The sequence below is a fragment of the Neoarius graeffei genome, chromosome 4 (genome assembly GCF_027579695.1).
Source record: "Neoarius graeffei isolate fNeoGra1 chromosome 4, fNeoGra1.pri, whole genome shotgun sequence".
Classification (NCBI taxonomy): domain Eukaryota; kingdom Metazoa; phylum Chordata; class Actinopteri; order Siluriformes; family Ariidae; genus Neoarius; species Neoarius graeffei.
The window spans coordinates 15104346-16196754 of record NC_083572.1 but is presented as its reverse complement, the minus strand read 5'-3'; the positions used below and the strand labels follow the sequence as shown (position 1 = coordinate 16196754).

General features: G+C 42.2%; 5 protein-coding genes across 11 annotated transcripts; 3 read left to right on the top strand and 2 right to left on the bottom strand.

The window, feature by feature from the left end:
* Window positions 1-86322: 86322 nt before the first annotated feature.
* LOC132884890 (axin-2-like) lies at window positions 86323-108461 on the bottom strand. Of its 5 annotated transcripts, none has more exons than XM_060918931.1 (11): window positions 108171-108461; window positions 106400-107298; window positions 101620-101760; window positions 97855-97957; window positions 96027-96167; window positions 94778-95235; window positions 94509-94685; window positions 94078-94293; window positions 93631-93726; window positions 92417-92590; window positions 86323-86736 (listed from the first exon to the last, which is right to left on the bottom strand). In XM_060918931.1, the coding sequence occupies exons 2-11, from the start codon at window positions 107212-107214 to the stop codon at window positions 86610-86612; spliced, it is 2448 nt and encodes an 815-aa protein (XP_060774914.1). In that variant the 5' UTR covers window positions 107215-107298; window positions 108171-108461; the 3' UTR covers window positions 86323-86609. The 5 variants fall into 5 exon arrangements, with proteins under 5 accessions (XP_060774914.1, XP_060774915.1, XP_060774916.1 ...); XM_060918932.1 differs by having other exon boundaries at window positions 94778-95187; XM_060918933.1 differs by lacking the exon at window positions 93631-93726.
* A 328121-nt stretch (window positions 108462-436582) lies between these two features.
* On the bottom strand, window positions 436583-458212 carry LOC132884227 (beta-2-glycoprotein 1-like). Its single transcript, XM_060918043.1, has 6 exons — window positions 458115-458212; window positions 456056-456232; window positions 449066-449162; window positions 437606-437682; window positions 437317-437505; window positions 436583-436794 (listed from the first exon to the last, which is right to left on the bottom strand). The coding sequence occupies exons 1-6, from the start codon at window positions 458194-458196 to the stop codon at window positions 436583-436585; spliced, it is 834 nt and encodes a 277-aa protein (XP_060774026.1). The 5' UTR covers window positions 458197-458212.
* Window positions 458213-470160: 11948 nt separating this feature from the next.
* prkcaa (protein kinase C, alpha, a) lies at window positions 470161-988023 on the top strand. Of its 2 annotated transcripts, XM_060918929.1 has the most exons (17): window positions 470161-470544; window positions 473298-473329; window positions 654409-654491; window positions 789645-789756; window positions 789861-789989; window positions 816018-816174; window positions 816322-816456; window positions 816616-816709; window positions 837633-837773; window positions 838287-838460; window positions 851219-851310; window positions 854915-854977; window positions 860235-860373; window positions 895968-896048; window positions 903112-903219; window positions 932561-932701; window positions 984069-988023. In XM_060918929.1, exons 1-17 carry the CDS (start codon window positions 470384-470386, stop codon window positions 984231-984233), a joined length of 2007 nt encoding a protein of 668 aa, XP_060774912.1. In that variant the 5' UTR covers window positions 470161-470383; the 3' UTR covers window positions 984234-988023. The 2 variants fall into 2 exon arrangements, with proteins under 2 accessions (XP_060774912.1, XP_060774913.1); XM_060918930.1 differs by lacking the exons at window positions 895968-896048; window positions 903112-903219; window positions 932561-932701; window positions 984069-988023 and adding an exon at window positions 860859-860987.
* Window positions 988024-1001473: 13450 nt separating this feature from the next.
* On the top strand, window positions 1001474-1092167 carry cacng5a (calcium channel, voltage-dependent, gamma subunit 5a). 2 transcript variants are annotated; one of them, XM_060918140.1, is made up of 6 exons: window positions 1001474-1001515; window positions 1051890-1052117; window positions 1073699-1073785; window positions 1087921-1088061; window positions 1091446-1091591; window positions 1091670-1092167. In XM_060918140.1, exons 2-6 carry the CDS (start codon window positions 1051922-1051924, stop codon window positions 1091919-1091921), a joined length of 822 nt encoding a protein of 273 aa, XP_060774123.1. In that variant the 5' UTR covers window positions 1001474-1001515; window positions 1051890-1051921; the 3' UTR covers window positions 1091922-1092167. The 2 variants fall into 2 exon arrangements, with proteins under 2 accessions (XP_060774123.1, XP_060774124.1); XM_060918141.1 differs by lacking the exon at window positions 1001474-1001515 and adding an exon at window positions 1032270-1032310.
* On the top strand, window positions 1012871-1017495 carry LOC132884312 (SCAN domain-containing protein 1-like). The gene is made up of 2 exons (XM_060918139.1): window positions 1012871-1014100; window positions 1017435-1017495. Exon 1 carries the CDS (start codon window positions 1013052-1013054, stop codon window positions 1013928-1013930), a length of 879 nt encoding a protein of 292 aa, XP_060774122.1. The 5' UTR covers window positions 1012871-1013051; the 3' UTR covers window positions 1013931-1014100; window positions 1017435-1017495.
* Window positions 1092168-1092409: the final 242 nt, after the last annotated feature.

Below are 1092409 nucleotides of genomic sequence, written 5' to 3'. Positions count from 1 at the left end.
TTTGCATTACAGCCGTGAATGAGGATTCAAAATGGCGTCTCGGCCTGGTTTTCCCTTTCGGGCGCTCTCGTTTTCTGTTAGAATTTGGTAATGAAAAAAAATATTTCTCAGAAGAATAGCATTTATTTTACAGCATGGATAGCGATAACGACAGTGTTCACAGCGAAAGCGAGTTTTACTACCCTGAGGAAGAAGCAATAAAAGAAAACATTTCAGGAGAAAGCTAAAAACCTCTAACTTGCTAACAGTTTGATCTTATTAATGAGGCCCCATTTTGGACCATGTTATCCTGATACATAATATTACGTTCGGTAAAAACTTTAAACCAGTACAACCTCTTCTTCAAAGTTTCACCAAATGGCTTTATTTATGCAATATAAAGGTCATAATACTGTATAATTTTGGTCGAGCAAAAACATGGCTGAATCCTGAATGACTCAGTTTTGTATAAATAGGGGACTACATAGGGGGCAAAATGTAGTTTTTTTCCTGCCATGGAAGTGCACTTGTATACCGAGGAGGAAGCAATTTGCATTACAGCCGTGAATGAGGATTCAAAATGGCTCGGCTCGGTTTTACCTTTCAGGCGCTCTCGTTTTCTGTTAGAATTTGGTAAAGAAAAAATAAATATATTATTTACCAGCTTAAGGTCGGTCCGTATGGTGAAATACCATGACCTCGGCCTTGAATACTGACCTCGGCCCAGAGGGCCTCGCTCAGTACTTTCAAGACCTCGGTCACGGTATTTCACGATACGGATCTCCCAGCTGGTAAATAACATATATTTATGAATGGATAAGTGTAGCTTGCCTAGAGTTATTTACCTTTGTACAGTACTGTGCAAAAGTCTTGGGCATCCTATTTTTAGGACAAACTGTTAGGACTAGGACTGTTTTGGCCTCTAGAGGCCGCTGTTATTTCCTTTTCTTGTCGTGTTTAATTTGGCCTCTAGAGGCCGCCACTGTTCCTGTGTTTTGTGTTTGTGTTAATTGCCTAATTATCTTCACCTGTGTCCTTAATTAGTTTGTCTATTTATACCCCTGAGTTCAGTCCTCTTGTCACGGAGTCTTTGTGCTGTTATGTTTATCTCCAGTTTCCTTTGTACTGTGTTTTTTGATCTTCTTAGCTTTTGAATTTTTGCACTTTGCTTTTCTTTTGGATTATACTCTTTGGTTTTTTTTTTTTGTCTTTTGTTTTGCCCTGTATATAGTGTATATAGTTTAAATAAACCTTTTGATTCTTTTTCTACTTCCGCCTCACGCCTCTGCATTTGAGTCATCCCCCTGGTGGCCTAGTGGGGGTTTGCTGGATTATCACACCAACGAACCAGGTTCGAATCCCAGCAAAACCCTAACAGAAAGACTCCGTCATGACTGACTCAGCAGAGGCTGCTTCAACTGTCTACCCGGCCAACCTTCAGGGAATTATGGCAGCTTTGACACGCTTCGGAGCGACCATGGACGCTCATGGACGTACGCTCACCAGCCAACGTGAGGCCCTCGCTCGCCACGAGGAACTGCTTCAGCAAATTGGGAAAACCCTGGCACAGCTGACATCTCTGCCTGCATCTCCTGCTCCTGATCCAGCTCCCACTCCTGCTCCAGTGCCTCCTGCAATGCTGCCTTCTTCACCTTGCGAACCCAGCCTTCCTGCACCACAGAGGTATGACGGCAAGCACAGTGAGTGCCGAGAGTTCCTTACCCAGTGTCAACTCACCTTTGAGCTTCAGCCTACCACCTACACTACGGATCGCCGCAAGATTGCCTTTGTGATCACCTTATTAGCTGGTAAGGCGCGAGCCTGGGCTACTGCTATCTGGCAAAGACAGGGACCTGAGTGCTTTGATTTCCAGCTGTTTTCTGAAGAGATGCTTCGGGTCTTCGATCAGGCAGACATCAGTACCGACGCAGCCCGAAAGCTCATGTCCATCCGGCAAGGAGGAAGCGTCGCAGATTACGCCATCTCGTTCCGAACACTCGCAGCAGTAAGTGGATGGAACGAGACTGCCCTGGTGTCAGCCTTCCACCATGGTCTGTCTGACCCCATCAAGGACGGTCTGGCCTCTATTGGATGCCCAAGTGACCTCGAAACCCTCATCTCACATGCTATTCGTCTGGACAACAGGATGAGAGAACGCCACCAAGCCTTGAGCCCCCCCAGCCTCCCTACCTCTACCTGGAGACCGTCTACCTCCTTCAGTGACTGTCCAGAACCCATGCAAGTGGGTCGTACTCGCCTCTCCGCATCTGAGAGGGAGCGCAGAAGGAGGGACAAGTGCTGCATCTACTGTGGCAAGCCTGGTCACTTCCGAGCATCATGTCCCGAACTCTTGGGAAAAGGACCGCCCCGTCCAGCCGAGGGAGGGTTGTGACGGGGCCTACCCTCTCTCCCGGACTCCCTGGCCAAGGAATCTACATCCCGGTCTCCATCTCCTGGGGTGAGTCTGTCCACTCTTGTCAAGCTTTGATAGACTCAGGGGCGGCTGGGAACTTTATGGATATTCACTTCGCCCAAAGCATCAATATTCCGACTGCACCTCTTGAAGTCCCACTGTCTGTGTCTGCCCTCGATGGCCAAGCGTTAGGTGATGGAAGAGTCACCCAAGTTACTTCTCCAGTTTTCCTCCAGTCTCAAGGTCACAAGGAAGAAATATCCCTGCACCTGATTCCTTCACCTGAGTTCCCAGTTATTCTAGGCCTTCCTTGGCTTACTCGCCACAACCCTCGCATAGACTGGGTAACAAGCCAGGTTGTGGAATGGGGCCCTGCATGCCATGCCTCTTGTCTGCTCTCTAGCTCTCCTGTGTCTCCTGCCGAGCCCCCTGATCTCACCGAGTTATCTCAAGTTCCCACAGAGTACTGGGATCTCAAGGAGGTATTCAGCAAGAGCAGGGCCGCCGTTCTTCCTCCGCACCGGGCCTACGACTGTGCCATCGACTTGCTCCCTGGGACTACCCCTCCTCGTGGCAGACTGTTTTCACTCTCTCAGCCAGAACGCAAGGCCATGGAGGAATACCTCAAAGATGCCCTGGTCTCTGGGTTTATTCGACCCTCCACTTCACCTGCTGGAGCCGGGTTCTTCTTTGTCGGCAAGAAGGATGGGGGGCTCCGACCATGTATTGATTACAGGGGCCTGAATAAGATCACTGTGCGCAACCGATATCCCCTTCCGCTGATGTCCACAGCTTTCGACCTGCTCCAAGGCGCCACCGTCTTCACCAAGTTGGACCTACGGAACGCATACCACCTCATCCGTATCCGACAGGGAGACGAGTGGAAGACTGCCTTTAACACCCCGTCTGGGCACTACGAATACCAGGTGATGCCCTTCGGACTCACCAACGCACCAGCTGTTTTTCAGGCCCTAATCAACGACGTCTTAAGGGACATGATTAACCTATACGTTTTTGTCTACCTCGACGACATCCTTATCTTTTCCAAGACCGTGCAGGAGCACCGCCACCATGTCCGCCAGGTTCTCCAGAGGCTGCTACAGAACAATCTGTTCGCCAAGGCCCAGAAATGCGAATTTCATGTTCCCAAGGTCTCCTTTCTGGGATTTATTGTACGGACAGGCCAACTCCAAATGGACCCTGCCAAGACCCTGGCCGTCCGGGACTGGCCTACTCCCAAGTCCGTTAAGGAGGTTCAGCGGTTCTTAGGATTCGCTAACTTCTACCGCAAGTTCATCAGGAACTTCAGTTCTGTGGCAGCACCCATGTCAGACCTCACCAAAGGGACAGGTGGATCTTATGGCTGGTCTCCTCAGGCAGAAAAGGCGTTCAAAGACCTCAAGGACCGCTTCTGCACGGCACCCATTCTGGTTCTCCCGGACACCTCCCAACCATTCATCGTGGAGGTGGACGCCTCGGACAGTGGTGTCGGCGCGGTGCTCTCTCAACGTTCGGAAGGAAAGCTGCACCCCTGCGCTTACTTCTCCCACCGCCTGAGTCCTGCTGAGTCCCGGTACGATGTGGGGGATCGAGAACTGCTAGCGGTCAAACTGGCCCTTGAGGAGTGGAGGCACTGGCTGGAGGGAGCACAACATCCATTCCTGGTTTGGACTGACCACAAGAACCTGGAGTACCTCCAGCAAGCCAAGAGACTGAACCCTCGACAGGCTAGGTGGGCCCTGTTTTTCAGTCGGTTTGACTTCACCCTCTCATACCGCCCCGGCTCCAAGAACACCAAACCTGACGCACTGTCCAGACTGTTCTCTGCCACTAACAGGGAGAATAAAGTCAGGCCTATTATCCCTGTGTCCCGGATTGTGGCCCCTGTCCGCTGGGGTATTGAGGAGGCTGTCCGACGAGCCCAACGCCAGGACCCCGGTCCTGGGACGGGGCCACCAGGCCTCTTGTACGTCCCACATCAAGCCCGGGCCAAGGTTCTCCAGTGGGGTCACTCTTCCCCTCTCACCGCCCACCCGGGAGCTCGGAGGACCCTGGACTTCCTGAAAAGACGCTTCTGGTGGCCTAACATGGAGAAGGAAGTAAGGTCATTTGTCCTGTCCTGTGAGGTTTGCACCAGAACCAAGAACCCACGACAGCGTCCCCAGGGTCTCCTGCATCCTCTGACCATTCCCCGGCGTCCCTGGTCCCACGTGGCAGTCGACTTTATCACGGGTCTCCCTGAGTCACAAGGTAACACGGTCATTTTGGTCTTAGTTGACAGATTCTCCAAGGCCTGCCGCTTCATACCACTGTGCAAACTCCCCTCTGCTCTTGAAACTGCGAAACTATTGTTTAATCATGTCTTCCGAGTCTTTGGTCTTCCACAGGACATCGTCTCAGACCGAGGGCCCCAGTTCTCCTCCCGAGTGTGGCACGGGTTCTGCAAGGTCATCGGAGCCACTGCCAGCCTCTCCTCTGGGTTTCACCCACAGTCCAATGGTCAGACGGAGAGGCTCAACCAGGACCTGGAAACCACCCTGCGAGGCCTGGCTATGGATAACCCGACATCGTGGAGCACCTGGCTGCCATGGGCGGAGTACGCCCACAACACCCTGCAGTCATCGGCCACCAAGCTGTCGCCATTCCAGTGCCAATTCGGGTTCCAGCCACCTCTGTTCCCGGACCAGGAGGAGGACGCGGGGGTGCCCTCGGTCAACCAATATGTGAGACGGTGTCGCAAGACCTGGAGCAAGGTCAGGAAGACCCTCATACAGACCTCCAGAACCAACCAGACTCAGGCCAACCGCCATAGAAGACCTGCACACGCTTTCCGCCCTGGGCAGCGTGTTTGGCTGTCCACTAAGGACCTTCCACTGCGGGTGGAGAACCGCAAGCTTGCTCCTCGCTACATTGGCCCCTTCAAGGTGGTGCGCAGGGTGAACCCTGTCTCCTACCGGCTCCAGTTGCCCCGGACTCTGAGGATCAACCCCACTTTCCATGTTTCCCTGTTACGGCCCGTACTGACATCTACGTATGCCCCTGCCCCTAGGAACCCCCCACCCCCCCGCATCTTCCAGGGGCAGACTGTGTTCACTGTGAATCGCCTGCTTGACTCCCGCCGGGTCCGCGGCGGGTTGCAATATCTGGTGGACTGGGAGGGCTATGGTCCTGAGGAGCGCTGCTGGGTTCCTGCTCGGGATGTCCTTGATAAAGAACTATGTCGGGACTTCCATTCGGCCCATCCGGATCGCCCTGGGAACGTCAGGAGACGCTCCTAGAGGGGGGGGTCCTGTTAGGACTAGGACTGTTTTGGCCTCTAGAGGCCGCTGTTATTTCCTTTTCTTGTCGTGTTTATTTTGGCCTCTAGAGGCCGCCACTGTTCCTGTGTTTTGTGTTTGTGTTAATTGCCTAATTATCTTCACCTGTGTCCTTAATTAGTTTGTCTATTTATACCCCTGAGTTCAGTCCTCTTGTCACGGAGTCTTTGTGCTGTTATGTTTATCTCCAGTTTCCTTTGTACTGTGTTTTTTGATCTTCTTAGCTTTTGAATTTTTGCACTTTGCTTTTCTTTTGGATTATACTCTTTGGTTTTTTTTTTTTGTCTTTTGTTTTGCCCTGTATATAGTGTATATAGTTTAAATAAACCTTTTGATTCTTTTTCTACTTCCGCCTCACGCCTCTGCATTTGAGTCATCCCCCTGGTGGCCTAGTGGGGGTTTGCTGGATTATCACACCAACGAACCAGGTTCGAATCCCAGCAAAACCCTAACACAAACTTTGCGATACAGGAGATTTTTTACATTTTATTTTATGACTATTACATTATCAAATCAGTACAAAAACATTTTAGGTTTCCAAACATTAGTTTTCCATCACAAAATTAAATGTTACAAAAAAATTACATCAGTATTACATAAGAGACACTTTTCAGACTAATATATATAAACGAAGGCTGCTGGGTTTTTCCGTGAAAATAAGAAGCAAGTGTGACAGTCAAAGTGTCCAGAAGAACTGTGGCTGGTTCTGCAAAATGCTCAGTAAAACCTACAGCTCATTTCCTTATAAACCTGCACCACTGGGGATTTTGGCTTTTGTGGTTGATCATTTTGTTCACTAGGATATTTCATTACTTCATCACTTTGACATTTCCGTCCTATTTCTTGAATATTGGTGTTGCAACTGCTCCTGTAATGCTGTTAATGACTCAGTAAATCAGTGAATGACTGGAGAAGCCATGGTCTAAAGGTTAGAGAAGCAGCTTTGGGACCAAAAGGTCGCTTGTTTGATTCCCTGGACCTGCAGGAATGGCTAAAGTGCCCTTGAGCAAGGCACTAAACCCCCAACTGCTCCCCAGACTGCTCTGGATATGTTGTATCTCAATGCTTGTAACGTGATGACTGAATTAATCAACCCTACATGGATTGCAGACATCGTGGATGCACTGCCATCTAGAGGGACACCCTCAGAACAGCTCTCAACTCTTTTACAGGAATCATTAAAGCTGGGATAACCAATATGTTTTTTCAACACTTCACACATGTGCATGTCGCTTTGTTTTCCCATTGGTGATTTTTAAAAATAATTTTCAAACATGATTTTATTTTACATATAATTCTTTTAGGCGGCATGGTGGTGTAGTGGTTAGCGCTGTCGCCTCACAGCAAGAAGGTCCGGGTTTGAGCCCCGTGGCCGGCGAGGGCCTTTCTGTGTGGAGTTTGCATGTTCTATCCGTGTCCGCGTGGGTTTCCTCCGGGTGCTCCGGTTTCCCCCACAGTCCAAAGACATGCAGGTTAGGTTAACTGGTGACTCGAAATTGACCGTAGGTGTGAATGGTTGTCTGTGTCTACCGTATGTGTCAGCCCTATGATGACCTGGTGACTTGTCCAGGGTGTACCCCGCCTTTCGCCTGTGGTCAGCTGGGATAGGCTCCTGCGACCCTGTAGAACAGGATAAAGCGGCTAGAGATGATGAGATATAATTGTTTTATTTATTTTCATATGCAATGCATGTGATTTTTATTTTTGACATGTAATTTTTTTTTTTGCACGTGAAACGTAAGGGACGTGTAGGATGTATGTACATTTTCACATATGACGTGAAGCAACAGTGGGGCATCAGGTAGGTCCTATTTGTTGAATATTATCTTGGTGTGTTTGTCAAGGTCTTTACATCCCCAAGCAGCAGGAGCAAGAGAACGTAAAAAGAAAGTACCTCTCACAGTATAGTTAATCGATCCTGTTGTAGCACACTGATGGTATGGTGGTGAATGGTACTGATCTTATCTGAAGTGAGAAGTGCACATGAAAGCTCTTTTTAAAACACCTTATTTAGTAATATTTTAGTAAATCTGTGTTTAAAAAAAAAAATCAGACCAGGCTTATAAACATTTCCATCACAATGATTTTCTTCATAATTATGTGTCTTTGTAGATCAACATCAATACTGCTGATTTACATCTAGCCCCACCCACAATACTCCATAAAAGGTTAAGCTCACAATGAGCTGGAGACAACAAAATGACAACTGAACAGTCAAAGAATGCCTCATGTGCTAAATCTTCCAGGAATGCAGCTCAGCCACTGCAGCACATCAACTAACATAGACACACACTCACTCTTCCTTCTTTTATAGGGTGTCCTAATTGAAGGGCTGGTCTTATTTTGAGTTGAACAAAAATGTTTAAATTCATGAGCGTTAGGTTTTGATCTGTCTGTACCAAGGAAAGTTGAATTGAATTGAAGTATGATCTAGGAATGGCGGCGCAGTGGTGTAGTGGTTTTCATTGTCACCTCACAGTAAGAGCCCAGTGGCTGATGGGGGCCTTTCTGTGTGGAGTTTGCATGTTCTCCCTGTGTCTGTGTGGGTTTCCTCCAGGTGCTCCAGTTTCCCCCGCAGTCCAAAGACATGCAGGTTAGGTTAATTGGTGCCTCTAAATTGATTGTAGGTGTGATTGTGAGTGTGAATGCTTGTTTGTCTCTATGTGTCAGGCCTGCAATGACCTGGCAACTTGTCCAGGGTGGACCCTGCTTCTTGCCCATAGTCAGCTGGGATAGGCTCTAGCTTGCCCGTGACCCTGCACAGGATAAGCGGTTAAGGATAATGGATGGATGGATGATCTAGGAATGTCATCGTTGGCTGTCTATCACTAGTGATGATGACTGCTTCATTAGGATATGCAGAAATGCAGATGCACCATGAGGCCTGCACCAAAGCGACAGTCGCCCACAGTGGTGGCACAAAAGTCCCGGCTGAGCAGCCATGAAATGTCTGGCCTTGTGAGCGCTTGCATACTATTCTCCTATCCTAACAAAGTACCTTGCACAGTAAAGCAAGACAAACGATGTCCTGCCCCCATTGTGTTGTCTCTCTGGACCTCCAGACCTTATGCCAAGTGGTGCACAAAAGTGCCACAGACCTGACAGGTATGGAAGTTGCCCCGCAGTGACAACTGACTTGCCGAGTGATGCCATCTGTTGGCCATTTGAGTGGCCATCTCGTGGTGTGCCATTGACCCTGTTGGGTTCATCTGCCACAGTGCACCGAAAAGCACCCTGCTGCCAGCACCTTATTGGTGATGTATTATTTAACCCATAGCTGGAACCCAGGCAGGTGCTGCCACTTTGAGTCAGAGCGGACCTGAGAGCAATGGTGATTAAGGTGTAACTCCACTTTCCCCAATACTCAAGTCCTCCTGGACCTGAAACTCACCACCAGTTGCAGTTTAAAGTCATACCCAGGACTAAAGGTCTAGGAATGTAGACTTCTGCCATCCAGGAGATTCTGCCTCACGGATTGATCCGGGAGCAAATAGTCACTGACACAGACACAGGTGTTCAGAGATGTTCCTCAGTTTATTGTTGGACAAACATGAGTATATATTCACATTCAAGAATGTGTTGTAGCTATGTGATTGGATGATGATGATTTAATTGATGAAGCTACGTTATCTATGTATAATGTAAATGGGTGATGAAGCATTACATCACTGGTTTAGACTACACTACTGTATGAAAGAAGAGAGACGTTATGTACCATTACATCACCCATCAGGACCATAATCTTATGAAAAGAAGAAAGACATTACTGGTCAACAACATAACCTTCAATAAGCAGAGAGCAGAATGTGAGAGCAAAGAGAAATCTCAAAGGTTTAACTAACCAAAACAAGTAGCAATCAGGACTACCTGTACCAGTTTCAAGAATAAGTAGCAATCAGACCAGCCTGTAGCAGTTTCAAGCATGTCAGACAAATATTTTTATCAATGAGTGTAGTTGAAATAAATAAGTTCAATCAAAGAGTGTAACCTGAATATAAAATTGCATTAACTCCACAATTACACAATTTGAAACCAATCAATGGAGGTTCACGTTAGTGAGGATCCTTATACTGTATTTATGTAAATTTACATTAACCCAGATATTTCAAGACTCAAGATTTGCTTATTGTCATTTTTCCAGCACTTTCATACAGTCAAGAATGAAATATGTTCTTGTCGGATATGAACATATTTTTCCTGAACTAACAGTATTTTCTTGAATACCACATTTCTTGTGTAAATGTTCCTGTGAATAATTTCTGAATGAATTTGTTCGTATCCAGCTTGAAAAATAATGCTCCTTGAGTTGCACTCGATCAGTCTTCTGATTGGTTGATGGTGATATTACTGAAGTACTGATTGTATGTGTGACATTATCTGTTCAAAGGGTTCATAAAAGTGCAAGGAATACAAGTATTTAGTAAGAAGGCTCAAGACAAAGACCAAAGACCCAACAAAAGAGAGCACCTTGGGAAAAATTGGCCCCAACAACAAACAGTATTGATAGTGAAGGAAGGAAGGAAGGAGGTTAATAATTGACTCCTCTACCATTATGTTGTCGTTTCCAGCGTTTCACAAAGGCATTTAACAGCGACTGGGATCAAAGCGATGGTGACCCCTGCTGCTCAGCCCAAAGGCCCACTGGCCAATAGTCTTTCACCAGCCTAATAATATCGCCTTTATGTCGTTAATAAACTGCACACTTCAGTCGGTCCATGTCATTATGTGGAGCTTAGCGAGCTAATCGTTTAAAAAAAGGAGAGACACACATATACACACACACACACACACACACGAACGCACAAGGCTTTGAACCGGAGCGACATTCTGTCCCGCCGTGCAAGGGAGAGACGGCAGGGGTGTGTGGATGCAACATCAAAGAGTCGCCAATGTTTCAGGACACAGTCGCAGACAGACAGAACAGCCAGAGGAGCAACAAAAGACACTAAGCCGGCAAAAGCTACAAAACGACCCTCAATGCCAGAGTGTGGTTCATGCGTAGTTGGCGTAATTAACCATACAACTTCATTATTCTCCGTGTACTTCCACAAGGACCAAACACCCCAAACTAGAAGAGCGCTGTTGGTATCAACCATACACTGGGTTCAGGTTTTGAGTTGAGCAACATGGCAGCATGGTAGTGGAGCTGGTAGTACTGCTGTATCACTTCTCCAAGGTCTCCAGGTTGATCCTGAACTCACCTTAGTGTTGAGTTTTGCATGCTGGCCATGTGGGTTTTCTCTTGGTTCTTTGGTTTCTTCCCACTGTCCAAAAACATGCAGGGAGACAGACTGGCTATGCTTAATTGCCAAATTATCTTGCCTTGCACCTAGTGTTCACCAGATAAACTCCAGATCCACCTCGACCCTGAGTAGGATTTTTTGGAGCCATAGAACTTCTATATTCCAGAAACTTCCACTAATAGAACACATTATGTCTGAGTTGACTTTGTTGCTTGGGCCCCTAAATGTAATAGCTTTGATAATCTGACATTGTGATTTCCTACCAGTGTAACAAAGCTTTTAGCTAGTTATGGCCAGGTTCTTGCCCAAAATGATAATCACATCATCAGTTTCTCTTTGGCTAATCAGACACAAGGTGCATCACCACACTTGCCAGAGCAGTTGGGGATTTGGTGCCTTGCTCAAGGGTACTTGAGCCAGTCCTGCTGGTTCAGGGAATCAAAACGGTGACCTTTTGGTCCCAAAGCTGTTTCATTAACCATTTGGCCATGGCTTTCACCAAACAAAATGGAATAAAAAAGTCATGAACCCCCTGGCTATGCTTCACAGACCCTTGGGGGTCCCTGGACCCACTTTGAGAACAACTGCCCTAATATGTCCTCAGGGATCTCCAGTTTCCTCTCACCTCCCAAAAACATGCTGGCTAGGTAGAATGGTTATACTAAAATTTTCAGTGTTTATCTCATGTTCAGTTTTCCTGAGATAGGCTCTGGATCCACCTCAACTCTGGTCAGGATAAAGCGTTTCTGAATGTGAGTGAGTACAAATATCTGTTACAAATATAATTTTTTAAAATTTATGTAATGTCTCTGTTTTCACTCATTAACCTTTATTTGGTCATATCCTGTTCCCACTTGGTAAGTGGTAGCACGGTGGTGTAGTGGTTAGCACTGTTGCCTCACAGCAAGTAGGTTCTGGGTTTGAGCCCAGTGGCTGATGGGGTCCTTTCTGTGTGGAATTTGCATGTTCTCTCCGTGTCTGCATGGGTTTCCTCCCACAGTCCAAAGACATGTGGATTAGGTTGATTGCCTACTTGAAATTGCCTGTAGGTGTATCCGCCACCAGATGAGGGTTTGGGTCCCTCTGGTGTGCTATAATCACCCAAGAGAATTCAGGGAAACTAGTTGATCGCTTCCTGGATGGCTGACCCTCAACTATGAGGATGCGACAGACTGCTGAGACTTGGTAAGCAGGGGCGAACTAGGAACAAAATTCAGCCAGGAAATTTGCTTCAAAGTGACCGCCTAGATTTTATTCACGTATATACTTCCCATTGCACACACACATTCATTCAGTCCTAGGGACAATTTCGAGTACCAATCTACCTACCAGAATGTTTGTGGAAGGTGGAGGGATGCTGGAAAACCAAGAAGAACCCAATTGGACATGGGTGACAAAACTACACACAGACTGTAACCCAAACTCAGGATTGATCCTGGAGGTGTGACACTGTCCTACATCATATGAAAAACACTGGAAAATCATTATGTTCATGAAATTGGACTTGTGAACCAACCATGGTACTTTGGAGTTCTGAGGTTCGTAGTGATATTGAGAAGGACAGCCTTTCTCTGATCTTCCTATTTATTGGTGGAGACGTGGGTGAGAATTGGATATTAGTAAAGTCTTTGCAATTAGATTGAATATCAGTGCAGTGCTGGTGCTAACCGTTGGTGCAGTGGTTAGCACTGTTGCCTCACAGCAAGAAGGTTCTGGTTTTGAGCTCAGCGACTAACCAGGGTCTTTCTGTGTGGAGTTTGCATGTTCTCCCTGTGTCTGTGTGGGTTTCCTCTGGGTGCTCTGGTTTCCCCCACTGTCCAAAGACATGCAGGTTAGGCTAATTGGTGGCTCTAAACTGACTGTAGGTGTGAATGTGAGTGGGAATGGTTGTTTGTCTCTGTGGCAGCCCTGCGATGACCTGGCAACTTGTCCAGGGTGTACCCCGCCTCTTGCCCATAGTCAACTGGGATAGGCTCTAGCTTGCCTGTGACCCTGTACAGGATAAACAGCTACAGATAATGGATGGAAGGATGGATGGATGGATGCTGGGGCTAACAAGAAAGTCAACACTGGTCTCGGTAATGTTCATACATTCATTCATTCATCTTCATGATCAAGGTTGTGGTGGATCTGGAGCCTATCCCGGGAACACTAGGCATGAGGTGGGAATACATCCTGGATGGGAAGACAGTCTATCACAGGGTGCCATCCACACACACACACACACACCATATATAATTAACAGTTATTCCATGAAATCGAGTTGTACATGAGCTGATAGCCGATGAGGTGCGGAACACCGAGTGTAATAGCTGTTTTATTCTATCCACATTCACTGGATTTTGAGAAACAGAGCATTTTTATTTTTTGCAAATTCAATCAATAAAACCTTTATGCAAAACATCCGACAAAATAATTTCTGCTTAGAATGTAAACAAACCAGCAAAATGACAGGAGCAATTTGTGAAAAATGCTATAATAATAATTCTTGAAAAAAAAAAACCCAGATATGTTCTTACCATCAAATAGTTTTATTCCATATTTTGTTGCTTTTTTGTATTTTTGTATTTTTTGGTGCTTTCTTCTTCTTCAGGGTTTTTTTGGCGGTTGGCAAACCAACTTAAAGGTGCATTACCACCACCAATTGGGCTGGAGTGTGGAACAGGAGCTCCATCCATCCATTATCCGTAGCCGCTTATCCTGTGCAGAGTTGCAGGCAAGTTGGAGCCTATCCCAGGTGACTGTGGGCGAGAGGTGGGGTACACCCTGGACAAGTCGCCAGATCATCGCAGGGCTGACACATAGAGACAAACAACCATTCACACATACAGTCAATTTAGAGCCACCAATTAGCCTGACTTGCATGTCATTGGACTGTGGGGGAAACCGGAGCACCTGGAGGAAACCACGTAGACACGGGGAGAACATGCAAACTCCACACAGAAAGGCCCCCGTCGGCCGCTGGGCTCGAACCCAGAACTTTTTGCTGACCACTGCACCACCATGCTGCCTGGAACAGGAGATACCTATATTCTTTTAGATATTTCTGTTTAATTTAAATACTTGATCATTTTTGGGGGTTTTGTTTTCGAGTAGAGTTTTTATTTCATCCTCGGTTGGTTCAGCAACATGCTCCGACATTTTGTTTTTCTCTACTCATGGTGTATGAGCTGATAGCCTAGTAGCAGAGTAGCCAGTCAGAGTGCACAATAGCTCATATCCAGTGAATGTGGACAGAATAAATAAATACCCTGTCCACACTAGGGATTTTGTACCGATACAAAACTACTTTCGTACCGCAACACCTGTCCACACTAGCAATTATACCGGTACTGTAGCGGTATAACTGTATCGGTACGAAACCCACAAATGTATGGGTTTCGTACCGGTACAGTATCGGTACTGTAGCGCTTCGCGTAGTGTGGACAGATGAAGCGTCTCTGTATCGATACAAATATAATGCGCATGCGCAAAGTCATGCACCTCAATCGATGTCTTCGCTGAATAAAATAGTGAAGAATGGAGATTCGTTTGTTTCTTTCTCAACTGCCTCGCGCATTTTATACGATTCGACTGAATAAATGACCACCAGAAATACAGACTGTACATTGACAACAAAAAGCACACACATGTTGTTTCATCCGTATGGAAGCTGAGAGAGGCCCTTCATATCATCCTTTTTTTTATTCACCTTGTTATCCTGAGATAACGACATAATTAATTCAGGATCTCGAGAAAACAACACAACTAATTCGAGATCTCGAGAAAACAAAACAATTATTCCGTGATCTCGAGAAAACAAAACAATTATTCCGTGATCTCGAGTAAACAGCTGAGAAATGGTTCATTCAGGTACGCCAAGAGACTTGTGATATGCTGACTTTGGGGCTATTTCTCATTCTGTATAGACGCAACTTTGGTCATTAGAATGTCTGGAATAATCGATCACCTAATAAGGCAATATTTTGATCAGGGGTTGACACAGGGAGAGATTGCATTAAGTCTTTTAATAAGGGATAATTTCAAAATTAGTCCGCGGCACCTCCGCAGAAGACTGGCCCGGCTTCGTCTCTACCGACGGAGATACAGTGATCCAGCTGAGATCATGAAATAATTGTTTTGTTTTCTCGAGATCACGGAATAATTGTTTTGTTTTCTCGAGATCTCGAAATAACGGATGCCATATATTCTCGGAAGGAAGTTACTCGGTAACCACAGAAACTTTTCGCACACGTGCATTTCAACTACCGTGAAAGAAAACCGCAAACATTTCTTGCTAGTGTGGACAGATGCACTAAACTGTACCGGTATACTTTGTATCGATACAGTTATACCACTTTTGTACCGGTATAAGTGTGAACACAGCAATCGATACATACATCCACACACATATTCACACCGAGGAGCAATTTAACATATCAAATTCAATCCAACTACTGACTTATTTTTAGGAAGTGGAGGAAACTGGAGAACCCAGGTGAAATGATGTACAAGGCTTGAGACTCCGTACTGGAAGAAGATGGTCCTGCAGCTTTAAATTTAGGCCTTGAGTATATTCTAGTCTTGCGTTATGGCCATGTAGGGTCTGTTTACATGCTACTGTGCCATTTTTCTGTTAACACAAAAAGCAAAAAAGACACCACACACATGATCAGAGAGTTAAATTGGGTCGAGCTCCTGGGAAAATCGACTAAACTAGTAGCCAAGTTATTCGCCACCTTCCGTGGTGCAGTAGGAGAGCTTAAGCTCTCTTTCTCTCAGACACTCCATTATTCACGCTGGCCTTCTGAACAGGGCAGATCTTTATTCACCCTTGCTGCCTCCTGCTGTCCTTGGCTTCTTTGCACTCCGTCTCTCCCCCTGTTGCTCTTTCTGCCTCTCTCCTTGAAGGAAAACAGAATAAGATGGACTGAAGAGGGGGGTCCAGACCATGCTGCTCCCTTCTTTTATGTGAAACAGATGAGAGAGAGCGAGAGAGAGAGAGAGTTGGAAAAAGAGGAAAACAAAGTGAAGAGCAAAGACTAGAGAGTGGTGATGGAAACAAACTCTGTGTGTGTGTTTGTGTGTGTGTGTGTTTTGAGGGATCTGTAGAAGCTTTGCCAGGAGCAGCAGGTCTTTAAGGCACAGAAGGATTGTGTTTTAGGTCTAGATTTACAGCACTGACATCCCATGGAGCCGCGCTGCACGGGCCCCGGGGCCTCTCTGTTATTGACCCTTCTTTCTTTCTTTCTTTCTTTCTTTCTTTCTTTCTTTCTTTCTTTCTTTCTTTCTTTCTTTCTTCTTCTTTCTTTCTTTCTTTCTTTCTTTCTTTCTTTCTTTCTTTCTTTCTTTCTTTCTTTCTTTCTTTCTTTCTTTCTTTCTTTCTTTCTTTCTTTCTTTCTTTCTTTCTTTCTTTCTTTCTTTCTTCTTTCTTTCTTTCTTTCTTTCTTTCTTTCTTTCTTTCTTTCTTTCTTTCTTTCTTTCTTTCTTTCTTTCTTTCTTTCTTTCTTTCTTTCTTTCTTTCTTTCTTTCTTTCTTTCTTTCTTTCTTTCTTTCTTTCTTTCTTTCTTTCTTTCTTTCTTTCTTTCTTTCTTTCTTCTTTCTTTCTTTCTTTCTTTCTTTCTTTCTTTCTTTCTTTCTTTCTTTCTTTCTTTCTTTCTTTCTTTCTTTCTTTCTTTCTTTCTTTCTTTCTTTCTTTCTTTCTTTCTCTTTCTTTCTTTCTTTCTTTCTTTCTTTCTTTCTTTCTTTCTTTCTTTCTTTCTTTCTTTCTTTCTTTCTTTCTTTCTTTCTTTCTTTCTTTCTTTCTTTCTTCTTTCTTTCTTTCTTTCTTTCTTTCTTTCTTTCTTTCTTTCTTTCTTTCTTTCTTTCTTTCTTTCTTTCTTTCTTTCTTTCTTTCTGGCCCTTCTGGTCAATCATGCAGGATTTAGTGGGCCGTACTGAAAGTCTAGACTGCACTTCCTGAATGAGGAGGGAGATGATCAACAAGAAGAAAGTAAACAGGAAGAAAGGAAATGCAAAGAAGATAGTGGAAGAAGTAGAAGAAAAGAAAGAATGGAAGGCGGATGAAGAGTATTAGGAGAAGGATGATGAAAAAGATGAGAAGGAAAAGGAGGAGAAGGAAGCGATGCAGGAGGAAACGGAGGAGGAGGATGAGAATCAAAAAGAACAGGGAGATGAGGATGGAGAGAAGAAGGAAGGGATGAAGGAAGATGAGGATGAGGAGGGGACAGAAGAGAAGAATGGAAATAAGAAGAAAAAAAGGAGGAAAAGGAAATAATCCGGTGATGTTTAGTGGGTGGCACTGAAAGGTTAGAGGAAATGCTTTTGATTTTAGAATAGAATGAATGAAAAAGAGGAGGATAAAGAAGAAGCGAAAGGGCATGAGTAAGTAATTGAGAGAAAGTAGAAAGAGGAAAATGAAAAGTGAGAAATGGGCTGAAAATGAGGATGATTGAGTTGAAGAAGAAGAGAAACAAAACAAGGAGGAGAAGAAGAGGAGTGCAATGATGTACAGGTGGACAAGGACCAGACTGAGGAAGAAGGGGAGTGAAAAGATGAGGAGAAGAAGTATGAGGAGGAAGATATGGAGGAAATGAGAAGTAGGAATTGGCAAGGCAAAATAAAAAAGAGTGAAGAGAAGAAGAGAAGGAGGAGGAATGAAGAGGATGTGACAAAACAGAGGAAGGGAGATGAGAATGAGGAGAATGAAGGAGAGGAGAATATTTTGGAAAAATAAGAGAAAAGACGAACAGAAGCTGGAAGAGGTGGAATAAAAAGAGGAGAATGGAAGATGAGAAGAAATGGAAGGAGAGGAGGATGAGGATGAGAAATAGATGATGAAGGAGATCAAAAAGGGTTTCCACAAACGGACATTTAAAATGTCCTCTCTCTCTGTCTCTCTCTCTCTCGTCTTCCCGTTCTCCGTTTTTTAATCCAGTCATTGAGTGTAGTTTGACAGGTGATCAAAGACGTAGCATAGACACAGGACACCAGATGCAGCTGCAGCTTTTGTGCCAAACTCTGCACTAAATCCCCCCTTCCTCTCTGTCTCTCTCTGTCTCTCTCTCTCTCTCTCTCTCTCTCTCACACACACACACACACACACACACACACACACACACACACACACACACACACACACACACACAGAGTTCGTGGAAAAGTTTCTTTCTGCATGACTGGTGCTGTCCTGTTGGTGCTGTCAGCCAATGAGAACTTTTACAGACACACACACTGAGAGAAAAGGAGCAGAAAGAGGACACACCACGGCAGGGGTTAAAACACACACACACACACACACACACACACACACACACACACACACACACACACACACACACACAGAGTTATTGTGAGGATGACAAGCATCCAGCCCACAAAGATGACAAAAAAAAAGACATCGGAATATATAGAAACCTAAATAAAACACACTCCACCTGACACTGATGTCTTCTCAGAGCATTCTTCAGCACCAAAACATACATTTAAGCTGCATATTTTATATGTGGTGGCACGATGGTATAATGGTTAGCACTGTCGCCTCACAGCAAGAAGGTTCTGGGTTCGAGCCCAGTGACTGACGGGGGCCTTTCTGTGTGGAGTTTGCATGTTCTCCCTGTGTCCGCGTGGGTTTCCTCCGGGTGCTCCGGTTTCCCCCACAGTCCAAAGACATGCAGGTTAGGCTAATTGGTGACTCTAAATTGACCGTAGGTGTGAATGTGAGTGGGAATGGTTGTTTGTCTCTGTGTCAGCCCTGTGATGACCTGGTGACTTGTCCAGGGTGTACCCCGCCTCTTGCCCATAGTCAGCTGGGATAGGCTCCAGCTTACCGCAACCCTGTACAGGATAAGTGGTTCTGGATAATGGATGAATTTTATGTGTCGTGGCCTGGGAGAACCCTTCATCCATCCCGTACAGTATCTTATCTCATTATCTCTAGCTGCTTTATCCTTCTACAGGGTCGCAGGCAAGCTGAAGCCTATCCCAGCTGACTACGGGCGAAAGGCGGGGTACACTCTGGACAAGTCGCCAGGTCATCACAGGGCTGACACATAGACACAGACAACCATTCACACTCACATTCACACCTACGGTCAATTTAGAGTCACCAGTTAACCTAACCTGCATGTCTTTGGACTGTGGGGGAAACCGGAGCACCCGGAGGAAACCCACGCGGACACGGGGAGAACATGCAAACTCCGCACAGAAAGGCCCTCGTCGGCCACGGGGCTCGAACCCGGACCTTCTTGCTGTGAGGCGACAGTGCTAACCACTACACCACCGTGCTGCCCTCCTGTACAGTATAATTCTGGAAACTAGAACTGTAATACTGTATTTTGCCTGTTTCTCAGCTACAAGTAAAGTTTCATTATGACTACACCGAAAGACACCAACACATTGATTGTCTAAACACAAACACTGCTTCTTTGTTTTCATTTGCACTCAATTTAATCAGCAATAAACAAGATAATAGTGATAATTATAGAAGTAAGTTAAGAATAACCACTATTTACAACCGTAGTCAGCAGAAAAGCATTTCAGTCACATCAAACCTTCATACTGTGTTCCCCTTCTGTCAGCAAGAACTGGAATCCAAAGTGATATGGGGCATAGGATTACTGAACATTAGCCCAGCCTGGAATATGATGTGATTTTCTGATGTTGTATACCCTCATTTGGGTGGCATGGTGGTTTAGTGGTTAGCACTGTCGCCCCACAGAAAGAAGGTTCTAGGTTCGAGCCCAATTGCTGACGGGGGCCTTTCTGTGTGGAGTTTGCATGTTCTCCCCATGTCTGTATGGGTTTCCTCCACTGTCCAAAGCCACATGGCCAGGTTAACTGGCTACTCTAAATTACCCGTAGGTGTGAATGGTTGAGAGGAGAAAACCTCTATAATAATCCAGTAGAAGGCAACGGGAAATCACTACTGTAATTCTACCCTGGAAACTTTGATGGCGGAAGCTGTCAGAGCGGACCTGCCATCAGGCAGAACACTAAAGAAGATCCCCCAATTTCTCTCTAGGTTTGATATTTTATCAGTGTTGTAGTCGAGTCACTAAATCTCAAGTCCGAGACCAGTCTCGAGTCCCTAGTGTTCAAGTCCGACTCAAGTCCAAATCACTTAAGAAAATTTTGAGTCAAGTCCAAGTTGAGTCCACTGTTGATCTGAGTCGGGTCCAAGTTGAGTCCGAGAACAAGACTCCAACCACACCATGTGACAGTGGCTGTTGCTACCTTTATGTGAAACCGTCTCTGCTACTGTGTTGGACTAACGTTACTGATTGACTGCCCTATTTTAGTTAATAGGCTACAGATAAAAAGCTTGTTCATTGCTCTGTAAGCCCCGCCCACTATCAACAGGGCAAATAACATGAGAGAGGATTAACACTAGCTAGTTCATCGGTTGGCAAGCAAACCCCACTATCAACAGGGCAATGAACATAACATGTCACTTACTTCTCTGGGTGGAGTCTTGCCAAATGATGACTGAAGTTCGAGGTTGTCCCCGTCGTCTCCTCGATAGTTCTTCTACATATGGAACACATAGCAGTGCATTTTTTACCACTGCACAAGAAGTCTGTATAAGCAAAGCGGACGATCCTAGGGGTGTTCTCTCCAGGCATTTTAATGTCATTAATGTTAGTTTGTTCCTGAACATGACATATGAACAGGTGAATGTGCATTCTCTTGCACGAAATTAGTATAAAATGAATGTAGATATAAATATCTTATGCCAAATTATTATGGCATGTTACAAAAAATCAGATTCCTCGATTACAATTTACAAGTCCGAATGCAGTTAATGCACGAGTCAGAGTCCAAGTCATCAGTGCTCAAGTCCAAGTCAAGTCACAAGTCCTTAAAATTAGGACACAAGTTGGACAAGTTGGAGTCCGAGTCCTGGACTAGAGTACTACAAGCCTGCATTTTGTGTGTTTTGAGATTCTTTTCTGGTCACCACGGTTGTAAATAGTGTTTATCTGAGTCACACTGGACTTTCTCAAAGTCTGGCCATTCTCCTCTGACTTCTCTCATGAACAAGGCATGTCCACCTGCACAACTGACACTCACTGGATGATTTTTTTTTGTTTTTCAAACCATTCTGTGTAAACTCTAGAATCCCAGGGGATCAGCTGGACACTAACAACCAGGCACCTGTAACCATGCCACAGTCATAATCATGAACGTCACATTGTTCTTCAGCCAGGAGTCTGGAGCCAGGAGCCTCACTCTGCAAATGGAAGTGAGTTACACTCACAAAGGGCTACATAACACACACTCATTACATTTTCCCTGCCTGTAAGCAGAAGTCAAATTCACCTGAGTACTGGTACAAGCTCTGCTACCACTTAGGAAGCCTTCCTGCTTTTGGGCTACTTTGGTATGCTGCTAGTCTGGCTTGTTTCTGATTGCTTTACCATCATAAACACCCTGGTTGTTTTGGATCTGAAGACTATTTTGGGAGCATTAGATGAGGGATGGAAATAAACCCTTGAAGAGACACCAGTCCATTTCTTGGCACCATGCACACACTGATTCTCAACAAAGGCCAATTCATCTCCTAGTATATTTTGGGAGGTAGGAGGAAACCAGAGAACCCAGAGGAAACCCACATGAAGATGGAAAGAACTGTAATCTGCTAGGACCACATACAGCTAGAAGTAAGTTTTCTGATTACACAGTGACTCTGGATGGCCTTTCTGTTTCTTCACGTGCAGCAGTAAAAGACCTCGGAGTGATTATTGACCCCAGTCTTTCATTCGAAACTCACATTGATAACATCACCCGGATAGCTTTCTTTCATCTCAGAAATATTGCAAAGATAAGAAATTTAATGTCATTGCGTGACGCAGAAAAACTAGTCCATGCTTTCGTTACCTCCAGGTTGGATTATTGCAATGCCTTATTGTCTGGATGTTCCAATAAGTGCATAAATAAGCTCCAGTTAGTTCAAAATGCAGCAGCAAGAGTCCTTACTAGAACTAGAAAATATGACCACATCACGCCTGTCTTATCCACACTGCATTGGCTCCCAATCAAATTTCGTATTGATTATAAAATACTACTATTGACCTTTAAAGCACTAAATGGTCTCGCACCACAGTACCTGAGTGAACTACTGCTCCTCTGTGACCCGCCACGCCTACTTAGATCAAAAGGTGCAGGCTATCTGCTGGTACCTCGTATAGTGAAGGCTACATCAGGGGGCAGAGCCTTTTCTTACAAAGCCCCACAGTTATGGAACAGCCTTCCAAGTAATGTTCGGGAATCAGACACAGTCTCAGCATTTAAGTCTAGGCTGAAAACATATCTGTTTAGTCAAGCCTTTTGTTAATGGTGTTTATGAGGTAAAGGTGTAGATCTAGAGGGTCCTCAGACATAGAGTGTTTTGGTAAACTGGGATGTATGGATGCTGTCAGTCCCCACTCGCTTGCTCACTTGAGTTTGTTGACGGTGTAGTGGCTGGCTGCTTTATGTCCCAGGGCTCCCTCATGCCTGCGTTACCTTCTGGCTCTCTCCTTTTAGTTATGCTGTCATAGTTAGTTGCCGGAGTCCCTGCTTGTACTCGGTGCAATATGTATACTGCTCCTACTTATTCAGGTGACATTGGGCATACCTAACAACCTGTGTTTTCTTTCCCTCCCCCCCCCACCCCAAATCTGTCCCTCTGAGTTACATGGAGTCAACAGGAAATCTTTTGGTGGAGAGGGTGGAGACCTCGACTGGCTATCGTAGCCTGCAGGGAATCGGCCGTCAGATTTTCTGTCGCATGTCCCAGACCCGGTGAAATGTAACTGAATTGTCTTGGCCAGCCCTAAGGGTCCCATCTGCATCTCATCATTGCTGAGGAGTGTGCTCCCATCACCCAATCAAGCATCCAGCCAGAGCAGGTCATGATATATTTTTTACCATATTAACATGCCATTGTTGTGTGTTATGCCTGATGTAAAGACTCTCGTCTCTGCGAGCCTACCACACAGATTTAATACTTGTCATTTTTAGGGCATACCTAACAACATGTGTTTTCTCTCCCCCCCCCAATCTGTCCCTCTGAGTTCCATGTTGGTCCTGGGATTGAGATGCTGGCCTCTTCTGCCCCTCGGACCTGCTTGATCCATCCTGGTGCCCTGTGTCTGGTCGGAGTTTTATCGCACCGCTCCTGTGAAGGACGGCCCCATGAGGACAGTTGAGGGTTATACCTGGAGGATGCTCTGGACTTTTGCAGTAATGCTTTTATGGCTGAGGACTACAGTTGTCTTGCTAACTTTAGGACTGCAGTTATCATGAACAGTTTTGCACTCAAATTTCCATCAATGAAGAGTTATAACATCAACGAAACTGTCCTCATGTTAAAACTGTTAATATTATAGTCAGGCTGTCTGTTGTTGCCCAAATGAGGATGGGTTCCCTTTTGAGTCTGGTTCCTCTTGAGGTTTCTTCCTCATGTCGTCTGAGGGAGTTTTTCCTTGCCACCGTCGCCACAGGCTTGCTCATTGGGGATAGATTAGGGATAAAATTAGCTCATGTTTTAAGTCGTTCAAATTCTGTAAAGCTGCTTTGCGACAATGTTTATTGTTAAAAGCGCTATACAAATAAACTTGACTTGACTTGACTTAATCTCTTGAAAATACAACCTTATTCATACAGGATTTTTAGGGACAGCCCTACCTTAGTAGTCAGTACCAGTAATAGTAGTAGGTAGTCAGTTCCACTATTCTTGGTGTATCTGGGTGAAAATCTTTGCCAGTTATTGGTTGTTTGGATTTTGCCTCACTTTGTTTGAATACACACAAATAGTTCTGGTAAGCCTTGGAGATAGGGATATGAGAGTAATCATATGCAGACTCATCATCATCATCATCATCATCATCATCATCATCGTCATCATCATTTGCAGTCTGCTGACTCGACAATGACTGTTCTTTTGTTGGTTCCATTCTAACTTCTGACCAAAGCCCTCCAGGAGGGTCTGTCATTTGCCTGGTACTGCCATCTAGCTATATCGATACATTTCCTCTTCATGTTCCTCTTCACAGTATCTTTGAATCTCAGATGTAGCCTTCCCTGATCCCTCTTCCCATTGCAAAGTTCAGAGTACAATATTTGTCTTGGCAATTGATGATGTTCCATCTTATGAAAATGTTCGAGCCATCTCAGGTTCTTTTCAGTGAGCATCTCCTCCATCGATGGAAGCCCTGCATGATGCAGAATTTCCTTGTTGGTGATTTTATCCTGCCATGTGATGTCCATTATTTGCTGTAAATGCCTCATCATGAAGGAGGGCAATTTCTTCACTTGGGTCCGATAGATGGTCCAGGTCTCTGCTCCATACAGTAGGGATGACAGTATTATTGCATGATATACTTTACACTTGACACGGGCAGAAACATGGTGGTTCTTCCATAGCCTCTCCTGCAGTTTGCTGAAGCCCTTACTTGCTCTCCCAAGCCTGTATATCAATTCATTCTCCAATCTTGCATTGCCTGAGATGGAGCTCCCGAAACAGCATTGTAGTCAAGTCATTAAACCTTGAGTCCGAGTCCAGTCTTGAGTCCCCACTGTTCAAGTCTGAGTCAAGTCCATGTCATTAAAGAAAATTTTAAGTCAAGTCCAAGTCGAGTCCACTACTGATCCGAGTTGAGTCCGACACAAGCCCCATTATCAACAAGGCAAATAACATGAGAGAGGGTTAACACTAGCTAGTTCATTGGTCAGCAAGCAAACCCCGCTCTCAACATATGGAACATATAGCAGTGCATTTTATCCCACTGCATGAGAAGTCTGTATAAGCAAAGTGAACAATTCTAGGGGCATTCTCTCCAGGCATTTTAAACGCCATTAATGTTAGTTTGTTCCTCAACATGACATAGGAACAGGTGAATGTGCATTCTCTTGCATGAAATTAGTATAAAAATTAATGTAGATAAAATATAAATATCTTGTGCCAAATTATTATGGCATCTTACAAAAATAAAGAAAAAAACTGAGTCCTCGTCTCCAATTTACAAGTCCGAATGCAGTTAATGCACGAGTCCAAGTCCAAATCTGAATCATTAGTGCTCAAGTCCAAGTCAAGTCACAAATCTTTAAAATTAGGGCACTAGTCGGACTCGAGTCCGAGTCCTGGACTCAAGTACTACAAGCTTTTCCTGAGATAAATGAAGTCCTTATACTGGACTAAGCTTTTCCCTATATATCTCTATCTTTGTCGGCTGGATAGTGATGCTGAGGGTTTTGACTGACTGGTAAAGACACTCACCTTTTTCTGAGGACCTTGACAAACTGGATCAGGCTGAAGATTCCAATATCAGGTTTCCTCTTTGGTGCCACCTGGTGGAGTAGAGAAAAAAACACTGGAAATCTCAGTGTGAGAGTATGTCTCATCTCATCTCATCTCATTATCTCTAGCCGCTTTATCCTTCTACAGGGTCGCAGGCAAGCTGGAGCCTATCCCAGCTGACTACGGGCGAAAGGTGGGGTACACCCTGGACAAGTCGCCAGGTCATCACAGGGCTGACACATAGACACAGACAACCATTCACACTCACATTCACACCTACGGTCAATTTAGAGCCACCAGTTAACCTAACCTGCATGTCTTTGGACTGTGGGGGAAACCGGAGCACCCGGAGGAAACCCACGCGGACACGGGGAGAACATGCAAACTCCGCACAGAAAGGCCCTCGCCGGCCCCGGGGCTCGAACCCAGGACCTTCTTGCTGTGAGGCGACAGCGCTAACCACTACACCACCGTGCCGCCCCGTGAGAGTATGTGTGGGAAAGAAAATGTTTAACAGCAAAGATTTCTTACAGAAAGGAAACAACTAAAATTTAATGCCAAAGAACTCATTTAAAAACTATTCAAAACTAGTTCAGAATCATTCATCTCTAGATCGTAAGACACAAGAGCATGGGTGCCGCCAGGGGGGAAAAGGTTAGAACAATTCTAGGGGCCCAGCACTGCCATGGGGCCCTTTAAGGGGCTGATAATATGCTTTTAATGATTTTAATAAGACTTTTGAAATAACAACAATGCAATATTCCATCTGGTAAAATGAGCTAATTGAACAAGGTTGTCTATTTCTTGAGTTCTTCAACATATTGTCATTTAACCCTCCCCCTTTTGCGAAATGGTATGGTCCAGTTCTGGTAGAAGCGCGATGCGTTAAATCTTTGTGCTGATCAGTGCAACGCTACTTGCTGCTGTGTCGCGGTGCAGCAGCCAGCCAGCCAGCCAGCCAGCCGTGGAGTGCGTACAGTCTATGATCGCTAAATATGAAGAGTGGCTGTCAAAAACGTAAAGAAAGGCAGCTGAAAGCTGAGAGGGGCCGGAGAGGCAGGCAACTGGTCACTCAGTTTTTCCCAAAGAAAGGTCGCTATCGTTCACATGTGTGTTCAAAATATTAGCGAATGGTAAATGAACAGTATGAATGTGGTTGGATTAGCCTATCAACAGAACACTTTTACAGTTTGTACAGTGACATTTTTTCCATTTTAATAACTGAACTGACTTGTGTGATAAACAAGATGAAATATTACGTTATGCTGGTGCTAATAACTAGTGCTAATAACCAGTTTCATAACTAATGGGGTGCCCTAAATATGCACAGATTCAGCCTCAGGGGGACCTCCGCCCTACCAAACCACTGAACCCCCCTTTGGAGAAGGAGGTAAGCAGCAATACAACCCATAAATGCTTTAGGATTGAAGTTTTTAATGAGCGAGCGCCATATACAGTTTGCTAGATTAAAGTGTTGCTAATAACGGACACCAGTCAAGTGTTTGACATGGTTACGTGTATGGAATGTTCACACATTCTAAACCATTGGTTTCAAATTGAGGAGCTGGAGAAAACTTTTTCTGTGATTTATTAGCAGTCACATCACACAATTCACTACCAATTGTCCTAGCACAAGAAGGCATGTGGCAAAATCTTGAATTTTCATTTGTGATTGTAAATGCACCAGAATTAGTCACTGACCAGTTTTCATCTAGTCCCTGGTAGGTTAATACATAAAATGTAATAACAAAGTCACAAACTCAAGGTCCATGGGCTATCAAAAGTCAAATAATGACAATAGTGCAATTGTGATGAGGGTGGGCAAAGTTGGGGGGCCCAAAATTCTAATCTTTCATGGGGCCCAAAATTTCTGGCGGTGCCCCTGCACAAGAGCACTAAAAGAGCTCACATCTGCACCTAATTTATCATTAATCAACACCAGAGACCTTGAAATTATCAGCTCGATTGAGCTGTTCATAGATTCGTTATTCTAAAAGTAGAGCGGTGGCTATAGTTATCGACACCTTAATGATCTTTTGGCCATTGCAAAAGTAGAAAAGGCTTTCAATATGCAAATTGTGCATGAATAATTACACAAACTTCCATTGGGAAAAAATGAGTTGATTCCCGATTATTTAGCATGTCAGATCACGTGACACCGTTCCACAATTATCGACACCTCTGTCCACAGTTATTGACACCGTTCCACAATTATCGACATCCAGATGATTATTTATAACAAACCAAAAATAATCGGTATGTGGTATTAAGTTAACAAAACAGTTTTTATTTAAAATTTGTTTTACATAGACATATTTAGTACAGAATATATTTTATATAAATATATGGGTGTCGGTACTTACGTCAATGAGGAAGTAATTCTAATGTTTGTAGAGAAATGAACTGATGATGTTTAACCTGTGTCAGAAAATCTTTTTTTTCCACTTTCTAGCCACTTTCGAAGTATTTTCATAGATCACATTTTGTTAATCATTCGTTGTTGTTTGTATTAATTTCTAGTTTACCAATATATGTCAACAGGCAATTGACATTGTAACCACATGAAAATCCAGGTCAAAGGCCAATTTTTTAAATTGAGGTTTTAAATTTACATCTAAAAATATAAAATGTCTACTGATATTGTAATATGTGGTAGATATTTACAACAAACTGAAAATAAATTCTGAATGGAAGAGAAAAATCTGAATATTTCAAGCATGTAAATTTTTATATGCTAGGAATTTAATTCTGGTCTAATTCTATTTATTGCAATAGGATTCCAAATACTCGATAAACATTCCATTCTGTTATGAATCAGAAAAAAAATAATTATAAGTCACAGCACTTTTATTTTTTTAAAGTATTTCATCTACTTCAGCAATGTTACACAAAGATCGATCCATAGCAGTTGTAAATTTCACTTAATCCCACAGGGTGTCGATAATAGTGCACACCGGTGAAAATGATCACTATTATCGACACCTCACGTGACTTCTCAAACGCGCATTTAGATACAAAATGGCAACTGTGAAATGAAAGTGTAAGAAACAAAGTAGGTTTCGGCAAGGAGATCATAAAATATTGGTGAATTTGATAAGTAAAAACATGTCCATGATCTTTCCACCATGTTGACCTGTGATGATAACGTCTGGGTTTCCCTCAAATTGCTGATCGTGCAAAAAAATCCATCTCAGGTACCGAACTGTGTCATCAGACAACAAGATCAAAGGCCGAGGGGGAGCTTCTGGTTGATTAATTAACCAATAATAACTGTTGTAACTGAAACTCATCTTTGTAAAATTGTTTTTTATTGGTAAATCTGAAAAGGTGTCGATAATTATGGACTGTCGATAATTGTAGCCGCCGCTTTAGGAACAAGGGATGGAAGTGAATGTACACTAAATTTTCACCAGTAATCTCAGCACGAAGGTCACTGGATAAGCATCTTTGTGAACATTAATCTTGGTTTAATTTTCAAGCCACACTGGATATCATAATTAACCTGCGATTCAAACGGGATACTTTGAGTTTTCACATCAACGGAAAAGTTTCACTCATGCTTTTGTCCTCAGATGACAAAAGACAAAAACCGGAGATGCCTAGAAGCACCTCATAATCAGGTGTGATTGGCAAACTTTTAATCCCAAGCTCCAAAAAAGAGCCAGCAAAAGCTTTTAAGCAGTTCTAAAACTGCGATGTGCATTGTGGGGGAAAAAGGGAGAAGATTCCTGCTGCTAAATTGGAGGAGAATGTGACAGATTTCAAAGACTGTTAGAGGAAAGAGAAAAGACGGAGGGAAAAAGATGAACAGCTCATAAGCGAACAGGTTCCTTTGAACAGCCCTCTTCAAAACTGAGCCGGTTCAAAGAGTCACCAAACTCCCACTGATTCGGAAAGATAAGACAGAAGTGTAGCAGCTCTTGCTCTGTGGTTACTCATGTGAACAAAGACTTTTAACAAAGAACATCATACCGTAAACTTATTTAAATACTGTGTTTGAAAACAAGTACTTTGGAGAAATGAGAGAGAAATTAAACTTCTAATTAATTAATTAAATGATTGATTGGTTAATTAATTAATTAATTAACAACAGAGATGAACATAGTCAAAACAAATTTTCAACAAATCTGTTTTCACTTCTAATATATCGGGTTATTCTTCGTGTGCAACCACATGACAAAAACAGTGTGACGTATGCACCCGCCACCATGTTGAATGATATACAAATCCAGAATGCAAGGACATGTACATAAATAGTATGCTTTCTGAACATATTTTTATATTCTAATTATTCTTGTTCTTATATTATTGACCCAACAAACCTTGACATTTCAAAAAAAGTAAAGATCCTTGACAAAATAGAGTACAGTCTAAAAGCATGCAATAAAAGCAAGCAAGTCGTACTATTTTAGGCTAATTCTATTTTCTTTTCATAGACAAAGTACAATCCCGATTCCAAAAAAGTTGGAACAAAGTACAAATTGTAAATAAAAACGGAATGCAATGATGTGGAAGTTTCAAAATTCCATATTTTATTCAGAATAGAACATAGATGACATATCAAATGTTTAAACTGAGAAAATGTATCATTTAAAGAGAAAAATTAGGTGATTTTAAATTTCATGACAACAACACATCTCAAAAAAGTTGGGACAAGGCCATGTTTACCACTGTGAGACATCCCCTTTTCTCTTTACAACAGTCTGTAAACGTCTGGGGACTGAGGAGACAAGTTGCTCAAGTTTAGGGATAGGAATGTTAACCCATTCTTGTCTAATGTAGGATTCTAGTTGCTCAACTGTCTTAGGTCTTTTTTGTCGTATCTTCCGTTTTATGATGCGCCAAATGTTTTCTATGGGTGAAAGATCTGGACTGCAGGCTGGCCAGTTCAGTACTCGGACCCTTCTTCTACGCAGCCATGATGCTGTAATTGATGCAGTATGTGGTTTGGCATTGTCATGTTGGAAAATGCAAGGTCTTCCCTGAAAGAGACGTCGTCTGGATGGGAGCATATGTTGCTCTAGAACCTGGATATACCTTTCAGCATTGATGGTGTCTTTCCAGATGTGTATAGTAAGCTGCCCATGCCACACGCACTAATGCAACCCCATACCATCAGAGATGCAGGCTTCTGAACTGAGTGCTGATAACAACTTGGGTCGTCCTTCTCCTCTTTAGTCCAAATGACACGGCGTCCCTGATTTCCATAAAGAACTTCAAATTTTGATTTGTCTGACCACAGAAAAGTTTTCCACTTTGCCACAGTCCATTTTAAATGAGCCTTGGCCCAGAGAAGATGTCTGCGCTTCTGGATCATGTTTAGATACAGCTTCTTCTTTGAACTATAGAGTTTTAGCTGGCGACAGCGGATGGCACGGTGAATTGTGTTCACAGATAATGTTCTCTGGAAATATTCCTGAGCCCATTTTGTGATTTCCAATACAGAAGCATGCCTGTATGTGATGCAGTGCCATCTAAGGGCCCGAAGATCATGGGCACCCAGTATGGTTTTCCAGCCTTGACCCTTACGCACAGAGATTTTTCCAGATTCTCTGAATATTTTGATGTTATTATGCACTGTAGATGATGATATGTTCAAACTCTTTGCAATTTTACACTGTCGAACTCCTTTCTGATATTGCTCCACTATTTGTCGGCGCAGAATTAGGGGGATTGGTGATCTTCTTCCCATCTTTACTTCTGAGAGCCATCTTTACTTCTGAGCTGTTCCTTTTTTGTACCTTTAACTTTTCCAGCCTCTTATTGCCCCATCCCAACTTTTTTGAGATGTGTTGCTGTCATGGCATTTCAAATGAGCCAATATTTGGCATGAAATTTCAAAATGTCTCACTTTCGACATTTGATATGTTGTCTATGTTCTATTGTGAATACAATATCAGTTTTCGAGATTTGTAAATTATTGCATTCTGTTTTTATTTACAATTTGTACTTTGTCCCAACTTTTTTGGAATCGGGGTTGTACACAAGACACAGCATACTTTGGCAATCTTATCAAGTTAAATCCAATGTTTTTTTCTTAAGTTCCACCAATTCACAAGTCATATCTCCATTGCACTGCTCCATTTGAGATATTTGTAACCCAGTGAGTTCTGTTTGGAACCACTTTCAGTGTGCATCTCTGCTGGGAGCGTTTCAGGCACAATTTCATTGTCTGTAAAACAAAAAGTGCATAAGTCAAATGAAGTTACTGGGTGACTGGAATGGCATCTCTAATATCTCACCTGGCAAAGTTGACCCACATTGTTCTCCTTGCAGGCTTGTAGTACTTGAGTCCGACTCGTGTCCTAATTTTAAGGACTCGTGACTTGACTTGGACTTGAGCACTGATGACTTGGACTTGGACTCGTGCATTAACTGCATTCGGACTCGTAAATTAGAGAAGAGGACTCAGTTTTTCTTTCTTTTTATAACATGCCATAATAATTTGCAATAAGATATTTCTATCTACATTAATGTTTATACTAATTTCATGCAAGAGAATGCACATTCACCTATTCCTACATCATGTTGAGGAACAAGCTAACGTTAATGGCACTAAAATGCCTGGAGAGAAGCCCCTAGGATTGTCCACTTTGCTTATACAGACTTCTCGTGCAGTGGAAAAAAATGCACTGCTATGTGTTCCATATGCAGAAGAACTATCGAGGAGACGACGGGGACAACCTCGAACTTCAATCGTCATTTGGCAAGACTCCACCCAGAGAAGTAAGTGACACGCTATGTTCATTGTCCTGTTGATAGCGGGGCTTGCTTGCTGACCAATGAATTAGCGAGTGTTAACCCTCTGCAATGTTATTTGCCCTGTTGATAGTGGGCGGGGCTTGCTGAGCAATGAACAAGCTTTTTATCTGTAGCCTATTAATTAAAATGGGGCAGTCAAGCAGTAACGTTAGTCCAACACAGTAGCAGAGATGGTTTCACGTAAAGGTAGCAACAGCCACCATCACATGGTGCAGTTGGAGTCTTGTTTTTGGACTTGACTCGGATAGTGGACTTGACTCGAAATTTTTTTTAATGACTTGGACTTAACTCGGGCTTGAACACTGGAGACTCGAGACTGGACTTGGATTCAAGGTTTAGCAACTCAACTACAACACTGTCTCCTTGTGTATCCAAACTCATTAAAGTTTGCGTTGCTTCTAATCTGGCTTTCTTGGCAGATCCTTCATTTATCCTGTTGCTTCTTAATACTGCGAGATGAGTTTTCATCTTGATTGTATTATGTCCTAATTTGAGTGTTGTTACTCAATCCTGATTTGTTTTATTGCGTAGGTTTGCTGGTGCTCCTGCAAGGTGAGAAGCAGAGTGTTCGCGCTAAAGCTCAAAAATTCAATTTAATCAGTAGAAAACAGCTTTAATTAGCAATGAACTCTTACCTGATATAAAGTGGTCACCACATACATGGGTGCAATTAGCTTTTTCCTCAGTTAAGTCCTTACGATGTATGTTTTTGAACCACAGCACATGGTGTTCTTTGGACAGTTCTTCATCTGTTTTGTCGCCATTTTTAATTATTTTGGGAATTCTGAAGAACTGTTTCTCTTTGTCATGAGTAGCATTATTACTGCAATTATATCCTGCACACAAAGTAGGCATTGTCTTCCTTCAAAGGCAATGAAATCAAAAGAAAATCACAAAGCATTGCAGCAGCTCACATGTGAAGCTCTGGTTCCTGGTTGTTGTTATTATCCAACATGGTGGACTTCCGGGTTTGGACGTCAAGTGTGATGTCACTTATACATGAAGAACAGGAACATTTGCCTCATAGTTCGACTTCTTATGCATTCTGAGATGCTTTTCTGCTCACCATGGTTGTAAAGAGTGGTTATTTGAGCTACCGTAGCACTCCTGTCAGCTTGAAACCATCTAGCCATTCTCCTCTGACTTCTTTATATTGTTTTTACAATATACTCTATTGTGGATTTGAAAATACCAGGTGATTCAGAAGTTTCACGCCATGGTCAAAGTCACAGGGATCTGATTTTTCCCTGTGCTGCTATTTGATGTGAACGTTAACTGAAGTCCTTGACTTGTGCTGCTGCCACTTGATTGGCTGATTGGATAATTGAATGAATGAATGAGAAGGTGCTATTGTTAGATTGTTGGCTGTCCATTGCTAGTGGTGATGACTGCTTCATTAGAATGCACAGAAACACAGATGGGCTACGAGGCCCGCACCAGAGCAACAGAGTTGCCTGCACTGGTAGCACAAAAAGCCCAGCCAAGCCGCCACGAAATATTTGGCCTCCTGAGCTCTTGCATACTACTCTCCTCTCCTAACAAAGCACCTTGCACAGCAAGGTAAGACAAACGATGTCATTCCCCCATCGTATTGTCTCTCTGGACCGCCAGACCTGATGCTAAGTGGTGCACAAAAGTGCCGCAGACCTGACGGGTGTGGAAGTTGCCTGGCAGTCACAACTGACTTGCCGAGTGATGCCATCCATTGGCCATTTGAGTGGCTCTTCCGCATGCCATCTGGTGGTGTGCCATTGACCCTGTTGGATTCATCTGCTACATTGCACCGAAAAGCGCCCTGGTGCCAGCGCCTTATTAGTGATGTACTATTTAACCCATAGCTGGAACCCAGGCAGGTGCTACCACTCTGGGTCAGAGTAGACCTGGGAGCAATGGTGATTAAGGGGTAACTCCATTTTCCCCAATACTCAAGTCCTGCTAGACCTGAGACTCACCACCGGTTGCAGTTTAAAGTCATACCCAGGATTCTATCACTAGACCACTAGACTCAAATAACTAGATTCTGCAAGCATAGCTGGGGAGTGCATACTTTTTAAAATTTGCATTAAATTACAGTGGTGCCTCCGCTATTACATTTCTACATTTATTGTTGTATAATTGAGTTCTTATCTCTCTCTATCTCTCTCTCTCTCTCTCTCTCTCTCTATCTATCTATCTATCTATCTATCTATCTATCTATCTATCTATCTATCTATCTATATATATGATAAGAAGGTTTAATCCAAACCTCGATACAAGAACTTCAACCTAATGTGGGAAAATTCAGGAACAAAGATCTTTGGATCCACTAAACAGACCAAATATTATTGTACACATATACATAATGTTTTGAAAATAAATCTGTACTGAGAGGTGTGTGGGCTTTTACGGTAAAAAGGATCCCTGCTTGCAGAAGTTCTCAGAACCCCTGCTTTATGCTTCATTTCCTATAACAACATCCTCTGTCTCATTTTTGTTCAACAGCAGAATAATGTAGTCTACTCAGTTAAAAAGGAGCACTAAGGACAAATACAGTATACAGTATATCAGTATATATTTGTGTGCTGTCTGCATAATGAGGGAAGAAACCATTACATTTTGCTAATTGCCCCAGTTGATAGAAGCATGTGTAAGTTAAATAATAGAAGGACCTAGAATTGAGCCTTGGGGAACGCCTCATAATGCTGAATGACCCAGTACAAACACTTGTGTAGTGTCTAATGGCAAAACTAACATCTAACAAGAGTCCTTGCCTCAAATCACTGTTTTACTTCTATCAAGGGTGATTAAACTTTCTAAGTGCTTCAAGATTTAATAGTTGAGAAAGTGGATGTCTTGCCAGTTGGGAGTTGGGAGTCTAACAGGGTCAGGGATCATTTGCCTTGTAAATGCTTTAATGCCTTTTCATCATATTCTCGTCAAGCCTCTCTTTGTTTCCCCTCTCTCATGTGACACTTACCCAAACAATGATGTCTGGAAACTATCTTATTATGGAGTCACTCACAGAGCATACATACTCACTCCCCAAAAACAACCCCAACCACCCCCGGGACCTTCACCCGGACCCCTACGCTTCCCCGTTACGCCCCGCCGAGATCCACTGCCATCAAAGCCCAGGATCACTTTTTGCTTTCTCCTCCTGTTTCTTCTCCTCGGCTTCCACTTTTTTCTTCCACTCCGTTCTTGATTCGTTCTCATTAAGGAACCTTCAAAGGCCCCCCGTAGATTTCAAGGCGAAACGCATGCGAATTTCTAATCACACTTTTAGGGTGCTGCGCTCAGCTCTTTCTCGTCTTAGTGTGCTATCGCTCACTCCTCCTTCTTGGTCCTTTTAAGCTTTGCCAGATAAAGACAAGGACATGAAAGAAGGAATTAGGCCAGTGGAGGTATTAATAAATCAAGCGATGCTTTATGCAGCTTATGTAAGAACCTCAATAATTTCTAAACGTCTAATAGTCTGAACGTATGTCATAGAAAGATTGATATTTCACGGTGAAGAAAAATGGACATATAGTACACCATTTTAAAAGCTAAATAAGCTGGGAGTTAGCAACTTAGCATAATGCTTAGCAGCAAATATACTATAAGAACTAAAGTGCTGATGCAGGGCAATCAGTGGATGAGACTCGAAACTTTTACCCTGTTGAATCAGTGCAGATGTGTTGTAAATGTGGGATTCCACAACTGGGCTGCCATTTTGCTTTTGTAACTAACTAACTAACTAACTAACTAACTAACTAACTAACTAACTAACTAACTAACTAACTAACTAACTAACTAACTAACTAACTAACTAACTAACTAACTAACTAACTAACTAACTAACTAACTAACTAACTAACTAACTAACTAACTAACTAACTAAATTTACAATATTTTTTTATCTCATTATCAACAATATCTCATTTTAAACAAAATATCTTGGCATTTCTTTGGCTGCATGACCATAACAGCTGTATTTCAAGGATGCCACATGATCAATGGACTATTCCGATGTCTCAGATGTTTCGAATTCTACCAAGGTCCAAGTTCTTTGTTCAGAGAATTTTCAGGCATGCATATGTGTGTATCCTCTGTGTTCTTAAATCACCCACAATCCTATGTGCACTTACAATTTTCAATGACACACACTTACCTAACCGCTGAAGGACCTGACTTGACTCTGAAGGACTCGTCCTGTCCTACCAAAGAGTTCTTGACATTGAAAAACACCCCAAACGTGATTAACTGGCACCCATGACCTTTAGAAAATTCAGATGATGCAACTTTCGGTCGAACTCGTGAACTGGGGAATATTCCGTACAGCTAAATATGTTCGTGTAACAAAGTGAGATGAATGCTGTGAACCAAAATATATGTTTTTCATAACCTATAACTGATGATTCACGGAAAATGATGTTTCAAAAAGGACGCATGATGTTTGATAACAGTATATATGGAAGTAAATGTCTTTACCGTTACGTAACATGCATATTTACCTCCGCCAACTTTGTTGGAGGAGATTATGTTTTTGTCTGTTTGTTTGTTTGTCTTTTCCCAACATAACTCAAAAAGCAGTGAACAGATTTTGATGAAATTTGGTGGAAAGGTGGGCCATGGGCCAAGGAACAATTGTTCAGATTTTGATGCAAATCCAGATATGTATGCAGATCCAGGATCCAGATCCAGGATTTTTTTTTTTGTCTGTTCCCAACGTAACTCAAAAAGTAGTGAACAGATTTGGATGAAATTTGGTGGACAGCTTTCGTATTATCCTAGGTTCAAGTGATTTTGATTTTGATGTTGATAATATGTGGCTTGGTGGAGGTATGCACTCTAATGTGTGCCCTTGTTGGAAATGATATCAGTTGGACACAAATGGCACCCCAATAGTGGAATCACCCAAATATTGAGGGTGGTACATTAACTTTTAAAGAGGGTTGGTGGAACAGGAAAATCAACAGGACAGAAGAAACATTCAGTTGATCCATTTTAGACACTGCATAAAACATTTTACTAGATGCGTGCACTTCCAAGCATCTGAGCACTTCTATTATTTATTCATACACATGCTTCCATCAACTGATACAGTTAACAAATAATTTCCTGCCATTAACATGAAAACACTGTACAACTACTATATTCTGCAACTTTTGAACTACCTTATGGTTTTTATCCACATGGAGTTTCCCCATGTTTCTCCTTGTGTCCACATGGGTTTCCTCCAGGTTCTCTGGTTTCCTCGCACTTCCCAAAAAACATGCTGATTGGTGGATTTACACTGTTACATTGCCCTGTAGGTGTGAATGATGCTCTGCAATGGACTGGTGTCCATCTGGGGTGAACTCTTCAGCCTTGCACCCACTGTCCACCAGGATATCAATGTCCCATCATCCAGAAGAGTCCTGGATGATAAGTTTTGGATTTAATTTAGGATTCACACACACACAACATACTGAGCCTGAATAAGGCTTTGTCACTCTTGTGGTAACAACATGGAGAGAGAGAGAGAGAGAGAGAGAGAGAGAGAACAGGAGGAGGGAGGAAAGAAAAAAATCCTCAGATCTTCTTCTAACAAGAAGAACCTTTCGAATCTGAATTTTCTTGCTGAGAAAAAAAGCGCTTTGAAATTCTAATGCATAAACATTATGCTCGTTTTTTTTTTTCTTCTTCTGCTCACCTAAAGCACCGGCTTCTGAGACACTTTGGAAAAGTTGCCTCTTTTCCAGCAGGCTTCAGTAACTTAAATAGAAACTGGATGGGGATTTGGCTATTGTTATGTCTCATCAAAGCCAGAGATCTGCTTGCCTCGCCGTGTCTGCGTGCCTCCAGTCTGTCAAGCTGCTTGTCTTTAAGACATCACATCTTAAGATGGATGAGATCTGATTATTTCTTTATACATATAAACAAGAGCTGGTTGTTCTTTGTAAGAGATACACGCCGCTCTTGGTGATGAGGGCCGAGGGGATGACGACTGTATGTGCTGGGGTTTACAGCAGAGGGGGAAAAATTCTTGCTTCTTCGCACAAGCTTGATGTTGATCGAGGTCATACATTTAAAAATCCATCTCTTCTGGATGAATTGATAAATGTGTTTTCATTTAAAACACATCAATTAAAAATATAAAGAGATACACTGATAAAGCAGAAGATATACAGCAACTAGGACCTCTATTCCATAGTATTTCAACTATTACACACGCCAGCATCCTGTATGTCACTAACTCATCCTGTATTACCTACACACAAACACTATAATCCCATACACCCATGTTTTTAATCTGCACATACACACAGAAACACACTGGAGCACCTGCTGCAGAGAACAGCTGGAGGCCGGTGTTGATGCGTGTGTGTGTGTGTGTGTGAATGTGGCTGCTTGTGCATATATGTGTGTGTGTGTGTGTGTGTGTGTGTGTGTGTTCAGTTTTCATCTGGTATCTCTCAGACCTTTTCTCCCACAGATCCTTTTATGTCTGCATGACTGTGAACTCCGGCACACAGCGGCTGGCTCGTGCTTTCTTGTCTTTCCCACGGTCGTGCACACACTGCTGGGCCTGCAGACCAACATAACCATAACAACGCTCACTTTCCCACACCTAAAGGTAAAAAAGATGACAAAAGCAGAAAAAAATATACATATACACACAATACATGAAAGTAGAATACAATAAAGACAGAATAAAACTTTATTAAAATGCCGATCTGTGGGAAGGTGGGTTAAAACAAAACAAAAGAAAACAAAACACCGACACTATCTCTAAAATACTGACACTGAGAGCACAGAAAAAGTGCAACGTAAATCATGTTTATATAATTTTATTTTTTATTTTTTAATAATTAAGTCACTTTATGTCTTAAAGTAAAGATGGATGTCGTGTGTCTTTATGTGGTTGACCAGTTTTTGACATAATATGGATTACTACAGTTGTGGAATAGGGATATTTATTGTATTTTTATTATTTACTGTTTGGTCTTAAAACTCATTAAAAAGGCAAGAAATTGCACTAATTAACTTTTCACGAGGCACAAAAGCATTCCAGGTGACTACCTCATGAAGCTGGTTAAGATAATGCCAGTAGTGTGCAAAGCGTCATCAAGGTAAACGCTGGACACTTGGAAGAATATACAGTGTATATTCTTTTAGAATATACACACCGGCCACTTTATTAGGAACACCCAACCACCTGCTGTTTTATGCGGTTATCTAATCAGCAGCACAAAGCTTAAAATCGTGCAGATCCAAATCAAGCGCTTCAGTTAATGCTCACTTCAAACATTAGAATGGGAAAAACTGTGATCTCAAAGTGTGACTTTCGCTGTGGTATGGGTGTCGGTTTGAGCCAGATGGACCGGTTTGAGTATTTCAGAAACTGCTGATCTCCTGGGTTTTTCTCACACAACAGTCTCTTGAGTTTACACAGAATGATGTGGAAAATAAAAAACACTGGGTGAGTGAGTGACAGTTCTGTGGGTGGAAACAAACACCTTGTTGATAAGAGAGGTCAGAGGAAAATAGCCAGATTGGTTTGAGTTATATCCAGGAAGGATTTAGTAACTCATAGCAACTCTTTACAACCGTGGTGAGCAGAAAAGCGTCTCAGCATGCAACAGCAGAAGACGACATTGGGTTCCACTCCTGCCAGCCAAGAACAGGAATCTTATGGTGATGATACACGGGGCAACTTTTTGGGCAATGTTGCCGAGCAATGTTGCTGGGCAATTGCGTTTTGACTCTTTTCTATTGAGATTGGGCAACATTGTTTCTTTCTGAATGGTTTTGATAATCTCTGGCAGCTTTTTGAGATAAGCCAATCAGAACGCGAGTATCGAGTCATGTGACCTCCGGTGAGGTTCGGATCAGAAATTTCAAACAAATATGGCGGCCGCTCAGTGTCAGTGGAGTGAAGAGATGGAGAGACTCCTCATCTGTTTTTACGCCGGTAAGTTGTTATTTTAATATTCTATATGGAGGAATTTACCTCACCAAAGCTCTAAAAAACAACAGACAGCTTGATTAAATGGTCACAGCAAAAATTAAGACATCGATTTTTTTTTAGCTAACTGTAAACTGCCGTTGCTAACTGTTGTTGCCCATTGTTAGTTGCCCTGAAAAGTTGCCCTGTGTCTCACCTAGTTGCCCGTTGCCAGCAACATTGCTCGGCAACATTGCCCAAAAAGTTGCCCCGTGTATCATCACCATTAGAATCAAGAACAAGTTCCTATTAAAGTGGCCAGTGAGTGTGTAAAGTGTCAGCATTAACTTTTTCAGCAGTGGACCATATGGGCTCGGCTTCGTACCCCATGTGAATCAGTAAGCCTTCAACACCCATGACTCTGTCGCCGGTTCACCGGTTGTCCTTTGGATCCTTGGACCACTTTTGGTAGGTACTAACCACTACATCCTGGGAACACCCCACAAGAGGTGCCATTTTGGAGATGCTCAGACTCAGTCATCTAGCCATCACAATTTGGCCCTTGTCAAAGTCGCTCATCTTTATGTTTGCTCATTTTTCCTGCTTCCAACACATCAACTTCAAGAACTGAGTGTTCTCTTGCTGCCTAATATACCCCACCCATTGAGAGGTTCCACTGTAATGAGATAATCAATCAATATTCACTTCACCTGTTGGTGGTTTTATTGTTATGGCTGATCGGTGTATGCATATTCTCGATAATACTAACACACACTATTTTCAGCAAAGATAGCCGTTAAAGTGGCTGGTAAATTTTACCCAGATTTGGTGGGTGGAAAGTGTCTGAATATGAGTGTTGATTTCCACTCCAGACTAAACCCCCTGTAAATGTGTGTGCCCTTGGTGGAAAGAGAAGTAATAAAACAGACACAAAGAGCTTACACTTGTCAGAACTGGGATAACAGTGTTAATGTTTTTATTTGATTTCCAGCCCCAAGTCAAGCCCTCCTGCAGTACAGTAGGCCCTAAGGCCTCTAGTTTCCTCCAAACATCAATTTTACTTCTTTTCCAAAGTAAGATACGAGCTACTGAAGTAAGTTAGACAGAAAACTCATCTGAGGAAGTTATGTTTTTCGCCCACCAGCTAAGAAAGAAGTGACAGAAGAATATGATGGAAGGGGCGATTTCGCTTTGTTCCTCATACAGTACTCAAGCAGAAAAGAAGCGACGTCTCGAAATAGAACAATGCAGAGAAGCGCTAAGTATCTGAGGCTGGCTCAAAAGGCCTCTAGCTTTGAGGTGGATAAAAGCGCACTCTGGTGTTCCCCCCCCCTTACTTTCTTATTTTTCTTTCGTTGTTGCTTTCCTCTCTGGAATATGAGAGACGAAAGCAGTGAGGGAGCCAAGGGGAGGATCATCATCTCCAGCTGTGAATGAATATGAAACTCACCCCCCCATTCTTCCATCACCTACCCCCCATCACACACACAACATATGCTTGAACAACGCCGAACGCAACACCGCTCCAGCCGACGCCCGGCTTATTGCGGATCAGAAACCTTTCTGTTGACAGATTTGACAGGAAGATGACTGACCTCTTGTCTCGTTGTAGTGGTTTGTTCATAGAGCAAAAACAGGTGTCAACTATTAGCATTGATATGCTAATGCAGCAAATGGGAGACGTGGGAGCCGAACAATAGCGCTTCAGCTAGACAGATGTTACTCGATGACCTAGACCTTTAGCTTCAATTGGATTTATAAAGCCGATAAGCTTAATGCAAGCTTGATTAGCATTTCCACAACACTGTTTAATCTGAAATATGATCAATGCTAGCTCAGTGTTCAGTATGAAGTATGGTTGAAGTATTTTACGCTGGTTGTCCTGGTTCCGCTAGCGTCCTTCTGATTTTAATAGTCTCTAGGCCTTTTGTGTTTAGTTTTGCACTCGTTCTCCTATGTTTGTGTCTATATTTTGTGTCTAGTTGTGGCTAGTTCTCCTATCTATTAAGGTTGCATCTCTCTCTCTCTCTCTCTCGCTGCATTAATCAAAAATAGGCCATGATTGATCACTGATTTCCCACTGTTCTCTTGTGCCCTACTACACACACACACAGGATCATGCCAGGCTATATGTCCATCATACACACTATTGTGCTCTTGACATCAAAGCCACTAGCGCCATGCATTAGCATTAATAATGAGGGGTTGGAACACACAGATGCCCCATCCTGGGGTGTCTTTCATCTGTTCCGATAACCCCCCATCTCCAAACACACATTAAAGGCCCATTTTGGGGTCTTCATCATGACCTGATCAAAACCCATCTGTCACTGGAGTTAAACGTCAGCAGCGAAATGAATTTTTCACATCAGCCTAACCATCCTACATTACAAAAAATAAAACAAAATAATAATAATAGTCATAATAAGGCAACATGGCTGAACTGAGATTGATAGACTGCCTAGAAAGCACCATCTGCACAATTTGTTTGACTGAGCTGCAATCAGATACGAGGGAATTAATAATAGATCAATGACAGATTCGCAGACGCTGAGCGAGTGTTGAGCTTCTCGCAGCCTTTCAGTGCATCTTTTGCTGTTCTTCATGAGAAGAAAGCCTCCGGTAGCTAAGGAGAAATTTTGGCCCTTGTGTCAATGGAGAATATTTTTTGTGGATATGCAGGCTGACAGCATTGCAAACACAAAGTTAAGGAACCTTCACATTCAATATTCAAAGAAACTAAACGCAGGAGACAGGAGTAGGATGACGGGAAGAGAAAAAGGAGAAAACAATGGTGGTGAAAAGGAACAGGGACATTTTGAGTGAAAGGACCCCCCCACACACCAAAAAAAGACACTTCATTCTTTCTAAGCAATCAGCATATCACTGTTTTAATGTCTCACTCTGCCACACAATATCACATCAGTGGTGACTTTTAGCAAATGTGCCATGCTTGTGCATTGTATTCACCAGACGGCTTTTGAAAATGATATGCTAATTTGCCCGAGGACCAAAGAACAACATCAAATGTGCGCCAGTGAATAGCCAAGGGACTTTCAAGTCTTAATATGGCTCAGAAGTGTTTTATCTCTCAACCACAACCTGCGTTCTATGCAACCCCCCCCAAAAAAACCCCCCAAAAACCCAAAAAACACAACAACAACAAAAAACAACAGGAAAGCAACAGCCGGAGCTTCAAAGAAAGGGTTGCGACTCCAAAATTCGAGATTAATAAAGGTTATCAGTGGAGCACAGATAAAAACAAAGCATCTGAAGTCTCACATGTCTTTGTGGCTTATTACTTGGGACGCATTTGATGATGTGACGTTTTTAAGTTCAAAGCCAAAGTAACTGTTATATGACTGGGGTATGGCATCTAACTTTCTCCTTGTTTTCTCCTTCGCTCCTCAGCCTTGCTTGCTCTTCCTCTCTTTTCCTTTCTCTCTCTTGCGCTCCAGTTTTTATGCTGTATAAGGGAAGCGTGGTGTGCATTGGATAGATTGATAGTCGTCTGTTTTGATGTCATAGCCCTTTGTGTTGCTTTGGAACAATGGGAGATTAGAGATTAGAATAAAAAAGAAAAGCAAAGCAATAGTGAGAGAAAGAAAGAGATAGAATGAAATAATTGGCCGTGTAGTCTTTGTAGCTTTTCTTATGACCTCATTACAGAGGCTGAACAAACATTTTCGGCTTGTGTTTGTCTCCCAAATCTTGCTTTCTTCTTGCTCATAGACCTTGGCATACAACTCGCTTGAAAACTACAACTTAGGTTTTTGTTCTTATGGCTGCAGCCTTGATGCAACAACAAAAGCGACGCAGATCAGGCAAAACTGTGGCGAAACTTCCTGAAAGATAAAGAAGATAAGTCTTTGGAGAAGTTTGGTAGACTGAGGATAAAGTCCGTCTTGGAGATACACTGAGATAAAAAACTCTATTTCTCATATGTACTTGTTTGAATGTATTCATGCTTTTTGTCCTTTAAAAAACCCCAATATGCTTTCTATGTCTTATTGAGAAAATGGGATGGGTCCAGTTAATAAGATGATTCCTTGAACCTCAAAAAAGTAAACGCCATCCAGTTCAGTATTGCATTGATACGGCAGAGCAATAGGGCCAGGGTTTTATATTTTATTTGGAAACTTCTGAGAAAAAAACTCAGAATTTTTGAGATTAAAGTCAAAATTTTCGAGGAAAAAAGTCAAAAGTTTCGAGAAAAAAGTCGAAATTTTCGAGAAAAAAAGTCAGAACTTTCAAGAAAAAAGTCAAAATTTTCGAGAAAAAAGTCGAAATTTTCGAGAAAAAAAAGTCAGAAATCTGTAGAAGGCGGGCTTCCATACGGAAGTGACACTCACTCGCGGCCGGTAGACATGAATGGCTGAGACCAGAGCCATGGAATTCAGAGTTGTGACAACAGGGGTACAGGAAGTCGGTTGGTGATGTGATTCACGTAGATTCAAATACTTCTAGGCAGCGGCTTTCTGTTTGCTAGAGACTAACACAGAACCACTACATAACAAGCAAAGATTAAGTAGAAACGAATTACATTTACCTTTACCGCACTTTCTGTGTTCTACGGCCACTTCCTGGAACTAGTGGAACTACCGTATGTCAATTTCAGCAGCACTAAACACAGTAGTAGCAGACTAAGTCTCCGTCAGCTCTGAATGACCTGGTACTTCCTGGTAGCCTAAGTTTGTGACTTTTTCTCGAAAATTTCGAGTTTATTTTCTCAAAACTTTTGACGAAAATTGTGACTTTTTTCTTGAAAATTTCTGACTTTAATCTCGAAAATTCTGAGTTTTTTTCTCAGAAATGTAAAAAAAAATATGTATTTCTTAGTGGAGCTATCGCTCTTCCGTACATCGAAGAGTGACTGAAATAAAAGAAAAAAGGAAAGCCTGGAATATTAATGTTTTTTTCCAAAGAGTTAGCTGTGATTAGCTATTTGCAGGCTTTTCATCCATCCATTATCTATACCACTTATCCATCAGGGTCACAGAGGAAACTGGAGCCAATCCCAGCTGACTTTGGCGAGGGTTAGGGTTCACCCTGGCCACGTCGCCAATCTATCACAGGGCTAAGGCAGAGACGAACAACCATTCACACTCATGGGCGATTTAGAGTAGCCAGTTGACCTAGCCCACATGTCTTTGGACTGTGAGAAAACTGAAGCACCCGGAGAAACTCACACAGGCACGAGAAGAACATATAACCTCCACACAGAAAGGCCCCAGTTGGCTGCAAGGTACAAACCCAAAATCTTGCTGTGAGGCAATATTGCTAGCCACTGCACCACTATGCCACCCAATGTCCATCCAACAGACAAAACTCAAACTTGTAAGAGGTGAAGGCACATGTTTCATTATTGCCAGTTGAAAAAGTAGTGAGCACCTAACTACCTAAGAGCATTTACCACACTCCACACTGCACTACACTCTCGCCAATCCCCTAGCAATGCTCACCTGGTCCCAATGTTGTACTCGAGTCACTAAACCTTGAGTCCGAGTCCAGTCTCGAGTCCCCAGTGTTCAAATTCAAGTAAAATCCAAGCCATTAAAGAAAATTTCGAGTGGAGTCTGAGTCGAGTTCACTACTGATCTGAGTCGAGTCCAATACTCCAACCGCACCATTTGACGGTGGCTGTTTCAGCACTATTTACATTAGTTTGTTCCTGAACATCAGTGGCGTGCACAGACATTTTGGGGGGCAAGTGCTCTGGGGGGAAAAAAGGGCACTTTTTTGCGCATGTGGAACACCTTATTATAAAAGTCTGAGATTTAACCCTCCTCTTGTGTTCGGGTCGCCACTGACCCGTTTTAGTTTTTAAAGGTGTAAAACAACCACTTAATGTTAATTTATTACATCAAGGCTTTTTGACTTTGCCAGGAATCTCTAGTTGAACAAAATAGAAAAAGAAATTTTTGTTTTCCTAAATCTGAAAATGGTCTAGCAAAAAATATAATACTTATATGCAGTTGTTTCTGTATGCGACGGGCTACTTCACGACAAAATAATTACAGCTTGGGCTTAGAGGACAAACAATACATTTTCACTCGATTCATGTGTTACCTGGCTGGTGGGGCAGGGGAAGAGCTGACTGACTGCCCGATGTGTTGTCTGCGCTATGACAAGGCCGTGGCTTCCAGGACGCTATGCTGCTGCAACCTCACATTGAATGCACTGCACGCTTGTTCACGTGACAGAGCAAGAGAGACAGCGGTCCGGTGTGTGTGCGGAGGGGGCACACATCGGGACATTATTTTCACACACGCTTTTAATGCCGCGGCTTTTCTAAAAGATCATGTCGACATTGGCCTCAGTAAACTGTAAAAAAAAAAAATTCAAAAGGGCACTTTTTTGGACAGAGGGCAGAGGGGCAGGTGCTTGAGCACCACCTTGTGTCTATCTGTGCACGCCACTGCTGAACATGACGTATGAACAGGTGAATGTGCATTCTCTTCATCAGGGAGCGTGAAGTATTCTGTCAGAGATGGTTGGGAGACGGATGTAAGTGCAGAAGGTGTGTTTATTAATACAAGTGAAGACAGGTAAACAATCCAGAACGGCAGGCAAAATCGTAAAACAGTGAAACAGGCAATAGGTCAAGTGAGGCACAAACAGGCTATCGTAGACTCGGCAGAATCAAAAACGAGAAACAGGAAATCAGGAAACCAAACAAGGAAATAAGGCTCGGTAACATGTCAGCAGTGCAACTCAATACTTTGCAAAGTACAGTTAGGTCCATAAATATTTGGACAGAGACAACATTTTTCTAATTTTGGTTCTGTACATTACCACAATGAATTTTGAACAAAACAATTCAGATGCAGTTGAAGTTCAGACTTTCAGCTTTAATTCAGTGGGTTGAACAAAATGATTGCTTAAAAATGTGAGGAACTAAAGCATTTTTTAAACACAATCCCTTCATTTCAGGGGCTCAAAAGTAATTGGACAAATTAAATAATTGTAAATAAAATGTTCATTTCTAATACTTGGTTGAAAACCCTTTGTCGGCAATGACTGCCTGAAGTCTTGAACTCATGGACATCACCAGATGCTGTGTTTCCTCCTTTTTAATGCTCTGCCAGGCCTTTACTGCAGCGGTTTTCAGTTGCTGTTTATTTGTGGGCCTTTCTGTCTGAAGTTTAGTCTTTAACAAGTGAAATGCATGCTCAATTGGGTTGAGATCAGGTGACTGACTTGGCCATTCAAGAATATTCCACTTCTTTGCTTTAATAAACTCCTGGGTTGCTTTGGCTTTATGTTTTGGGTCATTGTCCATCTGTATTATGAAACGCCGACCAATCAGTTTGGTTGCATTTGGCTGGATTTGAGCACACAGTATGTCTCTGAATACCTCAGAATTCATCCGGCTGCTTCTGTCCTGTGTCACATCATAAATAAACACTAGTGACCCAGTGCCACTGGCAGCCATGCATGCCCAAGCCATCACACTGCCTCCGCCGTGTTTTACAGATGATGTGGTATGCTTTGGATCATGAGCTGTACAGTACCACGCCTTCGCCATACTTTTTTTCTTTCTATCATTCTGGTAGAGGTTGATCTTGGTTTCATCTGTCCAAAGAATGTTCTTCCAGAACTGTGCTGGCTTTTTTAGATGCTTTTTAGCAAAGTCCAATCTAGCCTTTTTATTCTTGAGGCTTATGAGTGGCTTGCACCGTGCAGTGAACGCTCTGTATTTACTTTCATGCAGTCTTCTCTTTATGGTAGATTTGGATATTGATACGCCTACCTCCTGGAGAGTGTTGTTCACTTGGTTGGCTGTTGTGAAGGGGTTTCTCTTCATCATGGAAATTATTCTGCGATCATCCACTACTGTTGTCTTCTGTGAGTGTCCAGGTCTTTTTGCATTGATGAGTTCACCAGTGCTTTCTTTCTTTCTTTCTTTCTTTCTTTCTTTCTTTCTCAGGATGTACCAAACTGTAGATTTTGCCACTCCTAATATTGTAGCAATTTCTCGGATGGTTTTTTTTTCCTGTTTTCGCAGCTTAAGGATGGCTTGTTTCACCTGCATGGAGAGCTCCTTTGACCGCATGTTTTCTTCACAGCAAAATCTTCCAAATGCAAGCACCACACCTCAAATCAACTCCAGGCCTTTTATCTGCTTAATTGAGAATGACATAACGAAGGAATTGCCCACACCTGCCCATGAAATAGCCTTTGAGTCAATTGTCCAATTACTTTTGGTCCCTTTAAAAACAGGGTGGCACATATTAAGGAGCTGAAACTCCTAAACCCTTCATCCAATTTTAATGTGGATACCCTCAAATGAAAGCTTAAAGTCTGGACTTTATGTGCATGTCCATTATATAACTATAACTTGAATATATTTCAGTAAACAGGTAAAAAAACAAAATTTGTGTCAGTGTCCAAATATATATGGACCTAACTGTAAGTGTGTTTTCACAGTTTTTATATAGGCGCGATAATTGCACCTTAATCCTGTGCAGGTGCAAGTTGTTTACGGCATGCGCGCATGAGAGTCCGTTTGGTGCGTGCACTGTCCAGAGCGCACCCAAGAGGCTATCTGATACACGCCAAGGTGTGACACGCTTGCACAAAAGTAGTACAAAAATTAATGTAGATATAAACATCTTATGCCAAATTATTATGGCATGTTACAAAAAATAAAGAAAAAAATCGGAGTCCTCATCTCCAATTTACGAGTCCGAATGCAGTTAATGCACGAGCCAGAGTCCAAGTCTGAGTCATCAGTGCTCAAGTCCAAGTCAAGTCATGAGCCCTTAAAATTAGGGCACAAGTTGGACTCGAGTCCGAGTCCTGGACTCGAGTACTACAAGCCTGTCTGGTCCAACCATCTCTCAGGGTACAAAGAAGGTATGCATCAAGACTCTTATCTGTTCCTTCACCTGTGTAGTGGAATGATCTCCCCCAAGATGTCTGAACAGCTGAGTTGAGTCACTGGCAGTCTTCAAATGATGTCTAAAGACCTACCTCTTTCTGAAGAACTTAAATGAGCACTTTTCTTACGATATTACCTCCCAAGCAGAGTTTTTAGTCTGATAGTATGCTTAGTCCATGACCTCGTGAACCAGGATGAGGATGTTTTTATTGATTGAGACTTTAAGGTAAGTCGCTGTGGATAAGAGCGTCTGCCAAATGTCATAAATGTAAATGGTGACACTTCAACAGTGGCCTTGGTATCTTTTTAGGAATATTATGCTTTGCCAGGATCTTTCCCGCATCTTTCACAGCAGATAGGAATGATATCTATAGGCATTGTATATTTTCATTCATTCATTCATTCATTCATTCATTCATTCAGTGCTTTCCGAGTCAGGCTTACAGAAAATCCCAGGAACACTGGGCAGGAGGCAAGAATACCCTGAATGGGAATCCAGTCCATCACTGAACACCGTACACACATTCATATACACTTGTCAACACCTAGGGGCAATGTAGCATGACCGATCCACCTACTGGCTTGTTTTTGGGAGCTGGAAGGAAACCAGAGAACCCAGAGGAGACCCATATGGAAACAGAGTGAACATGTTAAACCACACACAGAGAGTAATCCCAGCTGAGGCTCAAACCAGGGATTCTACCTGCTGTGCCACTGTGCTGACCTTATATTTTATCATTTATCATTTATTAATTATTATTTACAATAATGCTCATAATGTTCTCGGTATTGATGTTCTGAAGGTCTTGGAAAGAAAAAGAAGCAAAAACCCAGCTGTTAGGTTGACAATTTGAGGGCTTATTCATACTGGCTCCATATTAATAGTCCATGATCTTTTTAAAATTTAGTAATTTATTTACAGTGGTGCTTGAAACTTTGTGAACCCTGGAGAATTTTCTATATTTCTGCATAAATATGACCTAAAACATCACCAGATTTTCACACAAGTCCTTAAAGTAGATAAAGAGAACCCAGTTAAACAAATGAGACAAAAATATTATACTTTGTCATTTATTTATTGAGGAAAATGATCCAATATTACATACCTGTGAGTGGCAAAAGTATGTGAACCTCTAGGATTAGCAGTTAATTTGAAGGTGGAATTCGAGTCAGGTGATGGGATGACAATCAGGTGTCGGATGACAATCAGGTGTGAGTGGGCACCCTGTTTTATTTAAAGAACAGGGATCTATCAAAGTCTGATCTTCACAACACATGTTTGTGGAAGTGTATCATGGCACGAACAAAGGAGATTTCTGAGGACCTCAGAAAAAGCGTTGTTGATGCTCATCAGGCTGGAAAAGGTTACAAAACCATCTCTAAAGAGTTTGGACTCCACCAATCCACAGTCAGACAGATTGTGTAAAAATGGAGGAAATTCAAGACCATTGTTACCCTCCCCAGGAGTGGCCGACCAACAAAGATCACTCCAAGAGCAAGGCGTGTAATAGTTGGCGAGGTCACAAAGGACCCCAGGGTAACTTCTAAGCAACTGAAGGCCTCTCTCACATTGGCTAATGTTAATGTTCATGAGTCCACCATCAGGAGAACACTGAACAACAATGGTGTGCATGGCAGGGGTGCAAGGAGAAAGCCGCTGCTCTCCAAAAAGAACATTGCTGCTCGTCTGCAGTTTGCTAAAGATCACGTGGACAAGCCAGAAGGCTATTGGAAAAATGTTTTGTGGACGGATGAGACCAAAATAGAACTTTTTGGTTTAAATGAGAAGCGTTATGTTTGGAGAAAGGAAAACACTGCATTCCAGCAGAAGAACCTTATCCCATCTGTGAAACATGGTGGTGGTAGTATCATGGTTTGGGCCTGTTTTGCTGCATCTGGGCCAGGATGGCTTGTCATCATTAATGGAACAATGAATTCTGAATTATACCAGTATACCATCTGTCCATAAACTGAATCTCAAGAGAAGGTGGGTCATGCAGCAAGACAACGACCCGAAGCACACAAGTTGTTCTACCAAAGAATGGTTAAAGAAGAATAAAGTTAATGTTTTGGAATGGCCAAGTCAAAGTCCTGACCTTAATCCAATCGAAATGTTGTGGAAGGACTTGAAGCGAGCAGTTCATGTGAGAAAACCCACCAACATCCCAGAGCTGAAGTTGTTCTGTATGGAGGAATGGGTTAAAATTCGGTTACGGATAATGGATGGATGGATAGTTATTCCACGGAATCGAGTCGTACATGAGCTGATAGCCGATGAGGCGTGTAGCACAGAGTCAGCTATAAGCCATTTATGACGAGATTGAGTGGAATAACTATTTATTCTATCCACATTCACTGGATTTTGAGAAACAGCATTTTTATTTTTATTTTTTGCAAATTTGATCAATAAAAACTTTATACAAAACGTCCAACAAAAAAATTTCCACTTAGGTGGACTTCTTAAAAGCTAATCGATGGCTGCACGAATTGACTTTAGTGTTGTTTTTTTTGTAGAAAGTGCCGTCTCGCTGTCGGGCCGAGGTACAGAATAGCTTTAGACATTTATTTAATTCTTCCTTGGACATTTCAGGTTATGTAATTTTCAAACATCTTTGAGCTTTTGAACTAGTCTAAAAAAAATTAAACACATTTTAATGCTTAAAGATGAAGAATGTAAACAAACTGGTGAAATGACAGGAGCAATTTGTGAAAAATGCGATAATAATAATTCTTGAAAAATAAAAAAAGATACGTTCTTACGATCAAATACTTTCATTCCGTATTTTGTTGTTTAATCAAGTTTTTGAGTAGAGTTTTTATTTCATCCTCGGTTTGTTCAGCAACATGCTCTGCCATTTTGTTTTTCTCTACTCACGGTATATGAGCTGATAGCCTAGTAGCAGAGTAGCCAATCAGAGCATGTGATTGCTCATATCCAGTGAATGTGATATATATATATTAAGCTCATTATTTACAAGTTCACAATTTTTTTTTTGGCTATTCATTCAAGCTCTTTTCTGTCCCCCCCCCCCCCCCCCCCCCCGAACTTTCCATTGACCCAACACGTTACATCCAAGTTGACATTATTTGTAAGCTGTCTTGTTTCTGAGTTAATAAGATGTTCATCAAACACATTTAATTAAACTGGATAAGGACTCGGTAATAAATCTAACTTTGATAACAGCAAGTTGTATTTCATGATAGATTCACAGACGAATGAAAATACCTTAGAAAATGTCTCATGTTACCAGTATGATAGGTAGGAAGTTTTCCGCTTATGACCACACACACGCATGCATGCACGCACACACACACACGTCCCACATGCAGTCACCCAGGTATATTAAATCGTAACCAGTTTAGAGACAAGATGACAGATCTGTCTCTCAATGCTTTCCCTCTCCATATGCTCCATCAGTATGTGCTGTGTGTTAGGTTTTAATGAGTTAAAGCTCGCTGTGGTGCGCAGCATGCCTCTGACAGGCTCCAATAAAGAGAAGAAGCTCCCACAGCTCTATCGGCTAGCGTTCACTTCAAAGCTGGCCATCGTTTGGCCATATCAAGAGCGAGAAACGCCTTGTCAGATGTGAAGACGGCTCAAAAAAAGTTCGCTTGCCTCTGACCTGTTACCTTGAGTAACCTTTGTCTGAACAAACCTCCTTGCGTGTTGCTAATTCTCAAACTTGCCAACTAAAAACACCACTCCGGTGTATCAACTCGCCACTAACCCAGTTTCTCAAAGCCACTGCTTTGAAGTGGCACCAAAGTCGCCTTCTGATCTCTTATCTCCTGCAATTTTTTTTTTTTTACACCAGTCTCGACATTTCAAGCCTTTTTTAAGTCCTTTGATTTTCTTTACCCATCTCAGACGCTAATTTCAACATTTTCAAGAAGGAAGGCTAGTCTGGCCTTTTGACTTCTTTTGTCCTCCATTGTTCCACGTTGTTTCTTCTCCTTTCTTTTTGGACTCACTCCAAAGCTTGATGCCGACGCTAATGAAAAGATGATGCTTGTTCAGAAAGGAAGATGAATCATTTCTGAAAGATGTGGCGTGCTACATCACATAGAGCCTTCGCATCTGTGAAGAAAGCAAGAAGCGCTTTCTGAAATTCATGCTTTGCTTGTTTCACAAAGCACGCTGAAGGAGAACAGAAGATACGATGGAGTTCAAACAGTTCTAAATTGGTAATCCTTTGATACACTGCACATCAAAGAAACGTCTCTACTTGTGGCAACTGCGAGAGCCTTATATGTTCATCTCTCTCGTTTTACTGCTTGTTTTGCTCCTGGAAATAGGTCACACTGTAGTGATTCCCATACTGAAACTTAATAATGTTATGATGATGTGGGCTCTTAATATCTATAAACTTTTAATGCCTTCCAGCAGAATGAAAAACATGACTTGATAATTGTTTTCCCATGCAGCTTAAGTTTTCCTATGGACACGTGTTAAAGATGGCCTCCAGTTTCACACTCTAGCGCATGAACATTAATACCTTTTCCCACATCTTTGATTCAGGCGACAGGTCTGAACTGGCCTTGAATTCCAGGTAATTCACGATCACCTGTGTATACAGTATCCATAAAATAAAAACGTCAAAAAAAAGGAGTGAGATGAATAAAAAAGGGTTAAAAAAGTACTATAGCTACCTTTCCTCATTTAATTTAGTTGTAATTAAAAAAAAAACCGCAAATGGACAATCCTCTGATATATAGCACTGTGCAAAAGTCTTAGGCACCCTATTATTTTTTTTTTCATACAAACTTTATTACAGATTTCTGTTTTATGACTTCTACATTATCGAGTCAGTACAAAAACATTTTAGAGTCCAAATGTTTGTTTCATCTCTCATCTCATTATCTGTAGCCGCTTTATCCTGTTCTCCAGGGTCGCAGGCAAGCTGGAGCCTATCCCAGCTGACTACGGGCGAAAGGCGGGGTACACCCTGAACAAGTCGCCAGGTCATCACAGGGCTGACACATAGACACAGACAACCATTCACACTCACACCTATGGTACGGTCAATTTAGAGTCACCAGTTAACCTAGCCTGCATGTCTTTGGACTGTGGGGGAAACCGGAGCACCCGGAGGAAACCCACGCGGACACGGGGAGAACGTGCAAACTCCGCACAGAAAGACTCTCGCCGGCCACGGGGCTCGAACCCGGACCTTCTTGCTGTGAGGCGACAGCGCTAACCACTACACCACCGTGCCGCCCACAAAATTAAATCTCATCTCATCTCATTATCTCTAGCCGCTTTATCCTTCTACAGGGTCGCAGGTAAGCTGGAGCCTATCCCAGCTGACTATGGGCGAAAGGCGGGGTACACCCTGGACAAGTCGCCAGGTCATCACAGGGCTGACACATAGACACAGACAACCATTCACACTCACATTCACACCTACGGTCAATTTAGAGTCACCAGTTAACTTAACCTGCATGTCTTTGGACTGTGGGGGAAACCGGAGCACCCGGAGGAAACCCACGCGGACACGAGGAGAACATGCAAACTCCACACAGAAAGGCCCTCGCCGGCCCCGGGGCTCGAACCCAGGACCTTCTTGCTGTGAGGCGACAGCGCTAACCACTACACCACCGTGCCGCCCACAAAATTAAATGTTACAGAAAAAAAAAAATTTGTATCTGAGCAGCGTACTGCATAAGAGACCACATTTTAGATTAAAAAAGAAAACATAATGAAGGCTACTGGGGTTTAGTGCAAAATTACTAAGCGAGTGTGACAGTCAAAGTGTCCAGAAGAACTGTGGCTGGTTCTGTAAGATGCTCAGTAAAACCTACAGCTCATTTCCTCATCAAACTGCACTCATTGTACCTGAGACTACGATTTTTTTTAAAGCAAAGGGTCGTCTCACACCAAATATTGACTTTGTTTCATTTATTATCGCTTCCTGATTACTGTTTATAGTATTTTTTCATGTTGAAACATTTCATTTCATTATTTTTAAGCCATTTTTGGTCTACAGCATTTCTTTACAGACTTTTGCACAGTACTGACTGTATCTACAGTGCTATAAATCATGCCACCAGATTTTGTCATATTTACAGTCCTACTGTTATAAGTACATATTTATATTTATGCATTTACCTTCTCACATGTTATAATGTTACTATCATGCTGCAGCAACAGTTACATTTTCCCAAGAAAATAAAACGTTTATCTTATTCTCTATGAACACATATGGAAAGACGTATCTGTAAAGTCCATCCATCCATTATCCGTAACTGCTTGTCCTGTGCAGGGTCGCAGGCAAGCTGGAGCCTATCCCAGCTGACTACGGGCGAAAGGCGGGGTACACCCTGGACAAGTCGCCAGGTCATCACAGGGCTGACACAAAGAGACAAACAACCATTCACACTCACGTTCACACCTACGGTCAATTTAGAGCCACCATTTAACCTAACCTGCATGTCTTTGGACTGTAGGGGAAACCGGAGCACCCGGAGGAAACCCATGGAGACAACATACAGAAAGGCTCCACACAGAAAGGCCCCTGTCAGCCACTGGGCTCAAACCCAGAACCTTCTTGCTGTGAGGCGACAGTGTTAACCACTACGCCACCGTGCCGCCCCTGTATCTGTAAAGTCATAACATGTAAAGTTCTCTTATAATACTGGCAGCTCTCAATAAAATCTGCTCCTTGGAAAAACTTTATTCTTTTTGGACCCGAAGACTCTATAAACAGGTGAAAGAAATCAGAGACTCTGCAGGGGTCAGCGAAGCACAAGGCAAGTAAAAGCTGCGATGTGTTGCTTGGGAACCTACATGACTCGGTTAAAAGGTGGTGAGCTTATTAGTTTGGTTCTTAATAAAAGGTGTTGATACAGGTTAAAGAGAATTCTCAGGGAGGGGATGACTGTATCCTGTTTGATTGAAAAAGGTCTATTTGAGCATGGCTAGTGAGAAAGTCAGTCACCCATGAACACTAAACCGCCAAGTAAAGACCGTTATATTGATACAATGATAGTCGGATAACACCATGGCTGATGTGTGTCATGCAGCGGGTGGTGTTAACTGGAACAAAGAGCATCCGATATTCTTACAGTATTGAGGTTCCATTATTAAAGTTGCATGTTATCACACTTATTTGACCGATAAAAATAAAACAGAACTCGAAGGACACTCAGTAGAGTGCATACTTCTGCCATGCCACATGCCACTTTATTAGGAACACCCATCTGCCTGATGTTTTATGCAGTTCTCTAATCAGCCAATCCCTTGACAGCAGCACAATGCATAAAATCATGCAGCTCCAAATCAAGAGCTTCAGGTAATGTTCACTTCAAACATCCGAATGGGAAAAATTACTGTGATCTCAAAGTATGACTTTCACTGTGGACTGAAGGACTGGTTTTGGGTATTTCAGAAACTGCTGATCTCCTGGGGTTTACACAAACAACAATCTCTAGAGTTGATACAGAATGGTGCGAAAAACAAAAAAAACACTGAGCAAGCGACAGTTCTGTGGGTGGAAACAAATGCCTTGGTCAGAGGAAAATGGCCAGATTGGTAAGAGCTATATCCAGGAAGGATACAGTAACTCATAGCAACTCTTTACAACCGTGGTGAGCAGAAAAGCATCTCAGAAGACCACACTTGGCTCCACTCCTGCAGCCAAGAACAGGAATCCTAGAATCAAAAACAAGTTCCAATTAAAGTGACTGGTGAGTGTATTATCACCATCAAAATCAAATCACTTGAACCTAGGATAGTACTCAAGCTGTACACCAAATTTCATCAAAATCCGATCACTACTTTTTAAGTTACGTTGGGAACAGACAAAAAAAAAAAAACTGGCTCCACATATATATCCAGATTTGTATCAAAATCTAACCAATTGTTCCTTGGCCCATGACCCACCTTTCCTCCAAATTTCATCAAAATCTGTTCCCTACTTTTTGAATTACGTTAGGAACAGTCAAACAAACAAACAGAAACATGGAGCTGAAAACACAGCCTCCTCCAACAAAGTTGGTGGAGGTAATATTATTATTCACATGGTTTGCTAAGGCTAACTAGCTTGCATCAACCTTTTCCATCAAAGCAGTTCCAGGGCTGGTTCGGGGCCAGTGCTTAGTTTGGAACCGGGTTTTCTGTTTCCACTGACAAAGAACTGGCTCCGGGGCCAGAAAAACCGGTTCCAGGCTAGCACCAACTCTTTGCTGTGCCAGAGGAAAGAACTGCTTACGTCAGCAGGGGGGGCGGAGTTGTTAAGACCAACAACAATAGCAAGACCACGAAAGGTCGCCATTTTTAAGCGACGAGAAGCAGCAGCTGTACAAACGTGAAGTCATCCATTATTGTTGTTGTTGCTTCTTCTTCTTCTTCTTCTTCTTCTCCGTGTTGTTGTTGCTTCGATGTTCACGCCAAGGTTTATGCAAACGTAGTGACGTACCGGTAACTGACGTATACAGCGACGTAACTGACGTATACAGTGATGTAATGACATGGCTCCCCTTAGCACCCCGAGCTATGGAAAAGCAAACTGGTTCTCAGTTGGCTCGCAAATTGAACGAGTTGTGAACCAGCACCAGCACTGGCCCTGAACCAGCCCTGGAACTGATTTGGTGGAAAAGGGGTATTAGTGACCTAAGGGCTATGATATGAGTATGTTCGCTAAATATAAACAGCTAGCTAATAGCGTTAAAAAATATGGTCTTAAATATACTGTAGTTCGTTGGCTAGGGTTAAAATTTAGGGGTTATCACTGGAGTAGCTCAAAATAAATAGCTAAATATGCTTGGTTATTAGCATGTATGCTACACTTTGCATACATGTGAGAATGACACCAGAGGACTAGCTTGCCTTGATCGACACACCAATGCCAAAAAAGCTTTAATTTAACACATGTAGTTATGTATATAAAGCATGGGTATGTTACGGATTCAGAATAATAATAATATGACATTTCATCCATACAAAAGCACCATTTTAATGGTGTTAAACATCAAATTGCAGTCACTATTTGCCTTTGTTTGTTGTTTCTTTCTTCCTTTTTTATTCTGGAAGCCCGTTTTTAATCCGTGTATTGAGTCATCAAACAAAGGTAAGCTTCTCATAGCGCGAGGTACAGGAGGCAAGCCTGAACACTTCTGAAAGCTTCCCGCAGACTCCCGCCAAACTCCCATTTCAGGTCCTCACAAGTAAGAGTGCATTCCCACTGAAGTTCAAATACATGGCTCAGGGGCCTGAGCTTCACAGGGGGCATAAAGTGAGAGAGAGAGAGAGAGAGAGAGAGAGAGAGAATACCTCAATTTCCTCTATGCACACTCACAATTCAGACAGGACAAATAAAGTACCCTTGGTGACAACTTAAACCTTTCTTTCTTTCTTTCTTTCTTTCTTTCTTTCTTTCTTTCTTTCTTTCTTTCTTTCTTTCTTTCTCTGACCTTATCGTCTTTCTCATCCCTGCAGCATCACCAAGCCACAATACTGACAGCACTGTGCTGCAGAAGTGGAGACGGTGGTGGATATCATCCTGCTGAGAGTTCACATCTACAGCAGGGTGGGTGGGGAAACACTACCAGACACTCGATAACAAGATTCTTCCTTTAAACAGCATGATAAGAGTAAGTTCTCTTCCAAACCCTGTTAGGATTGCGGACTCGGAGGACAGACACTGAAGGCGTCACTAAGATAAGAGCCAAAAGCTTGGCAATGATACGAAAACTCTATAGGTAATAATTGTTGCATATCAGAATACATGTCAGGACATCAGAGTCAGTTAGGATCTTAAAGCAATACGGCCTTTCGATTTCAGAAAATCAGTGAAATTTCATTCCCTCTGAAATTTGGTCATTGTGACGTATGTTTATTTCTGCAATATCTGAGAAAAAAAAAACCCCAGGCCATTCTGTGGCTGGGAAGTTATTTAATTTGAGGGGATTCCCGAGCAAATAATGTGCATGAAATTGCTCACTTTATGCATTCAAGCGGACAGAGGAAGGGAAGTCCGTGTGCGCATGCGCAGGTTTACCTTGACCGTGCACTGACGGTTACATCATTCTGTCGCTAAACAAACAGCTGATCACGCCAAGGTGCTCGTTGACCGCCGATATTTATTAGTTTGGTCCTGCGTTTCCTTTCCTTTGTATATAACATAATGTCTTTTCTTCTCACTTTCCGTTACTGTAGTCGGTCTTTCACATTTCATTCACGTCCTCCATTTTCCTTTCCTGTTTCAAATTTGTATGCCACAATGCCTTGCATGAACGGGGAAAGCCCGCCATGTGATGCATGACGTAGTGTCTTGAATTGGGATATGGTGAAGCAGGAAAAAATAGTGGAGAATTTAAGGCCAAGTGGCCCTTAAGTCATTAATTGTTCTATTTAAAAAAACTAATAAAATTGTAAGTCTGTGATTCGAATTCAGTAGCTTTCGGTCCACTAAACAAAAATAATTGGGTGTCAGGGAAAATTCTTTTTATGATCTAAATTTGAAAAATCTGAAAGGCAGTCTACCTTTAAGCAGGGCCATTAACCATTAAACTCTTAGCAATGTCTATATTGTACTGAGAGACAGATGCAACGGATTTAAAGAAAACCTCCAACCAAAGACGTATTTAAAATGTTTATACTGATATTTTTGTGATGTTTTTTGTGATTCTGGTGCTAATTTGTTGGTTGGTATTTGTTGGCTGTACTCTCATGATCAAAAGTTAGTGGTTGTGTGCTGCACTGACGTCACATTGCTAGTGCAATGTTTAAAAGGAAAAACAAGTTTCAACAATCTCAAATATGCAGTGCGTTATGTGGGTAAACATGAGCAAGCCCTGAGAGCAGACCTCATGGCTGGGGAACTGCTTGACAATAATGTCATTGGTTTTTGGAAAGAAGTCAAAAACATAAATAGGGGGAAAACACCACTGCCATGTAACATTGAAGGGGTATCCGGTGGGGAAAACATCACAGAACTATGGAGGCAGCATTATGCTGCTCTATTCAACTGCATTAAAAGTGAACCTTACTGTACAGGTAACATAGAGGAGGAGGTGGTACACATCTGCCCCTCTGAGATTTTCCAAGCTATAAAGCAGCTAGCTGATGGCAAAGCATGTGGTTTGGATAATATCACTGCAGAGCACCTGAAGCTAGCTAGCCCTAGGGTAGCAGTGTTACTATCCATATGTCTTACAGGGTTGATGACACACGGCATCCTTCCAGATTCTATGCTGACCGTTGTCCTTGTTCCAGTTATTAAAGACAAGGCTGGCAAGGTAGGGAGTATGGACAATTATCGGCCTATTGCTCTGGCCAGCATACTGTCTAAAGTGCTAGAAAGGGTCTTAATTTACAAACTTGGGGACCTTATCTGCACTACTGATAACCAATTTGGCTTTAAGAGTAAGCACAGTACGGATATGTGTATTTATGCACTAAAAGAAGCTGTGGAAAAGTACAGAGGGCAGGGGTCAACAATGCTGGTGGGCTTTATTGATGCTTCTAAGGCGTTCGATCGAGTGAACCATCATAAACTCTTCACTAAGTTGGAGCAAAGGGGTGTCCCAAGATGCATAATACGTATTTTGGCATATTGGTACGACAGGCAAGCTATGCAGGTTAAATGGGGTAATGTATTATCCTCTCCCTTTAAAGTAGGCAACGGGGTGCGAGAGGGTGGGCTTCTATCCCCAAGCCTATTTAGCCTGTACATGGATGACCTGTCAAGGCAGCTGAGAGAATGCAGAACAGGGTGTATAATAGGGAACACCTTAATCAATCATATCATGTATGCTGATGACTTAGCTATTATATCTCCCAGTAGTGCAGGATTCCAACTGCTCCTCAATATATGTTCAGACTATGGGGTCAAGTTTGACATAAAGTATAATGCTAAGAAGAGTATAGTAATGATATGTAGGACCAAGGAGGATAAACACCTTAACTTTCCACCGTTCCAATTATCTGGGCAAATCTTGTCTGTGTGCTCCAGTGCTAAATATTTAGGCCATATCATTAATGATAAAATGGAGGATGATGCTGATATGCTTAGACAGAGAAGGACTTTGTATGTCCAAGCCAATGTGTTGGTGAGAAAATTTTACTACTGCTCTGATGAGGTGAAGGTGAACTTGTTTAGAGCATACTGCACCCCTATGTACACAGCTCACCTCTGGATAAGGTATAAGAAGGAGAGTCTGCGCAAACTTCAGGTTGCGTATAACGATTGTCTTAGAATCCTGCTTAAGAAGCCCAGGGGTAGTAGTGCCAGCAAGCTGTTCTGTGAAGTAAGGGTAGCCACTTTTCAGGCCACCCTGAGAGGACTGATGTATAAATTCATAGGCAGGTTGCAGGGGTCCCAGAATAATCTCCTTATAGAGTTGACCAATCCTAGGTGCAGTTCTGTAAGATATCAATCCTATATATGGAAACACTGGTATCTGTGTCTATTGTAGGAGGGGTAAAATGATATTTAATTTTGTTTTTTGTACTTTTCCTAATGTATGTATCTTTTGTAGTAATGAACTTGTGCCAGTACTTTTTAATACGAGGTGATTTTGTACCTGATACACTGTACTGTATGTTGTGTATTTGTATTGTATGTGTTTTTTTTATGTCAATGTTGGACGTTGGAGTCTGCAATAAAAACTTGATGAAACACAAAGGAAAATTTTGCTCTCGGCTACAAACAAAAAAGAGGAAGGCCTTTCTTGCCATTTTCCAGCAACGTCGACACAGCAAACATTGGACTCCAAGCTCTGGAATGCAATGCGGCTATATGACATAGTTGTGCTCGGTTAGTTAGCAATCTCCAAGATTACAAGCACATTGGCATTGCTTATGAAAGCTGAAGCTGATCTGTTTGTGCAGAGTGTCTAGATGAAGAAGTGAGAAAGCTGGACAGACTAAAAGACTAAAGCGCCACCGCATCACTGTCTTTAGGTAGAGGCGAAGCAAGAACTGGCACCACTATCACCACTAGTGAAAACGGACTGACAAAAGAAGTTTAAAATGACTCTTGGACACCACTCAAGACCATCTGCTAATTATTAAGATTAAAATGCAAGTCAGTCATGCTGGATTGTTCCTTTAATTACACAATTAAATAGTTTACCTAATAGTAGCTAGTCTCAGTCGACCTATGGGATAAAATACATCTGATATCTTTTGTACGCTTTTCTGGCCACAAGCTACAGAATGTTGAACCTCATTGGCTCACCACACGTCATCTCTACCTAAACAGAGTGATGCAGCAGTGCTTCAATCAATCAGTCTGTCCTGGTCTCTCAGCTTCTCATCTGTACTTAAACAAATCAGCTCCAAAGGATTAAACTTTCATGCTAATACTGCCATCACTGCCGTAGTGCTTGTCATATTGTCGATTACTGACTAGCTGAGGTGAGTCTCTGCCGTAGCTGCATTGCATTCTGGAACCTTGTTGCCTTTTACGTGCTGGTTTTCACTGGGAAAACCTTTCAGACTCTGCAAATGTTTGGAGTGAGATATAGTCACTGGAGAGGTTTATGTAAACCACTTCATGGTGTGTAAATGAGCTAATATTGTGTGCTTGCCAGTACCGGTAGATTCAGGTCTGGCTTGCAAGACATGCTAACCTTGAATGTGGCCCAAGGTCACTTAGCATTAGCTGGCTTGCTAGCAAACCTTGCTACATCACATAGCTACTGCTGGACCTAAGTAAACTAACTCCCAGGCTAACATCAACATACCGTATTGGGACTTTCTGCTAGCTGGCTGGGTTTGCTAAAGTTGACGCACTATTATATTGCCTAATTAAAACCAGTGTTTAATGTTAAGCAGTAAAGAAGTGAAAAGAATGGGATGCTTCTTCACCCAGGGATATATATCTCAAACATGTGCGCTGGAACAGACATGCACAGTTTTGCATGTTTATTTCCTGTTTGTCAAAGAGAAAATGCAAGCCTGCCCCTAATCATACTACCAAACCAGGACCATATGCCTTTCTGTTTCTCTCTCAATGTTTTGTTGTCCTTGTATGAGCTTTGCATACTTTTCCATTATCATCATAAAGAACCATGGAGCCACATGTGGTGTAACGAAAGTAAGTACAAAAGTGGAAGCTTTATTTTTCCTTCTTTTCCTGAGCCAGTCACATGAAACAACCAATACATATTGAATTATTGTTGAAAAGACAACAAATGTCATGAATGACATGGACAATTTAAAAGGCAAGCCCTTTAAAAGCCACTAATACTGTACATCTTGTATAAAATTATTCTAGTAACAATTTATATTGCTGTAGTTGATATTTTATCAGGTACACTACAGGTACGTGTCAAAAGATGATCTATGAGTCGATAATCTCTACACGTACAGCTACAAGACGTGTGTCCAGAGGTGCCAACAGTATCTCATCTGTGCTAACATCTGGTGCCAACAACCATACTAAGGTCAGTGTCATGGAGATCATGTTTTCCCCCCCGTTCTGATGTTTCATGTGAACATTAACTGAAGCTCGTGACCTGCATCTGCATGATTTTATGCATTGCACTGCTGGCTAATTAGATAAGAAACTTTTACAGCAGTTGAAACCGAGGAGGCCACTCTGGCCTGGGATTATTCATGTACTTCAGCTTGAGAAGGTTGCTTTCTGGTGGCTAACTGTTCTTCTCCCTCCAGCTATGACCGTTCTCTTTTCCGTCTATTTACCGAAACACCAACACATTGGGTCTCTTCCACATCAAGGTTTGTATGCAGTCCAGACTTTCTCACCATTAAAATGCATTTAGCGCAAGCAAGATATATTGTTCATTAGCTGAATCATTTGGGCTTTCAAATTTGTTTATCGTTGGTGAGTGTTGGATGAAATGGCTTACATCTGGATTTTTTTTTTTTGGTGAAGCCCAATTTCAAACAGGTGCGATTGTGGTAAATAAAAAAAATGGTAAAATAAAGATGTGCTTTTGGTCCATGTGTGTATAGAGTCAGTGCTGAGAACCCATAAAAGCTCTCACACCCAGGTGCTCAGGGGAGATTTTGGAGACTATAAACAAACGGCCTCGCTAAGTCTTTGTTTAAATGTTTTTCTCAATGAACCGTCTCAGCCCTGTGATTATCCATCATTTAATGTCAGTTTAAAGTGATTCTAATTTAATTACAAGCTCTAAACATCAGCCAGTGATGTTTTGCACTTTCTACATAAACCTACCTTTGGCTTCTATCACACAGGCTTAGTTTTCTGTCTGGTTGCAAGATCAGGCAAAGATCACAATAAGATCACTAAAATGATGCTTGTATAAAGCATCAGTCCCAGGATTGGATATTTCATACGCTTTCAGATTTTCATGCTTTTCCAGTGTTAAAAACCTCAACCAGCACCAAGCTCCCAAAAATCCTGATGGTTTGAATTAGGTGTGTTAGATTAGAGGATTAACAAAAATGTTCCCAGGAACTGGGTGTGTAGCCAAATGTAATTGATCAGCCAAGACATGTTTGGTATTAAGAGTTAGAGATTTTAGTTTTGCTCTTGAGCTACAAGGCTGATGTAACTTACAAAGGAAATAAAACAAGCTTATATCAGCTATTATATGATCCTATTTACATACAAATAATAATACTGAACTAATCAATGCTTTTCGAAGCCTTTTACAACCCCGATTCCCAAAAAAATTGGGATGCTATGTAAAACATAAATAACTAGATAGAACTCGACGCCAACGGCATCGATTGGGATGCCTCCGCCCGGTAGACTACACGCCTTATTAAGTTGTGATTTGGGGATGGACATTTGACCTCACAGTAATCGTGACCTGGTGAAATTACTTGTATTAGCCTTGGAGACATTGTGTTCACAAGGTTTTCGGACAGACATTTGACCTCACAGTGACCTTGACCTCAAACCTTTTGATCTCAAAATCTAATCAGTTTATCTTTGTCCCCAAATGCACAAATGGTGAAAGTTTGGTGAAATTCCTTTCATTCGCCTTGGAGATATTGTGTTCACAAGGTTTTCGGACAGACATTTGACCTCACAGTGACCTTGACCTCACACCTTTTGATCTCAAAATCTAATCAGTTTATCTTTGTCCCCAAATGCACAAATGGTGAAAGTTTGGTGAAATTCCTTTCATTCGCCTTGGAGATATTGTGTTCACAAGGTTTTCGGACAGACATTTGACCTCACAGTGACCTTGACCTCACACCTTTTGATCTCAAAATCTAATCAGTTTATCTTTGTCCCCAAATGCACAAATGGTGAAAGTTTGGTGAAATTCCTTTCATTTGCCTTGGAGATATTGTGTTCACAAGGTTTTCGGACAGACGTTTGACCTCACAGCGACCTTGACCTTAGACCTTTTGATCTCAAAATCTAATCAGTTCATGTTTGTCCCAAAGCACACAAATGGTGAAAGTTTGGTGAAATTCCTTTCATTAGCCTTTGAGATATCGCGTTCACAAGGTTTAGGGACGGACGCACGCAGACAGACATTTGACCTCACAGTGACCTTGACCTTAGACCTTTTGATCTCAAAATCTAGTCAGTTTATCTGTGTCACCAAATGCACAAATGGTGAAAGTTTGGTGAAATTCCTTTCATCTGCCTTGGAGATATTGTGTTCACAAGGTTTTCGGACAGACATTTGACCTCACAGCGACCTTGACCTTAGACCTTTTGATCTCAAAATCTAATCAGTTCATGTTTGTCCCAAAGCACACAAATAGTGAAAGTTTGGTGAAATTCCTTTCATTAGCCTTTGAGATATCACGTTCACAAGGTTTCGGGACGGACGGACGCACGCACGGACGCACGCATGGACAGACGGACAACCCGAAAACATAATGCCTCCTGCACCTTATGGTGGTGGAGGCATAAAAACAGAATGCAACGATTTGCAAAATTGTGGAAACCCCATATTTCATTGAAAATAGTACAAAAACAACATATCAAGTGTTGAAACTGAGAAATCTTTTTTTTTTTAAACATATCTGCTCATTTTGAATTTGGTGCTGGCAGCACATCTCAAAAAAGTTGAGACAGGGGCATTTTTACCACTGTATTGCAACACCTCTACTTTTATCAACACTCTGTAAATGTCTGGGAACTGAAGAGACCAATTACAAGTGAAAATACATGTTGTCCCATTCTTTCCTGACATACAATTTCAGTTGCTCAACAGTTTGTGGTCTCCTCTGTCATATTTTGTGCTTCATAATGTGCCACATGTTTTCAGTTGGAGACAGGTCTGGACTGCAGGCAGGCCAGTTTAGCACCTGGACTCTGACCACGGAGCCATGCAGTGGTATTATGTGCAGAATGCAGTTTGTCATTGTCTTGCTGAAATAAGCAAGGCTTTCCCTGAAAAAGATGTCATCTGGATGGCAGCATGTTCCCACAAACCTGTATATATCATTTAGCATTGATGGTGCTTTCCCAGATGTGCAAGTTTACCCATGTCATGTGCACTAATGCACCCTCATACCATCACAGATGCTGGCTTTTAAACTGGGTGCTGATAACAAGCCGGATGGTCCCTCTCCTCTTTAGTCTGGAGGACGTGGTGTCCATGATGTCCAAAAATAATTTCAGATTTTGATTCATCAGATCACAGGACAGTTTTCCACTTAACCTCAGTACGTCATAAATGAGCTTGGGCCCAGAAAAGGCATTGGTCTTTCTGGATATTGTGTATACATTGCAACCCCGCTATAATGAACTCCTTGGGAGACGTCAAAATAGTTTGTTATACCGAAAAGTTCATAATACTGAAATGGACCCACTTGTCACACCAAACACTCAGGTTATACACTCACCAGCCACTTTAATAGGAACTTGTTCTTGATTCTAAGATTCCTGTTCTTGGCTGGCAGGAGTGGAACCCAATGTGGTCTTCTGCTGTTGCATGCTGAGATGCTTTTCTGCTCACCATGGTTGTAAAGAGTTGCTATGAATTAGTAGATCCTTCCTGGCAGCTCAAACCAATCTGGCCATTTTCCTCTGACCTCTCTCATCAACAAGGCATTTGTTTCCACCCATAGAACTATCGCTCGCTCAGTGATTTTTGTTTTTCGCACCATTCTGTGCCAACTCTAGAGACTATTGCGTGTGAAAACCCCAGGAGATCAGCAGTTTCTGAAATACTCAAACCGGTCCATCTGGCTCAAACCAACACCCATGCCACAGTGAAAGTCACACTTTGAGATCACAGTAATTTTTCCCATTCTGATTTTTGAAGTGAACATTAACTGAAGCGCCTGATTTGTATCTGCATGATTTGATGCATTGTGCTGCTGTCAGGGGATTGGCTGATTAGAGAACTGCATGAAACAGCAAGTGGATGGATGTACCTAATAAAGTGGCCAGTGAGTGTATATGAGATTTTAGGCACATTCTCCTTATCAGGGAATTTCTCCTTCCAAGTCACTATTGCAGTTCACTGACTGAGTTAAAGGATCATGAACAGAGGTAATGATTTCTTCGTCTGTTATGGAAATGACGGCGGTTACCTGTGTCTCGTTGTATTGTTTCCACCCTCTGACTCGATATGTTTTTGAAATCTTGACCATTCAGTTAATTCATGTGTTGCAAATCACCAATGATGTCATTTATGTCACGCCACAGGGTTGGGCAGGGTGGGGTGGGTTTGTATAAAAACAGCACCGGTACACTTTAACTAGGTGTTAAGTTTAGCGGTATCAGCAGTCATTTTGTCCTTTCATCAATCCTAATTCTCGATAATTGTTAGTGCTCGACACCTAAGCAAGTCTAGTTTGTTTTATGGCATTAATATGTATTGCTAACTTGAGTGTGGACTTGATTACTTATTGTTTGTCTCTGATGGGAATAGGAGCGCATGGCTCAGTGTATTATGTAAACAGATGAATGACAAATGTAATTGCAGGAAGAGTGTTTATTTACAAACAGGCAGGCAGACAGTTCAAAAACGTAAGACAAAGGCAGGGTCATGAAACGGGCACCGGTCACACGACGCACAAACAGAATGGTGGAGACAAAGACGAAAGGCAGAGTCCAAATACACAAAACAAAATCAAAACCAGAAAGGCAATACACAGATACAAATCTTGGTAATGTGAGACACTAGGTACGGCTGGTATACTTCACCAAGTCTGTATGTTTAGAGAGTCCTTATAAGCACACGCTGTGATTGCACGCTAATCTGGAACAGGTGCAAAGTAATCAGTCCTAATGGCGCTCAGAGCACCCAGCACTTGTGGATGTGATAGTGCTTTTTTTTTTTGAAGACTGCGACTCATTATCATTAAAGGCGGGAGACATTTTACAGAGTGTCCCAACCTTTTTGGATTTGGGGTTGTATGATTATTATTTGTAACACTGTATAAGATGATTCCAATAAAATCATATTCGAATTCTATAACTGAGTGTGTGATAACATTCTCCATGTCAGATTATACTGCAGGATGACGATCCTGTAATGATAGACCTACAATAAAAGAAAACAGGGTTGTACAACCAGAAATATTTTTTAAAGTTAAGGTAAGAAGATCTCATCTCATCTCATTATCTCTAGCCGCTTTATCCTGTTCTACAGGGTTGCAGGCAAGCTGGAGCCTATCCCAGCTGACTACGGGCGAAAGGCGGGGTACACCCTGGACAAGTTGCCAGGTCATCACAGGGCTGACACATAGACACAGACAACCATTCACACTCACATCTACGGTCAATTTAGAGTCACCAGTTAACCTAACCTGCATGTCTTTGGACTGTGGGGGAAACCGGAGCACCCGGAGGAGACCCACGCGGACACGGGGAGAACATGCAAACTCCGCACAGAAAGGCCCTTGCCGGCCACGGGACTCGAACCTGGACCTTCTTGGTGTGAGGTGACAGCGCTAATCACTACACCACCGTGCCGCCCCTGGTAAGATTATAAGGATATTTGTGTGTGTGTGTGTGTTTTTTTTTTCCCTGGCGGTTTTTCAAAGAGTGTAGCAGCAGCCTCTGAGATTTTAAAAATAAAAAAAAAGATAAAAAAAAATCTGACACTGTCAGTAGCACTGCAAAAAACCTGAGTTTGGAGCAGTCTCCAAACATGGCCGCCCCAGACTACACTTCCCAAGCGCCACAGCGCCCCGCGTCGCCAGAGTATTAACATCACCTGTTTCTAGTTTACCTGCAGTCATCTCCCTATATAAGCTCAGTTCACTCACTCTCTCTACATTAAGTATTGTTCTGTGTCCCAGTGCCTGACTTTACTGAGCCTTCTGACTTTCTGCCTGACCTCTCGTTGTTTAGACTCCGTTTACATTTATTTCTGACTTAGTTCTCTTGCCTAGTCTGTGATATTCTGTTTGCCAATCGACCGACCCTTGCCCGTCCGTGACTACGTCTCCAGTTTCCTGATTTGGCTCAGTTGACAGTTTGCGACGCACCCGCTCTCCCCTGCGCCTGCATCCGTAAGTGCCTGCACCCTGACGGACACAGCCAGAACTTTGTTTTCGACTGCCTCTGGTTGCAGTTGCTCTAAACCTCTTGTGAACTCATCTCAAGCCAACAAGAAGACAAAATCAGGCCTCACCAATGCCTCAAAATTATCTTCCCCATCCTAATTACTCCTATGATTAGAAAGCAAAGTAGCACAGACAAGCAGAACTAAAGACAATACTAGGTGGGCTTATTGTAGCCTTTTTAAAATTGGGTCATAAGGCTAACCACCCTTGTTGGTTACTAAATTTGAACTTAAAGCCACGAGCACTTGTGTGGTCCATGGTGCAAGTAAAGGCACTTACTGTATATTTTCTTTGCATTTACCAGTGACCTCAGAAGTTTACGTACTGTGGCTCGTAAAATGCTTTAGAGGCTTACATGAAGGACCAGCCTCTATCCCACCTGCCATTAAACATCATTAGGGAAATAATAGCATTTTTAGATAATATACAGCTTGGATAAATAAGACAAGGTTCAGAAGGGCAAGTTTTGCAGGTTACCCGAGCAACCTGTGGTTTGAATGGGAATGTGTGTGTGTGAGTGTATATGTGCTGAGGAGCGGTATATGGCCGAAAGCCAGACCAGGAGTGGTAAGACCACAGACCCAATGGCTGCCTGGGGAAGCCACTCTGTGGTAAAGTAGGCATGCACAAAATGGTGCCACCCAACACGAGACACAGCAAACATGTCAAATCTTTCTCTCTTAAAGGAAGCATTAGAGAAGTCCAGATCGGTCATTCATTAACTTCTGGGTAAAGAAGCGAAATGCAATGATAATTCAGGATTGAGTGCAAGCTTCATGATTCATCTATCAAGGGACATGTCTCACAAATGGTCCAACGCCCAGCTTGTGATCCAGAAAGGGGTGGTTTTTAGAAGAAGACTTCATCCTGACCACATCAAAGTTAGGAATTTGAAAAATACGCAACTGCTTTTGTGTTATGGAAAGTTATACTTGGCTCGGGGGAAGAACTAAATTGTGCATTGCATATCACGGGGTGCACAAGAGGACATGCAAAAAAGCAAGTCAAACAAAACATGTATAAATTCCCTTCGCAGTTTAAAGAGCTGGTCAGAAATTGCTGAAGCAGCACCACAAACTAGCTCTGACCAGCACCGAAGTCACTGAGTTTGTGTGGTCTTACGACGGCATTACTGCCATTCGAAGGCCTCTGTAGTTTGCAGTACCCAAAACCAGCCGTAACTGGGGCATTGAATGCGAAAGTATATGTCAGCCCAGGCCAAACACATCGATCTCGTGACAAAGCGCTCTGTGTTGCGGGTCCGACTGGAATGTGGGACTTTCTACACCATAAAAATCCTGTTATCGAATCTACAAGCCGAAGATGGAATTCTCTGAATCCGTGCTGCTTTGAGAACAATGGGGAAGAACGCAGAACCCACAGCAACCACAGGGGAACATCCAATAATACCGAGATCAGAGAATGCCGCGGTAACGGAATGAAAAGAGGCGGCTAAAAATGGCTGTGGCTCCGCTTCAGTAAACATATCTTCTGCCAGATAAATTGTTCTTGTTGTTTACGGTGGTTAAGGCAAAAAGTGACCAAATCTGCCCAGGGATGGGAGTACGCAAGCCTGCTTGGGGGGGGGGGGGGTGAGGGGACATTTTGTGAAAATAATCATAGAAGAATGCACACCCACTCCAGATTTGGCCTGGGAAGACAGAAAAACACTGAGAAGGGAAACAATTGCTCAGAAGATGGTTTTTAAATGGAATACAGAAGAAAGTACAAATTAGATTCAGTAAACGAAGACCGCTGATGATGAATGGATAGTCGTGTCATGTTTATCATGTTCACGTTGCAAACTTATAACAAAACCAGGACATAGAGCACAATCTGTTTTGCGTATTCTTTCTAACATGGAATAAAATAAACTATCCAGATTTATACCAAAAGCACTGTTGCATGCTTGATGCTGATTAGTCAGAAGGTGCTGATTCATTTTCTGTGGAGTTCTGGCTGCAAGACAAATCGGACAAAGAAGGTTTATACGTATTAATGCACTCGTTATAATATGTTCATGTTTCTATAACAACAACTACTCATTCAGAGGAAATAATAATAATAATAAACGAATGCGTTTTTCCTCCACAGGAAAGTCTTCAGCCCAGAGGAGTTTGCGTTTATGGTTTCTCAATAACACGACAAGCTTCATTTGTTTTTAAAAAGAAAAAAAGAGGCTTGTGAGGGAACAAAACAGTTAAAACTGTGTAAAAACTGTTCAGTAATAATTTAAACCTTGTAAGAGGTGGAAGAAGAAGAAGAATATTTAACAGTTATCCCACGAAATCGAGTCATACATAGAGTCAGCTGATAGCTGATGAGGTGCGTAGCACCAAGTTGGCTATAAGTCATGTACGACGAGATTGAGTGGAATAACTTTTTTTTCTATCCACATTCACTGGATTTTGAGAAACGGAGCATTTTTTAATTTTTAGTTTTTGCAAAGTCGATCAATAAAAACTTTATACAAAACGTCCGACAAAATAATTTCTGTTTAGAATGTAAACAAACCAGCAAAATGACAATAGCAATTTTTGAAAAATGCTATAATAATAATTATTGAAAAATAAAAAAAAAGATACGTTCTCACGACCAAATACTTTTATTCTACATTTTGCTGCTTTAATTTTATTTATTTATTTTTGGAAGGAGGGTCATCTTCTTCTTCTTTAGGTTTTTTTTGGCGGTTGGCAAGCCAACTGAAAGGTTAATTACCGCCACCGACTGGGCTGGAGTATGGAGCAGGAGATATTGGGGTGGGGGGGAAGGAGAAACTATATTCTTTTAGCTTCTGTTTCTTTTAAATACTTGATAATTTTTTGGGGTTTTTTTCAAGTAGAACATTTTTTATTTCATCCTCGGTTGGTTCAGCAAGACACGCCGCCATTTTGTTTTTCTCTACTCACATTAAATGAGCTGATATCCTAGTAGTAGAGTAGCCAATCAGATCACGCGATTGCTCATATCCAGTGAATGTGGATAAAATAATACACTTTGGGACAGACTATTATTGGAAAATCACCAACTTTGGAGCATCACACCATCCAGCTGTTGATTATTTTTCAATAAAAGCACAAATCTTGCTTAATTCCTTACTTAATTTCACAAAATACCTTTAACTGAGGATTCAGGAAAGCGTTTATATGTTTCGCATCTTCAGTCAGATGCATTCCAACAACCATTAAGCTTTTATTATAAGTGAGTTTTGAGTAAATCAGTTTCAATTCTATTCTCGGTACAAACATGTTGGTTCTTGTTCACTGGAATTACACATTTGGATAAGTGAGAGAGAATACCTTTTGGTTAGCAGTCATAACTTTTCTTACAACGTTTTTGTGTTTTCTATTGACACTCAGAGTCTTTGCACCATTTAGGACACGACACCAGCGCTCGTAACATTTTATATGAAGTGTTTTTGGCACGAGTGCTTCTCCAGTGAGGCATTCATATTTGAGATTCAGTGCTAGTGGCCATAAAGTTCTGAGCTCTTATCCCAGGACAGTCAGAAAAAAAACCCTTGAACAAAACCCTTACCTTTTTTCTGCTCTGCTGTAGTCTTCGATTCAATTTTGCCTCGGTTGTAAGTTGTAAATTTGCCAAGCGAATAAATTTAATCGAAACGTATTTATCTCATCTCGATCCAAAAAGGTAATTGAAGATAGGTGCTTGGCTTCTGTAACCGTAGATCTTATCAATGTTAAAATTCAAACCTTTGATCAGGAGCCACATGCAGTAAATAAGAAATATTGTTTTCTGGAAAGATTCCACACATTTTAAAATATAAAACTCAAACTGAAATTATGACATAAAAGTTTGCCTTAACAGAATCAAGCATGTTATTTAAAAAAAAAAAAACTTTAACAAAACAAAATGGCTTCAAACGAGAAGCAGATTTTTACAGTTTTATACAGTACTGTAAAGAGAAAACTCTCAGCTTCTTGGTGAGGACAATATTATGCTGTACTTCAAATATTTAAATAATATTGGCTCGCTTTGAGTGGTATAGCAGATATATTCCATTCTGAATGGAACATATCTGATATTCCATGAAAAAAAGCCAGCCAATATTATTATTATTATTATTATTATTATTATTATTATATACATTTCAGGTGTTCAACGTGCCTTTCTTTTTCAAAATCCCCTCAAAATCTTCCATATTTAACAAAGCAAACATGGCGGCCACGTTTGTTGACAAATTGTCACAGTCGCTCGCTAGCGCGGAAGTTTTACCTCTCTGACGTGTGACATGTTGTCTTGACAACCATGCAATATCGTAAACCATATTCAATGCTCATTCTCCATTGAGTAGAGTGACATAGGATAAGCGATATGCTAGCAATATTGCATGCTATCAAACCAAATGAATGAAACCCGCTAGAAGGGAATAGAATCCAGGTTTTTATTCCATCGAAAAAGTGCCCTGTATGTATAATAATAAACATGAAACGCTAACATTTATTACATAGGAAATGATCAGGGACACACATGCACATCTGAGGCTAGTAATATTTTCATTCTGCAGGTGAAATGCTGTTTTCAATCAATATATATATATATATATATATATATATATATATATATATATATATATATATATATATATATTTAAATAAACTGGATAGGCCTCAGGTCCATCGCAACCCTGACCAAGATAAAGCAGTTGCTAAAGACGAACGAATGGACAAATATTCTGGATTACTAAACACACACAGCTGAAGAATTTAATAAAAAGATGAGAAGACCGAGAAAGAGATCAAACTCCCTGCAAGAGTGAAATGCAGATTTTTCTCAAACATAGAGCTGGACAGCTTTAACGGCAGTCAATATTGATCAAATATTGCTATATAACATGAAAATATTAATAAAAAATGACATGGAAGCTGACGTGATTTTATTAGAAACAAATATATAATAAATCAAGTATATTTAAATATAGTGATTATTAAACATACAGGAGACTTTTTTGATGGAATAAAATCATGTTCTATTCCCTTCTAGCGGGTTTCATTCATTTGGTTTGATAGCATGCAATTATGTTAGCATATTGCTTATCCTATGTGTATTATGTCACTCTACCCAATGGAGAATGAGCGTTGAATATGGCATACAATATTGCATGGTTGTCAAGATAACATGATGTCACACATCAGAGCTGATGTGAATATTCAAAGAGAAAGTTTTCTGCTGTGCATACACAGAAACATTTCTCTGTTTGTCGGGAAAGAGAAAGACGTATTGAATATGTACAACCCCGATTCCAAAAAGATTGGGACAAAGTACAAATTGTAAATAAAAACGGAATGCAATAATTTCCAAATCGCAAAAACTGATATTGTATTCACAATAGAACATAGACAACATATCAAATGTCGAAAGTGAGACATTTTGAAATTTCATGCCAAATATTGGCTCATTTGAAATTTCATGACAGCAACACATCTCAAAAAAGTTGGGACAGGGGCAATAAGAGGCTGGAAAAGTTAAAGGTACAAAAAAGAAACAGCTGGAGGACCAAATTGCAACTCATTAGGTCAATTGGCAATAGGTCATTAACATGACTGGGTATAAAAAGAGCATCTTGGAGTGGCAGCGGCTCTCAGAAGTAAAGATGGGAAGAGGATCACCAATCCCCCTAATTCTGTGCCGACAAATAGTGGAGCAACATCAGAAAGGCGTTCAACAGTGTAAAATTGCAAAGAGTTTGAACATATCATCATCTACAGTGCATAATATCATCAAAAGATTCAGAGAATCTGGAAGAATCTCTGTGCGTAAGGGTCAAGGCTGGAAAACCATACTGGGTGCCCGTGATCTTCGGGCCCTTAGACGGCACTGCATCACATACAGGCATGCTTCTGTATTGGAAATCACAAAATGGGCTCAGGAATATTTCCAGAGAACATTATCTGTGAACACAATTCACCGTGCCATCCACCGTTGCCAGCTAAAACTCTATAGTTCAAAGAAGAAGCCATATCTAAACACGATCCAGAAGCGCAGATGTCTTCTCTGGGCCAAGGCTCATTTAAAATGGACTGTGGCAAAGTGGAAAACTGTTCTGTGGTCAGACGAATCAAAATGTGAAGTTCTTTATGGAAATCAGGGACGCCGTGTCATTCGGACTAAAGAGGAGAAGGACGACCCGAGTTGTTATCAGCGCTCAGTTCAGAAGCCTGCATCTCTGATGGTATGGGGTTGCATTAGTGCGTGCGGCATGGGCAACTTAAACATCTGGAAAGACACCATCAATGCTGAAAGGTATATCCAGGTTCTAGAGCAACATATGCTCCCATCCAGACGACGTCTCTTTCAGGGAAGACCTTGCATTTTCCAACATGACAATGCCAAACCACATACTGCATCAATTACAGCATCATGGCTGCGTAGAAGAAGGGTCCGGGTACTGAACTGGCCAGCCTGCAGTCCAGATCTTTCACCCATAGAAAACATTTGGCGCATCATAAAACGGAAGATACGACAAAAAAAGACCTATGACAGTTGAGCAACTAGAATCCTACATTAGACAAGAATGGGTTAACATTCCTATCCCTAAACTTGAGCAACTTGTCTCCTCAGTCCCCAGATGTTTACAGACTGTTGTAAAGAGAAAAGGGGATGTCTCACAGTGGTAAACATGGCCTCGTCCCAACTTTTTTGAGATGTGTTGTTGTCATGAAATTTAAAATCACCTAATTTTTCTCTTTAAATGATACATTTTCTCAGTTTAAACCAAGGGTGTCCAAACTGATCCATAAAGGGCCGTGTGGCTGCAGGTTTTTATTCCAGCCATGCAGCAGCACACCTGACTTGGCTCATTCAATCAACTGAACTGTCTTCACACAGTCAAATACTTGCAGCCACGCCCACCCTTGATTAAAGGGTGGGTGTGTCAGTTGATTGAATAAGCCAAATCAGGTGTGCTGCTGCATGGCTGGAATGAAAATCTGCAGCCACATGGCCCTTTATGGATCAGTTTGGACACCCCTGGTTTAAACATTTGATATGTCATCTAGGTTCTATTCTGAATAAAATATGGAATTTTGATACTTCCACATCATTGCATTCCGTTTTTATTTACAATTTGTACTTTGTCCCAACTTTTTTGGAATCGGGGTTGTAATAGTTGATCAATTACTTTAATTATTAAGGGTTTATTTATTTATTTTTTAACTTTATGCTTTACATAAGTTGACCCTAATATTGTCATTCAAATTTGTCATATTTTAACAAGGGGAGACCCTCGAAAAACCATCAGGTTTCAGGCCTCCCCTGCATGTCTTGTATTTGTTATATTTTGTTAAGCCAATTTTGTTCTTTTATGTGCAGTAAACAATTAAAAAAACCCCACCTGAATGGCTACCAAAACTTCATTAGAGATTCTTAATGCATATTTACAAGAGAAAAACATACCAACAGACTTCGAAAAACTGGAAGAGTGTGTATGTATAATAATAATAATAATAATAATATTGGCTAGCTTTTTTTTTTCATGGTATATCAGATATATTCCATTCAGCTAGCATGATAGTGAACAAGTCGAAGACGAGTTCAATATCATACTAGCTGAATGAGATATATCTGATATACCACGAAAAAAAGCCAAGATTATTTAAATATTGTTGAGTTGAGGCAGAGGCGGCACGGTGGTGTAGTGGTTAGCGCTGTCGCCTCACAGCAAGAAGGTCCGGGTTCGAGCCCCGTGGCCGGCGAGGGCCTTTCTGTGCGGGGTTTGCATGTTCTCCCCGTGTCCGCGTGGGTTTCCTCCGGGTGCTCCGGTTTCCCCCACAGTCCAAAGACATGCAGGTTAGGTTAACTGGTGACTCTAAAGTGAGTGTGAATGGTTGTCTGTGTCTATGTGTCAGTCCTGTGATGACCTGGCGACTTGTCCAGGGTGTACCCTGCCTTTTGCCCGTAGTCAGCTGGGATAGGCTCCAGCTTGCCTGCGACCCTGTAGAACAGGATAAAGCGGCTAGAGATAATGAGATGAGAAATAGAGGCAGAGCCATAAATGTAATTCTGGTCCATAAACTCAAGGCTAAAGTCATGAAGCTAATGAGACCCAATTAATGTCTACCTCTATATTTATTTTAACAGGTCTAAAAACACTGCAAATTGCATTGCTAAACCAATGAAGGTACAAGTGGGTATATGGGTGAATAAGTGCTGAATTTAAAGGACAACACGATTAGTTCTGCCTATTATGCAAGCATTCACAGTCGAAACTTAGGAGCTATGGCACAAGTCGAAAGTTTGGACACACCTCCTCATTCATAAGTTTTTCTGTCTTTTGACTATTATCTACATTGTAGAACAATACTGAAGGCATCAAAACCATGAAATAACATCCTAAACAAAAAAGTGTTCAACAAAATATGTTTCATATTTTAGATTCTTCAAAGTAGCCACCGTTTACCTTGATGACGCTTTGCACACTACTGGCATTATCTTAACCAGCTTCAGGAAGTAGTCACCTGGAGTGCTTTTCAATTAACTGGTATGCCTCGTCAAAAATTAATTAGTGGATGAGTTTCTTGCCTTTCTAATGTGTTTGAGATCAAACAGTAAATAATAATAATAATAAACAAGACCGTCAATGACAGCGTAGCTCATTCTGGTCCCGCCTAGTCCAGCAGGAACGATCAAAAGTGGGCCACCTTGTGCAATAAATGTTGCAAGCTATAGACACCCTAGGAATACCAACCTATTTGCCAGAAAGAATCAAATCAAATCAAATCAAATCAAGTTTATTTGTATAGCGCTTTTAACAATAAACACTGTCGCAAAGCAGCTTTACAGAATTTGAACGACTTAAAACATGAGCTAATTTTATCCCTAATCTATCCCCAATGAGCAAGCCTGTGGCGACGGTGGCAAGGAAAAACTCCCTCAGACGACATGAGGAAGAAACCTCGAGAGGAACCAGACTCAAAAGGGAACCCAACCTCATTTGGGCAACAACAGGCAGCCTGACTATAATATTAACAGTTTTAACAGGTATAACCCTCAACTGTCCTCATGGGGGCGTCCTTCACAGGAGCGGTGCGATAAAACTCCAACCAGACACAGGGCACCAGGATCAAGCAGGTCCGAGGGGCAGAAGAGGCCAGCATCTCAATCCCAGGATCAACATGTAACTCAGAGGGACAGATGGGGGGGGGAGAGAAAGAAAACACAAAAAGAATCCAAAATGGTGAGGAATTGACCGAGAAGAATTGATTTTTGTTGAACTGCTCATTAAGGCTTAATTAGTCCATAACTTCTTTAATAATTATAATTAAGCAAATCTGTTTAGAAGTTATATGCACCCTAGGTACCCCTACCTTTATGCCAGAAAGAATCAAAATCGGTAAAGATTTGAGGGAGAAGAAGCGATTTGTGTGGAAACTGCTTGTTCGGCCTTAATTACTCCATCTCATCTCATCTCATTATCTGTAGCCGCTTTATTCTGTTCTACAGGGTCGCAGGCAAGCTGGAGCCTATCCCAGCTGACTACGGGCGAAAGGCGGGGTACACCCTGGACAAGTCGCCAGGTCATCACAGGGCTGCCACATAGACAAACATTCACACTCACATTCACACCTACGGTCAATTTAGAGTCACCAATTAACCTAACCTGCATGTCTTTGGACTGTGGGGGAAACCGGAGCACCCGGAGGAAACCCACGCGGACACGGGGAGAACATGCAAACTCCGCACAGAAAGGCCCTCGTCGGCCACGGGGCTCGAACCCGGACCTTCTTGCTGTGAGGCGACAGTGCTAACCACTACACCACCGTGCCGCCTAATTACTCCATATCTTCATTATTCATTGCAGTTATGCAAATTTGGGTAGAAGCTATATGCACCCCAGGCAGACCTACCTTCCTGCCAAAAAGAATAAAATCAGTGAAGAATTGAGAGAGAAGAAGCAATTTTTGTGATATGTGGATGACACCGGATGGATGATGGACAACATGACTGCGTAAGCTCATCACCTATCGACCGGATCAGCTAATAATAAAAATACAGTAAATAGTCCCATTCCACAACTCCAGTAATCCATATTATGTCAAGAACCGCTCAACTAAATAAAGAGAAATTACATCCACCATTACTTTAAAACGGCGGCACGGTGGTGTAGTGGTTAGCGCTGTCGCCTCACAGCAAGAAGGTCCTGGGTTCGAGCCCCGGGGCCGGCAAGGGCCTTTCTGTGCGGAGTTTGCATGTTCTCCCCGTGTCCGCGTGGGTTTCCTCCGGGTGCTCCGGTTTCCCCCACAGTCCAAAGACATGCAGGTTAGGTTAACTGGTGACTCTAAATTGACCGTAGGTGTGAATGTGAGTGTGAATGGTTGTCTGTGTCTATGTGTCAGCCCTGTGATGACCTGGCGACTTGTCCAGGGTGTACCCCACCTTTCGCCTGTAGTCAGCTGGGATAGGCTCCAGCTTGCCTGCGACCCTGTAGAAGGATAAAGCGGCTACAGATAATGAGATGAGATGAGATTACTTTAAAACATAAAGTGTCTTTTAATTAAAAATAAAGAAACACCATTGAATTAGAAGTTGTGTCCAAACTTTTGCCTGGTACTGAAAATATTTTTTATATCCCTTAAAACCCAGCTCCAACCACTTTCCGACTTTCTTGGTCTCTTCGTTTTTCTCTACTCTTCCTTCTTTGGCAGAAGTTTCCCATGTTTATGCATTCACTGGTGATTGTTGACAGGATTATGAGAGATGGGTTCAATTTATTCCCCCATTCTCTCTGTTTAATGTTTATGCTGCACTGAGATTGTTGGTGGGATTATAAGGGAGCTGTTCCTAAAGGCAATCTCTTTCCTTCATGAACCATTAATGCCATACGAAATCGGCATCAAGGCTCATGCTTTGATGTGTTGTTTTGGCTGCTGAGCTCCTCTTTCTTCTCGTTCTCCAGCACTCCCTCGTTTCATCCCCCTTCCTCTCTCTCTCTCTCTCTCTCTCTCTTCTTCCGATTCCTCACGGTTACTGTACAATCAAATAATTACACGGATTGTAAACAAATGATTTTTACCTGGCAATTAAATATGCTAATGGAGAAAGCAGCAGGGATGAAAGGCCTGATTTATGGACCAGAAAATCTACAAAGGTACCAGCACACAATTGTGCCAACCAGGGTGTGTGCAGCCTGAGGAGTGAGAGAGAGCAAGAGAGAGAGAGAACACGAGAGAGATGCATTGTGGAAAGCAGCTGATGCTGGCTTATTTACAATGGAGTTATGAAACAAGTGAAGTTTGGGAGAAGGACCACATCTGAAACTCCACCTTCTTCTAAGTTAACTTTCCATTTCTCCCTTTCTCTGCTTGTAACAGCGTTTCAACACTCACCACCTCCTTCTCTCCTCCCTGCTGTTGAACATCGCGCACTCTTCATCAAAGGGGATTGGTGGTCGAGCACAAAGCAGAAGATGCCCAATGCTATTTTCAAATCAGCTTAATTAGCTTTGCTAGTCAACTGATAACATAGTCGTATTATGATACTTGTAGTATGGACAAGCTTTTTCCATATTGATGGGCTTAAATAATACAAGTTGACCTAGACTAAATTTTGCACAAGGTCAAATGAAAGAGATAGCTATGAGGTAAACTGTACTCACACCCATAAACTCAAGATTATGAAATGTTTTTCAGGATGCTCAACAGCCTACAAGTTTTTGACATCGTACAATTTCATAAGAAGCCCACCCTCTAAAATTGCCCTTCTACTTTGTGTTTCTTGGGGCTGCCTTGAAGTTCTTCTTAAAGAAAGCACTCAAGTTTTGCTTACAGCTTTTGAAACACTGCCACATACAGTAGTTTGCTGAAACATTACATTACATTATAGTTCATTACATTACATGGCATTTAATAGACGCTCTTATCCAGAGCGATGTACAATGAGTGCAAAAGTCAGGTACACAAAGTGCTGAACTTCTAGACAAGAAAGTTCTCATGCCAACTGAACAAGTGACAATACTTAGTGTAATATTCTTGAAGTATCAATACTCAAACAGCCAAGGAAGCAAACCAACCATATAAAGTACAACTAAGTGGAGACCTCAAACGGCTAACCCCAGGGTAAACAGTACACAGCCTGGGTTGGTCCAGACTGATATGCAATGGGCAGGGAGGAAGGGGTACAACCTGAAGAGGTGAGTCTTCAGTCTGCGCTTGAAGGTGGCCAGGGAGTCGGCAGTTCTGACCTCAATGGGTTGGTCATTCTACCAATAGGGAACCAGGACAGACAACAGTCTTGAGTGGGCTGGGCAGAAGTGGAGAAGAGGAGGGGCCAGGCAACCAGTAGTCGTGGAGTGTAAGGATCTGGCTGGCATGTAGGGGTGGATCAAACTTTGTAGGTATGCTGGCCCTAACCCCTTGACCCTATAGATGGTCATATACAGCAATCATCAGGGCAGCATGAAATGCAGTTAGTATCTCCACCTTGTGCAGAATATTCTCAGATTGGCCAATCGATGGTTCTCATTGAGAACAACTCATCTCTCAAAGCTGTGCAAAGATACAGAAAATGCACTATAGAAATAACACAGGGGAGTGACATCTGCACCCAGAAGTGGTAGCCTAGATCTGGGAAGGGTTTGGTGAAGCACAGGTGGACCTTTTTTTGCCAATACTAAGGGACACTACTATTTATGGTTCTCCCAGGCAAGCTGGATAGCTCATCAAGACAGAACGTGCTGGCCTATGACTGGCATTTTCATCTATTGTAGCATATGCCAATGACACTTTCCACATCATGTCGTAGATACCTTGGTTTCTACTAGTGGTTGGAACCCATAGTTGTCCGAAGGAGATGGAGAGATTTGGCACCCTTCCCCATATCACCTGTGCCTGTAGGCCTTGCTCTTCTGAATTAATTGACAACTGAGGACCTCTGACCTTATAGTTCAGGAAACACTTGGTAGATCCTCAAGCCTACCACATAGACCTAGTTCTGTGACCAGCATGCACCTCATCAACTGGATCTTGTGCAGTGCCTGATGCCCAAAAGAAGAATGCTTCTCCAGGGACTGCTAGATATTGGCAAGTTCCAATCCAGCATGTGGCAACCATTGCAACACACCACAACAACATGTATGGCATTTTGCTGGGGGCCTTATTATGGCCTTTTTGAAAGGGCCACCTGTGATGATTTCATTGAAAATACCAAACAGAAATGTGCATCTCTGTCAAGTTTTTTTTTTTTGCTAGCAAATTTGAGAATTGCACCATGTAGTCCATGTAGTGATAAACTCACCTTACATGTTTAGTAGCCAGATGGCTTTGGGGTGACCTTGTCATGTCATCTAATTTTGTGCCAATTGACCTTGCAATGATGAACCTGTAACAGGTTTCTTACTGTACCCAGTATGCACCCAATACTAATGTTTAGACAAGATGTTGGGGCACCTGATTCTCAGACCAATTCATAGGCGCTAACTTTATGGGTGCTCTGGAGCTTCCTGCTCTTCCAAATTGCGAGAAGCTGTTGAAAGGTTTGGGAACCTTACAAGGATATCCCCTGGTCAGTTCCCGCTCGAGCTGTAAAAAGCATTCCATTGGACAGAGACCACAGGGCAGACCCATGACCCTCTGGAGAGATTACATCTCACAGTTGGCTTGTGAACATCTGGAATCTGTGGAAAGGGAAAAGTCCGGACTAAGCTTTTAAGTCTGTTGCACTGCAACCCCTGCTAGGAAACGAAGCATTAACAGACCGGGTATGAAGTCTGATAGTTCATGTGAACCGTTAGTTGTGGTTTTGTTGAATATAGGATCGCAATTCCGAAAGTACTTTATTGACTATTTTAAAAAATGGGACAATGCTGAACAAAATGTAGTGCTGTTACATTTAATTGAGCTGTATTTTAATTGATGTTGACTGAATAAGATTTCGGTGATGAAGAGCTAGTGTTCTTTTTATGATAAAACCCAGCTTGCAGAAATACATATGAAGTACAAGGCTATATATATACACTTTTTTTTAGGGCTTGGGATATGACTGTTATGAAATTGCATGATATCACAGATTTGTAAGCTGTTACATTCACCCCAAATAAATTCCATAAATTGGCATCTATGGTTAATCTGTTACTGAGAAAGGAGACAGAAGGCTCCTCTGTCTTAGCAGAAGTTGGCCCACTGGCTGGTGGACATCATGACCATGACCTATAAAGGGGCTAGACATCCAACCACTTTTGTGATATGCCAAACTATGAGGAAGATCTCATTCTCATGAGCACTATTTAGAAGAATGCCACACCAGGTGGCGCTGCTACCTGGACATCACCATCCACTTTCTCCAGATTTCCAGCGCTGAGAGAACTGCGGTTGTCTCTCAGCATCTTTCCAGGTAGTTTTAAGATGTTCCTCATGACACTATGGCATACGTTACCCAGGTTATTCTCAACACCCCTAGTGGTTAGAGGAGGGGTGAAAAAGAACGGTAGTTATGTCAGTAACTGTGTTACTATAAACACTCGATACCTCTTGGGGTTCCTTGCTATTTGGGACCAGTGCCAACAAGGTTCTGTGTAACTTTTGGTGGAAGTTGCACATGTGCACAAAAAGGTATCTTGGTGATTCCTGTTGCTTCAGGCGGTTCATAGGACCACAATTACATACAGTATATAATTAACAGTTATTCCACGAAACAGTCATACATGAGCTGATAGCGAGTTAAGCCAACATTCACTGGATTTTGAGAAACAGCATTTTTATTTTTTGCAAATTCGATAAATAAAAACTTTTATACAAAATGCCTGACAAAATCAGTTCTGTTTAGAATGTAAACAAACCGGCGAAATGACTAGCAATTTGTGAAAATGCTATAATAATAATATTATTATTATAATATTATTTTTATTATTAACATATTAACCTAACCGCAAAGACATGCGGTTAGGTTAATACGGGACAGCCTTGGGCTGAGGTACCCTTGAGCAAGGTACCTAACGCTGTTAGCATGGCTGCCCACTGCTCTGGGTATGTGTGTGTGCTCATTGCTCACGTGTGTGTGCATGTGTGTGTTCACTGCTTCAGATGGATTAAATGCAGAGAGGAATTTCACAAGTGTGTGATGAATAAAGTTGTGCTTTCTTTCTTTAATAATAATAATAATAATAATTCTTACAAATTTTTAAAAAGATACGTTCTTGCCATCAAATACTTTTATTCCATATTTTGTTGCTTTTTTTGTGTGTTTGAGTTTTTATTTTGTCCTCGGTTGGTTCAGCAACATGCTCCGCCATTTAATTTTTCTCTACTCATGGTATATGAGCTGATATCCTAGTAGTAGAGTAGCCAATCAGAGCATGCGATTGCTCACACCCAGTGAGTGTGGATCGAATAACCAGTGTTCGAATGTCCTTAACAGTTCCAGTTTTGAAACGAGGACAGCAGCAGCATCACATCCAAAGTCTCTAGAATGAATGAATGAAAAACCACGCCGAGTTTTTTTTTCTTTAATTTGAAAAATATAAAACTTTAATAATAAAGGCTACATCTTTTAATAATTACAATAATTATAGCTCAAAGTAAAATCTTTAACTGAAAACTCTTTGTATAATGTATAATTTACAGATTTGATAAAATGAAGTAAACAAAACAAAGGAAATGATATTATTAAAAAGCTTACAAAGTGTTTCAAAACATAAAAGCCCTTCTAAAAACCAAGGGAATATAACACCCTGAAACAGGGTAGCACATGGTATGGTCCATGTAGGCACAGGTGCTGCACTGATATCAAATAAACTTTAGTGCCCCCCACCCCACCCCACCCCATCCCACCCCTTCACAATGGATCATTCTAAAATATAGGCCTATGAGATTATCTTTTCAAACGTGGTATGACTAAGCTGTGATCGTGACCTATGAAGTGGCAGACATTTTTTTTTTTTTTTTGCAATGTATGGAGTTCATTTCTTGCCAAAAGTTGTGATATGTAAAGGGACAATCACAATTTTATGAATTACCGAGCATCAAAATTTGTAACATATTTCAGATGCTTTTCACATCGTGTTTACAGATTATTATTCACATTGTTCGGTTTGCACTCGTAGTGTGTAAGCTGTTGGATAGCTATCGTGATCTGGATAGTAACTGCAGCGCCATCAAAATTAGCTATTTCACAGGTCCGCAGGGGGCTTGTACGTATTGAATTTGAAGCGTTTTTTTTTTTTTTTTGGGGTACCTTCAGTTTGCTATTCGTAACAATCCCAGAGTTGTAGCTGTATGCCCAGGCAACATAACCAGCAATTTGTAACTGTAAATCGAACGTGAATTTTGTATATCAACTGTGATTTCTAATTAAGAAAATAATAAGAACCCAAAAACCTAAATTAGGATTGCACTTACAAAACAGGCATATGATTATAATTTCCAATACACTTATGATTCCTTTTGACAGACGACAGAAAAGAAAAAAAAACCCTCCACGTCAACAAACAAAGGCACCACAAGAAGAGCTTTCTGTATTTGACGACCATCGACCATACGTCTATAATTTCGCTCGTGAAGGTCGCTTAATGGTAAAATTGTGATAAAGCCTTTAAGAGCTTCAGTATCATGTCACAAGCATGGCAAATTTGCCAGACTAATACTAGAGCGTTCAGTAGAGGCAGGACTATGAATTCTGGACAGTTCAGCAGCTAAAAGTGAGAGCTACAACAGTGACTTGCTGATCTTTAGAAATTTAGTGGCAATGAGAACCTCGGAATGTCTAGTCATGAAATTCATAAGTAGTAGTTACTGCACAGGCAGCTTTCACTGCAGCAAATTAGGATCAGAAACATAGTTGAAGAGGAATGGGATGTGTGTGTGTGTTGCATTACTATTAAAAAGGAACTGAAACAGTGGTTTCAAGCAGCGTGTCCTTTCTGTGGACGTTTGAGTCAGGAAAACTGGGATAGTATAGTTCAATAAATACTTTAAAAAAAGACATAAAACATCTTCCAAGGACACGTGTGTATTTATATATACACACACGTAGGCGTGTATGTATATATGTATGTATAGACGTTTCAGAGTTCAATAGATAAAGCAGATGATTCACTAAAGGCTCCGTCCGCTTGCTGCAGCGTAGTGAACTAATCTGCACCTTCAATGGTTTCGAGCAACGGCTCAAAACTGTTTTCTAAGGCGGAGTGGTTGGGGGGAAAAAAAAAGGGTCTTCTGCTTATCTTCATTGGTTATTATTTTCTTCAATCACATCCCAGTTGGTCTTTTTGTTTAGTTTTTTTTTTTTTTTCAAATATATTAACTCTAGGTAGCTTTCAAAAGGCACACATTAGTGCCAAAGGAGTCTGTTTGCCTGGTGTCTGATGGACGGCTAGCCTTGTTTCTGAAGTTCCTGGTGGCAGTGTGTTTGGATAGTGGAAGTTCGTTTGTTATCCCAGCGCTTGGTAACCGTTAAAAGGCGTACTGGCTAGCCGGATGTGCTTAGTCCATGCGCTCGACCTTTCCCAGGATCTTCCCCTCGTACATCGGCAACACCGTGCCGTCCTCCCAGATCTCCTCGAACACAGCACCGCACTCGAACTCGTCGCTGGCCTTCTTAAAGTAGTACCTGCACCAAAAAACAAACAAACAAAAAAAAAATCAAAGACTTCTGGTGAATATTACAGGTGTGACGATTAATCGATCCATTTCAAAATTAAGCGATTCAAAAATCGATTAAAATTTAATGAATCGCGGTTCACTAACAATATCCAGTTTCATCCCGATAACCCTCGATGCATAACAAATGTCGACAAACGACATAATTTTGATATGAAAAATTCGATTCGGTATCCGGAGCTGTACGTGGGCACAGCCATGTTTGTGGTTGCTATAGCAATCTTGCGAGATCACGTGTTGCTTTGTGAACAACATGGCGGACGACTCGGAATTCCTGAAGCCGCCGGCTTTTAACCTTCATCCTACCAAGTGGGGTCCATCTGGACCCCGCACCTATATGTTTGTTTGCCATTTTAAAAATATGTGACATACTGCCTCACCGTTTCATGAATTTGTCGGAATTTATGTCTTAATTAAAACACTAAAGCACCGGAAGATCAGCTTTTTGCATTGTGAAGGTATAATTAATTTGTTACTGGGGTCCAACCGGACCCCAGAGTAAAGTTTATCTGTCTTTCATTTTGTAATTGAATAGCACACTGAAAGTTAACTTCTTTTATTTCTTTTATGTTCCATAATGAAACTACCAAGGCATTCCTTCTTGGGGTCCGTGTGGACCCCACTGCTGCAATAAGCACAGGCTGCAAAACAAAAGCCCTAAATTATTTTACAATTACTTTTTTGTTTTAAATTCTGTAAGAAAAGACCTAAGTTGTAATCCAGAATGTTTTACAGCTGCATGAGCTGCAAAAATCATGTATATAATGCCAATTTTTTTTGTGGCGCTATAATTTGCTACATGTATGATAGCTATTGCAATGTTATTGCATTTATAATACATAATTGATATTCAGCCATAGTGGATTTTGTTCTTCAATAAAGTTATGTCTGTTTGCTGCATTGAATTGGTTCTTACTGCATTGATTTCAAGGTATTCCCTCCTGGGGTCCATATGGACCCCCCTGGTAGTTTGTGTATGTAAAATTGGCTGGTAGGATGAAGGTTAAGTGTGTTCTTTATGCCTTGGGCCCTTTAGTGTATTGCTGTTATTAATACAAGATGTTCTGAACAAAACTTATCTGGTGATTTTGTCTTTATAAGCTTTAATTTTAAAGAAAAGTATTGGGGTCCAAACGGACCCCACATGGTAAGATTAAGGTGTAAAATAGCATGGTAGGATGAGGGTTAAAAGCCCAGTTTGGCGGCATTTCTTACTGTCTCGTGACAGAAAGCAAGTGTTGTGTAAGCTGTACGAGTCGAAGTTTCTTCATCATGGCAATAAATTATTGCTGTCTCAGAACTTATTGAATCTCAGTGCCTTCTGTACTCTCTGGACAATGAAAGTTGTGTCTCAAGAGGTGGCATTCACTTGAACACAAGTGACTGTATTTGTATTTTAAAAGATACATTCACAGTTACATTCAAAGTCAGTGGAGTGACTGGCATCTCAATAAAGGCCACAAAGGCAACACGACTTGTTTTTTTTTTACTGCGCTAAATTTTGACAAATATATTGACAATGATTTGCATCAGTTATAAAATGGAGGACAAAAAATGTGAATCGTGATTCGAATCGAAAGGTCAAAATCGTGAATCGAATCGTGAAAAAACTCAATCATCACACCTCTAGTGAAATATACATTTTCAATCCTGCTTTTCTGTTTTGTTTTTCGGTTAAGCCTAAGGTGTTCCTAATACCATTTGAAGCAAACGCTCACAAGTCAGTAAGGCTGGGTTTGACCACACATACCTAGACACGCATGCATTCTCATAACTAGAATTGTAATATGGTAAAATGAAACAAAAACAAAAATGCTGAACGTCTCTGGTGGCGCATAGCTTAGGCGCTTGGCCTTTTGACAGTAAACCCAGGGAGCTTCACTGTGACCTCCAGGGTGTTCTAAAGGTCAAAGATCACATAACCCTGGCACAAAGACAGCACTGAAGGTTCGGTTGGAGCCCTATTCTACGCTGAGCCCCTAATGATCTGAGGTCTCTTTAAAAAGGAGCAGGGATCAGCGGGGAAGATTTAATGATTGGCTTTGTAATGGAAAAATGCCTCACTCGCACCATGTGTGGGGCAGCTTTGGAATTCCGCAGCTTGCCTGGGTTTATGGGTGAAAGCTGACTAACTCGCACAAACAGCATGCGCGTAAACTTTTCTCCCCCCCCCCCTTTTTTTTTCTACTTCGCTCCTCTGATGAAGTCTGGATTTTTATTGTATTCTGTAGGACCATCATCAAGATGTGCTGAAGCTTGTACCTTGGAGCGGATGAGCATCTTCCTCTCCATTTCCATCACACTGTTCTGCTTACTATCCTTACATCTTAAACGGAATTAAACACCTTGCCAAGCTAAATGAGCAAAGCGAATCAGAATGGGGATGAAGTAAGAGCCAAGAAGAAGAAAAAAAAACGACGGGGAGAGTAAAAAAGAAACATGTTTAATATGTTTGTTGTTCCATCTGGTATCAATATAGTCTGGCAAGCTGGTTTTGCAGAGCTAGACAAATAAATGAAATACATGAAATATAGATTTACGATTTTATGGATTTGGTGAATGACCGGATCGTTGACTGACTAATAAATCAACAGATTACAGTTTTCCAGATTTTTAAACCGCACCAAGGATGACTTAACCCTTTGATGCAATGTTAATTCGCTGTGTGTGTCGTATCACTTGATAAAGCAAAGACTGGCTTTATATTCCAAACAAGAGTGCTCCGAGAGCACAATATCCCCTGCTGACAACTAGGCCATAACTCTGGTAAAATGTGACTGGATTGAACGAAATTGCGATACGCGTATTACCGACATATTACAAAGAATCCTGCCAAGTTTCATGAAATTCCTCCAAAAATTGTGAGAACAGTTGATTTCAGAAGGTGCGTACCCTTCCTGGGATGGATGTACGGATGGACATTGCCACGACATAATCCCCCTTCGGGCCTTTCGGCCAGCAGGGGATAAAAATGGTGAGGGAAGTTGATTTCAGAAAGCAAGCACACCTTGATGAAATTACCAAAGTACAAGTTTGTTAATAATCAAGCGCATAACTCTGGTAAAATCTGCCCAAATTAAACGAAATTTCAATACACGTATAACTGTCATATAACAAAGCCTTTTGCCAAGTTTGGTGAAATTCCTCCACAAATTGTCAGAGGAGTTGATTTCAGAAGAACGTACACCCTCATGAAATTGTCAAAGTACAAGTTATTTAATCAAGGGTCAAAACTCTGGTAAAATTTTCACAAACGAAATTAAATCGCAATATGCGTATTACCGTCATACAACAAGGCCTTTTGCCAAGCTTCGAGAAATTCGTCCAAAAACTGTGAGAGGAGTTGATGTCAGAAGGCGAGCACACCTTCATGAAATCGTCAAAGTATAATTTTGTTAATCAAAGGCATAACTCTGGTAAAATATGCCCAAATTAAATAATTTCAATATGCATATTACCGACATATAACAAAGAATCCTGCCAAGTTTCATGAAATTCCTCTAAAAATTGTTAGAGGAGTGGATTTCAGAAGCTGAGCACCCTTCCCGGGACGGACGGAAATCACCACGACATAATCCCCCTTTGGGCCTTTCGGCCAGCGGGGGATAAAAATGAGTAAGTTCAGACTGGGCTACAATTTCTGGATTGTTATTGGTTATAAGCATAATTCAAATGTATGTATTTAGAAATTATAATAGTTATTAGTATAAATATGAAGATGATTATCGGAAATCGTGCGCGCTGATTGGTCGAGAGATTCGGACTATTTCTCGATTGGCAAAATGGCTGCCGATCGCTTTGTCACCGTAAGTGAGGAAGACTCACCAATTATGAAAGAAAATGCTGTTTCTAAAAGCACTAAAGACGCTACGAAGTTTGATCTACAACTACTCCAAGGTAAGGTGGAATTGTGATTTATTTTATCTATTTCAAAGCAAAGTATTTTATGAGTTGGCGTAGATAAGTGATACAAGTCTGCGCCGCGCCGTTATTACATTTGCATACCGCTTTTGAAGATTGAAATGATTTTTTTTTAATACGATATCTCATCTCATCTCATCTCATTATCTCTAGCCGCTTTATCCTTCTACAGGGTCGCAGGCAAGCTGGAGCCTATCCCAGCTGACTACGGGCGAAAGGCGGGGTACACCCTGGACAAGTCGCCAGGTCATCACAGGGCTAATACGATATGATATTTAAAAAATTTTTTTTTAAATAATCACCTGTGTATTTATACTAAAACAATTATTTGCCTCAGGCTCAGTGAATATCGGTGAATAATAACCTCGACTTTGTCTCAGTTATGATTCACCGATATTCACTTCAAGTGACAGGTCAGTGTGCTGGTTCGGGAATCCTTTAATCCACTCCTCTTTCTGAATTGTTTGAGCTGATACCCGTCTCCATAGCTGGTATGCATCATCTTGTTTCAGTACATTTTATTTCCTAATGCTGGTCATCCTAACCACGTGTTAGTCTGTTTACAAACCGTTCGCTTGGCAGCCAGTTCGGAAAAGTCACGTGAGGTCATGCGCAGGTCAGAGGTCGCAACCGCGGTGCCGCAGCGAACATGGCGGATCACCCAGATCGAACGAAGGCTTCTAAATCGAGACAAAAAACAACTATTTTAAGGAAGTAGCTATCTGGCATTGTCAGAGGCAAAACGCGCCAGAAAAGAGAGGGGAAAAAATACTCCAAATTTAAACGCACCTCTGTGAGCTTGAAGGCTCTCGAGCGCTCGCTTCTGTGCCGGAGGCCGCCGGTTCCGCCATGTTTGTTGCGACCTCGCTCATTATAATATTATAATGAGGATAAACTTCGGCCGTTTCCGTACCTAAGTGTAAACATTAGCGTGCTGCGTTTTTCCAGCTCGTTCTCCTTCACAGGCATGAGGCAGCGGGAAATACAACGTCAAGTGCCTAGGGCTTATTCCAGCTCCACAGGGTACTATTCATCTTTTTAATACATCGACCTGTGTCACTTTCACCTTTGGCGAATAACTGTTCATTATTATTGCGAGGTAGTTTCACTCTCGGTTAGTACTCAATGCACCAGCTATAATACATCTTGCTTTGATGAAGTTGCATCACTAGATGAATTGCAGACATTTTGTTCAGCAAATATGGAAATGATAGTTTCTCCTGATTCACTGATTACTGCTACTTGTTTTAGGACATTTAGAAACAAAATCGAGCATTTTCAGCCATTGTCTAGACACGTCCTAAGCCTCTGTTTGAGATCGTTCGGGTTTAACGTCCAAGTTCAAAGGCACTCTGGGTCCTGGAAAGCGCTGCCCATGCTGAAGATGTGCGTTTGTGAAGGGCCTGCGGTTGATGTAATCCTGGGAGGAATCTGAGAGGCTGTCAAATGCAGCAGCTCAGTGGGCAGAAAATAATAGGGTTTGTGGCGCAAAGGCACGCTTATTAAGAATGCCTTAGCGTGGGAATCGGGGGGGCTGACGCGACCAGATCCATGTGCATGACACAATCTGGAAGAAGCCTCCACCCCACGCTTTTGATTGGGATGTCCTTCTCATCTCAGACGTCTCATCTTAATCACAGAGATTTGGTCTTCAGCTCTATGGACGCCAAGCAAACAGACGTCTGTGGAAATCAGGAAACGGAATTTACCTGTAGTTGCCTTTCTTGCGGAGCTGCTCTTTGAAATGGCCGAGAGTGAGGCTGTGGGTCTTCATGAGTCTGCGGTAAGGGATCTCTTCGCCGCAGAAAAAGTAGGTGACCACCAGCTCCGAGCCAGAGTGGGCGCTGGAATGTCCGGCACTCAGCCGCCGCTGCTCCTTCCACCTTTGGAGAAGAAAGACAGATGGGTTAAGGCTGCGAAGGTGGCACGGATTTCCACAATTATGCCAAACTACTACAGCAATATTAAAGAACAGGAAAAACACATTACATTACATTACATTAATGGCATTTAGCAGACGCTGCTATCCAGATCGGCGTACAACAAACCCAGAGCAGCCTGGGGAGCAGTAGGGGGTTAGGTGCCTTGCTCAAGAAGGGCGCTTCAGCCATTCCTGCTGGTCCAGAGAATCAAACCAGCGACCTTTTGGTCCCAAAGCTGCTTCTCTAACCATTAGGCCATGGCATATTTTTATATTTTTCTGTAGATAATACTGGACGATATTGGTGAATTGGTTTTTCTCTCATGAAAGTGTGTCCTTGAAGAGGAACGCCAAGCCAGCGGAGGCTGAGAGGAGCCTTTTCTCGAGCGTAACATGTGATTAGGTTGGGTCTGAAGGCAGCGGGAGATGTTGTGCAGCGTGAGACGGCTCTGCGAGGGCCCTCCCGAGTTTGATGGATGATGGGCCTTTGTGTCAGCGTCTGGGCTTTTCACTAATCTGACCTCTTGCTAAGAGACCCCGACAGGCTTTCGATTCTGCCTTCCCCCCCAATCCTAACGCAACGGTCCAGCTCAACCTGTGCACAGTGGTGCGGTGGCAGGCTCAGAGGGCTGGCCTGGACCAACATGTGTTGCAGGGGTGGCCAAAGGGCAAGCCCCCAAAAGAGCTGTGAAGCTTTTCATTCACTTCCAGGGCTTTGTTAGTGCCGCTTCAGATGGCGATGGTTCGCCCCGAGACAGCTGGCTGGCTAAAGGTCAGCCAATTAAAGCTCAGAAGAGGGTGTGTGTGTGCTGGCTGTCAGGTGGCTGTGGCTGGACATCAAACATTGCCACAGAACACTGAGACGAGTGACAAAAATATTTCAAGGATTGTTAAACCTAAAAAAAACTTTGTGTGGGTTTAGAAACACCCAGATCCCTCTTAATTCCTTGTCTTTTAGGCCAGCGTGCTCAAATAAAAACAAAATCAAATGAATAAACGTACTCGTCCATCTGCAAGGCAGGGTTGATGAGAGGCGAGCTGCTGTTGGAGAAAAGAGACGGATGCACTCTCTCTCTCTGCAGGCTGGAGGCTGAGTGTCTGTGGGTTTAAGAGATGGAGTAACGCTTTAGGCGAGAACACAGAACTCAGCTTCAAATAACACTGAACCAGACTTTTTCACTCAACTGCAACTATTCTGACTTTTTTTTTTTTCCACTTTCTGGACCCTAGATGAATTGCAAGAAAGTCTTGATGTTCCGCTGGTTCGGCTGCATTTCACATAGTCAAAACTGTGAAGTGTTTTGGTCTGGAACCAAATACGGAGTATTTTTCTGATGATCAGCGCATCCCTAAAACCACTTCCTGTGTTTTATCTTTCATGTGAAAGGAATCTTCTTTAAGATCCCCTTTAATATTGAATATCTTTATGGCTATCTATAAAACCTCTACCTTTGTTTATTGGCCTTGGAGGCTTCTTCCAGTCTTCGGCGGGCTTCTTCGAGCTGGGTGAGGGTATTTGGTGGGGATAGAGGTGGCATAGTGGGATCCTGGACAAACGGGTGACCTGGATGGTGTGCTCGAACATGACCACCTACTCCTCCGCCACCCCATAAGGGCATCTTCGAGGACGGGTCGCTTGGGTGCGTCTTCTTCAGGCCTTGAGAACTGCAGAGAAGATTCGTTTGTTGATTTTTGCATGTTGGATTCAATTCTTTGGCCAACATCTGTGTTTTATTTGTACTCTGTCCTTTTACTAGGTGTCGTACGGAAGTGTGAAAATCCATGCACTGTTGTTGTCTGTTAGCAATATTCTGACTCATTCGTTGCCTGTTATTGATTTACTCGATAACACTGCTATAAAGTGTGCTCATGCGTCTCACCTGTGAGGTTTGTGCCTGTTCTGCCTCTCGCTTTCCAGGATCCACTGCCACACGTTGTGAGATCGGACCATACCATCTCTGGAGAGCAGAGGGGAGTTGCTTTCCTCTTCGCTTGACTTGCAACCACTCATTCCATCACTGATGTTACTGGGACGCTTAGACAACGTGCTGGTATGCCTAGACGAGAGCAAGAGCGAAAGGCCTAAGAGATCCCCAGTAGGCATAGTTGAATTTGGTTCTGTTTGATGTATTAAACCTCCACAACTCACCCTTGTTGAAGATCAGCTGAGTTGTGGCACCTCTGGTAGCAGTAATCTGACCCGGATGAGCCTAGGCACTGCGCCACTCGGTGCGCCGCCTCGACCTCCATCTCCTCTCTGCTCTTGGGCGAAGCAGAATGGTGGTGGTGGATGTAGTGGTGATGAATATGCTTGGTGGAGGGCTGGGGAGCCATCACGGACGTCTTGGATGGTACAGAACAGTGCATGGTAGGTAAGAGATTGGGGGCGGAGCTTGGCTGATGGTGATGGTCTGGCGAACGGGAGCGAGGCGAGTATCCTGGTATGCCAGGGGACTGGCACCCTGGGGTCTTTAGGACCCTGGAGAGGTGCTCGTCCAGGATGGCCTGAGGGTCTTCGTCACATAATCCAGAGGAGAGGAGGTTGAGAGGGGCAGGAGGCTGCTGGGGGACAACTACAGGTAATTCACCATCATCCCGTTCTTCTTCCTACACACACAGTGTGTGAGTTAGCTGACATTTTTGCTGGTTGTTAGAAATGAAAACGATACACTATCCATCCAGCCTGTGCACAAAAGAGGTCAGACAAGTCTCACTATTTTAAAGGATTAAAAAAAAAAAGAACTTATTTTTGAAATCGTGACACTCCGTCTCAAGAGACTGAGAGTTCCTGAACAGTTTTTGCCTTTACAGAAAGGAAAAGTCCTGCATTTTTCAAACTGATCTCTTATTTATTGCGTTCCGAGCTTAGAAAATTGACAGTCCTGAGATGTGTGTATTATAAATGATTCCCGAGTAAACACGCTTTTCATTCCTTTCTCCGTAAATAGAAATATGACAAAATTCTTGCTTGTGGTATTTCACAAGGAAGAAAAAAAAAAGCATTCCTTTAATGACTTAGCAGACTTGCAGTGTCAGTCAGAGACAATCAGGCAAGAAGTCGGATCTTTGAAAAATATAAAGCGCACACTTTTGGTGTGTACCACAGGCACAGCTAATAAGGCCAATACGGTGCCAAAGGGCCACACAGTTCAGAAGGTCACACGGTTGAAGAGGTTGAAAGGGTTAAGCACTTAGGAGAAGAGCTGCCCTGAGGTCCTGCCTCAAAGGAGGCTTTTCATCTCGCAATAATTGAGTGTGATGAGGTGCGGGTGTGTGTTCTGGACGAAGGAACGCACGGGCAAGGAGCGATTTATCGAGGCGTCGTGTTGGGACTGTTTGTTTTTCCAACCTAACTACGCGTTCGTTAGTCGTACTACCAAATCGTGGTTGTTACTAACCTCCTGGATCTGCTGCAACCTTTCCTCCAGAGAGCTGAGCGTATCTTGCTCGCGTTTCAGTTTCTCCAGACGGGCGATGAGCTCTGCTGCAAACGCGGACGGCTTCACCGGAGCCATCTCTCTCGGCAGACGCTGCGTCCTCTATAAGCGAGACGAGAAACAGCGGGTTAGATTTGAGCTGCTCGCTATCACCGTGTAATGTGAATTCGAAGGGACTGAGAATCAACTTTTTACGTCTGGTTTTATTTCATTAATCTTTGTGACCAGCTGTACACGTCTTCCTTCAAGACCTCTGGCGATGGTTTACCTTTTGACGCAAGAGAAGGATTACTCTCTACTGAATGGTCTTAAAATTAAGCAAGAGGGCGTGTCAGGTGTGTTACATCGCTGTACAGTAGAGCAGACTGTGAGTTCCATCTCAAGTTATTGACCTGACCCTGAATCCTCAAATACCCTTCATCTCTCACTTCTCTTCTTCTTCTTCCTTTAATGCCAACTGCCAGAAGTACTGCCAGCCTTGGGCAAGAGAGCTGGACCAACACACACACAAGTACACACATATGCTCGTGTTCGCACACGCGCGTGCGTGCACACACACACACACACACACACACACACACACACACACACACCCACCACCCATGCCATCAGCATGGAGGCTCTGAAGTCAGCCAGCTTCAAAGAACCCTTGTCAAACATCAAACACACGCAAGGAGTGGGGGCGAAGGGGTGTGGGGGGCGACACAGGCTTTTAAATCCCAGAATAAAAGCCAGATAGACAGAAAAAAAGAGCAGGGGGACAAAATTAAAAGAAGAGGAGAAAAAAGGGAGGAAGAGGGCCGAGAGATGGAGTGAGGGATGAGGATGGAGAGTGGGGGGCTGTAGGAGATCAGAGAGAGAAGAACTAATCTATTTCCTGACCGTGAATGAGCCACGTCAGAACAGTTGTCCCAGACTCGGAGGGGATTTTTGAATAGTTTTGCCCCATTTCCTGTTTTTTTTTAAGTGCGAAGAAGAAAGAGCGTATAAGTTTCCAGAATGCCTCCTACGCGGAGGTGCGGCGCATCACTGTCTCAAATCACGGAAAATTTTTTTTAAATAGTTGTCACTGTAACCTCCGACCTTGGTGAACACTCAACCCCGAACTCGAGTCTCTGAAACACCCCCCTCGAACACCTCCTGCTTCCAAACACACCCTGCTGAGCCCTACACCATGGGGAGATCAGAGAGAGGAGAGGGTGGTGGAGGGGTGGAAAGAGGGGGAAGGTTTACTGCGACAAAAACACACGGAGTACACGGAGTAGAAGAGGGGTGGGGTGGTGGTTTGGGGTTTGGTTCTCAGCTGGAGGTTGTCACCAAAGCAGCCACACAAGCCGCCTGCCTGCATTCAGCCTCTGATCAAAGGGTGCTGAGAATCGACTCCTGCTCTCACTTCCAGATCCTGACCACTTGACCCCTGCGCCCCGCCCTTCCTCCTCTTCCCGTCCTTCGCTTGCGTCATATCTTCTTCGAACTGGAATCCGAATCTAACATCCGAACGGAACCTTTATCTTTATCTTCAAACGGCAGCAGGGATGCGAGAGAGCGTTATTTCTATGGAGATACTCGAGGGGGGCTGAAAGAGGGGAGAAGGAGGGGGATGCATATGCTAATGCAGGCTTTCATTTGTAGCCTTTTATATGAAAATGAGCGGAAGAATATAATATTCTGTCAAAACACGAGCTTGGAGAAATAAAAACAGGGCTCCCACTTGGGAGAGGGGACCCAGCTGGCATTGGTGCGAGTCACTGATCTCAGAGGAAAGAGGGATCGAGAGAAAGAATCTTACGGGAAAGTGGGGGAGTGAAACTTGTCCGTTGATCTTGACGCTCCGGTGCATCTCCCGCTGGAGCTGTTTCTTCGTGCCCAGCTTGTATGGCGGGATCCCGTCCCTGTTCCAAAAAAGAAAAAAAAAACAATAAGACCACAAGACAACAATCTTCAGACTAAACACTGTATTAGTTTTCAATTCTACGGAGTCCAAAAGAAAGGCTCGTTTGGTTTGGAAGTGACCCGTGTGACCCGTGATGTTTTATTATTGGAGAATTTCTTGCTTCATACCACAGCCTTCTCCTTTGACAGGACATCGAGTAACCCTTGCTTGTACAGCACTCCCCCCATTTCAGTTTCGACAACATAAAGGACATTAGCAACACAACACACCTCTCCTTAATGATTGTAGATGGGACCCCAGGGGCCACCGTTTACTGCCTAACGTCAACATGAGCTCGCTCTCCCCTACCGAGGGCATGAGAGAGCCATCAAAGGCTGGAGCAAACACAGAGGCGCCCGGCGGGGGGTCACTTTCTGATTGCTAATCCAAAAAACACGCAGAGAGACTTAATAACGACGCATTCGGAAATGAAGATCTACTCTGCACGGACGGATCCTTTTAACCATGTGGACGCTGATAAGACGTGAACGACGTTAAACATTTAAGAGCAGCGAGTGAGCGAAAGCCTGACGTTTTCCTGCATTCGAGTCGAAATGTGCTAATCGACACTTTTCCGTTGCGATTTGTTCGTGTCCGAGAGCATTTTTGTCAACCGTATTTACATCTGAACTCGATGGAGCATGACCTATCCTGAACACTACTCTCTCCCTCTCTCTCTTTGAAATCTCACACTCATGCGCATATGCGCTCCCTGCCATCTTCATTTGGCAACAGCATCTCGCGGCTCCTCTGATCTCAGCAACATCAAAAGCTCAGTTTGTAAGATAAGGTAATGTTTGAAGTTGGCACTGCCACATTCCCTAGAGTCCAAGTAAATCCATAAATAAGATATAAGCGAAGGAAAAAAAAGAACGGGACTGAAATCACCTCTAACCCTGGCTTTATGTCTTTATCTCAAACGGCGATTCGTATTTGTACTATGCCTTTTAAACTGTCGTAGATATCGCATTGTTCATGCGGTACATAAAAAAAAACGTCAGGCCTATTTCATGAAACGGCCAGAGAGATTGCGAAACTCCCAACCGTCTGTGAAGAACTCGGCAGGAGCCTTTAGCTTCAACACCTTGTAATACTACTTCAGCCAATGAAATCCATGACTGATTGGAAAGTTGTGAAAGAAAACATTTCAGGCTTCAACCTAGCAGGATTGGGAACGATAAACGAAAGCGAGCCAGCTAACCGCGATCGTCCTACTTGATACATGTGTGCATCAGGTTAGTATTTCTGCGAGAATTGCTTCATTTCTCAAGGATGACGCTAACCAGTAGCTAACAAATAGCATGATTCAAGTAACAGCATGCTAATCAGTGGTTACTAGCACTCAGCTGGAGTTAAGGCGGCTTATTTCATGAAACGGCCAGAGAGATTGCGAAACTCCCAACCGTCTGTGAAGAACTCGGCAGGAGCCTTTAGCTTCAACAGCTTGTAATACTACTTCAGCGAATGAAATCCATGACTGATTGGAAAGTTCTGAAAGAAAACATTTCGGGCTTCAACCTAGCAGGATTGGGAACGATAAACGAAAGCGAGCCAGCTAACCGCGATCATCCTACTTGATACATGTGTGCATCAGATTAGCATTTCTGCGAGAATTGCTTCATTTCTCAAGGATGACGCTAACCAGTAGCTAACAATTAGCATGATTCAAGTAACAGCATGCTAATCAGTGGTTACTAGCACTCAGCTGGAGTTAAGGCGGCTTATTTCATGAAACAGCCAGAGAGATTGCGAAACTCCCAACCGTCTGTGAAGAACTTGGCAGGAGCCTTTAGCTTCAACAGCTTGTAATACTTCCTCAGCGAATGAAATCTACGACTGATTGGAAAGTTCTGAAAGAAAACATTTCAGGCTTCAACCTAGCAGGATTGGGAACGATAAACGAAAGCGAGCCAGCTAACCGCGATCGTCCTACCTGATACATGTGTGCATCAGGTTAGCATTTCTGCAAGAATTCCTTCATTTCTCAAGGATGAAGCTAACCAGTAGCTAACGATTAGCATGATCCAAGCGACATCACGCTAATCAGTGGTTACTAGCGCTCAGCTGGAGTTGGACGTGTTAACAGTTTGAAATTTTTTTTTTAACGTTTGCAAACCAACACAGAGCGATACGGATAGCCTAGTCCTCTTGGTAAGCTGAAGTTCTTTTTAAAAGAAAAAAAATCACAGTAATGTTAGAGTGAATGAAAGTAGCCTTCTCTTTTTCTCTCTTCGGGGGAAGCCGTACATGCCCCCACCAACAATTCAGTCGTGCAACTAATTTTCAAAGTAGTCTGAGTTGCTCTCACAATCCAAACCCCCCACCCCTTCTCCCTCCTGAAGCTCTGGGAGCCAAACAATGGGCCAAGAGCTCATTCAGCTCGGCCTTTCATCCTCTCCGAAACCACGTAAGGCTCCTTTGAAAAAAGGAGGGGGGCTGGATTGTGTGTGTGTGTGTGTGTGTGTGTGTGTGTGTGTGTGTGTGTGTGTGGTGAGATGAAGGGGTTAGGGGGTCACGATGAGGGAGTGCGATTTTAATCCCAGCATTGGGAACCCCAGGTGAGTCGTCTGCGGGTCCAGGAATGAGGTCTGCGCGCTCGTCTACGCCTGCCGACCAAACGCGCTCTGACACTTGATCTCGTCGCGCTAAGGCTGCTGGGAAACCACAGCGGTGCTGAGCCTCGCTTTCAAGCTATGCCAAGCCCCCTCCCTCCTTCTCCTACTCTCGCTGAGACAGACTTAAGGGCTAACGGCTAATTTTACTGTGCAGATTTGAGAAAGGGAAACGGTGAGATAATGATGAGAAAAACAAAACTGCTCCGAGGAGAACAAAAGTAAAACGGATGGTACGAAATGAAGGAAAAAAAAAAGAAAAACATTTGGTGAAGTTTGGGGAAAACCGCATACGGTTCTGTCATTTGAGCGATACGCGGAAATCTAAATTGAAGCTCTTTCTCTTTTCACCTTCTTCTGTGTGGCCATCCAAATCCGATCTGCACCAAACAACAGCAGGAAGTCCAGCAGCCCTAAACGTTCCCTGGTGCTGTGAGGGTTTCCAAAGATTTCCAATTTCAAAAGGATTGACCGTTTTCCCAGATTCTTCTGTGGTTTCATTAGTTTGCGCTATAATAACCTAAGAGTTACCATATGCCGAGTCAGCATTACTCGTAATGCGGCCACACCCGTAATGTTCTAAACTGTTGTTCTGTAGTCGTTTGACATGAAAACGGAGGTGTTGCAGGAGATATTTTTAACCCTCATACATCATGTTTTTTTCTTTACGCTGATTCATAGCCACCAGACCTGGAAGTTCTCAATCAAATTCCACACTTCCTGTACCTCCATAAGAGCCGTGTTGGACACCAATAACTCCTCGTTCACCACCAAAGTCTTTCCAGTTCCTGTTTCTCGCCAATCTTTCCCTAATCATACACAGTACAGCTATTACACTGTCATAACAGCCGTCGTAAGTGCTTCTGCACTTCTTCTTTCTTCCTGTAAATGGATGCCTGTTGAAATCTTCTTTAAATCGAGCGAAGAACTGATGAAAAGGTGAAGCGGAGGAATCTGCCAAGGGGGAATGAAGCAAGGGTGTGTTTGATGCATGGACTGTAGCACTTACACGCTGCTGTCAGTCATGGACATGGAGTCGTCAGTGGTGGCGTCGCTGGACACCTCGCTGTCGTTAGCGCTGCTGGCTGGAGCCACGACGTGACCCGAGTTCACGAAACACGGACTGGCCGGGTCGCTGCGTTTCTGAACCCTGAAAACACAACCGGTAGTCAGGATACATGCAGGACATTCAATTTGGTGTCAAGAGCAAAACTTAGCATTTAGTTTTACCAGAAAGTGTCCAATACCAACACATTTATTCAAAATGGCTTTGGGATGCATGTACTGAGTAAACTTTTGGTAGGTAAGATTCAGGGGTGGTGATGTGTTGATATATTGAATTGAATTCCAAGTCTGATTGGTTGGGATTAATTTTGTTGTCCTGGCTGCAAGCAAAATCACAATGTGCTCAGAATTGGGGCAACCATGGCCTGAAGGTTAGAGAAGCAGCTTTGGTCATCAAAGGGTCATCGGTTTAATTCCTGGGACCGGCAGGAAAAATGTGAGGGGAGTTGAGTGAATGAACAGCACATTCGCCTTCTTCTGTATCATGGCTGAAGTGCCCTTGAGCAAGGCACCTAACCCCCAACTGCTGCCCACTGCTCGGGGTATGTGCGTGTGTTCACTGCTTCAGAGGAGGACTTTCACTGTGCTTGTGTATATGTGACAAATATAAGCTGCTTCTTCTTCTTAATTCATTATTGTTTCTATAGTAACAGCTCCTTCACTGGGACTTGTATCGTGGACACTATGCTAAAAACAGCGTCTCTATTTAACAACGAGAAGTGTATAACCGTTGATAGAATGACGCTTCCTGTAAAGAGGATGGTTTAATATTTATTTAAGAGTTATGGAGTGAGTCTCCAACTGTTGGTGCTTTTCAACGGTTACCGTTTCCTCAGGACTTCCTGGTTTCTCTGAAGCTTTTTTTTTTTTTTTTGTCTCATTACCTTAAGAGAAAGACGAGATACAAGAGTCATCAGGAGATGACGTATCTCCCCTGCCCAAACATGAAACCCCATTCCAAATTTCCCTAAGTTGACCTGGTTACTATGGAAATACGGAAAAAATAAAAATCACACAAATCCCAAAATGTCAAAAGGCACGACTTCTCTAGCTACTTAGCTGAGGTTTTGTGAGAAAAAGCCTAATAGTTTTTGAGTTATGCTCCGGAAACTAAAAGGTTTACAGACGGACAGAGCGATAGCTATAAAAAGATGCTGGGAAAAGGAACAACCGTTTATAGCTGCTATAACATAAGCGATGAAATTAATTATTTTACTATTAAAGTAAATATGCAAGTATGACATGTTGTTTATTAATAAATTAAAAGTAGTCCTCATCGGCAAGTTGTGGTGGTATAAGAGGAATAAAGGCCACCTCAAAACAACCCCACAGTTGCTTATTTTCCTATAACGGCACACCCCGTGATGTGTTATTCCTTACACGCTTGTAGACCGGTGTCAGTTACAGTAACAATCAGATTCGATGTTTGGATTTGAAGTTTGGACAAACTCCTCGCTTTTTCCTGTCACTTCAATCATCGCAACGCGTCCTGCTTGCCGCATCACTTCCTTAACTGCCGACGTGTGACGAAAGTGTGCACACGACCCTCATCCGGATGGCTTGATCATGCTTTATCTTCTTCACGAGTACCTCTCTCGTTATATCTCACTCTTTCAGTATGTCAACAAGCAACAACCACTTCCCCTTACTTCTGCTGTCTGCACCCCCACCTCACTGTTTGGTTTGGATCAAAAAGTTTCCCGCACTCTTCTACTCCGACACTTTGCTTTCTCTTTCTCTCCCTCCTCTTTCCACCCCTCCCTCGTTCTTTTTCTCAAGCTCTACTTTTTTGTCTTTCTCTTCTCTCCTGCTGTGCCGCTGCATTCCTGCTTCCCTGGCAGAAAGAGGGGAGGGAGAGAGAGAGAGAGAGAGAGAGAGAGAGAGAGAGAGAGAGACGGAGTTTATGAGAAATGCCTACTAGACAGGGTCATGTGTGAAAAGAGGAGATAGAGAGAGAGGGAGAAGAAAGAAGAGAAAGAGAGAGGCACAGCATGACTAAAGCCGTAAGCCCAAGCTTGACCTCCTACTCTACTGTGCACACACTCAGCTGGGCCTTCCCTCTCTCTCTCTCTCTCTCTCTCTCTGGCTTAGTCTCTATCAGAGAGATTTTTCAGAAGGAGATAAAAGGCAGAAGTAGGACCAGCCAAAAAAGCAGTGAGATACAGGATTCTAAGGGAGAAGGAGCCTCTTTAGAACGGGGGTGTCTGAAATTAGTTCCACATGTGTCAGATAAAAACTCCATCACACACAGAGCTGGCGCAGGCCGTGGGGAAAGAGGAGGGATGTGCCCCCCCGTCTCTCTCTCTCTCAGTGAAAACACCAGCAGGAAGAAGCAGAGATGCCCTTATGTCAGCGACACCCCCATCCTCCTCATAACAGCAGTGGAAGGACACTTTGTCTCCACACGCACACACACATACACTTTGTCTATGTGCTGGCAGCCACATGCGCGCACGCACACACACACACACACAGCGTTTGGAACCATTTGGTCATGCTTCTTGCTTAAGTTCTTTTCATCTGCCCACTTTTTAAAATCCAGAAAAAGAGCGGCCGCGTTCTGTTTACTCCAGTGATCTGTCTTTAAGACACAACAAAGGACCGGGGGAAAAAACTTCAAGTGCATTGCGATGTAATTGTTTCCAGATGTCTCTCGCTTTATTGTGTGGATGTACTAAGACCAGCTCGGTCAGTGCTATTAAAACCAGGCTTTGATTGAAAATCATGCAAGAAACCCATGGTTCTTTATTTTTTATTTCATTTATTTATTTATTTATTTATTTTTTAACACGGAGCTCGGTGTCAGTGCCGGCGCAGCTGCGTTTGGAAACGTCTGTGGAACAGAACACAAAGGCTTCCTTGAAAACTTCTTATCTTTCATCTTGGACCAAAACTAAAATATCTTCCTTCTGCAGCTCAAGTGTGAGTGTGTGTGTGTGTGTGAGGAGATGTGAAGGACAAAGAGAGAGAAAACCAGACACAGAGACACATTCAGACACACAAACACACCAATTTAAAGCACTTCAACAGCATAACTAATGAGTGTGGAGTGATCGTCTGTCCCTAAACATTAGTGTACATACATACACACCGCACCACACTAAAAGAGCGCTGAGTATTGGGTTTGGGCTCAAAACCACAAAGTTTGACTTCAAAAAGCGCAAAGCAGACCACCAGATGGCTGCATTCAAGAGCGCCATACTTTCACATCCATAAAAGTTTTTAAGTCATCCGGGGCAGATCAGTGAATAAGTCAAAGCAGATGGACTTGTGCTTTAATCGTAATGATGTTTCGACACACGTTCTCTGATCGTTCTTTTAAACTCAGAACCACGATGGGTTTTATTTTGTTGTTGTTGTTGCTGATTTATCCAGGACAGGTCACTGTCATAGTAAAGTAGAAGCAGATGGACTTGCGTTTTAATATTAGACGTTTCGCCACTCGTTTTCTCATACGAGTCGGACCACTTTGACTTCTGGTGACTTCTTGCGACTTGGTTTATAAAAGCCTAGTAACCTGCTGAAGCAGATCAAAGCAAACGGGGATGGATTTTGGATGCTGCCTTTGATTTCATACAAACAAAAGGTATCAGAAATGATTTCAACCCCTTCCTCTATCATTCATTTCATCGCTCTTTAAAAAAAAATGACGAAACAGACCACCAGATGGCTGCAGCTATTACGCAGGAATTAACTTGTCTTGCAGGAGTCCGTTCTAGAAGACAAGCTCGTAATAAAGCCATTTCCCAGTCCACTTGCTGTGCGATCAGTCAGTATCATCGTTTCATCAAGCCGCTTTCGAAACTCTCTGTACTGTCTTGCGCGACCTGGAAGTGAATCAGATCTTTGTGTTATTCAATCTCCTAGACCTTTCGCAGACCTTTTTAGTGCTTCTTCTTCCCCTGAGGAAGAACTGATGAAGCCTCAGCAAAATCATCTCGCACACATCTTCCTCACTCATATTTATTCATCCAAGCCCACCAGCCGCTGAACACTTTAGTAGTGAGAAGTTAAAACTCATAAGTTTTACGATGTCTCATCTCATCTCATCATCTCTAGCCGCTTTATCCTGTTCTACAGGGTCGCAGGCAAGCTGGAGCCTATCCCAGCTGACTACGGGTGAGAGGCGGGGTACACCCTGGACAAGTCGCCAGGTCATCACAAACACTCACGTTCACGTTCTTTGGAGGAAACCCATGCAGACACAGAGAGAACATATAGAGAAAGGCTCGCATCGGCCACTGGGCTCGAACCCAGAACCTTCTTGCTAACCACTACACCGCCCTTCACGAGTGCTTGTTCTCATCTCATCTCATTATCTCTAGCCGCTTTATCCTGTTCTACAGGGTCGCAGGCAAGGTACACCCTGGACAAGTCGCCAGGTCATCACAGGGCTGACACATAGACAACCATTCACACTCACGGTCAATTTAGAGTCACCAGTTAACCTAACCTGCATGTCTTTGGACTGTGGGGGAAACCGGAGCACCCGGAGGAAACCCACGCGGACACGGGGAGAACATGCAAACTCCGCACAGAAAGGCCCTCGCCGGCCACGGGGCTCGAACCCGGACCTTCTTGCTGTGAGGCGACAGCCCTAACCACTACGCCACCGTGCTGCCCACGAGTGCTTGTTATTGTTTCTAAAGTAATCTGTGTCATATGTCCATCGGGCTAACAGGCATGTTTATTGAGTGATTTGATTTTTATCCGTTTATTGTTACCTGCAGTCTGCGGTGCGGAGAGTCATGGTGGCGCGCAGTGTCTCGGCGGACAGCCCGACTACAGCCGCCAGCGCTTTGGCCTTCAGCTCACCACAACTCCATTCCTTGTCCTCGATCAAAGGCGGCAGGTAGCCGCATACCAGCTCGAGGCTCGCCAAGCCGCCATGCGTGTGGGCGTGTCCGGTGCACGCGGCGTTCTCGCCGCCGGAGCGCACGTAGTCCAGGTAGATGTCCGAGGTGAGAAAAGCGCGGTACGCGCTCTCCTCCAACCCGCCCTCGATCTCAGTCTGGGCCTGGTCGAACATGCGCAGTTCGATCCTCTGCTTCTTGACGCTGTCGCGGATGCACGCGCGCGTCGCTGCTCGCAGGTGCTCAGCCACGACGCCGCGACCCTCCACGTAGCGCTTGTAAATGGCTCGCGCGACCCGGCGCGTCTTCGCGTCCTGCAGGTCCATCTGCCGGAAGCCGTTGCACGCGAACCAGAAGTCGAGCGCGTCCTCGCAACGCTCGCGCTCCAGGAAAGTCCGGAACAGGTGCGCGCCGTCCTGGTCGGCCAGCAGCGAGCGCAGCGACTTGGTCCAGCGCGCGAGCGGCGAGTCTGGTGACGCGCTGCCTTCCGGCTCGCCCAGACCGTCCTCATCTCTCCGCGGCGCGCGCACCGTTTTCACCGCGTTCTTGAGCTTCATATACGCCGACGGATCGTGACGCGACGACGACGACGCCTCCTCGTCCTCACCCTCTTCTCCAGGTACCGGCGGACGAGGCGCGTCTTCCCGGAAGCTAGTGGCCACGGGCTCGGTGAGCGCGCGACTCATGGCTCCGTTTCCTCCTCGCGCGCCTGGAACAGCACCTCGGATCACTTCTCAAGGGCGAATAGAACCGGAGAGCCTCCAGACTCTCTGTAACACACACACACACACACACACCGAGTTCACTTCAGAAACAGTCAAAGAAATATTTCATGAGTCACGTGAATGTCAGCACATGCACATCCAAGAGATAAACTTTTTTTCCCTCTCCTCTCCTCTCTATCTCTCTTTTAATCCAAACATCTCCCATCTCCCTGTTATGTCATTCTGTTCACTACAGCTGATTCAGAATACCCACAAATACCCACAGCACTTTCCTGTTTGGAAACAAGACACACTGCTGAACACCTTGTGGGACGGATTTTCATTTTGAATGAATCAGTATACAAATCACTCATAAATATGATTCAGAGGTCAGTAGTGGGATAATCCAGTCCAAGAGGTTGAAACGAGTCATGGTTCATTGCCAGAACTCGAACAGCGTGCACAAGATCAGCTCGTTTCCTTACACCATATCGTTATCGACGAGCTATTAAATTCAACACGAAATATCGCGGTGATCCACGGTGTCCGACAGATCAAAGCTCCGCGCGCATCTCTAAACTTTTGAACTTGCCAGGTTTCTCACAATCCTGTGCACTGACCATAAAGATATTCAGTTCTATTCCTCAAGGGGTTTAGTACTCAACTCCAACCAAGTAAAATCAACCAAACGTCCATGCACTATATATATATATATATATATATATATATATATATATATATATATATATATATATATATATATATAAAGATAAACTTTTGAATGACTCAATGAGCATAAAGCCCCTAAAAATCAGATCAGATCAACCTTGCAGAGCAACTCAGCAATGGTTACTGTAAAGGCGACAAAGCATCAAAGTATATTTCATTCGGCTTCGAGTTGTCATAGCAACAAAAAAACATGCATTTCATGTTCGTACCATATTTTCATCTCACTGCAGAAAAAAAAGTGAAGAAACGTGTGGAGCTCTGAATAGAACACAGTCCAGTGTTTCAGCCTTAAATTTATGTGATCCGGTAATCCAGATTTTAAATCTAATTGGGTATAATCCAGGAAAATGCTCCTCTTGTGTGTAGAACAAGCAGTAAATCCGTGAAAAAGAATGGACAGATGCGAGAGAGAGAGAGAGAGAGAGAAAGAGAGAGAGAGACGCTGCGGCTTCGATCGTGTTCCATTCAGCAACTGGTCTGAAGTAAAGCATGCTGTGGATCCTCCTCTCTCTGAGCAGAGGAGGTATCAGAATATCAAAGGGTAGTACCACACACACACACACACACACACACACACACACACACACACACACACACCTCCTCCTCTTAACGTCAAAACGAAGCCAGGGTTGCCAGGTCTGCATATTTCTATCTATTTACAGTAACTTGCACACTACCAGGACTCCAGCATAGACAAAGTTTCCCATCCCCAATTGCTATATTGCTATATTGAGCATGTGTAGATTACAAAGAACCTTCTAACATTTTTTTACGATGCAGTTTGATGTGGTGTGTGTCAGCAAAGATGTCTAGGATAAGCAACGATCAAAAAGATTTGCGTGGTTGATAAGAGTATTGAGTACATGGAGGTTGGTCATGCAGTAGTGGATATAAAGTACTAGGGATTGCATGAGAAAAAAACCTGTGCATTCAATCATAATGAAGAAAACACCTTCTTCTTTTCATCGTGGACTGAAAAGACAAAAGCGGGTTCTGCGTTTTCAAATGAGCATTCGCAGCAGTGTGGACAAGATCCAGGTTTTAACCACACCAAGAACAAAAGTCGCTAGATTTTTAACTCATGTGGACTTCACGGCATGGTGGTGTAGTGGTTAGCACGGTTACCTCACAGCAAGAAGGTTCCGGGTTCGAGCCCAGCGGCCGGTGGGGGTCTTTCTGTGTGGAGTTTGCATGTTGTCTGCGTGGGTTTCCCCCACAGTCCAAAGACATGTGGTTAGGTTAATATGGGACGGCCTTGGGCTGAGGTGCTCTTGAGCGAGGCACCAAACTCCCAACTGCTCCCCGGGTGCTGTTAGCATGGCTGCCCACTGCTCTGGGTATGTGTGTGCGTTCACTGCTTCAGATGGGTTAAATGCAGAGAGGAATTTCACAAGTATGTGATGAATAAAGTTGTGCTTTCTTTCTTTCTTTCTTTCTTTCTTTCTTTCTTTCTTTCTTTCTTTCTTTCTTTCTTTCTTTCTTGTTGTTGACCATTTAATCCTTCATATAATTCAAGCTGATGTCATTCTGGACAAAATGTCTTGGCTTGCTTCCATTTCTTCCACAAAAGTTTCAAGCCACTCTCTGCATACGACAAGACTTTTTGTGGTCACTGCCTCGCATAGAGCCTGTAGCCACTATGTCATCGTGTTGTAAGAATGTAAGAATGCGTGTACCAATAGTGCACTGCGCATACACATACAGGTGTTCCTATTAAAATGGCCGGTGAGTGTATACAATTCGGTGCACCGTTCGAAATAAATGGACTCGACTGAAAATATCACTTTCAGACATGTTTATGGTTATTACCGAGGGAAAGTGCGTTCGTATTTTTAAATATACTCCAGGTCGTCCTCTTTGCCTCACCTTCTTCGGCCAGTGATCCTATGTGTGATGTCAATGTGATGCACTTCCGAGTTGTTGCAGGAAGTTGTCAAAAAGAGTACCGAGACCACTGAGCTCTCGCGCCGGGCCTTTTCTGGTCATGGCGACAAAGTGTGTGTGTATGTCAGCCTTGGTTCGGAGGTTTCAGTTTCGAAAACTGTAAGAGGTAAGAGTAGAATGATATAAAGTACAGACACTTGGTATATGTCACTTCTGTGATTTTTAAATTGTTCACTTTTGGATTAAGCTTCATTTTTGTGGCTACTGCCTCATAGAGTGTATATATATATATATATATATATATATATATATATATACACACTGTGGGCGGCACGGTGGTGTAGTGGTTAGCGCTGTTGCCTCACAGCAAGAAGGTCCTGGGTTCGAGCCCAGCAGCCGGCGAGGGCCCTTCTGTGTGGAGTTTGCATGCTCTCCCCATGTCCATGTGGGTTTCCTCCAGGTGCTCCGGTTTCCCCCACAGTCCAAAGACATGCAGGTTAGGTTAATTGGTGGCTCTAAATTGACTGTAGGTGTGAATGTGATTGTGAATGATTGTGTGTCTCTATGTGTCAGCCCTGCGATGACCTGGCCACTTGTCCAGGGTGTACCCCGCCTCTCACCCATAGTCAGCTGGGATAGGCTCCAGCTTGCTTGTGACCCTGTAGGACAGGATAAGTGGCTACAGGTGATGGATGGATGGATATTTACTGTATGGAGATGGTATCAGAAAACAATTTTATTTATAAGCAGTAGCCACATGTACCCATAGGGTACCTATTTTTCTGTATTGTATACACACTCAGGTTATTACGTGGTTTCTCATCAAATAGATGCATTTTGTAGACTATTGATTGTATCTTGTACCTGGAAAATTGGAAATTGTATGTGGGTGTAAAACTTAATTAAAAGTGTTGAATTAAAAGTCTACCTATAAGGCCACATTTATATTCTTTATCAATTGGATACCATGGAAAACAAATATGCCCAGCATCCCCTTTACTAACAATGTTCTCGGTATAATTATGTCGAATTTTTCCATGGATTAATATACATTTGGAGGACAGTTTGGGGTTGATTTATTGGTGATTTGTGTGGAAAATCTGGCAACCTGCTCGAAGCATGAAACCTCTTAGAAAGACCAGAAGTCTATTGATATAGAGTATATATTTATTTGGATCCCATACTCATAGGATTGTATGAAAAGGTTAACCAACAGGTGGCGCTATATTTTGAGGTCATATGGTAGTAAAAGGAAATAATGGCATCCATGCTGTGAATAAGAATTCATACTGTATAATATGTCAATTAATGCTCAATATTATAAAGTAAATGGTAAAATATTTTAGTAATAATATCAATCATTATTTTATTTCTTTTAATAAATATGCTCATGGGCGGCACGGTGGTGTAGTGGTTAGCACTGTCGCCTCACAGCAAGAAGGTCCGGGTTCGAGTCCCGTGGCCGGTGAGGGCCTTTCTGTGCGGAGTTTGCATGTTGTCCGCGTGGGTTTCCTCTGGGTGCTCCGGTTTCCCCCACAGTCCAAAGACATGCAGATTAGGTTAACTGGTGACTCTAAATTGACCGTAGGTGTGAATGTGAGTGTGAATGGTTGTCTGTGTCTATGTGTCAGCCCTGTGATGACCTGGCGACTTGTCCAGGGTGTACCCCGCCTTTCGCCCGTAGTCAGCTGGGATAGGCTCCAGCTTGCCTGCGACCCTGTAGAACAGGATAAAGCGGCTAGAGATAATGAGATGAGAAATATGCTCATACAGTATAACTCAACCTGGTAGCATATTTATTTATTTTTTTATCAAACATCATGTTTAGTTTTTTTTTCCACTTAATGAACCCCAAGAAGACTAATAAAGCATCCAGATATAAAATGTACATTCCTTTTTTCCTTTCCCCACCTCTCTGGTTTTGAAGTGTTTAGCAGTAACTGACCTGCTCCAGGCTACTTTAAAACAAGCTGTGGTATGAGGCTTGAACTAAGAGCACTTCAAAGCATGTCACACCTCCCACCCAGGTCCCAGAACAAACGTGTCTTATAATTTCACACTTTTATTAGCCAATACTGGCCATAAAATGATAACATGGAAGTGGATCCACCCTATAACACTTAACGCTTGGTTGGCTAAGTTGTTAGATGGTGGCACATAATGTGGGTGGCAAGATATTTTAAGCTATATCAAAGACCTGCACGAAAGATTGCTGAGCTGCCCGAGGATCTCGGTTGGTATCAGTCGAGTCAGAAGAATCAACTTACAAATTCATCGCAGGATTTGGTATGAAAACTTACGAAGACCAAGGTTTGGGTTAGGGATTGGGATAACATTCATAACCGTGTCTTACAGCTATAAAATGGAATGAAATTCAATTACATCTTGAATTTCTAGATCCAGTGTCGTATTTCAAATAGAAATTTGCGACTGAAAAGTAAAATAATATAATGTTAAAATAACAAGATCATTTGAACGAGTTGCAATATGTCAACCCAATGGGGGGCATGAGGATAAATTTTAAATTGATAATCCAAAAATTCATTGGAACCAAAGAAGCAAGCAAGACAACTTCTCCCAATATCTCTGCTGAGAGAGAGAGAGAGAGAGAGAGAGAGATGGGTTCTACCCCATGCTACTTCAAAGCGTATCTTGTTCCTTTGATGTTCAACAAACTCCAAAGACCAAGGTACACTTAAATACTTGAATTTACACATAGATAACTTAATAGCCAAGCTAGAGCTTGTCTTTGGCCTTAAAATTGTGTAAATGATACTTAAATTCACTTTAATTAGGCAAACGATCATTCCTGCCATTCTATATCATGGTGAACTTTTTTTTTTTTTGCAGTATGCCTTTATGAAAAAAATCTGTCGGCTTTTATTTCTAATTGTAGATGCTTTTTCGACAGTGCACAACTGTAAAACATTTAGATGTTCTCATTAAAGTCCCAAAATTACACTACAGTACATAAGGTATAAAGGAATGGCTTCTACACCCTAGGTAGTCCAATAAATCTTAACCCACACACCAGTGTCTGTCTCAGTTCAGTGAGCTGGCTATGAGGAAAATGTGTTCCTAATCCATGCACATGCACCTGTTGACCATTTCATGGCCATGGTGTGAAGGAAAGGGCATTGCAGTGCAGCCCTTTTTTTTTCCTGATGTTGACCTCTTCCCGACCCCTTTGTAGTGTCCTCGGCCATTTTCACAGGGGAACCCCAAATGTTTGAAAAGGCCGGGACAGGAGGTGAGAGAAGCCACCGAGGAGTGGCCGTAAAACGAGGTTACCGAGAGGCTAATTTGAGTCTTGTGCAGTAGAACAAATAAAATGTAACTGATGTCGTTCCAGGAAGCAATTAAAGAAATCATTGAGCAACATTTTCTTTCCCCAAGTGTAGGTGTGTGAGCGGTGGAGGCAAATTATATTGCTAGACTTCGTTTCCAAACAATAATATTATTCAGCATTATTCATATTGGTTTATTATGTTATGGCGAACCTCTGTTTGGCTGAATACACTTTTATGTATGTTCAAACCCAAATGTTCATATTGCTTGAAATGATCTCATTCTGTGAGCAGATTAAGGAAAAAAAAAAACACCGGGGTTGCTGTTGTCGGAAAATAATAAATGATTAAGGCTTATTTTCCAATAAAAGCACATCCCAGAAGGGGCTGTTTTATGCGTTTATCTAATCAGCCAATCCCTTGACAGCAGCACGATGCATAAAATCATGCAGATACAAATCAAGAGCCTCAGTTCATGTTCACTTCAATCATCAGAATGGGAAAATTACTGTGATCTCAAAGTGTGACTTTCACTGTGGCATGGGTGTTGGTTTGAGCCAGATGGACTGGTTTGAGTATTTCAGAAGCTGCTGATCTCCTGGGGTTTTCACACATAACAGTCTCTAGAGTTTACACAGAATGGTGCGAAAAACAAAAAACTCTGAGTGACTGAGCGACAGTTCTGTGGGTGGAAACAAACGCCTTGTTGATAAGAGAGCTCAGAGGAAAATGGCCAGATTGGTTCGAGCTGCCAGGAAGGATATAGTAACTCATATAATCGCTCTTTACAACCGTGGTGAGCAGAAAAGCATCTCAGCATGCAGCAGCAGAAGATCACACGGGGTTCCACTCTTAGGCCAAGTTTACATTAGACCGTATCTGTCTCGTTTTCTTCGCGGATGCACTGTCCGTTTACATTAAAACGCCTGGAAACGCCGGGAAGCAGGAATCCGCCAGGGTCCACGTATTCAATCCAGATCGTGTCTGGTCCGGTGCTGTGTAAACATTGAGAATACGCGGATACGCTGTGCTGAGCTCTAGCTGGTGTCGTCATTGGACAACGTCACTGTGACATCCACCTTCCTGATTTGCTGGCGTTGGTCATGTGACGCGACTGCTGAAAAACGGCGCGGACTTCCGCCTTGTATCACCTTTCATTAAAGAGTATAAAAGTATGAAAATACTGCAAATACTGATGCAAATACTGCCCATTGTGTAGTTATGATTGTCTTTAGGCTTGCCATCCTTCCACTTGCAAGTGGTAAGTGACGCGCATGCCCGATATGCACTGAGATCACACACACAGTGGCTCAGTCCCGAATCACTGCTCGTGTGCTTCACTCGCGCGCTCTGTGAGCTGCGCAGGGCCGGAGTGCGCACCCTCCAGAGGTCACTCGCTGTTCAGGGCGGAGTGATTTGGAGCGCAGGATGCCTGCGGAGCCGAGCGTATCCGTGTATTGGCGTTGCTGTGTGCACGCGAATTGTGTATTGGCGTTGCTGTGTGCACGCTAATCGTTTTAAAAACGTTAATCTGATGATCCGCTGATACGGTCTAATGTAAACCCCACCTTAATAGCTAAGAACAGGAATATCAGAATCAAGAACAAGTTCCTATTAAAGTGGAACCTCTATGAAACAAGTTAATTCCAGTTATCACTTCTATTATAGCAGCGATAAGCAATCTTTCTCTCACCAGCCACTCTTATTTTCTCTCTTTCTTCATGTTAATAAGACAAAAAAAGCAGTTTGTCTTATGACTGACAAACTGCAAAATATAAAACTTCCTTGAAGACTTTCCCTCGTCTGAAAACTTAGTCACATCTTTATCGTACCTCCGAATGTTGCAAAGTGTTGACACTGGTGACTCCTTCCAAACAAAGTGCTAAATAAACATCTCCTTACAGAAAACTCAGAACACCATATTAAAAATCTCACACATTTAAAAAAAAATTGTGTGCGCCATACTGTAGAAACGAACGAGAAGAAGTGGATTAATATACACATTGCATCTGGAAGTACAATCAGCTGTTGTTGGTGGTGGTGTAGAAAATTAAATCAACATATGTACATCTTCTGACCAATCAGAATAGAGAATTCACATTACTGTTGTACAGTTTTGCTTCTTTCTCACATTAATTTATTGCGAAAATCAAAACCAATAAAACAAGACTATTTCCAGCTAGATATTAGAAAATAAGTCTCATAATACAATCTATTAAACTTGCATTTATTTTAACGTTAAGCTCATAGTAAGAAATATTCGACAGATTTTATTATATTCAAGGTATTTTCATTTGCGATCTATTTACCAGATATAATTTTTGCAGTGAATTTCACCTCTGAAAATCTTCACTATTTGAGTGGCATCAGATAGGGTTAGCAATATGATGACATGATCACAGTATCACAGCAAACTGACGGAAATAGGGATACAGTAGGAGTCCATTTCTGTCTCCAAGGTACAATCTAAAACCAAAATAATGTACCTCCTAGAGCTCATGATTGGACCTCAAGGTAACTATCTCATCTCATCTCATTATCTCTAGCCGCTTTATCCTGTTCTACAGGGTCGCAGGCAAGCTGGAGCCTATCCCAGCTGACTACGGGCGAAAGGCGGGGTACACCCTGGACAAGTTGCCAGGTCATCACAGGGCTGACACATAGACACAGACAACCATTCACACTCACATTCACACCTACGGTCAATTTAGAGTCACCAGTTAACCTAACCTGCATGTCTTTGGACTGTGGGGCAAACCGGAGCACCCGGAGGAAACCCACGCAGACACGGGGAGAACATGCAAACTCCGCACAGAAAGGCCCTTGCCGGCCACGGGGCTCAAACCCGGACCTTCTTGCTGTGAGGCGACAGCGCTAACCACTACACCACCGTGCTGCCTCAAGGTAACTATGTGCATCATTTTAGGGACAAAAAGATATATGTATGTTCCCAAGCAGTATATAAAGGGCACCTTAGTGGGTACTGCCCCAGTGACAATCTGGTGTATCCCTGAAGATATGTATTTTGTGCATGTACACTTTATTTTCTGTGTACATGCACAAGTACAACATACAGACCTACCAATATTTTGGCTCCAAGTTTTTCTAGCAAGATTAGAATTCAACATATCTAGTATTTGTGTGCATATACCCTGCAATAACCTGGTGACTTGTCCAGGGTGTACCCCGCCTCTTGCCCATAGTCAGCTGGGATAGGCTCCAGCTTGCCTGTAACCCTGTACAGGATAAGCGGCTACAGATAATGGATTGATGGAGATTTTATATATAAAATAAAAATAAGCGGCAAAGTTTGTTTGTCTTGAGCTAACATTGCCATTTCTCGACGGATTTTCAACCAAATTTGGCAAATAGGTCCGGGGATCACCCGGAATTTTGCAGATATCAACAAAATTCATGTATGGGCCCCAGGGAGGTCCCTGGGGGGCACAACATCCACCCCCCCACCCTCTCCCTCAATGCCTTTCACATTACATTTATCAACATAAACTCTCGACAGATCTTCACTAAACTTGGCATGTAGCTACAGGAGATAGCCACAATTTGGCGGAACTCAGAAATTCCATATTTGGGTCCCAGAAGGTCCCCAGTGGGCCCCTGGGTGGAGAATGTTTGGATTTTTGTTTGTTTTGGGTTAAAATCACCATTTCATGATGGATCTTCACCAAATTTGACATGGAAGTCTGGGGGCAACTCAGAATTTTGCAAAACCAGAGCAATGCCCGAGTAACCTGCTAGAGTGTGTGTGTGTATATTATACACATTGATTTTTTTATTTGGACCCAAGAGAAAAACAAAGAATACAAGATCCAAATAACTTGGAAGAGGTTATTGACCGGCTGACAGATCTTAATGGCTTACACACTTATACTAATATTGTTGTTAATAAATCAATCGACTTTCAAGGATAAACAAAACATCTTCGTTTCCATATTTGCATGCTACCAATGATAGCTGAAACAGAACAATATTTTGCCAATACTTTTGCGCCCCCCTTTTGCAGTCCCCCTATCTGCAATCCTCTAACAACATTCTTATGTATATGACCTAAACTCCCAAAAACCAATACTATTAACTTGCATTCATATCCCAGCTGGAGGATGCGTTCCTGTAATGGTTGGTATTTTAGTAGCTTGGAATAATAGCAAGTGTCCATGTAGGAATCAAAGCAGCACCCCACTTCTGTAATAAGCACAGAGTTCTCTAATTTGTTTACAATCACAATATCTGGGGTTCAGCCATGTCAAAAGTTTGACCTTTTCCCTACATTAACGCTGGCAGTTACAACGGGTGTGGTGGCTGGATAATCACAGGTGCGTGCAGGTAACCCTGACGCGCTCCACCGTGGCCATGTTGCGTGCGGCCATCTTGCCACACACACACACACACACACACACACACACACACACTAGTATTATATACCTCATCCTTAGATTGGGATAAGTAATCCTGATAATACATGTTTGAGTTCAGATTTTGAGTTATTCAAGCTTTTTTATGTTGTTTCCTTTGCCTTTATTGTGTGTTGTGGGTGATTTTTGTTAGACGAGGCTAAATCGTCCAGATGGCTTACCCAGACAAAACAATAAACAAGACGGAAGGAAAGACTCACAATATCATCTTTCTAATGTTTGAAACGACTTGACTCAAAGAATATTTATTACTTCAACCCTTATGCATTGTATTTCCACCTTTCATGTTAGAACTGAAGAGTGCAAAGCCATTACATGTGCACGTGCCATGTTCTTGTCATCTTTAAAAAAATACAGTAGGAAATTTCTTCTATTGTACACATACTCTATTTTTATTATATTGTTTGTTTTTGTACATCAAGCAATGCTGAGGTTAAAGCAGCAGAATTCTGTTCTACGGTATATGATGACAATCAAGAAATTATTTTGTGGCTTAGCCGTATAAATGATAAATGCTGAATTATAGACCTTATTGATTGGATTTTTAATCAAATGTGAATTGTTTGAATAACATCTTTACCCTTTATCACATGATTGTTAATCACTTATTTTTCCAAGAGGGGTGAACCAAACTAAAATTATAAATGGAATTTTACAATTTTATTTCAGTAAGGATCTAACTAAGTTAGATGTTTGACAGTAATGTGGGTGATAAGGTGTGACCACATGAAAGAGTGAAATCAGTCCTCAACCGAATGCATAAAACAATTATCTAATGGTCTTTTCTTTCAAAGTGTGAAGGCCATTTCATTTTCATCTCATCTCATTATCTCTAGCCGCTTTATCCTTCTACAGGGTCGCAGGCAAGCTGGAGCCTATCCCAGCTGACTATGGGCGAAAGGCGGGGTACACCCTGGACAAGTCGCCAGGTCATCACAGGGCTGACACATAGACACAGACAACCATTCACACTCACATTTACGGTCAATTTAGAGTCACCAGTTAACCTAACCTGCATGTCTTTGGGGGAAACCGGAGCACCCGGAGGAAACCCACGCGGACAACATGCAAACTCCACACAGAAAGGCCCTCGCCGGCCCCGGGGCTCGAACCCAGGACCTTCTTGCTGTGAGGCGACAGCGCTAACCACTACACCACCGTGCCGCCCCATTTCATTTTCAATTTGTGAAAAACATGAAGGATGTCTCCAGGGTCTCATGTCATTTTCATATACAGTACCAGTTAAAGGTTTGGATACACCTTCCAATTCAGTGTTTTTTTCTGTATTTGTATTAATTAAAAAAGTCACTCCATGTCTTAAAGTAATGATGGATGTCGTTTCTCTTTACTTACTTGAGTGGTTCTTGATATAATATGGATTACTACAGTTGTCGAACAGGGCTATTTACTGTATTTTTATTATTTACTATTTACTGTTTGACCTCGAACACATTTAGGCGGCAAGAAATTGCACGAATTAACTTTTGATGAAGCGCCTGTTAACTGAAAAGCATTCCAGGTGACGACCTCATGAAGCTGATTAAGATAACACCAATAATGTACAAAGCGTCATCAAGGTAAATGGTGGCTACTTTGAAGAATCTAAAACATAAAATGTTTTTTTTTAAACTCTTTTTGTTTACTACATAATTCCATGTATGTTCCACATGTTATTTCATAGTTTTGATGTCTTCAGTATTGTTCTACCATGTCGAAAATAGTCAAAATACAGAAAACCCCCTACTATGAATGAGTAGGGGTGTACAAACTTTTGACTGGTACTGGACTTTTCTGACATTCGTTCAAGTAGAAAATGCACCATTATATCTATTCAAATATGTTATTAATTTCTAACCTATTATGCCACTGGTTGCTTCTTGAAGTGAGAACGTTCTCAGCAAATGTTGGTAGCACACCAGCACAAGAAGCAGGAGAATCAACGAGCCATGCTTTCTGTCGGGATTTAAATATGGTATTAGCAGAAGTGCAGGAAGAAATAGTTGCGAGTTCAAAGGCATGCGAGATTGCAGCTCGGACAGGAGCATGAAAGCTAATAAAGTTAAGTAGGCCTGCATCTGGGGGAAGGACGAGCATCCTGCTTTGAACACAGCCTGTGATCAGTCGCCTCCCTCAATTAGTGCATTGTCCACTTGTACTTTCAGCCTGGGGGTTAAACTGCTAGTGCAGGGCTTTGAAGTGCTTATCCCTTCATCTGCAGTCAGATGGAGGAAAATCTGCAGGGCAACAATGGAAGAAACACAAAACAAAACACAGCTCTTTGCCCAGAAATGAGCAAAACCATACCGAGAAACAGAAAAGAAGAGCAGGGCATGAAGGCAAGTGGAGTTAGAGTGTGAGACAATTAATTTTAAGGCTATGCCTTTGGTATGGTATATATTGGTGTTTTATGGACATTTCTAGAAATTGAAAAAGAATCAATGTCATTTCTTTTGTGCCATTTTTAACCAACTATGTCGAATAATAAACAGTTTCAGTGTATTTGAATGCGCACACACACACCACACACACACACACACACACACACACACACATATATATTCTTAATTTCCCTGAGGGAATCCGCCCAAAGGGATCAATAAAGTTTTATCTAATCTAATCTAATCTAATCTAATCTAATCTAATCTAATCTAATCTAATCTAATCTACACACAGTTTCTATGTCAATGACATGCGAACGTCCCCATGCCCATCCCTATCTCCAACTCGAAGGGCACTTGGTAGAGTGCATAACTCTGCCAAGCCACATATTTGGATTTGCATCAAAATCTAATCAATTCTTTGTTTGCACATGACGTCATAGCTAATTATGCATGAGGCTTTGAACCGGAAGTGGGCCATGTTGGAGGATATACACAAACTCACGTGGCACACATTTACTATAGAAGATATGCTTGAGAGGTTGTTATGCTCAAGAATTGCTTTTGTTTCTTTGCTATGCCGAATCTTTGTGCTGTAATTGGATGCGGGCACAACTCTATTCGAGACAAGGGGATTTATAAGTTCTTTAGAATTCCAGCAATTATAAATAATCAAGGAGAAAAACAAGAGAGTTGTCCACGGAGCGTAGACGTCAATGGCTGTCCAACATAAACAGGGCAGATCTAAGCGATGAGAAAGCAAAAATCACACGAGTCTACAGTGAACATTTTATCAATAGTAAGTACTACGAACTAGTTATTCATGAAAGATCGCAATATATAAGAAATATTGTTTCATTTAATGCAGAAACTCGCCACTGTTCAACGTGACAACGCTGTGATCATCGAGTGTGTGATCCGACAATCAAAGGCTTCTACGATTATTTCATTTTAAAAAGAGCTGTATATGATGTTTGATGACACTGATTTTATTTTGCTTTTTCTTTCCATTCGGGAAACCAGCCGATCTCTAGCCTGGCAAGCCAGACTAAATGTGAATATTTAGTCTGGTCTAGGTCGTAGACATTTCCGAAGGGCGTGGGAGGAACAACCCACTGTCTTTCAAACTGTCTCTGTGCGTATACGTAGGCCAACGCTCTGACCAATCAGCGCAACAGTGACTGTGACGTAGTCAGAGCGACAGAAAGCAGTGGGGGAGGCCTTGAAATAAATAATTTTTCAAAATGCGTATTAATTAATAAACAGGTTCTAGATATTAAGAAGTTTGGAGATAATGACCACAAGTTTGGAGTCTGTACCACATACTTAACATACACTCATTTTTTTTCAAGTGTTTTTCAAGGGTTTGCTTAAACTGTTTTTGAGCTTTTATTTTTATTTAGTGGTGTTTGGTGAAATAATTTCCCTTAAATTTAAAATAACGGGAAAATAAGAAACAATCAAAAAGTAATGTTTCAAAGCTGTTTATTAACTCTTCGTACTGCACAAACTAGTCCCATCCTTTTGGCTACGAGCGGAGCCAGCTGGTAGATCAGACTTTTGCCATAGCCAGTCGGCAAAACAGCGAAAACGTCCTTCTTGAAAAGGAATGAGCGGAGAGCCTCTTTCTGCTCATGTTTCAACGAAAACTCCAAGTCTAATTCTTCTAAAACTGATTCCAAAGCGGAGTCAAACTAGCGCTGTTCAATAGCCGTAGCCATCTTTCCTGTTGTGCTTTCTCCAGCGTCGCGCAGGTTTGTCGTCACTCCTGCAAAAGCCCGCCCAAAGAATCCAAACAAAAACCTTGCGTTGTGATTGGCGGGCACGATTTGATGCCCGGGGTGTTTTGTTGATATGGTGCGAGGCTAGACCCACTCGTAGGAAAAAATATTTTTGCCCGCTAGGCGGGTGGGTCTAGTTTACTAGGCTAGCCGATCTCTACAATTTTACAGATCCAGACTGGGCTCCGACATAAAATATGGGCCACAACAAAATCTAAGATGGTACTAAAGCGGTAGCTCGAAACGCTAGGCTTACAGAGTGCAGAAAGAAACACAAAATTATTGAAGAATCTTCCCAAACGATCACAGAGTCAATCGAACAAGATTCATGTCAATCCACTACCTCAAATACTGCAGCCTCCTCGCCCGGTGAGTGCTCTTTTATAACTAAATATGTTATATAGTGTGTTAGATACCTATCTTTTGAAGTAGTCAAAATGATTGTTTTAAAAATAGATTTGAAAAATGACTACAAGCTTCTAAACCTCACTCCTCTTTACCTTCCAGACTGTACATGGCGGCGGTCAGTGACACAAGTAGTTTTGGTCATGTAGTTGCAAACAAAGAATTGTTCCTTGGCCCATGGTTCATCTTTCCTCCAAATTTCATCCAAATCCATTCACTACTTTTTGCATTACGTTGGGAAAAGACAAAAAATGGAGGCAAAAACATAACCTTCTCCAACAATGTTGGCGGATGTAATAAATCATAGACATGTACACTGCAAAAAATTACATCTTAGCAAGTGAAAATGTCTTGAAAATAGTTGAAACGATCTAGCATTTCCTATTAGAAGAATACAAGACACCAATTCTGAGATTATTAAACCTAATTCTCGATTGCAACCAACTTCTTCCAAGATGTCTTGTCAAGTAAAAAATATCTGTCCATGCAGCAAGATAATTTCACTCGTATTAAGTAATTTGCTCCTCAAATTCAGTTTTCAATTTTTTGCAATATTAATATTAGTGTAATAGTGTCTCAATTTGCATCATGACTCAGTGATTTACTTAACAGCTACCACACCTGCCAGATATCATCAATTACAAGTTTGTTCATCTGTTAAATATTTTATGGGTAAAAGACATCGAGTCGATTTTGTAAGATGAATTTGAATGATTCTGGAGACTTTTCAGGTTCATCGTACAACTAATGTACTGGCTCTAATATGTTATTGTTTCTCTTGTAACAGCTTATTCATATTATCTAAGGCTAAGCTAAGGTTAATAATAAATGGAATTATAAAAAAATATTTTATTTAACAAAGAAAAATCGATCATTGATATACTGTATAGTGATGTTTTCTGTTAGGAAATGTAACATTTATGGAACATTTATGGAAGGAGTCTCCAGTGTCAGTGCTTTATAACTGCTAGTAAGTTTATTTATTTTTTTCACGGTCCGGTTTCCATCAAATCCTGTGCTCTGATTGGCTGGCGAGCGGGTCCGTATCCTACGATACGGACCCCAGTTACGGACCCCAGTTATGGACCTCTGGCGACTTGCTCGTTCACAACAACAACAACAACAAACAGAGTAGCATTTTTTGTAAACATTTATCTTTTTTTTTATAAGATTTATTTATAAGATTATCAAAAATCATATAAATTTTTGCCAACATTTCTCAGGAGAATAGCATTAATTTTACAGCATGGATAGTGATAATGACAGTCTTCACAGCAAAAGTGAGTTTTACTACCCTGAGGAAGAAGAAATAAAAGAAAACATTTCAGGAGAAAGCTAAAAACCTGTAACTGTTGCTAATGCCGAGCAAAAACATGGCTGAATCCTGAATGACTCAATTTTGTATAAATAGGGGACGACATAGGTGGCAAAATGTAGTTTTTTTCCTGCCATGGAAGTGCACTTGTATACTGAGGAGGAAGCAATTTGCATTACAGCTGTGAATGAGGATTCAAAATGGCGGCTCGCCTTGACTCGGTTTTCCCTTTCGAGTGCTCTCGTTTTCTGTTAGAATTTGGTAAAGAAAAAAATAAAATATATTATTTACCAGCTTAAGGTCGGTCCGGTGGCACAGTGGTGTAGTGGTTAGCGCTGTCACCTCACAGCAAGAAGGTCTGGGTTCGAGCCCCGTGGCCGGCGAGGGCCTTTCTGTGTGGAGTTTGCATGTTCTCCCCGTGTCCGCGTGGGTTTCCTCCGGGTGCTCCGGTTTCCCCCACAGTCCAAAGACATGCAGGTTAGGTTAACTGGTGACTCTAAATTGACCGTAGGTGTGAATGTGAGTGTGAATGGTTGTCTGTATCTATGTATCAGCCCTGTGATGACCTGGCGACTTGTCCAGGGTGTACCCCGCCTTTCGACCGTAGTCAGCTGGGATAGGCTCCAGCTTGCCTGCGACCCTGTAGAACAGGATAAAGTGGCTAGAGATAATGAGATGAGATGAGGTCGGTCCGTATAGTGAAATACCGTGACCTCGGCCTTGAATACTGACCTTGGCCCAGAGGGCCTCGGTCAGTACTTTCAAGACCTCAGTCATGGTATTTCACGATACGGACCTCCCAGCTGGTAAATAACATATGCATTTGTTTGTCTTATTAACTTCAAGAGAGAGAAATGATAGACTTGTGACGAAATAAGTATTTATGGCTGTGATAAAGTAAGTGATAACTACCTTGTTTCCATAACACTAAATGTAATTCTAAGTGATAACTATAAGTGACTATAAGAGCATGACATTTAATTCGTTAATCAGTTAAAGTTTCAAATCATTGTGGTATAAGAGGAATAACACGATTTGACACAGGCTGTGATCGGAAAACGATCCACTTTGGAATGGAAATGCACCAAGCTGGTGTGGATATATACTATCCACATTCACTGGATATGAGCAATCGCATGCTCTGATTGGCTACTCTAGTACGAGGCTATCAGCTCATATACCATAAATAGAGAAAAACAAAATGGCAGTGCATGTTGCTGAACCAACCGAGGATGAAATAAAAACTCGATTTGAAAACAACCCCCCCCCCAAAATTATCAAGTCTTTAAAAGAAACAGAAATAGCAAAAAGAATAGTCTCTCCCTCCCAATATCTTCTGTTCCACACTCCAGCCCAGTCAGTGGCGGTAATGCACCTTTAAGTTGATTTGCAAACCACCAAAAAACCCTAAAGAAGAAGAAGAAGAAGAAGAAGACAAAACCCTCCCAAAAATACAAAAAAGCAACAAAATATGGAATAAAAGTATGTGATGGTAAGAACATATCTTTTTTTATTTTTCAAGAATTATTATTATTATTATTATTATAGCATTTTTCACAAATTGTTACTGTCATTTCACTGGTTTGTTTACATTCTAAGCAGAAATTATTTTGTCGGACGTTTTTATTTATCAAATTTGCAAAAAATAAAAATGCTCTTTTTCTCAAAATCCAGTGAATGTGGATAGAATTAAACAGTTATTCCACTCAATCTTGTCGTACATGGCTTATAGCCAACGCGGTGCTACGTGCCTCGTCGGCTTTCAGCTCATGTACGACTCGATTTCGTGGAATAACTGTGTAAAGCTGTGTTCACATATATACCGGTACGATAGTGGTATAACTGTATCGATACAAAGTATACCGGTACAGTTTAGTGCATCTGTCCACACTAGCGAGAAATGTTTGCGGTTTTCTTTCACGGTAGTTGAAATGCGCGTGCGCGAAATGTTTCCATGGTTACCGAGTAACTTCCTTCCGAGAATATGGCGGATGAAACAACGTGTGTGTGCTTTTTGTTGTCAATGTACAGTCTGTATTTCTGGTGGTCATTTATTCAGTCGAATCGTATAAAACGCGCGAGGCAGTTGAGAAAGAAACAAAGAAAACGAATCTCCTGTTCCAACTGTTCCTGGCATCGCTCGTCTCCCCAAAGCGCCAACAAACACATAACTTCGTCTTTGCTCCATGTAGCTCCATGGTCGTTTTAAGCCATTTTGACATTTTATTTACAGCTAGAAAGCACGTGCGTATTGTATTGTATGAATAACCCGGAAGAAGTAGGAATGGTTCACTGCGCATGCGCATTATATTTGTATCGATACAGAACTGCTTCATCTGTCCACACTACAGCGAAGCGCTACAGTACCGATACTGTACCGGTATGAAACCCATACATTTGTGGGTTTCGTACCGATACAGTTATACCGCTACAGTACCGGTATAGTTGCTAGTGTGGACAGGTGTTGCGGTACGAAAGTAGTATCATATCGGTACAAAATCCCTAGTGTGGACAGGGTATAAAAGTCTTAGGCATGTGTACAGAAATGATGTAGACTAAAAACAGCTTAAAAATAACTAAATGAAATGTTTCAGCATTAAAAAAAATACTATAAACAGGAAGCAGTAAGCCATAATAAATGGAACAAAGTCAATATTTGGTGTGAGACGACCCTTTGCTTTAAAAAAAATAGTAGTCTGAGGTACAGTGAGTGCAGTTTTATAAGGAAATGAGCTGTAGGTTTTACTGAGCATCTTGCAGAACCAGCCACAGTTCCTCTGGACACTTTGACTGTCACACTCGCTTCATAATTTTGCACCAAAACCCAGCAGCCTTCATTATGTTTTCTTTTTAATCTGAAAAGTGGTCTCTTATGTAATATGCTGCTCAGATACAAACTTTTTTCTAAGACTTTTGCACTGTACTCTATATAACAGCTAGCTGAGTATCAGTGATTTCCTGTTCATTTTCTGTGGAATAATGCTAAATGTCCTGAGTGGACACAGTGTGGTACTGTACATTCAAACGCTTGACCTGACTTTTACATCATAAAAATAGAAAAAAAAACCCCAAAAAACAAAGCAGCCAAATTCATAGGGATCCCATTTCCAGCCCAGACAGAGTGGTAACAATAAGAAATGGGAGAGTGTAAGTGAGAGACAGATGAAAATAAGAAAGTGAGAGAGAGAAAGATGAAAGAAACCAAGCAAAAGAAGGCAGAACTGAGCTCAGTTGTCAGCAGAATCAGATGGCTTTGGAGCCAGCAGCAGGCAAATATACAATTAAAGTGTGGCGTTAAGACTGGCTTTGAAGTTGGACATGCTTCCTAACGCTCTTACAGTCGCAGAAAGAAGCCATTCATCCTGCTGTTCCAGCCCGTTAACGGGATAGACTTAAAAGGGCCAATTTGAAGAAAATAAGCAGAGTAAACTTTAATTCCGACACCAGATCCGTAGTGGGCGAGTATCATCATAACCGTTAAAGACAAACCTGATTTTCTGTTCAAAGTTACTGATGCATGGGTGTTGGTGTGTACGTGTGTGTGTGTGTGTGTGTTTGGGGGGAGTTATTAGTCTGCACCCATGTGTGTGTGAGACAGCTTTTCAGATTAATTACGACTCCGCTCTTCATTTTTAATGTTGCTAATCGTGTTTTGTGGTGGCTTAAAAGTTTAATAATGTACAGGAATCGTTTTTTGATGTTCCATGGGGTGGGGTGGGGTGGGGTGGGGGCACAAAAAAAACATGTCTTTAGAAGATTACTCCCAGCAAGTGATAGCCACAAAGCATTATGGGTTTCAAAATCAGTATAAAAATGTACAGAGTACAGTATAACTAATGATGGTGCCCAAGCTTATGCCAATATTATAGTTTATATCATTATAACTTTTTTTAGTCACAGGTGTTTTGCTGTATAGTTAAATAATAATACAAATTTTGTTGAATGGTTCCAGGCGTGTAGTACTCGAGTCCGACTCGTGCCCTAATTTTAAGGACTCGTGACTTGACTTGGACTTGAGCATTGATGACTCGGACTCGTGAATTAACTGCATTCAGACTCGTAAATTGGAGACGAGGACTCAGATTTTTTCTTTATGTTTTGCAACATGCCATAATAATTTCTCATCTCATCTCATTATCTCTAGCCGCTTTATCCTGTTCTACAGGGTCGCAGGCAAGCTGGAGCCTATCCCAGCTGACTACGGGCGAAAGGCGGGGTACACCCTGGACAAGTCGCCAGGTCATCACAGGGCTGACACATAGACACAGACAACCATTCACATTCACACCTACGGTCAATTTAGAGTCACCAGTTAACCTAACCTGCATGTCTTTGGACTGTGGGGGAAACCGGAGCACCCGGAGGAAACCCACGCAGACATGGGGAGAACATGCAAACTCCACACAGAAAGGCCCTCGCCGGCCCCGGGGCTCGAACCCGGACCTTCTTGCTGTGAGGCAACAGCGCTAACCACTACACCACTGTGCCGCCCCTTATAAGATATTTATATCTACATTAATTTTAATACTAATTTTGTGCAAGAGAATGTACATTCACCTGTTCATACATCATGTTCAGGAACAAACTAACGTTAATGGCACTAAAATGCCTGGAGAGAAGCCCCTAGGATTGTCCGCTTTGATTATACAGACTTCTCGTGCAGTGGGAAAAAATGCACTGCTATATGTTCCATATGTAGAAGAACTATCGAGGAGACGACGGGGACAACCTCGAACTTCAATCGTCATTTGGCAAGACTCCACCCAGAGAAGTAAGGTACATGCTATGTTCATTGCCCTGTTGATAGTGGGGTTTGCTTGCTGACCGATGAACTGGCGAGTGTTAACCCTCTCTCATGTTATTTGCCCTGTTGATAGTGGGGCTTGTGTTAGCCCATGTTTACATTAGACCGTATCAGCGGATCATCAGATTAACGTTTTTAAAACGATTAGTGTGCACACAGCAACACCAATACACGATTTGTGTGCACACAGCAACACCAATACACGGATACGCTCGGCTCCGCAGGCATCCTGCGCTCCAAATCACTCCGCCCTGAACAGTGAGTGCCCTCTGGAGGGTGCGCACTCCGGCCTTGCGCAGCTCGCAGAGCACGTGAGTGAAGTGCACAAGCTGTGATTCGGGACTGAGCCGCTGTGTGTGTGATCCCAGCGCATATCACTTACCACTTGCAAGTGGAAGGATGGCAAGCCTAAAGACAATCATAACTACACAATGGGCAGTATTTGCATCAGTATTTTCATACTTTTATACTCTTTAATGAAAGGTGATACAAGGCGGAAGTCCGCGCCATTTTTCAGCAGTCGCGTCACATGACCAACGCCAGCGAATCAGGAAGGTGGATGTCACAGTGACGTTGTCCAATGACGACGCCAGCTAGAGCTCAGCACAGCGTATCTGCGTATCTCAATGTTTACACAGCACCGGAGCTGACATGATCTGGATTGAATACGTGGACCCTGGCGGATTCCCATTTCCTGGTGTTTCCAGGCGGTTTAATGTAAACGGACAGTGCATCCGCGAAGAAAACGAGACAGATACGGTCTAATGTAAACTTGGCCTTAGACTCAACTCAGATCAGTAGTGGACTCGACTAGGATCAGTAGTGGACTTGACTTGACTTGGACTTGACTCGAACTTGACTCAAGACTTGACTCGGACTCAAGATTTAGTGACTCGACTACAACACTGAATTGTTCAACCTGCTTCAATAGAATTATTCAAGAAATCTTTCATCAAGAAAAGACACATCTGAATGCAACAGCTGAATGCATCTCACAACAAAGGGACATTTTCATCCAAGGAACTTGTAGCATGTTTGTAACCTAGGCGAATTTTTAAAGGTGGTATACTTTACAGGAAAAAAAAAATGGTTTAATACAAAAGACGTGGGGAAAAAAACAAAAACCTTCAAAAGCCTTCTCTAACCATTAGGCCATGGGGAAGCCATGGCCTAATGGTTAGAGAAGCAGCTTTGGGACCAAAAGGTTGCCAGTTTGATTCCCTTGACCAGCAGGAATGGCTGAAGTGCCCTTGAGCAAGGCACCTAACCCCCAACTGCTCCCCAGACTACTCTGGGTAAGAGCATCTGCTCAATGCCTGTAATGAAATGTCTTCTGAATCATGGTGGTTTCATTCATATATTGTGGTTCGAAGTAACTTTCAAACAGAACTCCTAACCACTAGCAGCCTGGAGCACCAGCAGAATATTAGTTCAGCCAGCCTTTAAACTCGATCCTAAACTACATTTTGGAAGTAATTAGATTAAAACTAGCACGGTGTAGAATTTCAGTTGCACCACACACATTCTCATGAAATTCTAATGTCATACTAGAAGTCTGTAATTTGATCAGGGATCAAAACTTTGTTGTGAAGACTGACGTATTTCACTATCGCCAGCCAATCATGTAAACAGAAAATATTACATTCATGATCGAGACATGCCCTTCAGACTTAAACCAGCTGATTCAGCCTTCCCAGAATCCAGTTTGTTGGTTGTTTTGGAAGCACGTCACAACTACTCTGCTAGCTTTCTGTGCAGCAAAACCTCTGCAAATTCATTATTTGCAGGGACTCAAAGATGATCCCTTCGAAATCTATTTCAAAAGTTTTCTTCATTCACAGCTATTTTTATACAGATATTTCACAGTATTGGTGTAGAGAAGACACCTCAATTGGTTATTTACAATGAACCAAATAAAGCCGTGCCAGTGTTTCTTTTTACAGTGCGAGCCGGCGTTCTGCAACCAGAGGTGTGACGTGTCACAATGGAGCGTTGGTATCTAGGGTGACGTATCTATACGTCAGAAATATGAATACCCCGAGAATACCGGCGTTGCTTTCAAAACAACAGCAGGTGAACTGAGTGCTAAGGTGCTTTTGTTAGCTGTGCACATTAATCCCACTTTTCAAACACAAACAAAGTTGCTGAGAATCATATGCAACATGTAATCACGTCTGTTGAATAATTCACGGTTAAAGGAAGTAACAGCTTCAATATATATGTTTGTGTCCTTTAGCTGAGCCAGCTTTTTGGAGAAGAAAGTCTGTCACAGAAAATTGTGCTCGCAAACACAGAGAGAGAGAGAGAGAGGTAACAAGGAAGAGAGGAGTGGAAAAACATGTGCAAGCAACTATATGTGTGATCAGGAATATGTTGGAGGAGAAAGTGAAGACGTGTGATCAGGAATATGTTGGAGGAGAAAGTGAAAATGTGTGATCAGGAATGTGTTGGAGGAGAAAGTGAGAGAAGTAGGAAGCGATTTGAAGCAGAAAAGTGCATGGACCTTAGACACTGTAGACAGAGACGTATGAATTTGCGCTGGTCTTGGAAAGAAGAATGTCAATGTCAAATGTCAAATATGTCACACCCCTGTCCCAACATACCGGCTATCCCTTTTACACAGACGTTGATTCCAGCTCTGTTACTACTAATCATTCCGGTTCAAAGGCAGAACAACACAGACCACCTGTTCTGCATTTGGACATTGTATACAGAACATGAGATGGAATAAAAATGTAAGATTCCCACCTGTATGCTGTGTAAAAGCAGCTTACGTGTAATACGTGGAAAAAATAGAGTATGCCTGATATTTTCTTTCCTTCATGGCTGCCCATAAGACAACTGAGGCTGGTTCTGGTCCATTACAAAAGAATAATTACACCAAAATGTTATGGATTTGTTGAAAGTTTTTAAAATATACTTACTTTGACAAAATATCTTCACTTTCATGTTACAATTTATGATCTATGGCTTAGGATGTCTCCAGATTGTTGTGGATTGTTTTTAAGACGGTGGAATCCATGGATGGGAAAATGGCACCTTACTACTTGGTGGATGATTCGGCCCCTTTAATCTGCATTTGAATACTCTGAAGAACAATACACCGATCAGCCATAAAATTATAAACACAGACATAACATTAATGGCATTTAGCAGACGCTCTTATCTACAGCGACATACAACATACCCAGAGCAGCCTGGGGAACAAATGGGGGTTAGGTGCCTTGCTCAAGGGCACTTCAGCCTTTCCTGCTGGTTCAGGGAATCGAACTGGTGACCTTTTGGTCCCAAAGCTGCTTCTCTAAACATTCGGCCATGGCTTAAAGTGAATTACATTAATTCTGTTGTTAATCCCTTGACACCTGTCAAGGGGTGGGATGTATTCAGTGTTGTAGTCAAGTCACTAAACCTCAAGTCCGAGTCCAGTCTCGAGTCCCCAGTGTTCAATTCGAGTCAAGTCCAAGTCATAAAAAAAATTTCGAGTCGAGTCCACTATTAATCCGAGTCGAGGCCAAGAACAAGATTCCAGCTGCACTATTTGACGGTGGCTGTTTTAGCTCCATTAACATTAGTTTGTTCCTGAACATGACGTATGAACAGGTGAATGCAATCTCTTTGTCAGGGAGTGTGAAGTATTCTGTCAGAGATGGTTGGGAGACGGATGTAAGTGCAGAAGGTGTGTTTATTAATACAAGTGAAGACAGGTAAACAATCCAGGATGGCAGGCAAAATCATAAAACAGTGAAACAGGCAATAGGTCGAGCGAGGCACAAACAGGCTATCGTAGACTCGGCAGAATCAAAGACGAGAAACAGGAAATCAGGAAACCAAACAAGGAAATAAGTCTCAAGACCGTGTCAGCAATGCAACTCAATACTTCGCAAAGTAAGTGCGTTTTCACAGTTTTTATGTCGGCGAGCTGATTGCGCCTTCATCCTGTGCAGGTGCTAGTTGTTTACGGCGCGCGCATGAGAGTCCGCTTGGAGCACGCGCTGTCTGGAGCGTGTCCGAGAGTCTATCTAATGCAAGCGCCATGGCGCAGGTGTGACACTCTTGCACGAAATTAGTACAAAATTAATGTAGATATACTGTAAATATCTTATGCCAAATTATTATGGCATGTTACAAAAAATAAAGAAAAAAACCGAGTCCTCGTCTCCAGTTTCTGAGTCCGAATGCAATTAATGCACAAGTCTAAGTCCAAGTCATCAGTGCTCAAGTCCAAGTTGAGTCATGACTCCTTAAAATTAGGGCACGAGTTGGACTCGAGTACGACAAGCCTGGATATATTAGGCAGTAAGAGAACAGTCAGTTCTTGAAGTTAATGTGTTGGAAGCAGGAAAAATGGGCAAGCATAAGGATCTGAGCGACTTTTACAAGCACCAAATTGTGATGGCGAGATGACTGGGTCTGAGCATCTCCAAAATGGTACATCTTGTGGGGTATTTCTGGTATGCAGTGGTGAGTACCTACCAAAAGTGGTCCAAGGAAAGACAACCGGTGAACCGGCGACAAGGTCATGGGTGTCGACGGCTCATTGATTTGCATGGGGCACGAAGGCTAGCCCATATGGTCCAATCCCACAGAAGAGCCACTATAGCACAAATTGCTGAAAAAGTTAATGCTGGCTGAAACAGAAAGGTGTTAGCATTAACTTCTTCAGCAGGTTTTAGTTTTTGTCAGTGTTTTTAATTTTTGTCTGATATTGTGAAAAAATTGTAGCGTATACTACCTTGTGAATATTTTAATTTTATGATATTTTGCACTACTTGCTATATAAAAGGCTGATATAAAAATAGTCTATTCATTGCCATAATCCCTCCTGTTGCAGATTTCATATTTCTTCTGGATGTCCAGTGATCAAATACCTAACTACTGACATGAAATCCTGCTAACAAAATACAATGAACGCTGCATCTACTAGAACATCAGTATAAGTTTTATAAGTCACTCATAAACTCTAACATAGTGGCTATTTCAGGTCAGACTATGCTATGATAGAACGTACATTCAGGTGGGTACAAAAGGCTGAAGTTCTTTTTTTCTCTGACAGCACGCCTGTCTCTAACAGGTCTAAAAAAAAAAAAATCACACTTGAAATATGCTACTTCCTTTTCTAGTTCTTATCTTTCTGATAACATCATCTGAAGTGTGTTTCCCCCTGTTGTGCTCTGTTATACTTTTTTTTTTTTTGCCAAGAATAACAATTTTGTTTTTTTATCCATTTACAGTTACATGTAACATTATAGAAAGTCCACAAAAACAAGCTATTTCCTGTTATCATTTATGTTATAGTAGCTGTAAACAGCCTTCCCTCACCAGCCTCTTTTTTCTCTCATTTGAAGTTAAGCCAGAAAATGTAGCTTGTTACAGACAAACTGAACCATTTAAGTTACAATGACACACTTACAAAAAAAAAATCTGCATCTATAAGAATTAGTTGTTAATGTAGAAATGATAACATAGTCAAACCTTTATTAAATTAAACCATGCAACTGGAATGGCTGCTGTTATAGAAAATGAATGAATACATGCTGTATATATTTATCATTTACCATATGGTTACACCTACTGTACATTTCACAAGTCGAACTGACTATTTTTAAAATAACTTTCAGATTTTGAAGCTGTGAACTGATTTCTGTTGGAAGAAAAAGAATATAACATCAGAGAGAGAAAGTCCTTTGACCTCGTTCTGGCCAGTTTGAAATAGCTTTCTCCAGAGATTATCCTCCTCTTTGGAGAGCAAAAAAGAGTCCGAGATAGAGAGAAGTGCTTTGAGATTAGACGAGTCGTATCATGAGATGGAAACTCATGTCAGCTTTTTTGCAGCTCTAGAGAGGCACAATTTTTCTAAACACTTCAGAGAGCAAGGTGGAGCGGAGAGAGAGAGAGAGAGACAGAGAGAGAGAGAAAACAAAGCCAGGCACTGGCTCCTGAGCAAGCCTCCGACAAGCTGGTTGCAAACTTATTCCCTCTGAAATCAAGCAAAACAGGTCTTGATGTACCAACATCTAGCTAGACGTGTTTCTTCTTTGGTTCTTTAATCTCAATATGAAATTGACGCGTCCATCAGGTAATAGCACAAAATAAAGTTTTTAAGAAGGGGGGACGTAATTTGTATGAATTCAGCAGCTTGGTAGTAAAGTTATGAATTGTTGGCATGATGCCAAGGGGTGGGGCTCGCACCTCGCTTTTATTATGACTTCATTTGTATCTAAAAATGCTTAATTATCCCATATAGTACTTTGTGTATGTAAATATGATCAAATGTACTCAAGTAAAAAGGTCCCACATGATGCCAACAAAAGCCACAAATGTGTCCCATCTTGCTCCAATGATTAAACAAGATCAACTGTGAGCTACTGCTCACTGATGTATCCCCCCGCCACTCTTGCTTATATCAGAATGCAAGCAATTGAAGGAATAGGACACTTATTATGAATGTTGACTTCAACAAATAATGAACCCTGAAACAAGTAAGTAAAGAGCAGTGTCTCTCCCCAGGGATTTCAAATCGCATCCTGGTAAACTGTCATTCTGAAATAGCATTTTGCTTCTTGAAATAGTGTCAAAATCCGCATATGTTTCGTAAATACATTCAGTCGGTAAACAGGAAGTTGATGAGCGACAGACCTGAAAATGGTACACACGGTATATAACCCCAAGCTGAAGCTCAGTAACAAATATCAAGCAGTTGTGATTTGTAGTTGCTGAGAAAAGTGTTACGAAAATTTTGTACATCCACGCTATATGTTTTGTAAATACATTCAGTCGGTAAACAGGAAGTCAATGTGCGACAGATCTGAAAATGGTATACACAGTATAGAATCCCAAGCTGAAGCTCAGTAACAAATATCAAGCAGTTGTGATTTGTAGTTGCTCAGAAAAGTGCTATGAAAATGTTGTAAAACCACGCTATATATTTCGTAAATACATTCACAGTTGGTAAACAGGAAGCTGATGTGCAACAGACCTGAAAACGGTATACACAGTATAGAACCCCAAGCTGAAGTTTGGTACCAAGTGGCTATGATTTGTGGTTGCTGAAAAAAAGGGTGTTTTGGACGGACAGAAATACAGAGATACGGACGGACGGACAGAGGTAAACCAGTAAACCCCATATAAAAAGGAGGGGAGGGGCTTGTGGCAGATAACGGACAGTCTGATTGCAGTTCTGCTTGTCTGCCATTTCAAAACTATAACTCTTATTGAACTATCTGTAAAAAAAATGCCCTGCAGCATCCAGAAAAGCGTTCTCTCTATTGTCAGGTGATCATGAGTATGACTGTGCTATCCATTCATGATTGGGAGAGAGCAAAATTGGCTGTGCTCTCAGGATGAGAGAGATAACATGACGCTCTCACCGATCAATCAGAGCAACGTTAATCAATTGCAGATGTCTGAGCTCATGTACACGGACATGGAAGTTAAAAGTTTAATTTCTCCTCTGTGAGTGCATTCACCGAGCAACAATTTGAAAAGATTTGATGTCTGGAGTTATTTTGGAGGAATCAAATCCTAACCTTAGGTATCGTGCAATAGAGGCTTTGCACGGTCACGTGACCCCATAGCAATGGTAACTCGGGCGCCATGACAGGGGCCATGTTGGTAGTGCTTCATTCAGCCGAGTTAGTTGTCACTGATCGGTATGGGAAGGTTTTTATTTGCGTTTCAAATCATTTTGAATGAAACAAAGACATCAGATTTTTTAATTTATCGAAAGTAATTTATCGGGAAGGGGGAATAGAGAGATTTCTAAACATAGAAGGGAAAAATGGGGAAAACCCCCCCCAAACATTCAGTAGGACTTTGTGTCGAACTGAGAGGTCAAAAACCAGATGCTATGCTCACTTCATTTCCACTAAGATAAGAATAAAAAAAAAAATCACAACTGCAGCACGGTGCTCATTCTTATACAGTGAAGTGAACATCAGCATCAACACAGTGGTTTGGCACAGCTTCACCTTCACCAAGACTTAAAGTGCATTTACATTCAGGGATCCTTCGAAGTGCGTTGTGCACACGCTTGGGACTCAGTCATTATGGGAAACACCTGATGGTGATTTGAGCACAATCAGCATGCACACATAAGGACACAGAGGCTTTGCGAAACATTATCACTGTCACGTTTGTTTCTAGCCATGTTTATGACTCTGCTTTCGGTTTCGTTTGCGTTTTTTTTGAAAATATCACGCCTGCTAATAAACATTCTTCCTGCACTTAGACCCGTCTACCACCACACACCTGACAGAATACTTCACAAAGTTTCTGTGAAAACAGTGTGCTGATTGAGCTCAAATCAGTATCAGGTGTTTCCCATAATGACTGGGTCCCAAGTGCTCTCACAATGCACTCCGAAGGATCCCCGAATGTAAATGCACTTTAAGTCTTGGTGAAGGTGAGGCTGTGCCGAGCCGCTGTGTTGCTCATGTTCACCTCACTGTATAAGAATGAGCACCTTGCTGCAATTGTGAAATATATATATTTTTTAATTCTTACCTTTGTGCAAATGAAATGAGCATACCATAGGGTTTTTGACCTCTCCATTTGACACTGAGTCCTGGTGACTGTTGTCCCCCCCAACCCCCATTTTTCCCTTTTACGTTGAGAAATCTCTCTTGTTTTTCCCCCCAATGATAAATTAGTTTTGGTAAATTAAAAAATCTGAAGTCTTTGTTTCATTCAAAACAATTTGCACATCCAAAAACACAGCAAAACCTCCGCATACTGATCAGTAACAACTAACTCGGCTGAATGAAGTACTACAAGCATGCCCCCGGTCATGGCAGTGTAGTTACTATCACCTATGGGGTCACGTGACGGTGCAAAGCCTCTATAGGAGAGAACTTGCTCATGAGTGGAAACAAGAACTAAATTTAGATACATTTTTAATAATAAAAAAAAAAACCTGGCATTATTTGTACATAATAAGCATTTCATGTACATTTAAAACTTGTCATGGAAGGTGAATCAAATGAAGTTGATCTCAACCTGCTACGTTCTTTAAAGAGTTGTGATTATAATGAAGGTTTATAGTGAAGATTTAAAAAGATCAAAGATCATTGGAAAAAAGATCAAACAGAATGCCTGTTATTGTGTAGAAATTATTTATTATGTGGTAGTGAAGGTGTCAGGGCGTCATATGTTGAAGAATTAGCTTTAGAGTGTTTATCTGTTCACACTTGATGTGATGAGTTTATACAGAGGGTGGGAAGTGTTTGTGGTATGTGCATGTGTGTGTGAGGGAACAAGAGACAATAAAGGAGAGCAGCAGAGAACAATGAGAGAGAGAGAGAGAGATGTCAGAGAAGTAGCATTGGAACTGAAACAAATTCCACCAAAAGAGGGTCAGGATGTAATTCCAGTGGCATAGCTGCCCACAGTCCCACCAAAAGGTATGTCCCACACTGCCTGCACAGCCACTGTGACACCACCAGGCAACATCACTCAGAACAACACGTCATGGATCCACAAAGCGAGCACCAAAGCACCGCCACGCAGAGTGCTGGTATGTCCCAAACCACCTACACAGCCACTGTGACGCTTCTGGGCATCATTGCTCGAAACACCGCACCAAACACAGAAGCATCGCCGCACAGAGCACTGGACAACCCCAATGTCAAAAAGAGCAACAAGCTCACTACAGTCCATAGCGAGGAGCACAGGCATGGATATTAACCATCTACAGTTCCCAGCAGCTTAAGAGGTTAAGAGCAAGCTAATCTTGTGGTTAGCAATGCTAATTTTGTGTGCTTACTGCTCAGTGGACTGTGTTTATATAACACTGCATGAACAATGGGGGATAAATTTGTACATGTTGATTTTAATTGAGTTAACCTATCCTATCTTTGCAAATTAAGCAATGAATTGCTTTTCTTGCTACGTATAGTGCTAGGTTTTAAGTTTGCTAGTTACATATTTTTTTACTCTGTTGGTAAAAAAACAAATATAACTCAAAAAGTAGTGAATGGATTTGGATGAAATTTGGGTTACAGCTTTAGTAGTATCCAAGGTTCAAGTGATTTGATTTTCATGTTGATAATATGTAGCTTGGTGGCAGTATGCACTCTAATGTGTACCCTTCTGGTTTTCTGCTTGTTACTAGCTCAGGTTTAACACTGGGTTGGTACCCAAAAGTATTTCTTTACTAGGGTGTAGTGTGCCCATTAAACTCCTTTAAGTTACATAATTCAACGTTACAGACTCCTGAAGTTACATTTAAATTGTTTCTACCCATAGAAACAAAAATGTAACTCTAGAGGACAGACCATGGAAATTATTTAGTGGGACCTGCAGTAGTTTCACCATGTTTTGAGAAATTGAACAACTTAGCGGTTATAATAAAAAAAAAGGCTTCTCCTCAGCGTTTTTGAACAAGATAGCTGCACGTACCAGGAATTTAGTATTTTCTATCTGTTCAAAGACCTTATAATACTAAGGTCACAATGTGTGCTCGAGTTCCTAAACACAAAAGAGTAAGCAGAGCAGGAAGACTGTCAATGAAATAACGTCCCCTGACTGGAATTTTAATTGGAGAAGAAAAAAGGAGTCCCATGATTCCGATGAGGACCAGTGCTTTACTTTCTGTCCTCCGCCTCCTTTTCTCACCTAAAGCTGGAGATATGCTCCACTTGTCTCACTCTCTACTCTCTTGTCTCACTCACCTCCTCCTTTCTCTCCTTCTGTCCCTCTTCCTGTCCGAGCTGGAGGGGGTCATTAGATTACTGTAATTACCGTGATAAGGAGCATCGGTCAAAGAGAAAGAGGAGGAAGTCAGGCTGCTCAGCTGTGTGTGTGTTTGTGTGCGAGTGTGAGCATGAGGACTATTTGTTTTTCCTCATGAAAGAAAAGATTGAGATCAAAAACTTTATCACCAGCTGTTCTGTCCATGCTTCAGCAATCTGGCAACTGTGTGTTACAGTAGGTGCTCAGGCTACTGCTCCAGCACTATGATGGACACCTACACTTGAATGATCCTCAAATGCCTCATTTGATTAAAAGGAAAGTGCTGTGAATTGTGCTCTTAGGAGTCGACAAAATATTTGATAAAAACAGATTGCCTAAAACTTTTCCCCATGCTTCTTGATCCGCTCTGATTCTAAAACTCTCATGCAGCTGAAATGGCCCTGTTACTACAATGATCCCAATCTTCGAACTCTCCTGATTCTATACTTGCCCAACTTTGAGAGCCACTCTTCCTCTAGAACTGTTCTGATTCTAGAGCGCCACTGCTATTAGAACCACCTTGCTTTGAAAAGTATCCTGCTTATAAAACTCATGCAGCTGAACCGGTCCTGTTGCTATAATTGTAGCCCTGCTAGATTTTAATGCACCGCACGCGCATGCGCATAGACTCTGTCGCGCGCATCTGTAGAGTGAACGTCAAGACTTTAGCTTGAACCTCACGAACCCTAGAACGTCACTTTGAACTTGTCTTGATATAACTTTTTACAACTTCTTCTTTAACATCTTATACTTCTTTCCACTGTTGAACTTCTCTTTTTCCCATTTTCTACTTGAAGAACACCTTTTCTCTTTTGTAATACACCTGAAGAACTTCGGTGAGTTATTCAAATGCTTCGTGAATCAGAATTTCCATAGTGAATATAATAGTGATTTAGAAGCCATAAAGGTTATACAAAAACCAATCGAAGTATTTACTCCGTAGTATAGACCCTTACCTGTTGAATATGAGTGGCATTCCCACGTTTACTTTTGTTATTCAATCTTAACATTGAATTTACTTGACGTGAATGTCCGTAGCAAATGTGTTTATGGAATATGTAATGGTATTAGCCCACCAATAAATTAATATTAGCCTGCTAATATTGTGAGGGAAATAGTAATTTGTTTGACTTCTGATCGACATTTCAGTGTATAGTGTGTATTGGTATACACTTCCTTTCATTATACATGTAGTTTTCCTTAATGATTCACATTTGTTTGCCTTGTAATTCATATGTACTGTATACGGTCCGCTTAAGCTAGTGTTGGTTTACTGTTAGCTTGCACTAGCCGTCAGCTAGCTACAGCTGAGACATTGCTATGTTTCAGGGCACTATAGCGGTACCGACTGATTGTTTACATGTTGATACTGATGGAGATACTGATGCTATAGAAAATATCACATAAGAATTTGGATTGGAAGTTGATGAGTGACTGTCATGATATTTCGTGTAGATTGGTTTTTTTGATACGGATTGATTCACCGCGAGCTCCAGAGAAAACCTGAAGATGGCGAGCCTGTCCCTTGAAACCCCCCGTTCTCTGATGCGCCTGTAGCAGTCTGGCCAACTGCTGCAGGTCGCCTTCACCAGCTGTTCCTGTCTCAAGGAGTACAGATAAGACATTTAAGATACTTTTCTCTTTCCTGGAAAAAAGAAGACCCTACTTTATATACTCTAACTTGACTTGACTTGACTTTCTTCAATTGACTTGTGTGTGAATGAATGTTTTGTGAACGACTTTTGAGTGGGATTGCACTGTTACAGTATCAGTATTACTTGCACTTATTTTTGTTTGTATGTACAAAGTTGTGTATTTGGGTGAATACCCAACAATTGCCATACGGCTTTTATTTTATTCTGGTTTACAAGTTGTAAGGTCTTTTCCCTCAATTTAATAGTGAGCTGAACGGCTCACTATTATTGTTATCACTCTGATATCTGATTTGTAGTTGAACACCTGGGAAGTGAATGTGAAGTGCACTATTATTAGCGATAGTGGTGGTTTTTTTATTTATTCACTACTCCCAGAGCACAGATGTGAATTACATTCTATTACTATTTTGTTCATTTTGTATTGGATATATACGTATCGCTTTTGCAACTCTGCCTGTTTTCTCTTCTCTAATAACTCTAATCTCTAATACTCTTCTTTTAACCGCTCTTCTCTTCTTCATACCAGGAATCTGTACAAAATAAAGTTTTACAGTTTTTTATATATTTCTAGTCATTACCTCATTTCACAACTCAGGAATCTAGTAGTCTAAATAAGTGGTAAATAGCACAATACAGGTCCAAGTGAGAGAAGTGCTACATAATGATCCCACGCTTAGAACTCTCCTGATTCTATACTTGCCCAACTTTGAGAGCCACTCTTCCTCTAGAACTGTTCTGATTCTAGAGCGCCACTGCTATTAGAACCACCTTGCTTCCAAAAGTATCCTGCTTATAAAACTCTTCTGCAACTGAAATAGTCCTGTTTCTAGAATTATCCATTTCCTAGAACTCTCCTGAATCTGGAACTCTCCTGCTTCGAAAAGTATCCTTATTTTAAAACACTCTGGCACAGTCCTACTCCTTGGAATATCTTGCTTCTAAATATGATCTCTTATAAAACTGTTCTGCTTCAGGTGTCCTACTTCTGAAAAAATCTTGGTTATAGAACTATCCTGCTTCTGGAGTTCCCCCACTCCTAAACCCTGCCTCTAGAACTGTACAGCTTCTAGAACCACCCTGCTTGTAGAGGAATCCTGCTTCTGTCCCCCATATCTAGAACCTCTCTGCCCCTAGAACCTTCCCTCCTCGATAACTCTTCTGCTCCTATAATTATTTTGCTTTCATCCTGTGGCTGGAACTGTCCTGCTCAAATACTTTGCTTTCAAAAGCCCCAGTTCTGTAACAGTTCTGATTCTGGATTCGCCAGAATCAGGACAATCTGAAATCTCCTGCTTCCAAAATTATATTGGTTCTACAACTGTCCTGGAAGTACCCCCACTACAGAACTCTCCTACTTACAAAATGTTCTAATTCTAGGACTGCCATGAATCTAGAATTCTCCCATTTCTAGAGTTCTCCTGCTTCTAGAACTGTCCTACGAGAAGTTTCCCATTTCTAATACACTGTTACTGCTCATGTCCTACCTCTAGAAATGTCCTGTTCTGAGAATTATTTTGCTCCAAATCTGCCATATTTGTAGAACTGTCCATGGGGAACCCATGGCCTAATGGTCAGAGAAGCAGCTTTTGGACCAAAAGGTCGGTAGTTTGCTTCCCTGGACCAGCAGGAACGGCTGAAGTGCCCTTGAGCAAAGCACTTCACCCCCAACTGCTCCTCAGGCTGCTCTGGGTATGTTGTATGTCGTTCTGGATAAGAGCATCTGTGAAATGCTTGTAATGTAATGGAATATCCTCTAGAATATGCTGCACTGAAAATAATCTTGGATAATCTTGGTTGTCGAACTAGAATTATCTAGAAGTAACCCACTTCAAGAACTCACCTGCTTCTAGAGTGCCCCAAATCTAGAACTGTTCTGATGCTCCTGTTTCTAGAAGCCCCCCCGATTCTAGAACAATTTTGCTTCAAGAATTAACCTGCATCTTGAAGCACCTTGCTTCTAAAGCACTCTTACCACTCCTAGCAAAGAACTTGAACACAGTCCTGTGTAGAACTTTTACACTTCTGGAACTATCCTGATTTATCCTGATCTAAATCTGCCATCCTTCTAGAATTGTTCTACTTCAAAAGTGCCCTGATTCTAGAAATGTCTTTATTCTTGAACTCCCAAATTTCTAATCATCAGCTGATTCTAGAACTGTCCTGCTTCTACAAAGGTGATGATTCTAGACCAGTCCGACTCCATGACATTACAATACTTTTCTCACCTCATGTCATACTATCATACTTGACTATGAGTATATTTTCTTTTTATTGTTTATTGTGTTTCTGGATTCTCTACATTATTCCTGATTCTTGTCTACACCAAAGTTTTGCTTTCTGTCATGTTTTCAGCTTCTGATGATACATATGCCTTCAGTGATCCTCACCTCATGTTCTTTGGCCCTTGCAATGTTTTCTTTTTTTCTTCTCTCAGTACTAAGCAATGGAATGTAGTGCCACTTCTACAAACTTTCACTTCAGGCACCACACCTCACCCAACTTTCAAGACATGTTGACAAGCAAAGAAAAAAAAAGCAACATGAAATGATAAACAAAAAATGGGTTGCAGTAATATACCGTATGCTCGAAACCGCACAACACTCCATGAATGAGTGTAAGTACCCAGAAACTGGTCTTGTCTGTTCTGTCTCACAAATAAAACATGACACATTTATGTTCATTGGCACTAGCACAAACATGAAAAGATTATGAGCAACGATTAGCGTAGTTTATCTGTGAAGTCTTTATATGTATTCATTAATAGAATTATGACTCATCTGAAAAAACAAACAAACAAACAACCACCCTCATTCTTAAAAAGGCACACTCATACTGAGAACAGCAGGGGAAACACAGAGCGCACCAGAAAGCCAGGTCCGTACAGCAGCCTCCCATATTGCCATTCTGAGGGTAAAATAACAGATCGTGCTTGTACTCACCCTTCCCAGGAGACACTGCTTCTTTCCTGTCCATCTTCTGCTTAGTATTTCTGGATTACTTAAGACACGCCACCTGCAGAGAGTACAAGTTCTTCAGTATTCAAATGAACTTGCGCGTTTTTGCAGTGGTGCTTGAAAGTTTGTGAACCCTTTAGAATTTTCTATATTTCTGCATAAATATGACCTAAAACCATCATCAGATTTTCACACAAGTCCTAAAAGTAGATAAAGAGAACCCAGTGAAACAAATGAGACAAAAATATGATACTTAGTCATTTATTTATTGAGGAAAATGATCCAATATTACATATCTGTGAGTGGCAAAAGTACATCAACCTTTGCTTTCAGTATCTGGTGTGACCCCCGTGTGCAGCAATAACTGCAACTAAACATTCCCGGTAACTGTTGATCAGTCCTGCACACCGGCTTGGAGGAATTTTAGCCCATTCCTCCATACAGAACAGCTTCAACTCTGGGATGTTGGTGGGTTTCCTCACATGAACTGCTCGCTTCAGGTCTTTCCACAACATTTCCATTGGATTAAGGTCAGGACTTTGACTTGGCCATTCCACAACATTAACTTTATTCTTCTTTAACCATTCTTTGGTAGAACAACTTGTGTGCTTAGGGTCGTTGTCTTGCTGCATGACCCACCTTCTCTTGAGATTCAGTTCATGGACAGATGTCCTGACATTTTCCTTTAGAATTCACTGGTATAATTCAGAATTCATTGTTCCATCAATGATGGCAAGCCATCCTGGCCCAGATGCAGCAAAACAGGCCCAAACCATGATACTACCACCACCATGTTTCACAGATGGGATAAGGTTCTTATGCTGGAATGCAGTGTTTTCCTTTCTCCAAACATAACGCTTCTCATTTAAACCAAAAAGTTCTATTTTGGTCTCATCCGTCCAGAAAACATTTATCCAATAGCCTTCTGGCTTGTCCACATGATCTTTAGCAAACTGCAGACAAGCAGCAATGTTCTTTTTGGAGAGCAGTGGCTTTCTCCTTGCAACCTTGCCATGCACACCATTTGTTGTTCAGTGTTCTCCTGATGGTGGACTCGTGAACATTAACATTAGCCAATGTGAGAGAGGCCTTCAGTTGCTTAGAAGTTATCCTGGGGTCCTTTGTGACCTTGCCGACTATTACACGCCTTGCTCTTGGAGTGATCTTTGTTGGTCAACCACTCTTGGAGAGGGTAACGATCGTCTTGAATTTCCTTCATTTGTACACAATCTGTCTGACTGTGGATTGGTGGATTCCAAACTCTTTAAAGATGGTTTTGTAACCTTTTCCAGCCTGATGAGCATCAACAATGCTTTTTCTCAGGTCCTCAGAAATCTCCTTTGTTCGTGCCATGATACACTTCCACAAACATGTGTTGTGAAGATCAGACTTTGATGGATCCCTGTTCTTTAAATAAAACAGGGTGCCCACTCACACCTGATTGTCATCCCATTGATTGAAAACGCCTGACTTTAATTTCACCTTCAAATTAACTGCTAATCCTAGAGGTTCACATACTTTTGCCACTCACAGATATGTAATATTGGATCATTTTCCTCAATAAATAAATAAATGACCAAGTACAATATTTTTGTCTCGTTTCTTTAACTGGGTTCTCTTTATCTACTTTTAGGACCTGTGTGAAAATCTGATGATGCTTTAGGTCATATTTTAGCAGAAATATAGAAAATTCTAAAGGGTCCACAAACTTTCAAGCACCACTGTACCTTTAGTCTAGTCAATCAGCTATGGTGTATCTGGTGTCTTTTTAATTCTGCACTGAAGTTGTGATGCTAATGTACTCAATATGGCCAATAGTATGTAGACACCTGACATAACACTCATATGTGGGTCTTCTCCAAACTCTTGCTACAAAGTTGATTCCACACAATTGTATAGGATATCTGTATGCTGTAACATTGAGATTTTCCTTCACTGGATCTAAGCTGTTCCAGGAAGATATGGTTTGCCATGGTTGGTGGAGGAACTCAAGTGGCCTGTACTGAGCCTTGACCTCAACCTCATTGAACAACGTTGGGATGAACTAGATCACCAACTTTGTGCCAGGCCTTTTCCCCTGACATCAGTGGCCAAACTCTTGTTCTCTTGTGGCTGAGTGGGCACAAATCCCCACAACCACACTCCAAGCTCTAGTGGAAAGCCTTCCTAGAAAAATCTAAGCTATCATAGCAGCGATTGAGGAACAATTCAATATTAATGCCCATGGTTTTGGAATTTTAACAATATAGTTTGGCTAAAAACATAAAAAGTTTGTTTAAAGTTCTTCAGTAATATCATACATTAAACATGTAGTTAACCATTAGATTTTTGCTCCCATCTTGGACAACTGGACTCTCGTTTTCCTCCTCTGGGCTTTGGTTGAAAATGAAAATGTACCAGTTAGCTGGAAATTATGTGGATAAAAGTTCACTTTGGCCAGTAATGGCTGTCCCAGCTAGTACTTTGTGGCATTGGTATTATAAGGATCTACCTCCTATTCATTTTAACCTAGTTAGAACCTCAGAACCTAGGCAGCAATGCTGAGGCAAAAATATGCTTTTGTGAAAGGAAAACATGGCTCCAGTTGTGCAAGATGGGTGCAGCATTTTTCCATTCAAGTGCACGGTTCAAATTTGTTAGCTGTTATTTTTTTTAGTCTCATTGTTCTACTTGTAAAAGCAAACTCTGCATACCAAGCATGTCTATGCTGATCTACTACAACATCTACTACTGGCTTAAATATTAAAGATAACATTTGGGAACAGTCTAAATGGTCAACCTTTATGTCTATAGTCCCCTGCATAAGTATTCATCCCCCTTGACCTACAGTGTCTTGCAAAAGTATTAATCCCCCTTGGTGTTTGTCCTGTTTTGTTGCATTACAAGATGGAATTAACATGGATTTTTGGAGGGTTATCACCATTTGATTTCCACAACATGCCTACCACTTTAAAGGTACAAATCGTTGTTTTATTGTGGCACAAACAATAATTAAGATGAATGAAAAAACAGAAATCTGGAGTGTGCATAGGTATTCACCCCCTTTAGTATGAAACCGCTAAATAAGAGCTGGTCCAACCAATTAAATTCATAATTCACAATTATTTGACTTAGATCCAGCTGCGTGCAGTCAAAGTGTCACATGATCTGTCATCTAATGTCTATATAAATCAAGCTGTTCTGGAAGGACCCTGACTCTGCAACACTACTAAGAAAGCAACATGAAAACCAAGGTGCATTCCAAACAGGTCAGAGACAAAGTTGTTAAGAAATATGGATCAGGGTTGGGTTATAAAAAATATCCCAAACTTTGAATATCCCAGGGAGCACCATTAAATCCATTATAGCAAAATGGAAAGAATATGGCACCACTACAAAACTGACAAGAGAAGGCCGGCCACCAAAACTTACAGACCAGGCAAGGAGGGCATTAATCAGAGATGCAACAAAGACACCAAAGATAACAGTGAAGGAGCTGCAAAGATCCACAGCAGAGATGGGAGTATCTGTCTATAGGACCACTTTAAGCTGTACACTCCACAGAGTGGGGCTTTATGGAAGAGTGGCCAGAAAAAAGTCATTGCTTAAGAAAACACATTTGGAGTTTGCCCAACAGCATGTGGCAGACTCCCCAAACACATGGAAGAAGATTCTCTGGTCAAATGAGACTAAAATTGATCTTTTTGACCATCATGGGAAATGCCATGTGTGGCACAAACCCAACACCCTGAGAACACCATTCCTACAGTGAAGCATGGTGGCAGCAGCATCATGCTGTGGGGATGTTTTTCATCTGCAGGGACAGGAAAGCTGGTCAGGACAGAAAGAAAGATGGATGGGACTAAATACAGGGCAATTCTGGAGAAAAACCTGTTTGAGTCAGCCAGAGGTTTGAGACTGGGACGAAGGTTCACATTCCAGCAGGACAATGACCCTAAACATACTGCTAAAGCTACACTGGAGTGGTTTAAAGGGAAACATTGAAATGTCTTGGAATGGCCTAGTCAAAGCCCAAACCTCAGTCCAATTGAGAATCTGTGGCATAACTTGAAGATTGCTGTACACCAACGCAACCCATCTAACTTGAAGGAGTTGGCGCAGTTTTGCCTTGAGGAATGGGCAAAAATCCCAGTGGCTAGATGTGCTAAGCTAATAGAGACATACCTCAAGAGACTTGCAGCTGTAATTGCAGCAAAAGGTGGCTCTATAAAGTATTGAATTTGGGGTGTGAATACCTATGCACACTCCAGACTTCTGTTTTTTCATTTTAATTATTGTTTGTATCACAATAAAACAACAATTTGCACCTTTAAAGTTGTAGACATGTTGTGTAAATCAAATTTTGCTAACCCCCCAAAATCCATTGTAATTCCAGCTTGTAATGCGACAAAGCAGGACAAACACAAAGGGGGATTAATATTTTTGCAAGACGCTGTGTTGCACATTTTATTATGTCACCTGGGACTGTAACAGACATCTTGCCATAGCTCATAATTTTGGCATCTGTAATAAAAAAAAAATGGAACGTTTATATCACATTTGTGATGAGAAGACATCATCCACCAAAAGTCAGTTATCCCAGTTCAAGGGGGTGAATACTTGTGCAAGATACCGCATTTATTTGGCAGATAATATTACTCAAGGCAAAATCCAAGTGACTTAACCAACAATGTTCATTGTGATATGTATATTTCTTTCTAAGCTACAGTTTCAAGGTAAAGACAATCCTTTCTTCTCCCATTCCATGGTGTATGATGCAAGGGAGAGGTTATTGTTTATTGCGGCACACTTATTTTGTTCGGGAAACCTCATGATCATCTGGCATCATAGTTATAGAATACTGAATGTGTCACATCTAATTCTGAGAAAAACATGTTCATATTTGTCACTTGATGACTTAAGATACACGACTTTGGGAGCCTCTCTTTAGTATGGTTAAATATTAATTAAGCCACATGGTAATAATAAGTGTACTTGGTATGTAAGATGTGTCTGAAGTAGTCAACTGCAAATAAAAATTGACAGTGTATGGAATAACATCAGATTTCCTGGGAAGAGAGAAGGGTGATGTTTGCTAGAACTTGCCAGCACAAACATTCACCCTTCAAAAAAAAAAAAAAAGAAGAGGAAGAAGCAGGACCTGCTCTGTCAAAGACATTCCAGAGGCAGTAGTTGATCCTCCTCGCTTTCATGGCACCTTTTCACCCCACAGCACAGGAAATACCATTCTACCTGTTCTTCCAAACCAGTCCTCCCCCTATTCATTACAGATCTGGTTTTGTGAAGAGCCAAATAAGATTACTGACAACGGCAGCCGTTTCTGGCCCACAGCTCTTCCTGTCACACTCCCATTTGAAATGCCACCCTGTACCCATCAACCTCCACCCTCCTGTTTATCTCAAACTGCATGAATGAAGCACACACTCCCAAACTTTGCCTTCTTTTGATTCCCATGGTTTTCTCATGCAGTTTCACTCGGGTGAAATGTGATCGGCACCTGCGAGTGTGGCTCAATCTTTCATTCCAACACTAAAGTGTGGGAGGAGCAGGTGGGCTGGTCGGTGCCAATGGTGATGTAACGCCCATTCAGCCCCTGATGAGCCTTTTGGGATGACATCATCAAGCTCAAATCCAGGTTATGAAGTTATTTAAAGAACAAGATTTAACCAGGGCCAAAGGCTTTAACATTACAGTAGATAGGAAACTAGGTAAAAGTTCTGATCAGGGGAGGTAAACAAGACTTAAAGGATACAACTATAGCACAGTTACTAGTGTACTAATAAGTCTTTCCATATACCATCTTATTGTTCTATATGTACAGTACATCATATTATGGTATTACACCTCTCTCTGTAATTGGATCCTAGACTTCCTGATTGACAGGCTTCAGTCGGTCTCCATTCTTGGGTTTCACGTGATGTCACCTCCACCTCATTAGTTATTCAAAACTTTAGCTGGTGGTCTACCAAAGCTCAGCTGACAAAGCGTTTGTACGAAGAAGGTTCATTGCTTGCATGAAAAATGCTTTACGCTTGCGTTGTTTTAGGTTGTTCGAATCAATCAAACTATGAAACTGATAAAATTTTCTTCAGGGTTCTCTGTGAACTAATAAAAAAGGGTGAACGAACACAGGATTCCACAAAAAGATGTCAAGAAAGGTGGCTTTTGAGCCTGTCACTGAAATCGAAGGGAGCCGAGTTGAAGCATGCTCGAGTTTGCAGTGATCACTTCGTGAAAGGTTTGTATTTCCCTCTCAGCTATGTCATTAGTATTTTCCAAGCACTTTTCTTGCTATGTGTCGTTATTTTATGGTGCTTTTTTTAGTCATGAAGTGCTAAAGTCCCTGGCTGTTTCTTTGTTTCCTCCTCACAAAGTCCATATGCATGAAGGTCGCGACAAAATTCTTACCCAGCCATACAGTTACAATGCACCGTGCTCACTTCTCCGTCTTGTTTAACTAAGATCCAGGTCTTTAAAGGGGTTTCTGATGATCTTTGGGAATTATTTACCTGAGAGATAAGAGCCAACACAAGTGAGAACCAACCAAACTGTTGTTTGTTTTCACTTCAACTTGCAGCGCTTCATTGTAAAGATGCGAACGAAAAACTTATAAAAAAAAAAATTACACGGGCAAAAACAATACAGGATTCATTTGGCAGCGACTTGATACCGAGGTCCTTTACCCAGCCACATACAAAAAATTTGTAAGCCTCCATACTCTTCCACGCTTTCATCTGTTTTGCAGTGTAGAAGGACGTCTGCAACACCAGATAGTTCAAGATGTCGGGAAACTCGACTGAAGGATAGTTTTCGAGATTGTATGACAAATCCTTCTTTCCCAGACTGTAGGGGTCTATTCCATTACACATAGCAATCTTCTGAATATATCTAAAGTGAGCATTGGCTTCTAGATTACGAGCATACGCTGATAAGTTATTGCTAGTCATTTGCACTATGGCAGCCGTTTTTGTTTGCTAGACCACCAGTTGTTTTACCGGAAGTGAAATCGCTAAGAAAAGTCACGCGACTGAAACCCAAGAATAGGACACAACACTTCCAGGGTCCTCAGACTGAGCACAGGTGCCCCCCAGGGCTGTGTGCTCAGCCTGCTGCTGTTTACTCTGATGACGTATGACTGTGCTGCCTAGGACAGTTCAAATCACATTATCAAGTTTGCAGATGACACAACAGTACTGGGTCATACCAGTAACAACGATGAGTCTGCATACAGAGCAGAGGTCAAACACCTGGTGGAATGGTGTCAGGACAACAACCTGACCCTTAATGTTGAGGCGACTAAAGAGATGGTTGTTGACTTCAGGAAGAATCCTGCTGCTCACTCCCCACTGCACATCAATGGCTCTACTGTTGAAACAGTCAGCACTGTGAAGTTCCTGGGAGTGCATATGGAAGAAAACCTCTCCTGGAACCTGAACACCACCGCCATCACTATCACCAAGAAAGCTCAACAGTGTACACTTTCTGTAAAAGTTGAAGAAGGCCAGCCTCCCTCCTCCCATCCGAGGGACCATTGAGAGTGTTCTCTGGTGTTACATTACTGTCTGGTTCAGGAACTGCAACGTTGTTGAACAAAGGTCCCTGCAGCGGATAGTGAGGACAGCAAAGAGGATCATTGGGGCTTCTCTCGCACCCATTTCCCAACTCTATATGAAGCATATTATCCACCATGCTAACAGCATAGTGCAGGACAAGTCCCACCAATCACATGCACTGTTCTCCCTCTTGCTGTCTGGCAGAAGGTACTGAAGCATCTGAACTGTCACTGCTAGACACTGCAACAGCTTCTTCCCCCAGGCAGTCAGAGTCCTCAAATCATTGTTACCCCGAAGACCTGACAGTTCAAACTGCAGTTTCGCATCCATTTCTCATTCATTTGCACTCCACTGCTCATTTGAACATACATGCACACTGCTCACATTGCACTGTCTTGTCTCGTTGTTGGTATCCTGGTAAAAAAAAAAAAGTATTTTGAAGTAAAATGACTTTTTCACACAAATACACAATGTCACTTTGTACCTGTCTTTGTCTTGTTATTTTCATTGCTTGTTGTACTTATAGACAGCTATATGTTTAGATAGTTAAATGTTTACCTAGATATCTACATATAGAGTTTATTTACACTCACCAGCCACTTTTATAGGAACTTGTTCTTGATTCTAAGATTCCTGTTCTTGGCTGGAATGTGTGGAACCCAATGTGGTCTTCTGCTGTTGCATGCTGAGATGCTTTTTCGTTCACCATGGTTGTAAAGAGTGATTTATATGAGTTACTAATCCTTCCTGGTAGCTCAAACCAATCTGGCCATTTTCCTCTGACCTCTCTTATCAACAAGAGGTTTCCACCCACAGAACTGTCGCTCGCTTGACGTTTTTTTTTGCACCATTCTATCTGTGTAAACTCTAGAAACTGTTGTGTGTGAAAACCCCAAGAGATCAGCAGTTTCTGAAATACTTAAACCAACTCAAACCATCTGGCTCAAACCAACACCCATGGCACAGTGAAAGTCACACTTTGAGATCACAATTTTTCCCATTCTGATGTTTGAAATGAACATTAACTGAAGCTTTTGATTTGTATCTGCATGATTTTATGCATTGTGCTGCTGTCAAGGGATTGGCTCATTAGATAACTGCATAAAACAGCAGGTGGATAGATGTTCCTAATAAAGTAGCCGGTGAGTGTATATACCTTGTTTTGTTTTTCGTTCTATGTTCTTATAAACGCACCATAGGGAACCTGAGGGAAATGGTATTTCAATACACTGTGTACTTGTAGGGGCAGCATGGTGGTGTAGTGGTTAGCGCTGTCGCCTCACAGCAAGAAGGTCCGGGTTTGAGCCCCGTGGCCGGCGAGGGCCTTTCTGTGTGGAGTTTGCATGTTCTCCCCGTGTCCGCGTGGGTTTCCTCCGGGTGCTCCGGTTTCCCCCACAGTCCAAAGACATGCAGGTTAGGTTAACTGGTGACTCTAAATTGACCGTAGGTGTGAATGTGAGTGTGAATGGTTGTCTGTGTCTATGTGTCAGCCCTGTGATGACCTGGTGACTTGTCCAGGGTGTACCCCGCCTTTCGCCCGTAGTCAGCTGGGATAGGCTCCAGCTTGCCTGCGACCCTGTAGAAGGATAAAGCGGCTAGAGATAATGAGATGAGATGAGATGAGATGAATATATACTTGTATATGGACGTACTGACAATAAAGATGTCTTGAATCTTGAATTGCGTATACTATAAGTATTTATTATGATATTAAATTACTTTACATCTGACTGTACTTTGAGATGACTCTATAAAACATAAATGTGTGGGTTTTTTTTGTGATAAACCAAGAAAAGGAGCTACAAAAAGACATCTCTGATATGCAAGTGTGCAAAGAGTTAAATCAGCCTTACACCACAGTATTGCTGAATGCTTGAATCTTAGGGTTATAAGTTGTTGATTAATTTTCCATCACCACACAGCTTTGACAATAGTGTGGGTTAGGAATGAAATCACAGGTTTGTTTTAATGAATGAGCTCATTCTTACCTTATTGTTTCTAAATATTCATAGGGAGTTTATGGTGGACTCTCTGCATAATTAATGCCTAGCTAGTGGATTAAACAACAACAACAACCCACCATTGTTCTGGGGAAGCTTTGTAGGTGCTTTGAGGCAAAGCTGTCCCTTTATGTATTCCAGGACAGAAAAGTTTGTGGACACTCAGTAATACAATCAGACAAAATGCAATTTTTATTTTTTCTTCTCAGTATAAATCTAACCCATATGGAAAAGATGTAGATAAATCTTATAAAATTTGTATGTCCTTTGTCTGAAACTTGTATGTAAAGCGTACAACAGTGAAACCAGATATAAGATCCTTAGTAAATTTGAACAAAATGAAACTTGTATGATTTGTGTATTTATCAGAACAATATATGACAGTAATGCAAAAGTGGCCACTTTCAGGAGTAAATCATATTCCTTATATGATGCACAATACATGAAACATAAACTGAAGGTGATGGAAAGTTATTTTTTTTATAAGTTTCTTCTATTTCTTTTCCATATGGGAAGTGAGGAAATGACTGTTTGCAGCTGATCTAATGTAAGAGATAACAGTAACTTGCTTGACGGACATTCAACAACAGTAAATGTAAATATAAGTGGATAAGAAGTACAAAGTGTTGTTCTTTAATACATCCATTCACCGTAGCCACTTATCCTGTGCAGGGTCGTGGGCAACCTGGAGCCTATCCCAGCTGACTATGGGTGAGAGGCGGGGTACACCCTGGACAAGTTGCCAGATCATCGCAGGGCTGACACATAGAGACAAATAAAAATTCACACCTACAGTCAGTTTAGAGCCACCAATTAGCCTAACCTGCATGTGGGGGAAACTAGAGCACCTGGAGGAAACCCATACAGACACAGGGAGAGCATGCAAACTCCACACAGAAAAGCCCCCGTCAGCCACTGGGCTCAAACCCAGAACCTTCTTGCTGTGAAGCGACAGTGCTAACCACTACACCACCTTGTCGCCCCACGGATTGTGAAAGTAATCAAATTCAAAAGACTACTTTTGTATTTTTCCAATTCATTTCATTATTACACATAATTGCACAGAGATTTCAGGTTAGTCTTTAATGATTGGTTGTATGCATGAAGGGTTTGATCCTAACTGAACTGTCAGACTATTAATGGATTATTTATCTGCATGTAAATGTACCTATTGATTGATATTGATAGATGTGGATACTGAAGCTGGCAACATCAGAAAGTTTAGATTTGTAGCTTATACTTTGCCAGTTTTTACATTTTAGAGGTCTGCCTTGTCCAGGGGTGCTAAAATAAAAGAGAATCCATAAACATGCGAGCTGGAAAGAAAAAGAGTTTTCTGTTTGTGTAATATAAAGCCAATTACAGTTCTAACCCGACCAGTCTCTTCTTTGTCCATTGGACCGAGATGCGCAAAGATGCTGATAAAAGACTGAACGATATAACTTTGAAGAGAGCCAGCAAAAGACGGTATTTTCAAACAGCTCTGGAAGTTGAAAGCCTTTGCAGGTTGTATTTGATATACGGCTCTTTCAGTTGGATTTGAAGGAGCCACTCATAGTCGAACCAAAAGAAATCAGAACCTTAGAAGTCACAGTCAAAAGCGTCTCCAAGCTTCTCTTTGTCCCAACAATATTCATCTCACCTTTCTAGAGTGAAAACTGTAAAAAAAAAAAAAAAAGCCTCACACAATTTCTTCAAAGAATTTCAGAACAAAGCTTTACAATCTTGGTTAGGTAGTTGAAAAAGCACCCGAAGTTTTGGACAAACCCAATAAGAACCAAAGGCTTAGAGATAAACTCTAACAGTTGAGTATGTTGTGTGTGTGTACTTGTACTTAGTACATATTGAGAACTGGAATACATTTTTACTAAATTTAAATGGAGTTTGGACATTTTTGGGAAGTGAGGACATTTTGGCTGGTCCTCCTTTCTTCAAAGGGCTGTTTGAGGGTTAAGACTTTAAGAGTTTAGGGTTCAGGTTAGAATGAGGTTGAGGTTCGGGTTAGGGTAAGGGGTGGGGTTAGAGATTTAGTTGTCATGGTTAAGGTTCAAGTCAGGGGCTAGGGAATGCATGATGTTAATGAGGGCCCCCACAAAGATAGAAATACAAGTGTGTGTGTGTGTGTGTGTGTGTTTATATACTACTGAGGACCAAATGTCTCCACAAGGAAAGTAAAATCTGACAATTTTGACCTTGTGGGGACATTTGGATGGTCCCCACAATGAAATTGCTGTTGTTGTATTTTCTCATTCATCTCATCTCATCTCATCTCATTATCTCTAGCCGCTTTATCCTTCTACAGGGTCGCAGGCAAGCTGGAGCCTATCCCAGCTGACTACGGGCGAAAGGCGGGGTACACCCTGGACAAGTCGCCAGGTCATCGCAGGGCTGACACATAGACACAGACAACCATTTACACTCACATTCACACCTATGGTCAATTTAGAGTCACCAGTTAACCTAACCTACATGTCTTTGGACTGTGGGGGAAACCAGAGCACCCGGAGGAAACCCACGCGGACATGGGGAGAACATGCAAACTCCGCACAGAAAGGCCCTCGCCGGCCACGGGGCTCGAACCCGGACCTTCTTGCTGTGAGGCGACAGCGCTAACCACTACACCACCGTGCCACCCTGTTGTTGTATTTTAAAAAATAAAAATAAAATAAAATAGCCAAAAGTTTCCTTTTCATTAACAAGGTTAGGGTTAGGTTAAGGTTAGGGTTAAGTTTAGGTGCAGGCACAGCAATAGTTAACTGCAATAATAAGTATGTCAATGGAAGGTCCTCACAAGGATAGTGAGACAAATATGTGTGTGTGTGTGTGTGTGTGTGTGTGTGTAAAAACCGAGGTCCTATTTTGCTGCCCTCGCAGTGTTGCTTTCCAGCAGATCAAGAGATCAAACATGAGTGAAAAAATATCGCTAATCTCACCATCAAACAGTCATTTCACAAAACTTTCAACTCTGGCTTGTCGCTTTCATTTCCAAAAGGGCCTCAAATCTGCGACAGCGTTTCTGCTCAAAGCAGTGCGACTGGTGAAACCTGCATTCATCTGTGTGCAAGAGGCAAATTTGACAAGAAGTATTCACTGATTCATACCTTGCACAGCCTTAGTAATGAATTAATGATGCATGGCCTTTAATGTTAGCAAAGAGAATGGAAGACACTTTGAGAAGACTAAAACCATCAAGCGCATCAGCAAACGCATGTTTTTTTTTCCCCTCCTGATTGATGGGACCGTTGAAATGGAGCACACCTACTCGCTCTTCACACATTTCTCACATGTTTAAAAATTCAAACTGCTTCATCTTTTTCACTGAGCTACACAGGCCTAGTTTTTCTTCCTGATAAAGCAGAAAGATTTCTGTTTTTACTACAAAAGTGCCTCCTCACATGAAAAAGCATTGACAGCGTATCATCTATACAAAGCACTTGTGGCCACGATTTAAGTTTTGCAAACTTTTTGACAGCTGTCAGCTGAGAATAAAAACTGGCACACTGTATTAATAATATGAAGTCTGTCTAGGAAAGCAACTTGTTAAGGTATGACTTTGTGATCAAAACTTGTATCAGGTGACCAAACCTTCATCCATGACTAAAAATGAAGGGGTGTTGAATGATTAGGAATTTTTAAGCAGAAAATAAAAGGAACCCCAGTTCTCCAGCTGACAAAGCTAGGTGAATCACTTAGATAGTCTGTGCTGTTTGTCTGATAGTTATGTGCACTTGTCAGTTACTTCTATGCTCATGAACTTCCCAACTCCCAGCACAGTTTGGTGATTATCCCACTCCGAAAAATTTCTGACTAAATCCATCGCTTCATGCCAGCATCAAGGTTTAGAAGGCGTGTTAGAACAGGAAAAGCAAAGAATACACAAAACCTTATTGAAATGTCATGCATTTTCTGTGGCTGAATCTCAAATCATTCTGCACTTTGCATGAGGGCACTAGGTAGGCGTCGTGTGTGCAGTGAGAGGCAGGGTGCTATTGCATAAACTCAGTATGAGTTCTATTGGGCTGTATGAAAGAATAATAACCATAGTAATCTATAGCAGCTTTCAAAACACAGACAAGCAACAGTAGGGAAGAATCAAAAAGAAGAACAAATGTGGAAACAACAAAAAGAGCTTTTACACACACACACACACACACACACACACACACACACACACACACACAAAAAGCACAATTCAAACTTCATAAAGAAGAAAGACAAATATTCAAGGAATTAACACAAAACAGATGAACACCATTGGGCAACAAACCAATGACAGGAGAGTGGCAGAGAAAGAGAAAAGGCTAGGAGAATCACCGTGGGAACCACACTGGTATGACATCAAAATGGCTGACACTAGGGCATGAATTGATGTCTGGAAATTTATGACTTGGGACTGGGATCCCTTAGGACCTGCGGGCAACAAAAAAGTCAAAGGAGTGGATGTTTTTAAGTTCATGAAGAAGGTACAATATGGCACATTCAGGACAAAGAAAGGTTCATGTTCATTCAGATAGGAGTGTGGTGGGCTTTCATGTTGCACTGTGTGATAGAAACACCATTTTATGCTTGGCCAACCTTTCCGCAGAAGCAAGACATATTGGTCAGAATGATTTTAGGAGTGAGCAAGCCAGAATGGGGTTGAAAAAACAGTACACATCTATTCTAGTGTTTAGTGAAATCTATTCTAGTTTTCGACTCTAGACACACAATGGGAATATCTATTCCAAAACTTCCTCAAGACAAGAATCCTTTATTTATCACACGTACACTCAAGCACAGTGTACCTCCTCTGCATTTAACCCATCTGAAGCAGTGAACACACACAAGTGAGCAATTAGCACACACACATATCCAGAGCAGTGGGTCCACAGTTGCCCTGTGTTAACCAAACCACATGTCTTTGGACTGTGGGGGAAACCGGAGCACCCAGAGGAAACCCATGCAGATACAGGGAGAACATGCAAACTCTGCACAGAAAGGCCCTGTTAACCACTGGGCTCGAACCCAGAACCTTCTTGCTGTGAGGTGACAGTGCTGACCACTACACCACTGTGCTGCCCTTTTGACTCCTAGTTTAATCCTCACTTCTTGGGAGAACTTCATAATCATCTTGGACCATCAGAATTGGGAATCAAACTGGAATCATAGTGGAATGAGGAGGAGGGTTTTTTAGTACATGTTATACTCTCTCTCTCTCTCTTTGCATTCTAGGAAGTTCTGCCATTTGTTATTCCACATATCTTCTCCCTTTTTCTGACTTTATCAGGAATATAAATCTCTCAAAAGAACTAGATATGCTAATGAAGAACATGTTTGAGAAAGTCAAAAAGAGCACTTGAACTCATGGACACAAATCATTATGGGTTTGGGAGCATAGTCCTCAGACAAGGTAACAACAACAACAACAACAACAAATCACTCAAAATGTTATTTTTCATTTTAAAAAAGTGATTGAGTGTTTTCTGCTTTGAGAAGTTACACTCCTAATTACCAAAATATTTTTCTATCTATCTATCTATCTATCTATCTATCTATCTATCTATCTATCTATCTATCTATCTATCTATCTATCTATCTATCTATCTATCTATCTATCTATCTATCTATCTCACCTGTATTTCAGTGGCTTAAGCTTAAAAGTTAAAAAAAAGATACATAAACCTACCTCATTAAAACAACAAAAACAAGTCTTCCTCTTAAAAATGGCCCAGGGGAGAAGGAGATTATCTACATCTATGAATTACTCTGTCTTTTGGACTGCTCCTTGCTCACCGCCTGTAATCTTATTAAAGTAAGCATGTTAAAAGTCGACTCTTTTGTTTGTCGCAGATCCGGTTCAGCTTTTGGTGTGCCCCTCGGGGAAGTTTGGTTTCTTTGAAGTAAAATATTTGGGTGTCTGTGGCTCTCAGTGAGGGTTTCATCCCACATACCATGTAGCTGTATTACACAGTGTGTAACTTCCCCATGGCACACATGCCTTTGGAACTTAGCGAAAAAATGCCCGCAGCTGCTAACAGGCAATGTTCTGAGTTTACCAAGACATTAATCATGTAAGGTTTGAAGTATGAATGCTAATGTGTCCAAAAAATGAGAGGCAGACGGAGGAGCTGGACACCTTCCTCAAATGACAGCATTTGAGTAAGAGGAAAAAGATATTTTACTAAAAGGGCACTTGGTAGAGTGTATACCCCTGCCAAGTCACATGTTCAGATTTGCATCAAAATCTAATCAATTGTTCCTTGGCCCATAACCCACCTTTCCTCAAAAATTTAATCAAAATCAGTTCACTACTTTTTGAGTTATGTTGGGGAAAAGACAAAAAAAAAATCCTGGATCCACATACAGTGGTGCTTGAAAGTTTGTGAACTCTTTAGAATTTTCGATATTTCTGAATAAACATGACCTACGGTAAAACATCACACAAGTCCTAAAAGTAGATAAAGAGAACCCAGTTAAACAAATGAGGCAAAAATATTATACTTGGTCATTTATTTATTGAGGGAAATGATCCAACATTACATAACTGTGAGTGGCAAAAGTATGTGAACCTCTAAGATTAGCAGATAATTTGAAGGTGAAATTAGAGTCAGGTGTTTTCAATCAATGGGATGACAATCAGGTGTGCGTGAGCACCCTGTTTTATTTAAAGAACAGGGATCTATCAAAGTCTGATTGTTATAACACATGTTTGTGGAAGTGTATCATGGCACGAACAAAGGAGATTTCTGAGGAACTCAGAAAAAGCGTTGTTGATGCTCATCAGGCTGGAAAAAGGTTACAAAACCATCTCTAAAGAGTTTGGAGTCCACCAATCCACAGTCAGACAGATTGTGTACAAATGGAGGAAATTCAAGGCCATTGTTACCCTCCCCAGGAGTGGCCGACCAACAAAGATCACTCCAAAAGCAAGGCATGTAGTAGTCAGTGAGGTCACAAAGGACCCCGGGGTAATTTCTAAGCAACTGAAGGCCTCTCTCGCATTGGCTAATGTTAATGTTCATGAGTCCACCATCAGGAGAACACTGAACAACAATGGTGTGCATGGTAGGATTGCAAGGAGAAAGCCACTGCTCTCCAAAAAGAACATTGCTGCTTGTCTGCAGTTTGCTAAAGATCATGTGGACAAGCCAGAAGGCTATTGGATAAATGTTTTCTGGACGGATGAGACCAAAATAGAACTTTTTGGTTTAAATGAGAAGCGTTATGTTTGGAGAAAGGAAAACACTGCATTCCAGCATAAGAACCTTATCCCATTTGTGAAACATGGTAGTGGTAGTACCATGGTTTGGGCCTGTTTTGTTGTATCTGGGCCAGGATGGCTTGCCATCATTGATGGAACAATGAATTCTGAATTATACCAGCGAATTCCAAAGGAAAATGTCAGGACATCTGTCCATGAACTGAATCTCAAGAGAAGGTGGGTCATGCAGCAAGACAACGACCCTAAGCACACAAGTCGTTCTACCAAAGAATGGGTAAAGAAGAATAAAGTTAATGTTTTGGATTGGCCAAGTCAAAGTCCTGACCTTAATCCAATCGGAATGTTGTGGAAGGACCTGAAGTGAGCAGTTCATGTGAGGAAACGCACCAACATCCCAGAGTTGAAGCTGTTCTGTACGGAGGAATAGGCTAAAATTCCTCCAAGCCGGTGTGAAGGACTGATCAACAGTTACTGGAAATGTGTAGTTGCAGTTATTGCTGCACAAGCGGGTCACACCAGATACTGAAAGCAAAGGTTTACATACTTTTGCCACTCACAGATATGTAATATTGGATCATTTTCCTCAATAAATAAATGACCAAGTATAATATTTTTGTCTCATTTGTTTAACTGGGTTCTTTTTATCTACTTTTAGGACTTGTGTGAAAATCTGATGATGTTTTAGGTCATATTTATGCAGAAATATAGAAAATTCTAAAGGGTTCACAAACTTTCAAGCACCACTGTACATATCCCGATTTACATCAAAATCTGGACAATTGTTCCTTGGCACATGGCTCACCTTTTTCTCCAAATTTCATTAAAATCCATTCACTACTTTTTGAGTTACATTGGGAACAGGCAAACAAACAAAACAGGTGAAAACATAATGTCCTCCAACAAAGTTAAGAAACAAAACCAAAAAATATTTTACTTTTTTTTATCCTGACACATATTCTGGGGGGGGGGCGGCATGGTGGAGTAAAGGTTAGCGCTGTCGCCTCACGGCAAGAAGGTCCGGGTTCGAGCCCTGTGGCTGGCGAGGGCCTTTCTGTATGGAGTTTGCATGTTCTCCCCGTGTCCGCGTGGGTTTCCTCCGGGTGCTCCGGTTTCCCCCACAGTCCAAAGACATGCAGGTTAGGTTAACTGGTGACTCTAAATTGACCGTAGGTGTGAGTGTGAATGGTTGTCTGTGTCTATGTGCCAGCCCTGTGATGACCTGGCGACTTGTCCAGGGTGTACCCTGCCTTTCGCCCGTAGTCAGCTGGGATAGGCTCCAGCTTGCCTGCGACCCTGTAGAACAGGATAAAGCGGCTAGAGATAATGAGATGAGATGAGATATTCTGGGGTGTATGGGGTATCATGGGTGAATGGGGTGTCATGAGAGGGGGAGTACCTCTGGTGGGGAGGCTTGCCGAGCCCCTTTCAGAGCTGCTCATCCACCTTTGGACCCCACCTGACACCCAACTTTTGCCAGTGGTTCCAAGAACTTGTAACACACGCAGTAGCCACAACCCGGTAAACCATCTCAGCAGACGGGTTAAACGTGGTTGAGGGTAGCCAACAGGCTTAAAACCCTCAGTAAGCTAGGGAGGACATGTCTGTCCCAGTGTGAGAAGCCTGACTTCGGTAGATTGGGCAGAGGAGACCAACAGGAAGATTGTACAGCCAAGAAGGCAGTCCTAGCAGGTGTTGTGGAGTGCTTAGAGCATAATGAGACACAAAGGAAGTCCTGGTCATCCACTGCAAAAGGGGAAGTCTTCAGCTGTAATGGTTCTCCGTGACAATGGATCAAGAGTTCTTCTGCCGAGAGGGTGGGATTGCCCCTGTGCAATGGTTCTACCACTTAAAAAATCTCATGCACAGGTGTTTGTGTATCTCAGCCCTGACATCTGACACAATGTTTTAAGCAACGAGCTGCGAATGACATCAGTGCTTCTGCTGTTCACACTATCCGTGAACTTGGTTGTTTTTCTGGATATTTTTCCATTGATGAGCTCTTAAACCACACCACAACATCTTTTTCACACACAAGAACTCTTTAGAAATCTTGTTTCATTTAAAATGGCTATTTCACCTAATGCATTTGTTTGACTGTGGAAAAATAGAAAAAGAATTAAAGTAAAACACAAGAAGTGTCTCAAAAATAAAAGGAAACCGTATGTATATACTGTATGTTACAATAGAAATAAATTTTAACTGGTATTATTGCCACTGATATCTCATTCTCATCTCATTATCTCTAGCCGCTTTATCCTCTTTCTACAGGGTCGCAGGCAAGCTGGAGCCTATCCCAGCTGACTACGGGTGAAAGGTGGGGTACACCCTGGACAAGTCATCACAGGGCTGACACATAGACACAGACAACCATTCACACTCACGGCTACGGTCAATTTAGAGTCACCAGTTAACCTAAGCTGCATGTCTTTGGACTGTGGGGGAAACCGGACCACCCGGAGGAAACCCACGCAGACATGGGGAGAACATGCACACTCCGCACAGAAAGGCCCTCACTGGCCACGGGGCTCGAACCTGGACCTTCTTGCTGTGAGGTGACAGCGCTAACCACTACACTATAGATGATAATCAGCTTATTTACTTTATCCCTGTTGTGCAGTTTGTACAGTGTCTTGCAAAAGTATTCATCCCCCTTGGTGTTTGTCCTGTTTTGTTGCATTACAAGCTGTAATTAAAATGGATATTCGGGGGTTTAGCACCATTTGATTTACACAACATGCCTACAACTTTAAAGGTGCAAATTATTGTTTGTATCACAAAAAAATAAGATGAAAAAACAGAAATCTGGAGCGTGCATAGGTATTCAACCCTGAAAGTCAATACTTTGTAGAGCCACCTTTTGCTGCAATTACAGCTGTAAGTCTCTTGTGGTATGTCTCTATTAGCTTAGCACATCCATCCATCCATCCATCCATCCATCCATCCATTATCTGTAGCCGCTTATCCTGTTCTACAGGGTCGCAGGCAAGCTGGAGCCTATCCCAGCTGACTATGGGTGAGAGGCGGGGTACACCCTGGACAAGTCACCAGGTTATTACAGAGCTCTTAGCACATCTATCCACTGGGATTTTCACCCATTCCTCAAGGCAAAACTGCTCCAACTCCTTCAAATTGCATTGGGTTGCAATGGTGTACAGCAGGGGTTTTCAAAGTGTGGGAGAGTCAGCCCCCCTCAGAGAGCAAATAAACAACAGCGCCCCCCTACAATTTTTGTTGTTGCTATACTTAATGTTCCATTCGTATTTAAAAAAAATGGTTGTTGTACACATTATTTTTTTCTTTTACACATTTTAAACATCTGTGCTTTTTTAAAACCTCTTTTTTTTTTTACACATTTTAAACATCTGTGCTTTTTAAAAAAAAAAAATCTTGTTTTACACATTTTAAACATCTCATAGCATCGTTAGCTAGCACCTCTTGGCAGACAACACACTGTGGCAGTGGAGCATCTTCAGATCCAGTCCATGAAAATCCAAACTTTAAATAATCGTGGTCATACTTCCTTCTTTTTTTTGCTTGGCCCAGACTCTGTCTCCTCACTCACTGTAGCTTTAGGTACTAAAAATCAATCCATTTTGTCTCTGGCAAAGGCTAGCTGAAGTTCGCTAAATGTCCGCAATAGTAACTTATTCTGGTTTATTTTTCCTCACGTTGCACCCCCCCGAAGAACTATTGCGCCCCCTAGGGGAGGCGCGCCCCACACTTTGAAAAGCCCTGGTGTACAGCAATCTTCAAGTTATGCCACAGATTCTCAATTGGATTGAGGTTTGGGCTTTGACTAGGCCATTCCAAGACATTTAAATGTTTCCCTTTAAACCACTCCAGTGTAGCTTTAGCAGTATGTTTAGGGTCATTGTCCTGCTGGAATGTAAACCTTTGTCCCAGTCTCAATCTCTGGCCGACTCAAACAGGTTTTCCTCCAGAATTATCCTGTATTTAGTGCCATCCATCTTTCCTTCAGTCCTGACCAGCTTTCCTGTCCCTGCAGATGAAAAATATCCTCATAGCATGATGCTGCCACCATGTAGGAATGGTGTTCTCAGGGTGATGGGAAGTGTTGGATTTGTATCACACATGACATTTAACATGATGACCAAAAAGTTCAATTTTGGTCTCATCTGACCAGAGAATCTTCTTCCATGTGTTTGGGGAGTCTGCCACGTGCTGTTGGGCAAACTCCAAATGTGTTTTCTTATTTTTTTTCTTGGAGCAATGGCTTTTTTTCTGGCCACTCTTTCATAAAGCCCTGCTCTGTGGACTGTACAGCTTAAAGTGGTCCTTTGGACAGATACTCCCACTGTGGATCTTTGCAGGTCCTTCAGTGTTATCTTTGTTGCATCTCTGATTTTTGACCAGGCCCTCCTTGCCTGGTCTGTGAGTTTTGGTGGGCAGCTTTCTTTTGTCAGGTTTGTAGTGGTGCCATATTCTTTCCATTTTGCTATAATGGATTTATAATTTATAAATTATATATCAGATAATTTAGCCACATACTACCACACTTAATATTATGTCACTACAACATTGTTGTCATTGCTATACAGTGCCCTCCACAATTATTGGCATCCCTTGTAAAGATTAGTAAAAAGGGTTAGCAAAAAAAAAAAAAATCACCTTTTGGTCAAGTCACTCCATCTCACACTGAAAAAAATGAGGAAAAAAATCCAGCCTTTAATTGAAATAAATGTATTCAAAGAAAAATAAATCCCTCATCAAGAAATAATTATTTTCAGCAAAACACATGTGCCACTATTATTGGCACCCCTGCATTTAACACTTTGTACAACCTCCCTTTGCCAGTAAAACAGCACTGAGTCTCTCCTATAACATTTTATAAAGTTGGAGATACAGAACAGGGCATCTGAGACCGTTCCTCTTTACACGATCTCTCCAGATCATCCAGGGTCCTCAACCCTCTCTTGTGCTCTCTCTCCTCTTCAGCTCACTCCACAGGTTTTTAATGGGGTTCAGGTCAGGGGACTGAGATGGCCAGGGCAGAAACTTGATTCTGTGGTCAGTGAATCATTTTTGTGTTGATTTGGACATGTGCCTCAGATCATTATCCTGCTGGAAGATCCAATGACAACCCAGCTTTAGTTTCCTGGCAGAGGCAGCCAGATTTTGATTTAAAATGTCCTGGTAATTTCATGGAGTCCATGATACCATGGACCCTCACAAGGTTTCCAGGGCATTTGGAAGAAAAACAGCTCCAAAACATCACAGAACTTCCACCATGTTTTACAGTTGGGATCGGGTTATTTTCATTATAGCCATCCTAATTTTTACGCCAAACCCACATTGAGTGTTTATTGCCAAAAAGCTCCATTTTTGTTTCATCAGACCACAGAACACAGTTCCAGTCAAAGTTGTACTAACGTTTCACAAACTTCAGGTGCTTACATTTATGGTTAACTGACAGAAAAGGCTTTTTTTCTTGCATACTTTCCAAATAATCTGCTGGCATGGAGGTCTGATGGTGGTTTTGGAGACTTGGAAACACCAAGATTTTACTTTTTAATTCATCGACAGTGATCCTTGGGGATTTTTTTTTTTGCCTCTCTTTCCTTCCTCCTCAATATACGTGGGGACAAAATAAACTTGGGTCCTTCCAGGCAAGTTTGTAACAGTTCCAGTTGGTGTCCACATTTTTATTATTGCCCTAACAGTAAAAATGGACATTTTCAGGTGAGTAGCTATTATTTTTTTCAGAACCGTTCCCTGACTTATCGAGGTCAACACATTTCTCCCTCATTTGGTTTGTGTGTTCTCTTATCTTTCCCATGTTGAAGGATGACAAGGGGAATTTGGCCTCTGTGTCACCTCATATTTGTACCCCAGTTGATCAGGAAGTCACTGATTACAGCTTGAAAGTTCCTACACACTCAAATCAACTCAAAAATGTACAATTTAAATGGGAATCATGCTTCAGTTACATTATAATTTCCAGGGGTGCCAATAATAGTGGCACGTGTTTTTGTTGAAAATAATTATTCCTTGATGAGTTTGCTTTCCTCTGAATAAATTTTTCAATTAAAGGTTGTTTTTTTCTCATTTTTTCAGTGGGAGATGAAGCAACTTCATCAAAAGGTGGATTTTTTTCTCACTACTAATCTTTACAAGGAGGGCCAATAATCATGGAGGGCACTGTAGGTGTATATATATTATTTTGTGTCTAGTATGTGGCTTGGGGACCGCAAGCTGGCCTCGTAGTTGGCGTGTCCGCCTCTTGACTGGGAGATAGTGAGTTCTACTCACGGGCGGGTCATACCAAAAGTAGCCTCAATGAGGCTGTAGCTCATAATGACCAAGTGGCCCATAAAATTGTAAATATGACAGGTGGTGCCACCATCTTGACAATTTTTATGCACACCCATCTGGGGAACATTGTATGTGAGTTTGATTGAAATCTGATCAATCCTGTAAGAGGAGTAGTGATTTTTGTAAATTGTGGATGGACGAAGATGATGGATGACCGACGGATGACAGACGGACAACGGATGGACGATGCGTGATCGCATAAACTCATCCGGCCTGGCCTGCGGCTGGATGAGCTAACAACCATCATAAAAATGATACCTATTGCCATCTGGTAAGGCACGGTGGTGAAGCTGAGACAGTGGTTAGCACTGTTGCCTCACAGCAAGAAGGTTCTGGGTTCAAGCCCAGCAGCCAACGGGATCCTTTCTGTGTGGAGTTTGCATGTTCTCCCCATGTCTGTGTGGGTTTCCTCTGGGTGCTCTGGTCTCCCCCACAGTTCAAAGACATGTGGTTAGGTTACCATGGGGCAGCCATGGCCTGAGTTTGGGATGAAGTGCACTTGAGCAAGGGCACCTAACCCACAACTGCTCCCTGGATACTGTAGCATAGCTGCCCACTGCTCTGGGTATGTGTGTGCACTGATTGCTCAATTGTGTGTATTCACTGCTTCAGATGGGTTAAATTTCACTGTGTGATTTAAGTCTGTGTTTGAGTGTATGTGTGATAAATAACAAATTCTTCTTCTTGGAATAGGGAGTCAAACTCCTCCAGTTACCAGAATACCACCCTCCCCCTCCCCCCAACACACTGTAACCTTAGCTAAATAATAGGTGAGAGGCCAAGGGCTACAGAAACCGATATCAGCGCCGCCCAATGCACCTCAAAAGACTGGTTAGTACTGGGACAGGAGACTGCCTGGGAATACCAGGTCCTGGTGTGGGAGGGACTTGATATGGCTTGGGACAGACCCTTTAGTTCTATCTGAAGTGCACTCAGAACTATGAGATTAATCCATGTAACACACTTCAAGCAAATATCTTGCAATATCTTTATACCACAGATGGTGCATTTCCAAAGTCTTACATTACTGCAATTGACTTGCCTTATAAGTGGCAATCTATAGGTCGAAATGCCGTCAGTTTCAACCTCTGCACATTTGGCAGATGAAGGGGGGAACAAAGCATTGGATAACTCTGTTTGGCTTTGATTAACATCAAGCTACTCAGCTAACTGTGATGAGTGATGTATAATTTCCTCCTCAAACATGTGAGCATTGTAGGTTTAACAAGCAAATATGTTTGTATATTGATTGGTCAGTAGAGAAGGGGCACTTTACACTATTCTCAGTGTTTTACGGCCATGTCGATTTGATGTTGCTTTGTAAATAGGGAAGGAACTGGTAGAGAAGACTACCCCAATTTGACAAGGAGGAATTTCAAGTTGAGAGGGCGTTTTGTTTGACTTTTCCTGGTTGGAGGTTGGGAATTACAAGTTGCGACCTTGAGTTGAACACAGCATTAGTAATGCTGAGTTCGTGGTGCCTTGTAAGTGGTAATGTCCAAGTTGTTAAAAAAAAAGCTCAAACATAGCATAAAGGTACTGTAATACCCTGGTATCTGCCAGCAGCTTTGAAGGAGTATGTAGCAACTGTGTTATTCTTGAAATCTGATCAGAAATGGTCATCGGAGATGCATTTGTGACATATACACTCAACGGCCACTTTAATAGGAACTTATTCTTGATTCTAAGATTCCTGTTCTTGGCAGGCAGGAGTGGAACCCAATGTGGTCTTCTGCTGTTGCATGCTGAGATGCTTTTCTGCTCACCATGGTTGTAAAGAGTTGCTATGAGTTACTATATCCTTCCTGGCAAAAAAGCTCGAACCAATCTGGCCATTTTCCTCTGACCTCTCTTCACAACAAGGTGTTTGCTTGCACCCACAGAACTGTCACTCACTCAATGCTTTTTATCCCCCACCCAGACAAAGTTTAGAAACGGGTTCCAGCCGGCCGTCCGGCCATGTTTTCGTTTCCGGGCCATATCTTAAACTACTGAAGATATCTTCATGAAACTTTGGATACATATCAAGCAACATGTGAACTGGTGCTTTTAGCTATTTTGGATTTTTGAAAAAAAAAGTATTTTTCAAATTTTTACATAAAAAATAGATTTTGATTTAGAAACTAAGAGCAATGTTCATTTCCAGAGCATATATCCAAAACTATTTATGATACGGATTTGAAACTTGGTACCGTATACATGTTAACAAGGTGATGTAGATGTGGCTTTTCATACTAAGAAATTTGAGAAATTTAAATTTTTCATGTTTCCATGGAAACAATTTCAGGCTTAGTCTCTCAGTCTCTCCTTAGTTCTAGGGGTAGGTTTTGTTTCCGGAGCAGAACTTGAAAACTATAAGTGGTATGGTCTTGAAAGTTGGTATATGTATTGATTAAGTAATGTATATGTGCCTTATGATACTAAGAAATGTGAGAAATTTACATTTTTAGCTCACTTGGACCAAAGGTCATGCCATGAGCTGCTAAGGTTAGTGTAAAGAGGTAGGGTTGGTTTTTTGCAGCAGAACTTGAAAAATGTGACAAATAATATCTTAAAACCTGGTATATAGTTAGGATATAGGGCGGGGGATATATGGTAGATGACTCTGTATCCTTCAGATGCTGAAACCCCAGGAGATCAGCAGTTTCTAAAATGCTCAAACCAAACACCCATGGCACAGTGAAAGTCACACTTTGAGATCACAATTTTTCCCATTCTGATGTTTGAAGTGAACATTAACTGAAGCTTTTGATTTGTATCTGCATGATTTTATATATTGTGGTGCTGTCAACAGATTGGCTGATTAGAAAACTGCATAAAACAGCAGAGGGATGGATGGGTGTTTCTAATAAATTGGCCAGTGAGTGCAAATGCCAGGTGTAAACAACTTTACATCTGGGGTCTATACTTGGATCACCTGACATAGATATTAATACCAGAACTTGGACCTCTGAAAGTGGTTACGTTAGACTCTGTTTAAACCTATACTCTGTGTGCAATCAGATCACCTGAGCAAGTCTGATTGGGGATTTTTGTGCAACCATTGTCTCATCTCATCTCATTATCTCTAGCCACTTTATCCTGTTCTACAGGGTCGCAGGCAAGCTGGAGCCTATCCCAGCTGACTACAGGCGAAAGGCAGGGTACACCCTAGACAAGTCGCCAGGTCAACACAGGGCCGACACATAGACACAGACAACCATTCACACTCACATTCACACCTACGGTCAATTTAGAGTCACCAGTTAACCTAACCTGCATGTCTTTGGACTGTGGGGGAAATCGGAGCACCCGGAGGAAACCCATGCGGACACGGGGAGAACATGCAAACTCCGCACAGAAAGGCCCTCGCCGGCCACTGGGCTCGAACCCAGACCTTCTTGCTGTGAGGCGACAGCGCTAACCACTACACCACCGTGCCGCCCCTGCAACCATTGTAAAAAAACAAAAACAACAAAAAAAACCCCATTGAATTGTTTGCACAATGCTCAATTACATCACATTGCAACAACGCAGCTTGAAATTGTATTATATTGAATCTTCATCGTCTGCTTGAACTGTCAGATCACTCACTCATCATGTATCGAAGAGTCCATCTTGTCAGAAGTAAGGGCACACCCTACTGAGAAGCATCAAACCTTCCAAAAGGTACATGTTGTTACTTTGACTCAGGGTTGGGGGGGGAAGCTTGAACCTCCTCAGGAGCTGAAAAGAAGAGACAATGCAATTTCTTTCGAAACTATAGGATACAATACCACCTCTATTATCCCAAATCCTTGTGGGAGGATGTCCATGTCCTTGGTATTAACAAATCCACCTTCAGCCGCAGGAATGTGTGTAATGTTCACCACACAGCCTTCTGTATGACTGCCAGTAATGGAGGAAGACATGGATCAGGTTTAGAGAAGAGCTGGATTTCCTTTTTTCCTGTCCCCAGGGCTCGACCTGGCAGGTTTTCTAGAGGTCGTTCCAGCATCTTTACAAATGGTAGAAGTACTGCGGTGCAGCCGGTGCATACTTTTCAAAAGTTCTTTACGAAATCCAGGTGTTGTTTCTATGCAAATTGGAAACCTCAGTCCTACATACCTGATCCTTGTTCTAGTAAAGCATCATAATAACAAAGATTCATATACTCTACTGTAATTTGTGTGACTCACATTTGCATTTTTTTTTTGACACAATAACATTTGCATGTTTAATGTTAAATACTAACTCAGATCCACTCCCCGTGGCAAACCCACTGACTGGACATTCATTGCTAGGTCTTGAACAGAATGAACAGGTTACATGTTTGTATGAGAATCTCATGGCTGATTTGAATTTTTGAACCACTAAAATCATGCTGCATGATTCTGCGTTTGAGATCAATGGTGCCAGCAAAGTTCAGGCAGAAAGTTGAGGGCTGAGAAAAGCAAAGCTCTTCATTGTTCTTCCTATCGCTGGTGTTAAAGGCCTCAATCTCTCACACGACAGACCAGCATTGTAAAAGGGATCATTCTAACGCCTGACGTCAATCCACTCCTCGCAAAATAACATAGGTTAGAGGGCGATGCAGCACACGCCTGAGTCAAAAGTCTTTTAAATGCTGTCTAGTCCAGTAGAGACTTACAGGAAGTGGTTTTTAGCTTTGCCTTGTAAGTGGTTGCTTGCAAGTTGTAACAACGTTATTTGCACATTCTATGTGCAAATCAGATGGAAAAAAAAACATGGACACCTCTGTCAGAGCATGTAAAGCTCACGAAAAGCTACTATAAGCACACTTTTACAGTTACAGTCCTGAGTGACTGTTGGTTCTGTTCTATTATGGTGAACAAACATTCATGCAACATTCTGGAATGAAAGTGCAGTGGACAATAGCGAGTAACTTAGTAACTTGCAAGTAGCATTAACAACAAGCTAGCCAGCTAACTTTGAGGATAACTCTAATGTTGATGATTACCTTGTCAAAACGGCAATTAATATGGTCAATGTCATAGGTTTAATCAAGTACTCTACCTAGAAATGAACTTGCCTAAAGCCAATACTGCTATAAACATCCAGCTTCTAGTTTGTTGTTAACAGTTGTTAATGTTAATCCCAAACATGAGGATTCAGACAGTGAGACAGTTCTGTGAGACTGCCTTCATGTCTTACATGAACGATCAGAAATATGCATTCTCTAAAACACACACATGAACATTGTAAAGTTGTAATATTGCGGGAGCCTGAGTTAACACCTGAATTAATAACTTAATGCTTACTTAAACTTTTTATTATGGTGCACGGAAGGACCGCTATGGCTTTTGGTAATTCTTTATTTTTCAAATTATATATTTTGCTAGTCACTAATCACACTATAGACACAGGGGAAGGGAAATACCAAGAGATAGTATCAAGCTAGCTACTGTTATGACCAGGAACTAGAAAATATAAGGAACTATCTAAAGAAAAGTTAAACATGAAGATAAATAAAGGTGGTGTAATGGTTAGCAGTGTTGCCTCACAGCAAGAAGGTTCTGAGTTCGAGTCCAGTGGCTGACAGGGGCCTTACATTGTGGAGTGTGCATGTTCTCCCCATGTTTGCGTGGGTTTCCTCCAGCTGCTCCGGCTTCCCCCACAGTCCAAAGATATGCAGGTTAGGTTAATTGGTGGCTCTAAATTGACCGTAGGTGTGAATGTGAGTGTGAATGTTTGTTTGTCTCTAATGAGCCTTTTCCACTACCCTTTTTCAGCTCACTTCAGCCCAACACGGCTCGCGTTTCGACTACCTCAGAGCAGCACGACTGAGCTCACTTCAGCCTTACTCAGCACCCAAAACTCGCATGGTTTTGGAGTGGGGCTGAAGTGAGCCCAACCGAGCCGAGTGGGGCTAGGGGCGTGAGGAGACACTCCCCTGTGCACTGATTGGTGAGGAGGAGTGTCCTCACATGCCCACACACGCCCCGCGAGCACGCTGGGATCTGTAAATACCGTAAACCCGGAAGAAGAAGAATTACGACAAAGAAGAAGAAGGGCCCTGTGATGACCTGGCGACTTGTCCAGGGTGTACCTCGCCTTTCGCCCGTAGTCAGCTGGGATAGGCTCCAGCTTGCCTGCGACCCTGTAGAAGGATAAAGCAGCTAGAGATAATGAGATGAGATGAGAAGAAGAAGAAGATCAGAAAACTAGAAGATGTTGTCGGTGACAACAAGCCACAGCACTAAGACCAGCAACACTAATGACTCCATGTCTTCCATGCTTATTGTTTACTATCCGGGTCGTGAGACTACCGCTTAAAAGGTCACTGATGTCACTGTTTGTGCTGCCTAACGACATCACGTAACGTCCACCCACTTTCGCTAACTCCACCCAATGTGTCCAACCACTTCCAGCCAGCACGGTTCAGCGCGGTTGTAGTCAAAGTGCAACCCCAACAGCCCCACTCAGCTCGACTCAGCCCAACTCAGCACCACATGGCTCAGCCCAACTCAGCCGCATTGGTAGTGGAAAAGCCCCATATGTGTCAGCCCTGTGATGACCTGGTGACTTGTGCAGGGTGTACCCCGCCTCTCGCCCATAGTCAGCTGGGATAGACTCCAGCTTGCCCATGACTTAACCACAGGATAAGTGCTTATGGATGATGGATGGATAAATAAGAAAGCAGGAACCATCAGTCAAAAGACTGAGACTAAAAGACCAATTAAAGAAAGCAGACCAAAACAATACAATGTATGCTGGCTCAATGGGAACAGAATAAGGTTAGATGTGACAAGTGTTTGAGATCCAGTGTTCTAAGGGTTCTCAGTGTATTAATTTATTAATACACTTTCAACTCCAGTTCAGCGATATGCAACGGAGATATGTGTAAACTCTGGAGTTTGTATTTTATCATTACAAAAGGCACCGTTTCTTTTGCATCTTTATCAGCCTAGTTATTTTTATTTGTCAGCTACTGTGCGGGTTAGCCACATGAAAGGATAACTTTGCCTGTGGGTAGGACTCACACACATGATTCCTCCTCAGCGTTCGGTCCGTAGGAGGGCTTTTTCGTTCTGCAACGCTGCTGGAACCCTGACACACTCCGTTTGATTGGTGCTTTAATGTTCTGCAATGCAGAATACATTAACCGTGAGGTTGAGGTGAGGCTGAACGCAGAGGGGAGGATGATGCATTCTGCTGTTTGAAGAAAAGGCACTTTTTCGTCTTTTAGCTCTGCCTCGGAGAAACGCAGCTCGATCAGTGCCAGTCACATTTATTCAAACAGCACTTATTTGCAGAGATATTAAGGCACCTGTTAGAGAATATGGGATTTGAGATGCAAGAAGAAAAAAAGACTGCCCGGGTGCTCAGAGGTGCTTCAATCCGATCGCTAGAATATGCATTGTAAGTGAAGTATGGGTATTATAAAAATATACCACTCCCTTAATAGGAATTTGACAAATTGCCTATCAGCTGTGACTGACATAAAAGGAAGTTGTAGTATAGCAGAAGAGGACTCACCTTATTGCTTGGTTTCATTTGTAGCCAGGAGCCAGGGGGCAAAATTTGGCATTGTTTTCTAGGAGAGATGGATGGTATACTCTGGCGGCATGGTGGTGTAGTGGGTAGCACTGTCACCTCACAGCAAGAAGGTTCTGGGTTTGAACCTCATGGCCAACAGGGGCCTTTCTGTGTGAAGTTTGCATGTTCTCCCCGTGTCTGTGTGGGTTTCCTCCGGGTGCTCCGGTTTCCTCCCACAGTTCAAAGACATGCAGATTGGGTAAAATACCCAGCCACTGGGTTTGTACAAGACAGTGCATACTTGGTCCTGGTCCCAAGCCCAGATAGATTGGGGAGGGTTGCATCAGGAAGGGCATCTGGTGTAAAATCCTATGCCAAATCAATATGCGGAACAAATCCGCTGTGGTGACCCTGAACAAATGGGAGCACCCGAAGGAAGAATAAGAAGAGATGGCATACTCTGTCTTCTATATAAATCACTAGCAGGTTACCCAGCATTGCCCGGGTTTTGCAAAATTCTGGGTTGCCCCCGGACTTCCATGTCAAATTTGGTGAAGATCCATCGAGGAATGGTGATGTTAACTTAAGACAAACAAAAGTCTAAACATCCACCACCCAGGGTCCCACCGGGGACCCCCTGGGGCCCAAATATGGAATTTATGAGTTCTGCCAAATTGTGGCTATCTCCTGTACCTATGTGCCAAGTTTAGTGAAGATCTGTTGAGAGTTTGTGTTCATAAATGTAACCTGAAAGGCATTGAGTGAGTGAGTGAGTGAGTGAGTGGATGTTGTGCCTCCCAGGCACCTCCCTAGGGCCCATACATGAATTTTGTTTATATCTGCAAAATTCTGGGTGATCCCTGGACCTACTTGCCAAATTTGGTGAAAATCCATCAAGAAATGTCAATGTTAGCTCAAGACAAACAAACAAACTTTGCCACTTATTATATAGATAATGATAATCATTAACCAATCATTGAGGTATGTGAGCTCATGTATGCAGAAAAGAGTGGAATGTGAAAGCATCTGTTAGCCTTCCATGAATCCTCACCTATTTTCCAATGATATGACCAATACACATCCTCAGATTAATTCCCCCAAAAGAATCCATCCATCCATTACCACTTATCCTGTGCAGGATCACGGCCAACCTGGAGCCTATCCCAGCTGACTATGGGTGAGAAGCGGGGTACACCCTGGACAAGTTGCCAGGTCATCACAGGGCTGACACACAGAGGCAAACAACCATTCACACTCACGTTCACACCTATGGTCAATTTAAAGACACCAATTAGCCTAACCTGCATGTCTTTGGACTGTGGGGGAAACCAGAGCACCCAGAGGAAACCCATGTAGACACAGGGAGAGCATGCAAACCCCACACAGAAAGGCCCCTGTCGGCCACTGGGCTCGAACCCAGAACCTTCTTGCTGTCAGGTGACAGTGCTAACCACTACACTACCATGCTGCCCCCCCCCCAAAAAAAAATGTATCTATGAAATCACATTTTATAAAGTGGAACTTTCAATGAGACGTGTGGTGCACTAGGAAAACACATCTGATGTTGCTGAGGCAAAAAGCAGCAAGTCTTACAGTATCCAGGTGAGTGTACACTACCGTTCAAAAGTTTGAGGTCATCCAGACAATTTTGTGTTTTCCATGAAAAGTCACACTTTTATTTACCACCATAAGTTGTAAAATGAATAGAAAATATAGTCAAGACAATTTTCTGGCCATTTTGAGCATTTAATCGACCCCACAAATGTGATGCTCCAGAAACTCAATCTGCTCAAAGGAAGGTCAGTTTTATAGCTTCTCTAAAGAGCTAAACTGTTTTCAGCTGTGCTAACATGATTGTACAAGGGTTTTCTAATCATCCATTAGCCTTCTAAGGCAATGAGCAAACACATTGTACCATTAGAACACTGGAGTGATAGTTGCTGGAAATGGGCCTCTATACACCTATGGAGATATTGCACCAAAAACCAGACATTTGCAGCTAGAATAGTCATTTAGCACATTAGCAATGTATAGAGTGGATTTCTGATTAGTTTAAAGTGATCTTCATTGAAAAGAACAGTGCTTTTCTTTTAAAAATAAAGAAATTTCAAAGTGACCCCAAACTTTTGAATGGTAGTGTATGTTTGTACAGATTGGTATGGATGTACATACCTGTGCACCGTGTATGGCTATTTCTGTGTGCGTGTTCAGCAACTGCAGTTAAAACAGTCCTCACGACAGCTCTCCAACCGCCACACAGATGAAAAAAGAAACCCATTTTTGGCTTGACGGACAGCTTAGCACCTAAAAAACACAATTCTTATACCATCTCTTTTTTTTCTCATGTCGTATGAAGTAGTGCCAGAGGGAAAAAATGAAAGAGAGGATCTATCTTTTCTCTGCTGCTTGAAGATTTGCTCAATGCTCACTTCAAAGGACAAACCTGACATTATTCCTACTGAGACAGTCACAATAAAACTAAAAATTAGAAGGCCGAGAATTATTCAGATTTGCTTAATGGATATTGAAATTATAAATATAGCAAGGTCCATAATAAATACTTAAATGGAGGGTATACATTGGCTGTCTCTTCCTCCTGAACACTGACATTGGACTTTTTTTTTTCAAGCAAATAAACAGCACTGATTTGTATTTTGCATGTTATGTTTGAACGAATGTTTGTGGTTTAAATCTGTCATTGACACATTTTCTTCTCTGGTTATGGAGTAAAAGGAAGACTTTGCCAAAATATATATACTGTCCATATATTATGTAGACAAGAGTGTTTTAATGGGAAATACGCCACTTGTATTTTCCATACGAGCTATATCTGGGACATGGAGAACGAAAACTGTGACATAAATCTCTATATGCCACTTGTGAGGAAATCGATGACTTGTTTTGATAAATTTGCATATTTTTTGTTTGAGAGTATGTCTATATAATAAAAAGAAAAGAAATATCACACATTGGCTTGAAGAAATGAAGTTTATCTTTTCTCGTGTTGTAAAACTCACATTTTTATTTTAGACAAAATACATTGCGGATATGAGTGACATATTGAAATAATATTGGCTGGCTTTTTTTTCATGGTATATCAGATATATTCCATTCAGCTAGCATGATACTGAATGAGTCAAAGATGAGTTCAATATCATGCTAGCTGAATGGAATATATATGATGTACCATGAAAAAAAGCCAGCTAATATTATTATTATTATTATTATTATTATTATTATTATACACATTCAGTGGAACAATTACATATTTTACACAACGTTAAGAACAGGGAGGGGGTTACCTGGTGGCTATGTTTATTTACAAATTGTCACAGTCGCTCGCTAGTGCGGAAGTTTTACATGTAATATGTATCTTATGGCATTTTCAATTTACTGTGACAGTTTACTGCAGGCGCTGCTAGCGAACGAAGAAATGCTTCTGCGCATACGCAGCAGAAAACTCTCTCATTTGAATATTTGCATCAGTCCCGAGGTGTGACATCATATTGTCTTGACAACCATGCAATATCGGAAACCATATTCAACGCTTATTCTCCATTGGGTAGAGTGACATAATACACGTAGGATAAGCGATATGTTAACAATATTGCATGTTATCAAACCAAATGAATGAAACCCACTAGAAGACAATAGAATACATGTTTTATTCCATCGAAAAATTGTCCTGTATGTATAATATTTCCTGATATTTCACTCCGATGATGTCACTCCCAGTGTTTCGTGCTGACTTGATGCGCATTGTCAAAATGGCAAACCGATTCAAAATTAAAATTCCTTTGATTAACTTGCGTACTTCTTTTTGTGGATGTGTCCGTATAACATAAGGAACATTACACGGTGGCGCGAAGATATGAAGTTTATCTTCTTGTGTTGAAAAATATTTCACGAGTGAGCAAAGTGAACATTCATCACTTGAAGATAAACTTCATATCTTCACGCAACCGTGTAATATCCTCTATATATTTACACAACTTTCCCTTTGTTCAGAATGTAGACAGTCCATGATGATTAATATGCAGCATTTACTTTTAGCTACTGCAGTTCATACCTTATAGAAGTTTTTGCTTATCTAAAATATTTTTTATGACCACATGCCCAAAACAAATCTTTTAGGGGGGGAAAAACATAAAAAAAACCCCGAACAAAACAAAACATACAATAAGCTGGTTGCATAAGTGTGCACACCCTTAAACTAATACTTCGTTGAAGCACCTTTTGATTTAATTACAGCATTCAGTCTTTTTGGGTCGGAGTCTATCATCCTGCCACATCTAGACTTGGCAATATTTGCCTACTCTTCCTTGCAAAAGCGCTCCAAATCTGTTAGATTGCGAGGGTATCTCTTGTGCACAGCCCTCTTCAGGTCACCCCACGGATTTTCAATTGGATTTAGGTCTGGGCTCTGGCTGGGCCGTTCCAAAACTTTTCTGGGGTCACTGTCATGCTGACAGATGAAATTCCTCTTCATCTTCAGCTTTCTAGCAGACACCTGAACGTTTTGGGCCAAAATTGACTGGTATTTAGAACTGTTCATAATTCCCTCCACCTTGATTAAAGCCCCTGTTCCAGCTGAAGAAAAACATCCCCAAAACATGATGCTGCCACCACCATGCTTCACCGTGGGTATGGTGTTCTTTGGGTGATGTGCAGTGTTGTTTTTGCGCCAAACATACCTTTTGGAATTGTGGCCAAAAAGTTCAACCTTGGTTTCATCAGACCATAACACACTTTTCCACATGTTTTTGGGAGCGTTGTTGATTTTCTTTTCTTTTTTTTTTTTTTTTTGCAAAATATAGCCAGGTCTGGATGTTTTTCTTTGACCCTACCCCATAGTCCAGACATATGGAGAATACGGGAGATTGCTTTCACATGTAGTACACAACCAGTACTTGTCAGAAATCCCTGCAGCTCCTTCAGTGTTGCTGTAGGCCTCTTGGCAGCCTCCCTGAACAGTTTTCGTCTTGTCTTTTCATCAATTTTGGAGGGACGTCCAGTTCTCATTAATGTCACTGTTGTCCCATATTTTCTCCACTTCTTGATGACTGTCTTCACTGTGCTCCATGGTATACCTAATGTCATGGAAATTTTTTGTACCCTTCTCCTGACTGATACCGTTCAACAATGAGATCCCTTTGATGCTTTGTAAGCTCTCTGTGAACCCTGGCTTTGGCTGGAGGATGCAACTGAGTAAATGTCTAAACTTTATTTGGGGTTAATCAGAGTCATTTTAATTGATGTGTACCCCAAAAGACTGAATGCTGTAATTAAATCAAAAGGTGCTTCAACAAAGTATTAGTTTAAGGGTGTGCATACTTATGCAACCAGCTTATTGTATGCTTTTTATTTTTTATGTTTTTCCCCCTAACAGATTTGTTTGTTTTTCAGTTGAATTGTACAGGATATAGGTCACATTAAAGGTGGGAAAAATTTTGAAATTATTTATTGTGGTCTCATTTTTTTTTTTTTTTACATCAGAAAAACCTATTATTTTAACGGCGTGTGTACACTTTTTACATCCACTGTACATATGCAATCTATCCTCTAGGGTAAAAGAAAATACACGGCATAAATAAAATCTGGCCTTAGAATGAATGCACATTACTAACTCAGACCTGATGTTCATACTGGCTGAAAAAGGCATTAAAATGGCCACAGCAAATCAATCAAATACTTTTTTTAGTCAGTATTAAGTCCACTCAAGGGCAATTGTAAACTTAGACAGGGCAGCATGGTTGTATAGTGGTTAGCACTGTTGCCTTACAGCAAGGAGGTTCCAGGTTCAAACCCCATGGCTGATGGGGGCCTTTCTGTGCGGAGTTTGCATGTTCTCCCCATGTCTGTGTGATTTTCCTCCGGTTTCCCCCACAGTCCAAAGACATGCGGATTAGGTAAAATACCCAGCCACTGGAGTTGTACAAAACTGACAAGACTTACAGACTTAGTGCTGGTCCCAAGCCTGGATAGACAGAAGGCCCAATGTAAGATTAGCTTGAGGTAGACTGGTTATTAACCTTCTGAAAATAAAGTCTCATTACACCCAGAAGGCTAGCGACAAACAGAGCAAGAGAACACTCTACAAGAACAAAAAACATCCAGTTTAATATATTTGTCATCTCAAACAGCTGTAGGAAAAAAAGAAAAGAAAACAACAACAACAACAACCCTAAGCTTTCTTTTTGGATGCATTTGAGATGCTTGTAAAATCTGCATTCACAGTGCATTATGGGTAAAATAAGCTGTCCTTTCGCCAAGATTCCTTCATATGAACTAAAAACCAACTATGCATTCTAGTTCGTGAGCATTTGGGAGTTAGCTAGCTAATTGACCAGCATCACAACTACTCAGCCTTACACACATACGCGCGCGCTGCTGCATCCTGCCACGGTAATCACAGTAAGCATAAGCTCCTACCCTGGCAAAAAAGAGAGACAACATCAAATGCTCCAACTGTCTGCAGCATTTGCATGTTGCCTTTGATGTGGGAGATTTAGACAAAGCGCCACTGCCTAGATGAACAGCGTGAAGGTTAAAGCTGCTCTGGCAAGAACGCAGGGGCTGAGGAGGGGCGTAGCATTTCAAAACAGTAGAGTTCAGATGGAGTGAGAAACAGAAGGATATACAGTAAAAATGCCAGATGTACGGTATGCAAGCACTTACAGAATTCCAACTTTTCACTTATAACAGCTACAAACAGTTTTCCTCTCACCAGAAGAAAATCTTCAACTCTTCATGTTACTAAGAAATCCCAAAGTATATCCTTCTCTTTCCTGAAGACTTTACTGTGGTGGAAAACCACTGGAGGTTCCTTCTGTAAATGTTAAATAAACGTCTCCACACAAAGTTTGAATAAAGTCTTGACACATTTGCACACCTTTTACCTTTTGGACCTCCTCATCCTTTATTGAGTGTCAATGAAGTCTGGTAATGCTGAACTACTGACCTTCTGAACCTCAGAGAATGGACTGTGGGTTCCATTAATGCAAGCTAATGAAAAAGAAAGCAGAGAAATAATACGTGTCACTAAGAGCCATATCACTGTATTTGCTAGTCATCTAGATAAACAGGCATTATTGTGGAGAAATGCAACAAGGTTATGTCATTAAAAAAGTGCCAGTTAATCAGTCTTGGAGTGACTAAACTCATTTGTTCCATTAAACTGTATTATTTCAACTATGTGGACATAATGTTTGTTATATTTCACTGTTTCTTTTTATGTGATTCAATACAGGTTTTTCTTTTTGGAAACTTTACTCTTGGGATTTTATAATGGTTTTTATAATTTTATAACGGGATTACACATAAAGGCACATAAAGGGATTATGTAAATACTATCCATCCATTGTCCGTAACCTCTTATCTGATGCGGAGTCACGGGCAAGCTGGAGCCTATCCCAGCTGACTATGGGCAAGAGGCAGGGTACACCCTGGACAAGTCACCAGGTCATCGCAGAGCTGACACCTATCTGCCTATCTGTTAGTTAATTAGTTTCCTAGCCTCATTTAATCAATCAATCAATCAATCAATCAATCAATCAATCAATAAATAAATAATGATTATTTATTTATTTATTTATTTATTTTTTAGCCCTAGTACTCCTGGAACCCACAGTGTCCTTCTTTATTTATTTGTTTTCTTGTTTCCCCAAGCCTCTATTTGTTTTTGTATCTAGTTTTGCCCTAGTACTCCTGGTCCCCACAAGTGTCCTTTATTTGTTTCCCCAAGCCTCTATTTGCTTTTGTATCTATTTATGTATTTTTAAGTTCGTTTCCTAGACAAGGATTTTAAGATCGTTACCTTGTTGACAGTTTCAGAAAATTCATAAACCCGGAGCACCACTAAGACCCATTGTAGACAGCATAGGATCAGTTACCCACTGTACAACCTTTCCAAGACACTTGCAGACATAATCAAACCACTTCTCGGACTTACGGAATACCACTGCAAAAACTCAAAACAACTGGCGAAAGAATTAAAGGAAATCAAGATAAAAAAGGATGAAATCTTCGTATCACATGATGTCATATCCCTCTTTACAAAAACACCGGTCACAAACACACTCAACATAGTAGAAAACCGGTTAAAAGCCGACAGAACCCTGAAAAAATGCACAAAACTTACAGCACAGGACATAACAAAACTGTTACATTTCATTTCGACTTCCACATATTTCCAATTCAGAGGCACAATTTACAGACAAAAAGAGGGATTTGCAATGGGGGACCCGCTATCTGCCACTCTATGCAACTTTTTCATGGAGGATCTGGAAACCAGAGCCATAGAAATAGCACCGGACGACTGCAAACCCATTTTCTGGAAACAATACGTTGATGACATCCTCGAAATAACCAAAATAGGCCACACACAACAACTCACGGATCACCTAAACTCCATAGACAAGACAAGCAACATCAAATTCACACACGAAGAAGAAACGGACAAGACAATAGCTTTTTTGGACCTAAAAATACACCGCACAGAAGAAGGGAACATTAGAATTACAACATACAGAAAACCTACATACACCGACCAATATCTTCTCTGGACATCTGAACATCCCATCGCACACAAAATGTCAGTAATCAGAACACTATACGACCGAACACAGAACATCACAGAAGAGAAAGACAGACAGGAGGAGGACCAACACATCCAACAGGCATTAAAAAACTGCCAATATCCACCGTGGGCAATCCGAAAAGGGAAACCACAGACACAAACAAAGGAAAAAAACAAACAAACAAACAAGAAAAAACACCAAAAAAACAAACCGGGGCTTTGTCACACTACCATACATAAAAGGAGTCACAGAACGCATCCAACGATCCATGAGGAAATACCATATCAACACCCCAGTCAAACCATACAAGAACCTCCGACAGTTGCTAGTTCACCCCAAAGACAAAATACAACCGGACAACAAATGCAATGTCATCTATGAAATCCCTTGCCGTTCATGTAACAAAGTCTATATTGGTGAAACAGGCAGATGCTTCCATACACGAAGGAAAGAACACCAAATAGAATGTGAGAAAGAAACAACAAAAAGACACACAAGATCCAAAAAAGAAACAGCACACCAAGAAAACCTAAAATCAGCCATTTCAGACCACTGCAAACGACAAAATCATATAATGAATTGGGAAGAGGCCAGAGTAAGTCACGCTGAAGAAAATAGCATTGGATTTTAGAGGCAGTGGAGATACGCAAGCAGGCACAAAGGACGATAAACCGGGATGAGGGAGCGTATGCGCTGTCACACACCTGGAGCGCCGTCCTGGGGGAGCGACCTGACAGCAGGAGGCGTGAACTACCTGTCAAATCGGGCGGGACGTTCACGCCTCCGTAACGTAACATCAGCTGATAAGGCACGTCACCACCTGACATCTGGTGACAGTTCTGAGGAAGGTGGAAGATTCACGCTGAAACTGTCAACAAGGTAACGATCTTAAAATCCTTGTCTAAGAAATAAACTTAAAAATACTTAAACAGTTAGACATAATGAACTTCCACTACATGCTTTTGTATCTAGTTTTGCCCTAGTACTCCTGGTCCCCACAAGTGTCCTTATTTAATTATTTGTTTTCTTGTTTCCCCAAGCCTCTATTTGTTTTTGTATCTAGTTTTGCCCTGGTACTCCTGGTCCCCACAAGTGTCCTTATTTATTTATTTATTTATTTGTTTATTAGTTTATTTGTTTGTTTGTTTTCTTGTTTTCCCAAGCCTCTATTTGCTTTTGTATCTAGTTTTGCCCTGGAACTCCTGGTCCCCACAAGTGTCCTTATTTATTTATTTGTTCATTTGTTTCCCCAAACCTCAGTTTCTTTTTGTATCTGGTTTTGCTCTAGTACCCCTGGTCCCCACAAGTGTCCTGATTAACTCGCCTGCTACGGAGTAAGCGGGGCAGGTATTGTTTTCAGTCAGGTTTCTTTGTTTCTGTGTTTCTTTGTTAGCAACCGGGAAAATGGCTGGAGCAACCTTCATGAAACTTTCAGGATAGATGGGTATTGGTCTCAAATAGAACCTCCAACATTTCGAGGGTCATCCAGTCAAGGTCAAGGTCACGGTGACCAAAAAGGTAAAAAAAAAGGAGAAAAAAAAAGCTCTGAGCTCAGACTGCAGGAGTGCTGCCTTGGAAAGACTCCTCCCACAAACATGCTGATTGGATCACTGCATGCCTCATTTGCATACACTGTGCTGTCATTGGATGGTTTTTTGATATGTTTACATGTGCAAAGGAATGGGGTTTTGGTCACGCCCACTTTTAAATCCAGTTGATAAAACCTTCCCTCACCCGGTATGGACTAGACTAAAGAAATTGCTTTCAGACATGTTTATGCTTATTACAGAAGAAGTCCCAAAAGTAGGGCGGCATGGTGGTGTAGTGGTTAGCGCTGTCGCCTCACAGCAAGAAGGTCCGGGTTCGAGCCCAGCGGCCGGCGAGGGGCTTTCTGTGTGGAGTTTGCATGTTCTCCCCGTGTCCATGTGGGTTTCCTCCGGGTGCTCCGGTTTCCCCCACACTCCAAAGACATGCAGGTTAGGTTAACTGGTGACTCTAAATTGACCGTAGGTGTGAATGTGAGTGTGAATGGTTGTCTATGTCTATGTGTCGGCCCTGTGATGACCTGGCGACTTGTCCAGGGTGTACCCCGCTTTTCGCCCATATTTAACTGGGATAGGCTCCAGCTTGCCTGTGACCCTGTAGAACAGGATAAAGTGGCTGGAGATAATGAAATGAGATGAGTCCCAAAAGTAGCCGGTCAGTGGTGGCAAATCACCGTCTGTAGGAAGATTTGCCGCCATCTGCTTTTCACTGAGTAATAAAAAATACTATTTTTGTTTACATATCTGTACAAAACTGAGCAGCGCGCGATTCGACATTTTGAGGGTCATCCAGTCAAGGTCACCAAAAAGGTCAAAATCGTTTTTGTTGTGGCTACTGCTTCATAAGTGGCACCATGGTGTAGTGGTTAACACTGTTGCCTCACAGCAAGAAGGTTCTGGGTTCGAGGGCCTTTCTGTGTGGATTCTGCATGTTCTCCCCGTGTCTGCGTGGGTTTTCTCCCACAGTCCAAAGATATGCAGGTTAGGTTAATTGGTGGCTCTAAATTGACCGTGAGTGTGAATGGTTGTTTGTGTTTCTATGTGTACCCATGGTCAGCTGGGATAGGCTCCAGCTTGCCCCCCGCGACCCCGCACAGGATAAGTGGTTACAGATCAAACAAACAAGCTGCTTCATATAGAAGCGCTAGCCACTATGTCATCATGTGTAAGAATGCAAGAGTGTAACAATCGCGCACTGCACATACACGCATTCTGATTAAAATGGCCAGTGAGTGTATACAATTCGGTTCACCATTTGAAATAAATGGACTGGACTAAAGAAATCGCTTTCAGACATGTTTATGCTAATTAAAGAGGGAAAGTATGTTCCACTGAGCTCTCGCACCAGACCATTTCCAGAAAATAAGAATTTGGCTCATGGCGACAGTGTGTGTATGTCAGCCTCACTTCGGAGGTTTCAGTTTCAAAAACTGTAAGAGGTAAGAGTAGAATAATATAAAGTACATGGTATAATATAAAATATACTTGGTATATTTTACTTCTGTGATTTTTAAATTGTTAATTTTTGGATTACGCTTCATTTTTGTGGCTACTGCCTCACAGAGTATATATACTATATTTACTGTATGGACAGTATAGGGTGTCCAGGAAGAGGTAGTACCTTTAGCAGGAGGGCTCGCCATGTCCTTGTCAGGACAGCTTGTCTGTTACTGGTCCTCACCTGACACTCAGCTCTCACCAGTGGCTCCACGTAGCTGTCGCATGCAACAGTGGCCACACCCTGGGCACTAGCCTTGGCTGGCTTTCTAAACCAGGTGAGGGTAGCCGATGGGTTCCAAACCCTCTGTGAATTAGAATTGGGTGGTATCAGCCCCACTGCATGCGGAGACTGACTCCCGGCAGAACGAACGGAAGAGATCTCCTGTAGATCCAACAGTTGTGAAGGCGGTGGCAGCAAGCGTTGTGGAACGCCTAGAGCATGGACGTGGCACCCAAAGAAGTCCTGGTCATCCACTGCAGCCAAGGAGGCCCCCAGTTGTAACATTCCCTTGTGCCACTGGACCCTGGCTTCTATAGCCGAGAGGGTGGCGTTGTTCCCATGCAACAGCTTCCCCACCAAAATCCAACTCACGCACAGGTTATGTGCAGATCCCCTTTCCTTTCCCCAATTCCTTCCTCTCAACTGAAAGTCCTGCGGCGATGGGAGCGGGGCGAAGCGACAGGTAGCGGTTACTACTGGCAGTCGTAGCCTCAAACCTGCACGCAGGCGGCCTGGGACAGATGGTCATCCTTCATTGTACCTGGGGCAGCAGTGGAGTTCGGCAGCATCCCTGGTGACTGAGCAGCCCTTTTTAGGACAGCACTGCTCACCCTAGCAAGGGAGGGGCCTAGAAAAGGTGGCCTAAACATTGCCTGCCCTAATTCACTAACTGGCCAGCATGCCACGGCTGGCAGTTAACCCTCTTAGCGGTCAAAAAGAAAAAACAAAGAAAATTATCCTTGGCATTTGGAATGTGCGCACCCTGCTAGACAGAGAGAACACAGCAAGGCCTCACAGAAGAACTGCCCTGGCAGCTAGAGAATTGGCACGATACAGGATCGACATCACCGCGCTCAGTGAAACCTGCTTTGCTGAAGAAGGAGCAATCTGCGAACCAGATGGGGGCTACACCTTCTTCTGGAAAGGAAAGGCAGAAGCTGAAGACAGACAACATGGAGTTGGATTCGCTATTCGTAACACCTTGCTATGCCAACTCCCTGATCTCCCCACCGGCATCAATGAATGGCTGATGAAAATCCGCTTCCCTGTCAGTCGCTCAAGGCACATTACCATCATTAGGTCCTATGCCCCCACGCTCACATGCAGTGATGAGGACAAGGAGAATTTCTATGAAGCCTTGGACTCCCTCTTGAAGTCAACTCCTGCAAGCGACAAGCTTGTAGTCCTAGGGGACTTCAATGCAAGAGTTGGGACAGATCACCAGAGCTGGGAAGGAGTTTTAGGCCCCCAGGGAGTCGGCAAGATGAACAGCAATGGGCTGCTGCTCCTGACTATGTGTGCTGAGAATGGTCTCACCATCACCAACACCCTCTTTAGACTGGCCAACAAGTATAAGACCACATGGATGCATCCAAGGTCCAAACAATGGCATCTCATTGACTATGTCATTGTCCAGCAGCAGGATATACGGGACGTGATGATCACAAGAGCCATGCGAGGAGCAGAGTGTTGGACTGACCATAGACTGGTGAGGGCGATCCTCAACCTTCACATAGCCATGATTCATTGCAAGAAGCCCAAAACTGCTTGCCCAAAATTCAACCTCACAAAGCTACTGAACCCTTCCACAAGAGAGAAATTTCAATCCCACCTAGACAACGCTCTGACTGCTCAAGGACCTGGCGACCCAATAGAACAATGGAACCAGTTCAAGCACACGGTGACAGAGTCAGCCAAAGCCACTCTAGGTCTGCAGAGGCATGTCCATCAGGACTGGTTTGATGAGAACAATATTGAAATCAACAAACTCTTAGAGGAGAAGCACAATGCCTACATCATCTGGCAGAATGATCCATCTTCCATCTCCAAGAAAGAAAGCTTCAAGCACCTCCAAAGCAAAGCCCAGAGAGAACTGCGTGCAATGCAAGACAGCTGGTGGGACAGAAAAGCTGAAAAGGTTCAACTTTACACCGACCTGAATTACTCTAAGGAGTTTTACAATGAGCTCAAGGCTGTGTATGGACCACAGAGACCCAGCACAACCCCACTACTGTCGGCAGGTGGTCAGACCTTGCTGAAAGATCAGGACAGCCTCACACAATGCTGGAGAGAACATTTCTTCACCCTCCTCAACAGACCGTCCACAGTTGACCCTACAGCTTTGAATGTAATCCCAGAGAAGCCAGCGCTTGAGGAACTTGACCTGCCACCCACCCTTGAAGAAGTCACCGCCGCAGTGAAGCAGATGCACTCGGGTAAGGCGCCAGGCATGGACGGCATCCCAGTCGAGATATACAAGGCAGCCAGCCCATTGGCCCTGGACACACTCCACAAGATACTTTGCAGCATTTGGGAAGAAGAATCCATGCCACAGGACTTTCGAGATGCCATTGTTGTCTCTTTATTCAAGAATAAGGGCAGCAAATCTGACTGTGGCAATTATCGCGGCATCTCCCTCCTCTCTATCACTGGGAAGATACTCGCCAGGGTCATCCTGAACTGCCTTGTCAGCACCGTCTCAGAACCGTCACTGCCAGAGTCCCAGTGTGGCTTCAGACAAGGCCGCAGCACCATCAACATGATCTTCTCGGTGAGACAGGTCCAGGAAAAGTGCATCGAGCAGTGGATGGATCTTTACACAGTCTTCATAGACTGCGTAAAAGAAGGCCTTTGATACGGTGAACAGAGAAGCACTGTGGGTCATCCTCGCCAAGCTTGGCTGCCCGAGGAAATTCACTACCATCATCCGCCTCTTCCACGACGACATGGTTGGCATTGTACTTGCTGGGGGTGACATTTCTGCTCCCTTTGAGATTTCAAACGGTGTCAAACAGGGCTGTGTCCTTGCCCTGGTCCTGTTTAACCTGTTCTTCACATGCGTGTTGAACCATGCCCTCAGAGATCTTGACAGAGGCATCTACATTAAGTACAGGTTAGACGGCTCTCTGTTTGATCTGCGCCGGCTGAATGCTAAGACCCGAACAATGGTGAGACTTGTGACAGATGCATTGTTTGCTGATGACTGTGCACTGATGGCACACACAGAAGCGGACCTCCAGTTCATTGTCAGCAAGTTTGCGGAAGTCTCCCAACTCTTCGGCCTGACAATCAGCCTAGGAAAAACAGAAGTCCTCTTCCAACCATCCCCAGGCCCTGCTGTGCACCCTCCCCCCACCATCTCTATTGGAGGTACTGCACTGAAGAACGTTGAGAACTTCAAATACCTCGGGAGCATTATATCCAGCGACGGCTCCATCGACAAGGAAATCTCTGCCAGGATCAGTAAAGCCAGTCAGGCTCTTGGTCGCCTTCGATCTCATGTGATGAGTCACAAAAGCATCAGGCTTGAGACAAAAATCAAAATGTACAAAGCTATCATGATCACAAGTCTCCTCTACGGCTGTGAGACCTGTACGCTGTACAGGAAACAAATCAAACAGCTTGAACATTTTCACATGAGATCCCTACGGTCGATCATGGGCATCAAGTGGTAAGATTGAGTGATGAACCTCGAAGTCCTGGACACAGTAGACCTAGTTAGCATAGAAGCTATGGTCTTGAAGGCTCAACTCCGCTGGACTGGTCACGTCATTCGCATGGAGCCTTACAGACTGCCTCGCCACCTACTTTATGGAGAGCTGAGGCAGGGCCACAGACCCAGGGGCGACCGAGAAAACGGTACAAAGACTGCATCAAAGACAGCCTGAAACATGTCGGCATCCCTGCAAAAGACCTTGAGGCTTGTGCACAAGACAGACCAGCATGTCGTAGTCAAATCCGGCAGGCCCAGGACAACTTTGAAAGCAGTCGCCGTGACTACATCACCCAAGCAAGAGAAAGAAGAAAGGCCTCAACATCCTCCCTTCCTGCAGCAGCCACGTTCCAATGCCCTTACTGCCCACGAGTGTGCCTCCAGAATTGGTCTCTTCAGCCACACCCATGCCCACGAAAGGAGACCCACTGCACATTGACATTGTCGGATCGACGGTCTACCAAAGACTGTATGGACATGGTATCAGAAAACAATTTTATTTATAAGCAGTAGCTACATGTACCCATAGGGTACCTATTTTTTTTCGCGATATCTTCCTTCATATTCATTATAAGTGCTACCGGGCGAGGTTTGTTTTGCCTGGCAACACTTGTTTATACAGTATATTAATTTGTTTGTTTCCCCTAGCTTCTATTTGTTTTTGTATCTAGTTTTGCACTAGTTCTCCTGGTTCTCACAGTGTTCTTATTTGTTTGTTTGCACCTAGTGTCGAGTCCTTGTTTTGTCTAGTTTTGCCCAAGTTCTCCTGGTCCCCACAGTGTCCTTACTTGTTTGTTTGTTTCCACTGAGTGTCTAGTCCTTGTTGTATCTAGTGTTGCACTAGTTCTCCTGGTTCACACTGTTTGTTTGTTTGTTTGTTTGTTTGTTTGTTTGTTTCTGCTTAGTCTCTCCTCCTTGTCATGCCTACTTTGCAGTAGTTCTCCTGGTTTTGTTTGTTTGTTTCTTTCTTTGAATAGCCAGCCAAAATGTCTGGTTTCTTTGGACATTCGGTGGAAAATCTCATTTGCTTTCCATAAACCAATCCAGTAAACACATATCCTTCAATCGATTCATTATCCTTCAGTTGCACTAATTGTTACAAGGTGCAATTTATAATGAGTAATGGCAGCTTGAACGTGCCATTGCACCCCATTAACGGAAACAAATCAAGGTAAACACAACTAAATGATGCTCACAGATCATAATGGGTCCTTAATGTCTTAAACTTTCTTCTATCCTTGAAAGAACAGCAAAGAAGAGAAGAAAAATGAAATAAAACTATTTCTTGCTCTTCTGCATGACTGTGCCTCGGCGTAGCAGCCATGTGCTCTGAGATGAAACAGTGAGAGCGCGGCTTTGAAATCCTCCTCAAGTCAAAATTAACATTTTTATTTCAACTCCAGCCAAGTGAGAGGAGAACCGGGGCCGGGCAGACCACTCTGGGCAACACACATAATTGTTTATTGTGTGTAAACTTCAGGGAACAATGGTTGGGGAATAAACGCTGTATGTAGGAGGAGGAGGCGAACTGCTGGAACGATCACAAAGCAAGAACATGGCCTTGTTTTCTCCGTAGGATGACCACATGAAAGACAAACCCGTTAGGCCCATTACTATGGTTCCATAATGTATGCGTTTTAATAATTATCACACAATATAAACCCTCTCAATCACACGCTCTTCCACAGGGTGAGGACATATGGTTCTTTTTGATACTCTTTGCTTTTTTCTTCAGATTTCAGCTGTGCCTTTGTCTTGGACAATGCTGTCTTAGTTTCCCAGAGGAATTATAACTTTCAAATTGGTTAATTTTTTTCAGATTGGTTAGAACTTGCAAAACTCATAAGTAATTTTACTCACATGATGTCATTTGTTTGAGTTCACATACATTGTATTAACTTACTATCACTGTATTGCTGAATTCTTCAGTGTGATTGATCAGAAAGTGTTGATTAATTTTCTATAACAGCAGCTTTGACAGTAGTTCCAGCTATAAGGCAAATCACTGGTTGATATTAATACACTCCTTCTAATGCATTGTTTCTATACTATGTAACTATACTATGTTCTACTATAGTTATATGCTACTATAGCTACTATAGTAGTTCTACTGTTCTACTATAGTTGTTAGTTCAACTGTAGTTGTCGTACTATAGTTGTTCTATATACTAGATGAACTATATACTACTATAGTTGTAGTTCTACTGTTCTACTATAGTTATATGTTACGCTATAGTAATTATACTGTGTTCTTTTGTAATGTGCACATAAAGGGACTACGTAAATACCATCCATCCATTGTCCGTAACCACTCATCCTGTGCAGGGTCGTGGGCAAGCTGGAGCCTATCCTGGCTGACTATGGGCAAGAGGCGGGGTACACCCTGGACAAGTCGCCAGGTCATCGCAGGGTTGACACATAGAGACAAACAACCATTCACACTCTCATTCACACCTATGGCCAATTTAGAGCCACCAATTAGCCTAACCTGCATGTCTTTGGACTGTGGGGGAAACCGGAGCATCCAGAGGAAACCCACACAGACACAGGGAGAACATGCAAACTCCACACAGAAAGGCCCCTGTCAGCCACTGGGCTCAAACCCAGAACCTTCTTGCTGTCAGGCGACAGTGCTAACCACTACACCACCGTGCCACCCTATGTAAACACCATATGTAATCATTGCTGTGGTCAAGCCTTCTGTAAGTTAAGTTATGTTATGTTAAATTTTCCAACACTGGACTCTTCAAAACTGAGGACTTTGCACATTTGCAGTTTCTCAGCAACATGACAAGCTCTTATCATGGTCTTATTAACAGAAAAGAGAGGCTGCTGAGCGTATGATGGTTTATAGATGTTATGACGTGATAACAGGAACTAACTTGTTCCACAACATGAAATGCAACCATAAACCTGTCATTCTTTAATACATTAAAAAAATTGTACTCATAGAAAAAATGCTGTGGTATAAGAAGCAAGCAAACAAACAAACAAACAAACAAACAAACAAATGACTTTGGGACATGGCATTATTGGAAGATAATCATGTTTGTCGTGGTAGCAGTAACTTGACTTTGCATCATGATGTATCACGCCACCCCATCATTTTATTTCTTACTTAAAACTTTAGCTTTGCACTGGTGTTATGAGATTAATGATCATAACAAATAAACAGAGTTAATAGCTCCCAGAACCTGTTTCAAAAACCTAAACAGACAAGTTGAATTGGAACTACAATGGAACAGGTGAACACAATAGGATAACAATCATGAAGACCAGGCAAGAACAGAAACCAAAAGATGAGCGCCATGGGAACAGCAAAACTAAGTAAGATATGATCTAAAAACACTCATTTATTGTACATCTTCAAACTTTACACCACACCGCCTATTGAGGCTGATGCTGGTGTGGACACTAAACTATGTGCTATGGAAGTAAGTAATTATGGCTGCAAGATAGAGCTATGGCTGTTTTTTGTTTTACTCTGCTACATACTTTTGTCCATTTTTATAACCAACAGTGTGTCATGCGGTATCAGATACCATATTACCAAGTCCACTGTTGATTACTGAACAAGCCTTTCAGTAAGATTACCTGAGACATGCAATGTGCACAGTGCTAAACTTGTAGCTCTATTGTGAAAATACAAACATCAGGCATGTTTTGACTGATTATGTTTAGGAAAAGGGGAAAAGTGTGCGCATTTCATTTCTTTTGTATTTTCAATGAATTTACAACTCGCAAAATGTGATTTTTACTGTCAAACGTATTCTACAAGAAATACTGCCATATTTTCATGCAACACCTGATAATAAATGCAATTCTTAGTAGGTATATGCAGATGATACATCACAATATTTAACGTACAATATACTGTGTATACTTTCAACACAGATTGGTCATGCCAATTCTCACCCACTAACTAGCTCTCCCCATCATAGGACAAATACCAACCCTGCATCCTCCAAGATACATGAAGCCAATAACTACATCTGTCTGAACTGCTGCTCATGTTGCATCACATTATAGCATAAAACACTCGGAGGAAAGCGTTATCCACCCGCTTCCACAGACATAAGCACACAGATGCCCACAATTGGCTAGTGATTGACAGGAGTCGGATGGCTGTGGTATTGTTGGGAAAGATGTATTTTAGGGTTCTTATTTCAGAGAAATTCAAAGTCAGGACCTACTGAATGCATAATTCTTTGGAAAACCATTCATAATTGTGTTTGGTTGGTAAGAGTTTAATTAAAGTCTGAATGTCAGATACTGGCCACTTTGACGTTTTGGTTACAAGCTGGCCAATGCAAACATCTCTACAATATCATGAGCTGGGTTTAAAAAAATACAGTCTGAAATTTTTATATTAGTCCATTTCAAAATCTTGTACATTCCGGTATGAAAGTTCAGTGTGTAATATCTTGGTTTCTTCTTTCAGGGTTTCATGGGATATTTGGCACATATTTTTATAAGAGGCTACGTTTTCCCCACAAATTACATAAAATGAAAGAACGATCACTTTGAACGCTCTCTCTAACAGTTATGATGTTATCTATATTTTATGGAAACTCAGCCCACAAGAAATGAATAATGCTAATGCAAACTGTTGCCAGCTGGTCAGACTCAGAGGCTGAATTATGGAGAAGGACTTTGGGTATTGGATTTTTTTCAAGGCAGGCGTATCGATCAATAATAACATATAATAACATTGTGACGTGTGGTAAGAGGCAGGATGTGAATGCATATACTAAGTAGTGGTTTTATTTGGACAAATCCAAGAACCCAAATCAGAGTTCATAACCCAGGCATGCAGGCTTAATACTGGAGAATTGATACTCAGAAATGAGGAACAGGAGCCAGGAAGTAAAAGGAAGGAAACAGGGATCTGACTTATCAGTACAAAAGCATGATAAGACTTTGCAATGATACATTAACATAACTGGGCATACACAGACAAACTAATGAAGGACTAACACAAAACAAGTGAACACAATAGGATAACAAACATGGAGACAGGAAAAGAATAGATACCAAAAGATGAGCACTATGGAAATAGCAAAGCTGAGTAAGATAGTTTTCACACACTGCAGCCCATTGCATTTATCTATGTCTTTACAGATCTAGCTTTATAGCTTTATTAAAATAAGAAATAAAGAAGAAACATAGAAGAAAACAAAAGAAAGACAGATGATAATGCTGCTAAATACAATTTATAATGGCTGTCTAAGATGGGTTCATGACCCTAATGCCCACCCAGGATGCCAGCAATGGAGTTGGTTATATAACCAGAACTACTTGATGCGGCATGTGAATGGCACATGCAGTGATTTGTTTCCCCAAAACGTTCAAGCATGCACATTACTACATGGCTGTAAGATGTATGTGTGTGTGTGTGTGTGTGTGGGTGGGTGTGCACTGTATTTTAACATGACCCTTTTCCTTCTGGTCTGCTCTGTTAAATGTTATGAATGGAAATGCAAATATTTACCAGTGGAGGTTTGGCAAGCCACGGACAGTCCATGGTGCTTCCTGGTTGACTTTGACTACTGTATATCTGAGGTAGAGAGAGAGGATAAGAAGAAGGCGAGAGAGAGAGAGAGAGAGAGAGAGAGAGAGAGAGAGAAAAGATGGGGAAAGAATGAGTGGGATGAGTAAAAGTTCTGAAACAGTTCCTAATCTGCCTTCCTACTGCGCTACAAGAACCCTGACCCTGAGTAAGTAACAGACGTCATGCAATGTATAGAATATTTCAGCAACATTGTTGATTTCTCACTTGGGTTAAAACAAAGAGCAGATCTTTCTGACAAAAGTGTTAGTAATTGCATATTAGCTAAAACAATTTCATTCATTCCTCTTCAGTACCTCTTTTGTCCTGGTCAGGATTGCAGTGGATCCAAAGCCTATTCAAGAAACATTGGTTGTGAGCCTGGGAATACACCCAGGAAGGAATGCCAGTCCATCACAAGACACCATGCACAATTGCATTCACACGCTCATTCACACCTAGGAGGAATTTAGTGTAGACAATCTACCTATGGACATGTATTTGGGAGTTTGGAGGAAAACCATGTGGACACTAGGTCAGGATCGAACAGCTCACCCTGAAGCTTTAAGGCACCAATGCAACCTGCTGAGTCATTGTATCACCCTAGCTAGACACAGAATGTAAAAAAATGGGAGACAAGAAAGGTGGTCCTTTTTGAAATATGATCAGTATAGCAAGGTCTATCCTCAACTGCTCTTTGTCTGTGGAAGTATTACTCTGGGGCAGGAACTAAAATGGATACATGGAGTATGTCTGAGGATCTCACTTTATGAACAGAATGTGCCAAATGTTCCTGAAAAGGTTCCTGTGGTGAAAAAAATTTCCAAAGAGAGAACAGAATATGTGGGAAAGTATGGAGAGAGAGAGAATGAAATCAGAGGAAGGTACAGGAAGTGAGCACTGTGCCACTATACCACTGACCCTTGACGCCCATCTGCGGGCAAATCGGGCACCATTCCAGCCTTAACACAGGACTCCAGCTTTGATCAACTGCCAGCGATTCATCTCTTTAAAGAAGCAGGAAGACGGGGGAGAACAGACCTCAGCTGCCAATTATTGGAAAAACATCAAGGTCTGAGTGGAAAGAAATGGAGAGAGATTAACTAGATCACTTTGGATGCCGTGTTATTGTTTTTCGCTCAGTGAGAATGGAAAGTGTGATTAACAGAACAGTTATATTTAGATGTGCGTGTTTGCATGCATGGCAAAAGCGACACGCACATGCATAAAGGAGGATGGATGTATATGTACAGTTAATTACTGTGCGCGCACATGGTCTAGACATACAGTACACAACCACTGGATGAGAGAACGAGAGATGTGCAATGTGCCAGCTCAGCACAAAGACATGGAAAAACATCTGGGGCAAAAATAAAAGGGCATTTATCCCACAGTCTTGTAGAAGGATTCACACAAGTGACAGATTTGTGTGGATAAATATCACTTTCCATTTTCTACCTGGCTAAATATGGGTGAATTGAATCTGTCTCTTAAACTACATATGACATTTCAGGGAGCTCGAAAATAATTTGTTTCAAAGAGATGTTTCATACAAGCAGGACTGACATGAAAAATATCAAGTAGGGTCTGTCTGCAGGCTGCCATGTCTTTCAATGTGACAGATGGACTTGTGTTTGAGACCATATAGAAATGAAAGACATGATGGCAAATGTTTCTGAGTAAGCACTTGATGCTGCGCTGTGTCTCATGAATCCAAACGTCCAGGCATTTCTTCCGCAGTCCATCATACTTCCTGAGTCCTGCCGTATTGGTGCATCAGTCTCAATATTTACAAGAAAGCCGTGTGGCCTTTGTCATTCTCTGTGAAAGGGGTCTGGCGTTTGTGGATATCATACTTATTGAAGAAGGTGTGGCCTTTGTGTCAGTCAGTACTAATAAAAGAGGTGTGATCTTGTTCAGTCCCAGTGAAGAAGGTGTGGTCTTAGTACATATCAGTTTCAGTAGTGAGTTGTGGCCTTTGTCAATCTGAGTGAAAGGGTGTAGTATTTGACCAGGTGGGTGGAGCACAGAAGCACGGCAGGCCAGAACGTAGTTCTCAAAACTCTTTATTTTCAGCTTTGCCTTTCACACTCTCCCAGCCACACATGCGCATGCACACAAGTCTTCTGGTTGGGGGAGAGAGCTTCCTTTCTCTGCTCTCTCTCTCTCCTTTTAAAGGATACGGTCACTGGGGAAGACACACAAACACAGGTTAATTCCCATCAGGTGCAGTGATTCCACCACTTACCTTCCCTGACTTCGCCCTCCATTCACAGACCGATGCTTGGCCATGCCCCTGTTGCCACATACCCCCACCGCCCGACTCAGGCCAGGCAGCCTGTAGCTGACTCCCCCCCCCCCGCCTTGACGGGAGAGGAAATCTGCCACGGCCATCTGCGCCCCCGGCCTGTGGACCACCTCGAACTTAAACGGCTGGAGTGCCAGATACCAATGGGTGATCCGTGTGTTGGCATCCTTCATGCGGTGGAGCCACTGCAGGGGCGCGTGGTCCGAACAGAGGGTGAAAGGGTGCCCCAGCAGGTAGTAGCAGAGGGTGAGGATTTTTGTACAGCACTAGACGTTCCTCCCACTCCACCTCCTGGGACAGAACAGCCCCCAGCCCTCTGTCTGACGCGTCCGTCTGCAAAATAAAGGGGAGAGAAAAGTCAGGGGAGTGTAACAGTGGCCCCCCCCACAGTGCAGCCTTTACCTCTGAGAAAGCCCGCTGGCATTACTACATCCACTGGACCAGATCTGGTGCTCCCTTTTTAGTGAGATCAGTCAGCGGGCTGGTGACGTCCGAATAATTAGGTATAAACCTACGATAGTAGCCAGCCAGCCCCAGGAACCGTCTCACCCCCTTTTGGGTCTTGGGCCTCGGACAGGCCGCAATCGCTGCTGTCTTATTAATTTGGGGACGCACCTGCCCATTGCCCAAGTGGAAACCCAGATACCATACTTCCACCCGCCCAATCGCACACTTCTTCGGGTTGGCTGTGAGACCTGCTCGCCTCAGTGACCTAAGGATGGCCCTTAGGTGTTCTAAGTGCCGCAGCCAGTCATTACTATAAATAATAATATCATCCAAGTAGGCGGCCGTGTAGGTGGCGTGGGGGTGGAGGACCCTATCCATAAGCCACTGGAACTTAGCGGGTGCCCCAAACAGCCCAAAAGGAAGTGTGACGAACTGGTGTAAGCCAAACAGTGTGGAAAAGGCCGTTTTCTCTTGGGATAGCAGAGTCAAGGGGATCTGCCAATATCCCTTTGTCAAATCCAGTGTCGAATAAAAATGAGCTGTGCCTAGTCGATTGAGCAACTCATCAATATGAAGCATTGAGTATGCATCAAATTTAGACACCACGTTGACTTTTCTATAGTCCACACAGAACCCAACCCATTGGCCTTGGGAACCAAGACCACTGGGCTGCTCCAGTCACTGTGGGACTCCTTGACGATGCCCATTTCGAGCATGGACTCGAGTTCTTCCCGAACCACCTTTTTTTTTGTGTTCGGGCAGTCTGTAAGGGTGGCTGTGCAATACTACCCCTGGGGGCGTCTCAATGTGGTGTTCTATGAGGTGGTTGCGGCCGGGCAGGGGTGAGAACACGTCAGAAAATTCTGTTTGCAACTGGGTGACCTCCGTGAGCTGGGTCGGGGAGAGGTGGTCTCCACAGGGGACCGGAGCAGTGGGCGATGTCAGTTTTCTTTTTTGAACCTCCGGCCCCAGCTCCGCCTTCTCCGGAACCACTGACACCAACGCCACGGGGACCTCCTCGTTCCAAAGTTTTAGTAGATTGAGGTGGTAAATCTGTAACGCCCCACCCCTGTCCGTTTGCCTCACCTCATAGTCGACGTCCCCGACTCGGCGTGTGAATTCAAAGGGTCCTTGCCACCTGGCGATCAATTTGGAGCTCGACGTGGGCAACAACACGAGTACTTTATCTCCCGGTGTGAATTCCCTAAGGTGCGTGCCCCTGTCGTACAGGTGGACTTGATGTTCTTGGGCCTGCCGCAAATTCTCCTGGGTTAGGTGCATGAGTGTGTGGAGTTTGGCGCGCAGGTCGATAACGTATTGAATTTCGTTTTTATTGTTTGAAGGTCCCTCCTCCCAATTTTCCCATAGCACATCCAGAATGCCACACGGCTTACGCCCGTATAATAATTCAAACGGGGAGAACCCCGTGGAGGCTTGTGGGACCTCTTGCACTGCGAATAACAGGGGCTCAAGCCATTTATCCGAATTGCGTGCATCTTCACTTACAAATTTTCTAATTATGTTTTTGAGGGAGTGATTAAACCGTTCAACTAAGCCATCCGTTTGTGGGTGATAAACGCTTGTGCGGATAGGCTTAATTCCCAGTTCGCGCAGTGTGCGTGACATAAATGTAGTGCCTTGATCAGTCAGAATCTCTTTGGGGATTCTGACTCGGGAGATGACGCAGAAGAGTGCTTCTGCAATGCTACGTGCTGAGATATTGTGAAGAGGCACTGCTTCCGGATATCATGTTGCATAGTCCACCAGAACTAAAATAAAGCGATATCCTCGTGTTGACCGATCTAATGGCCCGACGAGATCCATCCCAATTCTTTCGAACGGGGTCTCAATTAATGGCAGAGGGTGCAAAGACACTTTTGGAATGGCTGCGGGATTTACTAACTGGCATTCGCGGCACACCGTACACCACCTACGGACATTGCCGTGAATCCCTGGCCAATAGAACCGGGCCATTATTCGGGCTAGTGTCTTATCCTGCCCTAAGTGTCCGGCCATGGGATTAAAGTGAGCCACCTGGAATATAAATTCCCGGTGGCTCTTTGGGATTAAAAGCTGTGTTATTTGTTCCTTAGTCTGAGTGTCCTGCATCACTCAGTATAACCTATCCTTAATAATGGAAAAATAGGGGAAGGACGGGGTGGCGTTTGGCTGGATAGTTTGACCATCGATTACTCTCACTTGGTCAAACGCATGCCGCAGAGTCTCGTCTCACGACTGCTGTAACGGGAAATCCGTGAGGGAATCCCCGAGAGAGGGAGGAGGCGCATGCTGCTCCTCACTCTGACACAGTGATGACGTAGACAGCTCTGTGACAGCTGCTCCTGCCAATGCCACTCCAGGACCTCCCTCCGCTGAACTATGGCAGGCCCCACTCTTCACTAAATGTGTCATTAATTCCCAAAATCCCAGCCAATCAGTCCCGAGAATTATCGAGTGGGTAAGGCGAGGATTAACCACTGCCTTTACTCTAAATTTCTCCCCTTGAAATAGAATGTGGACCAACATTAAAGGGTAGTTGTGGGAGTCACGTGATCGCCTGGACAGGGATGGCAGCTTGATGACTTAGCTCCCGGCTCAACTTCATCAAATAGTGGTTTTGCCTGGTAAATATTTGAATAGAACTCTACTTTTGAGTGTGTAAATTCTTCTAAAGTGAGATGACTCACAGAAACAAGCCCAAGGGCCAAGACGTTGACGCCATTGCAGAGGCTCTGTTAGAAAAACTGGAACCTCGCTTAGCCCAAATCCAACGTGTGGGGGAACACAATGAGCGGAAGCTAACGGCTATCCACGAGCAATTAGCAATGCCAACTGCAAACCTTAATGCCGTCAGGTCCGAGGTTGACACTCTCAAAGCTACCATGCAGAGTAACTCCGAGACCCTGGATGAACAAGCCCGATCTCTGCAAGTCATGGAAGAAAAATTGGCAGACATGGAGGACAGAAATCGGAGATGCAATATCCGTGTCATGAGATTAGCAGAGGGGCTGGGGGGTTCGAATGCAGTCCAATACCTGACGGAGTCTCTCCCGACATGATTCCCTAATCTTGCAGGCGTTTGTATCGAGATCATGAGAGCCCATCGGGTTTACAGAAACCGTGCAGATGAGTCGGCTTCCACCCCCAGGACCCTGATCTTCAATGTACTTCGATACACGTCGAGGCAGGCTATCCTATGGGCAGCACGAGGGGTGAATCTGAATGTCGGGGATCGTCCAGTACGATTCACCACCGATTACAGTAACTTCACGGTGAAGCGTCGCCAAGCTTTCTGCAACGCCATGGATTCAGCTCGCGATAAAGGTCTGGAGTTCTTCCTACTCTACCCTGCGACACTGAAGATTAAAGACAGCGGCCAATTCAGGTCGTTCACATCTGCGAGGAAGTCTGAGGACTTTGTGTGTCAACGTCAGGCTATTTCCCCTCTTCATCTGGAGGAGATGACCGCCCCTGAGGTCGGCACTCCGGATTCGGTTTCTGGTAACGGAGAGGATGATTGATTTGCTCACGCTTGTCCTTACACAAAAATGTTCATAGAGTTTTGCCTTGAAACCAGGTTTTTAGCTAGATTATTTTTCTTTTCTACTGTTGTTGGGCTGGTGTTCCCTTCTCGCTGTCCGTTTCCATTGCTGATCACAGATCTACTTTGAGTGTTGGCCGTTTGGCTTTATATGTTTCCCCCCATCTCTATTATTCCCCCGTGTGTACCTGTCTCGTCTGTTTTTGTGTGTCTGTGCTCTGCGCGTTCCATGCAACAAGAAATGTTTACAACGCGCTTCTGCCCTGTCCTGATGAGGTAAAGGGCGGTGTTGAAGCGCATCTCTGTGCTCACTCTCTTTCAATATGTCCTTGTTTTGATAATGGGTGAATAAACAATGTTAGTCTGGAACTGTGGTGGTTTAAATGCCCCCCATAAAAGAACTAGCACTCTAGGCTTATTGAAAAAGAGAAACGTCGACATTGCTTTCTTACAGGAGACACATTTACTTCAGGCTGACAACAGCCGTCTTGCTAATAGATTTTACCACATAATTGCATCATCTTCTGCCAACACAAAAACAAAAGGAGTGGCTATTGTTGTTAAATGGAATCTCTCACTTAAAGTGTTATCTATGTGGTCGGATAATTGAGGCAGAATTGTGATATCTACTGTAGAATTTGGTAATAGAAATATTGCTCTGATATCAGCTTATGCCCCCAATAGCTATGATAAAATTTTTTACAATACATTCACATGTCAAATGTTAGAGCTGACAGACTGCTCCTTCATTGTTGGTGCGGATTTTAATGCTGTATGGGACCCTGTAGTAGACAGGTCGGGTGCGAGGGCTACAGGGGACCAGGCGCAGGCCACAAATGCTCTGAGGTTTTGGGCCAGCAATCTAGGACTTATAGATGTTTGGCGAGTAGTAAATCCCACTCACAAGGATTTCTCTTTTTACTCTGGTAGACATAAATCTTTCTCTAGGATTGACTTTCTCTTTGCGTCCCCTCATTTCTTCAACTCCATCGAAAAATCAGTGCTACTTTCTATTGCACTTTCTGACCATAAAGGCGTCCTATGCTCCACCACCCTTGGGAAACTATCTCAACGTGCTGTTAGATAGCATTTTAACACCTCATTATTGAGAGATGAAGCTCACATTTCTCAGTTTATCACTGAGCTTGAGATATTTACAAGTCTTAATGTCGGCTCTGTTGACGACCCCAGGATATTGTGGGATGCGATAAAGGGCTTCATTAGGAGCGATGCTATTTTATATTGTTCTAACAAACGTAAAGCTAGGTCGCTTCATCTTAAAAACCTTGAGACCGAGTTTTCCAGATTAGACTCCCTGCTGCAAGCAAATTTCACAGATCGAATAGACCTAAAATGGTCTTTGGTCAAAAAGGAAATTAATAACATTCTAAAACAGAAGTCAGAATTTCTAATTCATAGGACGAGGCAATGCTACTATTTTCAAGGTGCTAGACCTAGTCGCCTACTTGCCATGAGAATTAGGGCCAATGATCACTTTGCAGATATACCTGTGATTAAATCTGAGGATGGAGTCATCAGGACTGACCCTGATGAAATCAATCTCACTTTTCAGAGTTTTTATTCCAACCTATATAAATCTGGAATCACTCTAGACAGAGCCCAATGTGTCACGTGGTTAGAATAACTTAACTTGCCTCGGCTAACAGTAGAAGATTCAGCTGCCTTAGACAAACCAATCACGCTAGATGACCTGAAGGAGGCGGTACAGAGTATGCAAAAAGATAAATCCCCAGGCCTGGATGGGATCCCCCCTGAGTTCTACGTAACATTCTGGGAACAACTGGGGCCTTTCTTACTTGACATGATTCTGTTCTCTATTGAACAGGGGGAGCTCACAAGGGATGTTAATACAGCTCTGATCTCATTGCTCCTGAAAAAAGATAAGGATCCATCAGAGTGTTCCAGCTACCGCCCTCTAAGTCTCTTAAACTCAGACCTTAAAATTCTTGCAAAGCTCTTAGCTCAGCGCCTAGAGCCGTTTATGTCTAATTTAATCAACCATGACCAAACTGGTTTCATAAAAACAAGAATGGCTGCAGACAACGTTAGGTGCCTTTTGCACATTGTAGATGCTCCAGAGTCCTGCATTACACCAATGTCACTCCTCTCTCTAGATGCCATGAAGGCGTTCGACAGACTTGAGTGGCCTTTTCTATGGACTGTCTTGGAGGTGATGGGCTTTGGCCAATCTTTCATTGGAATGATTAAAGTTATGTACTCTAACCCGTCAGCATGCGTCTTAACTGGGCGTACCTTTTCTTCTCTGTTTCCTGTCTCCAGATCCTCACGACAGGGCTGTCCCCTGAGCCCTGCATTATTTGTCCTCTCTTTAGAGCCCCTTGCCCAAGCTATTCGTCAGTCTCAGTTGGTATCTCCTATATCACTGCACAATACTCGTCACCACCTCTCTTTATTTGCAGATGATATCATGGTCTTTCTAGAAAATCCCTCCCAATCCATCCCCCATCTTCTGTCTATATGTGAGGAATATGGTAAAATGTCAGGTTTCAAAATCAATTGGTCTAAATCTGCACTACTCCACTTGAATGAAGCCGCCAGCAATTCTAACATCTCTTCTTGCATTCCGACTGTCAGGCAATTGAAATATCTAGGCATCGAGATTTTCCCCTCCCTAAATCAAATTGTTAAACATAACTACCTAGTTGCCCAGAACAACGTTTTGAAAGATATGGAAAAATGGGTGCTTCTCCCTATGTCTATCCAAGCCCGTGTCTCTATAGTAAAAATGAATATCCTGCCTAGGATCAATTTTGTCAGCTCCATGCTCCCTTTATCACCCCCTAATGACTACTGGACTAAATTACATTCAGCGGTTTCTAAATTCATCTGGAAAGGCAGGCGTCCGAGACTTAAGATGGCCACCCTACAGAGGAAAAAGGAGAATGGTGGATTGGCTGTTCCTGATTTTAAACTATATTTTTGGTCTTTTGTCTTAAGGCCTCTCCTTACCTGGTTTAATCCAGACATGACCACTTCATGGCACACTTTAGAAAGTGCTAAGACAGAGCCATGGCCATTACATGATATTCTCTTCTCTAATATCTTAAATAAGCAATGTCAGCTTCGATTTGGGCCTATTATCTCTTATCTCATCAAAATCTGGCGGGTAGTGGAGAAGTTTTCCCGCATAGACTGTAATTGGCACTCACATTCCCCTGTATTCAACAATAAGTCACTCTTGATTGGTGGGAGCCCTGTAACCGCACCACAGTGGGAACAACAAGGGGTTCACTATTTAAAAGACATTTTCAGTGACTCTGGTCTGTTACCTTTTTCTGACTTACAAAATGCATTCAGTTTGCCATGTTCTTCCTTTTTTTTCTATTTACAACTAAGATCCGCGCTCAAAGCACATGGTGTTCCCTGGCAAAGTCCTTTGCCTACTCACCCTATGAGGAAACTGTTCACTAGCCAGTCATCGACAAAAGGTATGGTATCCAGGCTTTATCACTTCCTGGTTATACCCAAACATACAACCCCGATTCCAAGAAAGTTGGGACAAAGTACAAATTGTAAATAAAAACGGAATGCAATGATGTGGAAGTTTCAAAATTCCATATTTTATTCAGAATAGAACATAGATGACATATCAAATGTTTAAACTGAGAAAATGTATCATTTAAAGAGAAAAATTAGGTGATTTTAAATTTCACGACAACAACACATCTCAAAAAAGTTGGGACAAGGCCATGTTTCCCACTGTGAGACATCCCCTTTTCTGTAAACAGTCTGTAAACGTCTGGGGACTGAGGAGACAAGTTGCTCAAGTTTAGGGATAGGAATGTTAACCCATTCTTGTCTAATATAGGATTCTAGTTGCTCAACTGTCTTAAGTCTTTTTTGCCGTATCTTCCGTTTTATGATGTGCCAAATGTTTTCTATGGGTGAAAGATCTGGACTGCAGGCTGGCCAGTTCAGTACCCGGACCCTTCTTCTACGCAGCCATGATGCTGTAATTGATGCAGTATGTGGTTTGGCATTGTCATGTTGGAAAATGCAAGGTCTTCCCTGAAAGAGACGTCATCTGGATGGGAGCATATGTTGCTCTAGAACCTGGATATACCTTTCAGCATTGATGGTGTCTTTCCAGATGTGTAAGCTGCCCATGCCACACGCACTAATGCAACCCCATACCATCAGAAATGCAGGCTTCTGAACTGAGCGCTGATAACAACTTGGGTCGTCCTTCTCCTCTTTAGTCCGAATGACACGGCGTCCCTGATTTCCATAAAGAACTTCAAATTTTGATTCGTCTGACCACAGAACAGTTTTCCACTTTGCCACAGTCCATTTTAAATGAGCCTTGGCCCAGAGAAGACGTCTGCGCTTCTGGATCATGTTTAGATGCGGCTTCTTCTTTGAACTAGGGAGTTTTAGCTGGCAACGGCGGATGGCACGGTGAATTGTGTTCACAGATAATGTTCTCTGGAAATATTCCTGAGCCCATTTTGTGATTTCCAATACAGAAGCATGCCTGTATGTGATGCAGTGCCGTCTAAGGGCCCGAAGATCACGGGCACCCAGTATGTTTTTCCGGCCTTGACCCTTACGCACAGAGATTCTTCCAGATTCTCTGAATCTTTTGATGATATTATGCACTGTAGATAATGATATGTTCAAACTCTTTGCAATTTTACACTGTCGAACTCCTTCCTGATATTGCTCCACTATTTGTCGGCGCAGAATTAGGGGGATTGGTGATTCTCTTCCCATCTTTACTTCTGAGAGCCGCTGCCACTCCAAGATGCTCTTTTTATACCCAGTCATGTTAATGACCTATTGCCAATTGACCTAATGAGTTGCAATTTGTTCCTCCAGCTGTTCCTTTTTTGTACCTTTAACTTTTCCAGCCTCTTATTGCCCCTGTGCCAACTTTTTTGAGATGTGTTGCTGTCATGAAATTTCAAATGAGCCAATATTTGGCATGAAATTTCAAAATGTCTCACTTTCGACATTTGATATGTTGTCTATGTTCTATTGTGAATACAATATCACTTTCTGAGATTTGTAAATTATTGCATTCTGTTTTTATTTACAATTTGTACTTTGTCCCAACTTTTTTGGAATCGGGGTTGTATTAGCCTCCCTATAGAGAGGATCTGGATGCGCGACTGCCCTGACCTAAGCGAAGAATTTGATTGGTATGACGTTTGGTCCAGCATCTCAGAGGTGTCACGCAATCCTGATCACCAACACATTCATTATAACTTCATCCATAGAACCTACCTGACCCCTGTTATAATGCACCACATGAAAATAATCAATAGTCCTTTATGTACTTTTTGCCCAACACAATCTCATGGCACCTTTCTCCACATGTTCTGGGACTGTGGCACTGTTTCTCAGTTTTGGAGTGATGTTGCGTCCTGTCTGTCTCGGTTGTTCAATGTCAATGTGCCTGTTCACAAGGGTGCTTTGATCCTGAATGACCTATCTCCTCTTTGTGTAACTGGAGTAACTCTGCGGGCAATCTATGCGGGGCTTACTGCTACCTAAAAGATGGTACCGACGCGGTGGAAACCCCCCCCACGACCTCTCGATGCGGCACTGGAGCCTCACGTTTCTGGACGTTGTATACATGGAACTCTCCACAGCTAGAGTCAATGGAGCTTCAGTAAAGACATTGGACTTTTGGCGCAACTTGGCTGACTCGATCAAGGACTTGATGGGACACTAGAGCCCCTTTTGTTTTTTGTTTTGTCTTGTGTGTGTTTTTTTTGTCTCTTTCTTACCTTTTCTGTTGTTGTGTGTCTGCATGTTTGTCGAGTCGTGTCTCCCCTGACCCTCCCTCTTTTTCCCCTGTTTTGTGTGATTTGTAATTTTGTTATAATAATAATACAAATTTGATAAAAAAAGGGTAGTTGTGAACATCCCCATGCACACACAACACTTTCATCAATTGTGCTCTTCCCAATGCCTCGTCTTGCACCAAGCTTTGGTGGATTGAGATCTTATTACAGCCGGAGTCCACCAAAGCCTCATACGTATTCCCTTGGATACTCACCAGTATGCGATATGCTCCAGCCTGATTGAGGGTGGCCCCTGGCCTGTCGGGGATTCGGACCACCGCGCCCACCTCCATCACCGAGCACTGATGCTGGAGGTACCCCGGTTCCCTGCAGTGCCAGTATACCGGCCCAGGCTCTCTCCCTGCGCCAGTGTTCCGGAGATCACTCACCTGAGGGGGGGAAGACACAGACAAGGAAGTAGGAAACGGTAGGGCACCGTGGGTGTAGTGCGCTGGCTGGGGTGGAGCCGCCCCCCACCTCCGTAGTGGGGGAATGGAGCGAGAACAAGGAACAGAGGGAGAGGGAGAGAGAGAAGAGGGGGGAGAAGGGGATACACGCTGTCTTGCCATCGGAACGGCCGCTATATGGTCCTCCACCAGCTCAATGGCCCGATCCAGCGTTGCCTGGTGATGGCACTGGACCCACTCCACTGTCCCTTCCGGAAGTCGGGCAACGAATTGTTCCAGCGCCACCAGATTGATGATTCCCTTGGCGTCCCGGTCGTCGGCCCTCAGCCACCGCTGGCAGGCATCCCGGAGTTGCTGGCCAAACGCAAACAGCCGGCCGACCTCCTCCAGGCGCAGCGCGCAGAAGCACTGCTGTTGCTGTTCTGGGGTGCGACCCACGCGTTGGAGGTCTGCCCTGCGGAGGTCCACGTAGACCAGCCGGCTGTTGGCAGGGAGCTGTAGCGTGGCCAGCTGTGCCTCACCCGTTAGCAGGGGGAGGAGGCGCACCGCGTGCTGTTCCACCGGCCAACCCCATGCCTCTGCTACCTGCTCAAAAAGAGCGAGGAAGGCTTCGGGGTCATCATGCGGACCCATCTTCATTAGGGTGAGGTGGGGAGTGTCCGCGGTGGTGGTGATCATGGACCCCACCAACATGAGCAGGTGCCGGAACGCCTGGCGATCTTCCTGTTGCACCAGCACCAGGGCTTTGAGCCATTGTTCCTGCTCCTTTCGGAGGGTGATCAGCGCCTGGTGCTGGCTCTGTTGGGCCGTGGCGAGGGCATGGACCAGGTCCTTGAAGGGGGAGGACTCCATGTGACTGTTCCCTTCTGCACTCCGTCCCAGGTTTCGGCACCACTGTCGTATTTGACCAGGTGGGTGGAGCACAGAAGCACGGCAGGCCAGAACTGAGTTCTCAAAACTCTTTTTATTTTCAGCTTTGGCTTTCATGCTCTCCCAGCCACACATGCACGCGCACACACACAAGTCTTCTGGTTGAGGGAGAGAGCTGCCTTTCTCTGCTCTCTCTCTCCTTTTAAAGGGCGCGGTCACTGGGGAAGACACAAAAACACAGGTTAATTCCCATCAGGTGTAGTGATTCCACCACTTACCTTCCCTGACTCCGCCCTCCATTCACAGACCTACGCTTGGTCATGCCCCCGCTGCCACAAAGGGTTTGGCATTTTTGCCTGTCAATCCCAGTGAAGGGGCTGTGGCCTTTCTTCCATCCCAGTATTGGAGGTTTGATCTTTGTGCTTGTCAGTCCTAATGACAGAGATGTGATCTCGTATTATTAATCCTAGTGAAGGAGCTGTGACCACTGCAGTCCCAATGAAGTGTGGTTGGACTTTGTCAATCCCAGTGAAGGGGTTGCAGCTTTTTTTTTTTTTTTTAGTTCCAGTGAAGGTGTGGCCTTTTTGCCTGTTCCCCCAGTAAAGGAGATTTGGCTTTTGTGCATGTCAGTCTTATTGAAATAATAAGTGTGGCATTTGTGTCAGTCATCCCAGTGAAGAATGAGTGGCCTTTTTACCTGTTGGTCCAGATTATGTTGGTCCAAATTACATCCATTCACAGAGCAGTTGGGAGTTACAGTAGGTGCCTTGCTCAAGGGCACTTCAGCAACTCCTGCTGGTCCAGGGAATCAAACCAGCAACCTTTTGGTCCCAAAGCTGCTTCTCTAACCTTTAGGTCATGGCTTCTCTCCATAGAGAGATGTGTCAACTCTGTTCATTCCACTGGACCATTTTTTTTTTACAGCAATGGAGGACCATGGAGCCTCTCAATAGTTCCCGGAAGGTAGCAACAACTACTAGCAGTGCAGTAGAGCTGCAGCAGAATAAATCATTTGTGACGCACTTTTAAAGGGTAAAATATTTAACAAATTGGATTGTATATTATCAGCACATCTGAATCACATCAGCATGTTCATTAAAGCATGTTATTGGATTATCCCCCACTAAGTTAGGAAATTTTCTTCTGAAGGGTGTACAGTATGTGATATCTCAAGTTATGTGAAATATCCCATGCTGGATGAGTAAAGATATTGGGTTAATATTTGCACTTTTCACATCCACATAAACATTAATCCAGTACACAGGACGGTGGAGCTCTTAAACCCTTCGTTTAGCGTTACATTCTGTCAGAATTGTTCCTTCATGCTAATAAATATACTGTATGTGTTGCAGCTGTAATAATAATCATCTCATCTCATTATCTCTAGCCACTTTATCCTGTTCTACAGGGTCGCAGGCAAGCTGGAGCCTATCCCAGCTGACTACGGGCGAAAGGCGGGGTACACCCTGGACAAGTCGCCAGGTCGTAATAATAATAATAATAATAATAATAATAATAATAATAACGTGGGGGTGGTACAGTGGTGTAGTGGTTAGCACTATTGCCTCACAGCAAGAAGGTCCGGGTATGAGCCCCGTGGCCGGCGAGGGCCTTTCTGTGTGGAGTTTGCATGTTCTCCCTGTGTCTGCGTGGGTTTCCTCCAGGTGCTCCGGTTTCCCCCACAGTCCAAAGACATGCAGGTTAGGTTAACTGGTGACTCTAAATTGACCGTAGGTGTGAATGTGAGTGTGAATGGTTGTCTGTGTCTATGTGTCAGCCCTGTGATGACCTGGCGACTTGTCCAGGGTGTACCCCGCCTTTCGCCTGTAGTCAGCTGGGATAGGCTCCAGCTTGCCTGCGACCCTGTAGAACAGGATAAAATGGCTAGAGGTAATGAGATGAGATGAATAATAACGTGACCCATGGTGCATAATGTTCATGTTACTGATGTAAATACTAACAGACACTTAATATTAATAGTTCAGGTAATTTTATCCTAAAATTATGTCAACAAAGCAGGTAACGCTAGCTGTTCACTCTAATTCTCAAATAGTACTGAATTTTACTTTTTAAAAAACCCAAACATATTGATGTACCGTAACTACATACACATGTCAGTGTACTATAAAAATATTGTTAATCAATGGATTTATTGACTAACTACCAAAAATCCTAGCTCTGTCTCTGTATTTATGCATTCCAATTGCTTGCCAGTAACTTCCTGGAACTACAAGAAGTTTACATGAATCGCATAACAATCAAGCATTTTGGACCTTTATTGACGTGACTCTTTCTCTACGTGGCTATGTGTTGATGTCAGTGAAGGAGGTATGGCCTTTTTGCCTGTCAGTCTCAGTGAAGGAGGTGTGGGCTTTTTGCCCATCAGTCTTGGCGAAGGAGGCGTGGCCTTTTTGCCTGTTAGTCTTGGTGAAGGAGGTGTGGCCTTTTTGCCTGTCAGTCTCAGTGAAAACTGTCCATTACTAGTCCCTAGTGTGGCCTTTGTGCCTGTTCGTCCCAATGAAAAGGGAGTGACCATCTTGAATCACAGTGAAGATTTTGTGTGTGTTTTGTTTTGTTTTTTTAGTCCCAGTGAACTGAGTGTGGCTTTTCTTCAGTCCCAGTGAAGGAGGTGTTGCCTTTGTGACTGTCAGTCCTAATGAAGGAGATGTAATCTTTGTCAATCAGTGAAGGGGGTGTGAAGGGGGTGTGACTTTTTTCAGTCCCACTTCTGCTTGTCAGTCTCAGTGAAAGGAGTGTTGCCTTTGTCAATCCCAGTGAAAGGGTTATGGCCATTGTCAGTTCCAGGGAAGGGGATGTGACGATTATAAATTAAACGTTTTGCTGATTTAGACATCTTTTATATTTTGAATTGACCATTGACCATTAGATACAGATGTGGACAAATTTGTTGGTATCCTTCCACAAAAAAAGAGTCCACATCTGTCACTGAAATAACTTGAAACTGACAAAAGTTAATGGCATCCATCATTGTTTATTCCATGTTTAACACAAATCAGACTTTGCTTTTGATTTTTGATTCAAATGAATATTTCACATAACAAAACAACTGAAAATGGCAGGGACAAAAATGATGGTACCCGTCACTTAATGTTTTGTTGCACAACCTTTAGAAGCAATTACTGCTAATAAGCAATGTCTGTCACTCTCGGTGAGACTTCTGCATCTGCCAATAGGTAGTTTGGACCACTCTTCCTGAGCAAAATGCTCAGGGTGTCTTCTTCACTCTGCATGTTTCAGCTCTTTACAGATAGGATTCAAATCAGGGCTCACAGAAGGCCACATCAGAATATTTCAATGGTTTGTTTTTTGCCATTCTTGGGTGCTTTTAGCTGTGTGTTTTGGGTCTTTATTCTGTTGGAGGACCCGTGACCTGAGACTGAGACAGAGCTTTTTGACGGTGGGTAGTATGTTTCGATCCAGAATGCCTTGATAGTCTTGAGATTTCATTGTGCCCTGCACAGATTCAAGGCACCCCGTTTGCTGTGCAAAGGCAAACTGCAGTATCTGCATATTGTGTCAGTGGCAAAAGATGGTGACACTACTGGACTATCTTTTGCTCTGACACAATATACAGATACTGCAGTTTACCTTTGCATGGCAGCCGTGCCAGGTGCGGCAAAGCAGCCCCTAATCATAACCGAGCCTCCTCTGTGTTTCACAATAGGTATGGCGTTCTTTTCCTTGAAATCTTCATTTTTTTCTTCTGTGGACATAGAACTGATGTGACTTGTCAATAAGCTTGAGTTGTGTCTCATCTGTCCAAAGGAAATGCTCCCAGAAGCATTGTGGCTTCTCAATATGCATTTTAGTAAATTCCAGTCTGGATTTTTAAAAGTTTTTATTTCAACAACGGTAATCACTGAGCCCGCTGTCACGCAAAAAGTAATGGATGGTACAAATGGACATTGATGTACCTTGACCTTGGAGTTCAACTTTTATCTCTGTGGAAGTTGTCCTTGGCTCTTTTTCTACCATTGGCACTATCCTTCTGTTCAATCTGTGATCCTCTTGCAGTCATGTCTAGGACATTTGCTACAGTCCCATGGAACTTAAACTTCTGGATAATATTTACAACTGTAATCACAGGAACAAACTGCTTAGAGATGGTTTTAGAGCATTTGCCTTTAACATGCTTGTCTATAATTTTCTTTCTGATCTCCTCAAACAACTTTCTCCTTTGCTTTCTCTGGTCCATGTTCAATGTGGTGCACACGACAATACCAGACAGCAGAGTGATGACTTTTTTCCATTTAAACTGACTGAATGCCTGATGACAAGACTGAAGATACCTATGATGCTAATTAAGGTTAAACTATTAGTTTGAAATATCACTATAATCCAATTACTTATAATCTTTTCTCGGAGTACTAACAAATCTGTCCAGGCTATTCTAGTATATTTTTGTACAATAAACAATAAATTATTTCTTTTCACACTTTTTTTTTTGCTTTACTCTGTGACATACCAAAACCATGCAAGTATCTCATCTCATTCTCATCTCATCTCATTATCTCTAGCCGCTTTATCCTGTTCTACAGGGTCGCAGGCAAGCTGGAGCCTATCCCAGCTGACTACGGGCGAAAGGCGGGGTACACCCTGGACAAGTCGCCAGGTCATCACAGGGCTGACACATAGATGCAGACAACCATTCACACCTACGGTCAATTTAGAGTCACCAGTTAACCTAACCTGCATGTCTTTGGACTGTGGGGGAAACCAGAGCACCCGGAGGGGACCCACGCAGACACGGGGAGAACATGCAAACTCCGCACAGAAAGGCCCTCGCCGACCACGGGGCTCGAACCCAGAACCTATATATGCCTATATATGAGTCTATATATGAGGGGTGCACTGGATCATATTTCAAAATGATAAAAAAAAATCAATAATTAATTTTATTAAAAAAAGAGAGAGATCCCCAACTGACCAAGTGAGAGAGGACCAAGAGAGTCATTTACAATTTATAACAAAAAAAAAGACATTACTTAAATAAATAAATAATTTAAAAAAAACAACAAAGGCTTGTACAATTTGATATGTTTTGACCTTTCTAGGTGCTGCCTCTCAAAGCTTGAAGGCTAGAAGTTAGGCATATGAGACCTTGAGGATTTTACAGTTACTGTTCTCTGGAAAACGCCATTGTTTCCTGGCTTGTGTTTGTACGTAGCCACTGCTGTGGTCCAGCCTGGCAGCTGAGTTACAACTGAAGTATAAATTATGACTAAGACACAATAGACTCCTTGAAACTTGTTTTTAAGTGAAGAACAATGTGAAACTTTGATGTGTGTGTTTGGCAGATGCACAAACATTCTCTACCAAACTTCTGTAGAACCCTCAGTCAACAGGATATGACATCACACAGGCATAAAACTCTCTCTCTCTCTCTCTCTCTCTCTCTCTCTCTCTCACACACACTCACTCACTCTTAGTAAGAGGATAAGGCCATGAAGCCTACATGAAAGGCAGGGAGATTTGGTAGAGATGAAAGGAAAGGAGGATATTCGTTTGCTTCTCTCCATCCTCTGCTCTTGAGTGTAGCACTGCACGTTCTTTCCAAGCGCTATTTACCTCCTACACTGACTTCCTCACTCTGTCACTCACATCTTCCCCATTTTCAGGCTTCCTTTCTTTTAGCCTGTATCGCCTTCCTGTCGCTTTTAATCTCTCGCTCTCCCTCTCTCTGCCTCCTGTGTTCTTTTAATCTCATTCTCTTGATTTACCCCACACCGTCTTTTCCTCGTTTCTCTCTCTCTCTCTCTCTCTCTCTCTCTCTGTTTGTCTGTTTTTAACATCCACATTTTAATTTTTTTTATTTTTTGCTTAAAGACCTAAATTATAGTTACAAAATCAAGACACTAATAATGAACCTAGACTGACAGCCATTAAATGAAAAATGGATTCTGACAGTTACACTAGTGCACAAAGTTGCACAAATGTGTGGAAGCCTGGGAAAACCACTGGATGTTGATATTGCTGAATTCTCGTAAACAGTGAAAAGTCACAAAAAATGGGTTTAGTGTGTGTGTGTGTGGCAGTAATATCCCTTGACATCTCTATTTTAGGAAAATATAAACATATCCTGAAATGATGTGGAAATGTTTTTACCAAGGCCACTTTCTCATTGTGCCTTGATCATGTTGTGTAAAGAGCCACTTTAACAAACACAGATTTAAAGGTGTTTTAAAGCGATTAACCAGGAAACTTTGAAATTATGGGGCTATGAAATGTCATTATTGTTATACATTAATACAAAATGTTCTAGATGAAAAAATTAAGCAGATATTAGCTTTAAAAAACAGGTTGAAGTTGTAAAATCAGTCCGTTGGGCCATTTCCCCAGGCACAGCCATACTGGATTAGCCAGATACATGGATGTATTAGGAGATGAAAAAAAGGGTGATGCTGCATGGCGTAGGATTCCGTACGTCTTCTTCATTCTGTCCTGGATCCAAGGTGTTTGGCCGAGTGGCTTCATCAAGTAAAGCAAGAAATTTTTACTCCTGGAAAAAGCAGCAAATTGTGCAGTGAGCATTTTACAGAAGATTGTTTTGTGAAGGACTTGTATGAAAAAAAATCACTGGGAAGAAGTGAGGCACGAGGCAGAAACGACAACCGAAGCCAGATGTGATCTCTGCTTTGTTTCACCACAAAACACTGACAGCAGGACAGCATACCGTGTCATGCTTCAAATGGAAGGAAGATAAGCAGGTAAATATTTTTTTAAATAAACAGGCAATAAACTTCGCCACTGCTTTATTTTGATTCCTTTTCTAATACTATCCATCCATCCATTATCTGTAACCGCTTATCCTGTACAGGGTCACAGGCAAGCTGGAGCCTGTCCCAGCTGACTAAGGGCGAGAAGCGGGGTACGCCCTGGACAAGTTGCTAGGTCATTGCAGGGCTGACATATAGAGACAAACAACCATTCACACTCACATTCACACCTACGGTCAATTTAGAGCCACCAATTAGCCTAACCTGCATGTCTTTGGACTGTGAGGGAAAGCAGAACACCCAGAGGAAACGCACGCAGACATGGGGAGAACATGCAAATTCCACACAGAAAGGCCCTTGTTGGCCGCTGGGCTTGAACCCAGGACCTTCTTGCTGTGAGGCAACAGTGCTAACTGCTACACCACCGTGCCGCCCCTTTCTAATACTACATTGCCATAATTTTTGCAGAGAAATGCAAACAAATTGAACGAAAAGTCATGCTAGACCATAATATTATACCATAGTCAAGTGTAGCATGCACTTGTACACCTCCATTGTGCTCACGGAAAATGACATCACGCACAATGGAGTTATGGCGGCCTCCCTGACAAAAAATAGTCCTGTCTATGGTCAGCACTTTAGTGGTTTTATCGTTAAGAACCACTAATGAATACCTCGTTCATTAGTGCGTTGAATAGATCAAGTTGTTGGATAGCTAGTGCTGTCATTCTGGCATGACATCAGCGCCTGACCTGACCTCGTGAATACTCTTGCGGCTGAGTTGACAGAAATTCCCATACCCATGCTCTAAAATCTAGTGGAAAGTCTTCCCAGAAGAGTGGAGGTTATTATAGCAGCAAAAGACGACTAACTCTGGAATAGGAATGTTCAAAAAGCGCATGTGTGTGCAATGGTTTGATGTCCATATACTATTGGCCATATACCTTATCTCACACCTTATAGTCCTTATATTAGGCATATCAGGTGAAAATTCAAATTCAGTCCAAATTGCTTGAAACTGCTCTCAGTGAATTCAAAATTGAATGCAGAGCAACATACTTTTTACAGAATTAAAATACGTTTATCCGTTCTTGAGATATTACAAATCAGAAAAGAAATGGCTTAATTTTTAGAAAACTGCCATAATGTTACATATTAGGATCACATGGTCCAAAATGGGCCTGATTAATGAATGAGATCAAATGTTTTTTTTTCTTAATAACTTAATTTTTCAAGATATTTACATGGAAATTGGCAGGCAGATGGTTGTATACTGAATACAAAGTTTAAAAATTAATAAAAAACAATTATGCAAATAAATATTTATTTAGTATTAATTTTGCTAATTAGGTTTGAAAAAAACCAACAATGTTAAATTGGTACACTCTCTTCTTCAAAGTTTCACCAAATGGCTTTATTTGTGCAATATAAAGCTGATCTTAACTCTCATTTATACATCACAAAGAAGGAGAAATCAATGTTAATTACAAATACAATTATAAAATATGCATAAATAAGCATTGAATGTCATTCACATCTACCATTCTCTATCAAAATAAAAAAGGAATAAAAGATTATTTCTAATACCTTCTTTGTGCTCTGTAGGCCTTTGTATTTCTCAAAAGTAGGGCCTATTAGTGTTTATATTAAAGAATATAAATTATTATTTTTATTAATATGCACAGATTTCAAAGCTAACCCTTGAAAAAACTGTGTGAGCCACATCCAATAAACAATTCCAATTAATTGAACTGAAATTGATACTTGTGTTTCTGACTTCCGTTTTTTTAAAGTATCATTCCGGCCACTAAGATCTCAATATTTTCCATCAAAACAATTACAGTTATATTCTAAAATAGTTATTTATTTACATGAATCAGTTTGATTTGAAAAAAATAAGTAGGTAAAGCTATGAAAACTCACTTCAAAGTTTCCCATCAAAACTAGCTGATGGAAAATTTTTGCTGAATACTTCATCAGAAACAGTGAGAGCTACAGAACATCCCTATAAAAGTTATCTGATTGATATTCACGAGTAATCCAGTCGGAAACCAATCAGAAGAGAGAGAGAGAGAGAGAGAGAGAGCCTGACCACTTTCTTGTGACTCAAAAAGCACCGGCAGTTTTCCGACGTCCTGCAAGCAGAGCGTGTGTTCTGTTGTACTAACTTCAACCTGCTGTTACTCCCAAAACACTGAACAGATCTTAATGAGAACTTTCTTTGGAAAGCAGAAATTATAAACTTTTTAATGATAATATTCATGATAGAAAATATTCAAGAGTTAAGCAGTGACAGAGTTGGAAACTTAGATGAGCGTCTGCATGCACAATTTTCACAGCACGGCCAGCGAACGTCTGATATGCCTACTTATAGTAGTGTTTTATAAAAGTTTTTTTTTGGGGAGTATTTTCTAAAACTCTTTTTCTGCTTTTTCCTTGGCACACATTTCAATATGTTTAAAATATCAGCCATGTGATGTGAATGCCCTAGCATCATAACATTTGGTGTGTATTATATACACAGGGAATTAGGTGTCTAAGAAAAAAAAAAAAAAGAAAAGAAAAATCCACCCACAGTTGCTCTAACTACATTTTGGCTTACAACTTTGCCATGTTACTGGATGCGCTCTGAATCCTTTGGTCTTCCCAAATCTATTGGTGAAATTTTATTTCTATTTCCATCCACAAAAATGAAAAGAAAATATTCTTCAAGGCCGTGTACACTAATACTTAGCAACATAAACAGATGCTTAGAATGGTAGATAAATTTATGTTCTTATGTTGCTTTTATGTTCTGAGTGAAGATGTTTATTTTTTTCACTATTACATTAATGTTTGCTGAAAGATTACAGATGTTGTCATACCCCTCTCTTTTCCTCTTCTGTATTTCAAACCACAAAATGACTAGTTTCCATTTTATCCCTACTTTTTTATCAGTGTATTTTATTTGAGGTTTGATGTGATTTTCAGATTAAATATACTTTCAAGAGCAAGCTTCCTTTTCTGGCATTCAGCGAGGAGGAGGATCTTTTTTTCGGTTCTTTCTTTTGGATATAGCGGATATCCTTCAAAGATGGAGGTGAAATTAATAAGATAGAAAGTGGGTTAAGGTAATTTGTGTCACCTTGGCAACTAAGGAATATTCATGCTACAAAAAAAAACATGGCAGAGAGAGAGAGAGAGAGAGAGATGCTGAGATATTTGGCCCCAGCTCTTACAAGGTCACTTCCTGTCTCCCCTTCTCACAGCTTTTCTGATCTGCTGATCTGGAGCAGGTCACACCTGATAAGCGCTCTGCCTCAATCCTTCCCAGTGGACAAAGCAGCAGCGGACAGGTGGTTCCCAGCAACAGCCGGCAAAGGATATATCGTGTCCATCTGTTTGCACTTAGCATCTCTCTCTCTCTCTCTCTCTCTCTCTCTCACACACACACACACACACACACACACACACACACACCATCAGAATTCCTCCTTCTCTATTCCTTCCCCGTCTCTTCCAATGCTGTTTCTCAACCTTTGCTTTGAAAGCTTAAAAATATCCTCAGAGTTTCCATGGTGATAACAAATGGCACGATGTGTCTGCGTGTGTGTGTCTGTGTCACTCATGCTGCATGCACCCTCAGGACTGATGTGTGGAGCTGTAAATAGCACATGGAGCAATGTGACAGCAAGTAAACAAGGCCAAAGTCCCTTAGATCGGCATGACGGATGATGGTGGAAGACGGGAATGCTGGGAAAGAGAGAAAATAATGTGAGAGGAGCCTCTAAACCCTCACTCATCTGGCGCACAGATTGCCGTGTTTGTTGAAAAGAGGAGAAGAGGTCTTGGCTCAGGGCCCTCGTAACCATAAAAACCAGTGAGGCAACCCATGGCCTCATGGAACACACTCTCACACACCACAGGACCCTGGGTGATTCGGCCTTTTACCCTGGGGTGGTCCACATCCACACCTACACACAGGGCGGAGAGAGAGAGAGAGGGAGAGAGCGTATGTGGTTGAACATGTGCAGTTACAAATTCTGAGTTTAAGGGCGAGGCCATGACGCCATGCCATTTGTGTCCCACTGATATTAAATTTACCAAAATGTAGGTAATGGTAAGAGTTTCCTTCACAACAATAGTCCATGTGCATATTTCAGATAAATAACTTAATACATTGATAAAACCTGTTATCTGAACACATTCACCCCCAGGAAATATCTGACAAATTCCACATGTTGCATGTTTGACAGGAGGTTGTGTAATACATATTCCCTGAAGGCCATGGGAACAAGTAAAAGTAAGTTATGGTATACTTTCTCTTTATTTGATGATATTGTGAGGGCACTTTAGAAGTACAACCCTGTTACACAAGTTATACTGTATATGATTTACTTAAAATCAGTAGAAATTTTGTACTGTCCTCATGCGATTAGCATGGATGCTAGTTAACCAGAGTTTGTGTTTTTACTAATTCCATGCAAACCAAGTTACTCATTTTAGAGCAAAAATGTCATGAGAAAAGAAACTTTTAAAGAGAGAGAGAGAACTTATTGCCTGAAATGGGTTACCATATTTCTAAATGCTTGTTTCTTTTTTAATTCAATGTTAAAATATGATTAAAAAATGAAATTGAACCTTTAAAAGTGCAAATACACTTCACTTTCATCATATAGCATGCAGCTGCTACATAAGCAGAATTTTTTGCTTGCGTATCTTATACCCATATGGAAGACTAAAAGCAGTGTCTACTAGATGCTACGTCAGAGCCAAACCATCCCTGTCCATTTGGTTTCCAAGTCAAATGAGCTCCATTTCTCTTAAAACTTTCTTGATTTTTTTTTCATGATCTGTGTCTCAAATCGAAAACCCTCACTATACATTTAAAAATAATTCCAAATCTAGAAAATCCAAAAGACTGATACCCAAAACAGACCTTCTGAAGCACCTTTAAAAGTGCTATGTGTAAGAATTTTACTTTCAAGTACTCAAAAAAAAAAGTGAAGTTCTGACGTTATGTCAAAGAAGTCCATGTATCATGTTGCGGAGATGTCTGCTGAAGTTAGCATGCTGCTCAACTATCCCTGAGAGAGGACAGGGCATTACATCTGTCTCATAATACTGGTTTGTACCTCAAGGGGAGATAATGAGTCACTGGAGCATCTAGTCTGCCTTCAGTCCAACATGAGAGGAGAATAAGAATGCTCATGATGTCACCGTATGCAAAAATCACTGCCGGTTACATACATGTTAGCCTCTGAGCTATCTTTTTCCATCATCCTCATAGTTGAGGGTCAGCAGATGGCTCAGGTCCAGCTTGCTCATCTCTTCATGGCAAGGCAAGTACTGCTCACGGTACTCCTACTTTTCCTCAACTGCTTGGATCATCAAGGCAGATGTTGATGCTGCTGGCTCATGCCTCTCGTTCCACCTCTTCAACATGTTAACATGGAATACCTGATGTTTCTTGTGATGGTCTGGCATCTGGATCTGATATGTCACTGGCTCCATCTTCCTGGACACAATGTAGGGCCCTTGCTATTTTGCCAGCAGTTTGTTGTCGGAGCTGGGTAACAGAAACAGGACCCAATCACCAGGCTGGAACACACGTGTATGGGCTGAACGGTCATACGAGGTCCTCCGCTTCTCTTGGGCCTTGTGAAGGTTCTCCTGTGCCATGGCTGCTGCGGTAGAGAGCTTCTCCCTCATCTTCAGCACATAGGAGATGATGTTGGTCCTTCCCGAGGTCTCCCTTTCCCAAGTCTCTTTCAGGACATCCAGTGGGCCTTGAACCTGATGTGTGTCCAAGAACTCAAAGGTTGAGAAGCCTGTGGAGCATCCTTGTATGCAAAAAAGTAACATAACCACTGGTCCCAGTCCTTTCTGGTGTCTGACAAAAACTTTCTTAGCATGTTCCCCAAGGTCTCATTATATCGCTCAATGAGACCACCTGTCTGTGGGTGGTATGGAGTGGTTCTGATTCTTTTTACTCGCAGGAGATCATAAACTTGCTTTAGGGTCTTGCTTATAAAGTTGGGGCCTTGGTCTGTAAGCACCTTATGGGGTATACCAACTCTAGAGAAGAGCTGAAGCATGGCAGTGTCTGGGTCACAAATGACCAAGATAAATCTATTCGGTGACCTAATCCTCTCCAAGGGTCCAACTATGTCCACCCCAATTCTCTCAAACAGAGTATCAACTACAGGTAGCGGAATCAAAGGGGCATGAGTAAAACTTTTCCCACCTGACAGCTGACACTGAGGACAGGACTTAGAGAAACTCTTCACATCTTTGTAAAGCCCTGGCCAATAAAACCACTTCCTGATTATCTGCAAACTCTTCATGCCAGCCAAGTGACCCACCCATGGTACAGTGTGACCAAGCTCAAGCACTTCCTTCCTGTACTTCTGTGGGACCACAAGCTGCTGATCCTCCTCATTCTGTCTGTACAGAAGGCTATTCTGCAGCAAGTACACCTCCTTTCCCAGTGCAGGAGCAAAAACTGTACCATCACATGCCTTCTTAAAACATGGGCCTAATGTGGTGTCTGAACACCTAATGTGGTGACCTCAGCAAGGTCACTCTTAAACATCATATCAGTTTCAGTCAAAGTAGGGGGACCAACATCAGACTCTGGCTGAATGTCTGTATGTTCTAAAATCTCCCCAATAGTTCTCCTGCACCTCTCACACCTCTCACCCTTGTTTGAATAGGCTCAGCTGGAACATCTTCCCCACAATAAGGCAGTTCTTCAATGTCTGTCAGTTGCTGTTGTTCTCTGGCCCTGGCAACCATACCACACCATACCAAGCAGTCTTTTCTACCTGCTCTGGCAGCAAAGAGAGGTCCTGCTCCAACAAAACAGGATAAGGGAGCTTAGGCACTCACCCTACCCTCAACAGGAAAGTCTGCCCAGACACCCTGACATATACATCTTCTGTCATGTGCTCACTTATGTCCATGCACACAGAAGATAGAAAGTTTGTCCTCAAAGTTACAGCACTCATGGGGGACTAGGTCTTCCTGCACCAGTGTTTGGGAGCAACCAGTATCTATTAGGGCTTGGGTGGGCTTACCATTAATTTCTATAATTATTACAGGGTCTCTGTGCTGACAAGCTGTTATGGGTGGGGTGGAGTGGGGTAGGGGACATAGCAAAGGTGGGTGTATTTAGATTTCCTGAGGGGGCAAGTGGGGCTGTTGTGGCCTTCCTGACCACAGTTGAATCAGGATAAACCTTTGGACTGATCAGTGGGATTGGAAAGGGCATTTCTAAGGGTATCAGAACCAACTCCTCTACCAGCATCATCAGATTTATCCCAAGCTTGTCTGTCCCGCACTCCAGCATAGCAGTAGTTCTTTGGCCCCTTGTGTGCCACCACAAAGTTCTCCACCAGCTTGGCTGCCTCTGCTGCTGTCTCTAGGTTATGCTCTCTCACCCAGGTCTTCACCCCTGGGTAGAGGACACGCAGGTACTGCTCCTGGACCATCGTTTCCATAATATCCTCCTTAGTGCTCTGCTCATATTGAGTCCATTTACAAAATAGATCCTTCAGGCGGACATAAAGTTCCTGTGATGTCTCACCTGGGCTGGTTTCCAGTGCCTGAAACTGCAGGTGGTAAGTCTCTGAATTGATTTCATACTTTTTGAGCATGGTGTAGTGGTTAGCGCTGTCGCCTCACAGCAAGAAGGTCCAGGTTTGAGCCCTGTGGCCGGCGAGAGCCTTTCTGTGCGGAGTTTGCATGCTCTCCCCTTGTCCGTGTGGGTTTCCTCCGGGTGCTCCGGTTTCCCCCACAGTCCAAAGACATGCAGGTTAGGTTAACTGGTGACTCTAAATTGACTGTAGGTGTGAATGTGAGTGTGAATAGTTGTCTGTGTCATTGTGTCAGCCCTGTGATGACCTGGCGACTTGTCCAGGGTGTACCCCGCCTTTTGCCCGTAGTCAGCTGGGATAGGCTCCAGCTTGCCTGCGACCCTGTAGAACAGGATAAAGTGGCTAGAGATAATAAGATGAGACTTTTTGAGCACAGCTTCTTTAAGAAGTTCATAGTTCAATGTACTTCCAGGGTTCATAGCCACAAATGCACTGTGGGTCTTGTCAGTCAGCAGCAGAATCAAATGAATGGCTCAGTCTGCCTTTCACAACCCATAAACAGTCACCAGCTGTTCAAAGTTGGTCAAGCAGTGCTCAACGTTATCAGAATCCTACAGCTTGGCCATCTTTGGTTCGTAGCCTCACCCTCTGGTGGTGACTGCTGGTGGTTCAGGTGTAGTGGTTCCAGAAACTGTCGGCAGTGGCGTAGTCCCCTGTTCTCGTGCTGACTCCACATCCAGCTGCAGCTGATTCACCTGATGGTTGAGTATCTGGAACTGGTGGGCTTGCCTGGCAGACTCCCTCTCTAGCCGCTCATCTCTGGCCTGTTGTATCTCCAAAAATGATTCAAACATCTTGGAGAGATGAGCAAGCACATCACCCTGGGAGGTTTGGGTGACTGGCTCAGTCATCTCAGTGGCACCCTCTACTGCGCCGTCTTCTTCTTCTTACATCATTTTCTTTTTCTTGCTGTTCCTCTCTTCCTTGCCTAACTAATTTGATCCCACTTCTGACACCAAATGTGGCAAGATGATCAGCAGAAAAGTCAAGAGAAGAGGCAGACACCATTTTCCAATTAAAAAGTGCTTTTTTTATGATTGTCTTTTTCTAATTTTTTTTAAAGGTGCAAATATGTACAGTGCAATAACAAAAAATTTCAGAAAAATGGCAAAACAAAACTGTACAAAGCACAAAATAAACAAGTATAAAGTTGCCAGGCTATGCCACTAAAGGACCCTACATAAACTTTCCACCACCTTCCAAACAACAGTACCTTCTTCTTCAGTCAGAACACTCAGACTGAGGCCATGGGGCCTAACACAACCTAAAACTAGCTGTAGCCCCTCCCACTGGCTTAAACCATTCACAAAAATAATCAGTTAACTTAATGTGAACAAAATCCTTACAAAATAATGAATCAAATAAAAAAATATAAAATAAACAAACAAGCAAAACCATTTCCATTCACCCAAAACATTTCTGTACAATTAGGAACCCCATCAAGTATGTACATCCAAGATGGCGCCGCGGATGGTTGCCTTGGTACTTCGCTCTCTCGTACTTTCTATGTTTTTGTGTATTTGTTGTGTTTTTTGTGCTCCTTCGCTGGTCACATACTCCAGAGAAGAACTTATAAACATTGGAATAACCACCAGGAAAGCTTTTTCATCGGTTTTCATTGATCCAGAAAGTTTTCCAGAGCTACTTGTTGGAGGAGCAGCAGCTCTCTATGGATTACGCCGAGGACGCCGGAGACACCGGGGGAAGCGAGCCGGCGCGCTCGTCAGACTGAGGCAGCGGGGGTTTCGCACTGCGCTCCCATCTATTCACCTGGCTAACGTCCACTCTCTGGCCAATAAGATGGATGAACTGCTGCTCCTCAACTCAATTAACATGGATTTTAACAGATCTGCTGCCTTGTGCTTCACCGAAACCTGGCTCGGTGAGCACATCCCGGACCCTTCTCTCCACTTGCCTGGATTTCACCTGCACCAAGCGGACCACAAAATGGAGCTCACAGGGAAAACGAGGGGAGGCGGAGTCTGCTTTTACATTAACAAAGGTTGGTGTACTGATGTCACAGTTCTAAACAAATCATGCAGTCCTCATCTGGAGTCATTATTCATAAACTGCAAACCGTTTTATGCTCTGTGAGAGTTTTCCTCGTTTATTCTGGTTGGAGTCTACATCCCCCCTCAGGCGTGTGTTAATGAGGCATTACAACACCTGGCTGACCAGATAAACAATGTGGAGAAAAAACACCCGGACTCTTTGCTCATTGTTTTGGGGGACTTTAACAGAGCAAACCTCAGCCACGAACTGCCAAAATATAAACAGCACATTAAGTGTCCCACCAGGGAATCTAACACTCTGGACCATTGTTACACTGTTTTAAAGGACTCATACCACTCTGTCCCCCATGCAGCCTTGGGACTATCTGATCACTGTATGGTTCATCTTATCCCGTCCTACAGGCAGAAGCTGAAAGCTGCTAAGCCTGTAGTTAAGACAGTGAGGAGATGGTCCGATGAGGCCAAAGTGGAACTACAAGCCTGCTTTGACTGCACTGACTGGAGTGTTTTTGAGGCTGCAGCCTCAGAGCTGCATGAACTGACTGATACTGTGACATCTTACATCAGTTTTTGTGAGGATATGTGTGTGCCTACCAAAACCTTCCGCATATACAACAACAATAAACCCTGGTTCACTGCAAAACTCAGGCAACTTTGCCAGAACAAAGAAGAGGCCTACAAAAGTGGAGACAGAGTTCTGTATAATCAGACCAGAAACACAGTGACTACGTTTACATGCACATCCAAATCGAGCTGCTGTCGGTAATCGAGCTGAAGGTCCCAGCAGGGTGCCAGAGAAATCCAATCCTACATGCACACAATGAAATCGGGCTATTGTGTGAGGTGCATTGTGCACCCGAGCCACAGGTGGCGCAACACGCCCCATCGTGTTGGTACACTTCCGGTTGTCGTCATGAAGAAGAGCTATTCAAGAGTGTAAACAAAGTTTTCAGTTCTGTGTTCTCCATTGCGCGTTTTTCTCCCGTCCATGAATTTTAATATATTCAACTCCTTAAGCTGAATGAGCATGAACTCTGTCTCCTCATTGCTCCAGAAGTGCACGTTTCTGCTTGCCTGTGGCAGTGGGGGCGTGGTCAAGTGCCGGTCTGTGACAGGAGGGCAGAGCCAGGGAAGGTGAGTGGCAGAATCACTTCACCTGACGGTAATTAACCTGTGTTTGTGTGTCTTCCCAGTAACCGCGCCCTATTTAAGGAGGCAGAGGGAGAGCAGAGGCGACAGCTCATCCCGGGACTAGAACACAGCGCGTGTGCACGCGCGTGTGTGTGTGTGTGTGTGTGTGTGTGTTTTTTCTCTCAAGAATAAAAGTAGGCTGTTAAACTGAAAAGTCTGATAATAAAAAGCCTATTAGTACCAGAAGCTTTGTCCTGCCGTCCTCTGTGCTCCACCCACACTTCAGAGAGCTCTACATTGCCATTTTCTCTTCTTCATCTGTTCCTCCTGACCTCTTCTGCTGCTCGCTACTACTGTTGTCATGCCGACCGAGGCTGTTGTGTTTCCCGCTTGTGGTCTCGTCACTCGTCACTTCCGGAAGTAGCTCGACAACTAGCTCAATAGGGTATACATGCACAAAGTAGCTTGGCAGAAATCGCATAAACTAGGTTGTGTAGCTCGATTCCGAGAAATCAAGTTCGGTTCAATTTCAGCCGAATTAAGGTGTATACATGGCATTTTGAACTTCGATTTCAGTCGAGCAATGGCAGAAATTCGATTCTCTCTATGTGCATGTAAACGTAGTGACTGACAATGGAGGTGAAAGCAGCTAAGAGGAGCTATGCTGATAAGATTAAAAACAGCCTTTCAGCAAACGATCCAACGTCAGTGTGGAGAAGCCTGCAGAACATTACTAACTATAGGAGACCATTCACCAACACTGCAGTGAACCATCAACTGGCTGACGAGCTGAATGTGTTTTACTGCAGATTCGACACATTCACACCTCTCCCCCCTTCAGTCATTAAAGACCCATTTACACCCTCTGCCATTCTGTCACCCCCCGCCTCTGACCCCCCACCAGCACTCAAGATCTGTGAAGAGGATGTCTGTCAGCTTTTCCACAGACAGAAGATCAGGAAGGCACCTGGCCCAGATGGTGTGTCACCCTCTTGTCTGAAGGTCTGTGCTGACCAGCTGGCTCCCATCTTCACCCAGATCTTTAATAGATCCCTGGAGCTGTGTAAAGTCCCCTCATGCTTCAAATGCTCCACAATAATTCCAGTTCCTAAGAAAACCAATATCACAGGACTGAATGACTACAGGCCTGTTGCTCTCACATCTGTAGTCATGAAGTCCTTCGAGAGACTGGTGTTGTCATACCTGAAGGACATCACAGACCCTCTGCTGGACCCCCTGCAGTTTGCCTACTGGGCAAACAGGTCAGTGGATGATGCAATAAATATGGGTCTACACTACATCCTGCAACACCTTGACACTGCAGGGACATATACCAGGATCCTGTTCGTGGACTTCAGTTCGGCATTCAACGCCATTGTTCCAGACATCCTCCACACCAAGCTCACCCAGCTCACTGTGCCCTCCTCCACCTGTCAGTGCATTACACACTTCCTGACCGACAGGAAGCAGCAGGTGAGGCTGGGGAGCATCTTATCCAGCACTCGGTCTATCAGGACTGGCACCCCCCAAGGGTGTGTGCTCTCCCCACTGCTCTTCTCCCTTTATACCAACGACTGCACCTCAAGAGACCCGTCTGTTAAACTCCTGAAATTTGTGGATGATACAATGGCCATTGGCCTCATCCGAGATGGTGACGAGTCTGCATACAAACGGGAGGTTGAACGGCTGGTCTGGTGGTGCAGTCAGAACAATCTCGAACCAAACACGCTCAAAACTGTGGAGATGACAGTGGACTTTAGGAGGACCCCCCCCCCCCCCACTCTGCTGCCCATCATCATCACCAACAACACTGTGACTGCTGTTGAGACCTTCAGGTTTCTGGGTTCCACAATCTCTTGGGACTTGAAGTGGGAGGCCAGCACAGTCAAAAAGGCTCAGCAGAGGTTGCACTTTCTGTGCCAGCTCAGGAAGCTCAACCTGCCTGAGGAGCTGCTGACACAATTCTACTCTGCCATCATTCAGTCTGTTCTTTGCTCTTCCATCACTGTTTGGTTTGGATCGGTCACCAAACAGGAGAAGAACAGACTGCAACGGACAATAAGGTCTGCAGAGAAAATTATTGGTGTCAACCTGCCCTCCATCAAAGACCTATACCTGTCCAGAGTCAGGAAACGGGCAGGTAACATCTCTGCGAACCCATCACACCCTGGTCACAATCTGTTTAATTTTCTCCCCTCAGGGAGGCGATATAGATCACTGTATGCAAAAACAACCAGACACAAGAATAGTTTTTTCCCTCAGGCTGTCTCTGTGATGAACAGCTAAAATCCAGATTCATATATCAGTAGTATCACTTGCAATATATCTGCATACCAGTGGCGGCTGCTGGTTTTTAAAACAGGGGAAGCCCATTTTACGCATTCATCGTAAAACCTGTAGGCCGGATATCAAAGCATAGAAAGGTGTGCCCCATTAGCATAGTGAACTAGACAACCCCACCTAGTGGCAGAAAGTATTTTTGCTTGTACATTTCATGTTATAGTCTGGCTTGCCAGGCTAGTGCCTCATATCCTTAATCAAAAATATCAAACATCCAAAAATTACTGGCTATTCAACGAAGAGCCTTGAACATCATACCCTGATATGCAACACAGAGTCTTTAACACAACACCCAGCTGTGCAACACATCCTTGAACATCTTCTGCAACACAGTCTGGAAATTCATAACCAGGTAGGCTATGCAACACACAGAACCTTGAATATTATACCCAGGTATAATGTATAACCTTCCCATGGGATTGCAACCTTGTAGTGGTCGGGAAACTTGTGTGTCTCAGTGACCCCTAGAGCTATGCCAGTGGGAGATTTATCTCCTGGTAGGGCCCCCCATGCTGGACAGGTCAAAGGGTAGAGGCCAGACAAAGAGCAATCCACTGGTTCTCCAGGTTGGGGGTTGAGCACAGGGCTAACAACTCTGTCTTTTAAAAACAAACAATGTTACGGAAACAGCAACAGAAGGAATCAACACTACTGGGCGTGATGGACTTTCAGGGCTATCGACAGATGCCAGGATGAATGCCAGTGGTGAAAGCCAAAAGGAAGCCATTGGCAGGAAGGTGGAAGTTCTGAATGCCAAAACCAAAACTAAGATAGGTTTTTGGAATGTTAGGACAATGTATGATACAGGGAAATTAGCACAAGTAACATCGGAGATGAGAAGATATAAGTTAGATATACTAGGAATAAGTGAGAGTAGATGGACAGGATCAGGGAGACTTACAACATGCACAGGGGAAACATTGCTATACTCAGGAAGAGATGATCAGCAACATAGAGAAGGAGTGGCCATCATCTTGAAGAAAGGAGTAGAGAAGAGTTTGATAGAATGGCAACCTGTCAGCAGTAGGCTTATGAAGATAAGGCTGAGAGGGAAACAAATTAACACATCTATTATCCAATGCTATGCTCCAACAAACGATTGTGAGAAATCCTTGAAAGATGAATTCTATGAACAACTGCAGTCTGTTTTAGAAGCTACACCAGGTCATGACTTGAGACTAGTGATGACCTTAACGCCAAAGTAGGAAACAACAATGACGAACATGACAGGGCAATGGGTAGAGAAGGCTGCAGAAGAATGAATGAGAATGGGGAGAGATTGGCAGAGTTTTGCTCTGTAAACAACCTAGTCATTGGCGGAATGTTGTTCCAACACAAGGACATCCACAAGCTAACATGGTGCTCCCCAAATGGAAGAGATCAAAATCAAATCGACCATCTCATGATAAATGGCACCTGGAGATTGCTTGATGTCAGAGTCAAAAGGGGAGCTGACATTGGCAGCGACCACCATTTGGTTACAGCTATGCTGAGAATAAAGCTTAGAAAAGATGGTAGCAAAAAGGCAGCTAGAAAGCATTTTGATGTTGGAAAGCTACAAGACACCAAAGTCAAAGGTGCATTTGTTCTACAACTAAAGAACAGATTCCAAGCACTATCAGATATGTTAGACCATAGAGAACCAGAACCAGAGGATATCAACACCATGTGGGAGCAGACCAAAACAGCCTTTGTGAAGGCAAGTGAATCTTGCCTTGGCTACAAATGAAACCAAAAGAAAGAATGGATAAGTGAAGACACATGGCAAGCAGTTGAAAATAGAAGGGCCTTGAAGAAACAAATAAATGACATAAAGTCTGAAAGACTGAGGGAAAGATACAAGAAACAATACCAAGACACCAACAAAGCAGTAAGGAGGAAAGCCAGAGCTGACAAGCGGGCATACCTAGAAGATCTTGCAAACCAAGCAGAAGAAGCAGCTAGAAAAGGAGAACAAGGGAAAGTCTACAAGATCACCAAAGTAGTCAGTGGAAAACACAGAAGAACAACTGAGCTGCCAATAGAAGATAAAATGGGCCAATTGTTAACAACTGAGGCAAAACAAGAAGTTCGTTGGGCTGAGCATTTTAAGGAAGTGCTGAACAGACCACCACCCACAATAGAACCAGATGTAGAACCTGCAGAAAGTGACTTGGAAATTAGCATTGACCCACCAACAAGGGAAGAAATTGTTTCAGCCATTAAGACCTTAAAAAATGGTAAAGCCCCTGGCCAAGACAATCTGAATGCGGAGCTTTTCAAGACAGAACCAGACATGGCCTCCAAACTGCTTCAACCACTTTTCAAAGCTATTTGGGAGAAGAAGGAAATACCTGATGACTGGTTGGAAGGCATTATTATAAAGATACCAAAGAAGGGCAACTTGAGGAATTGTAATAACTGGCGCGGAATTACACTTCTATCGATACCAAGCAAGATCATGGCAAAAGTTATCATACAACGTCTTACAGAGGTGGTTGATGAGAAGCTCAGGAAGGAACAGGCAGGATTCCGCAAGTGGAGATCATGCATAAACCACATATTCACACTACGTAACATCATTGAACAGTGCACAGAATGGCAGAGGCAATTATACATCAATTTTTATTGACTTTGAAAAAGCCTTTGATAGTGTACATCGGGACAGCCTCTGGAAAATCCTGAGGAAGTATGGGATCCCACAACATATAGTGGATATTATCAAGGCTTTCTACACCAACTTCAAATGCAGGGTAGGAAAGAGTAACCTGGCATTCCAGGTAAAGACTGGAGTCAGACAAGGCTGTGTGATGTCAGCATTACTCTTCAACATCGTTATCGACTGGGTGATGTGCCGTACAACAGAAAACAAAACAAGAGGCATACAATGGACCCTCTTCTCAGCATTAGAAGACCTCAACTTTGCTGATGATCTGGCTCTAGTCGCACACACTCACCAACACATGCAGGAGAAGACAGAACGGCTGAGCTATTTTGCACAAGTTGGCCTGAAAATAAATCAGAAGAAATCTGAAATGATGGTCCTAAATGTCTCCGACCCACTACCAATCTATGTAAATGGTGATGCCCTACCAGTAACGGACGAGTTTACCTATCTTGGTAGTACTGTAAAACAAGATGGAGGTGCGCACAGTGACATCAAAAGTAGAATAAACAAAGCTAGGAATACCTTCAGGAGCTTAAACAACATCTGGAAGTCACAACAGTACAGACTCAAGACAAAACTGAAGTTGTACCAGAGCTGTGTTCTATCCACCCTCCTCTATGGTGCAGAATGCTGGAGAATGACAGCCAGTGACATCCATCACCTGTCAGTTTTTCATACTAGGAGCCTGCGGAAGATATGTCAGATTTTCTGGCCTAACAAAATATCTAATGAAGAACTGTTAATAAGATGTCATCAAGACAGTATGAATGAAATAATAACAAGGCGGCGTTGGAACTGGATTGGACATGTTCTGAGGAGAGAACAAGATAACATTACAAGAGTTGCCCTGCACTGGACACCGGAAGGGCAAAGGAAAAGAGGACGACCAAAGACCACCTGGCGTCGCACAGTAGAGGAAGAGATGATATCTCTGAATCTAACATGGGGAGGTGTCTAGAAGCTAGCCCAGAACCGACCGGAGTGGAGGTCCTTCGTTGCTGCCCTACATGCCAGAAGGCATAGCGGGCAGTAAGTAAGTAAGTAATAACCTATAACACAGATCACACCATTCTCTAAACATTACTGAACAATATACACACTTCAGATTCATGAACATTATATGATGCACACTATTTGTACACAAATTCTGCCCTCCGCTCCTTTTCCAGAAAATGGTCTGTGACCCTGTCATACCAGCTGGTTGTGCTTTCCAGAGACTTCACCAATTTCTTCTCAATGGCCAGCAGAGCAAGACTACTTAAACGGTGTTGGCCCATTGTATTTCGAGTGAAAGACTTCACTCTTTTTAAACAAGAGAAGCTACGCTCTACTCCAGCTGATGTGGCGCCAATAGTTGCAACTAAAGACAGCAGCTTGTATAGCTGGGGCATTGAACTGTCCAGCTCCATGTCTTTGAAAAACAACACAGAATCACTCAGCTTGCCCAGAGTGCCCTGCAAGTCAGTGTTTTTGTACCAAACCTGCAGCTCAGACTGTAGTCTCCCTAAATCAAAAAAATTACCATACATTTTCTCAACACTCTGGAATGCTTCCTCTGGAAACACCAGCTTCATTTCATCAAACCTTCCTGGGTTAACCAGTTCATGGAAGCGCAGACTTTCCAGGTTTGCAAAACGACGAGAAATCTGTTAAATTATGTTATCAAAGATGGCCATATACAAATTCCTGTAATGCTCCTGTGGATCTGACAACGTGGAGCGGCGCTTTCTCAAGGGCACATCTCGAGGGTCTGTTGTCATATTTGCAGCTTTGACATACACAGCTTGAAAAGCCTCCTCTGACCTTTTCTCCACTGCAAAAGAAAGCAGGGCCTCTACTCTCTTTTTGCAGAAAAGGACATCCATGGCCTTGGCTTGCACAATGTCAAACACAACATCTGTCTCACAAAAGATGTCATAGTAGGACTGCAGCAGGAAGGCAAACTCAAAGTCCTCCATCCTCATCACATACCCCTTGGCACAGTCAACTGTATCATCATCCATGCTTTTATCAGCAATTAAGCTGTCAAAAATCCTGATCAAAGCATCATAATTTTCAAGCACAGTGCCCACTATGCGGGAACTAAAATTCCACCTAGTAGGTACATTTCGGGGCAGCCTTGAACATTCTGCAGATTCCAGAAAAGATGTTCTTTTAGTTGATTTCGCAAAGAATGTCGCAAACCCAGACAACGTTGCAAAAAACACTCTTGCTTGAGGTATGCATTTAGCACTCTGGGACAACACCAAGTTCAGTCTATGTGCATAACAATGCACAAACATGGCACTAGGAGCTACTGCCCTGACTCTGGCTTGCAGGCCATTGAGAGACGATGCCATAACTGCAGCCCCATCATATGTTTGTGCCACAAGTTTTTCCTCAAAATTGTAAGCATGCATATTCTGCTGCAAAACCTCAAACACAGACTGAGCATCGTGGCCTTCTGACACATCAAAAAATCCAATAAAACGCTCCTGGATTGCACCTGGCCTATCCACATAGCAAACAATGACAGACATTTGGGCATGACAGGATATGTCTGTGGTCTCATCCACCTGCCAAGCAAAAAGGGGAGCAGCCTGCACTTCACTGGTTATCTCATCAGAAACAGTGGCAGCAAGTGCATTGATCAGGTCATTTTGAATGGTGTGAGGCATACCAGTAAACACAGCTGATGACTGAAAACGTGTGGCTAGGACAGAGTCATATTTTGCTAATGTTTCAGTAAATTCTCTGTAATTCCCCTTGTTGTCTGATTCATGACTCTCATTGTGCCCCCTGAATGACAGTTCCTGACGGTCAAGCAATGAGGTAACATCTATCAAACATTTCAGGAAGGCCCTGTTTTGAGTGACTATTTCATTATGCCTTGCACACTGTATATGAGCACCTTCATTGATGGCATGTTCCACCCTGACCCTCCCCAGACAGCTAAGTCTTGCACATGAAGTGATATGCTCATTGCTCGTTTCATGCCTTTTGCAAGCCCTTTTGAAATTCACCAGGTCCCCAAACCCATCTTTTGACCAAACTAAATTTCCCTGAGAGGGCTTCATCAAAAGACATGGCCAACAGTAGATTTTATTAGTCACAGGAGACCCAGTCAACCAGTTCACATTTTCATACCAAGACACCTGAAAAGACCTGTTATGACCTGCTGATTTTTGAATGAGATTAAGCTTGGGCTTTGGTCTGCCTTGCTCTTTAATTCTCACTTTCTCCTCATATGGCAGAGTGTCAAAACGTTTTGACAAAAGCATGTCCACGACGTTTGCCATTATACGTAGCAGACAGATACCAGCTGTTAGCAGCTAGCACTGCAGATCCCAATAAGGCTCAAGCTAGCCTACAACCACGTTGATTGAACTACAAATGAAATTAACGAGTGAATTCACGAATGATCAAACTGATAGAATGGATGAAAGTTAACGGAGCACAACGAGTAATATTTACATTTATTTACAGAGTAATGCACAGAGACATCAATGAGAAGAAACATTTATATGAAAAGAAATTCAGACAGCGCTTTGGCACACGACTACACTTTCTCGACATCCGCTAGGGACTGACTGATCATGCTTACCGTGTTCCTCGCCGAAGTACAGCGACCACCTTCCTCATGTCTTTCAAACACCACCTCCAATAATCCTTTATCAGCCCGGCTTCTTGGCCCTCCCAATGTCCCGTTTACCCCCAGAGATACCCAGCTTCCCTGGAAGTGACTATTTTGTCGATTTTAACCAATAACAACTAGCCGAAATTGGCTGTTCAGAGCCGTCTCGTAGACTGCAACGGATACCCAGCTGCCAGTCCATAGAGCCCATTGAAATAAAAAAGGTTACAGCCTGGCAGCAAAGGTGATTCTCGTAGCGAACTGCAAGTTCGTCAGACATCACTCAAATAAGTTACAGGATGACATAGGGATAGTTATGAACGTAAATACAATCTTGGGCATATATTATGTTATGCAAGTTATTGTTTTAATGAGAATTCAACGTCGTAGACGCCGCAGTTTGGGGAGAGAATTTTAGGGGAAGTTCGGCTTCCCTTGTTGTCTCTGAGAAATCGCCCCTGCTGCACACTCATACTGTCATTCTGTGCTCACTGTTACTCATATTTATATTTATACTTATTTATATTTACTATTTCATCTTTGCACTAGGCGGCACGGTGGTGTAGTGGTTAGCGCTGTCGCCTCACAGCAAGAAGGTCCTGGGTTCGAGCCCCGGGGCCGGCGAGGGCCTTTCTGTGTGGAGTTTGCATGTTCTCCCCGTGTCCGCGTGGGTTTCCTCCGGGTGCTCCGGTTTCCCCCACAGTCCAAAGACATGCAGGTTAGGTTAACTGGTGACTCTAAATTGACCGTAGGTGTGAATGTGAGTGTGAATGGTTGTCTGTGTCTATGTGTCAGCCCTGTGATGACCTGGCGACTTGTCCAGGGTGTACCCTGCCTTTCGCCCGTAGTCAGCTGGGATAGGCTCCAGCTTGCCTGCGACCCTGTAGAAGGATAAAGCGGCTAGAGATAATGAATGAATGAATGAATCTTTGCACTATGCACCATATTGCACCAAAAGGGAAAATCCTTTCTGTGATGAACGGCTAAAATCCAGATTGATATATCAGTAATATCACTTGTAAAGGGGCGGCACGGTGGTGTAGTGGTTAGCGCTGTCGCCTCACAGCAAGAAGGTCCTGGGTTCGAGCCCCGGGGCCGGCGAGGGCCTTTCTGTGCGGAGTTTGCATGTTCTCCCCGTGTCCGTGTGGGTTTCCTCCGGGTGCTCCGGTTTCCCCCACAGTCCAAAGACATGCAGGTTAGGTTAACTGGTGACTCTAAATTGACCGTAGGTGTGAATGGTTGTCTGTGTCTATGTGTCAGCCCTGTGATGATCTGGCGACTTGTCCAGGGTGTACCCCGCCTTTCGCCCGTAGTCAGCTGGGATAGGCTCCAGCTTGCCTGCGACCCTGTAGCTAGAGATAATGAGATGAGATGAGATCACTTGTAAAATATCTGCACACTTATACCGTAATTCTATGCACACTCTATACTTTATATTTATCTGTTCCATACTTGACTTACTTGGATTACTTTGCACTATGCACCTATTGCACCATTTTTTCCTTACTGTTTGTTTGTTTGTTTTCTGTATACGCTTTTTTATCTGTTTTGTACTATGAGAGCTAAGTGAAACCGGAGTCAAATTCCTTGTGTGTCCACATACCTGGCAATAAAAGTGATTCTGATCAAACACCCCTATTTACAGTGAATGGTATGTATTGGCATTATCTTAACCAGCTTTGTGAGGTAGTCACCTCTGTGACCGTCACCCTTACGAGCTGCGCACCTGGGTCCCCCCTGGAACCAGGAAATGGATACTGAAATGAATGTGATGAACTGTTTAGGGAGTGGTGATTACCAAGTTTTAACAAATAAATGAGAATGTTTTAACAGCTAGTATGTATCATTGCATTTGTGGAAACCAGATAGAGTTAATACAGATGAGTGGTGAATGTATTTTAACAGAATACTATGAATGAGGAATGACAAACTGTTGTTGATTAAAATACTGGTAGGCCTTTCCCTGCATTCCTACACAGCACAGTTGTTAGAATGGTAATAAAGTTACGGCAATTAGTGATAAATGACAAAATGACCCGTAATATGAAACAATGCAAACAGTAGTGACAATGTAATATGGAGAAAACCAGTGACAATAGCGGCAAGTCAGCTTAGATGTTAAATGCCAGCAGATGACTGACTGCGCACAAGGTGCACAGCTCGTAAGAGTCACGGTCACGGAGGTGACTACCTCACGAAGCTGGTTAAGATAATGCCAATAGTGTGTAAAGTGTCATCAAGGTAAACAGTGGCTACTTTGAATAATCTAAAATATGAAACATTTTGGTTTTTTTAAACACTTTTTTGTTTACCACATAATTCCATATATGTTCCATATGTTATTTCATAGTTTTGATGTCTGCAATATTGTTATACAATGTACAAAATAGTAAAAAATACAGAAACATGTATGAATGAGTAGGTGTGTTCAAACTTTTGACTGGTACTGTACATCACTCAGGTGGCATGGTGGTACAGCGGTTAGCACCGTTGCCTCACAGCAAGAAGGTTCTGGGTTTGAGCCCAGTGGCCGACGGGGGCCTTTATGCATGGAGTTCGCATGTTCTTCCTGTGTTTGTGTGGGGGTGCTCCGGTTTCGTCCAAAGACATGTAGTTAGGCTAACTAACTATGTTGATTGAGCTCCACCAAGTTTAAATGCCCTAGACACACTTCATCTAGCTGTTTAGTTAATAGTCCTATCACCAAATTAAAAACACCAGTGCAACAAACAAACAAATATACAAACCCCTTGAGGATTACCAAAAGCAGAATTTAACCTGTCACAAAGTTGGTGAACCAATTTTTTTTTCTTTTTTTTTAACATTACCTTAAAGATACTACCTTGCACCCTGTTAGTGCAGCTATTTTCATTTGTTTTGGGTCTGTCACTATTTTAAACATTGCCTGGGATAATGAGATTTATTGGGGGGGAGTGACTGATTTTAAATGTACACTCAGTAAATTACAAATGATCACACTATAACTTACTGAAGGCAAAAATGTATTGTGCCTTGTATCGTGTATGATAAGTTACCCAAACTAAATTACAACTCAACAGCATACACTGTATCAGTACATATACTGTGATGGGTTGGATAAAAGGACATATTTCTGCAGAGACAAAAGTTGAAGTGAAATAGTTAATGTTAAATTTTGGCAACATAAAACACAAAGAACAAGGAGCACAAGAAAGGGGAAGCCTGCAGTCACTGATGTGTGAGTACTCGCCTTCACTGTTCAAAAAGCCTACAGCTGTGTTAGTCCTGTGTACAGGAGCGTGAGAAGGACACACACAGACATACCGGTAAAGCTCACACCAGTGAGATGATGTCCATGGCCAGTCATACTCGCAGTGCCTCTGAACAAGAGGATTCGCCTGCTCATCTGTGTTCAGCTCAGATACAGGGGCATGTGCACTGTGAGTGAAAAAAAGTGCCTTTATTCTTTGAATTAAAAAAAAAAATAAAAAGAGTTTTGGAAGTGTACAGTGGTTCTTGAAAGTTTGTGAACCCTTTAGAATTTTCTATATTTCTGCATAAATATGACCGAAAACATCATCAGATTTTCACACAAGTCCTAAAAGTAGATAAAGAGAACCCAGTTAAACAAATGAGACAAAAATATTATACTTGATAATTTATTTATTGAGGAAAATGATCCAATATTACATATCTGTGAGTGGCAAAAGTATGTGAATCTCTAGGATTAGCAGTTAATTTGAAGGTGAAATTAGAGTCAGGTGTTTTCAATCAATGGGATGACAATCAGGTGTGAGTGGGCACCCTGTTTTATTTAAAGAACAGGGATCCATCAAAGTCTGATCTTCACAACACATGTTTGTGGAAGTGTATCATGGCAGGAACAAAGGAGATTTCTGAGGAACTCAGAAAAAGTGTTGTTGATGCTCATCAGGCTGGGCTGGAAAAGGTTACAAAACCATCTCTAAAGAGTTTGGACTCCACCAATCCAGTCAGACAGATTGTGTACAAATGGAGGAAATTCAAGACCATTTTTACCCTCCCTAGGAGTGGTCGGCCAACAAAGATCACTCCAAGAGCAAGGCGTGTAATAGTTGGCGAGGTCACAAAGGACCCCAGGGTAACTTCTAAGCAACTGAAGGCCTCTCTTACATTGGCTAATGTTAATGTTCATGAGTCCACCATCAGAAGAACACTGAACAACCAATGGTGTGCATGGCAAGGTTGAAAGGAGAAAGCCACTGCTCTCCAAAAAGAACATTACTGCTTGTCTGCAGTTTGCTAAAGATCATGTGGACAAGCCAGAAGGCTATTAGAAAAATGGATGGATGAGACCAAAATGGAACTTTTTGGTTTAAATGAGAAGCGTTGTTTGGAGAAAGGAAAACACTGCATTCCAGCATAAGAATCTTATCCCATCTCTGAAACATGGTGGTGGTAGTATTATGGTTTCAGCCTGTTTTGCTGCATCTGGGCCAGGACGGCTTGCCATCATTGATGGAACAATGAATTCTGAATTATACCAGCGAATTCTAAAGGAAAATGTCAGGACATCTATCCATGAACTGAATCTCAAGAGAAGGTGGGTCATGCAGCAAGACAATGACCCTAAGCACACAAGTTGTTCTACCAAAAAATGGTTAAAGAAGAATAAAGTTAATGTTGTGGAATGGCCAAGTCAAAGTCCTGACCTTAATCCAATCGAAATGCTGTGTAAGGACCTGAAACAAGCAGTTCATGTGAGGAAACCCACCAACATCCCAGAGTCGAAGCTGTTCTGTACGGAGGAATGGGCTAAAATTCCTCCAAGCCGGTGTGCAGGACTGATCAACACTTACTGGAAATGTTTATTTGCAGTTATTGCTGCACAAGAGGGTCATACCAGATACTGAAAGCAAAGGTTCACATACTTTTGCCACTCACAGATATGTAATATTGGATCATTTTCCTCAATAAATAAATGACCAAGTATAATGTTTTTCTCTTATTTGTTTAACTGGGTTCTCTTTATCTACCTTTAGGACTTGTGAGAAAATCTGATGTTGTTTTAGGTCATATTTATGCAGAAATATAGAAAATTCTAAAGAGTTCACAAACTTTCAAGCACCACTGTAGCTACACTGTCATGGAGATTTAGTTAATTTTTCCAGGGCTGCAAAAAATAAATAATCCATTCCACAAACAGTGCTGATGTTTTTAATACAGTCAGGTTGACGTGGGTAGCCATAAGCCCCACACATTTGTCTTAAGCCTCACTCACAACTCACTCATAAGTGTTTTGGATATGCACGGGTCGCAGGGTTTGGTAGCTCGCAGCTGTGCCGCAGGGTCACGGTGAACCCAGTGGAAAGTTTGGGGGAGGAGTACAGGCAAAGTACTTGTCAAGTACAGGTTCCACACCTGACTTCCTTGAGGCGTGGAAAAAATTGCGCCGTTAGCCCATGGAAAGCGTGTGTCTGACGCAAGTGATCAGTGCATGTTTAGTGAGTGTGGAGTGCGTGTGACTTGCATTTTACCAGTTTCCTGCACTACAAGTACAGGCCGCATTTGTGAAGCATGTGTGATGCATGTGACTAGCATGTTACAATCACTCATAACTTGCGTGTGATGCAAGCCAGGAGTGGGTATAAAACCAGCATATCTGCAGCATTCTGCTTGTGTCTTTCGACTAAAGATCATTAGATATTTTGTGGGAAAAATTTAAAAATTTTCAGTTTAAAGTTTAGAAAATGGGACCCAAGAAGAAGCGAGAAAAAGTGAAGTAACCCAGCCTGAAACAGCAGAGGGGGAGGAGGAGGAAGAATTTGATGATGATGGTAGCAGCACCGGCGAGCCCTGCACGGACAGGGAGAACCATGCCTTCAAGCCGGCAGAAGGCACAGCACCCCGCCAGAGGTATTTTCACAGGTAAATACACATGCTTTAAACATTCATTTCAGTATCTATATGCTTATGTAATTAATATTATATATACTGATTTTCATGTATGTTTCAGCTAATGACACCCAGAAGTGAAGACACTGCAATCCCATCATTGCTGTCAGGCCATTGTGCCATGCTCAGTGATGAGGACAAGGACATCCCGACACCCCGTCCCACCACTCAGCAGGAGTAGGAGCAGGACAGCAGCTCAGAGTCAGAGTCAAAGTGTTTCAGTGCTCAAACTGTTGGGCTATTTAGTTTGGATTTTTTACAATGTAGTAAAATGCGTTATTCCCTTATAGTCATGTTTTATTATTTGACGTTTGCATGGTAAATTAACATATACTCAAATAAAAACATCAAATGAGGTGGTCTTCTTCCCTTCTACAATGCTACACGCTACATGATCAGTTCCTTGGTTCCTCCCCAATATATACCCAGAGTCTTGCCCCTTGTGTTGCATGCGGGTCGCGTGCGCTGCGTGCAGGTCGCGTGCGCTGCATGCACACCACACATAGGGGTAGAAAGTGAGATGTACTTCTGTCTTGTGGGCCACACAAATAGCAAGTGTGGAATACTTGTGTAGCACTCCTAAGGCATGTCACTTGTACAGTGACTGTGCGTCACTCATGCGTCTTACTGTCATTGCAAAAAGCCCCTACTAGCCATGCTGCTGACTTGGTTCAGGTGTACAAAAGGAGTGTACACGTTCTTGATTTGTTCCAAGACCTGTCGAATTTGTATGTGCAGGACCAAAAGTCTCCACGGCCAGTCTGTGACCTTCTATGGCGCTGAACACACGCAAGTGTCATGCAAGTCTCAAGCACGGTTTTGCCAAATTTTTTACTGTAGACCGCCCGTAGCAGCACGTACAGCGGGTTGTGAGTGAGGCTTTACTCTCCTTGTTAATGCTAATTGCAAAACCTAATTAATGCTATACTACACCTAAATCCAACCCTAGTGCTAATCTCAGGAACCAAAATGACACTTTTATGTTATTATTATTATTATTATTATTATTATTATTATTATTATTATTATGTGGCAGCGGGGGCATGGCTGAGCATCGGTCTGTCAATGGAGGAGGGCGGAATCAGGGAAGGTGAGTGGTTGTGTCACTACACCTGTTGTCAATTAACGTGTATTTGTGTGTCTCCTTCAGTGACTGCGCCTGATAAAAGGAGAGCGAGAAGGGGAGGTCGGCGCCGAGGGCTCATTGACAGCCCATATGTGTGTGTGTGTGTGCGTGCGTGTGTGAGAGAGTGAGAGTTTTTTGGAGCCCTATGCTGAAAAGCTGTAAAATAAAAACCCCTCTTCAACGCAAACAGCCGCCTGCCATGCTTCTGTGCTCCACCCACACCTGAATCTCGCTACAGTGGTGCCGAAACCCAGGCCAAGTGCAGAAGGGAACAGCCCCATGGAGTCCTTGCTGTTCAAGGACCTCATCTATGCCCTCACCACAGCCCAGCAGAACCAGCACCAAGCGCTGGTCGCCCTCTGGAAGGAGCAAGAACAATGGTTTGAAGCCTTGGTGCTGGCCCAACAGGAAGACCGTCAGGTGTTCCAGCACCTGCTCGTGTCGGCGGGGCCCATGACCACCACCGGAGCAGACCCTCCCCAACTCACCCTAACGAAGATGGGTCCGCACAATGACCCGGAAGCCTTCCTCGTGCTCTTTGAGCAGGCAGCAGAGGTGTGGGGTTGGCCGGTGGACCAGCGTGTGGCGCGCCTCCTCCCCCTGCTGACGGGCGAGGCGCAGCTGGCTGCGCTGCAGCTCCCCACCGACAGCCGGCTCGTGTATAGGGACCTATGGACAGCCATCCTCCAGCATGTCGGCCACTCCCCAGAGCAACAGCGACAGCACTTCCTCTCGCTGCGCTTGGAGGAGGTCGGCTGGCCGTTCACGTTCAAGTAGCAACTCCGGGATACCTGCCAGTGGTGGCTGAGGGCAGATGACTGCGACACCAAGGGAGTGATTGACCTGGTGACACTGGAACAATTCATCATGCGACTTCCAGAAGGAACAGCAGAGTGGGTCCAGTGTCATCACCTGGCGTCACTGGACCAGGCGATCGAGCTGGCAGAGGACCACATGGTGGCAGTTCCGATGGCAGGAAGGCGTGCCTCCTCTTCTCCTCTCTCTTCTCTCTCCCTGTCCTCGCCCCATTCCCCCACCGTGGAGGCGGGGGCCGGCTCCCCCCCAGCCGGCCTGGTGCACCCATGGTGTCCTCCCATTTCCCCCTTCCTTGTCTGTGTCTCCTCCCCCTCAGGTGAGTGATGTCCATAACACTGGTGCAGAGGGAGAGCCTGGGCCGGTGTGCTGGTGCTGCGGGGTGCTGGGACATCAACATCAGTGCTCCACAATGGAGGTGGGCACGGTGGTCCAGGCCCCTGACGTGCTAGAAACCGCCCTCGATCGGGCCGGAGTGTATTGAATACCGGTAAGTGTCCAAGGGGATACGTATCAGGCTTTGGTGGATTCCGGCTGTAACCTGACCTCAATCCACCAAAGCCTGGTGCAAGGTGAGGTATTGGGGAGAGCACGAATGGTGAAGGTGTTGTGTGTGCACAGGGATGTTCACAACTACCCTTTAGTGTCTGTCCACATTCTATTTCAAGTGGAAAAACATAGTGTAAAGGCAGCGGTTAACCCTCGTCTCACCCACTCGCTAATTTTGGGGACTGATTGGCCGGGCTTTAAGGAATTAATGACGTGCATAGTGAAGAGTGGGTCCTGCCATAATTCAGCTAGGGAAAGCCCCGGAGTAGCATTGGCGGGAAAAGCTGTCACAGAGCTGTCTACGTCAGCACTGCGTCAGGGCGATACGTGGAGTGAGGAGCACCCCGCCCCTCCTTCGTGTCTTGGGGATTCCCTTGAGGATTTCCCATTAGAGCAGTCATGAGACGGGACTCTGCGGCATGCATTTGACCAAGTGAGAGTAATCGATGATCAAATTCTCCAGCCAAATGCGACGCCGGCCTTCCCCTACATTGCTATTATTAAGGATAGGCTATACCGAGTGACGCAGGACACTCAAACTGGTGAAAAGATAACATAGCTGTTAATTCCAAAGAGCCGCCGGGAATTCATACTTCCAGCGGCTCATTTTAATCCCATGGCCGGACACTTGGGGCAGGATAAGACACTAGCCTGAATAATGGCCCGGTTCTATTGGCCAGGGATTTGCGGGGATGTCCATCGGTGGGGTGCAGCGTGCCGCGAATGCCAATTAGTAAATCCCGCAGCTACTCCAAAAGCGCCTTTGCGCCCTCTCCCTTTAATCGAGATCCCTTTCGAAAGAATTGGGATGGATCTCGTTGGGCCATTAGATCGGTCATCACAGGGATATCACTTTATTTTAGTTCTGGTGGACTATGCAATGTGATATCTGTAAGCAGTGCCTCTCCGCAATCAGCATGCAGTATAGCAGAAGCACTCTTCTGCTTTATCTCCCGGGTCGGGATTCCGAAAGAAATCCTGACAGACCAAGGCACTACATTCATGTCACGCACACTGTGAGAGCTGTATGGGTTACTGGGGATTAAGCTTATCCGCAACAGCGTTTATCACCCACAAATGGATGGCTTAGTAGAACGGTTTAATCGCACGCTCAAAAATATAATTCGGAAGTTTGTAAGCGAAGATGCACGTAATTGGGATAAGTGGCTTGAGCCCCTGTTATTTGCAGTACGAGAGGTCTCACAAGCCTCCACAGGGTTTTCACCATTTGAATTGTTATATGGGCATAAGTCGCGTGGCATTTTGGACGTGCTACATGAAAATTGGGAGTAGGGACCTTCACCCAGTAAGAATGAAATTCAATACGTTCTCGACCTGCGTGCCAAACTCCACACACTCATGCACTTAACCCAGGAGAATTTGCGGCAGGCGCAAGAACGTCAAGTCTGACTGTACTACATGGGCACGCCCCTTAGGGAGTTCACACTGGGAGACAAAGTACTCGTATTGTTGCCCACGTTGAGCTTCAAATTGGTCGCCAAGTGGCAAGGGCCCTTCGAGGTCACACGGCAAGTCGGGGACGTCGACTATGAGGTGAGACGAACGGACAGGGGTGAGGCATTACAGATTTACCACCTCAAGCTGTTAAAACTTTGGAACGAGAAGGTCCCCGTGGTGTTGGTGTCGGTAATTCTGGAGAAGGCACCGGAGAATTCTGGAGGTTCGAAAAAGAAAATTGACATCGCCCACCGCTCTGGTCCCCTGTGGAGACCACCTCTCCCTGACCCAGCTCACGGAGGTAGCCCAGTTGCAGAAAGAATTTTCCAACTTGTTTTCTCCCCTGCCTGGCCACACCCACCTCATAGAACACCACATTGAGACGCCCCCGGGGGTGGTAGTGCGCAGCCGCCTTTACCGCCTGCCCGAACACACAAAAAAAGGTGGTCTGGGATGAACTTGAAGTCATGCGCGAAATGGGCATAATCAAGGAGTCCCACAGTGATTGGAGCAGCCCAGTGGTCCTGGTCCCCAAGACCAATGGGTCGGTCCAGTTCTGTGCGGACTATAGGAAAAAGTCAATGCGATGTCTAAATTTGATGCATACCCAATGCCTTGCATTGAAGAGTTGCTCGACCGATTAAACACTGCTCGTTTTTATTCGAGATTGGATTTAACAAAGGGATATTGGCAGATCCCCTTGACTCCTCTGTCCCGAGAGAAAACAGCCTTTTCCACACCATTTGGCTTACACCAATTCGTCACACTTCCTTTTGGGCTGTTTGGGGTGCCTGCTACGTTCCAGCGGCTTATGGACAGGGTCCTCCGCCCCACGGCACCTACGCACCCGCGTATCTGGATGACATTATCATCTACAGTAATGACTGGCTGCGGCACCTTGAACAACTTAGGGCCGTCCTAAAGTAGCTGAGGTGGGCGGGTCTCACAGCCAACCCAAAGAAATGTGTGATTGGGCGGGTGGACGTGTGGTATCTGGGTTTCCACTTAGGCCATGGGCAGGTGCGTCCCCAAATTAATAAGACAGCAGCGATTGCAGCCTGCCCAAGGCCCAAGACCAAAAAGGGGGTGAGACAGTTCCTGGGGTTGACTGGCTACTATCGGAGGTTCATACCTAATTATTCGGACGTCACCAGCCTGCTAATGGATCTCACTAAAAAGGGAGCACCAGATCCGGTCCACCGCATGAAGGATGCCAACTCGTGGATCACCCGTTGGTATCTTGCACTCCAGCCATTTAAATTTGAGGTGGTCCACAGGCTGGGGGCGCAGATGGTGGTGGCAGACTTCCTCTCCCATCGGGGGGGGGGGGGGGGGGAGTCGGCTCCAGGCTGGATGGCTCCCTGGCCTGAGTCGGGTGGTGGGGATATGTGGCAGCGGGGGCGTGGCCGAGTGTCGGTCTGTGAATGGAGGAGGGCGGAGTCAGGGAAGGTGAGTGGTCATGTCACTACACCTGTTGTCAATTAACGTGTGTTTGTGTGTCTCTTTCAGTGACTGTGCCTGATAAAAAGAGAGCGAAAAGGGGAGGTCGACACCGAGGGCTCATTGACAGCCTGTATGTGTGTGTGTGCGCGCGTGTATGTGTGAGAGAGTGAGTGTTTTTTGGAGCCCTATGCTGAAAACCTGTAAAATAAAAACCTCTCTTCAACACAAACAGCCACCTGCCGTGCTTCTGTGCTCCACCCATACCTGAATCTCGCTACATGTTATTATTATTATTATTATTATTATTATTATTATTATTATCCAACCACACAATTTTCCTCATGAGCATCAGCCAGATATTGTTGGATACTGCAGTCTGTGTGGAGACATTTGGTCCCCATCAAGATGCAAAAACATGCTCACATACATACAAAATCTTTCCTGAAGGCCATCTACTGCAACTTTTTTTGATCCCTGGAGTTTTTCCTTTATTCACAGAAGGCGTGTTTTGTCTAGGGCACTTTTTGTGCTGAATCACAAGTCATGTGACTCCTTCCTCACCTGCCTCATATCCAGTTATACTGGTTCACTATCTAGCTTAGCTAGCTATGTCAGTTGCATTTACTACTATTAATGATAAGGCCCTGGTCACCCTACAGCTTGCGATGGGTTTGTGAATACTTGGTGATGAAAAATTGGTAGCATCGTCATCAATTGTGCAAGACACACCAGTTGTTCCCCGAGGTTTGTGAGTTGTTTTTTGGTGTCTCCACCTTGTGAGTGGCTAAAAAGTCACAAAAAAATTCAATGCATGCATTGAAATTTGGTGGTGATGTTTGTTTTTGTTGGCAAACTAAGTGGTGAATAATCGCAGATGGGTTTGGGAATATTTCCCAAAGCTCAGGGAACCTTCTTCAAGCCTCTTCAGATGTATTTGTCTTGAATCCATGTCCATGATGCTTGCGAGAGCCTCAGCAACACAGAGGCTCGGCATAGCCTAACCTTCGCCAAGACTTAAAAAGTGGATTTACATTTGGGGATCCTTCAGAGCGTGTTGTGCGCCAGCTAGGGATACAGTCATTATGGGAAACACCTGATGCTGATTTGAGCACAATCAGCACGCGCAGACAAGGGCGCTGTTTTCACAGAGACTTTGTGAAGTCTTTTGTCAGGTATGTGGTGATAGATAGATCCAAGTGTAGGAAGTGTTTATTAGCAGGTGTGATATTTACAAAAACAAAACAGAAACTAAACTGAAAGCAGATTCATAAACATGGCTAGAAACAAACATGACCGTAATAATGATAATACTTTGCAAAGCATCTCTGTCCTTATGTGCATGCTGATTCCTCTCAAATCAGCATCAGATGTTTCCCATAATGACTGGGTCCTGTGAGCGAGTGTGGCCACTCGTGTGCGCAAAGGCATGACAATCAACGGTTCACCTGCTGTGTGCTAAAAGTTGTGTGAACACAACTTTTAGCTCACCTGTATATTGCCATGTATTGTCACAAAAACGCCTCATTTTCATCGATAACCCATCGCAAATCATCATGAGCCTTAGTGTGACTGTAGCTTAAGGATAAGCTTTATTTTTCAAAATCTAGCCTACTCATGATGCTTGTCTTTCAGAACATGACAAATCAGGGGAGTATACTTCAGCAAATTGACAGCTTTTGTGTGTCAGTAATGGCATTGAGAGCAAGAGCTTGAAACAGACTACAAGTATGGCTTCTCAAAACTACAAAGCCCAAGAACCACAGCACCCTCTCACCTGCTTATTAATTACACCTGTCTCTTGTTCTCCACTCAAGTCATGCTACTTCATCCCCTCTCTCACTCACTTCCGTGCTAAGTATCATTCAGTGTTTACCCTGTCATACTAGGCTGTTTCCTTTCTGCCTGTCTCTAGTTTCTTACCTTGTCTTTCTCTCATCTTAACTACATTGCTCTGTTTGCCGATCGACCAACCCTCGCCTGCCTGTTGACTACAATTCTCGTTTAGCGATTTGGCTTTGTTTCCTGTTTGCTTTCCCTGCTCTCCCCTGCACATACATCCGTAAGTGCCTGCACCCTGATGTTATGCTACTGTATGCAGCCATGGATTCACTGGTCAGAAGGCAATGATTAATTTTCTATAACTGCAGTGCTTAAAGTCGTGCTGACAGTGAATCCAATCACAGGTTTATATTAATGCATTCCTCTTAATACATCCATTCATCCATTATCTGTAGCCACTTATCCTGTCCTGCAGGATCGCAGGCAAGCTGAAGCCTATCCCAGCTGACTATGGGCGAGAGGCGGGGTACACCCTGGACAAGTCACTAGATCATCGCAGGGCTGACACATAGACACAGACAACCATTCACATTCATGTGGGCTGGGCGAATTAAAGTGGTCGCAAGACACGTTAATAAACATTCATTCATTCATTCACACCTACGGTCAATTTAGAGCCACCAATTAGCCTAACCTGCATGTCTTTGGACTGTGAGGGGAAAATGGAGCACCCGGAGGAAACCCACACAAACACGGGGAGAGCATGCAAACTCCACACAGAAAGGCCCTCGTCGGCTGCTGGGCTCAAACCCAGGAGCTTCTTGCTGTGAGGCAACAGTGCTAACCACTACACCACCGTGCCGCCCCTCTTAATACAGTATGGTTGTTATTATTATAGGAATAGCGTCCCTTACACATGGACTTGTTTGGCGCATGATCCACATAAGAAGAACTTTATTCATCACATGTACACTTCTGAAATTCCTCTCTGCGTTTAACCCATCTGAAGCAGTAAACACACACATGCACAGTGAGTGCGCACACATACCCAGAGCAGTGGGCAGCCATGCTAACAGCACATGGGGAGCAGTTGGGGGTTAGGTGCCTTGCTGAAGGGCACCTCAGCCCAAGGCCGCCCCATGTTAACCTAACCACATGTCTTTGAACTGTAGGGGAACCGGATCACTTGGAGGAAACCCATGCAAATATGGGGAGAACATGCAAACTCCAGACAGAAAGGCCCCCAGTGGCCACTGGGCTCTAACCCAGAACCTTCTTGCTGTGAGGTGACAGCGCTAACCACTACACCACCGTGCTGCCCCAAACGGATCAAACATTTGTAGTTGTTAATGTGGTCAAGTTTTCTTTGAGGAGACATTTATTGAGCATTTTTTGGAAGGAGTCTTGACTCTCAGCACTTTTTGCAACCGTTAAGAGGCTTTGCTGGATTTTTTTAATGGAGAGAAGGGCTGGTAATATAATGACTGCTTATAGCTGCTGTAACTTGTTTCTTCAATAATAAGCAAACTACAAAGTGATTTTAAAAAGTATTACATTTAGGTAATAGTTAAAGCTTATTAGCATGGTAAATTGCTATAGAATAAAATTGGCTTGTCATTATTGGAAAATAATATCCCTTCTTTGATTATTTTCCGATTCATCATGACCTGAGGGCGGCACGGTGGTGTAGTGGTTAGCGCTATCGCCTCACAGCAAGAAGGTCCGGGTTCGAGCCCTGTGGCCGGTGAGGGCCTTTCTGTGTGGAGTTTGCATGTTCTCCCTGTGTCTGCGTGGGTTTCCTCCAGGTGCTCCGGTTTCCCCCACAGTCCAAAGACATGCAGGTTAGGTTAACTGGTGACTCTAAATTGACCGTAGGTGTGAATGTGAGTGCGAATGGTTGTCTGTGTCTATGTGTCAGCCCTGTGATGACCTGGCGACTTGTCCAGGGTGTACCCCGCCTTTCGCCCGTAGTCAGCTGGGATAGGATCCAGCTTGCCTGCGACCCTGTAGAAGGATAAAGCAGCTAGAGATAATGAGATGAGATGAGATGAGATGAGATCATGACCTGTTGAGTTTTATTCCATACTAACATACAGTACATTGATTTTTTTAAATATTAGCACTCACATTTTCTTAGTAAGCCCTTTAATTTTTCACCTGCCACTCTGGACTCTATCTTGGTCATTTTTATTCACTAACTGACCTACAATTTGATTGGTCAGGTGTCGTTTGGAAAATGGGCGAAAGTGTATTTAATGTACTATTTTTAGAAGGAACACACTATTTGTTCTATAATGCATTGAGAGTGTCATCAAATTTTTCCTACACACTTCTACAAACTCCACAGGATGTCATAATTTGGTTTCATAAGGTTTATGCATTTACAGGCACTTGCATTTACAAATATTGTAAAAAGTTATATAAAATGCGTCAACCACTAATGAGAACCATTTCCAGTGTTACAGCCAGGCTTGTAGTACTCAAGTCCAACTCATGCCCTAATTTTAAGGACTCGTGACTTGACTTGGACTTGAGCACTGATGACTCAGACTTGGACTCAGACTTGTGTGTTAACTGCATTCGGACTCGTAAATTGGAGACAAGGACTCTGATTTTTTTTCTTTATTTTTTTGTAACATGCCATAATAATTTGGCATAAGATATTTATATCTACCTTAATTTTTTACTAATTTTGTGCAAGAGAATACATATTCATACTATTCATACGTTATGTTCAGGAACAAACTAACGTTAATGTCGCTAAAATTCCTGGAGAGAATGTCCTTAGGATTGTCTGCTTTGCTTATACAGACTTCTTGTGCAGTGGGGAAAAAATGCACTGCTATGTGTTCCATACATAGAAGAATTATTGAGGAGACAACGGGGACAACCTTGAACTTCAATCATCATTTGGCACGACTCCACCCAGAGAAATAAGTGACATGCTATGTTCATTGCTCTGTTGATAGCAGGTCTTGCTTGCTGACCAATGAACTAACTAGTGTTAACCCTCTCTCATGTTACATGTCGGTCCTGGGATCGAGATGCTGACCTCCTCGGACCTATCTGATCCATCCTGGTGCCCTGTGTCTGGTTGGAGTCTCATCACATCGCTCCTGTGGAGGCCAGCCCCATGTGGACAGTTGGGGGTTGTGCCTGGAGGATGCTCTGGACTCTTGCAGTGGTACTTTTGTGGCTGGGGACTGTAGTTGACTTGCTGACTTTGGGGCTGCGGTTGTTGTGAACGGTTTTGCGCTCGGGTTTCCACTGGTGGGGGGTTTATAGCATCAACGAAGCTGACTTTATGTTAGAACTGTTAATGTTATAGTCATGCTGTTTGTTGTTGCCCAAATGAGGATGGGTTCCCTTTTGGGTCTGGTTCCTCTCGAGGTTTCTTCCTCGTGTCATCTGAGGGAGTTTTTCCTTGCCACCGTCGCCACAGGTGTGCTCATTAGGGATAGATTAGGGATAAAATTAGCTCATATTTTAAGTCGTTCAAATTCTGTAAAGCTGCTTTGCGACAATGTTTATTGTTAAAAATGCTATACAAATAAACTTGACTTGACTCATGTTATTTGCCCTGTTTATAGTGGGCGGGGCTTGCTGAGTGATGAGCAAGCTTTTTATCTGTCACCTATTAACTAAAACGGAGCAGTCAAGCAGTAACATTAGTCCAACACAGTAGCAGAGATGGTTTCACATAAAGGCAGCAACAGGCACCGTCAAATGGTACAGTTGGAGTCTTGTTCTTGGACTTGACTTGAACTTGACTCAAAATTTTCTTTAATGACTTGGACTTGACTCAGGCTTGAACAATGGGGACTCAAGACAGGACTCGGACTCGAGGTTTTGTGACTTGACTACCATACTGGTTACAGCAGATTTAGAGTCTCTAAATAGTCTGGATTATGGAATGGGCAGTGTAGTACGTCACCAGTATGGCTGCAATTAAACATCATTCTTGACAAAGAAAGTGAATTAAGCTTGATTTACCATTGTTTATCTCATATAACATGCTAAGTCAATCTTCAAAATTTTAAACATTGGTATAATGGTAAGATGATCAAGAATGTTACTAACACTACTACAGTCTCCTCTTTACCTTTCCCCAGACTTCATGTTCCCACAATGTCATTATACCCATTGTTGTATGAGTAGGATGCTGTCTCAGGAATACAAAACCCCACACATGCACAATTTAGCTGTAGCCATTCCCCATATCAAGTGTGAGTAAGAATTTCCAAATTACTCCACATTATGTTCATTTATCCTTTTTCTTTATGGTGTAACATTTTTCCCCACTACCCTCCAACAGCACCACACCTTTATGGTAAGATGCCATAAACAGATCGACAGTCCAACCCCCCCCCCCCCCCCCCAACAGTCTCTTTGTCCATGTCAGCAGTTCTACAAGCTTCAGCACTTGTTCCAAATCCTCCATCAGCCAGAAGGAGAAAATCCACAAAATCCATGAAACCCAGGAATGTATTTTCATTAAATGAAGTTATTTGAAGGGATTGACAGAGCAACAACGAGAGAGAGAGAGAGAGATGGGTTTCCTTTCTTAATTCGAGAAAGCGTCTCATTCTGCAGAGAAAGCAGAAATACTGCTCTAAAACCTTGTGTTGCCCTGAGCATCCTAGTAAACATCTCGGGAATTTCCAATGCACCCATATTTATATTTAGCACTCAGTCTACAAATGTCTTCCTCTATATTTAGTTGCATGGATTGTAAAGTGTCATGCTTCTGAATTCACAAGCTTAAGATTCAACTTAGAAAGTTATCATAATGCAAACCCAGTAAACAAGCTTATAGTAAAAACTTTTTTTAAGAAAAATTGACCCTATTTATTATAAACACATACTTTAAAATGCAGATGTGCAACTTATTGTGCATGGACGCATTTCACCCATAGGAATATCCATGAACATCAGGGTGTGTATTTGTCTGAGTCTACAAGTCAAGTGATTGACAATCCAATGAAATAAAGATATAACAAAGCAGGCAATGATTAAATAATGCGATATAGTATTGTGTAAACTTTTACATTTTTAATATAACAAAGACATATCGATAATAAAATGCTTTGATTTGAAAAAAGACAGTTTTCACTGGGACTAACAGATACAGAGGCCACTCCTCCTACACTGGGACTGACCAGCACATAGGCCCCTCCTTTTACAATGGGAGTGACCATATCAGACTACTTCTCAGTGGGAGTGACAGGATCAGACCACACTTCCTATACTAGGAGTGACAGTCAGAGAGGCTGCACCTCCTACACTGGGAGTAATGGGGTTGAACCACACCTCCTACACTGGGAGTGATAAGATCAAGCGACACCTCTTACATTGCAAGTGATAGGATTGGACCACACCTCCTACACTGGGAGTTATGAGATGAAACCACACCTCTAACACTGTGAGTGACAGGATTGAATTACACCTCCTACTTTGGGAGTGACAGTATTGAATCACACCGCCTACTCTGGGGGTGACAGGATTGAACCACACCTCCTACTCTGGGAATGATAGGATTGAACCACACCTTCCACACTGGGAGTGATGAGATAAAACCACACCTACTCTGGGAGTGACAGGATTGAATCACACCTCCTACTCTGGGAGTGACAGGATTGAACCACACCTCCTACACTGAGAGTGACAGGATTGAACCATACTTCCTACACTGGGAATGACAGGATTGAACCACACCTCCTATGCTGGGAGTGACAGGATTGAACCATACCCCCTACACTGGGACAGATAGACACAGTGGCCGTGCCTTCGAATGGGTAAAGATCAGACTATGCTTGTTTTACTAGGACTGAAAAACACAGGCCATGCCTTCTTCATTAGAGATGACAGGCACATAGGCCAATGTCTCCTGCACTGGCAGTGATGGGATCAGACCACACCTCCTACACTGGCAATGACAGGATCAGACCAAACCTCCTGTACTGATAGTGATGGGCTCAGACCACACCTCCTATACTGGCAATGACTAGATCAGACCACATCTACACTGGCAATGACTGGATCAGACCATACTTCCTATACTGGGAGTGAAAAACACAGAAGCCTCACCTCCTACACTAGAACTGCTAGATGCACAAAAAGTCAATGTTTCTAAATAATAGTATGCTAGCAATGAAAACTTGCCTGTGTGGAATCAAATTTTATCAACACAAAGATGCCACAATTGCCTCCCAAATTTTCCCAAAACAGCACACTGTTTAGAATCATAAATATGGAGGCTGACTTAAATCTGATTGAAATATTTAAATCGTTACAAATACTAATGCACTAGCAGGCATACAAAGTTTTCATTCATTCAGTTTTTTCAGCCTCTCATACACAGACACGCAAGCATGGAATAATATTCCCTGTCTAGACCACACAGTGTCCTGACAAACTCGCCAAACCAAAGTTTAACTTTACTTAGCCAACAATATCACCAGATTTGATCTAATCCGAAAGCCAAAGTACAAATTTACATACGTATCTTGACTAGGAAACACTAGTACCTTTACATAAACAGTTCTTCTGCGTGAAAAGACCACACCATCCTTGTTGCTTAACTTTGGCTCTTCTCGCAGACTCTTATTGCTGGGTGTAGAGGGTGGTTGTTGATGGTTGGATTTCTGCTCTGGCATTCTTCCTCAAGCTGTTTGATGAACAGGAAAACAGAAGAGTTTAGTTTAAAGACCAATGCAAATGACGAGTGATATATTGTAGATAAGCACTAAATGCAGTTCAATATGTTTTTTTTTTTTTTATTTGTATAGCCATTTTAACAGTAGACATTGCCTCAGAGTATTATCCATCCATTATCCGTAACCGCTTACCGTATCTTGTGCAGGGTCACAGGCAAGCTGGAACCTGTCCCAGCTGACTATGGGCAAGAGGCAGGGTACACCCTGGACAAGTTGCTAAATCATCACAGGGCTGACACATAGAGGCAAACAACAATTCACACTTACACCTACGGTCAATTTAGAGCCACCAATTAGCCTAACCTGCATGTCTTTGGACTGTGGGGGAAACTGGTGCACCTGGAGGAAACCCACACAGACACGGGGAGAACATGCAAACTCCATACAGAAAGGCCCCCGTTGGTCGCTGGGCTTGAACCCAGAACCTTCTTGCTGTAAAGCAACAGTGCTAACCACTACACCACTGTGCCGCCCTGCAGAGTATTATAGTTTTCAGAGATCTGGATGATACTGATCCCCAGTGAATAAGCCACAGGAGACAGTGGGAATGAAAAAAATATCACAATGTGAAGAAGAAAACTTGAGAGGAACCAGATTCAAAATGAAACCCATCAAAATAACACTAGGTCTGCTGAAAGGATGTTCAATGTTTTAATGATTACACCAGCAGTTCTTAGGTACAAATTTACACTATCCAGGTGAGATTATCCATTGATGAAAGGGAAAGGAAACTGTTTTTGGAAAGCGTAACTCTTTAGGGTGCATATGTGAGACCAGACATAAGCTAAAATGTGGAAAGAGTCTGTAGGTGTAACAATGAAAATGTCCCAGTACCTTCAGATAAACAACTCCCCTGAGTGAAAAGGGTTTCAGGAAGGTCATGCCATACTTTGCTCTTTCCCAGGCCTTTTCTCTCCATGGTTTCTTTCTAGATTTTGAAGGCCTTCTGGAATTCTCCATAATCTGCTTAAGGAATAAGAAAACAAAAACATTACTTCTACAGGCCAAAACAATTGGAGAGCAGTGACCTCTTGAGTTAATGGAATTGTGCTATTTGAATGAATTAAGCAATCTTTTAGAATTTGTCCCTCATCCATTCATTTTATTCTCCAGCTTGGCTTTCATGTACCTTGTGATTTGTTGGATGTGAAATGGATAATGTTGGTTGTTGTGGTCAAGGCAAAAGGTCATGGTGTCTCCTGATGTTAGGATCCAGGCCGTTCCAAAAAGGCTCTCTAGGGTTAAAGGTCTGGAGACAGTGGTAGATCTTGGAAGATAATTTGTGCTGCCTGTCTGCTGAAACCCTGTCTGAGGTGTTATTTTACCTCAGTCCATACATTCTGCCAATGCATGACATGACCTGTCCATGCACAGCATGCCAACAGCCCTTGTCCAAACTTTTAACATCATGGAAAAAGACTCCATGAAGAAGTGAATAATTCTAATTATTCTATCCACATTTACTGGATATGAGCAATTGTGTGCCCTGACTGGCTACTCTACTACTAGGCTATCAGCTCATATACCGTGAGTAGAGAAAAACAAAATGGCGGAGCGTGTTGCTGAACCAACCGAGGATGAAATAAAAATTCTACTTGAAAATAAAAACCCCAAAAATACAAAATGTCTGACAAAATCATTTCTGCTTAGGCGCACTTCTTAAAAATCTATCGATTGCTGTCGTGCCGAGGTATGGAATAGCTTTAAACATTTATTTAATTCTTCCTTGGACATTTCAGTGATGCAATTTTCAAACTTCTTTGAGCTTTTGAACCAGCCAAAAAAAATTCAACAAATTTTAATGCTTAAAGATGAAAAATATAAACAAACCAGCAACATGACAGTAGTAATTTGTGAAAAATGCTATAATAATAATACTAATAATTCTTGAAAAAAAGATATGTTCTTACCATCAAATACTTTCATTCCATATTTTGTTGCTTTTTTTTATTTTGGGAGGTTTTGTTTTGCAAGTAGAGTTTTTATTTCATCCTCGTTTGGTTCAGCAGCACGTGCCGCCATTTTGTTTTTCTCTACTTATGGTATATGATCTGATAGCTTAGTAGTAGAGTAGCCAATCAGAGTGCATGATTGCTTATATCCAGTGAATGTGGATAGAATAAATACAAATATTTAGAGTTGGAAACACATATCGGTAATGCAATTTTGTTCCACCTCTAAAAAATGTCCAATTTTAAACTACAGTTTTCTTGCACTGGCCTAGACGTTGAAGGGCATTTAAATGTGGCTCATCATTAGGACTTAAGACACACAAATGTTTTACAAGTCACTCATCCAAGTCAACTGTAAAATCCCTCCATTATTTTTTATCTCATGCTCCATGCTTCATCGACATCACAGAGTACTCCTCAAGTTTCCCAATACTGTGTTACCATAGAGAAGTTCATAGACAACAGGATGTTGTATAATGAGCAGTATCCAAAATGACAGAATCAAAGAGTGAATAGTTCCAGAGCTCCTTAACCACCAACACCAGTCAAGTATTTGATCTGAACCCATCAGATGCGTTTGAACTGAACAAAGGCGATAATTATAATCAGCATTCTTTAGTATGTATCTATGGATCGATTCATAGTTAAGACAACATGCTGTGTATAATCTGTATTAAGTAAAGAAAAAAATGGATAAGGGAAGAACAAAGGAGCCTGTGATAGTCTTTAATAAATCACATTTTTCATGAGCGACCTCCTCCCCATTAGAAAGTCAATCAGTAGTTAGACATGCAGACGAGCAGCAGGGACTCGTGCTGTGTGACCCCTGTGCTTGACCCTGCTACGCTTTGAACTTCCCAAGGGCTGCAATGCCGCTCTTTGATGCTTGTCCAGTCTTCGTGACCAAACCCGTGTCAAGTTTTAAGGGCGTAAATAATAGAAAGCACTTTTGGGTAAAAACAACAACAATAACAAAAAAAAAAATCATTGGATGCTTCAGCATACCACAGAATTATTTAGAGAGCATATGTAAATACGTCTTACGATCATAGAGGAATGCTTGCGATTTCCTCCCGGAGGCCCTAACTGGTCATTTGGTGTGCAGATAGTAGCAGACTGCTCTGCACAGACAGCTATAACCATGGTCTGGACTTTGCTTGTGAACCTTGAAGAGAGAAAACACCCTTTCAAAGCACATAGTTGTGGTCAGCCTTGAACCCAGACAGGACATATAGAGCAGAATCTAATGCCGTTAAGGCAGCGGTTTAAAATGGCGCCAGAGCCACCGCAGGAACAGCACTGAGTTCACAGAGAACATGGTGCACACATGACACATGGGGCTTTTACTAGGTGCCATGTTGTGTCACAGACTGTTTACTTAGTGTTACAAACATGGACCGGCTTACAACAGGGTGGTGCTTTATAGATTAGCTGTCAGGAGATCATGAGAAACACAGCCTTGACAAGTTTTATGCAATTTTAAGTGGAACTTTTTTTCTGAAAATAATCTGTATACATAAAATGCATTTTTTTTAAATGTCAGAGAAACTAACAGAAATATATCCAAGCAACATTTCTATAACATTGCTCTTAATAAAATGGCAGGAATTATTAATATGCAAATATCTTTAAAAACCCATCAAATGTTGCTGTAGCTGGTAAACAGCCAGAAATTAGGTTTTAACCACAACTGTTTTTTTTTTTTTGCCTATAACATACCATGACACTTCTACTTTTAGAAAAAAAAATATTTTATCTTAGAAGCAATGTAGAAATATTTTAATGCACTTGTTACCAGTTTAATGCAAGGCAAGGCAAATTTATTTATATAGCACATTTCATACACAGTGGCAGTTCAATGTGCTTTACAGAAGTAAAAGCAAAACAGTAAACAATAGAAAATCTCATCTCATCATCTCTAGCCGCTTTATCCTTCTACAGGGTCGCAGGCAAGCTGGAGCCTATCCCAGCTGACTATGGGCGAAAGGCAGGGTACACCCTGGACAAGTCGCCAGGTCATCACAGGGCTGACACATAGACACAGACAACCATTCACACTCACATTCACACCTACGGCCAATTTAGAGTCACCAGTTAACCTAACCTGCATGTCTTTGGACTGTGGGGGAAACCGGAGCACCCGGAGGAAACCCACGCGGACACGGGGAGAACATGCAAACTCCACACAGAAAGGCCCTCGCCGGCCCCGGGGCTCGAACCCAGGACCTTCTTGCTGTGAGGCGACAGCGCTAACCACTACACCACCGTGCCGCCCCACAATAGAAAATAAAATTACATAAAATAAATGGGGAAGAAGAGAGAAAAAATAATAAGAATTAAACAATAGTAGAAATAAAATAATAAAATGAAGTAAAAGTTCAGTAAAAAACAGCAGAATAAAACGGAATAAAAGTTAAGTAAAGTTTAAAACATACAGAGACTATAAAAGTTAAGTAAAGTTTAAAACGTAAAGATGACAATATTAATCAGTTAGCAGAAAGCATCTGAAAACAGCTTGGTCTTTAGTCTAGATTTGAAGCTGCCAACAGCAGGAGCATTTTTGATGCCCTCTGGGAGTTGATTCCATAGCTGTACTGCATAGTAGCTAAAAGCTGCTTCACCACACTTTGTTTTAACAACAGGTTTTACCAGTAAATTTTGCTGCTGCGATCTGGTAGATCTGATTGGGTTAGGCCGCTGCAACATATCAGAGAGGTACCGTAATTGGGCCCTGTACCATTTAGAGATTTGTACACCAGCAGCAATACTTTAAAGTCAATTCTATAGCTTACTGGAAGCCAGTGAAGGGACCTTAGAATTGGAGTAATGTGCTCTGTTCTTTTTGTTCGTGTGAGAACCCTAGCTGCTGCATTTTGAATCACCTGAAGTCGTTTGATGGTCTTTTTTGGCAGGCCTGTGAAAAGGCCATTGCAGTAATCAACCCTACTAGAGATGAAGGCATGTACCGGTATAAGTTTTTCCAGATCATTTTTTGACATAAGTCCTCTTAGTTTGGAAATGTTTTTAGGTGATAAAATGCCGATTTAGTGATTGCTTTCATATGACTGTCAAAGTTTAGCTCGCTGTCAATGAAAACACCAAGATTTTTAACCATATCTTTTGTTTTAATCCCCTTTGTGTCAAGAATAGTGGTAATCCTGAGTCTTTCATCTTTTTTCCCCAAATAGAATCACTTCTGTTTTATCTGTGTTCAGCTGAAGAAAATTTTGTGACATCCAGTTGTTGATTTGGTCAATATACTGGTAGAGACATTCAAGGGGGGCATAATCATTAGGTGATAGAGCAAAATAAATTTGGGTGTCATCTGCATAGCAGTGATACAAAATTGAGTTGTTCTTGATAATTTGTCCAAGTGGGAGCATATAAAGGTTGAATAGTAATGGTCCTAGGATCGACCCCTGGGGGACACCACAGGTCAAGGACATTGATGTTGAGGTACAATTTCCCATGGTAACAAAGAAGCTTCTATCTTTTAAGTATGATTTTAACCAATTGATAACTTTACCAGTCAACCCAACCCAGTGTTCAAGTCGATATAGCAGTATGTTGTGATCAACAGTATCAAAAGCTGCACTGAGGTCCAGTAACACCAGGACCGATGTTTTGCCTGCATCAGTATTAAGACGTATGTCATTTATAACTTTAATCAGCGCTGTTTCAGTGCTATGATTGGCACAAAATCCTGACTGAAAGTTATCAAAGCAGCTGTTTGATCTCAAGAAGGCAGTTAATTGATTGAAGACAATTTTTTCAAGGATTTTCCCAATGAATGGTAGATTTGATATTGGCCTGTAGTTGTTTAATACTGAAGCATCCAGATTATTCTTTTTAAGTAGGGGTTTTACAATGGCTTTTTTCAGGGACACAGGAACAATGCCAGTCTCTAGGGATGTATTTATGATCTGAAGCACATCTGTAATTATGAGGTGAAGAACAGACTTAAAAAAGTTGGTGGGCAGAATGTCCAATTCAGATGTTGAGGAACTGAGATTTTGTACAGTTTTTTCAAGAGTCTTGTAATCAATCAAACAAAATTCTGACATTGTGTTGAAATTGTCTGTCTGTGTCACTGCTGCAACTTTTCAATTATTTGCAACTGAGATGTATTATGAGCAATATTCTGCCGTATTTTATCAATTTTACCTTTGAAGAAGGATGCAAACTCATTGCATTTATTAACTGAGAGAAGTTCAGGTACTAATTGTAGTGGGGGATTAGTTAGCTTCTCTACTGTTGAAAATAGCACACGGGCATTGTTCATATTCCTGTTGATGATGTTGGAGAAGAAAGACTGTCTTGCTTTACGAATTTCATAATTATATTTACAAAGCATCTCTTTATGGATTTGATAATGGATGTGAAGTTTAGATTTGCACCATTTTCTTTCAGTCTTTCTACATTCTCTCTTTAGCAATTTAACAGCTGGATATTGCTTCCATGGTGCATTCTGCTTGTCATTGACTCTTTTGATTTTGAATGGAGCAATATCATCCATAATTTGGGTCATATTTAAATTAAAAATTTCCAGTAAATCATCTACAGAGTCTGACATTTTGGTTGAGATCCGAGAGAGAGCTTGCTCAAAGAGAAAACGTGTTGTCGTTTATGACTCTCCTACCCATAGTCGTTGAGCTGTTCTGAATGTGAGGAGACATAGAAACATCAGAGAAAACACAAATGATCAGATAAGGCCAGTTCAACAACAGTAGTAGAAACAGTAAGACCCTTTGTGATGACGAGGTCAAGGGTATGACCACGAGAGTGGGTTGGCCCCTGTACATGTTGTACTAGGTTGAAGTTGTCAATAAGTGCAAGTAGTTCTCTGGCATAAGTGTTTTCAGGATTATCTACATGCAAGTTAAAATCCCCAGATATAATAAGACAGTCAAACTCTAAGCAAATGACTGACAACAGTTCACCAAACTCTTCCAGAAAAACTTTGGCTGAATGTCTCGGAGGCCTGTAAATAGTTAATAACAATATGTTAGGAGAGCATGTAACAAGTGCACATACGGTACGTGTTCAAAGGATGTAAAATCACCAAGTGAGGATTGTTTACATTGAAAAGAGGCTTTGAATATATTTGCGATCCCTGAAACATCCCTGGAAAAAGTGGTGATTATACGAGTTTTGTGACACTCACAAAAGTAAAAAAAAAAAAAAAAAAAAGTCATATTTTGCCAATTTGCATATTTATTACATCATGCTTATTTGCATATCAAAATGTCTCACATAAAGGAAAATTTTAGAATAGACAGAATAGAATAGAAAATCAGATTTAAAAAAAGATGATTTCTAACTTATTCCTCATAGAAATAAATCATTTTTTTGTCATAGCTCCACAAACATAGTATTTACTAGTATATATTTACTAAATACTATAATTTCTATCAAGAATGCAGACAAAATGAAATAGTGGTTGTGAGCAGTTGGGAAAAGACACAAAGAAAATGGTCATAGAAGGAATAAACCACTTTTATTACTTGTGAATAGAATAGTTTAAAATGGACAATGAAATGTATAGGTGGAAGAATCAATTACTACTATTGGTGACTGGTCACTGGGAACACTGGTGATCAGTGACTGGTTGTTGAAGACATAGGGTCGTAAAAGGGCAATTCAGTCAGACTTTACACACTGGTGGTGTGTCAAGTGAACCTTCTTTCCAACTTGTATAACCAACAGCTATGATGTGGTCTAAAAAGTAATCAAATCTCATGCCAATATTATTAAGTTGGCAACACACTGTCAGGTTTTTATCAAGTTGTTGGTTACATGTTATAGCAAATAGGACATAAAACGAATAGATTCAGTTTATAAACAGTAGAAATACCAAATGTCAGATTATCCATGATGCACATATGCTGTCATTTATGCTGTGGAAAAAGCTACAGACATAGTTGTAATGTTTGAATACTTCGGTAAATTTAGCCATAAAACAAAAATTGACCAATGATTATTTCAGCAAAATTGCTGTAATAGTGAACACTGATCAGAGTCAAGTGAGGATGATGCTTATGATCAAATTGCTTACACATTTTAATGCATAATGGGTGGCACAGTGGTGCAGTGCTTGCCACTGCTGCTCAGAGCAAGAAGGTTCTTGGTTTGAACCTCATGGCTGACTGGGGCCTTTCTGTGTGGAGTTTGCATGTTCTACCCATACCTACGGTATGTGGGTTGGCACTGTTGCCTCAGAACAAGAAGGTTCTGGGTTTGAACCTCATGGCCAACTGGGGCCTTTCTGTGTGGAGTTTGCATGTTCTCCCCATACCTACAGTATGTGGGTTGGCACTGTTGCCTCAGAGCAAGAAGGTTCTGGGTTTGAACCTCATGGCCAACTGGGGCCTTCCTGTGTGGAGCTTGCATGTTCTCCCCGTACCTACGTGGGTTTCTTCTCAGTGCTCCAGTTTCCTCTGATAGTCCAAAGACATGAGCATTAGGTCTCTAACTTACCCAAAGGTGTGAATGTGAGTGTCTGTGTTAGCGCTATGGCAGACTGACGATCTGCCCAAAGTGTACCCCATCTCTCACCCAAAATTTGCTAGGATTGGCTCCAGCTTCCACCGCAACCCTGACAGATAAACAGTAAAGTTAACAGATGGATTTTAACACGTGATCTTTGAAAATGAGTGATCGTATACATCCTACTATTTTATTTACTACACTTTAAATTAAATGCAAATTAAATCAACAAATAGTAGTTGGTGTCTTTAAGTGATAGACTACAGAATTCTTACAATGCACTTCACTTTTGGGAATAAACAGATTTTTAAAATGCTTGAAACTTTACTTCTGATTGAAATTTGCACAAAAGAGACACATAATTCAGTTCAAATGATTATATTGTTGACAATGTTTTGAAAACCATGTCAAAATTTCTCCATGTGACAGTTTCCCCAAGTTTTTACACATAAGGTGTTTAGAAACTTTCATGCTTTCTTGCTATCCCAAATAGCTTGCCAGCTAGTTTACTGCAAGCAAAGCTCGCAGTTGTCACAAATAGACATTTCAGGATGGCAGACTTGATTTGCATCATGACATTCTTAGTTTTTTTTATTCAACGGCAGCCAAAATTGTTAAAATATACCACAATAAGAGATTAACACTAGACTTGTGTAAGATAGCAAAAGTACATAGCAAACTTTCACATCACTCTATAACAATTTGCATATCAGATGTGATTGGTGGACATGTTTGAGCATATTTGCGAGGTCACAAACTTGGCTTCTGATAATGATTATAGTGCTGTGAAAAAGTATTTGCCCCGGTTGATTTCTTCCATTTTTGCTTATTTGTCACATTTAAATGTCTTAGGTCATCCAACTAAGTCTAATATAAAGATAAAGATGATGTAAGTAAACACAAAATGCAGCTTTTAAATGATCACTACATTTATTAAAAGTAAAGGGTTAATCAAGACCTGTATCACCCATGTGAAAAAGTAATTGCCCCCTTAAACCTAATAACTGGTTGGGCCACCCTTGGAGGCAACAACTAATTAAATGTTTGCAATAACTTTCAATTAATCTTTTGCATCACTGTGGAGGAATTTTTGCCCACTTCTTTGCAGAATTGTTTCAATTCAGCCACAATGGAAGGTTTTTGAGCATAAACTGCCCGTTTAAGGCTTTGCCACAGCATCTCAAATGGATTCAAGTCAGGACTTTGACTAGGCCATGCCAAAACCTTAATTTTATTTCTAATGAGCCATTTAGAGGTGGACTTGCTCAAGTGCTTCAGATCATTGTCCTGCTGCATAACCCAGCTACACTTGAGCTTTAGGCCACAAACTGATGAGCAGACATTTTCCTTCAGGATTTTCTGGTACAGAGCAGAATTCATGGTTCCATCAATTATGGCAAGTCGTCCAGGTCCTGAAGCAGAAAAGCAGCCCCAGATCATCACACTACCACCACCGTGTTTGACTGTTGGTATGATGTTCTTATTTTGGAATGCTGTGTTAGCCTTACACCAGATGTACCAGGACCCATGTCTTCCAAAAAAATTTTATTTTTGACTCATCAGTCCACAGAATATTATCCCAAAAAGTCTTAGGGGTCATCAAGATGCTTTTTGGCAAATGTGAGACAAGCCCTTGTGTTCTTTTTGGTCAGCAGTGGTTTGCGCCTTGCAACTCTTGCAAAAATGGATGCCATTTTTGTCCAGTGTCTTCCTTATTGTAGAATCATGAACACTGACCTTAACTGAGGCAAGTTAGGCCTGCAGTTCTTTAGATGTTCATCGGGGTTCTTTTGTGACCTCCTGGATCAGTTGTTGAAGCACTCTTAGTTGAATTTTGGGAAGCCACTCCTGGGAAGGTTCGCCACTGTTCCAAGTTTTTTCCATTTGTAGATAATGGCTTTCACTGTGGTTCACTGAAGTCCCAGAGCCTTGGCAATAGCTTTGTAATCCTTCCCAGACTGACAGATTTCAATTATTTTTGTTGCGCATCTGCGCTTGTAACTCTTTATTTACAGCATCTTTTTAAGATCTATTAGCCTACTGAAGATCCATTGCCAGCCTGGTTCTATTTATGTGATATTTAGATTGAACAGGTCTAGCAGTAATCATGCCTGGGTGTGGCTTGTGAAATTTAACCCAATTATCAATTAAAATTGGTTAATTGTTTGACTGGTTGAGGTTAATTGTTTGATTGGTTGAGGGGGTATTACTTTTTCACATAGGGCCAGGTAGGGTTGGGCAATTATTTTTTTTCATCAAAAAATGAAATCATCATTTGAAAACTGCATTTTGTATTTACTTGAGCTATCTTTGTCATATATTAAAATTAGTTTGATTACATGAAACATTTAAGTGTGACAAATATGCAAAAATGGAACAAATCAGGAAGGGGTGAATACTATTTCACAGCACTGTATGCCCTTTTTTCCCTTGGTACTAATGCATTTTCTGTTCCAAACTTCAATTTATCTGGTATCTGCCACCCAAGAGCAGTTTTGGGGAACTTTAAGGCATTTTTTACACAGAGATCTCTAAAGGCTCACAGACTTTGCAAACTAGTCTGCCATAAACAAGAGAGAGACAGTGAATGTGATTATCATGTCACAGCCACCACAAAATCCATCTCAAATAGCAGGACACAATTCTCCAGATTCATACAGGAGCAGCGAGTTTTTTTGGGGGGATTTGCGGTTCTATAATGTGGTGCTATTGTTAGAACTGACCATACACCATTGTTACATGATAATCTGACAGATCTACTTATGTGATCCTTTAGTTATTCTGGCATGACCACAGTCTTATGATATAATGGTGGATTTGAGATAGAAGGCTCTTGCCAAAAGGCTATCATACAAAATACTGTAATGTCGTATGGGAATGTGGATTTTAACCCCCATAAATTGCTTTTCTCTATTGTGATAGATGCATTTTTCTCTTGTCAGGCAACAGGGACAGTCTGGCTGGAGCCTTAGTGTTGCAATCTGAGCTTTTGGGATTGCAGGGCGATTATGCTCATATATGCAGAGACATTTTTGGGGACATGATTATGACATGATTATGAGAGAGACTTGGTACTTCTTTAGGAATTGTAGAAATAGCAGGCTGTGTTTCAGAAGGTAGTGTCTGAAAGACGCATTTTTATGAACATTCATTTAAACAGAATTCCTTTAGGGCCATTTACATAGATATTGAGCCACAAGAAAGACTTGTGTAACACCAGCTCAAGACATTACCACTCCCCACCAGTCCAATTTCAGTTTTCAGTATCTTTTTGCGAAGTCTTGCCAATTCTCTTGTTGCATATATTCTGAGCCTTGCTTATTCCTGATGGCCTTGTATGTGTTTAGAACCTTTCTTTCTTTCTTTCTTTCTTTCTTTCTTTCTTTCTTTCTTTCTTTCTTTCTTTCTTTCTTTCTTTCTTTCTTTCTTTCTTTCTTTCTTTCTTTCTTTCTTTCTTTCTTTCTTTCTTTCTTTCTTTCTTTCTGACTTATCCTTTAGACAGTGTTTGAATTATCCTCCAGATGGTATTTTGACCCTTGCCTGCTCTATTGTTTTGGTTTTTTGATACTATCAGTAAACTCTTCTGGAGTATGGATCCTAAACCATCTCCTGAGTCCAGTGTTGTACTAATGTCAGAATATCACTAGGTATAAATCAACACACTCTGCTAAAGCCTACCAGAGAGCACATAGTGTACACACTAAAAATCGCTGATAGTTACTGCTGACCAAAAGGTCACCAGTTCGATTCCCTCGACCAGCAGGAATGGCTGAAGTGCCCTTGGACAAGGCATCTAACTCCTGACTGCTCCCCAGGCTGCTCTGAGTATGTTGTACATTGCTCTGGATAAGAGCGTCTGCTACCGTAAATGTCATTAATGTAATGTAACTGGGGGCAAGGATCTCTGGAGGAGTAGTACCTTTCTGGGTGGCCTTGATACACCTGGCATCCCAGTCTGGCCTCTCCATATCCAGCATCATATGATGCACAAAACACGGCCAATATTCCAGCAAGTGGCCGCACCATCTAGCCTCTCACATGATGAAGACCATTGCCGCCCCTAGTGTTACAGAATCGTGGTGGATCTAGGGGACACAACCCCAATAAAAATTCCCAACATTCAATTGGTTAGTGGTGGTGTGTGGAGTTGCGACCCCAGTACCTTACCTTTTTTCGCATTGTAAAGTTACACGCTATGGAAGGTTCATTTGGACTTTGGTGATGACATTGCACTGCTATCTAATGATATCCAACAGGCACAGACATTGCTGGCTAGCACTGAGAAAGAATGCAATTGTTGTGGGCTTGTTTTAAATGACAAGAAGACCAAGGTGATGTCTTGCAATGTTACATCTCCAGCACCTCTCTCCACAAGCGATGGGACGGTGCTTGATGAAGTAGATGATTTCAAGTATCTAGGCTTGTGGATATCAAAGTCCACAAGGCACTAGCCTGGCAGGCACTGAATGATATGAGTAAGATCTGGAAATCAAGTGTCTCTCACAAGCTGAAGTGTAGGCTCTTTGTGGCCACCGTCGAGTCTGTCCTCCTGTACGGATGCGACTGCTGGTCCCTTACCTCTACCTCTTGATGGCTCCTACACTCAAATGTTATGTGCAGCCCTGGACATCAGCTGGCAGGGTGATGTACCAAATGAAGATTTATATGGTACCCTCCCCAGAATTTCTGATAAGGTGGCCTGGCCTGGCGGGGACTTGGGCTTTCAGGCCACTGCTTCAGGCACAAGAATCTGCCTGCTGGTGAGCTCGTGCTGTGGGAGCCTCTCCACGGTTGCAGAAGTTGAGGCCGTCCCCTCGCAACCTTCAATGACACCCCGAAAAGGGATGTGGGTGCTGCCAGTACAGCTGAGCTAGCCAACTTCATGGCTGATCGACAAGATTGGGCCTCCAGGTGTGCAACTCGGCTGAGGCCACCGTGAGTGAGTGAGTGAGTGAGTGAGTGAGTGAGTGAGTGAGTGAGAGTCATGTAATGTAATGGTTCAGTCAGGACAAGTTTATTTAAATTTTAAGACATGAGTGTCAGCTCTTCGTGACAGTCAGAAAGTCTTCCACCACAAGAAATTCTCCAGAACAGGCATGCTTCATTTTTGTTATTGCTGTAGTTATAGCTGATGTAACAAAAGTGATAACAGGAACTAACTTGCTTTGCAGAGGTTCACAACATTAAAGGTAACTATAAATGGATAAAAAGTATGACATGTATTCATAAATTTAAAAAATATATATTTTTGAAGAATATCTGAATGACAAGACTCATTGGCAAATTGCTGTGGTATAAGAGGAATAATATACTGCAGGGGCGCTGTTATCCATCCATCCATTATCTGTAACCACTTATCCTGTACAGGGTCGCAGGCAAGTTGGAGCCTGGGTGCTGTTATTGGACAAGGAAAAATATTTTCTTATTCCAGTACACCTTGTTAAGTCTTATACACACTTATATTACATAGACACAAGTGTTTTACTGGGAAATACACCACTCGTATTTTTCATACAAACTACAACCGTGACACATTTTTCAATATCCTCACTTGTCGGGATATCGATGAATTGTTTTAATAAATTCAGGTACATTTTGTTTGTGAATGTGTCTATATAATTTAAAAAAATCACACATTGGCTTGAAGATATGAAGTTTATCTTCTCATGTTGAAAAACTCTCATATTTTTCAAACAAAATACATCACGGATCTGAGTGACATATTTAAATAATATTGGCTGGCATTGAGTGGTATATCAGATATATTCCATTCAGCTAGCATGATACTGAACAAGTCGAAGACGAGTTCAATATTATGCTAGCTGAATGGAATACACAGTATCTGATATACCATGAAAAAAAAAGCCTGCCAATATTTGCTATAACAATACATGTACTTCCTTTCAGGTATTCAATGCATCTTTCTCTTTCAAAATTCCCTCGAAATCTTCCATATTTAATGAAGTAAACCTGGCAGCCATGTTTGTTTGCAAATTGTCCCAGTCGTTTGCTCGCGTAGAAGTTTTTTGTCTCTGATGTGTTTCTTTTACAGTTTTTCGATATCTGTTGGTATGTTTTTCTCTTGTAAATATGCTTGAAGAATATCTAATGAAGTTTTGGTAGCCTTTCAGGTGTTCGTGTCTTTCTCTTTCCCGGCGAACAAAGAAATGCTTCTGCACATGCGCAACAGAGAACTCTCTCATTGGATATTTGCATCAGCTCCGAGATGTGATGTCATGTTGTCTTGACAAGCATGCAACCATATTCAACACTTATTCTCCATTGGGTAGAGTGACATAATACACTTAGAATAAGGGATATGCTAACAATATTGCATGCTATCAAACCAAATGAATGAAACCTGCCAGAAGGGAATAGACTATGTTTTTATTCCATAAAAAAAGTGTCCTGTATGTGTAATAATTCCCAATATTTCACTCCAATGACATCACTCCCAGTGTTTTCCTGCTGACTTGACACATGTCAAAATAGCGAACTGGTTCAAAATTAAAATTCTTTTGATTAACTTGTGCATTTTTTGTGAATGTGTCTGTCTAATATAAATAACATTACACAGTCATGTGAAGATATGAAGTTTATTTTCTTGTGTTGAAAAATATTTCACTTGTTTGCTTCGCTCACTCGTGAAATATAGATTCACCACTCAAAGATAAACTTCATATCTTTGTGCGACTGTGTAATATCCTCTATATACAGAATGGTTTTAGAATAGCTGTAGAACCCAGAAACACATCAACACATTGTTACAAGAAAAGGATTAAAGGAGGTTTTTTTTGGTAGTAATTGTTGTAGCCATATCATCCTAGGTTCTCATGCTTTACTTAGTTACATTGCATACCTGACCCCTGTTTCTTGATTTCTGTCTGAGAACATCTAAAATTATTGTGTTTTAACTGCAGGAAACACCAGAAAAGAACTATGAGATGTCTCATCTCATCTCATCTCATCTCATCTCATTATCTCTAGTCGCTTTATCCTGTTCTACAGGGTCGCAGGCAAGCTGGAGCCTATCCCAGCTGACTACGGGCGAAAGGCGGGGTACACCCTGGACAAGTCGCCAGGTCATCACAGGGCTGACACATAGACACAGACAACCATTCACACTCACATTCACACCTACGGTCAATTTAGAGTCACCAGTTAACCTAACCTGCATGTCTTTGGACTGTGGGGGAAACCGGAGCACCCGGAGGAAACCCACGCGGACATGGGGAGAACATGCAAACTCCGCACAGAAAGGCCCTCGCCGGCCATGGGGCTCAAACCCGGACCTTCTTGCTGTGAGGCAACAGCGCTAACCACTACACCACCGTGCCGCCACTATGAGATGTGTTCTCTTTTTTTTTTTTTTTTACAGTGTCGGAATGAAAGGGTTATGACGTATCCACACAGTATTGTTTTACTGTCTAAAAACATTCGTGTAATACCGAAGCCGAACAACATGTGCCTTCACTCAAAGCGCTGAAGAAATGACAGCATCTAAAATCAGTGAACGAGATGTGTTTTTCACAAACACCACTTTAATTCAGTGCTGAATCTAATTAGCAGGCTTTATGCATCATAGGATAAGCATGGAGGCCAAGAGAGAGAGGCTCTGACTACAGATGGGTGGAGGAGAGTTGGAGAACTGGAGAGGAGAGAAATAAAAGCCACTCATATGTCTTACAGTGCCATGTATTCTGAATACAAATGAGAGGGGAGGGCCTTTTTAGCCAGGCATAGTGTTGTCATTTCCAATGCAAGAACTGTCGAGCAATCAGAAGTCCCTACGGATGAAAGCATGACCGCAATATCTGCTAATGCCACATTTGCAAATCCTCAAGTCCAGAGAGAGAGAGAGAGAGATGGAAAAAAAGACAAGCTAAGAATGAGAAAGAGAAATGTGTGTGTATATATTTGTGTGTGTGAGTGTGTGAGAGAGAGATGTATGTATATAGTCTAAGGTTTGGATCTATGAAGAGAAGGAGATGAAGAGAAAGAAAGAAAGAATGGGAGGGGTGGTGTGATGCTCTATTTGGCGAGGTATAAAAAAAAAAAAAAGAGTATTCGCTTGCGAGAGCTCAGCATGAGCTGCTTTGTAGTGCCTGCGCTGATGGAAGGCGAGCCTGGGCCAGGATTAGTCTCTTTTCATCATCCAGTCCCATCTGGTATCAAGACTCTGTTTGTTAGGGCTTCGGTTCTTTAATGTCTCGGCTTGGATTTCACAACGATTCATTCGTATTACAGCTGTGGGGAAAATGTAGCTATCCCCCCCTTTCCCAGTGCACACAGTATGATAAACCCACAGAAGATCATGATAGAAAAGCACAAGGTGAAGCAGTTTTAGTACAGGCTTCATTTTAAGTAACTATAATTAAGAATAATAAAGGATGAGGTATAAAAGACGGATTATCTCCTGCTCGTCTATCTTTTCCTGCTCTCTCGCTTTAATTTCCCCCTAAATCTAGCAGTATATAATATATCTTCTAGTTACACACAATGTGACAACTTAAAAGGAAAAAAAATCTACTACATAAAGTAAGCAGCATGGTGGTGTATTGGTTAGCACTGTCGCCTCACAGCAAGAAGATTCTGGGTTCGAGCCCAATGGCCGATGGGGGCCTTTCTGTGTGAAGTTTGCATGTTCTCCCCGTGTCTGCATGGGTTTCCTCTGGGTGCTCTAGTTTCCTCCACAGTCCAAAGACATGCAGGTTAGGCTAATTGGTGGCTCTAAACTGACCGTGAGTGTGCATGGTTGTTTGTCTCTACAGTATGTGTCAGCCCTGTGATGACCTGGTGACTTGTCCAGGGTGTACTCCGCCTCTCACCCACAGTCAGCTGGGATAGGCTCCAGCTTGCCTGCGACCCTGCACAGGATAAGCCGTTATGGATAATGGACGGATACTACATCAAGTGTTTTAGTGAGGTGTTGGGTCACCAGAATATCTTGAATTCACCTTGATTCTAAAAGTCTCTGTACAAGAACTGTACTTAATTTGTGCTTTGATGATGGCGGTGTAGAACGCTACCTAACACACATGGTCAAATTCTGTTTTCAGCTCAGTTGTGTTCACTGAGATCTGGTGACTGTGAGGGCGGTAGCATATGATTTATTACTTTCATATTCAGCAGTGTGCCTGTGTGTCCTGTGGATGGACAGCAAGATCATTTGGATATAAGTGTTTCATCACAGGATCATCTGTCAGAATAGCTTTGTAATGATTTTCAGTGATGCTTCCCTTTAAGAGGACAAATGGACCCAAACCATGGCAGCCAGATCTCTCTGACAACATCACAAACTATGATTTTTTTTCCCATGAATTTGTCACTTGTATGTATTTTAAGTCTTTTTTACATAGTAGATGACACCCTAGCACAGCAAACACATTTATCTCCCATCTCCCTTGAATGAATAGTTCTGCGGAAAAAAATCCCCCAACCTTAGTTAATTTTAAGATAATTAGCTTTTACTTGTCTAGTTTTTCAGTGAAACGGCAAGGCTAATTTGAAAGTCTGTCTCACCCAAACCTGTTTTGTAAATGCATGTGCAAATTTTTATACGCTAAATTCAGTAGCGAACTGTTACTTTGGTATTTCTTTGTTCGCCAGGAAAGAGAAAGACTAGGCTAATCCAGTGCTAGTATTAGCTATGCTATAATTAAGCACGAAATAAATAAACTGAAACTAAAGACATGTTGAACACCCAAAAGGCTACCAAAACTTCATTAGATATTCTTCATGCATATTTACAAGCAATGGCGAACCGTTACTATTAAAGCTGGGACTTGAGCTCAGCCAAAACTTAGCCAGACACACCAAAAAAGCAACATGGCAAAGGATTTTGCAAGGGATTAGCGGCAGGCTGCCAGGTAGCCACCTTGTGTATAGTTGCTGATGTTGATTTTAAAAGTAACTAAGTAAATTACACAGGGAAATGAATGCTTAAGTCTGAGTGAAAAATACTGTAGCGAGTATGTGTGGAAGAAGAGTCTGGAGACAGAAATCTTAGTTTCTCGGTCATTAGCCTGTGCTACTTGCTCTCGATAGCACTAGCTTGACCGCTTTATTAGCATTTGCTAACACTACCGACGAACGCTACACCAGCTGAAAGGTTACTTCACTGCTGCACTGACCGTGCTGACTTGCGGTTAAGGGAGGGAAACTGGCCTTTGAGAAGGCTGAGGGTGATAAATTTTTGGTCCCTCTCACTGTAAATCAAAATCTGATTGGTTAATTCATGTGTCACTTCCTACATAAACATACACTGCCATGACCTTCTGTCCTGGCAATGAAGTCATAACCAATGAGTGAGCCAGCTCTAGACTCTTCTCAGCCTAGAGACAACAAACAAACAAACAAACAAAATCTCATTGGATAACTCAATTTTAAAGTTTTCAGGACAGTAACCCTTTCATTTCTGAAGCAAATTTGATAGAAAATGAAGGCAAATTAGAAGAGAATAATTATCATGAAACTATGAAAGAATGAAAGAAATTAAAGAATGAAAGAAATTAATTAACATTTGAAATGCTGATACGTTTGGGTCTTCTCTGAAGACCTAGAAGGTCCTGCAGTTCCCTTCTGGTTAAATTATCCAAGCTAAGTTGGCCATATTTATAATGCTACATTTAAAATAGAACTAATATTGTATTATCATTCATTTCCAGCTTTGCATGATGTTTTCTCACAGACTTTGCATGGAACGACACCAAATTGCATGAAGCAAAAAAATGATTCCAGTTGTCCGAGATGGCTGTCCCTACTTGGCTAAACAATAAAGCTTTGTTCATTTTTATAGCTTGCAGTAAATGACACTGTGTCCTAAACCACATCAGCGAGTCTGCACAGCATTACTGAGGAATTGGATGTGATTTGAGGCAAATATTTATGGAAGAGGTTTTGGGGGAATGTAACAAGTTTCACAGTGCTGTGTGTGGACAGCACAACAGACCTATGGTAAAGACTGATTTATACTATACATCTACGTAGAATCTACACCATAGATACCGCATCGATGCTTGCCCAGGGTGAAGTACTGTATTTATCCTTGCACTTAAGGTGCACGTCTCCTCTAAGAAGTGCTATCGCATGAAACACACCAGAATTTACTGCTTTTGCATATAGAACAAGAGTTCTGATGAGATATGAGTTCTGTGTTTCACTGTAGGTGTAATGTATAAAAAAAACACAGATAAAATGTTGTTTTTAAGCAAATTTCCTGGAGGAAAAAGAAACCTCACCTGATTAACTACAACCCTGATTCCAAAAAAAGTTTGGACACTGTCTAAAACATGAATGAAAACAGAATGTGAAGATTTGCAAATCACGGAAACCCTACATTTCATTGAAAATAGTACAAAGACAACATATCAAATATTGAAACTGAGAAATTTTATGGTTTTTTGAAAAATATATGCTCATTTTAAATTTGATGTCAGCAACACGTTTCAAAAACATTAGGACAGGGGCATGTTTACCACTGTGTTGCATCACCTCTATTTTTAACAATACTCTGTAAATGTTTAGGAACTGAGGAGACCAATTACTGTAGTTTTGAAAGAGAAATGTTGTCCCATTCTTGCTGGATATACAATTTCAGTTGCTCAACAGTTTGGGGTCGTCTTTGTCATATTTTGCGCTTCAAGACAGGTCTGGACTGCAGGCAGGCCAGTTTAGCACCTGGACTCTTTTACTACAGAGCCATGCAGTTTTAATATGTGCAGAAAGTGGTGTGGCATTGTCTTGCTGAAAGAAGGAAGGCCTTCCCTGAAAAAATATTTTGTCTAGATGGCAGCATATTGCTCCGAAATGTGTATATATCATTCAGCATTAATGATGCCTCCCCAGATGTACAAGCTCCCCATGTCATGTGCCCTAATGCCCCCTCATACCATCACAGATGCCAGCTTTTGAACTGTGCACTGACAACAAGCCAGATGGTCCCTCTCCTCTTTAGTCTGGAGGATGTTGCATCCATGATTTCTAAAAAGAATTTCTACTTTTGGTTCGTCAGACCTCGGGACAATTTTCCACTTTGCCTCAGTCCATCATAAAAGAGCTCGGGCCCAGAGAAGGTGGTGGTATTTCTGGATATTATTTATATCTGGTTTTAACTTGCATTTGTGGCTGCAGTAATGAACTGTTTTCACAGATGATGGTTTTCTGAAGTGTTCCTGAGCCCATACAGTGATTTCCACTACAAACACATGTCTGCTTTTAATGCAGTGTCTCCTGAGGGCCTGAAGATCACAGGCATCCAAAGTCAGTTTTCAGCCTTGTCTCTTGCATACAGAGATTTCTCCAGATTCTCTGAATCTTTTAATGATATTATGTACCATAAATGATGTGACCCACAAATTATTTGCAATTTTACATTGAGGAACGTTATTCTTAAATTGTTGCATTGTTTGCCCATGCAGTCTTTCACAGAGCTGTGAACCCCTTGCCATCTTTATTTCTAAGAGACTCTGCTTCTCTGGGATGCTCTTTTTATACTCAATCATCTTACTGACCTGTTGTCAGTTAACCAAATTAGTTTTTTTTTTACCATTACACAACTTTTTCAGTCTTTTGTTGCCCCTGTCCCAACTTTTCTGAAACGTGTTGCTGACATCAAATTCAAAGTGAGTATATATTTTTCAAAAAACAATACAATTTCTCAGTTTCAACATTTGATATGTTGTTTTTGTACTATTTTCAATGAAATATAGGGTTTCTATGACTTGCAAATCCTCACATTCTGTTTTTATTTATGTTTTACACAATGTCCCAACTTTTTTGGAATTGGGGTTGTATAAACTAAGTGAATTCTCACTGAAAGCTTTGCTGGAGTGTTTTCACTTGTCTGTATTTACCAGTATGAGCATCTTGAAGTGAAAGTCTCACTGTGCACTCAGGAATGAGGCACAAAAATAATACCATAGTCTTTAAGTCCATCATGATTGTTGATCTCAGAAATGTGATGCTACCAAGTGGATGTTACATTACATTACAGGCATTTAGCAGATGCTCTTATTCAGAGCAACATACCCAGAGCAGCCTGAGGAGCAGGTGCCTTGCTCAAGGGCACTTCAGCCATTTCTAATGGTCCAGGGAATCAAACCGGCAACCTTTTGGTCCCAAAGCTGCTTCTCTAACCATTTGTCCACAGCGACCAATCACAGTTGTTATGGTCTGCGTCACCGTGACTTGTAGTTACTTTTCTGGGAATGTGAATGACAGGCTATGGCTTAGATTTGATGCAGGAGTATAATTTGGCCTTAAGTATGAATCTGAGACCCTGTTTGTTGCCATCACACATGAACAAGCTTCTTTTCAGGTTCTTTCTGTCATCGTTCAAGGTCAGTGTCCAGCTTGTGCGGACTTGTAGCAGCTGAAAGACTCAGGGAGAAATATAAACTATGTGTATTGTCACCTGCTCCAGTGAAACAGACATCTATTACTTGTTATTCTATCCACATTCACTAGATATGTGCAATCACATGCTCTGATTGGTTACTCTATTTCTCAGCTATCAGCTCATACCGTGAGTAGAGAAAAACAAAAATGGCGGAGCGTGTTGCTGAACCAGCCAAGGATAAAATAAAAACCTCTACTCGAAAACAAAACCCCCAAAATAAAAAAGCAACAAAAATGGAATAAAAGTATTTGATGGGAAGAATGTATCTTTTAATTTTTTTTTCAAGAATTATTATTATCGCATTTTTTCACAAATTGCTACTGTCATTTCACCGGTTTGTTTAAATTCTAAATGGAAATGATTTTGTCAGATGTTTTGTATAAAGTTTTTATTTATTGAATTTGCTAAAAATAAAAATGCACTGTTTATTAAAATCCTCTGAATGTGGATAGAATAAAACGGTAATTCCACTCAGTCTCGTCGTACACGGCTTATAGCTATGCGCCTCGTCGGCTATCAGCTCATGTACTACTCGATTTCATGGAATAACTGTTAATTAGCTCATTAGTCTTATAGCTCTAGTCCGAAGCTTAAGCAGGAAGAATTATACTGTATTTGTGTACATCAAGAGGTAAATGAATTGGAACTAATTTGTTTGTTTGACTATAATGAGGCTGAACATTCTCTAATGATAGCCAATATCCTGAAAACAGTGTTTTAGAGACAACAGGTAGGAACCCAGATAGAAGACCATTGTGGGACAAATATTGGCATTACCATCAGAGTCCATTCTGGTTTTTTTTTTTGTTTGTTTGTTTGTTTGTAACAGAGGTGGTCTGAGAATATACACTATATGGCCAAAAGTTTGTAGACACCTGAATCCAGATATAGTCCCCTCCCTTTACTGTTCAATTACCTCCATTCTTCTGGGAAGGCTTTCCTCTAGATTTTAAAGCATTTGGTGGTGCAGTCAATGTTCCAGTTCATCCCAAGTGTATTCAGTGGGGTTGACTTCAGGGCTCTGAGTTTTTCCACTCCAACCTTGGCAAACCAATGTTCTCATATACCTCAATTTGTGCACAGGAGCAGTGTCATGCTGGAATAGGTTTGGATCCATAAGTTCCCATGATGGGAGAGTCTATACATTTCATACAGTGTTCTTCCAACTTTCTGGTAACAGTCTGGGGAAGGCCCATATATAGGTTTAATGGTTGAGTAGGTTATTTTCACTCTCGCTCCATGGTGGTATGGGGGCCAGATAATAGAGGTAAGTAAAGGATGATGCTGGGCCTCCAGTCCTTCAAGTACTGAAGAATCTCTTCACTCTGTCTGTTGTCAAAAAGGAGTTTTACAGAAACCCAGATGTAGCTGTAGATCACTAATTATGAAGCCAGAAAAACTCCCTGACATGACATGAAGAACCTTTGAGAGGAACCAGACTCAAAAGGAAAGCTATCGTCTTCTGGGTGACATTGGATAGTGAGGTTATAAATCATTTAAATTACAGAGTACATTTGTAAAAGAGTAAAGACAAACAATACTAGGTGTGTTGATCTAATCTATAAACTGGATCAGATGTGATCTGGGAAAACACTCCAGTGTTATGGCTTCTGTCACTGAAACTGAATATCCTTAACCTTAAGAGCACATTCTAACACTAGCTTGGATGCACGTTAGGTCTTTAAACTCTGACACCAACTCAACCCTGATGATTTTCCTGCGTATATACATCATGTGCCAAAAGATGAGTGACGACATTTAAACAGAGTTTCATGAGCGATTGTAATTTTGCTGAGGGAGTGACAGCTGAGGATGGCTGAATCTGCCTTAAGCACACATAACAGACAGGTGGTGAATTAACTCTGACAGTAATACACACAAAAAAGCGGATCTGACAAACAAAGCGTTCTTCTTGTTGTCACAAATGACTCGTGTGGGTGCTTTTTACATCAAAATGACAAGTGTTGGTGCTGCGAGGTCTCTCACGAATGCTCTAACATGCGGATATTCTTAAAGTAGGTTTGGTAAAATGTTCATGATAATCAGTATATTCGTAATTAGATGTATCAAGAGCTGAGTAACAGACTTGGGAGGAATGAATATTGCAATTGCGCACATTATTCTGTATTCTGATTTCAGATACTAAAGGCTTGTCTCAATTATGCAAAATGCCAAATAATAGGATGTGCTGGATCAAGTGCTATTTTATTTGGCTGTTATACAATGGAGCCGGAATCAATCCATCCATTATCCTGTCCTACAGGGTCGCAGGCAAGCTGGAGCCTATTCCAGCTGACTATGGGCGAGAGGCAGGGTACACCCTGGGCAAGTCACCAAGTCATCGCAGGGCTAACACATAGACAACCATTCACGCTCACACCTATGGTCAATTTAGAGCCATCAATTAGCCTAACCTGCATGCCTTTGGACTATGGGGGAAACCGGAGCACCCGGAGGAAACCCACACGGACACGGGGACAGCATGCAAACTCCACACAGAAAGGCTCTCGCCAGCCGCTGGGCTCAAACCCAGGACCTTCTTGCTGTGAGGCGACAATGCTAACCACTACACCACCGTGCCGCCCGGAGCCGGAATCCATATTATTAAATCACACCACAAGTAATTACAATTAGGACTATTAATGCAGGAATTATTATTCATAAATATTTCAAATCTTTCCATAATCTCATACATACATTATAATGGTTGCATAATTCTAAATTTTCTATGTTTAATTATCTCATCTCATTATCTCTAGCTGCTTTATCCTGTTCTACAGGGTCGCAGGCAAGCTGGAGCCTATCCCAGCTGACTACGGGCGAAAGGCAGGGTACACCCTGGACAAGTCACCAGGTCATCACAAGGCTGACACATAGACACAGACAACCATTCACACTCACATTCACACCTACGGTCAATTTAGAGTCACCAGTTAACCTAACCTGCATGTCTTTGGACTGTGGGGGAAACCGGAGCACCCGGAGGAAACCCACGCGGACACGGGGAGAACATGCACACTCCGCACAGAAAGGCCCTCGCTGGCCACGGGGCTCAAACCCGGACCTTCTTGCTGTGAGGTGACAGCGCTAACCACTACACCACCGCGCCGCCCCATGTTTAATTATAATATCCATAGTTTCTGTGAATTCTTTGAAACCTTTTCAAATGGATTTAAGTCTCCATAATTGCTTTGGTATGGTACTATCAGTATACCATCTCTTGGCACATTTCTCTTGATATGATGTTAATTAGTGTTTTGCTTGTTAGTTTTTCAAAACTGAGAAGAAACTACTGTATAGCCCTTATGATAAGAGTGGGCTTGTAAAGTACTCATCAACATTGTGAGAGCTTTTCATGCTTAGCCTGAGAATGTACTTCACAGCTTGGGGAGTCAAGAGGCTTGTCTTTACTGGCGATCATGTGACTGGAGAGTGTGCAGTCGCTCAAACATGGCTGAGGGTAAAATCGACAAGTCTAAAAATGATAGCTGATATTTAGGTTATTCCACAAAATCGAGTCATACATGAGCTGATCGCCAAGTTGGCTATAAGCCATGTGTGATGAGATTGATGGGAATAACTGTTTTATTCTATCCACATTCATTGGATTTTGAGAAACAGAACATTTTTCATAAGGGCTCATATAGCCCTTATGATAAGAGTGGGCTTGTAAAGTACTCATCAACATTGTGAGAGCTTTTCATGCTTAGCCTGAGAATGTACTTCACAGCTTGGGGAGTCAAGAGGCTTGTCTTTACTGGCGATCATGTGACTGGAGAGTGTGCAGTCGCTCAAACATGGCTGAGGGTAAAATTGACAAGTCTAAAAATGATAGCTGATATTTAGGTTATTCCACAAAATCGAGTCATACATGAGCTGATCGCCAAGTTGGCTATAAGCCATGTGTGATGAGATTGATGGGAATAACTGTTTTATTCTATCCACATTCATTGGATTTTGAGAAACAGAACATTTTTATTTTTTGCAAATTTGATAAATAAACACTTTATACAAAATGTCCGACCAAATCATTTTCACTTAGAATATAAACAAACCAGCGAAATGACAGGAGCAATTTGTGAAAAATACTATAATAATTCTTGAAAAAAAAAGATATGTTCTTGCCATCAAATACTTTTATTCCATATTTTGTTGCTTTTTTTAAAAAAAATTGGGGGTTTTGTTTTTGAGTAGAGTTTAATTTCATCCTCGGTTGGTTCAGCAACATGCTCTGCCCTTTTGTTTTTCTCTACTCATGGTATATGAGCTGATGTCCTCGTAATAGAGTAGCCAATCAGAGCGTGCAATTGCTCATATCCAGTGAATGTGGACAGAAAAAGTGTAATAGCCTAGTTAGCTAGTTAATGCAAATACGGACACTACCATGCATATGAATTCCACTGATAATCATCCTTTTCTGAGAAAGACAGGATTGACAAAGTCAAGCAAGTCATTGGATAACATTTGGCTGTGATGTATTTTCTTCAGGGCGGCACGGTGGTGTAGTGGTCAGCACTGTCACCTCACAGTGAGAAGGTTCTGGGTTCAAGCCCAGTAGCTGACAGGGGCCTTTCTGTGTGGAGTTTGCATGTTCTCCTTGTACTGTATCTGCATGGGTTTCCTCCAGGTACTCTGGTTTCCCCCAAGGACATGCAGGTTAGGCTAATTGGTGGCTCTAAATTGACTTTAGGTGTGAATGGTTGTTTGTCTCTATGTGTCAGCCCTGTGATGATTTAACAACTTATTCAGGGTGTACCCCGCCTCTCGCCCATAGTCAGCTGGGATAGGCTCCAGCTTGCCCATGACCCTGCACAGGATAAGCACTTATGGATAATGGAGTCATTTCTAAGCTTGAGCAGTAGGGAAGCACACAAGTCGTTCTACCAAAGAATGGTTAAAGAAGAATAAAGTTAATGTTTTGGAATGGCCAAGTCAAAGTCCTGACCTTAATCCAATCGAAATGTTGTGGAAAGATCTGAAGCGAACAGTTCATGTGAGGAAACCCACCAACATCCCAGAGTTGAAGCTGTTCTGTACGGAGGAACGGGCTAAAATTCCTCCAAGCCGGTGTGCAGGACTGATCAACAGTTACCGGAAACGTTTAGTTGCAATTATTGCTGCACAAGGGGGTCACACCAGATACTGAAAGCAAAGGTTCACATACTTTTGCCACTCACAGATATGTAATATTGGATCATTTTCCTCAATAAATAAATGACCAAGTATAATATTTTTGTCTCATTTATTTAACTGGGTTCTCTTTATCTACTTTTAGGACTTGTGTGAAAATCTGATGAAGTTTTAGGTCATATTTATGCAGAAATATAGAAAATTCTAAAGGGTTCACAAACTTTCAAGCACCACTGTAAAAGACTCCTGCCCTGGGTCAGGTCTCTTTTGGCAGGCAGAAATTACAGTCCTTGACTGGACTCAGTGGAAGACAATTAGATGGAGCGCCACGGGGTGGGTGAAGTGATAAAAGATGGACACAGAAACAAAGGAATGAACCTGTCCACCTGTCATGTGAAGATCTCAGGTTTTGTGGTCACTGATATGGCTACGCTTTTTCCTCCCAAACCACCCAGGCTGTGAACCCACATCCTGTACTGACAGGAACTCCCAGGATAAATGGGTTTATGCAAAATATCAATTATGCGAAGACTCTGTACAATCCCAGCGGCAGATGAAGAGCATCTCACTAGCTTGCCTGCATCCAATTTATAGAGGTGAAACACAGCCAAAAATGCATTGCCTAGAGTAAGAACACTATCAATGCTTGATGTGAAGGACAACATCTGCCATGAAAAGCAATGTTGCAGCTTCTTTTTCCACTCAATGAGACAAGAAATAAATTGAGAACCACTGGAAGGCAGAGTCTGAGATGGACAGAGGAAGTTTGACACATTGCATGTTCTCCAGGATACACAGCAAGACCGGCTGTTATAAATGAACTCTTTCAAGGAAAAAAAGCATAAAAATAATGTGCAGTTTTTGAGATAATAAAAGCTACAAGTGCTCCACCTTTTCATATGCTCCAACTTTTCATATGACGTGGGCCATCCTTACCAAGTTGCAATTGGGAGACCATGATGAGATTGTTATCCTACTTTAAGTAACATATTTGCTTTATAGTTAAAGCATTTTATGCTGCGGACGGGGAATCCCAGACATGGTGAGAGGTTTAAATAGATCACTGAGCGTCTCCAGAGTTGTGTGTGTGTGTGTGTGTGTGTGTGTGTGGTCAAGAGGAGACTGTAAATAACTGAAGAAAGTCCCACTGGGGAGTGGCAGAGGTCACATTTGTCATGGTGGTCAACCTGAAGCAATAAAACATCTTTTACCATCATCGTCACTCACCAAATATGCCAAAAAGATGTAGATATACAGTAATCACATCTTTAATTTGGATGCAGATGAAATGATTTGGAGCAGGCAAATTCCCCTTTACTGATATGTCAGTGATTTCTGTTCAAGGTGAAGTATTTGCATTGTGTCCAAGATACTAACTTATATAAGATATATATATATATATATATATATATATATATATATATATATATATATATATATATATATATATATACACACACACTCCATTTTCCCAATCTGCACAGGCAGAGCTGATATTCTCTACTTCCTCCAGGACAGCTCCTTCTGCAAGTAAATACTCTAGCAATCACAGTTCTATAATAGCAATAGCCCTGGGGTGTCTGTCTAATTCCATCTCAATCAGACTGTCTGAACGGTCACACCATCTCAATCTGCTCTGGCTGATGTGATAGCAGGACCAGACAAGAGATAATACTGGGAAATTGGATCAGCAGACTTGTGAAATAGTCAACACAGTGTTTCACACAAGGCATGCATTCCCATAGTTGAAATTCCCAGACTTAAATCTGAACTGTTCGAAAAGTGCTTGTTCCAGGACTTTTCTGATAGGTTTGACCTTCTAATACAGATATAGTTTTTGGTTTCAGGAGAGAGGGGCATCTAAAATGAACAAACCAAGAACCTTTGTGACAGAAAGAGTTTTGAACCATCAGCCACAAAAGTAGGGATATATTGTTAGCAACGCTGGTATCGGAATAAAATATGCAGTGTCTTGCAAAAGTATTCATCCCCCTTGGTGTTTGTCCTGTTTTGTCGCATTACAAGCTGGAATTAAAATGGATTTTTGGAGGGTTAGCACCATTTGATTTACACAACATGCCTACCACTTTAAAGGTGAACTTAAAAAAATTGTGACACAAACAATAATTAAGATGAAAAAACAGAAATCTGGAATGTGCATAGGTATTCAACACCCCACCCCACCCACTCAATATTTTGTAGAGCCACCTTTTGCTGCAATTACAGCTGCAAGTATGTCTCTATTAGCTTAGCACATCTAGCCACTGGGATTTTTGCCCATTCCTCAAGACAAAACTGCTCCAACTCCTTCAAGTTTGATGGGTTGTGTTGGTGTACAGCAATCTTCAAGTTATGCCACAGATGCTCAACTGGATTGAGGTCTGGGCTTTGACAAGGCCATTCCAAGACATTTAAATGTTTCCCTTTAAACCACTCCAGTGTCACTTTAGCAGTCTGTTTAGGGTCATCGTCCTGCTAGAACATGAACCTTCATCCCAGTCTCAAACCTCTAGCTGACTCAAACAGGTTTTCCTCCAGAATTGCCCTGTATTTAGTGCCATCCATCTTTCCTTTAATCTTGACCTGCTTTTCTGTCCCTGCAGATGAAAAATACTCCCACAGAATGATGCTGCCACCACCATGCTTCATTGTAGGAATGGTGTTCCCAGGTTGATGGGAATTGTTGGGTTTGCACCATACATAGCGTTTCTCATGATGGCCCAAAAGTTCAGTTTTAGGCCGAATCCCATTTCACCCCTTGGACCAACCCCTTGGCCCTTCCCCTCCATTTTGCGCGTTCACGTGAAGGGGTAGGGGTATCCCAATCCCAGTTAACGCGGAGGGGTAGGGGAAGGGGGAGGGCTTCTGTACCCCTCCAAACGGAGATTTTCCTGGAGCTGACTCCGAACGAAGGGGTTTGAGTGATTTCCCACAATGCCATGCGGATTTCAGAAAGATGGCGGTTCCCGCGGCGAAAGATTGTCATAAATGTATTTTCTCCATTATTTACGTGTTTTAAGTTGTTATCCAGAGGAAACACGCCGCTTGATTCGCTTTTGAGCTGAGAATGAGCGGCGATTTCTGAAATCCAAGCTGCTGCTAAAAAGCTTTGGGAGTGAGTATTGTTTTCGGTTGCTTTACTGCGTACGTTTTGTTCTGTTATTCTCGCTTTTATTGTTTCCATGAGTGTTCTGACACCTTATTCTGTCGGATGTGGTGCACGAAGCGCCAAAGATATCCCATTCAGTGGTGTTAGTTAACAAATCACACCCTGCCAGCAGAGATTTCTGGCTCTGACTGTAGCGGCTGGTCGCAGCCAATGACGCGTCGCATTTTGCTAACGTAAACGCTGACGGAGGTACGCGATGACGTATGCGATCGTTGAAGGGCTATCCCAATACGTAAGGGTTGAATTTCAAGCCCTATCCCTTGTAGCTCAGTTTCAAGGGGAAGGGCCAAGGGGAAGGCGGAGGGGAAGGCGGAGGGGAAGGGGTAGAAATTAGAATTGGGATTGGGCCTTAGTCTCATCTGACCAGAGAATCATCTTCCATGTTTTTGGGGAGTCTGCCACATGCTGTTGGGCAAACTCCAAACATATTTTCTTATTTTTTTTTCTTAAAGCAATGGCTGTTTTCAGGCCACTCTTCCATAAAGCCCCACTCTGTGTCGTGTATGGCTTGAAGTGGTCCTATGCACAGATACTCCCATCTCCGCTGTGAATCTTTGCAGCTCCTTCAGTGTTGTCTTTGGTGTCTTTGTTGCGTTTCTGATTAACATCCTCCTTGCCTGGTCTGTGAGTTTTGGTGGGCGGAGTTCTCTTGTAATGTTTGTAGTGGCGACATATTCTTTTCATTTTGCTATAATTGATTTAATGGTGCTCCCTGGGATATTCAACATTTGGGATATTTTTTATAACCTAACCCTATCTACAGTATACTCCTCCACAATTTTGTCTCAGACCTGTTTGGAGTGCTCCTTGGTTTTCATGTTGTTTTCTTAGTAGTGTTGCAGAGTCAGGGTCCTTCCAGAACAGGTTGATTTATACAGACATCATGTGACAGATCATGTGACACTTTGATTGCACACAAGTGCACTTAGCTCATGTTTAAAGTCATTCAAATTCTGTAAAGCTGCTTTTCAACAATGTCTATTGTTAAAAGCGCTATAGAAATAGACTTGACTCGACAAGTAGAGCTTAATCAACTAATTGTGACTTATGAAGTTAGTTGGCTGGACCAGCTCTTCCGGAGGGGTTTCATACAAATTTTTTCATCCTAATTATTGTTTGTGCCACAATCATAAAACAATTTGCACTTTTAAAGTGGTAGGCATATTGCGTAAATCAAATGGTGCTAACCCTCCAAAAATCCATTTTAATTCCAGCTTGTAATGTGACAAAACAGGACAAACACCAAGGGGGATGAATACTTTTGCAAGACACTGTACTAGTTTCAGTGTCCGTATCAGTATCAGTTCAATCCTGGGGTAATTTACTTATACAGTCTCATCTCATTATCTCTAGCCGCTTTATCCTGTTCTACAGGGTCGCAGGCAAGCTGGAGCCTATCCCAGCTGAATATGGGCGAAAGGCGGGGTACACCCTGGACAAGTCACCAGGTCATCACAGGGCTGACACATAGACACAGACAACCATTCACACTCACATTCACGCCTACGGTCAATTTAGAGTCACCAGTTAACCTAACCTGCATGTCTTTGGACTGTGGGGGAAACCGGAGCACCCAGAGGAAACCCACGCAGACACGGGGAGAATATGCAAACTCCACACAGAAAGGCCCTCGCCGGCCATGGGGCTCGAACCCGGACCTTCTTGCTGTGAGGCGACAGCGCTAACCACTACACCACCGTGCCGCCATACACATACAGTATACATTAAAAAATGCCCAGCTACCAACACCACTTGACAGCCTAAATCTATAGTAAATAGGATAGAAAGTTGCTATGAATTGTTTAGTTATGGCTGGGTTCTTGCCCGAACTGATAATTGCATCATTAGTTTTTCTTTGACTAATCAGACACAAGGTACATCACCAAACTTGCCAGAGCAATTGGGGGTTAGGTGCCTTGCTCAAGGGCACTTGAGCCAGTCCTGCTGGTTCAGGGAATCAAACCAGCAACCTCTAACCATTTGGCCATGGCTTCCCCTCAATATCTGACACACACCACACACACACACACACACACTCACTCACTCTCTCAATGGAGTAAACAAAGAAAAGGTTGGCTATAAAACCACTTCACTTGTGCAAGAACTGAGCACTCATGAGACATGAGTGCTTCCAGGATTTAATTCGCTTTTAAGTCAAGGTGCAATTGATGCCACTGCCATAACGTTTTAAACATCTCATTCTCATCTCATTATCTCTAGCCGCTTTATCCTTCTACAGGGTCGCAGGCAAGCTGGAGCCTATCGCAGCTGACTACGGGCGAAAGGCGGGGTACACCCTGGACAAGTCGCCAGGTCATCACAGGGCTGACACATAGACACAGACAACCATTCGCACTCACATTCACACCTACGGTCAATTTAGAGTCACCAGTTAACCTAACCTGCATGTCTTTGGACTGTGGGGGAAACCGGAGCACCCGGAGGAAACCCACGCGGACACGGGGAGAACATGCAAACTCCACACAGAAAGGCCCTCGCCGGCCCCGGGGCTCGAACCCAGGACCTTCTTGCTGTGAGGCGACAGCGCTAACCACTACACCACCGTGCCGCCCCGTTTTAAACATAAAACTCGAATATAATTTCAAACATAAAGCATAAGGAGATCTATGCTAGCAGCACACAGCAGAAAACCAATGCTGCAGTAAACACTAGGCTATAAAAAATGTCTATAGTGTTAAGTGAGTGTTAGGTAACAGCTCCTACCTAGTATGTTGCTCTTGACAAGCCTACTTGAGCCAAGCTAACTATTGTAGCTAGCTAATGTACTTCATTTAAAAACAACTAGCAAACATTTATAAAGAACATGTAAAGGTAAATGTTCCATGATGTGCATGATTTCTTACTACTAAGCAGGTTACACATTTCGGTATCAGTATCTTATTGGTATTAGTACCAAAAACATACCTGTCCTTGGTTTGAAAATAAGTAAATAAACAAACAAATAAATAAATTTCTACATACAGTATTTCCTTATACAAGTTCAGTAAAATGCAGTCTTTTTTTCAAGTTATGCAATACTTATAATACTAATACTCCCAAGCAAATCTAATGATGTGATTATGGCTTCAACCTGACCACTGATCATGTTAGAACCAACAAAAAGGTTTTCAAAACAAGGCCGGTATCCAATATCTAATCTGCCTGATGTCCAACCAAGAGTCAATAAATGTGGGTTTCGCATGCTGACAATCTGCATTTTTGCCCAATATTTGAAGAGTCAAAGATATCCACCAGTGGGGGTCAGTTTTTTCACTGGCTTCCCACTGAGCCCCCATGATGGTATAGCTTGAGGAACAGAGCGGGAAGAAGGAGGGGATGTAAAAGAGATTCACTGTGAATGAATGAAGGTTTTAATCGTCTTATGTTAAGGCCCTATGTTGGATCCTTAAGGTATTTTCTGTGATTCAGTCCAAATGGATCTTTTTTGGGGAGGGTAAGGGTATATGACTACCTGCCGTGCTTAATGGAAAAAGCAGAATTTCCTGTCCAGTGCATCCATTGCGAAATGGTAGCCACAGTCATCCAAAGGCATTTCACCACTATTTATTCTAATCCAATTCAACAGGGGAGGAAAAGAGAAAATGCAGAAATCATCAGAGAAATAAAAGGCCATTTCTTTCTTTTTGGTAGCGCTGGTGTATTAGCAGGTTTAGTGCCAGTATTTGCTTGATGCAAGTGGTGTTATTTTGCTCATTATATACCATTATGTTTGACATTCTTCACACATCTTTGCTTTTATACCACCTGCTAGAGTTTCATGATTTCTAAATGGTAATCTTGTTACCAAATTTCCGCATTTTCATGTCGTGTTTCTCAGCGATAACGCACAATGGAGGGCTGCAAAGATGGCAAAGATAATCGATGACATTCAGACCAGTCAACATTAAGGCGACCCCCTACCTGGCCCCGTCTCGTTTCTTCCTCCGCCTTGTTCTCATTCCGAAATGGATCATGTCAGTCCGTTAGCCATCCCTCTCCTACAGCCGACGATGATCCGTAGGTGGTCTTGGACCAGGGCGTCGTCCTTGGCATTGTGTGTATCTGGAAAATGTGTGTCCCTCCCAACATTTGCGCTCACGCTGCAGTTTAAGCTGCCATCACCCGATTGGACAGTCGACAGCAAGTCTTCATCAGCAGAACATCCCTGTTGTCATGACAACTTGCCAATATGCCTGCCATCCAAACATGGATGAATAAAGAACGCTTCGATTTTTTAAAGACTACGGATTACTCTTTTTACATGATTGATAGCTCATTCTGTGTGTAGCATTCTTGATTTATTCAAGCTAACCTGAACACTCTGCGAGTAGCATTGAGGCAACCTTAGCAACCGCACTGGGCTGTTAGCCATCTGCAGCTTCCAGCTTATTCGCTCCAATTCATCGCATCACAGGATGGAAAATAGGCTTAAATTGACACGTATCATGACAGTTATGCTTTTTACACATGGAGAGAAAAATGGAAGCTACATTTAAAAAAAAAGTAATCCTATTCCTTCTGAAAGACTGCATGCATAATCGTGATTGTGAGCGGCTAGCTGTGTTGGCTAAGTTGGTGCTGGTTAAAACAAAGATTAGCCATTTGGGACAGACTACCACCAATCTGATCATACTATTGACTATTGTCCATGTCAGTTCATCTGAAAATGATTGAAACTTATTTCAACAAGGCTACTGAAAAGTACTGTGTACTCATTCCTTGGTCCTGATTCAGTTTCAGGACAAAACAATGATTGAGACATGGAAAAAAAAACACATAAGAAATGAAATGAAATAAGAAAGGGGGAATGTAAAGGAGGAGCCTGAAGAAGAAAGGGAAAGAATGATCTCTGTGTCAGGCGTTCTCCCGTTGTGAACAGATGTACGCTTCCACACAGAGACTCCCGCTGTGTACCGAGCTGGCCCCATGGTGGGTGTTAGTGGCAGCCTTTTCCATACTTTTCCCGTGGACTCCTGATGCTCTAACCCCAGCCACTGCAGCCCTCTGTGCCCCCCCAGGCCTCAAAGCGTCCTGGGATGCTGGGCCCAGTCCTTGGCCTTTTAACGCTAATCCTTGGGCATTGTCCTCCCCTGGCACCCTACCTGGCACTGTAAACAGTGGCAAAACTGCAGGGTGTTCACAGGGCGTCAATGATAGTGGGTGATGAATGTGGAGGGAAACCATGTTGAAGTCTGGAAGACCCCTAGTGTCTGATGGAAGAGGCCCTGGTCAAAATTTGTGGCAAAAAAAAGAAAACCGAAACAAAAGTTGTTGCTCTCCTTAGCTTTACGTTATATTGGGAAAGCTTTTACTGAAGTAAAAACATGTGACAAGGTGTTACTAAATAAAACCTCAATGGAGCATGTATGAAAAGTTCAAGTGCAGATTTTCAACAATGCCTGGGAAAATCTTCAAAAATCATCTCTATTTAAATATATGAAATATAGTAAACTGCAATAACACTATGACCTGATACTCAATCCAGAATGACTGGAATTCATCCTGATTACAAAAGCAACACCAAACAAAATTGATTTTCTTCTTAAGTTTCATTAATATTCCCCAGACAAATGTGTACAATTAGAGTGAGTGTAGTTGGATTTTGTGCTATTTACTTATAAAGCAAGTCATGACAAAAGTTATGAATGCCAACCCAAATCATAACTATAACCTTTGTAGCTTTTCAACATTTTATCTTTCTGTAATTTCGAAACTTGAGGCATGGTGGTGTAGTGGTTAGCACTGTTACTTCATAGCAAGAAAGTTCTGGGTTCGAGCCCAGTGATCAACAGGGGCCTTTCTGTGTGGAGTTTGCATGCTCTCCCCGTGTCTGCGTGGGTTTCCTCCGGGTGCTCCGGTTCCCCCCCCACACACACACACACAGTCCAAAGACATGCAGGTTAGGTTAATTGGTGGCTCTAAATTGACCGTAGGTGTGAGTGTGAATGGTTGTTTTTTCTCTACGTGTCAGCCCTGTGATGATCTGGTGACTTGTCCAGGGTGTACCCTGTCTCTTGCCCAGAGTCAGCTGGGATAGGCTCCAGCTTGCCCGTGACCCTGCACAGGATAAGCACTTATGGATAATGGAGTCATTTCTAAGCTTGAGCAGTAGGGAATTATTCTTAAATGACGTTAAATAAATCAGTTGTGCTCTGGATATCAAGCAGATTCTTTGTTTTCAAATGTTGTGATTACAACAGCCATTAATTAATTCATTCTTTTTCAGGTACCACTTGATCTTGGTCAGAGTCATGGTGAGTCATGGAGCCTATCCCTGGAACACAGTGCGTGAGGTGGGATACATCATGGATGGGGATGCCAATTTATCACAGGGCACCATGCACACTTATTTATACTTCGTTACCAATCAACCTATTGGCATGGTTTTGGAAGGATTGAGGAAATCAAAGAACCAGGAAAAAACCCAATGGCATCCAACAGGGAGAACATGTGTACAGACATATTAGAGAGATTGAGTCCATGGTACATTATTAGACCAAGATTGGAGATCAAACAGGGGTTTGGGGATCAGTCATGCCACATTTTGTTTGATTAAATCATTATGTTTGACAAGTTGTTTGATTGCATGAATAATTGGGCAAGATGCAGCTAAGGTGCCAGTACTGACTTGAGTTGAAAACATTTTACGAGAACATCTCAAAATATTGGAATATTGTGAAAAGTTCTTTTTTTTTTTTGGTAATTTAATTCAAAAAGGTAACCTTTCATGTATTCCCTATTCATTTCACGTAAAGTGGGTGGCACAGTGTAGTGGTTAGCACTGCCACCTCACTGCAAGAAGGTTCTGGGTTTGACCCCAGTGGCTCACAGGGGCCTTTCTGCGTGGATTTTGCATGTTTTCTCCATGTCTGCGTGGGTTTCCTCCAGGTGCTCTTGTTTCCCCCACAGTCCAAAGGCATGCAGGTCTAATTGGTGGCTCTAAATTGACCATAGGTATGAGTGTGAATGGTTGTTTGTCTCTATGTGTCAACCCTGTGATGACCTGGTGACTTGTCTAGGGTATAGACTCCACCCTAGACAAGTGTGATAGGCTCCAGCTTGCCCGTGACCCTGCACAGGATAAGCAGTTATGGATGATGGTTAGATTATGTGTAAAGTGAAATATTTCAAGGCTTTTTTTGGTTTTAATTTTGATGATTATAGCTTATAGCTCATGAAAATCAGAAATCCAGTATCTCAAATTATTAGAATATTTCATTTTGAGTTTGAGTAAAACAGTATACTGTGTATCTCTCAGTCTAGTTCAGTCCACACAACCACAATCATGGGGAAGACTGCTGACTTGACAGTTGTCCAGAAGACGATCATCGACACTCTCCACAAGGAGGGAAAGCCACAGAAGGTCATTGCTGAAAAGACTGGCTGGAAAAGGTGCACAAGCAACAGGGATGACCACAGTCTTGAGAGGATTGCCAAGAAAGGTCGATTCAAGAACTTGGGAGAACTTTACAAGGAGTGGACTGAGGCTGGGGTCAGTGCATCAAGAGCCACCATGCACAGATGCCTTCAGGAAAGGGGCTACAACTGTCACATTCCTAATATCAAGCCACTCCTAAACCAGAGACATTGTCAGAAGCGTCTTACCTGGGCGAAGGAGAGAAAGAACTGGACTGTTGCTCAGTGGTCCAAGATGAAAGAGGGTGTCAATGATCATCTTCTGGACCACCACTGGACAGTATATAATATGTATCATAACATGAATTTAAGTGCAAAACTATGGGCTCTTCAAGAGTTTTCCACCACGTCTCTTCCCTACTTCAGTACAGTAAAGCATTGAGTTTTCCTTCAGAATCTCTGCATTTGCCTCCAGGGTGTTGCAAAATAAGACTTCAAAGCACACTGAAATAGTTCTGACACACACTCACTTCCTCAAGTTACACAGCTTAAGTGGGATGGCATGACTGTAACCTGCGTCAGACAATCAGGTGCTTGTTACCGGTTCAAAATGTGAGTGAGATTCGCAGATGACATGATGACGTGATCTATCGGGAATTGATTAAGACATCTTGGGGTTTTGGCATGCGTGGTGATATCTCGTACAGTCTTCCACATGCCAAACATGTTGTAATGTGGACAAAATGGAAAGCCTCTTGGGAAACGGTTAAATTTGGAACTGAGACGCTGCATTTGCTGACAAACACGCTGTAGAGCTGAAACTGATGAATATTAAGTGTTCTTGGCAAACATAAATTCTGTGTAGTTCTGGAAAGGGGGTGTAGTGTTTGTGACTGGGAACACTAACAGACTTGCACAGAAAATCTATCACAACAGCCAAACTCTTATGAGCTCCTGAGTTATATATACAGGGTTGCCAGGTCTCAGCAAAATTTCCAGCTCAAATACTGTACATCTCAAAATCCACACAAAAAGATCTTAAACTAGTTCAGAAATGTCAGGGATTGGCAAAAGGAGACACATTTTTCTTGGTTTTTTTTCTCTCAGTCTTTGCATGGAAACCCTTCACTGTGCTGCAGCACACATTTCTCATCTCATCTCATTATCTCTAGCCACTTTATCCTGTTCTACAGGGTCGCAGGCAAGCTGGAGCCTATCCCAGCTGACTACGGGTGAAAGGCAGGGTACACCCTGGACAAGTCGCCAGGTCATCACAGGACTGACACATAGACAACAACCATTCACACTCACATTCACACCTACGGTCAATTTAGAGTCACCAGTTAACCTAACCTGCATGTCTTTGGACTGTGGGGGAAACCGGAGCACCCGGAGGAAACCCACGCGGACACGGGGAGAACATGCAAACTCCGCACAGAAAGGCCCTCGCTGGCCACGGGGCTCGAACCCAGGACCTTCTTGCTGTGAGGCGGCAGCGCTAACCACTACACCACCGTGCCGCCCGCACACATTTCTGATTTGCAGTATCTGATTTGCGATACACCTTTTTATCATTGCCTGGTACACCAATTATCCATACCTTAATCCCCTTTTCTTTGTCCCAATCTTTGCAGTATGTCTTACAACATAAATATTGCTGTACAATGTAGATATAATGGGCATCATCTATCAACCTGGATTTACGTGTAGGAGGAGAATTTACACCAGAGATTTTGTAGGCATGAAAATTGTTGAAAATCTCAGAAAAATGTTCATATCCTAACTCATGCTCCTGAGTGTGTGTAAATTTAATCTGGCTGACAGTTGGCATGAAACTTTGCTTTGCTTCCCTGTGTGATATGCTTGGTATCCATGATCTCTTGGGTACAGTGTGTGTGTGTGTGTATATATATATATATATATATATATATATATATATATATATATATATATATAAAATACAGTTGTGGTCATAAGTTTGCATACAGTGACATGAATGTCATGGCAGTATTTGGGTTTTCAGTAATTTCTTTGAACTGTTCTTTTTCTGTGGCAGAATGTACAGCATACATCTTTAGTTAAAAAAACACACACTAGAATTTGGTGCACAAGTTTTAATTTTCTTTGGGTTTTCTTAAATCAACACAGGATCAAATATTTACATACACTCACTTAGATTAATTCAGAGGTGCTGAAACTTCCAAAATGTCTCTTATCTTGGCAAGGCTGAGGTCTCTTAACTTCCTGTTTGTGAAAATATATGGACCATGCTTATAAGTCGAGTCCATGCCAAGAAAAAAAAAATTGAACTCTACCAATTCTACCATGAAGAGTCGTGAAATAGCCAACCAGAATTCTGCCAGCAGCTTGTTCATGGTAAACAAACCAAGGTGGTCAAGGTGAATCTTGTGAAGAGACATTTTACCCAAATATTAGGTGTGCTGGATGTAAATTTTTGACCCTGTATGTATAAGTTTGACCTTGTGTTGAGTTCAGAAAACCCAAAGAAAATTAAAACTTGTGCACCAAATTCTAGTGTTTTTTTTTTAATTAAAGATGTATGCTGTACATTCTGCCAAAGAAAAAGAACAGTTCAAAGAAATTACTGAAAGCCCAAATATTGCCATGACATTCATATCCAAGATGACATCCATGTCACTGTATGTAAACTTCTGACCACAACTCTGTGTGTGTGTGTGTGTGTGTGTGTGTGTATATATATATATATATATATATATATATATATATATATATATATATATAAATACACATGGAACTACATTTTGCTATCCTGGTAAATAGTTTATATATTTTTATTGGCGGCAGCATGGTGGTGTAGTGGTTAGCGCTGTCGCCTCACAGCAAGAAGGTCCAGGTTCGAGCCCCGTGGCCGGTGAGGGCCTTTCTGTGTGGAGTTTGCATGTTCTCCCCGTGTCCGCATGGGTTTCCTCCGGGTGCTCCGGTTTCCTCCACAGTCCAAAGACATGCAGGTTAGGTTAACTGGTGACTCTAAATTGACCGTAGGTGTGAATGGGAGTGTGAATGGTTGTCTATGTGTCAGCCCTGTGATGACCTGGCGACTTGTCCAGGGTGTACCCCGCCTTTCGCCCGTAGACAGCTGGGATAGGCTCCAGCTTGCCTGCGACCCTGTAGAAGGATAAAGCGGCTAGAGATACAGTAATGAGATGAGATGAGATGAGATGAGATGAGACTTGTTATTTCAGCTCTGTGAGTTTTGCCTTCTATGGAATTTTGCCATCATCCCCAAATGCAAATCAGCTGTGCTGTGAATGCGTTAAAAATTTATGGGTGGCATTCTTCAACATGCGTATTTAAGCAAATCTGTATTTCTGAAAATATGTCAATCTGGCTGATTTTTTTTATCCCGTTTGGTTTACAAAAACATTTACAACAACTTTAGTTAAAATAAATCAAGCCCAGTGTTTGTACTTATACATTCCCTCAAGCCCCTTTTACACAGCCTGTTCACAGTGAGAATCTCGTGTTCTCGTGTTCTGTGTAAAACCTCTGAATGTGGAACGGGTGGTCTGTGTTGTTCCACTTCTGAGCTGGAATAACTGATAGTAACAGAGGTGGGATTGAAGTCTGTGTAAAAGGGACAACAGGCATTGTGGAACAGGGGTGTGATGTTTTTGACACTGATATTCGTTTCTGACATTCTGAAACCAGCGCAAATTCAAATGTCTCTGCAGATGGTGTCTAAGGTCTGCTTCAAATCACTTCCTGTTTCTCTTCACTTTCTCCTCCAACATATTTCTGATTGTACAGTAACTTTGCTTGTATTTGAAAAGTGGTATAGTGGTACAGGCTAACAAGAGCACCTCAATACTCAGTTCACCCACTCTTTGTGTTTTCATAGCAATGCCAGTGTAACCAGGGCATTTGTATTTCCAATGGGTAGTGTTATACTTCAACCTATACGCTGACACTCTGTTGTGTCACATGTTATTCTTCTGATTGCGTAATGCTGGAATACTGTGTAAAAACACACACTGGGGAAGCTTTATGTTGACTTTATTTGGTTCAGCATAAACAACCAAAGCTGGCATATTGCAGAATATCTATGTGAAAATGTTCCAAAACTACGATAATTTGGTGTAAAATTAAAAAAAGCAACCCTGTTTATCCATTACATTGACAACTTTAAATAACTCAGAAAGAAACCAATCTCAAGCAAATCCATAAATTAAGACTAGCCATTCAAAAGACATGACACCCTATGAAAGGAGGAAGTGTTAGATTGTGTCTAAGGTAGCTGATGTTTTGCAAATTAAAACTTGATTTAAATCTTGTGTGTATGTTTTGTTTAAGTAAATTATGTATTTAAGCTTTAATATTATGTAGAAGAGAATAGCTCACTTTCCAAAAATCATAGCTGCTGCTATTCATTGATATTCAAGAACATCAGCAGATATGTGTGTGTGTGTGTGTGTGTGTGTGTGTGTGTGTGTGTGTGTGTGTGTGTGTGTGAGAGAGAGAGAGGGAGAGAGAGAGAGAGAGAGATTTAATATGAAGTCTAACACATCGGCTGATGTTCAGTCAGAAATGTTCTGGCTAAAGCGCGAAGACTAATTGTAATTCAGATTCAATTCCAAACCAATTCCTGTGAGATTGTGTGTGAGAAATACTAATGTGAGAAGCACCCATTGAGATTCGGGTTCATATGTTAGAAAATCAGTTAAATTACTTGCGCTTATTAAAATTCATAATCAGTGCCTGAACAAACTGAGCAAATCTAATGGGAATGAATCAGTAATGTAAAATCTATACTAAGAAAAGTACATTCTGGGGAATCAACACAGATAAACAACAAGATCAAGTCCTGAAAGATCCCAGGCCTGCACATGATATTACCATTAACTTAGTCTTGAATTCTGATGCTCACTATGAGGGAACATTCTAGAATGGATTGGTATTAGAGCAGATTTAACATGCTTTCCAATATCACTAGGAACGGAGCCAGACTGATGCATATAATGTGGAATATGTGCACCAGTTGGCATTGGTCATGGGGCATTTGTTTACTTTACTGCTAGCCAGCGACATAGGCTATAGCCACGCTCAACCAACAGACCAAGACGCGTGTGAGTGTGAGCATTCAGTATCAGCTCTCTGCAGGCTCAAGACATACACTACCGTTCAAAAGTTTGGGGTCACCCAAACAAGTTTGTGTTTTCCATGAAAAGTCACACTTTTATTTACCACCATAAGTTGTAAAATGAGTTCAGGATCCGACCACCTGTGGTAAGCAGTGATGTTTACCTGACCTAATTACCTGCATTCTCATGATGCTTTGTATAGTGTGACCTGAGACAAAGAATCTAGGTCAAAGCAATAAAATGCTCCAGAAAGAGGTCATTCTACCACTAGTTTGATCATGCAACAACAGCAGAACAATCAGTGACAATGGCAATGAAAACACTGAAACAAGGGAAATGGAACATTTTTCATCAAGAAAAACAAGACGCGTGTGAGTGTGAGCATTCAGTATCAGCTCTCTGCAGGCTCAAGACATACACTACCATTCAAAAGTTTGGGGTCACCCAGACAATTTTGTGTTTTCCATGAAAAGTCACACTTTTATTTACCACCATAAGTTGTAAAATGAATAGAAAATATAGTCAAGACATTTTTCTGGCCATTTTGAGCATTTAATCGACCCCACAAAATGTGATACTCCAGAAACTCAATCTGCTCAAAGGAAGGTCAGTTTTATAGCTTCTCTAAAGAGCTCAACTGTTTTCAGCTGTGCTAACATGATTGTACAAGGGTTTTCTAATCATCCATTAGCCTTCTGAGGCAATGAGCAAACACATTGTACCATTAGAACACTGGAGTGATAGTTGCTGGAAATGGGCCTCTATACACCTATGTAGATATTGCACCAAAAAACAGACATTTAGTAGAATTTAGCTAGAATAATCATTTACCACATTAGCAATGTATAGAGTGTATTTCTGATTAGTTTAAAGTGATCTTCATTGAAAAGAACAGTGCTTTTCTTTCAAAAATAAGGAAATTTCAAAGTGACCCCAAACTTTTGAACGGTAGTGTACCTCCGCTGTAGGATGGGCCAGGAAAGATTAACTGGCTTGGCTCTAATGCACATTCATTCTGAAATGGATTTGGATATTGATACTCTGGTTATCAGTTTTGCCAGATGTTATCCTTGCAGGATGGAGCTGGTGGCTGTATTAAAGAATTAATGTAATGTGTGTAACCAAATTATTGGTATTTTTCAATACTATGGGACGCTATTTTTTTATATTGATTATAGTCAATTTACATTTGTACTGCCTGACTTATGTGTCTATTTGACACAAATTTCTCTTGTATTTTTTATTTATTAAATGCCGGCATATCAGGTGAAAATTCAAATTCAACCCAGATTGTTTGAAACTGCTCTCATTGAATTCAGAATTGAATGGAGAACAACATATTTTTTACAGAATTAAAATGTTTATCTGTTCATGAGATATTACAAATCAAAGATTGAAAAAACGGCTTAATTTTTTAGAAAACTGCCGTAATATTCTGTATTCAGATCACATGGTCCAAAATGAGCCTCATTAACGAATGAGAGCAAATGTTTTTCTTAATAACTTTTTTTATTTTTCAAGATATTTACATGGAAATTGGCAGGCACATAGATGGTTGTATACTGAATGCAAAAATTGAAAAATTAGTAAAAACAAATTATGCAAATTAGTATTTAATTATTAGTAATTATGCTAATGAGGGAAAACATAAAATTGGTACACTCAATAAAAAAGTTTTTAAAAAAGATTATTTCTAATACCCTCTTTGTGCTCTATAGGCCTTTGTATTTCTCAAAAGTTGGGCCTACTAGAGTTTATATGAAAGAATATAATAATATTCAGCTTTCAAGGCTAACCTTGAAAAAAAAACTGTGTGATCCACATCCAATAAACAATTCCAATTAACTGAATTGAAATTGATACTTGCATTTCTGACTTCTGGTTTTATAAAATATCATTCCAACCAGTAAGATCTCAATATTTTTCATCCAAACAACTACAGTTATATTCTAAAATAGTTAGTTATTTATTTACATGTATCAGTTTGATTTGAAAAAAATAAGTAGGTAAAGCTATGAAAACTCACTTCAAAGTCTCCTGTGAATCATATCATCAAAACTAGCAGAGGGAAAATTTTTGCTGAATACTTCATCAGAAACAGTGAGAGAGAGAGAACATCCCTATAAAAGCTATCTGATTGATATTCATGAGTAATCCAGTCAGAAACTGATCAGGAGAGAGAGAGAGAGAGACAGAGAGCCTGACCGCTTTCTCATGACTCAAAAAGCACCAGCAGTTTCCTGATGTCTCGCGAGCAGAGCGTGTACTCTGTTGTACCAACTTCAACCTGCTGTTATTCCCAAAGAACTGAACAGATCTTAATGAGAGAAATTTCTTTGGAAAGCAGAGATTATAAGCTTTTTAATGATAGTATTCACGATAGAAAATATTCTAGAGTTAAGCAATGACAGATTTGGAAACTTAGATGAGCGTCTGCATGCACAATTTTCACATCAGGGCCAGTGAGTGTCTGATATGCCTGCTAAAAGGTTCATAGTATTTTGTACTTTCCTTAGCCAACGACAAAATACAACTGTTAGTTCTTTGTTACATATCATACATTCAATATTATTGTTACTAGAAGGATAACTGATTGTTGTTCTGTCCTTCCTGATGGTTAGAATATGTTTTTGCTTACCGAAATTGTTTGAATACAAGTTGACTACTTTGTCATTATGCTAAAATATTTAAATGATACTCTACCATCTGTCCAGTTTTTGTTGTTAGATATTGCAGTAGAGTAGAATTTGTGTACATACAGTATGTTCCTGGTGGATATTGTAGAATAATGAAGTAGTTGTGCCTAGTCTTTTCTAATTTCTGTGGTAAAAACACTCGTGGTAGTCACAAACTCTACTCCAGTTTATCAGTGTTTTTTTTTATTATTTTTTTTTCTAACAGAAAACTTTTACAATTCATATGAACTTGTTACACTATTAAATTTGATTTATGTGTACAATACAAAAACATTGCTCAAACAGTATGATATTAAAGCTAGACGGCCTTTCAATTTCATAAAATCGGTGAAATTTAGTTCCGTCTGAAATTCGGTCATTGTGATATGTGTTTATTTCTGTAATATCTCACAAAATATCAGGCCATTCTGTGGCTGGGATGTTCTTTAATTTGAGGAGATTCCCGAGCAAATAATGTGCATAAAATCGCTCGCTTCGCACAGTCAAGCAGACCGAGGAAGTCCGTGTGTGTGTGCATGCACAGGTTTACCTTTGACCGTGCACTGACAGTTACATCATTCTGTTGCTAAACAAACAGCTGATCACACCGAGGTGCTCGCTGACCACCAATATTTATTAGTTTGGTCCTGGGTTTCGTTCCATTCACAACATAACGTCTTTTCTTCTTGCTTTCCGTTACTGTAGTCGGTCTTTCACATTTCATTCGTACACTCACGTCCTCCATTTTTCTCTCCTGTTTCAAATTTGTATCCCACAATGCCTTGTACAAACGGGGAAAGCCCATCACATGATGCATAACATCGTATCTTGAATTGAGTCATGGTGAAGCAGGAAAAAATAGAGGCGAATTTAGGGCCACATGGCCCTAAATTCATTAATTGTTCTATTTTAAAAAAAACGAATAAAATTGGAAGTCTGTGATTCAAATTCAGTAGCTTTCGATCCACTAAACAAAAATAATTGGGTGTTGGGTAAAATTCTTTTTATGATCTACACTTGAAAAATCTGAAAGGCAGTATAGCTTTAACAAATGAACCATCATCGTACATGGTGTGTTGACTTGATAATGTATATTAGCATATCTTAAAAACAAAAATCCATCCAGTGATCTGGTAAAATTAGTGATAATATTTCTGCAAATGTGCATCTGTCAGATTCTTGGGCTGGATCCGTCCCTGTATCATGGCAGTATTTTGTACCCTGCTGATATATTAACTGACTAATAGAAACAAGGACCTTGCACCAAATCACAGGACAGATATTTTCTTAAAGGATACCATCATCATACCAGTACATCTTCTATTTGGCATAACTTGGCAACAAAACCTTGCAGAAATTCAACGCATATCATCAGCATGGGCCCAAAACAGTAATATCAGCATTGCAAAGCAAAAAGTGAGATCATTGCATTCCTAGCTTAATCAAATGTATTGGATCAGGAAGCAACACTGAACCTTAGGGTGTAGTCATCTTCCAGGTCTGTGTGTGGAATGCATGCCTTTAACTCCTCACCGCACATGATGGCCTTACATTAGCCTTTTCCGCTAAGCATGATATTTTATCTCATCCCATCCACATCACGTCTCAATTAACAAAAACAACCTATAATGCTTCCTTCTCTTATTGGACTGACCCATACAGTCCCGCTAATTCTGTCCTTAAACCCGGTTCCTATTGGAAAGAGTGCGACTAACAAACTTTTTTTTTTTTTAATGAGGATGGTCTTCAGAAGGTCAAGATGAAACACAAAGATCCACTCCAATGGTGGATTTCTTTGACGATGAGAAAAAAATCAAAACAGGATGCTTTTGCAATAACGCAGGAAAAAATATGAGTGGATGTTTGCAATTCGGTTTGGCAGTGGAGTGCATCTGAAAACAATTTGCCTCCAGATGGAACAAATAAGCTTCAAATGTTGTATGGCAGAAGAATTCGTCCTTCCTCTGCTCTCTGGGTGTGTGCTTACTGTCAGAATTTCCCGTGCTTGTCAGTTTCATCTTGCGTTTTGTATGTGTATATCACTGACAAAAATGCAAATATCCGCCATTACAAAGACCTTTTAAAGTTGTTCTCCATGAAGACAGTGTGACCTTTTCCACTGGGCCTCAACAGCTTTTGAGTGTTAGATTCCTGGAATGTACTGTGTTTATTCAATCTCTGTCCTTCACTCTCCAATCTCATTTGGCTCAATTTAACCAGTGAGCTGGGTGGAAGTGAGGAACAGCTGTGATAATTATTCAAGCATGCATCATTCTTCATTTCGGTCAGTGGTCCTGCTATCAGTGTTTTCCAGGAATGAATTAATACCAAGAGCATCCAGTTTGGCTTGGCTGAGAAACACATCATATGCATTAATCTGACGCCTGTCATTTTAGCAAGTCTCTTGTATATAGGTTTAGAAAATTGGGTTTGTACCTGTACAAGATCTTCAATAAAATAAGTGCAGGTAGGAAGAAATATGGTGAAAATCAAGGTGATAAAGACAAGATCAGTGTTGGTCAATTACAGGAGCTACTTTTATGGGACAATGTTAGACACCCAGATAACGCATGAGTGACAGCTCATTTTATCATATCAAGACAGCATGTCTGATTCATTTTGTTTAACCAAGTGTTGTAATCGAGTCACTAAACCTCGAGTCCAGTCTCAAGTCCCCAGTGTTCAAGTCCAAGTCATTAAAGAAAATTTTGAGTCGAGTCCACTATTGATCTGAGTCAAGTCTGAGAAGAAGACTCCAACCGCACCATTTGACGGTGGCTGTTGTTGCGTTTATGTGAAACCATCTCTGCTACTGTATTGGACTAACATTACTGTTCGACTGCCCCATTTTAGTTAATAGGCTACAGATAAAAAGCTTATTCATCGCTCAGCAAGCCCCGCCCACTAAGGCAAATAGCATGAGAGAGGGTTAACACTCGCTAGTTCATCGGTCAGCAAGCAAGCCCCGCTATCAACAGGGCAATGAACATAGCATGTCACTTCCTTCTCTGCGTGGAGTCTTGCCAAATGACAATTGAAGTTCGAGGTCATCCCTGTCGTCTCCTTGATAGTTCTTCGACATACAGAACACATAGCAGTGCATTCTTCCCCACTGCGCAAAAAGTCTATATAAGCAAAACAGACAATCCTAGGGGCTTCTCTCCAGGCATTTTAGCGGCATTAATGTTAGTTTATTCCTGAACATGACGTATGAACAGGTGAATGTGCATTCTCTTGCAGAAAATTAGTATAAAAATTAATGTAGATATAAATATCTTATGCCAAATTAGTATGGCATGTTACAAAAAACGAAGAAAAAAATCAGAGTCCTTGTCTCCAATTTACAAGTCCGAATGCAGTTAATGCACGAATCCAAATCATCAGTGCTCAAGTCCAAGTCACGGGTCTTTAAAATTAGGGCATGAGTCAGACTCAAGTACTGCAAGCCTGGTTTAACCTGCTGTAGATGAACAGCAGCATAAAGGTTTGTACATAAAGGATTGAACTACTTCACATGCACGTCCTGTTAAACTCAAACTAATATTCATTACGAAGTCTTGTCAACTCTTGAATGTGCATAAGCTTCGAACCTTGTATCTAGTGTTTTGCTGTTACTTTGTTTTTGTTTACCCAATTTTGTGTTTCATGTTTGGGTTTTGACCGCTGGCCTCCTAATGATGTTGACTTTTTGGATAGTGTATTGGATTGTCCACTTGTTTAGCATGTAGCCCATAAATGTGGTTTTCTCTTTTTGATGATGTAATCCTTGTTCACAGTATATTTGGTTGGACATGTATACTTATCTAAGGAAGTTCCTCCATCCACTAACTCCAATGGTTTATGGAAAAATAAGGGTAAAGAGTGTGTCTACTCCATAGAGTTGTCCTTATTTGACCTAACTACAATGAATGAAGAATTCCATGAACCATATTATGGTAAATGAGTTGATTAAATTTCAACACAGTGAGCTGTGTGTAAGCAACAATGCTCATAGTGTTTAACACAGGTCATCCAACTGTCACTGAAATAAAAGTGTTCTGTTAACACCTGCTCATCCCATCAACACATTCATTTTTGAACTGCTGAATATTTTCTCCCTGATCTTTCCATATGACAACAAACCAGGGGCTAATGAAAGCTCAAGAAATAATAAATAGCGAGCGATCTAGTTCATAATGTCATTAGCAGCATGACAGGCCTTGGGTGAGGACTGTGGGGGGGGGATGATGGGACTATGTAATTTGTGTATAAGAAGGACGGCACAGGATTCCTTCTTCTCTTTCAAACATCTAGTTGCCTTCTTTCTCTAATAAACAGGAAACGTCATCATCAGTGTGACTTATAGAGAGCGGAGGAAGCCCTATGGAATAATTGAATAATGACAGGCTGTGCGTGTGTGATGGTTTTGTGGAACGCTTTGATGTGGTCTTCACGTACAGTCACTTACTGTAACTTTCAGTGAGTCATCCTCCGTAAATGCCAGTGCCAGGAATTGCTGACCGCGTCCTATTATGCTTCGAAACACACTGGACACTGGACAAAGGTCCCGTTCCAAGCCTCTCAAATGGTATGCTGTCTCTGGCATTGCTTGTCGTGAGAGGCAGAGGCAGTGTAGGAGTCTTTACATGGCATCATTGCGGCTTAAAGAGCCTTGCATAGCAATCGATGAAAAGTAAAAATGATTGAAATGAATGTAATATGCTTTTCATTGAAGACTTGGTCTTCAAAAGCCAGAATTCTTGACACTTGATTAATTAAAGATGACGTCTGAACTATGCTGTTCCTCCCTAATTTCTTTAGAAAAGCACGAACTCTTGCATATTTGCAGAAAAATGTTGCAGCAACATCAGCTAGCCTGTCATATTGCCAAGAACATTTAGAAATAATCAGTTTTATGGCATAAATGTGTTGTGAATTCTGAACTAACAGACTGAGCACATTGCTCACAGTTTGGAAAACGACTGTGTGTGTGTATGTGTGTGTGTGTGTGTGTGTGTGTGTGTGTGTGTATACACACACACACACACACACAATATTTGATGATTATTGACCATATAAATAGTCATAATACAATTTTCTGAGATATCATGGACCTTGTGATCTCAATTTTTAAAAACTAAATTTAATTACAATCTAATTGGAAACAGTTGATTTCATGTTAAAATTTTGAGCTTAATTTTTTGTAGTCCTTATGTGTCAGTCCTGCGCACTGTGGCGTGTGCACCAGCAGGCACGCCTCGGGACTCCAGCACAAGTACCATGAACAAGGCGCACCTGAACTCAATTAGAGAACTATGTGTTTACCTATTTAAGGACTGTGCTGATGCAAGGGCATCACAAAGTATTACGCTATGTTCAGTACACATTACCGCTCCTTTCTACCCATGTTCTTGGTTTCTTGGTTTCTCAATTCTTGTGCCTGTTTCTCGTTATTGTTTTCGCTTAGCCTTTGATGTACTGTTTGTGCCTTGACCAACCCTTTTGCCTGTTTTCACGTCTCTGATCTAGCCTGCCGATTTTGAACTGTTTGCCTTTGTGTGTGTGTATGTATGTGTGTATATACTGTATATATATTAATTATACACACAAAGGCAAACAGTCCAGATATGCATTTTATTAAACTGAACACTTCTGCACATAAATACGCCTCCCTCATGTACCTAACAGAATACTTCGCCATACAATGGATGTAGCAGAAGCATTTCAGTACGCGATTCCATGCCGCTTCCAGGTTTCCCTGTCTCTACCTCTCACCTCATATTTTCGCCTAAAGTCTGACTGGAGTCCCCCGGCAACCTACTACGGAATACATCACCCTATGGGATTCAATCTGCAGTCTGACTTCTTCTATGAGGACCTCCAAGAACCCAAGCCACCAGAACCCATCTGGATAAGCTTCATCCTAATGTTTATTGCTGGACAAGCACGCAGATGGGTGGATTACCTATTCTGGGTCGGGCATCTGTGCCTTCAAAGCTCACAGACTTTCTTTGCCATGCTCAAGTTCCTTTTTGAATCATTAGTAAAGGAGGAACCCCATGAAAAATTTTCGGGAGGGGCAATCACTCCAGTGGTTGACTCAGCTGAGGAGACTGTCACGCCAGAGCTTCCTCCAGTGGCTGATGTAGAGACAGCAGAGGAGGCTGTTGTTCCTGAGTCCCTCTTGGAGGCTGTCTTCCCTGAGCTGGTTTCTCTTTCAGAACCAGCACCTGAATTCATGCCTGAACCAGTGTCTGTATCAGAACCCATGCCTGAGCCAGTGCCAGTGTCTGTGTCAGCATCTGTTCCTGTGTCAATGTCTGTTCTGGTGCCAGAACCAGGGCCAGACTTGGAGCCAGAGTCAGTGCCAGTGCCAGCATCTGTTCCCATGCCAAAACCAGTGTCTGCTCCAGAACCAGTGCCAGAGTTGGAGCCAGAGTAAGCACCAGTGTCTGCTGCAGAACCAGTGCCAAAGTTGGAGCCAGAGTCAGCGCCAGTGTCTGCTCCAGAACCAGTATCAGAGTTGAAGCTAGAGTCAGCGCCAGTGTCTGCTCCAGAACCAGTGCCAGAGTTGCAGCCAGAGCCTGCACCAGAGTATGCTTCAGAACCTATGCCAGAGCCTGCATCAGAGCCTACTCCAGTGCCAGAGCCAGTGTCAGAACCTGCATCAGAGCCAGTGCCAGAGTTAAGGCCAGAACCTGAGCCTGCTCCTGAACCTGTGTCAGAGGACATCAGAATGACCGCTGCCTTAGCCGGCCATGAAAACATCTGCATCGTCCCGTCGCCAGGTCCTAACCAGGACCAAAGCAGTGAGCTGACAGAGCTCGAGCCTGTACCTGAGCCAAGTCCACAGTCCAAAAGAGAGCCAAGTCCAGAACTTGAGTCATCCCCAGAGCCTGAGTCCTCTCCTGAGCCTGAATCCAGCCTGGAGCCTGAGTCAAATCTTGCTTCCTGCTCTGAGCTCAAACCAGTTCGCGAACAACTAGCTGAGTCTTCTCCAGAGCTTGAGCAAGCGTCCAGTCCAGAGCTCAGGCCATCTCCAGAGCACAAGACATCTTCAGAGCTCGAGTACACATCCAGCTCTGTATCCAAACCAATTCCTGAACTCCAGCTCGAATCATCTCCTGAGCTGGAGCCAGAGTTGTCACCAGAGCTCGTCATCTCCTGAACTTGAGCCCAGCCCTACATCCAAGCCAGTTCCAGAACTCCAGCTTGACTCATCTCCTGAGCTGGAGCCAGAGTCATCACTGAAGCTCAAATCATCTCCAGAGCTTGAGTCCAGCCCTGAGCCCAAGCCAGATCCAGAGCCCAAGCCTGAGTCATCTCCTGAGCTGGAGCTAGAGTCCAGCCCAAAGCTCAACTCCTCTCCAGAGCTCAAATCCAGCCCGGAGTTTGAGGCAACCTTCTGTCCTGGATCCTAGTCTAGTCCAGGATTCAAGTCAGTTCCAGAGTATGAGCATGATTACTGCCCAGAACCCAATTCAAGTCCTCAGCGCAAGCTCACTCCTAGCCAAGAACCCAAGTCATGTCCTGAGCCTGAGCCCAAAGCCCCACTGGGGCCAAGTATTATGGATTTTTGCTCCCAGAGGGAGCTCTTTGGGAGGGGGTTCTGTCAGTCCTGTGCGCTGTGGTGCATGCACCTAAAGGAGTGTACACCGAGTGGACTCCAGCACACGTGCCGTGAACAAGGCGCACCTGAACTCAATTAGAGAACTATGTCTGTGAAGATTCTCAGTCATCCAGGTCATAGTAACTGTGGGTGGTAAAAGAGAGCAACTGGACTTGCTTGAAGATTCTTGAAGACGTTTCACCTCTCATCCGAAAGGCTTCTTCAGTTCTGTCTGACTAGTAGGGAGTATCAGGTATTTATCCTCTCATGGATGAAAAGCTCATCTAAGGTGTCGTTGAGTCATCCTGTTGGTGTGGGTCACTGGGGGCTGGATGTGAATGGCCTCGAGAGTCGTTACGGTGATCAATGGATTGCCCGTTAAGGTGATCAATGGAATGCTGATTCTCTCTGTCCTCCTGTGAGTCACTGAAAACAGCTGGGTTTTGGTGTGCATTCAGTTGTCTGGGAAGTGTGCCAAGGACTGCATTGTAGGTGGCTGATAAGTGATGTCTTAGGCCCTGTCCACACGGCAACGGATTCAGGTGACTCCAATACAATTGCTTATCGTTTAGGCCTGGCGTCCACATGGCACCGGCATTTTGGGTGCCCAAAACGCAATCTTTTTGAGAACGGGTTCCAGAGTGGAAAGATCTGGCAACATTGCCGTTGTGAAGTCGTCTGGATGAGTAGAACGGATTTGTTTACGATGACATCACAACCACATGACTGTGAGTGCTTCATGCCAGGTAGAAGTGTAACGAACTCGATGCGAGTTGTCAACAAATCCTATAACTTGGTTCATGAAACGCGCTTACAAAATATTTTCACTGTGAATATTTATTGTGTAATGGTGCAAAGTGAGAGAGAGAGAGAGAGAGAGAGAGAGAGACTCTGCCCTTAGGGCAGAGTCAATCCCGCCAGCAAAAATAGGGAAAAAAAGGAGTGATCTCACCTCTTCAGATGTTGGTTTAAGTCCGACAATACATTCCTCAAAAAGGGCGTACAAGAGCAAATTAATCCATCAACGTGTCAACGTGTAGCATTCAATTTATTCCGGACCATTAAAGACGCCGCCTTCCGCGTAGAATCATACATCATCCTCGCTGCCATATTGGATAGGTCAAAGCGGAGAATAAAGATTCATGTGCTGTGTTTAACTGTACCAACAGGTTTACCGTTCAAACGAGATCACATGGGATTACCTTTCACAGGTGAGAAACAACAAATTAATCCATCAACGTGTAGCATTCAATTTATTCCGGACCATTAAAGACGCCGCCTTCCGCGTAGAATCATACGTCATCCTCGCCGCCATATTGGATAGGTCAAAGCGGAGAATAAAGATTAGCTGCGTTTAACTGTGCCAACAGGTTTGCCGTCCAAACGAGATCACATGGGATTACCTTTCACAGGTGAGAAACAACAAATTAATCCATCAACGTGTAACATTCAATTTATTCCGGACCATTAAAGACGCCGCCTTCCGCGTAGAATCATACGTCATCCTCGCCGCCATATTGGATAGGTCAAAGCGGAGAATAAAGATTAGCTGTGTTTAACTGTACCAACAGGTTTGCCGTCCAAACGAGATCACATGGGATTACCTTTCACAGGTGAGACTGGAAAAATACTTTTCATTGTATTTGGTCATTATAATATAATTTTACGAACAGATTTTCCTGACTTTGTGGCTAATATGAAGTCTCGCGCATAATAGTTTATGCGCATGCGTCCTTACTTCTTCTATTGTTCTGGTGTCTCCGAAGGGACCGTCTTACAGCGCCCCTAGAGGTGTGGCATGTGTATTGCATCATTTTCAGCAAGCGTTGCGTTGCCATATGGACCTGATATTTTACTGATCGTTGCCCATTTGGACGCGATATATTTTTAAATAACATCTCGTTGCCGTTGTCGTGTGGATGTAGCCTTAGACCCCCACCTCTGTTCAGTGATGGCTGTTCCAAGTTGACAAAAATGGCTTCTTTAACTCCTCGCTCATACCAACGATCCTCTCTGGCTAAAATGCGTATGTTGCAATCCTGAAATGAGTGTCCTTTGTTGTTAAGATGAAGGTAGACAGCAGAGTCCTGGCCTGAGGAACTGGCTCTCCTGTGTTGAGCCATACGCCTGTGAAGCGGTTGTTTTGTTTCCCCAATATACGTCCATGCATTCCTCACTGCACTGAATTGCATACACTATGTTGTCCTGTTTGTGTCTGGCTATTCTGTCCTTAGGGTGGACCAGTTTCTGCTTCAGGGTGTTACTGGGTCTGAAGTGTACCGGAATGTTGTGTTTGTAGAAGATCCTCCTGAGTTTCTCAGATAGACCAGAAATGTAGGGAATGACAATGTTCTTGCGTTTGTTCCTGTTATCCTCCTTGTCCATTACATTCCTTTTTCTGCTCTTGAAGAAAGACCAGTTGGGATACCCGCAGTTCTGAAGTGCTTTCTTGATGTGATTCTGCTCCTTCTCTTTTCCCTCTACCATTGTAGGGATGTTCTGAGCCCTGTGTTGCAAGGTCCTAATGACCCCCAATATGTATTCCAGTGGGTGGTGAGAGTCGAAGAGTAGGTACTGGTCTGTGTGTGGGGGTTTCCGGTAGACCTCGATGCTAAGGCTTCTGTCTTGTCTAATGTGTACATCACAATCCAAGAAGGCTAGATTATTCCCACTGGTGTCCTCCCGAGTGAAATTGATGTTGATATCCACTGCATTGATGTGCTTAGAGAAGGCTTCCACTTCATGGGTTTTGATTTTAACCCAGGTGTCATCCACATATCTGCACCAGTGGCTGGGAGCAACTCCTGAAAAAGTGGTCAAAGCTTTATGTTCCACTTCCTCCATGTAAAGATTGGCCACAATAGGGGACACCGGTGAGCCCATGGCACATCCATGCTTCTGTCTGTAGAAACTTTCATTAAACTGGAAATAAGTGGTAGTCAGGCAGAGGTCAAGCAGGGTGCAAATCTGGTCCGTGGTGAGGTTCGTTCTATCCAGTAAGGTGCTGTCTTGAAGGAGTCATTTTCTAACAGATTCGACTGCTTCTGTGGTGGGAATGCAGGTGAAAAGAGAAGTGACATCGTAAGAAACCATGGTTTCATCTAAGTCTAGTTTGAGTTCTGCAACTTTAGTAGCAAAATCTTGGGAGTTTTTGACGTGATGTAGCATATTCCCAACAAGAGGACCCAGGATGGTGGCTAGGTGTTTGGCAATGTTATAGGTGACAGAGTTTATACTGCTGATGATAGGTCTGAGTGGAGCTCCTTCCTTGTGAATCTTGGGGAGTCCATATATGAGGGAAACGGCTTCCCCAGGGTACAATCTGTAGTACAGAGATTGGTTGATGGCTTGGTCCTTTTCTAGTTGTTGCAGGCAGCTAACATCTTTCTTTTTGTAACAACTGGTGGGGTCCCGCCTTAAGGTTTCATAGGTGGTTGTGCTGCTGAGGAGACTGGTCATCTTTGAGTGGTAGTCCACTGTGTTTAGCACCACTGTGCATCTCCCTTTGTCAGCAGGAAGGATGGTGATGGTCCAGTCTCTTTGAAGCAGTGTAAGAGCCCTCCTTTCTTGGCTGGTGAGGTTGGAGGGGGATGCTTTTGCACTGGACAGAGCAGCTGGTATCTTCAGTCTAAGTTGTTCTGCCTCTGTGTTGGTCAGATTGTTGTTTCTGATGGCTGACTCTGTGGCTGTGATGAGATCTACCACTGGTATCCGCTCTGGTGAAACTGCAAAGTTAAGTCCCTTGGATAAAACATTCTCTGGTTGGGTGAGTACCCTGTCAGATAAGTTCTTCACCCATTTCTCTTCTATGTCCGGTTGTGTAACCTGGTCAGATTTCTTCCTCCAAGTCAGCACTTCTGTCTGACTGGAGGAGATGGTTTTAGACAGCAATGTTTGAAATTTGCGCATCTGTTGTTCCTTGCCTTTGGTATGTTGTGAAATTTGTGCCTTCTCCATGAAATCAGAGACTCATTCCAAAACTTCAATGGGAAGAAGTACTGTCAACTCTTCAAACATCAGTTCAGTCTTGTTCTGGAGAGCATCGATGGTGAAATGTACTTGTCTCACTCTCTCGTTGAGAAGTTGCTTCTGGGCTTTCTGGAGGATTATTTCAGCTCTGTGTCCTTTGACCATTGAATGCAGGCGTAGGCTAGTGGGGATAATGTTGGATTGTTGGCATCTCAGGTTGAAACGCAGGTGGTTTCTGTAGTCTGCCAGTTTTTTGGAAGTCCTCTCATACTCCCGCACCAGTCGAAGGGTTCTCATCCCAAAGTGCATGGAAACATGTCTGTGAAGATTCTCAGTCATCCAGGTCATAGTAACTGTGGGTGGTCATAGTAACTTGGGCAGACTCCCCAAGATTCACAAGGAAGGAGCTCCACTCAGACCTATCATCAGCAGTATAAACTCTGTCACCTATAACATTGCCAAACACCTAGCCACCATCCTGGGTCCTCTTGTTGGGAATATGCTACATCATGTCAAAAACTCCCAAGATTTTGCTACTAAAGTTGCAGAACTCAAACTAGACTTAGATGAAACCATGGTTTCTTACGATGTCACTTCTCTTTTCACCTGCATTCCCACCACAGGAGCAGTCGAATCTGTTAGAAAACGACTCCTTCAAGACAGCACCTTACTGGATAGAACGAACCTCACCATGGACCAGATTTGCACCCTGCTTGACCTCTGCCTGACTACCACTTATTTCCAGTTTAATGAAAGTTTCTACAGACAGAAGCATGGATGTGCCATGGGCTCACCAGTGTCCCCTATTGTGGCCAATCTTTACATGGAAGAAGTGGAACATAAAGCTTTGACCACTTTTTCAGGAGTTGCTCCCAGCCACTGGTGCAGATATGTGGATGACACCTGGGTTAAAATCAAAACCCATGAAGTGGAAGCCTTCTCTAAGCACATCAGTGCAGTGGATATCAACATCAATTTCACTCAGGAGGACGCCAGTGGGAATAATCTTGCCTTCTTGGATTGTGATGTACACATTAGACAAGACAGAAGCCTTAGCATCGAGGTCTACCGGAAACCCCCACACACAGACCAGTACCTACTCTTCGACTCTCACCACCCACTGGAACACATATTGGGGGTCATTAGGACCTTGCAACACAGGGCTCAGAACATCCCTACAATGGTAGAGGGAAAAGAGAAGGAGCAGAATCACATCAAGAAAGCACTTCAGAACTGCGGGTATCCCAACTGGTCTTTCTTCAAGAGCAGAAAAAGGAATGTAATGGACAAGGAGGATAACAGGAACAAACGCAAGAACATTGTCATTCCCTACATTTCTGGTCTATCTGAGAAACTCAGGAGGATCTTCTACAAACACAACATTCCGGTACATTTCAGACCCAGTAACACCCTGAAGCAGAAACTGGTCCACCCTAAGGACAGAATAGCCAGACACAAACAGGACAATGTGGTGTATGCAATTCAGTGCAGTGAGGAATGCACAGACTCATATATTGTGGAAACAAAACAACCGCTTCACAGGCGCATGGCTCAACACAGGACAGCCAGTTCCTCAGGCCAGGACTCTGTTGTCTACCTTCATCTTAACAACAAAGGACACTCATTTCAGGATTGCAACATACGCATTTTAGCCAGAGAGGATCGTTGGTATGAGCAAGGAGTTTATTGCCGCTTTTCCACTACAAACGCGGCTGAGTCGGGCTGAGCCGTGCCGTGCTGAGTCGAGCTGAGTGGGGCTGTTGGAGTTGCATTTCGACTACAACCGCACTGAACCGTGCTGGCTGGAAGTGGGTGGACACATTGGGTGGAGTTAGCGAAAGTGGGTGGACGTCACATGATGTCGTTACACAGCGCAAACAGTGACATCAGTGAGCTTTTAAGCGGTAGTCTCACGACCCGAATAGTAAACAATAAACATGGAGGACATGGAGTCGTTAGTGTTGCTGGTCTTGGTGCTGTGGCTTGTTGTCACCGACAACGCCAACAGATACTGGCAAGAGCGTATAGATGAGGCGAGGCGCATTAGGCTTCAGAAATTCTCGTAATTATTCTTCTTCTGGGTTTACGGTGTTTACAGATCCCAGCGTGCTCGCGGGGCGTGTGTGGGCATGTGAGGACACTCCTCCTCACCAATCAGTGCACAGGGAAGTGTCTGCTCACGCCCCCAGCCTCACTCAGCTCGGTTTGGCTTGCTTCAGCCCCACTCCAAAACCGTGCGAGTTTTGGGTGCTAAGCAGGGCTGAAACGAGCTGAGTCGTGCCGTTCTTTGGTAGTCAAAACGCGAGCCGTGTCGGGCTGAAGTGAGCTGAAGCGAGCTGAAGTGAGCTGAAAAAGGGTAGTGGAAAAGGGCCAAAAGAAGCCATTTTTGTCAACCTGGAACGGCCACCACTGAACAGAGGTGGGGGTCTAAGGCTACATCCACACGACAACGGCAACGAGATGTTATTTAAAAATATATCGCGTCCAAATGGGCAACAATCAGTAAAATATCAGGTCCATATGGCAACGCAACGCTTGCTGAAAACGATGCAATACACATGCCACACCTCTAGGGGCGCTGTAAGACGGTCCCTTCGGAGACACCAGAACAATAGAAGAAGTAACGACGCATGCGCATAAACTATTATGCGCAAGACTTCATATTAGCCACAAAGTCAGGAAAATCTGTTTGTAAAATTACATTATAATGACCAAATACAATGAAAAGTATTTTTCCAGTCTCATCTGTGAAAGGTAATCCCATGTGATCTCGTTTGGACAGAAAACCTGTTGGTACAGTTAAACGCAGCTAATCTTTATTCTCCGCTTTGACCTTTCCAAAATGGCGGCGAGGATGATGTATGATTCTACGTGGAAGGCGGCGTCTTCAATGGTCCGGAATAAAGTGAATGATACACGTTGATGGAATTAATTTGTTGTTTCTCACCTGTGAAAGGTAATCCCATGTGATCTCGTTTGGACGGTAAACCTGTTGGTACAGTTAAACGCAGCTAATCTTTATTCTCCGCTTTGACCTCTCCAATATGGCGGCGAGGATGACGTATGATTCTACGCGGAAGGCGGCGTCTTTAATGGTCTGGAATAAATTGGATTAATTTGCTCCTCTACGCCCTTTTTGAGGAATGTATTGTCGGACTTAAATCAACATCTGAAGAGGTGAGATCGCTCCTTTTTTCCCCTATTTTTGCTGGCGGGATTGCACCATTACACAATAAATATTCACAGTGAAAATATTTTGTAAGCGCGTTTCATGAACCAAGTTATAGGATTTGTTGACAACTCGCATCGCAATGAGAAGATCATTGGCACTACTGGTGTTAAGAATCAGACCATTTCATAAATGAATATTTTGCTGTAGAGCTGCAGTGTTTGTACAATTGCATGTTTTTGCTTCACTATTACTGTCACTATTCTGCTTCTTGCATTACTACTGTGAACTAACACTGAACATAATAATAATAATAATAATAATAATATCCAAGCTCGTGTTTCACTCTCACTAGTGCTCCGTAAGGCTTTTTCCTGGTGATATTCGTTACACTTCTACCCGGCGTGAAGCACTCACAGTCATGTGGTTGTGACGTCATCATAAACAAATCCGTTCTACTCATCCAGACGACTTCACAACGGCAACGTTGCCAGATCTTTCCACTCTGGAACCCGTTCTCAAAAAGATTGCGTTTTGGGCACCCAAAACGCCGGTGCCATGTGGACGCCAGGCCTGAACGATAAGCAATTGTATCGGAGTCACCTGAATCCGTTGCCGTGTGGACAGGGCCTAAGACATCATTTATTAGCCACCTACAATGCAGTCCTTGGCACACTTCCCAGACAACTGAATGCACACCAAAACCCAGCTGTTTTCAGTGACTCACAGGAGGACAGAGAGAATCAGCATTCCATTGATCACCTTAACGGGCAATCCATTGATCACCATAACGACTCTCGAGGCCATTCACATCCAGCCCCCAGTGACCCACACCAACAGGATGACTCAACGACACCTTAGATTAGCTTTTCATCCATGAGAGGTTAAATACCTGATACTCCCTACTAGTCAGACAGAACTGAAGAAGCCTTTCGGATGAGAGGTGAAACGTCTTCAAGAATCTTCAAGCAAGTCCAGCTGCTCTTTTTTACCACCCACAGTTACTATGACCTGGATGACTAAGAATCTTCAGACATAGTTCTCTAATTGAGTTCAGGTGCGCCTTGTTCACGGCGCATGTGCTGGAGTCCACTTGGTGTACACACCTTCAGGTGCATGCACCACAGCGCACAGGACTGACAGAACCCCCTCCCAAAGAGCTCCCTCTGGGAGCGAAAATCCATGATACTTGGCCCCAGTGCTCTCTTTTACCACCCACAATTAGAGAACTATGTTTACCTATTTAAGGACTGTACTGATGCAAGTGCATCGCAAAGTATTACACTATGTTAAGTACGCATTACCAAGCCTTTCTACTTGTGTTCTTGTTTTCCTAGTTTCTTGAATCTTGTGCCTGTTTCTCGTTATTGTTCTGGCTTAGCCTTTGATGCACTGTTTGCGCCTCAACCAACCCTTTTGCCTGTTTTCACGTCAGTGGCGGCTGCTGGTTTTTAAAACAGGGGAAGCCCATTTTACGTATTCATCGTAAAACCTGTAGACCAGATATCAAAGCATAGAAAGGTGTGCCCCATTAGCATAGTGAACTAGACAACCCTACCTAGTGTCAGAAAGTATTTTTGCTTGTACATTTCATGTTATAGTCTGGCTTGCCAGGCTAGTGCCTCATATCCTTAATCAAAAATATCAAACATCCAAAAATCACTGGCTATTCAACGAAGAGCCTTGAACAATCATACCCTGATATGCAACACAGAGTCTTTAACACAACACCCAGCTGTGCAACACATCCTTGAACATCTTCTGCAACACAGTCTGGAAATTCATAACCAGGTAGGCTATGCAACACACAGAACCTTGAATATTATACCCAGGTATAACCTATAACAGAGAGCCCACACTGCAAAAACCTGGCTTACAAAAACAAGAAAAAAAAGTAATAAAATTAGGAATATTTTACTTAAAATAAGCAAAATTATCTGCCAACAGAACAAGAAAATTTGACTTGGCAAGATTTTTAAAAAACAAGTAAATATATCTAGCTTTAGAAACCCCACAGATGTCTTAAAACTAGTGTATTTATACTAAAAACAAGTAAAGTTGTACTACTCATTTTAACATGCTAGATACTTTGTCCCCCAACCAACAGTTTGACTATTTCATCTGGGCATATTGGTGTGCTCTGTTTAAGTAAGTGTTTATACCAACTGAGACCGCCAAATAAGTCAAAATCAAAACAACAAACCAATCCATTTTGTAGCCTATTTTTGTTGCCAGATTGACAATACAACAATTCATTTAATTTAGTTATCTGTTTTGTGTTAAGAGATTAAAAGAAAGGATAAGATGCTTGAAATAAGAAATTCTGACTTTGACAAACTTGTCATGGTTAATATAACACCGATGAAATTATGGTAATTCTCATTTTAAGACAGAACTTACTCATAACCAGTAATAAAATCTCAATAACAAGTTATAATACCTTATTAAGATAATTGAGGGAAAAAATGCTTAAAGTAAGTGAAATACTCTTACACAAAACCTGCCTGGAAAGGAGAATTATCTTGGCAGACAAATAACAAGCATATTTTGTCTTGATTTAAGATATTTAATCTTGGTTAGATTTTACTTTTTGCAGTGCACCATTCTCTTAACATTACTGAACAATATACACACTTCAGATTCATGAACATTATATGATGTACACTATTTATGCACAAATTCTGCCCTCCGCTCCTTTTCCAGAAAATGGTCTGTGACCCTGTCATACTAGCTGGTTGTGCTTTCCAGAGACTTCACCAATTTCTGTTAGCAGCTAGCACTGCAGATCCCAATAAGACTCAAGCTAGCCTACAACCAGATTGAACTACAAATGAAATAAACGAGTGAATTCGCGAATGATCAAACTGATAGAATGGATGAAAGTTAATGGAGCACAACGAGTAATATTTACATTTATTTACAGAGTAATGTACAGAGACATCAATGAGAAGAAACGTTTATATGAAAAGAAATTCGGACAGCACTTTGGCACACGACTACACTTTCTCGACATCCACTAGGGACTGATCATACTTCCGTGTTCCTTGCCGATGCCGAAGTACAAAGCCCGCCCTCCTCACTACCTCCAATAATCCTTCATCAGCCCGGCTTCTTGCCCCTCCCACTGTCTCGTTTCGTCCCAGAGAAAGCCCGACTTCCCTGGAAGTGACGATTTTGTCGATTTTAACCAATAACAACTAGCCGAAATTGGCTGTTCAGAGCCGTCTCATAGACTGCAACGGATACCCGGCTGCCAGTCCATAGAGCCCATTGAAATAAGAAAGGTTACAGCGTGTTGCCAGATTGGGCTGTTTTAAGTGCATTTTTGCGGGTTTTGAACATATTTTGGCTGGAAAACGTCAGCAGTATCTGGCAACGCTGGTTACAGCCTGGCAGCAAAGGTGATTCTCGTAGCGAACTGCAAGTTCGTCAGACATCACTCAAATAAGTTACAGGATAGTTATGAACGTAAATACAATCTTGGGCATATATTATGTTATGCAAGTTATTGTTTTAATGAGAATTCAACGTCATAGATGCCGCAGTTTGGGGAGAGAACTTTAGGGGAAGCTCGGCTTCCCTTGTCGTCTCTGAGAAATCGCCCCTGTTTCACGTATTTGATCTAGCCTGCCGATTTGGACTGTTTGCCTTTGTGTGTGGGTGTGTATATATATATATATATATATATATATATATATATATATATATATATATATATAATATGCAGGGTGCGATTTGTCAAAAAACCAGAAGGGGGGATGTTTTTTTTTTTAATCATGAAATGTCACAAAATTAAGGTAACAATAGGCTAACAGCTCAATAACATCCGATGATATCAAATGAATAACACTAAATGAAAACGAACACATCTTCCTATCTCTCTGACTAAATACATGAACACTAACACACAACAAAGTTCACATTGCTTGTCGCGTTGCTGTGATGTTTCTCTCCCTCCGGATTAAATGGACAGTGACTCGAAAATCACTAAAATACATGAATACTAAATGAACAGTTTGCTCTGATGGCGCAGTTCATGTGGCCTTTTTTGCTTTCCCGTTGGTGCGCTATCCGCTGCGTTTCGCCCTTCTTTAATCCACATTTCTGCGAATTTCTCAGCAGGGAAGGAACGCACGTCTGTCCCATTGACAGCGAGGAAAAGAAGGCTGTCAGTGTGGATACATTCATTCTGTTGCGCTCATCAATAAGGATGTGATTCATGGCGCTAAATCCACGTTCACACTCTGGATATTGTTATTATCTACAATGTATCTATTTGCTGGGGACGTTCGTGAACATCAAAGCTGCCAATTCGGGTCATTTTGAAAGTTAGTGCAATGTAGACCATAGAAAACTGTGTCACAACATGCCTGTCATGTCAACTGTTTTCTTTTGGTTTGTTTGTTTTATTGACGGGGTTGTCCCCGAGGATTTTTTTTCAGCAGAGATAAAAACCAGAGGGGGGGGATGATCCCCACCATCCCCCCCAGCAAATCGCACCCAGTATATGTGTGTGTGTGTGTGTGTGTGTGTGTGTGTGTGTGTGTGTATGTATGTATGTGTGTATATATATATATCCACCTCCCTCACGTACCTAACATTATGTAATTCTAAGCTTTTTCATTTAAAGGAATCATTACTATTTCTATCAGTTTGTGAGCAAATTGTGATATTGTAGAGAATAGTGATATGATATTTTTGTCATGTCATCCACCCCTAGGTTATCTCTACAGATCGACAACACAGTACAAATAGTCCAGGACACATTACATTCTCTCTAAAAACACAGACATTAGGGATCTAGTCAGCCAAAGTCCCTCCCGTGCCAGGACCTGATCTTCCCAGGCAGGCTCCTGTCCCAGTATTAACCAGGCACTTAATGCATTGGGCGGCAGCAATCTCCATTTCCATAGCCCTCAGCCTCTCACCTATTACATAGCTGATGATGATGTTCATCCTTCAGGATCGAAGATGACCATGACTTCAATTTGGTGGGTGGTAGTTGTTGGTCCGGAGGTGACTGTTGAGGCCAATCTGGGCTTTGAAGTTATGCTCACATGTTAAGAAGAAGAAGAAGCCTTTATTCATCACATGCACACTTCAAGCACAGTGAAATTCATCCTCTGCATTTAACCCATCTGAAGCAGTGAACACACACTCAGAGCAGTGGGCAGCCACACCAGAGTGCCTGGGGAGCAGTCAGGGGTCAGGTGCCTTGCTCAAGGGCACCTCAGCCCAAGGCCACCCCATGTCAACCTAACATGGTTGACATGAGGCGGTGATGTTCAGTGCACCAAGATTGAGTACCTTCACTATTTTTTGTTATATTTCAACCGCTGACTAGGATTCCCACCAGCCGCGGTGTGCTGGCCAGGGTGAGGTGAAGCAGGCTATGTTTGGGGCATCTTTTTTTGCCCCTTCCTCCATGGAGGTGAGCAGAGCGAATCCTAAACAGGGCTGCTCAGACACCCAGGGGGCTGCTGAACTCTGCTGCTGCTTTGTTCCAGGAAAGTGACCCTGTACCCTGGGCCACCTGTGTGCAGGTTCGTGACTACAGCTTCCACTGTTTCCACACCTGCCACTTTGCCACTTGCCCATTGCCACAGGACTTGAATTTTAAGTCATGACTTGCATGCGACTTAGATTAGAGTGAGGGAGAGTTGCACAGCCGTCAGCCTCACTCTCTCATTCTGATTTAACTGGGTCCAGGGGCAAGACAGAATCAAGATGGCTGGAGCTAGGCTGGGTTGCAGTGGATGGCCAACAGTGTTCTACCTGTTGCACTGTGCCCTGATTGTGCTCCACAAACGCTTTGCTGGGTCTGCCTTCTTGCCCGTTGAACCACCAGGTAGTGGCCTCCTCCACACAGTCTACTGAGTCCAGTCTTTGGTCATAACCCTGACCAGGGGAGCAAGGGGTTGCTAGTGCTTGCTCAAGGCACAACTCCAGGCTAGTGGAGGGAAGGAGATGCCTTCCTACTCCCTTGCATGGCAGTCAAGGATGGCACATGCCCACTGCCCTAAAACAGATTCTACAGATTACATAGCTAGGGTTACAGTGGAGGGCTAGTCCTCTGGTAACTGCATGAGTTTGACTCCCTTCTCACATCTGTATCGTGGCATGCCTCACCAGACGGCAGTAGGTAATGTTTTTATGATGTCATTGGTGTGACCCAACTGTGAGTAGAACTCACAGTCTCCAACTCAAGAGGTGGACACGCTAACCACTAGGCCAACTCACAGTCCAAGTAACCCAACCTCTCCATTTACATAGGACTTACTTTTCAAACTGACAGTTACAGTGTACATTTTTTTTTTACTTTCGAATTTGTTCTATGCATTCTCAAAAAACACAAACAAAAATATTGAAAATTTAAATTCAAAATGCAATCCCTATCCACGTGGTTTCCAAATTGAACTGAAAGGTTTAGTGGTTACATACACAGCAATTGTAAACTTACTGATGAGCTCTGTCTCTCTTAAAACATGCTGCCATCATCATGATTGCTGTCATGATCTAAGTCTTAAATCAAAAACTCTGACCTTACATTCAATATTTACTGATCTAGAAAATCCAGAAGGCTGGTCCTCAAGTCAGACCCTTCTGTAGGTTTGAGGCTTTTAAAATTCAAGCACTAATCATAATAGGAAAGCTGCTTGGTGTCAGTGGCTAACTAGAATAGTACATAAGGATGGGATACAAGACACAATGCTCATTCGTTTAGTCAGTTTTGGAGACAGTGCCACATATTTATGTTGGTATTGCACCACTCGTATGCGTAGCACTAGGTTCTGAGGACGTGCACAAGCGACATTCCACATGACTACAGTATATGTGTGGAAGCCTGAAATCTTTACCTTTTTATCCCCTGCTCAAATGAAGTTTGGTGGGGGATAAAGAAACAGATTCCATCTGTCCATTCATTTGTCCGGTCACATTTTTGTTTCTGGGCCATATCATTAAAACTATTGAAGATATCTTCATAAAACTTTGTATATATATCAAGCAAAATGTGAACTGGTGCCTTTTGCTATTTTGGATTTTTGAAAAAAAAAAGTATTTTTCAAATTTGTACATAAAAAAATAGATTTTGACTTAGTTTCTAAGAACAATGTTTGTTTTTGGAGCATATATCCAAAAACGGATTTGAAACTTGGTTTACATGTTAACAAGGTGATGTAGATGTGCCTTTTCATACTAAAAAATTTGAGATATTAATTTTTCATGTTTCCATGGTAACAATTTCAGACTTAGTCTCTCAGGTTCGTCTTAGGAGTAGGTTTTGTTTCCGGAGCAGAACCTGAAAACTATGAGAGGTATGGTCTTGAAAGTTGGTATATGTGCTGTTTGATGCTAAGAAATGTGAGAAATTTTAATTTTTAGCTCACCTGGACTAAAGGTCCAGTGGGCTTATGCCATGGGCTGCATAAGCTTATGCCATGGGCTGTCAGTGTAAAGAGGTATGGTTGGTTTCCTGCAGCAGAACTTGAAAAATGTGACAAATAATATCTTGAAACTTGGTCTATAGTTGGTATATAGGGCGGGGGATATAGATGACGGTCTTCTTGTCTACCTTTGCAAACACTGCTAGGTAGAGAATATTAGTAGACTCAACATACATCAGCTCTGTGAAATCTATACATAAAAACAGCCAAAAATATTTACCAGTAATGTGATTCCATGTTGAAAATTGTGCTAAAAGCATGTGCCCCTTTTTGGTGTGCTTTTTGACTGGAGATGTAGTGTGTAAGTATGCATGTTGTGTAATTAATAAAAATTAAAAATGGTTGCCCGACTGATTGTCTCAAAAAGGCCATGAGTTTTCCCTTGAGATGTAAATATTCAAATTATTGACAAAGCCTGACTTTTTGTAGGTTTATTTATTTATTTATTTATTTATTTCCTTCGCCAAATTTGTTGGAGGAGATTGTTTTCGCCTGTCTTTGATTAGATTAGATTAGATAAAACTTTATTGATCCCTTTGGGTGGGTTCCCTTTGCTTCCTGTTCCCAACGTAACTCAAAAAGTAATGAATGGATTTTGATGAAATTCAGAAGACAGGTGGGTCATTGGCCAAGGAACAATTGATTCGATTTTGATGCAAATCTGTATATGTATGTAGATCCAGGATCCATCTATGTGCAGATCCAGGACTTTTTTTTTTTTTTTTGCTGTTTCCAACATAACTCAAAAAGTACTGAATGGATTTTGATGAAATTCAGAGGAAAGGTGGGCCATGGGCCAAAGAACAATTGATTAGATTTTTATGCAAATCCGGATATGTATGTGGATCCAAGATCCATCCATATCTGGATCCAGGATTTTTGTTTGTTTGTTTCCAATGTTACTCAAAAAGTACTGAACAAATTTTGATGAAATTTTGAGGAAAGGTGGGCATGGGCCAAGGAACAATTAGATTTAATGCAAATTTGAAAGTGTCTTGGTGGGGGTATGCACTCTACTGAATGCCCTTCTAGTTTGTTTGTTTGTTTGTTTATTTATTTATTGTAGAACCAGAGCAGGTGGGTGGAGCACAGAAGCATGGCAGGCCAGAATTGAGTTCTCAGAAACTTTTATTTTCTGTGGTATATGTGGCTTTTCAGCTCATTCACTCTCTCACACACGCACACACATGCATTCTGATCGGGAGAGAGCTCCCTTTCTCTGCTCTCTCTCTCCTTTAATAGGGCGCGGTCACTGGGGAAGACACACAAACACAGGTTAATTCACGTCAGGTGCAGTGATTCTGCCACTTACCTTCCCTGACTTCTCCCTCCATTCACAGACCGACGCTTGACCACGCCCCCGCTGCCACATACCCCCACCGCCTGACTCAGGCCGGACAGCTCCCCGGCCTGCAGCTGACTCCCCCCCCCCTTGACGGGAGAGGAAATCCGCCACGACCATCTGCGCCCCCGGCCTGTGGACCACCTCGAACTTAAACGGCTGGAGTGCCAGATACCAACAGGTGATCCGTGCATTGGCATCCTTCATGCAGTGGAGCCACTGGAGGGGCACATGGTCCAAACAGAGGGTGAAAGTGTGTCCCAGTAGGTAGTAGCGGAGGGTGAGGACCGCCCACTTGATGGCGAGGCACTCCTTTTCTATGGTGTTGTACCGGCCCTCATGCACCGACAGCTTCCGGCTGATGTACAGCACTGGACGGTCCTCCCTCTCCACCTCCTGGGACAGAACAGCCCCCAGCCCTCTGTCTGACATGTCCGTCTGCAAAACAAAGGGGAGAGAAAAGTCAGGGGAGTGTAACAGTGGCCCCCCACACAGTGCAGCCTTTACCTCAGAGAAAGCCCGCTGGCATTGCTCCACCAACTGGACCGGATCTGGTGCCCCCTTTTTAGTGAGATCAGTCAGCAGGCTGGTGACGTCTGAATAATTAGGTATAAACCTACGATAGTAGCCAGCCAGCCCCAGGAACTGTCTCACCCCCTTTTTGGTCTTGGGCCTTGGGCAGGCCGCAATTGCTCCTGTCTTATTGATTTGGGGACGCATCTGCCCATTGCCCAAGTGGAAGCCCAGATACCATACTTCCACCCGCCCAATCGCACACTTCTTCGGGTTGGCTGTGAGACCTGCTTGCCTCAGTGACCTAAGGACGGCCCTTAGGTGTTTTAGGTGTCGCGGCCAGTTATTACTATAAATAATGATGTCGTCCAAGTATGCAGCCGCATAGGTGGCGTGGGGGTGGAGGACCCTATCCATAAGCCGCTGGAACGTAGCAGGTGCCCCAAACAGCCCAAAAGGAAGTGTGACGAACTGGTGTAAGCCAAACGGTGTGGAAAAGGTCATTTTTTTCTCAGGATAGAGGAGTCAAGGGGATCTGCCAATATCCCTTTGTCAAATCCAGTGTCGAATAAAAACAAGCCGTGCCTAGTCGATTGAGCAACTCGGCAATACGAGGCATAGGGTAGGCATCAAATTTAGACACCGCGTTGACTTTTCTATAGTCCACACAGAACCGGACCGACCCGTCAGCCTTGGGAACCAAGACCACCGGGCTACTCCAGTTGCTGTGGGACTCCTCGACGATGCCCATTTCGAGCATGGCCTCAAGTTCTTCCCGAACCACCTTTTTTTTTGTGCTCGGGCAGTCTATAAGGGTGGCTGCGCACTACCACCCCAGGGGCGTCACAATGTGGTGTTCTATGAGGTGGGTGCGGCCGGGCAGGGGCGAGAATACATCAGAAAATTCTGTTTGCAACTGGGCGACCTCCGTGAGTTGGGTTGGAGAGAGGTGGTCTCCACAGGGGACCAGAGCAGTGGGCAATGTCAAATTTCCTTTTTGAACCTCCGGCCCCAGCTCCGCCTTCTCTGGAACCACCGAGACCAACGCCACGGGGACCTCCTCATTCCATAGTTTTAACAGATTGAGGTGGTAAATCTGTAACGCTCTACCCCTGTCCATTCGCCGCACCTCATAGTCGACGTCCCCGACTCGCCGTGTGACCTCAAAGGGTCCTTGCCACCTGGCGATCAATTTGGAGCTCGACGTGGGCAACAACACGAGTACTTTATCTCCCTGTGTGAATTCCCTAAGGCGTGTGCCCCTGTCATACAGACGGACTTGACATTCTTGGGCCTGCCATAAATTCTCCTGGGTTAGGTGCATGAGTGTGTGGAGTTTTGCGCGCAGGTCGATAACGTATTGAATTTCATTTTTATTTGTTGAAGGTCCCTCCTCCCAATTTTCACGCAGCACATCCAGAATGCCACGCGGCTTACGCCCGTATAATAATTTGAATGGGGAGAACCCTGTGGAGGCTTGTGGGACCTCTTGCACTGCGAATAACAGGGGCTCGAGCCATTTATCCCAGTTTCATGCGTCCTCACTTACAAATTTCCAAATAATATTCTTGAGGGTGTGATTGAACCGTTCAACTAAGCCATCCGTTTGTGGGTGATAAACGCTGGTGCGGATAGGCTTAATTCCCAGTAACCCATACAGTTCACGCAGTGTGCATGACATAAACGTAGTGCCTTGATCAGTCAGAATCTCTTTGGGGATTCCGACACGGGAGATGATGCGGAAGAGTGCTTCTGCAATACTAAGTGCTGAGATATTGCGAAGAGGCACTGCTTCCAGATATCGCGTTGCATAGTCCACCAGGACTAAAATAAAGCGATATCCTCATGTTGACCAATCTAAGGCCCGATGAGATCCATCCCAATTCTTTCGAACAGGGTCTCGATTAATGGCAGAGGGTGCAAAGGCGCTTTTGGAATGGCCACGGGATTTACTAACTGGCATTCGCGGCACACCATACACCACCTACGGACATCACCGCGAATCCCTGGCCAATAGAACCAGGCCATTATTTGGGCTAGTGTCTTATCCTGCCCCAAGTGTCCAGCCATGGGATTAAAGTGAGCCGCCTGGAATATAAATTCCCAGCAGCTCTTTGGGATTAAAAGCTGCGTTATCGGTTCCTTAGTCTGAGTGTCCTGCATCATTCGGTATAATCTATCCTTAATAATGGAAAAATAGGGGAAGGATGGGGTGGCATTTGGCTGGAGCATTTGACCATCGATTACTCTCAGTTGGTCAAACGCATGCCACAGAGTCTCGTCTCGTGACTGCTCTAACAGGAAATCCTCGAGGGATTCCCCAAGAGAGGGAGGAGGAGCATACTGCTCCTCACTCTGACATGGTGATGATGTAGACGGCTCTGTGACAGCTGCTCCTGCCAATGCCACACCGGGACCACCCCCCGCTAAATTATGGCAGGCCCCACTCTTCACTAAATGTGACATTAATTCCCTAAATCCCGGCCAATCAGTCCCCAAAATTATCGAGTGGGTAAGGCGAGGATTAACCGCCGCCTTTACTCTAAATTTCTCCCCTTGAAATAGAATGTGGACCGACACTAAAGGGTAGTTGTGAACATCCCTGTGCACACACAACACCTTCACCAATTGTGCTCTCCCCAATGCCTCATCTTGCACCAGGCTTTGGTGGATTGAAGTCTGATTACAGCCGGAGTCCACCAAAGCCTGATACGTATCCCCTTGGATACTCGCCGGTATGCGATATGCTCCGGCCCAATCGAGGGCGGTCCCTGGCGCTTCGGGGATCCAGACCACTCTGCCCACCTCCATCACCGAGCACTGATGCTGGAGGTGCCCTGGCTCCCCGCAGCGCCAGCATAATGGCCCAGGCTCTCCCTCTGCACTGGTGTTTCGGAGCTCACTCACCTGAGGGGGGGAAGACACAGCTATGGAAGTAGGAAGTGGTAGGGCACCATGGGTGCGGCGGGCCGGCTGGGGTGGAGCTGGCCCCCGCCTCCGTGGTGGGGGAATGGGGTGAGGACGAGAAACAGAAGGGGGGAGAGAGAGAGAGAGAGAGAGGGAGAGGGGAGAAGAGGATACATGTTGTCCTGCCATTGGAACAGCTGCCATATGGTCCTCCGCCAGCTCGATGGCCTGATCCAGCGACGCCAGGCGATGGCACTGGACCCACTCTGCTGTTCTTTCCGGAAGTCGGGTAATGAATTGTTCCAGCGCCACCAGGTTGATGATTCCCTCGCCGTCATGGTTGTTGGCCCTCAGCCACTGCTGGCAGGCGTCCTGGAGTTGCTGGCCAAACGCGAACGGCTGGCCGACCTCCTTTAGGCGCAGTGCGCGGAAGCGCTGCCATTGCTGCTCCGGGGTGTGCCCCACACGTTGGAGGACGGCCCTGCAGAGGTCTGCATAGACCAGCTGGCTGTCGGCGGGGAGCTGTAGCGCAGCCAGCTGCGCCTCGCCCATTAGCAGGGGAAGGAGGCGAGCCACGTGCTGTTCCACCCGCCAACCCCATGCCTCTGCTGCCTGCTCAAAAAGAGCGAGGAAGGCTTCGGGGTCGTCGTACAGACCCATCTTCATTGGGGTGAGGTGGGGAGGGTCCGCGGCGGTGGTGATGGTGGACCCCGCCGACACGAGCAGGTGCTGGAACGCCTGGCGATCTTCCTGCTGTGCCAGCACCAGGGCTTCGAACCGTTGTTCCTGCTCCTTCCGGAGGGCGACCAGCGCCTGGTGCTGGCTCTGTTGGGCCGAGGCGAGGGCATGGACCAGGTCCTTGAAGGGGGAGGACTCCATGGGGCTGTCTCCTTCTGCGCTCCATCCCGGGTTTCGGCACCACTGTAGAACCAGAGCAGGTGGGTGGAGCACAGAAGCACAGCAGGCCAGAACTGAGTTCTCAGAAATTTTTATTTTCTGTGGTATATGTTGCTTTTCAGCTCATTCACTCTCTCACACACGCACACACATTCATTCTGGTCGGGAGAGAGCTCCCTTTCTCTGCTCTCTCCCTCCTTTTATAGGGTGCGGTCACTGGGGAAGACACACAAACAAGTTAATTCACGTCAGGTGCAGTGATTCTGCCACTTACCTTCCCTGACTCCGCCCTCCAGTCACAGACCGACGCTTGACCATGCCCCCGCTGCCACATTTATTTATTTACAATTTATCCAAACTTAACTGAATTGCATCAGTATCACAGTATAGACAGCATGCTTTTATAGTTGGATGACTTTATAGTTGGATGACTGAGGGGTGGGATTAGTCCTAACATTTTACCTGATTTAATTTGTATAAAATTGAATACATTCATACTCAAGTCACTGCAAGCACAACATTTATATTTAGTCTAACCCATTGGCTCTAGCTTATCAAGAATGCAGCAAGTGTGCACATTTGGTCTCATTTTAATCTTGCACTCGTGTAAAACTCTCCTGACAAATTAAATTTGAGGCTTTAATTACAGCATAGAGCTACAAGATGATACAATATTGGTTCATATGTTGTACATAATAGTGACTGCAATCAGGTTCATCTGAGCCAAGATATTAGTTTAAGTATTGACTTGCAGCAAATGTGAATCTGGTTTAAAAATTTGGACAATGCAACATCTTACCTCCAGCCTGGTAGAAAGAAGCTTTTATTTATTTATTTATTTATTTATTTATTTATTTATTTATTTATTTTCTCTATCTATCTAGCTGATTGACAATTATTGGAAATGAGACAGTGAATGTTTGTTCCCTTCTTCTCTAGACTTGTGCTCGTAATTTTTTTTTTGTCTTCATGTCCGCCATCAAAGTCTCAAAGATTGTTTGTGTCCTCTGTAATTATTAATCTGCCTTGTGACATAACTCCCCTCGGGGCTGAGATGGACACAAAGCCTGCCTGAGTCTCTGATGTGGAAAAAAATGTCGGAAATGTCTGAAAACAGCAAAAGAATGAGGAAAGTAGTAAAAATGCCACAACTTCTTGTGACAGCAGAAAAGAGATCAACTGTTTGGTGTTTTCATGAGTAGCAGATCTCTATATCTTGCCAGTAGTTAGGAAACTTGGTGCATATTCCATTCTGGCTTTATAAAGCCTATATGTAAGCCAACTGAAGCCATTCCAAACTAAGAAAAAAAATTTTTTTTTGAAAAATGGCAGCACTTTAAGAATGGCTATTCTTAACCATTCTTAAAGAGACCAACCAATCATATGCTTACTTTGAATGGAAAATAGTGCAATGAATTGGATGTTTAGTGAAATCGAGTTCAGTGTTGGTCACATTTTCAGTGTGATTCATAGTTGTAAGGAATCAAACATTAGGTAAAAGAGAAAACATTAAAAACAAATACATTTGGTTAAAAAAAGTAAAACTTGTAAAGAATAAACTTTGAATTTGATTGTTTTCCTATAATAGTAGATCCTGACGGGTTTTTTTTTCTCTTTTACCACTGCAATTTGCCAACAATTAAATGTTTTTGGTTAACTAAAGAATGATACATTTTACTATTTTATAAGCTTTTAGTTGCATTTAATTTTGTGGAACATCCACTAAACAAGTTGCATTCTTTCTTTAAGTTAATAAACCCCCCCCAAAAAAAAATGCAGTTTGTCATTTTGCAAAGAAACCTCAGAGCGCAAAGACCTGCAGACTCCTATGGACTCCCATACACTAAAAATTACTGACTGTTACAAAGCGCTGACACTGTGCCTCCTTCCATGAATGCTAAATAAACATCTCCATGGAACATGTGCATTCATATTAACCTGTGATTTATCTTGCAGTCGGCACCACTGTCAGAACTGTGTGGCTTCATCAATACCATCTGACCAATCAGAATTGAGATTTCAACAGCTCTGTGCTATAATCTGAATGTCAGCACTCTTCTAACTTCATGACCTGGAGTGCTTTATTCCATTAACACTGCAGTTTGCAAGCAATTACACATTTTTCTCTGCTTTTTTCTGTCTACCAAGTCTCTTTTATAATTAAAGCCCAGGACATACCACATACAAGCAAGGCAAGGCAAGTTTATTTATATAGCACATTTCATACACAGTGGCAGTTCAATATGCTTTACAGAGGTAAAGGCAAAACAGTAAACAATAAAAAATAAAATTACATAAAATAAAGGGGGAAGAAGAGAGAAAAATAATATGAGAATTAAGCAATAGTAGAAATAAAGTAATAAAATGAAGTAAAAGTTCAGTAAAAAACAGCAGAATAAAATGGAATAAAAGTTCAGTAAAATTTAAAACATGCAAAGACTGTAAAAGTTAAGTAAAGTTTAAAACATGTAAAGATAATGACATTTATCAGTTATCAGAAAGCATCTGAGAACAGCTTGGTCTTTAATCTAGATTTGAAGCTGCCAACAGCAGGAGCATTTTTGATGCCCCCTGGGAGTTTGTTCCATAGCTGGACTGCATAGTAGCTAAAAGCTGCTTCACCACACTTTGTTTTAACAACAGGTTTTACCAGTAAATTTTGCTGCTGCGATCTGGTAGATCTGATTGGGTTAGGCCGCTGCAACATATCAGAGAGGTAATTGGGCCCTGTACCATTTAGAGATTTGTACACCAGCAACAATGCTTTAAAGTCAATTCTGTAGCTTACTGGAAGCCAGTGAAGGGACCTTAGAATTGGAGTAATGTGCTCTGTTCTTTTTGTTTATGTGAGAACCCTAGCCGCTGCATTTTGAACCAGCTGAAGTCGTTTGATGGTCTTTTTTGGCAGGCCTGTGAAAAGGCCATTGCAGTAGTCAACCCTATTAGAGATGAAGGCATGTACAAGTTTTTCCAGATAATTTTTTGACATAAGTCCTCTTTGTTTGGAAATGTTTTTTATGTGATAAAATGCCGATTTAGTGATTGCTTTCATATGACTGTCAAAGTTTAGCTCGCTGTCAATGAAAACACCAAGATTTTTAACCATATCTTTTGTTTTAATCCCCTTTGTGTCAAGAATAGTGGTAATCCTGAGTCTTTCATCTTTTTTCCCCAAATAGAATTACTTCTGTTTTATCTGTGTTCAGCTGAAGAAAATTTTGTGACATCCAGTTGTTGATTTGGTCGATACACTGGTAGAGACATTCAAGGGGGGCATAATCATTAGGTGATGGAGCAAAGTAAATTTGGGTGTCATCTGCATAGCAGTGATACAAAATTGAGTTGTTCTTGACAATTTGTCCAAGTGGGAGCATATAAAGGTTGAATAGTAATGGTCCAAGGATCGACCCCTGGGGGCCACCACAGGTCAAGGACATTGATGTTCAGGTACAATTTCCCATGGTAACAAAGAAGCTTCTATCTTTTAAGTATGATTTTAAGCAATTGATAACTTTACCAGTCAACCCAACCCAGTGTTCAAGTCGATATAGCAGTATGTTGTGATCAATGCTTTTCGAATGCTTTTCGAAAAGCATTCGACTCAATAAACAGAGAGAAAATGTTGAAAATATTGATTGCTTACGGCATCCCAGAAGAAGTGGTTGAAGGAATAAGGGTCATGTATAACAACACCTCTGCTCAAGTTATCACCCCAGATGGAATGACTGACCCCTTTCTTATCAATACCGGTGTACTACAAGGTGATCCACTTGCACCCTTTTTATTCATTATCTGTCTTGATTATGCCCTGCGAACTGCAATCCGAGACACTGATGGACTCACGTTGTACAGACGTCGTAGTAGACGATACCCAGCACAGACTCTACCAGATCTAGATTATGCTGATTATATCGCCCTCTTGGAGGATACTGTTGCAGAAGCTCAAGACCTGCTTCGACGTGTAGAAGACGCATGCAAAGCTATCGGCCCACACTTGAATGCCTCCAAAACCAAATACATACATCTGAACCCTACATCCCAACAGGGTGTATCTGCATCTGATGGCTCCAACATTGAATGTGTTCAAGATTTTAAATATTTTGGCGGGTATACAGACTGCGACCGTGATGTTGAGTCAAGAATCGGTCAAGCTTGGGGTGCCCGACACTCTTTAAAGAGAATCTGGAAAGCTCCAATCAAAAAGTCTACAAAGACAAAGGTCTTCAAAGCTTGTGTAGAGTCCATACTTGTCTATGGCTCTGAGTTGTGGGCATTAAACAAAGTCAGGAATGTAAAGTCGGATTGAACATACACAAAGATGCTGCCCGCCATCTACAACGTATCATGGAGGGATCATATCCCGAACACACAACTGTATGGCCCACTTCCAACTCTATCTCAAGTAATTCGAAAGAGGAGGCTTGCCCTAGCTGGCCATGTGACCCGAGGAAAGGAACCAGCCAGCAAGTTACTGATGTGGTAACCAGAAGGAAAAAGAAGAATTGGTCGTCCTTGAACTACCCTCAAACAGATCATTGAAGATGATACTCAGCTTTACTCTGACGATCTCATCAATGCAATGCATGACAAAGAATTTTGGAGGAAGAACTTTGTTCTGGCTTCACCGGAGTTCAAGGACAACGGATGACTCAAAAAGCAAAAGTTGTGATCAACAGTATCAAAAGCTGCACTGAGGTCCAGTAACACCAGGACCGATGTTTTGCCTCCATCAGTATTAAGATGTATGTCATTTATAACTTTAATCAGCGCTGTTTCAGTGCTGTGATTGGCACGAAATCCTGACTGAAAGTTATCAAAGCAGCTGTTTGATATCAAGAAGGCAGTTAATTGATTAAAGACAATTTTTTCAAGGATTTTCCCAATGAATGGTAGATTTGATATTAGCAACATACTTTTAGCAGTAATATTCAGACTTTGTGTCCTTCAACCTTGCTGCCCTCAGATCGTATTGTATTGGGATGCACCTGTTAACATTTCCCATGAAAGTCCCATGACACAGGATGTGATGTTTGACAAATATGAATAGGGCCATTAAGACTGGAGGTAATATTCTGAAAAAGAAAAAAAAAAGTCAGAATTTCCAAGATTAAAGTCATACATTTAAGCGAAACAATTTGGATGTTCTCCAGGATTATAAAGTCCTAAATTTGTGAGAAAAATCTCAGAAATTCTGAGATTTAAAAGTAAAAAATATCAAGATTAAGAAGTCACAAATTTCTGAGAAAGAATTAAGAAAGTCTGAGATTAAAAAAGTCAGAAATTCCAAGAATAAGAAGCCAGCAATGAGAAAATAACTCAAATTCTGAGATTAAAAAGTCAGAAATTGCAATATTAAGAAGTTACAAATTTATGAAAAACACCCCCCCCAAAAAAAAATCTGAGATTAAAAAAGTCAGAAATTCCAAGATTAATAACTCTCAAAGTTTTGAGAAAAAACCCTCAAATTCTGAGATTAAAACGTCACTTTTTTTTTTGAGAAAAAAGCTTCAAATTCTGAGATTAAAAAGTCAGAAATTGCAATATTAAGAAGTCATAAATTTATAAGAAAAAGCTAAGAACATCTGGGATTAAAAAATCAGAAATTCTGAGATTAAGAAACCACAAATTTAAGAGAAAAAATATCAGAAATTTTGAGTTTAAAGAATCACAAATTTACAAGAAAAAAAATGTGGAAAAGTCATTACAGATGCCATGGCTGAGTCAAGAGTTAAAGGAAATGCAGTGTTTCCTCCTTGATCACACAATATAAAAAACTAAAGCGCTAAGAGATTTTCAACTGCAATTACCAGAACGCATTGCAGCCAGGAAGCACATGATTACATTAATGGTATTTAGCAGACGTTCTCATCCAGAGTGACATACAACATACCCAGAGCAGCCTGGGGAGCAGTTGGGGGTTAGATGCCTTGCTCAAGGGCACTTTAGCCATTCCTGCTGGTCCAGGGGATTGAACCGGCAACCTTTTGGTCCCAAAGCTGCTTCTCTAACTATTAGGCCATGGCTTCCCCCAACTGATGTGTTGCACTTCCTGGATCCAACGGGAGATGAATGTATAAACTGCACAGCTTTGTTTATCCATGTCCTTTTTTTGTCTTAGTTGTTTATAAATGTATAATTATTGTGTAAGAGCAGTTTCCTGTTACTTTCAGTGCATTGATTCTTCTCATTTGCCCAAATTTCTGTCACTTTGAAATGGCTGAGCTGAGAGTTATAAGAAATGCAGTCATTCCTCCTTGATCGTGCAATATCAAAGAATAAACCACTAAGAGATTTTCCCAGAATGCACTGTAGCCAGGAAGCAGGGAAGCATGATAGTTTTTTGTCATAAATTTGTGACTTTTTAATTTTGGAATTTCTGGATTTTTTTATGTCACAAATTTACAACTGTCACATCCACACATGTTTGTGCTTGGCGCACCTTGAACTGCTACTTATGTATCCGCATGCAGCATCATTAAGACTAATTACCATGCACCTGCTCCAGATTAGAGCACAATCATTGCGCATGCTTCTAAGGACTCTCACAACACAGACTTTGTGATGTATATGTGCTGTACCTAGTGTCTCACATTACCAAGCCTTTGTTTATTCTTTAGCTACTCTGGTTCTTGACTTTGGTTTGTATATTTGGACTCTGCCTCTCATCTTTTCCTGCATTAGTCTGTTTGTGCCTCGCTTGACCATTGCCCGTTCTATGACCCTGCCTTTGTCTAGTGTTTTTGTACTGTTTGCCTGCCTGTTCTAAAAATAAACACTCTTCCAGTGATTACATCTGTCCATCACCTCCATACATGCCAATGACTTTAAATATTTTCTGAGAAATATTCAAGTTTTTTCTTGTAAATTTATGACTTTAGTCTTGGAAATTCAGATTTTTTTTCTCAGAATATTACCTCCTGCCTCAGCTCCATGTTTTGTTTTGTTTTGTTTTTAAGCCAAGTCATTGAATTTGGTAGAGTTTCAATGTTCGTATAACAGGATGCTGGGATAACATTCGCCATTTATTCTTCAATTCTCTTTGTATTTACATCAGATGTTATAAAGATATGTGCTTCTCTGACTCTATCTACAATACTACTATATGTTGGTTTTATTGACTATGTCTCATTGTGTACATTGCTTTAGTATTTCAAACCTGAACTATGATAACAAGGAATCTGTAACATCGGTTCATATTATCAGTGTGTACTTAATGTATGACTGATTATGGCATGTGAAATTTGTATGTAGGAGATGCGTATCGAGACCAGGAACATATGGAGCAGGAACACGACCATGTGTAGAATTCATTCCTTGTGTTGTGAGGATGAAGAAAGACTCATGCTGGATGAACTCACGCAAACGGCATGACAGCTAAACCAAAGGCAGATCAATGAATCACGGGGGGGGATTGTGAGGTTGAAAAATATTCATCGACTTAAAACCTAAAAGAACATTTTTCCATAACCATCCCGAGAGAGAGAGAGAGAGAGAGAGAGAGAGAGCAAGAGACAATGAGAAAGAGGAGGCCCTGGCAGCCTCTGGCAGCTTTGTAGCTTCTTGCTGTGCTGTATGTAAATGAACACATACGTTCATTTGGGAAATAACAATCACAATGCTCAAGATGAGAGCAGCAAACAACAACAACAAAAAAAAAACACATCTTGCGGTCCAAAACTGTGGAAAGGGTTGACAAAGGAAAGCATGAATAAATCAGCATGGCGAGGATGAGGATGGAATGAGCCTCGACAAGCATCAGAGAGAGAGAGAGAGAGAAACCTAGATGTAATGAAGCAATTGGGAGATCACTATGGATGTTTATTATCCACAGAGACGAGAGGAAAAGCTGTTTTATCCATGTCTCAATCATCCTCAGGCCTGGGTCAATCGTTTCCACAGAAAACTGATTAAAGTCTTCGATATAATCCAGCATTCCTGCTTTGAAAACAAGGGGATTGTGCACATTTTCTGTTGGGTTGAAGCGTTGTACATGTAAACAATTGTTAAAAGAAAATAAAGACAAAAAAAAGAAAGTTCAAGGGTCATCGTAGGAATGATGGTAATGGTGGGCAATCTATAGTAGTTGCACAGGGGAAAAACATATAATTCCTATATAATTTAGTTATTTTAGTCAGCCTACAATGTAATTAATGTGACTTAGCATAATTAGATAGAATTATGAAAATTCCCAAGGAGTAGCTTAGGACACTAGGCATTTTTTTTTCTCTGTATAACTCAGTTTACATCTGTGACTTACATAATTACAAACTAGAAGGGCACTTGGTAGAGTGTATACCCCCGCCAAGCCACATATTCAGATTTGCATCAAAATCTAATCAATTGTTCCTTGGCTCACCTTTCCTCAAAATTTAACCAAAATCTGTCTGCTACTTTTTGAGTTACACTGGGAACAGGCAAGCAAACAAATGGATGTGAACACATAACCTCCTCCAACAAAGTTGGCAGAGATAACAATACAGTACCTGCTGTGTAAAATGCTTGCACACTTTTTTTTTTCATGCAATTTCATAAAATCGGTGAAATTGAGTTCCCTCTGAAATTAGGTTGTTGTGATATATGTTTATTTCTGTAATATATCACAAAATATCAGGCCATTCTGTGGCTGGGAAGTTATTTAATTTGACGGGATTCCCAAACAAATAACGTGCGTGAATTCGCTCGCTTCGCGCAGTCAAGCAGACAGAGGAAGTCCGTGTGTGTGCGTATGCACAGGTTTACCTTTGACCATGCACTGACAGTTCCATCATTCTGTCTCTAAATGAACAGCTGATCACACCGAGGTGCTCGCTGACCGCCGATATTTATTAGTTTGGTCCTGCGTTTGCTTTCCTTCGCAACATAACATCTTTTCTTCTCACTTTCCATTACTGTAGTCGGTCTTTCACGTTTCATTCGCACACTCACGTCCTCCATTTTCCTCTCCTGTTTCAAATTTGTATCCCACAATGCCTTGTACGAACGGGGAAAGCCCACCATGTGATTCCATAATGTAGTATCTTGTATGTAATGTAGTATCATGGTGAAACAGGCAAAAATAGAGGCGAATTTAGGGCCACTTGGCCCTAAATTCAACAATTGTTCTATTAGGAAAAAGACAACTTATACAATTGGAAGTCTGTGATTCGAATTCAGTAGCTCAACAAAAATAACTGGGTGTCAGGGAAAATTCTTTTTATGACCTACACCTGAAAATTCTGAAAGGCAGTCTACTTTTAAAGGCTGCTTCATTAAAAAAATCTACAGGACACTATTTTTCTATGTTGAAGGCCCCGGATTTATCGGAAAATTCACAAATGCAAAGTTTCTTCAATTTAAAACGCCTCTATTTAGTTGAAATAGTGCTAGACTATCACAACCATGAACCCCAACTCGACTTCCTCCCCTTCTTTTTCTTCTTTTTTTATTAACCAGGACATATCATTCCTCTGTGTCCCCCCTCAAGATTAGTCCATGTTAATAAGTAATTAATACACTATTAATAAAGCATTAATAATGCTCAAAGAAACATGATTGAGATCAGTGTTGTATTGGAGTCACAAGCATTGAACAATGATTTTACTTTATTCATGACTTGCTGATCAAATCCAGCTGCTGAAGAGTTTGTTTTTACCAGGGAGAGAGACGGAGGAAAAGTAATATCAGCCGCAGTTGTACAGCAGACAGGGATGACCAAGAAAATCCTTTTAATCCCTTATTAAGCTTATTCCTCCTGAACAGACTCCACAACACTATACTTTGATTCATTTGCGTCAGTTAACAAATTTGCTATTCAGCTATTTTTCACCTGCCTCCATCTGCTTCTTTCTCCTGTAATCTCATAACTTCTAAATCACTGCATTGGTGAAAACTGATTATCTACAGCTCATTACTGAACTTCTAGTCTACATGTGATACTTTACAGCTGCCACATGAACACAGCGAACCGTTTACATTTGTTCATTTGGTAGACGCTTTTATCAAAGCAGCAAACGAGCCAAAATCCATTTCGTAGAATGGATAGATGTGACAAGCATCCATGGCTGAGAATATTAAAATTTTGAGTTTTCCAGCTGGAAGAGACCACCTTCGTCTTTCCTGAGAGACATAATACACAAATGTCTATACACAGAAACTTGATTATTAGATTTTATTCATATTTTATTACAATTCTAGTATTCAAATTATTATAAAGTCAAGTTTATTTTTATAGTGCTTTTAACATTGTCGCAAAGCAGCTTTACAGACATTTAAAGACTTTAAGCATGAGCTAATTTTATCCCTAATCTATCCCAATGAGCAAGCCTGTGGCAATGGTGGCAAGGAAAAACTCCCTCAGACGACATGAGGAAGAAACCTCGAGAGGAACCAGACTCAAAAGGGAACCCATCCTCATTTGGGTGATAACAGATAATGTGATTATAAATAATCACAGTGTCCTATATAGTCATTCATTATAGTTTTAGAAGAAGAAACCTTTATTCGTCACATGCACACTTCAAGCACAGTGAAATTCATCCTCTGCATTTAACCCATCTGAAGCAGTGAACACATGCACCCAGAGCAGTGGGCAGCCCAGAGCACCCAGGGAATAGTTAGGGGTTCAGTACCTTGCTCAAGGGCACCTCAGCCCAAGGCCACCCCACGTCAACCTACCGTAACTGCATGTCTTTGGATTGTGGGGGAAACCAGAGCACCCGGAGGAAGCCCATGCAGACACAGGGAGAACATGCAAACTCCACACAGAAAGACCCTCGCCGGCCGCTGGGTTCGAACCCGGAACCTTCTTGTTGTGAGGCGAGCTGTGCTAACCACTACACCACCATGCCACCCAACATGTAACATTTAACATGAAGTTTGTTTTGTTGAAGTTATAAACTGTTCATTGATGGAAACTTGAGTGTAAAACTGTTCATGACAACCACAGTCCTAAAGTTAGCAAGTTAAGTGTAGTCGTCAGCCATAAAAGCATTACTGTCAGTGTCCAGAGCATCTTCCAAGTGCGACTTTCGACTGTCCATATGGGGCCATCCTCTACAGGAGCAATGTGATGAGACTCCAACCAGACGTAGGGCATCATGATGGATCAGGCAGGTCCGAGGAACAGAAGAGATCAGCATCTCGGTCTCAGGATCAACATGTAACTCAGATGGCCAGACCGAGGGTGGGTGAGTCACAGTTTATGCCCAATGCCACCTGATGAGTAAGAATAGTATATGTTTTGCGTTGAGTGCAAGCAGGGACTCTGGCAAAACTAACTATGACAGCATAACTAAAAGGGGAGAGCCAGAAGGTAACACAGGCATGAGGGCACCCTGGGACATAAAGCAGCCAGCCACTACACCAGGGGTCACCAAACTTTTTTCTCTGGGGGCCACATTGTCGTTCCTGACTGTGATGGGGGGCCGGGATCGGGTTAGCTATATAACATAGAATTGTATGACCCAGACAAATATGACCACCAGCAGGCCTCATTGTGTAGTAGAGATTACTAGCCTGGCACAACCATCCCCACTACTATATCAACACTTGATTCCTGGCACATATTTGTTTATCTTTACTAGTGGTTTGCAAAAGTAGTAATTGAGTCTTCACACTTTGTTTTAATTTGAAATACCACAGATATTCCATTGATTTATTTTCTAATAAAAATAACATCAAAGACGTCAAGGTAAGAAACATCTGCCTAGTTGAGGTGATTGACACTGGCAAAGGTGAGTGAAAAATTATAAATTGTAGGTAGGCCTGTTGATATTATTAATAATAATTGTGTGCAGCACTTAATAAAGGCCAAATAAATAGGCCTATAAATACATAAAAAAAAACAGTAAAATTATTATGAGCAATAGATCAATAGATCACAGCAGTTGTGCTGTGTCCTACACGTCATTGCTCTCATCCATGGCCAAAGCAAAAAACTCGAATTCTGATGCTTTCTCATTCAGCTGGTCATACACGTTGTCCCCCAAATCTTCGGTTCGCCTGGTCATAGTAGGTGCAGAGAGACTCACCGCGTTGAGCGCATCCTTCTTGTCGGGACACACCTCCTCGGCCACAGCAAGCATGCATACTTTAACAAAGTCCCCATCAGTAAACGGCTTTCCATGGGTAGCTAGTAGGTGACCTACCTTATAGCTAGCTCGGACAGCAGCCTGGTTGATCTGGGTTTGGCGAAGGAATACATTCTGTTGTGCAGCCAGTCTGCATTTCATCCTCCGAATCCTGTCTTCTCTTGTTTGCCCTCGCAAACTAGCATACTCTTTGTGGTGGGTTTCGTAGTGACGACGCAGATTATATTCTTTGAAAACTGACACACATTCTCTACATACAAGACAAACTGCACGGTCCTTACACTGAACGAAAAAATAATCGGTGGTCCACTGTTCTTTAAAAACTCTGCACTCTCTGTCAACTTTTTGCTTACCACTAGCCATTTTGCTGTCCTGAACACTGACAGTTCTCTGCGCATGCGCTGCCTGTCACTGCTTGATTGCGAGCATATGACGAAGATTCGGAAAATATGAATAGTTCATTTTATAACTAAATATATATATATATATATATATATAAATATAATAATATAAATATTCTCATCTCATTATCTCTAGCCGCTTTATCCTGTTTTACAGGGTCGCAGGCAAGCTGGAGCCTATCCCAGCTGACTACGGGCGAAAGGCGGGGTACACCCTGGACAAGTCGCCAGGTCATCACAGGGCTGACACATAGACACAGACAACCATTCACACCTACGGTCAATTTAGAGTCACCAGTTAACCTAACCTGCATGTCTTTGGGCTGTGGGGGAAACCGGAGCACCCAGAGGAAACCCACGCGGACACGGGGAGAACATGCAAACTCCGCACAGAAAGGCCCTTGCCGGCCACGGGGCTCGAACCCGGATCTCCTTGCTGTGAGGCGACAGCGCTAACCACTACACCACCGTGCCACCCCTAAATATCAATTTTAATTGATAAAATCAACAAAATACAAGATGCAGACATGTTATTATTTGCCAAAAAGCAATTAAAAAAAATAGGCCATGACCACTTTTGGGGATTGCCTCATAGGGCCGGTTCAAGTAGTGGGGGACAGAGGGGCTGGGGGGCCAGTCAAAGGGGGGTGGCGGGCCGGAGTCGGCCCGCGGGCCAGAGTTTGATGATCCCTGCACTACACCATCAACAAACCCGAATGAGTGAGTGAGTGAGTGCAATTACTACAAAGTTCCTAAGTGTTTGTTCAATCTGGAGCTCCTCTTAAGCACATTTGACACCAGACCCCAGCAGCACAGTGTCCAAGACACTCTCAGTGTGGCTATTAAAAATAAAAATAAGACCGTACGATGTCTGTACATATGTATGACGAATGTGTACAACCACATGGAACCCGACTGTAAAGGTGATGATACACGGGGCAACTTTTTGGGCAATGTTGCCAGGCAATGTTGCCGGCAACGGGCAACCAGGTGAGACACAGGGCAGCTAATTAGGGCAACAGACAATTGGCAACAACCAATCAGATAAAAGCAAATCTATTGCCAGGGAGACCAACACCGCAAAGATGGACACTGAAACATTCGTAGCTGTTACTTTTGTCTTGGCTTCAGTCTTTATTTCACTCAAGTAAGTATCACTTCTGGAACAAAACTGAATAGATACTCTGGTCAAAAGATAACTTAACATTATTTTAACATTTGTAAGTCAAAATAACCACATTATTCTGTTAATAATAAACACGTTTTAAATCTCTTTAAAGATGCTACTAGCCCCAATCACATATGCTATAACTAATAACTGACAGATGCATCACAAAAACATAATGGCAAAAACATAATTGTTTAATTCTCATCTCAGCAAAAAAGAAAAAAGGACATGGACCAGGAGATGGCTGCTAAGGAGGAAAAGGGGCTGACGGAGCTCCTGAAAGGCTTTCTTTTTTAGATCCTGAAGTTTGGACTGTTTCACCTTTGGGTTTCACAAGTAGTCGTGCTCTGTATGTGAATTAGATCAGACGATAAGTTAGACAATCTCTATTACAACTCACACAAAATAAAAATCATGAGCTGCCCATCACTTTTAACTTGACGCAAGAGAACTAACATTATCCCTACATAGCTAGCAATAGCTTTCAGCTAACTATGTTCACAAAAATCACTGCTAATTAGCTAAATCCCATTCAGTCTTTATGGAGCGGTGATTAGCTAACGGCAATTTACACTTAGCTGAAAAAAAAAGTGATGCCTTAATTGCCACTTGAGCACATAAAAATAGATGTCTGTTGGTTTTCTAAGCATTTAATGAGGTAACTTCACCACTTTGGGTTGACACATAACAACTTACCAGCACAAAAAGATATAGGTTGTCTTTCTTTTTCTTCACTCCACTGCGGGAGACATTACCATCTTTGTTGAAAATTTCAGACGCTCGCAGGTGGTCATGTGATTCACTACAAGCACTCTGATTGGATGATCTTAAAAAGTTGCCCAAAATGATCAAAATCGTTCAGATAGAATTTATGTTGCCCAATCTCAATGGGAAAATGTCAAAGCGCAATTGCCTGGCAACACTGCCCAAAAAGTTGCCCTGTGTATCATCAGCCTAAGTGCAAGGCAATGCATCTCATAAACACTTGACCACCAGACAATGGAATTTGTATCTTTAGTTATATAAGATAGATAGGTTTTTATCCAGTGCTTATTTTTAATTTGCTTTTTTTTAAAATAACGTGGGATTATTTACTAACACATTTTATGGAAAATGTTCATGACAGTTTCATATAAAATTAGTTTATATATGTCCACTAGCGCCCTGTGATGACCTGGCGACTTGTCCAGGGTGTACCCCGCCTTTCGCCCGTAGTCAGCTGGGATAGGCTCCAGCTTGCCTGCGACCCTGTAGAACAGGATAAAGCGGCTAGAGATAATGAGATGAGATGTCCACTAGCTTGTTGGACAATTGACAAGTTTCTGTCATGTAAGGGGCAGCACGATTGTGCAGTGGTTAGCACTGTTGCCTCACAGCAAGAAGGTTCTAGGTTTGAGCCCAGCAGCCAGTTGGGGCCTTTCTGTGCGGAGTTTGCATGTTCTCCTTGTGCCTGTATGGGTTTCCTCCGGGTGCTCTGGTTTCCCCCACAGTCCAAAGACATGCAGGTTAGGCTAATTGGCTACTCTAAATTGCCCATTGGTGTGTATGTGTAACTGAATAATAATCTCATGTCATCTCATTATCTCTAGCCGCTTTATCCTGTTCTACAGGGTCGCAGGCAAGCTGGAGCCTATCCCAGCTGACTACGGGCGAAAGGCGGGGTACACCCTGGACAAGTCGCCAGGTCATCACATAGACACAGACAACCATTCACACTCACATTCACACCTACGGTCAATTTAGAGTCACCAGTTAACCTAACCTGCATGTCTTTGGACTGTGGGGGAAACCGGAGCACCCGGAGGAAACCTACGCGGACATGGGGAGAACATGCAAACTCCGCACAGAAAGGCCCTCGCTGGCCATGGGGCTTGAACCCGGACCTTCTTGCTGTGAGGAGACCGTGCTAACCGCTACACCACCGTGCCGCCTCCAGTGAACATGGACAGAATAAAATATAATACCTGTATCTGACAGAAACCAACAAACCAACTAATTATTTGCTAGCATTTGTCTATGGGATGCAGGGTACAGATTGCTTTAGGTGAAAGTAGTGATCTCGGTTGGAAATCGAATCACAGACTTCCAATTTTATTAGGGTTTTTTTTTCATAGAACAATTAATGAATTTCGGGCCAGTTGGCCCAAAATTCTCTGCTATTTTTTCCTACTTCACCATGACCCAATTCAAGATACTACGTCATGCATCACGCGGTGGGCTTTCCCAAGGCATTGTCGGATACAAATTTGAAACAGGAGAGGAAAATGGAGGATGCGAATGAAACGTGAAAAACCGACTACAGTAATGGAAAGCGATAGGAAAAGACGTTATGTTGCGAAGGAAAGGAAACGCAGGACCAAACTAATAAATATCAGCGGTCACCGAGCACCTCGGTGTGATCAGCTGTTCGTTTAGTGACAGAATGATGTAACTGTCAGTGCACTGCCAAAGGTAAACCTGTAGAGGGCAGTAATGCAACACTGTGGATGCCAGCTGCCGTAAAACCCAAAAGAAGAAGAAGCAGGTAAACCTGCGTATACGCATACGGATTTCCTCTGTCTGCTTGACTGTGCAAGGTGAGCGATTTCATGCACATTATTTCCTAGGGAATCCTCTCAAATTAAATAACTTCCCATCCACAGACTGGCCTGTTTTTTTTTGTTGTTGTTGGTTTTTTTTTAGATATTGTAGAAACAAACATATATCACAATGACCAAATTTCAGAGGGAATTAAATTTCACCGATTTTATGAAATTGAAAGGCCATCTAGCTTTAATATGAACAAACGATTCTTCCACCAGTGTTTGACCATGGAGACGACATGGCAGTACGCTTGATTTTATGGCCCCATGAGTGTGAGTGTGGCTGAATTGGACTAAAACCTTGGGGTGTGAACTATGCAGTCGATATGCATGGTATAAATTAGTTAGCAGGACCAAACTTTGCTTTCACAAATAAGGCTCACTTTTTTGGTGGACGTTTTGTCTGGTTTGAATCAAAGATCTGACTCAAATGAAAAATCTATCAGGCTTTCTGTTCAGAAGATTAGAGACACTTGCACTCACTTTTGGTAGTGTATACAGACTAGGGCAGTTAATGCATTATCTGCATTATAGAGTTGACAATATAGGTGAATGTGGTCAGTTTTTGTAATTTGTAACAAAGAGCAATGTGTGTTTCGAATTCTTTTTTTTTTTTAAAGAAAATGCATTGCATGAACCATGACTAATGGTTTATTATTGATCTTTAGTTTATACACAGTTACCAATATGGAGAAATCATTTCAGCATTTCTGTTAAATCGATAAATAACCAATTTGACAGTTGTTCAGAACAGCTTTGAGGCCTGTCAGAACCCCAAGCCATGAAGTATGTGTGTGTTTGTAGGAGGTTAGTTAACACGGTCTCCTGCAGCATGCGTGGATCTCTCGTCCCGTGCCTTTTGTCCAGTGAAAAATGATATGACAGCAGACCACCAGGGATGGACCGCCTTTCCTGAATTGAGGGCTGAAGTCTGCGTCATGTGTTTACCTAAACTTGGCCCTGAAATCGAGAGCCAGTGTCCAGCAGTTGTTGCAGCGCGCCCGCAGTGTGACTTTTTGACCTGTCCTGTTCTCAATCACTGTCAATAGCACCACATGTGCATCCTGCACCAGAAAATTGGGTGTTAGGAGATGCTGACCAGAAGGCAAAAGGTGCTAGCAAGGGCAATGTCTTTGATGACAGACCACTTGAGATAATTTTGCTACACGATTATGAGTTGATGTTGTCGTCATCGTGGTTATATGTTCTAATCAACTGTTTTTGAGTGTGAGTGGAAATTAATTAATGATTGGCATAATACCCATGCAGGAGTGCAATAGTGGAGTTTTTAGGGGTGTGTATTTCTCGGTGTTAGAAAAAAATAGGTAATGTTCAGGTGTAATTGTAGGAATATACGGTATAATGTTCCCTAGAGGTATGTATCAGTGTTGTAGTTGAGTCACTAAACCTAGAGTCTGAGTCCAGTCTAGAGTCCCCAGTGTTCAAGTCTAAGTCAAGTCCGAATCATTAAAAAAAATTTCAAGTCGAGTCCACTATTGATCCGAGTCGAGTCCAAGAACAAGACTCCAACTGCATCATTTGACGGTGGCTGTTTCAGTGCCATTAACTTTAGTTTGTTCCTGAACATGATGTATGAACAGGTGAATGTCCTTCTCTTTATCAGGGAGTGCGAAGTATTCTCTCAGAGACGGTTGGGAGATGGAATACAAGTGAAAACAGGTAAACAATCCAGAACGGCAGGCAAAATCGTAAAACGGTGAAACAGGCAATAGGTCAAGTGAGGCACAAACAGGCATGGGCGCAGATAGAGGGTGGGACGGGTGGGATTCATCCCACCCAGATTTAAATTCACCTCGTTCGGTCCCCCCCCACTTATAGGGAGGAAAAAACGTCTATGCTGTCTTTCTTTGCATAAGGCAAACCTCACGGAAAAATCAAAAGACTAATTACCATTCGGTTTATTGAGGTGCACAGCAGTACATACATAGTTGCAACAACTCACATAAAACAAAACAAAGACTGATATTCGGTTGGTTGAGCTGCGCAGACTGCACAGGTTGCGAGCTCGAGCTTGGTTGCTATGGCTACCCACAACAAGTTTGACAGGCATATCGGGGACAGCTCCTAGTTCAGGACCCCAACACGGCATGATGAAGGGTGCCAAACCAAAAAGGCAGAAAATGATTGCATCGTTTTTTCAAAAAACGACTGTAAGTAAACTGTGCCTTACTTTATCATATCACCTTGCAATTTTTTGATAGTCTGTTCAAAGTAATGTCGTAGTGAAAGTAAAATCGTACGGAGTAGAGATGCCTTTCTGGTAGCCTCCTTCTTTCGGTGGTAGCCTGTAGACACAGTGTTCAGAAGGCAGTTTTAATGTTTAATCTGGCGTTCCCTGCCATAATTTCAGCGAGCATATTGTTTCATAAGGAAACTTTGCGAAGAGTTGTTGACTGACTGCCGCTCACGCAACACACAGGCATAGTTAGAAAGTCAGGATGCACTGGTTTACACTTTACACACACACATGTAGCCCAGCCTCTCGCTATGTTTAACAGTTGGAACTTAGCGGTTTTAAAGCTAGTTTTGCAATTTCTGTGCGTGATGATAATGTGTAAACTTTGGATTTCCATAGTTTTTTTTTGTCTTAGCTGAGTAATGTCGCCGCCCTGAGGGCATCAGAGTACATTCCTTGCACAACACATGTTGGGGGTGGGGTTGGGGTTGGTTTGCTGGCAGCTTTGTCCCCCCCAGTTCAAAAAACGTATCTGCGCCCCTGCAAACAGGCTATCTTAGACTCAGCAGAATCAAAGACGAGTAACAGGAAACCAGGAAACCAAACAAGGAAATAAGGCTTGATAAAGTTTCAGCAAAGCAACTCAATACTTCACAAAGTAAGTATGTTTTCACAGTTTTTATATCGGTGCACTGATTGTGCCTTAACCCTGTGCAGGTGCAAGAGTCCTCTTGGCATGCACGCTGTCCAGAACACACCTGGGAGTCTATCTGATGCATGCGCCAAGGCATGCAGGTGTGACACTCTTGCACGAAATTAGTACAAAATTAATGGAGATATAAATATCTTATGCCAAATTATTATGGCAAGTTACAAAAAATAAAGAAAAAATCAGAGTCCTCGTCTCCAATTTACGAGTCCTAGTGCAATTAATGCATGAGTCCAAGTCAAAGTCACGAGTCCTTAAAATATAGGGCACGAGTTGGACTCAAGTCTGAGTCCTGTATTCGAGTACTACAAGCCTGGTATGTATTGAGACATCACAACAAATAAGACTGTTTTTAGTGTCATGCAGGCCATCAGATATGAAGTTTGCATGGCATTCATTAACATGGGAGAGGGCAGCATCACGCACTTGGAGGAAAATGCTATCTGCCCTCTTCCACAGACATAAGCTCTCAGATGCCCAGAAAAGGCTGGTGTTGCTTTGATTGACAGGGGAGAAAGACTATAGCAACCTTCCCATCCAGACAGCATGGCCAATTTTGTGATAGTACGAACATTTTTTGTGTTGTGTCACTTGAGAGCCTTTTCCATACAAAGCTACATAATGTCCCTTAAAGGGTAACGCCGTTTTTCCACAAAACCAGGTGTGTAATAGGAGAAAAACATATACGTAATCATCTCATCTCATCTCATCTCATTATCTCTAGCCGCTTTATCCTGTTCTACAGGGTCGCAGGCAAGCTGGAGCCTATCCCAGCTGACTACGGGCGAAAGGCGGGGTACACCCTGGACAAGTCGCCAGGTCATCACAGGGCTGACACATAGACACAGACAACCATTCACACTCACATTCACACCTACGGTCAATTTAGAGTCACCAGTTAACCTAACCTGCATGTCTTTGGACTGTGGGGGAAACCGGAGCACCCGGAGGAAACCCACGCGGACATGGGGAGAACATGCAAACTCCACACAGAAAGGCCCTCGCCGGCCACGGGGCTCGAACCCGGACCTTCTTGCTGTGAGGCGACAGCGCTAACCACTACACCACCGTGCCGCCCTATACGTAATCACTTCCGTTAATTATTTCCATTATATATCGAACATGAAAAACTATTTTTAACTTTGAAATCATGAATTGACACAGAGGAGTCGAAGTTGGAGGAGTCAGCCATTTTGAGATTGTGGGCAACTATAAACCAATCAGAATCTTTCGTTAATGCGCCTCCCTCTGATCTGTGACGTCACTGAGTCCATGAAAACAGTGTTTACAAACGGATCACTGTGATGACAGTAGGAGTCCCGGCGGGTGGCTTGTATTCGATTCGTTTATATCCCGACCTTGTCAGCTGTCAGATTTATGTTCATGGACCCGGTAAGCTGGTAAATAATATATATTTTTTTCTTTACCAAATTCTAACAGAAAACGAGAGCACCCGAAAGGGAAAACCGAGCCGAGCTGCTTCGCGCATGCGCAGTAGGCTTGGTAGGACAAATCCAAATAGGAGTCATTCAGGATTCAGCCATGTTTTTGCTCCGTGTTTTTACTCAACCAAAGTTATACAGTATTATGAGCTTTAAGTTGCATAAATAAAACCATTTGGTGAAACTTTGAAGAAGCAATTGTACTGTTTTTTTACCTTATTACCATGAAGCACTGAAGAGTTCTTTTCAGTGGTGGGCCGAATGACGTCACGCAGTAGATCAATATGGCGGAACGCATCTTCGCTGAGCTCAGCGCAAGCCCATATTATTAAAAGTTAAAAGATACTGTTATGTGGTCTGTTCTTTCTCTATAAATTCCATGATCGATTACTTTATATATTTATCTATCTATTTGTGGTGATTTTGTACAAAAGTTGCCTTATCCTTTAACTCAGTATGAGCGATAGTCAGTGCCACTTTGCTAAGTTTGAAGGCCTCATTTTTAGCAAAGCCAGCCTCCTAGACATTTAATAGCATGTGTCTGTACAGAAGTATTTTAAAGAGACATGTCTGACCCTACTCCTGGACTCCTAGCACCCTATGGAGACTGTATCCAGGTGAAGCCTAGCAAACCTGATCCAGCTAATGAGTATCTTCAGGAGCATCTGAATATTTGAGCCAGGTGTGTTAGATTAGCGTTAGAGTTCAGCTCAGCAGTGTGGCGTGTCCCAGCCGAGCGTGTTTTAAACCATCCGCCTTTAATGACATTTTAAAAAGGGAGAAATAAGCTATATAAATATCAAATTTGTGAGTTAATATTTGAAATGTGCTGTGGAGGTTATAAACGTCCTCCTTCACATAGTTTACAAACGTTAATTCGTGACTGTCATGCAGCCAGCATCTCATGCTGTTCCCTTACTCTTTGCATTTTTCTCCCCCCACTTTGCGTTGTTTTCACGCTGACTTTTGAGTGAACGCCTCACCGCAGGGGTGCGCCAGCCCGCGCCGTACCTTCTGATTCATCTTTTCTCTCCTTTTCTCCCTTCCTCCCTCCCTTGGTCTTTCTGTTCCTCTCCTCAGCCAGAAGGTATACAAAGAGACTAAAAAGGGCACCGTCTTATCGGCGCACAAGGAAGGGTTCGACCCTGAAGGCTCTCCCAGCATCTCTGCTCATTGAAAGCATCGGTAGGGAGCTCGACAAGGCCGAATATTTGTGCTCTCCTAGTCCTCTTCATCGTCTTCATCCTCCCCTTTCCCCCCACAGAGCTCGGCAGGCCAGCACGAAGCAAGGAGCTGCTGGAATGCCTATAATGTGCTGTGGAAACTGTGACTGGGTTTGATTTAAATGGTTTCAGATGCTCCTCAGGAGGCACCAGGCAGAGAAAAAAAAAACAGCTGGTAGCCTTTTCCATTGATATGCACAAAAGAAAGGCCTTGGTTCCTAAAGGGAAGTGGGGAGGATGAAAACATCCCACCGAAAGTTTAAGATCTAATGTGAAAAACTTAATGTTTAGACTTATTGATTATTGCTTATTATTTTAAATCAGGGTTAGACAGCTTTTTCTGTTCTACTTGTTTCGAACAAAACGAACTCACATGGATATGAACATGCAGAACTCACTGACACAGACACTGAACAATAATTTTCCACCATAAATGTTTACATGAAAGGATCTTTGTGGTTGGAAATAATTATTCAGTTCATTGTGGCAACAATAATGGTAAAGAACAACACACTAGATAGTTCTTTAGGGAGCTAATAATATTCTATGGCATTACCCTAAAGGACATTTTAGGGAACCTTTTTTAAAATTAGTTTTCGCCATTTTCTCCACCTGCATGTTCCCACCCACCATCACAACACAACCAACCAGATGTTTCTGAACTGCTGCTCAGACAGGGCAGTGGAACACACTTGGAGGAAAGCACTGTTTACCTTCTTCCACATACACAAGCTCACAGAGGCCCGTGATTGGCTACTGTCGCTGTGATTGACAGGTGATAGAGTATGCGATCCCGCCCATCCTGAGAAAAAGAAGAAGAAGAAGAAACCTTTATTTGTCACATGCACACTTCAAGCACAGTGAAATTCATCCTCTGCATTTAACCCATCTGAAGCAGGGAACACACGCACACACACTCAGAGCAGTGGGCAGCCACACCAGAGCGCCTGGGGAGCAGTCAGGGGTCAGGTACCTTGCTCAAGGGCACCTCAGCCCAAGGCCGCCCCATGTCAACCAAACTGCATGTCTTTGGCTTGTGGGGAAAACCGGAGCACCCGGTTTCCCCCACAGGGCAAATTCTGCTCCCTTTGTTCCCAAGAGAAAGGTTTAAGTTACAGGGGAACTGAAGTCATTTTTAAACTTGCTTTATTTCTTAATTAACGCGTTATTCAATTACGTTTTCAGTTTTATTAACCTTATATCATGACTCGTATTGGCATATTATATTACACTTCTCAGCCTTTTCAGTTTTTAGTCATGTTGAATGTAGTTCGTATGGTCCACAGCAGGTGTCGCTTATCCACGCGATCTTCACGAGACTTGTGCGAGACATCAAGCGTGAAGTGTCAGCATCGCCATTTTGAAAACTGTTTACACAGCGGCCAGATCGCCATCTCATTCCAATTTAGATTCATTTCGAGATTTGCCAGCTTCATCAGTGATGGAGTGTCAGTCCTATGTGCTGTGGCATGTGCACCTAAAGGCGCGTCAGGCTGCGCGCGCGCCGAGTGGACTCCAGCACGTGCGCCGTGAACAAGGCGCACCTGAACTCAATTAAGGAACTATGTGTTTGCGTATTTAAGGACTGTGCTGATGCATTTGCATCGCGAAGTGTTACGATACGCATGTACGCATTACCGAGCCTTTCTACCCGTTGTCTTGATTTCCTGTTTCACGTTCCTTGTGCCTGTTTCTCTTTCTTGTCCTCGCTTCGCCTTTGATGTACTGTTTGCACCTCGACTGACCCTTTTGCCTGTATTCTCATTTTTGATCTAACCTGCCATTTTGGATTGTTTGCCTGTGTATATATTGTCTCACTGTATATATATTCTGCACTTTATGAAACTGTATACTTCTGCACATACATCCGCCTCCCTCATGTATGGAGATTATTCCATACAACTTTGAACCAATGTGGAGTAGAGAAGAGTTGGAAAGACGACAGGATGAGGACTAGTTCGTCGCGCTGGTATTTACGTCATTATTGTCACACAATTAAAACGTGCCAGATCAGGCAGCTGGTGGGTTTTCAAAATAATAAATACATGCATGTATTTTTGTGATAAATACGTATTATACTGAGTGCATTTCCCACATAATCCTCACTGAGGTTTTGGACAGCACTACAAATGGCATCCCCACTATATAGTGAGTAGGGAGCGATTTCATATACAGGGAAAACTTCCGGTTTGATTACGTCAGCATTCGAATGAGGGCACGCGCGTCTTTTGACAACGTTGGCAGATGTTGGTCACTTTGATTTCCGCTGTATGTTTTACTTCCATCCTACGAAGTCTCACACAGGTCTCAGCGAATCTCGTTTACGGCCATTGCTTTGACATATGGACTGATATATTACAGAGCATATTTCAAACACTCATAACTTGCTATAGCAGTGACAAAATAGCTGTCAGAAATGCATTCCTACATTTTATAAAATGAGAAATAGAATTTTGATCATAAAAAAAATTGCCTTCAGTTCCCCTTTAATGTATATTTGTTCAGTTAGTGTTGTAAATTTGCTTCCCCCCAATATGACATCATATTATTAGCAAAAGGGATGCTGATCAGATCATGAAATATTGTCATTTACATATTTTGACAGCCCTGCCAGGGGCACCGTTAAAAATTTTTGGCCCTATGAAAGAATATAATATTCCCTAAAAACAAAAAAATAACCCAAAACAAAACAAAAAACGACCCTGAGTTTATCCGGTAGCATTAACATTAACATGTTTTGTTAATAGCCACCAAAGGAAGGTCAGGGAATAAATGTATAGGCTACCTTTCTTTGGAAAAAAAAAACCTGGGTGACTAACTGTCGACCCTTTTTCTCTCTCTCAGCTTTCTGCTGCCTCTCTTTTTGTTTCTGGTAACCCGATTTCTTCATGATGGTGTCAATCTACTGATAGTTCACCATCAATTCTGCTTGTACCGTGCACAGCTGACATTCGTGCTGGATTGGAAAGTAACAAATTTAACGCAATGTCACGCTCTGGCTCTGCCTCCATGTAATGAATCAGGAGAGGGGTGAAATATAAAGACTATCTATTCTAATAATTTTGCGGAAAATGGAAAACCAAACCAGAAGGTTGTTGTATTTTCTCAATATGAGACAAAATCATTTTTAAAAATTTCATTAAATTAACTTACACATTGTAATACTATTAATATTATTTTCTGAGGGCCCTCTGTCAATGCTGGGCCCTTAGAATTGTCCTAACTCCCCCCCATGGCGCCCCTGAGCCCTGCAAAGAAAAGCAATATTGTTTGCTTTTTTAAAAAAAATCCATCATATATGAAAATCTTATTACACTAATCAAGACACAGTGAGGGGGCGGCACGGTGGTGTAGTGGTTAGCGCTGTCACCTCACAGCAAGAAGGTCCGGGTTCGAGCCCTGTGGCCGGCGAGGGCCTTTCTGTGTGGAGTTTGCATGTTCTCCCCGTGTCAGCATGGGTTTCCTCCGGGTGCTCCGGTTTCCCCCACAGTCCAAAGACATGCAGGTTAGGTTAACTGGTGACTCTAAATTGAGCGTAGGTGTGAATGTGAGTGTGAATGGTTGTCTGTGTCTATGTGTCGGCCCTGTGATGACCTGGCGACTTGTCCAGGGTGTACCCTGCCTTTCGCCCGTAGTCAGCTGGGATAGGCTCCAGCTTGCCTGCGACCCTGTAGAACAGGATAAAGCGGCTATAGATAATGAGATGAGAAGACACAGTGAGTGTCTCCACTAGTCAGCTTGTAAATTTATACATCTTTGTCACATCATCATCATCATCATTTTCCCCTAGTGAAGTTCTACACTACTTAGGGTGCTTCTGTCAGGATTCTATCCAGCAGTTGCTTAAAGTCTGATTTTGACATCATTATATGCCATATCTGCTGGGCATCTAATCCCAGCAAATTCTCAAACCTAGTCCATTTTGGTGACCTTGTGTCAAACAGAAATTGTTTCTGCAGTTCTTAAGAACCCATGCCATTATTGCTTCGACCTTATCAATATCACTTGCACATAACTGCCACGCTTGTACACTGTATAACAGGCGGGATCAAACGCATACCATAAGAAACTTCACTCTAGTTGACAAATGGATATGGTGATCAGTGAGGACACATTCGAGTTCGTTCCATTTCTGGAACGCGGCACCAATCCTGGTGCCAAGAAAGTGAGGTTCATCATCAGAGTTCACAATAGTGTAACCAAGATATTGAAAACTGCATACATTCTTGATTTTGTTACCACCAAGACATATCAGGCTCTCCTGATTTTTAATGTCTTTGTCTACATCGAAGGCCATCATGTCCGTTTTGATATATAACATTTGTAATCCAAAATGGCTATAAGTATTGTCATAGATGTGAAGGATGTTTTGTAAGATGTTTCTTCCAGGGATTCAGCAAAAATAGCTTGATCATCTGCATACAGAAGTTCTGTTATTCCATTCTCTAATATCGCTCGTGCTTTCTTCTGAAGTTCTCTCAGAGATATCTCATTTGGGATGCAGTATTTTATTTTGAAGCCTGTCTCAGGATCTCTCTTCAACACTTCATGATGCGCAATCCTAACAATAAAGTCCATATAGATATTAAAAACCACCAAAGTACAGTTAGAACTAATCTCATTAGAACTCAATGAAAATTGGTTTTATTGTATTTTTATTTTACATAAATTGTTGTACTCCTGCTATAATAGTATAACAGCAAAGTTGTGTCAAGTTAATGTACATAGCTGTATCGCTTCCTGATCAAGCCTTTGCTCCAATCTTAATTTTAATCCTTCTCTCAGGTCTGGAAAACATCTGTCTTGCCTTATTGGTTAAATGCAATGTTGTGGACACATTTGTCTGTTGTGCAGGAAGGCAGTCTCCCCCCACCCACCACCACCACACACACACACACACACATCCTCATGCACCATGTAAATGATGAACGAACTGAGTTACATGAACACAATTTGTTTTCATACAGTCAACATGTTTTATCGTGTATTTTCAAAGCTCTGAATAAAACTGAACCCTGCACTTTCACCCAAGATCAGGATTAAAGATAGACTGCCTTTCAGATTTTTCAAGTTTAGGTCATAAAAAGAATTTTCCCTGACACCCAATTATTTTTGTTTAGTGGACTGAAAGCTACTGAATTCGAATCACAGACTTCCAATTGTATAAGTTGTCTTTTTCCTAATAGAACAATTATTGAATTTAGGGCCAAGTGGCCCTAAATTCGCCTCTATTTTTGCCTGCTTCACCATGATACTACATTACATACAAGATACTACATTGTGGAATCACATGGTGGGCATTCCCCGTTCGTACAAGGCATTGTGGGATACAAATTTGAAACAGAAGAGAAAAATGGAGGATGTGAGTGTGCGAATGAAAGGTGAAACACCGACTACAGTAAAGGAAAGTGAGAAGAAAAGACGCCATGTTGCGAAGGAAAGGAAATGCAAGACCAAACTAATAAATATCGGAGGTCAGCGAGCACCTCGGTGTGATAATCTGTTCATTTAGTGACAAAATGACGTAACTGTCAGTGCACGGTCAAAGGTAAACCTGCACATGCGCATGCACACACAGACTTCCTCTGTTTGCTTGACTGCGCGAATTGAGCGATTTCATGCACATTATTTGCTCGGGAATCTCCTCAAATTAAATAACTTCCCAGCCACAGAATGGCCTGATATTTTGTGAGATATTACAGAAATAAACATATATCACAATGACCAAATTTCAGAGGGAACTAAATTTCACCGATTTTATGAAATTGAAAGGCCGTCTCGCTTTAAACCCACACATCACTGGGCTGTAAAGCAGTAACATTACACTTTGAATGTTAATGAGTTATTTCTTCCCATCAGTGGCAACATCCTCGTGAGATTTTATAACATAATTGAGATAATTAGCTCAGGTTAATATTATGTGACTTGACCTCACGCACTCTAAATAATTCAAACTAATAATTAGAATATCATCTCATCTCATTATCTGTAGCTGCTTTATCCTGTTCTACAGGGTCACAGGCAAGCTGGAGCCTATCCCAGCTGAGTACGGGCGAAAGGCAGGGTACACCCTGGACAAGTCACCAGGTCATCACAGGACTGACACATAGACACAGACAACCATTCACACTCACACCTACGGTCAATTTAGAGTCACCAGTTAACCTAACCTGCATGTCTTTGGACTGTGGGGGAAAACAGAGCACCCGGAGGAAACCCACACGGACATGGGGAGAACATGCAAACTCCGCACAGAAAGGCCCTCGCTGGCCACGGGGCTCGAACCCGAACCTTCTTGCTGTGAGGCGACAGCGCTAACCACTACACTGCCCTATAGAATCTTGATTAACTAAATATTTTTATGTCAACACATGTGACCACACATATATTCCCATTTTCAGTGTCTTTTTTTGCTTTAAAGTCCCCCAGAATGGTGCAAAAGCCATGATTTGATTCCATTTGTGGATGTACACTAAACTGCCAGAAGTTTGTGGACACCTGACTGTCATGTCAGTATGTGATTATTGAAGATCCCATTGCAGATTTAGGAGTGTAGTGAGAACTACTAGCTTGTACGCATTTATTTTTGTACAAAGCCAGACACAATGTTCATCCCATAATCTTCCAAAAGAACTGCTTGTCTTGGCTAAATACTGTGAAATATTATCATCTCTTGATATTAATTGTCGGACCAAACCTTTCCGAAGCACGTGCGAACATGGTTGTTATTAACTGGATATCCTCTAGGGTGTGAGCGACTAAGGTGCAATCATCCATGAAGAGCAAGTCTCTAATCAGCATTGGCAGTGTATGTGACTTTGTATAGGCCTGATGGCATCTTAGGTTGAATAGTCTGCCACTGGAACAGAATTTTATCTAAATGCCTCTGTCTACATTGTGGAATGCTTCCAAGACCATGAGGGAAAACACGATGGAGAATAGAGTTGAGGCAGAACACAACCTTGTTTAGTTCCATTCGTGACAGGAAAAGGATCAGATGACTCTCTGCACTTCTGCACAACTTACAATCATCACATTAAACTGTTAAAGCAATTCCAGCAGTGTTTCCTGAGATCCATCAAGTGGCAAGACAAGGTATTAAATGTTCCATCCATCATCCGTAACAGCTTATCCTGTGCAGGGTCACGGGCAAGCTGGAGCCTATCCCAGCTGACAATCGGCGAGAGGTAAGGTATACCCTGGACAAGTAGCCAGGTCATCGCAGGACTGACACACAGAGACAAGCAACCATTCACACTCACATTTACACCTATGGTCAATTTAGAGTCACCAATTAGCCTAACCTGCATGGCTTTGGACTGTGCAGGAAACCAGAGCACCCAGAGGAAACCCATGCAGACACAGTGAGAACATGCAAACCCATCCATCCATCATCTGTAGCTGCTTATCCTGTACAGGGTTGCAGGCAAGCTGGAGCCTATCCCAGCTGACTGTGGGCAAGAGGCAGGGTACACCCTGGACAAGTTGCCAGGTCATCGCAGGGCTGACACATAGACACAAACAACCATTCACTCTCACATTCACACCTACAGTCAACTTAGAGCCACCGATTAGCCTAACCTGCATATCTTTGGATTATGGGGGAAAACCAGAGCACCCAGAGGAAACCCACACAGAACATGCAAACTCCACACAGAAAGACCCTCGTCGGCCACTGGGCTCAAACCCAGGACCTTCTTGCTGTGAGGCGACAGTGCTAACCACTACACCACCGTGCCACCCTGGTATCAAATGCTGAAGTCCTGAAATGATGCGGTGTTCCCAGTGTGGAGAGTCAGGTCACAATGGAATGGTAATTCAAGGATACCCAAGGTGATGTTTTATGGTCAACTAAGGAGTGGTAAGAGGTCAAGTCGGAAGACCATGGCTAAGGTACAAGGATACACTCAAACACCATCTGAAGACATGTGGAATTACCCCTGGACACCTGGGAGGCAAGCATTCAAGAACATGTACAGTGGCACAACACCTGCCATGAAGGGGTTTCTTGCTTTGAGATAGAGCGAACCATGTACATAAGTGAGAAGAGAGCAAGGAGGAAGGCTCTGCCTGTCACAATTGACACAGTCTATATGTGTGGTAGGTGGCACGGTGGTGTAGTGGTTAACACTGTCACCCCACAGCAAGAAAGTTTTAGGTTCGAGCCCAGTGGCGGACAGGGGCCTTTTTGTGTGGCATTTACATGTTCTCCCTGTGTTTGCGTGGGTTTCCTTTGGGTGCTCCAGTTTCCCTAACAGTCCAAAGACATGCAGGTTAGGCTAATTGGTGACTCTAAATTGACCATCAATGTGAATGGTTGTTTGTCTCTCTGTGTTAGCCCTGCGATTACCTGGTGACTTGTCCAGGAAGTATGCCACTTCTCGCCCATAGTCAGCTGGGATTGGCTCCAGCTTTCCCATGACCCTGCAGGATAAGCAGTTATGGATAATAGATAGATGGATATATATGTGGTAATTGCATCAGAGTCTGCTGTTCAAAGATTTAGCTATTAAGCCATGAGTGAATTCACCACTAAATCAATTTGTGGAACTGTCATGGGGATACTCATGCATTGCCTTTTGACGTGAGACTCTAGCATTATTGCAGATTTAGTCTCTTTGCTGTTATAATAACCTCCACTTTTCTGGTAAGGTTTTGGATTATGTCTATTTCTTCAGCTACAACAGCATTAGTGAGGTCAGGCACTGATGTCAGGCAAGAAGGTCTGGAGTGCAATCAGTGTTCCAAATTATTTGAAAAATGTTGGGTGGGTTCGAGGTCAGAGCTTTGTGCAGGCCACTCAAGTTCTTGTGCACCAACCTTGATAAACCATGTCTTCATAGACCTCAGTTTATGCAAGGTGGCACTGTCATACTGGAACATGTTTCAACTGCTTATTCCAGTGAAAGGAAATTGTAATGCTACAGCATACAATGATATCCTATAGAATTAGGTGCTTCCAACACTGTGGCAACAGTTTTAGGAAGACCTACATATGCGTGAGACAGTCAGGTGTGCAAAAACATTTGGCCATGTACTGTAGTGTATTTCATTTTTAATCCAAGCAAGCATGACAGTACAGGTAGCTTAGCTAAATATGGGAACAGTGCAGACATTATAATGAAAGCATGTGTGTTTTTGGAGTTATGAATGTTTGTTTTTGGAGTTATGCACCAACACTACGGTCAGTGGCACCAGTGGTGATAGAGAGCTGCAGGATCACGAATTTTATACATCCAGTGGTGTATAAAGACAGAATTGAGTTGTGTCTACTACCCCCTTTTGACCAATATTAACCATGTGTTAGTTCTGGGCTGCTGCAAGCGCTGGTTCGGAGCTGCTCAACCTGCAAACCTTCTAAGAACTGCTTTGCTTTTCCACAGGCTAGAGAGCCATTGTCGAGCCATGCGATTACATCACTGTATAATTTCTGCTAATGGGGCTGGCTAGTACCATTAGCCTTCCCCACTAGCGCCAATAGCCAGCCCTTCTAGTGCCACTTGCACCAAGCATAACAACAACAATGATGGAATACCTCATCTTTTTTTCTTCTTCTTTTTTATTGGGCAGCATGGTGGTGTAAAGCTTAGCACTGTCACCTCACAGCAAGAAGGTTCTGGTTTCAAGCCCAGTGGCTGACGGGGGCCTTTCTGTGTGGAGGTTGCGTGTTCTCCCCGTGTCTGCATGGGTTTCTTCTGGGTGCTCTGGTTTCTCCCACAGTCCAAAGGCATGTGGTTAGGTTAACATGGGGTGGCCTTGGGCTGAAGTGCCCTTGAGCAAGGCAGCTAACCCCCAACTGCTCCCTGGGTGCTGTAGCATACAGTGGTGCTTGAAAGTTTGTGAACCCTTTAGAATTTTCTATATTTCTGTATAAATATGACCTAAAACATCATCAGATTTTCACACAAGTCCTAAAAGTAGACAAAGAGAACCCAGTTAAACAAATGAGATAAAAATATTATACTTGGTCATTTATTTATTGAGGAAAATGATCCAATATTACATATCTGTGAGTGGCAAAAATATGTGAACCTTTGCTTTCAGTATCTGGTGTGACCCCCTTGTGCAGGAATAACTGCAACCAAATGTTTCCGGTAACTGTTGATCAGTCCTGCACAACGGCTTGGAGGAATTTTAGCCCATTCCTCCCTACAGAACAGCTTCAACTCTGGGATGTTGATGGGTTTTCTCACATGAACTGCTCGCTTCAGGTCCTTCCACAACATTTCGATTAGATTAAGGTCAGGACTTTGACTTGGCCATTCCAAAACATTAACTTTATTCTTTTCTAATCATTCTTTGGTAGAATGACTTGTGTGGTTAGGGTCGTTGTCTTGCTGCATGACCCAACTTATTTTGAGATTCAGTTCATGTACAAATGTCCTGACATTTTCCTTTAGAATTTGCTGGTATAATTCAGAATTCATTGTTCCATCAATGATGGCAAGCCATCCTGGCCCAGATGCAGTAAAACAGGCCCAAACCATGATACTACCACCACCATGTTTCACAGATGGGATAAGGTTCTTATGCTGGAATGCAGTGTTTTCCTTTCTCCAAACATAACGCTTCTCATTTAAACCAAAAAGTTCTATTTTGGTCTCATCCGTCCACAAAACATTTTTCCAATAGCCTTCTGGCTTGTCCACGTGATCTTAGCAAACTGCAGACAAGCAGCAATGTTCTTTTTGGAGAGCAGTGGCTTTCTCCTTGCAACCCTGCCATGCACACCATTGTTGTTCAGTGTTCTCCTGATGGTGGACTCATGAACATTAACATTAGCCAATGTGAGAGAGGCCTTCAGTTGCTTAGAAGTTACCCTGGGGTCCTTTGTGACCTCGCCGACTATTACATGCCTTGCTTTTGGAGTGATCTTTGTTGGTCGACCACTCCTGGGGGGGTAACAATGGTCTTGAATTTCCTCTATTTGTACACAATCCGTCTGACTTTGGATTGGTGGACTCCAAACTCTTTAGAGATGGTTTTGTAACCTTTTCCAGCCTGATGGGCATCAACAATGCTTTTTCTGAGGTCCTCAGAAATCTCCTTTGTTTGTGCCATGATACATTTCCACAAACATGTGTTGTGATGATTAGACTTTGATAGATCCCTGTTCTTTAAATTAAACAGGGTGCCCACTCACACCTGATTGTCATCCCATAGATTGAAAACATCTGACTCTAATTTCACCTTCAAATTAACTGCTGATCATAGAGGTTCACATACGTTTGCCACTCACAGATATGTAATATTGGATCATTTTCCTCAATAAATAAATGACCAATTACAATATTTTTGTCTCATTTGTTTAACTGGGTTCTCTTTATCTACTTTTAGGACTTGTGTGAAAATCTGATGATGTTTTATGTCATATTTATGTAGAAATATAGAAAATTCTAAAGGGTTCATAAACTTTCAAGCACCACTGTAGCTGCCCAAAGCTCTGGGTATGTGTGTGTGCACTCATTGCTCACTCCTGTGTGTGCATGTGTGTGTTCACTGCTTCAGATGGGTTAAATGCACACTGAAAAAAGAAAATAGTTGGACCAACTTAATTGAATTGTTTCAATTGGTAACACCTAAATGAATTAAGTTCTTTGAAATTAAGTTAATGAGTTAGATTAACACAGTTGATTTAAGTCACATGTACTTAATAATTCAATTGTTCTCAAATCAACGTTTTGCATTAATCCAACTTAAAATTAAGGCTTAAAGTTAAAAGGCAACTTAAAGTTTTCCATTTTTCCAACTCCATAATTTGCATAACCCAAAAGTAAAATAGTGCTCCTTTCTAACCTAATACTATGGTTTCATTAAAATTACTTTTTGTAGTAACCTTAAAATTAAATTTTAGTTTGTTAAATATAACTAACGCTACGTTCACACTGCAAGGCTTAATGCTCAATTCCGATTTTTTTGTGAAATCCGATTTTTTTGTGAGGTCGTTCACATTAACAAATATATGCGACTTGTATGTGATCCTCAGTATGAACGAAAAGCGACCTAAAAGTGTTCCGCATGCGCATTGCAGGATACGACGACGTCACACGCAGTGAGCATGGCCAGTGTTTACGGAAGTAAAACCGCCCGGTTGCGGTATGACCCATCCAATCTAGCTTGAATAGCTGCATCCCCCCAAATGGAAATCAGCTCTCTAACCTCTGCGTCCTTCCATTAAGAAGATTCAGAACCTTCACAGCCCGAAGCGTCCCTCGCATTGATGTCATGCGCAGGGGCGCAGATACGTTTTTTGAACTGGGAGGGACAAAAAACTGGGGGGGACAAAGCTGCCAGCAAACCAACCCCAACCCCGATATGCCTGTCAAACTTGTTGTGGGTTACCATAGCAACCAAGCTCGAGCTCGCAACCTGTGCAGTCTGCGCAGCTCAACCAACCGAATATCAGTCTTTGTTTTATGTGAGTTGTTGCAACTATGTATACACTGCTGTGCACCTCAATAAACCGAATGGTAATTAGTCTTTTGATTTTTCCGTGAGGTTTGCCTTATGCAAAGAAAGACAGCATAGACGTTTTTTCCTCCCTATAAATGGGGGGGACCGAACGAGGTGAATTTAAATCTGGGTGGGACGAGTCCCACCCTCTATCTGCGCCCGTGATTATGCGCCATGTTGTTGTAACTTTTTTTGAGAGACCCGCCGCCTACTTCAGCGCAGAATAGTGACGTCTGTGGCTTGTTGATGACGTGTAAGTCGGATGAATGCGACCTGGCGGTTCAGACTGAAGTCGCATATGAAAAGAGCGGATAGGAATCGGAATTAGGACCACATATCCAAACGGCCTGGGTCGGATTTGAAAAAATCGGATCTGTGTCGTTCATATTGTCAATAAAAGATCGGATACAGGTCACATATGGGCGAAAAGATTGGATTTGAGTCACTTCAGCCTGCAGTGTGAACGTAGCCTAAAATTGCAATTTTAAGTTGGCTGAAAATATTTTTAAAAAACCCTCAAAATCTGATGTTGTTTTATACTTTATTGTATAAATGTAAAGAACCATTAACTTTATGGCCACCAACACAGCTTTTGTGCCATCACATTACACATTTGTCCTTTTTAAAACACATATGCACAAAATGCATAAGTAATTGTTGGTAAGACCACAAACTTACTTTGTCAGCAAAGTGCAAAATAGTGCAACAATGTATTATACAAATATGCCTAACAATCTCAACTAGGGGTGGGGGAAATTTCCGATTTTTAGATTAATTGCGATTCGGACATGAACGATTCTGAATCGATTCACAAACGTCCAAAAATCGATTATTTAAATGCATTGAATAAAGAAATACAGCGGCGCACAGAGGTAAACAAACATGGAGAAGGCAGAGACGTCATGAAGTCAGACGCACAGCATCACGAGAAACCTAATTGATGCAGGTTCACTCAAATGAGAATAGTAGGTTACATGTGTACTGAGGGAACAATGTGTAATTCCAAGTTGATATACTCCGCAAATGTAAACTGCCTTCACTAAAGCAGAAATCTGAATGAAACTCACTCAGAACTTTACGTTACTTCAACTACTGCTGAAAACACTTTTTAGAGTGCAGAGGATGAATTTCATTGTGCTTGAGTGTGCATATGACAAATAAAGGTTTCTTCTTCTTCTGGATTAGTCAGACTAGATGCTACACTAGTTCTTTTTTTATGGCATTCACAAAGTTTTAGCTGGTCTTGTTGGTCACAATAATCCTGCTCCCAGTCCCAAACATAAGTGGTTCTTGGTTCTAGACCAGCAAAGAGTTGGTGCTGCTGTGGAACCAGTTTTTCTGGCCAAGAGCTGGTTCTTTGTCTGTCAAAATGCAAAGAATTGGTTCAAGATTAGGCACTGGCTCCGAACCGGCCTTGGAACTGCCTTGGTGGAGAAGGGGTGTCTGGTAGCAAGACTGAACAACCCTGAGACTGTAAAACACAAAATACTGAAATGAATAAACTCCAACCATATTTTCTCAACTAAAGGATGGCTTATGCAGGAAGACTCATGGTCAGAAATGCAATGATGAACCAAGCTTGGTACTAACAAGCTGCTAATATACTGTAGAGTAAGATCTACCCGCAGGGGTGGGATATACTGTCTATGTATGTCCTCAAGAGCCAATAATTGGATGAACACAAGACTAGTACTGGATGAGTCATCAAAAATTGTAATACTTTTCCCAGACTAGTGTCAAAACTTTTGCATTTTTACATACAAAAAGCTCTGAAAGAGGAACCTTGAACTTGAACCTTTTTATATGTATATTTTATAAGGAAGGTAGCTTTTGATGTGGTGTTCCTTTTTTTCAACGACCCTAAAATAAAGTTTCTTTACTTCAAGAGAACATTTTCCTTTACAGCCAAGGCTACATTGTTTTTAGAAGTGGATGTTTCCCCATACAAAGTCTTGTCACTAACACACAGATAAACAGCATGGCTTGCGCCATCACATCACCCTGCTGCTCCTCGGCTTTGGGATTCTGCAGGTGTTTCCATCGCTGTGCTTTGAAGTGGATGAGACTCCTCTGAGGGTCAGCATGTGTTTGGACTCATCAAAACACAAACACAGAAATTCATTAGCTGTCTAACGTGTTGCTTTTCTGCTGGAGCCACAGTTTCGAAGTCAGGCTGGTCGTGGGAACTCTATCAGGAGCTTGAAAATGTTTAATTGTGTGGTATGATGATGCAGTGCAGCTGATTAGATTATTTGTTAGGATAGGAGAAACCTTCAAATCTTTTTGATAGATTGGTTGTTGTGGTACTTTTCTGTAAACGTATCCAGCAAAGAGGCTGGGAGAAGGCAGATATTTGGCATGCAAACCTCTGTGTCTTTCTAATCTCTCTCTCTCTCTCTCTCTCTCTCTATCTGTCCAGTCCTGGTACACAGCTGGCATCCTCTTGAGCAGTGTTTATAAACTAACAAGTTTCCAGAGCTCCAGAGGCACCTGAGAAAATAACAACATCCTCGGAGCAGGAGGCTTTGAAGTCCACCGGAATCATCTGCTCTCGCCTGCAATGGCTCAACAAATAATGTCTCACCCATGCAATGTTTCATTAAGCATCCAAATACATACGCCATTTATGCACATGTGCGCTTGGACACACACTATTAGATACAGTAACCTTGTAGCTATACTCATTGGCCCTTTTATGAGGTACCATACAGGTCACGGGTGTGTGTGTGTGTTTATATACTATTGAAGACAAAATGTCCTCACAAGGATCAAAAAATCAGACAATTTTGACCTTGTGGGGACATTTGGATGGTCCCCACATGAAAAGTGATGTTTTTGTTGTTGCTGTTTTACTTTTTTTTTGTTAAATAGCCAAAATGTTTCCTTTTCATTTCTGAGGTTAAGATTAGCATTAGGTTTAGTTGCAGGCACAAAATTAATTAACTGCATTCATAATTAGGAAGGTCTTCAAAATGATAGCAAGAAAAATGTGTGTGTGTGTTTATATACTACTGAGGACCAAATGTCCCCACAAGGACCATAAAATTTGAACAATTTTGACCTTGTGGGAACATTTGGATGATCCCCACAAGAAAAGTGCTGTTGTTGTTGTTACTGTTGTTTTACTTTTTTTTGTTAAAGAGCCAAAATATTTTTTTTTTTCATGAATGAGGTTAAGATTAGGGTTAGGTTTAGTTGCAGGCATAGCATTAATAAACTGCATAATTAGGTAGGTCCTCAGAAGGATAGTAAGACAAACATACGTGTGTGTGTGTGTGTGTGTGTGTGTGTGTGTGTGTGTGTGTGTGTGTGTGTGTGCGCATGCGTGTGTGCGTGCGTGTCTGTGTTTTTATATACTGCGGAAGACCAAATGTCCTCATAAGGATCATAAATTCTGACAATTTTGACCTTGTGGGGGTACTTGGATGGTCCCCACAAGGAAAGTGTTGTAGTTGTTGATGATGTTGTTGTTGTTGTTGTTGTTGTTTTTATTTTGTTAAACAGCCAAAATGTTTCCTTTTCATGAATGAGGTTAAGATTAGGGTTAGGTTTAGTTGCAGGCACAACATCAGTTAACTGCATTAATAACTAGGTAGGTCCTCAGAAGGATAGTAAGACAAACGTGTGTGTGTGTGTGTGTGTGTGTGTGTGTGTGCATTTCTATACTGCTGAAGACCAAATGTCCCCACATGGATAATAAAATCTGACAATTTTGACCTTGTGGGGACATTTGGATGGTCCCCACATGAAAAGTGATGTTTTTTGTTGTTGCTGTTTTACTTTTTTTTTTTTTGTTAAATAGCCAAAATGTTTCCTTTTCATTTCTGAGGTTAAGATTAGCATTAGGTTTAGTTGCAGGCACAAAATTAATTAACTGCATTCATAATTAGGAAGGTCTTCAAAATGATAGCAAGAAAAATGTGTTTGCATTTCTATACTGCTGAAGACCAAATGTCCCCACATGGATAATAAAATCTGACAATTTTTACCTTGTGGGGATGTTTGGGTGGTCCCCACAAGGAAAGTGTTGTTGATGATGATGTTTTATGCTTTTATTTTTGTTAAACAGCCAAAATGTTTCCTTTTCATGAATGAGGTTAAGATTAGGGTTATGTTTAGGTGCAGGCATAACATTAATTAACTGCATTAATAATTAGGTATGTCCTCAGAAGGATAGTAAGACAAACATGTGTGTGTGTGTGTGTGTGTGTGTGTGTGTGTGTGTGTGTACAGTTTTTATTTTTTCTTGCAAAAAGCTCAATAGCTATGGTGGACATCGATCCACCACACCCCACAAAGACAGAGAAGCTTTCTGCTCCAGTGTAACCATATGGCAACAAGATGAAAATGGAGTCAACTTTTCGTGTTTTATGCAAGATCAATAAATACATGGGTGGCACTATGGCAGAGCAGATAGCAGTGTTGTCCTCCAGCTCCAGTGGATGTTCTCCCCATGTCTGTATGGATTTCCTCCCACTGTCCTAAATGAAATTTTTTTATATCTATAAATATAGAAATATACTCTAGCTTGAGATCCCTAATCAGCAAGCCAGATGCAACATTGGTCAGGAAAAACTCTGAGAAGACAAGAGGAAGAAACTTTGAGAGGAACCCAATTCAAAAGGGAAGCCACCATCCAAAAAAAAAAGACAAATGTATTTGAATGGCTACACTCAACAAAGCAATATCTGCTGGTAGTGTTAATATGCCAGGGATTTCACTTCACATGGACAACGTGCATCAATGCTTCATTTGGAATGAAGTTTGAAGCATGTGCAGTGAACAGTGACAACTTTAGGTATTATCTTGTAGAATTCAGACTGTCAAATAATGAGACTGGATTGGGACTGACAATGTGCATCATTTTTGTGTCAGAAGAACATGGGGTGGGGACAGTCGATATTGGGACAACCATACTTGCATCCATCCATTATTTATATCGCTTACCTGTCAGGGTCATGGGGGAAGTTGGAGCCAACCCCAGCTGACTTTGGACAAGAAGTGGAGTACACTCTGGTCAGGTGGCTAATCTATCACAGGGCTAACACAATGACAAACAACTATTCACACTCACATTCACACTTATAGGTTTAGAGATGACATTTGGAGACTTTCACGAATAATGTGACATAATTATGGTGCAAAGAGACTGTAGAAATAGTTAAGGTGGGTGGAGCACAGAAGCACGGCAGGCCAGAACTGAATTTGCAAAAACCCTTTTTATTATAGCTTTTCAGCTTTTAATTATTCTCCCACACACATACAAGTGTTCTTGTTTGGGGAGAGCCCCCTTCCTCTGCTCTCCCTCTCCTCTTATAGGGCGCGGTCACTGGGGAAGACACAAACACAGGTTAATTCCCATCAGGTGCAGTGATTCTGCCACTTACCTTCCCTGACTCCGCCCTCCATTCACAGACCGATGCTTGACCATGCCCCTGCTGCCACAGACCCCCACCGCCCGACTCAGGCTGGGGAGCCATCTGGCCTGCAGCTGACTCCCCCCGACGGGAGAGGAAATCCACCACGACCATCTGCGCCCCTGGCCTGTGGACCATCTCGAACTTAAACGGCTGGAGTGCCAGAAACCAACGGGTGATCTGCGCATTGGCATCCTTCATGCTGTGGAGCTACTGCAGGGGCACGTGGTCAGAACAGAGGGTGAAAGGGCGCCCCAGCAGGTAGTAGCGGAGGGTGAGGACTGCCCACTTGATGGCAAGGCATTCTTTCTCTATGGTGCTGTACCTGCCCTCGTGCACTGACAGCTTGTGGCTGATGTACAGCACTGGACGGTCCTCCCCCTCCACCTCCTGGGACAGGACAGCCCCCAGCCCTCTGTCCGATGCGTCCGTCTGCAAAACAAAGGGGAGAGAAAAGTCAGGGGAGTGTAACAGTGGCCCCCCACACAGTGCAGCCTTTACCTTAGAGAAAGCCTGCTGGCATTGCTCCATCCACTGGACCGGATCTGGTGCCCCCTTTTTAGTGAGATCAGTCAGTGGGCTGGTGATGTCCGAATAATTAGGTATAAACCTACGATAGTAGCCAGCCAGCCCCAGGAACTGTCTCACCCCCTTTTTGGTCTTGGGCCTCAGGCAGGCCGCAATCGCTGCTGTCTTATTGATTTGGGGACGCACCTGCCCATTGCCCAAGTGGAAGCCCAGATACCATACTTCCACCTGCTCAATTGCACACTTCTTTGGGTTGGCTGTGAGACCCGCTTGCCTCAGCGACCTAATGATGGCCCTTAGGTGTTCTAGGTGCCACGGCCAGTCATTACTATAAATAATAATGTCGTCCAGGTATGCGGCCGCATAGGTGGTGTGGGGGTGGAGGACCCTATCCATAAGCCGCTGGAATATAGCGGGCACCCCAAACAGCCCAAAAGGAAGTGTGACGAACTGGTGTAAGCCAAACGGTGTGGAAAAGGCCGTTTTCTCTCGGGATAGTGGAGTCAAGGGGATCTGCCAATATCCCTTTGTCAAATCCAGTGTCGAATAAAAACAAGCCGTGCCTAGTCAATCAAGCAACTCGGCAATATGAGGCATTGGGTACGCATCAAATTTAGACACCACGTTGACTTTTCTATAGTCCACACAGAACCGGACCGACCCGTCAGCCTTGGGAACCAAGACCACTGGGCTGCTCCAGTCACTGTGGGACTCCTCAATGATGCCCATTTTGAGCATGGCCTCGAGTTCTTCCTGAACCACCTTTTTCTTGTGTTCGGGCAGTCTGTAAGGGCGGCTGCACACTACTACCCTGGGGGCGTCTCAATGTGGTATCCTATGAGGTGGGTGCAGCCGGGCAGGGGCGAGAACACGTCAGAAAATTCTGTTTGCAACTGGGCGACCTCCGTGAGCTGGATCGGGGAGAGATGGTCTCCACAGGGGACCGGAGCAGTGGGCGATGTCAATTTTCCCTTTTGAACCTCCGGCCCCAGCTCCACCTTCTCTGGAACCACTGACACCAACGCTACAGGGACCTTCTCATTCCAAAGTTTTAACAGATTGAGGTGGTAAATCTGTAATGCCCCACCCCTGTCCATTCGCCTCACCTCATAGTCGATGTCCCTAACTCGCCGTGTGACCTCAAAGGGTCCTTGCCACCTGGTGATCAATTTGGAGCTCAATGTGGGCAACAACCCGAGTACTTTATCTCCCGGTGTGAATTCCCTAAGGCATGTGCCCCTGTCGTACAGATGGACTTGATGTTCCTGGGCCTGCTGCAAATTCTCCTGGGTTAAGTGCCTGAGGGTGTGGAGTTTGGCGCACAGGTCGATAACGTATTGAATTTCATTTTTGCTTGTTGAAGGTCCCTCCTCCCAATTTTCACGCAGCACATCTAAAATGCCACGCGGCTTACACCCGTATAATAATTCGAATGGGGAGAACCCCGTGGAGGCTTGTGGGACCTCTCGCACTGCAAATATCAGGTGCTCGAGCCATTTATCCCAGCTGCGTGCATCCTCGCTTACAAATTTTCGAATTATGTTCTTGAGGGTGCGATTGAACCGTTCAATTAAGCCATCCGTTTGTGGGTGATAAATGCTGGTGCTGATAGGCTTAATTCCCAGTAACCCATACAGTTTGCGCAGTGTGCATGACATAAACGTAGTGCCTTGATCAGTCAGAATCTCTTTGGGGATTCCGACACAGGAGATGACGCAGAAGAGTGCTTCTGCAATACTGCGTGCTGAGATATTGCGAAGAGGCACTGCTTCCGGATATCGCATTGCATAGTCCACCAGAACTAAAATAAAGCGATATCCTCATGTTGACTGATCTAATGGCCCGACAAGATCCATCCCAATTCTTTCGAACGGGGTCTCAATTAATGGCAGAGGGCGCAAAGGCACTTTTGGAATGGCCGCTGGATTTACTAACTGGCATTCGCGGCATGCCGTACACCACCTACGGACATCGCTGCGAATCCCTGGCCAATAGAACCAGGCCATTATTTGGGCTAGTGTCTTATCCTGCCCTAAGTGTCCGGCCATGAGATTAAAGTGAGCCGCCTGGAATATAAATTCCCGGTGGCTCTTTGGGATCAAAAGCTGTGTTATTTGTTCCTTAGTCTGAGTGTCCTGTGTCACTCAGTATAATCTATCCTTAATAATGGAGAAATAGGGGAAGGATGGGGTGGCGTTTGGCTGGAGCGTTTGACCATCGATTACTCTCACTTGGTCAAATGCATGCCGCAGAGTCTCGTCTCGCAACTGCTCTAACGGGAAATCCGCGAGGGATTCCCCGAGAGAGGGAGGAGGAGCCTGCTGCTCCTCGCTCTGATGCTGTGATGACGTAGACGTCTCTGTGACAGCTGCTCCCGCCAAAGCCACACCGGGACCAGGACCTCCCCCCGCTAAACTATGGCAGGCCCCACTCTTCACTAAATGCGTCATTAATTCCCCGAATCCCAGCCAATCGGTCCCCAAAATTATTGAGTGGGTAAGGCGAGGATTAACTGCCGCCTTTACTCTAAATTTCTCCCCTCGAAATAGAATGTGGACCGACACTAAAGGATAGTTGTGAACATACCCATGCACACACAACACCTTCACCAATTGTGCTCTCCCCAATGCCTTGTCTTGCACCAGGCTTTGGTGGATTGAGGTCTGATTACAACCGGAGTCTACCAAAGCCTGATACATATCCCCTTGGATACTCACCAGTATACGATATGCTCCAGCCCGATCGAGGGTGGTCCCTGGCATGTCAGGGATCCGGACCACCACACCCACCTTCATCGCCGAGCACTGTTGCTGGAGGTGTCCCGGCTCCCTGCAGCGCCAGCATACCGGCCCAGGCTTTCCCTCTGCACCGGTGTTCCGGAGCTCACGCACCTGAGGGGGGGAAGACACATACACGGAAGTAGGAAACGGTGGGGCACTGCGGGTGCGGTAAGCTGGCTGGGGTGGAGCTGGCCCCCGCCTCCACAGTGGGGGAATGGGGCGAGGACGAGGAACAGAAGGAGAGAGAGAGAGAGGAAGAGAGAGGGGAGAAGAGGAGACATGCTGTCCTGCCATCTGAACAGTTGCCATATGGTCCTCCGCCAGCTCGATGGCCTGATCCAGCGATGCCTGGCGATGGTACTGGACCTACTCTGCTGTTCCTTCCGGAAGTCGGGCGATGAATTGTTCCAGCACCACCAGGTTGATGATTCCCTCGGTGTTGCAGCTGTTGGCCCTCAGCCACTGCCGGCAGGCGTCCCGGAGTTGCTGGCCAAATGCAAATGGCCAGCTGACCTCCTCCAGGCGCAGCGCGCGGAAGCACTGCCGCTGCTGCTCTGGGGTGTGCCCCACACGTTGGAGGATGGCCCTGCAGAGGTCGGTGTAGATCAGCCGGCTGTCAGCAGGGAGCTGTAGCGTGGCCAGCTGCACCTCGCCCATTAGGAGGGGGAGGAGGCGTGCTGCGCGCTGTTCCACCAGCCAACCCCATGCCTCTGCCGCCTGCTCAAAAAGAGCGAGGAAGGCTTCAGGGTCGTCCTGCAGACCCATCTTCATTAGGGTGAGGTGGGGAGGGTCCGTGGCGGTGGTGATGGTGGACCCCGCCGACGCGAGCAGGTGCCAGAACGCCTGGCGATCTTCCTGCTGTACCAGTACCAGGGCTTCGAACCATTGTTCCTGCTCCTTCCAGAGGGTGACCAGCGCCTGGTGCTGGCTCTGTTGGGCCAAGGTGAGGGCATGGACCAGGTCCTTGAAAGGGGAGGACTCCATGAGGCTGTTCTCCTCTGTACTCCATCCCGGGTTTCAGCACCATTGTAGAAATAGTTAAGGTGGGTGGAGCACAGAAGCACGGTAGGCCAGAACTGAGTTTGCAAAAACCCTTTTTATTTTAGCTTTTCAGCTTTTAATTATTCTCACACACACACACACACACACACACACACACACACACACACACACACACACACAAGTGTTCTCGTTCGGGGAGAGCCCCCTTCCTCTGCTCTCCCTCTCCTCTTATAGGGCACGGTCACTGGTGAAGACACACAAACACAGGTTAATTCCCGTCAGGTACAGTGATTCTGCCACTTACCTTCCCTGACTCCGCCCTCCATTCACAGACCGACGCTTGACCATGCCCCTGCTGCCACAGAGACATAGCGTGGTTTCACTTGTCATGTCATGCACATGGCAGCAAGGTGTGGTTGCTGTGCTGTGATGTGACCAAGCCTGTCATCGGTGATTACAAAGGAGTTTATTCTGTTGCCACTTTGTAGCATTTGGAAATTGTCAAGAAATTTTAGCGCCACCTGCAGTACCGGAGTACTCATGCAATGAACAATACACAACCTTAGTGGGGTCTTAACACAACCTAAACAGACATTGTCTCCATATTAAATATGCTGAGGCCTTTAGGCTTCACAAGCATGACACTGTTGTAGATTATGACTTTAAATGTTATTCACAAGATATGCTAAGTGGAAGTGAGTGATTTGAATAGCTTTCTATGGAGTTTAAGCTTCAAGCTTCATGTGCAAGTTAGAAAAAAGGTACAGGTGTTTTTATGCCCATAAATTTGCATATTATAGAGCTGGTGTGGCTTAAAGTGTTGGTTAATTAACAGTTATTCCACAAAATCAAGTTGTACATGAGCTGATAGCACCGAGTCGGCTATAAGCCATGTATGATGAGATTGAGTGGAATAACTGTTTTATTCCATCCAAATTCACTGGATTTTGAGAAACAGAGCATTTTAATTTTTTGCAACTTCGATAAATAAAAACTTTATCCTAAACGTCCGACAAAATCATTTCTTCTTAGAATGTAAACAAACTGGCAAAATGACTAGCAATTTGTGAAAAATGCTATAATAATAATAATAATTCTTGAAAAATAAAACAAGATACATTCTTACCATCAAATACTTTTATTCCCTATTTTGTTGCCTTTTTTGTGTGTTTTTTTTTTGGGGGGGGGGTTCTTCTTCTTCTTTAGGGTTTTTTGGCAGTTGGCAAACCAACTTAAAAGTGCATTACCACCACCAAATGGGCTGGAGTGTGGGACAGGAGATATTGGGGGGAAAACTATATTCTTTTAGCTAATTCTGTTTCTTTTAAATACTTGATAATTTTGGGGGGGTTCAAGTAGAGTTTTTATTTCATCCTCAGTTAGTTCAGCAACATCCATCCATTATCTGTAGCCGCTTATCCTGTCCTACAGGGTTGCAGGCAAGCTGGAGCCTATCCCAGCTAACTATGGGCGAGAGGCGGGGTACAGTACACCCTGGATAAATCGCCAGGTCATCGCAGGGCTGACACATAGACACAAACAACCATTCACACTCACATTCACACCTATGGTCAATTTAGAGCCACCAGTTAACCTAATCTGTATGCCTTTGGACTGTGGGGGAAACCGGAGCACCCGGAGGAAACCCACGCGGACATGCAGAGAACATGCAAACTCCACACAGAACGGCCCTCGCCGGCTGCTAGGCTCGAACCCAGGACCTTCTTGCTGTGAGGCAACAGTGCTAACCACTACAACACCGAACTGCCCTAGTTCAGCAACATGCTCTGCCATTTTGCTTTTCTTTACTCATGGTATATGAGCTGATAGCCTAATAGTAGATTAGCCAATCAGCATGTGCAATTGCTCATATCCAGTGAATGTGGATAGAATAAAACAGTGTATACTGTGTACTATGTGACATGTGTAAAGCTGCCTTTACACAGGCATTTGAGCCAGAACAAATTGCTCACAGAACAAGTTGCCCCGTTGCAACTGCCCATCGAAGCATGAGTTATTCCAGAACAGTTTGACACTGGTGGGCGCAACCTGCTCCCCTTTTCGAGGTTTCGCAACTTGTTCCGGGCGCAACTTGTTCCCACTTATCATCTAAATGCAATCAGTGGCAAGTAGGAGGGCTTACACGTGCATGGTAGTGTTCATCCAGGTTATTTATCATCCAGACAGACCACTTCGCAGCAAATTCAATGGTCACGTCTTCTTGAGTGCTTTTCCTTGTCAAACGTCTCCACCTTTAAATGATGGAGTCGAGTGATTCCCAAGCCACTCACAGTGATAACTGGACTAAAGAAGAAGTCCTTACCCTCATCCGGTTGTGCTGAGATTCAGATCATTGTTTGCTTTTTCAATTTAAAATTCATCTAAAAGAGCTGACTCAAAGAGTCGATTTGTTCCCTGAATGACACATCACTCAGAGTGAATGTTTTCCAGAGGTGAAAGCTGGATTTACCGTTGAATCACCAAGCATTTAAACAGAAACGAGCAGCAAGAGGCAGGGCTTTGAACCAGAAATTTTTTCCTATTGGTTCATTCCGAACAGAAACGGAATTTTAACGTTTCCGGTTTTGGGGTCCACCATTAAATAGACGTTCCCGAACCGGTTAGAAGAAAAAATTTTCGTTCCCGGAACGGTTAATTACGTTCCCTGTCAGCTGTTTAACAAATGGCTATAAAATTATGTCTCTGTCTCATCCAGCTTAAGCCAAATGTAGGCTAATTCTATTACAACCTTCATTAAATAAGACAAGAAATAATTACAAACAATTATTATTTCAAATGTTGGCGATTTGGATTCTCAGTATGTCTTCCCATCTACACAAACAGAAAAAGTGCCAAAAATGAAAGATAATTCGTTTAATGTGCTACCAAAGGCTAGTCAAGCCCTATGCATTGATAGGCTAACAGAGGTTAACGTCATTTAATGTTCGCGAGCCTCTCATTAACGTGGACAAATATATTGATATCGTGTTTGAAATTGACGTTTTTGAATAACGATAGACTGCAATATTTACCTCTTATTTAAGATGTGGAGACGTGATAGTAGTCCACTCTCCTGCTCTCTCCATTCAGTCAGCGAACGTCACACAGGAAGTGAACCCCAGCAGGTCATAGAAACTTGCACAGGTGAAGAATGACTTTTTTATTTGTAGGCTACGGAAACTTTGAGGAACGAAATAAAAACCGGTGTTAACCGGTTACCATTATTTTTAATAAGCGTTTCTGTTCCGGAACATAAAAAATAATAAAGTTTCTGGTTTCGTTTCTGTTCCATGTGAAATAGAAAAAGTTCCCGGTTTTCGTTTTCGTTCCTTGAACCGGTTCAAAGCCCTGGCGAGAGGACAATAAAGCAAGTTAAAAACAAGCTTCTGATGACTGATTTGTACATGTGCACTTTTGTGTTTACCTGTCTAATTTCCAGTTTGCCACCAATAAAGAGTGAGTGTGTAAACACAAAGAAAAGTGGGCACAACTTGTTCCTGCTGCTCGTGTAACAAGCACATAAGACACATGGCTAGGCTTCAGAAACATAGCCAGTATGAATTGTGTATTAAAGGGTTAAAAAAAAAAGCAACTGAGTAACTGCTACACTCATGCACAAACATTCAGTACATTCAGTAATATATGAGCCTATGGTGTCTGATAAAATAATTAGTGAATGTAACTACAAGGTTTACCTAATAAACTGGCAGCTCAGTCAAAAGAATACAGATACTTATACACTGCAGAATATTTCCATATTATATAGCACAAGCTGCCTGAAACATTCACCCCCCGCTCTCGTTCTCTCCTCTATCTGTCAGTTCTCGTTCAGTAGCAGTAAGTCTACAGCTGGATGAAAGGAAACAACAGCAGAGCACCGGGGCTCCTCTTCTGAGAGCTGACGATTTACATGCTGTTTGTAATTCTAAAATCCATTTAAAATTGACATCAGCTACAGATTCATTATTCATTAAGCTCCCCTTTTTTTTCCCAAAGGCATCTTTGAACATACTAATGTTCATCACATGCAGATGAGTTGAAGGTTTTCAGAGAACGTGGCTCTCGCCTGCTTTCGCGCTCCGAGATCCTTCATGCGCGTGGAGAGTGCTAAGGTACTGGATGGATTCAGTTTAGCTCCTCCTCTCAGCTGTAGGCCCTGAACACATACTACAGGATCTGAGCACACACAGCAAATCATCGCACCCTGTCCATAGGGCCTGAGTACACCCTCCAGCTCCTGAAGCTATACAGCAGGTACTCAATACACCATAGACACTGAACACACACACCACAGGCCTTACATTTCCACAGCAGAACATGAGCATAAATGCCAGGCCCTGAACACAGACACCAAATCCTGAAGATACACTCCATAGGATTAACCTATATAGTGAGTAGGCAGTAGTGAATGAGTGAGTGATTTTGGACACAGCAGTTGTCTTGTTCCCTGTGCGCTTGGTCCTTCTGTCTGGTCCATGTCTTTTAAAAATCCTAGACACCGTCCACACAAACTGCGTTAAGCGGTTCATGTGTTTTCCACGAAAGGGGCAAAACATCATTTGACTGGGCTGCCAACTCTCAAGCAATGAGCGTGAGACACACGCATTTGACTGTCTTCACACGCCATTCCTCCGATTTCTCACGCTAGAAAAAAATCTAGTTTATCTATCTAATCTAGGCTACCCATTGCGTCGTGCCAACCACTTGCGATCGATCAATTATGCCTTACGCACGGCTAAACAGGCAGAGAGGTGTTCCCTTCTGTACACACTCCCCCTATGGTAGGTGGCACATCTAATGATGCTGCACTTGCCGGAAGTTGGATAATTGCCTACCGTCAATTTAGAGGAAGAGGAGAGAGAAGAAGGTATCCGAGTTGAAGACGAGTGTCTCAGACAGGTTTGTACATATGCACGCCAATGTGTGGCGTTACTGGCGTAATTATGAACTTATATAAAGTTTCTTAATCGTTTTAGCCTATAAGTGTTGTGAGAATATTTAATGCCATATCGAGAGTTGTGTACTAGGCATGATAAATCATTATAGGCCTACTGCCGTGCCACAACCTCTAGCTTCCCCAACAAGCAGCATGGGAGAGCACCTCCTTAGCACACGTTTATTAAGGTGCATTTTTAGTTTGTTTACTGTATGTTATCATACTTTATGACTTTATTTGAAGCCATACTGGAAATGTTGTAAAATAAAGCAAGTAAGAGATAATATTACAAATGCAAGAAGAGCCATTAGCCACCATACCTATTGTTTATTTACAGGGTATTTATTTTTAATTATTTATGATGTATGTAATTGCTCAGTTAAAGTAAATAAAGCATGGTCACCTGTAATATCAAAGAACTTGACCGTTTTGCTATAGGCCTGCCTACCACTCAGAGCAGGTAATGATTCAGAATAAACACAAGAAACTTGTCCTCCAGGAAAAGGCATGTTGTTGTGACTGCGTAGATTTATTAAACCAACATGACTATTTGAATTTTTTCAAAGGTAAGATGCCCCGAAGGGTAAGACCACTGGCAGGACAAAAGTGGAATATTTTATTTTGACAGTCCAGCCAAGCCAGAAAAGGCAGACAGGACAGACAGAACAACAGACAGAAGAGCAACAAACAGGGCAGACAGAAGAGCAGGTCTATAGGGCTACAGGAACATTGGCAGTCATCTGTAGTTTTCTAGTGTGGGGGCTTTTAAGCCAAAACTTGGTGCTTTTGTTGACCACAAGCTGAAGGCCTGGCAAGTCAGGGTGTGTAAGAATGTAGGTAGGGCACAGCAGGCCACTCCAAAAATCCACCAGAATGCAGGAACATCTACTAAATCCAAAATCTCACACACACACACACACCCATTGTCCATCTCCAGCTGGACGACCCACAAACAAAACACCAGAATGCAGGGGGACAAGTGAATATCAAACTGAATACAAAATTCCCACTTACTGCGTGGTGTGCGGAAAAATTTTGCAGTTGGCAAAAGTTGGCAGCCCTGCATTTGGTCACAATCAACGTTCCATCACCATAAACAGAAGACAGCACGAATCAACCACTCACTCTATCACTTCCGGGTCGCTTGCGGCATTTGGTACATTCCCCTTCCGTGAAGATTTTCATTTGTAAACTTGTTTCAGGACTGGTAAAAGTGTTCCGCCACTTGTAAATTTGTCTCAGGGGTTGTAAAAGCGTTTCATGTCTTGTCATTTTGTTTTCTAAGATGCAAATTTGTTTAGTCCTTGGTAAAAGTGTTTTGCAAATGTAATTTTGTTTTATAAAATGTAAAAGTGTTTCACATTTTGTAATTTTGTTTTGCACTTCCTGGCCACTGTATAAAAAACACTAAGGGTAGTATCTCACTGGGCTGCGACAGCCCGCGACTAGTTGGAGACACAACGTTTGTGATAAAATATGCGAATTAGCGACAATTTTCACTTGGAATCACACTGAATTGATATTCGCATATTTTATCGTAATTGTTGTGTCTCCAACTAGTCGCAGGCTGTCGCAGCCCGGCTTTTCCTTGGCAGGCAGGGAAGTAGAGGAAGCCTCACGGAAACTGACTTGAGAAGGGTTCGCGATGGCTTTGCGACACCAGCGACGCATTTGTGGCTATTTTGAGAGAAATTTTGTCGCACGAATTTTTTGAACATGTTCAAAATTTCAGCAACGAAGGAGCGACACTTTGTGACTCATGCGAGGAAATTGAGAAGCCCCGCGAATATTTCAAGGCACTTTTGAAACTCTCTCGCGAATGACGTTCGCGCAAGCTGTCGCAGCCCAGTGAGATACTGGCTTAAAAACCCTGAACACACACTGGAGATATTGCTTATATACTATAAACACACAATGGCCACAAATGCACACCAAATAGGCCTGTACACATATTCAGGCCCTACATGGGACTGCATTCTGATATAGAGGATTCAAACCATTGTTTCATGTTTCTCAGTGCACTTTTGTAACCCTTCCAACTTTTCAGCTTTGAGCTCGAGATCGATTGCACTCTTTTACGGATTGTTTCAGCTTCATCTAGTCAAATCCCAGTCTTTACAATAACAAGAGGAAGCCAAGGTCTGAACTCAGAGATCAGTGTGTAAGGCCCATCTTCCGCTATCTCCCTGTTGCAACACAGACTCTTTGAACGTTTCTTCAGACATCTTAAAATGTATCTTTAAAAAGCATGGATTTTCCCCTTTTCCTCCACCTAAAGCTCTCACATTCCAGCATATGAATCAGTACGCCAAATGATGCAACACGCACTCCCAGGCCTCAAAGATACCATCAAACACACACACACACACTTCTTTTCCTACATCTTACTACTTTTTTTTTTTTATTAAAAGCATCGATCTAACACACACGCTCCTGACATGTGTTCCGGTGAGGATTTAGTGTGTTAATGCGAGGATCAATATGGAGTAGGATCACGCCTCTTCTCTTTTCTCACTTCTTTATTCGTGTGCCTTTTTTGAGGGTTTTAGAGATTGGAAAAAGAACAGAACAGTATGTCGAGGACAGGTTCTCAATATTTTCAATGCAGACAGAAGAGGAAGAGACAGTCAGTGGGAAGCCATCTGGGAATATCTCTCCGTCTATAGCACCCTAGACGTCTCCCTTGGGTTCTGGGGCTCTTTTTGAACAACTCCACAGTGTGAAAGCAGAAACACCTGATGCAAGATGCCCATATTTTTCTTACCTGATGTAAATTATACACTCACCGGCATCTTTGATAGGAACTTGTTCTTGATTCTAAGATTCCTGTTCTTGGCTGGCAGGAGTGGAACCCAATGTGGTATTCTGCTGTTGCATGCTGAGATGATTTTCTGTTCACCATGGTTGTAAAGAGTTGCTATGAGTTGCTATATCCTTCGTGCCAAGAAAGCTCGAACCAATATGGCCATTTTCCTCTGACTTCTCCTATCAACGAGACATTTCCACCCACAGAACTGTCACTCACTCAATGTTTATCAGCAGATCAGCAGTTTCTGAATTACTCAGAGCAATCCATTTGGCATCAACACACATGCCACAGTGAAAGTCACAGAGATCACAATTGTGTGCATTGTGCTGCTGTCAAAGGATTAGCTGATTAGATAACTGCATAAAACAGCAAGTGCATGGGTATGTCTAATAAAGTGACTGGTGAGTATATTCTGTACATTCTATCTATACTATATGGCAAAAGTTTGTGGACATTTGATCATCACTCCCACATGTGGGCCTTCCTCAAACTGTTTGCCATAAATTTGGAAGCACAAAATTGTATAGGATGTGTTTGTATGTTATAGCATTACAATTTCCCTTCACTGGAACTAAGAGGCTCAAATCTGTTCCAGCATGACAATGTCCCAGTACACAAATCGAGTTCCATATAAACATGGTTTGCCAAGATCGGAGTGGAAGAACTTGAGTGGCCTTCACAGAGCACTGACCTCAAACCCACTGAACACTTGTGGGATGAACTGGAATCTGACACGACACCAGGCCTCCTCACCCACATCATTGCCATACAAATGCTCACTAATGTCTTGTAGCTGAATGGACAAATCCCCACAGCTACATTCCAAAATCTAGTGGAAAGCCTTTGCAGAAGAATAGAGGTTATTATAAGAGCAAAGAAAGGACTAAATCTGGAATGGGATCTCACAAATATGGTCTGGTGTCCACAATCTTTTGGCCATATAGTGTCTCCCCTTCAGCACATACCTAAAACAGAACTGACATTTTCATTTATACATTTTAACTTCCATTTGTATTCAAAATCTACACGTTGAGCAATGATGATTTCTGAAGGCAAAAAAAAACCCCAAAAGTGCCAGGTTAAGAAACTATGGGGAAGCCATAGCCTAAAGGTTAGAGAAGCAGCTTAGGGACCAAAAGGTTGCTGGTTTGATTGCCTGGACCAGCAGGAATGGCTGAAGTGCTCTTGAGCAAGGCACCTAACCCCCAACTGCTCTCTAGGCTGCTCTGGGTATGTTGGACATTGCTCTGGATAAGAGCATTTGCTAAATGCCTGTAATCTTATCTAGAACTGCACTTTTACATCCTAAAATGGCTATTTCTCAGTTCATTACATGAAACTGGACTTTTTCCGTCTTTGACTGGTCCACATGGGCAGCACAGTGGTATAGTGGTTAGAACTGTTGCCTCACAGCAAGAAGGTCCTGGGTTCAAGCCCAGTGACTGGCGAGGGCCTTTCTGTGTGGAGTTTGCATGTTCTCCCCGTGTTTGCATGGGTTTCCTCCAGGTGTTCCGGTTTCCCCCACAGTCCAAAGACATTCAGGTTGGGTTAATTGGTGGATTTACTGTAAATTAACCATAGGTGTGAATAGTTGTTTGTCTCTGTGTCAGCCCTGCGATAACCTGGCGACTTGTCCAGAGTGTATCCTGCCTCTCACCCATAGTCAGCTGGAATAGGCTCCAGCTTGCCTGCGACCCTGTAGAACAGGATAAGCAGCTACAGATAATGGATGGATGGATGGATGGATGGATGGACTGGTCCACATCTTGGAACTGGCTCAAATGGACATGATGTTCATTCCATATATGTCTCAGAAGACATGACTTTCAGCTCTGTATTATACTGTATATATTATATTTATTACAGTGGCGGCTGGTAGTCTTTCAAACAGGAGAGGCTGTTCGGTTACGATTTTTCCAGATTTTAAAAGAAAAAAGAAAAAACACATCAATTTTGCCCATACTCTTGCCTCTGATCTGGCTGATTGTTGGCAGGGTCACAAACTGTGAAATAACAGGTTCTTTTGGCCCATTAGCCTACTGTCCAATATACATGATGGTGGTGTTGGGGGGGAGGGGTATATTTTAACATTTTATATTTTAAAATTGTGGCATGTTGTTTAAAAATTTATCATTATTGAAAGCAGCTCTTTGTCAGGAACCTCAGCAGTAACAGCAGAGTGTTCTGGAATAGGCACAAGTACTGACCTTGGGGAGCCAAACATAGAGCTGGGTGCTACACATTTCATTCAATGACACTTTCCCTATATTTTACTTATTTTGACTGAGAAATGTTTTATTGACAATTTTGATAACCCTTCACTTTTAATCCAGGTCTGTAGTGTGAAATGTTCTCAGCTGTGTTTTTGTTTAAAAATGTTTTCCAAATTGTAGCTGTGTTTAATTCATATCCAGATAAATATATATATTCCAATATAATATACTCAGCATAAACATTTTAAATAGATTCTATATTTTTGGTCCATCCATGACATATTACTAAAGTAGCCTATTTACTGTTGTTGATGTGGGTCACTTGCTGTTAGCCAATTCACTTTTTCGTACCAGGAGAGCTGAAAGGAATGAGTATTATTCCCTACCTTTTTCACCAAGTCAATTTGAGGCGTTGGTCTACCCTGCTCTTTAATTTTAATTTTTTCCTCGAAAGGAAGACTGGCAAATGGCTTCGCCAAAATTAAATCAGCAATGCTTGGCATCCGTGCGCAGCTTTCTTGCTAGCTGACTAGCCCCCTCAAGTTCAAGTTCAGTCACTCAAATAAACGAAATTTCTGGAACTAAGATAGCAAACTTGACAACACTATATTTACACTTTATTTACAATGAAAATATATACAAACTAAAAAAGCTGGTAGAAACCGTATGTAATGAATGAAATCGAAATGTAAGCTGAGCTCTTACAATACACCACAGCACTTGCGAATCCGCATGGGACTGAACTGAAATTCACCGCTGCCTGTCTATAGTTGAAACGAGCTGTCAATCAAAGAAAATATCCGGCCACTTTCACCAATCACCAGTCTCCTTGCGGAAAGCTTCGCCATGTCCCTCCCACTGTGAGGCTGGGAGTCCGTAGGCGGGCATTTTCACAGTATTTGTCCAATAACCTTCTTGCATTTTGAGATTGAAAAGTGCATAGCTCCCAAATGCCATTGAAGTGCACTGAGGCTGGGAGTCCGTGAGACTCCGTGGGCGGGCATTTTCGCAGTATTTGTCCAATAATCGTCTTGCATTTTGAGATTGAAAAGTGCATAGCTCCCAAATGCCATTGAAGTCCACTGAGGCTGGGCTGCATCGCGCTGTCACGAGGGGGAAAAACTCACGCACACATTAGGCGAACTGGGGAAAGTTATAAGGGAATGATTTCGCACTGTAGTTGGGTTGAGCACATATATTTCTATGATTCTGGATCTGAAATAGCAATGTTATAAGGTCGGCTATAACATAAGCCTAGCGCAATTCATCCTACACGATGTTCATCATTTTTAGAGGAGGCTGAGCCTCCCTCGTTGTCTTGGAGCAATCGCCCGTGATTTATTATGTATTAAGAAAACCGCTCCCACCACAGCAAAGACTGTTGCCACATGGCCAGAGGATGCTACCATGCAGCTGCAGGACTGCTTTGATAGGACCAACTGGGATATTTTTGAACATCAAGACCTGGACGTGTTCACAGTCAGTGTTCTTTGTTACATCAAGAACTGCATAGACACTGTCACAGTGCACAAACGTATCTGGGTCTACCCAAACCAAAAGCCCTGGATGACCCGGGAGGTCCAGCAGCTGCTGAAGCAGAGGAACATCGCCTTCAGGACCGGTGACAGAGACCACTACAGTGCAGCTCGAGCCGACCTGAAGAGAGGAATCAAAGTGGCCAAGGCAGACTACAGGAGGAGGATTGAGGACCACCTGGAGAGCAACAACAGTAGGCAGATGTGGCAGGGTATCCAGCACCTGACAAACTACAAGACCAACCCCAGAGCCGCCGAAGGTGATCCTGCACTGGCAGAGGAGCTGAACATTTTCTTCGCCCGCTTTGAGGTCACAGCACCAGAGGCCCAACAACATCATGCAGCCCACAGCAGCACTGTCCTCACTCTGGAGGAACACGAGGTGAGGCGCTCGCTGCAGGCTGTCAACCCAAGGAAGGCGACGGGACCCGATGGCGTCCCGGGACGGGTGCTGAGGGACTGCGCTGACCAGCTGGCTGGGATCTTCACCAGGATCTTCAACCAATCACTGGCACAGTCGACTGTCCCACACTGTCTCAAGTCCTCCATCATAGTTCCGGTGCCCAAGAAGCCCCACATCTCCGGCCTAAATGACTACAGACCAGTGGCACTCACCCCAGTGATAATGAAGTGCTTTGAAAAACTGGTCCGCAGTCACATTACATCAGCCCTGCCCCGCAGCCTTGATCCCCACCAGTTTGCATACAGAGCAAACCGATCCACGGAGGACGCCGTGGCCACAGCGCTCCATGCCGCCCTGTTACACCTGGAGGGGCAGGGGAGCTGTGTGCGGATGCTCTTCGTGGATTACAGCTCTGCGTTTAATACCATCCTCCCACACAGACTGGTGACCAAGCTAAGAAACCTGGGGCTTCCTCACACAACCTGTATGTGGATTAACAGCTTCCTCTCTGACCGCAAACAGAGAGTGAGAATTGGCCACCACACATCCCCAGCCCTGAGCCTCAGCACTGGCTCTCCTCAGGGCTGTGTGCTTAGCCCACTGTTCTACTCTCTATACACACATGACTGCTCCCCTGTCCATCAGAGCAATACCATCGTAAAGTTTGCAGACGACACTACAGTGGTGGGGCTCATATCTGGGGGTGACGAGTCCGCCTACAGAGACGAGGTAGAGCAGCTGGTGTCATGGTGCGTGGCCAACAACCTTCTCCTGAATACCTCAAAGACAAAAGAACTCATAGTCGACTACAGAAGGAAAAGAACTGAGATTCCACCTCTAACCATCAACGGGCAATGTGTGGAGAGGGTAGCAGACTTTCGTTTCCTGGGAGTCAACATCGAGGACAGTCTGTCCTGGAGCGTAAACACCTCTGAGCTGCTGAAAAAGACCCAACAGAGACTGTACTTTCTCAGAATACTCAGAAAGAACAACATCACACAAAGACTGCTGGTCTGTTTCTACAGGGCCTCCATTGAAAGCATACTAATATACTGCATATGCATCTGGTATAAAAGCAGCACAGCAGCTCAGAGGAAAGCGCTTCAGGGGGTCATCAACACCGCCCAAAAGATTGTTGGATGCCCTCTCCCCACACTGGAAGAACTTCACCGCTTGCGGTGTTTGAAAAAAGCCCAGAACATTATAAAAGACACCTCACACCCTGGCTATCCCCTGTTTGAACTGATGCCCTCAGGCAAGCGGTACAGAGCAATCAGGGCAAGGACAAATAGATTTAAGAACAGTTTCTATCCCACTGCAGTCACCTGCCTTAATGCTGCTAGAAACTAAGGAACTCTGCTTACATACAGAGAATTTGTTTACATGATGTCTGATGTCTGAACTGTGTGAATGAGGCAACTGGAACTGTGTAGGTATGTGTGAGTGTGTGGTCTGTGTGTCTTGGGCTTAGGCCACTGTTTATTGCTTTTTACCCTATTATTTTACCCTATTTATTGACTCTTTGCACTGACTGGATAGCACTTTCAATTTCGTTGTACTTGTGGCAATGACAATAAAGACATATTCATATTCATAAACATAGTCTTGTGCTCAGAGTTTTCCTGAAATATATTGTCAAGTTAACTTATCTTAGTCATCTAGATAGCACTAGCAGAGAAGATAATACAAACATGAATTGTAAAGTCTCTGGCTATTGTTACTTGTGAATTATGAACTTTTATAATGAAATAAAAAAAATATCTCAGAGGTTATGTCATATTAGCTAGCTGGCAATCTTTTCTTGTAAAGATTATGAACTTTGATTATGATTTTTAAAAAATCATCTCAGGACCCTCTCAGATGTTAGTTTGTTTTTGTTCTGAGTTAGATATGATCTCAAAAATCTTTCAAAGGTTACCTCATAGTAGCTAGCTGTTTTTACTTGCAATGATTACAAATTTTATTAGGAGTTAAATATCTTTTTCAGAAATCTCTCTCATGTTAGCTAGCTGTCTGTCTTTCCTTGTGAAGAATTTATTAGCTATAAGTTAAAAATCCTCTTCAAAATATTTGAAATATATCTCATTTTAACTAGCTGTCTATCTGTACTTATGAAGATGTTTCACAGTTATTCCACGAAATCAAGTTGTACATGAGCTGATAGCCATGTATGACAAGATTGAGTGGTATAATTGTTTTATTCTATTCACATTCACTGGATTTTGAAAAACAGGGTATCTTTATTTTTATTTTTTGCAAATTCGATAAATAAAAACTTTGTACAAAAAGTACGACAAAATCATTTCAGCTTAGAATGTAAACAAACTGGCAAAATAACAGTAGCAATTTGTGAAAAATTCTATAATAATAATTCTTGAAAAAAAAATAAAGATACATTCTTACCATCAAATACTTTCATTCTACATTTTGTTGCTTTTTTGTAATTTTTGGGATTTTGTTTTCGAGTAGTTTTTATTTCGTCCTCGGTTGGTTCAGCAACACGTGCCGCCATTTTCTTCTTCTTTAGGGTTTTTTGGTGGTTGGCAAACCAACTTAAAGGTGCATTACTGCCACCAACTGGGCTTGAGTGTGGAACAGGAGATATTGGGGGGGGGGGGGGGGATGACACTATATTCTTCTAGCTATTTCTGTTTCTTTTAAATACTTGATAAAGTGATATATCTGACTTGATGAGCTCTGCCATTTTGTTTTTCTCTACTCACAATATTTGAGCTGATAGCCTGGTCGTAGAGTAGCCAATCAGAGTGTGCGATTGCTCCTATCCAGTGACTGTGAATAGAATAATTGTATTTATTATAGCTAAGTCTTCTTTTTTCACATGATGTACACAAGCTACAAAATCTACAAAATCAAATCCAGGGATGATATCCAGGCAAGGACGGCATCAGTTGTTCTGTCCAGCTCTTTGAATCCCCCAATGAAACACCGTGTATGGCAGTTTTTCACGATGTGGTGAATTGTTTGGTCTTGGTGGCTACAGTCGCAAGCAAAGCTACCTGCCATCCCCCATTTGTGCAGACAGTGTCTTTTTCTTACATAAAGTGTGCATATGCAGTTCAATGTCTGCCACTGCTTGCATGGAAGGCTGAAACCATTTGGCTCCACTATGGGATCTGTAATGGTGGTGTGGTCCCAGTTGGAGCTGGCATCTACCCATGCCCTGCACCATTAGGTCTTGACATAGAGATTCAAAGGACAACCAGACAGGCTTGTGAGACTTTCAACACATGGTCTGCAGGTTGTTGAGGTTATCATGAACGGGAAGGTCAAGGTTGGCCTCAATGGCAATCATGTTCTTCATCATTCTTTCCTTTCTGCTTATGTTGGAGGGATTGACGTAAGAGAGGACAGGGAGCCAAGGAAGGGGAGATTATTTCAGTGTCCCTGTGACCACCCTCATTGCAGAGTTCAAGGCTGTGTTAACTTGTTTGGTATGGTAACTGTCGGCCCAAGTTATTGAGCAGGACTCTGCTGTTGAAAAGACTAGGGCTAGACTTGCAGTGCAAAGGGTGTTTGCCTTGGCTCCCCAACTGTTGCTTGCAAGCTTCCTGATGATGCCCACCCTTGATTTCAGTTTGCTGGCTACCCTCTTCAGGTGTTCACACTATATAAAGGTGCGATAGAGCGTGACCCCAAGGTACACCGTGTGTAGACATCGGTTTGATTGCATTAGTCGAGAACAGGGTGAACCATGTGTAGGTTGCAATCTTCCACCCCATAGCTAAGTTACAAATCCTTGCAGAGGTTACCTTGCAAATCATGGAAACCCGATATTTCATTGAAAATAGTACAAAGACAACATATCAAATGTTGAAACTGAGAAATTTTATTGGTTTTTGAAAAATATAGGCTCATTTTGAATTTGATGTCAGCAACACGTTTCAGAAAAGTTGGGACAGGGTCAAGAAAAGACTGAAAAAGTTGTGTAATGCTAAACAAAAACCCTAATTTGTTTAATTGGCAACAGGTCAGTAAGATGATTGGGTATAAAAAAAGAACATCCCAGAGAGGCGGAGTCTCTCAGAAGTAAAGATGGGGAGGGGTTCACTGCTCTGTGAAAGACTGCATGGGCAAACAGTGCAACAATTTAAGAATAATGTTCCTCAATGTAAAACTAAAGAATTTGTGGATCACATCATCTGTGGTCCATAATATCATTAAAGGACTCAGAGAATCTGGAGAAATCTCTGCATGCAGGAGACAAGGCTGAAAACTGACATTGGATGCCTGTGATCTTCAGGCCCTCAGGAGACAGTGCATTAAAACCAGACACGTGTTTGTAGTGGAAATCACTGTACGGGCTCAGGAACACTTCAGAAAACCATCGTCTGTGAAAACATTTCATTACTGCATCCACAAACGCAAGTTAAAACCAGATATAAACAATATCCAGAAACACCACCACCTTCTCTAGGCCCGAGCTCTTTTACGATGGACTGAGGCGAAGTGGAAAACTGTCCCGAGGTCTAATGAATCAAAAGTAGAAATTCTTTCTAGAAATCATGGACCCCACATCCTCCAGGCTAAAGAGGAGAGGGACCATCCGGCTTGTTATCAGTGCACAGTTCAAAAGCCAGCATCTGTGATGGTATGAGGGGGCATTAGTGCACATGACATGGGTAGCTCATACATCTGGGAAGACATCATTAATGCTGAATGATATAAACACATCTCAGAGCAATATGCTGCCATCCAGACAAAATCTTCTTCAGGGAAGGCCTTCCTTCTTTCAGCAAGACAATGTCAAACCGCTTTCTGCACATATTAAAACTGCATGGCTCCGTAGTAAAAGAGTCTGGGTGCTAAACTGGCCTGCCTGCAGTACAGACCTGTCTCCCATTTAAAACATTTGGTGCATTATGAAGCGCAAAATATGACAAAGGAGACCCTGAACTGTTGAGCAACTAAAATTGTATATCAGGCAAGAATGGGGCAACATTTCTCTTTCAAAACTACAGCAATCTGTCTCATCATTTCCCAAACATTTACAGAGTGTTGTTAAAAGTAGAGGTGATGCAACACAGTAGTAAACACACCCCTGTCCCAACTTTTTTGAAATGTGTTGCTGACATCAAATTCAAAATGATCATATATTTTTCAAAAAAACAATAAAAATTCTCAGTTTCAACATTTGATGTGGTGTCTTTGTACTATTTTCAAAGAAATATAATGTTTCCATGATTTGTAAATTGTTGCATTCTGTTTTTATTTACAGTTACACAGCGTCCCAACTTTTTTGGAAGTGGGGTTGTATATTTATGAGTTAAAAATCCTACCAGAAATCTCTCAAACGTTCATTCTTGTTAACTAGCTAGCTTGCCCTCCACTGATTCTTGAAACTCTGGCAAAAACATGTCCCACTAAGAAAAGTGCTAAGTCTGTTGGAAATTAATAACATTTTCATAAATAAAAAAAAATAAAAAGTTATAATCAGGGCTTTGAACCAGAATTTTTTTCCTATTGGTTCGTTCCGAACAGAAACAGAATTTTAACGTTTCCGGTTTTGGGTTCCACCATTAAATAGACATTCCCGAACCAGTTAGAACAAAAAAATTTCGTTCCCGGAACGGTTAATTACGTTCCCTGTCAGCTGTTTAACAAATGGCTATAAAATTATGTCTCTGTCTCATCCAGCTTAAGCCAAATGTAGGCTAATTCTATTACAACCTTCATTAAATAAGACAAGAAATAATTCAAAACAATTATTATTTCAAATGTTGGCGATTTGGATTCTCAGTACAGTATGTCTTCCCATCTACACAAACAGAAAAAGTGCCAAAAATGAAAGATAATTCATTTAGTGTGTTACCAAAGGCTAGTCAGGCCCTATGCATTGATAGGCTAACAGAGGTTAACGTCATTTAATGTTCGCGAGCCTCTCATTAACGTGGACAAATATATTGATATCGTGTTTGAAATTGACGTTTCTGAATAACGATAGACTGCAATATTTACCTCTTATTTAAGATGTGGAAACATGATAGTAGTCCACCCTCCTGCTCTCTCCATTCAGTCAGCGAACGTCACACCGGAAGTGAACCCCAGCGGGTCATAGAAACGTGCGCAGGAGAAGAATGACTTTTTTATTTGTAGGCTACGGAAACTTTGAGGAACTAAATAAAAACCGGTATTAACCGGTTACCATTATTTTTAATAAGCGTTTCTGTTCCGGAACATAAAAAATAATAAAGTTTCTGGTTTTGTTTCTGTTCCATGTGAAATAGAAAAAGTTCCCGGTTTTTGTTTTCGTTCCTTGAACCGGTTCAAAGCCCTGGTTATAATCAGGGGGTCCTTTGCACATATGTACGGTTCTTTTTTAGGATTGTGTTTATTTTTTATTAATTTAATGATTATATGCTGGTCACTGCCTACAAAATCAGTTGTCCTCGGATAGGAGCTAATCATTTCAACTTGATTAAAAAAACAAAAAGTAATAATTTAATTGAATAATACCTTTACGACATGAAAGAATACATTGTTATATGTACGTATTTAAAACGGCAAACAGTGAGTTTTGAACGATGCTTACTATTATTTTGTGGTTGCTCAAAATGTGTCCCACATATTCGTCACCACCGTCAGATATTTACAAAAAGCAATAAAATCAGGCAACTACAAGGTCAACTATATTCCTGAGGACCCTCTTTTCAAACCTTCAGCTGTACTGCATGTTTCCAGATTACTCAAGCTCCTGTAAGTTTGGTATTTTCTCTTAAACTTTGTTCATATTTTTGGACACTGCTACAGTCACAACCATAGCATGTCAACACCATCACTTTTGTCTAAAAAATATTAGATTAGATTATGACATAAATGTATACTTTTTAAGAAGAGGTCTGAAGTAGCTAGCAACAGAGGGAAAACAAGATGGCTAATGTGAACAACTCCTGCATATCATGGGAAAGAGTAGGTTTTTGTCACCACCGTCAGACGTCACCACCGTCAGGTTTTCTGTCTGACAGTGGTGACAAAAACCTCCAAATGGCCCTCAACAGAGGCTAGAACATAATTGTTGATCACAATAAATACCAATATGACATGTGATGTTTCATTAACCTCTTTTATATTTATATTTATGTAATTCCTCCTATATGTCTTCCCTATTGTCCAACCCTTAGGGGATGTAGTGCCTTTCCTCTCTCTCTCTCAATTCACTATTATGCCATGTTCATTTGGCTTATGTCTTTTGGGATGCACATAGGGCACCTACTACCTACCTACAGTATATAGCACATAGTATACAGTGTCCCTTCTCCAATGACTAAAGCCAAATGGAATGACCTTTAACCAAATCCAACATTCATAACATCTCCCTCAATTTCATAGTCATTACACTCAACTTTGACTTTATGTATTTTAGGAAGTTATGGCTAGGCAGCAGCTATCAGTGGAGGAGAGAAGGAGAAGAAACAGGGAATATAAAAAAAAAAGTGCAGAGAGAAAATAAACAGTGATGCAGAGCTAAAGAAGGAATACCTCAGTACGGAAAGGCAAAGATGGAAGAAGAGAGTGGAGGAAGGGAAGATTAAAAAAAATCAATGACTTGAATGAAAGGGAAAAGAGAAGTCAGAGAAAGGCTTGGAAACATAGGCACCAAGTATCAAGAGAACATACAGTAAGAGAAAGGTCTCAGATCACCCAGAAACTCCCCCAGACAGCCCAGTGTTTTGTGGTATTTACACAGAATTTTTTATTGAATGTTTGCTCACAATAATTTAGTTATTTTTTAGTTAATAACAGATATAGTTTGTTTTGTTCTTGTTTTTGTTGTTTTGTTATCTGTTCACATCCAATACAGTTTACAGTCCAGTTTACAGAAGAATCTAATGTATTATTTTATGAGTAGGGGGCACTAGATGACAGTTTAAGATGTTAGTGATGCATTGTACATTATTCCCACTGGTAATAACATTATTTCTTACTACGATGATTTGATATTTGATGATATGGGGATGGAGTATTTTTAAAAATTATATTGCTTAATTGTACCTTAGGCCCCATCTCATCTCATTATCTCTAGCCGCTTTATCCTGTTCTACAGGGTCGCAGGCAAGCTGGAGCCTATCCCAGCTGACTACGGGCGAAAGGCGGGGTACACCCTGGACAAGTCGCCAGGTCATCACAGGGCTGACACACAGACACAGACAACCATTCACACTCACATTCACACCTATGGTCAATTTAGAGTCACCAGTTAACCTAACCTGCATGTCTTTGGACTGTGGGGGAAACCGGAGCACCCGGAGGAAACCCACGCGGACACGGGGAGAACATGCAAACTCCACACAGAAAGGCCCTCGCCGGCCACGGGGCTCGAACCCGGACCTTCTTGCTGTGAGGCAACAGCGCTAACCACTACACCACCGTGCCGCCCTACCTTAGGCCTATATTCCTTAAAAAAATGTTATTACATTGCTCAGGATTGTTATTTTTTTGGACCAAATAGTTAAATAAAGTTGTTAAGCAAAAAGCCATTGACTTTGGAATTGAAATTTGGAATTATATGTTGTAATGAGGCCACTGTCACCACCGTCAGTTCTAAAGTCACCATCGTCACAGGGAGTTTTATTTGCTTTAAATGAATGTGCTTACAACATGTTTCTTCAGTGCTGTTGAGTTATGAAAGTAATAGTCTCTTTTAATGCAAAAATAAGTTTGTTAAATAAAAAAAACATTACTTTGTCTCCTGAGGCTGAAAGTAAATATTGTATAATATTAGATCTTTCAAGGAATCCACGTGAAACTGTATAAAAAAATTTAATAAAAGTGAATATTCAACTTTTAAGTGTATATGTGTGCTAAGAATGCCAGACAATTATTTAAAAACTCTAAATACATATTAGACCAAATATATACAAAATAATTTGCTTTTTTATTGTGTCTGACGGTGTTGACAAAAACAAAGTAATAGCTGAAAAAATGCCTATTTTATGAAAAAAATACAAAATGAGGAGCTTGTACCGGTACATTGCTGAACAGCCAAGGCCTTGTCCTATAATGATATACCTTGAGATTTTGTAATTTAAGTAACTTTTTATTTTCAAAATTAAAACCTGTTTTATCCAGAATCCCAAGAATCAGTGCCCCATATCTGTAGAAAATCCTTATCTTGTAAAATTTGCAGTTACAGTACACCAACATGCTGCTGGTAATAGTAAATAGCTAAAAGCAATAAACATGCCTCCATATGAAAATTATATAATTATTTCGATATTGATGTGGTGGAAACACAGGCTGGATTATTCATTTTTTTGAAATGAAAGGGGTGCTGGAAATGGGGTAGCAGCACAGCCCTGAACTCTTACTGTACATGCTCATCTGAACTGTACTTGGACTGGATTCTGCTTCTGTGACATGAATAAATGTGAATGCTGAAAGGCAAATTCATTCAGAACAGACTGCATATGATAAAATGCCAAAATTACATACGCAGACGTTAGGAAATGGATGGTTTTTAAAGATGATTCTGTGAATCCATGTGGGCGCAAAGCATATGTTGACCATATGTTATGTAAATTTGCATATATACGGTATAGTACCTGTTAAAAGTTTGGACACACCTACTCATTCATAGGTTTGTCTGTATTTTGACCATTTTCTATACTGTAAAGCAATACCGAGGACATCACAAGTATTAAATAAATTAAGGAACATGTATGGAATTACGTGGTAAACAAAAAAGCGTTAAAAAAAACAAAATACATTTCATTTTTTAGATTCTTCAAAGTAGCCACCATTTACCTTGATGATGCTTTGCACACTATTGGCGTCATCTTAACCAGTTTCATGAGGTAGTCACCTGGAATGCAGTAATATCAAACTTCCATATCAAACTTCCATCCATCCATCCATTATCCTGTGCAGGGTCACAGGCAAGCTGGATCCTATCCCAGCTGACTGTGGACGAGAGGCAGGGTGCACCCTGGACAAGTTTCCAGATCATCACAGGGCTGACACAGAGACAAACAACCATTCACACTCACATTCACACTTATAGTCAATATGGAGCCACCAATTAGCCTAACCTGTATGTCTTTGGACTGTGGGGGAAACCGGAGCACCCGGAGGAAACCCACACAGAAAGGCCCCTGTCAGCCACTGGGCTCCAACCCAGAACCTTCTTGCTGTGAGGCAACAGCGCTAACCACTATACCACCATGCCGCCCTAATATCAAACAGTAAATAATAATTAAAAAATACAGTAAATAGCCCTATTCCACAGTTGTAGTAATACATATTATGTAAAGAGCTGCTCAACTAAATACAGAGAAACGACATCCATCATTACTTGAAGACATGAAGTTTCTTTTATTAATAAAAAAAAAAACATTGAATTAGAATGTGTGTCCAAACTTTTGACTGGTACTATACAGTTGTGGTCAGAAGTTTACATATAGTAACATGAATGTCATCTTGGATATGAATATCATGGCAATATTTGGGCTTTCAGTAATTTCTTTGAACTTTTCTTTTTCTGTGGCAGAATGTACAGCATACATCTTTAACAAATAAAAAAAACACTAGAATTTGGTGCACAAGTTTTAATTTTCTTTGGGTTTTCTGAAATTAACAGAAGGTCAAAATTATACATACAGGGTCAAAAATATACATATAGCACACCTAATATTTGGGTAGCATGTCTCTTCGCAAGAGTCACCTTGACCAAACATTTTTTGTTTACCATGAACAAACTTCTGGCAGAATTCTGGTTGGATATTTTATGACTTCATTGTAGAATTGGTAGAGTTCAATTACATTTGTTTTTTTTTCCTTGGCATGGACTCGACTTATCAGCGCGGTCCATATCTTTTCAATAGGGTTGAAGTCAGGACTTGTTTTAAGCTTAATGTTAGCCTGCTTCATCCTCCACAACCAGCTCTGATGCGTGTTTGGGTTCATTATCCTGCTATAACTCCCAAGTCTCAAGTCGTGTTCAAGTTTCTGATGATTTATGCTGAAGAATTCTGAGGTCGTCCTCCTTCTTCATTATTCCATCCACTTTGTGCAATGAACCACTTCCACTGGCAGCAAAACAGCTCCAGAGCATGATGATCCTACCACCACCACCAGCTGGTACAGTGTCTCTGTACATGGTGGTCATTGTGGCCAAACAACTCAATATTTGTCCCATCTGACCATACAGCTATCCTCCAGAAGGCTTTTTTCTTTGTCCTTGTGGTCAGTTGCAAACTTTAGTTAAGCTTGAAGGTGTCAATTTTAGAGCAGGGGGTTATTTCTTGGATAGCAGCCTCTTAGTCCATGGTGATGTAAAACTCACTGAACTGTAGACAGTGATCCATCATCTTCCAGTTCATGGCAGGGCTGTGCCATGGTGGTTCCCAGGTTGTTCCTGATCATCCAAACCAATTTCCTTTCAGCTGAGGGTGACAGTTTGGGCTTTCTTGAAGCAAGTGGCTTGGCAAAGTGATTACACCACACAATAACTTGCATACAATTGTTGAACTGATCTTGGAATTTGCAGTTGTTTAGAAATGGCTCCAAGAGACATTCCGGAGTTGTGTACATCTGCGATCCTCTTTCTCAGATCTGCACTGAGCTCCTTGGACTTTCCCATTCTGTGTGTTGGTCAATCCAATGAGTGCTGTAAACAAACCCTTTTTATGAAGGCACAGAGAAGCTACCAGCTGTAGTCAATCATGATCACTAACAGGAAGTTAAGAGACCTCGGCCTTGGCAAGATATAAGACATTTTGGAAGTTTCAGCCCCTTTGAATTACTAATCTAAATGAGTGTATGTACATTTTTGACCATGTATGTATAATTTTGACCCTGTTTTGATTTCAGAAAACTCAAAGAAAATTAAAACTTATGCACCAAATTCTAGTGTTTTTTTTTAAATTAAAGATGTATGCTATACAATCATTCTGCCACAGAAAAAGAACAGTTCAAAGCAATTACTGAAAAGCCAAATAGTGCCATGGCTTTCATATCCAAGATGACATTCATGTCACTATACTGTATGTAAACTTCTGACCACAACTGTATGTACAGTATAAAACCTGAAATATACATACTTGGTGTAAAATATGTCAAGGTCTATCTCGTGGTCATTTAGAATTTTCGTTATATTAATAAGAATTTGAGACAGCCTATGTGTGAAGACCCGAAGATCTTCAATGACTCAAATACTTACAGTACGACTAAAACTGACTCAAAGTCGACTTCAGTTTATTTAAGTGGGTGGCACAGTGGTGTAGTGGTTAGCACTGTCACCTCATAGCAAGAAGGTTCTGGGTTGGAGCCCAGTGGTCGATGGGGGCCTTTCTGTGTGGAGTTTGCATGTTCTCCCTGTATCTGCATGGGTTTCCTCCGGGTGCTCCAGTTTTCCCCACAGTCCAAAGACATGAAGAAGAAAAAGAAGAGGAAGACTTTATTTGTCACACGTACACTCAAGCACAGACTTAAGCACAGTGAAATGTCTCCTCTGCGTGTAACCCATCTGAACCAGTGGTCAATGGGGGCCTTTCTGTGTGGAGTTTGCATGTTCTCCCTGTGTCTGCATGAGTTTCCTCCAGGTGCTCCGGTTTCCCCCACAGTTCAAAGACAAGCGGTTAGGTTAACACGGGGCAGCCATGGCCTAAAGGTTGGGCTAAAATGCCCTTGAGCAAGGCATCTAACCCCCAACTGCTCCCCAGGTGCTGTAGCATAGCTGCCCACTGCTCTGGGTATGTGTGTGCGCTCATTGCTCACTTGTGTGTGCATGTGTGTGTTCAGATGGATTAAATGCAGAGAAGACATTTCACTGTGCTTGAGTGTGATAAATAAAGGCTTCTTGTCTTGAGACTAAAGCCGAGGTCACACTGGATTGACAACAGTAAGAACAGAGTGACACAATACTCAGTCCTTAATCAATAACAGCTCACCCGCTTGTTGTTTATTCGGCTACACTTCCAAGTCTCTCAGATTCACAGACGTTCACCCTGATAAATTCAGTGTTCAGTGAATTAACTGCTATCGGAAGTGAATTCTCCTTTTTTGTTCCCATGTGTTTCCCATTCAAATAAACTGGCTTTATCTCCAGGCACATTTTATTCACATTACATGTGATTGCTCAGACTAAATGAAAAATGATGGAAAATTGAAAGCTGATGCACACAAAGCTGCACTCTCTCTCTCTCTCTCTCTCTCTCTCTCCATTTCAAGTGTTTCACCATACACTGCTTGACTTTCTGTCCTACTAAGTGACCCACTCATCAACCATCATATACACACTAATACTGTAGTTCAAATGCACCGTTGATGATGAGAGCATGACCAACATATAACATGACTTCAACCGGATGACTCATGCACATGAGGTGTTTGTCTACTGGTTACAGGTGCTACTGTTCTATAAGTCTACCACTATGAACATCTGGAGGTCATATCCACCCACCAGACATTCTGAATGTAGACATTCTTATGATTAACAGCATGCAGTGATAAAGTGTGTGCACGCATATGGGGATTTATACACTTCATGAACTGCTGAAAAAATTATCCATACATAAACATACATACATCATGCATGAGAGAAAGGGGAAAGAGTGAGTGGGTTTGGTTTATACTGTACGTTAGACCAAAATGTCAGGACGAATTACATTATTTAAAGGATACTATTCAGATTTCCAGATATGATTGTTTAAGATCCCATGTCATGGTTTTAGTTGTCCAACATACCATATGTCCTTTTCTGGTTTGCAAAATATTAGCCATTTATATTTACATTTAATGTTGAATGTCATCCACAAAACAAGAGGAAGCACAAAGTCATTTGTCCTTAAGCCTTTCCTGTGTCTTAAAGCTTAAAATAACAGCTTTAGCTCTGACTGATACTAAGTGCTGACACTGCAGACTCCTTCCAAAAATGCAGTGGATCATCTGTGTAAGTTGTTACCACAGAAACAAAAATATTAATCATTCTTGTGATTTTTTTTTTTTAAGAAGAAGAAGCCTTTATTTGTCACACCCACACTCAAGCACAGTGAAATCCGTCCTCTGCATTTAACCCATCTGAAGCAGTGAACACACACATGCACACACATACAAGTGAGCAATGAGCACACACACACACACACATATATATATATATATATATATATATATATATATATATATATATATATATATATATATACACCCAGAGCAGTGGGCAGCTATGCTACAGCACGTGGGAGCAGTTTGGGAGGGGGGTTAGGTGGCTTGCTCAAGGGCACTTCAGCCCAAGGCCACCCCACGTTAACCTAACCACATGTCTTTGAACTGTAGGGGAAACCAGAGCACCTGGAGGAAACCCACACAGACACAGGGAGAACATGCAAACTCCACACAGAATGGCCCCCATCAGCCGCTGGGCTTGAACCCAGAACCTTCTTGCTGTGAGGTGACAGTGCTAACCACTACACCACCATGCCACCTTTCACCACCGTAATGCCTTTCCACCGCCATTCAATTGTACAGAGCCCTGGAAGGGACATGGAGGGGGGAAAAAAAGAACTTTTGTGAGATTTCGCAAAGTTTTTCATTTCGGCCAATGTATGTCTGGATCAGTTCAGCAACATGGAAACAGGGCTTCTCTCACTTATGTGAAAAGCGTGCCTACTGCCAAGCACTGATTTAATGTATTTATATTTGAGGCCAATCTCAAAATAAAATTCTGCAAGATCTCGTACGCATTTTTGTTTTTTTTTTTAATTTAATTTAGATTGATGTACGTCCAGGTCAGTTCAACAACATGGAAACAGGGCTGTAGTGGAGGTTAAGCACATGTCAACGGTGTTTACGTACCTCCTACATTTCTGAAACGGTGTGTACGCACCTCTAAATAGAGTTTACTCAACTTTAAAATTTGCTAGCATTCGACGTTCCTGTTGTTTTACTAGTGCAAGTTGTAGTATATTCAAAATCGTGTGGCATTATTGGGATTTACGGTATCTAGATTGTGTGACCAATCACATCGTCTCTTGCGAGAAGGTATGCGCTGATATCACCATATGTGGAAGTCATTGCGGTTAAACTAACTGACTCAGAGAATGCTTCATTACTGGCATAAGCATTCAGCTCAAATGCCACGAAAACACACAAAAACAACATCTATTAAAGACATTTGGATTTAGTGTCTACATATTAGAGGCCAATATCAAAATTCTATGCACCTCGTGTGTGTGTGTGTGTGTGTGTGTGTGTGTGTGTGTGTGTGTGTGTGTGTGTGTGTGTGTGTGTGTGTGCTCTATTGCTGTGCTTTCCATGTTGCCGAATTGATCCAGAACATTGACCTAAAACTTTTGCAAGTTCTCTCAAAAGTACATCTTTTTTTCATCCATGTCCACTGCAACAGAAAGCTGGGTAATTTTGCTATTTATAAGATTATTATGAATACAATAGCAATGCCATAACACCATAACATAATGACAGCGTTATGTATATTTTCTCTGACTCTAAGTTTGATTGAGCATGGGTTTGATGTTTAACGTGTCACATCATCACCATCATATACAACCTGACATACCAGAAATACACCGAACTATAAATAGCTGTCATTTCGTAATGCAAATTAGCCCAGAAAATCATAACACAAATGGATGTAAAAAAAAAAAAATATGTTGCATAACTTCAGCATCAAAATAGACCAAATTAGCTTTAATATTTCAGTCGATGACTATTAGAATAAGCCTTTATAAATGTTTATGCAGATTTATGTTGGCTGTAATGAAGGGCTTTCCACGTGTCACAGAGAGTGATACGGTATATGATTAGATATTCAGAAATACTATATACTGTTGTAACCTGTTCCACATTTACACTCACCGGCCACTTTAATAGGAACTTGTTCTTGATTCTAAGATTCCTGTTCTTGGCTGGGAGGAGTGGAACCCTATGTGATCTTCTGCTGTTGCATGCTGAGATGCTTTTCTGCTCACCATGGTTGCAAAGAGTTGCTATGAGTTACTACATCTGTCCTGGCAGCTCAAACCCATCTGGCCATTTTCCTCTGACCTCTCTCATCAACAAGGTGTTTGTTTCCACCCACAGAACTGCCACTCACTCAGTGTTTTTTGTTTTTCGCACCATTCTGTCTGTGTAAACTCTAGAGACTGCTGTGTGTGAAAATCCCAGGAGATCAGCAGTTTCTGAAATACTCAAACCAGTCTATCTGGCTCAATCCAACACCCATGTGACAGTGAAAGAAAGTCACAGTTTGAGATCACAATTTTTCCCATTCTGATGTTTGAAGTGAACATTAACTGAAGCTCTTGATTTGTATCTGCATGATTTTGTGCATTGTGCTGCTGTCAAGGGATTGGCTGATGAGATAACTGCATAAAACAACAGGTGTATGGGCATACCCAGTAAAGTGGCTGGTGAATGTACAGTACCTTTCAAAAATAGAACCGCGTACATGTATGATTTCAATTGCGGTCACTTTCTATTGGTTTTCCTCAAGGAATGTTCACTATTCATATGCTTTCAAATGTTTATTTTTCTGTCAAGCTGCTTTGTGACAATGTCTATTGTTAAATGCGCTATACAAATAAACGGACTTGACTATTCTTGCGCCCTCTTGCCTCCTCACTCCTTCCTCTCTCCTTCCACCATTATTTTATTCTCTTTGTTTAATCCGTCTCTTTTACACTCTCTCTCTCTCTCTCTCTCTCTCTCTCTCTCTCTCTATTTTTGATTCTCTCTAACCTTTTCTTTATCCACCCTCTGTGTGTGTGTGTGTGTGTGTGTGTGTGTGTGTGTGTGTGTTACTCTGTTGAGGATTATAGTTTTATGATGTACAGAGAAGCCCTGCTGTGAAAATCTGAGTGTGTATACTCCCTATTAAATTCCCCAATCAGACATTTCTGTCTGCTAACAGGCCCCTTATGAGCACACATCAGCTAACAAGACAGCTTCGCAGGTGAACCCTGATGACTCAGTTTACTGCAAGGATAATTTATATATAAATAAATCATACTCATTATCATGTACCCTACTTGGCAAATAAAACCTTTACATGGTTTATTACTGATATGTCATAGTATTTTCCTTTGACATTTCCATGAGTTATTAGGTTATTACGTACACATCTACTTGTATGGATTTTAAGTCATATTCATATTCTTCACTGTGAAAACTAGCCAGCTAGCTAACATGAGGTAACTTCTGAGAGGTTTCTGGAAGCATTGTTTTTTAAACTCATCAGAAAAGTTCATAACGTTTACTGATAAAGCTAGTCAGCTAGCTAACATTAAGTAACTTCTGTAAAGTTTATGGGAGGTTTTTTATTTATTACACTTACTTACTTATGTCAGGTGCCGGTTCTCCTCTGCCACCCGAACCATCTTGGCAGCCCAGAAGCTCCTGTCCTGCATAGCCTTCCCCATGCCATCAGCTTGTAGACCAGTGTCTCTTTTCAGCACATCCACATAGGTGAGGGGCTGTCTTCCAGGCCTCCTTTTCCCATGTGCTGGAGACCACAGCGCCAAGTTGGACACTACTTCCTTGTTATTTCTGAAACAGTGTCCAGCAAACTTCAGATGTCTGGCTCGTACTTTATCAGATAGTTTGGGGAGTCCAGCATACAGCTCTTTATTTGTGCAGTGTTGGTCCCATTTTATGTTATGAACACATCTCAACATCCTCGTGTAGCAACCATCTAGCTGTTTCTCCAGTTTAGGAGTGACTGTCCATGCTTTGCAGCCATATAAGAGCACTGACTCCACTGTCGAAAGAAAGAGACGTACTGTACTTTGAGCTTACTTGAAAGGTTTGACTTCCCAAGCTTGTTACAGGCTCTCCATGCTGCTGCTTTTCGGGAGATGATGTCCTTAGAGGTGCTTTCCATATGTGACCCCACATACTTGAAGTCTTCCACTTTCTCGAGTACAGATCCATCTGTGGTCTTCATACAGACTGGCATCTGTTGGTTGAATGCCATGAACTTGTTTTTTCCTGCATTCATCTGTAAGCCCACACTTGCAGTTGAGGTTTCTACATTCCGGAGTAGCTTCTGGGCTTGCTGGATTTCTTCTGAAAGGAGTGCTATATCATTAGCAAAGTCCAGGTCCGTGACTGTTCTTGGTCCAATTCTTCTACTCCTTCTCCTCACCAATTGGAAGCCTAACTCCTCTTCTTTCCCCTCTATGGCTGCCCTGAGTGCATAGTCCACAACTATCCCAAATAGGTATGGTGCCAAGGTGTCTCCTTGCAGCACTCCTGCTTGTATCTCGAAGGGCCTGGTGTCCCCATCTGGAGTTATCACTTTAGCCCTGATGCCCTCGTACAGCCTGCCTATGGAGCTAACGATTAGCTCCAGGATGCCGTAGGCCTTCAGGATCTTCAGCATCTTGCCCCTATGGATGGTGTCAAATGCCTTCTTAAAATCTATGAAGGTGATTATGGCAGGTAAGTTGTGACTCTTTATGCCCTCGATCAGTCTGCGTAGAGGGAGTATGTGTCCGACAGTCGATCTTCCTTCTCTGAACCCATTTTGGTTGTGTCTCAGATGTTCTTCCACAGCTGGCCTTATTCTGTTTAGCAGCATCCTGCTGAAGATTTTGGCCACTAGTGAGCTCAGGCTGATGCCCCTGTAGTTGCTCCCCAATCTGAGATCACCAGATTTAGGTATAGGAACGATGTTTTACAGGGACCACTGCTCAGGCTTTTCCCTCCTCATCAATGCCCTGTTGCAGAAGTCTAGGATGAGTTCGTCTAACCCTTCACATCTCTTCAGAACTTCTGGTGGTATCCCATCTTCCCCACTGGCCTTTCCTTCAACCAAGGATTTCTTTGCTTTCTCATATTCCCCCTGATCAAATTGGCCCTCCTTTATCTCAAGATCCTCAAACAAAGTAGGGATTTCCTCATCCTCCTCTGTAATGCTAGGGGGATTTCCAAGAAGAGTTTTGAAGTGATTTGTACCAGTTCTCAATCCTTTCTTCTTGTGTACTTCCTTCCAGCTGACCCTTTCTAGTTGTCTTTCTGTCAGTGATGATGTTTGAGTTTCCAGCTCTGTCCATGCTTGCAATTCACATGAGCCTTCTCTACTTCTCTGATCTTGTTGCTGAGATCTTCTTCCTCGACTGGTATGTAGGTTTCTTTCAACTTCTTTTTGGCCTGACTGTACTCTTGTCTGTTCTCTACAGTTGTGTTCTCCTTGTATCATTCATACGCCCTATTCAACTTGTCTCTAGCATGTGTCACCCTTGAGTCCTCTGAGTGCCTTGTCTTTCTTCCCCTCTTCCTAATTGGGACCACCTTCTCTGCTGCCTCCTCAGTGGCTTTGATGAACCTCTCGTACCTGCCTGTAGCAGATTCATCTAGTTCCTGTAGTGGTTGAAACCTGTGTACTTCAATCATATACAGCTCCTGTATGTCTCTTCTGCTCTTAAACAAATTCCAGTCATACTGTCTTTTTCTTGGCTCTGCTTTCTTTTTCCGCAAGCTGAGTCTCACCCTGGCAGATACGATTCTGTGGTCCAAGCCGACACTTGCAAAGGAGTTGTATGCCTCCATGTTCAGCATGCTGTTGCGCCACTTTCTACGTTTAGCACATAGTCTAGCTGATACTTGATGCCTCCTGGGCTGATAAAGGTCCAGAGCTTTCCTGTGGAAGTAGGTGCAAGAAATGACTAGATCCTTCTCGCTTGCCAGGTCCAGTAGTTGTCTACCATTCCTATTTGTTTCTTTATGGAATGTGAATTTGGCATCCTCTGGTCCTATTCTTGCATTGAAGTCCCCTACAACCAAACAGTAGGTTGTGAGCTGGAATGGATTCAATGGCCCTTGCCAGGTCATCATAGTGGGCTTTCACTATGTCTTCATCTGCCGTGTTGGTTGGACAGTAGGTGACAATGATGGTTGTTGCCGGATTCCCTTGAAAGCTTGCTGTAAGTATCCGCTCTGTGTTTGGTGTAACTTTTGCCAGTGAACTGCTTGCTTTAGAGCTGAGCAGAATCCCTACTCCTCCAACAGCAGCTCCAGCCTGGTTTCTCATTGCGGATGCTGTTATGAGCATGCCGCCATTGATGACTTCATACCTGACCGCTTCCTCATGCACAATGCGGTGTTCCTGGATTCCCAGAACATCAATTCCATACAAGCTCAGGTTGGTTGTCAACTCCTCTCTACATCTTGCTTCTTTGATGGTTCTGACATTAAGTATTGATATTGTTGTGATGTTCCTGCAATTGACAAGTCTTCTCCCCATACAGGTACCTCTGTCAGGCTTGTTCCTTCCTTGTGGGTTTGGGGACAAGTTGTCATGAGATCCTGTTAGATCTCAGTCTGTGGTGGGAGCTATATTAGAGACTCTAACCCTAGTGTTACTTCTGTCCACCATCATGGTCTTTCTGTTGTTATAATAACTACGGGCGCAGCTCCTGCAGTATGGTTTGTCATATGAGTTGTCCTTCTCGTGGTCCAGTGGCCATTGTAGGGTAGTCAGTTTACTGGCATCCTACCTCCGCCCTTTGCCTTCATCATCCCTGTCTTTGACCAGAGATGACAAGTTGCACAGGTCCCAGGACTCCCTGTTTCTGATCACTGGTCGCTACTGTGACATCCAACAGGCGCCCTCTTGCTGATGGACAGAGTTGCACTCTTATACACCCAAGGTAATGATCTACCTCGACTATTTAACCCATAGCTGGGACGAGCGTTGGTGGGTGGCAGAGTGTGTCCACACACCGGTGGGTCATGCCTACCCCACTTCTGGGGCCACTCGTTGCTCCAAGATCACCTACATAGTCAGCCTTGGGGTTTGAGTCTCAAGTTACCAGGTTGGCCATGAGGAGGCCATGTAGGAATCTTGGGTAAGGAGAGGTTCTGACTGTCGGGGAGACTGATGCAAGAGCTGCTCCTCTGTTCGCTGGTGAGAGCTAGCCAGTGGTTGTGGCAAAGTGGATGTGGCATAGTTGATTTACACTGGAAACAGCCAACTACAACTAAGCTACAGCACTAAGCTACAGTTACAGCACTACACATCACTTACCCCTGTGGCAAAGCCACCCAATCCAAATACATTTTATTTATTTATTTATTTATTTATTTATTTCAACTCATCATAAAACACAATCTTTGCCAGTTAAGACAGCCAGCTAGTTAGCATGACGTAGCCTGACAGGATTTCTGAATGGATTTTTAACTCATAATAAAATCATAATCTTCACAATAATGCTATTCAGCTAGCTAACATGAGGTAACTTCTGAGAGGTTTCTAGAAGCATTGTTTTTTAAACTCATCATAAAAAGTTCATAATATTTACTGACAAATCTAGTCAGCAAGCTAACATTAAGTAACTTCTGAAAAGTTTCGAGGAGGTTTTTTTTTTAAACTCATAAAACACAATCTTTGCCAGTAAGACAGCCAGCTAGCTAGCATGATGTAACATGATAGGATTTCTGAATGGATTTTTAATTCATAATAAAATCATAATCGGCGGCATGATGGTGTAGTGGTTAGCGCTGTCGCCTCACAGCAAGAAGGTCCTGGGTTCGAGCCCCGGGGCCGGCGAGGGCCTTTCTGTGTGGAGTTTGCCTGTTCTCCCCGTGTCCGCGTGGGTTTCCTCCGGGTGCTCCGGTTTCCCCCACAGTCCAAAGACATGCAGGTTAGGTTAACTGGTGACTCTAAATTGACCGTAGGTGTGAATGTGAGTGTGAATGGTTGTCTGTGTCTTTGTGTCAGCCCTGTGATGACCTGGCGACTTGTCCAGGGTGTACCCTGCCTTTCGCCCGTAGTCAGCTGGGATAGGCTCCAGCTTGCCTGCGACCCTGTAGAAGGATAAAGCGGCTAGAGATAATGAGATGAGATGAAATCATAATCTTCACAATAATGCTATTCAGCTAGCTAACTTGAGGTAACTTCTGAGAGGTTACTGTGAGCATTTGTCACTCATAATAAATATTTGTCATTTTTACTGACAAAGCTAGTCAGCTATCTGGGAGTATTTTTAACTCACAATAAAAACACAATCTTTGCCAGGAATTTATTTATTGAAGAAATGATCCAATATTACATATAAGTGAGTGGCAAAAGTATGTGAACCTCTAGTTAATTTGAAGGGGAAATTAGAGTCAGGTGAGAGTGGGTGCCATGATGTATTTAAAGGACAGAGCTTAATCAAAGTCTGAGCTTCACAACACATGTTTGTGTAAGTGTATCATGGCACAAACAAACGAGGTTTCTAAGGACCTCAGGGAAAGAGAGAGAGAGAGAGATGGCTGGCTGGCTGTTGATCTCATAAGGCTGGAAATTGTTACAAAACCATCTCTAAAGGCTTTGGGCTCCATCAGTCTGCAGTCAAACAGATTGTGAACAAATGGAGAAATTCAAAACCATTATCCTCAGGAGCGCTCAACCAATAAAGATCACTCCAAGAGCAAGGTGTGTAATAGTCTGCAAGATCACAAAGGAACCTTGAGTAACTTCTGAGCAACTAAAGGCCTCTCTCGCACTGGCTAATGTTAACGTTCATGAGTCCACCATCATGAGAACACTGAACAAAAATGGTGTGCATGGCAGGATTTCAAAGAGAAAGCCACTGCTCTCCAAAAAGAACATTGCTCCATGACTAGTTTGCTAAATATCACTTGGACAAAAGAGAAGGTTATTGGAAAAATATTTTGTGGCCAGATGAGATCAAAATAGAACTTTTTGGTTTAAATGAGAAGTGTTATGTTTGGAGAAAGGAAAAACACTGCATTCCAGCATAAGAACTTTATCCCATTTGTGAAACATGGTGGTGGTGGTATCATGGTTTGGGCCTGTTTTGCTGCATCCGGGCCAGGCCAGCTTACCGTCATTGATGAATGTTACCACTGAATTCAAAAGGAAAATATTAGGGCATCTGTCCAAGAAATGAATCTCAAGAGAAAGTGGGTCATGCAACAAGACAACAACACTAAGCACACAAGTCATTCTACCAGAGAATGGTTAAAGAAGAATACATATAATGTCTTAGAATGCCCAAGTCAAATCTTAACCTTAATCCAACAGAAATGTGTGAGCAGTTCATGGGAGGAAACCCAACAACATCCCAGAGTCGAAGCTGTTCTGTACTGAGAAATGGGATAAAATTCCTCTAAACTGATGTACAGGACTAATCAACAGTTACCGGAAATATTTAGTTGCAGTTATTGCTGCACAAGGAGGTCACATAAGATACTGAAAGGAAAGTTTAACATACTATTCCCACTCACATAATATTGGATCATTTTCCTCAATAAATAAATGACCAAGTATAATATTTTTTGTCTTATTTGTATAATTGGGTTCCCTTTATCTAGTTTTAGGACTTGTCTGAAAATCTGATGATGTTTTAGGTCATATTGATGTAGAAAATTAAAAAGGATTCACAAACTTTCAAGCACCACTGTATAAGCTCAGACAAAGTTTCAGAAGATAACCTATTCAAATTAAACCCTGAACTGTTAAGTTAATGTACTGTATATATTTCCAGAGACATTATTCCAAGATTGTGGTTCTGGAATTAAAAACAAAATATGTTTCCAGTGAAGACTCTTGATTACTTGATCCAAGACATGATTTAGTGTATAAAGGTGTTAAACAGGAGGACAGAAACATCATACATGGGGGGAAAAAAAGTGTAACGCTCCTTAAGTCACAGGTCATCTCAGGGTTTGTGTTTCTATTTATTTATTTTGGTGAACGTGATTCAGTCCTACACTGAGGATTGAGAATAGTTTTTCTTTTCATGCAGACATCTCTATTCTGCTTCATGTTAGAAGTCTTGCACTACCTTTAACCTTCAATCTCCAGATCCAGTAAAATCCCCAGCGGCCATATTCTAATAATCACATACACCATAACTAATGGAATGGCCATGTAAATGAATCTATCTTTGTTTAACAATTCCAGCAAAATTGTCCCAGAGTGGGAAAAGGGAGCGAGTTACAGTAAAGACTCGCCTGGAGCAAGAAGAGACCCACCATGAAAGCAAGCCAATCTTCTCTCTCTCTCTCCCTCTCTTTCTTAGCCTTCTCTCAGGATCAGCTCAGAAGGGAATATTTACTGAATTTGAATTTACTTGCTGATTAACACAATGTTTTATAAAGAGCACAGACTGAAAATGTATCAGAAATCTAGCCATGGAGTTGCGTACTTCAGAGTGTTCGCATTTTAATCAATGTTTCCTAATCTATATTTAATGCAGTACTTAGTAAGTAACAATATCACACTGGTGATGTAACATGATTCAGATTTATAACACATTCATTCATTTATACCACAAGGCTGTTACTGTTGGATTTTCAATTCTGATTTATCGGAAGGTGTTGATTAATTTTCTATAACACCATGACTCAGAGAGTCACTCTGGCTGCAAGGCAAAACGCAAGTTTATAATATAATTTAAACATAAGTTTAACATATAATGCTTCATATAACATATAATGTTTCAATAGAAACAACTTACACAGGAACTTGTATGGAGGATCGTACACATCCACCACATTTTCCATCACAGGAAAATATCATTCTTAAAGAAATTTAAAAAATTGTAATCATTGACAAGGCGGCACGGTGGTGTAGTGGTTAGCGCTGTCGCCTCACAGCAAGAAGGTCCTGGGTTCGAGCCCCGGGGCCGGCGAGGGCCTTTCTGTGCGGAGTTTGCATGTTCTCCCCGTGTCCGCGTGGGTTTCCTCCGGGTGCTCCGGTTTCCCCCACAGTCCAAAGACATGCAGGTTAGGTTAACTGGTGACTCTAAATTGACCGTAGGTGTGAATGTGAGTGTGAATGGTTGTCTGTGTCTATGTGTCAGCCCTGTGATGACCTGGCGACTTGTCCAGGGTGTACCCCGCCTTTCGCCCGTAGTCAGCTGGGATAGGCTCCAGCTTGCCTGCGACCCTGTAGAAGGATAAAGCGGCTAGAGATAATGAATGAATGAATGAATGAATGAATGAATGAATCATTGACAAATTGCTGTTGCATAAGAAGAATAAAACATTCAAAGTCATGCTGGTGTAGGAAAACTTTGGGGTTGTAACAATAACTCTGCTTCACATCACACCACACTCTTGCTGATTGTTTTTTTCTTCCATAAGAGCACCTAATCCCAAGAACTAGATTACACCGATTTGATATTGACCCTGTACTCCTGTTGAAATGAATTTTCAGAAGGTTCCAAAGTCAATTGTTTGTATGTTTCTGTAAAATATTACTTTGATTATTTTGACGCGAACAACAACGTAAAATCATCAAATGAGCTCAAGTGAATTATACAGTCATGGTGAGATTGGGACACCCACAAACATATGAATTGTTCATTTTCATTTCTGATAACTAAATGCCAGTATTTACACCTGTGGCTGAGGGAAATCCCATTATTGTTAAGATGAGAGCACTTTCCTGAGAATGAGAAAGGCCAATGGGGAAGTGAAGGACACAATTTCATGCTTTTAATCAAGTACGTGTTTGGAAATACAGGAATGAGATAATCGGGAAAAAAAAAGTGTTACGTCACATCATCAAAGCATCTCTGCTTTCCAAATTTGCCAATGGGTAACCTGACACTTCCTCTTCGAGGTGTGTGTGTGTGTGTGTGTGTGTGTGTGTGTGTTGGTGACAGTTGGCAGACCATCGTTTTGAGGAAGAAGACTGTCACCACTTTGTCACTCTAACCTCTTGCTTATCATCAACACACACACACACCATTCCTTCTTTTATCTATTACAAACAAAGTACTCAGGCTTCAAAGCATATCAGTTAAAGCTTTCTTCCTCTTTTTCCTCTCCTCTACACAAATCTGTAGACTAGTTTGGCGCCATTGTCCTGCTCTAACCCACTTTCCCAGTGGACTGGTCTGCCTCACACCCTCATCTCACACACACGGGGAGGGGGGGTTCTGATGAACAACTGGCCTTGGCACTCATATCCGCTCTTTGATGCTATTGTTAGTTTTGGAATATGGTGACGCTGATGACTTTACAAGGTGCTTTTAATCATATTACTGCCCCTTTTCATTCATTAATGCAAAAATGGAGATTGCATGTTCTCCTTGTGCATGCATGGGTTTCCACTAAGTGCCCTGGTTTCGTCCCACAGTCCAAAAACATGCGGATTAGGTTAACTGATGACTCTAAATTGCCTATTGGTGTGAATAAGCACTTTTGGACTGGAACTTTTTCATAGTTCTTGAAACTGCTGGACGAAGTTTCCCCTTTTTTGTGTGCAGGAATGGAGAACAATCGTAGTTTTTAGAATGCTGTTTTGAGGGACTTTTTTTAGCTGCTTTTTTATCTGTATGTATTCTCCCAGCACAAAATGAACCAAGAGTACGATGATTGGTCCAGACTTAAATGTTGATTGGGCAAACATGAACCAATGCAGCACTGCCAACCTCCATTTTTAAAAGTCAGAGTAAAACTTTCGCTATGTAAATAACAGCTATTAGTGTTAAAACCACGAACTGGCCTAGTGGTTAGCGTGTCCGCCTCTCGACCGGGAGATTGGGAGTTCTACTCATGGTTGGATCATACCAAAGACCATCATAAAAATGGTACCTGCTACCATCTGGCAAGGCATACTGCAATACAGATGCGAGTAGGGAAGTCAAACTTTCACAGTTACCAGAGGACTAGCCCCCAACTGTAACCTGGCGAGAGGCTGAGGGCTATTGAAACGGAAATTGGCACTGCACCCATATGCCTTAAAGAGTTGCTTAATACTGAGACAGGAGACTGCCTTGGAAGACCAGATTCTAGCATGAAAGGGACTTGACTTGATTAGTGTTAAAAAAGGAAGAAAAAAAAACATGGACAAATTGACTGACTTTGAAGTCCAGGCTTTATTAAGCATTTATTTATGGCCAGGTTCTTGCCCAAACTGATAATCACATCATCACTTTTTCTTTGGCTAATCAAACACAAGGTACACCACCACACTTACCAGAGCAGTTGGGGGTTTGGTGCCTTGTTCAAGGGCACTTGAGCCAGTCCTGCTACCGTAGTTCAGGGAATCAACCAGTGATCTTTTGGTGTCAAAGCTGTTTCTCTAACCATTTGGCTATGGCTTCCCTTGAGCATATATGCGATGGAGGAAATATAGCACAATTTTGACGCATCTAAGTGAAATCTAAAAATCTTCGCCAGTATTTCCTACTAATGTCATGCTTGCAAGTTGGCTTACATCCCTTATGTCACTGTCACTGGTGGTACATGCAAATGCAAACAGAAAAAAAGCCTTTGAAGGTGTGTAGTTCTCTGGGGAGCTCCCTAGTGGGTAGTTCCTCTCATAAATCTGTAGAACTGTTTGGTTCAAAAGCACCTAATGTGAGCGTGAATGGTTGTCCGTGTCTCCATGTTAGCCCTGTGATGAAAGACTGGTAACCTCTCCAGGGTGTACTTTGCCTCTCATCCAATGTTAGCCATCATTGGCTTTTTCCAGCTCATCCCATCCCATCCCATCCCATCCCATCCCATCCAAGACCACAATGGATAAGCCAGAGGGGAACCGTCAGGGCCTTCGAGGCCTTCAGAGAAGGCCCAAACATCTCAGCATTTCAAATATTAAATTTAATTTCTTTCATTCTTTCGTAATTTCATTATAATTATTCGGTTCTACTTCTAACTTGGCCTACTTTTCTATCAAATTTACTTCAGAAATGAAAGGGCTACTGTCCTGAAAACTTGAAAATCGAGTTATCCAATGAGATTTTTTTTGTTTGTTGTCTCTAGGCTGAGAAGAGTTTAGAGCTGGCTCACTCATTGGCTTGGACTTCATTGCCAGGACAGAAGGCCATGGCAGTGTATGTTTATTTTGGAAGTGACAGATGAATTAACCAATCAGATTTTGACTTATAGTGGGATGGAGCAAAATTTTATCACCCTAGGCCTTCTCGAAGCCCAACGCGAGCTTAACCGTGAATCGGTGCTGTCAGCGCAGCAGTGAAGTAACCTTCCAGCCGGTTTAGCGTTCATCAGTAGTGTTAGCGAATGCTAATAAAGCGGTTAAGCCAGTGCTATCAAGAGCAAGTAGCACAGGCTAACGACCGAGAAACTTAGTTTTCTGTCACCAGACTCTTCTTCCACACACACTCACTACAGTATTTTTTTCACTCAGACTTAATTATTTATTTCTCTGTGTAATATACTTAGTTACTTTTGAAAATCAACACCAACAACTACACACAACGGAGCTACCTGGCAGCCTGATGCTAATCCCTTGCAAAATCCTTTGCCCTGTTGCGTTTTTGTTGTGTCTGGCTAAGTTTTGACTGAACTGAAGTCCCAGCTCTAATAGTAACGGTTTGCCACCGGGATAAGCAGCATAGAAAATGAATAAAAATGGATGACGTGTCATTCTTTAATAAATAAAAAACTGGTATTCGCTGGCAAATTGCAATGGTATAAAAAGATTGAAACACTTTTAGTCCTGGTGTTATTGATAAATAACCAGCTCTCGCATTGAAACAGTAATTCTCAGGGTCACATTGCACCACCTCATTATCGATTATTTTCCTATAACAGCATGCTCCATGTCCATCCATTTTAGTCCTCACTTACACAACACTGCAAGTCACATAGATCTCCTTAAAGCTTGAAAGAAATAGTTCATCCTGAAAACTTACAAATGTACTCAGTCAGCCAACATGTGTGGTGTCTGAGGTTTGTGTCTTAAGCTTTGCTGGACCTACATGGTAATGTAGCTATCAAGTAAGGAAAGCTTACAGGCTCTAGTTTATCATCATGCAAACTGCAGGCTTAAATTATCACATGCTCGCCTCAAACCACAATGAATTGCTCAGTAATGTCTCTTATGTGGTTTCTGACTTCTATAAAAATGGACAAAAGGAAGTTGTCTGGCTAAAACATTCGTAGCAGACATCTTGAAACCAGAATCAGTCTTTTTCAAGACATACTGTACCTTGGTGTTGTAGATGTGCTTTTATCAAATCATGTTCATTCTCTTTCTCTCTCTCTCTCTCTCTCTCTCTCTCGCATTATCTTTGCGGAGAATGTCATGCTAAGTAATGCTATGCCTCCTCATAAACCTTAACCTCTGTACCCAAAAACAAATCTTTTGGCTCTTTTAGTGTTTAAAATATAAACAAGTTTTTCGAAAGCATTTCTCTTTATGGAGACCAGCCAAGCGTTCCCACAATGTATCATGTATTTCTCGCATAATGGGGACATTTGGCCCTCACAAAAAAAAAAAGCTATATGCATGCCCACACACACATACACAAACTCTCTCCCACTTTCAGTATGTCCAAGTCTGGCCTGTACCCTGTACACTGCTCAAATTGACTTAATTAGCGTGTGTGTGTGTGTGTGTGTGTGTATGTGTGAGTGTGTGTGGGTAAATAGTTCACACAGGCCAGATGTCGTTTGAAGTTCACACATCTCCACTTTGTAGCTGACAACAAATAGTACACTTTTATATTCCACGCTGGACATTTTGATGTTTTCACATGTGATGCTTCTCCATTTTTTTTCTGCTTTCACCATCGCCAGAGGGAAGAAGACAAACTTTTCTCTTTCCATCTCTCTCTAATCCCACAGGACATCAAACTCCACAAGGGTCAGTCTTACTGATGCTGATTCTGAAGCTCTCTACAAAGGGCACTACGTAGAGATGGGCCAAACAGGAAGTCATTTGGGGGAGTTTGATATGGCTAAAACTGGAGCTGAAACAAGATGTGGCCAGATGCAAAGATCCAAAACACAATGAAAGGGCACAGAGCAGGCGATCTGAATCATACTGAATTGAAGACAGACAGAAAGGTGGAAAGAGATCAAAGGGCACGACCTGTTGCTGATGATCAGAACTTTTTTCAGCACTGATATCTAGATTTCTTTCATCTGAAATGTACCAAAATACACTGGTATACACTACAGTGACTGAACAGAAGGTTGTAAGTTCAAATTTCAGGACTGGAATATCACTCAGTTTCCCCTTGGGATCGTTAAAGCATTTCTGATTCTGAAAATATACATATCTATTTCTCCTTAGCCCAGGTAAGACGCTTCTGATGTTGGCTCTGGTTCAGGAGTGGCTTGATATTAGGAATGCAAGAGTTGTAGCCCATTTTCCTGAAGACATCTGTGTGTGGTGGCTTTTGATGCACTGACCCCAGCCTCAGTCCACTCCTTGTGAAGCTTTCCCAAGTTCTTGAATCGACTTTTCTTGACAATCCTCTCAAGGCTGCAGTCATCCCTGTTGCTTGTGCACCTTTTCCAGCCAGCCTTTTCAGCATTGACCTTCTGTGGCTGAAAGGGTGTCGATGATCATCTTCTGGACAACTGTCAAGTCAGCAGTCTTCCCCATGATTGTGGTTGCGTGGACTGAACTAGACTGAGAGATACACAGTATTTATACTGTTTTACTCAAACTCAAAATGAAATATTCTAATAATTTAAGATACTGGATTTCTGATTTTCATGAGCTAGAAGCCATAATCCTCAAAAAGTTAAAACCAAAAAAGCCTTGAAATATTTCACTTTACGTCTAATGAATATAGAATATATGAAATTTTACCAAGATATATAGAAACCAAAAGCTGGTCAGTAGATGTGGTACAAGTGGAAAAAACACCTGAAACATCCCCTTTTGGAAAAAAAATATTATTAAAACTACTCTGTTTTACATTGTGGTGTTCTTTAGCTCTGCTTTCTCTGTTATTTTTCAATATCACACACATTGCTGGGTGTTATAGCTTACACACCATATTCATTATAAGCACTCTTGGCATTATTAGGAAAAGAATGCACCACAAGAATGTGAAAGAAGAGAGGACAGGGGTTAGGAATGTGTTATGACGTCAAAGGTCATTGGATGTGACCAGTGGCCAGGACCTTTCCTGCACTGATCTGATGAGGATGAGGGTGAATTTATGTAATCTGATGATCTGAGAGCTCTGTTTCTCCGGGTAAAGGTTTCAGTGGGGGAGTGAAGAGATGATGTAAGATAACACTTGGGGAAAGGTACCACTGCAAAATTTCCAAACTTTTGCAATACTAGGAGATAAGGAGAGAGAGAGAGAGAGAGAGAGAGAGAGAGTGTGCATTATAAGGGCTATGACTTCCAGGTGGTGAGCCATCACGTCCTACACAGATGGTGCTGCAGATTAGTGAAATGAGAAACAGAATGCGGACGTGGAAGGTCAAAAAGGAGTATGAAAAAGCAGATAAATCAACACAAACCTCTTCTGAGGCATGGAGGCTGCATTCTCCAGAACAAACAAAAAAAAAATCCAGACCGAGATAAGAGAACAACTTTCAGACATGAAGTTTACGCAAGTCTCTCTTTCAGGTGATGTTAAAATTAACTAAAAAAGATTGAGACCACCATGGGCTCAGAAAGCTTCCTGGTGTTCTGTTCCTGATGGAGGCATTGCCTCTGTGCCTGTCAGTTCCAGTAAAGGAGACATAGCCTCCGTCAATCCCATTGAAAGTGATGTGACTTCTGTGGTTCCCAATGAAAAAGATGTGGCCTCACACTGTCAGTCCCAGTAAAGGAAGCATGGCATCTGTGCCTATCAGTTCAATTGAAGGAAGTGTTGCCTCATGCCTATAAGTCCCAGTGACCGGGATGTGGCTTCTGTCAGTTCCAGTAAAGGAGGTGTGGTCCCTGTCCCTCTCAGTCCAAGTGAAAAGATGTGGCCTCTGTCGATCTCTATGAAAAAGGTGTGGCCTCAGTGTCTATCATTTCCAGTGAACAAGGTGTGGTAACGGCGGCACGGTGGTGTAGTGGTTAGCGCTGTCGCCTCACAGCAAGAAGGTCCGGGTTCGAGCCCCGTGGCTGGTGAGGGCCTTCTGTGCGGAGTTTGCATGTTCTCCCCGTGTCCGCGTGGGTTTCCTCCGGGTGCTCCGGTTTCCCCCACAGTCCAAAGACATGCAGGTTAGGTTAACTGGTGACTCTAAATTGACCGTAGGTGTGAATGTGAGTGTGAATGGTTGTCTGTGTCTATGTGTCAGCCCTGTGATGACCTGGCAACTTGTCCAGGGTGTACCCTGCCTTTCGCCCGTAGTCAGCTGGGATAGGCTCCAGCTTGCCTGCGACCCTGTAGAAGGATAAAGTGGCTAGGGATAATGAGATGAGATGAGAAGGTGTGGTAACACACTGTCAGTCCCAGTGAAGGAAGCTTATCCTATGAGTCTGTCAGTCCCAGTGAAAGAGGTGTGTCCTTTGTTGGTCTCATTGAAGGAGGTGTTACCTCTTGGTGGTCCCAGTGAAAAAGGTGTGGCCTCTGTCAAGTCCTGTGAAAGAAGTGTGGCTTCTGCCAGACAGAGTAAAAGAAGTGTGGCCTTTGTCAGTCTCAGTGAAATAGGTGTGGCTTTTGTCAATCCCAGTGAAATAGGTGTGACCTCTGTCAGTCCCAGTGAAAGAGGTGTGGCCTCTGTCAGTCCCAGTTAAAGAGGTGTGGCCTTTGTCATTCTCACTGAAAAGACATTTTACCTCTTGTTGCTCTCAGTAAAAAAGGTGTGGCCCCTGCCATCCCAGTGAAAGAGGTATGGCCTATGCCAGTTCCAGTGAAAGAGGTGTGGCCTCTGTCAGTCTCAATTAAAGAGGTGTGGCCTCTGTCAGTCTCAATTAAAGAGGTGTGACCTTTGTCATTCTCACTGAAAAGGGGTGTTACCTCTTGTCAGTCCCAGTGAAAGAGGTGTGACCTTTGTCAGTCTTTGTGAAAGAGGTGTGGCCTCTGTCAATCCCAGTGAAAGAGGGCTGGCCTCTGTCAGTCCCAGTGAAATAGGTGTGGCCTCTGTCAATCTCAGTAAAATAGGTGTAGCCTCTGCTAGTCCCAGTGAAAGAGGTGTGGCCTCTGCCATTCTCACTGAAAAGAGGTGTTACCTCTTGTTAGTCCCATTGAAATACATGTGGCCTCTGCCAGTCTCAGGGAAATAAGTGTGGCCACTGCCAGTCCCAGTGAAAGAGCTGTGGCCTTTGTCATTTTCACTGAAAAGAGGTGTTACCTCTTGTCGGTCCCAGTGAAAGAGGTGTGGCCTCTGCCAGTCTCAGTTAAAGAGGTGTGACCTTTGTCATTCTCACTGAAAAGAGGTGTTACCTCTTGTCAGTCCCAGTGAAAGAGGTGTGACCTTTGTCAGTCTTCGTGAAAGAGGTGTGGCCTCTGTCAATCCCAGTGAAAAAGGACTGGCCTCTGTCAGTCCCAGTGACAAAAGTGTGGCCTCTGTCAATCCCAGTGAAATAAGTGTGGCCTCTGTCAAGCTCAGTAAAATAGGTGTAGCCTCTGCTAGTCCCAGTGAAAGAGGTGTGGCCCCTGCCATTCTCACTGAAAAGAGGTGTTACCTCTTGTTAGTCCTATTGAAATAAGCCTAGGTCACAACCGGATGTACGATTTTTTGGCCGTGCGAATTTTGGCGTTTCCCAAATCACTGCGTTTTTTTTGTTCGTGGAGAAAGATGCATGTTGGCCGTCAGTTTGTCTTGCAACCTGAAAAAAATGTAAGTGCCCGTAGAGTTTGTTTGGCATGACAAAGAACCTCTGCAGCCGGTCTGCGGCCAGTCTACGGCTCGAAAATCAGCACGTCACATGCGTGCCGTCCGTGCATTTCACACGCGCCCTCCATGCGTTTCTTGCATTTTTTTGCACGTAGACCGGCCGTAGGAGCACGTACGGCCGGTTGTGACCGAGGCATTACATGTGGCCTCTGCCAGTCTCAGGGAAATACGTACGTGTGGCCTCTGCCAGTCCCAGTGAAAGAGCTGTGGCCTTTGTCATTTTCACTGAAAAGAGGTGTTACCTCTTGTCGGTCCCAGTGAAAGGTGTGGCCTCTGCCAGTCTCAGTGAAAGAGGTGTGGCCTCTGCTATTCCCAATGAAATAGGTGTTGCCTCTTGTCGTCCCAGTGAAAGAGGGGTGGCCTTTGTCAGTCTTAGTGAAAGAGGGGTGGCCTCTGTCAATCCCAGTAAAAGAGGGGTGGCCTTTGTCAGTCTTTGTGAAAGAGGTGTGGCCTCTGTCAATCCCAGTGAAAGAGGGCTGGCTTCTGTCAGTCCCAGGTGTAAAAGTTTGGCCTCTGTCAATCCCAGTGAAAGAGGTGTGGCCTTTGTCAATTTTAGTGAAAAGAGGTGTGGCCTGTGATAGCCTGCTGTCCCATCCATGCTGTTTTCCCACCTCACACTCAGGGTTCCCAGGATAGGCTTTGTATCCACTGACCCTGACCAGGATTAAGTTGCTATTGAAGATGAATGAATGAGCTAAAACTTTCCATATTTGATCACAAATAATCAAAAATGTTGCTGTTTGAATACTTATGATACAGAAATATAGTTGAATGTGTTTATTAACCAAACAACTAGTCAGTAACTTTCCTCTAATATAAATCATGTGTTGTGATTGGACTTATCTTATTAGACTAATCTTATAATTTTAATAGTAACAACTTACACATGGACTTGTATGGATGTGTATTTGCAACACGTACATGGATTGATTTAAACATGTGATCATCATTTCTATTATGAACTTTTCTTTAAGGAGACTTTTTTAAGCTTTTTTTGGAAGGAGTCTCCAGTGTCAGAGCTTTGTCACAGTCTGAGGTTAAGCTGTAACATTACGTTTTCTGACATGGAGAAGCCTTAGACAGTTCACTTGTGATGTGATTTATCTTGTTTGTTTGTCTTTTTAACATGAAAAGAAAGAAAAGAATCACATTTTTAAGGGTCACGTGTGGAAACTTGTGGAACTTTTCCTGTTCAGAAAGCTGTTTTTCCAGTTCAAATAATGATGGGGATTAGGATGAATTCAAACCTGAAATTTTGGATATTAAGGCAAAGTCAGAAATCATTCAGTCTTTTAGTTCATATGGCGTCTGTGCACTTTTGGGCTATGATTTAATTAATACTTTAATGGTTTTCAAAATAGAACCTTACAACAACATTATTGTCTATTTTTACTAGAATATATTGTTATAATTAAATTACCACCTTTTGTTAAATCCATGCATCTTTCTATGCAAGGTCAACATTATATTTCTAGAATTCCAGCAGCCTCCACTAAGCGGCGCCATTTCTGTGGGGTGATGTTTATGTAAGTTAAAATCACTGGCGCCATCTGGCGGCCACACTGTGACTACAGGAATTCCTTTTAAAGCGTTTATGATGGCAAGTTTATGATGCAGTCCAATAAAAGTGTTTTTTCTCCTTTTTAAATAATAATTTCTGATGAATATTATGGAAAGATTTGTTTAAAAGAACAAAATATAGTCTTCTTGTCTTGGAACCCCCCCAAATATAATTGTATGTCTCTTCTCTTCTCTCCAATCATCTTCTCTTCTCTTTTCCCCAATGCTCTTCTCTTTTCTTTTTCTTTTCTTTTCTCTTCTCTCCAGCGTTCTTCTCTTCTCTCCAGTGTCCTCTTCTCTTCTCTCCAGCATTCTTCTTTTCTCTTCTCTCCAGCATTCTTCTCTTCTCTTCTCTTCTCTTCTCTTCTCTTCTCTTCTCTTCTCTTCTCTTCTCTTCTCTTCTCTTCTCTTCTCTTCTCTTCTCTTCTCTTCAGTGTTCTTCTCTTCTCTCCAATGTCCTTCTCTTCTCTTCTCTTCTCTTCTCTTCTCTTCTCTTCTCTTCTCTCTGTCATTCTCTTCTCTCCAATGTTCTTCTTTCTCTCCAATGTCCTTCTCTTCTCTTCTCTTCTCTTCTCTTCTCTTCTCTTCTCTTCTCTTCTCTTTTTTCTCTCCAATATTCTTCTCTTTTCTCCAATGTTCATCTCTTCTCTTCTCTTCAATGTTCTCTTCTCCTCTCTTCTCTCCAATGTTCTTCTCTTCTCTTTTCTCCAATGTTCTCTTCTCCCCTCTTCTCTTCTCTCCAATGTTCTTCTCTTCTCCTCTCTCCAATGTTCATCTCTTTTCTTCTCTTTCTTCTCTTCTCTCCCATCCTTTTCTCTTCTGTCTTCTCTTTTCTTCTCTTCTCATGTTGACAGAGAGAAGTCTGTAGTTTGCTTTTGGCAGCATTGTGGTGTAGTGATTAGCACTATCACCTCACAACAAGAAGGCTCTGGATTCGAGCCCAGTGGCTGATGGGCACCTTTCTGTGTCAAGTTTGTATGTTCTTCCTGTGTCTGCATGGGTTTCCTCTGGGTGCTCTAGTTTTCCCCACAGTCCAAAGACATAAAGAAGAAGAAGAAGAAGAGGCCTTTATTTGTCACACGTATGGTACACTCAAGCACAGACTTAAGCACAGTGAAATGTCTCCTCTCCATTTAACCCATCTGAAGCAGTGAACACACACATACCCGGAGCAGTGGGGAGCTATGCTACAGCGCCTGGGGAGCAGTTGGGGGTTAGGTGCCTTGCTCAGAGGCACTTCAGCCCAACCTCAGGCCATGGCTGCCCCATACCTAACTGGCTACTTTAAATTGTCCATAGGTGTGTGTGTGTGTGTGTGTGTGTGTGTGTGTGTGTGTGTGTGTGTGTGTGTGTGTGTGAATGGTTGTTTTCCAAGCTCGGAAATGGGAGGGTTGTGGCAAGAAGGGCATCCGGCATAAAACTATGTTCCAATTAACATGACATGTTGCTCAATAGGGTCCACATGGCAGCAACCCCACACAAATAAGTAGGACAAGCTGGAAGGAGAGAGTGAAAAGTCTGTAGTTTGCTTTTGTGGAGCAAACTACATTTTAAAAATGCAAATGTATGGGGTTTTGTTCTCCGTGCTCTCGCGGAAGGCGGTCGCATTCTCTCCCTCTCCCTTCCCTTATCTTTCCTGCTTCTGCTGTCTTGTCTGTCTAGTGTCTATATTTCTGAGAGACTCTCTCCGCATTGCTCTCCGAACTAAAAACCATGGAATTGATAAACTGGTCTCTTCACGCAATTGACACAATCTTCTCAATGAGAAGCCTGGGTTCGGGGGAACCAGCCTGTCCTGCTGGAATGTTCACAGCCGGCTACATGATGGACGCATGGGAGAAGTGGTGGGTCGTGTGCCTGGCAGTTCTTTCTGTGGAGGACATTGAAGACATCTACCTATTCAGAACCATGATCACAGGACTTTTGCTGATTGGATTAGGCATTGCCCTGGTTTATCGAGGAAATCAGAAAACAGTGACAGCTTTTCAAAGCCCCATAAAGCTGCCCGACATGATTGAAGCGGTGGGCAGAGCTGTCGGCACTCAGACTGTGGCTATTCAGAACTTGAACCGCAACGTGGATAATATCTTGGAGAAGCTTTCGGCTTTGCAATGGAAATTAGATTGTTTTGGAGACCAAGATGGACATAGTGGACATGCGGCGTAGGTGTGCAAAAGAATGCGTCTGCTCGCTAAGACCAAACAAATTCCAATCTTATCTATTTCAGCTCCCTAGCCAGCACTGGCCTTGGCCAAGGTCATTGCTGGGACAACAATTCCCCTGGAGAACACTGCTGTTAGACTCTCTCTCGTATTCCTTCCCCCTCTTCCCATGGTCACCCCCAGTGTGACAAGCGGGTGCGTGACCAGCGCCCTCATGGCTGCAGGAGCGGACGGCTGCTTGCTTGCACTGGGTTACCTCTACCTCCCCCACCACCACCACCCCTGATCACCCCCTCCCTTCCCCCCCAAGTCCCGTGTTTTCATGTTGTAATGTGTACTTTTGTTATTTTGTACTTATGTGGTTTTCATGTTGTAAAGTGTACTTGAAAGTGTGGGGTTTTTTTGTGCTTATGTGCTGAGGTTTTTTTAATGCTCCCACACTGTACTCCTCACAGGAGCATAGGGTGGGGGTTGCTTTTTTTTCTCCTCTCTTTTCCTTATGTTACTCAGTAATTTTCTTTTTTCCCTGTCTTCCTGTCCTGTCCACTCCCCCTCTGTCAATTATGTGTATGTATGTATGTAAGGACAGGTTGATGGTCAATTTCACTGGTACAGTGATAATAAAGGGTTCATTCATTCATGAATTCATTCATTCATTTTGATTTATAAAAGATTTTAATTTGTTTCAAAGTACAAGCATTTTAAATCTGCCTTTTAGCTAAACATCTTTAACTCTCGTATGAAGTTTTTTACTTCACTGTAATGGTCCTAGTGAAATACATTTTTATGCATGTATCGGTGTAATTTTAATACTTTGCTTTTATTTATTTTATTAAATGTTGCAATTTGTCCTTTTTAATACATGTTGAGATTCAGAAAATAAAATAAAAGCCATACATTAACCATAAAAGAGCAATCTAATTCCTGCAGCGCATAAGAGATCATGACCTCGACTCATTTCACAGAATAAAACACTTCGAGGTGCGGTTAGAAGAGAATAATCAACAACAGTGTGATGTAATGCAGCCTGAAGTGCAACAGAGTTACTTTTACCACCAGAAGGTGATTGTTTTCCAATAACAGCACATCCCAAAGTGTTTTATTCCTCTGATACAATAACAGTTTGCCAACAAGTTCAGTTTTTAACTTATGAATAAAGAAAATGTATCCAGTTACATTTCATATTGTGGAAAGTCCAAAAGACAAGTTACTTCATTTTTTCCTTCTTATTTAAATATAACAAATTGTACATATATGAAATATGCCATGTGACAATTCATACAAAAAGTAATGAAGTAATTTAAATTAAAATTGAATCTTAATGCTATGCTCTGGAAGAGTCATCTTGAATCCTGCAAGGGGAAAATGCCATTTTCTTCAAGCAGACCTCAAAACGTCCTTTTTTTCCTGTCCTTTGTGTGTCCTGTGTTCCCATGATCACTAGCGTTGCTTCATCTCTGATCGTCCATGTTCAAATCAGGTTCTGTAAGAAAATCAAACCATCGTTGATGTTATTCGTATTAAATTTCATTTACTCTAGACATTGTAAAACGGTAGTTACATTTTGGCATGATGTACACCTGGGAAACTTCAAGCATTTATCCAGGATTAAATTATCCTGTGTGTACATAGTGGGGTCCCTGAGTCAAATTTGAGATTTGTGAATTGAAATACTTCTCAGCTTCCTATAGTTCTGTATCTTTGTTCAAATGCAACTTGAACTTCCGAGCAGAACAGTAGAAAAGCGTTTGCCCTGTCATCTGGAGATTGCAAGTTTGGAGGGAGGGACATACTTTCTCTCCACTATCATTCAGAAGAACAAGAGCCAATCATCAGCATCTGTATGCGGTAGTAGGTGGATAGCGCTTTGTGATGAGTGTGATATGCTGTTACAGTATGCCACCGCACTGACATTGCATGAGCAGCAGTTCGAAAAGATGCAGTTGGCTGGCTTCACATGCCTCAGAGCAAGTGCCTGATATCCTTCATAATTCCTGGTTGGGAGCTATCGTGCAGTATTGTAGTTGAGTCATTAAACCTCGAGTCCGAGTCCAGACCCGAGTCCCCAGTGTTCAACTCCAAGTGAAGTCCAAGTCATTAAAAAAAACTTGAGTCGAGTCCAAGTCAAGTCCACTATTGATACGAGTCGAGTCCGAGAACAAGACTCCAGCTGCACCATTTGATAGTGGCTGTTCTAGCTCCATTAACATTTGTTTGTTCCTGAACATGACGTATAAACAGGTGAATGTGCATTCTCTTTGTCAGGGAGTGCGAAGTATTCTGTCAGAAATGATTGGGAGATGGATGTGAGTGCAGAAGGTGTGTTTATTAATACAAGTGAAGACAGGTAAACAATCCAGAACAGCAGGCAAAATCGTAGAACGGTGAAACAGGCTATCATAGACTCGGCAGAATCAAAGACGAGAAACAGGAAACCAAACAAGGAAAAAGGCTCAGTAATGTGTCAGCAATGCAACTCAATACTTTGCAAAGTAAGTGTGTTTGCACAGTTGTTATATAGGTGCACTGATTGCATCTTAATCCTGTGCAAGTCATTTACTGTGCGTGTGCGAGAGTCCACCTGGCGTGTGTGCTGTCTGGAGCGTGCCTGAAAGTCTATCTGATGCATGCACCAAGGCATGCAGGTGTGACACTCTTGCATGAAATTAGTACAAAAATTAATAGAGATATAAATATCTTATGCCAAATTATAATAGCATGTTACAAAAAATAAAGAAAAAATGCCAGTCCTTGTCTCCAATTTATGAGTCTGAATGCAATTATTGCATGAGTCCGAGTTATCAGTGCTCAAGTCCAAGTCGAGTCACAAGTCCTTAAAATTGGGGCATGAGTCAGACTCGAGTCCAAGTCCTGGACTTGAGTACTACAAGCCTGCTATTGTGTGGCAGGAGAGACCTGCCTGATGAGTGGGAACTGGTCATGACTAAATTAGGGAGAAATCAACTCTGATGAAGACCTTCAAGATGAATTGGAACACTGACTGAATCTCAAAGCGTCCTCGCCCAACATCAGCTTGAAATCTAATCTCGAATTACCTAAAATTACTTGTGGCTGAATGAGCAAATACCCAAAATCTAGTGGCAAGCCTTCCCAGAAGAATGGAGGTTATAGCAAGAGCAATTATAGGGGACTATAATTGGGGAATGCCCATGAGTTGGCCTAGTGGTTAGCGTGTCCGCCTCTCAACCGGGAGATTGCGAGTTCTACTTGTGGTCGGGTCATACCAAAGACCATCATAAAAATGGTACCTACTACCATCTGCAGACGTGCAGCTTGTGAACAGGCAAGGCAGGCAACTGCTTGGGGCCCCCTGGCCCAGGGGCCCCCCGAGAGTCGGGGCCCGAGGGCTTATTTATTTTGTTTTTATTGTTCTTTACCATTGTATTTTCACATTTGGAATTTTTAAAAAACTTTGGTTTCATACATTTTTCGTTGGTGTCAGATTATTTATAACATATTGGTGATGAACACTGGTCAGAAGGGCCCCCTGGAAATTTTTGCTTGGGGCTACAACAGACTCTAGAATCGCCTCTGACCATCTGGCAAGGCATGCTGCAATATAGATGCAGGTGGGGAGTCAAACTCTCACAGTTACCAGAGGACTAGCCCCCCCACTGCAACCCTAGCTGTGTAGGTGAGAGGCTGAGGGATATGGAAACAGAGATCAGCACTGCCCTATGCGCCTCGAGGGCCTGGTTAGTACTGGGATGGGAGACTGCCTGGGAAGACCAAGTTCTGGCACAGGAAGTACTTATGACTTATAATGGGATGGGAATGGGAATGGGATGTTAAACGTACTTGTTGAAGTGTCATGGTCAGGTGGCCATATAACAGAGCATTTTTTAACAAAGTTACTGGGAGACCAAATGGTCTCCCGGTGGCCAGATTTGGTCTCCTAGTCAATGCCAAACCAGCTTCACTGGGAGACCAAATCTTAAACCAAGTTATGTTAGATTGATGCTGAAAGGTAAAACTGAAATGGGATTATGGGAGATGCTTGAATTGCTGGTCCAAATTCATAAGACTGTTTTCTTTGGATTGGAATGTTTAAGAAATATTGAAGTTGGGTTGTCAAGACTGTTCCAATTTCCAAATTATAGACTAAATATACAGTTATTTGATACTATGTTTCACATTGAGCAATAAAATTGAAGATTTTCTTATTTCTTATTTTTCACTGTTTCTTAAAATACATAAAATTATAAAAGTTGATAAAACAATTACTTAAACTCATAGTGTAATTTTAGTATTTTACCATACTTATGATGAAGTTATGGTAACTATGTTGATATTATGCTGGCTGAAACGAGGATTCGTAATGCGGCAATTTGCATTACAGAATAGGGTGCAGCGGTGCAGCCGCATGGACTCCGAGCCTCACATGGGAGGGACATGGCAGTTTCCGCGAGGAGACTGGTGACTGGTGAAAGCGGCCGGATATTTTCTTTGATTTACAGCTCGTTTCAACTATAGACAGGCAGTGGACAGTGTTGCCAGATTGGGCGATTTACCTCCCAATTGGGCAGTTTTAAGTGCATTTTGGCGGGTTTTGAACATATTTTGGGCTGGATAACGTCAGCAGTATCTGGCAACATCAGTTCAGTCCCATGCAGAATCGCAAGTGCTGTGGTGTATTGTAAGAGATAAGCTTACATTTCGATTTCATTCATTACATATGGTTTCTACCAGCTTTTTTAGTTTGTATATATTTTCATTGTAAATAAAGTGTAAATATAGTGTTGTCAAGTTTGCTATCTTAGTTCCAGAAATTTCGTTTATTTGAGTGACTGAACTTGAACTTGAGGGGGCTAGTCAGCTAGCAAGAAAGCTGCGCACGGATGCCAAGCATTGCTGATTTAATTTTGGCGAAGCCATTTGCCAGTCTTCCTTTCGAGGAAAAAATTAAAATTAAAGAGCAGGGTAGACCAACGCCTCAAATTGACTTGGTGAAAAAGGTAGGGAATAATACTCGTTCCTTTCAGCTCTCCTGGTACGAGAAAGTGAATTGGCTAACAGCAAGTGACCCACATCAACAACAGTAAATAGGCTACTTTAGTAATGTGTCATGGATGGACCAAAAATATAGAATCTATTTAAAATGTTTATGCTGAGTATATTATATTGGAATATATGCTTTTCTGGATATGAATTAAACACCACTACAATTTGGAAAACATTTTTAAACAAAAACACAGCCGAGGTCAATTTTTAAACAACATGCCACAATTTTAAAATATAAAATGTTAAAATATAACCCCCCCCCCAACACCAGCATCATGTATATTGGACAGTAGGCTAATGGGCCAAAAGAACCTGTTATTTCACAGTTTGTGACCCTGCCAACAATCAGCCAGATCAGAGGCAAGAGTATGGGCAAAATTGATGTTTTGTCTTTTAAAATCTGGAAATATCGTAACCGACCAGCCTCCCCTGTTTGAAAGACTACCAGCCACCACTGGGTGATTCTGCTTTTAAAGTATCCATGCATAATCAAACCAAATTAAAGCACTTCGATGTCCCATGTTGCAAAACACAATTTTCCTTTGAAGAAAGTGTTCCCAGCCCTGAAAGTGTGACTCAACCATTTCTGCTTAGTACACAAATATATCTGAGTACAGAATTTATGAGTGTGGTGCAAAAATATGTTTCTCATAAATGTTTTATTGGTTTTCTGTTCTTTTTTTTTCAGTGCAGGGAATTATGTTGAAATTCTTGTCTGTGGTATTTACATATAGAAGCAATCAGATTCAAAAGTTCAACAGCTTCTACACTAACTTGCTCTGATATCTGTAATTATAATGAAACTCACACCATGGAACATGTGGTGCACAGCTAGGAACCTCTCATTGCCTTCTGTAAACTGGATCAATGATTAAATAAAAAACATAGCTGGCATGTTGATTTTAGAAGGAAAAAAATAGCAAAATCTGTGTTTACAGATGTCTATGGGAGCAAACACAGGCCTGATGGGACTACACTATAAACACAGGATCAAAAGTGTGTGTGTGTGCGTGTGTGAGCTGTATAAGATTTCAAGCGCATCAGTATAGCAGAGGGGAACCATCAGGGCCTTCTTGGTCTTCAGAGAAAGCCCAAGCATATCAGCATTTCAAATGTTATATTTAATTTCTTTCATTCTTTCATAATTTCATGTTTAGCCTCATTTTCTATCAAATTTGCTTCAGAAATGAAAGGGTTACTGTCCTGAAAACATTAAAATCAAGTTATCCAATGAGTTTTTTTGTTTGTTGTCTCTAGGCTGAGAAGAGTTTAGAGCTGGCTCACTCATTGCTGGGACAGAAGGCCATGGCAGTGTATGTTTATGTAGGAAATGACAGATGAATAGACCTAACCCATAACTACATCATTGCTTGTTTACCGCAATGCATAATGGGCAATACCTGGGGTCAGCTCTGCCGTATTTTTTTTACTTTTGCCTTTGCTAAACTTTGCATTGTTCTGTCTAAGTGGTTTTAACTGTGCCTGAAGTGAACTGCTGTGTGCCTTACTGTGTCTCCACAACAAAGAGAACACCGAATCTGAGCTTTTATCAGCTGCCAGTCGAGAAGAAAGAAATGGATAAGTTTGATCCGCAAGGAAAAACTTTGAACTGAATCGAAATTGTCAAGTGTTTGCAGCTTACATTTCTCATTCTCATTATCTCTAGCCGCTTTATCCTGTTCTACAGGGTCGCAGGCAAGCTGGAGCCTATCCCAGCTGACTACGGGCGAAAGGCGGGGTACACCCTGGACAAGTCGCCAGGTCATCACAGGGCTGACACATAGACACAGACAACCATTCACATTCACACCTACGGTCAATTTAGAGTCACCAGTTAACCTAACCTGCATGTCTTTGGACTGTGGGGGAAACCGGAGCACCCGGAGGAAACCCGGACACGGGGAGAACATGCAAACTCCACACAGAAAGGCCCTCGCCGGCCACGGGGCTCGAATGCAAACCTTCTTGCTGTGAGGCGATGGTGCTAACCACTACACCACCGTGCTGCCCCAGCTTACATTTCTCTGATGGGAAAAAGACATACTTAAATGGTGACCCAGCAATATTTCCATGCTCTGCGGAATCGCCTTCAGTTATAGATGATTATAAAAGTTGACACTGTTCATCATCTGAAACTAGCGATATTCCAAAGCCTGTAAGACAAAGAAACATTCTTCAGCCTTTTCCTCTCAACGTGCCGAAGCACTCGGCAGCCAAACAAGCCTGTCAGAATAATAAAACTCCCAAACCATGAAGTTTTGGGTATGTATAATGTTCAGTGTACCTCATTAGCGCCATTTATTGAAGAAAATGCATTTATACTGAACATGACACTGCAGATCAGCGGGTTTTCAAAGATTATTTTTTGTAATGTTTCCTGATATCGAGTTTTATTTAACTAATCACTCATTTATCACTCAGACCATTATTCGCCCATGAATCCTCCGCGAGAGCGCTACTCCGCGACAATTCCGGATATTCGGATAGATTTGTTTTCACGATAAAGTTTAGCTGGTGCAACATATGTCCTCAGAAATAATACATTCTGAGATTTTATGTTGTTGTTGTACAGTGTGGTAGACTCGGTCTAGACACTTACCTTCTCACCAAGCTTGATTTGGATTCCAATTTTCCCTCTGTAAACCCTCAACATGTTATCCACCTCTTTAAATCATCAATTTCATGGTCTTTTTTCATCCACGACAGAGCACGGCAAAATCGCTCCTCTCACATTGCTCTCACGTAAAATTAATCTCATATCCATCATATCGCTGAACTACCGACCTCGGCTATCCCCCACAATGCATTGCGGTAAACAAGTGATGATATAGTTATGCTTGGGGCCTATTAACCAATCAGATTTTTCTTTATACTGGGAGGGACCTTCCTGAAGGTCACGCTAGCTTAACCATGAGTCGGTACCGTCAGCACAGCAGTGACACAGCAGTCACCTTCCAGCCGGTGTAGCGTTTATCAGTAGTGTAAGCAAATGCTAATAAAGCGGTCAAGCCAGTGCTATCGAGAGCAAGTAACACAGGCTAACAACCAAGAAACTAGGATTTCTGTCTCCAGACTCTTCTTCCACACACGCTTGCAACAGTATTTTTCACTCAGACTTAAGTATTCATTTCCCTGTGTAGTTTAAAGCACAACTTTATTCATCACCCACTTGTGAAATTTCCTCTCTGCATTTAACCAATCTGAAGCAGTGAACACACACATGCACACTGAGTGCACACACATACCCAGAGCAGTGGACAGCCATGCTAACAGCACCCGGGGAGCAGTTGGGAGTTAGGTGCCTCGCTCAAGGGCATCTCAGCCCAAGGTCGTCCCATATTAACCTAACCACATGTCTTTGGACTGTGGGGGAAACCAGAGCACCCGGAGGAAACCCACGCAGACACAGGGAGAACATGCAAACTCCACACAGAAAGGCTCTCGCCAGCCGCTAGGTTCGAACCCAGAACCTTCTTGCTGTGAGGCGACAGCGCTAACCACTACACCACCATGCCACCCACCGTTTACTTAGTTACTTTTAAAATCAACATCAACAGCTACACACAACGGAGTGACCTGGCAGCCTGATGCTAATCCCTTACAAAATCCTTTGCCAAGTTGCTTTGCTGGTGTGTCTGGCTAAGTTTTGGCTGAGCTGAAGTCCCAGCTCTAATAGTAACAGTTCACCATTACAGTATAGGGTTCACTTTCTTGCACAAATATTTGTATCTGCATCTGTTTAGTGCTTAAAATATTGATATCCATTTTCATATTCATATTTCAACCAGACATGGGTGTGGCCTGTAACAGAAGTTTATTTATTTATCCATTATCCATAACCGCTTATCCTGTGCAGGGTCGTGGGCAAGCTGGAACCTATCCCAGCTGACTATGGGCGAGAGGTGGGTTACACACTGGACAAGTCACCAGGCCATCACAGGGCTGACACATAGAGACAAACAACCATTTACACCTACAGTCAATTTAGAGCCAACAATTAGCCTAACCTGCATGTCTTTGGACTGTAGGGGAAACCGGAGCACCTGGAGGAAACCCACACAGACATGGAGAGAACATGCAAACTCCACACAGAAAAGGCCCCTGTCAGCAACCAGGCTCAAACTCAGAACCTTCTTTCCGTGAGGCCACAGTGCTGACCACTACACCACCGTGCCACCTACCGTATTTATTTATTTATTTAAAAATATTCTGAACTATGTCCTGGGGTGGCACAGTGGTGTAGTGGTTAGCACTGTCGTCTCACAGCAAGAAGGTTCTGGGTTCGAGCCCAGTGGCTGATGGGGGCCTTTCTGTGTGGAGTTTGCATGTTCTCCCCATGTCTGTGTGAGTTTCCTCTGGGTGCTCCGGTTTCCCCTACAGTCCAAAGACATGCAGGTTAGGCTAATTGGTGGCTCTAAATTGACTGTAGGTGTTAATGTGAGTGTGAATGGTTGTTTGTCTCTATGTGTCAGCCATACGATGATCTGGCAACTTGTCCAGGGTGTACCCTGCCTCTCACCCATAATCAGCTGGGATAGGCTCCAGCTTGCCCACAACTCTGCACAGGATAAGTGGTTACGGATAATGGATGGATGAACTATGCCTTGGAAATGCTGGAAAACATGAATGAAACAGGGCTGGAAAAATAAGTGACAATAAATATCAGTTTGCAGAACATAATTTGATTAAACTTTTCAACCAGACACTCTGTGGAACATTCTGGAAAGCTTTCTATCTTCTGTCTAATGTGACTGAGTAAACAAGCTATGTTTCAAAGTAATGATGTTTTGCCCCAAATTAGGAAATGGTTACTTCGGGTTTATTAAATTCCAGAAAGATTAGAAATATTCGCTGGATATATGATCAAGATCTATTATAAAACTGGGACACACTTTCAGTGCTGCTGTGAATCAAAATAGGATCCTTTAGTTTAAGGAGCATTTCAGTGAATGGTTCAATGAAGTTTTTGCAGTGAATATTTTTAAAATGACTTCATTTCTTAGCAACACATTGTCAGTCTGTGAGAGCAGGTACCTCTACATGTTGGAAGGCTGGACCAGCCAGTTTCTTTACATTCAACCTCCGAAAGTCCATCGAGGATGTAGGGTTTGTGACAGTCGTATTTGACTTTTTCCCCATATCCATACTCTCGCAACTCACCAAATGACAGAAAGCCATTCTCTATCAGCGTGGGCACAGGACATGTTACCACTGCACAAAAGAAAAAAAATAACGGTGGTGGTGTCTCAGTGGTTAAAGGTTATAGGGGTTTGATGAAACATGAACTGAAACCTAATCTTCCCCTTTCATTTCCAAATGTCATTAATCAGCCAAGAAATGTTTGGTGTATGAAGAAACTACATGAAGATTTGGGCTACAGCCAGTGATATTGTCAGAGCTGCTATTCTAGAAAACTTACTGTGGCAGCAGGGGTGTGGTCAAGCGCCGGTCTGTGACACGAGGGCGGAGTCAGGGAAGGTAAGTGGCAGAATCACTACACCTGAGAGCAATTAACCTGTTTGTGTGTCTTCCCAGTGACCGCGCCCTACTTAAGGAGGGAGATCGAGAGCAGAGGGGCTCTCTCACCAACCAGACGACTTGTGTGTGTGCGTGCGTGTGTGGCTGGGAGAGTAAAAGTTTGCACTGAAAAGTGAAAATAAAAAGAGTTTTGTGAACTCAGTTCTGGCCTGCCATCTTCTGTGCTCCGCCCATACATAGGAACTGCCACACTTACCCAATCAACAGGGCAGTGGTATAATCTCATCTCATGATCTCTGGCCGCTTTATCCTTCTACAGGGTCGCAGGCAAGCTGGAGCCTATCCCAGCTGACTACGGGCGAAAGGCGGGGTACACCCTGGACAAGTTGCCAGGTCATCACAGGGCTGACACATAGACACAGACAACCATTCACACTCACATTCACACCTACGGTCAATTTAGAGTCACCAGTTAACCTAACCTGCATGTCTTTGGACTGTGGGGGAAACCGGAGCACCCGGAGGAAACCCACGCAACCTCCACACAGAAAGGCCCTCACCGGCTGCTAGGTTCAAACCCAGAACCTTCTTGCTGTGAGGTGACCATGCTAACCACTACACCACCATGCCACCCACTGTTTACTTAGTTACTTTTTTTTCCCCATGGTTTATTTTGAAAGTTTTCTTAATACATTCAAGAGATACAGTTGAAATATAATACAATTCAGTATGGAAAGTAAAACATTAACTATAATAGACAATATAATAAACAAGATCCACAAATCCCCCTCCAACCCACCCACCCACCCACCTGAGCTTATGTTGTGCTTAAACATAAAATAAAATAATAAATAAAAAAAAAAAAAAACAACAAGCCTAACAAAGACAATAGAAGAGAAGGGAGAGAACACAAAAGAAACAGACACACAAAAAAAAAATCGCTCTAGAGAGAGCACCAACAGAAAGGGGAGGGGGGGTGGTCTTAGGTCAATAGTACATTGTGGAAGATGTAAGAGCAGGTGAATTACAACACATCTGGCAGTGTCAGGTCTAAGGATTCAACATGGGCAAGAAAAGGCTCCCAGATTTTATAGAATTTGGGCACAGCTCCTCTCCTTAAGTGTCTAATTTTCTCAAGTTTTGAAAAGAATAGCACTTCCCTTATCCAAAGGGAGTGCGAAGGAGGATGCTTGGCTTTCCAGTAAATCAAAATTAGCCTCCTAGCAATAAGAAACATAAAAGCAGCGAAGTCTAATTTGGATAAAGATAACTTAGTTACTTTTAAAATCAATATTAACAGCTACACACAACGGAGTGACCTAGCAGCCTGATGCTAATCCCTTACAAAATCCTTTGCCAAGTTGCTTTGCTGGTGTGTCTGGCTAAGTTTTGGCTAAGCTGAAGTCCCAGCTCTAATAGTAACGGTTCACCATTGCAGTATGGGGTTCACTTTCTTGCACAAATATTTGTGTCTGTATCTGTTTAGTGCTTAAAATATTGATATCCATTTTCATATTCATATTAGTGCTGTCGGGCGGCACGGTGGTGTAGTGGTTAGCGCTGTCGCCTCACAGCAAGAAGGTCCGGGTTCGAGCCCCGGGGCTGGCATGGGCCTTTCTGTGCGGAGTTTGCATGTTCTCCCCGTGTCCGCGTGGGTTTCCTCCGGGTGCTCCGGTTTCCCCCACAGTCCAAAGACATGCAGGACTAAGTAAATTATGTCTATGGAATGAAAAATGTTCAATGTTCTGAACTTGCAATAATATCTTTGCTCATTCTTTTTTGTATTTGCACTGTGCATATGTGCACCTTAAGCCATTAAAATGTTTTTTGAATTTACATACACTTTCTCTGTGTTTACTCTACATTAATTTGATGATTTTACATAAATATTCAGTCTTAAGTAGAAAAATGCAATTCATTTATTGATAGATTAATCACAATTAATTACAGAAATTTCTCATCTCATTATCTCTAGCCGCTTTATCCTGTTCTACAGGGTCACAGGCAAGCTGGAGCCTATCCCAGCTGACTACGGGCGAAAGGCAGGGTACACCCTGGACAAGTCGCCAGGTCATCACAGGGCTGACACATAGACACAGACAACCATTCACACTCACATTCACACCTACAGTCAATTTAGAGTCACCAGTTAACCTAACCTGCATGTCTTTGGACTGTGGGGGAAACTGGAGCAACCGGAGGAAACCCACGTGGAAACGAGGAGAACATGCAAACTCCGCACAGAAAGGCCCTCGCCGGCCACGGGGCTCGAACCCGGGCCTTCTTGCTGTGAGGCGACAGCGCTAACCACTATACCACCGTGCCACTCTTACAGAAATTTGTGTGATTAATTAGTTAATTTTTTTAATCGATTGACAGCCCTAGTTCATATTTCAACCAGACATGGGTGTGGCCTGTAACAGAAGTTTATTTATTTATCCATTATCCATAACCGCTTATCCTGTGCAGGGTCGTGGGCAAGCTGGAACCCATCCCAGCTGACTATGGGCGAGAGGTGGGTTACACACTGGACAAGTCACCAGGCCATCACAGGGCTGACACATAGAGACAAACAACCATTTACACCTACGGTCAATTTAGAGCCAACAATTAGCCTAACCTGCATGTCTTTGGACTGTAGGGGAAACCGGAGCACCTGGAGGAAACCCACACAGACATGGAGAGAACATGCAAACTCCACACAGAAAAGGCCCCTGTCAGCAACCAGGCTCGAACTCAGAACCTTCTTTCCGTGAGGCCACAGTGCTGACCACTACACCACCGTGCCACCTATTTATTTATTTATTTAATTAAAAATATTCTGAACTATGTCCTGGGGTGGCACTGTCGTCTCACAGCAAGAAGGTTCTGGGTTCGAGCCCAGTGGCTGATGGGGGCCTTTCTGTGTGGAGTTTGCATGTTCTCCCCATGTCTGTGTGAGTTTCCTCTGGGTGCTCCGGTTTCCCCTACAGTCCAAAGACATGCAGGTTAGGCTAATTGGTGGCTCTAAATTGATTGTAGGTGTTAATGTGAGTGTGAATGGTTGTTTGTCTCTATGTGTCAGCCATACGATGATCCGGCAACTTGTCCAGGGTGTACCCCGCCTCTCACCCATAATCAGCTGGGATAGGCTCCAGCTTGCCCACAACACTGCACAGGATAAGCGGTTACGGATAATGGATGGATGAACTGTGCCTTGGAAATGCTGGAAAACATGAATGAAACAGGGCTGGAAAAATAAGTGACAATAAATATCAGTTTGCAGAACATAACTTGATTCAACTTTTCAACCAGACGCTCTGTGGAACATTCTGGAAAGCTTTCTATCTTCTGTCTAATGTGACTGAGTAAACAAGCTATGTTTCAAAGTAATGATGTTTTGCCCCAAATTAGGAAATGGTTACTTCGGGTTTATTAAATTCCAGAAAGATTAGAAATAGTCGCTGGATATATGATCAGGATCACGGGCGATTGCTCTAAGACAACGAGGGAGGCTCAGCCTCCTCTAAAAATGATGAACATCGTGTAGGATGAATTGCGCTAGGCTAATGTTATAGCCGACCTTATAACATTGCTATTTCAGATCCAGAATCATAGAAATATATGTGCTCAACCCACTACAGTGCGAAATCATTCTCTTATAACTTTAATGTGTGCATGAGTTTTTCCCCCTCGTGACAGCGCGATGCAGCGCAGCCTCAGTGGACTTCAATGGCATTTGGGAGCTATGTGCTTTTCAATCTCAAAATGCAAGACGGTTATTGGACAAACACTGAGAAAACACCCGCCCACGGAGTCTCATGGACTCCCAGCCTCAGTGGACTTCAATGGCATTTGGGAGCTATGCACTTTTCAATCTCAAAATGCAAGAAGGTTATTGGACAAATACTGCGAAAATGCCCACCCACGGACTCCCAGCCTCACATGGGAGGGACATGGCAGTTTCCGCGAGGAGACTGGTGATTGGTGAAAGCAGCCGGATATTTTCTTTGATTGACAGCTTGTTTCAACTATAGACAGGCAGCGGTGAATTTCAGTTCAGTCCCATGCGGATTCGCAAGTGCTGTGGTGTATTGTAAGAGCTCAGCTTACATTTCGATTTCATTCATTACATACGGTTTCTACCAGCTTTTTTAGCTTGTATATATTTTCATTGTAAATAAAGTGTAAATATAGTGTCAAGTTTGCTATCTTAGTTCCAGAAATTTCGTTTATTTGAGTGACTGAACTTGAACTTGAGGGGGCTAGTCAGCTAGCAAGAAAGCTGCGCACGGATGCCAAGCATTGCTGATTTAATTTTGGCGAAGCCATTTGCCAGTCTTCCTTTCGAGGAAAAAATTAAAATTAAAGAGCAGGGTAGACCAGTGCCTCAAACTGACTTGGTGAAAAAGGTAGGGAATAATACTCGTTCCTTTCAGCTCTCCTGGTACGAGAAAGTGAATTGGCTAACAGCAAGTGACCCACAACAACAACAGTAAATAGGCTACTTTAGTAATATGTCATGGATGGACCAAAAATATAGAATTTATTTAAAATGTTTATGCTGAGTATATTATATTGGGGGCGGCACGGTGGTGTAGTGGTTAGCGCTGTCACCTCACAGCAAGAAGGTCTGGGTTCGAGCCCCGTGGCCGGCGAGGGCCTTTCTGTGCGGAGTTTGCATGTTCTCCGCGTGGGTTTCCTCCAGGTGCTCCGGTTTCCCCCACAGTCCAAAGACATGCAGGTTCGGTTAACTGGTGACTCTAAATTGACTGTAGGTGTGAATGGTTGTCTGTGTCTATGTGTCAGCCCTGTGATGACCTGGTGACTTGTCCAGGGTGTACCCTGCCTTTCGCCCGTAGTCAGCTGGGATAGGCTCCAGCTTGCCTGCGACCCTGTAGAACAGGATAAAGCGGCTAGAGATAATGAGATGAGATATTATATTGGAATATATATTTCTCTGGATATGAATTAAACACAGCTACAATTTGGAAAACATTTTTAAACAAAAACACAGCCGAGAACATTTCACACTACAGACCTGGATTAAAAGTGAAGGGTTATCAGAATTGTCAATAAAACATTTCTCAGTCAAAATAAGTAAAATATAGGGAAAGTGTCATTGAATGAAATGTGTGGCACCCAGCTCTACTGCTGAGGTTCCTGACAAAGAGCTGCTTTCAATAATGATCAATTTTTAAACAACATGCCACAATTTTAAAATATAAAATGTTAAAATATACCCCCCCAACACCAACACCACCATTATGTATATTGGACAGTAGGCTAATGGGCCAAAAGAACCTGTTATTTCACAGTTTGTGACCCAGCCAACAATCAGCCAGATCAGAGGCAAGAGTATGGGCAAAATTGATGTTTTGTCTTTTAAAATCTGGAAATATTGTAACCGACCAGCCTCCCCTGTTTGAAAGACTACCAGCCGCCACTGATCAGGATCTATTATAAAACTGGGACACACTTTCAGTGCTGCTGTGAATCAAAATAGGATCCTTTAGTTTAAGGAGCATTTCAGTGAATGGTTCAATGAAGTTTTTGCAGTGAATATTTTTAAAATGACTTCATTTATTAGCAACACATTGTCAGTCTGTGAGAGCAGGTACCTCTACATGTTGGAAGGCTGGACCAGCCAGTTTCTTTACATTCAACCTCCGAAAGTCCATCGAGGATGTAGGGTTTGTGACAGCCGTATTTGACTTTTTCCCCATATCCATACTCTCGCAACTCAGCAAATGACAGAAAGCCATTCTCTATCAGCGTGGGCACAGGACATGTTACCACTGCACAAAAGAAAAGAAAACAAAAACAACGGTGGTGGTGTCTCAGTGGTTAAAGGTTAAAGGGGTTTGATGAAACATGAACTGAAACCTATGTAGTGAAAGTTCATTATGTCTCCCTATTGAAACTATTCTTTAAATTCGTTTCTTAAGACAAGGAACATCAGCTGATAAGGCACGTCACCACTCGACATCTGGTGACTGTTTTGAAGAAGGCGGAAGTTTACCGCCGAAACTGTCAAGGTAGCATCTTAAAAAATCCTTGTCTTAAGAAACGAATTTAAAGAATAGTATGAACTGAAACCTAATCTTCCCCTTTCATTTCCAAATGTCATTAATCAGCCAAGAAATGTTTGGTGTATGAAGAAACTACATGAAGATTTGGGCTACAGCCAGTGATACTGTCAGAGCTGCTGTCAGAGCTGCTATTCTAGAAAACTTACACAATCAACAGGGCAGTGGTATAATGTCGAAGAAAAATACTTTGTTTTTGATGTGGCTTGAAGTATTTCTTACTGTACTCACACGTGCAATCTGGTGGTACCGTCCATGTGCCATCTGCAGTGCATGTGGATCTCTTATTGCCAACGAGAATCATGGGAGGCAAACACTCATAGATCCCTCCAAAACCAAATGGAACCGTGTCCCCCGTAAACTCCCTGTCATACACGATTTTGGCATAAGGTGGAATAGGCGGAAGACCACAAGTCACAGCTTGAGGGGGAAAAAACAAAACACTGATTAGACTGTGATGCAGGACATCAGATTTTATTTAAGACTGGTTGGTTCGGTCGTGAATAGTATGTTGGCATACGTTCACACACTGGAGTAGGCTCACTCCACTTGGCCGTGTGTAAGCATTCGCTAGAATTGGCTCCAACCAGGATGTATCTAAACACACACAAATAAACACCATGATCACATTCTATACACAATGACCACACCAGAGCATAACATCGTTTTGTATTTGAGTGAGTTATCTGAGTCAAGATGGCTGTTCTTTTTCAGATATGGAAGTGTTTCCAATAGAGGCTTTGCACCACATGACCCCATAGCAATGGTAACTACACCGCCATGACAGGGGGCATGCTTTTCGTGCTTCATTCACACAAGTTAGTTGTTTTTTATCAGTATGGGAAGGTTTTCCTGCATTTTTGGATGAGCAAATCACTCTGAATGAAACAAAGACATCAGATTTTTTTAATTTACAAAAAGTAATTCATCATTGGGAAAAAAAAACTAAAGAAATTTCTAAACATAGAAGGGAAGATGGGGGAAAAACATTCAGTGGGACTTGGTGTTGCACGGAGAGGTCAAAAACCCAATGGTATGCTTACTTCATTTCCACGAAGGTAAGAATTAAAAAAAAAAAATTACAACTATTCTTATACAGTGGCGTGACCATGAGCCTCAACACAGTGGCTCTGTACAGCTTCACCTTCACCGAGACTTAAAAAGTGCATTTACATTTATGTGCTTGGGACCCAGCCCTTATGGGAAACACCTGATGGTGATATGAGCGCAATCAGCACGCACACATAAGGACACAGAGGCTTCATGAAACATTATCACTGTCACATTTGTTTCTAGCACGGGCGATTGCTCTAAGACAACGAGGGAGGCTCAGCCTCCTCTAAAAATGACAAACATCGTGTAGGATGAATCGCGCTAGGCTTATGTTATAGCCGACCTTATAACATTGCTATTTCAGATCCAGAATCATAGAAATATATGTGCTCAACCCAACTACAGTGCGAAATCATTCCGTTATAACTTTCCCCAGTTCGCCTAATGTGCGCGTGAGTTTTTCCCCCTCGTGACAACGCAATGCAGCCCAGCCTCAGTGGACTTCAATGGCATTTGGGAGCTTGTTAGGACTGGGACTGTTTTGGCCTCTAGAGGCCGCTGTTATTTCATTTTCTTGTCATGTTTGTTTTGGCCTCTAGAGGCCGCCATTGTTTCTGTGTTTTATGTTTGTTGTTTTCCATGTGTTTTGTGCCCTGCCTAGTCCTCATTAGTGTCACCTGTGGCCTATTTTAGTTTGTGTATTTATACCCCTGAGTTCAGTCCTCTTGTCACAGAGTCTTTGTGCTGTTATGTTTAGCTCCAGTTTCCTCTGTACCGTGTTCCTTGTCTTTTTGGTTTTGCACTTTGCTTTGCTTTTTGGACCTAGTATTTACTGTGTTTTTGGATCTTCTGAGCGTTGGTATTTTTGCCTTGTCTTTTCTGGTTTTTTGGCTTTTATTTTGTACTTTGGATATTTCTTATTTTTTCCCTTCATCTTCTGAGCTTTTTGGATTTTTGTAAATATTGTAAATAAACCTTTTGATACTTTTTCTACTTCCGCCTCACGCCTCTGCATTTGAGTCATTCCCCTGGTGGCCTAGTGGGGGTTTGCTGGATTATCACACCAGTGAACCAGGTTCGAATCCCAGCAAAACCCTAACAGAAAGACTCCGTCATGACCGATTCAGCAGAGGCTGCTTCAACTGTCTACCCGGCCAACCTTCAGCTTTGACACGCTTCGGAGCGACCATGGAAACTCATGGACGAACGCTCACCAGCCAACGTGAGGCCCTTGCCACAAGGAACTGCTTCAGCAAATTGGGAAATTCCTGGCACAGCTGACACCTCTGCCTGCATCTCCTCATCCTGATCCAGCTCCTGTTCCTGCTCCCATGCCTCCCGCCACACTGTCTCCTTCACCTCGCGAACCCAGCCTTCCTGCACCACAGAGGTATGATGGCAAGCACGGTGACTGCCAGGAGTTCCTTACCCAGTGCCAACTCACCTTTGAGCTACAGCCTACCACCTACACTACGGATCGCCGCAAGATCGCCTTTGTGATAACCTTGTTAGCTGGTAAGGCACGAGCTTGGGCAACAGCTATCTGGCAGAGACGGGGACCCGAGTGCTCTGATTTTGAACTATTTACTGAGGAGATGCTTCGGGTCTTCGACCAGGTGGACATCAGAACCGATGCAGCCAGAAAGCTCATGTCCATCCGGCAAGGAAGAAGCGTCGCAGATTACGCCATCTCGTTCCGGACGCTCGCAGCAGTAAGTGGATGGAACGAGACTGCCCTGGTATCAGCCTTCCACCATGGTCTGTCTGACCCCATCAAGGACGGCCTGGCCTCTATTGGATGCCCAAGTGACCTCGAAACTCTCATCTCACATTCTACTCATCTGGACAACAGTATGAGAGAACGCCGCCAAGTCCTGAGCCCCCCCAGCCTCCCTACCTCTACCTGGAGCCTGTCTACCTCCTCCAGTGACTGTCCAGAACCCATGCAAGTGCGTCGTACTCGCCTCTCCGCATCTGAGAGGGAGCGCAGAAGGAGGGACAAGTGCTGCATCTACTGTGGCAAGCCTGGTCACTTCCGATCATCATGTCCCGAACTCTCGGGAAAAGGACCGCCCCATCCAGCCGAGGGAGGGTTGTGACGGGGCCTACCCTCTCTCCTGAACTCCCTGGCCAAGGAATCTACATCCCGGTCTCCATCTCCTGGGGTGAGTCTGTCCACTCTTGTCAAGCTTTGTTAGACTCAGGGGCGGCTGGGAACTTTATGGATATTCACTTCGCCCAAAGTATCAATGTCCCGACTGCACCTCTTGAAGTCCCACTGTCTGTGTCTGCCCTGGATGGCCAAGCCTTAGGTGATGGAAGAGTCACCCAAGTAACTTCTCCAGTCTTCCTCCAGTCTCAAGGTCACAAGGAAGAAATATCCCTGTACCTGATTCCTTCACCAGAGTTCCCAGTGATTCTAGGCCTTCCTTGGCTTACTCGCCACAACCCTCACATAGACTGGGTAACAAGCCAGGTTGTGAAATGGGGCCCTGCATGCTATGCCTCTTGTCTGCTCTCTAGCTCTCCTGTATCTCCTGCCGAGCCCCCTGATCCCACCGAGTTATCTCAAGTTCCCACAGAGTACTGGGATCTTAAGGAAGTTTTCAGCAAGAGCAGGGCCGCCGTTCTTCCTCCGCACCGTGCCTATGACTGTGCCATCGACTTGCTCCCTGGGACTACCCCTCCTCGTGGCAGACTGTTTTCCCTCTCTCAGCAAGAACACAAGGCCATGGAGGAATACCTCAAAGACACCCTGGTCTCTGGGTTCATTTGACCCTCCACCTCACCCGCTGGTGCCGGCTTCTTCTTTGTCGGCAAGAAGGATGGGGGGCTCCGACCATGTATTGACTACAGGGGCCTGAACAAGATCACTGCGAGCAACCGATATCCCCTTCCACTGATGTCCACAGCCTTCGACCTGCTCCAAGGCGCCACCGTCTTCACCAAGTTGGACCTACGGAACGCATACCACCTCATCTGTATCCGACAGGGAGACGAGTGGAAGACTGCCTTTAACACCCTGTCTGGGCACTACGAATACCAGGTGATGCCCTTCAGACTCACCAACGCACCAGCTGTTTTTCAGGCCCTAATCAACGACGTCTTGAGGGACATGATTAACCTGTATGTTTTTGTCTACCTCGACAACATCCTTATCTTTTCCAAGACCGTGCAGGAGCACCGCCACCATGTCCGCCAGGTTCTCCAGAGGCTGCTACAGAACAATCTGTTCGCCAAGGCCCAGAAATGCGAATTTCATGTTCCCGAGGTCTCCTTTCTGGGATTTATTGTACGGACAGGCCAACTCCAAATGGACCCAGCCAAGACCCTGGCCGTCCGGGACTGGCCCACTCCCAAGTCCGTCAAAGAGGTTCAGCGGTTCTTAGGATTTGCTAACTTCTACCGCAAGTTTATCAGGAACTTTAGTTCTGTAGCAGCACCCATGTTGGACCTCACCAAAGGGACAGGTGGATCTTATGTCTGGTCTCCTCAGGTGGAAAAGGCGTTCAAAGACCTCAAGGATCGCTTCTGCACGGCACCCATTCTGGTCCTCCCGGACACCTCCCAACCATTCATCGTGGAGGTGGACGCCTCGGACAGTGGTGTTGGCGCGGTGCTCTCTCAACGTTCGGAAGGAAAGCTGCACCCCTGCGCTTACTTCTCCCACCGCCTGAGTCCTGCGGAGTCCCGGTACGATGTGGGGGATCGAGAACTGCTAGCGATCAAATTGGCCCTTGAGGAGTGGAGGCACTGGCTGGAGGGAGCGCAACATCCATTCCTGGTTTGGACTGACCACAAGAACCTGGAGTACCTCCAGCAAGCCAAAAGACTGAACCCAAGACAGGCTAGGTGGGCCCTGTTTTTCAGTCGGTTTGACTTCACCCTCTCGTACCGCCCCGGCTCCAAGAACACCAAACCTGACGCACTGTCCAGGCTGTTCTCTGCCACTAACAGGGAGAGTGAAGTCGGGCCTATCATCCCTGTGTCCCGGATTGTGGCCCCTGTCCCCTGGTGGCCTAGTGGGGGTTTGCTGGATTATCACACCAGCAAAACCCTAACAGAGCTATGCGCTTTTCAATATCAGAATGCAAGACGATTATTGGACAAATACTGTGAAAACACCCGCCCACAGACTCCAAGCTACAGTGGACTTCAATGGCATTTGGGAACGATGCGCTTTTCAATATCAAAATGCAAGACGATTATTGGACAAATACTGCGAAAACACCCGCCCACGGACTCCCAGCCTCACAGTGGGAGGGACATGGCAAAGCTTTCCGCAAGGAGACTGGTGATTGGTGAAAGCGGCTGGATATTTTCTTTGATTGACAGCTCGTTTCAACTATAGACAGGCATCGGTGAATTTCAGTTCAGTCCCATGCGGCTTCGCAAGTGGTGTGGCGTATTGTAAGAGATCAGCCTACATTTTGATTTCATTCATTACATACAGTGGTGCTTGAAAGTTTGTGAACCCTTTAGAATTTTCTATATTTCTGCATAAATATGACCGAAAACATCATCAGATTTCCACACAAGTCCTAAAAGTAGATAAAGAGAACCCAGTTAAACAAATGAGGCAAAAATATTATACTTGGTCATTTACTTATTGAGGAAAATGATCCAATATTACATATCTGTGAGTGGCAAAAGTATGTGAACCCCTAGGATTAGCAGTTAATTTGAAGGTGAAATTAGAGTCAGGTGTTTTCAATCAGTGGGATGACAATCAGGTGTGAGTGGGCACCCTGTTTTATTTAAAGAACAGGGATCTATCAAAGTCTGATCTTCACAACACATGTTTGTGGAAGTGTATCATGCCATGAACAAAGGAGATTTCTGAGGACCTCAGAAAAAGCATTGTTGATGCTCATCAGGCTGGAAAAGGTTACAAAACCATCTCTAAAGAGTTTGGACTCCACCCATCCACAGTCAGACACATTGTGAACAAATGGAGGAAATTCAAGACCATTGTTACCCTCCCCAGGAGTGGTCGACCAACAAAGATCACTCCAAGAGCAAGGCATGTAATAGTTGGCGAGGTCACAAAGGACCCCAGGGTAACTTCTAAGCAACTGAAGGCCTCTCTCACATTGGCTAATGTTAATGTTCATGAGTCCACCATCAGGAGAACACTGAACAACAATGGTGTGCATGGCAGGGTTGCAAGGAGAAAGTCACTCCTCTCCAAAAAGAACATTGCTGCTCGTCTGCAGTTTGCTAAAGATCACGTGGACAAGCCAGAAGGCTATTGAAAATGTTTTGTGGACAGATGAGACCAAAATAGAACTTTTTGGTTTAAATGAGAAGCGTTATGTTTGGAGAAAGGAAAAACACTGCATTCCAGCATAAGAACCTTATCCCATCTGTGAAACATGGTGGTGGTAGTATCATGGTTTGGGCCTGTTTTGCTGCATCTGGGCCAGGACAGCTTGCCATCATTGCTGGAAAAATGAATGCTGAATTATAGCAGCGAATTCTAAAGGAAAATGTCAGGACATCTGTCCATCTCAAGAGAAGGTGGGTCATGCAGCAAGACAACGACCCTAAGCACACAAGTCGTTCTACCAAAGAATGGTTAAAGAAGAATAAAGTTAATGTTTTGGAATGGCCAAGTCAAAGTCCTGACCTTAATCCAATCAAAATATTGTGGAAGGACCTGAAGCAAGCAGTTCATGTGAGGAAACCCACCAACATCCCAGAGTTGAAGCTGTTCTGTACGGAGGAACGGGCTAAAATTCCTCCAAGCCAGTGTGCAGGATTGATCAACAGTTACTGCAAACGTTTAGTTGCAGTTATTGCTGCACAAGGGGGTCACACCAGATACTGAAAGCAAAGGTTCACATACTTTTGCCACTCACAGATATGTAATATTGGATCATTTTCCTCAATAAATAAATGACCAAGTATAATATTTTTGCCTCATTTGTTTAACTGGGTTCTCTTTATCTACTTTTAGGACTTGTGTGAAAATCTGATGATGTTTTCGGTCATATTTATGCAGAAATATAGAAAATTCTAAAGGGTTCACAAACTTTCAAGCACCACTGTACAGTTTCTACCAGCTTTTTTAGTTTGTATATATTTCCATTGTAAATAAAGTGTAAATATAGTGTTGTCAAGTTTGCTATCTAAGTTCCAGAAATTTTGTTTATTTGAGTGACTGAACTTGAACTTGAGGGGGCTAGTCAGCTAGCAAGAAAGCTGCGCACGGATGCCAAGCATTGTTGATTTAATTTTGGCGAAGCCATTTGCCAGTCTTCCTTTCAAGGAAAAAAATTAAATTAAAGAGCAGGGTAGACCAACGCCTCAAATTGACTTGGTGAAAAAGGTAGGGAATAATACGTGACCCACATCAACAACAGTAAATAGGCTACTTTAGTAATATGTCATGGATGGACCAAAAATATAGAATCTATTTAAAATGTTTATGCTGAGTATATTATATTGGAATATATATATTTCTCTAGATATGAATTAAACACAGCTATAATTTGCAAAACATTTTTAAACAAAAACACAGCCGAGAACATTTCACACTACAGACCTGGATTAAAAGTGAAGGGTTATCAAAATTGTCAATAAAACATTTCTCAGTCAAAATGAGTAAAATATAGGGAAAGTGTCATTGAATGAAATGTGTGGCACCCAGCTCTATGTTTGGCTCCCCAAGGTCAGTGCTTGTGCCTATTCCAGAACACTCTGCTGTTACTGCTGAGGTTCCTGACAAAGAGCTGCTTTCAATCATGATCAATTTTTAAACAATATGCCACAATTTTAAAATATAAAATGTTAAAATATACCCGCTCCCCCCAACACCACCATTATGTATATTGGACAGTAGGCTAATGGGCCAAAAGAACCTGTTATTTCATAGTTTGTGACCCTGCCAACAATCAGCCAGATCAGAGGCAAGAGTATGGGCAAAATTGATGTGTTTTTTCTTTTTTCTTTTAAAATCTGGAAATATCGTAACCGACCAGCCTCCCCTGTTTGAAAGACTACCAGCCGCCACTGGTTTCTAGCCATGTTTATGACTTTGCTTTCGGTTTCATTTTTGTTTTTTTGTAAATATCACACCTGCTAATAAACACTCTTCCTGCACTTAGACCCGTCTACCACCACATACCTGACACAATACTTCACAAAGTCTCTATGAAAACAGTGTGCTGATTGGGCTCAAATCAGTATCAGGTGTTTCTCTTAATGACTGGGTCTCAAGCGTGCGCACAACATGCTCAGAAGGAGCCCAGAATGTAAATCCACTTTTTAAGTCTCGGTGAAGGCGAGGCTGTGCCGAGCCACTGTGTTGCTCATGTTCACTTCACTGTATAAGAATGAGCACCTTGCTGCAGTTGTGATTTTTTTTTTTTAATTCTTACCTTTTTGGAAATGAAGTGAGCATACCGTAGGGCTTTTGAGCTCTCCATTCAACAGTGAGTCCCACTGAATGTTTTTCCTCTTCTAAGTTGAGAAATTTCTCTCATTTTTTCCCCCCGATGATGAATTACTTTTGGGAAATTAAAAAATCTGATGTCTTTGTTTCATTCAAAATGATTTGCACATCCAAAAATGCATCAAAACCTTCCCATACCAATCAATAACAACTAACTTGGCTGAATGAAGTACTACAAGTGTGCCCCCTGTCATGGTGGCGTAGTTACCATTGCTATGGGTTGACGTGACAGTGCAAAGCCGTTATTCAGTTGCATTTGGAATATTTAATGAATATTTGTAACAAAGCATTCCAAAGTACAGAAGCCCTGAACTACAATTTGTGGAAAGAAATTGAAATGTCCAGTTATTTTGACTTAATAATAGGCTAACTCAGAAGATACTGTTGTTATTTTGACTTAATATTTTAACTTGACTTAATAACCCATTAGTTGAAGTTATTATCTCATTATTTTGTCTCCTAACACTTAAACTGTCCTATCAGTCATTATGACTTTTAGAATTGATCATTACTTAATGAACAATCAGTAGACATCAGGCTTGTAGTACTCAAATCTTAATTTTAAGGACTTCTGACTTGACTTGGACTTGAGCACTGATGACTTGGACTTGGACTCGGACTCGTGCATTAACTGCATTCAGACTCGTAAATTGGAGACGAGGACTCGGATTTTATTTATTTTTTGTAACATGCCATAATAATTTATACCTACATTAATTTTTATACTAATTTTGTGCAAGAGAATGCACATTCACCTGTTCATACATCATGTTCAGGAACAAACTAACATTAATGGCACTAAAATGCCTGGAGAGAACCCTCCTAGGATTGTCCGATTTGCTTATACAGACTTCTCGTGCAGTGGGAAAAAATGCACTGCTATGTGTTCCATATGTAGAAGAACTATCGAGGAGACGATGGGGACAACATCGAACTTCAATCATCACTTGGTAAGACTCCACCCAGAGAAGGAAGTGACATGCTATGTTCATTGCCCTGTTGATAGCGGGGCTTGCTGACCAATGAACTAGTGAGTGTTAACCCTCTCTCATGCTATTTGCCCTGTTGATAGTGGGTGGGGCTTGCTGAGTGATGAACAAGCTTTTTATCTGTAGCCTATTAACTAAAATGGGGCAGTCAAGCAGTAGCGTTAGTCCAACAAAGTAGCAGAGACGGTTTCACATAAAGGTAGCAACAGCCACTGTCACATGGTGTGGTTGGAGTCTTGGACTCGACTCAAATTTTTTTTTAATGACTTGGACTTGACTCAGACTTGAACACTGGGGACTCGAGACTGGATTCGGCCTCGAGGTTTAGTGACTTGACGACAACACTGGTAGACATACTGTATTTGTGTCAACTGAATTCCACTATAAAGCAATGCCTGGCTTATGTCTGGCTTACTTACTATCTGAGAAACAACATTCAGTATTCTATAAATACATTGTATTGATAGATTGTGGGGTGTTTTATATAAAGTACTGTGCAAAAGTCTTATGGCACATGTAAAGAAATGCTGTCAACCAAAAATGGCTTAAAAATAATGAAATGAAATGTTTCAACATTTTAAAAAAAAATGATATAAACAGTATTCAGAAAGGCATAATAAAATGAAACAAAGTCAGTATTTGGTGTGAGACGACCCTTTGCTTTAAAAAAAAAAAAAATTAAAAATAGTAGTCTCCGGGACAATGAGAGCAGTTTTATAAGGAAATGAGCTATAGGTTTTACTGAGCATCTTACAGAACCAGCCACAGTCCTTGTTCTGGATACTTTGACTGTCACACTTGCTTCTTAATTTTGCACTAAAACCCAGTAGCCTTCATTATGTTTTCTTTTTAAATCTGAAAAGTGGCCTCTTATGTAATATGCTGCTCAGATACAAACTTTTTTTCTTTCTGTAGCATTTAATTTTATGCTGGAAAATGAACGTTTCTAACTCTAAAATGTTTTTGTACTGACTCGATAATATTAGAAGTCGTAAAATAGAAATCTATAACAAAGTTTGTATGAACAAAAAGGTCTTAGGGTACCTAAGACTTTTGCACAGTACTGTATATTAAGACAAATTAATGATACAATATTGAAATAGATAGATATTAAGTTGAAATAATGATATGACACTTCAAAACTTATTGACTATTAGAAAGCACTGACACTGGAGACTCCTTCCTTACAGACTTACAGAAAGCTGCTGTCACACATAATGCTAACAACCAGAGTTCATGGTAGCCTCCAAACATGGCCCCCACGAACTACAACTCCCATACATCTCATGGCCATCCCTCTCCAGAATTCTAATCAGCGCCGCACCTGCGCCCCATTTAATGACAGTACTTAAGGACTCAAACAACATTCCGTCAGTGCGAAGAAGCACTCAGCATGTTACTACCTGATCCTACCGAGCTGTTGTTTATAGTGTTGATGTCCCGTGATGTTGACTCTAGTTCCGTTCGTTCCCGACTCCGATTACTCGTCCAGTCTCCTACAGTCTATCTTCACATCGCTAGACCATTGGCTTTCTCCTGATTCTGAGTTTGGCTTTACATTGGCTTTGTCTATCAATTTGCGATGCACCAGTTCCCCCCTGTGACTGCTCCAGTAAGTGCCTGCTGTTTTCTGACACCTGCACTGTATCAATAACATATCGATAACTAGAAGGGCACTTGGTAGGGTGCATATCTCCACCAAGCCACATATTTGGATTTGAATCAAAATCTGATCAAATATTTCTTGGCCCATGGCTCACCTTTCCTCCAAATTTTATTTGAACCTGTTTGCTACTTTTTGAGATATGTTGGGAATGGACAAACAAATCTGGGATCCACATACATATCTGGATTTGAGTCTAAATCTTATTGATTGTTTCTTGGCCTGGACGGTACGATGGTGTAGTGGTTAGCACTGTCGCCTCACAGCAAGAAGGTTCTGGGTTCGAGCCCAGTGGCTGACAGAGGCCTTTCGGTGTGGAGTTTGCATGTTCTCCCCATGTCTGTGTGGGTTTCCTCCAGGTGCTCTGGTTTCCCCCACAGTCCAAAGACACACAGGTTAGGCTAATTGGTGGCTTTAAATTGACCATGAGTGTGAATGGTTGTTTGTCTCTGTGTCAGCCCTGTGATGACCTGATGACTTGTCCAGGGTGTACTCCACCTCTCACCCATAGTCAGCTGGGATAAGCTCCAGCTTTCCCATGACCCTGCACAGGACAAGCGGTTATGGATAATGGATGGATGGAGATAATGAGTTAAGTCAAAATAATGAGACATTAAATTGAAATTATGACATAGCACTTAAAAGTTTCATTTCCCAAAGCACTGACACTGGAGACTTCCATAATTCCATAAATTTTACAGAAATGACAGCACTTCAATTATTTTTCCTTGAGGTTCAGGGCTTCTATACAAAAGAAACACCAAATAGATACCACAAAATGAAGTGAGACAATATGTAAATGTAGTGAAATGCAATCACCCCTCATTGCAGGTATACATGATGACGCTTTGGTAAGCAATCTTATTGACGGCCACTTTTCCATTCTGTGGTGATTCAGGAACTGGACACCGCTTTACTGTGTGAGAACATGAGAGCATAATAAAAATCACACCATGGGGAACATGTGGTGTGCAGCATGTAACTGACTTGTTGACTTTGTACTGATTATTGCTTATATAAAACTGTCACGAGTGGCAAGCTGAGGTGAAGTGCAGACCCAAGAGCAGCCTCAGAAAACAGGCAGTATAAAGTGTAAACTTTAATGAAGTAGACAGCAGAAAGGCAAAGGTACAGTAGGGCTCAGGCGAAAATGGGTAGTCAAAAAACAGGCCAGGAGGTCAAAAACACAGAGGAGCAGGTAGACATGATCAGGGACAAAAAAATCTTCACAAAAAACAATGAACACAGGGACAAGGGAAATCCAGACAGAGGTTACAAAAGACACAATTCAAAAGAACAGGCAGGCAAAAACAGGGACAAAAAAACTGGACAGAAAAACTTGACAAAAAAAAGGAAAAAATCAGGCAGGGGGAATCAAGAAGACACAATACTAATGAGCTGTAGCAAGGTGAGGAAAGTCTACAAGAGACAGTCTGGCAAATGAAGTAGCTCCAAACAGTTCCTAAAAAGCCCTGGCTGATGGGAGAGGAATGGTAGCAGGTGTGGGAGTGCTGCTTCAGGAAATGGCCTTCAGCAAGGCAGGACTGAATTCCTGTCCTGGATCCAGCCTGGAAGTTCCACAAGCTAAGGCATGGATGGACTGGACTGGACTGTGACAGTACCACCCCCCCCCTCAACGGGCACCTCCAGGCACCTTAGAAAGTGCCTCAGGGTGTTGTTGGTGGAAGTCTGTGATGAGGGCGGGGTCCATGATGAACCTGGCAGGAACCCAGCTCCTCTCCTCAGGACCATACCCCTCCCAATCAACCAGGTACTGGAGTCCTCTGCCTCAGCATCATACCTTCAGCAACCTCCTGACAGTGAAGACCTCACCACCATCTATGAACCTGGGAGGAGGAGGGGGTTTGGAGGGTAGGGACAGGGAACTGGAGACCAGGGGTTTGACTTGGGAGACATGGAAAGTGGGGTGAATATGGTGCATGGTTACAGGCAGAGACAGTCTTACAGAGCAGGGATTAATTACCTTGGAGATGGGGAAAGGTCCTATGAACCTGGGAGCCAATTTGCGGGAGACCGTCTTGAGGGGCAAGTGGCAAGTGGAGAGCATTACTCACTGCCCCATCCAATAGATGGGGGCTGCTGAGTGGTGTCTCTCGACTTGCTCTTTAAACATCTTGACAGAACATAGGAGCTTTTTTCTGGTCAATGTCCACATTCTCCTGCAGCAGTGCACAAACATCTGGGCAGAGGGCATGGCAACTTCTTCTTGGATGGGGAAGAGTGGTGGCTGGTAACCCAGAGAGCACTGGAAGGGGGAAAGACCTGTAGCAAAGGTGGGTAAGGAGTTGTGAGCATACTCTATCCAAGGAAGGGTCTTGCTCCAGGAGGCAGCATCCTTGGACACCATGCACCTGAGAGCCACTCCCCCCCACAGTGCTGTCAGTCCCCCACTCGCTTGCTCACTCAAGTTTGTTGACGGTTTAGTGGCTGGCTGCTTTATGTCCCGGGGCTCCCTCATGCCTGAGTTACCTTCTGGCTCTCCCCTTTTAGTTATGCTGTCATAGTTAGTTGCCGGAGTCCCTGCTTGTACTCAGTGCAATATGTATAATGTTCCTACTTATTCAGGTGACATTGGGCATACCTAACAACCTGTGTTTTCTCTCTCTCTCTCTCTCTCTCTCTCTCTCTCTCTCCCCCCCCCCCCCCCCAAAAAAAATGTCCCTCTGAGTTACATGTCGGTCCTGGGATCGAGATGCTGACTTCTTCTGCTCCTCGGACCTGCCTGATCCATCCTGGTGCCCTGTGTCTGGTTGGAGTCTCATCGCATCGCTCCTGTGGAGGGCGGCCCCGTGTGGACAGTTGGGGGTCGCACCTGGAGGATGCTCTGGACTCTTGCAGTGGTGCTTTTGTGGGTGGGGACTGCAGGTGACTTGCTGACTTTGGGACTGCGGTTGTGGTGAATGGTTTTGCGCTCGGGTTTCCGTCGGTGGGGGATTTATAGCATCAACAAAGCTGACTTTATGTTAGGACTGTTAATGTTATAGTCATATTGTCTGTTGTTGCCCAAATGAGGATGGGTTCCCTTTTCAGTCTGGTTCCTCTCGAGGTTTCTTCCTCATGTCATCTGAGGGAGTTTTTCCTTGCCACCGTCGCCACAGGCTTGTTCACTGGGGATAGAGTAGGGATAAAATTAGCTCATATTTTAAGTTGTTCAAATTCTGTAAAGCTGCTTTGCGACAATGTTTATTGTTAAAAGTGTTATACAAATAAACTTGACTTCCAGCTCCTGGTTGGCCCGTTCCATCTGTCCACTGGTCTGAGGGTGAAAACCTGAAGACAGACTGCGAGAAGCACCAATGAGTTTACAGAAAGCCTTCCAGAATTGGGCAGAGAACTGGGGTCCATTGTCTGATATGATGTCTGAGGGGAGTCCATGTAGATGGAAAACATGGAGTGTCAGCAATTCGGCGGTCTCCTTGGCAGTGGGAAGCTTGGGCAGAGGGATAAAATGAACAGCTTTAGAAAAACGGTCGACAACAGTGAGGATACAAGTATTGCCACCTGAATTAGGGAGTCCTGTGATGAAATCCAGGGCTATGTGTGACCAGGGCCAGTGGGGAACAGGAAGGGGTTTCAGCAGGCCGGCAGGGGGTCTGTTGCCAGTCTTGTTCCTGGCACAGATGTCACAAGCTGCCACAAACCTCTGGACGTCCTCCTTGATGGATGGCCAGCAAAAACATTGTCAGATGAGTGCCAGAGTCCGGGCTGCTCCTGGGTGGCATGCCATTCTGGAACCATGACCCCATTGCAACACCTGTGCCCGCACAGAAACAAAAAGATGGTTAGGGGGTGCATTACTGGGCCCTGAGTCCTGCTGTTGGGCCTTCTGGACCAGGGTTTCCACCTCTAACAGAGTGGTCCCCACCAGGCACCGCGGAGGAAGGATGGTCTCAGGGGAGGTCAATTCCTCCTGCAGGGGAGAAAACATTCCGGACAAGGCATCAGGCTTACCATTCTTAGAGCCTGGGCGGAAGGAAAGTGTGAACTTGAAGCGAGAAAAGAAGAGGCCATTGGGCCTGACAAGAATTGAGGTGCTTGGCAGTCCTGAGGTATTTGAGGTTCTTGTGATCTGTCCATACGATGAAGGGAAGGTCTGACCCCTCCAACCAATGTATCCATTCTTCCAATGCCAGTTTAACGGCCAACAATTCCCTATTGCCAACATCATAGTTTCTCTCAGAGGGGGAAAGCCGACGAAAGAAGGAGCAAGGATGAAGCTTGTTGTCACTAGCTGATCTTTGGGACAATATGGCCCCCACCTCTGACTCCAAAGCATTGACCTCAGCCACAAACTGCAGGGACAGATCTGGAATGGTGAGTATAGGCAGGCGCTGGCATGAACCTTCGTTTGAGCTCAGAGAACACCTTCTCGGCCCCTTCCTCCCAGCTGAAAGGGACCTTGGTGGAAGTTAGAGTCATGAGGGGCCCAGCCACCATACTAAAGTTCCTGATGAATCGCCTGTAGAAATTTGCAAACCCAAGAAACTGCTGGAGTTCTCGCCGAGAGGACAGGGTGGGCCAGTCAGCAGCTGCCTTGAGTTTCAGGGGTTCCATCTGAATCTGTGCGGGGGAGATAATGAAACCCAGAAAGGAGACAGAACTTCTATGGAACTCACATTTCTTGGCCTTAACAAAGAGTTTATTTTCCAGGAGTCGCTGAAGGACCTGCCTGACGTGGATGCGGTGTTCATCAAGGGAGCGGGAAAAAAAATCAATATATTGTCCAGATAAACAAAAAGGTTAAGGTAGTCCCTCAGGACATCATTAATGAGGGCCTGGAAAACCGTGGGAGCATTAGTCAGGCTGAACGGAACCACAAGATATTCATAGTGGCCCATGGGGGTGTTGAACTCCGTCTTCCATTCGTCCCCTTCCCTGATCCTCACGAGGTGGTAAGCATTAGGCAGGTCTAGCTTGGTGAAAATCTGGGCTCCTTGGAGTAACTCAAAGGCCGTAGACATCAGAGGTAGGGGGTAACGGTTCTTGATGGTGATGTAATTTAACCTATGGTAATCAATGCAAGGGCGCAAGGATTTGTCCTTCTCCACAAAAAAGAATCCTGCCCCTGCAGGAGAAGAGGAGGGACGAATAATTCCAGCTGCTAAGGACTCTGTGACGTATTTACCCATGGCTTGCCTTTCAGAAGGAGAGAGAGAGTAAAGTCGCCCCTTAGGTGGTGCAGTCCCAGGGAGAAGGTCAATTCCACAGTCATAGGGCCTATGGGGAGGAAGGGAAACAGCTTGAGACTTGCTGAACACAGGTTTTAAGTCATTATACTCAGGAGGCACGTTAGAGAGGTCAGGATATTCACCAATGGTGGGCTGGAGCAGTTTGGCATGAGAGAGGGCAGATCTCAGGCATGACAATAAACAAGGGGGTCACACCAGATACTGAAAGCAAAGGTTCCCATACTTTTGCCACTCACAGATATGTAATATTGGATCATTTTCCTCAATAAATAAATGACCAAGAATAATATTTTCTTATTTGTTTAACTGGGTTCTCTTTATCTACTTTTAGGACTTGTGTGAAAAATCTGATGATGTTTTAGGTCCTATTTATGCAGAAATATAGAAAATTCTAAAGGGTTCACAAACTTTCTGTTAGGACTAGGACTGTTTTGGCCTCTAGAGGCCGCTGTTATTTCCTTTTCATGTCATGTTTATTTTGGCCTCTAGAGGCCGCCACTGTTCCTGTGTTTTGTGTTTGTGTTAATTGCCTGTTTAGTCCTGATTATCTTCACCTGTGTTCAATTTAGTTTGTGTATTTATACCCCCTGAGTTCAGTCCTCTTGTCACGGAGTCTTTGTGCTGTTATGTTTATCTCCAGTTTCCTCTGTACTGTGTTCTTTGTTTTAAACTTTGCTTTTCTTTTGGATTTAGTAGTTACTGTGTTTTTGGATCTTCTGAGCTTTGGTATTTTTGCCTTTTCTTTTCTGGTTTTTTGGCTTTTGTTTTGTACTTTTGGATTTTTTATTTTTTCCTTTATATCTTCTGAGCGTTTTTGAATTATTACTTTTTGGATTTTTTGTGTATATATTGTCAATAAACCTTTTGATACTTTTTTCTACTTCTGCCTCACGCCTCTGCATTTGAGTCATCCCCCTGGTGGCCTAGTGGGGGTTTGCTGGATTTATCACACCAACGAACCAGGTTCAAATCCCAGCAAAACCCTAACACTTTCAAGCACCACCGTATATATATATATATATATATATATGTGTGTGTGTGTGTGTGTGTATATATATATATATATATATAATACTGTGCAAAAGTCTTACACACATGTAAAGAAATGCTATCAACCAAAAATGGCTTAAAAATAATTAAATGAAATGTTTCAACATTAAAAAAAATACCATAACCAGCAGTAAGCCATAATAAATGAAACAAAGTCAGTATTTGGTGTGAGATGACCCTTTGCTTGAAAAAAATAAAAAATAGCAGTCTTGGGTACAATGAGTGCAGTTTGATAAGGAAATGAGCTGTAGGTTTTACTGAGCATCTTACAGAACCAGCTACAGTTCTTCTGGACACTTTGTCACACTTGCTTCGTAATTTTGCACCAAAACCCAGCAGCCTTCATTATGATTTCTTTTTTTTATTCTGAAAAGTCGTCTCTTATGGAATATGTTGCTCAGATACAAACATTATTTTTGTGTCACATTTAATTTTGTGCTGGAAAACGAACATTTGGACTCGAAAATGGTCCGTGTATCATCCGATCATTCAAGTATTCCATTCAATCTGGAAAATGTTTTTGTACTGACTCAATAATGTAGAAGTCATAAAATAGAAACCTGTAACAAAGTTTGTATGAAAAAATATAGTGTGCCTAAGACTTTTGCACAGTACTGTGTGTGTGTGTATCCACATTCACTGGATATGAGCAATCGCATGCTCTGATTGGCCACTGTACTACTCGGCTATCAGCTCATATACCGTGAGTAGAGAAAAACAAAATGGCGGAGCGTGTTACTGAACCAACCGAGGATGAAATAAAAACTCTACTCGAAAACAAAACTCCAAAAATGACAAAAAAGCCACAAAATATTGAATAAACGTATTTGATGGTAAGAACGTATCTTTTATTTTTCAAGAAATATTATTACAGCATTTTTCACAAATTGCTTCTGTCATTTCACCGGTTTGTTTGCATTCGAAGAGGAAATGATTTTGTCAGACGTTTTGAATAAAGATTTTATCTATCGAATTTGCAAAACAAATAGAAATAAAATTGCTCTGTTTCTCAAAATCCAGTGAATGTGGATGGAATAAAACAGTTATTCCACTCAATCTCATCGTACATGGCTTATAAACAACTTGGCGCTACACGCCTCATCAGCTATCAGCTCATGTACGACTCGATTTTGTGGAATAACTGTTATAAATATATATAATATTGTGTGTGTGTTTGTTTGTTAAATAATTATATTCAAAAATAACTTCAGGATGAAAATACATTATCGATATAATTTGCCTATTTATTCCATCCTTGCTGAATAATGAGAGCAAATTGTATTCAGAAAAAAACGATTCTTGTTGACCAAGATGGCTGCCTCCATCAATTTACAGCAAAGTTTGATTAGTCTTTTAGAAATGAAAGTAAATCATGCTGAGTCCTAATCCATCCCAGGCAATCTGTCTGAGGCAATTACTGAAGAACTGGATTCAGTTTGAGGGAGATGTATAGAGAAAAGGTTTGGGAGGTGAATATAAATATAATCATATACAGTAAATGAGACAATTCTTTAGTCACTGTGTTTGTGTATAGTGTGCTTTATCTCACGGGAGCACTTCAGCTCACGCTCGGTCCATTCTCCATTCTTTTTGCAGACTAGTTTGCGTGACCCCCCGGTACGTGAATAGCCTTGGCTGCATGACAGTATAACTTCTGTCCCCGGTTCAAAAAGTAGCTGTCCTCCACTCAGCTCTGAGCCGTCCTTTGGAAGAGGCCGAGTACACACTGGAACCACCACAACACACACACACACACACAAAAAAAAAAAATAAATATAAAAAAATAAATATCAAGGCATGCCCCATGGATTGAAGCTCAGGATCACTTGTATCACATATAACAATCTTAAGTGTCTGGCTATAAATCCCCCTACCCCCTGACATCAGATCATAACATTTGGCTATTTACACAACGTTAGTATGACCATATAGAACTGTGCATGATTAACTGCCAACTCCTTTCCTGCATCGACAAACAAAACACACATGTGGCCATAACAGGCCAAAATCTTCAGTAATGAAGGCTAGTTCCATCATTTTATCTTTACTCTGAGAAGGGATTCATGAATCAGGAATCATTCAGAAGTTATATGGTTACACAACTGTATTTAAAAGAGCTCATCAGAAGCTTTCAAATGACACCATTGCTGCAGCACTGCACTCTCCAGTGCCTGAGAGAGACCATCGAAGCCGGACATTTTAGTCAACTTTGGAGTTCTATTTCTGGTTCAAATGATGCCTCATTCGAGATATGGTGAACCTGTAATACATGTTTGTTTACAAAATTAAAGGTAGACGGCCTTTCAGATTTTTCAAGTGTAGGTCATAAAAAGAATTTTCCCCGACACCCAATTATTTTTGTTTGGTGGACCGAAAGCTACTGAATTTGAATCACAGACTTCCAATTTTATTTGTTTTTTATTCATGGCCCTAAATTCTCCGCTATTTTTTCCTGCTTCACCATGACCCAATTCAAGATACTACATCATGCATCATGTGGTGGGCTTTCCTTTTTGTATTCCACAATGCCTTGCGTGAAATTCTCTTTGTGTGGCAAAACCTCCACAAGTTCATTGTTAGTGATCCTTTCAAAACCTATTGCAAACTTTTTTTTTTTTTGTCTGTGTGTCATATGGAAGCTTTGAACAAAATATGTCTCATCTTTTCTTCACAGCTTCCTGCGAGATAGCCGAGGCCGGTTCATTACATTACATTACATTACATTACATTACATTACATTAATGGCATTTAGCAGACACTTTTATCCAGAGCAACAGACAACATACCCAGAGTAGCCTGGGAAGCAGTTGGAGTGCCTTGCTCAAGGGCACTTCAGCCATTCCTGCTAGTCCAGGGAATCGAGCTGGCAACGTTTTGGGCTTAAAGCTGCTTCTCTAACCATGAGGACATGGCTCCCCCAAAACAGAATGGATCAGTTTAAAGAATTTAAAATACAGATACTTTGACAAAATACACTGCTTGGCCAAAAAAAGTGGCACGCTAATATTTCATTGGACCACCTTTGGCTTTGATTATGGCACACATTCACCATGGCATTGTTTCGACAACCCTATTGAACGTCACAACATTTATTTCCATCCAGAGTTTCCATCATTAATTTTTGGCTGAGATCCCATCACCGAAAATCTTCTCCAGCACATCTCAAAGATTTTCAATGGAGTTAAGATCAGGACTTTGTGGTGGCCAATTTATAGGTGAAAATGATTATTTTGACTTATAAATGTTAAAATTATGGCAAATTATCTTTCGACTAGAGTATCTATTCAATTTTGTTCCAGAAGTGATACTTACTTGAGTGAAATAAAGGCTGAAACCAAGACAAAAGTGACCACTGCAAATGTTTCAGTGTCCGTCTTTGCGGTGTCTGTCTCCCTGACAATAGATTTGGTCTTATCTGAATGGTTTTTGCCAATTGTCTGTTGCCCTAATTAGTTGCTCTGTGTCTCACCTGGTTGCCTGTTGCTGGCAACATTGCCCAGAAAGTTGTCCCATGTATCATCACCTTTGGTCAAGTCAACAAGTCATAAAACATTCAAGCAATTCATAAAACCATCAATCAGTCAAATGAAGTTAGTGTTTTACTTTACCAATGTTCGTCGTTACAGTTTTGAGTAGACACGTGTGACATATAAACAGCAGCAACCACCAAATAGCTGGCCTCATCCTCATTTTTGAGTGTTTTTGGTTCGCTGATACCGACTACAGTCACTTTTCTGCGCTGTTTGTCATAGTTTTGTTTCACAAAGCTGGGGGAGGCGTTGGAGAAATGGAGTCATCGTCATTTACCAGCATTTAGAAATCTCTGACCTTCTGACTGTTTGTACACTCCCTTCCTCCTCCCTTACACATCCCGTCAAAACTGTTCATGTCAACAACAGCTTATTCCTCTATTTGAGTTTCAACGGATGAGAATCAAAGTTTTTCAGTTATATCAGCAAAAGTGTCATGAGCACATCTATCTATCTATCTATCTATCTATCTATCTATCTATCTATCTATCTATCTATCTATCTATCTATCTATCTATCTATCTATAAATCAGCTCTTAAGTAGCAAGCAGGCGTTTAGTATTTGTGTTTCTCTTCACTGGACCACCACTGAAACGTTATTTGTTATTTGGCTGTCCTATTCATGAGACGCAAATGCCAAATCTGTCCTGAGCTCAAAGGTCAGAACAAGAGATTTGTTTTTGTAGAAATGTAACTTTGACTCCTCCCCTCCCTTTTTTTGAACGCTTCCAGCTTTCTAAAATTATTCCTTTTTCAGACTTTAGGAGATGAGGCCAATGGTGGAATGACATCCAATGCATTAATAGTAATTCCAGTTGTCCAAAAAGTGGTGGCATGTGTAATGTTACAACACACACCAGTGCAAATAGTTTCTATGTATTTATTTGGTGGGGAAAAAAATATCCATAAGCCCCAAAACAAAACTAAAGAAGAAAACATCCAGACGCCAAACATTTCTTGGTTTCTTGATGACAATTGGGGTAAGGTAATGTAATATGTGGGTGAATAAGGCGGAGAACAAGTATATTTTATTTAGGTCCAATGAGCGATTGTAATCAGTTTCCCTGGCATGGGTTAAAGCACATGCATGCAACATCACATAAGGATAAGTGCAGTTTTATAAGGAAATGAGCTGTAGGTTTTACTGAGCATCTTGTAGAACAGTTCTTCTGGACACTTTGACTGTCACACTCGCTTCTTCATTTTGCACCAAAACCCAGTAGCCTCCATTATGCTTTCTTTTTTAATCTGAAAAGTCGTCTCTTGTGGAATATGCTGCTCAGATACAAAAAAAAAAAAAAGGGTTAAAACCAGGAAGTACAATAGTGCAAAGTTCTGAGGACAAGGCACGGACTTCCTGCTGCAATCTATGATACATTTGCTCACACAAATAATTCATGTCGATCTTCTTTATATGTCAGATAAGACCTTTCTCTTGGCAGCCGTGTTTTTCTGAGCAAAAGTATTGGAATGCACATCAAGCAGAACTTTGGAAAATTTGACTTGGAATTTAAGTCCAGAGTACAATGGATTGCAGCATTAAAGTAACAAATTCACAAAAAGACAAAACAAAAAACAGCAGGGTATTCATCAAGAAACTAATCAAGGAGTAACACAGAACAGGTAGTCACAATCAGGTAACAAGTCATAGATAGGACCAGACAGCCTGGTAGTTCAAAAGTAGCCAAGTTATGTGGGGAAACTATGTGCAAATCTGCCCTCCGTTTAATATACAGTGGTCCTAAAAAGTATTTGGACACACAAAAATATAAAATATTAGAATTCGATGTTAAGCCACACTTAAATATGAATTTCACTACATTAGAACACAGCATGTCAAACTAAGTGGCATTTGTTTTAAAGAAAGATACCACAAGTACACTTTTCAAGCAATAGTTATCTTGGGAACAGCTAAAAGTAATTGCAAAAATGATTGAGACAAGGGATATACGTTTTGATAAAAAAGTCCAGCATCATCTGTTTGCGCAAAGAAAGCCACACTATTCGCCAGATCAGCAAAAAAGTAAATCTTTTCTCCAGAGTTGCATTTAGTCAGATGCAGTGTTGTAATCGAGTCACTAAACCTCGAGTCTGAGTCCAGTCTCGAGTCCCCAGTGTTCAAGTCCAAGTCATTAAAAAAAATTTTGAGTTGAGTCCACTATTGAGCCGAGTCGAGTCCGAGAACAAGACTCCAACAGCTCCATTTGATGGTGGCTGTTTCAGCGCCATTAACATTAGTTTGTTCCTGAACATGACGTATGAACAGGTGAATGCGCGTTCTCTTTATCAGGGAGTGTGAAGTATTCTGTCAGAGATGGTTGGGAGATGGATGTAAGTGCAGAAGGTGTGTTTATTAATACAAGTGAAGACAGGTAAACCATCCAGAACGGCAGGAAAAATCGTAAAACGGTAAAACAGGCAATAGGTTGAGCGAGGCATAAACAGGCTATCGTAGACTCGGCAGAATCAAAGATGGAAATCAGGAAACCAAACAAGGAAATAAGGCCAGGTAATGTGTCAGCAATGCAACTCAATACTTCGCAAAGTAAGTGTGTTTTCACAGTTTTTATATAGGCGCACTGATTGCGCCTTAATCCTGTGCAGGTGCAAGTCGTTTACGATGTGTGCAAGAGAGTCTGCTTGGCGTGTGCGCTGTCCGGAGCACGCCTGAGTCTGATGCATGCACCAAGGTGCACAGGTGTGACACTCTTGCACAAAATTAGAGCAAAATTAATGTAGATATAAATATCTTGTGGCAAATTATTATGGCATGTTACAAAAAATAAAGAAAAAAATCAGAGTCCTCGTCTCCAATGCATGAGTCCGAGTCATCAGTGCTCGAGTCGAGTCATGAGTCCTTAAAATGAGGGCACGAGTTGGACTCAAGTCTGAATCCTGGACTCGAGTCCTACAAGCCTGGTCAGATGTACACAAGTTCAAAGATGAAGGACTTGTAAATGAGAATAGACAATATCCAGGCACTACTGAGTTAATTCGAGACAAGCAATTTGAGAAACAGCAGCAGCACTTGCTTCAGCCAATAATGGGAATTAGCAGATACAGTTTTTGCACAAACTATTTGAAACGTAATCAACAAGGGTGGTTCCAGAAGGACAGTAATGAGGCAGAACCTATTCATTAGCCTCAAGAATAAGAGAGCAAGGATAAAATTTGCCAAAGAACAAGCCAGGAGAAGAATTCCAATAAATCTTTTATTTATTTATTTAGTGTGTAGTTGGCTGGGGCTGTGAATATTAGAGGTGAATTTAATCTCATCAGCCAAGAAATTGAATCTGGGGAGATCGTGGACGTTTCAACAAGACGACGACCCCAAACATACAGCAAAAATAACTTAAAGGACTCGCATGGTCTGTTACACCCCAGCCTAGGGGAAACCTGAGCGTAGCATAAAATAATAATAATAATAATAATAATAATAATAATAATAATAATAAATTGAGGGGCGGCACGGTGGTGTAGTGGTTAGCGCTGTCGCCTCACAGCAAGAAGGTCCGGGTTCGAGCCCCGTGGCCGGCGAGGGCCTTTCTGTGCGGAGTTTGCATGTTCTCCCCGTGTCTGCGTGGGTTTCCTCCGGGTGCTCCGGTTTCCCCCACAGTCCAAAGACATGCAGGTTAGGTTAACTGGTGACTCTAAATTGACCGTAGGTGTGAATGTGAGTGTGAATGGTTGTCTGTGTCTATGTGTCAGCCCTGTGATGACCTGGCGACTTGTCCAGGGTGTACCCCGCCTTTCGCCCGTAGTCAGCTGGGATAGGCTCCAGCTTGCCTGCGACCCTGTAGAACAAGATAAAGTGGCTAGAGATAATGAGATGAGATAATAAATTGACTTCCCCTTTCCCCGCTCCCAAGGACGACCAGTACCACAGTCAATTGCAGTCCAAAATGCAACTTATTTCAGCAGAGGTAAGTCAGCATCAGGGTGAGCATGGCCCAAAATAACAAACAAAACAACCTCTGTTTAATGACCTATCTTACCTGGACAACAAAGGGAAACAAAAGAAAATACAGGGATCTTACCTAACTCCCTAACATAAAGTGGAGAAAAATAGAATGCAACAAAAAGGGCTTCTCTCCCCCTACAGTTACCTGGACTGCTTTAGGAAAAAAATTACAATATTTACAGCTAATCAGTGAGCACCACAGGGCACTGTCCTGCTGGGAATCAGGAGAAAGTGAAGCACAGCCAGTGTCTCCGGAGAGCATTTTAAAGCCTGTGCAATCAACCATGGTCCAATCAGCTGCCGCCACCTACAACTGAAAACAGGAACATATGAACAGCACCCACTTCAGGCAGGGAGGGAAAACAGCAATAACAAAAAGTAAACAAAACACATTATGACCCAGGGTCATAAAAGGTCTCTCCTGACTCGGGGACTGTTGTCAGGAGACAACAGGTGCAGGTGTACAGATGTTCATAATAAAGTGGAGGGTTGAGTGTAGCTTTTTTTGCTCATAGTAAGTAAATAAATAAATAAAAAGTGAAAATGATGTATGCATTGGAAGTATCTCATCTCATCTCATCTCATTTCATTATTTCTAGCTGCTTTATCCTGTTCTACAGGGTCGCAGGCAAGCTGGAGCCTATCCCAGCTGACTACAGGCAAAAGGCGGGGTACACCCTGGACAAGTTGCCAGGTCATCACAGGGCTGACACATAGACACAGATAACCATTTACACTCACATTCACACCTACGGTCAATTTAGAGTCACCAGTTAACCTAACCTGCATGTCTTTGGACTGTGGAGGAAACCAGAGCACCCGGAGGAAACCCACGCGGACACGGGGAGAAGATGCAAACTCCGCACAGAAAGGCCCTTGTCGGCCACGGGGTTCGAACGCGGACCTCCTTGCTGTGAGGCGACAGCGCTAACCACTACACTACTATGCCGCCGCATTGGAAGTATATAAAATTTAAAAAGTGTATGCATACTTATTTCCCCTCACTGTATATTCTTTAATTCCTGATCACAAGTCCTGAAAATGGGAAAGAAAAGATATTAATGATGTAACTGAAGTAGTTTCTCAGATTAAAAAAGTGATATAAATATTTTCTAATAAGCATAAGCAGCATGGTCACAATTTGAACATAAAATAAAATAATAATAACAACAATAATATGGGGCGGCACGGTGGTGTAGTGGTTAGCACTGTCACCTCACAGCAAGAAGGTTCTGGGTTCGACGAGGGCCTTTCTGTGTAGAGTGTGCATGTTCTCCCCGTGTCCGCGTGGGTTTCCTCTGGATGCTCCAGTTTTCCCCACAGTCCAAAGACATGTAGGTTCGGCTAATTGGTGGCTCTAAATTGACCGTAGGTGTAAATGTGAGTGCGAATGGTTGTTTGTCTCTATGTGTCAACCCTGTGATGACCTGGTGACTTGTCCAGGGTGTACCCCGTTTCTCGCCCATAGCCAGCTGGGATACGCTCCAACTTGCCCGTGACCCTGTACAGGATAAGCGATTATGGATAATGGATGGAAAATTATTATTATTATTATTATTATTAGTAGTAGTAGTAGTAGTAGTAGTAATAGCAGTGATATTGCTATTCTTCTTGTTGTTGTTAATAATAATAATAATAATAATAATACAGAGGGCCAAATTACTCAATTCTGATTGGTCAAACAAGGAGGGCTTTTTTCCTTAACACGGGGTCGTATTTCTGAAATGCTATTGGCTAGTTTGTTGCTTGGTTACGGTTCCAAAAATTAGCAAATTTTGTCAACAAAATGGCTGACTCTGCTGACTCAGCAATGCCGCGTTTCGCTATATTTGATGAAGAAATGATAAACCAATTGAAAGCTGCAAGCGAAAATGAAAATACCCAAAAAAGTAGGAATTTTTGGCTTTCCGTGTTTAAGAAACGGGCTGCAGAAAGACTAATAAACAACTCTCTAGTCGCGTATGAATGCTGTGAGTTAGACAAGGTGCTATTGCAGTTTTATGCAGAAGTGAGGAAAGAAAATGGGGAAAACTACAAACCAGACTCTCTTAAAGTAATGCAGACAGCATTGGATCGGCATCTGAGACAAGAGAAATATCCGGGATCAATCCTGAAAGATGTTACTTTTCAAGAATCACGAAAAGTCCTCGAGGGAAAAGTGAGAGATTTGCAAAAACAAGGAATGCTTTAGAAACTGATTCAAATGTGCAAGATAGTCTCGTGCCCTGATTGGTTCAGAAAACGTGAATGACAAATGTGAACTTGAATGGCTTCCCAAATATGAATTTGGCCCTGTATAAACAAGTAATCGTATGGTTCCTTGTAAAATTGAGGATCAATTTCACTCGTGATTTCAAAATTTTGAAATTGCCCGAGTCGCGAATTTTCAAAACTTCGAAACCACTCATGAAATTAATCCTTAATTTTACTCAGCCCCATGCGATTACCTATACTACTACTACTACTATGACTACTACTACTAATGATAATAATAAAATGACGACTACTACTACTACTACTACTACTATTATAATTAGCAGCAGTAATAGTAGTAGTGTTTATTATTAATAATAATAATAATAATAATAATAATTATTATTATTATTATTATTATTATTATTATTATTATTATTATTATTATTATTATCCCTGTTATTAGTATTATTATTATTAGTAGTAGTGTTATTATTGCTATATTCTTGTTGTTGTTAATAAACAAAAATTAATAATAATAATAATAATAATAATAATAGCATCAGTAGTAGTTTTTAATAATCATTATTATTATTATTATTATTATTATTATTATTATTATTATTATTATAATAACACTACTACTGCTAATAATAATAATAATAATAATAATAATAATAATAGTAGTAGTAGTAGTCATATTATTATTATTATTATTATTATTATTATTATTATTACTGCTACTACTACTAATTATTATTATTAGTAGTAGTAGTAGTAATAATAATAATAATAATAATAATAATAATAATAATGTGACTACTACTAATAACTAATATTATAATTAGCAGCGGTAGAAGTGTTTTTAATAATAATAATAATAATCATCATCATCATCATCATAAATTATAATAATAGTAACAGCATGACTACTGCTACTATTATTATTATTAATATTATAATTAGCAGTTGCAGTAGTAGTAGTAGTTTTAATAACAATGATAATAATAATAACAATGATAATAATAATAGTAACAATATGACAACTACTCCTACTACTACTATAATTAGTAGTAGTAGTGTTCATTTTTATTATTATTATTATTATCTCATCTCATTATCTCTAGCCGCTTTATCCTTCTACAGGGTCGCAGGCAAGCTGGAGCCTATCCCAGCTGACTATGGGCGAAAGGCGGGGTACACCCTGGACAAGTCGCCAGGTCATCACAGGGCTGACACATAGACACAGACAACCATTCACACTCACATTCACACCTACGGTCAATTTAGAGTCACCAGTTAACCTAACCTGCATGTCTTTGGACTGTGGGGGAAACCGGAGCACCCGGAGGAAACCCACACGGACACAGGGAGAACATGCAAACTCCACACAGAAAGGCCCTCGCCGGCCCCGGGGCTCGAACCCAGACCTTCTTGCTGTGAGGCAACAGCGCTAACCACTACACCACCGTGCCGCCCCTATTATTATTAGTAGTAGTAGTAGCAGTAATAGTAGTAGTAATAATTATAATAATTATAATAATAGTAACAACATGACGACTACTACTACTACTATTATTATTATTATTATTATTATTAGCAGTCGTAGTAGTAGTAGTAGTAGTAGTAGTTGTTGTTGTAGTAGTTTTAATAACAAGAACAAGAACAACAACAACAATAATAATAGTAACAACATGACAACTACTCCTACTACTCCTACTACTACTATAATTAGCAGCAGTAGTAGTAGTGTTCCTTATTATTATTATTATTATTATTATTATTATTAGTAGTAGTAGTAGTAGTAGTAATGATAATAATTATAGTAATAATAGTAACAACATGACTATTATTATTATTATTATTATTATTATTATCATTAGCAGTCGTAGTAGTAGTTTTAGATATTAAAATTAAAAACTTGCTTACTACTTACTACTTCGTAGTAGTAGTAGTTGTTGTAGTAGTTTTAATAACAAGAACAACAACAACAACAACAATAATAGTAACAACATGACAACTACTTCTATTACTCCTACTACTACTATAATTAGCAGCAGTAGTAGTAGTGTTCCTTATTATTATTATTATTAGTAGTAGTAGTAGTAGTAGTAGTAGTAGTAATGATAATAATTATAATAATAATAGTAACAACATTATTATTATTATTATTATTATTATTATTATTATTATTATTAGCAGTAGTAGTAGTTTTAATAATAACAACAACAACAACAATAATAATAGTAGTAGTCTTATTTTTATTATTATTCGTTGTTATTGTGATGGTGGTGGGATTTTTGACAGTATTATATCTCACATAGTCAGTAGTTTGTTTCTCTGACAAATGTGTTCAGTTCCCGGCACATCTGGTCTAGTCCGGGAGCCAAAGGCCCAAATTTGGCTGAACCTGGCTTCGTCGGTTAAAGTTTTTTTTTTGCTGTTTGTTGTTGTCCAAGGTCTACTCATTAAGATAAGAGAGGGTGCCCGGTGATATCCCTTGGGCAATTCCGGATATTGGCCCTTTATTGTTGGATGTGCTGCAGTCATAGCCTAAATTCTGACATTTTGACATTCTTCACTTTATGTTCACCAAAGTCTATATATCATACTTATTTTTGTGTTTGTTAACATAATAGGATGAGTTTAAGGCCTGGGGGTGGGGTTCCAGCCATGGTTGGGGGTGTGGCTTATACCAAAAAGCCCTTTATTACTCTATTACTTTGGTTGTTAATGCGAGCCTTAAATTATTAGGCATACACTCCATTGTCATCATTTATCATCAATTGGAAACATTAATGTGCCATTCCAGCAAGTCACTATTGAAGCCACTGACTTTGTCTCAGCGTGTTATGGCATTCGAGGCAGTAACAGCATGTCACACACAAGGTTGGTGGTATGGGGGAAAAAGAATGGAAAAGGTTATTTATCCTCACCAAACCTGGCTGCTCTTCCACCAACAACAGAGGCATTTCTTGAAAATGTGAAAAGAGCACATTTTCAAGCAATATTATGGAGAACTCTGGATAATCGCCCACTTGAACTAAATCCTGAGGAATTTGGATGGACTAAAGACACACAGAACAAAGCACTGATCCCAACAAGTGTACCTGGAAATATCAAACTGGCACCGGACTACATTTTGAAGATGATCAGATGTAGCTGCAAGAGTAAAAATCCCTGCAACTCTAAATGCAGTTGTTCTGTCAATAGTGTGTCTTGCACAATTTTTTGTGCTTGCTTTCAAGTAAGATGCTCCAGAGTAGAGATTTAGCACCACAGAATTTCAGAAAAAGGGTATAGAGGGTTTTTTTTTCATCTGAACTCTTAGTTCTTTCCTTAAATAGTTTTTGTGTTTTGTGTGTGTGTTTGCATACTGTATGTAATTATTTTACATAATTATTGCTCATTAGTGTGTGTGCGTGTGTATGTGTGTGCGTGTGCATGCATGCATGCACGTACATGCTTTATGTACTGTAGTTCTTGTATCAAAATTGTTAATTTTGCAAATTTATGAAAGGGTCAATTACAAGTTTGACTAATTTGAATGACAGTAAAGCGTGAATACTGTACAGCCAATTTGGTTAATTGAAAATCAGTATCTTTTGCTATTCTTGTGTGTGTGCGCGCATGCTGTATATGCCATTTTGCATGCTTGATATATTGCATACTGTAGTTTTACATAGTGGATCACTGGTGTGAGTGTATATGCATGCTGTATATAGTTCTATTGCATGCTGTATATAGTTCTTTTACATAGTGGATCACTGGTGTGAATGTATATGCATGCTGTATATATTTCTATTTCATGCTGTATATACAGTAGTTCTTTTACATAGTGGATCACTGGTGTGAGTGTATACATGCTGTATATAGTTCGTTTACATAGTGGATCACTGGTGTGAGTGTATACATGCTGTATATAGTTCGTTTACATAGTGGATCACTGGTGTGAGTGTATACATGCTGTATATAGTTCGTTTACATAGTGGATCATTGGTGTGAGTGTATGCATGCTGTATATAGTTCTTTTACATAGTTATTGGTCATTAGTGTGCGTGTGTGCATGCTGTATATAGTTCTTTTGCATGCTGTAGTTCTTTTACATAGTGGATCACTGGTGTGAGTGTATACATGCTGTATCGTTTACATAGTGGATCATTGGTGTGAGTGTATGCATGCTGTATATAGTTCTTTTACATAGTTATTGGTCATTAGTGTGTGTGTGTGTGCATGCTGTATATAGTTCTTTTGCATGCTGTAGTTCTTTTACATAGTGGATCACTGGTGTGAGTGTATACATGCTGTATATAGTTCGTTTACATAGTGGATCATTGGTGTGAGTGTATGCATGCTGTATATAGTTCTTTTACATAGTTATTGGTCATTAGTGTGTGTGTGTGCATGCTGTATATAGTTCTTTTGCATGCTGTAGTTCTTTTACATAGTGGATCACTGGTGTGAGTGTATACATGCTGTATCGTTTACATAGTGGATCATTGGTGTGAGTGTATGCATGCTGTATATAGTTCTTTTACATAGTTATTGGTCATTAGTGTGTGTGTGTGTGCATGCTGTATATAGTTCTTTTGCATGCTGTAGTTCTTTTACATAGTGGATCACTGGTGTGAGTGTATACATGCTGTATATAGTTCGTTTACATCAGGGGTGTCAAACCTGATCCATAAAGGGCCTTGTGGCTGCAGGTTTTCATTCCAGCCATGCAGCAGCACACCTGACTTGGCTCATTCAATCAACTGAACTGTCTTCACACAGTCAAATACTTGCAGCCACACCCACCCTTGATTAAAGGGTGGGTGTGTCAGTTGATTGAATAAGCCAAATCAGGGTGCTGCTGCATGGCTGGAGTGAAAACCTGCAGCCACACGGCCCTTTATGGATCAGGTTTGACACCCCTGGTTTACATAGTGGATCATTGGTGTGAGTGTATGCATGCTGTATATAGTTCTTTTACATAGTTATTGGTCATTAGTGTGTGTGTGTGTGCATGCTGTATATAGTTCTTTTGCATGCTGTATAGTTCTTACATAGATATTGATCATTATTTTGTATTAACTGTAGAGTTTATGTAATACTTGTATAAAAATCGCTAATTTGGAAAAGTTATGAAAGGGTTAATTAATCCACATTTGATGTATTTGAATGACAAATATAGAGAAAAATGCGAATACCTATCAGATACAGCCAACTTGGTGCATTTAATATCAGTATTTACACTGATATTATTTTTTTTTTTTGTATTTTCTTCCATTATTTGGGCATATAGGGCATCTCATCTCATTATCTCTAGCCGCTTTATCCTTCTACAGGGTCGCAGGCAAGCTGGAGCCTATCCCAGCTGACTACGGGCGAAAGGCGGGGTACACCCTGGACAAGTCGCCAGGTCATCACAGGGCTGACACATAGACACAGACAACCATTCACACTCACATTCACACCTACGGTCAATTTAGAGTCACCAGTTAACCTAACCTGCATGTCTTTGGACTGTGGGGGAAACCGGAGCACCCGGAGGAAACCCACGCGGACACGGGGAGAACATGCAAACTCCGCACAGAAAGGCCCTCGCCGGCCACGGGGCTCGAACCCGGACCTTCTTGCTGTGAGGCGACAGCGCTAACCACTACACCACCGTGCCGCCCCATATAGGGCATTAAAGGGTTAATATATTAAATTGCCCAAGGGATATCACCGGGCACCCTCTTAAATCTTGAAGCGCTACCTCAAATCTATAAGATAAAGCAAAAAAAAAAAAAACTTTAACCAAAAATTCCGGGTCCGACCCCATGGCTCCCGGACTAGTCAGCGCGTGCGTGTGTATTAATGAGCGTTTGTACGGCCGCTCTCTGGCCGCCGGATGTCGCTCCCTGCACGGTGACGTGGCCTCTCGCGCGCGCCTCCAACCCTCCCATGAAAGAGTGGACCGGAGTGACGTCACCCTGATCTCCAGGAGGAAACGGAGCATTACCGCGCGAGCTGTCAACGGGGACGAGTAGCGACGAGTAGAAGAAGGGCGCGCGAGTCGGTCCTGAGTTCCGCCTCCGGAATCGCGGCGAGCCTGTTGCACTGCGCTCTTCACACACACACACCGGGCTGACTGCAACTTTCTGCCAGCTGCACGAGGAATCCTGTTGTTTACTTTGCACTGTTTTTGTTTTTGTTTTCTTGTGCCATGGCTGAAGTCACCGACTCGTCCTTCTCGGAGGTGGCGAACCGATTTGCCCGAAAAGGGGCGCTGAGGCAGAAAAATGTCCACGAAGTGAAGAACCACAAATTCACCGCGAGGTTTTTCAAGCAGCCGACTTTCTGCAGCCACTGCACCGACTTCATCTGGTCAGTAAATCCTGCACGACTTTCCTGTGCTTCCTGGAAACTCGGAATCCAGTTCACAGTCAGGGTGGGAAGTGTGGAGACATGTCGTGATTGGATCTCCTCCAGGCAGGGATCAGAACGAGCTTCTGTTTGTTTGGAAACAACTTCTGAAAATGAATGGAAACATTTCAGTAGTTTTGCTTTCAGGTGCATGTTGTGTGTTCTGTTAGATGCATTCCAGGTGTTCAGTGTGTTTGCGGTTGTTGTGTTTTGCCCACTCACAGTGTTTACTGTTTTGTTGTTTTTCCCCAGAGTTCCGATGAGTTGTGTGCTTCCCGGCTCAGCTGTGCATGGTGTGGTCTTTTCAAACTTCTGTGCATTTTTGTTTTCAGTATTCCAGCGTGTGGTCCGTGTTCAGTGTGTTCTGTCTGAATCCTGTGCCCTTTCCAAGTTCCATCCATTATCTCTAGCCGCTTTATCCTGTCCAACAGGGTCGCAGGCAAGCTGGAGCCTATCCCAGCTGACGATGGGCGAGAGGCGGGGTACACCCTGGACAAGTCGCCAGGTTATCACAGGGCTGACACAAAGACAGACAACCATTTCCAAGTTCCATAATAATAATACATTCCAGGTGTTCCAAAATTTCCTTCCATATCTTCTGTATCCTCGCTTGTCTCCTGTATATTCGGATGATTTTCAGTATTCCATATATTCCATTCCAGGATCACGTCGGATTCTGTGGGTCCTTGGTGTTCGAAGGAAGTGTTCCAGCCATTTTCTGTGCTGCATGCATATGGTAGTGATGCGTCCAAATTGTCAGGGTGGGAACATTTCTGGCATTTTGTATGCTCCAGATATTTCATTCATCCTGGTTTTTCCATCACTGTATTCCAGGAATTGTCAGTTTTCCATTTAGTCCATTCCAGGGACAATGTACGTACATTCTGTGGGCTCGAGGTGTTTTAGTCTGTTTTCCATATTCCAGGCTTTTTCAGAAGTTCATGCATTGTATTGTTTGCAGTTTCGTACATTCTGTAGCCTATGTTCCGTGTTGAGTCTGGAAATTTTCAGTATTCCATATATTCCATAACGTAGGTTCTGTGTGTTCTGTCTATTCTGGAAAATGTCGCATCTCTTGCCATATCGATGGTCAAATGGTCATAGGGTGGTTCAGGCATTCTGTGCATTCCAGGTGTTCCATATATCCTACGGATATGTTATGTATCCCGGGCGTTTTCAGTATTCCATGCATTGTTGTGTTTTAATGCATTGATTGCTGTCCGTGTGTTCTAGTATTTTCTCTGTGTGTGTGTGTTCTGGGTGTTTTATACTGTATGTTCTGGTCATTTTCGGTATTCTGTGTATCCCAGTCCAGGGCCATGATGCATTCCATGTTTTCCTCATGCCCACCCTTACATCATCATCATCTACCTGAAATAATTTCCCATAATCTCGGATTTCCAGTAAAATACGGAGCATTAATGGCATTTCTGTCCCCTGCTATGTTTTTTGTGATCAAAGTGACCACAGTGCTGCGTTCGTGTTCTCAGTAATTGATTCTGTCATCTAAACTTTTGCAATTCATCACAGTCGACAGCCATTTTTTCAACATTTTGAACAGGACTTATTTATTTATTTACTTACTTACTTAAGCATGCTGTTATTTTCACAGCTCAGACTTAAAGTGCATATCACAGGTAGATTCAGGAGCAAGATCAATGTAATTCTTCTATTTTATATTAAACTTTGGTCAAATATCTGTTGCATTTTGTGCAATTTTTTTTTACCTTGTGCAATACCAGAAAAATTCAGTTGAAATCGAACCATTTGAGGCAAATTGGTCCGCCTCTGAAAAAACTTGGCATTTGGATTTCCCGGGAAACGTTGATTTTCGTGACGTCGCGTGCGGGACGCCTCCTTCTGAATCCTACGTCAGCTCTGGTTTGTTTGTGAGAAAACGACCTGGTGGTTTTCTGCAAATTTCTTCAACGTTATCACGTAATTATTAAAATGGTTAACAGATGTATCGTCGGAGGGTGTAGCAACACCAATCTTGATGGGATTAGTACTCATCATTTCCCACATTGTGCTCAGGTGACAATTCCATATTTCAATGCAAAATCGCTAGCTGCTAAACTTGGTCTACACAGGCTGTGCACTGAAACCGTGCAAGCTTTCGCAGCCTGCTGGCGCTTCCGCAGGTGACGTCACGAATCTGGCTCCAGACTCCTTTGGGATTTTTCCAGACGCGTTTTGTTATTTTATTTTTTTCTGCTGTAGACAGATGGCCTTCTGCAAAATTACCCTTCTGGATGAGTGTGTAAAGGGACATACTTTCATATATAAAAAAAAAAAAACGAATTTGGTCCAGGATGTGCACTTTAAACTCACAATAAGGTGTCTTTAAGATTCTTTTTGTTCCACTTGCTGGGACAAATCCGTCAACCAGAAGATGCGTGATCAGTAGAAATAATGCTACAGGTGTGTGTGTGAGAGACTCAGGACTATGAGAGTAGTGAGTGATGGTGCTCATTCACTTGTTGGTGCACTGAGAAATATAAGACATCAGATATCAAATATTTACATCGTTCATTTGCACAGCAGTGTCTTTTTAATCGACTTAGATTTCTTGTGCCGTGAAAGAGAACTGATAGCTAAAAGCCCATTAAAGGATTTGGGAGCTCTAGTTGTCTAATGCATTGCTTTCTTTTCACTATGTGACTGTGTGTTTCTTTCTTTCTTTCTCTCTCTCTCTCTCTCTCTCTCTCATGCAGGGGCTTTGGAAAACAGGGATTCCAGTGCCAAGGTAAGACTGAAACGTGGATGGATTATTTCCGAAACTAAAGCCAAATCCGAATCCAGCAGACAGCCACAACATAAATACACATGCATAAATATGAGTCCAGATGTGCGAGTCTCTGGAAGAGAGACATTGTCTCGATCATTGGTTGTTCCTGGAAATTCTCTGGATTTAACCTTTTGGAATTTTCAGAAATCTTCCATTAAGAGTAAGACAATGAAATCCACTCAGTGATATCCTGTTAATGGAGTAACTGCTGAATATAGAGTTAAGTTGGGTTTTATTTTTGACAGCATTGCCCCATCATAGCTCCAGGTTTCCATCTTGAGCTCAGGCTTGTAGTACTCGAGTCCGACTCGTGCACTAATTTTAAGGACTCGTGACTTGACTCGGACTCGAGCACTGATGACTCGGACTCGTGCAATAACTGCATTCGGACTTGTAAATTAGAGACGAGGGGTCAGGTTTTTTCTTTATTTTTTGTAACATGCCGCAATAATTTGGCATTAGATATTTATATCTATATTAATTTTTGTACTTATTTCATTCAAGAGTGTCACACCTGTGCAGCTTGGTGTGTGCATCAGATAGACTCTTGGGCGTGCTCCGGACAGCGCATGTGCCAAGCGGACTCTCGCGCACACCATAAATGACTCGCACCTGCACAGGATTAAGGCGCAATCAGTGCACCTATATAAAAACTGTGAAAATGCACTTACTTTGCGAAGTATTGACTTGCGTTGCTGACACATTACTGAGCCTTATTTCCTTGTTTGGGTTCCTGATCCCCGATTTCCTGTTTCCCGTCTTTGATTCTGCCGAGTCTACGATAGCCTGTTTGTGCCTCGCTCAACCTATTGCCGGTTTCACTGTTTTACAATTTTGCCTGCCATTCTGGATGGTTTACCTGTCTTCACTTGTATTAATAAACACACCTTCTGCACTTACATCTGTCTCCCAACCATCTCTGACAGAATACTTCGCACTCCCTGACAAAGAGAACTCGCATTCACCTGTTCATACGTCATGTTCAGGAACAAACTCATGTTAATGGCGCTGAAACAGCCACCGTCAAATGGTGTGGCTGGAGTCTTGTTCTCGGACTCGACTCGGATCAGTAGTGGACTCAACTCAAATTTGTTTTTAATGACTTGGACTTGAACACTGAGCACTCGAGACTGGACTCGGACTTGAGGTTTAGTGACTCGACTACAACACTGCCTGAGCTCAAGTTAATGTCTGTGTGGAGTGTCGTGGGTTATCGTGATGTCTGTATGGGTTTCCTCTGGAATTTCTGGTCGCCTCCGAACTCCCAAAACATGCATAGGTGGACTGTAAATTACTCTTAACTGTGAATGTGTGTGTGTGTCCATAGTACTCTGTGATGGACTGGTGTCCATCCAGGGTATATTCCTGCCTTGCACCCAGTATTCCTGGGATAGGCTCTGGATTCACCAGGATAAGGATGAATGAACGAATGAAAGATACTTTATAGTGTCAGTTGGACCACTATGGCTGTTTTTCAGATGCTTTATCTCTCAGGAACATCTCAAAGTCGTAAAAGTGTCCCAGAGACAGAAACTGTTAAGTAAAGATCACCACTTTCGAAATCTTTAAAATGGCAGCCAAAAATTGACCAAATTGCTGGACATTATAGCAACGGAGCTGCGTTTGAAACTGTCAAGTGTGTAATGTGATGTGCGTTGTGTGTGTGTGTGTGAGCGTGTGTGAGAGTATGCTTACCTGTGTCTGACAAATTGCCATGCACTGTTACTATTTACACAAGGAACAATGGGGAGCAATTTTGTGTGCTTCTAACTTTTCTGAGATGACGTAAGATGTTGACACGGGCGATAACAATTCGAATAAGGCAAATTACAAAGGTGAAATTGTTTCACGCTGCTGTTTTCACATACAGATGTGAATTGGATTAAAAGCCAGTGCATGATACAATCATAAACATACCATAACAATGTTGTATTCTCAAATCCGATTGGTCAGTAGGTGCTGATTTATTTTCCATTACGCAAACTCAGAGACGAGTCATATCTATAATTCAAATCACAGATTTATTGTACAACTCCAAATCAGAAAGTTTGGACGGTCTATTGAGATTGAAATTAAAACTGAAAACGATGATTTGTAAATAAGCTTTGACCTGGATTGCATTCAAAATAACACAGCAGCATATTGTTTGTTTTACCTCATGAATTTTATCGTTTTTTCAAAATAAATGTTTATTTCAATTTTAATTCTTGTAACGCATTTCAAAGAAAGGTGAGATGGGAAAGTATTTACGACTTTGTAATGGTGCCATGCCTTCTCACAACACTTAAAATATATTTATGGACTGAAGACACCAAAAACAAAGACACCGGGTCATCACTGTCATATTTTTCTTTTCATATATTTTCACCACACATTCTCTATACATAGTTTTCACTGACGTCACGGCATTCCGGGGAAAGCCCTCCAGTCGCCATCTTGTGGGTCAAACAAAACGGACCATCGCCATTACCGGCTACGTTATCTCGGATGAATTTATGAAGTTATATAGTCAGTTTTCTAAAATAAAGATCAATGTCGGCAAAATCAAGCAAACAGAAGTATATAGATACATTAGACAACATCTCACGACAACGGTATGCAGCCAAACTGGCCTTGATTGGGGGAATTGACCCCTACGAAGTGGACAAAGATGCATTTTCTAGTGACTGTGCAGGGCTGCCAAAGCCTGAAACTGCCAAAGCCTACTCCAAAGCCTGAAACTGACTTCATCAAACTTTAAAGGCTGTCTGATATATACAACTTTATATATTCTACAGCGCACCTTTTGGCGGATGCCGCCTTTTTCACGGCTGAATCGCGCAGATCCGATTTTTTTTTTAGGGGGGGCGTTGGAGTGTCTGATTATAATTTCAAAGTAAATTCTGTATTAAAATTACTAAATAAGCAAATCCGTTACAGTCCATGAAACATAGGAAGTATAAGGATGAGAAAAAAAACAGTTTAAATCGGAAAGCTGCGCACATTTGCGCGAAGCTGTTTTTTTCTCATCCTTATACTTCCTGTTTCATGGACTGTAATAGATTTGCTTATTTAGTAATTTTAATACAGAATTTACTTTGAAATTATAATCAGACACTCCAACGCCCCCCCCCCCTTAAAAAAAAATCGGATCTGCGCGATTCAGCCGTGAAAAAGGCGGCATCTGCCAAAAGGCATGCTGTTTGCATTCCTGGTTGATTAAACACAAATCAAATCATACAGAATAGACCTAAAATGTTTTTCAAAAATGACCCTTGCGTGAGTGAAGTGACAAGTGTCAAATAGAAACGTGACAAACGAGCGATATTAAGTGTACATTACAATGTAAACGTACACTCAGCGGTTCCAGTTAGGCATTCTCCAGAGATTGTTCACATGATGTTTTGGTTTCCAAAAACAAACTTAAACACAATTGATTGTTTATTTAAACAACTTACCACTTATAAAATGATCGGAGCAGACTTTGCTGTGTTTGGAAGGCTGATAATCCTTGCGGTTGATTCTCGCAAGCCATAGATTTCTCCTTTGTATGCTGAGTTTGTTTGCTCGCCTTCGTGCTCCCGTACAGTGGGAATTCCATAAAAGCTCCGCTTGACGTCATCATCTGACCTATTACGACAGCCGTGAATACAACAGGTGTGCACCATTGCTAGCTTTAAATAGCCTGCTTGGGTTCTTTTGAAGACTTTGTACTCGCGCGTTACAATGTGTGCTCAGTGACCCGTACGGTAAGCTTGACCCACAAGATGGCCGCCACTAGGGAATCCCCGACTCTGTGACGTCATGTGCAAACTATGTATTGGGGACAGAGAGGACAGACACCCTCTCCTTCCACAGCCATGCCTTTGTAATGTGTGCAGAATGTGGTTTTGCATTGTCTTGTTGAAATATCCGTGGAAAAGACGTCGTCTTGAAGGCAGCACATGTTGCTCCAAAATCTCAATGTACTTTTTCTGCATTAATGCTCCATCACAGAAGTATAAGTTACCTTTGCCGAGAGCACTGACACAACCCCATACCATGACACTTTTGGACTTGTTGCTGGTAACAGTTTGGATGGTCCTTTTCGTCTTTGGTCCGGAGCACACAGCATCCATTTCTTACAAAAAAGACCTGGAATACTGATTCGTCTGACCACAATACACATTTCCACTGTGTGAGGGTCCATCCCAGATGCCTCCAAGCTCAGAGAAGTTGACAGCACTTCTGGACACAGTTAACATAAAGCTTGCTTTTTGCACAGTAAAGTTTGAACTGGCATTTATGGATGTAACTCTGTATTGTAGCGCTTGACAAAGGTTTGCCAGAGTAATCCCGAGCCCATGTGGTTATATCAGCAATAGATGAATGACGGTTCTTGATGCAGTGCCGTCTGATGGATCAGAGATCATGGGTGTTCAGCTTAGGCTTGAGCCCTTGCCCTTTATGCACTGAAATTCTTCCAGATTCCTTGAATCGTTTAATGATATTATGCACCATAGAGGGTGAAATATGCAGCACATTATCAAAGCTTTTGTACCAGTCAGAGGACAGCATACTTATTAACATCAAGAGAAAGTCCGAGAGTGGGTATTTACAGCGGTCATAATGTCAGTGATTCGAGGAGCTAACTTGTTTCGCAGATGTTCCACAACATCAATTGTGACTATAAGTGGATAAATAGTATGATGTGGCATTCTTTAATTTAAAAAAAAAACACGTTAGCACGTTTGCTAGCATTTATGAGAGGTCTAGCTCATCTTTCTGAACTATTGGAGAGCTTTGCAATATTTTGGAGTGTTGTGTTCAGTTGAAACTTGAGAATATGTGCTTTTGACATATACAAACTAGTTAAAGTGCATTGTCACACATGAGAACACTGTTGCTATGGCAGCTGGTTCCTGAGGTTGCCAAGCATAAGCTAGCTAGTGACTGGGGATATACAGTTAGCTAGCTGTTGTGATGCTTTAAGTCCATGTCAAGGCACAGTGACAGAACTATATCAAACCACTGTGGATATCAAGATTTTCCTCAGATATGTTAGTAAATTATTCAATAAACACTTGACTCCATGACCACACCGTAATTACCATTGACCACAGTGGTTTGTCGAATTAGATCTAAATTAGCTGAGATTTTCTTGTGTTGGAAGATCAGGAATTCACTCAGAGTCTTTATCAGGCATATTAGCATTTAGATCAGGCATATCAGGTTCAGAATTGGTTTAGATGTTTGGAAATTACCTCAGAAGTGTTTAAATTCACCCAAAGCTTTTGGAATTAGCTCAGGTGTTTTAGACTTAGATCAGGCATATCAGAAGTTGTTGAATCAGTTTAGAAGTTTTAGCATGAGCTCAAAAGTTCAGAAGTTAGCTTAGAAGTTTCAAAACTAGCTCAGAAGCTTGGGAATTACCTCAGAAATGTTAGACTTAGTTGTTTAGTAGACGTTTTAGAATTAGCTCAGCTGTTTTTGAATTAGCCCAGAGGGTTTTGTAATTAGCTCGCTAGCTTTAGAATTAGCTTTAGTTTTGCCGAAAAATGTTCGACATATTTAAATGAGAGGGGTGAATTACACGTCACACAAGAGATCTATTCCTGAAATTACTTTTAATGGTGTTTGAACTGAATATCATCAGTTTTTTAAAAAAATAATGTATGTGGCAAGAGTAAGAATAATTTAAGCTTGTTTAATGGTTTGATCTGGCCCAAACAATGAGGACAAAAGATACCTTAACCATGTAGCTTTATGTAACTAAGATACATTAACAATCTGGCATCCGTTACACCTACACACAAAAAAAAAAAAACATTCTGGGAAAAAAAATCAGTATACACCACCATGTTTTAGGCAAAGTTATCTAAGGCAAACATAAGTTGAAACTTTCCACTCTATTGCTTTGGCTTATCGAATGATTTATTTTGTAAATCACAGACAAGGCAGGCTACAACTGCGCTGCTTCGAAAATGTCAATTTAACAGCTTGATGAAAGCGCGCTGATGGTTCCCATGGAAACCCCGTGTCTCCTGCACTGCGTTCCTCCCCCGAGTCGCGCGCTCATTCGCTTTTGTGTTCTTGGTCTCAGAGCCGCGCGCACCAAACACACACAGAAGACAGAATCAGTGTTTAACATCATTAACAATGCACATTTTACAGAGACATTTTAATGTTATTGTTTATTTTTTTATCCAGTTGAATATTTAGCATACAAATGTATTTTCAGCTCTTAAAAATGACCGAGGTCCGGACCGTGGGGGCCTCAGAGCTGGCTGCAGCCATGGAGATGAACAAGACGCTAATAGGAAGATAAGACAGTTCAATGACAAATGGAAGTTCGGGCGAGATTGGCTAGTTCATAGCAAAACCGAAAATACCATGTACTGCGAAGACTGTAGAAAGTCTGGCAAAGACAGGCACCAGTAATTTTAAACTCGAAACTATAAAGGACCACGAAAAGTCAAATGCACACATCGGTACTATAACATCAAAACAGGCGAAGACGGCTGGTTCACTACAGGACAGCATTGCTTTCAGTCCCTGGCTGTCATGAAGTCAGCTGAGCTGGAGAGGATGGAGCTGCTGGTTAGAAACGTTCACACGATTGTAAAGAAGTTGATCTCACCCCAGCTGTCAACTTATGGCCTGCTGGAAGCCTCAGGTCACGAAGACCATTTTTCATGGACCATTCAGACTCATCTGATGATGAATGTAATGAGGACATTTAATGTCTCTCTCTACACATGTTCACACACACACACACACACACACACACACACACACACACACACACACACACACTATTAATAGATAATACATAATATACATAATAATACTTGATAGTACACATAATACTTGCATATCAAAACATCAAATGTTTTTCAATGATAAATGTTTTGAATTGGAATTTTAATATTAGAATCAGTTCAGTTGTTATTTTTCTTATTACAGTATACGATATTTCATATTGTAAGGGGCTTGAATTTGAGTTCCATAAACAGAATACTCTGTTTGTATTTTTGTCTTAATTGGTTGCATGGTTTCATATAGGGAGCTACCTTAACAGCACTGAATACTTGAGTGCTACTGTAGAGATACATTATACGCTGCCATTCATAATTAAGTCTAGATCTTCCGAACTTTAATGTATCATGGTGAAGAAAAAAACTGTGATTTCCTGGCAACAAAATTGTGGCTAGTGAAAAGGCTGAATGGCTAGTGACTCGGGAAAACCACTAGCCACAGTGGCCGGTGAGCAAAAAAGTTAATGTAAAACCCTGACACACACACACACACACACCTGGAAGGACATTTCTTACGTATTTTGGAAGCATTTTACAGGGAAATGGTTAGTAATTTATTAGCTAAGAATGCACCAGAAGGCATGTAAATTTCAAAGTTTTACAAGGGGGCATGCCCCCAGACCCCCCTAGCATTAGCACGCTTTTGGTGCACCGTGGCGGCTTCGTCTCCGCAAATTCCAGAGCCACCTACTACTTTTTTTTTTTTTTTAGCCAGCTACTTCAGGTTTTTTGGAGAACCATGTCTGTCTCTGAGTTAGTCTGAGGTGGAAACATGGAGGTTTATTCTGCCTCAGAGGCAGAACATGGTGCTGATCTCATGGCAGGCGGAAACAAGGCTGACCACATTATAAACTATAAACAGTGAAGGAATGTTTTGTAATTAATGGCCACATAGTGGGTGATTGCAGTCGTGAAAGGAGTCTTGGCAGCTTAGCAGTTTCCTCTGTCGCAGCTCCACTGAAGAGTCGAGTGTTGAGTGGAAACAGATATCATGAAGCTGCAGATATCATGAGAGGTCAGGAGTCCATATCTATGGCAACTATAAATGGGGCGTGACCGTGTGTGTTATTCTCTCATGCTCTGGCAACATACAGTAGTGTAAAAAGTGTGATCTGTGGTAAAAATTATATCCAAGCAGATTTTTTTTGTTAGTGTGTTGAGGAACAAACCTGTCATACTATCATGTTGTCACTGAAATCACTGGAAATTGTCATTATTTTGTCAGTATTTGCATTACACCTGGAAGAAGGCTGCATCAGAAGGCAGGAATTTGGACGCCCTTAAGTAACGCATGTCCAATTTGCATACATGTCAACCTATACGGATTGTCTGGAAATTATACGGATTTTAGCTCATTTCAAGGGCGTACAGGCGTATAAACAAAGTCTTACGGATTTTCAGTATTTTCTGACCTAAATTTATTTTGTGTATCTTACTTGAACATCGTCAGCTGATCGTCGCAAAAACATACGGTACAAAAGCTCAATTTATAGAAAAAGAACAGCGTGTATGCAGGGGCAGATAACCCAGACTATGTGAAACCGGATGTTTATTCCTCAAGCCTCGTGCAGTATCGCGATTGCGAGACTTCGCTCGTTCCGGTCATGCGCACGATCTGCATTTAAACGCGCCAAACAGTCATTGTTCGAACGATTTTCTCATTGTGCAGAGCGACATTGTTTACACCTGAGAGATTTTGAATAGCGTCTGCTGAGTGAAAGAATGGGAACACCGAGAAAGAAAATGAGATACGGCGGGCGGTATCTTCCTGAATGGAAGGAGACATTTAATGGTGTCATTGTTCAGACGAAAAATGAGAAGTACGCGCACTGCACAGTTTGTGTGCGAGATATAAAAGTTGCGGCGTCTGGAGTTTACGACGTGAGGGAACACATGAGGTCCAAACTACATCAGCGAAATTTGCACCAGAAACAGAATCAGCCGCAAATGACGATGTTTGCAAAGCCTAAGACCGATGATCAACCAACAAGTGTAATAAGAGCAGAAGTTACGATCTGTAATTTTATTGCTCAGCACAATTTGCCGCTAGCCGTTGCGGACCCCCTGACAGAACTGTTGCCGCGAATTTGCACGGACAGTACGATTGCGAAATCTATCAGCTGTAGGCGCACCAAAACAATGCAAATAATCAAAAAGAGCTTGGACCCCGAAGCTACACTACCAATCATCCAGCACTGCCGGACGTCGCCATTTTCCTTGATGATCGACGAATCCAATGACAAAAAGACGGACAAGCGACTGGCCGTTTTGGTCCGGATCTTCGACATAAACAGAGGGGCGAAGTCAAGAATCATAGACATGCCCGTGTGCAATATCGGCACGGGCGAGGCGATTTTCGACATGCTGGACGAAGTTCTCAGGCAAGTTATATTTACTTATTTATTTATTAAGTTTGGTGCGATTCGAAGGCTATAAGGATTTTATGTTGATTTTATGGATTTCTTCCTCTGATACTGCAGGTGGACGCCCAAAGGGGTTGACATGTATGAATTTGAAAGCAATTAAGGACAACGATTTACTGTGGCTATTTATTTATCCAAGGTAGCAGTGTCACACTCACATTGTCACACTGTATATATCCTCAATTATGCATATGCACATTCATGCTAAAGCTAGGCATATCAGGTGAAAATTCAATCCAAATTGCTTGAAACTGCGCTCATTGAATTCAGAACTGAATGCAGAACAACATACTTTTTACAGAATTAAAATATGTTTATCCATTCTTGAGATTGCCAATCAGAGATTTAAAAAAAAAAAAAAAAGGCTGAATTTTTAGAAAACTGCCATAATATTCTGTATGAGGATCACATGGCCCAATTAGGGCTTCATTAACGAATGAGATCAAATGCTTTTTCTTAATAACTTTATTTATTTTTCAAGATATTTACATAGAAGTTGGCAGGCACGTAGATCATTGGATACTGAATGCAAAATTTGAAAAATTAGTCAAAATAGAAAATGCAAATTAGTATTTAATTAGCACTAAGTATGCTAATTAGGTAAAAAAAAACCGTTAAATCAGTACACTCTCTTCTTCAAAGTTTCACCAAATGGCTTTATTTTTGCAATATAACTGATCTTAACTTTCATTCATACATCATAAAGAAGGAGAAATCAGTGTTAATTATTATAAAAACTGCAGCTTGAGATGAATCCATTCCAGTCAGGAATGTCATTCACATCTACTATTCTCGATCAAAATAAAAAAAAGTAATAAAAGATTATTTCTAATACCCTCTGTGTGCTCTGTAGTGTTTTGTATTTCTCAAAAGTAGAGCCTACTCATGTTTATGTTTATATGAAAGAATATAAATGATTCTTATTTCAAATAATATTCACAGCTTTCAAGGCCAACCTCAAAAAAAATGTGATCCACGTTCAGTAAACAGTTCAAATTAACTGAACTGAAATTGACACTCGCGTTTCTGACTTCCAGTTTCGACCACTAAGATGCCAATATTTTTCATCAAACAACTATATTCTGAAACAGTTATTTATTTATATGAATCAGTTTGAGTTGAAGAAAACAAGTAGGTAAAGCTATGAAAACTCACTTCAGCTTCCCATGAATCTTAACATCAAAACTAGCTGATGGAAAATTTTGCTGAATACTTCATCAGAAACAGTGAGAACGAGAGGACATCCCTATACAAGTTATCTGATTGATATTCACGAGTAATCCCGTCGGAAACCGATCAGAAGAGAGAGAGAGAGAGAGAGACTGACAGCTTTCCCATGACTCAAAAAGCACCGGCAGTTTCCTGATATCCCGCGAGCAGAGTGTACTCTGTTGTTCCAACTTCAACCTGCCGTTACTCCCAAAGTACTGAACAGATCTTAACGAGATAAATTTCTTTGGAAAGCAGAGATTATAAGCTTTTTAATGATAGTATTCACGATAGAAAAGATTCAAGAGTTAAGCAATGACAGATCTGTCTGGAACCTTAGATTATAGATGAAAGTCTTCCGGATTTACCCGGAAATCCGGATATTTGACAAAACTCTTGAAAATCTCCGGTTTTCCGAATGGAGAAATTTATTTTTTGGATTTTTCGCGTTCCATTTCATAGAAATTCAGTTTTGCGATCGCGCTGCTTGTTTATGTTCGGCGACAGGGCGCCACCATTTTTGTAGTCTCGCAATGCTTGCTGGTGTGTACGAGACCTTATATGCTTACCTCATGTCATGTGAATGAGATTTTATCGTGATATCGTGCTTTAGAAAACATGGTCTTTCTTTTGTGTAACTATTTAATATGTGACAGCATCACTTTATATAAGTTTTGACATCCAAAAATGAAAATTCTGAATTTAGAACAATGCACTCCTGAAAATTACTCATTAACTAGGGGAATTAAATTTGATATTTTTGACATGTTAATCATTAATGTACATGAAAGAAAAAGGCTTAAAAGTTATAACTTGTTGTAGTGAAAATAAGTACTAAAATGCACTAGAATGCAGGGTTTTGCATGTTATGTAATTAAAATTTTTTCAGGGGACGTTGCCCCCCCCCCCCGACCCCATCTTAGTTTGACTTTCAAAAGTTCAGGATTTTTTTCTTTGCTCCACTTTCATCTCTATTAGATGAGCGTCTGTATGCACAATTTTCACAGCACGGCCAGCGAGCACCTGATACGCCTACTAAAGCATTCCCGGATTTAATTTTGCAAAAATTGAAAAAAACAAACAAACAAAAAAACTAAACCAAGATAAACTGAACCGTATTTAAAATATTAATGTGATATCCGAAGTAAGGAATCAAACATGACAGAATGTGCTACTTCATGACAGAACAGGTTATACTTTTTATCCGTTTACAGTTGCGTGTACTGTTGTGGAACGTCTTTGAAACAAGTTCCTGTTAAACAGTCCTTCCTTCCTTCAGCAGTGTCCTGTTTTTTGTTTTTTTCCTCTTGAAGCAAATAAGACAAAAATATGCAGCTTGTCATGATTTACCAAAAAAACCTCGTTAAAGCAAAGACTTTAACACGGTGGAAAACGTACCGAACGTTACACTGTGAAGACTCCTTCCATCAATATGAAATAATCGTCTCCTTTCAGAAGCTACACAACATGAGTCTTAAATTATGCCGAACATCAGTCGTACAAGTTATACAAGATATATTTTCATGTCATGTTGCTACTTGTTTGTGTGTGAGCTTGGTTACTGATACGTATCGATCCTTTAAAGTAGCCTTGCACAGTCAGCTTGGCCTTGCCAGTTGAACAGAATGATTGTTTACAGAGGTCTGTTTTGACTGGATCAATGATCGCAGAGGAGTTCAACTCTGTTCATCTACATCAGATTCTCAATTCAACAAAAACGCACGTCTCTGGACTTTGTAGCTGAGGCTTCTGCTGTTTCAGAATATTTCAATTAAAAAGTAATAATAATCATCATCGTATAATAAACTTCATTTATTACATGCATGTTTGATTTCCAACAAAAAATATTGCTTTACATTAAAAAGCAGACATAAAGCATATTAAAATACATTAAACATATTAAGGGACTGTATTGCAATAACAATTACAACTAGAAAAGCACTCGGAGAGCGCAGACCTCTGCCAAGAATCCTTTAAAAAAATCCGGGATCCAGAAGGTGAACCGGATCACCGCCAAAATTTAATGGATTGTTACTTGTGCCCAGTCACACCTCTGGAAAAAATTTCAGAGCAATCCGTTCATTACTTTTCCCGTAATGTTGCTAACAGACAAACCAACAAACAAACCAACGCTACCGAAAACATAACCTCCTTGGCGGAGTTAATAATAATAACTAGAATGCATTTCTGGAGAAAATGCGAAAGTGTGCTTGCTTAGGTGCGCCGCCATGGCGACTCGGCAAGAGAGGCGACCACACGCCCACACGACAAGTTTTGTGTCAACACGCGAAAGTTTGGCCAAGACAGAAGGCGGATTCTCCTATGGAGATGACAGGCTGGCAAGGTTCTTTACAGGGACATCCCAGAGCATCACTAACATGAAAATGTAGATGTAATTCTAAATCCCTAAAGAGATATGACCCAAAACATATTTTTGCTCATTGTGGCGCCCCCTAGTGGCCAAATGACACCAAATTAGATGAGGGTACATGAACTGGTGCCGAAAGTATTTCTCAGCAAATATGGTCTTGAAACGTCAAAGCGTTTCTGAGACATGAGCCAAAATACGTTTTTGCTAATTGTGACGCCCTCTAGTGGCCAAATGACACCATATTTGATGAGGGTAGTTTGGATGGTGTCCAAAGTCATGCCACTAAATATGGTCTTGATACGTCAAAGTGTTTCCGTGATATGAGCTCACTTCCTGTTTGGTGGCTTCGCCATCAATTTTGATTGGCTGCCATGGGCGAACGCTTCAACGTATGAGAGCGAAACAAATATCATTCATTAGGCATGGACTGTAGATCATGTGTGCCAAGTTTCGTGATGATCGGACAAAACATGCGGCCAGGGTCACTCTACCTTCACTTTGGACAAAATTCAAAATGGCTGAAAATCTAATTCGGCGGAGAATGACGTCATAGGGTGCGTTGGAATCGTCTAGCTCTGAGGATTCCAACGGCACCAGACTTATGAAAATCGGACATACGGATCAAAAGTTACGTGCATGAACGTATATAAGACTGTGCTCAGTTGGTGGTGCTAGAGTGTGAGACGTACCAACATGAAACTTGATGAAATCAATCAGGGTCCACTCCTCTATCAGTGTACCACGTTTCATGACTTTACACCTTACGGTTTGGCCTACAGAAGGAAAAATCTGTTTTTTGCGTCGCGCGCCCATTCATTTCAGTGGGGAAAAAAATTAATCCTTTAAAAAAATCCGGGATCCAGAAGGTGATCCGGATCACCGCCAAAATTTAATGGATTGTTACTTGTGCCCAGTCACACCTCTGGAAAAAATTTCAGAGCAATCCGTTCATTACTTTTTCTGTAATGTTGCTAACAGACAAACCAACAAACAAACAAACAAACAAACAAACAAACAAACAAACGCTACCGAAAACAACCTCCTTGGCGGAGGTAAAAAGATTATGCAGTCCAAGATCAATCACATACACATACAGTACTGTGTAAAAGTCTTCAGCACCCTATTTTTTTTCATACAAACTTTATAGATTTCTATTTTATGACTTCTACATTATCGCGTCAGTACAAGAACATTTAGTATGTTTCCCAGCACAAAATTAAATGTTACAGGAAAAAAAAAAGTTTGCATCTGAGCATGCATATTACATAAGAGAAGACTTTTCAGATTAAAAAAGAAAACATAATGAAGGCTACTTGGTTTTGGTGCAAAATTACAAAGCAAGTGTGACAAAGTGTCCAGAACAAGAACTACGGCTGGTTCTGCACGATGCTCAGTAAAACCTACAGCTCATTTCCTTAGGCTGCTATCACACTGTCTCGTATCTTGCCACGTAAGCAGCGTGTGGGTCAAACGGCAAGAATTTTGTCTGAAATTAAAGTCCTGTGACGTACACAGCGTACCGTATGTGTGACGTTCCTGTGGCATTCCTATGGCGTATCTGGGGTTTGTATGGGGTTCAAGGGATGTAAAGTTATGGTGTACTGTGGCGTATGATGCGTTGTCAACGTGTGACGTTGCTGCTGCATATCTGCGGCGTTCACAGGTGGGTATAAAAGGGGGCCCCATGCTGCGTTCGTTGTCATTCGTCACAGTCAAGAAAGCATCATGCCAGCGAAGAAGTCAGGACCCAAGAAGGGCAAAGGAAGAGGGAAGGCATCAGCCGCATCCACCCAGCCAGCCCCGGAACCGCCTTCATCAGACACTAAAGGTGTTCAAGCAATGTTCCCGCCGCGTCACTGCTGCGTAGCTTTTGTTTTTACGGTGTACACGTGACATATATGCTACGGATTTTTAAGTGCGGACTTAAGATTGTGTTACGCATCCTAGAGTATTAGCTACATAAGCTGGCGATGCTGTGACGTTCCTTTCTTACTGCCACGTATCCTGATATGCCGTACATACGCAAGGCTGAAACGCCAATATGTGAACCAAGCATTATAAAACTGCACTCATAGTACCTGAGACTACTATTTTTTTTAAAGCAAAGGGTTGTCTCACACCAAATATTGACTTTGTTTCATTTATTATGGCTTACTGATTACTGTTTATGATATGATGATGCCCTTTATTGTCACTAGTCACATGTACCAGCGAAATTAGCCGTCAATACGTAATTAGCCGCCAAAGATAAGGAAAAAAAGAACACCCCCCCACTATGCTCCTGTCAGGAGTACAGTGTGGGAACATTTAAAAAAACCTTTGCACATAAGCACACAATAACACAAGTACACTTTAAACACAGGACTTGAGGGGGGGAATGAGGGGTAGGGGGTAAGGGGGGGAGGGGAAGAGGTAATCCAGCGCAAGCAAGCAACCGTCTGCTCCTGCAGCCATGAAGGCGCTGGTCACGCACCCACTTGTCACACTAGGGGTAAAAATGGCGACCACGGAAAGTTAGAGAAAGAATGCGAGGAATGAGAGTGTCTCCCGGCAGTGACCTTCAGGGGGAAATGTTGCCTCAGCAACGGCCTAAACCGAGGCTGGTGCTGTCTCAGGGAGCCGAATGTTGATAAGATATGAATTGTTTGGTTTTTCCAGACGCAGTCTTTGCACGTCCACACCACTCATCCATATCTGTCCATTCCGTCCATTCTATTCAAATTCAAATTGATCTCTGAAAAACGTATTCCTTGCAAAGCCGAAAGCTTCTCCAAGATAACAACCATATTGTGGTTCAAGTTCTGAATATCCACAGTCTGAGTGCCGACAGCTTTGCCCACCACTCCAATCATATCGGGCAGCTTTGTGGGGCTTTGAACAGCTGTCACCGTTGTCTGATTTCCTCGATATACCAGGGCAATGCCTAATCCAATCAGCAAAAGTCCTGTAATCATGGTTCCGAATAGGTAGATATCTTCAATGTCCTCCACAGAAAGAATCGCCAGGCACACGACCTGCCACCGCTCCCACGCATCCATCGTGTAACCAGCCGCAAACGTTCCGGCAAGACAGGCGGGTTCCCCCGAACCCAGGCTTCTCGTCGAGAAAACTGTGTCAATTTTGTTAGGAGACCAGTTTACCAATTCCATGCTTTTTTAGTTTAGAAAGTAATGCAGGGAGAGTCTCTTCAAAAAGTACAGCAGACGAGACAAGACACAGAAGCACAAGCAGGAAAAAAAAGGAGGGAGAGGGAGAGCAGAAAATGCGACCGCCTTCCGTGGAAGCACGGAGAGAAAAAATATGTATAGTATTATAGTATTTTTTTAATACTGAAACATTTCATTTCATTATTTTGAAGCCATTTTTGGTCCACAGCATTTCTTTACATACGCCCAAGGCTTTTGCACAGTACTGTATTTCTAAGATATGTAGATAAAAGGTCAGTGGTTTAATCTAGATTCATTTAAAAAAAAATCAATGTAAAAATGTCTGCACTTTGTACATTTTTTTTCCTGAGGTTGTAATATACTTCAAGGGGGAAGTCCATTATGATTAATCACTCTATTAGGCAGATTGGACAGAAATGGACTTTGTTTCAGGTCAAAGCGACACGGAGGACAGAAACTGATCTATAGGTTTCATCACAAATGATAAGTTAATAGATGAAGTGATTGAATTATGCGTTTTGAGCAGAGGTTCAGCTTTGATCCGAGACTGAAAAAAATAGATATTTTAGTTGAACAACCTAACAATTATCACGATTTATGAAACCGTAATGAGAATTGAATATCAGAAGGACATTTTTTGTCTGCAAGTGGTTTTCACACTAGCCTGGTGAACAATGTGATGAGATTCCATTCACCAGCGACTTCATTAAGTGGGGTTTACATTAGACCATATCAGCGGATCATCAGATTAACGTTTTTAAAAACGATTAGCGTACACACAGCAACGCCAATACACGGATACGCTAATCACATGACTAATTCGGCACGTAAGTTGAAATGTGTCAGTGCGGCTCATCGCTTCCTCCTCAGCGGCTGCGCTCCAAATCACTCCGCCCTGAACAGCGAGTGCCCTCTGGAGGGTGCGCACTCCGGCCCTGCGCAGCTCACAGAGCGCGCGAGTGAAGTGCACGAGCAGTGATTCGGGACTGAGCCGCTGTGCGCAAGTCACTTACCACTTGCAAGTAGAAGGATGGCAAGCCTAAAGACAATCATAACTACACAATGGGCAGTATTTGCATCAGTATTTGCAGTATTTTCATACTTTTATACTCTTTAATGAAAGGTGATACAAGGCGAAAGTCCGCGCCGTTTTTCAGCAGTCTCGTCACATGACCAACGCCAGTGAATCAGGAAGGTGGATGTCACAGTGACGTTGTCCAATGACGACGCCAGCTAGAGCTCAGCACAGCGTATCCGCGTATCTGCGTATTCTCAATGTTTACACAGCACCGGACCAGACACAATCTGGATTGAATACGTGGACCCTGGCAGATTCCCGTTTCCCGGCGTTTCCAGGCGTTTTAATGTAAACGGACAGTGCATCCGCGAAGAAAACGAGACAGATACGGTCTAATGTAAACTTGGCCTTAGGAACACCCATCCACCTGCTGTTTCATGCAGTTCTCTAATCAGCCAATCCCTTGACAGCAGTACAATGCGTCAAATCATGCAGATACAAATCAAGTGCTTCAGTTAATGTTCACTTCAATCATCAGAATGGGAAAAAAAAAATTACTGCGATCTCAAAGTGTGACTTTCTTTCGCTGTCGCATGGGTGTCGGTTTGAGCCAGATGGACCGGTTTGAGTATTTCAGAAACTGCTGATCTCACTGCAAAAAATAAAAATCTTAGGAAGTTTATTTGTCTATTTTCAAGTCAAAACATCTAGCCACCCTTATTATAAGACATACAGTAATTGCCCAACAAGCAAAACCTCATTTAGCTAGAAAGGCTAGTTTTTAGACAGTCCATCTTGAAAATCTTGTATAGACAAAATGTCTTGAAAAAGTCTTATTTGGAGCACCTTTGAAAATAAAACAAGTTTTTTTTTAAAACAAGTAAGTACATTTTGGATATTTGTCAAATGCGGTTCATCTTGTTTAAAAAAAACCCAAAAACGCTTGTTTTGGGAATAAATGAACTTTACTGAAATCTTTGAATCTTTCATTGCAATTCAACTCCACCTTACATATCCTAAGTTTACTGCGACTGTTTTCTAAGTCATTCAGAGTGAGGTCCTTCTAGATGCTGTACGGTACATACTCTAGACCAGACAAGTGCCTTCAAAAAGGCTGTGAGTGAGTGGAGAGCGTTTTAGTAAGGTCTTTTTGGAATGCTATGAGTTAAGTTCAGTGTTTTTTTGTTTTTTTTGTTTGTTTGTTTTTTGTGCCTGATCTTGTAAACCCCTCGTACACATGAATAGTCAGTGCCCCCAAAATGCACGGTTGCTTTGGCGTTGTGTAAGCACTGTAAGTCAAAATGTGTAGACTTTTTTTTTTATTATTATTATTTTTTTGGTGCCTGAGGTCCTGGGGAAGTGGAATCTTAAGAGATGTTTTAATGTTTGAATGTTGAAATGGGGGGCGGCACGGTGGTGTAGTGGTTAGCACTGTCGCCTCACAGTAAGAAGCGTCTGGGTTCGAGCCCTGTGGCCGGCGAGGGCCTTTCTGTGCGGAGTTTGCATGTTCTCCCCGTGTCCGCGCGGGTTTCCTCTGGGTGCTCCGGTTTCCCCCACAGTCCAGAGACATGCAGGTTAGGTTAACTGGTGACTCTAAATTGACCGTAGGTGTGAATGTGAGTGTGAATGGTTGTCTGTGTCTATGTGTCAGCCCTATGATGACCTGGCGACTTGTCCAGGGTGTACCCCGCCTTTCGCCCGTAGTCAGCTGGGATAGGCTCCAGCTTGCCTGCGACCCTGTAGAATAGGATAAAGCGGCTAGAGATGATGAGATGAGATGTTGAAATGGGAAAAAAAATAAACTTGTTGCAATGCTACACGTGTCGTCAACTTGATTCAAGATAGTCTCTGGTCTCATATCTAGAGTATTTTACTAATTACAGGTCACAAAAGGAGAATCTTTTAAGCTAGCAATGCTTAGTTGTAGAATTCAATAATATTTTATTTTTAATTTTGGAATTATTTCATCTAAAAACAGGTTAGATTTTTCATCTTACTTTAAGAAATCTTACCAAGTCAAATTTGACTAGTTCCACTGGCAGATTTTTTTTCACCTGATTCAAGCAAATATGCTTTGTTTTAATCTTTTATTTCTTATTTTTGAAAGGCCATTTTTTGCAGTGCAGAATGGTGCGAAAAACAAAAAACACCGAATGAGCGAGCGACAGTTCTGTGGGTGGAAACAAACGTCTTGTTGATAAGAGAGGATAGGATATAGTAACTCATAGCTACTCTTTACAACCGTGGTGAGCAGAAAAGCATCTCAGCATGCAGCAGCAGAAGACCACACTGGGTTCCAGTCCTGCCAGCCAAGAACAGGAATCTTAGAATCAAGAACAAGTTCCTATTAAAGTGGCTGAAAGAAACCTTGGCATGAGTGTCACATCTGTCTGGGTGTCACATCTGTTTGTAAGTATCTTCATATGTCCAAACTTTTCACAATCTGCTGACTCCCTAATTTATTGGATGGATCCCAAAGTAACAAGCTGGGATCGAACTCCAGGGTGTGAATCACACTTAACTGAGAAGTTTTACTCAAACTCTGAATTGCAAAGTCTTTTTCTACTTTCTACTTTTTATGCTGTTGGTCAGAAAGCGTTGATTCGTTTTCTATAAGAGCAGTTCTGACTCTGACCCAGGCAAATCCCAGGTTTATATTAATACACTTCTTGTTTAACAAGGGAAAAATGTCCGATCAGTGATATGGGGAGGTTTTCTTGAAGAGTTTTCTTGAACATTTAGGAGTCTCCAGTGTCAGTACTTTGAATTCACAGATAAAGCAGTTAGTTGATGTTTTCCTCCATGGGAAAGTCTTCAGGACGTACTACGTCATGTGTTGATCATTTGGTTTATCAGTTGTTCCTTCATGATTAAAAATGGTATTGTTCGCAAATTGATGTGGTATAAAAGGAATCAATGAGTTAGTAACAGTAACTCCACTTCATGTTGAGGTGCATCACACCAGCCTGTCTTTGATTATTTTCTGATAACAGCATGACCTGTTGTATTGTATTAATGACATTCTTCTTGTCAATTCTGTATACATAGTTTTACCTCCACCAAATTTGTTGGAGGAGGTTGTTTTCACCTCTGTTAGTGTGCCTGTTCCCTAGTGTAACTCAAAAAGTAGGGAGCAGATTTTGATGACGTTTGGTGGAAAGGTGGGTCATGGGCCAAAGAAAAATTCATTAAATTTTGATGCAAATCCAGATTTGTATGCGGATCCAGGATTTTTTTTTCTGTTCCCAGTGTAATTCAAAAAGTAGTGAACAGGTTTGGATGAAATTTGGTGGAAAGGTGAGCCATGGGCCAAGGAACAATTAATTAGATTTTGATGTAAATCCGGATATGTATGCAGATCCAGGATCCAGATATGTATGCAGATCCAGGATTTTTTGTTTGTTCCAAACGTAACTCAAAAAGTAGTGAACAGATTTGGATGAAATGTGGTAGAAAGGTGAGCCATGGACCAAGGAACAATTGATTCGATTTTGATGCCAATCCGGATATGTATGCAGGTCCAGGATTTATATGCCTCCGCCACCGTAAGGTGCAGGAGGCATTATGTTTTCGGGTTGTCCATCTGTCCGTGCGTGCGTCCGTGCGTGCGTCCGTGCATGCGTCCGTCCCGAAACCTTGTGAACACGATATCTCAAAGGCTAATGAAAGGAATTTCACCAAACTTTCACCGTTTGTGCGCTTTGGGACAAACATGAACTAATTAGATTTTGAGATCAAAAGGTCTAAGGTCAAGGTCACTGTGAGGTCAAATGTCTGTCCGGAAACCTTGTGAACACAATATCTCCAAGGCTGATACAAGTAATTTCACCAGGTCAAGATTACTGTGAGGTCAAATGTCCATCCCCAGATCACAACTTAATAAGGCGTGTAGTCTACCGGGCGGCGGCATCCCCATTGACGCCGTTGGCGTCGAGTTCTATCTAGTTTTTTATTTTAATTTTTTTCTGTTCCCAACGTAACTCAAAAAGCAGTGAACAGATTTTGATGAAATTTGGTGTCCAGCTTCAGTATTATCTTAGGTTCAAGTGATTTTGATTTTGATATGTAATATGTGGCATTGCAGAGGTATGCACTCTCAAGTGCCCTTCCATTTGCTGAAGATCTGAGAATGTTTTAATTGCTGTAAGAACAGATTTCCTATGAAACACTGACATTGATCAAAGGCCTTTTTTTTCTTCCACGTGGAAAACAGATTAAGGTCCATTAACTCTTACAGATGCGCAGATATCAGAATTAGACAGAACGCACATTCCCAGGGTGGACGTCTTTTTGCTGAGGCATTTTAGTTTTTCTGAAACCCATCTCGCCCACGGGCACTAGGCGTGCATGTGTTATCAGCTTCTCAAATCAATATAAATGTATGAACGAGGTGTTTGTGTTTATTGAGTTTTTCAGCGCTCTCGAAATATCAATAGAGAAGCTTATTAAAGATTCAGAACAGGCTGAGAGGCTTGGACAAGGACCCAGTAGATGATAAGACGGATATGATGATAGAAAAAGAACAGCACTCATCCATAATCCCAGGTTCGAGTTTCCAACTTTGTCTTGGCACCTGTCAGTCAAAGTGAAGTGAATAAAACTTCTCCAGTCCACTGAGGGTTCACTAACTTTTGCCACAAAATGATTCCGATTGTGCTTTTTATTCAGTACTTCAATTTTCTGTCAGTCCAGTTTTTGTAAGCTCTGTTTGTGTAATGAGACAGCCAGTTCTCATTTTATCTTGTGGTAAAGTGCAAGGCTACTGTCATCTCCATAAGTATTGGCACCCTTGCTAAACACAGGTAGAAAAGGTTATGAAACTTGACATCTTTGTGTTTAAGACGTGAAATCAATTAAAGTACATTTGATTAAAAATATTGTAAGATCATCTCAAGCAATTCTGGAGTTACAGACACAGAAAGGACTGATTTTCTTGAAAGAAATTTTCTCTGAATTGTTGTAGTCGAGTCACTAAACCTCGAGTCCAAGTCCGGTCTCGAGTCCCCAGTGTTCAAGTCCAAGTCATTAAAGAAAATTTCGAGTCAAGTCCACTACTGATCCAAGATGAGTCCGACACAAGCCCCGCTATCAACAGGGCAATGAACATAACGTGCCACTTCCTTCTCTGGGTGGAGTCTTGCCAAATGACGATTGAAGTTCGAGGTCATCCCCCATTGTCTGCTCGATAGTTCTTCTAGATATGGATCACATAACAGTGCATTTTTTCCCCACTACACGAGAAGTCTGTATAAGCAAAGCGGACAATCCTAAGGGCGTTCTCTCTAGGCATTTTAGCGCCATTAACGTTAGTTTGTTCCTGAACATGACGTATGAACAGGTGAGTGTGCATTCTCTTGCACGAAATTAGTATAAAATTAATGTAGATATAGATATCTTATGCCAGATTATTATGGCATGTTACAAAAAATAAAGAAAAAATCGCAGTCCTCGTCTCCAATTTACGAGTCCGAATGCAGTTAATGCACGAGTCCGAGTCCAAGTCTGAGTCATCAGTGCTGAAGTCCAAGTCAAGCCATGAGTCCTTAAAATTCGGGCACAAGTCGGACTCGAGTACTACAAGCCTGGTAGAGTTATACTGTAATGAGTTGCAATGAAAAAACAACAACAACAACAACAACAAGAGCATTTAGCAAGAGTATTCCTTTAGTTCTAATTAAACTCGTTGTGTATTATCTCAAAGTAAGGTATCCTTATCATGTTTATACAATGTCGGATCCTTGGCAAGCTGCTGTTCCAGTCCTTTCCTTGTTCATTTTGATACATGTGCAATGAAGGTCACGAGAGTCCATGTGCTGAGAAGATACATTCAGTAGAAATGATGCTGATTGGAAAAGTGAAAAAAAAAAAGAGTCTTTGAAATTGTCTTGGACACTTAAAACCAAGTCCAAGTGGAGTCTGATGATAAACTGATCATAATTAAGTTATTCCACGAAATTGAGCGGTACATGAGCTGATAGCCGACGAGGCATGTAGCACCAAGTTGGCTATAAGCCATGTACGCCATGATTCTATCCACAGTCACTGGATTTTGAGAAACGGAGCATTTTTATTGTTATTTTTTGCAAATTCGATAAATAAAAACTTGATACAAAACGTCCGACAAAATCATTTACGCTGAGAACGTAAACAAACCGGCGAAATGACAGTAGCAATTTGTGAAAAATGCTATTATTATTATTATTATTATTATTATTATTATTATTATTATTGAAAAATAAAAAAGGTACATTCTTACAACCCCAATTTCAAAAAAGTTGGGACATTGTGTAAGCTGTAAATAAAAACAGAATGCGATAAGTTGCAAATCACGGAAATCCTTTATTTCACTGAAAATAGTACAAAGACAACATATCAGATGTTGGAACTGAGAAATGTTATTGTTTTTTGAAAAATATATGCTTATTTTGAATTTAATACCAGCAACACATTTCAAAAAAACTGGGACAGGGCTATGTTTACCACTGTGTTGCATCACCTCTACTTTTAACAACACTCTGTAAACATTTGGGAACTGAGGAGACCAACTGCTGTAGTTTTGAAAGACAAATGTCCCATTCTTGCCTGATATACAGTTTCAGTTGCTCAAATTTGGGGTCTCCTTTGTTGCTCATCATGTTGTGCCAAATGTTTTAAATGGGAGACAGATCTGGACTGCAGGCAGGCCAGTTTAGCACCTGGACTCTTACTACGGAGCCATGCAGTTTTAATATGTGCAGAAAACAGTTTGGCATTGTCTTGCCGAAAGAAGGAAGGCCTTCCCCGAAAAAGATTTTGTCTGAATGGCAGCATATTGCTTTGAAACATGTATATATCATTCAGCATTAATGAAACCTTCCCAGATGTACAAGCTACCCATGTCATGTGCACTAATGCACCTTCATACTATCACAGATGCTGGCCTTTGAACTGTGCACTGATAACAAGCCAGATGGTCCCTCTCCTCTTTAGCCTGGAGGACACGATGTCTAGGATTTCTAAAAATAATTTCTAATTTTGATTCGTCAAACCTCGGGACAATTTTCCATTTTGCTTCAGTCAATCATAAAAGAGCTCGGGCCCAGAGAAGGTGGCAGTGTTTCTGGATATTGTGTATATATGGTTTTAACTTGCATTTGTGGATGCAGTAATGAACTGTTTTCACAGACGATGGTTTTCTGAAGTGTTCCTGAGCCCATACAGTGATTTCCACTACAGACACGTGTCTGCTTTTAATGCAGTGTCACCTGAGGGCCTGAAGATCACAGGCATCCAATGTCAGTTTTCAGCCTTGTCTCTTGCATACAGAGATTTCTCCAGATTCTCTCAACCTTTCAATGATATTATGTACCATAGATGATGTGATCCTCTTTGCAATTTTACACTGAGGAACATTATTCTTAAATTGTTGCACTGTTTGCCCACGCAGTCTTTCACAGAGCAGTGAACCCCTCCCCATCTTTATTTCTGAGAGACTGAGTCTCTCTGAGATGCACTTTTTATACCCAATCATGTTACTGACCTGTTGCCAGTTAACCAAATTAGTTTTTTTAGCATGACACAATTTTGTCAGTCTTTTGTTGCCCCGTCCCAGCTTTTTTGAAATATGTTGCTGACATCAAATTCAAAATGAGCATATTTTTCAAGAAACAACAACATTTCTCAGTTTCAACTTTTGATATATTGTCTTTATACTATTTTCAATGAAATGTAGGTTTCCCATGTCTTTCAGATCTTCACATTCTGTTATTATTTATGTTTTACACAGTGTCTCACCTTTTTTGGAATTGGGGTTGTACCATCAAATACTTTTATTCCATATTTTGTTGCTTTTTTTGGGAGGATTTTTGGTTGTTTCAGCAACGCGCTCCGCCATTTTGTTTTTCTCTACTTACAGTATATGAGCTGATATCCTAGTAGTAGAGTAGCCAATCAGAGCACGCGATTGCTCATATCCAGTGAATGTGGATAGAATAATGCTAGATATTCACAGACTCTTCTTCCTTTTCTTTCCTGTTGCATTGTACTCCTCAGGAGAATAGTTTCTCAGATTGATCTTGACATCTAGACGGTAGACGAGTGGCTGCAGGGTTGAAGATGACAGCATAAATCAGCACATTTTTGAGAATTTTTAACATTCTGACGTGATCCGTTACTCATGGGTAGTATGCGAGAGCAATATATTTACTGTTACTGGACGCCAGGGGAAGGGGAGGGAACGGGACTTGTTGAAAACTGGGAAAAGACCACTGGGCTGGAACATCAAAAATGTCCTGTTCAGAATTTCGATGAGCTGCCCAGTTCAGGGGCGTCCTGCTTACCATTCTAATCAGCTAGTTTGTATTTATATATTCCTCTGCTCTTGTCCTCTGTGGCACCAGAACAAAGGACACCAGGGTTTATGTTCTAGCCCCTTTTTGATTGGGAAGCGGCCGACGAGTATATCCTTTTCACAACACAAGGAAGTCTCAAGGGAAATGAGATACTACTGACCATAACATGGTAACCAACATGTTACAGTTTATTAGGATATGAATGGGGGTTTATAGAGGTTCATATTTTTTGGAATTGTGCTTTCGAGTGCAATGGACTGAGAAACCAATTCAGACTCCAGTATTTCTCAACCTTGACTGAGTAAATATATATTGCACCACTTTTACACTTCCAGAAGAGAAAAGTCCTGTCCAGGTCATGTTTAATTTGTAATCGATTACCATGATGACAGTTTAATGAAATACTCCAGTATATTTTAATCTGGGCGGCACAGTGGTGTAGTGGTTAGCGCTGTCGCCTCACAGCAAGAAGGTCCGGGTTCGAGCCCCGTGGCCGGCGAGGGCCTTTTTGTGTGGAGTTTGCATGTTCTCCCCGTGTCCATGTGGGTTTCCTCCGGGTGCTCCGGTTTCCCCCACAGTCCAAAGACATGCAGGTTAGGTTAACTGGTGACTCTGAATTGACCGTAGGTGTGAATGGTTGTCTATGTGTCAGCCCTGTGATGACCTGGCGACTTGTCCAGGGTGTACCCCGCCTTTCGCCCGTAGTCAGCTGGGATAGGCTCCAGCTTGCCTGCGACCCTGTAGAACAGGATAAAGCGGCTAGAGATAATGAGATGAGATGAGATGAGATATTTTAACCTCATCTTTCTCTCCCTCTCTCTCTTTTTTTAACACATAAGAAAAAAAAAACCCTGTTTATTCAAAACGTATTTACTATACTTTTGTAGAAAAATAATCATTGATGGGGTGGTCTGACGTGGGCTGATATGACCACCCAAAAGTCGATTACTTTTCAAATAACAGCATGTCCCAAAGATCAAAGTTCGTGTAAGGTTTTTTTTTTCTTTTCTTTTTTTTAATTAAATAACACGTCGCCGTCCTTACTATCCATTTATAGTTACATTTAATGCTGTGGAAACAGGTTAATTCTGGTTATAATTTACATTTTAACACATGTAAACAGTCTTACTGTCTCAGACCTCTCATATTTCTCTGTCTGTTAAAAAAAAGTCTATCCTGAATACTTTCCCTTGCGGGAGAAGTTATAAAGTTACACAAAGCGCTGAAACTGGAGATTTGGACAAAATCTTAAATAAAGTCCATTATGGGGAAATAGATCGCTACCAATGATCCTTCAGAGTGGCAACTTTAGATCTTGGCAGGATAAAGGTATTTGCCGCCTAGAACACTGCTCTAAAGATGAAGTATTTATGTCTCTAGAACAGTCAAAAGAAAAGTACAGTTTGACAAATAAGGATTTCCTTAGTTATCTCCAGTTACGTGACTTTATAAGAGTCAATCAGAAAGGAGATTGGAATTTACCTCCCACATCTCCAGCTGAGCATCTGTGTCATGATGGCCAACCATTATTTAGAACCAGTGTTGGGAGTAACGCGTTACAAAAGTAACGGATTACTGTAATGCATTGCTTTTTGCGGTAACGCGGTAATGAAAGGCATTACAGAAAATACAAATGTCAGTAACGCGCGTTACAATGCATTTTTAACCTGGAATGAAGTGGTGCGGGGGGGTTTTCCTTCATACAAATTCGCCAAAATCACCGCGAGATCAGCAGAGGTGAAACGTCCGTGCAAAATGTTTCACTTCCTTTTCCTTTAGGCTAGTCAGACAGAAGAGAGAGATGAGTGATCTAACGTCGGATAGCACATTCTCCAGATGGGCACACGCCCATTACTTTAAGTTTGTGAAAAATAAGGATGTGAAGAACATTGTAGTCAAATGCACTTTGTGTGCTAAACCTAAAGAACGGTCCACTTCCCGAAATAGCACCAGTAATTTAACTAAACATTTACAGAGGTGCCTAAGGCTACATTCACACTGCAGGCTGAAGTGACTCAAATCCGATCTTTTCGCCCATATGTGACCTGTATCCGATCTTTTATTGACAATATGAACAACACAGATCCGATTTTTTCAAATCCGACCCAGGCCGTTTGGATATGTGGTCCTAATTCCGATTCCTATCCGCTCTTTTCATATGCGACTTCAGTCTGAACCACCAGGTCGCATTCATCCGACTTACACGTCATCAACAAGCCACAAACGTCACTATTCTGCGCTGAAGTAGGCGGCGGGTCTCTCAAAAAAGTTACAACAACATGGCGCATAATCACGGGCGCAGATAGAGGGTGGGACTCGTCCCACCCAGATTTAAATTCACCTCGTTCGGTCCCCCCCACTTATAGGGAGGAAAAAACGTCTATGCTGTCTTTCTTTGCATAAGGCAAACCTCAGGGAAAAATCAAAAGACTAATTACCATTCGGTTTATTGAGGTGCACAGCAGTACATACATAGTTGCAACAACTCACATAAAACAAAACAAAGACTGATATTCGGTTGGTTGAGCTGCGCAGACTGCACAGGTTGCGAGCTCGAGCTTGGTTGCTATGGTTACTAACAACAAGTTTGACAGGCATATCGGGGTTTGGGGTTGGTTTGCTGGCAGCTTTGTCCCCCCCCCCCCCCGTTTTTTGTCCCTCCCAGTTCAAAAAACATATCTGCGCCCCTGCGCATGACATCAATGCGAGGGACGCTTCGGGCTGTGAAGGTTCTGAATCTTCTCAATGGAAGGACGCAGAGGTTAGGGAGCTGATTTCCATTTGGGGGGATACAGCTATTCAAGCTAGATTGGATGAGTCATACCGCAACCGGGCGGTTTTACTTCCGTAAACACTGGCCATGCTCACTGCGTGTGACGTCGTCGTATCCTGCAATGCGCATGCGGAACACTTTTAGGTCGCTTTTCGTTCATACTGAGGATCACATACAAGTCGCATATATTTGTTAATGTGAACGACCTCACAAAAAAATCGGATTTCACAAAAAAATCGGAATTGAGCATTAAGCCTTGCAGTGTGAACGTAACGATAGTAACATGAAGTTAGCAAGGAAGCAAGCGGAGGATGAGAGTGGCGATAAAATCACAAAGCAGCCAGAATTAACGTTCTGCCGCTCTGAGGCTACGTTTACATTACGTCGAATCAGCGGATCATCAGATTAACGTTCTTAAAACGATTCGCGTTTACACTAAAACCGTTAGCCGTGCACACAGCAACGCCAATACACGGATACGCTCGGCTCCGCAGGCATCCTGCGCTCCAAATCACTCCGCCCTGAACAGCGAGTGCCCTCTGGAGGGTGCGCACTCCGGCCCTGCGCAGCTCACACAGCGCGCGAGTGAAGTGCACAAGCCACGATTCAGGACTGAGCCGCTGTGTGTGAGATCCCAGCGCATAGCACTTACTACTTGCAAGTGGAAGGATGGCAAGCCTAAAGACAATCATAACTACACAATGGGCAGTATTTGCATCAGTATTTGCAGTATTTTCATACTTTTATACTCTTTAATGAAAGGTGATACAAGGCGGAAGTCCGCGCCGTTTTTCAGCAGTCGCGTCACATGACCAACGCCAGCGAATCAGGAAGGTGGATGTCACAGTGACGTTGTCCAATGAGACGCCAGCTAGAGCTCAGCACAGCGTATCCGCGTATTTTGAATGTTTACACAGCACCGGAGCTGACACGATCTGGATTGAATACGTGGACGCTGGCGGATTCCCGTTTCCAGGCATTTCCAGGCGTTTTAATGTAAACGGACAGTGCATCCGCGAAGAAAACGAGACAGATACGGTCTAGTGTAAACGTAGCCTGAGATGCTCCTTCAGCCTCAAGAGGTTCAGAGACTTGTGGCGGAGTATGTTGTTGAAGATATGCTGACAGTTTGTTTACATTTTTGTCCTGTATAACTGAGTTTTTTTTTCTGGTCGGAAGTCAGACTAAAGTGATTGAGCTGCCTTTCCTTCGAGGGCTAATAGGCCTAAGCACTTCAATATCATTAAAAGCACTTTGATTTTGTTATTTCTAATTCCGTTTTTCGAAATGTCACTGGGTAGCCTCATATAGCTAATAGTCATTGTCTAGCCGTGATTTAAAAGGCTTGTGGGTTTTTTTCAGGCCAGTTTTATTGTAGGCTACGATTTGCCATAATATGTTCATTTTTGTTAAATTTCTGAAATGATGGAGTCATATCCCTTAGGGCTAATCTTTTTTTTTTTATGAAGCATAAACTATGCTTAATGCTGTAAAATTGAAAACAATAAAGGCATAGAAATGCTAATTTTGTATCCTGTCATATCTTTAGACGTTACAATACAATACAGTTCAATTAATGTTAATATGAATAGGCCTAAAGTTACAGTATTTCTATCACAATTTGCCAGACTTTGACCTTTTGTCTGTTCTTGTGATGATTGTTCCTTGTATTGTGCCATGAGCCGTCACTGTGGCTATTATATTCGACTGTTTTTAACCATAAGCCTAGCTCAGTCAGATACCACATCACCTTCCACTGGATGTGTGATGAGCTAATTGAGCATCTTGAGCTACATTTAGATTGCCAAATCCATACTTCCAGTTATTTTGATGAGAGTAACTTAAAAGTAATGCAATAGTAGTGTAATGCCTTACATTTTAAATACAGTAATATTGTAATGTAATGAATTACTTTAAAATGACAGTAACAAGTAATAAATAACACAAAACAGTTTTGAAGTAGGGCAGCACGGTGGTGTAGTGGTTAGCGCTGTCGCCTCACAGCAAGAAGGTCCGGGTTCGAGCCCCGTGGCTGGCGAGGGCCTTTCTGTGCGGAGTTTGCATGTTCTCCCCGTGTCCGCGTGGGTTTCCTCCGGGTGCTCCGGTTTCCCCCACAATCCAAAGACATGCAGGTTAGGTTAACTGGTGACTCTAAATTGACCGTAGGTGTGAATGTGAGTGTGAATGGTTGTCTGTGTCTATGTGTCAGCCCTGTGATGACCTGGCGACTTGTCCAGGGTGTACCCCGCCTTTCGCCCGTAGTCAGCTGGGATAGGCTCCAGCTTGCCTGCGACCCTGTAGAACAGGATAAAGCAGCTAGAGATAATGAGATGAGATGAGATGAGTTTTGAAGTAACTTGCCCAACACTGTTTAGAACTATCTCAAGAGTGTATACAGCTCTTATGTTGACTTTATCAATACCAGATATGGATAGATCAAGGGTTAAATGGGAGAAGGACCTGGGAATAAGTATTGAGGAGACGTTATGGAGGGACTTGTGCAGAGATGGGAGTCACCTCTACTTTAAATGCTAGGTATAGGCTGATACAGTTCAACTTCCTGAATCAGCTGTATATTACCTCATATAAATTACATAAATAGAAGAAGAAGAAACCTTTATTTGTCACATGCACACTTCAAGCACAGTGAAATTCATCCTCTGCATTTAACCCATCTGAAGCAGTGAACACACGCCCAGAGCAGTGGGCAGCCACACTAGAGCGCCTGGGGAGCAGTCAGGGGTTAAGTACCTTGCTCAAGGGCACCTCAGCCCAGGCCGCCCCACGTTAACCTAACTGCGTGCCTTTGGACTGTGGGGGAAACCGGAGCGCCCGGAGGAAACCCACGCAGACACGGCGAGAACATGCAAACTCCAGACAGAAAGGCCCTCGCCGGCCGCTGGGCTCGAACCCAGAACCTTCTTGCTGTGAGGCAACCGTGCTAACCACTACACCACCGTGCCACCCCAATATATCACCTTTTTGTTACCTCCGCCAAGGAGGTTATGTTTTCGGTAGCGTTGGTTTGTTTGTTGGTTTGTCTGTTAGCAACATTACGGAAAAAGTAATGAACGGATTGCTCTGAAATTTTTTCCAGAGGTGTGACTGGGCACAAGTAACAATCCATTAAATTTTGGCGGTGATCCGGATCACCTTCTGGATCCCGGATGTTTTTTAACCCTTTGATGCAAAACATGGGTCAAAAGTGACCCGGCTGAGTTTTTATCTTCTATATCTTTGCAATAAATTAATTCCATCATTCAGTATTCAAGGTATTCCTCAATTAACTTGTTTTTGATCATCACACATCCTTATTTTATTTTTTCCTTTCTTACTTTTTGAATAAAAACCCTTTTTGTATCACTACCCTTCTAATGCACAACATGGGTCAAAAACGACCCGCATTCATTTTCCAGGTTATTTCATGTATGGCTGAGTGTTTCTATGATATAATTTTGAAATAAATTCATTTTGTCATTTACTTTTCCAAATATGCAGTAAATATCTTGTTTTTGTTTAGCGCAAATCATCATTTTTATTTTTCCTTTCTTAAGTTATGAACAAGCACAGCTTTTGTAATTCTACATCAAGTTTACACACATGGGTCAGAACCGACCCGCATGCATTTACTCCAGCGTTTGGTGGGAACTGTGAATTGTGCTTGTGTCAGACATTTCACAGCTCAGCACAGCGCCCTTTGCCCATCTCATACATGGAAGTAATGTTTTTCAGTTGTTCTAACCAGGGCTTTGAACCGGTTCAAGGAACGAAAACGAAAACCGGGAACTTTTTCTATTTCACATGGAACAGAAACGAAACCAGAAACTTTATTATTTTTTATGTTCCGGAACAGAAATGCTTATTAAAAATAATGGTAACCGGTTAATACTGGTTTTTATTTCGTTCCTCAAAGTTTCCGTAGCCTACAAATAAAAAAGTCATTCTTCTCCTGCGCAAGTTTCTATGACCCGCTGGGGTTCACTTCCTGTGTGACGTTTGCTGACTGAATGGAGAGAGCGGGAGGGTGGACTACTATCACGTCTCCACATCTTAAATAAGAGGTAAATATTGCAGTCTGTCGTTATTCAAAAACGTCAATTTCAAACACGATATCAATATATTTGTCCACGTTAATGAGAGGCTCGCGAACATTAAATGACGTTAACCTCTGTTAGCCTATCAATGCATAGGGCCTGACTCGCCTTTGGTAACACACTAAACGAATTATCTTTCATTTTTGGCACTTTTTCTGTTTGTGTAGATGGGAAGTCATACTGAGAATCCAAATCGCCAACATTTGAAATAATAATTGTTTTGAATTATTTCTTGTCTTATTTAATGAAGGTTGTAATAGAATTAGCCTACATTTGGCTTAAGCTGGATGAGACAGAGACATAATTTTATAGCCATTTGTTAAACAGCTGGCAGGGAACGTAATTAACCGTTCCGGGAACGAAATTTTTTTGTTCTAACCGGTTCGGGAACGTCTATTTAACCTCCTAGGGCTTAGCGGTCACATGCGTGGACAGCACTTTATGGAAATTCGGAACAAGAATCCACATATGACGCGGTACGCGGTGGTCCGGATCACCGTATTTTCCATACAAAACGAGGGCATTAATTAATTATTTTTCCTGGATTGTGGTCCGGTTCACCGTATGCTGTATTATATTACGATATAAATAAAAACTTACCAAAATCATACTGTGTTTGTCATTTAATACGAGTTTTTTTACAAAGTCGTACATCATTTGTTATTTTTTCTCAAACCGGAAGAGAAATGCATGCGTAAAACACACGCGCAATAAAAGATACCAGTTCTAACGCATGTAAAAAAGCGGGAGCTGCCACGAGGGAAGTGAAAAATAATTTTACCAACTTTCGTCATTATGTCTCAGGGTGGTTATGAACAGCTTCTAAGGAATAAGAAAAAATGTGCTAGAGACTACAAAGCAACAGAAGAAAGGGCAAAGGAAAGAATTTATTCTAAATTAGGGGAAGAAGTAGCTGAAAATTTAAAATTTATTTGTCTTCTGAACTTGGTGGTCCGGACCACACCTGAAAACGGCGTGGTCCGGACCACAACGGTAGTCCGGACCACCGCGTACCGCGTCATATGTGGACATACTTTTTCTCTAAAAGTACATCTTATCAAAAGATGATGCTTAGTTTTTATTCTAATCAGGTTCTAATAAGCCCAAATAGCAAAGAGAAATAAAAAATGCATGTAAAAAAAACAGCTTGGGCCTTAGGAGGTTAATGGTGGAACCCAAAACCGGAAACGTTAAAATTCCGTTTCTGTTCGGAACAAACCAATAGGAAAAAAATTCTGGTTCAAAGCCCTGGTTCTAACATTACCTTAGAAAAAAATGGATTATGTTTAGGTTACCTTGAGAGTGAGTAGATTACTTGTCAGAAAGTTACAAGTAATTACTATTAGCTACCGAGCTGTTGACATATTCTACTTTAGTTAGCTAATTTTATTGTAGTTGGCTTCGCTAACTACATAGTTAATAAATAAATAACTGGCCCCATTCACTGCTAAAGTAATTACTTGAAACAAATTATTATTATAGTATTAAGAGATTTAATTTTAAATCACACTTGGATGACCCATGTGTAGTAATATAAAAAGTATTTTTGTTCATAAAGTAGGAAAGAAAAAAATAAATTAATGATCTGTGGTAATTAAAAACAAGATATTTAAAGAATACTTGGAATATTCAATCATAAAATAAATTGATTTCAAAAGATAGAGCAAAGAAAAACTCAGTTAGCATGAAATAACCTGGAAAATGAATGCGGGTCATTTTTGACCCATGTTGTGCATTAGAAGGGGTGTGCATATGTTTTGCATCAAAGGGTTAAAGGATTCTTGGCGGAGGTCTGCGCTCTCCGAGTGCTTTTCTAGTTTTAGATGTGGCACAGAGGAAGGAACACTACTTCATTCAACCTGGCTGTGTTCTAAACTGCAGGGCTTTTGGCAGGGGGTATGTGAAACGCTATCAAACATCCACGGGGTTACATTTCCACTGGATCCTGAAATTTGTTTACTGGGGAACTTTACTAATTCCAATCTTGAGACAAATTATGCTAAAAAACTAACAGAAATCCTTTTGACAATTGCTAAGAAATGTATTGCAATAAAGTGGAAATCAGACGCTGCCCTTCCAATTAAAATGTGGCTTCGTGAACTCAATTGCTGTGTGCCTCAGGAGAAAATAACTTATTGGATGCAGAAAAGAAGCAAGACTTTTTACAAAATATGGCAACCATTTTTAATTTACTAGTGCATCTCAAAAAATTAGAATACCATGAAAAAGTTCCTTTTTTTCATAATTTAATTCATAAAGGTAAACTTTCATATATTCTATATTCATTACATGTAAAGTGAAATATTTAAAGCCTTTTTTGTTTTAATTTTGATGATTACGGCTTATAGCTCATGAAAATCAGAAATCCAGTATCTCAAATTATTAGAATATTACCTAAGATCAATCAAAAAAAAGGATTTACAATACAGAAATGTCCAACTTCTGAAAAGTATATTCATTTATACACTCAATACTTGGTTGGGGCTCCTTTACCATGAATTACTGTATCAATGCAGTGTGGTATGGAGGTGATCAGTCTGTGGCACTGCTGAGGTGTTATTGAAGCCCAGGTTGCTTTGATAGTGGCCTTCAGCGTATCTGTATTTTTGGGTTGGGTGTTTCTCATCTCCCTCTTGACAATACCCCAGAGATTCTCTATGGGGTTCAGGTCAGGCAAGTTGGCTGGCCAATCAAACACAGTAATATCATGGTCAGCAAACCATTTGGTAGTAGTTTTGGCACTGTGGGTAGGTGCTAAGTCCTGCTGGAAAAGGAAATCAGCATCTCCAAAAAGCTCGTCAGCAGATGGAAGCATGAAGTGCTCTAAAATCTCCTGGTAGATGGCTGTGTTGACTTTGGACTTGATAAAATACAGTGGACCAACACCAGCAGATGAAATGGCACCCCAAATCATCACAGACTGTGGAAACTTCACACTGGGCTTCAAACACCTTGGATTCTGTGCCTCTCCACTCTTCCTCCAGACTCTAGAACTGTGATTTCCAAATTAAATGCAAAATGTACTTTCATCTGAAAAGAGGACTTTGGACCACCGAGCAACAGTCCATTTCTTTCTCTCCTTAGCCCAGATAAGACACTTCTGACATTGTCTCTGGCTCAGGATTAGCTTGATATTAGGAATGTGAAAGTTGTATCCCCTTTCTTGAAGATGTCTGTTCGTGATGGGTCTTGATACACTGACACCAGCCTCAGTCCACTCCTTGTGAAGCTCTCCCAAGTTCTTGAATCAACTTTTCTTGACAATCCTCTCAAGACTGCAGCCATCCCTGTTGCTTGTGCACCTTTTCCAGCCACCCTTTTCAGCAATGACCTTTTGTGGCTTACCCTCCTTGTGGAGGGCATCAGTGATCATCTTCTGGACAACAGTCAAGTCAGCAGTCTTCCCCATGATTGTGGTTGTGTGTACTGAACTAGACCGAAAGATACACTGTGTTCATACTGTTTTACTCAAATTCGAAATGAAATATTCTAATATTTTGAGCTGGGTTTTTTATGTTTTTGTACTGTATGCCATACTGATTAAAATTAAAATAGAAAAATGCTTGAAACATTTTAGTTTATGTGTAATGAGTCTATAATATATAACATTTTCACTTTCTTAAATAACTGATGGAAAATATTGAATTTTTTCACAATATTCAAATTTTTTGAGATGCACTAGTATATGGAAAATCTACCAGCACGCCAGATTGACTGACTAATTTCCCTGTATTCGAGTTTGGCATGATCTATGAGTAGTGATGCTACCCTTTGTCTCTCTCTGTATCTTCGATTATTGCGTAATGCATTTTATTTATTCATTTATTGCTGTTATTATTATTATTATTTTTATTTCTTTATTTATTTTTCCACTTTCTATTGCCCTGACATTGTGAGGTCATTTAATTTTTACTTTGCCTCCTTGCGGATATTGAGTTTTTCCTTGATGTGAGTTTGTCTTGTCAGTTTGTAAATGTAGTTTTGTTCTTGTTCTTGAAAAAAATCAAAAATAAAATTCCAGAAAAAAACTAAAGGTTTCTATCCAGAAAACTTCACCATATCAACAGTTACACGCATTTTGTTTTTGCGTCACGTCTGTTGTAAATGTCGAAACAGTGTAGAAGAATTAATATAAACCTGTGATTTGCCTTAAAGGACACTGCGACCGCACTATAACGAACTTTCGCACATAACCAAGTAAGTTCGTGTCCCCCGCCTTTAATGACAATGAGTCAGAGTCTTACAAAAAAAATCACTGAGCCATGCACTCTTCTTCCCCCGAGAGTCAAACAATAAGTAATCAAGTCCGCAGTCAAGTTACCAATACGTGTTAACGCAATAAAACAAAGGCTTAAGTAGCCAAGCTTAGGTGTTGATCACTAACAATTATCGAGAACGGTGATCAATGGATTGACGAAAGGATGAAATGACTGCTGATATCGCCAAACTCCCACCCACGACATAGATGACATTCATCGGACACACGAATAAACAGGATTGTGAAGATTTAGAAAACGAGCGAGTCCGTCAATATACCGTACGAACGTTCACAACGATACACCGGTAACCTCCGTCATTTCCATCACAGATGAAGAAATCATCGCCTGGGTTTGCGATCCTTTAGCTCAGTCAGTGAACTGTGATCGTGACTCAGAAGGAGAAATTCGTGCTAAGGAGAACGTGCTTAAAATTTTGCATACAACGTCAGTGTTTGGTGTGACAAGTGGGTCCACGAACGTTTCAGTATATTGAACTGCTTGGACGTCCCCCGAGGAGTTCGTTATAGCGGGGTTGCAGTGTACTTGTGATCAGGGGCGCCGCCAGAAATTTTGGGCCCCATGAAAGATTAGAATTTTGGGCCCCCCAACTTTGCCCACCCTCGTCACAATTGCACTATTGTCATTATTTGACTTTTGATAGCCCATGGACCTTGAGTTTGTGACTTTGTTATTACATTTTATGTATTAACCTACCAGGGACTAGATGAAAACTGGTCAGTGACTAATTTACAATCACAAATGAAAATTCAAGATTTTGCCACATGCCTTCTTGTGCTAGGACAATTGGTAGTGAAATGTGTGATGTGACTGCTAATAAATCATAGAAAAAGTTTTCTACCCAGCATCAAAATACCTATGGAAATCCCATGGATTGTTATGTGTTAGGTAGAAAGCTGTGTGTACTGTTCTGCAAAAAGGGAATATGTTTGATCAATTACGTACGTATTTCTTCATATGTTGTAACCTCTATCCCTCTTTTATGTGTGCTGCGCTTTCTCCAGCTCCTCAATTTGAAACCAATGGTTTAGAACGTGTGAACATTCCACACACGTAACCATGTCAAACACTTGACTGGTGTCCGTTATTAGCAACACTTTAATCTAGCAAACTGTATATGGCGCTCGCTCATTAAAAACTTCAATCCTAAAGCATTTATGGGTTGTATTGCTGCTTACCTCCTTCTCCAAAGGGGGGTTCAGTGGTTTGGTAGGGCGGAGGTCCCCCTGAGGCTGAATCTGGGCATATTTAGGGCACCCCATTAGTTATGAAACTGGTTATTAGCACTAGTTATTAGCACCAGCATAACGTAATATTTCATCTTGTTTATCACACAAGTCAGTTCAGTTATTAAAATGGAAAAAATGTCACTGTAATAAACTGTAAAAGTGTTCTCTTGATAGGCTAATCCAACCACGTTCATACTGTTCATTTACCATTCGCTAATATTTTGAACACACATGTGAGCGATAGCTACCTTTCTATGGGAAGAACTGAGTGACCAGTTGCCTGCCTCTCCGGTCCCTCTCAGCTTTCAGCTGCCTTTCTTTACGTTTTTCACAGCCACTCTTCATATTTAGCGATCATAGACTGTACGCACTCCACTGCTGGCTGGCTGCTGCACCGCGACACAGCAGCAAGTAGCGTTGCACTGATCAGCACACAGATTTAACGCATCGCGCTTCTACCAGAACTGGACTGTACCATTTCGCAAAAGGGGGAGAGTTAAATGACAATATGTTGAAGAACTCAAGAAATAGACAACCTTGTTCAATTAGCTCATTTTACCAGATGGAATATTGCATTGTTGTTATTTCAAAAGTCTTATTAAAATCATTAAAAGCATATTATCAGCCCCTTAAAGGGCCCCATGGCAGTGCTGGGCCCCTAGAATTGTTCTAACCTTTCCCCCCCTGGCGGCGCCCATGCTTGTGATTAGCCGGAACTACATTCCGAGCTGCTGTTATGGAAAAAGAATCAACGATCAGATTCAAGAATTCAGCAGCGATGAAAAGATGAACGGATGGCACAGGTGATTATTCAGAACGCTTTTTTTTTTTGTCGAACGCTTTCATGAGTTTCTCACTCAAACACAAAACACAGTAAAGAAAAAGTGCTGCTTTGCAAAGCTCGTCACTGTTTTCAGCACTCTTGCATATCTTGCAGGGCAGAGGTGGACAGTACACTTTTTGAGCATCTGTACTTTCATTCTCATCTCATTATCTCTAGCCGCTTTATCCTTCTACAGGGTCGCAGGCAAGCTGGAGCCTATCCCAGCTGACTACGGGCGAAAGGCGGGGTACACCCTGGACAAGTCGCCAGGTCATCGCAGGGCTGACACACAGACAACCATTCACATTCACACCTACGGTCAATTTAGAGTCACCAGTTAACCTAACCTGCATGTCTTTGGACTGTGGGGGAAACCGGATGGCAACTTATGGCTTTTAACTTCACTACATTTGAAAGACAAATATTGTACTTTTTACTCCACTACATTTCTATCAAGGTCCTCGTTACTATGAAGCGGCTTTGAAAGCGGATGTTTTTTTCCTTTTCTTTTCTAAAACGCGATTTATTTTTTCGCAGGTGACACTGAGACAGCCGATCAGCAATCACTAGGATCACGTCACGTCAATAGACTGTATAAAATCAAGTTCAATGATTTCTCAGCAGTATTATTTGAACACGATCAGTTGATGGCAGAACGGAAGGAGGCGGTTCTTCTGGGGAATGCACACGCACTCATGGCTATTGAGGTGACCAAGTCACGTGACGCAGCCATTTTGGACGGCACGTTTAAGTCCTTCAGTGCAAGGCGGTATGAGATGGTGCACATTTTAACAAGAAAGTAAGCTGTGATTCGTGTTAAATTGGATCTGTCTTTTATCACAAACACTGTACCCAGCCTTGGTATGGAGCCCTGTTTATTTATTTCTGTGTCCCGTTTCTTTCTAGCCTCTGTTATTGCGTTTTATGTCTGATGTCTGCTACATGCAACCCTAGACAAATTAACACTGCCTTGTTTCACTGCTCAGATGGGTTAACAAACACTGACCCATTTACTTTTTGCTATATATTTTATCAAAATTGCGTTAACTGATAAACTAACCTGAAATGAAATGATCACTGCAAAGTCTGGAGTACTCTGTTGGCTCCCAATCCTGTCTCTTCACAGCTGCAATCCATTTGGCCCTCTTGTCTGGGTCAGTAGGAAACCGGTAGTGATGTGTCGGTCGCGAACGATCCGGTTCAAAGAGCCGGCTCTTTGAAGTGAACGACGGGAGCCGGCTCTTCGGTGGGAGCCGAGTTGGGGAGCCGAAAGAGCCGGCTCCTTATAGTAAGAAGAGCCAAAAGAGTCGGCTCCCGAAAAAGAGCCAAAATTCCCATCACTAGAAACCGGTAAAAGGAGCGTCCTGCACGCTGTCCCTGTCTGTTGTGGCAGCCCACAGCACAACAAGCAAACACCATGGTTATTTATAGAGTGCTTACTGACAAATTAATCTATTCTAGGTGTCTGTAACACGTTTTTTTTCAAGCTGGTTCTCCCTCTCTGTCTGCAGCGTTAGTATGTAGCTTGACGTTCAAAATGGCGAACACCGGGGCGTCACGTGACCCTGTGACGTCAGGTGAAATACCTCAATAGCTAGAACCCATGCTCAGCGCTTGAAACTAACGGTGTCCCGATGTCCCGGGGACCATAAAAAATGTCATGGGGACACAAAATTATCATATCTGGGACAATCCCGGGACAATGAAAAAAAAAAAAGATCTAGAAACGACAATTCCCCCGGGGGAAATCATGAGAGTGATGCAGTGCGCGTAGCAGTCACAGTTGCCGGAGCTGAGCTGGACTGTATTTTTGTCTCTCTCTGCTCAGCGCGCGGGTGGGGGAGGGGCACACAAAAAGGGCAGCTTTCCGTCAGAGCGCTCCCTCCAAACAACGGGGGTTTACACGAAAACGGAAGGAGATATTCACAAAATTCTTTCACAGTGAGTGCCACAAGGGGCTCCTGAACACACTGATGTACTTTTTTTGTCTGTAGTGTAAACATTGAGGACACTAGAGCGAGTTAAAAACGAGTGACTTTTCTGATTTAACAATCAAAGCGCAGCCACGTTTATAATGTGAGTCTATGGGGCTGCGCGCCTGCCCTCTCCTCACTTTCAGGCTTCTCATTCAAAAACTGCAAGTCCTATCGTGTAGGTAGACACATTGTGTGAATCAGGACAAGTGTGGCTACTACTTTTGAGAAAATTATGTGTGTAGAGTAAAAATTGGGGCTGAAAACACAGTTTAAATGAGAAAGTTTGAGCTATTTTTCCAAGCTCTCTACACTCTAACTTAACGAGCTCCACTGGTGTGTAACGCAATAGACACCCATTATAAAGCCGGAATTTCTCCAGGAACCCACATGGTGTTTGAGCTGGGACTGATCCAAAAGTATAGAACCTAGCAAAAAGTTGAATGCCAGATCCACAGAGGAGAAGTTTCTCTATGTTTTAAAGTTTGAATCATGTCTCTAGGTGAAAGCATGCCAGAGCAGCGGATGTTTGAAAATGTGTGTAGTTTTTCAAATAATTCCATAGAAATGAATGGGAAATTTATCTAGGTCAAAGAAAATGAAATTAAGCACTGGAAATAATGTAAATGATTTCTATGACTAAAGGTTACAATAAAAAAACTTGCATTACATTGCTTTGTTTGCACTTGTATGATATGACACTTTTATCCAAAGTGACTTTACAGTTTTTTACAGTGTTACAGTCCCTGTAGCAATGTTGGGGTAGGTGCCTTGCTCAAGGGCGTTTCATCTATTGATGGTATGGCTGATGGCTTTCAAAACATCTCTGAATGGGGCAACAGGTATATTACATAAAAATGGATAACGGTCATGGTGAAAATGATAAGTTGGCCTTATATATGCCAACAGATATTCAAGGTATAAGTAGATGAAATGAACATAAAAGGGGTCTTATTTTCAACTAAAGTGTACTGCAGATGTAGTGAGTTGAAACATTTTCTGAATGAGCTAGTTGGCCCCGTTAAATAAACGGGTATCTATTCATACAGTGAGATCGCCAAAGTTTAATAAACTGAAAATGCAATAACTGCAATTTTGAAGTAGACATGTGTCACTTGTGTTTTGTGACTTATTGTAAAAATGATATAAAGGGTTCAAAATCGCATAGTTACAAATATAATAGTAACTTCATATGATAATATTAACCACTGGTTATTTCAGAGAGGAAAAAAATGGGGACACTATTACTTCCATTCGGGACAATACAACACAGAATTCGGGACCACTGGGGGACACAAAGAAAAAAAGTTAATTTCGAGCCCTGCCCATGCTTCAGTTTTCTGAAAGGAATAAATTGTCGTTTTGTTTGAAAAGTTTGTTTTGTTTGCCTAAAATGAACCACATCACAGCCTACAAAAACTTGCTGTCCGACCCGCGGAAGCATATTGACGTCTGTAAACGTTTTATTCCAAGAGAAAGCTTGCAGTGAAGTTGTCTGTGCTTTTAGAGCTAGCGATAACGTTGCAAGAGCTATGCAGTCTGGTTAGTCAAATGACTTTCGATGGATTTTCCCGCCAAGTTGCCACCGCCTTGTCCACGGCTAACGTTTACACATGGCTAGTTAACTTGGACACTGTTAGTTAGCATGTAAACACGGAGTTATGCTAACATGAATAACTTTATCTGAAGTGCTTTCAGAAATGTTTTCGCATAATCTTGCCAAATAAACAGAATGTAGAAATCTTTCTTTTCGAGTAATGCTAGCTACCCGATATGATTTCGAATTTGAAAAGATTTTGCTCATGTGTCAGGTGGAGCTTCACTGACTAGCTAGCTTAACGTTAAACCACCATGATTCCACAGGCAGAGTCATACGCACATGAATACACACACTTGCACACGCGTGCATGTGAGACCTGTGAGATGGACAGTATTGTAGTAGTCAGTCACGACAAATGGCTGAAATTCTTTGTTTTGATGTTTTGCACTTTTTTCTTCTTGCTTAAAGCAGTGTTGCTGTTGGGCGGTTTTTAAGCTCGAGGTGCGGACCTGGGTTTTAAGCAGGTTGGATTAGGGTTGGGCGGTATCCAAATTTTGATACCTTTAAACCGTCTCTGTTTTTTCCCGGGGTATACGGTATTACCGAGAAAAAAATAATATTTTGTTTCGGCCTACTGTGTAACGTGCGCCTATGCCTCAAATGTACTATTTAAAAGCAGCATAGCGAATTGTGTGCACTGTGGTATGGATTAAGCAGCAAAGCGAATTTTGTGCATTAAGTAGGGTTGCCACATCTGAGTTGTAAAAAACCGGGACACATCGGTCGGCGGCCGCGCCTGCGCGCACGTACGAGCGCGGGGGTTGAGGGCTGCGGACACGCACATCTACGATGCCTTATGTGAATGTTCACGTTTAAAAATAAAACAGTTCAACTGGTGCAGTTAGGCGTTTAGTTAAAATTCATTTTGTCTTCTTAACCCTTAAATGGGCACTACCACAAATATTATTACAAAAAATAAGTTCATATAGGAATGATCTTATTTGGACGCCAATTTTTTTTTAAACAAATATTTAATAGTAGGCTAACAGCCCCCTGAAGAGTCTCTCCTCCCATTCCGTTTCCAAATCAAAATAATACAAATATAATCAATATAATTTCTCTCAGTCTGCTTCGTTGTTGTTTTAGCCTTTTCTCTGGAGAACTGAACTTTAAAAGTTAGACTACCGTATCATACCAAATAGCCCTAATCCTTTGTTTTAATCACAAGAGAGAGGTGCTATGTTATTGGGACAACTGATTTATTCATTTCTCACGCCAGTGTTCAGGCATTCTTTTTTGATATATTTAATGATTTATTTAATGATTCATTTATTGATGAAATTGGCCCAGGCTTTAGAACCAGCCTTTATCAGAATCAGAACATAGGAAGTAGACAGCCAGCCTACTCGCGCACCGACCAAGGGAACTCACCTATTGTTTGGAATTACGGTATTCCAGTATCTTTGATTTCGCGCGGCCGCCGTTGTATTGACCACGATCACCTAGCAACGGCGACTGGCTGCGTGCGCAAACATTCGGTGAGGCCACACAAGTAGCTGCCTACAATATGCCCGCTTACGTGAAAACTATTAATATGTTAAGTGGCTGCGAGAAACATTAATGATTTGTGTTTATTTCAATGGGGATAATGTGAGGAAGTAAAAAACCGGGACAAAACGTGTCCCGGGAAGGTTATTCCATTTTCCTGGACATTTTCCATTTTCCACAAAAAAACCGGGACAATCCCGGAAAAACCTGGACGTGTGGCAACACTAGCATTAAGAGATATTTCAAAGCATCACGCAACTCTTCCTTCATCTTGAAAATAGCATTCAACTGTCGTTTACACATGTCTGCATTGAAACGCCATTTGCAGCACTATTTCACCTACTCCATCAAAAAAAAGTACACGATGAGCAGGATCATACCCTTTCAAGCATGGGAAATAAAAAAAAGAAAAAGAATCAACCAACACCCAAGTCCGTTTAGACTGCGTGATAAACCATATTCTTCAGCGCAAATGAGGCGAACCTAATTCAAATGCGTGATAGCTGCACAAGGCAAAATCATATGGGCCCACGTCATGCCATGGCAGGGAAATTAATAATCAAATGGCCTTACCTTGCTTAAAACGTTGTCTTGATCACATAACTCCTTACAATTATTCCACTTAAATCCATACGGTTTAACACACCCAACAAAGATAGCAAGCGCATTGCTAATTCCCACCAGAAACCGAACAGTTTACGCTACGATGTTTTCTTCCGTTTCTTCAGTAGATGACATTTCAAACGTTTATTACCCACATCCCAAATGTCATACGTTATATTATTTTACCTTGTTGTTACTCATGTAACCTACTCAAAACACAACTCATTGGAGAGATCTCGTGGAAGTGGAGTACCCCAGGCCACAGGCGTAACTTTAATAAGGACAGGTGGGGACATGTCCCCACCAACTTTGACAGGGCAGGGGACAGTCCCCACCAACATTTCACGCCTTTTCCGAACGTTTAGAGACACGCGCGACTGTTTTCCCCTGTTTTATCCCATGAATGACAAGCCCCGCTGTTGCCGCCGCTTAGCTGCTGTTTTGAGAGCTGTAACCTGATTGGCGGCAGCTCTCTGCTATGTGTGTAGCAACCAACGACTCATTGGACCAAACTGGACAATGTGAACATTAAAGACATTTGTCAGCAGTTTGTGGAAGTAAGTGAGAGGAGAAGGAAGGTGTTTGGTACTTTTAAATGAATACTGTGGTGCATAGTCTTACATGGAGGGCAAGGGAAGTTTCATTTTTTTGTTTCTTTTTAATTATTATTATTATTATTATTATTATTATTATTATTATTTAAATAACTGTAAACTGAAGGCTTTTTTTACATTATTGTGATGTTCGTCCCTAATGTTGAGATGTTCGTTTCTTTCTGAAATGTTTTAAATTTTGTAATAATTTGAATTGAATTGTTTGACTTGCAAATACATTTTGTGGTTTGCACAAATTACACAGATTATAAAATCACCTAGATTTCCTTTATATGTAAGATTATATTATTAATTTGTGCCTTGTTGAAACTGCTACACCCGTTTCTTCCCAGACCTGGTGTAATCCTGGTTTAGTCCAGGTATTATCTAGTTTATTATTATATTAATTCTAGTTTAGTTTGCTCTTGTTTGTGGTTTAGCCTTGGTTTAGTCCTGATGTGATCCGTGTTTGCCCTGGCTGAAACATTGAAGTTCTGGTTTAGATCTGGCTCGTGTATAGTCCTGGTTTAGTTTTGAGTAGTCCTGTTTATGTGCTATCCCTTACCCCTTAGTTTGTATCTGTTTTGACTGAGCATTGTTGGTGGCCGTATTGTTTTTTTGTGACACTAGAATCAACAATAAAAAGATGGTAATGAATGTTTTAAGATGATACTGTTTATTGTGTATTTTTTCATATAGCGGTTGTACTGCAGGACACAAGTCCTTCCACAGAATCTAGTAATAATGTGTAATGTGTATATAGTTCATATGTAAAGTATGTTCAATCAACCAGTGTGCAAGAGAGTATTTGGTAGGTGTATTTTACCACCTTTTACCCATCAGAGTGCATCAAACTGCTTTATTTATGTGTGAAGATTCACAAAATTTTCTGGGGCAGGATCCCCCCCAGTTCTACATTTGTTTGGTCCATCATGTTTCCAGCCTTTCACTGCATACCCATTGACAGCCTGCCCTGAAATGGTTTTCATAAAAGTAGTGAGGCCATAGTACGCATCTCAAAATGCATCAAAATTAAGCCTTAAAACGGGATCTTTCTAAATTTTCTCCAGGGGGACCATGCCCCCTGACCCCCCCTTGAAGGGAAGTATCGTGCCTGGAAATGTCCCCACCAACTTTGAACACAAAGTTACGCCCTTGCCCCAGGCTATTCACGCTGCATGCTGCACGCTACACGCTACACGTTCACGTGAAGAACCGGACCCTGGGCCATTAAACTTCATGCTTGGATGTTCACGTGTTGCGTCTGTTCTACTTTGACCGAGTAACCAACAATATGGACTCTTCGGATGACGACGATTGCCTCATTCTGCTTTTACTGAGACAGAGGAAGAGAAAAAGGAACAGAATTTGGAGCCGAGAACACTTCCTTCTGAGAGAAACCCGTGGTGAATTTCACCGAACATTCTATAATCTGCTTGACAATCCCGATGAAGAACTATTTTTCAATTATACCATTCAATTATATTTTTTCTGAAGTTTTCCCCTGAAAGCATAGAGTTATCTCCCTAGACCCGTTCTGATTGGCTGGCGCGGCGGTGACCGCATGCATTGACTGGAATTTCCGTCTTCACGCCTAGAAAAAAGTGTGCATGTTCATTTCTCGCTTCACGCGTGAAGCGTGCAGCGTGCAACGTGAACGCCGTTCTATGGCCCAGAGCAAGTCATGCTACGTTTGTCCACTTTTCTTTACACGCGTGTAGCGTGCAGCATGCAGCGTGAACCTTCTATGGCCCAGCAGCCTTAGGGGACATATTAGATTTTTCGTTTGGTTTGAAACCAAAATACTGCCACACTGCTGATGTTGTATTTTTTTTTTTGCCACTAACTCGTTATCTTGACTTGCCATCTTTCAACCGTGGTCTCAGTCTCTTTTTTTTTTTTTTAGATAGGACAGTGTAGAGAGACAGGAAATGAGCGGGGGAGAGAGAGAGACGGGATCGGGAAATAACCTCGGGTCGGAATCTTACCTGGGTCCCCGGATTTATGGTACGGTGCCTTAGCCATCTGAGCCATGACACCCCCGGTCTCAGTCTCTTGCGAAGCTTTCTGTCAGACTCCAAAATGTCACGCAGGGTTGCCATGGTAACGACATAAACAACCCTGCACGCGATGAGAACTTCTTTAGGAAATTGATAGAATTAGTGAAAATACGATCACACAGTTATTCGGGACGATCTTCAATTTATTATTTTATATTATGACCTCATGTACTCCATATTTATTTAGATATTATATATTTTTTTAAAATGACGGTAATGAGACCGATACCGTTGGTACTTTTGGATACCTCGGGATACCTTCTTACCGTAATACCGCCCAACCCTAGGTTGGATTGTTATTTTTATTTTCTGAGCAAGCTGCATTTACAGCTGTTCCACTGTCTTCCTGATTAATATACACATACATGTGCAGGGCTCGAAATTCGCGGTGGTCCGGTTGCCCGAGGCGACTTAATTTTTCATTTGGCGGGTAATTCCTGTCACTAGCCAGCCCGGCTGGCTAGTTGAAAATAAAAAATATATATGAAGCGAAGATTCAGACACAACGTCAACTAAAGCCGCCACATATTAAGTGCGTGCCGTGTCTGTGTTCATCGATGTGTTTATCGGCAGGACGGAAACTACCAAAGAATTCCGAATCATATCGTGTACGAGTCAGGCTGTCCGTTTTTTCACTACTGCGCATGCATATAACTCATCTCGTTGAATATCGCGGTAATCACGTGTAGTATTGGACCAGGTGGGTGGAGCACAAAAGCACGGCAGGCCAGAACTGAGTTCTCAATGAACTATTTATTGCTAGCTTTTCAGCCTTTTATCACTTCCCAGCCGTGCGCGCACACGTGCTCTGGTTGGGGAGAGAGAGCTCCCTTTCTCTGCTCTCCTCTCCTTTTAAAGGGCGCGGTCACTGGGGAAGACACACAAACACAGGTTAATCCCCATCAGGTGCAATGATTCCACCACTTACCTTCCCTGACTCCGCCCTCCATTCACAGACCGACGCTTGGCCACGCCCCCGCTGCCACATCACGTTATCAAATTCAATAGATGTGGCCACATTATCGCCCATTTAAACACGTGTTTTTGTTGTTGTTTACATCTACATCTGCCAAAGCTACGTTGCGATGTGGAATTTTCTGAAAGGTGTACAGAAACCGCCAGAGACGGGGACAAAGCGACCTCAGTCTGAAGAGGAGAAACGACAAAGGACTTATAAGCAAACGTGGGAGCAGGGTAGGCCTTGGCTGCGATACGAATTTTATGGAATAATTTTTTTTTCAAGTTGATTCCTAGTCAATATGAAGCTCCTAATGCTTTCTCTCTCATAAATGGTTAAATACAGAAAGCACGTTGGACATATTTTGGGTGCTATAGTCATGATAGTAAGTACTGTATATTTGCTTTCAGTACTCATACACCAAGTTTTCCAATATATTATTAGGGCCCGAGCCCTATGGGCGAAGGCCCTATTGTTCTTGTAAGAGTTCACTATTATTAGGGCCCGAGCCCTATGGGCGAAGGCCCTATTGTTCTTGTAAGAGTTCACTATTATTAGGGCCCGAGCCCTATGGGCGAAGGCCCTATTGTTCTTGTAAGAGTTCACTATTCTTCTTCTTCTTCTTCTTCTTCTTCTTCTTCTTCCGTCTTCTTCTTCTTCTTTATTTTTCTCCGCTGTTGGGCCATTTTCGGGGCTCTTGCCATGGGCGAAAACGCACGAAATTTGGCACCAGTTCCGAGAATTGCCACCGCTACTCAGAACCAGAAGCCCAAACTTGGCCGGGGCTCAGGGCCTCTATAGCGCCCCCTAAGTCGTTGTTATTTTGGCCTCCCGCATTAAGGTGCCTGGGTGCCATGTAGTTTGTAGTAGTGGCATGCCATTTGGTACGCATATGTATCTCACTAAGCCGGACAAAAATGTAATGCCAATGCATTAGCCACACCCAACAGGAAGTGAGGTAATTTCACTTTTGTGCGAAATGCATGGCCACGAACACGGCGCAACTCCTCCTAGACCGTTCATAGGAATGTCACCAAAATTGATACACATCATCTACAGACATGGCTGACAAAAGTTACTAAATACGTTTCACGTAGGATGAACCGTTCAGAAGTTATACGTCAATCAATTTTCGATGCAAAATTTTACATGCTTAAAAATTCATAACAAATCTTCTGATTGCTCAAAACTGCTCATACTTCACACGCACATCACTCATTGGGCTTCTGACATGTTACCCAATTTCTGTGATATTTCGCCACTGGGGGCGCTATTTTTGGGCAAAAATTCCAATCTTTTCTCAAATTTGGTCAAACTTCACGGCCACCCTCTTACTACCTCCCATGTCATGTATACAACGTTTTGGAAATTTTCGTCCATGGGGGGCACTGTTTTTGGCCGACGCAATTGCTCCAAAACGGGTTTTTGGTAAATAATTCCATAATGCTTTTCCTTCACACCACTACCTTGTGATAGTACGTTGCTGTTGTAGACACTTATTTTTCCAACTCATCATCGCTCATGTACAGCATAGTGCCACCTACTGACATGGGAAAAACCAAAAAATTTATTCTTCAAAAATCTATATCTCATCTTCTGTTTACTCAATTGTCATCAAACTTGATACGCAAACTCTTCATACCTCACCTGACATATACGCCAAACTTTGTGCACTTTCGCCACTGGGGGCGCTATTTTTGGGCAAAAAATCCAATCTTTCCTCAAATTTGGTCAAACTTCACGGCCACCCTCTTCCTGCCTCCCATGTCATTTATACCTCATTTTGGGAATTTTCGTCCATGGGGGGCGCTGTTTTTGGCCGACGCAATTGCTCCAAAACGGGTTTTTGGTAAATAATTCCGTAGTGCTTTTCCTTCACACCACTACCTTGTGAAAGTTCATTGCTGTTGTTGACACTTATTTTTCCAACTCATAATCGCTCATGTACAGCATAGCACAACCTACTGACATGGGAAAAACCAAAAAATTTATTCTTCAAAAATCTATATCTCATCTTCTATTTACTCAATTGTCATCAAACTTCATACGCAAACTCTTCATAGCTCACCTGACATATACGCCAAATTTTGTGCACTTTCGCCCCTGGGGGTGCTGTTTATGGCAAAAATGATATTGCAGCTTCTGATTTGTCAAACTTGGCAAGCAAACTCTTTACACGACCCTTATTGGGGCGCTTGCAATGGTCGACAACGCACGAAATTTGGCTCCTTTTTCTTAGACTGCCACCGCTACTGAGAACCAGAAGCCCAGATCCAGGCGGGCCTCAGGGCCTCTATAGCGCCCCCCGAGCACCGTCCAGTGCGAGTCCCTATTGTTGCCATGTGTCCAATTCTGTGCTTTGTCGCCATTGTGGGAGTAATGTCTCTTGCCGAAGAAGCTGTGGAAGGTATTTCGCGGGGACGCATGCCCCCGCCCCCCTTGGCCGCTGGCGCGAGGGCCCGTCGAGGCCGCTTGCGGCTTTAATTATTCTTCCGTCTTCTTCTTCTTCTTCTTCTTCTTCTTCTTTATTTTTCTCCGCTGTTGGGCCATTTTCGGGGCGCTTGCCATGGGCGAAAACGCACGAAATTTGGCGCCAGTTCCGAGAATTGCCACCGCTACTCAGAACCAAAAGCCCAAACTTGGCCGGGGCTCAGGGCCTCTATAGCGCCCCCTAAGTCGTTGTGATTTTGGCCTCCCGCATTAAGGTGCCTGGTTGCCATATAGTTTGTAGTAGTGCCATGCCATTTGGTATGCATATGTATCTCACTAAGCCGGACAAAAATGTAATGCCAATGCATTAGCCACGCCCAACAGGAAGTGAGGTAATTTCACTTTTGTGCAAAATGCATGGCCACGAAGACGGCGCAACTCCTCCTAGACCGTTCATAGGAATGTCACCAAAATTGATACACGTCATCTACAGACATGGCTGACAAAAGTTACTAAATACGTTTCACGTAGGATAAACCGTTCAGAAGTTATACGTCAATCAATTTTCGATGCAAAATTTTACATGCTTAAAAATTCATAACAAATCTTCTGATTGCTCAAAACTGCTCATACTTCACACGCAAATCACTCATTGGGCTTCTGACATGTTACCCAATTTCTGTGATATTTCGCCACTGGGGGCGCTATTTTTGGGCAAAAATTCCAATCTTTCCTCAAATTTGGTCAAACTTCACGGCCACCCTCTTACTACCTCCCATGTCATGTATACCACGTTTTGGAAATTTTCGTCCATGGGGGGCGCTGTTTTTGGCCGACGCAATTGCTCCAAAACGGGTTTTTGGTAAATAATTCCATAATGCTTTTCCTTCACACCACTACCTTGTCCTAGTGCATTGCTGTTGTAGACACTTATTTTTCCAACTCATGATCGCTCATGTACAGCATAGCGCCACCTACTGACATGGGAAAAACCAAAAAATTTATTCTTCAAAAATCTATATCTCATCTTCTATTTACTCAATTGTCATCAAACTTCATACGCAAACTCTTCTTAGCTCACCTGCCATCTACGCCAAATTTTGTGCACTTTCGCCCCTGGGGGTGCTGGTTATGGCAAAAATGATATTGCAGCTTCTGATTTGTCAAACTTGCCAAGCAAACTCTTTACAAGACCCTTATTGGGGCGCTTGCCATGGTCGACGGCGCACGAAATTTGGCTCCTTTTTCTTAGACTGCCACCGCTACTGAGAACCAGAAGCCCAGATCCAGGCAGTCCTCAGGGCCTCTATAGCGCCCCCTAACTCGTTGTGATTTTGGCCTCCCGCATTAAGGTGCCTGGTTGCCATGTAGTTTGTAGTAGTGGCATGCCATTTGGTACGCATATGTATCTCACTAAGCCGGACAAAAATGTAATGCCAATGCATTAGCCACGCCCAACAGGAAGTGAGGTCATTTCACTTTTGTGCGAAATGCATGGCTACGAAGACGGCGCGACTCCTTTTAGACCGTTCATAGGAATGTCACCGAAATTGATACACTTCATCTACAGACATGGCTGACAAAAGTTACTAAATACCTTTCACGTAGCACAAACCGTTCAGAAGTTATACGTCAATCAATTTTCAATGCAAAATTTTACAAGCTTAAAAATTCATAACAAATCTTCTACTTGCTCAAAACTGCTCATACTTCACACGCAGATCACTCATTGGGCTTCTGACATGTTACCCACTTTCTGTGATATTTCGCCACTGGGGGCGCTATTTTTGGGCAAAAATTCCAATCTTTCCTCAAATTTGGTCAAACTTCACGGCCACCCTCTTACTACCTCCCATGTCATGGATACCACATTTTGGGAATTTTCGTCCATGGGGGGCACTGTTTTTGGCCGACGCAATTGCTCCAAAACGGGTTTTTGGTAAATAGTTCCATAATGCTTTTCCTTCACACCACTACCTTGTGATAGTGCGTTGCTGTTGTAGACACTTATTTTTCCAACTCATAATCGCTCATGTACAGCATAGCGCCACCTACTGACATGGGAAAATCCAAAAATTTTATTCTTCAAAAATCTATATCTCATCTTCTATTTACTCAATTGTCATCAAACTTCATACGCAAACTCTTCATAGCTCACCTGACATGGACGCCAAATTTTGTGCACTTTCGCCCCTGGGGGTGCTGCTTATGGCAGAAATGATATTGCAGCTTCTGATTTGTCAAACTTGGCAAGCAAACTCTTTACAAGACCCTTATTGGGGCGCTATTATTATTAGGGCCCGAGCACCGTACAGTGCGAGACCCTATCGTTGCCATGTGTCCAATTCTGTGCTTTGTCGCCATTGCGGGAGTAATGTCTCTTGCCGAAGAAGCTGTGGAAGGTATTTCGCGGGGACGCATGCCCCCGCCCCCCTTGGCCGCTGGCGCGAGGGCCCGTCGAGGCCGCTTGCGGCTTTAATTATTCTTCTTCCGTCTTCTTCTTCTTCTTCTTCTTCTTCTTCCGTCTTCTTCTTCTTCTTTATTTTTCTCCGCTGTTGGGCCATTTTCGGGGCGCTTGCCATGGGCGAAAACGCACGAAATTTGGCACCAGTTCCGAGAATTGCCACCGCTACTCAGAACCAGAAGCCCAAACTTGGCCGGGGCTCCGGGCCTCTATAGCGCCCCCTAAGTCGTTGTGATTTTGGCCTCCCGCATTAAGGTGCCTGGGTGCCATGTAGTTTGTAGTAGTGGCATGCCATTTGGTACGCATATGTATCTCACTAAGCCGGACAAAAATGTAATGCCAATGCATTAGCCACACCCAACAGGAAGTGAGGTAATTTCACTTTTGTGCGAAATGCATGGCCACGAAGACGGCGCAACTCCTCCTAGACCGTTCATAGGAATGTCACCAAAATTGATACACATCATCTACAGACATGGCTGACAAAAGTTACTAAATACGTTTCATGTAGGATAAACCGTTCAGAAGTTATACGCCAATCAATTTTCGATGCAAAATTTTACATGCTTAAAAATTCGTAACAAATCTTCTGATTGCTCAAAACTGCTCATACTTCACACGCAAATCACTCATTGGGCTTCTGACATGTTACCCAGTTTCTGTGATATTTCGCCACTGGGGGCGCTATTTTTGGGCAAAAATTCCAATCTTTCCTCAAATTTGGTCAAACTTCACGGCCACCCTCTTACTACCTCCCATGTCATGTATACCACATTTTGGAAATTTTCGTCCATGGGGGGTGCTGGTTTTGGCCGACGCAATTGCTCCAAAACGGGTTTTTGGTAAATAATTCCATAATGCTTTTCCTTCACACCACTACCTTGTGATAGTGCGTTGCTGTTGTAGTCACTTATTTTTCCAACTCATAATCGCTCATGTACAGCATAGCGCCACCTACTGACATGGGAAAAACCAAAAAATTTATTCTTCAAAAATCTATATCTCATCTTCTATTTACTCAATTGTCATCAAACTTCATACGCAAACTCTTCATAGCTCACCTGACATGTACGCCAAATTTTGTGCACTTTCGCCCCTGGGGGTGCTGGTTATGGCAAAAATGATATTGCAGCTTCTGATTTGTCAAACTTGCCAAGCAAACTCTTTACAAGACCCTTATTGGGGCGCTTGCCATGGTCGACGGCGCACGAAATTTGGCTCCTTTTTCTTAGACTGCCACCGCTACTGAGAACCAGAAGCCCAGATCCAGGCAGTCCTCAGGGCCTCTATAGCGCCCCCTAACTCGTTGTGATTTTGGCCTCCCGCATTAAGGTGCCTGGTTGCCATGTAGTTTGTAGTAGTGGCATGCCATTTGGTACGCATATGTATCTCACTAAGCCGGACAAAAATGTAATGCCAATGCATTAGCCACGCCCAACAGGAAGTGAGGTCATTTCACTTTTGTGCGAAATGCATGGCTACGAAGACGGCGCGACTCCTTTTAGACCGTTCATAGGAATGTCACCGAAATTGATACACTTCATCTACAGACATGGCTGACAAAAGTTACTAAATACCTTTCACGTAGCACAAACCGTTCAGAAGTTATACGTCAATCAATTTTCAATGCAAAATTTTACAAGCTTAAAAATTCATAACAAATCTTCTACTTGCTCAAAACTGCTCATACTTCACACGCAGATCACTCATTGGGCTTCTGACATGTTACCCACTTTCTGTGATATTTCGCCACTGGGGGCGCTATTTTTGGGCAAAAATTCCAATCTTTCCTCAAATTTGGTCAAACTTCACGGCCACCCTCTTACTACCTCCCATGTCATGGATACCACATTTTGGGAATTTTCGTCCATGGGGGGCGCTGTTTTTGGCCGACGCAATTGCTCCAAAACGGGTTTTTGGTAAATAGTTCCATAATGCTTTTCCTTCACACCACTACCTTGTGATAGTGCGTTGCTGTTGTAGACACTTATTTTTCCAACTCATAATCGCTCATGTACAGCATAGCGCCACCTACTGACATGGGAAAATCCAAAAATTTTATTCTTCAAAAATCTATATCTCATCTTCTATTTACTCAATTGTCATCAAACTTCATACGCAAACTCTTCATAGCTCACCTGACATGGACGCCAAATTTTGTGCACTTTCGCCCCTGGGGGTGCTGCTTATGGCAGAAATGATATTGCAGCTTCTGATTTGTCAAACTTGGCAAGCAAACTCTTTACAAGACCCTTATTGGGGCGCTATTATTATTAGGGCCCGAGCACCGTACAGTGCGAGACCCTATCGTTGCCATGTGTCCAATTCTGTGCTTTGTCGCCATTGCGGGAGTAATGTCTCTTGCCGAAGAAGCTGTGGAAGGTATTTCGCGGGGACGCATGCCCCCGCCCCCCTTGGCCGCTGGCGCGAGGGCCCGTCGAGGCCGCTTGCGGCTTTAATTATTCTTCTTCCGTCTTCTTCTTCTTCTTCTTCTTCTTCTTCCGTCTTCTTCTTCTTCTTTATTTTTCTCCGCTGTTGGGCCATTTTCGGGGCGCTTGCCATGGGCGAAAACGCACGAAATTTGGCACCAGTTCCGAGAATTGCCACCGCTACTCAGAACCAGAAGCCCAAACTTGGCCGGGGCTCCGGGCCTCTATAGCGCCCCCTAAGTCGTTGTGATTTTGGCCTCCCGCATTAAGGTGCCTGGGTGCCATGTAGTTTGTAGTAGTGGCATGCCATTTGGTACGCATATGTATCTCACTAAGCCGGACAAAAATGTAATGCCAATGCATTAGCCACACCCAACAGGAAGTGAGGTAATTTCACTTTTGTGCGAAATGCATGGCCACGAAGACGGCGCAACTCCTCCTAGACCGTTCATAGGAATGTCACCAAAATTGATACACATCATCTACAGACATGGCTGACAAAAGTTACTAAATACGTTTCATGTAGGATAAACCGTTCAGAAGTTATACGCCAATCAATTTTCGATGCAAAATTTTACATGCTTAAAAATTCGTAACAAATCTTCTGATTGCTCAAAACTGCTCATACTTCACACGCAAATCACTCATTGGGCTTCTGACATGTTACCCAGTTTCTGTGATATTTCGCCACTGGGGGCGCTATTTTTGGGCAAAAATTCCAATCTTTCCTCAAATTTGGTCAAACTTCACGGCCACCCTCTTACTACCTCCCATGTCATGTATACCACATTTTGGAAATTTTCGTCCATGGGGGGCGCTGTTTTTGGCCGACGCAATTGCTCCAAAACGGGTTTTTGGTAAATAATTCCATAATGCTTTTCCTTCACACCACTACCTTGTGATAGTGCGTTGCTGTTGTAGTCACTTATTTTTCCAACTCATAATCGCTCATGTACAGCATAGCGCCACCTACTGACATGGGAAAAACCAAAAAATTTATTCTTCAAAAATCTATATCTCATCTTCTATTTACTCAATTGTCATCAAACTTCATACGCAAACTCTTCATAGCTCACCTGACATGTACGCCAAATTTTGTGCACTTTCGCCCCTGGGGGTGCTGGTTATGGCGGAAATGATATTGCAGCTTCTGATTTGTCAAACTTGGCAAGCAAACTCTTTACAAGACCCTTATTGGGGCGCTTGCCATGGTCGACAACGCACGAAATTTGGCTCCTTTTTCTTAGACTGCCACCGCTACTGAGAACCAGAAGCCCAGATCCAGTCGGGCCTCAGGGCCTCTATAGCGCCCCCTAACTCGTTGTGATTTTGGCCTCCCGCATTAAGGTGCCTGGTTGCCATGTACTTTGTAGTAGTGGCATGCCATTTGGTAGGCATATGTATCTCAGTAAGCCGGACAAAAATGTAATGCCAATGCATTAGCCACGCCCTACAGGAAGTGAGGTAATTTCACTTTTATGCGAAATGCATGGCCACGAAGACGGCGCAACTCCTCCTAGACCCTTCATAGGTATGTCTCCAAAATTGATACACATCATCTACAGACATGGCTGACAAAAGTTACTAAATACGTTTCACGTAGCATAAACCGTTCAGAAGTTATACGTCAATCAATTTTCAATGCAAAATTTTACATGCTTAAAAATTCATAACAAATCTTCTAATTGCACAAAACTGCTCATACTTCACACGCAAATCACTCATTGGGCTTCTGACATGTTACCCAATTTCTGTGATATTTCGCCACTGGGGGCGCTATTTATGGGCAAAAAATCCAATCTTTCCTCAAATTTGGTCAAACTTCACGGCCACCCTCTTACTACCTCCCATGTCATGTATACCACATTTTGGAAATTTTCGTCCATGGGGGGGGGCGCTGTTTTTGGCCGACGCAATTGCTCCAAAACGGGTTTTTGGTAAATAATTCCATAATGCTTTTCCTTCACACCACTACCTTGTGAAAGTACGTTGCTGTTGTAGACACTTATTTTTCCAACTCATAATCGCTCATGTACAGCATAGCGCCACCTACTGACATGGGAAAAACCAAAAAATTTATTCTTCAAAAATCAATATCTCATCTTCTATTTACTCAATCTTGATCAAACTTGATACGCACACTCTTAACAGGTCACCTGACATATGTGCCAAATTTTGTGAACTTTTGCCACTGGGGGCGCTGTTTTCAGGCAACAATTTATATCTCGGCTTCTGATTGGTCAAACTTGATCAAACTTGACACAACAACTCTTCATAGGTCCCTTGACAAGTATACCAAATTTGGTGAACTTTCACCACTGGGGGCGCTCATTGCGCTGTAGCAGTTGCAGGACAGGTGTTTACATTCATGAGGCACCAGGAGTATGTTGTTTTGGTTGCCTTAAACACACATGACTTGTGGGGAATGGGTAGGCAGTCGGGAGCAAGTGTTGTAGCGTTACATACAGACTAATAGATGTCTAACAGAAGACAATCCTATGTAGCTATAGCTTGGTGACTGATGTGGTAAATACATTAATTTGGTTGGGAAGCCATGGCATAAAATGTTCTGTCCATGACAACATCTCAGCGCACCGTGTACTCTGTGTCCATTTCTGTGCTTTGTCGCCATTGTGGGAGTAATGTCTCTTGCCGAAGAAGCTGTGGAAGGTCTTTCGCGGGGACGCATGCCCCCGCCCCCCTTGGCCGCTGGCGCGAGGGCCCGTCGAGGCCGCTTGCGGCTTTAATTATTTGTTGATATTATATTATGGTGCTCTGTGTTGTTCTCATTTATGTATTTAACAACAGTATCAAAATACTCGGGTCTTGAAATAAATGCCATGAACAATGTTACCATGTAGTTGAACAATGGTAACTACTCTCTTTTGCGTTATTTTTCACAGAAGTAAAATTCATACATGCACAAATTTGGGCGAGTTGATTTTCTGTTTGGTGAGTTACTTTGGAAGGTAACTAGTCCGGCTGGCTGGTGGAAAAAAAAAAAAAAAAGAATTTCGAGCCCTGCACCAGATACTGAAAGCAAAGGTTCACATACTTTTGCCACTCACAGATGTGTAATATTGAATCATTTTCCTCAATAAATAAATGACCAAGTATAATATTTTTGTCTTATTTAACTGGGTTCTCTTTATCTACTTCAGGACTTGTGTGAAAATCTGACTGTTTTAGGTCATATTGATGCAGAAATATAGAAAATTCTAAAGGGTTCACAAACTTCCAAGCACCACTCTATTTGATGTAAGCTTTAATCGGCTACGTTCACACTGTCGTACTGCTATGTTCAGTAAATATGGAAGACATTGAAGTCGGCGTTTCATCTCGAAGTTGATGTGGAGTGGAAGCCGGCAAATTCGCGAGCAAGTGATAATGAGGACGAAGAGAAATAAAACCGCACTTAGTTAATTATGGCTTTTTGTGGCGTAATGGCTGCTAGTTTGCGCCCTGATTGTTTTTTTGGCGGGAAGAATTTTCCCGTCATGCCCGTGGGCGATTACAGACTTTCTTTCCAAGGTGCCGGCTTTCAATGTCGCAAAAAACAAACAAAACCAAAGCGACAAAAAAATGAATTGGAAATCAAAACGGAAACAAAAGTGGCCGAAACACTAAAGACAAACAAGAGTCACCGAGTTATTCAAGAAATGAGCAACGAAGAGCTTTCAGAAATCGCTAACCGCTAACAGGAATTCAGTTTTGAAACCACTAGCTGTTTATTCTGCATGCATGACTCAACTACGTTACAAATATGATGTGACTGAAAGCAGCATCATGCCTCATTATGTAGGTAACACAGTCCGTCTAAAAACTACAATACAGTCCCTTTAAAACTACATTTCCCATCAGCCAACTTCCATGTTAACCTGCGTCACGCGGGGGCGGGATCACCAACGTCACATCCTCCGTGAAAGCATAAGAAACCCAGGAACTCCTAGCTCCACCTCTTTTGGCGCCGTGATTTCAACATGGACACAGGGAGGAATCGCTCGCTCCGCGAGCAAACCCAAAAAGACGTCTTTTCTTTTCCTCAAGAATCAGAGTTTCGCGCTTTTCTTTGTTTACCTTTGGCCATGGTAGACTCTAAGATCGCGCGATTTCAAACTCAGCTTGAGTTACAACCGGTTTTTCATTTGTTCCTTATAAGTACGTACTACTGCAGCCCAGGCAGTTATTTTAAAGTTAAGAAGCGACTGGATCCTTTTTAACTCAAAAACTGTGCACAGTATTTAATCAGAGACTTTTCTTTTCATCACGAGCAACCACGCGCCGGACCAGGAAGTTTTCTGCACCTCACGGAAGCGACTCACGTGCTCCACAACGGCGAAACTCCAAAAGTCTCGGAACATCTCTTCATAATCTTGCTAGAGGCAAGATACTGAGTAAGACTTGGTATTTGGGCAAAACCTAGTCTTAGGAATTAGCTTTTATTGAAGTAGTGTGAATTTAACCTCAGGAACGGTTTGTTACACTGTAAACACGCAGCGTGTTGAATTGATTTATTGTTTTGTTTTAATCTCTCAGTTGTTTTAATAGATAGGCTGTGCATGCTTCTCTTTATTCCTGACTAACACTTTAATTTCCTTATCACACATTTTGACCTTATCAAGATTTCAGTGGATTCAGTACTGTTATAAGCTAGTGAAATTAGCCTACGGCTAATTTCTTTTGTCCCATTAGCATCCAAAGCTAAGTGTATTGTCTTAGAAACACGTGGCGGTCCTCCCCCACTCACAAACACACCTTAGCTAGCATCCCTTTGTCTTAGCTTAGCCACATGAGGTTAATCTAGGCCTACACGAACACGTGGTCACCAGGCCTGACACACACACAAACACGTGGTCACAGGCCTCACCTGGCCTCACAAATACACCTCAGTTAGCATCCCACGCTAGCTTCTTTCTTTTGCTAGGCCATAGACCTTACCACGTGGTCAACTCCTCCCCCACAAACACACGTGGAGTTAGCTACCAGAGCTAATCCTTTTTGTAGGCCACACACAAGGCCTCTCTCTCCCCACACACAAACACACCTTAGCTAGCTTCCCTTTGTCTTAGCTTAGCCACACAAGGCTAATTCCTTTGTTCTCCTCAAATCCCACGTGATGATCCCTACACCACGTGGACACACATGAACATACCTAACTAGCATCCCACGCTAGCCTTCTGCTCAGGCCATAGGGCCTTTCACTCACACACACACACACACACACACACACACACACACACACATCTCACTGTTTGCATATATTTCAACTGCCATTATCCATTTTTATCTTTGTTATAATAAATTCATTTATTATTGAAACTGTGTATTTATTTGTGTTCCAATATCTCTGAAGTCCCCAATCTCCAAAGAATTCTAAAAGGTGCATATGATTTATGTAATATGGTAAGTGATCATAATAATTTGGAATATACCATAATTTAGCTGTTTGGTAATTTATTATTAAGCACCAAAATTAATGGTATTAATTAATGAGACTGATTAATGAGACTGATTCCATGAGTGATTTAATGATAACATGAGACTGATTCAATGAAAATGATTCACTGAAAGCGATTCAAATGAGACTGATTCAATTTAATTATTAACCTTCAGATTTAATGAGATTGATTACTCAATTACCCAAATGCACCTACAATTATAATGACCGTCTTTTTAATCATATGGTAGAAATTAAAAAAAAAAAGCCATATAATAAACTCCTTATTATCCTCACTTGGTCGGTCTTTACGGGAAAATATCAGACCGAGGCTTGGTCCGTACTGTCAAATATTTTCCCGGAAAGACCTCACACTCAGTTAATAAGTAGTTAATAATGACCGGCTGTACGTTATCCTGCTTATTACACGGCTACAGAACTCAAGAAATGAATAATTTGACACAAAATATTGATTTAAAAACAATTTTATTCCTTCCAATAATGATGGAGTCCAGATCAACGGTCTGTTCTACAGAAATGTTGTAATTGACCAATCAGAGTCTAGTATTCAAATGCACCGTGTAATGATGTTTATATTATCGTTGCCCCTTAGACGTTTGTTATAAACAAGGTTTGCGGAAACAGTTTTTCATTTCCTTTGGGAAATGTGTTAAATCCTGGTCTCTGGTAATTGTACTGTACATGCAAGAAAGACGTAGCGAAAATGTCATATGGTGAAAAGTCGTGGCGTATTTCTTTACACAAATCTAGCAGTACATTTGGTGTTTTCAGACTGTAATGCTGCACACGGATGGCATCCTGAGTGCCGGGACTGAATTATTAATCCCAGTAAGGCTGTCTCTGCTCTCTCTGCACCCTGACATGAGTAATTGGCATCATGGTCGAGAATTTCTATCTCTAGTACTATAGATCACTATATTGACCGATTATTTCTGGGATTGTTTGTTGAATAAAATCATAAAACATAAAAACTGCAATGAATATCATGTTTATATGGCCCTTTAAATCTTATTTATATGAAAGAATATAGGCAGCCACCATTTGTACATTTAATGAAAACTGCTGAAATATTTCAAGCCACATGTACTGCAAGTCAGAGAATTTTTTTTTTAATAATTTAATTTAACTGCAAAATATCCAACGTGCAGGGCAATCAAGCACAACTGGCAGGTCCAATCCTTTGCCTTAAAGTGCATATCACGGGTAAATTTAGGAGCAAGATCAATGTAATTCTCCTATTTTATATTACAACCCCGATTCCAAAAAAGTTGGGACAAAGTACAAATTGTAAATAAAAACGGAATGCAATAATTTACAAATCTCAAAAACTGGTATTGTATTCACAATAGAACATAGACAACATATCAAATGTCGAAAGTGAGACATTTTGAAATTTCATGCCAAATATTGGCTCATTTGAAATTTCATGACAGCAACACATCTCAAAAAAGTTGGGACAGGGGCAATAAGAGGCTGGAAAAGTTAAAGGTACAAAAAAGGAACAGCTGGAGGACCAAATTGCAACTCATTAGGTGAATTGGCAATAGGTCATTAACATGACTGGGTATAAAAAGAGCATCTTGGAGTGGCAGCGGCTCTCAGAAGTAAAGATGGGAAGAGGATCACCAATCTCCCTAATTCTGCGCCGACAAATAGTGGAGCAATATCAGAAAGGAGTTCGACAGTGTAAAATTGCAAAGAGTTTGAACATATCATCATCTACAGTGCATAATATCATCAAAAGATTCAGAGAATCTGGAAGAATCTCTGTGCGTAAGGGTCAAGGCTGGAAAACCATACTGGGTGCCTGTGATCTTCGGGCCCTTAGACGGCACTGCATCACATACAGGCATGCTTCTGTATTGGAAATCACAAAATAAGCTCAGGAATATTTCCAGAGAACATTATCTGTGAACACAATTCACCGTGTCATCCACCATTGCCAGCTAAAACTCTATAGTTCAAAGAAGCAGCCATATCTAAACATGATCCAGAAGCGCAGACGTCTTCTCTGGGCCAAGGCTCATTTAAAATGGACTGTGGCAAAGTGGAAAACTGTTCTGTGGTCAGACGAATTAAAATTTGAAGTTCTTTATGGAAATCAGGGATGCCGTGTCATTTGGACTAAAGAGGAGAAGGACGACCCAAGTTGTTATCAGCGCTCAGTTCAGAAGCCTGCATCTCTGATGGTATGGGGTTGCATTAGTGCGTGTGGCATGGGCAGCTTACACATCTGGAAAGACACCATCAATGCTGAAAGGTATATCCAGGTTCTAGAGCAACATATGCTCCCATCCAGACGACGTCTCTTTCAGGGAAGACCTTGCATTTTCCAACATGACAATGCCAAACCACATACTGCATCAATTACAGCATCATGGCTGCGTAGAAGAAGGGTCCGGGTACTGAACTGGCCAGCCTGCAGTCCAGATCTTTCACCCATAGAAAACATTTGGCGCATCATAAAACGGAAGATACGACAAAAAAGACCTAAGACAGCTGAGCAACTAGAATCCTACATTAGACAAGAATGGGTTAACATTCCTATCCCTAAACTTGAGCAACTTGTCTCCTCAGTCCCCAGACGTTTACAGACTGTTGTAAAGAGAAAAGGGGATGCCTCACAGTGGTAAACATGGCCTTGTCCCAACTTTTTTGAGATGTGTTGTTGTCATGAAATTTAAAATCACCCAATTTTTCTCTTTAAATGATACATTTTCTCAGTTTAAACATTTGATATGTCATCTATGTTCTATTCTGAATAAAATATGGACTTTTGAAACTTCCACATCATTGCATTCCGTTTCTATTTACAATTTGTACTTTGTCCCAACTTTTTTGGAATCGGGGTTGTAAACTTTGGTCAAATGTCTGTAACATTCTGCATTTTGTGCAATTTTTTTACCTTGCGCAATACCAGAAAAATTCAGCTGAAATCAAGCCATTTGAGGCGAATTGATCCGCCTCTGAAAAAACTTGGCATTTGGATTTCCCAGGAAACATTGATTTTCGTGACGTCGCGTGTGGGACGCCTCCCTCTGAATCCTACGTCAGCACTGGTTTGTTTGTGAGAAAACGACCTGGTGGTTTCCTACAAATTTCTTCAACGTTATCACGTAATTATTAAAATGGTTAACAGATGTGTCGTCGGAGGGTGTAGCAACACAAATCATGATGGGATTAGTACTCATCGTTTTCCAAAAGACCGGACAATGAGAGAGAAATGGGAGTGCTTGGTCTACACAGGCTGTGCACTGAAACCGTGCAAAGCTCTCGCAGCCTGCTGGCGCTTCCACAGGTGACGTCACGAATCTGGCTCCAGACTCCCTTGGGATTTTTCCAGACGCGTTTTGTTATTTTATTTTTTTCTGCTGTAGACGGATGGCCTTGTGCAGAATTACTCTTCTGGATGAGTGTGTAAAGGGACATACTTTCATATAAAAAAAACCGAATTTGGTCCAGAATATGCCCTTTAATCTACAGTACTGTGCAAAAGTCTTCGGCACGTGTAAAGAAATGCTGTGGACCAAAAATGGCTTAAAATAATGAAATGAAATGTTTCAACACTAAAAAAAAAATACGATAAGCAGTAAGCCATAATAAATGAAACAAAGTCAATAATTGGTGTGAGACGACCCTTTGCTTTAAAAAAAAAAATAGCGAGCGGTCTCAGGTACAATGAGTGCAGTTTTATGATTTACTGAGCATCTTATAGAACCAGCCACAGTTCTTCTGGACACTTTGTCACACTCACTTCTTAAAGCTATACTGCTGTTCAGATTTTTCAAGTTTTAGGTCATAAAAAGAATTTTCCCTGACCCCCAATTCTTTTTGTTTAGTGGAATGAAAGCTCCCGAATTAGAATCACAGACTTCCAATTTTATTAGATTTTTTAAAACAGAGCAATTAATGAATTTAGGGCCACATGGCCCGAAATTCTCCTCTATTTTTTCCTGCTTCACCATGACCCAATTCAAGATATGACATCATGCATCAAGTGGTGGGTTTTCCCTGTTCGCGCAAGGGATTGTGGGATACAAATTTGAAACAGGAGAGAAAAATGGAGGACGTGAGTGTGCGAATGAAACGTGAAAGACCGATTACAGTCACGGAAAGTGAGAAGAAAAAGACATTATATACGAAGGAAAGGAAACGCAGGACCAAACTGATAAATATCAGCACTCAGCAAGCACCTCGGGGTGATCAGCTGTTCGTTTAGCGACAGAATGATGGAACTGTCAGTGCACACTCAAAGGTAAACCTGCGCATGCACACACGCACACACACTCACGGACTTCCTCTGTCTGCTTGACTGTGCAAAGCGAGCGATTTGATTTGCTCGGGAATCCCCTCAAAATTAAATAACTTTCCAGCCACAGAATGGCCTGATATTTTGTGATATATTACAGAAATAAACATATATCGCAGTGACCAAATTTCAAAGGGAACTAAATTTCACCGATTTTATGAAATCGAAAGGCCGTCTAGCTTTAACTTTGCACCAAAACCCAGTAGCCTTCGTTATGTTTTCTTTTTTAATCTGAAAACTGGTCTCTTACGTATGTAATATGCTGCTCAGATACAAACTGTTTTTTTTCTGTAACATTTAATTTTGTCCTGGAAAAAAACCCCTGAAATTTTGGGACTCGAAAAGGTTTTTGTACTGACTCGATAATGTAGAAGCCATAAAATAGAAATTTATAACAAAGTTTGTATGGGGGCGGCACGGTGGTGTAGTGGTTAGCGTTGTCGCCTCACAGCAAGAAGGTCCGGGTTCGAGCCCCGTGGCCGGCGAGGGCCTTTCTGTGCGGAGTTTGCATGTTCTCCCCGTGTCCGCGTGGGTTTCCTCCGGGTGCTCCGGTTTCCCCCACAGTCCAAAGACATGCAGGTTAGGTTAACTGGTGACTCTAAATTGACCGTAGGTGTGAATGTGAGTGTGAATGGTTGTCTGTGTCTGTCAGCCTTGTGATGACCTGGTGACTTGTCCAGGGTGTACCCTGCCTTTCGCCCGTAGTCAGCTGGGATAGGCTCTAGCTTGCCTGCGACCCTGTAGAACAGGATAAAGCGGCTAGAGATAATGAGATGAGATGAGAAGTTTGTATGGAAAAAAAATAAAAAATTAGGGGGCCTAATACTTTTGCACAGTACTGTATATCTGAATGGATATATACAGTAGTAATAACATGCACAGGGACTCTTGCATGATGGATGGTGCACCATAAACAGATTACGGTAGAAAAAAAAAGTATTAGCTGTTGATGTGGTGAAGTTTTTTTTTTTTAATGAGAAGACATTTTATTTCGCATTTTTTGGGAGGAGTCTCCAGTGTCAGCGCTTTGTAAGAATCAGGGGCGACATCGTAACTTCAGCGTGTCGCACTTTTCTTGGTCACATGACAAGAGAGAGGCGAGCTGACTGTTTTTGCTAAATTTCCACCACATGAAATGTTACCATAAATAGATAAAAATGATAAAAGCGGCGACGTGATGTCTAATGAGAAAATAAATAAATAATTTAATCATTGGCAAATCACTGTAGTGTAAGAGAATTAAGCACTGCAGGATGTGCTGGTCCGGGAATGCAATACAATCGTCACATCACACTGTTGATTATTTTCTTGGAACAGCACACCCCTAAGAATGTTGTTCCTGACATAATTAAGCTAATGATGCTAATCTGACCTCGTCCAGCCAGAGAGCTTCGACTACACAGTCGTTAGCGTTCCCGAGCAATATGGGAAGTTATTTATTTCCTAATGGCATAATTTTGTCGCATCGCCTGAATTTGAAATAGTGAACAAATTTCAGGTACTGAGTGTTCTCATGCTCAACCGCAATAGCTTTCTGTGTCATATGATGTTTCTGATGTTTTCTCGTGTAAAACTATGCCAAATCTGCCATCATAACACTCACAAGTGCATGGGATTATAGCCCTGACAGAGATTAGTGCTACTGTACGAGTTGAATATGATTGCTTTCAGTAGTGGAAAACTGCTTACAGCATAAAGTCTCCCTGTCCATGTGGCAGCACATCTGGATCTGTGCTTCTAGCGCTGCTATGAGGCGAGGGACAGCTGTTAGGAGTACGGGATAGAGCAGCAGCACCAAATAAATGAAGTGACTATGGCCTGTTGGTATCCATTAAGAAGAATTTGTTGGTTATTAACCAAAACCAAACGTGTCCTTCTTAACAAGCTGCGTGCATGTTTCAGATAAATAACATCAAGCATTAAGCAACGATTATGGTGGTGTAGTGGTTCGCACTGTTGCCTCACAGCAAGAAGGTTCCAGGTTCGAATCTCATGGCAAACGGGAGCCTTTCTGTGTGGAGTTTGCATGATCTCCTCCCACAGTTCAAAGACGTGCAGGTTAGGTACCACTGGGGTTGCACAAGATAGTGCATACTTAGTGTCGGTCCCAAGTCCGAGTAGATTGGGGAGGATTGCGTCAGGAAGGGCATCCGGTGTAAAACCGATGCCAAATCGAATATGCAGAACAGATCCGCTGTGGCGAACCTGAACGTACAGGAGCAGCTGAAAGAAGAAGAAAATTAAGAAACGATTACAGTATTAAAAAAAAATAAATAAAACAGCATTTTTGCCAGCCCTAGCCCTTAGAAATACAATTATAAAAATGCTTCACAAATCCTTTCTTTTTTTTTGTATTTATGTATGAATTCATTTTATTTCTCGTGCTTGAAAATCCTGACCTATTAAAGCTGATAAAAAATGTTCATTTTCGTTCCCTGACACATTTCGTTGACCCTGTTACATGAATGCATTCAAATTCAAAAGGAAGTTGCAACATCTGAATTTCCTGCTAGTCATAGGAAGAAGAAAAGTACTGTGACCTCATGACCTCATTTCTTTTTTCAGTCTTATTTTCAAGGATAGTTCGATATTAACTGACAAGTCTGTTATCCAAGTTACAGATTGAAATTATTATTATTATTATTATTATTATTATAATAATAGGGCAGCACGGTGGTGTAGTGGTTAGCGCTGTCGCCTCACAGCAAGAAGGTCCGGGTTCGAGCCCCGTGGCCGGCGAGGGCCCTTCTGTGCGGAGTTTGCATGTTCTCCCCGTGTCCGCGTGGGTTTCCTCCGGGTGCTCCGGTTTCCTTCACAGTCCAAAGACATGCAGGTTAGGTTAACTGGTGACTCTAAATTGACCGTAGGTGTGAATGTGAGTGTGAATGGTTGTCTGTGTCTATGTGTCAGCCCTGTGATGACCTGGCGACTTGTCCAGGGTGTACCCCGCCTTTCGCCCGTAGTCAGCTGGGATAGGCTCCAGCTTGCCTGCGACACTGTAGAACAGGATAAAGCGGCTAGAGATAATGAGATGAGGGGAGATTATTATTATTATTTAATTATTATTCTAATAATTTAATAATTTAATAATTTAATAATTATTCTAATTTCGCTGGTACTTGTGACTAGTGGCAATAAAGGGTTCATTCATTCATTCATTCATTCATTCATTACCTCGCCTGCTACGGAGTAAGCAGGGCGAGGTATTGTCGGGTTTCTTTGTTTTTTTTTTTGTAAACGATGTTATGGGAAAACGGCTGGATCAATCTTCATGAAACTTTCAGGATAGATGGGCATTGGTCTTTAATAGAACCTCCAAGATTTTGAGGGTCACCCGGTCAAGGTCACCAAAAAGGTGATCGTCAAAATCATTTTTGTTGTGGCTACTGCTTCATAGAGGCGCTAACCATCATGTCATCACGCTGCAAGAATGTAAGAGTGTAACGATCGCTCACTGCGCGTGCGCATACACATGTTTTAATTAAATATGACCTAAAATATCATCAGATTTTCACACAAGTCCTAAAAGTAGATAAAGAGAACCCAGTTAAACAAAGGAGACACAAATATTATACTTGGTCATTTATTTATTGAGGAAAATGATCCAATATTACATATCTGTGAGTGGCAAAAGTATGTGAACCTCTAGGATTGGCAGTTAATATGAAGGTGGAATTAGAGTCAGGTGTTTTCAATCAGTGGGATGGCAAACAGGTGTGAGTGGGCACCCTGTTAAAGAACAGGGATCTATCAAAGTCTGATCTTCACAACACATATATTTGTGGAAGTGTATCATGGCACGATCAGGCTGGAAGAGGTTACAAAACCATCTCTAAAGAGTTTGGACTCCACCAATCCACAGTCAGACAGATTGTGTACAAATGGAGGAAATTCAAGCTCATCGTTACCCTCCCCAGGAGTGATCGACCCACAAAGATCACTCCAAGAGCAAGGCGTGTAGTAGTCAGCGAGGTCACAAAGGACCCCAGGGTAACTTCTAAGCAACTGAAGGCCTCTCTCACATTGGCTAATGTTAATGTTCATGAGTCCACCATCAGGAGAGCACTGAACAACAATGGTGTGCATGGCAGGATTGCAAGGAGAAAGCCACTACTCTCCAAAAAGAACATTGCTGCTCATCTGCAGTTTGCTAAAGATCACGTGGACAAGCCAGAAGGCTATTGGAAAAACGTTTTGTGGACGGATGAGACCAAAATAGAATTTTTTGGTTTAAATGAGAAGCATTATGTTTGGAGAAAGGAAAACACTGCATTCCAGCATAAGAACCTTATCCCATCTGTGAAACATGGTGGTGGTAGTATCATGTTTGGGCCTGTTTTGCTGCATCTGGACCAGGACGGCTTGCCATCATTGATGGAACAATGAATTCTGAATTATACCAGCGAATTCTAAAGGAAAATGTCAGGACATCTGTCCATGAACTGAATCTCAAGAGAAGGTGGGTCATGCAGCAAGACAACGACCCTAAGCACACAAGTCGTTCTACCAAAGAATGGTTAAAGAAGAATAAAGTTAATGTTTTGGAATGGCCAAGTCAAAGTCCTGACCTTAATCCAATGGAAATGTTGTGGAAGGACCTGAAGCGAGCAGTTCAGGTGAGGAAACCCACCAACATCCCAGAGTTGAAGCTGTTCTGTACGGAGGAACGGGCTAAAATTCCTCCAAGCCGGTGTGCAGGACTGATCAACAGTTACCGCAAACGTTTAGTTGCAGTTATTGCTGCACAAGGGGGTCACACCAGATACTGAAAGCAAAGGTTCACATACTTTTGCCACTCACAGATATGTAATATTGGATCATTTTCCTCAATAAATAAATGACCAAGTATAATATTTTTGTCTCGTTTGTTTAACTGGGTTCTCTTTATCTACTTTTAGGACTTGTGTGAAAATCTGATGATGTTTTGGGTCATATTTATGCAGAAATATAGAAAATTCTAAAGGGTTCACAAACTTTCAAGCACCACTGTGTTAAGTTTTGTTCCTGACATGAAAATAATAACAAAATTACCAAATTTCCACGAACCGTTAATATCCTTTTAATAATAATCAGTTAAATAGGCTGGAAAAAAGTGCTATTAGAAAGCTGAATGCGCTCAATGGACTTCAGTGCGCCATGTTGTCATGGTAACGTTGACAACACCATGTAACATACACACTAATTAAGTTTGCCTACAGTGTGAAAGCAGTCCGTTCATTCAGTCGGCTATTTGGCCAATCATTCCAGCATGACATAGCTCCTTTGAGTGATACAGGACATGATTCATGATTATTGATCATTCGTTCAGAGAACATTCTCCTTCCGATCCATGTGTGCGAAACAAGACAAGTTGCTTTTGAAGAGCTGAAAAATGGCTCATGTACAGATTTCATTTCAGAGCATGAGACTACATTTACAACGCAGGGTTGATCACAGCATGATGAGAGCGAATGACTCGATCCTGGGGAGAAGCTTTTGGATTGAATTACACCCTTTGAGACTCCAGATGTTTTTGCACTGCAGGGTGCTAACTGCAGACCTTCAGCTAAATCGAAGCAGAAATTAAAATAAAATATCAACTTTTCACAGCAGATGTTGACATTTTGGATGTTATGTCATGGAACGGATCTTCATTTCGTGATTACACACAGAAATCAGAATGTTACTACATTGTAGGTTGTGCTGTTACAGATATCCTGTTTGCAAATTGCACTTTCAGTTCAAAACGTTCCCCAAATTGCATTCCTTAGACCTTCCTGCTTTTTTGTTTTCCGCTAAATCTTGGCTCGGTTTGTCTGATCGATGCATTGAGAGAATTCAGAGAAATCCAGCAGGACCAATGAACATAATGTGAACGTAAGAGGTGACAAGTGACGGTCTTGCACGCCGAACATGAAAATACCGGGATGTAATTAAAGAGTATCGCTGCTATTTGTGTCATCACATCTCTGGTGTAGAAGGTCAGTGTATTTCTGTCAACGCAACAGGATCTGTTTATTCAACTGCACACATTTATAAGCCCGATCCGTATTGGAGTAGTATTTTTCTATAATGACAAAAGTATATGGACACCTGTCATTACACCCAGATGTGCTTGTTGAACATCCCATTCCTGACTTGGTCCCACTTTTGCTCTTATTATACAACCCCAATTCCAAAAAAGTTGGGACACTGTGTAAAACATAAATAAAATATTTGAATATTTGCAGGCGGCACAGTGGCGTAGTGGATAGCGCTGTCGCCTCACAGCAAGAACGTCCGGGTTCGAGCCCTGTGGTCGACGAGGGCCTTTCTGTGCGGAGTTTGCATGTTCTCCCCGTGTCCGCGTGGGTTTCCTCCGGGTGCTCCGGTTTCCCCCACAGTCCAAAGACATGCAGGTTAGGTTAACTGGTGACTCTAAATTGACCGTAGGTGTGAATGTGAGTGTGAATGGTTATCTGTGTCTATGTGTCAGCCCTGTGATGACCTGGCGACTTGTCCAGGGTGTACCCCGCCTTTCACCCGTAGTCAGCTGGGATAGGCTCCAGCTTGCCTGCGACCCTGTAGAAGGATAAAGCGGCTAGAGATAATGAGATGAATGAGATATATGCTCATTTTGAATTTGATGTCAGCAACATGTTTCAGAAAAGTTGGAACGGGGCAGCGAAAGACTGAAAAAGTTGTGTAAAGCTAAAATAAAACTAATGTGGTTAACTGGCAACAGGTCAGTAACATGACTGGGTATAAAAAGAGCATCTCAGAGAGGCGGAGTCTCAGAAGTAAAGATGGGGAGGGGTTCACTGCTCTGTGAAAGACTGCATGGGCAAACAGTGCAACAATTTAAGAATAACATTCCTCAATGTAAAATTGAAAATAATTTGCGGATCACACCATCTGTGGTACATAATATCATTAAAAGATTCAGAGAATCTGGAGAAATCTCTGTATGCAAGAGACAAGGCTGAAACCTGGCATTGGATGCCTGTGATCTTCAGGCCCTCAGGTGACACTGCATTAAAAGCAGACACGTGTCTGTAGTGGAAATCACTGTATGGGCTCAAGAACACTTCAGAAAACCATCGTCTGTGAAAACAGTTCATTACTGCATCCACAAATGCAAGTTAAAACCAGATATAAACAATATTCAGAAACACCGCCACCTTCTCTGAGCCTGAACTCTTTTACGATGGACTGAGGCGAAGTGGAAAATTGTCCTGTGGTCTGCCGAATCAAAATTAGAAATTATTTTTAGAAATCATGGACACCACGTTCTCCAGGATAAAGATGAGAGGGACCATCTGGCTTGTTATCAGTGCACAGTTCAAAAGCCAGCATCTGTGATGGTATGAGGGGGCATTAGTGCACATGACATGGGCAGCTTGTACATCTGGGAAGGCATCATTAATGCTGAATGATATATACACGTTTCAGAGCAACATGCTGCCATCCAGACAAAATCTTTTACAGGAAAGGCCTTCCTTCTTTCACCAAGACAATGCCAAACCGCTTTCTGCACGTATTAAAACTGCATGGCGCTGTAGTGAAAGAGTACAGGTGCTAAACTGACCTGCCTGCAGTCCAGACCTGTCTCCCATTTAAAACATTTGGTGCATTATGAACCACAAAATGCGACAAAGATGACCCCGAACTGTTGAGCAGCTGGAATTGTATATCAGGCAAGAATGAGACAACATTTCTCTTTCAGAACTACAGCAATTGGTCTCCTCAGTTCCCAAACATTTAGAGTGTTGTTAAAAGTAGAGGAGATGCAACACAGTGGTAAACATGCCCCATCCCAACTTTTATGAAATGTGTTGCTGACATCAAATTCAACATGAGCATATATTTTTCAAATAACTAACATTTCTCAGTTTCAACGTTTGATACATTGTTTGTGTACAATTTTCAATTAAATATAGGGTTTCTGTGATTTGCAAATTATCACATTCTGCTTTTTATTTACAGTTTACACAGCGTTCCAAGTTTTTTGGAATTGGGGTTTTAAGTATCACTCCTCCCGGAAGGCTTTCCACTAGATTTTGAAGTGTAGCTTTGCAGATTTGTGATCATTCAGCTACAAGAGCATTAGTGAGGTCGGGAGCTGACTGTTGGGTGAGGGTTCTATTCAGTTATGTGCTTTGAAAATTGTGGGGAATTCTAACATATGGGTGCGTTGGTCATTTGTCCATCAACTTTTGGTCATATAGTGTATATTCTTCAAATATTAAAGTGATTTTGCAATTAATAATGGGACATTAGTATTGGATAATAGCAGTCACAGTCGCAGCCTGGACTGCACAATAAATCCGATTTTAATCCGGCGAAATGAAAAAAACAAAACAACATGGTGGGTGTTATTGGAAAATAATCAATTTAGTGGTCCAGGTGGTTTATTTCTCTTATATCACAGCAATTTGCCCACGCGGGCATTTGTTATTCCTTAAAGAGTGACGCATTGGCGCAACAGAAAAGCGTTCGCCCTGTTATCCGGAGATCGAATCCCAGGGATGCGACAACCACGCGTGGCTGGGAGATCAAGAGATCAAAGCAAAATTGGTTGTGCTCTCAGGGAGGGAGGTGTGGCATACTCTCTCTTTCCTGTCAATTATAGCGATGTTAGCCAATCATGGAACTCTGTGAGCTCATGCATTCAGAAGTGGGCGGATAGCGCTTTCCTTTGAGTGTTATATCGCCCCCTAATGTTGGATAAATAAACAGCAGTTCAAAAAAATGCAGTCAGCTGATGTCACGTGCCTCGGAGGAAGCATGTAATAGCTTTTGCCCTTCCTGTTTGATAGCTGTGATATGATAGTGAGACCTGTCTGTTGTGGGAATTCTACACATCTAAATTGGGAGGGGGAGGCATGAAACATTACACTTTTTATCCTTTTATGGTTACGTTTAATGTTGTGGAACATCCACAAAACAATTTCGGCCCTGGTCACACTACAGCTCGCAATGGGTTTGTGAATACTTCATCTCATCTCATTATCTCTAGCCGCTTTATCCTGTTCTACAGGGTCGCAGGCAAGCTGGAGCCTATCCCAGCTGACTATGGGCGAAAGGCGGGGTACACCCTGGACAAGTCGCCAGGTCATCACAGGGCCGACACATAGACACAGACAACCATTCACACTCACATTCACACCTACGGTCAATTTAGAGTCACCAGTTAACCTAACCTGCATGTCTTTGGACTGTGGGGGAAACTGGAGTACCCGGAGGAAACTCACGCGGACACGGGGAGAACATGCAAACTCCGCACAGAAAGGCCCTCGCCGGCCCCGGGGCTTGAACCCGGACCTTCTTGCTGTGAGGCGACAATGCTAACCACTACACCACCGTGCCACCCACGGAATGCAATAATTTACAAATCTCAAAAACTGATATTGTATTCACAATAGAACATAGACAACATATCAAATGTCGAAAGTGAGACATTTTGAAATTTCGTGCCAAATATTGGCTCATTTGAAATTTCATGACAGCAACACATCTCAAAAAAGTTGGGACAGGGGCAATAAGAGGCTGGAAAAGTTAAAGATACAAAAAAGGAACCACTAACCGCTAACCACTACACCACCGTGCCACCGGGTTTGTGAATACTTGGTAATGAAAAATTGGTAGCATTGCCACCAATTGTGCAATACATGGTGATTGTTCTCTGAGCTTCGCGGGTTGTTTTTTGGTGTGTCTCCGCCTCTTGAGTGGCCAAAAATGTCGTGAAAAATTTCAGTGCATGCATTGAAATTTGGTGGTGATGTTTTCGTCGGCAAACTAAGCATCGAATGCTCACAGATGGGTTTGGGAATATTTCCCGAAGCTTGGGGAACCTTTGTCGAGCCTCTTGAGATGTATTTGTCACAAATCCATGTCCCCAATGCTCATGGAAGCCTCATCAACACGGCGGCTCGGCATAGACTAACCTTCACCGAGACTTAAAAAGTGCATTTACATTCGGGGATCCTTTGGAGTGCGTTGTGTGCATGCTTGGGACCCAGTCATTATGGGAAACACCTGATGGTGATTTGAGCTCAATCAGCATGCGCATATAAGGACGGTGTTTTCACAGAGACTTTGCAAAGTCTTCTGTCAGGTATGCGGTGGTAGACGGAACTAAGTGGAGGAAGATTGTTTATTCTCAGGTGTGATATTTACAAAAACAAAACACAAACGAAACCGAACGCAGAGGCTAGAAACAAACGTGACTGTGATCATGATAATACTTCGCAAAGCCTCTGTGTCCTTATATGCGCGTGCTGATTGCACTCAAATCAGCATCAGGTGTTTCCCATAACGTCTGGGTCTGCGAGTGAGTGTGGCTGCTTGAGCACGTGAAGGCATGGCAGTCAAGTGTTCAGCTGCTGTGTAACAATAAGTTTTAGCTCACCTGTATATCGCCATGCATCGTCACCAAAACGCCTCATTTTCATCGATAACCCATCACAAAGCATCGTGACTGTAGCTTTCCATTCATGTCATCACTTAGTTACATAAGAGGGAGTCAAATGAAAACCTTCATTTCCTTATTTTGCATTGTTTATTGTTAATAAAAGTCCCAACGGTGTATAATTTTGCTGTTTAATCTCCATTTTGTTCAATGCAAGTGTTGCAGGGTTTAACGCCTGTCCGGATTCTTCGAGAAAACCATTCTTTTGGTTGAATTTGCAGCCAGTGATTCATGACCTGTTACATTCATTCATCCAAAACACAAAGTCTTTCCATGAAGTGCCTTTATTAGTGGTCCAAAGACATGGAAATGACTCGTGACTCATGCAAACTGCATCTGCGTACAGTCCATTTCTCTAATTTAAGTCGCACTTTTAAGATTCGGATATGCTCCTGTGTTACGTTTCCAGATATGATCCTGAAAACTTCCCCGTGCTGGAAAACTCGATGGAATAATTTGAACTCTGACTGTTACAAGTGAGCAATTTTGACCAATCAGAATCAAGAATTCAACTGCGCTGTGGTGTAATTAAACGTGAAAAGGTTTTTACATCTTAGGATAGGAGCCGCCTGCATAATATTGTCAAGGTGTGTTCTAAGATTATTGGACTTCCTGCTCGCCACCTGAATACTGTGTACGAGCAGCAGGCTAGCGGCCTGGCTCGTCGAATTCTTAAGGACTCGACTCATGCTTTGTTCCCGGCATTTGAGCAGCTGCCATCTGGTCGCAGGTTCCGCTGTCCGGCCTGTAAGACCCAGAGGAGGAGAGCAACCTTTGTTCCAAGTGTTATTCTCCTCCTGAACTCTAAGAAGTCTAAGACAGTTACAATAACTTAAGTCTTCTGTACAATACTCTAGTGCAATATCACATGTCCTGATGTGCAATATTACAATATCACCTTGTCACTTTAACTACAATGTCACTCATCATATTGTCATTTTAATTTTAATTTTATCCACGCGTCATTTGATTTATTTGCCATATTTTATCTGCTGCCTTTTTTTTTTTTTTAACTTTGTTACTGGCAACAGGCCTGCCATTGTGTATTGTACATAATACGCTTTTTTTTTTGCCCACCCATTTTTGTGATTTTATTCTTTTTGTGATTTTATTTTCTTGCTCTTTTATTGTACTGCTCTTCACCCTTCTAATTGCCCTTCGGGGATAAATAAAGTTTTGTCTAAGTCTAAGTTTACTGACTTGTATCGACTCTTCAGGTCCACACTGGCATGTAAGTTTTTGACCAATCACAGCCTGTTCTGACAATTTGTCACCTTTCATTTGGCTACACAGACCGACTTGAAAATCAAGGCGGCTTATATGGCCTATAGCTAAACCTATGGTGTGAAAGGAAAGGAAAGGAAAGGAAAGGAAAGGAAAGGATAGTGCAGTGATCGTTATTTTTCTAAATCGGCAGACTTAATTGTAATAAACTAAAATTATGTGTTTAATATTAAGCAAAAGAGCATTATAATTGCTCTTTTAGCCATGATCATTACGGTATCACGCTGCTCTACTTATTACAGCTCTGCGAGAATATTTAATTGAAAACTCCAAACGAGCAAACGTGATTTGTTGCGTCTTTCGGTCCGGCAGCGCTTCCCAGACAGCCCTGGGATTTGAACTCATAACCTTAACTGCTCAGCGCTGACTTTTCTCACAGATGGTTCTCAAATGATCTTTGCCCAGTGAGTTTATTGAGGGTGAAAGATCTGTATATGTTGCATAAAGATCTTGCAGGGTTTTTTTTTTAACTGTGTAATTTCCTTTCTGACATGAAGGACAGGCCCTTATGTTGTAACACTCCCCCTCTCTCTCCCTCCATCTCTTTGGGCTTTCATGTGCACTTAAACTGCGTATCTGGACTTTGTTGCAGATGCTGTGTGGCTGTATGAGAGCTCTGCTCATGAATGCTGTTTATTTGATGTGCTTAACGAGAGAGAGAGAGAGAGAGAGAGAGAGAGAGAGAGCGAGAGAGAGACTCACACAGGATGGCAGATTGGAGCATTAGCACAGTCATTATACTGCGATTATTACAGCGAATATATTTTGCTCTGATAATTGCTACACTATATTATGAGTAGCAGAAGTGAAGATGAAGAGAAATGTAGCACTGTCATTCAACAACGAAGCGCATGTTGGCTGCATCAGTATAAAGGATAATATTGATGCTGATTTGGCAGTTCAAACACCTTCGAGTTTCATTCAATAGCCAATTTACACTTGAGCTACACTTCTAACCCCGTATGTCAATCCAATAATGGCATGCTATGAGTCTAACAGGTGCGACGGCATCATTAATATTAATATCTCATGAACACGGGATTCCTTCATTCCTAAGGTGTCAAAACATATTTATGCTGGTCTGCTGGACACAAATATTCGGGTAAACAGTGAAAATCAAGCCTCATGAATGTTTAATTTGACAGGCCAGGAAGTCACGGCAGGTTATTGATTTCATGAGAAATGAAATAAAACTCTTTTTCCAAATCCAATTTCTACCACAATGAACTACAGAAGCACTTAATGCATTTGCGGTAATTGTTTTCGACATGTTGTAAAGCTGCTGCGGCTCTAAACAAACATATTAAAAGTGACATAAAAAAAAAAATAATAAAAAAAACCAAACCAACCCTCACTTTTTCAGTGCTCATACGCCTACGTTTGGGAAACTGAAATGCCTGCAAAGCCACAAACTCTGAAGTAAGCCAGCCCAGTCAGTTTCTTCGTCACTGCCTGTTTCAGAAAACATGAGCTTCAACAAGCCATTCAGATTTGCCTCCTTTTTCTATGTCACAAGTGGAGCTAATGGAGCTCTAATTCTAATTCTAATTCTAATGGAGCTCATTAGAATAATCCCGCCCCTTCGTCTGAGTATCTCCACTCGCGGATTGAGAACCGCCTTTGTGAATGAATATTTGTGAAGAAAGTGTGGCCTGATTGGCGAGTGGAAGAGGGGGACGGGGCGATCAGTGGTTCATCATCATTTAAAGGAACAGACACTCAAATCAGCCGTTTTGAACAGGGTGAAAAGGGAGCTGCGGGGTTTTATCCTTGTGGTATTTTGACCAAAGCATGTCCCAGACATTTCATTAAGGCCTCAGGGAACTGTGTCAACTTGTGGAAAAGGGGTATAATATGTCACCTTTAAATTATTTGATTTTTATACCCCCGCTCCGAAGGGGGATGGTAATACTGGTTTACCTCTGTCTGTCTGTATCTCCGTCCATCTGAAACGCCCTTTTTCTCAGCAACCACAAATCATAGCCACTTGGTCCCAAACTTCAGCTCGGGGTTCTATACCGTGTATACGGTTTTCAGGTCTATCGCACAACAACTTCCTGTTTACCGACTGAATGTATTTACGAAACACAGAGCGTAGATTTACAAAATTTTCCTAACATTTTTCTCAGCAACTGCAAATCACAACTGCTTGATATTTGGTACAAAGCTACAGCTTGGGGTTCTATAGCGTGTATACGGTACCATTTTCAGGTCCGTCGCACATCGACTTCCTGTTTACCGATTGAATGTATTTACGAAACGTAGAGCGTAGATGGGTGGCACGGTGGTGTAGTGGTTAGCACTGTTGCCTCACAGCAAGAAGGTCCGGGTTCGAGCCCCATGGCCGGCGAGGGCCTTTCTGTGCGGAGTTTGCATGTTCTCCCCGTGTCCGCGTGGGTTTCCTCCGGGTGCTCTGGTTTCCCCCACAGTCCAAAGACATGCAGGTTAGGTTAACTGGTGACTCTAAATTGACCGTAGGTGTGAGTGTGAATGGTAGTCTGCGGCGTCTATGTGTCAGCCCTGTGATGACCTGGCGACTTGTCCAGGGTGTACCCCACCTTTCGCCCGTAGTCAGCTGGGATAGGCTCCAGCTTGCCTGCGACCCTGTAGAACAGGATAAAGCGGCTAGAGATAATGAGATGAGAGAGCGTAGATTTACAAAATTTTCCTAACACTTTTCCCAGCAACTGCAAATCACAACTGCTTGATATTTGTTAGTGAACTTCAGCTTGGGGTTCTATACCGTGTATACCGTTTTCCGGTCTATCGCACATCGACTATCTGTTTACCGACTGAATGTATTTACGAAACATATAGTGTAGATTTACAAAATTTTCCTCACATTTTTCTCAGCCACTACAAATCACAACTGCTTGATATTTGGTACCGAGCTTCAGCTCGGGGTTCTATACCGTGTATACCGTTTTCAGGTCCGTAGCACATCGACTTCCTGTTTACCGACTGAATGTATTTACGAAACATAGAGCGTAGATTTACAAAATTTTCCTAACACTTTTCTCAGCAACTGCAAATCACAACTGCTTGATATTTGGTACTGGACTTCAGCTTGGGGTTCTATACCATGTATACCATTTTCAGGTCCGTCACACATCGACTTCCTGTTTACCGACTGAATGTATTTACAAAACATATAGCGTAGATTTACAAAATTTTCCTCACATTTTTCTCAGCAACTACAAATCACAACTGCTTGATATTTGGGACCGAGCTTCAGCTCGGGGTTCTATAGCGTGTATACCATTTTCAGGTCTGTCGCACATCGACTTCCTGTTTACCGACTGAATGTATTTATAAAACATAGAGCGTAGATTTACAAAATTTTCCTCACACTTTTCTCAGCAACTACAAATCACAACTGCTTGATATTTGTTAGTGAACTTCAGCTTGGGGTTCTATACCATGTATACCATTTTCAGGACTGTCGCACATCGACTTCCTGTTTACCGACTGAATGTATTTACGAAACATATAGCGTAGATTTACAAAATTTTCCTAACACTTTTCTCAGCAACTGCAAATCACAACTGGTTGATATTTGGTACCAAACTTCAGCTTGGGGTTCTATACCATGTATACCGTTTTCAGGTCCATCGCACATCGACTTCCTGTTTACCGACTGAGTGTATTTACGAAACATATTGTGTAGATTTACAAAATTTTCCTCACATTTTTCTCAGCAACTACAAATCACAACTGCTTGATATTTGGTATCGAGCTTCAGCTCGGGGTTCTATACCGTATATACTGTTTTCAGGTCCGTTGCACATCGACTTCCTGTTTACCGACTGAATGTATTTACGAAACATAGAGCGTAGATTTACAAAATTTTCCTCACATTTTTCTCAGCAACTACAAATCACAACTGCTTGATATTTGGGACCAAGCTTCCGCTCGGGGTTCTATTGCGTGTATACCATTTTCAGGTCTGTCGCACATCGACTTCCTGTTTACCGACTGAATATATTTATTAAACATATATTGGTGGATTTTGAGTCTATTTCAAGAAGCAAAATGCTATTTCAAAATGACAGTTTCCCAGGATGCTATTTGAAATCCCTGGGGAGAGACACTGCTCTTTACTTACTTGTTTGAGGATTAATTATTTGTTGAAGTCAACATCCATAATAAGTGTCCTATTCCTTCGATTGCTTGCATTCTGATATAAATGAGAGCGGGGGTATACGTAAGTGAGCAGTAGCTCACAGTCAATCTTGTTTTCCTGAATGCGATATCAGAACTCAAGTGTCAAAAAATCCTTCAGTCACATTTCAAATCAAACAAAGTCCAGAAGTTTCTATCTAATCTAAACGAAGCAGAAACGGATCCTTTATTAATTATTTATGATGTCGTTAAAGCTTTTTTCTTGCGTTAGAACTTCGTTTCAGGACTTTCTGACGATGAACAAGAGTCAGGAATATATTGTGCAAATTACTTTTGCACTGTCTGATTACCAGCTATTAAAATCACGTTATAATTGTATATGTTCAAATAAAGTTCATTCGCTTGAGAAATATGTATGAGAACAATTTCCCTGCATATGCTGGAAAATTAGCTTTTAACTTTTAAATTTAACTTTATTACTGCATTCCATCATCTCACATTTAAACACATCAAACATACGGTAGATGAACGCAGGAGACTTGTTGGAGGCACAAAGGCTTGACAAAGTCGAGATCAGCTCTCAGATTTAAAAAAAAAAAGTGCTCATTTCTGGTAAATGGTTGAGCTGTGAAAATGAAGAAACTACATTATCAGTTACATTGTTGATGCACTTGACTCTTGACTCAACTCAGACTTTATGGTTTGGGACTCTGGACTTGCCTGGGTCTCATAATTCAAATAAAAACGGTTCAAGGTATTCCCCAAGGAATAGTTTGAGGCCCTTTTTTATTTCATACATAAATACATGCTGTATTATTCTAAATTGCTTGTGCAAGCACTCAAACAGATGATGTCTATCAACTCAGAAAGCATGGTGTCAGTAGCTTTATGATCAACAAAAAAGTCAAATTTTAGAATGAACTTACAGCTAATAATGTTTACAGTCCCGACTTAATTGTTAAACAGGTAATTAAGCAAAAAAAAAAAAAAAGACTAAACACTATTGCTAGTGATTGTAGCTACAGCCAGTAGCCAGTTATGTTTATATTTCCCTGTAATGATGAAACGTGTATGTAAATAACATGTGATGTGCTATATCCAGCCACGCCCCTTTATTTCCCCCCACTCAAAGCCAGGTGATTATTATCGTCATTCGTCAATAGTTAATAGGGTGCATGTTAGGACGATGGCCTATTACACAAGATCTCACAAGCCCACTGCACAGATAAATGTGTCCACACAGAGTGACTCATCTAAAACTCAAAAAGGTACTAGGTTGCAAAACTCTGTTCTAGATTGGTCTCATAATTTACAAAACATGACTTTGTCACGAGAGTTGTAAAAACTTGTAAACAAGACATGTGTGGTATATTACATTACATTACATTACTGACACTGAGCAGACACTCTTATCCAGAGTGATGTACAACATACCCAGACTAGCCTGGGGAGCAATTGGGAGTTAGGTGTCTTGCTCGAGGGCACTTCAGCCATTTTTGCTGGTCCAGAGAATCAAACCACCAACTTTTTGGTACTAAAACTGCTTCTCTAACCATTTGGCCATGGCTTCACCATGTACACTGTCTTGCAAAAGTGTTCATCCCCCTGGGTGTTTGTCCTGTTTTGTTGCATTACAAGATGGAATTAAAATGGATATTTGGAGGGTTAGCACCATTTGATTTATGCAACATGCCTACCACTTTAAAGGTGCACATTGTTGTCTTATTGTTACACAAACAATAATTAAGATGAAAACCAGAAACCTGGAGTGTGCATTGGTATTCACCCTGTTTTGTATGAAACCCCTAAATAAGAGCTGGTCCAACCAATTCACTTCATAAGTCACATAATTAGTTGATTAAGATCCACCTGTGTGCAACCAAAGTGTCACATAATCTGTCACATGATGTCTGTATCAATCAACCTGTTCTGGAAGGACCCTGAATCTGCAACACTATGAAGCAAACAACATTAAAACCAAGGAGCACTCCAAACAAGTCCGAGACAAAGTTGTGAAGAAGTATAGATCAGGGTTGGGTCATAAAAATATTCCAAACTTTGAATATCCCAGGGAGCACCATTAAATCCATTATAGCAAAATGGAAAGAATATGGCACCTCTACAAACCTGACAAGAGAAGGCCACCCACCAAAACTCACAGACCGGGCAAGGAGGGAATTAATCAGAGATGCAACAAAGACACCAAAGAGAACACTGAAGGAGCTGCAAAGATCCACAGCGGAGATGGGATTATCTGTCCATCGGACCACTTTAAGCCATACACTCCACAGAGTGGGGCTTCATGGAAGAGTAGCCAGAAAAAAGCCATTGCTTAAGAAAACACGTTTGGAGTTTGCCCAACAGCATGTCGCAGACTACCCAAACACACGGAAGAAGATTCTCTGATCAAATGAGACTAAAAATGATCTTTTAGGCCATCATGGGAAATGCCATGTGTGGCGCAAACCCAACACCCTGAGAACACCATTCCTACAGTGAAGCATGGTGGTGGCAGCGTCATGCTGTGGGGATGTTTTTCATCTGCAGGGACAGGAAAACTGGTTAGGATTGAAGGAAAGATGGATGGCACTAAATACAGCACAATTCTGGAGAAAAACCTGTTTGAGTCAGCCAGAGGTTTGAGTCTGGGACGAAGCTTCATGTTCTAGCAGGACAATGACCCTAAACATACCGCTAAAGCTACACTGGAGTGGTTTAAAGAGAAATATTTAAATGTCCTAATCAAAGCCCAGACCTCAATCCAGTTGAGAATCTGTGGCATAACTTGAAGATTGTTGTACACCAACGCAACCCATCTAACTTGAAGGAGTTGGAGCAGTTTTGCCTTGAGGAATGGGGAAAATCCCAGTGGCTCGATGTGCTAAGCTAATAGAGACACACCCCAAGAAACCTGCAGCTGTAATTGCAGCAAAAGGTGGCTCTACAAAGTATTGATTTTGGGGGGTGAATACCTATGCACACTCCAGATTTCTGTTTTTTCATCTTTTAATTAATGTTTGTGTCACAATAAAACAACACTTTTCACTTTTAAAGTTGTAGACATGTTGTGTAAATCAAATGGTGCTAACCCTCCAAAAATCCCTTTTAATTCCAGCTTGTAATGCGATAAAACGGGACAAACACCAATGGGGTGAATACTTTTGCAAGACACCGTGTGAGCGTGTTGCATTAAGTGTAGCATGTGCAGCCTCACCATACAACTAAATCTACCATGACAAACATTTACAAGTGGACACATTTGCACCTATACAGACGTCATATCCGGTCCGTCATATACAGACGGACTGGAACTACAGTACAGGGCTGCTACAGTCGCACCGAAGCCGCATTTTCCTCCGAACTGCTGAGGGCTGAGTGTTTATTCATCGCAGTTAGATTCACCAGATCTGCATTTAATCCACAAAATCCTTCCATTAGATCAGACTGCTGAGGGTTGCAAATACACATGCAGGGAATAGGGAAGTGCCGTTTCGGATTTCAGCTATTAGACCGACGCTGATGTCTAAAAGCTTTTCTCTGTCTGTCTGTATCATTCTCTGCACGCACACTGTTCAATATTATTGTTTCCAGAAACAGATTGCACAGCAGCTGCGTACATTAGCATATGAAAAACTGATCCGACATTAAAACCTCACGACCCTCGCGGCCTAAGACTTGGCAGATTATCAGTGTTTCTTTATCTCTCAATATGATTCCTCTTGTGAAGGTGAATTTCAAGTCCATTTCAAGTAAATAGGATTTTTTTTAAAACTTCTCATTACATCAAAAGGTGTCTAATTATTAGAACTGTTCGACATTAGGTTTAAAAACTGGAGCATTTCTTTAAAATGGCAGCATAAAAGAGTATATTTCAATATCGGCCATTATTTATGTGATATTGCGGATTTACTATAACGCTGCAAAAGGCCTTGGTGTGTAAATCAGGACTCAAGAAGGCGCTTGGTGCTATGTTTCACCCATGAGTTCAGTGCTATCTTTATCCAGGCTATAGTGCAATACTAGCAATTTTGAAGCCTTTTGCGATATCAGTATTACAGACGAGCATTGCAGTAAATCCATTGCTTAACAGTGCTGAATAAAATCTGAGAAACATTGCTTGATGGGTGTCTGGGGTGCAGAACTAGGATCTGGTTTTGAGTGTAATTGGAGCCGTGCAGCATGGGGGATGGACCGGGCCAGATACAGTAAGCATGTGCTAAGCTCTCAGACTGACTGATGTTTTCATTAATGACTGGCCCTCAACTCTTACTAAAGCTGCACAAAGCCTACAATGTACTCACATTCTGTGCCAAATGCCACCACACACACACACACACACACACACGAGGTTGGGCATGCTTGGAATTAGTTTGGCGTTCCATCCACCAAGGATCACAATGCTGCGGTGATGACTTGCAACCACGTGATCAAAGCGTGCTACGTCATGAGCGTCCACTATGATGGTGGATATACAAAGCAACTAGGATGGCAGCCGCTGAAACCGTGTCCGTGAACAATGCTGGATTTTCTCACTATTACCAAGATTTGAACGGTCAAGCGAAGATTCGATAGAAGGAAAAAGTCAGACTTTTCTGAAGATGCTTCTACCAACCATCGAGTACGAATACAGGTCATTTCATCCAAAGCATTTTTCATACTCACTATTGATTATTTTATATTTCACGTATTTGCATGTGGCGGCACGGTGGTGTAGTGGTTAGCGCTGTCGCCTCACAGCAAGAAGTTCCAGGTTCGAGCCCCGTGGCCGGTGAGGGCCTTTCTGTGCGGAGTTTGCATCTTGTCCACGTGGGTTTCCTCCGGGTGCTCCGGTTTCCCCCACAGTCCAAAGACATGCAGGTTAGGTTAACTGGTGACTCTAAATTGACCGTAGGTGTGAATGGTTGTCTGTGTCTATGTGTCAGCCCTGTGATGACCTGGCGACTCGTCCAGGGTGTACCCCGCCCATAGTCAGCTGGGATGGGCTCCATATGCATGAAGGTCGCGACAAAATTCTTACCCAGCCGTACAGTTGCAATGCGCCGTGATCACTTCTCCGTCTTGTTTAACTAAGATCCAGGTCTTTAAAGGGGTTTCTGATGATCTTTGTGAATGATTTACCTGAGAGATAAGAGCCAACACAAGTGAGAATCAAGCCAACTGTTGTTTATTTACACTTCAACTTGCAGCGCTTCGTTGTAAAGATGTGAACGAAAAGCTTAAAAAACATACTTACACGGGCAAAAACAATCCAGGATTCATTCGGCAGCGACTTGATACCAAGGTCCTTTACCCAGCCACATACAAAAAAGTTGTAAGCCTCCATACTCTTCCACGCTTTCATCTGTTTTGCGGTGTAGAAGGACGTCTGCAACATCAGATAGTTCGAGATGCCGGGGAACTCGACTGAAAGGTAGTTTTCAAGATCGTATGACAAATCCTTCTTTCCCAGACTGTAGGGGTCGATTCCATTGCACATAGCAATCTTGTGAATATATCTAAAGCGAGCAGTGGCTTCTAGATTATGAGCACACTCTGATAAGTTATCGCTAGTTGCTTGCACTACAGCAGCCATTTTGGTTTGCTTGACCACCAGCAGTTTTACCGGAAGAGAAATCGCTAAGAAAAGTCACGTGACTGAAACCCAAGAATATGTTAAATCTGTCTGATTATAAAGAGGATTTAGCCTCATTACTACTGACTGAATACCCTGATATCAGCGTGAACTATCTCGTTCTACAAACCTCATGGACAACCAACGCACAAATGAAGGCTTAGAAGAGCAGATGCCTATGATTTCTTTGTGTCTGGCTGGGTTGGTAGTCTTCTCACCAAACAATTAAACGATCACAGAGTGCTTGTTCATGCTCGTGCAAACCATTCTCAACTATCTCTCGAGAAACACCTCTTAAAAGTTCAATTTAATCAGTAGAAAACATAGCTTTAATAAGCTATGAATTCTTACCAGATGTAAAGTGGTCACCAGACACGCGGGTTTGATTTAGCGTTTTCCTCAGTTAAGTCCTTACGATGTGTGTTTTAGAACCACAGCGTACGCACGGCATTCTCTGGACAGTTTTGTCACCATTTTTATTATTTTGGGAATTCTGAAGAACCGTTTCTCTTTGTCATGAGCAGCATTATTATTGCAATTATATCCCGCACGCAAAGTCGGCCTTGTCTTTCTTCAAAGGCAGTGAAATCAAAAGAAAATCACAAAATGTTGCAGCAGCTCATACATGAAGCGCCACTATCTCGGTTGTTATCATCCAACATGGCGGACTTCCGGATTGGAAAATAAGCATGACGTGACGTGCACACGAAGAATACACACTTCTGGTTTGTTTGTTTGTTTGTTTGTTTGTTTGTTTTTGGTCAGCCAAAATGCTGCTGGTTTGGAACCAAATATCGGTGACAAAGAAAACAAGGCTCCGTGATGGTACATTGATACAACAGGATGTATACAGACAGTGAATTAAGGACTAACACAGAACAGGTTAACACAATCAGGTAGCAAACCAGTGACAGGACTGGGACAGGGTCATGACAACATCAGAAACGAAAACATTACACTACTCTCATGAGCTCATGATGAGACATGATGGCATTATTGCTGTCTTTAGATTGTTGCTGTTTGTTCTTTTCGTGAAAGTGATGCATTAGTGAATGTCTGAGAGAGTGGTATATATCTTTCTGTTAACAAACTACAGTGTAAATAAAAGATAAGTGGTGCCTGATACATTGCTTACACTGCTGTTTGGTATGAAGATCAGCTTGTATTTGCTGCCTTTACTGGTACCGAATGATGTTTATCAGCTCTGGAAAGGTTTAGATCATGGGGGGGGGGGACGAAAACAAAACATAGAATTAATTTTTTCTGCTTTAACAGGAATAAAGTCAATCGGCTTCCTGGCACACAAAGTGCAAGGCTATAATGACTAGCTTAAGGGGCTTTTCTGAATCTCAGCCTTTATCCCCTATTGTAACACCTCACTCCTGTGGGAAACTCTGAACAGTGTTTATAGCATCATTAAGTGATACCACTGAGTGCGATCTCACCATTTAAAGTGTGTGCTAATGACCTGAGTTCAACTCCCAGGACTAGCATAGCCCTTATGCACTAACAACATGCTGTTACTGGTTAAAGAAGCAAATGTCCAACAGTGTAGTAGCTAAACCATTACATAATCAGAGGTCGGATGTTCACAACGTAAAGTAATAATGGTTCCAGATTTTACAAGTTGTACTTCTGGCTTTCAGAAAATGTCACCATTCAAATTCAACACAAAAGTGTACATAAATGTAGTATCTTACAACCCTACTTGTACAAACCTACTTAATTATATAATTATCACATAGGCCTAAGTTGCTAGCTTGTCTTTTGCTGGCTAGTTAGCCTTCATTTCTAGTTCGTAAGCCTTTTTCAAGCATGAATACATAGTTTTGATGAAAGCTGTGTTGGAATGATGACCAGTTCATGAAGAATGGCATGAACAATTCTGAACTAGCTTCTCCTTAAAAGGCTTTTTAATGTCCGCAGTTTTGTGAAACAAGGGAATTTTTTCTATTAACTCGATTGTGGCGTAAAAAAATGATTGTTTGTAATTTGGACTTTATGATCTCCAAAAATCAAGTACAGCCACTGCCATACCGATTCTGATTCACTTCCTGACTCTCTAGTTCAAGTGTGAATGCAGCAAAGTATTTGAACCAAGTGCTTGAAAACAAAACAAACACAAAAAAGGTCATAAAATAATTACTAATAGTTAAGCATTAAAAATTAATTGCTGTCATGTCATGTTAGTTGAATGTAAACAAATTTTAATGTAACTGGACCATATTTAAGTTGAAAAACATTCATTCATTGCGAAGTCTTGCCAAACATTATGGTTGTGTACGTTCTAGCCGAACACGTGTTATTCTACTGATGGTTTATGTCATGTTTGACCCTTGGCCTGTTTTCTTGGTTCTGTGATCCTCTGGGTCTGTTAGAACTATCAGTAGCTTTCATGGGTGCAAAGTTCAGAAAAAAATTCTCTGGCTTCATAAAATAGTCAAAATATTTAAATAATATTGGCTGGCTTTGAGTGATCTATCAGATATATTCCATTCAGCTAGCATGATATTGAACGAGTGGAAGACGAGTTCAGTATCATGCGAGCTGAATGGAATATATCTGATGGACCATGAAAAAAAAGCCAGCCAAAATTATTATTATTATTCTCGTCTCGTCTCGTCTTCTTCCACTTATCCGGGGCCGGGTCGCAGAGGCAGCAGTCTGAGCATGGAAGCCCAAACTTCCCTTTCCCCAGACACCTCAGCCAGCTCCTCGGGAAGAACACCGAGGCGTTCCCAGGCCAGCCGAGAGACATAGTCCCTCCAGCGTGTCCTGGGTCTTCCCCGGGGCCTCCTCCTGGGGGGACATGCCTGGAACACCTCCCCAGGGAGGCGTCCAGGAGGCATCCAAAAGAGATGCCCGAGCCACCTCAGCTGATTCCTCTCGATGTGGAGGAACAGCGGCTCTACTCCGAGCTCCTCCTGAGTGACTGTGCTTCTCACCCTATCTCTAAGGGACCGCCCAGCCACCCTGCAAAGGAAACTCATTTCGGCTGCTTGTATCCGCGATCTTGTTTTTTCAGTCATTGCCCAAAGCTCATGACCATAGGTGAGAGTCGGAATGTAGATCGACCGGTAAATCGAGAGCTTCGCCTTTTGGCTCAGCTCCTTCTTCACCACGACGGACCGGTAAAGCAACCGCATCACTGCGGAGGCCACACCGATCCGCCTGTTGATCTCATGCTCTATCCTTCCCTCACTCGTGAACAAGATCCCGAGATACTTAAACTCCTCCACTTGAGGCAGGACTTCTCCACCAACCTGGAGAGGGCAAGCCACCCTTTTCCGGTCGAGAACCATGGCCTCTGACTTGGAGGTGCTGATTTTCATCCCAGCTGCTTCACACTCGACTGCAAACCGCCCCAGTGCATGCTGAAGGTCCTGGTTTGAAGAAGCCAACAGGACAACATCATCTGCGAAAAGCAGAGATGAAATCCTGTGGTTCCCAAACAGGATTCCTTCCGGCCCCTGGCTGCGCCTAGAAATTCTGTCCATAAAGATTATGAACAGAACCGGTGACAAAGGGCAGCCCTGCCGGAGTCCAACATGCACTGGGAACAGGTCTGACTTACTGCCGGCAATGCGAACCAGACTCCTGCTCCGTTCGTACAGGGACCGGACAGCCCTTAGCAAAGATCCCCGAACCCCATACTCCCGAGGCACCCCCCACAGAATACCACGAGGGACATGGTCGAATGCCTTCTCCAAATTCACAAAGCACATGTGGACTGGTTGGGCAAACTCCCATGAACCCACGAGCACCCTATGAAGGGTATAGAGCTGGTCCAGTGTTCCGTGACCAGGATGAAAACCGCATTGTTCCTCCTGGATCCGAGGTTCGACTATTGGCCGAATTCTTCTCTCCAGTACCCTGGAGTAAACTTTCCCTGGGAGGCTGAGAAGTGTGATTCCCCTATAATTGGAGCACACTCTCTGGTCCACTTTCTTAAAAAGAGGGACCACCACCCAAGTCTGCCACTCCAGAGACACTGTCCCCGACCGCCACGCAATGTTGCAGAGGCGTGTCAGCTAAGACAGCCCCACAACATCCAGAGACTTAGATACTCGGGGCGGATCTCATCCACCCCTGGTGCCTTGCCACCGAGGAGCTTGCTAACCACCTCAGTGACTTCGGCTTGGGTAATGGACGAGTCCACCTCTGAGTCATCAGCCTCCGCTTCCTCAATGGAAGACGTGACAGTGGGATTGAGGAGATCCTCGAAGTATTCCTTCCACCGCCCGACAACGTCCCCAGTCGAGGTCAACAGCTCCCCACCCGCACTGTAAACAGTGTTGGCAGAGTACTGCTTCCCCCTCCTGAGGCGCCAGACGGTTTGCCAGAATTTCTTCGAGGCCGACTGATAGTCCTCCTCCATGGCCTCACCGAACTCCTCCCAGTTCCGAGTTTTTGCTTCTGCAACTGCCCGAGCTGCGGCACGCCTGGCCTGCCGATACCCATCAGCTGCCTCAGGAGTCCCGGAGGCCAACATCGCCCGATAGGACTCCTTCTTCAGCTTGACGGCATCCCTTACTTCCGGTGTCCACCACCGGGTTCGGGGATTGCCGCCACGACAGGCACCGGAGACCTTGCGGCCACAGCTCTGAACAGCCGCGTCAACAATGGAGGCAAAGAACATGGTCCACTCAAACTCAATGTCCCCCGCCTCCCTCAGAAGCTGGGAGAAGCTCTCCTGGAGGTGGGAGTTAAAGACCTCCCCGACAGAGTGCTCGGCCAGACGTTCCCACCCTAGACAAGTACACCCTAGACAAGTCACCAGGTCATCACAGGGCTGACACATAGACACAGACAACCATTCACACTCACTTTCATACCTACAGTCAATTTAGAGTCACCAGTTAACCTAACCTGCATGTCTTTGGACTGTAGGGGAAACCGGAGCACCCAGAGGAAACCCACGCAGACAACATGCAAACTCCGCACAGAAAGACACTCACCGGCCACGGGGCTCGAACCCGGATCTTCTTGCTGTGAGGCGACAGCGCTAACCACTACACCACCGTGCCGCCCCATTAATTTCTTGTATTAAGTAAAAAAATAATGTAAAGTGCACACAGTTTTTCACTGTAAACATAACACACTTTCAGTAACAGAATTTAAGCCTATATAAACACTGACTTGCACATGCTGCTTCTCTTGAACGTATACACGGAAGTAAGGCGGAAGGTAGTTTGTCGACGTCACCTCAAGACGACGCCAATGATTGGTCAAATTTGTGGGAAAGTTGCGGTGATTGGATATAATTGCAACACTGCCCTGAATTCGCGGGGATTGGTTGAATTTGCGTTGATGTTGCAAATCGCAACATCGCGAAATCCTGGAGGGTCTGAATATTGCGCATGCGCACATCGCTCTTTCTGAATAGAAACATCCGGCGATTCATCAAAACAATATGTTGAGTGAGATGCTTCGGAAATCATGTGAATAAACTGATAAATTTGATATGTAACCCTAATATCGGCGTATTTTGGCACTTGTCCGATCGGACAAGTAACTGAGACGATGAACTTGTCCGACATAAAGTATCACTTGTCCCGGACAAGTGGACAAGCGTTAATGTCGAGCCCTGTATTATTATTATACACTCTCTTCATATCAGCATTCTTGAAGGCCAGCACTAGCTTACCCGCAACTCAGTGCTGTTAGCGTGGCAGTCCAGTTACCTTGCAGCCAGTGTAGCATCAAGCAGTAGTGTTAGCGAAGGCCAATGCTAGCTTACCCGTGATTCGCTGCTGTTAGCGTGGCAATCCAGTTACCTTCCAGCCGGTGTAGTGTTCATCAATAGTGTTAGTGAAGGCCAACGCTAGCGCAATCAAACCAGTGCTACCAAGAGCTACGAGCACAGGCTAACGACCGATAAACTAAGATTTCTGTCTCCAGACTCTTCTTTAATGCATGATCACCACAGTATTTTTCACTCAGACTTAAGTATTCATTTCCCTGTGTAATTTACTTAGATACTTTTAAAATCAACATCAAGAACAACACACAACAGAGCAACCTGGCAGCCAAAATTCTCTTAAAATCTTCTGTTTTTAACGAAGCAAACCTGGCTGCCATGTTTGTTTACAAATTGTCACAGTCACTCACGAGCACGGAAGTTTTACGTCTTCAACTTGTGACATCGTGTTGTCTTGACAACGTGCAGTATTGTAATCATATTGCACACTCATTCTCCATTGGGTAGAGTGGCGTAATGCACGGAGGATAAGCGATATGCTAACAATATTGCATGCTATCAAACCAAATGAATGAAACCCGCTTGAAGGGAATAGACTGCATGTTTTTATTCCAGGAAAAATGTGGCCTGTATGGATAATAATTGTGCATACTGTATTTAAACAATGTACATAATTAAAAAAAAAAAGGTTGACTGTAAAATAAAGTTTGCAAGAGTGTGATTTATTAATATTTTGTTTGTCAGCATCATGAAACACTTTTTATCATTTTTAGATGACTGTAAGTCACTGTGGTGTGTGCGTGCGTGTGTGTGTATCACCTTGGGCTCTGTTTATAGGATTTCACTTAATGTCCTATGGATTGACAGACAGAACAGGTTGGGTGTTGGTCCCTGTGTGTACTCTGTGTGTGTATGCTGCTCTATTTCAGATCGTTTGTACATATTTCTGCTCATCTGCCATCTGCTAGTATTCCTGTCTTCCGTTCTTCATGTCTGCTTCCATCTGTGTCTCTCTCTCATGCCTTTCTCAGCTCGCTTTTCTCATTTCTTTTCTCTTTATTGCTTGCCCGACCCTCTCTGACTCTGTCTGAAGTCCTGACCCCTCCGCAGCACATGGATATTAGACCTGTCTGTCACTTAACTCTTTAACGATGTAATTGTATGGATGGCCTGCTATTACCAATTTTGCAATTAGTTTGAGACAGAGACCAGGCAAAAGGAGATATAGCCTGTGAGCATGTATCTCGGGTTAGAGTGCTGTCACCTGACAGTTGTCAGTGTCTAGCATTGGCTTTTTTTCTTGTTGCAGAGAACAAACCTCTCGAGTTTGTGATGGATTCCCATGATCTCTGGAAAGCGTTTTTCGAATTAAGATTCGAGTGTGTGTTCAGTATGCACAATAGACGGTGTATTATTTTGTAGCGGTAGCACTTGTTGCCAATGTGCTTCCCACCTGAAGTGCACTGTGAAGAGGCAGCATACATATTTAATGAAGTAGAAGTGGACATGTTATAGGACCTCCAGCACTGTATTGTGGTATAATTGATGTGTCAAGTTGTTCACTGTTGTCTGTACAACAAACTATGAAGATAAGACAAGTTGGTACTTCTCTACAAAATTGACCTGGTAGGATGTGTCTTATGCATGTTGATGATACATGAAGCGTATGTGTAAAGCAGGGCATGCTGTAGAGTGTGAGACATTATGAATCACTATTCTACAAAAAGCTGAATGTTTGGACATGCCTACTTTAGTGGAACAATAAACAGAGAGCAGACACTTTCTTCACTTGGACTGAAAGGTCCATCCATCCATTATCCTGTTCTACAGGGTCGCAGGCAAGCTGGAGCCTATCCCAGCTGACTATGGGCAAGAGGCATGGTACACACCGGACAAGTCGCTAGGTCATCGCAGGGCCGGCACATAGACACAAACAACCATTCACATTCACACCTACGGTCAATTTAGAGCCACCAATTAACCTAACCTGCATGCCTTTGGACTGTGGTGGAAACCGGAGCACCCGGTGGAAACCCACACAGACACGGGGAGAACATGCAAACTCCACACTCCTCGTTAGCCCCTAGGCTCGAACCCAGGACCTTCTTGCTGTGAGGCGACAGTGCTAACCACTACATCACCGTGCTGTCTGACTGAAAGGTCCCACCTTCTATATTGAAGCTGACATTTTGAGAAGCCACACCCCCTATATTCAGATTGACAGGCAGACAGGCCACACCTCCAACAATTGAATTGACAGGGACAGTGGCATATCATTGTCGTCGTCGTTGGCTGTCCATTACGAGCGATGATGACTGCTTCATTAGGATGCACAGAAACCACACCAGAGTGACACCAGACTTTCCTTTCCTATAGAAGCACCTTGCACAGCAAGGTAAGACAAACGATGTCGTACCCCCATCGTGCTGTCTCTCTGGACCTCCAGACCTGATGCCAAGTGGTGCACAAAAGTGCCACAGACTTGACAGGTATGGAAGTTGCCCCACAGTGACAACTGACTTGCTGAATGATACCATCTTCTGGCCATTTGAATGGCTGTTCCACATGCCATCTGGTGGTGTGCCATTGACCCTGTTGGGTTCATCTGCCACATTGCACCGAAAAGCACCCTGCTGCCAGCACCTTATTGGTAATGTACTATTTAATCCATAGCTGGAACCCAGGCAGGTGCTACCACTCCGGGTCAGAGTGGACCTGGGAGCAATGATGATTGAGGGATAACTCCACTTTCCCCAATACTCAAGTCCTCCTTGACCTGAGACTCACCAGTTTAAAGTCATACCCAGGACTAAGTGGTATATCACAGACTGACAGGCAGAGAAACCCCGCCTTCTATATTGAGGCTGACCGATTGAGAAGCCACACCCCCTACACTCAGATTGACAGCCAAACAAACCACACCTCCTTTAAACAGACTGATGAGTGCAGTGGTCTTTAGGACATGCATCAGCATGAATTCTGCCATACAAGTAGGACCATGCAGATTCTTCTCTTCTCGGTGATCACTTGCACTCTCAGTGAGCAAGACTCATCAAGAGCACTAATGTCCTGCTCTCGAAACGAACAGATAAAGCCGTCTATAATTGCTTGGAGTTGCTTTGCTGCTGTTATTATCTGATCTGGAGAGTACTTATTTTCCTTGTTAAAAGCGAAGATGGCAGCAGCGTGGGTTTGAGGGTAATGTGCACATGTGTAATTGTGCCACCACAGCACTTTGTGGTAAGGTTAGTAACGGCAATAATTGGATAAATGGAAGGAGAAATGCACCCCCCAGCCCCATGCTTCCTTGTAAGTCGGCAAGTCGTTTTTATGTACGATACCAATTATAACATCATCAAGTCAGATGATAATATCATTCATAGTCTGATCATTAGTGTCACTGTGAAGGCAATTTATGACAAGCTACTTGTGCGCATCATTGAGAATTGGAAGAGCATTTGATGTTCAATTGTGTCGATGTAATCTGCACAGTAATTTCCTCTTCCTGTAGGAGAAACAGGAGGATTGGGAATGAAAGCATACTTTCATTATAATAGGATGTTTCTAAATCTGTGCAATATTCTTTACTATAAAGTTCAGGAGCCACTGTTTTAGCCTGTGTGTGAACTGTTACCACAGCAGCGAAGGTTTCTTGTTCCAAGGGAATGGCATCCGACGATAGTGTACTAGGTAAAAACAATTACGAAGGAGGGTAATATTCTAAGATAAAGCTCCAAATTTCTGAGATTAAATTAATAAATTTATGAAAAAAACCCCATATATTCTCTGAGATTATAAAATCATAAATTTGCAAGAAAAACGTCACAAATTTACGAGAAATAAATTCACAATTTTTTTTAGTCAAGGAAGCACAGCGACTACAAAGACTGCATTTGCTATAACTCTCAGCTCAGTCATGTTGATGTCACAGTACAGTAGTGCTTGAAAGTTTGTGAACCCTTTAGAATTTTCTATATTTCTGCATAAATATGACCTAAAACATCATCAGATTTTCACACAAGTCCTAAAAGTAGATAAAGAGAACCCAGTTAAACAAATGAGACAAAAATGTTATACTTGCTCATTTATTTATTGAGGAAAATGATCCAATATTACATATCTGTGAGTGGCAAAAGTATGTGAACCTTTGCTTTCAGTATCTGGTGTGACCCCCTTGTGCAGCAATAACTGCAGCTAAACTTTTCCGGTAACTGTTGATCAGTCCTGCACACCGGCTTGGAGGAATTTTAGCCCGTTCCTCCCTACAGAACAGCTTCAACTCTGGGATGTTGGTGGGTTTCCTCATATGAACTACTTACTTCAGGTCCTTCCACAACATTTCAATTGGATTAAGGTCAGGACTTTGACTTGGCCATTCCAAAACATTCACTTTATTCTTCTTTAACCATTCTTGGGTAGAACAGCTTGTGTGCTTAGGGTCGTTATCTTGCTGCATAACCCACCTTCTCTTGAGATTCAGTTCATGGACAGATGTCCTGACATTTTCCTTTAGAATTCGCTGGTATAATTCAGAATTCATTGTTCCATCAATAATGGCAAGCCGTCCTGGCCCAGATGCAGCAAAACAGGCCCAAACCATGATACTACCACCACCATGTTTCACAGATGGGATAAGGTTCTGATGCTGGAATGCAGTGTTTTCCTTTCTCCAAACATAACGCTTCTCATTTAAACCAAAAAGTTCTATTTTGGTCTCATCCGTCCACAAAACATTTTTCCAATAGCCTTCTGGTTTATCCACGTGATCTTTAGCAAACTGCAGACGAGAAGCAATGTTCTTTTTGGAGAGCAGTGGCTTTCTCCTTGCAACCCTGCCATGCACACCATTGTTGTTCAGTGCTCTCCTGATGGTGGACTCATGAACATTAACATTAGCCAATGTGAGAGAGGCCTTCAGTTGCTTAGAAGTTACCCTGGGGTCCTTTGTGACCTCGTCGACTATTACACGCCTTGCTCTTGGAGTGATCTTTGTTGGTCGACCACTCCTGGGGAGGGTAACGATGGTCTTGAATTTCCTCCATTTGTACACAATCTGTCTGACTGTGGATTGGTGGAGTCCAAACTCTTGAGAGATGGTTTTATCACCTTTTCCAGCCTGATGAGCATCAACAACGCTTTTTCTGAGGTCCTCAGAAATCTCCTTTGTTCGTGCCATGATACACTTCCACAAACGTGTTGTGAAGATCAGACTTTGATAGATCCCTGTTCTTTAAATAAAACAGGGTGCCCACTCACACCTGATTGTCATCCCGTTGACTGAAAACACCTGACTAATTTCACTTTTAAATTAACTGCTAATCCTAGAGGTTCACATACTTTTGCCACTCACAGATATGTAATATTGGATCATTTTCCTCAATAAATAAATGAGCAAGTATAATATTTTTGTCTTATTTGTTTAACTGGGTTCTCTTTATCTACTTTTAGGACTTGTGTGAAAATCTGATGATGTTTTAGGTCATATTTATGCAGAAATATAGAAAATTCTAAAGGGTTCACAAACTTTCAAGCACCACTGTAGCAGAGATTTGGGTGAACGAGAAAAACCCATGCACCAAAAGTAACAGGAAACTGCTCTTGCACAATAATTACATAAATACAGTTATAAACAACTAAGACAGAAAAGGACATGGGGAAACAAGGCTGGGTAGTTTACACATTCATCTCCCGTTGCATCCAGGAAACACAACAATCACATGCTTCCTGGCTTCAATACTTAAAGTGCTTTATTCTTTTATATTATATAGACATGACTGTTTGACTGGGAAATGCGCCGCTTGCATTTTTCTTACAAACTATATTACTACGGGATATTGAGAACTAAAACTGTGACATAAATCTCTATATGTCACTTGTGAGGAAATAGATGACTTGTTTTGATAAATTTGGGTACATTTTGTTTGTGAATGTGTCTATAATAAAAATAAAATCACAGCTTGGCTTGAAGACATGAATTTTAACTTCTTGTGTTGAAAAACTCGTATACGAAATACATCGTGGATCTGAGTGACATATCTAAATAATATTGGCTGGCGTTGAGTGGTATATCAGATACATTCCATTCAGCTAGCATGATATTGAACGAGTCGAAGACGAGTGCTCAGTGAATGGAATATATCTGATAGACCACGAAAAAAAGCCAGCCAATGTTGTTATTATTATTATTATTATTATTATTATTATTATTATACACTCTTTTCATATCAGCATTCTCAAAGGCCAACACTAGCTTACCTGCAATTTGGTGTTGTTAGTGCAGCAGTCCAGTTACCTTCCAGCCGGTGTAGTGTTAGCAAAGACCAATGCTTGCATAGTCAAGCCAATTATTATTATTATTATTATTATTATTATTATTATTATTATTATTATTATCATCCCTGTGTAATTTACTGAGTTACTTTTAAAATCAACATCGACAACTACACACAATGGAGCGACAGGCAGTCAAAATTCTCTCAAAAACGGAAGACCGTTTTTAACTAAACAAACCTGGCGGAAGTTTTACGTCTCTGATGTGTGACGTCATGTTGTCTTGACAACCATGCAATATCGTAAACCATATTCAACGCTCATTCTTCATTGGGTAGAGTGACGTAATAAACGTAGGATAAGCGATATGCGAACAATACTGCATTCTGTTAAACTAAATGAATGAAACCCACTAGAAGGGAAAAGAATATGTTTTTATTCCATAGAAAAAGTGTCCTGTATGTATAATAATTCCCGATATCACTCCGATGATGTCACTCCCAGTGTTTTCCCACTGACTCGATGCATGTTGTCAAAATGGTGAACCAGATCAAAATTAAAATTCTTTTGATTAACTTTTTTTTGCGGATGTGTCTTTCGTATAAAGGACGTATACACGGTCCACACGTATACACGGTGGCATGAAGATATGAAGTTTATCTTCTTGTGTTGAAAATTTCACTCGTTCACTTTGCTCACTTGTGAACATGTTCACCAGTTGAAGATAAACTTCATATCTTCACGCAATCGTGTAATATCCTCTATATATTGCACGATCGAGGACTGCCTTTTCTATAACTCTTGGCTCAGCCATGGCGTCTGTGGTATGATCACGTTGATCCAACTTTGCAAAATGAAGAAAACAAAAAAACCCAGATTTTTCAGGGGGGTTTTTTGTTTGTTTTTTGTTTTGTAAATTTTCGAAAATTTGCGACACTTTTTTTTTAATGTATGACCACAATCTCAGAGAATATTCAAGGTTTTTTAAATAAATTTACGACTTTAATCTCAGAAATTCTGAGTGGTTTTTTTTCTTTTTCATATTACCCCACACCTCCAGCTCCAAAATTATTTCTTTTTTACCTACAGTACAAGCAATTTGGAATTCTCATCTCATCTCATTATCTCTAGCCACTTTATCCTGTTCTATAGGGTCGCAGGCAAGCTGGAGCTTATCCCAGCTGACTACGGGCGAAAGGCGGGGTACACCCTGGACAAGTCACCAGGTCATCACAGGGCTGACACATAGACACAGACAACCATTCACACTCACATTCACACCTACGCTCAATTTAGAGTCACCAGTTAACCTAACCTGCATGTCTTTGGACTGTGGGGGAAACCGGAGCACCCGGAGGAAACCCACGCGGACACGGGGAGAACATGCAAACTCTGCACAGAAAGGCCCTCGCCGGCCACGGGGCTCGAACCCGGACCTTCTTGCTGTGAGGCAACAGCGCTAACCACTACACCACCGTGCCGCCCAATTTGGAATTAAAAAAAAAAAATTTGTTTAACACTATACTTCTTCTTTGGCCCATTTTAGTTTGTATTTTATTTTAAATCTGTCCCATGTAGTCTGGCTGTTAAGCAACAAAAAAACATGGAATTGTTTGTTTTGTGATAGAAGCATGAAATTTGGCACACTAACTCACGTTGATGTATATAATAATTCTAGATATGGGGACATTTCAAATTCGGCTTCTAAACCCTGGAATACGTGTGTGCAAAATCAACCCAACATGAAAACGAGGCTAAACGAATACAGGTACAGGAACTGCAACTACATTTCAAGAATACATCGACGTAGTATTTATGCCTTTCGTAATGAAGCAAATGAAAGAGTAGATATTGAAAGAGTAGATATTGTTTGGGATGTTTATAAGCCATATTCGCTGAAGAAAGGTATGACGTCGCGTTAACATATTTCAATATATTTTCACTATTGCATCGTAATTAGGGCCCGAGCCCTATAGGGCGAAGGCCCTATTGTTCTTGTAAGAGTTCACTATTATTATTCTTCTTTATTTTTCTCCGCTGTTGGGCCATTTTCGGGGCGCTTGCCATGGGCGAAAACGCGCGAAATTTGGCGCCACTTCCGAGAATTGCCACCGCTACTCAGAACCAAAAGCCCACACTTGGCCGGGGCTCAGGGCCTCTATAGCGCCCCCTAAGTCGTTGTGATTTTGGCCTCCCGCATTAAGGTGCCTGGTTGCCATATAGTTTGTAGTAGTGGCATGCCATTTGGTATGCATATGTATCTCACTAAGCCGGACAAAAATGTAATGCCAATGCATTAGCCACGCCCAACAGGAAGTGAGGTAATTTCACTTTTGTGTGAAATGCATGGCCACAAAGACGGCGCAACTCCTCCTAGACCGTTCATAGGAATGTCACCAAAATTGATACACATCATCTAGAGACATGGCTGACAAAAGTTACTAAATACGTTTCACGTAGGATAAACCGTTCAGAAGTTATACGTCAATCAATTTTCACTTCAAAATTTTACATGCTAAAAAATTCATGACAAATCTTCTAATTGCTCAACACTGCTCATACTTCACACGCTAATCACTCATTGGGCTTCTGACATGTTACCCAATTTCTGTGATATTTCGCCACTGGGGGCGCTATTTTTGGGCAAAAAATCCAATCTTTCCTCAAATTTGGTCAAACTTCACGGCCACCCTCTTACTACCTCCCATGTCATGTATACCACATTTTGGGAATTTTCGTCCATGGGGGGCGCTGTTTTTGGCCGACGCAATTTCTCCAAAACGGGTTTTTGGTAAATTATTCCATAATGCTTTTCCTTTACACCACTACCTTGTGATAGTGCGTTGCTGTTGTGGACACTTATTTTTCCATCTCATAATCAATCATGTACAGCATAGCGCCACCTACTGACATGGGAAAAACCAAAAAATTTATTCTTCAAAAATCTATATCTCATCTTCTGTTTACTCAATTTTCATCAAACTTCATACACAAACTCTTCATAGCTCACCTGACATGTATGCCAAATTTTTTGCACTTTCGCCCCTGGGGGTGCGGGTTATAGCAGAAATGATATTGCAGCTTCTGATTTGTCAAACTTGGCAAGCAAACTCTTTACAAGACCCTTTTTGGGGCGCTTGCCATGGTCGACATCGCACGAAATTTGGCTCCTTTTTCTTAGACTCCCACCGCTACTGAGAACCAGAAGCCCAGATCCAGGCGGGCCTCAGGGCCTCTATAGCGCCCCCTAACTCATTGTGATTTTGGCCTCCCGCATTAAGGTGCCTGGTTGCCATGTAGTTTGTAGTAGTGGCATGCCATTTGGTACGCATATGTATCTCACTAAGCCGGACAAAAATGTAATGCCAATGCATTAGCCACGCCCAACAGGAAGTAAGGTAATTTCACTTTTGTGCGAAATGCATGGCCACGAAAACGGCGCAACTCCTCCTAGACCGTTCATAGGAATGTCACCAAAATTGATACACATCATCTACAGACATGGCTGACAAAAGTTCCTAAATACGTTTCACGTAGAATAAACCGTTCAGAAGTTATACGTCAATCAATTTTCAATGCAAAATTTTACATGCTTAAAAATTCATAACATATCTTCAAATTGCTCAAAACTGCTCATACTTCACACGCAAATCACTCATTGGGCGTCTGACATGTTACCCAATTTCTGTGATATTTCGCCACTGGGGGCGCTATTTTTGGGCAAAAAATCCAATCTTTCCTCAAATTTGGTCAAACTTCATGGCCACCCTCTTACTACCTCCCATGTCATGTACACCTCATTTTGGGAATTTTCGTCCATGGGGGGCGCTGTTTTTGGCCAACGCAATTGCTCCAAAACAGGTTTTTGGTAAATAATTCCATAATGCTTCTCCTTCACACCACTACCTTGTGACAGTACGTTGCTGTTGTAGACACTTATTTTTCCAACTCATAATCGCTCATGTGCAGCATAGCGCCACCTACTGACATGGGAGAAACCAAAAAATTTATTCTTCAAAAATCAATATCTCATCTTCTATTTTCTCAATCTTGATCAAACTTGATACGCACACTCTTAACAGGTCACCTGACATATGTGCCAAATTTTGTGAACTTTTGCCACTGGGGGCGCTGTTTTCAGGCAACAAATTATATCTCGGCTTCTGATTGGTCAAACTTGATCAAACTTTACAAAACAACTCTTCATAGGTCCCTTGACATGTATACCAAATTTGGTGAACTTTCACCACTGGGGGCGCTCATTGCGCTGTAGCAGTTGCAGGAGAGGTGTTTACAATCATGAGGCACCAGGAGTATGTTGTTTTGGTTGCCTTAAACACACATGACTTGTGGACCACTGGGGGCGCTCATTGCACTGTAGCAGTTGCAGGAGAGGTGTTTACAATCATGAGGCACCAGGAGTATGTTGTTTTGGTTGCCTTAAACACACATGACTTGTGGGGAATGGGTAGGCAGTCGGGAGCAAGTGTTGTAGCGTTACATACAGACTAATAGATGTCTAACAGAAGACAATCCTATGTAGCTATAGCTTGGTGACTGATGAGGTAAATACATTAATTTGGTTGGGAAGCCATGGCACACAATGTTCTGTCCATGACAACATCTCAGCGCACCGTGTACTCTGTGTCCAATTCTGTGCTTTGTCACCATTGTGGGAGTAATGTCTCTTGCCAAAGAAGCTGTGGAAGGTATTTCGCGGGGACGCATGCCCCCGCCCCCCTTGGCCGCTGGCGCGAGGGCCCGTCGAGGCCGCTTGCGGCTTTAATTTTAATATATTCTCTATCGCTAATTTAGAATTTGTTTCTATCGTAAGGAGGGAAGAATACGCAGAAGGGTATTGCCAACGACCAGAATCCCGAATAACTGGCACTCCTTTTTACGAGTAGATGAAGACGAGGAGGAGCTCTTTCATCTTCTTGCTGAAAAAGCAGCATCATGTCATGTTGAAGGGAAAGAACTTTACTCCACATTCGGAGAAAAGGTCCTGTGCTCCAGAAAGAACCAGAAAGAAATGATCCTTCCACTCTTCAACCGTGCACACAAGAGGAAGCTGATACGTGCATTGTTCTCCACGTCTTAGACGTCTCTTTGAAAGGGCGTCGGAAAGTCACGATAAGAACAATAGACACTGAATTAGTTGTGTTAGTTGTATCGATATTTCATGTTATCTCTGTTGACGAACTATGGGTAGGATTTAGAACTGGGAAGGACTTCAGATACCTTGCCATACATGAGATCGCAATGAAGTTAGGTTATTTTTTTGTAAGCAGTCTTATACCTTGAAAACAAAAGAACATTCGTTTATAGCCTCGTTTTCATGTTGGGTGGATTTTGCATACGTGTATTCCAGGGTTTAGAAGCCGAATTTGAAATCCCGCCATCTCATTATCTCTAGCCACTTTATCCTGTCCTACAGGGTCGCAGGCGAGCTGGAGCCTATCCCAGCTGACTACAGGCGAAAGGCGGGGTACACCCTGGACAAGTCGCCAGGTCATCACAGGGCTGACACATAGACACAGACAACCATTCACACTCTCATTCACACCTACGGTCAATTTAGAGTCACCAGTTAACCTAACCTGCATGTCTTTGGACTGTGGGGGAAACCGGAGCACCCGGAGGAAACCCGCGCGGACACGGAGAGAACATGTAAACTCCACACAGAAAGGCCCTCGCTGGCCATGGGGCTCAAACCCGGACCTTCTTGCTGTGAGACGACAGCGCTAACCACTACACCACCGTGCCGCCCGAAATCCCGCCATATCTAGAATTATTATATATATCAACTTGAGCTAGTGTGCCAAATTTCATGCTTCTATCACAAAGTGAACAAGTGTTGCCAGGCAAAACAAACCTCGCCCGGTAGCACTTATGATGAATATGAAGGAAGATCTCATCTCATCTCATTATCTCTAGCTGCTTTATCCTGTTCTACAGGGTCGCAGGCAAGCTGGAGCCTATCCCAGCTGACTACGGGCGAAAGGCGGGGTACACCCTGGACAAGTCGCCAGGTCATCACAGGGCCGACACATAGACACAGACAACCATTCACACTCACATTCACACCTACGGTCAATTTAGAGTCACCAGTTAACCTAACCTGCATGTCTTTGGACTGTGGGGGAAACCGGAGCACCCGGAGGAAACCCACGCGGACACGGGGAGAACATGCAAACTCCGCACAGAAAGGCCCTCGCCGGCCACGGGGCTCGAACCCGGACCTTCTTGCTGTGAGGCGACAGCGCTAACCACTACACCACCGTGCCACCCCTATGAAGGAAGATATCGCAAAAAAAAAAAAAAGTACCCTATGGGGCCATGTGGCTACTGCTTATAAATAAAATTGTTTTCTGATCCCATGTCCCTACAGTAAATATAGCATTAATATATATTTACTCTATGAGGCAGTAGCCACAAAAATGAAGCGTAATCCAAAAACGAACAATTTAAAAATCACAGAAGTAAAATAAACCAAGTGTCTGTACTTTTATATTATTCTACTCTTACCTCTTAGTTTTCGAAACTGAAACCTCCGAATCGCATCACAGACTTCCAATTTTATTTATTTTTTTTCCCACAGAACAATTAATGAACAAACATGTCCCAAGTCTCCCCACTTTCCCCATGGGATACCATATGGGTCGCAAGCGATTCCACATATATTACAAGTTGACCCATGGTTGACCTATAAAACTTGAAAATGGGTCAAATTGCCATGAAATCACCATCAAAGAGGCTTTCATTAATTTTATATTTTTCACATATTACCCATCTAAATCATGAGATTAAGAACATTATTTTATTTACTCTGAGATGCAAATTGTTGCATTCTGGATCGCTCAAAATGCACGACTTTACATCTATATTTTCTTCCCCAGACCGCCCGCCTTTTTTCACATCGCGGTGGGTTTAGATCTGCCTCCTACTAGTTTCCCAATGCCCCCTACTCCAAAAGTTATTGGCCGAGCCGTACACTTTTATTTAATTTTTTAAGGCTGTGCTCAACCACAGATGCTCAGTGAATGAGCAACATTCGGCTCGCTATGCTTTTATTTTTCCTTCAAAAGTGGTCAGAAAGAAGTCCAAAAGTATTTTTGACTATTTATCCGTCAACGCAGTTCTGCTATGCATTTAAAAGTAGACTGCCTTTCAGATTTTTCAAGTGTAGGTCATAAAAAGAATTTTCCCGACACCTAATTATTTTTGTTTAGTGGACTGAAAACTACCGAATTTGAATCACAGACTTCCAATTTTATTAGTTTTTTTTAAAATAGAACAGTTGATGAATTTAGGGCCATGTGGCCTTAAATTCTCCGCTATTTTTGCCTGCTTCACCATGACGCAGTACAAGACACTACGTCATGCATCATGTGGGGGGCTTTCCCCATTCGCGCAAGGCATTGTGGGATACAAATTTGAAACAGGAGAGGAAAATGGAGGACGCGAATGAAACGTGAAAGACCGACTACAGTAGCGGAAAGCGAGAAGAAAAGACGTTATGTTATATACGAAGGAAAGGAAACACAGGACCAAACTAATAAATATTGGCGGTCAGCGAGCACCTCGGTGTGATCAGCTGTTCGTTTAGTGACAGAATGATGGAACTGTCAGTGGTAAATCTGCACATGTGCACACGGACTTCCTCTCTCTGCTTGACTGCACGAAGCGAGCAATTTCGTGCACATTATTAAATTAAATAACTTCCCAGCCATGGAATGGCCTGATATTTTGTGAGATATTACAGAAATAAGGGTCCGTCTCAGAAACTGGTCTCTCATTTGGGACATTATGGTCAATAAATACATTTTCTAATTTTACTTTTTTTTTTTGCATTTACCTAACATTCAGTATTTCTTTTGTCATGTTTAATAAGAATAAAGATAGTATCTTGCTTTATCTGGCCTCCACTGTGGAAAATGTTTTTGATTACAATTCAAATGCTTTTGTAAAATTGATTTCCATATAAAATAACTACATCATGAAGAATTAAAGCCCCTCCTTCACAGATGAGTGAAAATATTGAATAAATTTCCTGTTTTTGATTGCTGAATGGATTATTCACTTAAATATGAATAATATGAGACATTTTGGGTATTTGATATGGCGAAATAGGACACAATGGAAAAATCAAGAACACACCGGAAAGATGAGAAAAACGGCGGCGGTTAAAGAACAGCGACTGTACCGGCTGAAGGTCGCGCGGGTCTCTGCTGCGGCGTGCGAGCATCGGGACATCACTGCCGCACCGGACAGAGCGCGAGGCGGGGGCGGGGCAAAATGACTGGCCATAGATTCTATCAAAAGTTCAATCTAAATTGACCATGGTCACAAAATATTGGCCAAAAATACGCAAATACTACAAAATATGAAAGTAAGATGAAAAAGAAACATTCTATTGCCTTATACTGCAAGACTAAAACAAAATAAGACTGTCAAAACTCATCTTTTCAGCGATAACGTCCGAACAGATCACCCGCGTAACAGAGAGACCACAAATGGAAGCACGATCAACTTCTAACTGTTGGAGTGGAAAATTCCATTCTACACATGCACATTGTTAATGTGTGTCCTTCCCCGCACACAAATAACACGCTACGGTAAAAAATAGACCACAACTCATTTTATAGCTCAGAAATTCATACAAGACCAGCTACCATCGTAACATGTTCTGTAAGAAACATATTCTATACCTAACTTTCAGCTTTCGTTTTAAAAAACAAAATCGCAGATTTATAACTAAATTTTTATATGGCGTAGTGATTTTAAGTTACTACTTTTGGTGAGGTCGTGACCTTGACCCTGAGGCTTTCCGTTTAGATCAAAACACACGATCGTATTGGTTTTGGGTTTGCGGAAAATGGAGTTACGACGGTGATCAAATATTTTGCATGATGTTTTTTTACGGTTATGATTATTCTGTGAGCGCACCAATCCTTAGGTGTATAAAGTTATAACTTAAAATACAATTAGTGATAACTGTAGACTTTTCAGTGGACTACAACCTTTTTAAGGGAATGCGATGTAGTCGACCATTTATCATGTCCCAGATCAAGCCGCCATTTTTCCACAAATTTGCAGAATTTTTGCCAAATTCTGAATATTCACATCAAAGATTTAGTTTTATCTGTGTTATTTCTTTCATCATTTTATTTCAAATTAAAACCAACATCACCATTCAAAACCGTATAGTTTATTGACTGTGAGTATATTTAGTGGGGTACCCCCACAGTACCCAGTTTCTGAGACAGACCCGTAAACATATTATCTCAATGAGCAAATTTCAGAGGGAACGAAATTTCACAGATTTTATGAAATCGGAAGGCTTTAATACGCATCAGACTGTGTGAGATCATTGTACAATGAAGCTCCTGTAATGAGAGTCCTGCAATTAAAGGAAATTACAACAATGTGTTTACGCTATCAATCAGTGTGTTCACATAAAGACAAACCTTTTCCAAAGTGAATGTGAGGATAAGAATAAGGATGTTTTTAATGACCATTAACATGTTTTGTTTAGATTTCACCATTGCCACTACCATTTTTATGATATTTTTCCTAGTCCTGGCTTTTCGACAAGCATCATTTGAGATTTTAATCGAAAAGTTCTGACAAGGCCAGAACTTTCGAACATCATCAAGTGTCTTTGGACGTAACGGCGCTAAATTGGCCACATAAAAGCAGCAAATTCAATTCACAACCAAGGAATTCTTTTCGAAAAGCGAGCGAAGGTTCAACAGTCACCTTCTTCGAACCAGCCGCGTTGCAGACGCATTGCTGAGGCTGACCTTCAGAGCTTGGAGTTCTCTAAAGGAGCCTGTCTTTGTCGACTTGAATTCACTCTGAATGGATTGTGGCATTGAACATGACGTGAGTTTGTAACTGTAGTTGTTTTGCGGGAACTGAAAAAGCTGTGGTGTGAGAGAGATGTACTTGGCACACACAGACGCATTTGAATGGAAAGCTCTGCGGACTGTGGGTGTTGAAGATGTCCGTCATAGTGAAGGCATGCTGTTAAACGTTATTCAATCACAGTTTCTCTCATCTCTTATAGAATCACTGTTGATCTGTTTCTGTCTGTTTTACTTCCTAACTGCCCCCAGGTAAAGTTTTATTCTGATTCAAAGCAATTATTCGATGACAAAACTGAAAGCGGGTATGTTAGTGTGTGCGTCAGTGCGTGTAGAAGTTTGAAGCAGTTTTCTATAAGTTTTCATCGGTAAGCATATTTCGCTTTGCACACTTCATCAACTGTTACGTTGAATATTTGTAAAGGACAATGAAACATACCTTTTTGGGGTTTTTTTTTCCCAGTGGCGAACCGTTACTATACAGTGGTGCTTGAAAGTTTGTGAACCCTTTAGAATTTTCTATATTTCTGCATAAATATGACCTAAAACAACATCAGATTTTCACACAAGTCCTAAAAGTAGACAAAGAGAACCCAGTTTAAAAAATGAGACAAAAATATTATACTTGGTCATTTATTTATTGAGGAAAATAATCCAATATTACATATATGTGAGTGGCAAAAGTATGTGAACCTTTGCTTTCAGTATCTGGTGTGACCCCCTTGTGCAGCAATAACTGCAACTAAACGTTTCCGGTAACTGTTGATCAGTCCTGCACACCGGCTTGGAGGAATTTTAGCCCATTCCTCCGTACAGAACAGCTTCAACTCTGGGATGTTGGTGGGTTTCCTCACATGAACTGCTCGCTTCAGGTCTTTCCACAGCATTTCGATTGGATTAAGGTCAGGACTTTGACTTGGCCATTCCAGAACATTAACTTTTTATTCTTCTTTAACCATTCTTTGGTAGAACGACTTGTGTGCTTAGGGTCGTTGTCTTGCTGCATGACCCACCTTCTCTTGAGATTCAGTTCATGGACAGATGTCCTGACATTTTCCTTTAGAATTCGCTGGTATAATTCAGAATTCATTGTTCCATCAATGATGGCAAGCCGTCCTGGCCCAGATGTAGCAAAACAGGCCCAAACCATGATACTACCACCACCATGTTTCACAGATGGGATAAGGTTCTTATGCTGGAATGCAGTGTTTTCCTTTCTCCAAACATAATGCTTCTCATTTAAATCAAAAAGTTCTATTTTGGTCTCATCCGTCCACAAAACATTTTTCCAATAGCCTTCTGGCTTGTCCACGTGATCTTTAGCAAACTACAGATGAGCAACAATGTTCTTTTTGGAGAGCAGTGGCTTTCTCCTTGCAATTCTGCCATGCACACCATAGATGTTCAGTGTTCTCCTGATGATGGACTCATGAACATTAACATTAGCCAACATGAGAGAGCCCTTCAGTTGCTTAGAAGTTACCCTGGGGTCCTTTGTGACCTCGCCGACTATTTCACACCTTGCTCTTGGAGTGATCTTTGTTGGTTGACCACTCCTGGGGAGGGTAACAATGGGCTTGAATTTCCCCCATTTGTACACAATCTGTCTGACTGTGGATTGGTGGAGTCCAAACTCTTTAGAGATGGTTTTGTAACCTTTTCCAGCCTGATGAGCATCAACAACGCTTTTTCTGAGGTCCTCAGAAATCTCCTTTGTTCGTGCCATGATACACTTCCACAAACGTGTGTTGTGAAGATCAGACTTTGATAGATCCCTGTTCTTTAAATAAAACAGGGTGCCCACTCACACCTGATTGTCGTCCCATTGATTGAAAACACCTGACTCTAATTTCACCTTCAAATGAACTGCTAATTCTAGAGGTTCACATACTTTTGCCACTCACAGATATGTAATATTGGCTCATTTTCCTCAATAAATAAATGACCAAGTATAATATTTTTGTCTCGTTTGTTTAACTGGGTTCTCTTTATCTACTTTTAAGACTTGTGTGAAAATCTGATGATGTTTTAGGTCATATTATGCAGAAATATAGAAAATTCTAAAGGGTTCACAAACTTTCAAGCAGCACTGTATAGTGTCAGATCACGAAATCCAGGGACACATGTCTGCCCGGGGGCATTTTGAGTTACTGACAGATTCAGAAAGTACAGTTTGTAAGCTTTCCAATGATGCCTTCCATGTGGAGATCTGACAATATTTGAAGAATGTGTGGCCTTTTGAAAGTGCATACCTCTTAAAACAGGAAAGGGAGAAAATCGCCCTCAAAGTTTTCCTTCTCAGTTACTCTGGGTTAGGGTGACCAGATTTCCCTAGTCTGAAACCGGGACACTTTTGCACGCGACCATGCTCGTGCACGCACACCTTTTTTTACGTAAACGTGACACTCAGAGAGGTGCTCTTATCATTTTGTTGAAGCTCACATTTATCAACATCTCACATGAAATAAAACAAACAGGCATTTTGTTATCTAGTAGCATGGTGGTATACAGATCAGTTAAATTATGGTCAGACAACAGATTTTGTAATGGCTGAGAATAGGCCAGGCTATGTCCATAGGCCAAATTTAAACTGATTTATTTCACCTGTTTGTGAGAACACCAACAAAAATGCATATGCACATGTAGGCTATATCTCTAAAATTGTATGCACTATAGCATGAACTTAAAAAGTAGATATAATGTCTGGAATAATTGATCACCTAATAAGGCAATATTTTGATCAGGGGTTGACACAGGGAGAGATTGCATTAAGTCTTTTAATAAGGGATAATTTCAAAATTAGTCCGCGGCACCTCCGCAGAAGACTGGCCCGGCTTCGTCTCTACCGACGGAGATACAGTGATCCAGCTGAGATTATGAAATAATTGTTTTGTTTTCTCGAGATCTCGGAATAATGGTTTTGTTTTCTCGAGATCTCGAATGAATTATGTCGTAATCTCGGGATAACAAGGTGAATAAAAAAAGATTATATGAAGGGTCTCGCGGCTTCCGTAAATACACACTCAAACAAAACAGCAATAAAGGAGGAGAGGGGCGACAGCCCGAGGAAAGCCCCCACAGGAGCGCACATCATTTGCAACATAGGCTACCCAACTCAGTACAAGAACAAAGCACTTACAGTGTGTGTTTGCAGTAGGCTTCGTGCGCATTGTTCTGCACCTCTCGGAGGAAGTGGTAGATGTGTTAGGGTTTTGCTGGGATTCGAACCTGGTTCGTTGGTGTGATAATCCAGCAAACCCCCACTAGGCCACCAGGGGGATGACTCAAATGCAGAGGCGTGAGGCGGAAGTAGAAAAAGAATCAAAAGGTTTATTTAAACTATATACACTATATACAGGGCAAAACAAAAGACAAAAAAAAAACCAAAGAGTATAATCCAAAAGAAAAGCAAAGTGCAAAAATTCAAAAGCTAAGAAGATCAAAAAACACAGTACAAAGGAAACTGGAGATAAACATAACAGCACAAAGACTCCGTGACAAGAGGACTGAACTCAGGGGTATAAATAGACAAACTAATTAAGGACACAGGTGAAGATAATTAGGCAATTAACACAAACACAAGACACAGGAACAGTGGCGGCCTCTAGAGGCCAAAATAAACACGACATGAAAAGGAAATAACAGCGGCCTCTAGAGGCCAAAACAGTCCTAGTCCTAACAGGACCCCCCCCTCTAGGAGCGTCTCCTGACGTTCCCAGGGCGATCCGGATGGGCCGAATGGAAGTCCCGACATAGTTCTTTATCAAGGACATCCCGAGCAGGAACCCAGCAGCGCTCCTCAGGACCATAGCCCTCCCAGTCCACCAGATATTGCAACCCGCCGCGGACCCGGCGGGAGTCAAGCAGGCGATTCACAGTGAACACAGTCTGCCCCTGGAAGATGCGGGGGGGTGGGGGGTTCCTAGGGGCAGGGGCATACGTAGACGTCAGTACGGGCCGTAACAGGGAAACATGGAAAGTGGGGTTGATCCTCACAGTCCGGGGCAACTGGAGCCGGTAGGAGACAGGGTTCACCCTGCGCACCACCTTGAAGGGGCCAATGTAGCGAGGAGCAAGCTTGCGGTTCTCCACCCGCAGTGGAAGGTCCTTAGTGGACAGCCAAACACGCTGCCCAGGGCGGAAAGCGTGTGCAGGTCTTCTATGGCGGTTGGCCTGAGTCTGGTTGGTTCTGGAGGTCTGTATGAGGGTCTTCCTGACCTTGCTCCAGGTCTTGCGACACCGTCTCACATATTGGTTGACCGAGGGCACCCCCGCGTCCTCCTCCTGGTCCGGGAACAGAGGTGGCTGGAACCCGAATTGGCACTGGAATGGCGACAGCTTGGTGGCCGATGACTGCAGGGTGTTGTGGGCGTACTCTGCCCATGGCAGCCAGGTGCTCCACGATGTCGGGTTATCCATAGCCAGGCCTCGCAGGGTGGTTTCCAGGTCCTGGTTGAGCCTCTCCGTCTGACCATTGGACTGTGGGTGAAACCCAGAGGAGAGGCTGGCAGTGGCTCCGATGACCTTGCAGAACCCGTGCCACACTCGGGAGGAGAACTGGGGCCCTCGGTCTGAGACGATGTCCTGTGGAAGACCAAAGACTCGGAAGACATGATTAAACAAAAGTTTCGCAGTTTCAAGAGCAGAGGGGAGTTTGCACAGTGGTATGAAGCGGCAGGCCTTGGAGAATCTGTCAACTAAGACCAAAATGACCGTGTTACCTTGTGACTCAGGGAGACCCGTGATAAAGTCGACTGCCACGTGGGACCAGGGACGCCGGGGAATGGTCAGAGGATGCAGGAGACCCTGGGGACGCTGTCGTGGGTTCTTGGTTCTGGTGCAAACCTCACAGGACAGGACAAATGACCTTACTTCCTTCTCCATGTTAGGCCACCAGAAGCGTCTTTTCAGGAAGTCCAGGGTCCTCCGAGCTCCCGGGTGGGCGGTGAGAGGGGAAGAGTGACCCCACTGGAGAACCTTGGCCCGGGCTTGATGTGGGACGTACAAGAGGCCTGGTGGCCCCGTCCCAGGACCGGGGTCCTGGCGTTGGGCTCGTCGGACAGCCTCCTCAATACCCCAGCGGACAGGGGCCACAATCCGGGACACAGGGATAATAGGCCCGACTTCATTCTCCCTGTTAGTGGCAGAGAACAGTCTGGACAGTGCGTCAGGTTTGGTGTTCTTGGAGCCGGGGCGGTATGAGAGGGTGAAGTCAAACCGACTGAAAAACAGGGCCCACCTAGCCTGTCGAGGGTTCAGTCTCTTGGCTTGCTGGAGGTACTCCAGGTTCTTGTGGTCAGTCCAAACCAGGAATGGATGTTGTGCTCCCTCCAGCCAGTGCCTCCACTCCTCAAGGGCCAGTTTGACCGCTAGCAGTTCTCGATCCCCCACATCGTACCGGGACTCAGCAGGACTCAGGCGGTGGGAGAAGTAAGCGCAGGGGTGCAGCTTTCCTTCCAAACGTTGAGAGAGCACCGCGCCGACACCACTGTCCGAGGTGTCCACCTCCACGATGAATGGTTGGGAGGTGTCCGGGAGAACCAGAATGGGTGCCGTGCAGAAGCGGTCCTTGAGGTCTTTGAATGCCTTTTCTGCCTGAGGAGACCAGCCATAAGATCCACCTGTCCCTTTGGTGAGGTCTGACATGGGTGCTGCCACAGAACTGAAGTTCCTGATGAACTTGCGGTAGAAGTTAGCGAATCCTAAGAACCGCTGAACCTCCTTAACGGACTTGGGAGTAGGCCAATCCCGGACGGCCAGGGTCTTGGCAGGGTCCATTTGGAGTTGGCCTGTCCGTACAATAAATCCCAGAAAGGAGACCTCGGGAACATGAAATTCGCATTTCTGGGCCTTGGCGAACAGATTGTTCTGTAGCAGCCTCTGGAGAACCTGGCGGACATGGTGGCGGTGCTCCTGCACGGTCTTGGAAAAGATAAGGATGTCGTCGAGGTAGACAAAAACGTATAGGTTAATCATGTCCCTTAAGACGTCGTTGATTAGGGCCTGAAAAACAGCTGGTGCGTTGGTGAGTCCGAAGGGCATCACCTGGTATTCGTAGTGCCCAGACGGGGTGTTAAAGGCAGTCTTCCACTCGTCTCCCTGTCGGATACGGATGAGGTGGTATGCGTTCCGTAGGTCCAACTTGGTGAAGACGGTGGCGCCTTGGAGCAGGTCGAAAGCTGTGGACATCAGCGGAAGGGGATATCGGTTGCGCACAGTGATCTTATTCAGGCCCCTGTAATCAATACATGGTCGGAGCCCCCCATCCTTCTTGCCGACAAAGAAGAAGCCGGCTCCAGCAGGTGAAGTGGAGGGTCGAATAAACCCAGAGACCAGGGCATCTTTGAGGTATTCCTCCATGGCCTTGCGTTCTGGCTGAGAGAGTGAAAACAGTCTGCCACGAGGAGGGGTAGTCCCAGGGAGCAAGTCGATGGCACAGTCGTAGGCCCGGTGCGGAGGAAGAACGGCGGCCCTGCTCTTGCTGAATACCTCCTTGAGATCCCAGTACTCTGTGGGAACTTGAGATAACTCGGTGAGATCAGGGGGCTCGGCAGGAGACACAGGAGAGCTAGAGAGCAGACAAGAGGCATGGCATGCAGGGCCCCATTCCACAACCTGGCTTGTTACCCAGTCTATGCGAGGGTTGTGGCGAGTAAGCCAAGGAAGGCCTAGAATAACTGGGAACTCAGGTGAAGGAATCAGGTGCAGGGATATTTCTTCCTTGTGACCTTGAGACTGGAGGAAGACTGGAGAAGTAACTTGGGTGACTCTTCCATCACCTAACGCTTGGCCATCGAGGGCAGACACAGACAGTGGGACTTCAAGAGGTGCAGTCGGAATATTGATGCTTTGGGCGAAGTGAATATCCATAAAGTTCCCAGCCGCCCCTGAGTCTATCAAAGCTTGACAAGAGTGGACAGACTCACCCCAGGAGATGGAGACCGGGATGTAGATTCCTTGGCCAGGGAGTCCGGGAGAGAGGGTAGGCCCCGTCACAACCCTCCCTCGGCTGGACGGGGCGGTCCTTTTCCCAAGAGTTCGGGACATGATGCTCGGAAGTGACCAGGCTTGCCACAGTAGATGCAGCACTTGTCCCTCCTTCTGCGCTCCCTCTCAGATGCGGAGAGGCGAGTACGACCCACTTGCATGGGTTCTGGACAGTCACTGAAGGAGGTAGACGGTCTCCAGGTAGAGGTAGGGAGGCTGGGGGGGCTCAAGGCTTGGTGGCGTTCTCTCATCCTGTTGTCCAGACGAATAGCATGTGAGATGAGGGTTTCGAGGTCACTTGGGCATCCAATAGAGGCCAGACCGTCCTTGATGGGGTCAGACAGACCATGGTGGAAGGCTGACACCAGGGCAGTCTCGTTCCATCCACTTACTGCTGCGAGTGTTCGGAACGAGATGGCGTAATCTGCGATGCTTCCTCCTTGCCGGATGGACATGAGCTTTCGGGCTGCGTCGGTACTGATGTCTGCCTGATCGAAGACCCGAAGCATCTCTTCAGAAAACAGCTGGAAATCAAAGCACTCAGGTCCCTGTCTTTGCCAGATAGCAGTAGCCCAGGCTCGCGCCTTACCAGCTAATAAGGTGATCACAAAGGCAATCTTGCGGCGATCCGTAGTGTAGGTGGTAGGCTGAAGCTCAAAGGTGAGTTGACACTGGGTAAGGAACTCTCGGCACTCACTGTGCTTGCCGTCATACCTCTGTGGTGCAGGAAGGCTGGGTTCGCGAGGTGAAGAAGGCAGCATTGCAGGAGGCACTGGAGCAGGAGTGGGAGCTGGATCAGGAGCAGGATCAGGAGCAGGAACTGGATCAGGAGCAGGAGATGCAGGCAGAGATGTCAGCTGTGCCAGGGTTTTCCCAATTTGCTGAAGCAGTTCCTCGTGGCGAGCGAGGGCCTCACGTTGGCTGGTGAGCGTACGTCCATGAGCGTCCATGGTCGCTCCGAAGCGTGTCAAAGCTGCCATAATTCCCTGAAGGTTGGCCGGGTAGACAGTTGAAGCAGCCTCTGCTGAGTCGGTCATGACGGAGTCTTTCTGTTAGGGTTTTGCTGGGATTCGAACCTGGTTCGTTGGTGTGATAATCCAGCAAACCCCCACTAGGCCACCAGGGGGATGACTCAAATGCAGAGGCGTGAGGCGGAAGTAGAAAAAGAATCAAAAGGTTTATTTAAACTATATACACTATATACAGGGCAAAACAAAAGACAAAAAAAAAACCAAAGAGTATAGTCCAAAAGAAAAGCAAAGTGCAAAAATTCAAAAGCTAAGAAGATCAAAAAACACAGTACAAAGGAAACTGGAGATAAACATAACAGCACAAAGACTCCGTGACAAGAGGACTGAACTCAGGGGTATAAATAGACAAACTAATTAAGGACACAGGTGAAGATAATTAGGCAATTAACACAAACACAAGACACAGGAACAGTGGCGGCCTCTAGAGGCCAAAATAAACACGACATGAAAAGGAAATAACAGCGGCCTCTAGAGGCCAAAACAGTCCTAGTCCTAACAAGGTGCCCTGTAAATCTTTGGAAAAGGTCCATTTTCTTTTCGGCATAATTGCTGCGGCATTACTGCTGCTGGGGGGGGTCCGTGATACACGGACCTGCTAGCTGCTAGACAAAGAACATTCGCGCCAGTTAATGTTTATTTTATTGTTGCATGGCAAACGTTCTGTTGTCTGGAATAATGTGGCTAAATAAACACCCATGCCACAGGGCCAGGGGGCAGTAACCAGGAAAGTTTGCGATTCCTGTCAATTCATCAAAATAGTAAATGCAGACATTTCTCCGCTAATGATTCCCACGCTGCTCAGTCGCAAACGTCGCGAGTGGCGAAAACTGGGACATATCCGTGTCCCGACAGACTTTTGTCGGGACTCGGGACACACAACCCCAAACCGGGACTGTCCCGGTAAAACCGGGACGTCTGGTCACCCTACTCTGGGTGCAGGGAGGGCACATAATGGTGCTCATTTGCATGACATTAAGGAAAGCCCTACCCCCTACTAGCTAGCACGATGCTACTTTCATGTAAACAAAGATCACCACGTCAATTTTCCTTCCATGCAAAGTATGCCCAAAACAATTATGAAGTACAAAAATAAGTCCTAAAGTATACTTTAACGCTTTGTGGTTGAAAAATTACTCACACCGTTAGAAAGAAAGATAGCACGATGATAACAACTAACACAATGCTAGTTTCATGTAACCAAACCACAACACTCTCCGTTACATGCAAAAATAACAAAATTACTCACACCGTAAGAAAGATAGCATGATGATAACACAACTAACACAATGCTAGTTTCATGTAACCAAACCACAACACTCTCCGTTACATGCAAAAATAACCACATAACCTTAGATTAATAAACTTACCCCATCAGAAAGAGAAACGTCGCCTTGCACACATCAATGCCTCCGATGGAATATGTAGTCCTAGAACACTTCCTTTTGGTTGGGGTTTTTTGCTAGAAATGGTCATCTCCGATGTAACTGCCGTGCGTCTGTTTGCTTCGCGGTGTTTCAGCTCCTCTGCGCTCTGTTTAGCTTGCTCCATATTCATTCCATAGTGAAATTACATGCCTGTATGCAGCTTAAGTAGCCACGAGCTCAGCTCGTATCATACAGCTGATTGGCGAAAAAAAAAAAGACTCAAATCGTCATGTGAATGGCCCATATGGTAATTTACCCCCCCCCCCCCCCCCCCAGCAGGCTACAGTCCTGACAAAAACGAGACAATTTGCAACAAAAAATGTATGCTTTTCCAACAAAACAATCTATTATCTGAAATACTGATTGCATTCTTCAAGATCTCAACTTGCACATTATGGAAAAAAAACGAAAATCACCAATTTAAAAAAAAAAAATGCTTCTTTTGCGATTTTCTCGGATTTGTTTCGGCCGACATGTGTCCCTGGATTCCGTGAAGTGCCACGGAGCTGGGACTTCAGCTCAGCCAAAACTTAGCCAGACACACCAAAAAAGCAACATGGCAAAGGATTTTGTAAGGGGTTAGCATCAGGCTGCCAGGTAGCTTCGTTGTGTGTAGCGGTCAATGTTAAGTTTAAAAGTAACGAAGTAAATTATACAGGGAAATATACTGCTCTGAGTGTGTGTGGAAGAAAAGTCTGGAGACCGAACTCCTAGTTTCTCAGTCGTTAGCCTGTGCTACTTGCTCTTGATAGCACTGGCTTGACCGCTTTATTAGCATTCACTAACACTACTGACGCACGCTACACCGGCTGGAAGGTGACTTCACTGCTGCTCTGATTTTCAGTTAAGCTCGCGTTGGCCTTCAAGAAGGCCTACGGCGATTAATTTTTGGTCCCTCCAAAAATAACTCCAAATCTGATTGGTTAATTCATCTGTCACTTCCTACATAAACACACACTGCCATGGCCTTCTGTCCCAGCAATGAAGTCCAAACCAATGAGTGAGCTAGCTCTAAACTCTTCTCAGCCTAGAGACAAACAAAAATCTCATTGGATAACTCAATTTTAAATGTTTTCAGGACAGTAAGCCTTTCATTTCTGAAGCAAATTTGATAGAATTATAATGAAAGAATGAAAAAAATTAAATATAACGTTTGAAATGCTGATATGTTTGGGCCTTCTCTGAAGACCTCGAAGGTCCCGACGGTTCCCCTCTGCTTTTTTTTCCCCCACCTGGTCAATAAAGAAGGCTGTTCAACAGTCCTGACCCCATACCGTTAGGGGGATTTCTTTTTATTGATTACAGTAGACCAGAGAAAGACTCAGGAAAATACAGAAGAGCGTTAAAAACAAAGACGTGAACGTATAAAATATATGACGTAAAACTTCTTTGCTCAGCCCTCCCTCTAAAACCACGCCTCCAAAACACATGAACGCGCACTGCCTGATTAGTGCTGACGAGTCCATGAGAGAGAGCATTGTTGACGTTGGCGTCGTAGTCATATCAGATTACCTCATGTCTCTTCTACGTGTAACAAAACACCTAATGTTATTATAATGAATGTGAACAAGGAACATGGCTGTTGTTAGTACGTTCAGTTTTCGATTAGCTCACTAGCTTTAGCAATATGTCTCCGGAATGCTGCAGTGGTTGAGTTGTTTTACTGAAAGATTTAGTGCGTGTCGCTTTTAGGAGGTGCTTTTTCAACGTTTAGTCGTCATTTTGTCAGATCCAGCTTTGGGAGTTTTGTGTTCATCACTGAATGTAAACCAGGCTGTTACCTTTCTTATTGTCGTTTTCCAGCAGTTTCTGTTTCGGGTCGTCATGTGTAAATGTAGAATTTGCATAAACAAACGTGTGAATGAGAATGTCTTGGTGTGTTTTTTTTTTAATGTTACACATTATACTGAAGTGTGTGTACGGTAGGTGTAAAGTTGTGCATTTGTGGTTAACAAAACCAGACACTCATCTCGCTTTGAATCATCATCCCTCCTTAATCCCAGTTTAATCCGTCGACTGTCAGATGATCCTACCCTGGCGTACAAACACACCGTAAGCAGAGTTATAACAAGTGTGTCATCTTGTTCTGCATGGCATTAACTCTTCTTGACATCAGTGGCATCTTAATGACAAGGGTTCGGGGCTGCAGAAATGAAATATCTAACGTGCTTCAAACGTGCCAGAAGTGTCTGAGTATTCCAGACAGCAGGAGGATCTTAGCTGGCCATCAAACAAGCAAGTGTGATATGAGAATTATTATTATTATTTTGTCATTGTTATTGTCAATTCTAATTAAACGATGGGGCTTTTTTCCCATCTCATCTCATTATCTCTAGCTGCTTTATCCTGTTCTACAGGGTCACAGGCAAGCTGGAGCCTATCCATGGGTACACCCTGGACAAGTCGTCAGGTCATCACAGGGCTGACACATAGACACAGACAACCATTCACACTCACACCTACGGTCAATTTAGAGTCACCAGTTAACCTAACCTGCATGTCTTTGGACTGTGGGGGAAACCGGAGCACCCAGAGGAAACCCACGCGGACACGGGGAGAACATGCAAACTCCACACAGAAAGGCCCTCGCCGGCCACGGGGCTCGAACCCAGAACCTTCTTGCTGTGAGGCAACAGCGCTAACCACTACACCACCGTGCTGATGGGGCTTTTTTATTGCTGTGAATTATTGAGGTTTTAGCAGTGTGGGGAAATAAGGAATTTTAAGCACAGGACAGACAAGTCTGAAATGGTGTCTGCCCATCCAAATTTCAGCCTGTCCGAAAGGCCTGGAACAATTCGACCAGGGTTCCAGGGCCTGCCTTAGGGCCCCGGAAGCTGAAGGGCTTTAGATGCCTAGAGATGGCTTCTCAGCTATCACACATTTTTGTGATCGTCAAAGGCCAAATTGCACTAGACATTAGCTGCTAATTACACTACAAATTGAATATAATTTACAAGAAAATGTCAGAAGAGTCAAGAAAAACATGCTTAACCCCTTGGCTGCCACCCAGAATTAATTGTAATGTGCCGGGCATATAGGACAAAAAAGGTCAAAATTGGGATATTTTGATAACCTTTCTCTAACTTGTTCAGAACTTTATATTTTTAATATTTGTATTGAAAAATCACAAAAAAAACACTGTTGTAGAGTAAAAATAACTTTAGTAATCAAAAACAAGACAGTGGGTCTTGTCAATGAGAACCTGTCCGTAAACATGAATTACTAGTGCAGTACTTGAAAACACAATATACACCAAGCATCCAAAGTAACTGGGTACTATTTTTATGATGGTCTTTGGTATGACCGGACCGTGAATAGAACCCACGATCTCCCGGTAATGTGCCACTGTGAAGTAAAAGTGATGTGCCATGTAAGGTACATAAAAGGAGGTGTTTATGACGAGTAGCATACGTCATAAGGCACAGCGGTAAAAGATTTCATGACGTACGTAACTCGTCCAAGGGTATTGAAGGGGTTAAAGTTATACCCAAGAAAACAGTAGTACACACAGGTTAGTTCCATATCTAGAAAAAAGTATGGGGGGGGCAAGGATGTTCCAGTTGGTTACAACTTACTGGGACTCATATATAGGTACTATAATAACACTCATGAAACATTATGTCAACAATGACTAATTTTTATCCCCCGCTGGCCAAAAGGCCCGGAGGGGGATTATGTCATGGCAATTTCTGTCTGTTTGTCCATCCATCCGTCCATCCATCTTGGGAAGGCTGCTCACCTTCTGAAATCAACTCCTCTCACAATTTTTGGAGGAATTTCACGAAACTTGGGAAGATTCTTTGTTATATGTTGGTAATACGTATATTGTAATTTTGTTCAGTTGGGTCACGTTTTACCAGAGTTACAGCCCTTGGTTAACAAAATTATACCTTGACGATTTCACAAGTGTGTTTTCCTTCTGAAATCAACTCCTCTCACAATTTTTGGAGGAATTTCATAAAACTTGGCAAGACGCATTGTTATATGTTGGTAGTACGCATCTTTTGATTTTGTTAAATTCGGTGACATTTTACCAGAGTTGCAGCCCTTGATTAACAACCTTGTACTTTCACAATTTCACGAAGGTGTGCTCGCCTTCTGACATCAACTCCTCTCACAATTTTTGGACGAATTTCTCGAAGGCTTGGCAAAAGGCCTTGTAATATTGACGGTAATACGCATATTGTGATTTAATTTCGTTTGTGAACATTTTTACCAGAGTTTTGACCCTTGATTAAATAACTTGTACTTTTGGCAATTTCATCAAGGTGTGCTTGCTTTCTGAAATAAACTTCCCTTATAATTTTTATCCCCCGCTGGCCAAAAGGCCTAAAGGGGGATTATGTCATGACGATGTCCGTCCGTCCGTCCGTCCCGGGAAGGGTATTGACATTTTGAAATCAACTTCTCTCACAATTTTTGGAGGAATTTCACGAAACTTGACAGGATTCTTTGTTATAATATGCGTATTGCAATTTCGTTCAATTCAGTCGCATTTTACCAGAGTTGCAGCCCTTGATTAACAACTTTGTACTTTCACAGTTTCATGAAAGTGCGCTTGCCTTCTGACATCAACTCCTCTCACAATTTTTGGACGAATTTTTCGAAGCTTGGCAAAAGGCCTTGTTGTATGATGGTAATGCGCATATAGCGATTTAATTTTCCCATCTCATCTCATCTCATTATCTGTAGCCGCTTTATCCTGTTCTACAGGGTCGCAGGCAAGCTGGAGCCTATCCCAGCTGACTACGGGCGAAAGGCGGGGTACACCCTGGACAAGTCGCCAGGTCATCACAGGGCTGACACATAGACACAGACAACCATTCACACTCACATTCACACCTACGCTCAATTTAGAGTCACCAGTTAACCTAACCTGCATGTCTTTGGACTGTGGGGGAAACCGGAGCACCCGGAGGAAACCCACGTGGACACGGGGAGAACATGCAAACTCCACACAGAAAGGCCCTCGCCAGCCACAGGGCTCGAACCCGGACCTTCTTGCTGTGAGGCGACAGCGCTAACCACTACACCACCGTGCCGCCCTACGATTTAATTTTGTTTGTGAAAATTTTACCAGAGTCTTGACCCTTGATTAAATAACTTTGACAATTTCATGAGGGTGTACTTTCTTCTGAAATCAATTCCTCTCACAATTTGTGGAGGAATTTCACCAAACTTGGCAAAAGGCTTTGTTCTATGACAGATATACGCAGATTGAAATTTTGTTTAATTTGAGCAAATTTTACCAGGAGTTATGCACTTGATTATTAACAAACTTGTACTTTGGCAATTTCATCAAGGCGTGCTTGCTTTCTGAAATCAACTTCCCTTACGATTTTTGGAGGAATTTCATGTAATTTGGCAAAAAGTTTTTTATCCCCTGCTGGCTGAAACGCCCAAAGGAGGATTATGTCATGGCGATGTCCATCCATCCGTCCCGGGAAGGGCACTCACCTTCTGAAATCAACTCCTCTCACAATTTTTGGAGGAATTTCTCGAGACTTGACAGGATTCTTTGTTATATGTCAGTAATACACATATTGCAATTTCGTTCAATTCACTTGCATTTTACCAGCATTACGGCGTAGTTACCAGTGGAGGATATTGTGCTCTCGGAGCATTCTTGTTATCCATTTATAGTAACATTTAATGTTGCGGAATGTTCGTGAAGCAAGCTAATTCCTGTTTTCATGAAATGACCAGTACCAGTACTCACTGCTATTTATTTATTTTTTCCTGCATCAAGCAGGAAACTTATCATTAATCACATGATTAACTTATCAGCAAATGGTTCTAAAAAAGCCTGAAACTGTGCAGGAATATAACTTCCCAGGCTTTACGTATGAACAGTTTTCTGAATGTATAAACCTGGATGCTTTTATAAAGCTTCTTAAAGCAAGTATCCCATGAGGCAACATTGGCCAGTTTTTTTTTTTTTAAACACATACTCAGTCATAGCTCTTCAAGCTTGTTGTATTTGGCTTCATTATTTTCTTTTGGGACCCCTGCTATGGACCCTCAGGGAGACACGGTGTATTTATTGGACAGACCTTCACCTCATCCAGGCAGTTCTTCTCCCAGCATGACACTGACCTCAAGAACTGGAGAGGGAATTAAAAATAAATGCTGACCCTTTAATCTTTGGACCACTCATCTCTTGGGAGAGAGAGAGAGAAAGAGAGATGGACCCTTTTATAGGTGTGCATGCGTGCAAGAGACGATATCAACATTCCCAGGCCTTTTCCTACCGTCCTCCTGTTTGCAGCATTGCCAATAGACTGTTGCTGGAGCTCTATGAAGAGCTCAGCTGCACACTGTTGGGCTGTATCCAGCACGCCTTCATGCTATTGCTGCTACATTTAGAGCTCTGGCCTTGAAACAGAACGGACCACCTGCAGCATGTTTCATTGATCGGTGTGATTACATAGTGTGAGTCTTGAAAATGCAAATGCTCTTCATATTGGGTACACTATGACGTTATCGCCAGGCAAAAATGATCGCAGCACTAACTGTGCCATTAAATCAAAGCCGGTCAGCATTACCCGAGTGGCCTGTTTTTGCAATCAGTGATATGAGACGCGGAAAAAGACATAGAGTCCGATTCTATATGAGTAAATCAAGCCTACACGTGGAATAGCTGACACTTTTGGAGCAAAGCTCTTCCGATCTGCCAATAATATGCCAAATCAGGCTCGAATGAATTCCAGTACAAGGTAATGTATTGGCACAGTGCACCGCGACAGTTAATCACAATGAAATCCCATGGAGCCATGTGAGTGAAAAACAGTTCAGAAAGCCAGCATTTTTTCCAGAACCCTGAAAATCAAGCAGCTGTCTCCTGAATTGGTGTAGCTGCCAGTGAGCCCCCCTTACTGTTTTGTTGCATTATAAGCTGGAATTAAAATGGATTTTTGGAGGGTTAGCACCATTTGATCTACACAACATGCCTACAACTTTTAAAGGTGCACATTGTTGTTGTTTTTTCTTGTGACACAAACAACAATTAGGATGAAAAAAAAAAAACAGAAATCTGGAGTGTGCATAGGTATTCACCTCCCCCCAAAGTCAATACTTCGTAGAGCCACCTTTTGCTGCAATTACAGCTGCAAGTCTCTTGGGGTATGTCTCTATTAGCTTAGCACATCTAGACACTGGGATTTTTGCCCATTCCTCAAGGCAAAACTGCTGCAACTCCTTCAAGTTAGATGGGTTGCGTTGATGTGCAGCAATCTTCAAGTTATGCCACAGATTCTCAATTAGGTCTGGGCTTTGAGTACGCCATTCCAAGACGTTTTAAATGTTTCCCTTTAAACCACTCCAGTGTAGAATTAGCAGTATGTTTAGGGTCATTGTCCTGCTGGAAGACGGACCTTCATTCCAGTCTCAAACCTCTGGCTGACTCAAACAGGTTTTTCTCCAGAATTGAGCTGTATTTAGTGCCATCCATCTTTCCTTCAATCCTGACCAGCTTTCCTGTCCCTGCAGATGAAAAACATCCCCACAGCATGATGCTGCCACCACCATGCTTCACTGTAGGAATGGTGTTCTCAGAGTGCTGGGTTTGGCATGGCGTTTCCCATGATGGCCAAAAAGTTCAATTTTAGTCTCATCTGACCAGAGAATCTTCTTCCATGTGTTTGGGGAGTCTGCCACATGCTGTTGGGCAAACTCCAAATGTGTTTTCTTATTTTTTTTCTTTAAAGGTCTCATTGCATCATTTTTTCATTAATTGTGCAGTGGTCTCTAGTATGAATGAATGCCCTGTGAGCCGGTTTTGGTGAAAAAAAAAATGCTGTGGTTCTCCTGTTTCAGGCTGTTCTAGTTTGGTGGAGGAGTGAGTGGCGGGAGAACGACAGGATTTCAGCTCTTACTCATTAATATTCATGACATATAAATGTGTTACCTCTGATTGGCTAACAGCACTGTGACGCTACCTCCAGTGGGTCAGAACAAGCGGATGTGGGTGTCTTTGTAAAAACTGTTTTGATTGGCTATTATGGTCTCAACATCGATGTTTTGACCAATAACAATGCAGATAACACGAATTTTACATCACATTCAACGAGATTTAAACGAGACTAAAGATGGCGACTTACAAATAATGTGTAAACATCGTTGGCGTTAATAAAGTTTGAACAGCATGAAGGAACATACCCCAACCCCCCGAAATTAATAAAAAAAAAAATTCTCAACAGATTTGGCATAATATAAAAAGGTCGTTTTTTACTCAGAAAAAGCGGAAAACTCTCATCCCTGCCTAGCTTGTGACCAGGTCATGCATGCTAATGTGGAGAATATGAACATGCTATTTTGTAACAAAAACCTTCGAACAAAAAGTTCATGTTTTACTTACAGCTTGTGAGCTGGTGGTCGATCGTCTTGATGGTACAGATCCAGGTATTAAAAACAACCTCGAAGCAAAACCACTACCGAAGGCACCGAGGTTTGAAAAGTCACTGTGGTTGAAATGATCAGAACACAGTACTAACGTTGCATTATACTTCGCTGGTGGTGTTCCAAAGATAAATTCCAAACATTTCTTCTTCACCTCTTCTATCTTGGGCAAGAAATGCAACGTTGATGTCTTACTGCCACAAATAACACAGGCACGAACTTGTTCAGACATGTTTTCAACTTGCTGTTAGGTCCTTGGGGCAGCGGGGGCGTGGTCAAGCGCCGGTCTGTGACAGGAGGGCGGAGTCAGGGAAGGTAAGTGGCAGAATCACAGGGGGTGAAGGTGTTGTGCGTGCACGGGGATGTTCACAGCTACCCTTTGGTTTCGGCACCACTGTCGCAGTTCGTATGGGTGGGTGGAGCACAGAGGACGGCAGGACAGAGATCAGGGTTTGGAAATAGGGCTTTTATTGCCACACTTTTCAGTCTAACAATATTTATTCTGAACAGACAGACACACACGACAGGCGTCTTGTTCGGGGATCAACCTCTCTGCTCTCACTCCCCCTCCTTAAATAGGGCGCGGTCACTGGGAAGACACACAAACACAGGTTAATTGCTCTCAGGTGTAGTGATTCTGCCACTTACCTTCCCTGACTCCGCCCTCCTGTCACAGACCGGCGCTTGACCACGCCCCCGCTGCCACAGTCCTCTTTGTTAACTACTGACGAGATGGGCTCTGCTATCTCTCCTCGCGCTTAAATCCGAACTTTCTTCCCGTGGGCGGTCGCAAGCCAAGGTGGGCGAGGCCATGAATACTAATTTTCGAAGTGACGTAAGTTCGTAGGGCTTTTTCAGATTCACTCGTTTTTCCGACTATTTTCTTTCATAAGCTAATACAGGGAATGGGAGTAGAATTACATTTTCACTAGCAGCATGCATATGCAACTCGGAGTGAACTATGGTATTTCAAAAAGAGCCAGTATTAAACATTTTTGGTGGAAAGGCACCTTTAAGCAATTACTTTTTTCTGGCCACTTTTCCATATGGCCCCGCTCTGTGGAGTGTACGGCTTAAAGGAACAGTCCACCGTACTTCCATAATGAAATATGCTCTTATCTGAATTGAGACGAGCTGCTCCGTACCTCTCCGAGCTTTGCGCGACCTCCCAGTCAGTCAGACGCAGTCAGACGCGCTGTCACTCCTGTTAGCAATGTAGCTAGGCTCAGTATGGCCAATGGTATTTTTTGGGGCTGTAGTTAGATGCGACCAAACTCTTCCACGTTTTTCCTGTTTACATAGGTTTGTATGACCAGTGATATGAAACAAGTTCAGTTACACAAATTGAAACGTAGCGATTTTCTATGCTATGGAAAGTCCGCACTATAATGACAGGCGTACTAACACCTTCTGCGTGCTTCGGCAGTGCATTGATACAGAGCTCAGATATCAATGCGCTGCCGAAGCGCGCAGAAGGTGTTAGTACGCCTGTCATTATAGTGCGGACTTTCCATAGCATAGAAAATCGCTATGTTTCAATTTGTGTAACTGAACTTGTTTCATGTCACTGGTCATATAAACCTATGTAAACAGGAAAAACGCGGAAGAGTTTGGTTGCATCTAACTACAGCCCCAAAAAATACCATTGGCCATACTGAGCCTAGCTACATTGCTAACAGGAGTGACAGCGCGTCTGACTGCGTCTGACTGACTGGGAGGTCGCGCAAAGCTCGGAGAGGTACGGAGCAGCTCGTCTCAATTCAGATAAGAGCATATTTCATTATGGAAGTATGGTGGACTGTTCCTTTAAAGTGGTCCTATGGACAGATACTCCCACCTCCGCTGTGGAGCTTTGCAGCTCCTTCAGTGTTCTCTTTGGTGTCTTTGTTGCATCTCTGATTAATGCTCGCCTTGCCCAGTCTGTGAGTTTTGGTGGGCGGCCTTCTCTTGTCAGGTTTGTAGTGGTGCCATATTCTTTCCATTTTGCTATAATGGATTTAATGGTGCTCTGTGGGACATTCAAAGATATTTTCTATGACCCAACCCTGATCTATACTTCTTCAAAACTTTGTCTCGGACTTGTTTGGAGGCTCCTTGGTTTTCATGTTGCTTGCTTCATAGTGTTGCAGATTCAGGGTCCTTCCAGAACAGGTTGATTGATACAGACGTCATGTGACAGATCATGTGACACTTTGATTGCACACAGGTGGATCTTAATCAACTAATTATGTGACTTGCACTACCATTCACAAGTTTAGGGTCAGTTAGAAATTTCCTCATTTTTAAGAGAAAACAGTTGTTTTGTCCATTAAAATAACATCAAATTGATCAGAAATACTGTCCAAACATTGTTAATGTTGTAAATGTCTATGGTAGCTGGAAATGGCTGTTAATGAATGGAATATTTGCATAAATGTAGAGAGGCCCATTATCAGCAACTATTATTACACTGTGTTCACATATATACCGGTACGATAGTGGTATAACTGTGTCGATACAAAGTATACCGGTACAATTTAGTGCATCTGTCCACACTAGCGAGAAATGTTTGCGGTTTTGTTTCACGGAAGTTGAAATGCACGTGCGCGAAATGTTTCCGTGGTTACCGAGTAACTTCCTTCCGAGAATATGGCGGATGAAACAACGTGTGTGTGCTTTTTGTTGTCAGTGTACAGTCTGTATTTCTGGTGGTCATTTATTCAGTCGAATCGTATAAAACGTGCGAGGCAGTTGAGAAAGAAACAAAGAAAACGAATCTCCCTTTCTCCCCCTCCCCTTCTCTTCGCCTCCCTTTCTCTCCCTTTTCCCTCCCTTCCTCCCCCCTTTGTTTGCTCCATGTAGCTCCACGGTCGTTTTGAGCCATTTTGATGTTTTATTTACAGCTGGAAAGCACGTGCGTATTGCCGGAAGAAGTAGGAATGGTTCATTGCGCATGCGCATTATATTTGTATCGATACAGAGCCGCTTCATCTGTCCACACTACGTGAAGCGCTACAGTACCGATACTGTACCGGTACGAAAGCCATACATTTGTGGGTTTCGTACCGATACAGTTATACCGCTACAGTACCGGTATAGTTGCTAGTGTGGACAAGTGTTGCGGTACGAAAGTAGTACCGTATCGGTACAAAATCCCTAGTGTGGACAGGGTAATAGTCTTGAGTTCCTGTAGAATGCTGTGTTCACTAATGCAAGTCTGTCACTTTAATGCTGTGTTCACACTTATACCGGTACGGTAGTGGTATAACTGTGTCGATACAAAGTATATCGGTACAGTTTAGTGCATCTGTCCACACTAGCGAGAAATGTTTGCGGTTTTCTTTCACGGAAGGTGAAATGCGCGTGCGCGAAATGTTTCCGTGGTTACCGAGTAACTTCCTTCCGAGAATATGGCGGATGAAACAACGCGTGTGTGCTTTTTGTTGTCAATGTACAGTCTGTATTTCTGGTGGTCATTTATTCAGTCGAATCGTATAAAATGCGCAAGGCACTTGAGAAAGAAACAAAGAAAACGAATCTCTCTTTCTCCCCCCTCACTTTCTCCCTCTTCCCTTCTCTTCCCCTCCCTTTCTCCCTCTTTCCTTCCCTTTCTCTCCCTTTTCCCCTCTTCCTCCTTTCTTCCTCCCTCTTTCTCCCTCCCTCCCCCTCTCCCTTTCTCCCCCCTTTCTTTGCTCCATGTAGCTCCACGGTCGTTTTGAGCCATTTTACAGCTGGAAAACACGTGCGTATTGTATTGTATGAATAACCCGGAAGACGTAGGAATGGTTCATTGCGCATGCGCATTATATTTGTATCGATACAGAGCCGCTTCATCTGTCCACACTACAGCGAAGCGCTACAGTACCGATACTGTACCGGTATAGTTGCTAGTGTGGACAGGTGTTGCGGTACGAAAGTAGTTTCGTATCGGTACAAAATCCCTAGTGTGGACAGGGTATAAAAGGCTAATTGATCATTGCAAAAGGGTTTTCTAATGATCTTAGTACAGCCAAAAACAGTTGCACTGATTACAGAAGCAATAAAACCGGGCTTCTTCAGACTAGTTAAGCATCAACGTGGGTTCGACTACTGACTCAAAATGGTCAGAAACAAAGATCTTTCTCCTGAAACTCGTCAGTCTATTCTTGTTCTGAGAAATGAAGACTATTCCATGCAAGAAGTTGCCAAGAAACTGAATATTTCCTACAATGCTGTGTACTATTCCCTTCACAGAGCAGCACAAACTGGCTCTAACTGCAGCAGAAAGAGGAGTGGAAGGCCCCGATGCACAACTGTGCAAGAGGATAAATTCATTAGTGTGTGTAGTTTGAGAAACAGACACCTGACAGGTCCTCAACTGGCAGCTTCAGTAAATGGGACCCGCAAAAGACCAGTCTCAACATCTACAGTGAAGAGGCGTCTCCGGGAAGCTGGCCTTCTAGGGAGAGTTGTGAAGAAAACGCGATATCTAAGAATGGCAAATAAAAAGAAAAGATTGAGATGAGCAAAACAACACAGACACTGGACACAGGAAGATTGGAAAAAAGTGTTATGGACAGACAAATCCAAGTTTGAGGTGTTCGGATCACAAAGAAAAACATGCATGAGATGCAGGCCAAATGAAAAGATGCCGCAGGAGTGTTTGACACCATCTGTCAAGCATGGGGGAGGCAATGTGATGGTCTGGGGCTGCTTTGGTGGTGGTAAAGTGGGAGATTTGTACAGGGTGAAAGGGACCTTGAAGAAGGAAGACTATCACTCCATTTTGCAACACCATTATCCCTTTTCCACCAAATCAGTTCCAGGGCTGGTTCGGAGCCAGTGCTGGTGCTGGTTCACAACTCGTTCAACTTGCAAGCCAGCTGAGAACCAGTTTGCTTTTCCATAGCTCGTGGAGCTACATCATTACGTCACTGTATACGCCAGTTACGTCGCTGTATACATCATTACGTCGCTGTATATGTCAGTTACGTCGCTACGTTTGCATAAACCTTGGCGCGAATATCGAAGCAAAAACAACACGGAAGCAGCAGCAGCAACAACAACAATAATAATAATGGATGACTTCGCGTTTGTACAGCTGCGGCTTCTCGTCACTTAAAAATGGCGATCTTTTGTGGTCTTGTTATTGTTGTTGGTCTTAACAACTCCGCCCCCCCGCTGACGTAAGCGGTTCTTTCCTCTGGCCCAGCAGAGAGTTGGTGCTAGCCTGGAACCGTTTTTTCTGGCCCAGAGCCAGTTCTTTGTCAGTGGAAACAGAAAACCCGGTTCCAAACGAAGCACTGGCCCCGAACCAGCCCTGGAACTGCTTTGGTGGAAAAGGGGCACATGTCATACCCTGTGGACAGCGCTTAATAGGAGCCAGTTTTGTCCTACAACAGGACAATGGCCCAAAGCACACCTCCAAACGATGCAAGGACTATTTAGAAAAGAAGCAGACAGCTGGCATTCTGTCTATAATGGAGTGGCCAGCACAGTCATCGGATCTCAACCCTATTGAGCTGTTATGGGAGCAGCTTGACCGAATAGTATGTAAGAAGTGTCCATCAAGCCAATCCAACTTGTGGGAGGTGCTCCAGGAAGCATGGGGTGAAATCTCATCAGATTACCTCAACAAATTGATATCTAGAATGCCCAAAGTCTACCAAGCTGTAATTGCTGCAAATGGAAGATTCTTTGACAAAAGTAAAATTTGAAAAAAAAAAAAAAGTATTATTTCAAATAAAAATCATTATTTCTAACTTTGTCATTGACTATTTCTTATTAATTTGGTAATATTTTCTATTCAAACTCATTTCATGCTTTTTTTCATGTCATGGAAAACAAGGAAATTTCTAACTGACCCTGAACTTTTGAACGGTAGTGTATGAAGTGAACTGGTTGGACCAGCTCTTATTTAGGGGTTTCATACGAAACGGGGTGAATACCTATGCACACTCCAGATTTCTGTTTTTTTTTCATCTTAATTATTATTTGTGTCACAATAAAAAAAAATAATAATAACACAACATCAAAACCCACATTTGCACCTTTAAAGTGGTCGGCATGTTGTGTAAATCAAATGGTGCTAACCCTCCAACAATCCATTTTAATTCCAGCTTATAATGGAACAAAACAGGAATACCAAATACCGTATGCTGGAGGGTTTTGTTACATCTACTGTCTACTGTAATATTTCAAATATATTAAATACCCCTTTGACCGCTTTGATTTTCACCATTTGTTCTGATGAAGAAATGAATGTGTTGCTTTTGTATTCATGGTATTTCACGCTTACATAAGCGCTAGAAGGTCTTACTGCAGTACAAGGTTTTTACTCGAATTTTACCTGCCTTATGTCCAAAGCGCCACCTTATTATCCATATAGCACACTATTTTGCTGTTTTCGGGTTTCCTGAGGGAGAACTAATATCCACTAAAATCCCAAAACGTTTATGCAGTATGATGGGGTGTATATTAATTGGTGCAGAACATCCATGTTATCCGTATGACTTCTAATTGAACCTATATGCAAAATTTTGTAAAACAGTCTGTGAGAAAGATTCTGTAAATAAAAATGATTTCGTATTGCTACTTGTTTGTATTCTGTGACTAAACAAGGTTTAATCATTAATTCAGTACTTGTTTACTTTGAGTGCTGCTGGTGGTCATTGGGGTGATTGGGAGTATGGGGAGGTCCAGAGTCCAGGCTTGGTGGCTGCTCGAGTCCATGGGAATCATCTCAGTTTTGCTCTCTTCATGTCATTTTTGGGTCAGCTTGGGACATTATGTGCTTGGATCACCCAGTAATCAGTACCAGATCCATCAAGCCTGTAAACTAGTTAAGGGCAGAAGGGTCATGTCTCTACCTGACCCAAGAACAACTCCTAAAAAAAGGATGTTTTGGAAAATATTGGATTGACAGTTTCATTTTTGTCAGCTACTTTTAATGTAGTGTTTTGTATCATTTTACCCTCTGTGGATTTTAATAAGTGGTTATGTAAGAAGCTCCAGTTTCAAAGGAGCACATATAAAGTGTTCTCATAAGTATTCTCATAACCCCCCTCATAACCTGAAATGTTTCCAATCCTCCAAAATGGCGTCTTATTATTTAATGTTGGCAGACGTCGTTTCCATTCTGAAATTTATCAAACTAGCTAATCTGGTAACAAGACACGTAAACAATAACAGGAATTAGTTTGCTTGGTAGACGTTCAACAATAATAAATATGACTGCAAGTGTTTAAAAAGTAGGATGACATTTTTTAACAAATAAAATTTGTAATGTAAAATCGCTGTGGTGTAAGAGGAATAAAACAGTTTGGAATGTCCTGTTGCTAGAAAAGAATCAAGTTCGAAGTAATCAAGTCATCAAGTACTTCTACTCCAGCCGCATTGCATCACCATGCAGGGGCGGATCCAGGAAAATTGGAATTGGGGGTCAACCTAGTAAGGCCAGGGGTCTGGCAGTCCGCCAGAGGCCCCCAGAAACTGCAGTTTTTAAATGCCCGGAGATGCATTTTGAACTGTCAAAGACGTAAATGAAATCTCTTAAAGAAAATTCCCATGTTAAAAATATGTTTTAAAAGTAGGAACTTTCAAAACCATTTTATTACTCACTGAAAATGATATTGTCAGAGTTGCAAGTACATGTGTAGATCATAGTTACAACTGATATGTGGTAATATTTATGAAAGTTGCATTATCATAATGTTATTTACCAGCTGGGAGGTCCGTATCGTGAAATACCGTGACCGAGGTCTTGAAAGTATCGAGCGAGGCTCTCGCCCAAGGTCGGTATTCAAGGCCGAGGTCACGGTATTTCACCATACGGACCGACTTTAAGCTGGTAAATTATTTATTTTTTTCATTACCAAATTCTAACAGAAAACAAGAGCGCCCGAAAGGGAAAACCGAGGCGAGCCGAGCCGCCATTTTGAATCCTCATTCACGGCTGTAATGCAAATGGCTTCCTCCTCGGTATACAAGTGCACTTCCATGGCAGGAAAAAAACTACATTTTGCCGCCTATGTAGTCCCCTATTTATACAAATAGGAGTCATTCAGGATTCAGCCATGTTTTTGCTTGGCGTTAGCAAGTTAGAGGTTTTTAGCTTCCTCCTGAAATCTCATCTCATCTCATTATCTCTAGCTGCTTTATCCTGTTCTACAGGGTCGCAGGCAAGCTGGAGCCTATCCCAGCTGACTACGGGCGAAAGGCGGGGTACACCCTGGACAAGTCGCCAGGTCATCACAGGGCTGACACATAGACACAGACAACCATTCACACTCACATTCACACCTACGGTCAATTTAGAGTCACCAGTTAACCTAACCTGCATGTCTTTGGACTGTGGGGGAAACCGGAGCACCCGGAGGAAACCCACGCGGACACGGGGAGAACATGCAAACTCCACACAGAAAGGCCCTCGCCGGCCACGGGGCTCGAACCCGGACCTTCTTGCTGTGAGGCGACAGCGCTAACCACTACACCACCGTGCCGCCCTTTCTCCTGAAATGTTTTCTTTAATTGTGTCTTCCTCAGGGTAGTAAAACTCGCTTTCGCTGTGAACACTGTCGTTATCACTATCCATGCTGTAAAATTAATGCTATTTTGAATCCTCATTCACGGCTGTAATGCAAATGGCTTCCTCCTCGGTATACAAGTGCACTTCCATGGTAGGAAAAAACTACATTTTGCCACCTATGTAGTCCCCTATTTATACAAATAGGAGTCATTCAGGATTCAGCCATGTTTTTGCTTGCCGTTAGCAAGTTAGAGGTTTTTAGCTTTCTCCTGAAATGTTTTATTTTATTTCTTCTTCCTCAGGGTAGTAAAACTCGCTTTCGCTGTGAAGACTGTCGCTATCACTATCCATGCTGTAAAATTAATGCTATTCTGCTGAGAAATGCTGGCAAAAATTTATAAGATTTTTGATAATCTTATAAATAAATCTTATAAAAAAAGATAAATGTTGACAAAAAATTCTACTATGTTTGTTGTTGTTGTGAACGAGCGAGTCGCCAGAGGTCCATAACCGGGGTCCGTAACTGGGGTCCGTACCGTAGGATACGGACCCGCTCGCCAGCCAATCAGAGCGCAGGATTTGATGGAAACCGCACAGCGAAAAAAATAAAATGCATTACCACATGACACACTACAGTGTAGTACACTGACCAGAAAACACCTTTATATCAATAAATTATTACTATTTTAGCAGCTGCAATCCGAGCTCCTGCTCAGGACATTCAATGTACATATAAGACAATGAATATACTCAGGTAAACTGAGGGAATGTCAGTGGCCACTTAAGACAGAGCTTAATACCGAGATGACTATAAACAAAGACTGCAAGAGTTGCATGTCTGTAATACAAAGTCAGTCAGTGCGGTCTGAGCTCCTGAGTTTAATAGACTGAGATAACGATACAACGATTGCATGAGTTGCATGTGAACAAGTCGTATAATAAGTCTTAGTTCACAAGACTCAGACGTTGCAAAAATCAGCATCTTTCACAGACCTATCCAGCCACTGTTGCAAAAATCAAACTGAGGCTCATCCCAGAATAGCACGTGTGCCACGTACATACACAGGGTATAGTGAGTACAGGGATACCCTATTAATGAATACGAGCAGTAGCCGGACAGCCGACACGTGTGTGTGTGTGTATGCAGTAAGCCTGCTGCAGTATCTTATCATTTTGGTTTGTGAGCATGCATGTTAATGATACCATAGACGTAAAAGGATGGTGCACACCCTTTACATGTAGTCTACAGTGAAGTCCGGGAATACAAGATGTTATTATGTAGATGCACGAAGTTCCTGCGTCCTGTTAAAATCTGACAGGACTCGCCCAGCTTGCTTTTCACTGCATTCATGTCATGAGCCAAAAAAACCTAAGCTCGGACCTACTATTAAATATACATTTATACCATAAATTCTTCAGTTCAATCCCACATAAACCTTATTAATTAAATAAAAACACGGGCATATCTCAATATCTGCAATACTAAAACTTTATTTATTTATTTATTTATTTTTGGACGGAGGGGCGTGCGCCGGGTGTGCCCCCCCTTAAATCCACACCAGACCATATCATACCATTTGGGCCAGTATTGCCTCACACTTCACAGTTTGGAAGTTTGGACTTTTATCTATTACATTGAGTCTTTTCTTTTATTAGGCTTCATTTTTTATGTTGGTATAAAACGGAACTGTGAAGCCCGAGTCGCTATTGTTAACTTTATGATCCAGCCTGGACTAGCTAGGTGCCCTAAAACCATCTCTATAATCATTATTCTTCAAATATTGCAGAAGTATTTCATGTTGTCTCCATTGGAGTGTGGGACATCCCTACAACCCATGCTCACGAGTCTATAGACATTTTCATTCCAGAGTATCCAACACTCCATACAATGATTCCTTCATACTGCTGTACTCATTAAAAAAGCCATATCATATCTACTGGGGGTTTGGGGATGAAGGGTTTGCGTTTTCTTCTCAAAGTAGATTAGATTAGATAAAACTTTATTGATCCCTTTGGGAGGGTTCCCTCAGGGAAATTAAGAAGTAAGGCAACTCTGTTTCTTTAGCAATACAATGCAAACTCTTAGTCCTGGCGTCCAATTATTCCTGTCCTTTGATAGTCAGGTGAACAAAAACCTGGACCTTTTTGCGGGTGACACTCAGGATGGGTGTTCTTTGTCTAGAACTGACCATCACTGCTGTACTCTTGTTAGTCTCCTCCACTTGTGACGGTGTTATCTTCCTGCCTGAATCAGAAAGGTCATTTTTAGCCTAATTAATCCCTCATTCTCACCCTCTTCCGCTTCCTTGGTCATCGCTGCACAGTCTGACATTTAAATGGAGCTCTACCTGAGTGGCACTCTCATTGTTCAGTTTTTTGTCCCTGAGGAATTGAACTCAAAGGCCTGGCCATCGAGGTCTGAAGCTGATGAATTTTCAGTCTGAATGAATAGAACTTGGATAATGATTATCTTTTTCTCATTCTAAGCATAGTGTCACAATATCGCATGGACTCCCTGGAGGGACTGACTGGACTAGATGGTATAAGACTCGCCAATTTATAGCAATAATTAATTTTACCTACTACGCTAATTCTTTTTTCACGTGTTTGCTCGAGCACAGTCCCAGCAGCATTTTAATGGTATCTGTATCTGGTACTGTTTGATCAGGAAGTATTTTTATGGCCTCTTTAGACTTTGGCCAGTGCAGTAGTGATGAAGACGGTTGATAATGCTCTGTGTTGGGCCATGGTGGAGATGGGGCGCCTTGGCACTAACTGTTTATTTAGGAAGCACCTTACTATTGATCACCTTAGTCTACTCAAGGAACTGGAGAAAGAAGTCGATAAGCTGGAGAGGCCACACTCTGGCCCTGGATTCTTGTCACCATTGGGATTTGGCATTCACATGATTCAACCTATGCAGATTATTTTGGATAAAATTATGTAGCCCGATCTACAGCCATAAACATCAAGAGTAGTGTATTTGCAATATAGGTACATCCAATCATAGTATGATATTTTGTTGATATTTCCGGAGTCCATGTTTTCTTATCTATGCAGACACAGCGTCCAATCCTTATCTGACATGCCCACACAGTTTTGATCACCTGTAATTTAATTGTAGTTAAGGATATATAGTGCTTGAATTGCCCTTTGGTACCACCGTAAGTGACAGATCTTCAATATCCCAATGAATTTTTAATATTGAAGCCATGTTAATTAAGGTTTGAGAATACATTTTCAGGCAATAATTTATCAGCAGTGCACTGCATAAAATCATGCATATACATGCCAAGATCTTCAGTTCATGTTCACAAAAAAGTCAAGAAAAAAGTTCTCGGCTACTTTAACTGTGCCATGATTATTGTTGCCAGATGGGCTGGTTTGAATATTTCAGAAATTGCTGATCTCCTGGGAGTTTTCACACGTAACAATCTTTAGATTTGAAACAGAATGATGTGGAAAAAAAAAATCCAGTGAGCGGCAGTTCTGTGGATAAAAACGCCTTCTTGACAGGAGAGATGAAGGAGAGAAGAATGGCCAGAATGGTAAGAAGTCTACAGTAACTCAAATAATCACTCTTTGCAACCGTGGTGAGCAGAAAAGCATCTCGGAACCCACAGCATCTCAAACTTTGATGAGCTACAGCAGCAGAAGGCCATATCAGGTTCCACATCTGTCAGCCGAGAACAGAAATTCAAGGCTTCTGTGGGGACAGATTCACTGAAATGGATGGTTGAAAAAAAGGCCATCTGCAGTGTGGACCATTTTGAAGATTTTGGTATTTTTACCTCATTTGCATGTCTTTGGGGGAAACCCACACAGACATGGGAAGAACATGCAAACTCCACACAGAAAGGCCCCTGTCGGCCATGAGGTTCAAACCCAGCACCTTCTTGCTGTGAAGCGACAGTGCTAACCTCTACACCACCATGCTGCCCTTGATGGGTCATTCCTTCATGGATTAAAATTGGCAAAGAATTAGCAAGAATTGGGTAGAATTGGCAAATCGCCGTAGTATAAGAGGAACGAGACCGTCAATGACGGCGTAGCTCACCTCCGGCCCCATCTAATCCAGAAGGAACGATCTAAAGTGGGCCACCTTGCACAATAAATGTTGCAAACTATATACAGTTTATACAAGTTATATATAGAAGCTAGATACACCCTAGGAATACCTACCTGTTTGCCAGAAAGAATCGAGGAATTGACCAAGAAGCCATTTTTGTTGAACTGCTCATTAAGGCTTGCTTAATTAGTCCATAACTTCATTAATAATTGTAATGAAGCAAACCTCAGTAGGAGTTATATGCACCCTAGGTACCCTACCTTCATGCCAGAAAGAATCAAAAAAGATTTGAGGGAGAAGAAGTGATTTGTGTGGAAACTACTCATTAGGCCTTAATTACTCCATATCTTCATTATTAATTACAATTATGCAAATTTGGATAGAAGCCATATGCACCCAGGCAGACCTACCTTTCTGCCAAAAAGAATACAAATCAGTGAAGAATTGAGAGAGAAGAAGGGATTTTCATGAAACATGGACGCCGCCGGATGGAAGATGGACAACGTATGATGGCATAAGCTCATCGCCCATCGGCTGGATGAGCTAATAATCCACTTTGGGATGTGTTGTTATTGGAAAATAGTCAACTTTGGGGTGGTAACAGTAACTTTGCTACTGGCCACATGAGATTACTTCATTGTTGATTATTTTCCAATAACAGCCGATTTACTTTTACATGCCTGTGAAGTCTGCTGTTGTTCAAGAGTCAAAAACTGGTGATGACAGAAGGGGTGTTCACACGGCACATATTTGCATCGATGCTGCACTGATGTATTTTGTTGCGATATATCTTACACCGGTGTGAATTTTGCGGAGCGTTCACACGTCACAAACCTGCTTACTAGAGAGAAGCGTGTTAGCACTGGTGCAGCCCCACTTGCGTTCACACGGCAGTTTTTGCGACCGTGCTATACGATAGTAATAATGCGGAAATGAAATATGCGCATGCGTGAAAATGTACTTCCTTTTCCCGGTTGTCATGGCATCACCAAGCGCCGGGAAAACAACGTGGATGAAGACACCAGTGTTGGCAGATACTGCTGACGTTTTCCAGCCCAAAATATGTTCAAATCCACCAAAATGCACTTAAAACCGCCCAATCTGGCAACACTGGAAGACACGCAGTTCTGTTGTTGTTGATATTCGCCATTTTGGAAGCACAAAATACCAGGATGCAAATGATGCAATGCCCGTATGTAATCAACTCTCCTCACGCGTAGCGAGTCTACCCCTGTAGCGTTCAGACGTCCCATTTTATATCGGTGCTGCCCCGCAAACTAGCATTTATTCCAGAGTAAATTTCTTAAACCACCTCCCGAGCAGGGTTAGATTTGCACCGATTTAAGCAGCTTTCAGGGGCTACACCGGTATAACTTTGTACCGTGTGAATGCTCTACCGGGGCAGCCCTGGTGCTACACCGGAGTAAAAGCTGCCGTGTGAACACCCCTAGAGAGAAATTAGTGGGGGGAAAAAGGGTCACAGTAATGAGTAAGGAAATACCGCCTTATCCTTTGTCTCTTCATAGACATATTTGAGCATTGTTTCTATTGAGGTCAAACTGAGGCGTCAGCCTGCCTTTGGGCTCTTACATAAAGGTTTAATAAAACCAACTGTCTTTTCTAGACATAACAAGATCTGAAATGTCAGCTCTGCGGACTCGGTCCAGTTTGAACAATGGCTCAGTGTGTGTCTGGCTCTTGGCTGCTGATATGACACATTCTGTCTAAGGCGGGTTCAGGAGCGTGGGTTGGGATATAATGGTGGGCATATTGACCAGCACCATCTTCCAGACAAGTCAGGTGTTTTTTTGAGGGATGGATAAACAAAAGGCATTTCTGACCCTTTGACCTCTGTTAGTCACTCCCACTCCCTGTTACCCTGATAAACTCACCGTTAGTCAGCATATGGCTGATAATAGCTGGGTATTTATAGCAGCTCAAGTTGTTAATATACTCATACTTGCTGGATGGCACCTCGCCTAATGCTCTCAACACATACAGTACATGTACTCTGTGGGTCATTGGCACCATGTACACATACCAATTGGTCTCTCCACTCCTTGCCTCTGAAAGCAGTTCCACCCAGTAGCAGTTGGACATGTTGAGTCACAGCGTGTTTTCCACCAATGTTGGACTTGCTCCAAGATTCGTCATCGTGTCATCAACTGCAGTGGCTGTGAAACAGTCATGGAATTAGATCACAGAAATCGAATTAGCCTTTGCAGAAAATGTTTATGTATTGCTCTGACTTGAAGACGTTTGGACAGTTCAATTTCCTGAAGGTTTAAACTGCAAATGCTGACTGCATCTCTTTGTAATGCAAACACACAAACAGGATATGTTCGCCTGTTTGCCAGAGATCTGCTCATTGTATACAGGAAGCCAAACAGATAGATAGAATGCTCTGTACGATGTTTAGGGAAGCACACAACGGTCAAAGTTCAAAGTGATCTTTGTCATCTCAACCAGGTACAAGTATACAGAGAGACAAAAACGGCGACACTCAGGGTCCACAGTGCAATATACAAGTAGGGTTGAATGTGCATTTACATTTGTGCAGTACTTTTACGATTGCGGATAATAGCTTGGCCCTGAGTATACAGTACATTAGCAGCAGTGGTAAGGATGGGAGGATGGAGGTTTGCCCATTACAGTGACCTCAGGAAGTGCATTTTCTGCTGGGCTTTCTTGGTTAGGGAGGTGGTGTTGTTCATCCAAGTAAGGTCCTCGGATATGTGCACGCAGAGGAAATTGGTACTCTTATAATCTCCACAGCGGAGCCGTTGATGCTGAGTGTGGTGTGGTCAGGACGGGTCCTTCTGAAGTCAACAAGGATCGCTTTAGTCTTGTTGAAGTTGAGGGACAGATTGTTGTCTCCACACCAGATAGACAACTCCTCTCTGTATACTGATTCGTCATCCCTGCTCATCAGTCCCAGCATGGTCATATCATGAGCGAACATGATGATATGGTTGGAGCTGTGCATTAATGAATCAGTAGAGTGAAGAGCAGAGGACTGAGCGCACAACCCTGTGGAGCTCCAGTGCTCATTGTGATGGAGATAGAAGTGTTGCAGCCAATCCATACTGACCGAAGCCTTTCTGTCAAGAAATCCATGAAGGGCAGAAGATCCAGCATCCTCTGTTGGACTGGTGTATAAATTGCAGCAGGTCCAGAGAGCTGGGAAGACTGTACTTTATGTGTGCCATGACTAAGCTTTCGAAGCACTTCATGATGTGAGTGAGTGCCATGGGATGGTAGTCATTCAGGCACATCACTGATGACTTCTTCAGCACTGGAATTATGGTGGTGGATTTGAAGCACACTGCGACAGTCGACTGGCTTAAGGATGTGTTAAAAATGTGTGTTTGGACGCAGTGTTGTATGTTGTCCAGTCTTGTATGTTGTTGTGTTAGCACAATGTTGTCCAGTCTCGAGTCCCCAGTGTTCAAGTCTGAGTCAAATCCAAAATTTCGAGTCAAGTCTGAGTCGAGTCCACTATTGATTCAAGAGAACCTTATTTTCCTGTGAGGGAACTTCATTTGCGGTTACAGTGGTGCTTGAAAGTTTGTGAACCCTTTAGAATTTTCTATATTTCTGCATAAATATGACCTAAAACATCATCAGATTTTCACACAAGTCCTAAAAGTAGATAAAGAGAACCCAGTTAAACAAATGAGACAAAAATATTATACTTGGTCATTTATTTATTGAGGAAAATGATCCAATATTACATATCTGTGAGTGGCAAAAGTATGTGAACCTCTAGGATTAGCAGTTAATTTGAAGGTGAAATTAGAGTCAGGTGTTTTCAATCAATGGGATGGCAATCAGGTGTGACTGGGCACCCTGTTTTATTTAAAGAACAGGGATCTATCAAAGTCTGATCTTCACAACACATGTTTGTGGAAGTGTATCATGGCACAAACAAAGGAGATTTCTGAGGACCTCAGAAAAGGCATTGCTGTTGTTTATCAGGCTGGAAAAGGTTACAAAACCATCTCTAAAGAGTTTGGACTCCACCAATCCACAGTCAGACAGATTGTGTACAAATGGAGGAAATTCAACACCATTGTTACCCTCCCCAGGAGTGGTCGACCAACAAAGATCACTCCAAGAGCAAGGCGTGTAATAGTCGGCAAGGTCACTAAGGACCCCAGGGTAACTTCTAAGCAACTGAAGGCCTCTCTCACATTGGCTAATGTTAATGTTCATGAGTCCACCATCAGGAGAACACTGAACAACAATGGTGTGCATGGCAGGGTTGCAAGGAGAAAGCCACTGCTCTCCAAAAAGAACACTGCTGCTCGTCTGCAGTTTGCTAAAGATCACGTGGACAAGCCAGAAGGCTATTGGAAAAATGTTTTGTGGACGGATGAGACCAAAATAGAACTTTTTGGTTTAAATGAGAAGTGTTATGTTTGGAGAAGGAAAACACTGCATTCCAGCATAAGAACCTTATCCCATCTGTGAAACATGGTGGTGGTAGTATCATGGTTTGGGCCTGTTTTGCTGCATCTGGGCCAGGACGGCTTGCCATCATTGATGGAACAATGAATTCTGAATTATACCAGCCAATTCTAAAGGAAAATGTCAGGACATCTGTCCATGAACTGAATCTCAAGAGAAGGTGGGTCATGCAGCAAAACAACGACCCTAAGCACACAAGTCGTTCTACCAAAGAATGGTTAAAGAAGAATAAAGTTAATGTTTTGGAATGGCCAAGTTAAAGTCCTGACCTTAATCCAATTGAAATGTTGTGGAAGGACCTGAAGCGAGCAGTTCATGTGAGGAAACCCACCAACATCCCAGAGCTGAAGCTGTTCTGTACGGAGGAACAGGCTAAAATTCCTCCAAGCCGGTGTGCAGGACTGATCAACAGTTACCAGAAACGTTTAATTGCAGTCATTGCTGCACAAGGGGGTCACACCAGATACTGAAAGCAAAGGTTCACATACTTTTGCCACTCACAGATATGTAATATTGGATCATTTTCCTCAATAAATAAATGAGCAAGTATAACATTTTTGTCTCATTTGTTTAACTGGGTTCTCTTTATCTACTTTTAGGACTTGTGTGAAAATCTGATGATGTTTTAGGTCATATTTATGCAGAAATATAGAAAATTCTAAAGGGTTCACAAACTTTCAAGCACCACTGTAGGCATACATACATACATACATACATACATACATACATACATACATACATACATACTATCACCCTAACGTCCACAATAAATACTTAATAGAAATAAAAATACTTAAAAAGCTTAAAAACTAGTGATGTGTGTGCATGTGAGAGAGGTCTTTTTGTGTGTTCAATAGTCTGATGGATGCTGGCACAAAAGTAGACATGGCTCGTTTAGTTTTTAGGGGCAGGGACCAAAATCTCCTCCCAGAGGGTAAGAGAACAAAGTGGTTGTTCAAATTATGAATGGGGTCAGATGCAATTAATTTACTTTTCCTGATGGCTTGTTTCTCAAATATGGCTGAAAGGGTGGTCTGAGGTTGTCCAGTGATCTTTGCACACATCTTGATGATACTATTTAAAGGGCCCTTGTTCAACTCAGAGAGCCAAACCATGCCAAGATGCCAAAGGTGAGGGTGGATTGAATGAAGCAGTTGTAAAATGCTTGTAGAATGGACTTATTGACCTGCAGCCATCGCAGCTTGCAAAGAAAGTACAGATGTTGTTGACATTTCTTAAAGATGCGATTGGTGTTGTTTTTAAATGTCAGCTGGTGGTCAATGATGGAGCCAAGGTATTTATACTCCACCGTCTCAATTGTTTGGCCATCTACTTGAAGAGCAGGGGGGCTGGTGGCAAAGCACCTGAAATCTATGACCATCTCCTTGGTCTTGGAGATGTTTAGATTCAGGTAATTCTCCTCACACCAGAGTGAGAAGATATCCATCACAGACTGCAGTTGTTGTGCTGAGTTGGAAGTGTCCACAATAACTGTGTCATCAGAATACTTCAGATACATCATATCTGGATTTGCACTACTGCAGTCATTGGTGTATAATGTGAACAGGACAGGGGAGATCACAGAACCTTGGGGGCTTCCTGTTGAGATGGTTCGGACTGAGCTGCAGTGGCCGTTAAATCTCACCCACTGCCGTCATCTCCTCGAGGTTGTCCCCATCATCTCCTCAATAGTTCTTCTACATATGGAACACATAGCAGTGTATTTTTTCCCACTGCACAAGAAGTCTGTATAAGCAAAGCAGACAATCCTAGGGGCTTCTCTCCAGGCATTTTAGTGCCATTAACGTTAGTTTGTTCTTGAACATGATGTATGAACAGGTGAATGTGTGTTCTCTTGCGCAAAATTAGCATAAAAATTAATGTGTATATACGGTATAAATATCTTATGCCAAATTATTATGGCATCTCATCTCATCTCATTATCTCTAGCCGCTTTATCCTGTTCTACAGGGTCGCAGGCAAGCTGGAGCCTATCCCAGCTGACTACGGGCGAAAGGCGGGGTACACCCTGGACAAGTCGCCAGGTCATCACAGGGCTGACACATAGACACAGACAACCATTCACACTCACATTCACACCTACGGTCAATTTAGAGTCACCAGTTAGCCTAACCTGCATGTCTTTGGACTGTGGGGGAAACCGGAGCACCTGGAGGAAACCCACGCGGACACGGGGAGAACATGCAAACTCCACACAGAAAGGCCCTTGACGGCCACGGGGCTCGAACCCGGACCTTCTACACCACCGTGCCACCCCTTATTATGGCATGTTACAAAAAATAAAGAAAAAATCTGAGTCCTCGTCTCCAATTTACGAGTACGAATGCAGTTAATGCACGAGTTCAAGTCATCAGTGCTCAAGTCCAAGTCAAGTCACGAGTCCTTAAAATTAGGCCACGAGTTGGACTCAAGTACTACATGCCTGTTTGGACACCAGCCAGTTGGTCAGTGCACTCCCTGATCACAGTTCTCCTCACATCAGCTGTGGCTAGACAGAGTACCTGATCAATGGAGTTTTCCTCACAGGCTCTTGGTTCTGTGCATCAAATCATGTGAAGAAGTCATTTAGCTCGTCGAGAAGAGAGGCATCACAGTCACTGGGCTTATAGTCCGTAATGATCTAAATGCCCTGCCACATATGGTGTGAGTCTGTGGTGTTTTGGAAGTGTTCATTGATTCTTTGCCTGTAAGCCCGCTTTGCTTTCCTTATAGCACGGGAAAGGTCGGTTCAAGTCAAGGTCCATCCATCCATTATCTCTAGCCGCTTATCCTGTGTTACAGGGTCGCATGCAAGCTGGAGCCTATCCCAGCTGACTACGGGCGAAAGGCGGGGTGCACCCTGGACAAGTCGCCAGGTCATTGCAGGGCTGACACACATAGAGACAAACAACCATTCACGCTCACATTCACACCTACGGTCAATTTAGAGTCACTAGTTAACCTAACCTGCATGTCTTTGGACTGTGGGGGAAACCGGAGCACCCGGAGGAAACCCACGCGGACACGGGGAGAACATGCAAACTCCACACAGAAAGGCCCCCGTCAGCCACTGGGCTCGAACCCAGAACCTTCTTGCTGTGAGGTGACAGTGCTTACCACTACACCACCGGGTGCCCCATGTCATGTAATAAAATGGAATCCATGCTCATTTCATGCCCTTTTTATTCCTCCTAAATTTGGAATCACATCTGGAATTCTAGCTTTTATTTAGTTGCATTACAAAATGTTGATTCTTACAGAGCCTTCTTTTGTTCTAATTTTCAGAGTTTTGGTTTTTGATAATGGCAATAACAAATGTAAAGACTTGTTAAATAATCTAACAAAAAAAACTATTCGCAAAACAACAGGCCTACATAAAAAATAAATAAATAAATAAATAAATAAATAGTGTGAGGTGGCACGGTGGTGTAGTGGTTAGTACTGTTGCCTCACAGTAAGAAGGTCCGGGTTCGAGCCCAGCGGCCGGCGAGGGCCTTTCTGTGCGGAGTTTGCATGTTCTCCCCGTGTCCGCGTGGGTTTCCTCCGGGTGCTCCAGTTTCCCCCACAGTCCAAAGACATGCAGGTTAGGTTAACTGGTGACTCTAAATTGACCGTAGGTGTGAATGTGAGTGTGAATGGTTGTCTGTGTCTATGTGTCAGCCCTGTGATGACCTGGCGACTTGTCCAGGGTGTACCCCGCCTCTCGCCCATAGTCTGGGATAGGCTTCAGCTTGCCTGTGACCCTGTCGAAGTGGCTAGAGATAATGGATGGATGGATAAAAATAGTGGGACTGCTGTATCTGTTGACTCGGTACCCACGGTTTTAGTTATCCAGTTACACAGGCACTGAATGAGGTGCTGTGTCAGACAAAGGCAAAACGAGTGTAGAAACAGTTATTTTCTACACTTTCTTTCGTTATCGAAGTAAACAGCCACAGGTATATCTCTGTAAGGATCTTTTCTATGTTGTCAGACACTTATTATGAGCCTGTCGGTGGTGAAAAACAAGCGGTTTAATTTGAAACGGATGATTACCCCATAGAATTACATTGTATAGCCGTTTTGCACTCCTCAGTTATAGCATTCTAACATAATACTGGACTGATTTTGATTGATAGTTTTTGTACATAGTAAAAATTTTGACCCAAAAAGATGGGAAAATCGGGCCCAGGTTAAAAACTTATGAAGTTTCCTTTTAAGCAGAAACGTCAGAATCCTGTTCATCTGAGAGGGGGAGAGAGAGAGAGAGAGAGAGAGAGCACATTCACATAACTTTTATTAGAGTATATTGTTAGAGTTGTTTTATTTTATTATTAGTTACTGTTGTTGATGTCATACTGTGTGTAATTTATTAACTTTATCATCAGTAAGTATGTACATATGGTTCACTACTATCTGCCATTTCAGCTATCCGCATTAGATCTTGGAACATATCCCCCGCAGATACGGCGGTCCCACTGTATTTATATTTAAAGTCTCAAAAATGAATTCCTCGAACTGAAAAGAAGAAAAATAAGTTCTAATAGTTCTACAATACAATAGCTCAGAAAAGCGGCGTGGGAAAAAAATTGATCACAGGGTCGAGGTTATATTATCATTTTGTCCATCCCTAGTTTGTATGACACAAATTTGATTATTATCCATACAGGACACTTTTTCGATTGTTATTGTTCGCATATCGCTTATCCTACGTGCATTGCATCACTCTACCCAATGGAGAATGAGCGTTGAATAGGGTTTACACGGTTGTCAAGACAACATAACGTCACACATCGGAGATGTAAAACGTCCGCGCTAGCTACGTAGCTAGCGGCTGTAACGATTCGCAAACAAACATGGCCGCCAGGTTTGCTTCGTTAAATATATCTGATATGCCATGCAAAAAAGCCGACCGATATTATTTAAAGTGCTGATGACACGTTTTTGACATCTTTGGCGATGTTTTATAACATAAAAAGTAATTCCTGATGATCCATATATTAATTCACGAAGGCGCCTATTTTGCAAGTTATGATAAAAAACGCGGCTATTTGGGCAAATTTGACAGGGCTGCAGCACCCAGGAGACGAAAGAGGAGGAGGAGGAGCTATATGACATCAGCGAAAGAACCTTCCTCCTAACTTACCAGTTTATTGTTGATGCGACAGGTGTTCAGTTTGTCATTATTAGTATTATTATTTTACATTTTATATATATATATATATATATATATATATATATATATATATATATATATATATATATAGTTATTATGCCTTCGCGTTGTGTTGCTGGCTTTTGCTCCAAAACCTACAAGGATGGGGTAAGTTTATTCAAGTTTCCCAGAGATCCCGAGCTGCATGCGAAGTGGGTGAAGCAAGTCAGGCGCACTCGTGACAAGTGGGAGCCCTCACCAACATCCGTCCTGTGCTCTGAACACTTCGATTTGGATTGTTTTGACACCCTTCCCAGCTTAAAAGAATCTTTTGGGTGTTCAGTTCATCACAAACGTGTGTTACTACCATCAGCAGTGCCCTATTCCGGAGGGGGTCTACTAGTAGCTATGCCGGATCCAAAGACAGTCCTCCTGTCAGAACATGTGTTGTGAAACGACATAAGATAAAAGGTACGTAGAGCTATACATTCTACATGATAATCATAAATGTAATCATAAAGTCGGCGTGATATCAGTCATGTATTTGCTTGTGAAAGCTTGCGGCTTTCATGTAACTGCCGCCTAGCAACGAGAGGCAAAGGGTAAAGAGGGTAGGCTATCATAGATTCTATTCGGAAGAGATCAACACAATTCTAGACTCCCAGAAGAGGAAGAGCTAGCACTAGAGAGTTCACCGGCGTTTTCATGCGCCATTTCCATTGAGTAGAACCAGAGTAGAACCATAGGATGTCTATGAGTAGAACAGCCAGTGAACCGCAGCGTGTTCTCCCGCTGACGTCACAACACGGCCGCGAGCCACGGACCCAGTTTTCTTGCGCTGTGCAATTAAAAGTTGGATATTCCCGTAACAACAGCTTCTTTTCACGTAATTATAACAGAAATCTAACGTTTGGCATGTTGTATAGTTTATTTAAGAAATTGCATAGAGTCATGTTCGTGTCATCAGCACTTTAAATGTTATATTAAACTGAATGTGTTTGATTATCTGTTTGTCAGAGATTCCCAGCCTGATACACTGCTCAAGATAGTTTAATTCTATGGGTATCAACCTTCCGAAATAAAAAACTAATCACATTTCAGGAGACATAAATTTTATGCAAGGACTATGCATGACTAGCCCCGCCCATTTTACTCTGAAGAGAAAAATGTGCCGCAAACATTAGAAAATTGTGTGCCCTGAAGAGGAGCTTTAACCTCGTTAGAAAGTAGTCATAGGTTATGTTTGCCTGCGGTTTAAAGATTTTAGCTGATTATCAAGCAGCAGAAGACCCAAGAGAGTCTCTCTCTCTCTCTCTCTCTCTCTCTCTCTCTCTCTTTGTGCCAGAAATAGCAGATCTAATTACATCCTTTCGCAGACAGAGGAAGAAGATGCACATTGGCCATCAATGTTACCCTGCTAGTCGAGCTTGCACGAGTATGTCCCGAGGTTCCCACTCGCCCACCACAATTACATTAGCCTTTCAGAAAAGCGAGTCATCAGTCCTTTCTGTAGCTCTTGTCTGTCCTGTTTTACTTGGCTGTGGTTTATAGATCCTGTTTACTCCGTGCTGTACTGGATGAGTCCTCCACGTCCTCCACGTCAAGTAATTAGACACTGTGCTCCTGTTCTTGCTGTGCTCTTACCAGTCATTTCATTGATACCTGCTCAGTCTTTCGCCCAATTTTCTAAGGAACATTATGCGTATTTATTAATTTTACACATTACTGGAGCAGATCTGACCACGGTAGTGACATCTCCCTTGCGTACGTTTGTGAGTGGCGGCTTTACAAAACTTTAATCGTCTTTCTTGAGTGTCCTTCCTTCTAGAGTGGCCTTCCATTGTTGCTGTTATTCTGCCGAGAATTCACTTATACGTATGGGCGAAAATCAGTTTTGATGAACACGCTTGGGCATGCTAGTTGAAACATGACCCACATGAGCCATTTTTCCATGAACCTGCTCAATGTGCACTTTGAAATTCTCATCTCATCTCATCTCATTATCTCTAGCCGCTTTATCCTTCTACAGGGTCGCAGGCGAGCTGGAGCCTATCCTAGCTGACTACGGGCGAAAGGCGGGGTACACCCTGGACAAGTCGCCAGGTCATCACAGGGCTGACACATAGACACAGACAACCATTCACACTCACATTCACACCTACGGTCAATTTAGAGTCACCAGTTAACCTAACCTGCATGCCTTTGGACTGTGGGGGAAACCGGAGCACCCGGAGGAAACCCACGCGGACACGGGGAGAACATGCAAACTCCACACAGAAAGGCCCTCGCCGGCCACGGGGCTCGAACCCGGACCTTCTTGCTGTGAGGCGACAGCGCTAACCACTACACCACCGTGCCGCCCACTTTGAAATTGCGCACAAAAAAAAAAAAGAATGACAGGAGAAAAAAAAAGTTTTTACGCTTTCTTGAGGTGGCTTTCTTTCAGACAAATGTGATACAGCAATAATTCACAACATTGAAATTTAAAAACATTCTTCGCATTTAAGCCACATGACTTGAAAAGCAATCACATAATAATCACACAGTATCACTCAATAAAAGCACAATCGCGTTTTGTCAGAAATTTTAAAATATCGCTTCTATTTTGCACAAAACTGCAATGGAAACCCAGATAGTGTTGCCCTTCTCTCGACTGATCAGTGTACGCTTTCTTAACTTTGATGCAAAACATGCGCACACCCCTTCTAATGCACAACATGGGTCAAAAATGACCCGCATTCATTTTCCAGGTTATTTCATGCTGACTGAGTTTTTCTTTGCTCTATCTTTTGAAATCAGTTTATTTTATGATTGAATATTCCAAGTATTCTTTAAATATCTTGTTTTTAATTACCACAAATCATTAATTTAATTTTTTCTTTCCTACTTTATGAACAAAAATACTTTTTATATTACTACACATGGGTCATCCAAGTGTGATTTAAAATTAAATGTCTTAATACTATAATAATAATTTGTTTCAAGTAATTACTTTAGCAGTGAATGGGGCCAGTTATTTATTTATTAACTATGTAGTTAGCTAAGCCAACTACAATAAAATTAGCTAACTAAAGTAGAATATGTCAACAGCTCGGTAGCTAATAGTAATTGCTTGTAACTTTCTGACAAGTAATCTACTCACTCTCAAGGGAACCTAAACATAATCAATTTTTTTCTAAGGTAATGTTAGAACAATTGAAAAACATTACTTCCATGTATTAGATGGGCAAAGGGCGCTGTGCTGAGCTGTGAAATGTCTGACACAAGCACAGTTCACAGTTCCCACCAATCGCTGGAGTAAATGCATGCGGGTCGGTTCTGACCCATGTGTGTAAACTTGATGTAGAATTACAAAAGCTGTGCTTGTTCATAACTTAAGAAAGGAAAAATAAAAATGATGATTTGTGCTAAACAAAAGCAAGATATTTACTGCATATTTGGAAAAGTAAATGACAAAATGAATTTATTTCAAAAGTATATGATAGAAACACTCAGCCATACATGAAATAACCTGGAAAATGAATGCAGGTCGTTTTTGACCCATGTTGTGCATTAGAAGGGTAGTGATACAAAAAGGGTTTTTATTCAAAAAGTAAGAAAGGAAAAAATAAAATAAGGATGTGTGATGATCAAAAACAAGTTAATTGAGGAATACCTTGAATACTGAATGATGGAATTAATTTATTGCAAAGATATAGAAGATAAACTCAGCCGGGTCACTTTTGACCCATGTTTTGCATCAAAGGGTTAAAGAGGAAGCATCAGTGGATGTTATAACCAGAATTTTTCTTGTCTTTGCCGGAATTTGGCCACTTCAACATCAGATGGGTTTTAATTTTTTTTTTTTTTGTCACATATCTTCTCGCTGGACATTTATTAACCAAGAACTATTCAAACTGTGGGGCATGGATAAGATGAAAATGAGGCAAAATACATATGTGACACCTCTCCGAATCCAGGGACGCATGTCGGCCGAAGATGAAAATGAGGCAAAATACATATGTGACACCTCTCCGAATCCAGGGACGCATGTCGGCCGAAACGAATCCGAGATAATCGCAAAAGAAGCATTTTTTTTTCGAAATTTGTGATTTTCGTTTTTTTCCATCATGTGCAAGTTGAGATCTTGAAGAATGCAATCAGTATTTCAGATAATAGATTGTTTTGTTGGAAAAGCATACATTTTTTGTTGCAAATTGTCTCGTTTTTGTCAGGACTGTAGCCTGCTGGGGGGTGTGGGTAAATTACCATATGGGCCATTCACATGATGATTTAAGTCTTTTTTTTTTTTTTTTGCGAATCAGCTGTATGATACGAGCTGAGCTCGTGGCTACTTAAGCTGCATACAGGCATGTAATTCCACTATGGAATGAGCAAGCTAAACAGATCGCAGAGGAGCTGAAACACCACGAAGCAAACAGACGCACGGTAGTTACATCGGAGATGACCATTTCTAGCAAAAAAAACCGCAACCAAAAGGAAGTGTTCTCGGACTACATTCCATCGGAGGCATTGGTGTGTGCAAGGCGACGTTTCTCTTTCTGATGGGGTAAGTTTATTAATCTAAGGTTGTGTGGTTATTTTTGCATGTAACGGAGAGTGTTGTGGTTTGGTTACATGAAACTAGCATTGTGTTAGTTGTGTTATCATCGTGCTATCTTTCTTTCTTACGGTGTGAGTAATTTTGTTATTTTTGCATGTAACGGAGAGTGTTGTGGTTTGGTTACATGAAACTAGCATTGTGTTAGTTGTGTCATCATCGTGCTAGCTTTCTTTCTAACGGTGTGAGTAATTTTTCAACCACAAAGCGTTAAAGTATACTTTAGGACTTATTTTTGTACTTCATAATTGTTTTGGGCATACTTTGCATGGAAGGAAAATTGACGTGGTGATCTTTGTTTACATGAAAGTAGCATCATGCTAGCTAGTAGGGGGTAGGGTTTTCCTTAATGTCATGCAGATGAGCACCATTATGTGCCCTCCCTACACCCAGAGTAACTGAGATGGAAAACTTTGAGGGCGATTTTCTCCCTTTTCTGTTTTAAGAGGTATGCACTTTCAAAAGGCCACACATTCTTCAAATATTGTCAGATCTCCACATGGAAGGCATCATTGGAAAGCTTAGAAACTGTACTTTCTGAATCTGTCAATAACTCAAAATGCCCCCGGGCGGACATGTGTCCTTGGATTCCGTTATCTGACACATATTTTAAAACTCACCTGACAGCATTTAATACTTTGTACAATCTCCCTTTGGTAGTAAAACAGCACTGAGTCTCTCCTATAACATTTTATAAGGTTGGAGATACAGAGCAGGGCATCCGAGACCGTTCCTCGTTACACAATCTCTCCAGATCATCCAGGGTCCTCATCCCTCTCTTGTGCTCTCTCCTGTGGCATCTCTAACCAAGTTTAGGGTGGCACGGTGGTGTAGTGGTTAGCATAGTCGCCTCACAGCAAGAAGGTTCTGGGTTCGAGCCCAGTGGCTGACGGGGGCCTTTCTGTGTGGAGTTTGCATGTTCTCCCCGTGTCTGTGTGGGTTTCCTCCGGGTGCTCTGGTTTCCGCCACAATCCAAAGACATGCAGTTAGGTTGATGTGGGGCGGCCTTGGGCTGAGGTGCCCTTGAGCAAGGTACCTGACCCCTGACTGCTCCCTGGGAGCTCTGGTGTGGCTGCCCACTGCTCTGAGTGTGTATGCGTGCGTTCACTGCTTCAGATGGGTTAAATGCAGAGGATGAATTTCACTGTGCTTGAAAGTGTGCATGTGATGAATAAATAAAATAAAATAAAGGTTTCTTCTCTTCAGCTCACCCCACAGGTTTTTGGTGGGGTTCAGGTCAGGGGACTGAGATGGCCAGGGCAGAAGCTTGATTCTCTGATCAGTGAGCCATTTTTGTGTTGATTTGGACATATGCTTCGGATCATTGTCCTGCTGGAAGATCCAACGATGACCCAGTTTTAGTTTCCTCGCAGAAGCAGCCAGATTCTGATTTAAAATGTTCTGGTGTTTCATGGAGTCCAGGATACCATGGACCCTAACAAGGTTTCCAGGGACTTTGGAGGAAAAACAGCCCCAAAACATCACAGAACCTCCACCATGTTTTACAGTTGGGATCGGGTTCTTTTCATTATGGTCATCCTAATTTTTACACCAAATGAAATGAGTGTTTATTGCCAAAAAGCTCCATTTTTATTTCATCAGACCAGAGAACACGGTTCCAGTCAAAGTTGTAGTAGCATTCCGCAAACTTCAGGTGCTTACGTTTGTGGTTAACTAACAGAAAAGGTTTTTTTTTCTGATATACCGTTCAAATAATCTGTTGGCATGGAGGTGGCATCTGATGGTGGTTTTGGAGACTTGGAAACCCAAAGATTTTACTTTCTTGTAATTCACCAACAGTGATCCTTGGGGGTGGCACGGTGGTGTAGCGGTTAGCGCTGTCACCTCACAGCACGAAGGTCCTGGGTTCGAGCCCAGCGGCTGACGAGGGCCTTTCTGTGTGGAGTTTGCATGTTCTCCCCGTGTCTGCATGGATTTCCTCCGGGTGCTCCGGTTTCCCCTACAGTCCAAAGACATGCAGGTTAGGTTAATTGGTGAGAGTGTGAATAGGTGTGAGTGTGAATGTCTCTATGTGTCAGCCCTGCGATGACCTGGCGACTTGTCCAGGGTGTACCCCGCCTTTCACCCATAGTCAGCTGGGATAGGCTCCAGCTTGCCCCCGGTTACAGATAATGGATGGGTGATCCTTGGGGGATTTTTTATGCCTCTCTTACCCTCCTCCTCACTGGATGTGGGAGTAAAAGAAACTTGGATCCTCTTCCAGGCAAGTTTGTAACGGTTCCAGTTGGTGTCCACTTTATTATTGCCCTAACAGTAGAAATGGACATTTTCAGGAGAGTAGATTTTTTTTTTTAAATAACCATTCCCTGACTTCTGAAGGTCAACACACTTCTTCCTCATTTGGTTTGTGTGTTCTTACCTTTCCCGTGTTGATGGGTGACTAAAGGAATTTGGCGTATAGTATATAATTTACTCCTGGGTATGACTTTAACCTGCAGCCGGTGGTGAGTCTCGGGTCCAGGAGGACTTGAGTATTGGGGAAAGTGGAGTTACCTCTTAATCACCAGTGCTCCCAGGTCCGCTCTGACCTGGAGTGGTAGCATCTGCCTGGGTTCCAGCTACGGTATGAGTTAAATAGTACATCACCAATAAGGTGCTGGCAGCAGGGCTTGGTGCAAGGTTGCAGATGAACCCAAAAGGGTCAAGGGCACACCACCAGATGGCCAACAGATGGCATCACTTGGCAAGTCAGTTGTCACTGCGGGGCAACTTCTACACCTGTCAAGTCTGTGGCACTTTTGTGTACCACTTAAGTCTGGTGCATGCTGGTGCGGGCCTTGCGGCCCATCTGCACTTCTGCGCATCCTAATGAAGCAGTCATCATCACTAGCGATGGACAGCCGACGAAGGGAATTTGACCTCTCTGTCACCTCATATTTATTCCCCAGTTAATCAGGAGATCATGGATTACATCTTGAAAGTTCCTACACACTCCAATCAACTCAAACACGTACAATTTAAATGGGAAACATGCTTCAGTTACATTGTGTATACATGTGTTTTTGATGAAAAATAATTATTTCTCGATGAGAGATTTGTTTTCCTCTGAATAAATTTATGTCAATGAAAGGTCGGATTTTTCTCATTTTTTCAGCGTGAGATGAAGCAACTTCACCAAAAGGTGGATTTTTTCCTAACTCTTTTTACTGATCTTTACAAGGGGACAGTGTATGTTCATATCGTACAGCTGTACACTAGACTAACACTGAAATTCTCTGGAATTGGATCAATTCCTTGTCACCTCTGAAGGATCGTGTTCCATTTGTGTGCCACGGTGATGTGGAATATCACGACACAGATTCACCATCACCTGATTAGTCACACATGCCTCTGTGCAACCCGTCGTGTTGTGAGGTACGAATGGACAGAAGTGGCTCCTAATAATCCTGGTCTTTATATTTAGCCCCAATAAATGTAGACTGGGATGAGTAATAATGAAAAGGAAGATGGAAGATGATTATATAACAGCCTGTGACTCAGACCTTGCAGGAGGCTCCATCCTTCATAACACACTTGCATGGGTATTGTCTGCCTAAACATACTTAGCATATTTTCTGGACAATAGAAAGGACAGAGGGGAAACAAACAAACGAACAAAACAAAACCGTACCTGTTGCTTAACTATGAAAAAACAAACAATTTATTCAAGCTAATTTTAAATAAAAAAAGGACTACATTGTATTCATAGTATGACAATATGACAAAATATTACCAATATGGTGATATATTACATCGCTGTGTACTTTTCTTAGATGCTGTGGATATCGTAATATATTTTTATTGCACTTTTAGGGGGTGTTTTTATTTATTTATTTATTTATTTATTTATTTTTAGTAACTACGACTGGACTGGAAGCAGCTAGTTTAGCTAGATGCTAAAAATTTGTACTCAACCTTTAAAATTGTTCAAATTTATTTAGTGTTAATTGTTTAACATTTATGTATCTATAAAACAATATTTTTAAGTCTAAAAATATATTTTTGTTGTTTTTATTTGTGGGCATTAAGTAACGTATCATCATGTTACTTTTTATGCAGCACTATTTTTTTTGCTGGCAGTTTATGAACAAAGTTATATATCATATCTGATATACATGTCAAGTATGTATAGAAATATCTTTGAGAAATATCTTTTGGTGGTCTTTTTTTGGGGGGGTGGGGGTGTTTTGGTATTTAATTATTTAATATATTTTAAAAATTTTATTTATTTATTTATTTAGGGCAGCACGGTGGTGTAGTGGTTAGCGCTGTCGCCTCACAGCAAGAAGGTCCGGGTTCGAGCCCCGTGGCCGGCGAGTTTGCATGTTCTCCCTGTGTCCGCGTGGGTTTCCTCTGGGTGCTCCGGTTTCCCCCACAGTCCAAAGACATGCAGGTTAGGTTAACTGGTGACTCTAAATTGACCGTAGGTGTGAATGAGAGTGTGAATGGTTGTCTGTGTCTATGTGTCAGCCCTGTGATGACCTGGCGACTTGTCCAGGGTGTACCCCGCCTTTCGCCCGTAGTCAGCTGGGATAGGCTCCAGCTTGCCTGCGACCCTGTAGAACAGGATAAAGCGGCTAGAGATAATGAGATGAGATGAGATTTATTTATTTATTTTTACCTCCACCAACTTGGTTGGAGGAGGTTATGTTTTCGCCTCCATTTGTTTGTTCCCAACGTAACTCAAAAAGTACTGAACGGATTTGGATGAAATTTGGTGGAAAGGTGGTTCATGGGCCAAGGAAGAATTGCTTAGATTTTGACGCAAATCTGGATATGTATGTGGATCCAGGATTTTTTTTTTTCCAAAAAGTAGTAAAGGGATTTGGATGAAATTTGGTGTACGTCTTTAGTATTATCCTCGGTTCAAGTGATTTGATTTTGATGTTGAGAATATGTGGCTTGGCAGAGGTATACACTCTACCGAGTGTCCTTTTGGTTTGTAATTGCAGTCATTCTGAGATTAATTCATCTTTTAGTCAGACCAATATAAATTGGGCAAACTCCAGGAAACATGACTAAGCAGAAGCCACATTTCAGCTACAAATGTGTGTGTGTGTGTGTGTGTGTGTGTGTGTGTGTGTGTGTGTGTGTGTGTGTTTCATCACCAGCATATTCAACACCTACATGGCTCTAGGTGCCACAAATGTCTTCCAGTTTTATATGTAAAGTAGAGATGTTGATGCTGATACACTGAACTACACACTCACTCATGACTGTGTATGCCACAGTCGAGCAAGCAAAGAGGCGTGTACTCCTCCTCCACCCTTCTCTTGTTTAAATAGTTTTATCACGGGCAAACGCCACCAGTTTCAAATGGAGGCTGTTTATGATTGAATACAATCCATATTGCTCTGGAAGAATTCTGTCTCAACCATAAGTAAAGTTATAGGGAGTAAACAAAAGTGAAGAGGGAGAAAACCACATTTAAAGATTTCGTTCTCACTGCAGAACAAAAGCAAGTGTGTGTTCGTTCCACTAGGGATGCATCAGTACCATTTGAGTAACTTCCTTAGTATTATTTCACTCTGCAATATTTAAGTTATTCCACGAAATCTCGTCGTACGGTACATGAGCCAATAGCCAACGAAGCGCGTAGCACCGAGTTGACTCTAAGCCATGTACGACAAGATTGAGTGGAAAAACTGTTTCATTCTATCCACATTCACCGGATTTTGAGAAGCAGAGCATTTTTATTTTCATTTTTTTGCAAATTAGATAAATAAAAACTTTATACAAAACGTCCGACAAAATCATTTCCGCTTAGAATGTAAACAACCCGGCGAAATGACAGTAGCAATTTGTGGAAAATGCAATAATAATGATAATAATAATAATAATTCTTGAAAAATGAAAAAAAAAGATATGTTCTTACCATCACATATTTTTATTCCATATTTTGTGGTATTCTTTGTGGTTTTGTTTTCAAGTAGAGTTTTTATTTCGTCCTCGGTTGGTTCAGCAACGCGCTCTGCCATTTTGGTTTTCTCTACTCACGGTATTGCTGGGTTTCACGTGATGTCACATCCACCTCATTAGTTATTCAAAACTTTAGCTGGTGGTCTACCAAAGCTCACTCAACAAAGCGTTTGTACGAAGAAGCTGCATTGCTCGCATGAAAAATGCCTTACGCTTGCGTTGTTTTAGGTTGTTCGAATCGATCAAACCGTGAAACTGATAAAAGTTTCTTCAGGGTTTCCCGCGAACTAATAAAAAAGGGTGAACGAACACAGGATTTCACAAAAAGGCGCCGAGAAAGGTGGCTTTTGAACCTCTCGCTGAAATCGAAGGGAGCCGAGTCGAAGCACGCTCGAGTTTGCAGTGATCACTTGGTGAAAGGTTTGTATTTCCCTCTCAGCTACGTCCTTAGTGTTTTCCAAGTACTTTTCTTGCTATGTGTCGTTATTTTATGGTACTTTTTTTTAGCTGTTTCTTTGTTTCCTCCTCACTCCTCGCAAAGTCCATATGCATGAAGATCGCGACAAAATTCTTACCCAGCCATCCAGTTACAATGCGCCGTGATCACTTCTCTGTCTTGTTTAACTAAGATCCAGGTCTTTAAAGGGGTTTCTGATGATCTTTGTGAATGATTTACCTGAGAGATAAGAGCCAACACAAGTGAGAATCAAGCCAACTGTTGTTTGTTTGCACTTCGTTATAAAGACGCGAATGAAAAACTTAAAAAAAAAAACAGACTTACACGGGCAAAAACAATCCAGGATTCATTCGGCAGCGACTTAATACCGAGGTCCTTTACCCAGCCGCTTAGAAAAAAGTTGTAAACCTCCATACTCTCCCACGCTTTCATCTGTTTTGCAGTGTAGAAGGACGTCTGCAACACCAGATAGTTCGAGATGTCGGGGAACTCGACTAAAGAGTAGTTTTCGAGATCGTATGACAAATCCTTCTTTCCCAGACTGTAGGGGTCGATTCTATTGCACACAGCAATCTTCTGAATATATCTAAAGCCAGCAGTGGCTTCCAGATTACGAGCGTATTCTGATAAGTTATCGCTAGTTGTTTGCACTACGGCAGCCGTTTAGACCACCAGCTATTTCACTTCCGGTAAAACCGCTAAGAAAAGTCACGTGACTGAAACCCAGCAATATGAGCTGATAGCCTAGTAGTAGAGTAGCCAATCAGAGGACGCAGTTACTCGTATCCAGTAAATGTGGATAGAATAACATGGGATGTTTTATATTGCTCTCGTTTTGCTTTCCTAGTTTATACAGTGGTCGTAAAGAAGTATACACAAGCATGTTCATGCATTTCACATCCCAGGCTCGTTCGTTATAATGTCAGCTAGTTTCGATTCAATGATGGGCATTGTCGCTGTGTGCCCCAGGGATGATCTTAAAGTGCATATCACAGGTAAATTCAGGAGCAAGACCAATGTAATTCTCCTATTTTATATGAAACTTTGGTCAAATATCTGTCACATTTTGCATTTTGTGCAATTTTTTTTACCTTGCGCAATACCAGAAAAATTCAGTTGAAATCAAGCCATTTGAGGCGAATTGGTCCGCCTCTGAAAAAACTTGGCATTTGGATTTCATTGATTTTCATGAAGTCGCGTGCGGGACGCCTCGTTCTGAATCCTACGTCAGCGCTGGTTTGTTTATGAGAAAACGACCTGGTGGTTTTCTGCAAATTTCTTCAACATTATCACATAATTATTAAAATGGTTAACAGATGTATCGTAGGCGGGTGTAGCAACACCAATCTTGATGGGATTAGTACTCATCGTTTCCCACATTGCGCTCAGGTGACAATTCCATATTTCAATGCAAAATCGCTAGCTGCTAAACTTGGTCTACACAGGCTGTGCACTGAAACCGTGCAAAGCTCTCGCAGCCTGCTGGCGCTTCCGCAGGTGACGTCACGAATCTGGCTCCAGACTCCCTTGGGATTTTTCCAGACGCGTTTTGTTATTTTATTTTTTTCTGCTGTAGACAGATGGCCTTGTTCAAAATTACCCTTCTGGATGAGTGTGTAAAGGGACATACTTTCATATAAAAAAAAACGAATTTGGTCCAGAATATGCACTTTAATGCTTAAGATGTTATGATCAGGCGAATTGTCTTGGATAAAGATGCTGTAGTTCCTCCTCTTGATATTTTCACACAGCAGTCTGTCATCGTTAATTGTGAGTCAAGTTCAAATTGCTGGTGTTTTGCTTCACCTAGTCATTAGCTTTAAAACACAGATGGCCCTTTTCCACTACCCTTTTTCAGCTCACTTCAGCTCGCTTCAGCTCACTTCAGCCCGACACGGCTCGCGTTTCGACTATCTAAGAACAGCACGACTCAGCTCGCTTCAGCCCTGCTCAGCCCCCAAAACTCGCACGGTTTTGGAGTGGGGCTGAAGCGAGCCAAACCGAGCCGAGTGGGGCTAGGGGTGTGAGGAGACACTCCCCTGTGCACTGATTGGTGAGGAGGAGTGTCCTCACATGCCCACACACGCCCCGCAAGCACGCTGGGATCTGTAAACACCGTAAACCCGGAAGAAGGAGAATTACGAGAATTATGAAGCCTTATGCGCCTCGCCTCATCTATACGCTCTTGCCAGTATCTGTTGGCGTTGTCGGCGACAACAAGCCACAGCACCAAGACCAGCAACACTAACGACTCCATGTCCTCCATGTTTATTGTTTACTATCCGGGTCGTGAGACTACCGCTTAAAAGATCACTGATGTCACTGTTTGCGCCGCCTAACGACATCACCTGACGTCCACCCACTTTTGCTAACTCCACCCAATGTGTCCACCCACTTCCAGCCAGCACGGTTCAGCGCGGTTGTAGTCGAAATGCAACTCCAACAGCCCCACTCGGCTCGACTCAGCCCAACTCAGCACGGCACGGCTCAGCCCAACTCAGCCGCGTTGGTAGTGGAAAAGCGGCAAGAGTATTATGCGCAATCTGATTCTGGTACCAATTTTTTTTAGAACAAATATCAACAAATGAGCATGGTTTGAAGTGATACTTGATACCAGTATGAGTGTCGATGCACCCCTAGTTTTCTCCACTGCAGTTGGATTAGATTAGATAGAACTTTATTGATCCCTTTGGGAGGGTTCCCTCAGGGAAATTAAAATTCCAGTAGCATCATTATAGGAAGCAGAGAATAGAATAGAAAAAAAGAGAGAACTTCTAGATAAATTAAGTCTTTAGAAAACTTCTAGATAAATAAATTAAGTATTTACATATACAAATATATTAAAAAGATATGAAAAAAAGTCCAGCAGGAGAGGTATTGCACATTTATATTGCACATTGTCCAGTATTGCTTTTTTGTCAGGCCAGGCTACTGCTCCCTCCCGTCCTCTGTCCTCCTGTTACCCCTCCTCCCCCCCAGAGAGGAGTTGTACGGGTACAGTCTGATGGCGTGAGGGACAAAGGAGTTTTTAAGTCTGTTAGTCCTGCACTTGGGAAGGAGCATTCCGTCACTGAACAGGCTCCTCTGGTTCCTGATGACGGTGTGCAGAGGGTGACTGGCATCATCCATGATGTTCAGTAATTTGTCCATAGTCCTCTTCTCCGCCAACGTCACCAGAGAGTCCAGCTTCATGCCGACCACAGAGCCGGTCCGCCTGATCAGTTTGTCCAGCCTGGATGTGTCCTTCTTGGATGTGCTGCCCCTCCAGCACACCACGGTGTAAAACAGGACACTGGCAACCACAGACTGATAGAACATCCACAGGAGTTTCCTGCAGATGTTAAAGGACCGCAGCCTCCTCAGGAAGTATAGCCTGCTCTGTCCCTTCCTGTACAAGTGATTGGTGTTGCAAGTCCAGTCCAGTTTGCTGTCCAGCCACAGCCCCGAGATACTTGTAGGAATCCACAGCCTCCACCTCGACTCCCTCGATCAGAACTGGTCATGACCTTGGTCTGGGCCTCCCAAAGTCAATGACCAGCTCCTTGGTCTTCGAGGTGTTGAGCTGCAGATGGTTCCTGTTGCACCAAACGGCAAAGTCCCTCACCAGGCTCCTATACTCCTCCTCTCGGTCATCCCTGATACACCCCACAATGGCTGTGTCATCGGTGAACTTCTGAATGTGACACAGCTCCGAGTTGTAGCAGAAGTCCACGGTGTACAGGGTGAAGAGAAGAGAGGCCAGCACCATGCCCTGGGGTGCTCCAGTGCTGCTAATCACAGTGTCAGACATGATGTCCTTCAGCCTGACGTACTGCGGCCTGTCGGTGAGGTAGCTGGAGATCCAGGTGACCAGGCAGGGGTCCACTCGCATCCTGTTCAGTTTGTCCTGAAGCATAAGGGGCTGGATGGTGTTGAAGGCACTCGAGAAGTTGTTAATCAGGTTCTTTACTCAGCATATTTTCAGGAACGGAACTTACGCGAACTCAAAGGAAAACATTGCTACACCGTTTTGGTGACGAGATAAAGAATTTAAAGAGTTTTTACCTGATTTTTTTTTATGCATTAAAATTCAAACATAACAAATACACATGAAAATATGAGTATTTTCTCTAATGGAAAATATTCATCATCATAGACCTAACCCTGCTAATAAGTTTTATCAGTGCGCTTTCATAGCCCGTTAAATTAGCTTATAAATGAGCTAATTTAATATATATATGTCTGTTCGATTAATCTGTCTCTTACAACACAATCAGTTCCAAGGCTCCTCTGATCAAATTATACGCACGCAGGGAGCGCGACAGAGAGAGAAAGAGAAAAATACATGCTGTAAAGAAGACGCTTGCATGAACATCCTATCTGTTTATATCTGTCAAACAAGCCGTTACGTTTGTACTGACGCTCGCTGGCCACTTTATTAGGTACACCTGTCCACCTAGCCCGATGTAGGTTTTATGCGGTTATCTCATCAGCCAATCCCTTGACAGCAGCACGATGCATGCAACCGTGCAGATACACATCAAGAGCTTCAGTTAATGCTCACTTCAAACATCAGAATGGGGAAAAATTATTGTGATCTCAAAGTGTGACTTTCACTGTGGTTTGAGCCAGATGGCCCGGTTTGAGTATTTCAGAAACTCCTGATCTGCTGGAGTTTTCACACGCAACAGTCTCTAGAGTTTATGCAGAATGGTGCGGACAACCAAAAAACACTGAGTGCAGGGGCGTATCAAGCTTTCCAAAAGTGGGGGTGTTCTGGAATGGGGAAGCCATATCATTAGAAATCGGTTTATGGCTATATACACGCCCGGCGTGTACACTGTGATGTACTGTCAATGACCGAGATGGAACTTTTTCATACCCATGGTCCATGGATGCAAATGAAATGGAGGACAGCAGAAAGCCTATAAATCCAGTTGACTCCAGCCAAGTTCTGCATTTCATGCAGAGATCGATCATGTTGGGTTTTGGTGTTGTTACTTCCAGGGCTATGTAATTATTCAGTAAGTGAAGGCAAAAAGTATTGAGTGATTATTCTAGGTAACAGGATACTTATAACAGAGATGTCAGTATTGCTGCCTACACTGGTATACACTGATATAAACAAAACCAAAAACTTCACATAGCCCAAGAAGTCATACACAGTGTATAGATCATACACCATCATGCATAACAGTTTGGACTGGGATCGCTTTGTGTGAGCAGGAGGCATGGCTAATCAGTTCATGTTGGAGAAGCGCAGCATCCTGGAAGGACCTCTTTAGTATAGCCATACCTGTCAACTTTGAGGTTTGAAAAAAAGGGATATTTCCCAGATTTTTAACTCAAAATAAGGGAAAACTTCAGAAAATCATACCCTTCACCAAAAGTGGGTGTGTAGTTGAATGGGGGGCAATTTTCTATCTAGTATTTGTGATTTCCTGTACTCTGGTGCATGTTGGTGATAGCCAAGACCCAAACTCAATATGCTTATGGTTTATAGAGTGCATTTGTGAATAAACTATACATTTATTTTTATTTGCTTTCAGTGGTACCAGTTATTTCCCAAATTAAGGGCTAAAATACGTATCTTATGTTAAAATAAGAAAGGTCATTATATAACCAGTCAATAAATTCAATTCCATTGCAATTTATTATGGTTTTACCATAGTCATGGCCTCGGAACACTAGATAGATAGATAGATAGATAGATAGATAGATAGATAGATAGATAGATAGATAGATAGATAGATACGGTAGATAGATAGATAGATAGATAGATAGATAGATAGATAGATAGATAGATAGATAGATAGATAGATAGATAGATAGATAGATAGATAGATAGAGTAATAAAGAGTAATATAAGATATTAAACCAAGAGTGATTTAAAATGGGTAAGTTTCAGATAGAAAATAAAATAGACACTGAGTGGATAAAACAGTTAATACACCAATTAGTTTACACTAGGCTATTTATGAGGTCTTAGCCAGGACATACTTAATGTAAACATGTGTAGCTTACCTTTGATTATTTGGGAGGCTTTCGTTTTCCCCATGGAAAATTTCTTTGCGATGGAAGAGTCTGGGAACATTCCAGCCACACACTTGTTGAAATCATCAAAGAAAGAGAGGCTAATGTTTTTCTTAGCTATTAGCATCGCCATCTTCACCTCAGACCTAATCAGTGTTGCCAGATACTGCTGACGTTTTCCAGCCCAAAATATGTTCAAAACCCACCAAAATGCACTTGAAACCGCCCAACTTGGGCGGGAAACCGCCCAATCTGGCAACACTGGACCTAATCACTTGTTCAGCCTCGCCTCCGGACATAGTTCTGTAATTACTGATGCCTGAGGGGGCGGGGACGTGAATTCATGGCCCGACTTCCTGCTGTAAACTCCTGTCAGAGGCACGTCATGAATTCTGGACCTACCGACTTTTTTATATTGTGAAAATACGGGACTTTTATATAATGTCAAAATACGGGATATTTTCGGGAAAATAAAAAAATGGGAAGACAGCGGGAAATAAGTCAAAATAAGGGATTTCCTGGGAAAAACGGGAGGGTTGACAGGTATGAGTATAGCATTCAAATAAGACGGGGCAGTTCCTGCTTTTAATGTCTTTAATTATTCAAACTCGTGTACAAAACTTGTTTGCATCATGCATTACATCAGGTTTAATGCATAAACTTTGAAAATGATGCAATAGACTACACATACAACAAACACTTAATGGCCAAATAACATTACTGTACAACAATTATTGAACATTCATTCGATTTGAAATGCCTTTAAATCTCAATTGAAAAACTCTTCTAAAAAGTGATAAGCAGTTATAATGCATGAAAAGTAGACTTGGTACAAACACACACACTCGTAATAAAAAACTTGCCTCAACTGACTTTACAACTAGTAACTACTACTATTTAACATCACTGTCAAGTTGACAGAGCCAGGCACAGTAAGCACCGCATGCGACGTCAAACCTGGAACGGTGAATCAGGAGCGGTAAAACTGGTGTTGGCTCTGCAGCTCTGCAGACAGATACAGTATTATTGAGCGCTTTCAGCACGCTACGTAAACTGGCTATTATATTCACGCAACTGCTGATTGGTCGGGTGAGAAAAACTGTTTTGAGTCCGTTGCGTGGCTGTTTTTTGTCTAACGTTATGGCAATAGTTTACTTCCTTGTTACACATTTTATAGTAGCTGTATAATTTTCATAATGATGTCATTTTAACCTGACAAAAGTGCGGAGGATGAAATTGTGTTTCAACAAAAGTGGGGGGGATGAAACGTACGCATCCCCCGCGGGTGATACGCCCCTGACGTGAGTGAGTGAGTGAGTGAATGAATGAGTGACAGTCCTGTGGGTGGAAACAAATGCCTCGTTGATGAGAGAAGTCAGAGAAAAATAGCCAGGTTGATTTGAGGTATAACCAGGAAAGATACACTACCGTTCAAAAGTTTGGGGTCACCCAGACAATTTTGTGTTTTCCATGAAAAGTCACACTTTTATTTACCACCATAAGTTGTAAAATGAATAGAAAATATAGTCGAGACATTTTTCTGGCCATTTTGAGCATTTAATCGACCCCACAAATGTGATGCTCCAGAAACTCAATCTGCTCAAAGGAAGGTCAGTTTTATAGCTTCTCTAAAGAGCTCAACTGTTTTCAGCTGTGCTAACATGATTGTACAAGGGTTTTCTAATCATCCATTAGCCTTCTGAGGCAATGAGCAAACACATTGTACCATTAGAACACTGGAGTGATAGTTGCTGGCAATGGGCATCTATACACCTATGGAGATATTGCACCAAAAACCAGACATTTAGTAGAATTTAACAAGAATAGTCATTTACCACATTAGCAATGTATAGAGTGTATTTCTGATTAGTTTAAAGTGATCTTCATTGAAAAGAACAGTGTTTTTCTATCAAAAATAAGGAAATTTCAAAGTGACCCCAAACTTTTGAACGGTAGTGTATAGCAGCTCTTTACAACCGTGGTGAGCAGAAAAGCATCTCAGCATGCAACAGCAGACGACTACAATGGGTTCCATTCCTGCACCCAAGAACAGGAATCTTAGAACCAAGAACACGTGCCTGTTCAAGTGGCCGGTGAGTGTATACCACAACATTGCTGAATTCTTGAATCTGATTGGTCAGGTTGATCGTGTTCATAAAGTTTCTATAATAGCTGCTCTGACTGTAGCACTGGTTGTTATTCAAAAAGCAGTTTCTATTAAATGCGCTTGTTCTAATACGTTTCTGACAACGTACACAGGGGTTTGCGTCGCGTACACACACTAAAACGAAACTCCAGGATTTCTTTATATGGTCCTAATCGTCCTTGTATCATTTAATTGCTGATGCCTTCCGTAATCAGTCACCTATCCCTTGTTTCCAGCGTCCTTATTTAAGCTCTCTGTTGCTCGCTCAGCCATTTTTTTTTCTTCTCCTATTGCAATTCGAAGCTTTTTAAAGGCTTAGTTTGTTGTTATCTGTATCCCCCCCCCAGGTGTTAGTGCTATGTGCTTACGTGTTATGACCTCTGCTAGTGTTTTTGCTTTTCGTTGATGTCTGCAGTAACGGTCTTCATCTGTTTTTTGACCCTATGAACTTTCGTTATGGTTTTGGTAAAAGCCCGAATACAACTCTGTAGATGGAGCCATTCTCCTCTCCAAGGGTCTATAAGTTCAAACACTGAAGATATACGGTCAAGCCGGAAAGCCTGCACACCCCTTTCACCTTCTCCACGTTTTATTACGTTGAGTTCATTTTTTTGCCTTAAACATCTACACACAATCGCCAATAATTACAAAGTGAAAACAGGCTTTGAGAAAATATGCAATTTTATTTTACTGACAAAAATAGGTTATTTAGGGGTTACATAACTGTACACACCCTTAGCCTAATACTTGGTTGATGCACTTTTGGCAGCAGTTTCAGCTTCAGGGCATCTTGGGAAAGAAGCTACGAGCTTGGCACATTTGTTTCTGGACATTTTTGCCCATTCCTCTTGGCATATCCTTGCAAGCTCCGTCAGGTTGGATGGGGAGCATCGGTACACAGCCATTTTCAGCTCCTTCCACAGATCTTCAATTGGATTCAGGTCTGGGCTCTGGCTGGGCCACTCAAGGACATTCACAGACTTTCTCCAAAGCCACTCCTTTGTTCTCTTGGCGGTGTGCTTCAGGTCGTTGTCATGTTGGAAGGTAAACCTTCACCCCAGTCTAAGGTCCAAAGCGCTCTGGAGCAGGTTTTCTTCAAGGATCCCTGTGTACTTAGCTGCATTCATCTTTCCCTCTATCAGGACTAGTCACCCCGTTCCCGCTGCTGAAAAACATCCCCACATCATGATGCTGCCACTGCCATGCTTCACTGTAGGGATGGCATTAGCCAGGTGATGAGCAGTGCCTGGTTTCCTCCAGACGTGACACTTGGTATTCAGGCCAAGAAGTTCAGTTTTGGTTTCATCAGACCAGAGAATCTTGTTTCTCATGGTTGAGAGTCCTCTAGGTGCCTTTTGGCAAACTCCAAGCAGGCTGTCATGTGCCTTTGATGAAGGAGTGGCTTCCGTCTGGCCACTCTACCATAAAGGCCTGATTTGTGGAGTGCTGCCTGGATGGTTGATCTTCTGAAAGGTTCTCCCAGCTCCACAAGGATACACTGGAGCTCGGTCAGAGTAACCCTCGGGTTCCTGCTCACCTCCCTGGCCAAGGCCCGTCTTCCCTGATTGCTCAGTTTGGCCGCGCTGCCAGGTCTAGGAAGATTCTTGATAGTTCCAAACTTCTTCCATTTATGAATGATGGTGGCCACTGTGCTGTTTAGGACCTGTAAAGCTGCAGCAATTTTTCTGTACCCTTCTCCAGATCTTTGCCTTGACACAATCCTGTTTCTGAGGTCTGCAGGTAATTCCTTTGACCCCATGGCTTGGAGTTAGCTCTGACATGCACTGTCAACTGTGGGACCTTATATAGGCAGGTGTTGGCGATCCCCAATCCCCAATTTATTTGACATAATTTTATTTATTACGTCAAATAAAATCTCAGTCACTACATTTCCACATTTCTTGATAATCACATAGTCTAACATCATAAGATGACTTTATAGCATCCGACAACTTCAAGAAGCTTTAATGTAAATTCCAAACAAGATGTGACAGCAAGAATGAGACCTAATACCCATCTATCACTTTGCATTTTTCACTGCAGTTGGTATTGAGACAGCTAGCTATTAGCATTGAGTGAGTCAGAATTACAAACGTGCAAGCTGACATTTGAGAGATTAGAAGTCAAGCATTTGTTAGTTACACTTGGCTAATGTCTTCTCATGTTCTTAAAGTCAATACGGGATTTTTCTTTTGCGAATCTTTGTTCTATTTTTACTTCCTTCAAGTACATTTATGAATTAAGTGGTACTTCAGCTTCTCCAAGAGAATTTGACCTGATGAATCACTGGGTACTTTTATCACCACAGGGCCAGACAGCTATTAACTCAAATCCCAGGGTTTTTCCAGAGAGCCGTTAGTTTAAAAATAAAATCACAGCACTTTGTCTGTAAATATGTCCAGAGTATAGTCAGTTCATGGCCATATAAAAAAGTACCATGATCGCCAGCCAAAGTTCAAAGTCTGGATTGCAAGAATCTCCACTGAAACTATCCATCCATTATCTGTAATGGAGATCTGTAACCTTATCCTGTGCAGGGTCAAAGGCAAGCTGGAGCCTATCCCAGCTGACTATGGGCGAGAGGCGGGGTACACCCTGGACAAGTCGCCAGATCATCGCAGAACTGACACATAGAGACAAACAACCATTCACGGTCAATTTAGAGCCACCAATTAGGTAACCTGCATGTCTTTGGATTGTGGGGGAAACCGGAACACCCGAAGGAAACCCATGCGGACACAGGGAGAACATGCAAACTCCACACAGAAAGGCCCCCATCAGCCACTGGGCTCGGACCCAGAACCTTCTTGCTGCGAGGCGACAGTGCTAACCACCATGCCGCCCCACTGAAACTACAAACTTGAGAAAAAAGTTTCAGTCACTGATTGTTATTCTTCATCTTTGTTGAGTATATTTACAAATCATAAAAGAGAGCTAATCCATTGATACCTTTTTTGTTCATGTCTGTTCTCCAACTCTCATTACAGCTGCTCCGTTCTTGATAGAAATTAGAGTATATTGTCTGTGGTGCCATGGCCAAAGATGACTTCTTTCGATAAAAATGAATTACAAGCTATTATTTTCTGTTCTGATAAAACTATCCTATTCTATATTATTCTTCAAAAATCTTCCTTCTTGGGGCGTCATGGCTCAGGTGGATAAGGCGTCATACCATAAATCCGGGGACCCGGGTTCGATTCCGGCCTGAGGTCATTTCCTGATCTCTCTCCTGCTCATTTCCTGTCTCTACACTGTCCTATCCAATAATAAAGGTGAAAAAAGCCCCCCCCCCAAAAAAAAAAATATATATATATAAAAATCTTCCTTCTTCATGGAGCACATTTTGATCTACAGATAAGAATAATGATTCAGTCAATATATGCAAATAACTCTCTGGCATCATCTGGCAACTTGTAGAGACTTTTTGAGCACACATTAACTACTTTCTACTGAAAAGAGTTGGGAACACTGGGAAAAAAAACAAGAGAGTTTCAGGTTTCTTAAGAACAGTTGTTTTCCTGATGTTATTTGAAATGATATGGTTATTACATGTGATTACAAACTGCCTCGTTTCTAAAACGTCTCAGGATAATGGAATTTCTGGCGATAATGACATCATCATGACTTGATTGCCCTTACATCGATCAAGTCCAAATAATTTTGCACTGATTAACAGATCAGCGCCGTTCTCTCACATCCTTGCCGTGTGCCGCAAATGGCCGACTTCATCAAAAAGTGTGTAATTTGACCGATTAAGCGTGTAGAGCCTCAGCACACATGCAGAGCTTAATATGGGTTATGTAATGATTAACCAGAGTAAATATGTACACTTTTACATTCTTTTCGTTACTAGATGAGTCATAGGTTTTATATTTGATTATACCACATATGACGGATGTTTAATATATTTATACACATATACTATTTAACAGTTATTCCACGAAATCGAGTCGTACATGAGCTGGTAGCCGACAAGGCACGTAGCACTGAGTTGGCTATAAGCCATGTACAACGAGATTGACTGGAATAATTGTTTTATTCTATCCACATTGACTGTATTTTGAGAAACGGAGCGTTTTTATTTTTATTTTTTGCAAATTCGATAAAGGAAAACTTTGTACAAAACGTCCGACAAAATCATTTCTGCTTAGAATGTAAACAAACCGGCAAAATGACCGTAGCAATTTGTGAAAAATGCTATTATAATAATTGAAAAATCTAATTTAAAAAAAAGTTTGTACTATGAAATACTTTCGTTCCATATTTTGTTGCTTTTTTTTGGTATTTTTTGGGGGGGTTTCCATTTTCGAGTCGAGTTTTTATTTCGTCCGCGGTTGGTTCAGCAACACGCTCCGCCATTTTGTTTTTCTTCTTTAAGGTTTTTTGCCAATTGGCGAACCAACTTAAAGGTGCATTGGTGCCACCGACTGGGCTGGAGTGTGGAACAGGAGATACTGGGGAGGAGAAAAACCAAACAAAACTATCTTCTTTAAGCTATTTCTGTTTCTTTTAAATACTTGATAAAAAAGTGACTTGATATCTGACTTGATGCGCTCTGCCATTTTGTTTTTCTCTACTCACGGTATATGAGCTGATAGCCTAGTAGTAGAGTAGCCAATCAGAGCGTGCGATTGCTCATATCAAGTGAATATGACGGGAATAAATCTCATCTCATTATCTCTAGCCGCTTTATCCTGTTCTACAGGGTCGCAGGCAAGCCGGAGCCTATCCCAGCTGACTACGGGCGAAAGGCGGGGTACACCCTGGACAAGTCGCCAGGTCATCACAGGGCTGACACATAGACACAGACAACCATTCACACTCACATTCACACCTACGGTCAATTTAGAGTCACCAGTTAACCTAACCTGCATGTCTTTGGACTGTGGGGGAAACCGGAGCACCCGGAGGAAACCCACGCAGACACGGGGAGAACATGCAAACTCCACGCAGAAAGGCCCTCGCCGCCCACGGGGCTCGAACCCGGACCTTCTTGCTGTGAGGCGACAGCGCTAACCACTACACCACCATGCCATATATTTCCTAGTTTCATTTTTACATATGAACACAACAAAAGGTTTCCTGGCGCGGCATTTTTACAGAGGCTGAGAGACCTGTAGAGCCCACCAGTCGACTACTCAAAAATATATATCCGAGGTAGATTGCATCCTTCTAGCATATTAGAAACATCTTTCAAAACCGAGCAGGCTTTGACGGCGCAGTGGCTGGAAAATCTGCCTACATCAGCTGTCGCTTAGACTTTATGATGCGCTTCCAGAGTCCCGTGGTGCACCGTGAGATGTGCTTTAATTTATTGATCGTGTCATCGGTAGTTGTCCTGCGTTCCCTTGGTAACGGGTTGCCTCGTTCACCCCACCACCCATTCAACCAGTTAGAAGAGACACTGAGGGTGTGTGTGTGTGTTCAAACCCTGCAGCTGTACGCTCTTGTACACCTTTCAGCCCTGATTCCACACAACCTGATTCAGTGATACTGTTCTCTTATATTTTTCCGAGAATGTCAGAGTACACACACTTTATTCTGAGTATGTACTTGAGCAGCGACTCAAGTACATACTTGGGGCATGCACCGTTTATTGAATTTGATTCATGGTCACGATTTTTGGCTTCCTCAAGCAATGAAATATAATTGGCCGCTAAAGTGAGCGAATGTTAGACGTCTACCCTGCTCTCTGTGGACGTCTATTTGGCTGCATACTGTGGTGAATAATCGTCTCTACTGTAATTGTGTTTCTATTTATCGTTTTAAAGATCCACTCAATTTAATCCATTAACTAATATGATGAAGGATTTATTTGGATTCAGGGATTGATGCATAAAAAAAGATACCACTGTGCTGCTGAATTCTTGATTCTGATTGAACAGAAAGTGTTGATTTATTCCCCCCCCCCCCCTTTGTCCTCACAGTAAACTTTTTTTTTTTATTAAACAGCTTGTTCTGTAGCCTGGTCCAGGATACGAGTGTTTGCTCAGGTGTGTATGTTTAGTCTTGTGTGAGTTTCGGTTGAGAAAAAGACTGCTCTGATTAAGCCATGCCTACTGTACATCTTGCACAAGACCGAGACACACACCCACACACACATATTGAGAGGAATCTTTTGGGGAGATTGATGAAACGTAATACAGTGATGGATGTGAAAATGACAGACCTTCTACCTCCTCTGTTATTCCTCCGTTACAGATTCCTTCTTTCTGAACGATACAAAAGAGAGAGACGAATAAAAAATGCATTTAAAAATAAAACGCGAGACAATCAGATAGGTGGGAGCACGGCTTTGAGATTCTATAACATTTACTGCTTTCACAGCAATCATGACGTTTCGACAGCACGTTATTGCTTTTCATATATGGCTCCTAATCGTATACTTCTATCCTGCAGGTGGAGGGAAAAGACGTTTTCTTTCCTGCTCTTGATGGAGAGCAGGTTCTCAGTGGATTATAATGACTGATTGCGTCTGCAGAGAGCAAATTGAGGCTCATGCCTGCTGAAAATGCAGCCGTTTTTTTTTTTTTTTTGAGCTCTGAACACATCTTGTGGCTCAGTGCACGCTTTACGCTCTAATGCACAACAACGCTTTGGCCAGAAAAACTATAGACAATTATCCCTCTCACTCTAAATGAGGTTGATCAGCCAAGACATGCTTGGTTTCTGAAGATTGCTTCATCAGATTTCTCCTGGAGCTCTCAGTGTACTATAGCGAACAAGTAAGATTAGGCCATCCTTAAAAAAAATCCGTTTCCTGTCCACCGGGTGAGCAAATTTTCAGTCGGGAGGGAGGGAGGGATTTATATATATATATATATATATATATATATATATATATATATATATATATGAGTGATTCCACGCTTATGGATACTGAAATGGGGACATGAACTTATTTTTAAAAATTCACCTAAAACCATTTCTTTTTTTACCATCAGGTCACAAAACATGTAATCTTTAATGAATGATATGTTAAAAGATAACTTTAATTTTCTGAGATGTAATAAAAACATATTTATATGCCAAAGTCAGAACGTAACAGAAGTGTTGTGGACATATATATTCTCAATTTTAACAATGTAGAATTACTTTTTGAAACATAGGAAGGTGATGTTTTAGCAAATATAATTAATAAACATGTGTAGTAGAATAAACATACACATTCTTTCAATAAGATTAACATGGTATATAGCTAGATTGTAATTAATTTGTAACAGACGCGAGATGGACAATCGTAACAGAAGTAATGTAACAGACATCATTTTGGAACTCATAGGCTTGACTTTGGCATATAAATATGTTTTTATTACATCTCAGAAAATTAAAGTTATCTTTTAACATATCATTCATTAAAGATTACATGTTTTGTGACCTGATGGTAAAAAAAGAAATGGTTTTAGGTGAATAAGTTCATGTCCCCATTTCAGTACCATAAGCATGGAATCACTCATATATATATATATATATATATATATATATATATATATATATGGATGGATAAGAAATCGCAATGCTGTGTTTGCTTTTTCTTTCAGTACTTTATTACAAAAGCAGACACATTTAATAAAATATGACCGTTTAATCAACTGAAACTTGTACAAAAACTTTAAGTTAGCATTTTAAATGCTGACTGCAACATTTGTAAAACTTTTACAAAGGTACTTAAAATGTCCGACACACGGACTTTTTGTAGTTCTAAATCGACCGTTAGGCCTAGTTCGGATGAAATTACACTATGAAAATGATCACTGAATGATTTGTTTGCGATTTCGCACTTAAGCAAATGTTTGAAAACTCCGGATCTCCTTCCTTCATGGTGGCTGCCATTTTTTTGTGCCACACGGCGCATGCGCAGAGCTGATTCAGTTCAGAGTGTGCGCGCGCTCGGCGGAGGCAGTAGTGTGTCGGAGGGAACAGAAGCAGAGATAACGCTTATTTTGTCTCCGGTAAACCAGTCTTCTCCTGTTCAATTACGTGCTGGGATCAAAAGACACCGTTGGTTGTAAATGAAACCAAACTGAGCCGTTGGAGTGTATTTTCATACACAAATGGAGAAATGTTCGCTGAGTGTTTAATTGTGTAAAGCCCTGGGAATGCGTAAATGTCAAGTTCGATTTTAGATTTACGAACCCGAAAAAAATGTCGAAAAACCGGCGTTAAAAAAAAAATTCAACCGCACAAACGGCACTCACCCGGCCGGTGGACCGGAAACAGAACATTTTTTAATAATGGCCTTATTCCAGAACAGTTAGGATATTTTCCGAAATGCAGTAAAAACAAAAATCTGTGATTTGTTGATTCACGTGAACCTTTACTTAGCTGATACAAGTACAAAGAAAGATTTTCAGTAGGTTTACTGACCAACTTAACTATACCCCCGCTCCAAGGGGGGATGGGATACTGGTAGGGTGACCACCTGTCCCGCATAGCGCGTGCGCGTACAGCATTTGAAGCCGAATTTATGCGTCCCGCAAATTCAGAACGTGTCCCGCATAATCGATGCTTGCTGAGGGGGATGTCGCTCTCCCCGGGCCACCCAGGCAGCCAAACGAATATTACTTGACATTTCAGCACACCACTGTCGCCACTGTAGAACAAAACCACACACACACACACCCCTCACAACTGACTGGTTGTTGTCAACTTTTTGTTGTTGCCATGACACCGCACTCACGTGCACAGACAGTGACGAGGGACGCAGGTGCAACGCATGCATTGCTTTCATATTAAAAAATGGAGAAAGGTACCGGAGAGATGGCAGGTGAGGCACCGCTACCTCCAGTTAAAAAGAGAAGGTGTATGTACAGGAAAGAGTGGGAAAATGAATATTTGTGGCTGAAAGGGGTTGAGGGGGATACCGAGAGGGCTTTTTGTGACCTTTGCAAAACATCTTTCTCAATCGGACATGGCGGGGAATACGATGTGAAGTGACACAGGCTCGCGGAGACTCACAAGAAACGTGTGCAACAGAAAGAAACGTCTAAATCTATGGATGCTTTCCTCCGACCTAAAAACGACTCTCTAGCTGACAAAGTGACTGCGGCAGAGGTAACGAGTGTGTATCACACTGTCCAACACGCAATATCATATCGGGCAGGACTTTTTTTTTTCTACTGTTTCTGTGGTGCTGAGCCACTACAATTCCTGTTAATCCACTGAAAACTAAATGGAGACTTGTCACTATTCCTGCTGTACTGATGCACTGCAAAGCCTCAGACTCAATATTATATTATGATTGATTTAAAGTGAATAAATTGTAATGGAAAATAAATAAAATTGAGTAGCTTCAGTAAATCATAAGTGGAAGTGTGTCTGTCAAGTCATAATTCATCTCATCTCATTATCTCAAGCCGCTTTATCCTTCTACAGGGTCGCAGGCAAGCTGGAGCCTATCCCAGCTGACTACGGGCGAAAGGCGGGGTACACCCTGGACAAGTCGCCAGGTCATCACAGGGCTGACACAGACACGGACAACCATTCACACTCACATTCACACCTACGGTCAATTTAGAGTCACCAGTTAACCTAACCTGCATGTCTTTGGACTGTGGGGGAAACCGGAGCACCCGGAGGAAACCCACGCGGACACGGGGAGAACATGCAAACTCCGCACAGAAAGGCCCTCGCCGGCCCCGGGGCTCGAACCCAGGACCTTCTTGCTGTGAGGCGACAGCGCTAACCACTACACCACCGTGCCGCCCAAGTCATAATTGAATGGTCAAAATATTATGAATGTTTATTTAAAAAAAAACACATTTGGTGGCCTGTTCATGACCATACATCACCAATAACACCAGATTAGGGTATTATTGATATACCATGTAAGGTAGTATGTGCTAGAAATGGGTAAACCACTATCTGTGCGTCTTCCAGCAGCCGGCGCGGCGCAGTGGGGGCGGCGTCCCACATTGTCCCTCAAAAACATACCCCTTGTCCCCCCTTGGGCTTATGAGCAGGTGGTCACCCTAGATACTGGTTTACCTCTGTTCGTCCGTATCTCCGTATTTCCGTCCGTCTATCCGAAACACCCTTTTTCTCAGCAACCACAAATCATAGCCACTTGGTACTTGGTAGCAAACTTCAGCTTGGGGTTCTATACCGTGTGTAGCGTTTTCAGGTCACTTCCTGTTTACTGACTGAATGTATTTACAAAACATATAGCGCAGATTTACAAAGTTTTCGTAAGACTTTTCTCAGCAACTACAAATAACAACTGCTTGATATTTGGTACCGAGCTTCAGCTTGGGGTTCTGTACCATGTATACCGTTTTCAGGTCTGTCGCTCATCGACTTCCTGTTTACCGACTGAATGTATTTACAAACTAGAAAAGCACTCGGAGAGCGCAGACCTCCGCCAAGAATCCTTTAAAAAATCCGGGATCCAGAAGGTGATCCGGATCACCGCCAAAATTTAATGGATTGTTACTTGTGCCCAGTCACACCTCTGGAAAAAATTTCAGAGCAATCCGTTTATTACTTTTTCTGTAATGTTGCTAACAGACAAACAAACAAACCAACGCTACCGAAAACATAACCTCCTTGGCAGAGGTAAACATATAGCGCAGATTTACAAAGTTTTCGTAAGACTTTTCTCAGCAACTACAAATCACAACTGCTTGATATTTGGTACCGAGCTTCAGCTTGGGGTTCTGTACCGTGTATACCGTTTTCAGGTCTGTCGCACATCGACTTCCTGTTTACCGACTGAACGTATTTATGAAACATATAGCGTGAATTTTGATGCTATTTCAAGAAGTAAAATGCGATTTCAAAATGACAGTTTACCAGGATGCTATTTGAAATCCCTGGGGAGAGACACAGTTCGCAGTGTGCTCGTGCGAGCATGTAGTCTATGGGAAATGACAGTGTCTTGGATTCGCACTAGTCCCATGTTTTGGAAAATCAAAAATGTTGTCTTGGGCCTCGCTGGGATGTCACCAATCCATGTGCAAAGTATGGAGTATGTGCGTCCAGCTGGCAATTTGCATAGGTGAACAAACAAACAGACAGACAGACAGACAGACAGACAGACAGACAGCCTTTAGTAGTATAGATAGAAGTCTGTACACAGTATACAGTAGGGTGGCATCAGTTGCCCTCACTTTCATAAAATCTGATGCATTTTTGTTTGGGTGTTCCTTTTCACCAATAAAGACATCCTGTAAAAGTTTTTGACCATATTCAAAAGTCTAATGGTGGCACCATGAGGTTCATTTTTTTTTGCCAAAAAACGCTTATTTTATGTTTTCGCGTAAGGTTTGAATCACAATGTTGGACTCCGTTTATTGATTTCTTGTGACCCAGAGATCATGTTAAGAACTAGCCTAGTAAACTAGACCCACCCGCCTAGCGGCCAAAAATATTTTTGCCTAGCGAATGGGTCTAGCCTCGCACCATATAAACAAAAACACCCCGGGCATCAAATCGTGCCCGCCAATCACAACGCAAGGTTTTTGTTTGGATTCTTTGGGCGGGCTTTTGCAGGAGTGACGACAAGGCTGCGCGACGCTGGAGAAAGCACAGCAGGAAAGATGGCTACGGCTAGTGAACAGCGCGCGTTTGACTCCACTTTGGAATCAGTTTTAGAAGAATTAGACTTGGAATTTTCGTTGAAACATGAGCAGGAAGAGGCTCTCCGCTCATTCTTTTTCAAGAAGGACGTTTTCGCTGTTTTGCCGACCGGCTGTGGCAAAAGTCTGATCTACCAGCTGGCTCCGCTCGTAGCCAAAAGGATGGGGCTAGTTTGTGCAGTACGAAGAATTAATAAACAGCTTTGAAACATTGCTTTTTGATTGTTTCTTATTTTCCCGTTATTTTAAATTTAAGGGAAATTATTTCACCAAACACCACTAAATAAAAACTCTCAAAAACAGTTTAAGCAAACCCTTGAAAACACTTGGAAAAAAAAATGAGTGTATATGGTACAGACTCCAAACTTGCGGTCATTATCTCCAAACTTCTTAATATCTAGAACCTGTTTATTAATTAATACGCATTTTGAAAAATTATTTATTTCAAGGCCTCCCCCACTGCTTTCTGTCGCTCTGACTACGTCACAGTCACTGTTGCGCTGATTGGTCAGAGCGTTGGCCTATACGCACAGAGACAGTTTGAAAGACAGCAGTTTGTTCCTCCTACCCGCTTCGGAAATGTCTACGGATCGAGGCCAGACTAAATATTCACATTTAGTCTGGCTTGCCAGGCTAGTTAAGAACCTTTGCAAGGGACTGAGAAGCATTAATGTTATTCATAATACATTTGTATTGTTTAAAAGTAGTTGAACAATGATTCAATGAACAGCTAAAACTCAAACTGTGCTTGATGATATATTTAGAATATGTACTAAAAATGTGTATCTAAGATATTTGGTATACTCTATAAGGTGCCATAATGTTTCATGAAAAGTGATTGAAATTTTGTCATAAAATAGCAGCTTTTTCCATAACTTTGAGCTCCTGGTGGCACCATTAAACTTTTAAATTCTGTCAAAATATTTCACCCAGTGTGTTTCCTTACCAAAAGGAACATAAAAACAAAAACGCATCATGATCGGAGGAACTTTTCATTTTTAGGGGGCAACTGATGCACCCTAGTATACAGGTACAAATCTGAACAAGTGAACACTCAAACACGCTTTGTATGGATATTATCTGGGGGCAGCCATGCCCTGAAGGTTAGAAAAGCAGCCTTGGGCCAAAAGGGTCACCGGTTTGATTCCCAGGATCAGTTTGGGCAAAATCCTTAGCAAAAAGTTCAAAGATGTTTGGTTAGTGCAAGTGAACAAACCCTGATGTAGTCCCTGGATCACACACTCCTCTCAGGATAAGCATCTTAAGGGGTGTTCACACGGCAACTTTTACTCCAGTGTAGCACCGGGGCTGCCCCGGTAGAGTGTTCACACGGTACAAAGTTATACCGGTGTAGCCCCTGAAAGCTGCTTAAACCGGTGCAAATCTAACCCTGCTCGGGAGGTGGTTTAAGAAATTTACTCCGGAGTAAATGCTAGTTTGCGGGGCAGCACCGATATAAAATGGGACGTCTGAACGCTACTCACTACGCGTGAGGAGAGTTGATTACATATGGGCATTGCATAATTTGCATCTTGGTATTTTGCGCTTCCAAAATGGCGAATATCAACAACAACAGAACTGCGTGTCTTCCAGTGTTGCCAGATTGGGTGGTTTTAAGTGCATTTTGGCGGATTTTACCATATTTTGGGCTGGAAAACGTCAGCAGTATCTGGCAACACTGGTGTCTTCATCCACGTTGTTTTCCCGGCGCTTGGTGATGCCATGACAACCGGGAAAAGGAAGTACATTTTCACGCATGCGCATATTTCATTTCCGCATTATTACTGTCGTATAGCACGGTCGCAAAAACTGCCATGTGAACGCAAGTGGGGCTGCACCGGTGCTAACACGCTTCTCTCTAGTAAGCAGGTTTGTGACGTGTGAACGCTCCACAAAATTTACACCGGTGTAAGATATATCGCAACAAAATACATCGGTGCAGCATCGATGCAAATATGTGCCATGTGAACACCCCTTTATACAAATTTTTGTGCCTTTGGTGCCAGTGTGAATAAGAAAGCCATTGAGTGCGCCATCAACTAAGGGCCTGAGTGGCTCTTTCAGCTTCTTATGTGTAACTGAGGAACTCTTTACACGTCTGTTTTCCTGTTTGGTTCTGAGAGGCTTATCAGGAAATGTACTGTGAATGACAAAGTGACTTAATTCCCTCTCTCTCTCCCTTTCAGTGTGCTGTTTCGTGGTCCATAAGCGCTGCCATGAGTTTGTCACGTTCTCCTGCCCTGGAGCGGACAAAGGACCCGACACAGACGTAAGTACATGCACGTATTGACACGCACCAGTCCCCTTAATCAGCTGTATCTGGGCGATAAGAGCACATGTGGATGATGCATGAAAAAGTAAGCGTTTGGGAGGAAGAAAAAAAAAAGTCCTTTGTGAGCTGTGCAAGCAAGCAAAGCTCTTGGAAAGTTGTAGGAGATGAAACCAGTGGATGATGTTGTCAAAACATGACTCTACCACAGTGTGAACGCTTCACTATGGTGAGCCTCCTGCATGATGCACATTCATGGCTCACTGATTAAATACAGTCCCTGGGGTTTCAAAGTTCCTACTCATACTGGGAACTTCAAGATGGTTTCCGATTCATGTCAGCCCTTGTGAGCATGATACCGTATGCAGGACAGAGTATGACAATTTGACGACTTTCCAGTGTCTACATGAATTGACATGAAGGATTATGTAAAGTGGGCGGTGCTCTATGCTTCGTTCTGCTCGAATGCTGTAGTACACTTATGCCCCTTTTCCACCAAACCAGTTCCAGGGCTGGTTCGGGGCCAGTGCTTAGTTTGGAACCGGATTTTCTGTTTCCACTGACAAAGAACTGGCTCTGGGGCCAGAAAAACCGGTTCCAGGCTAGCACCAACTCTCTGCTGGGCCAGAGGAAAGAACCACTTACGTCAGTGGGGGGGGCAGAGTTGTTAAGACCAACAACAATAACAAGACCGCGAAAGGTCGCCATTTTTAAGCGACGAGAAGAAGCAGCTGTACAAACACGAAGTCATGCATTATTATTATTGTTGTTGCTGCTTCTTCCGTGTTGTTTTTGCTTCGATATTCGCGCCAAGGTTTATCCAAACGCAGCGACGTAACTGACGTATACAGCGACGTAATGACGTGGCTTCCCTTAGCACCGCGAGCTATGGAAAAGCAAACTGGTTCTCAGCTGGCTCGCAAGTTGAACGAGTTGTGAACCAGCACCAGCACTGCCCCCGAACCAGCCCTGGAACTGATTTGGTGGAAAAGGGGTATTAGAGGATCAGACAGAGGAATGCCAATCAGTTCACTCATTAGAATATTAGGCCACACCTACCGAATAAAAAAAACCTTTAATTTAAAAAAAAAAAAAAATTATTTTTACCTTCTGCTTCATGAATCGGCTAGATTAGGCATTTAAAATGTACAACTCTGAATTTTTTATTATTTTATACATTTTTGTAACTGAGGACAAATAGTCGAATAAAAAAAAAATCAAACTGTATTTCTTGTTTTAAATTTGTGCCAAAAATTCAGTTTTATAATAATCAGGAGCAGAAAATTCTGCTTTAATTTTATAACAATCCAGTAAAGAATATTCAAATTTAAAGGAGAACTGAAGGCAATTTTTTTATGATCAAAATTCTATTTCTCTCATTTTATTAAATATACGAATGCATTTTTGATAGCTGCAGTATTTTGTCGCTGCTATAGCAAGTTATGAGTGTTTGAAATATGCTCTGTAATATATCAGTCCATATGTCAGAGCAACGGCCGTAAACAAGATTCGTCGAGACTTGTGCGAGACATCGTAGGACGGAAATAAAACGTACAGCTGAAATCAAAGTGATCGACATCTGCCAACATTTCCTGTGTCCAAAATCGCTCGCTCGTTCACTACTCACTACTCACTACATAGGGAATTACTATAGAGAGGACTATATAGTGAGCTCATTGGTAAAATGAAAAACGCTTTCAGACACTGGTATTTACGTCATGACTGTCGTACAATTAAAAGGTGCTAGATCAGTCGGCTGGCGGGTTTTCAAAATAATAAACACGTGCATGTATTTTTGTGATAAATCCATATTATACTGAGCGCATTTCCTACATTAATCAATACAAAGTACAACCCCGATTCCAAAAAAGTTGGGACAAAGTACAAATTGTAAATAAAAATGGAATGCAATAATTTACAAATCTCAAAAACCGATATTGTATTCACAATAGAACATAAACAACATATCAGATGTCGAAAGTGAGACATTTTGAAATTTCATGCCAAATATTGGCTCACTTGAAATTTCATGATAGCAACACATCTCAAAAAAGTTGGGACAGGGGCAATAAGAGGCTGGGAAAGTTAAAGGTACAAAAAAGGAACAGCTGGAGGACCAAATTGCAACTCATTAAGTCAATTGGCAATAGGTCATTAACATGACTGGGTATAAAAAGAGCATCTTGGAGTGGCAGCGGCTCTCAGAAGTAAAGATGGGAAGAGGATCACCAATCCCCCTAATTCTGCACCGACAAATAGTGGAGCAATATCAGAAAGGAGTTCGACAGTGTAAAATTGCAAAGAGTTTGAACATATCATCATCTACAGTGCATAATATCATCAAAAGATTCAGAGAATCTGGAAGAATCTCTGTGCGTAAGGGTCAAGGCCGGAAAACCATACTGGGTGCCCGTGATCTTCGGGCCCTTAGACGGTACTGCATCACATACAGGCATGCTTCTGTATTGGAAATCACAAAATGGGCTCAGGAATATTTCCAGAGAACATTATCTGTGAACACAATTCACCGTGCCATCCGCCGTTGCCAGCTAAAACTCTATAGTTCAAAGAAGAAGCCGTATCTAAACACGATCCAGAAGCGCAGACGTCTTTTCTGGGCCAAGGCTCATTTAAAATGGACTGTGGCAAAGTGGAAAACTGTTCTATGACGAATCGAAATGTGAAGTTCTTGATGGAAATCAGGGACGCCGTGTCATTCGGACTAAAGAGGAGAAGGACGACCCGAGTTGTTATCAGCGCTCAGTTCAGAAGCCTGCATCTCTGATGGTATGGGGTTGCATTAGTGCGTGCGGCATGGGCAGCTTACACATCTGGAAAGACACCATCAATGCTGAAAGGTATATCCAGGTTCTAGAGCAACATATGCTCCCATCCAGACGACGTCTCTTTCAGGGAAGACCTTGCATTTTCCAACATGACAATGCCAAACCACATACTGCATCAATTACAGCATCATGGCTGCGTAGAAGAAGGGTCCAGGTACTGAACTGGCCAGCCTGCAGTCCAGATCTTTCACCCATAGAAAACATTTGGCGCATCATAAAACGGAAGATACGACAAAAAAGACCGAAGACAGTTGAGCAACTAGAATCCTACATTAGACAAGAATGGGTTAACATTCCTATCCCTAAACTTGAGCAACTTGTCTCCTCAGTCCCCAGACGTTTACAGACTGCTGTAAAGAGAAAAAGGGATGTCTCACAGTGGTAAACATGGCCTTGTCCCAACATTTTTGAGATGTGGTGTTGTCATGAACTTTAAAATCACCTAATTTTTCTCTTTAAATGATACATTTTCTCAGTTTAAACATTTGATATGTCATCTATGTTCTATTCTGAATAAAATATGGAATTTTGAAACTTCCACATCATTGCATTCCGTTTTTATTTACAATTTGTACTTTGTCCCAACTTTTTTGGAATCGGGGTTGTAAATAATAAATACACAGTAAATAGTCCTATTCCACAACTATAGTAATCCAGATTATGTCAAGAACCGCTCAGCTAAGTAAAGAGAAACGACATCCATCTTTACTTTAAGACATGACGTTTCTTAATTAATAAAAATAAAGACAAACCATTGAATTGGAAGGTGTGTCCAAACTGGTACTGTGTGTGTACTGACTGAACTACATGAGAGAGCAGTGCTTCTGATCACATAACCACATGCTTCTGTAATAAGACGCTTCTGTGTGTATTTTTGGTTAGTCCTTACTCTTAATATTACATCTCAGACTCTGTGTGTGTGAGAGAGAGCGTGAGTGTTTCGCTCATTTCCCCCTACGTACAAAACCCTTATGATTTTTTGTTTGTTTGTTTGGATGGTTGGTTAAGTGACTAGTTAATTAGTAGATCGATTCAGTGCATCACTGCATTAGTGGATTGATTGGCTAATTAATGGGTGGATGTATTAATTGGTTGGCTGGTTGTTTATATGACTGTTTGGTTTGTTGTTGAATTGGTTGATTGATTGTTTGATTGATTATCTGGATGGTGTATTGGTTGATTGATTGGTGGTTAATTGATTGGTACATTGGCTGGTTGGTTAGTTAGTTATTTATTTTATTGTAGTTGATTGGTTGATTAATTAATAGATCGCTTTTTCAGTTGGTTGGTTGTTGAAGTTGATTTGGCTAATTGATTGATTGATTGATTGATTGATTGATTGATTGATTGATTGATTACTGGTATTAGGTTTGACAGCGCACCGCTGCACTGATGAACCTCACATACATTTGTACGGGAGAACAGCATGTTTTCGTTTGGCCATTAAATACATTTAAAAGTGTTTAATCTTGCATAAAACTTGTGTCGATTCAAGAATAAATAACGTATTTACGGCATAATATTGTTAATTTTGTGCGGCGTTGTGATGAGCTTTTACTTTAAGCGTTTGTTTTAACATTGTGTCATGCAATACACCAAATTCACAGGCGCCGCCATCTTGGGTTTTTTAGTGATCTTCGTCACCGGTCCGTGTGTTTTGTTGTTGTTTCCAGCTCGCTCACTCGCTGTTGGTTCAATCAGCTTGAAACTCATGATTCCCACCTAGTGGTCGAATCTCTCATGTTGACTTTATTTTCCAGTAAAATCGGCTGAACACTTTGCTGTCTAGCGCCCGCAAAAGATCGGATCACTGAGGAAAAGTTTGTATCCTTCCTAAAAATCAATGATTTTCTGGGTATTTTTTCATGGAGAAAAAATGAGAAGGTGTATCGATATCAGTAATGCTGTTTTGAAGAGAATGAATACAAGTTTGAGCCTCTTCTACACAGCGCATTCGAGCACCACAGTCATTAGTCATGCTTGGTGTCCACAGTTTAAAGTGAACATACCGGGTAATTTCTGGTTTTTATGTTTAAACACAAAGGATGGACCGATTTCATTGATGTGTTTCTTTTAAGCCTTCTAGGTGCAGAATTGTGATCTACAAGAAGAAGCCTTTATCTGTAATTCTTACCCTGATACTCAAAACTCCTAAATCTTTTTATTTTTTGCTTTTTTAATTCATTTTTATTAATTTCTGATTGAGGTGTTCTCATGAATGGAAAATTCAACCAATGGAAAATGGTTGCTGGTTTGGGACCGGGGCAACGGACCGAAATGGACATTTTCAAATGTTCATAACTTTTCTTTTTTTTTTCAAGACATATTTACAAAATTAAACAAGTTTTCAATTCAGATCTTCACACTCGGCAGCACGGCGGTGTAGTGATTAGCGCTGTCGCCTCACAGCAAGAAGGTCCGGGTTCGAGCCCCGTGGCCGACGAGGGCCTTTCTGTGCGGCGTTTGCATGTTCTCCCCGTGTCCGCGTGGGTTTCCTCCAGGTGCTCCGGTTTCCCCCACAGTCCAAAGACATGCAGGTTAGGTTAACTGGTGACTCTAAATTGACCGTAGGTGTGAATGTGAGTGTGAATGGTTGTCTGTGTCTATGTGTCAGCCCTGTGATGACCTGGCGACTTGTCCAGGGTGTACCCCGCCTTTCGCCCGTAGTCAGCTGGGATAGGCTCCAGCTTGCCTGCGACCCTGTAGAACAGGATAAAGCGGCTAGAGATAATGAGATGAGATGAGATGAGATTACACAACGCTATGACAACTACTTAAAAAAAAAAAGGCCTGTGGTGTACCTGCACATTCATGCAATTATCTAATTAACCAGTTATGTGGCAGCTCAGTTCATAAAATCATGCAGATACAGATTAAGAGCTTCAGTTGATGCTCAAATCAAATATCACAATGGGGGGAAAATGTGATCTCCATGACCTTGACTGTGGCATTGTTGTTGGTGTCCGATGGGCTGGTTTAAGTATTTCAGAAACTGCTGATCTGCTGAAGTGAGATGTTGACATGTAGCAGTGAAGTTGGAGTTGGCGTGAAAAACAAAAAACATCCAAGGAGCAGAAGTTCTGTAGATGGAAACTCATAGTTGATGAGCGAGATCAGAGGAGAATGGCCAGACTGGTTTGATCCACTCAGACCAGGAAGGCTACAGTAGAATAACTCAAATAACCACTCTTGACACACGTGGTGAGCAGAAAAGCATCTCAGAATGCGCCACATTCGGAATTAGCAGGAATCAAGCAGAACCAGCCGGAATGAAAAATTTTTCAAAATCCGTGCCACATTCGGGCGGGAATTTCAAACTGACCAACATGCTTACAGCTTTGTAAGAATGCCGTTCGAATACTTAGAATGCGCGTCGAACCCGCCTCGAATGATTCTTGCACATTCCGGGTGTATTAGCTTTCGAATGCAGTTCAAATGTAGTTGGAACACAGTAGGAGTACCTAGAATGCTGTTAGAATGCAGTAAGGATATTAAGAATGCACTTTGAGTGCGGTTCGATTGCTGCCTGAATACCACCCGAAGTCTGGTCGGAAGGTGCCTCGAACGCTGTACGGTATGAATTCACCTCAGATGCAGCCAGAGCACTCCCGGAATAGCCGCCGAATATGTTTCGAACGTCTAAGAATTCAAAGAATACTTGGAATGTACTTCGAATATCCCGGAATATACGAAGAATTTTCATTCCGACGGCATTCCGGCTCATTCGAGGCACATTCAGGACATTCTGGCAGGATTTGAAGTGGCTTGCCATTTCGATTTTTCCCTCGAATGCGATCAGGATGTTTCGAATGCTGTTGGAATGCCGTAAGAATATTCAGAATGCAGTTAGAATACACTTCGAATGCCATTCGATATTTCTCCTCTTCGAATGCACCTCAAACGTTTTGAGCATGAGCAAAACATTCGGGCCGGCCACAAGAATGGGCCCGAATGTTTGGAATGCAGTCAGAATTTTAAGAATGCACTTCGAATATCCTGGAACATACGAAGAATTTTCATTCCGACGGCATTCCAGCTCATTCCGCCTCTAGTGTGACTACCCTATAAGGCAGATGAGCTGCAACAGCAGATGCCAAGACCACATCATGGATCCTATTAAATTAATTCTCTCTCTCTAATGATGTAATGCTTGATATAGCATCCTCCACCCCATCCTTAGTAGGAAACACAACCCAGAGTATGCGTGTATGTGGTGTTCCCCAGTTCTCGAAATGTACACGGCTCGGTATCCTTAACGCTCGCAGGTGTAACCTGAGGAACGGCATACCCGATGTTTTATATTTAGCAACTCTCCAGTTCAAGCCTCAGTCTGCTGACACACACGGGGATGCTCATTGTACAAATCGTATCTTTTATTACCAGTTATCACCCACGGCACCGTGCTGTCTGAAACTCAGATTTATAACCCCTTGGGTTTAGTCTTTTGTGTTTTGACTTCGAGATCAACCCAGTCATTAATCACTTTATATTAGCCCTTATAGCCACTGCTCACTGAGCTGACTGTTTCTCCATCAACCCGTGGACGTTTTCCTCTCGCACTGCCCACTGATGAAGCACGGCTCTTCATCATGTAGTGACAGCTGCTTGAGCTTGTAAAATTATTAAACTGTCAGTGAAGTTGATTCGGTCGAACATCAATCTCCATCAACGTTTACAGCCTGGATGAAGTTCTATATTAAACACACAGTATATTAAATATCAATATACTGTATGTTATATTTAATGTGTTTGCTTTATGAAGTAGATTGTTGCTGCTCAGCACCTACAGGATATTGTCTTTTTGCTGAATTTCTAATAAGTAAGGAATAATAATCAATTTTTTTTTCCGTTTCCGGTTAAGAGTACGTCGTGCGCATTCTGGCTGCCGCTTCTCACCAGAGCTTTTTTTTAATTTTATTTTTATTTTCTTTCTTTTTCTATTTTCATTTTTTTTTATTTGGGGCGGCACGGTGGTGTAGTGGTTAGCGCTGTCGCCTCACAGCAAGAAGGTCCTGGGTTCGAGCCCCGTGGCTGGCGAGGACCTTTCTGTGCGGAGTTTGCATGTTCTCCCCGTGTCCGCGTGGGTTTCCTCCGGGTGCTCTGGTTTCCCCCACAGTCCAAAGACATGCAGGTTAGGTTAACTGGTGACTCTAAATTGACCGTAGGTGTGAATGTGAGTGTGAATGGTTGTCTGTGTCTATGTGTCAGCCCTGTGATGACCTGGCGACTTGTCCAGGGTGTACCCCGCCTTTCACCCGTAGTCAGCTGGGATAGGCTCCAGCTTGCCTGCGACCCTGTAGAAGGATAAAGCGGCTAGAGATAATGAGATGAGATGAGATTTTTATTTATTTATTTATTTATTTATTTATTTCTGTGTGTTTGTGTAGTTTGATGTTTGTTTGAGTGTTTTTGTCCGCCGGTTGTGGTGTAGCTCCAGACCCAGTTTTGGGCGTCGGTTCCCTCCAGGCCTTGGTTCGCCGTGGGTGATGCCTGTGCTCCCAGCTGTGGACTGCAGTGAGCCTGTTGCTCATTTTACATCGTGGTTGTCCAGCGCTCCGTGCTTTAGTGCTTGGCGTGATGTTCCGAGCGATGTTGCTCGGTGGCGTCGCAGCGGCTATGCAAGTGGTTTGTGACACACCAGCGCTCTGCATGGCGGAGCTTCTCTGCTCACTTTGTGGATCCATGGCGTGGTGTTCGAGCGATGTTGCTGACGGCGTCACGGCGGCAGTGCTGGAGATGTGGGACTCGTTTTCGTGTGCCTTTTGGTGGGACTGTGGCTGCTACACCACGGGAATTACATCCTGACCCCTACTTGGTGGACTTTTTACTTTTTTTTTTTTTTTTTTTTTTTCCTTGTCTATAATTGTAAAGCGTCCTTGGGTTTCTTGAAAGGCGCTATATAAATTTAACTTATTATTATTATTATTATTATTATTACCATGCACTGAGAGGCTCCGGTTGATTCTCTGAGGTGACTGGGATGGTACTATTTTGTGAGGGTCGCAGCCCTGAAGAATTATATTTTTTGATATCCCTCATCAAAAAATCCCAAATTGAAAGTGTTCAGATTGAATCTTGGCATAAACTCACTGGAGGCAGCCATGTTTGTTGTTTAAGCCTAGGTCACAACCGGACGTACGATTTTTTGGCCGTGCGATTTTTGACGTTTCCCAAATCGCTGCATTTTTTTTGTTCGTGAAGAAAGACGCACGTTGGCCGTAAGTTTGTCTTGCAACCTGAAAAATACATAAGCGCCCGTAGAGTTTGTTTGACATGACAAAGAACCTCTGCGGCCGGTCTGCGGCCAGTCTACAGCTCGAAAATCAGCACGTCACACACGCGATCTCCGTGCGTTTCTTGTTTTTTTGCACGTAGACTGGCCGTAGGAGCACGTACAGCTGGTTGTGACCGAGGCTTTACGTTGGCGCGACCTTTGACTTGCGCATTAGGGTGCATCAGTTGCCCCCTAAAAATGAAAAGTTCCTCCGATCATGATGCATTTTTGTTTTTATGTTCCTTTTGGTAAGAAAACACACTGGGTGAAATATTTTGACAAAATTCAAAAGTTTAATGGTGGCACCAGGAGCTCAAAGTTATGGAAAAAGCTGCTATTTTATGACAAAATTTCGATCACTTTTCATGAAACATTATGGCACCTTAGAGAGTATACCAAATATCTTAGATGCACATTTTTAGTACATATTCTAAATATATTATCAAGCACAGTTTGAGTTTTAGCTGTTCATTGAATCATTGTTCAACTACTTTTAAACAATACAAATGTATTATGAATCACATTAATGCTTCTCAATCCCTTGCAAAGGTTCTTAACATGATCTCTGGGTCACAAGAAATCAATAAACGGAGTCCAACATTGTGATTCAAACCTTACGCGAAAACATAAAATAAGCGTTTTTTGGCAAAAAATGAACCTCATGGTGCCACCATTAGACTTTTGAATATGGTCAAAAAATTTTACAGGATGTCTTTATTGGTGAAAAGGAACACCCAAACAAAAATGCATCAGATTTTATGAAAGTGAGGGCAACTGATGCACCCTACTGTATACTGTGTACAGACTTCTATCTATACTACTAAAGGCTGTCTGTCTGTCTGTCTGTCTGTCTGTCTGTCTGTCTGTCTGTTTGTTCACCTATGCAAATTGACAGCTGGACGCACATACTCCATACTTTGCACATGGATTGGTGACACCCCAGCGAGGCCCAAGACAACATTTTTGATTTTCCAAAACATGGGACTAGTGCGAATCCAAGACACTATCATTTCCCATAGACTACACGCTCGCACGAGCACACTGTGAACTGTGTCTCTCCCCAGGGATTTCAAATAGCATCCTGGTAAACTGTCATTTTGAAATCGCATTTTGCTTCTTGAAATAGCATCAAAATCCACGCTATATGTTTCATAAATACGTTCATTCGGTAAACAGGAAGTCGATGTGCGACAGACCTGAAAACGGTATACACGGTACAGAACCCCAAGCTGAAGCTCGGTACCAAATATCAAGCAGTTGTGATTTGTAGTTGCTGAGAAAAGTCTTATGAAAACTTTGTAAATCTGCGCTATATGTTTACCTCTGCCAAGGAGGTTATGTTTTCGGTAGCGTTGGTTTGTTTGTTTGTTTGTTTGTTTGTTTGTTTGTTTGTTTGTCTGTTAGCAACATTATGGAAAAAGTAATAAACAGATTGCTCTGAAATTTTTTCCAGAGGTGTGACTGGGCACAAGTAACAATCCATTAAATTTTGGCGGTGATCCGGATCCCAAACAAAAATGCATCAGATTTTATGAAAGTGAGGGCAACTGATGCACCCTATTGTGCATGTGCAATGTACCATGCGATCACCTACCTTGCTAGGCATGATCATGATACGTACAGAAACTCTCGCGGAGCCACAGCTGTGACTCGAGTCGGCCAAAAAGCTTGCAGTTGTGACGTCAGTTCATGGTATATCCAGGATATACCATGACTGACTCACACCATATCCTTTTTTTTTTTTTTCCATTTTTGACGTCACGAGATATGGAGCTATTTTATGTCACGTGAGCCATCTTTGGGCAATCCGTGCACGGGAGGTGTTTTTTTTTTTTTTTTGATGAGGGATATAAAACACAATAAGATGAGCTGTTATGGAAAAATAATCAATCAACAACCAGGCATTCTGATGCGTTACCGTCTCAACGTTTCCTATAACACCACATCCCCAAAGTATTTTCTTCCTCGTATACCACAGCAACTGTTTATTCAGTTCTTTTTATCTATTGATAGTTACACGAAACAAGCTAATTACTGTTATCACATTTTAAAGCCGCTATAAACAGTCTTTCCCTCACCAATGTAGCTTGTTGTGTTATTGAGAAACCGCAAAGTATTCCGTCCTAAAGATTTGTGTCTTGTGTCAAAGGAAAGCGCTATCTACCCTCTTCTGCATACATGAGCTCATAGATTACCATGATTGGCTAGTGTTGCTTTAATTGACAGGGAAGAGAGTGTGCCATGCCGGTCACACGCTAATTTTGCTCCCTTTGTTCCTAGCCATGGACTGGGATTTGTGTTCATGGTCTCCAGACAATTCTTGGGTTTCACGTGACATCAGATCCGCCTCATTAGTTATTCAAAACTTTAGCTGGTGGTCTACCAAAGCTCAGTTGCCAAAGCGTTTGTACGGAGAAGCTGCATTGCTTGCATGAAAAATGCCTTACGCTTGCGTTGTTTTAGGTTGTTCGAACTGATCAAACCGTGAAACTGATAAAAGTTTCTTCAGGGTTCCCCGTGAACTAATAAAAAAGGGTGAACGAACACAGGATTTCACAAAAAGACGTCGAGAAAGGTGGCTTTTGAACCTCTCACTGAAATCGAAGGGAGCCGAGTCGAAGCATGCTCGAGTTTGCAGTGATCACTTGGTGAAAGGTTTGTATCTCCCTCTCAGCTACGTCGTTAGTGTTTTCCAAGTACTTTTCTTGCTATGTGTCGTTATTTTACGGTACTTTTTTTAGTCACGAAGCGCTAAAGTCCCCGGCTGTTTCTTTGTTTACGCCTCACTCCTCAAAGTCCATATGCATGAAGGTCGTGAGAAAATTCTTACCCAGCCATACAGTTACAATGCGCCGTGATCACTTCTCCGTCTTGTTTAACTAAGATCCAGGTCTTTAAAGGGGTTTCTGATGATCTTTGTGAATGATTTACCTGAGAGATAAGAGCCAACACAAGTGAGAATCAAGTGAACTGTTGTTTGTTTACACTTCAACTTGCAGCGCTTCGTTGTAGACGTGAATGAAAAGCTTAAAAACAGACTTAGACGGGCAAAAACAAGACAGGATTCATTCAGCAGTGACTTGATCCCGAGGTCCTTTACCCAGCCGCTTAGAAAAAAGTTGTAAGCCTCCATACTCTTCCACGCTTTCATCTGTTTTGCAGTGTAGAAGGACATCTGCAACACCAGATAGTTCGAGATGTCGGGGAACTCGACTGAAGGGTAGTTTTCGAGATCGTATGACAAATCCTTCTTTCCCAGACTGTAGGGGTCGATTCTATTGCACACAGCAATCTTCTGAATATATCTAAAGCGAGCAGTGGCTTCCAGATTACGAGCGTACTCTGATAAGTTATCGCTAGTTGTTTGCACTATGGCAGCCGTTTAGACCACCAGCTATTTCACTTCCAGTAAAACCGCTAAGAAAAGTCACGTGACTGAAACCCAGCAATATGAGCTGATAGCCTAGTAGTAGAGTAGCCAATCAGAGGACGTAGTTACTCGTATCCAGTAAATGCGGATAGAATAACATTGGTTTGCTTGACCACCAGCTGTTTTTCCAGAAGTGAAATCGCTAAGAAAAGTCACGTGAACTGAAACCCAAGAATACGATTGGGTAAATGTTTTTGTGTTGCACCACTTGGTGTCGTAAAACTTAAAGAAACAGCTTTACCTCTGGCTGTTACAAAGTGCTGACACGAGAGACTCCTTCCAAAATGTTGAAATAAACATCAACACGTCAAAATTGTTACTTAGAATAAGGACATTTATACCCTGTCCACACTAGGGATTTTGTACCGATACGAAACTACTTTCGTACCGCAACACCTGTCCACACTAGCAACTATACCAGTACTGTAGCGGTATAACTGTATCGGTACGAAACCCACAAAATGTATGGGTTTCGTACCGGTACAGTATCGGTACTGTAGCGCTTCGCTGTAGTGTGGACAGATGAAGCGGCTCTGTATCGATACAAATATAATGCGCATGCGCAAAGTCACACACCTCAATCGATGTCTTCGCTGAATAAAATAGTGAAGAACAGAGATTCGTTTGTTTCTTTCTCAACTGCCTCGCGCGTTTTATACGATTCGACTGAATAAATGACCACCAGAAATACAGACTGTACATTGACAACAAAAAGCACACACGTGTTGTTTCATCCGTACAGAAGCCGAGAGAGGCCCTTCATATCATCCTTTTTTTTTTATTCACCTTGTTATCCCGAGATAACGACATAATTAATTCAGGATCTCGAGAAAACAACACAACTAATTCAAGATCTCGAGAAAACAAAACAATTATTCCGTGATCTCGAGAAAACAAAACAATTATTTCATGATCTCGAGTAAACAGCTGAGAAATGGTTCATTCAGGTGCACCAAGAGACTTGTGATATGCTGACTTTGGGGCTATTTCTCATTCTGTATAGACGCAACTTTGGTCATTAGAATGTCTGGAATAATCGATCACCTAATAAGGCAATATTTTGATCAGGGGTTGACACAGGGAGAGATTGCATTAAGTCTTTTAATAAGGGATAATTTCAAAATTAGTCCGCGGCACCTCTTGTTTTTTCGAGATCACGGAATAATTGTTTTGTTTTCTCGAGATCTCGAATTAGTTGTGTTGTTTTCTCGAGATCCTGAATTAATTATGTCGTTATCTCGGGATAACAAGGTGAATAAAAAAAGATTAGATCCCGAGATAACGACATAATTAATTCAGGATCTCGAGAAAACAACACAACTAATTCGAGATCTCGAGAAAACAAAACGAGGCCCTTCATATAATCCTTTTTTTTTTTTATTCACCTTGTTATCCTGAGATAATGACATAATTAATTCAGGATCTCGAGAAAACAACACAACTAATTCGAGATCTCGAGAAAACAAAACCGTTATTTCGAGATCTCGAGAAAACAAAACAATTATTTCATGATCTTGAGTAAACAGCTGAGAAATGGTTCATTCAGGTGCGCCAAGAGACTTGTGATATGCTGACTTTGGGGCTATTTCTCATTCTGTATAGACGCAACTTTGGTCATTAGAATGTTTGGAATAATCGATCATCTAATAAGGCAATATTTTGATCAGGGGTTGACACAGGGAGAGATTGCATTAAGTCTTTTAATAAGGGATAATTTCAAAATTAGTCCGCGGCACCTCCTCAGAAGACTGGCCCGGCTTCGTCTCTACCGACGGAGATACAGTGATCCAGCTGAGATCATGAAATAATTGTTTTGTTTTCTCGAGATCTCGAAATAACGGATGCCATATATTCTCGGAAGGAAGTTACTCGGTAACCACGGAAACATTTCGCGCACGCGCATTTCAACTACCGTGAAAGAAAACCGCAAACATTTCTCGCTAGTGTGGACAGATGCACTAAACTGTACCGGTATACGAGTACTTTGTATCGATACAGTTATACCACTTTCATACCGGTATAAGTGTGAACATAGCATAAGATAAACCTGTGATTTGCCATGCAGCTAGCACGATCATCAGAGCTGCTGTTATGGACACTTAATGACTTAATCAGCACCTTCTGATTAGTCAGATTCGAGCCTTCAACAACACTGTGGTAAAAGACATTTGCATATAACACTCTATAACCTCAGCAGTAACTCTCGTCATGTTTTCCAAAATATAGATTAACAGTAGAATTATCACAAAAAGCCAGTCTGACTTGGTCTGTATGCAGCCGTTTAAATTTATCCCAGAAGCACATACACAGCTCAAAAATGCTGCCTACCTAGGCAACCTCCTCCCACAAGGGTGACGATATTTTGCAATATTGATTGTGCTGTGTGAGCGGGTTGTGGCACCTGCCTGCTTAGCAGAAAGAAGTTAAAATGAATATGTACAGCATTTTGAACAAGGAAAAACAAGGTTTATTATTAATTGCTGTGCACCTTCACATTTACATGACTGAGACGTTAGCACTCAAATCAGCTTCATTCATTCATTCATTCATTTAAGAAAATCACTCTATCACTCTTATTCTTAATATTGCCTCCACCAACTTTCTTGAAGTTGTGCTTTCGCCTCCATTTGTTTGCCTGTTCCCAATGTAACTCAAAAAGTAGTGAACGGATTTGGATGAAATTTGGTATACAGCTTTAGTACTATCCTAGGTTCAAGTGATTTGATTTTGATGTTGATAAAATGTGGCTTGGCGGGGGTATACACTCTATCGAGTGTCCTTCTAGTATTATATACGATAATTGACTGAAATTGGGTTGGCGTTAAGTTCAATGAATAAGAAAAATCACATTCGGTGTCTTTCATATTACTAAATTATATCTAACAAAATCAACTGTGAGCTACTGCTCACTTATGTATCCCCCCCCGCTCTCGCTTATATCAGAATGCAAGCAATCAAAGGAACAGGACACTTACTATGAACGTTGACTTCAACAAATAATGAACCCTGAAACAAGTAAGTAAAGAGCAGTGTCTCTCCAGGGATTTCAACTTGCATCCTGGTAAACTGTCATTTTGAAATAGTATTTTGCTTCTTGAAATAGCGTCAAAATCCACACTATATGTTTTTGTAAATACATTCAGTCGGTAAACAGAAAGTCGATGCGCGACAGACCTGAAAACGGTATACACGGTATAGAACCCCAAGCTGAAGTTTGGTACCAAGTACCAAGTGGCTATGATTTGTGGTTACTGAGAAAAAGGGTGTTTCGGACGGACGGAAATATGGAGATACAGATGATGATGATGATGCCCGTTATTGTCACTTGTCACATGTACCAGCGAAATTAGCCGTCAACCTGTCCGTACATATACAACATACAATTGACATAGGGTAGACAGGACAGGAAGACAGGGATGAAGATAAAAAGGAAACACAACATGAGGAGACAGTTCCCACACTGTCAGGAGTACAGTGTGGGAACATTTAAAAAACCTTTGCACATAAGCACACAACAACACATGTACACTTTAAACACGGGACTTGAGGGGGGAATCAAGGGTAGGGGGGGAGAGGGGGAGGAGGTAATCCAGCGCAAGCAAGCAGCCGTCCGCTCCTGCAGCCATGAAGGCGCTGGTCACGCACCCGCTTGTCACACTGGGGGTAAAAATGGTGACCGCGGAAAGTTAGAGAAGGAATGCGAGGAATGCGAGTGTCTCCCGGCAGTGACCTTCAGGGGGAAATGTTGTCTCAGCAACGGCCTGAACCGAGGCCAGTGCTGTCTCAGGGAGCCGAATGTCGATAAGATAAAAATTGTTTGGTCTTTCCAGACGCAGTCTTTGCACGTCCACACCGCTCGTCCATATCTGTCCATTCTGTCCATTCTATTCAAATTCAAATTGATCTCCGAAAAACGTATTCCTTGCAAAGCTGAAAGCTGCTCCAAGATAACAACCATTTTGTGGTTAAAGTTTTGAATGTCCACAGTCCGAGTACCAACAGCTTTGCCCGCCACTCCAATCATATCGGGCAGCTTTGTGGGGCTTTGAACAGCTGTCACCGTTGTCTGATTTCCTCGATATACCAGGGCAATGCCTAATCCAATCAGCAAAAGTCCTGTAATCATGGTTCCGAATAGGTAGATATCTTCAATGTCCTCCACAGAAAGAATCGCCAGGCACACGACCCGCCACCGCTCCCACGCATCCATCGTGTAACCAGCCACAAACATTCCAGCAGGACAGACGGGTTCCCCCGAACCCAGGCTTCTCATCGAGAAAACTGTGTCAATTTCTTTAGGAGACCAGTTTATCAATTCCATGCTTTTTTCAGTTTAGAAAGTAATGCAGGGAGAGTCTCTTCAAAAAGTACAGCAGACGAGACAAGACACAGAAGCACAAGCAGGGAAAAAAAGGAGGGAGAGGGAGAGCAGAAAATGCGACCACCTTCCGTGGAAGCACGGAAAGAAAAACGGACAGAGGTAAACCAGTATACCCCCCCTCCTTCGGAGCAGGGGTATAATAAAAATAGCTAGCTGTTAGTTATTACTGTGAAATAGATGACACGGTGTCTTTGTTATGTTCAGATACGTGACATCCCGTTGTCACGTATCTGAACATAACTACTACTGACATCTACTACTTTAGCTCAACATTGTTAACATTTCTTTACTTGGAAACATGGAAAAATGCAGAAAATACAAATCAACTCAGTAATTATCCTTCAATTATTTGTAATATATGACAGTAGTAATGAACAACACATCTCAAAATTAACCTTGGAAATATGAGCCAGATCAGTTCATGCAAATAACAACATTGACTCCTCAAGGGTGATATGAGTCCTCTGCTTATCCCTGAGATTGGAATAATTTTGTAATAAAATCAGATTGTGCTCATTTATTACAAGACCAGAGAGACGGTAGTGTACGTGTGTGGAGTGTGTATGGCTCTTAGTAGCTGGTTTACTGAAAGGTTCTGATGCAAAGAAAGATTTTGCCTATCAGTTGGAAAATTATCCATCCGTTGAGTTCCGTGACATCTCAAACTACCTGGTGCTGAAGACGTCGTTCTACACGGACAAACAGATGAAAACCTGGAAGAGCATGGAGGCGTACAACTTTTTATATGCGGCTAGGTTAAAGATCTGGGGATCAGGACACTATAAGATAAACCCTGTATTGTTTTTGCCTGGGTAAGAAGGAATTTCTGGGCTTTTTGTACGTGTCTTTGCGATGTTTGCTAGGATGCTACAAATTTTAGTATCGAGTGTAAACAAACCCCGGCAGCTCGATTCTCAATCCTCTCTGCTCTTCTCTTCCAGCTAAATCATTCACAAAGATCCACAGAAACCCCTTTAAAGACCTGGGTATTGGGAGAAACAGGACAGAGAAGTTCTCACGGCTCACTGTAACTGCACGGCCAGGGAAGCAGTTTCGTGCTGTTAATTCGTGAGCTCTGTTTTTGTGTTTCTGTGGATCGTCTCGACTTTTTATCCATTTGTATCTGGGTCCATCTCAGAAACTGGTCTCTCATTTGGGACATTATGGTCAAGAAATAAAATTTCTAATTTTACTTTTTTTTTTTTTTTTTGCATTTACCAAACACTCAATGTTTCTTTTGTCATGTTTAATAAGAATAAAGATAGCATCTTGCTTTATCTGGCCTCTAAAATAACTACATCGTGAAGAATTAAAGCCCCTCCTTCACAGATGAGTGAAAATATTGAATAAATTTCCTCTTTTTGATTGCTTGGGTTAAAAATGCCAAGTTATGATGACTGAATGGATTATTCACTTAAATAATTTGGGTATTTGATATGGCGAAGTAGGACACAATGGAAAAATCAAGAACACACCGGAAAGATGAGAAAAACGGCGGCGGTAAAAGAACAGCGACTGTACCGGCTGAAGGTCGCACGGGTCTCTGCTGCGGCGCATAAGCAACGGGACATCACTACCACACGGGACGGAGCGCGAGGCGGGGGCGGGGCAAAATGACTGGCTGTAGATTCTATCAAAAGTTCGATCTAAATTGACCATGGTTGCAAAATATTGGCCAAAAATACGCAAACGCTACGAAATATGAAAGTAAGATGAAAAAGAAACATTCTATTGCCTTATACTGCAAGACTAAAACAAAATAAAACTGTCAACTCACCTTTTCAGCGATAACGTCCGAACAGATCACCCGCGTAACAAAGACCGCAAATGGAAGCACGATCAACTTCTAACTGTTGGAGTGGAAAATTCCATTCTACACATGCACATTGTTAATGTGTGTCCTTCCCCGCACACAAATAACACGCTACGGTAAAAAAATAGACCACAACTCATTTTATAGCTCAGAAATTCATGCAAGACCAGCTACCATCGTAACATATTCTGTAAGAAACATATTCTATACCTAACTTTCAGCTTTCGTTTTAAAAAACAAAATCGCAGATTTATAACTAAATTTTTATATGGCGTAGTGATTTTAAGTTACTACTTTTGGTGAGGTCGTGACCGTGACCCTGAGGCTTTCCGTTTAGATCAAAACACACGATCGTATTGGTTTTGGGTATGCGGAAAACGGAGTTACGACGGTGATCAAATATTTTGCATGATGTTTTATTACAGTTATGATTATTCTGCGAGCGCACCAATCCTTAGGTGTATAAAGTTACAACTGAAAATACAATTAGTGATAACTGTAGACTTTTCAGTGGACTACAACCTTTTTAAGGGAATGCGATGTAGTCGACCATTTATCATGTCCCAGATCAAGCCGCCATTTTTCCACAAATTTGCAGAATTTTTGCCAAATTCTGAATATTCACATCAGAGATTTAGTTTTATCTGTATTATTTCTTTCATCATTTTATTTCAAATTAAAAACAACATCACCATTCAAAACCGTATAGTTTATTGACTGTGAGTATATTTAGTGGGGTACCCCCACAGTACCCAGTTTCTGAGACAGACCCAGTTACATTTAATGCTGTGAAACGTCCACGAAGCGAGTTAGTCCCTGCTATCAATTACGTTATGAAAGATATAAACAGATATAAACAGAGGGGTGGCACGGTGGTGTAGTGGTTAGCGCTGTCGCCTCACAGCAAGAAGGTCCGGGTTCGAGCCCCGTGGCCGGCGAGGGCCTTTCTGTGCGGAGTTTGCATGTTCTCTCCGTGTCCGCCTGGGTTTCCTCCGGGTGCTCCGGTTTCCCCCACAGTCCAAAGACATGCAGGTTAGGTTAACTGGTGACTCTAAATTGACCGTAGGTGTGAATGTGAGTGTGAATGGTTGTCTGTGTCTATGTGTCAGCCCTGTGATGACCTGGCGACTTGTCCAGGGTGTACCCCGCCTTTCGCCCGTAGTCAGCTGGGATAGGCTCCAGCTTGCCTGCGACCCTGTAGAACAGGATAAAGCGGCTAGAGATAATGAGATGAGATGAGATATAAACAGTCATCCCTTCGCCAGTCTCTCTTTCTTCTCTCTCTTCAAGTGAACTGTAAACCAAAAACAAATAAAAATACAGCTTGTCATGATACCAAGACTTTCACACGGTGGAAAACCGTAAAGTTATACTGTAGCTTTGGTGTTAGAAAGTGCTGACACAGGAGACTCCTTTCAAAATTGTTAAATAAACATCTCCTCACCGAAAACTTCACTGTGTATTGGAACGAGTGTATGAACATAAACATGCAGAACTCTACACAGATAATAACCCAAGCTGAAGATTAAACCAGAGACTGTGGAGCTGTAAGCACCAACACTACTGCATTCCATGCTTCCTATCAGTTAAGTGCTAATGGTAATAAACGCACAATAAACTAAATACGCAATATATCGTACCAATCTACAAAGTAACAGCATTGGCTCCTCATCGGTGATACGAGTCCTCTGCTTATCCCTGAGATTGTAATCATTTTGTAATAAAGCCTGATTATGATCATTTGTAATAAGATCAGAGAGACGGTAGTGTACGTGTGTGGAGTGTGTATGGCTCTTCCTAGCTTCTAATCTAAGGTACTGTAATGTGTGTAAGACAGTGACTCATCACACATCATATCGTGACCAAATGTTACAGTTCACCATCTGTGTAAATATAAATGTTTACCTTGAAGTATCACCCTGCTGAACCATCAGGATGCTGGTCACGTGCGCTAACCAAATAGGTTCCTGAGGTGATATTAAATTGAAGTTTAACGACACCATTGGGATCTACAGTGTATTGACAGTCACAAAAGTATATAAGATGAAAAGTATCCAACCATTCTAAATAATTTGCCTAAACTATGGATATACACAGGGCGGCACGGTGGTGTAGTGGTTAGCGCTGTCGCCTCACAGCAAGAAGGTCCGGGTTCGAGCCCCGTGGCCGGCGAGGGCCTTTCTGTGTGGAGTTTGCATGTTCTCCCCGTGTCCGCGTGGGTTTCCTCCGGGTGCTCCGGTTTCCCCCACAGTCCAAAGACATGCAGGTTAGGTTAACTGGCGACTCTAAATTGACCGTAGGTGTGAATGTGAGTGTGAATGGTTGTCTGTGTCTATGTGTCAGCCCTGTGATGACCTGGCGACTTGGCCAGGGTGTACCCCGCCTTTCGCCCGTAGTCAGCTGGGATAGGCTCCAGCTTGCCTGCGACCTTGTAGAACAGGATAAAGCGGCTAGAGATAATGAGATGAGATGAGATGGATATACACCCTGTGTAGTGCATTTACATTAAAACATGGCTTTTATAATGCCGTTAAATACCGAGGGTGCTATTTTGGGGTTTGGGATTTGCATTCAGTCAACAACTTTAGTCCAAAAGTTATGTCAGTGTTTATGTGTGGAACATTCAGAGAGGATTTATACATGTGTTTAAGGTACGTTTCTGTTATCAACATCAGCGTTGTAGTCCAGCCACTAAACCTGGAGTTCGAGTCCAGTCTCGTGTCCCCAGTGTTCAAGTCCGAGTCATTAAAGAAAATTTCGGGTCAAGTCCAAGAACAAGACTCCAACGGGACCATTTAACGGTGGCTGTTGCTGCCTTTATGTGAAAGCGTCTCTGCTACTGTGTTGGATTAACGTTCCTGCTCGGCTGCCCCATTTTAGTTAACAGGCTACAGATAAAAAGCTTGTTCAACAGGGCAAATAGCATGAGAGAGGGTTAACACTCGCTAGTTCATCGCTCAGCAAGCAAACCCCGCTATCAACAGGGCAATGAACATAGCGTGTCACTTCCTTCTCTGGGTGGAGTCTTACCAAATGACGATTGAAGTTCGAGGTCGTCCCCGTCGTCTCCTCGATAGTTCTTCTACATATGGAACACATAGCAGTGCATTTTTTTCCCACTGCACGAGAAGTCTGTACCGGTATAAGCAACGCGGACAATCCTAGGAGGGTTCTCTCCAGGCATTTTAACGCCATTAACGTGAGTTTGTTCCTGAACATGACATATGAACAGGTGAATGTGCATTCTCTTGCAGTATGAAAATTTATGCAGGTATAAATATCTTGCGCCAAATTATTACGGCATGTTACAAAAAAATAAAGAAAACATCCGAGTCCTCGTCTCCAATTTACGAGTCCGAATGCAGTGAATACACATCAGCGCTCAAGTCAAGTCACGAGTCCTTAAAATTCGGGCACGAGTCGGACTCGAGGACTACTGTACACGCTTGATCACCATTCAAAATGGAGATTTTCGAGTTTTTAATCATACAAGCATGATAAACATATTGACAGAAACTTCATACTTTACACTTTCCTATGTGCCCACTGCCAAATAATATTCATCTCATCTCATTATCTCTAGCCGCTTTATCCTGTTCTACAGGGTCGCAGGCAAGCTGGAGCCTATCCCAGCTGACTACGGGCGAAAGGCGGGGTACACCCTGGACAAGTCGCCAGGTCATCACAGGGCTGACACATAGACACAGACAACCATTCACACTCACATTCACACCTACGGTCAATTTAGAGTCACCAGTTAACCTAACCTGCATGTCTTTGGACTGTGGGGGAAACCGGAGCACCCGGAGGAAACCCATGCGGACACGGGGAGAACATGCAAACTCCGCACAGAAAGGCCCTCGCCGGCCCCGGGGCTCGAACCCAGGACCTTCTTGCTGTGAGGCGACAGCGCTAACCACTACACCACCGTGCCGCCCCCAAATAATATTATATTTTTAAATTACCTAAATTAGATAAAGCATAAAACTTGTCCCCTTACTCAGTCACACCGGAGTCGGAGCGCTGAGCGCACACTTACACATTCATAAAAGATTATTCCCATGGTAACAGCATGATAATCACACTGCAAAAAATGGCCTTTCAAAAATAAGAAATAAAAGATTAAAACAAAGCATATTTGCTTGAATCAGGTGGAGAAAAAAAAATCTGCCAATGGAACTAGTCAAATTTGACTTGGTAAGATTTCTTAAAGTAAGATGAAAAATCTAACCTGTTTTTAGATGAAATAATTCCAAAATAAGATTGGGGAACTTATTATGCGAGATCTGATTAACTCAAAATAATCAAAATAGTTCTTATAACAAGATCGTACTTCTTACATTTAGCCATTCAAGTCTTTTTTATTTATTTCATTTTAAGGGTATTTCACTTAAATTCATGACAAAGTCTTAGCAGTAAAAACTGAATTTAAGATAAATATACTAATATTAGGATTGTTAAATTCTACAGCTAAGCATTGCTAGCTTAAAAGATTCTCCTTTTGTGACCTGTAATTAGTAAAATACTCTAGATATGAGACCAGAGACTATCTTGAATCAAGTTGACGACACGTGTAGCATTGCAACAAGTTTATTTTTTTTCTCTCATTTCAACATTCAAACATTAAAACATCTCTTAAGATTCCACTTCCCCAGGAACTCAGGCACCAAAAAAAAAAAGTCTACGCATTTTGACTTACAGTGCTTACACAACGCCAAAGCAACAGTGCAGTGTACGAGGGGTTTACAAGATCTCATCTCATCTCATTATCTCTAGCCGCTTTATCCTGTTCTACAGGGTCGCAGGCAAGCTGGAGCCTATCCCAGCTGACTATGGGCGAAAGGCGGGGTACACCCTGGACAAGTCGCCAGGTCATCACAGGGCTGACACATAGGTGGTGTTTACATTAGACCGTATCCGTCTCGTTTTCGTCGCGGATGCACTGTCCGTGCACATTAAAACGCCGGGAAACGACTCCACAGGCGGAACAACTTGAATCCGCCAGGAACCACGTATTCAACCCAGTTCGTATCTGATCCGGTGCTGTGTAAACATTGAGGAACGAGGAAACGCAGCGCTGAACTCTAGCTGACGTCGTCATTGGACAACGTCACTGTGACATCCACCTTCCTGATTCGCTGGCGTTGGGATCACACACACAGCGGCTCAGTCCCGAATCACTGCTCGTGCGCTTCACTCGCGCGCTCTGTGAGCTGCGCAGGGCCGGAGTGCGCACCCTCCAGAGGGCACTCGCTGTTCAGGGCGGAGTGATTTGGAGCGCAGGAGGAAGCGCTGAGCTGCACTGAGGTTTATTTACACAGTTCAACTTATTTACCTCCTTCAGGCGCTTAAACTCAGTGAGAACATGAACATCACAGCCAGGTGTGTTTATCTGCTGGAGAAGGTGTTCGCTTGCCATCCTTCCACTCGCAAGTGGTGAGTGACTTGCGCATGCCTGATATGCACTGGGATCATGTGACATGCCGTCTAATTAGTCATGTGATTAGCGTATCCGTGTATTGGCGTTGCTGTGTGCACGCGAATCGTGTATTGGTGTTGCTGTGTGCACGCGAATCGTTTTAAAAACGTTAATCTGATGATCCGCTGAAATGTAAACACCACCATAGACACAGACAACCATTCACACTCACATTCACACCTACGGTCAATTTAGAGTCACCAGTTAACCTAACCTGCATGTCTTTGGACTGTGGGGGAAACCAGAGCACCCGGAGGAAACCCACGCGGACACGGGGAGAACATGCAAACTCCACACAGAAAGGCCCTCGCCGGCCACGGGGCTCGAACCCGGACCTTCTTGCTGTGAGGCAACAGCGCTAGCGCTAACCACTACACCACTGTGCCTCCCGTTTACAAGATCAGGCAAACAAAAAATAAATAAATAAAAATGTCTACGCATTTTGACTTACAGTGCTTACACAACACTAAAGCAACAGTGCATTTTGGGGGCAAGATTCAAAGATTTCAGTAAAGTTCATTTATTCCGAAAACAAACATACTTTGTTTTTTTTTTTGAAACAAGATGAACCGCATTTGACAAATGTCCAAAATGTACTTACCGTATTTTCTGGACTATAAGCCGCTACTTTTTTCCTAGGTTTTGAACCATGCGGCTTATACAAAGGTGCGGCTATTCTGTGGATTTTTCTTCCACCGCTAGGGGCGCTCTAACCGGAAGTAGAATCAAAAATAAGATAGACGAAAAATCAATGCAAAGAAGAATTAGCAGATCTTTAGCAGATAGAACACGCACGACAAATTACTAACTGGTAATTATTTTCAAATCCAGCGAAGATGATTAAAGTGACTTGTGGTTTCAAACACAGGAGAAATGAAGGTAAATAAATACCAGTTATTTTCTCTTGGTTCTGTTCCGTTTTAATCAGCAAAGTTGCTGCCGTGTTAAAAGGCACTGTTCGGAAAGAATCTGTTCAGGTACATACAGTACATGTACATTTACAGTACAAAATCGTTCTGTACATGCAGTAAATATCTAATTTTTCAACATAGATATCTGCGGCTTATAGCCCGGCGCGGCTTGTATATCTTTTTTTTTTAATTTTTTTTTTAAATAAAGCGGATGCGGCTTATATACAGGTGCGCTCTATAGTCCAGAAAATACGGTACTTGTTTAAAAAAAAAAACTTGTTTTATTTTCAAAGGTGCTCCAAATAAGACTTTTTCAAGACATTTTGTCTATACAAGATTTTCAAGATGGACTGTCTAAAAACTAGCCTTTCTAGCTAAATGAGGTTTTGCTTGTTGGGCAATTATGTCTTATAATAAGGGTGGCTAGATGTTTTGACTTGAAAATAGACAAATAAAATTCCTAAGATTTTTATTTTTTGCAGTGCACCTTCACTCTTTCAGTTTCGGTTGGTTTCTCTTTCGTGGTGTTTTATTCTATTTTCTAAGTTCTAGTGCAGCAGATTTGAGTCAGAATGCCAAATGATATCACCATGTCTACTTCTGAGTCATTTTAAAAGTCATTTCGTTCCAAAGTTATTTGGAATCTCGGACTCAAAATTTTAACTCTATGATGTAAAAATAGTTGTATTGTTCTTTACTAAATCTCTTATAGACTTATTATAAACATCGTGTAAAAATTAGTCACTGTTGACAATGTTTCATGAGTGTTATTATAGTACCGATATATGAGTCCCAATAAGTTGTGACCAACTGGAGCATCCTTGCCCACCCCATACTTTTTTCTAGACATGGAACTAGCCTGTGTGTACGGCTGTTTTCTTGGGTATACGCTACCGTTCAAAAGTTTGGGGTCACCCAGACAATTTTGTGTTTTCCATGAAAAGTCACACTTTTATTTACCACCATAAGTTGTAAAATGAATAGAAAATATAGTCAAGACATTTTCTGACCATTTTGAGCATTTAATCGACCCCACAAATGTGATGCTCCAGAAACTCAGTCTGCTGAAAGGAAGGTCAGTTTTATAGCTTCTCTAAAGAGCTAAACTGTTTTCAGCTGTGCTAACATGATTGTACAAGGGTTTTCTAATCATCCATTAGCCTTCTGAGGCAATGAGCAAACACATTGTACCATTAGAACACTGGAGTGAGAGTTGCTGGAAATGGGCCTCTATACGCCTATGTAGATATTGCACCAAAAACCAGACATTTGCAGCTAGAATAGTCATTTACCACATTAGCAATGTATAGAGTGTATTTCTGATTAGTTTAAAGTGATCTTCATTGAAAAGAACAGTGCTTTTCTTTCAAAAATAAGGACATTTCAAAGTGACCCCAAACTTTTGAACGGTAGTGTAACTTTAAACACGGTGGCGTAGTGGTTAGCGCTGTCGCCTCACAGCAAGAAGGTCTTGGGTCTGAGCCCAGTGCCCGACGGGGGCCTTTCTGTGTGGAGTTTGCATGTTCTCCTTGTGTCTGCATGGGTTTGCTCCGGTTTCCCACAGTCCAAAGACATGCAGGTTAGGTTAACTGGTGACTCTAAGGCCCTGTCCACACGGCAACGGATTCAGGTGAATCTGATAAAATTTTTTACCGTTTCGGCCTGGCGTCCACACGGCACCGGCGTTTTGGGTGCCCCAAAACGATATTTTTTTGAGAACGGGTTCCAGAGTGGAAAAATCTGGCAACGGCGCCGTTGCGAAGTCGTCTGGATGAGTAGAACGGATTTGTTTACGATGACGTCACAACCACATGACTAGAATAAGCAGCACTCTCGCGCGCATCATCCGTAACAACAACAGCAACAATGGATAAGAATCTTTATTATTGGATAAGAATCTTTTGAAATAGTTTACACATTGACCTGACTGACCTGCCAGACAGACAATTTACACCTGCTTTGATGAACAGAAAGTACAGCCTTCCACACAAAGCAACAGTTACCTGACTATAATGGAGGCAGAGGGGAAAAGGGTCAGAAGACCCTTCAACAGACTGTTTTGTATGAACCACTGCATTGCATTCACTTTTGTATACAGCTTTTCTTTTAAATAAACAAGTAACTGAACCATTTCTTGAATTTCTTTTTTTTATTGGATAAGACTGCTTTTGGCGGCACGGTGGTGTAGTGGTTAGCGCTGTCGCCTCACAGCAAGAAGGTCCTGGGTTCGAGCCCCGGGGCCGGCGAGGGCCTTTCTGTGTGGAGTTTGCATGTTCTCCCCGTGTCCGCGTGGGTTTCCTCCGGGTGCTCCGGTTTCCCCCACAGTCCAAAGACATGCAGGTTAGGTTAACTGGTGACTCTAAATTGACCGTAGGTGTGAATGTGAGTGTGAATGGTTGTCTGTGTCTATGTGTCAGCCCTGTGATGACCTGGTGACTTGTCCAGGGTGTACCCCGCCTTTCGCCCGTAGTCAGCTGGGATAGGCTCCAGCTTGCCTGCGACCCTGTAGAACAGGATAAAGCGGCTAGAGATAATGAGAGATGAGAGAGAAGACTGCTTTTCAAAATGTTCACACACAATATAAAAAGTTATATAAATTATATAAAAATGCTTTTCAAAATGTTCACACACAATAAGAAAATTAAGTTATATAAAACTATGCACACTAATAAAACTAATTTGTACACACAGAAGGCACGATTTCCTCGCGTAGTCGCAGCCATCTTGTTGTTGTGTGCTTGTTCCTGTGAGTGCTTCACGCCGGGTAGAAGAAGGGGTTTATGCGCATGCGTCCTACTTCTTCTATTGTTCTGGTGTCTCCGATGGGACCGTCTTACAGCGCACGTAGAGGTGTGGCATGTGTATTGCATCGTTTTCAGCAAGCGTTGCGTTGCCATATGTACCTGATATTTTACTGATCCGTTGCCCATGTGGACGCGATATTTTTTTTACCCGCTAAAAAAAAAAACCTCGTTGCCATTGTCGTGTGGATGTAGCCTAAATTGACCGTAGGTGTGAATGTAAGTGTGAATGGTTGTGTGTGTCTATGCGTCAGGCCTGCGATGACCTGCGACTTGTCCAGGGTGTACCCTGCCTCTCGCCCATAGTCAGCTGGGATAGGCTCCAGCTTACCTGCGACCCTGTACAGGATCAGCAGCTATGGATGGATGTTTTTCTTGAATCTTCTGACATTTTCTTGTAAATTATATTCAGTTTGTAGTATAATTAGCAACTAATGTCTAGTGTAATTTGGCCTTTGAACATCACAAAAATGTGCCTGGAAATAGCTGAGAAGCCATCAACAGGCATCTAAAGCCCTTCAGCTTCAGGCTGAAGTTTGGATGGACAGACATTTCAGAGTCGTCTTAAAGGAGAACTGAAGTCATTTTTAAATTTGCTTTATTTCTTAATGAACGTGTTATTCAATCACGTTTTCGGTTTTAGTAACCTTATGTCGTGATTCGTATTGGCAACTAATTGCAATTCAATATTATACTTATCGGCCTATTTGGTTTTTAGCCGTGTTGAATTTAGTTCGTTTGGTCCACGGCAGGCATCGTTTATCAGCGCGATCTTCGCGAGACTTCGAAACGTGACGCGTCAGCCAGGTGTCAGTGCCGCCATTTTTGAAAACTGTTTTCCAAAAGAAATATTGCACAAAAGCGAGTTTAAATGACGATTACTGCCTACTTTTTTCAAACTTTCCCGATCGCTATCAGAACAAGAAAAACTTCCGGCTTGATTACGTCAGCCTTCGAAAGCGTGCCTTTTGATAACGTCGGCAGATGTCGGTCACTTTGATTTCCGCTGTACGTTTTACTTCCGTCCTACGATGTCTCGTACAGGTCTCAACGAATCTCGTTTACGGCCGTTGCTCTGACATATGGACTAATATATTACAGAGCATATTTCAAACACTCATAACTTGCTATAGCAGCGACAAAATAGCGATCAAAAATGCATTCCTGTATTTAATTTAATAAAATGAGATAAATAGAATTTTGATCATAAAAAAAAATTGCCTTCAGTTCTCCTTTAACCTCCTAAGGCCCAAGCTGGGTTTTTTTACATGCATTTTTTATTTCTCTTTGCTATTTGGGCTTATTAGAACCTGATTAGAATAAAAACTAAGCATCATCGTTTGATAAGATGTACTTTTAGAGAAAAAGTATGTCCACATATGTGGATTCTTGTTCCGAATTTCCATAAAGTGCTGTCCACGCATGTGACCGCTAAGCCCTAGGAGGTTAAAATTCCTTATTTCCCACACTGCTCTGTGTTGTAACCGAGACTTTATGTGCAGTGTTAAAATTTTTGTATATCTGCTAGCAACATTTCAATGGTAAAACGAAGACCTGGACACTGTTTGTTTACACTGACAACGCAGCACCGACACCCTGCACGCCCGCTGATGTATCAAATAAAGTGAGTGCTGTTATGAGTACCATTTTCTCGCCAGCTGCACATGACACCACATTCTCACGTTACGCCCCTGCTAGTAGCCTGATTATCTGTTTTACACTGCTAACAATTCACACAGTCAGACTGCAATCAGTGTTCGCATGCTGCCTCATTGTCTAAAGTGTTACAAACGAACCGTCTCATCCTGCTGTTCCTGATGAGAAGCCGCTATGCTATCAGGAGATCAGTAATGCCTTTTGAGGGATTAAAGTCACGCCAAAGCCAACAACAAGCTTTAGGATATATACGGAGGTGATTACAGGAAATTGCACGCGCTGATCGTTCAAGAGATTCGGACTATTTCTCGATAATCACCTCGAGCAGCCTGTCACCATAAGTGAGGAGGAATTACAGATTATGAAAGAAAACGCTGTTCCTAAAAGCACTAAAGATGCTATGAAGTTTGATCTGAAACTATTCAAAGGTAAGCTGGAATCGTGATTTATTTCATTTATTTCAAAGCAAAGTATTTTATGTGACTCGGCGTAGATAAGTCTGAGCGCATTACATTTGCATACTGCTTTTGAAGATTGAACTAATTTTTTTTTTTTAAATCCGATTTTATTTATTATTTTTTTTTAAATAATCACTTGTGTATTTATAATCAAACAATTATCCACCTTAGACTCAGTGAATAACAGTGAATAATAACCTCAACTTCGTCTCGGTTCTTATTTAAATAATGTTGGCTGGTATTGAGTGGTATATCAGATATATTCCATTCAGCTAGCATGATATTGAATGAGTCAAAGTATTATTACACACACACACACACACTGTCTTCATATCAGCATTCTCGAAGGCCAACGCTAGCTTGCCCCATACATGTCAACCCCTTTGGGCGTCCACCTGTAGTATCAGAGGAAGAAATCCATAAAATCCTTATAGCCTTCGAATCGCACCAAACTTCTCATCTCATCTCATTATCTCTAGCCGCTTTATCCTGTTCTACAGGGTCGCAGGCAAGCTGGAGCCTATCCCAGCTGACTACGGGCGAAAGGCGGGGTACACCCTGGACAAGTTGCCAGGTCATCACAGGGCTGACATATAGACACAGACAACCATTCACACTCACATTCACACCTACGGTCAATTTAGAGTCACCAGTTAACCTAACCTGCATGTCTTTGGACTGTGGGGGAAACCGGAGCACCCGGAGGAAACCCACGGGGAGAACATGCAAACTCCACACAGAAAGGCCCTCGCCGGCCCCAGGACTCGAACCCAGGACCTTCTTGCTGTGAGGCGACAGCGCTAACCACTACACCACCGTGCCACCCGCACCAAACTTAATAAATAAATAAATAAATAAATATAACTTGCCTGAGAACTTCGTCCAGCATGTCGAAAATTGCCTCACCCGTGCCGATATTGCACACAGGCATGTCTATGATTCTTGACTTCGCCCCTCTGTTTACGGCCAGTCGCTTGTCCGTCTTTTTGTCATTGGATTCGTCGATCATCAAGGAAAATGGCTACGTCCGGCAGTGCTGGATGATCGGTAGTGTAGCTTCGGGGTCCAAGCTCTTTTTGATTATTTGCGTTGTTTTGGTGCGCCTACAGCTGATAGATTTCGCAATCGTACTGTCCGTGCAAATTCGCGGCAACAGTTCTGTCAGGTGGTCCGCAACGGCTAGCGGCAAATTGTGCTGAGCAATAAAATTACAGATCGTAACTTCTGCTCTTATTACACTTGTTGGTTGATCATCGGTCTTAGGCTTTGCAAACATCGTCATTTGCGGCTGATTCTGTTTCTGGTGCAAATTTCGCTGATGTAGTTTGGACCTCATGTGTCCCCTCACATCGTAAACTCTAGACGCCGCAACTTTTATATCTCCCACACAAACTGTGCAGTGCGCGTACTCCTCATTTTTCGTCTGAACAATGACACCATTAAATGTCTCCTTCCATTCAGGAAGATACCGCCCGCCGTATCTCATTTTCTTTCTCGGTGTTCCCATTCTTTCACTCAGCAGACGCTATTCAAAATCTCTCAGGTGTAAACAATGCCGCTCTGCACAATGAGAAAATCGTTCGAACAATGACCGTTTGGCGCGTTTAAATGCAGATCGTGCGCATGACCGGAACGAGCGAAGTCTCGCAGTCGCGATACTGCACAAGGCTTGAGGAATAAACATCCGGTTTCACATAGTCTGGGTTATCTGCCCCTGCATACACGCTGTTCTTTGTCTATAAATCGAGCTTTTGTATGTTTTTGCGACGATCAGCTGACGATGTTCAAATGTGACAAATTTATTTTGTGTAATAAATTTAGGTCAGAAAATACTGAAAATCCGTAAGACTTTGTTTATACGCCCGTACGCCCTTGAAATGAGCTAAAATCCGTATAATTTCCGGACAATCCGTATAGGTTGACGTGTATGTTACCCACAAGTTGGCGCCATTAGCGTGGCAGTGCAGTCACCTTCCAGCCGGTGTAGCATTCATCAGTAGTGTTAGCTAATGCAAATAAAGCAGGGCTATCGAGAGCAAGTAGCACAGGATAACGACCGAGAAACTAAGATTTCTGTCTCCAGACTCGTTTTTTTTTTTTTCACGCTATACGCTCGCCACAGTATTTTTCACTCAGACTTAAGTATTTGTTTCCCTGTGTAGTTTACTGAGTTACTTTTAAAATCAACATCCACAGCAGCCAAAATTCTCTCAAAATCTTCCATTTTTAACGAAGCAAGCCTGGTGGCCATGTTTGTTTACAGATTGTCACAGGAAGTTTTACGTCTCCGACGTGTGACGTCATGTTGGCTTGACAACCATGCAGTATCGTAAACCATATTCAACGCTGGCGGCACGGTGGTGTAGTGGTTAGCGCTGTCGCCTTACAGCAGGAAGGTCCGGGTTCGAGCTCCGTGGCCGGCGAGGGCCTTTCTGTGCGGAGTTTGCATGTTCTCCCCGTGTCCGCGTGGGTTTCCTCCGGGTGCTCCGGTTTCCCCCACAGTCCAAAGACATGCAGGTTAGGTTAACTGGTGACTCTAAATTGACCGTAGGTGTGAATGTGAGTGTGAATGGTTGTATGTGTCAGCCCTGTGATGACCTGGCGACTTGTCCAGGGTGTACCCCGCCTTTCGCCCGTAGTCAGCTGGGATAGGCTCCAGCTTGCCTGCGACCCTGTTGAACAGGATAAAGCGGCTACAGATAATGAGATGAGATGAGATATTCAACGCTCATTCTCCATTAGGTAGAGTGACGTAATACACGTAGGATAAGCGATATGCGAACAATATTTTATGCTATCAAACCAAATGAATGAAACCCACTTGAAGGGAATAGAACACGTTTTTATTCCATCGAAAAAGTGTCCTGTATGTATAATAATCACCGATATTCACTTTGCCTTCGGCAAATAATTGTTAATTAATACTTATTACTGCATGTCATTGCAGTGATGGAACTGTGATTTATTGAAGTTGGCTGTAAAATCATTTTAAATAAAGGAAAAATTATTCAAGGCAATAAACTGATTAAATGATTGGGATTAGCATAAAAACACTGTGGCATCACTTGTACTGTCATTCCGATTACAACAATGGAATTTTACTTTTCTTCTATTTGGAGCTGATGGACCACGTGGATTCCACATATGGGGATCAATAAACTTTAACACTTCTTATTTTATCAGATTTTTTTTAAAATGAATGAAATAAAACATATACAGTACCTACCAGTCAAAAGTTTGTACACCCCTACTCATTCATAGTCTGTTCCGTATTTTGTATTTTCTACATTGTAGAACAATACTGAAGACATCAAAACTATGAAATAACATATGTGGTGAATTAAAAAAAAAAGTTTCAAAAAAATGTTTCGTATTTGAGATTCTTTAAAGTGTCCAGCGTTTACCTTGAAGACGCTTTGCACACTACTGGCGTTATCTTAACCAGATTCATGAGGTCGTCACCTGAAATGCTTTTCAGTTAACAGATGTGCCTCGTCAAAAGTCGATGAGTGCAATTTCTTGCCTTCTTAATGTGTTTGAGATCAAACAGTAAATAGTAAATAATACAAAATACAGTAAACAACCGTAGTAATCCATATTATGGCAAGAACCGCTCAAGTGAGTAAAGAGAAACGACATCCATCATTACTTTAAGACATGAAGTGTCTGTAAATTAATAAAAATAAAGAAAAAAACATTGAATTAGAAGGTGTGTTCAAAGTTTTAACTGGTACTGTATAAATTGAAGAAAGTCTCATCTCATCTCATTATCTCTAGCCGCTTTATCCTTCTACAGGGTCGCAGGCAAGCTGGAGCCTATCCCAGCTGACTACGGGCGAAAGGCGGGGTACACCCTGGACAAGTCGCCAGGTCATCACAGGGCTGACACATAGACACAGACAACCATTCACACTCACATTCACACCTACGGTCAATTTAGAGTCACCAGTTAACCTAACCTGCATGTCTTTGGACTGTGGGGGAAACCGGAGCACCCGGAGGAAACCCACGCGGACACGGGGAGAACATGCAAACTCCACACAGAAAGGCCCTCACCGGCCCTGGGGCTCAAACCCAGGACCTTCTTGCTGTGAGATGACAGCGCTAACCACTACACCACCGTGCCGCCTTGAAGAAAGTCATATTAGAAAAAAAAAAAACGTCTTTGCCCACAGGTCTAGAATAATCAGGTGATAAAATGTCAAAATGTACAATAGCAAGTCCACAAACTCATACTCCACCTGGAAAGTGATGTTGTTGGTATATTTCGGATTCGACTGAGTTAAAAAGACAAAAAGCTGTGGAGGAGAAATATTTCCATCTGGAGTTGTTTCCTGCTGTGCCTTCTCAAAAATGAAACCCTCAAGCAAGTGGCAGTGTTTCCACATCTTTCAGAAAGGGCAAAGCGAAATACCACTAGGTCAGAAGTAAGTTTCGTGGTGAAACATTTGTGCCCATACACCATTGTTGAAAACCTACGCTTTTCGCTCAGTGTTGCACATGCTGGAGGCAAAGTACAGCATTTTACTTTGTGCTTTAAAAGTTAACAGTGATCAAGGTGCATCAGGAATCTTAAACGCATCATGGCACAGTGAATTGAAATCACACTGAATGGTACGGTACGCTGCCTCTAGAGTCCCACCCTGAGTAAAAAGAAACAAGTGCTAGGCTTGAGTAATAGGGAAGTTCAAAATGATCTTCAAGAAGGATGGGAGTTGGGGATCTGTAAGAACAAATGACCAACAAGAAAGCTTCCCTTGCTAACTCAAACTACTCATCTCATCTCATTATCTCTAGCCGCTTTATCCTGTTCTACAGGGTCGCAGGCAAGCTGGAGCCTATCCCAGCTGACTACGGGCGAAAGGCGGGGTACACCCTGGACAAGTCGCCAGGTCATCACAGGGCTGGCACATAGACAACCGTTCACACCTACGGTCAATTTAGACTCACCAGTTAACCTAACCTGCATGTCTTTGGACTGTGGGGGAAACCGGAGCACCCGGAGGAAACCCACGCGGACAACATGCAAACTCCGCACAGAAAGGCCCTCGCCAGCCACGGGGCTCGAACCCGGACCTTCTTGCTATGAGGCGACAGCGCTAACCACTACACCACCGTGCCGCCCACAAGATATTTATACCTACATTAATTTTCATACTGCAAGAGAATGCACATTCACCTGTTCATACGTCATGTTCAGGAACAAACTCACATTAATGGCGCTAAAATGCCTGGAGAGAACGCCTCTAGGATTGTCCACTTTGCTTATACAGACTTCTCGTGCAGTGGGAAAAAGTGCACCGCTACAGTATGTGTTCCATATGTAGAACTATTGAGGAGACGACGGGGACGACCTTGAATTTCAATCGTCATTTGGCAAGACTCCACCCAGAGAAGGAAGTGACACGCTATGTTCGTTGCTCTGTTGATAGCAGGGCTTGCTTGCTGACAGACGAACTAGCGAGTGTTAACCCTCTCTCATGTTATTTGCCCCGTTAATAGTGGCGCTTGTGTCTGACTCAACTCGGCTCAATAGAGGTTTTCGACCCACGTGACCGTTGCCATGTCGACAAGGAGATGGCGCCATTTTGGCGGTCACAACAATGGCGACTCCCAGCTAGTCCAACATGTGGGTTATCGAGCGACATTACACTGTCAATATGCTACTAAACCTAAATTGAATAACTTTAAGAAGTAGGCTACTACTTTTAATATTTAAATAGAAAAACCTCCTTTAAAGATTTGTCAAAAAATATGTATTTTCCCTTTTCACAGCATGCATTGTTTGAATGGTTGCCATGACAACATATGCAAAGATTTCCAACAACATTTTGTGGCAAAAAAATTCCATAACAGTCTACTTCAACGTGATACCAAATAAAAGTAAATTCATTGCAGTTAGAAAAATAGTGTCCAGGTTGAGAGAGAGAGAGAGAGAGAGAGTTACATTAACCATATAGAAAAACGCATAATAATTAATATGTCTAGTATCGAATTCTAGTTTTGTCCATTGCATATTCACATCTAAAAAGTACAACCCACCCAACAACATGGCTCTGCCTCGCCTGAGGGCACCGTGTATGTTAAACCTAGACTACACGTAAGCAGTGGCGGTTCTAGACCAAAATTACTAGGGGGGCCAAGGTGAGGCCAGTGTTTTTTCAGGGGGGCACATATGGACAAAACATGGCAATATTTAAGTGTTCAAAATTTTTGTTTAGTTTATTTAAAACCAAAACAAAATACATTGAGCATAAATACAATGAGATAAACATTCTGTCTCAATAGCCTAAACATAAAATAAATTGCGCTCAATAAATCTTAAAACCATGTTTCTCTTTTTTGTAAAATAATATTTCTATTTTTACACACAATGAACCTTTTCTTCAGATGTGGCTGCACTGGAGTGTCGTCCAAGCACTTGCTGATATCTGGAGAAAGATGAATACAGTAAATATGAGAGTGCGACTGAGAACAACATTTATTTATCATTATTCATTTATTTATCATTATTCATTTATTCATTTATTATTATATCTATTTTTATTTTATGTTTATTAATTATTATTCAGACTTCACACTTTCAGGGTAGGCTATATGAATTGTAGGCCGACACTGCTCACACACACACACACACACACACACACACACACACACACACACACACACACTTGTTCAACATCACAAACCTGATGGTGCTGTACTTGACATGCATGGTGAATCTGGTTGTCCCAATGACTTGTTGGGTTGTCCCTCATTCTGTCCCTCAATCTGATCCTGAATGTCTTCATCCTCACTCTCAGATTGCCTTTCAGATGCCTCACTTTCCACCTCTCCAACCACCACCTCTGGCTCTCTCTCCACCTCTGGCTCTCTCTCTCCTCTTTCATAATCTTCATCTTCCTTACTCTCTCTATGTTGCTTTTTGCCAACAGGGGCAAAAAAGGACATAATGTCCTTCTTGCTCCTTTTCATGATGATAGCCTACAGTAGGCCTATACTAAAAAGTAAACGGGGAGGAATGTAGCCTCTACATATCACAAGGCCATTCAAGTTTTACAAGAAGGTTAAACACTGTCGGTTATTTTACCCATTTCCCAAAAATATTAAGTTAGGCTACTTATTGCTGTGCAACGCACTTTTAAGAAAGCGCAATAAAACGGATTTATTATTGTAGTGAACAACAACAGTAAAACACGGATATGTGCAAACACTGACGTTATGAAAGTGAATAATTTTCCTTACCTTCGCCTCTTTGCAGTAGCCTAGTCCTTGTAGGGCTGCAGCTGTTATCTCTCACGTCCGAAGTTTGCAATTCGCGCTGCTGCTGGTCTTTCTGCTGCAGGTAACAGTGTGCGTGTAGCGCTTTAAGGAGTCCGTGTAGAACACTCAGTCATGTCAGTTCCGATCTTCGAGCCAGCGCACGTCGAAATTAATAAAGCTTATTATCTGTTCAGCACAGGGGCCACAACAGGGGCCAGGAGCAATTTTACAGGAGCATTGGCCCCCCCGGCCCCCGTTTAAAACCGCCTATGCACGTAAGCCGCCCAAACACTAGTAAGAAGCCCGGTGCCAGGTAGCCCCATTGATGAGGCCGAGCGGTCCCCGTCTCACGTATATAAAACCATGGATGTATAAAGATGAAACCATCGTAGCCTGACTAGTGGGGCTAGGTGCCAGGTAGCCTGAACACCGCCTAACAGGGCTTATGTGTAGGCTAGGTGCTAGGCCAGAGCCTAATCTAGGAATTTGAAAATAGGGGACAGATCCCTCACTAGTTGTAGAAACAGGGGACAGAAAATATTAACATGGGTAAAAATATCCCTCATTTGTTCCAGTTAGTGGGGACAGAAAAATAAGTAATACATTGGTAGATATTTTCAAGAGTACATCTATAAACAGAACAGTTTTATTAATCTTTACTTTTAGAATATCATTAACATAATACTAAATTGAACTTTCAACAAGAAAAATCAAACAAATTACTAAAAAAAAAAAAAAAAAAACTAGCAATCATGTAGAATGTGTAAGATTACCAGGACTACATGCAGAAAAATAGGCTTTACTTATCCAAATGCACCTGTTGGTTCAAAAGTTAAAGTGCAGAGAACCTCACAGCACAACATGAAGTTACCTTAAAATATAATATAAATGCTTCAGCTTTCATGTAAGAAAAAAAAAACTATTAACACTAGTACTGTGTGCAGGCAGTCTCTCCTGAAGACTAAATTAAACAATAATTATAAACTAATAAAATAAATGGCTCAGGCTTCATAGAAGAAGAAAAACAATTTGAACAGAATCTCACAGTATGATGCTGAAGCTGCCTAAACAATGGAAAATAAAATACCATTTTGGCAAAAATGTTGGCATCCATTAATTTTTAAGTAAAAAAAAATAACGTGCACACAGTGCTTCACTGTAAACATAACAGACTTTCAGTAACAGAATTTAAGCCTACATAAACACTGACTCGCACATCATGCAATGTTGCCAGATACTGCTGACGTTTTCCAGCCTAAATATGTTCAAAACCCGCCAAAATGCACTTAAAACCGCCCAATCTGGCAACACTGCGCACATGCTGCTTCTCTTGTACGTATACACGGAAGTAAGGCGGAAGGTAGTTTGTCGACGTCACCGCAAGACGACGATTGGTCAAATTTGCGGGAAAGTTGCGGTGATTGGATAGAATTGCAACACCGCCCTGAATTCGCAGGGATTGGTTGTATTTGCGTTGATGTTGCAAATCGCGAAATCCTGGAGGGTCTGAATGTTATGTTTGGATGAGACAGAACGATATGCCATGTGCTTTTGGGTATTTTTAAAACACTTCACACGATTGGTTGAGATACACTGTCTTCCAGTTCAGTGACCAATGATATAATAGTTCACAAAACTGTTTTACCCGCTAAATAAACCATTCGGAATACTTCGGTCCTTTCCGATATTTTTCGATTGGTGTGTAAACAACGCTATATTTACCGCAGTGCTTGCTAGCTGGTGCTGACAAATTGATACGCACAAGATTCAGTAAAACGCGACTACACGCTCTCTACTTATAAATGCGTGACAAAATGAATAGATACGCGATATCACTCTCGCGCCCAAAAAGTGGATGTGCGACAGACAGATAAAAAACGCGTATTATCGCGTATTACGCGCCCTAGATTAGGCTCTGTAGGCTACATGTATAATTTGTCATTTATCTCACATACGATATCTTTAAACTTTTGGAAAAGTTACCTGAGACAAAATGTTCGCCACACAAACGCATGCGTTCGGTGGGCTGCCAATTATCTCACCTGATCGCCGCGATCCACTTTTCGCGACGCTGTCGATCGGCCGGGAACCTGTGGAACGTTAATCCAGGTTTATCCCCTCTTCTGTTGTGGCAGCTAACTGCACAACACGTATCAGGCATTCTACGATAAAAGTAAGCGATGAAGAAGATGAATGTTACAAGCGTTGTTTGCTGATAAGCGTGGCTTTGTTTGACCTCCAATATGGAGGCGTAAACAATATCACGTGACCCTATAGCGGACTCGACTCGAAATTTTCTTTAATGACTTGGACTTGACGCGGACTGGGGACTCGAGACTGGAATCAGACTTGAGGTTTAGTGACTCAACTACAACACATCACCATGTACTATCTTCTTCCAGGCTTACATTCTTGTCTCGCACCTTTTGTAAAAGCAGCTCAGTAACAGAATAGATTTCAGTGATGCAACTTTTGGAAAGAGGAAGAAATAACATGCTGGAGAGAGAACATGGTAAAGTTGTTGGGGGGGGGGCACAGACACTAACGTAACTTATTTACATGGAATAAAGGAGATTAGATCAAACGTCGCAATGTTGAATTCTCGATTCTGATTGTTATTGATTAATTTTCCTCAACAGCAGCTCGGGCACTGGTTCTGGCAGCAAACAGGGTTTCTCTTAGAAAGACTGGAAAGAGTAGTGGCCACTCAAGTGCAGCGAGGTGCAAAGAGCTGGGGGGAGTCCAGGGGCATGGTCCCCTGGAAAATTTAGAAATATAAGGGTTCATTTCGGGTGGCACGGTGGTGTAGTGGTTAGCGCTGTCGTCTCACAGCAAGAAGGTCCGGGTTCGAGCCCCGTGGCTGGCGAGGGCCTTTCTGTGTGGAGTTTGCATGTTCTCCCCGTGTCCGCGTGGGTTTCCTCCGGGTGCTCCGGTTTCCCCCACAGTCCAAAGACATGCAGGTTTGGTTAACTGGTGACTCTAAATTGACCGTAGGTGTGAATGTGAGTGTGAATGGTTGTCTATGTGTCAGCCCTGCGATGACCTGGCGACTTGTCCAGGGTGTACCCCGCCTTTCACCCGTAGTCAGCTGGGATAGGCTCCAGCTTGCCTGCGACCCTGTAGAACAGGATAAAGCGGCTAGAGATAATGAGATGAGATGAGGGTTCATTTCATGGCTTCTGGTGACATCTAGAGCTGATTTTTACCAGTTCAACATGTTGGTGAAAAGGCTATATTTTACTGATAAAACAGAAAAACAAACAAAACCAGTCAACACAATTCCCACTTGCATCTCACAAGCAGTGTCCTGTTCCAAAGGAGACTGCAGTTTATTTCACATCAAAGTGAATAGTGATGCAACATGGCACGAGTTGTTCAAAAGACTGATCATTAAAATTTGCCAATAGTGCGGATGACTAAATACAGTACCTAGTACTCAAGACTGAAGTGAACAATAAACAATGATAAAATGAAAAAAAAAAAAAAACATCAGATGACCTGGCATTTGGCAAAATTTGGTCAGCAACATGCAGCGAACTGGCCGTCGCGGTCTCACAACTATGGTCTGGTACTGTTGCTGAGTTATTCTCCGTAGCTTCATCTCATCTCATCTCATTATCTCTAGCTGCTTTATCCCTCTACAGGGTCGCAGGCAAGCTGGAGCCTATCCCAGCTGACTACGGGCAAAAGGCGGGGTACACCCTGGACAAGTTGCCAGGTCATCACAGGGCTGACACATAGACACAGACAACCATTCACACTCACATTCACACCTACGGTCAATTTAGAGTCACCAGTTAACCTAACCTGCATGTCTTTGGACTGTGGGGGAAACCGGAGCACCCGGAGGAAACCCACGCGGACACGGGGAGAACATGCAAACTCCACACAGAAAGGCCCTCGCCAGCCACGGGGCTCGAACCCGGACCTTCTTGCTGTGAGGCGACAGCGCTAACCACTACACCACCGTGCCGCCCCTCTCCGTAGCTTTCTTTGTGAAAAACTCCGTAATTAAGCTGCAACCCGCCGGTGTTTTACTCACCCGTACCCAGCTTGAAGGCGCCGCCATTTTTGCACAAGTTACCTATCAATATTAATTGCGCATCACTCAATCAACGCGGGATACCAAACACATTCAGCCAATCAGCATGGAATACCCTTCTCTGACATCAGCTGTGAACTTCGGTCAAGTTCAGGACGATGGACTTGTATGGACTGTATTGATGACCTGCTGAAAGGCTACAAAACGCATGCATGTTGATTCGAGCTTTATACTGTAGGACTAAATTGGAAGTGTCGTGGAGGCGGTTTAACGGGTAGCGACATGTCACGAAGCGTCTCGGTCAATAAATTAAGCAGCGCGGAGCCGCTACACCATCATGCTTTAGAGGAAACCCTGGCAAGGTTTATATCAATGCACTCCTTTTAAAACATTCTTATTTTTTGGGTTTTTTTTTTTAGGAATAACATGCACAGTGGACGTGCCACATATTTGTTAATACAATGGAGTTTTGTGTTTGGCATTTTTGGAAGGAGTCTCTGGATCATAGCTGTAACTATGTTTTTCAGTACAGGACTTCAAACTTGGTGGTGTAGTGGTTAGCACTGTTGCCTCACAGCAAGACGGTTCTGGGTTCGAGCCAGTGTGGAGTTTGCATGTTCTCTCCGTGGCTGTGTGGGTTTCCCCTACAGTCCAAAGACATGCAGGTTAGGCTAATTAGTGGCTCTAAATTGACCGTAGGTGTGAACGTGAGTGCGAATGGTTGTTTGTCTCTATATGTCAGCCCTGCGATGATCTGGAGACTTGTCCAGGGTCTACCCCGCCTCTTGCCCATAGTCAGCTGGGATAGGCTCCAGCTTGCCCGTGACCCTGCACAGGATAAGCAGCTACAGATAATGGATGGACGGCCTTTGAACTTCCATTACTTTTTGTCTACAAGTCAGAAAAGAAGGAAAAGTCTGTTTATAGCTGACAAAATCTGAGTGATAACTGGAAATAAAGTCTCACAGACTTTTCCGCAACTTTCAACATAACTATAAAAGGATAAAAATATATATATAATTATTAAAGTGCTGCACAGTGGTGTAGTGGTTAGCACTGTCGCCTCGCAGCAAGAAGGTCCGGGTTTGAGCCCCGTGGCCAGCGAGGGCCTTTCTGTGCAGAGTTTGCATGTTCTCCCCGTGTCCGTGTGGGTTTCCTCCGGGTGCTCCGGTTTCCCCCACAGTCCAAAGACATGCAGGTTAGGTTAACTGGTGACTCTAAATTGACCTAAGTGTGAATGTGAGTGTGAATGGTTGTCTATGTGTCAGCCCTGTGATGACCTGGCGACTTGTCCAGGGTGTACCCCGCCTTTCACCCGTAGTCAGCTGGGATAGGCTCCAGCTTGCCTGCAACCCTGTAGAACAGGATAAAGTGGCTAGTGATAATGAGATGAGATGAGATAATTATTAAAAAGGAATCAAAGATTCAAAAAGAGGAAGCCATGGCCTAATGGTTAGAGAAGCAGCTTTAGGACCAAAAGGTCGCCGGTTTGATTCCTTGGACCAGCAGGAATGGCTGAAGCACCCTTGAGTCAGGCACCTAACCCCCTGCTCTGGATAAGAGTGTCTGCTAAATAGCTGTAATGTAATCAAGGTCAAGTGGTATTGACCCATGACACTAATGATAATTATTTTCCGAAAACAGAATTAGAACACACACCTTGGTTGCAGCGGGATGGTGTTCAGGTTTATTACTCAAGACACATACATGACAGGCATTTAGCAGACGCTCTTATCCAAAGTGACGTACAACAAGGAACGAGTTGGGGTTTAGGTACCTTGCTGAAGAGCACTCGAGCCATGGATTTTTCTGCTGGTCCAGGGAATTGAACCAGCAAAACTTTTAGTTAAAGGCTGCTTCTCTTACCTTTAGTCCATGGCTGCTCATGGCTGTAATAGCAAGACTGTTCCACCATGATGGGTAGATTTGCTCCTTCTGCTTGTGTGTGTTACACTATAGCAGGAGCCTGACTCTACATTATGCTGGTTCATCTCCATCAATCCCTCTCTCTGTCTCTCTCTGTCTCTCTCTCTCCCATAACTCTGTTTCCTAATTGAAGGTCTCTATGCCTCGTTGATTCTATTATCGGTCCATTAGCCTCCTCAGTGAGCTGCATGACTGATCTGGAAGATGTTTGCGATGTCGGGGCTGACCCCAGTGAAAAGAAACTCTTACAGCTTAGCTAATGCCTCTACTTGCATGCTGTTGTCGTAACAGCACCTCCAAACATCCGCCATTTTCATTTTCAAGCTATTCCTGTCACAGAACTGTCAGAAGAACTTTGTTGATTTGCAGTCACACTTCCCTCTAAGAGAAGGATATGGCAACCCAAATCATGAAAGCAATAAAATAAACGTAACGGAGTCACCTTTTTTCCGTCATCCGTTGTGTATCTGCACAATACTAAATTGCTTCCGATCACCCTGAAACTTATATTATATGGAATCCCTGGTTGTTTTCCTATTACAACCCTGATTCCAAAAAAGTTGGGACAAAGTACAAATTGCAAATAAAAACGGAATGCAATAATTTACAAATCTCAAAAACTGATATTGTATTCACAATAGAACATAGACAACATATCAAATGTCAAAAGTGAGACATTTTGAAATTTCATGCCAAATATTGACTCATTTGAAATTTCATGACAGCAACACATCTCAAAAAAGTTGGGACAGGGACAATAAGAGGCTGGAAAAGTTAAAGGTACAAAAAAGGAACAGCTGGAGGACCAAATTGCAACTCATTAGGTCAATTGGCAATAGGTCATTAACATGACTGGGTATAAAAAGAGCATCTTGGAGTGGCAGCGGCTCTCAGAAGTAAAGATGGGAAGAGGATCACCAATCTACCTAATTCTGCGCCGACAAATAGTGGAGCAATATCAGAAAGGAGTTCGACAGTGTAAAATTGCAAAGAGTTTGAACATATCATCATCTACAGTGCATAATATCATCAAAAGATTCAGAGAATCTGGAAGAATCTCTGTGCGTAAGGGTCAAGGCCGGAAAACCATACTGGGTGCCCGTGATCTTCGGGCCCTTAGACGGCACTGCATCACATACAGGCATGCTTCTGTATTGGAAATCACAAAATGGGCTCAGGAATATTTCCAGAGAACATTATCTGTGAACACAATTCACCGTGCCATCCGCCGTTGCCAGCTAAAACTCTATAGTTCAAAGAAGAAGCCGTATCTAAACATGATCCAGAAGCGCAGACGTCTTCTCTGGGCCAAGGCTCATTTAAAATGGACTGTGGCAAAGTGGAAAACTGTTCTGTGGTCAGACGAATCAAAATTTGAAGTTCTTTATGGAAATCAGGGACGCCGTGTCATTCGGACTAAAGAGGAGAAGGGCGACCCAAGTTATTATCAGCGCTCAGTTCAGAAGCCTGCATCTCTGATGGTATGGGGTTGCATTAGTGCATGTGGCATGGGCAGCTTACACATCTGGAAAGACGCCATCAATGCTGAAAGGTATATCCAGGTTCTAGAACAACATATGCTCCCATCCAGACGACGTCTCTTTCAGGGAAGACCTTGCATTTTCCAACATGACAATGCCAAACCACATACTGCATCAATTACAGCATCATGGCTGCGTAGAAGAAGGGTCCGGGTACTGAACTGGCCAGCCTGCAGTCCAGATCTTTCACCCATAGAAAACATTTGGCGCATCATAAAACGGAAGATACGACAAAAAAGACCTAAGACAGTTGAGCAACTAGAATCCTACATTAGACAAGAATGGGTTAACATTCCTCTCCCTAAACTTGAGCAACTTGTCTCCTCAGTCCCCAGACGTTTACAGACTGTTGTAAAGAGAAAAGGGGATGTCTCACAGTGGTAAACATGGCCTTGCCCCAACTTTTTTGAGATGTGTTGTTGTCATGAAATTTAAAATCACCTAATTTTTCTCTTTAAATGATACATTTTCTCAGTTTAAACGTTTGATATGTCATCTGTGTTCTATTCTGAATAAAATATGGAATTTTGAAACGTCCACATCATTGCATTCCATTTTGATTTACAATTTGTACTTTGTCTCAACTTTTTTGGAATCGGGGTTATATTTATTTATTTATTTTTAATACCAACTCTCCGGACATCATCCTCGACAGCTTCATATTCACAACATGCCTTTACACACTGCATTTCCCGAGGGCCCTCGTCATTGACGTTGTAACTAGACCGTAATGAGCTGTGCGTGTTTGTGTGTTTGCCACTCAGCCAGACAGAATTGCGTTAAAGTAAACCTGAGCGCCTCTGGAGAAATCATGTGATATGAGTCAGTATGGCCTGAGCCTGGCTCTTTCATGAAGGGAATGGATGGATTGAATACCACACCACCACAGAATCCAAATGACTGAATCCATGTCCTCAGCAACAGGTTTCAGCAGCTTTTAGTGCGAGCTCATTTCTAGCTCTTTAAAAAAAAAACCTGATCATCACTGCTTTTGTTCCACGTTCGAACTTATTTAAATTGAAATTAATATTCTAGTCACACAGCCTAAGTAAGTCACAAAACTCGCATTCCTTGTCTCAGTCTCACACACAGTGTTTGTGTGACTCCAGTGATTATCAGCCAAAACACATGTAGAACCAAATTAGCATTCATTGCTTTGTTTTGTTTTTTAAAGCTAACCTCCATTCATTGTCTTGGTTACAAAGGCAATATTAGCCAACTCCAGTGATCATAAGCCGAAGTACAATTAGCGATATTAGCATTATTTTATTTAAGCTCACGTTCATTCATTTTCTTAGGCGGATCATTAATGTTAGCCATGATCTTCAGCGAGTTATCCTTAGCAATATTGGCACACATTATTAAGCTAACCTTCATTGACAGTCTTTGTCACATAGTCAGTGTTTAGTTAGCTTTAGTCAGTGCGTTTACATGCACATCCCAATCGAGCTACTGTCGGTAATCGAGCTAAGGGTCCCAGCAGGGGTGCCAGAGAAATCCAATCCTACATGCACACAAGGAAATCGAGCTATTGTGTGAGGTACATTGTGCACCCGAGCCACAGGTGGCGCTACACGCCCCATCGTATTGGTACACTTCTGGTTGTCGTCATGAAGAAGAGCTATTCAAGAGTATAAACAAAGTTATCAGCAGTGTTGCCAGATACTGCTGACGTTTTCCAGCCCAAAACATGTTCAAATCCGCCAAAATGCACTTAAAACCGCCCAATCTGGCAACACTGGCAGTTCCGTGTTCACAAGTTCCGTGCTCAAGCTGTTAGGCTTGCTCTAACAGGCTGTGTGGCTACAAACTGTCCTGCGCAGACCACTGTTTTGTAAGACAACTTATTTTGCACAATTGTATATTTTTCTAAAGTCCATTTTTTGCTTACAAAAAAAATATTTTTTTTGCTTACAATTTAACTTATGTCTTAATAAACACACAAAGTTCAGTTGTTTTGTTTTTATTGACATTCTTCAGATGTTGGACATATATATATATATACACACACACACACACACACACACACACACACACACACACACAAATACAATGACTTGTTTATGTACACAATTCACAGCTATGCAACAGCTGTACAGATGTATTTGGTGATACAGTAAGTGAGCTAAATTTTAACAGTGCAAACAATGCCACAAAAAGAAAAGATGCCGTTGTCATGATTCGTTGTCATGCCGACCGAGGCTGTTGTGTTTCCCGCTTGTGGTCTTGTCACTCGTCACTTCCAGAAGGGGCAGTGCTGAAGTAAGTAGTTTGACTACGTAGCTCAATAGGGTTTACATGCACTAAGTAGCTCGGCTACAATCGCATAATCTAGGTCGTGTAGCTCGATTACAAGAAATCAAGTTCGGTTCGATTTCAGCCGAGCTAAGGTGTTTCCATGGCATTTACAACTTCGATTTCAGTCGAGCAACGGCAGAAATTCGATTTTCTCTATGTGCATGTAAACGCACTGATTGATTATTAGCCCAAGTACACATTGTGGTATTAGGCCATCCTTAAAAAAAAAAAATCCGTTTCCTGTCCACCGGGTGAGCAAAAAAATTTTCAGTCGGGAGGGAGGGATTTTATGTATATATGTGTAATATATATATATATATATATATATATATATATATATATATATATATATGGATGGATGGATAAGAAATCGGAATGCTGTGTTTGCTTTTTCTTTCAGTACTTTTTTATTACAAAAGCAGACACATTTAATAAAATATGACCGTTTAATCAACTGAAACTTGTACAAAAACTTTAAGTTAGCATTTTAAATGCTGACTGCAACATTTGCAAAACTTTTACAAAGGTACTTAAAATGTCCGACACACGGACTTTTTGTAGTTCTAAATCGACCGTTAGGCCTAGTTCGGATGAAATTACACTATTAAAATGATCACTGAATGATTTGTTTTTCTGAATCTTTACTATTTTGTTGTTCGCTAGAATACCATTTTGCGATTTCACACTTAAGCAAATGTTTGAAAACTCCGGATCTCCTTCCTTCATGGTTGCTGCCGTTTTTTTGTGCCGCACGGCGCATGCGCAGAGCTGATTCAATTCTATATTCTGTGCAGAATGCAGGGCTTTCCACAAGCGCCGGCTGCCGGCCATACAGCCGACTACACAATTAAGTCCAGCCGGCTACTTTAATGACGATTATTTTTGTAGCCCACAGGCTCTAAATATTAATTTTCGATTTTAATAAAATTAAATGTTTATCTAATGGACTGACAATAATGTCAAACTGAACCGCACTCATTTAAGTTGTGATTCGCGCTGTTTGTACCGATAATAACCACAAATTCCCCGCAGACATCGTTGATCAAGGGAGAGTAACTCATCCGCGGCCCCGACATGTGGCGTGTGCGCGCGCGCACTCGGCGGAGGCAGTAGTGTGTCGGAGGGAACAGAAGCAGAGATAACGCTTATTTTGTCTCCGGTAAACCAGTCTTCTCTCGTTCAATTACATGCTGGCATCAAAAGACACCGTTGGTTGTAAATGAAACCAAACTGAGTGGTTGGAGTGTATTTTCATACACAAATGGAGAAATGTTCGCTGAGTGTTTAATTGTGTAGCCCCACTGCAGACCGCTGTCATTGTTAATTCATAGCATGCTCAGCTGCGTGAATGTGTCATGCACCGAAAATAAGAGATTTACAAGCCAGGAACGCCTCATGATGCAATACGCAAGAAAAGAAAGAAGATTTACTGCCATTTTACTTTGTATTTGAGTAAAGTGAAGAAATAAATGGTCTGTGGAAAATACATTTAATCCTGGGAACTGCGTGCACAAGAGTTTATTTTCTGTTTACTCCCCCCCGGCTGGCTACTTATTTGTCATGGCTGGCTAGTATGAGCCTTAGTGGAAAGCCCTGGGAATGCGTAAATGTCAAGTTTGATTTTAGATTTACGAACCCGAAAAAAATGTCGAAAAACCGTCGTTAAAAAAAAAAATTTCAACCGCACAAACGGCACTCACCCGGCCGGTGGACCTGAAACAGAACATTTTTTTAATAATGGCCTTAGATTTCTTTCTTTCTTTCTTACTTACTTACTTAACCTACCTACCATTCAAGTCACAAAGCCATGATCTTCACTGAGTGTTACCCTTAACAACCATACAACCCCGATTCCAAAAAAGTTGGGACAAAGTACAAATTGTAAATGAAAACGGAATGCAATGATGTGGAAGTTTCAAAATTCCATATTTTATTCAGAATAGAACATAGATGACATATCAAATGTTTAAACTGAGAAAATGTATCATTTAAAGAGAAAAATTAGGTGATTTTAAATTTCATGACAACAACACATCTCAAAAAAGTTGGGACAAGGCCATGTTTACCACTGTGAGACATCCCCTTTTCTCTTTACAACAGTCTGTAAATGTCTGGGGACTGAGGAGACAAGTTGCTCAAGTTTAGGGATAGGAATGTTAACCCATTCTTGTCTAATGTAGGATTCTAGTTGCTCAACTGCCTTAGGTCTTTTTTGTCATATCTTCCGTTTTATGATGCGCCAAATGTTTTCTATGGGTGAAAGATCTGGACTGCAGACTGGCCAGTTCAGTACCCGGACCCTTCTTCTACGCAGCCATGATGGTGTAATTGATGCAGTATGTGGTTTGGCATTGTCATGTTGGAAAATGCAAGGTCTTCCCTGAAAGAGACGTCGTCTGGATGGGAGCATATGTTGCTCTAGAACCTGGATATACCTTTCAGCATTGATGGTGTCTTTCCAGATGTGTAAGCTGCCCATGCCACACGCACTAATGCAACCCCATACCATCAGAGATGCAGGCTTCTGAACTGAGCACTGATAACAACTCGGGTCGTCCTTCTCCTCTTTAGTCCGAATGACACGGCGTCCCTGATTTCCATAAAGAACTTCACATTTTGATTCGTCTGACCACAGAACAGTTTTCCACTTTGCCACAGTCCATTTTAAATGAGCCTTGGTCCAGAGAAGACGTCTGCGCTTCTGGATCATGTTTAGATACGGCTTCTTCTTTGAACTATAGAGTTTTAGCTGGCAACGGCGGATGGCACGGTGAATTGTGTTCACAGATAATGTTCTCTGGAAATATTCCTGAGCCCATTTTGTGATTTCCAGTACAGAAGCATGCCTGTATGTGATGCAGTGCCGTCTAAGGGCCCGAAGATCATGGGCATCCAGTATGGTTTTCCGGCCTTGACCCTTACGCACAGAGATTCTTCCAGATTCTCTGAATCTTTTGATGATATTATGCACTGTAGATGATGATATGTTCAAACTCTTTGCAATTTTACACTGTCGAACTCCTTTCTGATATTGCTCCACTATTTGTCGGCGCAGAATTAGGGGGATTGGTGATCCTCTTCCCATCTTTACTTCTGAGAGCCGCTGCCACTCCAAGATGCTCTTTTTATACCCAGTCATGTTAATGACCTATTGCCAATTGACCTAATGAGTTGCAATTTGGTCCTCCAGCTGTTCCTTTTTTGTACCTTTAACTTTTCCAGCCTCTTATTGCCCCTGTCCCAACTTTTTTGAGATGTGTTGCTGTCATGAAATTTCAAATGAGCCAATATTTGGCATGAAATTTCAAAATGTCTCACTTTTGACATTTGATATGTTGTCTATGTTCTATTGTGATACAATATCAGTTTTTAAGATTTGTAAATTATTGCATTCTGTTTTTATTTACAATTTGTACTTTGTCCCAACTTTTTTGGAATCGGGGTTGTAATTAGCAATATTAGCATTATTTATTTATTTATTTATTTTTCGAAAAACCTAACCTCAATTCATTGTCTTAGTTGCATAGGTAATGTTAGCCATCTCCCAGGAATATTAGCCAAAACATTGACCCTGTCCCTGTGTCCAAAATCGCTCACTTGTTCACTACTCCCTATATAGGGAATTACTATATAGAGGACTATATAGTGAGCTCATTGGTAAAATGAAAAAACGCTTTCGGGCACTACTCCGTCACGCTGGTATTTACGTCATTACTGTCGCACAATTTAAATGTGCCAGATCAGTCGGCTGGCGGGTTTTCTAAATAACAAATGCGTGCACATATTTTTGTGATAAATCCATATTATACTGAGCGCATTTCCTACATTAAGCAATACAAAGTACCTGCATCTTTCAGTTCTTTTAAATCAAGGCTGAATACTTTCTTCTTCTCCGTTACCTTTTATTAAATCAAATTTGAGACTTTTGATTGGATTTCTTTCAGCGTGACCACAATGCACGATGGGATATATTGCTTTGGTTAGTCACCATCGTTGTACACTAGTTTTCGTGATGCGTTGTGGGATACTTTGAGTGCACTATATATGGTGTAAATAATCCTCACTAAGGTTTCGGACAGCGCTACAAAATGGCGTCCCCACTATATAATCCACTGCATAGTGAGTAGGGAGTGATTTCGGACACAGGGTTAGTGATATTAGCACTATTTTTTTAAGCTAACCTACATTCATTGTCTTAGTCAAATGTCACAGCCATAATTTGAGTGTTATCCTTGTCACACTTAGCAAAATTAGCATTTTAATTCATCTCATCTCATTATCTCTAGCCGCTTTATCCTTCTACAGGGTCGCAGGCAAGCTGGAGCCTATCCCAGCTGACTATGGGCGAAAGGCGGGGTACACCCTGGACAAGTCACACAGTCATCACAGGGCTGACACATAGACACAGACAACCATTCACATTCACACCTACGGTCAATTTAGAGTCACCAGTTAACCTAACCTGCATGTCTTTGGACTGTGGGGGAAACCGGAGCACCCGGAGGAAACCCACGCGGACACGGGGAGAACATGCAAACTCCACACAGAAAGGCCCTCGCCGGCCCCGGGGCTCGAACCCAGGACCTTCTTGCTGTGAGGCGACAGCGCTAACCACTACACCACCGTGCCGCCCGCATTTTAATTTTTTTTAGCTAAACTTCATTCGTTGTCTTACTTGCATAGAGACAGGGTCACGGGTGTCGAAGGCTCATTGAGTCGTATAGAGCACAGACGCTAGCCCATATGGTCCAATCCCACAGAAGAGCTACTGTAGCACAAACTGCTAAAGTTAACGCTGGCTAAAACAGAAAGGTGTCAGCATGAACTTTTTCATCAGTCTGTGGTACAGTGGCCTAATATATCCCACCCTTTGACAGGTGCCATTGTAATGAGATAATCGGTGTTATTCACTTCACCCGTCAGTGGTCATAATGCTATGGCTGATCGGTGTGTGGATCTGGGTCTGTTTCAGAAACCGGTCTCTCATTTGGGACATTATGGTCAAAAAATATTTTTTCTAATTTTACTTTTTTTTTTTTTTTGCATTTACCTAACGCTCAATGTTTCTCTTGTCATGTTTAATAAGAATAAAAATAGTATCTTGCTTTATCTGGCCTCCACTGTGGAAAATGTTTTTGGTTACAATTCAAATGCTTTTGTAAAATTGATTTCCATATAAAATAACTACATCATGAAGAATTAAAGCCCCTCCTTCACAGATGAGTGAAAATATTGAATAAATTTCCTGTTTTTGATTGCTTGGGTTAAAAATGCCAAGTTATGATGACTGAATGGATTATTCACTTAAATATGAATAATAGGATACATTTTGGGTATTTGATATGGCGAAGTAGGACACAATGGAAAAATCAAGAACACACCAGAAAGATGAGAAAAACGGTGGCGGTAAAAGAACAGCAACTGTACCGGCTGAAGGTCGCGCGGGTCTCTGCTGCGGCGTGCGAGCATCGGGACATCGCTACCGCACCGGACGGAGCGTGAGGCGGGGGCGGGGCAAAATGACTGGCCGTAGATTCTATCAAAAGTTCGATCTAAATTGACCGTGGTTGCAAAATATTGGCCAAAAATACGCAAACACTACGAAATATGAAAGTAAGATGAAAAAGAAACATTCTATTGCCTTATACTGCAAGACTAAAACAAAATAAAACTGTCAAAACTCACCTTTTCAGCGATAACGTCCGAACAGATCACTCGCGTAACAGAAAGACCGCAAATGGAAGCACGATCAACTTCTAACTGTTGGAGTGGAAAATTCCATTCTACACATGCACATTGTTAATGTTTGTCCTTCCCCGCACACAAATAACACGCTACGGTAAAAAATAGACCACAACTCATTTTATAGCTCAGAAATTCATACAAGACCAGCTACCATCGTAACATATTCTGTAAGAAACATATTCTATACCTAACTTTCAGCTTTCGTTTTAAAAAACAAAATCGCAGATTTATAGCTAAATTTTTATATGGCGTAGTGATTTTAAGTTACTACTTTTGGTGAGGTCGTGACCTTGACCCTGAGGGTTTCCGTTTAGATCAAAACACACGATCGTATTGGTTTTGGGTACGCGGAAAACGGAGTTACGACGGTGATCAAATATTTTGCATGATGTTTTATTACGGTTATGATTATTCTGTGCGCGCACCAATCCTTAGGTGTATAAAGTTACAACTTAAAATACAATTAGTGATAACTGTAGACTTTTCAGTGGACTACAACCTTTTTAAGGGAATGCGATGTAGTCGACCATTTATCATGTCCCAGATCAAGCTGCCATTTTTCCACAAATTTGCAGAATTTTTGCCAAATTCTGAACAGAGTATTCACATCAAAGATTTAGTTTTATGTGTTATTTCTTTCATCATTTTATTTCAAATTAAAACCAACATCACCATTCAAAACCGTATAGTTTATTGACTGTGAGTATATTTAGTGGGGGACCCCCACAGTACCCAGTTTCTGAGACAGACCCATATATACAGGACTGTAAAGGCACATGTAAAGAAATGCTGTAGACCAAAAATGGCTTACAAATTATGAAACGAAATGTTTCAACATTTAAAAAAATACGATAAACAGCAGTAAGCCATAATACCCGAAACGGATTCGATATCTGGTGTGAGACGACCCTTGTAAAATCGAAGTCTGTAACAAAGTTTGTATGAAAGAAAAATAGGGTGCCTAAGACTTGCGTGTGTGTGTATTAGTCACAGTTAACAAAAAAATGAATGGAAGAAATGACCGCACTACCCTGTTGATCATTATTTTCCGATAACAGCTCACTTCGTCATGTATTATTCCTCACACGTTTGTCGTACTCTGTGCTACCTTTTTTATTCGCGGAGATGTTTATACAGTACATCTGCCATAAAAGCATGGGTGGCAAGAACCGTGAATCTATCCCACCCCTGCTATGAGACCCACTAAAGATTTTTATCCCAGAGACACTGTGACCTTTTGATCTCTGTAAATACAAGTCTCTGGATACCTCACAGACCGCAGAGCTCCAGGGTGAGATGTTGCAGGATGACTCAGTCTGACCTTTCTGTCTTATCACACCATAAACACACTCTGTGTGTGTGTCTGTCTCTCCCCTTCTCAGTCTCTCTTCGTCTCTTTCTGCGTCTCAAATATATTTATTTATACTTTACTCACTCATGCGCCATTCTTTCTTCTACCTCATGTTACCTTTATTTCTCTCTCTCTCTCTTTTTGTCTCCTTTTGTTTTGCACCTCCTGAGTTTCAACATCAGCCACCATGAATTGAACTTAATATTAATCAACCACTTCTCATTTTTGATTTTACATCGCAATGTAACAGTTATCTAGGCTAGCATGCTCGCTAAAACATGTACATCGTTGATGTTTGCCAGTTAGCTTAGCTAATCTCAACTTCATCATCAGCTAGCTAACAACAGTCTCAGGATTACTGTACATTGTGTAATTGGTTACCTAATTATGTCAAGTCAAGTTTATTTGTATAGCGCTTTTAACAATAAACATTGTCGCAAAGCAGCTTTACAGAATTTGAACGACTTAAAACATGAGCTAATTTATCCCTAATCTATCCCCAATGAGCAAGCCTGTGGCGACGGTGGCAAGGAAAAACTCCCTCAGACGACATGAGGAAGAAACCTCGAGAGGAACCAGACTCAAAAGGGAACCCATCCTCATTTGGGCAACAACAGACAGCCTGACTATAATATTAACAGTTTTAACATGAGGACAGTTTCGTTGATGTTATAACTTTTCATTGATGGAAACTTGAGTGCAAAACTGTTCATGATAACTGCAGTCCTAAAGTTAGCAAGACAACTGTAGTCCTCAGCCATAAAAGCATTACTGTAAGAGTCCAGAGCGTCTTCCAGGTATAACCCTCAACTGTCCTCATGGGGCCGTCCTCCACAGGAGCGGTGCGATAAAACTCCGACCAGACACAGGGCACCAGGATGGATCAAGCAGGTCCGAGGGGCAGAAGAGGCCAGCATCTCAATCCCAGGACCAACATGTAACTCAGAGGGACAGATTGGGGGGGGAAGAGAGAGAGAAAGAAAACACACGTTGTTAGGTATGCCCTAAAAATGACAAGTATTAAATCTGTGTGGTAGGCTCGCAGAGACGAGAGTCTTTACATCAGGCATAACACACAACAATGGCATGTTAATATGGTAAAAAATATATATCATGACCTGCTCTGGCTGGATGCTTGATTGGGTGATGGGAGCACACTCCTCAGCAATGATGAGATGCAGATGGGACCCTTAGGGCTGGCCAAGACAATTCAGTGACATTATGTAACATTAGGTAAATATTATATAGTTGTGTAAGCGAGTTATAGCTAACAATCGGGTAACTATTACACTGCGTAAATTTCCCCCAGGATGTTTAAAAATGTTAGCTTACATTCTAGAAGACAGGTATACTAGGATTAGGCAAACTATTTTATTTTGTCAGTAAAACTAAGGAATTGTGACTGGGCAAATTCAGTAGCTTCTTGTATGTCGAATGAGGGATGCCTGTCATATTTTGCTAAATTATGAAATGCCTCCTTCAGCCTTATCATTTCCTATCACTCTCACTTTCTCATGACATGATTTTCATTATTTAGAGGATCGCTGCTTTATCTTCCGCAGAGACTGGTCCTTTTAACCTGGAGCACTTTCATATCAACGAGGTGATCTTCAGCTGCTTAAAGTTTTACTTGGAAAAGTTTTCTTTAGCCCTTCTTCAGTCTCAGAAAGGAGAAGAAGAAGCCTTTATTTGTCACATGCATACTCAAGCACAGTGAAATCCATCCTCTGCATTTAACCCATGTGAAGTAGTGAACACAGACATGCGCACACACAAAAGGGAGTAATGAGCACACATGCCCAGAGCAGTGGGCAGCTGTGCTACAGCGCCTGGGGAGCTTACGTGCCTTGCTCAAGGGCACTTCATGTTAACCGCTCCATGTTAGCCTAACTTGCATGTCTTTGGACTGTGGGGGAAACCGGAGCACCCGGAGGAAACCCACGCAGACATGGGGAGAACATGCAAACTCCACATAGAAAGGCCCCCGTCGGGCACTGGGCTCCAACCCAGAACCTTCTTGCTGTGAGGCGACAGTGCTAATCACTACACCACCATGCCGGTGGTGAGCATACTACTACCATCACTACTGCGACAACTACTATGACTAATACTATCATTACTACCACTATTATTACTACTACTACTATTAGCACTACTACTACTACTACTACTACTACTACCACCACTACTACAATTACTACTACTACTACTACTAATATTACTACTACTACTACTACTACTACTACCACCACCATTACTACTACTACCACCATTACTACTACTAATAATAATATTACCACCACTACTACTACTACTAATATTAGGCCAAAAAAAAAAATAGTGTGTTTCCGGTAACATGAAATACTAAAATAAGGTCGGTAGGTAGGAAAGTTTTTTTTTTCTTAATTTTTTTTTATTTTGTTCGAAAAAATTAACACAAGTAAACATCTTACAAAATAGTATTTTGGCACAGAATCCTTTATACCACACATCATAATAAAATAAGTGTTTTAAATCTTTAAACGAATAAAAAAAATATCGTGAGAGTTTGAGTTATGATCTACGGAAGCGATATTTCATGATATTTTAATGTAATAACGTGAAAACACCTTATCAAGAAATAACGTGAAAATAACGTCCTAGGCTAGGCTACTTCCATTAAAAGCAGACGGCCTAGCCTAGCCTACTGTAGAACTTGGGTCGAGCAAAAACATGGCTGAATCCTGAATGACTCCTATTTGTATAAATAGGGGACTACATAGGCGGCAAAATGTAGTGTTTTTCCCTGCCATGGAAGTGCACTTGTATACTGAAAAGGAAGCAATTTGCATTACAGCCTTGAATGAGGATTCAAAATGGCGGCTTGGCTCAGTTTATGCAGGAGGGCTGATAGAAGTGGCAAAACATTTTACTTTTTATCGTTTCTTTCACAACTTGAATGCGTTGAAACAAAAAATTATGACAAACCAACGCCGCTTACACTAAAATATCGAGGGAAATTTGTAATAACTTTACGGTCGGCAATTTTGACGCGGAAGTTCTCGATCGGTCGGGTTACCGGAAACACACTATTTTTTTAATTTGGCCTTACCACTACTACTACTACTACCACTACTAATATTACTACTGCTACCACTAGACAAACTAACGCCGCTTACACTAAAATATCGAGGGAAATTTGTAATAAAAACTTTACGGTCGGCAATTTCGACGCGGAAATTCTTGATCGGTCAGGTTACCGGAAACACACTATTTTTTTTATTTGGCCTTACCACTACTACTACCACTACTAATATTACCACTACTACTACTGCTACCACTACTAATATATTACCACTACTACTACTACCACTACTAATATTGCCACAACTACTACTACTACCACCACCATTACTACTGCTACCACTACTACTACTGCTACCACTACTAATATATTACCACCACTACTACTACTACTACTACTACTACCACTACTAATATTGCCACAACTACTACTACTACCAACATTACTACTGCTACCACTGCTACCACTACTACTACTACTACTGCTACCACTACTAATATATTACCACCACTACTAATATTACCACTACTAATATATTACCACCACTACTAATATTACCACTACTACTACTGCTACCACTACTACCACTACTAATATTACCACTACTACCATTATTACTACTACTACTCCTCCTAATATTACCACTACTACTACTGCCACTACTACTGTTACTACTACCATTACTACTACTACTACTGCCGCCATTACTACTACTACTACCACTACTACTATTATTACTACCACTACTACTACAACTACTGCTATTATTACTACTACCACTACTACTATTATTACTACTGCCATTGCTACTACTACTATTACCACCACTACTACTATTATTATTACTACCATTACTACTACTATTACCATTATTACTACTACCATTACTACTGCTACTGTTACCATTACTACTACTACTACTACTACTATTATACCCCCTGCAAAAAAAAGTTGGGGGGAGGGTTATATATAGGAATCACCCTGTCTGTCCGTGTGTCTTGTAAGCTCAACTACTCCTAAAGGGTTTGATGGATTTTGATGAAACTTTTGTAACGGTGGCGTTTGTCTTTGAAAGTTAGTTTATTTATTGATTTATTTATTTAAGTTGGGCGCCAGGCAGTGAAAGACTGCCACAAGTAAAAAAAGCATCCCCATTACCAAAACCCTCTTAAAGCATTAAAATACAACATAGCACAGGACACAGAATACATTTTGTTTTAATGTATTTCGAAAACTCAGTTCGCTGGGTTCCAGTCTTCCATAAATTGAAGCAACAAACAAAAATCAACAAAATAAACAGTCAAATGAAACTAACAAACAAAAAAAATGTTGGTTTACTGTGGGTGAGTGAAGGTGTAAGCTTTTATAAGCAGGCGCAGTGTTTCCCACAGACCAGGTAGCAATTTGTGGTGCTCCACTGTGCCGATGAGGGAATCGTGCGTGGTGGTGTCGTGGCAGTCGGTGGAATCGGTCATTGGGGTGTATGCAAAGTGTTTACAGCGAGCGGTGTTCAAACACACAGTATTTTTCTTCAGTCACCTGCTGGGACTATTTTAAAGCTACAAGAAGCATTTGAGATTATTCAGTTCAATTTAAGTTCTTTAAGAGAAGACAGCTAAAACAATTTTTACCAGAACCCTGCCTGGTTTCATTCCTAAATCCAACTTTACATTACAGGGCAGTCCATTAGTTTGCTGGGCTTGATGTTGGTGGAAAACCTGTCTTTTAAATTTATGAAAATTACTCACCAAAATTGAAGTTAAAGTTTAGTTTTTACCTTAGTTTTTTGCCTTTTTGGTGGCAATCTTTCAATCATTCTTTAGTTGACATTCAAGGAATAAATTGCAACAAAACAAGCTGGAGGTTTTTATTTTAAATATTGAACTCAACACTTACCTCAACCAATACTAAAATCTCATCTCTCATTATCTCTAGCCGCTTTATCCTGTTCTACAGGGTTGCAGGCAAGCTGGAGCCTATCCCAGCTGACTACGGGCGAAAGGCGGGGTACACCCTGGACAAGTCGCCAGGTCATCAGAGGGCTGACACCTAGACACAGACAACCATTCACACTCACATTCACACCTACGGTCAATTTAGAGTCACCAGTTAACCTAACCTGCATGTCTTTGGACTGTGGGGGAAACCGGAGCACCCAGAGGAAACCCACGCGGACACAGGGAGAACATGCAAACTCCGCACAGAAAGGCCCTCGCCGGCTACAGGGCTCGAACCCGGACCTTCTTGCTGTGAGGCGACAGCGCTAACCACTACACCACCGTGCCGCCCTTTCCAATACTAAAATGAAATAAATAATATAATGTAACAACAAAATAATAATAAAATAAAATATCATAATTAGATGTAAGAAACCACTTAAGGTAACACCAAGGCAACTAACAATAATGAAAAAGCATTACCCTAATTGGTGCAAAGCCTGCATGCCCTATCAGAACATTTAATTCTGCGTGGCTTCCTGAAAAAAAACTCAAGAGCCCTGTCGTAAGGGAAGTCACTGGGTTCGGGACCATTTATGGAGATTCGTAAGCAGGCTGCCAGGTGTTCCCCTTGGAGCCTATTCCTGAGGTCTGTTTTAATCTATGGATAAAAAAGTATATTTTCTTCATTATCAAAGCACTAAAAATTTCCATTACATCAAAAAAAATATACAAAGGAATACTGAATTTCTATGTACTTACTCTATTCATAGCTGAGAAATCCCGCTTGCAATTCTACTTCGCCAATAAAGCTAATAAAGATGCTTCTTAAAATATTCAAATTTTATGCTTCAGATAGCATCAACTAGGCATCCCCGCGAGTATAACAACATTTTATTTAGGCTAGTGGGAAATCCTTATTTATTGTGAATGTCAAGCCATTATTAATAACTTGCATGAATGCTGAAGTGGGATAAACGGGATAATGCAATAAGGCCGGTTCTTTGCGTCAAGCTGCTACTGTATGCATCAAAATTGATTTATAGCCTGACTCAGGGATGTCCGTTTCCTGTAAGCCAAGAAGGCTATGATAAAGCTTATCACGAGCACGACGTAGGCTACCTTTTAAAATAAGGGGTCGGAAGGCGAATCGGGAAGGCTGCGTTATTTTTAATTAGCCTAACAGGCCTACTTGCAGTCCAGGTATATGCGCAACGGCAGGTCTGTGTATACGCCTCTCCGTCTCTCTCTCTCTCTCTCTCTCTCTCTCTCTGTCTGTTTCTGTGTGTGGGTGTGTGTGCACGCGTGCGTGAACGAGAAGAAAGAGCAATATGAATGAACGGAACGATACGCAACGGAATTTTTTTTTTCAAAATCGCGAGTCTGATTGTGTGGCGATAGGAATCCATTGTGTGGCACTGCGCCACACAATAGTCTATGTATGGGAAACCCTGAGGTGTGTGTGTGGGGCAGGGTGAGAGCAGGGGGTCGGCCGTGTGTGTGACCCGGGAGGAGAGTAGCCGGGAGAGCGATTTAGAGAGGCTGGCAATTTTGTTGGAGGCCGGGTGTGAGAGCGGAGATCTGGGGGAATGATTTTGAAGTAACCAAGGTAAGCCAGGCAAAAAAACAGTTGCACTTCCTATTATGGTACCTGTGCAATTTCCTGATCTGTCCGTTCCACTTCTTAGAAATCCCAGTTCTGTATTCCACCATGAGCAGCAAAATCCATCCAAAAGACGTCTCTGAAACTCCTCTTCCGAATACTAAAACTGACTCCTCAGCCACACGCACCGTTGTGCCGTTCACAGTAACTCTCACAACAGTTTGACGTTTCACTTCCTGTTTTGTCAAAAGACCGTGACCTGCCGTGTCGTACTAGGCCACTTGTGATTGTTCATACAATTAAGAAAGAGGAAAAAACTACAGATTTCTTGTAAAGTTATATAAATGAAATGAGCGCATGGGTGTGAATGGAAACATGATGTTAGATTAAAAGAAGAATAAAAATGCACTTTGACAGAGGGCCATTCTGTCACACTTTACACAGCTGCAGTATGCCATCTGAAGATGTGCAACAAGGAAAATAATCCCGGTCCGATGTTTCAAAGGGGAGATAATTCAACTTATTCCCTTACATATGGCGATATATGATGACGGGCTCGTAAGTGGTGGGTATTCTATAGTGAGTTTACTCACAGTTCTAGTTATTACTACTACCATTACAACTACTAGTACGACTAGTAGTATTACTACAACCCCGATTCCAAAAAAGTTGGGACAAAGTACAAATTGTAAATAAAAATGGAATGCAATGATGTGGAAGTTTCAAAATTCCATATTTTATTCAGAATAGAACATAGATGACATATCAAATGTTTAAACTGAGAAAATGTATCATTTAAAGAGAAAAATTGGGTGATTTTAAATTTCATGACAACAACACATCTCAAAAAAGTTGGGACAAGGCCATGTTTACCACTGTGAGACATCCCCTTTTCTCTTTACAACAGTCTGTAAACGTCTGGGGACTGAGGAGACAAGTTGCTCAAGTTTAGGGATAGGAATGTTAACCCATTCTTGTCTAATGTAGGATTCTAGTTGCTCAACTGTCTTAGGTCTTTTTTGTCGTATCTTCCGTTTTATGATGCGCCAAATGTTTTCTATGGGTGAAAGATCTGGACTGCAGGCTGGCCAGTTCAGTACCCGGACCCTTCTTCTACGCAGCCATGATGCTGTAATTGATGCAGTATGTGGTTTGGCATTGTCATGTTGGAAAATGCAAGGTCTTCCCTGAAAGAGACGTCGTCTGGATGGGAGCATATGTTGCTCTAGAACCTGGATATACCTTTCAGCATTGATGGGGTCTTTCCAGATGTGTAAGCTGCCCATGCCGCACGCACTAATGCAACCCCATACCATCAGAGATGCAGGCTTCTGAACTGAGCGCTGATAACAACTCGGGTCGTCCTTCTCCTCTTTAGTCCGAATGACACGGCGTCCCTGATTTGACATGACAATGCCAAACCACATACTGCATCAATTACAGCATCATGGCTGCGTAGAAGAAGGGTCCGGGTACTGAACTGGCCAGCCTGCAGTCCAGATCTTTCGCCCATAGAAAACATTTGGCGCATTATAAAACGGAAGATACGACAAAAAAGACCTAAGACAGTTGAGCAACTAGAATCCTACATTAGACAAGAATGGGTTAACATTCCTATCCCTAAACTTGAGCAACTTGTCTCCTCAGTCCCCAGACGTTTACAGACTGTTGTAAAGAGAAAAGGGGATGTCTCACAGTGGTAAACATGGCCTTGTCCCAACTTTTTTGAGATGTGTTGTTGTCATGAAATTTAAAATCACCCAATTTTTCTCATTAAATGATACATTTTCTCAGTCTAAACATTTGATATGTCATCTATGTTCTATTCTGAATAAAATATGGAATTTTGAAACTTCCACATCATTGCATTCCGTTTTTATTTACAATTTGTACTTTGTCCCAACTTTTTTGGAATCGGGGTTGTAAAAGGGGGGATTTGCCTCCAATATGAGTCTCCTTTTCAAAAATGCTTACGTTTATAGCTCTTATAGCTGTCTAAAGCCAAGACTCATAACTGTATGGCTTGGATTTGGTGTTCTCTTTGTTCTGTTGAAAGGATCTTGAATTCATATTGTTGTTTATATTGTGCTAGGTTTATAGGATTACTCAGGCTACCAAGGTTCACATAACAAACCCTCTTGTAGCATACATGCCTTCACTAAATCAACAACTGTGAGACATTTCTTTATTGCAGTAATAAAAAAAAAAAACAACAACTCATAGCTACGTCTCTTTGTTGTGGAGGCCAGCTGTAACTTTATGACCAAAAAAGGACAGCTGGTTATGCGATAAAGCTGTAGATTAAATATTTTTTGCAGGCAATGCACATATGTGAAGTGAAATTGGGTGCGAAAAAGGAAGCTAGAACCTCAAATGACGAACACATTTTCATTACAGACGTCATACTGGTTATATAAAGTGCCTTGCGTAAGTATTCACCCTCTTTGAACATTTCCGCATTTTATAGTTTACAACCTGGAAGAGAAATGGACTTTTCGGGGATAAACATACAGTATGTCATGAATCAACACAAAATAGCCCATGATATTGAAGGGTGTGTGTGTGTGTGTGTGTGTGTGTAATTTGCAAAATTACGTACAGATGTTTATGAAAATATTCACATCCATTGCTGTGAAACCCCAGCTTTAGTTTTGGTGCAACCAGTTGTTACAAGAAGTCACATCATTAGTTGAATGAAGTACTGTAGATATGTGGGCAAAGTGCCACATGATCTCTCTCTCTCTCTCTCTCTCTCTCTCTCTCGGAAAATATCAATCAGGGTTTGGTTCTAAAAAAATATCTCACGCTTTGAGCATCCCACAAAGCAATATTTAACAGTTATTCCATAAAATAGAGTCGTACATGAGCCAACGAGGCACATAGCGCCGAGTTGGCTATAAGCCACGTACGACGAGATTGAGTGGAATAATTGTTTTATTCTATCCACATTCACTGGATTTTGAGAAATAGAGCATTTTTATTTTTTGCAAATTCAGTCAAAAAAAAACTTTATACAGAATGTCCGACAAAATAATTTCCGCTTAGCATGTAAACAAACTGGCGAAATGACAGCAGCAATTTGTGAAAAATGTGATGATGATGATGATGATGATCTCATCTCATCTCATTATCTCTAGCCGCTTTATCCTGTTCTACAGGGTCGCAGGCAAGCTGGAGCCTATCCCAGCTGACTACGGGCGAAAGGTGGGGTACACCCTGGACAAGTCGCCAGGTCATCACAGGGCTGACACATAGACACAGACAACCATTCACACTCACATTCACACCTACGGTCAATTTAGAGTCACCAGTTAACCTAACCTGCATGTCTTTGGACTGTGGGGGAAACCGGAGCACCCGGAGGAAACCCATGCGGACACGGGGAGAACATGCAAACTCCGCACAGAAAGGCCCTCGCCGGCCACGGGGCTCGAACCCGGACCTTCTTGCTGTGAGGCGACAGCGCTAACCACTACACCACCATGCCGCCTGATGATGATGATGATGATAATTCTTGAAAAATAAAAAAGACACATTCTTACCATCAACTACTTTTATTCCATATTTTGTTGCTTTTTTTGTATTTTGGGGGGGGTTGTTTTTGAGTAGCGTTTTTATTTCATCCTCAGTTGGTTCAGCAACATGCTCCGCCATTTTGTTTTTCTCTACTCACGGTAGATGAGCTGATAGCCTAGTAGTGGAGTAGCCAATCAGAACATACGATTGCTCATATCCAGTGACTGTGGATAGAATAATTATAAATTAGTACTCCAACAGAAGGCTGTCCTCCAAAAGTCATAGACAAAGTAAGGAGGGGATTAGTCAGAGGAAGCACCCAAGAGGCCAAAGGTAACTGTGAAGAAGCTGGAGAAATCCATAGGATTTTGTTGAAGGAAAAAAAAAAGCTTATAGGAAATTATATCTAGAGGCCTAGGAAAAGTGGGAAATCCTTTTTTGGGGGGTCTAAACTGACTGAACTGTGGCATAAAGCGCTACATTTGAAGCAAAGTCAACGCTGCTCATCACTGAGAAGCATGGTAGTGGTAGCATCATGTTCCACAAATGGTTTTTCATCAGTAGGAGCTGAGAAATTGGTCAGGGTTGAAGGCTAGATGGATGGAGCCAAATACAGGGCAATCCTAGAAGAAAATCTGTTGCAGTCTGCAGTCCTGCTGATGTCGACATGAAATCGGATGTGCAGTCAGATTGTTCTTATTAACGACTTCATCATTACTACTGTAATCATCACAGTGCCAACAGTGTGCGCATTTCTCCAAGTGGATTTAAGGGTAAAAGAACACTGTCTGGGTGATGACTGTTGTTAAATATCCTCTTACTTAGCTTGTGTGTGTCAGATTTCATGGTGGTTGAAGATGTCCTTATGTCTCAGTATGGCTCTTCTCCAAGTCCTCTGCCTGAGCATGCATTTCCAAAGCAGCATTCAGATGGTAAACCATGTTCCTTCCAGCAGTATCCACTCGCAACTTGATATTTGCAGTGGAATTAATTGGACCATTATGTTCAGAAATTAAATATGCTTGACTCCTAAATGCTGTCTGATTCAGTATCAAGAGTGGTGTTTTAAAAACAGACCCTGGCAAGCTTAGCGAGTGCGTCTCATCTGCTGCGCCTGATTATCAGCTTGGATCATTAAACAGAGGGAAACGAAAGTTGCTGTTAAGCCTGGTGAATGCAATTTGTGAGTATTTTTGCACTCCAGCTTCTCAGTTTAATTACTCGGGGACTGTTAACTGTTTCAAAATACGACTAAGTCAGATTTACACTACGTGAGCCAAAGTGCATAACTCTGCACGCGGAGATTTATGTTGTTTCCAAAGTTTGCTTTTTTAATCGAGAACAGAATTACAAGGATTTACCGTATGTAACGTATCATGAAATCATCAAATGCGCCGTGGCATTGTTTCAACAACCTTATGCGACGTCACAACATTTATTTCCATTCAGAGTTGCATTAGTTTTTCGCCGAGATCTTGTCCTGATGACTGTAGAGTCGAATCACATCCCAAAGTCAGGTCGGGACTCTGTGGTGCCCAATTCATGTGCGAAAATGATTCCTCATGCTTCCTGAACCACTCTTTCACAGTCTGAGCCTGAATTTTATACCCGTGCCATCAGGAAAGAAAAAAAAAATCCATTGATGTGATAACCTGGTCATTCAGTACATTCAGGTTGTCAGCTGACTTCATTTTATTGCCACGTAACTTTTCTGAGCCTCTAATTTGGAAACATGATAACAGCTATCATTCTATCCACATTCACTGGATATGAGCAATCGCGCACTCTGATTGGCTCCTCCACTACTAGGCTATCAGCTCATATACTGTGAGTAGAGAAAAACAAAATGGCGGAGTGTGTTGCTGAACCAACCAAGGGTGAAATAAAAACTCTACTTGAAAACAACCCCCTCCCCCCAAAAAAAGCATGTACGAGTCAATTTTGTGGAATAACTGTTAACCAAAAGCTGAAGACGTTGGAGTAACCCTAGGTGCTGATTTATCATTTGATTCCTATCAAAATAACATCTCTTATAGTGGTTTTTGATCAGAGCCAAAATAAGAAATATGCTAACTCTACATGACGCTGAGAAACTCCTGCATGCCGGCATAACCTCTAGATTGGACTGTTGAAAGGTGTTGCTGGCTGGCTACCTCTTTAAATAAAAACTTCAGCTGGTTGTGAATGCAACAGCCCACGTCCAAAAATATATTACTCGAGGTTTATTAAATCTACATTGTACTGTGTTGACTACAAATTACTACTTGAAATCATTTCAGTCTTTATTTTTTTCATGACTGGTACCTAATAAACAAGTAAGGTGGAAAGTTGTCAAGCATTTTTTTTCTCTCAAAAAGTGTTTTAAGCTTCCCTTTACTAACATTATTTACCTTTCTTGACAAAAAAGCTACCATGCTAGCCAGCTGCTGTCTAAGTAGAACACGCCTTCAGTATATTGAAGCGTCCACTATAACTGCTCACAATATGATCAAATATTGCAATATTTCTTACCAATTACAGTATCACAAAATTCCTATATTGTACACAGAGGTTTGACAATGTTTGTTAAATGTTATTAAATGGATGTAAGGAATAACATACAATGAGTTATGCTGTTATAGGAAAATAATCCATGATGAGGTGGTGTGATATGGCCCAAAGTGATACGTGATACATGTTACTGATACTGCCATAAAGTGGATTATTTTCATATAACAGCACAACATGTTGTGTTAGTCATCCTATGTCTCTGCAGCAACCGTTTATAATTGTGGATCGTCCACAAAATACCGTATTGGCTCGAATATAAGACGGTGTTTTTGTTGTAAAAAATAGCTCTTAAAAAGGGGGGTCGTCTTAAATTCGCGGACTAGACAAAATGCCGCCAAAAACGAAAGTGAAAGTGAGGACAGTGAGAGTGAGCAAAGTGAGGCTGAGGATCTCTGTGCTGAGTAGCTGTAATTTAGCAAACTACCCTTTCCATTGTTTCAGTTGTTTATTATTGTAAACCTTAATGTATTGTTTAATGCATTGTTTAAAGCATTTGCACTGTTCTGCAAATTTATTCCATATACCCGTAGGCTATGGGAAGTTAATGCATTGACATTCTGAAGTTTATGAACTTTCAATCTAAACCTGACAAATTTGTTGAATTAATGCAATTTAAATGTTTTAATTTGGCTTGTCTAGTAGCCTACAGTTTAGCCTCTTTTTTTACTTCTATGAAAAGTGTTCACGGAAATAAGACTGAAATGACCTCTATTTAAATGTGAAAAACAAAAGCCTCTAATTTTAAACAGAATTTTGAAATAAATACGCTTTATATGAATGAACATTTGGTCTTCAAAAAACTTTTTCCCCAAAGATAAACTTGGAAAAGGGGGGGTCGTCTTACATTCAGGGTCGTCTTATATTCGGGCCAATACGGTAAGTTCCTCTCTTAACATGAATTTAAAAAAAAAACAGCCAGCCAGCCAACCAGCCAGCCAGCCAACCAACCAGGCAGCCAACCAACCAGCCAAAGACGCAGCCAGCCAACCAGCCAACCAACCATCCAAAGAACCAGCCAGCCAGTCAGCCAACCAACCAAGCAACCAGGCAGTCAGCCAGCCAGCCAGCCAGCCAACCAATCAACCAACCAACCAACCAACCAACCAACCAGCCAAAGACCCAGCCAGCCAGTCAGTCAGCCAACCAACCAGCCAGCCAGCCATAGAACCAGCCAGCCAGCCAGTCAGTCAGCCAGCCAACCAACCAACCAGCCAGCCAGCCAGCCAGCCAAAGATCCAGCCAGCCAGCCAGTCAGCCAACCAGCCAGCCAGCAAACCAGCCAGCCAGCAAACCAGCCAGCCAGCCAACCAACCAACCAGCCAAAGAACCAGCCAGCCAGCCAGTCAGTCAGCCAACCAGCCAGCCAGCAAACCAGCCAGCCAGCCAGCCAGCAAACCAGCCAGCCAGCCAACCAACCAACCAGCCAAAGAACCAGCCAGCCAGTCAGCCAGCCAACCAACCAGCCAGCCAACCAACCAGCCAGCCAGCAAACCAGCCAGCCAGCCAACCAACCAACCAGCCAAAGAACCAGCCAGCCAGCAACCCAGCCAACCAACCAGCCAGCCAGCAAACCAGCCAGCCAGCCAACCAGGCAACCAACCAGCCAGCCAGCCAGCAAACCAGCCAACCAACCAGCTAACCAACGAACAAAAAAAAAATCAAACAAACAAACAAAACACAGCTTGTCTTGTTACTAAGAAAAACATAAACCCCTCCTCCATGGTGGGAAACTTCCTGACTGCTACAAAGCACCGACACTGGAGACGCCTTCCTTAAATGGTAAACAAATGCATCCTAACAAAACAAAAACAAAAACATATCAATGAGTATGCATTTTCTTTGTTAAATAAGAACCCATGTTTAATAGAAATGATAACGAGAACAAGTGCATTAAAAAAAATCAGTTATTTTACAGATGGAACTATTGTCAGAGCCATGCTGTTCTAAAAAATCTATTCATACCACAACACCTGATTTGAGAATTCATCAACACTGTGATTTCTATAACAGAAATTGATGTACTAAAAACCGTGATATCATTTGTACCTTGATGATCATGTTCGGAGCCATTCATACCGTTCCATTCTGACATGCTGATGCTGGCAACCTCATCAGTGTGTGATCATTTCGATCAGGAAGTGGCATTACTGCCTAGAGATGTGATCGTCTGCATCACTCAGCATCAGGAGCCTCATCGCCGTGGGCGATCTGAAGGAGGAAGTGATGCGTCGGTGTGTGTTACTGAGCTGAGGTGAAGCAGCTCTGTGGGGGAAATGTCAGTGCGCAGTTGGGGTTTAGCAGGAGAAGGTTGTGGCGTCCAGACACCTGCGCACTCGCTGGTGTCAAATCCACCTCATTAATGACTCACCTTAGCCATGACAACTTTATCCATTTTATAACATTTTTTAAGTTATTATAGATATCTCCTGCCTATTGCTTTAGTATTAGGAAGTGTTATTCGATACAGTCATTCATTTAATCAGTGAAAAAGCTCTTTGGGGAACAAACCTGATGCGGTTCTCATTTTCTGAGAGGTTGAAACACACTTTTGCTCACACTTTTATCTAAAGCAGCTTGTGAGGCAGAATCCAGTCTGAGCACAACAATTTCTGACGCGGTTGTGACTAGTAATTGAGCTTTTAGGTCACTTTGACACCAATTAATCTGGTTGCCAAGTCCAAATCAGAGCGAAATTGATACTTTTTGGTCCGTTTGGTTTGGTTTGGTTGAGATCCACAGTGCAGAGAAATAAATGAACTACAAAGAAAAAAAACTATGTTTGAGGGATATGTGATACTGAAAATGTACTTTGTAAATGCCGATTCAACACTGAATAAATTATGAGATTTGTCGCAGTGGATCCAAAGTTGTTTATGAACCAGTCGACCAATCATGCGACAGCAGCACAGTGGATAAAATCATGCGGATAACAAAATGTAAAGAGCTTCATTACACTACAGGCATTTAGCAGATGATCTTATCCAGAGTGACGTACAACGAACCCAGAGCAGCCTGGGGAGCAGGCATGGGTTAGGTGCCTTGCTCAAGGTCACCTCAGCCATTCTTGTTGGTCCAGGGAATCAAACCAGTTGTCTTTTGGTCCCAAAGCTGCTTATCTCTAACCATTAGGCCATGGCTTCCCAAGATTCCCTAGATCACTGTGGCTTCAGTTAATGTTCACATCAGGCATCATGGCTTTTCACAGTAATTTAGAAAACACTCTTTACAACCATGGTGAGCAGAAAAGCATCACAGAACACACAACATCTGTCTGAAGTGAGTTTGGCAGTCAGTCTGCCTAAATCTGTCTAAAACCTTGCCAGTGAAGCAGGATTTCCTGACACAATGTATGTCCCGCTTTGATGAAGCTATTGGATCGTTCCAGGCCAAAGTGAAATGGATATGAGCCTCGTCAGTTCAGTTTATAATCAGTTCAGTGTATAACGGCTGTCAAAATATTCCTGTCAGTGCTCCTGAATTGAATCTTTAAATTCAGTTCTCTGCCTTTTCACTTTGGGGTGAACCATACTTTTAAAATGCGTATCTGTTATATGTTTATACACTCTCAGAAAATAAAGTACATTATTTTTTTTGCGGTCTGGTTTCCATCAAATCCTGCACCCTGATTGGCTGGCGAGCGGGTCCGTATCCTACGATACGGACCTCTGGCGACTCGCTCGTTCACAACAACAACAACAACAAACATAGTAGCAATTTTTGTCAACATTTATTTTCGCATTTCTCAGGAGAATAGCATTAATTTTACAGCATGGATAGCGATAACGACAGTGTTCACAGCGAAAGCGAGTTTTACTACCCTGAGGAAGATGAAATGAAAGAAAACATTTCAGGAGAAAGCTAAAAACCTGTAACTGTTGCTAACACTGAGCAAAAACATGGCTGAATCCTGAATGACTCAGTTTTGTATAAATAGGGGACTACATAGGTGGCAAAATGTAGTTTTTTTCCTGCCATGGAAGTGCACTTGTATACCGAGGAGGAAGCCATTTGCATTACAGCCGTGAATGAGGATTCAAAATGGCGGCTCGCCTCAGTTTTCCCTTTCAGGCGCTCTCATTTTCTGTTAGAATTTGGTAAAGAAAAAAATAAATATATTATTTACCAGCTTAAGGTCGGTCCGTATGGTGAAATACCGTGACCTCGGCCTTGAATACTGACCTCGGCCCAGAGGGCCTCGCTCAGTACTTTCAAGACCTCGGTCACGGTATTTCACTATACGGACCTCCCAGCTGGGAAATAACATATATTTATTGTACTTTTAGGGGTATAATGGCTTGTCACTGGGACAGTACTCTCTAAGGTACTTATTGGTACCCTTTATATACTGCTTGGGAACATATAATGCACCTTTGTGCCCCATAAAGGTACACATAGTTACCTTGAGGTCCAATAATGAGCCATAGGGGGTGCATTAGTGTAGCTCAGGGGTTTTCAAATTGTGAGAAAATGAACATTACTATACTGTATGTTCCACTCAGGCATAAAACAGGTTTCAACAACAACAAAACAATTTTATAAACATTATTATTTTTTAACCCTCTGGGGTTGAGAGCTTTGCTGGCGAAGCTCGACAGGTTTGGAATGAGTAGGTCATGTATTTAGATAAATATCTTCACAAGTTTTTTTTTTAATCATAGAAGCATGATAAACATATTGACAGAAACGTTATACTTTACACTTTCCTGTGTACCCATTGCCAAATAATATTATATTTTTTAAATTACCTAAATTAGATGAAACATAAAACTTGCCACCTTCCTCAGTCACGCTGGAGTCGGAGCGCTGAGAGCCCACTTACACATTCATAAAAGACTATTCACATGGTAACGGCATGATAATCACTTTCACTCTTTCAGTTTCCATTGGTTTCTCTTTCGCGGTGGGAACGCCTACCGTAAACAGGATAAAATCTGTCAGACATAGTTCAGGCTATTTGGAGGTAAAACTTGTTGCGAGATGGCACACGGATTTTATGTGTTTCAGATGATTCAGGACAGCGATTCAATTCAATCTTGAGAACTGCAACACTGATGATGGGCGGTGCTTTTTTTTTAACTTCAACTCAATCCAGCCAAAGATGAACTTGAGTAAATGTGAATATTTATTCTATTTCTGATGAGCAGGTCGGTTGATATGTGCGCGCTGTAGTGCATACACAGGAAAAAATGACTGAGCAAATTTTCCAGAGTTAAAAGTATTTTCCTCAAAAATAGTTCATTTTGCTCGATTTTGAGTTTAGAGAGTAAAATTTGGAGTTGGAGGAAAATTACAGAGTAATTGTGTAACAGAGTTGGTTGTTGCTCTGAACTGAGTAAAATAGTACAAGAGTTAATTTCAAGACGCAATGAATAGTCAAAAAGCAAAATAAACTCAAATATCAGATAAATTAAGCTGTTGTAGAAATCAGTTTTAGAACTGTGTTGGAATGTGTGGAAAAACATGACCTTACCCATTGTGACTTGACCTGATGGGATTAAGAGTTGGCAGTGGGAGGGGTTTTCACTCTTCTCATTGAATGGAATGGAAATTTTTACCCTTCTCATTGAATACCCCTCCCACTGCCAACCCTTTATCCCAAAACAATAGGACGTAAATTTTTTGATGGCCAGTTAATTGTCCAAATCAATGATGTAGATTTAAGTTTTTGTCCTTGATACATTCCTAAGACTGAAGAGAATCACGTCAAGGGACCAAAACGGTTCGACACAATGGGTAAGGTCATGTTTATTTCACACGTTCTAAAACTGCTTTTTACAACATCTTCATTTATCTGTTATTTTTTTAAAAGTACAATCATGGCACACGTACTATAGAGATATCATTGTAGCTGAACTTGTGCTGAATACAAAAAAGTCATATGACTTTAAAAATACTGCTTAGATTTGTTGAAATTGACAACAAAATCTGAACATACCAAAATTATTAGAGTGCCAGAAAATACCCTCAGACCCCAGAGGGTTAAACATTTTTCTAAACCAGAGATCTTTCTCTTTGTTAATCTTTAGAACACACACTTGAAGATTTCTTCTGCTGTAGTGCGAGCTGGCAGAGAATGACAAAACAAAAACAACTCCTGGACACTGAGCTCCTGAACATAGCACACGTACACCATTAGCTGGGCACAGTTAGCGACATCTGTCGATTCATCCAGCTGAATGGAGAAGAAAGAGCTGTCACGAATACCATCCAGCACCTGTTCCTTCACATCAAATGCCGTGTCTGAGACACGGCGCTGGATAGTATTGTCAGATATTGGGATCGCATTTAGCTTGGCACCAACAGCTTCTCCCATCAACACCACGCGATATGATGCTTCGGTTGCTTTAGTATTTACAGTGCTTAATGTCTCGATTACTTTCTTCTGTGAACTTTAGCTTTGGCCACCAAACTTGCGTGCTTGGTCTCACTATGACGCCGGAGTTTACATGGTCTCATACTGTCATGATCTAGCACATCTTTGCAAATAACACACTGAGGTAGTGGCGTATCATCTGGGCCAATATATGAAAATCCAAACTTTAAATAATCATTGTCATACTTCTCCCGTTTTCTGCTTGCATTAGACTCTCTTTCCTCTCTCACTTTAAGTATTACAGATTTATCCATATCTCTAGCCACGCATAGCTTGAGTTAGCTAACCAGATGTTTACTATTTTTTTTCCTATTTTTCCTCATGCTGCGCCTCCCCTGAAGTTCTTTGGCACCCCCCGAAGGGAGGCGCGCCTTACCTTTTGAAAACCGCTGGTGTAGATTGTACCTTGAGGGACAGAAATGGACTTCTACTGTACCCCTGTTTCTGACAGTGTACAACAGTTAGTTCAGGTTCACTAATCTGATTGGACAAGCGGCATTCTAAGAGTGCTTATGTTTAGTATAACCGCACTGGGACGTTTCACTGTGCTCTCTAGGCATGGATTCACCCAGTTCGCGATTTGATTCGATTCATGATATTGGGTTCATGAATCAATTTTCCCACCTGATTTTTGAAAAACAAATTAAATGAAGATAATTTTATTGCCAAAAAAGCAACATTTGTTTTCCTATTCTTTATCAACTTAAATATTCCTTTTGTTAAATAAAAAAAAAAAAAAAACACACACACAACAACTTTTATTTCTTTTTCTTAATAACCAACAATAATTATTTACCCACATATGTAAAGACTGGCATAAAATATAATAGCCTATTAACTAAAATATTCTTTTTTATTAAACATGAAAAAAGTTAATAAACTTTTATGAACGTTTGTGCTACCTCCATTTGCTTCTCTTTTCTTTATCTTTCAGCAGTCTGTAAAAAGACAGCTAGGATTTCTTGTTAAATCTATTTGCGCAGTCAATTCACACAACACCTCTTTCCCATTTTAGATCTGTTTTGTGGTGTTTTGCAGCATTAGAGCTGTGTTACTTCCGCCTACAGTGAAATCATGCGCATTACCGCTGTTGTACATTACTGTGCCCAAATAATGTGAGGAAAAACTAAGAGATTACGCAGCCTGATCTCATCTCATTATCTCTAGCCACTTTATCCTGTTCTACAGGGTCGCAGGCAAGCTGGAGCCTATCCCAGCTGACTACGGGCGAAAGGCGGGGTACACCCTGGACAAGTCGCCAGGTCATCACAGGGCTGACACATAGACACAGACAACCATTCACACTCACACCTACGCTCAATTTAGAGTCACCAGTTAACCTAACCTGCATGTCTTTGGACTGTGGGGGAAACCGGAGCACCCGGAGGAAACCCACACGGACACGGGGAGAACATGCAAACTCCGCACAGAAAGGCCCTCGCCGGCCACAGGGCTCGAACCCGGACCTTCTTGTTGTGAGGCGACAGCGCTAACCACTACACCACCGTGCCGCCCCGCAAATGATTCATTTTTTATAAATATAACGTTTGGTTTAAATTATGAAAAGGAAGACGTTTCACTGGACGCAGCAACAGGAATGTACAGTACCAATCAATGTGGGTCCAAAGAGCAGCAAGCTAGGCAGCTAGCCAACAGGCTATAAGTGAGTCCATATAGCAGAGCAAAAGTAAACAAAACATTCGGTCATAACATGTCTGAAATGTCAGTTACTCAATGTTAATATTTTGTTTATAAAACTTTCATATATAAGTACAAGTAAGAGCTGGACGTAGACGATGTAGCGTGTGACGTTTCGGCTCTGAGTCATTGCTGTTCGAGGCTTTGTTCATTACGCACCTCTCTGTGTGAGGAAGTGTAGACGAGTTGCCGCATTTGCCTTATGCTTGAGTCATTATCTGTTCCTTCTTGGACAGGCTGATATTCTCAACGCTGTTATTTTTAGAGATCAATTTTCCGGCCGATTTCAGTGAAGTGCTGTGAACCACAGAACACCAGCATGCACTTGTCTAGCCACATCAGGGTGAAAGTTAAATCACGTCTCTCCTGACGTCGGCCCCACCCCTTTCCCCTCTCAGTTGTTTTCTCTTTCTCTCTCTCTCTCTCTCTCTCTCTCCTTGTCTTCTCTCATCTCTGATTATAATGTCTGGAGAAGTGAAGCTTTTCAGGAACATGTCTTATTTTTTTTTTGTTCTCCAGGATCTGACTACCATATTTATAGAGAGACCCTCGTTAAGACACACATCTCCTATGTCCCTGACTTCTTTAGCACTTGTTTTCTGCTGGGTTTTTGAGTTTTTTTTAACCATCCTGACCTGCCTACTATTTCCCTTATACAACCCCGATTCCAAAAAAGTTGGGACAAAGTACAAATTGTAAATAAAAACAGAATGCGATAATTTACAAATCTCAAAAACTGATATTGTATTCGCAATAGAACATAGACAACATATCAAATGTCGAAAGTGAGACATTTTGAAATTTCATGCCAAATATTGGCTCATTTGAAATTTCATGACAGCAACACATCTCAAAAAAGTTGGGACAGGGGCAATAAGAGGCTGGAAAAGTTAAAGGTACAAAAAAGGAACAGCTGGAGGACCAAATTGCAACTCATTAGATCAATTGGCAATAGGTCATTAACATGACTGGGTATAAAAAGAGCATCTTGGAGTGGCAGCGGCTCTCAGAAGTAAAGATGGGAAGAGGATCACCAATCCCCCTAATTCTGCGCCGACAAATAGTGGAGCAATATCAGAAAGGAGTTCGACAGTGTAAAATTGCAAAGAGTTTGAACATATCATCATCTACAGTGCATAATATCATCAAAAGATTCAGAGAATCTGGAAGAATCTCTGTGCGTAAGGGTCAAGGCCGGAAAACCATACCGGGTGCCCGTGATCTTCGGGCCCTTAGACGGCACTGCATCACATACAGGCATGCTTCTGTATTGGAAATCGCAAAATGGGCTCAGGAATATTTCCAGAGAACATTATCTGTGAACACAACTCACCGTGCCATCCGCCGTTGCCAGCTAAAACTCTATAGTTCAAAGAAGAAGCCGTATCTAAACACGAGCCAGAAGCGCAGATGTCTTCTCTGGGCCAAGGCTCATTTCAAATGGACTGTGGCAAAGTGGAAAACTGTTCTGTGGTCAGACGAATCAAAATTTGAAGTTCTTTATGGAAATCAGGGACGCCGTGTCATTCGGACTAAAGAGGAGAAGGACGACCCAAGTTGTTATCAGCGCTCAGTTGTTATCAGCGCTCAGTTTACCATCTCTGATGGTATGGGGTTGCATTAGTGCGTGTGGCATGGGCAGCTTACACATCTGGAAAGACGCCATCAATGCTGAAAGGTATATCCGGGTTCTAGAGCAACATATGCTCCCATCCAGACGACGTCTCTTTCAGGGAAGACCTTGCATTTTCCAACATGACAATGCCAAACCACATACTGCATCAATTACAGCATGATGGCTGCGTAGAAGAAGGGTCCGGGTACTGAACTGGCCAGCCTGCAGTCCAGATCTTTCACCCATAGAAAACATTTGGCGCATCATAAAACGGAAGATACGACAAAAAAGACCTAAGACAGTTGAGCAACTAGAATCCTACATTAGACAAGAATGGGTTAACATTCCTATCCCTAAACTTGAGCAACTTGTCTCCTCAGTCCCCAGACGTTTACAGACTGTTGTAAAGAGAAAAGGGGATGTCTCACAGTGGTAAACATGGCCTTGTCCCAACTTTTTTGAGATGTGTTGTTGTCATGAAATTTAAAATCACCTAATTTTTCTCTTTAAATGATACATTTTCTCAGTTTAAGCATTTGATATGTCATCTATGTTCTATTCTGAATAAAATATGGAATTTTGAAACTTCCACATCATTGCATTCCATTTTTATTTACAATTTGTACTTTGTCCCAACTTTTTTGGAATCAGGGTTGTAGTTTGGACTCATGTGAATCAGATCTTCAAGAAATCCTGAGAAGACCAACAGGGTTTTAGTCTAATAATCAGTAATCTGTAACGCATGTAAAGCAGTTATCTGATGAACCTCTTATTTTTTCTAAATCTGTGGCTTCATAACATAACCTGAGGGCAGTCAATGCTTGAAACCTAACGGAAACAATTTAGCTGTTCAGACATTCAAATAAGTATTCATTCAGAAAGAATCTCCAGATTAAACTCCCTGGATGCATTCAGGTTTGCACTAATGTGATCATTATCTGATTTCAGTCGCTACTTGAATAAGTACCGTATTTTCTGGACTATAGAGCGCACCTGTATATAAGCCGCATCCGCTCTATTTTAAAAAAATAAAATAAAAAAAAGATATACACGCCGCACCGGGCTATAAGCCGCAGATATCTACGTTGAAAAATTAGATATTTGCTGCATGTACAGAACGATTTTGTACTGTAAATGTACATGTATGTACCTGAACAGATTCTTTCCGAACAGTGCCTTTTAACACGGCAGCAACTTTGCTGATTAAAACGGAACAGAACCAAGAGAAAATAACCGGTATTTATTTACCTTCATTTCTCCTGTGTTTGAAACCACAAGTCACTTTAATCATCTTCGCTGGATTTGAAAATAATTACCAGTTAGTAATTTGTCGTGCGTGTTCTATCTGCTAAAGATCTGCTAATTCTTCTTTGCATTGATTTTTCGTCTATCTTATTTTTGATTCTACTTCCGGTTAGAGCGCCCCTAGCGGTGGAAGAAAAATCCACAGAATAGCCGCACCTTTGTATAAGCCGCATGGTTCAAAACCTAGGAAAAAAGTAGCGGCTTATAGTCCAGAAAATACGGTAGTTGTGTAAACGGCGTACTTCAATATTTATCTCATCTCATCTCATTATCTCAAGCCGCTTTATCCTTCTACAGGGTCGCAGGCAAGCTGGAGCCTATCCCAGCTGACTACGGGCGAAAGGCGGGGTACACCCTGGACAAGTCGCCAGGTCATCACAGGGCTGACACATAGACACAGACAACCATTCACACTCACATTCACACCTACGGTCAATTTAGAGTCACCAGTTAACCTAACCTGCATGTCTTTGGACTGTGGGGGAAACCGGAGCACCCGGAGGAAACCCATGCGGACACGGGGAGAACATGCAAACTCCACACAGAAAGGCCCTCACCGGCCCCGGGGCTCGAACCCAGGACCTTCTTGCTGTGAGGCGACAGCGCTAACCACTACACCACCGTGCCGCCTTCAATATTTATTTATTTATTTGTTCATTTTTTTGTTTTATTGTGCTTGTTTATTTGTAAGTACACTTATTTCTTTGTTCATTTGTTTGTTTTATTGTGTTTACTTAAAAATATGTTTATTTCTTTGTTTGTCCATTTGTTTATTTCATTGTTTGTTTATTTGTAAGTTTATTTCATTGTTTCTTTATTTGTTTGTTTTATTATTCTTGGTTTTTTCTACCTCCGCCACCGTAAGGTGCAGGAGGCATTATGTTTTCGGGTTGTCCGTCTGTCCGTGCGTGCGTGCGTCCATGCGTGCATCCGTCCCGAAACCTTGTGAACGTGATATCTCAAAGACTAATGAAAGGAATTTCACCAAACTTTCACCATTTGTGCGCTTTGGGACAAGCATGAACTGATTAGATTTTGAGATCAAAAGGTCTAAGGTCAAGGTCACTGTGAGGTCAAATGTCTGTCCGAAAACCTTGTGAACACAATATCTCCAAGGCTGATACAAGTAATTTCACCAGGTCAAGATTACTGTGAGGTCCAATGTCCATCCCCAAATCACAACTTAATAAGGCGTGTAGTCTACCGGGCGGAGGCATCCCCATCAACACCGTTGGCATCGAGTTCTATTTAGTTTTGAATATTTATTTCTGTGTTTCTTCATTTGTTTGTTTTATTGTCTTTGTTTATTTGTATGTTTATGTGTTTGTTTGTTTTACTGTCTGTTTATTTTATTTATTTTTTAAGATATTTTTTTGGGCTTTTTGCACCTTTATTGGATAGGACAGTGTAGAGACAGGAAATGAGCGGGAGAGAGAGACGGGAAGGGATCGGGAAATGACCTCGGGCCGGAATCGAACCCGGGTCGCCCGCATTCATGGTATGGCGCCTTAACCACCTGAGCCACGACGCCCCGACTGTCTGTTTATTTTAAATGCATTTATTTCTTTGTTTGTTTGTTCATTTGTTTGTTTCATTGTGTTTGTTTAATTTTTTGTTCATTTGTTTGTTTATTTCTTTGTTTCTTGATATGTTTGTTGAATTGCCTTTGTTTATTTTTAAATGCATTTATTTCTTTGTTAATTTGTTTGATTTATTTGTATGTTTATTTTTTATTGGTTAATGTGTTTGTTTGTATGGTGATTTGCTTGTTTTATTGTCTTTGTTTATTTTTCAGTACGTTTATTTCTTTGTTTCTTCATTTGTTCATTTTATTGTGTTTGATTATTTGTAAATATGTTTTTCTTTCTTTGTTTCATTGTTTTTTATTGCCTCTTTATTTATTTATTTATTTATAAATATATTTGTTTGCTTGTTTGTTTTATTGCCTTTGTCGATTTGAAATGCATTTATTTATTTGCTCATTTGTTTGTTTTTTTGTCTTTGTTTATTTGTATGTTTATTTTTTGTTGGTTAATTTGTTTGTTTTATTGTCTGTTTATTTTTAAGTACATTTATTTCTTTGTTTTTCATTTGCTTGTTTTGTTGTTTGTTTGTATGCTTGTTTTTCATTGTCTATTTATTTATTTGTAAATACATTTGTTTGCTTGTTTTTTTGTTGTTTGTTTGTTTTTATTGTGTATTTGTTTGTTGGTTTGTTTATCGGAATATTGTTCAGTTAGTCACTGCCAGTTCCCGCCCATGTATTTAGAGCCACGGTTCTGAAACTGTGATCCAGAGGCCCCCAAGGGCCTCTAAAGTATATCCAGCATGTCTGTAATCTTTTTCTCATAGCATTAGTGTAAATCACAACATAATATTACCAGAGTTATTGCATTCATTATTGAGTTCTTGCAGTTAAGCTATTTGTCAGCTCACTTGCATTGAGTGGGTTTAATCCAAACCTCAGTAACACTAAGCCAAGTCTATAAATAATATCGACTTGAACTTGGATGTGTTCTGTTGGTGGAAGAGGCGCTATGGCTCCAGTAAATAACCTAAATATTATTGTACACATTGCAACACAGGGGCTAACATTTGCGTAGTTGGATTATGTTGATAAAATAAATCTGTCCTGGTGCTGGGGATTCGTGGAATTGATTTAACAGTGAATCAGGTCTCTGGCTGCAAAAAAGTTTGAGAAATCCTGCTTTAGAAAGACACATGGTTACTGAGTGACTCATAATGAGCAGAAGTTGAAGTGTTTACGGCATCAATTAATCACATTATTGCCAAAATAAGGTGGGTTTTCTTTTTGCATTCATTGTTTTACTGATTGCATCGTGACTTGTGTTTATTTCTCCTGAGTACTAGCACTCCATCCCACAGAGTTCTGCTTCTCTTTATTTTATACACCATACTTGTTTCTGGTCAGTTTGCGGGAATTCCCATCACCGTCAGTTCTTCGCTTGGCTCAGCTTCCCTCACTTTTAAAGCACTAAATGAAGAAATATGATGAGCAGTATTACTTTTTATCTTGAAGTCGAACTCCTTTTTGTTCCATGCAGACGTTTTGAAATTGTTAAGCATCAAAGTCTTACAAATCTCCTCTTTTGTTATTGTCTCCGGTGTGTCTTTTGAAGCTGGTCTTTTTTCTGTCCTGCTTTAAACGAACTATCAGAGGGAGGACGTGTAGCGGTGCCTGCTGCTTTGTTATGTAACGCCGTTAGTCTGTCGTATGCGAGTGGATCAATCCCGTCAAGGCCAAAAAGTGACCGGTGTGTGACGAAGCCCACGATGGAGTGTGAAACGATGAATATTTAACATAGCCACTAATGACTAATGCATGATGTGTGAAGCTGCCCTCGTTTTTGTAGACGTAAATCAAAGGCTTTGGCGGTTGAACAAACGAAAGCAGTGTGTCGGGTTGTGCACCTGCTCATCACGTTTTAACACGGATCTCCTTTTGCTTTTCACAAAATGTCCTCTGAACCAGGTGAAGCCATATTATACCATGGAAAAGGGGATGCATTATGTGTGACGTGTCTGCGTGATCTGATTTGAAAGACGGCGGCGTTTGTTGTGCTGACAGAAAAATAGCCTTGATAAGCTTCAAAGGCAAACAGCAGATACTTGGGCCTTTTGATATGAGCATAACGCTAATCGTACAAGTGTCACAGGTGCTGAATTAGAGATAGCGTTCCCTTTCAGTGGAGGACGACAGGAAGTGATGAGAAACCGTGTGTACAGTGTATACATGCTTGTTAGTAGTGTAAGCTGTTGAAGGAAGCATGACCTCTGTGACCTCCTCTAGTGGAAAGGACATGCACAAAGGTCACGTAGGCCGCCCCTCTTTCATTGGAACTGATAGGCACATAGATTGCATAGGCCAGGGCTCGAAATTAACTTTTTTTCTTTGTGTCCCCCAGTGGTCCCGAATTCTGTGTTGTATTGTCCCGAATGGAAGCAATAGTGTCCCCATTTTTTTCCTCTCTGAAATAACCAGTGGTTAATATTATCATCTCATCTCATCTCATCTCATTATCTCTAGCCGCTTTATCCTTCTACAGGGTCGCAGGCAAGCTGGAGCCTATCCCAGCTGACTACGGGCGAAAGGCGGGGTACATCCTGGACAAGTCGCCAGGTCATCACAGGGCTGACACATAGACACAGACAACCATTCACACTCACATTCACACCTACGGTCAATTTAGAGTCACCAGTTAACCTAACCTGCATGTCTTTGGACTGTGGGGGAAACCGGAGCACCCGGAGGAAACCCACGCGGACACGGGGAGAACATGCAAACTCCGCACAGAAAGGCCCTCGTCGGCCACGGGGCTCGAACCCAGAACCTTCTTGCTGTGAGGCGACAGCGCTAACCACTACACCACCGTGCCACCCTAAATATTATCATATGAAGTTACTATTATATTTGTAACTATGCGATTTTTGTGCCTCTAGGTGGAGCGCTAACACAAAATTTAGACCTGCCCGTTCACTCGTAACGTTGCTTTGGAAAAATCTACTGGTGGTGGCGGGACGAATACTGATTTGGGATCAATGTAGAATACGAAAGAACAGACTGCAGGGAACGGGCGGCAGCTAATGGGTCTGAAACGCGGGAGAAACCCAGAAAAAGGGGAATGTTGGCAGCTAAGCTGACGAAAAGTGTTTCTTGACAGAATATGACAGACAACACAAGTCAGATCGTACAGTATTTTATCGGCTAGACTCACGTTTCCTCTCACATATAATTTTCCCTGACAAATGAACATTGTGCAGACTGTAACTTCGCCGCTTTGAGTACCCAACCTGACTTGACATTTCACGACTTTTCACACTGCCCTAGCAACAGCTCATTGACAAACGTTATATAATCCAACCAGGTATATTCCGAATGACTGTGTGTATGATAGCATCTAATGACGAACGTACCGTTCATAAATGTGTGGAATCTCCACTGCAGTGTCTTTCTTTAAGTTTGGTTAGTCTGCTAGCTTCTAGGCTAGGAACTTTCGCTGCCGAAACGTGGGTGCAAATGTTAGCAACATCAACATAGTGCCAGGTCCTAGCCTAGTTGTGCTGCTGACTGACTAAACTTTCTGAACTAGAAAGACACCAAGAAAACTCACTTATTCTGTTGAACGGTATCTTCCGTCAATATCATCCACATCATTCCTGTTGTATTTTATAACATGTCTAACAGTGTTCATTAAGTTCATTCAGTTGCTAGCGTTGCCTGCAGACCAGGCCTATCCACAGTAGTTCCTACCTAACCATAGCATCATAAGTCATAACCTAATAATCACAAATAACTTACCACATTGACAGGCGATGACACTTTGGATCCTCAAGGTCCCGGAGACGTTATGTCTGGGCTTTCAGTTTCTTCCCCGCGGTCGGTCTGCTTCAACCACTTCAGCATTTTTGTTCTGGCAAGAGTCGGCGCAGCGTGTGCGGTAGCAATTCCATTCCAAGTCCATATAATGCGGACTCCGGCCGAAGATTCTAGAACAGAATGCGCTGCTCTGTAGCCTACGGATGCAGGTGCATCGAAAGTGTAGCTACTATGTATTTTTCGCTGTTAACGTTTTAAAATTAAAATTGACAAATTAGGTGAATGTCTACGTATGTGTTACGGCTTTGTAAATAATATTAATGTAGAACTTTTTTTCTAGATCTATTTTTTTCCATTGTCCCGGGATTGTCCCAGATATGATAATTTTGTGTCCCGATGACATTTTTTATGGTCCCCGGGACGTCGGGACACCGTTAGTTTCGAGCGCTGCTTTGATGTAGCTCGTTTCTTTTTAAAAAATCGTATGCTCAAAACAGTATGCCCGTGTTCATCATGTTTAACTTTTTTCTTGATGGAGTGCGTGAAATATAGTTGCAAGTGGTATTTCGATGCAGTCATGTCAAAAAGGCAGTTGAATGCACGGTCTTTTCAAGGAGAAGGAAGACTTGCATGATGCTTGAACATAGATCGGTAAAATAGACCCTAGTAGGACTTGGTTTCGTGTATTTCGGTCTGTAGAGTTATGAGTTTGGCCGCTGTCCATGGTGTTTAAGTTTCATGTGGCTGCCGAGCCAAGTACCTTCATCATCATCATCATGTTCCCCTGTCAAAAGTTAAACTCTCTAGGGGTGCTTCTGCTGTAGCAGTTGCAGCAGTTGCTCAAAGTTTGATTTGTCCATCATCATACGTCTTATCTGTTGGGTGTCTATGCCCAGCAGATTTTCCCATTTCGTCCATTTGTAACCATTTTTGTCGAACAGGAGCTGCTTTTGCACTTGGTTATTGCCCATCCGGCAAACGTGAGCAATATATTTTAGTTGTTGTACGTAGCAGGATAGTTTTATATCCTGGGTTCCTGTCAGTTTCCGGAGGTCAGCATTGGACATCTTGTAGCTCCAGTCTATATCTTCATTTGTAGTGTTCTTTTGGTCAGGGGCATTCTTTCGTTTATATCCACCTTTAATCATTTTCCTTAGGAAGCCGTGCCACACTACCTCAATTTTGTGAATTTCACTGGATGATAGTTGCCATGCCTGTGTGCTGTACAGGAGACGAGATCGAACGCATGCCACTAGGAACTTTATACGGGTTTTTAGTAGGGCTGGGTATCATCAGATACCTCACGATACGATACTATGGCGATATTTTGCCCACGATAATGATAATATCACGGTACAGCGATTCTGCGATAATCGATATATTGCAAGAAATTTCAACCACATCACGATATCTGTGTCACTGAAGAAAATCAGAATTTATTGACCACTGTAAAATTACATTTCACATACATAACTACACACTCTTGCCAGACATATATTTGTCTCTATTCCACTGCTGGCAAAACCAAGAGTTGCTTCACTACAACATACAGAAAATTCCCATTTCTGTGCTAGTATTCTCAACTTTTCTGTAAGCATGGACACATCAGTGCTGCTTAACAAGCAGAATCAAATTGTTTTATGAAAACTTAAAACTTGCACTGCAGACTGCACATACATTTCAGTGCTAACACTAATATCAATTTGTTCTTTGTAAACTTGAGAACATATACCGGAGAACATTTAACTTGTGCTTATTTTGCAGGAACAACACACTGTCTGAAACACATTGAAAAGTGCAGTGGGCATCTTAGTCTCCTACTGCGCATGCGCAGAACACATGAATTAGCAAGTTCTCATACAGGCCGGTTTATTATTCAAAACAAGGCATTACAAATTATTTGACTCGGTCAAAGACTCGACCAATACGCACAAAACATAAAAATCGGCAAATGCATGAAATACTTACCGATTTTCTATCAGCCCAGCTGATCGGTAGGACAAAACTACTGTTGAATTTTCCTACCCTCCTGGATTTCGCGCATGCGCAGTAGGCTTGGTAGGACAAATCCAAGAGGTAGGATAACTTTACAGAACACCGGCTCACTGTTTTTTTTCTCCTTTCCTTTGGAATCCAAAGTGCCTCCAAACATCTGCCTTAAAGTTCGGCGGCGTCTCTAGGTTTACGTTAACAGCCATGCTTGCTTGTTTTTTTTTTCCTCACTGCAACCGCCGGGGAAAAAAGAGAAGACGAAGAGTGCCTTGCAGTGAGGGAGTGGCACAGCGACACCTCGCGGAGCGGAGGTGCGGAAGTCGTAGTGGATTTACAACCCGTCTGAAACATGATTTATTATTTGAAAAAATATCGATATTCAAATTTTGAGTATCGATATTGAATCAGAAAACAAAGTATCGCGATATATCGCCGTATCAATATTTTTGCACACCCCTAGTTTTTAGTAGTATTCGGTGGTCGGTTAGAACGTGTTTCAGTTCATTCCATTTCATGAATGCAGCACTTATCCTAGCATGCAGGAAGTGTGAGGATTCATCACAGTTGCTGACATTATAACCAAGATATTTAAAGGTGCGGACGTTTTTAATATTAGTGCCGCCAAGGGAAATGATACTTGGTTTACATTTGATATCCTCATTGACGTTAAAAGCCATTGTTTCTGTTTTGACATATGATATTTGTAAACCAAAGCGGGTGTAGGTCTTATCATACAACTGAAGAATATTCTGAAGCTCCTCGATGGATCCAGCGAGTATGGCCTGATCATCTGCGTATAGAATCTCTGTTATGCAACCCTCTCCTGATGCTCGTGCTTTCGTACGCATTTCTCTTGTGGATACCTCATTTGGAATGCAATATCTGAACTTGAAGCCTGTATCTGGGTACAGTTTTGATATCTCATGCTGTGCAATCCTGACAACAAAGTCCATATAGATATTAAAAACTGATGGCGATTCTAGGGCACCTTGTCTTGCAGTGAATGTTTGTTTTCATGCCGCTGAGCTATTTTTATGTATTTTATTTTTTAAAAGGACTTGTCTGTAGGTGTGTGTGTTTTATGTTTACAACACATAGGTCTACATTAGCGCACGTGCGCTTGTGTGGTTATCTCTGGCCATGCCCCTGCGTGAAAGTTACGCAGTATCACTGTCCTGTCCGTGGTAATAATCAGAACCGGCTCTGTAATGATAATGCGCGCGTTCTTCTCTCCCTCTGTGCTCGGATGTGTTGAGCGATGTGAGCGTGGGCCTTGCGCAGCTACGCTGAGCCAAACGTAACCTATCGTAGGCTTCTAGGCTAATTACGCGCTTACACTGTAAATGCTTGACACGTATTGCAAATAAAATAAGAGTGTTTTCCTGGCCAACGGTAAGGGTAGGGTTGACAGGTAGCCTATGAGGGGCCTAGCCCCTGGGCCACGGGTGTTGATAAAGTGCCCCTGCAGACATGGAGGAGACCGAGGAACCTGTGGTGGACGACCCTGCAGAAAACGCAGTTTCTTCCAGTAATGAAGTGCACCCCTGGCCCTACATACGTGATCACTTCAGCTTCGTAGAGAAAAGGGGTGACCGTTTCATTATGCAATGCAGATTATGTGTGCCCAAGAAGACAACCATTGCGGCATACAAAAATTCGACGTCTAATCTGCGCAAGCATGTTGAGGTAAGTATTGTCATTGGCATCATAATCACGGGCGCAGATAGAGGGTGGGATGGGTGGGATTCGTCCCACCCAGATTTAAATTCACCTCGTTCGGTCTCCGCCACTTATAGGGAGGAAAAAACGTCTATGCTGTCTTTCTTTGCATAAGGCAAACCTCACGGAAAAATCAAAAGACTAATTACCATTCGGTTTATTGAGGTGCACAGCAGTGTATACATAGTTGCAACAACTCACATAAAACAAAACAAAGACTGATATTCGGTTGGTTGAGCTGCGCAGACTGCACAGGTTGCGAGCTCGAGCTTGGTTGCTATGGTTACCCACAACACGTTTGACAGGCATATTGGGGTTGGTTTGCTGGCAGCTTTGTCCCCCCCAGTTTTTTGTCCCCCCCAGTTCAAAAAACGTATCTGCGCCCCTGATCATAATGTTTCCTTTCCATAGTAACACGGACAATAGGCTGGTTATATTCCAAAAATAGTGGATGGCATTGCTAATGTTGAAGTAGCAACCTGTTGGTACTGTAACATAACGGTAACTAGTCTGTTATTCGGTTGGCTAATCATGCAAGCAAGTTAGCTCGCCAACCTGACGTGATCAGTCCTCCTACCATTCTACATCCAACAGGCCAGAAAGGAATACTAAGCAAAACAAATAATGTTTGAATTGAATTGTTCAATAACACACAGTGCACACAGGCAAGCTACGAGATTTCGGTGCAACATTTCACTTTCATATTTCGTGTACAATGCTTTGTGTGTGGTCAGGGCGATGTAAACGACATGACTGTGTGTATTGACCTTTTTTGTTTGTCTCAGTTTTAATGCAGCATTATCCTAAGCATTCAATTTGATACACTTCCTTTAAATAAAACATCTGGGTTGAGATGTACAGATATCCTTGTTTCCTCTTCTTTTTCATTTTTGCACAACACAATGGAGGCAGAAAACACCCATTGTTAAAAGTAACGTTTTACTTTTACTCAAAGTACATTTTAAATGATCTACTTTTTCTTTTACTTGAGTAGATTTTTTGTCTGGTAACTTTACTTGTACTTAAGTAAAATTTCATCAGAGTAACAGTACTTGTACTTGAGTATAATATTTTAGTACTCTTTCCACCTCTGGTAGCTACTAATGTATTTTTCGCTGTTAACGTTTTAAAATTAAAATTGACAAATTAGGTGAATGTCTACGTATGTGTTACGGCTTTGTAAATAATATTAGTGTAGAACTTTTTTTTCTAGATCTATTTTTTTCCATTGTCCCGGGATTGTCCCAGATATGATAATTTTGTATCCCGATGACATTTTTTATGGTCCCCGGGACGTCGGGACACCGTTAGTTTTGAGCGCTGGCATAGGCCACGCCTCCTTCAGTAGAACTGATGAGCACACAGGCCACGCCTACTTCAATGGAACTGACAGGCAGTTCTTAGTTCTGTGTTTGTCAGTTAGACTGAAGATGATGTGTTTCACTGAAGGAGGCGTGGCTTATATGGCCTTGTACTTCAGTTTCATTGAAGGAGGCGTGGCCAATGTGACCTCTGTGCCAATCAGTTCCACTGAATGAGACGTGGCTTATATGGCCTTGTACTTCTCAGTTTCATTGAAGGAGGCGTGGCCAATGCGACCTCTGTGCCTATCAGTTTCACCGAAGGAGGCGTGGCCAAATACTGTATCATACGCTATCACAGTGAACCAGCTCTAAATTCCATTGTATTAAATTATTGAAGAAAAAATATTGTACACTGGATCGTTTCAAGTCCTTCACATTTTGAGATGAAAAGTGGTGTGTGTGTGTGTGTGTGTGTGTGTGTGTGTGTGTGTGTGTTTCTGAAACCAAATCATCATGTTTTATCAGTCATTTGATGAAAACCAAGATGGGTGTTTTTTTTTTTTTTTGCTTTCATGGTGTGTGTCATCATAGCCTGTAGGTAAAATGGATCTATCTTTAGACGTGCGCGCACACACACACACACACACACACACACACACACACACACACACACACACACACACACACACAATTTTCTCTGTCTGACAGTCATGGCCACCTGTGGCGCCTGTCTGTCAAGCCACTGTGTGTGTTCGTGTTGTGTACATATATGCATAAATGAGTGACGGATGAGTGTGTGTAGTAATGGCGACTGAGAAGAGGATAACTAGCTGGTGTTCCATTAAGTATGCAATATGTTTATCAATTAACAGTCCAGATGTGTTGACTGTGCCACGTTCATAATATTTTCTATCCTGCACTTCATTTCATTTGGTTTATTTCTCAGCACTGTGTCTATTGGGGCAAATGAATTCACTCACAGCATTCACACAGATCTTTATGTCCGTTCGTGTGTAATTGCTTTGCCGTTTCGCATAAAAGTAATGCCTTGAGCCTGATGGAGTTAATTGTGTTAGCTTCGCTCTCTCGTTTCTTTATTTAATGAAACCTGGGATTAAAGCCAGAGGGTTGCACAATGAACAGATGGCGGCGCTGCTTACGAATAATGAAACATGTTGATGTATTTAGTTGAGGTTAGAATAGAAGGATTAATGAGATCAGAGCCTTGACACTGGACTGAAGACGGCCTGGTGAACGGCACACATCTGAAGGCGCATGACTGATTAATCAAAGTGGAAACATGAAGGAAACATGAAGGAAGATGCAAGGTCAAATCTGATGACTGCCAGAGAGCCGCTGTTGCACGGTTTACTCTTACCTACTCAGTTCCGCCTCAGTTGTATGTCATAAATGATAAATGGAAACAAACTGCTGTAGGATCAGCAGTTTAATTTCATCTCCTGTGAAATAGGAATAAAAGCGCCGAGTGGACGTCTAAATTAAAATCTCAGAAATGTTCAAATGCGGTGGTGTAGTGGTTAGCGCTGTTGCCTCACAGCAAGAAGGTCCGGGTTCGAGCCCCGTGGCCGGTGAGGGCCTTTCTGTGCGGAGTTTGCATGTTCTCCCCGTGTCCGCGTGGGTTTCCTCCGGGTGCTCCGGTTTCCCCCACAGTCCAAAGACATGCAGGTTAGGTTAACTGGTGACTCTAAATTGACCGTAGGTGTGAATGTGAGTGTGAATGGTTGTCTGTGTCTATGTGTCAGCCCTGTGATGACCTGGCGACTTGTCCAGGGTGTACCCCGCCTTTCGCCCGTAGTCAGCTGGTATAGGCTCCAGCTTGCCTGCAACCCTGTAGAACAGGATAAAGTGGCTAGAGATAATGAGATGAGATGAGATGAGATGAGATGAGATGTTCAAATGCCAGGGAGCTGCTGTTGGTTTTTTGAGCGAAGCATTTTCTACTCGGCTCTGTGGAATTCTGACTCACTTCACTGCCGAGTCATTTTAGATTGAAGTGTCTGACAAGTGTATAAGGCCTTTTTTGCTTTTTTGTTTTTTGAAGGACAATATCATTATTTCGACAATTTTAAGACTGCCGTTTTTTGTTCTTATCCCATTCTTTTAAGACACTATGCCATTATGTTTGGCTTATTATCTCACCATTTTAAGCAGCTAGCCTATTCCATTAGTATGACTTATGATGTAAGTTGTTGTCGAGTCAAGAAATCTCATTAATTAAAAATTTTAAGAAGTTATCTTATTTCAAGTTGAAAATGTCATTGTCAATTTAATTTGTTTTTTTGAATTTATTCCTTGAAATAGCAAGATAATCACAGTCAAAAATGACATCATATCTTGACAAGATAAGTCCAGTAAAGACACATCTTTTGTTTTCAGTATCTTGAAATTTTCGAATTTTCAAAATCTTGAAATAATGACATCATTCATCAAACTAATGAGATGATAACTCAGACTTTGGTATCACATATCAGGTTATTAAATAGAAATAATAAGACATTAAGTACTCAAACTATCTTGAAATAATGACTTTTTTTTTCACGGTCCGGTTTCCATCAAATCCTGCGCTCTGACTGGCTGGCGAGCGGGTCCGTATCCTACGGTACGGACCCCGGTTACGGACCCCGGTTACGGACCTCTGGCGACTCGCTCATTCAGAACAACAACAAACATAGTAGGAATTTTTGTCAACATTTGTGACCCCTCACCGAATCCAGGGACGCATGTCAGCCGAAACGAATCCGAGATAATCGCAAAAGAAGCATTTTTTTTTCGAAATTTGTGATTTTTGTTTTTTTTCCATCATGTGCAAGTTGAGATGTTGAAGAATGCAATCAGTATTTCAGATAATAGATTGTTTTGTTGGAAAAGCATACATTTTTTGTTGCAAATTGTCTCGTTTTTGTCAGGACTGTAGCCTGCTGGGGGGTGTGGGTAAATTACCATATGGGCCATTCACATGATGATTTAAGTCTTTTTTTTTTTTTTCGCGAATCAGCTGTATGATACGAGTTGAGTGCATGGCTACTTAACCTGCATACAGGTGTGTGATTTCACTATGGAATGAGCAAGTTAAACAGAGCGCAGAGGAGCTGAAACACCGCGAAGCAAACAGACACACGGTATTTACATCGGATATTCTTTTACTTTAATATATGAATGCAGGACTTTCTGACAACTCAATGACCATCAGAATATGCCTTTACATTAACATATGAATGTAGGAAGTTTTGACAATTCGAATGACCCCCACCAGAATATACTACACTCACTGTAAAAAAGAATAAGTTAAGCTTACTTGAAAAAAAGGTGGAATCTCGTTGCCTCAAATAAATGAAGTAATATAACTTATCTTTCAAGTTATCTTTACGTTTAAAAGTAATCTCCACTGAAAATATGTGTTATCCTTACTTGGAACTTGAATGATGAGGTTGCTTAAAACCAACTAGTAATGTTTACTTCATACCAGCTAGTAAAGGTTACTTGGAGCAAAGTTGTGTTTACTGGTGTTAAATGGGTTTCTCTTACTTTCAGCTGTGTAATGGGTACCTAATTCCTGATTGTAAGGTTTACTTGCAGAATCTACACCTTACTTATAGTTTGTAAGTATCAGCAACTTGAACAATTAATGTCTCACTTACACAATGTAATGTAATTAAATGTTATGTTATTTTTATTGCAAGACATAAAACGGGGGTGGCACGGTGGTGTAGTGGTTAGCGCTGACGCCTCACAGCAAGAAGGTCCAGGTTCGAGCCTAGCGGTCGGCGAGGGCCTTTCTGTGTGGAGTTTGCATGTTCTCCCCGTGTCCGCGTGGGTTTCCTCCGGGTGCTCCGGTTTCCCCCACAGTCCAAAGACACGCAGGTTAGGTTAACTGGTGACTCTAAATTGACCGTAGGTGTGAATGGTTGTCTATGTGTCAGCCCTGTGATGACCTGGCGACTTGTCCAGGGTGTACCCCGCCTTTCGCCCGTAGTCAGCTGGGATAGGCTCCAGCTTGCCTGCGACCCTGTAGACCAGGGGTGGGCAATTATTGTTTCCATGGGGCCACATGAGAAACAGAAAATTTTGTGGAGGGCCGGACCAAAAGGCTGAACTAAATTCTGCATAATATTAATTGTATTTCTTTATATAAAGCAGTAAATAACATTGTTTTTACAAGCTGCTAAGACTGGTAAGAGTATGGAAAAAACGAGGTTGCCTTACAAAAAAATGTCATTTATTCAATCAAATTTCCCAAAACAATGGTTAACAAAATGTGAACGTTTGTACCATTTTTTTTTCCAGTCACATTCACCCCAAAACACAATAAAGACATCACAATATTGTCTTTCTACTCCAAATATCAAGCAAGATACATCATATTATAATGATGATGCCCACATTTGTAGTTTAATCACCTCATTTGGTGCTTTTCGCCGGAGATCGGCTCCGGCGCCTGCTGGTGACGTCACACGATGTGATTGGCTGGACCGTTTGAAGGCTGACGCACAAGTTTGTGGTTGGTCTGGACAAATTACGGAAGTAGTTATCGCGGGATTAGGTTTCGTGGGATTTCATGTCATGTTCATGTCGCGCGCGTTGCGTTTTTGTTGAACACAACTTCAAAATAAAAGCAATGCACATTCAGTCCATGCATGAGGTAAAATTAGAAAATACGTTTATTTTGTAATTTCTCATTAACCTTACGCGGGCCGGTCAGAATAAACCAAAGGGCCGGATGCGGCCCGCGGGCCGTAAAATGCCCAGGTCTGCTGTAGAAGGATAAAGCGGCTAGAGATAATGAGATGAGATGAGACATAAAACGGCATGACAACATATTGGAGCATCAATACAGTTTTCATTCAGTCAATAACTTTTTTTAAAGCTTACTTTCATTTAACACATCCAACCCAGAGAAGCATAACATTCCACTTAAAGTGTCAGTCCACCATTTCTGGAATTAAACTCATTTTCTCCACCTCCACTCGAGTTAAATAACTGAGTTTTACCTTTCTCCACTACTATTCATCCAGCCGTTCTCCTTGTCTGGCGACGCAACAGCACACAGCAAAAAAACCTTCCACAACTAATTTTGAATGATTTCATTTTATTGGAACACTTCAAGATGGCCAACTATTTGTTTTGAACAGGTTTACGGATTTGCACCAAATCTTACAAAACTGATCACAAAAACTGATTACATTTTGGATGTCTCAAATGGCACACACTCGCACACAGCGCACCAGGCTCTCACACACACAGCGATATTTCAGGGAGATATTTCAGATGTATTGCAAGACTCACGCAATGGTTAGAAATCAGCATTATGTTAGGTTAAGGAGTAAAGATTGAATGCACGGTGTTAATCTGCACCGTTTATTCTGCACCGTTTATAGCACAGCTGATGTAGGACAAAAATCTGTTCAAATGACAAGAAATGACGTTTTGTGCTCTGCGCATGCGCAGTGGGGCTTTGTAGGATGCATTGACGTGTAGGACAGTTTATCAGAACACCGGCCTTGACCCTTACGCGCAGAGATTCTTCCAGATTCTCTGAATCTTTTGATGATATTATGCACTGTAGATGATGATATGTTCAAACTCTTTGCAATTTTACACTGTCGAACTCCTTTCTGATATTGCTCCACTATTTGTCGGTGCAGAATTAGGGGGGTTGGTGATCATCTTCGCATCTTTACTTCTGAGGCCAAGTTTACATTAGACCGTATCTGTCTCATTTTCTTCGCGGATGCACTGTCCGTTTACATTAAAACGCCTGGAAACGCCGGGAAACGGGAATCCGCCAGGGTCCACGTATTCAATCCAGATCGTGTCTGGTCCGGTGCTGTGTAAACATTGAGAATACGCGGATACGCTGTCCTGAGCTCTAGCTGGCGTCGTCATTGGACAACGTCACTGTGACATCCACCTTCCTGATTCGCTGGCGTTGGTCATGTGACGCGACTGCTGAAAAACGGCGTGGACTTCCGCCTTGTATCACCTTTCATTAAAGAGTATAAAAGTATGAAAATACTGCAAATACTGATGCAAATACTGCCCATTGTGTAGTTATGATTGTCTTTAGGCTTGCCATCCTTCCACTTGCAAGTGGTAAGTGACGCGCATGCCCGATATGCACTGGGATCACACACACAGTGGCTCAGTCCCGAATCACTGCTCGTGCGCTTCACTCGCGCGCTCTGTGAGCTGCGCAGGGCCGGAGTGCGCACCCTCCAGAGGGCACTCGCTGTTCAGGGCGGAGTGATTTGGAGCGCAGGATGCCTGCGGAGCCGAGCGTATCCGTGTATTGGCGTTGCTGTGTGCACGCGAATCGTGTATTGGCGTTGCTGTGTGCACGCTAATCGTTTTTAAAAACGTTAATCTGATGATCCACTGATACGGTCTAATGTAAACCCCACCTGAGAGCCGCTGCCACTCCAAGATGCTCTTTTTATACCCAGGCATGTTAATGACCTATTGCCAATTGACTTAATGAGTTGCAGTTTGGGCCTCCAGCTGTTCCTTTTTTGTACCTTTAACTTTTCCAGCCTCTTATTGGCCCTGTCCCAACTTTTTTGAGATGTGTTGCTGTCATGAAATTTCAAATGAGCCAATATTTGGCATGAAATTTCAAAATGTCTCACTTTCGACATTTGATATGTTGTCTATGTTCTATTGTGAATACAATACCAGTTTTTGAGATTTGTAAATTATTGCATTCCGTTTTTATTTACAATTTGTACTTTGTCCCAACTTTTTTGGAATTGGTGTTGTAGTTGAAATAATCACGTCGCTTTTAAACACTTTTTCTCTCAACAACTCACACTTTACAGCGTCTGTATAAATGTATATAAAAGAGATGCAACTTCCTTTTCTGTTATGTTGTAATGTTATTGTCTGGTTGTGATCAGGTTTGGATTTGTTACAGCTAGTTTTTAACAAACAAAACAAATCCCTCATCAAGAAAATTATTTTCAACAAGAACACATGCAACTATTACTGGCACCCCTGCACTTAACACTTTGTGCACCCTCCCTTTGCTAGTGAAACAGCATTGGGTCTCTCCTAGAATATTTTATAAGGGTGGAGGTGGTACAGAGCAGGACTTTCGAGACCATTCCTCTTTACACAGTCTCTCCAGATCATCCAGGGTCCGAGGCTCTCTCTTGTGCTCTCTCCTTTTCAGCTCACCCCACAGGTTTTCAGTGGGGTTCAGGTCAGGGGACTGAGATGGCCAGGGCAGAAGCTTGATTCTCTGATCAGCGAACCATTTTTGTGTTGATTTGGACATAGGCTTCAGATCATTGTCCTGCTGGAAGATCCAACGATGACCCAGTTTTAGTTTCCTGGCAGGGGCTGCCAGATTCTGATTTAAAATGTCCTGCTGTTTCATGGAGTCCAGGATACCATGGACCCTAACAAGGTTTCCAGGGCTTTTGGAGGAAAAACAGCCCCAAAACATCACAGAACTTCCACCATGTTTTACAGTTGGGATCGGGTTCTTTTCATTATAGCCATCCTAATTTTTACACCAAATGAAATGAGTGTTTATTGCCAAAAAGCTCCATTTTTGTTTTATCAGACCAGAGAACACAGTTCCAATCAAAGTCGTAATAGAGTTTCGCAAACTTCAGGTGCCTATGTTTGTGGTTAACTGACAGAAAAGTGTTTTTTTTTTTTTTTTCTGATATACCGTCCAAATAATCTGTTGGCATGGAGGTGGAGTCTGATGGTGGTTTTGGAGACTTGGGAACCCCAAGATTTTACTTTTACTTGTAATTCACCAACAGTGACCCTTGGGGATTTTTTTTTTTTTGCCTCTGTTACCCTCCGCCTCACTGTATGTGGGGGTAAAATAAACTTGGATCCTCTTCCTTGGCAAGTCTGTAACAGTTCCATTTGGTATCTACTTTTTTTTATTATTGCCCTAACAGTAGAAATGGACATTTTCTCCTGTTTGAGGCGAGTTAGTTATGATACATTAAAGCACAAATCCAAATCATGACTTTACATTTATGGCATTTGGAAGTCGCTATTATCCAGAGTGACTTAGATTTATCTCATTTTATACAACTAAGAAGTGGAGGCATTGCTCAATGGCCCAGCAGTGACAGCTTGTTGGTCCTGGAATTTGAACTCATGACCTTCGGATCAGGAGTCTAAAGTTTTCACCACTTGAGTGAACTTGAGGTTCTGGCTGGTGTTTGGCCAACAGTGTTTCTTTTTTCTGGGGTTTATTACAATATTAAGTAGCTTCGTGCCAACAAATGATCTGGCGACTGTCCAGGATGTACCCCGCCTCTCGCCCATAGTCAGCTGGGATTGGCTCCAGCTTACCCGTGGTGACTGATAATGGATGGATTGGTGCCAACAAGCAATAAAGGAGGCTCCATGTTCACAATGAAGACAAACCTTAAGCGATGTCAGCACTTTGTCAGTTGCTAGTGTGAATGTCCTCTTAGCAAGAGACAAACCTAAGCATTAATCCATGGATGTTGTTGCTGTTGTCATTGTTATGCTGAGTCCCCCACTGATTGGGGTCTGTAAAAATGACATATGGCAAGAAATATTGTTTTCACACCATAATTTCCCAAGCCCATGTTGACTCACATTAGTTTAATCCTCATACCGAATCCTGCCAAAGCAAATAATGTTTTTCTCTTGCTTTCTGTTTTCATACTCTGATTAGATTTTCAGTCGGAAAACCTCTCTCTCTTTTTTTTTCTCCAGAAACATGAATCATACTGGAAAAGTTTTCTTTCATTTTTGCTAAAGTGCTAAATTTATCATCAGCTCTGCATCTGAGCATGATGTTTATGACCCCGTCACAGTCCATAATGAATGTAGAAGCCACAGGGATACACAGCAGCGCAGGCTCGTACTCACAGGTCAGTTTAATGCTCAGCGGGTCAGTGTTAGGTCACGGTAGCGTTAATGGATCTGATTCCCAGGACGGCTCTTCCCTTATGACTGTGCACTCTTTACAGTAAACACATTTGTTCAGGGTTGTTTCCAGACTGAATTTTTCCCCAAGGCTGCACTGACTGTATTTCTGGGTTTTCTGTGGATTCATCACTATTAACTGGGTTTCCAGAATCAGACTTTCAGGCGGGAATTGGTCTCTCAGTGCTGATTTCCTGTTTGAAAGATCATCTGGGACTGTGATGAGTGTTTATAAAATAGGGCTCACATGGGAATAGATCAGATGAGACTAAGTAGACATGAGCTGAACTCAGACTGAACTCACTTTTTTGTAACGCGAGATGATGCAGATAATATCTAATATCTTGTGTCTCTATACCACCGCACTGTTGAATTCTAGGTTTTAACTGGCACTAAGACAAACCACAGTTTTATATTAATGCTTGTTTTAATACACTACACTGAGTGCAGAATTATTAGGCAAGTGAGTATTTTGACCACAACATCCTTTTAATGCATGTTGTCCCACTCCAAGCTGTTTAGGCTTGAAAGCCTACTACCAATTAAGTATATCAGGTGCTGTGCATCTGTGTAATGAGAGGGGGTGTGGTCTAATGACATCAACACCCTATATCAGGTGTGCATAATTATTAGGCAACCTCTTTTCCTCTGGCAAAATGGGTCAGAAGAGAGATCTGACAGACTTTGAAAAGTCTAAAATTGTGAGATGTCTTGCAGACGGATGCAGCACTCTTGAAATTGCGAAGATGTTGAAACGTGATCACCGAACAATCAAGCGTTTCATTGCAAATAGTCAACAGGGTCGAAAGAAGCGTGTGGGAAAAAAAGGCGCAAAATAACTGCACATGATCTGCGGAAAATCAAGCGTGAAGCTAACAAGCAGCCATTAGCATCCAGTTCTGCCATATTCCAGAGTTGCAACATTCCTGGAGTGTCAAAGTGTACAAGGTGTGCAATACTGAGGGACATGGCCAAGGTAAGGAAGGCTGAAAAACGACCACCACTGAGTAAGGCACACAAGATAAAACGTCAAGACTGGGCCAAGAAATATCTTAAGACTGATTTTTCTAAGGTGCTGTGGTCTGATGAGATGAGAGTGACTCTTGATGGGCCAGATGGATGGGCCTGTGGCTGGATCAGTAATGGGCACAGAGCTCCACTCAGACGCCAGCAAGGTGGAGGTGGAGTACTGCTATGGGCTGGTATCATCAAAGACGAGCTTGTTGGACCTTTTCGAGTTGAGGATGGACTCAAACTCAACTCCCAGACCTACTGCCAGTTCCTGGAAGAAACCTTCTTCAAGCAGTGGTATAGGAAAAAGTCAGCATCTTTCAAGAAGAACATGATTTTCATGCAGGATAATGCTCCATCTCATGCGTCCAAATACTCCACTGCGTGGCTAGCCAGTAAAGGTCTGAAAGGTGAAAAAATAATGACATGGCCCCCTTGTTCACCTGACCTAAACCCCATAGAGAACCTGTGGTCCATTATAAAACGTGAGGTCTACAAAGAGGGAAAACAGTACACCTCTCTGAACAGCGTCTGGGAGGCCGTGGTTGCTGCTGCACACAATGTTGGTCGTGAACAGATAAAGAAATTGACAGAATCTATGGATGGAAGGCTTTTGAGTGTCCTCATGAAGAAGGGTGGCTATACTGGTCACTGATTTGTTTTTATTTTGTGTTTGAATGTCAGATATGTTTATTTGCAAATCTGGAGTTGTCATATCAGTGTACCTGGTGAAAATAAATAAGTGAAATGGCTACATATTTGGTTTTTATTAAGTTGCCTAATAATTCTGCACAGTGAAAGTTACCTGAACACATACATATTCTCCTAAAATGGCCAAAACTAAAAACGCCCCACTCTAACTTCCATACATATTCAGCTTTGATATTTATGAGTCTTTTTGGTTGATTGAGAACATAGTTGTTGTTCAATAATAAAACTAATCCTCAAAAATACAACTTGCCTGATAATTCTGCACTCAGTGTATATGGCCAAAAATGTGTGGACACCTGACCGTCACACCCATCTATGGTTCTTCTTCAAACTGTTGCCACAAAGTTGGAAGCACACAATTGTCTTTGGATGCTGTAGCATTACAATTTCCCTTCACTGGAGCTAAGAGGCCTAAACCTGTTCCAGCGTGACAATGCCCCCGTGCACAAAGTGAGCTCCGCGAAGACATGGTTTGCCAAGGATGGAGTGGAAGAGCTCGAGTGTCCTGCACAGAGCTCAACACCGCTGAACACCTTTGGGATAAACTGGAATGTAGACTGCGCCCCAGGCCTCCTCACCTTACATTAGTGCCTGACCTCACTAATGCTGCTGTGGGTGAATGGACAAACCCCAAAATCAATGCTCCAAAATCTAGTGGAAAGCCTTCCCGGAATAACAGCAAAGGAAGAATAAATCTCAAATAAGATGTTCAACCAGTACATACAGTGGTGCTTGAAAGTTTGTGAACCCTTTAGAACTTTCTATATTTCTGCATAAATACGACCTAAAACATCATCAGATTTTCACACAAGTCCTAAAAGTAGATAAAGAGAACCCAGTTAAACAAATGAGACAAAAATATTATACTTGGTCATTTAGTTATTGAGGAAAATGATCCAATATTACACATCTGTGAGGTGGCAAAAGTATGTGACCCTCTAGGATTAGCAGTTAATTTGAAGGTGAAATTAGAGTCAGGTGTTTTCAATCAATGGGATGACAATCAGGTGTGAGTGGGCACCCTGTTTTATTTCAAGAACAGGGATCTATCAAGGTCTGATCTTCACAATGCATGTTTGTGAAAGTGTATCATGGCACGAACAAAGGAGATTTCTGAGGACCTCAGAAAATGCGTTGTTGATGCTCATCAGGCTGGAAGAGGTTACAAAACCATCTCTAAAGAGTTTGGACTCCAGCAATCCACAGTCAGACAGATTGGGTACAAATGGAAGAAATTCAAGACCATTGTTACCCTCCCTAGGAGTGGTTGACCAACAAAGATCACTCCAAGAGCAAGGCGTGTAATAGTCGGCGAGGTCACAAAGGACCCCAGGGTAACTTCAAAGCAACTGAAGGCCTCTCTCACATTGGCCAATGTTAATGTTCATGAGTCCACCATCAGGAGAACACTGAACAACAATGGTGTACATGGTAGGGTTGCAAGGAGAAAGCCACTGCTCTCCAAAAAGAACATTGCTGCTCGTCTGCAGTTTGCTAAAGATCACATGGACAAACCAGAAGGCTATTGGAAAAAAGTTTTGTGGATGGATGAGAGCAAAATAGAACTTTTTGGTTTAAATGAGAAGCGTTATGTTTGGAGAAAGGAAAACACTGCATTCCAGCATAAGAACCTTATCCCATCTGTGAAACATGGTGGTGGTAGTATCATGGTTTGGGCCTGTTTTGCTGCATCTGGGCCAGGACGGCTTGCCATCATTGATGGAACAATGAATTCTGAATTATACCAGCAAATTCTAAGGGAAAATGTCAGGACATCTGTCCATGAATTGAATCTCAAGAGAAGGTGGGTCATGCAGCAAGACAATGACCCTAAGCACACAAGTCGTTCTACCAAAGAATGGTTAAAGAAGAATAAAGTGAATGTTTTGGAATGGCCAAGTCAAAGTCCTGACCTTAATCCAATGGAAATGTTGTGGAAGGACCTGAAGTGAGCAGTTCATGTGAGGAAACCCACCAGCATCCCAGAGTTGAAGCTGTTCTGTACGGAGGAATGGGCTAAAATTCCTCCAAGCCGGTGTGCAGGACTGATCAACAGTTACCGCAAACGTTTAGTTGCAGTTATTGCTGCACAAGGGGGTCACACCAGATACTGAAAGCAAAGGTTCACATACTTTTGCCACTCACAGATATGTAATATTGGATCATTTTCCTCAATAAATAAATGACCAAGTATAATATTTTTGTCTCATTTGTTTAACTGGGTTCTCTTTATCTACTTTTAGGACTTGTGTGAAAATCTGATGATGTTTTAGGTCATATTTATGCAGAAATATAGAAAATTCTAAAGGTTTCACAAACTTTCAAGCACCACTGTATAAAGCGAGCAGTGGCTTCTAGATTCTGAGCATACGCTGATAAGTTATCGCTAGTTGCTGGCACTACGGCAGCCATTTTGGTTTGCTTGACCACCAGCTGTTTTACCGGAAGTGAAATTGCTAAGAAAAGTCACATGACTGAAACCCAAGAATTTACAATTTATTTATTGATTATATATATATATATATATATATATATTAGGGCTGGGAATATTAACGCGTTAATCGCGATTAGATTAATGTAAATTGTGATCGCGAATATTTTTTTTAATCGCGATCAGAGTTTACCAGCATTTTCCGCACTTCTACCATCCACATGCAGCTCCTCTGGTTGTATTAATTAAACTCATTTTCGGTTAAACGCGCTATTTCGAGTTTGCTAGTCTTTTGTTCCTTCTACGCATCCGTAGGCAGCTCGAGCAGAAGCGTGTGGTTTCCATCGAGTCGTTGGCATTGGCATGGAAGGACACGCTGTTGTCTTCAATTTAGTCCTCTTTTGTGATGGATAAGCAACGGTTTTCTGGACCTCTGAATGGTTTGTTTGAATTTAAAAAACATCCAGACGGACAAGTCGACAAGACGAGAGTAAAATGCACCGTGTCAAGCAGTAGCCAGTCATTCATTCTTAATACTTGTTTTCCTTTCTCTACACTCTTTTTGAAATAAAAAAGGCCAAAAGATAAATTCTGCTTTTGTCTCTGTCTTCATTTTATTCCAATTTAAGACACAATGGTCAGAAATACTTTGCATTGTGGGTTTAACTTTAGATTCAAACGGTCTTACTGCAAAATATCAATTTTACACATGCAAAGTAAATCAAGATTAATCGCGATTAACTATGAAATTTCTGAGATTAGTTGCGATCAAGAAAATTAATCTTTTGACAGCCCTAATATATATATATATATATATATATATATATATATATATACAGGTAGTTGTCGACTTACGACCTATGCGACTTACGACCGATCGACTTTACGACCATCTGTTTATGACTGGCAAGTATTTCCCAGCTGAGCTAGCTGAGCGTACGACAGTTTCCGCCCCAGCTCCCGGCAGTGCCTCTCGCCGCGTACAACAGTTTCCGCCCCAGCTCCAGGCACATGCGCAGTCTCTCTCACGCTGCACTCCGTCATGCAGTTTCCGCCCCAGCTCCTGGTTTATGAAATGAGCAAATCCTCCCGCCAGCCCGAGCGCTGCAACAGCTGATGATGACGTAGACGACCCACAGCCAAGCACCAGTGATGCCAGCGGTCACTAAGTTTTGCATTTTGCTATGTTTTACATTTGTATTTTGGTATGTTTCAAACTAAAATGTTTTCTATTTTTCGCACCTGTATTTCGTATTTTTTGTTTTGCACATATTAAACGAATTGTACTGTACGCAGTGTAGTATGCAGTGTTTGCCTTAAACCAAATAATGAGCCAAGGTAATGAAATAAGAAAATGTTGATAAAATAAGACTTTAAGATGATTACAATATCATTACACATCACAATATACTTACGTTCATTTAACATAGGCCGACTTATGACCAGATCGGTTTACGACCGGTCAGTCATAACCAAACGCAGTCGTAAGTCGACGACTACCTGTATATATATATATATATATATATATATATATATATATATATATATATATATATATATTTTATTTTTTTTTTATTTTTTTTCTTTGTAAAACAACATTTAAAAAAAAAAAATCTGTTTTTAGTAGCTTTGGATGAATTGCATTTTGTTAATAATATATAAATGCAGATAAATTACAGCTTATTATACATGTAGTATGTCCCTGAGGGTGTGTGGAGCACTGAAGCGCAGACAGATGGGAAATGATGCATAACACAGTCCTTTTTATGAATATCTTTTTGCTTTTCAGCGTAACGTTCGGTTTATCACACACACGATCTGGTCAGTCACCTCTTTGCTCTCTCCGTCCTCTTCTCTGCTCCGTCATCACTGCAACACACACGCACACGTCAATTGAGAACAGGTGTGATCACTTTGCCATTCACCTTCCCTGACCCCGCCCTCCATTCACAAACTGATGCTTGACCACGCCCCTGCCGCCACAACATATTTTCATCTAAAATGTGCAAATTCTCTTTGTTTTATGTACTGTGTATGCTGGCAAAAAAGTCCTTCCTGGACAGAAAACCAGTAAAATACCAATCTATATGCCAATTAAAGGTAGATTTATTGGCTCTGGTGGGCATCGTGTAAACTCCTCTTTTGATATTGCTGGCCGTTGCTCTCGGCCACGTCCCTCCCAGCGTAGGAAACCTGATGTGCTGCCAGATTTCCTGTTGCTTTCGTATTGTTCAAGAAAGAGAAAGAAGTCGAGAGGAAAGTAGTGCGATGGGGCTGAAAGCAAGCAGGGAAGAATTGTTGTTGGGGGAGGGGAGGAAGACAAGAGCAAGAGTGTGATGTAAAGTCGTGTGAGGAAAAGCATGAGCTTATTCTTTAGCATCAGCTGTGTGTGGGTGTCTGTGACTAAGTACAGCTGGCTCGAACTCCACACACACACACACACGTACACGTCCAGCACAGCCAGCTAATTAAGGCCTGTTCATTTTGAGACATGAAAGATGAAGTAATTAAACCACAAACAGTCTTAAAGTGGAAAAGAGAGCGTCTTTGGAAAAACATAATGTAATGATGTTAGCATGTATGGTGTATATCCTTGGGTGTAACATTCCTAATCATCCCAAAGCTTCAGTGGATGATTTGCTAATGCGAGTAAAAATGATTGAAAGGCATTTGATTCTGTGTACCGGAAAACTTACTGTCTAACTGTCTTATCGGAAATAACTGTAAGCGTTAATGCTAATCGCTATGGTGCTCTGCGCTACAACATATCGCTCCCAGTAGAGTCTACAGCTAAGCACGCTATTAACACATTAATACAGACAAATTCCCAGAAACATATACGATATTAAACAGGGAAATCCAAATGCTCAAACTTTGATAGCCGAGTTTGGAGAAAACAAAGCTGCATCCATTCCCAGAACAAAAAAAAAGCGAAGTCACTTTTGGTACCGACCGCTCTTTAAATCTCAAACGAGATTTGGCAAACATTGACTGAACGTCTGTTTCAAGATCATTTTCTTGGATGACTGACAGTCAAACGCAGACGTCGGTGTAGCCTGAGGTCAAAATGAGCAAGGCAAGAAATTTGAATCTACCAGTATATCCCTATATCTATATCTACAACCCCGATTCCAAAAAAGTTGGGACAAAGTACAAATTGTAAATAAAAACGGAATGCAATGATGCGGAAGTTTCAAAAATCCATATTTTATTCAGAATAGAACATAGATGACATATCAAATGTTTAAACTGAGAAAATGTATCATTTAAAGAGAAAAATTGGGTGATTTTAAATTTCATGACAACAACACATCTCAAAAAAGTTGGGACAAGGCCATGTTTACCACTGTGAGACATCCCCTTTTCTCTTTACAACAGTCTGTAAACGTCTGGGGACTGAGGAGACAAGTTGGTCAAGTTTAGGGATAGGAATGTTAACCCATTCTTGTCTAATGTAGGATTCTAGTTGCTCAACTGTCTTAGGTCTTTTTTGTTGTATCTCCCGTTTTATGATGCGCCAAATGTTTTCTATGGGTGAAAGATCTGGACTGCAGGCTGGCCAGTTCAGTACCCGGACCCTTCTTCTACGCAGCCATGATGCTGTAATTGATGCAGTATGTGGTTTGGCATTGTCATGTTGGAAAATACAAGGTCTTCCCTGAAAGAGACGTCGTCTGGATGGGAGCATATGTTGCTCTAGAACCTGGATATACCTTTCAGCATTGATGGTGTCTTTCCAGATGTGTAAGCTGCCCATGCCACCTGCACTAATGCAACCCCATACCATCAGAGATGCAGGTTTCTGAACTGAGCGCCAATAACAACTTGGGTCGTCCTTCTCCTCTTTCGTCCAAATGACACGGCGTCCCTGATTTCCATAAAGAACTTCAAATTTTGATTCGTCTGACCACAGAACAGTTTTCCACTTTGCCACAGTCCATTTTAAATGAGTCTTGGCCCAGAGAAGACGTCTGCGCTTCTGGATCGTGTTTAGATACGACTTCTTTTTTGAACTATAGAGTTTTAGCTGGCAACGGCGGATGGCACGGTGAATAGTGTTCACAGATAATGTTCTCTGGAAATATTCCTGAGCCCATTTTGTGATTTCCAATACAGAAGCATGCCTGTATGTGATGCAGTGCCGTCTAAGGGCCCGAAGATCACGGGCACCCAGTATGGTTTTCTGGCCTTGACCCTTACGCACAGAGATTCTTCCAGATTCTCTGAATCTTTTGATGATATTATGCACTGTAGATGATGATATGTTCAAACGGTTTGCAATTTTACACTGTCGAACTCCTTTCTGATATTGCTCCACTATTTGTCGGCGCAGAATTAGGGGGATTGGTGATCCTCTTCCCATCTTTACTTCTGAGAGCCGCTGCCACTCCAAGATGCTCTTTTTATACCCAGTCATGTTAATGACCTATTGCCAATTGACCTAATGAGTTGCAATTTGGTCCTCCAGCTGTTCCTTTTTTGTACCTTTAACTTTTCCAGCCTCTTATTGCCCCGTCCCAACTTTTTTGAGATGTGTTGCTGTCATGAAATTTCAAATGAGCCAATATTTGGCATGAAATTTCAAAATGTCTCACTTTCAACATTTGATATGTTGTCTATGTTCTATTGTGATACAATATCAGTTTTTGAGATTTATAAATTATTGCATTCCGTTTTTATTTACAATTTGTACTTTGTCCCAACTTTTTGGGAATCGGGGTTGTATAATGTACTGTATATTTATATACATTGCACCAAGGTGTTGCATGTCTCGAGCCAGAAACATCATCAGTGACCCCTCACACCCTCATTATGGACTGTTCTCCCCTCTGGCCTCTGGAAAGAGGTTCCGCAGCATTAGGTGTAGGACCACCAGGTTCTATAACAGCTTTTTCCCCCCAAGTCACCACACTGCTGAACTCCAAACCCAAACTCTAAACTTCTATTTATAACTTGAACATTCCAAATTCCACAGGTCACTTTATACTATTGCACTTTATAATATTTTTTGCTGCTGCATAAGTATATGTTATTTACCAGCTGGGAGGTCTGTATCGTGAAATACCGTGACTGAGGTCTTGAAAGTACTGAGCGAGGCCCTCTGGGCCGAGGTCAGTATTCAAGGCCGAGGTCACAGTATTTCACCATGCGGATCGACCTTAAGCTGGTAAATAATATATTTATTTTTTTCTTTACCAAATTCTAACAGAAAACGAGAGCGCCCGAAAGGTGAAACCAAGCCGAGCCACCATTTTGAACCCTCATTCATGGCTGTAACGCAAATGGCTTCCTCCTCGGTATACAAGTGCACTTCCATGGCAGGAAAAAAACTACATTTTGCCGTCTATGTAGTCCCCTATTTATACAAAACTGAGTCATTCAGGATTCAGCCATGTTTTTTGCTCAGCGTTAGCAAGTTACAGGTTTTTAGCTTTCTCCTGAAATGTTTTCTTTTATTTCTTCTTCCTCAGGGTAGTAAAACTCGCTTTCGCTGTGAAGACCGTCGTTATCGCTATCCATGCTGTAAAATGAATGCTATTCTCCTAAGAAATGCTGGCAAAAATTTATAAGATTTTTGATAATCTGATAAATAAATCTTATAAAAAAAGATAAATGTTGACAAAAAATGCTACGTTTGTTGTTGTTGTGAACGAGCGAGTCGCCAGAGGTCTGTAACTGGGGTCTGTATCGAAGGATACAGACCCGCTCGCCAGCCAGTCAGAGCACAGGATCTGGACCAGGCCCTCTGGGCCGAGGTCAGTATTCAAGGCCGAGGTCACGGTATTTCAGCATACAGACCGACCTTAAGCTGGTAATTTTTTTTTTTTCTTTACCAAATTCTAACAGAAAATGAGAGCACCTGAAAGGGAAAACCGAGCTGAGCCGCCATTTGGAATCCTCATTCACGGCTGTAATGCAAATGGCTTCCTCCTTGGTATACAAGTGCACTTCCATGGCAGGAAAAAAACTACATTTTGCTGCCTATGTAGTCCCCTATTTATACAAAATTGAGTCATTCAGGATTCAGCCATGTTTTTGCTCGGCGTTAGGTTTTTAGCTTTCTCCTGAAATGTTTTCTTTCATTTCTTCTTCCTCAGGGTAGTAAAACTCACTTTCGCTGTGAAGACTGTCGTTATCGCTATCCATGATGTAAAATGAATGCTATTCTCCTGAGAAATGCTGGCAAAAATTGATAAGATTTTTGATAATCTTATAAATAAATCTTATTAAAAAAAGATAAATGTTGACAAAAAATACTACTATGTTTGTTGTTGTGAACAAGCGAGTCGCAAGAGGTCCGTATCCAGAGTCCGTAACTGGGGTCCGTAGTAGGATACGGACCCGCTCGCCAGCCAATCAGAGCGCAGAATTTGATGGAAACTGGACCGGGAAAAAAATAATTGAATTTAATACACTTCATATTTATTTCTGTGCTGAGCCAGATTGCAACGAAATTTCGTTCGGTGTACACTTGTTGCATACTGAATGACAATAAAGGTTGTCTAAGTCTATCTCAACAAATATTCCAGCAGTGATTCACAAATGTTCCGTCAAAGCAGTTGAAAAGTTTGGATCTCCCTTTCTGAAGGTAAAAGGCTGTCAATAATCGATATAAATAATTTGTATGACTTCAGTGGTTGTTTCTTTTTTCTTATTCTGTTAGACTCACATAACATTTCCCACACATTCTTTTTTAAAATATCTGCTATAACTCAGTCAGATGGCTTTCACTCTCTTCTTCAGATCAGATCTGGAGACTGAAAGGGCCATGGTAAACTTTTTTTTTTTTTGGCTTGTTGCAGGATACACCCACATTTCAGTTTTGCCATTTTGGAATTGTGTTATTTGTGGGTACATTTTTTTTTTCTTTATTCACTTGTTCATTCAACATCAGAATCTGTTTTATTCTGGTAGGGGTTGATGAGTCTGGAATTTATTCTAGGAACACTGGTTGTGCATTTTAAATAAATAAATAAGCCTATGAAAGAGAGAGAGAAAGCGAGAGAGAGGATATTACACAGTAGCATGAAGATATAAAGTTTACCTTTGAGTGGTGAATGTATATATACAGTGGTGCTTGAAAGTTTGTGAACCCTTTAGAATTTTCTATATTTCTGCATAAATATGACCTAAAACATCATCAGGTTTTCACGCAAGGCCTAGAAGTAGATAAAGAGAACCCAGTTAAACAAATGAGACAAAAAATATTATACTTGGTCATTTATTTATTGAGGAAAATGATCAAATATTACATGTCTGTGAATGGCAAAAGTATGTGAACCTTTGCTTTCAGTATCTGGTGTGACACCCCCCCGTGCAGCAATAACTGCAACTAAACGTTTCGGGTAACTGTTGATCAGTCCCAGGGCTCGAAATTCATATATTTTTTCACCAGCCAGCCAGACTAGTTACCTTCCAAAGTAACTAGCCAAACAGAAAATCAACTCGCCAAAATTTGTTCATGTATGAATGTTACTTCTGTCAAAAATAACACAAAAGAGAGTAGTTACCATTGTTCATGACTAATGTGCATTTATTTCAAGACCCGAGTATTTTGATACTGGTTTTTTTTGCACACTTTACAAATTGGGCGGCACGGTGGTGTAGTGGTTTGCGCTGTCGCCTCACAGCAAGAAGGTCCGGGTTCGAGCCCCGTGGCCGGCGAGGGCCTTTCTGTGTGGAGTTTGCATGTTCTCCGCGTGGGTTTCCTCCGGGTGCTCCGGTTTCCCCCACAGTCCAAAGACATGCAAACTCCACACAGAAAGGCCCTTGCCGGCCCCGGGGCTCGAACCCAGGACCTTTTTGCTGTGAGGCGACAGCGCTAACCACTACACCACTGTGCCGCCCCGTGTTTGAAATATGCTATGTAATATATCAGTCCATATGTTAAAGCAACGGCAGTAAAGAGACCTGTGCGAGACATCGTAGGACGGAAGTAAAATGTACAGCGGAAATCAAAGTGACCGACATCTGCCAACGCTGTCAAAAGACGCACGCGCCCTCTTTCGAATGCTGACATAATCAAGCTGGAAGTTTTGTTTGTTTTGATAGCGATCAGGAAAGTTTGAAAAAAGTAGGCAGTAATCGTCATTTAAACTCGTTTTTGTGCAATATTTCGTTTGGAAAACAGTTTTCAAAATGGCGGCACTGACACCTGGCAGACACTTAACGTTTCGAAGTCTCGCACAAGTCTCGCGAAGATCGCGCGGATAAGCGACGCCTGCCGCGGACCAAACGAACTAAATTCAACACGGCTGAAAACCGAACAGGCCGATAAGTATAATATTTAATTGCAGTTAGTTGCCAATACAAGTCACGATATAAGAAAACCAAAAAAGTAATTGAATAACACGTTAATTAAGAAAAAAAGCAAGTTTTAAAATGACCGCAGTTCCCCTTTAAAAGAAATGGCGTTATATTATTAATTCGACAAATCAAGATAGCGTATGCTCATTACAGCTTCATGATGTCAATTTAGTATCTTCATTAACTTGAGCGAACAATTAACAAAATAATTTATTTATATAAATTATTGACATCATGAAATCATAATGTGGCTGAGAAATGGAATTCATTATCTTGATTTGTCGACTTAATAATAGAACACCAAGTGCACGATATTTAACACAAATTTGAAATGCACAGTAATAAAAAGGATGTGCTGGATCACGGGCTATTTTATAAGCTGTTGGTTCATGAGGATGGAAGTCATTATTATTCTTATTAAACCTAATTTACAGTGATTCGTGTGATGGTTACTATTAGGACTACTCATGCGGCGGTATACTAGACTTCTATCAGATCAGGAGTTTTCAAAGTGTGGGAGAGTCAGCCCCCCCTCAGAGAGCAAATAAACAACAGCGCCCCCCCCCCCCCCCCCCCCTTACAATTTTTGTTGTTGCTATACTTAATGTTCCATTCGTATTTAAAAAAAAATGGTTGTTGTACACATTTTTATTTTTTTTATTTTACACATTTTAAACATCTGTGCTTTTTGAAAACATATTTTTTACACATTTAAAACATATGAGCTTTTTAAAAACTTTTTTTTACACATTTTAAACATCTGTGCTTTTTTAAAACATCTTGTTTTACACATTTTAAACATATGAGCTTTATTAAAACATCTTTTTTACACATTTTAAACATCTGTGCTTTTTGAAAACATCTTTTTTACACATTTTAAACATCTGTGCTTTTTTAAAACCTCTTTTTTTACACATTTTAAACGTCTGTGCTTTTTTTAAACATTTTTACACATTTTAAACATCTGTGCTTTTTTAAAACATCTTTTTTACACATTTTAAACATCTGTGCTTTTTTTAAAACATCTTGTTTTACACATTTTAAACATCTGTGCTTTTTTAAAAACATATTTTTTACACATTTTAAACATCTGTGCTTTTTTAAAACATCTTTTTTTACACATTTTAAACATCTGTGCTTTTTTAAACATCTCGTTTTACACATTTTTTAACATCTGTGCTTTTTTAAAACCTCTTTTTTACACATTTTAAACATCTGTGCTTTTTTAAAACCTCTTTTTTACACATTTTAAACATCTGTGCTTTCTTAAAACCTCCTTTTTACACATTTTAAACATATGAGCTTTTTTAAAACATTTTTTACACATTTTAATCATCTGTGCTTTTTTTTTAAACATCTTGTTTTACACATTTTAAACATCTCATAGCATCGTTAGCTAGCACCTCTTGGCAGACAACACACTGTGGCAGTAGAGCATCTTCAGATCCAGTCCATGAAAATCCAAACTTTAAATAATCGTGGTCATACTTCCTTCTTTTTTTGCTTGGCCCAGACTCTGTCTCCTCACTCACTGTAGCTTTAGGTACTAGAAATCGATCTATTTTGTCTCTGGCAAAGGCTAGCTGAAGTTCGCTAAATGTCCGCAATCGTAATTTATTCTGGTTTATTTTTCCTCATGTTGTGCCCCCCCCCGAAGAACTCTGGCGCCCCCTAGGGGAGGCGCGCCCCACACTTTGAAAAGCCCTGTATTAGATGTTTATTTCGGTGTTTACCATCACGCAGGATATTTGCATGATCTGAATGAGCATCCAAAAATTCAACATAAGTTTCCTATCTCTGAATACGAGGAAAATTATAATAGAAAATATTGCTGTAACTTTCAAATTTAAGTCACCATCTCTGAACATGGCCTCATGCTGGTGACTGATCCAACCTGAAGGGATGAAATTTTTTATTGTTTCAGAATGTACAGTCATGTGAAAAAGAAAGTACACCCTCTTTCAAGTCTAGGCTTTAAGTGTCAGGACATAATAAAAAATCATCTGGTCCTTACCAGGTCTTAAAATTAGGCCAATACAACCTCAGATGACCAGTAACACATGACACATTCACCCTGTCATTATTTATTTAACACAAAGTAAGCCAAAAATGCCGTAGCAGTGTGTGAAAAAATAAGTACACCCTTACTGCTTCCATAGAAATTATAAAGGCAGTTAACAGCCAGGTGTTGCTGATCAAATGAATTTGATTAATTGGTCATCAGCAAGTATGGCCACGTCTTAAAATGCAGAAGTTTTGGCAGGTTGCCTGTCTGGAGACCTCAGCAATGATCTTAGAGAAGCAATTGTTGCTGCACATCAGTCTGGGAAGGGTTATAAGGCCATTTCCAAACAATTTGAAATCCATCATTCTACTGTGAGAAAGACTGTTCAGACGTGGAAAACATTCAAGACAGTTGCCAATCTTCCGAGGAGTGAACGTCTCAACAAATTTACTCCAAGGTCAGACCGTGCAATGCTCCGAGAAATTACAAAAAAAAAAAAAAAAACAAGAACTACATTTAGGACTCTACAGGCCACAGTTAGCATGTTAAAACTTCGTGACAGTACAATTAGAAAAAGACTGCGCAAGTATGGCTTGTTTGGAAGGGTTGACAGAAGAAAGTCTCTTCTATCTAAAAAGAACATGGCAGCACGGCTTAGGTTTGCAAAGATGCATCTGAACAAGCCACAAGCTTTTTGGAGCAATGTTCTGTGGACAGATGAGACCAAAGTGGAAATGTTTGGCCATAATGCACAGCGCCATGTTTGGCAAAAACCAAACACAGCATATCAGCACAAACACCTCATACCAATCATCAAGCACGGTGGTGGAGGGGTGATGATTTGGGCTTGTTTTACAGCCACAGGGCTTGGGCACCTTGCAGTCAATGAGTCACCAATGTATACCAAAGAGGCAAATGTGAGGCCATCTGTCCAACAGCTAAAGCTTGTGCTACGATCCCAAGCACACCAGCAAATCTTCAGCAGAATGGCTGAAAAAGAAAAGAATCAAGGTGTCGGAATGGCCAAGTCAAAGTCCGGACCTCAACCCAATTGAAATACTGTGGCGGGACCTTAAGACCTTAAATGCCCTCAAACATGAACGAACCGAAGCAATGTTGTAAAGAAGAGCGGGCTGAAATTCCTCCACAACGATCTGAGAGACTTATAAAATCATACAGAAAACGATCGCTTCAAGTTATCGCTGCAAAAGGGGGTTCTACAAGCTATTGAATCACGGGGTGTACTTACTTTTTCACACATGGATTCTGCATTTTCACTTCGATTTTGTTAAATAAACAAAGGCACGGTGGAACCTGTTGTGTGTTGCTTTACACCTGAGGTTAGATTTGCATAATTTGAGGACCTGGTAAGGATCAGATGATTTTTTTTTTTTTGTCTTGATTGGTAAAACCATGGCGGCACGGTGGTGTAGTGGTTAGCGCTGTCGCCTCACAGCAAGAAGGTCCGGGTTCGAGCCCCATGGCCGGCGAGGGCCTTTCTGTGCGGAGTTTGCATGTTCTCCCCGTGTCTGCGTGGGTTTCCTCCAGGTGCTCCGGTTTCCCCCACAGTCCAAAGACATGCAGGTTAGGTTAACTGGTAACTCTAAGGCCCTGTCCACACGGCAATGGATTCAGGTGACTCCGATACAATTGCTTATCGTTTAGGCCTGGCGTCCACACGGCACCGGCGTTTTGGGTGCCCAAAACGCAGTCTTTTTGAGAACGGGTTCCAGAGTGGAAAGATCTGGCAACGTTGCCGTTGTGAAGTCGTCTGGATGAGTAGAACGGATTTGTTTACGATGACGTCACAACCACATGACTGTGAGTGCTTCACGCCGGGTAGAAGTGTAACGAACTCGATGCGAGTTGTCAACAAATCCTATAACTTGGTTCATGAAACGCGCTTACAAAATATTTTCACTGTGAATATTTATTGTGTATTGGTGCAAAGTGAGAGAGAGAGAGAGAGAGAGAGAGAGAGACTCTGCCCTTAGGGCAGAGTCAATCCCGCCAGCAAAAATAGGGAAAAAAAGGAGCGATCTCACCTCTTCAGATGTTGATTTAAGTCCTACAATACATTCCTCAAAAAGGGCGTAGAAGAACAAATTAATCCATCAATGTGTAGCATTCAATTTATTCCGGACCATTAAAGACGCCGCCTTCCGCGTAAAATCATACGTCATCCTCGCCACCATATTGGATAGGTCAAAGCGGAGAATAAAGATTCATGTGCTGCGTTTAACTGTACCAACAGGTTTACCATCCAAACGAGATCACATGGGATTACCTTTCACAGGTGAGAAACAACAAATTAATCCATCAACGTGTAGCATTCAATTTATTCCGGACCATTAAAGACGCCGCCTTCCGCGTAGAATCATACGTCATCCTCGCCGCCATTTTGGATGGGTCAAAGCGGAGAATAAAGATTAGCTGCATTTAACTGTACCAACAGGTTTGCCGTCCAAATGAGATCACATGGGATTACCTTTCACAGGTGAGACTGGAAAAATACTTTTCATTGTATTTGGTCATTATAATGTAATTTTGCGAACAGATTTTCCTGACTTTGTGGCTAATATGAAGTCTCGCGCATAATAGTTTATGCGCATGCGTCCTTACTACTTCTATTGTTCTGGTGTCTCCGAAGGGACCGTCTTACAGCGCCCCTAGAGGTGTGGCATGTGTATTACATCGTTTTCAGCAAGCGCTGCGTTGCCATATGGACCTGATATTTTACTGATTGTTGCCCATTTGGACGCGATATATTTTTAAATAACATCTCGTTGCCGTTGTCGTGTGGATGTAGCCTAAATTGACCGTAGGTGTGAATGTGAGTGTGAATGGTTGTCTGTGTCTATGTGTCAGCCCTGCGATGACCTGGCGACTTGTCCAGGGTGTACCCCGCCTTTCGCCCGTAGTCAGCTGGGATAGGCTCCTGTGACCCTGTAGGACAGGATAAAGCGCCTAGAGATAATGAGATGAGATGGTAAAACCATGTAACTGGAAGAGGGTGTACTTTCTTTTTCACATGACTGTATATGAGAACCTTTATAAGACCTTCGGTGTGTTTCCCTTTTTTTTAGGAAGGATTGTAAATCTGTCTTGCAGCCAAGCTCATGGTGTGATTCCAATCTACAAGGCAAAGGTTTTAACAATCAGGTGTTTATCTGGTGGCTAGGCATCAGATGAACCGTGTCGGATTTGGATCAGCAGTGGAGCTGAGAGATGTGGTGTGTTTTTACCTCTTGTGGTTCTCTGGGGTAGGGTTTCCACTGACATTCTACAATAGCCTTGTGCAATATTGATTTTTCCCTTCTTGCCATTTTTAAAAATGATGAAAATTGATTTAACCATCCAGAACCGATCGCCAAAAGAAGGCAAGCGTTTCCACTCATTCGGATTTAAAGACAGTATGTGAAGGTGGAATGACATTTTCAGCTGTCAGAGGTGGACAGTAACGAAGTACGTTTACTTGAGTACTGTCCTTAAGTACGCTTTTTGAGTATCTGTACTTTACTTGAGGGGTTTTTTTAGGGTTTTTTTTGGAAACTTATGACTTTAACTTCACTACTTTTGAAAGACAAATATCGTACTTTTCACTCCAACACATTTCTATCAAAGTCCTCGTTCGTCGTTACTATGAAGCGGCTTTGAAAGTGGATGTTTTTTGTTTTCTTTTCTAAAACGTGATTGGTTTTTTCGCAGGTGACACTGACAGCCTATCAGTAATCACTAGGGTCACGTCACATCCATACAGGGCCGGCTCTAGGTCTTTGGCTGCCCTAGGCGAGATTGAGTTTTGGCGCCCCCCCAACCCCCAAGAAAAAACCCCTCTAATAACATCTAAATAACACTTTAATCTAATCACTCTATTCTATTACTGTTAAACAATGTACGGTGCATGGATAATAAACAAGAAGTCATTTTTATCTTTTTCATTATTGTTATTTATTGTTATCATTATTCACATAAAGTGTCACAAAGTAAAATGACCACACAAATTCAATACATATCTCCATATAATGGGCAAAAACTCTTCCGCACCCTGTTCAAAGTGTAGTGCATGGACAATAAACAAGAAATTATTTTTAGTTTCTTTTTTGCTATTAAAAGTTAAGTCATCTCTGAAGAATTAACAAATTAAATGAATAAAAAATTCTACAATTCTAAATTGTGCAAACTTAAGCACCCTGTTAGGACATCAATGGGCTGTATTTTCAAACAAAAGTGCTATTATGGGTACTTTGTTATTGAAGTAACATTACAATGGGACTCGTCTGGTCTTCCTAATGGCAAATTCCTTGATAATATCATCAAATGCTATTTTTCTTGAGATCTCTTGGTTGATGCTCATCAGAGCAAGCCCATTCAGATGTTCTTGACTCATTGTTGACCTTAAGTATGTCTTCAGCAGTTTTAATTTTGAAAAGCTTCTTTCAGCAGAAGCTACTGTCACAGGTAGTGTAACAGCAGAGGTAAGGAGCGCGTATTTCTACATCCCCAGCCGCATCAGAGGTGTTGTAAAAAAGGTTTTCAACCTTTCATGAGCCAGGGCGTGCTTTTTTCAATGAAAAAAATCTCAAGGCACATCACCAATAGAAAATGTTGACTGAAACTAAAACGCTGTTGCCAATATTTACAATATACAGTCATTCTATAATTTTCAACGGTACACTTGGTGATCTCTCACGGCACACTAGTGTTCCGCGGTACTAGAGTTCGGCAGCACAGTGGTTGAAAACACTGTACACCACTGATGCACTTGGTAACATCTCCATTCAATAACTCCATCCCTCCTTTTTGGTGGGGTTTTGGTCACCCTTGGCGCCCCTGGGCACACTTTGCGCCCCTGGGCACACTTTGCGCTCTAGGCAATTGCCTAGGTCGCCTATAGCAATCGCCGGCACTGCATCCATAGACTATATGAAATCAAGTTCAATTATTTCTCCGCAACATTATTTGAACACGATCAGTTGATGGCAGAACGGAAGGAGGCGTTTTTTCTGGAGAACGTACGCACTCATAGCCCATGAACTCACATTTCGTTTTAAATGTTTGCCGAAAACGAACCGCATCACGGCCTACTAAAACTCGCCGTCCAACCTGCGGAAGCATATTGACGTCTGTAAACGTTTTATTCCAAGAGAAAGCTTGCAACGAAGTTGTCTGTGCTTTTAGAGCTAGCGATAACGTCGCAATACCTGTGCAGTCTGGTTCGTCAAATGACTTTCTGTGGATTTCTGTGGACTTTCTGAAGTTGCTTCAGCCTTGTCTACGACTAATGTTTACACATAGCTAGTTAACTTGGACACTGTTAGTTAGCATGTAAAAACAGAGTTACGCTAACACGAATAACGTTTGAAGTCCTTTCAGAAATACGTTTTAGCATAATCTTGCCAAATAAACAGAATGTAGAAAGCTTTCTTTTCTAGTAACATTAGCTACCCGATATGATTTGGAGTTTGAAAAGAGTTTGCTAGCATGTCAGGTGGAGCTTCAGCTCTACTGGTTCTACGAGCTCGTCAGTAAATCCAATCGGTTGCTTCAGAGGCATTAGGTTTTGCAAGTGTTGTGTCAATAATACAGCAATGTGTTGACTTTTAGTACTTAAGTATTTTTAAAAGCAAGTACTTCAGTACTTTAACTAAAGTAAAAATTTGACTGGACAACTTTCACTTGTATCAGAGTAATATTTAACCAGTGGGATCTGTACTTTAACTTTAATAAACTTGGGTACTTTGTCCACCTCTGTCAGCTGTGTAGTCGGGAACTGCTTGCTGGCAGTGGCAATCGCGAAAACTCAGCTGGACGGTGGATTTTTGGATGATTTCACATAAGTGCGCATAAAACAAACAAAACGGTGCATTTCAGAACTTTTTAATGATCATCATTATTATAATATCCGTTAATTGGAAAGTGTTCAAGTTGGCTTTGTTGTAGGGCTGTTTAATCTATTTTAGGTCAAAATCATCATCCTGTTTTCACTTCCGACCGAAAACCGAAAGCCCTTACTGGCTTTTTATTTTTGGCCAAAATATTACGATGGTATCCCTAATACTGTACATATACAATACCAATCAGAAGTTTGAACGCACTTTCAAATTCAATGTTTTTCTTTACTTTTATTACTTAAAGTACAACCCCAATTCCAAAAAAGTTGGGACAAAGTACAAATTGTAAATAAAAACGGAATGCAATAATTTACAAATCTCAAAAATTGATATTGTATTCACAATAGAACATAGACAACATATCAAATGTCAAAAGTGAGACATTTTTAAATTTCATGCCAAATATTGGCTCATTTGAAATTTCATGACAGCAACACATCTCAAAAAAGTTGGGACAGGGGCAATAAGAGGCTGGAAAAGTTAAAGGTACAAAAAAGGAACAGCTGGAGGACCAAATTGCAACTCATTAGGTCAATTGGCAATAGGTCATTAACATGACTGGGTATAAAAAGAGCATCTTGGAGTGGCAGCGGCTCTCAGAAGTAAAGATGGGAAGAGGATCACCAATCCCCCTAATTCTGCGCCGACAAATAGTGGAGCAATATCAGAAAGGAGTTCGACAGTGTAAAATTGCAAAGAGTTTGAACATATCATCATCTACAGTGCATAATGTCATCAAAAGATTCAGAGAATCTGGAAGAATCTCTGTGCGTAAGGGTCAAGGCCGGAAAACCATACTGGGTGCCCGTGATCTTCGGGCCCTTAGACGGCACTGCATCACATACAGGCATGTTTCTGGATTGGAAATCACAAAATGGGCTCAGGAATATTTCCAGAGAACATTATCTGTGAACACAATTCACCGTGCCATCCGCCGTTGCCAGCTAAAACTCTATAGTTCAAAGAAGAAGTCGTATCTAAACATGATCCAGAAGCGCAGACGTCTTCTCTGGGCCAAGACTCATTTAAAATGGACTGTGGCAAAGTGGAAAACTGTTCTGTGGTCAGACGAATCAAAATTTGAAGTTCTTTATGGAAATCAGGGACGCCGTGTCATTCAGACTAAAGAGGAGAAGGACGACCCGAGTTGTTATCAGCGCTCAGTTCAGAAGCCTGCATCTCTGATGGTATGGGGTTGCATTAGTGCATGTGGCATGGGCAGCTTACACATCTGGAAAGACACCATCAATGCTGAAAGGTATATCCAGGTTCTAGAGCAACATATGCTCCCATCCAGACGATGTCTCTTTCAGGGAAGACCTTGCATTTTCCAACATGACAATGCCAAACCACATACTGCATCAATTACAGCATCATGGCTGCGTAGAAGAAGGGTCCGGGTACTGAACTGGCCAGCCTGCAGTCCAGATCTTTCACCCATAGAAAACATTTGGCACATCATAAAACAGAAGATATGACAAAAAAGACCTAAGACAGTTGAGCAAATCCAGATTGAACGAAGACTCCTAAATCGATACAAAAAACAATTTTAAAGAAGTATCTGACCGTGTCAAAGGCAAAACGCACATCTTTACTTATTATATCAACTTTTATAGATCTGAAATATTCCAAATCTAAACGCAACCCTGTGAGCTTGAAGGCTCTCGAGCGCTCGCTTCTGTGCCGGAGGCCGCCGGGTCCGCCATGTTTGTTGCGACCTCGCTCATTATAATATTATAATGAGGATAAACTTCGGCTGTTTCCGTACCCAAGTGTAAACGTACTGTAGCGCATGGTGTTTTTCCAGCTCGTTCTCCTTCACAGGTATGAGGCAGTGGGAAATACAGCGTCAAGTACCTAGGGGGTTCTGTTTGAAACGTTAATATAACACTATGAGATTGTCTCATCTCATCTCATTATCTTTATCTGCTTTATCCTGGGTCGCAGGCAAGCTGGAGCCTATCCCAGCTGACTATGGGCGAAAGGCGGGGTACACCCTGGACAAGTCGCCAGGTCATCACAGGGCTGACACATAGACACAGACAACCATTCACACTCACATTCACACCTACGGTCAATTTAGAGTCACCAGTTAACCTAACCTGCATGTCTTTGGACTGTGGGGGAAAGCGGAGCACCCGGAGGAAACCCACGCGGACACGGGGAGAACATGCAAACTCCACACAGAAAGGCCCTCGCCGGCCACGGGGCTCGAACCCAGACCTTCTTGCTGTGAGGCAACAGCGCTAACCACTACACCACCATGCTGCCCCGAGTTTTTTTTTTTATTTTATTAATTTTTTTTTTTATTCCAAATTGTGATATATCCATGACACATTTTTTTCTCCCAAAATGCACTAAATCCATTACATCAATAAAAACAATTTGTGTGTGTGTGTATGTGTGCTATATAACTAGGACCACGAAGTAAAGTTGATCTACTACACATATGATGGCCTCTGAACTTGGACCATCTCTTATACTGGACCACAGATTTTCCTAAATTACGTTCATCTTGTCGTCTACAAGCCCCAATCTATTTTACACACACAGCTCTGAGGAATCAAAATAAAGTAGTGGCTAGTTTATTGCCTGTTTATTTAAAAAATATATATGTTTACCTGCTTATCTTCCATCCATTTGATGCGTGAGATGGTATCAGGCTTGTAGTACTTGAGTCCAGGACTCTGACTCAAGTCCAACTCGTGCCCTAATTTTAAGGACTCGTGACTCAACTTGGACTTGAGCACTAATGACTCGGTCTTGGACTCTGACTCGTGCATTAACTACATTCGGACTCATAAACTGGAGACGAGGACTCTGATTTTTTCTTTATTTTTTGTAACATGCCATAATAATTGGGCATAAGATATTTACATCGACATTGATTTTTGTACTAATTTCACGCAAGAGTGTCACAACTGCGTGCCTTGGTGCGTACATCAGATAGACTCTCGGGTGCGCTCTGGACAGTGCGCGTGCCAAGCGGACTCTTGCACACACTGTAAACGACTCGCATCTGCACAGGATTAAGGCGCAATCAGCGCACCTATATAAAAACTGTGAAAACGCACTTACTTTGCGAAGTATTGAGTTGCATTGCTGACACGTTACCGAGCCTTATTTCCTTGTTTGGTTTCCTGATTTCCTGTTTCTCGTTTTTGATTCTGCCGAGTCTACGATAGCCTGTTTGTGCCTCGCTCGACCTATTGCCTGTTTCACTGTTTTACGATTTTGCCTGCCGTTCTGGATTGTTTACCGTCTTCACTTGTATAAATAAACACACCTTCTGCACTTACTGTACATCCGTCTCCCAACCATCTCTGACAGAACACTTTGCACTCCCTGACAAAGAGAATGCACATTCACCTGTTCATACGTCATGTTCAGGAACAAACTCATGTTAATGGCGCTAAAATAGCCACCGTCAAATGGCGTGGTTGAAGTCTTCGACTCGACTCAGATCAATAGTGGACTGGACTCAATTTTTTTTTTTTTCCATGACTCAGACTTGAACACTGGGGACTCGAGGTTTAGTGACTCAAGTACAACACTGGATGGTATGCTGTCATGTTTTGTGGTGAAATAAAGGCGGGATGGTGTCTGGCTTCAGTAGTCGTTTCTGCCTCGTGTCTCGCTTCTTCCCAGTGAGTTTTCATTTCAAAACATCAAGTTTTCTCGCGTTACTTGATGAAGCCACTCAGTCAAACATCTTGGATCCAGGACACAAAATGTCTGGAATCCTACGTCACACAGCACAACTCTCTGTTTTTCGTCTCCTAATACATCCATGTATCTGGCTAATCCAGTACGGCCACACCTGGGGAAATGGCCCCACAGCAAGAAGGTCCGGGTTTGAGCCCCGTGGCTGGCGAGGGCCTTTCTGTGCGGAGTTTGCATGTTCTCCCCGTGTCCGCGTGGGTTTCCTCCGGGTGCTCCGGTTTCCCCCACAGTCCAAAGACATGCAGGTTAGGTTAACTGGTGACTCTAAATTGACCGTAGGTGTGAATGTGAGTGTGAATGGTTGTCTGTGTCTATGTGTCAGCCCTGTGATGACCTGGCGACTTGTCCAGGGTGTACCCCGCCTTTCGCCCGTAGTCAGCTGGGATAGGCTCCAGCTTGCCTGCGACCCTGTAGAACAGGATAAAGCGGCTAGAGAAAATGAGATGAGATGATACATTGTGTATTAATGTATAATGATGACATTTCGTAACCCCGTAATTAAAAAATTTCCTGGTTCATCGCTTGAAGAGAATATGCATGATAAAGCATCGAGCTGATTTTTGATGGCTTCTGCGACCACAGGGAACCTGATCGTAAGTGCAAGGCAACCGATCTCATAAACACTTGACCACCAGACAAAGAAATGTGTATCTTTTTTGGCATAAGATACACGGGTTTTGATCCAGTGCTTATTTTTAATTTGCTTTATGAAAAATAATGTGGGATTATTTATTCACACATTTTGCACTCATCGGGAGCTCAGCTTTTAGGCAGTGCATAAACGGGATTTTATGTCACTTTGTGAGTTCTAGCCCTGCCTTCTGACTCAGTGTGTGTGTGTGTGTGTGTGTGTGTGTGTGTGCTGAAAGCAGAGGCTGTCTCTGTGTCTTGAAGGCAGTAAAAATGGCAAAGTGCTAATTAGGGCCTGTCTTCCTGAGGAAAGTGATGACTCACTGTCTCACAAAGGAACAGCCTTTTTTCCCCTCAACATTGTGTTTTCCTTGTAGACTGATATCGGTGTATGTGTGTGTGTGTGTGTGTTTTATCTGTGTGTGAGAGAGAGAGAGAGAGAGAGAGAGAGAGAGAGAGAGAGAAACATAAGCAAAAAATCTGGTCGCTTTTACTCGTGTGGCATAGCAGTCCCTGGCAGCCCCATCAGATGAGCCCATGAAATATAAATGTCTTTCGTACATAATTGATGTTCTTATTAAGGAAGGAAGCCCGAGGGAGGGCTGGAGCGCTCGGGCGAGGTGCTGTGTCTGGCGCAGGCGGTAAATTTCGACCCTAATATGACACGATATAGAAAAACAATGTTGTCAGACATGGAGTAGAACAATTTGTTCCTGGACAGTAATATCACCGTGAGGTGAAGCAACAAGATTACGGACAAACTGCATCAAGAATGTAGGATTCTCTCTGATTAAAATCAACTTTTTCTTCTTCTTTGATATATTTCTGATTTACTGAGTAAAAGCAGGCTTTCTGATAACAGATTTTTGCCTTCAGTGCCAGTCAAAAGTTTGGACACCCTGACTCATTCATCGGGTTTTCTGTATTTGGACTGTTTTCTGCACTGTCGAACAATACCGAAGACATCAAATCTGTGAAATAACATCTGGAACATACGTATATAGAATTGCTGTGTAGCACAAACTGCTGAAAAAGTCAACTCTGACACCTTCCTGTTTTAGCCAGCGATAATTTTCTCAGCAGTTTGTTCTATAGGAGCTCTTCTGCAGGATTGGACCATATGGGCGAGACTTTGTGCACTGTAAAAAAAAATAGTTGAGAATGCTTGAAATTTCAAGGCAACCGTCTGCATTAAGAATTTTATGTTTTGCCAACGATGTGCCCATGATAATCCAAACTATGATAAAACTGTTATCTTTATTAAGAATTCTTAATTAAGTCAATTTTCAATTCCTCATTCTGCCAACATAGATTTCTCTTTTTGCTGAACAGTGGCATTCACAGTAGTGCAAAAAGGCAATTGAGGTTATCACAATTTTTTTTTTTAGATTTTTTGGGGGCTTTTTTCACCTCTATTTGGATAGGACAGCGTAGAGACAAGAAATGAGCGGGAGAGAGAGAGACGGGGAGGGATCAGGAAATGACCTCGGGTCGGAACCGAACCCGGGTCCCTGGATTTATGGTATTGCACCTTATCCACCTGAGCTACGATGCCCCCAAGGTTATCGCAATTTATCATTAAACTATACATGCCTTTTTTCATTGTTCTACACAATTAAAAAGCTTCAATATTGAAATAAAGTTTTTAAAACCCACATTGTGGGTATGGCGTCGTGGCTCAGGTGGATAAGGCGCCATACCATAAATCCGGGGACCCGGGTTCGATTCCGACCCGAGGTCATTTCCCGATCCCTCCCCGTCCCTCTCTCCCGCTCATTTCCTGTCTCTACACTGTCCTATCCAAATAAAGGTGAAAAAAGCCCCCCAAAAAAGTCTGATAACCTCAATTGCCTTTTTGTACTACTGTGAATGCCACTGTTCAGCAAAAAGAGAAATCTATGTTGGCAGAATGAGGAATTGAAAATTGACTTAATTAAGAATTCTTAATAAAGATAACAGTTTTATCATAGTTTGGATTATCATGGGCACATCATTGGCAAAACATAAAATTCTTAATGCAGACTGTTGCCTTGAAATTTCAAGTATTCTCAACTATTCTTTTTTTACAGTGTGCCCTGCATGAATCAATGAGCCTTCGACACTCATAATCCTGTCGCCGGTTCACCGGTTGTCCTTTGGATCCTTGGACCACTTTTGGTAGGTACTAACCACTGCATACTGGGAACACCCCACAGGATGTACCATTTTGGAGACGCTCAGACCCAGTCGTCTAGCCGTCACAATTTGGCGCCTGTCAAAGTCACTCGGATCCTTACGCCTGCACATTTTTCCTGCTTCCAACACATCAACTTCAAGAACTGAGTGTTCTCTTGCTACCCAATACCCCCCTCCCCCCCGACAAGTGCCACTGTAATGAGATAATCAATGTTATTCACTTCTTCACCTGTCAGTGGTTTTAATGTTATGGCTGATCGGTGTACATTATGATACTTAAAGACTTGTAGATGATTTCTAGTTCTTATAACGTAGCTGCAAACTGTAAACGAACTAACTTGTCTTGCTGATGTTCCCCAACATTAAATGCAATTCTTTGTTAATGAATTAAAAATTGTACCCACTGACAAACTGCTGTGTTAGAAGAGGAATTAAACATTTTGTGACACATTGTTATTGTAACATGATCAACTTCAAGGTGAGAAATGTAAATAAATGGTGGAAAATTGATGATTTTCCGATAACTATACACCCTGTTGTATTTTATTTCTTTTAAGCTCCTTTTAATAGTCAGCAGACTGTTTAATGTTCATGCTCAGAATGATGTCATGCTCAAAAGTTATTTAGCATCTAAAAGAAAACGTCATCCAGTCATCTGCTGATTGTGTTTATAGAGAGGACATACTGTACATCGCCATGTTGCTGTGCTTCAGGGTTTCACACTCTGACATTTGTCCCCTGACATTTTAAAGTGTTCAGTAGCCACACTATACTTTCATTATTCCAGAAATGCATTTCATCAAAGCATAAAAGATCTGCAGAAGTCATTTTTGTGCAAATAATTGTGGTCATGTTCTTTGTACAGCATCTTACCTTTATGACTGTAATTGTGGGAGCACAGCAATTAACCTTTAACTTTATGTACAATCCATAATTAATGTACCAGTAGTGTGTGTGTGTGTGTGTGTGTGTGTGTGTGTGTGTGTGTGTGTGTGTGTGTGTGTGTGTGTGTGTGCATACATGCGTACGTGCATGTGGGTGTGTAAGAGGCTTAGTAATACAGTATTAGCAACAATATCTACAGCAGCAACAAGAACAACATCAATGATAATAGTAATAATAATAACAACAACAGCAATAATAATAATCCAACAACAAATAAGAATAAAAATAGCAAAACAATAATAATAATAAATATTACTACTAATTAAAACACAACAAAACTATCAACAAATCAACAGTAATACTAATAAAAATAACAACAACAACAACAACTGCTACTACTACTACTACTAATAATAATGATGATGATGATGATAACAAACAACAATAACAAAGTAATAATAATAATAAATCAATAATAAATATTACTACTAATAAAAACACAACAAAACTATCAACAAAGCAACAGTAATACTAATAAAAATAACAAAACAACAAAAAATTATAATAATAATAATCCAACAGCAAATAAGAATAAAAATAACAAAATAAAAATAATAATAATAATAATGAACATTACAACTAATAAAAACACAACAAAACTATCAACAAAGCAACAGTAATACTAATAAAAATAACAACAACAACTAATAATAATAATAATAATAATAATGATGATAATAACAAACAACAATAACAAAGTAATAATATTAATAATAAAGAATTAATAATCAATAATTAATATTACTACTAATACAAACACAACAAAACTATCAACAAAGCAACAGTAATACTAATAAAAATAACAAAACAAAAAAAATTATAATAATAATCCAACAGCTAATAATAATAATAATAATAATAATAATAATAATAATAATAATAATAATGCTTATTACCACTAATAAAAGCACAACAAAACTATCAACAAAGCAACAGTAATACGAATAAAAATAACAACTACTATTACTACTACTACTAATAATAATAATGTTACCATACCTTGAAATTGCTTGGATTGAAGTAAACTGTTCGTTTAAATTGTGTTGTGTGTTTTGTATATTTTTAAATACATTGTCCATTACTAGTGGCATATATGATAATTAATTTAATATATTTACTTTCATGGGTCTAAACCATCTATTTCAGCTAGCCTACAATTTGAGAGTCTATAAACCTAAACTATGTACCCATAACAGAGATTTTCACACTGAAAACATTAGATATTTTAATGATATTTTCATCGCCGAACCGAAAATGTCCCTGGTTTTCTTCTCAGAAATCTGGTCACCTTACAGTGAATCCATACGTCTGGATGTAACTCAAAATGATGCGCGAAAAGCCCATTGTGCAATGAGCGTTCATCTTCCTTCCCATTAAAACAGCAAGTACATGAACACCTCATAGACACGAACAGACACGCAGGCTTCAGTGGGTGTCTGTTACAGTGTCTTGCAAAAGTATTCATCCCCCTTGGTGTTTGTCCTGTTTTGTCGCATTACAAGCTGGAATTAAAATGGATTTTTGGAGGGTTAGCACCATTTGATTTACACAACATGCCTACCACTTTAAAGGTGCAAATTGTTGTTTTATTGTGACACAAACAATAATTAAGATGAAAAAACAGAAACCTGAAGTGTGCATAGGTATTCACCCCCTTTCGTATGAAACCCCTAAATAAGAGCTGGTCCAACCAATTCACTTCATAAGTCACATAATTAGTCGATTAAGATCCACCTGTGTGCAATCAAAGGGTCACATGATGTCTGTAGAAATCGACCTGTTTTGGAAGGACCCTGACTCTGCAACACTATTAAGCAAGCAACATGAAAACCAAGGAGCCTCCAAACCGGTCAGAGGCAAAATTGTGAAAAAGTATAGATCAGGGTTGAGTTATAAAAAAATCTCCCAAACTTTGAATATCCCAGGGAGCACCATTAAATCCATCATAGCAAAATGGAAAGAACATGGCACCACTACAAACCTGACAAGAGAAGGCCGTCCACCAAAACTCACAGACTGGGCAAGGAGGGCATTAATCAGAGATGGAACAAAGACACCAAAGAGAACACTGAAGGAGCTGCAAATATCCACAGCAGAGATGGGAGTATCTGTCCATTGGACCACGTTAAGCCGTACACTCCACAGAGTGGCACTTTATGGCAGAGTGGCCAGAAAAAAAGTCATTGCTTAAGAAAACACATTTGGAGTTTGCCCAACAGCATGTGGCAGACTCCCCAAACACATGGAAGAAGATTCTCTGATCAGGTGAGACTGAAATTGATCTTTTTGGCCATCATGGGAAACGCTATGTATGGTGCAAACCCAACACCCTGAGAACACCATTCCTACAGTGAAGCATGGTGGTGGCAGCATCATGCTGTGGGGCTGTTTTGCATCTGCAGGAACAGGAAAGCTGGTCAGGATTGAAGGAAAGATGGATGGCACTAAATACGTACAGGGCGATTCTGGAGGTAAACCTGTTTGAGTCGGCCAGAGGTTTGAGACTGGGACGAAGGTTCATGGTCCAGCAGGACAATGACCCTAAACATACTGCTAAAGCTACACTGGAGTGGTTTAAAGGGAAACATTTAAATGTCTTGGAATGGCGTAGTCAAAGGCCAGACCTCAATCCAATTGAGAATCTGTGGCATAACTTGACGATTGCTGTACACCAACGCAACCCATCTAACTTGAAGGAGGTGGAGCAGTTTTGCCTTGAGGAATGGGCAACAATCCCAGTGGCTAGATGTGCTAAGCTAATAGAGACATAGCCCAAGAGACTTGCAGCAAAAGGTGGTTCTACAAAGTATTGACTGGGGGGGGAGTGAATACTAGGTGAATACATAGGCACACTCCAGATTTCTGTTCTTTTTTTTTCATCTTAATTATTGCTTATGTTAGGGTGACCAGATTTCCCTAGTCTGAAACCGGGACACTTCTGCGCGCGACCATGCTCGTGCACGCACACCTTTTTTTTTTTACGTAAACGTGACACTCAGAGAGGTGCTCTTATCATTTTGTTGAAGCTCACATTTATCAACATCTTACATGAAATAAATAAAACAGGCATTTCGTTATCTAGTAGCATAGTGGTATACAGATCAGTTAAATTATGGTCAGACAACAGATTTTGTAATGGCTGAGAATAGGCCAGTGTGGCAGCAGGGGCGTGGTCAAGCATCGGTCTGTGACAGGAGGGCGGAGTCAGGGAAGGTAAGTGGCAGAATCACTACACCTGTCATTAATTAATGTGTTTGTGTGTCTTCCCAGTGACCGTGCCCTATTTAAGGAGAGAGAGCGAGAGCAGAGGGGGCTGTCTCCCCAACCAGATGACTGATGTGTGTGCGTGTGTCTGGGTGTGTGTGAGAGAGTGCATAGGCTGAAAAGCTGAATAAAGCCAGTTTTGTGAACTCAGTTCTGTCCTGCCGTCCTTCTGTGCTCGGTCCCAGGTTCCGGCACCACTGTGACAGTTTGTGTAGGTTGGTGGAGCACAGAAGGACGGCAGGACAGAACTGAGTTCACAAAACTGGCTTTATTCAGCTTTTCAGCCTACGCACTCTCTCACACACACACATCAGTCATCTAGTTGGGGAGAGAGCCCCCTCTGCTCTCGCTCTCTCTCCTTAAATAGGGAAGACACACAAACACATTAATTAATGACAGGTGTAGTGATTCTGCCACTTACCTTCCCTGACTCCGCCCTCCTGTCACAGACCGATGCTTGACCACGCCCCCGCTGCCACAGCCAGGCTATGTCCATAGGCCAAATTTAAACTGATTTATTTCACCTGTTTGTGAGAACACCAAGAAGAATGCATATGCACATGTAGGCTATATCTCTAAAATTGTATGCACTATAGCATGAACTTAAAAAGTAGATATGTGACCTCAACATAGCCTCGGTCAGAATCAACCTTACTAACCATTCCCCACAACTGAATGAATAAAGCAAGATGATGTGTACAAAAGTGAACACTTTAATGGAAGGTGCAACAAGCTGTTCAACACAGCAATATGGCCAAACTGTCAGAATGGTATGTTAAACAGAAACAAAAAAGAGACAAGTGATTTGAGAATATACACTCAAACAAAACAGCAATAAAGGAGGAGAGGGGCGACAGCCCAAGGAAAGCCCCACAGGAGCGCACATCATTTGCAACATAGGCTACCCAACTCAGTACAAGAACAAAGCACAGGAACAAAGCTAAGGCGACTGTCAATCCACCCACCCTAAACAAAATGCATTAGCCTATGTGTATTTACAAGAAGAGTGAGACCCCGTCCACACGTAGCCGGGTATCTGCTAAATCGAAGATATTTTTCTACGTTTTGGCCTGTCATCCACATGAAAACACATCAAAAACGAATATTTAAAAAAACTCCGGGCAAAGTGAAGATTTTTGAAAACTCCGTGTATGCCTTTTCGTGTAGACAGAGATAACCGGAGTTTTGCGTTTTAGAACGTCACAATCTGCGCCAAAAAAATGATAACAAATCTGCCCTGACGTCAAACGTGCGACCTTTGTTTACTGCAGAAGCCAGATTAAGCATGGACTTAAGCTAGCCGCACACTACGGCGATCCACGCGGTACCGAACCGACCCATTTCAGAGCCGACTCCCGACAGGGCACGCACATATCCCCCGACTGTTGACGAGTGCAGTCGCGATTGAAGCGACACGTGACAACTTAATAGCTTTGTGATTGGCTATTGGATATAGTTACTGTTAAATCCAACACTTGAAGATGCTACAGGCTGAATTACAAATGACACAACATGGAATATGTAGAGCACTATCTAGGCTGCATGAGCTATTATTTCCAACCTTAAATACTGCACTTATATAGGGGAGTTAAAGCGATTTGGAATTCAGCCACACAACTTGAGCAGAGTGGCTTTCTAGCCCACTGTGTCTATGGATAAAGCTTCAGTCTATGGAATTACAGTATATACCTGCATTAGGTGCTACCAACACGTATTTCTCGTGCTAGAAATTGTGTTTAATGATGTCACGTGTTATATGCGAAAGATATGATTGGCTATTGCTAGCGACTCTCGCCGATCAGTCTGGCTCCCGATTAGTTTTTCGAATCGGCTGTGAGATGAGTCGGTACCATCGAAAACTAGTCTTTACGCCTGACTCGCGACTTCAGTTGGCTCGGTACGCTGAAAATCGGCGTAGTGTGCGGCTAGCTAAAGGGTAATGGATCGGAGTAGTGCCTTGAAAGCGTTAATTATTGTGCAGGTGCTATTTACATGTTTAATTTTAGAAGCCCAACTACTGCTCCAAGAGCACAGGCGATGTGATTAGGGGGTAGGATTTGGGGAAATAGCCATCTACAGGTTTGGAATGCTTATGAATGTGATTGAAAACGCAGATGTTCGGTTATGTGTGGAAGGGATTTTTTTCGAAGACGAGGTGGTGTGGATAAAACATTTTTATAAACGGAGGGGGGGAAATGTTCGGTTTTAAAAATACCCGGCTACGTGTGTACATGGCATGAATCTTTTCCAGTAGGGTTTTATTGGCCTAGAGTCGTGGGCTACGGAGAAGGAACACTTACAGTGTGTGTAGTAGGCTTCGTGCGCATTGTTCTGCACCTCTCGGAGGAAGGGGTAGGTGCCCTGTAAATCTTTGGAAAAGGTGCATTTTCTTTTCGGCATAATTGCTGCGGCATTACTGCTGCTAGCTGCTAGACAAAGAACATTCGCGCCAGTTAATGTTTATTTTATTGTTGCATGGCAACACGTTCTGTTGTCTGGAATAATGTGGCTAAATAAACACCCATGCCACAGGGCCAGGGGGCAGTAACCAGGAAAGTTTGCGATTCCTGTCAATTCATCAAAATAGTAAATGCAGACATTTCTCCGCTAATGATTCCCACGCTGCTCAGTCGCAAACGTCGCGAGTGGCGAAAACCGGGACATATCTGTGTCCCAACAGACTTTTGTCGGGACTCGGGACACACAACCCCAAATCGGGACTGTCCCGGTAAAACCGGGACGTCTGGTCACCCTAGCTTATGTTATAATTTAAAAAAAAAATCACCTTTAAAGTGGTAGGCATGTTGTGTAAATCAAATGGTGCTAACCCCCCCAAAATCCATTTTAATTCCAGCTTGTAATGTGACAAAACAGGACAAACACCAAGGGGGATGAATACTTTTGCAAGACACTGTAGCTCTGTGATGGGGCTTCAAGGGAGATTTTCATGCAGGCTGCTCACCAGGAAAGAGTTTGAGTTGAATGAATGAGCGGTGCAATATTGCAGTGAGATACGTGATCATTCGATTTGCTAAAATATTGAATTACAGCAAGACTGATGAATCATATAGACACTTTGGTAAACATTTCATCGCTGCATTTTAATGAAATGTCAGAGGAAGCCGGGCTTCCCATAGAGTCTTAAACCAATTGGTATGGGGTGTTTTTTTTTTTTTTTGTACACACCCTATCAAAGGCAATCTTTGATCCAGTCTGAATGAATGTTTGGTCTCAATGGCTTTAGATGGCAGTCATCCCACAATCAACAAAAGTTTCCTGTATTTGGGTCTGGGTGCCATTTTTCCCAAAATAAACAGTACATGTTCTTCTCCATTTTCAAAAAATGTACATTTCAAATTCAAATTTTTGTTTTTGTTCTGTTGTTTAAAGGCGTTTCTTTTGTTTTAGTTGTTTAAAAGACAAAAGTACAGAAGCGGATTGCTGCCACACCAGAAAAAAAAAAAAGAAAAAAATCAGTGTCACATTATAACATGAAAAGTTTAAAGTGCATAAATTTCGGGGTTTTTTTGTTTGTTTTTTTAATGAAAGTATGTCCCTTTACACACTCATCCAGAAGGGTAATTTTGCACAAGGCCATCTGTCTACAGCAGAAAAAAAAATAAAATAACAAAACACGTCTGGAAAAATCCCAAGGGAGTCTGGAGCCAGATTCGTGACGTCACCTGCGGAAGCGCCAGGAGGCTGCGCGAGCTTTGCACGGTTTCAGTGCACAGCCTGTGTAGACCAAGCGCTCCTATTTCTCTCTCATTGTCCGGTCTTTTGGAAAACGATGAGTACTAATCCCATCATGATTGGTGTTGCTACACCCTGCTACGATACATCTGTTAACCATTTTAATAATTACGCGATAACGTTGAAGAAATTTGCAGAAAACCACCAGGTCGTTTTCTCATAAACAAACCAGCGCTGACGTAGGATTCAGAACGAGGCGTCCCGCACGCGACGTCACGAAAATCAATGTTTGCCGGGAAATCCAAATGCCAAGTTTTTTCAGAGGCGGACCAATTTGCCTCAAATGGCTTGATTTCAACTGAAATTTCTGGTATTGCGCAAGGTAAAAAAAATTGCACAAAATGCAAAATGTGACAGATATTTGACCAAAGTTTCATATAAAATAGAAGAATTACATTGATCTTGCTCCTGAATTTACCCGTGATATGCACTTTAATGTTACTACGTGAAATGTTTTACGTTATCACATGATAATTTGGTTTCACATTGTCACGCGATCATTTATATTGCTATAACTTGAAACGCATGTTTGAATTTATGGTTTGAAGAAGAAGAAGAAGCCTTTACAGTATTTATCACATGTACGCTCAAACATAGTGAAATTCGTCCTCTGCATTTAACCCGTCTGAAGCAGTGAACACGCACATGCACACACGCAAGTGAGCAATGAGTGCACACACATACCCCAGAGCAGTGGGCAGCTATGCTATAGACCCCTTTCACTGACGTCACCTGAAACCGGAAGTAAACAGACCCTGCGCCATTTTGGAAGACCAACAAACTCGTGATTAGGGGGAAATAACGGCAGCGGTATGTGAACCCACGAGAATAAAGTGGAGTGGCAAACGACTTAAACAAACAAATCTGAGCTGTTTTATTTATGATTTATTGGCCCAACAGTAGACTTGAAAGAAACCTGTGTGAGACTTGGCAAAAAACTGTGGTTATAATGGATAAGTCTGTGCATGATCTGCGGACACTTTGAGGTAAGCAAACGCAAGAAATTCAGATTTAAAACATGCTAAAGTGGCCCCAAGTTGATAACTGTATGAGTAGCAAGCCTCCCAGACTTCTACAATTTAATAATAATAATAATTTAGGATGGTTTGGGGCTTGCTCGCTGCTGCCAGGTTGGTTGTTGAGTAGCCTGACTGGTTTTTTTTTTTCTTGCGTGTGGTATCATTGTTGACGCGAGGTTGTTTTTTGAACATGCCAATGCGGACACGATTTCCCCTGATGAGTTATGACTTCAGACGCGATGCGTGTGTGGAGGTGTGGAGTCCGCGTGATATGTGCGTAAGATAGGCTTCTCATGTGTTTGGAGATCCGTGCTCTGAGACAAGCGCAAGCGCCCCCCCCAGGGAAAAAAAGGGACCCCCCCGAAAATATCGGCATAGTTCGAACACTGAGTGTAGGCACTGGGTGTAAACAACAAATAGTTTACAATGTCTGGGTAGCAAACAGATGGCAGAATTGGTGTCAGGTCCTCCTTATGTTTCCATTCTCCCTTGCCCCGAGTCTTGTCTTATATGGGTCAAACCCATCAATCACAGCCAGTTTCTCCACATACCGTGCCCTTTCTGCAGCTGGTAATGTACTCACATAACCAGAATTATCAGCCATCGTGTCACTTTACTCTCGCTCGTACTTTGTTTTATATTGTGAGTGCATGTACTTGGTCTTCCAATATGGCGCCTAACAAAATCTCGCGGCGCGGTGACGTCCTGTGAAAGGGGTCTATAGCACCTGGGGCTGGGGCTCAAGGGCACTTCAGCCCAAGGCCGCCCCATGTTAACCTAACCACATGTCTTTGGACTGTGGGGGAAACCGGAGCACCCGGAGGAAACCCATGGGGAGAACATGCAAACTCTACACAGAAAGGCCCCCGTCGGCCAAACCCAGAACTTTCTCTCTGTGAAGCGACAGCGCTAACCACTACACCACCGTGCTACCGACCCGCTGGAGGTAATGTTATTTCTCAGTGATCAGCTGGAGGGGCATGGTTATAGACGGTTCCATGGTTGCAAGCTACCTCCAGCGGACTGGACTCATTCTTCCTTCCGTACAGGCCCATATATTTTTAAATCCTTCTTAGAGTGTGCATACTTATTACAATGTCATCCACCGTGTTCAGTAACAGCAGAATCTTGCCATGTCTCAATAGCACTTGATTAAGTCATGCAAATGAGCCGTATTACCCAGTTTATTGTCCGCACACCTCGTTCAAACCATAGATTCAAACATGAGTTTCAAGTTATCACATTATCACCTGAAAAGTTTCACGTTTTAACAATATCAATGATTGCATTATCATAAAATCTATTGTTATAACAATAAACTTGTCACGTTACTACGTGACACTGATTTTTTTTTGCTCTCTCCGTTTTCTGATGTGGCAGCAATACGCTTCAGTACAAAGCAGTAATTTATGATTAAATTATAATTCCGCCCGTCCTCCGTTTTCATTCCTAACCATGAGCTAACGTTCCCGAGTTAAGGTGAAGTCGAGCATGTACTTCCTCTGAAACACAAGAAGCCAGGCCAACGGCGTCTTTTTGATCCGCTGCGTCAGAGGATACCGAAACACACTCGGAGGAAAGCACTGTCTGTCCTCTTCTACATACATGTGCCTGTGATTAGTGGCTAGTGTCTTTGTGATTGACAGGGGAGAGAGTAATTGCAATCGTTCTCACCCAGAGATGTTGATTTAATTCCTATAACAGCACTGAAAGATATAGTTGATGTATGGTGAAATTATCTGTAAAGTATCATTTATTTGGCGTTTTTGGAAGGAGTCTCCAGTGTCAGTGCTTGGTAACAGTCAGTACGTTGTCCAATATGGGAACGGCTACAGGACAGAGGGATCTCCAGCCTTTTTTTTTTTTTGTCTTATTAACTTCAAGAGAAAGAAACGAGCGGTAACAGGAACCATGATTTTTTTGATAGACGTTCCTCAACATTAAATGCAACTATAAATGGATTAAAAAAAAGTACGATTTGTTTTTTTTCTGTAATAAATTATAAACGGTTGTGTTGTGCTGTAGTGTAAGAGCAATACAACACTTGAGGATGTACTATTATTGGAAAATAAGAAAGTACATCCTTTAAATCACTCCATCTGTGTCTGTACAGGATCCGAGAAGCAAGCACAAATTCAAGATCCACACGTATGGCAGCCCGACATTTTGCGATCACTGCGGCTCGCTGCTCTACGGCCTCATCCACCAGGGCATGAAATGTGATAGTGAGTAAAGTTACGACAATATACTTCTGCTCTGATTTCAGATTCCTAAGTTAGGGAATTTCAGACTGTCCTTATCACACTGATGTATTTGTGTGTGTCCACAGCATGCGACATGAACGTCCATAAGCAGTGCGTGCTCAATGTGCCAAGCCTGTGTGGAATGGACCACACGGAACGGCGGGGACGTATCTATCTGAAGATCGAAGTGAAAGGAGACGAGCTGCACGTTACAGGTGAGAGCCGGTGTTCTGATAAACTGTCCTACACGTCAATGCGTCCTACAAAGCCCCACTGCGCATGCGCAGAGCACAAAACGTCATTTCTTGGCATTTGAACAGATTTTTGTCCTACATCAGCTGTGCTATAAACAGTGCAGAATAAACGGTGCAGATTAAGAGGTCGTTTGAACTGTCAGAACGTCCTACACTTCTATTTTAATGTAGAAGCATTATGTCAGAACACCCTACATTCATATATTGTAAAAACATATTCCGATGGTCAGTTGAATAGTCAGAACGTCCTACTTACTGTAGAAGCATATTCTGACGGGGTCATATGAGTTGTCAGAACGTCCTGCGGCGTCATTTGAATTGTAAGAACGTCCTACACTCATATTTTAATGTAGAAGCATATTCTGAAGGGGTCTTTTGAATTGTCAGAACATCCTACATTCATTTATTAATGTAGAAGCATATTCTGATGGGGTCATATGAGTTGTGAGAACGTCCTGCGGCGTCATTTGAATTGTAAGAACGTCCTACACTCATTTTAATAGAGCAAATGGTACTTGTGAATAGTGATAAAAAAAAAAAAAACTATTTATTCTACATATTCTGACAGGGTCAATTGAGGAGTCAGAGCGTCCTAGATTCATATGAATGTAAAAGCATATTCTGACGGAGTCGTTTGAATTGTCAGGACGTCCTACATTCATATGAATTCTGACAGGGTTGGTGGACGTTGTATCAGTGTAGAAGCATGTTCTTTGCAGAGTGAAAAACCGCGAACTATGACTAAAAGTTAAAGTTGAATCACACTGTAGGATTTCCTGCAATGTAGGACTGCTCGACAGACATGTCTGACATCCCCTCCTACCGTAGGACGCTTCGCGGATGTAGGACCGTTTATCAGAACACCGTCACAAAAACTGCATCTGCGGTATTATAGATATTTAGGCTGTGCCTAAAAGTGAAGCTTCCGATAAGCATATGAGCAAAATATTTACAAGGGCACAAAATCAACCTGAATTGAATAATAATATTATAGCATATCAACCATCGGATTGTGTCGTGTCTCGTATTTTATGTCAGTAAACAGCTGCATTGTCTTGTCGCAGCGAGACCAATTTATTCATGTCTTTGACACCGCGTGCCATGTGCCAGAAACAACACCATGATATTTATTATGGTGTGACCAGGAGTAGATCCAGAAAAATGGGGGGGCATCAACCCAGTAAGGCTGGGGGTCTGGGGGCCTCCCTGCAGTTTTTAAATGCCCGGAGATGCATTTTGAGCCGTCGGAGACACGTTGTAAATGAAACCTCTTAAAGAAAATTCCCATATCAAAAATATGTTTTAAAAGTACGAACTTTCCAAACCATTTTATTACTCACTAAAAATGATATTGTCAGAGTTGCAGGTATATGCGTAGATCATAAGGGGTGTTCACACGGCACATATTTGGATCGATGCTGCACCGATGTATTTTGTTGCGATATATCTTACACCGGTGTAAATTTTGTGGAGCGTTCACACGTCACAAACCTGCTTACTAGAGAGAAGCGTGTTAGCACCGGTGTAGCCCCACTTGCGTTCACACGGCAGGTTTTGCGACCGTGCTATACGATAGTAATAATGCGGAAATGAAATATGCACATGCGTGAAAATGTACTTCCTTTTCCTGGTTGTCATGGCATCACCAAGCGCCGGGAAAACAACGTGGATGAAGACACCAGTGTTGCCAGATACTGCTGACGTTTTCCAGCCCAAAATATGTTCAAATCCGCCAAAATACACTTAAAACCACCCAATCTGGCAACACTGGAAGACACGCAGTTCTGTTGTTGTTGATATTCGCCATTTTGGAAGCGCAAAATACCAGGATGCAAATTATGCAATGCCCGTATGTAATCAACTCTCCTCACGTGTAGCGAGTCTACCCCTGTAGCATTCAGACGTCCCATTTTATATCGGTGCTGCCCCACATTTACTCCGGAGTAAATTTTTTTAAACCACCTCCCGAGCAGGGTTAGATTTGCACCGGTTTAAGCAGCTTTCAGGGGCTACACCGGTATAACTTTGTACCGTGTGAACGCTCTACCGGGGCAGCCCCGGTGCTACACCGGAGTAAAAGTTGCCGTGTGAACACCCCTATAATTACAACTGATACTATATGGAAAGTCGCATTGTTCTAGAATGCATTACCACATGACGCATTACATTGTAGTACACTGACCACAAAAGACCTGATATCAATAAATTATTACTATTTTATTTAGCAACTGCAATCTGAGCTCCTGCTCAGGACATTCAGTGTCCATATAAGACAGTGAATATACCCAGGTGAACTGAGGTACTTAAGACAGAGCTTAATACCGAGATAACTATCAACAAAGACTGCAAGAGTTGCATGTCTATAATACAAAGTCAGGAAGTGCAGTCTGAGCTTCTGAGCCGAATAGACTGAGATAACGATTCAATGATTGTGTGAGTTACATGTGAACAAGTCCTATAATAAGTCTTAGTTCCCAATACTCAGGGGCTTTCAAGCAGATTTTCTTCAGAGCCGTTGCAAATCAACATCACTCACAGACCTATCCAGCCACTGTCAGAAAAATCAAACTGAGGCTCACCCCAAAACGGCATGTGTACCACATACATACAACCCCGATTCCAAAAAAGTTGGGACAAAGTACAAATTGTAAATAAAAACGGAATGCAATGATGTGGAAGTTTCAAAATTCCTTATTTTATTCAGAATAGAACATAGATGACATATCAAATGTTTAAACTGAGTTTAAGGCCATGTTTACCACTGTGAGACACCCCCTTTTCTCTTTACAACAGTCTGTAAACGTCTGGGGACTGAGGAGACAAGTTGCTCAGGTTTAGGGATAGGAATATTAACCCATTCTTGTCTAATTAGGGCCCGAGCCCTATGGGCGAAGGCCCTATTGTTCTTGTAAGAGTTCACTATTATTATTCTTCTTTATTTTTCTCCGCTGTTGGGCCATTTTCGGGGCACTTCCCATGGGCGAAAACGCACGAAATTTGGCACCAGTTCCGAGAATTGCCACCGCTACTCAGAACCAAAAGCCCAAACTTGGCCGGGGCTCAGGGCCTCTATAGCGCCCCCTAAGTCGTTGTGATTTTGGCCTCCCGCATTACGGTGCCTGGTTGCCATATAGTTTGTAGTCGTGGCATGCCATTTGGTATGCATGTGTATCTCACTAAGCCGGACAAAAATGTAATGCCAATGCATTAGCCACGCCCAACAGGAATTGAGGTAATTTCACTTTTGTGCGAAATGCATGGCCACGAAGACGGCGCAACTCCTCCTAGACCGTTCATAGGAATGTCACCAAAATTGAAACATGTCATCTACAGACATGGCTGACAAAAGTTACTAAATACGTTTCACGTAGGATTAACCGTTCAGAAGTTATACGTCAATCAATTTGCACTTCAAAATTTTACATGCTAAAAAATTCATAACAAATCTTCTAATTGCTCAAAACTGCTCATACTTCACACGCAAATCACTCATTGGGCTTCTGACATGTTACCCAATTTCTGTGATATTTCGCCACTGGGGGCGCTATTTTTGGGCAAAAAATCCAATCTTTCCTCAAATTTGGTCAAACTTCACGGCCACCCTCTTACTACCTCCCATGTCATGTATACCACATTTTGGGAATTTTCGTCCATGGGGGGCGCTGTTTTTGGCCGACGCAATTTCTCCAAAACGGGTTTTTGGTGAATAATTCCATAATGCTTTTCCTTCACACCACTACCTTGTGATAGTACGTTGCTGTTGTGGACACTTATTTTTCCATCTCATAATCGCTCATGTACAGCATAGCGCCACCTACTGACATGGGAAAAACCAAAAAATTTATTCTTCAAAAATCTATGTCTCATCTTCTATTTACTCAATTGTCATCAAACTTCATACGCATACTCTTCATAGTTCACCTGACATATACGCCAAATTTTGTGCACTTTCGCCACTGGGGGTGCTGGTTATGGCAAAAATGATATTGCAACTTCTGATTTGTCAAACTTGGCAAGCAAACTCTTTACAAGACCCTTTTTGGGGCGCTTGCCATGGTCGACATCGCACGAAATTTGGCTCCTTTCTCTTAGACTGCCACCGCTACTGAGAACCAGAAGCCCAGATCCAGGCGGGCCTCAGGGCCTCTATAGCGCCCCCTAACTCGTTGTGATTTTGGCCTCCCGCATTAAGGTGCCTGGTTGCCATGTAGTTTGTAGTAGTGGCATGCCATTTGGTACGCATATGTATCTCACTAAGCCGGACAAAAATGTAATGCCAATGCATTAGCCACGCCCAACAGGAAGTGAGGTAATTTCACTTTTGTGCGAAATGCATGGCCACGAAGACGGCGCAACTCCTCCTAGACCGTTCATAGGAATGTCACCAAAATTGATACACATCATCTACAGACATGGCTGACAAAAGTTACTAAATACGTTTCACGTAGCATACAGCGTTCAGAAGTTATACGTCAATCAATTTTCAATGCAAAATTTTACATGCTTAAAAATTCATAACAAATCTTCAAATTGCTCAAAACTGCTCATACTTCACACGCAAATCACTCATTGGGCATCTGACATGTTACCCAATTTCTGTGATATTTCGCCACTGGGGGGCGCTATTTTTGGGCAAAAAATCCAATCTTTCCTCAAATTTGGTCAAACTTCACGGCCACCCTCTTACTACCTCCCATGTCATGTATACCACATTTTGGGAATTTTCGTCCATGGGGGGCGCTGTTTTTGGCCGACGCAATTGCTCCAAAACGGGTTTTTGGTAAATAATTCCATAATGCTTCTCCTTCACACCACTACCTTGTGATAGTACGTTGCTGTTGTAGACACTTATTTTTCCAACTCATAATCGCTCATGTACAGCATAGCGCCACCTACTGACATGGGAAAAACCAAAAAATTTATTCTTCAAAAATCAATATCTCATCTTCTATTTTCTCAATCTTGATCAAACTTGATACGCACACTCTTAACAGGTCACCTGACATATGTGCCAAATTTTCTGAACTTTTGCCACTGGGGGCGCTGTTTTCAGGCAACAATTTATATCTCGGCTTCTGATTGGTCAAACTTGATCAAACTTGACAAAACAACTCTTCATAGGTCCCTTGCCATGTATACCAAATTTGGTGAACTTTCACCACTGGGGGCGCTCATTGCGCTGTAGCAGTTGCAGGAGAGGTCTTTACAATCATGAGGCACCAGGAGTATGTTGTTTTGGTTGCCTCAAACACACATGACTTGTGGGGAATGGGTAGGCAGTTGGGAGCAAGTGTTGTAGCGTTACATACAGACTAATACATGTCTAACAGAAGACAATCCTATGTAGCTATAGCTTGGTGACTGATGAGGTAAATACATTAATTTGGTTGGGAAGCCATGGCATAAAATCTTCTGTCCATGACAACATCTCAGCGCACTGTGTACTCTGTGTCCAATTCTGTGCTTTGTCGCCATTGTGGGAGTAATGTCTCTTGCCGAAGAAGCTGTGGAAGGTCTTTCGCAGGGACGCATGCCCCCGCCCCCCTTGGCCGCTGGCGCGAGGGCCCGTCGAGGCCGCTTGCGGCTTTAATGTAGGATTCTAGTTGCTCAACTGTCTTAGGTCTTTTTTGTCGTATCTTCCGTTTTATGATGCGCCAAATGTTTTCTATGGGTGAAAGATCTGGACTGCAGGCTGGCCAGTTCAGTACCCGGACCCTTCTTCTACACAGTCATGATGCTGTAATTGATGCAGTATGTGGTTTGGCATTGTCATGTTGGAAAATGCAAGGTCTTCCCTGAAAGAGACGTCATCTGGATGGGAGCATATGTTGTTCTAGAACCTGGATATACCTTTCAGCATTGATGGTGTCTTTCCAGATGTGTAAGCTGCCCATGCCACACGCACTAATGCAACCCCATACCATCAGAGATGCAGGCTTCTGAACTGAGCGTTGATAACAACTTGGGTCGTCCTTCTCCTCTTTAGTCCGAATGACACAGCGTCCCTGATTTCCATAAAGCACTTCACATTTTGATTCATCTGACCACAGAACAGTTTTCCACTTTGCCACAGTCCATTTTAAATGAGCCTTGGCCCAGAGAAGACGTCTGCGCTTCTGGATCACGTTTAGATACGGCTTCTTCTTTGAACTATAGAGTTTTAGCTGGCAACGGCGGATGGCACGGTGAATTGTGTTCACAGATAATGTTCTCTGGAAATATTCCTGAGCCCATTTTGTGATTTCCAATACAGAAGCATGCCTGTATGTGATGCAGTGCCGTCTAAGGGCCCGAAGATCATGGGCACCCAGTATGGTTTTCTGGCCTTGACCCTTACGCACAGAGATTCTTCCAGATTCTCTGAATCTTTTGATGATATCATGCACTGTAGATGATGATATGTTCAAACTCTTTGCAATTTTACACTGTCAAACTCCTTTCTGGTATTGCTCCACTATTTGTCGGCGCAGAATTAGGGGGATTGGTGATCCTCTTCCCATCTTTACTTCTGAGAGCCGCTGCCACTCCAAGATGCTCTTTTTATACCCAGTCAAGTTAATGACCTATTGCCAATTGACCTAATGAGTTGCAATTTGGTCCTCCAGCTGTTCCTTTTTTGTACCTTTAACTTTTCCAGCCTCTTATTGCCCCTGTCCCAACTTTTTCGAGATGTGTTGCTGTCATGAAATTTCAAATGAGCCAATATTTGGCATGAAATTTCAAAATGTCTCACTTTTGACATTTGATATGTTGTCTATGTTCTATTGTGAATACAATATCAGTTTTTGAGATATGTAAATTTTAAATTCCATTTTTATTTACAATTTGTACTTTGTCCCAACTTTTTTGGAATCGGGGTTGTAGACCAGGTATAGTGAGTACAGGAATACCGTATTAATGAATACGAGTAGCCAGACAGCCGACACGTGTGTGTATACAGTAAGCCTGCTGCAGTATCTTATCATTTTGGTTTGTGAACATGCATGTTAATGATACCATAAACATAAAAGGATGGTGCACACCCTTTACATGTAGTCTACAGTGAAGTCCGGAATATAGTATATTATTATTATATAGATGCACGAAGTTCCTGTGCCCTGTTAAAATCTGACAGGACTCGCCCAGCTTGCTTTTCACTGCATTCGTGTCACGAGCGGAAAAAAAAACTAAGCTCGGACCTACTATTAAATATAAATTTATATCATAAACTCCTTCAATCCACACCAAGTGACTCTGCTGGATGCCTGTGGACAGCAGTGAACCAGCGCTTTCACTTTACATCATTACTATAGAGTTATGATCGGGTATCAAATTTGATATGTCAAACAGTTGTCTGGTTACATCTTTCATGTCCATATGTGCTGGAGCTTGGAGCGGAGCCACAGAGTGCAAAGCACATGCACGCCATTAGGACTAATTACTTTCCACCTGTTCCTGATTAGAGTGCAATCACAGCACATACCTATAAGGACTCTCAGGACTTTGTGAAAGTCTTGTATTTTATATCGCTTTTCTGGTTTTGACCCCATGTTTTTGGATGATGGGTATTACCTCTGATATCCTGTCTGTGCCTCGCTCGACCACTGCCTGTTTTTCGACTCTGCCTTTGTCTCCGTTTCGGATCTGTTTGCTCGCGTGCTTTCAGTAAAACTCTTCCTGCGATTACAACTGTCTATCGCCCTTACATGGCAGAAACTGTCAACTGTCCAACAAGATAGTGGACTACTAAAACTGTTTTAACTAGTTTTATATGAAACGGTCGTGAATATTTTCTATAAAATGTGTTAGTAAATAATCCCATGTTATTTTTTAAAAATCAAATTAAAACTAATCACTGGATTAAAACCCATCTATCTTGTGTAAATAAAGATACAGATTTTGTTGTCTGGTGGTCAAGCATTTATACGTTGCCTTGCACTTATGGGCGGGTCCCCTGTGGTGGTACATGCATGTCATGTGTATGTATGTTTGTTCAGGTCGATGCATTGCCATGTTCTCTTAAATATGGGGCTCCGCTATAACATCTGTAAAAAGCATTTTCTATAACAACAGCTCTGATGACTGTTTATATAACTCTTATAACTGTTATAACATAAGTGCTAAAAGGAGCTAACTTTTTTCATGGATATTTCACAACATTGACTGCAACGGAAAATGGATTAAAAAAATATGAGAAGTTCTTTAGTAGGTTAAAAAAAATTAGGTGCCTCTTTATGACAGCATTTTAGAGGCACTGTTAAAACATGCAGTCATAATTAAAAAAAAAGATTTTGAAAATATGGTTGTCATTTTTTGTAGAATAAACTCCTAATATTTTGAGGGGAAATAAAGTCATAATACATACAGTGGGGCAAAAAAGTATTTAGTCAGCCACCAATTGTGCAAGTTCTCCCACTTAAAAAGATGAGAGAGGCCTGTAATTTTCATCATAGGTACACCTCAACTATGAGAGACAGAATGGGGGGAAAGAATCCAGGAAATCACATTGTAGGATTTTTAATGAATTAATTGGTAAATTCCTCGGTAAAATAAGTATTTGGTCACCTACAAACAAGCAAGATTTCTGGCTCTCACAGACCTGTAACTTCTTCTTTAAGAGGCTCCTCTGTCCTCCACTCGTTACCTGTATTAATGGCACCTGTTTGAACTCGTTATCAGTATAAAAGACACCTGTCCACAACCTCAAACAGTCACACTCCAAACTCCACTATGGCCAAGACCAAAGAGCTGTCAAAGGACACCAGAAACAAAATTGTAGACCTGCACCAGGCTGGGAAGACTGAATCTGCAATAGGTAAGCAGCTTGGTGTGAAGAAATCAACTGTGGGAGCAATTATTAGAAAATGGAAGACATACAAGACCACTGATAATCTCCCTCGATCTGGGGCTCCACGCAAGATCTCACCCCGTGGGGTCAAAATGATCACAAGAACGGTGAGCAAAAATCCCAGAACCACACGGGAGGACCTAGTGAATGACCTGCAGAGAGCTGGGACCAAAGTAACAAAGGCTACCATCAGTAACACACTACGCCGCCAGGGACTCAAATCTTGCAGTGCCAGACGTGTCCCCCTGCTTAAGCCAGTACATGTCCAGGCCCGTCTGAAGTTTGCTAGAGAGCATTTGGATGATCCAGAAGAGGATTGGGAGAATGTCATATGGTCAGATAAAACCAAAATAGAACTTTTTGGTAAAAACTCAACTTGTCGTGTTTGGAGGAGAAAGAATGCCAAGTTGCATCCAAAGAACACCATACCTACTGTGAAGCATGGGGGTGGAAACATCATGCTTTGGGGCTGTTTTTCTGCAAAGGGACCAGGACGACTGATCCGTGTAAAGGAAAGAATGAATGGGGCCATGTATTGTGAGATTTTGAGTGAAAACCTCCTTCCATCAGCAAGGGCATTGAAGATGAAACGTGGCTGGGTCTTTCAGCATGAAAATGATCCCAAACACACCGCCCGGGCAACGAAGGAGTGGCTTCATAAGAAGCATTTCAAGGTCCTGGAGTGGCCTAGCCAGTATCCAGATCTCAACCCCATAGAAAATCTTTGGAGGGAGTTGAAAGTCCATGTTGCCCAGCGACAGCCCCAAAACATCACTGCTCTAGAGGAGATCTGCATGGAGGAATGGACCAAAATACCAGCAACAGTGTGTGAAAACCTTGTGAAGACTTACAGAAAATGTTTGACCTCTGTCATTGCCAACAAAGGGTATATAACAAAGTATTGAGATGAACTTTTGTTATTGACCAAATACTTATTTTCCACCATAATTTGCAAATAAATTCTTTAAAAATCAGACAATGTGATTTTCTGGATTTTTTTTCTCATTTTGTCTCTCATAGTTGAGGTATACCTATGATGAAAATTACAGGCCTCTCTCATCTTTTTAAGTGGGAGAACTTGCACAATCGGTGACTGACTAAATACTTTTTTGCCCCACTGTATATGTTATTTACCAGCTGGGAGGTCTGTATCGTGAAATACCGTGATCGAGGTCTTGAAAGTACTGAGCGAGGCCCTCTGGGCCAAGGTCAGTATTTAAGGCTGAGGTCATGGTATTTCACCATACAGACCAACCTTAAGCTGGTAAATAATATATATATATTTTTTCTTTACCAAATTCTAACAGAAAACTAGAAAAGCACTCGGAGAGCACAGACCTCCGCCAAGAATCCTTTAAAAAAAATCCAGGATCCAGAAGGTGATCCGGATCACCGGCAAAATTTAATGGATTGTTACTTGTGCCCAGTCACACCTCCGGAAAAAATTTCAGAGCAATCCGTTCATAACTTTTTCCGTAATGTTGCTAACAGACAAACCAACCAACAAACAAACCAACGCTACCGAAAACATAACCTCTTTGGCGGAGGTAACGAGAGCGCCCGAAAGGGAAAACCGAGCCAAGCCGCCATTTTGAATCCTCATTCACGGCTGTAATGCAAATGGCTTCCTCCTCGGTATACAAGTGCACTTCCATGGCAGGAAAAAACTACATTTTGCCGCCTATGTAGTCCCCTATTTATACAAAATTGAGTCATTCAGGATTCAGCCATGTTTTTGCTCGGCGTTAGCAAGTTACAGGTTTTTAGCTTTCTCCTGAAATGTTTTCTTTTATTTCTTCTTCCTCAGGGTAGTAAAACTCGCTTTCGCTGTGAAGACCGTCGTCATCACTATCCATGATGTAAAATTAATGCTATTCTCCTGAGAAATGTGAAAATAAATGTTGACAAAAATTGCTACTATGTTTGTTGTTGTTGTGAACAAGCGAGTCACCAGAGGTCCATAACCGGGGTCCGTAACTGGGGTCCGTATCGTAGGATACAGACCCACTCGCCAGCCAATCAGAGCGCAGGATTTGATGGAAACCGCCCCGCAAAAAAAATAAATGATATTATGAGAAAAAAGTTCCAATATTTTGAGAATCTGGTTATAATGTATGACCTGGCGACTTGTCCAGGGTGTACCCCGCCTCTCGCCCATAGTCAGCTGGGATAGGCTCCAGCTTGCCTGCGACCCTGTAGGACAGGATAAGCGGCTACAGATAATGGATGGATGGATGGTTATAATGTTACAAGGAAAAAGTTGCAGTGTTCCAAGAATAAAGTCATAATACTTCATAATATATAAGATTATGATAATAATCATATTCCGCAATATTTCGAGAATAAAGTCGTAATATTTCTCGAGAAACAGCATAATATTACAAAGAAAAATTCACAGTATTTATTCTTCAAATATTACTAAATATTTTTTCCCTCAAAACATTGCAACTATTTTTCTCAAAATGTCATATACAGTATGATGGTTTGTTCTCACAGTATTACAACATCGTTCCTGAAATATGATGACTTTATTGCCAAAATTTTGTATTTTAATGTTTTTTTTTTTTAACCATAGCTCTGAAACACTGTCGTACTTCATGTTGCATGAAAGCCACAAGACTCTAACAGCAGAAGTTTTTCCTTGTAAAATGGTTGTGGTTGCCCAGACACAACAAACTGCTGAAGCAAAAACAAACAAATGAGGTTAAAGACAAATGAGATCACGGATTCTAGTAGCTGAAAGTGTTTAGGCCAGTCTGGGGAATAAAACCCCCCAGAGCGCAGTGTGGGTGCGTGTGTGTTTAATCCAGTGAGGAACTCACTAGTCGCTCTGATTGAAGATGAACTGATCTGTTTGGTGTCGATACACAGCGCCTACTCTCTGACCTGTCGAGACTCCTCATGAGAGACAAGTATGAGTTAAAGAAAGTTGAGAGAGAACATTCTCGAATCTGATTGGTCAGAAGGTGTGGATTCGTTTTATATCACCACAAAGCTCAGATGGTAGCTTCAGCTGTACCATAATATTTATATTACGTTACGGGCATTTAGCAGACGATCTTATCCAGAGGCGGCACGGTGGTGTAGTGGTTAGCGCTGTCGCCTCACAGCAAGAAGGTCCTGGGTTCGAGCCCCGGGGCCGGCAAGGGCCTTTCTGTGCGGAGTTTGCATGTTCTCCCCGTGTCCACGTGGGTTTCCTCTGGGTGCTCCGGTTTCCCCCACAGTCCAAAGACATGCAGGTTAGGTTAACTGGCGACTCTAAATTGACCGTAGGTGTGAATGTGAGTGTGAATGGTTGTCTGTGTCTATGTGTCAGCCCTGTGATGACCTGGCGACTTGTCCAGGGTGTACCCCACCTTTCGCCCGTAGTCAGCTGGGATAGGCTCCAGCTTGCCTGCGACCCTGTAGAAGGATAAAGCGGCTAGAGATAATGAGATGAGATCTTATCCAGAGCAGTTGAGAGTCTTGCTTAAAGGCACTTCAGCCATTCCTGCTGGTCCAGGAAATCGAACCAGCAACCTTTTGGTCCCAAAGTTACTTCTCTAACCATTAGGCCGTGGTCTACCCATGACGTCTGTTTCCTTCCACAAGCTCTATCATCACACTGCATTCGATGGTGTCTTGTGGTTGTCTTATGACAGGACCCAAGTCTGGTAACTTTGCAGGATTTGATATGACTGAACAAGGGTGGGTTTCCGGAAAGCCTCTTAATGCTAAGAGCGTTTTAACTAGGAGAGAGAGAGAGAGAGTTCATTGTGCTGCCCACTCAACCATTTAACGATGATCTTTGTGCTACCGGTACGATACTTTTGGGAAACTCAGCACAGTTCGTTTTGCATTTGAGCGAGCTGGTAGACTTGCTCATTGGTCATAACCTTTGTCCATGGTATTCTCATCAACTCTGGATGCGTTTGTACGCATCATATTACAGGCATTTAGCAGACACTCTTATCCAGAGTGACGTACAATATACCCAGAGCAGTCTGGGGTTAGTTGCCTTGCTCAAAGGCATTTCAGCCATTCCTGTTGATCCAGGGAATTGAACCAGCAACCTTTTGGTCCCAAAGTTACTTCTCTAACCATTAGGCCATGACTTCCCATATACTTGTGCCAGAATGTTAATATTCAGCATATAGAAGGGACTAGAGATCATTTGCATGCATTTTTTTTTTCCTGAGACCAGTTGGGTGATACATTTCCCTGTATAGGTCACTAGATATGATCATATCTATTGGCATCAAAATAACCCTTTCTGGTGCAACTACTTCCTGAGCTGCTGTTCTAAAAAAAAAAAAAAGTCATCAACACCTTCTGACCTATCAGATTTGAGCGTTCATTATTAATACTCACTGGAGTATTAATAACATTTGAATCAGTATATGCAGAAACAGGGCGGCACGGTGGTGTAGTGGTTAGCGCTGTCGCCTCACAGCAAGAAGGTCCGGGTTCGAGTCCCGTGGCTGGCGAGGGCCTTTCTGTGTGGAGTTTGCATGTTCTCCCCATGTCTGCGTGGGTTTCCTCCGGGTGCTCCGGTTTCCCCCAAAGTCCAAAGACATGCAGGTTAGGTTAACTGGTGACTCTAAATTGACCGTAGGTGTGAATGTGAGTGTGAATGGTTGTCTGTGTCTATGTGTCAGCCCTGTGATGACCTGGCGACTTGTCCAGGGTGTACCCCGCCTTTCGCCCGTAGTCAGCCGGGATAGGCTCCAGCTTGCCTGCGACCCTGTAGAACAGGATAAAGCGGCTAGAGATGATGAGATGAGATGAGAGATGCAGAAACTTGTGCTGTTAAAATGTGATTTTATCAGGAACACCGCCATCGCTCCACTGTCTCCTCCCATTTTAGAAGCTACATCGAGGTATCATATTTCCTAGCAACAGCATTTAAGGCCGTTTCACGTTTTCTGCTGCTAGCTACATATCTACAGCTTTGAGAACATGATACTTACATGTAGCACAAAATGACGCGACTGGACAAACCTGCTTGGCTTGAATTCTCAGAAGCGTTCTCGAGAAGTTTCGAAGTTGAACAATCTGTTACTCAACAGGCTGCGAGATGAAACACTCACGAATCTGAGTGCTCGCACATCACTACATGACAGTTTATTACTCCATGCTTCATTTTGATATCGCAGCACTGAGCAAACGCAGTTAGTATGTCTATTCACACTGTATGTACACACACACACATTTACACATATCTCTAGTACCGTAATCCAGTAATACTCATTTTCCTCAGTGAGTAGTGTACATAATTATTCTGCTCTCTTAGAGCATGCACACACACACACACACACACACACTACCACTACCACCAGAAGGGAAATTATAAGATCAGAGAAGTCATTGATGATGGCCTTATACTGTTTACACCACTGCTCGTGTGTGTGTATGTGCACGCACACATGCTTGTAGAGTGCCCTAAGGACAATAATTTCTTGGAAAAATTATTTCAATAAGCATCTGGCATTTGGGCTAAATAGCACTACACATACACACACACACACACACACGCATACAAACACAACTGTGTGGTGTGATTTAGCATAACTGACTTTTGTAGACTGGGGGGCAAAATGCCATTAGCAACATGTCAAAATGATGGATGTAAGAATAGACCAGTCAAACTGTGTGTGTGTGTGTGTGTGTGTGTGCATGTGTGCGTGCGCAGAAAATGAGAGGGGAATTCTGGGAGGTTGTGTGTAGCCGAAATGGCTCTAGCTGGTGATTTGTCTCATCTCATCTCATCTCATTATCTCTAGCCGCTTTATTCTTCTACAGGGTCGCAGGCAAGCTGGAGCCTATCCCAGCTGACTACGGGCGAAAGGCGGGGTACACCCTGGACAAGTCGCCAGGTCATCACAGGGCTGACACATAGACACAGACAACCATTCACACTCACATTCACACCTACGGTCAATTTAGAGTCACCAGTTAACCTAACCTGCATGTCTTTGGACTGTGGGGGAAACCGGAGCACCCGGAGGAAACCCACGCGGACACGGGGAGAACATGCAAACTCCGCACAGAAAGGCCCTCGCCGGCCACGGGGCTCGAACCCAGGACCTTCTTGCTGTGAGGCGACAGCGCTAACCACTACACCACCGTGCCGCACCGATTTCATTCACTAGCAGTTATACAGCAAACTGTCATCCACTCACCGTCCACTTTAATAGCAACACCTGTTTACCTGCTCTTTTTTGCACTTATCCAATCAGCCAATCATGTCGCAGCAGCACGATTCATAATGCGGATAAATGCGATTTCAGCTACTTTGACCGTGGCATGGTTCTTGGCTCTAGGGTGTCGTATTTGAGAAACCGCTGATCTACTGAGACTTTCACACACACACCGGTCTGTAGACTTTCCACAGAATGGTGTGAAATTGCAATCTTCGGCTGCACAGTTTTGGTGAGCCTGTGCCGACTGTAGCCTCAGCATAACAGAAGTATGTTTAAGCCTGAGTGCTCTGTCTTTCTTGGCCCAGGCCACTTCCAAGCTATAACAAACAAGCAAGAACATTTGAGACTCAAAGTGAGTGGTGTACGCTTTAACTGGGCTCTTATCTGATTGAAATGTTTCCCGAAAGCTTTAGAGAGTACCGGTAGCAACCCTGGAGTGTCTAAAGTGAAGCTTGCGCCGCTGGTTGATAGAGCTTTCGGGAAATTATTGCGCTCTCTGTCTTTTAGCCATAGACCACACACACACACACACACACACACAGACTATTCCATGGTTGAATTTTATGCCAATTTAATTTCCTTTGAAGAACGTAGCTCTCGACATTCCTCTGCAGGATCACGTGAGGTCGGAGCATCTGGCGACGATTTGGCAACCTCGATCCTAAAGTTCTTCGGCTTTAAATTCCGATCAATACCAGACCTTCTAAAAAAAACCCTGTGCACCACATACATCCAACCGCTATCACATTAATACACATGCACATCCTTTTCACACCACTCCCTTATCACAAGTTTGAGTTTCTCTTATTATGGGTCAGGATGCCTTTTCTTAACAAATTGTCCTACACCACTAAATAATACGAGAGTAAAATTATATAAGGCTTAAAGGGGAACTGAAGGCAATTTTTTTTTATGATCAAAATTCTATTTATCTCATTTTATAAAATATAGGAACGCATTTCTGACAGCTACAGTATTTTGTCACCGCTATAGCAAGTTATGAGTGTTTGAAATATGCTATCAGTCCATATGTCAGAGCAGCGGCCGTAAACGAGATTCGCTGAGACCTGTGCGAGACTTCATAGGACGGAAGTAAAACATACAGCGGAAATCAAAATGACCAACATCTGCTAACGTTGGCAAAAGACGCCCGCACCTTCCTTCGAATGCTGACGTGATCAAGCCGGAAGTTTTCCCTGTATCCGAAATCGCTCCCTACGCACTATATAGTGGGGACGCCATTTTGTAGTGCTGTCCGAAACCTTAGGCAGCTGGGCCATAGAAGGTTCACGCTGCACGCTGCATGCTGCACGCTACACGCGTGTAAAGAAAAGTGGACAAACGTAGCATGACTTGCTCTGGGCCATAGAACGGCGTTCACGTTGCACGCTGCACGCTGCACACTTCACGCGTGAAGCGAGAAATGAACATGCACACTTTTTTCTAGGCGTGAAGATGGAAATTCCAGTCAATGCATGCGGTCACCGCCGCGCCAGCCAATCAGAACGGGTCTAGGGAGATAACGCTATGCTTTCAGGGGAAAACTTCAGAAAAAAATATAATTGAATGGTATAATTGAAAAATAGTTCTTCATCGGGATTGTCAAGCAGATTATAGAATGTTCGGTGAAATTCACCACGGGTTTCTCTCAGAAGGAAGTGTTCTCGGCTCCAAATTCTGTTCCTTTTTCTCTTCCTCTGTCTCAGTAAAAGCAGAATGAGGCAATCGTCGTCATCCGAAGAGTCCATATTGTTGGTTACTCGGTCAAAGTAGAACAGACGCAACACGTGAACATCCAAGCATGAAGTTTAATGGCCCAGGGTCCGGTTCTTCACGTGAACGTGTAGCGTGCAGCATGCAGCGTGAACCTTCTATGGCCCAGCAGCCTTAGTGAGGATTATGTAGGAAATGCACTCAGTATAATACGTATATTATTATTTTGAAAACCCACCAGCTGCTGATCTGGCACGTTTTAACTGTGCGACAGTAATGACGTACCAGCGCGACGGACTAGTCTTTATCCTGTCGTCTTTCCAACTCTTCTCTACTCCACGTTGGTTCGAAGTCGTATGGAATAATCTCCATCACTGATGAAGCTGGCAAATCTCGAAATGAATCTAAATTGGAATGAGATGGCGATCTGGCTGCTGTGTAAACAGTTTTCAAAATGGCGGCGCCGGCAATTCACGTTTGAAGTCTCGCACAAGTCTCGTGAAGATCGTGCAGATAAGCGACGCCTGCCGTGGACCAAACGAACTACATTCAACATGGCTGAAAACCGAAAAGGCCGATAAGTGTAATATAATATGTCAATACGAGTCAGGATATAAGGTTAATAAAACCGAAAACGTAATTGAATAACACGTTAATTAAGAAATAAAGCAAGTTTAAAAATGACTTCAGTTCAAAAGAATGCACTACAGAGTGCAAACACACAATAGGAAAAAAGAAAGAAACTAAACAGGGTCGGACCATACTAGTCAGGAGTGAAAGTGTGACACCAGGTCACGTTTTGTTGCACACACACACACACACACGCTCAGACAGTCAACAAGCGAGTATTGTTTTGCAGTAAATGTTACAATAAAGGCTCTTTCAGAGACTCTGGGTTATGCTGATTCTCCTCCTGTTTCCTGTTGAATGCTCCAGTTGTTTGCGCTTGTGCACTACATTGGTAATAGCTTTGATGCTACGGTACATGACTTGGCACCGTTTTGCGCCTTGTAGGACTTTCAGGCAATTTGGCAACTCATTATTCTGTCTTGCTGTTATAGTATAGTAGAGCTGCTTGTAAATATAAGACTTAGCTGGTTTAATTTCTCTTCACCTTCAGATCTCAACTCGTGTTATAAGAGGCTTAATAGGTTTCCATACCTTCCATATGCTGGAGATGAAACCAGGGAGTTACACTGCCAACGAGTGGATCTGCCAAGTCTCTAAATATAGATGTGTGTGTGCATACAATGCATGCTCGGACAGATACTGTACTGTATAAGTGTTAAGTTGCATAAGTGTTTGAGTGAACACAAACCCTCTTTCCTGTACAGTTACACCCACATGTAGTGCCACAATTAGGTCTATTCAAGAGTACCATACACTTCCTGGGATGGTGGAAGTTGGCCATTTTCAACAAAACCATTTTTTTTTTTAAACTCACCTACTGTGAGGAAAAACTGAAAGGCCCCGTGTCTCATCTCATCTCATCTTATTATCTCTAGCCGCTTTATCCTGTTCTACAGGGTCGCAGGCAAGCTGGAGCCTATCCCAGCTGACTACGGGCGAAAGGCGGGGTACACCCTGGACAAGTCGCCAGGTCATCACAGGGCTGACACATAGACACAGACAACCATTCACACCTACGGTCAATTTAGAGTCACCAGTTAACCTAATCTGCATGTCTTTGGGGGAAACCGGAGCACCCAGAGGAAACCCACGCGGACACGGGGAGAACATGCAAACTCCGCACAGAAAGGCCCTCGCCGGCCACGGGGTTCGAACCCGGACCTTCTTGCTGTGAGGCGACAGCGCTAACCACTACACCACCATGCCGCCCTAGGCCCCGTGTCTATCACGTTTTATTCCTTTCTCTTCCAATGCTTTCCCTCACAATGATGATGAAATCTTAGTCCCGTAACAGGTGGCACGGTGGTATAGTGGTTAGCACTGTTGTTTCACAGCAAGAAGGTTCTGGGTTCGAGCCCAGTGGCCAACAGGGGCCTTTCTGTGTGGGTTTCCCCAGCAGTCCAAAGACATGCAGGTTAGGCTAATTTGTGGCTCTAAATTGACCGTGAGTGTGAACAGTTATTTGCCTCTATGTGTCAGCCCTGTGATGACCTGGTGACTTGTCCAGGGTGTACCCTGCCTCTTGCCCATAGTCAGCTGGGATAGGCTCCAGCTTGCCTGCGACCCTGTAGGACAGGATAAAGTGGCTAGAGATAATGGATGGATGGTCTTTTGAAAATGTTAATTGATCTTGTCATGTTTTAGCGCATGTAGAGAGGTACGTATAAAAGTCTTCGAGTTGCCAAGCTTTGGACTTGCTTTAGTTCCTGAGTGCAGCTTGATATTGTTCTGGACTCACTTAACACCTCATAATGCTAATGTATTTCCAGGAACAGCATGTCTACGTATATGTGTGTGTGCGTGAACGTCTTGAGTAAATGTGTGTTCCACTGCGCACTCAGATCCTATTTAAACCAAACGTTTGACATTTTCATGTGCTTAACCATGACCTTTCAGCATCTGGTATATCAAGATACTGATATCTTCATGTTTTGTTAGACTATGGCATGGGATTAGGACTGGCTCAGCCTCGATGATATTCTGTGACATATTTAGACAAGTACGATGACAAATATTTCAGAAATGAGTCCCTGGAGCCTCAGGGCTGCCCCCCTTCTGGAGCTGTTTGTTTGTTGGACTTGTAGCGTCTCTTCCTTTTTGCCCAAGGGTTGATTTGAGAGTATGCATTATAGACTAAAGTTTACAGTGTCACGTTTGAGGGTGTGTCACAGAGTGAAGTAGTTGGAAAGCAGCCCAGGAGCATCTGTTTTAATGTAACCAAATGAAGACCAAATCATATACATACATGAGACAAAACAGCAGATTAGTAAAAATGATAGATATTTAGGTCGGTAGATTGGTTGGTTGCTTGCTTGCTTGATTGATTGATTCTTGTTTTTTTTTTTATAAATTTGTACAAATACCAAAAAAGCAATGTGGTGCTCTCTAGGAATAGTTGGGTAGCTGCATTTCTCCACAAATTTAAATTTGTGGTATGCATGGACTGGCTCAGATAGAGGGAATGCAAAGAGACCAGGGAAGAGAGTGGTGTTTGTCCTGAATGAAGCACTTTGAATGAAATGGAGGGCTAGAGCACCTCCTATTGGTCAAATAATGTTAAAATTTCAGGTCATTGAGAGAAGCCCTTTGTGCTTGCATGTTCTTTCACATACAGTATGTGTTAGGGGTGTGCAAAAATATCGATACGGCGATATATCGCGATACTTTGTCTTCCGATTCAATATCGATACTCAAAATTTGAATATCGATATTTTTTCAAATAATAAAATCATGTTTCAGACGGGTTGTAAATCCAGTACGACTTCCGCACCTCCGCTCCGCGAGGTGTCGCTGTGCCGCTCCCTCACTGCAAGGCACTCTTCGTCTTCTCTTTTTTCCCCGGCGGTTGCAGTGAGGAAAAAAAACAGGCAAGCATGGCTGTTAACATAAACCTAGAGACGCCGCCGAACTTTAAGGCAGATGTTTGGAGGCACTTTGGATTCCAAAGGAAAGGAGAAAAAAACAGTGAGCCGGACAAAGAGAATGCACTTTGCAAAACCTGTTTCGCTCCAATTAAATTAAGATGCTCCAATTAAGATGCCCACTGCACTTTTCAATGTGTTTCAGACAGTGTGTTGTTCCTGCAAAATAAGCACAAGTTAAATGTTCTCAGGTATATGTCCTCAAGTTTACAAAGAACAAATTGATATTAGTGTTAGCACTGAAATGTATGTGCAGTCTGCAGTGCAAGTTTTAAGTTTTCATAAAACAATTTGATTCTGCTTGTTAAGCAGCACTGATGTGTCCATGCTTACAGAAAAGTTGAGAATACTAGCACAGAAATGGGAATTTTCTGTATGTTGTAGTGAAGCAACTCTTGGTTTTGCCAGCAGTAGAATAGAGACAAATACATGTCTGGCAAGAGTGTGTAGTTATGTATGTGAAATGTAATTTTACAGTGGTCAATAAATTCTCATTTTCTTCAGTGACACAGATATCGTGATGTGGTTGAAATTTCTTGCAATATATCAATTATCGCAGAATCGCTGTACCGTGATATTATCGTTATCGTGGGCAAAATATCGCCATAGTATCGTATCGTGAGGTATCTGGTGATACCCAGCCCTAGTATGTGTCTGCCTATGTGACTGTATGTTTGTATTTATAGATGCGTAAAGATTTAAAGACTAGTATCATATCATTACATGGCATCAAGCAGACGCTTTTATCCAGAGCGACGTACAACGAGTGCAAAAGTCAAGTGCTAAACTTCTAGACAAGAAAGATCTAGTGCCAGCTGAACAAGTAACAGCAACATCTAGCGTAGTTCGGTTAAAGTATCAATACTCAAACAGCCAAGGAAACAAACCAACCATACAAAGTACAACTAACTAGAGAACTCAAAACAACTAACCCCAGGCTAGACAGTATGGGTTGGTCAAGACTGAAACGCAGTTACACAGTAGGCAAGGAGGAAGATGAGAGGTGCAGCCTGAAGAGATGAGTCTTTGGTTTGCTCTTGAAGGTGGTCAGGGAGCCAGCAGTTCTGACCTCAATGGGAAGGTCATTCCACCAATGGGGAACCAGGACAGGCAGCAGTCTTGAGTGGGCTGGGCAGGAGCGTCGAGGAGGAGGGACCAGGTGACCAGTAGGAGCATTTACCATATAGTTTACTATTTGGAGTGGGGCTATGTTGTAGTGTTGGACAAATTATATATTTCCTTGGTGTTTGCACTGTATTATTATCCATAGTGCACTGCACATCCGGTCTACTAGCTCTACAGTACCACAATGCATACAGTAAGGATTTCTATCAGCTTGAAATTTACTTGTCAGGATGGATACTGAATACAGGACGGATACTTGTATATACAGTATAAATGTAAATAAAAATGTTAAATGCGCACTAAAGCAAACAGCTCTTCAGTAGTTGGGTATTTAATACAAAATCAATGTAATAATTCTGACTTTTTGTGATTTCAACTCGTTAAGTAATTTGTAATGTTCAAATTAATATTTTGTCATGTTGATTTCTGATGTTCAAACTGGTTCGAAAGGTGGACCATGATATTGTTTTTTTCAGAGCACTTCCTCATAAGTGTTATCTGAATCATAAATTCTAAGAATCACCAAGGATTAAAGTTTTAGACCAGCATTTAAACCTAGAGGGGTGACACAGTGGTGTAGTGGTTAGCACTGTCACCTCACAGCAAGAAGGTCCTGGGTTCAAGCCCAGCGGCCGATAGGGGCCTTTCTTTGTGGAGTTTGCATGTTCTCCCTGTGTCTGCGTGGGTTTCCTCCGCAGTCCAAAGACATGCAAGTTAGGTTAACTGGTGGCTCTAAATTGACCGTAGGTGTGAATGTGAGTGTGAATGGTTGTTTGTCTCTATATGTCAGCCCTGCGATGACCTGGCAACTTGTCCAGGGTGTACCCCGCCTCTCGCCCATGGTCAGCTGGGATGGGCTCCAGCTTGCCTACACAGGATAAGCGGCTACAGATAATGGATGGATGGATGGATGGATGGATGGATGGATGGAGATTTAAAGGTCTAATCAAGTCTTGGGACTAACCAAGAGCAAGTCTTTAAAGACTGGAACAAAACAAGAGCTAGAAACTGAAGGACTGGGACTGACCAATAGTGGGAGCCTTAACTAGTGAAACTGACCAAGAGGTAGAGTGTAAATTCTGGGGTTAACCTTAACATCTGTGGCTAAGTAAGAGTCTTCAAAACCAGGCCAAACCAAGAATTAGCGCTTTAAAGACTTGGCGTTATAGAGACCCAAAAATCTAACCAAGTAATTAGAGACTTAAAAAATCTGGATTAACCAAGACTGAAATTCTTAAAGACTGGGCCTTAGGAAACTGGCTAGAACCAAGAGCAGGAAACACTGAGATTGGGATTAACCAAAAGCAGGAGCTTTAACTGCTGAGATTGACCAAGGTTTAAAAAAAAAAGTCAAATTCCCTTCCACATCAGGATCTGGTCTTCCCAGGCAGTCTCCTGTCCCAGTACAAACCAGCTCTTTGAGGTGCATGGGTGCAGCGCCGATCTCCGTTTCCATAGCCCTTGGCCTCTTGCCTATACAGCTAGGGTTACAGTGGAGGGTCAGTCCTCTGGTAACCACAAGTGTTTGAGTTCCCTACTCACATCTGTATTGCAGCATACCTTGCCAGCTGGCATTAGGTACCAATTTTATGATAGTCTTTGGTATGCCCCGATCACAAATAGAACTCACGATCTCCCAGTCGAGAGGCGGACACGCTAACCACTAAGCCAGCTTACGGTTGAGAGTGACCAAGGGGTAGAGTGTACGGTAAATATTGGGACTAACCAAAAATTAGTACCTTAAAGTCTGGGAAACAAGAAGAGCCAAAAAGACTGAAAGTGACCAAGGGCTGTAAACACTGTGCATAAACTAGAACTTGTTCATACTTAGTATGTGTATTTTTTTTTATAGTTGTATAATATGTTCATTCTTGTACAGTACATCTCTGCACATGCATGGTGTTTCTGCCCATGTGTATGTGGACAAAATTACATGCATATGACACATGTCCTTGTCCGCAAACATATGTCATGTCCGCAAACCCTGCTACAATATATTCATGCATATTTGCACCATCGGCATTTAAATTTGTTCCTTTAGCTGTGGCATTTCCAATGTTAATGCATGTGCTCATGTGTGTGCATATCGCTTTCTATGTGTCCTGGCTTGTGCTTTACAAGCTTTACAAAGGCTGAAAGGGCACCACTGCTTTGCATTTACCCATTTTCTGTCTGAAGTTTTAAATATTCAAAATGTAACCTTTGTGTGGGTTTGGGTAGATGACTGTGCACAGTATGACACACTTCCTAAAGCAGATTTTTAGCTTCAGGAAATTTTCAGCAGTGATCATTACTACCTGGACAACATTTACTGTAATTTTAAATTGCGTAAGGTAAAATGACACGAACAGAAATGATTTACACAGTGACATGATGTGTACATGGGGTTTGTAAGCAGACAGCATTAAGCATTAAGGTTCTAATGTTCTGGTGCAATTTGTAGTGTGTAAAATGTGGATAAATTATATACTATACATACCTATATACCGTACTATAACGTACCTGAAATGTAAACCCCACATGAACAAGGTCTGTGTTTCCTTTGGCATACTGTGTTATAGTGCTCGATGTTACCTGACAACAATCAGTAATAGCATCACAGCACACAAATGAGCTCATTGTGTTGTTATTTGTATACCAAGCGCGCAATGCTGCCGGCAATGTCAAATACTTTATTTGTGCTAACCAAATAAAATGTACGTTCACAACAGTCATCATAAAACAGCGTTTTTATTTTTATTTATTTAATTTTCCATTTCCGATTTCATTTCCTGACTGCAGCGTCAGTGTTTCTTCACCTACATGTTTTCACATTCAAAAATGGAAATGCAAACAGAAATAAGTCTCTGAGTTTGTTTTTCTTTGAGAATCTGTCTGTGTGTTTTTCTACCTGTTGAGCATTGACCTAGGAACTTGTGCTAGTTCACACAGAGTTACATAGTTGGCAAATTGTATCACCTACTGTGACTCATATAATACTGTCTTCAGTATTATAAATAAATACGCATTTCATTGGAAATATAGTGCCATAAATAAGAGATGTAACCCAGAACCCAAACTGTAAATACTTTGCATAGTAACCAAGAACTAGAGCCATAAAGACTGAGATAGATAACCAAGAGATACAGTTGTAAACATTTGGCATAGCCAAAAACTGGAGCTATAAATACTGAGAGTACCCAGGATATACAGTTGTAAAAACATGGTATAACCAACCACTCATTCTGTAAACTGTGGGTATGACCAAGAACTCGAGCTGTACAGACTAGGTGAGACCAGGTACTACAGCAATAATGACTGAATGTAACCAAGAACTAGAACTGTACAGACTGGGCGTGAACAAGTCCTAGAGTAATAATGACTGAATGTAACCAGAAACTAGAGTTGTAGAGACTGGGCGTGACCAAGTATTAGAGTAATAATGACAGTGTAACCAGGAACTAGAGCTGTACAGACTGGGCGTGACCAAGAACTAGAGCTATAGAGACTGGGAGTAAACAAGTGCTGGAGCCATAAAGGCTGCCCATGACCAAGAACTAGAGCTGTAAAGACTGGGTTTAACCAAGAACTAGTGCTGTAAAGACTCGACATCATCAAGAACTAGTGCTGTAAAGACTGGGTGTAACCAAGAACTAGAGCTGCAAAGACTGGTCAAAACTAAGAACTAGAGCCGTAAAAGTGGGAGTAGCTAAGAACTACAGCTGTAAAGCTTTGGTGTAACTGAGAGCTAGACCCTTAAAGGCAGGACACAACCAAGAAACAACGCTGTAAAGATTAGGTGTGATTAAGGACTATATCCATAATGATGGTGCTTAGAACTCAAGCTCTAAAGACTGGGTGCAATCAAGAACTACAGCTGTAAACCTTGCATGGCCAAGAACTAGAAATGTAAAATTTTAGGTATAACCAAGAACTAGCGCTGTAAAGTTTGGGCGTAACCAAGAACTGTGTTCCAAAAACACTGTGTGTAGCCAATATCTGGAGCTATAAAGCCGACATGTAAACAGAATTTAGATTTAGAACAAAAGTTACAATTGTTATGACTGGGCATAATCAAGAATTAGAGAATAAGAGTTCAGTGGTGTAATGATACATTGTGACGCAATGCACCGTCATGCAAAAATGTGATGATGTGCATCTTCGAAATATGAAATTCACGTCATGGAAATCAGCATTCTATCAAGTAATGCAGTTGCACTGTTTGAACACCAGGGGTCCCATTGAGTTGAGATGTGTTGCGAGAATGCTAGCCACATGAATACATTCTTTTGTGAAGAGGTCTGTACCAAAATAAAAAAAAGTGCACTGTTTTGCATTGTTTATGATTCTTTTCAGGCATCATTTTTCTTTCTTAAAATTTTGTTCAAAATATCCTGAGAACCGAGTTGAGTTGAAAGTGTGAAGCCAGTATTGTGCATCGATTCAAATCACAAGTGTATCATTACACCTCTACCACATATTTTTCAGAAATAAGTCTTTCGAATATATTTAATCCAGTGTCAGTTTGACATATTAATCTGTGATGAAGTTGACACAGTAAGGTGTGTCACAATTTATCACAAAATCAAAATCTCATGTTGACCCTTTGCAGTGGGCGAGGCGAGGAACCTGATCCCGATGGACCCCAATGGATTGTCCGATCCGTATGTGAAGCTCAAGCTCATCCCTGACCCCAAAAATGAGACCAAGCAGAAGACCAGGACTATCCGCTCCTCACTCAACCCTACTTGGAACGAGTCCTTCACATTGTGAGTGAAAAACAAAATAGCCAGTTCAAGACACTAAAGGCCAATTCACCGTGAAGCAATTTATGAAGTTTTCTGATGCACGGAATAGAACAGATACACTTCTAGTGACATAAGGTCACTTTGTTTATGCTGTGTCTGTGTTGGCAGTAAGCTAAAACCCACAGATAAAGACCGCAGGCTTTCCGTGGAGGTTTGGGATTGGGATAGAACCACCAGGAATGACTTCATGGGTTCTATGTCCTTTGGAGTATCCGAGCTGATGAAGTGTTCAGCATGTGGATGGTGAGGATTGCATGTGTGTGTTTATGTGTGCGCCTCTTCAATCATTCCAGTTAATTGATGATAATCGTGTCCAATCATTTAGCACCTCGTTGTGTTGATTAAATGTGTAGGTGGCAGAGAACCTGAGAGTTGTAATGTGTTGATGTGCGTTTGTACCAGGTATAAAATGCTGAACCAGGAAGAAGGCGAGTATTACAACGTGCCCATTCCAGAGGAGGATGATGGGAATGTGGAGCTGAGGCAGAAGTTTGAGGTGAGAACTGGTTGCTCTAGTGATTCTGCTTTGGCTATCTATTATTTATCTAATGCTTATCTGTTTTCTGTTCATGGCCCTCAAAGATCTTAAAGCAGCGTCTAGCAGTGGATTCCACACTCTGAGAAGTTCTCAAATACAGCTTGTGTACTCTGTGTGCATGAGTCATATGTGTTAGAGGGGAAATGTAGAAATGTGAAAGTCAAGTGATATCCAAGACTGGTATTCAAACTTAGTTTAATCCAGTTTTATATGTTCAGCTTGTTTAACAATAGACATGATCACAAAGCAGCTTTAAAGAAATCCAGATGTCGATTTGGATCCCTAATGAGCGGAGACAGTGCCAAAGAAATGCTCCCGGGTTTTTGTTGGGTTTCTTATTGTGCTTCTTTGTGCTGAAAGAACTATTTTTTCCCCAGCTCGTGAATTACTGAAACCTTACTCGCTGTCATTGTTCAACCTTCGAGGCCAGTGTCAAATTATTTGGAATACAAGACATTTTTCTTGGTGCCCTTTGGTATACAGTGTCTTGCAAAAATATTCATCCCCCTTTGTGTTTGTCCTGTTTTGTCACATTACAAGCTGGAATTAAAATGGATTTTTGGGGGGTTAGCACCATTTAATTTATAAAATTTGAAGGAGCTGCAAAGAGCCACAGCGGAGATGGGAGTATCTGTCCATAGGACCACTTTAAGCCGTACACTCCACAGAGTGGGGCTTTATGGAAGAGTGGCCAGAAAAAAGCCATTGCTTAAGAAAACATGTTTGGAGTTTGCCCAACAGCATGTGGCAGACTCCCCAAACACATGAAAGAAGATTCTCTGGTCCGATGAAACTAAAATTGATCTTTTTGGCCATCATGGGAAATGCCATGTGTGGCGCAAACCCTACACTCTGAGAACACCATTCCTACAGTGAAGCATGGTGGTGGCAGCATCATGCTGTGGGGATGTTTTTCATCTGCAGGGACAAGAAAGCTGGTCAGGACAGAAAGAAATATGGATGGCACTAAATACAGGGCAATTCTGGAGGAAAACCTGTTTGAGTCAGCCATAGGTTTGAGACTGGGATGAAGGTTCACATTCTAGCAGGACAATGGCCCTAAACATACCGCTAAAGCTACACTGGAGTGATTTAAAGGGAAACATTTAAATGTCTTGGAATGGCCTAATCAAAGCCCAGATCTCAGTCCAATTGAAAATCTGTGACACAACTTGAAGATTGCTGTACGTACATCAATGCAACCCATCTAACTTGAAGGAGTTGGAGCAGTTTTGCCTTGAGGAATGGGCAAAAATCCCAGTGGCTAGATGTGCTAAGCTAATAGAGACATACCCCAAGAGACTTGCAGCTGGAATTGTAGCAAAAAGTGGTTCTACAAAGTATTGACTTTGGGGGGTGAATACCTATGCACACTCCAGATTTCTGGGTTTTTTTTTTTCATCTTAATTATTGTTTGTGTCACAATAAAAAAACAAATTTCACCTTTCAAGTGGTAGGCATGTTGTGTCAAATTATGCTAACCCCCCAAAAATCCATTTTAATTCCAGCTTGTAATGCGACAAAACAGGACAAACACCAAGGGGGATGAATACTTTTGCAAGACACTGTATATATTATGAAACACTTAATATGTTAAAATATTTTTCATTCACACCTGGCGACTTGTCCAGGGTGTACCCCGCCTCTCGCCCATAGTCAGCTGGGATAGGCTTCAGCTTGCCTGTGACCCTGTCGAACAAGATAAGCGGCTACAGATAATGGATGGATGGATGGATGGATGGATGGATGGGTTTTTCATTGACCTTCCATCAGTTGCTTTATATATATTATATGTATACATGGAGTGATACATAAAGTGAAAATGCATACTCTAATAATTATTACCAATTGAGCTACTCTGTACCGTACTTATCCTAACAGCAACCTGAAATGCTTCCACTTAGATACTTTAAAGTATTCATTTGACCAAAATTGACTAAATTTTCCACTTATCCCAAATGTAATCAATCAACCAAGGCATAATGGTTCCAGTAGCTTGGTACTTCAGTTTTATCAAGCAATTGCAAACCCAATACCGCCAACAAGGAAAGCTTATAGCTACCAGATAAGGATGAGGCAAGCTGCTTGCTTACTACAAGGTCTGTCCATTCTGAGATGCTTTTCTGCTCACCATGGTTGTACAGAGTGGTTATTTGAGTTACTGTAGACTTCCTGTGAACGCATTTAAAGGTTTTCGTATTAAAGTGACCAGATTTATTCTGTGCAAGCATCAGGCTGATGCCTGGACCAAAGACGAGAATCTGAAAGTTAAATAGGTTCACATGATTCTATCATTTCAATTATTTTGTTTGATTATTTTCAAATTAGGCTTATTTTGCTGTTTTTGGTGACGAAACGGTTTGCATCTACATGCTAGAAGTGAAGTAAACATGCAGTTAAACGTGTAGTTTGCACAGTGTGATATTGGTAGCTTCTTTACATGTTAAACCACTTCCTGGTTTTCAGGGCAACACTAAAGAAGCAAACTTGGCTGATCGATAACATTTTGGGGGGTTAACAGAAATAGTGTTAATCAGTGGCGGCTCCTGAATTTTTTTTCGGGGGGGGGCAATTTTCCCCCGTTATGTCTACACGGATCATAAAATGTCCACAGGACTGAAGTAAATTGACCTAGGTAGCAAGTCAACTGTTCTACAGAATGTTCTGTAAATAGATTTTGTACTTCAAACTCCATGACCAGCAAGAATTTTACAGACTGTGCAACTTAAGGACAACAGGAAACTGCACTTACTGTAACAAAACATTGTAAATAGTTGGCTAACATAGCAATAGCAGTTGAATAAATAGATGAGTGGATCTTTAGATCTTGCAATTACTGGTATTTCCCAAGGATATTACCAAAGTGCTAACTCTCAGAGCAAAGTGTGGCAAATATAAAAATGCACATTGAAAACATCAAAAGTGAACTGATTCTGTGACTGTGTGTGTGTGTGAGAGTCACGAAGTCAACCAAACCCCTTAAAAACACCACGGTGACTGGAGCCCTCAGTCTCATCTTTGCCTCGTAGAGCTAACTCGAACACTCCACAAAATTTCACGCAGTGGATGAGCCGGTTTAATATGTGCCTGTTCTTGCTCACCTCATCGTTGTGGCGGTGAACTGCTAGCCTGTAGCCCTCATCCAGTTGTGTAGCGATGTTCACTCTCCCAAAAGCCAAAAATTTCAGGCAGCTGCCCATGTGAATCTTTGATGACTCATGTTTTTTTTATTTTCTCCGACAAATGATGCATGTCCGAAACTCCAGTGACTGTCCAAGCAGTGTTGTCCATGGAGCCACCTCCAGGGTGGAAAAGTAAGCAGGGGGAGCAGAAAACCGCTGAGACGTCCTTGCAGCCAGCTCGCCAGGATTTGCACTGGGACCATGTTGAAGTAAAACCTTGAGTATATGATTTCCCCCCTTGTCAAAATTTGTTTTATGTTTAGATTTGGTCGAGGGGGGTCCAGCTTGTTTTGTTGCCAATTTAGCTTGATTTGATCGCTGACTAAATGGAACTTCTTTTAAGGACCGCACTGAATTGCTTTCGGGGCGGCACGGTGGTGTAGTGGTTAGCGCTGTCGCCTCACAGCAAGAAGGTCCGGGTTCGAGCCCCGGGGCCGGCGAGGGCCTTTCTGTGTGGAGTTTGCATGTTCTCCCCGTGTCCGCGTGGGTTTCCTCCGGGTGCTCCGGTTTCCCCCACAGTCCAAAGACATGCAGGTTAGGTTAACTGGTGACTCTAAATTGACCGTAGGTGTGAATGTGAGTGCGAATGGTTGTCTGTGTCTATGTGTCAGCCCTGTGATGACCTGGCGACTTGTCCAGGGTGTACCCCGCCTTTCGCCTGTAGTCAGCTGGGATAGGCTCCAGCTTGCCTGCGACCCTGTAGAAGGATAAAGCGGCTAGAGATAATGAGATGAGATGAATTGCTTTCCGCATCCATCTCACCTCAGAAACTGAGCGGATTGAACGCAACTTTGCCGCCCTTCACAGTGACGTAAGCACGTTAGGGCAAGCCCCCCCGGAACCCATAGAGATTGCATTGAAGTGTCTGTTAGGAGAAAAAAAAAAATTAACATGGGACTCTATCAGTGAACTCTTGGGCGATTTTCAGCGTGACTGAAATCGCCCCAAAAGGGGCAGTACTCTAGAAGCAAGACCACCCTGATTGGACAATGATACCCAGAGACAGATTAAAACGGCCTCGAGCAGCGCTGGTGAAAGTTTGTTTTAAAAAAAGAAAAAACTTTTTTTTTTTCGTTTTGGCAGTGCGTCGCCCAATCGCCCTTATGCACCAGCCGCCCTTGGTGTTAATGCAATTTTTATCTAAAATGGTATTTAAATGTCATTAATACAACAATACAATAAAGCAAACTCTATACTTTGTTACCTCTGCCAACTTTGTTGGAGGAGGTTATGTTTTCGCCTCCGTTTGTTGGTTTTTAGTTTGGTTGGTTACCTGTTCCCAAGGTGACTCAAAAAGTAGTGAACAGATTTTGATGAAATTTTGAGGAAAGGTGGGCCATGGGCCAAGGAACAATTGATTAGATTTTGATGTAAATCCAGATTTGTATGCAGAGCCAGGATTTTTTTTTTTAACTGTTCCCAACTTAACTCAAAAAGTAGTGAACCGTTTTGGATGAAATTTGGTATACAGCTTTAGTATTATCCAAGGTTGAAGTGATTTGATTTTGATGTTGATAATATGTGGCGGGGCGGCACGGTGATGTAGTGGTTAGCACTGTCGTCTCACAGCAAGAAGGTCCTGGGTTCGAGCCCAGCAGCCGACGAGGGCCTTTCTGTGTGGAGTTTGCATGTTCTCCCCGTGTCTGCATGGGTTTCCTCCAGGTGCTCCAGTTTCCCCCACAGTCCAAAGACATGCAGGTTAGACTAATTAGTGGCTCTAAATTGACCGTAGGTGTGAATGTGAATGGTTGTGTGTCTCTATGTGTCAGCCCTGCAGTGATCTGGCAACTTGTCCAGGGTCTACCCCGCCTCTCTCCCATAGTCAGCTGGGATAGGCTCCAGTTTGCCTGTGACCCTGCATAGGATAAGCGGCTACAGATAACAGATGGGTGGATGGATAATTGTGTGTTTTTCAGCCAATAGAATTTTGGGGTGCAACATGTATACTGTAAAAAGAAATTGCATTTTCGTAACTTTTTGTCAGATATACATAGCCAATTCAACATCTTTTTCACTTTTCATCGTTTTTATCTGCACTTCTTTTCATAACTTCTCAATTTACTTGGAGAAAAACGAGAAGAGTAATTTATTTGTCGGAGTTCCTTGAGGAAGCTTGATGGCATTTTTCATCATCTGTAATGGTGAAAGTAAATAAGTCTATCAATCATGCAAGCGCAAGCTTGCTGTTATCTGTCGTCGTTTCACGGCGTGAATTTTTCAGGATCGCAATAGCTTTGTTTTCTTTTCCAACAGTGTTAAACAATGATGCTGCCTTTAATATTTCAGCAGTATGGTGTAAACATCGGCTAGGAGTTGGCATATTGAACATGAAGATAAATGCGTGTATTATCTAGAAATGGCTAAAGCAGTTAGAGTAGTGCGATGTCAAACGCAATATAGTGTGTTGTGTTGTTGTTACTGCTGTTTTCATTCTCTTTTCTCAGTGTGATTAATTCTGGGGTTGTAATAGTGTTCCTTTTTTTTTCTTTTTTCTTTTTCCGAATTCCACTGCAGGAGCTTTACATGCATCAGTACTAAGATTTCTTTAGAAAATGCATTATGTAACCACCTCTGCAATTATCTACCAAGGAGCTGTCCTTGCTTTACTGGAAAAGAAGAGAGTTTTTATGGTTGCAAACCGCACATCATAATATCATTCAATTTGTCCCCGTTTCAAAGGAATAATCTACATGTACACTGAGCTCTGATACTTTTAAATATTTAACTCAGTGTTTCCCAGTCCAGTTCTCAGGGATTCTCTGTTCACATTATTCAGGCTTGTACAACCCCGATTCCAAAAAAGGTGGGACAAAGTAGAAATTGTAAATAAAAACAGAATGCAATAATTTACAAATCTCAAAAACTGATATTGTATTCACAATAGAACATAGACAACATATCAAATGTCGGAAGTGAGACATTTTGAAATTTCATGCCAAATATCGGCTCATTTGAAATTTCATGACAGCAACACATCTCAAAAAAGTTGGGACAGGGGCAATAAGAGGCTGGAAAAGTTAAAAGTACAAAAAAGGAACAGCTGGAGGACCAAAATGCAATTCATTAGGTCAATTGGCAATAGGTCATTAACATGCCTGGGTATAAAAAGAGCATCTTGGAGTGGCAGCGGCTCTCAGAAGTAAAGATGGGAAGAGGATCACCAATCCCCCTAATTCTGCGCCGACAAATAGTGGAGCAATATCAGAAAGGAGTTCGACAGTGTAAAATTGCAAAGAGTTTGAACATATCATCATCTACAGTGCATAATATCATCAAAAGATTCAGAGAATCTGGAAGAATCTCTGTGCGTAAGGGTCAAGGCCAGAAAACCATACCGGGTGCCCGTGATCTTCGGGCCCTTAGACGGCACTTCATCACATACAGGCATGCTTCTGTATTGGAAATCACAAAATGGGCTCAGGAATATTTCCAGAGAACATTATCTGTGAACACAATTCACCGTGCCATCCGCCGTTGCCAGCTAAAACTCTATAGTTCAAAGAAGAAGCCGTATCTAAACGTGATCCAGAAGCGCAGACGTCTTCTCTGGGCCAAGGCTCATTTAAAATGGACTGTGGCAAAGTGGAAAACTGTTCTGTGGTCAGACGAATCAAAATTTGAAATTCTTTATGGAAATCAGGGACGCCGTGTCATTCAGACTAAAGAGGAGAAGGACGACCCGAGTTATCATCAGCGCTCAGTTCAGAAGCCTGCATCTCTGACGGTATGGGGTTGCATTAGTGTGTGCGGCATGGGCAGCTTACACATCTGGAAAGACACCATCAGTGCTGAAGGGTATATCCAGGTTCTAGAGCAACATATGCTCTCATCCAGACGACGTCTCTTTCAGGGAAGACCTTGCATTTTCCAACATGACAATGCCAAACCACATACTGCATCAATTACAGCATCATGGCTGTGTAGAAGAAGGGTCCGGGTACTGAACTGGCCAGCCTGCAGTCCAGATCTTTCACCCATAGAAAACATTTGGCGCATCATAAAACGGAAGATACGACAAAAAAGACCTAAGACAGTTGAGCAACTAGAATCCTACGTTAGACAAGAATGGGTTAACATTCCTATCCCTAAACTTGAGCAACTTGTCTCCTCAGTCCCCAGACGTTTACAGACTGTTGTAAAGAGAAAAGGGGATGTCTCACAGTGGTAAACATGGCCTTGTCCCAACTTTTTTGAGATGTGTTGTTGTCATGAAATTTAAAATCGCCTAATTTTTCTCTTTAAATGATACATTTTCTCAGTTTAAACATTTGATATGTCATCTATGTTCTATTCTGAATAAAATATGAAATTTTGAAACTTCTACATCATTGCAGTCCATTTTTATTTACAATTTGTAGTTTGTCCCAACTTTTCTGGAATCGGGGTTGTAGTACTCGTGCCCTAATTTTAAGGACTCGTGACTCAATTTGGACTTGAGCACTGATGACTCAGACTTGAACTTTAACTGCATTCGGACTCGTAAACTGGAGACGAGGACTCTGATTTTTTCTTTATTTTTTGTAACATGCCACAATAATTTGGCATAAGATATTTATATCTACATTAATTTTTGTACTAATTTCACGCAAGAGTGTCACACCTGCGCACCTTAGTGCGTGCATCAGATAGCCTCTTGGGTGCGCTCTGGACAGTGTGCGCGCCAAGCAGACTCTCACGCATGTACCGTAAATGACTCACACCTGCACAGGATTAAGGCGCAATCAGCACGCCAGTATAAAAACTGTGAAAACACACTTACTTTGTGAAGTATTGAGTTGCGTTGCTGACACATTACCAAGCCTTATTTCCTTGTTTGATTTCCTGTTTCTTGTCTTTGATTCTGCCGAGTCTACGATAGCCTGTTTGTGCCTTGTTCGACCTATTGCCTGTTTCACTGTTTTACGATTTTGCCTGCCGTTCTGGATTGTTTACCGTCTTCACTTGTATTAATAAACACACCTTCTGCACTTATATCCATCTCCCAACCATCTCTGACAGAATACTTCGCACTCCCTGACAAAGAGAATGCACATTCACATGTTCATACGTCATGTTCAGGAACAAACTCATGTTAATGGTGCTAAAACAGCCACCGTCGAATGGTGCGGTTGGAGTCTTGGACTCAGACTCGACTCAAAATTTTCTTTAATGACTTGGACTTGAACACTGGGGACTTAAGACTGGACTCGGACTCGAGGTTTAGTGATTCGACTATAACACTGACATTATTTGCTATCTCTGCTTTCCAAAATCAACCTGAATCAGTTTTTGTCAGCACGAACACTGAATACATGGTATAATTGTGTCTGATGATGGATGAGAGCATTTATAATCATTTCGGAAATAACGCACCTTATAGAAAGTGAGGTGGAATTCAGATAGTTTAAAAAGTTACCAATAATATGTGCACATAGTTGTAGAAGACACACAAAGTGCATTTATAGTCATACTAGAAATTTAGTTACTGTCTGATTTTAGCATTTTCTAGATTCCGTATGTGGTTGTGTAAACAGGACATTATATTGTGTGTGTGTGTGTGTGGGGGGGTGTTTGGGGGTAGTGCAGATACGGTATATAAATACAATGCCAATTCCCAAAAAGTTGGGACACTGTGTAAAACATAAATAAAAACAGAATGTGAAGATTTGCAAATCCTAGAAACCCTATATTTTATTGAAAATAGTACAAAAACAACATATCAGATGTTGAAACTGAGAAATTTTATTGTTTTTTGAAAAATATATGCTCATTTTCAATTTGATGTCAATGACCTGTTTTAGAAAAGTTGGGACGGGGCAACAAAAGACTGAAAAAGTTGTGTAATGTTAAAAAAAAAAAAAAACTAACTAGGTTAATTGGCAACAGGTCAGTAACATAATTGGGTATAAAAAGAGCATCCCAGAGAGGCGGAGTCTCTCAGAAGTAAAGATGGGGAGGGGTTTACTGCTCTGTGAAAGACTGCGTGGGCAAACAGTGCAACAAGTTAAGAATAATGTTCCTCAGTGTAAAATTGCAAAGAATTTGGGGATCACATCATCTATGGTACATAATATCATTAAAAGATTCAGAGAATCTGGAGAAATCTCTGTATGCAAGAGACAAGGCTGAAAACCAACATTGGATGCCTGTGATCTTCAGGCCCTCAGGAGACACTGCATTAAAAGCAGACACGTGTCTGGAGTGGAAATCACTGTATGGGCTCAGGAACACTTCAGAAAACCATCGTCTGTGAAAACAGTTCATTACTGCATCCACAAATGCAAGTTAAAACCAGATATAAACAATATCCAGAAACACCGCCACTTTTTCTGGGCCCGAGCTCTTTTACGATGGACTGAGGCAAAGTGGAAAATTGTCCTGAGGTCTGATGAATCAAAAGTAGAAATTCTTTTTAGAACTCATGGACACCACGTCCTCCAGGCTAAAGAGCGGAGGGACCATCCGGCTTGTTATCAGTGCACAGTTCAAAAGCAGCATCTCTGACGGTATGAGGGGGCATTAGTGCACATGACATGGGTAGCTTGTACATCTGGGAAGGCATCATTAATGCTGAATGATATACAGTATACACGTTTCAGAGCAACATGCTGCCATCCAGACAAAATCTTTTTCAGGGAAGGCCTTCCTTCTTTCACCAAGACAATGCCAAACCACTTTCTGCACATATTAAAGCTGCATGGCTCCATAGTAAGAGTCTGGGCGCTAAACTGGCCTGCCTGCAGTTCAAACCTGTCTCCTATTTAAAACATTTGACGCATTATGAAGTGCGAAGTATGACACACTGTTGAGCAACTGGAATTGTATATCAGGCAAGAATGGGACAATATTTTCTCTTTCAAAACTATAGCAACTGGTCTCCTCAGTTCCCAAACGTTTACAGAGTGTTGTTAAAAGTAGAAGTGATGCAACACAGTGGTAACATGGCCCTGTCCCAACTTTTTTGAAACGTGTTGCTGACAAATTCAAAATGAGCAGTTATTTTTCAAAAAACAATCAAATTTGTCAGTTTCGAAATGTGATATGTTGTCTTTGTGCTATTTTCAATGAAATATAGGGTTTCCATGATTTGCAAATCATCGCATTCTGTTTTTATTTACAGTTTACACAGCATTCCAACTTTTTTGGAATCAGGGTTGTATGAGTCTATATAATAGCATTGGTTTAATCTTTTCTCTCTTATTTTTGGATGAATCATCTTTTTATTTTTGCATGCCAACATACTCAGAGAGAATTTCAGCTTAGAGAAACAGCAAAGGTATGGACCGGCTGGAGAAAGACTGCATTAGTCGACCCATCTGTGCTGAACATTTAAGCCCTGACTTTATCACGCTTCTCCACATGGGGGGACTAGCAATAAAGGGCTTTGCCATTTGCTTTCTAATGCCCAGGTCTGATTGGGGAAGGGAAATGCAAAGTGCCTACGGGGCTTGAAATGTCATCACTATGACTCTCTAGGTAAACACACACACACACACACACATCAGTGGTGCCCCATCACATGTATTTAGAGCGTTGCTGCTTTGTTTCTTCTGGAACTAGATACTGTATCTGGCTAACTAGAATTTTCAATCATGTTTTTAACAGGTTCTTAAAACAACGTTCCTGAAGTATTTTCCAAACGCAATGTGATACTGGTCTGCTCATTGGTTTGCTCAAAAGTTTAAAAAAAAAAAATTGCAGGGACGTTGTAGGAATGTTCAGAATGTTACATTTTGTTCATTTATGCAACATCAAAACATTCTTCACCCAGAAGAGAGATATATTAGCCTAATGAACGGACTGTATATAAACATGACATTGGGAAAATGTTGCACTAATCACTCTGGTGGGTCGTACCACAGCGAATCAACAAGTCTTATTCCAAAATGTGGCTTTTTGTAAGAGCAGCGACTTTTCTGAGGATGTGGTCTGTCTGTGGAACTTAAACATTTTGCAGTGGCTTTAGTGTTTTGGCTGAATGGTCCTTAAGGGTGTGTGTGTTTTCTTGCCTGCCTGTCTCCATGGCAACACAGCAGTCGCTGTACTTCCTTTCAAGCACACGTTTATACATTACTTTATTTCGAACAAGCAGGCTCCCACAAAGACAAACACATTATGACAGATATACAATGGATAGCTACATAAACCCTTCATAAGGGATTTCTTAACCAGAGATACTATACTACTGTATTTCTCCCTTTCATCGTTTTCTCTCTCTCTCTCACACACACAATGTGTTTGTGTGTGTGTGTGTGTGTGGTACCAGACAAAATTTTGGATACACTTTATAATTCAATGGTTTTTCTTTATTTTTACTCATTAAAAGTCACTTCATGTCTTAAAGTCATGATGGATGTCGTTTCTCTTTAGTTAGCTGAGCGGTTCTTGACATAACATGGATTGCTACAGTTGTGGAATCGGGCCATTTACTGTATTTTTATTATTTACTATTTACTGTTTGATCTCAAACACATTAAGGCAGCAAGACATTGCACTAATTAACTTTGACAAGGCACAGCTGGTACGGTAATTGAAACGCATTACAGGTGACGACCTCATGAAACTGGTTAAGATAATGCCAGTAGTGTACAAAACGTCATCGAGGTAAACACTGGCTACTTTGAAGGATCTAAAATATGAAACTGTGGTAGCGGGGGCGTGGCCAAGCGGCAGTTTGTGAATGGAAAGCGGGGTCGAGAAAGGTGAGTGGTCAAGTCATTACACCTGGTGTCAATTAATGTGTGTGTGTGTGTGTGTGTGTGTGTGTGTGTGTGTGTGTGTGTGTGTTGCAGTGATGGCAGAACATAAAAGGAGTAGGAGAGCAGAGAAGAGAGCCTGGGACCAGAACACGACTGAGTGTGTGTGTGTGTGTGTGTGTGTGTCCTAGAGTTGAACAAAGTGAAGCTGAAAAGCTGAATAAACATGTGTGTACATTATCTCCCGCCTGCTGTACTTCTGTACTCCACCCACATCAGGGAAACTGTTACAGAAACCAATTTTGTTTTTTAACACTTTTTTGTTTACCACATAATTCTATACATCCTCCATATTTTCCATATATTTCATAGTTTTGATGTTTTCAGTATTGTTCTACAATGTAGGAAATCGTCAAAATACAGAAAAACCTATGAATAAGGAGGGGTGTACAAACTTTTGACTGGTACTGTGTGTGTATATATATATATATATATATATATATATATATATATATACACACTATATACAGAGAGAGAGAGAGAGAGGATATTGCACAGTTGTGCGAAGATATGAAGTTTATCTTTGAGTGGTGAATGTATATGTCACAAGTGAGTGAAGTGAACAAGTGAAATATTTTTCAACACGAGAACATAAACTTCATATCTTCATGCCACGATGTAATATTCTTTTAATTATACAGACACGTCCACAAAAAAATACGCAAGTTAATCAAAACAATTTTAATTTTGAACCGGCTCGCCATTTTGAAAACGCGCATCCAGTCAGCAGGAAAACATTTGGAGTGATGTCATCGGAGTGAAATATCGGGAATTATTATACATACGGGACACTTTTTCGACGGAATAAAAACGTGTTCTATTCCCTTCTAGCAGGTTTCATTCATTTGGTTTGATAGCATGCAATATTGTTTGCATATTGCTTATCCTACGTGTATTACGTCACTCTACCCAATGGAGAACGAGCATTAAATATGGTTTACGATATTGCATGGTTGTCAAGACAACATGACGCCACATCTTGGAACTGATGCGAATATTCAATAAGAAAGTTTCCTGCTGCACATGTGCACAAGCATTTCTTTGTTCACTGGCGGCACCCGCAGTAAATTGTTGCAGTAATCCCCCGTTCTTAACTTTTTGTAAAATCTATAATTGTTCCATCAAATAATAATAATATTGGCTGGCTTTTTTTCATGGTATATCAGATATATTCCATTCATCTAGCATGATATTGAACTCGTCTTTGACTCGTTCATTGAGTTCATTTGAAAAATACAAGTGGTGTATTCCCCAGTAAAGCACTCGTTTATATATACACAATACATTCATGCCCATTTTGAATGTGATATGATTTTTGGACAAAGTAAGCATAATTACCTTCATTAACTGTCTAGTAATAGGTAATTAGTCATAAATATCCTCATACATCACGCACCCTGATTCAGTTAAATCAGCAGTATGCTGATTACCAAGGACAATGCTTTATAGTTTTATAGTATAGACTCCACGTAGGACTCAATTTCGAAATCTAAAAGTGCTAACTATCAAAATAAAAGTGTGGGAATGCTTATACCTCCCATCCAGCCAAAATGGAGTAGAATGGTGAAGAAGAGTTCCAGATCATTACTGTGTTTGCGGAAAAAGCACTATAAAAAGACTATCCACTCAGATTATGGTACCATTGTGAGAGAGTGAAGCTTTGAAATGTCCACCAGATGTCAGTCTTTGCATTTGAAGTGTCCAGTATACAGTCTGCTCCTCCCCAAGTCAAGGCTTCATTGGGTTACGATCTGTACAAACTTGGCTTGATGTCTTGGCTAGAATTCTTCTTTAAGATCAGTAATAATCAGATTTTTAAGAACGTATTATTTGTGTATTTGTGATGTACTTGTGCATCTCAAACAATTAGAATATTGTAAAAAAAAAGTTAATATTTTTTCGTAATTTAATTCAAAAAGGTAAACTTTCATATATCCTGTATTCATTACATGTACCGTAAAGTGAAATATTTCAAGGCTTTTTTGTTTTAATTTGGATGATTATGGCTTACAGGTCATGAAAATCAGAAATCCAGTATCTCAAATTATTAGAATATTTCCTAAGACCAATCAGAAAAGGATTTACAATACAGAAATGTCCGACTTCTGAAAAATATGTTCATTTATTCACTCGGGCGGCATGGTGGTGTAGTGGTTAGCGCTGTCGCCTCACAACAAGAAGGTCCGGGTTTGAGCCCCGTGGCCGGCGAGGGCCTTTCTGTGCGGAGTTTGCATGTTCTCCCCGTGTCCGCGTGGGTTTCCTCCGGGTGCTCCGGTTTCCCCCACAGTCCAAAGACATGCAGGTTAGGTTAACTGGTGACTCTAAATTGACCGTAGGTGTGAATGGTTGTCTGTGTCTATGTGTCAGTCCTGTGATGACCTGGCGACTTGTCCAGGGTGTACCCCGCCTTTCGCCCGTAGTCAGCTGGGATAGGCTCCAGCTTGCCTGCGACCCTGTAGAACAGGATAAAGCGGCTAGAGATAATGAGATGAGATTTATAGACTCAGTACTTGGTTGGGGTTCCTTTACCACAAATTACTGCATCAATGCGGCGTGGCATGGAGGCGATCAGCCTGTGGCACTGCTGAGGTGTTATTGAAGCCCAGGTTGCTTTGTCTTCAGCTTGTCTGTATTTTTGGGTCGGGTGTTTCTCATCTTCCTCTTGACAATGCCCCATAGATTCTCTGAGGTTCAGGTCAGGAGAGTTGGCTGGCCAATCAAGCACTGTAATATCATGGTCAGCAAACCATTTGATAGTAGTTTTGGTACTGTGAGCACGTGCTAAGTCCTGCTGGAAAAGGAAATCAGCATCTCCATAAAGCTTGTCATCAGATGGAAGTATGAAGTGCTGTAAAATCTCCTGGTAGATAGCTGCATTGACTTTGGAGTTGATAAAACCCAGTGGACCAACCCCAGCAGATGACATGGCACCCCAAATCATCACAGACTGCGGAAACTTCACACTGGACTTCAAAGTCCTTGATTCTGTGCCTCTCCACCCTTCCTCCAGACTCTAGAACCGTGATTTCCAAATGAAATGCAAAATTTACTTTCATCTGAAAAGAGGACTTTGTACCACTGAGCAACAGTCCATTTTTTTTCTCTCCTTAGCCCAGGCAAGATGCTTTTGACATTGTCTCTGGTTCAGGAGTGGCTTGATATTAGGAATGTGACAGTTGTAGCCCCTTTCCTAAAGATATCTGTGTGTGGTGGCTCTTGATGCACAGACACCAGCCTCAGTCCATTCCTTGTGACGCTCTCCCAAGTTCTTGAATCGATTTTTCTTGACAGTCTTCTCAAAGCTGCGGTTATCCCTGTTGCTTGTGCACCTTTTCCAGCCAGCTTTTTCAGCAGTGACCTTCTGTGGTTTACCCCCCTTGTGGAGGGTATCAGTGACTGATTGTCTTCTGGACAACTGTCAAGTCAGCAGTCTTCCCCATGATTGTGGTTGCGTGGACTGAACTAGACCAAGAGATGCACAGTATTTATACTGTTTTACTCAAACTCGAAATGAAATATTCTCATCTTTTGAGATGTTTTCTTTTTTGTGTGCTGCAGGTCATAATTATCAAAATTAAAATTGAACAATGCTTGAAACGTTTTAGTTTACGTGTAATGAGTCGAGAATATATTAAATTTTCACTTTCTTAAATAACTGATGGAAAAATATAGAACTTTTTCATGATATTCTAATTGCTTGAGATGCACTAGGATAGTATGATTTGATATGCTGTATCTTTCTGTAAGGAGAGGTTTATTTAGTATTTATGGAAGGAGTCGTCAGTGTCATTGTATGTAACAGTAAGTTTTCCACCATGGGAGAGAACTTTCCAGCTTCTTGGTAACATCTATCCATTATCCATTACTGCTTATCCTGTGCAGGGTCACAGGCAAGTTGGAGCCTATCCTAGCTGACTATGGGCGAGAGGTGGGGTACACCCTGGACAAGTCACCAGATCATCACAGGGCTGACACATAGAGACAAACAACCATTCACACTCACATTCACACCAATGGTCAATTTAGAGCCACCAATTAGCCGAACCTGCATGTCTTTGGACTGTGAAGGAAACCAGAGCACCTGGAGGAAACCCAGGCAGAAACGGGGAGAACATGCAAACTCCACACAGAAAGGCCCCCATTGGCCACTGGGCTTGAACTCAGAACCTTCTTGCTGTGAGGCGACCGTGCTAATCACTACACCACCATGCTACCCTTCTTGGTAACATGCCAAGCTGTCTTTTATTTTGATCTTATTCAATTCAAGAGAGAGAAAAAAGTGAGGGAATGTCATGTAAATGAAAGCAGGAGCATTTCTTGCAGACATTAAATGCAACTATAAACTAATAAAAAAAAGAGTGTCATGCTTTAATCAACATCATGCGTTGGTCTTTTTTTTATTATTATTCGAATCTCTTCTTTTGGCCATTTCTTTAGGCATACGTGTCACAACATATCACATTAAAACAGCAACTTTTCAGAAACTCGATGGAGAAGTTCATGCATCCGGTTCATTAATTTGTATTAAAGAATCAATTGTGTGTGTGTGTTGTACATGCTTATCATTGTCCTGTGATTGCAGGATAGAACAATCAGAGACCGTAAAGAGGTGAGAGAAAGAGCGAGAGAGAGACCAGAGGCTCTCTCTGCTGTGGTTGGTTTGGTGTTGGTTTCAAGTTCACGCTGATCTGCATCATGGTAGCATTCTGAGTACGTCCTCTGCTTTAACTGCTTTACTAAACAAAAATCTTTAGCGCTATTATAACCTCTGCAAGAAATTATTCTTCACCAGTATTCCTTATATGTGAGTGGGAGCGAGATAAAGTAAAGATAAGGCCAAAAACTGTGTGAAGTTTTACAGCTGACCAATATGACCATCGTGCTGTCATGTCAGAGTCCGAGTTTGTGTTTGTCTGCAATTCTGCATGGCCTCTCAGGGCTTTCTGGCTGCCCGTTTCTGGAGCTTTGCATTGCTCTGAATGGCAGAAAAAGAAGAAATAGTTCACTCACAGCCATTAACTCTTTGAAACCTTTCTGCATGTTGAGGTTAGAAAGCAGCGGTTGTTTGATCAGGCTATCTTTCTCTGAGCCTCAGTGCTATAATGCAAATGGCTTCTGTACACAATGACGTGATGAGTCTGTTTACCAACACACTAATAATAGCATTGAATCAGTTCTGTGTGTAACTGTCTGCTACTTGACAGGTTCATTTCTTTGCCTGCTGAACATTAAAGTCTGGTGTTATGGTGCGACGTCAAAGTCTTTCAGGAATGACATGTAGAGCAGCCAGCTTAACAAAACTGTTTTGCGAAATTATTTAAATTACCCGATGAAACAGTAGCATTAAGAGGCAGCATTAGGGATCTGAGAAAACACGAGTCAAAAAGGGACACTTTTTTGGGGGGGAAAAAATTTTAACCTGGACATCCATGAATTGCTGTCAGGATTGGTTGATTGCGGTAAGGATTCCCAGTGGTTTTATGATACATTGTGTCCTTGAGAATTGTGCTAGCTCTCTTGGCAAGCATAATATATTACTTGCTCCCTTTGGGATGGAAATGTTCCTTTAAGTAGAAGGAGGGTGTTGGACTGTCTGACTTTAGGAAAGGGAGTTTGCCCTTCCTAAAATGTATAAAAAGATTCGTAAAAGTGTAAGGAAAAGGAATGAGGAGGGTTCGAAACTGATTAATTTTTAAATCAGATGCCAGTTAGGATTTTGAAGTAAATGTCTCATAGCAATACAAGGTGAAGCTTATCAAAGGATCTGGAGTTGATTATTATGATTACTGTGGGGGATTATGGGGGAAGCCAGGGACGGATCCAGCCCAAGAATCTGACAGGTGCACATTTGCGGAAATATTTTCACTGTGTCTGTGAAAGTTCTCAGTCATCCAGGTCATTGTAAACCGTAGGTGCTAAAGAAGGCAACTGGTACTTGCTTGAAATTCTTAAAGACGTTTCACCTCTCATCCGAAAGGCTTTTTCAGTTCTGTCTGACTAGTGGTGAGTTCCAGGTATTTATCCTCTAGTGGACCAAAAAAGCAACCCTAAGGAGAGTCATTGAGGTCACATGGGTCGTTGACCGTCTTAGTCATCCTGTAGGTGTTAGGGTCACTGGAGGCCGGGTGTGAACGGTGTTAGCAGCCTAGAGGGTCGTTGGTTCTCTCTGCCATCATGTGTCATAGAAGTCAGCTGAGTCTTGGTGTGGATGTGTATTCAGTTTCTTTGGAAGTGTACCAAGGACTGCATTGTAGGTGGCTGATAAGTGGTGTCTCAAACCACCTCCTCTGTGCAGTGATGGTCATTCCAGGTTGACGAAGATGGCTTCTTTTACTCCTCTTTCAAATCACTGGTCTTCTCTGGCTAAAATGTGTACATTGCAGTCCTGAAACGAGTGTCCTTTGTTATTGAGATGAAGATAGACTGCAGATTCCTGGCCTGAGGAACTGGCTGTCCTGTGTTGAACCATGTGCTTGTGAAGTGGTTGTTTCGTTTCCCCAATGTACAGGTCTGTGTATTCCTCACCGCATTGAATTGTGTGCACTACGTTGTCTTGTTTGTGTCTGGGTATTCTGTCGTTAGAGTGGACCAATTTCTGCCTCAGAATGTTACTGGGTCTGAAGTGTACAGGGATGTTGTATTTATAGAAGATCCTCCTGAGTTTCTCAGATAGTCCAGAAATGTAGTGAATGACAATGTTCTTGCGTTTGTTGCTGTTTTCTTCCCTGTCTGTTATGTTTCTTATTCTGGTCTTGACACCTACACCTGTTAGATGACTGAGAGTGTCAACAACCCATGTGACCTCAACAACTCCCCTTAGGTTTGTTTTTGGTCCACTAGTCAGGCAGAACTGAAGAAGCCTCTTGGATGAGAGGTGAAATGTCTTCAAGAATTTCAAGCAAGTCCAAATATTTTCACTAATTTTACCAATTTTAAGATATGCTAATATATATTATCAAGTCAACACACTATGTATGATGATGCTTCATTTATTAATGTCATACTGGTTGAGCAATGTTTTTTTTTACTGCACACATAAATCACACTTAATAATAATGTAACAAGTTCATATGAATTGTAAAAGTTTTTTCTTAGAAAAAAAATTAAACTAGAAAAGCACTCGGAGAGCCCAAACTTCCATCAAGAATCCTTTAAAAAAATCCAGGATCGAGAAGGTGATCCGGATCACCGCCAAAATTTAATGGATTGTTACTTCTGCCCAGTCACACCTCTGGAAAAAAATTTCAGAGCAATCCGTTCATAACTTTTTCCGTAATGTTGCTAACAGGCAAACCAACAAACAAACAAACCAACGCTACCGAAAACATAACCTCCTTGGCGGAGGTAAAAAAACCACTGACAAACTGGACTCGAGCTGGTGACTAACATGAGTGTTTTTGCCACAGAAATAAGAAAATCTATAAAAAAGACTAGGCACAAGTACTTCATTATTCTACAGTATCCACCAGGAACATATGTACGTATAAATTCAAATAACATAAATTCTAATAACTACATGAAATATTTTATCCAGTTTGTCTTTACCAACCAGCACGTAGGCAGACATGCAAAGCCACTGTGCTTGCGCAAAACTTCAAGTAATCTGAAATTGTTAAATGTGTTTATTTCAAAGAGCACCACTTTTGCTGAAACTTTTGGATTGACCTAGAGTCTTTGTCTCAGGTCACGCTATACAAAGCATTGTGAGAATGCAGGTAATTAGGTCAGGTAAGCATCATCGCTTACCACAGGTGGTCGGATCCTGAACCATTGGTCTGTTGGTTGAGCATGGCTATAGCCCATGTAGCCAGCTAGTGGTAAAATAAACAAATGCCCCGTGACCGATGCATCGGTCTGGATCAGTCCCTGGAAGCCATGGCCTAATGGTTAGAGAAGTAGCTTTGGGATCAAAAGCTTGCTGGTTCAATTCACTGGATCAGCAGGAATGGCTGAAGTGCCCTTGAGCATGGCACCTACCTTGACCATCCCCAGGCTACTCAGGGTATGTTGTATGTCACTCTGGATAAAAGAGTCTACTAAAAATGCCAATAATTTAATGATAAAAGTACTGCAACAATCCAGACAGCTTGAGGTGAAGTAAAAAAAAAAAAAAAAAGAGCAATTGAATGGGAGGTCACAGTTTAGAATTCATTATCAAGCTATGAATGTAGTTGAATCCTGAAATCTTCCATGGGTCTGGTGTCCCATCACGGGTGAGTATAAGTGTGAGGCTGGTGGTGATCTGGAGATTATACATCTGCCTGCCACACTTCACCAAGTTAAGCATTGTTTCTGCATCCTAAATGTCTTCTCTGCTCAGATTAACCCTTCGTTGAAGTGCTTTTAACATGCCCTTTGTTGGCTTTCCCATTTGTTGAATCCCAAGTCAACATCTTACGGTTTCATAACAAATGTAAGCACAACAACAGCAACAAAAAATACATGATGCAAGTGTTTGCTTTGTCATATCAGTGACTCCAAGTGTGTTCAGCTGTCCGACGAGATTGGAGTAGCAGTTTTGAAAAATGGCTCGATAGCTTCAAACATCTTGTAGGAAACATCCAACACACTGCACCATCCTAAATTAGTAGACTCAACTAGCAGATGTGACTTGGGATGAAAAAAATCAGGGTATATTTCAATTCAGGTTGTTGTTTATCCGTCAACTGCTCCATCATTACTTCCTATTTGGCGAATCTTGCCATGCCATCTGATATATCCTTCTCCAGCAATGTAAAGAATACAAAGAATACGCAAACCCCAAGTGTCAGTGGATATCAACAAGGGCATGTTCCAAGCAGTAATGAACCACAGGGTGTGCCAGTGTTTGCAGGTTGTTTAATCCAATCACTTCCTAGATGCCATTTGTGATCAAGCATGGATCGACGTGACTATGTTCAGTCAGGATGAGTTTTGGATTCAGCTAATTACTTTGTTTCTTTGAATCTGTATTCCTGTATGCAGAAAGCTAAGCTAGGTCCTGGGAAGAAGGCCGTCACCCCTATTGACAACAACAGGACCAGTTTGCCCTCCACTAATCTGGACCAGGTCAAACTCACCGACTTCAACTTTCTGGCTGTGTTGGGGAAGGGGAGCTTTGGGAAGGTTAGTAGAAAAAAAAAAACCTGAAAACTTATACAAGGACAAATTTGAGCTGATTTTGTGTGTGTGTGTGTGTGGGGGGGTCCACAAAGAAGCAGTTATTTAAATGAGTTTGGAGAGGTATTTTATTTATAGCATGAGAGGGAGAGAATGTCTCTTGTTGATGGTGCTTCAGGGTGATTTGTTGGTGTGGTAAGGGTATAGGTTAGCCATGTGCAAACAGATCTGCTTCTACTCAGCCAGCAGAAGTCTTAGCTTCCTTAGCGAAAGGAGTGTTAAAGTAATGGAGAGATGGCTGTCTGATGAGCAGTGTTTTTATCCTTCTTTCTCACTAGTTGCTAGCCAGACGGTTTGCAGTGATCAGTGGATATCATCTGTAGATAGCCAACCCTGGCTGTTCCATTACTTTTGTTTTGGTCACTGTCCTTGTTTCTGGTTCTGTTCTGGTACGTCTTCAAATTTCACACTGGCCATGTACACTGAGCCCCACAACATGTACCCTTTCTCTTACTTCAGGTGATGCTAGCAGAGATAAGGAACACAGAAGAACTGTTTGCTATAAAGATCCTGAAGAAAGATGTAGTGATCCAGGATGATGATGTGGAGTGCACCATGGTGGAGAAGAGGGTGTTGGCACAGGAAGACAAGCCACCATTTCTGACCCAGCTCCACTCCTGCTTCCAGACTGTGGTAAGGTTCAGAGCATTGCCCCATTTTCACGTGAAACTGGGTAAATTGTGGTCAAAGGCCTGATCAGAAGATTGTAGGTAAGGAATCCGAGGAACATTGTGGCAAAAGCTTGAATAGGCATTGTATGTAAGGTCTGACAGGACACTTTGCAAAAGTCCTGCCAGGGCACTCACTATTGGTAAGACCTGACAAGTTATCAATGGTAAACGTCCAAGAGGATATTTTGCAAAAGGCTTGTCAAGGCATCATGGATAAGAAGGCGTTTCGGGTATTGTAAGGTAAAGGCTTTTAGGATATTGCAGAAAAGGCCCACTGCATCAAGTACTACCAGAACTTTTAACACCAAAGAACTGGAATTGTACTTTTAACATTGATTTTAACATTCAGACATGAAAGAGTTGAAAAGTTCTATAGTTGTATACTGTAGCTTTTGGCTTAAGGTTGGTGCCAAAAGAAACTTGCAAGCAGGACCAGAAACAATGTTCACCAGAGGGGAACCATCAGGGCCTTCTAGGCCTTCAGAGAAGGCCCAAACATATCAGCATTTCAAATGTTATATTTAATTTCTTTCATTCTTTAATTGCTTTTATTCTTTCATAACTAAATTATAATTATTTTCTTCTAATTTGGCCTCAGTTTTTAAATCAAATTTGCTTCAAAAATGAAAGGGTTACTGTCCTGAAAACAAAATAGAGTTATCCAATGGATTTCCCATCTCATCTCATTATCTCTAGCCACTTTATCCTTCTACAGGGTCGCAGGCAAGCTGGAGCCTATCCCAGCTGACTATGGGCGAAAGGCGGGGTACACCCTGGACAAGTCGCCAGGTCATCACAGGGCTGACACATAGACACAGACAACCATTCACACCTACGGTCAATTTAGAGTCACCAGTTAACCTAACCTGCATGTCTTTGGACTGTGGGGGAAACCGGAGCACCCGGAGGAAACCCACGCAGACACGGGGAGAACATGCAAACTCCGCACAGAAAGGCCCTCGCCGGCCACGGGGCTCGAACCCGGACCTTCTTGCTGTGAGGCGACAGCGCTAACCACTACACCACCGTGCTGCCCCATCCAATGGATTTATTTTTATTATTTTTATTTGTTGTCTCTAGGCCGAGAAGAGTTTAGAGCTGGCTCACTCATTGGTTAGGACTTCATTGCCGGGACAGAAGGCCATGGCAGTGTATGTTTATGTAGAAAGTGACAGATGAATTAACCAATCAGATTTTGATTTATAGAGGGAAGGACCAAAAATTAATCGCCCTAGAACTTTTCAAAGGCCAGTGCTAGTTTAACCATGACTCGGCACCATCAGCACAGCAGTGAAGTCACCATCCAACCGGTGTAGCGCTCAAGCCAGTGCTATCGAGAGCCAGTCGCACAGGCTAACGACTGAGAAACTAAGATTTCTGTCTCCAGACTCTTCTTCCACGCACACTCGCCACAGTATTTTTCGCTCATGCTTAAGTATCCATTTCCCTGTGTAATTTACTTAGTTACTTTGAAAATCAACATCGACAACTACACACAACAGACCTGCCACTATCCCTTGCAAAATCCTTTGCCCTGTTGCTTTTTTGGTGTGTCTGCCTAAGTTTTGTCTGAGCTCATGTCCCAGCTCTAATAGTAACAGTTCGCCACTGATGTTCACACTATGCATAATCATACATAATTTAAAAACCACTGTTTTATTTTTGATGCTGTATGTGCAATCAAAAAAGCAACATAGTGCTATTTTAGTTCTGAACCTGCATAAATGTTGTACATTTAATTTCTCAAAAACAGTAAAAGCACAAACAAAACAAAAATGTTTTAAAGCACAATCACAGCCCAATTGACAGAAATACTATTGTTATTTACTATTATTATATAGTAGTATTCCTGTTTTTATTTTTTTACCTTTTTTACAGCACATTATTTTATTTCCTATCTGGACGGAGACACCTTAAATGTTTAATTTCTCAATTTCTTTACTAAGAGTGAGCATCCGTGGGTGTCTAGAGTGACATGTGGGTATTTGTGTTGTGCCTGTCCATTTGTCACTCACTGCAGGCTTCAGCTTTAAATTAAAGCATGATGATGATTCCTCGGTCTCTCCTGAACAAACCTCTCCTCTGCCAAATTGTTTTTGAAAAACTCATTTTATTGCTGAGAAATGTCAGGGATTGAAATAAGTAAATATCTCAATATAGGCATCTTTATTTGGATTTTTTTTTTTACTTACCTTGAGAGGATTGAGAAAAATAAGTTCTTCCTGAAAGGTCTATAATTTCCTTTCATAATAAGCACTATAATCACATGTATGTGTTAAGCATGATGGGGAAGGGAGGAGTGAAGTTGGTGTCTGAATTATGGAGCCAAGTTGTTTTTGTTTTTAGCACAAAGCACTGAAAGAGCTAAAAGAGTACAGGCATATGTACAGACACCTTAACCATCAGATTTGGCAAGGTACCACATAGAAATAACAGAAATTATTCTATCCACATTCACTGGATATGAGCAATCATGCGCTCTGATTGGCTACTCTTCCACTAAGTTATCAGCTCATAGTAGAGTAGTAGAACTGACGACCTGATGAACTACTCTCCTTCATATTTCCCCATATACACAACTGTTAAAAATAACTACAAGAACAGTATCTATACTACTGTGGCAGCTTGTGGTTATTAAAATAGTCAAATGTACCAGTCAAAAGTATGTACACCCCAACTCATTCATATGTTTTTCTGTATTTTGACTATCTTCAACATTGTAGAACAATACTGAAGACAGCAAAATTATGAAGTAACATATGGAACATAATATATGGAATTTTTCTATCCACATTCACAGGATATGAACAAGCGCGCACGCTCTGATTGGCTACTCTACTACGAGGATATCAGCTCATATACTGTGAGTAGGGAAAAACAAAATGGTGGCACATGTTGCTGAACCAACCGAGGACGAAATAAAACTCTACTCCAAAACAAAACCCAAAAAATTGCAATCAAGTATTGAAAAGAAAATAGAAAATTTTAAATGCATATCTTCTGTTCAACACTCCACCCCAATTGGTGGTGGTAATGCACCTTTAAGTTGGTTTGCCAACCACCAAAAAACCCTGAAGAAGAAGAAGAAGAAGAAGAAGAAAAAAAATACAAAAAAAGCAACAAAATATGGAATGAAAGTATTTGATGGGAAGAACATATTGTGGCAGTTCGTATGAGTGGGCGGAGCACAGAAGACGGCAGGACAGAGCTAAGTTTTGTAAACCTTTTTATTTTGAACACTTTTCAGTGGTCTCTCACTAATAATACCCAGACAAGCGCACGCACACACATCCGGTGTCTGGTTCGGGGGAGAGCTCCCTCTGCTTTCGCTGTCTCTCCTTAACCTCCTAGGGCTTAGCGGTCACATGCGTGGACAGCACTTTATGGAAATTCGGAACAAGAATCCACATATGTGGACATACTTTTTCTCTAAAAGTACATCTTATCAAAAGATGATGCTTAGTTTTTATTCTAATCAGGTTCTAATAAGCCCAAATAGCAAAGAGAAATAAAAAATGCATGTAAAAAAAACAGCTTGGGCCTTAGGAGGTTAAATAGGGTGCGGTCACTGGGGAAGACACACAAACACATTAACATCAGGTGCAGTGATTCTGCCACTTACCTTCCCTGACTCTGCCCTCCAGTGACAGACCGACGCTTGACCACGCCCCCGCTGCCACATACCCCCACCGCCCGACTCAGCCTGCAGCCGACTCCTCCCCCCCCCCTTGACGGGAGAGGAAGTCTGCCACGACCATCTGCGCCCCCGGCCTGTGGATCACCTTGAAGTTAAAGGGTTGGAGTGCCAGATACCAACGGGTGATGCGCGCATTGGCATCCTTCATGCGGTGGAGCCACTGGAGGGGCGCGTGGTTCGAACAGAGGGTGAAAGGGCGTCCCAGCAGGTAGTAACGGAGGGCGAGGACCACCCACTTGATTGCTAGGCACTCCTTCTCAATCGTGCTGTAGTGCCCCTCACGCACCAACAGCTTTCTACTGATATAAAGCACTGGGCGGTCCTCCCCCTCCACCTCCTGGGACAAAACAGCCCCCAGCCCTCTGTCCGATGCATCCGTCTGTAACATAAAGGGGAGAGAAAAGTCAGGGGAGTGTAAAAGTGGCCCCCCACACAGTGCAGCCTTTACCTCAGAAAAAGCCCACTGGCATTGCTCTGTCCACTGGACCAGATCTGGTGCCCCCTTTTTAGTCAAATCAGTCAGCGGGCTGGTGACGTCCGAATAATTAGGTATAAACCTACAATAATAGCCAGCCAGCCCCAGGAACTGTCTCACCCCCTTTTTGGTCTTGGGCCTCGGGCAGGCCGCAATTGCTGCTGTCTTGTTAATTTGGGCACGCACCTGCCCGTTGCCCAAGTGGAAGCCCAGATACCGTACTTCCACCCGCCCAATCGCACACTTCTTCGGGTTGGCTGTGAGACCCGCTCACCTCAGCGACCTAAGGACGGCCCTCAGATGTTGTAGGTGCCGCAGCCAGTCATTACTATAAATAATGATGTCGTTGAGGTATGTGGCCGCATAGGTGGCGTGGGGGCGGAGGACCCTATCCATCAGCCGCTGAAACGTAGCAGGTGCCCCAAACAGCCCAAAAGGAAGTGTGACAAACTGGTGTAAGCCAAACAGTGTGGAAAAGGCCGTTTTTTCTCGGGATAACGGAGTCAAGGGGATCTGCCAATAACCCTTTGTCAAATCCAGTGTCGAGTAAAAGCGAGCCGTGCCTAGTCGATCGAGCAACTCATCAATATGAGGCATTGGGTACACGTCGAATTTAGACACCGCGTTGACTTTTCTATAGTCTACACAGAACTGGACCGACCCGTCGGCCTTGGGTACCAAGACCATTGGGCTGCTCCAATCACTGTGGGACTCCTCGATGATGGCCATTTCGAGCATGGCCTCAAGTTCTTCCCGAACCACTTTTTTCTTGTGTTCGGGTAGCCTGTAAGGGCGGCTACGCACTACCACCCCCGGGGGCGTCTCAATGTGGTGCTCTATGAGGTTGGTGTGGCCGGGCAGGGGCGAGAACACATCCGAAAACTCGGTCTGCAACTGGGCAACCTCCGTGAGTTGGGTCGGGGAGAGGTGGTCTCCACAGGGGACCAGAGAGGTACATGATGCCAATGCTCCCTTTAGAACCTCCAGCCCCAGCTCCGCCTTCTCCGGAACCACTGACACCAACGCCATGGGGACCTCCTCGTTCCAGAGTTTGAGCAGATTGAGGTGGTAAATCTGTAGCATCCCACCCCTGTCCGTTCGCCTCACCTCATAGTCAACGTCCCCGACTCGCCATGTGACCTCAAAGGGTCCTTGCCACTTGGCGACCAATTTGGAGCTCGATGTGGGCAACAGTACGAGTACTTTATCTCCTGGTGCGAACTCCCTAAGGCGCGTACCCTTGTTGTACAGGCAGGTTTGTCATTCTTGGGCCTGACGCAAATTCTCCTGGGTTAGGTGTGTGAGTGTGTGGATTTTTGCGCGCAGGTCAATAACATATTGAATTTCATTTTTACTTGGTGAAGGTCCCTCCTCCCAATTTTCTCGCAGCACATCTAGAATGCTGCGCGGCTTACGCCCATAACAATTCAAACGGGGAGAACCCCATGGAGGCTTGGGGGACCTCTCGCACTGCAAATAACAAGGGTTCGAGCCATTTATCCCAATTATGTGCGTCCTCACTTACGAATTTTTAAATTATATTCTTGAGGGTGCGATTGAACCGTTCAACTAAACCGTCCGTTTGTGGGTGATACACGCTGGTGCGGATTGGCTTAATACCCAACAACTCATACAGTTCATTCAGTGTACATGACATAAACGAGGTGCCTTGGTCAGTCAGAATCTCTTTCGGGATTCCAACTCGGGAGATGACGCGGAAGAACGCTTCCGCAATACTGCGTGCTGAGATATTGTGAAGAGGCACGGCTTCCGGGTATCGCGTTGCATAGTCCACCAGAACTAATATAAAGCGGTACCCTCATGCTGACCGATCTAATGGCCCGACGAGATCCATCCCAATTCTTTTCAACGGGGTCTCGATTAATGGGAGCGGGCGCAAAGGCGCTTTTGGAATGGCCGCTGGATTTACTAACTGGCATTCGCGGCACGCCGTACACCACCTACGGACATCGACGTGAATCCCTGGCCAATTGAACCGGGCCATTATTCGGGCTAGTGTTTTATCCTGCCCTAAGTGTCCAGCCATGGGATTAAAGTGAGCCGCCGGGAATACCAATTCCCGGCAGCTCTTCCGAATCAAAAGCTGCGTGACTTGCTCTTTAGTCTGAGTATCTTGCGTCACTCGGTATAAACTGTCCTTCATAATTGCGAAGTAGGGGAAGGACGGGGTGGCATTTGGCTGGAGCGTTTGACCATCGATTACTCTCACTTGGTCAAACGCATGCTGCAGAGTCTCGTCTCGCGACTGCTGTAATGGAAAATCCTCGAGGGATTCCCCAATAGAGAGAGGAGGAGCCGGTGGCTCCTCACTCTGATGCGGAGATGACGTAGACGGCTCTGTGTCAGCTGCTCCCGCCAACGTGACACCGGGACCTCCCCCTGCGGAACTACGGCAGGACCCACTTTTCACTAAATGACTCATTAATTCCCCAAATCCCGGCCAATCAGTCCCCAAAATTATCAAGTGGGTAAGGCGAGGATTAACCGCCGCCTTTACTATAAATTTTTCCCCTCGAAAAAGAATGTGGACCGACACTAAAGGGTAGTTGTGAACATCCCCGTGCACACACAACACCTTCACTAATTGTGCTCCCCCCAATGCCTCGTCTTGCACCAGGCATTGGTGGATTGAGGTCTGATTACAACCAGAATCCACCAACGCCTGATATGTATCCCCTTGGACACTCACCGGTATGCGATATGCTCCGGCCCGATCGAGGGCGGCTCCTGGCGCATCGTGGGTCCGAACCACCGCGCCCACCTCCATTACCGAGCACTGCTGTTGGAGGTGGCCTGGCTCCCTGCAGCGCCAGCAAACCGGCCCGGGCTTCCTCTCTGCACTGGTGTTCTGGGGCTCACTCACCTGAGGGGGGGAGAGACAGACACAGAAGGGAGAAACGGGAGGGCACCGCGGGTGCGGTGGGCCGGCTGGGGTGGCGCCGGCCCCCACGGTGGGGGAACGGGGCGAGGATGAGACACAGGAGGAGAGGGAGAGAGAGAGGAGAGGGGAGAAGAGGTTGTCTGCTGTCCTGCCGTCGGGACAGCCGCCAAATGGTCCTCCGCCAGCTCGATTGCCTGATCCAGCGACGCCGGGCAGTGGCACTGGACCCACTCTGCAGTTCCTGCTGGTAAGTGTGCGATGAATTGTTCCAGTACCACCTGGTCGATGATTCCCTTGGCGTCGCGGTTGTCAGCCCTCAACCACCGCCAGCAGGCATCCCGGAGTTGCTGGCCAAACGCGAACGGCCGGCCAACTTCCTCCAAGCGCAAAGCGCAGAAGCGCTGTCGTTGTTGCTCAGGGGTGCGCCCCACACGCTGGAGGACGGCCCGACGAAGGTCCACGTAGGCCAGCCAGCGGTCGGCGGGGAGCTGTAGCATGGCCAGCTGCGCCTCTCCCGTTGGCAGGGGGAGGAGGCGCGCCACGGGCTGTTCCACCGGCCACCCCGAGGTCTCTGCTACCTGCTCAAAGAGCGTGAGGAAGGCCTCGGGGTCGTCCTACGGGCACATCTTCGTTAGGGTGAGGGGGGAAGGGCCCATGGCGGTGGAGTTGGTGGACCCCGCTGACGTGAGGAGGTGCCGGAACGCCTGTTGATCTTCCTGCTGAGCCAACACCAGGGCCTCGAACCGTTGCTCCTGCTCCTTCTGGAGGGTGACTAGCGCCTGGTGCTGGCTTTGCTGGGCTGTGGCGAGGGCGTGGACCAGGTCGGCGAAAGGGGAGGACTCCATGGGGCTGTTCTGCTTCTGCGCTCCACATCCCGGGTTTCGGCACCATTGTGGCAGTTCGTATGAGTGGGCGGAGCACAGAAGACGGCAGGACAGAGCTAAGTTTTGTAAACCTTTTTATTTTGAACACTTTTCAGTGGTCTCTCACTAATAATAACCAGACACACACGCACGCACACACATCCGGTGTCTGGTTCGGGGGAGAGCTCCCTCTGCTCTCGCTTTCTCTCCTTAAATAGGGCGCGGTCACTGGGGAAGACACACAAACACATTAACATCAGGTGCAGTGATTCTGCCACTTACCTTCCCTGACTCCGCCCTCCGGTCACAGACCGATGCTTGACCACGCCCCCGCTGCCACACACATCTTTTTTTATTTTTCAAAAATTATCACTTTTTTCACAAATTGCTCCTGTCATTTCGCCAGTTTGTTTACATTCTAAATGGAAATTATTTTGTTGGACGTTTTGTATAAAGTTTTTCTTTATCGAATTTGCAAAAAATAAAAATGCTCTGTTTCTCAAAATCCAGTGTATGTGGATAGAATAAACAGTTATTCCACTCAAACTCGTCGTACACGGCTTATAGACAACTCGGTGCTACGTGCCTCGTCGGCTATCAGCTCATGTACGACTCAATTTTGTGGAATAACTGTTAAATATACAATACACAAAGCAATGACCAAGCATAACATCCTGGTAGTCAGTGAAAGGAATGAGGACAATAGAGGCAGCTTTGGTGACACATTGACTTTTTATGGTTTGCTGGAGCATTTTCAGTGCTTCTTTCAGAGAACTATAAATGAAATATCATAGCAAAAGGCACAGATAATATTTCCATTGTTGTTGATCTGCTCACAGTCAAGGTCACAGGTAATTATTGTAACACAAACAGCCTATAAATGAACTTAATTAGTAACCACACACACAGGTGCACACATTCATTCACTACCTCACTCATTCTCTGCTAATCCTCCTCCCGTTAACACATTTTATCATTCAAATGCTTTTTTACGCCGTTTTGACTGGCTGAGCGAACTGCAAATAACTGGCTACAAATAATGTGCAGTTACTTCGTACCAGAGGTGGACAAAGTACCCGACTTCATTACTTAAGTCAAAGTACAGATCCCGCTGGTCAAATGTTACTTCAAAGTTGTCCAGTCAAATTTTTACTTAAGTTAAAGTACTGAAGTGCTTGCTTTTAAAAATACTTAAGTATTAAAAGTACATTTTCTGTCAACGCATTGTTGTATTATTGCCACAACGCTTATAATACCTAATGCCTCTGAAGCAACCAACTGGATTATTTTGTGAATTCACAAAATGAACACATGCTGTGCCATCATGGTGGTTTAACGTTAAGCTAGCTAGTCAGTGAAGCTTCACCTGACATGCTAGCAAACTCTTTTCAAACTCAAAATCATATTGGGTAGCTAACGTTACTAGAAAAGAAAGATTTCTACATTTTGTTTATTTGGCAAGATTACGCTAAAACATATTTCTGAAAGGACTTCAGATAAGTTAATGTTATTCATCTTAGCGTAACTCCGTGTTTACATGCTAACTAACAGTGTCCATGTTAACTAGCTATGTGTTAATGCTAGCCGTGGACAAGGCTACGGCAGCTTGGCGGGCAAATCCATAGAAAGTCATTTGACTAACCAGACTGCATAGGTACAGTGGGGCAAAAAAGTATTTAGTCAGCCACCAATTGTGCAAGTTCTCCCACTTAAAAAGATGAGAGAGGCCTGTAATTTTCATCATAGGTACACTTCAACTATGAGAGACAGAATGGGGGGAATGAATCCAGGAAATCACACTGTAGGATTTTTAATGAATTAATTGGTAAATTCCTCGGTAAAATAAGTATTTGGTCACCTACAAACAAGCAAGATTTCTGGCTCTCACAGACCTGTTACTTCTTCTTTAAGAGATCCTCTGTCCTCCACTTGTTACCTGTATTAATGGCACCTGTTTAAACTTGTTATCAGTATAAAAGACACCTGTCCACAACCTCAAACAGTCACACTCCAAACTCCACTATGGCCAAGACCAAAGAGCTGTCAAAGGACACCAGAAACAAAATTATAGACCTGCACCAGGCTGGGAAGACTGAATCTGCAATAGGTAAGCAGCTTGGTGTGAAGAAATCAACTGTGGGAGCAATTATTAGAAAATGGAAGACATACAAGACCACTGATAATCTCCCTCGTTCTGGGGCTCCACGCAAGATCTCACCCCGTGGGGTCAAAATGATCACAAGAACGGTGAGCAAAAATCCCAGAACCACACGGGGGGACCTAGTGAATGACCTGCAGAGAGCTGGGACCAAAGTAACAAAGGCTACTGTCAGTAACACACTACGCCGCCAGGGACTCAAATCCTGCAGTGCCAGACATGTCCCCCTGCTTAAGCCAGTACATGTCCAGGCCCGTCTGAAGTTTGCTAGAGAGCATTTGGATGATTCAGAAGAGGATTGGGAGAATGTCATTGTGGCAGCGGGGGCGTGGTCAAGCGCCGGTCTGTGACAGGAGGGCGGAGCCAGGGAAGGTGAGTGGCAGAATCGCTACACCTGACAGTGATTAACCTGTGTTTTGTGTGTTTTCCCAGTAACCGCTCCCTATTTAAGGAGGCAGAGAGAGAGCAGGGCGGCACGGTGGTGTAGTGGTTAGCGCTGTCGCCTCACAGCAAGAAGGTCCTGGGTTCGAGCCCCGGGGCCGGCGAGGGCCTTTCTGTGTGGAGTTTGCATGTTCTCCCCGTGTCTGCGTGGGTTTCCTCCGGGTGCTCCGGTTTCCCCCACAGTCCAAAGACATGGAGGTTAGGTTAACTGGTGACTCTAAATTGACCGTAGGTGTGAATGTGAGTGTGAATGGTTGTCTGTGTCTATGTGTCAGCCCTGTGATGACCTGGCGACTTGTCCAGGGTGTACCCCGCCTTTCGCCCGTAGTCAGCTGGGATAGGCTCCAGCTTGCCTGCGACCCTGTAGAAGGATAAAGCGGCTAGAGATGATGAGATGAGATGAGAGAGAGAGCAGAGGGAGCGCAACCCGGGACCAGAACGCAGAGAGTGTGTGTGTGTGTGTGCTTACGCAGCAGACTAGAAACTGGCGATTGAAACTGAAAAGTTGTTGAATAAAAAGCCTTCTCTGCCGTTAAAGCGTTGTCCTACCGTCCTCTGTGCTCCACCCACACTTTGTAAGCGCTACAGTCATATGGTCAGATGAAACCAAAATAGAACTTTTTGGTAAAAACTCAACTTGTGTTTGGAGGAGAAAGAATGCCGAGTTGCATCCAAAGAACACCATACCTACTGTGAAGCATGGGGGTGGAGACATCATGCTTTGGGGCTGTTTTTCTGCAAAGGGACCAGGACGACTGATCCGTGTAAAGGAAAGAATGAATGGGGCCATGTATCGTGAGATTTTGAGTGAAAACCTCCTTCCATCAGCAAGGGCATTGAAGATGAAACGTGGCTGGGTCTTTCAGCATGAAAATGATCCCAAACACACCGCCCGGGCAACGAAGGAGTGGCTTCATAAGAAGCATTTCAAGGTCCTGGAGTGGCCTAGCCAGTATCCAGATCTCAACCCCATAGAAAATCTTTAGAGGGAGTTGAAAGTCTGTGTTGCCCAGCGACAGCCCCAAAACATCACTGCTCTAGAGGAGATCTGCATGGAGGAATCGGCCAAAATACCAGCAACAGTGTGTGAAAACCTTGTGAAGACTTACAGAAAACGTCTGACCTCTGTCATTGCCAACAAAGGGTATATAACAAAGTATTGAGATGAACTTTTGTTATTGACCAAATACTTATTTTCCACCATAATTTGCAAATAAATTCTTTAAAAATCAGACAGTGTGATTTTCTGGATTTTTTTTCTCATTTTGTCTCTCATAGTTGAGGTGTACCTATGATGAAAATTACAGGCCTCTCTCAACTTTTTAAGTGGAAGAACTTGCACAATTGGTGACTGACTAAATACTTTTTTGCCCCACTGCATTGCAACATTATCGTTAGTTCAAAAAGCACAGACAACTTCATTGCAAGCTTTCTCTTGGAATAAAACATTTACAGACCTCAGTATGCTTCCGCGGGTTGGACGGCAAGTTTTTGTAGGCCGTGATGTGGTTCGTTTTAGGCAAATAAAGCAAACATTTAAAACAACGAATCTTCTGTGATTTTCTGATAGGCTGTCTCAGTGTCACCTGCGAAAAAAACAATCACGTTTTATAAAAGAAAAGGAAAAAAACATCCACTTTCAAAGCTGTTTCATGGTAACGAGGACCTTGATAGAAATGTATTGGAGTGAAAAGTACGATATTTGTCTTTCAAATGTAATGAAGTTAAAGTCATAAGTTTCCCAAAAAAATAAAAAAATACTCAAGCAAAGTACAGATACTCAAAAGTGTACTTAAGTACAGTACTCAAGTAAATGTACTTCATTACTGTCCACCTCTACTTCATACTTATGTCAACATGGCTCGCTTCCATAAATTGACAAACAATGAGTTGGCTTCTTCAATTGAAAGTAAAAACAGTGAAAACACATTGCGCAAACTTTATAATCAGTATTTTTTTTTAAATCATTTGAATGATAATACAATTCTTGAACTTGTTTTTTGCAAAATATCATGATTTGTTAGTGTCTGCCTTTGGCATCGGCAAATAATTGCTTGCTCGCCACGAACAAATCATCATATTTTGTTCAACCTCATCCAATAATTGCTTAATGCTCAGCCAAGCCTTCACTGCCACAGCGATAGATGAAGATGACTCCCTCTTCTTTTCTCTTTCTCGTTTCAGGACCGTCTGTATTTTGTGATGGAGTACGTGAATGGTGGTGACCTCATGTATCACATTCAGCAAGTTGGCAAATTTAAGGAACCTCAGGCAGTGTAAGCTGTGTGCATGTTTGATTTACTGATCTTATTTACACCTGCATGTAAACCTGTGTACTGCATATAATATGCAAATCACTTGAACTTTGAATGATTCCTCATGTCCAGTTCTATGTAAAAGATTATTGCTGTATAAAAAGACAGAATGTTGCATGGCCTCTTTTTATTCATATCACCCAAACGAAGGACACTTTCCAAGAAGATGGATGTTTAGCTTGTTTAATAATATCCATATCGTCCATGATAACTGGATGGCTCCCACGGAGGTCCATACTCGTCTGATACAGTAATTACTGAATGTGCTTAAATGTATCTACAATTGTCAAAATAACCTCTAACTAAAAAGTGACTCGACCTTCTGAATGATCAGAATAGCACTGCCTTCTTAAAGGTATACTGCTTTTCAGATTTTTCAAGTTTAGGTCATCAAAAGAATTTTCCCTGACACCCAATTATTTTTGTTTAATGGACCGAAAGCTACTGAATTCGAATCACAGACTTCCAATTGTATTAGTTTTTTTAAATAGGACAATTAATGAATGGCCCTAAATTTTCCGCTATTTTTTCCTGCTTCACCATGATCCAATTCAAGATACTATGTCATGCATCACGTGGTGGGCTTTCCCTGTTCGTGCAAGGCATTGTGGGATACAAATTTGAAACAGGAGAGAAAAATGGAGGACGTGAGTGTGTGAATGAAACGTGAAAGACTGACTATCGTAACGGAAAGCGAGAAGAAAAGACGTTATGTTATATACGAAGGAAAGGAAACACAGGACCAAACTAATAAATATCGGCGGTCAGCGAGCACCTCGGTGTGATCAGCTGTTCGTTTATTGACAAAATTATGTAACTGTCAGTGCACGGTCAAGGTAAACCTGCGCATGCACACACACACGCACTTCCTCTGTCTGCTTGACTGCACAAAGCGAGCAAATTCCTGCACATTATTTGCTCAGGAATCCTCTCAAATTACAACCCTGATTCCAAAAAAGTTGGGACAAAGTACAAATTGTAAATAAAAACAGAATGCAATGATGTGGAAGTTTCACAATTCCATATTTTATTCAGAATAGAACATAGATGACATATCAAATGCTTAAACTGAGAAAATGTATCATTTAAAGAGAAAAATTAGGTGATTTTAAATTTCATGACAACAACACATCTCAAAAAAGTTGGGACAAGGCCATGTTTACCACTGTGAGACATCCCCTTTTCTCTTTACAACAGTCTGTAAATGTCTGGGGACTGAGGAGACAAGTTGCTCAAGTTTAGGGATAGGAATGTTAACCCATTCTTGTCTAATGTAGGATTCTAGTTGCTCACCTGTCTTAAGTCTTTTTTGTCATACCTTCCATTTTATGATGCGCCAAATGTTTTCTGTGGGTGAAAGATCTGGACTGCAGGCTGGCCAGTTCAGTACCCGGACCCTTCTTCTACGCAGCCATGATGCTGTAATTGATGCAGTATGTGGTTTGGCATTGTCATGTTGGAAAATGCAAGGTCTTCCCTGAAAGAGACGTCGTCTGGATGGGAGCATATGTTGCTCTAGAACCTGGATATACCTTTCAGCATTGATGGTGTCTTTCCAGATGTGTAAGCTGCCCATGCCACACGCACTAATGCAACCCAATACCATCAGAGATGCAGGCTTCTGAACTGAGCGCTGATAACAACTTGGGTCGTCTTTCTCCTCTTTAGTCCGAATGACACGGCGTCCCTGATTTCCATAAAGAACTTCAAATTTTGATCCGTCTGACCACAGAACAGTTTTCCACTTTGCCACAGTCCATTTTAAATGAGCCTTGGCCCAGAGAAGACGTCTGCGCTTCTGGATCATGTTTAGATACGGCTTCTTCTTTGAAGTATAGAGTTTTAGCTGGCAACGGCGGATGGCACGGTGAATTGTGTTCACAGATAATGTTCTCTGGAAATATTCCTGAGCCCATTTTGTGATTTCCAATACAGAAGCATGCCTGTATGTGATGCAGTGCCGTCTAAGGACCCGAAGATCACGGGCACCCAGTATGGTTTTCCGGCCTTGACCCTTACGTACAGAGATTTTTCCAGATTCTCTGAATCTTTTGATGATATTATGCACTGTAGATGATGATATGTTCAAACTCTTTGCAATTTTACACTGTCGAACTCCTTTCTGATATTGCTCCACTATTTGTCGGCGCAGAATTAGGGGGATTGGTGATCCTCTTCCCATCTTTACTTCTGAGAGCCGCTGCCACTCCAAGATGCTCTTTTTATACCCAGTCATGTTAATGACCTATTGCCAATTGACCTAATGAGTTGCAATTTGATCCTCCAGCTGTTCCTTTTTTGTACCTTTAACTTTTCCAGCCTCTTATTGCCCCTGTCCCAACTTTTTTGAGATGTGTTGCTGTCATGAAATTTCAAATGAGCCAATATTTGGCATGAAATTTCAAAATGTCTCACTTTCGACATTTGATATTTTGTCTATGTTCGATTGTGAATACAATATCAGTTTTTGAGATTTGTAAATTATTGCATTCCGTTTTTATTTACAATTTGTACTTTGTCCCAACTTTTTTGGAATCGGGGTTGTAAATAACTTCCCAGCCACAGAATGGCCCGATATTTTGTGAGATATTACAGAAATAAACATATATCGCAATGACCAAATTTCAGCGGGAACTCAATTTCACTGATTTTATGAAATCAAAAGGCCGTCTAGCTTTAAGATATTGCTGTTTAAACAGTATCCTTCTCACAGATCAAACAAAAATAATTGAGAAAAAAGCCATTAAAGGAAAAACTTTAAATCTTTCTGGAATTCATGAGCTGCTTGCTCTCATATCGTAAATAAACATTAAATGAGTGCTTTATGAAAGGCAGGTGGACTTGAAAAACAGAAGTTTTATACGTATGGCCTATAAACCTAAAGTGCCTTTTCAGAGTGCTAAAAACTTTGGCTCTTGCAAATTTCTGATTCAAGTTGTTCCAGAAAAATAAATAATATTTCTCAATTTTAAACACTCACTGCTGAATATCCAATAATAAATATTTCTTGATTACCTCAGCCAAGTTTGTTGGAGAACGTTATATTTTTGTCTTTCTTTGGTTGTTTGTCTGTTTCCAGTGTAACTCAAAAAGTAGTGAACAGATTTTGATGAAATTTTGAGGAAAGATGGGCCGTGGGTCAAGGAACAATTGAGTAGATTTTGATGCAAATCCGAATATGGGCCTTGGTGGAGGTATGCGCCATACCAAGTGCCCTTCTAGTTTAACAAGATGTAAACGACATCTTTGTTGGATTTTGCATGCTCATATTTGAATGTCTTTAACATGTCTTTGTCTCATCAATAGTCTAATCACAACCGGTTAAAATAATTTCAGTTTAGTGTCTGCATTTTGCCTCAGTTGCCCAGTGTCTTTACCAAGCAAGCCATGCGTAAGAATTATTTCTTGAAACAGGGAATTTTTTGTATTTTAAGTCCTGTCATAGAGCCGGCTGATTGGCCAAGATTACCTCATTTGCATAACATGGTTTGCAGAAAAGCTGTGGATGATTGTCACCTGTCGGCATGAACAGAATGAGGTAACAGTGTTGTGTCTGTCATTACAGGTTTTACGCAGCAGAGATCGCTATCGGGCTGTTCTTCCTGCACAAGAAGGGAATAATATACAGGTGACAAAGCAGGCACATGTATTTTTATGTTTTTTTTTTCCTTTCAAAGTGCATTAAGTCACAATGTTTCAAATACAAGCTGCATTTTGGTGTGTGTGTGTGTGAATAAAGAATGCATGATTTAATTCAGGGGCGTAGCTGGGGGGTCCTGAGGTGCCTGTGCCCCCCCCCCTTTGTCAGACCATACATTTTTTCAACAGCCGCATAAGAATATTAGAAAAGTGCCCACTGTAGTTTTTCTAAAAAAATTTTTTTAAACTAGATTGTCACCTCAGCCTCATTAGGGTTTCTATAACCTTGTATGGACTTCCTGTGGTTTGGGCGCAAAAACCCAGTTCTGTGCAAGTGCAACACGATCGCACTAGAAAGCATGGCCAAGCTGCCAGTATAGCTGCAGTCTTTTTAGTTGCGAATTACAAGTATTTCCTCTTGTCTTAATAATTCGCCATGTCAAAACAAGCGAAACCTTCCTCCTTCTTTCGACGTGAAGCAATTTATTATATTTTTTTCCATCAAAGTTGCATTTTGTGGCTTCGAAGCTAAGTTTTAGTGTGTCGTTTCTAGAACACGACATCAAGAAAACATATGGCAGAGCGATCGACATTGACGAGATCTTTGCCGTTCGTTATCCACGACGCCTTTTACTGCACTGCAAAAAATGATCTCTTGTTGAGAGAAAATATCTTTAATATGGGTGAATTTATCTATTATTTCTTATTAGAAGTTTACTAGAACTCAAATATAAGATGATTTAGCTTACTTTGAGACGTTTTTACTCATTTCAAGCCTTAAATTTTCTTATTCTATTGGCAGATAATTTTGCTCATTTTAAGCATTCAGTTCTAGAAAGAAGCAAAATTATCTGCCAAATAGAGTAAGAAAATTTAAGGCTTGAAATTTAGTAAAAACGTCTCAAAGTAAGCTAAATAATCTTATATTTGAGTACTAGTAAACTTCTAATAAGAAATAATAGATAAATTCACCCATATTAAAGATATTTTCTCTCAACAAGAGATCATTTTTTGCAGTGTGAGAAACATTTTGGCCGACGAGCAGTAAGACAACAAGAATAGAGAGATCTGAATCGGTTGACTAGGGTAAGATGTCGAGCCGCTATCCATACACTGCCGGATAAAGCTGATTTGGCCTAATCATTATCCGACATCTCAAGAGCTCGCAACATGAGATGAAAGAATGATGCAAAGACTGTGTTATTTTCTCCAATGTGTTTTTTCACTTACAAACCTGCAGGTATGTACTCAGTCAGTGTGTGACACCCCCCCCCCTGAAAAATCCTAGCTACGCCTCTGTAAATACTTCCTGCCACCAGATCCAGTACTATTTACTGTTTAACTCTAACTCAAAGTTCCTGTGCCGTATTTGTGGCAGTAAGGCATCTCTAGCTCTAGTGCCCTTATCTCCAGGTGTGTGTGTGTGTGTGTGTGTGTGTGTGTGTGTGTGTGTGTGTGCGTGTGAGTTCACCCGATCTCATCTGATCTGTGTCTCCTGCTGTTCCAGCTGTTCTGCTCATTTCAGTTCTCTTTAATTCCCATCTGCTCAGTAGACCTAGGGAAACAGAGCATGCATACACACCCTGTTACACACAGACATCAGCAAATATATGACCGTCTGTCTTTATATGGCCAGAGAGAGAGGGATTGATGAAACCTTTTAGCAGATGCACATGGATGGATGTCCTCTATGCACTCTTTTTTTTTTTAAACTAAAGGCATAATTTAATTACTTCTTTTTTTTTTTTTACAGCAGCAGTACGGTATACGCCGTCAAAGCCAGGAAGAGAGTCCAGATATTTCAACTCGCAATTATTCAAAAGCTCACATGAGACGCGAAGGCAGGATTGCCGAATGGAATTTAAGGAATAAAATGTCCATAATCATTTCTCTTGGTGTTAACAATCACGAGACAATGTGACAGGATTTCGGAGGGGAATTTAATAATGAATCTACATTGTCATAAACGTAACGAGTAATAATAGATTTTCATAATCTTTACTGCTAATGTTAGCTCGTTAACAGTCATGAGACAGTCTGAGAGGATTATTGAGAGGAATTTAACTCAATAATAAATAAAACATCATTTTAGCTGCTTTGGTCATTAGCTGTATGAGACAGACTGGCAGGATTTCTGCAAGTATTTTTGTCAAGTTATTAATAATATTCACTGCTTAGGCTAGCTAATTAGCTATCACGAGGTCGCCCGACGGGATTTCTGAGAGGATTCTGTAAGTTATTCATAAATTTTCATATCATCACTGCCAATGCTAACTAGTTAGCTATCGTGAGACAGTCTCGCACAGTATTTTTCACAGGATTTTAAGCCATGTTCATAAATTTTTCATCTTCATAGCTATAATTGGCTGCCATGAGAGAGCCGGATCGGATTTCGGAGAGGATTTTAAAGTCATATTCATAAATTTTCATTATTGAACATTGCAAATACTAGCTAGTTAGCCAACATAAGCAAGTCTGACAGGATTTCTGAGAGGAATCGAACCAAATACTCATGAATTTCCAGTATTTTTCACTTTCACCGTTTGATAGCATGTAACAGTCTGACTGGATTTCTGAGAGGATTTTAACGCAGTAATAAATTTTCATCATTTTAACCGCTTTTGGTCATAAGTTAGCTGTATGAGACAGGCTGACAGGAGTTCTGCAAGTATGTTTGTAAAGTTATTAATAATATTCATACGTATCACTGCTTAGGCTAGCTAATTAGCTATCAAAAGGTAGTCTGATGGGATTTCTGAGAGGATTCTATGAGTTATTCATGAATTTTCATAATCACTGGCTAATGCTAACTAGTTAGCTATCATGAGACTGCCAGTCAGGATTTCTGAGAGGATTCTCAAGTTATATTCATAAATTTTCATACTTGAACACTGCAAATATGCGCTAGTTTGCTAAAACGAGGCAGTCTGGCAGGATTTCTGAGAGGAATTTAACATGAATTTCCACCATTTTCACTGCTACTGGTAGCATCTGAGTGTTTGACTGGATTTCTGAGATGAATTTAATTCAATAATAATTTCGATCATTTCAGCTGCTATTGGTCATTAGTTAGCTGTATGAGACAGACTGACAGGATTTCTGCAAGTATTTTTGTCAAGTTTTTAATAATATTCATAATTATTTTTTTCGCGGCCCGGTTTCCATCAGCGCTCTGATTGGCTGGCGAGCGAGTCCGTATCCTATGATACGGACCCCGGTTACGGACCTCTGGCGACTCGCTCGTTCACAACAACAAACATGGTAGCATTTTTTTTGTCAACATTTATCTTTTTTCTGAAATAAGATTTATTTATAAGATTTTTATCAAAAACCTTATCAATTTTTGCCAGCATTTCTCAGGAGAATATCATTAATTTTACAGCATGGATAGCGATAACGACGGTCTTCACGGCAAAAGCGAGTTTTACTACCCTGAGGAAGAAGAAATAAAAGAAGACATTTCAGGAGAAAGCTAAAAACCTGTAACTGTTGCTAACGCCGAGCAAAAACATGTCTGAATCCTGAATGACTCAGTTTTGTATAAATAGGAGACTACATAGGCGGCAAAATTTAGTTTTTTTCCTGCCATGGAAGTGCACTTGTATACCGAGGAGGAAGCAATTTGCATTACAGCTGTGAATGAGGATTCAAAATGGCGGCTCGGCTCGGTTTTCCCTTTCGGGCGCTCTCGTTTTCTGTTAGAATTTGGTAAAGAAAAAAGAAATATATTATTTACCAGCTTAAGGTCGGTCCGTATGGTGAAATACCGTGACCTCGGCCTTTAATACTGACCTCGGCCCAGAGGGCCTCGCTCAGTACTTTCAAGACCTCGGTCACGGTATTTCACGATACGGACCTCCCAGCTGGAAATAACATATATGTATCACTGCTTAGGCTAGCTAATTAGCTGTCTGACGGGATTTCTGAGAGGATTCTATGAGTTATTCATAAATGTTTGTAATCGCTGGCTAATGCTAACTAGTTAGCTATAATGAGACAGACTGACAGGATGTCTGGGAGTATTATTTGTGAAGTTATTTATACATTTTCATAACCATCATTGCTAATGCTAACTAGTTAGTTATCACGAGACAGTCTGACAGGATTTTTCAGAGGCATTTAAGTCTCATCTCATCTCTGGAACCCGGACCTTCTTGCTGTGAGGCGACAGCGCTAACCACTACACCACCGTGCCGCCCAAGTCATATTCATAAAGTTTCATAATTGTCACTGCTAATGCGAGGTAGTTTGCCATCATGGGACAGTGACAGGATTACCGAGAATAATTTGAAGTCATATTCATAAATTTCCATAACCTTTCCTGGTCATGCTGGCTAATGATCTATAATGAGACGATCTGGGATGTTTCCTGAGAGGACTTACTGTAAGTCATGTTCATAAATTTGGCGGCACGGTGATGTAGTGGTTAGCGCAGTTAACCTAACCTGCATGTCTTTGGACTGTGGGGGAAACCGGAGCACCCGGAGGAAACCCACGCGGACACGGGGAGAACATGCAAACTCCACACAGAAAGGCCCTTGCCGGCCACGGGGCTGGAACCCGGACCTTCTTGCTGTGAGGCGACAGCGCTAACCACTACACCACCGTGCCGCCCAAGTCATATTCATAAAGTTTCATAATTGTCACTGCTAATGCGAGGTAGTTTGCTATCATGGGACAGTGACAGGATTACCGAGAATAATTTGAAGTCATATTCATAAATTTCCATAACCTTTCCTGGTCATGCTGGCTAATGATCTATAATGAGACGATCTGGGATGTTTCCTGAGAGGACTTACTGTAAGTCATGTTCATAAATTTGGCGGCACGGTGATGTAGTGGTTAGCGCTGTCTCCTCACAGCAAGAAGGTCCGGGTTCGAGCCCCGTTGCTGGCAAGGGCCTTTCTGTGCGGAGTTTGCATGTTCTCCCCGTGTCCGCGTGGGTTTCCTCCGGGTGCTCCGGTTTCCCCCACAGTCCAAAGACATGCAGCTTAGGTTAACTGGTGACTCTAAATTGACCGTAGGTGTGAATGTGAGTGTGAATGGTTGTCTGTGTCTATGTGTCAGCCCTGTGATGACCTGGCGACTTGTCCAGGGTGTACCCCGCCTTTCGCCCGTAGTCAGCTGGGATAGGCTCCAGCTTGCCTGCGACCCTGTAGAACAGGATGAGATGAGAGATGAGCTGTGCTGCCCAGTTGTGATATTGCTGTGTGTAAAAGACTCTGTATGTGTGTGTGTTCTTTCAGAGACCTGAAGCTAGACAACGTGATGCTGGATGCTGAGGGGCACATCAAGATTGCAGACTTTGGCATGTGTAAGGAGAACATATATGATGGGGTAACAACGCGTACATTCTGTGGGACACCCGACTACATCGCCCCAGAGGTGAGGGACTGAGGGGTCGCACTGAGGGCTCTTTAGTACTGTGTGTCTAATAATCACTGCCATCTTCTAGGTATTTGGGTGAATGAGTGGTGTGTATAAGCGAGTGATGTGAGTGAATAATAAAGGAAGGACTGAGTGAATGCGTTACGAGCTTGAGTGAGCAAGTGAACGACTTTTAGAGAAATACAATTGTGAATGAGTGAGCAAGCAAATAAGTCAGCGATGAGAGGAAGTGATGCCAGTGTGTGAAATGAGTGAGGATTGAGTAAGCGACTCATGAGTGAGTGAATGAACAAGTGACTGAGTGAGCAAGTGAGGGAGGGAGGGAGGGAGGGAGGGAGGGAGGGAGTGAATGAATGAACGAGTCAACAAATGAGTAAGTGAGTGAATGGCTGAGAAATTGAACAAGTAAATTAAGAAGATACTGAAGGAAAGAATGAAGGAATGAGCAAGCAAATTAGCTGCCTTTGTTTTTTCACCCTCAGATGCCTCTCCGTGCAGGGGTGCAGATCCGATGTCAGGACTGGGGGGGGGACACAAAAGTGATTTTTTTTTTTTTTTTTTTTTGCCCGTATGCAACTCATACCATGCAACCATAAATCACAACTTCATAGAGGCTCGCCACATCATTCAAAAAGTACTGCACAGGGAATCATTTGTCTGAAAATACATTTGTTTGTACAATTTTGAATAATTAGGGGATTTTTATTAGGGGGGACAATTCATGTTTTTCAGAAATTGGGGGGTCATGTCCCCCCTGTCCCCCCCGGGATCTCCACCCATGTCTCCGTGGTGATCTCAAATGTTTGCTTCTGCACATACAGTATTCTCTCTCTCTCTCACACACACACACACACACACACACACACACACACACACACACACACACACACACGCCTCTGGCATTGTGCTTCAGGTTAATCATAATGAAGTCAACTGAAGATTATTTGATTTGCTATATTTATTTATTTACTGTCAATCTCACTGGAGGTGATGTGGCCTCTGTGACTTTGGAGGTTAATTTGTTCTTGTACTGTACATAAGTATGCCTGTGTTGTGATCTAGAGAAGAGGTTTATGGGTAACTTGATAACAGAGGCTCGCAGATCCAATCACATTTATATCAGAGAGCATGCAAACATCCTTCTGGCTCTTCGTCTCTGAATGATGTATGTTTCATCGTTCCCAACTATGTTTTTGTGGTTGTTTTTGTCCAGCACCCTTCATCACAGTGATGTACAGAAATCTACATTCATCCACTCCTATACTGTCCTGAGTGGTATGATCCAGAACTGTCGTATGTTGTTAGTGTGACAGGACGCAAACACGCTTAATTTGCTGCTCTGTGTTGCCTTCTAGCCGTATGAGCCGTATGGAATTTTGGGTAAGGGGACGAGAAAGAAACATGAAGGCGGTTGGTTTGTATTTCTATACCGGTATATCTCTGGATCTCACACACACACACACACACACACACACACATCTATGCATGCTCAGGTCCTGTGTTTCCAGTTTCCCTGAGGATGCATTTTAAGTGAAAAGTCTAATCCTGACATGGTTTGGTATGGATTTGAAAAGATGTGGTTTCAGCAATTTTCACTCATGCATTCCGGACTGGACAACTTTTTTTTTTTTTTTCTCTCTAGCTGGTGTTGTGTCCTCTGTAGGTTATAGGTTCAGTGTTAATCCAACAACCCTAAAACAGATGTGTTTTATTAAGAGAGTAGAGAGCCATGGTGAGCTGTACTGTACTTTATTATTGTTATTGTTAGATGTCTTATCTTAAAATAAAACGAACATTTTTCTTTCCCTGGTTTCTGTTTCCCCAAACTGGATATCCGGATAGCAGGGTTTGGTATGTTTTCAATACCCACGGTCAGTAATAGCTGTTTGTCCCTTCATGTAATTTGTACTTTGACTTGAAAGTGTAATATATATTTAATCTACAGTATTTACATAGTTGTAGTTTCTCCTCCAAAGGCATTTAAAAGCTAGTTATCAAGAAAGTAATCCACTTTTTTTCACATTTTTATACCTGCTGTACAACCCCGATTCCAAAAAAGTTGGGACAAAGTACAAATTGTAAATAAAAACGGAATGCAATAATTTACAAATCTCATAAACTGATATTGTATTCACAATAGAACATAGACAACATATCAAATGTCGAAAGTGAGACATTTTGAAATTTCATGCCAAATATTGGCTCATTTGAAATTTCATGACAGCAACACATCTCAAAAAAGTTGGGACAGGGGCAATAAGAGGCTGGAAAAGTTAAAGGTACAAAAAAGGAACAGCTGGAGGATCAAATTGCAACTCATTAGGTCAATTGGCAATAGGTCATTAACATGACTGGGTATAAAAAGAGCATCTTGGAGTGGCAGTGGCTCTCAGAAGTAAAGATGGGAAGAGGATCACCAATCCCCCTAATTCTGCACCGACAAATAGTGGAGCAATATCAGAAAGGAGTTCGACAGTGTAAAATTGCAAAGAGTTTGAACATATCATCATCTACAGTGCATAATATCATCAAAAGATTCAGAGAATCTGGAAGAATCTCTGTGCGTAAGGGTCAAGGCCGGAAAACCATACCGGGTGCCCGTGATCTTCGGGCCCTTAGACGGCACTGCATCACATACAGGCATGCTTCTGTATTGGAAATCACAAAATGGGCTCAGGAATATTTCCAGAGAACATTATCTGTGAACACAATTCACCGTGCCGTCCGCCGTTGCCAGCTAAAACTCTATAGTTCAAAGAAGAAGCCGTATCTAAACACGATCCAGAAGCGCAGACGTCTTCTCTGGGCCAAGGCTCATTTAAAATGGACTGTGGCAAAGTGGAAAACTGTTCTGTGGTCAGACAAATCAAAATTTGAAGTTCTTTATGGAAATCAGGGACGCCGTGTCATTCGGACTAAAGAGGAGAAGGACGACTCGAGTTGTTATCAGCGCTCAGTTCAGAAGCCTGCATCTCTGATGGTATTGGGTTGCATTAGTGCGTGTGGCATGGGCAGCTTACACATCTGGAAAGACACCATCAATGCTGAAAGGTATATCCAGGTTCTAGAGCAACATATGCTCCCATCCAGACGACGTCTCTTTCAGGGAAGACCTTGCATTTTCCAACATGACAATGCCAAACCACATACTGCATCAATTACAGCATCATCGCTGCGTAGAAGAAGGGTCCGGGTACTGAACTGGCCAGCCTGCAGTCCAGATCTTTCACCCATAGAAAACATTTGGCGCATCATAAAACGGGAGATACGACAAAAAAGACCTAAGACAGTTGAGCAACTAGAATCCTACATTAGACAAGAATGGGTTAACATTCCTATCCCTAAACTTGAGCAACTTGTCTCCTCAGTCCCCAGACGTTTACAGACTGTTGTAAAGAGAAAAGGGGATGTCTCACAGTGGTAAACATGGCCTTGTCCCAATTTTTTTGAGATGTGGTGTTGTCATGAAATTTAAAATCACTTAATTTTTCTCTTTAAATGATACATGTTCTCAGTTTAAACATTTGATATGTCATCTATGTTCTTTTCTGAATAAAATATGGAATTTTGAAACTTCCACATCATTGCATTCCGTTTTTATTTACAATTTGTACTTTGTCCCAACTTTTTTGGAATCGGGGTTGTATTTTGCATGTGCCTTCTCAGTTTACTCTTGATGATGTATTATGAATGTGTCAACAAATGAATTAGTTTCAATGCACACAAAATCTAAGGAGTACTTCAATAAGTGTTTGTCAGCGACAGGCTGCGTAAATCTACAGTCTGGGCTAGAAAGAAATCAGCCCAACCCTCTACTTTATACCATTATGTGTATTTTTACTGGCAACCATTAAAGGTGCTGTTATCCAAAACAATCCACTTTAAACTGCTTGTTAACAAATAAGCAAGTATGATGATACAGATGTCAAAAATTGAGCTTTATTTCTATATTTATATTAGGGCTGTCAGTCAATTAATATATTTTAATCGTGATTAATCACATTACTGTTCTAAATATACCTGAAAGGGATACTTTTCATTTATGGGGAGTTTTTGGGGAGTGGACGAATCTGCTTGCTTTATGGAAATGTAGGCTATGTGGCCAGGTCAGGAAGGATAAGGCTGTACACAGCAAAAATTACGTTTGTGGGTATTTTATTCCCCCACTGCATTTAAAAATAAAGCAACGTTAACGTTATCATTTTGAGGGTTTAGCGCAATTAAGTGTGAACAAAACAATATAGTCTCTTCCTCTAGTTCTGTCCTTAACATCCAGCCTCAAACTATGCAATAAACTAAACTAAACAAACTCGGTGATGTGGACTGTGGACAACAGTAGTGGCTATCTTTAAATAAAGAAAATAAAAACCCAAAAGCTGCAAAGTAAAATGCAGCAACTCACTGGTAAATATACAGTACATTCATGAGCAAAAGAGCGTGAGTTGGCCTAGTGGTTAGCGTGTCCACATTCTCGACCGGGAGATTGCAAGTTCTACTTGCAGTCGGGTCATACCAAAGACCATCATAAAAATGGTACCTACTACCATCTGGCAAGGCACGCTGCAATACAGATGCGAGTGGGGAAGCCAAACTCTCATGGCTACCAGAGGACTAAGCCCCCCCACCCCACATCCCCACACACTGTAACCCTAGCTGTTGTAGGTATATGTATGGGCAATTGGTCTTAAGTGATCAATCTCATTAAATCAGTCTCATTAAATCATTAAATTAGTCTCATCTCATCTCATTATCTGTAGCCGCTTTATCCTGTTCTACAGGGTCACAGGCGAGCTGGAGCCTATCCCAGCTGACTACGGGCGAAAGGCGGGGTACACCCCGGACAAGTCGCCAGGTCATCACAGGGCTGACACATAGACACAGACAACCATTCACACTCACATTCACACCTACGGTCAATTTAGAGTCACCAGTTAACCTAATCTGCATGTCTTTGGACTGTGGGGGAAACCGGAGCACCCGGAGGAAACCCACGCGGACACGGGGAGAACATGCAAACTCCGCACAGAAAGGCCCTCGCCGGCCACGGGGCTCGAACCCAGGACCTTCTTGCTGTGAGGCGACAGCGCTAACCACTACACCACCGTGCCGCCCAGTCTCATTAGTAATACCATTAATTTTGGTGCTTAATAATAAATTATCAAACAGCTAAATTATGGCATATTCCAAATTATTATGATCACTTCCAATGCAGCAATGTATCACTTTCCAAGCTACATAAAGCTACAGCCAATGGTACACGGAAGGCAATTTGGAATTCTTTGAGATTGGGTGACTTCAAGTATATAGAAGCAACACAGACACAGTTTAACAATTAATTGAATTTATTATAACAATGATAAAAATGAGTAATAGCAGTTGAAATATTCAAATACGATCAGCAGCAAACAGTGAGTTATGTGTGTATATGGGAGCGTGTGTGTGTGTGTGTGTGTGTGTGTGTGTGTGTGTGTGTGTGGCCTCGTGGCCCGAACAAAGGACTAGCCTTGGTTGCTAGCTAAGACAATGGAATGTTATCTAAGGTGTGTTTGTGTTGGGGGAGGTGAGACTACCTCATGGCTTGCCTTGAGACAAAATAATTAGCCGGGGCAGCTAACCCACTAGCTTATAACATTACTAAATCCACTGAAATCTTGATGAGGTCAAAATATGTGTAATAATGAAATTAAAGGATGTTAGAAAGGATAGAGAAGCATGCAACAGCCTATCTATAAAAAAACAACTGAGAGAACATAGAACAATGATCAATTCACACTCTAAGTATCTACAGTGTGCACAATTAAACAATTCCTGAGTTTAAATTCATACTACTTCATAAAGCTAATTCCTAAGACTAGTCTTTTTGCCCAAAAATGCCAGTCTTACTTCCAGTATCTTGCTTATGTAAGATTATGGAGATGTTCTGAAACTTCTGGAGTCCACCGGAGCACGTGGGTCATTTCCGTGGAAAAGCAGAGGAGGATCTTTGGTCTGAACTTCAGCGTTCATGAGGAAAAGTCTCTGATCAAACAATGTCCACAGTGCTTTAGTCAGAAGGAATCCGGTCGCTTCTAACTTTTAATAAAAACCGGTTGTAACTCAATCTGAGTTAGATCGCACGATTTTGGAAGTTTACCGTGGCCAGTGGTAAATGAAAATGTGCTGAATTCTTACTTGCAAAGCAGACGTCTTGGTTTTAAATGTTCTGGTGAGCGGGCCTCTTTATGTCTGTAGAACGCACCGGTCTGCGGCGAGATTCACAGCACCAAAGAGAAAGACGGAAGTGTTGCTCAGTTACTTATGGCTTCATGGAGGATGTGACGTAGGAAATTCCGCCCAGGCGTGACGTAGGTCATCGCGGAAGTTGGTTGATGGGATTTGTAGTGTTTAGAGAGACGGGCTGTTGTACCTACTGTATAGGCGAGAGGCCGAGGGCAAGATATCTATACGCCTTAAAGAGTTGGTTAGTACTGGGACAGGGGGCTGCCTGGGAAGACCAGATTCTGGCGTGAGAGGGACTTTGACCTTTGACATGAGCAAAAACTGCATTTATAAACACTTTTACATAACCCTCAAATTTCTTAGAATAAAACAAACTCTCACTCCAGGGTGCAGCCTGCCCACTGACACACACACACACACACACACACACCCCTGGACCTTAACACATCATCTTTTCTCCCCTCTGGACCATCAAGAGCATATAAAAATACACAAATTTTATGTAAACAGTCAGAATGCAACAATATAAGTTAATTCTGTACATAAGTGCACTTTATCATGACTTACGCCAACCAGCTGCTGGCTACATTGCTCGCTCACACTATGTCACTTCCTGATTTCCCAAACTATGGGGGAGGGACACAGAACACGCATGCATTAATCGCACGTCAAAAAATTAGTGGCGTTAAAAAGAATTTGCATGAACGCATTTTTATCGTGTTCACTTCGACAGCCTTAATGGCCCATGTACACAAACCTGCACTGTCAAGCGTATAATGCAAAGTGTATACTGATGTTTTTTTTTTTCTTTTTTTTTATCCCCTGCCCAAACAAAGTTAGGCAGGGGATATAGAAACAGGTTCCGTCCGTTTGTCCGTCCGGTCACGTTTTCATTTCTGGGCCATTGGTTTAAAACTACTGAAGATATCTCCATGAAACTTTGTATACATATGTGACCCCTCACCGAATCCAGGGACACATGTCGGCCGAAACGAATCCGAGATAATCGCAAAAGAAGCATTTTTTTTTCGAAATTTGTGATTTTTGTTTTTTTCCATCATGTGCAAGTTGAGATCTTGAAGAATGCAATCAGTATTTCAGATAATAGATTGTTTTGTTGGAAAAGCATACATTTTTGTTGCAAATTGTCTCGTTTTTGTCAGGACTGTAGCCTGCTGGGGGGTGTGGGTAAATTACCATATGGGCCATTCACATGATGATTTAAGTCTTTTGTTGTTGTTTTTTTCGCGAATCAGCTGTATGATACGAGTTGAGCGCATGGCTACTTAGCTGCATATGGGCGTGTGATTTCACTATGGAATGAGTTACTAAACAGAGCGCAGAGGAGCTGACACACCGCGAAGCAAACAGACACACGGTATTTACATCGGAGATAACCATTTCTAGCAAAAAAAACGCAACCTCGTTTTCCAGATTGAATGGAATACTTGAATGATCGGATGATACACGGACCGTTCTAGGATTACATTCCATCGGAGGCATTGGTGTGTGCAAGGCGCCGTTTCTCTTTCTGATGGGGTAAGTTTATTAATCTAAGGCTGTGTGGTTATTTTTGCATGTAACGGAGAGTGTTGTGGTTCGGTTAAGCCTAGGTCACAACCGGACGTACGATTTTTTGGCCGTGCGATTTTTGGCGTTTCCCAAATCGCTGCGTTTTTTTTTTTTTTTTTTTTTGTTCACAGAGAAAGACGTGCGTTGGCCGTAAGTTTGTCTTGCAACCTGAAACAAACGTAAGCGCCCGTAGAGTTTGTTTGACATGACAAAGAACCTCTGTGGCCGGTCTGTGGCTTGAAAATCAGCACGTCACACGTGCGCTCTCGTGCGTTTCTTGCGCGCTCTCGTGCGTTTCTTGCGTTTTTTGCATGTAGACCGGCCGTAGGAGCACATACTGTACTGTACTCGGTTGTGACCGAGGCTTTACGTGAAACTAGCATTGTGTTAGTTGTGTCATCATTGTGCTATCTTTCTTTCTTACAGTGTGAGTAATTTTTCAACCACAAAACGTTAAAGTATACTTTAGGACTTATTTTTGTACTTCATAATTGTGTTGGGCATACTTTGCATGGAAGGAAAATTGACGTGGTGATCTTTGTTTACATGAAAGTAGCATCGTGCTAGCTAGTAGGGGGTAGGGCTTTCCTAATGTCATGCAAATGAGCACCATTATGTGCCCGCCCTACACCCAGAGTAGCTGAGATGGAAAACTTTAAGGGCGATTTTCTCCCTTTCCTGTTTTAAGAAGTATACACTTTCAAAAGGCCACACATTCTTCAAATATTGTCAGATCTCCACATGGAAGGCATCATTGGAAAGCTTAGAAACTGTACTTTCTGAATCTGTCAATAACTCAAAATGCCCCCGGGCAGACATGTGTCCCTGGATTCTGTTTTCTGACACATATGAAACAACATGTGAACTGGTGCCTTTTGCTATTTTGGATTTTTTGAAAAAGTATTTTTCAAATTTTCACATCATAAATAGATTTTGACTTAATTTCCAAGAGCAATGTTTGTTTCCGGAGCATATATCCAAAACTATTCATGATACGGATTTGAAACTTGGTATACATGTTAACAGGGTGATGTAGATACTAGGGATGTCCCGATCCGATCACGTGATCGGAAATCGGGCCCGATCACATGGTTTCAGACTCGATCGGAATCGGGCATTGCCTCCCGATCAGGGATCGGATATATATCTATATAATATATTCTCATTTTTAACACATCAATAACTATGCGTTGGCACAGAGTGAGACCAGACCTCTTGTCTCAACACAGCAACATCAACGCATGCGGCATGACATCACTTTGTAGCGGAGACGCTATTGGTTATTGGCTGCCTGTTGCTGGCAAAGTTGAACACGGAAGCAGTTCGAAGCGGAAAGCAAAGCATGAGATCATTTTTTTTTTCGTTGGATGACAAAAGAAACGGGCTCAAACCTGAAAGGGTAGAAATGCTTGTTTTAATCAAGAAAAACGTTCATTTCCTTAATTGAAATTACTGTACACCACTGTGAGATGCGTTCTTAAAAGCAAATTACCGGCACTGTGGCACTTTATATTTTTTATTTGTTTACATTCCTGCCAGGTATTTTAAGGTTATTTTTTAAAATTTGTTATTTATTGTTCAAACTGCCTCACGTAAGTGCTCTGTTTGCTAACAGAGTTGTTGGATGTTAAAATAAGGTGTTAAATAAAAAATGAGGAACATCCTGGATCCGTTTCTTTCCTCGTCTTTATTTTTTATGGATTATAAGAAGTATCGGATCGGGACTCGGTATCGGCAGATACTCAAAATCAAATGATCGGTATCGGATCAGAGGGCAAAAAAACCTGATCGGGACATCCCTAGTAGATACACTACCGTTCAAAAGTTTGGGGTCACTTTGAAATTTCCTTATTTTTGAAAGAAAAGCAGTGTTCTTTTCAATGAAGATCACTTTAAACTAATCAGAAATGCACTCTATACATTGCTAATGTGCTAAATGACTATTCTAGCTGCAAATGTCTGGTTTTTGGTGCAATATCTCCATAGGTGTATAGAGGCCCATTTCCAGCAACTCTCACTCCAGTGTTCTAATGGTACAATGTGTTTGCTCATTGCCTCAGAAGGCTAATGGATGATTAGAAAACCCTTGTACAATCATGTTAGCACAGCTGAAAACAGTTGAGCTCTTTAGAGAAGCTATAAAACTGACCTTCCTTTGAGCAGATTGAGTTTCTGGAGCATCACATTTGTGGGGTCGATTAAATGCTCAAAATGGCCAGAAAAATGTCTTGACTATATTTTCTATTCATTTTACGACTTATGGTGGTAAATAAAAGTGTGACTTTTCATGGAAAACACAAAATTGTCTGGGTGACCCCAAACCTTTGAACGGTACTGTATGCTTTTTCATACTAAGCAATTTGAGAAATTTAAATTTTTCATGTTTCCATGGAAACAATTTCAGACTCTCAGGTTAGTCTTAAGGGTAGGTTTTGTTTCCGAAGCAGAACTTGAAAACTGAGTGGTATGGTCTTGAAAGTTGGTATATGTGTTGATTAAGTAATGTATATGTGCCTTTTGATACTCAGAAATGTGAGAAATTTTAATTTTTAGCTCACCTGGACCAAAGGTCCGTTGGGCTCATGCCATGGGCTGCTGAGGTCAGTGTAAAGAGGTAGGGTTGGTTTCCTGCAGCAGAACTTGAAAAATGTGACAAATAATATCTTGAAACTTGGTATATAGTTGGTATATAAGGCGGGGGATATAGATGACTCTTCTTGTTTTGTTTTTTTGTCTTCAGTAAACATTTCCTGGAGGTGCGTCTTAGCCTGGTAAATACGGCAAATTATGCTCTTGAAAGATCTTGCAGATTTGTTATAAGACATCGATTGAAGGCTTGGGTTTGTGAAGCCATTTTAATACAAGCAGCAGCAAATCAAAGGCATAGTCCTGTAAGTTTTATTTTTCTTTCAGCACTCAAAGATCATTTTCTTCGAATTTTCTCAGAACTGTAGATGTGTCTTGTTGATCCAGCTCTTTCTGAAGCAAACTCACGCTCTCATTTAAAACACACCCTTCATCTCTTTCTCTTTCTCTTTTGTTCAATGTCTTGCACACACTGCGCGCACACACACACACATTATATATATCCAGCAGCAACTTGACAAGAAGGTCATGATGTATCACAAAGAATCGTGTCTGATCCAATGACGAAAGCACCAATTTAACACATTTAGTAATGGAGCTAACGGTCATGTATATGTATTGATTTGAAAGGCTCCATCATCATTATTCCATCAGCCACGAGATGATACATTATTGATTAATGTATTGTCTTCTGAACAGAAAACAGTGATGTGGGTTCAAATCATGACCTTGGACGTGTGACATTCCCCATCTTTATAGCTGTGATACAGCAGAATGTTCCATTCAGCACATTAAAACACGTCCCATGTAGACGTTATGGTGTTTTCTTCCTTGAGGAGTCATGTTGCTGACAGATGGACAAGACCTGAGGCTGAGCAGAGCATCAGTCTTCTTCCACTGAGTCCTTGAGGAACACGCCGGACACTTATTTGGTCTTCCCCAGTCCTCTCCAGAGCACTTGTGCCCTTAGGCAAAGGCAACTCAAAACTAGAAAATATTCCTGGAATGACAGATCCAGAAGGAATGGTGCTTCGAAAGCTATACAAATTAATAGAGCATTAGCAATGCCACTTCCGAAGGTCTTGAATCGACAAACGCAAAAAAAAAGTGTGTAATTATACAATATAAAAAAAAAAAAGATTACACATAAACAAAGATTGATTCATGTAATATTGTATGATGGAGTAACTGCATCATTATACAAGCATACACCCTATGGCTATTCAGTGACCTCCATTAATATTGGCACTCTTCATAAAAATGACCAGAATCTTTTTGTTTTTTTCCATTTATCTGGCCTGAGTTGCAGTGTATCCAGAACACTGGACACAAAGGGGAATCCACCCTGGATGGGACACCAATCCATTTTAAGTGGCATCATGAGTTCTGCCATACACTATATGGGTGTTTGTGTGAATACTGAGAAATTTGGGGTGGGCAATTTGGTAAAAATGAAGTATGTTGGGTTTTGGTGTAAATACTGCCAAATGATAGTAGCACATCCCAAGTGAAAGGTACACAGCAGAGCCGCACTCAAACACTTTTTAAAATTTTTCAGTAGACAACACTAATGTGTGTAGATACATCTCGTAGATGCGCTGGGACACATCGTTGGTGATGTTTGCTGAGATCCTCAGGTGTTTTGGGTCTCACAACATCAGACACCCTCCCTCAGGCGACCCAGCCGGGGTTGATCAGGCCCCGACTTGTGTCCCGGCATTATTGGCCCACTTCTCTGACCTTTTGATCCAAATCCACCTCGAGGCTTTCTCCGCAGCCTCTGAGGTGGACTTGATGGCTCTCCTCTTTGCTGCTCCTGTGATGCTGAGCAGGATGTAGATCTTGCACAGAGAGCGGGCAGCAAAGCCTCTGCACCCCACCTCGACTGGCTCACAGCGAGCTTTCCAGCCCCTCCTCTGGCACACCTCAATGAGCTCCCAATACTTGAGCCGCTTGCACTCATTGGCCTCTTCCATGCGGTCCTCCCAAGGGACTGTCAGCTCCAGTAAGAGGACCTGCTTGGAAGATGCAGATGTTAGCACCACATCTGGTCTCAGGGATGTTGGTGTTATGATCTCCGGGAACTTGAGCCGTCTGACATCCATCATTTTGTGAGATGTCAACTATGTGACAGATAGACCAGCTACTATCTATTTTTTGTGTACCCTCTCCTTTAAAGTCAAAATCAAATGGCTTGTTGGTGAGAATTTGGCTTCATCAGTAGACACTGTCAGTGGAATTGTAGCCTGAACTGCAGTATCCAGCAGCATTGGCAATGCTAAATCTACCTTAAATTAGATGCCATATCGTTGGCGTCAAATAGTTGACAAATTTAGGCCTTATTGGCTTGCCACGTCCATTTGTACCAACCTATTATCTCCCAGGGTCATGTGAAGGGAGTGAGCTGCCACTTTGTTTCATCATACTGACTACTTACCACAGTTAATCATGCAGATGTAATCACCGTCACATAGTTGACACGTAAAAAAAGGTATGCTTCAATTTTTACACACTCAACGCCACACAAAAAACATACCAAAAGCAGTACACACGATCATGTGTATGAGGTGTTTTTCTGTTGCCCTGCCAGATAACGAGGCAGGCGAACCTTGTATCTGAGTAACCGTGGCAACTCTGGGGCTGAATTCAGCACCATCACATAGTTGACCGCAAGTTCGTAGGACACCTACTTTGGCTGAGCTGCAGTCGAAATGATTAAAAGGTGCATCATTGGGCGGCACAGTGGTGTAGTGGTTAGCACGGTCTCCTCACAGCAAGAAGGTTCTGGGTTCGAACCCAGCGGCCGGCGAAGGCCTTTCTGTGTGGAGTTTGCATGTTCTTCCCGTGTCTGCGTGGGTTTCCCCCACAGTCCAAAGACATGCGGTTAGGTTAATATGGGACGGCCTTGGGCTGGGGTGCCCTTGAGCGAGGCACCTAACTCCCAACTGCTCCCCGGGTGCTGTTAGCATGGCTGCCCACTGCTCTGGGTATGTGTGTGTGTTCACTGCTTCAGATGGGTTCAATGCAGAGAGGAAATTTCATAAGTGTGTGATGAATAAAGTTGTGCTTTCTTTTCCTTTCATTTAAGCACACTCGTATCCATGCCATGCACAGAAAGTAATCTTGTTTGCTGGCTTTCAGTGGAGAAATAACACTGTTAGTTCAGACCAAGGTTGCAGGTGGGAGAAACCAAGTTGGCCATCGTCACCTCAGAGAGGTCTGCTGAATTTGTCACAGTAGGCCCCAGGGAGTTCTTGCTGTAGGTACGGTACAGGTTTTAGATCTTTCCACTTTACACAGGCCGAGAGACGGCTCTGAGACACAAATTTCTCAGTATTCACAGAAACACTCATACACGCCGTTATGCCAGGATACTAAAACCCAACATTTGGTTGCCTCTACCTGGAGGTTAAGACTTGACCATAATTGAATCTTTCAGTAGGATACTGAACCAAAGATATTTTTCCAAATCAACTCAAAAATGGTTGAAGAACAGGAATTTAATGCTTTGCGATTGCCATCAAAGTCTCCAGATTTATAAATTGTGATCTGACTGCACAGAGAAATGGTCCAAGTATTGTCCAACATTGTTAGACAATACAGGAAGAGATCCTGCTAGTATTATTCTCCACTAAATATTAATTTAAGTCGCCATCAAAAATGAATGGGTGCCAATTATGAAACCTGGGTTTTAAGGGCAAAAATATTTGAGTAAATTTCTAGAATTCCCATATGCTTCAACTGAAATATCGTGCAATGTATGTGTTATTCTTTATACCAGTATTCAATTAAAAGTCACTGAGGTCCAGTTATTAAATTTTGTCCAAGTAGAAGGTCCGACCCGAAGTCCAGCTTGTGTCTTATAGCCTTCCCCTATGTCCACATTTTCATATGGTTTCAACAATATTTATTGTTAATTTCCAATGCAGGAAATGAACTGAGTGCACAACTATCTCTTTTACCATAAATAAAAGTCGTCCCAGGAAAATAAATTCAAGGCCTTTATTTCAGATTAAAGAAAACAGAAACCTCAGAATAAAATAAATAAAAAAGTGCAAACAGAGTGGAATAACTCCTTTTTCTCTTAAATTAAAGAGGTCCCAACCCTGAAGAATTGAAGGCCTACAGTGGTGCTTGAAAGTTTGTGAACCCTTTAGAATTTTCTACATTTCTGCATTAATATGACCTAAAACAACATCAGATTTTCACACAAGCCCTAAAAGTAGATAAAGAGAACCAAGTTAAACAAATGAGACAAAAATATTATACTTGGTCATTTATTTATTGAGGAAAATGATCCAATATTACATATCTGTGAGTGGCAAAAGTATGTGAACCTTTGCTTTCAGTATCTGGTGTGAGCCCCTTGTGCAGCAATAACTGCAACTAAACGTTTCCAGTCACTGTTGATCAGTCCCGCACACCAGCTTGGAGGAATTTTAGCCCATTCCTCCATACAGAACAGCTTCAACTCTGGGATGTTGGTGGGTTTCCTCACATGAACTGCTCACTTCAGGTCCTTCCACAACATTTTGATTGGATTAAGATCAAGACTTTGACTTGGCCATTCCAAAACATTAACTTTATTCTTCTTTAACCATTCTTTGATAGAACGACTTGTGTGCTTAGGGTCGTTGCCTTGCTGCATGACCCACCTTCTCTTGAGATTCAGTTCATGGACAGATGTCCTGACATTTTCCTTTAGAATTTGCTGGGATAATTCAGAATTCATTGTTCCATCAATGATGGCAAGCCGTCCTGGCCCAGATGCAGCAAAACAGGCCCAAACCATGACACTACCATCACCATGTTTCACAGATGGGATAAGGTTCTTATGCTGGAATGCGGTGTTTTCCTTTTTCCAAACATAACACTTCTCATTTAAACCAAAAAGTTCTATTTTGGTCTCATCCATCCACAAAACATTTTTCTAATAGCCTTCTGGCTTGTCCACGTGATCTTTAGCAAACTGCAGATGAGCCACAATGTTCTTTTTGGAGAGCAGTGGCTTTCTCCTTGCAACCCTACCATGCACACCATTGTTGTTCAGTGTTCTCCTGATGGTGGACTCATGAACATTAACATTAGTCAGTGTGAAAGAGGCCTTCAGTTGCTTAGAAGTTACCCTGGGGTCGTTTGTGACCTCGCCGACTATTACACGCCTTGCTCTTGGCGTGGTCTTTGTTGGTCGACCACTCCTGGAGAGGGTAACAATGGTCTTGAATTTCCTCCATTTGTACACAATCTGTCTGACTGTGGATTGGTGGAGTCCAAACTCTTTAGAGATGGTTTTGTAACCTTTTCCAGCCTGATGAGCATCAACAATGCTTTTTCTGAGGTCCTCAGAAATCTCCTTTGTTTGTACCATGATACACTTCCACAAACATGTGTTGTGAAGATCAGACTTTGATAGATCCCTGTTCTTTAAATAAAACAGGGTGCCCACTCACACCTGATTGTCATCCCATTGATTGAAAACACCTGATTCTAATTTCACCTTCAAATCAACTGCTAATGCTAGATGTTCATATACTTTTGCCACTCACAGATATGTAATATTGGATCATTTTCCTCAATAAATAAATGACCAAGTATAATATTTTTGTCTCATTTGTTTAACTGGGTTCTCTTTATCTACTTTTAGGACTTGTGTGAAAATCTGATGATGTTTTAGGTCATATTTATGCAGAAATAGAGAAAATTCTAAAGGGTTCACAAACCTTCAAGCACCACTGTACACTTCAAGTAAAAAAGTCAACTCAGAAAACATTAACTAAAAAGTGCAAACAGAGCATTGACTTCACATTTTCTCTTTGTTCTTAAAATAAGGAGGTCCCAGCCTAAAAAAATGAGGGCCTACTTTTCAAGAAAAAAAAAGTCCACATCTTCAGAAAACAAGTGGCTTTTTTGGGGGGGGGAATGCAAACAGAACATTTTTCTTTGAATTTTTCTCTTTTAATTCTTCTTCTTTTACTTTTCTTAATGAGAAAAATGGGCATGTGGCTGACCTGCCAGTAATTTAAATCTTGGTTGGAATGGAGTTAGTGCCATTCTCATGCAGATATGTAGGTGTTCATTGTTGAGCCTAGAACGGTACTTGGTTTTGACAATGTTCATAGTGGAAAAAGCTGACTCACAGCTGTAAGTCAATCCAAACATAGTCAAGGTGTGCAGTGTTCCTTTGGTTAGACCAGGAAACACACTCTCATCAGGCCAAGTTTACATTAGACCGTATCTGTCTCGTTTTCTAGGCGGATGCACTGTCCGTTTACATTAAATCGCCTGGAAACGCCGGGAAACGGGAATCCGCCAGGGTCCACGTATTCAATCCAGATCGTGTCTGGTCCGGTGCTGTGTAAACATTGAGAATACGCGGATACGCTGTGCTGAGCTCTAGCTGGCGTCGTCATTGGACAACGTCACTGTGACATCCACCTTCCTGATTCGCTGGCGTTGGTCATGTGACGCGACTGCTGAAAAACGGCGCAGACTTCCGCCTTGTATCACCTTTCATTAAAGAGTATAAAAGTATGAAAATACTGCAAATACTGATGCAAATACTGCCCATTGTGTAGTTATGATTGTCTTTAGGCTTGCCATCCTTCCACTTGCAAGTGGTAAGTGATATGCACTAGGATCACACACACAGCGGCCCAGTCCCGAATCACTGCTCGTGCGCTATACTCGCGCGCTCTGTGAGCTGCGCAGGGCCGGAGTGCGCACCCTCCAGAGGGCACTCGCTGTTCAGGGCGGAGTGATTTGGAGCGCAGGATGCCTGCGGAGCCAAGCGTATCCGTGTATTGGTGTTGCTGTGTGCACGCAAATCGTGTATTGGTGTTGCTGTGTGCACGCTAATCGTTTTAAAAACGTTAATCTGATGATCCGCTGATACGGTCTAATGTAAACCCCACCTCAGAAACAGTCTGTAACCAGAAAGTAGCAGGGTCAGTTGTCTCAAAATGCTCTCTTAATGCAGCATTTCCTTGCAGATCAATGAGCAGATCAATGTCTCAGCAATGGCGTTTAAGCACTCCTTCACAACTGTCCCATCAATAAATGTTTTTTTATGTTGCCCCAAAATCCACGCTACTTTTAAGGAACATTCGTTTGCACGTTGCTGGGCTGTAAATGTATGTGTGATGAGTCAGGTAGACCTGTCATACTGTGCTTGCAGTTGGGTTATTTTGCGTGCCCTCAGCTCGGACTTCAGGGGATAACTTTGCTCAAAAGAGCTGTGCTTCATTTCGTAGTGGCGCTCCACATTGCCGCTTTTAATTAATGCCATGTTTTCGGAGCATATGAGGCACACTGGTTTTGAACTGCTCGCCGGAAGAATGAACATATATTTCTCCGTCCATTCATCTTCAAAACAACGATTTTCCTTGTCTACTTTCCGCCGCCTTTTGGAGCAAGCCATGTTGTCTCAGTCGGTTGTCTCTGAACTTAACTCTCTTCCTCTCTGCTTGTTGCTCTGCTGTGGTGCGCTGGGTAAACTAACGATTTTATTGGCTCAACTGAGTGAAGCTGTTGTCGTATTAACTGGAGTAGCAGTGCCTGCTGTCAATAGCCACGACCGTCCAAAATAATGCTCCATGAAAATGACTTAATCTCGTGAATTTACCATTGGTCACGGGTCCGGACAGAACCATCACTGGATCCGGACCGAGGTCCGCCATTTGGTGATGCCTGCTTTATACGTATGATATTTTTAGCTCCTGTTTTAGGAAATGCCAATAATTCTGGAGGATAACCACATGTAATGGTTAAGTATTCATGCACTCATAAACCTAACTTCCTTCCTACTGTACCTCCTACACACACACGGCGCTCTTAATTGCAGACAACATATAACACAGCTGTAAGTTCAGAAAATAACCTATTAACGCTCTAATCAGTAAGGACTAATTCCCCACATGGACAGCAAGATGTCACTTACCAATTATTTCACCTCACATAGCACACTAATGCCCACAGCTTCAGAAACATTTCTCTATGCCTTGTGAGTTTATTTTATGGTTGAGTGCACAGTATATGAAGCAGTAAATTGCACCATTCAATTTCTTCTCCATCCTGACCAGAAGAAGAAGGATGGTGGGGGAAAAAATGAAGCATTTTGAGTCCCACTGTCTAGTAGTCACCACATTACCATCATTATCATTCTCATAAAGTGAAACTCTGCTGAACTTTATTGCACTGCCAACGTTTTGCGTGCCTGAAAAATCTTTTCAGTTGAAACAGAATAAATTTCTTGCCAGGGTGAATGCAGAGTAACACACTTTCTTCAAGGCATTTGAAGAAAGTGTGTTTCTGCTACTTAAACGTATACAGCCGCAGAGCAGCGAGACACATTTGAAGGAGAGTACTAACTGCTCTATTTGTAATGCACAAGCTAACAAATATCGTGATTGCCGAAATTAAAAATATATCCTGTGAATGTCAGAAAATCTGTAGTTATGCACATTTTTATTTAAAAAAAAAAAGTGTTTTCAGTTTCTAGATCTAGTATGCTGACCAGCTGACTATACTCCATGTTATTCATTTCCAGTGTTGACCTTGTTAAACCTTGAGAACATTTTAAATACAGGTATTTTGGCTCCGAGGCACAATGCGGTCCATCATGAAAGCCTGACTGTCTAAACAAATGTGACAGACGAGCATCTGCTTAGATCAGTTGGATAATTGCCCACATTTGCGGAAAAAAAAGGACTTTTGCTGTGCTTTCAGGTGCTAAGGTACTTGTGCTCTGGCTGAAAGCCCAGAACATCTAAATGGCAAGCAGGAAATGGTGAGGAAAGTTCATGGTGTGTTTTACATACTGTAACTCAGACAGGACATTATAAGTGATACAAATATATATATATCATTATCTCTAGCCGCTTTATCCTGTTCTACAGGGTCGCAGGCAAGCTGGAGCCTATCCCAGCTGACTACGGGCGAAAGGCGGGGTACACCCTGGACAAGTCGCCAGGTCATCACAGGGCTGACACATAGACACAGACAACCATTCACACTCACATTCACACCTACGGTCAATTTAGAGTCACCAGTTAACCTAAGCTGCATGTCTTTGGACTGTGGGGGAAACCAGAGCACCCGGAGGAAACCCACGCGGACATGGGGAGAACATGCAAACTCCGCACAGAAAGGCCCTCGCCGGCCACGGGGCTCGAACCCGGACCTTCTTGCTGTGAGGGGACGGCGCTAACCACTACACCACCGTGCCGCCTATATATATATATATATATATATATATATATATATATATATATATATATTACTATGCAAAAGTCTTAGGCACTGTATTTTTTTTCATACAAACTTTGTTATAGATTTCTGTTTTATGACTTCTGCATTACCGAGTCAGTACAAAAACATTTTAGAGTCCAAATGTTCGTTTTCCAGCACAAAATTAAATGTTACAGGAAAAAAAAAAAAGTTTGTATCTGAGCACCATATTACATAAGAGAGCACTTTTCAGATTAACCCTCTGATGCAAAACATGGGTCAAAAGTGACCCGGCTGAGTTTTTATCTTCTATATCTTTGCAATAAATTAATTCCATCATTCAGTATTCAAGGTATTCCTCAATTAACTTGTTTTTGATCATCATACGTCCTTGTTTTGTTTTTTCCTTTCTTACTTTTTTGAATAGGGCGGTACGGTGGTGTAGTGGTTAGCGCTGTCGCCTCACAGCAAGAAGGTCCGGGTTAAAGCCCCGTAGCCGGCGAGGGCCTTTCTGTGTGGAGTTTGCATGTTCTCCCCGTGTCCGCGTGGGTTTCCTCCGGGTGCTCCGGTTTCCCCCACAGTCCAAAGACATGCAGGTTAGGTTAACTGGTGACTCTAAATTGACCGTAGGTGTGAATGTGAGTGTGAATGGTTGTCTGTGTCTATGTGTCAGCCCTGTGATGACCTGGCGACTTGTCCAGGGTGTACCCCGCCTTTCGCCCGTAGTCAGCTGGGATAGGCTCCAGCTTGCCTGCGACCCTGTAGAACAGGATAAAGCGGCTAGAGATAATGAGATGAGATGAGATCAAGCTTACACACATGGGTCAGAAACTATGTGCAGAAGAAGGGAAAAGCTGTTGTCCTACTGAGCACTATGCATGATGACAAAGCAGTGGATAACAGCAGTCAGAAGAAGAAACCAGAAGTGATCCAGTACTACAGTAAAACAAAAGGAGGAGTGGACACAATGGATCAAATGGTTAGCAACTACACATGTCAGCGGAGAACAAGGAGATGGCCCATGGTTCTCTGGTACAATATGCTGGATGTTGCTACACTCAATGCCTACACTAACTTCACTGCACAACACCCTGATTATATGGGTGGTGCGAGCAATGCACGCCGGCTATTTATCAAGGAGCTGGGCAAAGAGCTCGTCATGCCACATACGGTATGAAGAGGCACATGGAGGGCACACCCAAACTCCAGAAGCATATTATTGAGGCAATGGGAAGGTGTGGGTTAAAAAAACAAAACACAGCCACCACCCAGCTACAAGAGGACATCAGACAGGAGGGCCAAAGGAAGAGGAAGAGGTGCGCGATCTGCCCACTTTCGAAAGACAGAAAAGCCAGCAGCTGGTGTTCCCAGTGCACCAGGCCTGTGTGCAAGGAGCACAGACGCTTAGTGATCATTTGTGAGGCATGTAAAAAGTGAGATGGCAATTTGTGCTCTAGTGATGTGTTCAGTTGTGTTTTATTTTGTTTGGTCACATTTCACCAGTTTACAGTTGTTAAACCACAGATAAAGTTCAGTTCAATAGCCATGTTATCTGTTATCAGGAGGTATGTGTATGTGTGACAAAATGACAAACATCTCATCTCATTATCTCTAGCCGCTTTATCCTTCTACAGGGTCGCAGGCAAGCTGGAGCCTATCCCAGCTGACTACGGGCGAAAGGCGGGGTACACCCTGGACAAGTCGCCAGGTCATCACAGGGCTGACACATAAACACAGACAACCATTCACACTCACATTCACACCTACGGTCAATTTAGAGTCACCAGTTAACCTAACCTGCATGTCTTTGGACTGTGGGGGAAACCGGAGCACCCGGAGGAAACCCACGCGGACATGGGGAGAACATGCAAACTCCGCACAGAAAGGCCCTCGCCGGCCCCGGGGCTCGAACCCGGACCTTCTTGCTGTGAGGCGACAGCGCTAACCACTACACCACCGTGCCGCCAAAATGACAAACATGTTGCAAATATTAAATAAATAACTGGCCCCATTCACTGCTAAAGTAATTACTTGAAACAAATTATTATTATAGTATTAAGACATTTAATTTTAAATCACACTTGGATGACCCATGTGTAGTAATATAAAAAGTATTTTTGTTCATAAAGTAGGAAAGAAACAATTAAATTAATGATTTGTGGTAATTAAAAACAAGATATTTAAAGAATACTTGGAATATTCAATCATAAAATAAATTGATTTCAAAAGATAGAGCAAAGAAAAACTCAGTCGGCATGAAATAACCTGGAAAATGAATGCGGGTCATTTTTGACCCGTGTTGTGCATTCGAAGGGGTGTGCATATGTTTTGCATCAGAGGGTTAAAAAAGAAAACATAATGAAGACTACTGGGTTTTGGTGCAAAATGAAGAAACAAGTGTGACAGTCAAAGTGTCCAGAAGAATTGTGGCTGGTTCTGTAAGATGCTCAGTAAACCCAACAGCCCAAAAGCAAAGGGTCGCCAAATATTGACTCTCTTCCATTTATTATGGCTTACTGATTACTGTTTATAGTATTTCTTTATGTTGAAACATGTCATTTCATTATTTTTAAGCCATTTTTGGTCTACGGCATTTCTTTACACATGCCTAAGACTTTTTCACAGTACTGTATTTACACACACACTGATCAGTCATAACGTTATGAAAACTGACATGTCAGTGATAAAAAGAAGCCACAGTGATTAGAAAGGAAAAACACAACAGAAACAGAACTGTGGTCCAGAGCCTGGGGTTTTAATCAAAGGCTTCAAAAAAGAGAAAGCTTTTTTATTCTGACTTAAAAGTCTGGAAACATATTAGATTTTCTGTGAGTTGGTTCCAGCTGTGCGTAGCATAGGTGGGGAACCTCAGTATTTCTTGCTTTAATTCTGGACACTATTACAAGGCCAGTCCATATTGATCTACTGGGTTTGTGTCACGACATTTAGGTCTAATTCCGTTTAGTGCTTCATGTTGAAAGAACTGTTAGCCAGTGCAACGACGTGTGAAAATTGATCGCACAGCTATATAATAGGCTTACTTTGATGTTGCTACACACATTAGCCATTTTTCATCAAGCCCCCCTACCATACAGGTCACTGTGTAGATATATCATTGCTGTCTGTAGTTCCTGTGATGCTCTGCACTATTTGCTAAGTCAGCACATGTCTATGCCTCTACCCTTTCCATTAAAAGAAAGTAGGGGGATCAGATGAACCAAACACCTTAATGCCACCCAGCAGTCACCCAACCAGTAATATATAGCCATTGGCAGGACTGTGGTCAGAAACTGACACCAGTGAAGTCTCAGAGAATAATTAAGACACTGTTTGAGGAAAAAGAGGAGTTACAACCTCTAACTGTATGCCTACAAGATGGGTCAACAGGATAGTGGTGTCTAATAAACTGGCCAGTAAGTGAACACTCCACCAATACTCCTTGTCGTCATCGGCCATCCATCGGTAACGATGATGACTGCTTCATTAGGATGCACAGAAACGCAGATGGGCCGCAAGGCCCATACCAGAATGACAGAGTTGCCTGCAGCGGTGGCACGAATGGCCCAGCGAAGCCGCCACTGAATGTCTTGCCTCATGAGCTCTCGGATACTATTCTCCTGTCCTAATGAAGCACCTTGCACAGTAAAGTAAGACAAACGATGTCATTCCCCCATCGTGTTGTCTCTCTGGACCTCCAGACCTGATGCCAAGTGGTGCACAAAAGTGCCACAGACCTGACAGGTATGGAAGTTGCCCTGCAGTGACAACTGACTTGCCGAGTGATGCCATCCATTGGCCATTTGAGTGGCTCTTAATAATAATAATAATTATTATTATTTATTTATTTATAAGTGCCTTTCATGACACTCAAGGAGATTTTACAAGAATAAAACAGATCAATTAAACAACAGATAAAAACTACACAATATTAAATAGAAACAAGAGAAAAAAAATAAGAAAAAAGAGAGAAAAACAATGCAAATTACAAAGAATAGGCTATTTTGAACAGGTGAGTTTTGAGTCTAGATTTGAAAAGAGGAAGAGAGTCAATGTTACGGATATCAGGTGGGAGGGAGTTCCAAAGTTTGGGAGCAGAGCGGCTGAAAGCTCTGCTCCCCATGGTGCTAAGGCGGGCAGAAGGCATGGTGAGATGAGTGGAAGAGGAGGATCTGAGCGAATGGGTGGAAGTTGCGATATGGAGGAGATTTGGCAGATAAGGGGGGGGCAAGATTGTGGATGGCCTTGAATGTCTCATCTCATTATCTCTAGCCGCTTTATCCTGTTCTACAGGGTCGCAGGCAAGCTGGAGCCTATCCCAGCTGACTACGGGCGAAAGGCAGGGTACACCCTGGACAAGTTGCCAGGTCATCACAGGGCTGACACATAAACACAGACAACCATTCACACTCACATTCACACCTACGGTCAATTTAGAGTCACCAGTTAACCTAACCTGCATGTCTTTGGACTGTGGGGGAAACCGGAGCACCCGGAGGAAACCCACATGGACATGGGGAGAACATGCAAACTCCGCACAGAAAGGCCCTCGCCGGCCACGGGGCTCGAACCCGGACCTTCTTGCTGTGAGGCGACAGCGCTAACCACTACACCACCGTGCCGCCCGGCCTTGAATGTGTAAAGGAGAATTTTGAAATCAATTCTGTACTTAACTGGGAGCCAGTGGAATTGTTGTTGGACCGGGGTAATGTGGTGGGATAAGAGAGTTTTGGAGATAATGCGAGCGGCTGCATTCTGGACCAGTTGAAGCTTATGGAGGGATTTGTGAGGGAGGCCAAAAAGGAGAGAATTACAATAATCAATACGGGAGGTGACAAGGCTGTGAACAAGGATAGACGTGGTATGGGGGGGGGGGGGGGGGGTGAGGGAGGGGCGGAGACGATTAATATTACAAAGATGGAAATATGCAGACCGGGTTATATTACTGATGTGGGATTGAAAAGATAATGAGATATCGAGGATGACACCCAGACTCTTAACCTGCAGGGAGGGGGAAACTAAGGAGCTGTCGATTGTGATTGAGAAACTGTCAGCTTTGAATGGTGTGGATTTTGTGCCAAGAAGAAGAATTTCAGTTTTGTTGCTGTTAAGTTTTAGGGAGTTTGAGGTGAACCAGGATTTTATTTCAGAAAAGCAGTTAGAAAGGGAAGAGGGCGGGAATGTGGAATTCGGTTTGCTGGTTAGATAGAGCTGGGTGTCATCCGCGTAGCAGTGGAAATGGATATTGAATTTACAGAATATATTGCCAAGTGGAAGAAGGTAAATAATGAAGAGAAGGGGTCCCAGGACAGATCCCTGGGGCACACCTGAGGAAACGAGGGACGACTGGTATCTGAAGGATTTGAGTTGGATGAACTGAGTGTGGCCCGAGAGATAAGAGTAAAACCAGTCAAGTGCAGTGTGATTGATGCCAATGGAAGATAATCTGTTAAGGAGGATGGTGTGAGAAATTGTGCCAAAGGCCGCGCTCAGATCAAGAAGGATAAGAATGGAAAGTAAACCAGAATCAGCTGCCATAAGGAGATCATTGGTGATTTTTATGAGAGCAGTTTCTGTGCTATGGTGGGGGCGGAAACCAGACTGGAATTGTTCGTAGAGGCTATTTGGGTTAGATAGGAGAGAAGTTGAGTGGCTTTAATTTTTTCAAGTATTTTGGAGATGAAAGGTAGGTTAGAGATGGGGCGGAGGTTATTAAAATTATTGGGATCTGAGCCAGATTTTTTCAGAATAGGGGTAACAGCTGCCATTTTGAAGAGCATAGGAACAATTCCAGTAGTGAGTGAGGAATGGATGATGGCAGTTATGAGGGGGAGCAGAGAGGAGCTACGCAAGATTTGACCAGAGCTGTAGGGAGAGGATCTAGCTGACATGTAGAAGGCTTAGATTTAAGGATGAGGTCATAGATGACAGATGCATCTGGGAGTTGGAAACAGGAGAATGACTGACAGTGTGGGAGAGGTTCAGAGGAGGAGAGAGGCAGAAAATCAGGACTTAAGTTCTGGTGGATTTTATGAATTTTCTCACTAAAAACAGCATTAGAGAGTTGCAGGTGTCAATTGAGTAAAGATGGGGGGGGGGGGGTAGGGAGTCTGGGGGTTGGAGGATTTTGTTTAATAGAGAAAACAGTGTTTTGGTGTCCCCTTCATTGGAGCAGATTAAACCAGAGTAATAAATGGATTTTGTTTGAGCGATTGAATCCTTATAATGTAATTATGTGAGTCTTGTGCATTTCTTTATGAATAGTAAGACCAGTTTTTCTATGGAGTCGCTCGAGTTGACCAGAGTTCAGGGGTATATCAGGGGGCAGATTGAGAGAAGGAAACAGACCGAGTTTTTGCTGGAGCGAAAGAGTTGAGAATGATGTTTAAACCACTGTTATAGTGAGCAACCAGTTCATCTGGTGAGGATAAATTGTCCGGGATCAGCATATTGTCAAAGCTGGAGATGAGGACATCCATATTAATGTTTTTGATATTCCTACATGAGATGAGACGTGGTTGCTTGGTTGTGGAGAGACAGAGTGTAATGTTAAATGAGAGGAGGAAATGATCAGTTATATGGAGTTCATCAGCTGTGCAATTTGAGGGGGTGAGACCAGAACAACAAATTAAGTCTTCCACATGCCATCTGGTGGTGTGCCATTGACCCTGTTGGGTTCATCTGCCACATTGCACCAAAAAGCACCGTGCTGCCAGCGCCTTATTGGTGATGTACTATTTAACCCATAGCTGGAACCCAGGCAGGTGCTACCACTATGGGTCAGAGCGGATCTGGGAGCAATGGTGATTAAGGGGTAACTCTACTTTCCCCAATACTCAAGTCCTCCTGGATCTGAGACTCCTCACCAGTTGCAGTTTAAAGTCATACCCTGGACAAACCACCAGGACTATCCACCAATACTACACTCTCAGAAAAAGGGCACTTAACTATATTGTTCCTTGACATCGGTGTGGTCCCCTCAAGGGTATATCATTTGTGTATTAAGTATCTTTTACCTGGAAATGTGCATATTGTGTACCTGTAATGTATTACTGTAAAAGCTAAGTATAAAAGTACAAGACTGGCCCTTAAGGTCCTGTTAAGTACCTTAAAATGTTTTAAAGGTATACTACATTCATATTACCATGCTGTAGAGATGTACTTATTGTACAAAATGTGTACCGTACATATGAGGTAATGTGTCTCTAAAAATAGCAAAAGTTAGGCTTCCAAATATCCATATGCCAGAAATAAAGCTTTCACAGAAACTTAAAGAAAGTGACGTATTTAAATAATATTGGCTGATGTTGGGGGCGGCACGGTGGTGTAGTGGTTAGCACTGTCGCCTCACAGCAAGAAGGTCCGGGTTCGAGCCCCGTGGCCGGCGAGGGCCTTTCTGTGTGGAGTTTGCATGTTCTCCCCGTGTCCGCGTGGGTTTCCTCCGGGTGCTCCGGTTTCCCCCACAGTCCAAAGACATGCAGGTTAGGTTAACTGGTGACTCTAAATTGACCGTAGGTGTGAATGTGAGTGTGAATGGTTGTCTGTGTCTATGTGTCAGCCCTGCGATGACCTGGCGACTTGTCCAGGGTGTACCCCGTCTTTCGCCCGTAGTCAGCTGGGATAGGCTCCAGCTTGCCTGCGACCCTGTAGAACAGGATAAAGCGGCTAGAGATAATGAGATGAGATAAGATGGCTGGTGTTGAGTGGTATATCAGATATATTCCATTCAGCTAGCATGATACTGAACAAATCGAAGACAAGTTGGGTATCATGCTAACTGAATGGAATATATCTGATATACCATGAAAAAAGCCAGCCAATATTATTATAATACTACATACACATTCCTTTTGGGTGTTCAACGCGTCTTTCTCTTACAAAATTCTCTCAAAACCTTCCCTATTTAACAAAGCAAACCTGGCAGCCATGTTTGTTTACAAATTGTCACAGTTGCTCGCTGGTGTGGAAGTTTTACATCTCTAACGTGTGACGTCATGTTGTCTTGACAACCATGCAATATCGTAAACCGTATTCAACGCTCATTCTCCATCGGGTAGAGTGACGTACAGTAATACACGTAGGATAAGCGATAGCAATATTGCATGCTATCAAACCACATGAATGAAACCCGCTAGAAGGGAATAGAATGCATGTTTTTATTCCATCGAAAAAGTGTCCTGCATGTATAATAATAAGTCATTGCGAGCCAGAAGCATGTGTAACAGCCATACGCTCCAGAAGAACTGGAGAACTGTGTCAGGTTCTCCAAGATGCTTCAAAAAACTTACCATCCAATTTCCTTATTATTCTGCACAACAGCATATCTAAAGCCTAGGTCACAACCAGACGTATGATTTTTTGGCCGTGCGATTTTTGGCGTTTCCCAAATCGCTGCGTTTTTTTTTGTTTGTGGAGAAAGACGCACGTTGGCCGTAAGTTTGTCTTGCAACCTGAAAAAAACGTAAGCGCCCGTAGAGTTTGTTTGACATGACAAAGAACCTCTGCGGCCGGTCTGCGGCCCGAAAATCAGCACGTCACACGCGCGCCCTCCGCGCGTTTCTTGCGTTTTTTGCACGTAGACCGGCCGTAGGCGCACGTACGGCCGGTTGTGACCGAGGCTGAAGAGAGATTATCTAAGAGTTATCGAAGTGTTTTCATGTCAGATGGTGCAGTTTTTCCCTGTTTACTGTTCTGTATAGTCTATTTTTATACATATTTGTTGATTATTTTTGAAGGGATTGTTGCTTTAAAGAATGTATCAGACCTTTTACACACAACTGTAAATGTGGGATTTCATTTCATCTCATCTCATTATCTCTAACCGCTTTATCCTGTTCTACAGGGTCGCAGGCAAGCTGGAGCCTATCCCAGCTGACTACGGGCGAAAGGCGGGGTACACCCTGGACAAGTCGCCAGGTCATCACAGGGCTGACACATAGACACAGACAACCATTCACACTCACATTCACACCTACGGTCAATTTAGAGTCACCAGTTAACCTAACCTGCATGTCTTTGGACTGTGGGGGAAACCGGAGCACCCGGAGGAAACCCACGCGGACACGGGGAGAACATGCAAACTCCACACAGAAAGGCCCTCGCCGGCCCCAGGGCTCGAACCCAGGACCTTCTTGCTGTGAGGCGACAGCGCTAACCACTACACCACCGTGCCGCCGGGATTTCATTTGGAATCTGTTTAATTAACGTGTACATGATGTGAATGTGTGCTAGCGCAGATTGTGAAATCAAAATAAGAGGCTCTTTGTGCCAACTCTTGGCCAGAATTGTGCTGCTAAACACTAACTAGTCACACATACAACAAAGAAGGTAAGTGCTATTAACAATCACATGAGTATCTATCTATGTGTGTGTGTGTGTGTGTGTGTGTGTGTGTGTGTGTGTGTGAGGAAATCTAATACTTGTCCAGTTTCTAGAGTAGAGTAGAGTGTACTTTGTTGTCCCCAGGGGGGAAATTTGTGTTAGGCTTAAACAGTCACTGCAACACATACAACATTCATACGGTACATTAAGACAATACATGGAATACATAAAAACATAGACCTATACATAAAAAACATAAAACTATACATAAAAAAAAACAACTGTGTACTGCATAGCATGGCTGCTATCTGTCACTGAGCATTTTGATGGCAGTTGGTAGAAAAGAGTTTTTATATTTGTTCAGTCTGCAATGTGGTGTTCTAAAACGTCTCCCTGAGGGTAGCAGAGTAAATTCCTGGTACAATATATGGGTGGGGTCATCTAAAATCTTTTTTTTTTTTTGTGATCATCTTTTTATTATATTTTTTAAAACATACATACAAACCCAAGACGGATACTTTCAGGATAAAGCACGAAATAAAATAAAATAAAATTAAATTAAAAATACAGAACACTTAACTTGTGCTGGCAGCAAACACAAAGAGATAGCGGTATTCATAGAAGGTCGTTAAGGGCAGCAGCTATGCTCATCCAAGTGTTTACAGTGGTTTCCTTTGCCTTGTTAATCTTTGCAGTTGTACCTTCCAAACAAACTATATAGTGATAAGAAGCTATCCAAAATTTTCTAAGATTTGTGTCTGGGTGTATCCATTGCTGCAGTATAGTCTTCTTAGCAGCAGTGAACCCTGACATCAACACTCTTTTTTCACACAGAGAAAAATCATACATCGGATCATCATTAAGCAAAAGTAAGCAAGGGTCCAAGTCAAAGTCCAGTCCTGTGAGATCACGTAACACACGGATGACATAGTTCCAAAAGCGTTGAATCACTGGACAGTCCCAGAACATGTGTAGAAATGTACCAGTAGTTCCTGTGTTACAGACGCTGCAGTGAGGATGGGTTACATGTTTCATGAGATATCGTTTATAGGGTGTATGATAGAAATGGTGGATAGTCTTAAAATGGATAAGTACATGACTAAGATTTTTAGAAGTGAGGCAAAGATTTGACCACACTGTTTCCCAATCCAGTTTGAATCCCAACCAAGAAAGTTCCAGGTCCCATTTTGATAGAATCTGTATAGGTTTTTGAACGCTAGTGAGTAAAAAATTATAAATTCTAGTGACTGCACCCCTTGAACACTTAATGGGATTAATCCAACAAAACATTGGGTGGTCATTTAAAGCTGAGTTCCATGGGACACCATAAGCTTTCATGGCTGAACGCAACCTGAGGTACAAGAAGAATGAGAATCCTGGTAAATTATATTCTTGTTGGATATCCTGGAATGTGCGCAAACCATTTGCATCAAATAAATTAGAAAACGTGCAAACACCCCTGGATGACCACAGAGGATAAACGAAAGGTTTATGATCTGACAGGAAGTTGAAGTTATTCCATAGCGGTGATTGTCTAAATAATTTCTTTGAGAGACCCGATGCTTTTTCAGCACTATTCCAGGCAGCTAATGTTGGGGTCATCTAAAATCTTCAGTGCCTCCCTGAGCACTGACTTTTCATAGAGAGATTACATATAACCTTGATCTGTATGACCAACAATTTTAAGTGCAGTTTTGACCAGACGCCCCAACTTTGCTTTCAGCTGGACAGTCAGATTCCCATACCAGGTTTCCATACCATACTGTATCACAGTTTCTAAAACCATTTGAAAAAATAAAAACAGAAGCCTGCTACTAACACCATACAGTCTTAGTCGTCTTAAAAAATACATCCTCTGCTGGAGTTTAGTGCATAGACTGTCAATGTGAACATGCCATGTAAGTGAGCTGTCCATAAGTACACCCAGGTATTTATAGGAGCAGACCTGACTGATGGGGGTGTTGTGGATGCATACTGGTCTTGAATCAGAAACTGCTCTGGGGTCAAATATCATTTCTTCCATTTTCTTTACATTGACAACCAGGTGATGGGCATCACACCAGTCTACAAACTACTTAATTTCTAGGTGGTATGGTCAGGCCTGTTTCAAGCTATTTGGGGGCCCTAGGCAAAGGGGGATCTGGGGCCCATAATTATCCCCCCCTCGACGAAAGGCCTTATGGCTGCCTACCCACTGAAGACTTAATAAATAAACATCACACATATTGTAATCAGTGGCACGGTGGTGTAGTGGTTAGCGCTGTCGCCTCACAGCAAGAAGGTCTGGGTTCGAGCCCCGTGGCCGGCGAGGGCCTTTCTGTGCGGAGTTTGCATGTTCTCCCCGTGTCCGCGTGGGTTTCCTCCGGGTGCTCCGGTTTCCCCCACAGTCCAAAGACATGCAGGTTAGGTTAACTGGTGACTCTAAATTGACCGTAGGTGTGAATGTGAGTGTGAATGGTTGTCTGTGTCTATGTGTCAGCCCTGTGATGACCTGGCGACTTGTCCAGGGTGTACCCCGCCTTTCGCCCGTAGTCAACTGGGATAGGCTCCAGCTTGCCTGCGACCCTGTAGAAGGATAAAGCGGCTAGAGATAATGAGATGAGAATGAGATATTGTAATCATTCTTACGATTTTTACTTAAAGGGGAACAGAGGGCAATATATAGAGTAAATATAACAATAAAACACACATTAACGAACCTTATTCAAGACTTACAAAAGTTTTTTTGTTCTAAGGTTGGAAAGTTATAGTGTTTTGAAAGTAGCTCGAGCAAACTATTTCCGCAGTTTGAACAGCCCGCCATGATATTAATTTTATCCAATCAGAATGCACGTTCATTTTCTCTGCGTAACACTCATGACGTATGTATGTGCCCAGTTGTGTTGGCTCATTGAGGTTGGGAATAGCACGTGTGAAATACCTGTTTCTGCCTCTTGCGACGATTTCGCAAGTCCACGGGTGGCGCCTATCTCATTGCAGCAAATAAATTCTGCTGGACTCGTGAGCAACTCCACGTTACATTTTCCGCACGAGCACCACGCCGTGTCACCTGCACGCAGACGCTCTGCCCCACGCTCGCCATGCCCATGGTCAGCATCAGTCTCATCCAGGCCCGGCGCCGTGGGGGGGCGAAAGGGGGCGTCGCCCCCTCGTGGCTACAGCCCCGCCCCCTTAACGGAGACTCAGATCGCTTAATTGTTTTCTTAATTGTTATTGTGGGTGTATGAGTGAAATGCTGACACAGCCACGCACACACAGAACTGTGATAAGGACAAGGGGAGGGGTCGTGCGGGCGGGGGTTTTACATGTAGTCTACACTTACAAGTGCACTGTCTCTGCAATATGCAGTCAGTTTACGGGAGTAGTCTTTCCCCCACCGAATTAAACGAATTCAATCACAATATTGTGAATCCATTTTCTTTCTTTGTAGGCTAAGTTTATCTCCATTTATGTCGGTGTATGTGTTCGTATATGGTCCGCTTTGTGCGCAAATAGCGTAAGAATGTGTCGTTGACGTCACCCCCCATGCAGCAAAATTCATCACTTCAGAGTGTTTAGTCCCCTACACGCCTAAACTGGGATCGCGGATTAAGTAGTTAGCGTTGACTCGGTGCGAGTCAGGAAGGCTATTACTGGTGCAGCCGCGGGGTCTGTTGATTTTTTTAAATTATGATTTTGGCCGCCGAGCCAAGTACCTTAGACTTGCATTGACATTTTGTTTTCATGCCGCGGAGCTATTTGTATGTATTTTAAATGTAAAGGACTTGCCTGTAGGTTTGTGTGTGTTGTTTTATGTTTGGCATCTTTCCGGTTGTACCGCGTGTCTGTGAGAAAATCGGAGGGGAGGGTTAACAGGTGGGCACGGGTGTTGATAAAGCGCAACTGCCCTGGTAATATGTCACATGATTTTCCCGGACTAAAGCAACCTTCGGGGCCGTGGGTTTGTGGTTGGCGCAGTTAATTGTTTGAAACACGTTGTCAGACCGCCATCACTACTACACACTATATGAAAAATATTTGCCCCCTTGCGATTTCTAATTGCCCCCTTAGTAAACTGTTCCTGGCGCCGGGCCTGGTCTCATCCTCGCCGTCATCCGAGCTTTCTTCTCTTATTTCATCACCGGAGTCGAGAGTACCTCTCCTAGGTTCAAACTGGTACCCTTCTAAGCCATAGCCTGCTTGCAGTGTGTCTTGCGGGATCTCTTCGTATGATTCGACAGAGCTGTCACTTTCACTTGATGCGCCCGACGCCATGATTACACGCTTATCTCCTCTATTTCGGAGAGTTCCACTAGTGCAGTGGGTAGCGCTGACGTCACGGTCTTTTAAAAATGGCGACTCTTGTGCGGTTTAGCGTATAAAGTATTATATTTACGATTACCAAGATATTTCGTTGTTTTCTAGTATATAAATTTGATAGAATACTTAAGAATATGTTACTTTGTCACATCAGCAACTGTATATATTATATTTGGTACCCCTTTAATAAATGAACTCTTTACATTATTATAAATAATTATCAAACCCAATTAAACACAAGAATAGACAAAATACACACACACACACACACACACACACACACACACACACACATATATATATATATATATAAATCAAATATAAAAATAAGACAAAGTAATATAAAATGTGCAAATAACACAACACTAAATATTTACAGTATATACACAAGTAGAAATAACTTCAAATGGTGATTAAATGATTACAAACATGAATAAGAATCTTAATAAGAGCCAGCACACACAGAAAAGTGCAAAAGGTATAGAAAAACACATAAAAATTTAAGAATACACAACTAGAATCATGGGCAAAATGTCTAAAACTGCTGCTTGCGGGCTTTGGCTTCAGCAAAGGCAGCCACAATACCCTCCATGTCCAAAGACCTGCGGACATCACATTCAATTGACATCAGTGCCAGTCCGGAGAGCTTCTCTTGGCCCATGGCGGACCTCATATAGTTCTTAATAAGCTTCAGAGCTGAAAAGCTCCTCTCACTTGAGGCAACTGACACAGGAAGTGTAAGAAGTAAATGTAGTGCAATGCTTAAATTGCTGTACAAGTCTAGTAGCTTCTCACTGTATATGTAGTCAAGCATGTCAAATGGGCAGGTGGATGCATTATCTGGGTTTCTTAGCTGAATTACTGCATTAATATCCGACCAAGGTCACAAACATAGCCTATTTATGTTAAAAAGAGCTTTCTTGTGAGCCATCCCCTGTCCTACTCCATTCATGCTCACGACACACTAGCTACTTCTGATGAAAGCCATGCAGCTCGCTGAAACTAACTATGACATTTTGATAAACACAATAAGTTAATCTGGGAGAAGTTGACAGTCTTTCACCTATTTGTGTGGCACATATTAGAATTTTTAGCCAGTCCTTGCAAGTCTGTAAGCCTGTTGTGCATGACAACGTTTACATCACTGTTATAAACACTGTCTACAAGATAACTACCATTAATGTAAGCTAGCTACCAAATTTGCTTGTCGACCCGCTTGGTATTAATGAGTGTGTACATTCTCACTTACCAGTGTCTTGTTTTTTTCTGTCTTCCTCTTCCCTTTTCTTCTTTCTCTTCTGGCTCCCTGAGGGGTAATTTCGCTTCATATTTGATTTTTTTTTTTTTTTTTTTGCCGCGGAGCTCTGCAACCACTTGACTGGACGGAGATGGGCATTGAGGGGTTGACAGCAGACTGTCATTGCACTTTTCGGCCAAAGCATGTAGGGAGGCGCTGTTGTGCATTAGGGGGCCCCCCTTGGAACTAGGGTATTTCAACAAGTGTCATTAGGCGCTGCGCTGCCGCGCTCAAAAAGTTGTCATTGCTATTGAATACATAACCAGTCGTTCGGCAGCGGGGGCCCTTCGAGGGCTGGGGCCCTAGGCAATTGCCAAGTCTGCCCACCTTGTTGCAACAGGTCTGGGTATGGTGCTGCATCCTGGTCTTTATGCAAAAGGCCCAAAATGGCAGTGTCATCAGAAAATTTAACAATGTAGTTGTGTGAGTGTTTACTCACACATTCATTCGTATAAATGGTGAAGAGTACAGGGGAACTCACACAACCTTGAGGAGCCCCTGTACTTATGGATTTAGATTGTGAGGTTGCTTTATGGACTCTTACATACTGCATCCTGTTTGTTAAAAATGAATAATACCATTTAATGATAAAAGTGCTGACACCCATGTTCTTCAGTGTATCTAGTAGTAAAAAGGGCTGAATTGTGTTAAAAGCAGAGCTAAAATCAATAAAAAGTAAACGTGCATAAGCCTTTGGGTCCTCAAGGTGCTTTAAAACTAGGTGGGTGATGCTACTTATAGCATCATTTGTGCTTCTGTGGCATTTGTAGGCAAACTGCCATGGGTCTAATTTTGGGTTTACCTCAGTTTTTAAAAGAGACACCATATATTTTTCAAAACATTTCATGACTATGGATGTTAAAGCTATAGGTCTAAAGTCATTGTTTTCAATGGGACAAGGCTTTTTTGGGACTGGTGTTATGGCTGCCTTTTTCCATAGGGCTGGGATAGTGTGGAAAAAGGCAGCCATAACACCAGTCCCAAAAAAGCCTTGTCTAAATAAGTGAAACTGTTAAAAATGAGTGTAACTTTACTCGCATACAGATTCTGACACTTCTGATCTCTGTGTGTGCAGATCATTGCGTACCAGCCATATGGTTGCTCTGTGGATTGGTGGGCATATGGTGTGCTGCTCTACGAGATGCTGGCTGGACAGGTGAGGCAAAATTTCCATACCACCAACATCACAAAAGAACCAGTCACCACCTTGTGTTCACTGTAGTCATGTTCGTTCCAATGGAAGAAGTGTTTGATGGAGGTTTATCACCACACTCCATTTTATAACAGGCTCTTATTTATTCCTGAAGTGAAAGTTTATTTCAAATCTCTCATTATGTACATTATATTCTTGCACTTGGTTTGTGCTGTATGTCTATGGTTGGAGGATAATAATATCTCAAATCAAACACTAACGTTTTCAATTAAACAGAAATAACAGCTCGCTGCACAGAACCTCACATAACTGAGTAGCACCAGAACCACATCTACAAGAATAATTGCCAATTATAAAGCCACTGTCAACTTGTATTCATAATTAACTTTGCTATTATCTGTGATGTCTATGGTGAATACACAGCTTATTTTTTTAATCATAATTCTTTTCTAAGTTGACCGAGGCTATTTAAGGTGACATTTAAAGTGGCATTGAGCAGGACTGTGTCAGGCTATTTGGGTGTAGGTGACATTTGACGCGACTATTTTGGGTATACATACTGTTGGATGGGGCAAATCTTGGGTGTAGGTGACATTGGGCAGGGCTATTGTAGGTATAGGTGATGTTGGGTAGGGCTGTTTTGGTTGTTGGTGACATTTAACAGGGTTATTTTAGGTATTAATGACATTGGGGAGGTTATTTTAGGTGTAGGGGATGTTGGGAAGGGCTGTTTTGGTTGATGGTGAGGTTATTTTAGGTGTAGGGGATGTTGTGTAGGGCTGTTTTGGTTGTTGGTGACTTTGGGCAGGTTTACTTGAGATATTAATGACTTTGGGAAGGTTATTTTAGGTGTAGGGGATGTTGTGTAGCGCTGTTTTGGTTGTTGGTGACTTTGGGCAGGTTTACTTGAGATATTAATGACTTTGGGGAGGTTATTATAGGTGTAGGGGATGTTGGGAAGGGCTGTTTTGGTTGATGGTGAGATTGTGCAGGGCTATTTTAGGTATTAATGACTTTGGGAATGATATTTTAGGTGTAGGTGATGTTGGGTAGGGCTGTTTTGGTTGTTGGTGACTTTGGGCAGGTTTACTTGAGATATTAATGACTTTGGGGAGGTTATTTTAGGTGTATGTGATACTGGGTAGGACTGTTTTGGTTTTTGGTGACATTGTGCAGGGCTACTTTAGGTGTTAATGACTTTGGGGAGGTTATTTTAGGTGTACACTGTAAAAAATGATTTGTTGTTTTAACTTAAAAAGTTAGTGCAAGGGTTGCCTTAAGAGCTGCCTTAAAATTTTGAGTTCACTGAAATTAATATAGTAAGTTGACAACAATTTAACTTACTATGTGAATTCCAGTGAACTCAAAATTTTAAGGCAGCCCTTGCACTAACTTTTTTAAGTTAAAACAACAAATATTTTTTTTTTACAGTGTAGGTGATGTTGGGTAGGGCTGTTTTGGTTGTTGGTGACTTTGGGCAGGCTTACTTGAGATAATAATGACTTTGGGGAGGTTATTTTAGGTGTAGGGGATGTTGGGAAGGGCTGTTTTGGTTGATGGTGAGATTGGACAGGGTTATTTTGAGTAGAAGTAATGTTGGATGGAGCTAATTTTGGGTGTAGGTGACATTGGGCAGGGCTATTTTAGGTGTTAATGACTTTGGAGAGGTTATGTTAGGTGTAGGGGATGTTGTGTAGGGCTGTTTTGGTTGTTGGTGACTTTGGGCAGGGCTATTTTAGGTATTAATGACTTTGGGAATGATATTTTAGGTGTAGGTGATGTTGGGTAGGGCTGTTTTGGTTGTTGGTGACTTTGGGCAGGTTTATTTGAGATATTAATGACTTTGGGGAGGTTATTTTAGGTGTAGGGGATGTTGGGAAGGGCTGTTTTGGTTGATGGTGAGATTGGACAGGGTTATTTTGAGTAGAAGTAATGTTGGATGGGGCTAATTTTGGGTGTAGGTGACATTGGGCAGGGCTATTTTAGGTGTTAATGACTTTGGGGAGGTTATTTTAGGTGTAGGGGATGTTGTGTAGGGCTGTTTTGGTTGTTGGTGACATTGTGCAGGGCTATTTTAGGTATTAATGACTTTGGGAATGATATTTTAGGTGTAGGTGATGTTGGGTAGGGCTGTTTTGGTTGTTGGTGACTTTGGGAAGGTTTACTTGAGATATTAATGACTGGGGAGGTTATTTTAGGTGTATGTGATACTGGGTAGGGCTTTTTTGGTTTTTGCTGACCTTGTGCAGGGCTGCTTTAGGTGTTAATGACTTTGGGGAGGTTATTTTAGGTGTAGGGGATGTTGTGTAGGGCTGTTTTGGTTGTTGGTGACTTTAGGCAGGCTTACTTGAGATAATAATGACTTTGGGGAGGTTATTTTAGGTGTAGGGGATGTTGGGAAGGGCTGTTTTGGTTGATGGTGAGATTGGACAGGGTTATTTTGAGTAGAAGTAATGTTGGATGGGGCTAATTTTGGGTGTAGGTGACATTGGGCAGGGCTATTTTAGGTGTTAATGACTTTGGGGAGGTTATTTTAGGTGTAGGGGATGTTGTGTTGGGCTGTTTTGGTTGTTGGTGACTTTGGGCAGGGCTATTTTAGGTATTAATGACATTGGGAATGATATTTTAGGTGTAGGGGATGTTGTGTAGGGCTGTTTTGGTTGTTGGTGACTTTGGGCAGGTTTACTTGAGATATTAATGACTGGTGAGGTTATTTTAGGTGTATATGATACTGGGTAGGGCTGTTTTGTTTTTTGGTGACCTTGTGCAGGGCTGCTTTAGGTATTAATGACTTTGGGGAGGTTATTTTAGGTGTAGGGGATGTTGTGTAGGGCTGTTTTCGTTGTTGGTGACTTTGGGCAGGGCTATTTTAGGTATTAATGACTTTGGGAATGATATTTTAGGTGTAGGGGATGTTGTGTAGGGCTGTTTTGGTTGTTGGTGACTTTGGGCAGGCTTACTTGAGATAGTAATGACTTTGGGGAGGTTATTTTAGGTGTAGGGGATGTTGGGAAGGGCTGTTTTGGTTGATGGTGAGATTGGACAGGGTTATTTTGAGTAGAAGTAATGTTGGATGGGGCTAATTTTGGGTGTAGGTGACATTGGGCAGGGCTATTTTAGGTGTTAATGACTTTGGGGAGGTTATGTTAGGTGTAGGGGATGTTGTGTAGGGCTGTTTTGGTTGTTGGTGACATTGTGCAGGGCTATTTTAGGTATTAATGACTTTGGGAATGATATTTTAGGTGTAGGTGATGTTGGGTAGGGCTGTTTTGGTTGTTGGTGACTTTAGGCAGGTTTACTTGAGATATTAATGACTGGGGAGGTTATTTTAGGTGTATGTGATACTGGGTAGGGCTGTTTTGGTTTTTGGTGACCTTGTGCAGGGCTGCTTGAGGTGTTAATGACTTTGGGGAGGTTATTTTAGGTGTAGGGGATGTTGTGTAGGGCTGTTTTGGTTGTTGGTGACTTTGGGCAGGGCTATTTTAGGTATTAATGACTTTGGGAATGATATTTTAGGTGTAGGAGATGTTGGGAAGGGCTGTTTTGGTTGATGGTGAGATTGGACAGGGTTATTTTGAGTAGAAGTAATGTTGGATGGGGCTAATTTTGGGTGTAGGTGACATTGGGCAGGGCTATTTTAGGTGTTAATGACTTTGGGGAGGTTATTTTAGGTGTAGGGGATGTTGGGTAGGGCTGTTTTGGTTGTTGGTGACTTTGGGCAGGTTTACTTGAGATATTAATGACTGGGGAGGTTATTTTAGGTGTATGTGATACTGGGTAGGGCTGTTTTGGTTTTTGGTGACCTTGTGCAGGGCTGCTTTAGGTGTTAATGACTTTGGGGAGGTTATTTTAGTTGTAGGGGATGTTGTGTAGGGCTGTTTTGGTTGTTGGTGACTTTGGGCTGGGCTGTTTTAGGTATTAATGACTTTGGGAATGATATTTTAGGTGTAGGTGATGTTGTGTAGGGCTGTTTTGGTTGTTGGTGACTTTGGGCAGGCTTACTTGAGATAGTAATGACTTTGGGGAGGTTATTTTAGGTGTAGGGGATGTTGGGAAGGGCTGTTTTGGTTGATGGTGAGATTGGACAGGGTTATTTTGAGTAGAAGTAATGTTGGATGGGGCTAATTTTGGGTGTAGGTGACATTGGGCAGGGCTATTTTAGGTGTTAATGACTTTGGGGAGGTTATGTTAGGTGTAGGGGATGTTGTGTAGGGCTGTTTTGGTTGTTGGTGACATTGTGCAGGGCTATTTTAGGTATTAATGACTTTTTGACTGATATTTTAGGTGTAGGTGATGTTGGGTAGGGCTGTTTTGGTTGTTGGTGACTTTGGGCAGGCTTACTTGAGATAGTAATGACTTTGGGGAGGTTATTTTAGGTGTAGGGGATGTTGGGAAGGGCTGTTTTGGTTGTTGGTGACTTTGGGCAGGGCTATTTTAAGTATTAATGACTTTGGGGAGGTTATTTTAGGTGTAGGTGATGTTGTGTAGGGCTGTTTTGGTTGTTGGTGACTTTGGGCAGGGCTATTTTAGGTATTAATGACTTTGGGAATGATATTTTAGGTGTAGGGGATGTTGTGTAGGGCTGTTTTGGTTGTTGGTGACTTTGGGCAGGCTTACTTGAGATAGTAATGACTTTGGGGAGGTTATTTTAGGTGTAGGGGATGTTGGGAAGGGCTGTTTTGGTTGTTGGTGACTTTGGGCAGGGCTATTTTAAGTATTAATGACTTTGGGGAGGTTATTTTAGGTGTAGGTGATGTTGGGTAGGGCTGTTTTGGTTGTTGGTGACTTTGGGCAGGTTTACTTGAGATAGTAATGACTTTGGGGAGGTTATTTTAGGTGTAGGGGATGTTGGGAAGGGCTATTTTGGTTGATGGTGAGATTGGACAGGGTTATTTTGAGTAGAAGTAATGTTGGATGGGGCTAATTTTGGGTGTAGGTGACATTGGGCAGGGCTATTTTAGGTGTTAATGACTTTGGGGAGGTTATTTTAGGTGTAGGTGATGTTGTGTAGGACTGTTTTGGTTGTTGGTGACTTTGGGCAGGTTTACTTGAGATATTAATGACTGGTGAGGTTATTTTAGGTGTATGTGATACTGGGTAGGGCTGTTTTGGTTTTTGGTGACCTTGTGCAGGGCTACTTTAGGTGTTAATGACGTTGCGGAGGTTATTTTAGGTGTAGGGGATGTTGTGTAGGGCTGTTTTGGTTGTTGGTGACTTTGGGCAGGGCTATTTTAGGTATTAATGACTTTGGGAATGATATGTTAGGTGTAGTTGATGTTGGGTAGAGCTGTTTTGGTTGTTGGTGACATTGGGAAGGTTTATTTGATATATTACTGACTTTGGGGCGGTTATTTTAGGTGTATGTGATACTGGGTAGGGCTGTTTTGGTTGTTGGTGACATTGGGCAGGTTTATTTTCGGTTTAGGTGATATTGGGCAGGTTTGTTTTAGGTGTAGGTGGCATTGCATTTTATATACACCACTTTAGTGCCATAATTTACAGGTGGTCACCATGACTAGCTCTACCTCACTTTTTCACTGAAAACAAATGGAATCAGTCGACTGACATGAGATAAATTCCAGCAGTTGCTTATATCTACTGCAGGCTTGATTGCTTTTTGTTTGGGCGGCTTTTCTTTGCTCCATTGCTTTTGTTTTGTCTTTTCTTTTTGTTGTTACTACTGTAAGACTGGAGGATCAAAAAACCCGTACTGGTAACCGAGACAAATCAAAATCAGTGTCAAGATGTTATAAGTGCAATGTTTTGTTTTCAAAATGCGCCCATATCTCTGGGTGTGTATTTGTTAAAACAACGTCAATTAGATGACAGTCATAGCTTGATAGTGCTAACCGGCCAGATTTTGTTGTAGGAATAGAGATGAACACTTACTGCACTACAGCTTTGAAAGTATTTTGCTGAAGGACTTTACATATGGGCGGCACGGTGGTGTCGTGGTTAGCGCTGTCGCCTCACAGCAAGAAGGTCCGGGTTCGAGCCCCGTGGCCGGCGAGGGCCTTTCTGTGCGGGGTTTGCATGTTCTCCCCGTGTCCGCGTGGGTTTCCTCCGGGTGCTCCGGTTTCCCCCACAGTCCAAAGACATGCAGGTTAGGTTAACTGGTGACTCTAAATTGACCGTAGGTGTGAATGTGAGTGTGAATGGTTGTCTATGTGTCAGCCCTGTGATGACCTGGCGACTTGTCCAGGGTGTACCCCGCCTTTTGCCCGTAGTCAGCTGGGATAGGCTCCAGCTTGCCTGCGACCCTGTAGAACAGGATAAAGCGGCTAGAGATGATGAGATGAGATGAGACTTTACATATGAAGTCTGCACTTACCGTAACCCAGTGTCAACTAATCAGATAGCTATAAGATAAAATCCCCAAACTGCCAAAGAACCCACACATAAATCTCCTATCTTTAGAAACAGCTCTACTCTCTAATGAGTGTGTCTTTCTCTCCCACTATTTTTGTTGCCCATATAGTGCTGTATACTTAATCAATAGTTTTCATTGATTACTTCCGTAAACGCACAGCTAAATCTGGCACCTTTGGGTATTTTTAGAACGAATGCTGTGCTTCCTAATAACCTCCACATCACCTTTCATTGTTCGAGACATCAGGGGACACACACACACACACACACACACACCTCTAATGGCTCTCTTTTCATCCACAAAGCCTTTTATTCTAGTATCAAGAAAAAGGACAGGGTGAATGTGTACAAGGCATGTGTGTAATCTTTTAATGGGAGGTTTATTGTCAAAGCTATCATTAGTTATTTAAAATAATCTGAAGCAAGTAATAAATATGACCTGGGTGATTTTATAGGAAATGAATCAACAAAGGGGTGATGTGATGGTACCACCGTGAAGTTGATTATTTTCAGGTACCAGCAAGAGGTTCTTTCTCTCTCTCTCTCTCTCTCTCTCTCTCTCTCTCTCTCTCTCTCTCATACAACAGCAAAATATATCTTATTTTATCTGAAAATCGATTTGCATTATTACTGCACCGACAGTCCAACAGTGAGCCTGTTTTCTTTCTATAATTGTTTTGTTTTTGTCTCTTTTCAGCCACCATTCGATGGTGAAGATGAGGATGAACTCTTCCAGTCCATCATGGAGCACAATGTGTCCTACCCTAAAGCCTTATCCAAAGAGGCTGTGTCCATCTGCAAAGGGGTGAGCACAACGACACACACAAACATATATGTTGCTTTATTCTTTCTTGAGCGAGGGAACAAACAGCCACTTGTAATGTTTACCTCACTTTTTTATGTTCAGAGGGAATGTAGACAAGCCGAGGACTCTATGTATCGTGTAATGTATACCAGGGTTTCTCAACCACTGGGCCGCAGCCCATTAGTGGGCCGCAAAGCGCCATCTCGTGCGCCACGAAATTTTTTCAAGTTTGAAGCCAAATACTCAATAGTTCAGGATGTCGTAGTGTCCCAAATCCAAGGACGCATTATCCTAATGGGCTTCATGGGCAGCTGCCCAGGGCCTCGGCCACTAGGGGGCCTCGGAGGTAGCGAGATCGGAAAATATGAAACGATATTTTCAGAAGTTTTGATCATATTGATAACATTTTTGATGCATTTCGCCACCCGTAAGGAAGCCCACCTTGTCCCGTCGCATACGGTAAATCACCCGTCATTGTCAATATGATCACTGTCCACCATGTCTTCACACGCTACGCCAGCTTGAGTTCAATGATTTAATTAATGACTTCGCTTTCCAGAAAAGTAGGAAAGTGCCCTTGTAAGTTGACCCATGGCTGTCAAACTGAATGCGCAAAGCTGTGTGCCACTGCTGTTTGGGACATTACGTGTGTGAAAGGATGAAAGGTTTCACATAGCCTAACATTTTGAGATTTATTTCTGAGAAGCAAGATATTTTTCTTTCTTTGTTATCGCTCTTTGTTTTCACAAGTTAAAAGTCGCCTGGATTCCAAAATGAAAACAAACGGTTATATCCCAAATGAATGTTCTTGTTCTGAATACTAAAGAAACTGTTGTAGGCCGAGGTTATGTTCTTGACATGTTGTTCATTGACTCACTCATTCAAAGGCTTCTTGAGGCTAAACTTTAGTTAACCAGACTTGTTAACCGTGATGTCTGATGGATTTTTTTCACCATTGCTTTTTCTCGATTAAATAGGTGTTGATGGATATAAAGTTTTATCGTTCAATAGTATGTCTAATTGTGCCACTGTCATTATTTAAGTTTCTGTGTCTAGTTAGACAGGCACGTCTGAGGGGGTGAATTTGCTGAGCGCAGTTGACAACAGGCGGGGGTGGGGCCTCGGGGGTGTGTCTGCCCAGGGCCTCGGCAAGGGTTAATGCGGCCCTGCCCAAATCCGGTAGCTGGTTTGCCAAACACTTCAAGTGGAATAAATACACTTGTGGGTGAATTAAGAAGAACAAGCCTTTATTTTGTCACATTTAACCTGCGCATACGCGTGCACACACAGAAAATACATAAATACATTTGTGGGTAAATTATATGGGTCTGTGATGCCTGCTGGAAGAGAAGAGCAAGGAGAGTTGAGAACCGAGCGGCTGTGGTTTGTTTACACCCGATACTAAAACTTGTAGCGTCCTAGCAACCTTCTCAAAGACGTGTCCAAAAAGCCCAGAACCTCCTATTTACCTGGGCAAAAACGATACAGGATTTATCTTGTAGTGTCCTGATCCCCAGATATTTAACTCAGCCACATATAAAAAGTTGTACGCCTCCATGCTCTTCCAGGTTTTCATCTATGTGTCCGTGTAGAACGATGTCTGCAGCACCAGGTAGTTTGAGATATAGGTGAACTCAATGGATCGTTAACTTTCCAGCTCATAATGAATGAATGAATGAATGACTTTATTTAAACACGATAAGTTGATCAGCAGAACTGGTGGGGTCGTGCATGTACAGATACAAATAATTACAAATACAAAAGACTAAAAATATACACAATCTTTAAAAAAAAAACTTAAGTTCATTAATAGTATGCATAACTATTGTCTTTGTATTTAGTTACGGCGACAATAGGATCAAAATTTATTCTACTGTCAAATTTAGCAAGTAAATTTTTCTTTCATGGGAAAAATCCTTCTTTGTCAGCGTGTAAGGCTCTATCCCATTGAGTGGTTTCTGTATCCACTTCTTTTGAGTGAACTACTTGGTTTTAATAACTTGCTTGTTGGCTGAACACAAACATGGCAATAAGTTCTTGTGTTAATTGACCAGACTCCACTTTTGGATCATTAATCCCTTTTGGCTGAGAATTTCCTGCATGCATGGTTTTATGTTGGCTTCTGGCACATCCATACAGTTTTAAATACAATACGTACAACTAAAAACAGATTGTTTTTATTACATTTATTTAATTCCTGGGCTCCCGTCTGTAACAGGGAATGATGCTGCATCCCATTAATACACTTTACAGTAGATTATTAGATTCTAATAGAATAGATGAGCCAAAATAATTAGGTCTCGTCTCGTCTCTCGTCTTCTTCCGCTTATCCGGGACCGGGTCGCGGAGGCAGCAGTCTAAGCATGGAAGCCCAAACTTCCCTTTCCCCAGACACCTCGGCCAGCTCCTCGGGAAGAACACCGAGGCGTTCCCAGGCCAGCCGAGAGACATAGTCCCTCCAGCGTGTCCTGGGTCTTCCCCGGGGCCTCCTCCCGGGGGGACATGCCTGGAACACCTCCCCAGGGAGGCGTCCAGGAGGCATCCGAAAAAGATGCCCGAGCCACCTCAGCTGGTTCCTCTCGATGTGGAGGAGCAGCGGCTCTACTCCGAGCTCCTCCCGAGTGACTGTGCTTCTCACCCTATCTCTAAGGGAGCGCCCAGCCACCCTGCGAAGGAAACTCATTTCAGCCGCTTGTATCCGCGATCTTGTTCTTTCTGTCATTACCCAAAGCTCATGACCATAGGTGAGAGTCGGAACGTAGATCGACCGGTAAATTGAGAGCTTCGCCTTTTGGCTCAGCTCCTTCTTCACCACGACGGACCGGTAAAGCGACCGCATCACTGCGGAGGCTGCACCGATCCGCCTGTCGATCTCACGCTCCATCCTTCCCTCACTCGTGAACAAGATCCCGAGATACTTAAACTCCTCCACTTGAGGCAGGACTTCTCCACCAACCTGGAGAGGGCAAGCCACCCTTTTCCGGTCGAGAACCATGGCCTCGGACTTGGAGGTGCTGATTCTCATCCCAGCTGCTTCACACTCGACTGCAAACCGCCCCAGTGCATGCTGAAGGTCCTGGTTTGAAGAAGCCAACAGGACAACATCATCCGCAAAAAGCAGAGATGAAATCCTGTGGTTCCCAAACAGGATTCCTTCTGGCCCCTGGCTGCGCCTAGAAATTCTGTCCATAAAAATTATGAACAGAACCGGTGACAAAGGGCAGCCCTGCCGGAGTCCAACATGCACTGGGAACAGGTCTGACTTACTGCCGGCAATGCGAACCAGACTCCTGCTCCGTTCGTACAGGGACCGGACAGCCCTTAGCAAAGAGCCCCGAATCCCATACTCCCGAAGCACCCCCCACAGAATACCACGGGGGACACGGTCGAATGCCTTCTCCAGATCCACAAAGCACATGTGGACTGGTTGGGCAAACTCCCATGAACCCTCGAGCACCCTATGAAGGGTATAGAGCTGTTCCAGTGTTCCGCGACCAGGACGAAAACCGCATTGTTCCTCCTGGATCCGAGGTTCGACTATTGGTCGAATTCTCCTCTCCAGTACCCTGGAGTAAACTTTCCCTGGGAGGCTGAGAAGTGTGATTCCCCTATAATTGGAGCACACTCTCCGGTCCCCTTTCTTAAAAAGAGGGACCACCACCCCAGTCTGCCACTCCAGAGGCACTGTCCCCGACCGCCACGCGATGTTGCAGAGGCGTGTCAACCAAGACAGCCCCACAACATCCAGAGACTTGAGATACTCAGGGCGGATCTCATCCACCCCCGGTGCCTTGCCACCGAGGAGCTTGCAAACCACCTCAGTGACTTCGGCTTGGGTAATGGACGAGTCCACCTCTGAGTCATCAGCCTCAGTCTCCTCAGTGGAAGACATGACGGTGGGATTGAGGAGATCCTCAAAGTATTCCTTCCACCGCCCGACAATGTCCCCAGTCGAGGTCAACAGCTCCCCACCCGCACTGTAAACAGTGTTGGCAGAGTACTGCTTCCCCCTCCTGAGGCGCCGGACGGTTTGCCAGAATTTCTTCGAGGCCGACCGATAGTCCTTCTCCATGGCCTCCCCGAACTCCTCCCAGTTCCGAGTTTTTGCCTCCGCAACTGCCCGAGCTGCAGCACGCCTGGCCTGCCGATACCCGTCAGCTGCCTCAGGAGTCCCGGAGGTCAACATGGCCCGATAGGACTCCTTCTTCAGCTTGACGGCATCCCTTACTTCCGGTGTCCACCACCGGGTTCGGGGATTGCCGCCACGACAGGCACCGGAGACCTTGCGGCCACAGCTCCGAACAGCTGCGTCCACAATGGAGGTAGAGAACACAGTCCACTCAGACTCAATGTCCCCCGCCTCCCTCGGAAGCTGGGAAAAGCTCTCCCGGAGGTGGGAGTTAAAGACCTCCCCAACAGAGTGCTCGGCCAGACGTTCCCAGCAGACCCTCACCATACGTTTAGGCCTGCCAGGTCTGTCCAGCTTCCTCCTCCGCCAGCGGATCCAACTCACCACCAGGTGGTGATCAGTTGACAGCTCAGCCCCTCTCTTCACCCGAGTGTCCAAGACATAGGGCCGGAGATCAGATGAAACGACTACAAAGTCGATCATCGACCTCCGACCTAAGGTGTCCTGGTGCCACGTGCACTTATGGACACCCCTATGCTCGAACATGGTGTTCGTTATGGACAAACCGTGACTAGCACAGAAGTCCAATAACAAAACACCACTCGGGTTCAGATCGGGGAGGCCGTTCCTCCCAACCACGCCCCTCCAGGTGTCACTGTTGTCGCCCACATGAGCATTGAAGTCCCCCAGTAACACAATGGAGTCCCCAGTCTGAGCACCCCTCAGTACCTCTCCCAGGGACTCCAAGAAGGCCGGATACTCTATACTGCTATTTGGCCCGTAGGCACAAACAACAGCAAGAGCCCTCTCCCCAATCCGAAGGCGCAGAGAGGCGACCCTCTCGTTCACTGGGGTAAACTCCAACACATGGCAGCTGAGCTGGGGAGCTATAAGCAAGCCCACACCAGCCCGCCGCCGCTCACCACGGGCGACTCCAGAGAAGTGGAAAGTCCAGCCCCTCTCGAGGAGCTGGGTTCCAGAGCCCAAGCTATGCGTGGAGGTGAGCCCGACTATCTCTAGCCGGTACCTCTCAACCTCCCGCACAAGCTCAGGCTCCTTCCCCCCCAGCGAAGTGACATTCCATGTCCCAACAGCCAGCCGCTGTGTCCGGGGATCAGGTCGTCGAGGCCCCTGCCTTCGACTGCCACCCAATCCACATTGCACCAAACCCCTACTGCTACCTCTGTGGGTGGTGAACCCACAGGAGGTCGGGCCCACGTCACCTCTTCGGGCTGAGCCCGGCCGGGCCCCCATGGGCAAAGGCCCGGCCACCAAGCCGCTCGCATACGAGCCCCAACCCCGGGCCTGGCTCCAGGGTGGGGCCCCGGCTGCGTCCTACCGGGCGACGTCACGGTCCTGGATTTTTTCTCCATAGGGGGTTTTTGGTGAACTGCTCTTGGTCTGGCCTGTCACCTAGGACCTGTCTGCCTTGGGAAACCCTACCAGGGGCATAATGCCCCCGACAACATAGCTCCTAGGATCATTCAAGCACACAAACCCCTCCACCACAATAAGGTGGCAGTTCTAGGAGGGAAAAATAATTAGGGATCTTTTTTAATGGGCCCCGACTCGGTACGAGTATGAATAGGTGGGCCTTGAAGCCAGTATCTCACTGGGCTTTGACAGCTTGCGACAAATTGCGAACGTCATTCGCGAGAGAGTTTCAAAAGTGTCTTGAAACATTCGCGGGGCTTCTCAATTTCCTCGCATGAGTCAAAGTGTCGCTCCTTCGTCGCTGAAATTTTGAACAAAATTTTTCTCAAAATAGCCGCAAATGCGTCGCTGGTGTCGCAAAGCCGTCACGAACCCTTCTCAAGTCAGTTTCCGTTTCCGTGAGACAGGAAGTGTGAGTTCAGCCAGTATCTCACTGGGCTGCGACAGCCAGTGACTAGTTGGAGACACAACAATTGCGATAAAATATGCGAATATCAATTCAGTGTGATTCCAAGTGAAAATTGTCGCTAATTCGCATATTTTATCGCAATTGTTGCGTCTCCAGCTAGCCGCAGGCTGCCGTAGCCCAGTGAGATACTGGCTTTAAGCAGAAAAGGTTGAGAACTCCTGCTGTATACTGTATATAAGAACCTGGCAGCTCTCAGATTCTCTGCATTGGGTTCTTTCTGTTTAGTCAGCAGGACCAGAACTAAAAGGATCCAATATAAGTAGATTATTACCCGACTGTCATGATGAATTATTCAAACTCCGTTGTGATGAGACAACAGGAATTTTTTTTCTCCATCCACTGAGCCACAACAGACTGTCATATTATTAATCATTACCGTAAATGACACTGGAGCCTCTGCTCTTTTTTAAAAGTAGACTTCCTTTCAGATTTTTCAAGTTTAGGTCATAAAAAGAATTTTCCATGACACCCAATTATTTTTGTTTAGTGGACCGAAAGCTACTGAATTCGAATCACAGACTGCCAATTTTATTCATTTTAAAAAAATATATAGAACAATTAATGAATTTCAGGCCATGTGGCCCTAAATTCTGCGCTATTTCTTCCTGCTTCACCATGACCCAATTCAAGACACTACGTCATGCGTCACGTGGTGGGCTTTCCCAAGGCATTGTCGGATACAAATTTGAAACAGGAGAGAAAAATGGATGATGTGAATGAAACGTGAAAGACCAACTACAGTAATGGAAAGCAAGAAGAAAATATCTCATCTCATTATCTCTAGCCGCTTTATCCTTCTACAGGGTCGCAGGCAAGCTGGAGCCTATCCCAGCTGACTACGGGCGAAAGGCGGGGTACACCCTGGACACGTCGCCAGGTCATCACAGGGCTGACACATAGACACAGACAACCATTCACACTCACATTCACACCTACGGTCAATTTAGAGTCACCAGTTAACCTAACCTGCATGTCTTTGGACTGTGGGGGAAACCGGAGCACCCGGAGGAAACCCACACGGACACGGGGAGAACATGCAAACTCCGCACAGAAAGGCCCTCGCCGGCCCCGGGGCTCGAACCCAGGACCTTCTTGCTGTGAGGCGACAGTGCTAACCACTACACCACCGTGCCGCCCAGAAGAAAATATGTTATGTTTTATATATATATATATATATATATGAAGGAAAAGAAACACAGGACCAAACTAATAAATATCGGCGCTCAGCGAGTACCTAGGTGTGATCAGTTGTTCGTTTGACAGAATGATGCAACTGTCCGTGCATGCTCAAAGGTAAACCTGTAGGTGGCAGTAATGCAACACTGGCTGCCAGCTGCCATAAAACCCAAAAGAAGAAGAAGTAGTAGGTAAACTTGCGTATGCATACACGGACTTCCTCTTTCTGCTTGACTGCACAAAGTGAGCGATATTCATGTACATTATTTGCTCGGGAATCCGCTCAATTTAAATAACTTCCCAGCCACAGAATGACCTGATTTTTTTTAGATATTGCAGAAATAAACATATATCACAATGACCAAATGCCAGAGGAAACTAAATTTCACCGATTTTATGAACTAGAAAGGCCGTCTCGCTTTTAAGAGACAACTTTAATTAAAATAACACTGGACCTCAGATTCTCATAATTTCTCAGTCTGGCAAATGTAAATATGGACAAAGTCAAATGCTGATAAACGACAGAATGCTGGTACTACACAATTTTCCACTCAGAAGCTGGCCTTGTGATGCTATCTTCAGTAGATACTTGACTACCTGCCTTCTTGTAAGTGTATATGCCATTCTCTCTTTGTCGGTTGCGTCATTCTTGGGGCGAACGACAGCAAACGGCCTTGGTGAATCTTCTCCATCCAATGTTATTTTGAGCAGCATTCCTGATCTCTTCTAGTCAAGTCAAGTTTATTTGTACAGCGCTTTTAATTTTTAACAATAAACATTGTTGTAAAGCAGCTTTACAGAATTTGAACGACTTAAAACATGAGCTAATTTTATCCCTAATCTATCCCCAATGAGCAAGCCTATGGCGACGGTGGCAAGGAAAATCTCCCTCAGACAACATGAGGAAGAAACCTCGAGGGGAACCAGACTCAAAAGGGAACCCATCCTCATTTGGGCAACAACAGACAACATGACTATAACATTAACAGTCCTAACATAAAGTCAGCTTTGTTGATGCTATAAACCCCCCACCGATGGAAACTCAAGCGCAAAACCGTTCACGACAACCGTAGTCCCAAAGTCAGCAAGTCAACTGCAGTCCCAAAGTCAGCAAGTCAACTGCAGTCCCAAAGTCAGCAAGTCAACTGCAGTCCCAAAATCGGCAAGTCAACTGCAGTCCCAAAATCGGCAAGTCAACTGCAGTCCTAAAGTCAGCAAGTCAACTGCAGTCCTAAAGTCAGCAAGTCAACTGCAGTCCTAAAGTCAGCAAGTCAACTACAGTCCCAAAGTCAGCAAGTCAACTGCAGTCCTAAAGTCAGCAAGTCAACTGCAGTCCCAAAGTCAGCAAGTCAACTGCAGTCCCCAGCCACAAAAGCACCACTGCAAGAGTCCAGAGTGTCCTCCAGGCATGACCCCCAACTGTCCACATGGGGCCGCCCTCCACAGGAGTGATGCGATGAGAATCCAACCAGACACAGGGCACCAGGATGGATCAGGCAGGTCCGAGGAGCAGAAGAGGTTCAGCATTTCGATCCCAGGACTGACATGTAACTCAGAGGGACAGATTTGGGGGGGGGAGGGAGAGAGAAAACACAGGTTGTTAGGTATACCCAGTGTCACCTGAATAAGTAGGAACAGTATACATATTGCACTGAGTACAAGCAGCGACTCTGGCAACTAACTATGACAGCATAACTAAAAGGAGAGAGCCAGAAGGTAAACTTCTGAACTCATCTCATGTTCATTACACAGCAGTTGAGATATGTACTTGTTGAACTGCAACTTTGGTCTTCCACTTGACGTGGTCCCATGAGTTGGAGGGTATAAAGCATACTTTGACACCAGATCTTTTGTGGGTCTCTATAGGTAATGGCCATGGAAGCATAGTTGACGATCTATGGCGATGACGGAGAGAGACTTTGATGCTGTTCGCTTGTAAACTTCTTCATTGGACACATGGCCTTCATTCTTTATTTCAAGGATGAGTCTTAAGAATGTGGTTTGGAATGAGTTGATCTGATTTTCAAGCTTCTTAGTGATAATCCAGGACTCACTTCCATAAAGAAAGACGCTCATAATGGCTGCTCTAAACAGGTTGATTTTCATCTTGAGTTCAGTGCTGGAAGACGAAAATTTCTCAAGCTTCCAAAATGTGCTGCATACTTTCCCTTTGCGATGCTTGAAGTCATTTTCTGTTGAAGCAATATAAGAACCCATGGACTGAAAATCCTGTACCATCTCGAGTTGTTCACCTTCATGGAACAATGAAACATCTGGGAGGTTGTATGCAGTGGCTTTGGTTTTCTCAGCATTGATGAGAAGTCCAACCTCCTTGGCTATGGTACTGAGTTGGTTCAACTGGGATTGAGCTTCCTCTTGGTTATTGGATAGGAGATCCAGGTCATCTGCAAAGGCAAGGTCTGCAATACGTTCTTCAGGGTAGCTCTTAGAACAACGTGGAGTGGTAATGAAGCAGAGTTCGTCAGTGTTGCAGTTTTTCATTACCCAGTTGATAATGATAATTCGGAAAGGTGCCAGCACATCCCCTTGCAGAACACAGTAGTTCATCGGTCAGCAAGCAAGCCCCGCTATCAACAGAGCAATGAACTTAGCGTGTCACTTCCTTCTCTGGGTGGAGTCTTGCCAAACGACGCTTGAAGTTCGAGGTTGTCCTCGTCGTCTCCTCGATAGTTCTTCGACATATGGAACACATAGCAGTGCATTTTTTCCCACTGTACGAGAAGCAAAGCGGACAATCCTAGGAGGGTTCTCTCCGGGCATCTTAGCGCCATTAACGTTAGTTTGTTCCTGAACATGACGTATGAACAGGTGAATGTGCATTCTCTTGCACAAAATTAATATAACATTAATGTAGATATTATGCCAGATAAAGAAAAGATCCAAGTCCTCGCCTCCAATTTACGAGTCCGAATGCAGTTAATGCACAAGTCCGAGTCATCAGTGGTCAAGTCCAAGTCAAGTCACGAGTCCTTAAAATTAGGGCACGAGTTGGACTTGAGTACTACAAGCCTGTTTGCAGGCAACTACATAATATTATGTTCATTTTGTAAAGATTGTATAAAGTAAGCTTCTACACTTAGCTGGTTGCTTATACGTCCAAAAATTTCTGCAGATTGCAGTTAAATATCAGTTGAATCAATGCATTATATCGTTCATGCTGTTTGCATTGCATGGAGCCAGCCAGCCGACTGACATACAGTACACTAGTAAACACCCCCCCCCCCCCCCCGCCTGTTAAGATTTCCTTCTTAGCACTGTTGGCACATCTGCATTAGTTTCAACAGCATGTAAGTTGTGAGTTTTCAAGTAAACCTTCAGGAAGTGAGTGCTTCAGTATGACAAGCTGAAAGACTCAAAGCCCAGGGGTTAGAGTGTCTGAAACCTTGAAGCATTTCCTTCATCACACCCTTCATTTTTCTCCTCTCTCTCTCTCTCTCACAAGCAAACATGGCTAAAAGTGATTCAGTGCATTGCTGAATTCTCAAATCTGACTGGTCAGAAAGGTGTTGATTAATTTTCTAGAACAGCAGCTATGACAGTAGTTCTGGCTGGAAGTCAAATCACAGGTTTATATTAATGTGCTTGTTGTAATACAGTGCGTTTTCATTTCTGTAGTACAACCCCGATTCCAAAAAAGTGGGGACAAAGTACAAATTGTAAATAAAAACGGAATGCAATAATTTACAAATCTCAAAAACTGATATTGTATTCACAATAGAACATAGACAACATATCAAATGTCGAAAGTGAGACATTTTAAAATTCCATGCCAAATATTGGCTCATTTGAAATTTCATGACCAGCAACACATCTCAAAAAAGTTGGGACGGGGCAATAAGAGGTTGGAAAAGTTAAAGGTACAAAAAAGGAACAGCTGGAGGACCAAATTGCAACTCATTAGGTCAATTGGCAATAGGTCATTAACTTGACTGGGTATAAAAAGAGCATCTTGGAGTGGCAGCGGCTCTCAGAAGTAAAGATGGGAAGAGGATCACCAATCCCCCTAATTCTGCGCCGACAAATAGTGGAGCAATATCAGAAAGGAGTTCGACAGTGTAAAATTGCAAAGAGTTTGAACATATCATCATCTACAGTGCATAATATCAAAAGATTCAGAGAATTTGGAAGAATCTCTGTGCATAAGGGTCAAGGCCGGAAAACCATACTGGGTGCCCGTGATCTTCAGGCCCTTAGACGGCACTGCATCACATACAGGCATGCTTCTGTATTGGAAATCACAAAATGGGCTCAGAAATATTTCCAGAAAACATTGTCTGTGAACACAATTCACCGTGCCATCCGCCGTTGCCAGCTAAAACTCTATAGTTCAAAGAAGAAGCCGTATCTTAACATGATCCAGAAGCGCAGACGTCTTCTCTGGCCAAGGCTCATTTGAAATGGACTGTGGCAAAGTGGAAAACTGTTCTGTGGTCAAACGAATCAAAATTTGAAGTTCTTTATGGAAATCAGGGACGCCGTGTTATTCGGACTAAAGAGGAGAAGGACGACCCAAGTTATCAGTTATATATGATGGTATGGGGTTGCATTAGTGCGTGTGGCATGGGCAGCTTACACATCTGGAAAGACACCACCAATGCTGAAAGGTATATCCCGGCTCTAGAGCAACATATGGTATGCTCCCATCCAGACGACGTCTCTTTCAGGGAAGACCTTGCATTTCCAACATGACAATGCCAAACCACATACTGCATCAATTACAGCATCATGGCTGCGTAGAAGAAGGGTCCGGGTACTGAACTGGCCAGCCTGCAGTCCAGATCTTTCACCCATAGAAAACATTTGGCGCATCATAAAACGGAAGATACGACAAAAAAAGACCTAAGACAGTTGAGCAACTAGAATCCTACATTAGACAAGAATGGGTTAACATTCCTATCCCTAAACTTGAGCAACTTGTCTCCTCAGTCCCCAGACGTTTACAGACTGTTGTAAAGAGAAAAGGGGATGTCTCACAGTGGTAAACATGGCCTTGTTCCAACTTTTTTGAGATGTGTTGTTGTCATGAAATTTAAAATCACCTAATTTTTCTCTTTAAATGATACATTTTCTCAGTTTAAACATTTGATATGTCATCTATGTTCTATTCTGAATAAAATATGGAATTTTGAAACTTCCACATCATTGTATTCCGTTTTTATTTGCAATTTGTACTTTGTCCCAACTTTTTTGGAATCGGGGTTGTATATAAATAACAACAAACTGACAAATAATTGACTAATGACAAATAATAAATCATTGAAAAATGTCATTACATAGAAGTAAAACTGAGCTTCCCCTATTTTAAATACCACCAGCCACCACTGATGTAGGAGAGGAACAAACCGATGTTATTGGGAAATAATCCAAATCGGGGTGGTAACAGGAACTCCGCTCACAACAGGCCACGCACTCATTGATTATTTTCCTAGAGCAGCATGCCCCATAAGTCAGAGAGAGAGAGAGAGAGAGAGAGAGAGAGAGAGAGCGCTCTCTATTTTTTGGCTTTTTGTCCTTGAGTTTCTCTCTCTCTTCTCCTTGGTTTCTTTTCTCTTCCACTCCTGTCACACTCTACTTACCGAGATGTCCTAAGGTCCATCTGTATTCATTCATTTCGAGCTATTAAGCCTGAGTATGTGAGCGTGTGTGCTCTCTTGCAGTACCGGTTTTCTGAGTCCAGCTCTGTTGATGGATACATAGTGGCTGTCAGAAGCCTGACCTAGAAAAACACGGCCTCGCGTGAGCTGTTGGAGAAAGTGCAGAAGAACTTGACTCATCGATTTTGGTTCAGATCTGGATTCATATTGATGCTGAGTCTTGTGGATCAGAATGGTACATGCTGGCCTCTGTTCTGTCCAGAGGACCTTTAAAAAAAAAAGATAGAGAGAGCGAGACGTGTTTTCACCTGGAGTCCTCACTGTGTCACACAGCACGGAAACAGGTTTTTCAAGGACGTGAGTTTATCAGAGGCTCTGATAGATGGATGGGTCTGGGGTGGGATGGACTGACCAGAGATATGGGACTTACTGTTTTGTCTGTATGCTCATAAACTCGTAACTAATAATCTACCCAGGCTAGAAACTAATAAATTAGCAACACAATGCATATTCATATTTTGAATGTGAAGCTTCAATCAAGCGTGAAAATTTAAAATCATCTTTTGTTTAAGAACGTGACCCCTGAATCATCTGAACACATACCGTATGAACCCTATTAGGATTCCTTAATTTGTCTCAGTGCTCCTCACTGGGTTCCCCAGAGGGTTTTTCTTTCAGACCCTTGTATCTAGAAATGCATCATTATCTAGGTACTTGAGGTACTCTAAAGGTACGAAAGATATAACCTTTAGGGTACCACACCAGTGACAAACATTCAGTGGTTCTTTGGATAACTAAAGCGACCATTCCAGGGGAAACAGGTTCTACTTGGCGCCTTATCTGAGAGGAAAACCTTCTGCTGTAGAGTTTTCTCATCTCATTATCTCTAGCCGCTTTATCCTGTTCTACAGGGTCGCAGGCAAGCTGGAGCCTATCCCAGCTGACTACGGGCGAAAGGCGGGGTACGCCCTGGACAAGTCACCAGGTCATCACAGGGCTGACACATAGACACAGACAACCATTCACACTCACATTCACACCTACGGTCAATTTAGAGTCACCAGTTAACCTAACCTGCATGTCTTTGGACTGTGGGGGAAACCGGAGCACCCGGAGGAAACCCACGCGGACACGGGGGGAACATGCAAACTCCGCACAGAAAGGCCCTCGCCGGCCCCGGGGCTCGAACCCAGGACCTTCTTGCTGTGAGGCGACAGCGCTAACCACTACACCACCGTGCCGCCTGTAGAGTTTTCTGAGATGGACAAATTGAAGAAATCTTCCAGAGTTCTAGAAGTAACCTTTTTTTTTTTCTGAGAATGCAGTCCAAAAACAGTTTGTGAAAACTCAGCCTGAGTTGGATTACCAACAAAGAAAGACTGAACAAAACCAAACTCTCTAATATCAATATCAGTATAACTCACTTTAAAAAAAATATCCAGAGCTAAGGAACATTAATGGCATTGAGCAGGCACTCTTGTCCAGAGCAACATACGCAGAGCAGCCTGGAGAGAAGTTGGGGGTTAGGTGCCTTGCTCAAGGACACTTCAGCCATTCCTGCTGGTCCAGGGAATTGAACTGACAACCTTTCGTTCCCACAGTTGCTTCTCTAAGCATTAGGCCATGGCTTCCCCAAGCCATGCTTTTAGTCAGTTCTGTTTTTATTCTATCCACATTCACTGGATTTGAGCAATCACGCACTCTGATTGGCTCCTCTATGACTAGGATATCAGCTCATATACCGCAAGTAGAGGAAAACAAAATGGCGGAGCATGTTTAGATAACAGGAACTAACTTCTTTCAGAGATGTTTCACGACATTAAATATAACTACCCTCACCGGCCACTTTAATAGGAACTTGTTCTTGATTCTAACCCTAGGCTGACACTTGCACGACTTTTGGCCACAATTTTGTCATGGCAAGTCGTGCCATTTTGGGGCACGAACTGGGAGGCTCCCGCACTGTTCACGACTAGTTCACGCATAGTTCACGACGAGTTCACGAATGCGTGCCCGTCCACATTCACGAACTGGCACGACTAGTTTGCGCATAGTTTACGCACTTCCTGCATTGGCACGACGAGTTTGCGCAATTCGGACGGTGTCGTGCCGACTTGGGCACGCCTGTGTCATGCACAACCTCATCCTCATCAGATACCCACACGCAATTTCAGAAGTGGACCGCGAAGATCCGGACACACATGATCTGATCCCTGGTGGATGGAGGACTGACCGACACCTGCAGGGGCTGCTGCCTCTAACCGGCCATCATACCCAGAAGGATGCAAAGGATCAGCGAGACTACCTGTCACATTACTACATGTCCCCTGCTGGTGCTGTCCCTTGGCAAGAAAGAATGGTAGTAGCTTCATGAGCTGCATCCACAGTTGTTCCATTTTTGAAATAAAAGAAACGAAACTCCCCCCCCCAAAAAAAAGTCATGAAGGAATAGAAAATAAAAGACATTAAAGAAAAAAGCAAGAAAAAAATTGCGAATGGCGAGAAGTGTCCGGGAAGCCCTATATATACCCCCGCACCGACGCGAGCGCCACTGTCGCGCAGTAGTCGTGAACTGCTCGTGAACTCGTCGTGAACTGCTCGTGCCATGTGCAAACTGTTCGTGAAGTGCGTAAACTAGTCGTGAACTGCTTGTGCCATCAATGCGTGACCGTGTCAGTGGGAAGGCACGGCCACGCTGCGACGCGCACCAATTCATGAACATGTCGTGAACTACTCGTGAACTCGACGTGAGCTGTTCGTGAACTATTCGTGGCAGTTCGTGACAGTCGTGGCATGGCGCGCACTTCCACGCACTGGCACGCATCCTCCCGCATCGTCCCGACGAGTTCACGATGAGATCACGAACAGTTTGCGCATAGTTCACGACCCGGTCGCGAAATTTTGTCGTGACCAAAATTTTGAACATTTCAAAATTCTCGTCCCGACATGGCACGCAGTCACGACGGGTTTACGCACACTTCACGCCAGTTTACGACTAGTTTGCGCACTGGCACGACTCGAGTCGTGCCAATGCGTGCCACAGAATCGTGCAAGTGTCAGCCTAGCCTAAGACTACGTTCAGACTGCACCCTGAAACAACCCATATCCGATTTTTTTGCCCATATGCGACCTGTATCCGATTTGTTATTGACAATCTGAACGACACAGATCCGATTTTTTCACATGCGACCCAGGCCGCTTGGATATGTGGTCCTAAATCCGATGCATATCCGTTATTTTCACATGCGACTGCAGTCTGACCGGACAGGTCGCATTCATGCGACCTACACGTCATCAACAAGAGACAAACGTCACTATTCTGCGTTGGCTAATCCCGCCTCTTTGGTGGATAACAACAACATTTGTACAGTTTTCAGAATTTAAATAGACTTTTATAGAATTGATCAAGCTAATGGTGGATTTGGTAGGGACCTGGATGTTGATCTGTTAGCCTGATTAAATAAAAGTTTCTATAACTGATTTATAACTTAAACCATCCTGTATTACAAGATTATAAGATTGTTCTGAAAATTTCCAGTAATTTGACACCTTCGGTCTCTTTCGATTACGTTCATTGTCTTATATTGAATATTGTTAGTTTTTTCTTTTTTATCAGACATCTACAACCCTTCGGTCTCATTACTCTGCTGCCCACATTAATCAGATTATTGTGCGAGTTCCGCCGCCGCCACAAAAACCACATCGCCAGGTCTCGCCTCATCTCCATAGCAAACTGCACTGGTGTTTCTGCACCTTGAGCCAGCGCTGAGAGAAGCTGCAGAATTCAGCTGGCTATAAACAATCTAAATAAATATTTATAAAAATGTAGAAAAAGGGCGGCACGGTGGTGTAGTGGTTAGCGCTGTCGCCTCACAGCAAGAAGGTCCTGGGTTCGAGCCCCGTGGCCGGCGAGGGCCTTTCTGTGTGGAGTTTGCATGTTCTCCCCGTGACCGCGTGGGTTTCCTCCGGGTGCTCCGGTTTCCCCCACAGTCCAAAGACATGCAGGTTAGGTTAACTGGTGACTCTAAATTGACCGTAGGTGTGAATGTGAGTGTGAATGGTTGTCTGTGTCTATGTGTCAGCCCTGTGATGACCTGGCGACTTGTCCAGGGTGTACCCCGCCTTTCGCCCGTAGTCAGCTGGGATAGGCTCCAGCTTGCCTGCGACCCTGTAGAAGGATAAAGCGGCTAGAGATAATGAGATGAGATGAGATGTAGAAAAAGTTTATTAATATGACGAAATAAATATGTGCAAATTATTAAGCCTGAATTAAGAGTTTGGTAATACAGCGGCCGTATCCCAAATGACTGCCTACTGAAGCTCGAGTGCACTATATAGAGTTTAAAAATCCATTACTTCCTAGTAACATGTAGTGCACTTATATAGAAATTAGAGAGACATTTAGGAGTCAACCCTCGTTACCAGGCTACACATTTCCATTTCAGTTCAGAAACAAAAACACACACGAGACCTCACACTTTAACACTAACCAGATAATTAAACAAACAAACAAAAAAGAAATCATTAAACATGAAGAGTGCGCTTTTTTTTTGTTTACGTATTACGTAGATGTGCTTATTACGTGTCAATTTGCGCATGCGGGACACTTTTGGGTCGTTTTCCGTTCATATTGGAGATCGCATACAAGTCTCATATAATTGGTAATGTGAACGGCCTAACAAAAAAATCGGATTTCACAACAAATCGGATATGGGTCGTTTCAGGTTGCAGTCTGAACGTAGTGTAAGATTCCTGTTCTTGGCTGCAGGAATGGAACCCAGTGTGATCTTCTGCTGTTGCATGCTGAGATGCTTTTCTGCTCAACACGGTTGTAAAGAGTTGCTGTGAGTTACTATATCCTTCCTGGATATAGCTCAAAACAATCTGGCCATTTTCCTTTGACCTCTATCAACAAGGCGTTTGTTTCCACCCACAGAACTGTCACTCGTTTGGTGTTTTTTGTTTTTCGTACCAGTTCGTGTAAACTCTCGAGACTGTTGTGTGTGAAACCCCAGGAGATCAGTAGTTTCTGAAATACTCAAATCAGTCCATCTGGCTCAAACCAACACCCATGCGACAGTGAAAGAAAGTCATACTTTGAGATCACAGTTTTTTCCCATTCTGATGATTGAAGTGAAGATTAACTGAAGCGCTTGATTTGTATCGGCATGTTTTTCTGCACTGTGCTGCTGTCAAGGGATGGGCTGATTAGAGAACTGCGTAAAACAGCGAGTGGTGGATGGGTATACTTAACTAAGTGGCCGGTGAGTGTATATGTGGTATAAGAGGGATAAAATACTCCAGGACTGTCTGGCCAAAAGTTGAAAGTCTGTGAGAAACCCAGCTGTAAATCCAGGACCCAAGCTTGACATTTATGTGAGAAATAGAGTCCAGTCCAACCTTGTAAAGTTGGGTTATGTTCCAGCACCCATCTCCGTCAAATTAAACACCCACTCCGAGTACTTCTTTTATATAAATTTGTTTCAGAGCTGTTCTTGGAATTTAATATGCACCTCTGAGAACGTATTTGGGTTTGTCCAGTTAAATTATTACCTGGAGCTCATGGCTGGTAGTCACTTCATTATTTTGCTTGGATAAAAACAGATCGATTTTAAGAGCAAGCAAGACATTTATCTATTTATCTGGCAGGCACTTTTATCCAAATTGACTTATAAATGAGGCAGAATCCAGTCCAAGCACATATCAGAGTACAGCTTTAAGGGATTCAACACTAACAGTCCTTGGAGTGTTTCCGCCACAAGGACACAACTTTAAATGCAGGGCTGCCTCTCTATAATGTCTCCATGTGTGGCTGAGAAGATTTCCTCTTTAGTAGCAGTGTTTCCATGACTCTTCTTCTTCTTTTGGCCACTCCCGTTTGGGGTCGCCACTGCGGATATTGTCCCGCCATGTCCTCCATATCTTTATTTGTCACACCAACCGTCTTCATATCCTCCTTCACCACATCCATAAATCTCATCTTAGGTCTTCCTCTTTTCCTTCTACCTGGCAACTCCATCTCCAGCATTCTTTTCCCCAATATACCCTGGATCTCTCCTCTGTACGTGCCCAAACCATCACAATCTCACCTCTCTCACTTTGTCTCCAAGACGTCCTAGCTGTCCTGTCCCACTAATGTTCTTGTTTCTAATCCTGTCCAACTTTGTCACTCCCAACGAAAATCTCAGCATCTTCAGCTCTCTTACTTCCAGTTCAGCGTGCTGTCTTTTTTGTCAGTACCTCTGTCTCCAAACCATACAACATGGCTGCTCTTACTACTGTCTTGTACACCTTCCCTTTCACTCTTGCTGGCAACTTTCTGTCATAAATCACTCCTGACTTTCTCCTCCATCCATTCCAACCTGCTTGCACTTTCTCTTCCACGCTCGCCATTACTTTGTACAGCTGACCCCAGACATTTGAACACCTCTGTTACACACTGCCCAAAATGAAGGTCTACATACAAAACATTTTATAACATTTAATTAAGCGTCTCAGACACTCACTGGCCATGGTGTGAAAATTGTGCATGCAGACGCTTATCTAAGTTTCCAAATCTGTCACTGCTTAACTCTTGAATATTTTCTATCGTGAATACCATCATTAAACAGCTTATAATTTCTGCTTTCCGAAGAAATTTATCTCGTTAAGATCTGTTCAGTACTTTGGGAATAACGGCAGGTTGAAGTTGGTACAACAGAGTACACTCTGCTCGCGGGACGTTGGGAAACTGCCGATGCTTTCGGCGTCTCTCTCTCTCTTCTAATCGGTTTCCGATTGGATTACTCGTGAATATCAATCAGATAATTTGTATAGGGATGTTTTCTAGCTCTCACTGTTTCTGATAAAGTATTCAGCAAAATTTTCCTCAGCTAGTTTTGATGTTATGATTCACAGGAGACTGAAGTGAGTTTTCATAGCTTTACCTACTTATTTTTTTTCAAATCAAACTGATTCATGTAAATAAATAACTATTTTAGAATATAACTGTAGTTGTTCATCTCATCTCATTATCTCTAGCCGCTTTAACCTTCTACAGGGTCGCAGGTAAGCTGGAGCCTATCCCAGCTGACTACGGGCGAAAGGCGGGGTACACCCTGGACAAGTCGCCAGGTCATCACAGGGCTGACACATAGACACAGACACATCACACACACATCACATTATCTCTAGCCGCTTTATCCTTCTACAGGGTCGCAGGCAAGCTGGAGCCTATCCCAGCTGACTACGGGCGAAAGGCGGGGTACACCCTGGACAAGTCGCCAGGTCATCACAGGGCTGACACATAGACACAGACAACCATTCACATTCACACCTACGGTCAATTTAGAGTCACCAGTTAACCTAACCTGCATGTCTTTGGACTGTGGGGGAAACCGGAGCACCCGGAGGAAACCCACGCGGACACGGGGAGAACATGCAAACTCCGCACAGAAAGGCCCTCGCCGGCCACGGGGCTCGAACCCAGGACCTTCTTGCTGTGAGGCGACAGCGCTAACCACTACACCACCATGCCACCACTGTAGTTGTTTTGATGAAAAATATTGAGATCTTAGTGGTTGGAATGATATTTTAAAAAAAGAAGTCAGAAACACGAGTGTCAATTTCAATTCAGTTAACTGGAATTGTTTATTGGATGTGGCTCAGTTTTTTTGAGGTTTTCCTGGAAGGCTGTGAATATTATCATTTATATTCTTTAATATAAACACTAGTAGGCCCTACTTTTGAGAAACACAAAGGCCTATAGAGCACAAAGAGGGTATTAGAAATAATCTTTTATTCCTTTTTGACTGAGTGTACCGATTTAATGTTTTTACCCAATTAGTATAATTAATACTAATTAAATACAAATTTGCGTAATTTGTTAATACTAATTTTTCAAAATTTGTATTCTGTATACAACCATCTATGTGCCTGCCAACTCGTATGTAAATATCTTGAAAAATAGAAACGTTATTAAGAAAAAAACATTTGATCTCGTTCGTTAATGAGGCCCATTTTGGACCGTGTGATCCTCATACATATGTTATTTACCAGCTGGGAGGTCCGTATCATGAAATACCGTGACCGAGGTCTTGAAAGTACTGGCCTATTCAAGGCCGAGGTCACGGTATTTCACCATACGGACCGACCTTAAGCTGGTAAATAATATATTTATTTTTTTCTTAACCAAATTCTAACAGAAAACGAGAGCGCCCGAAAGGGAAAACCGAGCCGAGCCGCCATTTTGAATCCTCATTCACGGCTGTAATGCAAATTGCTTCCTCCTCGGTATATAAGTGCACTTCCATGGCAGGAAAAAAACTACATTTTGCCGCCTATGTAGTCCCCTATTTATACAAAATTGAGTCATTCAGGATTCAGCCATGTTTTTGCTCGGCGTTAGCAAGTTACAGGTTTTTAGCTTTCTCCTGAAATGTTTTCTTTTATTTCTTCTTCCTCAGGGTAGTAAAACTCGCTTTTGCTGTGAAGACCATCGTTATCACTATCCATGATGTAAAATTAATGCTATTATACTGAGAAATGCTGGCAAAAATTGATAAGATTTTTATCAAAAATCTTATAAATAAATCTTATAAAAAAGATAAATGTTGACAAAAATTGCTACTATGTTTGTTGTTGTTGTGAACGAGCGAGTCGCCAGAGGTCCATAACTGGGGTCCGTATGTAGGATACGGACCGGCTCGCCAGCCAATCAGAGCGCAGGATTTGATAGAAACCAGACCGCGAAAAAAATAAATAATATGTCAGTTTTCTAAAAATTAAGCTGTTTTTTTTTTCAATCTTTGATTTGTAAAAAGTATGTTGTTCTGCCGGGCGGCACGGTGGTGTAGTGGTTAGCGCTGTCGCCTCACAGCAAGAAGGTCCGGGTTCGAGCCCCGTGGCCGGCGAGGGCCTTTCTGTGCGGAGTTTGCATGTTCTCCCCGTGTCCGCGTGGGTTTCCTCCGGGTGCTCCGGTTTCCCCCACAGTCCAAAGACATGCAGGTTAGGTTAACTGGTGACTCTAAATTGAGCGTAGGTGTGAATGTGAGTGTGAATGGTTGTCTGTGTCTATGTGTCAGCCCTGTGATGACCTGGCGACTTGTCCAGGGTGTACCCCGCCTTTCGCCCGTAGTCAGCTGGGATAGGCTCCAGCTTGCCTGCGACCCTGTAGAACAGGATAAAGCGGCTACAGATAATGAGATGAGATGAGATGTTGTTCTGCATTCAATTCTGAATTCAGTGAGAGCAGTTTCAAGCAATTTGGATTGAATTGTGATTGAAAGTGATCTTTGAAATAAGGTTGTTTAGTGATTTGTATCAAATGGCCTGATCAGCCATTTATATAAAAATAATTTACTATAAACTGTCATTCACAGACGCACTAGCCAATCGTGGGAGTCTATGAGCTGGTGTATGTGGGGAGAAAAAAGGGTAGATAGCGCTTTCTTTCAGGTATTACACTGCAGGATGAGCAGCAGGTCGAACAGATGTGGAGGTTGGCTTCACATGTGTCAGAGAAAGCAGGTGTTGGCCTTCGACATCCCCAGTTAGTAGCTGATGTATGACAGGGAAGAGCAATTTGCGACCAAATTGGGGGGAAAAAATGAAACAATAAAGTAAGTAAAACAAGAGTAGCTTTTTAAAATTTATTTGTTAAAAATATCAGTCAGCTTAGATTAAGTGGCGCGTCCACCATACAAGTCTCTGAAAGAACTGTTACTATAGAAACGGTAACATATTAAAATGAGTGCATTAAAACATGGGACCACAGTTGTCAGAGCTGCTGTTATAGAAAATTAATCAACGCCTGTCTGCCTAATCAGATTTGACAGTTCAGCAGCGCTGTAATACGACAAATAATCATTTATTATGATTTAAGTATATGATCTTTTTATTAATATCTGTTCTCACTTTGTTATAATCTGGGTGACATTATATAAGGTGCTATACTGCATGTAACGCTCTGAATGATGCCTGATTAAGGCATTGTGTGTGTCTGTATGTCCTCAGCTGGAGAACTCCATTTTCAGCTCAGCCTTTAAACACGAGACTCCATGCAGGCTGAGAAAATAACTGTGAATTATCTAAGCACGGTGTTATCAGGCTGGGTTGAAAAGCAGTGTCAGAGACACAAAGGAGAGAGAGCGAGAGAGAGAGAGAGCTGTTTGTTTGTCACCAGGTCCATATATGTAAGGAATAAAACATGATGGGGGTGTGCTGTTATAGGAAAGTACAGTTTCTTGCAAAAGTATTCATCCCCCTTGGTGTCTGTCCTGTTTTGTCGCATTACAAGATGGAATTAAAATGGATTTTTGGGGGGTTAGCATCATTTGATTTACACAACATGCCTACCACGTTAAAGGTGCACTTTTTTTTTTTTTATTGTGACACAAACAATAATTAAGATGAAAAAACAGAAATCTGGAGTGTGCATAGGTATTCACCCCCCCCCAAGTCAATACTTTGTAGAGCCACCTTTTGCTGCAATTCCAGCTGCAAGTCTCTTGGGGTATGTCTCTATTAGCTTAGCACATCTAGCCACTGGGATTGTTGCCCATTCCTCAAGGCAAAACTGCTCCAACTCCTTCAAGTTAGCTGGGTTGCGTTGGTGTACAGCAATCTTCAAGTTATGCCACAGATTCTTAGTTGGATTGAAGTCTGGGCTTTGATTAGGCCATTCCAAGACGTTTAAATGTTTCCCTTTAAACCACTCCAGTGTAGCTTTAGCAGTATGTTTAGGGTCATCGTCCTGCTGGACCGTGAACCTTCGTCCCAGTCTCAAACCTCTGGCCGACTCAAACAGGTTTTCCTCCAGAATTGCCCTGTATTTAGTGCCATCCGTCTTTCCTTCAATCCTGACCAGCTTTCCTGTCCCTGCAGATGAAAAACATCCCCACAGCATGATGCTGCCACCATCATGCTTCACTGTAGGAATGGTGTTCTCAGGGTGTTGGGTTTGCGCCACACATGGCATTTCCCATGATGGCCAAAAAGATCAATTTTTGTCTCATTTGACCACAGAATCTTCTTCCGTGTGTTTGGGGAGTCTGCCACATGCTGTTGGGCAAACTCCAAACGTGTTTTCTTCAGCAATGGCTTTTTTCTGGCTACTCTTCCATAAAGCCGCTCTGTGGAGTGTACGGCTTAAAGTGGTCCTATGGACAGATACTCCCATCTCCGCTGTGGATCTTTGCAGCTCCTTCAGTGTTCTCTTTGGTGTCTTTGTTGCATCTCTGATTAATGCCCTCCTTGCCCGGTCTGTGAGTTTTGGTGGGCAGCCTTCTCTTGTCAGGTTTGTAGTGGTGCCATGTTCTTTCCATTTTGCTATAATGGATTTAATGGTGCTCCATGGGATAGTCAGAGTTCGGGATATTTTTTATTACCCAACCCTGATCTATACTTCTCCACAACTTTGTCTCTGACCTGTTTAGAGGCTCCTTGGTTTTCATGTTGCTTGCTTAGTAGTGTTGCAGAGTCAGGGTCCTTCCAGAACAGGTTGATTTCCAGAGATCATGTGACAGATCATGTGACACTTTGAATACAGGTAGATCTTAATCAACTAATTTTGTGACTTATGAAGTGACTTGTTTGGAGCAGCTCTTATTTAGGGGTTTCATACGAAAGGGGGTGAATACCTATGCACACTCCAGATTTCTGTTTTGTTATTTCATCTTATTGTTTGTCACAATAAAACAACAATTTGCACCTTTAAAGTTGTAGGCATGTTGTGTAAATCAAATGGTGCTAACCCTCCAAATATCCATTTTAATTCCATCTTGTAATGCGACAAAACAGGACCAACACCAAGGGGGATGAATACTTTTGCAAGGCACTGTAAATCACAACGGGGTCATGTGAAGCAGAGTTACTGTTACTACCTCGAAGTTGAACATTTTTCAGCACCTGAAAAGTTTTATTCCTCTTAGGCCTTTTCTAGCATGGTGATGTGCCAACGATTAGCATTGTTAATTTATTAAAGATCAACAGATCATATTTTTATCCATTTCTGGTTCCATTGAATGTTCCAGAATGTTCATGAAACAAGTTCCTGTTATCAGTTCGAACAGGTGTAAACAGTCATTATATGATGCTACCAAGAAAAAAACGCAAGGCATAAAGCCCTCCATCTTGAAGACTTTCCCTTGTTGAAAATTTTAAATAAATAAATAAATAAAAATTAAAAAACACTGACATTGGAGACTCATTCCAAAAATGCTAAATAAATGTTTCCTAAACAGATGTTTCTTTTTTTTTTAATCTGTTTACATACAGAACCTGCCTCACACATCCCTGTGTTAAGGCCAATTTATGCTGACAACCCAGTCCTCGCAGATGGCGTCACAGATGGCGTCTGCGAAGCCCCCCCCCCTCCTTCGCACACACTCTGCGTGCACCTCCCAAAAATTGTGACCACCGCAGACAGCCTCGCAGACAAGAGGGCTCTGATTGGTCCACTCTACATCCGCTGTACACGCACTTCCGCTTCCCTACTTTCCCGGTTTGGTTTGTTTTCACGACCGCCATTTTTAAAAACATGAGCGAAGATGGAGCAGCATGAAGAGCGGTTGATCGAGGAAGTGAGGAAGTACGTACATCTATACGACTCCAGTTCTAGTCATTATAAGTAACCGGAGGATAAACACTCCACTAACCACACCCACCAACTACTCCTTGCGATTTCGCGACTTCGCGCCCCCTTGCGTTGTGGCGGTGAATAACATCGCGCACGCCTATTACTCCCCGCTCAACGATAAATTACAACTGTCTGCGAAAAGCTATCTGCGAAAGCCTTGTCGCAAGAGCATGCAGAGGCCTTTAGTCACTGTTAACAATAGGAAGTGGCTGTAACAATAATCTATGAGAATACTTGCATTAATATAAACATGTGATTTGCCTTACGACTGAACTAGGACATCTGACCAATCAGAATAGAGAACTCAATCACACTATGGTATATAAACATATAAGTCACTGTATATCTACTCTACATAATCACATTATATGTGACTTGCCAGGTTTTTCAGTATACCTCATGCACTTCTCAGCGTCTCTCTGTTCTCTCAGTCGGTGAGGTTTCGTTTCCTCACTGCTTTCAAAGTAATGCAAGCATCACTGCATTCTGGTGAAAAATCAGGCATCGCACATCCACACTCTGAGCCCCTGTCATGAATTGTGTGTGTTTGTGTACTCAGACGATGAAATCACAACCCTCTTAGCGCTCTCGTCCCTCAGAATCCACATGGCAACGTGCTGAGAGGCAAAACACAGTAATTTATTCTCAGGAGGTATTTTTATGGTTTCATATTGTGGTGTGTTTCTTTTTTCTTTTTCTTTTTGCAAGAATGGCCAGTACACACTGGAAAATCGGTGTGCATGTATGCAATAGACATTGATAAATCCGACACAATTTAAATTGCTCTGTTCCTTCATGGCTTGGACACGTACAAAGGAGAGATCCAGGGTATATTGGGAAAAGCAGGCTGGAGATGGAGTTGCCAGGTACAACCCCGATTCCAAAAAAGTTGGGACAAAGTATAAATTGTAAATAAAAACGGAATGCAATAATTTACAAATCTCAAAAACTGATATTGTATTCACAATAGAACATAGACAACATATCAAATGTCGAAAGTGAGACATTTTGAAATTTCATGCCAAATATTGGCTCATTTGAAATTTCATGACAGCAACACATCTCAAAAAAGTTGGGACAGGGGCAATAAGAGGCTGGAAAAGTTAAAGGTACAAAAATGGAACAGCTGGAGGACCAAATTGCAACTCATTAGGTCAATTGGCAATAGGTCATTAACATGACTGGGTATAAAAAGAGCATCTTGGAGTGGCAGCGGCTCTCAGAAGTAAAGATGGGAAGAGGATCACCAATCCCCCTAATTCTGCGCCGACAAATAGTGGAGCAATATCAGAAAGGAGTTCGACAGTGTAAAATTGCAAAGAGTTTGAACATATCATCATCTACAGTGCATAATATCATCAAAAGATTCAGAGAATCTGGAAGAATCTCTGTGCGTAAGGGTCAAGGCCGAAAACCATATTGGGTGCCCGTGATCTTCGGGCCCTTAGACGGCACTGCATCACATACAGGCATGCTTCTGTATTAGAAATCACAAAATGGGCTCAGGAATATTTCCAGAGAACATTATCTGTGAACACAATTCACCGTGCCATCCACCGTTGCCAGCTAAAACTCTATAGTTCAAAGAAGCCGTATCTAAACACGATCCAGAAGCGCAGACGTCTTCTCTGGGCCAAGGCTCATTTAAAATGGACTGTGGCAAAGTGGAAAACTGTTCTGTGGTCAGACGAATCACAATTTGAAGTTCTTTATGGAAATCAGGGACGCCGTGTCATTCGGACTAAAGAGGAGAAGGACGACCCGAGTTGTTATCGGCGCTCAGTTCAGAAGCCTGCATCTCTGATGGTATGGGGTTGCATTAGTGCGTGTGGCATGGGCAGCTTACACATCTGGAAAGACACCATCAATGCTGAAAGGTATATCCAGGTTCTAGAGCAACATATGCTCCCATCCAGACGACGTCTCTTTCAGGGAAGACCTTGCATTTTTCAACATGACAATGCCAAACCACATACTGCATCAATTACAGCATCATGGCTGCGTAGAAGAAGGGTCCGGGTACTGAACTGGCCAGCCTGCAGTCCAGATCTTTCACCCATAGAAAACATTTGGCGCATCATAAAATGGAAGATATGACAAAAAAGACCTAAGACAGTTGAGCAACTAGAATCCTACATTAGACAAGAATGGGTTAACATTCCTATCCCTAAACCTGAGCAACTTGTCTCCTCAGTCCCCAGACGTTTACAGACTGTTGTAAAGAGAAAAGGGGATGTCTCACAGTGGTAAACATGGCCTTGTCCCAACTTTTTTGAGATGTGTTGTCATGAAATTTAAAATCGCCTAATTTTTCTCTTTAAATGATACATTTTGTCAGTTTAAACATTTGATATGTCATCTATGTTCTATTCTGAATAAAATATGGAATTTTGAAACTTCCACATCATTGCATTCCATTTTTATTTACAATTTGTACTTTGTCCCAACTTTTTTGGAATCGGGGTTGTAGAAGGAAATGAAGAAGACCAAAGATGAGATTTATGGATGTGGTGAAGGAGGACATGAGAACGGTTGGTGCGACAGAAAAAAATATGGAGGACAGGAGGAGATGGAGGGACATTCCCCTCATGGAAACAGCCAGAAGAAGAAGAAGTAGAAGTGTTTTCATTTGGGAAAACTGCAAAGGCGTGAAGATTCTTCATTTTTGTTCTTTTCTAATGTTCTGTTTGGAAATCCATCCATCCATTGTCCATAACCGCTTATCCTGTGCAGCGTTGCGGGTAAGGTGGAGCCTATCCCAGCTGGCTATGGGCGAGAGGCGGGGTACACCCTGGACAAGTCGCCAGATCATCACAGGGCTGATACATAGAGACAAACAACCATTCACACTCGCATTCACACCTACGGTCAATTTAGAGCCACCGATCAGTTCAAAGACATACAGTGAGGTTACCATGGGACGGCCTTAGGCTGAGGTACCCTTGAGCGAGGCACCTCACCCCCAACTGCTCCCCGGGTGCTGTTAGCATGGCTGCCCACTGCTCTGGGTATGTGTGTGTGCTCATTGCTCACGTGTGTGAATATGTGTGTTCGCTGCTTCAGATGGGTTAAATGCAGCGAGGAATTTCACAAGTGTACGTGTGATGAATAAACCTGTTGTTGTTCTTCTTTTTCAACTATAAACAGCAGTTTCTTGATTTGGGAAAGACACTTTTTTGTTTTGAGTTAGCTTGCTTACACAGTCACATTCGACGGAAGATAGAAAGCTTTCCAGAAAGTTCCACAAGGCTTCTGGTTCAAGCATTGAATAAAGTTCTGTTCTGCAAATTTCTCATCTCATTATCTGTAGCCGCTTTATCCTGTTCTACAGGGTCGCAGGCAAGCTGGAGCCTATCCCAGCTGACTACGGGCGAAAGGCGGGGTACACCCTGGACAAGTCGCCAGGTCATCACAGGGCTGACACATAGACACAGACAACCATTCACACTCACATTCACACCTACGCTCAATTTAGAGTCACCAGTTAACCTAACCTGCATGTCTTTGGACTGTGGGGGAAACCGGAGCACCCGGAGGAAACCCACGCGGACACGGGGAGAACATGCAAACTCCGCACAGAAAGGCCCTCGCCGGCTACGGGGCTCGAACCTGGACCTTCTTGCTGTGAGGCGACAGTGCTAACCACTACACCACCGTGCCTCCCTCTGCAAATTTCTACTTGTTATAATTTTTTTGAATGAAAAATGAATTTTTTCCCCCCTGAAGCCCAGTCTTTTTCAGTGTTTCCATGGCATAGCAGGAGGGTAAATCAATCAATCAATCAATCAATCAATAGATTTCCATCTCACTAAATGATTTTGAAGGAAATATGGTGATGGCTGATATTAGTGATGGATAATGTATGATGATGATTATAATGATGGTCCTGTTCTGTATCTCAGCTGATGACGAAGCACCCATCGAAACGTCTAGGCTGTGGTTCAGAAGGCGAGCGGGATGTGCGTGAACATGGGTTCTTCCGCCGCATTGACTGGGAACGACTGGAGAACAGAGAGGTTCAACCTCCGTTCAAGCCTAAAGTGGTGAGTGGAACAAATACACACATCAGCACACACAGACGAGCACATACAGTACCGTTCAAAAGTTTGGGGTCACCCAGACAATTTTGTGTTTTCCATGAAAAGTCACACTTTTATTTACCACCATAAGTTGTAAAATGAATAGAAAATATAGTCAAGACATTTTTCTGGCCATTTTGAGCATTTAATCGACCCCACAAATGTGATGCTCCAGAAACTCAATCTGCTCAAAGGAAGGTCAGTTTTATAGCTTCTCTAAAGAGCTCAACTGTTTTCAGCTGTGCTAACATGATTGTACAAGGGTTTTCTAATCATCCATTAGCCTTCTGAGGCAATGAGCAAACACATTGTACCATTAGAACACTGGAGTGAGAGTTGCTGGAAATGGGCCTCTATACACCTATGGAGATATTGCACCAAAAACCAGACATTTGCAGCTAGAATAGTCATTTACCACATTAGCAATGTATAGAGTGGATTTCTGATTAGTTTAAAGTGATCTTCATTGAAAAGAACAGTGCTTTTCTTTCAAAAATAAGGACATTTCAAAGTGACCCCAAACTTTTGAACGGTAGTGTATATACAATACTGTGCAAAAGACTTTGGCGCACATGTAAAAAAATGCTGTCGACCAAAAATGGCTTAAAAATAATGAAATGAAAGGTTTCAACATTGAAAAAAAAAACACTATAAACAGCAGTAAGCCATAATAAATGAAACAAAGTCAGTATTTGGTGTGAGACGACCCTTTGTTTAAAAAAAAAAGGTAGTCTCAGGTACAGGGAGTGCAGTTTGATGAGGAAATGAGCTGTAGGTTTTACTGACCACCTTACAGAACCAGCCACAGTTCTTCTGGACACTTTGACTGTCACACTCGCTTCGTAATTTTGCACCCAAACCCAGCAGCCTTCATTATGTTTTCTTTTTTGTCTGAAAAGTGCTCTCTTGTGTAATGTGCTGCTCAAATACAAACTTTTTTTTCTGTAACACGTACGGGTAGGTGTGAATGTGAGTGTGAATGGTTGTCTGTGTCTATGTGTCAGCCCTGTGATGACCTGGCGACTTGTCCAGGGTGTACCCCGCCTTTCGCCCGTAGTCAGCTGGGATAGGCTCCAGCTTGCCTGCGACCCTGTAGAACGGGATAAAGCGGCCAGAGATAATGAGATGAGATGAGATGAGATGAGATGAGATGAGATTTAATTTTGTGCTGGAAAAAGAACATTTGGACTCTAAAATGTTTTTGTACCGACTCGATAATGCAGAAGTCCTAAAATAGAAATCTGTAGCAAAGACCAACACACTTGCAGTTGATCCACGACTGTTGCAATACTACAGTAGAAGTAATGCTAATCCTGTCCTCTGGATTTAGCCACAAGTTCTCATCTGCATCGTATCCCGTATCCTCTCTAGCAATGCATCTCGGGTCATATCTCTTGACATGCCTCATCCATCCTTGACATTGTTCTGGAGAAATATCGTGACATCCAGCATTCATAGCATCGAGTAATGATATATGATCATGTGGATGGTGATCATAAACCTTCCACCTCCATGCAGAAAAGACTTCCTCGATGGGGTTTAGGAAGGGGGAGTACGGTGGCAGAAACAGTGACGACATCCGTGGGTGTGCTGCAAATCACTCTATGACTGCAGTGGAGTGTTGGAATGCCGCATTATCCCACACCACAATAAATACTAGAGCGTTTGTTTTCACTCGCTCTCTCTCGTCTGAAATAAGGCGCCTTGTATTACATGGGCCAGTGGCTGGTTTATGTGACAACACACCCTATAACATTCCATCCTCGCTGCTGTTGTTTTGCCAGATTATTAACTCGGCTTCATCCACAAAGATGAATACATGTATGTTATTTCCAGCTGGGAGGTCCATATCGTGAAATACCGTGACCGAGGTCTTGAAAGTACTGAGCGAGGCCCTCTGGGCCGAGGTCAGTATTCAAGGCCGAGATCACAGTATTTCACCATACGGACCGAACTTAAGCTGGTAAATAATATATATATATTTTTTTTTTCTTTACCAAATTATAACAGAAAACGAGAGCGCCCGAAAGGTAAAACCGAGCCGAGCCGCCATTTTGAATCCTCATTCACGGCTGTAATGCAAATTGCTTTCTCCTCGGTATACAAGTGCACTTCCATGGCAGGAAAAAAAACTACATTTTGCCGCCTATGTAGTCCCCTATTTATACAAATAGGAGTCATTCAGGATTCAGCCATGTTTTTGCTCGGCATTAGCAAGTTAGAGGTTTTAAGCTTTCTTCTGAAATGTCTTCTTTTATTTCTTCTTCCTCAGGGTAGGAAAACTCGCTTTCGCTGTGAACACTGTCGTTATCGCTATCCATGCTGTAAAATTAATGCTATTTTGAATCCTCATTCACGGCTGTAATGCAAATGGCTTCCTCCTCGGTATCCAAGTGCACTTCCATGGCAGGAAAAAAACTACATTTTGCTACCTATGTAGTCCCCTATTTATACAAATAGGAATCATTCAGGATTCAGCCATGTTTTTGCTCGTTGTTAGCAACAGTTAGAGGTTTTTAGCTTTCTCCTGAAATGTTTTCTTTTATTTATTCTTCCTCAGGGTAGTAAAACTCACTTTCGCTGTGAACACTGTCGTTATCGCTATCCATGCTGTAAAATTAATGCCATTTTCCTGAGAAATGCTGGCAAAAATTTATAAGATTTTTAATAATCTTAGAAATAAATCTTAGAAAAAAAAGATAAATGTTTGACAAAAAATGTTACTATGTTTGTTGTTGTTGCAAATGAGCGAGTCACCAGAGGTCCGTAACTGGGGTCCGTACCGTAGGATATGGACCCGCTCGCCAGCCAATCAGAGCGCAGGATCTGGACTACGAAAAAAATAAATGGTAATACATTACATTAGGGCGGCACGGTGGTGTAGTGGTTAGCGCTGTCGCCTCACAGCAAGAAGGTCCGGGTTCGAGCCCCGTGGTCGGCGAGGGCCTTTCTGTGCGGAGTTTGCATGTTCTCCCCGTGTCCGCGTGGGTTTCCTCCGGGTGCTCCGGTTTCCCCCACAGTCCAAAGACATGCAGGTTAGGTTAACTGGTGACTCTAAATTGACCGTAGGTGTGAATGTGAGTGTGAATGGTTGTCTGTGTCTATGTGTCAGCCCTGTGATGACCTGGCGACTTGTCCAGGGTGTACCCCGCCTTTCGCCCGTAGTCAGCTGGGATAGGCTCCAGCTCGCCTGCGACCCTGCAGAACAGGATAAAGCGGCTAGAGATAATGAGATGAGATGAGATTACATTAGTAAATACATGAGGTAATCAACTGAAATGGATATCTGCTGCGTTTGGTCTTGTTACCTCCGGCAAATTTGTTGGAGGAGGTTATGTTTTTGCCTCCATTTGTTTGACTGTTCCCAATGTAACTAAAAAAAAAGTTGTGAACGGATTTTGATGAAATTTTGAAGAAAGGTGAGCCATGGGCCAAGGAACAACCAATTAGATTTTGATGCAAATGCGGATATGTCTGCGGATCCAGGATTTTTTTTTTTGGTCTGTCCCCAACATAACTCAAAAAGTAGTGAATGGATTTGGATGAAGTTTGGTGTACAGCTTTAGTATTATCCTCAGTTCGAGTGATTCGATTTTGATGTCGATAATATGTGGCTTGGCAGAGGTATGCACTCTACGGAGTCATTTTTACAGTATTGATAGGAATGTAGCAAATTGTAGTAATTTAGTTTTGGATGTATTTTTAACAGTTTTGATGACCGTATGTGTGTAAGCATGCACAAAATGGCCTCTAAAAACGTAAAGTTTTAATGGCGGTAGATTTTAGTGAGAAAAGAATCCATGCATTTTGAAGCATTTAGTCATTTTGTTGGAAAGCAACGAGAAATGATTCACAGTTTAGTCCGCGAACTCTGGTGCAACTGAAAGAAAAAACTGTAAGTGTAACTATAAACGGATAAACAGGACAGAACACGTCATTCTTAATTAAATATTGTTCGTGTTAGGAAATTGCAGTGGTATTACGTACACGGTGGTGTTTACTGTATTACAACAACATGTCCAGTACTGTTTTAGTTCTCACCGTTTTAGCAAAAATAAATTATATAATGTATGCAATGCCACACTCACAACCCGCCGTAAGTATTTTGGACGTGCACGGGTCACAAGGTTTGGTAGCTCACAGCCGTGCCACAGGGTCGCGGTGAATCCGGGGGAAAGTTTGAGGGAGGAGTCCGGGCAAAGTACTTGTCAAGTACAGGTTGAACGCCTGGCTTTCTCGAGGCGTGGGAAAAATTGCGCCGTTAGCCTGTGGAAAGCGTATGTCTGACGCACGTGATCAGTGCGTGTTCAGTGAGTGCGGCGTGCATGTGACTTGCATTTTACCAGTTTCCTGCGCTAGGAGCATGGGCCGCACTTGTGAAGCAAGTGTGATGCACGTGATTAGCACGTGACAATCACTCATTACTTGCGTGTGACGTAGATAGCATGTCTACAGCAAAGCCAATATCACTTCATGCTGCTCCTCAGCTTCTAGCATCTGCCTATAAGGGTCCAACTCCCTCAGTCGTTGTGGCAGTATGGCGACAGCCATCTTCTTCCCTCCTACAATGCTACATGCTACATGATCGGTTCTTTGGTTCCTCCCCCAATATATATATATATATATATATATATATATATATACTCAGAGTCTTGCCCCTCATGTTGCGTACGGGTCGCGTGCACACCACATATGGGGTAGAAAGTGAGATGTATTTCTGTCTTGGGGAGCCGCACAAATAGGAAGTACTTCTGAGGCACGTCACTCATACAATGACCGTGTGTCACTCGTGCGTCTTACGGTCATCGCAAAGCCCCTACTAGCCGTGCTGCTGACTTGGTTCAGACGTACAAAACGAGTACGGATCCCCTACGTAGTGGATGCGTTCTTGATTTTTCGCAAGACCCGTAGAATTTGCATGTCTCATCATCTGTAGCCGCTTTATCCTGTTCTACAGGGTCGCAGGCAAGCTGGAGCCTATCCCAGCTGACTACGGGCGAAAGGCGGGGTACACCCTGGACAAGTCGCCAGGTCATCACAGGGCTGACACATAGACACAGACAACCATTCACACTCACATTCACACCTACGGTCAATTTAGAGTCACCAGTTAACCTAACCTGCATGTCTTTGGACTGTGGGGGAAACCGGAGCACCCGGAGGAAACCCACGCGGACACGGGGAGAACATGCAAACTCCACACAGAAAGGCCCTCGCCGGCCACGGGGCTCGAACCCGGACCTTCTTGCTGTGAGGCGACAGCGCTAACCACTACATCACCGTGCCACCCCTAGAATTTGCATGTGCAAAACGAAAAGTCTCCACGGCAAGTCTGCGACCTCCTAGGGCGCTGAACACACGCAAGTGTCGTGCAAGTCTCAAGCACGGTTTTGACAAATTTTTTACCATAGCAGCACGTACGGTGGGTTGTGAGTGTGGTCTAACATAGCAACCGAGTAATATAGTTCAAATGTAAAAAAAAAAAATCTGTGTGTGTGTGTGTGTGTGTGTGTGTGTGTGTTTTTTCCTGGCAGCAGTCTGTCATGGGTATGTGGTCAGCGTTTGTCAGCCCATGAGCATCTGTCTCAGTGACAAACGCAGCAATTAAAGAAAAAGCCAGCCATGTCAAAATGAGGTCAAGAGTGAGTTATGGGCCTTAGTGACCTGATTTCCCATAAAGCCACAGTACAGGGCTCAGTTTACTCGAGGAACATCAGCACAACTTTTGCCTAGAGTTTACCGTACATGTTTTATTTTTCTTCCTGAATACACTGAGTTGTTTATCAAATTGAAGTACATGAAGAAATTCATATTTATTATTAAAGCTAGACGGCCTTTCGATTTCATAAAATCAGTGAAATCGAGTTCCCTCTGAAATTTGGTCATTGTGATATCTGTTCATTTCTGTAATATCTGACAAAACATCAGGCCATTCTGTGGCTGGGAAGTTATTTAATTTGAGCGGATTCCCGAGCAAATAATGTGCATGAAATCGCTCGCTTTGCGCAGTCAAGCAGCCAGAGGAAGTCCGTGTGTGCGCGCGTGCACAGGTTTACCTTTGAGCGTGCACTGACAGTTCCATTATTCTGTTGCTAAACGAACAGCTGATCACACCGAGGTGCTCGCTGACCGCCGATATTTATTAGTTTGGTCCTGCATTTCCTTTCCTTCATATATAACATAAGGTCTTTTCTTCTCGCTTTCTGTTACTGTAGTTGGTCTTTCACGTTTCATTTGCACACTCACGTCCTCCATTTTTCTCTCCTGTTTCAAATTTGTATCCCACAATGCCTTGCACAAACAGGGAAAGCCCTCCACGTGATGCATGATGTAGTATGATGAAGCAGGAAAAAATAGTGGAGAATTTAGGGTCACATGGCCCTAAATTCATTAATTGCTCTCTTTAAAAAAAACGAATAATATTGGAAGTCTGGGATTCGAATTCAGTAACTTTCGGTCCACTAAACAAAAATAATTGGGTGTCAGGGAAAATTCTTTTTATGACTTACACTTAAAATCTGAAAGGTGGTCTATCTTTAATGCTGATAATAATTATCCATAAATAAAGTTTATAAAGTTGGATAATAATCATTTCCTCCCTGAGATAACAGCAATTATTCTATCCACATTCACTGGATACGTATGAGCAATCACGTGCTCTGATTGGCTACTCTACTACTAGGATATCAGCTCATATACCGTGAGTAGAGAAAAACAAAATGGCGGAGCATGCTGCTGAACGAACCAAGGACAAAATAAAAACTCTACTCGAAAATAAAGCCCGCAAAAAAAAATCTCATCTCATTATCTCTAGCTGCTTTATCCTTCTACAGGGTCGCAGGCAAGCTGGAGCCTATCCCAGCTGACTACGGGCGAAAGGCGGGGTACACCCTGGACAAGTCGCCAGGTCATCACAGGGCTGACACATAGACACAGACAACCATTCACACTCACATTCACACCTACGGTCAATTTAGAGTCACCAGTTAACCTAACCTGCATGTCTTTGGACTGTGGGGGAAACCGGAGCACCCGGAGGAAACCCACGCGGACACGGGGAGAACATGCAAACTCCGCACAGAAAGGCCCTCGCCGGCCCCGGGGCTCGAACCCAGGACCTTCTTGCTGTGAGGCGACAGCGCTAACCACTACACCACCGTGCCGCCGCAAAAAAAAATATGGAATAAAAGTATTTGATGGTAAGAATATATCTTTTTTTATTTTCAAGAATTATTATTATTATTATTATAGCATTTTTCACAAATTGCTCCTGTCATTTCACCGGTTTGTTTCCATTCTAAGCGGAAATGATTTTGTCGTACATTTTGTATAAAATTTTTATTGATCGAATTTGTAAAAAATAAAAACGCTGTTTCTCAAAATCCAGTGAATGTGGATAGAATAAAACAGTTATTCCACTCAATCTCGTCGTACATGACTTATAGCTACGCGCCGCGTTGGCTATCAGCTCATGTACGACTCAATTTCGCGGAATAACTGTTAAATACAGTCGTGTTCAAAATAATAGCAGTGTTTAAAAACGTGAGTAAAGCTCAAAATCCTTATAATAGTTTTTATTTCCATGCATTGGGAACACTGCACATTATATTCTACATCAAAACATGAAGAAAATTGTATGAATATTTTAATTACTTTACAGAAAATGAAGAAAAATGAACATTGGGCTGTTCAAAAAAATAGCAGTGTCTGCATTTTTCATTACAAACTCCAAATATTTACTGTATAAACTGAAAAAATCTTAAGGATTTAGTATTCCTGTGAATCACTAAACTAATATTTAGTTGTATAACCACGGTTTCTGAGAACTTCTGGCACCTGTGAACAGGTATTCCAGCCCAGGATGATTTGACAACATTCCACAATTCCTCTGCATTTCTTGGTTTTGCCTCAGAAACAGCATTTTTGATGTCACCCCACAAGTTTTCTATCGGCTTAAGGTCCGGGGATTGGGCTGGCCACTCCATAACTTTCATTTTGTTGGTCTTGAACCCTGATGCTGCTCGCTTACTGGTGTGTTTGGGGTCGTTGTCTTGTTGAAACACCCATTTCAAGGGCATTTCCTCTTCAGCATAAGGCAACATGACCTCTTCAAGTATTTAGATATATGCAAACTGATCCATGATCCCTGGTATGCGATAAATAGGCCCAACACCACAGTAAGAGAAACATCCCCATATCATGATACTTGCACCACCATGCTTCACTGTCTTCAGAGTGTACTGTGGCTTGAATTCAGTGTTTGGGGGTCGTCTGAAAAACTGTCTGCGGCTCTTGGACCCAAAAAGAACAATTTTACTTTCATCAGTCCACAAAATGTTTTTCCATTTCTCTTTAGGCCAGTCGATGTGTTCTTTGGCAAATTGTATCCTCTTCAGCACGTCTTTTTTTTAACAGTGGAACTTTGCGGGAGCTTCTTGCCGATAGATTAGCTTCACACAGGCATCTTCTAATTGTCACAGGTAACTTCAGAACGTCTTTGATCACCCTGGAGCTGATCATTGGCTGAGTCTTTGCCATTCTGGCTATTCTTCGATCCATTCGCATGGTAGTCTTCTGTTTTTCTTCCACGTCTCTCTGGCTTTGCTGTCCATTTTAAAGCACTGGATTAAAGCATTTTAGCCGAGCAGCCCATCATTTTCTGCACTTCTTTACAGTATACGTTTTACCTCTCCAATCAACGTTTTAATCAAAGCACGCTGTTCTTCTGAACAATGTCTGGAAGGACCCATGTTTCTCAGGTTTTCAGAGAGAAATGGATGTACAACATGTGCTGGCTTCATCCTTAAATTAGTGCCACCTGACTGACATCTGTTTTTTCACAGAATGAATGACCTCACTAATTAAACTCCACACTGCTATTATTTTGAACACACCCCTTTCACTTAATTATTCGATTACACAGACTCAGGAGCATGCATATCATGAATGTTGGGTCTGTTGGTTTTCTACGACTCTACTACACCTACTGGTAAATTATTTGCCATGTAGTAATATAATTTCCACCAAAAACAGTGACTGATCTGGTTAGTCGTGTTGGACTGCTATTATTTTGAACACAAGTGTATATCATCTTACGTATTGAGGTTTTTTTAGGTTGTGCCTCAAGTATTTACATTTGAAAATGAAAAATATCAGTTTATTATGCATGTAGTCATGCAATGCATATGCTTAATCAAGTGCAAAATCAGTTATTCATATGACATTAATATGAAAATGGGCCGCTCAGTGACTGAGTGACCCAAATGATGCACACAGACGTCATCGTCATCATTTCCGTCATGCTTAGCAGATGATTCATTTCCAACAACGCTGTGCTGATACTAGCTTTTGAAACACTGTCTCGTGTCAAACCTAGACTTAACAGTGCCTTCCAGAAATATTTATCCCCACCACTTTGACCTTCCTTATTTCGTGTGGTGTTCCAGCTCGGAAACTGATTTAATTGCTGCAAAATGGTCTACCTTTACAGGCAGTCTTTTTGCTCCTCCAAAAAAAAAAAAAAAAGCCTGGTTCTTCCTAAGGCGTAATTATTTACGTTGTTTTAAACACAGCTAGCTTACACGGTTTTTCAACATTGTGACTCGATCACACCACAGCTTTCAGTGCAACAGTTAGTCTAAGTCCGTATTCTCACCTAAAATATAGATAATGTTTCAAAATTGTAATTAAAAGTGGAAATTATGATATTAGCTAAACTTACCTCATCATGCTGTGAAAAATTAGATGAAGTTCAAAGTTTGCTTTGCTGGGAGGTACATAAACGAGGCGCCTTGTTTTAGATGAGTCTTTGCTTACTTCGGCAAACTGAAACAGTTTACCGACCAGCAAAATCTTTACGGGCCAGAAGCTCTCATCTTGAAGTTCAATACCACAGTCTGCAAATAGGTGCTTAACAGTACACTACCGTTCAAAAGTTTGGGGTCACCCAGACAATTTTGTGTTTTCCTTGAAAAGTCACACTTTTATTTACCACCATAAGTTGTAAAATGAATAGAAAATATAGTCAAGACATTTTTCTGGCCATTTTGAGCATTTAATCGACCCCACAAATGTGATGCTCCAGAAACTCAATCTGCTCAAAGGAAGGTCAAATCAAATCAAATCAAGTTTATTTGTATAGCGCTTTTAACAATAAACATTGTCGCAAAGCAGCTTTACAGAATTTGAACGACTTAAAACATGAGCCAATTTTATCCCTAATCTATCCCCAATGAGCAAGCCTGTGGCGACGGTGGCAAGGAAAAACTCCCTCAGACGACATGAGGAAGAAACCTCGAGAGGAACCAGACTCAAAAGGGAACCCATCCCCATTTGGGCAACAACAGACAGCCTGACTATAATATTAACAGTTTTAACAGGTATAACCCTCAACTGTCCTCATGGGGCCGTCCTTCACAGGAGCGGTGCGATAAAACTCCAACCAGACACAGGGCACCAGGATGGATCAAGCAGGTCCGAGGGGCAGAAGAGGCCAGCATCTCAATCCCAGGATCAACATGTAACTCAGAGGGACAGATTGGGGGGGAGGAAGAGAGAGAGAAAGAAAAAACACATGTTGTTAGGTATGCCCTAAAAATGACAAGTATTAAATCTGTGTGGAAGACTCGCAGAGACGAGAGTCTTTACATCAGGCATAACACACAACAATGGCATGTTAATATGGTAAAAAATATATCATGACCTGCTCTGGCTGGATGCTTGATTGGGTGATGGGAGCACACTCCTCAGCAATGATGAGATGCAGATGGGACCCTTAGGGCTGGCCAAGACAATTCAGTTACATTTCACCGGGTCTGGGACATGCGACAGAATGTCTGACGGCCGATTCCCTGCAGGCTACGATAGCCAGTCGAGGTCTCCACCCTCTCCACCAAAAGATTTCCTGTTGACTCCATGTAACTCAGAGGGACAGATTTGGGGTGGGGGGGAGGGAAAAAAACACAGGTGGTTAGGTATGCCCAATGTCACCTGAATAAGTAGGAACAGTATACATATTGCACCGAGTACAAGCAGGGACTCCGGCAACTAACTATGACAGCATAACTAAACGGAGAGAGCCAGAAGGTAACACAGGCATGAGGGAGCCCCGGGACATAAAGCAGCCAGCCACTACACCGCCAACAAACTCGAGTGAGCAAGCGAGTGGGGACTGACAGCATCCATACATCCCAGTTTACCAAAACACTCTATGTCTGAGGACCCTCCAGATCTACTCCTTTACCTCATAAACACCATTAACAAAAGGCTTGACTAAACAGATAGATATGTTTTCAGCCTAGACTTAAATGCTGAGACTGTGTCTGATTCCCGAACATTACTTGGAAGGCTGTTCCATAACTGTGGGGCTTTGTAAGAAAAGGCTCTGCCCCCTGATGTAGCCTTCACTATACGAGGTACCAGCAGATAGCCTGCACCTTTTGATCTAAGTAGGCGTGGCAGGTCATAGAGGAGCAGAAGTTCACTCAGGTACTGTGGTGCGAGACCATTTAGTGCTTTAAAGGTCAATAGTAGTATTTTATAATCAATACGAAATTTGATTGGGAGCCAATGCAGTGTGGATAAGACGGGCATGATGTGGTCAGTTTTATAGCTTCTCTAAAGAGCTCAACTGTTTTCAGCTGTGCTAACATGATTGTACAAGGGTTTTCTAATCATCCATTAGCCTTCTGAGGCAATGAGCAAACACATTGTACCATTAGAACACTGGAGTGAGAGTTGCTGGAAATGGGCCTCTATACACCTATGGAGATATTGCACCAAAAACCAGACATTTGCAGCTAGAATAGTCATTTAGCACATTACCAATGTATAGAGTGGATTTCTGATTAGTTTAAAGTGATCTTCATTGAAAAGAACAGTGCTTTTCTTTCAAAAATAAGGACATTTCAAAGTGACCCCAAACTTTTGAACGGTAGTGTACATCCTGGGGATATGAGACAACCTGCGTCACACAACTGAACAGAGGAATTTACTGACGCCAATCATTAGATCCTTCACAGTTTAGATCAAATCAAGAAGAGCTCATTTTGAGTTGCCGCTGAACAAAGCAAACTAATATCGGAAGTGAATGCCGGGTAAGAGGTGTCTTCCTCTGAGGAGAGGTATATGAGTTCAAGTGTGTTTTGAAGCAGAGAGAGCTGGATCTGAACCCAGATCGATTTCACCTCATTTTATTTTTGTCTCTCAGAGGAGTTGTAGTTTGTTGGCAGAGAGCATGAATAATTGATTTATATTATTGAGCTTTATAATAAATATAAATTGGGTGATTACTAGGGACTCAAGACATGTGCAGTGCGCGCGCACACACACACAGTGGAACGCAAACTTATTTTATATTCAAATTCTTAATCAAATATTTGATTTCACCAAGGAGGCTTTTCTTAAAGTTCCCAAATACGTAATACATGTTCCTAAAGACATACAGTATTTCCCATGTGTGTTTGTGTTAAAATCACATAATACTGTAAGTTTGCATGTAACATATGCAGGCCTAGAAATTCATATATTTTTTCACCAGCCAGCCGGACTAGTTACCATACCTTCCAAAGTAACTAGCCAGACAGAAAATCAACTCGCCAAAATTTGTTCATGTATGAATTTTACTTCTGTCAAAAATAACGCAAAAGAGAGTAGTTACCATTGTTCATGACTAATGTGCATTTACACTACCGTTCAAAAGTTTGGGGTCACTTTGAAATGTCCTTATTTTTGAAAGAAAAGCACTGTTCTTTTCAATGAAGATCACTTTAAACTAATCAGAAATCCACTCTATACATTGCTAATGTGGTAAATGACTATTCTAGCTGCAAATGTCTGGTTTTTGGTGCAATATCTCCATAGGTGTATAGAGGCCCATTTCCAGCAACTCTCACTCCAGTGTTCTAATGGTACAATGTGTTTGCTCATTGCCTCAGAAGGCTAATGGATGATTAGAAAACCCTTGTACAATCATGTTAGCACAGCTGAAAACAGTTGAGCTCTTTAGAGAAGCTATAAAACTGACCTTCCTTTGAGCAGATTGAGTTTCTGGAGCATCACATTTGTGGGGTCAATTAAATGCTCAAAATGGCCAGAAAAATGTCTTGACTATATTTTCTATTCATTTTACAACTTATGGTGGTAAATAAAAGTGTGACTTTTCATGGAAAACACAAAATTGTCTGGGTGACCCCAAACTTTTGAACGGTAGTGTATTTCAAGACCCGAGTATTTTGATACTGTTGTTAAATACATAAATGAGAACAACACAGAGCACCATAAAATAATATCAACAAATAATAATATATTGGAAAACTTGGCAACTTGGTGTATGAGTATTGAAAGCAAATATACTTACTATCATGACTATAGCACCCAAAATATGTCCAACATGCTTCGTGTATTTAACCATTTATGAGAGAGAAAGCATTAGGAGCTTCATATTGACTAGGAATCAACTTGAAAAAAATTAATTATTCCATAAAAATCGTATCGCAGCTAAGGCCTACCCTGCTCCCATGTTTGCTTATAAGTCCTTTGTCGTTTCTCCTTCTCGTACGCTTTATCGGCGGCCTTTTTCTCCTCTTCAGACCGAGGTCGCTTTGTCCCCATCTCTGGCGGTTTCTGTACACCTTTCAGAAAATTCCACATCGCAGCGTAGCTTTGGCAGATGTAGATGTAAACAACAACAAAAACACGTGTTTAAATGGGCGATAATGTGGCCACATCTATTGAATTTGATAACGTGATTACCACGATATTCAACGAGATGCGTTATATGCATGCGCAGTAGTGAAAAAACCGACAGCCTGACTCGTACACGATGTGATTCGGAATTCTTCGGTATTTTCCGTCCTGCCGATAAACACATCGATTAACACAGACACGGCACGCGCTTAATATGTGGTGGCTTTAGTTGACGGTGTGTCTGAATTAGGGCTGTGCGATATGGGGAAAAAATGAATATCCCGATACATTTTCTCCATTTCACGATATACGATAAATTGAAATCTCCTCTAAAGGACCCCATGAAATCTAACTTTTCCTCTTTACTGTTCTCACTACAATCCCTGCAGATTAAATAACATTCTTGGTTAACTTTACAGGTGGTTTTCAACAACACATTTTAAATTTTCATGTTCGTGATTAATCACAATTGAGTTGAAATAAGACTATTTTTATTCAACAAAGATGTGGCACAAACTGAAAAAAACAATCTTGAAAATTGCAACAAAGGGGCAATAGAATACAGAGCTGCTCAGAGCTCAAATCAATAAAGTGCAAGCTCAACAGTGAGAAAGACATTTAGCCTAAATAAGAAAAGTGCTCATTCATTAAATTATTTTAAAAAATAGATCTCCAAGCTATTAACCTGACTACTGAGAACCACTGGAACATTCACAATAGAGAGAGAGAGAGATTGAGGGAGAGAAGAGAGAGATCTGCAAAACATAATTTTTCTCTTTGCACACTTTTGAACTGAATGTTTTCTGGCTCTGCCTCTCAGATGTGTATAATTCCGGTATTGCCTTCTCTGTAAAATGTCTGCGACCAGGCAACTCATATTTGGGATCGAGTGTGTTTAGTAATTTTTGGAAGCCTGGTTTTTCCACTATACTAATTGGGATCACGTCTTCGGCAATGACGTTAGTGATTGCATCCGTTATAGCTCTCCATCTCTGACTCGTTTTCTCATATGGGGTGGCTTTGGAGAACGAGGCCGCTATGGTCATTTGTTTAGCTTGGGGGGGGGGTTAGCTCGTGGGCAAGTAGTTTGGAGTTTAAGAGACTCTTCATACTGTACCGGGTGAGTTTTCAGGTGATGGAACATATTTGTAGTGCTGCTGCCTTTCATGATGACAGGGTTTTTTTGCACGATATCAAAAAAAAAAAATGCCAGATGACTGACCCCTTACTAGTTCTTTAAGAACCAATTCGTCCGCTTCCATTTTGTATTTGTCGCTGAAATTGACAGAGCTTACACGGTAGCCTATGCAACACCAGCGATTGCATGAACTGAGTCAGCGCTGTAAACCAAAACGAGAAAATCTTCCCGCAAGTTCCTTTCAGCACCTAGATGTCGCCCGGGATTGGTTGGCGAGTGCGTGACGTTATTGTTTTTTTTTTACCCTTAGGCAGCCTCTCACGTTACTGCCTGAAGGACAGGGAGAAAACCACCGGAAAAGGTTTTAAACAAACACGAAACAAATGCAAGTCGGCAGATGACCATAAAATACTCTATAGTTATGATATAATAATTTTATGTATCTCACACAGAATTTTCGGAGATATATCGAGTATATTCGATATATCGCACAGCCCTAGTCTGAATCTTCGCTTCATATATATTTTTTATTTTCAACTAGCCAGCCGGGCTAGCTAGTGACAGGAATTACCCGCCAAATGACAAATTAAGTCGCCTCGGGCGACCGGACCACCGCGAATTTCGAGCCGTGATATGAATACTGCCATGGTACATAGTTTAGTAGTATGTATACTCCTCATACTATTTAGCAACATGGAAAAGGATTTTGTAAGGGGTTAGCATCAGGGTGCCAGGTCGCTCCGTTGCGTGTAGTTATCGATGTTGATTTTAAAAGTAACTAAGTCAATTACACAGGGAAATGAATACGTAAGTCTTGAGTGAAAAATACTGTGGTGAGCGTGCAGCATGGAAGAAGAGTCTGGAGACAGAAATCTTAGTTTCTCGGTCATTAGCCTGTGCTACTTGCTCTCAATAGCACTGGCTTGACCGCTTTAATAGCATTCGCTAACACTACTAATGAACGCTACACCGGCTGGAAGGTGACTTCACTGCTGCGCTGACAGCGCTGATTCGCAGTTAAGCTCATGTTGGTCTTCGACAAGGACGAGGGTGATAAATTTTTGGTCCCTCCCACTATAAATCAAAATCTGATTGGTTAATTCATCTGTCACTTCCTACATAAACATACACTGCCATGGCCTTCTGTCCCGGCAATAAAGTCCTAACCAGTGAGTGAGCAGCTCTAAACTCTTCTCCGCCTAGAGACAAACGAACAAAAACAATCTCACTGGATAACTTGATTTTAATGTTTTCAGGACAGTAACCCTTTCATCTCTGAAGCAAATTTGATAGAAAATGAGGCCAAATTAGAAGAGAATAATTATCATGAAATTATGAAAGAATGAAAGCAATTAAAGAATGAAAGCAATTAAAGAATGAAAGGAATTGAATATAACATTTGAAATGCTGATACAGTTAGGTCCATAAATATTTGGACAGAGACAACATTTTTCTAATTTTGGTTCTGTACATTACCACAATGAATTTTGAACAAAACAATTCAGATGCAGTTGAAGTTCAGACTTTCAGCTTTAATTCAGTGGGTTGAACAAAATGATTGCATAAAAATGTGAGGAACTAAAGCATTTTTTAAACACATTTCAGGGGCTCAAAAGTAATTGGACAAATTAAATAATTGTAAATAAAATGTTAATTTCTAATACTTGGTTGAAAACCCTTTGTTGGCAATGACTGCCTGAAGTCTTGAACTCATGGACATCACCAGACGCTGTGTTTCTTCCTTTTTAATGCTCTGCCAGGCCTTTACTGCAGTGGTTTTCAGTTGCTGTTTGTTTGTGGGCCTTTCTGTCTGAAGTTTAGTCTTTAACAAGTGAAATGCATGCTCAATTGGGTTGAGATCAGGTGACTGACTTGGCCATTCAAGAACATTCCACTTCTTTGCTTTAATAAACTCCTGGGTTGCTTTGGCTTTGTTTTGGGTCATTGTTCATCTGTATTATGAAATGCCAACCAATCAGTTTGGCTGGATTTGAGCACACAGTATGTCTCTGAATACCTCAGAATTCATCCGGCTGCTTCTGTCCTGTGTCACATCATAAATAAACATTAGTGACCCAGTGCCACTGGCAGCCATGCATGCCCAAGCCATCACACTGCCTCCGCCGTGTTTTACAGATGATGTGGTGTGCTTTGGATCATGAGCTGTACCACGCCTTCGCCATACTTTTTTTCTTTCCGTCATTCTGGTAGAGGTTGATCTTGGTTTCATCTGTCCAAAGAATGTTCTTCCAGAACTGTGCTGGCTTTTTTAGATGTTTTTTAGCAAAGTCCAGTCTAGCCTTTTTATTCTTGAGGCTTATGAGTGGCTTGCACCGTGCAGTGAACCCTCTGTATTTACTTTCATGCAGTCTTCTCTTTATGGTAGATTTGGATATTGATACGCCTACCTCCTGGAGAGTGTTGTTCACTTGGTTGGCTGTTGTGAAGGGGTTTCTCTTCACCATGGAAATTATTCTGCGATCATCCACCATTGTTGTCTTCTGTGGGCATCCAGGTCTTTTTGCATTGATGAGTTCACCAGTTCTTTCTTTCTTTCTCAGGATGTACCAAACTGTAGATTTTGCCACTCCTAATATTGTAGCAATTTCTCGGATGTTTTTTTTTTCTGTTTTCACAGCTTAAGGATGGCTTGTTTCACCTGCATGGAGAGCTCCTTTGACCGCATGTTTTCTTCACAGCAAAATCTTCCAAATGCAAGCACCACACCTCAAATCAACTCCAGGCCTTTTATCTGCTTAATTGAGAATGACATAACGAAGGAATTGCCCACACCTGCCCATGAAATAGCCTTTGAGTCAATTGTCCAATTACTTTTGGTCCCTTTAAAAACAGGGTGGCACATGTTAAGGAGCTGAAACTCCTAAACCCTTCATCCAATTTTAATGTGGATACCCTCAAATGAAAGCTGAAAGTCTGGACTTTATGTCCATGTCCATTATATAACTATAACTTGAATATGTTTCAGTAAACAGGTAAAAAAAGAAAATTTGTGTCAGTGTCCAAATATATATGGACCTAACTGTATGTTTGGGCCTTCTCTGAAGACCTAGAAGGCCCTGACGGTTCCCCTCTGCTGTTTAGCATGTATAGTAAACATACTAGAGGTGTGAGTGGGATTGTTTCTTTTTCAGAATCACTTTATTGTGAGTCACGCTCACAGGAATTGGATTTGGTTTGGTGACAGTGTGGAATATCAAAGAGTACATAAAAACAAAAAGTACTGCAAACAGTGAACCGTAGATTAACGACAACCAGTCCAATAATACCAATGTTAGAAAGTGGACAGGACATCAGACAATAGACAGATCAGTGATGCTAGAATTAGAGAGCATGTGACTTATTTGTACATGCAAAAAACCGGCAGTGTGCAAAAGGTATTGAGGTAGAAGAAGAAGCCTTTATCACATGTACACTCAAGCACACAGTGAAATTCCTCCATTTCACTGCAGTTAACCCATCTGAAGCAGTGAACACATACGTGCACACAGACAAGTGAGCAATGAGCACACACACATACCCAGAGTAGCTGTGGGCAGCTATGCTACAGCACCCGGGGAGCAGTTGGGGGTTAGGTGCCCTTGCTCAAGGGCAATTCAGCCCAACCTCAGGCCATGGCTGCCTCATGTTAACCTAACTGCATGTCTTTGGACTGTGTGGGAAACTGGAACACCCAGACGAAACCCGCACAGACATGAGCAAAGCATGCAAACGCCACACAAAAAGGCCCCCATCAGCCACTGAGCTCGAACCCAGAACCTTCTTGCTGTGAGGGAACAGTGCTAACCATTGCACCACCATACCGCCCCAAGGTACTTGGGCGGGAATTGCTCTGGGCTGGAGCAGTTAAGTATACAGAACATGCTGCATCAGTGGCGTACAGTTCAGAAGGTGATAGACCCAAAGTGGTTGCTTGGATGTTTGGGTCTAGCAGTGATTTCCCAAGCTCTACTCTTTTTTCCAATGGTGTACAGGTTCTTGATTTTGGTGTCTTCATAGCCAATGACCTCCTCAGCCAAGTGGACCAATTGCTGCAATCTGGTCTCACCATTACAGTTCGATCCGGTTTGTATTGGAGGTAGTAAACACAATCTCTGTGATGGTTGAGTATAGTCTTTTCCGGATGGCTTCCTGAGCTTCCAAGGGAATTTTGACCCATCCCACTCATTCTCTCAGTTATTACCTCCATCAACTTTGTTAGATTAGATTAGAATTGATTAGATTCACTTTATTGATCCCACATCTGGGAAATTCACATGCTACAGTAGCAAGAAAATGTCATACAGATAACAAATAAAAACTGAAATTAAAATTAGACAAACGAAAGATTAAAGACAGGGCTATTTGTATTATCTACCTTGAAAAGTATAGAAATATTGCCTTATTGAGAGGCTCGGGGGAAAAAAATTGCACATTACAGGTAGACTCTGTGTGTAATATATATATAAGTATGTAAAAAATAATTTAAGACCTATATTGTTGCACATAATAATTGCATCGATGAGGTAGAGGAAGTAGTGGTGAAGTAGTGCAAATAAAACCGACAAACAGGTTATTGGTGCTACATTACAAGTTGTGGATGTTATACAGTCTAACAGCAGTAGGTATGAATGACCTGCGGTACCTCTCCTTCTTACACCGTGGGTGCAGCAGTCTACTACTAAAAGAGCTGCTTAAAGCCCCCACAGCCTCATGTAGGGGGTGAGAGGGGTTCTCCATGATTGATGTCAGCTTGGTTAACATCCTCCTCTCACCCACCTCCTCAATGGAGTCCAGAGGACAGTCCAAGACTGAGCCAGCCCTTCTGACCAGTTTATTAAGTTTCTTCCTGTCCCTCTCTGAACTTCCATAGCCCCAGCAGACCACAGCGTAGAAAATCGCTGATGCCACCACAGAGTCATAAAAAGTCCTAAGCAGTGTCCTGCACACACCAAAAGACCTCAGTCTTCTCAACAGGTGGAGACGACTTTGGCCTTTCTCGTACAGGACATCTGTGTTGTTTGTGCAGTCCAGTTTGTTGTTGAGGTGAACACCCAGGTATTTGTACTCCTCCACGATCTCAATATCCAAACCCTGGATGTTCACTGGTGCAATTTGAGGAGCCGTCCTTCTGAAATCGATCACCACCTCCTTTGTCTTGCTGGCGTTGATGCACAGGTGGTTCAGTTCGCACCAGGCGACAAAGTTGTTGATGACCTCTCTGTACTCCAGATCGTCCCCCTCTGACACGTGTCCAATGATGGCTGTATCATCAGAGAACTTCTGGAGGTGGCAGCTGTCCGTGTTGTAGCTGAAGTCAGATGTGTAAAGTGTAAAGAGGAAAGGAGAGAGCACTGTACCCTGTGGAGCCCCCGTGCTGCAGACTACCACATCAGACACACAGTCGCGGAGCCTCACATGCTGCGGCCTGTTAATGAGGTAGTCGATGATCCATGCAGTCAGGTGGCAATTGACACCAGCTCCCTCCAGCTTCCCCCTAAGCAGTGATGGCTGGATTGTGTTGAAAGCACTGGAGAAGTCAAAGAACATGACTCTCACAGTGCTCCCAGTGCCCTCCAGGTGTAAAAGTGACCGGTGTAGCAGGTAGATGACAGCATCATCTACACCAATGCCCGGTCAGTATGTGAACTGCAGGGGGTCCATCTCGCTGTTCACCAGGTGTCGGAGGTGGGAGAGAACAATCCTCTTCATGATCTTCATCAGGTGAGACGTTAAAGCTTGGGGTGCGCAGTCTTGGGAACTGGAACCACACATGATGTTTTCCACAGAAGTGGAACTCTCTCCAGACTGAGGCTCAGGTTGAAGATGTACAGAAGTATCCCACAGAGCTGATCGATCTGCACAGTCCTTAAGCTCTGTGGGATACTCTGTGGGATACTTGTTGGAAGAGGCTATGCTTTTGCCTTCGTTTGTTTTTGTTTGCCTGTTCCCAATGTAACTCAAAAAGTAGTGAACGGATTTGGATGAAATTTGGTGTACAGCTTTAGTATTATCCTAAGGTCAAGTGATTTGATGTTGATGTTGATAATATATGGCTTGGTGGTGTTATGCAGTCTACCGAGTGTCCTTCTAATTTAATCTGAAATGGGACTGTACTCGCCAGCATTCAGTTGCTCTGACCAGGTTACTTACAGTAGCTTTGTTTTTTGGAGCTGTGAGCTGACTGTTACACAATCTCCATGCCATCTGACAGTCTGGTGCTTTCCAGTTCCACGTGTAAAATGCTCCTGGGATGTCCACACTAAAGGTTGCTTGTTTATCAGTGTCAATCAGGTTCTGTTCAACTGTTAGTTTGAGGTCACTGGGCAAAAGCCAAACACCACTCTGCCACCACTGCAGCACTAGTATCAGTATGTTTCTTCTAATATTGGCTTTCTGATGGAGTCATTTACCATTGATGTCTTTCACTGTGCCTTAATGGACGCTCCTGTGTGGGGTTAATGTGGCCGGTCCTTAATGTCCTGATAGATCTGTGTAAGTGCAGTTATGAATTTGGATTGCTTTCCTGAGACTTTTCCAGACATGAGACAGAAATATAGTGTACAGATTAAGAAATGGATGGAGATGAGGTCATTTATCATACTAAGTAGTTTCGAGTGTCCTTGATGTGCTTCGCTGGATGTGTGTAGGTCTGGATGAGAAAGAGAGAGCTGGGTTGGAACTGGGTCAAAATTTTGCTTTCTGTTACAGTCACTCGGCTACATACATGGTTTTGTTCAGATGTTGGAGTGAGTGCATTTCCTTTAGCCCTAATAGATTGGGACTGTAATTGTATATGTACTGTATATATGTGTTGGCAGTAGACTAAGAACAAAACAATGACTTTTGTTTCAGTACACTTTATTATCTCATCTCATTATCTCAAGCTGCTTTATCCTGTTCTACAGGGTCGCAGGCAAGCTGGAGCCTATCCCAGCTGACTACGGGCGAAAGGCGGGGTACATCCTGGACAAGTTGCCAGGTCATCACAGGGCTGACACATAGACACACACAACCATTCACACTCACATTCACACCTACGGTCAATTTAGAGTCACCAGTTAACCTAACCTGCATGTCTTTGGACTGTGGGGAAAACCGGAGCACCCAGAGGAAACCCACGCAGACACGGGGAGAACATGCAAACTCCACACAGAAAGGCCCTCGCCGGCCACGGGGCTCGAACCCAGGACCTTCTTGCCGTGAGGCGACAGCGCTAACCACTACACCACCGTGCCGCCCCCACTTTATTATCTCATCTCATCTCATTATCTCTAGCCGCTTTATCCTTCTACAGGGTCGCAGGCAAGCTGGAGCCCATCCCAGCTGACTACGGGCGAAAGGCGGGGTACATCCTGGACAAGTTGCCAGGTCATCACAGGGCTGACACATAGACACAGACAACCATTCACACTCACATTCACACCTACGGTCAATTTAGAGTCACCAGTTAACCTAACCTGCATGTCTTTGGACTGTGGGGGAAACCGGAGCACCCAGAGGAAACCCACGCAGACACGGGGAGAACATGCAAACTCCACACAGAAAGGCCCTCGCCGGCCACGGGGCTCGAACCCAGGACCTTCTTGCCGTGAGGCGACAGCGCTAACCACTACACCACCGTGCCGCCCCCACTTTATTATCTCATCTCATCTCATTATCTCTAGCCGCTTTATCCTTCTACAGGGTCGCAGGCAAGCTGGAGCCCATCCCAGCTGACTACGGGCGAAAGGCGGGGTACATCCTGGACAAGTTGCCAGGTCATCACAGGGCTGACACATAGACACAGACAACCATTCACACTCACATTCACACCTACGGTCAATTTAGAGTCACCAGTTAACCTAACCTGCATGTCTTTGGACTGTGGGGGAAACCGGAGCACCCAGAGGAAACCCACGCAGACACGGGGAGAACATGCAAACTCCACACAGAAAGGCCCTCGCCGGCCACGGGGCTCGAACCCAGGACCTTCTTGCCGTGAGGCGACAGCGCTAACCACTACACCACCGTGCCACCCCCACTTTATTATTATTATTATTATTATTATTAATAGTAGTAGTGCTATTATTAGTTATTTCTTGGGGCAATAATTCAAAAATAGCCACAAAGAAGAAGAAGAAACTACATTACTTTAATACTCATCTTTCATTTTACCTTTACTAGAATTGACTAGTAGTTGTGGCTGATTAGCCAGTAATCGTGGCATCTGAAATTCATCTCATTGCACCATTTTGTTGTGGTTGCTACGGTAATGTGAACGACTTCCTGAATATCTGATTTGCTGACTGTGTTATGGCAAAAATTAGCCTACCTCACCTCATTTAAATCAAGTAGCATGTAAATAATTTAACTGTTTTGTTGAGCATTTGCTGGGTTTCCATGCAAACATTTTTGCCATTTTGTTTCAGAAAAGTCAGCAAAAGAAAATACAAATAAACCCATACTTTTGTCAACGTCAAAGTCATTAAGAAGAAGAAGCCTTTATTTATCACACGTACACTCAAGCACAGTGAAATTCCTCCTCTGCATTTAACCTATCTGAAGCAGTGAACACACACAAGTGAGCAATGAGCACACACACATACCCAGAGCAGTAGGGGTTAGGTGCCTTGCTCAAGCACACTTCAGCCCAACCTTCTGGCCATGGCTGCTCCATGTTAACCTAACTGCATGTCCGGCGGAAACCGGAGCACACCCATGCAGAACATGCAAACTCCAAACACAAAGGCCCCCGTCGGCCACCGGGCTCGAACCCAGAACATGCTTGCTGTGAGACGACAGTGCTAACCACTACACCACCATGCCACCATTAGCAATAAATGACCCAAAATGTGCAACCGATTTCGCTTGTGGATGGAAAGAAGAGTGTAGTGGCAAGATGCTTGATTTTCATGAACTCGTCTTCAGTAACAGCTTTACCCAGGTTATGTTTGATGTTGCTTTGGTTATTTATATCAAGAAAAGTGTTTGTTTCTTCATCTGTCCAGATGAAGAAGTGTGTGTCCTCTGCAGCCTCTGTATTTTGACTACTTTCTACTTTGTAGAACAATACTGAAGACATCAAAACTATGAAATAATATACGGAACATTATGGAATTATGTGGCAAACAAAAAAAGTGTTAAAAACAAACAAAACATGTTTCATATTTTAGATTCTTCAAAGTATCCAGCGTTTACCTTGATGATGCTTTGTACACTATTGGCGTTATCTTAACCAGCTTCATGAGGTCGTCACCTGGAATGCTTTTCAATTAACAGGTGCCTCATCAAAAGTTAATTAGTGGATTAATTTATTGCCTAATTAATGCATTTGAGATCAAACAGTAAATTCTAAATAATAAAAATACAGTAAATAGCCCTATTCCACACCACAACTGTAGTAACCCATATTATGTCAAGAGCCGCTCAACTAAGTAAAGAGAAACGACATCCATCACTACTTTAAGACATGAAGTGTCTTTTAATGAATAAAAATAAAACCCTCGAATCAGAAGACGTGTCCAAACTATTGACTGGTACTGTATTTAGTGTTAACTGCTTCCTTTTTCCCCACCTGATCCGCACCAGCACATGCTTATTATGTAAAGTCACAATCAGACTGTGTAATGATGATGGAGTGTTCTGCCACTTTTCAATTTCATTCAAACCAATTAAGCGTTTTCTTCACAATGCTGACTGAGAGTCAAAACCATCCAGACTTTCCTTAACTGTGTTTTGTTTAAGAAAAAAAATGATGCTAGACAGATTCATTTCCTATTATTTTTCATTAGCAGATGATGTGGCGTTTCAGTGTAGCTACTTTGTCTCTGATAAATTTAAAGCAGTAACTCAATTTTTCGAAGGTAACTTGAAAATCAGTGTAAACCTACAGTATATTATGCTCCAGATCCAGACCTACTGTATCCACCCAATTAAAACGAACTGAAAAGGCCAAAGGGAACTACTTTTAATATATACAACAGCATTTCTCTCATGAACATGAGAAATATTTTTAGTAATTAAATACTGTATACTTTCAGAAACAGGGGTACAGTAGGAGTCCATTTCTGTCCCCAAGGTACAGTCGACACTAATGTACCCCCTAGGGCTCATTATTGGACCTCAAGGTAAATATGTACATACAGTGGTGCTTGAAAGTTTGTGAACCCTTTAGAGTTTTCTATATTTCTGCATAAATATGACCTAAAATATCATCAGGTTTTCACACAAGTCCTTAAAGTAGATAAAGAGAACCCAGTTAAACAAATGAGACAAAAATATTATACTTGGTCATTTATTTATTGAAGAAAATGATCCAATATTACATATCTGTGCGTGGCAAAAGTATGTGAACCTCTAGGATTAGCAGTTAATTTGAAGGTGAAATTAGAATCAGGTGTTTTCAATCAATGGGATGACAATCAGGTGTGAGTGGACACCCTGTTTTATTTAAAGAACAGGGATCTATCAAAGTCTGATCTTCACAACACGTTTGTGGAAGTGTATCATGGCACAAACAAAGGAGATTTCTGAGGACCTCAGAAAAAGCGTTGTTGATGCTCATCAGGCTGGAAAAGGTTACAAAACCATCTCTAAAGAGTTTGGACTCCACCAATCCACAGTCAGACAGACTGTGTACAAATGAAGGAAATTCAAGACCATCGTTACCCTCCCCAGGAGTGGTCGACCAACAAAAGATCACTCCAAGAGCAAGGTGTGTAATAGTCAGTGAGGTCACAAAGGACCCTAGGGTAACTTCTAAGCAACTGAAGGCCTCTCTCACATTGGCTAACGTTAATGTTCATGAGTCCACCATCAGGAGAACACTGAACAACAATGGTGTGCATGGCAGGGTTGCAAGGAGAAAGCCACTGCTCTCCAAAAAGAACATTGCTGCTTGTCTGCAGTTTGCTAAAGATCATGTGGACAAGCCAGAAGACAACTGGAAAAATGTTTTGTGGACGGATGAGACCAAAATAGAACTTTTTGGTTTAAATGAGAAGCCTTATGTTTGGAGAAAGGAAAACACTGCATTCCAGCATAAGAACCTTATCCCATCTGCGAAACATGGTGGTGGTAGTATCATGGTTTGGGCCTGTTTTGCTGCATCTGGGCCAGGACGGCTTGTCATCATTGATGGAACAATGAATTCTGAGTTATACCAGCGAATTCTAAAGGAAAATGTCAGGATATCTGTCCATGAACTGAATCTCAAGAGAAGGTGGGTCATGCAGGCAGCAAGACAATGACCCTAAGCACACAAGTCGTTCTACCAAAGAATGGTTAAAGAAGAATAAAGTTAATGTTTTGGAATGGCCAAGTCAAGGTCCTGACCTTAATCCAATGGAAATGTTGTGGAAGGACCTGAAGCAAGCAGTTCATGTGAGGAAACCCACCAACATCCCAGAGTTGAAGCTGTTCTGTACGGAGGAATGGGCTAAAATTCCTCCAAGCCGGTGTGCAGGACTGATCAACAGTTACCAGAAACGTTTAGATGCAGTTATTGCTGCACAAGGGGGTCACACCAGATACTGAAAGCAAAGGTTCACATACTTTTGCCACTCACAGATATGTAATATTGGATCATTTTCTTCAGTAAATAAATGACCAAGTATAATATTTTTGTCTCATTTGTTTAACTGGGTTCTCTTTATCTACTTTTAGGACTTGTGTGAAAATCTGATGTTGTTTTAGGTCATATTTATGCAGAAATATAGAAAATTCTCAAGGGTTCACAAACTTTCAAGCACCACTGTATATGGTCCCAAGCAGTATATAAAGGGTACAAATAAGTATTTTAGATGGTACTGCCCCAGTGACAAGCTGTTGTACCCCGAAAGGTACAATAATGTACTTTATTTTCTGAGAGTGTAGGGCCAAAAATACGAGAGCACTAGTAAGCTTCTGTTTTGTTTCTTTTCCAATGTAATACAACAATTCCCATTACAAATATTTTTGACAAGAACTTGAGTGAAAAGTAGAATCTTGAAATACTGTATTGACATGAATTTCAGAGTTTCTTAAGATTTCATATGTCCCCTTTTTTTCTTTAATGGCAGTGTGCACTCGAGCTGGCATGGGCTCCACCAGTTTGTGCAAAACCATATGATCGATTTCAGATCCAGTCCATCAGAGTGTCATCTGTACTGATGCTTTAATAGAAGAGATTAGGCATGAGGAAAATCTGACCTTTTGGACAAAGTAGTTTACATCACAAATGTAACATCTAAATTGGGAAATACTATGTAATTTTGAATATTAACCCTCTGGGGTCTGAGGGTATTTTCTGGCACTCTAATGATTTTGGTATGTTCTGATTTTGTTGTCAATTTCAACAAATCTAAGCAGTATTTTCAAAGTCATATGGCTTTTTTTTGTATTCAGCACAAGTTCAGCTACAATAATATCCATTTAGCATGCATGTCATGACTGTACTTTTTAAAAAATAACAGGTAAATGAAGATGTTGTAAAAAGCAGTTTTAGAACTGTGTGAAAAAAAAACATGACCTTACTCATTGTGTCAAACTGTTTTGAGCACTTGAAGCGATTCTGTTCAGTCTTAGGAATGTATCAAGCACAAAAATTTAAATCTGCTCCATTGATTTGGACAATTAACTGGCCAGCAAAAAAAAAAAAAATGTCCTATTGTTTTGGGATAAAGGGTTGGCAGTGGGAGGGGTATTCAATGAGAAGGGTAAAAATTTCCATTCCATTCCATGAGAAGAGTGAAAACCCTTCCCGCTGCCAACTCTTAATCTCATCAGGTCAAGTCACAATGGGTAAGATAATGTTTTTCACACATTCCAACACAGTTCTAAAACTGCTTTTTACAACAGCTTTATTTATCTGCTATTTGACTTTTATTTTGCTATTTGACTCTATTCAGTATGTCTTGAAATTAACTCTTGTACTGTTTTACTCAGTTCAGAGCCACAACCAACTCTGTTACACAATTACTCTGTAATTTTGCTCCAACTCCAAATTTTATTCTCTAAACTCAAAATAGAGCAATTATTTTTTGAGGAAAATACTTTTAACTCTGGAAAAACTGCTCAGTCATTTTTCCTGTGTATGCACTACAGTGCACGCATATCAACTGACCTGCTCATCAGAAATAGAAGAAATATTTACACTTACTCGAGCTGACCTTTGGCTGGATCGATTCGAAGTTAAAAAGGCACCGCTCATCATCAGCATTGCAGTTTTCAAGATTGAATTGAATTACTGTCCTGAATCATGAAATGAAACATGAATTGAATCGCGGTCCTGAATCATCCGAAGCACATAAAATCCGCGTGCTGTCTCGCAACAAGTTTTACCTCCAAATAGCCTGAACTATGTCTGACAGATTGTATCCTGTTTACAGTAGGCGTTCCCACTGTAAAAGAGAAACCAATCGAAACCGAAAGAGTGAAAGTGATTATCATTCCATGACCATGGGAATAGTCTTTTATGAATGCATAAGTGCGTGCTCAGCACGCTGACTCCGGTGTGTCTGAGTAAGGTGATAAACTTTATGTTTCATCTAATTTAGGTAATTTAAAAAATATAATATTTGGCAATGGGCGCATAGAAGAATGTAAAGTATGAAATTTCTGTCAATATGTTTATCATGCTTGTATGATAAAAACTCACAAAGATGTTTATCTAAATACATGACCTACTCATTCTAAACCTGTCGAGCTTCGCCGGCGAAGCTCTCGACCCCAGAGGGTTAACTCTTTTTCTAGAGAACAAAAATGGAATTTAAGCCTGTTTGGGGGCCTGTGTTCAGCATAGACTTTATTTGTGATGTCGTGGTTAATGTGGTCATGTAATAGTCGATATCCAGGGCTTTAAAGCTTTGCAGTTTTTCACAAGTATTTCTGTTTGTTTGTTTGTTTGTTTGTTTGTTTGTTTGTTTGTTTGTTTTTTTAGCCTACTAAGGTTATAATTCTGTGTAAGTTTTAGTTGAAGCTTATGTTGTGCTGTTTATCTCCGTACCAGTGTTATTGTGGAGATACAGTATGTGTTTTATTCGGCGGCACGGTGGTGTAGTGGTTAGCGCTGTCACCTCACAGCAAGAAGGTCCGGGTTCGAGCCCCATGGCCGGCGAGGGCCTTTCTGTGCGGAGTTTGCATGTTCTCCCCATTTCCGCTTGGGTTTCCTCCAGGTGCTCCGGTTTCCCCCACAGTCCAAAGACATGCAGGTTAGGTTAACTGGTGACTCTAAATTGACCGTAGGTGTGAATGTGAGTGTGAATGGTTGTCTGTGTCTATGTGTCGGCCCTGTGGTGACCTGGTGACTTGTCCAGGGTGTACCCCGCCTTTCGCCCGTAGTCAGCTGGGATAGGCTCCAGCTCGCCTGCGACCCTGCAGAACAGGATAAAGCGGCTAGAGATAATGAGATGAATGAGATGAGATGTGTTTTATTCGATTATGATCTCCCCTTTCCCATCACTCTGCTCATCAGCAGCTAAACCCAGAGTCATGATACTCTGCACACAGAAACCCCACAGTGTCCTGACTAATCTTATAACAGACTTGCAGTGATAAAATAATTCCTGTGTTCATACTGATTGAAAATGTCCGATAAGTCAAGTTCCATTTCGCCAGCAGACAGAATAGGATGTGGACTGCGAGAAAAGATTAAACATTCAAGATACTGAACATTTATCGAAAACTTTTTGTTTATTTCCAATTTTAAATGGGAAAAAAAACCTGTGGTCACAGAATTTCAGCCCCACAGTACGCATTATAGACATAATGTGTATTTCATTGAAAATTGAGAGCAACAAAGCAAATAAAAGGTTTGCGTATAGAAAATCGCCAGTTAATGGGTGCTACTGGGTTTTAGCTTGATGTGTTATTGATCCCCTGACCTACTGAACGAGCATCAGGATATGTTTTTTTGATAGAGACCTCTGGATAGGGTGGCACGGTGGTGTAGTGGTTAGCGCTGTCGCCTCACAGCAAGAAGGTCCGGGTTCGAGCCCCGTGGCCGGCGAGGGCCTTTCTGTGCGGAGTTTGCATGTTCTCCCCGTGTCCGCGGCGTGGGTTTCCTCCGGGTGCTCCGGTTTCCCCCACAGTCCAAAGACATGCAGGTTAGGTTAACTGGTGACTCTAAATTGAGCGTAGGTGTGAATGTGAGTGTGAATGGTTGTCGGTGTCTGTGTCAGCCCTGTGATGACCTGGCGACTTGTCCAGGGTGTACCCCGCCTTTCGCCCGTAGTCAGCTGGGATAGGCTCTGGCTTGCCTGCGACCCTGTAGAACAGGATAAAGCAGCTAGAGATAATGAGATGAGATGAGATGAGATGAGATGAGACCTCTGGATAAAGGCGTGTGCTAAATTTTGGAAATGTAAACATGCACGTGAGTAATTTTCCCAGAAAAACTCAAACAGTTGGCAGTGTTATCTGTAAACATCGCATGTGTATCATGGGCATTGGAGTGCTTTTGTTTGTTTGTTTTTGTTTATTTTATTGTTTTTCTTTGATTACTTGACAGTTTAGCTTGCTAATCATTCAAAAGGGTTGGCGTTGTTTGTTTGTTTGTTTTTTTAACTAAGTTGACTGTGAAAGTTTCACATTGTAAAAGTAGATTTTGCAATTTTAGTTGAAAAACCGACTTGGTCCATTTTCACCTAAAGGTTAAAACGTACTCTTTTGCATTCTTTTAATAACTCAGTTTTTCTTCCACTCTTTTCTTTCTGCACAGCCTGTCGTTAACACAAGTGACTCAGATTCGAGTCACAGCGATCGTGTTGTTTTTGGCTACGAGATCTTGATAAGGTTGAAACCTTGTTATTTTCGAAATGACTTCAGCTCTATGGCATTTTGCCAAGCTCTCTTTCATTCCCATCCGTTATCATAGATGCAGGAAGGAAGGAAGGAAAAGGAAAGCATTGGCTATGTCTGTCTCGTCTCCAGTTCTGCATCTTACACACTGGCAGCTTCACAAAGAGAAAGCCATCTTGGTTATTGTCATCTTTTGTGTCTTCCATTCAGTCAATCCTTCTTTCATTCTTCTCAACTTCCCATTCTGACTTTTCTTTCCTTCTAAAGGAGAGGGAGAGAGAGAGAGTTCTAAGTTCATTTGTTATAACCCGATTGGGTTATGGGTTGTATCTTTTTTCTTCTGTTTTCTTTTTGATAATCTACCACACTTCTTGATATGATATTATAATTCAGACAATATAGTAACTATTTTCAGCTTTACTTTTTACACTCACTGGCCACTTTATTAGGAGCAACAGTCCACCTGCTGTCTGATGCAGTTCTCTAATCAGCCAATCCACAATGCATCAAATCATGCAGATATAAATCAAGAGCTTCAGTTAATGTTCACTTTATAAACATCGGAACGGGAAAAATTGTGACCTCAAAGTGTGACTTTCTTTCACTGTGGCATGGGTGTTGGTTTGAGCCAGATGGACTGGTTTGAGTATTTCAGAAACTGCTGATCTCCTGGGGTTTACACACACAGCAGGCTCTAGAGTTTACACAGAATGGCGCGAAAAACAAAAAACACTGAGTAAAAGAGAGTTCTGTGGGTGGAAACAAACGCCTTGTTGATCAGAGAGCTCAGAGGAAAATGGCCAGATTGGTTCAAGCTGCCAGGAAGGCTATAGTAACTCATATAATTACTCTTTACAACCGTGGTGAGCAGAAAAGCATCTCAGCATGCAGCAGCAGAAGATCACAATGGGTTCCAGTCCTGCAGCTAAGAACAGGAATCTTAGAATCAAGAACACGTTCCTACTGAAAATTCAAATTTAATCCAAATTGCTTGAAACTGCACTCACTGAATGCAGAACAACATACTTTTTACAGAATTCAAATATGTTTATCCGTTCTTGAGATATTATCAATCAAAGATTGAAAAAACGGCTTAATTTTTTTAGAAAACTGCCGTAATGTTCTGTCTGAGGATCACATGGTCCAAAATGGGCCTCATTAATGAATGAGATCAAATGTTGTTGTTTTTTTTCATAATTTTTCTATTTTTCAAGATATTTACATGGAAGTTGGCAGGCACATAGATGGTTGTATACTGAATACAAAGTTAGAAAAATTAGTCAAAACAAATTATGCAAATTTGCATTTAATTAATATTCAAAAAGTCAAAGAGTCCCATATACATTTTCGTACGTATGTTGGGGAGTGCCTGTTAGAGAGCACACTCAGTCTAGGCCGTCAGCATGGTGAGGTAGGGTGGCCAGTTCCTTTCCTCGCTGCCTTTAACTTCCCCAGTGTTTCCACCAGGTCCCCAGATCACCGTCCGAGGCGAGGCTCGAACCGGGGACCGTTCGCTTGGCGGTCAAGTGCTCTAACCACTTGGCCACCTCGCCTCTAATTAATATTACTTATGCTGATTATTTAAAACTGTTAAATTGGTACACTCTCTTCTTCAAAGTTTCACCAAATGGCTTTATTTGTGCAGTATAAAGCTGATCTTAACTCTCATTTATACATCACAAAGAAGGAGAAATCAATGTTAATTATAAAATATGCATAAATAAGCACTGAATGTCATTCACATCTACCATTCTCTATCAAAATAAAAAAAAGTTATAAAAGATTATTTCTAATCCCCTCTTTGTGCTCTGTAGGCTTTTGTATTTCTAAGCAGGGCCTACTCGTGTTTATATTAAAGAATATAAATGATGATATTCACAGCTTTCAAGGCGAACCTCGAAAAAACTGTGTGATCCACATCCAGTAAACAATTCCAATTAACTGAATTGAAATCGACACTCGCGTTTCTGACTTCCGGTTTTTAAAAATATCATTCCGACCACTAAGATCTCAATATTTTTCATCAAAACAACTCCAGTTCTATTCTAAAATAGTTATTTATTTACTTGAATCAGTTTGTGTTGAAAAAATAAGTAGGTAAAGCTATGAAAACTCACTTCAAAGTCTCCCGTGAAGCATAACATCAAAACTAGCAGACGGAAAATTTTGCTGAATACTTCATCAGAAACAGAGAGAGTGAGAGAACATCCCTATAAAAGTTTATCTGATTGACATTCACAAGTAATCCAGTCGGAAACCGATCAGGAGAGAGAGAGAGAGAGAGCCTGACCACTTTCCCGTGACTCAAAAAGCACCGGCAGGTTCCCGACATCTCATGAGCAGAGAGCTTTTACTCTGTTGTACCAACTTCAACCTGCCGTTACTCCCAAAGTACTGAACAGATATTAACGAGATGAATTTCTTTGGAAAGCAGAGATTATAAGCTTTTTAATGAGAGTATTCATGATAGAAAATATTCAAGAGTTAAACAATGACAGATTTGGAAACTTAGATGAGCGTCTGCGTGCACAATTTTCACGGCACGGCCAGCGAGCGTCTCGTCTCGTCTCATCTCATCTCATTATCTCCAGCCACTTTATCCTGTTCTACAGGGTCGCAGGCAAGCTGGAGCCTATCCCAGCTGACTACGGGCGAAAGGCGGGGTACACCCTGGACAAGTCGCCAGGTCATCACAGGGCTGACACATAGACACAGACAACCATTCACACTCACATTCACACCTACGGTCAATTTAGAGTCACCAGTTAACCTAACCTGCATGTCTTTGGACTGTGGGGGAAACCGGAGCACCCGGAGGAAACCCACGCAAACTCCGCACAGAAAGGCCCTCACCGGCCACAGGGCTCGAACCCGGACCTTCTTGCTGTGAGGTGACAGTGCTAACCACTACACCACCGTGCTGCCCCCCAGCGAGCGTCTGATATGCCTAATTAAAGCATCCGGTGAGTGTATATATATTCATTTAGACTTATATGATTTGGCTGGCTCTTTTATCCAAAGGGGCTTAAAATCCTATCCAAGCATACTGTTAAAGGAATAAATGTAAATGTAACTCTGTTATTTGTTATCCACAGTGATGGCTCCGGTGTAAAACAAAAGAAATAAACTTCAAACACGTCTTGCTAAATAGAAGAGTAATTTCATCAAAAATGCAAGCTCGGTGCAAGATAGAGAGATGGATAAACTCTCTCTATCTCTCACACACACACACAGTATAAGAAAGAGAGGAGATGAAAAACGTTGTCCATATTAGTCACAAAGCAGTCAAATAACTGACGATAATTTGCAGTCTGGAGATAGTTTTGTAAATTGTAGAGAGATTCCTTGAAAAAAAATCACCCTTTTAAGATCCATGTAAAAATAAATTTCTTCTTAATATCCCTTTAATAGTCATGATTAAAGCATTTAAATCTACAGGATGTAAGATTTTGGCGTTTCACCCTCTCGGGTCCACTGATCAAAGGGAATGTCCATGTGGTCGATCAGATTTAAAAGAACATATTGTGTGTAGTTTGCATAAAAATATTAGGTTTCTCATCAAAATTTGATTTCATTTCTTGCATTAAATTTAACTTAAGCAAGGTTCTAATTACTAGTTTGAATTATGTAGGGCGAATGAAATCAATTCATGTAATATTAACGTCATCCAGTTACGTTATAAAATGTTGTGAAGATGTTGGCACTAATAGGAAGAAATAACTACAGTATTAAAATAACATACATACAACATACCCGAAGCAGCCTGGGGAGCAGTTGGGGGTTAGGTGCCTTGCTCAAAGGCACTTCAGCCATTCCAGGGAATCAAACCAGTGACCTTTTGATCCCAAAGCTGCTTCTCTAACCATTAGGCCATGGCTTCCCCACCATGGTCTATATCAGGGGTCGGCAACCCTAGGCACGCGTGCCACAACTGGCACGCCGAGGAATTTCCAGTGGCACACTGATGATACACAAACCTAATTATTCAACACATTAAAAATGTTCAAACATAATCTTGAACTGTCGTTGGCTGTTGCATGCTCTTTTAGCATGACTACACAACGATATAGCGCCCCCCCCCATATTTCTCACGAGATGGGCCCACTTGATGCCCCAGTTGCGCTAAGATGGCAAAGAAGCCGACAGTCCGGGCTTTCCTCTCCTCGTGGACCAAAGAATATGAGTTCGTTTCTCAGAGGGACCGTGCTGTGTGCACGTTGTGTTTTGAAAGTGTTGTGTGTCGAGCATGAACGTCATTTCGAGGCAAAGCACAAAAAGACTTTCAAAGATCAGGCAGATAGGGACGAATCAATCTCGCGTGCAGTGTGCGGATATGGGAAGCAAGCCTACACTTTAAAAGTCTTTGCCTCAGCTAAAAACAATGCCACTGAAGCTAGCTTTTTTTTTTCGTTTCCGTTTCCGGTTGAGAGTACGTCGTGCGCGTTCTGGCTGCCGCTTCTCACCAGAGCTTTTTTTTTTTATTTTATTTTTATTTTCTTTCTTTTTCTATTTTCATTTTTTTATTTATTTATTTTTTTTCTGTGTGTTTGTGTAGTTTGATGTTTGTTTGAGTGTTTTTGTCCGCCGGTTGTGGTGTAGCTCCAGACCCAGTTTTGGGTGTCGGTTCCCTCCAGGCCTTGATTCGCCGTGGGTGATGCCTACGCTCCCAGCTGTGGACTGCAGTGAACCTGTTGCTCATTTTACATCGTGGTTGTCCAGCGCGCCGTGCTTTAGTGCTTGGCATGATGTTCCGAGCGATGTTGCTCGGTGGTGTCGCAGCGGCTGTGCAGGCGGTTTGTGACACACCAGCGCTCTGCATGGCGGAGCTTCTCTGCTCACTTTGTGGATCCATGGCGTGGTGTTCGAGCGATGTTGCTGACGGCGTCACGGCGGCAGTGCTGGAGATGTGGGACTCGTTTTCGTGCGCCTTTTGGTGGGACTGTGGCTGCTACACCACGGGAATTACATCCTGACCCCTACTTGGTGGACTTTTTACTTTTTTTTACTATTATTTTTTTTTTTTTCCTTGTCTATAATTGTAAAGCGTCCTTGGGTTTCTTGAAAGGCGCTATATAAATTTAACTTATTATTATTATTTTAGCTATATAATTTCTCACTGCATAGCTAACATGGAAAGCCATTCCCAGACGGTGAATACATTAAGGAGGCCTTTCTCTCCAGCTCAGATAGTCTTTTTGAGGGGCTGCCAAATAAAGAGACAATAAAATCAAGAATAAAAGACATGCCCATATCAGCCAGAACTGTTGAGCGACGAATTGGTGAAATGGCAGAAAACGTAAGGGTGCAGCAAACAACTGGCATAAAGTGGGTTAAAGTGTGTGAGGTTAAAGGACATGGGACATGGATTTTTTTCTGGGTATAATTATGTATAAAGGACATAAGAAATGCCATCTAAATCACTGCAGGGCGTCAAAAATGTGAAAATCATCACATTATTCAACTTTTTTATACGTCAGCGTAAAACAAGGATTCATTAATTAGCTAGGTGGTCACGTGACCCGTGACGTCACAAAAACTTTCCAAGGAGCCAGCGCTTGGGTATCTAATGTAAACAGGTTACCGAAATGGACACCATCGACAGTGACATTCCCGATGTTTCACAGAGATGTGAAGTTCGACCCTATCAATTCGAACCGATAGCTGGAAATTCACATGAACATGGATCTTGTCTTTACTCTGACGGGTCAGATGATTCTGAGAGTGAGAGTTCATTCAATCCCCATGAAACTGAAAGCGGTCGGCTCGATAACACTTCCTGGTAAGTTAAAAACAATTCTGCTCAAAGGCTAATGATCTGTTGAAAGTATTATTTTTGTATCATACATTGAAAGTTCATCATAGATCTAGCTAAAGTCCGTTGCAAGCTAGTTTTTTTTTTTTTTGCTGATATTTTTCAAGATTGATTGAGATACAATGCTTCCAGAGTCCGAGATGAAAACATTCAAAATGGCGAAACGAGTCAGAATTATGATAATCAATAATTGATACACCCAAAATTATAATACTAATCCTTACCTCGGCTTTCAGTTGCTTAGCGAATGCACCTCGGCATTTTTCCGCATGAGGCCCATGGTAAAACCACACTTCCAGGAGGGGCTGCCGTCTGCCTCCCAAGCCGGCCGAGAGCGCTGCTCGTCGGGCACGGCCAGGCAGGCGAATGCCCTGGTCCATCCGCCCTGTCTAAAAAATAATGGTACAACTCCGAGTGAAGGTATCAATGCGCTGTCGAAGCGCACAGAAGGTGTTAGTACGCCTGTCATTATAGTGCGGACTTTCCATAGCATAGAAAATCGCCACGTTTCAATTTGTGTAACTGAACTTTGTTTCATGTCACTGGTCATATAAACCTATGTAAACAGGAAAAACGCGGAAGAGTTTGGTCGCATCTAATTACAGCCCCAAAAAATACCATTGGCCATGCTGAGCCTAGCTACATTGCTAACAGGAGTAACTGCGCGTCTGACTGACTGGGAGGTCGCGCAAAGCTCGGAGAGGTACGGAGCAGCTCGTCTCAATTCAGATAAGAGCATATTTCATTATGGAAGTACGGTGGACTGTTCCTATTTAAATGTTTAAATGTTACAGGATTTCTTGACTGTCTCTACAGTTGTAGGAATGTTAGGCCCTGTATATCATGGCGCTATCACTGCCTCTATGAACCCGGCTATACGGCCTCTTAAATTTGGCTTGGCAATTAATATCGCTCAGTACCGGAGTATTAATGTTGAAAGAATCCTCAGTGAAATGGTCCGAACACAGTTTGTGGGAAACAGTAGGTGCAAAGTTTTTTCTACGGCAGTAGTGAGCCCACACTTTCCTCAGCTTCGGGTCCTTGGGGAATGCAAAAAAACTTACTCCAGGGTATTTCCCATTGGAATTATTGCAACCATAAGCAGCACAATACACCATGATGTTCAATGTACGTTAAAGACTATAAAAACAATTTTCTTGTCATCCACTTCTCCATTCATCTACCTGCTTGTGCTGTGCCCGAAAGTTTTTGTGACGTATGATCACGTGACAGCGGCTCTTCCGGTTGTAAAATATGCATATCGGAGCTCGAGCAGAAATGCCATATAATCATCACGAATATAACGATTTTGCTGAATTTAATAGATGATTTTGTATTTGTTGATGCAATTAATTCATATTTTTAATGGAAAGAAACTGATATAGCGTGCTTTTATGTTTCATGTCCCATGTCCTTTAATGGCATAAAACAAGTGCAATGGTGTTTTACATTTGCTCAACGCATTAAATATCCATATCCATCTCAAATGCGTGGTGTCTAATTACACATAGTTAACAACACCTATTTGAATGGCGCACTAACTAACAAGAAAATTTCTAATTGGCACTACATGGCAAAAAGGTTGCCGACCCCTGGTCTATATATACAGTATGTGTGGTAGAATAGTGCAGAAGTAAACATCACAGCTTCACAGTGCTGGTGATCCGGGTTTGATCATGAACTTAGTGGGAATGTAGAGTCAAGTGAATTTAATTAGCTTTTCCGTCACTTTAGAAAAAGGCTCTGAAGCTACGTCAGGTACCTCGCTATAATATCATGGAGGAAAAAAAAACTGTAATACCTGGACCTTTATTAACTAACTACAAAATTAGAGAAAAAACGCATTTCTTCCCAGTCCTACGAGGAAAAACCGAAACCTCCGTCAGTCCTGAATCTTTTTTTTTTTCTTATGGTATATTTTCAGAGCACTCCCATTTGTTTGCAATTTCACGCTCTCTCAGTCTCTCTCGCTCTCTGCTGATTGACCGAGGCGCCTTCCAGCCATCATTTATCCAGACTTCTTTTGTACCTAAAGTTGGGGTGTGCTCGAATATGACATACTCTACGGTATGTTTGTCTCCACACTGAAGCTTTTGTATAACCCTGTCAAATTTGTACAAAAATATAAATTATACCTGATCACATCATGTTCATTTTTCACACAAATATGTGAAAGATGGAAATAATTTTGATGAATATGGGGTAGCATGTGATGGCTGGTGAAGAACACAGGCCACTGATTACCTTATTCATCCACATTTCTAAAATTTTTTTTTCTCACAAATTGTAATATTGCTCTTAACATTGAATTTGTGAAGAATTTATGGACTGGGCCAAGTTACTGGCCTTGTCTCATACTGGTGACGTACTACAGAGCTCAGCGTAAATGAGTGCACCCCCTTTGAAAAGTAACATTTTAAACAATATCTCAATGAACACAAACAATTTCCAAAATGTTTAACTTATAACGTGAAAGTAAGGTTAATAATATAACTTAGATTACACATTTTTCAGTTTTACTCAAATTAGGGTGGTGCAAAAATGAGTACACCGCACAACAAAAACTACTCCATCTAGTACTTTGTATGGCCTCCATGATTTTTAATGACAGCACCAAGTCTTCTAGGCATGGAATGAACAAGTTGGCGACATTTTGCAACATCAGTCTTTTTCCATTCTTCAACAATGACCTCTTTTAGTGACTGGATGCTGGATGGAGAGTGATGCTCAACTTGTCTCTTCAGAATTCCCCCCCAAAAATAATTTATTTACACCACAAAGGTGAAGGCTACAAGAAGATCAGCAAAGCTTTACTTATCAGTCAGAATACTGTAGCAAAAGTGGTACAAAAATTGAAGAAAGATGGAACTGCAACCATCTCACAGAGACGTCCAGGTCGTCCACGGTAGTTAACACCTCGACAGGAGCGTCTTCTGATGAGAAGGGTTGAAGAAAATCGGCATGCAAGTTCACTGCGGTTATCTAAAGAAGTACAAAGCCAAACTGGGATGACTATTTCCCGTGACACAATACGGCGTACACTGCAGAGGAATGGCATGCATGGATGCCGTCCACGAAAGAAGCCTCTCCTAAAGCCCAGGCACAAAAAAGCCCGCCTAGAGTTTGCCAGGGCCCATGCTGACAAAGATGAAGACTACTGGGACTCTATACTCTGGAGTGATGAGACCAAGATAAATGTTTTTGGAACTGATGGCTTCAAAACCGTATGGCGTCGCAAAGGTGAGGAATACAAAGAAAAATGCCTGGTGCCTACAGTGAAACATGGTGGTGGCAGTGTCCTTATGTGGGGCTGCATGAGTGTTGCTGGCGTCGGGGAGCTGCATTTCATTGATGGCATCATGAATTCACAGATGTATTGCTCTATACTGAAAGAGAAGATGCTACCATCACTCCGTGCCCTTGGTCGTTGTGCACTTTTCCAACATGACCAAACACACATCTAAGGCCACTGTTGGATTTCTGAAGAAGAACAGGGTGAAAGTGATTCAGTGGCCAAGTATGTCTCCTGATCTGAACCCAATCAAACACCTACGGGGAATTCTGAAGAGACAAGTTGAGCATCACTCTCCATCCAGCATCCAGTCACTAAAAGAGGTCATTGCTGAAGAATGGAAAAAGACTGATGTTGCAAAATGTCGCCAACTTGTTCATTCCATGCCTAGAAGACTTGGTGCTGTCATTAAAAATCATGGAGGCCATACAAAGTACTACAACTAGATGTAGTAGTTTTTGTTGTGGGGTGTACTCATTTCTGCACCACCCTAATTTGAGTAAAACTGAAAAATGTGTAATCTAAGTTATATTATTAAGCTTACTTTAACGTTATTAGTTAAACAGATGTTATATTAAACTTTGTCTCGTCAACATTTTGGAAATTTTGTGTTCATTGAGAAATTGTTTAAAATGTTACTTCATTTACGCTGAGCACAGTATTGTGCAAAAGTTTTAGACACGTAAAGAAATGCTGTCAACCAAAAATGGCTTAAAAATAATTAAGTGTTTCAACACTGAAAAAAAAATATTGTAAACAACAACAACAACAGTAAGCCATAATAAATCAAACAACGTCAATATTTGGTGTGAGACGACCCTTTGCTTAAAAAAAATAAATTGTAGTCTGAGGTACAGTGAGTGCAGTTTGATAAGGAAATGAGCTGTAGGTTTTACTGACCATCTTACAGAACCAGCCACAGTTCTTCTGGACACTTTGTCACACTCGCTTCGTAATTTTGCACCAAAACCCAGTAGCCTTCATTATGTTTTCTTTTTTAATCCGAAAAGTCGTCTCTTATGCAATATGCTGCTCAGATACAAACTTTTTTTTTTCCTGTAACGTTTAATTTTGTGCTGGAAAACGAACATTTGGACTCTAAAATGTTTTTGTACTGGCTCGATAATGTCGAAGTCATAAAATAGAAATCGATAACAAAATTTGTATGAAAAAAATAGAGTGCCTAAAGCCTAAAACATCCAGTGTGTTGTGAAAAACGGAGAAACAGTTGCGCACCAAATATTAATCTTATCAACATCTCACACTGTGCCGGACATTCTGCTGTATCGCTGTTGATAAAAACAGAAATGATAAAATAGGGGTGTTCACACGGCAACTTTTACTCCGGTGTAGCACCGGGGCTGCCCCGGTAGAGCGTTCACACGGTACAAAGTTTGAAAATGACAAACCGGTGCAAATCTAACCCTGCTCGGGAGGTGGTTTAAGAAATTTACTCCGGAGTAAATGCTAGTTTGCGGGGCAGCACCGATATAAAATGGGACGTCTGAACGCTACAGGGGTAGACTCGCTACGCGTGAGGAGAGTTGATTACATACGGGCATTGCATAATTTGCATCCTGGTATTTTGCGCTTCCAAAATGGCGAATATCAACAACAGAACTGCGTGTCTTCATCCACGTTGTTTTCCCGGTGCTTGGTGATGCCATGACAACCGTCCACATGGCCATGAACGACACGAAGTCATCGATTTGTTGCCGAATGAATTGTAGAATGCGTTGTTTTCGTGCTCTCTTGTACTTGCGCAACCTTTCCTTTCTCTCTTTTACCCTTTTACGGTGTCTGATAGACCACAACGTAGAAAGTTTGTCTGGAGAAGTATAAACCATGGTTTTTCGACAGTGGCGGCTGGTAGTCTTTCAAACAGGGGAGGCTGGTCGGTTACGATATTTCCAGATTTTAAAAGAAAAAACATCAATTTTGCCCATACTCTTGCCTCTGATCTGGCTGATTGTTGGCAGGGTCACAAACTGAGAAATAACAGGTTCTTTTGGCCCATTAGCCTACTGTCCAATATACATGATGGTGGTATTGGGGGGGGGTATATTTTAACATTTTATATTTTAAAATTGTGGCATGTTGTTTAAAAATTGATCATTATTGAAAGCAGCTCTTTGTCAGGAACCTCAGCAGTAGAGCTGGGTGCCACACATTTCATTCAATGACACTTTCCCTATATTTTACTTATTTTGACTGAGAAATGTTTTATTGACAATTTTGATAACCCTTCACTTTTAATCCAGGTCTGTAGTGTGAAATGTTCTCGGCTGTGTTTTTGTTTAAAAAATTTTTCCAAATTGTAGCAGTGTTTAATTCATATCCAGAAAAACATATATTCCAATATAATATACTCAGCATAAACATTTTAAATAGATTCTATATTTTGGTCCATCCATGACATATTACTAAAGTAGCCTATTTACTGTTGTTGATGTGGGTCACTTGCTGTTAGCCAATTCACTTTCTCATACCAGGAGAGCTGAAAGGAACGAGTATTATTCCCTACCTTTTTCACCAAGTCAATTTGAGGCGTTGGTCTACCCTGCTCTTTAATTTAAATTTTTTCCTCGAAAGGAAGACTGGCAAATGGCTTCGCCAAAATTAAATCAGCAATGCTTGGCATCCGTGCGCAGCTTTCTTGCTAGCTGACTAGCCCCCTCAAGTTCAAGTTCACTCACTCAAATAAACGAAATTTCTGGAACTAAGATAGCAAACTTGACAACACTATATTTACAATGAAAATATATACAAACTAAAAAAGCTGGTAGAAACCATATGTAATGAATGAAATCGAAATGTAAGCTGATCTCTTACAATACACCACAGCACTTGCAAATCCGCATGGGACTGAACTGAGATTCACCGCTGCCTATCTATAGTTGAAACGAGCTGTCAGTCAAAGAAAATATCCGGCCGCTTTCACCAATCACCAGTCTCCTCGTGGAAACTGCCATGTCCCTCCCATGTGAGGCTGGGAGTCCGTAGGCGGGCATTTTCACAGTATTTGTCCAATAATCGTCTTGCATTTTGAGATTGAAAAGCGCAGAGCTCCCAAATGCCACTGAAGTCCACTGAGGCTGGGCTGCATCGCGCTGTCACGAGGGGGAAAAACTCACGCACACATTAAAGTTATAAGGGAATGATTTCACACTGTAGTTGGGTTGAGCACATATATTTCTATGATTCTGGATCTGAAATAGCAATGTTATAAGGTCGGCTATAACATAAGCCTAGCGCAATTCATCCTACACGATGTTCGTCATTTTTAGAGGAGGCTGAGCCTCCCTCGTTGTCTTAGAGCAATCACCCGTGCTTTTCGATATATCAATCACAAACAAGGCGGGAAAAGGAAGTACATTTTCACGCATGCGCATATTTCATTTCCGCGTTATTACTATCGTATAGCACAGTCGCAAAAACTGCCGTGTGAACGCAAGAGGGGCTGCACCGGTGCTAACACGCTTCTGTCTAGTAAGCAGGTTTGTGACGTGTGAACGCTCCACAAAATTTACACCGGTGTAAGATATATCGCAACAAAATACATCGGTGCAGCATCGATGCAAATATGTGCTGTGTGAACACCCCTATTGATAATCTAATTTGTACCAGGATTTCTTTTGAAGAGCGCCTAATTTTTAACTACATCATGGCTCATCTATACGGTATATACTTATACAGAAACACGGTTTGCATGATTTTGTGACGGTAGATGGACTTGTGTCAGACATTATCACCATTCCATCAGTGTGTTTCCGTTTCTGTGCATATTCCTCAGGACACCTGAGCCTCTGTTTTCAAACGTCTAGCCCATGCAGATGTATTAGACTCCAGGTGAAAGTAGATGGAGCGTGTAATGTGTAATTTTCAAATTGTGGCCATGAGCGTAACAGTGCATTATTTGTAGCTCTGTAGCTCATTCCTCTAAATTTAGAAAAGAGAGCAGCAGGAAGATCTGAAGCTGAAGCAAATTTCTCAAAGCTTTAAGCTGTGAATGTTATCTGTTGATTATATCTGCTGAGTTCCACACTGTCTGATAACCCTTACATGTAGAAGGTGTCTGATATTGGATATTATTATCCATGCAGGACACGTTTTCATTGTCATTGATGACAACTACATAGAGGCAGTCGAGAGCTTCACGTATCTGGGTTCAACAATCACTAGTTCCTTCTCCTTGGATGCCGAAGTTGGTGCAAGAAACGGTAAAGCTGTAGGTGTCATGGCAAGACTGAACAAGACTTTGGTCCAACTGCCAGTTATCTTCGAACACCAAACTTCGCGTGTACCAAGTCTGTGTTCTTTCCACTCTACTGTATAGCAGCGAGTCTTGGGCACCATATGCCAGACAAGAAAAAGGACTTAACAGCTTCTCTCTCCGCTGCCTCAGGCACATCCAAAACATCTCTTGGCAGGACAGACTGACCAACACGTAGGTCCTCAAACATGCTGGCATTCCAAGCATCCACACTCTGCTGATCCAAAGGCGTCTCAGGTGGCTAGGACACGTGCACCATATGGACTCAGGGCGCGTTCCCAAGGATATCTTGTACGTGGAATTGCACAAAGGGACTCGTCCTGTTGGAAGACCTCGCCTCCGCTTCAAGGATGTGTGCAAAAGGGACCCGAAATTGGCGGGTATCAACATGGAGAACATTGCGGCCTCACGGGAGTCTTGGAGGACTTGTGTGAGAAATGGCTTGCAGAAAGCTGAAAGGGACAGGAACGAGCATCTCGAAGCGAAAAGAGCCGATCGGAAAGCGAGAGCAACATTCTCAAGAGCTCCATCTGAATTTATTTGTGCCAGACGCGTGAGAGACTGCCACTCCAGAGTCGGCCTATTCAGCCACTCTAGAAAGTGCAACAGCACCTAGGGCTACGTCATTGTCCTCGAAGACGAACGGATGCCTATACACTTTTTCGATGGAATAAAAACGTGTTCTAGCGGGTTTCGTTCATTTGGCTCGATAGCATGCAATACCGTTAGCATATCGCTTATCCTACATGTATTACGTCACTCTACCCAATGGAGAATGAGCGTCGAATATGGTTTGATATTGCATGCTTGTCAAGACAACATGATGTCACACATCGGAGACGTAAAACTCCGGCGCGAGCGACTGTCATGATTTGTAAACAAACATGGCTGCCAGGTTTGCTTTGTTAAATACAGAAGATTTTGAAAGAATTTTGAAAAAGAACTGCGCATTGAACACCCAAAAGGAATGTGTACACTACCGTTCAAAAGTTTGGGGTCACTTTGAAATGTCCTTATTTCTGAAAGAAAAGCACTGTTCTTTTCAATGAAGATCACTTTAAACTAATCAGAAATCCACTCTATACATTGCTAATGTGGTAAATGACTATTCTAGCTGCAAATGTCTGGTTTTTGGTGCAATATCTCCATAGGTGTATAGAGGCCCATTTCCAGCAACTCTCACTCCAGTGTTCTAATGGTACAATGTGTTTGCTCATTGCCTCAGAAGGCTAATGGATGATTAGAAAACCCTTGTACAATCATGTTAGCACAGCTGAAAACAGTTGAGCTCTTTAGAGAAGCTATAAAACTGACCTTCCTTTGAGCAGATTGAGTTTCTGGAGCATCACATTTGTGGGGTCGATTAAATGCTCAAAATGGCCAGAAAAATGTCTTGACTAGATTTTCTATTCATTTTACAACTTATGGTGGGAAATAAAAGTGTGACTTTTCATGGAAAACACAAAATTGTCTGGGTGACCCCAAACTTTTGAACGGTAGTGTATGCATATTAATAATAATAATATTGGCCGGCTTTTCTTCGTGCTATATCAGATATATTCCATTCAGCTACTCGTCATCGACTTGTTCAATAGCATGCTAGCTGAATGGAATATATCTAATACAGTATACCATGAAAAAAGCCAGCCAATATTATGATAATATTAGGTGTTGATATAAAATAGTCATATGACATTTTATCATAGCAGTTCAGCGGTGGTTTTAGCTGCTTTTAATTATGGATGCACAAGATGGCTGCCATAACCTCCTCAACTATTAGGATGTGTGTGTGAGTTTCCTCTTGACATATTGTATTTAATAATTATTCACTGAAGTCGAGGTGAAAAATAACTGACACGAAGTTGAGGCTATTATTCACCGATATTCACTGAGCCTGAGGCGGATAATTGTTTTAGTATAAATTCACAGGTGATTATTTTAAAAAAAAAATCATATTTAAAAAATAATTTATTTCAAACTTCAAAAGCGGCATGCAAATGTAATGTGTGCAGACTTGTGTCACTTATCTATGCCAAGTCACTTTCCCTTATCAAAAAGAAGTATACTTCAAGTTCATTGTATTAAGTATACTTAAGTAAAGTTAAAGTATATTTCCTTAAGTATACGTTTGTGTACCAAGTATACTGATATCAATGTACTTACAGTATAATTGTAAGTAAACTAATCTAGTACTTCTTGGGACTAAATTGGCCCACTTTTAGTTTATAAAAAGTATACTTTAAGTCTAAGAGAAATAAACTCTGAGTATACAACTAGTATTTTTTATTTTGTACTGCAAGTATACCACAAGTAAACTTATATACTAATAGTTTACTAGTTCTGTACTTGTAGTCCACTCTTTAGTTTACAAAAACATACTTCATAGTATACTGGAAATATACTATGAGTTTACTTGTTTTCAGAGATGGACAAAGTACCCAACTTCATTACTTAAGTCAAAGTACAGATCCCGCTGGTCAAATGTTACTCCGATACAAGCGAAAGTTGTCCAGTCAAATTTTTACTTAAGTTAAAGTACTGAAGTACTCGCTTTTAAAAATACTTGCGTATTAAAAGTACATTTTCTGTCAACGCATTGTTGTATTACTGGTAGAATGTTACAAAATGAAACACAACTTACAACCAAGCAGAATCAATAAGATGCTTGTTAGTTTTTCTCTTTGGCTACTGGTAAAAAAAAAAAAACACAACATACTAGCGATAGTAATTATCCAAGGTCACAAAAGCTACAATGTTAACATTACCAAAGACAGAAATGTGACTTCACAAAATGAATGCATGCTGTGCCATCATGGTGGTTTAACGTTAAGCTAGCTAGTCAGTGAAGCTCTGCCTGACATGCTAGCAAACTATTTTCAAACTCAAACTCATATTGGAAAGCTAACGCTACTAGAAAAGAAAGATTTCTACATTGTGTTTATTTGGCAAGGTTATGCTAAAACATATTTCTGAAAGGACTTCAGATAAGTTAACGTTATTCATGTTAGCGTAACTCCGTGTTTACATGCTAACTAACAGTGTCCAAGTTAACTAGCTATGTGTAAACGTTAGCCATGGACAAGGCTACGACAACTTGGCGGGAAAATCCATAGAAAGTCATTTGACTAACCAGACTGCATAGCTACGTTTGCAACGTTATCGCTAGCTCTAAAAGCACAGACAACTTCATTGCAAGCTTTCTCTTGGAATAAAATGTTTACATATGCTTCTGCAGGTTAGACGGCGAGTTTTTGGAGGCCATGATGTGATTTCGTTTTAAGCAAACAAAGCAAACATTTAAAACGAAACAAATCTTTATCCCTTTCCCCAGAAGAACCGCCTCCTTCCATTCTGCCATCAACTGATCGTGGTCAAATAACTCCACTGAGAAATCGTTGAACTTGATTTTATACAGCCCATGGACGTGAAATGACCCGAGTGATTACTGATCAGCTGTCTCCGTGTCACCTGCGAAAAAAACAATCACGTTTTAGAAAAGAAAAGAAAAAAACATCCGCTTTCAAATCTGCTTCATAGTAACGAGGACCTTGATAGAAATGTAGTGGAGCGAAAAGTACGATATTTGTCTTTCAAATGTAGTGAAGTTAAAGTCATAAGTTTCCACAAAAAAAATACTCAAGTAAAGTACAGATACTCAAAAAGTGTACTTAAGTACAGTACTCAAGTAAACGTACTTCGTTACTGTCCACCTCTGCTTGTTTTATACTTCTAGTCCACTTTTTAGTTTATAAAAGTATACTTTATAGCATAATTGGAAATATACTGTTAGTTACTGGTTATATACACTACCGTTCAAAAGTTTGGGGTCACTTTGAAATGTCCTTATTTTTGAAAGAAAAGCACTGTTCTTTTCAATGAAGATCACTTTAAACTAATCAGAAATCCACTCTATACATTGCTAATGTGGTAAATGACTATTCTAGCTAAATTCTACTAAATGTCTGGTTTTTGGTGCAATATCTCCATAGGTGTATAGAGGCCCATTTCCAGCAACTCTCACTCCAGTGTTCTAATGGTACAATGTGTTTGCTCATTGCCTCAGAAGGCTAATGGATGATTAGAAAACCCTTGTACAATCATGTTAGCACAGCTGAAAACAGTTGAGCTCTTTAGAGAAGCTATAAAACTGACCTTCCTTTGAGCAGATTGAGTTTCTGGAGCATCACATTTGTGGGGTCGATTAAATGCTCAAAATGGCCAGAAAAATGTCTTGACTATATTTTCTATTCATTTTACAACTTATGGTGGTAAATAAAAGTGTGACTTTTCATGGAAAACACAAAATTGTCTGGGTGACCCCAAACTTTTGAACGGTAGTGTACATCTCGTCCACTTTTTAGTTTTGAAGTATAGGTATACTATTAGTTATGTATTAGGTATACTATAGGTATACCAAGTCTAGGTATACTATTAGTTTTCTAGCCCGAACCCTTACCTCATGCACACTACCAGTAGACGACTTAAGTGTTTTGTACCTTAAGGTACAATGAAGTTATAAAGGTAAGAATTCACAAAATAACAACAGATACTCAGGATTAAGAACATAGTCATTTTCTTTAAAAATCAAAATTTACTACAGGGCAAGTACGCTTAAACATAAGGCACGACTATTTTAATACTTTATTACACTTTTGTTAAGTATAATTATAAGCGTCATATACTTAGACTTTTCAAAATACTTTTCAGTATAAGCCAAGTATACTTATGTATATCTTTATTAAGTATATCTCTGATAAGTAAATAAAAAGTAAACTGAAAACAAGTTGAAAAGAAATCTACTAGAAGCACACTTGAATAAACTTCTTTTTTGTAAGGGTTGTTTTGAAATGGATAAAATAAATCACAATTCCACCTTACCTTTGAATAGTTTGGGACCAAACTTCGTAGCATCCTTAGTGTTTTTAGGTACAGCGTTTTCTTTCATAATTTGTACGCTACCGTTCAAAAGTTTGGGGTCACCCAGACAATTTTGTGTTTTCCATGAAAAGTCACACTTTTATTTACCACCATAAGTTGTAAAATGAATAGAAAATATAGTCGAGACATTTTTCGGGCCGTTTTGAGCATTTAATCGACCCCACAAATGTGATGCTCCAGAAACTCAATCTGCTCAAAGGAAGGTCAGTTTTATAGCTTCTCTAAAGAGCTCAACTGTTTTCAGCTGTGCTAACATGATTGTACAAGGGTTTTCTAATCATCCATTAGCCTTCTGAGGCAATGAGCAAACACATTGTACCATTAGAACACTGGAGTGAGAGTTGCTGGAAATGGGCCTCTATACACCTACACTTGTGTTCAAAATAATAGCAGTCCAACACGACTAACCAGATCAGTCACTGTTTTTGGTGGAAATTATATTACTACATGGCAAATAATTTAGCAGTAGGTGTAGTAGAGTCATAGAAAACCAACAGACCCAATATTCATGATATGCATGCTCCTGAGTCTGTGTAATCGAATAATTAAGTGAAAGGGGCGTGTTCAAAATAATAGCAGTGTGGAGTTTAATTAGTGAGGTCATTCATTCTGTGAAAAAACAGATGTCAGTCAGGTGGCCCTAATTTAAGGATGAAGCCAGCACATGTTGTACATCCATTTCTCTCTGAAAACCTGAGAAACATGGGTCCTTCCAGACATTGTTCAGAAGAACAGCGTGCTTTGATTAAAACGTTGATTGGAGAGGTAAAACGTATACTGTAAAGAAGTGCAGAAAATGATGGGCTGCTCAGCTAAAATGATCTCCAGTGCTTTAAAATGGACAGCAAAGCCAGAGAAACGTGGAAGAAAACAGAAGACTACCATGCGAATGGATCGAAGAATAGCCAGAATGGCAAAGACTCAGCCAATGATCAGCTCCAGGGTGATCAAAGACGGTCTGAAGTTACCTGTGAGTACTGTGACAATTAGAAGATGCCTGTGTGAAGCTCATCTATCGGCAAGAAGCTCCTGCAAAGTTCCACTGTTAAAAAAAAGACGTGCTGAAGAGGATACAATTTGCCAAAGAACACATCGACTGGCCTAAAGAGAAATGGAAAAACATTTTGTGGACTGATGAAAGTAAAATTGTTCTTTTTGGGTCCAAGAGCCGCAGACAGTTTTTCAGACGACCCCCAAACACTGAATTCAAGCCACAGTACACTCTGAAGACAGTGAAGCATGGTGGTGCAAGCATCATGATATGGGAATGTTTCTCTTACTGTGGTGTTGGGCCCATTTATCGCATACCAGGGATCATGGATCAGTTTGCATATATCAAAATACTTGAGGATGTCATGTTGCCTTATGCTGAAGAGGAAATGCCCTTGAAATGGGTGTTTCAACAAGACAACGACCCCAAACACACTAGTAAGCGAGCAGCATCAGGGTTCGAGACCAACAAAATGAAAGTTATGGAGTGGCCAGCCCAATCCCCGGACCTGAATCCGATAGAAAACTTGTGGGGTGACATCAAAAATGCTGTTTCTGAGGCAAAACCAAGAAATGCAGAGGAATTGTGGAATGTTGTCAAATCATCCTGGGTTGGAATACCTGTTCACAGGTGCCAGAAGTTCTCAGAAACCGTGGTTATACAACTAAATATTAGTTTAGTGATTCACAGGAATACTAAATCCTTAAGATTTTTTCAGTTTATACAGTAAATATTTGGAGTTTGTAATGAAAAATGCAGACACTGCTATTTTTTGAACAGCCCAATGTTCATTTTTCTTCATTTTCTGTAAAGTAATTAAAATATTGATACATTTTTCTTCATGTTTTGATGTAGAATATAATGTGCAGTGTTCCCAATGCATGGAAATAAAAACTATTATAAGGATTTTGAGCTTTACTCGCGTTTTTTAAACACACTGCTATTATTTTGAACACAACTGTATGTAGATATTGCACCAAAAACCAGACATTTGCAGCTAGAATAGTCATTTACCACATTAGCAATGTATAGAGTGGATTTCTGATTAGTTTAAAGTGATCTTCATTGAAAAGAACAGTGCTTTTCTTTCAAAAATAAGGACATTTCAAAGTGACCCCAAACTTTTGAACGGTAGTGTAATTCTTCCTTACCTACGGTGACGAAGCGATTGGCCGCCATTCTGCCGTGTCGCTCGAGGTGATTATCGGGAAATAGTCCGAATGTCTCGACCAATCAGTGCACACGATTTCCTATAATCACCTCTATATTTGTACTAAAAATAATTCATTATTGCCATGGTAATATAGCTTTAAACAGTTTATGTAGTTGTGTGCATATGTACGTTTCCTATTTTTTATTTTTGTGTCTGATAGATATGCATTGTGTGTACATTTTAAACTCATCTCTCTCTCTCTCTCTCTCTGTCTCTCTCCCTCTCTCTGCAGTGTGGGAAGGGGGCCGAGAACTTTGACAAGTTCTTCACGCGCACGCAGCCACAGCTCACTCCTCCAGACGAGCTCGTCATTGCCAACATTGACCAGTCCGAGTTCGCCGGCTTCTCTTTCGTCAACCCGCAGTTCGTCCACCCGTCCCTCACCAACACCGTATGAAGGAGGAATGAGACAGGCTCGAAGAGTAACCCTACCTACACAAACCCCAGAATGCCTCATGTTTATCCTTTTCCCAATCACTTCTAATACGATTTCAATCTTAACGCCAAACATTTTCTATTACTTTCTCTCTTATAGGAATTTTACAATTATTCGGCCCATCATTTCAGTTTTACGCCATTCAGAGATTGAACAGCACTCGGCTGGTATTGTCTAGCATGGGTGTTTTTGCGCTAAACTGACCACTTAATATCATGAAGGCATGAGATACGAGTCCGTGTTGGTTCGTACTTTTTTCTCTTGACATGAAACCCCATAAGAGATGCAAAAACCTGTGCTTCCTGGTGTTTATAGTGTAATCCATGCCAGTCTTCCCAATCAGGAAGCATAAAGTCGGGTCCTATCAGACCTGTGCGTTCATTATTTTCACCACCGATATGTCAATTACCTTTGCTTGCGGTCTTGCTGAGAAGCAGATGCTCCAAAACCTTTAAAGTTTTAAAGAGTGCTGATTGAGCACAGATCGAGCTTCATCTTGGAATTGGTGCCATTTTTGACGGAGAAGCCAAACCAAATACGATTGCGTCAAGTTGTTAAGGAAACCTCATTTAATTAGCTTCATAAAGCTAGCTGAATGGCATTAATATTCAAGTATTCGCGTAGATGATTTTACGAAACGCATCTAGTTTGGTTTTCTGCACCATCATACGGTATCTATATACAGTAGATGATCAGTTCTCGATTAAAACTCAAAACTTATGGAAAGCATTACTCTGTGTTAGCATTGCTAACATGACACTGCTTAATATCTTTGCAGTCTGTACGTAAAATAAAATAGCAAAACCAAATCACGATTAGTTCTTATCGCATTTAGCTTTTCTTCCATCTGCAACAGTTTACCGTCCGGGCGCTTTTAAGAAGACACATTTGAGACTTTTTTTTTTTGGATAATACCATAAAAAAAGAAAACTTTTCCTCATTTTTATGGGGATTTGTGGAACATGCCAAGCAATTGATTTTTTTTTTAATGAAATTACTAATGAATTAAGACGGAATGAAGTGTTTGCATACCTGTCCTACACACGTGATGTGTTGCATGCTCCTAAATTGAAATAACACTAGAGTATTATGTTGTTGCAATTACAAAGTTATATATAGATATGCTACTTGCTGAAATCATCTTTCTACTACTATTTTAGATTTCTTTTCAATATTTTTTCTTCCTGGCCTACTAGTGATCATTCAATATAATCTTGCAGCAGTATATTAATGATTTTGTAAATACTTCTAGGTTATTTAAAGAGAGAGAGAGAGAGAGAGAGAGAGAATAGCAAGTTGAAATTTTTATACCAACAACTGAATGTGTTTTTATGACATTTAGCTGATAATGAGTTCCCTAGAACCATCGATTTTGCCGGGTTACTGTCCTCGCATGACTTTCAATCAGCTGACGTTAACTTTCGGAAAATTTTACACAATGGTTTAGTAATCCTTTCAGTCTTGTTTTACCTGTCCTTTATAAATGTTTACTTCCTAATGAAACTTTTATATACGTGTATATACAATGCATAATACACTATTGTTCAAAGGTTTGGAATCACATGACATTTTAATCTCACAATCTCAGAAAAAAAAAAAACAGGTAGTAAACCGTACAATTCCTTTTCAATGAAGTGGTGCCATCAAGCAAACATATTTTCTACCTTTCCTTTTACTGAGGTCTAATTATGTGCCTTGTACTTATCAATACTTACGAAAGGTACAAAGACGTTTATTCTATCCACGTTCACTGGATATGAGCAATCGCGCGCTCTGATTGGCTGTTCTACTACTAGGATATATCCCTTGAGTAGAGAAAAACAAAATGGCGGAGCACATTGCTGAACCAACCGAGGACGAAATAAAAACTACTCAAAAGCAACCCCCCCCAAAAAAAAATAAGAATAAAAAGCAACAAAATATGGAATGAAAGTATTTGATGGTAAGAACGTATCTTTTTAAAAATTTTTCAAGAATTATTATGATCACAAATTGCTACTGTCATTTCGCCGGTTTGTTAAGCGGAAATGATTTTGTCGGACGTTTTGTATAAAGTCTTTATTTATCAAATTTGCAAAAAATAAAAATGCTCTGTTTCTCAAAATCCAATTATTTTACTCATTCTTGTCGTACATGGCTTATAGCTAACTCGGTGCTACGCGCCTCGTTGGCTATCGGCTCATGTACGACTCGATTTTGTGGAATAATTGGTAAATATTTGCGATACCACTACAGTTGTTGTTTTTTTCTTAGAGTGCGTTATCATTATTTTATATACTAAACTCTAATAGAGTTCAATAGATATAGCATGTACCAAACACCAAAATTTTTTTTTTTATTTAGTATGTATGTGTTTTGTATTGACGGAAGCATTTTGAGGGGGGAAACGGAAGGAAATGATGTCCTGGAATTGTCCATGTATACCGTAGTAATTATGAAACTATAGCAAACTTATAGTTTAAGTGTTTCCACATAAAGGTTTGATCACTACTTTCCTAACAAAAAATAAGAATAATTTTATATTAACATGTTTATACTGAAGCTATACAACTTTTATTTTTGAAATTTTGGACTGATTGAGGTTATTCCAAAATGAGTTATTCCAGACGCAGAATGATGGACAGCTTTCTACAAAAGACTTCAGTGCATAGCTTTAGGATCATATTACAATCGTTTTATAGATTTGAAATAACACTGTTTGGTTTATATTATGGATAACTTTTAATTTAGAATTTTTTAAGTGATGTTTTCAGACTATCTCGCCTCTCGCCCGATGTCAGTTGGGATTGGCTCCAGCTTCCTCACAACCTGCAGTGGATAAGTGGTATGGAAAATAAAATGAAATGAATGAAATGATTTCCGACTTTTGAACGGTAGTGTATATATATGTGGGGGGAAAAAAACTAAAATCACGGGTACATATTTGTGCAATTGGAGTTTTTAATGTACTGTACTAAGGTTTACATCACAGCTTCACCTACTTAAAAAAAAAAAAAAAAGGTAGCGTGCTAGACATCAGCACAGACGCTTATTAAACAACCCCCATATGTTTCCAAACACGTCTGTATTGTGTCTGAGGGTTGATTGGTTGTAAAACGTGAGCTGATTGGCTGCTATGGTTCTGTGGTTGCCTTGGCTTTTCCAGCCTGCATGTTGGTTATGCTAATAGTATGCACATGGAAACTTTATTAAAATAGACACATATGGAGTGTATAAATACTGCTATGGAAAAAAAAAATTTAAGAGACCAGTTTTAATGGTGGTCACCATTAAAAGTGGTCTCAATTATTTCCATATATATATATACACAGAGTGTGCATGATGACTGAAGCATTCCAGATCACAAAGCATGGACTTAATGTGGCAAAAAGATATCTTAAATAACGGGATGTGTTTCGTCTTCTGTCAGTCTTAAAAGTAATGAAGATATTGAATTTCTTTTCGTCTTGTCAAATTTGTACTGTGTGGAACTGCCAGGTTGTAGGGAATCTGTAACATTTGTCCATTTTCTGATCTCTCGCACTAATCCAAGAAACTCCAAAAGGAAGATCCGACAACAATCTGGTTGTGAGGTCTTCAAACTTTCCCAAACCTTTTGGTTATCATCATCAGACGCACAACAAAATATCAGCTCAATTTCAGCACCAACTATCGAGAAGTATCGCGAGTTAAAGGGATAGTTCGGGATTTTCGACATGAATCTGTATGGCATCCCCATCGATAGTGTCGTGCAAACACACTGACTTACCCCTGACAGCATCCTGTGAGTCCAGTTCTTGTCCAGTTTTGGTCCAGACGAAAGTAGTCCGGCAAGTTTGTTGGGGTCACGAAAGTAAAACGTTTTTCGTCTCAAAACAGTACGTGTTCAAAAGAGTGATATATTTGCATCACAAAACCGTTGCCAAATAAAACGTCAGACCTCGAAATCGCTTGGCACTATTTTCTCTCCCTTCTTATCACTGCGCGCTGCCGCCAGGTGACAGCCACGGCTGTTTCATTCATTGTTTACTGCTAGCAAAGTTAGCGACAACATGTCTGACTACGACAGCGACGTTGAAAACATTGACTTCATCTCACAGCCAAAGGGATATCTTTATGAACCCGAATATACAGATGAAGAAATTTGCCAGATGGAGTTAGAACGGGCAGAGAGAGAAAGGGTGGACAGAGCACTGTTCTTGCTCTCAAATTAGCTTGTTAGCGCCGCTGATCTGAACTCCTAATCACTGCCAAACAATGGGAAAGGTGTTGATTCCTGCGCAGATGTCAACATGACAGCGCGCAGTGATACCGAGGGAGACAAAATATAGCGCCAAATAATTGCGAGGTCTGACTTTTTATTTGGCAACGGTGATGCAAATATATCACTCTTTTGAACACATACTGTTTTGAGAAGAAAAACGTTTTACTTTCGTGACCCCAACAAACTTGCCGGACTACTTTCGTCTGGACCAAAACTAGACAAGAACTGGACTCACAGGATGCTGTCGGGGGTAAGTCAGTGTGTTTGCACGACACTGTTGACGGGGATGCCATACAGATTCATGTCAAAAATCCCGAACTATTGCTTTAGGCAGCTGGGCCATAGAAGGTTCACGCTGCATGCTGCACGCTACACGCTACACGTTCACGTGAAGAACCGGACCCTGGGCCATTAAACTTCATGCTTGGATGTTCACGTGTTGCGTCTGTTCTACTTTGACCGAGTAACCAACAATATGGACTCTTCGGATGACGACGATTGCCTCATTCTGCTTTTACTGAGACAGAGGAAGAGAAAAAGGAACAGAATTTGGAGCCGAGAACACTTCCTTCTGAGAGAAACCCGTGGTGAATTTCACCGAACATTCTATAATCTGCTTGACAATCCCGATGAAGAACTATTTTTCAATTATACCATTCAATTATATTTTTTCTGAAGTTTTCCCCTGAAAGCATAGAGTTATCTCCCTAGACCCGTTCTGATTGGCTGACGCAGCGGTGACCGCATGCATTGACTGGAATTTCCATCTTCACGCCTAGAAAAAAGTGTGCATGTTCATTTCTCGCTTCACGCGTGAAGTGTGCAGCGTGCAGCGTGCAACGTGAACGCCGTTCTATGGCCCAGAGCAAGTCATGCTACGTTTGTCCACTTTTCTTTACACGCGTGTAGCGTGCAGCATGCAGCGTGCAGCGTGAACCTTCTATGGCCCAGCTGCCTTAACGTCATCATAGCCTTGACTTATAGCTAATCCATGTGATAATGAAGAATGTTTTGTAATCACGTACTGGCATTTCTTGATCAGTAATTAGACGATGCATACTGTACCACAAACAGAATAAATTGTTGTGAATCTAGTAAGTTTTCCATAAATAGCAGAATGTAGCTGGTAAGCTGGTATTACGATGTTGGAGTCTTACACTTTCACACTAGAGCAGTTGTTTTCTTGATTTATCGTTAAAGTACAGGCAATATTGAGTAAATTCGTCTCATCACACTGGATGGGAATTTTAACCAAGAAGGAGTCTAGGCAGGCATCATAGTTGAGACCATTCAGTGTCCTTTAATTTAAAAAAAAAACTTCCTTAGAGTTTTTGGTGTCTTTTTAGTTTAAGAAAATAAAAAAAAAAGTGCTCTATCTCGACGCTCAGAGGTAAACTTAGTTTTGAAAGGTTTTGTCTGTATTCAGCTTGTGCTGAATACAGATCCATGTGAAATTGTACCGTAGGTCTTGTTGAAATGTAAATGTCCAGGAAATAAAATGATGCCCCATATGATCATTGTTACACTATTACATGATACAATGCGAGGCAATTATCATTAATAAAAATATTGGAACGTGCCTGTTCATGCATCCATCCATCCATTGGTTTTCATTTATCCAATATGTTGTCATCACAGTACGTTTCACACTGATTCCATGTGCATTCGGTTTCCCTGTTCGTTATCACCCATCATCCCTCAGCAGTGCCAAGCCGATAACTGAGCCCGATGATAGCAGCGTTGCACTAACTGTGTAGTCTCCACCACCATATGTGTAAGTGTTTATTTAAAAACTGTGTGGTAGACACTTGTAGCCATATTCCTCTGTGTGTATGAGCCTCTGGAGTCAGAAGTGATAATTATTCCATCACAGTGCTGATAATACGGCAGCGTGTGCAGTTCCCCAGCTGTGTGGGCAGCCACTGCTTTCTGATTTGATTTCTGACATTGCTTGCTTTGCTTGTTCGGCCATTTTGAAGTGATGGACTATCCCGCCTTGCCTTACCTAGCAATCAATCAATCAGGCCATCCCTGTGCCTCTGTGTGTGTGTGCGTGTGTGTGTGTGTGTGTGTGTGTGTGTGTGTGTGTGTGGTCGTATACAGTATGTGTGTGTGGGAAAATGCTTGTCTTTTTGGCACTTTATACTGAATACTAATTTCTCTGTCCTTCCCGCATGCTCTGTTCTTCTCACACTTGTCTCTGCCAAACACGAAGAAAAAAAAAAACAATCCACCAAATAAAACTTATAAAAACAGATTCAGCTTCTTTTACCACGTTTCAAGTGCACTTCAGGATGAGTCAGACAACCTGCCGTTTAATTATTTTTTAATTTCTCCTTTTCTTTTTGTGATTATGTAACTGGAGAAAAGGAGAGAATGAAACTGATTCTGCACCAAAGGACGGATTTTACAATTAATCGTACCCAGAAGTAAGCCATTCTTCCCAAAGAAGAAAGGCGGATTTTAAAACATTTTTCCCTTTAAAAAACAAAACAAAACATATTTTAAAACTAATTGTACCATATGCCAAAAAAAAACAACAACCAAGTGTTAAAAAGTTATAGTTTTTAAACTTTCTTTTCAACAGGTCAAATGTTAAAACTGATTTTGACCAAAAAAAAAAAAAAAACAACAGATTTTTAAATGCAATTTGCCTAAAAGCTCTAGATTTAAAAAGTGATTCTGACTTAAAGGATAGATTAAAAAAAAAATACAAACTACCCAAATAAATAAATAAATAAATAAATAAAAAGAAAATACAGAATTTCCCCCAATGTTTCAAAAGTTATTCTACTCAAAAATGACAAATTTTAAATACCAAGTTTATTTAAAATGGCCAATTTTAAAGCAGCATTTTAAAAATGAATCAGCTAATTTAAAAATGAATCTTTCTCAGATTTTAAAACTGATTTTGCAAAAGAACACATTTTAAAATGAAACCTACTCAAAAGGACAGAACGAGAAACTGATTGTGCATCAAGGACAGAGTTTTTAAACTGGGAAAAAAAATCAATTTTAGAACTAATTCTGAAAGAAATGTGTTACTTTTGAGTGATATGAATTACTTTCACACCTGGTTCTTTTTTTTTTTTTTTAGTTTTATTATCAGGATGAATATAAGACCTAATGATTTAATCTCTGACTCTCTGATGAAGGCATGTTCAAATGCCACATTAACACTTTTGCTCTTTGTGCTTGTACATACTAACCCCTGATCGACTTTATTGAAAATTTGTAATGGTGTCTGTTGGTTTGCCCCCTTCTTTCCTGAGTCCACACGTTCAAATATAACCATTGATATTTGTACCTAATGTATGATACTACAAATAAAGTATGGGAAATAAAGCACCATTTTGAATCTGACTTCTCTCATTTCTGCCTACATATGCATAAAGGGATTCTCAATTATTTTTTAATATCAACCATTATTTGACCTGTCATTAAAGTGCATATTGCGGGTAAATTCAGGAGCAAGATCAATGTAATTCTCCTATTTTATATGAAACTTTGGTCAAATATCTGTCACATTTTGCATTTTGTGCAATTTTTTTACCTTGCACAATACCAGAAAAATTCAGTTGAAATCGAGCCATTTGAGGCGAATTGGTCTGCCTCTGAAAAAACTCGGCATTTGGATTTTCCAGGAAACATTGATTTTCGTGACGCCGCGTGCGGGATGCCTCCTTCTGAATCCTACGTCAGCGCTGGTTCGTTTATGAGAAAACGACCTGGTGGTTTTCTGCAAATTTCTTCAACATTCTCGCGTAATTATTAAAATGGTTAACAGATGTATCGTAGGAGGGTGTAGCAACACCAATCATGATGGGATTAGTACTCACTGTTTCCCAAAACACTGGACAATGAGAGAGAAACGGGAGCACTTGGTCTACACAGGCTGTGCACTGAAACCGTGCAAGCTCGCGCAGCCTGCTGGCGCTTCCGCAGGTGACGTCACGAATCTGGCTCCAGACTCCCTTGGGATTTTTCCAGATGCGTTTTGTTATTTTATTTTTTTCTGCTGTAGACAGATGGCCTTGTGCAAAATTACCCTTCTGGATGAGTGTGTAAGGGGACATACTTTCATATTAAAAAAAATGAAATTGGTCCAGAATATGCACTTTAAAGTACAAATAAGACAGCATGGGGTTTTTTTTTTGTTGGTTTTTTTTTGTAACCCATTAAAAGTTCATCACTTTGTGACGTATATTTGTGTGTATGTTTTGCCTGCAGTTTGTTAGCAATATCAATATACTGTATATCATGGAAATTATCATGATATGACTTTTTTGTCCTATCACCCACCCCATTATTTAGAAATAATTTTTATTGCAAATGAATGATTGATTGATTGTTTTTTTTTGTTTTTTGTTTTTGCAAAATTTAATACAGCCCCAATTCCAAAAAGTTGGGACACTGTCTGAAACACTAATAAAAACAGAATGTGAAGATTTCCAAATCATGGAAACCCTATATTTCATTGAAAATAGTACAAAGACAACATATCAAATGTTGAAACTGAGAATTTTTATTTATTTTTTTTAAGTATATGCTCATTTTGAATTTCATGTCAGCCACATGTTTCAAAAAAGTTGGGACGGGGCAACAAAAGACTGAAAAAGTTGTGTAATGCTAAAAAAAAAAACCTAATCTGGTTAATGGGCAACAGGTCAGTAACATGATTGGGTATAAAAAGAGCAGCCCAGAGAGGCGGAGTCTCTCAGAAGTAAAGACGGGGAGGGGTTCACCGCTCTGTGAAAGACTGCATGGGCAAACAGTGCAACAATTTAAGAATAATGTTCCTCAATGTAAAATTGCAAAGAATTTGGGGATCACATCATCTCTGGTACATAATATCATTAAAAGATTTAGAGAATCTGGAGAAATCTCTGTATGCAGGAGACAAGGCTAAAAACTGACATTGGATGCCTGTGATCTTCAGGACCTCAGGAGACACTGCATTAAAAGCAGACACGTGTCTGGAGTGGAAATCACTGTAAGGGCTCAGGAACACTTCAGAAAACCATTGTCTGTGAAAACAGTTAATTACTGCATCCACAAATGCAAGTTAAAACCAGATATAAACAATATCCAGAAACACCGCCACCTTCTCTGGGTCCGAGCTCTTTTACGATGGACTGAGGTGAAGTAGAAAACTGTCCTGAGGTCTGATGAATCAAAAGTAGAAATTCTTTTTAGAAATCATGGACACCACGTCCTCCAGGCTAAAGAGGAGAGGGACCATCTGGCTTGTTATCAGTGCACAGTTCAAAAGCAGCATCTGTGATGGTATGAGGGGGCATTAGTGCATGTGACATGGGTAGCTTGTACATCTGGGAAGGCATCATTAATGCTGAATGATATATACACGTTTCAGAGCAATATGCAGACAAAAATCATTTTCAGGGAAGGCCTTCCTTCTTTCAGCAAGACAATGCCAAACTGCTTTCTGCATATATTAAAACTGTATGGCTCTGTAGTAAAAGAGTCCAGGTGTTAAACTGGCCTGCCTGCAGTCCAGACCTGTCTCCCATTTAAAACATTTGGCGCATTATGAAACACAAAATACGACAAAGGAGACCCCAAACTGTTGAGCAGCTGAAATTGTATATCAGGCAAGAATGAGACAACATTTCACTTTCAAAACTACAGCAATTGTTCTCCTCAGTTCCCAAATGTTTATAGAGTGTTGTTAAAAGTAGAGGAGCTGCAACACAGTGGTAAACATGCCCCGTCCCAACTTTTTTGAAACGTGTTGCTGGCATCAAATTCAGAAGGAGCATATATTTTTCAAAAAACAATACAATGTCTTAGTTTTAACATTTGATATGTTGTCTTTGTACTAGTTTCAATGAAATATAGGGTTTCCATGATTTACAGATCATCGCATTCTATTTTTATTTACAGTTTTATTTACAGTTTAAATTCACAAATTTACCCAATCTACAAAAACTGAAGTGACTGCTGTTATCTCAGCCTCTGAATGACCGTATCTTCATCACTGCTACCAATGTAAATTCAGAAAGAATGGGATTTTGCTGTACTGTACATCCAGTGCTATAAAATCCTAGCTTCTAGATAATTAGCCTGTCAACACAATGCTATTGATTTTCATTTATATATAATTTTCTGTGTGGATCGTAAAAAGGTCAAAAGAAATAAACAGCATCTAAATCTTAACTTTGAGAAGTCCACATTGAATTAAACAAAAGCTCTTGAACATTTTGAACATTAATAGTGCATTGTTTATCAAGACCCTTAAAGGAAAATTACGGGATTTTTTTTAAAACCTGGCCCATATTTTCCATCACTTTGGGTCCAAGTATTTACTAGGGATAAAAATGATTGAAAATCAGTCCACTATTGCGTTAGAATGATAATCACCAACCACAAAAGAGCTATACAATGTAATTTTACAGGAAAATCATCTTCATCAAAGTAAACTGCTTGTTTTCACCACTGACAGGCTCATATTTTTATTATAAGTGTCTGACAACATGGAAAAGATTCCTACAGAGATGTACAGTACTGTGCAAAAGTCTTAGGCACACGTAATGAAATGCTGTAGACCAAAAATGGCTTTAAAATAATGAAATGAAATGTTTCAACGTTTTTTAAAAAAAATACTATTAACAGCAGTAAGCCATAATAAATGAAACAAAGTCAATATTTGGTGTGAGACGACTCTTTGCTTTAAAAAAATTCGTAGTCTCAGGTACAATGAGTGCAGTTTTATAAATACAGGAAATGTGTCCTGTATTTAGTTCAAGGCTCAGATATTGACATGTGTTTCTTAAGTAGAAGCATCTTAGATGGGGTTTTATGATAGCATCTAGACCAAGGGTTCTCAACCTTTTCTGCTTTAAGGCCTGCCTATTCATACTTGTAACGAGTCGGGGCCCATTAAAAAAGATCCCCAGTTATTTTGGCTCATCTATTCTATTAGAATCTAATAATCTATTGTAAAGTGTATTAATGGGATGGAATATCACTCCCTGTTACAGATGGGAGCCCAGGAGTTAAATAAATGCAATAAAAACAAATTATTTTTAATTGTCAGCATTGTATTTAAAACTGAATGGATGTGCCAGAAGCCAAACCATGCATGCAGGGCATTCTCAGTCAAAAGGGATTAATGATCCAAAAGTGGAGTCTGGTCCATTAACACAAGAACTTATTGCCATGTTTGTGTTCAGCAAACAAGCAAGCTATTAAAACCAAGAAGTTCACTCAAAAGAGGTGGATATAGAAGCCACTCGGTGGGATAGAGCCTTACACGCTAACAAAGAAGGATTTTTCCTATGAGTTGGAAAATTATCCATCGGTTGAGTTCCCCGACACCTCAAACTACTTGGTGCTGCAGACATCATTCTACACGGACACATAGATGAAAATCTGGAAGAGCATGTAGGTGTACAACTTTTTATGTGTGGCTGGGTTAAAGATCTGGGGATCAGGACACTACAAGGTAGACAGATCTAAGTGCAGGAAGAGTAGATGTGATATTTACAAAAATAAAAACAAAACAGAATGCAGAATCATAAAACAGAATATTTAAACAGCGTTATAAACATGGCTAGAAACAAACATGACAGTGACAATGATAATACTTCGCAAAGCCTCTGTGAAAACAGCATCCGTATCTACACATACTGATTGCACTCAAATCAGTATCAGGTGTTTCCCATAATGACTGGATCACAAGAGCATGCACAATGCACTATGTGAGCCCGCGCGGCCACTCAAGCTGCGCCAGACTCAAGTGCACAAAGGCGTGACAATTAAGTGTTCACGTGCTGTGTGACCACAACTTTTAGCTCACATGTATATCACCAAGCATCGCCACCAAAATGCCTCGATAGACCATCGCAAAGCATCATGAGCTGTAGTGTGACCGTAGATGTGACGTCGGATGCAAACCAGGAATTGTACCCTAAAAGTTAGCTTCAACTTGGAAAAAAAAAAATCGCAGCCCACTAGATGGTGCTTCACAGCCCATCAATGGTTGAGAAACACCGATCTAGACCACTGACTTTAAATATAAGCACTTGCTCAAAAAAAATAGAGATAGAAAATACAGACAATTTTCTGTTTTACTAAGAATAACAACTAGACCTGAATTCTATTATATTTTAATTCCACCCAGCATAGTCATGAAAATTCAACTGAAGCTTCGAGATACAAGACGACAGTTTGCGTCCCTGTTCCAGGATGTTCTTCAACACACCAAACCTTTTTTTTTTTTCCACTTATGTGCAACAAAAACTGCTAGCACAGCATATGGTATTGAATAATGGGCAAGGCAATATGTTACTGTCTCAGCAGTGGCTTCTAAATATAGATACTACCACTATAGCACTGGCCTCATCTACTGACATGACAGAAAGGCTATAAGTCTGATGGCTCCTAATGGCCCAAAGTGAAATCTCTATTGCCAGGGGGTACAGATATTGTGCCTAACTACGATTTATTAAGCTATGCATGTTCAGTTGATTGTGAATAAGCTGCATCTTCAAGTTGGTGCTCTATCTCCATGACAATTTATTTTTTCAGTGTGTAGCTGAAAATAGATTTCAGTAGTGTGTCAAAGATATCAGTGTACGCTTGAAGGATTTTGTTTTTCAGGCCTAAAAATTAGTTAAGCTCTATAAGCTTACAGCTAAGGATCCTTCAATATTAGTGATGGAAGAACTATTGTTTTTTGTTCATGAAAATAAAAATAATTTTGGCGATATGTTCCAATGTTTACGCACCATCTAAGCATAAATTACAGTTTATGTCAGAGATATGATCATATGATCATTTATACAAGAAATGTGATATTTATTAAATTTCAGTTGGTTTTGAAAAACTTTCATACCTACAAGAGTTCCTCAGATTGTTTAAATGTACATATTTACAAGGAGACTCACGAATCTAAACCTTGATTGACCTTGATACACTTTGAATCATATAACTGGAGATGAATTATCGATGATTGATGATAAGAACAGCACGGTGGTGTAGTGATTAGCGTTGTTGCCTCACAGCAAGAAGGTCCTGGGTTCGAGCCTAGCAGCCGGCGAGGGCCTTTCTGTGTGGAGTTTGCATGTTCTCCCCGTGTCCGCGTGGGTTTCCCCCACAGTCCAAAGACATGCAGGTTAGGTTAACTGGTGACTCTAAATTGACCGTAGGTGTGAATGTGAGTGTGAATGGTTGTCTGTGTCTATGTGTCAGTCCTGCAATGACCTAGCGACTTGTCCAGGGTGTACCCCGCCTTTCGCCCGTAGTCACCTGGGATAGGCTCCAGCTTGCCTGCAACCGTGTAGGAAGGATAAGCGGCTACAGATAATGGATGGATGGATGGATGGATGGATGATAGGCATTACAATGTCAAGTTTAAATACAGTACTATGCAAAAGCCTGAGGCACATGTAAAAAAAAAATGCTGTACACCAAAAATGGCTTAAAAAGAATGAAATGTTTCAACATTAAAAAACACTATAAACAGTCAGCAGTAAGCCATAATAAATGAAACAAAGTCAATATTTGAGATGAAACGACCCTTTGCTTTAAAAAAGTCATCTGAGCATCTTGCAGAACCAGCCACAGTTCTTCTGGACACTTTGACTGTCACACTCACTTCTTAATTTTGCACCAAAACCCAGTAACCTTCATTAGGTTTTCTTTTTTAATCTGAAAAGTACTCTCTTATGTAATATGCTGCTCAGATACAAGCTTTTTTTCTGTAATATTTAATTTTGTGCTAGAAAACCTAAGGTATATTAATGTAGATTGTACCTCGGGACTCCTACTGTATCCCTATTTCTGACAGTGAGGACAGGCTCCGAATCCAACAGGATAAAGCCCTTACGGAAGATGAATGAAGGAATAAATGACTAACTAACGTGTGAGGGAGATATTTAAGTCAGGTTGTTCTTATTTCATTGAAATAACCCCACATGTTCCATCCATCCATTATCTGTAGCCGCTTATCCTGTCCTACAGGCAAGCTGGAGCCTATCCCAGCTGACTATGGGCAAGAGGCGGGATACACCATCGCCAGGTCATCACAGGGCTGACACAGAGACAAACAACCATTCACACTCATGGTCAATTTAGAGCCACCAATTAGCCTAACATGCATGTCTTTGGGGGAAACCAGAGCACCTGGAGGAAACCCATGCAGACATGGGGAAAAAATTGCAAACTCCACACAGAAAGGCCCTCGCCAGCCACTGGGCTTGAACCCAGGACCTTCTTGCTAACCACTACACCACCGTGCTGCCCCCTACATGTCCCATCCATCCATTATCTGTAGCCGCTTATCCTGTCCTACAGGCGAGCTGGAGCCTATCCCAGCTGACTATGGGCGAGAGGCGGGTTACACCCTGGACAAGTCACCAGGTCATCGCAGGGCAAACACATAGACACAGACAACCATTCACGCCTACAGTCAATTTAGAGCCACCAATTAGCCTAACCTGCATGCCTTTGGAGTGTGTGGGAAACTGGAGCACCCGGAGGAAACCCATGCGGACACGAAGAGAGCATGCAAACTCCGCACAGAAAGGCCTTTCTTGCTAACTACTACACCACCATGCCGCCCCCTACATGTCCCATCCATCCATCCATCCATCCATCCATCCATCCATCCATCCATTATCTGTAGCTGCTTATCCTGTCCTACAGGCAAGCTGGAGCCTATCCCAACTGACTATGAGCAAGAGGTGGGGTACACCCTGGACAAGTCACCAGGTCATCGCAGGGCAAACACATCGACACAGACAACCATTCACAGCTACAGTCAATTTAGAGCCACCAATTAGCCTAACCTGCATGCCTTTGGACTGTGTGGGAAACCGGAGCACCTGGAGGAAACCCACGCGGACATGAAGAGAGCATGCAAACTCCACACAGAAAGGCCCTTCTTGCTAACCACTACACCACCATGCCGCCCCCTACATGTCCCATCCATCCATTATCTGTAGCCGCTTATCCTGTCCTACAGGCAAGCTGGAGCCTATCCCAACTGACTACGGGCGAGAGGTGGGGGTACACCCTGGACAAGTCACCAGGTCATCGCAGGGCAAACACATAGACACAGACAACCATTCACGCCTATGGTCAATTTAGAGCCACCAATTAGCCTAACCTGCATGCCTTTGGACTGTGTGGGAAACCGGAGCACCTGGAGGAAACCCACGCGGACATGAAGAGAGCATGCAAACTCCGCACAGAAAGGCCCTTCTTGCTAACCACTACACCACCATGCCGCCCCCTACATGTCCCATCCATCCATCCATCCATCCATCCATCCATCCATCCATCCATTACCTGTAGCCGCTTATCGTGTCCTACAGGCAAGCTGGAGCCTATCCCAACTGACTATGGGCGAGAGGCGGGGGTACACCCTGGACAAGTCACCAGGTCATTGCAGGGCTGACACACAGACACAGACAACCATTCACGCCTATGGTCAATTTAGAGCCACCAATTAGCCTAACCTGCATGCCTTTGGACTGTGTGGGAAACCGGAGCACCTGGAGGAAACCCATGCAGACATGAAGAAAGAATGCAAACTCCGCACAGAAAGGCCCTTCTTGCTAACCACTACACCACCATGCCGCCCCCTACATGTCCCATCCATCCATCCATCCATCCATCCATCCATCCATCCATCCATCCATCCATCCATCCATTATCTGTAGCCGCTTATCCTGTCCTACAGGCAAGCTGGAGCCTATCCCAACTGACTATGGGCGAGAGGCGGGGGTACACCCTGGACAAGTCACCAGGTCATCGCAGGGCAAACACATAGACACAGACAACCATTCACGCCTATGGTCAATTTAGAGCCACCAATTAGCCTAACCTGCATGCCTTTGGACTGTGTGGGAAACTGGAGCACCTGGAGGAAACCCATGCAGACATGAAGAGAGAATGCAAACTCTGCACAGAAAGGCCCTTCTTGCTAACCACTACACCACCATGCTGCCCCCTACATATCCCATCCATCCATCAATCCATCCATTATCTGTAGCCGCTTATCCTGTCCTACAGGCAAGCTGGAGCCTATCCCAACTGACTACGGGTGAAAGGTGGGGTACACCCTGGACAAGTCACCAGGTCATCGCAGGGCAAACACATCGACACAGACAACCATTCACGCCTACAGTCAATTTAGAGCCACCAATTAGCCTAACCTGCCTGCCTTTGGACTGTGTGGGAAACTGGAGCACCTGGAGGAAACCCACACGGACACAAAGAGAGCATGCAAACTCCACACAGAAAGGCCCTTCTTGGTAACCACTACACCACCGTGCCACCCCCTACATGTCCCATCCATCCATCCATCCATTATCTGTAGCCGCTTATCCTGTCCTACAGGCAAGCTGGAGCCTATCCCAACTGACTATGGGCGAGAGGCGGGGGTACACCCTGGACAAGTCACCAGGTCATTGCAGGGCGAACACACAGACACAGACAACCATTCACACTCACATTCACACCTACGGTCAATTTAGAGTCACCAGTTAACCTAACCTGCATGTCTTTGGGCTGTGCCGCCCTGTACATGTCCCATTTACAGCTATTATTTGTTCTTTCAAGTCAGGCAAATAACCAGGGATGCTCAGCTTCTCTCCAGGACAGAAGAAGGGAGACATATAGAATAGACTCCCTCTTACTGTTTCCATTTATTTACTGGTCTTCAAATTATTCTTCCCTTCATCAGTGTGCTTTTTCATACACTGCCTTCATCCTGTGTGGACTATCTCCTGACTCGGAGGACTGGTGTACCACGTGACGCACAGAGAGGGGGAGAGAAAAGTCCCGCGAGAGGAGAACAGAATGCCAGGAGAGGCGCGAGAGGAGGTGCGCGCGCGCTCTGTGAACGCTTTCAGAAAGATTTCGCCTCAGTGAAGACGTCGCGCGCAGCCTGTTTTCCCGCTTTTTTTTCTTTTAATTGTGCGCGCGGAGGGGAAGGAACGCACAAACCCCACAGAGACTCTCCTCGCTGAAGGTAGGCGCCGCTCTTTATTCCCGTTTCTGCCACAGAAAAGTACCGAATTGTTCAGAATTGTCGGTTTACCGAAGCGTGAATTCGTCTCTAAAATATTTTAAGGTATTTTATTTCACAGTAGACTAACCGGGACACTTTATTTACTCCTCCTCCTCCTACTAATATCTGATAAAATTCACTCCCAGATCCACACAAACATGGCTGTTACTGAAGTAATTCAAACTGGTTGTACTTTTTTGTGACACAGTTAATTAATTAATTTATTTTTTTTAAATTTGGTCTATTTGAAGTAAAACCTCAAAAAAAATTTAATTCATTAATTATATTTCGACAGAAATGTTGTAGCCATCATGCTAACAATAATATTAGAATCCTGTTGCCATGGCATCATGTTGAGCCAGGTTTTCTCATCTCATCTCATCTCATCTCATCTCATTATCTGTAGCCACTTTATCCTGTTCTACAGGGTCGCAGGCAAGCTGGAGCCTATCCCAGCTGACTACAGGCGAAAGGCGGGGTACGCCCTGGACAAGTCGCCAGGTCATCACAGGGCTGACACATAGACACAGACAACCATTCACACTCACATTCACACCTACGGTCAATTTAGAGTCACCAGTTAACCTAACCTGCATGTCTTTGGACTGTGGGGGAAACCGGAGCACCCGGAGGAAACCCACGCGGACACGGGGAGAACATGCAAACTCCGCACAGAAAGGCCCTCGTCGGCCACGGGGCTCGAACCCGGACCTTCTTGCTGTGAGGCGACAGCGCTAACTGCCGCCTATTTCTCGTTATCTCTAGCTGCTTTATCCTGTTCTACAGGGTCGCAGGCAAGCTGGAGCCTATCCCAGCTGACTACGGGCGAAAGGCGGGGTACACCCTGGACAAGTCGCCAGGTCATCACAGGGCTGACACATAGACACAGACAACCATTCACACTCACATTCACACCTACGCTCAATTTAGAGTCGCCAGTTAACCTAACCTGCATGTCTTTGGACTGTGGGGGAAACCGGAGCACCCGGAGGAAACCCACGCGGACAACATACGGTACAAACTCCGCACAGAAAGACCCTCGCCAGCCACGGTGCTCGAACCCGGACCTTCTTGCTGTGAGGCGACAGCGCTAACCACTACACCACCGTGCCACCCTTGACAAAATCAAAATAATCCTATGTGTATTATTTTTATGTCATAAAATCCTCCAACTTGACTAGGAGGAAAAATTCAAGTTGATTCACAAAGTCTCACAGGCAGTGTTTTGTGATTTTTTTTCACTCTTTCTCGTTTAATATCCTGTTTTTTAAGTGTAATCAGGGTAGTATGTTGACATTGATGTATATCTGTTCCATTCACCAAACTGTGAACATGAGCACTCGTGGTGAGAAATAAGCTTTAGTTGTAATATTTTCTAGGATCAGTAGAGAGAAGGATGTAAGCCCCTGCAGCTGCCCATTATCTACACGGGCTATTTACATGCTAATGCGGCATGAAAGAATATTGATTTTGCTTTACAGATGGATGTCGGTGCTGAAGGTAAGTCTCTATTACACACGCCGTATTCATAAAGCAGTGGTGCAGCAAATGCCATCTCAGCACCATGGACAGTGACATTGGCTCGGTGAAGATAATGGCATAAGTCCTGATGTGTACCAGCAAACTGTTCAGGCTTGTCGTACTCAAGTCTGACTCGTGACTTGAGCACTGATGACTTGGTCTTGGACTCAGACTCGTGCATTAACTGCATTCGGACTCATAAATTGGAGACGAGGACTTGGATTTTTTCTTTATTTTTTTATAACATGCCATAATAATTTGGCATAAGATAGTTATATCTACGTTAATTTTTGTACTAATTTCGTGCAAGAGTGTCACACCTGCGCACCTTGGCGCATGCATCAGATAGACTCTCGGGCGCGTTCTGGACAGCGTGCACACCAAGCGGACTCTCACGTGCGCGCCGTAAATGACTCGCACCTGCACAGGATTAAGGCGCAATCAGCGCGCCTATATAAAAACTGTGAAAACACACTTACTTTGCGAAGTACAGGTAGTCGTCGACTTACGACTGCGTTTGGTTACGACTGACCGGTCATAAACCGATCTGGTCGTAAGTCGGCCTATGTTAAATGAACGTAAGTATATTGTGATGTGTAATGATATTGTAATCATCTTAGTCTTATTTTATCAACATTTTCTTACTTCATTACCTTGGCTCATTATTTGGTTTAAGTCAAACACTGCATACTACACTGCGTACAGTGCAATTTGTTTAATATGTGCAAAACAAAAAATACGAAATACAGGTGTGAAAAATAGAAAACATTTGTATTTTGGTATGTTTCAAACTAAAATGTAAAACATAGCAAAATGCAAAACTTAGTGACCGCTGGCATCGTTGGTGCTTGGCTGTGGGTCGTCTACGTCATCATCAGCTGTTGCAGCGCTCGGGCTGGCGGGAGGATTTGCTCGTTTCATAAACCAGGAGCTGGGGCGGAAACTGCATGACGGAGTGCGCGAGGGAGCGCGAGAGAGACTGCGCGTGTGCCTGGAGCTGGGGCGGAAACTGTCGTACGCTCAGCTAGCTCAGCTGGGAAACACTTGCCAGTCATAACCAGACGGTCGTAAAGTCGATCGGTCGTAAGTTGCATAGGTCATAAGTCGACGACTACCTGTATTGAGTTGCATTGCTGACATGTTGCCAAGCCTGATTTCCTTGTCTGGTTTCCTGTTTCTTGTCTTTGATTCTGCCAAGTCTACGATAGCCTGTTTGTACCTCGCTCGACCTATTGCCTGTTTCACTGTTTTACGATTTTGCCTGCCGTTCTGGATTGTTTATCTTGTATTAATAAACACACCTTCTGCACTTACATCCGTCTCCCAACCATCTCTGACAGAACACTTTGCACTCCCTGACAAAGAGAATGCACATTCACATGTTCATACGTCATGTTCAGGAACAAACTCATGTTAATGGCGCTGAAACAACCACCGTCAAATGGCGCGGTTGGAGTCTTGGACTTGGACTCGACTCGAAATTTTTTTAATGACTCGGACTTGAACACTGGGGACTCGAGACTGGACTCGGACTCAAGGTTTAGTGACACAACTACGACATTGAAGCTGTTTCAGAAATGATAATATGAGACGATAAGCATCTCATCTCATTATCTCTAGCCGCTTTATCCTGTTCTACAGGGTCGCAGGCAAGCTGGAGCTTATCCCAGCTGACTACGGGCGAAAGGCGGGGTACACCCTGGACAAGTCGCCAGGTCATCACAGGGCTGACACATAGACACAGACAACCATTCACACTCACATTCACACCTACGGTCAATTTAGAGTCACCAGTTAACCTAACCTGCATGTCTTTGGACTGTGGGGGAAACTGGAGCACCCGGAGGAAACCCACGCGGACACGGGGAGAACATGCAAACTCCGCACAGAAAGGCCCTCGTCGGCCACGGGGCTCGAACCCGGACCTTCTTGCTGTGAGGCGACAGCGCTAACTGCCGCCTATTTCTCGTTATCTCTAGCTGCTTTATCCTGTTCTACAGGGTCGCAGGCAAGCTGGAGCCTATCCCAGCTGACTACGGGCGAAAGGCGGGGTACACCCTGGACAAGTCGCCAGGTCATCACAGGGCTGACACATAGACACAGACAACCATTCACACTCACATTCACACCTACGCTCAATTTAGAGTCGCCAGTTAACCTAACCTGCATGTCTTTGGACTGTGGGGGAAACTGGAGCACCCGGAGGAAACCCACGCGGACACGGGGAGAACATGCAAACTCCGCACAGAAAGGCCCTCGTCGGCCGCTGGGCTCGAACCAGGACCTTCTTGCTGTGAGGCGACAGCGCTAACCACTACACCACTGTGCCGCCCGACGATAAGCATATGGAAAAAAAACAAAACAAAACTGGCCATCGTTCACCGACTTTAGTTTTCAGAACATGAAGCAGCTCTGTAGTAGATCATCTGTTGCGGTTTACCCAGTCACATACATTTAGGTAAATTAATTAGCCGAAAACAGATCATTGGACACGAGAGTAGCTACAGGGCTTGAGACATTAGCTTGAAAAGTAGAGAGTTTTCACCAACTTGATAAAATTATTCATTTTATTTACCCTTGCTTTTCTGAATAGTGAACTGACAAAACAGCTTGTTTGAAATCACGCTCATTTGTTTGGACAGTCAGAAGTTTGGACATACCTTCTAATTCAGTGTTTTTTTCTTTATTTTTAGTCATTAAAAGATACTTCACGTCTTAAAAGTAATGATGGATGTCGTTTCTCTTTACTTAGTTGAGCGGTTCTTGACATCATATGGATTACTACAGTTGTGGTGTAGAATAGGACTATTCTACATTGGTATTGGTATTATTTACTATTTACTGTTTGATCCCAAACCCTTAAAGGAGGTAAGGAGTGAATCCACTAATTCCCTTTTGACGAGGCAGACCTGTTAATTGAAAAGCATTCCAGGCGACAGCCTCATGAAGCTGGTTAAGATAATGCCACTAGTGTACAAAACATCATCAAGGTCAACGGTGGCTACTTTGAAAAATCTAAAATATGAAACGTTTTATATATAGAAATAACAGACCATAAAATACCATAATTGACCAGTCAGGACTGAGTATACAAAAAAGCTGTGTAGTGATTATTTTTTTATTAGCATCGTGGTAACACTGGCAGAGTAGTAGTATGACCACAGGCACGTGCACACAGCACTGGATATGCGATAGATATCACGAATAGTGGAGAAAAACATAGCAGCATTTTTGACTGGCGTCTCGATGCAGTAATTAAGCAGTGTATATATAACATATTTAAAATCAAAAGAAAGTACATTTATTTAGCTTTCCATTGGTATATTTTTTCTGTACATTAATTAAATGGTACAGGCGTTATGGTGAGTTAAAATAAAAAAAAATCAATCGCTAGCACAGGCCTCGCAGTGCTGCAGGCTGCAGAGCGTGAACAAATCGTTGTCTGTGCGGTTCACTATTTGGACCTTGGCTTTCTGAGCGTTGCATGAGAGACCTGGTATGATTGGCTGCTTTTTCAGCATTACAACCAATCAGAGAAAACCTTGAACTTCAGTCCAATACCTTATTTATTGCTGGCAACCAAAGCGATGTAATTCTGCGGTAAGTTGAAATTTGTCCTCTTCAGCATTATTGTAATATTTGTTATTCATGAACTGTGCAAGTTTTCATAAGAAGAGTAATATACTGTATGCTATAACCTTTCCTGCTTCTAATGATATATTACACATTAAAATCCATACAATTTAATGTCTGCAGAAACGTGTTTTAAAATTGTTGGTAGACACGTGGGATATCACGAGAGAGAGAGAGAGAGTATGTCAAAAATGGATTCTGCATAAAATTTTCCTGTTGGGTGGCAGGTTTCATGGAAATATCTCCAAGTTTTTTAAAGCTATTGCAGAATAAGTATCAAAAAATGTAAATAAAAAACAAAAAAAAACAAAACAAAAAAAAATAGAGAGGGAGGATATTATACAGTGGTGCAAAGATATGAAGTTTATCTTTGAGTGGTGAATGTATTTTTTCAACACGAGAAGATAAACTTCAGATCTTTGCACCACCGTGTAATGTTCTTCATACAACCCCGATTCCAAAAAAGTTGGGACAAAGTACAAATTGGAAATAAAAATGGAATGCAATGATGTGGAAGTTTCAAAATTCCATATTTTATTCAGAATAGAACATAGATGACATATCAAATGCTTAAACTGAGAAAATGTATCATTTAAAGAGAAAAATTAGGTGATTTTAAATTTCATGACAACAACACATCTCAAAAAAGTTGGGACAAGGCCATGTTTACCACTGTGAGACATCCCCTTTTCTCTTTACAACAGTCTGTAAACGTCTGGGGACTGAGGAGACAAGTTGCTCAAGTTTAGGGATAGGAATGTTAACCCATTCTTGTCTAATGTAGGATTCTAGTTGCTCAACTGTCTTAGGTCTTTTTTGTCGTATCTTCCGTTTTATGATGCGCCAAATGTTTTCTATGGGTGAAAGATCTGGACTGCAGGCTGGCCAGTTCAGTACCCGGACCCTTCTTCTACGCAGCGATGATGCTGTAATTGATGCAGTATGTGGTTTGGCATTGTCATGTTGGAAAATGCAAGGTCTTCCCTGAAAGAGACATCGTCTGGATGGGAGCATATGTTGCTCTAGAACCTGGATATACCTTTCAGCATTGATGGTGTCTTTCCAGATGTGTAAGCTGCCCATGCCACATGCACTAATGCAACCCCATACCATCAGAGATGCAGGCTTCTGAACTGAGTGCCGATAATAACTTGGGTCGTCCTTCTCCTCTTTAGTCCGAATGACACGGCGTCCCTGATTTCCATAAAGAACTTCAAATTTTGATTCGTCTGACCACAGAACAGTTTTCCACTTTGCCACAGTCCATTTTAAATGAGCCTTGGCCCAGAGAAGACGTCTGCGCTTCTGGATCATGTTTAGATACGGCTTCTTCTTTGAACTATAGAGTTTTAGCTGGCAATGGCGGATGGCACGGTGAATTGTGTTCACAGATAATGTTCTCTGGAAATATTCCTGAGCCCATTTTGTGATTTCCAATACAGAAGCATGCCTGTATGTGATGCAGTGCCGTCTAAGGGCCCGAAGATCACGGGCACCCAGTATGGTTTTCCGGCCTTGACCCTTATGCACAGAGATTCTTCCAGATTCTCTGAATCTTTTGATGATATTATGCATTGTAGATGATGATATGTTCAAACTCTTTGCAATTTTACACTGTCAAACTCCTTTCTGATATTGCTCCACTATTTGTCGGCGCAGAATTAGGGGGATTGGTGATCCTCTTCCCACCTTTACTTTTGAGAGCCGCTGCCACTCCAAGATGCTCTTTTTATACCCAGTCATGTTAATGACCTATTGCCAATTGACCTAATGAGTTGCAATTTGGTCCTCCAGCTGTTCCTTTTTTGTACCTTTAATTAGGGGTCGACCGATAATCGGCCTGGCTGATATATCGGGCCGATATTCTGCATTTTTAGGGTTATCGGTATCGGCCATAATTTCCACCGATATGCCGATAACATGCCTTTTTGCAGCCATTTCGTTCCTAACGCGACTGTCACTGCATGTCCTTTCCTGCACTCGCCTCTCTGAGTTCAAGAACACGGTCCTGCCCACCACAACATCTGATTTGTTGTGAACTGTTTCAAGGCGGCCGTATGGGCACTCGGGCAGAAGCGGCACAAGAGATACAGCCAATCAACACGCGTAGCTAACCGCTGTGAACTGTTTCAAGGCGGCCGTATGGGCACTCGGGCAGAAGCAGATCCCACTTCAAGGTAAGGACACGCTGCTTTTGCCGCAGTAAGTCACAAACACACAAGTTGCAAAAGCACAACATCATTATATGTTTATATTCTTCATCCACTACTTGTTAAAATTGTCCATTTGCATCTGTGTAGCCAGGCAAACTTAGCTTACGGAAGGAAGCACTTGAATTAGCCTACAACCAACTAGTCTCGCTGAAACTACATGTAATGTTGTCCATAGTAAGCAGTCCCCAGCATAACGTAGGCTGCAGTCATTTTTAAATCCCCGTCTGGAAACGTTGTGAATGTGTCAGTAGTTCTACTCGAACAGTAGAATGACAGCCATACAGAGAGGTGGTCAAGGGAAGACGAAATAAAACGTAGTGTTTGTGTTCTGTAGGCTAGCGCAAGCCTACTGGCTATTTGTTATGGTGATGAGTAAACTTCATGACGTGACTCGTGCTCAAAAAGCGCATTGCGCTTGTATATGTTAAGTAACTTTATAAAGCGCTATTTGAACATTTAAACACGCCAGGTGTGATATGGTGCTAGTAGGCTATGTAATACTGTAGGGAGTTTGTCAGGACGGTTGTTGTGGGCTCAGTAATGAATTGTGTCGTGGATGCGCACTTGCTTGGATAAACGGTAATGAACGAAATACATCAATTAAGTCTCTTGCGCAAGTGATTCTCCTCGCTAGCGCTTCTGATTCGGAACGCGATATACTCTTAAAGGAGCAGAGCCGTAGATGGTTACTTGTTAAGTTGTTACATAATAGGGAGTGATAGCCTACTTTGTTTGATTTTACTTTTTAAAAAATGCTGCAGGCAGCTCCCTACACTTGATTTGTTATTTAAAAACTACTTGAAGTTGGTAAGTCTTACTTAGTTCTTAGTGTAAAAGAATCCAGAGTGTATTTTCATTTATTTTCCACTGAAAATGGTGAGCTGTAATATAGTAGGGAGTGATTTATTTTTTTATTGGTGAATATTTATTTTATTATTATTTTATTTCTCATTTTATTCTAACTAATGTTTGACTTTATTGTACAAATGCTGCTGGCATCTCCCTGCACAAAATTTCATGTTCAATTTTACAATTAAACATACATTTCATGGATATGAAGGTCTGTGTCAGTGTGTGCTATGTTTAATTTCATGTGAATTATAATGCTTACATTTATCGGTTGCACATATCGGTTATCGGCATCCCAATTCCATAATAATCGGTATCGGCCCTGAAAAAAACATATCGGTCGATCCCTACCTTTAACTTTTCCAGCCTCTTAGGCTACGTTCACACTGCAGGCTGAAGTGACTCAAATCCGATCTTTTCGCCCATATGTGACCTGTATCCGATCTTTTATTGACAATATGAACGACACAGATCCGATTTTTTCAAATCCGACCCAGGCCGTTTGGATATGTGGTCCTAATTCCGATTCCTATCCGCTCTTTTCATATGCGACTTCAGTCTGAACCGCCAGGTTGCATTCATCCGACTTACACGTCATCAACAAGCCACAAACGTCACTATTCTGCGCTGAAGTAGGCGGCGGGTCTCTCAAAAAAGTTACAACAACATGGCGCATAATCACGGGCGCAGATAGAGGGTGGGACTCGTCCCACCCAGATTTAAATTCACCTCGTTCGGTCCCCCCCACTTATAGGGAGGAAAAAACGTCTATGCTGTCTTTCTTTGCATAAGGCAAACCTCACGGAAAAATCAAGACTAATTACCATTCGGTTTATTGAGGTGCACAGCAGTGTATACATAGTTGCAACAACTCACATAAAACAAAGACTGATATTCGGTTGGTTGAGCTGCGCAGACTGCACAGGTTGCGAGCTCGAGCTTGGTTGCTATGGTAACCCACAACAAGTTTGACAGGCATATCGGGGTTGGGGTTGGTTTGCTGGCAGCTTTGTCTCCCCCAGTTTTTTGTCCCCCCCCAGTTCAAAAAACGTATCTGCGCCCCGGCGCATGACATCAATGCGAGGGACGCTTCGGGCTGTGAAGGTTCTGAATCTTCTCAATGGAAGGACGCGGAGGTTAGGGAGCTGATTTCCATTTGGGGGGATACAGCTATTCAAGCTAGATTGGATGGGTCATACCGCAACCGGGCGGTTTACTTCCGTAAACACTGGCCATGCTCACTGCGTGTGACGTCGTTGTATCCTGCAATGCGCATGCGGAACACTTTTAGGTCGCTTTTCGTTCATACTGAGGATCACATACAAGTCGCATATATTTGTTAATGTGAACGACCTCACAAAAAAATCGGATTTCACAAAAAAATCGGAATTGAGCACTAAGCCCTGCAGTGTGAACGTAGTGTTATTGCTCCTGTCCCAACTTTTTTGAGATGTGTTGCTGTCATGAAATTTCAAATGAGCCAATATTTGGCATGAAATTTCAAAATGTCTCACTTTCGACATTTGATATGTTGTCTATGTTCTATTGTGAATGCAATATCAGTTTTTGAGATTTGTAAATTATTGCATTCCGTTTTTATTTACAATTTGTACTTTGTCCCAACTTTTTGGAATTGGGGTTGTATTATATGGACACATCCACATACCAAAAAAAAAGAAAGTTAATCAAAAGAATTGTAATTTTGAACTGGTTCACCATTTTGACAACATGTGTCAAGTCAGCGAGAAAACACAAATATCAGGAATTATTATACATACAGGACACTTTTTGGATGGAATAAAACGTGTTCTATTCCCTTCTAGCAGGTTTCATTCATTTTAGTTTATTAGCATGCAATATTGTTAGCAAATCGCTTATCCTACATGTATTACGTCACTACTCAATGGAGAATGAGGGTTGAATATGGTTTACGATTTTGCATGGTTGTCAAGACAACATGATGTCACACGTCGGAGATGTAAAACTTCCGTGCTAGTGACAGGAACGAGCATCTCGAAGCGAAAAGAGCCGATCGGAAAGCGAGAGCAGCATTCTCAAGAGCTCCATCTGAATTTGTTTGTGCCAGACGCGTGAGAGACTGTCACTCCAGACTCGGCCTATTCAGCCACTCTAGAAAGTGGAACAGCACCTAGTGCTACGTCATTGTCCTCGAAGACGAACGGATGCCTATACACTTTTTTGATGGAATAAAAACATGTTCTATTCCCTTCTAGCGGGTTTCATTCATTTGGCTCGATAGCATGCAATGCTGTTAGCATATCGCTTATCCTACATGTATTACGTCACTACTCAATGGAGAATGAGCGTTGAATATGGTTTACAATTTTGCATGGTTGTCAAGACAACATGATGTCACACGTCGGAGATGTAAAACTTCCGTGCTCGCGAGCGACTGTCATGATTTCTAAACAAACATGGCCGCCAGGCTTGCTTTGTTAAATACGGAAGAATTTCAGAGAATTTTGAAAGAGAAAGACTCGTTGAACACCCAAAAGGAATGTGTACGTATAATAATAATGTTGGCTGGCTTTTTTTCGTGGTATATCAGATATATTCCATTCAGCTACTTGTCTTCGACTCGTTCAATATCATGGTAGCTGAATGGAATATATTTGATATCCCACTCAAAGCCAGCCAATATTATTTAAATATTTCACTCAGATCCATGATGTATTTCGTATGAAAAATACAAGTTTTTCAACACAAGAGGATAAACTTCATATCTTCAAGCCAGCGTGTGATTTTCTTTTTGTTATATAGACACATTCACAAACATAAAGTGCCTACATTTATCAAAACAATTCATCGATATCCTGACGAGTGACATATTCAAAAATACATCACGGTTGTAGTTCTCCATGTCCCGGATGTAGTTTGTATGAAAAATACAAGTGGCATTGTGGCAGCGGGGGCGTGGTCAAGCACCGGTCTGTGACAGGAGGGCGGAGTTGGGGAAGGTAAGTGGCAGAATCGCTTCACCTGAGTGTCATTAACCTGTGTTTTGTGTGTTCTCCCCAGTAAACCGCCCTATTTAAGGAGGGAGAGCGAGAGCAGAGGGAGAGCCGGACGAGACGCTGTGTGTGTGTGTGTGTGTGTCTCTCGCGCTAGTGAAAACAGTGTTGCAACTCTGAAAAGTGTGGCAATAAAGCCGGTTAACAAACCTGATCTCTGTCCTGCCGTCCTCTGTGCTCCACCCACACGCGATTCGCGCTACAGTGGTGCCGAAACCCGGGACCGTGGAGCACCTGTCCTGCAGCCCCATGGAATCCTCCCCGTTCGCGGACTTGGTCCACGCCCTCGCCACGGCCCAGCAGAGCCAGCACCAGGCGCTCGTCACACTCCGGAAGGAGCAGGAGCGCCGCTTCGAAGCCCTGGTACTGGCTCAACAGGAAGACCGTGAGGCGTTCCGGCGCCTCCTCGCGTCGGCGGGGTCCACCAGCGCCCCGGCCGCGGGCCCATCTCCCATCACCTTGACTAAGATGGGCCCGCAGGACGACCCCGAGGCGTTCATCGCATTATTCGAACAGGTCGCCGAAGCCTCGGGGTGGCCGATGGAACAGCGCGCGGCGCGCCTCCTCCCCCTCCTGACGGGAGAGGCGCAGTTAGCCGCACTACAGCTCCCCGCCGACCACCGGCTGGCCTACGCCGACCTTCGCCGGGCTGTCCTCCAGCGCGTGGGGCGCACGCCGGAGCAGCAGCGCCAGCGCTTCCGCGCGCTGCGAATGGAGGAAGTCGGCAGCCCGTTTGCGTTCGGCCAGCAGCTCCGGGACGCCTGCTGGCGGTGGCTGAGGGCCGAAGATCGCGACGCCGAGGGGATCATCGACCAGGTGGCGCTGGAGCAGTTCATCGCCCGCCTACCCGCCGGAACCGCGGAGTGGGTCCAGTGCCACCGCCCGGCGTCGCTGGATCAGGCCGTAGGACTGGCGGAGGATCATCTGGCGGCTGTCCCGGCGGCAGGACAACGGATGTCTTCTTCTCTCTCCTCTTCTCTCTCTCTCTTCCCCCTCCTCCCGTGTCCCGTCCTCGCCCCATTCCCCCACCACGGAGGCGGGGGCCGGCCCCACCCCAGCCGGCCCGCCGCACCCGTGGTGCCCTCCCGTTTCTCCCTTCTATGTCTGTCTCTCCCCCCCCTCAGGTGAGTGACCCCCAGTCCACAGCTGCAGAGGGGAGGCCCGGGCCGGTTTGCTGGCGCTGCGGGGAACCGGGCCACCTGCAGCAACAGTGTGCCGCGATGGAGGTGGGGGCGGTGGTGCGGATCCCCGACGCGCCAGAGGCTGCCCTCGATCAGGCCGGAGCATATCGCATACCGGTAAGTGTACAAGGGGCGACCTATCAGGCGTTGGTGGATTCGGGTTGCAACCAGACCTCGATCCGCCAAAGCCTGGTGCAAGACGAGGCATTGGGGGGAGCACAAGGGGTGAAGGTGTTGTGTGTGCACGGGGATGTTCACTGCTACCCGTTGGTGTCGGTCCACATACATTTCAGAGGGGACAAATCTATAGTGAAGGCGGCGGTTAATCCTCGCCTTACCCACTCTTTAATCTTGGGGACTGATTGGCCGGGATTCCGGGGGTTGATGGCACACCTAGTAAAGAGTGGGTCCTGCCGGTTAGCCGGGGGGGGTCCCGGTGTCGTTTTGGCTGGAGCTGCGGTCGCAGGGCCGTCTACGTCATCTCCGCGACAGAGTGAGGGGCCCCCGGCTCCTCCTCTTTCTATTGGGGAATCCCTCGCGGATTTCCCACTGGAACAATCGCGAGACGAAACTCTGCGACACGCGTTTGACCAAGTGAGAGTAATCGATGGTCAAACGCTCCAGCCGAATGCCACCCCGACCTTCCCCTATTTTTCCATTTTAAAAGATAGGTTATACCGAGTGACGCAGGACACTCAGACGAAGGAGCGTGTCACCCAGTTGTTAATTCCAAAGAGCCGTCGGGAATTGGTATTCCAGGCGGCTCACTTTAATCCCATGGCGGGACACCTCGGGCAGGATAAAACACTCGCCCGGATAATGGCCCGATTCTATTGGCTGGGGATTCGCGGCGACGTCCGTAAGTGGTGTACGGCGTGCCGCGAATGTCAGTTAGTAAACCCAGCGGCCATTCCAAAAGCGCCCTTGCGCCCCCTACCATTAATCGAGACCCCGTTTGAACGAATTGGGATGGATCTCGTCGGGCCATTAGATCGGTCAACACGAGGGTACCGCTTTATATTGGTTCTGGTGGACTATGCAACGCGATACCCGGAAGCGGTGCCTCTTCGCAATATCTCCGCACGTAGTATTGCAGAGGCTCTCTTCCACGTCATCTCCCGGGTCGGAATCCCGAAAGAGATTCTGACTGATCAAGGCACCTCGTTTATGTCACGAACACTGGCCGAACTGTATGGGCTACTGGGTATTAAGCCGATCCGCACCAGCGTGTATCACCCACAAACGGACGGTTTAGTCGAACGGTTCAACCGCACCCTCAAGAATATTATCAAAAAATTCGTAAGTGAGGACGCACGTAACTGGGATAAGTGGCTCGAACCCTTGTTGTTTGCAGTGCGAGAGGTCCCCCAAGCCTCCACGGGGTTCTCCCCATTTGAATTACTGTATGGGCGTAAGCCGCGCGGCATCTTAGATGTACTGCGGGAAAATTGGGAGGAGGGACCTTCGCAGAGCAAAAATGAAATTCAATACGTTATGGATCTGCGCGCAAAACTCCACACGCTCACCCACTTAACTCAGGAGAATTTGCGGCAGGCCCAGGAACGGCAAACCCGCCTGTACAACAAGGGCACGCGCCTTAGAGAGTTCACTCCGGGAGATAAGGTACTCGTCCTGTTGCCCACGTCGAGCTCCAAATTAATCGCCAAGTGGCAAGGGCCCTTCGAGGTCACACGGCGAGTCGGGGATGTCGACTATGAGGTTAGGCGAACGGACAGGGAGGGGGCGCTACAGATCTACCACCTCAATCTGCTGAAGCTCTGGAATGAGGAGGTCCCCGTGGCGTTGGTGTCGGTAGTTCCGGAGAAGGCGGAGCTGGGGCCGGAGATCCAAAAAGGGTCATTGGCATCTCGCACCTCTCCGGTCCCCTGTGGAGACCACCTCTCCCCGACCCAACTCACGGAGGTCGCCCAGTTGCAGGCCGAGTTTTCGGATGTGTTCTCGCCCCGGCCCGGACGCACCAACCTCATAGAACACCACATAGAGACGCCCCCGGGGGTGGTAGTGCGTAGCCGACCTTATAGATTACCCGAACACAAAAAAAAGGTGGTTCGGGAAGAACTTCAGGCCATGCTCGAAATGGGCATCGTCGAGGAGTCCCACAGTGACTGGAGCAGCCCGGTGGTCTTGGTTCCCAAGGCCGACGGCTCGGTCCGGTTCTGCGTGGACTATAGAAAAGTCAACGCGGTGTCTAAATTCGACGCGTACCCAATGCCTCGTATTGATGAGCTGCTTGATCGACTAGGCACGGCTCGCTTTTACTCGACACTGGATTTGACGAAGGGATATTGGCAGATCCCCTTGACTCCATTATCCCGGGAAAAAACGGCCTTTTCCACACCGTTCGGCTTACACCAGTTCGTCACACTTCCGTTTGGGCTGTTTGGGGCGCCCGCTACGTTTCAGCGGCTGATGGACCGGATCCTCCGGCCCCACGCCACCTATGCGGCCGCTTATTTAGACGACATAATCATTTATAGTAATGACTGGCAGCGGCACCTGCAACACCTGAGGGCCGTCCTTAGGTCGCTGAGGCGGGCGGGGCTCACTGCCAACCCGAAGAAGTGTGCGATTGGGCGGGTGGAAGTACGGTATCTGGGCTTCCACTTGGGTAACGGGCAGGTGCGTCCCCAAATTAATAAGACAGCAGCGATTGCGGCCTGCCCGAGACCCAAGACCAAAAAGGGGGTGAGACAGTTCCTGGGGCTGGCTGGCTATTATCGTAGGTTCATACCTAATTATTCGGACGTCACCAGCCCGCTGACTGACCTCACTAAAAAGGGGGCGCCAGATCCGGTCCAGTGGACGGAGCAGTGCCAGCGGGCTTTCTCTGAGGTAAAGGCTGCACTGTGTGGGGGGCCACTTTTGCACTCCCCTGACTTCTCTCTCCCCTTTTTGTTGCAGACGGATGCGTCGGACAGAGGGCTGGGGGCCGTTTTGTCCCAGCAGGTGGGGGGAGAGGACCGCCCAGTGTTGTACATCAGCCGGAAGCTGTCAGTGCGTGAGGGGCGCTACAGCACTATCGAGAAGGAGTGCCTGGCCATCAAGTGGGCGGTCCTCGCCCTCCGTTACTACCTGCTGGGGCGCTCTTTCACCCTCTGTTCGGACCACGCGCCCCTCCAGTGGCTCCACCGCATGAAGGATGCCAACGCGCGGATCACCCGTTGGTATCTGGCGCTCCAACCTTTCAACTTCAAGGTGGTCCACAGGCCGGGGGCGCAGATGGTCGTGGCGGACTTCCTCTCCCGTCAAGGGGGGGGGGAGTCGGCTGCGGGCCGGACGGGCGCCCGGCCTGAGTCGGGCGGTGGGGGTATGTGGCAGCGGGGGCGTGGTCAAGCACCGGTCTGTGACAGGAGGGCGGAGTTGGGGAAGGTAAGTGGCAGAATCGCTTCACCTGAGTGTCATTAACCTGTGTTTTGTGTGTTCTCCCCAGTAAACCGCCCTATTTAAGGAGGGAGAGCGAGAGCAGAGGGAGAGCCGGACGAGACGCTGTGTGTGTGTGTGTGTGTCTCTCGCGCTAGTGAAAACAGTGTTGCAACTCTGAAAAGTGTGGCAATAAAGCCGGTTAACAAACCTGATCTCTGTCCTGCCGTCCTCTGTGCTCCACCCACACGCGATTCGCGCTACAGGCATATTTCCCAGTAAAACACTCGTGTCTATATAATAAAATTACATACAACCTGGATCCAAGAAATCATCCCAATCCTGCATCTTGCAGTTTTCGTATTTCTGGAAGTACTTGATCAATTTTGATGAAATAAAAAGCGTTTAAATCAGCAGGAAATACTATTTTAAAATGCATTACGCTGCAATTTAAACAACCCAACTTGAAATTTCCATGTGGTAATGCTAATAGTAGCATATGGCACAGGTACACTTCTGCAGGTTTTAAACAATGTTCCTGCTGATTTGAGAACAGTTCACCAGCCAAAAATATTCAGTCAATATTAAGAAAATGGTCACTGATGAATCGTTAGAGGGCACCTAACGCAGGTTATGTATGCTGGAAAAAAAAAAAGTTACAGCTTACAGTGTGAACCAGAAAGGTGGGTATGTCTATAAAAGTCCAGTAAGTGTACAACGCTTAACAACCCCATCAGCACTGCTGTGTCTGATACACTGGTACCAGCACTACACACACTACCATGCCACTATCACACTGGAGTCATGACTGTGCTCAGAATGGTCCAGCTCCCAGATAATTGGGTCCTATGGTCCACTGTGGATCCATATTAATGCATATATATATATATATATATATATATATATATATATATATATATATATATATATATACACACACACACACACTACCGTTCAAAAGTTTGGGGTCACTTTGAAATGTCCTTATTTTTGAAAGAAAAGCACTGTTCTTTTCAATGAAGATCACTTTAAACTAATCAGAAATCCACTCTATACATTGCTAATGTGGTAAATGACTATTCTAGCTGCAAATGTCTGGTTTTTGGTGCAATATCTCCATAGGTGTATAGAGGCCCATTTCCAGCAACTCTCACTCCAGTGTTCTAATGGTACAATGTGTTTGCTCATTGCCTCAGAAGGCTAATGGATGATTAGAAAACCCTTGTGCAATCATGTTAGCACAGCTGAAAACAGTTTAGCTCTTTAGAGAAGCTATAAAACTGACCTTCCTTTGAGCAGATTGAGTTTCTGGAGCATCACATTTGTGGGGTCGATTAAATGCTCAAAATGGCCAGAAAAATGTCTTGACTATATTTTCTATTTATTTTACAACTTATGGTGGTAAATAAAAGTGTGACTTTTCATGGAAAACACAAAATTGTCTGGGTGACCCCAAACCTTTGAACGGTAGTGTATGTGTGTATATATATATATATATATATATATATATATATATATATATATACACGAGGGTAAGTCAAAAAGTTCTAAGACAAATGGGAAAAAAAATCTTTATTTATGAAAATAACAAAGCGATTTCTCTACATATCCTCCATTTAAGTTTAAACACTTCTGCAAGCGGTGTTTCCATCATTGAATTCCTTCTTTGTAGGAATTCCTTCTTTGTAGAATTCTGGGGGATGTCTTTCACACCTTTTGAAATTATAACATCTGTCTTCGAACTTTGTGGCTTACCCTCATGTGTGTGTGTGTGTGTATATATATATATATATATATATATATATATATATATATATATATATATTTGTGTGTGTGTATATGTGTGTGTGTATGAGCAGCATTTGTATTATTTGGCTGTCATATTGACCAAATACAGTAGCAGCAATTGTACTGGGAGTCTCTGCTGAGCTCAGTGAAAACCTTGCACTGGTGTTTATGAGAAATTACTACAGAAATATTAAAATCAATGAAACTTTGGAGATTTGCCATCAGATAGTGTACATGCTTGCTTATCAAGATTTTCCATGATGAAGATGTTGGTGCTAAAGCTCTGCTACATAGTTTTCATCATCATCTCCAGCTCTCCAACTTTTTATTGCTTTCAAGTGATCCTGATCCATATCTTACCCAGTTGTTAATTTTATACTTTCAAAAAGGTTAAATGTATTTTAGCTAATCTCAGTGGGAATTGTTTTTGCAGTGTCAACGAAAATCTCTGTCTGTCTCTCTCTCTCTCTCTCTCTCTCTCTTGGTTTATTGAACTATTTCTGGTGGTTCCAAGAAACGAATTCCTTCCCTTCTTACCTTGCCTTCATCTATGTCTCTGTTCGTATCACCCAGTCCAGTGTTATTATGTCTCTTGATATTGATATTACATTAGCCTGTCATTTAATTGCAAAATTGAAAACCACACATTTTAAGACATATTTGAACTATCTTCCAAACAAAGAAATGTCATTAATGTGTAAACTCAAGCCTCAATGCCACTAATTGCCCGAATGCCTGATTTGCCCGACCTAGACGCTCGGGCAGAAGTATTTTAGCGAGTTAGACCCGTTCGGGCACACCTATGGTAGCCTTCTTTAAGCACAAAAATGATTTTCGAGTGAGTGCATTACAAAAAACAAGACGTATTAACCAGCATCCTCGCCTCCCCTGTGATCGCCATTTTGTTTTTTTTGCTTCCCGATTTGTAACGGTGATTCTGATTGGCTCGCTTCAGGTGCACATGCGCATTTGTGCTTTTCATTACTATGAGTGGTCGCTGGTGCCCTCTACGTTTTCCCGGGTTGACTTCAGGATGTCCACATATATGTAAAAAAGCTAGTGGTAAGTACATTCAATGAATGGAAAGACATGCTTTTGTGTCTCAAATAGTAAACCACCCGAAAAGGTTGTTTAATTTCCTCCTAAATGCAATGGCAAACTGAATAAGACAGTACTGCAGTCCAGACTCCTGTTTTTTATAATGTTTTTAGTTTTATAATTCATCTTTGCGGTATTGCTAGTCATTGTTATTGGCAAAACAAAGTGTGTTTTGTGTCCTAAACTCTGTATAAAAAGATGCATTACGTACTAGTACCGTATGTAGGTTTTACATATATGACATTGATTTATTTTTCATGTTTTCAGGGCTTGTCTTGTTCTTTTGTTGCAAAAATAAATGTTGTTTTTTAAAAATAATTTAAAAAATAACGTACTTTTGTCTAAATAACTCAATTATACCCCTAGAAATCATATCAGTATTGCCTTGAACTGCGTACTTGAAACCTTGCTGAAATACTGCAAAATTTTAGGGCAAAAGGAAATCGGGGGGGGGGGGATTTTTTGAGGCCATTTGCCCTAAGTTAACATTGAGGCCTGAAACTACACCAGGCATAATCTACATGTCTCCTTTTAACTAACCAAATTCTTCAAAAACTACACATTTAAGAGTGAATAGTGAGTTCAATCATAGACACTTGTAATGCACTCGAACTAAAAAATGCAACTTTTTTTGTACATAAAATAAGAAAAAAAAGAATGAGAAATCTAGATCTTTTAATGTAAATTAGAAAACAACAATAAGCACCTGGTGACTCTAAATTGAGCGTAGGTGTGAATGTGAGTGTGAATGGTTGTCTGTGTCTATGTGTCAGCCCTGTGATGACCTGGCGACTTGTCCAGGGTGTACCCCGCCTTTCGCCCGTAGTCAGCTGGGATAGGCTCCAGCTTGCCTGCGACCCTGTAGAAGGATAAAGCGGCTAGAGATAATGAGATGAGACAATAAGCACAAGGAAAAAACTGAACACAAATATAATAAGATATAAGATAATCCAGTCTAAAAGTAGAAAATCACATATGAGATAAGAAAAGTGCAAAAACTCTGGCTTCAAGGAGTTTATTGCTAAAAATGCATCGGGTACTCCTACGTGAACCGTGACAAAAAATAAACAAATAAATGTTGAATAGGAGTATTATGATTCTTGTACAGTGTTGCCATATGAGTGAGTAAAAGAGAGACGCTTGTTTGTGAAGTGAAAAGCTGCACTGATGTTCATGCGTAAATCCGCATGACAGCCATTTCATGGTTTGAAGCAGTGTGTGCGTTCATCCGTGAGTGTTTAAGTCAGAGAATTCGCACTGATGCATGTTAATAGAGAAGGCCACTAGACTAAATAGAAGTGGTGACTAAGTTCATGCACACAAACATACACAGATCAGCCATAACATTAAAACTACTGACATTATGTTGTTACAGTGGCGCCTGTCAAGGGGTGGGATATATTAGGCAGCAAGAGAACAGTCAGTTCTTGATCTGAGCGACTTTGATAAGCGCCAAACTGTGATGGCTAGATGACTATGGGGTGCCAAGTGTCACCGGGCCCATTTCGTGGACGAAATGCATTTCGTCCATCACAGAATGCATTTCGTCCATCACAGAATGCATTTCGTCCATCACAGAATGCATTTCGTCATCACAAAACGCATTTCGTTGGACGAAATGCATTTCGTCCACAGAATGCAGTATGGTAGATCACGAAATGAATTTCGTCAATCACAGAATGCATTCCGTCGGACAAAATGCATTTCGTCCATCACAAAATGCATTTCGTCCATCACAAAATGCATTTCGTCGGACGAAATGGATGAAATGCATTTCGTCTGATGAAATGCATTCTGTGATGACGAAATGCATTCTGTGATGACGAAATGCATTCTGTGATGGACGAAATGCATTCTGTGATGGACGAAATGCATTTCGTGATGGACGAAATGCATTTCATCCGACGAAATGCATTTGTGATGACGAAATGCATTCTGTGATGACGAAATGCATTCTGTGATGACGAAATGCATTCTGTGATGGACGAAATGCATTTCGTCGGACGAAATGGACGAAATGCATTTCGTCCGATGAAATGCATTTTGTGATGGACGAAATGCATTCTGTGATGGACGAAATGCATTTCGTCCGACGAAATGCATTCTGTGATGACGAAATGCATTCTGTGATGACGAAATGCATTCTGTGATGACGAAATGCATTCTGTGATGGACGAAATGCATTTCGTGGGACGAAATGCATTTCGTGATGGACGAAATGCATTTTGTCCGACGAAATGCATTTTGTCCGACGAAATGCATTCTGTGATGACAAAATGCATTCTGTGATGGACGAAATGCATTTCGTCCACAAAATGGGCCCAGTGACACTTAGCACCCCATAGATGACTGGATCTGAACATCCAGGGCTCGACATTAAGCACTGCCCAATTGCCCGGGGCAAGTGAAACATGCATTCGAGCAAGTGGATATGCCCCTGACATGCCCGACCAGGCAAGTTGGAATGAGCATATATTATGAACTAACACCACAAAAATTAGACTTTTTGATCTTTTATTTCAGTTCCTAAAAGCGTCCCTTACTACGTATCCGCCATTATGTCTTGGCTGTTTTCTTAGTCTCGGTTTCATTTACTGCTTTGCAAGTTATTTTATATACCCTCGCTGCTGTAGTATGGTACGCGTACTGTTTATAGAGCCCTTGTGCATGACGTCATGCATCATGTGATAATTACAGCTGGGGTCAGACAGACACCGTCTTTCATGCAAGTAAGGCTTAATCCGTCTTCAATATGGTTAACTTTTGTGCCGTTTTTGCTTGTTCAAACAGAGAAATCGATAAAAGGCATTACCGTCTCCCCGCTATCAAGAAAAATGTTAACAAATAGAAGCAAATGCTTCAGCAACGATGAGGAAATGAGTGGTTAAAGAATACGAGGAGAGGAGCTCAGCCTGAAAACTCCAGAGAAATTCATGATTGTATTTAAAATGTATTTTACAAAAACAGAATGTCGGAGGTGAGGATGGAAGAGAGTTTGCTTAAGAATCTTGTTTTTTTTTTTTTTTTTTCTGCTCGCATTCGAGTTAGCGCCTTCATGAAAGTGTTTGATTTTCTTAAAGGTGAAGCCGCTTCCTTATTCGACACAGAAAACCCAGATTGGTTTCAAACAACTCGGGCATAAAAAACTCAACAAGGAGTATCATGCGCGATAAATCCTGAAAGAACAGAACAGATTAAGAGCAGAGAGAGCTGGAGCTTTGTTTCTGTTATCAGAGGAACACAGTCCTGTGCAAAATATTTATATATCTTTTTTTTTGTTTTGTTATATCATCCACCTCTAGGTTTATTTAAAAAAAAAAGTACTGTGTCATGACAGACCGGCTGCACTGATTCAGTTACAGGTTGCCAGGTCTGTATAAAACATCCACAACCTACACACTAAACAATAATTTTAAACTCAAACATTATCCTGTCTGTCATGATGCAGTGTGTTTTTTTGTTTTTGTTTTTTTTAAACCTAGAGGTGGATGATATAACAAAAAAAACCCTGATATATAAATATTCTCAAACACAGTACTGTTCAAAAGTCTTGGCACCCTATTGTTTTCTTCAGACAAACTTTGTCATAGATTTCTGTTTTATGATTTCTATATTATCGAGTAATGAACCTACAGTCTGAGAGAGTTCTACACAAACACACTGAACTTTACAACAGCTGCATGCATGTGACATGGAAATAAATCGACTAAGGCAGGAAAAACTATTTTGGATAAAATTGTTATTGTCCATTACAAGTAAAAAGTAACCAATAACCAAATTTAATAATAAACTTAATCAATAACCAAACTTCAGCTCAATGTGTGATCTTCATTTTATGTTGCAATTCACAACTACTCTATGGTTTTCCTAAAAAAAAAAAAAAAAGTCATACTCGCAAAATAGGGGGCAAGTGATAATATTGGGGGGGGGGGGATTGGGTTTAAGGCAAGTGGGTTTAAAAGTTAATGTTGAGCCCTGGCATCTCCTAAATGGCACATCTTGTGGGGTGTTCCTGGTATGCAGTGGTTAGTACCTACTGAAAGTGGTCTGAGGAAGGACAACTAGTGAACTAGCAATAGGGTCATGGGTGTTGAAGGCTCATTGATTCGCGTGGGACATGAAGGCAAGCTTATATGGTCCAGCCCCACAGAAGCACTACTGTAGCACAAACTGCTGAAAAAGTTAATGCTGGCACCTTTCTGTTTTAGCCAGCATTAACTTTTTCAGCAGTTTGTGCTTCAGTAGCTCTCAGCAACTGTTTTGTTGTTAACTAAAAATAACCTTGCACTTATTCACAGAGTTAAAAAACAAAACAAAAAACAAAACCCAGACCCAGAGTGTTTGTCCAGCTTAATACTGTATCTGCAACATAGACTTACACAGTTTTAGCATCCCTGAGGCTTTTTCCTCAGCGTTTTGCCATCACCTCCACAGTTGAGTTCTCCTTTACACTGTTCTGTTCTTTCCATCATCGACATGGAGAGAGAAATGGGCAGAGCTGCTGAAGGTTTGGGGGATTTAATTGAAGCTGGTGTGTGTGTGTTATTGATCTGAAAGTGGCTTGGCCCAGTTCACAGGCACAGAGCCAGAGAGGAAAACCCACACCGCTGTGGAGATGAGTTGCTCTCTCTTAATTAGAAGCGCACAGAATTACAAAACCCACAGAGAGCAAAAGCTGTGATGTCAGGAATTTAACAGTCTGAGTAGACAGTTTGAGCCAAAGCAGCTGTGTAATATCATCTTTACTAGTCATTGTATTTCGATATCAGAATTTTTCTCTCATCATAAAGGCTGGAATGTTTCACCAGTTTGCTGTTGTGTACTGGACTCAGAATTTTTAATATCGCTGCACCGAGTTAAAGTAATGTACTGCCTACTCAAAATGTTGGGAAGAAATTACCTGAATCAATATAGTCATCGGCATCCTTTTATGATTAATGTACTGTTACTTAGAAATGTATTTTTTTCCCCTAGCTATGCCTGTTTGTTCTAGTGAAGTAGGATGTTTGCACTTTTTAGCACTATAGATGACTTGCAACCACGTGATCAAAACGTGCTACGTCATGAGCGTCCGCCATGATGGTGGATATACAAAGCAACTAGGACGGCAGCCGCTGAAAGCGTGTCTGTAAACAGTGCTGCATTTTCTCACTATTACCACGATTTGAACGGTCGAGCGAAGATTCGATACAAAGAGAAGAAAGATGTGCGTATTTTTGACACATATTTTAAAAAAGTTGGATTTTTCTAAGGATATGACGCTTCTACCAACCATCGAGTACCCAGATCAGTTTGGAAATCTTAAATTTATGGAAGTTTCGAAATAATATTACTTTGTTTCAGTCAAAATTAGTTGACCTGGTATTAATTTCTCAGCTTCAACTGTGGTGTCTTGGAACTCCATGGGTGAGCTACCACATACAGCTTCCTCAAGTTCAGCTGTCTTCTTCCTCCTTTTGAGCTCTTTGTCGTTCGGCTGCCGCAGAATCAAGTCCGACCTCAGACGAAACATAGCCCATGTTCTGAGTGGGTGCCCAGTCTGGACTGTTTGTATCGTATAATTTTGCTGGCGCTCCTAGAAGCCAAATGGTAATACATGTGTTAAAATTATAACAACGACCGAGCGAACCACGACAAGAGAGCGCTCATTTTATAGCAAAATTCTAGCAACACGAAATAAAATTCTTCCATGATATTATTGAGAAATCTTTTGAATCTCATCTGAGATAAAATGATCACTGCAAACACGAGCTGTTTTGGTTTTAGCCTCTGTCAGATCAGCCCTGCCGATGTTGTTCAGCCGTGATCGTCTCCTCTCCGTACTAAGCCTCAGAGTTTCCTCGCTTTCTTTTCAAATCATGGACGGAATTCTAAAAAATCGGAACGTGCCACAGTCACGAGTACTGTTGTGACAATGACCATATACAGCACAAAGATATGGCATAGCTAAAAGAACGCTTAAAGCAGTGGAAAAACGAAGAGAGTTGTGCACGCATGACTATGTTTTGAATGGAATGTCGCTTGACCCCGCATTTGTATATCCATCGACATGGCCGACATCCTGGTTTCTATTTTGCTTTGACGTCACTTGCAAGTCAAGGATAGCACACACCTTTCATATAGGACTGATGAGAATACTTTGACGTGTAAGGGTCAGAGTACAGTGCCAACTTCCTGAGAACCTCTGGAGCAGTTAGGGGTGAAGATCCCATTGGTGGACTGAGATCCTTTTGTTACTAGCTCACCGTTAACCCCTGTCAGTCCTGGGATTTGAACTCATGCGCTTCTGTTCATGGATGGAGATTCTTGCCTCTGCAAATCCCCAGACATAAGGCCATCCTTAAAAAAAATCCGTTTCCTGTCCACCGGGTGAGCAAAAAAATTTTCAGTTGGGAGGGAGGGATTTTTTTTTTTTTAATATATATGGATGGATAAGAAATCGCAATGCTGTGTTTGCTTTTTCTTTCAGTACTTTTTTATTACAAAAGCAGACACATTTAATAAAATGACAGTTTAATCAACTGAAACTTGTACAAAAACTTTAAGTTAGCATTTTAAATGCTGACTGCAACATTTGCAAAACTTTTACAAAGGTACTTAAAATGTCCGACACACGGACTTTTTGTAGTTCTAAATCGACCGTTAGGCCTAGTTCGGATGAAATTACACTATTAAAATGATCACTGAATGATTTGTTTTTCTGAATCTTTACTATTTTATTGTTCGCTAGAATACTATTTTGCGATTTCGCACTTAAGCAAATGTTTGAAAACTCCGGATCTCCTTCCTTCATGGTGGCTGCCATTTTTTTGTGCTGCACGGCGCATGCGCAGAGCTGATTCAGTTCAGAGTGCGCACGTACTCGGCGGAGGCAGTAGTGTGTCGGGGCTGTCGGAGGCGACATCGGAGGGAGCAGAAGCAGAGATAACGCTTATTTTGTCTCCAGTAAACCAGTCTTCTCTCGTTCAATTACGTGCTGGCATCAAAAGACACCGTTGGTTGTAAATGAAACCAAACTGAGTGGTTGGAGTGTATTTTCATACACAAATGGAGAAATGTTCGCTGAGTGTTTAATTGTGTAGCCCCACTGCAGACCGTTGTCGTTGTTAATTCATAGCATGCTCAGCTGCGTGAATGTGTCATGCACCGAAAATAAGAGATTTACAAGCCAGGAACGCCTCATGATGCAATACGCAAGAAAAGAAAGAAGATTTACTGCCATTTTACTTTGTATTTGAGTAAAGTGAATAAATAAATGGTCTGTGGAAAATACATTTAATCCTGGGAACTGCGTGCACAGGAGTTTATTTTGTGTTTACCGGAAACAGAACATTTTTTAATAATGGCCTAATGAATTAATTGCCTTCATTTCACATTCTTATTTTTCTTCCTCACACATTCCATGGAAATATCTGTTACGAGCAAAACATTTTCAACACCATCCATGTTGTACTATCATACAGAAACATTTCTTGCACCTGGATTGCAGTATACTCCATTTGTCAAATGATTTCTCGAGCCATTCCAAGGAAATGATAAACTACCCTAAAGTGTTAGTGGAAAGCTGATGGAGGAGATAAGCAGCAGAAACGCTGTTACCGTTCTCATCATAACAAGCCCATTCTTGCCCAGAACAGCTTTCCATTCCAGGACATTTGTGTGAATTGCTATCAAGCATGAATAAGATATGGCTTTGTATTCCACTGAGACCAGGCATAGTAACATCATAAGAAACATCAGCTGCAGGAAAATGAAAAATTGTATTACTTCTTATGTGCAAAGACCTTGTAAACCATCCATCCATCCATCCATTATCTGTAGCCGCTTATCCTGTTCTACAGGGTCGCAGGCAAGCTGGAGCCTATCCCAGCTGACTATGGGCGAGAGGTGGGGTACACCCTGGACAAGTCGCCAGGTCATCACAGGGCTGACATAGAGACAAACAACCATTCACACCTACGGTCAATTTAGAGCCACCAGTTAACCTAACCTGCATGTCTTTGGACTGTAGGGGAAACCGGAGCACCCGGAGGAAACCCACGCGGACACGGGGAGAACATGCAAACTCCACACAGAAAGGCCGCTGGGCTCGAACCCAGGACCTTCTTGCTGTGAGGCGACAGCTCTAACCACTACACCACCGTGCCGCCCCCTTGTAAACTAATTTTAAATAAATATTAAACACAAGTGAAACATATATACACCACTTCTTCCATGTTTGATTTAAAGGACACATAAATATGAACCATCTGGAACCACTTGGTGTCCTCTCGTTTGCCAATAATAAACTACTGTCATTTATATTCAGCAGAGATTAGCATGGGATTCTAAAGATTGCACAAAAAGGCCTTTGAAACATTAATGGTGCAGAGAAACAGAGCCGGAACTAAGAGAATGAGAGATCAAACTGAGACTGTGATCCACAGTATGGGACCATAAACACAAAGAGCTCACAGCAAGATGAATATAAATACAGTGTCCTAAGGGGCATTGAACTGGCCACTATTAATGCCTCCGATTTGCTATTCAGAAGCGTGCTAGGATTTGTGAGGGATTTTAGTTGTGCAGATGCACACAAAAAAAAGCATAAATGTTTGGAAACGTGCATATCCGTATCAGGAGGCTATTACAGTGCTGTTTATTTCAGGGTACCAAGATTAATAGGATGTTTTTGGCATTAGTTAATGTTCGAGTTAAATAGATTACCATAAACAGAAGGCTATAACCACTTCAGATAATTCACTACATGATAGATAGCAGCAGGATGAATTCTGCAATGAATAGAAACTTCTTACTGGCTTAGTTCCCACCAAATGACAAATGAGTTGCACCAGGACACAAAACCCATAATGAAAACAAAACTGAAGGCAAAAAGCCTCAGAAATAATCCGGAGCTAAGACGCTTAATTAAGTGTGAAGCCGCGAGCTTGCGACCTTTAACCCTTGGCTGCTCAGCTGCATGCTTGGATTGTATCTTGTATCAGTTGGAAGCCACACTGGATGAAAGCGGGCACCAGTAGGGAAGATGTTTACTTAATGCATTACCTTTGGAGCAATGTATATAAAGTGACGTAGCTTTTGTGTAGTTCATTCCGTATAGGCATGAACACCATTGACTTCTGCTGGCTTTTTGACGCCCAGTGCAGGACAATTCAAATGAACTGATTTTTAGAAATCTATAAATAGACAGGTGACAAAGTCTCTTAGTAAGATGTTGGGCCACGACAAGAAAGCTTCACTGCAGCTTGGCACAGATTCTGCAAGTCCCGGGAACTGTATTAGAGCCTTGAACAGCATTCTTCCAAAAGATATTCCATCAGGTGGTGTTTTGATGATGGTGGTAGAGACTGCTATCAACAACTAACATGTTCAAAAAACCCTCAAGGAGTGAGATCTGTGGATTATCCATCCATTACCGCTTATCCTGTGCTGGGTTGCGGACAAGCTGGAGCCTATTCCAGCTGACTATGGGCGAGAGGCGGGGTACACCCTGGACAAGTCGCCAAATCATCACAGGGCTGATAGATAGAGACAACCAACTGTTCACACTCACATTCATACCTATGGTCAATTTAGAGCCACCTGCATGTCTTTGGACTGTGAGGGAAACCGGAGCACCCGGAGGAAACCCATGCAGACATGGGGAGAACATGCAAACTCCACGTAGAAAGGCTCCTATTGGCCACTGGGCTCGAACCCAGGACCTTCTTGCTGTGAGGCGACAGTGCTAACCACTACACCACCATGCCACCAGATCTGTGGATCATGAATGGCATATAAATACAAACATAATGTTCATGCTCGTTAAAGGGGTACAAAATGTAATATATACGGTTGCTGATGTGACAAAGTAACGTATTCTTAAGTATTCTATCAAATTTATATACTAGAAAACAACGAAATATCTTGGTAATTGTAAATATAATACTTTATACGCTAAACCGCACAAGAGTCGCCATTTTTAAAAGACCGTGACGTCAGCGCTACCCACTGCACTAGCGGAACTCTCCGAAATAGAGGAGATAAGCGTGTAATCATGGCGTCGGGCGCATCAAGTGAAAGCGACAGCTCTGTCGAATCATACGAAGAGATCCCGCAAGACACACTGCAAGCAGGCTATGGCTTAGAAGGGTACCAGTTTGAACCTAGGAGAGGTACTCTCGACTCCGGTGATGAAATAAGAGAAGAAAGCTCGGATGACGGCGAGGATGAGACTGATGCTGACCATGGGCATGGCGAGAGTGGGGCAGAGCGTCTGCGTGCAGGTGACACGGCATAGTGCTCGTGCGGAAAATGTAACGTGGAGTTGCTCACGAGTCCAGCAGAATTTATTTGCTGCAATGAGATAGGCGCCACCCGTAGACTTGCGAAATCGTCGCAAGAGGCAGAAACAGGTATTTCATACGTGCTATTCCCAACCTCAATGAGCCAACACAACTGGGCACATACATACGTCATGAGTGTTACGCAGAGAAAATGAACGTGCATTCTGATTGGATAAAATTAATATCATGGCGGGCTGTTCAAACTGCGGAAATAGTTTGCTCGAGCTACTTTCAAAACACTAACTTTCCAACCTTAGAACAAAAAAACTTTTGTAAGTCTTGAATAAGGTTCATCAATGTGTGTTTTATTGTTATATTTACTCTATATATTGCCCTCTGTTCCCCTTTAAAACAAAACTATTCAGGGACCCATTGTGTCCTGGGGACGGGGCATTACCAGCTTTTAATTTGTCACGCGTCATGTTTATGTGTCAAGGTTAATGGAAACCAAACGTGGCAATGATTTCATAAAAAATGTCTGGCCACAAGCAGCATATGTCTTGAGAGATCTATTATTGTCCATGTCTAGAAAGGCAGCTTTCTCTCGCTTTCTTTATTGCACTCTTTCTCTTTCCCTTAATTGTCAAAAGCAATTTATTAAAATGAATCTCTTTGGCAGCGAGTGGTTGCATCTGTAATGGCATACATCCAACTCTGAAGCATCAAATTGAAACATACAGAGACACACAGTGAAGGAAGTCAGTTAGTTACAGGGACCTACTCGGATCCCCCGTACACAGATACTGTATAGAGTTGACTCTTGATTTGGTTTATAGCCTTTTTATGGGCAGATAAACACATCTCATGCATTAGCAGGTTAACTAACAGACAGTTGGCGATAAAAGCACTTTCTGATACTAGTCAATTTCCTTTCCTTTCCTCTTATCAGCATTCTAACGCTCTCCTGGTCCCAGTGATTTATGCAATCCCAAACTGTCACCATGGTTTCAGCTATAAAGGCGCCCTATTATGAAGCAAAGCTGCTTCAGTTTGATTTGCATAGTGTGCTAAGAAACAGTACAGGGAAAAGACGTGTGTGTGTGTGTGTGTGTGTGTGTCAGAAGCTCACAACCTGGTGTTGCCTAACTCGTGGCTAATGAGTAGTTCTGAATCAGCACATGTGCAGGCAGGTGAATGGTTGTGATTTGAGGCATTTTAGCATAATGACTTAACTAAAAGGCATGCTAGGCTTCTGAAGTAGTGACTCTGTTAGTGCACACAAACCCCAGTCAGAAAATTTAGATAAAGGAAATAAAGACAGGCATGAGTTAGCTAGATGTCAGATATGTAATAAATTAGCACATGGTATACAAACCAGGCTTGTAGCACTCGAATCTGACTCGTGCCCGAATTTTAAGGACTTGTGACTTGACTCGGTCTTGGACTCAGACTCGTGCATTAACTGCATTCGGACTCGTAAATTGGAGACGAGGACTCAGATTTTTTCTTCATTTTTTGTAACATGCCATAATAATTTGGCATAAGATATTTATATCAAAATAAATTTTTATACTAATTTCGTGCAAGAGAATGCACATTCACCTGTACATACGTCATGTTCAGGAACAAATTAACGTTAATGGCGCTAAAATGCCTGGAGAGACGCCCCTAGGATTGTCCGCTTTGCTTATACAGACTTCTCGTGCAGTGGGAAAAATACACTGCTGTGTGTTCCATATGCAGAAGAACTATCAAGGAGACGACGGGGACGACCTCAAACTTCAATCGTCATTTGGTAAGACTCCACCCAGAGAAGGAAGTGACACGCTATGTTCATTGTTCTGTTGATAGCGGGGCTTGTTTGCTGAGCGATGAACTAGCAAGTGTTAACCCTCGGTCATGTTATTTGCCCTGTTGATAGTGGGCGGGGCTTGCTGAGCGATGAACAAGCTTTTTATCTGTAGCCTGTTAACTAAAATGGGACAGTCGAGCAGGAACGTTAGTCCGACACAGTAGCAGAGACGGTTTCGCATAAAGGCAGCAACAGCCACCATCAAATGGTGCGGTTGGAGTCTTGGGCCCTGTCCACACGGCAACGGATTCAGGTGACTCCGATACAATTGCTTATCGTTTAGGCCTGGCGTCCACACGGCACCGGTGTTTTGGGTGCCCAAAACGCAATCTTTTTGAGAACAGGTTCCAGAGTGGAAAGATCTGGCAACGTTGCCGTTGTGAAGTCGTCTGGATGAGTAGAACGGATTTGTTTACGATGACGTCACAACCACATGACTGGGAGTGCTTCACGCCGGGTAGAAGTGTAACGAATATCACCAGGAAAAAGCCTTACAGAGCACTAGTGAGAGTGAAACACGAGCTTGGATATTATTATTATTATTATTATGTTCAGTGTTAGTTCACAGTAGTAATGCAAGAAGCAGAATAGTGACAGTAATAGTGAAGCAGAAACATGCAATTGTACAAACACTGCAGCTCTACAGCAAAATATTCATTTATGAAATGGTCTGATTCTTAACACCAGTAGTGCCAATGATCTTCTCATTGCGATGCGAGTTGTCAACAAATCCTATAACTTGGTTCATGAAACGCGCTTACAAAATATTTTCACTGTGAATATTTATTGTGTAATGGTGCAATCCCGCCAGCAAAAATAGGGGAAAAAAGGAGCGATCTCACCTCTTCAGACGTTGATTTAAGTCCGACAATACATTCCTCAAAAAGGGTGTAGAGGAGCAAATGAATCCAATTTATTCCGGACCATTAAAGACGCCGCCTTCCGCGTAGAATCATACGTCATCCTCGCCGCCATATTGGAGAGGTCAAAGCGGAGAATACTAAAGATTAGCTGCGTTTAACTGTACCAACAGGTTTACCGTCCAGACGAGATCTTATGGGATTACCTTTCACAGGTGAGAAGCAACAAATTAATCCATCAACGTGTATCATTCAATTTATTCCGGACCATTGAAGACGCCGCCTTCCGCGTAGAATCATACGTCATCCTCGCCGCCATTTTGGATAGGTCAAAGCAGAGAATAAAGATTAGCTGCGTTTAACTGTACCAACAGGTTTTCTGTCCAAAGGAGATCACATGGGATTACCTTTCACAGGTGAGACTGGAAAAATACTTTTCATTGTATTTGGTCATTATAATGTAATTTTACAAACAGATTTTCCTGACTTTGTGGCTAATATGAAGTCTCGCGCATAATAGTTTATGCGCATGCGTCGTTACTTCTTCTATTGTTCTGGTGTCTCCGAAGGGACCGTCTTACAGCGCCCCTAGAGGTGTGGCATGTGTATTGCATCGTTTTCAGCAAGCATTGCGTTGCCATATGGACCTGATATTTTACTGATTGTTGCCCATTTGGACGCGATATATTTTTAAATAACATCTCGTTGCCATTGTCGTGTGGATGTAGCCTTGTTCTCGGACTCGACTCGATCTTTTCTTGAATGAATTGGACTTGACTTGGACTTGAACACTGGAGACTCGAGACTGGACTCAGACTCCAGGTTTAGTGACTCGACTACAACACTGATACAAACACATTCTCCATTACGTCAGAATAAATTGATTCATATGGAATGGTAAAGGATCCTATTTATACTGCACAGTATATTGTTTATTAAGTGTTATCACCATCTTAGTCTTTTGCTGTTTGTTTTTTTTAAATTATCTTCATTGAGGACGCCAATGTCATAGAAGTGATTTACAGAAGGGTCCTTAAAAATATAAATAAAACTAAAATTTATAAAAAGAATACAGGTAAAATTGTGCAGCTATGACACTGTGCATTTTAAATATATCTCTTCTGACTAGAAAACTACTTTGCAGTAGAGCCCTGCACTCCTGCGGGAGACCCGTGGGACCCGACGCAAAGCAGTGCGGCGCGGGACAAATTTTGAAAGCTCATTACGGGCGCGGGCGGGAGGGGGAGTGCACAATGCGGGCGGGAGAGGTGATAAGCTGCAGTCCCGCTAACTAAAAACGTGTTTAAAATAAAATTTATAAATTATTAATTTATGTCTATCATATATAATTTGTGCTGGATATTTTATTTGGCATTAATAAAAACATTTTAAGATGCCTAAATTTGCGGATGTGGTCTAATCTCACGTACGTTTCCGATTCCTTTCCGCTCTTCCGTGTTTGAGATCTCCGATCATGGCAGAAGAGCAGAGCTCCTCTAGTGAAGCTCACAGTGCTTCAGAAGTAAGTGCTGCTTTAAAAAGAGGTACATTTACCGTTAAAAAGTCAAGAGTCCTGAAATCAGACATTTGGAAGTCGTTCTCACTTGTGTACGACGCAGAGGGAAATCAGCTGCCCTTTGCTTGTTGTGATAAGTCTCCTGGCAACGCGCACCCTCGCTACGTGCGCTAGGTGAAGGATCAGTCAGTGGAGAGCTCAGCTAAGCTCAGCATGTTTAATTCCCCAAGCCAATGACAAGAACTTTCATGAGAAATAACGCGAACGTCTGCATCATGCGGGATTTGCGGGCGGGAGCGGGACTGAAAATCATAATTCTTTGCGGGAACAGGCGGGAGCGGGACTGAAAATTCTGTCCCGCGCAGACCTCTACTTTCCAGAGGCCTTTTTTAAACTTTCTTAATGATGTCCCTTCCCTCAAGGACTTATCTAACTTGTTCCAATCGTCTACAACAAAATTTGTAGACCTCCACAAGTCCCAGTTTCTCCTGCCTGCTGTTTTTCAAATATTACTGTTAAATCTACATGGGTGCAAGTTTTCCGGCATGTGCCGGAAGCTCTGTTTTTTCCGGTTCTGAAAAAGTCATTTTTCCAAATCGTGTAAATCTGTTGAGATTTTGGGGGGTATAGGGTGGCCCTCTCACTGTCTCACTCTCAGCGTATTACCGGGTTACCGCGGTACAGTCTGTGCATGAGACAAATCTTTTCATCTTGTCTTCGCCACAAACCTCATTCAATTTATACGCCGCTCACCGACGAGCGGTCCCGACTAGCCTGTTGTTTCACGGTGTTATACATGTGTGATATCATGTTTCACGCACGTAGCACGTTGTTCGACCAAATCAACACAGCTATTCCCATGAGTCGCCGTTTCTTTTGGTGCAAGTTAGAACGGTGCTTTTGATTGGCTCACTGTTAACTGCCGTCCAATGAAACTTCAGCTTTTATAATAAGCCTTATTTCGCTTCCCTCCCTTGCGACAGATCCACGTGCTTTGCTTCTGGTTGCTGATCAAAATATGTCAGAATGAAGTTTTTATCAGAAGGCTCCAATACAAAAGAATTAGAAAAGACGTCTAGAAATAAATGGAGATGGGAATGGTTAAGCGAGTGTGACAAAAACGGTGACAAATGGGGAATATGGCTGAGAAAACCGGACGTCCCGGGAGTTGCGTATTGTGACTGTTGTTCAAAGACCATCAAGTACGGCTCCAGCGGGAAGAAGGGACTTAAAAGCCACGCCGATGAGACTAATCACTTTTCTTATTTTTGTGCTATGTAGTAATAAGTGAATTCAAAACATTTATTGGTGATTTAAATTGTCATCTGATATTGTGTGATGTGCAAATGCAATGTGCTTTCTTCTAGAATTGAAATTATTTATCACAAGTATCTGCTTTTATAAACGTGTTGGTTTTTTTTTACATTTGATTACCTTTCAGTTATTAAATAAAAGTAAGGTAGGTCTTGAAATAAGTTTGTTAGCTTTTTTATCATCTTTTCTAATGTGGTTGTTAGGTTGAAAACTCATTTGTAGTCAGTAATGGATTATAAAATATAGATATTTTTGTATATGGAAAAAGCTGAATCTTGTTATTTGCTAAAATCCAGGAGTTTCTGAGGACATCAAGACATGTGGCCTCTTTATTTTAACTCAAGCTGTGTATACAGTTGTGTTCACAATTATTCAACCCCCACTGAAATTAAGTGTTTTGGCCAGTTTGACATTGATTTTGATCATTTCAGTCATCTTATTTACAATTAAATCAAAGAGGCACTTGTAAATTATACAAATATAACATTTATAATAAAATGACCACAAATGTCTTTTCTGTGCTCACATCATTATCAGTTTTATTCAACCCCCAAGTGACATTCATTCTTAGTACTTAGTACAACGTCCTTTTCCAGTTATAACATCTTTCAAGCGTGAAGCATAGCTTGACAAGTGTCTTGCAGCGACCAACGGGTATCTTAGCCCATTCTTCATGGGCAAAAGCCTCCAGTTCAGTCACATTCTTTAGGCTTGCGCGCTGCAACTGCCTTCTTTAGGTCCCACCAGAGGTTCTCAATCGGATTTAAGTCTGGTGACTGCGATGGCCACTCCAGAATGTTCCAGCCCTTCATCTTCAACCATGCTCTAGTGGACTTGGATGTGTGCTTAGGATCATTGTCCTGTTGAAAGGTCCAACGTCTCCCAAGCCGCAGGTTTGTGACAGACTCCATCACATTTTCTTCCAAGATTTCCTGGTACTGAAGAGAATTCATGGTACCCTGCACACGATGAAGCTTCCCTGTACCATTAGAAGCAAAACAGCCCCAAAGCATAATTGACCCCCCGCCATGCTTCACATTAGGCAAGGTGTTCTTTTCTTCATAGGCCTGGTTCTTCCTCCTCCAAACATAGCGCTGGTCCATGGGCCCAAACAGTTCTAATTTAGTTTCATCAGTCCACAGAACACTTTCCCAAAACTTTTGTGGCTTGTCCACATGACTTTTGGCATACTGCAGTCGACTTTTCTTATTCTTTGGAGTCAGCAAGGGGGTGCGCCTGGGAGTTCTGGCATAGAGGCCGTCATTATGCAGTGTGCGCCTTATTGTCTGTGCTGAAACCTCAATGCCCACATCTGACAGATCTTTTTTCAGTTCCTCACCAGTCACACGGGGGTTTTTATCCACCTGGCGCTTCAGGTAGCACACAGCAGTCGCCGTCAGGATCTTCTTTCTGCCACGACCAGGTAGCGTTTCCACTGTGCCCTTTGCCTTGAATTTACAGATGATGCTTCCGATAGTATCTCTTGGAATGTTTAACATTTTGGAAATCATCTTATATCCATTGCCATTCTTGTGAAGAGAAATAACCTCTTCTCTTGTCTTCTGGGACCATTCTCTTGCCTTCACCATGTTTGTCAACACACCAGTAAATGTCTAGAAGGAGCTGAGTATCACAGTCCTTTTAAATCTGCCTAATTGGTGCTTATTATGCTTGATTGATGCTCGTTGACATCCACAGGTGTTTTCAGTACCTGATTGAAAACACTTGAATGAACCTCTGTTCTTAAGAGTGGTAGTCTTAGGCCCTGTCCACACGGCAACGGATTCAGGTGACTCCGATACAATTGCTTATCGTTTAGGCCTGGCGTCCACACGGCACCGGTGTTTTGGGTGCCCAAAACGCAATCTTTTTGAGAACGGGTTCCAGAGTGGAAAGATCTGGCAACGTTGCCGTTGTGAAGTCGTCTGGATGAGTAGAACGGATTTGTTTACGATGACGTCACAACCACATGACTGTCAGTGCTTCACGCCGGGTAGAAGTGTAACGAATATCACCAGGAAAAAGCCTTACAGAGCACTAGTGAGAGTGAAACACGAGCTTGATTATTATTATTATTACGTTCAGTATTAGTTCACAGTAGTAATGCAAGAAGCAGAATAGTGACAGTAATAGTGAAGCAGAAACATGCAATTGTACAAACACTGCAGCTCTACAGCAAAATATTCATTTATGAAATGGTCTGATTCTTAACACCAGTAGTGCCAATGATCTTCTCATTGCGATGCGATGTGAGTTGTCAACAAATCCTATAACTTGGTTCATGAAACACGCTTACAAAATATTTTCACTGTGAATATTTATTGTGTAATGGTGCAATCCCGCCAGCAAAAATAGGGGAAAAAAGGAGCGATCTCACCTCTTCAGATGTTAATTTAAGTCCGACAATACATTCCTCAAAAAGGGCGTAGAGGAGCAAATTAATCCAATTTATTCCGGACCATTAAAGACGCCGCCTTCCGCGTAGAATCATACGTCATCCTCGCCGCCATATTGGAGAGGTCAAAGCGGAGAATAAAGATTAGCTGCGTTTAACTGTACCAACAGGTTTACCGTCCAAACGAGATCACATGGGATTACCTTTCACAGGTGAGAAACAACAAATTAATCCATCAACGTGTATCATTCAATTTATTCCGGACCATTAAAGATGCCGCCTTCCGCGTAGAATCATACGTCATCCTCGCCGCCATTTTGGATAGGTCAAAGCGGAGAATAAAGATTAGCTGCGTTTAACTGTACCAACAGGTTTTCTGTCCAAACGAGATCACATGGGATTACCTTTCACAGGTGAGACTGGAAAAATACTTTTCATTGTATTTGGTCATTATAATGTAATTTTACAAACAGATTTTCCTGACTTTGTGGCTAATATGAAGTCTCGCGCATAATAGTTTATGCGCATGCGTCCTTACTTCTTCTGTTCTGGTGTCTCCGAAGGGACCGTCTTACAGCGCCCCTAGAGGTGTGGCATGTGTATTGCATCGTTTTCAGCAAGCGTTGCGTTGCCATATGGACCTGATATTTTACTGATAGTTGCCCATTTGGACACGATATATTTTTAAATAACATCTCGTTGCCGTTGTCGTGTGGATGTAGCCTTAAAGGGGTTGAATAATTGTGTCAATGAAGAAATCACAAAAAGGCCATTTAATACTTTATTACAAAAGCAATTGATGTCATTTTAGTTGCATTTGGTTCTTTAACAAGTCCTTGTAAGATGTCATTATGAACACAATTACAAATGTACACTGAATTCCCTAAAACCCTTTACAGCATTGGGGGTTGAATAATTTTGAACACAACTGTATATTGTAAAAAAGGTATCACAGCAAAAGCATACTAAAAATGGTTGTTTCAACATTTAAATTAGTAGTTGCTAGATGTTTTGAAATATCAAGCCTTGTACTTGAAATATTATTTCAGATGAATTGATGAAATGTATTAAACATTTGATGTGAATATGCGCCATGCACGTCTGACTTTGTCAGACTTTTCAGGTTTTTGAAAATGTTATACTTGCACCCATGAATCTAGTGTTGTAGTTGTGATAAGCCTTATTGAAATTAATTTCAAACTCCTGAGCGAACAGTTGGTTTAGACACTCGTAAATGAAAGTAGCTCGATGTTCAGCGCATCTGTGGCTGAGCGGCTTCCACTTCAGCTTTTTTAAGGTCTCCGTTCCTGATGAAAAAAAAAGGTAAATCCAAAATTGTGTGTGCTGCTTTATTGCGGAGAACTTGAAGTTGCGCCATAAGAGCAGAATTTCCCCTATCGCCTCATATGATATCTGCATAGTTGAAAATAGGCACGGTATAACTGTTAAAAAATAATATCCGGGCCTCTAGGGCTAAACAAGCCTTGATTTGCCTGAGAAGACCCAGCTTCTTATTTATCCTGGTACTTATGTAATCTATATGATCTTCCCAGCTCAAGCTGGTATTAATAACAGCCCCTAAATAACTAAATGAAGTTACAGCTTCTAGAACATTGTTGCCAACAGAAATAGCAACAGAACCCACTTTACTTAAGCGTTGGCTACTCCTGATGAGAATGAACCTAGATTTCTTAATGCCTAGAGTAAGTAGATTAGACTCAAGCCAAGAACAAACTCGAGATAAATCAGAATTTAACATGGATTCAGTGTCATGCAGAGACTTAGATGATATATATATAAAACTGTGTCATCAGCATAAAGAGTCACATTGCAGTGTTCCAGAACATTAGGCAAGTCATTGATGTAGATGATGAATAACAGTGGACCCAAGATGAAGCCTTGGGGAACTCCAGTAGATATGTTAGCAAGGTCAGACTGAGCATTACCACAGACAGTGGTTTGACTTCGACTGGAAAGGTATGATTGGAACCAGGAATCGTCAGAGTCAACAATGCTCAACTGCTTTAGCTTCGACAGCAAGATCAAGTGGTTGACAATGTCGAAGGCTTTTGTTAGATCGAGAAATACAGCACCAGTTAGCTTACCATCATCCATAGAAGTAAGAATTTTGCAGTGGCCGTAACTCTTGATGAATTAAGTCTAAATCCATACTGGTTAGGAGAAAGCAGATTGTTGCCAGAAAGATAGTGATGCAGTTGAGAGTGTACTATTTTTTCAAAGACTTTACTGATGGCTGGCAGGATGGACATTGGCCTGTAGTTAGACAGATCTTGCTTATCCCTTTTATAAAAAGAGGTGTTTCCACACTATTGGGAACCTTCCAGCCTTGATAGAAATATTGAATCGAGAGGCCAGAGTAGGAGCAATAATGTCCACAGTGTCTTTCAGCAAATGTGCACTTATCTAATCCCACTGCCTTATTGGGTTTAAACTGTTTAATCAACTTTCCAACACAGTCACTTGAAATTGGTTGAAAAGAAAAGAAAGTGGTGGGATTTCTTGCGTAGTTTGAAAAGCTTTCCAGAAAATATATTCCCAGCAAAGTTTATGCCAATATTGACAAAAAAAAAAAAGTGAGTAAAAGTTACAGGGCTCTACATTAACTTTTGAAACCACTTGTCCTGTCGGGCAAGTTGAAAGGAAATTTACTTGTCCGAATGTGAAGTTGACTTGTCCGAAGAAATATTTGAGAAAAAAACCCACAAACTATTTGTAACCCAACAATCTTTATTGCATTTGTTTCCAAATTCACGACATATGCATAATATCTATGAATCAAAAGTAATCAATACTTGATATACTGAGGCAAAAGTTCAAAAATATAGTAAAACAGACTGATTGATACCATAATTCACCAATTATTATGCTGAAGTTCAGAAGCAATATATTCCAATAGAGTAGGGCTGGGCGATATGGAGAAAAAAAAATATCTCGATATATTTTTGCTATATCTCGATATACGACATATATCTCGATATCTATGCAGGGAAAACAACCCCAAAAAAACAGACACACCAAATTCAGCAAGGTGTTTTTTTTTTTTTTATTGAAGTGCAAACAAGTAGGCAGCCAAGTGCCTAGAGGTAGACAGGTACTAGTAACAAAGTGCTTGTGCACCATTTTTAACATGAATTATCAAACCAAGGAAGTAGTATATTGCCTTATTTTAATTACAAACATAAAACCTGAGGGTAGGCAGTTCTTATAAAGTGCGTCTTAAACATTTAAGATAACAAAAAAAAACCCCTCATTTCATAAATAATAATTTGACTTATAGAAATAATACATATTGCCTTCCTTTTCCTTAAAAACAAAACTCAAACTCATCTCACTGCATTAACTCTCAGCCTGGCACACTCCTCGTACAAAAGTTTGTGGTGTACCTGAAAATGGTTGAACAGGTTCATGGTGCTCGACGCTTTGGTTGCCACCAATTTCTTGCATTCCCGGCAGTAGACCTCTTTCTGTTGTTTGTCCGACGGTTTAAAACCAAAATATCTCCATATAATGGAGCCATTTGTCCTTTTTTTTGGTACGAGTTCTGCCGCCTCTGGGCTTTCTGTGGGCGCCGCCATGTTGAATGAGTTAACACGCCGCCTACACACGAGGAGAGGGGGTACAAACGCAAGAAGGAGGCGGGGTGGGCAGCACCATAGCACAGTGAAGGAAATTAAGCACAGTGGCGAAATCATATTAATTTAGAGCATTATCTCGATTTATACGATATGCCAAAATCTTTTTCGTGTTCATAAAACATATCGATATATTGCAAATCTCGATATATCGCCCACCCCTACAATAGAGTAGAAATTCATCTCATCTCATTATCTCCAGCCGCTTTATCCTGTTCTACAGGGTTGCAGGCAAGCTGGAGCCTATCCCAGCTGACTACGGGCGAAAGGCGGGGTACACCCTGGACAAGTCGCCAGGTCATCACAGGGCTGACACATAGACACAGACAACCATTCACACTCACATTCACACCTACGGTCAATTTAGAGTCACCAGTTAACCTAACCTGCATGTCTTTGGACTGTGGGGGAAACCGGAGCACCCGGAGGAAACCCACGCGGACACGGGGAGAACATGCAAACTCCGCACAGAAAGGCCCTCGCCGGCCACAGGGCTCGAACCCGGACCTTCTTGCTGTGAGGTGACAGCGCTAACCACTACACCACCATGCCGCCCTAGAGTAGAATTTATGAACATAAAATTTTAAGAACAAAATAACTATACTATGAGATCCAGAAACACTAACCATTATATATACACAGATCAGTACTCTGCAGTTCAGTAACAAATATCACAAAAACTAACATTATCATAAAATTTATGACTTGAGATATCACTAGTTTGGACAAGAGAAACAAATAACAACAATGCTACAAATAAAAACAACTGATAACAAAAATCTATTCACTGCAGAAAAAAATTGGACTCCATCAATCATTAATTTATTTATGAGAAATTGAAAACCAGAAAATTAAAATTATATATATTTTCATTTTTAAATTATTAACTTTGAATATATATCCTCCACTGATTAATTGTTGTTGTCTAATTATTCAGTGTGGCTCCTGTATGGTATTTATTGGTCAAAAAAAAGATCATTAATAATTTCAAATGATCCATAATTATATCTAAATTATAGAGCCCTATGTTTCAAATCCCTAAACTCCCATTACTAATTAGTTAATTAATACAGCTGGTAACCTAATTAGCAGCCATTTGACAGCTTGGTATTTCATCGATAACTTTCCCCACTCCTACCTCACTCCCTGTCAATCCACACGCATGCAGGCGCACATTCCCCACCAGCACACCCCGCCGCACGCTCGGCTATATAATGAACACCATCAACAACAATTCAAAGATTTGGAAATTACCAAATACTCAACGTAAATATACAGTTGAATAATGATCCTGCCAACAGAAATGTCAACAAATCCACGTGTATGACACGATTAAAACCAATCATAAACGACCGTTTACTTTTCAGCTCAAATACACGAAGCGGTATTGGCCGGTTTCGCAAGTGGAATATTGCGCATGCGCACATCGCTGTTCCCGAATAGAAATATCCGGCGATTCATCAAAACAGTATGTCGAGTGAGATGCTTCGGAAATCATGTGAATAAACTGATAAATTTGATATGTAACCTGAATATCGGCGTATTTTGGCACTTGTCCGATCGGACAAGTAACTGAGACGATAAACTTGTCCGACATAAAGTATCACTTGTCCCGGACAAGCGTTAATGTCGAGCCCTGAGTTATATCATTTCTGTTTCCGGTTGAGAGTACACCCTGCGCATTCTGGCTGCCGCTTCTCACCGGAGCATTTTATTTAATTTAAAAAAATTTTTTTTTCCCTTTTGTTTTTCTTTTTTGTGTTTGTGTAGTTTGATGTTTGTTTTTTGTTTGAGTGCTTTGTCCGCCAGTTGTGGTGTAGCTCCGGACCCAGTTTTAGGTGTCGGTTCCCTCCAGGCCTTGATTCGCCGTGGGTGATGGCTGTGGACTGCAGTGAGCTCATTGCGCTTTTAACATCGTGGTTGTCCAGCGCTCTGTGGAGCGGTGCTTTTGTGCTTGGCGCGGTGTTCCAAGCGATGTTGCTCGGTGGCGTCGCGGTGGCTGTGCAGGTGGTGTGGGACTTACCTTCATGTGCCTTTTGGTGGGACTGTGGCAGCTACACCATTGGAATGACATCCTGACCTTCTTTTGGACTTTTTTTTTTGTAAAGTGACCTTGGGTATGAGAAAGGCACTATACCTGTATGTATATATATATATATATATATATATATATATATATATATATATCAGGGTTCTCGCCAGCGCTTTATATGGTTGCGGCCCGCTACGCTAAAATTTCAGACCGCAACGGTAATTTCCCCCCGCTACGCTAAATTTTTAATATAGCGTAACGGTTGTTTTCAGTTGTTCATCACCATCGCCAAAAGTTTTTTTTTTCCTGCGCACTTGAGCAGTTTTCAAGGTGTCAAAATCAGCCTACGTTTGTTAGGAAACCCATGCCTGGAAATCAGTTCCGAGAGAGAGAGAGAGAGAGAGAGAGAGAGATCCTGGCGATAACTTTCTCTTGAGCTGGACTTCGGTGAATGACAATGGATGACGGACCCCCTCGCAAAAAAAGAGACATTCGCTCTTTCTTCACAGTTAGAAATGTAAGTGCACCACTTCTACAGGTTTTCCATCACGCTTGAAAACTTAACCCAAAGCCCTTTGATGAATGAAAACGTCTACTTTGTAAGCAGGTTTAGCAATATGACAGGGCGCACGTATCGGATGATTAGCGCTAATTTACTGGATCCCTCTGTGGCTAACATTAACACACTGGTAATCTGCCTGCATGCCATCCATCGTTATATTTCTATAAGGAGACAGGCACAAGAAAGGTTGGAGGAGATGAAGGAAAGGACATAGGAGGCAGAGGAAAGGAGGTAGCAGATAAACGGGCAGAGGATGGAGGTAGGCCTAGTGGGGGAGAGCCCGCTGTTGGAGATAGAGGAGGAGATGGAGGAAGACGAGCAGAGGCTGGAAATTCACAGGTGAGAATGAGGTTAATGATATGATTTTAGTCATGGGATTCAGCTCCAATGTGCCAAACGTGATCGCCCTTGTGGCTTTAAATCAGAGAATTAACAGTGGTTACAATCAAAGTTACTCCCGTGGTGTTAACAGAAGACGGCGAACCAAAACAGGAGAAAATCGGGCATCGACCCGTTGTGGAAACAAGAATTATAAAATTTTATAATTTTAATTAGAATAGTAAATTTTCTATTAAACAAGAAATTTAATAGTTTTAGATTATATATTAATTATTTATTAAGGGGGCTGGGTGTATGTTATGCCTGAATGAAAATGCAATTTGTTTTTTTTTTATTTTTATGTGCTCAGGCATTTCTTAATTTCTTAATACAATAAAACATTCATTATCTCTTTGGTTGTGTCTGAGTTTACATATCTTTTGACAACACCCTTTGTAGTTCAGTGAAATACAACAGTAGGTAACACATTGCCAAGATCCAAAGATGTAACAATTTTCCATCAAGGATATACAACATAAAAAATGCAATTTATCCCCTCCAGGAACGTCAAATATGGCCAATTTTGGGCATGATTTTTCAAAATCTCCGCACCATCCCCCCGCTCGGTCGCTACGCTCCCTCGCCATAACCCATTACGCTAAAAAAAAATCCTGGTGAGAACCCTGTATATATATATATATATATATATATTTCAACTGATAATAATAATAATAATAATAATAATAATAATTATTATTATTATTATTAAAAGCCTTATGCAATAGATAGAGGACTTGAGTGGCCGATTCTATCAATGGTTATGCTAGTTATGCTATTAGATGGTTTTGGTAGATCATGGCATTAGCAGGATCTTCAAAAGGAGTTATACTAACTAATCTTAGACCGCTGGTTTCTTTTAATATATTCAAGTCATCTCGCAATCGCAGTATGCAGTATGTTTTGTCCATATCATGCAGCCATATATCCTGTTAACAGGATTAGAAGTCCCTTTGCTGTAACAACTGTCTACCCTTCTGGGAAGGTCTTCCACTAAATATGGAAGTGTCACTGTGAGCATTCTATTGCAGCTAGCCACACAGGCATTACCAAGGTCATGAACTGACGTTGGGTTATTTTAGCAAGTGGCTCTTATATTCCCAAAGGTATTTGATGGGGTTGAGGTCAGTCCAGCCAAGCTCTGTGGGCCATACCATTTCTTTAAGGAGCTTGACTTGTGCACACAAACACTGGGACATTGGAACTGCCTCCACAAAGTATCTTCTGGCTATGCTGCATAATTAGATTTTGTCATGACTGGCACTTGGAAGCAGAGCATGAATTACGAAAAAGCGGTCCGAGATGATCATTCCTCCTCCACCACACTTTATAGCTGCCATCAAGGCAGCTAGCGCTTTCTTGGCATCTGCTAAATACAGACTGATCTGTTGGACTGACAGACAGCGAAGTGTAATTCGGCACTCCTGAAAACAGGTTTCCACTGCTGCATAGTCCAATAGTTGTGAAACGTGTACATTTTACTTATGTGTCAGCTGTCACAGTGGAGAAATGTAACGAACCGATTTCTTGGAAATGTGACTTATGGAATAATATCATGTTGAAAGTCTGGGAGCTGTTCAGAATGGCCAGTTCTTCTGCCAAGGTTTTTTTTCCCCCTTCTTTTTTTTTTTCTTCTATGGAGACTGGCACCCGTGTCAGTGAGAAATGAGCGTCCTTAAATAGTCCAATTAAAAAGAGGTGTCTGGATACTTTTGGATATGTATGGCTGATTTCCAGTGTCATGATCCAGCATCTCCAATATATCATTGAACACCGCTAAGTTCATCTAAAACAGCTCACTTTCTCAATTATTTCTCCATTTGCCGAGTCCAAATCAGTGTGAAATTAATAAGTTTCATGGTGTACAAATTAAAGTGGCCCAGAAAGCAAAATATTTGCGGAGGGACGTGTGTTAAAAATAAGGTGCTGATCGTGGCAGAGCACACAAAAGTCACAGAAAGCAACCAAGCACAGAATAATAAACCAATATTTAATTTTTTTAACTTATATACACAGCATTTATGCCAGTTAATGAGCTCACGTATCCAAGAATGCCGACTTGAACCAAAAATACATTGCACGGTTGGTTCACTTCCTGGAATTGGGTCACGTCAGGGCCGATTCATGTTATCACTACATGATTCAACCCTTGGATACAAACCGAAACAAGCTCCCCAGATATGTATGTTGCGTCGAGGTGATCCAAGCCGAGGGGAGGGGGTGGGTGTAAAAAATAAATAAATAAATAAATAAATAAATATATAAAACCCCACCAAGGTTTGATTTAAACAGGCTGAGAATTGAATATATGAAAAGTGATGTTACCTGTCCAAGAAAGTGTTTTGCAAGCTTGGTGTCAGTACTGAGTTGTACTGAGAGTTGCTTATGCACAGTGACACATACTAGTGCATCTCAAAAAAATTAGAATACCAAGAAAAAGTTCCTTTTTTATAATTTAATTCAAAAAGGTAAACTTTCATATATTCTATATTCATTACATGTAAAGTGAAATATTTAAAGCCTTTTTTGTTTTAAATTTTGATGATTATGGCTTATAGCTCATGAAAACTAGAAATCCAGTATCTCAAATTATTAGAATATTCCCTAACATCAATCAAAAAAAGGATTTACAATACAGAAATGTCCAACTTCTGAAAAGTATATTCATTTATACACTCAATACTTGGTTGGGGCTCCTTTACCATGAATTACTGTATCAGTGCGGTGTGGTATGGAGGTGATCAGCCTGTGGCACTGCTGAGGTGTTATTGAAGCCCAGGTTGCTTTGATAGTGACCTTCAGCGTATCTGTATTTTTGGGTCGGGTGTTTCTCGTCTTCCTCTTGACAATACCCCATAGATTCTCTATGGGGTTCAGGTCAGGCAAGTTGGCTGACCAATCAAACACAGTAATATCATGGTCAGCAAACCATTTGGTAGTAGTTTTGGCACTGTGGGTAGGTGCTAAGTCCTGCTGGAAAAGGAAATCAGCATCTCCAAAAAGCTGGTCAGCAGACGGAAGCATGAAGTGCTGTAAAATCTCCTGGTAGATGGCTGTGTTGACTTTGGACTTGATAAAATACAGTGGACCAACACCAGCAGATGACATGGCACCCCAAATCATCACAGACTGTGGAAACTTCACACTGGGCTTTCTTCCTCCAGACTCTAGAACCGTGATTTTCAAATTAAATGCAAAATGTACTTTCATCTGAAAAGAGGACTTTGGACCACTGAGCAACAGTCCATTTCTTTCTCTCCTTAGCCCAGATAAGACACTTCTGACATTGTCTCTGGCTCAGGAGTAGCTTGATATTAGGAATGTGAAAGTCGTATCCCCTTTCTTGAAGATGTCTGTTCGTGATGGGTCTTGATACACTGACACCAGCCTCAGTCCACTCCTTGTGAAGCTCTCCCAAGTTCTTGAATCAACTTTTCTTGACAATCTTCTCAAGACTACGGCCATCCCTGTTGCTTGTGCACCTTTTCCAGCCACCCTTTTCAGCAATGACCTTTTGTGGCTTACCCTCCTTGTGGAGGGCATCAGTGATCATCTTCTGGACAACAGTCAAGTCAGCAGTCTTCCCCATGATTGTGGTTGTGTGTACTGAACTAGACCGAGAGATACACTGTGTTCATACTGTTTTACTCAAACTCGAAATGAAATATTCTAATATTTTGAGATGGTTATTTTTATGTTTTTGTACTGTATGCCATACTGATTAAAATTAAAATAGAAAAATGCTTTATTGAACTTATTCACAATATTCTAATTTCTTGAGATGCACTAGTACTTGCGTCTACACCCTCTTTACAGGATATCTCAGTCTGTGAATGGGCTCGAAAGCTGAACCTTTCTCTGTTAGCGGGTTAGTGAGGTACAGCTGCCTCAGGCAAGACAAGCCACTGAAGTGCCCTGGCTTTGAAGAGCCAAACATCAGCAGCATGTTCACATGGTTCACTTCTCTTAAACGATGTTTACATTCCCACATGTATACAGCAGACGATACCCTCCTTGTCCTGAACTGGAGTGGAAAACCATTAAAGCCACTTTTTAGCGCACATCAACGTTTATGAACCCCCATAACCCTGTATTCATATTGGCAACAACCAGAAGTGAGATTTCCAGCAATAGGAGGCAGAATGAATGCTGGCTAAGTGCCCAGGGATGCGTACACATGCTACAGAGGTGACTGACTCAAATTTCAGGGTCATGTAGTACGAAATAAAGGTCATGAAAAGTTAATGTGTGTGATTAACCGTTTCACTCTTTCAATTTATTATGCATCCACGAATACAATTATACCAGGGTTTTCGTGCTCTCCATGAAAAGAAAATGTGCCTACACTGGACAAATCATCCAAGCAACTATCAGTTGCCACAGTTACTGCTCAGGTTAAAAATGACTATACGTTTATCAAAATTATCAACATTTAAATTTAGCCTTTTGAAAAAAATAATTGTCTCTGAGGAAGATGTCTCGAAGGATTCATCTATGGATGATTGATACATACGCTGTTAGAAATAGGGGTACAGTAGGAGTCCATTTCTGTACTCCATGGTATAGTCTACACTAGTGTACCCCCTACGGCTCATTATTGGACCTCAAGGGAACTATGTGTACCTTTGTAGAGCCAAAGAGTTACATATATACGTTCCCCATCAGTATATTGTTTTGTCTGTAACTACTTATCCCGTGCAGGGTCGCAGGGCAAGCTGGAGCCTATCCCAGCAGGGTACACCCTGGACAAGTCGCCAGCTCATCGCAGGGCTGACACACACAGAGACGCAAACAACCATTCTCAGTCAATTTAAAGCCAGCCCTGGGTTCGAACCCAGAACCGTCTTGCTTTGAGGCAACAGTGCTAACCACTACACCACCCAGCAGTATATAAAGGGTACAAATAAGTACCTTGGAGGGTACTGCCCTAGTGGCAAGCCATTGTACCCCTAAAGTTACAACAATATACTTTATTTTTTGGGAGTGTAGGTGGATGATTAGTGCAAGTGTTATTTTCCCAAATTACAAATTTCTAGAGGCGGCATGGTGGTATAGTGGTTAGCGCTGTCGCCTCACAGTAAGAAGGTCCGGGTTCGAGCCCCGTGGCCGGCGAGAGCCTTTCTGTGTGGAGTTTGCATGTTCTCCCCGTGTCCGCGTGGGTTTCCTCCGGGTGCTCCAGTTTCCCCCACAGTCCAAAGACATGCAGGTTAGGTTAACTGGTGACTCTAAATTGACCGTAGGTGTGAATGTGAGTGTGAATGGTTGTCTGTGTCTATGTGTCAGCCCTGTGATGACCTGGCGACTTGTCCAGGGTGTACCCCGCCTTTCGCCCGTAGTCAGCTGGGATAGGCTCCAGCTTGCCTGCAACCCTGTAGAACAGGATAAAGCAGTTAGAGATAATGAGATGAGATGAGACAAATTTCTAGGGTAAATACTGAGGCTACAACGAAGCATCCATACGGTACCATTTAAACTATGAATTAAACATCATGTTTTTTTTTTGTTTGTTTGTTTTGTGCGCAGGGTGAACAGTTCATAAGATGGAATTGAACTGACAGTCTCATGTGACTCTCATTAAAACAGGATGGGTGTTATAACTTATGCAATATACATGTACATGCATGCATTTTCACTGATAAAACGTAAAAGGCTAATTAAATAATCAGATGAACTGAGACGATCACATTCTGAAGCAAATTAAATAATCTTATACCGGTAACTTAAACACACAATACAAGTTACATGTATTAATCTAAATGCAGGTAAACAATGAGTGTTGCTGTTATTATGTATCCAAATGAGAGTCGCATCTTACCCGTCTGTGTTCTCACTTCTTAAAGGCCGATCTTGCGGCCGATTGTTTAGAAACAATCTGACTTTCAGTTCTCTGTTCATTCGCTTCTTCCACATAAGGGCGAGATATTGCTGCTGAGGCAAGCACATCCAGTGGAGAAATCTGACAACTGGTCCACTCGTTCTCCATTTTCTCCAAACTGAGTACTCCGCCATTACTGCTCGGCTCACACTCCGGGAGAACTGGTGCAACTGAACTTACTTTCCTTTTCTTGTAGTTTTCTTTTCCTTTAATTGTTGGTACTGCACTCTCTTTCAATACGGCCTCAACGCTCCTCAACAGATCAGAGGTCTCGTACGAGTCCTCAGTAAAACGTGCCCGTGAATTTCTCGCAAAACGCGTCCAAATCTTTGCAGTTTGAACATTCTTGGGCCATGAATGCAACATAAATCCACCTTCTGTTGTGTTGCTGCACCCGCCAACAACAAGTCTACTTGGCATGGCAATAAATTAGCTCAAAATGGAGAATCGAAGTTGCAGTTAGTGTTTTATTATAGCGAAAATGGCGATGAGACTGATCGCCTTCCCACTGTGATGTCACAGATGTCAAGGTCATTCACTCAGACCGCTACCTATATGAATCATTTTAATCATAAAAATGACTATATTAGATTTATTGTTAACGCTTAAAACTATTCCTGTGCCATTCTTGAGGTCTCAAGGCATTTTATAAACAAAAAGTGAGGCCATGGTTCTACGTCTCTCCTTTAAAGATGCATGTTTAGTTGCTTCTTGAAAGTCTCAAATCTCATGAAGTGACTAAAGACTGAGCTAGTGAGGGTTCAGTAAACGTTTGACGAAAGATGTTCGTTTTATTATAGTTCATCTTCTCATAACACATTTGCTCAGTTGTTAACTAATATAGCAGTATTTGGTACTTGACTTGAAGTTTGCACCTTGAAATCCAGGGATATCCATGGAGCTGTGACTCACATTTTTCCCTGCACATGTCTCACTGCAGGTCCCTTGTCCTACGCGTGCAGAGCAGAGGTGATGAGTGTGTGCGGGAGGAAGGCTCTGACGCTGCTGAGCAGTGTGTTTGCTGTGTGCAGTCTGGGCCTGTTGGGAATTGCCGTCAGCACAGACTACTGGCTCTACCTGGAGGAGGGAATCATCATGCCTCTCAACCAGAGCACAGAGATACGCATGTCCCTCCACTCAGGCCTCTGGAGAGTCTGTTTCCTGGCAGGTGAGAGGGTTTTGTGCTTAACATCTGATCATGGTGTAGCAGCGTTTCCTTCCGTCATGTACAGTATCTTTTTTTGATGGAACTCATACAGTGGTGCTTGAAAGTTTGTGAACCCTTTAGAATTTTCTATATTTCTGCATAAATATGACCTAAAACATCATCAGATTTTCACACAAGTCCTAAAAGTAGATAAAGAGAACCCAGTTAAACAAATGAGACAAAAAATATTATACTTGGTCATTTATTTATTGAGGAAAATGATCCAATATTACATATCTGTGAGTGGCAAAAGTATGTGAACCTTTGCTTTCAGTATCTGGTGTGACCCCCTTGTGCAGCAATAACTGCAACTAAACGTTTGCGGTAACTGTTGATCAGTCCTGCACACCGGCTTGGAGGAATTTTAGCCCGTTCCTCCGTACAGAACAGCTTCAACTCTGGGATGTTGGTGGGTTTCCTCACATGAACTGCTCGCTTCAGGTCCTTCCACAACATTTCCATTGGATTAAGGTCAGGACTTTGACTTGGCCATTCCAAAACATTAACTTTATTCTTCTTTAACCATTCTTTGGTAGAATGACTTGTGTGCTTAGGGTCGTTGTCTTGCTGCATGACCCACCTTCTCTTGAGATTCAGTTCATGGACAGATGTCCTGACATTTTCCTTTAGAATTCGCTGGTATAATTCAGAATTCATTCCTCCATCAACGATGGCAAGCTGTCCTGGCCCAGATGCAGTGAAACAGGCCCAAACCATGATACTACCACCACCATGTTTCACAGATGGGATAAGGTTCTTATGCTGGAATGCAGTGTTTTCCTTTCTCCAAACATAACGCTTCTCATTTAAACCTGAAAGTTTTATTTTGGTCTCATCCGTCCACAAAACATTTTTCCAATAGCCTTCTGGCTTGTCCACATGATCTTTAGCAAACTGTAGACGAGCAGCAATGTTGTTGTTGGAGAGCAGCGGCTTTCTCCTTGCAACCCTGCCATGCACACCATCATTGTTCAGTGTTCTCCTGATGGTGGACTCATGAACATTAACATTAGCCAATGTGAGAGTGGCCTTCAGTTGCTTAGAAGTTACCCTAGGGTCCTTTGTGACCTCACTGACTATTACACGCCTTGCTCTTGGAGTGATCTTTGTTGGTCGACCAGTCCTGGGGAGGGTAACAATGGTCTTGAATTTCCTCCATTTGTACACAATCTGTCTGACTGTGGATTGGTGGAGTCCAAACTCTTTAGAGATGATTTTGTAATCTTTTCCAGCCTGATGAGCATCAACAACGCTTTTTCTGAGGTCCTCATAAATCTCCTTTGTTCGTGCCATGATACACTTCCACAAACATGTGCTGTGAAGATCAGACTTTGATAGATCCCTGTTCTTTAAATAAAACAGGGTGCCCACTCACACCTGATTGTCATCCCATTGATTGAAAACACCTGACTCTAATTTCACCTTCAAATTAACTGCTAATCCTAGAGGTTCACATACTTTTGCCACTCACAAATATGTAATATTGGAACATTTTCTTCAATAAATAAATGACCAAGTATAATATTTTTCTCTCATTTGTTTAACTGGGTTCTCTTTATCTACTTTTAGGACTTGTGTGAAAATCTGATGATGTTTTAGGTCATATTATGCAGAAATATAGAAAATTCTAAAGGGTTCACAAACTTTCAAGCACCACTGTATAATGAATAAAATAATGGGAAGATTGCCTGCATTTTTTCCCCCCTCAAGCACTGAGATTTTTTTTTTTCTTGGACAGAAAAATTCAGCCTACTACGTAGCCATATCCTAAATGACCCACAGTTCTAGTCACCATAACTGGAAATGTCCACCTTGACAAAATTAATTGCTAAAACTCTCCAAAATAATCACACGTTTTTATCGCACTTAATCAACAATATGTAAATGTTCATAATATGTACCGTATTTTCTGGACTATAAGCTGCTACTTTTTTCCTAGGTTTTGAACCATGCGGCTTATACAAAGGTGCGGCTATTCTGTGGATTTTTCTTCCACCGCTAGGGGCGCTCTCACCGGAAGTAGAATCAAAAATAAGATAGACGAAAAATCAATGCAAAGAAGAATTAGCAGATCTTTAGCAGATAGAACACGCACAACAAATTACTAACTGGTAATTATTTTCAAATCCTCGCCCCTTCATCATGGAAACCACACGAAGAAGTTCGTATGATGCAAGTTTTAACTTGAAGGCCATCGAGCTTGCTATCCAGGAAGGAAACCGAGCTGCTGCACGCAAGCTTAGCGTCAATGAATCTATGGTGAGACGTTGGAGATGATTAAAGTGACTTGTGGTTTCAAACACAGGAGAAATGAAGGTAAATAAATACCGGTTATTTTCTCTTGGTTCTGTTCCGTTTTAATCAGCAAAGTTGCTGCCGTGTTAAAAGGCACTGTTCGGAAAGAATCTGTTCAGGTACATACAGTACATGTACATTTACAGTACAAAATCGTTCTGTACATGCAGTAAATATCTAATTTTTCAACATAGATATCTGCGGCTTATAGCCCGGTGCGGCTTGTATATCTTTTTTTTTTTTTAAATAGAGCGGATGCGGCTTATATACAGGTGCGCTCTATAGTCCAGAAAATACGGTAGTTATTTGAAGCAGGGATGAGAGTTTTCCGCTTTTCGGCAGATTTCCGCTTTTTCTGAGTAAAAATCAACCTTTTTATATTATGCCAAATCCGTTGAGATTTTTTTTTTTTCATTTATTGAGGGGGGTTGGGGTATGTTCCTTCGTGATACTCAAGCGTAATTCATTCCTACGATGATGTTACATGTTTACCTTTTCGCCATCTTTAGTCTCGCGGTAGAATACGTGTTATCTACAATGTAATTGGCCAAAACATCGCTGGCGAGAGCATGATAGCCAATCATAACAGTTCTTACAAGAGTGTGGGAGAGAACAAAAGCCAATCATAACAGTTCTTACAAAAGTACCCGCATCTGTTCTATTTTATCGAAACTTGCACATGTTCATCATCGCTGCTCTTCAAAAATACGTTTCTCTTTCGTATCGGCTTTTTTACTCAAAATGCCGAATACAATTGACAAGCGAGACGAAGCGAAGGTACGTGAAATCGATGCTGGTATAAAAAACAGAGAGGACTGACAAGCTCTTGTCTTTGGCCAAAAAGCTGAAGAAGAAGTTGAAATGATTAAATGAAAATGAGAAGTGACTATGAACTATAAATAATTGTATAAAGTGTACATAGACATTATCCCATAAACTTAGCATTCATTTGATTTAATACATTGAACATGTATATGATGGTCAGTAAATCTGAATTAATGCTGACAGTTTTGAAAACTTAAATATTTCAAAAGACTTTTTGAAGAAATCATATGCAACTAATGAGGACATAGGGAGAAAAGGTCAGTCACCCTAAAATTTTATTTAATATATGAACATTTTGATAATTAATAAAACTTAAGTTTAATGTGAATTTAGTTTGTCTTTTTTGTTGATCATGAATTATAACCATACCCTTGAATGTAGAATGTGATTTTATCTTGAATTCAAACAATACTCCTATTGATTTGAAACATATTTTCATGTAAATATATAAAAAAGACAACAGATATATATATTTTTTATCTACTACAGCTCAGATTGCAGGACAAGTGGTTTGTAAGGCCTTATTTTTCAAAATTTTCCGGGGGGGCATCTTGAAGCCCCCCCGTTGGCTTCGGGTGCCATCTTGTTTTCTGCTTTTTTGATGACCACCCACTCTCATCCCTGTTGAAGGCAAAAAAAAAAAACCATTCTAATATATATATATATATATATATATATATATATTTTTTTTTTTTTTTAATTTATTTTTTTTTAAAGATATTTTTTGGGCTTTTTGCACCTTTATTGGATAGGACAGTGCAGAGACAGGAAACGAGCGGGAGAGAGAGAGACGGGAAGGGATCGGGAAACGACCCCGGGCCGGAACCGAACCCGGGTCGCCCGCACCCATGGCACGGCGCCCCAACCACCTGAGCCACGACGCCCCCACCATTCTAATATTTAATAGCTAAGATGTTACTTGATCTTGGAAATACAGTCTGGCATTAGGGGTCAACAGAGGTATATCACTCGATGACACTGTTTTTTAGGACAGGTAGTAAAGATGAAAGTGGAACAAAGAAAAAAAACGTGAACTTTTGAAAGTCAAACTAAGATGGGTCGGGGGTCAACGTCCCCCCCCCCCCAAAAAAAAAAATTTTAATAACATAACACGCAAAGCCCTGCATTCTAGTGCATTTTAGTATTTATTTTCACTAAAACAAGTTATAACTTTTAAGCCTTTTTCTTTCATGTACATTAATGGCAAAAATATCAAATTTAATTCCCCTAGTTAATGAGTAATTTTCAGGAGTGCATTTAGAAAACGCGGTGATTTTCCTGCCTACACAGTTCATTACTTTGAAAAAAAATCAGACCGTTGAAGGTAAACTCAGCAAAATCCCAAAACAGTACTGTTAAAAAGTAAAGGCCTGTTAGAGTTTCTAAAGCTTTCAGGTTTCAATGTTGGGGACATTGAGCCTCGTTTATCAATCTTTTAGTAGAGTTGTGCGTTTGCAGAAGCTAGAGTGAACTAAACATTTCCAATTCATATTTATGCGAGCTGAAGCCAATTGTTTACATTAGTTCATTGTCTGTAAATTTAAACACATCAGTGAATACCACATTTCTCATATAAATCAGGGGCATAGCTAGGATTTTTCGGCGGGGGGGTGTTGCACACTGACTGGCAGCCTGAGTACATTATGTAACAATAAATAAATTACCATTGCTAGTTTTAGGCAGCTTAGAAACCGGCTCTTCCATTATTGCTGTTTCTTCCACGTTTTCTTGATGTTGTGTTCTACTGTAGAAAAGGCACTAAAACTTAGCTTCGAAACCACAATATGCAACTTTGATGGAAAAAAATATATGATAAATTGCTGACCTCTCTTCATGTCGAAAGAAGGAGGAAAGTTTTGCTTGTTTTGACATGGCGAATTATTAACACGAGGAAATACTCGTAATTCGCAACTAAAAGACTGCAGCTACACTGGCAGCTTGAACATGCTTTCTAGTGCGATTGTGTTGCACTTGCACAGAATGGTGCCAGTCCTGTGTGCCTTAGCTCGTGCACCTGAAGGCGTGCCTTGGGCGCGTGCTCCTAACGAGCTCCGGCACGCGCGCCGTTAACAAAGAACACCTGTCTTTAATCAATGAACTGTGTTTGGGCTATTTAAGGACTGCGCCCATGCAAGGACGATGCGAAGTATTACGCCGCGTCTAGGAACGCGAAAAATCCGAAAAATAAATTTCTCCATTCGGATAACCGGAGATGGGTGGCACGGTGGTGTACAGTGGTGCTTGAAAGTTTGTGAACCCTTTAGAATTTTTTATGTTTCTGCATAACTATGACCTAAAACATCATTAGATTTTCACACAAGTCCTAAAAGTAAATCAAGAGAACCCAGTTAAATGAATGAGACAAAAATATTATACTTGGTCATTTATTTATTGAGGAAAATGATCCAATATTGCATATCTGTGAGTGGCAAAAGTATGTGAACCTTTGCTTTCAGTATCTGGTGTGACCCCCTTGTGCAGCAATAACTGCAACTAAACGTTTGCGGTAACTGTTGATCAGTCCTGCACACCGGCTTGGAGGAATTTTAGCCCATTCCTCCGTACAGAACAGCTTCAGCTCTGGGATGTTGGTGGATTTCCTCACATGAACTGCTCGCTTCAGGTCCTTCCACAACATTTCAATTGGATTAAGGTCAGGACTTTGACTTGGCCATTCCAAAACATTAACTTTATTCTTCTTTAACCATTCTTTGGTAGAACGACTTGTGTGCTTAGGGTCGTTGTCTTACTGCATGACCCACCTTCTCTTGAGATTCAGTTCATGGACAGATGTCCTGACATTTTCCTTTAGAATTCGCTGGTATAATTCAGAATTCATTGTTCCATCAATGATGGCAAGCTGTCCTGGCCCAGATGCAGCAAAACAGGCCCAAACCATGATACTACCACCACCATGTTTCACAGACAGGATAACGTTCTTATGCTGGAATGCAGTGTTTTCCTTTCTCCAAACATAACGCTTCTCATTTAAACCAAAAAGTTCTATTTTGGTCTCATCCGTCCAAATTTTTTTTTCCAATAGCCTTCTGGCTTGTCCACATTATTTTTAGCAAACTGCAGATGAGTAGCAATGTTCTTTTTGGAGAGCAGTGGCGTTCTCCTTGCAACCCTGCCATGCACACCATTGTTGTTCAGTGTTCTCCTGATGCTGGACTCATGAATATTAACATTAGCCAATGTGAGAGAGGCCTTCAGTTGCTTAGAAGTTACCCTGGGGCTCTTTGTGACCTCGCCGACTATTACATGCCTTGCTCTTGGAGTTATCTTTGTTGGTCGACCACTCCTGGGGAGGGTAACAATGGTCTTGAATTTCCTCCATTTGTACACAATCTGTCTGACTGTGGATTGGTGGAGTCCAAACTCTTTAGAGATGGCTTTGTAACCTTTTCCAGCCTGATGAGCATCAACAACGCTTTTTCTGAGGTCCTCAGAAATCTCCTTTGTTCGTGCCATGATACACTTCCACAAACATGTGTTGTGAAGATCAGACTTTGATAGATCCCTGTTCTTTAAATAAAACAGGGTGCCCACTCACACCTGATTGTCATCCCATTGATTGAAAACACCTGACTCTAATTTCACCTTCAAATTAACTGCTAATCCTAGAGGTTCACATACTTTTGCCACTCACAGATATGTAATATTGGATCATTTTCCTCAGTAAATAAATGACCAAGTATAATATTTTTGTCTCATTTTTTTTAACTGGGTTCTCTTTATCTACTTTTAGGACTTGTGTGAAAATCTGATGTTGTTTTAGGTCATATTTATGCAGAAATATAGAAAATTCTAAAGGGTTCACAAACTTTCAAGCACCACTGTAGTGGTTAGCGCTGTTGCCTCACAGCAAGAAGGTCCGGGTTCGAGCCCCGTGGCCGGCGAGGGCCTTTCTGTATGGAGTTTGCATGTTCTCCCCGTGTCCGCGTGGGTTTCCTCCGGGTGCTCCGGTTTCCCCCACAGTCCAAAGACATGCAGGTTAGGTTAACTGGTGACTCTAAATTGACCGTAGGTGTGAATGTGAGTGTGAATGGTTGTCTGTCTGTGTGTCAGCCCTGTGATGACCTGGCGACTTGTCCAGGGTGTACCCCGCCTTTCGCCCGTAGTCAGCTGGGATAGGCTTCAGCTTGCCTGCGACCCTGTAGAACAGGATAAAGCGGCTAGAGATAATGAGATGAGTTAGAGCTGTGCGATATATCGAATATACTCGATATATCGCCGAAAATTCTGTGTGCGATCTCATCTCATCTCATTATCTCTAGCCGCTTTATCCTTCTACAGGGTCGCAGGCAAGCTGAAGCCTATCCCAGCTGACTACGGGCGAAAGGCGGGGTACACCCTGGACAAGTCGCCAGGTCATCACAGGGCTGACACATAGACACAGACAACCATTCACACTCACACCTACGGTCAATTTAGAGTCACCAGTTAACCTAACCTGCATGTCTTTGGACTGTGGGGGAAACCGGAGCACCCGGAGGAAACCCACGCGGACACGGGGAGAACATGCAAGCTCCGCACAGAAAGGCCCTCACTGGCCACGGGGCTCGAACCCAGGACCTTCTTGCTGTGAGGCAACAGCGCTAACCACTACACCACCGTGCCACCTCTGTGTGCGATAAATAAAATTATTATATCGTAACTATCGAGTATTTTATGGTCATCTTCCGACTTGCGTTCGTTTCATGTTTGTTGTGTTTGTTTAAAACCTTTCCCGGTGGTTTTCTCCCTGTCCCTCAGGCAGTAACATGAGAGGCTGCCTAAGGGTAAAGAAAACAATAACGTTATGCACTCGCCAACCAATCCCGGGCGACATCTCGGTGCTGAAAGGAACTTCCGGGAAGATTTTCTAGTTTCGGTTGTGTTGCCAGATTGGGTGGTTTTAAGTGCGTTTTGGCGGGTTTTGGACATATTTTGGGCTGGAAAACGTCAGCAGTATCTGGCAACACTGCCGGCGGGAAGATTTCCTGGTTCCGGTTTACAGCGCTGACTCAGTTTGTGCAATCGCTGATTTTGCATAGGCTACCGTGTAAGCTCTGTCAGTTTCAGCGACAAATTAAAAATGGAAGCGGACGAATTGGTTCCTAAAAGAACTAGTAAGGGGTCAGTCATCTGGCATTTTTTGGATATCGCGAGGAGGACGTGGAACAGCAAATGCCAGTTTGTAAAGTGTGCAAAAAAACCCTGTCATCACGAAAGGCAGCAGCCGGAATTATACACATCTGAGAGGCAGAGCCAGAAAACATTCAGTTCAAAAGTGTGCAAAGAGAAAAATGATGTTTTGCAGATCTCTCTCTTCTCTCCCTCAATCTCTCTCTCTATTGTGAATGTTCCAGTGGTTCTCAGTAGTCAGGTTAATAACTTGGAGATCTATTTTTTAAAATAATTTAATGAAAGAGCACTTTTCTTATTTAGGCTAAATGTCTTTCTCAGTGTTGAGCTTGCACTTTATTGATTTGAGCTCTGAGCAGCTCTGTATTGTGTTGCCCCTTTGTTGCAATTTTCAAGATTGTTTTTGCAGTTTGTGCCACATCTTTGTTGAATAAAAATAGTCTTATTTCAGTTCAATTGTGATTAATCAGGAACATGAAAATTTAAAATGTGTTGTTGAAAACCACCTGTAAAGTTAACCAAGAATGTTATTTAATCTGCAGGGATTGTAGTGAGAATAGTAAAGAGTAAAAGTTAGATTTCATGGGGTCCTTTAGAGATTTAAATATATTGAGATATATATCGTGAAATGGAGAAAATGTATCGGGATATTCATTTTTTCCCATATCGCACAGCCCTAGTCCTAGTGCTGAAAAGGACTGAATGATGTGGATTATTGGTATCAGCACTTTACTAGTGCCGACCCCGTGCCTCTTATCCCAGAAGTATTTCCACCGTTATATGCTAAGTGATGATGGAGCTCCGTTAATGGATCTTGTACTTTCAGAGGTCTTGTACTCTTAGAGTTTAACATCTGGCCGTGATGGGAGCAAACGCTGCTCTGATGGCACATTACAAAATATAATCACCTGCAGAGAAGACATTTCTTTTCAGACTGCAGTGTCGCCTCCTTCTGAATCTTCCTCCTCTTCTTTTTTATTCTCTGTGAAGGAGGTCCTTGTGTTCTGCTGGGGCAGTGGTGGTTCAGCGGGTTAAGGTTAAGGTCTGGGTTACTGATCAGATGGTTGGGGGTCTAAACCCCAGCACCGTCAAGCTGCCACTGTTGGGCCTGTTAAGAGCAAGGCCCTTAAAGGTCATAGGCAACGGTCTGACGTGAAACGTAGAAAATCAACTTTATTGTCTACAACCCCGATTCCAAAAAAGTTGGGACAAAGTACAAATTATAAATAAAAACGGAATGCAATGATGTGGAAGATTCAAAATTCCATATTTTATTCAGAATAGAACATAGATGACATATCAAATGTTTAAACTGAGAAAATGTATCATTTAAAGAGAAAAATTGGGTGATTTTAAATTTCATGACAACACCACATCTCAAAAAAGTTGGGACAAGGCCATGTTTACCACTGTGAGACATCCCCTTTTCTCTTTACAACAGTCTGTAAACATCTGGGGACTGAGGAGACAAGTTGCTCAGGTTTAGGGATAGGAATGTTAACCCATTCTTGTCTAATGTAGGATTCTAGTTGCTCAACTGTCTTAGGTCTTTTTTGTCGTATCTTCCGTTTTATGATGCGCCAAATGTTTTCTATGGGTGAAAGATCTGGACTGCAGGCTGGCCAGTTCAGTACCCGGACCCTTCTTCTACGCAGCCATGATGCTGTAATTGATGCAGTATGTGGTTTGGCATTGTCATGTTGGAAAATGCAAGGTCTTCCCTGAAAGAGACGTCGTCTGGATGGGAGCATATGTTGCTCTAGAACCTGGATATACCTTTCAGCATTGATGGTGTCTTTCCAGATGCGTAAGCTGCCCATGCCACACGCACTAATGCAACCCCATACCATCAGAGATGCAGGCTTCTGAACTGAGCGCTGATAACAACTTGGGTCGTCCTTCTCCTCTTTAGTCCGAATGACACGGCGTCCCTGATTTCCATAAAGAACTTCAAATTTTGATTCGTCTGACCACAGAACAGTTTTCCACTTTGCCACAGTCCATTTTAAGTGAGCCTTGGCCCAGAGAAGACGTCTGCGCTTCTGGATCGTGTTTAGATACGGCTTCTTCTTTGAACTATAGAGTTTTAGCTGGCAACGGCAGATGGCACGGTGAATTGTGTTCACAGATAATGTTCTCTGGAAATATTCCTGAGCCCATTTTGTGATTTCCAATACAGAAGCATGCCTGGATGTGATGCAGTGTCGTCTAAGGGCCCGAAGATCACGGGCACCCAGTATGGTTTTCCGGCCTTGACCCTTATGCACAGAGATTCCTCCAGATTCTCTGAATCTTTTGATATTATGCACTGTAGATGATGATATGTTCAAACTCTTTGCAATTTTACACTGTCGAACTCCTTTCTGATATTGCTCCACTATTTGTCGGCGCAGAATTAGAGGGATTGGTGATCCTCTTCCCATCTTTACTTCTGAGAGCCGCTGCCACTCCAAGATGCTCTTTTTATACCCAGTCATGTTAATGACCTATTGCCAATTGACCTAATGAGTTGCAATTTGGTCCTCCAGCTGTTCCTTTTTTGTACCTTTAACTTTTCCAGCCTCTTATGCCGCTTTTCCACTACAAACGCGGCTGAGTTGGGCTGAGCCGTGCCGTGCTGAGTCGGGCTGAGTCGAGCTGAGCGGGGCTGTTGGAGTTGCATTTCGACTACAACCGCGCTGAACCGTGCTGGCTGGAAGTGGGTGGACACATTGGGTGGAGTTAGCGAAAGTGGGTGGACGTCACGTGATGTCGTTAAGCAGCGCAAACAGTGACATCAGTGATCTTTTAAGCGGTAGTCTCACGACCTGAATAGTAAACAATAAACATGGAGGACATGAAGTCGTTAGTGTTGCTGGTCTTGGTTCTGTGGCTTGTTGTCACCGACAACGCCAACAGATACTGGCAAGAGCGTATAGATGAGGCGAGGCGCATAAGGCTTCAGAAATTCTCGTAATTCGTAATTCTTCTCCTTCCGGGTTTGCGGTGTTTACAGATCCCAGCGTGCTCGCGGGGCGTGTGTGGGCATGTGAGGACACTCCTCCTCACCAATCAGTGCACAGGGGAGTGTCTGCTCACGCCCCCAGCCTCACTCGGCTCGCTTTGGCTCGCTTCAGCCCCACTCCAAAACCGTGCGAGTTTTAGGGGCTAAGCAGGGCTGAAGCGAGCTGAGTCGTGCTGTTTTTTGGTAGTCGAAACGCGAGCCGTGTCGGGCTGAAGTGAGCTGAAGCGAGCTGAAGTGAGCTGAAAAAGGGTAGTGGAAAAGGGCCATTATTGCCCCTGTCCCAACTTTTTTGAGATGTGTTGCTGTCATGAAATTTCAAATGAGCCAATATTTGGCATGAAATTTCAAAATGTCTCACTTTCGACATTTGATATGTTGTCTATGTTCTATTGTGAATACAATATCAGTTTTTGAGATTTGTAAATTATTGCATTCTGTTTTTATTTACAATTTGTACTTTGTCCCAACTTTTTTGGAATCGGGGTTGTAGAAGAACGACCCAAAAAGCGAATTCAATCTTCCTAGTGTCTAATTTTCACCCTAAAATTGAATAAAACGGTTAAAATATACTGTTTTGCCCAATTTCTGAAGGTTTGTTTACATCTCACTTATGCGCACTTTCACCGCCAGGGGACCGTCGTCATGACGTCATTTAAACCAAACAGACTGGGAGCAGCTCTTACTTGCGAACCGAGCACATGTGTACGGACTTTGGTCATGTGAGGTTGTGTAAAATGTCTGAAAGCGATAGTGATTTTGAAGTAGGAACTCTCCAAATTAAATATCGAGAGGTGAAACCATATATGTATGACCCTATGGCCGTTGCGAAGCAGTCAGTGAATGTGGCTCACTGGTTTGACCGTGCGGCCTCGGAATCGGACAGCGACTTGGCCAATTCTGATCGCGGTGACCCCGGACCTCAACAAGACTCGCGCCCAAACGATTTATCCTGGTAGTTATGATAAATTCCTACTTTCGTCGTAATCCTAAATAAGAGCCCTTTTGGATGTAGGTAATGATTACTGGACAGTGCGCCGGTAGGCCACATTAGCCTGCCATCCGTGGCATTATATTATTTATAGCCTACTCTAAGCGAGGAAATATCCCTTTGTCTCATTTCCACAATGATTGTACAGGATCCCTCAGGATTCTTGACTTGTCAATTGCAAGCAAAAGTAAAACTGCTTACCTCCAGTCTTCTCCTTTTTGCTTGAGTGTTGCTGCTCCGTTTCTTCTTTGACTGCTTGATTTTGTTTCACACGCACAATCCACTCTCTCCGCCTCTTCTCCTCTTCTGGAAAAAGCCAATCCACTCTCTCTGCCTCTTCTCCTCTCTCGGTAAAAGGTAAAAACTTCTTCCTGAACCGGTCCCGTTGTTACAGTTCACTGCACAACAATAAGGCATGTTTTTTCCTTGGAAATTCCTGAACGCACGTCTGCACTCAAGCCGAACAGCAATGCAAGTAAACGGAAGTGGACTCAACTCAAGCGGTTTGTTTGGCTTAAATGACATCACGCGCCGAGTGGTCATGAAAATCGCCGAACAGAAATTCGCCACGATCCACGCTAACTTATTTTAATTATTACTTATTAACAATACTTCTTGGGACCAGAAGAAAATTACAGAGGGTTTTTTAACATATAAAGTTTCAAATATGCATAAAATTAAAACCGTTGCCTACGAGCTTTAACCCTGCCAGCTCAAACTAGTCTATCCATATTGAAAAAGTGATGTAAGACAAAATCCCTATAACTCTACTGTAAGATAGTGTGTTCTTCCAGGGCTTTGAGATCAAAGGTGCAGTCTGTAAAATATAAGTGATTTCTGAATGCACCTTAATAAACTATGATCAGCAGTTCAGACACGGTTGTTGTTTCTTTTAATGAGTTACATTACATTTAGCAGACTCTCTTATCCAGAGTGATGTACAGTGTACTCAAAGCAGCCCAGGGTTAGGTGCCTTGCTCAAAGGCAATTCAGCAATTTCTGCTGATCCAGCAGAACCAGCAACCTTCTGGTCGCAAACATGCTTCGCTAACCATTACACCATGCCTTCCCCCGTAAATCGTCAGAGTTACGTATATAAGTCTGTCCATCTTATCTTCAGAATTCTTCTCAAATGGTTGTGAATAAAGGAGGACGCTTTTCACATTGGAGTTGAAGATCCTGAGCTTTGTTTTACGGGAGATGAGACGGGAACTCCACACTTTCTTTAACAAGTTAAAAACCACTCGCGCCTCATTGATCCTGACTCTGATATCTTCATCAGTTCCTCCATTCACACCAACTGTGCTCCCCAAATACACAAATGATGACACTTCTTCTAGGTCTCCATCACTGATCTTAATTGGCCTATTGGAGGTGCAGTTAATTTTCATGATCTTGGTTTTATCAACACTAGGTCTTAGCCCTAGTTTGATAGAATTTGCTATCATCTTTGTGGTTTTGTCTTGCATTTAATGGTTGGTGCTAGAGAGGAGCGCGATGTCGTCTGCAAAATCGAGATCATCAAGTCCATAAGATGGACAGAGTAACAAACGAAGATCTTTGGGAACGATCACGTCAGGAACCCATTATAATACAAATCAGTCGGCATAAATGGAGACGGACTGGCCACACCTTGAGGAAACATCCAGACAGTGTTGCAAGGCAAGCTTTAAAATGGAATCCCCAGGGCAAGCGGAAAAGAGGACACCCCAGAAACACCTGGAGGCGTGATGCTGAGGCTGTGATGAAGAGCTGGGGCCACACCATGAACACGCTTGAGAGGCTAGCCCAAGACAGGACGAGATGGAGGAGGGAGATCGTCAATGGCTTATGCTCCAGGAGGAGCTAGGGGCCTAAGTACATATATAAAGCCTAGGTCACAACCTGGGTACGTGCTCCTATGGCCGGTCTACATGCAAGAAACGCATGGAGGGCGCGCGTGTGACGTGCTGATTTTCGAGCCGTAGACTGGCCGCAGACCGGCCGCAGAGGTTCTTTGTCATGTCAAACAAACTCTACGGGCGCTAACGTTTTTTTCAGGTTGCAAGACAAACTTACGGCCAACGTGCGTCTTTCTCCATGAACAAAAAAAACGCAGCGATTTGGGAAACGCCAAAAATCGCACGGCCAAAAAATCATACGTCCGGTTGTGACCTAGGCTTAAGTGAACTTCCCGATTTAGTGTTGCTGTTGAATACCACACAGGCTTGAGAATCCTCAAGCACCCGTCGCAGAATTTACCCAGTTGTGCCAAAACAAATGTGACAAACACACAAGGTAACAAAACGAAGAAGGATCTTACTCAGTACCAAAGTATCTTCATTTGGGTTGTCAGTTTTTGTTTTAATGAAATAATATTAACTGCTGCATTCTTTCTTTTGAGGAGTGTTTCCCAGTAGATTTTATTTATTACTGTGTCCTTGTGTACTGAAATAGAAATAATCCAAATCAAACCTCATGGTCTCCCATATTAAAGACATTTCAGAAGTGAATGTAAACTAAACGGAAAAAACAAATTAACTTTAATATTAATACAAGAGAGGACTGCTTACAGTGGATATAAAAAGTGTACGCACCCCGTTAAAATGATTGGTTTTTCTGATTTAAAAAAATGAGAACACGATAAATAATTTCAAAACTTTTCCCACCTTTAACGTGACCTATAACCTGTACAATTCAGTTGAAAAACAAACAAATCTGTTCGGGGGAAACCATAAAAAATAAAAAAAAACATACAATAAGCTGGTTGCATAAGTGTGCACACCCTTAAACTAATACTTTGTTGAAGCACCTTTTGATTTAATTACAGCATTCAGTCTTTTTGGGTTGGAGTCTATCAGCCTGCCACATCTAGACTTGGCAATATTTGCCCACTCTTCCTTGCAGAAGTGTTCCAAATCTGTCAGATTGCGAGGGCGTCTCTTGTGCACAGCCCTCTTCAGGTCACCCCGCAGATTTTCAATTGGATTTAGGTCTGGGCTCTGGCTGGGCCGTTCCAAAACTTTTTTGGAGTCATTGTTGTGCTGAAAGATGAAATTCCTCTTCATCTTCAGCTTTCTAGCAGACACCTGAACGTTTTGGGCCAAAATTGACTGGTATTTAGAACTGTTCATAATTCCCTCCACCTTGACTAAAGCCCCTGTTCCAGCTGAAAAAAAACAACCCCAAAACATGATGCTGCCACCACCATGCTTCACCGTGGGTATGGTGTTCTTTTGGTGATGTGCAGTGTTGTTTTTGCACCAAACATACCTTTTGGAATTGTGGCCAAAACGTTCAACCTTGGTTTCATCAGACCATAACACATTTTCCCACATGCTTTTGGGAGAGTTGATGTATTTTTTTGCAAAATTTAGCCGGGCCTGGATGTTTTTCTTTGACCCTACCTCATAGTCCAGACATATGGAGAATACAGGAGATTGCTATCACATGTAGTACACAACCAGGACTTGTCAGAAATTCCTGCAGCTCCTTCAGTGTTGCTGTAGGCCTCTCGGCAGCCTCCCTGACCAGTTTTCATCTTGTCTTTTCACCAATTTTGGACGGACGTCCAGTTCTCGGTAATGTCACTGTTGTCCCATATTTTTTTTTTCTCCACTTCTTGATGACTGTCTTCACTGTTCTCCATGGTATATCTAATGCCATGGAAATGTTTTTGTACCCTTCTCCTGACTGATACCTTTCAACAATGAGATCCCTTTGATGCTTTGTAAGCTCTCTGTGAACCCTGGCTTTTACTGGAGGATGCAACTGAGTAAATGTCTGAACTTTATTTGGGGTTAATCAGAGTCATTTTAACTGATTGCAGGTGTGAACCCAAAAAGACTGAATGCTGTAATTAAATCAAAAGGTGCTTCAAGAAAGTATTAGTTTAAGGGTGTGCACACTTATGCAACCAGCTTATTGTACGTTTTTTTTTTTTTTTATGTTTTACCCCTGAACAGATTTGTTTTTCAATTGAATTGTACAGGTTATAGGTCACATTAAAGGTGGGAAAAGTTTTGAAATTATTTATCGTGGTCTCATTTTTTTTTTTTACATCAGAAAAACCGATCATTTTAACGGGGTGTGTACACTTTTTATATCCACTGTATATAAAATCTTCATGAACAAGGTTAAAAAGACCCAGTTTGAAAGAAGCTTATATATCCTTTTTACATCCTCAAACCGTGGCATTTTAATCACACCACTGTATTTTTTTTTCCTTCGGTTAAACAGCATGAAAAACAGTTACTTTTAATCAGAGAATGAGTGTCATGCAGTTTGTCCGGTGTGCACGGTTGGTGTAGTAGGAAATAATTGAGACCTGTAGTAATGGCTGCACTTTCTGTCGTACACACACACACACTCTTAACAATAGCCTTAACCTCAGTAACCGAAAGGAACTCTTTTCTGTCAGTACAAGCACACTGTCTGTGGCTGTAGAAAACAAACAGCACATTCTTTTTTCTTCATCTGAGCATCTGCCAGTTCCATGGCCGTAAAGAGCATTTTAAATCCATTTTCAGTACACTGAATCCATTTACAACGGGGCTCCCTATGTGCAAAGCATGGAGAGCGAAGCTCCATACTTAACATAATATGGTAAAGCATCAACCTGATTTTTTTGATGGCTTTTGTGACCGTTGTCCATCAGAACGATGAACGTGTACCACCACAGGGAACCTGATCCTAAGTGCAAGGCAATGTATCTCAAACACTTGATCACCAGACAACGAAATTTGTATCTTTATTTACATAAGACAGATGGGTTTTTATCCAGCACTTATTTTTTATTTGCTTTTTAAAAAATAACAAGGGATTATTTACTAAAGCCTCGGTCACAACTGGCCGTACGTGCTCCTATGGCCGGTCTACATGCAAGAAACGCACGGAGAGCGCGCGTGTGACGTGCTGATTTTCGAGCCGTAGACTGGCCGCAGAGGTTCTTTGTCATGTCAAACAAACTCTACGGGCGCTTACGTTTTTTTCAGGTTGCAAGACAAACTTACGGCCAACGTGCACCTTTCTCCATGAACAAAAAAAAAACGCAGCGATTTGGGAAACGCCAAAAATCGCACGGCCAAAAAATCGTACGTCCGGTTGTGACCTAGGCTTAACACGTCTCATCTCATTATCTCCAGCCACTTTATCTTGTTCTACAGGGTCGCAGGCAAGCTGGAGCCTATCCCAGCTGACTACGGGCGAAAGGCGGGGTACAGCCTGGACAAGTCGCCAGGTCATCACAGGGCTGACACATAAATACAGACAACCATTCACACTCACATTCACACCTACGGTCAATTTAGAGTCACCAGTTAACCTAACCTGCATGTCTTTGGACTGTGGGGGAAACCGGAGCACCCGGAGGAAACCCACGCGGACACGGGGAGAACATGCAAACTCCGCACAGAAAGGCCCTTATCGGCCACGGGGATCGAACCCGGAACCTTCTTGCTGTGAGGCGACAGCGCTAACCACTACACCACCGTGCCACCCCTCGATTAGTTCTTACGCCTGATAATATTTGATCGTAATGATGTAAAGTGAAAGCGCTCATTCACTGCTGTCCACCAGGCACCCAGCAGAGTCACACCATAATAAATGTCGTGGTGTTGTTTCTGGCGCATGGCACGTGGTGTCAAAGAAAGGAATAAATGTTTTCGTAACTGTAATGTGTATCTCTTTATTGGTATCACTGTTACAAGACAATGCAGCGATTTATTGACGTGAAATACACGAGACTACACAATCCAATGGCTCCACTCCGGAGATTACGAATCTCTCACGCCAACGCCGATCCGAATCCGGAACGGGAATTCCTTCATGCCTGCATTCACGTCCCGATTTTCTCTGCTGTTATAAAAACGCCGTTCTCAGACAGGAACTTTGCCAGAACGTACTGTTAGGGGTCGTGGAGGTGTGGTGAGATAAGGATCCACAAGCAGAACACAGACAGTAATCAAATAAATAGAGAGATTTAATCCAGGGAAAAGGGCGTGGCACAAGGATAAACAAACGGGACAAAAACAAATGGCAAAAATAATCCAGATAACAAGAGACAGAAAACTAGACAAAAACACGAAACAGGCAAGGACAAAAAACGCTAGGACAAAAAACTAAAAACAAGAAAACACCCCTAGTGCAAAAAAACCATGAACTAGAATAACCCCTTAGTGCAAAAACCATGAAATAGAAAAACGAGCTTGAGTAAACAACCATGAACCATAACAGAGGCACAGAAACAGCTAGAAGCAAAGCGAGACATTCTGGCAAAATTCCTGTCTGAGAACGGTGTTTTTATAACAGCAGAGAAAACCAGGAAGTGAATGCAGGCATGAAGGAATTCCTGTTCCGGATTCGGATCAGCGCTGGCGTGAGAGATTCGTAATCTCCGGAGCGGATGTCCGGAGCGGAGCATGACATTCGTATGTGATGATGATGATGATTATTATTATTATTATGTGTGTTTCTACATTTCTCGGTATATAGATGTTAAACCGGATTTGTCCTCAGGAGCGAGCTACAACTAGTAGCCTAAGGTCCAAAGGTATTTAGTTGTTTCTTCATAAGCATCGTTTTCATTTTTCCAAAACTTTACACAATAGGCAAGGCAAGGCAAGGCAAGGCAAGTTTATTTATATAGCACATTTCATACACAATGGCAGTTCAATGTGCTTTACAGAAGTAAAAACAAAAACAGTAAACAATAGAGAAATAAAATTACATAAAATAATTTTATTTTTATTCTAAAACAATTAATTAAAAGAATTAAAAGAAAATAATAAGAATTAAACAATAGTAAAAAATAAAATAATAAAATGAAGTAGTAGTTCAAATAGGATGAGAAAAAAAACAGCAGAATAGAATAAAGAATAAAATGGAATAAAGTTAAAGTAAATTTAAAACATGTAGAGAAAGTAAAGATTATAAAAAATGTAAAGAAGACAATATTAATTATTTAACAGAAAGCATCTGAAAACAGCTTGGTCTTTAACCTAGATTTGAAGCTGCCAACAGCAGGAGCATTTTTAATGTCCTCTGGCAGTTGGTTCCATAGCTGTACTGCATAGTAGCTAAAAGCTGCTTCACCATACTTTGTTTTAACAACTGGTTTTAATAGTAAGATTAATGTATCGCACACAGAATTTTCGCACACAATATTCTCGCTGTTCCTTACAAGGGAATTTTGTGGAGATGTTCTATTTTAATACTCATGTCGATCTTTTTAACTTAACTTATTTGATACTGCTCCAGTCACAACTGGGATTACTTCCACCTTCGTCAAAGACCAAAGTTTTGCGATTTCTCTCTTCGGTTCTCGTAGGGCTGTGCGATATATCGAATATACTCGATATATCGCCGAAAATTCTGTGTGCGATACATAAAATTATTATATCATAACTATCGAGTATTTTATGGTCATCTTCCGACTTGCGTTCATTTCATGTTTGTTTAAAACATTTCCCGGTGGTTTTCTCCCTGTCCCTCAGGCAGTAACGTGAGCGGCTGCCTAAGGGTAAAGAAAACAATAACGTCACGCACTCGCCAACCAATCCCGGGCGACATCTCGGGGCTGAAAGGAACTTCTGGGAAGATTTTCTAGTTTCGGTTGTGTTGCCAGATTGGGCAGTTTTAAGTGCGTTTTGGCGGGTTTTGAACATATTTTGGGCTGGAAAACGTCAGCAGTATCTGGCAACACTGCCGGCGGTAAGATTTCCTGGTTCCGGTTTACAGCGCTGACTCAGTTCGTGCAATCGCTGGTGCTGCATAGGCTACCGTGTAACCTCTGTCAATTTCAGCGACAAATTAAAAATGGAAGCGGACGAATTGGTTCCTAAAAGAACGAGTGAGGGGTCAGTCATCTGGCATTTTTTGGATATCGAGAGGAGGACGTGGAACAGCAAATGCCAATTTGTAAAGTGTGCAAAAAAAACCTGTCATCACGAAAGGCAGCAGCCGGGATTATACACATCTGAGAGGCAGAGCCAGAAAACATTCAGTTCAAAAGTGTGCAAAGAGAAAAATGATGTTTTGCAGATCTCTCGCTTCTCTCCCTCAATCTCTCTCTCTATTGTGAATGTTCCAGTGGTTCTCAGTAGTCAGGTTAATAGCTTGGAGATCTATTTTTTTTAATAATTTAATGAATGAGCACTTTTCTTATTTAGGCTAAATGTCTTTCCCAGTGTTGAGCTTGTACTTTATTGGTTTGAGCTCTGAGCAGCTCTGTATTGTATTGCCCCTTTGTTGCAATTTTCAAGATTGTTTTTGCAGTTTGTGCCACATCTTTGTTGAATAAAAATAGTCTTATTTCAATTCAATTGTGATTAATCACTAACATGAAAATTTAAAATGTGTTGTTGAAAACCACCTGTAAAGTTAACCAAGAATGTTATTTAATCTGCAGGGATTGTAGCGAAAACAGTAAAGAGTAAAAGTTAGATTTCATGGGGTCCTTTAGAGGAGATTAAAATATATCGAGATATATATCGTATATCACGAAATGGAGAAAATGTATCGCACAGCCCTAGGTTCTCGATACTTTTCTATTTTCTCATTTTCTTTCCATCCAACTCGGGTATCCCAGGGCACTGCTATATCAGTTATTTTACAACACTTCTCCTTTTTCAGGACTATTACAATGGCTGGTCTCCTGCACTCTATTTCATGATCACACTGAATGTTAACGTCCCATAGAATTTTTACACTGTCTGTTTCGACTACAGGACGAGGAGCTTGTTCAAACCATTTTTCTGCCCTATCCATCTGGAAGCCTCCACATAAATGCCAATAAACTATGGTTGCCACTTTGTCATGCCTTTTCTTATACTGTGCTTCAACCATTTTACTGCACTCACTTCCTAGATGCATAACTATCTCTCCTATTGTATCTCTCCTATTCAACTATGGTTGCCACTTTGTTATGCCTTTTCTTATACTGTGCTTCAACCATTTTACTGCACTTACTTCCTAGATGCATAACTATCTCTCCTATTATTATTATTTTTTTCTATTCAGGTTGATTTTGTGCCCTTGCAAATATTTTGCTCATGCACTCTTTTTTTTTTATTATTGCCCTATTTAATTTCTCTACAGTATCTTCTAAAATTATTTTTATTCGTCTATTTCTTCTTCTCCTCCTTGGAGCAGTTATTACAGCTGTGAGCAGTAATTTTGAAGCATCGCTTCCGGTTTGTAACCTTTCCGTTTTCAGCATCGGTCATAACCTCGGTGCTCACACGGAACACGAAATGTGATCGACAGCGCAGTCCTGTTTTGATATGATGTGATGTGATCACTGACGTTTCGATGCTGTTTCAGGAAAAGAGAAGGGACGTTGCTTCACCATCGAGTATGTCATGCCTGTGAACGTCCAGATCACATCAGAGTCCACAGTCAGCGTCCTGAGTAAGTAGCACCACTGACCTTATCCTGCCAGGGTCTATAAAAATTATATGGCGTTCACAATTCAACATGCCAAACAATTGTAACATCAGTGCCGGACATCAATAAAAGCAGCAAACGCAATATTATTTTGCCCTAGGTTAAACTGGGAAGATGAAATAACTGTTTCATTAATTTATATTATAATAAGAATAAGGGAACTAGAGCTAGATCATCCTTTAGCAAGTTTTTCAAAGGCATAGTCGGCAAAGAAGCTAAAAATACGCTTTGAAAGCTGGACATCATGTTACGTTTACATTAACGGTGGCAAGCAAATGAACAATACATCATTATGCTTGTACAGATTGGTCAGGGACGAAGAATACTATCTGCTGTGGGTGCAATCAGTTAATTATTGAAATTAAGTGATCAATCTCATTAAATCAGTCTCATTAAATTTTGAAGGTCAATAATTAAAATGAATCAATCCCATTGAATCGTTTACTTTGACTCATTTGAATTGAATCATACCATAGAATCATTTAGTGAATCACACCATTAATCCTGGTGCTTAATAATAAATTACCAAACAGCTAGATTATGGTATATTTCCAAATTATTACAATCACTTACCACATTACATAACTTTTATATGCACCCTTTTGAATTCGAGGGAGATTGGGGACTTCATATATTGTTCACACAAATAAACACAGTTTGTTTAATAAATGAATTTATTATAACAAAGATAAAAATAATAAATCAATATATACAAGCAGTGAGGTGTATATACAGGTGTGGTGTGTGTGTATGGCCTAGCTTGTTGCTAGCTAAAACAAAGGAGTGTTATCTAAGTAGAACAAAGGATTAGCTCTGTTGCTAATGTGTGCTTGTGTGTGTGTGTGTGTGTGTGTGTGAGTGACCTAGCTTGTTGCTAGCTAAAACAAAGGAATGTTATCCAAGTAGAACAAAGGATTAGCTCTGTTGCTAATTTGTGTGTGTGTGGGAAGGACTTGACCATGTGTTTAGCCTCGTGTAGCTAACTACACGTGGTGGAGGCCTAGATTAGCCTTGTGTTGCTAGTGTGTGTTTGTGAAAGGCCCTATGGCCTAGTTAAAGTGTGTTTGTTAGGCCTGGTGAGGCCTACTGAGCACGTGTTGCTAAAGACAAAGGGAAGCTATCTAAAGTGTATCAGGCCTGGTCAGGCCTGTTGAGCACGTGTTTTCTCAGTAACAAAAAGATTCCACACTCATAACATTACCAAACTCACTGAAACCTTGATAAGGTCAAAATGTATGATAAAGAAATTTAAAGTGTTAGTCAGAATAAGAGAGAGAGAAGGAGCATGCACAACCTATCAAACAATTGAGAGAACATAGAACCAAAATAAATCAACACGCTGCGTGTTTTAACAGTGTAACAATAAACCTGGGTTTAGATTCACACTATTTCAAATAAAAGCAAATTCCTAAGACTATCTTAATTATGCCCAAATGCCAAAATCTTACTTAATCCTGCCTTTAGCAAGATATGAAGAAATATTCGCCGGTGTAGTCTCGGGCCTCGCCGTGGGAGCACGTGAGCCGCTCGTGATGGAGGTGTAGAAACTTTCGGGTCCAGCGGAGCACTTGGGTGGTTCCCGTAGAAAGCAGAGGATTCTTGGTCCGAACCTCAGCGTTCGTGAGGAAAAGTCTCTGATCAGAATAAGATGCACAGCGCTTCTGAGTTAAAAAGGATTCAATCGCTTCTTAACTTTTAACTGCCTGGGCTGCAGTCGTGACGTCACTTCTAATACAAGTAAACCGGTTGTAACTCAGGTTGAGTTTAAAGATCGCGCTATTCTGGACTTTTACCTTGGCCAGTGGTTAGGCACAGAACGCGCTGGATGGTGAATCTTGCAAGAAAGAAGTGTTTTCGGGTTGGAGAGCATCCCTTTTGTGCATCTAGACTCGTTGAAATCCGGACGCGAGAGACAAAGATGGAAGCGTTGTCCCATTGTTTTATGTGCGCATGGCGGACTGACGTAGATGATCCCGCCCACGTGTGACATAGGTCACACGGAAGTTGCCTGGGAATTGTAGTTCTGACACAAGATGGCGGCATGATACCTACACTGCATTAATGCACATTTAAGTGTGACTGCTCTTAAAGTTTCCACCACATATGAGAAATTAGTGGATTTATCTCACAACTGCGAATCAATTGTGACTTTTTAGCACACAGCGCTGTGTTAATATGACTCATTATTGACTTTTTAAAATCTTGTAATGGGCAATTCCATGTAAATGTCAACCTCACCATGCAAAAATAAAGCAACATGTAATTCATCAAAACCACTCCCAAAGATATCACCTAGGCCTGTATTTTATAGATGTGAATAAGTTGAACCAATTTGTCACAAGAATCGTTCCCTTCGCCTTAATATGTCAGTCTTTCTTTCTTATAATGTAAAACCCAAGCTAAAATCAACTTTGATCATGTACAATTCTATATTATTGCTACAAGCCACAGAAATGTATGCTAAAATCCACAAAACAGCAAAACAATAGCCATCCTAAATATTATTTAAGAACTTTGATAGTTTTAGCTGATATTTAGAGAGTTTTTCAAAGGGTTATGGTGGTTAAATTGCTGATTTTCTAAACATATGCCATGTCTATTTCAGACGCGTCACATCCGTAACGGAATTTCGTCACATCCATAACGCTGACTTTTCCTTCCGAAACTCTGCATGAAATACAAAATATTTTAAACAAAGATTTTTTAATATTCACCTTGGACCCCTCTATCAAATGGATATCTCCATTTCGACATTAGGTTTACAATTTCACAGAGTTTGATAAAAATGTACAGTCACCCAAGAAAAGTGATACTTTTTCTGTCACATCCATAACGCATCTTTTATTGGCATTTTCTGGCATGCCCTAGATGTACTGTACTATGGGAATTGTTCTTGTTCTATCACTTCTCCAGTATGGTACAGCCTTAAAATATGCAACACCTGTTTAAATACTGGGAGACAATAAAACATGCACTGGGTCATTTGTTGGCATTTTGAGTTCAAGTGTCACGTCCATAACGCTGGAATTGCTCTAATTGTGATTACTGCAGCGTTTTATCTCACCATTGTGTCCCCCGGTTAATATCATACATAGTGATTCCATTTCCAGTGTAAATAAGGCCATTATTAAAAAATGTTCTGTTTCCGGTCCACCAGCCGGGTGAGTGCCGTTTGTGCGGTTGAAATTTTTTTTTAACGCCGGTTTTTCGACATTTTTTTCGGGTTCGTAAATCTAAAATCGAACTTGACATTTACGCATTCCGCGCAGAATATAGAATTGAATCAGCTCTGCGCATGCACCGTGCGGCACAAAAAAATGGCAGCCACCATGAAGGAAGGCGATCCGGAGTTTTCAAACATTTGCTTAAGTGTGAAATCGCAAAATGGTATTCTAGCGAACAACAAAATTTTAGGTTGTGTATATTTTTAGTCTTTTGTATTTGTAATTATTTGTATCTGTACATGCACGACCCCACCAGCTCTGCTGATCAACTTATCGTCTTTAAATAAAGTCATTCATTCATTATGAGTTGGAAAATTATCCATCCATTGAGTTCCCCGACACCTCAAACTACCTGGTGCTGCAGACATTGTTCTACACGGACACACAGATGAAAACCTGGAAGAGCGTGGAGGAGTACAACTTTTTATATGTGGCTGGGTTAAAGATCTGCGGATCAGGACACTACAAGATAAATCCTGTATCGTTTATACCTGGGAAAGGATACAATGGGCGCTAGGACACTACAAGTTTCAGTATCGGGTGTAAACAAACCACAGCCACTCGGTTCTCAATCCTCCCTGCTCTACTCTTTCAGCAGGCATCACAGATCCATATAATTTACCCACAAATGTATTTATTTATTCTGCCCACTGCGTGCGCAGGCTCTGTGTGTGTGTGTGCGCATGTGCATACGGGTTAAATGTAGAGGAGGAATGTGACAAAATTAAAGGCTTATTCTTCTTAATTTACCCACAAATGTATTTATTCTACTTGAAAAGTGTCTGGCTACTAGATTTGGGACAATACGACATCCTGAACTATTGCGTATTTGGCTTCAAACTTGAAAAAAAATTTGCGGCCCGCTAGATGACGCTTCGTGGCCCACTAATGGGCCGTGACCCAGTGGTTGAGAAACACTGGTTTCGGGGATAGCCTAATACAGTGTTTCTCAAACTTTTTCAGACCAAGGACCACTTTGTCCCAAAAAAAAATTTCAGGGACCACCTGTCAACAGCCCCCCCCCCCCCCCCCGCCCCACACAACACACACACACACACACAGACCATACAGAGATGTGTAATATTAGGTGTTTTTATTTGAAAAAATTATGGTTAACTAAATACATTAAAGTATTTTCTTTTCACCTTTGCCGTTGGTTTAGTCTGCCGAGCTTGTTTTTCTTGTTCTTCCTGTGTTGGGGACTCAGTGCTAACTGAATCTTCTTTTCTTTGCATTTTCTCCTTATTGATGCTTGTGTCGGTAGTGTCAGGTTTTTTCCTCTTAACTGAACCTGTCAGCCACTTCTCCATCCTTGTTGTTTCACTTTCAGTAAATTAAAAAAATCGCCACAAACACGAGCTAGTTAGGATTAGCCTATTATATGTTCAGAATTTTTGTTTGCTTGTTTTCAGGTCTGCCTGCCTGTTTGCCTGTGAGGCAGAGATTTGTGAGGTGACTGTTGCCTAGAGACGAGAGGCGGAATAAGAGCACGTGCACACTACAAGTTTTATGTGGTGCAAATTCAGATGCAGAACGCTTTTTAAATAATAATAATGATGAAATTACAGGCCCGTTTGATTGCCGTTAAAAACAAGATTGGATAAATATAACGTTCTAATAATGTTACAAAGCATACGCTAGCTTATCTTGAAAACGCTGACTACATTTGTAGATCACCTCGCGGACCACTTGAGGTCTCTCGCGGACCATCAGTGGTCCGCGGACCACACTTTTTCGAAACACTGGCCTAATACATAAATAGAAGCATGAAGTCATACTAACTCACAGTTGCAGGCTAAAAAGTCACAGTTGTAAGATAAATATGTGCAGTATTGTCTCATGTGTGGCAAAAAGATTTGAGAACCTGTGCCTTACATGGAGCATTAATTGAAGCCATTATGTTTCAGAAAATTAATTAAGAAAACACCTTCTGACCAATCAGATTCAAGCATTCAACAGCGCTGTTATGTAACGGTATATATTGTGTATGGTGAAGAAATTTTGATTACTTCCAAGTTTATTGCTTTATTAAAAGTGTAGGCTAGCGATTGCTTGCTAGTGATGTTATTGTCCTGCCTCTTCGCATTTCCTGGACAATGCCGCACTCGAAAGCCTACTATCCTTAAACCCAGCATCACAACAAACGATGCCTTCAGGTTGGACCTGGAGTTATTTTGAGCAAACTGCAAGCAGTGCTGTAAGTGTGGATGCAGTCTACATGCTGTACATATGTGCGGCTGTGTGATATGACTCATGGGGAAACGCTATTTATATCTGTGCACTGATGCTGAAGAATGATAAATGTTAACACAGTAAGCCTATTTTAAGTGCTGCATCCTCCTCTCTCACTCCCCCACATGCATATACACACATTATGATCTACTTCGCTCCGAAAGAACCATTTTCCAGTGGGAATAATGGTATTGAGACTTGTGTTTTGCTAATGGAAGCCATGTATAGCCTAATTAAACAGTGACTTAATGCACATAGATGTGTGTAATCCATTTAAACAGGCTCAGGTTTATCTACCCTAAATATACCTTTTTTTCCCCCCCTTTCATTTTAATTACATGGTTTGTGCTTTTACCCAGAATGACTTCCAAATGAAGCAGAATCAAATCTAAGCACAGAGCTGAGCAGTTAAGGATTAAAGTGCTGTCGCTATCGCTTAAGGGCTGACTGTGTTGCTGGCAGTTATTGAATTTGAACTCCATTTGTTTATTAGCAAATGATGTTTGGTCGGTGAATAAACTCGCTTGATATTAACGTTTCACAAACCTATTCACTTTGATAGAAATCATTATAATGGTTCTCAATCGTTACAGGAGAACCACATCCGTGAACACGGTGCTTTTTTTGAACAACCGCCACACTATAAATCACAAACTTCTGTCAAATTATAAACTGTCTTTATAGACCCCTTCGCATGTTTGTAAACAAACCGACCGTTGCCAGGATGCGCGCGCAGCCTGGACTCACAAACAATGGCGCTGCCCATAGACCGGCATTATGAGCTGTCAGATTATGCAAAACAATTGTCGTTACAAGATCGAGAATGCTACATAAATAAGTTAACTCTAACAAGTGGACATCGCCTACCGGATCCGTATTTAATTAAAGAGTGGACGGACGATGTTAGTAAGTTCCCTGGTATACAATGGCCAGATATATACTCGTACCTTATTGACAAGACTTCAGTGTACACTAGGGCTGCTCGATATTGGAAAAAATCAATATCACGATTTTTTCAGTAAATATCGATATCGCGATTTTTAAAACGATATTTATACACCTTTTTTTTAAAGCCCCGATCATCAACACCTGAGGCACCGGGCCACATTTTTATAGTACAGGCCTCATAGGCTACCTGTCAACCCTTCCCGTTGTACCCTGAAACGCCTTTTACTTAAACTATTTACTGTGCAAGCGCGTACTTTGCATAGGTCCTATAGCCTGCACAAGGCTCACGTTCTCCTCACTCAACATTTCCGATCACAGAGGATGGAGCCAGCGCTGGTATTACCAGTGATTACTGCGTAACGTCCACACTGGCTCGTAGCCAGCCAAGGATAAAATCTCTCTCTCACACACACACACACACTACAACGTAAGCTTGTGTGTTGTTAAGACACCAACATTAAACACGCACACACACGGACTGGCCATTGGGAGTAGCGGGAGTTTTCCCGGTGGTTCAGCGTGGGCCGGCGGAGGAAAAAAAAAAAAAAAAACAGTTGCGCGCTGGCCTTTAATATGATAAGCAATGTTAACAGTTTCTTTAAGAAACTGTTAACATTGCTTATCATATTAAAGGCCAGCGCGCAACTGTAATAAGCAATGTTAACTGTTTCTTAAAGAAACTGTTAACATTGCTTATCATATTAAAGGCCAGCGCGCAACTGTTTTTTTTTTTTTTTTCTCCGCCGGCCCACAGTGAACCACCGGGAAAACTCCCGCTACTCCCGATGGCCAGTCCGTGTGTGAACACGCACAATATAGAGACAAGTCCTTAAGAATTAACATACATGAAAATAGCTCAGCGGCATGTAAACATTCCCTGAAAGTGTAGGTGGCACTGCGGCTAGATGCTATGTGAAATGGCACAAGGCAAACACCATGCTTCGCTCAGTCAACAGACAAAATCCACGAACCCAGTAGTCCTCCTACTACTGTGGGTTAGTGTTCTGTGGCCAAAAACACCCTATGCACAGTCATTCCAAAACATCCCCACTAGTTGCAGGTTATGTCTCAAATACAGATATGCGTTGTGGATTAAGCGATCTATTTTCAAGCATCAGGCTTCTCTTCCTTCATCTTCCAAATGTGGACTCTGCTATCTTTTTGGCATGTCAGCATTGAAATACCATTTGCAGAGATATTTCACTCGCCATTAGGAAAAGTAAAAGCAACACATGATTAGGGCTATATGATTAGCAGGGGGACACCGTTTTAAGCGCACGGAATTTTAAAAACAATGTAATTACATCTGAGTCCGTCTACATCGCGCAATAAACCCGTCCTTAGCAGAACCTACTTCAAAGCATGATGCTAGCTGCAGATGCACAAGTCAAAATCAAATGAACCCAAGTAAACATGCCGCGGCGGGCAACATTAATAACCAAATTGCCTTACCTTAAAACGCTGCCTTGACCACAGGACGACTCGCAATTATTCCACTTAAATCCACACGGTTTAACACATCTAACACAGCTAGCAAGCTGGATATGTGCTAATATTGTTGTGCTTGTTTTCTTCCGTAGATGCCATTTTTACATTACCCAGTCCCACATCCAAAAATATGACGTAAATATATGTTAATTGTATTATTATAACTATTAGCAAGCAAATCAAACAACATATTAACAAATCAATATATCAAATCACCCGACACGTATGAAAACAGAAGAACTGATTTTTTACTGTTGCGGAGATATCGCGGGAGTAGAATGGATGACGTATACAAGGCTACGGTGTGCCTTAGGGGACAGAAGGGTTGTTTTACCTTACAAATGACAAAAAATCGTTTCATATCGATATTATGAATTTTGGTATCGTTTGACACCAATATCGATATCGTGATAAAAATACGATATATTGCACAGCTCTAGTGTACACCCACGAAAAACTTCATGCCTACAAGTCTTTAGACGCATATTATTATGTTATGTGCGGGCATGTACAACTTGATTAACGATGGGACATTCATATTCATTTTGTTTTAATCAAATTATGCCAGTGATGTGATTGCAATGTGGCTTTAGCTACAACAGCAAATACCAACACTAAACAGCAATTTGCAGGAGGTAATGGCATGTGAAAGGAATGATAGTGTAAAGAGTGCAGCTAAGAGAAATCAGAGCTGTGTAAAAAGTGAGAGGCAGAGACCAGAAATGAAACTGAACGGGGCGGGAGCTAGGTTAGAGCAGTCAACGCAAGTTGGCATTTAGAGTGAGGGCACACAATTTTACCTTTCCATCCTTGCTTTAAAATTGTGATTTTCGGCATACACAAATAATGATGGCACAAAATCTGGACTGCTTGAGTCAAGCGAGACCTCTCCTACAAACAAAATTGCATGCAAAGCTAAGTTAACATGCTAACAATATTCATTACATTGTGTAACTATGACCCAGCTAATCAGACAAACGTTACCAAAGTATTTTGTTACATCAATAAACGAAGACTAGAAAGAATAAAAAAGAAAGATTTAATAAATAGCCTGATCTTACCTGTGATGAAGTGGGCGCTGCAAACCCGCGCATTTTTGATGGTGCTTTCATCCCAGTCTACACGTTTGATGGCTTATAGCCATAGACGTCAGCGATTTTATTTTTTTTTAATTTTTTTTGGAATGGGTGAGATCCTGCTGGAATTCTGTACATTTTAACCCCATCACTGCTACGATTCTGACACCCGACAACACAACAACTAGGCATCGCTGAGTCTTTTTTGAGTCCAGGCTGCGCGCACAATTTCCTCTTACGTATGAATGACGTTTACTGCGAAGGGGTCTATAGATACACTACCGTTCAAAAGTTTGGGGTCACTTTGAAATGTCCTTATTTTTGAAAGAAAAGCACTGTTCTTTTCAATGAAGATCACTTTAAACTAATCAGAAATCCACTCTATACATTGCTAATGTGCTAAATGACTATTCTAGCTGCAAATGTCTGGTTTTTGGTGCAATATCTCCATAGGTGTATAGAGGCCCATTTCCAGCAACTCTCACTCCAGTGTTCTAATGGTACAATGTGTTTGCTCATTGCCTCAGAAGGCTAATGGATGATTAGAAAACCCTTGTACAATCATGTTAGCACAGCTGAAAACAGTTGAGCTCTTTAGAGAAGCTATAAAACTGACCTTCCTTTGAGCAGATTGAGTTTCTGGAGCATCACATTTGTGGGGTCGATTAAATGCTCAAAATGGCCAGAAAAATGTCTTGACTATATTTTCTATTCATTTTACGACTTATGGTGGTAAATAAAAGTGTGACTTTTCATGCAAAACACAAAATTGTCTGGGTGACCCCAAACTTTTGAATGGTAGTGTATGTATGTGGACACTTTTTGGTATTTCACCCCTTGGCTGCCACCTGTAATTAATTGTCATGTGCCGGGCATATAGGACAAAAAAATAGGTCAGAATTGGGATATTTTGATAATCTTTCTCTAACTTGTTCAGAACTTTGTTTTTAATATTTGTATAGAAAAATCACAAAAAACACTGTTGTAGTGTAAAAATAACTTTAGTAATCAAAAACATCCAAGGCAACGGGTCTTGTCAATGAGAACCTGTCCATTAACATGAATTACTAGTACTTGAAAACACAACATACACCAAGGGTCCCTGTATCCCAAGTAACTGGGTACCATTTTTATGATGGTCTTTGGTATGACCCGACCATGAATAGAACTTGTGAGCGCCTGATTGAGAGACAGACATGCTAACCACTAGGCCAACTCATGGTAATGGTCCACTGTGAAGTAAAAGTAATGTGCCATGTAAGGTACGTAAAAGGAAGTATTTATGACGAGTGGCGTACGTCATAAGGCACAGCGATAAAAGATTTCATGACGTATGTGACTCGTCCAAGGGCACTTAAAGGGTTAATATACTTCACAGCATACAGTATATCCAGTTCAAACAAAGATATGATGAGATATGTACGGTAAAAGACTTGCAGGATGGCCTGAAAGCAGCAGGACACAACAGTGACACAGAGAACAATAAGCAATGAACTGCACCACAGTCATCTCTGTTCCTACATCCTACACAAAACCTTTCTGCTCAAAAAAGAAGCACAGTGATGTGTATCTACAACTTGCACCCAAGTACTGTCGTGGAAACTCAAAACTTAAACTCTTCAAGTAAAAATGATTCAAAAGCCAAGAGGTTGCAGAAAAGTTTAGACTTTTATTAAATCAGTTAATAAAAGCCGAGTTTGGTCTGCAGAGTGAACTAACTCAAAATTACAAAGTTCTCATTTTATACAGCTTCAAAAAAAAAAAACCCCACACAGCATATACAGATAATTTCATTGGTTAACATGTCATGTCATAACACTTTCTGAGGATGAGGATGGGTTCCCTTTTGAGTCTGGTTCCTCTTGAGGTTTCTTCCTCATGTCGTCTGAGGGAGTTTTTCCTTGCCACTGTCGCCACAGGCTTGCTCATTGGGGATAGATTAGCGATAGAATTAGCTCATGTTTAAAGTCATTAAAATTCTGTAAAGCTGCTTTGCGACAATGTCTGTTGTTAAAAGCGCTATAAAAACAAACTTGACTTGACTTTGTATTGGGCAGTACATCTCATGGTTTTCATATTTTGTATCAACTAAGCCAAATTTTCCAGTATGAATGGTCAATGGGCGGCATGGTGGTGTAGTGGTTAGCGCTGTCGCCTCACAGCAAGAAGATCCGGGTTCGAGCCCCGTGGCCGGCGAGGGCCTTTCTGTGCGGAGTTTGCATGTTCTCCCCGTGTCCGTGTGGGTTTCCTCCAGGTGCTCCGGTTTCCCCCACAGTCCAAAGACATGCAGGTTAGGTTAACTGGTGACTCTAAATTGACCGTAGGTGTGAATGTGAGTGTGAATGGTTGTCTGTGTCTATGTGTCAGCCCTGTGATGACCTGGCGACTTGTCCAGGGTGTACCCCGCCTTTCGCCCGTAGTCAGCTGGGATAGGCTCCAGCTTGCCTGTGACCCTGTAGAACAAGATAAAGCGTCTAGAGATAATGAGATGAATGGTCAGTTCAGGAAGAATCAAAACATATGATAAGAAGTGATACATTGTGAACAGGGCGGCACGGTGGTGTAGTGGTTAGCGCTGTCGCCTCACAGCAAGAAGGTCCTGGGTTCGAGCCCCGGGGCCGGCGAGGGCCTTTCTGTGTGGAGTTTGCATGTTCTCCCCGTGTCCGCGTGGGTTTCCTCCGGGTGCTCCGGTTTCCCCCACAGTCCAAAGACATGCAGGTTAGGTTAACTGGTGACTCTAAATTGACCGTAGGTGTGAATGTGAGTGTGAATGGTTGTCTGTGTCTATGTGTCAGCCCTGTGATGACCTGGCGACTTGTCCAGGGTGTACCCTGCCTTTCGCCCGTAGTCAGCTGGGATAGGCTCCAGCTTGCCTGCGACCCTGTAGAAGGATAAAGCGGCTAGAGATAATGAGATGAGATGAGATAACATCGTGAACAACACAGCATTCAGAGCGTACAGTACATGATTCAAATGACTGGTGTCAAATCAGGTTAAAGATTGATACAGGCTACAGGTGCAAACAAGCACAACACTTGTGGCCTTGGCCAGTCTACCCAATTCATAATAATTAAAATGTATCACGTTAGCATGCAAAACACTCCAGAATGAACAGTTGCTTAATTCAGTATGGTCTTGGCTCACTCATTACAGCATATATGATAACACTGCAGGTGTTAGAATAATACACTTTTTGAACAGGCCTGTGATTTAGCAGAAAACAACCTTTCAGTATAAACAATCTCAATGTCTTTACTCTAGTTTACTATAATTATGATCATTCATAAATCAATTTATTATTACTTTTAATAGAATTAACTTCATTTATTCTTTAGTGAAAATCAACATACTTGACTTTGAATGAATATATAATCAGCAGAAAATGAAATCAGTGTATGTACAACCCCGATTCCAAAAAAGTTGGGACAAAGTAGAAATTGTAAATGAAAACGGAATGCAATGATGTGGAAGTTTCAAAATTCCATATTTTATTCAGAATAGAACATAGATAACATATCAAATGTTTAAACTGAGAAAATGTATCATTTAAAGAGAAAAATTAGGTGATTTTAAATTTCATGACAACAACACGTCTCAAAAAAGTTGGGACAAGGCCATGTTTACCACTGTGAGACATCCCCTTTTCTCTTTACAACAGTCTGTAAACGTCTGGGGACTGAGGAGACAAGTTGCTCAAGTTTAGGGACAGGAATGTTAACCCATTCTTGTCTAATGTAGGATTCTAGTTGCTCAACTGTCTTAGGTCTTTTTTGTCGTATCTTCCGTTTTATGATGCGCCAAATGTTTTCTATGGGTGAAAGATCTGGACTGCAGGCTGGCCAGTTCAGTACCCGGACCCTTCTTCTACGCAGCCATGATGCTGTAATTGATGCAGTATGTGGTTTGGCATTGTCACGTTGGAAAATGCAAGGTCTTCCCTGAAAGAGACGTCGTCTGGATGGGAGCATATGTTGCTCTAGAACCTGGATATACCTTTCAGCATTGATGGGGTCTTTCCAGATGCGTAAGCTGTCCATGCCACACACACTAATGCAACCCCATACCATCAGAGATGCAGGCTTCTGAACTGAGCGCCGATAACAACTCGGGTCGTCCTTCTCCTCTTTAGTCTGAATGACACGGCGTCCCTGATTTCCATAAAGAACTTTAAATTTTGATTCGTCTGACCACAGAACAGTTTTCCACTTTGCCACAGTCCATTTTAAATGAGCCTTGGCCCAGAGAAGACGTCTGCGCTTCTGGATCGTGTTTAGATACGGCTTCTTCTTTGAACTATAGAGTTTTAGCTGGCAATGGCGGATGGCACGGTGAATTGTGTTCACAGATAATGTTCTCTGGAAATATTCCTGAGCCCATTTTGTGATTTCCAATACAGAAGCATGCCTGTATGTGATGCAGTGCCGTCTAAGGGCCCGAAGATCACGGGCACCCAGTATGGTTTTCCGGCCTTGACCCTTATGCACAGAGATTCTTCTAGATTCTCTGAATCTTTTGATGATATTATGCACTGTAGATGATGATATGCTCAAACTCTTTGCAATTTTACACTGTCGAACTCCTTTCTGATATTGCTCCACTATTTGTCGGCGCAGAATTAGGGGGATTGGTGATCCTCTTCCCATCTTTACTTCTGAGAGCCGTTGCCACTCCAAGATGCTCTTTTTATACCCAGTCATGTTAATGACCTATTGCCAATTGACCTAATGAGTTGCAATTTGGTCCTCCAGCTGCTCCTTTTTTGTACCTTTAACTTTTCCAGCCTCTTATTGCCCCTGTCCCAACTTTTTTGAGATGTGTTGCTGTCATGAAATTTCAAATGAGCCAATATTTGGCATAAAATTTCAAAATGTCTCACTTTCGACTCTCAAACTCAAACTCTGATCACTGCACTGACAGATAAAAATCAGAACAGCAGGGGAGATAATCTGTAAGAATACTCATCAGTGATCTATCAGAAAAATTAAACAAACTGAAATAAACTTCAGTAATTTGCAAAGATCAAATCATTAATTTCATGTTTCATAAAGTTTAGTAAGAAGGGTGATGGCAATGTTTAAGCATTAATATTAATGGACTGTTGGTTTTCTCTGATCTCTGTGTGTGTGTACAGAGATGATCCGCTCAGCCACACCGTTCCCACTGGTCAGTCTTTTTTTCATGTTCATCGGCTTCGTTCTGAGCAACATCGGCCATATTCGGCCCCACCGCACCATCCTAGCATTCGTCTCTGGAATCTTCTTCATTCTCTCAGGTAGCAGAGCAGCACAACAAAGCCTGTATTCACACACATGTACACACTTGTAACCTGTTCCTTTTCTTGAGAATGAAGCATCAACATGACAGTTTTCATCCAACAATTTAACATCATCCAATATATATATATATATATATATATATATATATATATATATATATACACTATAGTGTTTCTTATTGCTTATTAATTTGAGTGTAAATTTATGATGTCATATTCTAGTTATGTCATAACAATTGCCTTCCTGTTTACATTGCTTTCACCCTTACAAGTTGTACAACATAATAATGCTGTATACCCTCGTACCTAGTGCTCTCATTCATCATGTAAAACGACAGCTGAAATTTAGTCAGAGTTTTGTGCCTTGTGTATTTTACTAAAGATTGAAGTCCTGTACACACTTCTGTTCGGGTGCGTGCAATGCCATTAATGAGGCATGTAACCATATTGTATGATAAATCATATTACAAATTCACGATGATTGGAATTGATGAAATAAAAGAATGAGTCATGATTATGATCAGGCTACATAATCTCTAAGTTTTTCTGAGCTGTGATTGCGTTGTTTCGACAGCAGACAGTAAAACATAATCTAAAACAGCAGATATATTCAACACATCACCCTAGACGGAAGTAACACAGCTCTAATGCTGTGAAAATACACACAGAAAAAAACCCCCAACAACCACAGATTTAAAGTGGGAAAGAGCTGTTGTGCGATTGACTGTAAAACTCAAGAAAAGAGAAGCAAATGGAGGTAGTAGAAATGTTTATAAAAGTTTATTAAGAACGGGCCGTTGTTATTCATGTTTTTAATTTTTACAGGGTTCTTCAGAAAATCTGAAGTAGCCAGCTAAAAAAAAAAAGTAGTAGGAGGTGCTGGAATTTGTGCCAAAGACATGCTAATGCTAGGATGGTCTGAGAGCATGCCCCCCCCCCCCCCCGCAAAGAAAATTTTGAGATTTACATGCCTTCTGGTGTATTCTCAGCTAATAAATTACTAACCGTTTCCCTGTAAGATACTTGCAAAATATGTCTGAAATTTCCCTCCAGATGTGTGTGTGCTTGGCTTTCTCAGTGACCCTCTGTAGTACGCTGCCTGGCTCGGTAGCATAACTACAGTACATATGCTACGGCATGGTCACGTGGTCCAGCTCAGCCAATCAGAGCACGTAAATCAATCAACAAATATGGCGTCGCTTCCAGTCATGGTAGACCCGAATTGATGACAATTTAATGGTGGAATAATTGGATTTGCAGCAAATTATGGGCAGCACAGACGATAGTTTTATTTTTTCCCGGGATCGAGTAGCCGGCTCAGACCGTCTGTGTAGGCGGAGAAAACTGCCGGTTGCCGGCACTTGTGGACATCTCTGTTTTTAACCCTTTGATGCAAAACATGGGTCAAAAGTGACCCGGCTGAGTTTTTATCTTCTATATCTTTGCAATCAATTAATTCCGTCATTCAGTATTCAAGGTATTCCTCAATTAACTTGTTTTTGATCATCACACATCCTTATTTTATTTTTTCCTTTCTTACTTTTTGAATAAAAACCCTTTTTGTATCACTACCCTTCTAATGCACAGCATGGGTCAAAAACGACCTGCATTCATTTTCCAGGTTATTTCATGTATGGCTGAGTGTTTCTATCATATACTTTTGAAATAAATTCATTTTGTCATTTACTTTTCCAAATATGCAGTAAATATCTTGTTTTTGTTTAGCACAAATCATCATTTTTATTTTTCCTTTCTTAAGTTATGAACAAGCACAGCTTTTGTAATTCTACATCAAGTTTACACACATGGGTCAGAAACGACCCGCATGCATTTACTCCAGCGTTTGGTGGGAACTGTGAATTGGGCTTGTGTCAGACATTTCACAGCTCAGCACAGCGCCCTTTGCCCATCTAATACATGCAAGTAATGTTTTTCAATTGTTCTAACATTACCTTAGAAAAAAATTGATGTTTAGGTTCCCTTGAGAGTGAGTAGATTACTTGTCAGAAAGTTACTATTAGCTACCGAGCTGTTGACATATTCTACTTTAGTTAACTAATTTTATTGTAGTTGGCTTAGCTAACTACATAGTTAATAAATAAATAACTGGCCCCATTCACTGCTAAAGTAATTACTTGAAACAAATTATTATTATAGTATTAAGACATTTAATTTTAAATCACACTTGGATGACCCATGTGTAGTAATATAAAAAGTATTTTTGTTCATAAAGTAGGAAAGAAAAAATTAAATTAATGATTTGTGGTAATTAAAAACAAGATATTTAAAGAATACTTGGAATATTCAATCATAAAATAAATTGATTTCAAAAGATAGAGCAAAGAAAAACTCAGTCAGCATGAAATAACCTGGAAAATGAATGCGGGTCATTTTTGACCCATGTTGTGCATTAGAAGGGGTGTGCATATGTTTTGCATCAGAGGGTTAATGAAAGGAACATTTTAGTTAATAGGCTATTATATTTTACTCCAGGCGGCACGGTGGTGTAGTGGTTAGCGCTGTCGCCTCACAGCAAGAAGGTCCGGGTTCGAGCCCCATGGCCGGCGAGGGCCTTTCTGTGCGGAGTTTGCATGTTCTCCCCGTGTCTGCGTGGGTTTCCTCCGGGTGCTCCGGTTTCCCCCACAGTCCAAAGACATGCAGGTTAGGTTAACTGGTGACTCTAAATTGACCGTAGGTGTGAATGTGAGTGTGAATGGTTGTCTGTGTCTATGTGTCAGCCCTGTGATGACCTGGCGACTTGTCCAGGGTGCCTTTCGCCCGTAGTCAGCTGGGATAGGCTCCAGCTTGCCTGAGACCCTGTAGAACAGGATAAAGCGGCTACAGATAATGAGATGATATTTTACTCCAGTCTTCACAAGTGTGGGTAAATATTTATTGTTGGTTATTAAGAAAATGAAGCAAATGCTTTATTAAGTTTAACAAAAAGACTATTTTAAGTTGATGAAAAGGAAAATAAACTTTGCATGTTTTTGTTTTGTTAATAAAATTCTCTTTTTTTTTTCCCAAAAATATCGGGTGGAAATTGAATTGTGAACTGGGTGAATCATTATTTGCCTACCATTAATACAAACTCACTCTTCCTTGATGTCTTGGCCCTGGGTCGTTCACTCTGTGGGTGAGAAATGTCGCAGTGTACAAAAGTGATATATTGCTAGTTTCGTTTCAATTTCATTAATAATGAGTCGTCTTCGACTTTTCATGCCTATGACTAGGTCCAACCTGATAACATTCAGTAAAATGAAACGAAACGCTGCCACAGGACACCGATTTGTCCAGGGTTTAACAAGCTTTGTGACTGGTGGAAAAGGGCAAGTAGTGTCACACGGCAAACCAGCCAGTAAGAGTGTTCCTTTATTCCAGGTCTTTCTCTAGTAGTTGGTCTGGTGTTATATATCTCCAACATCAACGATGAGATGCTGAACAGAACGAAGACAAACGAAGCGTACTTCAGCTACAAATACGGCTGGTCTTTCGCCTTCGCGGCCATCTCCTTCCTGCTCACTGAGGTAACACTTCAGTTCTCAGTTTCATTTCATTCCTTGCTGTTCATTTCTAACCGAACCTGACTTTCCTCTGTCCTGCAGGCGGCAGGCGTGATGTCTGTCTACCTGTTCATGAAGCGATATACAGCGGAGGAGCTGTACCGGCCTCATTCAAATTTCTACGGGCCGCGTCTCAGTAACTGCTCCGATTACTCGGCTCAGTTCCTTCACCCGGACGCATGGACACGAGGACGCAGCCCGTCAGACATCTCCAGCGAAGCTTCACTCCAAATGAGCTCTAACTACCCCGCTCTGCTCAAGTGTCCTGAGCATATTTCCTCTTCCCCCTGCTGAGCGAGAGAGCTCTGTCACTCGCAAACATGCACGCACAGAAAGGTTTGACTTGACACAGCGAATTAAGATTACTTTATCAGGATTTGATGTGATTTTTTTTTTTTCTTTTGAGAAAGGGTATTATCCAGTTCAGTGTGCCTCATGTTTCAATCCTACAGTACAGCTGCTAGTCATGCTAGCACAGAGCGGATATGTTAACTGCCTTTTTCTTGAACGTTTTGTTTTTTGGGAGCATTTGATATGTTTTAGTTGTTTTTTTTTTTCAATTGATATCAAACTGTTATCTGTATTAGTCATTCTCCATTATTGAAATTGTGGAAAAGTGAAAAATGTAGTGAGTATTAATATATTTCAAATGGTGAGAAATGCTAGGATCTGTCTCGAAGACCGTGTTTTTCAAACCAGGAAATGTATGCCTGCCTTAAAGAGTCATCACTTAAGGACGCTCTGTGACTTACTTGAACTAAAACCTTGAACCTGACCTGAAC

What these genes read in the sequence shown, in the direction of transcription:
- LOC132884890 (XM_060918931.1), bottom strand. Translation starts at nt 107,214, where the DNA reads ATGAGTCGCGCGCTCACCGAGCCCGTGGCCACTAGCTTCCGGGAAGAC. An exon ending in CCTGCCTTGCAGATGGACGA is followed by an intron (nt 92,591 to 93,630) that starts GTACGTTTATTC and finishes TCTTCTCCAAAG; the next exon opens with GTGGAAGGAGCAGCGGCGGC. An exon ending in CGCAAGAAAGGCAACTACAG is followed by an intron (nt 86,737 to 92,416) that starts GTAAATTCCGTT and finishes TTTTTGGTGCAG; the next exon opens with GTACTACTTTAAGAAGGCCA.
- LOC132884227 (XM_060918043.1), bottom strand. Translation starts at nt 458,196, where the DNA reads ATGAGGATGAGGCCAGCTATTTGGTGGTTGCTGCTGTTTATATGTCAC. An exon ending in ATGTATACCTGCAATGAGGG is followed by an intron (nt 437,683 to 449,065) that starts GTGATTGCATTT and finishes GTGTGTGTTTAG; the next exon opens with ATACATCCTGGTTGGAGCCA. An exon ending in GGTACCACCAGATTGCACGT is followed by an intron (nt 436,795 to 437,316) that starts GTGAGTACAGTA and finishes TCTTTTGTGCAG; the next exon opens with TGGTAACATGTCCTGTGCCC.
- prkcaa (XM_060918929.1), top strand. Translation starts at nt 470,384, where the DNA reads ATGGCTGAAGTCACCGACTCGTCCTTCTCGGAGGTGGCGAACCGATTT. An exon ending in AGCTGAGGCAGAAGTTTGAG is followed by an intron (nt 816,710 to 837,632) that starts GTGAGAACTGGT and finishes TCCTGTATGCAG; the next exon opens with AAAGCTAAGCTAGGTCCTGG. An exon ending in ACTCCTGCTTCCAGACTGTG is followed by an intron (nt 838,461 to 851,218) that starts GTAAGGTTCAGA and finishes TTCTCGTTTCAG; the next exon opens with GACCGTCTGTATTTTGTGAT.
- LOC132884312 (XM_060918139.1), top strand. Translation starts at nt 1,013,052, where the DNA reads ATGGAATCCTCCCCGTTCGCGGACTTGGTCCACGCCCTCGCCACGGCC.
- cacng5a (XM_060918140.1), top strand. Translation starts at nt 1,051,922, where the DNA reads ATGAGTGTGTGCGGGAGGAAGGCTCTGACGCTGCTGAGCAGTGTGTTT. An exon ending in GTCCACAGTCAGCGTCCTGA is followed by an intron (nt 1,073,786 to 1,087,920) that starts GTAAGTAGCACC and finishes GTGTGTGTACAG; the next exon opens with AGATGATCCGCTCAGCCACA. An exon ending in AATCTTCTTCATTCTCTCAG is followed by an intron (nt 1,088,062 to 1,091,445) that starts GTAGCAGAGCAG and finishes CCTTTATTCCAG; the next exon opens with GTCTTTCTCTAGTAGTTGGT.